This window comes from Podarcis pityusensis (assembly GCF_964106645.2).
Source record: "Podarcis pityusensis genome assembly, chromosome: 3".
NCBI lineage: Eukaryota > Metazoa > Chordata > Lepidosauria > Squamata > Lacertidae > Podarcis > Podarcis pityusensis.
Genome location: NC_138026.1, coordinates 79742271 through 80895703, shown reverse-complemented (window position 1 = coordinate 80895703; position 1153433 = coordinate 79742271). Strand labels below are relative to the sequence as shown.

Genomic DNA, 1153433 nt, shown 5'->3' with positions numbered 1-1153433 from the left:
GCTGCCATCACGCAATGCTTCTCACGTAATTAACGGAGATAGCGGGTTGGCTGCCTGGTGTGTCTCTTAGTGTCGGCGTAAAAGCCAATACAGTACTAGGCAGGGTTTATGCCCCTCTTCCTCCACACTACATTGCTCCCGCTTTGTGTGGAAGCGGTGCACTCTGGGCAATGTAGTCAGTAAGGGAATACAATGCGTAATGGGAGTGAGGATTTCTTTCTTCTGTCCTCAGCCTGTTGACAGAATGTCAAGTCAAGAAGGGAGGGAAGGGAGGTTTTTACAGATCCCCGCAATTAAAAACTAAACTGAGGGTGTTCGAAGTAATATAAAACACATAAAATTACATTCTACAGAACGATGCAGCAAAGCATCAAGAGACATATGTGATGCTGGTTATGTTTTTGAATAAAGGACCTATTTAAAACAAGAATTGTCTGGAAGCCCTATTCACTATTCCAATACATTATTTTACCATATGGCTCATCACAATGTCACTATCTCTTCCTATATAATTTCCCATGTCCAGGGGGTAGGCCAGTTGTCTGTTCTGGTTGGGGTTGCACTCTTTCTGAAGGAACAGGTATATAGTCTGGGGGTGCGTCTCTGGACCCATGTTTGTCTCTTGGTGTGCAAATTACCTTGGTAGCCAAGCATGCCTTTTACCAGCTTTGTTAGGGCAGCTCTGGCTGTTCCTACGCAGAGATGCTTGGTCACTGTGGTCTTGATATTTGTAACCTCAAGGCTAGATTACTGTGATGTGCTCCATGTGGGATCTATGTACCCTTGAACTTAATTGCAGCAGTGCAGAATGCAGCAGATAGGTTGTTGGCTGGGAAATTCTTTCACCATCACCATATGCTGTGGGAGCTGAACTCGTTGCCAAAAAGCTATCAGGCACCATTAAAGGTTTTACTTTCAGTATTCAAAGCCCTAAAAAAAGTTGGAATAGGTTTCCTAAGGGACTATCTTGCCTCATATAGCCCTGCCTGGCAACTGCACACCTCTAGAGGAGCACTGCTGAGAATACTGTATGCCTCAGAGGTGTGCTTAGTTTGTACTGGAAACGAGGCTTTGAGTGTTGAAGCTCTAGCCCTCAGGAATTAATTACTGCTTGAAATTAGACAGGCGCTCGATGTCTTGATGTTTAGGTGGCTACTGAAGATGTTTTTGAAGACTTTCCCTGAAGTGTGACTCAGTCCTTTTATGGAATATTACTTATTCATATTTAGAAATGGTTTTATTGTTTTTGGAGTGTGTATTATTATTTGTTGTTTTTATCTCATTTTATCTTGTGTACTGCTTTGAGGGCATCAGGCTGTGATGAGGTTATTAATAATAATTTTTAAAAATCAAATAATTGGAAGATGGCATATAAAATATAGATAACCTATCTAATTTCTAGTACACATAGAATGCAATCCTATGCAGAATTAATCACTTTTGAACCTACTGATTTCAATGTAATACCTAACTGTATAGGATCAGTAATGCATTTATATGAAAGCTAATTCCTAGAATACAATTTTCATGTCACAAATAATAATTATAAGCATGTTGTGGAAAAGCAGTGGAAAAGCATCAGTTTGGATTTGCAGACGTTATAATTTGTACCTATCACAATTATGCTGCCAAGGAAAGGCAATCAGATCCATTGTTAAAGGATGCAATTATCTGTCCTGTGGGTCGAATAACATCAGTAAATGGAATATTCCTAACTAGGAGTTTTCCCTCAAAATTTTGAAAACCTGCAGTTGTTTTTTCTTGATGAATACGGGAGGCAAACTTCACTCATACCCTGAGAATGAGTACCCTTTCTTCCAATTGTAGGGTTGCCTGGGATGTTAATATTGTATCCCGGCATCCCCTCCTCCTCTTTGTGCTCTTGGAATGAGACTGTGCTTTCGCTGCAATATTGATGCTTCTGAGATTCAACTCCACTGCAGGGAATGGGATGATACCATTGCCCATATGTTAGCAGAGCCAAGGAAATATTGGGTTCACCCACTCCAATGTAGAGTGACTGATACTCAGCATTTAAAATTAAGTTGCCGTGTTGGATGTATCAGCCCTCCTTGTGTTACACTAGAATTAAAGAAACCTGTTGAAGAAAGTAGACTAGAACCTAGTGACTCCTTTCTTACTAGAGTTGCTTTACTACTCAATCCCACCTGGATATCCTGCTCCCTTCAGGAGAGAGTTTGCTCTTTCTGTCAATTCAACACCGCAAGCTAAATTAGTGGGTTCTCTGTACAGGCACATTTTGAATTACCTGGCCCAGTTACCTTTGAAATTTATGTTCTTTTCATACGACCCAGCTTTAAAGGATGCTGGTTGCCATGACCAACAGCTGTTTTACTGCTTGCTTCCCTACATATTTTTTACATTTTGCACAAAACTTTGCCATCCATCTTGAGTACTAGTTGCTAGACAAGATGATTTATTATTACACAGAATGAAGAAATACTTCACTAGAATTCAAACTCATTTGATTGGGGTGAAGAGAAGCGAACAAGACCACTCGTCTTCTTTTTTTTATTCTAATATTCACATGCCAGAAACTGAGAACAGGGTTTGTGCGACGAGCCAAAGGTAAAGGTAAAGGTACCCCTGCCCGTGCGGGCCAGCCGTGTCCGACTCTAGGGTTGCGCGCCCATCTCGCTTAAGAGGCCGGGGGCCAGCGCTGTCCGGAGAAACTTCCGGGTCACGTGGCCAGCGTGACGAGGCTGCTCTGGCAAGCCAGCACACGGAAACGCCGTTTACTTTCCCGCTATAAAGCGGTCCCGATTTATCTACTTGCACCCGGGGGTGCTTTCGAACTGCTAGGTGGGCAGGAGCTGGGACCGAACGACGGGAGCTCACCCCGCCGCGGGGATTCGAACCGCCGACCATGCGATCGGCAAGTCCTAGGCGCTGAGGTTTTACCCACAGCGCCAACCTCCACGCTAAAGCCCATCCTTAACAGAAGGAGCTACGACCGCGACCGAGAGTCCCTATCTTCTCAAGCAAGCGAATCCCCACCCCGCCGCTTCTGCCTTGGAGAGCTCTCTCCATTACGCAGGCGCGCTAGAGGCCCGAATGGCTTACCGCCTGTGAAGCGCGACATTTCCCGGCTCCCTCCTTTACGGCGCGCCGCTATACGACAGCCGAAGTTCCTTGTTTACGACTCGTCTCGCGGATTGTTTCGCTCGTTGCTCCGCGACGGTTGGTTTTTTTTCTTGCTGGCTTTTCATCCTCGAACCCAAGAGCCGCTCGGCTAAGCGGAGGTGAGCGCGGGCTGCCGAGCCGCGGCCCGAGGTGCGGCGCCCATCCTCCGCTGAGGCAGCATTGGGGCCGGGGAGCGGGAGCGGGGAAATGGAGGTCCCGGGCCGCCTGCTGCCCTCTTGGCGCTTCTGCCGCTCGGGCTCCGCGGGTCCTTCGGGGCCACGAGGGTCGGTTGCCTTTAAGAAAGGAAAAGCAGGCAGGCAAGCCGGCTGTTGGTAGTCACGTTCGGGCTTTTCCTTACGGACGCATAGGCAGCAATTGCAGGCACGCTTGCTCTGGAGTAATGTAAGACCCATTAGAATAACGGGGACTTACTGCTGAGTAAACGTGCGCAAGTTCAAGACGCAGCCATTACAACAGGGATGGGGAATCTGTGGCCCTCCAAATGCTCTTGGTCTGCCATCCCTACCTGTTTTCTGTGCTTGTTGTGGAGGTTGAGGTAGGCAGCATCTGGAGGGCCAAAGGCACCCCCCCCCCGTATCATTGGTTTTTACAGCAGTGCATGTAGTTGATCCTGTTTCCCCCACCCCACTCCCATTTTTCTGGCTCTTCCTCCCCTCCCCCCCAGAACATTTGGATAGAAATTAACCTTTCTGCTTAAAACAACTGACATTCAAACCCCTTGATCTTGTTAAGGGTTTTTTTTAAAAAAATAAAAAATATATCTGATAAAAGATCTCTTAATGGGAAGATATGAAGTGTGCCATACCAAAAGACACTTGGAAGTTGTTGGTAACGTATGAACTATCAGCTGTACTTAAGAGAGAAGTTTCTAAAACTGGTCACAGTGTAATCAGTAACCTTCTGTTTCCTCCCCACCAAGACTGCTTCGTATTTGCTAACTTCCACACATCATGGAGACAGAACAGATTATGGAGAGCCAGCCGCAGGTAATGCCAAAACCCCCAACAATACCTGCTTTAGTGAGATTGTGTGTGTAAGAAATATTTTATAATTGTGTGATGCTTTGCAGGTTCCAGAAAATCCTCATGCGGAATATGGTCTTACAGAGAACGTAGAGGTAACTAAGTTTATCGTTAGAGTTAACTATTCCCTGTTGAAATTGGGATCTGCTATATTTTTTGTGATTGTATTTCTTAACTGTAAGTTTTTTAACTGTATTGTAAATGGTTGTTGCCCATCCTGGGAACTTTGAGTGAAGGGTGGGTAATAAATTAATAATAGTCTCATCTTGACACTCTTAAAGAGTACAATTTGCTAAAGTTGTTTATTCATAGAATTGAGTGAAGCTAGCGATAGGGGCTCTGATCCAGTCGTGTGTTAGAATAGCTTGTCTAATACAACTTTACAATCTCAGGTATTTATTATAGAAGGGCCTGAGCTCATGTAGCTAAGAATGAAAGAGATTTATTTTGCTTTCATCCTGGCATTAGTATTACAAAGACTGTTGCATATATGAAGATCCTCATATTGATGTTCACCTATTGAATGCCTTTGTATATTTGTGTGCAAAATAATTTTTATTTCACCATCCAGGTGATTTCACCACCATTCACCTCATCTAGACATTTTTGCTGTAAATTTGTAAAAATCAGGCAATGAACCAGCATTGGCTGTCTCATGGAGCCATAGTAAGCAAACAGAATTTTCAAGGAAACAAACATTTTTAATGGGGCTTCTGCGTGATTTTTTGAAAAAACATACTTATTTCACTGAATAAGTAAAATGTATAGATTTTTGGTCAATTTTTAGATCAGAAATGCATGACTTTATATTTTCAACTTAAACACTGGATTGCTGTCTTCATCTAGTGTTTGTTTACATTTTAAGCGAATAGTGGAAAATGAGAAAGCAAGTGCAGAGAAAACATCAAAGCAGAAAGTAGATCTTCAGTCACTACCTACACGTGCCTATTTGGACCAGACAGTTGTGCCTATCTTACTACAAGGTCTTGCAGTACTTGCAAAAGAAAGGTAACATATTTGTTTATCTTTCATGATTTCATTCTTAACAACGTTCACAAACTTCTGCTTGCAGTCGTTATATAGGCCTAGTTCTTACAAACAGCAAGTGAGGTGGGAAATATCTGGCTGGGCTTTACAACAGTGGATAGGAGCTTAGGTGAATGAATTTTGAATGCTAAATAATAATTTGCACATAAAAAAATGTAGCATTTTGCATCATTAGACCTTACCCCTTGATATGCTGTTTTTCAAGCATTTTTGTATGAAGAATAATTCATTCATGTGAGCCCACACTTGTATTTTGAACTGATAACAGTCCTGACACTTATTGCCACCTCATTTGCTGTGTTTGGGAATAAGACTTTAATGCATGTGTGTGAAGTGTGAACATTTCTACTCAAACTGGAAGTAGTTATGCTGGCTCTGGTCCTCAGCCTTAATTTGATAAGCACTATGAACAGCATGATGCAAATGAGTATCCAGTTTCATTTTAGAGTTAGCAAAGCTGGAATTGGAAGAGGTCTAAAAAGAATGAGGGTGGAGATAAAGACTGGCCTGTAGTAAATAGAATACAATGTGATTTGACATGGCTCTAATGAGAGACCACAGCATTCATTATCCTGTTTTTTGGGGGGGGGGGGATGAACTACTACTGGATCACTACTTCTCTCCTGTTATTTCTGTAGGAAGAGATGGTGGGAGCTCCTATAGCCAAGCATTCCTAAATCTACATATTTTTAATCCCCGTTTCCATGTCTAGAGGGGTACAGAGTAGTTTCCTCTCATTTCTCTTCCCAAGCAGAAGGGGATTGAGATAGACAGTAAGGATAAAGTATGTAAATTTAAGCATTTCCCCCTCATTTTTAAGGCCCAGCAACAACCACGTAACATTATAGTTCAACAACTTTAAGCCATGCCAGTCCAGTATAGGAGTTAAGGAATTCATTTCCGTTTTAAGGAATTTAACACTTGCCCCAAGTTAAAATAAAAAAGCAGATCAAATGAACAGCTGTAAAAATCTGACATTCTTTGAAACTTTGGAATTTAGCCTACCACAGATGAAATTAAGAGAAAAAATGCTAATGATATAAGAAATTAAAATGTTTTCACTAGCAACTCTATATTTACCAAGTGCCTGCTACTTATGGCAGAATCCTAACCCATGTCTACTCAGTTAAGTTCTGTTTAATTCAATGGGGCTTACTCCCAGATAAGTAGGGTTAGGACTGTCGCCGTAATGTATTAAAGTAAAATGTTTTGTGATCCCAAACAACACTCAAGTAATTTTAGTCTTTTTAAATCTACTACATACTGTGGGTTCCATTCCTGAAACTACTTTTAGGTGGGTAATTTTGATAATTTAATTGAGATTAAAAGAACTCTTGAATTGGTAGGTATGTATAAAACCACTATTCTCTTTTTATTTTCAGACCACCAAATCCCATTGAATTCCTTGCAGCATACCTGTTAAAAAATAAGGCACAGTTTGAGGACCGAAATTAATTTCATCTTCAGAGGACCATTTGACTGATCAGTATATATGCTAAATAACCATGAATCACTGTCTGATGTATAAATCCTACAAAAACAAAAATATCACTTTTGCTCAATTTCTTTAGCCTTTTCTTGAGTTATGTCAGTGGCATGGGGAGATAACACCACTGCTGTGTCAGCAAAATCGACACTGTAGCCTATACATGCACAGCCTTAGAAGAAAGGGGAAAGTATACAACACAGCGAAAATAAAAAGTTTTTTTGCCAGTGGGAGGGGCCAGGAGGTACAACCAAGGGCAGACACAAGCTGATGACAGCAGCCTTGGGCGGCTTGAGGTTGAAAGCAGGAGCCAGACTCAACTTTTCTTATGCAGTCACATCAGAGACAAAACCCGGTTCACCATACCTGGTTCACCAGATTAGGAGTCCACTGCTCTTAACCACTACACCACACTGACTCTCATTGCTTCCTTTCTCATTCCTTCCTTCCCACCCCCACCCCCTGCAACCAACTGATTGTCATCAGCAGAACCTTCTGACTTGTGCAGTTTGAGAGGCCTCCCCTTCACAGTCCAAAGAATGAGCAGAGGGTCGACTGTCCCATAGCCCATCAAGCTCCCTACTATTTCCCCAAGTCCTATCCTGTGGCTAGCTAAGCTAGACTATACCAGTATAGAGGAAAGGGAAACCTAGAAATGAAGATAAAAAGGTAAAGGTACCCCTGCCCGTACGGGCCAGTCTTGACAGACTCTAGGGTTGTTCGCTCATCTCGCCCTAGAGGCCGGGAGCCAGCGCTGTCCGCAGACACTTCCGGGTCACGTGGCCAGCGTGACGAAGCTGCTCTGGCGAACCGGACCAGAGCAGCACACGGAAACGCCGTTTACCTTCCCGCTATAAAGCAGTACCTATTTATCTACTTGCACTTAAGGGTGCTTTCAAACTGCTAGGTGGGCAGGAGCTGAGACCGAACGACGGGAGCTCACCCCGCCGCGGGGATTCGAACTGCCGACCATGCGATCGGCAAATCCTAGGCGCTGAGGTTTTGCCCACAGCGCCACCCGCGTCCCCTAGAAATGAAGATACAACATGGCAAATGACAAAGCTATTGTTATAAAGGACCTAAGGCGGAGTTGGCATCAGATTTTTATGGTTTACCTTGTTCTCAAACCACACTAGTAGTGTACAGCCCATTAAATAGTTTTTTTTATTAAAACAAACAAACCAGTGCATCAGTTACCAGGTCCAAAGAACAATTGTCTGGTGGATGGACAATTTAACTTAAATGGGAACAGTAATGATTTCAAGCTGAAGAGTAAAGATTGCAGCACAAAAACAAATATAGTAATAACTACATATTAAAAGAGAGTGCAGGCTTCATTGCCTAGATGGCAGTGGACACGAGCCATATTCATTTACTTGGGTATTCATAGGCCACTTCTCAGGGTTAACCGGGGTGGGTCATGAGATAAAAGCTCATTATAACAAATTACAAAATAACAACCAAAATATTAAAATGTTACAATGACAGCTGCAATTAAAACATGATAGTTGACAGTAAAAATACAACATTAGTGTAAATACAAAAACCAAGCAGCAAAGAATAAATAATTAAATGCAGCAGTTAAATGCAGAGTGTTAAAATGTCAGTTTTGAGGAAAGCGTTTTCAAAGTCTGCTTAAAAATCACTGACATAGGGAATAAATGCACCCATTTAGGGCGGAAGTTCCATAATCAGGAGACCAGCACTGCTCAGTAAGAAGCATTTGACTACGCTGATCTAACTTATGATATAATTAAGTAAAAGTATTGCTAAATATAAACTTTTGGATTTTTTTTGTCCGATGAATTAAAAAAACTCCATTATATTTAAATAAATCTGATTGTTACATGTCCCCTTTGTTACATGTTCCTTTGGTGATACATGTCCCCTTTGGTGATACTGGAGGAGATGACAGAGAACTCTCATTAAAAAAAAATCTCTGCTCATTTTTAAAGGTTATTTTTTTATTTAAAAAATAATTTATAACAATAACACACTGTAATCAAAATAGCCTCAGTACTCTTATCTTTAAACTCCACTGATAAATAAACTATTAGTTGATAAGCTTGTACCCCTGAAAGATAACACAGCCTTTTGGAGAATAGTGTTACCCATGTTCTCTGCAAATATTTGGTTTATTATTTTAGCCATAACGTTTCATACTTTTCAGTATTATGTAGCCTCCCATATGCTGAACTTTTCTAGCATCTGTTATCATTTTACTGTAAAACTCTGCTTGTTCCTTTCTCGTGTTTCTCCAGCAGCTAAACTGTTTTCTAATACAGATATTTATTTTTATGCTTCAGTATGTTCAGCCCTTGTTTCTAATTAAGCTACTGGGTACTGCAGGCAAAGCAGCAGCCAGGAGAGGGACCCCTTGAGAAAAAGATTAAGGCCATTTTACACAAATGATGCTGAACTAGGGTTGAAAGATTACTGATGTTTATTTCTGTCCAAACTGTAAAACCCATATATATATATATATATATATATATATATATATTTTTTTTAAAAGCCTCACTGTTGTGCCATGCTATTTATTTTATTTAAAAGTTCATACACACATACATACTCAGACTTATATATTACTTAATATTTCAAAAAACACCAAACAGTACACAGATATACCACTTTTAATGCAAAATAAAGCAGCTTACAGGGTTAAAAGCAGTAACACCTAACACTGTATGTTATGGATCAGCTGTTTTAAGCAGCTGATTTGGGGTGTTTCAAAAGAGAAGGAAACGGGGGGACCTGAAGCATGAATGGTTGTGTAGAAGAATCACAACAGATCCGGCTTGTCCTGCAAGCCACACCTGCTGAAATCCGGTCTTCTGAACATCTATTAAAAGTGAAGGAGCCCTATCCTCTCTTTTAATTGGCCGCCTTACTCTGTACCTTTTCAGTGAGTGCTTTCCTCTTATCACTCTGTCACCTGAACTGGTTTGTAAGGATCTGTGACTAAGGGGCAGGTTGGGTCTACAGCCAAGAAGTCTGCTTTCAGTGTCAGATGTCTTTCACAGGCAACTTAGATGAGCAGAAGCACTTTCCAGGCAAAGCCATCATTGGATACAACCTGTATAGATTTAACATAGCACCATATAGTCAAAGAATTATTATTTTTTTAGTTTGCTACCTCAAGGAGGCATCATCTAAAAATAGACACAAGAATCAGCAGAAAGGGAGGAAGATGGGGGCAGAGTTGAGCCTTAGGAGATTACGATTACTTAGATTTTAGAGTCATAGAGTTGGAAGGGACCCTGAGGATAATCTAGTCCAACCCCCTGCAATGCAGGAATATGCAGCTGCCCCATACAGGGATCAAACCTGCCACTGTGGTGTTATCAGCACCACACTCTAACCAAATGAGCAATCCAGGTACTTCACTTCTGTGTACTTCAGTTTAGATAGAGGAATATTTGAAGCAAGAATACATGGAAGTATCCTGGCCAAGTGCATAGTTCATTTTTCTCTCTCCGGTGTAAGTACAGAAACTCCCTAATCTCAGAAGGAAGGATTTCCAGGTAGTGTAAATCTAGACTAACTTGAGTAATAACACTTCTTTTTCCATAAATGAAGCAAGCAGTACAATGAAATGGCTTCCATCTTTCTTTAGTTCTGGAATTTACCATTGTATTCCATGCAGTGGCGCCGGCTCCTAGGGGCTGAAGCACTGTGGGATCCCGATTTTTTTTTTTTAAGGAGCCGGGCCCCCTCAATGTTCAGAGGCGCACCCCCCCACGACGTCAGTGCATCAGGACATTGTGCACAGGCCCCCTCAATCCTCTGGTGAAGGTGGCGCCTCTGATCTCATGAAACACCAAGACTAGATGGTGGTACATCATCTGTGGCACATGTTGAATTTGACCTGAATTGTTGAATTCGACCTGAAAAGCACTTTGCAGAGAAGTTTCCAAACAATTCAGAGGCCATGCGCTTTTGAGATCAAACTGGAATTTCAAAGACCAATCTTCTTAACATCCCTGCCAATCTTTAGTTCAGCTGCCAGGCACCATCAGCATTCCAACCATTCAGCTGTCATTCATGTCAACGTATCTTAGTATATGATGTGTCACCTGTTATCCAGGAAGGACAGATGGAAGAAAAAATAAATCAAAGTTGTACATTGCAAAAGGGCTTGTTAGGTAGGTCTTCTGCAGGAAACATGAAGCCGTAAAACAAACTACATTTCTGACTGTCATGGAAACAAGAAACTTGAGCAACTCTGAAAGGGGTTTGCTTTTCTAACACAACAAAGCACAGCTCTGTTTCTGCTGTGGTTAACAATGCTAGGATGTACAATAAATTCTTGCAACACCTGATAGAAGCAATAAAGCAGAGTGTTTGAGGACCCTAGTTTGTTCCTGGTCCTTGAAAATGTGTGTGTGTGTGCATGTGCTGGGGAACCATCCTTTGCATTTTGTTCTCAGTAGGCCTGCCAGCTTTCACTCTGATGTCTCAAGTCTTCAAGGCATAGTGCAATCTGTTTTGCATTTTTGAAAATGCAGCAAATCCTCTAAGCCCAGCAGTGCTGATCCAAGATGCCGCGCTACCTGAAGCAAAGCCAAAAGGCACCCCAACCTCGCTAGGGCTAATGCTTGACAAAATCTTCCTGCATAATTCAGGTACTGATTCCTGCTGTCACCTATCCTCCTCCTGCCCATGCCACCAGAAGCGAGTCAATTTAGCCTGCTACATAGCCGAAGCAGCCAAGGGCCCTAGCAGGACAGCACTACCAGGTGTAGTTTTCTATAGACGAGAACTCTGGAGTTTTGTGATGTGTAACAAAAAGGGAAATGCCACCAAGAGAAGAGTGACCCTTTAATCATCACAACCACCTGCATTATCTCTTTAGCTCTGAAGCAGAAGGCACTTCTGAGCTATGGGGTTTCTTGAGAGCAGGGAAGGAACATCCTTCAAATCTGCCTGTCCTCTGGAGCCAGAATCAATCAAGTAATTCCCAGTACCTTTTCACAAATCTCTGGTCTGGACCCAAGCTAGTTAAAACACTCTGGTGAGATGATCCTAAGTTTGCAAAGCACTTAGTATTTATTAAGGAGTCAAAGTGAGAAAGAAATAGTAGGTTGCAGCAAAGCAAAATATCAGCAGTCTGATATAACTAATTCTTACACTTGATATAGAGCCTAAAATCACTTTCAGTAACTCTCATATGAACATGAAGCATCTTTTGGCAAGCTAAGGCTGAGCTTTTCCAGGCCAAATGAAGATGGAGATAAAAGCATGTTCAAAACAAGCTTTTTTATGTTGTTCCAGAGGTAGCAGGACTGACATGGGGGAAAACAAGTGGTCGAATAAGGTACAGTACTGGAATTTTCATGTTCCTCACTTATATAGCAATAGTGATACTTAATACACTATTTAGTTTGGAGGATAACTTGTTTATCAACCACTTATCCTGATTTGCTTGCATAAAGTTGACACAGATGTTATATTATGCCTGCTCTTTATCTTCATTCTAATCTGTTTCTGGGGAGAGTGCAACAATGTGCATTCACCCTAATTTCATCCTGATGAGTTTTCACAGAGGTTTTATAGGTCTACCTGTCAATCTGTCATTATTTTTAGTGCATTTCCCAATAACTCTCCTTTTTAAAAGTGGATTTGTTGTACAGAGTGCTTTAATCCAGAGTGATTTAGTTGCACAAACCTAAATTTCCAGTACACAATTAAATCCCTCTTGCAAAACAGTGACATTCTGCAGGCAACCCCAATCGAATCCCATCGAAAAATTGGCCAAGCAATTCCAGTGACAAAGAATGTGATTCTCATAACAACTGCTTGCGCCTTCAATTTCTCAGGGAGTTTTAGCAACCCTTAACTGGCATAAGTGAAAATTGCTGTTTGTAGCAGTCTGCCTTTGTGACCTTCCCTACTTCCAATTCACAGGCCCCTAATGATATTTTTTAATTGAAAGCATGTTTTGCAGAGGGGGTGGGGTGGGAAAGAGAATGTTTATAGTGTAACAGGATTCTGAATTTTTGTGTGTGCGTGCATGTGCTTGCACACACCATGTATTTCCATGGTGAATAATAAATCTGCAAAATAAGTGTGTGGGAAATGGAGTCATAGCATTGAACTCAAAGCAGCATGTTCCAATAGAACCACAAAACTACAAGTCAGAAAAAGCTATTAATACCGATAAATAATAGGTTGAGCACAACACTTTAAAAACCAGTTCTTCTTCAGATTTTTGCTGAACTGCCCAAACCTGAATTTTTGCTGAATCGCAAACAATCAATCCATCTTCTATTATCATGTCTGATTATCCTAAACATTTCAACAACAATCAACACAGGAGCAAATGTGTGGTGATAAAGGGTCTCTCCATTAAATAAAAGGGATTGCATTAATTATCGGTTTTCTTGAAAGGATAACCAGTTTGGTGACTAATGCTCCCAGCATGAGGTATTTATATATTGGATTGTTTGGGGATTTAGGTTCAATGCCATGACTACTAGCACCAGGGACATATAATTATGTCACAAAGCAATTCAGAATCTAGTTTGAACAGTTACTGGCGAAAGATTTGACTAATCTATATAGCACATCTCAAATGTTCAGATTGTTTCATGCGTAGTATTTTTGTAATCCCAAGAGCCCTGCAAGGTAGGCCAGTATTATTATTCCCCTATGCTGGTTGTGTGGAGGGCCCAATCAAGATACAGTTCTGGGTTCAGAAAATCCTGTTGGTACTCCAGATGTTCCTCCATTTGCTAAAACATTCTTGCATGTAAACAGAGAATAAGCAATACCTAAAGGCATCACTACACAGGACACTTGATATGCTGATTTCACATACTCAGTCCTCACAGTGCCTCCCCCCCAATAACAAGTTGCCTAAAATTAATAGAGTTGTATGTAATCTAGCTGGATCCTATGCATGGCACACTTACAAATAAATTACACTAAGCTCAACATAACTTATTTATATTCTGCATTTAGGCAGTTGGTTCTTCAGAGTTGTTCAGGCATACATAACAATAAAATCAACACGAAACTCAGAATATTTCCAGTCAAAAAGGAGGGAACCAACAATTAAAAGCAGCAGGTTAAATTGCTTAACAGTGTGATCATGTGCATGTAAACTCAGACGCCTCGCTGAGTTCAATGGGCCTTTCAGGTATAGAATTGCAGCCTAGGGCTCAAAACTTTAAAAGTCTGGAGAACAAAAAGCTCTTGCTCCCAAACAAGTCTGCACAGCATTGCTACCTTAAACTGAACACTCCAGTCCATTCATTTAAAATGTGCATTGCTTGTTGCTTACTCCACCTTAAGCCTTTGGGTAAGCCACAAAGGTTTCTGGATCTGAACCAGTGTTTCCACTATTTCCTGACTAACATTAACCTAAAGTTTAGTAACACAGTGTTTAGGTTTTTAAATTTTAAAGGATATTCAACCCTGAATTGTGCTACTAGATTATTTCATGGTTATCCAAATCCAGCCACATTTGCTACTTCCTATGAATTACAATATCAGCCTATTTGCTGCCTGGTACTAGTTGCTCATATTGGGTTACTACATCCAACATTAAAAAAAAATCAAGGGTATTGTGGAGCTGCGGGTGCATGTTTGTACTTGCACAGACCAAGCTTTGATAGATGGGATATTCCTGAGTAAAGCACAGACTCCCTCCCCTTTGGCTTTGTTGCTCAGCTTTTCCTCTGCTGACTTCCAGGGCTCTGCCTCCTTTTCACTCCCTCTCTCCAATCTAATGACGTTCGTCATGTTCACTCCCCCTCCCCAGTTCAGTCTTATTAGCTATTTTGGAAGAAGAGGCCTTTGAGGGTTGCTGGTGTCTCCATGGCAGCAGTCCAATAATATACCAGATGACAAATTGGGTGGGTGAAGAGCTGAAGTGGATTAAGTGGCTGCCTTTGTATAACCCACCATGATCCAGTTTCATCTCCCTCAAAGTGAACCTAAGCATGCAACTATAAAAACGGTGTGCATTTTACACTTCAGTCCTCCTGTCACTGGATTATTCAACTCTTAAGCATTTGTTTACATGCTTGCAGGACTGCAATTTTGGAACTTGTTAGTACTCTGTCACACAGCCGCTCCTGAGCTCAAAACTCACACTGCTTTCTGAAATGATTTCACTGACTTGGCCACAATTCCTTCCTGCCTTTTTGTCATGGATGCAAGATAAAGTTTGTGGTTCCAGCCCTCCATTTTAGAAAGCTGTCCCTATGGCAAATTTGATTAGGGCCAGCCCAGTCCATTTTGTCATTCTGAGCTGCTTCAAAGCATAATGCCTTGCAGTGTTGCAGAATACACTAGGTTGCTCTTGGATTTCAAAGAGCTGCTTCATTTGGGAGGAAAAGACCTGAGCCAGAGGGACCTTTGGTCTTAAAATACTGTAATAAAGTGAAGCCTTTTATGTTCTGAACAGTGGAGGCTGTGGCTGCCATCCTACTGATGATTCGTTAAGTATCTCAGGCATGCAGTGTGCTCTATTTTAATCCACACCATACAATTAAAGCACATCTTAAGCACATGGCTTCTCCCCAAAGAATCCTGGGAACTGTTATTTACAGAATTGCAGAGCTACCATTCCCAGCACCCTTAACGAACTACAGTTTCCAGGAATTTTTGGGGAGGGAGTCGTGTGCTTTCAATGTAGAAGGTGGATGTGATCACGCACTACTTCTTCCACCCTGAACCCTGCCTCCATATTAAGGAATAGTGGAAAGAGAACGGATCGGAATAGAAGCGGAGGCTGAAAGAGCAACCACATTACTTCCGGCGCCCAACGGCACTTCTCGTTTCAACTCTTACGTAGAGCCCATTCCGCGACGGGGAGGGGGGGGTCACAGGGGCCTCTCTCGCGGCTGTCAGGACCAGCAGCCGGGCGGCTCCACACGCCCCTCCGACGCCCCGCTCCCCGCCCGGAGGCCCTTTCAGCAGCCAACCTTCCCCCTCTAATCTTCCCTTCACCTCAGAGACACAGCCCCGCCAATCAGCGAAGGCCAGAAGCCATTGCCACGGCAACTCCACTCGGCCAATCTTAAACGGTCCCTCCCACGCCCCCCGCTTCCTCCAATAGAGAGGGCGCTTTTCGGACCGCCGCCCAATGGGAAGGCGCGGCTGCGCCCGTCGAGGGAATAGGCAAAGAGCGACCCAATCGCCGAAGGGCTTTTGCTTCCCTTGGCCCAATGGGGAGCCGCGCTGGTGTAGTCCTTCTGCCACAGGAGCCGAGTTAGGCCAAACCCGGCGGCTGCCGCCTGCTCTGTGGGTTTCGCCCGGGCGGCGGTCGCTGCCTTGGCCTTTGTCCCTCTCGGGCTCTCCTCTCCGCCGCCGCCTCCTCCGCCTCCCCCACCCGGGCCAGGCCAGGAGGAGCCTCCGGCAGAGCCCGCAGCCCTCCCGCTCCTCGTGCTCGCCGCTTCCCCAGCCTCGTCGCCGGCCCTACTCGCCGTGCCTCCGGCAGCGCCGCCCCCCCTCGCGGGGGCTTGGGCTCTGCTGGGGGAGGAGGCGGAGGAGGAGGGGGATTAGCACCGCGGCCGCCGCGGCCGGACTCTTCCCCAGGCCCCCCTGCCTCCCTTCACCCCCGCCTCCCCCAACACCATAGGCGGCTCAGGCACCAAGATGTCCAACCGAGTGCTCTGCCGGGAGGCCAGCCACGCCGGCAGCTGGTACACGGCCTCAGGTACGCGCTGGGGCGGCGGGGGTTTCCGGGGCCTGTGGGGGCGAGGGGCTAGGCTGCTCCGTCGGGCGGCGGGATTGCTCTCCATGAGCTCGCTTTGCCCATTTATTATACGCGGGGGATCGGTGTCTAAACGACCGAGGCGAATAAAGCCCTTGGAGATTTTTAATCCCGACTAATTGACCGCCCGGCGCCGCTACGATGCGGTTTCTCGGTCGTTGCAAAGGTGGGCCGAACTCAACCTCTTACCGGGAATGCGAGGCTTTTTTTTAATTACCCGAAAGTGGGGGGATAATGGGTGCCCCACGGACGCATATCCGTGATCAATCCTGGAGTGTTCACTCCAGGGTGCGAGGAATCTCGTGGCCACTTAAAGGCAAATTGATTTACGGGCTCGCAACCTTTTTGTGGCCCAGAATCTGCCAGATCGGATGCAGCGATCTGGTGAAGCGGCCTGTAACCCTCGAAAGCTGTCACACAATGAGGTTGCAGCCCTGTTCATACTTACCTGGGAGTAAGCCCCGTTGAGGGGTTCAGTAGGACTGACCTGTGATGAGTAGGCATCCTTAGGATCGCCCTGTAATTCTGTGAATCTCTACGGTGCCGTGAGACTCATTTGTGTGTGCGTGTGTAATTGGCGTTAAAAAGACATGGGGCGAAGGAAGGGAGCGTTTTGCAACACACACACATGGCGCTGAATTGAAGGGAGGTTGGGATGGCAGCAGGCGACGATCGCGGCGCGGAATCCGGCGTTGATTGTGTCGGGAAGAAGGCTTCCCCCTCTCCTTCGCCCCGGCAGGTGGGCCATTGACTGAATCAGCACTTTCCGCCGGGCATTTCGAAGCCCTTTCTAGAACCTCCGGTTGCCTTTGCCCTCCATAAGCTGCCGTGGTTGAATTCCCGGCCAAGCTCCAGAAGGGTGGGGAGATCGGCGCCTGGAGAAAAGAGATTCCCAGAGATCGCCCCGGGGATTGTAAGGAAACTGTACTGGTTCCTATTCCCTTTATTATACCCTGAGGAAACAGCGCATTTCGGGAGAGGCGAGTGTGAAAAAGAAGCCAAGAGAAGAATCCCCTGGTAGTTCGGTGTCGAGTTAAAGGAACCGACAAAGATCTGAAGTGTGTGAATGAAAAGGGGTCATTTAGGGTAATACGGGGGAGGGGAAAGAAATGGATTATGGGAACGCAGCAGTTGTCTCTGAATCGAGCTAGTAGGCATTTTGTCAAGTCCGGCATCTTGTACTGCCTAGTGTACTGTTTTTTCCCTTTTAAAAAATAACCATTACAATTTATTAAACCCCCAGAGAATGAGGCATTACTCTTAAGAAGAACAAAGGACTTAACGACTGTATGTTTATAGGGAAGTCTTTGTGTTTCCCCATACCTGCGTTTTTAAAGTGAACAGGCACAGAAGATATGAGGGAGATAATGCTTTTAATTGGTGTTTCTGGATTTCTGATACCATTTAAAAAGAGCAAATAGGACCAGTGGTGTTGTCAGTCTTTGCCCCCTTTTCTTTCTTCTGGCCCTCCTGAGGAAATGCTGCACACAGAACTGCCCTCTGCAGGATGAAAGGCGTACATGTTCCAGAATGAGTTTTCTTCCTATATGCATTGTATGCAGCAACCAGATATTTCATTTGGCCTTACAAAGAAACAAAAGAACCTTCAGGACTGAAACAAAACAAACACTTACTTTCTCTGGCTTGATGGTTTGTAGTCTTACCTGGAAAATGTGATGTGGAGAGAGAAGGTAGCAGCAGGTTTGACAAGCATATGTACATTGCAGCTGGCTACTTGCGACTTGCTAGCTGCATGTCTGCTTGTTAGCAACCGTAGTAGGTATCTTAACCTTTAGAAGTCACTCCTAATTGCTTGTCATAAGAAAGATTGTTTCCAACTGGAAGTGTAGGTTTAGGGATGCAGTACATGCCATGAATGTGCACCTACTTTGGAGGAAGCCTGAATCCAGAACTGAAGCAAGGTGCTTCTGAATGCTTTGGGATTTGTTATGAGGCAAAGCAGGTCTCCCCCAAAGCAGCTCAAAACAAGTCTGACTGCTCCTTGCAGTCAGACAAAAACATGCTCTTCTCCCAGACCTTTGGCTAATGAAACAAGGTATGACCCTTTAAACTGGGGGTATTGTTTTTGTTTCTTACTATGTTATGTATTTTTGTGTTTTGATATTGTAAACAACCCTGTGATCCTCAGATGAGGGGCAGCATATAAATTTAATAAATCAATAAATACAGTGTGGATGGAGGAACAAGGGCGTCATGCAAGCGGATGATGCTATGCTCTTCCTAACTTTGACAGGTTGAAATCAGGGTGCGGAGGTTATTGCTGCAGGAGATAAAGTGCCAATTCACAACTTCTAGCAGGTGTAGCAATGGATTTAAAACTGGTTGGTAATACACATGCAGTGTCCAAGCTTGCTGGATGCATTGCTGAATAAACACATTTTCTGCTCTTGGGAGCTGGCAACAAGACAAAGAAGACTGAACCGGCTGGCTAGACAGGTTTCCTGGGGTCTCTTGCTTACTCTACAGAAAAACCTAATGTGAGCTTAGCAGTTACAAGAGAAACTTGTATATGCCAGGCCATTTTGCTGCAGCAAATACCTAACTGCCAAACCACAAAGTGATGTGCAAACACAAATTTCATTTAAAGAAGAAAGAGTCCTGTGGCTCTTAAAGACTACCATATTTATTATGGCACAAGATTTCATGGAAAAGAGCCCATGTCATCAAATGCACAAAGTGTTATTCTTACTTGGTGTATGTATGTGTGGAAAAATATGTAAAAGGATGTGTCAGAAGGCCATGAAATACAAGTCAGTCTTTGACAGCTCTGTAAAACTTATATGTATGCAAGATAAGCACCTTGACCATTCTCAACAAGTTGCCAACGGTTGTTGCATCACAAAGGGATATGTCAAGCAACGATGATGAAGGGTGAAAATTTTTACAGTGCTTTATTTTTCTATGGATATTTTTCCTGTTTGATAAGTTCATTAGTAACTGAATAGATGCCAGTTGCAGATAGAGTTTAGGCAAGCTTGGCAGTTTCAAAGTTTTTAGCTTTGTATGCTAAATACAAGTAAAATAGAAATGCTAAATTCGATCACTCTGGGGATCAGAAAATTTCTGGATGCAAATTACCCTGTGATGAGGAGGAAAGAAGGAAAGCCAACCCACTCCAAATTATATTTTATTTACAAGGCAAACAAATTCAGAAAAAAACAGTATGTCAGGACAGTTTTGTATCCTGTTTTTATCATGGATGCAAGTGAGAGCTACCACCGCAAACTTACTGCACCTCGGGCCGGGCATGGTGGGCCAGAGGGTGGGGGAGCGCGTGCCCATACGCGTGCACACATGCTATTTCCGGTGCTCCTCCGACCCGGAAGTGGGCAGCCATGCAGTGCCGGTAAGAGCGGGCAGCGGGGGTCGCCACAGACCGGATAAACGAGTCCCTCGGGCCTTATCCGGTCCACGGGCTTTAGTTTGGGGACTATGATCCAACCAAAGAAATAGTGAATAATATGTATTCCAGAGGCTGTTAATGCTTCTGTTGTTCAACTGAAATGTATCTTAAATAAGCTGCAATCCTACATCCATTTCCTAGTGAGTAAATACCATTGAATACAGCTGGTCATGCATCTGAGTAAACATGCATTGAATTGTGTTCTTTGTATGTTTTTACCACCATAACATATACTGTGGCATGTGTTTTCATAGGCAGCTGTGTACTCTTATTAGATATCTGCACCTACAAAAGGTTGTGTCATGGAAAAATTCGTTATTGGAAGATATGATGTTACACTCTTGCATTCAAGTGGTGTTCAAAAGTATATCTATAAAAATGAAAGATAACTTACGAAAGCAACTTTGGTCCATTGTAGACCAATGGATCTTCATATACTGTTTTATTTTACCAATGGAAGCATCAAGCTTTTCCATATAGGTGTTTTTGTTTTCTATTTGCGGATTTTTGAACTTTAGCAATTTATATAGTTCAGGTTACTGGGTGTTTGTAGTCCATTAAGGGGCATTCCATGCTAAATGAACAAACGAAATGATTTTTTTAAAAAAGAAAGGGGAAAAAAGAAAATGCACTGTGAACATTAAAGTACTTTCCACACAAGCTGATTTTGGATGAGATGTTGTGTTTTTCAGAAATTCAGCAGCCTCCCAAGTTTTACATGCTAGGTGAACTAATTACTAGTAGGTGAATGGAAGTAACCAAAGCAATTGCTGGATTTACTTGCATAGAGGAGATAATGTCCCCCCCCCCCCAAAAAAAAAAAACCATGAAAAGCCTGCAATGATTGGACATCGTATATAGTTGTATTTTTGTTAATTTGGCAAGTGACGCTCTACCTTTGAAAAAGAGATCCTGAGCTTCAAAATGAACTCTTAACTACTGTTGAAGGTTTACATTTTATGCTGTAGCAGAAAGAAAGAGCACACATTTACAGGCAATGTGACCTTGAGCAAATTTTTGGAGAACTGTGGCCCTGCCTCCAATGATAGATTCTTCCCTCCCACCCCCAAAAAGAAAACCCCCTGTAGATTATTTCAGCATGTATAATAATTTACTTGTTCACGTGGTTGAAATTTTGCTGTTTATCACATTTTGTTGATTCAGTATGGACTGCTTCAGTGGATTCCGTTAAAACATTTCCTTTTAAATTTAAAAACAGAGGCCTATTTGGGTTCTAATTCAAATCCAGTTATTCCAGGGAGACACAAAGATTAACATTTCCTCATTTTAATTAATTTTCCTCAGAAATTGTGAAGATGTGTCTACAGGAACACTCCATCGTTTTTGCTACAAGCCCTGGTTGCTGTGATGAGCCTGTTTATCAGGATGTGAGGGCTGCAGGTGGTGAAATGGTTTAATAGTAGGCACCGCCCAACTCCCTGCAGCCCCTCCATCTTGTGTTGTCTCACAGGCAGCCTTGATGCAGCGCATCTTCTTGCATCAAATGTTTTATGGGAGGTAGCTGCCTGTCACAGCTATACAGGGAGGGGGGAAAGTCACTGTGTGGCAACTGTTCATCCACTAGCCAGGTCTAGGTTTTATGATAGCGTAAAAAAAGCGGAGCTGCAGACTAGAAATGAGAACTACCAAATCAAATGGATGCTCACATACATGGTGTGGAGAGCTGCTACTTAAAAGACTTGCGGCACATGCCCAGAACACAATTTTGCATCTAATAATTTATATCTAGAGATGCAAATTTAGGCCAACTTTTAAAGGAGGAAGAACAAACTGTAGCTCCTGCTGTCAAGGCCCTGCTCTGAACTATGGGATGTCAATTGGGTTTTCTGAACTGGATGTGCCAAAGTAAAATCCCACCCAAACTATTGCATGGGTTGGAAACCTTGACTCTGCAGGCTAGATCTTTATCAGGATTTTGTCTTTCAGACCAAGTTTGACAGATGGTTGCCCATCTGCCATTTACCTGATGCAACAATGGCATCAGGTGATTAGGTGCTTTCAGTTCTAGAATCATCTCAGTTCCATGCCAATACCTATGTAAATGTTCAAACTACAGTGGATCATTAAACAATACAGCTTCCATGAATTCACATATTTACCCTTCCTTGTTAATATTCAATGATGCCTTGGAGCCAGGCACTTCTTACCACACTCCTCTTTAGCTTTTAAAAATTATCCTTATTGTGTAGTTTGTTTAAGCATGTATTTATAGAACTTCCAAGTGGTGTGTTAATGAAGCAATCCTCTTCTGAATTCGTTTTTGGCAGCAGTAGCTCTTGGCGCAACTAGATGCAGCGCTGAGAGGGGATGTTGCAGAGATATTGGAAAGGGTCACCCTTGAATGCAGTTTTTCCTTTGGGTTGAAATAGGTCAGTTGCTAATGTGAGTTTAATACAAAGTAACAATCAAGCTGGCGGCTGTTTGTCAATAGACCGGTTAATGTCTAAGTGTTTTTCAAATTCTTCAAAATGTTATTAGGTATATTTCCTGTCATGACTCCCTGTGAAATATCAAACATTATTGATTAAAAATGAATTTAGCAAGGTATCATCTTTGAAGCCACCCGGAAGCATTAAAATGACACTGTTCACATACTGAATAGAACTAGTGGTGTATTGTTCTCTGGCTTCCTCCTGTGGTTTGTTTGGAAAGAGAGAAACCATGCACATTGGTTCACATCTAATGCTAAACCAGTGATATGGTTGTTTCCTCCCATCGTGGCAAAGGGAGGAGCAGGACAGACATGATTTGAACAGCATGCACCAGAATGCTACTTGTGCACAGTTATAGCTATGGTTTGCCGCTATGGGCCATTTTGCTTATTCTAAGGATGGCTCTTTGGTTCTCCTGTGGTTGTTGTTTTTAAAGCCTTATCTCTTTTTCTAGGACCTCAGCTGAGTGCACAACTAGAAGGTTGGCTTTCTCAAGTACAATCTACAAAGAGGCCTGCTAGAGCTATTATTGCACCGTAAGTTGTTTCTTTATTTTCACATGTAGACCATTTTAAAAGAACTGTTACAAATTGTCACACTCCAATATTTGCAGCAAAAAGTGGTGCTTTTGGAGTGAGAGAAATAGGCCAGTTCATGTCTGTCACTTTGGTTAGCTGCCCTGATACAGGTGATTCTTTTGTGTCATTTTCAGAGTCTGATTTCCTCGTCCTATTTTGTTTTGATTATTTCTATCAACTATCCTAATTCAGAGGGAGGAGAGTGCTTTATCTTGCATTCCCCTTACTCTGAATGTGTGGACTTTTTCCTTCGCTTGAGTCCCTAGCACCAGAGGAGAGAACACTTCTTGTGTTCATGAAAGGTAGTGTGCTATTTCATTTCAGCATTGTTTGTAATTGCTCAGAAGACTACTACTCATATATTTCAATCTTAAACATGGTTTTGCTTTAAGAAGTAGAATGCTCATAGCTTCAAATTACAGCCGTCTCTTATCACAATTTTAGGTCATAGGAGTATTCATGCAAGACACTGCTGTGTCTTGCAAAGATAACCTTGATAAGGGTATATACATATCTGCTGTCTGAGAGTCACGTAAGTAAGCTGAGTTGCTTGTTGATTGTCAGTGTACCAACTGGGCATGCTGCTTATATCTGCTGTTGCATTTTTCAAGAGCCAGTTGAATATATGCTGCTTGTCAACTCCATAACATCAGCAAGCTCCCCTATATGGACCAGCAATATGCTGACTGTTAATCTTGTACAACGTGTCTGTTTTTTGCAGGCATGCAGGCTATACTTACTGTGGGTCGTGTGCAGCTCATGCGTACAAACAAGTGGATCCTTCAGTCACGTAAGTCACTTTAGAAGATTCTTAGAGTGTGTACAACAGAACTTGATTTGCATACATGCTGACTTTAAGACAGAAGTCATTTTAGGTAGTGGCAAAGAGGGATACCTGTACCGTAGTGGCTGACACATAATGGAGATAACTTGCTGTTTTGTCCCAATCCTTGGGGCAAATTGAACAATGCCTCTGAGAGACAGTATACTTCATAGAATGAATGGATAAATGTTGTGTGAAGTTCTAGTGTCAATGCCCCCTTTTCTTGACCCTACCCACCCAATACTTGTGTTAGCTTTGGCATTGTGGTTGCCATCAGGATGCCAAATTGCTTTGGCTCCAGATTGCACCAATGAGCACACGTATGTGAAGACATTTCTATATAGGGTGGAGACAGTTTGGACCACAGCACTATTTTTCGGGTTGTATTTAAAATTGCCTGGAACTGTATGCAATCAGGACCATACAGTCCTCATTTTCTGAAATTAGATGCTACATGATGTAGCATCTCACTTGCCACGCTACAGTGATAACATAAAAAAGAGCTGTAATAAAGGCATCCAACTGGGAGCCTTGTCTTTTTCCTTCAAGTAGAAAACCCTTTGGTTGGACACAACTGTAATGGGATGTAACCAGGGAGCAGGAGGCATGTCCATGTGTGCTGGAGTGCAAACGTTGATAGTGGAACCATTCACCCGTCTTTAGCTAGTCATGGAATCCATTGTTTTTCTGTTGAGTAGACAGTCGCTAATATTACATCTTTTCTGTTCACCCTCAGACGGAGAATCTTCATCCTTGGGCCTTCCCACCACGTGCCCCTCTCCCGGTGTGCACTTTCCAGTGTGGATATATATAGAACCCCACTATATGATCTGCGAATTGATCAAAAGGGTAATTGCATATAAAATACACAACCACTGCAGTACACAAGCAAAACTAATTCTTAGAAAACTATTAATCCATTGTGACTTTTCCTTTTATTTGACTTACCTCTAAATATTCTCATAAAATAAAAATAGGGTATGGCACGAGAAGTAAATCTAACATGGGTTATTATTTAAGGAAGAGCACTGTTTAGAATTCATGTAATAAAGGAGTTCATTGAAATAATTCAGTCTGTTTTGTTGGACTGTCACCAGCTTTCCTGCAAACCCAGCTGTTTTATTTGCACTCTGTGGCCTTAGCTTTGTATCTGGGAGAAGGCATTCATTTGTTTGTTTTCTTCATGTTTTGATTTTTTAAACGTTTGGTTGGTTTGTATCTTAAAACCTTGGGAACTAACAGGACTAACAGAATAGTGTCTTATGAATGAACCAAATGGACACTTGTCCAAGGATTCCTGTGGCAGCCATAGTTCTGCCTTTGTGCAGTTAAACTACTGAACACTTTCAGGAGCCTAGAATCTTATTTTCCTCCCTAGTAGAACAAAGTCTGTTGGGATTTTGCCTGCTTACAGTAACCACTTGTCCTTCATTGACAAAGTTGATGCAGTACACTAAACTATATAAAGCAACTGCTTGTAACTACAATAAATATTGGGAGATAAGTGAGGTGGGTTGTTGTTTAGTCGTTTAGTCGTGTCCGACTCTTCGTGACCCCATGGACCAGAGCACGCCAGGCACTCCTGTTTTCCATTGCCTCCCGCAGTTTGGTCAGACTCATGTTTGTAGCTTCGAAAACACTGTCCAACCATCTCGTTCTCTGTCGTCCCCTTCTACTTGTGCCCTCAATCTTTCCCAACATCAGGGTCTTTTCCAGGGAGTCTTCTCTTCTCATGAGGTGGCCAAAGTATTGGAGCCTCAGCTTGATGATCTGTCCTTCCAATGAGCACTCAGGGCTAATTTCCTTAAGAATGGATGCGTTTGATCTTCTTGCAGTCCATGGGACTCTCAAGAGTTTCCTCCAGCTCCATAATTCAAAAGCATCAATTCTTCGGCGATCAGCCTTCTTTATGGTCCAGCTTTCACTTCCATACATCACTACTGGGAACACCATGGCTTTCACTATACGGACCTTTGTTGGCAAGGTGATGTCTCTGCTTTTTAAGATGCTGTCTAGGTTTGCCATCGCCTTTCTCCCAAGGAGCAGGCATCTTTTAATTTCGTGGCTGCTGTCACCATCTGCAGTGATCATGGAGCCCAAGAAGGTAAAATCTCTCACTGCCTCCATTTCTTCCCCTTCTGTTTGCCAGGAGGTGATGGGTCCAGTGGCCGTGATCTTCGTTTTTTTGATGTTGAGCTTCAGACCATATTTTGCGCTCTCCTCTTTCACCCTCATTAAAAGGTTCTTTAATTCCTCCTCACTTTCTGCCATCAAGGTTGTGTCATCTGCATATCTGAGGTTGTTGATATTTCTTCCGGCAATCTTAATTCCGGCTTGGGATTCATCCAGCCCAGCCTTTCACATGATGAATTCTGCATATAAGTTAAATAAGCAGGGAGACAATATACAGCCTTGCCGTACTCCTTTCCCAATTTTGAACCAATCAGTTGTTCCATATCCAGTTCTAACTGTAGCTTCTTGTCCCACATAGAGATTTCTCAGGAAACAGATGAGGTGATCAGGGACTCCCATTTCTTTAAGAACTTCCCATAGTTTGCTGTGGTCGACACAGTCAAAGGCTTTTGCATAGTCAATGAAGCAGAAGTAGATGTCTTTCTGGAACTCTCTAGCTTTCTCCATAATCCAACGCATGTTTGCAATTTGGTCTCTGGTTCCTCTGCCCCTTCGAAATCCAGCTTGCACTTCTGGGAGTTCTCGGTCCACATACTGCTTAAGCCTGCCTTGTAGAATTTTAAGCATAACCTTGCTAGCGTGTGAAATGAGTGCAATTGTGTGGTAGTTGGAGCATTCTTTGGCACTGCCCTTCTTTGGGATTGGGATGTAGACTGATCTTCTCCAATCCTCTGGCCACTGCTGAGTTTTCCAAATTTGCTGGCATATTGAGTGTAGCACCTTAGCAGCATCATCATTTAAAATTTTAAATAGTTCAGCTGGAATGTCATCACTTCCACTGGCCTTGTTATTCGAAGTGCTTTCTAAGGCCCATTTGACTTCACTCTCCAGGATGTCTGGCTCAAGGTCAGCAACCACACTACCTGGGGTATACGAGACATCCATATCTTTCTGGTATAATTCCTCTGTGTATTCTTGCCACCTCTTCTTGATGTCTTCTGCTTCTGTTAGGTCCTTTCCACTTTTGTCTTTTATTATGGTAATCTTTGTACGAAATGTTCCTTTCATATCTCCAATTTTCTTGAACAGATCTCTGGTTTTTCCCATTCTATTGTTTTCCTCTATTTCTTTGCATTGCTCGTTTAAGAAGGCCTTCTTGTCTCTCCTTGCTATTTTTTGGAAATCTGCATTCAATTTCCTGTATCTTTCACTATCTCCCTCACATTTTGCTTGCCTTCTCTCCCCTGCTATTTGTAAGGCCTCGTTGGACAGCCGCTTTGCTTTCTTGCATTTCCTTTTCATTGGGATGGTTTTAGTTGCTGCCTCCTGTATAATGTTATGAGCCTCCATCCATAGTTCTTCAGGCACTCTGTCCACCAAATCTAAATCCTTAAACCTGTTCCTCACTTCCACTGTGTATTCATAAGGGATTTGACTTAGATTGTATCTTACCGGCCCAGTGGTTTTTCCTACTTTTTTCAGTTTAAGCTTGAATTTTGCTATAAGAAGCTGATGATCTGAGCCACAGTCAGCTCCAGGTCTTGTTTTTGCTGACTGTATAGAGCTTCTCCATCTTTGGCTGCAGAGAATATAATCAATCTGATTTCGATGCTGCCCGTCTGGTGATGTCCATGTGTAGAGTCGTCTCTTGTGTTGTTGGAAAAGAGTGTTTGTGATGACCAGCTTGTTCTCTTGGCAGAACTCTATTAGCCTTTGCCCTGCTTCGTTTTGAACTCCAAGGCCAAACTTGCCAGTTGTTCCTTTTATCTCTTGACTCCCTACTTTAGCATTCCAATCCCCTATAATGAGAAGAACATCCTTCTTTGGTGTCATTTCTATAAGGTGTTGTAAGTCTTCATAGAATTGGTCAATTTCAGTTTCTTCAGCACCAGTGGTTGGTGCATAAACTTGGATTACTGTGATGTTAAAAGGTGTGCCTTGGATTCGTAGCGAGATCATTCTATCATTCTTTAGATTGCATCCCATTACAGCTTTCGCCACTCTTTTGTTGACTATGAGGGCCACTCCATTTCTTTTACGGGATTCTTGCCCACAGTAGTAGATATGATGGTCATCCGAACTGAATTTGCCCATTTCCGTCCATTTTAGTTCACTGATGCCCAGGATGTCAATATTTATTCTTGCCATCTCATTTTTGACCACATCCAACTTACCAAGGTTCATGGTTCTTACATTCCAGGTTCCTATGCAATATTTTTCTTTACAGCATTGGACTTTCCTTTCGCTTCCAGGCATTTCCGCAACTGAGCGTCCTTTCGGCTTTGGCCCAGCCGCTTCATCAGCTCTGAATCTACTTGTACTTGTCCTCCGCTCTTCCTCAGTAGCATGTTGGACGCCTTCCGACCTGAGGGGCTCATCTTCCAGCGTCATAACTTTTATATGCCTGTTGTCTTTGTCCATGGAGTTTTCTTGGCAGGGATACTGGAGTGGCTTGCCGGTTCCTGCTCCAGGTGGATCACGTTTGGTCAAAACTCTCCACTATGACCTGTCCATCTTGGGTGGCCCTGCACGGCATAGCTCATAGCTTCTCTGAGTTATTCAAGCCCCTTCGCCACGGCAAGGCAGTGGTCCATGAAGGGGTTACAGAATAAAATTTAGCTCTAATTTCAGTTGTGATCGTCTTTATATCTTGCATCAGAGGGGAGGCACCATTGGCTCTACAGATGTTGGACCCCAACAGCACCGCCAAGGCTGATGAGAGCTGTAGTCCAACAACATCTGGAGGAACACAGGATCTTTGTCTTGCATAAAAGAGACTGACATGCCAGTAACTTAGTAGGAGAGTTTCTGTGTTAAAATACTTTAGCTGAGTTAACAGAAGGATTGGGCGGGAGAGAGCTTTTCTGAGCACATGAAAACATTTGTAGGCACCTACAATCATTGTTTTCTACAAACAGATATTCCCCAATAGGTTATTTTTGATTCTGCCTCTATCCAGTGGTTACTGGTAATCTTAATACATAAACTGACTGCTTTCCCATACAGCCTGAAGGCAAAGGTTTTAACTTGGCACTTTATATCACAGTACTTGGTTGAGGAGATACACTTCATCCTAGTTTGAGTATAACCAGAAAGTTGATAAAGCAGAAAGACAGCTTCTCATTCAGTATTTTTTTAGTCAGACTAATATATTCAAAACTTCTCAGTTTATGCAGAATTATGGAAGACTGGAATGTTTGAGCGCATGTCTCTGCAAACAGATGAAGATGAACACAGTATTGAAATGCATTTGCCTTATACTGCTAAAGCCATGGAAAGGTACATTTACTTTTTAAGAAGCTGCACCATATGTAGAATGTACATATTGAATCCCTGCTTTTAATAAAGCTATGTATGGGTTTCTCCCATACTCCACTAATGTAGAATACAGTATGCTGGAATCCTCAAGTGTCTTAAGCTCATTAAAACGAGTAAGAGAACTGTAGGCTGTAACTTTTAGACACACAGATAATTTCTTAGAGTAGAAATCAGTAGGGGTTGGGTAGAGTTCAGGCGGTCAGGGCTTTTATCTCAACTTAGTACATCTGTTATTATATGTTCCTTCCATCCTTCCTTATGTGACTCTCCCACTTTGCGCAGCTTGTTCCAATTATAGGAGACCCAAATCCTACAAAACGGCAGCATCTTTCCATAAAGAAATCACCTGTAAACGTTTAAGAAATGTATATACCACTCTTTATCAAATAGCTTCAGGTCAGTTTAAAACATGGTAACATAATTTAAAATCCAAACAAAACAGTTATATGAATACAATTTATAATAGTAGATAATACATATAAGCAATACAGTGTCAAATTAATTACAAAGGTTCACTCAGCAATAAACTCTACAACTCAGCCACTTCAAAATACAAGTCTAAGCATAAGCTATTGACTACACATTTCAGTTGTGACTATAAAACATACCTATTTAACAAAACAGTGTTTGAAAAATCACTGCCCCTTTGGGCATGAGACAATGAAAAAAACACACAGCTTGTTTTCCTTATGAAGCTATCACTACCAGAGTACCTATTTCTGATTCTGAAATACAGAGAGAGTCTGGCTTGGTCATCTGAAACACACTGTGTTTCTTTACAGCAGGCTTCCTCAACCTTGACCCTCCACATGTTTTGAGACTACAATTCCCGTCATCCCTGACCACTGGTCCTGTTAGATAGGGTCATGGGAGTTGCAGGCCAAAAACATCTGGAGGGCCGAGGTTGAGGAAGCCTGCTTTACAGCAAGCTGTTTTTGTCAGGCTTAAGTGCTATTCAGAGTGTGCTGATGAGGTGCAAACTTTTAGAAAGTGCTAGTTAGATAAATATGGCAACAGATCAAAACGATTTTTAAAAAGAATTGTTTCCTTTTTTTAAAGAAATAAAGCTGAATCATGGATTCAGAATATGTGCCATGGGGTATGTTCAGTGCTTTTCACATGGGAGGCAGGCCTACAAGAAGTGGGGGAAAGTTGCATGTGGGAGAAGCACATTCAGGAGGGCGAGGGAAGCATTCAGCACTGATCTTGTCTTGACCCTCTACAATGCAAACTTATTTTTCTTTTCTTTAAGCCATAAGGATGAGTTTACCATTGTTCCTGTGTTGGTTGGAGCACTGAGTGAGACAAAAGAACAGGAATTTGGAAAACTCTTCAGCAAATATTTAGCAGATCCTTGTAATCTTTTTGTGGTTTCCTCTGACTTCTGTCATTGGGGTAAGTTGAGGCATGTGAATAGTTGTGAACTCCAGTTGCATACATTGGCAAATATACACAAAATACATGTATGTTACATTGAAATGCATTTTAGTTTGACAAACCTGTTAGAGTGAATTGAAGCTGAAGTTTGTTGGTTGCACCTTCATGGTGTGGCAGGGGTGACAAAAGACACAGTCGTAGTTAAGGCATGAGCTTGACTTTACACACACAGCCATATACACAGAGATAAGCACACATACACACAGTCTTCAGAGTTACATTTATTCTTAAAAGAGGAAATTCATATGACGCATTCTTTTGTGATGAAAAATGAGAACTCTTCCCATGGTTGAGTCAGGGGGGCAAGGATTCACCAGCAGTTTTAATAATTTGCATTCCAAACCAGTATCTGATCACTCTTTTTCACATTTGCTTCATTCTACTCAAATTAGAATTGCAGAGCCAGCAAAAGAAGGCAGCTGTGAACTAGTTTTTTCTGGCTTTTGTGTCATTTTAAAGTTTCCCAAGCTTTTACTGGAGGCATCTCTGTCACTTCTGCTATGGGGGCAAAGCAGGAAGAACATTTCTGACAAGTGGCAGTGTTCTTAAAGCACTGCAATTAAAAACAACAGCTCTTCTGGCATTTTGCAAATAAAGCAACATAAACCAAAATGATGTCTTTATATATTTTTAAACTATTGATACAAGTTTAAATTTACTTTAAAATAATAAATATTTAATGTATGACCCTACTATATTTCCTTAGTGCCAAATGTTGATAGAAATCATGTTTGCGTTATAAGGACACTTTAATCTGATTGGTTGCTGTCTTGTTGGGATTAGGTTTATTGCAATATAATGGAAAAGTTCAAAAAGTCATTTTTTACCTTAATAACCTGAGATACAAATGAGCCTTTAAGCACACTGTGATTTAACACCATGGCTTGTTTTAAAGCTGTTACCAGTGCTGGAAGAAAAGGGAAAGAATAGTTAATGAAAGAGTTGCTGGTTTGTGAGCTTATTCACACAAAGGGATGGGCATAAAGACTCTGTGCATGGGCAGAAGACATTATCATATATCATTAAACTGATGGCTGATCATCCAAATGCAGTCAGTATACCGAATGAGAGTATTTTAAAGATGCAGTACACCATAGATTTGTGCTGCCTGTTCAGATACCACTTTGTTTCATTTTAAAAAATCATAACCACATAATATATGTCTAGTTACTCATTTCTTCTTTAATTTGATTAATTAAGGTCAGCGGTTCAGATACAGTTACTATGATGAGTCTCAAGGAGAGATCTATAGGTCCATTGAAAACCTAGATAAAATGGTAAGTGTTAAATTTCATAATTTCTGTTGTCTGCTCATCCTGCGTTTTTTGAGGGCTCCTGGAGTTTTTCAGAGCTCCAAATAACACGTTCCCATTTCTGTTTCAGCACAAGGGATGCAAACTGTATCAAGACCATTTCATCTATCCCTAGTCTAGGAGGGAATCCGTAGCCGCAGTACATGTGGCCACCAACAACATTGGGAAATAGATGTCCAGGATCCCTGTGGAAGCTTTTCAGAAATGCTACTTGTTTCTTCCTTCATTGTTAAAATTCAGAATTTCCCAATGGTGTTGGATCATCAGTAGGTTCAGGTGGGGGGGGGGGGTGGAGCAGGGAGAACTTAGTAATTTTTCACAAGGCACAATTATGCTATAGAATTCATAGCTATCTTGCAGTGCAGTCATAACCATGTAAGTCCTAGTGAATTCAGGTAAGTGAGGAGCTGATTGCAGCCTTTTAAAAGGTCAACATCTGTTAGTGATGATAACCAAATGGTGTCACCATGTTCCGAGGCAGTTTTGCATCTAAATACTAGCTGCCGAATGGGATGGCTATTGTCTTCATGCCTGTCTTGTAGATGTTTCCATGGAGACATCTAGAAACAAGATTAGAGTAGATCAACCCTTGGTCTGATTCGGTGGGGCTCCTTGCATAAGAGCATGCTACCAGTTGTTCTAAGAGACAGTTGTAGACTCTAATGCAGGCATCCCCAACCTGTGGCCCTCCAGATGTTTTGGCCTACAATTCCTATGATCCCTAGCTAACAGGACCAGTGGTCAGGGATGATGGGAATTGTAGTCCAAAACATTGAGGGCCGAAGGTTGGGGATGCCAGCTCTAATGGGAGGAGGTATTGGGCCTAGGCCTTCCCAGTTTATCACAGAACTCTTTGGATTTGGAGCTAAAATTCAAGGGGAAAACTCTTGATCATGCTGGTCAGGGAGGAAAAGACCTAATGTGTTATGTAGAACTTCCACTTTACTGATAGCTTCTCAATTTGGTGTCGGTCCCCCCCGCAGGTGATGTGACAACCATATCACATTGAAGGGAAAGCTCTGTGTATTCATAATACACAGTAATACAATTATAACTGTCTTTTTTACAAAAAAAAGTTTGTAAAGCTTAGGTATTTCCCTACATGTTAAGACTTTCTCTGTTTGATATCTGTATTTCTTGGGTAACATGCTTGGCATGCTATAAATGTTGGTTATGAATAAATGCAGCTCTAAATTATAGCTGATCATAATATTGATATTCTCCTTAGGGTATGAGCATTATAGAGCAGCTTGACCCTGTGTCCTTTAGCAATTACTTGAAGAAATACCATAATACGATATGTGGAAGACATCCCATTGGGGTTTTACTAAATGTAAGTACTGTTTGTTAAGCAGAGTTCAAAAGCAGCAAATGCCATTATTAGAAAATATCATACACTCTCCTTGGTGACCAAACCTTCTGTGGTTTAGCTTTTGTCGTACTCAGCTGGGTGGTGTTCTTAGCAGAGTTTGGAGTGGAACTGAATTCTTGAGGGAAACCCTGAATTTCCAGTAGCATTTTCCCTTCAGTAATGTGGGGACTGAGCATTGATACCTACCAGTCCTCCCTTGCAAAGTTTGCAAGACTCCATTATGAATAAGGCACTGGAGTGCTGCCTCTCTTGGAATGTCAACTTTACTTCCAAAACAGCGAACCTTTTTGCTTTCCTTCCCCCTAGGCTATCACAGAGCTCCAGAAGAATGGAATGAACATGAGCTTCTCGTTTTTGAATTATGCCCAGTCAAGCCAGTGTCGAAACTGGCAAGACAGCTCAGTGAGTTACGCAGCAGGAGCGCTCATGGTCCACTGAACCTCTGACTACTCAGGGATGACACCTGCACACCCAGTGGGGTCCCAGCCTTGCCCTTACAAAGATGCAGTTCCTGGTCTTTGGGTATACTGAAACCTCAAACTAATAGAACTCTTCTTTTTCTAGTAGGTGTAGTCCTTCCTTAGTTACAACTCATTTTAAAATGCTTTCTTGTTTAGGACAAGGGAAGGAAGGCTGGTGTCAAAATGTTGTGACTTCTAAAAGCCAGTGGCTATAAAGGGATGGTGGCAGACGCTGGTCCCCTTGCAGGTACAACATGTAAAAGCATTTACCACATCCCAGATTTGCACTCTGCAGACCTGTGCACATGTACTCTGCTTTCAGAATAGTTTTGCAAGTTGTAAACAGACGAGGGTGGAAGCTTTTTAATAAAAAATGCATTTATAAAAGATCCTGTATCAGAATATAATAAAACTCCAGTATAGTCAATTACTACCCATGTTGTACAACAAATATCTTCTATTTTAGTTGCTAATAAAGGGCTGCACAAACCAACCTGGTGTGATGTGATTTGCTTTGAGTGGTTTCTTTTCTACAGGCAAGTTTTCTTTTCTCCTTGTTCCTCTCCAGAAATTCCCATGAGTGATTTCTTCAAAGCTGTCAGACCAAAGGCCCTATTCCTATTTGAGCTACCTTCCAGGAGCCTCAGGCCTGTGGTAGACAAGGTCAGAAGCAAAAGTGGGTAAAGGAAAATAAATACCATTTTGCACAGGGATTCTGTTCCTGGCCCTGGCACACTTCAGCAGAGCACATATAAGCGTGCCCTGTTATGCCCTCTTCTGGATCCATAAGGACCTGCATGTCGGCAATTGCACATCAATTGGAGGCACCTAAAATGGTCACGGCATGTACTGCAAATGTCATTTTACAGGAGGCTAGTTCCTTCACACACCCCTATCTATTCTCCATTCATGCAACCAAGAGTTCAAGGACACATTTCAGCCAGGCAAAAACACTCGAGGATATGAAGTACAGCTGGTGAGGGATGTGGCCTGAGAAATATCCCACGAGCCAAATAGTGAGGTGTGGAAGGCTGCATTTGGCTACTGGGTCATAGGCTCTTCACCCTTGCTTTAAAGTACAATGAACCCTGTTCTGTTAGAATGTCAGTCTTGTATCCATCAGCAACAGGGTGCAGAACAGCTTCTGTAGGGCCCTATTGCTACCTCATTTGGCCTCCTCATGCAGCACTAATCTTCTGCGAAGTGAGGCCATTCAGGTCTATCTGAGGTCCTCCTGTGCCTTAATGTCAAGAATCCCAGCACTGATTTTCTCCCTAGGGTCCCAGCATGCCAAAATAGAGGTATGTAGCCAAGGAGAAGGGTATGCAGATTTGGAAGAACAGTGTTGCATGTGAAGGCAGCTGGTGGCAATGGTGCTTCCTGGAGTCTCTTGGCATCCCTTTCTCCCTGTGCACATGGTGCAGAATGACAGTTTTTAAAAGTGTAGGAGCTGATACAAGGACTTTGCATGCCAGCCATACAGCTGTTAAAGGTGCAAGGCATTGTTTGCTTTGCTTCTGTACTTCCTGCTGCAAGCTGCCCCATTTGCAAGCCCGCAGATCTATTCAGCAAGGAAGATACATGAAATGCCTCACATTCCATCTGATTTCTTAGTGATTAAGTGACTAAACAACCCTAGCGGCATGAGTGCCTCCATATTTGCCTAATAAGCCTTAGAAGGTTGTGTTGACTGTTTACTTCCCAACTTTCTTTACTTGCTCCGCCCAATTTTTTTAAAAAGAAGCTAAGAGTCTGGGTCCTCAGTGCTTTGTGGCCGGGTGGAGAAGAGGAAAGGGAATGAATGTGAAGATGAACTAGAAATCATTCAGAGTTTCTGAATGAACTTACAGTGGTGCCTCGCAAGACAAAATTAATTCGTTCCGTGAATTTTTTCGTCTAGCGGATTTTTTGTCTTGCGAAGCACGAAATCCCATAGGAATGCATTGAAAATCAATTAATGCGCTCCTATGGTCAAAAAAAGTCCAAACAAAGCCAAATTTGGTACAACAAGAGTTTATTAAGTGCTCTTTAAAGTCACACATACTGTAAAGAGCATTTCAAAATTCAAACCCAGATTTTTTTAAAAAAAACAGCATTGCCCAAGGGTCACAGAAAATCATAACAATGCAGAAAAAAAACCACAAGCTTCCAGATTCTTGCAAACCCCTCCCCAACTGTTCCCCCAGCCACCCAGCACACAGAAATTCAAATCCAGAAATTTTTTAAAAAAACAGCAGAGTGGCCCAATGGTCACAGAAAAAAATAAAAATGCAGAAAAAAAAACGAGCTTCCAGATTCTTGCAAACCCCTCCCTAACACCAAGTCCTTGAATTCCAAACACCCCAACCCAAAATCCAAAACCCCCCAAAAAAGTTTTAAAAGCTTAACTTACCAAATGGCTCCAAAAGAAGTTTTGGAAAAGCTTCAAAAATCACCAAAGTCTTTAAAAACCTCAAAAAAGGCTACTATGTACACTGCGTTCTATGAGTTGCTCCTCGAAGTCAAGTCGCAACTGTATTAACGGTATTAAGAAAAAGGAAACAAACTTGCAAGACGTTTTCGTCTTGCGAAGCAAGCCCATAGGGAAATTCGTCTTGCGAAGCAGCTCAAAAAACGCAAAACCCTTTCGTCTAGCGAGTTTTCCATCTTGCGAGGCATTCGTCTTGCAGGGCACCACTGTAATCCACTTAGCTCACTGAGTAATTATGGGCACTGCTAGGTGTAGTTCAGAGATTTTCAATGTCATGCACTGGATTGATTATTAGATTATGATTTAAGTACAGTTACAGATAGGTAGCCGTGTTGGTCTGCCATAGTCAAAATAAAAAAAATCCTTCCAGTAGCACCTTTAAGACCAACTAAGTTAGTTCTTGGTATGAGCTTTCGTGTGCAAGCACACTTCTTCAGATACCTGGATACGTGGATTGTAGAGGGTTCTTAATTCTAAGACCCTTGGGTATAATGTCCAGGTTCTTGCATTTAGTAAGAAAGAAGATATCAGTCTGTACCTGTGCAAGTTTCTTGGTGAGGTTGATGGACTTCCATTTCATGCGGCTCAATGTGGTGCCTTCCATGGTTCCAGTTACAGATAGGTAGCCGTGTTGGTCTGCCATAGTCAAAATAAAAAAAATCCTTCCAGTAGCACCTTTAAGACCAACTAAGTTAGTTCTTGGTATGAGCTTTCGTGTGCAAGCACACTTCTTCAGATACGATATCTGGTATCTGAAGAAGTGTGCTTGCACACGAAAGCTCATACCAAGAACTAACTTAGTTGGTCTTAAAGGTGCTACTGGAAGGATTTTTTTTATTTTGATTTAAGTACAGTTATGTACAAGTTCATTCAGAGGAGACACATTTAGAGTCAAGATGGAAGACACTGCAGCATTCCATCTTCTCAGATAGGAGTAACTACAAGGTACCACACTAGATAACATTATTTTATTTTTTTACTGTGCAGGTCCTGGTGTCTAAGCTCTAATGTAGCTTTTTATGCTGCATCCATGACTTTGATCACTTCTGTCTTGTGTTTCTTTGTTCACTTTTGTCATTCTTTGCAACCCACCTGGTGTTTTGCTACTTTCCCCCTAAGGTATCTAAACTGGTGCTTCACATAGGCTTGGAAAAATTCTAGTACTGGTAAAAATGGCGCAGGGAGGAGACTTTCCTGTAGTGTTACATAATCAGGGCAGTTGTAACTACAGTTTCTCTGACCTACTGCTAACCAGCTTTGATTATTAAGGGAAGCAACTTTAAAAACAACTAAAACAGCTACTAATAAATGCCCATGTAACCCATCCTACTTCGTCTCTCTCTTTTCAGTCAACAGTTAAAAATAATTCTGTTTTCCAGAGCCTACATCACATAAGCTTTTCTTATCCTGTCAATGAAATGTCCCTTCTGTTCATCTATAAATTTAGTGCTGCTGGTACAGATTGTTCTTCAGGCCATTTGAGAATTTTAAAAATTCCTGTAGGAAAAACTCTTGGTCTGTCTTCTTCCTTAATCCAGTAAAAAGTAAATATATTTTGAGTTGGAGATGTGTAGTAGCTCCTAGAATTGTAAACAGAGAATAGGATTAGATGATAACGAAGCATACAATGCCATGTGACTTGCAAGATTGTATCATGTGGGAAGGGCTTCCAGAATAATAATATAAATATCCGACATCTCTACCCTGCCAAATCCACATACTTGTTTCTCCTGGAAGTTTGATGCCTATCCTCCTAAAGTCCTTATTGGTTCAACTTGGTTGAAATTAACTGCATTTGTGCATATTGTTAGTGTGTGCTCTTCACATGTGTACAGGAGGAGCATGTGTTGGTCTTTGAGCCAAGAATCATGGTTCATCATGGGGACAATTGGACCTTTCAATTACAGTGGTACCTCGGGTTACAGACGCTTCAGGTTACAGACTCCGCTGACCCAGAAATAGTACCTCGGGTTAAGAACTTTGCTTCAGGATGAGAACAGAAATTGGGCTCCGGCGGCAGCAGGAGGCCCCGTTAGCTAAAGTGGTGCTTCAGGTTAAGAACAGTTTCAGATTAAGAATGGGCCTCTGGAACAAATTAAGTTCTTAACCCAAAGTACAACTGTAGTGGTAAGTCAAGAGCCAGTGTTGGGGCTAATAAAATGGACAGTTTATTACAGGCACAAAGGAATGTTTACAGAGGGGAGTATTTAAGCTAGACCAGCAAATCTATAGAAGACGAGGTCACGACAGATAAGTTGAGAAGGAGCTGTGTGCTTATGCTGAATGATAAAACTGGAGAGGCTTCCAAATGAAAAAAGGGCAATATATAGCAGACAGAAGATGATACTGGATAAATTACACATTGCTGGGGGGCAGCATGAGTGATCTGAAAATCTAAAGGAGAAAGGGGGCAAATCAGTATGAGTTTATAATGCCAATCCTGGCCTGACTGCACTGGCTGCTAATTAGTTCCCCGGGCCCAATTCAAAGTGCTGGTTTTGACCTATAAAGCCTTAAATGACTCAGGACCGCAATACCTCCAGGACCGCCTCTCCCCATATGAACAGACCTGGACCCTGTGATCATCATCAGAGGCCCTTCTTCATGTGCCTCCTCCATGAGAGATCCAGAGGGCAGCAACAGGAGAACAGACCTTTTCTGTGATGCCTCCCCGTTTGTGGAATGCTTTCCCCAAGGAGGCTCGCCTGGCGCCTTCATTTATATTTAGGAACCAGGCAACAATTAAACTATGGCCTTTCAAATTGGGGGGCGGGGATTGCGGTATTTTGTTATGTATTTTTGTGTTTTTGTATTGTCAACAACCCTGTGATATTTGGATGAAGGGCAATTTAATAAATAATAATTATATGCCTAGATACTTTTAGCCTTGTGTGATAGAGGGTCTTTTGGCAGAAGCTTGAAGGGGAACACAAGACTGCATTCCTTTGTTTGGTCAGCATGAGCTTATCTATCTTTCCAGACAAATAGAGTTTTACAGTCAAGGTACTTAAGGAGATATTTTAAAATAGCAGCACGGCTGAGCTCCTAAGTAACAATATTAATCCTAATGAGTTTTTTGTCCCCTCTATTATAAATTCATTTATATGTTTAGTGGGCCTTGTTGTCCATATTCCATGTATCATAGGTAGTATTAGTGTTAATATGTATATGCTAATACATCCTGCCTAGAGGGTTGTCTGCCACCTTGCTTCGTTTAAATCCTTAGTCTTAAATTTTGCAGCTAATTTTTACCTTAATAGAAATAGATTTTGGCTGAAACTACAGGGAACTTTTCCTCTAGTCCCGGAGAAAATTGGAGTCCTTGTCCTCCCATTTGAAGACATGCAAATTGTACTTCCCTATCAAAGTCTAGAGTTTGGAGTGTATTTTATATATACAGCTTACCTTTAAATAATAAAGTTTTGATTCTGTTATACAATATGAGTATCACTACTGGAAAAATGTAGAATACCAGTTGAATACATTAGATAATAGGTCAAAGCATCGTGAAACCCATTTTAAATTTTTTTTTCTTTAGCTTTTATTATTATTTTAAAAATATGTTTCATTGCTTTTTCACACATAATTTAAAATACCATAGAAAGCAACAATAGCAGCTAGTCTTGTCATTTCGTGGGAAAAGCTTAATAGCAGCTTAAAGTTGGAACCACTGCTTAGAACAAGTTTATGATGCATATTAAAGACTCTAGTCCAATAAGTCTCTCCAGATGTTTTTGTGGGTCTGGAGAGGTTGTTTCAATTGATTATCGCATCTCATACTGGAGATAAACATAGCTGTCAACTTTCCCCTTTTATAAAGGGAAATTCCCTTATTCCGAATAGGATTCCTCGCAAGAAAAGGGAAAAGTTGACAGCTATGGCTATAAAAGGATCAAGGGCTCATCTTGCCTCAGGCTTTAGCCTTTATTTTTGAAGTAAAATATAGTGCATTGTTTTTACTGAGCAACATTTATATGTTGTTTAACAGTCTAACCAGCATCTAAGCACTTTACATGAAACAACACACCATACACACATGGGTGTAGCCAGGAAATATGTTGTGGAGTGGGGGAGAACCTCAGTTAAGTATTTTTATTGATTTACTTGGTTTATGGGGGGGGCAGCTACCCCCTGCCCCCCCACTGGCTATGCCCATGCATATACATAAAAATACCTTCTAAAACTTCTTTTTAAAAAAATCAAGCAAACAAAATTTATCTAGATAAAATCAGCAATCTTAAAGGAAATATATACAATAAGATTACATGTCTGAGTAGGCTGGTTTAAGTAAGGAAGTTTTTAGCAGGCACTGAAAGCCACACAACAAAGGCATCAGCCTAATATTGATAGACAAGGAGCTTCAGAGCATGAGTGCTGCCACACACAAGGGTCACTTCAGTGGAAGTGTGGAAGGAGCATTATGCAGCACTTGTAAAAGTGCCAGTTCTGCAGATCAAAGCAGTCCAGTGGGCTTGATGGGTTGAGGCAATCCTTCAAGTAAATTGGCTTCATGGTGTTGGGAGCTTTACATACTGACACCTTGAATTTGGCCTGGTAACCAATTGTCAGCAAGTGCATCTCTTTGGACAGCGATGGAAGATGCTGACAGGGTTTCCTTCCTATCAACAAACATCCCACAGAATAATAATAATCCCATTTTGAGGTAGTTCTCTTTCTGGTGTCAGGTTAAGACTTTTCTTCCTTTCCCAGGACGTTTAAGGCCTGGTTTTGAGTCTCTGTGACATGGTTTCTGGTTTTAGTGCAGCTGTGGAGAAACTTTGTCCCTCTAGATCATGGGTAGGCAAACTAAGGCCCGGGGGCTGGATCCGGCTCAATCGCCTTCTAAATCCGGCCCACAGTCCGGGAATCAGCATGTTTTTACATGAGTAGAATGTGTGCTTTTATTTAAAATGCACCTCTGGGTTATTTGTGGGTCATAGGAATTTGTGCATTATTTTTTTCAAAATATAGTCCGGCCCCCACCAGGTCCGAGGGACAGTGGACCGGACCCCTGCTGAAAAACTTTGCTGACCCCTGCTCCAGATCATAGGAGCCAACTCCTAGAGGCCATGGGGGCTTCTGCCCTCACAATCAGAAGGGGGGCAGGGGGGCGGCACTTACCGCACCCAAGCCACGCATCTCCTGGGAGTGACGCAGTGGCTCGGACACCTGCAGGCTCCGCGCTGCCCGAAAAAGCAACATGGACCTGCAGGGCACCAGAGTGGAATGGGACTTAAGAACTGGGATTCTGGTGCGCCCTGCCCTGTCCCGTCCCCCTAGCCCAAGCAGCTAGCTATGCCGTTGCCCACAATAAAATATGTGTATCTGAACAAGTGTGCTTGCACACGAAAGCTCATACCAAGAACTAACTTAGTTGGTCTTAAAGGTGCTACTGGAAGGATTTTTTTTATTTTGAATAAAATATATGTGTGTGTGCGTGCGCACACTGCATCATGTGATCAGTTATGTAGGGCGGGGCTTACCTGGACCCCCACAATATTTTATTCAAGTTGGCCCCCCGGCTCCAGATGCTTCCGAACTACAATTCCTGTCATCCCCGGCTATTGGCCATGCTTGCCAGAGCTGATGGGAGTTGCAGTTCAGGGCCAAAGGTTTCCCACACCTCTTTTGTGTCTACATTTGATGGCTGTTTTAGTTCTGTGCTGTATATACTGTTTTATTGTGCTGAGTTTGTGGTGGTTGTTTTTTTGCTGGTTGCCTCTTAAGTTTGTTACATTGTTTTTAATCTTTGTACAACATCTAGGGAACTTATTTTATGGGGCGTCTCATATATGCAGTAAATAAAACACAACTCTCTTGCATATGCCAGCTGTAATGTTCCATATTTAGGGCAATAAGATCCAAGGAGGCCTAGAAAAGGTCTCTTAAATTTAGCTGCGGTCTTTGTATTAAAAAACAAACAAACTATTATGAATGCTTTCATTGTGAATTTTCTCATATCGTGTTTGTTTCTTCTGGCTTGTTCCTGGGTGACATATGTAGTGCTATAAGTAAGTCTTGCCAAGGGGATACTCTAAAGCAACAGAAATTGTACATAAGATATATGGATGTTGATGTCGTATGCTGCCTTTCCTTTGCCTTCACATCTGCTAATGTTTGAAGTACAATGGAGTAAACATCACATCCTTGTAGCTTTAAAACGCTTGTTGCCTTCCAAAATAGTGAAGCCAGAAGCCTGTGCATATACTGTAGATCTTTCCTCCTCTGAATATGCTTAGTACAGTGCTTAGTAATTGTGATGCTTTATTACTGTATATTGATGAGGATGTTGAAGATAATATAATATTAAATCCAGAAGCACAATCTAAAAGGCAGATGCAGAGCAGATCATTCAAACTTATAAAATCCTAGTTGGACTTGTGATAATGAAACTGCTGTAATACAGTCCCATTCAAAATTTAAAAACTGCTTTACAAATGATGAATCTGTTATAGTACCATCAACTGGTTGGTATATTCAAGAAGTATAAAATGCATAATGTGCAGCTTAAACAGCAGGTGTCGCTATTGGGTTTTTAAAATGCGTTTCTGTCAGTTGCTCCTTTCAAGGAAGCTACCTGTGTTAATATCAGGCTATAGATCAAGCCAGGAGATCAGAAATGATGCACAAACATGAAACTGCCTTTTTGTAGGTGTGCACTTTCTGAATTTTAACCATTTCTGGACTACTGCATAAATGTTAGGATGCAGAACAGCCACCATGCATTATGCCCTCACGTTTTTCAAGTGTTTTCTATTTTAGCCAACAGCCTGGGGGGGTCTTTCTACACTTACAATTTAGAGTGGCATACTTGTTGTTGGATCTGACATTTTAAAGAGTGAATTTGGAGCTGATTTTTGGCCCCATTGCTAAGTGTTCCTGTTATTGGGGAGTGAGGGCAGGGTTTTCCTTTCCACATTACTGGCAGGTTGTACGGGAACCAAAAAAAATCAGAGGTTGTAGTCACAGCCCTTATATACCCTGGTGTACCTCTAACCAGTAAATATTAGAATTCTGAACATACACGTGGAATAGCACTTTTGCAGCTTATCTGTCAATCTAGATCTAGATCGATATACAGGGATAACCAGCCTCATATAACCAACATGTTTAAGTCTAATTAATGCATGAAGGGCTTCAAACCATAGAGCAAGCTGTCCTGCTAGACTTAGCTCACCTTGGGAGGGACTAGGTAATCAAGCCTTGTTCCCTCAGTCTACCTGAGAAGCTCAGTTTGTGCAGTCTGAGCTGGTTGCTCCAAGCTCTGACTGCATGGCTCTTACAGGCCACCTATACCAATAATTTATGAACTTTCACTGCTTTGCAATTAAGCAAAGTTTTACTGCCTGTACAACTTTTCTGAATGCTGCATGGAAAAGCCGGGGTATCTGACCTTTGGAGAATTTGTAAGTAAACCATTTTAAACTTACCAAACGTGGGGTCTTTTTCTATGCTAGGGAAGAGGGGAGTTTTGGAACTCAGAAGGGCATATTTTTAAAAGTCCAGCAGACTATATTTCCATGCTTTACTTTGATGCATATTTTGTGATTTTAGATCTATGCATATTTTGTGATTTTAGATCTCTGCTGGGGTTTTCTCACCAGATAGTACTTGCCCCAAATGTGGATCTTGGCATCCATTCTCTCTCTCTCTCTCTCTCTCTCTCTCTCTCTCTCTCTCTCTCTCTCTCACACACACACACACACACATTCTCCTTGAACCAACATACTACCTAGGATTCCAGAATTCTAACATCGTATGAGTATAGGAGATTAGAAGAGGTTAGATGATAGGAACCACGTGTGACTGTCTGAACTATGGCATATTGCTGAATGCCCTTTGCCATCTGCCATATCTCTTCTCTGTCAGTGTTTGTAAAAAGCAAAAAAAGGAGGAAAAGGTTCTGCCCACCCTTTGTCTCCTCAGCCTGGTCCTCGGACCCTTGTCGGCACAAAAAGAGTCCACGAGAATATCCTTGCAGAGTTTTATTCTTAAAAGTCCTTGTGCAAAACACGACTGAATAACTATACACACCAGCACTAACCAACCAACCCAACCTCCAGACACCAGCAACCAAACTAACATTTCTCACTATATATACAACTTTGTGCAGGCCGCTGAGTCATGCTGACCCAGCTTTATTCGCATTAAAGAAACAGCGGCCATTTTAGCCGTGACATTCTCTGTAGTGAATAGCTCGCAAACTGACAGCTCGTACTGGTCAGATTGAAGCAGCACGAAACACACATCTCCAAAACCATGCCCATCAAAGTGGGATGGTGCTTGTACATATGCCACACAACGAAAATATTAAGGATTTATTCTGAATCTTTTCACACTCTGGCGCCCACAGTGCTTTCTCAAAATTCCATTTGGGTTCACTAGCTCAAAACATCTGGGGACTCCTCCTGAGTCATAGCTAGTGACCTCATGAATCAGATTGCCACATCTCTCTACCGATTGGTCTCTTCCTCAGCAAGAGCTGGATGTGGATTGGATAGCGAGGCGGGTGGTCTATGCAAATATCAACAGCACAGTAGATTGTCTAAAAAAAGAGAAAAAGTAAGCAGACAGAAATTTACTCATCTTTCAGGCAGGCTAACGTTGTAAAAACAAAATGGTGTTCCCTCTTTCTGTAGTTAAACAATGTGCAATCTTTTGATTTGATCACAATTTAATTGTCTGCAATCTTACATAGGAAGCTGCCTTAAAGGTAAAGGTACCCCTGACCATTAGGTCCAGTCACGGACAACTCTGGGGTTGCGGTGTTCATCTCACTCTATAGGCTGAGGGAGCCGGCATTTGTCCGCAGACAGCTTCCGGGTCATGTGGCCAGCATGACTAAGCTGCTTCTGGCGAACCAGAGCAGAACACGGAAACGCCGTTTACCTTCCCGCCAGAGCGGTACCTATTATTTACCATTGGTCTTTATAACTTTGTATTGTTGACACAGACTGGCAGCAGCTTTCCAGGGTTTCAGTCTTTCCCAAGGGATGCCAGGAATTGAACATGGGACTTTTTGCATCCCAAGAAAACCTGGTGAAAACGCGAGTTCTTCTCTCCTTCTGCAATGAATATTGTGGAAGCAGAATATCTTAGGGCTGATTCTGCATTGGATCTTGTTATAAAGTGTAAGACTGAGATTGAAACAGAGGGGATTTTTATGTTGTCTGAGAAGAATATAAGGAGAACCTGATGGATCTGACTAGTGGTCCACCTAGCTCAGCATCCTGTTCTCCCAGTGGCCAACCAGATGCCTTTGGGAAGCCTAAAAGCTGGACCAGAGTACACCAGCACTTACCCCACTTATGATTCCTAGCAGCTGGCGTTCAGATACTACCTTCCACAATGGAGATTACCTTCCACAATGGATTACCTTCCACAATGGAGATTACTAGCTAATCCTGACTAGTAGCTCCAGGTGACCCCATTACCATGCTCTCCTGAATTCCACACTGATAGTGCAAGAAAAAAATAGGACCATGGACACATCTTCTCCTAACTCCTGAAAATCTAGTGAGACTGAGTGGGAAACTTCATTTCAGATTTAACATTGTACCCTTGTAGCTACAACTGCTTTTAAATTTTTTTTACTGTTGTTTACTGGTGAGGAAATGATTCTCTCTTTTTTGTACAGTGGTACCCCGGGTTTCATACGCTTCAGGCTACATAAGCTTCAAGTTACAGACTCCACTAACCCAGAAATAGGAGCTCAGGTTAAGAACTTTGCTTCAGGATGAGAACAGAAATCGTGTTCCGGCGGCGTGGCGGCAGCAGGAGGCCCCATTAGCTAAAGTGGTGCTTCAGGTTAAGAATGGACCTCCGGAACGAATTAAGTTCTTAACTCGAGGTACCACTGTATATAATTTTATTGAGTTTTCTGTTTTACAATTTAAAATACTCATTTTACATCCTTAAGATATCTATGACTTCCCTTCTTCTCTTTCCATGGTTCATTTTACATATAATAAATCCCTGCATATTTTACAAAAAAAAATTCTTAATGCTGCCAGCGTTTTCAGCTGCACACAATTATTTCCTATATATTCAATAAATGTTTTCCAATCTTCTTTAAATCTATGTTCTTCTTGTTCTCTATTCTATATGTTAAGTCTGCGAGTTGTGCCTGTTCTGTCAACTTAAGTTGCATTCTTCTTTAGTTGGGACCTCACTCATTTTCCATTTTGGGGCTAACAAAACATGGGCCGCAGTAGTAGCACCTGGGAATTTCAGTCTGAATTATCCCCAACAGAAAGGACTCTCGTTTTGGGGGGGGAGAGTACTTCAAAACATTTTTTTTCAATTCATTATGGATCATTTCCCAGTACTCTTTTACCCTTTCTCTAAGGTGAAACACACTTAGATTCCTGTGTCTCATTTTGTGTTTTCCTATTAATCTTTTCCAACTATGAAGTGGGAATCCAGGAAACATCCTCTGGAACAGGCACTTCCTTATGTTTACTAACCCTCTTTTCAAATGGACATAAATTATTCTAATGATTTGTTCTTTTGGAATTTTAGGAGAGAAAAAACACCAATGACTCATGATAGAAGAAAGGTTCTCCTTCTCTGTTACAGATGATGGATGAGGGACATCAAGAAAGATGAGGGCTTCTACGGAAGAATTACAGAAAGTAAAAGGATTTGCTCGGACGTCCAGACATGTTGAGTAGAGTTCATTAATTTAATTTGAGGTTTTTGCAATGAGATGTTCTGGGTGGATCAGGCCCGCTTCTGTCACAGCCTGCACACATGGCTGCTTATTTGGAATTGTCCTAGTATGTTCAGCTGGATGTAGAACTATTGCCTTTATTTGAACTTCAGCAGGGCTTGCCCTAAAATGCAAGTGATGTAGCTGCCAAAACCGCTTTCATACGAAATACTTGAGTGAGTGTTTTTGTGTAGGAATTGAGCCAGCTGACTACATCGCATTATATACATAAACTATTTTGGCAAAAAACAAAACCGCAGGCTGCTCCACAAATCTAGTAAATATTAAGTGGCTACCAGCTGCCATGAGCTTGACAGCCCACCCAGATGTTGAACTGGACTTTCCAAGAACTCTCTGGGAGACTTCTGCTTGAAGACTTCTTCAGTTGCCTACGTTTCTCTTGTTTGTTTTTATGGTACATTTGAAAGAGGAAACCAATGCAAAAATAGATAAATCCTATTAAGTAAGACTTGAGATCCAGAGCGCTTCTTAAGCAAAATACACATAATAGCACTGAAGACTAATAGGAGAGAGGTGAATCAGGGCAAGTTGTAAATCAAAGTCAAAGACTTATAGTGCTGACAGTGGAAGATAGTGGAGACAAGGAAAACGCAGCTGGAGACCAGACTCCATGCTTTGTAGCAAAAATCAGCAGTTCTGCCTTTTATGAGGTTGGTTTCTTCATGCTGAGAATAAAAGCCAAAATATGCAAAGGTTACTATGTCCCATTTGGTTGACATGGCTAGGCTTTTCCAAGGATCATCAACTCTCTGAAGTAGCAGAGAAATCATACACCAGGCATCCTCAAACTCGGCCCTCCAGCTGTTTTGGGACTACAGCTCCCATCATCCTTCACTAACAGGACCAGTGGCCAGGGATGATGGGAATTGTAGTGCCAAAACAGCTAGAGGGCCAAGTTTGGGGGTGCGTGTCCTACATTATGTCTACCTTATACTAGCTTTTGCCAGCATGGCACCCTGCAAATGTTTTTGCCTACAAGCCCCATGATGGCTGGGGCTGATGGGAGTTGTAGTCCCAAATACTTGAAGAGTGCCAGGTTGGCAAAGGCTGCTATACTGAATCCATAAATCATTTATGGTCAGAGGCAATAGATGAGAAACTGAAGGTTCAAGCTGGGGGTGGGGAGAGATAGATATATATATATATATAGAGAGAGAGAGAGAGAGAGAGAGAGAGAGAGAGAGAAGGGACCTCCTTTACATGCACATGTCTTTTAGCTAGGCAAAGCAAATAATAGTAGCACCCTGAAAATTGTGACACTGTGATAACAGGAAAGCATCCAGTCACATGTTGTATTTAAAATAAGAAAGGGAAACATAACATGATATATTTCTTGATGATAGACTGAATACATTTCCTTGCATGTAAAACTGAGCAAATCTTGAGTCAAATGTGGTAATGGCCAGCCATGTAAAATTGTTTTGGGATATGCTCTGGTCCTTTGGTCATTTTTGCTCTTGATTAATAGCAAGTAATAAGTCGCTCTGCCCTATATATAGGTCTCTCTTATGATCATAGATTGTAGACTGATAGACACACACACACAAAGCCAGACCTGTTTAAGCAATGTATTGTGCGAAGAGGGGGAGCTCTTGTTGCTTCAAAATGTCAACCCCACCCAAAAGGTTACATCTTTACATGATTAGCATGAAACTTTGAAGGGATGGCATTGCTGGTCAGACCATTGTTTATTAGAGATGCACCTGTTCTAAATTGCATGTTAATGGGCCTTTGCTCTTTGGTGATCACAGCAGTTCGTGTTCTCCCTTGTTGTTTAACCCATCCCTTTGTTCACTAATGATATAGACCTGTATACCAGAAGAGAGTATTTATCACATCACATTTGTAATTCACCCTTCCCACAAGGAAGGGGGCAAATGTAGATTTCCTAGTTGATAATGTAGGTCTATTTATGGCAAGATGCTGTTTCTGTTGCTGGTCAAAACTTACATATTAGCTTGGATTCAGTTTGGCTCTTCCATAACTCCAGAAGAGGGTTATGTGAAGTCTGGATGGCTTTAAACCTGTTAAGAGCTGCATGCCAGCTCTTCATATAGGCTTAAAGCTGTAGTACTAAACCTGGAAATGTAGGCAATAGGTATTTTTTAAAAATTGCTGACACCATCAGTTCTACTCTATAGACTGCATGGGGGCATCACTTTCAAAAATTATTCTCCCTCCTTGCTTCCAAGTAACCTGTTAGCAGGTAGACGACTGGCAAAGCCTAAGGAGCCACTGAATTAGGGTCATTGTTAGAAAGTAGCAAAATGGAATTGAGTCTCACTTTTTTGCAGCAGCAGGCTCATGATCTCCTGTCTCCTTCCCTTTCTACTTTTTAAGCTTAACAAACTTTTTTTAAAAAAACATAACTTTACTTATGGCAGTGGAGTGCACTGCAATACATAGATCTGGTGAGACTCCAATCGCTTCCCAACTTAATGTCTTAGAAGCACTGATACCTATAAATTAGCATATGCAATTGCATGTAGATTTGCGTCATGAGTCTGTGCCCTGGTTCCTTTAAGTACCAAGTTATGAACGTTCATGTGGCTAAGGCAGGGGTCAGCAAACTTTTTCAGCAGGGTGCTGGTCCACTGTCCCTCAGAACTTGTGGGGGGACGGACTATATTTTGGGGCAGGGGAATGAACGAATTCCTATGCTCCACAAATAACCCAGAGATGCATTTTAAATAAAAGCACACATTCTACTCATGTAAAAATACCAGGCAGGCCCCACAAATAACCCAGAGATGCATTTTAAATAAAAAGACACATTCTACTCATGTAAAAACATGCTGATTCCCAGAACGTCCGTGGGCTGGACTGAGAAGGCGATTGAGCCAAATCCGGCCCCCGGGCCTTAGTTTGCCTACCCATGGGCTAAGGGGTAGTGGACAAACAGGGTCACACCTATCTGACCTTTCACCTTCAGGGCAGTGGTTTGCGGAATGAAATAGGAATCATCTCCTCAGACTTCCCTGTAAGAAAGGACTTGTAGTAAATGCATTTTTGTTTAACCTACACAAATGTGTGCTGGCTGGCATTGTCCCAGCCACACAAATGCCTCTCTCATGATGATTCTGCTCATCTTCATAAAAGGGTAGGCATATTTCATAAGCAATGTTCCTTAAAAAACCAAAACACCTCTGGATATGTGCTAAAGCGACCTTACAGAGAAACCTAGATTTTGTGTTAAAATTACCCTGTGGTTCTTTAACTGGGTTATTTAAATCATTTGTTTTGTGAATCAGTTCCTCTAATGTGCACTTCATTTGATGCCATTCATACTTTTGTTTTGTTTTTATTCCCTGCAGAAATCCTTTTCACAATATATTTGGGGCGTCATCCCAAGCACCATCAAATGAGAATTTAAAAAACACATTAGTTAATTAATGGCATGGTTTATTTTCTTCCATTGAAACCAATAGAATCTTAAAAAGTGTTTTGGTTGGACCATGCTCATATTGTTGTATCTGATGCTGAAGAAATTTTGTTATGCTTGTTTTCCGTTGCTTTAAAACATTTCTTACCATTCTTTCCCCCAAATGGTTTCATGCACTTGGTTATATCTGGATATAAACTCGATTGGAAGGACAGGAAAGGGTGCACTGGAGGTGATGTCACTCTGTATGTTAAGGAGAGCACATAGAGTCCAATAAGCTAGAAATCCCCAAAGGGTCAGACTCTTCCACAAAACATCTCACTACCTGTAAGCCTGAAGTTAGAATGAACTCTGGAGAAGGTTATATCACCACACCCTGAACTTGAACTCTCATCAGAAGAAGGTGTGGCCAAAACATATTTGGCTATTTGGTTTTTCACGCCACAGCTTTCACTTAAAGCCACATTGTAGCTGTGTTAGCATTTTTTTGCTTTATTTTCTAGGCAAGGTTTGGGGAACTTGTGATCCTCCAGATGTGACTGGACTACATCCCTGTTTATTTGCCATGCTGGCTGGTGTTGATGAGAGCAAGAGTCTAACAACATCGGGGGGGGGGCACAGGTTAGCCAGCCCTGGGGTAGACAATACCTTCTGAAGAAAGTCTCCTAGAGTTGAGACGAGGAAGGGAAGTTCAGCCCTTGGTATTATACATGGTTTCTGTTAGGATTTTATTCATTAATTCAAAAGGTGAACAATACCTAGGAAACTACTTGGCTCTTTTGCTCATTGAGAAGACAATTGTCTCCAACGAAAGAGAGTTTAGTGTGAAGGCTGACATTTTAATAACAAAGTGCAGTCATCTAATACAATTTCTGTTGATGTATAGATAAAACAGGGCTGATGAAAATGAGACTGAACTCAGCCATATCTGACACATTCCCATCCCCATCAGCTGCTGATTATCTCATGGCTGTACAATCACAAATCAGCCTTTTGATTGTTGAGCTTTTGGGAAGTCATTTTCCTGGATTTTGTCATGCAGATGTAGGCTTAGAGTGGAATTTTTTGTTCATGTCTAAGGCAAATTCCTTAGGACTGATTCAGTGAGTTCTGCTCCTAAATATGTTCAATCCACTTGCCTGATAACTAAGTCCTGTGTACGTTTTACTCCAAAGTAAGTCACATTGCACATAGGATTGCAGCCTTAATGTGCTGGCTGACATTGTCCCAGTCACACAAATGCCTCTCTTGTGATGATTCTGCTCATCTCCATAAAAGGGTAAGCATATTTCATAAGCAATGTTCCTTAAAAAAACAAAACACCTCTGTATATGTGCTAAAGTGACCTTACAGAGAAATCTAGAAAGGCTCAGATGTCCTTTTGATGCAGGTGTTTCTAGGCAGAAGGAAGTATAGGTCAACTGCGGGTGGGGGAGATATTGTTGCTTAGTGATTGGGTGACACTGTTCACGGTGCTTGTATTTGGCAGGGCACAGAGAGCTTTTTGGATGGGGGCTTGTTATCATTTCATCAATCTAAATAGACATATCCAGAGCGTCTGTTTTTCTTTAACGATCATAGTCTGTCAACACAAAGTCCCTTGAGAAACAAAACACAAACACTTACAGTTAGTGAGAGAGAGGTAGAAGTCTAAGGGTAATAATAATAATAATGATAATAATTTTATTATTTGTGCTCCTCCTATCTGACTGGGTTTCCCCAGCCACTCTGGGAGCCTTCCAACATATATAAAAACATAACAAAACAGTACACATTAAAAGCCTTCCCTATACAGGGCTGCCTTCAGATATCTTCTGAATAGATCCACCAAACTCTCTCCTGTATGCTTTTCTCCTGCAGTATATAGCGCACCAACGATGTGCTTCAGCCTGCCAAGTTCTAGATAACCATGTGTTGTGCATATTTGTGGCCTGACCGGGATCATTCACAATATACGGAGGGCATGTCATGTATGGTTCGGGAATTGAACTTGGCAGGCTATAGATTCAAGTCCTGTCTTGCGCTGTAGGCACAGCACGGCCAGTTTCTTTCTCCATTATGTTGGATGTTCCCTGTGGTAATAATGACACACAGACAAGACTGGATTTCCCCCACCCTGATGCAATTCTTTATGCGTGGACCTTCACTTATCTGAATGTCCCACTGTAACTGATATAGGACCAGTCGCAGGGGGCAAGGGATGATTCCTCTTGTGAACAGGCTCCTGCAGTATAATGTCGATTACTATCTGCAGGATTTGTAAGGTGCCATTTTTGTCTTGTAGTTACAAGGCCTGCTGCACTCGCCAAAGCAAGAATTATCTCTTGGCTCCAGAAGCAGCTTGCTAGGTATGACAGAGCCGCTCTGCTAGCTTCCTGGCAAGTGGGTCCCTGCAGGGACGTAGGAAGTGGGGTGCAGGGGGTGTGGTCCACCCCGGGTGTCATCCCTGAGGGGGTGACAAAATGGCATACTCGGGGGGGGCACTTACCGCAGGCCCTGGCTTGCAGTGCACCCGAGCCACACGTCTCTTCTGGGAGTGACGCAGTGGCTCAGACTGTATCATAACTACAGGATATAACCCTCCACCCCAGTTGAGGGCCTCTCCACCCAGACCACCCCCTAAGCCTAGGTAAAGAGATGGTTTAAGTGATGTCAGTAAAGCTACATTACTTAGGACTCAACTAGACTGGTAAAGAAAAAGTGATTTATATGCGACATTGTGCCACCAGATGGCGATGTGGAGTTCTGTTTTTCTCTACCTGCTTTCCCTGTTTAAATTGACAACCCTTTAAACTGAGAAGCTTCTTGGATGTGTCTAGATCCAGCCTTAGAGTTTGGGCTTTCTTTAGGTCAAGGAAAGGAGAGGCAGGGGTGTAGCCTGGCATCCTCACTCTTCTGCCAAACAACGTTCATCTTCTTAACTTGCCTTGATGCTTTATCAACTGGAATTCCCTTTAACTCATGGAGTGGGATCCTCGCCTTCTGAATTGGCTACAGCCTGCAGGTGCCCTGTGTCTCAAGATGATCTCTGCATAATGGCCTGTCGCAGCAAACTCAAAGCAATTTTCACTGGGAGAAGGGATGGAAAGATCTGTCAGTTTTGATTGTCTTGGTTTCTCATGAAAGCTCATGAGCATTTGAGTGTGAATTTCTCCTAATAAAGAGATATTTTATATGCCATTTTGACTGATGTCTGCGTTTTTTGCAAGAAACTATCTGCAACACATTTTTATATGCTGTTTTCACAGATGTGTCCATTTTTATGCACACTTTCCCCTGTGATATGCATTTTTGTAGACATTGCTTGTTTGGAGAACTGAATCACAAAATTCAGAGAGGTGCAAATTTCAAAGGCTGTGTTTTGCTTCACATATTGTTTCAGAAAGTGTGAATTTGATAGATTCAGTTTTAAATCTGTACTGAATTGAATTTCTGCTCTGTCCTATTTGGAAGCAAAATAATCCAGATACGACATCTGGATTTTTTTCATTTATTTTTAAAATGTGTTGTCCTTACATGTGTGCATTTTCTCACATGTTTCCAGAAACTGGAAATTGGGGAAAGTTGCTAACCAGTTTAATACCACCCTGAATCTCATTATGTATGATTATATGTGAATGAGTCTATGTGCTTTAGACTGCCCTGTTTCCTAACACTTTTCAAGCACTTTTGAACACTTGTTTCTCATTTATTCATTTGTTACTTCTTAGAAACACATCCTATGCCACTAGCTGTTTGTGGTGAGCAAGACTTTGGTCAAAAGCCAAAACAGCAATCTCTTTTGTAAAGAGCAGAAACTAATTCTCCATTTAATTTTTACAGAAGTGTAATGCTATAGTAAGCAGCAGCCAGCCAGCATGAAACCTAAGGTTAGTCACATATAAAAACATGTTACGGTTCTGATGTTGCCAGCTCATGAATACCACATTTCTGGCATTTAGACAAATAGTTCAGCATTTGCTGTTAAAGCACACAAGCCATTTGGCTGCTGAGAACAACTCTTGAAAGCGATTTTAGAAATATGTGCACCTTGGGGAGAGAAACCTGCATGTTTTCAAAATTATTTTTTTGTAGTTTTTTAAAAAAATTGATTTTAACAAGTATAAACATACAACAGGTAACAATTCAAAATCCAAATGTTGAGATTACTCTGAATCTCCTGACTTCCCCCCACCCCTTCCATGGGTCCTAATGATAATATTTACAACTGCATATCAATGGTTATTCAAATGTTTGTCCTTCTAAATTATCCATACTTTCTTTTTTTAATTGCTTTTTTATTTTCCAACCCGACAAAAATTATACATTCAAGTAAAACACACACACACACAAATTTCCAAATAAACTAATATATACAAATCCTTAAAATCCTTAAAGGAGACTTACAGTGGTACCTCTGGTTACAAACTTAATTCGTTCCGGAGGTTCGTTCTTAAGCCAAAACCATTCTGAATATGAGGCATGCTTTCGCTAATGGCGCCTCCCGCTTCCGGCGCACTGCCAGCACGCAACTTTCACTCACATCCCGGGGCAAAGTTCGCAGCCAGGAGCATCTACTTCCGGGTTAGCGGAGCTTGTAACCTGAAGCGTTCACAAGGAGGATGGTAAGTAACACAAGGTTCCACTGTATATTGTTTAAGTCTTTTTCTTAATTGACAAATTATTAATTCCTCCATATGGCTTCCAACCTCCTCATTGAGGGTTCATCCTTTTTTTCCTTTGTTATCACTGTTTCCATATTCCTTATCTCAGTTTCTTTTTTCTATTATGTCTCATGTATTCTTAATCTAACTTGCAACTTGCAGAGTTTAGTCAAAATATGTCCAGGTTTTCACTTGTGGACAATGTTTAATTAAATATTCTTTATAAATTCCCCATTCATTTTTGTACCTTTGGGTTGGCTACTTATCTCAGTTAATTTAGCTAATTCAAGATATTCAAACAGTTTCTTCTGCCACTCCTCTTTTGATGGTATCGTTTCACCTTTCATTTTTTGGCAACAAGTATTCTAGCTGCTGTTGCAGCATATAAGAATATTCTTCTTTTTCCCTTTCCATACTTTCGATTATGAAATATACTCAGAGTCGCAAAGTGATTTCATGCTCTTTATTCAGCTCATAGTGGTGAGGAGGAATGAATAAATGTCCCCTCACAGTATCTGCTTTATATACATTATTTACACAATGGGCTGCACATGATTGGCTAATTCTGGAATTCTACTGTAAGCCAATCAGGTTGTGGATTCACTTCTATCTGGAGCAGGATTGGGTGGTTCCTGCCAACCAATCATACTGCTGCATTGTTCTAGGACCAATCAGACTGCTGCATTCTGAATCCTATTGTTCTAGGACCAATCAGACTGCTGCCTTTTGGATCCTATTGTTCTAGGACCAATCAGACTGCTACAGTTTGGATCCTATTCAACTCAGTACATAACACCCCTCCCCTCTAAGTTCCAGTCCTGCCCGGGAGGTCGCATTCATAGTCCTCAAGGTATGCCGGCGGCCTACGTGTGCGTTGTGGCCTGGGGTGTTCCCTGGTCCGGGCTCCGGGTTCTGGCTCGTGTTCCAAGGATGCTGGCTGTGATGCGGCTGTTTGGTCTGGTGCGACCGGCTCGCTCAGTCGTGGTTCTGGTTCCGGTGTCCTTTCGGCCTCACGGGTCCTCTCTGTATTTACTGATTCTGCCTCTCCTGCTGGCCCCTCCTGCTCTATGGGCCTCACTGCCCCGCTGTTCCCATGGGACTCCTCTGACCTGTCCTCCTCCTGGTTTTCTCCCGGGAATCGTCGCCGTATCTGGTCGCAGTGGCGGCGCCAGCATTGCCCCCCATCCGTTAGCACCTCGTACGACACGGGGCCAGTGACCCTGGTGATTGTGGCGGGTACCCATGCTGGGCCTGCCCCAAAATTCTTTGCGTACACTGGGTCCTGGGCCTCGAAGGTCCGGGGGTTCCTGCCTTCCCCCACCACTACCTCATCCTGAGCTCTATCGGGGTGAAGGCGGTCCAATCTGATTGCAAGGCGCCGACCCATTAGTAGTTCAGCGGGGCTCCGGCCAGTCGTTGAGCTGGGGGTGCTGTGCTGTGCTAGAAGGAATGTGGCAAGGCGGTACTCCCAGTCCCCTTGCGTCATGCGGCGAAGGGTGTCCTTGGTGGTCCGCACCATGCGTTCTGCTTGGCCATTGGTGGCAGGGTGGAACGGCGCCGAACGGATGTGGCGGATGGCGTTCTGCGCTGTGAAGGTTTGGAATTCTCCTGACGTAAATGCAGTCCCGTTGTCTGAGACGAGAGTGTCAGGGAGCCCGTGGGTTGCAAACAGCCTGCGTAGTACCCGGATGGCTGCGGACGTGGAAGTGGACGGTACCAGTGCGACTTCCAGCCATTTGGTGTAGGAGTCCACCACTATGAAGAATGTTTTCCCCTGAAAGGGGCCAGCGAAATCCACATGCAGGCGTGACCATGGTGCTCGGGCGGACTCCCAGGACTGGACTGGGGCCCTTGGGGGATCTGGGCGGGATTCTTGGCAGGCCTGGCAGTGTTTGACCCAGGCCTCTATCTCTCCATCGATCCCCGGCCACCACACATAACTCCTGGCAAGGGCCTTCATTCTTACTACCCCTGGATGTGTCTCGTGTAGGGCTGTGAGGACCCTTTTGCAGAGGGGCTGGGGCACAACGACTCTGCTTCCCCATAACAGGCACCCCTTGTGGGCCGACAGTTCATGTTTGCGGGTTGTGTAGCCGGCGAATTCTGGCCCGGGGCTGCTGCTGGGCCATCCCCTCCACACCCAGTCCAGGACCCGGGAGATGACCCTATCTTTCTTGGAATGGTGTGCAACTTCTTGTGCCTGAATGGGGCGGTCGGGAAGCAGCTCCAGGCTCATAACCTCTTGTGCAGGTGCTGGGTCAGGGCCTGTTTCCGGTAGTGGTAGCCTGCTGAGGGCGTCCGCATGGCCCATCGCCTTCCCAGGTCGGTGAATCAGTGCATACTGGTAGCTGGCAAGGAAAATTGACCACCTGAGGACGCGAGGAGACAGCACTTGGGGGGTCTGCTTTTCGGGGGCAAACAAGCCAAGCAACGGCTTGTGGTCAGTCACCACGGTGAAGGGCCGCCCGTACAAGAAATCATGGAATTTTTTTACTCCCTTTACGATTGCCAGACCCTCCTTGTCAATTTGCGAGTAGTTCCGCTCGGTTGTGTTGAGTGTCTGGGAAAAGTACGCCACCGGTACCTCTCTTCCATCCGGGAGTTGGTGCCCCAGGACAGCTCCAATGCCATAGGGTGAGGCGTCGCATGCTAGCACCACCGGCAGCCTCTCGTCGAAGTGTGCCAAGACCGAGTTTGAGACAAGCAAGTCCTTGACTGCCTGGAATGCGGCCTCCTGGCGCTGGCCCCACACCCAAGGGGCCCGCTTGTCCAGGAGTCTGTGTAGGGGCTCCGCTACCGCCGCCTTGTGGGGAAGGAAGGAATGGTAAAAGTTCAATAGTCCCAAGAAGGCCTGAAGTTCAGTCTTGCTCTTGGGCGCTGGGGCATCACAAATGGCCCGTACCTTGTCCCCAGTCGGGTGGACCCCTTCTGCGTCCACCATAAATCCCAGAAAGTCCACCTGAGGCACTCCTAGTAGACATTTTTCCCGCTTCACCTTGAGACCCGCCGTCTGGAAACGGTGCAGAACGGTGCGGAGGCGGTCCTCAAACTCCTCTGGTGTGGGGCCGGCAATCAACACATCATCGAAGAAGGGGGTGACGCCAGGAATCCCTTTAAGGAGAGAGTCCATTATATTCTGGAATATGCCTGGTGCCACGCTGACACCGAATTGCAGCCGCTTTACCCTGAACGCTCCTCTGTGCGTCACAATCGTCTGTGCCTCTGCTGTGGCCTCATCTACTGGCAGCTGTTGATATGCTTGGGCCAAGTCCAGCTTGCCAAAAAATTTCGACCCAGCCAGGGTGGCAAGGACATGGCTGACCACTGGCACTGGGTATGCGTGGGCCGTGAGGGCCTTGTTTATGGTACATTTGTAGTCTGCGCAGATGCGGACCGAACCATTAGGCTTGACGGGTGTGACGATTGGGGTTTCCCAGGGAGCATTAGGCACCGGCTCCAGCACTCCTTGCTCTACGAGTCGGTCCAATTCCTCGTCTATACGGGGTTTCAAGGCGAACGGGACCCGGCGGGCCTTGAGCCTGACCGGTCGTACTGCGGGGTCAAGCTGTAGCGCAATGGGGGGGCCCGTATACTGTCCCAATTTCCCATCGAAAACCCCTGGAAATTCCTTGCATATGGCGTCCACGTCCACTTGTAAGCTAGTGTGGTTCACCCCGGTGACAGCTAGCCCCAGTGGTCCAAACCATGCCAATCCCAGTAAGCTAATGTAGGGGCCCTTGACCACAAGCAAGTCCAGTTGCCGCGTCCGCCCTCGGTATTGCACCCTGAAGGTCCCCACCCCCATTGTGGGGACCTTACGTTTCTGGAAGTCCCGGAGGGTGAATGGGGCCGGCCTGAGTTTGGGACCCCCAGTGGGACACAGTTTCCTTAAGGTCCTTGCCGAGATTATGGATAGAGTTGAACCCGTGTCAAGCTCCATGCGGCATGGGGCCCCCTCTATCTGTACCTCTACATAAATTTTCTCTACGTTGGGGTGGGGCAACTGGTATACCTGGAAGTCCGTGAGCTCCGTCGAGTTGCCTTGGTGCGTTGGGCCCCGGGACCTGGGGCTCTTGGATTGGTCATCTGATGCCTGGTGTCGGGTGGGCCGAGCCCGACACACCCGGGCGATGTGTCCCGATTTTCTGCACTGCCTGCACTCTGCGTTGCGGAAACGGCAGGTCCTCCTCTCGTGACTCTCCCCGCAGCTTGCACAGTTCCCTCCTTCTCGTCGAGGCAGCTGTGGTCTGTGCGCTGCTTGAGTGCGCTGCTGTACTCGGTGCACCTCCTCCCTGTCGGATCCTGAGTCGTCGGTGAGGTCTTCATGGTGGACCCTCGGTTGGGATGGCAGGCTCGGCCGTGCCTCTTGGGTCGACCTCTCGGCAGCTTCTGTTGCCAGGGCCTCCTCCAGAGCGACCTGGAACGTTAGGTCCTTCTTAGCGTAGAGGCGCCGTTGCAGCTTCTCATCCTTCAGGCCACCGACGAGGCGGTCACGAAGCATGTTCTCCAGCTCTGAGAAGTTGCAGAACCGGGCGGCTTGGCGGAGAGAGGTCACAAACCCAGTTATGGTTTCCCCAGGGGCTTGCCGCTTTGCGTAGAAGGCATTTCGACGAGCCACCACTGAGGGCTGCGGCGAAAAGTGCCCCTTCAGCTGTTCCATTATTGTTTTGTATGGAACAGTAGCGACGTCTTCAGGCGCAAGGAGAGCCCGGGCGATTTCAAACGTCTCCTCTCCGCAGACGCTGAAGAATATCGCCCTCTTCTTGGCGTCTTCTTCGTCGGTGACCCCTTTGGCTTCTAGGAGGAAGGTGAAACGGGAGGCGTACGCTTCCCAGTCTCCAGATGCTGGGTTGAATGGCGAGAAGCTGCTGTTGGCTGCCATTCTGAGTTCCTTGTGCCCCGGAGCTGAAGCCTGGATACACGGTGCGAGGCAGCGGTGCGGCAGTTGGCGGTGCTGCGGTGCTGTGTGTGGCAGTCAGCTCAGCGGGATCCCATCCTCGTCGCCAGTGAAATATACTCAGAGTCGCAAAGTGATTTCATGCTCTTTATTCAGCTCATAGTGGTGAGGAGGAATGAATAAATGTCCCCTCACAGTATCTGCTTTATATACATTATTTACACAATGGGCTGCACATGATTGGCTAATTCTGGAATTCTACTGTAAGCCAATCAGGTTGTGGATTCACTTCTATCTGGAGCAGGATTGGGTGGTTCCTGCCAACCAATCATACTGCTGCATTGTTCTAGGACCAATCAGACTGCTGCATTCTGAATCCTATTGTTCTAGGACCAATCAGACTGCTGCCTTTTGGATCCTATTGTTCTAGGACCAATCAGACTGCTACAGTTTGGATCCTATTCAACTCAGTACATAACAGATTACTTTACAAGTGTGGTTAAAATCCTGCCAGTGTTCTGACCTGCTTGAAGTGGTCTTGTAAATAAATTATAAACTTTTCCCACTTTTTTTTTAAAGTTCTTGTCTTCTTGATTTCTGAGCTTCCCAATTAGTTTTGCCATCATTTTTCAAAATGCCAACAACTCATTCTACAGCCTGTGTAGACCAGAGGTAGATCTACACACAGAGGGAAAAAAATAAGTCAGAAAGTAAATTGTTATAACAAAAGGGGAGGGGGAGCTATGTAAAATCGGAAAGGTTTGGTTTTTGTTTTGTTTTGTTTTGTTTTGCCCTCCAGCGCAATCTAGTGTTGCATGCTGCCTTTCAGAAATTTCCCCGGACGTCAAGTCCTCCTTTGAAATCCCGGTAATATCCAGAAAAATCTGGACACATGGCAGCCCTCTCCAATCTAAAGATCAACACATGCAAATTTACTTGTTAAGTACAGAATACTCAACTCATCAGTTGGGATCCATCCATGCAATGGTAAGGTGATTTGAAGGCAGATACCAGACATGAATTGATGCTTTTGAATGATGGTGCTGGAGGAGACTCTTGAGAGTCCCATGGACTGCAAGAAGATCAAACCTATCCATTCTTAAGGAAATCAGCCCTGAGTGCTCACTGGAAGGACAGATCCTGAAGCTGGGGCTGCAATACTCTGGCCACCTCATGAGAAGACTCCCTGGAAAAGGCCCTGATGTTGGGAAAGATTGAGGGCACAAGGAGAAGGACACAACAGAGGACGAGATGGTTGGACAGTGTTCTCGAAGCTACCAGCATGAGTTTGACCAAACTGCGGGAGGCAGTGGAAGACAGGAGTGCCTGGCGTGCTCAAGTCCATGGGGTCACGAAGAGTTGAACGCAACTAAACAACAACAGCAGCAGACAGGTTCAGATAATGCTCACCCTTTTATTCAGCAAACGGGATGACCAGCTTTAGCCATTTTTCACTAAAATGGGTGAGGTGAGGATTAGGCAGGAAATTCCAGAAGGAACTATGGAAATTGTAGTAATCACTCAGTTCACAGTGCCCTCCCCTCTCCGCTAGTATGCCTTGGCATAAAGGTATCAAAAACCATTAGATTAAAAGGTTAATTAGCTCTTCTAGCTCTAACAAGACAGCACTTACCCAGCACTCCCCAGAACTCCACACTTGCTCTGCACACACACTTTATATTAAACTTCTCAACAGTTTGAATATGAACATACACAAGTGCTGGCTGCATGAGACCAGGTCCACATTCTTGTAACATAATACCTCTTGAAGACCCAGCCAGCTTCTGCTCACCTACCAGGTAAAAGAGTGCCTCCTTTGGACTTATGCCTTGAGAGTTGCATACCTGTGGGGCTTGGTGAGTCCTTGAAATATATTTGCTATGTTATGCCAGGGGCGGAGGAAGGGGGTGTGGGGCAGCCCTGGGTGTCACCACTGAGGGGGGCGACAAAATGCCGGGCAGCACTCACCATGGGGCCTGAAGCATGCCCAAGCAATGTGTCTCTCCTGGGAGAAGGCAGACAGACTCCGGATGCCCCATGGTGCGTTCTGCCCCTATGGGTGGCTCACCTCGTTCCTATGGGTGGCTCGCCCTGCCCCGGGCGCATCGCCCCAGGCACCCGAGCGGCTTCCTCCACAGCTATGTTATGCAAGTAACTCTGAGTGATCACAGCTTCTGGGGCACTTCATGAGGTGAGCTTTTGTGGGGTTTTGCATCCATGCTCAGGTGGGCTAAGATCCACCTTTGGGTTGAATCACTGGTTTGACCAGACTCCATAGGTTCCCTATGGCCATGTATTTCTACTGGTGGCAATGGATTCTGCATCAAAGTGTGTACGCAATGTCTCCTGCTTTGCAGACACCATGTCTGGCTGACTGGGTGGGACCATGAAAAATTCTTTGTAAATTCATAAAATTCAACAGACTCCCATACTAATTATTGGGAAGGCTTTCTCTGTGTGACAAGTCCACAACGTGCTATTACTTTATTATACCATAATGAAAAGGATTAGTGGTTTTAGCCATTGGACTAATTTATTGTTCCAGTGAGTGCATTTCTCCCACACTGGAGAGGGCCAAAATAGAAAGAATTTGACATTTGACATTTCCGAAACAAAGCATCGTACACACCATGGAAAAAGCATAACTTGGTTAGTTTTCATTATGCTCCACTACACACACTCCTCCAAGTTTTCTGTTCTCTTTTTATTACATTTCCCCACCAAAATGGGGCTGGGCTGAGGTGTCCTACTAACATAGATCAAAATAATGCAAGGAAATCAGGTCCTGTCAGGTGTTCCAATAAACCTATGTTTTGTTATAGATGTATTATTCTGAGTTATACATATATAGGTATATATATATATATAAAATAGTGGGTGTTGTGTAATTTGCCTTTTAAAAGTAATCTTTATGTTGATTTACATGGGAGGGGGCACCATAATCTTTTCAGTGCTTAGGGACTCTGGGGGTCTTAATCTGGCCCTGATTTCGGTAAGTAATAAATTGTGTGCCTCGTTCTTTGGGAGTTCTGGATAGACAGAAGCAGTTTGACTTTCTGGAAGGAACATTTAAAAAGAGCCAACATTAGGCAGAGGGATATTATTCCAAGAAAATGGTATGTTATATTGATTTCCTTAAACATTAGGAGTGAGTAACTGGCAGATAAGGAGCTTGTTGTAGATTCCTGGAAGACTTGCAGTAGTTTAGAAGGGGTTTCTGACTTCCAGTTTTCTAAGAATGGCAGCAGTTACGAAGTCCACCACACCACCACAATTACCAAATTAGCTTGCTGAAAAATAATCCTGAGTGGAGGACGAACGAGGAGTGAAATTTTCAATGTGAAAGGACCCATGAGCTTGGTTCTGGTACTAATCACAAATGCTTGGGCTAAGCTTGCACTTAGAGGCACTTTATTTTTTAATTATGGGTGCACGCCACCCACCTTTGAGCCATTTTGCATCTGGCTCCAGGTTGTGGAGCTTGAGGGTTCTAGGCTGAATACATACTATATTTTTAAAGCACATTATTTCCCTCAAAGATTTATGGGCACTATAGTTTGTTAAGAGTCGCTAGGGATTGTGACACTGTGAGGGGGTGAACAACAGTGTCCAGAATTCTTTGAGGGGAAGAATGTGCTTCAAATCTGCTTTAAAGGTGGAAGGAGTATGCCATCCTTCAAAATGTGCACTCTGAATTTTGCTGTACAGTTCTCCATCCAAATAATGTGTACAAAAATGGATATACTAGAGTAAAGTGTTCATAAAAACACACAGATTAGTGGGGGGAAACACCATTGGGGGAAATTGCTTTGCAAAAAGGTGTGCATAGTAGGAGAAATTCACATTTAAATGCTAATGAATTTTCATAAGGATTTTTTAAAAAAATGCAAATGGATGTGGAAATGTGGGGAATTTAGAGTAAAAGTGAGTGAAAAATTAAAATATATGTGGGGGATTCTTGGAATGCTACATAGAGATGAGGCTGAAGCACAGAGGAAGAAAGGTCACATCTTCTAATCAAAGGCAAGGCTATATAGAATTTAAACAAAAATGCTGATATTTGATTATATATCTTTGCATGTGGCATGTTGATGTTCCTGAGCTCTCTAGAGAAAGAAACCGGAATATGGCAGGTCATTGCAACAAAGGACTCCTCTGGAAGTCTTTTTTATTTTGCATTTCTGATGATTTGGGCTCATAATGGTATTGGGACAATCACACACATTCCTGCTTTCCCTACTGTCTTTTCCTGAAGAGGTTGGGGGCAGCCACACTGCTTCATTTCCAATCAGTATATATCCCGTAACTTCCTCATGAAATCTTGTAACTTTCAATGCCACAAATGTTCTGGTTTATTTTTTAATCCTGCTTTTGTTGTACCACAGCCCCTCCAGACAGCAATAATGTAGTGGCATTGGGGAAGCGTCACTAAACCCACCACTAATGCCCTATTTTTGCTTCCATGGCATGTTGCAGAATACACCAGTCTGGCGAGGTAGAAATTCTGTAAAACCCATTGTACGTAAGGCCTGATAAAAAAAAACTGGTAAGAACCTAACACTGACAGAGTGAAAAACCACTCCAGATAAGATACAAGGAGGGTTCTGCAAGAGAATGTTTTGGGTGAAGTTGCATTTCAAGACTGTGGTTGGATGAAGAGATATGGGTGGCAGAAGGTGGTTGGTCAGAGGATGAAACCACTAAGACGACATCTTTGTCCTATATAGAGTATGTTCTTATGGAAAGATCTTACAGACTCTTTGGACTCTGTCCTGTAATCCATTACTGAATAAAGTCTGACCAATTGGGGCTTGTTGTGAGGCTCCATACTGACAAATTTCTCCTACATTTGAGAGGGCCCTGGTCTAGCCAAACACCAGGGACAGGCCAAAGCAGATCACGTGAAAAGTTAATTAGTAGTAAGAGAACTTCTAGGTTACGTGAAGTTGTTTATTTGCTTGTTTGCCTGAGCTTGTAAGAGCCTTGCCTGGGTCATTGCCTGTAATGAGCAGCTGTGCATTTTTAAAATGTGGTGCTGGGAGGCAGGGGATTTGGTATTTTAGAGCTAGACTAATTTATGCAGAAAATAATTTAATTTCCATATTGGCCACTCCAACAGTTGGAACTTTACGTAATGCCATAAAATGCAATTTATGGCCTGCATACTATAATAAAAATGTGCTTACATAAGGCAGTAAAAAGCAACCTCACATACAAACATTAAAACAAATGTTACAAAGTAGAAAGGAAGGAGATAATGTATGAAATGGAAAACCCACAGCTGATTCCCTGAGAGCATCTGGCAAATAAACAAGCCTTCAATAGCTTTTGGAAAAGGGCTTGGGAGATGGCTGAGTCAAGTGGCTGTTGACCACAGTTGCACAGGCCTGCGGAGATTCTCCAGTCAGCAAAACACTTAAACGAAAAGAGGTTAATTTGTGGGAATCATCTAAACAAGTCTTTGTTTTTGCGCTGAAGGCCTTGGATCCAAAGAGAAAGGTTGCAAACAACTTTGGGGGAAGGCAGCAAACATCCTGTGTGGGTGTCAGGAGGCAGTTGGAGGATGTAGGGCGGTCAACAGATTGAGAAATGTTGCAGGGTATGTTGTACGGTACAGGAAAATTTCTACCCACACTCTCTCCAGGCAAGCAAAAGTCACTATCAAAGACCAGGGACATATTTTAGCCAGGCAAAATCAGTCAAGGAGGATGTGACTACCCAGTGGGTAGTGTGGTCTGGGAAGAGTTGCAAGAGACAGGAAGAGACATCTGCAGGACTCTGGTTGGTTGCCCAGAAGGGGATATGGTCTTTGGGCTAAGAAAGGTTTCCTCATCCTTGTTATACTGAAAAAGATGTCTTATAAAGTCCCCTCCCCCCCAGTCCTACCATCCAATTTCATCTTCTGTATACATGACTTATTGCAACAAATTTTATCGCACAAGGTTTTTATAGGGTTTGCAAAACAAATCAGTTTGGCATTCCTGGGGAACGGTAAAGAAAAATCCTTTAAGTAGGCAAATGATGATTTCAGGTACAGATTGTGAAGAATTTACAAATGAGGGCCAGTGTGAGTGATGAGGTTTTTCAGCAAAAAAAGGACAGATGATAAAATACAGACATACAATGTTTATGGCTTGGTATAAAATCTGTGTCTGTACTTGGAGATTGAAAAATGTCCGGGAAGATAATCAGAAAGCCAAACTCAAAACACTTCAACTATCTCAATGTGATGAGATGAACGGAACTGATTATTTTGAGCTTTTACCCAGAAAACAGAAAAGAGCCAGGATGTTCCGGCCAACAAAGTTTCTTTGGTCATGATAATCTAGGTTTGAATATCTGCCTAAAGAAAATGCTAACTTGCTAACTATCCTAGAATTCAGCTGTTCAGATGAGAAGCTGGGCCAGGCCATTTGTAAAACAAAACATTTCAAATCTTTCCCCAACTTATTTGTAGCTTGCAGAGATCCAGATGGTAGTGTACAGCCTGAGCGTGTGTGTGTGTGTGTGTGTGTGTGTGTGTGTGTGTGTGTGTTTTCCAAAGGCCATTATCTCAGATAGCAGAAGTTTTGCCTCCATTTCATGCTGCATCACTGAATGGCCAAAGAACACACCTATTACTCATGAGCCATGAACCAGAAGGGGAATGGGCTGCAGTTATGTAACTGGAATGCAATGCAAAGCCCATCATTGCTAATGAAGGCTCCAAGGAATGTTAATAGACTTAAAACAATCCTGCCCAAAGCAAGACATCTATGCTGCATGCGAGAAGGATCCACCCAGACTGCCCCTGCAATGGCCATAATGGCTTCTCTCCCTGTTTTGCTGCGCTATTCAGCACCCATTCCAAGGCAAATCATTTGCGTTAATTTCCTTCTGCCCCAGTTCATATAAGCAAGCACCATTGCTTTCTCCTCCCCATCTTGTTGCATCATAGTATGGAAAGGACAGATTGCCTTAACTTTCATGTGATGTTCCACCATCTGCACACCTACACATATCATTGTGATATGTTGTCAAAGCAAATAATTTATATTTTAATGTGCACCTGAACTGATGAACGAGTTACAAGCTTCCCAAGAACATTAAAGCTTAGTCATGTATAGAGTACTCCCAATTCTCCGAAAGGCTTCTTTATTTTGCCAAAATAGGCCCACACACACACAACAGGGAAGTTCCAGTATGCTTGTGAGGGAGGTCTCAGAAGTCTGCAGAAGGGCATAATATATTTAGAATAAAAAATGAGGAGGAGGGGTGGAAACTTCCCAAAAGCTGACCTGGTGGAGACTGAACATGCTTAGTGGGCATGGAATACTGGCTGTTGCAGAGGAAGGAAATGAAAAATTTGCTTGAAATCTGGACAAAATCACTTCACGCTAGGGATGGAAGAGGGCTGATTTTGCCCTCCTCGAGGTACGCCTATGCACTGCATCAGCAAGCTCACTGCAATTAGTCACCAGGACTAGTTGTACTCCAGGGGAAATTTCATAAACATTTAGTGTTAGATGTCAGTCCAAAAGTGTAACATTTTCCCTTTGAAGATAGTATGCAGATGAAACTAATGTCCTAATACAGATTGGCTAGTATCCTGGGCACAGAAGCAGCCACAATCACAGATTTCAAGACTTGGGAAAATTCCCAAGAGAACCGAATTGCCAAAGCTGTGCTTTGAACGTGGGAAGAGCTTTTTCCTGATAGAATGTTTGCCAATCAGTGCACTTGTTTGTTATACATAGTGTGCAATGGGCCTCACAAAAGATGCCTACTGAAGAGGAGGTATTAATGGACCCAATGCTTTCGTCACCTGGATATTTGTGAGGAAGAAAGCACTTGGAATCCCACCAGATAGTTTGTGGTTGATGAGAGCCTATGTATCCTTTAAGCAGCACATTATTAATTTATTAATTTCCATACCGCTTTATATTTTTAAGGGGAAAAAACCCCTCAAAGTGCAATTTTTCTAGAAAAATAGGTGCCAGAACTTATAATGACAATGGTGCCTATCTGAGAGGTGCTGGAACTGAGTTCCAGTGGGTTCCAGCTGAAGAAAGCACTGTTTGTAACACAAGAAACCCGCAAATAAAACAATGACAGAAGAAAAGCAAATATAAAGTATACATTAAAAGCAATGCAATTAAAATGGGAAATTAAAATATTATCTTAACTTCACAAAGGAGGTCAATTGCAGAATGCACATTTAACACAGCAAAGTAAACAACAACAAAAAAGTGTTAACATTTCAAAAGAAAGCATTTCTAAAGGAAGTCAGATATTAAAACAGCACAATTAGCAAGAGAATGAAATATTATAATAAGCATAGTACATACCTGTTGCTGCCAATCCTGCCAATGGTGGTTCGTGGCAGGCAGAAGCTGTGGAAGCTCAAGCTCGATGATTACAGTCTGCACTAAGAAACAGCCAAGATGATTTCTGGCCTCTTCAGCAGCTTCAGCTTTTGTAGCTGGAGTCAATCAGGACCTGCCTTCCCAGGCCAGTTGGCAAAAGGCCTGCAAGGCAGGAGCAGGTCTACCAGGACTAACAGCCAAGATGTGTATTAGCTGTTGTTTCACACTTCCAGTCTTTAAGATGCAAATGGAGGTGGGAGTGGGGACTAGTAGCACTGGCCTCTAATACATGGCAAGTATTTCCAGTCCCAAACTCTCTGGCTCAGATTAAATATCTGATCCCTGTCTTGCTGTTGAAGCAAAAGTGAATGGCTACACTGGCAGACACTCCTATAGCATCCTGGTAACTCTTCTAACATCCACCAATCATGATGTTGGTCACCAAAGATGCCCATACATCAGCCATGCAGAAAGGTCTACATACAGTGATGGCAATGGCCGTGTGTCATCACTCAACCCAATACTCTCAAGATCTCCACAAACAATGCCAGAAAGAGACCAGTAGTCTCCACTCCAGCACAAGCTCCCAAGGCACTGTGGTTGGGTAGTCTACACAGAAATCCCAGAGGCATCTCTGAAGAAGAGTTTTGTCAGTATTCTTAACTGCAGTTGGAATTTGGGGGTTGTTCCTTGATGCGAATGGCTGCCAGACTCTGAGACCATGTAGGAAAGGTTATTTTGTTCTTTTGACGTTCAATTCTTTATTATGGGGAAAGCGTGAGGACATTTTTGGCACACTGACAAGCAGATCTGGGAACAAGTCTTCCTGCTATTCAGGTTGAAATCCATGGTGGTTGTGCCAAAATGTTAAGTGAAGTGTCTATGTAGGTTATCAGTAAATATCTGGTCTCTGCAATACTGCTGAGATGGCAGTCACAATAATATATACTCAAAGTCTGAGCTTGGGTGTGAGGATAAGGGCTTGCTTTTCTACTGCTTCTGAATGCAAAAGCTTTTCTTGAAGGCATAAGCACAGGTAGTGGGGAGCATAACAGAGAGAGCTGGTTCCCTATCCCCTCCCCATCTTATTTAGATGGCAGCAAGAATTATTCCAGATCAAGGGCTATCTCTGAACCCACTTTTTAGCATGTGATCCAGTTGCAGTTCAGAACTATCACGCACCAACCCTGCGTTAATTGCCAGATGAACATGCTTGATCAACTAAGTGTAATTTTATATATGTCTATTCAAGAGTGCAGTGGGACCTTCCCCCCAGTGTAGGCAAAGATCTCTTTGTAGATTAAAATGTGGTTTCTTTCTAACATTGAGACTCTTGAAGGACCTGGTGCCTGAGGGCTGCAAAGATTAACTGTCTCCTCTCTCACTGCAGGGGTCCCAGCTTGAATAAAATATTGTGGGGCCCAGGTAAGCCCCACCCCACATAATCAATCACATGACATGGTGCACACACACCACCTGAATGGCAGTGTCCACCAACTTTTTTTGGGGGGGGGCAGCTGCCTCAGATACTTTATTGGGGGGCCGAAGCTCCCACAGCCCCTAGGAGTTGGCTCCTATGCCTCACTGTATTGAAAACTTGATGAAAAAGAAACAAAAGTTAGCTTTTTCTTCCAGTTTGTATCCAGATCTAACACACTCTTTGCTTTTCAGTGCAACTAGTTGCTTTTTCCAGTGAAACTACTACACCTTCCAGTTGCACGTGAGCGAAACAGACAGTACTTAATTGCAATGAATATCAGCATATCTTTTAAATGAGGCACCTGTCACAACATAGATAGATGCTGATGCTGTTTATTCTTTACAGCCATGTAATAGGGATTATTCCTTGGCCAGCATCCAGAGGACAGCTTGACTATTTCTGCACACCAGGAGTGGGAACTTGAATAAGCCCTGCCCCACATAGTCAATCCCATGATGCTGTACATGGACACCATTTGAATGGCAATGCCCATCAACTTCGGAGGGGCCCAGCACCCTCAAATATTTTATTGGGAGGGCTGAAGGGACCTTGGCTGCAAACCAGGGTTTTTTGTGCTTGATTTCCCCAACCCCAACAGTAGCTTACGTCACTAGAAAACTCTTTTTGAACCTGGTTGGATTTCTAAAAGCACATGGGTGTCTGTTATTCAAAGTAGACGGGGAAGTCAAAAACCCTATGAGGCATATCCAAGCCCTTGGACCTGCCAGGGTAAGCTCTTTGGATCCTGGCCCATCTTTGATGAGGAAAACAATATTGACAGTAAAGGTAAAGGGACCCCTGACCCCTGACCATTAGGTCCAGTCGTGGCCGACTCTGGGGTTGCAGTGCTCATCTCGCTTTACGGGCTGAGGGAGCCGGCGTACAGCTTCCGGGTCATGTGGCCAGCATGACTAAGCCGCTTCTGGAGAACCAGAGCAGTGCAGGGAAATGCCGTTTACCTTCCCGCCGGAGCAGTACCTATTTATCTACTTGCACTTTGATGTGCTTTCGAACTGCTAGGTTGGCAGGAATGTTGACAGTAATGTTCCTTTATAGTGGGGGTGGCAAAGTGACTAACCTTTTTCTGCCCAATGGCTGCATTTCCTTCTGGGCAACCTTTTCAGGGGGGCACATGCCAGTGGTAAGCAGGTTCAGAGGCAGAGGAGAATAGAGCAATGGGTGTGATTTTTACCTTTGTACAGTAAAGTAGGTTTTACACAAACGGCCAATGAGTGTGAAGTGGGGCCAGTGAGGAGGAGCGTGGCCTGGGGGTGGGGGTGTGGTTAGTGTGGGGGGTACCCTTGAAGAGCGTTCCAAGGGCCAGATAGTTGTATCTGCCCCCCAGACCTGAGGTTCCTCATCCCTGCCTTATAGCAATGAGCGGTAGTGTGGAATATGGAGTTACATCATATGTCTCATACAATATCCTTAAGACTTCTGCTACAACTTTGAATTTCATATGTACTATATGCCAAAATACTTGATAACATTTCCAGCTGAAGATAGGCCATGCCTGGTTAGAAATGAAGAGACTAGTAAATATTTTGGGTGAAGCATCCAACAATTGCTTGGCAGGATCTCTGCAGTCCTTGTCACTCTCAGCTTCCCTTTCTGGCCCTTTTCTATTGGGAGATAGACCCTGCCCTATTGTACACTAAGGGACTGGGATGTTGCGGTGTGGAAAAGAAGTAAAAGTATGCCAAATTGATCATTTTTTAGATGTATACACATTTGCATAATTATTTTGCTCACCATATTTCCATAATATAATAATAATAATTTTAAAAGTATCAATGCATGTACAGTATTTTCCTTTATATATGGCCTTTTCTCTTTAGAAAACTGATCTTAGAGCCCCTCCAGTTGACCTGTACATTGAGCATTTATCCTGATTTACTTTCCAAAAAGCAAGAAGTCCGATTCTTTTTAAAAGTGGGTTTGTTGCACTAGGGTGACATAATGCTTTAATACCCTTTAACTGTGGAAATCTAAAGTTCCAGCATGTGCTTGAAACTTTCCCGCAAAATAGTGAGTCAGGAATCACCCTTAATTGTACTAAATAGTGTTATCTTGTCCTTGGTTGAAGTTAGTGTACAGTACATGCCCCTTTTTGCCCATAGGATGATTATATCTTTTCCCCCCAACTGCTAGACAGAACTCTCTCTGTACTCTAAGATTACATTATACATGTATAATTCCTGCATAGTTTGTTACATTGCCTGGAGCAAACAAATTGGAAGCTTGTAAAGGCAACTACTCCATCAATTTTTTTTAGAATGCAGGAAGACTAGAAAGTATGCTGTGTTCTATTATAAAATACATGCCAATCTGGTAATGGAGCAGCAGCAGACATAAGACTATTAGGCTAATTAAAAAAAAAAAATTGTTCAATGGGACGTAAGATTCCAGTAGCAGAAGAAACGAACTTGTCTTTTCAATAGTGCTCAATTTCAGTCAGGAAATATGAACTCTGTCCCCACTTGACCCTTTTCTGTGTGACTCTTACAATATTCAGTAGTTCTGTTAATGTTTCCCAAATCACATTCTTCACTATTGCTACAATTCACAGCTTCTCTTTTGACAATCTGTGCAGTGAGCCTAGTTAGAGATTAATATAACTTTTGGATTAATGAAAAAGAATGTGGTGGACTGCATCTGCTGTCCATTGAAAGACCACATTATGTGGCTAGGTAATGGATTTGGCCACAGCTGTGGAGGCAGAGTCTGTTCTCTTATGGTAACACTGTCAAGATACACCAAAATATGTCTGTATTGTTATTGAAAAAACTTCCTTCTCTTGGCGAAGGGCTATGCAGACCTATGGGTTGTGCTCCACTAGGCAGAAATAAGAAATAGCAGGCTCTCAAATGGACACAAGGAAATTGGTAATGCTGAAATGAATTTGACCCACAACAGTTTCCAGGGAGGTGGAATACGCCTTTACAAGTTTTGCAAGCACATCTTTGGATTTGACACTTGGTATCCTTCTTCTTTAAAAGATGGTGGAAGGGAAACAAACCAGTCAAATTGTGTGTTAATTTTTGATGCTGAAGTTTCTATGTTGATGTCAAATTTCAAAATCCAAATTGCAGAGAATTTGTTTTCTTGATTGCCTCTAAACCTTAATTTCACCTGTAAAGATGGATTATAAAAGCAAACATTTTTGTCATGTTAAATATACATTCCATGCATGTAATCTGTTGACTAACTAGGATTAACAGAGTATCATGACCACCAAGACCACAAAATTCTAGTACCTTTTGACACCATCTGTTTACAAGATCAGGCACTGCAGTTGTTCATTAGTTGTAGCTTTCAAATGTCTTCCATGAGGGAACTGCTTTTGGTTCAGGAATATCACAAATCAAGCTGTAATACATTGTTGCTTGGAAAGTGGATCCCCCCCGCCCAATTTTAGAGCCACCATCACTGATCATGAATGGCACAACTTCCTCCACATAAAGAGTCAATTATATTGTGGTTCTACTGCTGGTGCTCAGCGTGCAAAGAGAAATGGAAACTAATGGCTCTTAAGGTCATTGTCACACGCAGAGCAGCAAATCTGCAGACTCTGCTCTTCTGTGTATGTATCCTCTGCAGTTCCTTACAAGTTTTCTCAAGGTCCTTTCACAGGAGCCTGCCCCTAAAACATTTCTTAACCACCACCAATAAAACTGCTTACACATGCATTTCTGGTATCCCCCCCATCATTTAACCTTCCCTTTTAGAACAGGAGTCTTTATTCGATTATGGAATTACAAATAGGTCAACATGACTGTACTCTAGTTTTGCTTTACATCAAGCTCCCATGGCAGCCATTTTGTGACTGGTGCCTACAGCACACTCTCAAAATTCAAAATGTACCCACATAACCCACTGGCCCCAAATGTTTTGTGAGGCCTAAGCTAATGGATGGTGCATGGATATGGATCCAAAGAATTCCTGGCTGACATTTATTTGTACAGTGGTACCTTGGTTTACAAACTTAATCCGTTCTGGAAGTCCATTCTAAAACCAAAGCGTTCTTAAACCAAGGTGTGCTTTCCCATAGCAGCGGGGGACTCAATTTACAAATGGAACACACTTAACAGGAAGCAGAACATGTTTTGCTTCCAAGGCAAAGTTCACAAACCAAAACACCTACTTCCGGGTTTGCAGCGTTCTTAATCCAAGTTGTTCATAAACTAAGCTGTTCTTAAACCAAGGTACCACTGTATAAGCTGCTGGAACTACACATTATACGCAAATACACATAACAGACCCTGATAGTGTTTTTTCCCCTATTTGAGAAGATCAGGTATGGGAAGGAGCAGTTTTGCACAGGGAAGCAGCAGGGGGAGAGAGGGTGTTTAATTAGGAGACCAGACACTTGCTTGTAAGAGGCAACTCAGCTCTGTACGGATGAAGGGGAAGGGAGCTGCAGTGTTCTACTCTACCCACTCCTTCTACCCTATCAGATCAGGTGGGAAAACAGAGCACATTACACCCTTAAGCTAGCCTGATGCCCTCAGGTGTGAAGGATGCTGTCTGGTTGACAGTGCTGAAATAAGATTCAAGTGCCACTCTGATTGGATTCTGTATGTGGAATAGGCAAAGGAGTATGCGTGTATTGGGCCAGCTTTGCTAGTGACATTTCTCTGTGGGATTTTTTTTCTGGTGGGATTGATGGAGCTGAACTCTCAGGGCCTTTCATTTCATTATTTGGCGTTGCAGTATCCTCTCATCTGATCCTGCTGCTAGGACCTGCCCAATAAGAGGGTTCCAGAAGGCAAGGAGGGTGTACTGGATGAAGGTTTGTGCTTCAATAACCATAAGGCCGCAAAGTCCAGCGTGTTATTACACTCCTAAATAACCTAGAAAGGCTGAAAACAACAGCCAGGGCTGAGGAAATTATGAGCATCCAGATGTTGTTAGACTACAGTCCCCAACACCTCTGACCACTGGACATGCAGACTAGGCTGATGAGAGCCAAAGTCAAGCAACACCTAGGGGGCCACTGGTTCCCCATCCCCAAGGCCGTCCCCAAGAGTAGGCAGAGTCTAATGTGAGGGTGGAGAGAAGCGGCAGTGATGTGTTGAGGTACAAAGGTGTATGTGTGAAATGGGCCCTGGGTACCCTAAGCTAGCCAGCTGCCTTCAGATTCAGATATAGGACAGTGTCCCCTGGAGGCAGAGCTGTAAAGGGGGGGGGCAGCTAGCTAGGTTTTTTTTTGTCCCAGGTGAAGCCTCCAGGGGTGCGCCACTGAGGCTCCCAGTGTGTGTGTGCGCCAAACTGGTTCTTTGACCTGGGTGAAAGAAAAGATTGGGGACTAGCTATAATTGTTCCCATATTTAAAAAGGGCAACCCCTCTGATCCATCTAATTATAGACCAATTAGTCTCCTGAATGTGATCTGTAAACTTTATACAAAACATCTATGCCTAAAATTATGGGAATGGTTAGATCATAATAACTTGCTAGAAATTGAACAAGCAGGGTTTACATCCGGACGTTCCACCATTGATCACTGCTTAGTGTTAGATTACTTTGTCTATAAGTATGCGAAATATTGGAAAAAGTCATTATATGCGGCCTTTGTGGACCTAAAGGCAGCATTTGATTCTGTATCCAGGAGCAGGCTCTGGGCCAAATTGGCCAATATGGGTATTAACAGAAGGTTATTACTTCTGATGATTAAGCTTCATGAGAACAATACCCTCCAGATAAGACTTGCACAGGACGGCAGACTCTCTAGAGAAATCCCAGTCCAAAGAGGAGTTAGACAAGGATGCCTATTAGCCCCATTCCTATTTAACATCTATGTTAACTCCCTGGTCACATGCTGCCGTGAAATTGAAACCCACCCCCCTGTGTTCTCTAATGGCAGAAAAGTACCAATTTTAATGTATGCGGATGACGCTGTTCTTCTCTCTCAAACCAAAGTGGGTCTGAAACGTGCCTTAGGAAAGTTTAGTGACCAATGTAACACTGAACTGTTAACAATTAACTTTGCCAAAACCAAAATTGTACATTTTAACCGCTCCTTCAGGAAGGATAATTGGAGCGTAAAGGGAAACGCCATTGAACAGACTAAGACCTTCCAATACTTAGGCATTACTTTTTCTTATAATGCCAAATTCTCAACACACTTGACCACATCAGCTATATCAGCAGAAAGAAGTGCAAATGCTATCCTTAGATTATTCAGAAGGAAAGGAGCTGGCTTCCTCCCGATGGCCCTAACAGTCTTTCAGGCAAAATCTTTAGCCCAACTTCTATATGGCTCTCAAATTAGCCCCTCTGCCAACCTTAAGACCCTTGAAACAGTACAATCTAAATTCTTAAGATCATTATTTGCTACCCCTAAGTGTACACCCAATGCAGTCTTAAGGCAAGAGGCAGGACTGCCCAGAGTGGAATTAAAAGTCTGGGAACAAGCAATATCCCTCTGGCTGAAAATCCATTACAATCCTAAGGGTCTATTACCTTGCTTCCTGGCCGCAGTTCCCTATCCTCCTTGGCTTATGCAAATAACTAACAAGATCAAACAAATTGGCCTAAACCCTGAAAATCTTTTTATTGGAACTCTGAACAAGGCAAAAGCTACTATCACTCGGAGACTTTATGATATCGAATTACAACAAGAAGGCGCCCTACTCCCAGAGACGTATAGATGTTTAAAAGCTTGGCCTAATTTTGCAGCTGCCCCTTACTTAACTAACATCACTAACGAAGCCTATAGATGGGCTTTCTCTAGAGCCCGCTTTGAGACAATGCCCTCAGCAGTGCTGTACGGCAAATTCACGCGGGTTCCAATGCATGCGCGTCTCTGCCCTTGTATGTCTAATAAGGTAGAATCTGTCACACACATTCTTCTATCTTGCGAATTCTATAGTGAAGAACGAGTTCAACTTATTTTACCGCTTCTATCAAAATTTATACCCCTTCAATATTATTTGGAATCCTCCCCTGAAATTCTTCGAAAATACCTCCTGGAAGATTCCTCAAGCTCAATATCATATGAGGTGGCTAAATTTTGCACTTTAGTAATTAAGAAGCGTAAATCTCTTCTGTTGAATGGCACACTGCGAAGTTCCCTTGTGTAACCTTTTTTCTTTTCTGAAGTTGTTGCTGATTTCTTGTTGTCTGATCTTGTGGTGTTTAGTGTCACTGGCTTTGGCCGCAATAAACTTGAACTTGAACTTGAAAGAAAGCCTAGTTTCACCCCTGCTTGGAGGTTAGATTCAGCTGCCAGTTTGGTCATGGAATGGAAATGGGGAACCATTTTGCCTCAGGCCAGGGGTGCGAACTTGAATGAAATATTGGGGGGGGGGGCAACTAAGCCCTGCACTGCATCATCGATCACATGGTGGGGCACATCTACACTATTTGAATAGCAATGCCCATCAACTTTGGGGGGGGGGTGTCCCCTCAAATATTTTATTGGGGGGTGCAAGGGACCTCTGCCCCTAGGAGTTGGCTCTTATGCTGCAGGCCAGCCCTTGCCCACCGCTCTTTAAACAACAACAACAGCAGCACAGGTTTAGCACCGGGCTGACAAGATCCCAGAAAGGCAGCACCGTCTGTCTGTTACGGAGAGCACGGCAACAACAGGCAACCTCGTGGCCCCACGAAGACAAGCGCGAGGGGCCACACGAGGGAGGCACTTCTGGGCTCGGACAGAGGAGCGTGGAGCAAACTCGTCCTGCGCGGCTTTGGTGGCTCGGACCCTTCGATCTTTTCCTCTCTGCTCGAGAGATGGCTCCTGGTTCTCCGAGGGGGCTGAGCAGAGCGAGAAGTCTATTCTCGGGGACGGAGAAAGCACACCTCGAGGAAGCGCTCTGGCCATCGCTCGCTCGCTCGCCCGCCCCTCCTCTGGCTCCCGCCTCAGCTGCGAGCAAGCCAGCCCCCACCCCACCCCCTCCTCGCGAAGGGGGAGGCGGGCGCCCGGGCGGCCCTATTAATGGCGGGGCTGCCCTGCCGCGGCCGCCAGCGCCGAGCGCCCCCTCGCGAGCAGCATGCAATGCTCGCCGAGCCTGGTGCGGTCCCTCAGCTCCGTGCTGCTGTCCTTGGGGCTGCTGCACCTGTGGCTCTATAGCCACACGCCCTCCCGCTACGGCAAGCACGAGGAGGAGGAAGAGGAGCCGCCGCCGGCGCCCCCGGACCAGGGCGAGAAGAAGCCTCCGCCGAGGCGCCGCCGCGCCCACCTGTCCGCTCGCTGCGCCTGGTTCCTGCAGGAGCTGCCCGCCTTCCTGGTGCCCGCGCTCCTGCTGGCGCTGCGCAACCCGCCCCGCTTCGCGCCCCTGGGCTGCCGGCTCCTGGGCGGCATGTTCTGCGGCCACTACTTCCACAGGTAACTCAGGGGGCGAGGGGCGGCCGGAGAGCCCAGGGCACAGCGGCGCTTTCCCCCCGTTGTCCGCGCTGCCGCCAGGCGCCTCTCGGGTCCAGTGCGGCTCTCGGCTTCCCGGGGCTCTGATTGGCTCTCGCGACGCCGAGCGCGCCCCTTCGGCTTCCGTCTAGTTCAGTCGCGAGGGCGCCCGGCATCGAGCCGTCCCAAGTCCCCGTCGCTGGGCGCTTGCTTTGCCCGGTAAGTACGGCTGAGGTATGACAGCGCAGGTCTAGCAGTGCCTGCTCAGAAGCAAAGGAATTTTCTTATTCCCAGGTAAGTGGGGCCAGGATTGCAGCCGTGGTCCCATCCCACCCAAGGTGCAAATGTAAACGTTAGGATTTCGACCGCTTGCAAGCAAGGTGGATCGTAAATCGCTTATTGCGGGGGCAGAGCAGGGCAGGGCATTCCCCCTTGGTAGCTCAGCCGGTAGAGCACGAGACTCTTAATCTCAGAGTCGTGGGTTCAAGCCCCATGTTGGGCAAAAGATTCTTGCGTGGCAGGGGGTTGGATTAGATGACCCCCGTGGCCCCACAGAACTCTGCAGTTCTGTGATTTTATTCAGTCCTAAGTGCCATCGTATTCAGTGAAGCTTGCTCCCTGATACACACTATCTTTGACCAAGTCCCCTGAAACTCAGTGGGACTTGAGTAGGCAGGCATAGGCTTGCGCTGGAAGACTCTGTCTGGCTTACTTCTGTCTGAGCAAACATGCACAGGATGTCCCAGCTGTCTGATCAGGCAGGAGTTGGAGTGAAAATCACTTGCGTCGCAGCTTCACTCTGACACCAGAGTGTGTGGGTTTTTGTTGTCAATCTTTTATTGATGATAATTGACACACATAATTCCCCACAACCTTTAATTTTTCACCCTTCACAACTGCATATATCTGCTTGTCTTATTCTACTTCACAAATATATATACTAATGAATGTAAAGATGTTTGTTATAAGCATGGACAAATGGACAGAGTTTATTGGGAGGGCTGTGACAGATTTGCTAGATAGGGCAGTGCAAAGTATTTAATGGACTGGGACACATTCTGTGACATAAATCTGTGTCAATGTGCAAGAGTGCTTCCGGGAAAATTTATGATGGCAAGTGCCTGCTTTCTCTTTGCCACTGCATTTTGTAGCACGCCAAACCACCCTGTAAGCAAAGTAAAATAAAACAGATGGGGTGTCATGAGCAATTCCGGGAATGGAACTGGTTAGTGAACTTTAAACAACAGCCTTGTTCCCCTCTCCCGCCACCCCAAATCATCTTTGTAATTTAATTTTTCAGTTTCTGAAAATGTATATAACAAACAACCCTTGTATATCCCCACCCACAATAAACGTTCTGTGCATATACAATGTCAATAATACAGTCAAATATTTAACAGGCTTTTAAATAGTTTAGAGCTGATTACATCAGTTAGGTGTCTTTACTGCCCATCTTAACAGATTGTCCCAGAGTGAGTTGTGGGTAACTGGTGGTGAGGGAACAACACTGTCCTTTCCAGTGTACTGAATAAACATGTACCAAACAGTTTCAAAATTGTCTTTGGACTTTGTGTTTCTGAGTGCTCTAAGGTGCTTCATTAGTTTCTCCATAAGGGCTGTATTCCGTAATCCATCCCACCATACTTCTGGAGTTAAGTTATAAGCTGTTTTACAGTGTTGTAGTAATATATTTCTAACTTGCAGACATGAGAAAGATTAGGTTCTTTAGCAGTAAATTCTTATGGTAATCTATAAACAGATTTAATAAAGCTAACCTCAGATCAGGCTGTATCACCTGTCCTGTAATAGAAGAACATTCTTCAAAGACAATTTTCTAAAATAATGGTATAGATTTTCATTCCCACCACATGGAATTATGAACCTAACTGTTGACATTCTCTCCAATTTAAAAACTTGGATGAGAGCTTAATCTAGGGCATAAATAAATCAGAGAGGAAGCTGCAGCTCAAGATAAGAAAAGAGGTTGTTTCAATTAATTCAAATCTCCAGGGCCTGATGAACAGCCTCCAAAGATACTAAAAGAACTTGCAGGTGTAATCTCAGAGTCTCTGTCTATAATCTTTGAGAATTATTAGAGAACAGGTGAAGTCCCTGTGGAATGGAGGTAAGCAAATGTTTTCACATATTCAGAAAGTATGGCAGAGGAAGATCCAGGAAACTAGACTGGTTGGCTTTACATCATCACTATGACAAACAGTCCTATAACAGACAATTAAACCATCTGTCTGTGAGTACTTAGAAAAGGATACTAAGAGCCAGCATAGGTTTCTCAATAACAAATCATGCCAGACTAATCTCATTTCTTTATTTGATAGAATTACAAGCTTAGTGGATCAGGGGTATGCTGTGGATGTAGTGTATCTTGGTTTCAATCAGGCTTTTGACAAAGTCTCCCATTATATTCTTGGGAGAAGCTGGCAAAATGTGGACTAGATGATGTTACTATTAGATGAATTTGTAGCTGGTTGACTGACTGAACCCAAGACTGCTCACCAATGGTTCCTTATCATCCTGGAAAAAAGTGACAAGTGGGGTGCCACAGGGTTATGCCCTGTGCCTGGTGTTGTTCAACATCTTTATAAGTGACTTGGATGAAGGAATTGAGGGGCTGCACATCAAATTTGCAGCTGATGGCAAACTGGGAAGGGTAGCTAATACCTCAGAAGATAGAATCAGGATGCAAGATTATTTTAACAGTTTGGAGAACTGGACCAAAACTAACAAAGTGAATTTTGATCCGGACAAATGTAAGGTTCTAAACTTAAGTAGGAATAATAAGACGCACAAATATAAGATGGGGACACCTGGCATGAAAGCAGCACATGTGAAAGGGTTTGAGGGATCTTAGTAAATCACAACAAATCACAAATGAGTCAACAATATGGTCAGATCATATCTGGAATACTGTGTCCAGTGCTGGGTGCCACAATTTAAGAAGGATATTTGACAAGCTGGAAAATGTGAGGAGAAAGGCAAATAATGTGGTAAAAGGTTGGGAAACCAAGCCTTATGAAGAGGAGCTGGGCATAATTTCGCCTAGATAAGACAAGACTGAGAGGTGGTATGATAGCTATCTTCAAGGGCTGAAGGACCATCACATGGAAGATAGAGCCAGCTTGTCTTCTTCTGCTCCAGAGGGCAAAACCTGAACCAATGGATTCAAATTATAAGAAAGGAGATTCTGACTAAACATTAGGACAGACTTTCTGATGGTAAGAGAATTCACTACGTTGGAAGCTGGAGGACCCTCCTTCCATGGACGTCCCTTCCAACGCTACAATTATATGATTCTTTGATTTCACAATCACAAGTATGTAGTGCCAGCTGCGAATTGTTTTAAAACTGTTTTTCTGCGTGTGCCAAGTTGATCGGGCCTCATACATGTGGGAATTTTTATTTGCCAAAGGGAATGCAAAGATACCAGGATGGATGGATACCCACAACCTGAGGTTATAGAAGCTGTGATATATTGCTAGTAGCAATGTTCTTAACTTTCAACATAATAATAATAATACAGATTGCTCCCTCACTTGCCACATGAAAGTACTTGGGCTCATGTTCACATCTTTGTGAACATAAGTATGCACAGAACAATTTATTAAACTGTTTAACGTAACAGGTACATATGGACTTGCCTTAAAGGCAGGGGCATGTTAGTTCTTGCCCTCCCAGAACTCCCAGACTTCTCCGAGATCTTGTAGCTTAGCCAGCATCCTTTGATCCAATAGAAGGAATTTATACAGTATGTAGCTAGTTTAAGATGCTGTTCTGTTGTTATTCTATGCTGCAGACTAGCTTAGCCAGGTGCCTTAGATTTGAGTCTAATGCACTAGACAATTTTTCTTGGATTACTGTAAACCACAAAACCCTCCAGACATTTTGCCAAATTTAAAAAATCAGCCTGGGCAGAAATTTCAGTCCTGAAAAAGAGAATGTTTCTGGGGGGAAGGAGGACCATATTACAACCAGACCTGAAAAAGTGGGTGTGTCCTGGAAAAAGAGGACATATGGCAACCCTAGCTATGCGGTCACTACAGCTCGAACTATTTCTTAATCAAAGTTCATAATTCCACTCTACAAAGCTCACAACTTATGTTTTCAATCCAACTGGGTTAAACACAACTGTACTTAACTTTTAAAAGGATAGAGTAGAATAAACAAGTTTGATACAAGTTTTAAAAGCCTGCACATGAATATACCATATGCATAAATGTCTCGAACAAACAGTAGTCTCCTAGGTTGCCAAACACACAAGTTAGCCCTAGTGCTTCTGCTTATTAGGGCTGCCAACTTACCGAAACCATGTTTATCGCTACAAGATGCATTTTAATCATGGCAGGGGCAGAAGATCTAGAGCCTGGCAGAAAAGATATTGGGGCTCAAGATGCTGGACAATCCCTATACAACATCCCTGTCGGCAGCAATAGGTTTAAACCTGGGACCAAACTACATGTTGCTTGGGAGAGCCATGATTGGATCTCTTGACATTTGTATTTTTTAAAAAAAATAAATAGCCACACTGGACTCCAAATGCAATCAGTCTAGCAGTGATTCAAGGGGACTTGCTCCCATGGAATTGTGCATTGGATTGCAGCTTTCGGCTGTGATTAATAGAGATTGCTTTCAGGCAATTGTGTTTAAGACTTAGAATGCACCAATAAAGCTGACATTACAATTCATGTTAAGATTGGCTTTGAAAGAACAAGCAAAAGTAGTACCTTTAATGTGTGTGTTAAAGGCACTCTCTAAATGTCATGTTAAATGTGATTTCATTAAAAAGTATTTAAGGGTGGTTTTAATCTTTTTATCAACACTTTAATGTTGGCAAGGATAAAATGAAAGTATACTCCTAATTAGACTTTTTATTACATTAAGCTATGTAATAATATGACATTTGAGTTTGGCTTCTTGAGATTAAAGTGATGGGTCTGGCAGATCCTTTAAGTGGGGTGAAATTAATAAAGTTGTGCAGAAGACAACTTAACTTAAATTGGCTAGTGTAAAAAGAGACAAAAAATTATTAACACAGCACCAAGGAATGCTATAATAATAGTAGTATATTTATTATTTGTACCCCGCCCATCTGGCTGGTTTCCCCAGCCACCTTGGGCGGCTTCTAGCAGAATACTAAAATACAATGATTCATCAAATATTAAAAACTTCCCTAAACAGGGCTGCCTTCAGATGTTTTCTAAAAGTCTGATAGTTGTTTATTTCCTTGACATCTGATGGGAGGGCATTCCGCAGGGTGGGCACCACTGTGCCCTCTGCCTGGTTCCTTAAATGGGAAATGCTAATGGGAAATGGACTGAGATGTTTTTTGGCAGTATTGGTAACAAACCTGATGCAACGTGATCTGGTTTTAAACAGGCTGCTTCTTTGACAGGTGGCTGCTTTTGAGTGACTGCCAAAGGGTAGCTCCATTGTGTGCAAACATGGCCTTTGGGTCACAGAAGATGAAGGGGTGGCTGTTAAGTTGTGGGCGAACATATCAGACAACACAGCGATTCTTCAAACAGCTCTTGTTTATTCAAAGGCCAGAACAGAACTGAACTGAGGAGCTCAGTCAACCTGCTTATATAGAGCTCCAGAACAACGTAACTGTAGCAACTTTCTAAAACTATCCAATCACTGAACGTCACTTTCGATCCTTCATTTGCATAACTATCTACAGTATCCCCCTGCTGGCCCAGGGTGAGAACTTCAGTACATAACAGTGGCATTGTGATGAAAAGCTCCTCCCCTAGGCTATGTGCTTTGATTATAATGTGTGTTAGGTTAGGATCCCTCTTGTGTACACTTCAGTCCCTTTTCACATGGGAGCATGGTCACGTGGTCTAGGAAGTGTGAGGCCGCATCCCAAAACATACGTCAAACATCAAAGCCTTCAAAGCTGCTGCTCATTGTCAACTGAGTATTTAAAAATAAAGCCAAAAGAAGGGATTTCAGAACAACCGTCACTCTCTTCAAGCATTCAGGAAGCTGTCAAAATCAAATGCGGGGGGGGGGGGGCAAGAATGAGTACTCCAACTCTGCTGCTTCCACTAGAGAGTGCTTGCATTCCTTGCATGGTTTTCCAGAGTTCTGCAAGATGTGTGAAGCCCACAGACGTTTCCCCATGGCACTGTATTAAAACAGGTCTATTAAAAGCTGGTTTTCAGCGCCCCTCTGAGCAAAACATTTTGCCTCCTCCCTTCAGTCCTCAGTGGAAGAAAAACATATAAGCAGGCAGCACCAAGAAGCAAGAGAACCCTGTGGTGTGGGCCAAAAAGAAGAATACATGGTTCAAATGCACATGGGTGGTTTTCTTGTCCTTTTAGAGCTGCTGTTACTAAATCGGTGTGCTAATACAAGCACAGCCAGATTTCTTCACAAAACATTCCTCTAACATCTCTGCATGTGATAAAACCACGTCATCACAATTTTTTTGGCATGTCTGCTGTGGAAGCGGTTGGTACAATCCTTCCTAAGCAGTTCCAGTTGGGTGCAGTGAAATCTTACAATATGGCATTTGGAGATTTCCATTTCCTGTGCTTTCGAGTAAATTACCTTTTTTGTGGGGGGGTTCAGTGCTGTTGTAATTATAAGTCTGGGTTTGGTAAGAAAGCCATCAATTACGAAGAGACAGCATTATAACAGAAGCAGGATGAACCAAGTGCACTGTAGATTAGAAGGTCAGCAAGCTGACACTCGTCTGCTTCTTTGCTTTGACTCTGCTGGGACTGGTACACATCCTGTAGCATTAAACTTCCTGTCCATGGAAGCTCATCACGCTCCCAGTTTGGCGCCTCCATGCTAGGCTGGTACAAGTCTCCAACAGTGCGCATTGCCCTGAAACAACCTGCGCATGCAGAGCAGAAGAGTGAGAGCAGCACAAACATGGGCTAAGCATGGCATGTTGAGGATCAAAAACTGATCCTACCCATGTTTACTCAGGAAGACTGAGATTCCCTTGCACTTACTGCTCCCCATTGAGTGTGCATAGGAGTCCTACTGTAGGACCTGAAAATAGGGGATTTTAAATGTGGTTTTGCAGCAGCAACTGTGATGGAGAACCATGAGCAAGCTCACTTACACTGCTTGTGCATATATTTAAGATTTGCACTACAGTGTCTCCTATGGCACGCTGGTATAAAGTGTAATTTCAGGGCTATCAGATCTTCTGTACAGAGAGCAAACATCCACTGGTATGGACAACTGTTTACAGCTGTGATCAAAATTTCAGTCAGATACTAAATAAGATTTGGAAAGAAACTCTTGCTTGATGGAACTAGTATGGAAACAACAGTTTATATCCAAAAATAATTATTTAACATCTCATGATTTAAGATTTTATCAAGCTGCAAAATGAAATCAAGAATCTGTCATTTCCCCTCCTATTTGCAGAGGAGAGGATGGAAATGTGACCGCAATAATATACTGACTTATAGGAGCAGAAGCCAAAAGACAAGTTAATTAAAAAAAGTTTTTACATTGCTTCTTTAAAAATCCATTTCAGTCCCACATTCTTTTTTCTTTTTCTTTTTTGCAGCTAGGGGTGGTAATCACAAACGTTCACCAAATTCCTTGTGTTTCCCTTATTCATTTAATGTATGCACAGGCCTGTTACAAAAAAGTAATTACGCTTTTTGCTACATGGAGGATTAAACTTGACTTGCATATAATAATGACATTTATATTCCATTTTTAACACAGCAAACAGTCCGTTTTTGTTCTTCCCACAGTTAAGCTTGCACAATAAATCTTGGAACTTTCTGCTCCATTAATGCACCTAACTTTTTGAAGCTTGTGGTCTGGCTAAGTCATTCTGGCACATTTTCATTATTTTGGCAGATATATATGACAAACAGTATAGCAAGAGGAACAAACTGATCTGTCTTCATAAAATGTCAAATGGCTATTTTCTAGAAGAATGGCAAGGGATGATTTGTTGAAACATAGATCTATTGCATTTAGTATGCACCATCCATTTGAAGCACTATTAAATCATAAACCAACAACATCTTGCAGAAGTTTGTTAGGCAAAGGGAAGTACCTGGAAAGATGGTCAAAGGATCATTTATGTGGAAATTTCCTATGCCCGTTAGAATAATTTGCATAGAGCAGTTTGCATCTGCACTTTTTCCAGTATGCATTGGAACATTTTCTGAGGCCCTAGAACAGGGGTGCGGAACTGACCGCTGGGTTTCCTCCCCCTCGGCAGACAATTGTAATAGGTGGATTGACCAACCTGTCAATCACTTGACAGAACAATTGTTATGTACTGAGTTGAATAGGATCCAAACTGTAGCAGTCTGATTGGTCCTAGAACAATAGGATCCAAAAGGCAGCAGTCTGATTGGTCCTAGAACAATAGGATTCAGAATGCAGCAGTCTGATTGGTCCTAGAACAATGCAGCAGTATGATTGGTTGGCAGGAACCACCCAATCCTGCTCCAGATAGAAGTGAATCCACAACCTGATTGGCTTACAGTAGAATTCCAGAATTAGCCAATCATGTGCAGCCCATTGTGTAAATAATGTATATAAAGCAGATACTGTGAGGGGACATTTATTCATTCCTCCTCACCACTATGAGCTGAATAAAGAGCATGAAATCACTTTGCGACTCTGAGTATATTTCACTGGCGACGAAGGTGGGATCCCGCTGAGCTGACTGCCACACACAGCACCGCAGCACCGCCAACTGCCGCACCGCTGCCTCGCACCGTGTATCCAGGCTTCAGCTCCGGGGCACAAGGAACTCAGAATGGCAGCCAACAGCAGCTTCTCGCCATTCAACCCAGCATCTGGAGACTGGGAAGCGTACGCCTCCCGTTTCACCTTCCTCCTAGAAGCCAAAGGGGTCACCGACGAAGAAGACGCCAAGAAGAGGGCGATATTCTTCAGCGTCTGCGGAGAGGAGACGTTTGAAATCGCCCGGGCTCTCCTTGCGCCTGAAGACGTCGCTACTGTTCCATACAAAACAATAATGGAACAGCTGAAGGGGCACTTTTCGCCACAGCCCTCAGTGGTGGCTCGTCGAAATGCCTTCTACGCAAAGCGGCAAGCCCCTGGGGAAACCATAACTGGGTTTGTGAACTCTCTCCGCCAAGCCGCCCGGTTCTGCAACTTCTCAGAGCTGGAGAACATGCTTCGTAACCGCCTCGTCGGTGGCCTGAAGGATGAGAAGCTGCAACGACGCCTCTACGCTAAGAAGGACCTAACGTTCCAGGTCGCTCTGGAGGAGGCCCTGGCAACAGAAGCTGCCGAGAGGTCGACCCAAGAGGCACGGCCGAGCCTGCCATCCCAACCGAGGGTCCACCATGAAGACCTCACCGACGACTCAGGATCCGACAGGGAGGAGGTGCACCGAGTACAGCAGCGCACTCAAGCAGCGCACAGACCACAGCTGCCTCGACGAGAAGGAGGGAACTGCGCAAGCTGCGGGGAGAGTCACGAGAGGAGGACCTGCCGTTTCCGCAACGCAGAGTGCAGGCAGTGCAGAAAATCGGGACACATCGCCCGGGTGTGTCGGGCTCGGCCCACCCGACACCAGGCATCAGATGACCAATCCAAGAGCCCCAGGTCCCGGGGCCCAACGCACCAAGGCAACTCGACGGAGCTCACGGACTTCCAGGTATACCAGTTGCCCCACCCCAACGTAGAGAAAATTTATGTAGAGGTACAGATAGAGGGGGCCCCATGCCGCATGGAGCTTGACACGGGTTCAACTCTATCCATAATCTCGGCAAGGACCTTAAGGAAACTGTGTCCCACTGGGGGTCCCAAACTCAGGCCGGCCCCATTCACCCTCCGGGACTTCCAGAAACGTAAGGTCCCCACAATGGGGGTGGGGACCTTCAGGGTGCAATACCGAGGGCGGACGCGGCAACTGGACTTGCTTGTGGTCAAGGGCCCCTACATTAGCTTACTGGGATTGGCATGGTTTGGACCACTGGGGCTAGCTGTCACCGGGGTGAACCACACTAGCTTACAAGTGGACGTGGACGCCATATGCAAGGAATTTCCAGGGGTTTTCGATGGGAAATTGGGACAGTATACGGGCCCCCCCATTGCGCTACAGCTTGACCCCGCAGTACGACCGGTCAGGCTCAAGGCCCGCCGGGTCCCGTTCGCCTTGAAACCCCGTATAGACGAGGAATTGGACCGACTCGTAGAGCAAGGAGTGCTGGAGCCGGTGCCTAATGCTCCCTGGGAAACCCCAATCGTCACACCCGTCAAGCCTAATGGTTCGGTCCGCATCTGCGCAGACTACAAATGTACCATAAACAAGGCCCTCACGGCCCACGCATACCCAGTGCCAGTGGTCAGCCATGTCCTTGCCACCCTGGCTGGGTCGAAAATTTTTGGCAAGCTGGACTTGGCCCAAGCATATCAACAGCTGCCAGTAGATGAGGCCACAGCAGAGGCACAGACGATTGTGACGCACAGAGGAGCGTTCAGGGTAAAGCGGCTGCAATTCGGTGTCAGCGTGGCACCAGGCATATTCCAGAATATAATGGACTCTCTCCTTAAAGGGATTCCTGGCGTCACCCCCTTCTTCGATGATGTGTTGATTGCCGGCCCCACACCAGAGGAGTTTGAGGACCGCCTCCGCACCGTTCTGCACCGTTTCCAGACGGCGGGTCTCAAGGTGAAGCGGGAAAAATGTCTACTAGGAGTGCCTCAGGTGGACTTTCTGGGATTTATGGTGGACGCAGAAGGGGTCCACCCGACTGGGGACAAGGTACGGGCCATTTGTGATGCCCCAGCGCCCAAGAGCAAGACTGAACTTCAGGCCTTCTTGGGACTATTGAACTTTTACCATTCCTTCCTTCCCCACAAGGCGGCGGTAGCGGAGCCCCTACACAGACTCCTGGACAAGCGGGCCCCTTGGGTGTGGGGCCAGCGCCAGGAGGCCGCATTCCAGGCAGTCAAGGACTTGCTTGTCTCAAACTCGGTCTTGGCACACTTCGACGAGAGGCTGCCGGTGGTGCTAGCATGCGACGCCTCACCCTATGGCATTGGAGCTGTCCTGGGGCACCAACTCCCGGATGGAAGAGAGGTACCGGTGGCGTACTTTTCCCAGACACTCAACACAACCGAGCGGAACTACTCGCAAATCGACAAGGAGGGTCTGGCAATCGTAAAGGGAGTAAAAAAATTCCATGATTTCTTGTACGGGCGGCCCTTCACCGTGGTGACTGACCACAAGCCGTTGCTTGGCTTGTTTGCCCCCGAAAAGCAGACCCCCCAAGTGCTGTCTCCTCGCGTCCTCAGGTGGTCAATTTTCCTTGCCAGCTACCAGTATGCACTGATTCACCGACCTGGGAAGGCGATGGGCCATGCGGACGCCCTCAGCAGGCTACCACTACCGGAAACAGGCCCTGACCCAGCACCTGCACAAGAGGTTATGAGCCTGGAGCTGCTTCCCGACCGCCCCATTCAGGCACAAGAAGTTGCACACCATTCCAAGAAAGATAGGGTCATCTCCCGGGTCCTGGACTGGGTGTGGAGGGGATGGCCCAGCAGCAGCCCCGGGCCAGAATTTGCCGGCTACACAACCCGCAAACATGAACTGTCGGCCCACAAGGGGTGCCTGTTATGGGGAAGCAGAGTCGTTGTTCCCCAGCCCCTCTGCAAAAGGGTCCTCACAGCCCTACACGAGACACATCCAGGGGTAGTAAGAATGAAGGCCCTTGCCAGGAGTTATGTGTGGTGGCCGGGGATCGATGGAGAGATAGAGGCCTGGGTCAAACACTGCCAGGCCTGCCAAGAATCCCGCCCAGATCCCCCAAGGGCCCCAGTCCAGTCCTGGGAGTCCGCCCGAGCACCATGGTCACGCCTGCATGTGGATTTCGCTGGCCCCTTTCAGGGGAAAACATTCTTCATAGTGGTGGACTCCTACACCAAATGGCTGGAAGTCGCACTGGTACCGTCCACTTCCACGTCCGCAGCCATCCGGGTACTACGCAGGCTGTTTGCAACCCACGGGCTCCCTGACACTCTCGTCTCAGACAACGGGACTGCATTTACGTCAGGAGAATTCCAAACCTTCACAGCGCAGAACGCCATCCGCCACATCCGTTCGGCGCCGTTCCACCCTGCCACCAATGGCCAAGCAGAACGCATGGTGCGGACCACCAAGGACACCCTTCGCCGCATGACGCAAGGGGACTGGGAGTACCGCCTTGCCACATTCCTTCTAGCACAGCACAGCACCCCCAGCTCAACGACTGGCCGGAGCCCCGCTGAACTACTAATGGGTCGGCGCCTTGCAATCAGATTGGACCGCCTTCACCCCGATAGAGCTCAGGATGAGGTAGTGGTGGGGGAAGGCAGGAACCCCCGGACCTTCGAGGCCCAGGACCCAGTGTACGCAAAGAATTTTGGGGCAGGCCCAGCATGGGTACCCGCCACAATCACCAGGGTCACTGGCCCCGTGTCGTACGAGGTGCTAACGGATGGGGGGCAATGCTGGCGCCGCCACTGCGACCAGATACGGCGACGATTCCCGGGAGAAAACCAGGAGGAGGACAGGTCAGAGGAGTCCCAAGGGAACAGCGGGGCAGTGAGGCCCATAGAGCAGGAGGGGCCAGCAGGAGAGGCAGAATCAGTAAATACAGAGAGGACCCGTGAGGCCGAAAGGACACCGGAACCAGAACCACGACTGAGCGAGCCGGTTGCACCAGACCAAACAGCCGCATCACAGCCAGCATCCTTGGAACACGAGCCAGAACCCGGAGCCCGGACCAGGGAACACCCCAGGCCACAACGCACACGTAGGCCGCCGGCATACCTTGAGGACTATGAATGCGACCTCCCGGGCAGGACTGGAACTTAGAGGGGAGGGGTGTTATGTACTGAGTTGAATAGGATCCAAACTGTAGCAGTCTGATTGGTCCTAGAACAATAGGATCCAAAAGGCAGCAGTCTGATTGGTCCTAGAACAATAGGATTCAGAATGCAGCAGTCTGATTGGTCCTAGAACAATGCAGCAGTATGATTGGTTGGCAGGAACCACCCAATCCTGCTCCAGATAGAAGTGAATCCACAACCTGATTGGCTTACAGTAGAATTCCAGAATTAGCCAATCATGTGCAGCCCATTGTGTAAATAATGTATATAAAGCAGATACTGTGAGGGGACATTTATTCATTCCTCCTCACCACTATGAGCTGAATAAAGAGCATGAAATCACTTTGCGACTCTGAGTATATTTCAACAATGATATCAGGTGACCCGATCCGCCCACCCCTTTGAAGCAGGGCACACTGTGCCAGAAAGGAAAACCCAAGCCCAGTCAAGTGGGGCTTGAAGGTACCACTGATCAGCTGCTTTGCTGACTTCAAGCTGTGCTTTTCTGGCAGTTCTCCGTAGCTGATCTGTGGTAACTTCCAGCCCTGCTTGACTCAGCTTGGATGTTCCAATGTGGCATACTGTGCAATAAAGGACAAATGGGTCAGCATGTTACGTTCGACAATTGCCAGAATGAGAGGGGCAGTTAAAATCTAACTTTAAGATATATGCTTTAATAAATAGTATTGTATTATCTGACTTAAAAGCAAAATTATAAATCTTAGTGTTCTGCTGGCTGTAAAGTTCTGTATTAACAGAAGAGTCTGCATGCTTGTGACACTAAGTGAAAAAAGGCCAGTAAAAGCATCACCATTTTATGTTTCTATGCATGTATGGCCTGGAAAATGAGCAGGAATAAGAAACACTAGGTGGCGCCATAAGCCTTTCTACTCCCTCAACAGAGCTAGGAGTTCGAGTAGGTTCCTATGGGGAGAGGCAGTCTGCCATTTTCTTAGATAAAATCTCTTTATTTAATGGCAGGTGGGGAACCTTTGGCTCTCCAGATTAACCCCAACAAGCATGTCCAATGGCCAGAGATGATGGGAGTTGTAGTTTAACAGCACTTGGATGACCAGAGATCCCCCCCCACCTAATTTAATGGGAATACCCTCAGTTGACTTTCTAATGTAAATTTATCACATACATGCATGTTTAATAATAACTTAAGTATAGTCACTAGATAATTTTTCATTGCTAGTAAAATGGTGTTTATCGCTATCATCTCATAAATATTCTGTGTACTGTAGGACTGAATTGGCAGTCATATTTTGTATTACGTGTGCTGCCTCCTGAGTGTACTTGAATGAGGGGGGAGGAATGGTACATTGGTGTTTTTGCTGTTATCTTTGGAAGCATTTGGTGCTTCCTTTGCCCATGGAGTTCTCTCATAATTGCCTAAGACTTGGCTCTCAGCTCCAATTCATAAACGGAGTAAAACAGCATGTACTTGGTTGATTCACTGCTTAATATGCACAATAAGATAAAAGCTACATTTGCGGCATCACAGCATGAACTCTTTGCAGGTTTTAATGAGATTGTTTATCTAATTGGCTTCCTTTAGGACAGGTTGGTGTTATGAGTTTGGCCTGTTATGACTTGTGGGTGAGTCTGTAAGAATGGGTTTGCCTGCAATATCGCCCGAGTTAGGTCAGGGAGTGAAACACATGTTGGTGACTCCTGTTTTATTATTTTCAATTTGAATTGTGAGGGACATCAGAAAGGAAGTGCTGACAGATGGCTGAAGGAGGAGTATATTGGAGTTAGAGATGTGAAGGCCTTGGTGGGGGGACTGAAAAATTTGGGGGTAGGGAGAGATCCCCCCCCCCATTTTCTCTGAAGGCTTTCTTTCTTTCTTCGTTTCTTTATGAAAAATTGGGGGGGAATGATTTTTCATTATTAAATGTTTTATTTTAGAATGATGAACAAAATGTTTGTGTTCATATATCCCTTCCCCGCCCCCTATATATACGTATATTTCTCGCAGTGTGTAACAGGGATACTTTTACATGAGGTTATGTACAGTATCATATCTTTACAATTCCAATATACTGAGGAGAAGCAAGTCCTGAGCTGTTGACTGAGACTACAGCTCTCAAATGCAAGAACAAGATGCATTTCCACCTCTCGGATGGCACTACCATCGATTGATCACCACAATTCTTCCATCTCTTTTGACAAAGTTGCAGCTCTCCATGGTTGCAAAAAATGCAGCAAAAAATAAAAAGGAAATCCAATCACGGGTCCCCATCATAATTTGATGCTCAGAAAAGGAGTGGCGCAGCAAAGCTGGCTATAAAGCTGCCCAGCTGGTGCCTCGCACTTGCTGATGCAACATCTCCTGTTATTCAGCTCAGTGTGTCTCTGTAGCTGGACAGCTCCCTTGCTATTCTGAAAGCCTTGCTTCTTATTCTGGTGGACAGCTCCTTAGCCTTGCTGGTAAAGTAAGAATCTGATCCATATGGTGTTGGCGATGTGAATGGGACAAAAAACTGAAGAGCTCATAACCTTAGTGAAGAGATACACGTCATAGCAGATTTGTCCATCTGTTAAAGAATGTAAGCTTCCCAAGAAGCAACATGCTTCATTTGTGTAGGACTTAGTTTGGCAGGGTTGAGAAGGAGCTGGGCAGCTGGCCAGGTGGAGCAATGGTGGCAACCAATGGATGCTGCCTTCTGCCACAGCCTTGGCTAGATTACAGACTGGCCACACATAGGCTCCTAGGGAAAAGCATACTTCAGGCTCATTTGCACAAAGCCCAAACCTGCATGAACCGTGTTCTGCTGCTTTTTTCACTGCTCCCAGTGTCAGAGCCAATCCACAAATTAGGTGAGAGATCTATGGTGGGCCCTCCCAATGTTTTAAGTGCTTGCTTTGAAGCAGCAGTGGGGGCTGGTGCCCATTGGAACTGGTAGGGCGGAAGGCAGGGAGACCAACAGTAAGGTTGAGCCAGAACCGATGACAAGTAGAGCTAATGAATGCTAGTTATCTCTCCATCTTCCTCCCTACGGGGCAGCAGTGAGACTAAGGAGGAGTTAGCTGATGGGGAATGCCACACCCTGGACTGGCTGCCAGTAAGAAGGCAGGCAAGTGGGGGCTGGCCGAGGGTAGACTGAGGATGGTGGAGCAGAGCTCCATTTGTCCTTGTGGACTAACCCCACTGAGTGGGGAGCTCTAGCTTTTAAAGGAAGAGCACTGCTGGGAAAGTTTGGTTTTGTTGCTTCAGCACTAACAGCAACTAGGTGGGCAGCATTTAGATCACAGAAAGCTGTGTGGAAGAAAGGGTTAGACATCCTCCACTCAAATACCACTAGTCAGGTCAAAGTTGAAATTCCCCATGATTACCTTGAAAGCAAAAAATAAAAAGGAAGTCCAATCAGCATAGTGTGTAGTTTGGCTCTCAGTGTGATGACAGTTCTATGGACTTTGTTTGTTTGTTTCATTATATATATATATATATATATACAGTGGTACCTCGGGTTAAGAACTTAATTCGTTCTGGCGGTCCGTCCTTAACCTGAAACTGTTCTTAACCTGAAGCACCACTTTAGCTAATGGGGCCTCCTGCTGCCACCGGAGCACGATTTCTGTTCTCATCCTGAAGCAAAGTTCTTAACCTGAAGCACTATTTCTGGGTTAGCGGAGTCTGTAACCTGAAGTGACTGTAACCTGAAGCATCTGTAACCTGAGCTACCACTGTACACCACTTGGTTGTAAGAAGAACCTCAAAGCCAGTTACAAGAAGATAAAACAATAAAGTAAAAAAATAAATACAACTGTACTTTAAAACATATACAAGTTAAAATGCTAAAACAGATTGAAATTACCTGCTCAATAGCAGTTTTAGCAGTAGGCTCTCCGAGATCAAATGTTTTCTTCATCAACATGGAACGTCTTGGAGATGGTAAAGATCCCGGTGCTAACCTTAAACATGTGCCTTGTGCTTAACTACGACAGATGGAACAACATTGCCAATACAAGGACATACTTTTTAACCTTCCTTGCCAATCTGCCTTTCTTTTACCCATATGTCATTAGGCATTCAGGTTGCCAGTTGCCCTAACAGCTTGAGAGTTCATGGACCAGTGGCTGCTTACCTGTATGTCTGTGCAGCAAAGACATGGGAATAAAGTCACATGCCACCTTGTCTTCAAAGCTTTCCTGTGTTGAAATGTAAATAGAGGCAATAAAGTTCCAACAACATATAGAATTCTCCACCCTTCCCCATTCATGATGGCTGGGAGTTTGTTAAGAGGGAGATAGTAAAAGCATAACTTCAGGCAATACCAATGAGACGGAAACATGGAAGGTGCCTAAAGAAGTCAGGGTGGCTATCTAAAGAACTTTTAACTGAGTTAAGATTAAAAAAGGATGTGTACAAAAAATGGAAAAGGAGGGAAACCACCAAAGAGGAATTCAAACAAATAGCCAGCACATGTAGACACAAAGTCAGAAAAGCTAAAGCACAGAATGAACTCAGGCTTGCTAGAGAGGTTAAAAGCAACAAAAAAGGCTTTTATGGGTATGTTCGTAGCAAAAGGAAGAACAAAGAAACAGTGGGGTCACTCAGAGGAGAAGATGGTGAAATGCAAACAGGGGACACAGAAAGGGCTGAACTCCTCGATGCCTTCTTTGCCTCAGTCTTCTCCGATAAAGAAAACAATGCCCGACCTGAAGAATTTGGAGCAAATGATTCAGCAGAGGAAACACAGCCCAGAATAACTAAGGAGATAGTACATAAATACTTGGCAAGTTTAGATGTATTCAAGTCTCCAGGGTCAGATGAACTGCATCCAAGAGTATTAAAAGAACTGGCAGATGTGATCTCAGAACCACTGGCAGTCATCTTTGAGAATTCCTGGAGAACAGGAGAAGTCCCGGCAGACTGGAGGAGGGCAAATGTTGTCCCTATTTTCAAAAAGGGGAAAAGAGAGGACCCAAATAATTACCGCCCAGTCAGTCTGACATCAATACCAGGGAAGATTCTGGAGCAGATCATTAAGCAAACAGTCTGTGAGCACCTAGAAAGGAATGCTGTGATCACCAATAGTCAGCATGGATTTCTGAAAAATAAGTCATGTCACACTAACCTGATCTCATTTTTTGACAGAATTACAAGCCTGGTAGATGAAGGGAATGCAGTGGATGTAGCCTACCTTGATTTCAGCAAGGCATTTGACAAGGTGCCCCATGATATTCTTGTAAAGAAGCTGGTAAAATGCGGTCTTGACTATGCTACCACTCAGTGGATTTGTAACTGGCTGACTGACCGAACCCAAAGGGTGCTCATCAATGGTTCCTTTTCATCCTGGAGAAGAGTGACTAGTGGGGTACCACAGGGTTCTGTCTTGGGCCCGGTCTTATTCAACATCTTTATCAACGACTTGGATGATGGACTCAAGGGCATCCTGATCAAATTTGCAGATGACACCAAACTGGGAGGGGTGGCTAACACCCCAGAGGACAGGATCACACTTCAAAACGACCTTGACAGATTAGAGAACTGGGCCAAAACAAACAAGATGAATTTTTACAGGGAGAAATGTAAAGTATTGCACTTGGGCAAAAAAAATGAGAGGCACAAATACAAGATGGGTGACACCTGGCTTGAGAGCAGTACATGTGAAAAGGATCTAGGAGTCTTGGTTGACCACAAACTTGACATGAGCCAACAGTGTGATGCGGCAGCTAAAAAAGCCAATGCAATTCTGGGCTGCATCAATAGGAGTATAGGAGTATAGCATCTAGATCAAGGGAAGTAATAGTGCCACTGTATTCTGCTCTGGTCAGACCTCACCTGGAGTACTGTGTCCAGTTCTGGGCACCACAGTTCAAGAAGGACACTGACAAACTGGAACGTGTCCAGAGGAGGGCAACCAAAATGGTCAAAGGCCTGGAAACGATGCCTTACGAGGAACGGCTAAGGGAGCTGGGCATGTTTAGCCTGGAGAAGAGGAGGTTAAGGGGTGATATGATTATTTTGTTGTTGTTTAGTCGTTTAGTCGTGTCCGACTCTTCGTGACCCCATGGACCAGAGCACGCCAGGCACTTCTGTCCTCCACTGCCTCCCGCAGTTTGATCAAACTCATGCTGGTAGCTTCAAGAACACCATCCAACCATCTCATTCTCTGTCGTCCCCTTCTGCTTGTGCCCTCCATCTTTCCCAACATCAGGGTCTTTTCCAGGGAGTCTTCTCTTCTCATGAGGTGGCCAAAGTATTGGAGCCTCAGCTTCACGATCTGTCCTTCCAGTGAGCAATCAGGGCTGATTTCCTTAAGAATGGATACGTTTGATCTTCTTGCAGTCCATGGGACTCTCAAGAGTCTCCTCCAGCACCATAATTCAAAAGCATCAATTCTTCGGCGATCAGCCTTCTTTATGGTCCAGCTCTCACTTCCATACATCACTACTGGGAAAACCATGGCTTTTACTATACGGACCTTTGTTGGCAAGGTGATGTCTCTGCTTTTTAAGATGTTGTCTAGGTTTGCCATCGCCTTTCTCCCAAGGAGCAGGCGTCTTTTAATTTCGTGACTGCTGTCACCATCTGCAGTGATCATGGAGCCCAAGAAAGTAAAATCTCTCACTGCCTCCATTTCTTCCCCTTCTATTTGCCAGGAGGTGATGGGCCCAGTGGCCATGATCTTCGTTTTTTTGATGTTGAGCTTCAGACCATATTTTGCGCTCTCCTCTTTCACCCTCATTAAAAGGTTCTTTAATTCCTCTTCACTTTCTGCCATCAAGGTTGTGTCATCTGCATATCTGAGGTTGTTGATATTTCTTCCGGCAATCTTAATTCCGGCTTGGGATTCATCCAGCCCAGCCTTTCGCATGATGAATTCTGCATATAAGTTAAATAAGCAGGGGGACAATATACAGCCTTGCCGTACTCCTTTCCCAATTTTGAACCAATCAGTTGTTCCATATCCAGTTCTAACTGTAGCTTCTTGTCCCACGTAGATATTTCTCAGGAGACAGATGAGGTGATCAGGCACTCCCATTTCTTTAAGAACTTGCCATAGTTTGCTGTGGTCGACACAGTCAAAGGCTTTTGCATAGTCAATGAAGCAGAAGTAGATGTCTTTCTGGAACTCTCTAGCTTTCTCCATAATCCAGCGCATGTTTGCAATTTGGTCTCTGGTTCCTCTGCCTCTTCTAAATCCAGCTTGCACTTCTGGGAGTTCTCGGTCCACATACTGCTTGAGCCTTCCTTGTAGAATTTTAAGCATAACCTTGCTAGCATGTGAAATGAGTGAAATTGTGCGGTAGTTGGAGCATTCTTTGGCACTGCCTTTCTTTGGGATTGGGATGTAGACTGATCTTCTCCAATCCTCTGGCCACTGCTGAGTTTTCCAAACTTGCTGGCATATTGAGTGTAGCACCTTAACAGCATCATCTTTTAAAATTTTAAACAGTTCAGCTGGAATACCATCACTTCCACTGGCCTTGTTATTTGCAGTGCTTTCTAAGGCCCATTTGACTTCACTTTCCAGGATGTCTGGCTCAAGGTCAGCAACCACACTACCTGGGGTGTACGAGACATCCATATCTTTCTGGTATAATTCCTCTGTGTATTCTTGCCACCTCTTCTTGATGTCTTCTGCTTCAGTTAGGTCTTTACCACTTTTGTCCTTTATTATGGTAATCTTTGTACGAAATGTTCCTTTCATATTTCCTATTTTCTTGAACAGATCTCTAGTTCTTCCCATTCTGTTGTTTTCCTCTATTTCTTTGCATTGCTCGTTTAAGAAGGCCTTCTTGTCTCTCCTTGCTATTCTTTGGAAATCTGCATTCAGTTTCCTGTATCTTTCACTATCTCCCTCGCATTTTGCTTGCCTTCTCTCCCCCGCTATTTGTAAGGCCTCGTTGGACAGCCGCTTTGCTTTCTTGCATTTCTTTTCCATTGGGACGGTTTTAGTTGCTGCCTCCTGTATAATGTTGCGAGCCTCCACCCATAGTTCTTCATGCACTCTGTCCACCAAATCTAAATCCTTAAACCTGTTCCTCACTTCCACTGTGTATTCATAAGGGATTTGATTTAGATTGTATCTTACCGGCCCAGTGGTTTTTCCTACTTTCTTCAGTTTAAGCTTGAATTTTGCTATAAGAAGCTGATGATCTGAGCCACAGTCAGCTCCAGGTCTTGTTTTTGCTGACTGTATAGAGCTTCTCCATCTTTGGCTGCAGAGAATATAATCAATCTGATTTCGATGTTGTCCATCTGGTGATGTCCATGTGTAGAGTCGTCTCTTGTGTTGTTGGAAAAGCGTGTTTGTGATGACCAGCTTGTTCTCTTGACAGAACTCTATTAGCCTTTGCCCTGCTTCATTTTGATCTCCAAGGCCAAACTTGCCAGTTGTTCCTTTTATCTCTTGATTCCCTACTTTAGCATTCCAATCCCCTATAATGAGAAGAACATCCTTCTTTGGTGTCACTTCTATAAGGTCTTGTAAGTCTTCATAGAATTGGTCAATTTCAGTTTCTTCAGCACCAGTAGTTGGTGCATAAACTTGGATTACTGTGATGTTAAAAGGTCTGCCTTGGATTCGTATCGAGATCATTCTATCATTTTTGAGACTGCATCCCAGTACAGCTTTCGCCACTCTTTTGTTGACTATGAGGGCCACTCCATTTCTTTTACGGATTTCTTGCCCACAGTAGTAGATATGATAGTCATCCGAACTGAATTCGCCCATTCCCGTCCATTTTAGCTCACTGATGCCCAGGATGTCAATATTTATTCTTGCCATCTCATTTTTGACCACATCCAACTTACCCAGGTTCATGGTTCTTACATTCCAGGTTCCTATGCAATATTTTTCTTTACAGCATTGGACTTTCCTTTCGCTTCCAGGCATTTCCGCAACTGAGCGTCCTTTCGGCTTTGGCCCAGCCGCTTCATCAGCTCTGGATCTACTTGTACTTGTCCTCCGCTCTTCCCCAGTAGCATGTTGGACACCTTCCGACCTGAGGGGCTCATCTTCCAGCATCATAACTTTTATATGCCTGTTGTCTTTGTCCATGGAGTTTTCTTGGCAGGGATACTGGAGTGGCTTGCCGGTTCCTACTCCAGGTGGATCACGTTTGGTCAAAACTCTCCACTATGACCTGTTCATCTTGGGTGCCCTGCTCGGCATAGTTCATAGCTTCTCTGAGTTCTTCAAGCCCCTTCGCCACGGCAAGGCAGTGATCCATGAAGGGGGGTGATATGATAGCCATGTTCAAATATATAAAAGGATGTCACATAGAGGAGGGAGAAAGGTTGTTTTCTGCTGCTCCAGAGAAGCGGACACGGAGCAATGGACCCAAACTACAAGAAAGAAGATTCCACCTAAACATTAGGAAGAACTTCCTGACAGTAAGAGCTGTTCAACAGTGGAATTTGCTGCCAAGGAGTGTGGTGGAGTCTCCTTCTTTGGAGGTCTTTAAGCAGAGGCTTGACAACCATATGTCAGGAGTGCTCTGATGGTGTTTCCTGCTTGGCAGGGGGTTGGACTCGATGGCCCTTGTGGTCTCTTCCAACTCTATGATTCTATGATTCTATGATTCAGTTCTGACCTACTTTGGAGGTTGTCAGGGGAATTCAGATAGTTTTCTGACTTCTGTGGTCTTTTCATCTCCTGGCACTTTGTCAACACAAAGTAGAGAAGCATGTTGAGGATTTTAAACTCCTGACATTTTTAAATGCATTTTATTATGCAGTGCAGTGGTAGAGAACATTTGGCCATCCAGGTGTTGCTGAACCACAACTCCCATCAGTCCCAGCAAGCATAGCCAATGACTAGGGGTGATGAGTGTTGTAGCTGAGCAACATCTGAAAGGCTGATGGGTCCCTACACCTGATGTTGAGTCTCCAAATTTAAGTGCTCATGTATTAGATGCTGATAAGCACCAGCTTCCTCAATTGGACTGTGCTTGATTAGATGTTCAGATTACAATGACATTGCATTATGGAAGCATTAGTTTACTGAACTTCTGAAAAAATATGAGTTGGCTTTATATATCATTTGCCCAAGAGTCATAGGATTATTTGATATGCATGTGTACAGATCAGCACATTTTTAAGTAGCAGTTTAGCCACTACAGTAGCTGGAGTATTAAATTGCAACCACTCCCTCTTTCACGACAAGGGGGTTTTTTTGTAGAGAGTTGCAACCTAATTTAAAAGACAAATCTTACTGTGCAATTTTATGCATGCTTACTGAGAAGTATGTCTCCCTGAGGTCATTGGGGCTTATTCCCAAGTCAGTAGATATTGGTTTGCATTGCAACCTTGATAAATTAATCATGACTTCAAATAGTACCACCACATGTCTACTTAGAAATAAGTTCAATTGATTTCACAGGTAAATGGATGTATGATTACATCCTTTGGCACTTAATCTGATGGTTAAATTTTGCAGCATTTCTTAAAGCAAGAATTATACTTTGATGTCTTTAGATTGTTTGCAGCTGGGTCCTAGAAGGTACCATCTTAAAAGAGGCATCCCCTCAAATGTGAGATGAAAGTCAGAATGGCTCTTAAGATGCTGCTTGCCATCTCAAGTGTTTTATTAGTTTAACATATATATCAGCCTCTGCCAACCTGGTGCCCTCTATATGTTGCAGGACTACAACTTCCATCTGCCCCAACCAGCAGAGAGAAGGCTGATATTTATTTATTTATTCGTTTATTTTATTTATAAATATATTTCTAGATCACTATTCATTACAAAATGTCAGAGTGGGTTACAACAATCATACATAACACAATACAATAAAACCATATGAAAATTTTAAAATCAGAGATCAACTATTACAGAAGAGCATTTCTTAATTGCCAGCATAAATTGGCAGCATAGAAAGGTCTTCAAAAGGTGCTATATATATGCTATATTTTATGTGTGTGTCACCCAATAAATTGAGGTTACTTTTAAAATCAGTTATATTTAAAAGTTGCAGCCTTAATTTCTCAGTGTGTTTTGATAAGTGCTGTGGTTTTGTTTGTTCTCATTGGTCATATCCATATCATAAAAAAGACTTGTTTTGTTTATAAAGTCTGTAAAGCACCATATATGCTGCATTCATTATTATTAATCATCATCATCATCATCATCTCACTATCAAAATGAAAGGCCTTCTTTTTTCATTTCTGCTTACAGTACAGTAACACTCCAGAGAATACAATGATCCCTCTCCTGGAATAGGAAAGGAAGGTGGTGGCTAGATTGCCTCCATTTCCCCAATATTAAATGTTCCTCATGGGACACTGCACAGGGTATATGCTGGCCAAGGTCCCCTACAAACTGTGAAAGATGATGGGGAGAGGAGCTATTGGAGAGGCTACTGAGCAAATGAGGCTGTGGAATGTGGGCACAGAGCAGCCCTTTCTCCAGTTTCAGTAGACCATGTTCTGGCACAAATTAGCTACCAGGATATCATTAAAACCAACTCCAGATATGCTCGCTCCACCCTGAAGTACTGATGTGTCAGGAGATGCCTGTGCTTAAATGTGGAGGGCTGAGACAGCTGATAATGCTCTGCAAGGTGAGTTACTAGTTGCATCTTCTGCCTATGCTATTTAGTACCCCCTCAGGCCTTGGACTGACTCTACACCTCCCACCCCAAACTGGTCTTTCCTGCCCAGGGGGATCCAATTACTATAAGCTGGCTTCCTATGCCCATTAAGCCTTTCTCAAGCAACAGAGTCCTTGGTGTTCTATTTGGTTGGTCTCTGGTTCTGGGTTTGCTTCTGATTTATCTTTCAGTCTTACTCTTAGGCTCTACCTGCAAGCTTTGTCCTATTGGTCTTGGCTGACCTCAGACTGCCGCCCGCCACCCAGCCTTGATATGATGTGACAGCCTCTGCTAAAGCTAGCAAATTCCACATTAATTAAACCTCAAAAGCTGACATTGAAGCCTGCGCAAGGGATTTCATTGACATTTGTCTAGCTTGGCTGAAAGTTATTCCTGAGATTGTGAGGTAGCCGAGGACAGTACTTGCCTCTGTGCCATGCTAGATCTGAGGCAGTCAGAAGCAAACATGGCCAGAATGGAAGTGAGGAGTCTGAAGATGCGGACTCTGCCTCTGCTTGTGTATAAGGTGATGAGATGGCTGTGAAGCAGAGAGGCAAGCAACAAACGCAGCAGCAACAACCAACAGAAGTTTGTGAGGGAACCGTGCCATAACCTGAGAGGCAGCAAGGAAAGCAGAGAAAAGACAGGCATGAAAGTGGGAACAGCTAAAATAGAGGACTGTTAAGTGGAGGAACTACAGAGCTCCAAGCACTGGCAATACCTGGGGGGGTGTGAAAAAGTGCCTATAGAAACTTTATTTGGTGATTACAGCTGCAGAGTTAAGCCTCACAGGAACCTTATGATGAAAAGAGCCACAGACTTCCTTGGGGAAAGAATGAGTGACTCACCAAGTTTCCTGTACAAAACTGAATAGACTTAGGGCTCTGAAGGAATTCTGTTAAGCTGCTCCCTCTTTCTGGTGCTGTAACTAAGGACGCCCACTTTGCTTACCTTACAAGGCCATGCCTCCTGTCTCTCATGTAATATTCTGGTGAGGTCTGTATGGACTTGTGATCATGGAAGGCTGAAAATCCCTGCTAAAACAATATTCCAGGCATTTTCTCCTGCCAATCAATTTGTTCTCTTCTTGGCAGGCAACCCAACCACTGTTATTCTGGCAGGGACCCTGTTCTCCCTTTGGTCTGGGAACTGGTTTGTTTTCTCTTTGAAAAGTTGCCAGGTTGTTTCGCTTGCTGAATCTGCTGTTTGCTTCTCTGCAGTATAAATTGTTAATCCGGCAGCTTTTGAAATTCCAATACTGGTCTGGTGCTAAAAGAGTGCTATATTTGAATTGGTTAATGGAGCCACACTTGAGAGATCCCATTTCTACTGTGCCTTCGCGGGTTGCTGACCTACTTTTGGATTTCCCATCTTAAAAAGCCAAATGTTTATTTGGGATTACACTTAATGGCTGGAAAGCACTTCTCACTTCACTTCTTTTACAGAAGTATTAAGAGCTAAATGAATCTTGCCATCACCATGACCTGGCAGTCTTGCAGATGCAGATGCTCTAGCTCTCCAAGAAAGCAGGTCAGGCAAGATACACACAGCAAAATAGAAAGCAGAGTTATATGTACTGCACGTGACAGAACCAACAGTTTCCCCATATAGCAGTGAACTGTGCTCAAGCAGTTTCTCCTGTGTGAAGCATCTCTATTTATTGTGCATTTTTCTAATTATATGCAATAATACAAACAACACTAGTGGAGTGAAGGGGTCTGTGGCAAGAGCCCAAATGTCAGTGGGTGGGTATGCATTCTCCACAGCTCCTTCTGGTTGCACGGAGGTTATCTGCAATATTAGGCATGGATCTCTCTCTAAGCCAAGGCTGTGGCATCTTTTTCATCCTGAAGTACATCTTCCCTTCAGGGCAACTTTCTGGGGGCCACACGTGCCAGTGGTGGGTGGGGCCAGAGGCAAAAGTGGGTGGAGCAATGGATATAAAGGTTTCCTTGGGACTGTGTAGCAAGCATCAGTGCAAGGGTTTCTGCATGTGCAATGGAACTTCTCCCCTCTCCTCCCCCTGTGCACTCCTTAAATCTGTTCTGGGGTTCTCCGCCCAAAAAAAAGAAGCCTGTGAAGGTTTGGGGAGGGTGTGTACACAGGGGCAGGAGTTCCACTGCACAGACATAAATGGGGCATGTTTAGGTCGTTTTCAGAGAGAAAGCCACCCTGTAAATAAGGGGTTTTGTTTCTTGAAGTTGAATTCTAAAAAAGAGGGAGATCTGCGGTTCAGTGCAAAAGACCTAGGGATGCGTAATGTTCAACAAACATGCACGGGCCACCCCCAAACAACACCCCTGGATACATGATGTGTGCTGATAAGAGCTTCACAAACTCTACTTCTGCTTGCCATGTGGACAGAACTGAAACTGAAGTAGGTTAGAATCTGGAGCCTACTGAGTTCATGTCAATGGCACATGAAGCAAGGTGACCAACAGTGCAGTTGCAAGGTGATTATTCTGTGGGTCATAATGAAAACATGCAAAATTTAGGTTACTAGCATGTTGAGACTCTTGATGACGACCTCAGACATGTTATATATGGTACATTGGTTTGTATTTCCAACTGTGTAATGCTGTATCTTCTCCCACACTTTTCTTTCCTCCCATGTCCGCTCCCTACCTTTTTTAAATTTTTTATTTTACTACTTCAGGACATTCATTTACTCCTTCCTCCGAAGAGGCAGGCCTTTCCCATTGGAGAAGTTCTTTTTTGGTGTGCTGTTCTGCATCTTTAATGGCTTCCTTCAGGGTTACTACTTGATTTACTGTGCCGAATACCCAGATGACTGGTACAATGACATCAGATTTACATCAGGTAATTATAGTTGCAAGAAGTCAAGCATCTGGCCATCTAGTTAATATGAGCTCCACCAAATTTACAGAGTGTCAAATCATAGACAATGTTGTCAAAATGTCAAGGCAGGAAAACAATAGTATGAATAACAGCAGTAGTTCAACACTTTGCAAAACCCAAGGTGCCAAAAGACTTACTGTTGCTGCAACAGGCCCACACAGCTACCCTTGTGGAAGAGAAAACACATGGGGAACAAGCTGTGTAACCATAAAGACAGGCCATTAGAGGGAGCAATTTGCATGTTTCAGACTTACGCAATTGGCATTTGCTAGTCATCCTCTGCAGTGGCACCTCGGGTTAAGTACTTAATTCGTTCCGGAGGTCCGTTCTTAACCTGAAACTGTTCTTAACCTGAAGCACCAATTTAGCTAATGGGGCCTCCTGCTGCTTCTGCACTGCCAGAGCACGATTTCTGTTCTCATCCTGAAGCAAAGTTCTTAAGCCAAGGTACTATTTCTGGGTTAGCGGAGTCTGTAACCTGAAGCCTATGTAACCCGAGGTACCACTGTATTTGCTTTATCTGTTCTTTTCCTTCTACATGTCTTCTCTCCCACCCACTTAAAAAAAACTTTTTCTGGTTCCCCTCCCCCATGAAAATTAAGTTCTAGGGCTGAACCGTAGCTCAAACGAAACCCTGGGTAAATAAATAAACCCTGTGCAGATAAATACTTACCGTATTTTTTGCCCTATAGGATACACTTTTTCCCCTCCAAAAATGAAAGGGAAATGGGTGTGCATCCTATGGGGCGAATGCAGGCTTTCGTTGAAGCCTCTCCAGGCTTCGCGCAGCTGTCCGCAAGGCGCGGGAGCCCGGCGCTGGGCTCCCACGGCTTGCAGAGAGTTGCCTGTTCTGGGGGCTGGGGGGGAAATAATTTTTTCCCCTTTATTTCCCCCCCAAAAAAACTAGGTGCGCCTTATGGGACGGTGCGTCCTATAGGGCGAAAAATACGGTATATCAGCGAAAATACCATACAGAAATTCATCACTATAGGGGAAATCACTTTGCAATTTGATCACTGCTGCAGGCCTCACTTGTAGTCTGCCTGGCACTTGGAGGAGGAATTTGCTTGTCTCTGCTCCTGTTGGAGGTCTGACCATGGAAAGCCAAGAGAGACATGGCCAGGGGGAGAGTAAAGTTCAGCCACTGCAGTGTGTGCTTTCTGCAGCTAGATCAGGGATGTGGCTCTCAATACATTGATGGACTACATCTCCCATCAGCCCCAGCCAACTTGACCAAAGGTCAGGGAAGATGGGAGCTGTAGTCTAGCAACCTCCGGAGGGCTGCAGGCACCCTGTTCCTGAGCTAGACACACAAGCAGTGCTGCCCAGATGCTCTTCCAGTCCCCTTGCCCAGCCTGCCCCTGTTGGGAGAGAGAGTGAGACAGGTAATACTTACCTCTGCTTACCCTGTAAACACTCCCGTGTGCGGTGGCCATGTGTTCTGCTCCATATGGCCAGGCTGTGGTCCTGAAAGGCCAAAGGAACTACAAGAGGTTGGCCAGCAGTAAACATGGTTACACTGGAGGTGCTGGTATTCAGGAATTCTCCTTCTGCATGGCGCATTCTTACACAGTGCAGATACTGTTTCAAACTCTTAAGGGAGAGAGGACTGGTTAGCCAATACCAAGTTTCCATGCTGCTACCTGGCTGTCCTTTACTTAGGTCTGTCCCAGGGAGTGACGCTGCCAGCCAGCTTCCTTTTTCTCAGTCTTAATGTTGCCCTTGTAGAATTCAGCAGGCAGATGAATGGAGGGAAATCTGGCTCTGACATTGGCTCTGGCTTCACCTACTGTCTGAGCTCCCTGATTCCTCTCTACCCATCTCAATGGGCACCAACCACCACTGCTCCTCACAGACAGAGAGCCTCTTATGTCTTCTTCCAGATTAGGGTTGCCACCTGCCCTTTATAATACAGGATTGTCCAGCATTCCAATGTACAGTGGTACCTCGAGTTACATACGCTTCATGTTACATATGCTTCAGGTTACAGACTCTGCTAACTCTGAAATAGTACCTCGGGTTAAGAACTTTGCTTCAGGATGAGAACAGAAATCGTGTTCTGGCGACGCAGCAACAGCAGGAGGCCCCATTAACTAAAGTGGTGCTTCAGGTTAAGAACAGTTTCAGGTTAAGTACAGACCTCTGGAACGAATTAAGTACTTAACCTGAGGTACCACTGTAAAATGCTACATCCTGTATCAATACAGTTTTGTCCTGTATTTCAGGTCTCTCTCTCTTTCTGCCAAGTTAGGGATCCTCTCCAAATGCATATGTTTTAAAGGGTGTGTGAAAGATCATGTATTTAAGCTCTGAGTAGCCAAGCACAGACAGATTTCCAAATTCATGTGTATGTACACGTGCATGTGATAAATTATAAAGGGGCAACCCCCCCCAAAAAATCACCACCCTCCTTGCCCTGTATTTTGCCAGAACAAAGGTGGCAACTTTATTCCGGACCTAGTTCCAAGACTGCCAGTTGCGCACGTGCGCACGCACACACACACCCCTACCTTGATGACATCACCATAGCCAGGCAAAATAGGGAAGAAAGAAAGAATGTCATGACAATCACCTTCCAGAAGTTTCTCCTGTTATCTAGTTTCTGTGGCAATGCTCTATCCCAAGTTTACATTACGAAACAATATACCGAACACACCAGGCCAAGGCTATTTCCTTAACAAAGAAACTAAGCAGCCTCCCTCTTCTGCAGACCCCAGTCTCCCAGCTCTCAAACTGCCACGTTTCATTATAATATGGATTCTCCCTTCCCTTGCTTGCCTGTATGGGGCAATTAACAGTGCTTGTTAAACAGACTGGCTGTTTCAGCACAGGGCCTGAAATCAAGTATTTTAGTCACCCACCCAACCAATAAATACTTCATTCTCTGCTTTTAGGTCTCTTGTTGTTCTTGTTTGGCATGGGAGTCAATATTCACAGTGACCTCATTCTGCGCCAGCTAAGGAAACCTGGGGAGCTCACTTACAAAATCCCACAAGGTATGTCATTCTTTTCCCAATTTCCTTGTGGGGAGCCTGTCCCGATGGTTTGAGAAACATGAGGGTAGGTGAGGAAGTCACCAGCAGGTCACACTATTAGTCACCTGTCATTCATCAGAAGTGGTCAATAATAAGCAAAGTAATGCAGGAATGAGAAACCTGTGGCCCTCCAGATGTTGCTAGACTTCACTTTCCACCCTGCCTGACTATTGGTCATGCCAGCTGGGGATGATGGAGTCCAACAACATCTGGAGGGCCACATATTCACCACCCCTGAAGTAATAGGACTGTGGTGGGAAGCTGAGAATGCTTTCTAGGATAATTTATCTGAGCAGAAAGTCAAAAACATTTCTGACCACAGGTAAAGGTCCTGGTGAGGCCAACCAATCATTTATTACCTTTGGAGCCAATGAGGGTGCCAGAACAGTAAGGGGACAAGCTAAGCACCCTCCTTACTGCCACATTGGCCCTGTGTTGTGTCTGATTGGCTGAGCCCGCTGCCACTCTTCCCCTGGAGCTAAAGCCTTAGTTGCCAATGCAACAAATGCAGTGGTTTACTGCTGAGACACGTTCCCAGTTGTTTGGGGGCTTCTTGGACTGTGCAAGACCCCCAACCTACATCTGGTAGTTCAGGCCTAGTGGAACAATTGATGACAGGCCCATCAAGTCCAGTCTGGCCTTCTTTAAATCCTCTTGACCAGCAGTACTGAACTCAAAACTCTGCGCCCAGGACTTCTTTTTGCCATTGCCACACTAGCAAAAGAACTTTGTACAACATTGTTCTGCATTGCTTACAATTGGCTATGGGCCCTGGGAGCTGTAATGGCTAGACCATCTGGCCACAGCCATGGCTGCAGTAACGGCAGCAGGAACCCCGTTGGGTTAATGCCAGCCCTGGTGGCAACATCCTTAGGATGTGTACCGTATTTTTCACTCCATAGGACGCACTTTTTCCCCTCCAAAAATGAAGGGGAAATGTGTGTGCGTCCTATGGAGCGAATGCAGGCTTTCGCTGAAGCCTGGAGAGCGAGAGGCATCGGTGCGCACCGACCCCTCTCGCTCTCCAGGCTTCAGGAAGCTATCCGCAAGCCTTGCAAGCCCGGTGGGAGTTCCCGCGGGCTCACAAGGCTTGCAGGCAGCAGCCTGCAGCCCCGGCGAGTGTCCGCAAGCCTTGCGCGCCCGGCAGGAGGTCCCGCCGAGCGCGCGAGGCTTGGGACAGCAGCTTGTCGCCCGAAGCACGGGGAGCCCTCCGGAGGGCTCCCCGTGCTTCGGGCGAGTGTCTGCAAGCCTTGCGCGCCCGGCAGGAGGTCCCGCCGAGCGCGCAAGGCTTGGGGCTGCAGCTTGTCGCCCGAAGCACGGGGAGCCCTCCGGAGGGCTCCCCGTGCTTCGGGCGAGTGTCTGCAAGCCTTGCGCGCCTGGCAGGAGGTCCCGCCGAGCGCGCAAGGCTTGGGGCGGCAGCCTGTCGCCCGAAGCACGGGGAGCCCTCCGGAGGGCTCCCCGTGCTTCGGGCGAGTGTCTGCAAGCCTTGCGCGCCCGGCAGGAGGTCCCGCCGAGCGCGCAAGGCTTGGGGCTGCAGCTTGTCGCCCGAAGCACGGGGAGCCCTCCGGAGGGCTCCCCGTGCTTCGGGCGAGTGTCTGCAAGCCTTGCGCGCCCGGCAGGAGGTCCCGCCGAGCGTGCAAGGCTTGGGGCGGCAGCCTGTCGCCCGAAGCACGGGGAGCCCTCCGGAGGGCTCCCCGTGCTTCGGGCGAGTGTCTGCAAGCCTTGCGCGCCCGGTGGGAGGTCCCGCCGAGCGCGCGAGGCTTCGGGCGGCAGCCGCGGGGGGGGGGGATAATTTTTTTTATTCATTTCCCCCCCCCCCAAAAAACGAGGTGCGTCCTATGGGCCGGTGCGTCCTATAGAACGAAAAATACGGTAAATGAGGCTCACTTTCCACTGTTCAAATATGCTCATACTAGTTCCCTTTCATGCAGGAGGACTGTTTGCATATGTATCAGGAGCAAATTTCTTTGGTGAGATACTGGAATGGTTTGGCTATGCTATAGCAACCTGGTGCCTGCCAGCTTTTGCCTTTGCCATTTTCACACTCTGCGTCATTGGGCCTCGTGCTTATCACCATCACAGGTATCAAGCATGCTGTTTGTATATTCTTATTCTTATTATTTTTTTGCTCCTGTTTGTTTGTAGTGTGATGAGAGGGGCTTAATGTATTGTTCTAATTTACCATTTTTTTTGAGGGGGTTTGTTTTTTAAGGGATGCCCTCTCCTTTATGCACGTTCCTCTGGTGACTGCTTTCATTGTATCCCAGAGGAAGGGGTTGTTATGTCACCCACATCATTGTCCTTAAAGTAGTTTTGGAGAGTTTTCAAGAGATCCTCTCTAGCAACTTGGTTTGTGGTTAGGATGGGACTGAAGGACCACAATGGGGTACGTAGTTTGTGCTTCCTCTCCTATTTTGAGGTAGCTTCTACAGGGGCGTGGTCTGTGGTTTTAATGTTACCAATGTTTGTTGTTTCTACCAGGGGGATCAGGCCTTGTGTGAGCAGAATGCTGTCCAGTCTGGACATTGTGCCATGGCGTCCAGACTGGAATGTGTGGCTGGTGGCTCCCGGGTTCTTTTCTCCCCAGATGTCATAAAGGCTTCCGTCTTTTTAGCATTTTTAGTAGTTTGTAAGAATTTCTAATTGTTTGGGGTTTCCCCTCTGAGGAAGGTTGCCCAAGGGGTTGTAGGATGGATGTCTTTTAGGGAGGTGCCTCTCATATTTAGGTTGAGGTCACCTCCTAGGATTGCTCCCCCTTCGGAGAAGGAGATGAATTTGTTTAGTGCTTTCTAGATGAACTCTAGTATTTATTTTTGTGTCTGTTTGGGGCATATACTGTATGGAGCCAATTGTCAGTTTAGTTTTGCCATCTAGTACCTCTTTAGCAAAAACGAATCTGCCTTTTTTTGTCTTTTACCGCTGTTGTGGCTTTAAAATTTTGGTCTCTATTGAGTAGTATGTCTACTCCGTGGGCCTTTCCTGACCAAGGTGCCACCCATTGTTGACTGAAGCAGGGTTTGCTCAGGAGTTTGCTTCCTTTGGGTGGGTTGTGTATTTTCTGTAGGAAGGCAATGTGTGGTTTCATGGTGTTTACATACGAGGTGATGTGTTTTCTTCTGATAGGGTTTCCCAATCCCCTCACATTTAGTGTAATTGTTTTTAAGCTAGCCATTTTGTATGTCTATTTTATAGGATGATTCCCTGCCAACCTGTCTAGGTTGTCCTGTGTTTCTCACCTTATATTATTGAACCTAGTGTGCTGTGTTGACATACAGTGTGGTGGGTTGGGGGAGAGGGGGGTTAGAGTTAGGGATGGGCTGAAGATTGGGGAGTAGGTTGTAGAGAGTAGCCTATATGTAGTTATATAGGTGTTTGCTTGGGGTAGCTTGGACCATTTGGCTCCCAGCCAGTTGGTCCTGTGTCTCAGCTGGCATGGATGGCCTTGTTTGAGAACAGGCCATCCCCCCTTTTACTTGTGATAGGGGTGGGTCAGTGAGACAGAGACAAGTGCTTGTGTTGGGTGTAAAGTTTATAAGCAATGCTGTTAGTAGTGTTACCAATACTGATGGTCCTCAAGAGCTCCCCGCAGCCATGGCGTTCGCCATCTTGCCTCACTGGAAGTCCCTTATTCTTATTTTATTTAATATTTTTTTTAAAAATTAATTATACAAAAGAAAGTGAAAAAAGAAGAAGAGATATATATAGCGGGGGGCACTGTGGTCTAAACCACTAGCCTCTTGAGCTTGCCAATCAGAAGGTTGGCGGTTCAAATTCTTGCGGCGGGGTAAACTCCCATTGCTCTGTCCCAGCTTCTGCCAACCTAGCAGTTTGAAAGTATGTCAGTGCAAGTAGATAAATAGGTACCACTGTGGTGGGAAGGTAGAAAGTGTTTCCGTGCACTCTGGCTTCCATCATGGTGTCCCGTTGCACCAGAAGCAGTTTAGTCATGCTGGCCACATGATCTAGAATGCTGTCTGCGGACAAATGCTGGCTCCCTCAGCCTGAAAGCAAGATGAATGCCACACCCCTTATTCACCTTTGACTGTATATATTTGTAATGTATGTTAATACAGATATGATTATTAATAAGTTGTTAAATTCTGTATAAACTCATTCCAAATATTGATATATTTATCTAAATAAAGTCTGCATCTATAAGCAATCTGTTCATACGTTTCAAGTGCTGTTATGTCTTCAATCAATTAAAGGGGAGCATATTTTTCTTTTTCCAGTTCATCAATACCAGTCTTTTGGCCATTGTTAGGGCACGTAGACGTGGGACGCGGGTGGCACTGTGGGTTAAACCACTGAGCCTATGGCTTGCCGATCAGAAGGTCGGCGGTTTGAATCCCCACAACGGGGTGAGCTCCTCTTGCTTGGTCCCTGCTCCTGCCAACCTAGCAGTTCGAAAGCACGTCAAAGTGCAAGTAGATAAAAAGGTACCACTGTGGCGGGATGGTAAACAGCGTTTCCGTGCGCTGCTCTGGTTCGCCAGAAGCGGCTTAGTCATGCTGGCCATATCACGCAGAAGCTTTACGCCGGCTCCCTCGGCCAATAAAGCAAGATGAGCGCCGCAACCCCAGAGTCGGTCACGACTGGACCTAATGGTCAGGGGTCCCTTTACCTTTACCTTAGGGCACGTAGAATCCATTTTTGTTGTCCAGTTGACCTATAATAGGCAGATAATTCAATGCATGTGCTTGATATAGATTATACATGAAAAGCTGCTTCATGAGAGGGAGATTTACAGTGCAGTCTGGTACATGCCTATTCAGATGCAAGTCCCATTGAGATCAGTGGGCCTTATTCTCAGGTCAGTGTATAGGACTGTAGTGTTAAACAAGAGAAGAAGCCAGGGTGAGACACAAAGCGCGCACACACACACACACACACACACACACACGCAAACACACTGGCTGCTTCTCTCGATTAACCCTAGTTTACTAGTACACTGAAAGTACCCCCTCTCAAGTACCCTGGGAACTGTAGTTCATCCCTAACAAAGCTGCATTTTCTAGCACTCTCAACAAACTGCAGCTCCCAGTATTATTTTGGAGTGTGTGTGCGTCTGTGTGTGCTTGAAATGGGCTTTAATTGTACCGTGTGTATGCAGCCCGATACAGACAAACAACTGCACAATCCAAAATAATTTCCTTTGAAACCCTGAAAGCCTTGGGTCCTGGATATCTGCCAACTCCTCCTGTATCAGCCTCCCTGCTGCCTGAGATCTGATGGAGGAACCCTTAGACATGTCTCACCTGTTGTGGAAGCCTGGTTGGCTGTGACAAGATTTGGAGCTCTCTCTGTAGCTGCATCCAAAGTGTGGAATGCCTTGCCCTATCAAGTTTACCCTCTTTCATGAACTTCTGCCAGCTAGTATTAAAAAAAATAAATTCCAGCAATCATTTGCTGGGATAATTGTTTTTATTGAACGTTTGTTTCTAATCTGTTCTGAAATACAATGAAATAATATCATAACATCATCAATAACCTTCCCACAGGGCAGTTGGTGTCAGATGGCTTAGAGGGCATGATTTTTAAGTGTGGAACTGCTCTTTGTTCTATATAGCTCAGAGTTGTTGGTCCGCTGTTGTTTTCTGTCTTCTTGGGTCTCATCTTGATAGATTCATAAATTTACTCCCATCTCCATGGTGCAGCAGCTTCTGGAGGAAGACTGACTGTAAGTAAACTTGGTAAATTCGTACATCACACCAACCCATGGTTGTAACAAACCATACTTTGCAAACCTAATTCAGTTGAAACTATGGTTTGATTTTGGTTTGCTAGCCTGTCAAAAACTATGGTTTTTCAGTATAGACATCACACTAAATCACAGCATCCTTAACCATAGTTTGGTTTGATGTCTATTTTCTGCCACTGCAATACTTATGTTCACCATTGCTCAAATCTGAAAGTTGAATGGAAACTCCAAGTCCCTCTCATCAAAACATTTTAAATATTTGCCACAAGCAGCATAAGATGTTGAAAAACAAAATTCTACTTTCTTAAAGCAATCTGTGCAGGTCTATATCATTTTGGCCATTTTTTGTTTTCATTGTGTGTCCCTTTTGTCTTTTCAGGTACTATCACAAGAGGTTCACTGGCTATCCAAGATCTAGAAAAGCCTTGATTCCATTCATATTCTAGAGGCCAATTATCTGGACTTTTTGAGCAGCGGGGTGTGTTTTGTGTGTTATTTCACTGTATAACTTTAATTATGAAGTTTATTATTAATGTGTAAAATGCTGATGTGAGTTTCAAAGGGAAAGAAACTTGAATAGTGCTATGTTGCCAGTTATACAGAGTGTTGTTGCTGGATGGAAACAAGTAATCACAGTGCTGTGATTCATCGTCACAGTTTTTGATTTTTTAAACAACAACAAAAAAACAAGTTTTGTCAAGCAGAGTGTAAGTGATTTGCAGAGGCGCCTAATGCTTTTATTGTGCACCATTATTCCACTCAAAATGTCTGCACACACACACTGCTTTTATCCCTAGCAATGCTATTTTTTTGTTAGTAGGAATTACTGAAGTTTCATCTGGGCCTGTCTGTAGTTGTCACTGCTGTAGCTATACTGAAGACTCTGAAAGAAAATATATGCTTTTATTTTACTGGTAATCTTTCTATTCTGCTCCTGTGGTCTTCCCTATAAAGAGCAACAGGTCGTCTATGAAAAAGTAATTCCTGGTTCCAAGGCGTCTTGCTGATGGAGAACAATATTTCATATTTTTTCCCCTCCAGGTGGACTGTTGTTGGAACTGATTATGATCAAGAATGGGCTGCTGTATTCCCAAAACCGTTATGTAATTTAAGTGAATGTGTCATTTCTTTGTAAAACATGGCTTGTTAACTGAATAAGAAATAAAAAATTTGTTCCAAATTTAGCATTTCCTTTTACTAAAAGAATGGCCCAGGTAGCCTGTTCTAGCAGAGCACTTGTATCATAGCATCTTGTATCATACAATATATGGATTTATTCATAATTTGTTCAATGTTATCTTCTGGTTGTTTCGGATCATGCAGATTGCTTTGCTTTAAATGGGTGGCCAACTTCCGAGAGACTGCGATCTACTTTCAAAATTTAAATCTGGCAGTGATCTACCCCCGTTTTTTAGGGGTTCAGGTCAAAGTTGTTGAGCTTTCTGGGGGGAGGGGAAATGCATCTACCGCGATCTACCAAAACCTCGCAGGGATCGACCAGTAGATTGAGATTGACGTGTTGGACATCCCTGCTAAAGCATCCACTTTTACTTACACTTAAGACAAGAAAAATAATATGCTCAGCAAAAATAATGTACTTAAATAATAAATGAAACAAGTACAGTGGTACCTTGGGTTACAGACACCTCAGGTTACAGAAACTTCAGGTTACAGACGCCGCTAACCTGGAAGTAGACTCATAGAATCATAGAATCATAGAGTTGGAAGAGACCACAAGGGCCATCGAGTCCAACCCCCTGCCAAGTAGTACCTTGGGTTAAGAACTTTACCTCAGGATGAGAAGAGAAACCGCGTGGCGACAGCAGGAGGCCCCATTAGCTAAAGTGGTACCTCAGGTTAAGAACGGTTTCAGGTTAAGAACGAACCTCCGGAACAAATTTAGTTTGTAACCAGAGGTACCACTCTATTTCAGATCTGGTCCTGCCTGAAAGCTTACGGTATAAGACATATTTTAAAACACATTAGGAAGAAAGGAGGATCAACTGCATGTACTTTACCATTCAGCTATGACCCACTACATTGATGTTCAATTATTGGTGTTGGACCAAGCAATTACTATACAATGTAAAACTCTTTCCTTGCGTTTTGTATTTCATTACATTTATATCTTATCTCCCCTCCATAGAATTCAAGGTAGAATTTTAGGGAGGCCTGTCACCTAGTGGCAGAGTACGTGTTTTGTATGCAGAAGGTCCAGGTGCAGGTAAACAACGTTTCCGTGCGCTCTGGCTTCCATCATGGTGTTCCATTGCACCAGAAGTGGTTTAGTCATGCTGGCCACATGACCCGGAAAGCTGTCCGTGGACAAATGCCGGCTCCCTCGGCCTGAAAGTGAGATGAGTGTTGCACCCCATAGTCACCTTTGAGTGGACTTAACCGTCCAGGGAAACCCATGCCTGAAACCTTAGATAGCTGCTGCCAGACATTACTGAGCTAGATGACCCAGTTGTCTTCCTCTGCTCCTATGAAGCATACAGAGGTTTCCATCAAGGCACTGACTAGATGCAGAGCTGCTTAACTTCAGCACAGCTTTCAGACCACTTTCTGATGCTTTTTAAAGTACTGCTTTTGAAACAAAGCTTTGAGTTGACAATTCTGTCTTCTAACCATAACATTTTAGGTTGATTCAAACACTGCCCACACAGAGCACTCCTGTGAATGCAGCATCATGAAGGAAGCAGTATCTGAACCAGCACACCACAAATTAAAATCCTATTTCCCGGTAGTGATTAGTTCCATAAGATTCTCATACAAATGGCCAGCAGGCAGCAGGAATGCTTAGATTTGTCGATGCCCCAGGTCAAACGTGTCTGTTCCAATGGAATGCATTTCATACTCCTCAACAGGCTCTTCGTACTTGTGTGTGCGCTTGTAACATAAATGGTGCTGTGCCAAAATACTTTTAATATAAGGGAGGCATCTATCAGGTGAGTCCTCTCTTTCAGATCACTTGAAATTGCACCTTACAGGCAAGTATACTCAGCAAACAAGTTTGCTGAACTTTCAGGCTCAGCCAAGCTGTCTTCACTCAAATGTGTAGTAGAATGAGATGAGTTGGAGTGAGCTTGACGCTGCTAGGAAACTATAAACTCAGAGTCCTGCTAGACTTGAATTCCTGCACAGACACGGATCTGAATTTGAATATATTGTTGCTGTTCCAATGGTCCTTTGAGCTGCAAAATCACTAAGGGATCAGATACATGTTACTGTACTACCCTGCTAGTCTGTATGACACTTGGAGTTATACAGACAGAATAAACTGATTGCATACCTGCTCTGTTTTATGGATGACAAACAATCTCATGGTACCCATTTCCACTTCTATCTCTATGAATGTTGGAGAGGCAGATAGAATCTAAAAGGCCTCTTTTAGGGTTCCTAACTGAGGTTCATTTTATTTTTGTTACATTTATATGCGGTGTAACTCCCTTTCACCAAAGTCGTCAGGGTGGTATATGTAGTCCTCCTCCTCCTAATATTAAATGGCAAGAACAAAAGAAAAATGTACTTCACAGGGACAAAACAACAGCCTGTAACAGTTAAAAGGAGAGCCCTGCTGGATCAGACCAAAGGCCTAACTAGTCCAACATCCTATTACCCATCATGGTCATCCAAATGTCTATGGGGAAGCTTCCAATGGGAATATGAAGTTTGGTGAGAAGACCCTAAGAAAAGATCTTATTTTCATCACTAGCTACAAATATGCGAACTTGAACTCCTTGGAGGAAAGGTGGTATGTGCAATTAATTTATCTGGTTAATTTTTATTGATAGGCTTCTCTTCCATAAATTTGCCTAAGCTTTACTTGAAACTGTGACACTAATGGCTATCACTGGATCTTGTGGTAGTAAATCCCATAAGTTAATTATGCAGAGTTTGAGGAGTAAAATGCCTCTTGGGAGCGATGCTCTAAGTTCCGCTTTCAGTGACTTCAGTCACTTTTCCTAGGCAGCTCATTCTGCCACCAATTAGGTCTGCTTTTTTTCTAGGTTTTGCAATGCTCTCTTCTATTAAATTATTCCTACTCTAGTGGAGAACAGTAGAATTCCCATTATGCTGTTTCTGGCTCATTGAGCCTGTAATTACTTTGGTTTTGATGTCAGTAACCATTTATCACCGATTAAACATTTAATCAGCAGATGAGCACAGCTTTCAAACAAAACATACATGCATTGATTACACATTGCAAAGCACATCTATTATTGATCATCAAGGTTGAATAGCTGCCAATAAGGAGAGTCAACACAGAAATATCATGTGAGCATGCAATTAACAATCCTGCCAGGAAGGCTGAGATGTGTCTCCATTTTTAGGCTAGGGTATTCTCGGTAAAACAGAATCTTACATAGCATTGTTAATTTTTTACAAAATCCCCTGCACTGTACATGTTTTACTCTAAACCATTGTTGTCAAGCATGTACAGGATCTTGCTGAATTAAGGATTTTAGAAAATGAAACAAAACTACCATGATAAGCAATCATGTAGGCAAACAAAAGGCATTATCCCAATTCCAACCAGGCAAAAGCACTTGAGGAAGGTGTGGAGCAGGGCCAACGCATGGTGTATTCTGGGGACTGCATTTGGCCCCAGAGTTTGAGGATTCCCACCCCTGTGGTAAATGGGTTCCTGACATTAAGTGCTGTGCTACCATAGCAGAGGCACTTAAAGGTATATGTTTAATGTATATATGTTGGAAGCTGCCCAGAATGGCTGGGGCAACCCAGTCATATGGGCGGGATACTACTACTACTACTACTACTATTGTTAGATACAGGAGGTGTCATTCATGGACAGCCCTAGGCTATAACATACCTAGTATGACTGCATTTCATAGCAAGATGGGATGGGTTCTCTCCTCGATAGGATGGCACTTATTCATTTGGTTAACAAAATTTATATACTGAATGATTATAAGAAAACCTAAGCGGTTCATAAAAATATAAAATAGAACATTCTCAGTATAAAAATTAAAAACAGGTATTTAAAAAGATTCAAGAGATTATTAAAATCAACAGTAGCTAAAAAGAGATAAGGCATATATAACTTCTACATGTCTGAATTGGCTTGCCTAAACAAAAATGTTATAAGCAGGCACCAAAAACAATACAGCGAAGGCGCTCGCTTCCAGGGAGTCCCAAAGCAGTAGATGCTGCCACACTAAAAGAGTTAATTCTTTGTTTCTTTAGATTTTTTTTTGTTTCTTTAGTTGTCAGTCTCTCCCTGAAATGAATGGATTTGGATTCAAACAATGGGCCCAGAGGGGCAGCCTATTGTAATGATAATTTGATTGGATATGTCCTATGTAGAAGACTGATATCACCTCCCTTGAGTTGGCCAATGTTCCTCCATCAACCTCCTTCCTTTTATTGCAAAGTAAACCAAACTGAAGCTGTTTTTATATCACATAGGCAATACTGCAGTAGTGTCTCTCAGGCTCTTGTGGCTAGCTAGCATCTTTCCGATAGTCTGGAGGGCTGCAATATTTAACAGGGATTGGCAAAAACTGTGCCTGACTTTGAATGAGTTGAAGGCAGCAATGGATACAACTCATCGTATCTAATACTCCCAAAGCAAGCTGTAAATCTGAAACACATACCGGAGGCTAGTTTGTAGACATGGGTCTAATAATGCTCATTAATAATTTTGTTTCTTTGTTTTACATTTCTGCATCACCATTTTACTTGGTGGGCATTCAAGGTGCTTTACAACTCACAAATCAACAAAAGCACACTAAAGTCCCACTGAAGGAGCTCAGAGTACTCAGTTGTGGTCTCATCTGTGTCAGAAGCTGATACAATATAGTGAGGTCTGTGGAGGAATACTATTATATAATAAAAAGTGCTCATCACTTATGAATGCATTTCAACAAGGGAACAGTATTTCTCCCCTTTTTTCCTTTTGACTTCTGTTTTATGAGCACTAGAAATAGACTTCCCAGATGCCAAAGTACAACACAGGAGAGAAACTTGTTTAAATTAAATATGACATATAATTTTATGACAAGACCTGCATTAAATTAAAATGGTCATTACCTTTGCCCGAGGAAGTAAATAATGGTATATATTTAAGTTCTAATTGGTTACATAACATGGTTATCCTGGAACAGTGTAAGGCAAAACACTGGGACAAAAGGCTTCCAGATAATGTATTCATGGCTGTCAAACTTACTTTATCCAGAGAATGCAAAGGCAGCTTTTCTGTTCCACTGTGCACTGCCTAATAAGTGTTCTTTGTTTTACTGAAAAGCATAAAGGTTATGAATGTTGTCAGGAAGCGCATATTGTATCAAGAAAGTGGATTGTAACATTTGGGGGGCAGGCAAGGCCACACGCACAATTAATACTAGCTCATATCTCCACAGAAGCATAGAGGTTTGTGGCATTCTTTCTTGACACAAAGAGAGGGAGAAGCTTTTCATACATGAAAAACATTGATCTATCAGCAAGGTATCATTAGGTATGTATGGATGAATGTGTTAGGATGTATATGTCTGCCTGTACTATAATTCTTATGTTTGTAAAATATTCTATTACATTAGCATATGAGTGTGGTGGCTGCATTAGAGTTTATACTTTAGGCAAGTCTGTTTATGCACACTTACTTGAAAGTTGTTGGTTCAAGGAAAAAATTGGTATACGAAAGAAGAATTCCTGGCCAATATCCAAGTTTGGGGCAAATAATCTTTGGTGAGAGAACCCCAGCAAAGATTTAAAATCACAAAATATGCAGCAAAGTAAGACGTGAAAATATAGACCGTTAGACCTTTAAAATATGCCTTTGTAAGTTCTAAAATTTCCCTCTTCCCCTACCACCCGTTTAGTTAAATTTAAAAGGGTTTACCTACAAACTCCTCAAAGGTCAGATTCATGTGCTTCAGGAAGTTGCACAGACAGTAAAACTTGGCTTAGTTTCAAAGCAGTGGAAGTTCCTAAATTATTGGTTATAGGAAAAGAAGAATGGCTTGTGAGAGCCATGCAACTAAACTGGATGCTCCAGCTTAGCTTCTTCACAGGTTGAGCTTCTCAGGTAACAAAGTCTTGATTACCTAGTCCCTTCCCAAGGCGAGCTAAGCTTAGCACGACAGCTTACATTATGGTTTTAACCCTTTTGTGCATTAATTAGACCAGGGGTCAGCAACCTTTTCCAGCTGTGGGCCGGTCCACTGTCCCTCAGACCATGTGGTGGGCAGGACTATATTATGGAAAAAGAAAAAGAAGAAAATAAAAGAATGAATTCCTATGCCCCACAAATAACCCAGAGATGCATTTTAAATAAAAGGACACATTCTACTCATGTAAAAACACGCTGATTCCCGGGCCATCCGCGGGCTAGACTGAGAAGGCGATTGGGCTGCATCCAGCCCCTGGGCCTTAGGTTGTCTACCCCTGAATTAGACTTAAGCATCTTGGTTATACAAAGCTGGATATCCCACAAAAGTAAATCTCACTTAATTCAGTTAAGCTTATTTCCCAGTACACATGCAAGATTTGATAAACAAATTGACTGGCAACTCCAAATACTAGCTTGCAGTAACGGCTTCCCAACAATATCAAATACTAGTTGGGGTTGAGGGGCAATTTTCATAGGGGCTGCAGCACAAGAGGCAAGCATTCATATTGCTCCTCCAACCCAGTTCTTGCACCTTCAGAGCTCTTTTGTAAAAGGAAAAGATCAGAAAGAAAAAGGTAAATTATGCAGTTAATGTAATATGTAGCTTGGACCTCATCACTTCCTGGTTTTCATGTGAATGCAACTGAATACAACTCAGTATAGGCAGGCAGTATGGGCTGGGCAAAAACTCCAGGTCTTAAGAACAGCACTAATGCTAATTACAATCTTCACTTCTGGAGTGATCATGGACTAACTGAACAGGAAAACATTCACACACCTACCAGTGCTGCCCTTGTAATAGACTTCAGTAGGAAAGTTATTACCAATGGAGATTTCGACTTACATAGCATATGAGACATAGGTTTTGAACTGGAGAGTGGGGGAATGGCTAGACATTCTGTACAGGTTGCTATTTTCAAATAGCTTCTGGCAGTCCTTCAGCAGCACCAGAGCAATGCATTTTTATGATTCAAACCCACCCAGAGATAGCTGTGGGCAGGATTACTGCATTGCAGAGTGTTGGACTAAATGACTCCTAGGGTCCTTTCCAACCCTACAATGCCGTGTAAAGTTGGAAAAGATTTTTGGAAATTGTTTATTAACAAACATAGCCACTGCTGCAACGTTATTAGTAACCAAAATTTTTTAACAAAAATAAATGTGTAATTGTAAGCAGATGGAAATGCACAACTATGATTCATTCTGTTTGCAGTTGAACACTAAGAAAATATAGTACAATAGGCATCCATTCTATCACCGGTAATCTTTTTGTGCATTTGTCTTTCATCCCAAATCATGTCATTTTTGTCATCCAACTGAAAACTGCAATTAACAGTAGGCCTTTCCTATGTAACAGGGACAGCAATATGAAACAGGGACAGCAATATGTAACAGGGACAGCTGCTCACCTGACAAAAGTTAATGTAAATATAATAATGCCCTGGGAGGACTGACTTGGGAGTAAGCCCTGCGTATGTTAAGATTTTTATTAAAGTTTTATCATAATACGGTAAGATATAGAAAACTAATGGAAATAATAATTTTTAAAAACAGCTACAAAAAAGGAAAAAAAGAAACAGAAAGAAGCCGGGAGAAAGGAAATACTGTAGAATTAAAAGAAAAGGAGAGTAATTCCTATGGTACACAGCTGCCCTTATTGCCAAGTAAAGATGCGTCAGATCGTGGCCCACGTGAGCACATGGCCAACGGAAAGGCCACGGCCGCCTTTTAAACCTTCAAGGAAAACCCCCGCCTTCAAGACGCCCGAGACTGTCTCCTCCGCGGATACGTTCAAAGCGGTGCATGCTGGGCCTTGTAGTTTGGCGAAGGCAGCGCCCGGGTGCTTTCCGCTCCTACTGCTTCGTCAGGCTTCGCAAGGCGAACAATTAAAAGAAACAACAGCAAGAGCTCAAGAATTTGAAAATTCCCGCGGCGGCTGTGATTTGTTCTCGCGAGAGGTCAGCCTTCCTCCTCCCACACCCCCCCCCGCTCTCCTCCTGCTTGCCGGTGAGTGATTGCGGGTGGGGGGGGAGGAAGAGGACGACGACGGCGACGAGGCGGCTGCTGCTGCGCAGACAGATACCGAGCGAGAGCGCGCGCGGCGGCCGGCGACTGAGCAGGCCCAGCGCAGAGAGCCCGCCCGAGGAGGGGCGCACGTTCGCCGGCCTTCCCCAACCGCTGCGGCGGGTGCGAGAGAGAGAGAGAGAGAGATGTCGCCTTTCTGACGGGAGGCCGAGCGGCAAGGCGGCGGAGGCGGCGGCACCCGCCTGAGCAGCAGGTACCGCCCGCGAAGAGGGAGGCCGGCGGGCGGGTAGGCGGGCGGGCGGGCGGCGGACCAGGCTGGTAGGCCCTGTTTTGGGCCGGGCGGCCTGAGGCGGGCCACCCCCGGGCTGCTTATGTAAGCGTCTGCGGGTGGTGCACATGGCTCTGCCGGGCGCTTCAGGCGCCTGCCTTCCCCGGGGAAGCCTCCCTCGCACACGCCCAGCCTCGGAGGCTGACGGGGGCGAGGCCTCTCCTTCGCCCTTTGCCCTCCCGAGCGCGGGGACGCCGAGACGGCGCGTCGGGCTGGGGAAGGCAAGCAAGGCGGCAACTGCAGGCGGGGGGGGGGGGCGGCGTGCTGCTATCGAGCGCCTTAAGCGAGCGTGGCTGGACGGGGGCGGCGGCCTGAAGGGGCTCTTCCGCCCGACCGCTGCCCGCTGAGGCGAGGGGGCTCCCCGGTTCGTGTTCCGCTCGCGGTCCTGTCGCTTTGAACCTGCGCTCTTAAAACTACAACACGGCGAACATGTGACAGTTCGTGACAAACAACTGAAACGGTGGAGGAACAGCCATTTTTCCCCCCTCGAGGGCCATTGCGTCGAGTTATAATTTGCTTTCCGATTCCTGGTTCTGCAGGCTGGGTGGTTTTAATTTGAGGTGAGGGCACGTGGGCAGCCCGATTCTGGGTGCAAAGCGAGACTTGATTGCAAGGAAGCGTGCGTGCCATTGCAGGCCCTAATTACTTGGGAGTAAGTACTATTGAAATAACCCGGGCTTGGTTCTAACTCGGCATCATAGAATCATGATGTTATTGGGTTGGAATGGTGTGGTAGAATCCTGAGTCAGGGTGGATATCGCCTCTTAAGGCTGTAGGTTGGAGATGGCATTTATGAATGGGGACTAGAGAAAACCATCGTATGTTCTTTTGTTTCTTGAGTCTTAGCTAGTGTGCAAAAGTTGATCATTTTAGAGTTGAATGATAGAATGAGATCTAGATTTGAGAAGTGGCAGATGCTGATGGATCCCATAGACAACCAAATTGTATCAATGGATGGGTATAGGTGACTGGTATCTTGCTTTGAATTCAGTGTTTGATAAGAACCATACAGTACCAGAATACATTACGCAGAGAACTTCAGCCATCTTCATAAACAGTCTTCTCTTGTGAATGTTTGACTACAATGTAGATGTTGTTCAATATTGCCATGAAATCCATGTAACTTTTTAGTGCCTGTCTCTTGGTGTGTTTTAAAAACATGCATGCTGTATTTGGCAGGACTATAGAGAGGTTGGTGTAAAATAATACCCCAAATAATAAGCGTACTGGGTCCTTATTTTATTGTTTACTATCCTTGAGTTTACTGTAAAATCGGCTTTCATTGTTTCAGTTCAGACTTAACTCTGGTCAGGTGTAACTGTTGGGTCCTTGGTTGGGCTTATTGTGCATACTTCTAGATATGTTTGCTGATATAGTGGGAACAATACTGATTCTTGGTCCTAACAAAATAAACTGATACAACCTGTGTGTGACCTGGTAGATTCAGTGCCCACTTGGTTTTTTTCTACACTGGGCAAATACCTCTTTATTTTATTTTATTTTTTTTTATTTTACTAGGCTTCTTTTTAAAATTGTACTATTCTGCTCATATCTGCTGTACCTTTATTGCATGTATACAACTAAAATATAACTTGTTAGGTGCCCTGGAAACATTTTTATTTTTTAGAGTAGCCTATTAATCAAGGCTGGCGAACCTGTGGCCTGCCAAATGTTGCTGAACTACAACTCCCAACATCCTGGACCATTAGACCTTTGACTAGAACTGATGGAAGTTGGAGGATAAAAATGTCTGGAGGGCCACAAGTTCCTCACTTACAATTTTAATGTAAAATAAGTATTTCACTTCAACAAAGATATGTCCATAACTTCAAATGTTTCATCTGCATCAATCTGAAACAGCTTACTGTGTGTTTCAGTCAAATGTTTCCTTTAAGTTAGAAGGTGTGCAACATGTAGAATCCCGTTGTCTTGCAATACTTGTCCTGCTCATTAGCTGGATGAAATTGTGAATCAGTTCAATATGGAGTGAACACTATGACCACCCTACATGAACTTCCTGTATAAATGTGTTCCTCATCCCGCTTGTTTTTCTTCTGTACCAGCACTTGGATCTCTGCTTATGACTCATTTAGGGAAGTGCAATAACCCAGTGGAAAAGAACCTAAGGTATCTTTAATGACTAGGTCTCCTGTTCTTTTAAAGTTGCAAATAAAAATGATTTATATTGTCAGGCATTCCTGAGTTGAGCTTTCTTATCTCCTAGAAGATGTTGTAGTAAACATATTTGAAAGCATGGCAGCTGAAGAGTTTGAGTCTGTAAGCCAGAAAATGTCTTACCAGTTTGAAGTTTTTACTATTGGAAATCATCATTGTTCAGTTGTGGTAGTTAGTGTTCATTATAGGTTGCGGGAGAAAGCAAGGGAGATTATTATTATTATTATTATTATTACTACTATAATTAAATTTGTATACCACCCTATACTTGTGGTTGTTAGGATCGTTCACAAGATAAAAACACAAAATACATAATCAAAATAAAAACAAAACCAACCCAATAACCCTTCCCCTCCCCCAAGGGCATTGAATGTTAATCAGACAAAGGCCTGATTAAGGAGGAGCATTTTTTCCTGGTGCCGAAAGGTGTATAATGAAGGCACCTGGTGAACCTTCCTGGATTGGAGTTGAAGGATGAAACTGGGGGTGTGATTTTGGAACCTGTAAGGTAGTCATCTATTTCTACCCTTAGCTGGCATTGAAATATATTCTATTTTATTTATCATTTATTAAATACGTATGGCTCCGTATCAGTAAATATTCCCTGGGTAGTTTACAATTATGACAATATTTTTAAAAATACTAATTTTGATCAACAAAAAGCAATAAGATAGCAAATACTTTCCTTTATAGGAGACAGCGTAAGTGGTATGCCACTCAAATTAAAACCATGATAAGCCACAGCAGCTTGAAGTCAATTTTAAAATGCAATTAAGAAGCTTGGTTGAAAAAAAAGGTGTTGACCTTGCATTGAAAAGACCATAGAGAATGTCCCAGCCAAGCTACTTTGGAGAGACTATTCTGTAAAAGGGTACCACTGCCCTCTGCCTGGTAACCACTTACCTCACTTCACTTGGTGGGTGCACCTGCAGCAGAGCCTGAAGGGGATTTAGGCATATGCAGGAAGAGGCAATATCTCAAGTGACCTTGCCTGAAGCTGTTTAGGGCTTTATGGATTAAAATCAGCATTGGTAGAACTCTTCTAAAATCAAATGTCCAGTCCCAGTAATTTGAACTACCTTCAGTTTCTGTACCATTTTTAAAGGCAGCCCCACATAGAATACAGTGTACCTTGGGTTAAGTACTTAATTCGTTCCGGAGGTCTGTTCTTAACCTGAAGCACCACTTTAGCTAATGGGGCCTCCCACTGCTGCCACGCCACCGGAGCACGATTTCTGTTCTCATTCTGAAGCAAACTTCTTAACCCGAGGTACCCTTTCTGGGTTAACGGAGTCTGTAACCTGAAGCGTCTGTAATCTGAAGCGTATGTAACCCGAGGTAGCACTGTACACTGCAATAGTCTTACACACAGCGTGATTGGAATCAAAATAGATGTAAAAATATCCTGGGGTGGGGAAGCAGAAAATTGATTTTAAAAGAATGGACAATTAATTTATACAGTAGATGCCTCATGGACCCCATTGCAATGTGAATAGAAAAGCAACCAGCCCTAATGCCACAGATTTCATGATTTTTCTGGGCATTCATCAAATTTAACTCCCTACTGCAACTCTAAAATATTTTGAAACAACTAAGTAGCTGCTAAAGGAGAACAACTTATTCAGAACTGAAGAGTGAGATATAAATGCCTTAAATAAAAATAGAAAAATAGTGAACGTTTAACTGTTTCAGAAGGTGGTAGCCTGAAGTCAGAAATTTGTGCAAGCCACAAATGAGTGATCTATCAGTCTGCTGGATGGTGGTCTTCAGGATAAAAATCCTACTCTTTAACATTGAATAGCTGTTCAAATGCAAGTCAATCTAAAAATGGAAGGGGAAATCCTGATTTGCTTCCATAAGCAGAGTTAGAGAGGAATAGATCTATATTAGATGTACATTCCTTCCAAGTAGAGATCCTCTAAACATTGGTCATTTAGGGGTCCTGTGTAACTGAGAAGGAAGTCCTGCAAAGTTAAGTAGTCTTTATGCTCAAGTAAATGTATATAAAATCAAGTGTTCAAAATTTGCCAGGCGCATTTTGCACATGGGTATAGGCCGTTTGTGACCAAGTGAAGATGCCCAGGAGCAAGGATGGTCCACCACTTGGAGGTGCATGCCTGGGGATCCTTGGATCTTGACTGTTTTCACACACTAGGAACACATCCTGTAGAATTCTGTTATATTTTTGCACAATCAGAATGAATTTCAGGAACCAAAAAGTCATATTGAAAAATTCAACTTTTGAGCTGTCTGGCCCCAAAATGGCAACTAGGTATTCTGTTTTGGCAAGTAACCCTGGTTTAGGGAGCAATTTGGCACCTAGCTTATATATCTGAGTGTCTAACACTGATAAAATTGTAGCCTTCAGCTGCATCCACATCATACATTGAAAACACATGGCTTTCCACTAAAAGCCTGGAAACTCTAGTTTACCGCTCACAGAGCTACAATTTGTAGTACTCTTTACAAACAACAGATCCCAGGATTCTTTGGGGGAAGCCATGTGCTTTAAGGTGTGGGTGTGACTTTACTAACATTTCCCTTTCCCTACAGACCAAAAATGTACCCTTAGTGTGCTCAGAAGCAGAACTACCTATCTAGATAACTCATTTGATTAGTAAACACAGATGTAGACAGAGTGTACATGGCTTTTAAAGAAAATTGAGAGATTAGCTTTTTGTGCTTTCCTGTTAAGGAAAACATTGTAAAGAAAAGTTATTTTTAAAAATCCAATTCTTGTTCCATTTGCCATGTTTGATGCTTGTACTGATGCACTTCACATGCTGTGGAAAAAGGATACAAAACAGTGGAAAAGTGACTGGTAATGTTGTCTTTCCTATTGTCCTTGCCATTGGCAACATACTTTCAGAATATTGTTTTGTTTTTGAATTAGTTTCTGAATATCTTGGTACATTTTTAATTATCATATCCTTTAGTTGTACAAAGGTATTCCAGCTGTTCCAAAAGCAGCAGGGTGCTTGGCAGGCCTTGAGCTTTAATATTCTCCACTGCTTGGTAGCCTTTTTGTAAACTTCAGATTAATAGTAGTTTGCTTAAAATAAAAAAGCCTTTGCTATCCATATTGAGTTGTTGTTGTTTTAAAAACTACAAAATTTATGACACATTGAATGATATTGAATGTCTCCATTTGTACGGCACATATTTTTTTAAACTAAATGGCATGTTGCTCCTACAGATAATATAATGTTAACTAGAAAACAGAGACTTAGAAGAAATGTATCTTGGCTTTTGGAAGGAGGAGGAATAATTGGGCTATGCAGATTTGGCGCTCACTGAAACTTACAACAATGTCCTCCTTAACTTTGGTGGTGGAGAATTGAGGGCATAGACCCCAGGGTCTAATCTGGTAAAGGCAAATGCCCGTTGAGGACATTCTGTAAAATTAGCAGTCACGGTGAGCTCAATGAAACTATTCAGTCTGTTTTCACTAGAGCACATCAGATCCTGCTATGCACCTGTGCCGGAACACTTGCAAAACTTGGCATGTGTAAATAATTCTCTTGTAGATCTAATGAGTCTCTAGTCTTAAATTGAGTTTAAAAAGAATACTGAGATTGCAGGTTAGATTCACACATAATACACACACACCATTATAAGTGTGATAAGTCTTTTCACTCTCTGTAAAGGAAATGTTCCTATGTTGCTGGATGGTGCTAGTGCTCACATTCAGGATCTAATTGGCTATAATGTTTGAGGTGCCAAGAAACTTATCTGCTAACCAGGTCTGTTCCTGGACTTGCAAATGTTGAGTGATGATCCACATTTTGTATGTTTGGGCTATGTTTCCATGTTTTGCTCAACTTGCTTATTGCACAACTTGTGACCTTCCAGACCAAAAGCTTATTAAGAGCTTGATGAACTCTTTAAAAAAGTTTTATCAAGGTTTACAAAATAGTGAAACATAATCCCATTTTGTTTTTGAAGAAGCAGCATGCAACAATATATTAAGCAGTTAAAGTGGAACAAATACTAAACAATAAAGTTGCAGAGCTTTCATAGACTAAGAATATTTTAATTGCCAGAAAAAGCAGTTAATAGATTCTGGCAACCAAGTACTGCTGCTCTATAAATATGTGTGCATCCAGATTTAATACCTTTCAGGGGAACAAAAAGGGATATCTAGCCAGCTTCTAGGGCAGGACAAAGAGGGGCTATTAACTTCCACATCTTGAACCTATGTAATACAGATCAGACTCTTCAGCAGCTTGAGAGTAGGTTGCCTGTAGAAGATATAATTCTAGATTTGGACTGCACTAAAGTTCTTTTTTGACTTAAGAAAGTTCCTTTGGTAAGACTTTGGCTGAAAAATTGCAAGTCACAAATCCATTGAGCTATCTGCTACCTGCCCTTGGAATTGTGTGTGCAAGTGTGTGCAAATACTTCAGGAAGAGTACATCAATAGGATATGTACTTTTTCTAGAAAAATGCAAATAATGGCGTATTTTTAAGTGAAGTTGCACTATATAAGTATTTAATATCAGCAGTGTGCAACAAATACAATAAAAACCATATAAAACAAAAATCACAGATTAACTGTAGCAGAAATATTTTTTTCTTTGGCAGCATAGAGAATTTTTCAGCAAATGCTTAAAAATGAATACAGAAGAGGCCTGCTAAATCTCTATTGGCAGAGTATTCCACAATATTAGACCAATAACACTGAAAGCTCTGTTTCATGTTGTCATCAGATGAGTCTCAACAACTCAAGGGACAACCAGCAACACTCCTATAGATGCTCTCAGTAATTGAACTAGGATATTAGGGTTCAGCTGGTCCCTAATGTACTCTGTACTTATGTTGCTGCTTCCAGCAGCAATTCAAATATTTAATGCCAAAGTTGTCCCTAAATTATTATATGGATGCGAAGTATGGACTACAGCAATATCAGGTAACTTGGATCACCCACTTCATATGTTTCTGAGATCTCTTTCCGGCGTCCCGAGATGTGTCTCAGGTGCAGCCCTACGACTCGAGTTCGCCCAGCCTTCAATTGTTAGACGAGCATGGAGTCGAGCCATTTCCTACACCTTCCACCTATTAGCATCGGATGCTCGAATTAAAGGTGGCTTTTCCAATCTGATCCTAAGAGATATTCATAATTCCCCTTGGAAAACTACAATTAACCTCAAATTCCGCTCTCTTCTCAATTTGAATTGTAAAACTGTTCTTAACTTAGAGTGTATCAGCCCGGTGGCCCTACCCCCAATTAAAAAGAAACTACAGCAACTTGACTTCTCTAACACAGCTTCTTGTGCAAGAGGACCGTGTTCAGGCCTAGCCCTAGCTATTCCACCCCCTGAAGGGATCCCTCTATACTGCTTCACAATTTTTTCGGAGGCTAAGCGAAGGGCCTTTACCTGTGCCCGTCTCAACTGTTTTCCTACAGCAGTTCTGTCGGGTCGTTATTCCAGAGTTCCCATCGCAAACAGAACATGCTCCTGTAATGACACGGCCCTGGAGACTATGGAACATGTAATGCTCTTCTGTCCCAACTGGACAGATGAAAGATCTCGGTTTTTAACTCCCCTCGTGAATAAGCTCCATCTCCCAATCCAGCCTTGGATAGTGTCCCTCTTTTTGCAGGAATCTGATTGTTGGATTACCGAGATGACAGCTAACTTCCTGCTTAGTGTGATGAAGAGGAAAGCGGCACTAACTTCTTCCTTAACACCACAGCTGCAGTCGATACGCCGCACAACCGAACGAAGTTCCAAGTAGCCTTATTGTACAAGGACAATCGAGTTAGGACTAATCTGAGGAGCTGAAGGACCCTTCAACGGTCCTCCTCCAGCCTCAGCAGTTTTTGTTTTTTCTCTCTTTCTTTAAGTATTCGCCCAGGACGATATCTACCTCTACCTCCCCACCCCCATTTTATGTTGTTATTTTAATGTATATTATGCTATGGCCACTCGGCTAATGCAATAAATCTATTATTATTATGTTGCTTATTAATTAATACAAGAATCTTAAACCTAGCTTGGCAGCAGATCAGCCAGTTCAGATGTTTTAACATTGGAGTTGCGTGTTGTTGGCTAACTGATCCTATCAATAGCCTAGCAGCCACATTCTGCACAGCCTGGAGGTTCCAGACCAGGCTCAAGCGCAAACACACATAGAGTGCATTACATTAGTTTAGTTTTGAGATTATCAGCAGCATCTGGTCTACAGTGGTCATACTATCCCTGTCCAGGAATGGTCATAACTAGCGAACAGACAAAGCTGGTAGAAGGCACTCCTAGCCACAGTAGTACACTTAATACTGTATCACAGACCAGCAGCAGCCTGGTAACTAGTTCTGTGTCATACCTAGATCTACTAGTAGGGATGTATGAATATGCCTTAATCCATTCCAGTACTCATTCATGCATTCATCAGCTGTTCTTTGTTGTGTGGGACGTGGGTGGTGCTGTGGTCTAAACCACTTATCCTCTTCTGCAGGGGTCTTCAAACTTTTTAAACGGGGCTGGTTCACTGTCCCTCAGACACTGTTGGCCAGACTATACTGTAGTTGGAAAAAAATATGAACAAATTCCTATAGCACACTGTACATATTTTGTTTGTAGTGCACAAAAACAGGAAAAACATTACAATATTTAAAATGAAGAACAATTTTAATCAACATAAACTTATAAGTATTTCAATAGGAAGTATGGGCCTGATGTTGGCTAATGAGATGGTCAATATCCGGTTCCATATTTGTCACTGCTAGTCATAGCAAGTGATGCAAGTGTTCACCAGTTAGTCTGGATCTTGTTGGAGATTTCAGATGTTTCATTCGGGAAAAAGTCTGTTCACAGACATAGGTGCTTCCAAAGATGGTTGCAATTTTGAGTGCATGGTTCCTGAGGTTAAGAAATGTCTCAGAGGGGAGAGATGCATAGAAATTAGTGAGGCTGCTTGATTTGAATGTGTCTCATTGCGGGTTGTGGGGAATAAATGCGGAGGGTGAAAACCACAGACCTTGAGCTCCTGGGAGAAAAAATGTGGGATGGAAATTCAGTAACTGTTTTGTCCCGCTTCTGGGGTGGGGGGTTGGATGAACCCATGCCCATTTTTTCCCCCAAAGCCTGCGTCCATGTGGGCTCCTCTTGGATGGCAGGCAGACGTTTACTCGTGAGCAACCTGATGCCAAAGGGGATTCCTCGTGAGCAAGCACACCTTGGATCGCAGCCCAGCCCCCAAGCACTTTTCCCAGGACAAAAACTCCCTAGGATGATGGCGGCCATCTTTTTCCTTGGATGCGATCCCCAGCGGCCCCAAGGGGGGCTTCATTGCAAGTAAGCCCCAGAGCCCTGCGTTCCTTGTGAGTGACCTCCTTCCCCTGCCCTCTGCTCGTAGCTCACCATCCGTGTGGAGGCTGCCACAGGAGATGGAGGGCGAGCCTGGCCAGAGGAGGCGGCGGCTGGGGCTGCCGAGCTGGGCTGCAAGGACAACAACGGCCGGGGCTGGATCAGGCAGCGCGCCACGGCGGCGGACCACAGGGCACAAGCGAACAGCATGGTGGCTGGGGATCGAGGGAGGCGGACACACGTGGGGAGGGACAGGCCGGATGGCAAGGCAGGGCAGGGCCAGGAGGGGAAAATCCTGACCTGCCTCTTTCCCTCCCGCCTGCTCTGCTTAAAGGCATCGCGGCACAAGCTCTCCAAAGCGTGTTGAGTCTCCTCCTCAATGGCTTTGCAGCAGGTTCTGCAGCGGCTGGGTGTGCCAGATTTAGGACCCTGGCAGGCTGCATTCGGCCTGCGAACCTTAGTTGAGAACCCCTGCTCTTGGGCTTGCCTATGGAAGGGTTGGCAATTCAAATCCATGTGATGTGGTGAACTTCCGTTTCTCTGTCCCAGCTTCTGCCAACCTAGCAGTTCAAAAGCGTATCAGTGCAAGTAGATAAATACGTACCGATGTGATGGGACAGTAAACAGCATTTCCGTGTGCTCCGGCTTCCGTCATGGTGTTATGTTGCGCCAGAAGCAGTTTAGTCATGCTGCTCACATGATCCAGAAAGCTGTCTTTGGACAAATGCCGGCTCTTTCAGCCTGAAAAGCGAGATGAGCGCCACACCCCATAGTTGCCTTTGACTGGACTTAGCTGTCCAGGGGTCCTTTAATTTTTACCTTGCCTTTGTTATGCTGCAATTGGTTTATTTTACACAAGTATATTTCATTTTGTTGTCTGTTGATGTAGAAGTATACATAATCTTTTATGTATATCACAGAGCTTGATGGATGTGCATTTGTAGATATTTACAACTCTTCCCTTCCCTATGTGTTTGACTTCAAAATTAATGACTTTTCAGAGGGGTATCCCTATTTATTATTTGTAGCAAGAACAAATTCTTGTGGCAGCTTAAAGACAAGGTGAATGAAGTAGATGATGGGCCATCACAAAGCCACCTATTGCTGCAAGCCTACCCGTGTCTACTTGGCAGTAATTCCAATTGAATTCAATGGGGATTCCCCCCGGAAAGCGGGGTTGGGCTTGCAGCCTTGCTAACTTGATTTTACAGTTCGGCATAAATTTAGTTCTGGCTCCCCCTCACCCAGACATCAGGGAGTGATAGTTTAGTACCCTGTTGATATTTTGCTCTTTCTTTTCTAGGTTATATGAATTCCTGTGGGTATATTAAACATTTAACAGGCACTCCAGTACCAGTGTAATGCCCCTTTTATAAACCATTTTTGTAATGCAGCTCTTTATTTCATAAATGCACATTTTATACAGAAATTTGTTCTATGTGTATCTGCTGAAACCCTGCCTAAACTAATGTATGTTTCAGAATGTTCTCAGTAAGCATGATTTTGTTTTACAGCTTGGTATCCTCAGACTTCAACTGAGGAACAGGCACAAAGTCAACAGTTAACAAAAGAGGTCACTTTTTCATGTGAAAATAACAATAATGATTTATTCCTTCTATCGGTCTTTGAAATTCACAGTAGGAAGCAGATTAAGGCTGCAATCATAGCTCCACTTAGCAGAGGAAGAGCTCCATTGAATTCAATGGGATTTACTTATGAGTAGACATGATTTAAAGAATGCAGCTTCCACACAGTCAATGAATAATATTTTAGAAAAAAAGTGAAGCAACGAGGCCACTGTCAGGATAGCAGTATTTCTATGCCAATGAATATGTAAACAATGTGTATTTACATACAATGTGCACATATTTTTTTAAAAAGTTGTTGTAGGAGAACTAAAGTGATGAGAAATCATAGCAAATGTCCTTCCATCTTTTCTCTCTCTCCCCCAGCTTACTTTGTTTCTTGCTGTAACTTTGCAAGTCAAAATGGTATTTAAAAAACCCCCTGTGGTTATAAAAAGCGGTGGGAAACCATCTTAATTGTTGTTCTTGCTCTAGTTTCCCCATCTTTTCCCTCCTCCCAAATCAGTATCAGTAAGGGACGCGGGTGGTGCTAGGGTCTAAACCACTGAGCCTTTTGGGCTTGCCGATCAGAAGGTCGGCGGTTTGAATCGCCACGATGGGGTGAGCTCCTGTTGCTAAATCTCAGCTCCTGTCAACCTAGCAGTTCGAAAGCACACCAAAAAGTGCAAGTAGATAAATAGGTACCGCTCCGGCGGGAAGGTAAATGGCGTTTCTGTGTGCTGCTCTGGTTTTGCCAGTAGTGGCTTAGTCATGTTGGCCACATGACCCGGAAAAACTGTCTGCGGACAAACACCAGCTCCCTTGGCCTGTAAAGTGAGATGAGCGCCGCAACTCCAGAGTCGTCTGCGACTGAACTTAACTGTCAGGGGTCCTTTACCTTTACCTTTTTAAGGTTGTGTGTGCTACCTGTGTGTCTTACACATTCAGTGTTCGGCATAGGCAATGACATATTGAAGCTGTTGACATTTATTTTAATGAACCTTAGTAATACTAGTGATTAATAAACTTGATTCTTGGCTACCGATGAAAGTTTACAATTTGTGGGAAATGTGTTTGTTACATAAGATATACTTTGGAATCAGGTATAGATCCATTACTATTGACTCTCATCTGTAATCCCTGCAGATTACCATCTTCTAAAGTTAAGGGTGATATCTAATGCTAAGTCAGTTAAATCATTTGATTTCAGTGGGTCTCCTCTGAGTGTGAGTAACATTGGTTATCCCCTATGATTAATATCCTTTACTTCCTCTAGGCTTTGCTAGAAAATTCTGGTATTTACAGATAAGGATAATTGAAAAGGAGTAAATTACGCAGAAAAAGCAATTATTTTGACTGCAGAATTTGAGTTCCCTTAGACCATGAGTATTGTAGTAGCTGTAATAACTTACTGGAACAGTCTGCTTGCTGAATAAACTTCCTATTGTGTCTCTACAGTGAAGCATGCGAGACCTAACAGCTCACGTAACCAGCAGCCTGCTGCAATTTCCAGAAGTGACTATACAAGCTCTTGGGGAAGATGAAATAATGATAGATTCGGTACTTCATGGGAAATTCACTGGAGGTAAAACTTTGAGAATTCATTTCTTATCTGTTAGGAACATTAAATGTATGTTCTAATGTATAAATGCATAGTCAGTAATATGATCACTAGAGCAAAGAAGAATGCCCTTGACTGGGGAAAACAAATTGGGTCCATGTAGGGAACAGTTTATCAGAACCCACAATGAAGACACTGAGCAGTTGGTCATCAGTGTGAGTCCAAATGCAGGAACTGAATTTAATGTTGCAGCAGTTCTGTCTTCATAGACACTGAAGCTAAATTCTGCCAGGATGGAGTTGCTAATGGTTGTTAGATATTGCCCATTCACAGCAGGGTCATGATGCCCATGAAGAGAGAAATACACTGCTTGGAACAGCAATTTTGTCCTGCTCTGATGCTAGATTCCTAGGTGGTAGCAATGGGCTAAGGGACACTTTTTTACTAGCTTGGGTAGATGCACCAGCTGATTTCCTTTCATATATAACACATGCGACAGTAACTTCTCATTAGTTTCTATAAAATGTCCAGTCTTGGCCTGCTGTTGAACATTGGAAGCTTCAGCTAATACAGAGTGCAGCAACCAAACAAACCAAACTCATGTGAAGAGGAGAACAAACCACTCCTATCCTGGATTATTTGCATTGGTTCATCTTAAGGTGACAAGTTTCCTGCAATGCAGGAATCTTTTGCCCAATGTGGGGCTCAAACCCACGAGTCTCATGCTCTCCCGACTGAGATGTTAAATGCAGTAATCTTCAGAAAAATCCATATTGTACCTCAGAAGAGATAAACTGTAGTTAAGGCGGCTTGGCTGTTCACTGAAGTTTTCAGTATGAAGGGTTTTCATTGACTGAAAGTATATGCACTTGCCAGGAGTAGATCTAGAATCAGAACTCATTTTCTCCCCTTTAATATTCATTGGCATTGTGTTTCCCATATACCTGAGTCAATATAAGCATGGAACTGAGTTTTTGTGTCCAGGCAAAAGACATTTGTTTCTAAGTTTTTGCTTGTAATTTGGCCCCTTTCTTATTTTTAGTCCCATTGTCCTCTTTAACTTCAGGGCTAGTACAGTGGTCCCCTGGGAAGCAACTGTGCTTGTGTGCAGTGTTGCATATATTTTTGTAAATATGCATGGATGTTTCTCTGCAGAGTGTCCCAACTCTTTGGAAATGCTGTCATAGGTAGTAAGATGGAAACTGGCTAGGTATGCTTGTATTACAGTTTCTTGTGTTATTCAGGAACATGTATCAAAAAACATTTGAATAGCTATATATATCTATATCTATATCTATATATCTATACAAAGATGCATAATAATAATAATAATAATAATAATAATAATAAATTGTATATACCTTTCATCCGCAGATGCAATGTATGCATTATTTTTCACTATGTTTATTAGGAAAGATAATTTTCTTCTACAGCCCTTCTTTCCAGATCGTAGGTTTACAATAATGCCTCCACATTTTTCCTGTTACTTATGTATATTTCTTCTGTTTTTTTCTAGGACGAAGTGGACTGGCCTGCTTGGCTTGTGGGCCTCAGCTTGAGGTAGTAAACCCAGTCACTGGAGAACGGCTGTCTGCATACCATTTTAGTGGAGTGACTGAACAGCCTCCCACTATCCTTGCAGTGAAAGAGTTTTCCTGGCAAAAAAGAACTGGACTACTAATTGGCTTGGAAGAAGCAGAAGGGAGTGTTCTGTGTTTGTATGACCTTGGAATATCAAGAGTTGTCAAAGCAGTTGTTCTTCCTGGAAGGGTACATACATGGCTTTAAATATAAAAATCAAGAGTTTTGCTTTGTTGTATACTTTAGATATTATTTATATTTTATTTCTTGCTGTTGGCATCAAACCAAATTCTCCCTTACATATTAGTGATACCCTTTAAAACTGAAATCCAGGTCTTATCTTCACAGTGATTAGACAAACTCCCCCTTTTCTCAGCAAGTGAAAGGCAGTTTAAGATCCTTTAATAGGATTTGTGAAATCAATTGCATGAGTGTAGTAGTACCAAGGATGAGGACATTAAGCAGGCCAAGTGCTTAGTGAAACTGGAAATGCAGCTCTTGGTGGAACATAGTTTTGAGGCAGATGAAATAAGAGGAGGCAGGTGCTTTGCAGAAGTAGGGAGGCAAAAATGTTGTTAAAAAGTGTGTGGACACTCCTGGGATCTTTGTATTGATGGGCATTCTCTGCTGTATGTTCTCTTCACAGAAGACAAAAGTGCTTTTGTGTGTGAAGCCAACCATTTGCCACTTTGGCATCTTGAACTTATTTTTCAGTCAGTTGGAAAGAGTTCAGATTTGTTTTGGGTTTATTTTCTGCCGCTCTAACTTTCCGATTACCTATCAATCATATTGAAAACTGGGATGGCACAACTGATAAACACAAAAAAGAGGAAGAAGTTAGTAGAACTGTAGCTTATTTTAAGATCATTGTACTTTGGAAAATTCCTTCCTTGTGGTCACATTTTTAACAACAATTCTCAGTGAACAAGAGTTATATCACATATCTTGGATGTGAGAAATGTTAAAAACATGCCCCTAAAGGAGTTTTATGAAAAGCATTGGGCATATGATAAACTATTTCCGGTATCTGGAGTGTTCCTTGCTTCTTTTTTGCCTATCAACAGTAGTATTGTCAGAATAGTGAGTTGCATCCATTCTGATGTCAGCACAGCAATCTGTCACGCTTGGGAATTATTTCCCATTGCTGCTGCTACATTCCATTGTAGACCCTGAAAAGACTGTACTTATGGTCAGGGGGGCTATCTGCAAAAACATGGAATGGGTTGTGGGGACTGCTGGAGGAGGAAAGAATCACCCAGAATGGAACACAGCCTTATACTTGAATTGGGGGTGATTCTCCCATCTTCTAAAGGAAGAACTGTAGCTCAGTAGTATAGCATCTGCTTTGGATGCAGAAGGTCCCAGGTTCATTCTCTTGACATGTCCAGATAGGATTGGAGATAACCCTGTCTGAAACCCTGGGGTGTTGCTTCCAGTCAGCATAGGCAATACTAAACTGTTTGGATGCTTTGTATTACTTTGTATTAAGGAACTTCCTAAGTTCATAGCAACTCTCATGCTTTCCCTAAGGAGAGGTTCTTTGGGACGCTGCTTTGCGGTGTGGATAGGCATTGAAAAATTCCCGAGCATGAGACTTCCTCATAGTTGTACTAGGTTGGATGCAACCCAGTATATCCTTGGTACTGCATTGCTTTATTTGCATGGCCTGTTCAAAATGAGAATGCTGTCTATTGCCCTGGGTTTGGGATTACCTGCATAAGCAATGTTCTCTTAACTTATGCCACAGGTAAAATATCTTATATGCACTGTTTTCTATATACTTAGTTTAGATAATATTTGGGTTCAGAGACCAAAGTAAAAATTTATGAGCTGAGAAGCATTAACGTATGGCAATGGAAAACAAAATTCAAATGGTGAGCTGTTCTCTGGTGTATATTTGGTCATCTGCAGTCCAAATTTGTATTAAACCTGATCATAAAATATTTGGCATTCTTGGCTCTTGAGCTTCTAGAACAAATATATTTAGGTCAGTTGTGTCCATAGTGTTGATGCTGAAGGCTTGGAGCCTGGAACTTCCCGTTGCAGATAGTAAGCAAACATCTGCAGGCACATGGTATTTTCCATTTCCACAGCCACTTACAAGAGAGTCATGGTTGTGTATCTCTAATCTGCAAAAATGTGCCGTGCTTCATTTTGATATTACATGAATTTTGTTTGTGATTTCTCCTGAATTCTCTGAACTGCAAGCCATACTTTGAGTGGCATATCAAAGTTCTTTCGAGATTTTTCTGGAGCAAATTTCTTTTAAGCTCATTATTCAAATGTATGTTGAAGGAAATCAGTATAAATTTAAGGACTGGGAAGGTGTTAATAAAGAGTATTCAGAGAGGTTTTAAAAATATGAAGCCAAATAGTCAAATGGGGTGAATTCTTATCTCCAGGCACATCCAACGATTTTTGATTTGAGGCTTGGGAAGAATTGATAAAGTCAGAGTGGAAACTTGTAAATTTATTGATTACAGTAACCTGTTTTAACCTTCTTGTGGAATGGAAGTAAATATCTTTTGGCGGCAATCTCTAGGCCCGAGTGCTCAGAATTTTAGCTATATTCTTTGTCAATAATAATTTTCAGACTTTTTGCTTGATCCTAAGCATTTGTGTCATCATCATTCTGTGACTCTAATTATACTCTTAATGCATGGTTCAGTGGGCTGCAATATTTTATAATGACCTGATCTACTCAATATCCTAAAAGAATCCGTTTCTAGTGCTTGCTGCTGTCACTTGAAATCTGTCATATCTCCAGCATTTGTCAGGTCTTAAAATGCTGGAGAACACCAGTGAGTATGAAATGTACTTTTCTGCTGAATAACCTTAAATAATAGGTCAGTATTACTTTGAGGATACATTTTCTTTGTGGCTGTATAATGTTCTCGCCTGAATCCAAGTAATTCTCAAATAGTGTTTTGTTGGGATGGGATCTTGCATGCAAGGACATGGAGATCTTACTTTCAAATATGAGATCTCTGCACTTTTTCTACAATGAGCCAGAGACACGGTCTTAATCCCACTTGAGGGCCTCTGAATAATCTTAATAAAATAGAATAAAGGCTACAGTTCTCACAAGTGTAAAAATGTTTATTCTGGTCATTTATGTTCCTTGGTTTTATCTTTTAAAGCAGCAGTTGTGTGTAAAGGCTTTTAAATAGAAATGTTTCTGTGAAGAAATGTCCAAGCTTTTATGCAGAGTTCTGTGCTCCATCATCAGGAAGCCTTTATTTTTTAAGGGAGGGGGGTTAATTCAGGTCTTCAAAGACAAGCAGAGTCCAGATAGTGTTGAATTTGTGAGGCATTTCAATGAGCAATTGTGTTCTGTCCAAAAAGAGTTCTCTGTAGCACAATGGCTTGTGTTTTAACAGTGCATCAAATCTCATTAGCTTCAAAAATTATTTGGAACTCAGGAAAACTTTCTTTCCTTTGAAGACAGCTTTTCTTCTGCTAACTGAAAAGGTGCATATAATAGTTCAGACAATAACCTAGGATGGTAAAATAGTCTCATAGCACGAATACCTTTTAAAAGTTGGCCAGAGTTAAAAGCTTTTAAAAATTTAGTACTTAATATAACTACTTACCTGACCAATAACACATTTTTATTGAAAAACTAAAAAACTTATTTAAATTGTTTTCCAGGACTTATTAATGTATCTGTGGCTGAAGTTGCATCCCCTGCTTGACATGAGAGATGGAACAATTCAATAATACCCAGTTACTGGGCAAAAATCCTTAGTATGAATAACAAAAAGAGCCAGTGTAGTGTAGTGTAGTGGTTAGGGTGTTAGACTAGGACCTGGGAGGCCAGGTTTCAGATCCCTGGTTGGTCATGAAGCTCACTGGGTGACCTTCGACCAATCACTGTCTCTCAGCACAGGGTGGTTGTGGGAATAAAATTGGGAGAGCAAGAACCATGTTCGCTGCCTTGAACTCCTTGGAGGAAAGGTGGGGTATAAATGTAATAAAATAGGGGGAGGGGAAATAAACTTAATAATTCTGGGAATGCCAAATATGGATGGAGCCATGACCAAATCCTTATACCTGGGATTGCAATGCTGGGTAGTAGAGCTGGACTAAATACAAAAACTAAATGGAATTCATGTTGCTTACCTTGCAATTTGTCAAATATCTTAAGTAATACTCAGTTTTTTCCTAGGTTACTGCCATTGAACCCATAATTAACCATGGAGGAGCCAGCTTGACAACGCAGCACTTGCACCAGAGTCTCAGGTGGCTGTTCGGTGTGGCTGCTGTGGTTACAGATGTTGGGCATGTCCTCCTGATTGATCTATGTCTGGATGACTTATCATGTAGCCAGAATGAAATAGAGGCATCTGGTAAATTCAATTAATATTTCCTTGTAATATTGCTTGATTATTGAAAAACAAGAGTTAAGTTTCCTAGATAGTGACCTGATTTTCACACAATCCATGGTATGTCCAGCCAAAGCAGTTACTTTGAATGTCCGAATTCAGCCAATCAATCTAAATATAGTCGGTTTTCTGGCACCAGATTGTGATGTTAAGTTATGTTTTGTTGTTGGCTTGCAAACCATGAATTATTTAAACCATAATTTTGTATAATATCCAGATCCAGCAATCTTGCTTAACTTTCATTTGTTTGGCGATCTTGCTCCAGATGTTTGCCAAGCTGCAGAGACACTGGGGGTGGGGGGAGCCAAGCTTTGGAGAAGCAATACATGACTAGTTTTTTAATATGTGAGATGACTTTTGGATTGCTTAAATAATGGTTAAAACATACCATGCCTTAGCATCTGATCACAATGTGTGTGCCATTTCACATATTTTAGTAAATACAACTTCCAGTGATAAGTGGGCTAGGAAGTACAGTATGCCTGTATTGCTAGAGTTCAGTCTCTGCTGATCTACAATAGGATGGCTGGCTTTGATCTGTCAACCTATAAAGTGCATATCCTTTTGGGCTATAGAAAACCTGAGGTTTTGGTAATTTCACTGTAGTTGCCATAGATGGTGGGGCAGAACAGTAGGTTCACTGTATCAGTTCTCTAGGCTGGATGTTTGGACGAATGGATTTAGGCTTTCAGTTTTGTCTGCAGTAGAATAGTCAAGTCAGACTACAACTGACTTGAAGTTCATCTAAAGCATGTATAACCTTTGTTGGCACTGAAAGCACCTGGGAATCTTCTTTTGCATTCATGGGGAGGAGTTGCCACAAATTTTGTTTGGCTTACTAAGCAAAACACTTTTTGCTGCTGCTGAAACCTCTGCCAAAATTAGGGGACACAATACAGTGACCTCCTTGTTTTTTCAAGAACCTAGCTAAAAGGACAAAGTTTATTTTGGGATAGTTATATTGTGAACCTTCAGTTTGTGGTATGTGCTTATTCAGATATTGGAGTAGGAAACAGTGTATTGATTGATGTGACAAATTATCAAAAACTGACCGTATATTAAGAAAAACTAACTAGAGGTGTGCATCCAGAGTTAGACTATATATAATAATGGCTGGATCTTCAATTTGAAATATATGGAAAAACAAATGAACTAATGAATAAATGCAGTTCTGCCAAATGAAAAACAAAATAAATAATACAGTAAGAATGAAAACTAATGGGATAAGAAACTTTTTACATGTACATTCCTCAATTGAACTGTGTAGTGGCTGCTTGACACTTTGAACCAACATTTTAAAGGCTAGCTACTTTAAAGCATGGCTTTGTGTTTGTGTTGCATACTTTCATATACAGATCTAGAAGTCATCACTGGAATCCCTCCTGAAATCCCCCAAATAAGGGAAGCTATAACAAGAAAAGGTCGCCATCTTTGTTTCCAGTTATTGAACCCATCAGGAACTCCTGTGACTACTCTTTCATACATACACAGGAGCAACCAGTTAGTTGTGGGGTTTTCTGATGGATATCTCTCACTGTGGAATATGAAAAGTCTGAAGAAAGAGTGAGTATATGTATCTGAAAAGTATTGGATTATGGAATAAAGTACATCAGTTAGATGCATATTCAATACAAAACAAAAAGTGGTTAAATTACTAAATGCACAACAATCTACGGATTTACACAGTTTTATCCACCTACCTTTCTCCTCTACCCATTTAGATACCACTCCCAGTTAGAAGGCGGTAGAATTCCTGTGTACACTGTTACTTTTCAAGAACCTGAAAATGATCCTCGCAATTGTTGTTACTTGTGGGCTGTTCAGTCAACACAAGAAAGGTAGGTATAGGCATACTGACAAATTTAGAAAATAGTAGCTGGCTATTGTCAAGATAATAAATTGTCTTAACTTGTTTTGCTTGCATGGTTTTGCTTATTCCTGCACGGTCAATCTTGTTCTACGTTCTAGTACCTAATCTTCTGGTCAGAATGAAATCATTTACCAAAGCCTTCTGTAGCAAGTGTAAGGAACTTTTAATGCTTGAGAGCTGCATTGTCTCTTGACCCAACCATCTGGGGGGCTGCTTGCCAACAGTAAAAAGGTACCCCTGCCCGTACGGGCCAGTCGTGTCCGACTTTAGGGTTGTGTGCTCATCTCGCTCTAGAGGCCATGAGCCGGCGCCGTCCAAAGACACTTCCGGGTCACGTGGCCAGCGTGACGAGGCTGCTCTGGCAAGCCAGCACCAGCGCAGCACACGGAAACGCTGTTTACCTTCCCGCTATAAAGCGGTACCTATTTATCTACTTGCACTTAAGAGTGCTTTTGAACTGCTAGGTGGGCAGGAGCTGGGACCGAACGACGGGAGCTCACCCCGCCGCGGGGATTCGAACCGCCGACCATACGATCGGCAAGTCCTAGGAACTGAGGATTTACCCACAGCACCACCCGTGTCCCGTCTTGCCAACAGTAACAGAGGCCAAAATAAGAGTGGGTGTGATAATCTCACTCTCCTGCAATCAAGAGCTCACACAGTACAGATTCTCACTGCTTCCTTCTCCAAGCTTTTAAAAAGTGGGATGGTCTTTATGGAGACTACAGCAGGAAAGGGAAGAGTTAACCTTTCCATTTGCACCAGTAAAAAGCTGTTTTCAAAGTTAGTTGCAGTATTGGGGGCTGTTTTTGCCAGGTGGTCACAGTACACAGAGGGGTTAAACCCACCCCTAGCTATGAGATAGACCCCCATGTCACAGGTAGGCTTGAAAAAAACATTTGTATGGCTTCAGGGGTTGTAGCCAGCCCCACAGGTCTCTGTTCCCCACCCATGTTCTGTAATAACTATTTTCAAAGCAGAAGTAAATTGAAATACAAGTCCAGAATTAAGGTCTTGGTAAGAAAAGCTAGGGAACTTCCATGGTAAGATTCATTTGTTTGACTTCTGCCTGTGAAATATGATAAAATAATTTGATGGTGATTGAAAGGAATAATTATTTTAGAAACTGGATTTAAAATGTTTAGCTATATCTGTGAATCTTGCAGAAAATATTTAGAAGCATTTAATAAAGAATGATTCATCATAGTTACTGAGAACCTGTATACTAGGAAAGTTGGATTTGTTACAAATAGAACACTACAGTCTTTGTGGAATGTTTTAGGCACTATTTTAGATTTTAAGTGTTCCAGTGATAATATGCCTGATTCTTGATTGCTATGGGGATGTAAAAGTGCCTGCAGATCTCTCTTGCATGCAAGGGTTTTCCATCAGTTCAGTGGAATGAATCTCTGTGATTAACGAAATGTCCGTACAGATTAGACAGGACTATTTCTATGCACATGTCACAGAGGCCATGCCAATATAGGCATGTCACGAGCAAACAAATTCTGTTAAAGCTTACTAAAGTTTACTGTGATAAAAAAAGGTTTATTTTCAGGTTGGTTATGGTTATATAACAGTACTTAGTTGGTTACATAACAATACTTAGTTTAATAACTTGCTTGCAAATGGTTCTGTTGCTTTAAAGAGGTGTCTGTAGACTTGCTGTTGTTTCTACCTCTGTACTAAACCACTATCCAATTACCTCTACTCCATTTAAACTGCAGGTTGTTTTAGAGGACTTTTAAAATTTGTCTAATCAGAGTTCTCTTTGCTACAGTTGCATAACAAAGTTTTTCAGAAGTTTTTCTGGTCAGAGACATGGCATTTCTTCTGGTTTAAAGCATAACATTAAGAAGTATTTATTATATAGCAGCTGTGTTTTAAAATATTCTATAGTAACTATATTAAGTAGTACTACCTGACAAATAACAAAGGTGCCTAGGTTTTATACTAAACTCTTAACTTGTTTCTTTCTAGTGAAGGGGATATTGTTAGTTTACATCTACTGCAGTTGGCTTTCAGTGACAGAAGGCGTTTGGCATCAGGACAAATCATGTATGAGGTAAAGTATTTGTATATACTAAAATTCAATACTGCTTTACTTGAACTGGTGTTCTCTAAAACTACAACTGGGTTCTAAATATGTAGTCCACCTGTAATCTTGCTAATAGGGAATACTTTAGATTTTAAGATTTTACTCCATTCATCTCAGAGATTAGATAGTATTTATTACTGTACTACAGATGTACAAATATGTAGAGATGTCCTAATGGCACTGATAAAATTGATGTAATCAGTTTAGTTTCAGAGAGAGAGAGAGAGAGAGAGATGTGTGTTTCAGAAGACATTTCCTCAGCTTTTAATTCTTAAATGTTCACTACATTTGCTCTTTATTAATCCAATTAACAAATCTGGAGTGTGCTTGTATCACTGAGTTTGCATTCTTAAAAAATGAAATGATAAAATCAAACTTGTATGCACAATAATATAATGCAATTGGCTTTAAAATAGGTGTAAATTAGCTTTCTTTCCTGCCACCCATTGTCAGTGCTCCTGGCATTGAATCTATAAGAAGCCAAATATGTGGAAAATAATCCTTAGGATACTACCTGAAGGTTTATGTAGTCAGTTAGACTACATGAAATGAAGCTCATGGCACTAGCCAAAGACTTTTCTTTTGGTGAACAGCTTCCAGACTTGAGGCACCCGTGAAGAACAAACACGTGGAAGCAGTTTCAGTGATCTCTTTATAGTGATTTGAATTGTCTGTAACAATGCTTCATATAAATGATCAACTTGTCCTGCATTCAAAAGTCATTACTTCTATTCTAATTTGTTTGAGGCTCAGGTACTGTCATAAAAAGCCAAAACAAATTCCTGGATTTATCTACTTGTGTTTTGAGCAGGTATTTTTATTGCCTGTCACTCACTGATTGTATGAGTTCTGAGTTTTGTTTTTTAACAGTGCCCCAAGCGTTCTGGCTAGCTTAAAAAGAACTTTCATGCTTGTGTTTTATTTCTTCCCCCGGGCTTAATTCCTCAGATGCTTCCTAGTTTGTCATGTGCTTCGACATCCTGTCATTATAAAGTGATTTTTTTCTTGGGTTTGCATCTTTTAATATTGCTTTAATTTAAACATAATACTGTTATATTCATATACTACAGCTCAAGCACAGTTTGCCTAACAAATTGACATGAATTCATATGGTCTGTTGAAACCTCACAGAAAGGTCTAACTTTGATTAAGTATTGCTTCAGACTTGATACTTATAAGAATATATAGCAAATTTCACTGAGTGAAATTCCGGTGTTGTTCATACTAGGAATACTAGGAATAGACACTATTTATTTCAGTGGGTGGATTCTGAATGACTAATATTGGCTGTCACAAACTGTTTCTATTTCATGGAATGCTGCAGTGTGTACCTTTATTATAACAGGTATGTTTTACAGGATATGAGAACTTATACAAACAGAGCTCCACTTTCTGAGACAGGATATTTTTGTCCCTAAAGCAACTCTGAACATCAACTTTTTATTTAAAATACCCACATAGGATAGCTTTCCTGGATAACTTTTTCATTGTTGAAATGCTCCTGCAGGCTATTCTCATAATTAAATATGCTTCTTGTGCTTGGTGGAACCAGTTTTGTCTTTGACATCCTTTCAAAAAATGTGAAAATTGTCAACATGTATAACCGAAGCAAAAAGACTGCTACTGGCATCAGTCATTCCCTCCTTTTTGTGCACTTTACCTTATATTACCCTCACTCTTCTGTGTCATAATTGGGATATTAATTTTAAGCATTCCTTTTTTATTAAAGCAGAATTTCTTAATATCTTGCTAACCTGTAGACTGCACATTGTCTTAATGTGATTACTTCCCTCCCCCTCAGGGTTTAGAATACTGTGAAGAAAGGTACAGCCTAGACCTCACAGGTGGAGTTTTCTCTTTAAGAGGGCAGACTAGCAACACCAAATTGATCGGTTGTCAAACAGTAGAGAAATTTCGAAGCCATGTTGACAGAGAAGATGGTATTAATGAAGGTTGGTACAGCAAGTATTAAAAAACTTACCATTAGAACTAAGAATGAGAACATGCTGTGTAAAAACCTCCTAATTCTTCATTGAGTATTCTGTGATAAATAACATTTTGGTTAATAATTTCAGTGCTGTATCAACAAATAATGATAAAGTAAAGGTTTCTGAACTGCTGCTCTTCAGATGTATTTGTGTAATTGGTAGCTTCCACCACTTTTATAGCAGTACCATCTCTTTCTTCCTCCTAGTCATATCACCTGATACAAGTGTATCAATCTTCAGCTGGCAAGTAAACACATATGGTCAAGGCAATCCATCTACCTATTTAGGTATATTTGACATAAATCGCTGGTATCATGCTCAAATGCCAGATTCATTAAGGTAAGAAATGGCAGCTTCTCTTCATAGATTTTCAGAAATAATATCTAGTATGTTAACAGCTTGTCTAACTATTTTTTTGGTCTGCTTTCTCAAGGCCTGGGGAATTTCTACACAATTGCCCCTATTTTGCATTATGGTCCCTGGATGCTGTAGTGAGCATGACTTCTCCACATCACATTCTGGATGTCTTGGTACATGAGCGAAGCTTAAGTCGTGGTGTACCTCCTTCGTATCCTCCACCTGAACAATTTTTTAACCCAAGCACCTACAACTTTGGTATGTGTACCATCAATTACTTCTACAGGAACATGTTCAGTAAGACATTCAAAGATGAAATTTGTATTCTGTGTATCATTTCTAGCATTTAGGACTGCTACTGCTTGAAGGGAATGTCTAGATGATTTGTTAGGCAAAAAATGCACAGCCCTTGCTCTATTGCAGGCGGTCCAAATGTCAGTTTGAGGGGAAAGCATTTTTTCTTCATTTCGTTTTTGGTATTTTTAAGGTAGAAAAATCCAGTTCTTTACCCAGCTAACAACACATTGCTGCACTTTCATATGGAATTGGTTGTTCTTGTGTCACAGGGAACTTATTGGTTGTTACCAATAATATCATTGGTGGAAAAAGTGAACTCTTCTATATAGTGGCTGTATAACTTTTTATGTTTTTTTCATATTGTGAACTGCACTAGTATTTTATACCTTTCCCTGCACTATTTTAGAAAAGGCATTCATGTAGTCTGTATGTAGGCAAATGGGAGAAGTGAGATAGTTGAACATGCAATCAGACTTAAGGAGGGGCCTTACTGAACATGAGCTGTGCCTGCCTCTGTTCTGCATATAATAAGCAGAGGTCCTTACGTAGTTGAGCACTTCTGCTCCAAAGTTCAACACCCTTTCAGTCTCTCACCCAGCATGTAGGCTGCAAGCACATCTGCACATTTCTAACAAATCTATCTACAAAATAGTTAATCTGTATTGCTCTGGGTCTCTTGCACAATTGGTGTCATAAATCATATCTAGAGAAAAGCTTGGAAGTTTTCAGAATAGGAAGCAAATAAGGAACTTGTCATACCTTTCAGCTAATTGAGCATTATACCTATTTAATGTTGCTGGTAGCAATATAATCTAATGAAATTCTCTATTCTTTAGATGCCACTTGTTTGCTGAACACTGGGGTTGTTCATGTCACTTGCACAGGATTTCAAAAGGATGTAAGTTTTAATTCTCTGTTGCTCTCATTATGATGTTTTCCTGTTCACATTTTTGCTAATTTTGGCAGCCGTCAGCATATAACATTTGGTAGAAGTTCTACCATGGCAGTTTTATTCTAATGTGTCTGAGAATGTTCACCGAAAGCAAGCAAAGGCCTTCCCAATCAAAAGTCAGATTGTGATTACCTGATCGTACTATACACTTTTATCAGAAGCATTCAATTCTGCACTTAATAATGACTTGGAATGAAGGTCAGTGAACTGAAACTGAATCGTGAGAAGGCAGTGTATGTAGGTAGCTCTCATCTCTCAGTAACTGGTATTCAGGCAGGTTTTTTTCTTCCCCTTAAAGACCAGATACACAGTTGATACTAGTTAGTGGAAAAATCCAGCTGGTACAGGTAGGGTGGGCCATATTATACCTGTTGTGAAAGAATTTTAGTGGTTGCCTATTCAGCTCTGGGTCCAATTTAAAGGCTGGTCCTTACCTTCAAAACCCTAAATAGGGACCCAGACACCTGAGGAGAGTGCCTCTTTCCATACCAGCCTGCTCATGACTTAAGACTGACCTGTTTGCCCAGGCATTTTAAATAGAATTTTAGTTGAAACTGCTTTTTGTTGTTTAGCTTTATGTGTTTAGCCCGAATTTTTAAAAAGAAATGCTGTACTGTATTTATATGTTTTGTGAATTTTCATACTTCTGCACACTGCCCCTGGAAGATGATGGGTAGATGAATAACAGAATGCATAAGAGTGCTTTATGCAGAAGAGGCAAGCAGTCCTGCTTCGTAATAGGGTTTTCAAGGTTATTCAAGGAGACCCTCCACTGTGAAAGTTTATGTAAGTTGTAGGTGGAATAGAAAACAAGTACCCTGTGTCTATGTGTACTCAGAGTGCTTTCCATGCATGCACAAGGTTCTTTGGATTCCAGTCCCCAGGTAGTTCTAGTTGTATCCAGTATATCTCTAACAACAGTAGTACATAGGCTCAACAGTGAGCAACACCCTGAGTACGGACCAATTAAATGTCCATGAATCTCTATGGAGTGCTGCCAAAATGGTACTCAAGAGCAGTAACACACAGAAAGTCCACAGAAGTTCCTGGCTCCAAGATTCTTATTAGCCTTCCTATCCACAGAAAGAAAACAATGAATTCTATAAATCTTCCCTTTATGGTTATAGGAAAAAGTGATAAGTATAACTACTACTCATCAGCCTTTGTTTTGGCAGGGAGTGTTTAATCTTTTTTATGACTTGTGTTTTGCAGTTTACTGCTGACAGCTTAATTTTTGCTGTCTTAATAAATAGTGTTTTGTTATTTACAGACATTGCATTTCTTAAAAAAATTTGGTGGTTCCTTAAATGAAGCCATTCCTGATAGTTATAACAGATGTCTTGTCGCTGGCTTGCTTTCTCCAAGATTTGTCGATGTACAGCCTTCAAGTCTGAGCCAGGTGTGTCCATGACAAATACGGAAAAGAAAATGTAGTGTTTTCACAATGCCTCTCTTTTTAAACACCCAAATCTAGTTAAATTCAGATACTGTTCCTGATCTAGGCATGCATGAAAGTAGGCTTAAATGTGTGCACTCAGGACTCATTTTAATTGACTGTCTGGATCATTTGGTGATGCACATCCTTGTCTGACCAGTACAGTGGTACCTCGGGTTAAGTACTCAATTCGTTCAGGAGGTCCGTTCTTAACCTGAAACTGTTCTTAACCTGAAGCACCACTTTAGCTTATGGGGCCTCCCGCTGCTGCTGCACCGCCAGAGCACGATTTCTGTTCTCATCCTGAAGCAAAGTTCTTAACCCGAGGTACTGTAACCTGAAGCATATGTAACCTGAAGCATATGTAACCTGAAACATATGTAACCCAAAGTACCACTGTATTATATAGTATTCATGACTTTAACATCTGCATAAAAACTTTATAAATGGGGCCCTGCCACAAAACGTTATGGAGGGAAGCACTTAATTTCCAGATTCCAGATTTCTCCATTCATATCTATGGGCTAGAGACACATTTTCAAATAGCTTTTCGGTGTAAACCAAGAACTGACCTATCCAGACACTGTGAGGATCCTTTTGATATCTGTTTTTCTCCCTTTTTCATCTTTTCCCAGTCAAATTTCTCCATTCTAGGGGTCCTTTACCTTTACCCGTACCTGTACCTGCTATAAGCATGAGAATACTTGAATCAGCATTAGGAGTGATCAATGCATTTTTATTACTATTTTGTTTTAGGAAGAGCAATTTGAAGCTGTATTGTCAGCTGCTATCCAGACTAGTTCCTTAGGACTTCTCACTAGCTTCATCAAACAGTGGACCTCTGAAGGTAAATAAAGCCTTACAATTTGATTAAAATTTCCTCTAGCATGTAAAACCTATTATCATAACTTCTGCCTTTTTCTTTCTTTCTTTCTAAGAGCAACCAGATTCTGCCCCTAATTTGCGCTTTGTTCTTGAATGGACATGGAATAAAGTGGTTAGCACTAAGGAAGACTTTGTTCGATTATGTAAGTAGTATGATTTGGTGGTATGAAAGTTTCTGTTGAGCATATTTAGTAAATGGGCTGGGTTACTTGTTCATCTAGTGATAAGGGAAAGCATGCTTAAACTCACTTAAACTAATATTGTCATAATTCTTGTCTTTGTTTTAAAAGGTGTCCCACTATTTGATGGGTCATCTAACTTTATTGGTCCACAAACTCTACAGTCTTTGCAGCACTGCGAGTTACTTCTTAGCAACCTTAGTACTGTTTTGAGCTGTTTTGTAATGGAAGCACAAGAACTCACAGAAAAAGGTGTGTAAATGAGATCCAATCTAAGGTGCACATTTTATGTAACTTTCTAATGAATATGAATGTTATCCCCCCCCCCCCCCCCGTAAGGCAGTTTATATATGTGTATTTACGGCTATTTTAAATTTCATCTCCTTGGTGAAGAGAGAGAGCCTCTATTTTTAAATTTTATTTTAATAATAATAACTGGTGTCTGATTGCAAAATCATAGGATGTTTATACCAAAAAGATTAAAGGAAAGCTTTTTCAGAATTTCTAGACTTTTAATTCTGGGTCTTGAACTTCTAATACAGTTGGCTTGGTATCTTTTTATGGCTGTATTTGGGATGGGAGTAGTATGTTTTAAAATCAGTCTGGAGGAAAGTAGAGCCAGAATTGACGACTCTGTTCACCAAGATGCGAGAAGGAATGCATACCCAAGTAGACTGTTAATCTACCAAGTAGATAGACGATGACAGTTTGTCATAGTGACAGTTTACCAGTGAATGATCTGCTGTGATCTATCAGTGCTTTCAAAAGGATGCATTATGCGTAAAAGCTGACACAACTTTGTTGCTTTATTTTCAGGCATTACAGATCTGACAAATAAGCAGGTTGTGACCAGTCTCCTTTCACTGTATGTGCAAGTGGTCATCTGGTTCTGTCGATCCAGCCTTCTTCCAGAAAGTTTAGGTAAGCCTTTAGAAATTGTATTTCAGTTCTCGGACACAGCTCAGTTGCATCAAAATAACCTGAAACATGAACAAGCGTATCTTTAATTCTAATCCCATTGGCTAAAATTTGACTAATACAGCATTTCTATTTTTCAGTGATTTGAGTAGCGAAGTGGCTTGCAAAGGTAGTTTTCCAAAAAATGTGGTAGCACTGGTTGTTTCTCTGCTTCGGTAGAGTTCAACTGTTTTCAACAACAACAACATTTTATTATTTATACCTTGCCCATCTGACTGGGTTTCCCCAGTCACTCTGGGCGGTTCCCAACAGAATATTAAAAATAGAATCGAACATTAAAAACTTTCCTAAACAGGGCTGCCTTCAGATGTCTTCTAAAAATCAGATAATCGTTTATTTCCTTGACATCTGATGAGAGAGCGTCCCACAGGGCGGGTGCCGCTACCGAGAAGTCCCTCTGCCTAGTTCCCTGTAACCTTACTTCTCACAGTGAGGGAACTGCCAGAAGGCCTTCGGCACTGGACCTCAGTAAAATGCAGATATGATCATTTCTGTGTGTTCTGTTTTTACTTGTTTTCATTTAACAATGTTTTTAAAATGAGCATTTCTCTCTTGTTGGTAGATGAAGATATGCAGTTGTCAAAACCATTCTATAATTACCAACGTATACAACATTTTTATGCTGGGTGTCGTCAGAAGCTGGAACGTTTATCAAGGTAATCTCTTAGTAAACGAAGTTTCAAATTACGTCATAGCCTATGGGTTTTCATTAACACGGAGATAAGCACCAAGGTGTAGGCAAGATTGCTTAAGGGACTTGCTTGCACTTCAAAAATTGCAAAACGTTTGCCTATGGACACTCATTGTTTGCAAAATACTTATATAAACATTACTTCTACAAGCACTATAACTGCAGTTTTTGTTCTTCCCTTCTCTTATATTGTCGAACTGTAAGCTGTTCTGTCAGGATCTGTTGTAGCATGTAATAAAAAACTATGCCTAATAAAATCCAGCTGCTTCCTATATTCAGGAAAGCTTAAATTGGTTTTAGTAGCTTTACAGAAGGAACATCTACAGTCAGAGTGAGGAGCCTCAGGCCAGGGGACCAAATACATTCCTCCACTGTGTATGACACTTGGGACTCTTCCTAGCCACATGCCCTCTCCCAAGCTATAGCCTTCCCTGACCCTGATTCAAATGCCACTTGAATGTTCTCTTTGACTGAAACGTGTCCTTGAACTCTGAGGATACCTATTGCTTGCCTAGATGGATGAATAGGGTATGTGTCTGTTTGTGCATAGAAACTAGGCTACTTTACTAAGGTAAAATTAGCATTCATTCTCCCACCCACTTTTCCCTCTGGTCCCACCCACCACTGACATGCAGCTCCCAGAAGGTTATACAGAAGGGAATGTCACTGTCAGGCTGAAAGGTTTCCTACAGAGATCCCTGTTCCAATGAATTCAAGTTTTCAAATTTTGTTACAGATTTCTTGCTCTCTGTGAGAGAAATCTAAATTGCACAGTCATTTAATAGAAATGGTAAATATGCTTTCAACATCTGGGAAATAAGTTTTTTTTAAAAAAACACAACTTTTTTTATTTGTAGAGGCAAATGGAACCCTGATTGTTTGATGATTGATGGATTGATTTCCCAGTTAGGCCATTCCGTAGTGAAGTTGTGGCAGAGAGATGATGGAGGAACAGGAAAATACCCTCCTCCTACATTGCATGTAAGTATGATTGGTGAAGATTTTCTAATATTTTAACAAATGGAATACTGTACTTGACTCAGTGTGTTCTGCATTATAGGCACTACTTGATCTCTACTTGTTGGAAAATATTGAAGATCTCTACAAGCATGCAACTGTATCCTTTCAAAGACTTAAATATAGCGTTGTCTTTAAAATACATCATACAGAGAATAGCCTTTTATTGGCAATTCATGAATGTGTAGAATTTAAGGGGTATGGGGTGTGATGAAGAAAACGTAAGATGTCCAAAAACACGGAATTGCAAAAAAGAGCAGTATCTGCCATCTCATGGACTTAGAGAATAGCAACCTGAGGACTGTGCTACAATGTGAAGAACAGAACCGCCAGTCCTGTCACCTGTGCATGTATTGCACACCATAACCAAGGATCTCAAATTACTAAACTAAATCATTATTTAAAAGCTTCACAGTTTTAGCTTTTTCTACTCCCCCCATATAAATTAATTGTATATATTATTTTTGGGACCTCATAATTTTCACATAAGCATAATCTGTTTCTTGAAATACAACCTTTTTACATAAACTGGTTCGATTCTTAATGGAATAACATTGAGTTGATTCTCTTCCCCCACCCCACCCCCAGCTTTTTATGTTGGACACTTTACTCTGCATTTCTTTTACTCTGGTGAGAAACCCTCAGATCTCCCAGACCTCAGTCTGAACCCCAGAGGAATTTATAAAGCAAGCATGACATCTTGCTGTGCTGCAAGTGTAGCTCCTTTTAAGTCTTTCTGAGGCTCAGTTCTTTGTTTAGGGGGGAGGTGCAAGTGTTTGTCTTTGTAGTTTCTTTTTAAGAATAATTTTTTATTAACTGACCAATCACATCAAATCAAACCAAATTACATAAATTCCAAATTATACAGCCGAATTTTAAATTTTTGTTGGGGGTACCCATATTTCAAGTTCCGAAGGGATCCAATCAACTTCTTGCTTCTTACTGCTGTTTTAATGTCCACAAATCTAACCTTATGGTGTTCACAGTACTATCCAGTCCTTTCTTATTATTTTTCCACATCTCTTGTTGTTATTTTCATATATTTTTCCTTTCTCTTTGTGACCTCTGATAGTCTCCGCAAGCTGGTTAGAACAGTTTGTAATCCTGCGTGGATATTATTTTTTTTATCCAGTAGCCATATCCAGACGTTTTCCATATAACATCACTTCCATACATCAAAACAGTCTTAGCGTCATTAATCTTCACCAATCTGCCTCCTTTCTCAAAACCTCTGAGGAGATTCACTAGGAATGCAATCTGAAAACAAATCCGTTCTTCCTCCCGGCTATAAATCCTTTGGCAAGATGGCGACTCCGAATTAATTGCTGCGCCATTCCCAAAAGCTCTTATTGCTTCTCGGTCTCCATAAAGCATACTTTTGGTTAAAGTTTATCTCCACACAGACCTTAATCATCCAGCTTGGGTCAGTTCAACCGACAATTCTAATGAGGAGGGGTTCTTGTAAATCACATAGAAGGAAAGTAAAAAAGCCCCCCCCCCCCTTCAGCCCCGTTGTCAACATACCCCGCCTTTGGTGTATCTTCATCGTAAAATATTCCTGTTTCTCCAGCCCGTCGTCGTCTTTCGCAGAGGTCACTTAAATTAGCAGACTTCACTCCCCTTCTTCACTTGAAATATGTGCATTTGCTTCTTTTGTAATTAATTATTCCAAATTGCTGCAACTAGTGCGCGATCAGAGACAGCGTCCAGGAGAGCCGATGTCCACACGGGGGCATTCTGCCTAGGGCCCTCACCCCCTTCTTTCGAATTAGGGGGTGATTTATGGGTACAGAAGGCAAGGGCAGTGTTCCCCATTTCCTTGGGGCAACAAGGGAGGCTGCCTACTCCCATAACAGCCTCTTAATTACCCCGTGTGGGTCGGAGAGATGGTATTGTCAGCCATCTTCCAATGCGCCCCCTAGTGGCCCCCCCATTTGTAGTTTCACTTGGCTGCTAATCCTCAGCACAGTGTCATAGGCAATAAATAAGCTTAGTGACCTGGGTTGGTTGCATCAACAAATTTTGTTTGTCTATCAAGATGATGCAACATGCACGGACCTCTAGTTGGACACTATATAAAATTTAAATATTTGGTAAAACTCATTGTTACAGGCAGCATTCTAATTCTTTAGCTATCTCTTAATTTTTTTGCTTCATACACAAAGTTAAGGTTTGTCAGCTACCTATGTTAAGCATTGCTTAATTCTAGCATTTTTCTCCATTGTAATGCAAGTTCTTGCTGTTAAATAACTGCTGCATTCCAAAAAAAACTGTGGGATATTTGTATATGTTAAATAATATTGTTTTGCAGCACTGTATTCTCTCAGTTAGGATGTCTGTTACAAATCTACTTTACTTAAGCATAAGGTTATAGTTATATAGTTAAAAGATGTGTAAGCAAAATGAAAATAACAGCTACTGCTGTTCCACAAGGGCTTTCAATGGAACTCATGCAGTTTTCTAACAGGTTCCCTAGCAGTTTGCATGCTTCAACTCAAATAAGTGGCTGAGCAAACAAGAATACAGTATACTTGGACTTTGGTTGTTCTCATGCAAATCACCAACATAAGATATTAATTATTGGAGACAAAAAACCAAAGGAAGAAGCTGCAGGAAAGATGGTTTTATGTTGTACAATGTGTCTGTTCTAGCACGTCATAGAAAACAAACTAAAATAATGATTGCCCTTAATATTTATAATTAGACAATTTATTTACTATTGGACATCATGCATTCCTGTCCAAACAAGGCTGATACTTCAGTGGGCTCCTTCCCAACCGCATTTGCAATTCCTATAGGTCTGGTTAACTTAATCCAAGGTTTTTGGTGTTTGGATCACAGTGACTTTGAGGTGGGTATATAAAGTGATAATTCATTGGTCTGTCTAGCTCAGTGGCAGTGGCTGTTCAGGATTTCAGACGGGGTCTCTCACGGCCTTAGCTGGAGATGTTGAGAATTGAACCTGGGAACTTTTGCATGCAAAGCAGATAGTCTGACACTGAGCTATGGCCCTTCTTCAGTTTAATGGCATACTAATTGAATAAAATTATAATGCTTTCTAGAGCAATGGTTTCTGTATTAGCTCTCTATTCAGGATCATAGTGGGCTGATGCTGCCAGTAGCTTATTGGCTTCACCAGTGTGGGACATGACTATTACCCTGGCAACAGTCCCTTCAGTGTAGATGGGGAAAGAATTAGAAATCATCTGGCTTTGAGCTTTCAGTTCTCAGCATCACTGCACTAGCTATACTAACACTAACACTAACTGACCTGCTTACAATGTCTTGTTTCACTTTCTTTAGTGGGAGCACAACTAACTGGTGGCACTATAGGACAGATCTAGCTGTCCTATAGAATTGGTGTATATGTTGAATTCCATAATTTCATTTCAGTGTAGAAAACTGTTTAGTAGAAAATAGATTGAAAGTGCACAGGAGATTTCTGAATATTGTCTTGGATTCTTGCAGAATTCTCTGACCTATCTGTTTCATCCAGCTACAATCAAATTGCCTTGGCAGCACATAAGGATAATTCAGTTCTTGATGTGTCAAGGAGAGCACAGGCGAGCCCTCCGATACATACAAACAATGAAGCCATCATTGATGAGCAACAGTGAAGTAACACTTCACCTTACTGTCTTGCTGTTTAACAGGTGAAAAAAGTGCAGCATTTATTATTACGTTTACTCTTTGTGATATCACTGTATTCAAGAAGAAAAATGTTCCCCAGTTGATAAGATACTAATACTCATTTTTATGGTATTGGCGTGCTTTTTAAATAAATAAATAAAATAAAATAAATGCCATGATAGCATGTATTGGATGAACACCTACACCCTTGGCACATCTGTAATACTAGTTTTTAATGTTTTTTAATGCAATTTTTCCTGTAGCAGAAATATCTGTCACAACATTAATCTACTTTTCAAAAAATGATTGCAGTTGTATGGTGGAAGCTTGGAGTGTCCTGCGGCAGCATTCTACTCGGTTAAATGTAGAAGATATGCTTAAACATGTATACGAAACCTGTCAGGGGCTGGGACTGATGGAAGATTTGCTAAAACTACCATTCACAGAAACTGAACAGGTAATCTTGGGGATGAATAACTTCTGAAAGTACAATTCTACACCAAAAAGTGATTGGAAATCTCATTGACACTATGTGCATGTGTGTTTGCATAATTAGACCCTTATTGCTCCAGAAAAGGAAGCTTAATATTCTAAATCCTTTTTTCCCCTTAGGAGTGTCTGGAGAAGTTCTTGAGGACAAGCGCTGGTGTTAACAATCATGAGTTCCTCTTAGTTCATCATCTTCAGCGTGCCAACTACATTCCTGCGCTACAGCTGAATCAATCACTGAAAGCTAATCTCATGGTAAGCCTTAATATTTTTTAATTGATTCCATTTATGAATTGCTTCCCTTAAAATCTCAGGTGGGTTGAGGAGTGGCATGGAATGGCTGGAATTCTGAACCACAGCACTCCATGCACAGCATTTTGTTTCAGGTCCCATTTATTTAAAGTTAATAGTGATGGAAACACTGAACTAGGGAGGGCATTCCACAACCAGGGAACCACCACTGAAAAGGCCATGTCACAGGTCAGCATCAACTACCACCAAGGCCTCACCTTCCAATTTTGGGGGCTGAAATTTTTGATAGGTACTTGGGTCCCAAGCCATTTAGGGCTTTATATGCTAGTGCTAACACCTCAAAATTGTTCTGGTAGCTCACTAATCTCCAATGCCATGTTTTCGGGATTGGTGTTAAGTGGTCTCTTCAGAGTGCCCTGCTTGCAGCTATATTCTGCACTAGCTGTATCCTCCAGATTGTCTTCAAGGACAGGCCCACATAGAGTACATTACAGTAGTGCAATCAGGAGGTTACTAGAGCATAGACAACTGAGACCAGACTGTCTCAGTCCATGAATATCGGTTGCTGGTGGACCAGCCTAAGCTTGAGCATACTAGCCACAGAAGGCACTTGAGACTCCATTGAGAAATTTGAATCCAAATTACAAACCTGATCCTTCAGTGGAGCAACTTATCCAAGAACACAGGATGTACGCATATCTCGCAGACATGGGAACCACCCACCCACAACACTTCCTCCTTATCAGGACTGGTCCCCATTCACTCCATCATTGTTTCCAGACACCTGACCAACACCTTCACAGCCTCTCCTGGTTCTGATGGAATGGAGAGAGAGAGTTGTGTGTCATCAGCATGCTGATGACACCTTTCTCCAAATCCACAGAGGACAGCTCTGATCTAACTGGTCCCCCACCCCTGCAGAGGGAGTCATTCACAGTTAATACAAACCTCATCAGGGTTTGTATTACTATATTTTTCAAGTTTAAAATTGGGGGTCGTCTTATACACGGAATGTTGTAATTAAATATATAAATAAATACATGCCGCCATCCATATTATTTCCCCCCAGCCTCCCCTCACTATTGACCTCATGACAAACCCTGGTCTGGTACTCCCCCGCAGCAGCCCCCGCACTGTGCTTTCCACCTGGTTCCCTCAGTCGCTCCCTGGCTACCCAGACCCCCCATTCCCCAAGCACACTCAGGCAGATCTGGCAGTCGCAGCTCCTCGCAGCGGCGGAGGAATCCGCTCTGGCGCCTGGGGCGGGGTGAGCTGCCCATAGGGGCGGGGTGCACCGCAGGGCTTCCGGAGGCTGCCTTCCTCCTCCCACTCAGCCGCCCTACAGCTGGGGGGGGGCAGCGGGCAGACCATTTGGGCCAAAGGGGCAGAGTGCAGTTTGCTACCCTGGGTGTTTGAGAGCGGAGCAGAAAAAAGCAATTTGACTTCTGCAGCATACAAATTCCCTCTTAAAGGGTTCTTTAGCTATGATTCTTGCATTGTGGCGCTGACCAGTTCCCGGCCGTTGGGGACATGTTCTCGTTCCATCTCAGCTTCCCAGCTCTGCTCCAGTGCTGCCGCCACTCCAGTTCTTATACTGCACATTATAATAATGCTGACTAGCTCAAAAAAAAATTAAAAAATTGCCTACCGTAATTACGATACCAAATATATTGGTAAAGTTGTTCTGTTTGTTGTTTCAATATATGGTACTAAATATACTGGTATATTGAATATGTAATAAAATATCAAAGTTCTGTTTGGTGTTGAAAACATTTCTTAATTTTGGGCTCAAAAATAAGGGCCGTCTTATACATGGGGGCATCTTATACACAGAAAAAGACGGTATATTATAACAAGGTAATATTCACCCCCACCCCCGATCACCATATTCTTTCTAATATCTACTATAGCAAGAAACAGATTTTGATCATGACCTGAAGTATGTCGGGCACATGCTGTATTAAGACAGCTCCATGGTTGTTATGCAGCCATGAAGTGCTGACTGGTCCAGACAAGGCAGCATCAGTGTGGATATGTGTCCTAGAATGAATTCTTCTAGGACACGCTATAAAGGTTGTTTTACCCTCAGTGCTCAAGATAAGCAGAACTGCTTGTATAAAATAGACTGTGGGTATGTGGTGTAGTATTAGTACAGTATTAATCTTAATACAAAGAGACCCTTTCAGCATCCAGGTTTATCCACAATTATAGTTTGCATGGGACGTGGGTGGCGCTGTGGTCTAAACCACTGAGCCTCTTGGGCTTGCTGATCAGTAGGTCGGCGATTTGGATCCTGCGACTGGGTGAGCTCCGGTTGCTCAGTCCCAGCTCCTGTCAACCTAGCAGTTTGAAAGTAAATAAATAGGTACCGCTCTGGTGGGAAGGTAAATGGCGTTTCCGTGCGCTGCTCTGGTTTCTCCAGAAGCGGCTTAGTCGTGCTGGCCACATGACCCGGAAAAACTGTCTGCAGACAAACGCCAGCTCCCTCAGCCTGTAAAGTGAGATGAGCGGTGCAACCCCTGAGTTGTCTACAACTGGACTTAACTGTCAGGGGTCTTTTACCTTTTTAATGTATAGTTTGCATAGTGTACTGTTGATATATTAATATTGGTCAGAAAAATCTTCCTGTCCAGCTTTAAGAGCCCATGAATAAGCAGTTCTATACAATTTGACTGTGGAACTGCCTCTCCTAACCCTGGGTTTACTATTTCATGTATTTCTGTAAAATATTAACTTAAATTTCTCTTATCACTCCTTTCTTAAACAGAATGATCGGGATCCCCGCTGGCGAGAGAGATCAGTTGCCAGAAATTCCATATTAGACCAGTATGGGAAAGTTCTACCCAGAGTACAAAGGAAGCTTGCTGTAGAGCGAGCCAAGCCTTACCACTTGCCAACTTCACTACGGCGGGAAAGTAAGTATTTTCAGTGTGTTGTGGTGAAACCTTTCAAAACTTGCTTTAAGTATTTAATGTTGTTTTTCCTTTTTTTTTTCTCCTTCAAGTTTTAAGACCAAAGCCACTGTCAACAGTTGCAAAGAAAGTTACTGCAGGAAATGTCATCACAAAAGCAACTTTAATCAATAATGTATTGTCCAAAATTGGAGAGGTATGGGTGGGAACTGAACAGAAAAACAAGTCATTTCAAAATGACATGTAAGTATTCATTTTGTTGTCGTAGGAAATTACTGCATCTTAAGTTGCCCAGTACTAAAATAGGAGTTTCACCACAGCTGTCCATATTTTTCACCTGCTTTCCATTGACCATAATGAATAGCCTGGTGTTGATACTATTAACAAAAGTGTTAATTTTTAGGGTAGAAACTTTGACAGATACCAGGGCCCCTACCGTTACGTAACATACTAAGCAGTGTGCTTCTCTTTTATATTAGTTTTTTATGAAAAGAAGGGAATAAGGTTGAGCCAAAAGAGTTGAAAAGGCAGCAATTCATTGCTTAACCTTTGCTTCCTCACCCAAACTTGAAATTACCTGTCTTCTGACTGACTGTGTGCTTTATTTATTCCTCTTTCGGAAGACAGTACTTGTGCATCTAGTGGTTTTCATGAGCTTGTCACTCTTGTGTTTTCAAATCCTAGAACTGAAGATCAACCACCTGCAGTGGATTCTTGCACTGACACAGAGATACCAGATCCATTTGTTGGGACACCAGCTACTAAATCTTTAAGAAAATGCTCCAGGTAAAATTTTTCAATAGGTGTTTGTTTGTATCCTTTGGGTGCTTTTCAGTCCTGTCGAAAACATCAGTTGTAATGAGTGAAAATTAGTTTTGACAGTTGCCTTGAATTATATATTTTTTATGTGGGCCTTTTTAAAAATGGAAGTATATTCACAGTGTCCATGCTCAAAAAAGCCTCTTCTTTCTTTTAATTACTAAACTAAAATGACAGGTGAGCTGTGATAATTTATTGATAAAAGCATAAAGCAACTTCAGATTTTAAAATCAGAAAAGCCTAGACGAATCATAGTGGTAGGGCAGAGATGGCCAAAATATCCTCCTGTTTATGGCAACACCATTTTACATTTGTATTCTGTTTGTTAATACAACTTAATTCTTAAACATTTTGAAATGTTTGCAGATTGCTTGACTTGGTGGTCCAGCCTATTCCTCTTGATTCACCTTCCCTTCGAAGCAATCTGCACATGTCACCAAGAGCTTCTGCATCCTGTATGCTTTCTAGTCCATTGCATTCCAGCCCTCGATGCTCCCTATACAAGAGCAGTAGAAGAGCACCTGAATTAAAGCTCCTAGAAACTCCTCTGGTTGTTAGGGTATGTAGAATTGTGAAGGTTTCATGAACTTGTTTGATACAGAGGCTGAAGTGCCATGTAATTAGTGGGTTCTGCCTCCCATTTTGACATGTTTCCTCCTCTTCTTAGAGAGCTAAAGCTTTGACATCTACATCTTCCTCTGGCTTTCCTGGTTTTACTCCTCAATCTATTTTGAGATCCAGCCTTCGGACTACTCCTTTAGCTACTCCAACTGCATCTCCAGGAAGGTCTATCACACCCCCTCTGCGTGCAAAAGAAACAAAAATATCATTTATGGAAGAAAGCAAAGCTTCAGGATGGACTGCTGGGGTAGGTTGGAAGAAACAGATGCTGGAAAGTAGAACATTTTGAGCCATATTCAGACAAGTTGATAGTTGTGCAAAGGACCTTAATTTTCTGCTTACCTTTTGGCAAGCTGGGCTTTAGTTAAATCTGGTTTATATATATGCATACATTGTGCATTTTAGGTTCATCTTTGTAAGTCACTTTGAATTTAACTTTTCTGGAATGAAGTATAAATAATAAAACAGCAGCAACAATAATAATAATAATAATGATGTGGGTGATTGGGTTCGTTTCCAGGTCTGCTGACACCCATGCATTTACTGTCCTATTCCAATGATGACCAAATGTGTAGAGCCAACACATACAGGCATAAGAGTCCCTTAATATACCATTTGTTACTGAATTTCTTCCTGGAGCTTTAAAACTGCATTTTGTGTACTTTGATGCATGCTAATTCCCAGGCCTATAGCCTCTTTTGCAGTCTTCTATGTATTCTAAGTTAACATTTTTAATTCAGGAAGCCCACATCATGTTCTCATGGCTGTATCTGCATTCCAGATATGAGGTAAAGGACCCCTGGACGGTTAAGTCCAGTCAAAGGTAACTATGGGATTGCGGCGCTCATCGCGCTTTCAGGCCGACGGAGCTGGCGTTTGTCCACAGACAGCTTTCTAGGCCATGTGGCCAGCATGACTAAACTGCTTCTGGCGCAATGGAACACGATGACTTGCAGTGGCATGCTTTCAAACTGCCGGACTGGTAGGAGCTGGGACAGAGCAATGGGAGCTCACTCTGTTGTGGGGATTCGTGGGTGGCGCTGTGGTCTAAACCACTGAGCCTCTTGTACTTGCCCATCAGAAGGTTGGTGGTTCGAATCCCTGCAATGGGGTGAGCTCCTGTTGCTCTGTCCCAGCTGCTGCCAACCTAGCAGTTTGAAAGTCGATAAATAGGTACCACTCCGGTGGGAAGGTAAACAGCTTCCATGAGCTCTGTTTTCCGTCATGGTGCTCCGTTGTGCCAGAAGCGGTTTAGTCATGCTGGTCACATGACCCAAAAATCTGTCTGTGGACAAATGCCAGCTCCCTTGGCCTGAAAGTGAGATGAGTGCCGCAACCGCATAGTCACCATTGACTGGACTTAACCGTCCAGGAGTCCTTTACCTTTACCATTCCAGATGTGCAAAGCCCTTGTATGCATGTGTGGATTGGTCAATGAATTTTAGTAGCTGGAGCCTGCTTGTTCAAAAATGCATGTCTTTAGAAGTAAAAACATTGACTATTTCAAGCAGAGAGTTCAGTGTTTGCCTTCTGGATCAAGGCCTTGCATGGTCAGAATTTTCTTCCCACTGGGGAAATGGTATTGCTTGTTTTAACTTGGACTGTTTTTTTTAAGATGACAGATAGTAAAACAAAACACAACACAGTTTCATCTGAATGCATTATTGAAGCTCACATGGAAGATATGTGGTCTAAGACTAGAGAAACTCCTGCATTTTCAATATGCAGTCTTCAGGAAGACTATGAAGAAGCGGGCTTGTCATCAGAATGCGTACCAGGCAATGATTTGAATAAAGCTGAACCTTCCAAAGAAACTAGTTATGGTTCTGTAAAGTCAGATCAAACTACTTCAGATTATCAAGATGCAAAATCGCCAGGTGACAACAGTGATTCCTTCAGAATCTCTCAGCCAGTGGGTTTCTCCCCTGAAGATCTTGTAAACGTACAAGTGTCAGCTGAGAGAGAAAGCAGTGAGACAGTAGCAAGGGATCCTTTGCAAATGGAACAGCAAACATCTACAGATGGAGAACAGTCGGCTGGTATGTGATCTACAGATATGCAAATGAATTAATAAGAAACAGGGTGTGCTGTAACATAGGAGAGATCCATCTAATCCAGCATTGGTTCTCCAACACTGCTAAAATAGATCCTCAAACTCCCAAAAAGGGCATGATGGAGATAGCCAAAACACAGCCACCATATTTGGAAACAGTATATCTGGCAGATACTGGAAAGGGGTGTGTGTGGAGAAATTTTCTATGATACCCTCTAATAGCAAATTCAGGTGACTGGATGACACATCAATTTGGAAAAGAAACAGTGGCTTTATATATTTGGGGGCCATCCAAGGTATGCAGAAGTATAACAGTTTGTGAATCACAAGAAGAGGGGTGTGTGGACTGCCAAATAACAACCTGTGAGATTAAAGATTACTGGTGGCAGTTAAGCTTACAAAGAGGAAATAGTAGTAGTAGTAGTAGTAGTAGTAATAATAATAATAATAATTACAGTATTTTAATATTTTTTTGGAAGCCGCCCAGAGTGGCTGGGGAGGCCCAGCCAAATGGGTGGGGTATAAATAATACATTATTATTATTATTATTATTTATACCCCGCTCATCTTGGCTGGGTTTCTCCAGCTACTCTGGGTGGCTTCCAACGGAATATTAAAATACAATAACTTATTAAACATTAAAAGGTTCTCTAAACAGGGCTGCCTTCAGATGTCTTCTAAAACTCTGGTAGTTGTTTTTCTCTTTGACATCTGGTGGAAGCTCGTTCCACAGGACGGGTGCCACTACCGAGAAGGTCCTCTGCCTGGTTCCCTGTAACTTGGCTTCTTGCAGCGAGAGAACCACCAGAGGGCCCTCGGCACTGGACCTCGGTGTCTGGGCAGAATGATGGGGGTGGCAGCAAAAATTGTAGTTGGTGATAGCCAAGCCAAAATTGTAAATTCTTGCTACTAAAATCAAGACTTACTGGTTGCAGCTATACTGTATCAATTTTTAAAAATTAGATTGAAGGATGCAATCTGTCTGTTTGTTTATGGGTTCTCCCATTCATAGGACTACCTGAAAGAGAAGGTGAAGACTATGGCTCACTTCCTGAGGATGAAGAATTTGTGATGCATCACTTAAATGCTATTCCTTACACTACGGTCTCTTCTGTGCCATCTAATGAAAGGTGAACATGTCAAGTACATTTTTTTAAAAAAAAAAACCCAGTTGTATCATGCTTCATACCTTTTACATTGTTTTGCATTCAGTTTCTTGAGTACTGTGATTATGATACATTTATTATATATTTATTAATAAAAAAAAGGGACACAGCTGGAGCACCATTTCACAGCCTTGATTGTAGTGTTTGTTTTCTGTGACCAACTATCTCCCAAACAGCATGCTGATAGTTGCAAGCTTCTATTTTGATCCCCTGATAATCTCGATAGATTGACAAATTGCAATATCAGTTGTTCAGCTTTCTTTTTCTCTCTCTCTCTCTCTCCCCCCCCAGCAATGGGGGTACCTCCAGCCTGGCATGTGTGCCAAATTTACACACAAGGCCATTTTCCCTAGCCCCCCTTTAGGTCACTGCAGAAACCATGGTTGCAGACACTATCCATCAGCTGATGAGTGGTGACTTCAAGCCTGCTACACTGGCTCTGTGACTTGAGTTCTGCTGGAGAACTTGGTTGTATAGCCTGTCTCTGCAAAAAGTAGTTTTGCCAGTTTATGTTCAGCACATGGGAAGCACTAGACAGAGGGCTTACATAGAACTCTGCACAGAGCTTCCAAAACACAGAGCATAGGACTAGTATAAATGCAAGTTTAAGGACCTTTGTCCCACCCACCTGTCAATCATCTGACATCATAATGGCAATTGGGTCTTTGACCGTAATAAAATTATGATGATTGATATGTGAGTTATCCTATCCACGTGTCCAGGTTTGCCTGTGCGTGGTGGGAACAGATAAGGATCTGACCTACTGGGTAAAAAAGGTTTCCCACCCCTACCCTAGTCAGTTCTTTTCATGTCCCACTCTAAGGCAGGAATTGACAAGTTGCCAAATTTGCCACACAAAGGAAAACTATTTTTTTTCTTAGACAGTAGTGTGCATTTGGATTTTGCATAGCAACTGCCCTGAGTGAAGTGTACTCAGAGGAAATATTCATAGGATAATATGCACATTAATACTTGTTTGATGGTTAATCAAGCAAACAGGATAGTAAAAATTAGACTTTAGTTAGCCACATCTGCAGAACTTTATAATTTGCATATAACAAAGGGGTAGATTCCAGACTTTTCCACAGAACTGGCTTTGCAGTATCTCTTGCAGTACAGCTCAATAATAATTGGAATGGTTTAAGGTATTTGTTGACAAAAATGTGTTAGTAGCTTTCATAAAATGTTTTCAAAATTCATTTTATTTAAAAACTGTAAGTGAAACTGTCCCTTACTTTCTTCTTATAAAGTCAAACAAATGTCCTAGAGTCCAGCATGCTGCCATTGTTGGAAAACAACCAGCTCCTTGATGAAGCAAGTCCCCAAGCTTTGGAGCCATTAGGAACAGATGCTGAATGTATGTATATTTGAATAATCAAGTAAATTTTCAAATGATCAAACAGACAAGGAAAATAATATTGAAAAGCTTGAAGTTATGTGACTTGATTCTCACTGTGTGCCTTTGATGCATGTGTGCTAAAATCTTCTTAGCCTGGTATATTTACTTTTATGTTAATATAGTAACTTCTGAACTATTCAAGATCCCATTTTTTATTAAATGAAATGTTTATTTATAAGTATATAGCCCAAAAACATTTCCTCTACTTATTAAGATCTGTGCTTCACATTCTGCAGTGCTGTTGTGTAATTTGGTATACTCTACAGTAGGGGAAGTGATACGCCTCCAAATCCTGTACAAACTTAAAATTTGGCTGTAATTGGAAATCTGGATATGCTTTTATTTTATTTAAAAAGGACTTAGGAGTCATTCTAAGCTATTAAATTAACTTTGGACTAAAGCACTGCTGTCTTATAAGCCAATTAAAATTGCAGATTGGGATGACTTTTTAGCATATGATACATTTTCGCAAAAGACTAACATCTTTTTTAAAAAAAAAATGGGGATATGCTGGATGATCTCAGACATTGCAAAAGCTGTAACTGGTGACGTGTTTTTCCTTTGGATTAGGAGGCCCAATTGTGCTAACAATTATTCATTGATTTTAAATGCACTAATTGTTTATTTAATGGGAGAACAAATCCAACTGCAAACTTCTGTTGTACATTGGTAGCTTCGTATCGCTGGCCGAGAGGCACAGTAGCTCAAAAAAACCTCAGTTTTTCTGATTCTGCAAAGCAGAAGTGAGCAGAGGTCCAGACAGTTCCTTAAATATTATTGGTCTCATAACTGAAAAGTTTTAATGTGAAACAATAAAATAAGAAAAGTAATGAGATGACAATCCTTTTTCAGCTGTCATAAGTATTCCTGATAGTGAAGACATTGTCAGTGTTCATTCCAAAAATGAACTTGAAGAAAGAGAAGCATTAGATGAAGATGGGTCAAAAGAAGCTGAGAGCGAAGAAAATATAGCCGTCCTGCAAGAGAAAACACCACTTAATATTGAACCTGCAAGTCAAGAAGTAAATGTAAGGGCTTCATTTAGCACTTTGGAACTTTCTTTGAAATCTGTTTGGAATTATTGGTTTGCCAGTGTAAATACCTTGGATATTTGTAAACTTTCACATGTGGGACAGCGCTTAAGGAAGCAGCTGCAGGAGAAGACAGTTTTTGTCCCAGAGCACCCACAGATGCAGATACTGCTTCCCAGGGACCATTTATTTGCATGCATGCAACTGCTGAAAAACCAATTCCATGTGGCTGTGTTCCTAGAGCTGTACTGTGTGGAGCAGTGTACAAATAGCTGAGTACAATAGCTAACTTTAAACCATTTGAATATTCCTCTAAAATTGGAAGAACTGTTTTCATTCATTAAATTTATTGAAATATGTGTATTGGAATTAAATTTATATACTTTTTGTTTTTAGCTTGTTGGTGATGGAACACGTGAAGTACACATCTCAGAAGCTGTAGTTGAGGCACTTCCGTACAATGAGCTATGTCCTTCAAGCAGTCTGAAATATCAGTACAGCAGTGATGCTATGGCGCAGCAAGTCACATGTGACGTACTCAAGAAAGATGCTGGTGAATCTGACTTTACTGGAGGAGATGGAGATCTGCTGATGTCCCAAAACAATTTTACGTTACTATTAGAAGGGGATGAAGAAGCTGAGATAGGAGATTCTAGTGCATTGCATACTTCCCCTCTTAAATCAGCCAGCGAGTTAGAGGGTGCCTGTGTAAATAGTGCTGGAAGTAACAACCCAGAATTCATCACAAATACAGTGTCTACTGTAACTAGTGATCAGATATCACAGAATACTGCTGAGGTGTTGCCTTATGTATCTGAACCTATTCAGATGGCTATTGCTGAGAACCTATTGGATGTAATCAAAGACACAAGAAGTAAAGAATTTTCAAGTGAGGTTGTGGACCAGTCTTTTCATGAAAGCATAAGTAAGAAGGTATTAAGTTCACCACAGGCACCTCTGCAAAATGTTACCGAAATAAGTAAAGATGTAAAATTGAGTCAAGTTGAAGATTCAGTGATGTCTAGCACCAGCACTGTGGAACAGATGGCACAAAATGTAAATGACCCAGTAGCTGATGGTCAGCCATTGGGACAGATGGATAAACCAGATCTGCTACTACCACCAACTCCAAGGAGAAGTGCTAGACGGGCAAAAGAAACATTGAACATTCCCGAAAGCCTTCCCCTTGGTTCTGAACAAGAACCTCAAGAAAAACAGACAACACAGGTTCCTGCTTTCCCAGGCTTAGATACTAAGGAAACAAAGGAGTGTGACTTAGAAATATCAACAAATGTTCATCCCATCACACAGGAGTTTCAGGCAACCATTGCTACAAGAAGAGGGGTTAGAAAACCAAAAGAGCTTGCATCAGAGCTTCATAAGCATCCAAGTGAACAGCTACCTTCTGCTCGCAGAAGGACTCCTAGAAGCACAAGAAGTTTAGTAGGGGATCAAGAAGGTAGTCAGTTTATCATTGACCATACAATTCAGATGATGGTAAATCCTAAAAGTGCAAGAAAACTGAAAAGCATTGCTTTCCACCTGGCAGAGAACGTGATTTCAGATCAGGAGGTAGAACCTCGTGAAGAGCAGCTGAGTACAAAACCAAGAAGAGGAAGGCCAAGAAAGCATGGTGAACTGAAAGTGATGGCCCAGTCAGAAACTGCAGCTGGGAAGCTGCCATTACCATCACCAGTTAGAAGGGGCAGACATAGAAAGTCAAGTCTACCAGAAGCCATTTCTGAACATGACATACAGCCAAGTAAACCACAGCTACCTGTATCAACTGAGCAGGAGAGGGCGCGAAGCACAAGTATATCAGAAACTGTTTCTGATCAAGAGACTGGGCTTATTAAACAGTTGCCTGTGCGACGAAGAGGCAGACCAAGAAAGAATCCTTTGAATGTGTCAGCAGATTTGGGACTGGAGTTGTCTCTGTTGTCTCCTCCCCCAACACCTAGTCAATCTTTTGTCACTCCTAGAAGAAATACTAGGAGAGGATCTGTTCAAGAAAAGACTCCAGTCGACACCACAAAGAGGAAATCTGCAAGAATTGCATCCGTAAGAATAGAAAAAACAAATACAAGTATAGAGAAAATGGATGCAGACAAATATGTTCTAGAAGAACATTCTGTACAACCAAGTGAGGCAGAGACTTTAGCAAGGAGTTCTAAAAAGAGGCAGTCCAAGATGACGGCAATCAGAAAGAGAAGCCAGTTACCATCTCTTTCTGAGGAAGGTACGGAGGAGGAGGAACACTTGCCGCAAGCAGCTGAGATTGCAGTAGGATTGCATTCCACAGACATGACCAAACAAAGGCTTAGTGAAACAGGGAAAACTTTGGCACATCGTGGTACTCTTGTGAAAAGGACCAGATACAGCAGAAAGAGTACGAAACAGAGTCCCACCCTGGATACAAATGAGACATTCTGTTTTTCACCTCCTCTTACCAAACTGACAGAAAAATCTAAAGGTACTTGAAATGTTGCCTTTGGCTGTGTAAGGCTTTTTTGCTTATTTAAAATTGCTTACTATGCATGAATTCCATTGAGGGTAAAACAAAACCGGAGCAGGATAAATACTGGGGATTTTTCTTAAAGCAAGACTGCCTATAACCCTGCCCACATTACTGCACGATATCAGTATGCCATCTACTGGGTATGGAGCCTCTACCCCATGGACCTAATTAGGCCTGCTGGGCCTTCCTATTTGGCTCACCAGGCCGTTTTAATCAACCCTCACAAACCTGACATCGGCACATATATAGGAATTGTGTACCCAAAAGTTTCACCCAGTTGTGACTTCTGAGTGCATTTTCAGCATTTTGCATATATGTATTGCCTCATCCATTACAAAAAGACCCAGTTCATGTACCGGGGAGGCATTAGGATTCATCTGTTCTGTAAAATGTGAAGAGAGCCTTAGAATGAGCTGACTTTCTGCAACAAAACATTCCAAGGTCATAGACCACAATTAGTGCAATAGGGTGTGGAGCAGCCCTCCATAAGACATTAGTTTTTACTTTGCCTTGTCCATTTGCAGTCAGCTGGTACACTACTGCTGTAATGACAGCACTGCAGCTTAACTGTCCATTCACTTTAAATCAGGGAGGGCCAGAAACTTATCTCCCCATTAGTCCCAGACCAAATTTGCTAGGTGGGTGAGACTGTCAATCATCTGATGTCACTATTTTGCCAGGTGATCCTTTGAAGCAGGAGGGTCAAAGAGGAGCATGGGGCTGCTTGCCAAAGGACTTTCAAATATCACTGCTCCAGTTTTTAGAAGTTCAAGAAGCATTGCTGAGAGGGAGAAGCAGGTTCAATGAAAACTGCTTCCCTCTCTAGAGCAAGGTGCAACTGATGGATGGCGGAAGCATGCCTTGCTTAGCAAAGAAACAGTTAGAGCTCACTTGAAGTTCCTGATTGTTCCTTTACCTGTTGTGTGCCTGACATTATGTATGACAGCTGGTTAAGGGAGGTTGGGCGTGGCTCTCCCAAAATGGCCTGGTGGGCCAAGTATGGCCCATGGGCCAGAGGTTTCCCACACCTGCTTTAAATGAAGACCCCACCTCTTTAAATGGAGACCTGCTTCCATCTCCCCGAATGCCCCAGCTATTCTCAGAAAAAGGGTAGGAGCAAAGCTGTGCTTTATGACATGTTGGCTACCATGGCGTACAAGGTTCAAAGGGTCTTAGTGTAACAAAGCCATGCCAGGTGTTCTAAGAAGCTTAAACAAAGAGTAGTTAAATTGTGGGTATATGGAAAGCTGCTCTGCACCCTGCTTTCCGCTTATTCAGGATTGCAGATAGAGTTGCATGCCTGGAATGCTTAGTTTCAAGTTCAAAAATAAACGCATGCTTTCTGATTCTAGGTGAGAAAGCAGTGACGCCTGTGCTACTCAAAGATTTCAAGGCAGACTTGACTTCTCAGTTTGTCTTCTCGCCCCCTGCTTTGAGATCTAGGAAGAAAAAAGTCTCCAGTATTTCAAGGATTGTGGAAGAGTTGGTAAGTAAAACCTTTGATCCCTTCTCCAAAGATCTGAAGAGAACAAGCCAGCAAATTTCTAGTGAAAGAGCCAGATTCTCCCTTCTGACATGATATAATGATTGGGAGATCAAGCTTTCCACATGTTTATAATTGCAATGGACCTTTTCAACACCTTTTGCAGCTTGCTAGAACCAGCTTGAGCTGTTGCTTCTTGGGTGTCCAGGGCACTTAATTGGTTTTATTGGTTTTTACTGTTTTTTAAAGTGATTAATTTTATTTAAGTTTTAAAATGTAATGGAAAAACGGTGGTTCTCCACGATCATGCTGGCTGGGCTGATGGAACAACAACAATTGGAGGGTAACTCAAATGACAAGCGAAAACAATATACACATCACCCCTTTGCTATACAGCAAATGACAAATGGTTTCAAAGATTAAAAGATGCCAGCTTTTGCAATATTTAACACACTTAAAGCAAGCTTTCAGGTTCATTGTATAGCATTTGAAGAACTGCTGACAGCAAGCAACACAGGGCAGTTATGTTGCTTTTTTTATCTTTATTTGTCAATATGAGTAATTACATGGAAAAGCAAGGAGTTTGTATTGATAAATTGGATTATCCAATTTAAGACTGGAAGCCATATATCATTATGGAACCAATGGTCTCTATCCAGCTTGTCTGTGTGCAAGGTCCATACATAAAGGAAAGGAAGCTGGTTTATGAGTGATGGGAGAGGCAAGAAAGATGGGAATAGATTTTGAGTGTGAATGTTTTAAATTACTACTGTATAGCACTGGTTTAACAGTGTCACTACTAATGCCTACCTGTTTGTATGTGGGCAATAAATTTAAAAAGTAAATAAAAAGGAGATGTCAAAGAAACAGTTTCACTTTGTGCAAGTTTACCACTCTACATTTGTCCTTTAGGAATTACCAGTTAAAGAGGAGAAGGATGCAGTCTCAATAGAAACTTCAGAGAAGCCGAAAGTAAAGAGAAGCAGAGCTACAAGGTCAAAAGCAAAAAAAGCAAGCAAGTATGGGATGATTCTATATCCCCCCCCCCCCAAAAAAAAAACTTGTTATTTCAAAACCAGTCATGTGCAGAAATTATCACAGTAATGCATTTGGCATTTGGTATCGTAATAAAAAAAACAACATTAATTTGGTCTTCTGTGGCCTTTCAAATCTTGCCAGACTCCCAACTTCCACTATCTTGGCCATGTTGGCTGGAGGTGATTGGAGTAGGGGTCAACAACATCTAAAGGTGCCTCTGTTCTGTTGCCCTAAAGCATAAGAAATACTTTATACCAAGTCAGGCCATCAGTTCATCTAGTTCAATATTGACTGTAACAGCAATCTAGGTTTCAAACAGGACATTTTTTCCAGCCTTATGTGGAGATGCTCAGGATTGAACATGGGACCATTTGCATGTACAGTTGTACCTCGTTTTGAGTCCGCCCTGTTTAGGGTCCATTTCATCGAATGTCCGTAGCCAACCCAGAAGTACCGGAACGGGTTACTTCCGGGTTTGTTGCTCACGCACGCGCAGAAGCGCTAAATCTCGCTTCACGTATGTGCAGAGCAGTGCTTTGTCAAACATCCCTTTCGTTGAGCTTCCGGGACTCCAGAACGGATCCCAGATGCAAAAGGAGGTACAACTATACTCTATTATTCTCAGTAGTGGCGCCCACCCTGTGGAATGCCCTCCCGCCAGATGTCAAGGAAATAAACAACTATCTACTTTTAAAAGACATTTGAAGGCAGCCCTGGTCCGGGAAGTTTTTAATGTTTGATGTTTTGTGTTTTTAATATGCTGTTGGAAGCCGCCCAGAGTGGCTGGGGAGACCCGGCCAGATGTGCAGGATATAAGGATTAATTAATTAATTAATTACGACTGAGCCTACAGCTAATTATTCAGTCTTCATTCATCTGAACAGAAACATAACTTGTCAGTGTAACCTCTCATTCCTCTTCCTTGCAGAGTCCTAGAGAAAGATAGCAGTTGGTCAACGCCACACATGGAAATTCAATTCATTTCTCCTTTTGGCACGCCAGTAGATGGAGCAAAAAGCAAACAGAAGGAGTCTGTGGATAAAGCAGAAAAGACTGTTCGTAAGACTCTTCATAGGAACGAGAGAATAACTAGCTTTCCAAAGCCAATTGTTCAGAAGAAGAGGCTATAACTGTTTTTAAATATGTGTATTGTACACCAATGCTTGTAAAGTCATCATTGTGTGGGATATTAAGAAAAAATCATTAATTTGGAAGATAATTTATATAAATTATTGTAAAATTTCAGAAAACTAAAGGTCTTCAATAAGTAACTCCGTATGGAGTGTGATTTCTTCAGTCAATGCAGGTTTTCTATTTTATAAGACTTCATACATTTATATAATATGTAAATAATCTTATTTTAGGAATGTTAAATAAAAATGTATACATAACAGCGATTATTGTCCACTAGATTTTTGAGAGAGAGAGAAAGAATAAAAGAGGTGTGTGGTGCAAAGAAATTAAAGAGGATTTTAATGATGGCTTGTCACTGTTGGTGCTTCTCTAATGGGAAGCTACTCTTTTTTAACAGTTTGATCTTGCAATGTTTTTGAAAATTAAAATTTGGCAGTTTTAGAATTTATAGAAAATGTTTTGACCTTTTGGGAATTGGTAAAAGGGGTTATCCATTGCATACAAGTTCCTTACTCCTGGTTGAACATGTACCTTATTGAAGTCGGAATGTAAACAATTGTATTGAAGCTGTGCAATATTTTTTTGTATTTGTCTTAACTTGGGAAAGCTGCTCTTCAGTTTATAAAACAAAATCTCACCTCAGATGTTTCATTGTTCTTTCAATTTGCTGCATCAGCAGGAGTCTCTAACATTAGAAATATTTATATGTTCGCATTTACTCACCATGGGACTCAACACTTTCAGGGATTTCACCTCCTTAAATTTGCCCCCAAATTTGATATTTTGAAATGATGCATGTTTTATAGACTTTGTGGTTACTAGAGAAATGCTACCACAATTTTGGTAAAATAAAATGGTCTGGAAATATACATTCTCCTGTAGTGTTTGACCTATATCACTGCAGCACAGAGAAAGTGGAGTCAGGTTGAATCAGATTTGTGGTTCAAATTGAGAGAGAAGCTGAAAGAGGCAAGTACTTTAAATGAAGTTTCACTAAGGATGCCCAATATTCAGTTGCCTCTTTTAGAAACGGTACACACTGCTGGCAAATGTGACCTTCTGGAGTTCCTCTTAGACATAATGTATCAGGTAACATTCAGGTAATGAGTGGACACATAAATAATTGAGGAACAAAGCAGCAGCTGTATTAGGATCCACTCTACCCTTTTCTTTTTCCAAAACAAGGTCCTAAAGAGAAAACTTGAGCGATGCACTCTGTTTTCTTTCTGAATTCCTTGGAAGAGTTCAAGCGGCAGAAGCATGCCCGGTTCGGACAGTGTGAAAGTGGCAGTACGCGTAAGACCTTTCAGTAAGGTTAGTCACTTATTTTGTCTTCACTGAAACTATCAGGCCTAAGATCACAATGGGGCAGCAGAGTGGTTGGTGATGGGAGAGGCTGGGGACTATATTTCAGAAAGGAGGAGGAAGTGTCACTTCGTAAGGTGAAGAAGGAGCCCTTCCGGTAATGGTGGCACCTTTTAGAGGACAAAACATCTGCTATGGAGGGGGTGAAGAGAGGGGAGAGTGATGCTTGGAGCAGCTGCCCTGCTGCCAGTTCTTCATACACACTCCTGTAAGTCTTTCATGTAGCAAATCAGGCTTGGATCACGGTATGCCTTTCTCTGGGTGTGGTAGGCATGTCTGGCTAGTTCAGGCAGGTTTGTGAAAATGTCTCTTCGTATGCATGTTAGGCCTTGATAGGTCCTTAAGGTTTCCTATAAAAGTAAGAATCTAGCTGAGGTTGCTTTTCTTACTGTAACAGTAACCGGAGAAGAAACCTTTTTAGAGTTAGGCTGGATCCACACTGATACGTAAAAATGCTGTAAAAAAGAAAAGTAGTATAGCTCTCTTTGCAGTTTCCCATTGCCGGCGAATCGCTGCTCTGCAGTGCCTTCTGGTGTCACATTTTTTATTATGCATTTTTAACTAACCAGTGTAGATTCGCCCTTGGTCTTGGAAACTCTTATAGCGTAGTCCCTTGATTCCAAAATTTTCCTGAGGACCCTGAACTCTCCTCTGCCTTTGTGTGTTTGATTTGTTTTAAAGCCAGTTTAATATTTGCAAGAGGCTGCTGTTACTGCATGGACTGGGTGGGTGGGGGTGGGGTAACATGACTTTTTGGTCCACAGTTAATGGATCCATTTGGCCCTAGGCCTGATAGTCGTCCACTTCATTCTGCCAGGGCTTCTGTGCTTTCTTAAATGTGTATGACAAGCAAGTGTGTAAACAGCTGCAGCTTTTCCCAATCTGCACCTGTTGTGCACCTGTCAGTCATGCAGCTTTTCAACAGGACAAAGCCAGGCTTTCTAAAACATGGGTAGGCAAACTAAGGCTCTAATCGCCTCCTAAATCTGGCCTGCGGAGGGTCCAGGAATCAGCGTGTTTTTACATGAGTAGAATGTGCCCTTTTATTTAAAATGCATCTCTGGGTTATTTGTGGGGCATAGGAATTTGATTATCCCCCCCCCCAAATATAGTCCGCCCCCCCCCCAAGGTCTGAGGGACAGTGGACTGGCCCCCTTTTGAAAAAGTTTGTTGACCCCTAAAAGCTTGTCTCAGCTGTCCGGAGTGAGGTAAACAAACATGGATATTGCCTGGAGGTGGGGCGGGTGGAAGCTGGAAAGAGATGTCTCTGCTGCTGCCAAGCCAATAATCCCTAAACAAAACAACCCTCACAGTCGGTTTCCTCACTTCAGCTGATAGCATGCATAGTACTGAACCTCTTCAGTTTCCTAGAGCAATTCAGTCTCCTAAAGGTTTGAAAAGAGAAGTGAGGCAAATGTGACTCACTAATGGAGATACTTCCAGACTGAATACAGATATGAATCTGTCTTGAGGCATTCTGACCAAGGCTAAGTAAGCATATGAGGGGCAAGAGGGTATGCATGAGCACACTAGCCCTTCCCTACAAAGCCTGGGCAGCTGTTAGCCAGTGTAGACAATGCTGCGTTTAGATGGACCCAATGGTAAGACATCACTTCCTGTGAGCCAGTGTGGTGTAGTGGTTAAGAGCGGTAGTCTCGTAATCTGGTGAACTGGGTTCGATTCCCTGCTCCTCCACATGCAGCTGCTGGGTGACCTTGGGCTAGTCACACTTCTCTGAAATCTCTCAGCCCCACTCACCTCACAGAGTGTTTGTTGTGGGGGAGGAAGGGAAAGGAGATTGTTAGCCGCTTTGAGACTCCTTAGGGTAGTGATAAAGCAGGATATCAAATCGAAATTCTTCTTCTATATTCCTACCCGTTGCCCACCATCTGTTCAAAGTGACTGTCGGCATGTGGCCTCTAGAGGCTTGTCCGAGAGTGAATTCAGACCTCTGATCCAAGAAACGTTAGCCACTCTTGCAGTGCAACACTTCTACTTTCTCTGCTTTGCATCAGCTTGAATTAATCTTGACTCCCATCAGCAACCAAATCTGGATGCAGCTTTTCACATGAGGCAAAGATCCCAAGGTCTTCTCCGGCAGAAATGTCCTTACTGATACCACCAAAGCATTTCATAATTAACTCTGAATGTCCAAAATCCATTCTTTACTGTTTCTTCCAAGCCTGTGCTCATACATGCTTCTACTCTCCTGGCATGATTACTTTTAAGTTTTAAGCCTTATTCTGAACTCCTGAATAGGTCTCATAAGGATGTGATGGTGTGTGTTTCCCTCCCCACCCCACAACATTTTAATGCAGGCTTTAAGCTTGAACTTCCTCTAAATTGCTCATTTTTTTAGCAGCACTTAAAAGATCGTGAGTATAAGAAACAATCATAATTGCTGCTTAAACTTGCATTTTCAAGCATGCATAGATCTTATTACAGTCAGTATAGCTAACTTCTAAGTAAATTTGTTTGAAGATTGGAACCTAAATGTGATGCGTTTCATTTTTGGATGGTTTAGCATGTGAAGATTTTTTTGCCCTCAATCTTCTTTGGGAAACCATCTAAACCCCCTCTCTGACAACTGCGCAGTTGGTAGAGCTTGAGACTCAGGCTTGTGGGCAAAAGATTCTGGCATTGCAGGGGATTGGACTAGATAACCCTCTTGGTCCCTTCCAACTCTGCAGTTCTATGATCCCATTATTATGGGAGGTTTGGACAGAGGCATCCCACTGCCTTGCCCTGCTGGCCTCTGATGTGAAAGTATTCTGATGGCACAGAGCTCTTCGTTCTGTCCACAGGTAGAAATAATGCCAGCAGGGAGCTCTGAAACCGGGCATTCTAGAGGTGAGGGGCTGATTTGGGCCCACTGTCATCACTTGATGTCATCAGGCCCAATTGCTGTGCTAGCTCCAGGTTGGAGCACCCCACTGCCTTCGTACCAGAGTGAGCAGCAAAGATGCAATGGCAGCCCCATTGCTGCCCAACTGGGTTTTGGATTGTAGTGTTGCAGGGCCCTTTGGTGTATTTATGTGGATAGTGATGGGAGGTACTGCGTTATATGTGTGATACATTATAAATGGCCATTTGAAATGTGCAGCATAGATGAAATGTTGAATAAGACCCTGTCTGTACTATACATTTAAAGCAGTATCATGCCACATTAAACAAGCACGGCTTCCCCCAGACAATCCTGGGAACAATAGTTAAAAATGCTGAGAGTTGTTAGAAGACCCTTATTTTCCCCACAAAGCTACAATTCTCAGCTCAATGAAAATAGGGATTAATTGTTGAACCACTCTTGAGAGTGAATTTTAATTTTTAAATATTAATATGAATTTTTAAATTTCAATAGAGAGAGAAGAATGCAGGCAGCAGATGTGTGATTTCTATGAATTGCAGCACTACAAGCATACATGATCCCAGGAATCCGAGCCATGTAAAAACGTTTACCTTTGACCTGGCGTATTGGTCACACAATGGATTTTTAAAGGACCAAGATGGCAAGCTAATTTCAGCTGGGCCAAACAGCAAATATGCAGGACAGGTAAAATGCATTTCATACAGTGATTTATTCTTTCGCAGTGCAATGCTAAAAGCATAACTACTCATTCTGCACTAGGACCAGTTCACAGGGTGGTAAAGCAGAGGTTGGATTCAGTAAGAAAACTAAAGTTCTGAATTTAAAAACCCAGTTCCTTTGCCTAGATTTTCACATCTGCACTTGGGTTGCATGTTTACAACTGTCATTGCTCTGAGCACAGTGTTAGAGCACCTTATTGTTGAACTTTTTGGAGTATCTGATATGGTCAGTGCACCAAGACCAACCTATCCATACCTGCAGTGCTTCATGATATCCAAGGGGCTGCTGCCAAAAGAAGCAAAATGTCCTTCCCAGTGTGTGCAATACACACACATTGGCACCTATTCTGGTACTGAGGACTATTTTCCTCACATTTCTGTTTCAAATATTTTACTGATTTTCAAGGAAAACACAAACATAAGCATTATCAAAATAATTTGTTCCCCTGCCTTCCCCTCCCCTCCCTCCAGAACAGAAGACTAATGCATCAAATGTTCTCTTAAGTCTATGTGTGCAGTCGGTGGGTACCAGCGATCAGGGTGTTCATTTGAATATCTTATAAAGGAGTGCCTTTTTTTAAAATAATCCATATCAGACATATCATTCAGGGCTTATACTCTATTAGTTACGGTAGTTTCTCAGATAAAACAATTGTCTGTTTCCATTGTGTCCTTTCCAGTTTTTTGCAACTACCAGAAGAAAGGTGATAAGTTCTTTGTGTAATAGGTTATGTTGAAGATTGTTAATAAACCTAGGCATGGATTACATTGTATATTCTGGTTTGTGATTTTACTTATTTCTGTGAATACCTTTCCCAAAATAGTTGCACTAACTCACATGCACATGAAAAGTCGTACCGGTTACCTTGCACCCTTTTCCTTACATTTCTGAGCCTGCATATTAAGGCAGCACTGGAGTAGGCAAGTAAGATTCTATGTAGATGTGCACTAGACACTTTATTTGTGTGTTGTTATAAATCTTACTTGGATTTATTTATTTTTTAAACCCCATTATAGAAGGAAGTTTTTCGTGACCTTGGGCAGGGAGTTCTAGACAGCGCATGGCAAGGTTACAATGCTACCCTCTTGGCTTATGGTCAGACTGGCTCAGGGAAGAGCTATTCCATGATTGGATATGGTGCAAACAGAGGCATAATCCCAGTGGTCTGTGAAGAGCTCTTTAGAACAATTCAAAACCAAGAGCAGAACAAGCAATATCAGGTTTGTTCAAGTTGTATAAAAGTTTGTAATTGCCAGCATTGCTGGATGCCTAAAACATATTCTATATTTGGGCAATATTAATTGCAGTTTTTGTGTTTCAGGGGTGTATATATGTAAACCTAAACATATTATGCCATGGTGCTGAAGGATGATACAGATTAGGCCCTAAAAGTAGTGATTCTGAGTAGCTAAACCCATAGAGATTAATCACATAAAGATTCTAGTGACAAAAAAGTCATAATTTCTATTATGGGTGTGTGTATGAAATCCGCAGCCCCAGAGTTGGCCACGACTGGACCTAATGGTCAGGGGTCCCTTTGCCTTTGTATGAAATCACAAAGTTATAAGATGTATTAGTTTGTTGTTGAGAGTTGATCTTTCTTTAAAAAATCAGTTTAAAAGGCAACTTTTCAAGCTGTTGGAGTCTCAAGAGTGTGAATAAAATGCAATAAGGAAGAGAGAAACTGGGTGTGGAGTGAGTTGAAAAAACCACTATAGCTGAGTAGGCTCAGTGCACTCAATGCAGATTGACATATGAAATTGCTGAATTTTGCTAAATTGATTTTTCAACTGTTCATAGTAGAAACGGTGATTTTTTGTATTTCGCTGTTCAATCTGCAGGTTACATTTAGCATGCTGGAAATTTACAATGAACAGGTAATTGCAGTGAATGACACTATTTCGTTCTTTTATTTTTCTGTGTTTCTCCCCTAGAACCTATACAAGAAAGGATGTTTTCTAATAACAGAGAACTTGAAATTTGTTCAGAAAGATGTTAGTATTTCAAAAATAAACCCAGTCATTTACACCCAGGTCGTGTGACACTGCACCAATCTTTTTTTCTTTTTTTTTTATAATCATATTTATTAAAATTTCCAATAATAACAGAATAAAGAAGATAGAAAAGATAAAGAAAAGAAAGAGAGAAAGACCAATTTTAAACCCTTATTTTCATAACCTTCTTTCTGGGACTCCCTCCTTCCCCTCCCGACTGTATTCCCCTTTCCCTACGTTGGTTCCACAAGTTCTCATTCCCAATTTAACCTAATATGTTATGCCTAATAGCCAATTTAAATTGCAATCTTAACATCACTCCTCACCTTTAACAAAATAGAACAAAAATTTTTTTCCCCAAAATCTACCCCGTTTCCTTCCACGAATTCCCCCTTTTCTTTTCTTTTTTTCCAAAACATGTTAAATCAAAATACCAAAGTTATATAAAAAAATAAAAAATAAAAGATAGAAAATAGAAGAAGGTTCCAGAAGTTGATTACATAGCCTTTGGATTCTAGAATTCCCCCTCCCTTCCCCGGTTTAGATTCCCTATGTCCATCAGTCTGTATGTTGTCGGCCTGGAGGTCTCAAGTCCACAGCCAAATTTTTCTCAATCCATCTTGCCGGTTTTCTTTAAATTTACTTGTTTTAATAATGCTTAATTTCAAAAATCCAGTCTAATCGAGGCCTTTAATTTCCCTTGGTCATTGTTGCTCCTCCCATTGTTCTTGCCGTGGCGTAGTTGGTCCTTTACTCTCTTGTTTCTTACTTTCTCAGGTTTCTGTCTTGTTCAGCTGCAAAACCATTCTTATTCTGAAATCTAGTATCTCTACAGAGGTTTGTTATTCAGGAACTTACTTAAATAGAAAGATTCTATTGTGTTGTCACCTCTGTAGACAAAACAATATTTTCAGTTTTGCTACTTTCCCAGGAGCTAAGACCAGTAGTACACATCCCAGAGTAGTTTTCCATATACGCCGCTTGTAATGTCCCAAAGCCCCTCTAGAGGGATTGCAATAACTTTGTGTCCTCTCATCCAAAAGTCAAGTTGTTGTTTCTTTTTCCACCCGACATTTTGTATCCATATTTATATCCAATTGTGTCAAAATTAACCAGCAAAATACTTGTAGCAAAGTCCTCTTTATATTCTCAAGATTTGACAGCTACTTTGACAGCTGTCAAACTCTCCATCTCTCTCCGCCAGGTTCTCTGAATCGCCCCGGTTCCCGGGGGGGGGGGGTTGCCTTTTCCCTCTCACCCTCGACTCTCCTCCAGCACAATTCTTGTAATGATTCCATCGTGGAATTTGGTATTTTTAGTCAGCAATAAACTTCTGAATTGATCTTGGTTTCTCAGTCCTTGTTTTAGCATGTTTACAATCAGGGAGGGGACTGACTTCCTTTTTAGATCCCCCCCGCTCGTGCCGAATCCGGAAAAAAAAATTCCTTTTTTTTTTCCTCCTTTTGTACCCGGTTACCCAATTACTCACGGGTTTTTGTTAAATGTCCGAATTTCAAATAGAAGAAGCCAGCGCTCTCCGACGAATGGCATGCGGCTGCACTCGGCAGGGGAAGCGATAGACTCAAAGTACCACGCCACTCCCTGGCACCCGATCCGTAGCCTTTAAAAAGGCTCCTTCACGAGTTGGGAGGGCGCTGACGGTACCAGCCGAGTCCCCATGTCCACGGGCCCCGTGCCCGTGGTTTTTAAGGGTCCCCGCGTCGCCGGCGCGGTAGGACCCAGCCCCTGCCGAGCCGACTCCCTCCGGAGCTCGGAGGGAGTCCGCCATTCGGCGATGGCGCCAACCCGGAAGTCCGACACTGCACCAATCTTGCATATTCAAAATTGGACGGGGTAATAATAATAATAATAATAATAATAATAATAATTTCATGCAGAAGCAGGTTTTGGCGAGGGGAGGGAAAACACCTGTATTAAGTAGCCTACCTTCAATGTTGTGTGGGCCAATACCACTGTAGTCTGATATTTAGAGAAGTAATGCCAGACTAATAGCACTTTGGGTGAGAGGTGAGAAACCATTTCTATACTAAACTGCCGGATTCTCATTCTTCAAGTATTGCTGTTTCCACAGGCTTGTATATGCAACCAAAATATTCCCTCCTTTAATCTACAAGCTCCAAGTTCCTACAAGTGTGATAGCTATTATTGGGAATGTTATTATTAAAAATATGTATATTGTAAATGTTCTGTACAGTTTTGGAAGCATGTGGGGAGAATCATATGTACACAGTGTACATGCACAAACATTGTACAGTGGTACCTCTGGATGCGAACGGGATCCGTTCTGGAGCCCCGTTCGCATCCTGAAGCGAACGCAACCCGCGTCCGTGGGTCACGATTCGCCGCTTCTGCGCATGCGCGTGACGTCATTTTGAGTGTCTGTGCATGCGCGAGTGGCAAAACCCGAAAGTAACGTGCTCCGTTACTTCCGGGTTGCCACAGAGCGCAACCCAAAAATGCTTAACCTGAAGCTACTTCAACCCGAGGTATGACTGTATTTATTTCTCATGTATATGCACATGTTTACTTCAGATCATGTGACTCCTTGAGAGTATCCATATTTCCTGCCAACTTGTCAGTTCTACAGAGTTGCAATTGTTTTATAAACCATGAAATGGGCCTGTGTTCTAGCTACATGTACCAAGGGTGCAATTATTTTTGTCCATGAATGAGATTATTTGATGTGTTTTTGTGGCATTACTGCAAGTATTTTTAAAAAATACTTCTGAAATATACTGTTCTTTGGCCAATTAATCCTAACTATATACACAAGTGTGTGTGTGTGTGTGTGTGTGTGTGTGTGTGTGTACTGTATTTTTTGCACCATAACACTCACTTTTTTCCTCCTAAAAAGTAAGGGAAAATGTCTGTGCGTGTTATGGAGGGAATGCCTACGGGTGGCACGCCTACGTATTTTCCTCCTCTAAAAACTACGTGCGTGTTATGGTTGGGTGCGTGTTATAGAGCGAAAAATACGGTATATAATCTTGTTAGGATCTCCCCTTCTTTTCAGTAAAAAAATATTCTAATAAGACACTTTTGTTTGCAATCCAAGGTTATAGACTTGCTCTCTAAAATAAAGAAGCGGGGTGGGCTCAAGTTACGAGAAGATCAACAGCAAGGCTTCTATGTGGATGGCTTGAAACTGGTGCCCTGTGACAGTTATGCACAAATTGAGAGGTTAATGGAACAAGGTACCAAAATAAGAACCACTGCTTCAACCAGCATGAATGCCACCAGCAGTCGTTCTCACATGGTCATCACCATTCAGTTCAAACAGGTATGTACAAAACACTTTAGGTGTGGCCAAATGTAAGTAGAGAGTTAGATCTTAAAGCATTGGATTCCTTGTGAGGTTTGTGCTATTTCCATGGATATATTGTAGACCATCAAAACAAAGGACTAGTTTAATAGGTCGTGCATAGTGATCCTGTGGCAAGAGTGGTACATGTAAGAGTTTCTAGTACATGTGGACAAGACCTGAGAGTTGAGCTGCTATCTGGTATTTCGTGGACTTGGCTTGTGGCGCACCATTGTCAAAATCATTGGCTTGGATGTTAAGCAATAACATTAAGCAGGCCCCTGCCATGGTTGACAAGAGAGGGGAAAATGACTTGGGGGAAGAGGGATTCTAGAACCACTAAACAGTTTGCAACATCTTTTGTGTTAGGTTTGCAATTTGAAGAATTGGTTTTGCATATTTTGAAATCTGGGATACTACTTATTTTGTTTTGAGCCAACAGAGTTTTGCTTTGATTGGTTAGAGCCCTATCAACTTGTGAAGCATGTACTATAGTTGGATGTGCTGAGTCGAGTAGTAATGTCTCCTCTGCAAATGCTGGTTGAGAGGAGGAGAACTTAAAAGACTTGCACTGATGAAGTTCCCCTTCTCTCCTTTCCCCAATGCTGCTTCTTGTAGATTTTTCTTAGAGAAGACATCACTAAGCAATCCATTATAAATCTGGTAGACTTGGCTGGAAGTGAAAGACAAAAATCATCAGGATCCGAAGGAGACAGGCTGAGGGAAGGGTCACGTGTAAATCTAAGTTTGACCACCTTAGGAAATGTTATCAGGTACAAAATAGATTTTGTGAAGTGACCTAACCATCCCTTTGGTATTGCATGAATAGTAACTTTCAATTATATGATAAGCATCTTAGAGCAAGCACCAGTATTTTTGCTCATTAGTCTTTAAAGCACCAGGTACATAATATATTTTTTAAAAAATCCTTATAGTTAATATATATACGACGCTTCCAGTCTTAGAAATCCAAACTTAGAAACTTCCCTGAGTAGTACGCCCTTATTTCAGAAATAAGAGAATCTCACTTTTCTGTTAACTTCCTTTAAGGGATGTTGTTGACAAACATTTTAATGTATTATTTGGGATATTAAACTTTTTAAATACTGCCACTTTTTTTTTTAGCATTTCCTGAACATCAGCCCACATCCCATCTAGTGACCTTAAATGACTAATTCTCATATGTAACAGTAACAAATAGAAATTCTTGTGCTCTTTAGCTTTGCAACATATTCAGAGAATATGGTATTCAGATATATGATTTATTTATTTTAAAGAAATAAATCTCCTGTTCACCCTCTTTCCCTTCTATCATTTATTGTTCTTCTAGTGCCCTGGCTGAGGCTGCTGTAGGGAAGAAAGTATTGCACGTCCCATATAGAGATTCAGTTCTTACAAAACTCTTGCAATCTGCTTTGGGAGGAAACAGCAGAACTATTATGGTAAAGCTATTTTTTGGGTAAATTTGGTAAATTATAGCAATTTTCTCCACTAGAAGATGAAAATGTGTAGTTTCTTGTTCTGTAAACACATTTGAGACAGTGTACATAATTATGTGTTCTTTGCTGTTTGGGTGCAGTAAAAAGGACTGAAAAAAATCTGATACACTGGCTGCTTGGGAGTTGGATGCTGATTACATCACCTAGGAATGAGAAATATTTCCCCAGCTCTGGCTACTGAACTGTATTTGCATATCTTATCCTCCCCCATCCCCAATTTCAGTCACTGAGATATTTAGAATTTCACAGCCAGATTCTCTTAAGCCGTTATCTGGGCAGGTATATCATCTGAAGTAAAGAGGCTGTTGTGTCTTGTCATGTTAGTGCTGCCTTCAGCAACCTGTAAAGCTCCAGATGTTTTGGACTACAGCACATACTGGCTGGGAAGGATAGGAGTTGTAATACAAAACGACTAGAAGGCAACAGGTTGCCGAAGGCCACATTAGTGATTCGTGAAACCGCTTTCTCCTGTATATGTGCAGTCAAAGCCATTCTTGGGACACAGGTGCTGTGTGGAAACATTAATGCAAACTCCAAAATATGCAGTAAGGCAATTACGACCAGCCCATATGTCACAAAAATGTGTTAAGCATTTATGTTTTTCAGAACTCCGTATTAAGTTGAATGTGAAGAAAAACAGGGCAGGGGGAGACAGGGAGCAAACCAAAAGTTGGCATGAAATTAAAGCCACAAAGTCTTTCTGCTTTAGAAAGTTTGTTTGCTAGTTTGGTTGTTCCTAAAAATGTTTCTCTACTTCTTATTTTGGAGGTTCTCCACCCACGCACCCCCACAATGGAGCAGCATGGCTTGCTATCTGTTTTTGTTTTTGTTTACAGTATTTTGTTATCAACATTTATCTGAGAGGGGTTTATTTGGCTAAGAGGTCTGCCAGTTACCAATTCATATTCTGTTAGTAGTAGTCGCAGTATAGAACAAATAACTGAAAAGAAACTTGTCCTTTAACATATTTGCAGATTGCAGCTATTAGTCCAGCAGACATGTGTTATGAGGAGACGCTGTCAACTTTGCGATATGCTGAGAGGTATATTGTTTTCACATCTTGTAAGAGAAGTGATTGGAATGGATTTCAAAGGAGAGCAAGAAATTAAATAATCATTAGCTGCTATTTATTTGTGTGGGCACATACTACCCTGTTCAAGATCGGATCCACCCTGGAAATGTTAGGTTAAGGTACCCTAGACCATTAGGTCCAGTCACGGACAACTCTGGGGTTGCGGCGCTCATCTTGCACTATAGGCTGAGGGAGCCGGCATTTGTCCGCAGACAGCTTCCGGGTCATGTGGCCAGCATGACTAAGCCGCATCTGGCGAACCAGAGCAGTGCACGGAAATGCCGTTTACCTTCCCGCCGGACGTGCTTTCGAACTGCTAGGTTGGCAGAAGCTGGGACTGAACAATGGAAGCTCACCCCTTTGCGGGGATTCGAACCGCCGACCTTCTGATTGGCAAGCCTTAGGCTCTGTGGTTAGTTTTAAATGCGTACTCCTGAATTAGAGGTCCTGTTCCTTTTTCCAAACCAAGTTAACTTCTAGAACACATTTAGGGGATTTATATGGGATTGACTACTTTTTTGTGAATGGCCACTGTTAAGAATTTAATTATTACCATCTGAAGTTTTCTACATTTCATTTATTTCTAAGTGCATTTGTTCAATCCTGTGTGTATATTTATCTGCAACTCATAATAATGTTTCGTGCATTCAATGGGGTGAACTATACTCCAGTAAAGCTTAAGTCATAATAAATTTGTGAGTCTTCAAGCTGCCACAAGACTTTGTCTTAGTCTTGCAGCAAAAAGTAACATGGGAACCCCTCTGGAAATCAAGTCATTATTGTGTTTTAATTATATCTCATGTCAATCCTTTGCTGCAGCCCAGGGAAAAGGGAGTGTTGAGGAGGGGAAGCAATTTAAGGGAGACTGGGATGTGTTTTTTCTCACTGTCTGGAGAAAGAGAACTGGGCTGGGCTGCTTATTATCTTACAAGAGGAAACAAGGGCCTTATAGCACACAACAAATCATGTTGCCATGACTATTGTTTTTGCATCCCCCAAATTGCCACTGAAGCTTCGTGAGGGTATGTTTCATTTGATTATGTTATTTGCTTTTGCTATACAGCACAATAATAGTCGTTGTCCCCCACCCCACCCCCGGTTTTTTTTTTAATCTGAAAGAACCAAAAAGATAAAGAACAAAGCTGTGATAAATGCAGGTCCAACTGCGAAACTGATAAATGAGCTGAAGGCAGAAAATTGTCATCTGTTGTCCAGATTGTCAGGCCTTGGAAACTCTGGTAAAACGGTAGCCGATGAAACAAGTAAGTATTCTTGAGGAAGAAACAACATTTATTGTATTAGAAGACCTCGTGTTACCATTCTGCTGCCTTTTCTACTGTTTTCCTTTTCTGAGAGACTTATACAAAGTGGGGGGGCTTGGGGTCTGAGGCATCTGGCTCAAGCATACTCTATTTAGCACACCCCCCCACCCTGCCCTCCAACTACAGCCCCACAGAGGACCTACCATCTGTTTCAGGAGGTCCCCTAGCCCCTCAGGAGCAGCTTTCGGGGAGGTGGTGGAGAGGGCTGTAGAGGTCCTTGGAATCCAATCCACTGTTTTTAAGGGAATGAGCCCATCAGGAGTGTATTAAGGCAAACGGAGCTAGGTATGTTATACCTGCCTTGGAAACAGGTCACTCACATGCAAGAGCTAAATGCTGAGTCATTTGTGGCGCACTGGGGTTGGCATCTTGCCTGCCCCCTTGTGGCAGCACTCCTGCAGCTGCCAGCTCCCCCATTTCTCCCACAGGTTGACTCACGGGCTTTACCCAGAAGCAGTGCTATAATGCACCATTACAACACTACTGACACCAAGTAAGCCTGCTCGCTTGTGAGCATGAGTCTGGTAACTATTCCACCTCTCCCTGTAGTGTTTGGTTGTGAGTGGACCTCAGTGTAGCCCCCCTCATGCCCCCTGCAGATCCAGGTCCCCTCCCCCTTTCTGCCCCTGCGATTGTGCCTGCGCTGGTGCCAGTTCTGTCACCGCACATTGTACCCTCACTTGTTGCTGTGCCTGCACTTCTGCTACAATGCAACAGCGGCAGTGAAGGCGCAGCGCCAGCTGTGAGGGCAACAGGGTTGGGTTGGCAGCGTGGACAAACCCCCAGGGAGGCTGGCAGCAGCCCAGTGGTGGGGGTGGGTAGGCGGTCAGATGCACTGCCTGAAGCAAATGGCCTCATCACCACCACCCCCAATAGCTAAAAACACGCTGAACCTCACAGGATCGGTGCTGCTTGAGCCTCAGTCTAAAAAGGATTATTCCTTTTGCAAGCAGTGCAGACCTTGAAATACTATATAAAATACTACACCTGACCTTATAAGTAGACAACATTTGTAATGCAGTGCCTACCACGTGACATAGGTAATGTGAGCCAAAGTTACTTCAAGGATCTCCAATATGCATAAATTAGGGGTAGTAAAATAGATCCAGAAACCTTTCATCAGTTTTTCTGGTAGGATAGAAGCACTTGAACATACTGTATGGCTAAAGTTCCTAGCTATAAATATTTCACTAGTGCTTAAGAACTGTTTGTTTCAGTTACGGAATATATAAGAATCATAAATATCTGAGTATTTCAAGCCTGCTATTTCAGGGTGGCTTAAAGAAGGTACCGCAGAATTCATTTGGAGAGAGAAAGAGTGAACACTATATATATATATATATATATATATTGGATTTTTATTGTTGTTGTTTTCATATTTCATCCATAATTAGTTTAGTTTTGTTTATTCCTTCCAGAAGAGCTTCGCTGTTTGCTAGCTGAAAATGAGCTGCGGATTCAAGCCATTCAGGCTACCTGGGAATATCGTCTGGAAGAAGCCCGGAAAGAATGGGAGCAGCAATATGCTGCAGTAACCCAGGTCAGGACACCTGGACACTGGATGTCCATCCCCATCATTCCTCAGCTTGAGAGCTTTCCAGTGTTTTTAAAGTAGCAATTGTTGGAGCAAAGTGCTGGACCAGACAGTTAAATTCTGTTTTTTCTCCCAAAGAATCCTGAGAACTGTAGTTTGTTAAGGGTGCTGGGAACTATAGCTCTGAGAGGCAAATTACAGAATCCGAGACCAGGGAGAAGAGTCGGTGGAAGAAGATTGGAAGAAATTTAAAGACTATCTACAGAAATATTGCAAAATCAATGAATGTTAGAATGATGTTAGAATGAAGTTAAGTGGTTTAAGCAGCAATGTTATAAAGGTGTATGTAAAAATGGACTGTTAACAGGTGAGAATCCAAAGCTATAACATATTAAGTTAAAGGATTGAGAGAAAATAAAGAGGGAAAGAAATTGCTGAATTAACTAACTGAATTGGAATACAAAAAAGGGAGGTATGAGGAGGTCAGGGAAGCAAGGAAATGAATGTAAGGCATGGAAAGATTGATGTATTTTTTAAAGTGTTTTTTATTCTTTTTTCTGTATTTTGTATTTTTCTTGTATTTTTACTTTTGTTTTTTTGTTTTTTTTTCTTCTTTATTTATGTAATTCTTTTCTTTGAAACCTTAATAAATATCATTTAAAAAAAAAAAGAGAGAGAGAGGCAAATTACAATTCCCAGGATTCTTTGACGGAAGCTATGTACTTTAAATGTATGGTGTGCATACACCCCAAACCAGAGCTTTCCAAACTTTTCATGTTGGTGACACACTTTTTAGACATGCATCAATTCGTGAGTAAGTCATTTTTACTAGCAAACCAGAGGTTAAAGGTAACCCCTTTCCAGCTCTGGGAGGAGGGCGGGGAGTGTTTGCGCAACACACTGCAGCCGACACACTAATGTGTTGCAATGCACAGTTTGGAAAGCTGTGCTCAAAATGTTCATTTTATCTGGTTCAGAAAGGCCGTCCTCTTCTGAATGTTTTTAAAACAATATGTACCTAATTAGCACGACTATATACCATGTACTTGGGAGTCTTGTGCAAGTAGGCTTCCCCATTAATTTCAAGGGAGAGGGCAGCCCGTCCTACAGAAAAGGATGCTTGCTCAAAACTTCCTTTGCTATTGAAATGAGTGAGAGAGCTCTTGCTGGTGGAGGAAGGTACTACAATACAGGTTGGCACCTTCCACTTGAAGAACTTATTGGATTGTGGTGAGCAATGGCTGATATATTAATAAGATTGAGCTATGCTTCTTATAGCAGCCACCGCAGCAGCAAATATTGGAATGCGTCACATTTTATTGGGTATAAAATGTTGCAGTGTGTGTGCTCAGAAAATATCGTTCTATAGAACTAGTGTTGAAGGATTATTATTATTATTATTAATTGAATTTGTTAGTCTGTATCTTGGCCAGGGCAATGAAAAGTGACTTACAAACAAACAAACAGACAAAAAGAAGAAACTCCACATAGATACTTTAAAACTAAGAGGGAAAAGTAATACATTAAAAACATGGATAGTTAAAGGCCCAAGGCCTAGATATAGAAGAAAGCTTTTGCCTGGCACCTGATGTCTCCAGGCAAGCCTCTCTGGGAGAGCATTCCACCAACAAGTAGCCACCACCTGATTTTGCCCTTTCTCATGTTGCCATCCTCCAGACCTCTCATGGAGAAGGCACATGAAAAAGGGCCTCAGATAATGATTGCAGGGGCCAGGTCCGTTCATATGAGGACTGGGTGCAACAAATTAAAAATGCATGCAGGCGTATGGGAAAGAGCAATTGCGAAAAAGGCCTCTATGTTGCTAATAGCTGCAGAAACATGTATTTGGTCATAGGGTGGTGTGATCAGTTATCAGGAACAAAAATATAGGAACAAGGAGTACATGCAATTACTATCTAATCTTGAGAAACATAACAGTGACAGAATGACGGGGGGGGGGGTAGGTGGTCCAGGAACTCTTGCATCCTATGGTTACAGATAGACACACAGATGTCCTGTATGAATTCTATGTCCTGTATGAATTCTTACCTATTCCTACATTTAACCTTGAGCATTTTTATTAAAGTAGCTAGATTTTTCATCAGAGGAAGAATTGCTAGCCTTGTTTATGACCGCAGGTGCAGTCTCTGGAAAGAAGAGACTACTTATTTGGAAGCCACTTGTCACATATGTTGTTGGCTGTCATTTAGTGGGAAGAGTGTGCTGAAATAAGGTTTAATTAATTCCACAGGAAAGATGGATGATGGAGACATGTCCTTATCTTGTGAATATCAATGAAGACCCTCAGCTTTCGGGCGTTCTCAAATATTTCATTCAAGACGGTATTATTTTGTTTTAAGTGCTAAATGTGTGTTGCTCCATTGGGTGATCCATTTTATATTATTACACATCTGAGTAATGTAACCAAAACAAGTGAGTCCTTTTCCAAGGAGGTTGCAAACAAAACTTTTACCCCTGGGGAGACAAGATGGAAGGGTGGAAAGGGTAATTCAGTAGGGCAGCATATTTGCTTACCCACAGAATATTGAGTTATGGAACAGCATACAAATGCTTAAAATAAAATGAGATTAATATGCACAATTTCAGTTACACATGCTTTTAAATGTATACCTTATTCTAGTTTATTGTCTAGCATATTGATAAAGCTTTTTCTTTTTGTAAATTAACCAACTGCAATTATATCCCCCAAATAAGCTCACTGCTAGCCACCCAGATTGTTCTTGTCTTTAGCATTTCACAGGGAATCGTGTTTATATACACCGTTAAAAAGATGTTCACCACAGTTTTCCAAAGCAAAGTTTACACAGGAAACATTTTATTTCAGGTTCTTCAGATGTTGGTCAATCATCCTCAAATGCGATAACTCTCCGAGGTTTAGGGTATGTAGATGAGCTTATTCTTTTTCTGCAGGAAATTTCATCAAGAATGTGGTAACTTTTTTTGGTTTTGATTATAATTAGTTGGGAGGGAGATAGAAACAATAAATATGCTACTAGATCAGGGGTAGGCAACCTACGGCCTGTGGGCCGGATGCGGCCCAATTGCCTTCTCAATCTGGCCCACGAATGGTCTGGGAATCAGCGTGTTTTTACATGAGTAGAATGTGTGCTTTTATTTAAAATGCATCTCTGGGTTATTTGTGGGGCATAGGAATTGGTTCATCCCCCCCCCCCCCAAGAATATAGTCTGGCCCACCACATGGTCTGAGGGATGGTGGACTGGCCCACGGCTGAAAAAGGTTGCTGACCCCTGTGCTAGATGATGCTTACTAAAGTTATTACCTGTCTCTGTCACTAAGGCTAACATTGCAAGATATTTCATTCAAAACTTTGATGTGGGTTTAATTTATTGCTTTCTCTTAGTTTGTCTTGGATCATTTGGTCTTTTCTATAAGTGAGGAGGGTCATATGAGCACCGGAGTATCAGTCCTGTGTTTACATGGTTGAGAAGTGGGAATGCCAAACAAACTTGAATGCAGCCTCAAACACACAAGGGACCTCATTTCCTCTGCTTATTGTAACTGGGGTTTTACACCTATTTAATGCCTAATTTAGCATTAAAATATATAATAATAACCATTTGTCTAACCCATCTAACTATTTGCTCCATACGGTAGGGGCTCTCCAAGGTTTTAGGCAGATTTTTTAGTGAACCTTGAGATCTTTTAATTGGAGATAATGAAGGATCCAGCTTAGGACCCGTGTCATGGAAAGCATCTGGACTCTGAGCTTGAGACCCTTCCCATCCACTTTTCCTTGAGTCTTATTCCAAATGGTGCCTTATTTCTCCTTCCCTATTTTTACTAGAAATAAAGCAATGCTAATTTTACTCTGATGGTGCAGTGAAAGATGTCTGTCACGATCTTGAATAGATTGCTTTACAACTGTCTTTCAGCATTTTGGATAAGCATGCAACATTCACAAATGCTGATGGTAAAGTTACTATAACACCTCGGGATAGGTGTAAAGTCATTGTTAATGGTGTCCCCATTGCTGTGAAAACTAAACTGCAGCATCTGGTAAGTTCTTTGTTTGTTAACCATTTCCCCATGCTTTGCTGTACTGCTTGTATAGCTCAGTTTCTTAGTTATTACACTAACTCTTGCTGTGTAAAGACCAGGTTTCTAAAGACAGCTTTCAGGCTCTGAAAATATAATTAAATATAATGCTTAACAACCAATTGTGCAGTAGAAAGGCTTTCAGCAAGCCCTGTATACTCAATCCCTCAGGACCGTATTATTTTGGGGTCAAATAGTGCATATCTCTACATTGGACCACCTTCAGATCGTACCAGCGAGGACCTGACCAGATACGATTATGATTTCATTCAGTCAGAGTTGGCAGCAGCAGAAGGTTTCAGTGTAGATAAACTTGGTAAGCACTATAATGTATTAGTTTTCTTGTTGATTTTCTAGATTTGTTGCTCCTGATTTATTTGTTATTTTATTACACCTTAATATTTCATGGTAAGCTACCTACCCTGAGAACTTGATTGAAAGGTATGGTTCACATATTAATCCCAACACAAACATGGTGCTAAATTAATATGCTATGAACAAATCTGGATTAAGGTGGTTGGCGCCCCTAGTTCAGTTCCCAAAAGAAGGCACCCCCTAGCTCCCCCCAAAAAGGAATGGAAGAAATAAAGTATCCAGAAATACATCTTGAAGTATATTAAAGACTAACACATTTATTACTGTATCAGATTTTGTGGATCACACACACACACACCCTTAAGAAAATTAGCAAAAAATAAAATACTTCAAGCACATGCAGTTTCATATTTTAAATTTCTCATTGTTTTTTGCTCACTTCCTAACTTGGGTTGGTCACCAGCTCACATGACTGTTCTGCAGATATAGGAGGAGGCATAAAATTTTGCTTCCTTTAATCAGAGTGATGTATCTTTGTGTTATAAATGTCCATATTTTTCTGGGTAGTCCAACTCTGCCAATTAGTACAGTTCCAAGACTTCAACCAATCTTAATCTAGCATGATTATTGTATGTTTCAACAATGCACAGCAGCTGAAATTTCAATAACCTAGTCATTTATTTCTCTGCCATAACCATGAAAACTGTTCTTGCCTAGACTTGATGATAAGGTGCTTTTTTTCTAAGGTGCTGCAAACAGGAAGGATGGCAAGCCAGATCCCAGCGTCCTTGCTGTGTTCCATGATTATCTTAAGTTAATGCCTTTGGTTGCGGAAGCCAATCAAATGAGTGTGGAGCTGAGGAAGGTAAGTTTGCGTGTGCCATTGTTTTCTGCAGGCGAAAGTCATCCTGTTAGTTCAACAGACCTGATAGTCCACTGATTACACCTGTTGGGTAATTCTGTGTGTCCAAACCAGAGATCATCACATGCAACTATGGGAAATAACAAATTTATTTTCTTCAGGAGAAAAAGCTCCTCCTGTAGAGCTGAGAATAAAGCTTGCAAGCCTAATTCTCAACCCTGTACTGCATGGTGAAACAAAAAGAGTACATAAAGTGAATGCCTCTTACAATAGAGAGGGGCTGCATTTAACAATATGTGTTCCTGAAAGTGTGTTCAGGGGTTGGACTAACTTGTCCAGTGCCTCTGATGATTTTTGTCTCTCTGCGTTTGGGTCTACAGTCTGTGCTGGTGCTGCAGCTATCTGCATAGCTACATTCCCTTGATGGGCTATATTGCCTGCATTGTTCAATATGTACTAAGTTGTACTGTGTTGCAGGATGAGGCCTATTTTTCTTTTTTTGAGGGGGTGATAGTGGAAGTCCACTGGTGGAAGATGGTGGAATTTTTCTCCATTTTCAGAAATATCACAGTTTATGATTTTGTCTCTCCTAGAAAATAAAACTACATTATTAGACAGGAGAAGGCAACCACAAGAACTACTTGGCTTCTCCCTTTTTTTCTTTTTTGCAAGATTTACTGTGATTTAGTCCCATTCTTTAAACTGTGAGAGAGCTTATCTATCTATCTATCTTACCTATTAACACCCTACTGTTTATGTCATCTACCTCTTACACCATTTAAAAGGAACTTGCACTATAGTGATTTGCATATATACCCAATTTTAACGATTCTTGAGATATTTGTCTATTTTAGTTTTCTAAATTGAAAGCTAGTCAGCTACAGAAAAACATTTTTGATATGGTGTGATTTCTTTCTCTTTTTTTAACAGGACCTAATTTTGGAACTGAAAGTGAAAAATTTGGCTTCCTCTGACTCTAGAGGCTATGATCTGCAAAAGGAGATCATAGTTAAAGTGGCGCACAAAGTTACAAACCAGGTAAAGTAGTCTCAACCATTAGTCATGGCAAGTTGTATTGAGAAAGACTATGGTGTGCGCTTCACAGGCTACTCTATTTTACACCAGCTGGGCTTTCCCTGCCCATCCAAAGTCCTCCCTGCTACTGTCTCAATAGCTGGTTCCAGTTTGACAAGGGAGGCTGCTGGTTCTGATGCCAAAGCCCCAGATCTGGTCTCCCAAATTTGTCCCCTTTTCTTTGTATTCTTTGTTCAAGACAAGTGTAAGCTTTTTGAAAATACAACTTAGTTTTTACAGTATGAACCTTATGATTAGAATAATTCAAGTTACCTCATTTCTCCAGATATGGGTTTGGTCAAAACCCAAGTTCATCAACAGGAAGTTTTTAATGGAAGAGCTCTATCAGCGTTTCTTAGATGGAGAAGATGTGCAGGTTGACAAAGAAAGCGATCCATTCTGGGATCCCGTGGAAGTAATCCATTTAGGATCTGCTCACATCTGGCTCCAGTCCCTTGCTTATTGCATGAAACTTGAGGAACAAACAGAACTCCTGAATTCTGAAGGAATGGAGGAAGCCATCATTCTTATCAATATCATTCCATGCTTTCCAAATGGAAGGTGAGCATCTGCTGTTTGTTTTCTTGAAAGGCTACTTGGGCTTGACTTGAAGATTTATGCCTGTACCTTTAAAACAGGGGTTGCTAACCTGTGGGTTTTTAGGCGCTGTTGGACTACAACTCCCATCATCCTCTAGTATTGGCCATGGTCCGATGGAGTCCATGGGGGGGCATGGGTCAGCCACGCTTGCTTTAAAAGCTGTGATGCACCAAGAAATTAGGCAGCTGCTGTGCCTTCCCCTTCCCTCACTGATTTGCCAGCCCCATTGCTCTCCCATTTGTTGTACAACAGACACGACTTTAGGATGGGCAGAGGCTGATGGAGCAATGGGCAGAAGACGGGGGGGGGCTGTATCTTTCTACTACCTAGGAAACATGCCGATATGTTTAACAACTTGGAGGCAGAAACTTGACAACCCTGTTTCTTACTGCCTCTTCTGAAGCTTGCAGATAAAAATTCTTAACTGACAAAGAACATTTGAAGTCTGACTAGGTATAAATTTATTATACATTTGTTTATAAAGATTTCTAAACCACTATTTTGGGCATAATAGCCCTCACAAAGTGGTGCACAGCTGTGAAATAAAACAAACAAAACCATCTGTTTAAAACATTCACCCATTAAACTGTAGAAATTGATCCAAAATGGCAATGAATAAGTTGCAGATTGAAATAAAAATCTATTTTAAACAAAGCAAATAATGGGATGCGGGTGGCGCTGTGGGTTAAACCACAGAGCCTAGGACTTGCCGATCAGAAGGTCCAGAAGGTCATTGGAAAACACAAGAATTGGAAAACACAAGAACTTCCCACGCTGGAGGAATGGCAGATGAAACTTATGGACTATATGGAATTGGCGGAAATGACTGGTAGAATCCGTGACCAGGGAGAAGAGTCGATGGAGGAAGACTGGAAGAAATTCAAAGACTATCTTCAGAAACACTGCAAAATTAAGGAATGTTAGAGTGATGTTGGACTGAAAATAAGTGGTTTCCAGCTGCACAGGTTAAAGTTAAGGATAGATTAAGATTAAAGATTAAGATTAAAGAAGTTTAAAGAAATGGAAATTTGATTTTAAAAGGGAAAACTTTAAAGTTACAGGATATTAAAATCAAGGATTAGGTTTAAAAAAGTTGAAGTTATATATTTTAACATTTTATTAAATTAAAGATTGGGATTAAAAAAGTGGAAAAGAAATTGCTGGATAAATAATGTGGATTGGAATACAAAAGAGGGAGGTATGAGGAAGTCCAGAAAATAAGTAACTTAAAATTGGAAATGGAAAAGAGAGTTTGTTATTAATTGTTTTGTGTTTATATTGTTAAGTTTTGTATTGTTTTTTGTGTGTGTTGTTTTTCTTTTTTTGTTTGTTTAAAACTTTAATAAAAAAAATATTTAAAAAAAACAACAGAAGGTCTATAGTCCAGAGCGCAGTGCTGGTTTAGAGTTACATCCAAATAAGATCAAAGTCACTACCATCTTGCATATTAATTCCCATTTTCCCCATTTTATTTTTAAATAGAGCCTTTGGAGAGGACGATATGGTCATTGATCCTTTGGAATTGCTGGGCAAAAGAATTGATTTCCAAATTCACATTTTACAATGCCTTGGAGTCAAATGGATAAAAGAAGTGGCACAGAGAGGGATTCAGATTGGGTATTGTTAGTTTAAAGCTTCCTGTGAAATATTCTCAGTTTGGCTCCGGAGTAAATAACAATTTCACAACTGAGTTTTCTTTTGCATGTAAACTTTACCCAAGATAGTAATCTTTTCAGATAATGTTGGGTATCTGAATTTCTTCAGTTATGCACTTAAATCCATTCTTGACTTGCTGGTCTCTTTCCTGTTGTTGCTGATTTAGTAAATAATTTAGCTTTATAACTAATAGATTATAATGATCTCCACGGCAACTCCATGGGTTGTTGCAGGGTCAGCCTGTGCTTTTTTCAACTCCTAGTATTGCACAGCACTGTAAACCAGGAGTAGGCAATAGGATGTCCTCCAGATGTTAATGGACTCTAGTTCTCATCATCAGTAACCAGGAATGATGGGAGCTGGAGACTAACATTATCTGGAGGGGCCACAGGTTCCCCATCCCTGATTTCAATGAAGCTTGTTCAGAAGAACTTCCTAGTGAACTGTGTCCAGTGGATGCTACTGCCTGCTAGGTCAAGTAGTCAAGATTAGAACTGAGTTGTACATATCTTCAAGGGAAATGTATTTTTGGAAATTGTGACATTTTTGGCCGAAAAACAGTATTAAAAATGACTGCCATAAAGAAATTAAGAAACCATTTCATGAAATTTATTGGGCATGCAAGACAATTTTTTAAAATTAATAAGTAGGAAGGAAAATCTAACTTTGAAATGTTGCTTCAAGATTGTCATATTTCTGTTATTTCAAGCAGTTGATCTCTTTGGACACAGACCTTAGTTTTTAATTGGGTCTTTGTTTGTTTTACTATTTTAGATATAAATTTTATGATCTCCCATGCTCATTATACACAAAGCCTGTTTGGAAAAATGTGAACCCGAAGATAGAAGAGCTAGTAAAATTTTCAACCCTTAATATGTCCCATGATTTTTTGAACTATCTGCAGAAAAATGCTCTAATTGTTGACTTGTGGGGGCTTCAAGGTATGCTTTTGACTTTTTATCTTGATAAAGCTATGTATACACCTTTATATTCAGTACTTTGTATTTAAAAGCATGGCTTTTGTTTGGAAAGATAACATAAAGCTGCCATGTACAAAGTCAAACGATTGATCCTTCTTGCCTAGGCTTGCTTCCTCCAACTTGTGGTGGCATGGCATGTACATCTCATTAAACCACAGTTCAATAATAGTTTATTAAGCCATAAGCTGCCCCACGGACAGTCAAGCAAACCTTTGTTTCATCATACCTTGAGTCATTTCCTCCCCCTGGCTATTTCCACCATCTCCTGTCTCTCTACCTACTATCCCAAAAATCTTTGTGGTGCCCAACTCATGGCACTTCCTTTTTCCCATTCCTGTTGGACAGTGTGTGGAAATGTTCCTGAAGTTTTTAATCAGCTGTAATCAACAGCCAACTCCCTTTCCTTGCCCCATGAAGAAGAGTTTGGATTTGATATCCCGCTTTATCACTACCCTAAGGAGTCTCAAAGCGGCTAACATTCTCCTTTCCCTTCCTCCCCCACAACAAACACTCTGTGAAGTGAGTGGGGCTGAGAGAAGTTCTTTACAGAATTTATTTCCATTCCTCTCCTCACAGCCTATCAGCTTTATTTCCCTACTCACCAATCACCCTGTTGTGTATTGACCCTCCTGTCTTGTCAAACCAAACCTGTGCTCTTAGTTGCTGCTCTGCATTACAAGCAGCAGACTATGGCATGGTGAAAGCAAAAGGTCTTTCAAGCTGCCCTGCACCTCTCCTTGAACCTCCAGCTTTTGCATGTTTACACAGCAGTATGAGGCTGTTTGTAAAAGGGCTTTCAAACAGTCCCATGCTCCATTCTGAAGTCCTGACAATCAAGGCTTGAAAACACCACATCATCTGACATCAAGTGATTGGCAGTTCACCCCTGCTTTTAATGTTAATCTGTGGTATGTGTTGTAACTGAATCAAAGGTTTGGGCAGCTTTGTGGTGCTGCAAGTAGGTCATGCTGACTTTTAGCCCTGTACAGTGGTACCTCGAGTTACATACACTTCAGGTTACATACGTTTCAGGTTACAGACTCCGCTAATCCAGAAATAGTACCTCGGGTTAAGAACTTTGCTTCAGGATGAGAACAGAAATCGAGCGGCGGCAGCAGGAGGCCCCATTAGCTAAAGTGATGCTTCAGGTTAAGAACAGTTTCAGGTTAAGAACGGACCTCTGGAACGAATTAAGTTCTTAACCCGAGGTACCACTGTACCTTGATTATGTGTGGTTGGGCCCTTTATGATAGAATAAAGAGTGCTCAGTTATGTGAGATGCTAGGTAGACCTTGAGTTTAAATCCCCCTGGCTCTTCTTTAGAGAGCCAGTGTGGTGTAGTGGTTAAGAGCGGTAGTCTCGTAATCTGGGGAACCGGGTTCGCGTCTCCGCTCCTCCACATGCAGCTGCTGGGTGACCTTGGGCCAGTCACACTTCTTTGAAGTCTCTCAGCCTCACTCACCTCACAGGGTGTTTGTTGTGGGGGAGGAAGGGAAAGGAGAATGTTAGCCGCTTTGAGACTCCTTAAAGGGAGTGAAAGGCAGGATATCAAATCCAAACTCTTCTTCTTCTTCTTCTTCTTACACTTTGAACTATTGACACAAAACATTTTGAACTCTTGCTGGCCGATTCTGCTTGTTCGTTGTGAGACCACGACAGCTACAAGGCTTTGCCCTACTGTATCTTATATTTAAAGCATTTAAAGTTAATTACATTACTCAGCAGCCACACTCTAACCCCACCTAGGACCAATGACTAGACTAGTGCAGTTGTTCTCCCAGGAGATGCTGGCACCTATATCCAGCACCCTTGTTTCCCTAGGATACCTTGCATGTGCAGTATCATAATGGCACATGTTAGACAGGAGTGGAGTGGCAGCAGACACCTGAAGCAGCAGAATAAGGTAGCTTTAGGGGAAAGAGGGGTAATTAAGGGGGGCTGATGATGCTCTTTCTAGGAACATGCTGTTCTTTGTTACCAATGTTTAAAGTGATATAGGATGAGAATGTGGGGGATATAATCTATAATTGCAATATCTTCCCAATAATACAGAAGGATGTGTGCAACTGGATTCCTCTCGGCAAGACATGGCATTAACAAGGGAGAGCTCTATTATCATTGATAATCCCAGAGCTGAGGTTCTGAGACACACCAGTCTGGTAAGTGTATTTTTGGTATTCTTGCATGTGGTCAAAGATCATAACCAAGCAGTGTCCCAATTTCATGTAGCTTATATGGCAGGTGTTTTTTTGCTGCTAACATGAATTGCTTTCCCCCTGCCGTTGAGAATGGAAAAAAATCTAAATAACCCCAGAAACAAACTTAGGGACAAAAAACTGATAACTATTTACTAGGGACAAATTCAAGGCAATAGGGACTTTCCTTGTACATGGGGACAGCTGGAGTCTATGCAGCCATATGATGGCCAAATGTGCCATGAAACCAATACTGTTTCCATATGTACACATTATTGCATATGTACACACTTCTTTGTGATAAGAATTTCTTCTATTTTTAGGACACAGAAAACCAGATTGCTGAACTTTACCAAAAGCTGTTAAAACTAGAGCAAGAGACTGAACTGCTTAGAGATATTAACAGAGCTCTAAGGGAAGAAAATGTACTTCTGAAGGATAAATTGAAAGTGTGCGAGATGGAAACCCATAAAAGTAAGCACCTGACCCCTTTTAAAAAGGCAAAGGACCCCTGACAGTTAAGTCCAGTCGTGAATGACTCTGGGGTTGTGGCGCTCATCTCGCTTTACTGGCCGAGGGAGCTGACATTTGTCCGCAGACAGTTTTCCCGGGTCATGTGACCAGCATGACTAAGCCGCTTCTGGCGAAACCAGAGCAGCACACGGAAATGCCATTTATCTTTCCTCTATTTATCTGCTTGCACTTTGGCCTGCTTTCAAACTTCTAGGTTGGCAGAAGCTGGGACCGAGCAACGGGAGCTCACCCCATCGTGGGGATTCGAACCGCCGACCTTTCGATCAGCAAGCCTGAGGCTCAGTGGTTTAGACCACAGCTCCACGCGACCCCTTTTACTTCTGCTTTAATTATGTTGAATTTGACCCTCTTCGGCTGCAATCCTGAGAGGGTAGGGGGAACTGAAGGCTGTTTAATTCCATACCCTGAGACCTGATGGGCTCTTTCCAACAGGGTGGAACTGAGGACGGAGGAGAATTCTTATATTCCCTCAACCATTTTATAGTTTATTTTTAAACTATAAACTATAAACCAAACTATAGTTTGGTTCTAATAGGAAGAAAATACAAGGGAGAGATATTTACATCAGCTCCTAAGCTAGTTTAAGTGTCTTTCTGGTTTGGAGATATGTCAGGTGGCTGAGGCAGCTTTGGATCCTTCAAGCCATTATCTGGTTCTTCCTCCAAACTCTTCCTGTGACATGCTCACTACTTTCTACAGATGTCAGAACTCCAATGCTGGTAGGCTCAGGGTGTTGGAGGTTTCCTTGGTGGCAGGGAGGTTCCCCTCCCTTATGTAGGAGAAGGGAGTACCAGTGTATACTACGTCCTCTTGCATGCCCTCCCAGGGCCATAGAATTGTAGCCGTAAAGCATTAACTGCTCATATTTACTTTAATACATTTTGGGACAGGTGACAGCTGGCAGGTTTCAGGTGAGATTATCATGCTTGATTTATTGTAGTAGTGGCCCATCTCAAGGTCTCAAAACAAATTTTGCATTAATATATGCATTGATGTATCTATGTAAAAATGTTTTACTTGTGCAAGATGTTCTGCTTATTAATGATCAAAAACAGGATTACTATTTTTTACATCTATTGATTGAAACTCAGGACAGGAAGTTGGCCTTGCCCCTGACTGCAAAAGTCTGCTAGTAACTTCAAATTAAAAAAAGTTTTAAGAGGAAGTGAAGATGAGCTGCAAGTAAAAGCCAGGAATCTCAGCACCATTGAGTATGGAGCATTTAGCTTTTGCATACCTTTTTGTACAGATTGCTGGAGGGGGGCAACAAGAACACCAAAATTCTGGCCGTAAGTGGCTCTTTCCTTCTGTCTGTTGATACTAATCTTCACATCTTCCTGTTTTAGGTAAGATCTCAAAATCTCCTACAAAACCCCAAGCTGCTAAGGTAACTCAATCAGCGTCAAAAGATTCTCGCCCAGTTTGCAATTCTCGGATGAGCTGCGATGCAGAATTTGCTAAAGCCCTCAAAGCCTTCTACCAGAATATGAATGTGATCAGAGGCCAGTTTTTGAAAATAAAGCACTGCAGAGCTCCGGTATATATATATGTTAACTGATTCTTAAAAAGACAGGCTGAATCTATCCTTAATTTTTTTTCAAAATAATAATAATCAGTACAATCCTTTTGAAAACATCTACAGTGAACCAGTAGAAAATTCTCCCAGGACTGTAACTTTCCTCTTTTGCTGCTCTCTTAATTCTACAGCTCTTAAGAATGCCCAAGTGTTCCTCACACTAGGAGCCAAATAATGAAGTACATAATGTTTTCCAGACTTGTAAATGTATTATATTGCAGGGCAAATGCACCTTGTGTCCAATGGGAGGGTTTATTTATTTATGAAGGCTGAAACTGGGACACAGGAATGCAGAGTACACCTCTGCTTTCACTTCCATTGTCAAGACTGAAGAGCTTTTGAATAAAGCTGTAGTACTGCCTTCATAGTTCACCCCCCACTTAGGATTTACTGTTGCTCGGGTGTGTTCTTCCTTGCTGAGTTAAGTTGTCCATTTGCTGGTGTAAGCTATCCTTTCCTTTTCACACTGCAGCTTCTGCATTTCATTTCATTTCCAGGAAGAAGATAATGTGCAACTACTTCGACATTTTGCTGAGAGACAGTCACACATGTTAAAGGACTTTGGAGAGCAACTTGAGTCAAGTATAAGTAAACTGAAAAATGATGTTGCTTTGATAGTTAAAAAGAAACGGGAGAGGCTAGGTTGCAGCAAACCATAAAGTCATTGTATGAAATAAAACAGTAGTGTTTCAGTATAATTGTAACTGTGCTAAAGCATATGTTGTTTTGTGTCACTACAAATTAAGAGCACAACTTACATATTTACCAGACCCACCCTGGACACAGCCGCAGGAGGAGAATAATCTAGTTCCAGGGTATGATCTGAAGGCACCTGAGGCAGTCTCCTTGCTGAACAGGTCAGGATCTGGTCAGTGCCTGGGTGGGTGACCCATGATGGAAGAAAGGTGGGGTAGAAATGTAAGAAAAGAAGTAACAGTGCATGAGAGTATTAGAATGTGCTGGTCATTATGTATCATTGATACCTCTACAAAAGTGTTCCTAAGCTCCCTGTGTGTAAATTACTCCTGCTGTAACTCCTGAGAAGGAAGTAGATGGGAAACAGCTATGGGTCTGCCAGTTCTGAACAGTTTCGGGCATTGTACTGTGTCTGTGGTAGGAGAGTGACAGTTCCATTGACCATTGTACTGTTCTTACACTGACATAAGAGGAATTGTTCCATCAGGAATGTTTATACACTTTTTCAAATTTGTGCACTAATGCCTTATTCAGAATAATCAGTGTTGGAATACTGATCAGTATTTGGAAAAGTCGTTTGTCCACTTGTTTGTTCTCTATGTTAGGACGCTTCTCGATATAGGGGTGCCAAACGTGGCACAAGGGTTTTTGAGGGGGGTGGTAGTAGGTTATACCGCCATTTGGACATCAGGTACCATTTTGAATCAAGGTGGCGGACTGAAATGTGACTTTGGCGTGACATTTATTGGTCTAGGTTTTCTGCAAAATTCAAGCACAAGGATTCCTGAGGTGCGGGTGGCGGTCTCTGTCACTGTATGGGTGCTGTGCACAATTTTGTTCCAACTATTGGGCCAAAATATGACTTCACCTGATTTTTGGTGTCACGGGTCCAAACTCACAAATTGCATGAGCCATTTAAAAATCACAGTATTTTTTGGTTTCTAAAAATACCTGGGCAGTCCTCCAACAAACCGCCACCTGGATGTCCTCTTATGTTCCTTAAAACAGCCCCACGCTCCTGAAAGTAGCAATGTGTGGAGGGGAGGCTAGAGCATCTAGAAGGGAAAAGCAGAAACTCATTTACACAGAAGGGCCCTTGCTGTTACATGCAATACCCTTAGCACCCTACCTGTAATTTGGGCTTAAAAGAGGGACTTAACTTGTATTCTTGTTCCATTCCATGGTCTACTAAAAATGACAGTGGATTACTGCTTAATGCTTATTAAAATGGTTGGCTTTTAAGTACAGTGATCTGTGTTGAGTTAAACAGAAACCAAGCAAATTTGGAACCCTCTTTTATTACACTGAAAAATGAGAACAAAGGGAATTAATAAGTGCTAGAAATCTTTCTTCCTTTCACAATGACATATTTCCCCTGCCTTGAGGATGTCTCAGTACACAGGAAAGGAATGTTAACTGATCAGGTATGCAATGAAGCTACCGATTCAAGCAAGAATATTACTACGCTCCCCTCCACCAAGTTCATATTGAAAAAACATTGCAGGCAGAGTCCAGCTAAGTACCATGAAACCTAACTTAAGCATAATGAATTGGTTCCATTAGTGACAAGAGAACTATGTTTAATCACAGAAATTGCAGTTGTCAAGGGGACTTGATCCCAATCTATAAGAGTGTAGATTACAGTATTAATTGTGACAAGGTATAGAAGGCTAGGGAAACCTGTCTGAAGGAATGCCCACACAACTTACTCAAACTTACTGAAGACACCCTTTCGTTTTTCAGTTTGCTTTCTCATTACTGATCTTCATAGAGAGTTAATTGGTTAAGGCACAGATTTTATAGTAGTCAACTTTCACAATTCTGAATAAAAATACTGCAGTTGTAATTTGTTACTGATTTTTTTAGTTACCACAGCTAGTTCAGTCAAGCCCTTGATTCTAAAAAGCACTATTATTTAGCACTATTAATATTAATATAGTTTTCTTTTCATTTAACTATTGCTGTGCTACTGTGCACATTTCCAGTAGTAAAAGTTCAGTCTTATATCCATTTTGAGCAACAATATGAAACATGTTTTCACATTACATAAGATTATGTCAGTATTTTATTAAATTTAGCAACCATTTGTAGCTGATCTTTTTGGTATACAAGTACCATACAAAGATTTGTTGGTCATGCAGCCTTCAGGATGTTTTTTCTTGTTTCAGACTTCAGGCTGGCTAATGACAGAAAACTCAATTCCATGCTGCTTGAGCCTGTCAATAAGTTTTGTATTGGAGAATGCAGCCCCAGGAGAATAGACACCACCCCTGTAAAACAGCCACACATTTGGGGTTAGTGACATGTAGCTGCAAGCAAGCTTAACACTTATTATGAACAAATACTTACTGAAAATGGGATAGTTAAGTTCCACTCCCCCCTGTGAACCTTCAACAAATGTTTAAGTTAATTCATGAACTATGCATAGAAAAGCTTAATAATGTAACTGATTGAAATACTTTGTTATAGTTTTTAATACTGAACTTGACATGAAATTTTACTATTTCTTAATAAATATTGTGATTGACAAACCATTAAATGACCTAAAGCTTGTACCTTACAACATGAATTAAGGTCATTTGCAGATATAATGGCATTATCACTCAAGCACTTTTTCACATGTTTGCAATAACTCAACTTGACAGAAAGTTTAATGCAAATGCTGGCTGACAAAGTGAGAGAAAGGGAAGTTACTACACCATAGAACTGTGCAGTGCTTTCAATCACTTTGATGCTTACTTTCATGCTAATATATTATTTATTCAATTGTATCCCATCCTTCCTTCCCAAAGAGTCGGGAATGGCAAACAAATGAAATGGTAAGAATACAAATATTTTTTTTAAAGAAAGAAATCAGATACAGTACTATTACAGCCAAATAATTTAAAGGCTGCTAGGAACCCTGAAAGTGTAAGCTATTTCACATCAAGAAAATTAAGACTTACTTTTTAGGAAGAGAAGACTTGTCCTTCAGAAGTGCCACAGCTGCCTGAACCATTGCAATGGGTGTAGCAATGTAGCCAGCCTCTACAAAAATATGCGGGAGGGGAAAACACTTCAATTACACTCATCATTTTGACTCTTGGGCTGGGGTGTTGTTTGGAGTGGTTTTTTTGGGGGGGTGTTGCTGTTGGTTTTCTCTATCTTAATTTTAGAGCTTATGAGATAATGTGGAAATTGTTCAGCAAGGCTGTGTATTTTTTGACATTTTATTTATTGTTTATGACTACTTTTGTTATGTTGCAGTAATATACTTTTTCACGTTGTAAGCTGCCTTGAGTGTGGTTTGAACTGTGGAAAGGCAGCATACAAATAAAATTACTTCTGTTTCTATCATTTCTAGAATTTGATTCAAGATTAAACATCTCCCTAAACACTGGGCCAGAACCATCTAGCTAGCATTCCCCCCAGGGCTGTACATCTATGTACCATTTGCTTTATTTTCAGCAAGTATATAAACTAAATAAGCATGCAACAGTAACACACACAATCTAAATCTCCCAATAACCTTATGAGCAGTACATAAAGCAATCATCTGCCTGTTTCAGTCAAAAATCACAGTATAATCAGAATCAAACAGCTCAGCTAAATTGAAAGCATTTCATAAAAAGCAGCCAAACCTTCCTCAACAAGCCCCTAAACAGGAAGGGCATCTGAGCAAAGGTATATTGTTAAACAAAATTTGCTATACCTGGTCCCTTTACTTGGGTGCAGATTTTAACATTTGGTTTGCCCAGCTGTAAATCTTCTTGTGTTCTGTATCCCTCACCAAAAAAAGTCATTTCAAAGGATGACTCTTCCATCTGTAATTCAAAAGACAAGAAAGAAACAGCATCAAATCTCTAGGCAATGCCACAGTTTCTATAAAACATACATTACTGCTTATACTACTGAATTTCAGCCCAGTTTAACTACAGTGAACTACAACCAAAGTTGAGGGAGTAGTTAGTTTGTGTACAAAAAAACCCATTGTAAAATGTTATGCAAAATAAGCCAGTTATTAGTACTTCACAGTACTAATGTGGATTTGGCTGAATGGATTTGGCTGAATACAGTGTGACTTGCACTGCAAAAAGTGTGGTATTTACCACCCATAAAATAAATTTGAGGTTCCAGACTGTCTTTGCTATAATCCAATCCAGCACTCGTATATTGTCATTTAACCTTCATAACGTTAAAATTATCTCAGTGGTCCTGCCACATGTTTGGTCTCAAATACTGCTTTTAAGCTAGTTTCTGAATAAGAAACTGCAAAAGTAGGTAGAAAAGGTTCATAGTCAGAATAGAGTAGATATGGGTTTCAGATTTAAGCTGAGATTTTTTTCCAGTCAACTTTCATTGAAGACTGTAAGCACTGGATCCAACACAAGGAAAGATTCACAGCACACACACTCATCCAACATACACTCCACAAAATTTCACAAGCTGTTGAACAAAAAGGGAAGGCCAGAATAGCACAAGCAAGATAGGTCCCACTTCAAACAAGGAAGGAAAACAAAATGTCACCCCAAGAAAAGGGTGGGTCAAAGATTCTGTTGGAGTGATACCATTTTCCTGCCTTCAAGCAACAGGAGAACTAGTGTTCGCTTGTTCTCCTAGTGCTCACCTGAGAATTTATTGTTATACATGGGTTAAACATGTCTGCTGAACGTTTACTTCAATATTCACAGTGTCCCAATATTAGAACAGTAAGCCCTCAACTTAAGCACATTAAACTTGTGCATATTCAGCTTTATGCGCTTGGCAAAATAATTATTAAAAAATGAAAAGGGTGCAGTGTTGGAAAAAATGACTTTGACAATCCCACCCACCATTGAACTCTATGGGTTTTGACTGTACACTATTTTGGCTTCATGCGCGATCCTTGGAATGCAACCTCAGCGTAAATTGTGGGCTTATTATACTCCACATCAGACTACCCATCACCCTTTCCTTTACCCATTCCGCTTGAAAGACCCCAAGATGCCGCCTCCTCCACAATTTTCCCAGTATTTAAACTACAATCTCACATAGAATTAAGGAATTTTCCATTGCTGTAATTAGTAAGCTAGTCCACAGGTCACAATATACTACTGTACGTCATGCAATATAAACAATACTAAAAACAGGAGAAAACTACTCATACACACAAAGATATCAGGCATAATCAAAAGATACATAAACAACAGCCGCTTCTTACTTACACATATAGAAGTTTTCCTGTGACACTGTAATTATGTAGAAAACGGTCGCATCAGAAATACAATCACCTAAGAACAAAAGTAGTTACCTGTTTTTCTGTTGGTCCTTCCTTTGTGAAATGTCCCCCAGAAAAAAATTCGGGATACTGAAATAAGACAACCCATAATAAATTCCAGAGTAATAGAAGAAAAAAAATCAAACTTCCAAAGTATTTAAAACAAAACCTACTTTTAGCAGGAGCTTTCTTCCAAAGTTGAATTTCACAAGCATTAAAAATAAAAGGCCAGCAAACATTAGCTTAATAACAGTTCCAAGACCACCCACAGTCGCGTAAGCAGCATACTGCACCTGAAAAGAAGAGAAATTTTATATCAATGAAAACCTGTCAGTTTATGTATAAACTATTCCAGAATACAGATCTTAAAGAACAGCAATTCACAAACAACCAAGCCTTGCTTAGGTGACAAAGAATAAATCCAGAAATAGGCTAGATATGATTGCTAGCTTTAACTGTGGGCACTATAAGAGCAGCTGGAGGCATTAAAAGAAATACAATTTTCTTTTAGTACTACAATTACAGTAACACAAATACGTTATCATGTGGCACCACTGCAGAAGGAGTGATGACAGCCTTGCTGTTTGACACTTTTTCCCATTTCAGAGAGCTACATGAATATTCCCACATAAGTGGCAGTGGTGACAGACATTCAGCAGTAATAAGATTTTCCAGAAGCTCATAAAGTAGTACGGGCCTGCAATCTTTGCAGTGTTAGGCACATGAATTCAATATGATTTCCCCTCAGGCACCTATGCATATTATTGCAAGTTTCACATTATCAGATTCAAAGATTTCACTGATGACAGGACATTCTTTAAAATAGATGTTTAAGTAAACTTACAGGTGTTTCTTTCAGGTCTGTGTGCAAATAGTGCTGAGTTCGTTTTACTACAGAGACATCTGATCCCATGAATGGAATGGAATATTGTTTAAGTTCGTTACTGTAAAACAGTGCACCTCTGCAAAAACAGAAGCCAGGACAATTAAAACAAAGCTTGGCAAAGTGTGTTTCAGACAAGGCACTATCTAAAACCTGTCCTTTCAAGCACATAAATCTGTATAAAGAAATTCTACCAGAATGCTTCCTTTCATGAAGCATTCTGCTTCATGAAATTCACCTACAATTTTCCTTACCTTACATTCCTTCTGGAAACATCTTCTGAGCTACGTAAACAATAAATTCTAATCCACAAAAGTAGTATACCTTCTCTTAAGCTTTCTTCCAGTCACTGGAAGGGGTTTGTGTCCTATTTGCCTTCGAATTTTTTTCAGACTGCCTTGATCTGCAAAGCCATGTATAGCTGATTTCCAGGTCCCATCATGAATGCAGGAACCCTGTTAAAATGTTATGTTAATTCAATATACTATACTCACAACACATCTATACCATTAGCCACAATAATGAAAACATACCTTACTTATACACCTGATTCAGTGACTAAATCAAAGTATAGCTGAAAGCTATATACTTGATCCTAAGCATGACCATTTTCTCACTTCACCTCTCCTGTCCCCTCACAAAGATTAGTGTGTCTGCTCCTATGGCATTTATCGTCTGCTGTAGGAAGCAGGAGTGTGAGTGCATTCTAGTGATGTCTAGTCTAATCTGGCTAGCTGTGTGAAGCACTAATGAGAACACAGCATGTATGTCTGCAGGATTTTCACCCCACAAAAACCGTTTGCATAGACAGAAAGTAACCTGTTTCTGCTCAAGGATGTGTCTTACTAGACTGGGCTGAGTTTAATATTGCATCTACTCCTCCTCCAACAGTGTTATAAAAATCTACCCAACATCAGCTATCTACCCAACATCAGCAATAAAGCAATTTCTTACCACCTAACAGAAAGCATATGCTTAGGTAAGGCTATCAAACTGGTATTGCATTACTTGAGTACTAGAAGCGCTATAACAGAACAAGCATTAAAGAGTGATGTTCTTCTGTCTGACAGTTTTGTAGGCTACCACTACCAATACAACAGCCAATGTAATAATTTATTTTTATATTGTCTATATGATAAGTACCTACAACAAACTTAGCTAATAAAGAAATCAACCAACCTGTGGTCCAGATTTTACAGTCAGGAAACTTTCAACTGCAGTTAATGTACCTGGGGGGGGGGGGGCGGGGAGAGAATTAATCATTAAGTGTGGTTGTAACAAAGAATTAAACAGCAGTTTATACTCACGCTGTCATGGCATCAGATAAATGAAGATACCAGGACACATTGCAAATCATGTACTGAGAAGCAACAGCTTGATCATCATTTCATTTGAGATTCTATCAGTACTGAACTTGCCACCTTGTTTTAAGTCACACACAACCTATTTTAATGATAGTATTTCCAGAATTGTGCAACTTCTAATCAAGTACACTTTAGACGTTGGAAAAATCTCCATAGGCCGTAACAAGCCCTGTTTCTACTTGGGATGTGTGCAAGCAACTCACTACAGAAATGGAGCAGTCTGTGTTATTTCTACATCCCTTTCTAGCTCTGTACTCCATTCCATTAAGGAGCATAAGCTCCAAGTTTTTGTTTTTTGCTAATGCAGCAGAAAGACTGACTGATGTACATTATTTTAAGATGATGGTAACTGAAGATATTTATTACTGCATAGCTTAATACAGCAGAATTCTGGTAACTATAACAAATATTTTGTAGCAACATCAGTGCTTGTGAAGAATTACAGAAGAAGAAGAATGCAGAGCATATTATTGTTCCTAACTACTCAAATGTCATTTTAACACTCCACAAGGAAAATAATTTCTGCACCACACATCAAAATTGTGATTAAGTTTAAGAATCACCTTTCAAAGAGTTTCTGGTGTACAATACTCCCATATCTGCTGGGATAGAGTCAAAGCCACAGCTTCCAATAATATATACTCCTTTTTCTGCAGCTTTGTCATTGTAATTCAGATACATTCCTTCCAGGAACTGAAAGAAATGAAACAACATTGTACTGAAAAATAGATAATATTCTGTCTCAATGTTCAAGCGAAGATGATAACTTTCATAGCTGTGTCACTTGCACTATATTCAGTGGCTGATGCTCCATTTTGCAACATTACAGAAGGTTATTATATTATTATCAAAACATTTATTGAGATGGATGACAGGGAGGGGGACCCACCACAACCAAACTCAGGATCCCTGACTGCTGATGCTTAGGATGGTGCAGGAGCTGCTATTCAATGGCAGTATCACAAAGTTGGACACAAAAAATAAAATTCCTGCATGATGGTAAGATGTGCAAATATGAATAATGTCTTAATACAATTGCGAAGCTGGCTTGTTTTCTCAGTTTCTCATACCTGAGGCTCTCCACTGATGTCGATACAGCTTGTACCATTCTCAACACAAGCTTTCACCACAGGCTCACCAAAAAACCTGTACTGTAAGAAGAAATAAAGCAATTACTACTTTAATAAATTATACTATGCTACTTTAATAAATTATACTATGCTACTTTAATAAAGACAGTAAGTTATCTCACCATGTTTATGTAATGGTTCTAGGGGTTGCTCGTGCGTAAGCTTGTCCCAACCTCTGGCTGGGTTGCCTGAGTGAACCTTTCCTGTCCGGGCAGCCACTTGCCCGTGACTGTCTCAGTCGCTGGCAGAATCCGTCAGTGGGCGTTTCTTAAACTTCTTCTAGCAAAGAAGGTCTTTGACACCAAGTCTCCTCCTACTCTCCCTGCGCGGAAGCCTTCTGCGCAAGGAGGGCATAGGCAGCGGAGGACCCTTCCTCTCCCCGCTGGTTCCCAGCAAGGAGTCATGGGACCGCCTCACCGATTCCCCCATCTGCCCCCTTCTCCACTGGAGCTACGTTGATTCTCTTCCCCAGAAGACGGGCTGCCTCTCCCACTCCCGGGACGCTCTCTGGGATCCCTTTGGAGCTTGCTCTCTCCCTCGGACACTGATGGCAGTTCCCTGACAGTTTACATATTTGAACAAGGTTAGGGTTAGCAATTTTAATTTCTAATGAAATTTTAATCAATAAACACAATGATTAAAACTATTTAATTAGCATTCAGATTTTAAAAAACATCTCCCTCTGCACACAATCCTTTCCTACCTCCTCTACCACAACTACAGCATGCACGTTTCAGTTATTAACCTTTGCTCTGGATTTAATGAGCTGGCAGACCTTTGCAACTGAGAATGAAGCAACAATGCCTTCCTCTTCATCTGCCTTCCCACAGCCTCACCACACACAGCTGCAATAGGCACTGTTTTGGGGGAAAGCAGCAGCATATTTTCCACATACAGCAATTTATCAGCTATTTGCTTTACTTAATAACTGCAAGTATAATTAGTATAAACAGAGGGAAATTATTTACGGCAAGAATTATTTAGATGTTCACTATACACACTGGGTTAAGAGTCAAGAAACAAACTGAACTGGTTCAGCTGCTATTATTAATACAGTCTTGTACATTTTACAATGGCCTCGAAGGACTGTCAGGCCCTACTTGCTGATTTCTAAGCCTGCAAATATGTAGTGGTGCAATGGTGAAACTAGGAATCACTCTGCCCACATTCGAACCTATTTAATGAAGTTACTTCACTGTCTTAATATCTGCTAGTGAGGGCTGGGCATAAGCCTATTTCACAAGGTCAAACTAGAATAATCCCTCATTTTATGCACATCTGACTTGCACAATTTCAACCATTGTAGCTAAAGGTGGGCTGAGTGAAATCACGCAAGTCAAGTTCCAAGCAAAGTAGAAAGCTTAAAAGCTTTTCTCACATCAGGCTTACTTGGGTTACCTAGCACAGAAAGAAATTTTAAGCTCTCTGCCTGGCTTGCTGGGCAAGGCCTGCTGGGCGTGCAGGCTGCCTCTAGGATGCAAAATCTTGCATGAACTACCCTTCCAGGGCCAGCACACAAGAACGGGTCTTGTCCAGCAAGCATGGCAGAGAGTTTGAAAGCTCTTTTCACACTGAATAACCCAAGCACTCTGGCATGAAAAGAGCTTTTAAGCACTTGGCCTTGCTTGCTGGGCAAGACCTGCTCAGTGTGCAGGCTCTGGGAGTACTGGGGGTGCACTCTCTCTCCCTCTCACCTGCTAGCTGTGGGGCAGCTCCATGAGTTTGACTATACACAATTTTTGCCAACACATATAACCCTTGGAACTGACCCCCTGTGTAAACAGAGAGATTACTGTACTTCAAATGCCAAACAACACTGTCAAATTACAACCCTTTCTGATAACAACTGCCTCATAATTATTTTTAATATCTGATCACCACTATAGAAGAGTGATACAAACATTATAAATTAATAAGTAAAAATATAGGATTAATATATGCCTTTGTTTCACAATGGCAGACAGCAGAGTTGCCCCTTTAACTTTTATTCATCCAGAAAATATTTTGGTTTACGTACTTAGAAAAGATTTCTTTTTCAATGTTTGCTAAGGTAATAAAAATATTGCAATATATTGAATCTTCATTTTTAAAGCTTTTAGTATCATGGGAATTTTTTACTTATTCATTTTCCAAAAGAGGAAAATACTTACTGGGCCTACACAGTTCAGAACAATAGCAGCTTGTTTAGCCATATTAGCAAGAGAGGATGGATCACTGACATCACACAGTATTATGCCAACTTCTGACTTCAGCTCTTTCTTTCCTGAAAATGTAAAAGAGAAATGTTATAAAAGAAGCCTGGCACTGTATAATAATTGCTCTCTAATATACACATTGCTTCTTAACCTTCATTATTTAGTTATGAATTATTAGATGAATGGATCAAACCCAGGTCATTTTTAAATCGTTTATTTTTTCAACTACAGTGCATTTGCAAAATAGGTTACTTTGTTCTGATAAAAATTCGAACATCTACCCCCCAAATATGCTTTTTCAGTATAAAACAACTGTGCAAATTGGAAGATGGGACTTCTTGCCACAAAAGATGACCAGAAAAATCTCAAGAAATTATTGAAAACTATTTAAGAGAAATACAATGCAACAAATCAACCATGTAAGTGCGTGTCACAAGATTATCACTATGACATTTTATTTTAGTCATTGGCTTAGAATGAGCAACAACTCTGGTTTTAAAGATAAGTTTCAATAGGGTTTCCCCCCTTACGCACGTTTTAACTTAGCAACCTCAGCACCACACAACCTTTTTCCAAGACTGCATTTATTCATGCAATATCAGAACCAATACATTTTCCCAGCCCCAGAAAGCCTTGGGCTATAAAGCAAAAGAATGCAACAAGTGTCAAGTGAAACACATTAATGAACCAACAAGCATTTTCACAATAAAAATTGTGTGGGCTAAGAAATCTGAAACAATGCTCAGCTCAGTTATACCGACCAAGCGTGGGAACCTCTAACTAGAAAAGGCTAGCATATACAAGTCAGGACAAAGTAACAATTAATAGTTGGAGAAGTACAATGTCTGAAACAGCAAGAACTAAAGAACTCACACTGTCACAAAATGACAAAGAACACAGAAAAAAGCTGACATTTTAAACAAGAAATGGGCCCATGTATGCAACTAACATGGTGATACAAGGCCCCAATACACTGTGGAGGATGTTTGGATGTAGCAGAGGTGCCCCTCCACTTAGCGCTGCCTGACTCCATTGGTGGGGGGACTTCCACAACTGCAGAGGTCCTTATCAAAACGATGGCTGGACAGAAATCACTGCTAGCACCAACAAGCAGAAACCCCTGAAACAAACTCTTCTAGAGTGGGAAAGAGGACTGGTTGTGCTGGCCAATGATCCACTAGATTTTAAGCTGGTCCAGCTATAGGCAATAGACCTTACCTGCGCCCAACTGAAATGCCTGCCTAAAGACAACAGAGGAAAACATGTAATGAAGCTGCTTCTGCCCTTGCGAACGTAAGTAGCAGAACTGCAGAAGTGGCAATGGCTTTGCAGCTGAGTCCAGTCCTGCTGCTCCCAGACGGGTGCTAGAACTGCTCCCTGAAGCTACAATTTTAAGTCATGGAAACATTCCGGTTGTTAGTCAGGAAAAAAAGGAAACAAAAAACCCTTTGCAGTAAAAAAATATGTATCACAAACAGCATCATCCACCTGGGTTTGGCAAACTTGGGTTCAATATCCCCCTCTTCTATGGCCATATCACAAATTCTTGGTTTCACAGTGCAATCCTAATCCCCAGTTAAAATGGGTGGGAGAGGTTAGCACATTGTGTATCTTCCCATCACCCCAGTTGCCAGCCATAAATGAGCATAAATTATTATTATCAAGCATATTTATCCTACTCTCTGATGCCAGAGTGGCTTGCAAAGAAAAGTCAGTCCTTGCCCTCAGGCTCGCAATCAAAGAGACATGACACAACAGGAAAAGGGGCTGGGAAGGAGTAGGAAAAAAGCAAGCTCAGGCAATATTTCTTAGTTACAGAGACCTTGCAATGAGCAGCAAGAATTGAAAAATTTGGCGAGGAGTCAAACGTTGCTGTTCTTTCAGCAGAGCTGATGGAGAGCATCTGCAGTTACATTTCCCCCTCTCTCTCACAGCCTGACAGACAGTTGGGGGAGGGAAGTTGCTGTTTATTTAGGAACTGATGAGAACACTGTGCAGTCCCATCTCTTCCTTTCCTATAGCCTGATGGGCTTACCCTGGAGTAACAATTTACATAGGCTGAGAAAGCTATGTTGGAGTAAGGAAAGCTGGCATGGAAGGCACAAAGGAGTGTGTTAAGGGTGGAAAATTGCAAAGCATCCCAACTCATTTGGTCTTGCTCATAGAGCTTGGAGCTTGAGCTCAGTGTAACTTGCAGCACCAAAAAATAAAGGTGCAACTAATTCACTCCACAAAAATCTAAGAGCAAGGCTTACCCTGCCCACACCCCTGCTAGAAGCAGTTAGGAAACAGCTTAATTTACACAGGAGATACACAGGCCTCTTTGTTGGGGGTTAGGGTCGCCCTGCCAATTCCCTTCTGCAAACAATGCCAACTTTCCAGCTAAAGTTGCTGTGAGAATAAGCACAATAAAAACTGTAAAGCCCTTTGGACTTGGAAGGGTTATTATCTAGATCAGATTTGTAATAGTCTGCTATCATCACCCCTGCCCTTAAATGGGATGGAAATCCTCCTGCTTGCTTGAACTCGGGAGAGGACAGCTGCACAGTGATATGCTCCCTACTCACTCACCTGCCCTTGGATCAGTAAGATGGGAGGAACCACCACTCGTTCACATAGCTCCAAAAGAGAATTAGGCCTATCCTGCATGGGCCCATCCTGTCTATCAGCAACTACTGGTCATGACCAGGGCCATAGCAAGGGGGTGGTGAGGTGGGCCCCCGCCAGGGGCGCAGGTGATGGGAGGGTGCAAAACCAGCTAAAAATATGTCCATAAATACAAATATTGATTATTGCCTCATAGGAAATGGTTTTAAATAGAGAGTGAATTGAATTTGGGGGTTGGGGTTGGAGGAGAGGCGAAAAGAAGAGCTAATTTGTCCATGGTTAGGGGGCGCAATCTGAATGGTTCTGCCAGGGGTGCAAGATCACCCAGCTACGGTTCTGGTCCTGACAGCTGAATGTCATGGCTTGTGGGCTTCTGCAGTCACCTGTCCGGCCACTGCAGAGAAACAAGATGCAGCCAGACTAGGTAGTCCTTCCGTCTGGTCCAGCAGGGCTCTTCCTGGCACCTGACAGGCTGCTGACATGGGCAACCTGGCCGTTTTGCAGTGAGCAGCCTACCCCCAGTGGTGTCCAAACTATTTTCAAAGAGGGCCAGATTTGATGAAGTGAAGGGCCATAAGGGCCAACCAAAGTTGTTTTTTTTTAGGGTTGAAGTTGCTGAGCTTTTTTATGATTTTACCCCAAAGTCCTTGAGCTTTTTTTAGGGTTGGAGTTGTTAAGGTTTTTCTGGATTTCACCCCAAGAAATAAACTGCCACAGGGGCCGGATTAAACCGACCGGCGGACCGGATTAGGCCCCCGAAACGGACTTTGGACACGCCTGCACTAGGACTTTGGACATGCCCTTATCGCTCGCTCCCTTCCACCACCCTGGAGACAAGTAATCAGGCTGAGGTCAGGGTCCGGGGCTACTCATTTTGAGGGAAAGAAGCAGCAGCCCTTGGGCCAAGCAGAGCAAACCACCCCCCACTCGCCCGCTCCCTTACCCAGCTTCTCGGCCGCCTTATCGACCGCCGCCTGCAGCTTCTCTCGGCTCCTGCCGGCCACGGCCCAGCGCAGCGAGCCTCGCAGCTCATCCTCGCCGGCCACCCGCGCCACCTCCTGGACCACGTACTGCCCCGTGAAGCCCGACGCCCCGAACACCACCACCTCGAAAGGCCGCCCGGTCGCCATGGGGACGCGAAGAAGGCGCCGCGCTCAGACAGCGCGAGGCGAAGAAGCGGAAAGGCGCTGCGCAACGGCTGGCAACCCGCGACTGCCGATGGGGAGGGGGCGGCGCCGCGGACAACGGTCCCGGCTCGCGCTAGCCTCACGTGACCAATACCCGCCCCCAGCGCCCCGCCCACTAGCGGCTCCGCCGTGAGAGGCCCCCGCCCCCAGCACGCTTCCAGCGCAGCGCCTTCGCCAGTCTCGGCTGGCCCTGGCTGCTTCTTTCCACACCCGTCGCTGCCACGCCCCGTGAGGCCTGTTTGCAGGAGGCGGGAGTGGATTGGCGGAGTCTCGTTCTCCACGCGTTGGGAGGCGACGTGCAGGCTCTGGCGATGTGCGTGCTCGTGCCCGAGGCGCATGGTTGCAAATCCTCGCCAGCCTAGCCGCGAAATGGAGGATGATAGGCAAAAGGGCTGCATGTTGGGCTCGAAGCAAGAGGGCAATAATAATAATAATAATAATAATAATAATAATACAGTACATTCACAACAGCTGTTCTCTGCTCTTGGGGACCCTCTACAGGAAACACCTCGGGAAAGATGGGGTAAAATTGTCAACGTTTTCCTTTTTTTAAGGGAAATTCCCTTATTCCAAATAGGATTTCTCGCAAGGAAAGGGGAAAGTTGACAGCTATGGCTAAAAGCTAATGCACAAATAGGCAGCTATGCTCGGGTGCATGGTACAGAAAGTGTGCCCAAGGCTCATGCCTAGAGCCATGTTACAAGTGTGTCTTGGGATTAGGCCCACGTGGGCAGTAATTGGGTTCGAGGCAACAGGCCAGATAAAGACTTCTGTAAAATGAAGCATTGGACCACATATAATACCAGGGTGTATCATGGGATTCAGCCTCCCAGTGGTGGGGGTGTATTCTTGGGATAGCCCAAAACATCTTTGGTGGAGGGTTGCAACCTCTGGTGCTTACTTAACTGACACGGGACAGCAAACTTCCTCAGTAACAAGCTGGGACAGACAGCATTAGCTTAATTTACCTTACACACTGCTTCAGTAGCTTGTGTTTGTGAAGTAGTTTATAAATCTGCAAATCATTTGTGTAGGAAATTTTTCCATTCAATTATTTCCAAAAATCCCGTCTAGAGGATTTCACCCCCCAAATCACACATCTATGGGGTTCTGTGTCTGCTACTCATGATTATAATAATTTCCTCAATAACACAACAATACAGTAAAATACTGTACTCCTACGTGAGAGTATCCACTTTGCAGGACTGGAATCCTCTCTACAGCCATGGTCCAGTGATCATATTCTCAGTGAGAGGAGGATAGAGTATTAGTAACATGCCCAATATGATATTCTCTGTACTGCAGATTTCAAGGGTAGAGAAGCATGACAGAAACTGCACACTTATAACCTTGCACTCATTTTTTCCAAAATAAAAAACACAATTGCATTCTAAAGTGCTTTTAAAATCTTGAGCCAAAGAAGTCAAATTCTACTTCAGTGTAAACAAAACATTATTTCAGGGGTAAGTGCAATGTACTGATACATCCACCATGCGTCTGAAAGTCCAAACAAGTTTCACAGTAGTGTTCTTGGGATGAGTTTCAAAATGTAAAAGACTATTTAACTACAATGTCAGGGGTAACGTCTCTATATTTAATAAGGTGGTGGTGCAACAAATTACAGCCCATGGATATGTGGGAAGTGCGTGGGTTGCTGTAAAGATTTACATTACAAAGCTGTCAGTAGGTTAACTATCAGTTGCCAAGTTTCACTTTGGAATCGCCTGTTCCTTCAGACAATTTAGAAAGATTTAAGGGTATTATTTGCTTTAATTATAGAACCCCCAGCAACAAGATTACACAAAATTCTGCCAGGAAAGAGTGTAACTTTCAATGGAAAGGAAAACTTTCTGGGACTTTATGCTGACAGTATTGTTTTATATACATCAGACCCAGTTAATGCTAGAAGGTATAGAATGGAATATGTTTTTCAAATGTCTCTCAAATTAACGTAAATTTTCAAAAATTGGAAGTAATGTTCTTTCATATTCCCCTGCAACTTTAGGAAATCTCCTAACATTTTACCAATAGCTAGAAAAAGTTTCAGGTATTCAGATTACTTATAATTTAAACAAATCATATCAGACAAATTATAGTAAAGTATGGAAAACCATAAATATGGGCATACAACGCTGGAGCAAAATGAAACTTTCTGTTATGGAACTAAACTAAAATGACACTTGTTCCAAAAGTATTAATTTCAAACATTACCAGTTTGGCTCCCACCAGACCATATGTCCAAATGGCAAACAAAACTTAACAAATTCATGTTTAATCAGACATCTGGGATCAGACACCCTTTCTCCTGGGCCCCGTTCAGAAAGTGGTGGAGGGGGATGAGTGTTCAGACCCCTGGGCTCTCACTTGTGGGGTGCCTCAGGGTTCTGTCCTCTCCCCCATGCTTTTTAATATCTATATGCAGCCGCTGGAAGAGATCATCAGGGGGTTTGGGCTGGGTGTTCATCAGTATGCGGATGATACCCAGCTCTACCTCTCTTTCAAATCAGAACCAGTGAAGGCGGTGAAGGTCCTGTGTGAGTGCCTGGAGGCGGTTGGAGGTTGGATGGCTGCTAACAGATTGAGGATGAATCCTGACAAGACAGAAGTACCGTATTTTTCGCCCTATAGGACGCACCTAGTTTTTTTGGGGGGAAATCAAGGGGAAAAAATTTATTTCCCCCCCAGGTTTGCGCAGCCATCCCCAAGCTAGAAGAGGGAGACGGAGCGCTCCGTCTCCCTCTTCTGCCTTCAGGGACAGCCTCTCTAGCCTCCGTGGGGCAGCGGCTTGCCCCGCTATCCCACGAGCTTGTGGGGCTGGCGGGGAGGAGAAGCAAGCTTGCTTCTCCCCCCCCCGCCAGCCTCCAGATCAGGTCAGGGAATAACGGGGTGGCGGCGCTCTGCCTCCCCGCTATCCCCCGAGCTTGTGGGGCTGGCGGGGGGGAGAAGAAAGCTTGCTTCTCCCCACCCCCGCCAGCCTCCAGACCAGGTCAAGGAATAGCGGGGTGGCGGTGCTGCGCCCCCCCGCTGTCCCCCGAGCTTTTGGGCTGCAGGCTGCTGCCCGCAAGCCTTGCAAGCCCGCGGGACCTCCCGCCGGGCTTGCAAGACTTGCGGATAGCTTCCTGCATTCGCCCCATAGGACGCACACACATTTCCCCTTCATTTTTGGAGGGGAAAAAGTGCGTCCTATAGGGCGAAAAATACGGTACTGTTCTTGGGGGACAGGAGGCGGGCAGGTGTGGAGGATTCCCTGGTCCTGAATGGGGTAACTGTGCCCCTGAAGGACCAGGTGCGCAGCCTGGGAGTCATTCTGGACTCACAGCTGTCCATGGAGGCACAGGTCAATTCTGTGTCCAGGGCAGCTGTTTACCAGCTCCATCTGGTACGTAGGCTGAGACCCTATCTGCCTGCGGACTGCCTCGCCAGAGTGGTGCATTCTCTGGTTATCTCCCGCTTGGACTACTGCAATGCGCTGTACGTGGGGCTACCTTTGAAGGTGACCCGGAAACTACAACTAATCCAGAACGCAGCAGCTAGACTGGTGTCTGGGAGCAGCCGCCGAGACCACATAACACTGGTCTTAAAAGACCTACATTGGCTCCCAGTACGTTTCCGAGCACAGTTCAAAGTATTGGTGCTGACCTTTAAAGCCCTAAACGGCCTCGGTCCTGTATACCTGAAGGAGCGTCTCCACCCCCATCGTTCTACCCGGACACTGAGATCCAGCACCAAGGGCCTTCTGGCGGTTCCCTCACTGCAAGAAGCCAAGTTACAGGGAACTTAGAGGGCCTTCTTGGTAGTGGCGCCCTCCCTGTGGAACGCCCTCCCACCAGATGTCAAAGAGAACAACAATTACAAGACTTTTAGAAGACATCTAAAGGCAGCCCTGTTTAGGGAAGCTTTTAATGTTTGATGTATTAGAGTATTTTAATATTTTTTTTGGAAGCCGCCCAGAGTGGCTGGGGAAGCCCAGCCAGATGGGCGGGGTACAAATAATAAATTATTATTATTATCTCACACATTAAAATAACTTTTGCTGTATCTTCACCCAACCATTGATTACAATGCATCTCAACTCAACAACATGACAGACCTAATGTCTGGCAATAAGGGAACTCAATGGAGCACATCAGAGAACTTGAAAATAGATGGTGCCCGTATAAAAGTAATAACTTTAAAAAAAAAAAAATAAATTCTGCTCTTTACACTGGCTTACAAATCCATTTACACCCAACTTTCAAGATTTGGACAAAATGAGAATAGGTTATGGTCCAAGGCCTCCCACCCCATGTAATGTGTATGTAATGGAAAACACTGCTACCCAGTTTTCAAAAATAAATATAGAGCCTATAATTATAGATATGTGGAAATAAAATAGTTGTATTATTTGAAATATTTTTACAAAGATGGACAACCGCTTACCACTAATGAGATGCAAATTCAATTGGGAAATATTCAGATACCATGGTTATTAGGCTACCAGTTAAGGTCCTTTAAAACAAATTCCCAGGTTAAAAACAAAGCCACAAGACAATTGTCAACATATTAAAAAAATAATAGTGGAAGAAAATATAACAAAAGGACTAATATCATCTTTGTATAAATCTGTTAGAGAGGTTCGATGTTGTCTTCAGCAAAATTTGAGAAGGTGGTAGGAGCTGAATTGAGATTTAGAAATTAAGGAGGCGGAATGGGATAGACTGTGAACAAAAGTGCCATGCAAATCCATATCAGCAGCAACCACAGAAAAAGTTCTTAAAATTTTGCACAGCTGGTACTTAACACCTAATGTTCAGAGTTATTATTTAAAACATCAGTACAATACCGTTTGCGAACTGACTAAGTATCAAATTTGTTTAGGCTTACAGAGCAATCCTTACAGAGCAATCCTAAAATTCTGAGCAAGGAACAGAAAAAGGACTCCATCACTGCTATTGCTCTGCCACCAGCTGCCCTGATTGCATTCGGGATTGAATGGAGGAAGTATTGGATTGGTAGAATCCAAAGCCCTCCCATTCCTCCAACACACCCTCTTTTACACCTCTTTTACACTTCAGTTGAACTTACACTGTTCAACTGAAGGAAAGAAGAGAAAAATTGACTGTGATGGGTGGGAAAAAAGAAAAAGGCAACCTTCCCCATTCCACCTTGTTTGGTGTGATTGTAGCAGAACTTAGGAAGTGGAAATTTATCCACTACAGACTCTTCCTCCTCCCTAGCAGCCTCTCTTTCCACCCCAGCTGCCTAGTAGTTAATATTATTATAAGTTGAGGGTGCCAAATGCCTGACTTCAGTAAATGGGGATGCCAAACCTGTTTGGCTTAAGATGTGTGTTAGACTCGTGTATTAGCCAATCCCAGTGAGTATTTAAGCTTTAGATAAGCTTTAGATTCAGCAGGAGGCCCCATTAGCTAAAGTGGTGCTTCAGGTTAAGAACAGTTTCAGGTTAAGAACGGACCTTCGGAATGAATTAAGTACTTAACCCAAGGTACCACTGTATTTAGGGAAGTTAGAGTTCAGAATGACAGTTAGGAGTTAAGAAACGGAGTTACTAAGCAGTGGCTGGAGAGAGAGAGTCAGAAAGCAAGATGCTGATGTCTGTTTTGAATCCAGTGCTGTGGCTTTGGGAGAAGCCAGAACCCCTTGGAATGTAATGCTGGAGACCCCTTCATTGAATTTAGGTTGTATATATGTGTAAATAAACCATATATCATAAAGACGTCACAATCTCTGTTGTGCCTCATTGCCCCAAAGGGAAAACAGATCCTGGGTTAAATGCCTGCAATCCTTGGAATCTCACACCACTTGGATATTGGGGTAGTGTGTAACAATACTTTAAAAATACTTCACCTTTAATTCACCATATCTTCTTTGACTTTGCTCACTCCTACATATCAAAGTGTGAGAAAAAGATACACCTGAAGCCAGAGGCATTTAACATATCTTTAGTATTTCGACAGTAATACAGCATTTTGCGCGTTTGGCAATATTACTATTACTAAATGTTTATCACCAACAGGGATAAATCAACACAGCTCATTAATGCATACTGTTCTGGTCCAGAGGGCTGACTGAAAAGACTGGCATGGGAAGGGCAGAGATTTCATGGATTAGTGAAGAGGAACAGTGGAATATGAAGAATTAATTTAGGAGAGATCAGAGAGGTGAGGTTAGAGTTGTTCAGGGAAGACTTTGATAAAGAACAGAAATGTGTGGAAGAGGTTGAAAGAAGAGATTAAGGTTAAAAAAAAAAAGCAGTTAATCCTGAAAATTGAAGCAGCGTAAATCCTGAATGCATAGTCAAAGCTGGTATATAAGCAATGAAATCTATGGAGGCCTAACCACACCCTCTGCTGGTTATTGCAGGTATTCCTGTATTTTATTTTTTTTTTAATTATTGAATGATTTTATGTTACAAAAAACAATACAGCCATACTACCACTAAATATAATTAAGAAATAAAAATTACATACATCAATATTTAGTTTGTTGTTTGTTATTTGCCATCTTACTTCCTCCCAAACATTGCATACAAAAACACTCATACAGGTATTCCTGTATTCTTAGAGACCGATTTACTACTGTTATTTCTATAGGGCTGGGTTCAGAATTCCTGTGAACAAAACTCATAGGATGCTTTTGTCAGAGGAAGGGTGCTCTGGAATGTTGGCCCCCCTCTCCCAAACATTGTGGGATGGGGGTTGCAGGCAGTGGCAGCTGCTAACATTTTGACTTGGTAGGGTTACAGTGTTTAACCTTGCTGTCTTCATCACAATAGGGCTTGTGAAGCACTTACTTAGGAAAGTATGCCTTTACACATGTGCAGAATCACTGGCGGAGGAGCGTACCGCCGCTGGCAGTGCGATTCCGGTGGGGTGCCATTGTGGCTGCCTCCCTGCCTGCGCTGGGCACCACGCCCCCAAGACGTGCGCCAGCCATGCCCCCGCTTGCTCTCCGGCCCCCGGTGCCGGAGCATGAAGCTCTGCCACTGTGTAGAATGCTATTGTCTCTCCCTTTCTTGAAAAGGTTATTCTTTGTACAGCTATGGACAGAGAAAGAGCTTCCAAGTAAGAGAGCCCAGGTTTGATTTTCAGACAAGAATGACTCACATTGCACCCTTCCTTCTACACACCTGTAAGAAATCTAAATGATTTTTTTACTGAAAATAACTTCACAGCAAAACCAAATTATGGAAATGATCGGAGGATGAAATGTGATATAGCTACTTGTCTTTCTAGTTGCTCATCTTATTTCAAGCTCAGCAGTTAAGTTCCATGGCCTTTGTGCATTGACACCCTTTGAAAATTTTATTTTGAATATGACTGAGCATTCTTAAAAAAAAAAGGATGATGCTCAGCAACCAAACAATTATGAGAAACAGTCCTAGGTGCCAGCACCAAAGAGGCGGACTGGAACAATTTATGGGCCAAAAACCCTTTAAGATCAGTGTTAATTCGCAAAAGGGAGAATTATTTTAAGTTAATTTATACATGACATTTACACCTTTAAGATACAGTTACATAGATGAAACACCTACCAATGTGCTGAAGAGAAAGTAAGCCCTTTCCATAGGTGGCAGTCATGTGAACTTGTGCAGACATTACGGGAAAGACTATTTGTGGAAATAAGTGATTACAAATCAGCATGTACAATGCAATCCAAGCATGGATTTATTAAATATATTTAAAGAAGATCAGTTCAATTTACTTCATAAGCAACTCATCATTTTTCTCCTGGTGGCAGCACAGTTACTCATAGCACGAAACTGGAAAGGACTTGAACACCTACATATCACATGATGGTGACAGAATGTATAGATTATTGCCGTACATGAAAAATTGACAAAAAGGGTGCATGCCTTGAACAACACACCCGATGCAGATGCTTTTATTGAAATACGGTGCCCCTTTATAAATATTTGAATGAACACTTGGAAGACGGGCACCCACCAGGCTTATGGTAAAATCTGATATATTACTGCTCTTCTGTTCCGGGGGGTGGAACTGGAGAAAACTTAATATTTGGTTCATATTTTGTTGCAAATCAATAAAAATATTTTATATATGTAAAGAATGACATCATACCTCTTATTTAGAAATTAAGCCACAACAAATGTTTGAATTCATGTCTTGTTTACACTTACACATCCGTTGCCAAAAAGCTAAATACACAAAACTTAAAAATGTGAGGAACAGTTGCATGCAGTTTTGCTCCCCTGCAATCAGCTGAACTATTTATTATACAAACTACTTTCCCCCTCTAAATTAAATTAACAGCCAATAGACAAACAAATGATTGTTGTGGGCTTCCTATAGGCATCTGGTTGGCCCCTATAAGAACAGAATGCTGAGCTAGATGGGCCTTCAGTCTGATCCAGCAGGGTTCTTAGACAGTTCTGAACAGGACAGGCAATGAGATATGGAAAACACAAACAGCATTCTTCTTTTTTCTGGGACATTGTGGCAAATGAATTCGGACATATCCATCTTTGAAATTCTATACTGCAAGAATACTGACCATAGATTGGACTGGAGATGGGACAGTGACTTTGTAAATTAAAGTCACTAGGTGGCACTATGGCATTGTTTTCACTTATTGTGCAGAGAATGTGTGTCTAAGGCTGATAGTACCATGTGACTGTACGTATTCCTCTGACCCTCTCAGGAGTTCTGCTTTTTAAAATACAAAGAGGTATGTCCTCTTATGCAACTAGGAAAAGGTTGTACAAAGGTTCCCATCGTATGGGGAAAATTTGGTAAGGCAAAATTCTGTTGGGGAAAAAATAGATATGCTGATACCGGCAGTGAGAACATGAGGGAATAAAGCACCCTGCTATTTTGCAATTACATTAATAAATTAAATAGTTTGAGAACAAATGTTATGCATTCATTTTTCACTTAAGATACTTGCATGCTGCTTTCAAAGCAAACCTCACATTGTTACTTAACATTGTTTAAAAAAGCCACTACATTTGAGGTGGTTGGAGAAGAGGAAGTCCACCACTCAGAGGCAATGACTCCTCCAAAGTTTTGGGTAGTGGTTGTTTTTCTTTTACACAAGGTACTCCAGTTCCTCCATCTTGGATTGAAGACATTGATGTTATTTTTAAGCAGTTTCTCCTAATATCTTTTGTTCGCTTTTAAATAGATGTAAGTTGTTTGCCAAAGCGAACCTTCTCGATAATAATAGATAATAATAATGGTATCTGGGGTTAATTTATAGATTAGCCAAAAATAATCTGGTCTGAAAACTGACAGAATGAAATACAGTGTAGAAGTTTTGCTTTTAGGCAAAATATAATTATGAAAACTTGAATGTAGACTTCTAGAATGGAGTGCATGTGAAAAGGATCTTGGAATGGTAATCAATCACAAGCTGAACATAATAGCAATGTGATGTTGGCTGAAAAAAGGGATAATGGGATCTTAGACTGTATTAATAGAAACATTGTTTCCAAGTAAATGAGAGGTAATAATTATACTTTGTTCTGCATGAGTCAGAATACATCTATGTCCAGTACTGGGCATCATAGTTAAGAGGGATATATTTTATTTTATTATTTATTTTATTTATTAAATGTATGTATCACCCTTCACCCAAAGATCACAAGATAAAAATACAGGATAAAAGCACAAATAATAGAACAAGAGCAAAACAAAAACACACACACACCAAACACATTTAGAAGGCTGCAGAATATTAAACAGCCAAGGGCCTGCTTGATGAGGAATGGTTTTACCTGGCGCCTAAAGATATATAGTGAAGGCACCAGACAATTTTTCCTGGGGAGAGCATTCCACAAACAGAGAGTCACTGCAGAAAAAGCCCGTTTTCATGTTGCCACCCTCTGGACCTCTCATGGAGGAGGCACACAAAGGGCCTCAGATGATCATTGCAGAGCCCGGGTTGGTTTATATGAAAGGTGGTCCCTGAGGTACTGTGGTCCTGAGATGTTTAAGACCATGGATGGGGAACCTGCGACCCTCCAGATCTTGCTGGACTTACAACTCCCATCATCCCTGACCATTGGGCCATGGTGGCTGGCCTTATGGGAGTTTGAGTAAAACAACATTTGGAGGGCCATAGGTTCTCCATTCCTGACAGAGACAAATCTGAACAGACTCAGATGAGGGCAACACAGTTTGCCAGTGATGTGGGGGGGAAAGGCCTATGAGGAAAGGTTGAAAGGAGCTGATACATTTAACCTGAAGAAGAGGAGGGAAAACATGGGAGTACTCCTTAGATACAGGAAGGATTGTCAGATAGAAGAAAACAATCTAGTACTGGACTAGATTAACCAGGGCTAGTTTAGATCTTAAATTTCCAGGTGGGCTTAATTTATAGGAAGGTGCATTTCCAAATGTAACCCTATGCACATTTACTTGGTTTTAAAACATCTAGTTGAAATCAGTGGTTCTTAGTTCCAAGAAGGTATTCATAGGGTTGGCTATATGTTGGCCTTACACAAGGATGATATTACACTAAATTACACTAAGACAATTCCCTAAGTAGACTGCTGATGACGAAGTGTTTAATTTATAGGTGCCTGCACAACATACCCCATGTTACTGTTTTCAGATGCAGTAGACATACCGTATTTTTCACACCATAGGACGCACCGGACAATAGGACGCGCCTTGTTTTAGAGGGGGGAGAACAAGAAAAAAAAATTCTCCCCCTCTCTGCCCAGCGCCTCTTCAGCGAAGCGGCAGGAGGCGCTGCGCAGAGAGAGGGAGAATTTTCCCCCTCTTGTTTTCCCGCTCTAAAACAAGGTGCCGTTTAAGGTGCGTTCAGGCGGCTACCTTGGAAGCCTGGAGAGCGAGAGGGGTCAGTGCACACCGACCCCTCTTGCTCTCTAGGCTTCAGGTTCCTTTCGACCTGCTCTTTGGGGCTGGCGGGGGGAAGCCCACCACCAGTCCCAAAGAGCAGGTCAGGGAGCAGCGGAAAGGCGCAGCGGAGAGGCTGCTGCCATAGTCGCACGTCACTTCTCCAGCTGGGAGAGGGTCGCGGGGCTATGGCTTCTTTAGCCCCGCACACGCTCTCCCAGCTGAAGAGGTGGTGCGCGGCTATAGAGGCTCCTGCCATAGCCGCGTGTCACCTCTCCACCCGGGAGAGGGTCGCGGGGCTATGGCGTCTTCGCTCCATAGGACACACACACATTTCCCCTTCATTTTTGAAGGGGAAAAAGTGCGTCCTATAGAGCGAAAAATACGGTACATCTATCTTATTGTACATAGAATGTGGTTTACATTGCAAATCACATGTCTGTAATTATGCATTATAATCCAGGTCTCGTAAATGGTAAGGTTTGTTCTTGGCTACTGCTCGTTTTTCATTTGGAGAGAAACAAACCTTGAGCCTGAGTTTAAACATAATGACAAGCCAGACTATAGCCGATTTCCTTGCTGGTGTGGCCCCTGCAAGAATAGGAGAGGCGGGGAGTGCCTGCTATTGAGGAGTGGGCACTGGCACAATAAACTATAGTTTATTGTCACAATGATTTAATGAGACATGCAAACCAGGCCAATCAGTAAAGGCTTCAGTCAAAACACTGGGCAGACCGAGAAAACATTTGTGTGGTTTTGTATTTCCCATTTCCAGGCAGTAAGGCTCCTTATTTTTTTAGCTTATCGATTGTAAGCTTTGCAAAGTGCATGCCTAGGGGGGGAAATACTGGAACAGAAAATTTAAAGCATATGGTGGAACAATTATTATTATTTCCATAGCACTAGTTTCCTCTTGTAACACTCCCTTTGCAATTTCAGCTGAACTCCACCCACATTGTCAGAGTTGCATCTTAAACAAAAGTTGAAGTAGTACTATCTGCTGCAGTTCAACTTTTGTATTTACATGTTTTCATAAAATAAATAATAATAATTCTCAGAAACTGCAGCATATTGGAAAACATGACAAAATATGATCTTCCAGATTAGATAAGTAGTTTAATTAGAACAAAATCACAACTTTGTTCTTAAGTGATTGTATGGAAAATCTTTGTCGCACTCCATTAGGAGCAGGGAATGGGGCCACCATTTCTTGGCTGAAGCAGATGCAGCACTGGGCTAGGAATGGCAGAGAAATCACACAATTCCATAGAATTAAGTAGTTAAAAACAACTTAACTTTCATTTTTAAAGAGTAGGTGCTTGGGTCTGAGAGTTCCCAACTGCAGAGTGCTAGGGGGTGGGGGAAGGGAAGGAACATGAAGATGAACAAGAAATCATTCACAGAGTTATCCCAAAATAAATTTAATTCACCTTTAATTCACCTAGCAATTATGGTAACAAATCTCATGAGTAGTTCAGTGAACCTTGTTCAAATGAACAAGTTCATTCCAAGGCCTGGTTGTAGGTCTGCTTGTAATTCCTTATAAGTCACTGTAAAATAACAGAGTTACTAAAATGCTTTTTGAGAACAACGGCAAGTAGTTATCCAGAACACATTATTAAGGTCTACATCCTTTATTAATAACAGCACTCAAAAGACTCAATGCATTTTCTCAGGGACACTTTATTTTTGTTCGTTATATTTAGAAGTCACAAGCTTGGTTGATGCTTTCAAATAGTAATTTCCTCCCATGTTATTAGTAGCCAAGGTTTGATTTATCACATCTATTATTGACTTTGATTTGCCTTGACTTTACACAGTAGCAGAAGTTAAATTGCTATGTTTTCTTATTCTTACGAGTGTAACAGCCCTTTTATTGGAAGTTCAATAGTATGTGAGCTAGCTAGACTAACAAAATTCAACTTGATACCCAATTTGGCTTTAGGATTTTCACTTGCATTTTACTGAAAAAAGCTTAAGGCATTCCCATTGTTGGCAGTAACTGATTGCACATCCACTGAGGCACAATCACACACATGTACAATATACTGTATAAAGATTAGCAAGCTGGGAGGCAGTGATTGGACGAAATGTGCCTTATTAAAGTAGAAGCAACTAGAATTTTCTTTTAAACAAATGTAGCTTAATATTCAGCCAATTGTTTTTATATATAAATTTATAAACGTTCCACATCCCATGTATTATAGTATAATTTGGAACAATCTAATTGTATTGTCCTAGCTTTCTGCTCTCTCTCACTTAGCTTTATTTACAAGACCCAGCCATTGACAACTAGGAGGAAACAACCATGAGAAATGGGTTATAGCTCAAGGCCTTTTGCATACATGAATTACAATGAAAGAGAAAAACTGTTTCCTACCTTCTAGTTCCTCTCAATTCCACAGCAATTTGGAGATGCGCTTTTCATTTAGAGCGGTTTCAACATGGAGGTTGAGACCCAACATAGCTTTATACAAGAGCCTTCTCTTTCAAATTGGTCACATTTGCATAAAATGTTGGCGGAATCAGAGCCTGAGATACTATGGAGAGCAACTTCAGCATATTTTAAAGGCCAGGTAGAGCAAATTTTGTTACGTAGCCAACCATCTGAAAGGTCACCACACAGCATGTGAACTATCATACCAAACAAGAATTAGTACCAACGTTTTACTGATGTTTTAATTTCTTATATGAACCAACTGGAATATCTAGCTACAGGTCAGGATCACATGATCAGCAGAGAGATGAAGCAGCACATGCAACATGGTCAAAAATTTGAGACTGCTTCCGTATATAGTGCTAATAAATGAGATCAACCATAAGACTGCTCTAAACCCAGCTCAGGACACCAGCCTATTCTGTTGCCCTCCACCTCAACAAGGGCAGTATAGGTGCTGTGGCCTGGGCTCTGTGGCTGCAGAGTATGTCAGTTTAAGGTGGTATAATGATAGGATTGCCATAGTAAAAATTCAAAAATATACAGAGTCTGGTGGAGCAGGGTGTTACAAAATAAAGGAGATCAGTTCTGTTCTATGGTACTGCTGTGATCTAAAATCAAACAATTATATATTTTTTTAAAGGGGCATCTGGCAACCCTAGTGCAAAGTGAGATATTTTAAAATCTGCGTTGTATTTCTCTTTTAAATGTGCAATAAAAATAATTTTAACATTACTTCTGCCAAAATGAACCTAAGTACAAGGCTTCTTGATGGCATACTTAAAAAAAAAATTTCAAGTTATCATTCTCAATGTTTTTGGTGATCAGGAGCACAAACATTTAAAACAGAGGTGAAACTCGTGGTTGCTTTAAACATTAATATTCAACAGAACATCAAACTGAAAATTACAAAACCCCAAAATATATAGTAACTACATAATTATAGATACAACATTATAGCTACAGAAGGCATGCTCATCAACAATCCATCAGAAAATTACAAAATAAAATAATAAGAAAATTCCTTTACAGATCAAGCTAACTTAATAAGAGCAGACAAAAGTGATGTACTGAACCAGCCAGTAATCAGGTTTAAAACTCATGCCTCCCTTTTAGAAGGTTCAAGCACTGCTAGAGTGGAACACAAAAGGCCTTTGGAGTGCACATGGAAAACTGTGTTTAGACATAACGAAGGCCCCCCCCCATTAGACACAAAACACATAAAATTGCTAACTACCCCATTGTAAGACTTGCTCTGTCAGCACATAAATCTTCAGGCCAAGAAATCCAAGTACAGTATAGTTGGGAGGGGGAACAAGTGTGCTTCTGAATCCTTAGTTTCAAAAGCTGTTTCCTCTCCACCAAAAAGACTTCCTATACCCTGGAGAACTGCAAGAGCAATCTCTGGTGGTGCGGTGTGAGAAACTGTAGCCGGGGTGGGGGTGAGGGGTAGAGAGGACAATACTAATGTGGAAAGATCTGTGCACAGGCAGCTAAGGAGCTCTTTGGATCCTAACCATGGGCTGGAGTATACCTACAGCTATGCCAGCATAACTCTACAACTAACTGCTTTGCCAACATTGCAGGCTGGCCAGCCAATGGAACTAAATGGAATTGGTGCACCAGAGGTCAAAATGCAAAAGAGTCTTCTCCAAGAAGGGCTTGGAAGAAAGAAGAGATCCAATCCAAAAGACATACCCAGACTGCTAATTAAACAGGTGTGCCAGGTGTGCACTCTCTCTCTTTCTCATCACATAGATAGAGACGGGGGGGGGGGGGAATCTAGTTGCATAACACCGGCCACTTAGCAGAGAGGGGACATACCTAGAAGAAGCACTACCAGTGTAGTTAACGTCATTCTTCTGAAGAAAAAGCGTGATATAAAAACCAATCTTTTTCTTACCAATTCACATTAAGATGGATATCCTTTCAAATGCCCCAAAGCCTTCCCTTGTGAGGTTTAACATTCAGAACACCGTTTTCACGATTTAACTTTCACTGCCATTGTACTTTTGTTTTCTGCACAGCCAAGGCCTTAATATTGGTACACTCTGCATCATACACCACTAGCATATTCTGCACACACCTTTAGTGGAATGCACTAGAGTCCTGGAGACTGGTTTCTAAAAATATAAGGTTGGATCCATACTTGCCCCTCTGTGAACAGAAAGGCTCCTTCCTTTTAGAGAGGGAACTGGGATCCAGCAGAGGCTGCCCATGAAGGAAGGGGTGGTGGTGATTTTCGCCAATTCCCTCTTTTGTCTTCTGCCCCCACCCTGTTTCAGAGGATTCCACAACACTTTGGACAGGTTTTCAGGGGACAAAGAAGACTGCAGGGGGGAGAGAGATTAGCAAAAACTGCCTTCCCACCTGCTTCCTCCAATACGAGCATAACTGTTGACTGAGAGCTTCAATCAAGCCCTTAATTTCATTATCAACTAACAGATTATACCATTAATTTAAAAAATAGACATTATATTCCAGTTTTACAGTACAAATGTATATTTATACCAGTTGCTAGAAATGGCAGGGGGTTTCCCACGGCCATCTGCTTGGCCACCAGGAGAACAGGATGCTAGACTAGATGGGTCACTGGCCTAATCCAGCAGGCTCTTATGCCTGATTATTATATAAGCAATTTATTCTTGGTAGGGAGAGAATTGGAGATTTTATCCAACTTTTCTCTAGTCTCACATATCATTATCAGAAAGCTTAAGAAATGCAGATTAGAAGGAATCAGCATGCAGTGGATATTTAAAAAGAAAAAATTACTGACACTGAATAAGAATCAAGTTCCAAACAGATTTCGGCAGGTATCAGTCATGAGTCCGGTGTTTGTTGTCGTTTTCAGTTATGGAATTAACAAAATTTTCAGCTAAAAGGAAAACTAAGAATGTACTGTCACCACAAGATAGACTGAAGCTCATCTTTTTCATGGGTGAGAGAATATATATCAGATATTCTTAAGCTGATATGCAAGCTTTTTCAGAGCTTTCTTAATTATTTTTCCCCTTTTCCTTCATAATTTGGTCAAGGAGAAATCAATTGCTTTATTAAAGCTAAGGCAGTTTTGATACTGAGGCTTATTTTGCTCACTACAAAGAAGAAACCATATTTGCCACTGAGCATAGACTCAGTGGGGAAGTGTAGCTGATAATGGCTCCCTGGACATGATAGTGGTGTTTGCAAAAGTGTTGTTTTCATTCTTAGATGTACACTTAAAACATAATAGTTGTATATCTAAAAAAGAAATTTCTGACATAGCCCTTTACAAGGGATGCAGATGGTACCATTTATTGGCCGTAAAAATTATTTAAAATGCCATTTTTTTATTGTTGCGGCAAACGTTTTCTTAAAATCCACTTTTAAGGAATCTACAACTAAAAAGCTGTATATGAAGCAATGGAGGCATCCACTCATTACAGCTGCTACAATCTGAAATGCAAGACAAATTAATTAACAACTAGGCTGAGGGCTCTGATTTCTGCTGCACCACGCCAATAAAATTACAAAACTCACTAGGACAATTAAAAATCAGGACAAACAGTAATTAAACCCAAATAAGGTACGTTTCCATAAAATATGGACTTATTGCATGATAGTTGAAGACAACATCTTTGCATGATCAGCCAGAAAGACAATATAGTCCTGCTCTAAGTTTACACGGATTGCATACAATTATGTGGGGACTGGAAACTGTAGGGTAGGTGATAAAACTTTTTCTCTTCTTTATTTCCTAAGGTTGGTGGATTGCTGTTGAAAGCATCACACAAAGGTAACAGTAGGGCAGTTTATCAGTCCGTCATGCTGCCTCATGATATAGTAGCATGAATTCCACTTATGCACCCCTGATTACAGGAAAGTATCTCCTGAGCAGAGGTACTTCCTATGTCATTCACTGTAACTCTTCTGAAGGTGCCATGGTACAAGCAGCTTGAAATATTTTTCTCTCTTCAACAATTGTCAGTGAGCTGTCAGCAATTTCTTCTATGTGAAGGATAGCCAGTGCTTAAGTTCCTCTACACCCTGCACTATTCGAGTATAATAAAAGTCCATATTGGCGGCAAAGTCAGTACATACAGGAGATTCTGTGTCACCAAGCGTGCAGTACAGCGCAGTTCCCCCAACACTAAGGAATACAGTTGCTACGCACAATAAGATCAGCAGAACACAGGAGCCACCTCCAACTTCCTCTGTAAAGATAAGATACATAACACACAGCTGTTGAAATCGCAGGCAACCGAACTACTTTTGGACTCTTACAAGATAAAGATGCATGGCTTTATCACTTTTTTCTACAAGACCCTCCACCCCCTCCGTTTACCACCCAGCCTGATGATGAGTTCTGGAGGACTCAAAAGCACCTTGCTCACCATTTTATGACACGTGGGTTGGTGTAACAAAGGCATTGCCTTACTATGGGTCAACATGCCTTTGCGTGAAATGGAAACTCTTCGGGAAACTTTGCATGAAATGGAATGAATGTACTGTGTATGTCGCCCCCCCCCCCCCGATAAAAATATAGAAACAAAATTGGAAGAGAACAATTTATAATAATCTATGCCACGAGTAGCTAAAATGTAGGGCAATGCCTAACATCACTGAATACAGTGTAAGTTTTTTAGTTCTACAGAATTGTTCATCAGGCTAGATGGTAAACACAGCAACTATGGAGTGGGGAGAGAAGAGAGGGGCAAAAATATTTTGCCTAAGGCTGAAGCTATGGAATCTGTATCTGGTACCAGTCTTACAATGAAATGTGGAAGGAGGTAGCAGATATTCAAAGGATGCTATATAGGGCTATGTGGGCAGCAGTTTGCACCAGTGCCTGTTGTGAACGAGAAGCATAAAATGGCTAATTTTCCATTTCTGAAAACAAGAACTAGTCTGTGTCCATCCTTAAGCAGGAGACATGACGATCCCTTGTTCAATAGATTTCAAGTATGCCTTAGTTGACTGCAACTCATATTGTGTAATTTGGGGGGCAAGGGCGGGGGGTTGTGATAAACAAATGCAGGGTACCTTGGTCAAATGTGTCTTCCATTTCTAGGAATCTTACTCTTCTTTTAGACTCTCTCCGCTGGATCTGAGCATCACTGTCATCTCTCTTCTTTAATATTGACACAAGCCCCTCTGCAGGAACAGTCTGACAGGAAAGATAAAAGAGGTGCTTTTAATGACAGACTATTAAGTGACTGGACTGCCTTGCACATCACAATATAGTAAACTATGGTTTACTGCTGGCTCCCAGAGAAGAGCTCATACTTATTTGCTCCTCCTTGGTCCTTTTAAGAACAGCATCTTGTCTGGTTAAGGGATCTCCTCCTTACCTATGACCAATAGGCAAGTTTTTGTCCTATGGTTACTAATCATGATTAATAAGGAGACCTCAAACTTGGTTTAGCTCAGGGGCGGAGTTTGGTAATCTTTCATAATATGGTGCCCTGTAAAGTCCCAAATTTGGCGCCCCCAATGGATCTTCTCAATTATTTATCTTTTCAATTTTGCACCCCTTCAGCTCAGTTCCCTATGCAGGAGAACCGCCTGTACCACCCTAAATCTTTTACTGCTTAGCTGTACACTGAGCTGTGCTAAAGGAACTGGGGAGGAGCAAAGCACATGTGAATTTCTCTCTAGGAGTTGGCACGTTTGTGTGGTCCTGGTAAACTGTGGTTTGGCTTTCCCTTGATGTGCAAATTAGGCCACTATGTTTGGCTTTATATACAGTGGTACATCGAGGTACAAACACCTTGGGTTACAAACACTTTGGGTTACAGACTCCACTAACCCAGAAGTAGTACTTCGGGTTATGAACTTTACCTCAGGATGAGAATAGAAATCACGCGGCGGCAGCGGGAGGCCCCATTAGCTAAAGTGGTGCTTCAGGTTAAGAACGGTTTCAGGGTAAGAACGGACCTCCAGAACGAATTAAGTTTGTAACCAGAGGTAACACTGCATTTCATTAGCTACATAATTGCACCAATATATTCCAATAATTACGCAGCATTATATAATTTATATTACTAAACTATGACATTTGCTTCTAAACTTTGCTATTGTTGGAACTTATAATTAACATGGTTATTTTGCAAAGAATTTCCCCCTAAATCACCATAAACTGTAAAGGTAGTGCTATACTGTGATTACAATGTAACATACAGTCTGAATAGTCATATTTTTTCTTTATGTTATTTATTTATGATGAAAAATATTTATGCTTTTTCTTAGCTAAAAAGTTGCCTTTATTCAATTTGATTACAATCTCTTTATATATTTAAAGGGGTTTCCTTCTCTTACACATACAGTTAGACACTCAGCTCAGCGTACATCTCTATGCAATTTTAGCATCAGGAGGGCATAGGTTCCTGATTTAAGGGATCTTGTACTTACTACAACTCTCAAATCACAATGTAACTCTCTGCTGTCTGGAAAATGACCACATGAGTATTACAATTCCTTAATGGATAATGCTAACAACATCACTTCTCATGAATGATACAATCACATCAGCCCCTACCACACTGTGACTAACACCAAAGCTCATTATGCAAAGAAATGGCTGACAGAAGAGTTGAAAGTGACTAGTCTCATGATAAAGTGTGAAGACAACCCTTCTCAGTTTCCACCCACAAAGCAAATCTTCAGATTTTGCAGTGAGACTTGAGATGGACTCACTGCCTTGGGCATGCTCAAAAGCTTCCTGACACTTTATTTTGAGACTACATAGTTGGTGAGAGTCATTCCCTGCTATGATGGTATATAATCCAGCAATAAAAGGAGAATAGTGAGGCAGACTGAGGAAAGCGCGAGACCAGTGAAGGGCCCACTTTCAGCTGCTTGTGTGGATAAATTCAGACACAGTTTGATTCTTCTGTGACGCATACAGGCTACTGCTGCACAGGTTGGAAGCTATTTCGCCACACAAGTGCCCCCTTGCTCAGATGCTGGGAATGTAACAGAGCATTAGAATGGGCGCAATCTTGAAAGCAAAATGCACAATTACAAAGCACATTTTTATAATGTCTCTAATGCATACTTCTGGTATTAATAGTTTTAGTTCTATCTGAAAAGAGAAAATCAATAAGCTGAACTTCTAAAAGCACAAGTACGCAGAGCAGAGATGTTAGTAGCTTGTCTCTGAAGAGGGAGAAGTTATTTGTGCTATTTTGGCAAAACCATTAATAATACTTTATGAATTATTCAACATTCAAGGCCGCTGCTGCGCACATGCTACTGCTATTATAATTTTATGTGGTCAAGCTAGAAACAAAACATTGATCGTTGTTTTTTGATAATAATATACATAATAATATAAACCCTAACAGGAAGATTGCACCCTGGAGTATTAGCTGTTGATATGGAGACAACTGGCAATATTAAAGGCTTCATAATATGTTCCATATTCCAAGCAACTTGGAACATGTATCATTTATCTGAAGATAAACTTTCAGCTCCTAGTAATTTACTATTACCCTGCCTTGACTTTGGAATTGCATTGTGCAATGCATGAGCATGGATACAATAGACAACCATAACTTATATAAATAATGAAGGCTTGCTAACTTGGAGTAAGCCTCCAGGACATCATGGGTCCTACTTTCAAGCAAATAAGGGGTGTGCATATATATCTTGCAGACTGTTTTAATGTATGGGCATGCTTTTGGTTTCCCCCACACCAACAGTTTCACACAAAGATTTGCTTTCTGAGCATTACATGTGGACAATAATCTATTTTCCATAGATTAGCTGAGTGGGGTGTCATTGTCCATCACATTATTCTCATCCTGATACAGCATATTTCAATGCTTCATGCTGAACACGCATGCAGATCAAGCATGAGGGTGGGTCAAAGGTCAAATTATGTGTTAAAATGTCAACAGAATCTTTACTGACATTACTTTTAACGCTATAGTCAAGAAAATTCCCCTGTCTTTATGAACTAAACAAAGCAAAGGTCAAATTCTAAAAACAATGAATACTGAACAGCTGATCACTCACAGGCTTCAACCAATTATTCTTATCAGCCTTTGAGGGTCCTTGGCTAAGGCTCCCTCAGTGGGGTCCCATTCCTAAATGGGCCTACCCAGTCGCTGTCCCTCTCACTCTCTGTACCCAAATCACACCACTGCCTGTAAAAAGAGAGCAAGGCAAGTGAAGGTTTCTCCTGATCTTTGCTCTTGTCACTGCTGACATGCTTGGAGAGAGCAGGTGAACAGACTGCAAAAGCGAGACGAAGGCTTTGGGGGTCATGTGAAACTAGGCGGGTGCCCAACTACACCAACTCCAGTCCTGATGCTTGTAAATCTGATCAGAATAAAACAGGAAACCTAATAAAACTACTGGATTGCTCTTGCTTCCCCTGCAAATGCACAGCCAAGGCAGGTAAGCCAGAACATTACAGAGTCTTACATAGTACAAGATATAGCCCTGCTCCAACACCCCTCCTTGCTTTTCCTTGATTTATGTATCTCTGAAACACATACCTCCAGTTGACACAGCCTAGGGAACAAACTCCCTCTAAAGAGAGCCAATATTACTCCATATTTGGCCTGGAGAGATTGCTATTGAATGATGCAAGGTACTCTCTGTCCCCTCTTCAGAGACCAAAGTCTGCCTGCTAAGAAGTCAGAGCCCAGAGAACAGCAAACCTAGTTTGGAATTACATAATGTTTCCCATAAGAACACTGTATCATCAGCTTTTGCCTTCTTACAGTAAACATAAGATGAGGGGAAGTAGGAACGAATGGCATTCAAATGGTACTTAGAAATGCAAAAAATAAATAAACATGGGGTGCGGGGCTCACTATGTTTATGGATACTGAAGTTTAGCAAGTGTAACATAAAAGATGGCTTTCCTCTTAAGTATTTAGAAATATAGAAGTTGATGCAATTTTGGAGCAGATTTTTGCTGTATACAATACTCCCTTGAGACATGGTAAAAAATGAGAGAAGATAATAAATGTATCCAATTGTAATCCTTACCCATAAACTAGGTATTAAGACTGAAGGTTTATAAGAAGGATGTTTAAAATATTGCTAATAAACTTCAAAAACAAACACATCTCTTTGCTGTGCTGTTCCAGTTAACAAACTGTGCCACTGCTACTGGACGAAAATGGAAATGACTGACTACTGAAGACGAGTTTATTTATTCTACTTCTGACAGTTAGCCTTAGGGATCAATCTTGCCTTCAAAAGAGTTTTGAGGGGGGGAGGCAGAACTAAACAGAGAGCTCTCTTCCTTCAACCTTTTACAGAGCAGTGCATAATAGATGGCCTTTGGTGAACAATATTCTAGATGATTCATTTAGCATGCCCAAAAGTACACTGTGACCTCAAATATGTCAGTCAGCTATAAAAGTATGGTGTGTTCTGTCTCAATCTCTGACTTCTGATGCTGGCACTATGTGCTTTGGAACAGCAGTAAAAAGGATAAGTCATTATATCCTCAGGCCTTTCATTTACCAACGGTATCTAAATCAATCAGAATAGCTTAAAACTCCTTTGCGAAGTCATTCTGCCCATTTTCTTGCTGTTCAACTTAAAACAGCAATGGTAGAACCAAATATATTCTCACAAAGAGAATAAAATACACTCACGATTGTTCATCAGCCAGCCATGACTAGAATAACTGAAATGTTATTGTTAACCTCAGTTTGAGGTAAAGCAAAAAGGTCTGAAATATTCAAGTATTTTTTTACAAATGCCCCAGAGAGCTTTTTTCATTCTGCGCCCCCTCCTCATGATTACTTTTGCTACTGTTTGGCCTCTTAAGATGCATAAGTTTATTTATTTTATCCTCTTATTTTTCATAAAGAAAACTTTACTTACCTAAAACTTAATCAATAAACTTGGAAAGGAAAAATAAACAACACATCCTCCTAAACATGGCTTCTTTTCAGGAAAAAAACCACTACTTTTTTCATGCTAGAGAACACAAATAATATAAACCACAAATAGTGCCAACAGTGTTGGAAGTTATTTTTGCCAGTGTTTACCTCTGCAATCTCTATTCGTTTTGCAAGTTCATCAAGTGAAGAAAAGCTTTCATCCAGTGAATAACCTTCCGGTGAACTATAAAGTGCTTGTTCAGGAGGCATATGTGGAAGAATTTCGGAGTCCCCTTGGCTTGCTAGGCATTTAAAGGACTCCTCTCTGTCTGTTATGCAACCATTTAAAAACCGATCAAAGAGGTCTTCTGGTTCTTCATTTTCACCTTCCTCTTCCAGTACTGCTGTTTCCTCCTGTATCCCTTCATATGGAACACTGTCCAGTTCAGGCATGTTACCTTCAGCATGCACATCCCCGGTAATGTCTGATGTTCTGCCCTGCACAGATTTCTTATCACTTCCATAAGCTGTCTGTTGCTGGTGCTTGTTTAATACGTTGCTCCCCAACGGAGTACTGGAAATCACAATAGAGCCAGCTGACCTGAGTAAGTTTTGTTCAGACTGAACAGTTTCATCTGAGGGAATTAGATCAGGAGGCATATAATCAGCCTCTGTCAAAACCAATGTGTCTACCATTGGCTCACTAGAGCACTCTGCTGCAGGCTCCTCAGCAGCTGCTTCTATTTTTGCTACATCCTCAGAGAACTGCTCTTCTCTTGGCTGCAGACTGTCATCTTCACTAGCATCCTTTGTAGATAAACAGCCTGGCTGAGGCGTGCCCAGTGTCTCTGTGGGCTGGGTGGCTGGCTCTAGTGTTGATTCATCATTGCAGCGCTCCTCCTCCATGTGGTGCTTCCCCACAGAGAGTCGAAGACTTGCCTTCTCTTCAAGCCTATGACGCTTTTCGGGTTGGAAGCTCTCACACCTCTCACTCTCTTTGCGATTGTTCTCTTTCTTTGGTTCAGCGCCAGGCCAAGTCTGAGTATCTAATGCAACAGGGAAAGAGTTCAAGCATTTAGAAGTGATTCAATACTTCAGCATTGTAGGAAAAAGAAGAAGAAGAAAAATCAGCAACCTGATAGCACTACCCGTTAATGTTTTGACTGAATTCCTGTCTGGCAGCAATTGCTCTGCTCTACTAATTTTCATGTGTAAAATACAAATCATAGTTAAAGTGAAGCAGCTAACTTGTTTTCTATTGACTTTTAGAGCACTTAAGACACCTCTACATACCCTGCTGAACAAGGGTGTGATTAGTTACATATCTGCAAGTTTTCCTTTGGCTTTGGCACTAAGTGGCTTGATTTCACTTAAGTATTTTATACAGAAATTACAAATTGCTTTAAACATTTTAAAGGAAAGGGAAACTGTGATGAAGATTGGTTGCTAAAAATATAATGGTAGCTTCAGTAACTATAATTAAAAAGGTACAAACCATACTGTTTACTGAAATTTTAAAAAAACCTTCATATGAAAGATTATAAAATCTCCATGATGCAGCCCTATGCACCACTAAGTATGTATAGGTACCATTAAAAAAAGTATATTTAACTATGCAATGGGTTGTTATTGGGCAGAGTAAAGGCTGGGGGGGAAGGGGAAGGAAGATTTCTTGGCAGAGAAGCCACTGATTCCTAAGCCCTGCCAGCTTGCAGGTGGGAGCTGCTTGTTCTTTCCCCACCTGCTGCTATTGACAAATGTTTCCTAATTTCCCTCCCATTGACTCTAAACAAATTAAGTATGACAGCTCTGTGGTTAGTTATTTGGTTTAGGTATGTGTGTCAAGGGAATGGGAGGCATCTTCTGGTCTACCCAGCAGGTCCCTTTTCACTCCTTACTGCCATCAGCAGTGAAGGAGCAATGGCAGAGGAACTTTCTGCTACAACTAGGCCATCAGCCATAGGATGGCTCCCTTAAAGTTTACTTTGATAGAGTGGATGGAAATGATCTTAAGTGATAACAGTATCTTGTGTTTTGAACCAATGCTTGCAGTGCCCCGATGTAGTACATCACACCAGGATACCTGTGTAGCATCAACAGATACAGAACAAGGAGGAGATGATGGAGATACATGCCATCCAAGGGGTCTAGAAAAAGCTCAAAATCCTATTCATTGTCACAACCTGTCTCACATGTTTATTTTAAATACTTTTTTAAAATAAAAAACAACAACCTCATAGAATGAGAAGTACCGCCAAAGCAAAAAGATCTCTCATGTAGAGAAAAAAAAAATTTAGCAGCAAAGCATAACCAGAAACCTTAGGGAATAAAATGCTAGGCTCAGTTTCCATACCATATTTAGATAAAGCTTATAAGTTTTAGAGCAACAGATACATAGAAATGCAGGCACAAAAACTTGGCTACCTTCCCATAAGGTCACGTGAGGACAGAACCATTAAGATTTCTCAGAACAACATAATTATTGATAAGAACAAATAGATATTTTGACATTTTCTATGTAGAAAGATAAAAATGCACTTGAAGAGTCTCTTTTCCAACTAGAAGCTTTGTTGTGGAAACTTGAAGATCTGCACAACAAAAGCATTGGTCATGCCTCTATAGCGTGAAGTAGTCATTCCTTCAGCGCACCAAAAGGCACTGACAAAAGAAACTTCCTTAGTAGGGCTGTAAGCCTCCTCAGGAGGCCTGGATGCTAAGGGGATGCACTGTCTAGCAAAAACCTTTTCTGCACACAGTGTGGCAATCAGCAGATCAGAGCTTGCTTGGGAACAAACATCTGCTAATGTGATGAGACAAATACATGTAACTTAACCGCTGATGACATTACCAGGGGGCCACATATATGAGGCGTGAAGAGAGGACCTGAAGAACACAGACCACAAGGAAGCGAAACAAGATATTACTAAAGGGGTCAAAGAGGCTAAGAGGTTGCCTGAGATGAAATGTGATCGTAGCGAGAGGACATGTTCCTGATCTTTAGTGAATTGATTGATTAGGATTCATACATTGTCCTGCTGAAATATACTGCTTTGCTGGCACCACCATTTTGTTTGGATGACCTCAGTACTGGAGGACAGCATAGGGAGCAGCTTAGGTTTCTGTATACTAGCTGTTCTGAAAATAGTCACAGAGAAAAAGCTAGCACAGGGAAACGTCTAAACAAGAATTATCTAACACAACTAGCTTGTGTTGATGAAGATAAGTTGATACCAAGGCATTCAACAAAGTCTCCCTGGTTATAGTGGTACCTTGGTTCTCAAACTTAATCCGTTCTGGGAGTCCGTTTGACTCCCGAAATGGTTCGAAAACCAAGGCACGGCTTCCGAATGGCTGCAGGAGCTTCCTACACTCATTCGGAAGCCGCGTCGGACGTTTGGCTTCCGAAAAACGTTTGCAAACCGGAATACGCACTTCCGGGTTTGTGGCGTTTGTGAGCCGATTTGTTTGGGAGCCAAGCCATTCGAGAACCAAGGTACCACTGTATTTGATTTTAGGGCACTTTGGAATCAGCAGAGCCTTCCTTGGGCTAACTGGAAAAGCTCCAGTTTTACTTCCACCTCAAGATCACAGGCACACTGGCCATGTCCCTTTACCAAAGGTGTTAATTATACTCACAAGCAGAAAACCATTGTTTGCTAATGATCCCACGTTGTGGTTGGAATTCACAACTGATTTACCATGCAGTCCTGTACTCAGAAGTAAATCACAATGACGGCAATGGGGCTGACTCTTATACTGGGTATAGGATTCCTTGATTATACAGTCCTTTCAACCCTCAAGCATGCCACACACCAGCAAGGAGAAGGCTAAAATCTGTAGGCAGCAGGCAGGTACACATCCAGGCAGACAACATCTCTGCAGCCAACTGCTCCACAGCCACCTTTAGCCTCTTTTTCTATTTCCATGCTAATTTTAGCAACGGTGGTGGATGTACAGAAGGTGGACAGCGTTTAATGTTAAGGAAATGAGGTCTATTATTTGAAGCCACTGCTCACACAGAAGCATAAAATTGTATAGTTGAAAGGGACCATGAGAATTATCTAGTCTAACTCCCTGCAATGCAGGAATCTTTTGCCCAATGTGGGGCTCGCATCCACAACCTTGAGATCAAGAGTTTCATGCTGTAACAATTGAGCTACTCTCATTCCTATGTTCTGCTGTTTTCTAAGAGAAGTCTATGGCATCAAAAACGTAATCACCTTCTTATATTACTCTTGTTAGAAAAATGCCTAGCTAGTGCTATTCTAAATTAAAGCTTTCTAAACACCGACATGTTTTAAAAATAAAACTGAAAAGATTTACAAGAGGGATACCTGAATCACATGCAGCCGCACCTCTTTCCTTAAGATCTTCAGATATCCTTAACCCTACAAAACTCTCACGTTTCAGGGATTTTTCTTTACTTATTAGCTGAAAAACACAACAGAATTCCTATTACTAAATTTTGGTTTCGTTTCATTTCATGCAGTACAGGTTATTATGCAGTGTAAGCTCTACACATTACATTTAGCACATTATAGAACACCCAGACATTTACTTGTAAAACTATGCCAAGAAAAAACTTCACAGTTTACCTTGCTTCGGAAGACCAGCGGCCTGCAACCAAAAAAGAAAATACAAAATAAACAGCTGCTTCCACCAAAATATTATTCACAAAAAACATCATCAAAACTAGACGACAAATCAGATTAGTTCTTTCCATGCTCTAATATTAGCACAGAAGTTTCCAACACTGAAACACTATCTGTGCCAGCATAGTTTTAAAGCACAGAGCCAGACCATATGCTAACGTCATTACAAACTGCCAATTATTACTTAATGGCCCATAAGGCAGTAAAAGTGGTGAAATCAATACAAGAAGTGCTCTTATAGAATGTGTTTATACAAATGTATCAGCTTTCAAAAAATTGTCCTGAATTGAAATTGACCACTCAAAGGAATTAATAGTGCTTTTTAGATCACTGAAAGTACCACCTGAATAGCACTACTTCCTGTTTCTAGCGACACAAGAGAGTTAGGAGTGGATGGGAAGCTGTGAAAAACTAGCCTCTCCTAATATTTTGCAGCACATAGGCAGCACACTCAGTTTCCCCATTTTGCTCAATCTTCTAGTCTTCCACAGAAATAGCAACATATTTAAAAAGTGGAAGAAAACCATAAAAATCACAACACTGGCAGGACAGCTCAACCTTTTAAATGTTGTGCTTTATACTTCAAGAGCCTATTTCCAATAAAACAAATTATAAAGTAAAAATAAAAGCTTAAAGACAAACATAGGTGATTATTAAAATGTTAACTGCACACAATTCTTACCATTGACAAGAAGCAATTTGTCCACAATGCAGTCCAGAGCTGCACGGTGAGTTCTGCATGCAAAACAGTGCTTCTAACACCCAAGCACCTTCATTTTACTGTCACTTATATATCACATTTTTACACTGCCTTTCCACCAAGCAGCTCAGAACAGCGTCCTCAAACAATCACGATCCCCAATAAGTTTCATGGCCAAGAGGTTATGTAAGATCAGGTCTCTCTGGATTGCATCCAGCTCTCTGGCCACTACTCCACACTGGCACTCTAAGAATTCTCTCCCTCAATATGGCACTTGACAAGCAAATTCTGAAACAGCGGGAAGCGGCTTCAAATGCACTGAAGAGAGATTTCATTTTTTGGGTTGGAAGTAGGGGAGTTAAATGTTCTGGAAGCAATTCCTGGTGCATGTGACAAAGAAACCTCTCATTACTGGAGCCTCTGATGTGATAAATGCAACTATAGACCTGTAACACTTACTTTTAAAATATTGTGACTGTTAAGTAAAATAACATTAAACACAGCCATGCTCTTGGATCTTAGCGCAACTAGCGGAATAACAGTTTATGATCCATAATAACAATACCCCGTCCACACTGACTCATCTATTAACTCTCTATATTTTTTTTAAAAAATATTTATTAGGGTTTTCACAATATTACAAAATGAAAAGGAAAAAAAAAGAAAAAATACAAAATAAAAATAGTTTAAAACAATTCAATCTTTCCATCACTTATCTTTCATTTGCTTGTTTCCCGGACCTCCTCATACCTCCCTTTTTTGTATTCCAGTTCAATTTATTAGTTCAGCAAATCCTTTCCCTCTTTGTTTTATCCTGATCTTTAATCTTAATATATTATAGCATTAAATTTTTACCTGTCAAAAATCCATTTTTTCATATTCTTTTATACCATTACAGCTAAAAACCACTTAACTTCAATCCAACATCATTCTAACATTCATTAATTTTGCAGTATTTCTGTAAATAGTCTTTAAATTTCTTCCAATCTTCTTCCACCGACTCTTCTCCCTGGTCTCGGATTCTGCCAGTCATTTCTGCCAATTCCATGTAGTCCATCCCCTTCACATCTATTAACTCTCTATCCCACCCTTGCTCCAAGGAGCTCAGAGCAGCATAAGTAACTTCTCTCCCCCCCCCCCCAGCAATTTTATCTTTACAGCATTGTGAGAATGATTCACTTATGAGATGGTGAGCTTGGGGAAGATACTTAGGGAGCCATCCCAACTACCCGTCTTCCCAGCAGAGCTAAATGGGGGTGCCGGGACCAGCACTGCATCCATAGCCCTGCTGTGCATAGTGATTGAAGTGGAAGGGCAGGCAGATTGCCCTTCGATCAGAACCAGATTGAACTCTATGCTGTCATGTGATGGCAGGAGGGCCAGTTTGGGCCCAGGTGGTTCCCCAGCCAGCTCAGCCCTGCCTTCACCCTTGGAATGTCCTGTTTTGGGGCTTTCTGCTGCCTGCCACCAGCAGGGATCCTGGCACTGGCACATCTGCCAGCCCACACATTTGGCAGGTGAAAGGGGAGCCCCTCATCAGCAGAATGACACTGGCATCACTCTGCAGCCAGCATGAAGCCATATCTCTAACCAATCTACCCCATTCCTGCCTGGAACAAAGGGGTTTGGATTACTCTGTGAGCTTCAAGGAAGAGCAGGGATTTAAACCTGCATCTCCCCATTCTAAGCCCACCACATTACAGTGGATATCTACCACACACAGAAAGCTAAAGATCAGTACACTGACTATTACAGAAGGCTCAAAACTGGATATTTTTATTTCCCCAAAACACATGCTATCTCATTAAACTTTACAACAATCCTGTAATGTAGGCCAGTATTATCCCCATACTTCAGACAGGGGTTGGGAGTGGTTTGTCTGAAAGCCGCCTAGTGAATTTTTGGCCAGGGTGATATTTATATTACGTCACTCTTAGGCTTTTATGCTACAGTACTGTAGTGCACAGAAAGAACAGTGGAAAAAGTCTACCTCATAGCAGCAGCACAAAAGAAGCCAAGTCATGCCAAGGACATAATTTTGGCCAGCGTGAGTTTTCCAGAACAGCTTTCAACAGGGAAGGCAGGACGTGAGTGGAAGAGGGAGAATCTCCAGTGCTCATGCAATTGGGAATGGAACTCAGAAAACCAGACAGGGTATTCAGCCCCTAACCCATTTAAACAATCCTCACATTGGAGAAGAAGAGGCTTTCTGGGGCAGCCAGAAATCTAATAGCTAAAAATACATTTCTCATTAAACATGGGCTGGAGTTTAAATAGTTACTTTGGGGGTTTGTGTGACAGTGTTAATAATGGTAGAAAAGAAGGGGTGGGAAGTAAGGAAGGCAGCAGTGGACAATTCATCCAGTAAATGAATGGAACGGTGAAGGATACAGCAATAAGAGTAAAGTATGGGAACCGGAGAACTAGGGTAGAGAAAAGTAATTTAGCAGGAATATTGGAAGGTTGGAACAGTGGCAGGTAATAAGGAAAGGGCAGGGACATGATGGAGGTGAGAAAGGGTAATAGGAGGAAACAAAATCAAAGTGGCATATAGGAGACATGATAGGCAACCTGTCAAGCAGAAACGTGGAAGGTGGGGAAAAGGTTTTGTACCAACCTTTCCCCTTTGTGGAAGTAAGATTCCTGTATACTTACTTCCTCACATGTCATAAGCTCTCCTGGCCTATTTGACTGACCCTCCACTCAGCCCTGTCCCCTTAGCAAATTTGGTGTGTGCTCCCAGCACTGGTATTGGGGTAATCAGTATTAGAGTTCGACCCTTTCTGCATTGTTAAATATGTGAAGCTGCCTTACACCTGAGGTCCAGTGCCGAGGGCCTTCTGGCGGTTCCCTCACTGTGAGAAGTGAGGTTACAGGGAACCAGGCAGAGAGTTTTCTCAGTAGTGGTGCCCGCCCTGCGGAATGCCCTCCCATCAGATGTCAAGGAAATAAACAAGTATCTGACTTTTAGAAGACATCTGAAGGCAGCCCTGTTTAGGGAAGTTTTTTAATGTTTGATGTTTTATGGTGTTTTTAATATTCTGTTGTGAGCTGCCCACAGTGGCTGGGAAAACCAAGCCAGATGGGCTGGGTATAAATAATAAATTATTATTATTACATCTAAAGATGTGGGACCACCATTGATGGCTCTTGCTGGTGGCCAGTGCGCAGAGCCTCCAATGATTATCTTAATGCTTGGGTAAGTTCATGCAGGTGTAGGTGATCCTTCAGATAATGTGGTCCCAAACTATTCTTTTAAGACAAAAACCAGCACCTTGAAATAGGCCTGGAAATTAATAGGCAGCCAATGTAACTGACTCAGAAAAGGTGTAACATGATCCAATACGTAATAAGTATGGAGTTGGATGGTACCTGTAAGAAGGGGACTGGGCAGACAATTTGAGCCTGTGTCCTCTTCTGGCTTTCCATCCAATTCATTGTACCCAAAAAGTTCTGTCAGTCACCCATGAAGTCTGCAGCTGTTTAATTCCTGATCAAGCAAATATAATCCACACTTTGATCTTGGATTTGAGTGTGACCTGGTATGCATTACCAAGACCACCATGCAGGCACAGCCAGCAAGAATCACTACTGACATTGGCGGCTGTGAGCATTCCAACTGCCTCAAGCCAGCTGTCTGTAAAAAGAACTGTGTGCTGGTGACTAACTCATCCCCGGAGCAAATATCATCTGCTCCACTCTAGGATTGGTCTGGAAACTTAGTGATTTCAATGAGTTCTTACTCTCTGGGTGCAAGCATTTGGGCTAGAAGATAGTGAAGAAACAGGAACAATTATAGCTGAAATAGTGGGAAACCGACTCTGAACCATACTGAACAGAGATTAAAACTGGGTAGATGGTATACAGTGGTACCTCAGGTTACATACGCTTCAGGTTACAGACTCCGCTAACCCAGAAATAGTACCTCAGGTTAAGAACTTTGCTTCAGGATGAGAACAGAAATCGTGCTCCGGCGGCGCGGCGGCAGCACCACTTAGCTAAAGTGGTGCTTCAGGTTAAGAACAGTTTCAGGTTAAGAATGGACCTCCGGAACGAATTAAGTACGTAACCAGAGGTACCACTGTACTGTACTTATGTGTACTGGTAGATTTGTGTGAGTTGTGTAAATAGAATGATATTGAATGAGCAACATATATTACATGATTTATGTAAATACAGGCCACTCTCAAATACATGGGGGTTGCATTCTGGGGATAGTACGTAAAGCCAAAATCACGTATAGTGAAAACACATTGAGTTCAATGGTGGGTGGGATTGCCAAAGTCATTTTTCCCAGACACACACACCCTTTCCATTTTTTTCCTGCCAAGCATGTAAATCGTAATGCTCACAAGTTAAATGTGTGGAAGTTGCAAGTTACCTGTATGAGTCAGAATTGGGTGTGATACGTTAGTGGGGGGAGTATTGCATGTTTTGAGCTAGAATGTGCCTTTGACAAGAGGAAAAGGATCCCTGGATCTTAAGATGTTTTCAAAATGTGCTGCTATGATTTTATTTTGGGAGCATCTTACTGTTTTATATTGTAGTTGTATTACGGTGCATTGTATTATATTGTAGTTTCTCAGTTTCATTGTTTCTTACATATTCATATTGTATTTGCTATTCTGTTAACTCATCAGAGACCGTCTTAAGTGGTATAAGAACACATGAAATAAAAATAAATAAAATTAGTATGCTCGTATGGCGAAGGAAAGCATGCTTTTGTGAAAGTGGGAGTCTCCTTCACGTTTGATTAACTTTGAAATACTTCAGGCACCAAACTTTGAATTTAAAACGTTTATCTTTAGCAGTTAATTTGGGTAAACGGTTAGTGATCTTCCAAACCATGTGATCCAACCTCCTCTGTCACATGACAATTTCATCTTCCCCTTTCTGGTTAGCACTAATCATAGCAATCAGTTAAGATGTGGAAACCATGGTTAATGTTAAACACAGTTTGCACGATTCAACTGTCACAGCAAAACTAAGGTTAGGCAACCGTGGAAAAAAAGAGAGCCCATTGTATATTCCTTATTCTTCCAAACCATTGTTTTGGAGGATTCCTAACATGATATTTGAATTGAGACCATGAAGATTTTGGCAATTTCATCTTCTAATAATTTTATTTTTAAATTTTCTTATCAAGAAATACAACAATGCACAAGTATTACAAGCAAACAAAGGAAAGTAATTAATCTAAAAATCCAGTCACAGTCCAGAATTCATGCTTAGTGTTTTGGGTTTTCTTTTTACATTTTCTCCCTTTGAGAAACAGCTCTTTGGCAAATGGCTTTTGAAAATCTGAACAGTTTCAACCACTTTATTCTGCTTTTCAAAGAAAACAGACAAGTGTTCATTAGGGCCACACAATCCCTGAGTGCACCTAAACACACACCAAAAGAGAATTGAACTAATTGAACCAGTATTGTTTTTATTACTTACTCTTGATGTGATGTGCAAAGTTTAGCTAGTTTGTCTAACTCTTCATTATTCAGGACTTTAGCAGAACGTTTTAGAGCTGGAACCTCGTTAGATGCTGCTGCTTTCCATTTTTTTTCTGCAACAACACATAATCATTTTATATTTTTGTATATTAAAAATATTTCAGTGTCTTCAAAAGCAAAATGTTTTGAATAGTCTCTAGACAAAGAGGATTCAACATAATGGAAAAACAAAAATTACAGCACAGAGTAACTGCAATGGTCCATTAAAAGCCAGAAACCTGACTGAAAATAATGATGTTCCTTTTCAAGGAAAATATATCATGATAAAATAAAGAACCACCACTGATCACTGTGCCTACACACAACAGTCACCACTAGGGAAATGTGCAGCTATTTTTATTCTGCAACCCAAAACTTATTCTATTATAATAAAAGCAAGAGATTTCCCAACTATATGACACACTTACCCCACTGTTGTTGTATAGAAGAAAGATTCGCAAGTAGTTGCTCATGATATAACCGTTCAAGCTGAATAAATTTCATGGCTTTCTCGTCTGAATGAAAAACTAAAGGAAAATGCAGACACCGAATGACAGTCGAGCATAGACAGTGTTTTTTTCCTAAAAAAAATGTTTAGGGGTACTCTCATTTTCCTACTCATATTGAAATACTGTCCCTCAATGAGGCCAAACTTAGATTCATAAAATGTTTAGGGGTATGCATACCCCTGCGTACACCCCCCCCCCGAAAAAAGCACAGCATAGATAATGTATAATTGTGCTCAAAACTTGGCATGCACGTGCTACATGGACCCCATAATCAACTCTCTTAATCTTTCCCCCCTGTAGTCAGAAAGTTTTCCTTTTTTGGGCAATGAATTCTCTAGGATGGGTGTTTCCAGCAGTAATTTGCCATTCACATTTAAAGTTACTCAATTTAATGGAAAAAATACAACCAAGTACCACCTGGAAGCTCTTATTTCTTCAAATGACCAAATTCAAAAATGAAATAAATTTCTCTTTCAAGGGTAAAAGCTTCTCAGTTTTTGATCGCACAGCTAGAATTAAGGGGCGAAAGCAAGCAAATACCACCAACATAATCTCTTCAGACTGCAAGTGCAAAAGAGGAAAATCAAAGCAGCTATAAACATCTTATAGAATCATAGAATCATAGAGTTGGAAGAGACCACAAGGGCCATCGAGTCCAACCCCCTGCCAAGCAGGAAACACCATCAGAGCACTCCTGACATATAGAATCATAGAATCATAGAGTTGGAAGAGACCACAAGGGCCATCGAGTTCAACATGTTACATGGCTGAGTGGGGATTTGAACCCTGGTCTCCTTGGTCTTAGTCCAGCACTTTAACCACTATACCACAGTGAATCTATGCAAAGCCTGACTAAATGCAAGCACCTCCTATATTAGATTCGAGTTCTTATGCTAGATTGAACAAGCTCATGTACACTCATGGCTCATGAACAATACCTTAGTGGTTTGTTTTTTGTTTTTTACACTGTTCTTTACACATTTGAGATAACAATTTAATATTTATAGGTGTGTCCCCTGGAAATTAAGAAATCTGAATAACTGCACTTAAATAATCATAATTTTTCCACTTTGGCTTTAACCAGACCTGTTGCAGGAAACCTTCAGCCATATGCTGAGGGCAATGGCATAGAAATCAATCTTGATTTCAAAAAGGATACATTCTCCATCTTGAAAATATGTTTCAGCAATCTGCAACAGAAAGCAAAGAAGCAACTAACATTTTCAGATATTTATTATACCATTATCACCCTTTATATCATCCTCCAGAAACCACCTCAGAATCTATATCCTGCCAAAAACGTACATGAATGTTGTACCCTGAACCATGGCTGAATATACTATTTGTGAGAAGCGAGATTATATATGTTTGGATGTTTCATATATGCAATAAATTAAGATTGTAGTCCTGAGCACACTGATCTGAGATTAAGTTCCAGTGAACACAGTGGACCACACTTTTGAGTAAGTGTGTATAGATGATTGCCCTAAATTTATTTTCTACTCATTTTATCAAAGCATCACATATATAGACAGAGAAATAAGAGTTATAGCCACAAAGTTTATATACTTTCCAGCCTCTACATCTTCAAGAACTTCTGCTACAGTCCTCAGGATTATAACCTTCTATACCCACACACCTGGAAAGCAAATACTTGGGGTATTTAACTACTATGGCATCTTAAATACTAACAAACATATTGTGCCATAAACTTTTATGGACCAATCCACATTTCATCACAGTCTTTGATCTACAAAAGCTTATGGCATGATGGACTTCCCTCAATAATCTAATGGGTTGGATCCAGACTAAATTAGCTCCCACATAAATCAATGGGACTAGGAACATAGGGCGCTGCCTTATACTGAGACAGACTCTAACTCACTCTAACTCAGTGGCTTTCCATTATTTCAGCTGATAAAATCTCTCATAGTATGGCCACAGAGAAACCAAGGTAGGTCTTTTTTTACTACCTCATGGAGGCACAGGGGGAGGACTCTTGAATCCATCTGCTCAAATTCTTCTCGAAGAAGAGAGAAGAGGGCCTGCAAAGTCTGGGTTGGATCCTTTTGGGGAAAGTTTGCATTGGTCTTGTTTCCATCTTCATCTGATGTAGAACCCGTTGCTGTAATGCCAGTCTTCTCTTGCTTGGCTGCTGCAGAAGTGTTCAACAAGAACAGTTGTGGAGTCTCAGAAACATTTCAACATATAGGGTTCTGTTCAAAATTGCATGAGCAAACATCTGCTCACACAGGGGGACTTCCCATCTCTCCTCCCTGAGCCCATGGAAAGCCACTCTGGGGGTCAAGGGCCTTTTAGGAAGGGAAATGGGCTGTAGCAAAAGAGGCCACATTGGCTACAAAATGGATATAGCTTAATAGTAATAGTACTTGACCAATGCTCCTTGGGGAGCAAAAGAAACAAGAGCCAGGATTTATTCCAATAAACTATAAAATATTGTATTAAAGATGGCATAAAAAGATTACCTTCAAAAGAATTGGTTGTTTTCATGGCAACGTGTGACCTTCACTATGTTTGTGTCATGCCAAATTAGCATTTGTTTAAAAGTGCTATCATGCTTTGGAATATCTTTCAGATATATTTCAGATATTCCAAAGACATTTGTAAAGCTAATTGTGAGTGTTGCATATAATGATGGAAGTGGCATTCAAACAAACAAACTTAAAATGGAAGGAAAAAAATTAACTTTATGGGAAATTGATTTCACAGTGTTGTTGATGCAAATATTGACTAAATTCTACAACCATTTCCCCAAAGTCACTCCTGTTTGAATTAATATAGTTCAGGCTGAAAAAATTCAGCAGTACCACCTTTATGGCCCTTACTCAGGACCACTACCTGAAAGCTAGGCTCATCAACGTAATTATAAAACTACAATCATTCTGCTATAAAAGCCACTACCAACACAGATAAAAAGAATAGAATACAAAAAACACCTATACCTACCCTTGGAAGACACAAACCTACAACACAAGACAAAAGAACATGTGCCCTCATTGTTTGGGCATTTTCTGATACAGAGAACGAAAGCATTTCATCATTGCAAACTCTTTCCTAGCACCTGTTAAGTTCCCTCCTTTCTTGTTTCTGTTTTCCAACATACACCACAGATCACCAGTTTTGAATTCTACATCTAATCCCTTTGCAATCACTAGCTTAATCTTTAACTTGACTGTTCCACCTGTTGGGAGACTAAAATATCTGTTTCTCTTTACCCACATCATAAACATTTACATAAATATACAGCATTTGTTGAACAGCGCCAAAAATTGTTTTTGGTACAGTAAGAATTAAGAGTTAACGTGAATTCTCAGAATGGAACTGACCCAATTAGGTTCCTAAGATAGATCTGTAAGACAACAGTATTATTCTTTCTTAGGAAAAGATACTACAGAAGATTGTTGCTCAGCTCAACCCTTGACTTATTTATTACACTGTGCAAACACTGCCCTCCCTTGAAATCTCTACATTCCTGAAAACAAACCTGCATTGCCTTTACATGCATAAATGTGACATCTCATTTTTATCTGGTCACAGAAACCACAGCTGATATGTGAGAAACAAACTCAGAACAAGAAGATTGACATGTCAAATGAACAAGAATGCATTAATTAGAGCAAACCTAAACCCTTTGTGTTGGCTAAGAAGCCAGCTTCAGAAATATCAGTTTGAAGTTGGCATGCTTTGAAACTAACCAGAATTTGTTATAATCTATGATTCCTAGTTCAGATGACCGGCCAAGCTAACACAGGGAAACTGAAAGCTGGTGGAGTTCTTCTACCAACCATGCGGTAGGAAGGAAAGTGTGAACCTAAGATGGCAAAATGCAAACCTAAGCTTCCCATCCATTATAAGCAAAAAAGGCCTACAGTGGATTCTGTTTTACATGAAATAGCTTGCACAACAAATCCTTACGTTATGATATCTTGTTTCTGCCATGTTTGTATCTCCTTAAAATAATCAAGAAAAAAACAAATTTAACATTTAAATTGTCATTGTAGTAGAGCTTAGACTGTATGAAAAGTATCTTTTCAGTCTTCAACTATGCAAATCTAAATTGCCTTATTTTAAGCAGTTTATTAGCTGTCTTTCTACTTAGTGTACACAAGACAGTATTAAAAATGGAAATATGAACTTATCATACACCCATTTCTATACACCCCAAGTATTTGCCAGTTCAGTCCTTCTTAATATGATAATGCCATCTAACCAGATGATGAAGATGAGTGATTGCCATTAAAAAAATATCTTCAACAGAATGCATTTCATACAGTGTAGAAAATCATACAGAGGCAGAAAATAAAAAGGGTTAACTAACACCTTATGAAAGAGGGTGTGACGGATTTCATGGAAGAAGTATTGTGAAAGGGAGTTGCAGATGGCAAAATCAAAGGTTTAGGTGTATTCAACACATTACATTTATTATATTTGATGTATGGCCTGCTTTATAGGTCAAATTAAACACATTTAAAGCAAACTATGGTTTAAGGTGAACAATGTGTTGGAGCATGCTGCTCAAGAGTTCGCATCTCACACTTCCCCTGTTGTTGCTGCCACTGCACCATAAACAAAGCAAGCCAGAGTTTGGCCTGTCATTTTGTCTGAATCCAGGCTCACTGCCTACTCACCCCCCAAAATGAGCTACAAGTTGTAAACCAGTAACAAAGCTTGAATATTGGTTGTGGCTTGTTGGGAGAGAAGCAAACCACGGACCTGAGTGTGGTGTGTGAACTGGGCCATAAAATAAACTATTTTGGACCTTAAGCTGCCTCTGTGTGGCGACTAGAACTGGGGGCAACTTCTGCTACATGGGCATCTCAGCTCAGATTCCTGGCAGATAACTCTATCTGGCAAGCAGAAATGCTTGCACTGACAGAGCGATTAAATCAGTATGACACTGAAATTCCTTCCTATTATTTTTATCAGTTGAAAACAAAAATTAGATTTTAATAGCATCTACTCTTCAAATACGCGGGTGGCGCTGTGGGTTAAACCACAGAGCCTAGGGCTTGCCGATCAGAAGGTCGGCAGTTCAAATCCCCGCGATGGGGTGAGCTCCCATTGCTCAGTCCCTGCTCCTGCCAACCTAGCAGTTCTAAAGCACAAAGTGCAAGTAGATAAATAGGTACCACTCCGGCGGGAAAGTAAACAGCGTTTCTGTGCGCTGCTCTGGTTCACCAAAAGCGGCTTAGTCATGCTGGCCACATGACCCGGAAGCTGTATGCCGGCTCCCTTGGCCAATAAAGCAAGATGAGTGCTGCAACCCCAGAGTCGTCTGCGACTGGACCTAATGGTCAGGGGTCCCTTTACCTTTTACTCTTCAAACAACACTATTTTCTCTTGTAAGAAAATGGCTTGTTAACATTTGCCTTCTAGGTGAATGCATTCTAGGTGCATGCTTCACCTGTCAGGATTGCAGAGTTGGCTGGGAAGGTAGTGGCCTTGTAGAGAAGATATAGAAAGACCACACTTTTTGAGAACAGTAACCATAGCAGGAGATACCCCCAAGTCACGTTATAGGTTAAAGTACAGGTTAGTACAGGTTAAAGGCCTGTACTATGAGTAATAAAATGTATATTGTGGAAGTTATTGTACCTTTCCTGCTGGAACTTTTTGTTTTCCTTGAACTCCTTTTTTCAGATTCACCTTTTTCTAAAATGAGCATTTCATCTGCAGTGAAGCTTCTAGATGGCTTATTGCTTTCATCTTCTTGGCAGGAGGACGTGTAGTCTCCACTGTCCTCATTATTATTAATGCTGTCCTGCTCAACCTTTCCCATTGTGTCGTCACTGCTTTTCAGAGTATCGTGCTTGCTTCCATTAAGCTGATTTTCATTTTCATCTGGTGAAGAAGCTAAGCAAGCTTTGATCTTTTCCACAAGTGTGTCGGTACGAAGTGAGCCTTGTAAACTTAACTGCAGGTCATTTGTAGGAGATTCCCTGTCATCCATTAGAGCGTTCCTAGAGTGAACTTTATATCCACTTAGCACAAATGATCTTCAGCTCTAGAAAGGAAAAAAAGGCATTGAGATTTATAATAATCAAAATCCAAGTCATGTTTTGACTACCTAGCTATATTAGATTATATAGTCCAGCCTTGTATTTAAGCACTAGCCTGGTTACCATAGGATAGGTGATCAGGAACCGCGTGTAAGCGAGTGCATGGAATTCCACCCAGGCAATGAGAACAGCTTGGCAAAGGACTGACGAGAGCTCTGTCATTCCTCTGGTACTCCTCAGACATGCCTCTGGAAGCAGCACAGAGATCTCAGCAAGGGTGATATCTGATGGGCTCCCTCCTCTGTCAGTGGGCCCTGAAGGGCTGACCTGGCAGCAGAGCCAGGCAGCTGAGGGGACTGACACCATTTTGATTCCCAACAATGCCCCAGAGTGACACTGTATGGCACACTGTGGAAAATAAAAAGGGGTTGTCTTGTGCTGCTCAGAGTGCCAGGCTGTGGGGCAATTAAAGGGGGAACATGGCAGGCATCAGCACAGGACAGTTGCCCACGGAAACGAGGTGCTGGCTCTCCTCCAGAGGCAACCAATGTTTTTTGCAGGCCTTTAACTTTTGTGGATTCTGTTTTTCCACAAGGCTAGTCAAAGAGGTTCAAGGGATTGGACTAGATGACCCTCAGGACCCCTTCCAACTCTATAATTCTATGAGAGTAAACTAAACTGTGTGCATTGGCATACTTTACAGTTTCCTATTTCAGTGGTGCCCTGTGCGACGAGAATATTCCGTGCCCCCACCTCTCGCCTGTCATTCTATATCATAGTTGTGATGTCTCTAAATCTCCACGCCCAGTACAACTGAACCAGTCGAGCTCCCCTAAATCCGCCTCTGCTGTACATATCATTCTGGCAATTTAATCCAAGAACGGTAGCATTCAGTGGTAAAATACCAGCACCGTACTTTGTGGAGTCGTAAATTCAAATAAAAGCTCAACACTCAGAAAAATGCAGATGTATATTTGTTAAAACTACAAATTACTTAGATTAGCCATATCCACCCACTAATTGAAAATCTGCTATTTAACAACAAAATGACTAGCTAAAGAAAGGGGCCTCCATATAATTAAGAAAATTGTCCTACCAGCCCTAACATTTAGAAATTAAATGAATTACACATTTGTGATACACTTTGCAAACCTTAAACATCACAACTGCTATCATAAGCAGGCATTGGCTTTCACACCCTTTTTTTTTTTACAATGGAGGAAAATGAAGCAGAAATACTTACGGTAAATGACTGCCTAACAAAGAGGAAATCAGGCAAGACTGTACTTAAACAAATGAACATCTGTGATCTTTGAACAGCCACTTCACATACAAATGGGTGATATTTAACCAAGTCATATTCAGAGCAAACCTACCAAAAGCAATAGATACTGGTGGGTCTTTTCTGAATATGATCAATGTGGGATATAACCTATAAACGAGAAAACTTTATTTATTTATTTATTTATTTATTTGCTGACTCACCCATCCACCCAAGGCTTGTTAGTTCAGGAAACAAGACAGCAGAATGGGACAAACTGCTTGTAACCAGTGCAGTGCTGTAAAACACATTACTCCAGCATGCAGGGAGCTATATGAGCAGATATGGGACACTCCTGCCAATGGGAGCTTAGTCTGGATCTAAGCAGTAGTTTTTAATTCAGTTAAATTGTTTCACATTTTACACTACTTAAAAACCTATATTCTGATTTCTAAACTGAAGCTGATAGTATCCAGTTTGTATCTTTTATCTAGTTTACCTTTAGATTTACTGAATCTAACTCATCTCCCTCTTCCTATTTACTTCCTCTAGTATATTTGTAGTGTTCCAGCAAAGCTTTCCAGTTAGCTAAGGGAGACTAATATTTCCTGCTGAACCACTAGCAGCTTACTAAGCGAACTTGCTCAAGCTATTCTACCTGGGTGTTGTTTGGTAAATTTCTTGTGCTTATTAGCAAGGATGATTGAGCATGAGCAAATACTAGCAAACATGCTCACTAAAGCAGCTGGTGCAACATTAATATAGAATCATAGAGTTGGAAAGGACCCAAGAGTCATCTAGTCCAGCCCCCTGCAATGTAGGAATCTCAGCTAAAGTATCCATGACAGATGGCCATCCAACCTCTGCTTAAAAACCTCCAAGGAAGGAGAGTCCACCACCTCTTGTGGGAGTCTGTTACACTCCTGAACAGCTCTTACTATCAGAAAGTTTTTTCAAATGTTTAGTCGGAATCTCCTTTTTTGCAACTTGAAGCCATTGGTTTGAGTTCTACCCTCCAAAGCAGGAGAAAACAAGCATGCTCCCTCTTCCATGTGACAGCTCTTAAGATATTTGAAGATGGCTAGCCTATCTCCTTGCAGTCTCCTCTATTCCATGCTAAACATACCCAGCTCCTTCAAGCGCTCCTCATAAGGCTTAGTTTCAAGACCTTTGATCATCTTGGTTGTCCTCCCCTGCAGATGTTCCAGCTTGTTAACATCCTTCTTAAATTGTGGTGCCCAGAACTGGACATAGTATTCCAAGTGTGGTCTGACTAAGGCAGAATAAAAGGTAAAGGTAAAGGTACCCCTGCCCATACGGGCCAGTCGTGACCGACTCTGGGGTTGCGCGCCCATCTCGCTTAAGAGGCCGTGGGCCAGCGCTGTCCGGAGACACTTCGGGGTCACGCGGCCAGCATGACGAAGCTGCTCTGGCGAGCCAGCACCAGCGCAGCACACGGAAACGCCGTTTACCTTCCTGCTATAAAGCGGTACCTATTTATCTACTTGCACTTAAGAGTGCTTTCGAACTGCTAGGTGGGCAGGAGCTGGGACTGAAAGACGGGAGCTCACCCCGCCGCGGGGATGTGAACCGCCGACCATACGATCGGCAAGTCCTAGGCGCTGAGGTTTTACCCACAGCGCCACCCGCATCCCTATTACTTCCCTTGATCTGGACACTATACTTCTGTTGATGTAGCCTGGAATACCATTAGCTTTTTTTGCTGCTGCATCACACTGTTGACTCATGTTAAGCTTGCGGTCCACCAAGACCCCTGGATCCTTTTCACATGTACTGCTTGTAAGCCAGGTGTCCCCCATCCTATATTTGTGCATCTGGTTCTTCCTGCCTAAGTACAGAACCTTACGATTATCCCTACTGAAATTCATTTTGTTAGCTTGCGCCCAGTTCTCCAATCTGTTAAGGTCATTTTGAATTCTGATTCTATCTTCTACGGCATTAGCTATCCCTCCCAGTTTGGTGTCACCTGCAAATTTGATGAGCATCCCCTCAATCCTTCATCGACATCATTTATAAAGACGTTGAACAATAACGGGCCCAGGACAGAACCCTGTGGCACCCCACTTGTCACTTTTTCCAGGATGATGAGAAACCACTAATGAGTACTTTTTGGGTTCAGTCAGTCAACCAACTACAAATCCACCTAACAGTTACCTCGTTCAACCCCCATTTTACCAGCTTCCTTGCGATAATATCATAGGGTACTTTGTCAAAAGCCTTACTGAAATCAAGATACACTATGCCCACAGCATTTCCCTGATTCACCAAGTTTGTGATTTCATGAAAAACAGAAATCAGATTGGTCTGACATGTCTTATTTTCAGCACCAGCACCTAAGAACTTGTCACCTCTTCACTGTTGTGCCCAGCAGAGGGGTTGTGGTATGGGCATACTGTGTTTTGCTTTAGGTCACTTACATGTTTTCACTACCTTTAAATCTTATGGCAGATAGTGGTGGCACAGACATTATGTGAGAAATGGGAGGCAGGGGAGTAAAATAGTAATAGCAGCGGCCAGCCCACCTGACTGCTGGCCAGTGTGCCACAACCATTGTGGTAGGTGGTCCTGCAGGCGATATATGAGAGGGCATGTTCACCACCTACGGAACATGGCTCAATGTGGCTTATGAAAGGGCTGACCCTGGTGCCAGGTGAAGGGATTTTGATTCACACAGAGGTTTTAAACAATTTTAAACAAACATCTCACTGTATCAGTTGCATTTTAATGTGTAACTCGTACTGTACCAGAAAGATTTCCACCCTGCATTTAGTAGGTTTTAAAATATTAATTTAATTATTTGTAAAACCGCCCAGGTAACATGTGTTGTTGTGTGGCCATATAAATCTAATAATAAAATAAATAAAATAAGTAGCTGCGACCCAAGACTTTTTTTTGCATCGGGAATGATCCAGCCTAATTCAGTCTGCAGAGCACCTCTATTCCATATTAAAATGGCTGCAGATTTGCAGACTGGGCTTTAAAAAAATCTCACCCACCAGTACCCTCTCAGTTCCTCCCCTTCACATCTAATCTGAAGACAATCTCATTACTTTGTGATATTTCAATTGGTTGCAATGTGGCATGAACCTTTTTCTGTTTTAGCCTAATTATACCGAGCAGTTCTTCATTGCACCCTGAAGAATTAAACTCCACAATATCAGTCATTATAATGCTCTGTAAGAGGCAGGATTGGTTTTTCATTACTGGCTATTCATATGATGGAAGAAAAATAATGATATTGTATTCTGAGGAGGCCTGCAATTAAGGGTGTTTCACTAAAACAAATACTTTAACTCCTTCTCTCTTTTCAACACTTTTATACGAACGGGAATAGCTTGATTATGGATTAAAGTGCACAAAGGATTTAAGGAAATTTTGCATTCTGAACCCAGATTAGGCTAAGGAACCACAAGAGAGTATATGGGGAGTGAAATAAACATCTGGCTCTTGGTCTCTCAGCTGCATGGCAAAATTGCTGAAGCTTGACTAACATTTGACACCTGTTGCTTCATATTAAAGACCACAAAAATCAAGTGCTGTCCCTATTTTACACATAACAAAATTAAGGTAAAAATATACATAAGTTAATCCATATATCATCAACAGGCTACTAACAAATCATTTGCTTAGCCCAATACTTCTGGTTAAGAGATTCAGGAGGAAATTCTCAGATTATTCTGGCTAATAATCTGAAATACAAGTAACCCATAATGTCTCATTTATACTAAATTGCACAACATGTGCACTACAAAATGAAGTGCACTACATAAATGAAGCATACAACATTTGCACTGGTTTAATAATAATAATAATAATAATAATTTAAAAACACACAATGCCACCTTCGTAAATTAAGAATAATTCTCAACAATCAATAAACCAAGATCATCATCATAAAGACAGGGACATTCAATGGGAATTACTCCAGATGTTTTTGATTAGGGTTGCGGGGGAGAGACAGAGGAAGAAGTATTTAGGATGCAAAATCTTTTTCCAGCCCAACTTTCCAACAGAGATAATTGCCACTCAGTGCAACTGCCCCACAATGCGGCCTCATTAGTAGTTTCTCTCATCATGAGATGATTGTGTTATGTACAATCTCATTAGTGAGTATGCTCACTATCAGAAAATCTCCTTAATCTAACCTCTTGACTGTTTATGTCAGCTGGATGTTTTCTCTCCACAAAATAATGTGCTGAGAGTAAAAATACTGCTCTGAAAGCTCTTTGGGAAGTAAGCTCCTTATTCCTTCACTTCCCCTTCTCCTGAGCTTGAACTGAACATACAAATTCTGAGGTCCCTTCAAAATGTAGAAAATATGCAGCAATACATTTTATACTAACTCTGCAACGTGTAAGTTGTTTATCTATGAAAATAATATGATCTTCAAACAATCCTTATCTATCTATCTATCAAATTTACATCCTACCCTTCCTCCCAAAGGCAGCAAATATATTTGTAATTTTGTTGTTGTTTAGTCGTTTAGTAATAAAAACATCTAAAAACAATCAAACACAGTGAAACATTTTATTTTTATGTTATACTCCATTCAAAACTTTTTTAAAAAATCAAAATACAACTTATAAACACATAAATAAATGAATTCAACTAATCATGTGTCTGAACATGCCGGCCAAAACACAAATATTTTCAGCAAGCATCTAAAGAATACAACAGTGGCACCTGCCTAATGTCAGTTAGGAGTTCCAAAGTAAGGTGTGGTGCTTAATGAACGCAGTACAGACACTGCATGAAACTTGTAGAAGTGTAACTTCTGCAGATCATTTATGTAGATATTATCGCTGATGCAGACACAATGCTATACAACGAACAAGGGAAGAACATTAGAATTCATGAAGAAGGAGCATTGTCATACTATGGTCTGCTCCCAATCATTTAACCAAGAGTGGCAGCATAATGTAACCCCTGTGTGGGACCATGGGGTAGAGATGGGGAAACACGTGATAGAAAACCTGGTTTTAAAGAGTGAAATGCAGCTTGAATTGCCCAAATTCAGTAATTACTGACGACAGAGGCACCAGCTTCTCCAGAAGGTGTGAGGTGTCTGCGCATGCGACGTCCTTTGATATTGAGGGACCCCAGCCCACGGTTACCCTTTGTCTGCTAGCACTGCTTCTCACAAAGAGAGACAGAAATAGGGTGGAGAAGTCTTACTGCTGCAGGAAACAGGAAGTGGCATTAGACACACCTGGGGAATGCCTGATTGCAAAAGGCACAGGCTTGGGCCATGTGAGAGCTGAAAGATAGTTAGATTTAAGAAATTGGCACAGAAATGGAAGGAGCAAAATACTAATAATTACATGTTAGGAGAGGGAGAGGGAGAAACAGAGCAGGTTTCCAGAATTTCAGCATGATCCAAGGGTTTGGAATCATAGACATAAACGAAAGTTGTCAGAGCAACTAGAGGCACAAGTCTACAGTTACTGAAAGGCAAACTTTCTGCCATCGAGAATACTGGTGATGATCTGGGGGGATGGAACAAAGGTACTTTCATTTGTTGTTCTTGAGGCCTGCACTGTGTGATCTGACTAACCCGAAGAACATAGCAAACATAGAAGAGAGGCAAGGAAAGAGCAAAATGTGGAACAGCTTAAGTGACGAGAGGACAAAGAAAGACTTAATAATGTAATCTTTAAATGAAATAAAGAATTTTGTTTCTGAGATGGAAGATTGGACTGAGATAAAGACAGGATGCTTAGATAAAAGGTGTTATGCCAACAACATGTGGTAGGACAATACATGCTTCCCACAGCAGTATGATTTGGCAAAGGTGAATGTCGTGTGTCAATCACAACACATAGTTCCAAGCCCATACCACATTTCAACTTGTGTGACAAGGCTGTCCCACATGCAAAACAAAGAGGCCGAGAAACATAACTCAATAATTTACACCAATTAAAGTCACCTGTAGGGCTGTGCCAGTTGGAAGGAGACTTCTGTTTTATGTGGGCTAATTAATGTCCAAAATAAGGTGGAGACTTGTATCAGCAAGTAGCACAGCGATCAGATGCATAGATAAGCTTCAGCATACATTTGCAGTTCTTGCTCATCCCAGTCCAAAGACTTATCAACTATAAATGAGGATAGCCCATGTACAACCAGATTTGCTTTCTCAGTCTTGCTCATTTCACAGTCACCTGTGAAGCTAAAGGTGTTTTAGGGCATATGCAAAGTGCCAGCTGAACTAAGCATCTTCGTAACAAAGAATGGCTGTGAAGCAGATGAGGGATGAAGGAGAAGGCTGTGGAAGAGCAGCTGCTGCCTTTTTTGCTCCTTCAACTTTAAATGTAAAGGACAATGTACATATGATATATGATATAAGAAGTAGCAAGCCTATTATTAAATTATATGACCAATGATATTTGCACTGGGATATAAACTTGCTCCATATATAGTGGAAAATGATTTATTTTTTCATTTTGTTTGATAAGGTGCTCTGATAGTTCATGAACCTGCATACCAAAATCAATCTTCTTCAAAGATACCATTTTCTTTTCTTTCAGTATTAAAATTTTACACTTACAGGGACTAGAGTTTTGCCTTTATTGTCTGGGGATCATATATTTTATCTAAGTTTCAATTTTAAAAAAATAATTTAAAATTCTACTGATACACAATTGAAACCATTAATGATTCCCTACTGTTTTGTTTAGATTTTAATTTAACCATTCTTAAAAGCCATGACATATGGTTTCAGAAAACAAAGTTTGCTTGCAACAGCAAATACTGACCTTCCTTCTGGGTAAGTATTTATTTTCATTTCTAAAGAGTGCCCATCTGTTTTTCTGAACACATATACAAATTCTTATTGAGCACACTATTACAGAGGAATCTGATGTATGTCAACAGACCTGAATCTCAGAAGGGTGGGATGTTTCTCATCCTTCAAAGGTTCTAAAATACCATGGCTTAGATCTTGGACTCCGTTCCACTGATGTGATCAAAGTTCTGCTCCCAAAACACTCTCACCAACAGAATGGGGGACTTCCTGTGCTCATTTCTCCTTCCCTCTTGAAAGTATTTTCCAGTTTGAAGTAAAAACAGCCAAAAATGGCCGCCTCTTTTCTGCCAGGGAGACCCTCCACTACATGCAAAGTCTCCTTTAAGTGGGAGGAGTCCTACCAGTCACAGAAAGAACAATTAGGACCCAAGTCTATATTTTCATCATACTTCAAAAAGCACAGATTTACTACTACTATACAGGGATGGGATGAACCATTTTGTAGATTAAATGTTATATGACAGAACTTCTTGATACCGATTTTCAGAAAATTAAGGATCTGCCTTTAGGATCAGACTTTAGGCCTTCCTATGCACACAAATATTAAGTCCCATGTTCCACAGGTGATAACAAATGACAATTTTCACCACCAGCATGGTATGGTAGTTAAGTGCCAAGCTAGGGCTGGGGATAGGTAAAGGTAAAGGGACCCCTGACCATGAGGTCCAGTCGTGACCGACTCGGGTTGCGGTGCTCATCTCGCTTTATTGGCCGAGGGAGCCGGCATTTGTCCACAGACAGCTTCCGGGTCATGTGGCCAGAATGACTAAGCCACTTCTGGCGAACCAGAGCAGCGCACGGAAACACCGTTTACCTTCACGCCAGAGTGGTACCTAATTATCTACTTGCACTTTGACGTGCTTTCAAACTGCTAGGTTGGCAGGAGCAGGGACCGAGCAACGGGAGCTCACCCCGTTGCGGGGATTCGAACCGCCGACCTTCTGATCAGCAAGTCCTAGGCTCTGTGGTTTAACCCACAGAGCCACCCGCGTCCCTGGGTTGGGGATACCCACGTTCAAATTCCAACTTAGCCATGAAGCTCAATGTGTGTGACCTTGGGTTAATCTCTAACTCAAGCAATCTCACAGGGTTGTTATAAACCGGGGGTCAGCAACATTTTTCAGCCATGGGCCGGTCCACTGTCCCTCAGACAATGTGGTGGGCCGGACTTTTTTTGGGGGGGGGGAATGAACGAATTCCTATGCCCCACAAATAACCCAGAGATGCATTTTAAATAAAAGGACACATTCTACCCATTGTAAAAACACACTGATTCCCAAACCGTCCACGGGCCTTATTGAGAAGGCGATTGGACCGCATCTGGCCCATGGGCCTTAGGTTGCCTACCCCTGTTATAAACTAAGGTGCAGGATGGGGCTAGCATATAAATTAGGCTCCTTGGATAAAAGGATATGTAAACAAACAACAGCAGGTGGAAGGTTTGCAACTAAAGTCACATGGCCTAGACATAATCAATGTCAGATATTTTGATTATCACTGTTACAAATTCTCTCCATGAGGTATCATAACACCACAAATACACAGTGTAACACATGCCAATGTTTTGAATGAATAATTGTAGCACAGTTTTCCAGTGACAAACATTTTATATCTTTCACTTCCTGTCACGTTGGTAGAACAGTGCCCTCCCTGCAAAATCAGGACATATGCTACTTTCCTGGGTAGATCATCCCAAGTAAGAAAGACATACCAATATGCTTTACTTAGGGATTTTTACTTGAGAAGTCAAGTTGAGGTCAGTTCCAGGAATGCAGCCTCAATAGGCAGGGCAGGGCGTAGCATGCACAGCTGCTAAAGCAGAGAAAGAAAGAGAGGGAGATCTAAGAGGCCCTTGGAGAAGCTGGAAACAAGACAAGGAATGGAACTGATGAGTTTTACACCATGAGTGCTTCACTGCATGGCTAAAGTCTATCGGCAAGAAGGGAGAATGTACAGAGGATTAGGGAAAGGAATGACCAACTGAGTGGCAAAACTACTGGTGGAAGTGCTGGAAACCCAGCAGGTCCATGCTTTAGAGCACTGATATTCAACAGGTGGCCCATGACGTGACCTAAGGGGTCAACAGCAGCAGCACCATGCAAATATATGATAAAATAAAAATAAGAACGTGGTCCCCTAATGCATGTTTAGGACTAGTGCCAAGCCCCAGTCCTGAAGAAAGAGGTGACATGGAGGAATGTTTGAACCTAAGTACCAGCAGCTCCCTAGTTAAAGGGTTTCCAGGGCTTATAGTTCTAACAACTTCCATACTTTACAATTACTAATATTTTGTATATGTATAAACATAATAGATTAATTGAAGAATTCTTACTTACATAAGATAAATCTTAAGTACCAAAATGATTTTCCCCCTGAATTACTTCCTACAGTTTTAGCTGTTGGCAAAAGTCGATATAAAGTGCTGTGCCTTTGCCAATCAACAAAGCAGAATAAACTTCATAGAAATTACTATTAACCTCTCTAATTTCATATGTGCAATTATGATTTTTTTTAAAAAAAGAAAAAACGTTCAACTGATTTTAATATTTAAAATATACTAAGCATGTTTACCATTGCCTTGAGTCTTGTTCTTTCTAAACCAGAGAACAGTACTTACCATTTTTCAAAATGGTTCTCAAAGGTATTGCAAGGGAAAGGAGATGCTTTTAGGCAACAAAGAGTTAATACAGAGCTGTCTGGTATCTGTTCATTCTGCCAAGAGAGAAAAAAGAGGGAGGAAATAGTGTAAATTAAAATATATCTTATAAGAAATGCTAGTACACTTGGGTGCTACCTAGAAGGGACAGCCTTGAAAACCAACCAAATGAAAAGCAGAACTTGCAGAATACAACACTAATTAGTTTTTATTCCTTAACATGGAGGGAGACAATTCATCCTTTTGGTACATCTGGGTGAATCTTCTGACCTTTAGATATCGAAGAGATGGGCTCTGAACAACAGTCCATTTACAAAGAATTTGCATTCATTTCTAAAAACAGTACTGTATATATAACAAGTGCTGTACAGAAACAAACTCAATCATCACAATTACTGACAGAAAGCCAAAAAACTTCCATTGACTAACTGCAACAGCCCTGTTGGGGTTTATTTTAATACGTTTTTGTGAGTCATGATCAGAATGTGCAGAGCATAGGCCTTTATAGAAATGGTAAGGCTTGAAATTTATTCAAGTCAAGAGGATAGGCTGTCTTGCTAGATAGGACAGAGTTAATCTAAAACCAATTTCCTCAAGGCATGTTACAAATTAAACATTTATTAGTACAGTTAGACTGATCTTATTTGGAATATATGCATTACTTGTCTATCTCAGTTTAAGAAAGGAAAAGAGATAATATAGCTTTTTTTCTTTTTTTACTTGAGAACTTTGAATTTGAATCAGAATATACATGCCACATCATAAACAGATTTAAAAGTTTCCCCAGTTTCGAAAGGGGGTTGCTGTGTGACAATGATGGCAGAGTATGCTTTTCTTTAAGAAACACAAGTCCGAAAACTTAATTGGGCATGGAAAATCAGCTGCCAGCATTCTTTGGATCCCAGCCTACTACTACTTCAAGCAGGCAAAGGAAAAAAGGGATAGTTCTTTTGGAAACTATGCCAACTGTATGAATACAGGAATAAATCAACTATTTGGAGGAAAGAGAGAGGCAGAAAAGCAAATATTTAGCCAGCATTTAGAAGGCTGCTAATATGAATCAGACAATTGATATTAAATACGAATCTGACTAGACCTCCTGCATAACGCAAAATCAAGTATGACTACTATACTCATGCAGTTGAACAACTGGTTGGCACAACTTTCAATATCAATATCCTGTTGCAAAGAGATCTTATTTAAAATGATATATAATGAGTACATTTTGTGCAATAAAGATCAAAACAAAACTTTCCATTCAAGAGAAAAAAGCACATAAAAAGGAAACAAACGATCAGCCATCTTCCATTTATATGAAGTATCAGTCCAACTATCAAACTCCATAGCTCTTAAGAAAATCCTCAACTGAGAACACCAAAAATTGATTCTATAAGAGGGTATACTTAGTTCCAGATGCCATCTATGCATCTTCTCATATTTCATTCCCAGCCTTGGAACGAATTTTTTTCCTTTTTTGATCCGAATTTAAAGCCTCTTCTAAAAAAACCAAACCCTTTGGCCCATTAGCCTACAGCAACATTAGTCAGTCTGATGCTAGAGTAATAAAACACAGTGATCTGGGCAGCTCACAGGCAACCATGAAGGGACACAATGATCAGGAATGTAGACTATGTTTAGGAATGTACTACTTGAGTATTGTAAACACTTAGTCACCACGGCAGCTCACTGGCCTATCTAGTTTTATTTAAATCCCTTACATTCATCTGATAAATAGGGGAATATCAACAGATCCAAAGCCCAACCGAAGGCAGATGGTTATGAATAGATCTTTAAAACAAGGGGAAAGTAATTATTACAACACTCTGTTCTTATTCCTCATGCGGATCACTTCCCCCCCAAACATTACTTACACAGCAACATCCCAATTTAGGGAAAAGCATGCAAAATTGCATTCAGACACAAACACACGATTGTGCTTGTGTGTACATTTCACAAATACGTTCATTTCGACTAGATCTCTGCGCTTTCCAGAGTCAGGTCACTAGGCCAAATGGACCAAAGCTGTATACCAACCAGTATTCTCGCTCCGCTCTCAAGTTTACCAGGCAACCTTGCAAGAACCAGATCACAAACGTAGTGATCTCGGTAGGCTTAAAAACCGGCAACAACTCCAAAGCTTGCCCACCCTGAGCTCCCTTAGAGGAAGGATGAGAGCGAAGCGTGGCGAAGCAAGGGAGAGCACAGCGTGCACGGCGCTGTTCGGAAGAGACTTAGCAGCTGGCAGGCAAAACCCACACGTAATTCAAAACAAGGATATTGAATCCACAAGAGAGTGACGTGGTAACGAAGAAACAAGCACAGCGACTGGCCAGCTGTGGCCGTTCATGGGGTGGGGAGCAAGACAAGCGCCCCACAGACCCAAGGATGAGCCTGATACTCTCTCCCCACGCAGGGCAGACCTGCGGTGGGTCTTTCCCGCCGTCCCCGCTCCGAGTCATTCCAGCCTAATTAGCAGCGCCCCCCCCCCCCAAATCCCAGGTGCCCCACGCACACCGTCCCTCCATTACTTGCTCGCCCCTCTTCTCGCCCTTAAAACCGGGTTTCCATTTCAGGAGGCAGCAAAACACGTAACCCCGCGGAGGCTCCCCTAAGGGAGGCGGGAGGAAAGAGGACCCGCCAGCGGCCGCTATGGCAGCTTCGGCTTCCTTCTCCCCTCACCTGAGGTCGCGGCCGCCTCGCGAGGCTTCCGCCCATCCCCTCGCGCCGGCACAGCTGGGCTCCGAATGGACATCGAACGAAGCTACCTGTGACCCGGCTGCGGACTCCGGAGACTCAGCCCGGCGGCGACGGCGAGAAGGTGAGCACCACGGAGCTCTGCAACGCCTAGAAGGGAGCCTGACCACAGAGAAGAGGCAGACTAGATCGTCGCCCCAGCAACAGCGGTGCCGGAAACGGAACTGGGAGCCCGAGCCCGGCCGCTAAAGTCGTCCGGGTGCCGCGCATGCTGGTCGGCCTCGTACCCCGCAAGGTCACCCACGTGCGGGATGCTGCGTTCGGCGGTGGCGGCCTTGGCCCCGTCGGGCCTGCCGGGGCGCCCGTTGCTGCTGACGGCTCTGAGCCTGTCGCCTGGGAAGCGGCTCTCTTCACGAGGCCCGGCGGGTCAGAGCGAGCAGCGCCGCGGGCCGGCAAAGCCCCGCTTCCCTCCTCTGCGGATCCCCGAGGAGGCCGAAACGACCCGCTTGGTGGCGGAGAAGGCGCGGGCCCCGCCGCCCCTGCGAAGGTTCATCGCCTGCCCCGACCTCGCGCGTGCCGTGGCCTCCAGTCTGCAAAGCGGGAGGCGCTCCGAGGGGCCGGAGACGGTGGTGCTGGAATGCGAGCCAGGTGAGGGTTAGAGGCGCTTGGTCCCCTTTCCCTGTTACTCCGACTTCTGCATCACTCGCTGCACCAGCGGTGCCCCAGGATCTTATTGCTAAGAGTTGGAAGGGACCCCAAGGGCCACCTAGGCTAGTCTTGTAATGCAGGAATCCTGCCCGCCACCATCCCTGGTTGGGCGCGAACCACCAACCTTCTGGTTAACAGCCAGATGCACGGACCGATTGCGCCACCTGCAAATAATTCTTTTAGAATAAAGAAACAGGGTGTTTTCAAAGTAGGAACCTAGGAGAAAAGTATTATACCGAGTCAACAACACTAGTTGGCAGTGGTTGCCTGCAGTTTCAGACCAGGGTCTCTCCCTGGAGATGCCTGGAAATGAACATGGCATCTTCTGCATGCAAAGCGTACATTCTGCCTGTGTGTGACGGGCCATGCCCAATATATAGGCAGTGTTCCAGAGAGTTTGCCAGCAGTATCTCAATTACTTTCGGAGCCTAGTGTTTAACCAAATGTTTATGTGTCTTGTGATTCTGTACCTTGATTGTTAGGCTATTGGATTAGACAGTACTAAGGAAGCTCCCATTAGCATCTAAGGCCCAATTGTTCCTTCCCCTTTTTCTCTTGTGAAACTCACCCCTGTTTGCTCTCCTGGCAAATGGAACAGTAAAACTAATGAACAAAATCTTCCACAGATCCTACATACAGTGTTAAGCTTACAAGGTGAACTTCAAAACTCTGTTTAATGCAGTGCAAGGCATTTCTTGAAATTTCAGATGCCAATTAATTAGGCTTCTCTAATTGAATTAACTAAGATCTGTGAGAGAGAGCTTTCAAAATCATGATTGAATGCATATTGCAACATATGGGACTTCTTAGTTTTGAAAAAAAGGCAAGTATGGTGAGACATAGTAAAAGCAAATAAAATTATGCATGATATGGAGAAAGTGAGTACAGAGACATTTCCCCCACTCATAATACTAGAAGCTGGGGTCATCTAATGTAGCTGAATGTTGTAAGATTCCAAGCAGACATCTACTTCTTAACACTGTACATAGTTTAAATATGGAATCTGCTAGCCCAAGATGTAGTAATGGCCACTAACTTTGACAACCTTATAAGGGGGTTAGACAGTTTCATGCAAAATGCTACTAGTGATGGCTGTTCACTGCCTTCAGAATTTGAGGCAGTATGCCACTGAATGCCAGCATCTGGAGAGTACAAGGGAGAGTATGTTGCGCTCATGTCCTCCTTTGTGGCTTCTGGTTGGACACTGTGAGAACAGGATACTAGTCTAAGTGGGCCTTCGTCTGATATCACCTGAGGTATTTCATTTTTAATATAAATGTCCCACAGTTTCTTTTATAAAATTTGTTGTTGGTGACTGCTGGCTGTCGAGAGAAATATGCTGGCAGAAACCCCAAAGTATATCAAGTTGGCCATTGTTTTCCTCCTTCAGCTGAAGGTTATACTATTGAAAAGTTGTCCTTTCAATAGTTTTTTTAAAATTCACATTTCCTTCAATTTTTATTTCTTCTTTATGCTTGTATATAATATGTTGCACTTTGACGTGCTTTCGAACTGCTAGGTTGGCAAGCAGATAAATAGGTACCGCTCTGGCGGGAAGGTAAACGGCGTTTCCGTGCGCTGCTCTGGTTCGCCAGAAGCGGCTTAGTCATGCTGGCCATATGACCCGGAAGCTGTACGCTGGCTCCCTCGGCCAATAAAGCGAGATGAGTGCCGCAACCCCAGAGTCGGTCACAACTGGACCTAAAGGTCAGGGGTCCCTTTACTATAATATGTTGCAAGGGATAGAATCCAGTGTAGTCCCTTGAGAAGTTTTGCATGTTTACATTCATATTTATATTTTTCTCTTCCTAACTTACAGGGCGTTTGGGTTCTTCTTGGTCATTCTTTTAAACTAAAACTGTGTTTAATGCCATTTTTAACCCTGGAATTTTTTTTTAGGTCCTGGAGTCTTAACCCGAACATTACTCAATGCTGGTGCCCATGTGATAGCTCTGGAGAGTAATAAGTCATTTGTTCCTGACTTAGAGGTAGGTTTGTACATGGGGGACTGAAATTTGTGGCTAAACAAAAAGATAAGGAGATGATTGATGGTTTAGCTTTAGAACCTGGACCTTTCACAAAAATCTGTAAAAGGACAAAAATGAGAGATTTAATTTATCTCAAAGTATATTGTTTTCCTGACAGGTTAGTTGTTGATTGTTCTTTTTCTTTTTTTCTTTTCTTTTGGTTACAAATATGTCTCTATTACTCAATTTATGGTATTTTTTTTAAAAAAACAAGATTTTATTTTATTTTATTTTATTTAAAAACAAGATAAAGGCACAGGATAAATCCCAGCATCTCCTGTTACAAGGTCTTGAGCAGCAGCTCTGGAAAAATCACTGCATGAGACGTTGGAGAGAGGCTGCTCTCTGAGTAGACAATACAGTATTTGGATAGATGCGTTATTAGGCTGACTCAGTTAAAACAAATTCAGATGTTAATTTCACCTTCTAATGATTTGTTTCTGTTTAGTCTCTGAAGGAAAAAGCAGATGGCCAGCTAGAAGTGGTGCATTGTGACTTTTTCAGATTGGACCCTATGGGTATTGGATCCTTGAAGCCACCTTTTATGTATTCTGAAAGACTTTTTGAGAACTTGGGCATCTTAACAGTTCCTTGGACAGCAGGTACTTAAAATTGGTGCATATCAACTGTAGATAATTAGCAGATCAATATTTAATTGTTTCTATTTGGCTTTTTCCATTTGGTGTGCTTGAGGCAGATATCTTCAGATGAAACAACAGCAGTTAAATACATTGTAAAATTCCACCTGTTAAACACGTTTTTCCAAAGCTTTTTAGAAAGAGGAAAGTTTTCATGGCTTGCCTAAAGCCACTGCTTCCCAAGGGAGTGTTCCGTAACTGCTTTGGGAACTATTATGATCCAAAGGTTGTGTATAAATATAAAAATGACTGTGGTGCCACCTTGGAGAGAGCCCTGTATCTTGTGGGTATCCAATCTAATATTTGAATGTCAGAGCCTCACTAGAGGATTTAAGAGGTCTGATATAAAGGGTAGCAATATTCAAGGCATTAATGAAGTGGGAGTTATTTTTGTAATGATTCTGCTATTGTCTATTTATTTATTTGGTGGTTATTTTATTTAGTAGCGGTGAACATATACATTTTTTTCATTCATTTTGGTCAATTTTCTGTACAGATGTTCCTCTAAAAGTGATTGGAATTGTGCCACAAAGAAAGGAAAGGAACCTGATTTGGAAGCTTCTCTATGCCTTATATGAACGCAGTTCTATATATAAATACGGAAGAACAGAACTGAACCTCTTTGTCAGTGAAAAAGAATACAAGGTATTTATGTTTAAGATAGCTTGATAATACGCCAGCTGCTATGTGGTTGTGTTAAAATAATCAAATATACTTTGTAAAAGTTATTTTAATGCAGCGTATAGATGATGATAATAATAATAATAATAATAATAATAATAATAATTTATTATTTGTACCCCGCCCATCTGGCTGGGTTTCCCCAGCCACTCTGGGCGGCTTCCATAGAAACAAAAAATACAGTAAATATCACAGATTAAAAGCTTCCCTGAACAGGGCTGCCTTAAGATGCCTTCTAAATGTCAGGTAGTTATTTATCGCTTTGACATCTGATGGGAGGGCGTTCCACAGGGTGGGCGCCACTACCGAGAAGGCCCTCTGCCTGGTTCCCTGTAGCTTTGCTTCTCGCAGTGAGGGAACCGCCAGAAGGCCCTCGGCGCTGGACCTCAGCGTCCGGGCAGAATGATGGGGGTGGAGACGCTCCTTCAGGTATACTGGGCCGAGGCCGTTTAGGGCTTTAAAGGTCAACACCAACACTTGTATTAATTATTTTAATTTTTAAGCAAAGAACTTTTCTGTACTTGTCAGTTCCATGAACAAAAAAAAAAGTTTTAATAACTCTCGTATTGGCAGCAAGTAGGGTAGTAATTATGTGTTGCACAGTCAATGAATAGATAAGTGCAGATTTTTAAAATTTATAATGAAACATAACCTTGGTTTTGGTGCAAGTAGGAAAAATATAGGTTGCAGTCCTAAAAGATTTGGCTTCCTCTTTCAGTAGGCCAAATATCTGGACAATTTCTCAACAGAGGTTCTGTGCCTGTTAGGAAAATTTTATCCCAGTTGGGGGGAAATGTACTTGACAAATATTCAGAGGAACAAAGCCCTTGTATTAAGTTAAGGTTCTCTGGACTAATTTCACAGAATATAATTAAGCTCTGGCAAGTATTGGGAGATGACAGTAATGATCAACAAGCACTCAGTGTAGTGGTGTGGGGTAAGGAACTGGAAAACCCAACTGTTGATTACAAACAAGAATTACTGAAAAACTTAATCTAATCAAGTCCTGCCTCTTCAATAGGGTTAATCCAGAATGATCCGTTTTATATGTAAATGATTTCATCTGCATATAGTACTTTTTGCACTTATGGTCACATATACCACTTTCCTGTTACTAAGAACTTTTTTATTTTACTATTTGCTTTTCACTACTGCCTATCAGTTGCAGTAAGGCATGGGAAGTGTTGTTTGCCATAAAACTCTGGAATAATTTTTACTAATCCATGGCATCTCTCATCCGAAGGAATGGTTTACTCATCTGCTCAGCTAATATTACATTAAGGTGGAGCTCTGCAAGAAAATGTTGGTATAGTCCTGGTGTGCATGTAAAACTGGTGACTGGGGTTTGTGTGTGAATTTTTTAAAAATAAAAAATGAGTGTTTGTGCTCTAACTTGGGTCTTACTTCATGTGCAAAACTTACTGAGATAGGTTGTGGTTTTGTTTTGTTTTGTTTTGTTTTTTTGAACATTTGAAAGTTCAAAATCAGTAAAACATGGGGCTTCTGAATGCAGTGGCGTGATTTGGCTTGGGGAGAGGTCTGAGGGGGCAGTTTAAATAAATTGAACTTTGCTCCACCCCAAGAGGAATCCAAAAGAGCCCCAGCCCTACCTCTGACTTGCAGTATTAATGGTGGACTACATTACGGGGCTCCCCATAGCTTTCCATCCTGCAAGAAGGGTATAGCAGTGAACTGTACCCCAGGGTTCTCTCCCAGCCCAGCTTGAGGCACAGAGGTACAGTGGTACCTCGGGTTACATACGCTTCAGGTTACATATGCTTCAGGTTACAGACTCTGCTAACCCAGAAATAGTACCTTGGGTTAAGAACTTTGCTTCAGGATGAGAACAGAAATCGTGCTCTGGCAGCGCAGCGGGAGGCCCCATTAGCTAAAGTGGTACCTCAGGTTAAGAACAGTTTCAGGTTAAGAACAGACCTCCAGAACGAATTAAATACTTAATCCGAGGTACCACTGTACATTTTTTGTACTCTGTTTTAGCCAAACCTGCAAACCTGCTACTTTTATACAGTACTGCAGAGTTGTTATAGACTACCCAGAACTGTATTCGTTGTTGTCATATAAACCCCAGGATTGTCATAAACCAGTCTTCTTCTTAATCCCTTCTAACGTGAATGAACTGGTTTTGCTTTGAATCATCAACATTTCAAATATGAACTGAATTAGAAAGAGCAGGAACTCTATTCTTTACCATTACCTTGTGGGTATCTTATGTAATGGAATTGGGGTTGACAACTTGGTACACGATCTGAGGTACATTAAGATGCTGGATTCTGCATTGATTTCTGTTCTTGATGACATTTTAAAATATCTTCTAAGAACCAGAAAATGAGTTAGTGGATATTGCTTTTTTTGTTGTATAAGGACGGACACTCCCCCTTGAAGGTCGGAAATAGAATATTAGATGATATAATAATTGTACTTTATATATACATTTTGGATCTTCAGAACTATAGCAACTGCTTTGGAAGAACGGGAACAGTAGTACAGATACTGAGTTAGCACAGTTTCGTATTTTGACTCATGACTAAAAATAGTACTGTAGTTCTGTTGTGGCATAACAGTCCTTCTAATATAGCCTTGGACAAGCGAGACTTGTACCTTGAGTCAACTTTCAGATGCTACTTGGAACTTCCTGCTTTAATCAAGTCTTTCTTCCATTGTTCATGATAAAGTCAGAAATTTTACATAAATATAAATGCTGTTTTTTTTCCTTGCCAGACTCTTGTTGCGAAGCCTGGGGAAACAAGAATCTATCAAGCACTAAGTGTACTATGGCAAACAGCCTGTGATATTCAGCTTCTGCGTATGGTGAGTGTTTAATACATGCAATGAATAGTAATGCAATAATACTGCTCTTAGGGCTCTTAATGGTAAGGTGATATTTCAGGATTCACTTGGCTGGAAACTACTCCCACCCACCTGCTTGTAAGCAGGAAGCGCTTCCACCTGCCCACAGGTGAGGATATGCCTTCAAGGGATGCCACTCAGAAGGGTCCCTTGATCTTGTGGAGCAGCTTTTTGTTTTGCAGGCATGCAACAGGAAGCAAATATTTAAATACCTTGTGTGTAAAAGGAAGATTACCCATGGCACTTTAGATCCCATTCTCCCAGATCTTTGTCATAATTTCTCAAGCAGTTATTTTGTCATTTCCTTAGCACTTATTGCTGTACAAATGCTTACATTCTTAATCAGAAGCCAAAGAGCTGCATGTGGTGCTCATGTATGATCTGAACACCACATGCTTCACTGATGGGGAGCCTTGAGCTGCCCTGAATAGGTACTGCTGAAAGTTGAGGGAACCTGGCCTGTGGACCACCAGTGCCCTGTGGCAAGTCCTTATTGAATATTCATACTAAGTTGCATTACTGTTCCCTTCCTTCTAGGAGCCTTGGCCTTCATTTCTGACGAATTCAAAAAATGGTGGACTTTCTATACCAAAGAGTGTGGTAAGCTAAATATAATTGAATGCTTAAGGAAATGCTGTGTGAATGCAGACATTCTCAAATTCATTGAACTATTGTCCAGATTGCTGTTTTAGTGAGAGAGACACATGCTCATTCAGCTGTGCACTTAGTAATCGTCTGTCTGTCTCCAAAATGCTTTTCGCGTAAGCCAAATCTATATTGGTAGGGCTAGCGTCAGCAGCACTCATTGAAAATCCAGGTTGCAAAACATCTTTGTTGCTATACTTTTGCAATAATTGCCACGTCATTGTCATTGAATGGGGTTGGGGGTTGTTAATATGGTGATCCAAACAAAATTGGTGCACATTATGCAAAATCCTGACTAGTGAACAAACTAGCATTTATTGGACCTCAGTGAAGGTTTGATTTTGCTTGGTAGCAGCCCAGTGGAACAGTGAGTAAAGCTTACACACACACACACACACACACAGAGAGAGAGAGAGAGAGAGAGAGAGAGATGACAAACTTCCTACTAGAGATGAATGGTTACTCAAACTTACAGAATATGCGGAATTAGCCTCTCTTTCTGAAAGAATCGGAGACAAACCCAGACAGGAGTTCATTCTAGAATGGGATAATTTCAAGAACTACTTGAAAAATAGTTGTAATATAAGCATGGTAGTTGCCTTTGAATGATTTCTGTAAATAATATATATAAAGGAAAATGATATCAAAATAGAAAAGCGAATTTTTAAAAATAATAATGACAAATTAAAGTAATATGTTTATTACAAAGGGAAACGTGGAGAAAATGGGAGGTCTTACGTTTGTGTAGAAAACACATAGTTGAAATTATATGTAATTTTCTTTGTGAACATAGATATCCTTATTGGACTGACTGAAATGAAGATAACTACATGTTGTATATATACGGAAAATGAGTAATAAAGCATTTAAAAATCCAAAGAGAGAGAAAGAGCAAAGAATACCGATTGTAACTGTAATAGTAGCTGGATGGCCAGCAACAAGATCAGAGGGTTGGGCATTTCCATCGGATAAACATTTCCATCAATTTCACTGTTTATATGGGCAGATCCCCATAAAACATGGACTAAGAATTACCATAATTCATCAGGGGAGGGAATGAGCAACTGAGACCCCTGTTGTATGAGGCGTTCCCCACACACTAACCTATGATACACTTGCAGTGTTGGTTTGCCCTTTCTGGAAGACATATCAGGTAAAAGACACATGAATTAAATTCTTATATTAATATGTTTTTAATTTTTTGTGTTATATGCAGCTGCTGCAGAATGACCACCTATGCTTAATACGGTTGACGCCGCGGAAGAATTTGTTTACAGACAGCTTGACAACTAGTAATTCAAGAATATTTGTTGTGATGGTGAAGCAATGCCTTGCTAAAAGCAAGACTAAACTAATAGATAAATTAAAGTAAGTAAAAGTCTATTTCTTTAGCTGACATCCAGCGTGGAAAAGAATTTAGTCAGATATGGCACTTGGCGTAAACCTGAACAATATTATATAGAATTTGCTTAAGTTTCAAAACGCTGCACATCTTTAGATGTGTGACTAACGTTTGGGAAGACTAGTTGGCTTTGTGGCTGGATACCTGAGCACAGTGGCTGGCAGCCAAGTGGTTACTGAGCCAGTTTGACTTTTGAATTTTTTAAAACAGCAGAGGCCCTCCATCCCATTGCCATATCAAATACTATGTTTAAAAGCTGCATTTATTTAAACATGGTTGGTTATTTGGCATGGAAAACACAAGGCCAAAGCCCTTTGGGAATGTAGAACTAGTTGCTTGGTTCTTTGGATCCTGAACAAAGATCTATTTTAGGCATGCTTAAGGTAGGAATGTTTTCTCTGAACAGGAGGCACAGTGGCATACCAAAAGCTGCTTCTGGAATTTCTTTCATTGCAGCAATAAGAAAAGGGAGGTTGGTGCTTGATAAACTTAAGTTCCAACCACCGCCAGAGGTTTCAATATTGGCCATTTTATGTTTTAGACAGTCTTCATTTGTATACATGTATCCTCAAAAGCATCCTGGAAACATGCTGTGATGCATTAACTTAAACACTGAAATCAGCGTTTGTGTTTTGGGGTTTCATGATGGTGACAAGAGACCCTGTGTTGCACAATTAGTTTAGCCATTGGAGTTATATTCACAATCTAACCGTTAATGGAAAATAATGATGTTTTAAGGAATGAAATCTGATGAGATCCATGTTAAAGTTTGGCTTTGTTTTAATAAGGTACTGAGCGGCATTATCTTCAACTATCCCATTGTGACCGATTCCCTCTCCCCTCCTTTCTTCTGTTTCAGTTTATGGAGTTCCCAAGGTGGGAAGGAATTGTTGAGACAGTTGGAGATACCAGAAAACATTACAACGGGTAGTCTATATCCAGAGCAGTACAAAAGCCTTTTTGAGATTATGGAACAAGCTAATGAATTTGACCAAAGCTGGCTCTATGATGAAGATTCTTTGGAGGATAGCAGGGGCATCAATTTTTAATCTGAAACTGGTTTATTTTGAAAAGGAGCTTGTTATGGTGCAAATGATAGTGGCTTGAACCCTCTTTATCAGTGAGGATAATTTAGTTGATAAATTATCAGGTGATAAATTATGAAGGTGATACCACATGAAAATTCAACATCTTACACATGCCCAATTGGTCCTCCATGGGAAATTTCATGTCACTGCATTTTCTAAGGTGCAAGGCAAAATCCTTTGTTGTTCAAAACATAGTGAACTGTTTTCAGTCCTGTTTTTATTCCTTTGTATTACAGCAGAGCTACTTTTGGAATATAAGGCAAACATGGCATACATTGCAGTTTGCCTCAAAAATAAATATAAAGCTTGAAATGCATAGACTTGCACATTTAAAAAACAACAACAGGTACTGTAAACCAAAAATTTGCCAAAAGAAGCAAGAAAATGTTCATTTCTGGTTTAAAGACTTGTGCTCAAATACTCGAGTTACTCTAGAACTGGCCCCCACATGGAAAAATGTTTGCAAAAATTGCTCTGCCTTTATATATATTGTATAAACTTATGTAAATAGTATATAGTGAATGCACTTCAGTTATCCTGTTTTCTGACCAGGATGTTAACTACTATGTAAACTAAAAGAGGTTTGTCTCATCACAAACCTTTTTCTAATTTATAAAAATGTAAATATTTTCATTAAAAATGCAATAAAACACTATTTCTAGCCAAGAGACTGATTTCTTTTGCAACTGTTTCGTCCTGTCTACCCAGGCCCTTGTACACTGCTGTTGAAGAGCTGTATGAAAATTTCTCAAATATAATTGCCAGAATCAAATTAAGTAATTCTGATAGTGCAGAAATTTCCATGTGTACACCAAAACTTTCCCCTTGCTCGCTCTTCCTTTTTTCCACTTCATTCTCCCCAAATCTGCTCTAGAGGACTGGGGCAGAGGAAGAGGAAGGGAACTTGTACAGCCCGAACTCCTTGTTCTAAGAACTAGTTTGTTGTTTGACTGCTGTAGAGGGGTGGGGAAAAGATACTGTAAGCTTCTTTGTGGATACTGTTTGTGCTGTTGAGGATGTATATAAAGCCAAAGACAGTTGGGAAATGGAGGAGAGATTATTAAAATGGAAGGACCTGTAGTCACTCCTTGTACAAGGAATTCTGCAATCATAAGAAATGAATGTAGGATGATGATGATGATGAAATTTATTACTATTAGATTCACTAGTGCGTCCTTAAATTACAATAATTTAAAAGGAGTAGTTGAACTCCTGTTTTATTTCTTTACATTGTGTTGGATTCAGATAAAAGCTGCAATTCTGCAAAGTACTAACCTGAATTCAGTGATGACTGACTTCTGAGTAGACATGTACAGAACTGCATTGTAAGTTAGCTGTATTTAAGTTTCATTTGATTTCAGTGGGAATTAACAACAGTCCAATTATACCTGCTCTGAAGTAAGTCTAATTTATGTCAGTGGAGCTTACACCCAAATAAGTAGGGCTAGTATTGCAGCTTAAGTCATTACGGTGGTACCTCGGGTTAAATACTTAATTCGTTCCAGAGGTCCGTACTTAACCTGAAACTATTCTTAACCTGAAGCACCACTTTAGCTAATGGGGCCTCCTGCTGCTGCTGCGCTGTCGGAGCACGATTTCTCTTCTCATCCTGAAGCAAAGTTCTGAATCTGAAGCAGTATTTCTGGGTTAGTGGAGTCTGTAACCTGAAGCGTATGTAACCTGAAGCGCATGTAACCCGAGGTACCACTGTACTAACTTTTTGCATTTCGAGAAATGCAATTAACAAAGACTGCAGTTCTGTGCTCTTACTTGGGAATAAGCAACACTGAACACTATGAGCTTCCTTTTGTGTATTATGATTATTATTGTTGCACTGTATAAAATGTTTGTCTCAAAGCGACTTACATTTTTTTAAAAAAACCCCGATATTAAAATATATCAAAAAAATTAAAACATTATCTAAAAGTGCTCATGCTGCAAGTACACATGTATAGGATTGTGATATTAATTTGAACCCTACCAATAATTCCTTTACAACTTTTCCCAAGTGCACAAGCCAGTTTACAGCATTATGTAAGTAACATTATATAAACCACTAACAGGCAAAGCAATCCTTAATGTGTGGGACAACTAATATGCTAGATCAATGCTTCAGAAATAAAATCCGCTGAAACATATTTGCGTGGGGTGGGGGCAGGAAGGAAGGAAGAAGCAGGCGGTGTGCTGACAAAAACAATTATAGCCCTAATACAGGGAACATGCTGAAAATATTTTGAAAAGTACTGCTGAACATCAAGAAACGGGACCTAGATAACTGGCCTTTTAAATTGTGCGTTGGACCCTGACTTTAAGTGGCCCACAACCATTTTCTTCTGTTTTTTTTAAGATTGGGAGAAAGATTGGGGGCGGCAGAAGGATGGTAGAATTATCCATTACAACACACACCAAGTTCTTCCAGTCAACACGGTTGGAAAAATCTAATCTTAATTTAACAACCCAGTAAAAGTGCTCAGAAAACTTTTGATGTCTGACTCTTGCATTATTTAAGGAGGGACAATTTTTCCTTTGAGAATAAGGAGTCATATTGCATTGCAAAGTAGAATCGGTTACCTGTAGCAAACACTATTCTTAGCAACATGATCTCATTTGACAACGATACAATGTCATGCTAGTAAGTCACAAAGAACACTGTACAGGAGCAACATTATACAACTATCCTTGAAGGTCAGATAATAATCTAAAACACTATCTTCATTGGGCAGAGGGCTTTATTAATGCGAGTATGCAGAGCCTGAAATTATATAACAAAAAGGTCTTGAAATAGGCTGTTGAAACATTTGTATTGTTTTACCTGTAGATGTTTAAACAACTATATTAAAATCCAGAGATGAATTAAGGTGTTCATTAAAAAAGCAAATAACATATCTTAGCACCTTACATTATTTTAAATACATCCACTTTTGTAGAGTATCTCTTTAGTTTGACTCTGCATATTAATATCTGAATCGAAGTGAAAGCAGGAAATAGCTAAGGAATCTGAGAAATTGCGTTGTTGTGCCACCTGCCTGTCATTTGGAATGTGTGCTAGTTTACAGTCTTTCTAGGCAAAGGACACTCTTTAACAAAATTTATATATTGCTTGACTGTAAAGATAAAAATAAAATAGCTACTAATGTAAGCATTAGCCATGTTTTGCTGTTTCCAGGACAAATGCAAACTGTAGGTCACAACAATCCAAAACAAGGTAACATTGCATTTCCCATTTGTAAGCAAAAGATGGTAAGATGATTTTTAAAAAGAATCTTTTATTTTTATCCTGTTGTCCCACCCCAGGAGCTCAGAGCTCCCATTATTTTATTCTCATAACAACCAATAAGGTAAACTAAGCTGCGATGTTACAATCCTAAAGTCACTCATTCTTTGTTGCCTTTTCAGTGCAGTTTGCGGCTGAGTGAGGAGCTGAACGTATGTCCAAGTTCTAAATCTAACATTCTAGTTGCTGCACCACACTGAGTTTCAGTTGAGGGCACACTTGACACCATTCTCATGTGTCTCTTCAAACCTGTGTTCATGTGTCCCCAAAATACTTCTTTTCCAAATTATATTTGATATGCACAAGTTCCTCAAGCCCAGGATTGGGGGACTCAGTTCTGTGGCAGACCACGTGTTTTGCATGCATGGAATTTTGGGTTCAGTCTCTGGTATCTTGGCCCAAGGAAGCAGAAAACAGCATTCAAATTGCAAGTAAGCCAAACACATAATAGTAATTTATTTGTATTTTAAAAATACCTTTAATCTTAATAATCTGGATTGCTGGTATTAAAGGGGTTGGCAAATTGCCCTTCATGAAGAGATATCTCCTATGTATACGTATATAAAGGGCAGGTCTCAAATTTGACCTATGGCACTTTTTTGACCTATGGCACTTGGTAACTCAATGCCATCACTATATGCAAATGTCTGGATCATTTAAGACTTTATAGAATTTTTATTCTCAGTATGATGGAACTCACTGGTGAAGAATACAGTACTTAAAAAAAAAAAATCTTATTTGTAAAGGGAATCTTTGTACGAATTAATAATTTATTATCCTGTTAGAGCTCATCTGTATCTTTGTACTTCTGCCCTTCCAGGGCTGTGACACTTTACTGTTTCAATTTTTGATTTCTGTCTTTCTTTTATGCTTTGTTATGTTGCAAGACTCTTTTCTGTCCCGCCCCCTCCCCTCCTGCAACGGACCCACCAGGGAAGAAGGGGTGAATGAAGATCTACAGCAGGAGGAAGGGTGGGAGACCAGCAGCTCCTCTTATTCCTTAATAGGCCACTGTAGACGTGGCACTGGGGAGGGCTGGCAAGGAAGTGGCAGATCTGGTCTGCAAGAAGCACGTGGCAGCAGTGGCTGATGCATTTCTTGGAGGCTGGATGTGCTGCCTTCCGTCACCAGAGGCAGTCATTCACTTTGCCTCATGAGTGGGCCAACCCTGAGGCTAAGGCGCCAGTCCTAGCCCCACATTAATTCAGTATGTCTTACTTATGAGATCATGTTGGTTAGGGTTGTGCTGTGACACAGATCTGTAAATGGTGATTGACATAGTAACTGTGGGCAGTATCTTAAGGCAGTGGGCAGCTTAAATCTGATTTTGCAACCCAATCCCGAATGTTTACTCAAAAGTAATCCCCATTGATTTGATGAGGTTTATCTCCAGGTTAAGCACGTTTCGGATTGCAGCCCTAAATTGGGAAATTATTTCCCAATGTGATTTTGGAAGAGCCTAGCCTCCCACAGACGCTGCAAGATATAATTCTTTTTTCTTATTTAAAGCCCACGTCCCCGAGTATCTAAACCCGCTTTTTTTTGGGGGGGGGGAGTGCACATGCGCTTCCCATCTTGCTGAGCTTGACGCCGCGGGGTGGGGGCGCCCTGAAGCCGGGCGCCTCTTGCCCGTACCAAAGATGGTTCCGGCGGCGACACGGACGGCATCACGTGGGGCCAGAGGCGGGAAGGGCCCTGTGGGCCCGGGCGCCTCTCTTCGCTCTGTGCAAGCGGCGATGGAGAAGTTTGCCAGCCCGGGCAAAGGCAACGGCCTGCGCGCCTCGAAGGCGCTGAAGCCGGGAGAGCTGCTGTACCGCGCGGAGCCCTTCGCTTACACCGTCAGCAAGAAGCGCCTGGGAGGCGTGTGCGAGCGCTGCCTGCGCAGGTATTGGCTGGGCTTCCCGCGCTCCGCGTCCCTCGCCGGGTCGGCCGCCCGCCCGCCCGCTCCCTCTGCCTTCTTTGGCTGGGCGGCGCTGCCGTGCTGCGAACATTTGCGCAGCGCGGGGCATGGTATCCATGCGCCGCAGCTCCCTTCCAGCACCGCCTTTCCTTGCTGCGGCTGTGGAGTCTCTTGCCCGTCAAGACAGCAGGCAAAGGCGAATTGGCTGGAAGTGGGTGGGGCGGGAAGTGGTCCTGGCAACGCTGTGAAGTGTAGCTGCTGTCTCTGTGTGGACTTAAACCCGGTGCTCTGTTACTACTACTAGTACTGCTACTATTAGAATTTATATACCGCCCTATACCTAGAGGTCTCAGGGCAGTTCACAGAATAAAATCAAAATATAAAACCACAAAATACATAAAATAAAAAACAACCACCACATTTTAAAAGGGCACATAGGATGTAAGTCAAATCAACCAAAGGTCTGGTTAAAAAGAAACAGTCTATGCCACATGCATAGGGGTCTGAGGCCGACCCCTGGTATTGGAAACTTGCCGCAGCCACTGAGGCAGTAGATAGCCATCCTCCTCATGGGGTGGGTTTGCATTTTGGCCAGGTAATAATAATAATAATAATTTATACCCCACCCATCTGGCTGGGTTTCCCCAGCCACCCCGAGCGGCTTCCATCAAAACATTAAAACAGGCACAGACTTAAGACCAATCTGTGTGGCCTTCAAGTTGGACTCCAGCTCTCATTAGCCCCAGAACAGCCAGTGGTCAGGGATTTTGGGAACTGTAGCCCAAGAATATGAAAGGCCAAAGGGTAACCACCCTTGTTTTTAAGATGTGATGATGAAACAATGGGCCTCTCCTTACAAGATTATTCAGCACTTGATGGCTTGTGGCAGGATGCTGGAAGTGACTGAAGTGATAAAGAGTGTGAGGTGATATGAAAGTGCTCTTGTGTGGTGTTAGATTTGTGATGGCATGTTTATACACGCAAGCTATGGCTTGAAACATGCCAGTTTCAACCTATGATTTTTGAAGAAGTGATTTCGTAGCTTCTCCAAAGCTTGCCCTCCTCTTCCCTTTCCATTCCTTTTCAGTCATACTGCATAGCGAGCCTGCAGGTAGGGACCGTCTGTGATCCCTTAATAGCTGTGCAGTACTTAGAAGAAGTTAGGCTCTTCATAGATGTTAAATAATAATGTCTTTCACACCTGTTGGGAATGGTGGAATGAAAGGGCAGTGCAGATTCTGAGGGGAAAAGCTCACCCTCACATATGCAAGTTGTGGAGGTAAATGCCACAAGATTGTTCATTAGCTAAAATTTCAATTGGAGTACCACCAAAAGGGCCATGCTAGTTTATCTCAGCACTGTCACTGACTAGCACTGACTGGTCTTTCCCAATGACATTTGGCAGGTGTCTCCTATTCGTTTTGTAGCCAAATGTGTAACCACAAGTTGTTCATAATTTGAAAAGCATTTTTCTTGGTCACTCAAATCTCTGGTCATATTTCAGCCATTCAGATAGTTTCACTGGTGATTCCCCCACTGCCCTCATTTCTCCACATGGCATTATTCTCTTCTCTTCCTGTTGTTATTTCCCTGCTGTTTACTGTGTCTTTCTTGCTGTTATAAGCTAAGTAGTCTCAAATTTTTAGCTCAGACTCAAATTTATTTACCTTTTTCACAGTTGTTCCAGATGATGGACCATTAGAATTTAAGAAGGTGCCAGATATTGAGTTAGACTGATGTATCCATAAGTTTTATTATTTTGGCTATAAGATTATTCACTAGGATTTTGTAGACTTGGAATAGCATCATTAGACATAAACTTTTGTGGTTTTCTATTTTTGTTTCTTATAACAAATCTCCAATAGGTGGCAGTACATGAACACAAAAGGTCTATTTGCTAATACATTAAAAAAGACTTAAGCCTCTAGTTTTTAACTGCATGAATAGTCACACTGAATGCTATGTTCTGACCATACTACAGTATGATTAGTTGGTCTGCCAGGGCAGGGGAAGACTAAGCTTGGGCATAAAGCCCTCTGTCACCACATTGAAAGGGGTGGGCACTCATACTTAACCATTTGCTCATAGCCACCTAGTGATTGTGGTGAAATGATTTCCTTTCATCCTTTCAAATATTGCATTATTCAGTATCACAAAAGGGTAAAATGTTTGTTTCTAGAGCTACTCTTAACTATTGAGTGGTGATAGGCTTTCTTTAAAAAATGTTTAAAATCTAACAAGTGATATGTAAGACAATGTAACAATGTTGCTATTTGCATAGGAAATGTTTTCAGAATAAAGGTGAGTTTCACAGCCTAAAAGACATAAACTGAGCTTGCCATTTTCTCATGTAAAATAAAAAAGTGGAATCTCTATACTCGATAAATATTAATATGTGCCAAAGGAAAATCCTCAACACATAAGGAGGTGGGGGACAAGAGTAAATGGCAGTAACATAGCAAATTAGCACACACTCAGCGCTTCATTTATTTTTCTTTAAGGGTAAATTTTTATTTTTTCAAATTCATAATGAAAATAAGTGCTGTGAGGGAAAAATAGATATTAAAATATGGATAATAGCTAATGTAATATGCAGTTGCAAATTAGTTTCCATTTATTGTTCTGAAGGTAAAAGGGTATTTTATGTAAGATCACTGGAAGTTTTGCATTATATTACAATATTGTAACTGTACATATATAAAAATGATATTAGTTTTTGTGGCCTAGAAAAAAAATATTCTACTTATTTTGAATATTTATCTCTAATGTTTAACTTATTATGCTACACATCTTGCATGGAAAACCTGTCTCAGCTTTAAGGAAGTTTGCTTAAAGGACAAAATAATTATGGAAGTTCCACATTTGTTTCCATCTTCAGATCTTTTCAGGGTATTTTCAAACTCACTTGTGGTATGATTTGAATTTGTACTATTTAAATAAAAATGTTAATAATTCCAATGTAGGGTCACATGAAGTAGCATCCCAGCTAATGTTTGGAACGTTTCTGAGAATTGTTTCAGATTTTGGAGCAGACTGGGAGCCAAAATGCCATCCATTTCCTGTCTCCTTGCTGCTGCCTTAATCTGAAGTAGACCTTTTGCATCTCCCCTCCACCTCATCCCCCAGAGTTGTATGAACTCTCAATGTAGTCAGCTTTCCCAGTGAGTTAAATATGAATGGTATTTATTTATTTATTTATTTATTTATTTCGACTATGGCAGACCAACATGGCTACCTACCTGTATCTAGAAGCATAGGGAAAGTAATACATGAGTCCCTTTGTGTGCTAACTTAATCTAGTCTGATTGTAGAAGAGACCAAGGATTGTGCTAGGAAGAAAGGGTAGTTTTCAGGTGCAGATTATATTAGGTATATATTTCCTGGACACATGAAATGTAAGGTAAATCAAGGAATCAAATGCAATAATTTATATAACAAACATTCTGAGTTGGGATATCAGGAGTAATTGGTGGATCAATTAAAGCACTATTTGTTTAGATGGAAGCTTAAGCACCTATCTTTTAGTTTTGTGGCACGTTGTAGTAGTAAGGAGCAGACTTTTTGTAATGTCTGGAGTCTAACATTACCTGATTTCATATTTGCTTCTGTTGTGAATTTTCATTTATCTTCACAGTTGGGGAGTCTTTTCATTATAGTTTTGATGTATTTATTTTTATCCTTAAATATATTTTCCATGGCTTAAACACCTCCTGTTTCAGTAACGGTCCTTTAGCAATTTCAATGCTAACAATGGCCTTTTCAAAACATGTGTTCCTATTTATAATCTCTCTTCCTCTTATCGTTCTGACCCATGCCTCTCCTGCTGTCAATTAATTTTGTTCTTGTTTGTATCACACACCCAGTTGTATCATGTCCTTGCTTTCAAAGTCCTACATTATTCAGAGTCTCTTTACATCTTGGATAGGATATCTTTATGCTTTGTTTTGATTTATAATCTGCCTGGAGTATAAATATTCTTCGCAACAGTTTTCTGAAAATTGGTGTATATTACAATTTGTGATTCGGGATATGCCTGAATGAAGAGGATTTGCTTATAGACCCAAGTATGACAGCTTGTTGTAGTTTAGATTCCATAGCTAATAAGGGTAGGTTTGAGTCACTTTTGTAGTTATAAATACACATAAACAGCCAGAGCGTGTTATATCTCAGACTGATAGATAGCCGAAAGCTTGCTGTAATAGCTCCATTCTATATTACAGAACAAGGCTATCTCTAGCTTCCAAGATTGGTTCTTTTATATGTTGTGAGCCTTGGATCAATACAGCCAGTTATAGTAAAGTGTAATTTCCTCCCTACGCATAGCATGATGGAATATTTTTTTCCATTAAAGTCAACAAGTAGTGGTTTCTCTTTACTCCTTAATCTCTACTATATGTATAATCAGTTCTGGCAGAGCTATACTTCAGTTTATATAGAGTGTAAAATCTTCTACCATAAGTAGGCTAAGCTTTTAACAGTCCTTTAAGAGAAGTTATAAGGATATGGGAAATCGGTTCATGACTGAAAGTCAACAGGAGATATGATGGTATTGCATAAGATGTGGTTTGCTCCCATTTCCTGCTATAAGCAGAGGTGGCTGTTACTCTATTGCAGGTGAGGGGAATCACTGGATGCAACTCCTTTGCTAGGAAGTTCCAATAAATTTGGTGGGACTTTTGAATAATTGTTTTCAGAATCAGTCTTGTGTCTCCTTGCAGTACTCAGACCTTTCTGACCTAGGTTTGTTATGGAGCTGTCCCCTTGATTAGAAGTGGGGGTGGCTGATAGTTGCCTTGCCTTGGGTAAGTGGATCCCTTTTGCAGTGGCTAAAGCCTCATCCTTTGCATGGTTCTGCAGTCTAGGTCATCTGTGTACAGTACACATTGGTCTGTAACTGGTATTCCCTTCACAAGACTTGCGTCAAGTTCAAGCTGGGGCATGCTTCATAAAACCTTGGTGGCCCATTCTCCCTTGCAGTGTAAAAAGGTAAAGGGACCCCTGACCATTAGGTCCAGTTGTGACCGACTCTGGGGTTGCGGTGCTCATCTTGCTTTATTGGCTGAGGGAGCCGGCGTACAGCTTCCAGGTCATGTGGCCAGCATGACTAAGCCGCTTCTGGCGAACCAGAGCAGCGCACAGAAACGCCGTTTACCTTCCCGCCAGAGCGGTACCTATTTATCTGCTTGCACTTTGATGTGCTTTCAAACTGCTAGGTTGGCAGGAGCTGGGACTGAGCAACGGGAGCTCACCCCATCGAGGGGAATCGAACCACCGACCTTCTGATCGTCAAGTCCTAGGCTCTGTGGTTTAACCCACAGCGCCACCCGCGTCCCTTTCCTTGCAATGTACTCCTGGATAAAAACCTTGCCAGTCTCTCTTCCACTGAAACATCTTCTCTCCAGCTTCTTTGACCCACGTTAGCATTCTGCACTCAAGCATACCTTACAAACACAGGCCTGGAACTGTAAAGAGGAAATGTGAGTGGATACCAGAGGAATATTTTGAGAGAAATCCCTCCTATTCTTTCTCTGATACAAACCACTCTCTCCTGAAGGCACTTTGCAAAGGAAGAAGGGGCAGTTGGGGATTCATTACATCCAGCTTGTTTTGCCCTTAAGAGTCTTTGTTCACTTGATGGAAATAGGGAATTTATTTTACTACACTATTTGGATGATGCCTTTCATGAGGGAAATCTTCTGTTCCCTGACGGTCTGCCTGGAGGTGTTTTCAGAAGTGGCTTTGAGTCTTATCTGTTATGACAGGGCACTCCAACTTTTCATACCAAGTGGCCACAAGAGTACATTGACATGGGACCCATGAGCTGCACAATACCTTGTGGGCATGGGATGGGGGGGGGAGGCAAAACCAAAAGTTGACATCTCTCCAGCCCTGTGCTGCCTTCGCAAAGCTGGTTAAGCGAGGCTCCTGGCTTTGGGAAGGAGGTGCAAAGCTCTGGCAGGGTCCTAGAGCTCTTTGACCTCCTTCCCAAAGCTGGGAAAGCACTAGCTAGACTTTGGGAAGGAGTCTCTGTACCTGAGCTACATCCACCACATCAGAGGTGGGAAACGTTTTTCAGCCTGAGGGCTTCATCTCCTCCTGGGCAATCTTCCAGGGCCAGAGACAGAGGCAATAATGGGTGGGGCAACAAATGTAAATTTTACTTTTGTACAGTACTCTCTCAGTTCTCTATCCTCCATCCTGGAGAACAAGAGGAGTTGTCAAAGTCCAAGGACACGTTCTAGCAGGGCAAAAACACTCCAGGAATGTGAGACAGGGCTGGTAAGTGTGTGGCCTGGGGAAGAGTGCCAAGGGCCAGAGAGAGTGATCTGAAGGGAGGCATTCAGCTCCTGGGCTTGCGGTTCCTGCCCCCCTTGCACTGTATCCATGGATGTTGCATGTAGATCTGAAATACTGGAGGGTGATCATATGAATTAATGCATGTCTCTACGACAAAGAACTCATTTTTCAAAAGACAAACCCTGTGTATATAGAAAGGCGGCATGCTGAGGTTAATGCTCTCCTTCCTGACATCCAGTTTCTTGTCTCCTACCTACCTAAGGTGAAAGTAAGGTTGATTTGGAGAAGAAACAGCACCACCTCATTCATTGCAGCAGCTGTTCTGGAAAACCTTGCCCCATGAGGTTCATTCAGCCTTTCGCCAGCTTTAGAATTTTTATTTTTATCTTTTCCAGCCACGTTTTCATTTGTCATGCTGATCTGGTTTTAATGGGAAACTATGTTTTATCTGATGTGCTTGACCTTGTCAAGTTTGTTTGATAATGCTGATCTGCATCTGCTTTTAATATGTTATGGATATATGTTGTTTTTGTTTTTGTATTGTTTATATTTTTATCTGTTGATTTTAATTGGTGTAATACATGTGTGTTAGGAAGGCAGGCTGTCAGTTCTTATGGACCTAAATAAACAAATGGTCAATTATTTTGATCTGTAGAGTGGCACAGTTTAGTGGAAAATTAATTAGACACAGTATTATTGCAGGTCTAAGTAAAATGTTTGAAAAGACAGTATTTTATAAACTCTAAGTGGGGTGGCCAATGAGGTGCCCTCCAGATGTTGTTGGACTACAACTCCCATCAGCTACTGGTCAGGAACTGTAGTCCAAAATAGCTGAAGGTCACCATGTTGGCTACCCCTGCTATATTTCAATGTGCATTTACACAATTCTGCATGTTGGGTGAAACAGTGGTCCTGAAAGCAGACTGGATGTTTCTTTAAATTAAAATACCTATTTCCCAGCTGCAACAGGTATTGCTGCTAAAATGGGAGAATATCCAAAGAACCAGAACTAGCATTTTGTCCGTGACAAAAAGACAGTCAATTCACTTGTTTGTCGAAGATAATTTTTATGGTAGAAATTAAGACGTCAGTCAAGCTTAGTGCCGGTGTTTTGCCTGATCCCCTTAGTATTCCACCTGGAATTGCCAGGTAAGCATTTGGGAGGGAGACAATACAGGAGAAGGTCAGAGCCAGACTGGCTCACTCCTGAAGGACAAATTAAGCTCAAAGTGAAGGAATGGTGCCTGGCAGATTGTCAAATGTTTGATGATGTAGCTTTTTAGCTAATAGCTGTCCATTCAAACAGTTTGGATATTGCAAGTAGATGGCTTGCGAGCTCCCATGAAAGGTTTTATTTCCTTGGCAGTCATTTTGATTGAATTACCCTAAGTATTTGCTGTGGATAATCCCTTGTTTTATGTCTTGATAAGCCAGTGCTGCTTAAATTAAATTTTTAATGAAACATGTAGAAGATTGCTGATGTTTTAAGAACTGCACAGAAGTCTCCTTGCTTTGGATACACTAATAAGTTCACTGGTAATTTCTTTTGAGCAATATTTTTTAATGGTACAATGTGCTAGCAAGGCAATATTGTAATGTATACAGCTTTTGGCTGTTAAAATACCAACTTGGAATGTAAAGAAATAATTTAAAAATGGGAAATATTTAAATATTAATTCTCAAATATTTTATGATGATTTCAGAAATATGGGAGAGAATAGTTATTCACTATATACTGTTCCTTAGTATAGGTGATAAGCAATGATGTTAAATTACAGGAAGGTAGATTTCATTTACAATATTATCCTTAATGGTAAGAGCTGTTCAGCAGTGGACAGCTACTAGGGAATGCTACAAATCTCTTTTATTAGATGTGGGAAGATAAAACGAAGAGGCATTGGCTGAAGATATTTACTCTATGGGGAGTAAACTAAATGGTCTACCTGATATCTTTCCAGCTGGTAAATGCTGGTCAACTTGTACTCAGTTTTGAAGTTTTCTAATTGTATAAGCAATTATTTCTTCTATCTAAACGTGGGGTGAATCTGGAGCTTACTTAATCCTGAAATCATTATTAATTATAAAAAAATGCACGTGAACCTTTTGGGAGAGGTTGAAATGCTGTCACTTCAGATTAATTATAGCGTCACAGGAGTTAGTAAGTGTCCCTGTTAATGTAATGTTTTTGCAGATCTATATAAAATTTGCTTCCCAATGTTTTGCCATATTTTTGCCTGCAAGGGCCATATGTGTTAGCAGATGGGGGGGGCACATAGTCAATGGATGTAGCTTGAGCTGGTGGGAAGCATGCTACACTCTCTCTCTCTCTCTCTCTCTCTCTCTCACACACACACACACACACAGTGTGTGTACTGGCTTGTGGCCTCCAAATATTGTTGCCCCTGTAAGCAACCCAGCCAGGGTTGATGGCAGTTGCCGTTCCACAACACCTGGAGGGCCACAAGTTCCTCAACCTTGATCTAGTGCATCTGAGAAATGGGAACCCAGGAAACAGGACTGTGCAAGTACGTACGTGCTGACTTAGTTCTTCAGTGCTCTGATAGTGTGTGGAGAAAGTTAAGGAGGCTGTCACCTGGAAGGGAGTTGAAAGAGGTTCAAACATGCCTCTTATTCCACCCACTAGGATCACCCAAGGACATTCTAATCAACACCATAGTGATGTTCCAGGCTGCACGCTCTCATTATCTCCTACATCAGTGGATGGTTGCCATCCATTCCTATGAGGACTAGTAAGGAGATGAACTTGGGGACACTATTATTTGCAGGGGCGGAGTGTACACAAAACTGTATTGGGTGCAACTATCATATGCAGTTGATCTGTGCTTCTCGACAAAGTTGGCTAGCTCAACAATATTTCAACAGACATATCCAGGTTCTTCTCTAGTGTCCTTATTCCCTTAGTAAGTTATTTTTGTTAGATTAAGGGCTTCAAGGCTTGCCCATGTGGAACAACTCTCCTGCAGGCTAATTAATTATTTCCCTTCTCGTTTTTTTTATTTTTTGCCTTCCTTCACATATAAATTAATAATTATCATATCTGCCTGTACACACTCTTTATTGCTCATGTAAATATGGGTGCTGATAGTAGGTTTATTTAATATTCAGCCATGCATGTATGCATTTAGTTTTTAATTGTAAAAATAACTGGTAGTATGTTTTCATTAGAGAGCGGTAGACATTCATTCTTAATTGCAATAGTAAGCATTTTCCATAGTCATAGGTAAATTACAATTTAGTATCGGTTTTTTAAATTGGGATTTTTTTCAGGCATTTTAAGCACTGGTCTATTTTCTGTTCCAAATGTGCAAAAGCTTAAAAAATAATAATACAGAATCGCTTGTGCTGAGTATGTCCCTGTGTCCCTTTTGCTATAAATTCTTTGAGGCATGAAATAGCCTGCCAGTTGTCCGTTGCATTCGCACTTCGATAAATGGATATCAATTTATTGTAGCCACAAATTGTAATTAATGCATGATATCATTTCTCAGAATATTTGCTTCTAAGACAGTTTGATTTAATATGTTCAGTAATATGCTAGACTAAATTCCTCCCCCTCTCTTTTCAGTGGGAGTATGAATTATTTTCTTGCACCTTCTTTTATGGCAATTGATATGGAAACTTGCCTTGACTGGAGCCACATCAGACTAGGGGCCGAGGCTTATGATAGTCACTGTAGAGCCAGGGTGGACTCCTGGTATCAGTTTAGTTGGAGTCTGTCTTCAGTGATCTTATGATGGGTAGTCAGAAGACACATGTTTAGCATTTAACAAAAGAATAAAGGCAATAGCAAGCTGCTATGCTATATAGGCCTCTGGAACTCTGGAAAGATTTCAGCAGGTACAACTTCTCCTGCTTTGTTTTATCTGAACTTTTATGCTTGAGTCTTGGGGGGGTCAGTGGTACAGCATTTTCCCTATATTGTACACTACATTTAGCAAGCAAGGAGTTGCATATTTGAATACTCCTCTACAGAAATAAAACCTTACCCCTACAAAGAGAAAATGAACCTAATGTATTTCAGGGGAAAAGATTCAGCTTGGTCTCTCACTAATAATGTTATTTTTGTGTCCATCTGTGTAGCGAGTTGTTTTCATCAGGGAGCTTTTAAATATACAACCCCATACCCCTCTGTTAATAACAGTGTGCCTGTGGGGATATTCAGAGTGCTTTCCCCCTAACCACTGAGCAACTGCAGCCTCCCCTTTTCTCCAGCCACTTAGAATTAAGAAGCTGGACTTGCACAGTAATGGCATATTTTCTGCACAGATGAAAGTCCCACAACCTCTCACTTCAGAAGTTATTAGGAGGAGAGATGAGAGAGCCCGCTGTGAACCATCTAGCCTGGTGAGAAAAACCCATCTCTTCTGTACTGCATTTCAATCATGCCGTAGCTCATTGGGCTTCAGTAAGACTGGAACAAGTAGTGTGGGATACCTTTAATTTTTTTTACCCATTAACATTTATGTTTTGCTCTGTGTCTGTGATATATTAAGTAATATTCAATTTATCATTTGTTTCCTAAATTGCTATTGCTATTGATTATATATTAGATTCATATGCTTTGAAGCAAACTGTTTTTCAGATGTTATATATTTTGATAATTCATTGATGATGTAAGTGTCTTTTGGTCACAGTTCACCGTGGGAAAGTGGCATACGAATAAACTAGACTTAAATTTTAACAAACATTTCACCACCCTCCCCATCCACTCCTCGTTTTCCTCTGGCAACTCTTCACAAAAAAAGTGTCCTTTTTCTTTCCGCAACTCTCCTTCCATTCTTGTTATAGGCAAGCTACTTTTGCTTATTCCCCCACCCCACCCCTGTCTCATCCTAAATAATTGGTGTTGACCAGAGCTCAGCCTAATACCAGGGTTCAGACCTGGAACATGGGATGAAAAGTACCTCTGAGCATGCACTTAGTACCATTTCCTTACCACTGAATCTGCAATCTTGTGTCTCCTCACATACTTAGAAACATGTCTAGCTCTGCACTTTCAGTATAAGCCTCTATTGAACCTCTCCTAGTCCACTTCTGGTTGTCCAACCCTTTTGTTTCAGTAACCAGAAAAGAAGTCTTAAAGCCATAACATTGCAATGAAAGAAGACATTTTTTAAAATGATATTTTAATAGATACAAGACCCCTTGCTCTTTATGCTTTCCACCCTCTTTCCACTTCAGCTTTTCATTGCAGCAACCAGCAATGGATTTGGGGAAAGCTGTGGATGTTAGTCAGTATCACCCCATTTACATGTGATGCTAAGTTTTTGGGAAGGAAGGTTGATAAGGAAAAAATAATCAAATGGATTTAGAAGAAAATGTTTTGCCCATTACTTGGTTTGCCTAAAATCATATTGCAACAATTTATGTGAAAATCATGTTTGGTGTCAGAGTAATGATGTAGGTATCAAAAATATGAAGCTATGCAAACCAACTTGATTAGCATGCCTGTACTAGGCTTTAGCTACTATTGGCATTTATAGTTCAACTCTCAAAAAAGTAGTTGCTTCCTGAAAATCATCTTCAAAGAGTCAGGTTTCTCCGGTATGTTGTTACAAACACGGAATTTTATATTTCATTTGATAAAAGTATTTAAAAATATTTATTTATGTGTATCTATGTCTATTACTGTGGGCCTGTTGAAAAGTAGTTGTTCTGTAGCTGAAAAATTGCCACTGAAAATACACCATTGTTTTGTGTTACGAGGCCAATATAATGTAAGGTTGAAAATGGGTGTTGGAAATCAATTTGCAATTTGATGAGCTTTGACTACAAAACCCTGTACACTGATTACTTCTGAACTCAGTGTTTTGGGCAAGCATTCACATAAAATGTGACATAAACATTATGGGAAAAACATTAATTTGTATTCACTTTGTTGTAAAGAAAAGGCTGTTTTGCATAATTGTCTGATTGACAGTTCAGTCACATATAGAACTTTGAACTGTTATCTTACAAACATGCTAGATGTAAATAAATTGTGGTTTATTAGCTTTGCGCTTCCTACACTTGTGATGTTATTTAAGCTAGCATTTGGTAAGCACTGGAAATTGCTCAGGAAAATTCCATTACCTGAGTTAGCAGTGGATGCTTTCAATTTTGTTTGTTTGGTGCTTTAAATGATGGAAATTTATATAAAAATTATATTAATTTATATTAAAAATACTCTCTAGAAATTCCTGTAAAGTGGCACTGGCTACCAAATTGTTTCTGGGCTTAAGACCAGGTGTTGATTATTATCTTGAACCCTAGAATAAATCCAAGCATTCTCCTCCTACCTTCATTATTTGATAAACTCCTGGTACCTTTTCTCCTTCACTATAGCAAGTGGGGTGTGGTCTGATAGTACTGCTTTTAGGAGCCACACTATAGGCAACTCCCCATTTAGGCAGCGTTTACTTTCTGGCTCACTGTGCACAGAAGTGAAATGCGTGTAAATGGGGAACACCCTGCTCCTCCTCCAGTTTGCAAGGAGTCCTTCCCTGGAGTCCAAAAGAGATGTCCTCTTCGGGGTCCTCGTCAGCTGGAGGTGCATCAGGGCTTTGTTGAGGCTCTTCAGGTATCTTCCCCCACTTCCAGGTTTCCGGCACGCAGTGCATATGTGCAGTCGTGCATGACTTGAACATGCGTAAGTGGAGGGGATGCCTGTATAACAGTATATAAGGGGGAGCTGGACCGCTGGTGAAGAGGCTAATAATAATAATAATAATAATAATAATAATAAATAATTTATTATTTATACCCCACCTATCTGGCTGAGCTTCCCCAGCCACTCTGGGCAGCTTCCAACCAAATATTAAAATACAGTAATACATCTTTGACATCTGGTGGGAGGGCGTTCCACAGGGCGGGTGCCACTACCGAGAAGGCCCTCTGCCTGGTTCCCTGTAATTTGGCTTCTCGCAGTGAGGGAACCGCCAGAAGCCCTCGGCGCTGGACCTCAGTCTCCGGGTAGAATGATGGGGGTGGAGACGCTCCTTCAGATATACTGGACCGAGGCCATTTAGGGCTTTAAAGGCCTAGCTGACATTTGCCCCTTTTCCCTGCCCATTAAAAAGAAGTGATCCAGTGTAGATACTGATTCACATCATCGTGGCCTTTGGATCTTACAACTGAACGGCTTGACTTTTATAAACTGTTCGCCAAGATAAAAAAATCCTTCCAGTAGCACCTTTAAGACCAACTAAGTTAGTTCTTGGTATGAGCTTTCGTGTGCAAGCACACTTCTTCAGATACACTGAAACAGAAGTTGCCAGATCCTTCTATATAGTGAGAAGGTGGGGAGGGGTATTACTCAGAAGGGTGGTGGGAATTGGAGATTGGCAGATAGCTGAGATGAGCCTGCTGACGACTCTTAACGACTGTAATAGGTCTTACAGGAAAAGGCAAGGGGTGAGAAGGTGAGAAATGGCTTCTCACCCCTTGCCTTTTCCTGTAAGACCTATTACAGTCGTTAAGAGTCGTCAGCAGGCTCATCTCAGCTATCTGCCAATCTCCAATTCCCACCACCCTTCTGAGTAATACCCCTCCCCACCTTCTCACTATATAGAAGGATCTGGCAACTTCTGTTTCAGTGTATCTGAAGAAGTGTGCTTGCACACGAAAGCTCATACCAAGAACTAACTTAGTTGGTCTTAAAGGTGCTACTGGAAGGATTTTTTTATTTTGACTATGGCAGACCAACACGGCTACCTATCTGTAACTGTTCGCCAAGAGTAATACAAAGATTCTGGGTTAACATTATAGTGGGTGATGTAACTCACTTCATTTGCTCTTCAGTTCTAATGTTGAGTGGAATTTGGAAGTGGCCATAGCCACAGATCATAATTTTTATTTGTCTTCAGCTGACATTTAAAATATATTTCTCCATTAAACATCTAGTTTACAATGTCTAGGGCTAACGTGCAACATAGCTTGCTGTCTACACAGCCATAACATTTCTTCTCAAAGTGAACATGTACAGAATTTATTAATCTTATCAAAAAGCCTGAGAAGTGTATAACATGGAGTTATTTTGTAATAATATGCTAGATAATAATATTCAATATACAGTATTTTCAGTTTTTAATAATATGCAACTTCGTGTTCAGTGTAAGATAAATCTAAAATTTGGCCAGTAAAGGAATGAAATAAATAATGGGAGGCTTGAATAACCAGGGAGACATCGCCGTTGTAGAAGCTGAGTGTCTAGAAGGGAGACCATCAAACCATATGCAGACATACTTGCAAACAGGACCAGGAATGTTTTATTTTTATGCATGTTCACCCCACATTTGCATTCAGATAACACATGTACTATCTACATATGAATTCTGATATCCATTTCCTCTTTGCTTCTTCATCCCCTTCCAGGTGGGTTGCTCACTCCCCTTCCTGCCCGAAGCACTGTTAATGAGTTTACCTACTCCCATTTTTTGTGCTTTGTGTGCTCTCCCTCACATATACACACCATTGTCTCTTTTTTAATGGAAAAGCAGCTCAGGGAAAAAGCGAGATGTGGTGACACAAGTCCGCAATCATTCAGCAATGTGCATAGCCACCTCTGTCGGAAACTTCACAGAACTTGTTTGTTTCTAAGAAGCATATATGTCTGGTAAAAAATGAGGATGTAATTCTGCAGCAGCTTGAGCACTCTTTGTGCATCTGTGCTCAGTTGTAAATGCTCTGAGTTTTCTAAAGGAGGACCAGTTAGAAATATAATAACTAAAACATGTCCATCATTCTCAGCAGTAAAGGCAAATCAGAAATTGTAATTGGCTCTTAAAAGGGCACCCATTGCTATATTTTAAAGGCAGATGCACTTTAAGACTGCAGATTGATGTCTTGCAAGCAAGCAAGCAAGCAAGCAAGCAAACAAATGACTATTTGAATAACAGAATAAAGGGTCAGTTTAAAAATTCAGAATGTATATTTGTGATTGGGGGTGTTGATTCAGGAATCTGTTATAACAGAATTTGCAGAGACAAAGATAATTAAATTTCCACAGAGGTCATCCTGGAGCTGTATTATCTAACTGGCCAGTTGTCAAATATATGACTTAGGTTTCTGTTATGCTCTGTTGAACTAGCACCTTTCACTTATTGATTGCTGATGACATGATTCATTTGACAGCGGTTTCTATGCAATTTTCTAGTGCTTGTTGAATCTGTCCAAGTCTTTAATTTTCAAGGTGATATTAAGTTCATAATAAATTCTCAAAATAACAACTGTGGAATTTGTTTTGCAAAGCAATGTATTTCTTTGGTTCGTAAAATATTGCTCATGCAGGCTATTTTTAGTGATATTTGTTCCCTTTTAAATCAGAAAAAAAAATTATTTTCTGAAGCGGTACAGTCATACCTTGGTTCTCGAACGGAATCTGTTCTGGAAGTCCATTTGACTTCTGAAAACGTTCAAAAACCACGGTGCGGCTTCCAATTGGCTGCAGCAGCTTCCTGCCAGCCAGCATGCCCCATGGTCAGGAGACTATGGGGAATGTCACCCAGCAGCATCTGAATGGCTACATGTTCCTCATTCCTGCTTTCGAGAGCCAGTGTGGTGCAGTGGTTAAGAGCAGTAGACTCGTGATCTGGTGAACCGGGTTCGCATCTCCGCTCCTCCACATGCAGCTGCTGGGTGACCTTGGGCCAGTCACACTTCTCTGAAGTCTCTCAGCCCCACTCACCTCACAGAGTGTTTGTTGTGGGGGAGGAAGGGAAAGGAGAATGTTAGCCGCTTTGAGACTCCTTAGGGGAGTGATAAAGCGGGATATCAAATCCAAACTACTCTTCTTCATCATCTACATCTTCATCTTCTTTAAACCATAGTTAACAAAAATTTAAAGGTGACAGTGCAGCATACTGGTTCATGCCACTGGAACTGTGGGCACTTTGCTGCTCCTACATTTCTGCTATATTGCCGGGAGCTAAGTCACTTTTTGGTGTAGCGTTACGTCCAAACCCAGGCTCCTGGTCTCTTGGTTTGCTTCTCACAACTAAGTTGCTGTGGAGCGGCAACCCCCTGGCTATCTCCCCAGGCTATTTCCATCCTCCTAAGAACGCTTGTTGCTGCTGTCCTGAGTTGACTGTCTGTCATTCCCACTTGCCTTCTCCCAATGCATCAGAAGCAGTGCCATTGTGAAAGGTCCTGATTAACCAAGCAGGCAGGCAGCCTGTCTAGGCCAAACTATGTAGTGGGCATTACCAATGTGCATGGACTGCCCTACTTGCATGTTGCAGACTGGTGCTGCTGCTTCATTGCAGCATTTGTTTGAGCAGGCATCTGGTAGGCCATTTTGAGGATGGGATTCTGGACTAGATGGGACTTCTTTCTGAGCCTTCAGGGCTCTTGCATTCTTAAGGTGGTGGAGGATTTACCTGTATGTGCTACATGGCCTGTCCTGCACCACCTTAGCTAACTTGCTGGTCTCTGCTGCACTAGATGTTGCTGCATTGCCCGTGTTGAAAAGAGATTAAACTGCTATTTTCTGTATATGGAAAGGGGAAGTGGTGCCATCTTGTCTTTGCCTCAGGCAACAAAATATCATGGTCCCTCCCTATTCCCTCAAATTCTGTTTCTTTAATATTATTAATTGTTACCAGCTAGGCGATGGCATGCCTGTGTAGTAGTTAGGGTAGCCATTGATTCTGTAATCAACTGGGAAGCTTATCTAAATATAAATGAGTTAAAAGCTTTTTGAAACATTTTTTCATGAATGATTCCTATTTATAGTCACGTGAATACACAAGCTGGGGAAATCCTTGGTTTAAATCTAAAATTAATGTTTCTGACATTTAGTGGATCTCACTGCTCCCAAGAAGTGTTCGACTAATATTTTATTTGGGTACCATTTATTGCTCCATGATTTAGTGGTCTGAGGCAGTGGGGTTGACCGAGGTTGAAGGGGAAAATATATGTGCTGCTGCTGGAGGCCAGAATCTATATTAGAGTTCAGAAATACATTAATCTGCTTTGTATATAATCTTCATAAATGCTACTGTCAGTTCTCTGACTGGTCTAATTCTTAAGGCAAAGCAGTATCATCCATTTTATTTAGAGCAAGCTGATAGCAAAGCAATTATCAGCAAGTCATTTGGTTATGAAGATTATTTCATAAGCCAGGGAACCAGAAACAAGCGTACTGTAACAGATTGTGAAAGGGAACTATTCAGAATGACCACAAAGTCATTGCAGATGTACAGTGGAGCATCTGTGCAACCTTCAGGCAGTCATTTATATACATTAGTGAAGCCCTTGGTTTAGTTTGATTTTTTTTGGTGGTATGCTAACACAAAGATTTTTTGTGCCAAATATTATTAAAATCTGTTTTGTACATCTGTCCATAAGATATTGAATTAAGTAGCTAAATATATAAGGTGTGTGCATTTCTACTGTTTGGAAGTAAAGTCACTATATTAATTTCTAACACAAGTCTTTCGCAGAAATACTTTTTTGTTCTTTGTTCTTCCACAGGCTTTCCTCTTATCAAAACGATTCTCCTTTCCTTACCTACAAATAAATTTATACATACGCTTTTCTTGTTGCCGTTGCCTCTATCATTCTTCTCTCCATCTGTTGTTTCTACCTTTATTGAAAATTAAATTATAGGTCCCTGTCTTTCTTGTTTGCTGCATGTGTTCAGGCATAAAACTAAGCTATATATCCATAATTTTTTAAAAATAGCCCGCTTGGTTTCCGCAACTGGTATTTGGAAACATTGCAAGTCTGCTATTCTATTCTATTCTATTCACTTCAATTTATGTACTGCAGTGGTAGGAAACCTGATGCCATCTGGATGTTGTTAGACTACAACTCCCATCATCCATGACCAGTGGAGGCCAACAACATCTGGAGGGCCACAGATTTCCCAGCTCTTATGGTATGGTACACATGAGAGTGCAGTGTCCTATAACTACATGTACACACACACACACACACACACACACACACTGTCATCCTTGACAGTGTCTATCCTTTTTCCTTAACAACAGAACAACAGCAGTAATAGCTCAGTGGCCGAGAATCTTTTCCATTTCCCTTTTTCTTACCAGTTGTGCTCACCGGTTGTTCTCAAAATTAAATGCTTCCAAAAGTGATACTATGTTGGTACTTCATTAACTCCATGGACCACAGCATGGCTCTTGATTCAGACCATTTTCTTGCAAAATGGATTGTGGGTATGGGTTAGTGAAAACCTCTGGTTGGTTCTTCATCCTTGACCAGTGAGCGAAAGCTTGCCATAGCTAATAGAAAATAAAATATATTTTCTCTTTATTGTGCAGAGCGTAATTCCATGGCTGTCAAGCTAAACCAAATAATCTTATTTCACTGAAAACCCACTCTATAAACTACTGGAGGATGTTTAAAGGCCCATGTCTTCTGGGCTCAAGGCAAAAGGCAATTTGGCTCAGTGATGAACATGTAGTTATTTTTCAAACCTAAAATACAATTTTAACTAAATGTCTCTGGAAAAATCTGTCTCAAACATCCAGGAACATGCCATGTCAGGTTGGCATTTTCATACCAATTCATACTGTGCTGCAGTGCCTGTGTCTCTTTTGAAGTAACTTCAACACCAACAGCAATTTTTGAAATGGAAATGTGCTCACTGATGTGATGTGATTGGACCAACTGAGCAGGAGAGTTATTGACAATCTCTCCTCTTGTGACAGATAACAGTGACACTGTAACTCTGCTTCTTAGGATGTATATAAAGAGAGACAGAGACATCAGCGCAGGAGAGGCTGAGAAGCAAAGCTTAGAAGCTGGAAGAAATGCTGCAAATTGGTTTTGCAGTCGATGATGATTATTAGCCATTCAGTAGAACTTTCCCAATGTAATTTGGCTTGCAATTGTCACACCATTTTGTGTACTATATGTTGAATACAGTGCAATATATGGTGCCAGAACAGGAGGTTTGCATTGTGGTACAGGATGGTTTGCATATTTAGTAGGAATAAGCTTGACCTCTCCGGGGCAGATATGCATGCACAACTCGTCCAACTGAGTTGCTCCATTTACTTCATTAGGCAGTCCAGCTGACAGAGTAATAACATTTGTTCTGAGAGACTTGCCTTTAGATCTTTACTGGGCCATAGACATGCTGAGTGGGTTGCGGAAGTTGCTTCTTTTCCATCCTTAGTTTTCTGTCTGTAAATTGAAATATTAGTAATGGTTTTCCATTCCAGGAATGAGAAATCTCAGGCACAGGGCAGAATGTGTCCCTCCAGCCTACGTAGGCTTTAGGTATCTCTCTAGGCCTCAACCTCACCCCATGCTAGCTGGGCTTGCTCCACCACCTCCTTGAGTGCTTAACTGTGACTGCTTCATGCGGGCCAGGATGGAGTTGAGCCTGTTATCTATAGATACCTCTGACTTTTGCAGGCCTGGAATGCCACATCCATTACTGGATATGCCCATTTTTTGCTTCTGGTGCTGCCCATTCCTAGCATGCAACCCGTGAAGGTTGCTCATGGGGGAATGTGACATTTGGACTGAAATATGTCCACCATCCCCTCTCTATTCCATTATGAAGGTATTCCATATTCTTCACATTCTGGGATAATCAATAAAACCAAGGAAATGTCATCCTTCTCAGTCATTGGAATCCAAATCGATCAATAAATATAGGCCTAAATTCAAAACAGTTAGGCATGGTTAAGCCTATTGACCTCCAGTGGACTTAAACAGTTACCTGTGTTGGATTTAGGCTATATCTGAATTGTTCTGAGTCACTGTTATTTATTGATCAGTTTCCTTCAAGCTTGTAAATATGGTCATAAATGGAAATCTCATCTGTAAAATAGAAATTATAAATATCTATTTCTTTAACAGAAATGTTGATTAATGGTTGCAAAATATTCTTTTCAGCCTTAGTATATCAGGATGGCACAAGAAAGAAAAATATGAGAAGAGGAACCAGAGTAGATTCTGAAGAGAAAAGCTCTTACACATTAGAAATTTAGTAAAACTGAAACATCTTAATATTTCACATAAATGTCCAGATCCTGAAGCTGTTTACTCTTAGATAAGTTGCATTGATTTTAATAAGGGCTCTATATATCCAAACTAGTATATTTAAGTATTGCAGAGTTAATTAAAATTCTAATTTAAGATTCTATTTGTTTTGTATAATCTTTAGATGTTGCAAAAATGTGAGCCTTTTTTCTGAATCGAGAGCAATGGTGGGAAGCCTTCTCTGTGTGTGGTTATTCAGCAATCTTTATTTCTTCTACAAAATTCCAAGTGTCTTGACAACATCACAACCTTGCAATCAATAGAACAAATCAACAACAGGCAAAATTATAGCAAACTAAGCTGTCAATTGACAGGCATATCCCCAGCTATAGAAAAAAGACGGAAAACAATGTGTTTTGATTCTGTTTTAATTGGAGCGGCCTAGATAAGCCAGCTTTCCAAAAATATGTATGACAAGCTGGCAGTTATATTTTGAGTCTGCTACTGTTTACATAGAAGCCTACCTTCCCAGCCTTGCAGATGAATCTTTCTAGAAGTCGGGCTCTTTGCAGGTAGAAATTTTTACTTTTAACAGCTGTAAAACAGGCAAAAATGCAACATGTGATACAGTGGTACTTCTGGTTGCGAACGGGATCCATTCCGGAGGCCCGTTCGCAACATGAAAAGAGCGCAACCCGCAGCGGCACATCTGCGCACACGCAGGTTGTGACTCGCCACTTCTGCTCATGCGCGTTACGTCATTTTGCGCTTCTGCGCATGCGCGAGCAGCGAAACCTGGAAGTAATCCTTTCCTGTGCTTCCGGGTCGCCGCGGGACGTAACCTGAAAGAACGTAACATGAAGCAAACGTAACCTGAAGTATGACTGTACTGGAGATTTCAGCTGTTGAATTTCTGTCTCCTAGAGCTGTTAAAAACAATGGGTTGGATTGAAAATTGCCTAACTAAAAGAGGAGGCAATACAAGTTGGTATGTTAGGTGCCCAGAGAAATGGCCTCATAAGAAAGTAGAATGCTTGGGTAAGTGAGCCAATCACATTCCCAGAGCAGCAAGTGAGGATGTTTGGACAGCAGATCTCCAATGCAGAGAGTGAAAGGGAGGCTTTTCTTGAGTCAAAGAGGGGAAAAGCTGATATAGCGAGGGTTAAAAAGTATTTGAAATATGTGGAAAAAACACTTTTCAACACAAAGCATTTACGATTGTTAAAGACTATTGTGGTTTAAGCCATTTATTATTATTATTTTTTAAAAATACATGGTGAAGAAGCACATATGGGAGGAAGACAAAGGCTGTTTGTTGACAATGCTTACTTGGCTAAGTAAAAGTGGCATGCGAGGGCAAGTAATTCCCTTATTCATTCTAAAGGTGCGGTTGGTCTGTAGTTAAAACATCAACAGGGTTCTAACTGTGGTTGCATATGTATACATTTGTTCTGCTAGGTGGGTTGATTTGGGTCCCCCCCCCCATGTTTGATAGTGTGAAAAAAGAACATTCAGCAAGTATATGATCAATTTATAATTTTTACCATGGGATGTCACTAGAGTGCAGATAGAGATGAACATGTTAGATTGCTATCTTAAGGATTTGTTTAGCTTGTTCATTAAAAATAAAAGCAAACAACCCTTCATTAAAGCATGAATGCATATTGTAGGAATGGAATTCAACACTATAGGAAGTTGAATAATTTTATATTACATTTTTTATTCATTTCTCCTTCATTTTTGTGATAATTGAGTTTTTGCTGATGTTCGTCTTATCTAAAGTATTTTTTTCCACGTTGTAAGCCACCTTGAGCATGGTTTGAACTGTGGAAAGGTGGCATACAAATGAAATTAGGTATGTATGTGTCAGATGGCAATGGTGGTTGCCCGTGAATAACCAGTCAGGACCCCGACCTGTCTTTTACAGGTTTTATTTTGGTGCAAAACTATTTACTGTACAGTGCAGAACCACAAGCTCATGTCTGCCTCAATCGCTAGCAGAATCTGGGAGTTGTCGTTTCCGGGTCCTCCCCCAACATAAGAGCTTAGTCACCCCCAGCCTTTTCCTTCCTTCTTTGCGTTTTACACCTCTGCGCAGGGTGGGCAGCGGAAAAGACGTGCTTCCCTCCTGGCCAGCTTGGCCAGGAGCGGTGCTGAGGCTCCCAGCAGCATCCTCTGGTCCCTTCCCCTCTTTCCTACTGGAAGTGTGGCTTTCCCCACCACAGGAAGAGGAACTGCTTCTCAAGATTTTCGGAGGTTCCCTGTAACCCAACTGCTCCTCTGCTTCCCTACCCTGTTCCGATGGCAGTACCCTGACAGTATGTATGTAAAGTAATGTGCAGATGAATTTGGATAAGGGTTTTGGCATGTTCATTTACAAGTTAGTGTGCTGTGTGCATTGATGAAAGCTTTAGATTCAACTCTCGCTTGCTTTTGGATTGCATCCAGCGATGTGATTTCTAGATCCACCGAGCCATCAATGAAGACCCGCTTAGCTGGGTATGCATGTATATTCATCACTTAACTGCATATCAAACCATTACTTCCATGTGGGAATGGCTCACCGCAAGGAAAGTGAACTTTAATTTCATCTTGCCTCATGTCAAAGGCAATATTTTTTTAATGGAGTCAGTTCATGCATTCAGCTACCCATCTCTAACTGAGCTGGCCAGAGGTCGAACAATGTGGTTCAGGCAAGACATAGTATTCACATGTAGTAAAAGAGGGTAGGAGGAGCCATGGAGGGGAGATGTGTGTCTTGGGATTCTGGGTTGTCCTGCTGAACTCTGATGGGTGTTGTTCTGTGTTTGGAGTCCTGAGGCAGGGCTACCTGCTATAGGCACAGAAGCGTTAGAATTCTGTTGAGGTTCCTGTTTGTGTTCTGGAGGCTGTTTTGTATAATTGCCAGGAGGTCCTACACACAAGTAGGAGTCTGGCGGAGACACATGCCCGACTGGCATGTTCTCTCCCTCCTGGTCGTTCGTTCGGGAGATTCAAAATCTTTCTCCAGCCTGAACTTCACAGCGACTGATACCTTAGAGGCATCAGCACACTTCAGGATCAGCATAGTATAGGCAGTCAGTGTACAGACTCAGTAGCGCAGCATTTGGCTAAACTACGTTTATTTACATATACACATTTGGAGCATCGTAACTCAGCTCCTTCCTCTTCAGCATCAGACGGCAAAGAGAAAGAACAAAGGACAAACGTCCTACATCACAGAAACACAGTAATACAAACACCCTGTCTCCATGACTTCCCACAGTGTGGAATGAAAACATACACCGTCATGTGATAAAAACAATCCCATGACTGCAACACGGGAAAAGAATCCTAACAGAAGTGCTCTCTTTGGATGCAATGTGTCCTTTCTCCATAGTTCATGGCAATGTGGGTGGGCAGCTTGCTTAATATTCTATTCTTCCCTCCTACTGAAGTCCATGGGAGGGAAATAGCATGTGCCAGATCTGCTGGTGTGAAGTTGCCTTGTTGACGGGTGTGGTCACAGATGGAAGGGGTATGCAATATAGTGCAACTATATTCCTTTCCTGTGCCACCCATGACTTGCTTTCAGTTTTTCTGATTCTGTATTGCAGTCATGCTTCTGCCTAATCGTGTTGACTATCATCTGGCAGGTTTCTAGCACAGGAACCATATTTATTCAAGGAAAATAATAAAAACAAAACAAAGATCAAAATCTGTGTGCAGTCATTTCACCCAGTTACTGGGTTAATTCCCATTAAAATTGGCATATCAAGAAGACAATTTATTCCAGGTTCTCACCAAATCCTGTCTGAACTGAAATAACCTTAAATATGTATGATTTTCAAATAAGGAAAAAGGAAAAAGCCTCCAGGTTCCTAATGAATACCCATGATGGCAAGGCATAATAGACCAAGTGCGATAAGAAGCTTTATCCACAGCAATAATTCAGGAGCCTGAAAAATGCATAATTTATAGATCAAAATATTCTCTAGTTACTAGTTAAAACTGACAAACCAGTATCAGTTGTCAGATACTGATTTTTGCTACTCAACTGATCATTGGCTTTTTCCTTCTCATTAATGTAAACATGGATATATTCATGGGATTCATTGGGAGCTACTGGATAAGTGCCATGAGATTTCTGTTGATTTCCATATATAAAATGTAAAAAAAGAGGCTTCAACATTACAGTTCCATTTAAAGTCAAATGCTAGCATTGCTGCACACAAAAAGGAATGTGTATTGAAAGTATGGGAAACTGAACTGTTTCAACCATCTACTCCAGGAATTATTGATGCTTTGCTTCAGTAGTGGTGTAAAACCTACTCCACATTATAAGGAAAGGTACACTGTAATACCATCCTCTATTTAGTATAGATTTGTTTATTTGTTTGTTTACCCTATGATTATTCTTGCGTCTATGCTTGATTTCCTCTCTGGTTGGTGCAACTGAAGTTTGACCTTGTCCACATAATCTAAAACTGGTTTACTGTCCTAACTCAGTTGTAACAGATGAATGCTTTGCAACCGCTATAATTATAACCTGTACAAGGAAGGCAAGCAGAGCGGAAACGGACAAGGGTTCAAAGATGGCAAGACTTACATTGGCTTGCTCCCCAGGCAGCACTTGAACTGAGGATTTGAGGAATGGCAGTCAGGGATTAGGCAGAAATTTATGCTGGCTACAGGGGAAAACTAAGGAGATTAGCCAAGGAAAACTCCTTGCACCAATAGGCTACAGTGTGTCAGCTATTAAATCCTGAACTGCATTAAGGCTTTTACCTGTAGCTTCCTTGCTGATCTGACTAAAAAGGATACCTTCATTTACTGCAGGCACGCCTTTGCCCTTTCTCCTTCCTTCAGTGGATAGGACCTGGGTCTGGCATCAGAGGATTCTAGGTTGGCCGTTCTGGCAATACTGCAGCACAATAATAGAATGGGATTTTACTTGCAGGTCTTCAACTGGACACAAAGGCAAAATTTGGGATATAAAACAAGTAAGCAAATAGATAATTAAATGCTGCAATGCTTAATTACCTAGAACTGGGTTGGGGGACCTGTTGCCATCTAAACGTTATTGGACTCCTAATTCTCATTAGCCCCAGCCAGCATGGGCAATGGCCTGGGATGATGGGAGTTGTAGTCCAACAATATCTGGAGGGCCACAGGTTTCCCATCCCTGATCAGGTAGAATGGGTACCATAAGAACCTTTTGTGAGCGCCAATATAACCTTGAAAGGCACTTTGAAGCAACCCCCCCAAAGTGAAGGCTAACCTAAAAAGTAAATTGACAGAAATAATACTTTTTTTCCTTAAAGTAACTCTATGGTCTGCTCTGCATTTATCCAATTTGCCTAAGGCTTTGTTTTACTTACAGAAGTCACTTATCCTCAGTTGTTTTTTTTTAGTCTCAAAGGTTTTGAAAGCAGCATACCATCATCCCAAGGTTACATGTGAAGAGGAGAGATAAGGAGATATTAATTATTTGAACTTACCCTGACTAGAAGGATATGGGTGGGTGGGGGCAGGGGCAGCAAACAGAAAAGGTTTGTCACGTTTTCACTGAATGCCTGCTGTGAATCTAACCCTCTGCAAGTCAAAGAGCAGAATAATAATTGCATGTTGGTTCACGTACAGATTCAGCAACTCTGACAACCATGTCTTGTGACGTCAGTCTTGATTTTAACACAATTGTTTCCAACAGAAAGTGTTGCAAAAGGGATTGTAAAGTAAAATAAACAGAAAAGTTCTGCATTAACAGAAGATTTTAGGTACATCGGGGTGGTGCCTTGTATCAGAACACAGAGCTGTTTAAATATTTGCTTTAATGCCCCAGTCTTCCTTAGCCCTGCATCATGAATCAGCAGAGATAGCATGAACTAGAGGCTACAATGTGGATTTTTCTAAGTGAGAGCATTCCAGGTTTTGAATTCCCACTAAGCTACGAAACTCAATGAGTGGCCTTGTTCAAATAATCCCCTCTCTTTCAGGGCCACAGTCAACACATTGCTGCCAATATAAGTGACAGCCACAGATCTAGTTCCTCTCCCTCCCTCCATAACATCTACAGTGGTACCTCGGGTTAAGTACTTAATTCGTTCTGGAGGTCCGTACTTAACCTGAAACTGTTCTTAACCTGAAGCACCACTTTAGCTAATGGGGCCTCCCGCTGCTGCCACGCCGCCGGAGCATGATTTCTGTTCTTATCCTGAAGCAAAGTTCTTAACCTGAAGCACTATTTCTGGGTTAGTGGAGTCTGTAACCTGAAGCGTATGTAACCTGAAGCTTATGTAACCCGAGGTACCACTGTAGTAGAATTTGTCTGGTGTCGTTACACTACAGAGTTCTTGGTTTCACCAGTGTAGCAGCCAGTGTAGGACAGTGGTTAAAGAACTGCAAAACCTTATGCTACCCTGTCCAGAGGTAAATTAATCCAGATGTTACAATTAGCTGCACAGCTGTTGTGTTTTGGAGTTTGGTCCCTGGGCTTCTTGGGGTGCGATGCAAAATTCTGCCCTGGCTTCTTTGGAGGAAAGGTGGGAAACTTAGGAAACAAATATAACCTGATGAGAGTGGCACTATACTAATGGTGTGCATTGGCACAAAGTTTTGTGTCACTTCGTTGCTCCGTTTCTGTGCTGTATTTCCGTGATATCATTATGTTCCTCTCGGACCGTGGGCTTTTCAGGGATATTCAAAATGTTGTCTGCAGAGCACTGCAGAGCTCCATATTGCTTTTTAATTCTATAGCACAGCTGTGGAGGCTTTATTTTTAAAGTTAAAACTTTCATTTAAGTTTTTAAAAAATCCATATATTGCTCTGCTTTTTAGAAAAGAAAATCCAAAACCCACAGATCAACCCTGAGCGCTTCAGAACTCTGCAGGCAGCAGTCTAGGCAGTCTCATATTGTTAGGCCTATTGGTCACTTGGAGGACACAACCAACCACTAGATAGAAAGGCTGATCTGAAGCTGCAAAATCCAAAACCCACAACACACAAATACGTACCACCTCTTAATTAAGGTCAGAAAGAGACAGATCCCAGCTCCAAGGCATTGTGAAAAAAGTCCCTATTACTTCCCCCACAAAAAGCCTCTGAACCCATTTGACAGCAATTTGGCAGGCTTAATCTATTCTGGAGGAGCTATGGAGTGAAAGTGCATTTCATCCATATTGGTCAAAAGGCGTTATAGCTGTTTTTAGATTCCTCTTTATAGTGAATGGGGGAACACAGAGCTTTGTTTTATATGGAGCAGCTCGGAACATGAAACACAGATTACAGCTGAGAGACTACAGAGCGATTCAGAAACAGATCAGCTTTTTTTTTAAACACACACACACACACAGAGAGAGAGAGAGAGAGAGAGAGAGAGAGAGATACAAGGCACATCCTTACAATGGTGGGGGCAAATGGCACACATGACCATCACCTTATAGCCTTGTTTGTGAGCTTGTAGAGACATCTGATTCGGGCATTTTTTGAAAATGGAAAGCTCTGCTAGTTGGGCCTTGATCCAAACCAGGTTGTTGTAAAGCTCCGACACTATTGTTGAAAAACGTCTTTGTATGGAAATGGAGAGCCCTGTGTTTTTATAAAGACTGCATTTGTATAATTACTGCAGTTCACAGAGTGCATGGACCAAAACCTATTGAAATATGCTGCAGGCATACCATTGATTCAACAGGACTTTGGATTAGACCCTCAGAATCGTAACTCATGCCGTGATTTATCTTCTTTTCAGTATTGATGCATTGTTGCTGAACTCTTACACACCTCAACTTATTTCAAAGTCCTAAATAGCTCCTCAAACTCCTGTTGTTCTTTTATCTTCGCTGTGTGCTTGAACCGTTACTACGGTGAAAAGAAAGGTTAGGCATGCACAGAGGAGAAAAATGACTCATAGGTAGGTCGTTTCCAGGGCCAGCCTGGCCTCTAGCAGTGAGCGTAATAGACACAGGGATGTGCTGATGTTTTTGTGATGACTGATAACGCAGAGCAGTGGGACATCTGAAGGAGCAACGTGACAACATGCAGACTGAAAAAACAACAACTGGGGAAAGGACCTTGAAAGATCACTTATACTACACTGAAAGAAAATTTGCTTGTTCACCATCTTAGCCAGACCACTGCACAAATGATCCTGGCTATTGTCTAACATCATCAAAACAGGATGAAGAAGAAAACCAGAACTTGGATAATTATTCTTTACCTAAAATATGTTGCTTATTTGACATATGGGACAATAGAGGACATGGCCCTCCACAAAAGACCCAAACATTTGCACCTAAGCTCTACTAAGCTGTTGATGCTTGTAGCTAGCTGCCTGGAGGCCTAGCTCCACAGTTATGGGTGAGCCAAGTCCTGAGCTGCCACTGGGTGAGTTTCACATAGATATAGCTTTATGGCTCGGACCAAAGGTCTTGCCTATTGCAGTAGTCTGTTTCCCACCATGACCAACAAAATGCTTCCAGGAAGCCCCCTCTCCACAACAAGCCTTGAAAGCATCAAACCTAGCCACCACGACAGCCATTAATAGATCTTTGTTTCATGCATTTCTCTTACTCCCTTTTAAAGCCTTCTTACGTTATTGGCCATCTCCACATACCGTGTCAGTGAATTTCCTAAGTTTTGCTTTCTGTTAAGAAGTTGCTTCTTGTGTCTGTTCAGAATCCATTGTCCTGGGTAGCCCCGAGTTTTAGTCTTGTGAGAGGAGAAAAAGGTTATTGCTATCTGCTTGTTTTGTACTTCAGTTACAAAAATCTCTACAATGTCCCTCCTTACCTATCTTTTTAAGTTTTGCTGTTAAGCTATCTAATATATTTTTAACAATCCTGTAGTGATCTAGAAACCCCAATGTACAATCCAGTTAAACCAAAATACCTCTGTTTTAACCTGAATGGATTTCACTGAATTCTGTGTAGGCGTCATTGGCATAAAGCCAAGAAAAACAGATTGAATTAAGATGCTGATTGTCATCACTTTGGGGTTTACGTTTTTGAAAATCAAGATCTATAAGTCCTGCACAGGGCGTTAATATCAACTATTTCAGAAATATTATATGACTTCTGGGATAGCTCAGTTGGTACAGCATGAGACTCTTAATCTGAGGGTCATGGGTTTGAGCCCCAGAGTGCATTGCAGGGGGTTAGATTAGATGTCCCTTGTGGTCCCTTCCAATTCTACAATTCTGTGGTTTTATGAGTTTGGATCCAGTATGTTTTGACTTCAAAACAGCTGAATTTTGTGCTGATCCTGAATAATGGTCTGTGAAATGCAGCTGCTGCTTATTTTCACACCTGTTACTATAGTGAGAGTAATAACTGATATGAATCTCAAAGATGAAAGTAGTGAGAGGGAGAGGAGAGTGAGCCTGCAGTTCAGACTATTACTTGCACCCATCTTCTTTCCATCAAGTGTATCGGGTCTGCACATTAGCTAGAGAGATGTACTGTATTAGCAAGATGTCACACTGTTCAAATGCTGTAGAGAGCTGGCAGTATGGCAAAAAAATAATAATGGTTGAGGCAAAACAGGAACGTGCTGCCACCATAGCTTTTCTTACCTGGGTTGTATGGCAGCGCCTGTAAAGCGGCAGGTTCTGGCAAGATCTCGCTTCTGTGTTCATGGCGGCAGCGCAGGTGGAGTGCCTTCATGAGCACTGCCTCTTGGGCTTCCGCTGCCTCAGGTGACGGCTTCACCCCACTTCATGACTGAGCCAGCCCTGGCCCTGTAGTTACTAGCACAGTGGACATCTTGAATCTGAACCCAAACAAAACTGATTGGTCCAGAGTGGGTTGTGCCTGTTCCAGCTCCTAGCAGTATTGTTATGTACTGAAGTTTTCACCCTGGGCCAGCAGGGGGATACTGTAGATAGTTTTCACTCAGGTCCACATATGCAAATAAGGGATTGAAAGTGACGTTCAGTGATTGGATAGTTACAGAAAATGGTTACTGTTGCGTTCTAGTGGAGCACTATATAAGCAGGCTGGCTGAACCCTTCAGTTCAGTTCTGTTCTGGCCTGTGAATAAACAAGACCTGTTTGAAGAATCGCTGTGTCGTCTAATATGTTCACCCACAACCTAACAAGTATACTTCCCTTGTGTCTTAATTCTATTGTGTTTTATGTTTGCTTAGTACGGAATGTGAATCTGGTCTGGGACCGTGATAAATTTCATTCATTCATTCCCTTGTGTCTTCAGCGATGCTTGCATCACACCCCATGTCTTACCAAGTGGAACCGTGGGAGTCACCTCCTAGGGGTCGAGGGGTCTTCAGATCCCCAATAAAATATTTGAAGGGGCCGGGTCCATCAAATGCTGTGCGTGCACGGTGTCATGTGATCAGTAATGCAGGGCGGGGTTTACCCCAATATTTTATTCAAGTTAGCACCTCAGCAAACTGAATTTTTCTGCCATCGCTTTGTGTGCCCTGTGATCTGCGTTATGAGCTCCCTGTCTGGGGTTCATATACGGGCGCTGCGCTATGTGTTGGTGCTTTGTTATACCGTATATTATACTCTGTCATGGTGACATGGGTGTGGCTCAGTCTTTGATTCAGAGGCAGATTTTAAAATTTCTCCCCTTATTTGCACTATGTGAGGGGCTGGTGTAAAGTTAGATCATTTGGAGAGCATGACTGTGGGATGAAGGGGCACAGGATATATGACATCTCCATCCTACCTGCCTTCTGCCCACAGCTGCAGCCTGTCTCCCGCTGTGTATCTTCAGAGGCAAACAACTTTGTTCTGACGGCATATCTGGGATGTTCCTGTGGTATACCTGCTGTTGCATTCTCCTTGTATATGAGCCCTTTGACAGCTCCATGGACCTCAGCTGGCAGATTGTCAGTACGGAATGTGGCTTTTAATTACTTAATTAATTAATCAGAAAAAAATCTGCTGCCATATGAGTTTGGAGCTACTTTTGATTTAACTGATCAATCTACTAAAAGTTTTGTAACCCTACTTAAGTGTTCCAGTTAAAAGCACACACTGGAAAGATATTTTTTTTAATTGATAATATTTTAGTCATTTATTTCTTCACTTATATTTTGGGGTGTTTTGTTGAGCATGCTAACTGAAGGACTAAATGACATGTTTTTATTACTTAGAAAACAATAGGAATTATATAAAAAAGCACTTCTACCAAGCGTCATAACGGTATACAAATACACCTCTAGTTTAAATTCCCCATCTCTTTTGATTGTATGCCCCCTTCCCAAGTGCCTTACAGACCCTGGAACAATTTAGATAGAACTTTAATGCTATTTTATATTGATGGGGAATTCAGAGTACAAATATATGCCGCAACTCAATGCGCCTACAGATTCACAGCAAGAATTTTGCTTAAGGCAGATAAAATATGGACTAAGATTTACTGAATTTTAGCTTGCAATGGAATATCACGTTTTTGACCTCAAAAGGCCAGCCATATCCCACTGTGTTGTTTACTGCAAATCAGCTTGGGATTTCTCCTATGTTAAACATAGTTTAACACAAACATAGTTGACTGTATGAGAAGAGAACAATAAAATAAAAAGGTTATTTCTTTTATTTACTGTTGCACCCAATAAAAGGTAAAATATATTCTACCCGGATTGTAGCATTTCATTTTACAGCAAACAGGTATTGCTTGAAGAGCCCCTATAAATATTATGAATTATTTACATACAGGATACAAAAGCTGTAAATTGTTCAAGCGGAGCATGAATATTGGATTTTGAGACTTTCCATCTTGTTTATTTTTTATTTTTTTGAGACTTTCCATCTTGTATATTGTTTAATAATCAAACAGAGTTAAAATAATTAACTTTATGCCCATTGAACATACAAAAATACAAGTTGTAAATATTCTAGGTCATTTTTTTGACCTAGAATTCTCAAGTTCCTTTTTATTGAGACTTTAGGAAACACAACTGGGCACAATACAAAGGTGATGTGTACAACCACAAGGACACAAGTTGTTTCTCTGCAGTTTTTATTTCAGATGAAGAGCCAGACCACAAAACAGCTTGCCTAGTTGTCAGTAGCAAAGAATGCTGTTTCCTAGAACCACAACCTAGGAAGCTAAAAAGTGCAGGTTTGTCAGTTCACTCCATTAAGCAGCCTTATAAACCATTTCAAAAACCAACTTTGAAACTTGGCTCTAAAAATGCTCCCTGGATTGTGGACTGCTACTCTAGCATTAGGCTTTTCATACTTTTTAAAAGTTTACCTGAAAGTTATTTGTCTTAAATATTCAAAGTATTTCACCCCCCCTTTTTTTCCTTTGCAACAGGAAGGATCGACTACTTAGGTGTTCTCAGTGCAAAGTTGCAAGATACTGTGATGTACGTTGCCAGGTAATCATTACTCTGATAATTAGCTGCAAATGAATAATGCAAATATGTTACCCTTTTAGCCTTGATATTTTCCCCATTAACTCTTCTTAAGATCTAGGAAATTGGTTGTCATGGCCAGCAAAAATTATACATGCATGCACATGCACAATGAATTTTTTTAATGGTACAGTGTCATTATGTTGCATTTTGATGTAACTTTATATATTTTTATGTTCTGTATTTGTTTTGTTTTTGTGGTTCTTGGTTAATTTACTTATGTACACTGATATATTGAATTATGTTACTTAAAAATGAATTATTATTATTATTAGTAGTAGTAGTAGTAATAGTAGTATTCTTAGGTTTTGAATGTGGAATTTGCTTTGCATTTCTTATGTACTGGTTCTTTTTTGCTAGGATTTGTTAGCTGGTTAGACAGTTCTATTGAAATATGAAGCGGTATACAAATTAACTGGTACTAAAAAACTAAATAATACTTAGCCATAACAAAAACCAAACCAAATACCTGCCTAAAAATGCAACCAGAAGTAAAGCACTATGTTACGTTGGCCGGACTTCGCCAATTTAAACTGTTCATGCAAAATACAAACAAGGTTTCTGGGTTCTTTTGCAGCAGCAGGTGCAGCCATGACAGTGCCTAAACTAGGGAAGGCTATGCCTGTTTGTAAGCAGTCCGTATTCACGATGTGAATGGATTCAAATTGGCAGTGATCATAAAGATGTGATTCCAATGTCTTTCTAACTTTAAAAAGCACTGCTAAGATTAGAAGAATGAGACACACGATATTGTGTGATGTTGCATATTTCATCTCCTTGCTCCTTTAAAGGCTGCATAAACAGTTGATCATCTCAGTGTCACTTCTAGCATATTTTAAACTCCTTCCCAGCATTTATTTTAGGAACAAAGCATGTCAGATAAAGGCTGGCTTCAAAGAACAATTTTAGTTGGCTCGGGAGGAACATGCCAGTACAGCTACGTTATGCAGAATGATGTCTTAATGATTAGAGACACGACTGTTTATTTAGGGTGAAAGAAACTGGATTCATATAACCTTTGTTTTCTGGATACTTTGAGTTACAGTTATATTCTGATAGCTCTCACTTTGTAGTCCATGCGAAACAGCAGATAAGTTAGAAGGGTGAACTTTCAGTGAAGTCCAAAACAATTATTTGTGAGGGGGAATAAAACCAAGTTGAGAGTGGGAACTTTTCACAAAAACTTGCACAATAAGCTAAATGCACCACCCGCCCTTTCAGCAGTTTTTGAGAGATGGCCTGGTTAAGCTTCTGTGCACACCTTCACTTTGAAATGGCTTTCTAGCATCATGAAGTCAAATCTGTTTGGGTATGTGAATTATACGAATATACCTTATACTTTTTTTTTTATTAAAGATTTTCTTGTTTTACAGAAGTATGTGTAATGTCTCTCATATTTTTTCCATGTAACATTTTTACAAATCAGTTTCATTTGTTGAGACATTAGGGGGGGAAGGGGTGGGGTGGGGAAGATGGGTGGGGGTGGGGTCGGGTGGCGATGTTTCTATTTTGCTTAATGTATGTAGGGTTTGGTGTCAGCGTTGCTCGTGCAGGTTCTCTGCTGTTCATTTGTGTTCCTTTGGTGGTGAGAGAGGTTGGGGTTGGCCCAGGCTGTGGTTGTTTGTTTGTGATTGGCTGTGGTGATCTTTGTTTTGGTGTGTGAGTGGGGTGGGTGGGTGTTTTGGATCAGGTTAGCTATATTGATTTGTATGCTGTTGGTGGATTATTGTCATTGTCTTGTTGGGCTGTGTATGTGATAAAGGGGAGCCATACCAGGGTAAAGGTGTCTTCTTCTGTTTGTCCCCGTGTCAGTTTCAGTTTATTGGTTAATTTTTCTAGTAGGGCTATTTCCCATACTATTTGGTACCATTGGTCCATGCTTATTCCTGACAGGTCTCTCCAGTGTCTGGTTATGGTGTTTCTGGCTGCTGAAAGTAGGTGGGTTATGAGTTCTTTGTGGCGTAAATGGGCATTGTTGTCTTGGAAGATGTTTAGTAGGGCCAATTCTGGGGTGATGTCTAATACTTGCTTAGTTATTTTACATATTTCTTGTATGGGAATATACCTTATACTGAGTCACACCTTTGGTCCATCTAGCCCAGTAAGGTCTGGCAGGGGTGCTTCTAGCTTCTTATCAAGAGCCCTTTTAGCTGGAGATGTTGCGGATTGAACCTGAAACCCTGACTCTTTCCTCTGACTTAAGATGTTGTGACATCTTCACATTGATTACATGATCTCAGAGTGGCCGGAATTGTGTTGGCAGAATAAAGAAGCCACCCCTTAAAAATAATGGCACACAAGGATTCACCCGTTGGGTAGTGAACAACGTACAAACAACTCTGGAAGGTGTGCACTGAGGATTGATTTAGGGGCCATTTTGGCTTCTCCAAAAATATTTCTTTCACACTGAAAATATTGTGACCCTTTGGTGCAGGCCTAGTTCAAAGAGAGCAAGGGTGAAATTAAAATATGAGCTGTATAATTTTAAGCCACTATTTCATGTGCCAGAAACAGAAATGCTTTTTGTCCATTCAGCTGCTCTTGCAGATTTGTGTGTAGTGGCACTCCTTAATCCCATGTCATGCCTCTTGCTTCTGTTGTCTGCCTGCCTGCCAGCCTCTGTGCAAAACCTTAAGCAGAAATCTGGCATAGCAGCAGCAGCAACAACGAAAACCCAGAAAAATCTTTTTGAGGTAGAAATCAAGGGACAGTCAAAATTGGAGGCTGAACATAAATATTCTGAGGAGAGGATTACTGATTCCATTGGGCCAGGATCAGAGTTGCTGCAAAGCAGAAAGCTCCACTGAAAAGAACGGCATCTTACAAAAGGCAGAGATTTGTTCCTATTCATTTTTCCATAGGAGATCAGATTTAGAGAAAAATAAGAGGGACCTGCAACAAAATGTTGCAGTGTTGACTGATTACTGCTGTTTGAGTGTTCTAGTTAGTCAGCCCTGCCTCCAGGACAATCCATTCCCTTCCTACCCTGTTTTATGTACCCCTCCGAAGAGTCAGTCATCTTTCTGTGACCACTGAATGTGATCAGTCTTCATCAGGCTAGTTCTGGGGTTCCCACTCTCTTTAGGAGGTATTTTAGATGCCCCCAAATACCTCCTTATCTGCTTAAATGGTCTGTTTTGTCTACTTTAGGGATCCACACTCATCTATGAATGTAGGATATTGGTACATATTGGCTAGATTCAGATGTTACTCTGAACCAGAGCTTTCCAAACTTTTATGTTGGTGACATACTTTTATGTTGGTGACACACACTTATGAGCTACCACTTCCCTCCCTCCCATGCAGCTGGGAAGAGGAGTACGTAAGCTTCTGCTTCATTAATTGATTATTCACAGGTCTCACCTAGATCTGAAATTGTGCTTAATTTTACCAGCAGTTCATTTCAAACAAGCAAGCTTCACACACCATGGTTTGAAATTTGCTTGTTTGAAGCTAATCATAGTTAATATTGACCAGTTTGTTTGTAGTTTTTTCATTTATTTATTATAACAACTGACAGGTTGCGGGGGGGGAGTAATAATGGAAGAAAAATTACTTTAAAAATAATAAGTTGTTACAATTGCTGATTAGGAAATATGGGGAAAGGAGGTATAGTTTATGATTACAAGGTCTCTAAATCAAAACAATTACAAATTTCTGTTTCAGAAAAGATAAAAGTATCAATAAACTAAATTCAGACATTTACATAGACCTGTGGGATATAACACTCCAGTTTGTATATGAAATAAAATTAAACCAAATGGTGAAGAAACAATTTTGAGCACTTTGGCACCCGGACATTTTTAGCTTATGTGAGATTTTTTTATAATAACGCTGATTTACCAAGTCTTGACATAGTCTAATAGTTCAGATTATTGAAATCAAAGTTCTTCCCAAACTTAGCAGTTCTGGCCTAGGCTGCAGTTGAAAGATGTGAGATCAGTTCCTTGTTATTCAGATCTTGACCCAAATTTACAAATTCAAAAGAGTCAAACAAGGGGAGGGGATGAATTGTTTGCCTGATTATGAGTGAGATCTCAGAAAATACTTTTGTCCAGAACTCCTTTCAGCACATGTGTTGGTAGGTCCCAGTATCCTGGCAGAGTAGCTTAGTCTGTAAAACAGTTGAAAGAAGAAAAGTAACAATTATATAGGGAAGTTGTTAGTACTGTATGTGGGTTGTGTTTTTTCCTGCACAGATAGTTTTAGTTAATTAATCAGTGGGGTGAAATTTTGGCAGAGAGCTTAAAATGGAAGGGCACTTTTTATATTACAGAAATAGGGAAAATATTTTCATTTAATACACAGTGGTAGAATTTTGCTTAAATTCTAATATGTCTCCAGAATCCTACAAACTCACTTATACTGAGGTTTGGGTAATATGCAAAATTATTTAGATGTAAAAGACAGATGGTTGATCAGCTAAAACATTTAAATGGTTGGTAGTTCTAATAACAATTAATACCTTACTGTAAAAATAGACCGAGTGTTTCAACAGCATTTCTTGCAAAAACCATATGTCCAACCATAATCAGTGGCTTGGATCCAAATATTCTTATGCTTGCGCAAAATCACTTTTATCTGTGCACTGGTCTCTTGCAGTAATAATTCATATTTATTATATTTCAATATCTGAAAAGTTTACTGGCAAAATAACTTCTGTTTTCTCGCAACTTGTAGAAAGAAGCCTGGCAGGACCACAAACGGGAATGCAAGTGTATTAAGAGCATTGAGCCTAACTTCCCCCCAGACTCAGTGAGGCTTGTTGGCAGGATCATTTTCAAACTAGTAAGTAAACTTTCTACCTGTGATTGATCCTTGAAAAGGTGTCTGCCCTGACTCTGTGGCTGAGGAGGCCTATATTTCACAGAGTTGTTATTGCTTCTGTTATGTACTGAAGTTCTCACCCTGGGCCAGCAGGGGGATACTGTAGATAGTTTAGGTCCACATATGCAAATAAGGGATCGAAAATGACGTTCGGTGATTGGATAGTTACAGAAAATGGTTACTGTTGCGTTCTAGTGGAGCTCTATATAAGCAGGCTGGCTGAACCCTTCAGTTCAGTTCTGTTCTGGCCTGTGAATAAACAAGAGCTGTTTGAAGAATCGCTGTGTCGTCTGATATATTCACCCACAACTTAACAGCTTCATAATAGCTCTTGTTGGGGAGAGGCTAGAATAAGAACTGGCCGCCCAAGTTTCCTTATGCTCCTTGCCGAAGCAAATTTCCTTCCCTGCCAGTGAGAGCCTGGCATATTAATGACCTCGAGTGGAACTTCTTGAATTGACTGCCTACATGGATGTAGGTAGCTTCTGTTCATGTTGCATTATCCTCTGCAATTGGCAGCAGGGATGAAACTATTGTGCCATTACTTACTCAACTTTTAAGATACATGCATGCAAAAAGGCAGAAAACGGTCACATTTGTGTGAACCGCTTTTGTATTTATTACAAATGTATCCTTAGGCACTGGGATGGAAATGCAGAAGCAGAAGGACAGACTATACTTCAGAAGAATAAATTCATAAGTAATACATGTCATAAAATGCAAGCAAGTTGCATCAGAATAGTAATATGAGTAAGCAGCATTGAAGTCCTGACGGAATCAAACTTGCTGTAAAGGTTATAATTGCTGGAATTTGTGTACTTAGTGCTGGCTTCAGAGTTTAGTCCTTAGCTTGATCTTAGATGAATCCAGAAGTTGTATGTTTATTCATATGTCGTTTCAAAATTTTCACAGCTCAGGGAGCTATGGGAGGCTCATCGTCTGACATCAGTTTCAAGGGAGCTTCTTTTGCACATGTTCACAAATGGTCACAAATGTTGCATATCAGTAAAATAAATACCTTGTGTCAGTGAATGAATTCAAAAAGGTTTGTAACAGCAACCTCAGCTGTGCTTGACTCAGTGTGGAACTCAGTGGAGCATATGGGTGAAATGTGTTCTGCAAAGCAAGGTGTGAAAATCAAGAGAATAAAAATAAATGAGTTGTAACTTACAACAAAATGCTACTAATGTTTTCACAAATAAGAACAAGAACGGATTAATGCTAATGATTGCTCTTTTAGTGCTATACATAAAGTATTAAAAGAATGATTAAAAATTGAGTTAATGATTTCGTCTGCCATCCTTTTAATTCATTATTATTATGCTCACCAGTTAAGACAATCAACATGTCCATCTGAAGAGCTCTACTCTCTTTCTGATCTTCAGTCAAGTAAGTAGACGTTAGCCCTACTTTTTTGTAAATGCTTCCCATGTTTACTGTGTAGCATCCTGAGATTTAACTTCCTCTTGGAACTTAAATCTTGACTCGACTAAGTAACACCTGAGAGAAGAGCTAGAAGGATTGTTTTTCGAGTTTGTGTTTTTGTTTTTTTACGCTAACTAATATGTTTTCATTTTTGGGTTGTACAGTGCTTTTGGATTTAATTTTAGAAGTGATTTAGAAGAAAAATACAGACCATTGGAAATCAAAGAACAAATGTTTCTGGCATTGCGGATAAGCAGCTCTTCTGTACTGGAATCCATTTATTCCCTCTGCCATTGGCATCTGGTTGTCCTCTGTGAGAACAGGATGTGCCTTTGGCCTGATCCAGCAGGACTGCTCTTATGCTTATACTGCTCTTATGCTCATTACTCATTACTCTAATATTTTGCGAGCTTCTTGGTAATTTGTTCCATCACCTTCTTGAGGATGCCCTATCCAGTGCTCCCCAACCTTTTTATCGCCGCGGACCGGTAAATGTTTGATAATTTTTCCGTGGCCCGCTTGTTTTGATTTAATAATTTTAATTTAATTGTATTTAAACATGCCTTCAAAATAAAATACAGCTACACCAAAAAATGAATACAAAGTGATCTATTTTATTTAACTCACTAGAATGCCAAATCAATGAGAACCCTGAGCTTGTTTCTTTGCAATGAGACGGTTCCATCTGGGGGTAATAGGAGACAATGACACCCAAAGTGTGTTGCTTATGTCCAGTTTATTCCGTTGTTTTGTTTTGGTTGCTGTCACTGCAGAAAACCCCGCTTCACACAGATAGGTTGTCGGAAATGGCAATAGGGATTTAAGTGCTGTGGTGGCAATCTCAGGGTATTCCGCCATGACTTGAATCCAGAACATCGGCAGAGTGGTTGTCTTGAACGTAGTTTTAAGGCCACCGTCATTTGCAATCTCCAGCAGTTGTTCTTCTTCTTGCATAGACATGCTAGATTCGCCTGATTTGTTGGCAAATGGGTCGCGGATCCATTCCTTACCAGTTCGTGGGTCTTTTGTGGTTGGGAAGTAGCGCTCAAACTGTTTTAAAAGCAAAGACAGGTGATCGTGCACCAACTGGCAGAATGAATGTTCAAGCTCAGTCTCGCCTACAATCCCTTCTAATGTCTGAAACATGTCCAAAATGCCTCTGTTCACGCGCCGTCCCCACAACTCCAGTTTGGCTTTAAATGCAGCTACTTTGTCTGACAACTTGAAAACAGTTGTCATTTTCCCCTGAAGGCCCAGATTGAGTTCATTGAGCAGGCTGAATATGTCACACAGGTAAGCCAGTTTTGCGACCCATACCTTGTCACTGAAATGTGCTGCCAGCGGTGTCTTCTTTTCTGAGAGAAATGTTTGCAATGGCTCTCGTAATTCAAATACTCTGGTTAGCAATTTTCCTCTGGATAACCATCTTATTTCTGTGTATAAGAGAAGGCATCTGTACTCTGCGTCCATCTCCTCACAAAGCTGCTCAAACAGGCGCGAGTTAAGTGCGTGTGCTTTGATGTGGTTAATAACTTTAACGACATCCATCAATACGCTGTTAAATTCCGGTGACATTTTTCGGCTTGCCAGCATTTCCCTGTGAATGAGACAATGCGTAGATTCACTCTCAGGTGCAACCTCCTTAATCCGAGCAGTTAAACCAGACAGTCGTCCGGTCATGGCAGCAGCTCCGTCTGTGCGTATGCTGACACAAAAGGACCATTTCAGTTTTTCTGATATATAACCATCCAGTGACTTGAACAGTTCTGCTCCTGTGGTGTTGGTTGGCAAAGATAGTGCACATAACAAATCCTCATGCACATCCTCCTGATATAGATATCGCACATAAACAAGTAGTAGTGCCTTGTTGTCGATATCTGTAGATTCGTCAACCTGGAGTGCATACCACAGTGATGTATTAATCCTCTCCAACAATTGTGCCTCAGTGTCTTTGGCTATTTCCTCAATGTGCCTAGTCACAGTGCTAGCTGACAAAGGCACATGTGCTATCTTTTCCACGGCAGCCTGTCAGGGAACTGACATCGGAGCTAGAGGTGGAGGGGAGGCTCTCTAATGATGCTGGAGAAGGGCCCAGCAGGGAGAGAGGCAGCTCAGCAGATGGGGAAGCAATTCAGTGCAACACCAGGAATAAGGAGGGGCAGATGGGGGAATCGGAGAGAGGGCTCCCAGACTCTTCACCGGACACCAGCAGGGAGAGCACTGGTCCTCCACTACCCACGCCCTCCCTGCGCAGAAGACTTCCGCGCAGAGAAAGTAGGAGGAGACTGGGTGTCAAACAACTTTTATGTTGGAAAAGGTTTAAGAAACGCCACGAATTGAAGGGCTGTCCAGACAGAAAGGTTTAACAAGGCAACATAGCCAGGAGAGGCGGCAACTTACGCACGAGCAACCCCATACCATTATACAGCCTCTCCTAGAAGTTCATGGCAAATGTCTTTAGTGGAGGGCAAGATCAATTCTTCACCAATAGTAAATGGCTTTTTAGCCTTAGCAATGCGGTTAGCCACCAAATATGATGCTCTCAGTGCATTCTCCTTTATTGATGTGGTGGCCCTCATAAATATCTTCTGTGCTTCGTGCTCCCATTTTTTTCTTTCAAAATACTCCAGGGGCTTGTCTTTTATGCCAGGGTGCTTGGCGGTCAAGTGGCGAAGCAGTTTTGAAGGTTTCATTGCCTCATTAGAGAGCTTCTCGCCGCAAACTATGCAGAGCAGTTTTGATGCGTGGGAATCACCTGTCCCGATAAATCCATATTTCAAATAGGACTCATGGTACTGTCTGTTAAAAGTTGCATGTTTCTTTGATGTTGAAGGCTCTTCTTCTGTCTGTTCACTGGGCCTTTTCTTCTTCCCAAGGAAACTTTCTAACGATGTCTGTTTCATACTCATTTTTGCTAATTTGTGGGTTAAAGCAGACACAATAACACGTCAGTACACATGAGTACCGGTGATCAGATAGAAGAGCTAGAAGAGTGATACCTTCTCTTTCTCTTCACTCCACTGCTGCTTGCAACCGCTCAGCTCCAGATGTCACCTAAATCTGAATGTAAATCAAAAAACTATCAACGCAAAAATGTGATCAGTGTTTTAAATATATGACCAGTGTATCAAAATAACTGTGAAATACATATATAAATCACAAAAGATGACTGTGCCCCCTTTCAACACAGAGATGCCAGCATGCCCCTTTCAATACAGAGATGCCAGCGTTCCCCTTTCAATACAGAGATGCCAGCGTGCCCCTTTCAATACAGAGATGCCCCAGCATTCCCCCTTTCAATACAGAGATCATCGCGCCATAGTGCTGAGTCTCCTCAACTTATGCCTGAACTCGCACAAACACATTTGACCCAGGAGTTGTTGACCTAAATAAGTGCAATAGGCCTGGGTGAATGAGAGGGCATTCTAATAAAACCATTGCTGCTCCTCTTTCCGTTTGATAGTTCTGAGTCCCCCCCTCCGTGCACTTACCTCACGGCAGCTTCTCTTCAGTCCCCGCGTCTCCGACCTCGAGTCCTCAATCCTCCGTGGCGCCTCCTCCTCGGCCAATGGCGTGAGGTTTGCCTTTCGGCCAATCAGGAAGTGGGAGGACCCGCTCCCTGATTGGCCAGGAGGAGCATCAGTGTAACAATAGCGAATTTTCATTTGCTATTGTCACACAATGGGCGGGCTTGAGAGGGCGCAATGCTCTGCGCCTCGGCCGCCCGCCACAGTGAAATGATTTGAAGTTCCTCGGGCGGCCCGGTGCCGATTGATCCACGGACTGGCACCGGTCCGCGGCCCGGGGGTTGGGGAACACTGCCCTATACTACTTTCAGCCACTGTTGAATGATGGGCTGATGAAGGATTTTTAGGAATATATAATCAGTACACATTATTAAAGTGGTACCTTGGTTCTCAAATTTAATCCATTCCGGAAGTCCGTTCAAAAACCAAAGCATACCAAACCAAGGCGTGCTTTCCCATAGAAAGTAATGCATAATGGATTAATCCGTTCCAGACTTTTAAAAACAACCCATAAAACAGCAATTTAACATGAATTTTACTATCTAACGAGACCATTGATCCATAAAATGAAAGCAATAAACAATGTACTGTACTTTGCAGCTTTGATCCATTTCTGCAGTCACACAGTCAATCAATCAATAGCTGAACTGGGTTCCACACAGTCACAAAAATGAAAAAAAAAAAAAGCCCCCCAAACAAAAATGCAAAATAAATAGCAAAAACAGACAGATCTCAGCGTAGCTCTCAGAATGGAAGTGTGGCACTCAATTCTGAAGTGTAACACTCAAAACGGAGCATGTTCGGCTTCCAAAAAGGTTACTGCTGGGTTTGCAGCATTCAGGTTTCAAGTTGTTCGACTACGAAGCCATTCGAGAACCAAGGTACCACTGTATTACTATTAGTATTAGTAGGGTTTTTTTATCACCTTTCTGCCCACAAGAGCCCCCATGGCAACATCTTACTACAGTCCAAAGATCATTGACCTGATTTTAACTTATTTCCAAATAAGCATGCTTAAAATTGCACCACAAAGGTAGTATTCACATGTGGCATTTAAATCATTTTATTTTTTCCTGCATCTGCCTAGAAATGTCCGTTTTATTTAAAAGCAAGTTTTCTTCTTCTTTGTATCCTGCTTCCGCAATATTCACCATCATATGCACTGATGGTGGGAATGGGGCTCAGTGGTCCTTTTAGTATAACATGTGAAAAAAGGGGCTGCATACACTATTCATAGCCATACTTCTTGCAGCGTTTATCTTCCCGGAAATGGAACAATTTTCATTTTCTAAACCCCAGAAAATTAAAACAATTTGTTTACTCGATATCATTTCACTTTTTACTTCCTTTGTCTTCAGTGTGAGATGGGAAAGTTAGCTTCTGATCACTTGCTGTGAAAACTCTTATGCGACAAATTTTCTCAGACAATGTTTAATTCTGACATCTTGGCCAGATTCCAGTCTGGATAATTGCCCTCTGTTTTTTGATTCTCTAAATTGTCCCTAAAGTTTTGGACGGATATATTATTCTTGTATGCATCTGTCCTGAACTGAAATGTCCCCCACATTGCATTCTTAAACGGTTGCTACTCTCCATCCCAGAGGTGGTTTTGCTTCAGCGATGGGTGAAGTTAATACTGTCTGCCTGTCTCTGAAATAAATCAATAAATTCTGCAATGTGCATTGTGCTCCTTTGGGCTGAATAGGTTCTTTAAAAAAATATAATATCCTGTTCTTAAAATGTAAAAACGGAAGGAAAGAGGACCATGGGGCCACTTCCAAGGGAAAGCTGTAATACAAGCACACAAGTGTAGTAGCACTACATTTCCCTGGGGGTGTATAGTTCAATGGACTTTCTTAAGGCTTCCCCCTTCTATAGACAGTGAAGTGGGGGAACTGGAAACCTTTCTTCCTAGCCTTTTTACTTTTCAGTGCCTCTGGATATTTTGAATCCCTTTTGCGTAATACTCCAGGGTGGCTGATCTTTGGAAATTGTGGACCCACTCCATTTAAATGCAGCACTCTTGAGATTCCTTATGCTCAATAGAGCTCTATCCCACTGGTTAGGAGGAACAGGAGGTCTGTGGCGTTCTCCCCAATCCACATCCAGCCTTCCCCTCTGATCAGTGCAAGTGCATGAGTAACTTGCACCAAACAGTGGGAGAGAGCTGAATGGGCCTATACAGTGGTACCTTGGGTTAAGTACTTAATTCATTCCGGAGGTCCATTCTTAACCTGAAACACCACTTTAGCTAATGGGGCCTCCTGCTGCTGCCTTGCCACCGGAGCACGATTTCTGATCTCATCCTGAAGCAAAGTTCTTAACCCGAGGTACTATTTCTGGGTGAGTGGAGTCTGTAACCTGAAGCATCTGTAACCTGAAGCGTATGTAACCCGAGGTACCACTGTACAAGGCACAAACATAATATGTGCAGGATCATGCACATTGTTAATTTTTCTGTGTCATTAGATCTGGAAGCAATTCTGGAGCTCCGTTATTAGTTAGTATAACTGTACATAAGTAAATTAGTTGGTCCTTTCCCATGGCCGGTCACCCCTGCAGTGTTTTAAATGGTGGACATAATTTTGCACCTTTCTTCATAAGATTTGAGAGGAGCTACAGTTTACTTTTTTATTAGCTGTGAGTTGTAAAGAAGCTGAAGAAAAAAACATGTTCATATACCTTAGATGACAAAGATTTCTTTCAGTAGTAAGGCAAAGAATTCTTTTCACTAGACGTTTATGCTCGATTGCCAAGTGGTTTCCTACACACTTGAAACCCTGTGTGCCTTTTCTGACTTTAAAAGCATCCTTGGACTAATGTACAATTACTGTAATATCTAGTTTGGCTCAAAGACACTTGGTTTCTTGTTTCCAGATTCGGTACCACAGAAATCATAACATGTAAATAATTGATCGGATCAGCTTTCATTCCCCCCCTGGCCTAATAACTCGGTTTCCAATAAAATGTGGACCACTATGAATAAACTATGCATGCATGTTATATTTTTGATTTGGACCATGTCATTTAAGATGTGGTTAGAAGGTTGCAGATTCTTTTAAATCATTTCCTGCTACAGGGATTCAGTTTGCAAAGTGGGGATTTTTTACGGGGTTGGATCAAGAGAGAAGCCTGCCAAAGGGCTAGTAGAAGCTGGATTCCTTCCCTGACTTCCCTGGCAGCCAGTCTAGGGTTGGGGGACATTCCTCAATACAGTGGGCTTGGGGCTGCAGGGGGGAAGGGGAAAATACCCCCAAATTGGGCAGATAATTTTTCCTAGTGGGGCTCCTGCTCATTGAAGGTGTCTCTGTCTGATTTTTTGAAACCCCCACTTTCACCTCAGCCCCCTGCATCACAGTGACCTTCTAACCATCAGTGAAAGGGTTTTGGCTGATGGGTGAAAAGGTTCCTAAAGGGAAGAGTGGACTTCCACTAGTTCCATCCTTTGGGCTTTTCTCTGGATCCAGCCCATGGTTTCTCTGTTAATACTCGCCATATTGCCTGTCATATTTAGAGATAAACATCCAATATATTCTTATTACATTAATGTGCATTTTTATAGGCTTTGAATTCCAGCCTTCCATAATTTTATTAAGCTCTTCTAAGGTGTTATCCCCATTGTGTATTATAAGCAGGTAGTTTTAAATAGTATTTTCTGAGAACTGATTTGAAGAATGAAATCAACCCAAGTCCTCTTCTTGTGCTTCTGGGTGACACAAAACAGACAATCCAGCCACCTGCTTTGCTATTTTACAAATCTTCGGACATCTTTTAGTTCCAGGCTTTTGAGCTATCGTTCACACAACATTTGCAGAGTTTAGCAACAACTACCTGATGGTGAGAGGTAGCAATCAACAAAAAAAATGGTACATGCCTCACATTTTGTATCTTTGGGGTTGGAAATATATAGACCAGGGTTTCCCAAACTTGGGTCTTGAGCTGTTTTTGGACTATAATTCCCATCATTCCTGACCACTGATCCTTCCCACTAGGGATGATGGGAGTTGTAGTCCAAAAACAGCTTGAGACCCAAGTTTGGGAAACCCTGATCCAGACTGCAAATCTGCCATTGGGCAGATATAACGATGTTGGTGGAAGTTTCTGTTCACCCCTTGCTTTATGTTGCCTCCTCTAAAGATTTTGACAAGTTAAGTGAAGAAATGAAAGATGGTCTTGGGCACCTTGCAAGGACTCTGCAGTTGTATCTGAAAGTGGAGATCCAAGAAGCTTCTCAGCTGCCACCTGCTCTAGATATTCTTCAGACCTTTGCAAAAGTAAGTGTTAAAACTAGATTCCTGGCAGTTCTATCGTTTCCCATGTCCTTAATTTTTGTGTTTCATGCAAAACCATAATATATTGCCATATGCCAGCGTGAACAGTAAATGTTATGTTTCACTTTGGTAATTAAACAAATTCTGTGCCTGGGAGCAGTATCATTTACTTTATGCCTGGGAGCAGTATCACTATATATATATATATATATATATATATATATATATATAATTGAATTCTTTGTTTTTAATTTAAGCAGCAAAGAATGGGCATATTGAAAATGAGAACGATGATAGCATAAAATGCTGATATTGAAAAATGACTTGGAACGATTAGAGACAAATTCTATCCACCAAAAGGTGTTGCTTTCTGGAAAAATGATCTTACGGTTTATGCTTTGCATTTTTCTTTTGAAACCTGTATATTTCTGCCGAATAAAATCTGTTTGGCACATACATTTATATTTTGTGTTTTTTCTCATGTTGATATATGATGATATGTTCCACAATATATCGGTGAATTCCAGAATTAGCTACGTCTGGCCATTTCCCCCCTTGTTAAACCATCTGACACTTATATTTATTATAGGCAAACACTACTATCCTTGCAGTTGCCCACTTTTGGCCTTAATTGAAGAGATGGCTTCCTAGGGCCGACTGCGCTGCAGAAGTTTTCTGGTGTGGTTAGCCTCTGAAAGCATTATTGATTAGCCTTTTTGAATAGCCCTTCTTTGGTGGGAAATTTCCCGAGATCTGGCCCATGGGGAATTTCCCACAGCTGTTGTGGGAAAGTGCATGTGGAAGGGCATGTGGCCAGGCTGTGGAAACTGAAGCAGGAGCATGAGGGTCCACAACCGTAGCCCCCCTGGGGAGCGATGAGCAGCTATTTCAGAGTATCTATTTATATCTGGTTACTGGATATAATCAAATCAAAATTGACAGTATGCTCTAAAATGGGCAATTGGTTAATCTTTTAAAGAGTTTTTTAAAGAGTAACTTTTACTAACAAATTCTCAAACTTCTGCTAATTTTATAATTCTCATTACTGATAAGTTGAAATAAATAGGAACACTGCCATCTAATTTATTAGATTTCTTTCAGTGTTTTAAGAAAATTCTAACTATTTCAGTGATGGCTCAGAGTTTAGTAACACTGCTATTACATATTCCTGGCTTCTTGTTTTCTCAGTCTATAAATTGCAGTCTTTATTTGAGAGTGCAAAGTAGATACGTATTATTTAATCCTGAAATATTAATGTCCTGGGATTTAGTAGTTACATAATCATAATAAAACTGATGGAATGTGGTGTGAGTCATATTTCATCCACAAAAGTTGTGGGAGGAATTCAACATTCAGCTATTTTCCATGTACCGTCAGTGCAAGCATTTCAGCTTGTCAGATGAAACAGTCTCTTCCCCCCCACCATCATTATAGCAGGAGATATATATGTGGAAGAAGGGCCTATGTATTTCAGGGGCATTGTTTTGTGGGGTGCAGTGTATGGGCGAAACATTATGCCCAAGTATATCACTTTATTATTTCCCATTGGAATGAATGAGAAAATGTAAAGAGGTGTGTTCCTTTAGAGTTTGGCTTAAACTGCTCCTAGTGACAAATGGTCAGTTTTCCCCTCCAACCCCACTCCAAATATTTCCTCCCTTACTGTTTACCGTATACTTTAGAACTCAGTGGGATCCACTGAGAACTGTGCTAACTATTTGCATAGCCCCACCCTCAATTCAATTTCTGGGTGTAAAAGAAAGAGGGAAACAGCTTTTATATATACAGTGGTACCTTGGTTCTTGAACTTAATCAATTCTGAGAGTCTGTTCGACTCCCGAAACCATTCGAAAACCAAGGCACGGCTTCTGATTGATTGCAGGAGCTTCCTGCACTGAAGTGGAAGCTGCATTGGGCGTTCGGCTTCCGAAAAATGTTTGCAAACTGGAACACTTACTTCCGGGTTTGCAGCGTTCGGGAGCTGATTTGTTTTGCAACTGAGCCGTTTGGGAATCAAGGTTTGACTCTAATTTGATGTGTCTAGGTTGTCACTTATTGAGCTGCATCTGTTGTGTTTTAACTATTTTCCAGGTTTTCTTCTTGCTATTTAAACACTGAGTTGATATAATTTTATTAGGCATAATATGATGATAAAAATGATTTGTGTGTTGCTATGGAAGTCAACCTTAATGAATTTCATTTTTCCGCTTTGCCGAAAAACTAAATGCAATGAAGATAGTCTTTTCAAAAGAAGTGTGCAATGTGTAGGACATCAAGCAGGTCTTACTATACTTCGCAAAATTACTTTTAATCGATTTTCTGCCATTTTTTTCCATTTATATGTCCAGTGTCCACTATTTGAATTTTTAATTTTGCTGTTTATATGTTGTAACTTATATGCTGTTCCTTTAAGGGGAATAGCTTGGGAGTGACCAGGGAGAGGCCTATGGAGACATCTTTTTCTGAGTATTATAAAAAGTGATGGCAGCTGGGTTTTCCTGCTCTTTTCTTCCTTTTATATTCAGCTTGTTAAAGCAGAATTTAGTTGGTTGTAAGCAAAGGAAAAGAAATCTTTGTTACAGAAGTCAATCTTACAGGAACCATCAGTCCTGTTAGGAGGACTTAGACTGTTGCAGTATCGTGTATTTACTATACTATGTTTAATATACTGACCTTCTGCTTTTTATATGAATGACATGGAGGTTTAAGGCTCATTATGTCACAGAGAGCAATTTATTAACTTTTGAATGAACAAAAACAAGGAAGACTATCTGTGAGAGAAGTGAAATCCCATGTAGCATTTAAAAGACATGTTGTGAGTTTTACGTGGCGCTAGATGGACTCATGGTTTTTTATGAAAGTAGTACTACCAGTATGTGATATCCTGTTGTAAGATTTTTTTTCTGACTTTGCAACACATTCTTTTCAAGTTCATTGGATGCTTGCTGTAAGCCTAGCCTCCATTTTTTCCTTTCTGATCAATCAGAAATTGTAGAAAGCTACAGTTGAAGGTCAGTCATAATCTGTTTGATGCTGTAACTTCAAGAATAAGAATGAAGTGACAAGAAGTCAGAAAAACAAGCAAACCTTCACTGAGGTGACTAATTCCTGACATTTTCTAGAAAGAGATTCTAATGAAACTAGCTTAAAAAAAGTAAAAATTGGCTCCTTAATTTGCCCCTGTGCTCAAGAGAGTTTTGATCAGATATGACCAGGGGCTAAAATCAGTTTTGGAAAATATATTTGAAACACATCTACAGAAGGTCAGTGAATGCATTTCAGTTTATGAATATCAAAGAGAAAGCAAAGGCACATTGTACACAAATGAATGTTGTGGAAGGGAAAATACAAGGAGCAGTGTATGCAGGTGAAATAAAACACAATGATTAAATGGAAAAGCAAAACAGAATACGAATATGCAATCTTTTCAAAATCATCTTTATTATTAATTAACATACACTACACACAATTGAACACAAAAAACCAAAACACAAGCACTAAGTTGCTTCTTGGGGCTTTCACCTTTACCATGCATGAGTTAATAGTACTTTCTTCTCTTTTCTTTGTGCCCTTGTTATCCACAGCCTAAATTATTACAAGTCTAGCTCAGTTTTATTGTTAAAACAACAAGGTCATCACAGAGCTCAGAAATAAACTGATTTCAGGCCACAGTAATAAAGCCTTATTAAGAATAGGTGGTCAGCACAACAATTTTTGGTTGCACACGGGAATTCCCCTCCCTGACCACTGCGCATAGTCCCCCTCCCCCCAAAAAATCTTCTCTGGTGGGTTGAGGGGAAGTTCTGATACATAGCCAGAAGTTAGTGATAGGGCTGTATCATCAGTGATTCAGTTCACATTTAAAGGCAAACTTCACTAAGAAAGAATACGTGAACTGAAATACAGCTGTCATAATTCACTCTTCTCAGAAAAATTGCAGTGCAGTTCTCCAGCTGAGTAATGTGTACTAAAATGCACAAATTTGGGTAAAGTGTACATAAAAATGCATTTATTAGTGAAAATAACATAAAATAATGCGTTGCACTAAGGGAAATGTCTGTATTAGGCACATTTGCATACAAACATGTATAGTCACACAAATGCTGATGAATTTTCATGATGACTTTTTAAAATTGCAAATTGATTTGAAAATATTAAGATTTTGAATTAGAAACCGAAATTGACAGATTTGCCCATCCCTGATGATCAGTCTCCAGTAATTGTACTAAAAGATGGATGTAATTCAAGAACCAAATCATTCATGTGCAAATGAAATAAAAAGGGGTTAAGAAACTGACTAGTCTCACACCTTTAGTTGTAGGAATTATTTCAGATGGCCTTAAAGTAAATCAATGTCAATTGATACTTGTGCTCCACAACCAATTTATCATGATTGATCCTATTGAAGGCTGCTGTAAGGTAGACAAATGCCACAAAGTAGTCTTTTAGCATATTTGCTAAGCCAGTAATTAAGAACAAAGCATTGATCTATTTTCCCACAAGATGATACCCCTTCTTCTAATCATGTACCTAATTTTGACCCGATATCTTACAGGCTTTTTGGGTGATAATGACTAGGATCCAATTTGTTCTTATATATCATTAAGATAATGCTCACCCTCCAGTCTGTGGGCTTTGTACCATATTATTTATATAGGCAAGAATGCATGTTTGCTGTAGAGTTTCAACATGACAGTAAGTTGTGCTTAAACCAGGTATGTACAGTCCAATTCTTTAAACATGATATTACATGAGCTCACCTACATGGAGCTATGTGAGTGTTAGTGGTATGGATGCAACCCCATAGAAATCACTGTGTTCCAACATGTGATATTTTACCATCTGAAATGTTCTATGTGAGTGGAGTCTGCCAAGTGGAGTGGATGTGTCCCAAGTCAGTGCTTAAACCGTTGTGTCTGTGAATGTGTGTATCTGGATTGTGATGCGGATGTTAGTTTTCCACTATTTCCCAAAGTTATAAGATGTCGCCGAAGGTTTGATTGGAATTGGCCAATTGATAGCAGACATTCTGTATGATTTCTAGACATTTTTAAAAATATAAGCCTATGAGCCGCTGCATTCATAGTTTACGATTTTAGATATTGGACTATGGAATCAGTAGCTGAAGTAAGTCAGCTGGGATGTGGGAGCTCTTAGGGAGTAATCTTAGGCACATGAAGCTGGCGTAAATCAAGCTGGTGTAAGTTGGTGTAAGTAAGTCCTATTCATCAGAGGACTGCTGCTGCTCTGCTTAGTGTGGCAGAGGGAAAACACGCCTTTAAAATTGTGCTGTATGCCATGGACTGCAAGAAGATCAAACCTATCTATTCTTAAGGAAATCAGCCCCGAGTGTTCACTAGAAGGACAGATCCTGAAGCTGAGACTCCAATACTTTGGCCACCTCATGAGAAGAGAAGACTCCCTGGAAAAGACCCTGATGTTGGGAAAGATTGAGGGCACAAGGAGAAGGGGAAGACAGAGGATGAGATGGTTGGACAGTGTTCTCAAAGCTACCAGCATGAGTTTAACCAACTGCGGGAGGCAGTGGAAGACAGGAGTGCCTGGCGTGCTCTGGTCCATGGGGTCACGAAGAGTTGGACACGACTAAACGACTAAACAACAACAACAACATGCCAGGTTGCCAGGTCACATAACCAAGCTGCACAGGCTCAATTTGTTTATGGATCCACAGGGTACCCCTTCCTCCCCAATCCAAATAGGTTGGTGGCTGTTATTAGTTATGGGTTTTGGAGAGAAGACCAGCTGGCCAAGATTCACTTGAGATATATTAAAACTTCACATCAGAATGTTTTAGGGAGTTACAAGCATGTGGGGTCGTCCGTAGCAGTCTCTAGTTCATGACATACATCTATAGATAGTTAGAATGTCCTGGTAGGAGTCAACTGTCCATCAAGAAGTATTTGTCAAGCTCTCCTTGAAGCAAGAACTGACAGACATCTAGGCTATTGCTTTCAGTATTGTTACCGGTGATGCATAGAAACCTGTGGTAGCAACCATGCATTATGCAAATAGTAGCTTAGATATTCCTGTGTCAGTATAAGCCAGGCAAAAAGAGATCGCAATCAGTTCCCTTCTGTCTTATTTAGCTCCTGTAATGTCCACAATATTCTGAAAGGCTTTTATCTTTATTTAAAACGTCAACTTGTAATAATTAATAAAAGATGCAATCAAATTTCCATTTAGCAACAGTTTAAAATGACTTAATTATCTTAAGACCGCTCTCTTTTCATTACCATTCCGAGCACACAGAGTTCTGTTGTTGTTTTTTTAATTTGCAGACTTACAGAGATGAGCTATAAAGAGTTAGCTAAAACTTGTTTAACCAGGCTTAGGAAAACAGATGGAAGTTTGCATGGAATTAGTACTCAGTTCTGGGCTCAAGGTCCCTTCCCATTTATCAATTTGCTGTGCCAACAAAAAAGAGCTTCATTTTTTTCATTTGTTGTGCATTGCATCTCTCACAGCTACCTACCCGTCTGTTTCATGGATATCAGTATGCAATATTTGAACATTGCAGTTATTCCCTTGATAATACAATTATATATTTTGCGGTTTTCACAAGAGTTACAACCCTGTATTGGTTGATGATTGTATGAGATATTGCCATTGCAGGATTTGCTTTCTTCAGTCTCTGGGTTGTAAAGCATGCTCAGAGTATATGCCTATTGAAATCAACGGACTTAAGTTATTGAAGTCCATTATTTTTGCGGGTCTACACTTGGTATGACTTACAGAGCAATCCCCCCATTATGCCAGGCTGTTGCAGGGGGTTGTACTGAGCAAAGGTGTTCCTCTGCACAGCTCTACAAGTATCTACAGGAATAGCCAACTGCACAAATATAAGGTGGGCGGACACTTGGCTTGCCAGTACTGCATGTGAAAAGAATCTAGGGGTCTTAGTAGACCACAAGCTTAACATGAGTCAACAGTGTGATGCAGCAGAACTAAATTGTTGTTGTTGTTTGGTTTAATAATAAGGATAATAATAATAATAATAATAATAATAATAATAATAATAAAGCTAATGCTAGGCTGCATCAGCAGAGGTATACTGTCCCCATCCAATAAAGTAATAATACCACACTATTCTGCCTTGGTCAGACCACACCTGGAGTACTATGTCCAAGTCTGAGTGCCACAATACAATTGGACATAATTGGGAATTACGATGGTGGATTGAACCTGCATTGATTTTAACCAAGATGTAAGATATCTGAACCAGAATTTGCATGTTGGTTCCTGAAACCAAGGAGCAGGATTTTGTCCATGTTTGGATACAACTGGATGCCATTTTGAATCAACACTGAACCTTTCAAAACCATTGATTTCAAAAGTGCACCTTTTTCTGTTTATTAGAATGACTGAGCAAAGCCAGACTTTTACCACTAATGGTATGATTAAACAGAAGCAATAGTAGGCCCTGCTCATGGATAAACTCTCAGACTATTATACCACCTGTGTAGGAATAACATTGTCACCTCGAAATTACTACATACTTTGGGCAGTGATCCAAAGGCTGAGAATAACCACACAGGTGTGTTAGTCAGGAGGCTGCCTCAGAGATCCTACAGGCTCCAAGCTGAGCTGAGGCTCAGTCTGAAGGAGGCTGCTTTGCAGGCCACTTGGAGAAACACATGAAGTGTAAAATTCTGCCATACACCCAAATTCTCTAGATCCTCCCCAAACACCCAAATCTCTCAGTTATCATGGACACTCCCAGCAAAAATCAATAGGTAGCATATATGAAACCTAGTTGGTACAGGGCACAAAGTACTTCTGAGCTACATTTATCACTAAACATATTGTTGGCATTTTTTTTTTAATGTAACATATAAATGGAAGAAATGCCTTGTACAATTTTAGGCTCTCATTTCTGGGAGAAAAATGATGATGACCTATGTCCTCTTTTGTCATCAAGTTTGAGAAATATACAAAACTCCTACTTAAGTCCATACTTGCTCATTGTATGCTGGGCTATATTTTGCTTTGTTTCATCTTTTGAAAACCAGATTTATATTAAGCCTTGTGAAGTTCTGTTGGAAACAAACGGAGACAGCAATCCTGGAAAACGTTCTCTCTAGTGAATTGTGACAGCTGTGTCTTTTTTCAGCTTAAATCCCTTGTTCTATCCGTCTCTCCTTTATCTCCTAGCTTTTTGTCATTTTTTAACTTAACCTAAAATCCAGGGATTTAAATATCAGAATTCTGAATATAGCTGAATTTTGGCCCAAGTTCAGAATGAGCTTGAGCAGTTGTTGCCACTTTCTCAGTTTCATTTTCATGGTTAATGTGAGCAATGCTTTATTATTATTATTGTATTTTTAAGAAAACGAGTTTATATTCAGAAACTGGAATTGAGTTCGGGAGAAATATCTCTGCTGTAATACTGTCTAGCTTTTCTGTAGCAGATTTGTGTCCATGTCAGTGATAAATATGGATTGTGCTTAGTGAGGTAGAGCTATGTGGGTTTCCTGTGTATATAGCAGCTATGCTATCACAGTCCGGAGCAGCTTTTGCTAATTATTCCTGATATAATTTCAAACCTATCTGACTGTGAAATTGTAACTGCAAAAATAAACTTCCGAGTCAGTTGCAGAAGCTCAATAAACTAGTTCAGCTGTTTCCCAATCTATCTGGTTGGCATGTGTTGATGAGTGGAAATAAAGTTCTCTGGTATGAATGCTAGCGCCAGTCCTCATGTGCTGTGAGTGATTCATGTTTAGATCTCCTGAATTTTTTATTGCAAAGCAGTGGAGCCCCCGTACCAGGTACTTACATCCTGAAATGCTCAGAAAATGCAATTTTAGAGTTATTACTTCATTAAAAAAACCATCTTCTAATTGATTGATGAATTATTTTATTAAATCCACATATATTTGCATGTGAATAAAGCAATACCGTATTGGTTTGACTATAAGCCTCACTTTTTTTTCCAAATTCCAATCGTGAAAAGTGTAGCTTAAATTTGTGACCTTAAAAAAATTGGCTTTTATGATATTGCTGCTGAAACAGACATATGGTAAAATGGAACGGGTGTGAGTGTCTGAGGAATATTCAGGTATTGTCTTTTTTTCCTCCCCCCCCCCCTTGAATTTTAAAGGTGCGGCTTATATTCGGGTGCGGCTTATATTCGGGCCAATACGGTAGTTCTGAAGAATGCAGCATTATTTATTAGATTATTTAAAATGCTTCTTTACTGGCCTTCAGCTCTTCTAGGGAGGTTTCTGTTTGTGTTGCAGCAAGTACTACTTTAGGTAAAGGTAAAAGGTGCGGGTGGTTCAAAGCTGTGCGATGGGGTGAGCTCCTGTTGCTCTGTCCCAACTTCTGCCAACCTAGCAATTCGAAAGCACGCCAGTGCAAGTAGATAAATAGGTACTGCTGTGGTAGGAAGGTGAATGGCATTTTTGTGCACTCTAGCTTCCATCACGGTCCTCTGTTGCGCTAGAAGCGATTTAGTTCTGCTGGCCACATGACCTGGAAAGCTGTCTATGGACAAACACCAACTCCCTTGTCTGAAAAGCGAGATGAGCACCACACCCCATAGTCACCTTTGACTGGACTTAACTGTCCAGGGGTCCTTTATTTTTACCTTACTTCAAAGGAAATTTCCCCTTTGGTATGAGAGAAGGTACTTGCCCTCTGCAGATTGTAAGCACTGACATCATTGCAATTTATATTAAGAGCACATCTTGGTGGGTGCCTACAGTTTTTAAAATACTGGATATTCCCCACCCCTCCTTTAGATCTGGACCATGAATGCAGCATATTTTTCAATCTCCTTTTGTCAGAATTTATTTGGTTTAGGAAGCTTTCCCAGGCTATAATTACAGTACCTCTTAATTCCATCTTTTGATAAGCAAGAAGCAATCCATATATATCAGTGGCTATTCTCTTTTTTCCATTCTTTTGAAGATCAAGCTTCACCAGGAAAGAGTTCAAGAGAGAGGGCAACTGGTGGCTTAACGCAAGTAAGCAAATGGTTTTGATTAAATCCACACAATGATAAATGGTGGGATTTAGGATAATGGGGTACAGTTGGTCAATTAATTATTTCAAAGCAAGCTTAGTTTGGAAAAATTCATGAAAATATCTTGGGAAGGAATCCTCAAGGGTTGCACAGTTCATTTTGCCTTCATCTATCACAATTGCTATTGTCTTTTCCTTCATCAAACACATTTGTAGCAGTACATTTAAATTTACTGTTTCAGCTTGTCTGCTCTGAATCAATTTAATCCTAGTTTGGTGTCATGCAGTGCAGAAATTTTGAAATTTTGTTTTAATGAGACTCCCTACGTCAAATGGTTCAAGATCATCCACATGTAAATTGGGCATGCCTCTGATAATACCTGTGATAGTCAACAGTTTATGATGATAACAGCAGGTCGAGGGAGGGCACAGCACATAGATTTCAAGCAAAGCATACCTTTCCCACTCTTTACTGCCTAGCATTTATGTTGTGCCTTGGACTCCTTTTATAACAAAGAAACAAAGTAAATAAATAGATTAAACAGCCACATTAAAATACTCACAAATCACTTCCCTGCGGTGGAATTATGCTGTCTTCTTAAAGGCCAGTTAAAAACAAATGTTTTATTAACTCTTGAACAACTGGAGCAAACATATCTTGGGGCTGCCTTTGCATTATCTTAGAGGAGGCATCTGTACTGTGGTGTGATAGAGTTTGCTGGACTAAACACAGAACATCATTATATTATGGCTGCAGATACGATCCACTTACTGGCCAGGATGGTCAGTGGAAAATACAGCTAGCTACAATCATGGAGAAGCCCTCCTGCCTCTCCTGTGTATAGCCCAGTTAATACCACTAGATTTTCTCCATGAAATTTTGGAGCAATTTTGAATATCTGATCTAGCATTTTCAGAGGTACATAACTTAATCTCTAGTGTCAATGAACATTATGTTGTCTCTTGGCAATTTCCCCTTGCCTGTGACTTTTACAATCCTGCCAGAATCTTTATTGCTAAAAATGAAATAGTTAGGTCATCAGAAACTCTGTTAAGCAATGTGTTTTGCTTTGGTCTGAGATTTTGGGAAGAGAGTATATGCACCTGTGGGTGAGAGAAGAAGGGATAAATAAGTTAGTAAATTGTGCCAATATATGAGTTGGGCTTAAACCTGATCACCCTCTACTTTATCAGTGTGGTCTAGTGGTTACAAACTCTAACTGTAGTGGGGGGGGGGTGCAGGTTCAACTTCCTACTCACATGATGAAACTCACTGGGTAATGTTGGGCCAGTCACTGTTTCTCAGCCTAACCTACCTCACAGGGTTGTTGTAAGGATAAAATTAAGGGTGTGTGAGGGGAAGACAACCATATATGCCACTTTGAGCTCCTTGCAGGAAAGGCAGGATATAAATGTAATAAACAAAGTATTAAAAAACATGGTAGGAAACAGCTTCCAGGTAGAGATCATTGTTCCATAGGAAGATTTCTTGAAAGCTTACTAAAGTCATGTCTGTCTAGAATATTACAATTACAAGTGGCTGATTTCTAATAGGTAGTTGATTTGGCTGGTTTGTGGGATTGGGAAAACATAACATTTTTAATTAGAACGAGGACATCTTTGATATGAGGCACAAGCATCAATGCCATTATTCATGCATTATTGCTATGGGCAAGGTTTTTAACGTTTTAATTAGCATTGCCATTACTGTAGTGTTACTAATTAATTTTTCACCATAATCTTACATTGTAATAACCCCTGAATTGTCAGCGTTTTGCATAACAATGGAACTGCTAATGTAGGATGGGAGTGAAGGCTGAGAAGAAAGGGGAGATGAGCAGTGGCAGTGCCGGGTTTGACAGGACTCGGGGTAATGTGCCTCTTGGCTGCTCCCCTTGCCTTCACATGTCCTGGCCGCCCCTCTGCTGCCCTATGTTTTCTTTCTTCCCAGGTCCCTACTACCCTCTCCTCCTGTCACAACCTCCCTGGTTGCTCTAATCCGCTCTCCATATCAGTTTTCAACAACTGCAGCCCTTTTTTCATTTAGGTGGGCATGTTGTGCAATGACTTGTCTGCTGCTAAGGCACGTGCTCTACTTTGCCCCATCATCTGCCACTGCTGTCTCCTCTGCCGGTTGTTTGGGGACTGCAGGGCCCTGGACTTGGGTTATGAAGTCCAGTCCTAACAGAGACACTGGAAATAAGTGCTGTTTGGCTCTTTAATTGTCATAGAATACAGTTTGATATATTGAACTACACTGTTATTTCTGATCGATTGTGACCGTGAATGATTGGAACACAATCCAGTATCCATTTAATCTCTTATATTAGGAATGCATATTACTCCCAGTGGTCAGCTATCGGGACAATGCGTGAATGCAATCAATCAATCATTCAAAGCAGTAACGATGCAACATTTCAAACACACAAACAAAACATGTAGAATGACAAAGACTTGATGGTCGATTATTCTCTGTCCTAACATATCATTGTTAACCGGAGCTCTATATGTTGGCCATAAAATCCTAGGCAAGAAACACAATTCCTCTGACTTTATAGCAAAGAAATGAAATGTAGCCTGTTGACTGGAAAATTATGTCTGCAGCTGTGACCTCTGAGGCACAGCCTTGCTTTCTACCCCGAAGGCCAGGTATGGCTCACTGTCAACTTGCAGCCTAAAACCAACTTGGCCAGCTATTTCAATCTGCTCCTACAGTCTTTTCCTAAGCACAGCTGTGAGTGGCGCTTACAGGATCAGGAGTGGAGTGTCACACTCTTTTTCTTCTTTTTGCCTGGGTAACACTGCTTCTCAGACAAGTAGTTTGGGATGTGGCACTGCCAAGGACAAAAGGTAACTAATTACTGTTTTTGAGCAGGCAACATCCTTCCCTGCATGAAATGGCAAGGTTCCCGGGAAGATGTTGCAGAAATGTGTGGGGCATTTTTCCATTTCATGCTGCAAGGGTGGCTGCTGAAGTGGTGCACCATGCTGCTTTTTTGCCTGGGCCTCTCCCTCTGGGACATTCTCTCGTGAAGTCAGGAGGGCTTTCTTAATGGTCAGACCCTTTCCAGCCATAGTGGAACCTGATGACATTGTTGCTGGGGGACTGACTTGAGCCATAACAAAGAACCTTTGGTTCTATAGGGAAGTGCCACCAATATTTCACACTGGAGCATCTTCCCATGCAGTGAAATGTTCTCAGGCTCCAGATAGTCTTGCCTATTTTGAACTGAGATTTTTGCCAGAGAAACAGTGGTCTTCTTGGTGTGTTTGTCAGCTTCTATTCTTCATTTGGTTCCTTCGCCCTGACTCCCTTCTTTCAGCTATCTACGACGTAGCCTTGCCAGGAACTCCTACTCCTAAAACACCTATACTAGACTATTTTCCATGCACCTTTAGAGAAAATATTATGTATTTAATTCTTAGCAATTGAATTTCAGAGAAAGGTGTGCTTTGCAACATTCTCATATTTCTCAGAACTTTAGTCAGGGCAGCCTTTTAAACCAAAATTTCCATATCATCATCATACTTATGCGTGACTCTGCCCTGCTGTTCTTTAAAATGCTGAAAGACTTGACAATATGCACTGTATATCCCCCTTGCCTTTCATCTTTTCCCATGTCAGTGGATTCCCTCACCATTTCAACTTTTTTTATTGTGTACCTAGAGTAAGACGTGTTTGGAATTCAAGTGAGACGTAGCAGACACATCTAGTGCTCTCTAGAGAAATCTATCCTTGATTAAATTGTTTAAAATGACTGCCGTCGCGTGACCTGCTACCAAGGAGTCTCTGTACTGATAGATACTGTCAAGGAGATGACGCTCCATGAGGTACTAATGAAGAATCTGAGTCCAATTTTGGAATCTTGCCCTGATGTGAGATTACCTCTGATTCTTTTTTAAATGGTTTGTACATTTTTTTAAACAATTCCTTAGGATACCATTTTAAAAGCAAAAAGCAGAGCCATATAACCTGGGCCAGACCCATAGGTTGAGAGCCAGTGTGGTGTAGTGGTTAAGAGCGGTAGTCTTGTAATCTGGGGAACCGGGTTCGCTTCCCCGCTCCTCCACATGCAGCTGCTGGGTGACCTTGGGCCAGTCACACTTCTTTGAAGTCTCTCAGCCCCACTCACCTCACAGAGTGTTTGTTGTGGGGGAGGAAGGGAAAGGAGAATGTTAGCCGCTTTGAGACTCCTGAAGGGGAGTGAAAGGCGGGATATCAAATCCAAACTACTCTTCTTCTTCTTCTTCTTCTTCTTCTTCTTCTTCTTCTTCTTCTTTGTTAAGTCTGGACAGATGGGAGAACTAGCTCTGTGATGGCTGTGACTCTGGCAAAGCCCTCTATATGAGGAACATGCCACACCCGACCAATAGTCCCTCTGGCTTAGTACTATCTACACTGACACGTTTTCAGCCAAGGCTCTTTCCACCTTCTTTCCCTGGTAGCTGCATTCCAAGAAGGCATGGTTGAGGAGCTGAACAGGCAAGTAGTCTGTGTGCTATTTTTTTACATTAGAAAAGCTGAATCTGGTTTTCAGAAAGGGGACTCCCCCCCCCTTGGTTAAGCAGAACTCCGTAATAAATCAAATTCCTGCTTCTGACCCTTTGAAAGCCCTAAGCAGTTTGAGTTGACCGTCTCCAAGTGATTGACAGGGCAGCCAGCATAGTAGGTGGCTACATCAATACTGTTTGAGGTTGCCGAATTGCAACTGAGGCATTCATACCCTTATAAATCCCATTACAGTTGTGGTGGGGTGAGGGAATGAAGGCTGCACCCCTCTCACCTTGTGCCCTTGGTACCTATGGTTGCACCCCACCCCAATCTCTGAGTGGTGCAAGATTCCAGGGATTCCATGCACTTAGCCAGGTTTGTGTTTCCTTTGGAGTGAGGGACAGCAGAGATTGTGTTGTCTTTGTGATGTATGATTCATTTGCACATATATACAACCTGAGCCTACAATGGACGGGTTCACAGCATTAACACCCCAAGAGGATCTTGTTCCCTCATAGCCACAGCCTTGGATTCAAACAGACGTGAAGCATCTCTTCCCACCCCCACCCCTGTCTCTCTTTCTCTCTGCTTTTCCACTTCTAGTTTCTAGCTCACATCAGTCCACTCTCCTCTCCACACTGGTCTTTGTCTTTCTAACTACGAGTGGATGGAGGGAAGGGGCCCACTCCTTTGCAGTCTGGCACAGATCCGCTTCCTTTGTTCCCTTAATGGCTTATTACCTATAATCTTACTACACCTGGCATCTACTTTGCTGCTGCATGCAGAAGAAGAAGGCAGGAGAAAGGGAATATAAAGGAATGTAGTGGAGTGGCTGCAGTTTTCTCTCACTAATGTAGCATTGCAGTCAGTACTGAGTTTCGGTCTTTCATGCAGTGCTGAAATGCCACACTTAAGAAGCAGAGTCGTGGAATCACCCTTATTATGCTCAAGAATCTAGGCCTGAAAGCAAATGTGGGGCAGTGGGTAAGATGCCATAATTACAAATGGAAAACGAGGGTTCACATCACACCTGGGCTATGAAGCTTGCTAGCACATTTGTGGGAAACGGTATTTTAATGATATTGCTGTGACTTGGGCCAGCCCGCATCTCCTAGCCTAATCTCCCTCAGAGGGTTGTTGTGAGGATAAAGTGGATGAGAAGGGGGGAAACCATATACCACGATCCTGAGCTTGTTTAACTAACCCTGTTGTGTCATAAAGCAATGAGATCCAAACGTGTTACTGGGGTGTGTGTGTGTGTGGAAAAATTCCCTATATTAATTGTACACTGCTTCAATGGGCTCTGTCCATTAAGCAGCTTATAAAACGATTACATGAATACAACAAATACTCCCCCATCATATGTTTATTTTTATTTTATTTATTAAATTTCTATCCCAACGTTCCTCCCAAAGGGTCCTGGAGTAGCAAATATAAAAATGTTAAAACTTGAAATGAAATACAAACATTATTTAAAAGATTTAAAATCCATTGTAAAACATTTGAAACATTTAAGAACCTTCAGAATGTCTGAAAACATTCAAAAGCAATTCGGATCTCTGTTTGGGTACTGTGTGTAATGATTAAAGCAGAGGACTGCAGTTCAATGCCCCCAGATAGGGCTCTGCTTGATTCAGCTTCTAACGCTTAGGCTGCAGAGCCACTACTCTCCATGTCTTCCTCCCTCTGCACTTTGAGACAGAAGTTCAACTTGAACAGAGCCTGTTGGTATTATGAATTTGATTATTACTGATATGGAAGAACGCAGGATGTGCATGGGTCTCGAGAGGACAGGAGCGATTCCTCTTGTAATATGTCACCTGTACGTATTAATCTGTCTGCAAAGAATGACAGCTTGCTGCTGTTTGTGCTCTGCCGCTTGTCATTAGCTTAGGTGCTCAGAATTGTTGTACCATCCATGACTCAACAATTTCCATGTTAAGATTATTCCCAGGACGGAGCTAGTGTTTCTGTAATAGTTGGCTCAACTCTGCCTTGTCAGATGCTGCAGTTTGTCTCCCTCAAACTGGACCAATGGTGTGCACAAAACATGGTGAACAAATATCTTCATATATATTAATGTTGTTGTTTAGTTGTTTAGTCGTGTCTGACTCTTCGTGACCCCATGGACCAGAGCATTCCTGTCTTCCACTGCGTCCCGCAGTTTGGTCAAACTCATGCTGGTAGCTTCGAGAACACTGTCCAACCATCTCGTCCTCTGTCATCCCCTTCTCCCTGTGCCCTCCATCTTTCCCAACATCAGGGTCTTTTCCAGGGAGTCTTCTCTTCTCATGAGGTGGCCAAAGTTTTGGAGTCTCAGCTTCAGGATCTCCAGTGAACACTCCAGTGAACACTCAGGGCTGATTTCCCTAAGAATGGATAGGTTTGATCTTCTTGCAGTCCATGGGACTCTCAAGAGTCTCCTCCAGCACCATAATTCAAAAGCATCAATTCTTCGGCGATCAGCCTTCTTTATGGTCCAGCTTTCATATATTAATAGTTATTTGTAAATGACCCCACTTCCAAGAACTTCAGGGCACTGATGTGTGTCCCTGTATGTGTGTTTATGTGAGAGAGGCCATTTTATCCTTGGATATAGGTTAGGGTCAGAGAGAGAGAGAAATGAACTGCTCTAGGTTATGCAGTGAAGGTATGTATCTCAGCAGGTCTGATCTGAACGCAAGACTTCCAGCTTCCAGTGGAACACTCAGCCCACAAAGCCATCATGGCTTGCAAGTTTAAGCAAGGCTATGCCTTCTGCTGTTATTTTTGGAGAGCTGCAGAGACGGTGTTAATTTTCTTTTGCAGATAGGGACGTTGTCGTCTGCTCTATGTGCATTTGTGTGTTAGAAGTTGGCAGGCATTTAGGCTTTCTTCAAAGAGATGACAGTGATGCAGACATGATTAAAAGGCAAACGACTCCTGTGTTCCAGAGAAATGAATTTAGGGTTTAGGTTTCTGTTTTTTTGCAGCCCAGTGTGAGTTCCTCTGAATAACATAAATAGTATTTGAACAGAATCTTCTTTGTCAAAGAGGGCTTTGTTTTATTAATGTTCTATTTCCAAACAACCTGACCGCTTCTGAAGGGGGGGAGAGACTGTTTAATTTACATCAGAGCCTTGGCACCTGTAACAGTCTCTTAAAAAGGGTAACCTAAGCTGAGTTGGATCAGCATATTGTGATTTAATTGTGCTAATAGGTTGCTAGAAAGGCAGCTATCCCTAGTCTTTCTTCCTGTTATTATTGCTTGAAAGACTGTTTTGTTTATTTCAGATCTCGCAAGCTTAAACTTGAACGCTTCCTTGTTCCTTGAAATAAATGCATCTCCTCATGGTTTTAAAGAGGACAGAAAGCAAACAAATCAGTTATTTCTGCATGAGAAAAACAAGTCCACGGAACATGCAGTTGTTCTGGGAATTCAGATACCCTGAATGTTATGTTAGTTAAGACAGATTTTAGAAGTACTCAGTTCCCATCAGGGAAGTAAAAGAAAAGGATAAACATTTTCAGTTCTTTCCAGGAAAAGCCATAATAGAAGTCTTGGTACTTAGAAGCCCCTGGCCTTTAATTGTTTGCTACTTGTTCAGGAATGTACAGGAATGTGCCCTCGGGTACAATCCTTGCTTTGCAAGGATTTTGCTGCATGGGATTGTGCTGGGACCATCAAGAGGCAAGCTTTTCCAACTGCCCTGCCCTCCCCAACCTGGGAACCTTATAAGGAGGAGCAGAGAAGGATGCTTTTAGTTTTAACCCCTCTAAATTGTCCATTTCCCCCCCTACCACTTGCACCTGCCATACATATTATATTCCACCATCCCTTTAGAGTGAATTGGGAATGATATCTCCAGTGCTCGGCCAACTCCAGCCTGCCTACTGTTATTAGGTGGGTGATTAGGTCTTTGTTTTAAATAGAAGGAAAATGTTTGGTAAAAAGAATAGCTACATTGTCAAAATTCACTGAACCGTCAAATATATATTTGTATGCAAAGCTAATTTTTAAAATTCTATTAGACTGTTGGGATTTAATTATTTTTTTAAAAACCAGGGAGTATTCCGTGATATGTACCAGTTGCTAGACAAATGTGTGTTACACTGACAATAATATCGTCATTTGAAGAACTGCTTTATTTTTGTTGTTGTTTAGTCATTTAGTCGTGTCCGACTCTTCGTGACCCCATGGATCAGAGCACGCCAGGCATTCCTGTCTTCCACTGCCTCCCGCAGTTTGGTCAAACTCATGCTGGTAGCTTCGAGAACACTGTCCAACCATCTCATCCTCTGTCGTCCCCTTCTTTTTTTTTTTTTTTTTTAAAAATATTTATACAACAAGAAAAACAAACAAACAAAAAACACAAATACCGAATTACACACAAATTACAAAAATAACCATAGACACTTAATATTCTTAGCAAACAATAAAACATCTATTGGTCTTAACACTAAAGACCCAACCTCCCGTCTATTCCATACTTCAAATTCATATTACTTATTGCCAATACACTTTTTTTTCATAATTAAACTTATTCTCATTAAATCTAATTTCTTATATCTACCTTGCAACTATTACTGAAGTTCCTCAAATGCTGCAACAGAATTTAAACTACTATATTTATTTTTCAGATATTCTTTAAAAACCTCCCATTTAGAAACAAATTCCTGTTTTGATTTATTTTTTATTTTTTCTGATAAACCATCTAATTCAGCATATTCTGTCAGCTTTTGGATCCAATCTTGAATAGAGGGGATTTCATTACTCTTCCATTTTGCTGCGATCAAAACTCTTGCTGCCGCCGTCGCATATAAAAAGATACCCTTCCTCTTTTGTGGAATATCCAAATCTGTTATTCCCAGGAGGTAGGCCTCTGGTTTTTTATTGAAAGAGATCTTTAGCATTTTTTGCAGTTCTGCATGTATACTCTCCCAGAATACATGTATTTTCCTACATATCCACCACATATGGTAGAATGTTCCTGAGTCTCCGCATCTCCAACAATTACTTGATACATTTTTATACATTTTTGAAAGCTTCCATGGTGTTAGATACCATCGATGTTGCATTTTTTGAAAGTTCTCTCTAATCGTGTAACAATTTGTGAATTTCCAATTGATCTTCCATAAATGATATGTCCTTCAGTGGAACTCACAGAGACCTGTTGACTCTGATAGGGGGTTGTAAGTCAGGATCAATTACAGCTGTCAAAAGTGTAGGGGCCACTGGAGTATATATGTTGGCCCTGCAGCAATTTTCCTGCATGTAAAGGTAAAGGACTCCTGACAGTTAAGTCCAGTCGCAGACGACTCTGGGGTTGTGGCGCTCATCTCGCTTTACAGGCCGAGAGCCGGCGTTTGTCTGCAGACAGTTTTTCCAGGTCATGTGGCCAGCATGACTAAGCCGCTTCTGGTGAAACCAGAGCAGCGCACGGAAACGCCGTTTACCTTCCCACTGGAGCTGTATTTATTTATCTACTTGCACTTTTTGGCGTGCTTTCTTTTTTTTTTTTTTTTTTTTTAAATGATATTTATTAAGATTTTCAAAAATACAGAAAGTAAGGATTAAAATACATTCAAAGCCTTATTTTCATACATCCACTTTCCGGGACTCCCCCCTTCCCCCACCCCTACCATATTCCTCTTTCATATTGTTGGCTCCACAAGCTCTCAGTTCTAATTGAAACTTAATTTGTTTAGACCATTATTCGAATTTAAAATTTATACACTCCTCATCAATACCCTTAATAAAAGACAAAAATTCTCTCCCAGGGCCCACCCCATTTTCATTCCACAATTTCCCTTTTTTTAATGATAAGGACACCCCACACAATAGAAATATCAGAAATAAGAAATAAAAAGTATAATAGATAAAAAAAAGCCAGTTCAAAAAAAAGAAGTTAACAAGCCTTTGGATTTTAGTTCTCCCCCCCCCTGTCCCCGGTTTAATTTCCCCCTGACCACCAAACCATGTTATCCGCCTGGAATTCTTAAAGTCCATAAATCACCTATTTCCCCCAACTCCTTGCTGGCTTTTTCTTTTTATAGTTATTTGTTAAAACACTTAACTTCAGATCTTTAATAAAACTCCCCCCATTGTTCTTTCCAAATTGTAGTCCAGTTTCCTCTTGTTCCGCTGCTGAAACGTTCTAATTCAGAAGCTTAATAACTCTGCAGGGATTATTGTTATTCAGGAACAAAAACTTGCGTTCAGTCCCTTCCTTTCTTCAATAGAAAATTCTATTGTCTCCTTTAGCTGAACACCCTGTAGACAAAATATTATTTCCGTTTTGCAGCTTTCCCAGAAGATAACCAGTCCTGTAAAATTCCAATGGTATTTTTCCACTTACGACCATCTTTGTAATGTCCCGAAACTCCTCTAGGGGGATTGTTGTAACTTTGTTTTCTCTAGTCCAAAAGTCCGATTGTTATCCATGTTTTCGCCATTTTGTATCCAAGTTTTAACGAGTTATAGCAAATTGTAACAAATTTAACCAGCAAAGTTCTCATAATAAAATCCTCTCTGCTTTCCGGCTTTGACAGCTACTTTGACAGCTGTCAAAATCTCCGACTCTTTTCACCAGGCTCTCTCTTCAATCACCCCGGTTCCCAGGGGGGGGGGGGTTACGTTTCTTCTCCCTCAATTCTTCCTCCAGCACAGTTCTTATAGTTCCCCATCGTGGAATTCTTAGTTTTTATCAGCAATACAAATCTTTTTGGACCTTGGTTTCCCCGTCCTTGTTTTGGAAGGTTTACAGTAGGGGGGGGGACTGACTTCCTTTTTGGATCCCCCCCCGCTCGTGTCCAATCCGAAAAAAAAAATTCTTTTTTTTCTCCTTTTGAACCCGGTTTCCAAATTACTCACGGGTTGTTGTTAAGAAGTCCGAATTTTCAATGGAAGAAGTCAGCGCTCTCCGCCGGATGGCATGCGGCTGCGCTCGGCAGGGATAGCAGAGGACTCAAAGCACCACGCTTCTCCCCGGCACCCGCTCCGTAGCCTTTAAAAAGGCTCCTTCACGAGTCAGGAGGGCGCTAGCGGTGCCAGCCGAGTCTCCGTGGTTTTTAAGGGTCCCCGCATCGCCGGTGCGGTAGGACCCAGCCCCTGCTTTTTGGCGTGCTTTCAAACTGCTAAGTTGGCAGGAGCTGGGACCGAGCAACAGGAGCTCACCCCATCGCGGGGATTCAAACCGCGACCTTCTGATCGGTAAGCCCAAGAGGGTCAGTGGTTTAGACTACAGTGCCACCCACGTCCCATTCCTGCATATACTTCTGCCCCTTTTCTTCTATTTCTGAAGGAGATTCTGAACATGTTCAGCTAAATTTGCTTCAAATAATCTGTGCCTTTGAGAACTCCATGCAATCTGGGTTCATGATTGCAGAGAGGATTCTGAGTGCGTTCAGCATGCTGCGGTTACTGCTGCTGCTGAATTGCAGTGACAAGATCTAGGATGAAGAACTTTCTGTCTCTTTTCTTACCTTCACAAAAGGATCATCTTTTCTTTTCTTTTTGCTGGTTGCCTGTGATTCGTATTTCTACGCATTATTTTTTTTTTTACATAAGCCATAATTATAACAAGTATTAGGAATCTTTATTGGCATAAGCCCTGTCTATTCTACTGATTTTGATAATGAATGCTAATAAATAGAGTGCCAGCTTTTCCTGTGTGGCCTCCCTACAATTGCTTAGCAGTGCATATCCAATTTTTGGCACGGTGTATTAAACCACACTACTACAGGCACAAACACATTTGGGAAATGTGCTGAAGTGGCAGTTGTGTCCCCCCCGCCCCCGGGATAGTGCTTCTTTAATCTGTCTCTAGGCTGAATACAACTACAGTGTGGTTTCTTTCAAGGAGGAATCTTTACTGACTGATCATTTACTTATATGGTTATTTTTCAGATCTGCAGAATGTCTCTTCTCTTCCAGCCCACCCCACTTTTAAAGTGATGGGAATTTAGCAGTGAAATTTTATAAGATGTTGCAGAGTTTGTTGGGTGAAATGCACGTTTTCCACGTTTTCGTGTATACAACTCATCAGCAAGAAATGTTTGTTTTCTCTAACTGAAAACAGTGTTATAGCATTTCATAGATGCTGTGATCTTTTGTTTTTAATTGGTCTTTGTAGCTTCTCATATAATTGTCCTTTTAAAGGATCATTTTTGGTGACCCTAAGGCAGTGATGACCAAAATTGGCCCTCCAGCTGTTTTTGGATTACAACTCCCATGATCCCTAGCTAACAGGACCAGTGGTCAGGGATGATGGGAATTGTAGTCCCCAAACAGCTGGAGGGCCAAGTTTGGCCATCACTGCCCTAAGGCGATGGAGCTCAGTCAACTCCACTCTCTATCTGCAACAACTGTGTCCACCTGTGGGAAGGCAGACATCATGTTTCTAAAATCGAGGAATGAGACAACTTATGGAGGGCAATGAATATGTCTGTATGGAGCTAGCCTGCTTGTTTCTGTGCCCCCGCATGTGTTTGCCGAACATGAGCGGCAAAACCTCCTGTTCTCTAATTTTTCAAAACTTATATGCCATGGGGGGGGGGGGACATGGGTGGCACTGTGGGTTAAACCACAGAGCCTAGGACTTGCCAGTCAGAAAGTCAGTGGTTCAAATCCCCACGACGGGGTGAGCTCCCGTTGTTCGGTCCCTGCTTCTGCCAACCTAGCAGTTCAAAAGCACGTCAAAGTGCAAGTAGATAAATAGGTACTGCTCTGGCGGGAAGGTAAGCGGTGTTTCTGTGCGCTGCTCTGGTTCGGCAGAAATGGCTTAGTCATGCTGGCCACATGACCCAGAAGCTGTACGCCAGCTCCCTCAGCCAATAAAGTGAGATGAGCGCCGCAACTCCAGAGTCGGCCACGACTTGACCTAATGGTCAGGGGTCCCTTTACCTTTATATGCCATGGGTACCAGTAAAAAATGTGTTGAATGGTTCAATTTTAGGAACAGGCAAGGCTCCCAGAGTGACTCTGATCCCTGTTCATGATCAGAGGTCTGCAGTATTTCCACCCCCACTTTATGACAGCATTGAAGGGTTTATGTAGCTGTGTCACCCACCTTCCTGTTCTTCTCTTAATTTATTTTAAATACAAATAGAAATTGGACAGATAACTAAAGCTTACTTCATATTGTTTAATATTTGAAATGAACAAAGGTCTTTAAATAACTCCTGGCAGTTTTATTTTGTGATAAATAAAAATGTAGATTCTGTAAGGAACCGGTCTGCCGAGAGACATCAAGGAAACTGCAAAGCTAGTGCTTGGAGTGACTGACTCATATATCAACTGTGACTTTGTGGGTGTAATGAGAATGTCAGCCATTTGACTTTGTTATGGCTGAACAGTGCTTCTGGGTGAAATTTTGCAAGCACACAAACAAGTGGAAATACGTTTCCCCAGTCTTTATATCTTGTGATACATAAAAGAGGGATTTTTTTTAAAGGTAGCTTCTATCCTGTAAATGAGATTTGCTTTAGAAATATACATGCATTTATATAGGCAGACTACTTTACCTCTTTGATATCTAAGAATGTTCCATTATATGGGACAAACTGCTTAATAACCCCTTCATTGCTTTTATCCTAAAGGTTAAATTTTAAACATTCATAGATGGAACATGGTACAGTGGTACCTTGGGTTACATATGCTTCAGGTAACATACGCTTCAGGTTACAGACTCCGCTAACCCAGAAATAGTGCTTCAGGTTAAGAACTTTGCTTCAGGCTGAGAACAGAAATCGCGGAGCAGCAGCAGTGGGAGGCCCCATTAGCTAAAGTGGTACCTCAGGTTAAGAACAGTTTCAGGTTAAGTACGGACCTCTGGAACGAATTAAGTTCTTAACCCAAGATACCACTGTATTCAAAAGGTGCAGCACACGTAGATGTGGCTTGCAATAAATGAATTGGCCATTGAGCCATCACCTGGTGGCAAAGCACATGATGTGGATACAAAATGGACCAGGTTTGATCCCTGACACCTGAACTGTGGATGGCTCCTGTTTGAAGCCAGAGAGAGTTGCTGAAAGACAGTGTAGATAAAACAGAGCTTGACGAACCAGTGATCTGACTTGTTATGTGGCACCTTTCTATGAACGTAGATAATATTCCTTCCTATGAACAGAGCCTCTTCTTCTTTTTTTGTAAATGTGGAAAATGAAGTTGCAGCATTGTAACATTTACTCAAAGATGAGTACTGTACCTAACTCACAGCCCCCAGTTTAATATTCAAAACACAGCTTTGCAGCCCATATTATTCAGAGTACAAGAAAGAACGGGTTTTATTTTTCTTTCAGTTTTACAAGAATTTCTAATGTGTTAGGATACATGTTTTGGCTACTGTCCTTTTGTGGTCCCCACTTATTCCTATAACATAGTACTTCCCAGTGAGAAAATATCTGAGAAAGTGTGCAAAGGTTAAAAAAGAGCTCTAAAAATATAAAAAGAGACAGGGTGAGATTTCTCCATAAAAGACTGAAACATATAAACATGATTATGACTTCGTTTTTCAAATTCACTAATGTTTCCTTTTCCATTGGCCATTACAAAGCGCTAATAATTTCTGGCTGTAATGCAGAGACAACAACCATGTGCATATACAGCCAAAAGAAAAAGGAAAAAAAGGCAGCAGTGTTTGAAATTCATTGTACACAAGGAACTGTCCACTAGTAATACCTCATATATGCACACTACAACGAAATCTTTTGTACAAAATTCATTTTAGTGGAACATGTGGGAGAGAAGGACTGCTTGGACTGTATCTGTTTACCTTAGTTCTCTTTATTATGTAGCACTTGCTTTCTGTGTTTCTCTCTCTCTCTCTTGCCATTTCAGTAAGAGGCAGATGTGTAGTATTATGTTTTGATTTCTTGGTTGCTAGTGTAACATAAAAATAAATAAATCCAAACAACTGGGAGGCTTGCGTGTAACGCATGTGGTATCAGTACTTAACAATACTTAAGTGATGCATTTCCTAAAAATGAATTCTCAACTCATATATATCAGGCAGGGTTAATGTAGATAGTCCATATTTTTTAAGAGCAAAATAATTATACAATATTTTGACGCTTATGTTTACATTCTGTATCAACATGACCCAATACGATGCCCACAATATGTGGTTGGACAGCCTGCATCATCCCTGAAAATTGGCCATGCTGGCTGGGCGTTGGAATCAGAAATATCCGGAGGATTCCAGGTTGGAGAAGGCTGGTCCAAATGTTCAATAATGAATTACTGTGTGTAATATAGATAGATATCAGTATTTCCTGTATATCTACCTTCTACCTACCACTAACTCTAATGCAAGACTAGGAGAGTGATAAATCTGTTCCCATGTAAAAGTAATATACCATCTCGTCTTGAAAGTTATGACTTATTATAACATTGTCTGCCTAGACTCTGAAATGAACTCTTGGTTAGTGTGGAATTAATGCTTATATTCCATATGCTCTCTTTTCACGTGTGCATCTTTTATTCACTTGGCTCAGTCTGTGTGAACCTTGAGACAGGGGCAGACCTCCACATGTTGTGGACAACACTTTCCATCAGCTCCAGTAGGCATGGCTGATGACTCACTGAATCATAGAATTGTAGAGTTAGAAGGAACTAGAGGGTCATGTAGTCCGATCCCCTGCAACACAGGAATCTCAACTAGATAATGGTGAGAGAGGATGGGCGATTCCTTCCCACTTACAATATGACCTTCTAGTTAAAAGCCATCCACTCTCCTCTTTTCCCCTTTCTCAACACAATGTACTGTTTTATGGGTGTTAATATAGCACATTGTGATAGCAGAGATTATGGAGGCTGGCAGCAGCTATGGCATCCTGCTGTGCTTCTTTGGCTGAAGCAGCACAGGGGAGTGTTCTACCTGCTTTATGTTCACTTTTTCTGTAGAAGGAAGAGGGTGTTTCACATGGGGTGAAAGAGGAGACAGCAAAAGCAGCTGGAGAGAGGTTGGGAGACAACCCCACTCTCATTCATTCCTTTTCTATAAAATGCCACTCATTCTTATGTTTACTATAGTTGTTCATATCTTCCATAAACCTTAGCTTTCAAATAAAGAACCATAAATGGCCTCAGCCCTGTATACCTGGAGTATCTCCACCCTCATTGCTCAGCCCAGACATTGAGTTGCAGCTCCGAGGGCCTTCTGGTAGTTCCCTCACTGTGAGAAGTGAAGTTACAGGGGGCCAGGCAGAGGGCCTTCTTGGTAGTGGCGCCCGCCATGTGGAACGTCCGGCCATCAGATGTCAGAGACATAAACAATTATACGATTTTCTGAGGACATCTGAAGGCAGCCCTGTATCGGGGAGTTTTTATTGGTCTGATGTTTTGTTATGTTTCTTAGATTCTGTTGAAACCTACCCAGATAGTGGAGTATAAGTAATAAATTGTTGTTGTTGTTATAATTATTAGTAGTGAGCATTCAAGATTAAAATAAAGCAAAGGCAAAAACAAATTTAGAAAACCTCCAGTATAATCTCTATTGTAACTTGGTTTGAAACAACATCCCACAGCCTCCCAAATAATGATATGTTTTTTATCAGCCCATCTTTTATCGTCTTTCCCCATAAAACCTCAGTAAAGACTTGATAGCACTGAATAGGCATTGCATGAAAAACCCACCCACTTACTGTATTCATGAATAAATTAGGAAATTAAATTTCAAACTGGTTTTTGGCAAATACAAGGAATGGCAAAGTTGTCTTGTTCTGAAATGTTGGAAGCTACTGTCCTGTGAGATGCAGTAAGTCTAAGGGGAGATAACATACATTTGGGCTTGATATGGAGGTCATGTAAAGAAGAATCTTATAATTTAATTAAAAACTGTAATTAATCCTTGGGAGATACGATAGCTCACTATGGTCTGACATAATGGGCCTACGGAGTTTAAAAGCCAAAATATAAATGAAAACTCTATATTTAAAAGATGGCAAGGGAGAGAACCTTTTTTGTCATGGTATCTGATGGAAATAGTATTCAGAAATGTAACCGCCTTTGTTCTTTTGAGAACAAAAACTAAGCATTAAAAACTTCTTTAATGCTAGAAGATTAATTACAGAAAATGAATTGGGCCACTGTTTTTGGCATTGCTTTCAAAACTCTTTGGAAAAGAGCAAAACAAACAATTCTATGCTTAGCAAATTAGTTAATATCCTTGAAAAAGTCAATAATTTAATTGTGCTTTTATAAGGGCCTATTCTCTATTTAGCCTGGAAAAATAGGCTGAAATCCAAAGTGGTGGTCAGGCTTATTCTAAAGAGCTTTCACAAATCCAGCGGAGGTTGTGTTTTTATTTTTATTATTAAATTCATTGATCAGCTGTTCTGCAAGCCTCATCCAAACTACTTTTAAAGCTCCCTTCTGTTTCCCAAGTAGTTTGCCATGTAGCTCTCTGTTGGATTTAGATAATTCCTTTCTGTATTCTGTATGATTGATGTCATCATACAGTATTTCTCTGAATGATTGGCAGACTGGTCCAAGAGCTCTCTCCCTCCTCACTTTTTTCTATCTGGGCCGCCAGTTTGGTAAAAGGGAATTCAGTTGATCAAATGTATTTCTGAGGTTTGCAGCTCTGCTAAATGCGCTTATGTCTGGGATCACCAACCCAACACCAGTGTCTGTGTGTTGTGTGTTGAGGCCATCTTGAATATTTCCCCTTGTAAGGGGGAATGTTCTCTGTTATTAGATGGCAGTAGCATCATGTTTTTAGTGTGTGTTGAGAAATCAATATTGTGTGATCTCCTCGACCAGGAATAGCAGGACATAGGTGAATTTGAACTGCAAATATGAGGATTTGGGGGGCAGGGTGGAAGAGCAGCAATGACTAAACTTTCTAATTTTTTGTGGTGCCATTCCCGCCATTTTGTGTTATGCCATGTACCCACAGCAGCCATTTTGTGTTATGCCATGCACCCACAGCAGCCATTTTGTGACTTGTACCCACAACACTTTATCAGAATTTGAAATGTGTCTGCTGATCCAAAAAAGTTTGGCGACCTCTGGCTTAGGGTGATCCTAAAGGGACAGAATGGGAGGTGTGTAGATTATGATCTACATAGCCTAAGTGAATGACATATTAATTATGTTTGGCATGTGACCTCCTGTTAATTGATCCCCAAACTGCAGGCGAATCATGTCATTCACATGTCTTTTTATATTCCAAGCAGGAGGCTTAGCATATATCCCTTTTCCCCAGCTGGCTATCCACAACTCAGTGCAACTAGTTACCTCCAATACTTAACTTTTGTTTAAAAAAAAATAAAGCAATGTTGTGGTTTATTTATATACTGATTTTTGGCTCCCAAACAGCACATTAACACAGAAGAAATATACAATAAACACACAATAAATCAGTTAAAATAGTATAAAATAGTTACATCACAAAAGAACCATAAATTGCATGGGATATGTTTCTCCTATGTTTCTTTCTGTGTGTAAGGAAATGATTGGACTAAAGAATATGGAATTTCTCTCCAACCCTGCGATTTTATAGCTGATTGAATTCTAGAGAATAGGAGACTGCTGAAATTTCTTTGCTAAGTTGCCACAGAAACCTAAGCAGCTGAAAACACTTCTGGGAGATTTCTTTATTATTACATTTTTATCCCACCCTTCAGTCCAAAGAAGCCCAGGCAAGAAAAGCAGAAGAGGGCATGCATCTCTTTCCCTTCTCCACTAGCTGAAAGAGACAGAAAGGTCTTGAAGGGACAGGATACCAAAATCCTGTCTGTGAAATCGCCCCAGGCCTCAAAACTGTCCAAAATTCCTTTTGTCTTCTACAGCTAAAGCTTTCCTCTGCTTCTTTTCACAAGATGCTGTGCATAGGCACAATGTTACTTTTAAAGGCTAATGAATAGACTCTGTCAATGCCAAGAATACTCAGGCCTGAGAAACGAATCTTATCTCATTCCAGTTGCAACACATCTGAACATGCTGAACGCAAGGCTTCTCTACCCCCCCCCCCTTTCCTGGGAAGGGTGCCAAGAGTCCAAAAGAGTCCCAAGACAGGGGAGCTTTCTGTTCATGCTCAGAGGAACTCTAGGCAGGACTCCTGAGGGAGGAGAAAAGGGGAGGGAACTGGAAGGAGTATATAAACTCTGTGCACATGACTGTGAACCCGTGCATGCTTTTTGTGAGTTATCACACTTGCTCCTTCTACCAGTTCATGGATGGTAGAAATAAAGCTTTTTCTCCGAAACTATTCCTTGAGTGTCTGTTGACTCCCATTTTCCGTTTCCCGGGCGCAATATTTTTCCCACCCGAGGGCAAAGCCTCATAAGGCTACAGTCTGACTTGTTCTCTGGAAGAAGCAGTGTTGGAATTGAGACAGAGAGAGGCCTGACTTGCTATCTGTAGGGATATAATGCTAAGATTCATAAGTATATTATAAATGCCACCCTCTGACCAGGAGTCTCTTCATCCTAATTTTTTAATCTGTGGAACTCCATGTATGTGCAGAGAAAAATGCTCTGCAGCTGCTCTGTGGCATATTTAATCTATTCTTACTGCATATGCAGTCTGTCTAGGAACCCTTTCTGCTGGAACTCAAATACCTCTATTCCTCAGAAAGGTCTTTCTGGGTTTTATAAAATTTACTTCGAAACTCGGAAAGACTTGTAGCTGAGCAGCAAATCTGAGATGGCAGGAACATGCTTCATTCTGCTGCATTTTATGCAGACGGTCCTGTACTGCAGAATCGCTGTGCTTGCCTTTCAGCACGCTCTTTGTTCTGGTTCTGCGAATTCACATCACCTTTGCTATTGCTGTCATCTCAATTGTTTTACGATTAATCTTTGCTGCTCACTGAATCTTACTCTGTAGGCCTTGTGATTTCATCCACTATTGATGTCAAGGTCAAAATCTTTTAATTTTATAGGTAGAGCTGGCACCATAACCTCTGGGTCTGCTGCTGTATATTTAAATGCTGTCAGTTGTCTAAAAATGACAGTGTCTTGGGCTTATGTCTGTCAGCTTTTTTATTGAATTCTTGGGCTGTATTTTGTCTCAGAAGCCTATAAACATCATGATTTCAAAATTGATTTCCCCCCTCACTGTGGCAACCTGACATGTTTGATATTGGGATTTTCTTGTTAAAATAAAAAGTTTATGGCATTAAAGATTTTCTACTGATTACTAAGAGTTAAGCTTGTATATTGCTTCAGGTTTAAAATTGAAGAAAGCATCAGCAAAATAAGAAGGAGAAAATAATAATATATATACCTGAGTGACTTTTCTGCTAAGAGTAAATAGTAGCAGAGCTTGAGTTGGGTTGAAAGTTGGATGTCCCCTATAAAACCAAAGATTCCTGCCGTAGTTGGACACTACAAATATTACAAAAAGGTCCTCCTTCACATATAACATGTATTTAAGCTATGGAATGACCCCTACAATTCGTAGTGATGGTCATCAGTTTAGTTGACTTTAAAGGGGGATTAGACAAATACATGGAGGGTAGACCTTTCACCTACAAGTGGAATGGACTGCTCCCTGTTCACGATTCCAGCCGCTTCATTCCATTCCCTCTTGATTCTCAGCTTTTCTGACAGTCAGCATTCTGCATCCAATCAGCATGTTGAGTCCTCATTGCTTCTTCCCCTTAGGATCCCCCTCAATTATTTTTGTACCCCTGTAAGCCTTTGGGTTCTTCCAATCCTGCTGGAACATCTCTTCCATATACCGTATTTTTCGCCCCATAGGACGCACCGGCCCATAGGACGCATCAAGTTTTTTTGGGGGGAAATAAAGAAAAAATATTTTATTTCCCCCCCAGGCGCTTGTGGGGCCAGCAGTGGGGAGAAGCGCTCTTCTCCCCGCAGTCCGCCTTCAGACCAGGTCCGGGGACAGCGGGAAGACGCACTGCGCCTCCGAGCTGTCTCCGGAGCTTGCGGGGCAGGCAGCGGGGAGAAGCGCTCTTCTCCCCCCGCCCGCCTTGAGATCAGGTCCGGGGACAGCAGGAAGACGCGCTGCGCCTCCCAGCTGTCCCCAGAGCTTGTGGGGCAGGCAGCGGAGAGAAGCGCTCTTCTCCCCGCCGCCCGCCTTCAGAACAGGTCCGGGGACAGCAGGAAGACGCGCTGCGTCTCCCAGCTGTCCCCAGATCTTGCGGGGCTGGCGGTGGGGTCTCCCGGCCGTCAGCCTCCAAACCACTTCAGGAGACAGCGGGATGGCGGCGTTCCATCTCCCTCTGTCCCCTGACCTTGTGGGGCTGGCGCTGGGGCTCTCCTGAAGCCTGGAGAGCGAGAGGGGTCGGTGCGCACTGACCCCTCTCGCTCTCCAGGCTTCAGTGAAAGCCTGCACTCGCCCCATAGGACGCACACACATTTCCCCTTCATTTTTGGAGGGGAAAAAGTGCGTCCTATAGGGCGAAAAATACGGTACTTCATAAGCCATAGCTCTTGAAGCCTGAATATCACAACTATGGCAAACGTGGGACCTGTAATGAAACATGATCTTGTAGAGTACCCTGTCCTTGCCCATGGCTTCTCCATTCCATTTTCTTCTCCCTTTCCTCCTGGTTTTCCACATCTCCTCTGCCAATCACCATTCAATAGCTGTTGAGTGCAGTCAGTCCTCCTTGGCCTTTTTTTTAATATAGCCTATTGTTTTTCATTTTTAAAAAATATGTGTTTATTGATTTTCCAATATGAAATCCCCTCTCAATCCAAACCTTTTAAATCCTTGTAGCTGGGTTAGTTTTTGCAGTTTCTTATCTCATCATCTCTAGCACACGCCTGTAGTTTACTCCAATTAAAAAAAACCCAATTTCCCCATCATTTTCTGATCATTTCCATCTGTCTCTCTCCGCGGTGTTGGGAGAGGTGTCCATCCCCTGCACACAGGAAACAGGAAGCCTTTTTATATAGCCTATTGATACCTTTCTCTCGGTAAGTGTCTTTCAGGATCAGAGGGGTCTTGGACTGGGAGCTTTCTGAAGGCTAATAAACAAAGCAGTTATCCTCTTTGGGCTTCTGGTTCTCATCTGCCTTTCTGTTCGCCCTCTGCAAGGACTATATAATGTGAAATAATGAGGCCATGTGCTCCACTTTTGTTCAGTTCAAAATATAAAATGGATTCCCCATTCTGTTTGTGGCAATTACGGCCATTTCTCAAAGGTCTCTAGACATACGGACATTTGTGTTGACGATGCTAGTATTGCCCTTTTCAACTCTGTCAGCACAACAGCTGCATGTTTTAAATCCACATTTTCTAAGCATTTCAGCACCTGTAAATAAATTATTTCATATAAAAATGCCATTTATTTCCTTCAGTTATTCCCTGAGGGTACATTAGAGAAATTACATGAGAGGTACATTATTTAAAAGTGGTTCCATCCCTCCTGTGGGACCATTTCCAGAGGGTGGCTTTGCAGGACTGCTCTTGAATGTTACCTGCAGGATCCTGAAGAGTTTCATCCTGTCTTCCATGCTGTTTTAACTATATGTAGCCATTGAGGAAATTAGAGGATTTGTATGTAGCACAGTGTCACCAATATGCAGATGACACCCAGCTCTGTTTATCCTTATTACCTGAATCAGGTGTGGCAGCGCAGGGACTGGTCTGACTAAATCTGAATCCTCACAAGATGGAGATGCTGTAAATTGGAGATGCTTTGGGATTAGATGGCCAGTTCTAGAAGGGGTCATATTCCCCTTGAAAGAGCAGATAGCACCCCAAATTACATTCCTGCTAGTTGAAAAGGGAGTGTGATCTCATGTGGAACAGCCCATCAGTGTTCTCCCTAGTTCCTGACTGCTCTTCATGATTAACTGAACAAAAATAAATAATGGAAGGTAAGGGAAAATATCAAAAAAGCAATAGGCAAGGAGTACCTATTATTAAGGGACACGGGTGGCGCTGTGGGTTAAACCACAGAGCCTAAGACTTGCCGATCAGAAGGTCAGCGGTTCAAATCCCCGCGACAGGGTGAGCTCCCATTGCTCGGTCCCCGCTCCTGCCAACCTAGCAGTTCGAAAGCACGTCAAAGTGCAAGTAGATAAATAGGTACCGCTCCAGCGGAAAGGTAAACGGTGTTTCCATGCACTGCTCTGGTTTGCCAGAAGCGGCTTAGTCATGCTGTCCACATGACCCGGAAGCTGTACGCCGGCTCCCTCAGCCAATAAAGCGAGATAAGCGCTGCAACCCCAGAGTCAGCCATGACTGGACCTAATGGTCAGGGGTAAAGGTACCCCTGCCCGTAAAGGTAAAGGTACCCCTGCCCATACGGGCCAGTCGTGACCGACTCTAGGGTTGCGCGCTCATCTCGCTCAAGAGGCCGGGAGCCAGCGCTGTCCGCAGACACTTCCGGGTCACGTGGCCAGCGTGATGAAGCTGCAACTGGCGAGCCAGCACCAGAGCAGCACACGGAAACGCCGTTTACCTTCCAGCTATAAAGCGGTACCTATTTATCTACTTGCACTTAGGGGTGCTGAGGTTTTACCCACAGCGCCACCCGCGTCCCCCCTTTACCTTTACCTATTATTAAATCTAGCTGGTGGGCCAGCTACAGTTGTTCCTTGCCACAGTAAACCATGCTTTAGTAACCTCCAGATCAGATTGGTTTGGAAACTTTGGCAAGCACAGAATGCAAATACCTTCTATAGCCATTTGGACTAATATAACACTGGTCTGGAGGGATCTGCAGTGGTTGCAGTGTCTGCAGTAGTCTGTGACTATTGGAAATGTAGATGAGATACATCTGGAAGTTTTGCAGACATAGGTACTTTGAACACATCTTTGAACCATTAAGTGTTAGAAGCTTGCCTTGGGAGAAAATAAATTGATGCTGATATATTAAGGGTAGTTTTCAACGCATATGCTCAGTTCCAATATAAAAGGCCTGGTATGCTCTTGCTTTCCCATTTTGGGCTCTTTAAACTTTCCTGGAATTTTATTTACCCGAGTAGCTATGGTGTCATTGCCAGATCATAATGTGCTAAGTATATATCCTTTTCTTACACAAGTGAATAAGAATTGGCATCAACGCGAGGAATGCCTCACTTAACAGTTCATATCAGTATTTGTCTTTTTAAAGAAGAACAAGGCTCAATGGGTTGCTCACTTAAATGGACAGATGTGATTATGATGGAGTAGGATATCAGCACAGTTGTGTCTTCCTTGATGACTACTAAGCCAATATGCGAAGCACAGATTTGTTTTACAGACACTGCAGGAGAGTTGACACCCAGAGTCTTTTAAACTTCTCTTTCCTCCTGTCACTCCTTTTCCTCCTTTTTGTCCAGGATGCAGTTTCTTTTACACTTCTCTATAAGCATGGGATCGGTGCAATCTAGCAGGATTCCGACTTTCATCTTCAACTTTTCTTTCAAGGTTGTCCTTGTTATGCATAACTTGTTCCTGTTTTGTGTCTTTCTTTTAGCTTTGTGAAACAGATAGCTTTGAAGATTCTGCCAAATGATATTCTGGCAAAATGACATCATTTTGACCTGAATGAGAGAGGAGTTCGTATCAGAAATATGGAGAGATTAAAAAAATATATATGCAGGGAACTACCTTGGTCTGTTAGAAAATTAATTTAAGAAAATCACAACAAAGAAGCAATCAGATTTTTGAGTTCTTCCAAACCCTTCATCATGCTAAGCAAAACAAAAAGGTGTGTGTGGAAGGAGAGAGAGAAAGAGAGAGAGAGAGAGAGAGAGAGAGAATATTGGTGGGTATGGATAAAAAAGAAGCAGCCCAGATTCACTGTGTAGTAATTTTCAGATAAATTGGGTAAGGTGTTACGCAGATTAAATTAGGTTGGGATTAGGGTTCTTAAATTGTACTGCAAGATGGAGAAGCATAACTGTGATTGCTCTCCTTTTAAAAATTTTAAAAATTGGTCTTGTACTAATTATACATTTTTTAAAAGAAGGAAACCCACATATCATTCTTGAAAGGCTAAACTAATGCATGCCTGCTCTAAACAGAGTAGATTTGGTACCCTAGAAAGTACACTTCTAATTGTGTGAATTTTGGAAATCTATAATGTTGGAAATGTCAATTCCAAGTTTACCCCAAGGTATATATGAAACACAGACCTCACCTAATGCAACCTAATACTTCATTGCAGATTCCTATTGATGTCAAATGCACAGGACATCTGTATTTTTCGTGGGTTGGATCGAGATCAAATTAATCGTGCTTTTCTTTCCATTGACATCAATGTGAAAGCTAATGACCACATTGATCTTGCTTAGTCTCATTCATTTCACTGGGACCTAAGTACAACTTACTGGATACAACCCCATGGGCCAATTCATGAGGAAAGATAACTACATATGCAGAACTCAAAAAGCAATTAACTAAGGAGATGAAATAGTGTGGGTCAAAAATACTGAATCAGAGCCAAGTGTTGAAAGGAAAATGGAAGTAGAATATGGATTAAAATGTAACTGATTCACACAGTGCCAGAAAGCTTGAGCCAGTAGAACAGCCAGAGAAGAAAACATTGATATCTTGACTCTCTGCCATCTGATGTTCTATTTACTGATTGCTCTACTGCATACACAAGAATATAATCTGGAAATTTATTTTTGAGAAATAGACTCACTCTTGCATGACTTTACTCAAACAGGTTGTGTTATTTTTCTTCCCTAAAAATACAGAGGCTTATTTTATGGTGGTCTTAATTCATTTCCTTGTAAAATAACTTTTCCACTTGGGTGCTTAGAATATTTGCCCTCTGGAAATGAGGTTGTTGGTAATGCACAGCTAGAATTATACTCACCCCCCACCTCCCCACTAGGTGGTTGACAGCAGACAACAATTTTTGCAAGTTTCATCACTTTGTGCAATAATGCCTATTCCTTGGGGGTGGGGGGGGAACATATAGCTTAAAAATGAAATAAAAAATGCCTTGCATCTTTTTGTCATTAATGGGGAATGTGCCTAGCTGCTTCGGTTTACCAAAGTGGAAAAGGAAAATAGCTTGTCATGGTCAGATTCAAAATGCTTTTGCTTTTTTATTATGCATCTTGCAAACACAAATACAACTGCTTACTGATTTATTTCAGAATTTCCCAAAGGAAAATTCAAAACCTGCTGCATGCCCTGATTTCCTACTGGTATCTGATGCGCATCTTCCTGTCATGTCAGCTATTTGCACGAGGGCAGGAATGTTATTGCATTGCTGTGCCTCTTACTGGAACTATCAGGATTCTGGAGAGTAATCATTAATCCAGGGGCAGAGGATCTCTGCAGGGCCCATAATACCAATTCTAAAATGAGCAGTGAGGCATACCCAAGAAATCACATATGTACATGTGAAGCTTCCCAATGCTGAGCCCAGACCATTGGTCCCATAAGCCAAATTTTATTTAGTCTGACTTAGCACAGTTCTCTTAAGATTTCCAGTCCTGTTACTGGATATGATTTTTAAGCAGAGGTTCCAGGAACCTGGGACCATCCTAAAATAGAATATGGAGATCGCAGTTTCTCTTAAGGTTTTAGGCAAGGTTCAGAAACAGGCAAGCAAATGAACCTGAGGCTGCAACTTATTCTCCTATGAATAAATATGACAATATTTACAACATTTTAGCTTCAGAAACAGAAAAGGTGGAGTTATATAAAATTATGCATGGAATGGGGAAAGTGAATATGAATATGTTTTCTCACAATGCTAGGAACTAGGGTCATCCCATAAAGTTGAATGTTGGAAGTTTCAGGACAGACAAAAAAACTATACTTGCAGGCAGGGAGAATGCTGTTGTGCTTTTGTCCTGATTTGGTCTTCCCTTGAGTGTCTGGTTGGCCACAATGAGAACAGGATACTGTATTAGGTGGGTCTTTGGTGTGAGTCAGTGCTTCTTCTGTTTTTAATGTGTTGGGAATGGAGGTACCCTTTACTATTCTGTCATTCTGCTTCACTTCTTCATTGGGAAAATGCCTTGTAAAAGAGCTCTGGCTTACCTTTCCCATGGTGATGGGGTTTGGACAGACCAGAGAGACAGGTGGGCAGATTAGTAAGGACAATGGGGGTTGCAAGGGGGTAAAATAAGGAGAAATGGGGGAAGAGACTGCCTCACTGTTTTGAGGATACATTCAAAGCTACCCCAATTAGGGATGTTTGAGAAATAAACTTGACTAATATGAATTGGAATGTAGTTATCCTTCAGAGCCTGCACATCTTTGAACTTTATGCTGCAGTTCTCAGCTCAAAAATGAGTTTTAAAATGTGTGTGAGTTTAATAAAATACATTTAGAAATGCATATTTTAAAGAAAGAAAGAAATAATGTATTTAAATACAGATTCCAATGGAATTTTTAAAAGCACAGATTAGTGCATAATTTGTTGGGAATGGACTACTGAATGAACTCATGCAAAAGGGATATGGGCTAGAAATAGACTGATCTGTCCACTTCCAAACCAAATTCCTTTCTGAACTGACCCCAGTAGTCCAAATGAGTTATCAATAGTGTGAAGAAGAATGGTACTGTAATTTCCTGGGTCTAGAAACAGTGCTGCTGTTGAGGCGCTATGAACTGTCATTGACTTTTTGAATCACAATATAACATTGTTGACTCAGGTTGGACTTAACTGTTATAACTCTCAAATCTGTTGCAGAAGTGCTGCTGCTTAGATAGTGACTGCTCACCTTTTTATACTTGTTATTGCAATTTTCTTGTTACTCAAGTCATTTGTATACAACAGTGCAATTTTGCTGAATTCAAATGAATTCTTTTGCTTTTTGGTTGTCTTATGGCTATCTGTGGTGACTATCGCATCTCTGATGTGTGAACATACCACATTGTTCACAGTGCAGTTACTTCATGAAGCTTACACAATCTAATTCCCATCTCTTCTCTTTATTTTCCTGTTCTCTTTGCTCAGTCCTTCAATTTTTGAGACTACTGGCATGCTTTTGGATGCCACTGACATACATAGTTTTTACTCAAATGCAATCTGATACTTGCTAGGCTGTTTTAATTTAAGGATCAGAATTCATACTCAGTAGGGGGCGCTTTAATACCAGTAAAAATCCATATATATATATATATATATATATATATGTGTGTGTGTGTGTGTGTGTGTGTGTGTACGCGCTTATAAACTATATATAACTGAGGAAAGCTTCTGAAATAATCACTGCAGTTTCCATCTGTACTTTGGGATCCAGGGAAATAGATGTACCAATTTTGCCCATGATATACTGGCATGTCTTACAGTTAGGTAAACAATATTACTTTGTAGTACTTGCAACTGAATAGCAAGGCATGATTGTTTCTTTGAGAATTTTTACTAGCTGTGTTGTGTTGTGGTAACACTGATCCAGTTTTTGGATAGATAACAGCAAAGTTCCTTCTGTTCTGTAACTGTACTTGGATCCAACTTCTGATGTAATAAGAGGTAGAGATGGACAATATCCCTGGTCCCTATATCACACCACTCATTCTCAGTTGATGAGTGCTGTTCAGGAGCCACTGCTGGTCAGCCTCATTTTTGTGTTGTCAGAAATAGACCAAAAGTTGACAGAGGCAACAATCTGAGCCTTCCCTCTGGTTCTTTTTTAACATACGCCTTATTCTGTATCGACTTGGCTGAAAGTAGATTGTCCAGCAAGTCAGTCTAGCTGCAAGAGTGTCATTTAAGGGCTGGGCTAACTTTGTATGGAGCTTCTGACAATGAGAACTATAATAAGAACCTGGCCCAACTGCACTGGCTGCCAGTTACTTTCTGGGCCCAAATCAAAGTGCTGGTTTTGACCTATAAAACCTTAAATGTCTCACAACTGCAATGCCACAAGCATCACTTCTCCTCATACAAACTGACCCAGACCCTGCAATCATTTTCTGAGGCTATTCTTCATGTGTTCCCTCCACAAGAGGTCTGGAGGGCGGCAGCACAAGAACAGGCCTTTTCTGCAGAGACTTCTCATCCATGGAAAGCTTGCCTAGTGCCTTCATTACATACCTTTAGGCGTCAGGCAAAAATATTCCTCTTCTCCCAGGCCTTTGGCTAATTAAACAATCTATGGCCTTTCAAATTTGGGGGGGGGGGAGAGGTATTGTTTTTGTATGTTATTATGTTATGTAGCTTTGTGTTTTTATATTGTTGAATCACCCAGTGAACCTCAGATGGACGGTATAGAAGCTTTAACAACAACAACAACAACAACAACAACAACAACAAGAAAAGCAATAATTTATTAGACAAAGTTAGTGATGGGATGTATGCATCATAATAATGTTTATTTCAATACTGCCTTCCGTGGTAGCCCATCATTAGAGTGACAAATTGGCATAATAAAATATAGCAACATTTCAAGAGAATTTACTAACAATCATACAACATAATAATATTTAAATAACCATACTAATATTAATAGGTGGAAACATTCATATTAGTACATTAATATTAAACAATGCACAAATAATTCATACTAATGCATGGGTGATTATTGCAATATACTTCTACTTGGGGACCTATCTTTTGTAGCTGGAGTCAGTCAGCCCACCCCCCCTGGAGGTGCACTGTTCCATTGTCTCCTGAAACAGACAGATGCCAGCAATGGAACTTGTTGGGATACTGCCAGGGAGATAAAGTCCATCAAGGCCCCCAAGCCGTCTGCCGGACGATCCATCGACCTCCCGTAGGCACGCAGCGACATGAGTTTCTAGAAAATATCTTGCCACATTCTAGAGCTCATGCACACTCTATCAGCAATTAGCACAGCCAAAAGTTGCACTCAGGAGAGCATTATTTACAAGTTTATTCAGCGTTGATCAGAACACAGAAAAACATGACTGCCTGCTGATTTAGTGTCTGCGACACAGAGAGAAAACGAAAGCAACAGAAAACATAAACATCCTGTGAACAGGAAATACGCAGACTCTGACTCACAAAGCCTGCTCCCTTTTAAGGTGGAACGGAAATATCCTAACATCCTCCCCCTTTCCGTGTAACCTGCAGTACCTGTGGTTCAACCCAATTGCAACCTTTGTACGTAAACCTTAAGTTGTTCTCTGTTAACAACCTTAGACAACAGATCAGCAGGAATTTCATTTCCTGGCATGTAGGACACCTGAATGAGTCCTTTCTGAATACACTCCCTTGCACGATGTAGCTTAATCTGCAAGTACTTGGTTCTTTGCTTGCAACTCTCGGAGTTCAGCAAAGCCAAACAAGATCTATTGTCTTGATACACTTGTACAGGACATTTCACAGAAACTCTGATGTCCATAAACAGTTGCATCAACCATTCACAATCCATGAGTGAAAATGACAGAGCATTGAGTTCTGCTTCACAGGAACTTAGGCTCACTGTCGTTTGCTTCTTGCACAGCCAGTCAAACAGACAGTGGTTGTACATGTAGCATACTCCAGAAGTGCTTGTACCGTCCGTGGTGTCACTTCCAAAACTTGCATCTGCAAAGATTTCAAGACCTCCAGTCATCTGACTGGTGAACCTCAGCCTGTAGTGCAAAGTCCCTTTCAAATAGCGGGCTATGCGCTTCAGAGCTTTCCAATCCTGAACAGTAGGATTGTTGGCATGTCTGCTAAGCAGGTTACAGCTTACAGCTATGTCAGGTCTTGAGCATCTAGCAATGAAATTCAACTTGCCTAGAATGCATCTGTACAGCGTTGTGTCAGAAAACGCTTCAGCAGTACTGTCTACCTGGTAACCTGTCACCATCGGTGTGTCTGCTGGGTTTGCATCAACCAAGTTCAACCTGGTTAATACATCAGCAATTTTCTGTGTTTGGTGTACCAGAAAATTACCTGCTTGGTCCCTCTCCACCTGCAGAGAAAGATAGTTAGATACCTCACCAAGATCCTTCATGTCAAAGTGCTCCTTCAGCTGAGCTAGGGTGCTTTGGTACAAAGCCTGATTCTTCCAAAACATCAGAAGATCGTCAACAAAACATAAACAATACAGTTTGTTTTGCCCCTCCTCCTTGACAAACACACACGGATCAGCTTTGCCCTGGTGAAAACCTAGAGAAAGCAATGTCTCAGTGAGCTTTGTGTTCCAACACCTGGCACTCTGCTTGAGACCATATAAGGATTTCCGCAGTCTACAGACCATTCCCTTCTGTATCTGCATCCCATCAGGTGGAAGCATAAACAGCTCCTCCCCCAGAATCCCGTACAAAAAAGCTGTATTAATGTCATGATGGGAAACATGCAGTTTCTCCTCTGCAGCTATCTTGAGCATCAGCCGAATGCTCTCATATTTGACGGTGGGTGAATAGGTCTCGTGGTAATCCTGTCCTGGTACCTGTGAAAAACCTCTGGCAACCAATCTGGCTTTGTGTCTGACAACCTTGCCATTCTGGTCTGTCTTGGCCTTGAAGACCCATTTGCTGCCAACCAGTCTCATTCCTGGGACAACCGGTACCAGTTCCCAAGTTTGGTTCCTATTCAAGGAATCAACTTCAGCCTTCATGGCATTAAGCCAAGGCTCAGCATCTTTAGAGGTTAACTCCTGAACCTCTTTGAAGCTTGAAGGTTCCCACACCTTCTCTGAGCTACTAAGAACAGCAGTTGCTGTCTTAGCAAACTCATCAGCAAATCTCTTTGGAGGTCTGCCCTTTGTGGCTCTTTCAGATCTGCGTACTAGACGCAAGTCTTCTGGACTCATCTCCTCTTTCTTAGGAGAAAAGTGACCAATGGTGAACAGTGGTTCTTCCAGTTCATTGTCAGACGCATCAGATGGTCTGACTGAGGCCTTTGCGCTCTTGTAGTCTGCTGTGTCATCACTGTCACTGACACCAGCAGCAGCGCCGCCCACTGAACTGGAATCCGAACTCTGATCATCATCGTCATCATCATCCTCAGCAGCTTCCTCAGCTTCCTCAACATTATCTGCTTTCTTCACATCACCTTCATCCTCCTCTGGGTAACTCTGGAAAACTCCCACATTTTCCCCCCACTTAGGATTGTACTCAACACTCTTTGTGAACTTAATGGACTTAGAGTTGGTCATCCATACCCTGTATGCACCTTTTTCGTACCCCATGAACAAACCATGTGCCCCACGCTTCCCAAGCTTGTTGCTTTGTGGGGTGTGTACCCACATGTCAGAACCAAAGATTCTCATGTGCTTGATGTTGGGTTTCTTACCAAACATCTTCTCATAGGGAGTACAACCAATAGGTGATGACAATCTGCGATTAAAAGTGTAAACAAAATTCGACAGAGCCTCCCCCCAAAACTTATCAGGGAGATTGGCATCATGCAACAATGTTTTCATTCCTTGCAGCAACGTTTGATTTGCTCGCTCCGCAAGCCCATTCATCCATGGCGATCTAGGCGTTGACAAGTCATGCTGGATTCCCTTCTCAGTCAGGAAAGCTTCAAACTGCTGAGAAGTGAACTCCCCGCCTCGATCAGTAAACAGACAGCCAATACGTTTACCGTGAACATTCTCCAACCAAGCACAGAATGCCTTGAACTTCGGAAACGCTTGCGATTTCTGCTCGAGCATAAACACATGAATGTACCTGGAAAAAGAATCAATTAGAACCATGAAGTACCTTGCTCCACCCAAAGAGGGCGCAAGTGGACCAACCAGGTCTGCGTGCACTAGCTGGTAAGGTTTGGAAGCCTGCCTGCTAGACTCCTTGCCTTCTGGAGCAACCTTCACCTTGTTCTCTGCACAAGATACACATTTCATGTGAAACTTACAGGGTTTGATGTTCAAACCCTCAACCAACTTAGGCATCTTGGCCAGCGCCTGCCAAGACGTGTGACAAAATCTTCTGTGTGCATCATGAATGCATCCTGCATGAAGAACTTTGTTAGTTTGTGCAACACAACAAGAATCAGCATTAGACACAACAGCACCATTGTCGTCATAAGTTATACAGAACAAGCCATCCATAAACTTTGCATGCAAAATGTCCTCTTTGCCTTTTCTGATGACACCAACGCTCCTCTTGAAGGAAATCTCAAAACCACGCCCAGTCAACTGTGGGACACTGAGCAAATTGTCTGCAGCGCCTGGAACATACAGTACATCTTTGATGGTCGTGTGCAGACTTGCCAGTCTCACAGTCCCTTCTCCTGCGATTCGCAACGTCTTTCCGTCAGCCAGGTGGATCTCACCTTCTTGAGGTTTGAAGGAGATAAAGAGATGGCGGTCTTTTGAGACATGGCGGGTACAGCCTGAATCAACAACAAACCTGGCTTTGACCTTCGGAGCAGTCTTTGCAGCAAGCAAAACCTTGTTTTCCACCGGCGTGGGCTTTTGCAGCTTGCCCCCCTGCTCCTGGCCATCAGACTTGCCTTTAGCCTTTGGTGAGGCTGTGCCAGCAAACAAAACCTTGTTTTCCACTGGCGTGGGCTTTTGCAGCTTGCCCCCCTGCTCCTGGCCATCAGACTTGCCTTTAGCCTTTGGTGAGGCTGTGCCAGCAAACAAAACCTTGTTTTCCACTGGCGTGGGCTCTTCACCCTCCCTCTGCTTCTGGCCATCTGCAGGCGTCTGCCTCTGTTTACCTTTGCCCTTCCGGCCTCTGCAAAGGCGATGACCTTGGTTCCCATGAGAAACAGAGCTCTCAGCTGCCGACTCCTTGGCTCCCCCTAGAGGCTGGAATGCTGCCTGGGATGACGTGACAGTCAGCTCCCCCTGCAGCTTGCAACCGGTGCCCTCAGCATCCCTGCATTCACTCGCATTCTGGGAAACAGCCAGGACCTCCGATGCAGTCAAACTCTGGGCTGGGATGATTGGCAGATGGGCTACTTTCAAAGCATGCCACATCTTTCGTGCAGTCACATTGCCAGCAAGCGTCTTTATTTCCTCCAGAGAGACGGACACGACGATTACGTCTATCGCCCTCGAATTTTCGGCCCTCCATCTATCTGTCAGAGGAACTGGAGGGGCTTCAGACACAGTATGCCACACTCCAAACTGACGCAGCAAACTCTCACACCATTTTGCCCAGGTCTGATAGTTGTGCCGATTTAACTTTGGGCACTCAGCAGCCTCAGAAGCCTGGAAAAACTCCATTCCAGCTTTTTATTTGAGCCTGAGTCTTATTCACTTCAGAGACTCCTTATCTTGGCTCCCGTTAATCACGAAGCTTTTGGCGCAGCTCCCAGATCCAATTAGGCCTGCCGGACATCAAAGGGACTTTGCCGCGGCAACGAAAAGCCTCACTTTCGCTTTTCCTCCACATACCTTTCAGCAGTCTGTCGCAGTCTTACTCTCCTGTAAGTGCTGTGAATCTGGGCCCGAAACCTGTTGTTGGGATACTGCCAGGGAGATAAAGTCCATCAAGGCCCCCAAGCCGTCTGCCGGACGATCCATCGACCTCCCGTAGGCACTCAGCGACATGAGTTTCTAGAAAATATCTTGCCACATTCTAGAGCTCATGCACACTCTATCAGCAATTAGCACAGCCAAAAGTTGCACTCAGGAGAGCATTATTTACAAGTTTATTCAGCGTTGATCAGAACACAGAAAAACATGACTGCCTGCTGATTTAGTGTCTGCGACACAGAGAGAAAACGAAAGCAACAGAAAACATAAACATCCTGTGAACAGGAAATACGCAGACTCTGACTCACAAAGCCTGCTCCCTTTTAAGGTGGAACGGAAATATCCTAACAGAACTATATGTTATTTGCACATTATCAGAGACCACAATAACCAGTGGCTGCTATATGGTTTCCGCGTAGAAAAGACTGAAGACTATACTCACTCTCTGATTACAATAAAGCAGTCCCTTTCTTGAAGTAGAACGTGTTCAGTCTTCACATCCTTTGTCAGTTTGGTGAAAATTACTTTTTTCTGAACTATTACACTCATATTGATTTTTATTCTTTTTTAATTGGAGAAGGTAGTAGAATGGAGAAAACATTCACCTATCAATTTTACCACACAGCTGAATGTGTGGACCCAAAAGTGTAATTTCCATATTTATTCAGAAGTGATATCTGCAAGGAACTCTGGCTAACCTCTGCAGAGAAGTGTGTAGGCGTCTCTTTGATATTAATTAGGAATGTTTGTGAAAATCTAAGTTTCAAATAAAATAAAATTGATTTGTCAGATGCATCCTTGAACTTTAATTGCTTTCTGGTTTTTGATAGTCATCATAGATCTAATTAAGATGTACAGATGGTGTGTCTGTTTTGGAAAGTCAAAAACTTCTTTACACTTCAGATTACACAACTAAGGTTATTATCTTTTTTCATAGTCTTAGGCATGAATTTCTGTGAAATTCATGCACTCCCAGATGCTTCCCTACTTTACTAAATGCAACCGTAATATAATTGGTTTGGAAACAATTAAAATTATGTTAAATTCACCACACGTGCACACACTTCCTTTAAATACACTCTTTAAATGTAGGTAGAGTGGTGTGACAGTCACCATTAACAGGATGATGTTAAGGCTCTCTATTTTGTCTCCATATATCTAAACCTGATGGAATTTCACACTTTGTTTCAAGGAAATAACTTGTTAACATTCCACCGTTCTTAATGAATCCGTTGTCTTCTTCCACTTGAATTCTGTATGGTTTTGCTATGTATTACTTTTAAGCCAGTCTATAATCTTGGTATGATTTATATATTACTAATAGGGTTGTTAATTATACATTGGATAAATCAAAATCAGTGTTGCTGGTTGCTTTCTCCAGCATTACAGTAATACTATTAATTTTTAAGGTCCGTGCAACTTCATACTCTTAATATTCATTTTTTAATACATTGTTCCTGCCATCTAAACCACAGAGCATTCAGAAAATAGCTTGGGGGTCTATCCTCTCTTCACCTATATTTTCTTGAAATACGACTATAAACTGCGGGACAGCTTGAGTGAAAATTGGATGTTGGCAAAAAAGATGCCAAAGGGGACTGCTTCCTATTTAGAGCACACTGTCTTCTGCACAATTGGATGGAAACAAAAATGCAATTAAAACCTTGTATTCATTGCCAAATACTTCAACTTTTAATTAGAAAAGGGAACCTAAATTTCTGAATTAACTATACATATGGCAGAAAATGTAGTGCATTTTGTTAACTGACATTTGTTATAAGACTGAGCCTGTTGCCACATATGAATAGTTTCTCTGTAAAGGCGAATTCCCTTAGGATCGTCCCATTGCTCTAGCTACAAGTCATGATTCATGGATATTCTGTATAACTCATCCATGAACAAAACTTCAAAATATTTTCTCTCTCCTTCCAATATATAGTTGGGGCAGCTCTCCAATATTTCTCCTCAGGAAAAACAGAGACTAAAGGTCTCTTCTATTCCCTCACATTTTGAAGCTCATTGCAGTGGTAATCTCACAGGGCGTTTGCTCGTGTGTTGCAAATACTCTACAATAAAAAATTTGCCATTGTATATCTGTTAGCCTCTATTGTGCTGCAGGGTTTTGTTGCTGGTTCTCTTGGTTTTTACAACAGAGTAGATATGAGCCAAACATTTAGCCATGCCTGGTGATATTTAGGAGCGAGTTGTGGGATGGGGAGAGACACTTCCTGAAGGTTGAAAGGGATGGGCAATGTTTCAATGGTGGCAGGTGGAGTTTTTTTAAATCTCCAAGAGGGTAGGAAGTTCAGCTTCTGCTATGCACTTTCAAAATTGGGGTTTTAATGTCCCTGGAACATCCCTGAGAGCCAGTGTGGTGTAGTGGTTAAGAGCGGTAGTCTCGTAATCTGGGGAACCGGGTTCGCGTCTCTGCTCTTCCACATGCAGCTGCTGGGTGACCTTGGGCTAGTCACACTTCTCTGAAGTCTCTCAGCCCCACTCACCTCACAGAGTGTTTGTTATGGGGGAGGAAGGGAAAGGAGAATGTTAGCCGCTTTGAGACTCCTTTGGGTAGTGATGAAGCGGGATATCAAATCCAAACTTTTCTCTTCTTCTGGAACTGAAGCACCATGATTAGTTTATATTTCCAGGTGCTGTGTAGGGGGAAAGCAAAAAATGGCATAGCATCATTTGCAACCTTTAAGGAAGTTAATGGAAATAATTAAGAAAATAATTCAAAAGCACCACCTCATCTTTCTTCTCTTCCTGAGAGTTAAACAACTTTCTCTCTCACCTCCATGGATGCAGCTGATTTCCCTGCTTGCCACCAATGTCAAAGGTGGGAAGGGGTGCTTCGCCCAGCCCTGCACCAGACGAACACCTGCTACCTCTCTGCAATTAGACATACCACTCTGAGTGTAGGGTGATTAGTGTGTGCAAAACAGCAGCAATCTTTTGTGCTTAAATTGTTGCTTCCCAATGTGATGCAAAGTTTGGCACTGCCATCTCTAACAGCACTGATTGATTACCTGATGGTGAAGAGGGCAGGGTGGGGGAAGATGAAATGTCTCCCCCCTCGGACCTTCAAGCAAGTGATTGTTGTTATCAAGAGCTGCTATCACTGGCCATCTGTTTGTCACTCTTTCTGCCCAGTGTGGGGTTGTATCAGAAAGGGCAATTAATACATGGAAGCCTGATCGTTATTATGTGAATATGTGCCCTATTAAATAAAGCAACCCCCCCACCCCACTTACAGAAACAATGTAATTGTGTAAGTTGCAAGCAAGCCATTTTCAGTAATGCTTTTTTCTTAGCAGGAAAAGCCTTCTTGCTGAACTAGCTGCTTATTGTAGCAGTCAGTATGATTCTTGCAAATTGATAATATTTCGGACAGGGTAATTGGAATCCTGGCTTTGCAAGGATACAGCAAAATGATAACCTTTAAAAAAATTATCATTGGACAAAAGAAGTTTTATAAATACCAGCAACAGTAACGATGGCCTAAGATTGTGTTGAACAAAAAGAGTAACACGTAAGTAGAACTCATTTCCTTCAAATGTTCTTGTTTTCAGTATATACCAGTACAATCTGTTTGGGGTTTTTTTAAGCATCTTGCTTTGGGTTGCCCAAAACCTGCAAACAGCTTACAGGTCATTAACATACATGCACGTAAGAAAGAGGGGAAAAAAGAAAGGTAAGAGAAATTAGAAACAAACAGCAGAGCTAAAGAAACAAAAAGAAAATCACAATCCTTGGAGATAAAGAATAAAAACATAAAAAAAATTACCCACAAAGCAGAAAAACTCAAAGGTTTGTTGAAAAGAGGATTATCTTTGCCTGATGCTGAAATAACAGCAATGGTGGAATCTCACCCCATAGTTTTAGAGTCTGGTGCCAGTTTAAGATGAATCAATCCATTATCATCATCATCATCATCATCATCATCATCATACCATAAAGCTACTGTAGCTGACAACTGGTGTTAAGATGGAGGCAGTTCTAACATAATGAGAAATTGTTATTTAAGCACAGATGTAAGGCCTTTTGCCTAGCCATATTTAAATCAGCTTTGACCTTAAGTAAAACAATTTACCACAATGAGGGACAGCCAAATAAAACTACTACTGACTTTATTCCCATAAACAAATGTCTGAACAAGAATAAGAAACTGAGGGTATGATCTTCAGTTCTGTTATACCATGCAACACTGTAGAGCAGTATGCGTCCTTGCCTTGCTTAGCCCTGGTAAACCTCAGGGAGGCTGGTTCTGCCATTCAGGAGGGTGAAGCGACACCATGAGGAGAGAAAAACGAAGGCAAGAATTGGTGTCTGAATGATGCAGCAAAACTGTGTTGACCTTAGTTGAAGAGAGGGGGGAAATTTGGGCTCTGCTTCAAGCAGCAAAATGTCTTAGGCTAGCCCTGAACCCCATACATGTGTCTGGTTGCAAGACAGCATGGCCTATCTGTCATGAAACAATTGGCAATTGTTTTGGTTGGTGATTGATGACTGGTAGGAGCAGATGCTCTGCAGATACATGACATTCTGTTCCCCTGACCAGGAGCTATTGTGACTCCTGTAGACGGTTATACAGGAGTCTGGTAGATGTTTCACAGCGGGGTAGTGATGTCACATTCTCGATTATTCCTGGAATTTTCTGGGCACAGCTCTCCACGTTGAGTGTGGAAATGGGGCAGAGCATAGAATCACAGATTTGTAGAGTTGGAAGGGGATCCCCAGGGTTATCTAGTCCAACCTCCTGCATCCGTGGCATTGGGCCATCCAACCTCTGCTTAAAAACATCCAAGGAAGAGGAGAGTCCACCACTTTCCAAAGCTATTGGTTTGAGTCTTACCCTTCAGAGCAGGAGAAAACAAGCTTGCACCATCTTCCATCTGACAGCTCTTAGATATTTGAAGATAGTTATCGTATCTCCTTTCAGTCTACTCCAGGCATAGGCAAACTCCGCCCTCCAGATGTTTTGGGACAACAACTCCAATCATCTCTGACCACTAGGGATGTTAGTTAGGGATGATGGGAGCTGTAATCCCAAAACATCTGGAGGGCTGAGTTTGCCTATGCCTGGTCTCCTTTTTTCCAGGCTAAACATACCCAGCTCCCTCAGCTGTTCCTTATAAGGCTTTATTTCCAGACCTTTGATCATCTTGGTTTCCCTTCCATAGCACACGTTCCAGCTTGTCAATATCCTCCTTATTTTTGGCAGCCAGAACTGGACACAGTATCCCAGGTGTGGTCTGACCAAGGCAGAATAGAGTGGTATTATTACTTCTCTGTCTTCTCTACTCAGAGGGCCTACCACGTGCTTCTTCTTGCTATTGGTAATATTTCCATCTGCAGTGGGTTTTCTATTGAGATTCTGATGATAGTTGAGGTTTTTAATAAGTTCCAACCTTCATTCTTTGTTTTCATTAGATTCTAGCACTCAATTTTGTTGAGAACTATTGGGAAAAAAGTAAAGATTTTAAAATTAGGGTAACTAAGCTTAAAAAAATTAATTTTAAACAATGTGATTGTAAACATCAAGTTAATCATAAGAACAGGGTAGGAGCAACTGAATCTTAAATAATATGTATTTAGTTTAGTCTAGCACTTCACACAGTGCATTTCTAACATAATTGATGGGATAAATGATATGAAATGACTCTCTAGTTGTAAAATAGGACTATTGGGATAGTAAAACTGGGCTAGGTAATGTTGGCTAATTGCTTCATCATTTTGGCGCTATGTATAGTGAAAAGTTATGTGTCCCATATGAACATTTGCACTTGGTATGGTCACATCAGGCCTTACTAATGCATTTTTTGTAGTTTCTCATCTTCAAAATTATCCATGTTTTGTTGTGCGTGTGCCTGCTAATTTCTTCTCAGATATTTTTTTCCTGCTCATACAGTGGTGTTCTTCTATAGTCTCCTTCTCAACTTCAGTCCTTGCTTCCCACTCAATCTGCTCCACAGAGTCCAACCAGCGGATGCTACTTCAATAGTTCTTGCCCTTTTTTTCTCATGTCTGAGAAATACCAAGTAAGGAACAGTAGACTGATAAAGAATATACTTGTAAGAGGTTTGGGTTTACCAATTCCATGGTTCAGTATCTGTGAAGGTGAACATTCTTCACTGAGGACTCCCGATTCATCTTCCTCTTATGGCAGAGAAGACCATGGTTTAGTGCAGGGTGTCTCCAGCTGTTTTTGGACTATAATTCCCCTTATCTCTGACTACTGGTCCTGTTAGCTAGGGATAATGGGAATTGTAGTCCAAAAACAGCTGGAGACCCAAGTTTGGGAAACCCTGGCCTAGTGGTAGAACAACTGCATTGCATACAGAAGATCCCAGGTTCACTTCCAAGCATTCTAAGGTAGGGGTGGGAATGCCCCCTGTCTGAAACCTGGAGAGACTGCCAATCAGTGTAGACAATACTGAGCTAGATAGACCAATATTCTGACTGTATAAGGCAGCTTCCTATGTTCTTGGCTGCTTATGAGTCTTGGGAGTAACGAAAAGTGCTGTGGACTTCCAAGGAGTTCAATACATTCCCTAGCCCCTCAGTTGCCTAGCATTTGGTGGAATAGTACTGTTCAAGTACTATTATGCACTGAGGTCAGCCTAGTGTGGACTATTTATAAGATTTCTATCCTTTCCCTTCTGGATCCTGTCCTATACAGTGGTACCTTGGGTTAAGTACTTACCGTATTTTTCGCTCTATAACACGCACCCGACCATAACACGCACATAGTTTTTAGAGGAGGAAAATCTGTAGGCATGCCACCCGTAGGCATTTCCTCCATAACACGCACAGACATTTCCCCTTACTTTCTAGGAGGAAAAAAGTGAGTGTTATGGTGCAAAAAATACGGTAATTTGTTCCGGAGGTCCGTTCTTAACCTGAAGCACCACTTTAGCTAATGGGGCCTCCTGCTGCTACTGCGCCACCGGAGCACGATTTCTATTCTCATCCTAAAGCAAAGTTCTTAACCTGAAGCACTATTTCTGGGTTAGGGGAGTCTGTAACCTGAAGCGTATGTAACCTGAAGCGTATGTAACCTGAAGCGTATGTAACCTGAGGTACCACTGTATTCGATTTCTGAATACTGTACATTTAACATTTGAAAAGGGATGCATCTGAACATTACTTATTTTAAAGACACTTCACTTCAGTGATTTGTGTTTCATTCTTGCTGTTGCCCCCCATCCAAGGCTAGGTAGTTTCTGGCCCTGTATCTGGTTTCTTGCGTCAAAAATATATTGCATAAAAGGTTGCAGGAGTGGAGAGAGCTTAATTCTGAAGCTGCTTAGAATGCAGCCATACTGGAGAACCATTGGTGCATCTGCAAGGACATATTGAAAGACAGTTTTGAATATAGACATGGATAGCGCTAGGCAGGCTTTAATAAAGTTTGAATGAATTTTCTCTGTAGATCATAGAATCATAGAATCATAGAGTTGGAAGAGACCACAAGGGCCATCAAGTCCAACCCCCTGCCAAGCAGGAAACACCATCAGAGCACTCCTGACAGATGGTTGTCAAGCCTCTGCTTAAAGACCTCCAAAGAAGGAGACTCCACCACACTCCTTGGCAGCAAATTCCACTGTCGAACAGCTCTTACTGTCAGGAAGTTCTTCCTAATGTTTAGGTGGAATCTTCTTTCTTGTAGTTTGGATCCATTGCTCCGTGTCCGCTTCTCTGGAGCAGCAGAAAACAACCTTTCTCCCTCCTCTATGTGACATCCTTTTATATATTTGAACATGGTTATCATATCACCCCTTAACCTCCTCTTCTCCAGGCTAAACATGGCTGTTAATTAAATTTTGAAGGTTCCCTGAACGATTGCTTAAGCCCAGCCTACTTTAATTTACCTACCTCTGCTACTTCGGAACATTCCCAAATCCTTTTCATGCCAGTTTTGATATTCTTACATTTAAGATAGAGAAGATCTGTGATGGATGTGTGTCTCAAGGGTTTTCCTTGTACAGAATGTAAATAGTAAATTCTGTGCAATCTAGGTAATTTGAGATAATTTTGTAAAATATTTTTGTTCAATGCAGAGCAGATTATTAGAAGACATCAGCACTCTGTGCTGAATCACATCTTTGGAGATCTCAGATGTGTGCCAAGAAAACTTTGGTCAGTCAGCCAATCCTGAATCCTTCATAGATTGTTAGTTATTTACTTTATTATTATTCTGGACTTATGTTCAGAGAATGGCACTTGCAGCGTTTTCTGTCTCTAGTGATGAACTGTGACTTGGCCTGTCTTGGGTATTGTGCACCTTGACTTGAGCATGGGTGTGCTATGCTATTGTTTTCTGCTTTGCTGTGGGCAGCAAAATGTCTTGACATAGCCCTGAATATGACAATTTTGTGGAACAACCAGGCCAGGAGAAGAATATGAGAGAGTTTTGTGATGTTTCTTACTTAGCTGAATACCCAAACCCATCAAAGTGGGAATGATGGGCACTCCAACTTCATACAGCCTGATCTTGCTTTTTCTTCATTTTCACACAACTACGGGAGGAGGTGAGTAGCTTTGAGTCTTTGATGCACTTGAAAGGGCCATATGATGTACCTCAGTATGCAAATTTGGCACTGAGGCCACCAGTTGTTGAGCCATGGGTTGTGGCTTAGTGACACAAGACTTTGGAGGTGGCGCAGAGTTCAATGAAGATGTTGACCCAGTGTGCGGCAGCGGTGAAAAGGGTGGATTCCATGTTATGACTAATCAGGAAATGGGTTGAAATGCAGTTATCATAAGGCCATTATACGAATTCATGGTGAGACTGCACTTTGAATACCGTGTGTAATTCTGATCACCTTACCTCAAAAAGGATATTGTAGTTCAGGAAAAGCTTTGGAAAAGGGCAACCAAAATGAAACAATTTTGGAATAAAGAAAGGTTTCAACATTTGGGGATTTTTAGTTGAGAAGAAAGACAAGTAAGGAGGAACACAAGCGATGTGTATAAGACAGGAGCAATTTGCCCAGAACCAAAGCAATAGCTTCCTAGCAACAGTGTTGTTGTTGCCATGGCAGGGCAAATCAGACAATTCCCCCCAGACTGCTGCACAGTCCTGGCTTTGTTATCACCCCACCCCATATTGCCCCAGAGCTACAATTCCAGAGTGATGTAGCACTCAATTCCTCTTCCCAGGGAACTCTGGGAACTAAAGCTCTGTGAGGGCCACCTAACAACTCTCTTAACTCCCTTAACAACACACATTTCCCAGGATACTTTGGGGGAAGCCATGACTGATTAAAGTGGCATAATACTGATTTTAAATGTAAGGTGCAGACGAGGCCTTTGTTTGTGATATGTGGGATTTCATTTCTTTCTGTGCCATAACTGTAGGCTGCCAAAAGACAGCCAAAAACACTTCATTCAGGAGAGAGGGCTTAAGGACAAAGTGACATAATAAAGGCATGCAGTTTTTACACCAACATAAAACCTACCCTCTCAAGCTTTACTGCTTGCTTAATTTATTGCTTATTAGCAGTCTTTAAAATGTGCTAAGCATCACATTAGCATATAGTATGAGGAGCTGTGTTTTCAAGAACAGGGAGAAAGCAGTGTCAGGTATCAAACCTGCCAGCTGCCAGATCAACACAATATTTTTTTGTTTCTTGGCCTAGTGTGTTAAAAGCTTTGTTCCTTAATTGGCCATGCAGAGAAACATAGGATCTATGTATGCCTTGAAAAGGTCCATATAACTGAATGAGCACCTTCAGGCCCTGAAAAACTTTCATGCAGGGATGCTTTTAATTAGTGTACTTAAAAAAATTTTTTTTTACTCATGATACTTTGAAAATTCCTGCCTGCTAAATCAGAGTTTTAATGAATTATAAATGTCATTGCTCTCCCCAAAATGAAACGTTAAAAAAACACAAACCCAGTGGTATGAGAGAGTCCAGGGTAGAACCTTTTAAATAGTCCTGAAATATTCCACACAAATGCATTGCTTACCATTATGCCAGAAGTCATGCTGTTTTGTTTTTTTGTTATCACACAGAATGACTTTTAATCTCAAGTCAAACTGCTTTTACACATGATGTTTTTGTATGTTGCCTATGTCCCAAAATAACTTTACTGTTGTTTTCATGCTGCTGTGGCTATTGTGCATTTGTGGGTTGATACGGGTTTTAACAAAGGCTAGTCAAATCGTTTAAAAGACCTTTCTTAGCCACAAATGGGCTTCGCCAATTATAACTAAGCAGAGTTCAAACATTTTCAAAGGTGGGTTGAAAACATTTAGTCTCCCTTGTCCCACCCTCTTGGGACACTTTCAGGTCAATTGTGTGTTTAAACCTAAGCAATGTCGCCTCTGCTGGGAACCTTTGTTCTGCTGCACTATAATGCTGTATTGAACCTGGAATATAAAGATTAATGTGTTTTACAATAGTCAAACAAGATTAAAGCTAATTGATGACTTCTGATGAATTCAGTACCAAATTACACACCTACTTTTTACTCTTAGCACTTATAGATGTTGGTCCAAGTCTAAGCAATGCAGCAAATTCGTCCCCTTCTGTCATCCCCTAAAAACTTTCTTTTGTGCAATCCAAATGCAAAATGTATTGGGAGGAATCATAGAATTGTAGAGTTGGAAGGGACTCTGAGGGTCATCTAGTCCAACCCCTGCAATGCAGGAATCTCAACTGAAGCATCCATGATAGGTGGCCATCCAACCTCTGCTTAAAAACCTCCAAGGAAGGAGAGTCCACTACCTTCCAAGGGAGTCCATTCCACTGTCAAACAGCTCTTACTGTCTAAATGTTGAATAAGGTAATGCTTTCAGTATTACTTTATAAATGCACATGGTGTGTGTTGCAAAATGTTTACCTCTTTTGTACAGCAGTGACACCAATCTTCTACAAACCCTTCCTCTTTTTTCATATTTGGGCTGCAAGACTGGAAATAAACCCAGCAAAGGGAAAATGGTGTAGGGGAAAGGAATTATAGAGTAGAAGCAATTAAACAATCTATGGCAGGCTTCCTCAACCTAAGCCCTCCAGATGTTTTTTGGCCTACAACTCCCATGATCCCTAGCTAGCAGGACCAGTGGTCAGGGATGATGGGAATTGTAGTCTCAAATCATCTGGAGGGCGAGGGTTGAAGAAGCCTGATCTATGGCCTTTTAAATTGGGGGGGGGGGGGGTGATAATTGTTTTTGTTTGTTACCATGTTATGTATTTTTGCATTTTTATATTGTAAACCATCCTGTGACCCTCAGATGAAGGACGGTATATAAATTTAATTAAGAAGAAGAAGAAATGGGTAGAGAAAGAATTTGTCACTTCTTGTCACCATAAGTCTCTAATTGAAATTGCCCTCCACCATGTTACAGCTATGTGGTATGACCCACATTCTACTATTTGGGTCTGCAGCTTTAACATGTTCAGGCCTGAGAATAGTTGAATCACACCCTGTTTTTATAAGCAGCTGTTTCTATGTTTAAACCCTGAAATCATGTTAGCCTTGGTCTTTTCTCTAGATAAAACATGACAAGCCATTTCACCAGTTTCTCATAAACTGTGCAATACATTAAACTTTTGAATCTTCACTCTTTTCCTCCATGCATTCTGAATTATTTGGATCTAATAGGATGTGAAGAGACATTGGATTTTTAAAATTTAACTTTTGTTCAACTACTATCTTTTGGTCCGTGTCAGTAGGCTTAATGTTCAGGTGGATAGTGTTCATGGGCCAGGAGTCAGCTTTACCTGCTGAGCAGCAACCTGAAGGAGCAGAAGCCAAAGTGACTCCACCTGCTGCCAATCAGCCTTCTTGCTCCTGACGAGAACCAGCTGGCTCCAGCTTTCTTAAGCAGGGTTTCCAGCCTCAGTCAGTTGCTGGAAACAGCATTCGTTGTTCCTGGCCAGACCTTGCTTCTTCTTACATGAACTGAGATATTCTTGTCCTTATGGACCGGACTGAACCTAGTATTCAGACTTTACCTCCAGGCAAGTACCCCCCTGAGACTCGGCTGGTTAGCTAGCTTCTCCCTGCCATGGCTGGTAGCACAGGGCTACGACAGGGCCTATTTTATCGGGGTATTTTTCTTTCTGACCGGTCCAGATAGTTTTACATTTGCTTTTATACTTCCAAGAACTTGTGATGCATGTTAGTTTTGTGTTGTGTGTATTCTTTCTGTCCTTTTAGTGTATTTCGGTATGAAAATAAGAATTTATGGGAGACCTGCAGTGTAGAACTACATTGTACTCTGGTACAGATAGCATGTAACAGCAAGTGGGAATATAATATTGTCTACCTTGAACAATGAGTTACATGCCCTAAAGTGTTCTTTTTTTATTGCCACTTTGAGACAATTAAGTGGGACTATCTGCCAAGCAAATCTGCTTTAGATGATGTAGGAGGGAAGCTGATTAAAGCATCACTTCTCTCCACCTCACTGATGTATCTCACTTTCCCTTGATTGTGGTTGTTGCAATTTAACAGTATATACAAACGCTTCTATGTAAAGCATTGTATTAGAAATTAAAGGAAAACAAGGGTGATACGAGTCTCAGACTTGGCACCCTTCCCCCTCCCATGTTACACATGCACCTTGAAATGCCATTACCTGCTGTAGCTGAGCACAAGGCAATTTGTCATGTGGAACAGCTAATTTTTCATTGCATTTCCACTGGGGTGTAGTGCAAAACAATCCAATGCCGCTCCAACAATAGTGTGGCCACTTGCATTAAGATCAGATAAGCTATCAGTTTCCATCGCCCATCATCTTTAAGGCCAGTAAGGTCTGTGACTACAGATTAGGGCCTTTTAATTTATTCAGCCCCTACCACCACCTTCATTCTTCGTGATGGAAAACTTAGTACAGTCCACTTCTACATGTTATGGTATGTCTTTTATCCCTGATGTCTGCATAAAGCAAATATTGGCTCTGGCAGGGACTGCTCCATTGTGCAGTGATGAAGAAAAAAACTGGGTCTGGTTGCATTCACAGCACCTACAGCAAAAGCAAGCAGATCCATCTTTTTGGAATGCTTGCCCAGTGCTGGTCCTTTTTTGAGGTTGAAGGAGATTGGTGTAGTGTGGGCTTTCCAAGAAAGTCCTGCCTATCAGCTGTCATAACCAGTGATGGAAAATGGCCTCATGGGCCAAATGTGACTCCCTGGTAAGCCCACATTTGCCTGCGGGCTGGAGATTCCTCACCTCTGCTAAAGAGCAGTGTTGCAGAAAGTACCTGCTGCGTTTGCTGAGAACACAGTATTACTATCAAGCATCCTTGCAAATCCATCTTGGGATCACAAAATTAAACTGCATTTCCCCCTGTTTACATATTTTGTTGTTTAGCCATGTTCGACTCTTCGTGACCCCATGGACCGGAGCATGCCAGGCACTCCTGTCTTCCACTGCCTCCCGCAGTTTGGTCAAACTCATGCTGGTAGCTTTGAGAACACTGTCCAACCATCTCGTCCTCTGTCGTCCCCTTCTCCTTGTGCCTTCCATCTTTCCCAACATCAGGGTCTTTTCCAGGGAGTCTTCTCTTCTCATGAGGTGGCCAAAGTATTGGAGTCTCAGCTTCAGGATCTGTCCTTCCAGTGAGCACTCAGGGCTGATTTCCTTAAGAATGGATAGGTTTGATCTTCTTGCAGTCCATGGGACTCTCAAGAGTCTCCTCCAGCACCATAATTACATATTTATTTAGGCTTATAATCTATCATAACTTCATGGTTGGACATCTCCATGTCTGTCATCAATATGTACTCCATTGGCCATCTTAAACCAGAAGAGTTAGGGCATATAAACATGTATCTCTGTCATACTGCTTCTTGAATTTCTGTGCAAAGTGGGAATGGAAGTCCTTTTGTAGGCTTAGACCCTTTGCCACTCTTGGGATCCTGAGAAACCTTAGCACACTATTCAGTTGGTCCTGGGGCTGAGGCCAAGTAACAAAACTTTCTCTCATCGTCTCAGAAAAGCCTGTCTTGGGTTATCTCAAGGTAAAGAAAGACAATAATTTGCCCCAGGCATGCCAGCAATTAGTTGCATGGTTTCTATGTATATGCTGCATGAACCTACCTAGTGCTTGTAAGCCACGCAAAACCTGTACACAACCCTCTCTCCCCTCCCTATCCATGTGGTGTACATGGCTCTCCTGCTGCTCGTCATTTAAGCCCCACAACACCCTATGAGGTTGGTTAGGCTGAGAGGCAGCGATTGGCCCCCAAGGTCACCCAGTGAGCTTAGTGGCCAAGTGGTAATTTGAACTCTGGTCTCCTAGGTCCTGCTCCAACACTCTAACCACTGCACTGCACTGGCTCCCTGTAAGAATGTCTGCGTGTTCTCTTCTGTTTACCTTGTCCCTTTGGTCTGTGGGTAGGAGGAGTCTGACCCATGCAGCAGAGTTGCAGTTTCTCCCTGCAGCCACTGCTGTATTGAAGGGGCAGAGAAGATCCTGCACTGAACTGGAGCTGCCAGTCCCTTTTGCCAGGAGTGGTAGTTGCAGAGGATGCATGAGGCAGGTTGGGCGGCATTGGTCTGCTTGCCTTGGGTCAAAAGCCACTTTAGCTGTTAGCTAAAATGGAGGCTAGGATCAGACTTGCTTTTAAACTTGCTTTCCTTCCCGCTGCCTCCCCCTGCCCACCATCAGACATACTGTTTCTGCAGGGCAAGGGAGAATAAGGAAGGGAAAAATAGCTGTACAATCTTATTTTATCCCTGAGGTAGGCAGATACAAATCTGTATACACACAGGAAAACAGATTGGTCGCTTTTATACTCCGACAGTATAGTGATGAATGCCATGCATATAAACAAAATAGAAAAAACCCCCCAAGAGATTTATTAAGAAGATGCCAATTCTATGCAGTTACTTTTGTGGCCGTATTTTAAGGTGTTAGCTTTTGAGCTGAAGTTTCTGTTATGGCAAAAACAGTACACCTTTTGTTTAGCTTTTAGCACCCCCAAAATGTTTATCCATAAAGGGGGAGAAATAATTTAATCCATCTAATTGTGTTTTTGCCTCCTTCATTCACATATACCTCCTAGTGTAGCTGTTGTGCTAATTGATAATTCCACCTTAATGAATCCTCAGGTAGTGAAACAGAATTGGAAGTGGGAATCTTCTGTACATGTTAAACTTGCAAGTTAAAAAAAGAGAGAGATTGGCTTGCAGCGAATTGTTATTTATATAGTAAGCTGTGCAGATGGCATGTGTAAGAAAATCACTCTTCCTTCCTGAAGAAGCACTTGATAAATCATGAGGTTTCCTTTATACTTATTCTCTCTCCATGCCTAGGTAATCAGAAAGTTATGCAAATGGGGAGCACTCCAATCATGCCAAACACCTGGCAAAACATAATCAGTACTCATAACCGATTACCTTAATATCCCTTTTGTGCATCTTTTACGATATGTAAAAACATTTAAAAGTTTTTCCACAATGTATTTTATTGTTGTTTTTATACTATAAACAAAAAAAACAGGCCACAATCCAAATTAGATATGCATGTGCACATGTGAGGAACATGTGAAGAGCCAACACTTTTGCAGCAGTAATTCCCACGGCAGAAGAGTCAAGCCTGATTTTAGAGGCTTGCCTTTTTAATCAGCTTCTGCTAGTAATACTGCAGCAGAACCCTTAAAAATACTGTAGGTGTGTACAGAAATAGGTTCTCATGCCCACCTGATAAATTTGGCCCTTGAGACCGACCCTGATAAGGATCTGGGCTGTGAAGCCAACAGTTTCTTCACCCCTGTGTTAGAACAAGGTCCTGTATGTTTGGGATATGCAACAAGCCCCCCAAGTTTCATAACATGTGACTTCGTTAGCCCAGGATAGGTATTCACTCGGCATAATTCACAGTTACAGCTGTTGGCCATGATGCCCCCTGGACCAGAGGCTACGTGCTTCTGCACCCCACTTGCTAGGGGAACCACAGAAGGAAAGGGCTGTTGCCCTCATTTCTTTCTTGTGGGCTTCTCACAGGTATCTGCTTGGCAACCATGGTAGGGAAAGAAATAGGCTTTTAGTCTAATCTACCAGCACTGCACTAATGTACTTATGAAGCAAGAGTTATTTTATGAATTATTATTATTAATAATAATTTTATTTGTATCCTGCCCTCCCCGGCCGAGGCCAGGCCCAGAGCGGCTAACATCATAAAAACAATACAAAACATAACTTTAAAATATGCAACCTACATCACAAAAGTAACATTCAACAATAATTAGGATAGTATATAATAATACCAACATAAAAAATTTAACAGAAATCCACTCAACAGTTACAATAAATAAATTAGAAAATGTGTGTCTCTCCTTTTTCAGTTCCAGAAGTGGAAATGCTCAAGGTGATTTACGTAACTAAAAACCAATTAAACAATTTAAAAATGACACTCGGTGAGCTGCAGAATAATACACAAACAGCAGGATTTTTAGAATTGAAAGAACACAGCAATAGGACAGCTAATAATCAAATGGAAAATTTCTAGTGCGCGATAAAATCCTGTTGGAAAAGAAAAATCTTACGTTGTTGAGGGAGCATCATCAAAGAAAGAGCCAATGAACACCTTGAGGCATGGAGCTCCACTTTCTGGGTGCCACAGTGGGAAAGTCCATATTGTACAAAGATGCCCTTTCCCAGTATAGCTTCTGTCCTTGAGCAACAAGGAAATCGGGTCAGGAGTCTCAAGCTTTTGGGTGAAGGCTTGACTGTTCTTTTGCTTTTGACATTTCCTTTCTCACTGCTACACTAGCCTTCTGACAAGAGCTCTTTTTCTTGCAAGGGACAACAATTCTACCCAGTGCTGGATTTACGTATATGCTAAACAAGGTATAGCTTAGGGCCCTACTTTCTTGGGGGCCCCCAAAAAAATTAAAGGAAAAGAAATGATGTACATCTCCAAATATAAGATAAAAAACAAATAAAATAAAACCTACATACAGCAACAGTGTTTTGTGTTGTGCAGGCTCCTGTGATGTAAGTAATGGGCCCCGCCTGCTAGCCTGCTTCCTAAAATATCATTGGTTTGCTCATTTCTATATATAGGGTGCCTACATTCTGCATGTGCAAATGGCTTTAGATACCTATTAGGTCCATAAATTACCATATAGCATATATTCAACAACAAAAACAGCGACAATTTGTTGTTGACAAAGGACAGCTGGACATATAAAGGGCCCCATTACCTTCATTAGCTTAGGGCCTCATCAAACGTAAATCCGGCCCTGATTCTACCCCAGCTCAGAGCCAACGCTAACCAAACAACATTGAAACCATTTAAGCCCCATTTGGGTGTGTGAACCGCACACAATGAGAACTGCACAAGAAGAAGAGCAGGTCCGTGTTTATTGGTCTCTCTCCCACTGCCATGTCTCCACCAGCCAGCTCTACACATTTGGGAAGGTCTGAAGCAGGCAGCCTGCTCTCCATAGGTAGGATCCCTGTGTACAATTGGAGAATTGACTATGCAAAGTTCCCATTTGTGTGGGGTGCCTGCATGCTGCATCAAGCATGCGCTTCAGATCTTGCCCCCAGCACATGGGGGGGGGGGAATGCCGCCAAATGACCAGGACATGGCAGAGAGGGCAAAGCTAGAAAGTGAGGCCTTGTTGTTGCCATCATTCAGGTCTATTCTTGTGAGGTTGCAGCACCTGTATTGAGCTACAGACTTGAGTTAATAAGAGTATTTTAAGATGTGATTTCCACAAGTGAAGCATATAAACCCAAGTTCTCTTATTTTTTTTAGCCGCTTAGAGAGATGTTGTTGTAGTTCACGTAAAGGTTATTGTCTTTATGTACCGCATTTGTATCTGGTCTGTCAGATTGATAGCAAACAAGCACACTCAGTGAGGTTCAGGGTTGAGAGAGGATTTGAACTTAATCCTAGTCTGACCACACTCTTAACCACAATACCTCACTTGCTGACTAGTTACATCTTGTGCCCCCCCGAGTCATTTTTATTTGTCTCTGCAAGGAGAAAAGTATATTACGATGAAGCAGGAGGTTAGGAGTTCATATTGACTTCCATTTTGCTTAGTAGTCTTCAGCCTTATGTTTAATACATAATAAATAGTGTCTACTGTCTCCGATACTTCTTGTGTACAGTATGCTGCATTATTCTGCTTTAGGTTATTTCTGTTGCTCTGTATCTTGTAAATCAGATATTTGAAGTTCAATGTGACTCATTGGGAGGGGGGACATTTATTGCCTTGGCAGGATGCATGTAACATTCAGTAATGAGGAAAATCTTAATAAAAAAAAACCTGTACAGGTACATAGCAGTATACATAATCCAGTAACTGACACATTCTTAAAAGTGAAAGGGGTAGTTGGGGAGGGGAGACTTCTCTCTGTATACAGTGCATGCTCTTTAAAGGGAGCAACCACTGCTTTTCTAGGTCATTATAATTCACACTGCGTCTGGCACTACTGGAAAACTAATGAAAACTCTGGGAGTACAAGGCTTTATTTTACAGTTGAGAATTCTCAGTAGTTACAATATGATGTTGTGCCTAATACTCCTGGTGTGGCCTCCCAACCCCCCACCCCAAACACAGATTTTTATTTTTAGCCCAGTCATCCATTTCATTCATTAACCCTATAACCACGGAGAGGTAGGGGTGTCTTTGTGTGTGTGTTTAGCACTGTAACCGAGCTTGTAAAGGAGATAGTGTTGCTACATTAAAAATAACTAGGGGGAAATGCCCTAGCATTTGTAAGGAGGGCTCATATATGCATTGTTAGCACAGAAATAAAAATATGGAAAACTGGTGTTTTAAAGGGAAGCTGCAATAAAATGAAAGTGATGGGGGGGGGTGGCGAGCGGGTTGGGAAATGGAGGAGGAAGGGAGAATTGCTTTTAGCATGCCAGAGAGAGTGATCTGATGCAATGCAACTGTTGCCATAGTAAAATTATATTGTATTGAATAAATGCAAGCTGCACCACCGAGACAAATTAAGCCAAGGTAATAAACTGTTTTAGCATAATTCCTGTCATCTTCCCTTTCTCTTTATGTAGAAACATTCATCTTTGGAAAGAGTACAATTAAAAGCTAAGCTTTGGCATATAGAATGCCAATTACAGATCATTTGTGTTGCCAAATATATGATAAGAATATATTTGGTTAAATGGGTCAGATTTTTAAAAAAGCAGTATTGTGGCACCCCTCGATGGAAATAACTGTCACAGCACTCACCTGATTGTCTAAGGCAATGACTCCTATGTTGGCATGTAGTTAAACCATGCTGTGAGTATCCTCATTATTTAGACTAGATATGATCAAGAATGATACCATTTTCAGCAAAGAGAAATGTAAGTCATAAACCCCAGCTACTCATGCTGGGTGCCAAACAGAGGAGGGGTGGGAGGAATGAAGGATTCCTTAAAGAGATGACAGGGATGCTATAATGAGATCATGCCATTACTTGGTCTTGGGACTCAACCTTATGACGTGCCACTGTATTGCAATTTTCAATAGCTTCTGCAGCTGACACTCGGAGCTGATTTACAGCTTCAGAAAAAAGGCACATGATGCAGCAGCCCTGGGACTGTACCTATTTAGAAAGCAGACTGGGATCCTGTATACAGACAGCTAGCTTGCCAGGGGAAGTCTAGATTAGTGCTCTTCTTCTGAGAGTCTATCTTTCCACAGACACAACATTTTTGATGACAGGTCCAGTCAATCCTACCATTCCTTGCTTGCATTCTGAAGTCATACACTCCCAAGAGGAAGGCTGTTTTATGTCTGCATGACATGGGCATGTAAATTAGTCCTTGGGGTATCTCCTTTATCAGACCTCAGTTATCATAAGGGCACCCAGGAGTTAATTGCAATGCACCCACTGTAAGTGTGAGAACCAATTAACATGTCGAATGTTGTTTATTAGCATTTTAAAATTGGCGAGATTCTAATCTGGAAGTCTCTAGGTGAAGGCCTTACAGAGGCAAAAGCCAGAGAAGAGAGTGCATCAGCAGAGGTAAAATAACTTTGAAAATACTTGAGGAAGCATCAAACAGAATATATCCTATTGAAGAAGACAGAAGGGAAGTGGGCATTATTGTTAATACTGAATGAGGCCGGTTCACTGTAGATAGGGATGATTCACACCCGGCCAGTACCTCTTTAATCTTCTACCCTTGGGCAGGAGATATAGAAGTATAATGAGTCGTACCAACAGGCTAAAAAACAGTTTCTGTCCATGGACCGTTAGGTTGCTGAACAGAAAATAATATAGTGCAGCTGATTTTCGGGGTTGGTGTGTTGTGCGACACGCACACAGAGTGCATTGAGATTGAGTGTTTGGGGTGGGGGGAGGCTTGGTTAATTTCATTGCACACAGGTTGTACATTGACAATAAAGTTGTTATTATTATTATTATTATTATTATTATTATTTATTTTATTTTTATTATTATTATAGTTCAATGGGGAGATGTTGTTTTGACTCCGTAGAATTTAAGCTTCGTTGAGTGTTCCTTGTTTGAGCATCTTGGAGGCTTATTAGGCTTCATATTGTAAGGATAATGGGAATTTCAGAAGTCTGAGTTACACAAGAGATAATATAGCTTATCTTTCCAACTTTTAAATATATTAGAATTCTACAGCCCTCACTGTGGCCAATCACATCCATTGCTTACCTTGGCCCCACTCAGGTTATCAGATGTTATCTCCTGGGCACCTGAGGGTGAGATGAGAGACTGGGGTGGAATCTGGGTAAAGGTCAAGGAACCCCTGACCACTAGGTCCAGTTGCAGACGACTCTGGGGTTGCAGCGCTCATCTCGCTTTATTGGCCGAGGGAGCCGGCGTACAGCTTCCAGGTCATGTGGCCAGCATGATTAAGCCGCTTCTGGCAAACCAGAGCAGCGCACAGAAATGCCGTTTACCTTCCCGCCGGAGCGGTACCTATTTATCTACTTGCACTTTGAGGTGCTTTCGAACTGCTAGGTTGGCAGGAGCAGGGACCGAGCAACGGGAGCTCACCCCGTCGCGGGGATTCGAACCGCCAACCTTCTGATCGGCAGCCCTAGGTTCGGTGGTTTAACCCACAGCACCACCCGTGTCTCAGGGTGGAATCTACACACACACACACACACACAAAAAACGCTGTGAAAATGCTTTTTCAATTTTTTTAAAAAAATACATTGGATTTTGCATGGCTCGCTGTTGCCATCTAATGTCATACTTACATCTTCTAATTGTTCAGAACAGGAAGAAAGCCTGACCTGCAAGCTTTTATAGGGGTTGGAATCAGCATCTTATTTTCTCCAGCCTATTGTTACACAAAGGTTTCTGTGGCTGGTCTCTATATTTTCTTTTCAAAATACAATATAATACAATTCCAAGGGGGAATCCAGACTGACTTATTTTTTTTATTGCATGTCTTCTGTTCCAACATGGGAGATGTCCTCATTAAAACATGCTAATAATAAGTATCTTCTGAAATTGTGTAGCAGGATAAAAGTGCAACTTTATTCACTCATGTTACTGACTTGCACTTCAACTGAGCAGCTTCTGTATTTATAGCATTGCCCAAAATGCCAATTAACTTTTACACAACAGTTCATGAACAACAGCTAAATAAAATTGACTGGATAGTATTGACCAACAAGCAGTTATCATGATGACTATTGACTGGGGGTGCTGGACTACGATTAAATAATTTCTTTATGATAACCCATGAGCAGAACTTGGAAAATCAGACTTAAGTACAGCCATGACCATTTGTTATTTACCTTATTATTTTGCTACTGCACGGTTCGATTTTGCCACTTCTAGTCTATTCAGATATATGATAGGTAGCTGTTGTGTTGTATGCGTCCTTCCAACTTCACTAGATCTCACAGGATCTGGCAAACAAAATTCATACTTGGTGGTGGTGGAGCTTTCTTTTCAGGGATGTTACTCCATGCTGAATCTCAGCCAAAGATCAGGGTCCTAAACATTTTAGAGCAAATCAAGGGCGAAATTCACTCAGGAGCCTGTATGGGTGTTAGAGCTGAGTCAGAGGGAGCAGTCATTCTCGGCCACCCTGTGGTTGCCATTCAGACTGAAAGGACTTGGAGTACAAAGCAATTCTAGTAGCCAGGATATTTAGGTGGGGCACAGAAAAGGCCTGCCAGATGGGAGAGGTTTCCAGACTTTTATACCCTAAACCACCTGCCATAAATGAGCAAGGAAAATATTAAGAGAAACGGTGTATTGGGAGACGTTTTCATGAGAGGTAAAGTCGAGAACTAGAGCAGAGAGCCTTTTCAGTGCCTGTGCCCAGCCTCATGAATTTCCTCCCTGAAGGAGTATTGTTTTGCTCCTTTGTTCAATGACCTTCTGTAGGAAGGTTAAAATCTTCCTCTTTAGGAAGGTGTTTGGGGCACAAGTGATTTCTTCGTCTTCTTCTTCGCTACAAGCATGTCTGATTTTGAGGAGTGCTGGGTTGGCTGAATGCTTTACAGACCCTTAAATCTCAAGTACAAATCCTGAATAAGAACCAGTAGGAAATAAAGTAGTTGTTTCTCACTAGGCCTGGAGTTACTGGCACATTATTATTATTATTATTATTATTATTATTAATTTATTTATTTATTTATTTAATGCAGCAGGCACCTTAGATTTGTATTATGTGATGTTTTTAGCTTTTTGCCTAAAAAGAAAGCTGGATGTTCCCAAGTATATACTTTCAGCCAGTTTCGGTATCACCCTGCAATGTGGACCTGAGTTTAACTTGCAACACCTACAAAAATATGTGGAAAGGGGAAAAGGAGAAAGAGGGTGTTAGAGAGGTTTATCTTCTGTACAGACAATAATCTGGTGCACCATTTCTAAATTATCTACACTGGGAGATGCTGAATAATGAGAAAAAGCAGATCTCCAACATGAAAACTCTGGACAATACAGATAAATCATGAGATACCTGCATCACAGCTCACATTCACTGATGCAAAAGGCAGCTGGTCTAAAGATAACTGGCTGGTGTGCTGGGGGAGGCGGGGGGGGGGGAGATGCACCAGAAATGTAAGAATTCTCAGGAGTCCCACATGAAGGTGAGATGATGGATTTAGCTTCTTTTATAAAATAGCGTTGTGCCATCAGTATTAAATCTTAATGCCAACAGAAGTTTTCATCTGTGGTATGTGAGTGAGACCAAATTCTTAGGAGGAAATTGAAGTTGAATGCCAAGTTGTGGAAACGCTATTCTCATAACTCATTCTGACAAAACAGAGTGGAAATGAAGGCTATTCATATCTTAAGCCTTTAAAAATATTGAATGGGTTTCTGATGAAACCTGTGAAAATCGAGCCATTGATGTAAAGAGACCTATGGTTTTTAGCTGTGAAAAAAGAAAACAAAATGTCGTTTGCAGCATAATATCTTTATTGAAAATAAATTCCTGCCTGCCCCTCTGCAATTGGTTGGTAAGGCAGCTGTGTAGTTCATTTAGAGGAATTTACCTGAAGTTGAAGTAAAGCTGTAATATCCTGTCTGACAGTATATGGATAGGGCACATTCATGGTAAACCCCAGAAATATTATAATTAGGACCATTATCATATTCATCAGACAGAGGGATTGCTCGGTCCCAGCTCCTGCCAACCTAACAGTTCGAAAGCATGTCAAAGTGCAAGTAGATAAATAGGTACCGTTCTGGCAGGAAAGTAAACGGTGTTTCCATACGCTGCTCTGGTTTGTCAGAAGCGGCTTAGTCATGCTGGCCACATGACCCGGAAGCTGTAGGCCGGCTCCCTTGGCCAGTAAAGCGAGGTGAGCACTGCAACCCCAGAGTCATCCGCAACTGGACCCAAGGGTCAGGGGTCCCTTTGCCTTTACCTTTAAACATAAAACATTTCCCCCCCCCCAAAAAAATGTGGCATGTTGGGCTGGAGGTGTGCTATCAGTCTTATTTATTTGAAAACTTATTTGAGAACTATTCAGTTCTGCAAAAAGGTGGCCTGTTTTACTTGTCATTTGATGTGAAAATGTCTCCACACTGGCAATTTTCCAAAGTGTATTGTACTGGAAATCTATAGCAGGAGTCCTATTGCTCTTCCAGTTGCATTAGTTCATGTTTGGCAGTGACAAACATGAATCTAATTACCGTAAGTTCTTTGCTGCTATGTTCTACCCCCACCCCAAGTCAGTGAAAGTAGCTTTAATTTTGGTGATTTAACAATTGTTTTAACTTGTTATGATGTTGATCTGCTTGAGTGCCTCATCCTTCAATCCCACTGACCAAAAATTATGCAACAGTCTGGGGATATTGTCCCTCGCATGTGTGTTCCTCTAACTGGCAGGGGCTGCTTTACTTCCTGCCTCGCTGACAGAGAACTGGCGCTGACATCGACACTGATTTTGGGCAAAAAATAACTGACTCTGGGTGAGATCTTCGCACAAATCATTGCCGGTGGTTGGGCACCGAAGGGCTGCACTATGGACCTATGTTCAACAACGGTTTAATGTGAACACTCAGATTCCTGCTCCACTTCTCTCTTGCCACTAGCCACACTGGACTGAGTATTAAACTACAGTGGTACCTTGGGTTACAGATGCTTCAGGTTACAGACTCTGCTAACCCAGAAATAGTACCTCAGGTTAAGAACTTTGCTTCAGGTTGAGAACAGAAATCATGCGGCGGTGGCGGAGCAGTAGCAGCAGCAGGAGGAGGAGGCCCCATTAGCTAAAGTGGTACCTCAGGTTAAGAACAGTTTCAGGTTAAGAACGGACCTCCAGAACGAATTAAGTTCTTAACCTGAGGTACCACTGTACGAGCCTTGCTTTGTTTTTTCCTTTGTACCCAGATTTGTGGTTTGCAGGAGCAGCCCGTCCCATTTTACCACCTGAGGTGAAATGGGAATGAGCCACTTCTGACACCCCCCCACTTCTGCCCCCCCCACGAGAGTTGAGGCATCCTACAAGTCATTGCCGTTCCTCTTCCCTGCCCCAGGTGTGAGGAAGATGAGCAGAAATGCCATGCGCTGGAATGCCTCCCTCTTGTTGGTGAGAGGGGGACATTAAGGTGGAAGTGATGGGGTGGGCGGGGCATCACCTCTTGCGCCTCTGCTGCCTGATGTGGGTGCTTCACCCCACCCCATCAGTGGGCCAGCTCTGGTGGCTTGTTCCGCTCCAAACAAAGCACGAGCGGTAGTCAGCATTTGTTGTTGGTTTGCCTTTTGTGATTTGTTTAGGAGAAATGAACCCCAAGGCCAGGTTCAGACTGTCGGGATCTCCGTTCGACCGAGCTGATAAAGCTCATCCTCCTCCGGAATCGCCTCCGACGTGATTGACGACCTGAGCCTCTGATAAGGCTCCAGGCACATCCCCCATTCAGCAGAGTTTCCAGCACAGGGAAGAGACGAGAGGTTTGGGCTACATTGCTATGCTTTATTACTAAGCTACGCAGGCAGAAAAGACATCCTCTCTCTGTGAGAGCAGAGAGCAACCGAACAAACAAAGGAACAGGAAACCAGTAACGTCACATCCGTCTCCTGTGGGACTTCCAACAGTATGGAATGTGTGGAATGTAAACAGAGTCTTGTGACTCCAAAGCACTGCTCAGTGGCAAACAGAAACTAACACAGACAACATGGCAAACCAAGGCTAGTGGTTTATTAGTTCCTGGCATGGCCGGGAGCAGGAGGAGGAGAGAACTGGGGGACTTTCAAGCAGCGTGGCCCATTGTTAAACAATAGTCAAAGCATGTCTTTCGTTTTCTGCATGTCAGTATTTCTGGATGAGGATTTGTGTGTGTTTTCTGGTTTCCACACTTTTATTTGATGCTACAAATAGATACCGTATTTTTCGCCCCATAGGATGCACCGCCCCATAGGACGCACCTAGGTTTTTTTTGGGGGGGGAAATAAAGGGGAAAAAAATTATTTCCCCCCCAGGCGCGGGGGCTGGCACGGTGAAGCCTGAGCTTCCCCCGACCCCAGCCCCCAGAACAGGCTGCCGCCCCAAGCCTCGCGCACCTGGCAGGACCTCCCGCGGGGCACGCGAGGCTTGCGGATAGCTTCAGCGAAAGCCTGCATTCGCCCCATAGGACGCACACACATTTCCCCTTCATTTTTGGAGGGGAAAAAGTGCGTCCTATAGGGCGAAAAATACTGTATATTCACTCTGGAGCGGTGCACATTTTTTCCTACGTGAAAGCTGAGCTCCTTTGTTTTAATGACAGCTTGGCCTTGAGAGGAAAGCAAAATCCAATCGCAGGTCCTGCAGCTGCATCTGGAATTTGACAGCTCTAGGAGGTCTTTTTAATTTGTTCTAGGAGTTGTTCCTTCCTTACCAAAAGCAAGCCGAACATAGAAACGATAAGCTTTCTGTAATAATAGAAATCTTTGCAACTGTAAGAATATCGTTAAGCTCTTCTCAAAAATAGTAAGCAATTTTAGAGATGGAGCTATACGAGTTTGGTTTCCTTGGATGAGAGAGTGGTAGAAACTTCAGGTGTTTCGTAATACTGGCCTTATTTTTAATACACAAAGAGAGTGCGAGTGGACAAAGAGGCGCTTTTCTAAGGCACAAGATCCATTACCCTACCCTTACATCAGATACCGGGAGAAAGAGAGATGCCCTTCACTTACAAAGTGTCTTCAACAAGCTCTGCTTCAGTCACTGTTTCATCCAACCTGCAAAATTCAGTTTTTCCTCACACCATTTTATATTTGCCCTTTTCAGATGTTGCACCTGCCTTTGAAACCATTTTAGGAAGGCTCACTTGGCATCATTTGATTTCAGTTTGGCAGTCAGTGGAGATCTTTTTGTTTGTCCAAACATTTTAGGTTCTCTATTTTTATCTGTTTGATTTTTTTAAAGCCTGTCTTCCTGTTCATCAAACAGATATACCTTTCTGATTTTCAACATTTTCAGGTAAGTTGCTCTGAGAGCCTTTGAAGAGTAGAATATGGGTAGACTGGATAAGTGACTATTGTTTTATACATATATAATCTTGCTGAAGCTCATGGTTCTGGACTGTGATCTGTTCGAGCTGAGCTTTGCTCAGCATCATATGGCTATTGCCCAGTAGTTTTGCATTTGTTGTTGTTTAGTCGTTTAGTCGTGTCCGACTCTTCGTGACCCCATGGACCAGAGCACGCCAGGCACTTCTGTCTTCCACTACCTCCTGCAGTTTGGTCAGACTCATGTTTGTAGCTTCGAGAACACTGTCCAACCATCTCGTCCTCTGTTATCCCCTTCTCCTTGTGCCCTCAATCTCTCCCAACATCAGGGTCTTTTCCAGGGAGTCTTCTCTTCTCAGGAGCTGGCCAAAGTATTGGAGCCTCAGCTTCAGGATCTGTCCTTCCAGTGAGCACTCAGGGCTGATTTCCTTAAGAATGGATAGGTTTGATCTTCTTGCAGTCCATGGGACTCTCAAGAGTCTCCTCCAGCACCATAATTCAAAAGCATCAATTCTTTGGCGATCAGCCTTCTTTATGGTCCAGCTCTCACTTCCATACATCACTACTGGGAAAACCATGGCTTTAACTATACGGAGTTTTGCATAGTGAACTTAAAAATGAACAAACATAAATTAGGAATTTGAAACCTGATCAAATTCTGTAGAACAGCGCAAAGGCAAAGTTCTTCTGGATGTATCACATTTCTAGATCATGCCATACGAGTTTGCATTTAAAAGAAATGCTGGTTATATAAAATAACCAGTCACCTTCTGGATATTTTAGCATGGCTATCAGGAGTGTGAGACCTTTTATTTCAGTTTGCAGCTAGTTCAAAGGAGGACAAGGAGACAGTGCTATAGTTTGATCTCTCCCCCAACTAAATGGGTTTATTAACTCCATTCCTCTCCTCCGATAACAGATCTCTGCAGCTGTCACAAAGGATATTTCCATTTTGCCATGCTGAAAAATCAGAGCTACTTTTTTGAAGTAAGATCTCCTACAGAGGCGTATGATGATAATTAGCTCATTGAAATGATATTCTAAAAATAAAATAATCTAGCACTCAGATCATATTGGTACAACTAAGGTTTTCAATAATAATTGGGTGATTAAAACACATCAGTATATTTATTAATGTTGTCTCCTTTAGATAAAGCCCTTAATTGGTTGCTCTCAGACTTCCTATGAACTGGAAGTATTCATACTGACTCCAGGTTTTTCTTGCCTTTCTGCACGACTTTGATATTTATGCTTGTCAGAATAGTTCTTTTTAAAGAGTTATATCTTGAGAGGACTGTAGCCAGAAATAGTCTCTTCAGCCCAATATATGGCGGTGGCAATGGTGAACCCAGTTTGTATATTTTCCTTGGAATAACTGTTGGGAAACAGAATTGTGAAGTTTGAGAAACTCACTAATGTGCTGCTATTGTTAGAGTGCTAGAAATGGGCATGGGAAAACTGACTTCAAGTTTTCACTTGGCCATGAAGCTCACTGGGTGACCTTGCTATGGCGATTGTTAACTAAATACATTTAATGAGCTCCAATAACCTTCTGGTTCTTCCCTCACTGCAAGAAGTGAAGTTACAGGGAATCGTACAGAGGGCCTTCTCAGTAGTGGCACCGACCCTGTGGAATGTCCTCCCATCAGATGTCAAGGAGATAAATAACTCTACAACTTTTAGGAGACATCTGAAGGCAGTTCTGTATAGAAAAGTTTTTAATGTTTGATGTTTTATTATGCTTATATATTTGTTGGAAGCTGCCCAGGGTGGCTGGGGCAACCCAGTCGGTTGGGCTGGGTACAAATAATAATTTTATAATTATTATTCACTTTAAAAAAAGTGAGTCTCAAAATGTCTTTAAAAAGTCATACAAAGATGCCATAAAAATACATAATACTAAATATGTACATCTACTAGTGGAGGATAAACTATCCACCCTACTAAAAGATGAGCAGTAAAACAGGTCAAATTATTAAGCTTGGGGATGATATATTTGAATGCTTCCCATGTATAAAACCTTCACATATACAACTATCATATCAGGAAGAAAGTTAACATAAAACCATTTTCTTGAAATGCTGGCTTTCCATGTTTTTACATGAAATAAAAGTGCATTCATTTGTGTAGTTGTACACACACACACAAGCACACACATCCCTCAAACATACCAGGCTGAAGTGGTAAATTCAGAAAGGACTGTGCCATAATTTCCCCTTGCATGTTTAATTCATATCACAAAGTTAATAGTGAGAGAAATTGGTATGAAGGTGGGTGGAAAGGCAGGCTTTTAGGACAGTGCATGCAGCATACATTGAATGGTTTTGTTAGACTGGAGAATCAGACTTCCATAGCAATACGGGAATGGGATGAGTTTGTGTTGAGCATGATTCTTTTCATTAGATGTGCTCATTGTGTGTCTCATAGTTTGAATGCTTTGCTCTTTTAGCATGAGCGTGTTGAGGACCTCGATTTTACAGAGCTCTAAGCACCGCTTTTTGCAAGCTGTGAAAATTTTCCCCCTCCCTTTATCTCTCTCTCTTCTTCACTGAGATTACCACTGCCTTGAAACTGCAAAGGAGTATTGTATGTCCTGTCAATGTGAGTGTAAAGTGTTAATAGGGTGTAAATGGCCAGATGAATTTGTCATTTTCCCAGCACTAATGTCTAAAAGAAGGGACTTAATACAATATTGATTCCTGTTTTGTGATTTTCTGTGGTTGTGCGAGAGCTTAATTTGGGAACTAGTTTAGCCCCTTGAGATTATTGGCAAATACACAAGCTAATAAAAAATTACCCATCTGTTTAAATGTCAGCCAATTTTTAAAACCACATTTAAAAAAGCAGGCTGTGATGTAATAGGAAGTATGATACAACATTATGTGAGAATACTCGGAAAGAACAGGGGGGGAAAGCAACACAATGGCATTAAAATGCTCAAAAACTCTGGATGACCCCTGCTTACCGGTTTCATGTACATGTTGAACGGAGTGGTAGGTAAAATCAAACCTTGTGGAACCACACACTGAAGGTTCCATGGGGCCAAACCATATTTTCTTAAACACCACCCTCCAAAAACGACTGTCCAGGTGTGACTGTAACCCCCACAAGGAGGTTTCATGCAGCCCCAACTCAAGCAGCTCAAGGAGACATTCATCACTTCCCTGGCTCATCCTGCCATGCCCTCTCTGCTCATTTTTATCAGCCATGTGTGGCAAGGGGCAAGAGCACATGTGGTCACCTGGACCAGATGAAGCATCTTCTCCATGTCTTTGAGCCTTACTCACTGAAACTCTGATGGCAAGAGGACTCAGCAGTGCTCTGGACACCTCTTGGGACTCATCTGCTGTAACAGTAGAGTCAAGATCCTGGTGCAAGTGATTTTATCCTCAAAATGCTTTGCAAACAGCAGGACAACACTGATCCTACCACCTCCTTTGGGCCTGACAGTGAAAGGCCCCATACGGCTTGGAAAAGTTCTGTGGGATGGTACAGTGGGGATGCACTGGAAGCAGCAAAGTTTGCCTTGCTTGCTGCCTTCACTGCCACCAAGGAGGCTCAGTAGTGAGCACTCACCTGTATTTGATCACATTAGGCTGGTGTTTTTCTACATTTGTGTTCAAGTTGTCTCCCAGCTTGTTTCATTGCACTGAGCTCTGGTGTATACTAAGGACCCAAGTGGGCTCTACAAAGTGGGAGAAGATACTAAGAGCTAATCATTTTAACCGTGCCATCCATTCACATATTGCTAAAAATCAGCCAGGGCTTCAACAGGAGCACCAGTCATATCAGCTGGAAAATACTCCCGAGTTGCCTGGAAGCCAGTTGGATTCATCAACCTCCGAGGGCAGACCAATTTAATAGGTTCCCCCACCTCTGCAGGGAGGAAAAGGTGTTGAAAGCCTAAATCTCAAACATACCGGTATTTATTAGCCTGTAAGGTGCCACAAGTCTGTTTTTATTGCAGCAGATGAATGCAGTTACTCCTCTGGAATGTGATAATATAAGAAGCTTTCTGAACCCCAGTATCCAGAAAAAGAGAAAAGCATATAAACTTTCTTTAAAAAGAGTTCCAGGAACTTATGGCTATGCACAGGTATCTGTTGTGCACAGTTGAATTGCCTGCTCATAAAAGGATAGCCTGTTCCTCTAAATGGACAGGACAGTCCTGCATATGAATCTCTTAAAATGCGGAGGCATCCTATATGCACAGTGCCAGATGATCCTTGAGGGTGAAAGCTGCAGTCCATTGATCCCCTTTATATGTGTGCAAAATGTCTATGCACAGCAAACATATGTTTTCTCCTGAGTGCACCTCCTCAGTTGCCAATTGCCAGGCTGTATCACAAGCTGAGTTTGAAATTCCCCAGAGGCTGCTGCCTGGTGGAAAAAGAAGAAAAAATGTTACACTGATCTCCATTCATTTGCTTAGCTGGCCTGTGACCAAATTTCTTCATGGAGTTTTACCAGTAGAATGATAACATTTGGCTAAAACACTGAAGCTGAGAAAACCACAAACCCTGATCATGTATGTTAAGGCCTGTTTTTTTTAATTTTGAACATTTGTGAATGGTAGTAATCTTAACTAAGGAGTCTAAGCTATAGTTAGGTGACAGACTGGAGCAAAAGTAGATCCTGTTAAGAAAGAAGCCCACTGGCTTGGGTTTCACTGTTAAGTCACAATCCATTTTATAAAAGTTTAAAACACCTTAATGTCATTCAAGGAGTTTATTTAATGGGGATCCACTGGGAAGTGATTCATAAAGGATTCACCTGTTGCAAGGATGTTAGACCAGAAACTTGCAATATATGATATAGAAGTTTTTACATAACTGTGCTCATAACTGACCAAATGACTAAGAAATTTTGTTCATTAAGCTACATCATGGACAATGTCCCATTGCATCATGAGATCAAGTTATTATAGGTTTTTTCCCCTTGAAGTTGCATGTTCTTGGAGAACCAATGAAGATTATGTAGTAATAAATAAAGGAAAATAAGGAAAACTTAGACTAGGCTCTCCAATGGAGCACGCCTTGTGGTAGGGCTGGCTTACCCATTGGCCTCAGTGAGGCAGTCACCTCAGGCAGCAGACTAGTGAGGGGTGGTAGGCCTGGGCCCCTGAGGAGTGTGCCACTTGTCTTTCATGGCTGCTGCCTGGGAAGAGCAGGACCACCATTCGTCACTACCTGCTCCTCTTCGGCCTCCATTTTTCTCCCCCACCACCTCCAGTCCCCCAGGCCACAGTGGAGGGGCTACAGCTGATGAGGCAGTGGTGGGCCTTTTCAGCAGCGCACCATGCCCTGTGGTTGGTCTGCAGCAATGTGGGCAAGACTACCTCTAGGATGGTACAGTGCACACATTGCAAACTGAGGTAACCAAGGTATTTGGAAATGGGAGCATTAAGAAAAGCATTGCAGGCTTTAGGGTTCAAATCTTTACTATCTATACTGGCTTTATGTGGGTTGTAAGTCACTGCACAATTAGGGTTTCCAGGCGTTTGGAAATGATGGTTTGTTATGGCAATTTGATTTTTAGTGTCAGATGGCTACTCTTTTCTTCTTGCTTGATATACAGCCCACTGCTAAACTTGTTGGCCATAATATAAAGAATTGCTCAGCTACATTTGTGTGCCCAGCAGGGCTTTGGGTAGTTTCTCATGTGGCATGGTGAGGCTATCGTGTCAAGCTGCAAAATAAAATGTAATAATAATAAATCTGAAAAGGCAACACCTGTACTCAAGTAATTGGTTGGCTTCTGGGGATGATGGCAGGAGGAAAGATGTTTTGACTTATGTTATATCTTTAGTGTGATTTAAGAGGCCAGCGCCAGGGCTTTTTTTCCCAGCCGGAATTCACCCGAACTCAGTTCTGGCAGCTCTTAGGTGGGCACCATTGCCATTCTAAGAGCACAAGGCACAATTCATGGTGAATTCCAGCACATTTTCCTAGAAAAATAGCACTGGCCAGCACTATTTGTAACCTATAACTATCACAGCTATAAGTTTCAGAAATGTTGAAAACACGATTTATTAAATCTGTCAAATACAAAGCTGCACATTTTGCCATGTTCAAGTAATGCATTTTAATTTATTTCAATATTTTTGAATTTAGATTGCTCTTCATATACATAAGGCATACCCTGTGCTCCTCAGCACTAAATCATGCTTTTGGGATACATAGGGTTGATGGCATACTTCAGGGGAGTTTTTTTCTTGCAAATTTCTGTCTCGCCACTCCACTCCGTGATGCTTTGAACCCTTTAGGGAACATTCACTGCTCTTTTGGAATGCTATTTGCAGTTTCCAGATTCCTCATCAAAAGGTTTCCAAGTCCCCAGATTACAAACAAAAGCTTCATGCTATGGAAAATGCGGGGGGGGGGGGGGGATGTGCTGCAGAAAAGTCACAAATACTAAGACACCACACAAATTCCGGACCCATCCGAGCTTGTAAGATGCTACGCAGCCAGAATGTTTTCTGCAAGCATAATGCTTTTGATAGGACAAAACACTCAAAAGCTCAACTACTGATAAAGAATTCAGGCTAAGAAGCTTCATATTCCGTTGGTGTGGACTTTTGCCCCTCAAGTCTTTTATGTTCATGGGGATGTGAAGGGAACAGTGTGACCTTTCGGGGTCTTTCTTTTTTTTAAAAAAAGAACTCTTTCCTGAGCAACTTCTGAAGGAATAGTGTGATGGTTAAATGACACCATCCCTAGATAGAAAGAAGCCTGACCTCCAGGTAAAAATCAAAGTATGCTTGGTGCTTTCAGAAGTAACATTTGAACAGTGGTTTGTTGATTTTATAAGTATTTATCTACTTACAACTTACAGTAAAGTAAAGTAAAATAAAATATGATGGGTGGGACTTAACTAATAAGTCCTGTCTGCAGAAGTTCTGTAGTATATATTTTTGAATGCAAGAAAAATGAAACACTAGCAGGGTACCTATAATGTGCTGTCTTGGGGGACAGTACTTTTCTTACAATATATTGTTTGAAATTTACCCCAAGCCTTTTTCCTATGATCTGCAAAATTCTCAGTGTTCTTGCTCACAAGAAAATGAACAGGGAAACTATGGAATGGGGAAAGTCCGACTTTCATTTTGCTTTCAGAAAATATTGCCAAATGGGGGAGATGGTTACATATGAGACTGCCTTAGAGTCAGAGAATTGGTCCTTCTACCTCAGTATTGTCAACACAGAAAGGAAGCACCTTTCTCAGCCGTACCTGGAGACACCAGAAATGGAACCTTGTACTTTTTGCATGCAGAGTTTGTGCTCTACCACTGAGCTATGATTAACCATTAGAATGTAAGTTGGATTGCCAAGCAGTAAGCCAGACTTTAGCTCTGGCATTTTAAAACTGATTTAAATGGGGATACAGCAGCTGCATTTTCTCCTTTGCCAGCCCTTTCGATTGCCCCTCTGTCACTGGCTGTCAACAAGTTGGGAGAGGCAGCAGGCACAACGTCTCCTAGAGAGAAGTGGATGTATGGAACCAAGGCTGCTGTGTCTCCTGTTTAATTTGTATTTTTGAAAGAACACAGCACACATTCAGGCTGTAACCTGCTGACTGTAAAGGGAAATGCATGAAACTTTTTTTAAAGTTAATTTTTCCACTTGTTTGCTCACCAGTATTATATTCAATTAACAGTTACGTAGCTCGTAATTCATGTGGAGAAATATGCATACAAGCATATGGTGAGGCAAAAAGAGGTTGGTGCCTTATTTTGGTTCAGTTCATAGAATTATGTAGGATATCTTGTTTGTTTCATATTTCCATGGGAGCCCAAATTTGTATTCTGAAGGTATGAATGGTTTATGTAAAGTAGGTGTTTTGTTTTACAAAATATGCACATTTCTGTGTTATTTCATCAAATCTTTGTGTTGCAAAGTGCCCAGTAACTCTGCTAGATAGTTCTGAAAATCCAGTTATTGGAACACTAGAACTTTCCCGTATCTTGACATTTCAAACAATGTCAAATTGCTAATTAAAGAAAGAACTTTGTACGCTAGATGGATGAACTATAAGAAGGTGCCTTCTACCAGGTCAGAGTATTGGTCCGTCTGTCTCAGTATTGTCTGGTCTTACTGGAAGCATATTTCCAGAGTCTCAGGGTGAGGTCTTCATATCACCTGCTACACCTTCCACTGAAGATGCCAAGATTTGCGCCTGGGGCCTTCTGCATGCTACACATGCACTGTGCCATTGATCAATGATGCCTTTCTGCTCTCTGTTGTAGCCATTAAATAGTACTTCTCTAGAATCAAGGAGCTATTGAGCCCCTGAGATGAATAGTGTGTGTAAGGTTTTGATTTGCAAAGCCCTGTGGCCTGGAGGTTGCAGACCTTAGCTTAGGGCAGATAGGTCTACCAGTTTCCATGTGAGCCCTGCTGCCCATTGAGATCTGGCGAGGAAGCAATGCTCCAGGAACTAAGAGTTGCTAGTAGTACATAGACTAGAGGGGAAAGTGGGGGAAACTACTTAATGATTTTTCTGCCTGTTCGATCAGTAGTAATGCACTGTGCAGTAAAACACAGTATATAAGAAATAAAGAAACCGTCAAAATAGTTTTCAGGCGGAATATCCATAATTCAGACTAAGGAAGAAGACTGGTAAGTACTCACAGCAGACATGCTGATCTCTTAGCTGCTGCTCTAGTCTTCCTCTTGAGCTACCAAGAGCTAAGCTATGTTTTGCCCCATAGCGTTGAAAGCCAGTGTGGTGTAGTGGTTAGAGTGTCAGGCTAGGACTGGGGAGACCAGGGTTCAAGTCCCCACTCAGTCATGAAGCCCACTAGGTGACCTTGGGCCAGTCACTCACTCTCAGTCTAACCTACCTCACGGGCTTGTTATGAGGATAACACGGAAAGGAGAAATATGTATGCTATCATGAGCTCCGTGGATGAAAGGTGAGATGCAGATGTAATAATAAATAATACAATGGGTTCAGAACTAGGTATGTGATTTGTCTGCCCCATATAAGCCAGTAGTAGCCAAGGGCAAATCTTGGGTACAGCTCATGGTTTGTCGGGAGTGAGGCAAACGATGAGCCTATGTCTGGACATAATTCCAAGTCAAATCATAGTTTAGCTCTGGATAATACAGCAGCAGGGGGCCTAGGGAAGCTACTTTCCTCACTGTCTCTGAAATACAGTGGTACCTTGGGTTAAGTACTTAATTCATTCCGGAGGTCTGTTCTTAACCTGAAACTGTTCTTAACCTGAAGCACCACTTTAGCTATTGGGGCCTCCTGCTGCCACCGTGCCACCGGAGCACGATTTCTGTTCTCATCCTGAAGCAAAGTTCTGAACCCGAGGTACTATTTCTGGGTTAGCGGAGTCTGTAACCTGAAGCGTATGTAACCTGAAGTGTATGTAACCCGAGGTACCACTGTAGTTTTATAAGAAATAAGGCACCCTTTATTTTGAGTCACTATCAGAATGTGTCCTTTCAGAGCTAGGGCAGTGCTGAGTAGATCAGCACTGTTTCAAACACTTTTCTATAATGAAATAATTATTTGCAATTATTTGTCCATCCTATTCAACGGGATGCGCTGTAATTGATAACCAGCTGAAGTTCAAATTTATTTATGAAACTTGTTAGTCACTTGGTACCAAACAGGTCTCCAAACAACTTACATTGAATAACATATACATAAATGCATTATTAAACAGAATAGGAAAGAAAAAAAATCATATAAACATTAGCTTATTACACAGCAACACCCAGCCCCCATATAACGTTAACATTGGCAGCACAACAGTAACAGCACAAGCTGTGGAAGACCCCACAATGTGCTAGATGGTGATTTTCAGTGAGAAAGCAGAACATTGGCTGACGCCTTATTTGTGTCTCAGTTCTAAGCTTTCATAACCCTAACACATTTTGAATCAAAATTGTTTGTCATTCGATATGGCTGGTCTACCTATCAAGGCATACATTTTAGCCATGCGCCAATTACATGCGCGTTAGCAATGCAGCAAGTGAAATTAATGGAATTTGTGTTTGTAATTGAGGGCAGGATCACAGCTGTACATAATGAGCATTCAAAGACCTGGATTGGCTAATGCAAGAGACCCACGGTAGCCCAATTGAAAATGTGACTTATTTTCTTTGAGCAGCTGATACCCAATTTGAAATTGCCTCACTTTCAGAAAACACATGCTGCTTTTGTGATTCTTTGGATCCTATCCAATATCAGTAAGGTAGCAGTATGGATAACATTAATATCTCACCCTTCCAATCCCTAGTGAATACTTTCAGTGATAAAATATTTTCAATAAATTAGGATTTTGGGAATAACCAGACAGTTGAATGTACCCACCAGTTTGGCCATGTGATCTGATTCTTTTGGCTAGTGAATACCATTTCACATAAATGCCATGTTTCCAATACAGTGGTGCCCCGCAAGACGAATGCCTCGCAAGACGAAAAACTCGCTAGACGAAAGGGTTTTGCGTTTTTTGAGTCGTTCCGCAAGACGAATTTCCCTATGGGCTTGCTTCGCAAGACGAAATGCCTTGCGAGTTCTTGCGAGTTTGTTTCCTTTTTCTTAAAGCCGCTAAGCCGTTAATAGCCGCTAAGCCGTTAATAGCCGCTAAGCCGCTAATAGCCGCTAAGCCGCTAATAGCCGCTAAGCCGCTAATAGCCGTGCTTCGCAAGACGAAAAAACCGCAAGACGAAGAGACTCGTGAAACGGATTAATTTCGTCTTGCGAGGCACCACTGTATATATCCCATGTTCCCAATACATATGTTGGAAAAATTCTGCCACTAAAATCCAATCATATTTGACCTTTGACAGAGGAAATGCACTAAGACTAACTAGAGCAGCCTTTCTCAACCTTGAGTCCCCAGATGTTGTTAGACCACAACTCTCATCATCCCTAGGTAGCAGGACTAGTGGTCAGGGATGATGGGAGTTGTAGTCCAACAACATCTGGGGACCCAAGGTTGAGAAAGGCTGAACTAGAGTGTTTGAAAACCTTGAATATTTTATGTTACTTTGTGAATTTTGCATTCCGAATGATAATTCACTAATGGCTTCTAGTTCCCGTGGGCTTGCTGCAATAGATGCTGAAATGGCAGAAGAATAGGGTGTAGCAAATAAACTCAATGAGCTGTCAAAAGAATTTTTCTACATCAAAGAAGACTCTTTCCCCTCTATTTGTGGTTCATTCACTGACCTCCTCTGGCACTTCTCTTCGCTAAATATGAAATAGTTTCAAGCCATATTTTATTTTATGTTACTTTATTTTAAATCCATTTGGCTATTGAAATTTAAGGTTTAAGAATATTGTGGTGAGATTTCTCCTAATCTGCCGTAGAATAGCAAGGACAAAAAATTCTCTTTGCTGTTGCTTAGCAACCTTTTTTCATAGCAGATGCACACAGGACTCCTGATTGTTTAATGCCAGCACTTCTGGCTTCTGTCAACATAAAATGCTGGCTGCAGAAGCAGCAGAAGGAAGTTATACTGAAACACAGGTAAGAAAGGAAACGCATTTCTCCTGAGCTTATTAATGTGGATGACAGCTGGATTCCATTGAGGACACACATAGGGAGGATTAGTCATCCCAACGTGTGGTATATTGTGCTCCCCTTTCTCTGACCACACCTGAAGGCTTTGGGCAAACAAGGAAAATCAATACCACATAGAAAAAGAAACAGAGGCTTAGAGTATTACATTTTTTTGCTGATACTTCCCAAGGGATGGATAAATAAATGTGTTTGCATATCCTCATCATCTTGACTAATATCAGACAGAATAGTATATAACAGAATAAATGAATATTTCCATCTACCTGACGGTTTTCTGGACTTGTACCTTGGTGCATGCCATGTGAAAGACAAAAGGACCATACAACATGGTAAGAAGCAGCCAAAAACAAAAACCATCAGGTACCAAAAACAATTTGTTCCAAGCTGATTCCTTGGCAACCTGGATGTGACAAGTTATTCCTTTCAGGGTGTGTGTGTGAATGGAGTGGATGGGTTTCAGATGTGAAGGTAAGCTTCCAGTCTGAATTCTTCTCTTCAGATCACATCAAGCAGAGAGAGGCCCGTTTAGTGTTAGGATAATTGTGAGAATAACATTCTGGGCTGGACTGCTGGCCACAGAAGTATGCTGCTGCCTCCAAATTTAGAGTCCCTGAATATTTAACTATGTTTCCTGTTCGTAGACTGTGAATATGTCATCCCTGATACATCCCCCCCCCCAAGGCCCCTGTTCCTCCAGAAAGGTAGGTAAAGGGTAAAGGGACCCCTGACCATTAGGTCCAGTTGTGGCTGACTCTGGGGTTGCGGCGCTCATCTCGCTTTATTGGCTGAGGGAGCCGGCGTACAGCTTCTGGGTCATGTAGCCAGCATGACTAAGCCGCTTCTGGCGAACCAGAGCAGTGCACGGAAACACTGTTTACCTTCCCACCAGAGAGGTACCTATTTATCTACTTGCACTTTAACGTGCTTTCAAACTGCTATGTTGGCAGGAGTCCAGAAAGGTACACATGAAATAATAAAAAAGCACCTTATTGAATTAACATTTATTTATTTTATTGGATGCATTTGTATACTGTAACACCTAACTGAGTGGTGTACTATTCTGATTTTAAAAATAACCACTAATAAAACAGCAATTATTTTAAACAATCTTTCAGCAGTGCAGCTGATGGCAGGCAGGTAGAAGTAAATTTGAAAGGCAATGTCTACGTTTGGGGGGGGGGGCCGACACCTTGTATAATTTTTAAGCATTGTTGTGACTGTTTCTCAAAGCATTTAAACTGAATAAATTCTTCAGGAAATGGTTTATCAAGGTGTTTGGAGTAACAGCCTTGTAAATTTTCAGTAGAACTGAAGGTGTGTTCATTTGACATCTCAGTAAAAATGCCGAGGAATCAAAACTTGTCTGGTGCAGTTTGCAGGCAGCAAGATGGGAACCTACGCAGGTGGATAATTTATCCATAATTGGATAGCATGGTTCTCCTTTGGAGAACTTTCCAAGACTACTGCATTCTATCATGTTTCGTCAGGCATGAGTTTGCAGAAGTGGTTAGTTTTTTGGCTTTTGAAAACTGTGTACCACATCACTAAGCTCAAGCACTTCTTGCTTGAAGCTTTCAAAGTGATTGTGCAAAACAGCCACAGCGGCAGTGAGGAACTCCAGCACAATATTTAGCATTTCTTCTTGTTTTTTGATGCTTGTAACATTTATACTTTCAAGTATGGTGGCCTACAAAATGAAGGTGATACCTAGTTTCTCTGTTTTTGCTACTGCCCTTGTATCATTTTGTGTTGCCCATTTTTCTATCCTGTCATCCATAAATCTTTTACGATGTGAATAGATTTCTCTATCGTTGTGGTAGAGAACTTTGGTGGAAACAGCTCTGGCTGTGCATCATGTACAGTGTGACAGGCCTCTCATTCTCCCAAGCTGTAATGATGCACAGAAATTGTACAGTGGTTGCACAAAACTGGGAAAAAACCCATACAGCTGCAGTCCAGCATCTTTCAGTTGTATTCACACCAACCCAGCAAGGTTGGAACTAACTAAGTTCAAGGAGAGTGTCTATATTCACGCTTCAAGTCCAGACAAATTGTGCCAGACTAATTGTTAGGATTGTCATAGGATTGTCCAGAAGCGTTTTTAATGTCTAAGCCTAGATCTTTGATCTTTTTTAAAAACTCGCTCAGCTGTGGACAACCTATTCATGAAGCTTCTCAAAGCCTATACAGTGGTGCCCCGCAAGATGAATGCCTCGCAAGACAAAAAACTCGCTAGACGAAAGGGTTTTGCGTTTTTTGAGCTGCTTCGCAAGACGAATTTCCCTATGGGCTTGCTTCGCAAGACAAAAAACGAAAACATCTTGCAAGTTTGTTTCCTTTTTCTTAACACCGTTAATACAGTTGTGACTTGACTTCGAGGAGCAACTCATAGAACGCGGTGTGGTAGCCTTTTTTGAGATTTTTGAAGACTTTGGTGATTTTTGAAGCTTTTCCAAAACTTCTTTTGCAGCCATTTGGTAAGTTAAACTTTTAAAACTTTTTTTGGGATTTTTGGATTTTGGGTTGGGGTGTTTGGAATTCAAGTACGGTGTTGGGGAGGGGTTTGCAAGAATCTGGAAGCTTGTGTGGTTTTTTTCTGCATTTTTATGATTTTCTGTGACCATTGGGCCACTCTGCTGTTTTTTTTAAAAAAATTCTGGATTTGAATTTCTGTGTGGTGGGTGGCTGGGGGAACAGTTGAGGAGGGGGTTCTTCAGCAAGAGGCAAAGAGTGGAAGAGGAACCTTCTTCGAGTTGTCCCCCAGAGTCTTAGAAAATGTACTATACACTTTGTTGATTTTTAAATGCTTTTCTGTCATGTTTAGAAACTTAATTTATTGTTCCTTCAATTTTTGAAATGCTCTTTACAGTATGTGTGACTTTAAAGAGCACTTAATAAACTCTTGTTGTACCAAATTTGGCTTTGTTTGGACTTTTTTTGACCATAGGAACGCATTAATTGAATTTCAATGCATTCCTATGGGATTTCGTGCGTTGCAAGACGAAAAATTCACTAGACGAAAAAACTCACGGAACGAATTAATTTCGTCTTGCGAGGCACCACTGTACAGTAAAATGCTTTGCAATCTCAACTTCAGCAGTTACATAGTACAATATGAAACTGAAGTGTTCACGTCTCAGGAGAATAGTCAGCAGCCATAGAGTAGTACTTGGCAGCAAATGATTCCAAGCATATAGCAACCAGAATTTCTTTCCTATGGGCAGTGCAAAAAAGACTTGAGAGTTAGAGTGTCAGGTCTCAAGCAGGTCACCTTGTCTCTGCATACAGGGTTAGTATGCCAGGGATTTTTGGCCCACCATGCATTCATGCAAATGCTGCAGGTGAGATAAATCACTGGCATTATATTTAAACTGGTTGCAGACTAAGTTCTTTGTTTTATTTCAAGGAAGGCAGACACAGCTACACGTTCCTTTTACTCAAGGTGATAATCAGGTAAAAATATTCTGACTCAGACATATTTTGTTGCCACATGAAAAGAGAAAGCTACAGGAAACAGACTTTACTTCCTTCCTCTCGGGAGAAGAGGGCTGTGAACTTACTGAGCCTACTCTAGAAATTAGAACTCTGTGTTCATTAACCCCTCATATACAAACTAGCAAATATAGATTGTTAGGTTTGACTTAAAATCTCCCACATTATGTATTCTAAATAAAAGCAAAAAGGGAAGGGAAAAGCTAAGTTCATAACTCAGGAAAGCCAACCAGCCCCCGTTCACAGATACATCGACCCCTTTGTCTTTTCTTTTTCTGAATACTGTACGTTGGGTCTTAATTCAAGACTATTGCCTATTCCAACAAATGTATGACAATATTAGGGCCAGACGTATTTGAAATGTATTGCAACATGAACTTTTAATTATAAAAGTCTGTAACCCTGAAACTCATGGTGATAGGATGAAATAGGCATGGTCCTTTTAATTTTGTACAAATGTACTACTGAAATAAGTGGGGCTTTATAAAAACTGGCATGCAAATAATAGAACTTTTTATGGCAGTCATAGCATTAACAAGGTTGCTTCCTTATGTGCCCTCAGACTATGCCCTTGGGCTAACTGTGGTAGCCATAGATGAGGATGTAACAAAAGTCCTCCTTTCTAGAAGGATAATGAGGTTTTTAATGATCCAAATGAGTGCACATTGATCATTAACATGCTATACAGTATAATTATTCATTTATTCAACTTGTAGAATTGACTTTGCAGAGAGTTCATACAATTAAAAAAAGTTAAGTAAACCCTTTAATTTATTGCTACAGCTAAAACTCTTGACCCTTTTTCTAATTCTTCCTTTGACATAGCCATATATTCTGCATTGTAATGGAGATTAGACTGTGCGTGAAGCCACTAGCACATTAAAGTTTTTAAATGCTTGTACTAATCAAACAATTAATCTGTGTACTCTGTAATGGAGATATTTGTACATTTTTCACATAATTATTTCAGTTAATTATCAGCATGATAGGGCTGAACTATGTTATATAATAATATCCTACAACTTGGCAAGTCTGCTGATTCCTGCGGCCTTTTTCGGAACAGCTTTGCTGGTGTTGGTAGCAAGAGTTGAGAAAAGAAGGACAGAAATAGGCCGTGTTTGAGGGATGTGCTCTCCAAATGATTTTTCTCTCCACTGCCGCATCCCAAAGACATTGATGAAAACAGGGGTGTCCTAAGAAAAAGCAGGACATCCTGGGATTGAATCAGAAACCAGGACGGCTTCTGTAGAATCAGGACTGTCCCTGGAAAAAAGGGACACTTGGAATGTCTGAGTCATTGGGTAACATCCAGCTAAGTTTTACTCAGGGTAGACCCATTGAGATGAATGAACATGTCTAAATTAGGCCCATTAATTTCAGTGAGTCTATTTTGAGTAAAACTTAGTTGAATACCACCCATTGTATATGAACACAACATGGTTTTCCCCAGTTGTAAAGGGGAATCAGTATATTTTGATTCAACCCTTCTCACAGACTGATTTTAATTCCTAGCATCCAACATATCTGACACTAAAGAAAGGAGAGGCTGCAGCATGTGCAACTTTTTAGTTTAGCGAAAAGGCAAGCAGGAGCTGACACAATAGCTTATAAAAATTATGTGTGGCATGGAGACAGTGGTGGCTGATGGCCATTGAGACTGGTAGGGCGGCAGGCCAGTAGACCAACAGTAGGCAGAGCCAGAGACAATGACAGGAGGAGCCAACTCATTCTAGTTTTGCCCCATTCCCTGCTGTGTTTTAAAAGGGCAATGCTGAGACGAAGGAGGAGAGTGATGGGCAATGCCACAAACCAGGTGCTACAGTCTGGATTGGTTGTGAGAAGGCAAGCAAGTGGAGGCTGGCTATGGGAAATAGGAGCTTGTTGGGGCAGTGCTTCCTCAGCCCCAGTGTCCCAGCATCCACCACATCAAGAAAGTGTACAGTGGTACCTCAGGTTACATACGCTTCAGGTTACAGACTCCGCTAACCCAGAAATAGTGCTTCAGGTTAAGAACTTTGCTTCAGGATGAGAACAGAAATTGTGCTCCGGCGGCGCGGCAGCAGCAGGAGGCCCTATTAGCTAAAGTGGTGTTTCAGGTTAAGAACAGTTTCAGGTTAAGAACGGACCTCCGGAATGAATTAAGTACTTAACCCGAGGTACCACTGTATAGTGAAAAGCTGGATTAGATGGGCCATTGGCCTGATCCAGCAGGCTCTTATGTTCTTTTGGTCTCCTCTTACCTATTTCTTTATCTTTTTCTCTGTTTGGTGGTAACTAACTCAATATAAAGTTTTCCTGATTTGCCAGCAGGTTCACCATTTGTCAGTGAGAATGACAATTCTACTTGTCTATGATAATGCTGAGGCAGAGAATTGGTGCAGGCTGTATCCTAATTACCTTTGTGAAGTGCAAAAATCTAGAAATGGGACTGACTTTTTAGTACTCATTTTTGCTCTGTATTTTATAGTAGCTTTCCAGAAGTGTAATTTGTTCTAGTTTCATACAGATTGCGCCATATGCTATCGTATTAAGACTGAATGAAATATATGATTGGTTCAATTGTGATTTGAGCACCTCAAAATAAATGCTGCCACTATTGTAAGAGTTGGAGAAGTCATATGCATCAGGTACCTGAAGGCTGGAGTTAATGCAAATAGCATCTCCATAAGAACATACTGTAACTACAAAAGAAGAATCATTTTTTTCAGAGTCTTGATTAAAGATCCTTCAGGTTCAGCATCCTGTTTCCATTTAGTGGCAAACTAAATGCCTCTAGGAAGCATAAAACTGGGACACTAAGGCAGTAGTCCTTTCCTGGTATTCCTGTCCAGCAACTAGGATTCAGCTGCGTATTGCCTCTGAATACTGTTTAGCCATCAGTTTCTCTAATACTGAATTGAAGTGGTTGAGTGTCTATCAGTTTAGAAGTGAAACAAGCCCACCTCAAAATAAGGAAGTGGTTTCTACGTACTCAGGGGAAAGGAAGGAAGAGGACACTGGAGTCTAATTTGGATCAAGTATTGACCAGTCTTTGTTATGGAGCCAGGTGGTTGGTAGGGCTATTAGAACTGGGATCAACATTACATTTCATCAAGTAGGCAGACTGTTGTCAAAGATGGAAAGCACTAACTATAAGCCAAAGACAGTGCTAAAGGTGTGGGTATTTAGTGTGATGTGGAAGCAGAGCAGAACAGCAGAGGAAATGGCAAATACAAGGCAAGAGGAAGCGGTGAGACTAGGAGAATCCGGGATGGGCAACCTGGAGGCAGGTGAGGGTAGGCAGGAGGTGAAGACACTCATCACTTCACTCCCTTTGTGTTAATTAAATATCAGATGCTGATTAGCATGAGACAACTTGCTGTACAAGCTGGTTGCACAGATAGTCTTTTCGAGGCAGCCATATTTATTATTCTCATTATCATCACCATCATCACTGATTTATCAGTCACCTTCTAACAACCATCTCAAGGCAATTTACACATTATTGAAAACAGTGAAAAACACAAAAACAACACATTTAAAACAAGACTAAATCCCCACCAAGTAGACAGCCATGTTAAAACCCATTTGCCCAGATGGTAGAGAAGCAATAGGAGAACCTCTTATTGGAGTCCCTGGACTAGAGAGAGAAGCCAGAGGGAGGGAGGGAGAGGGTGGCAGCTGGTGTTATACTGATTTTGCTGGCCTAATTAAATGTTTCACATACAGTTCATATACCATCTGTTTAGTTCATCATGACAGTATCCTAAGTAGAAAGCAAAAATATGGCAGAATTCAGTACTCAATTCAAAATTGAGAACAAATGTCATCTGCTCATTTATATATGTCCTTAGCTAGTTCTTCAGCACAGGCCCGTGGTGCTTTCAAGTGAACTAGTTAGTGGGCTCTCAATGCTCTAAATCACAGTGCCAATCACCTGCACACTGCACATTGGAGGTATGGGATGCCTGCTGCTGATCAATGCTAGTGCACATGGCTCTCAGTACTGGCACAAGAGAAAGAGCTACTGTTCTGCCAGAACAGTAATGGTAGCTCTAAATTCCCTGCAATCTAGCAAATAGTAAGCTTTTATGGACACTCTCCAGCAGGTGCAAAGAGAGCAAAGGAGATGATCACACAGGATTTATGATTACGAGGTGTGCATTGCAGTCTGCATAGTGGTGAGTACCACAGGAAGAGGTAGCATAGCAACAAAATGGGGCTTCGCAGCCTCTCTACTTTTCTGTCTCAGGACATGTTTAAAGCCCACTGAAAATATTTGTACTGCTCTCAGTGGACTTTGGTGTGTGTCTCTTCCATTTTTGCATGGTAAATAATGTGAACACTGAGGAACAGAGTAAATAATGCATGGTAAATAATGTGAACACTGAGGAACTGAGTGGAAACAAAATGCACAACAGGCAATTGTTTTATCATTTGAAAATACTGGGGTATATTAACAGTATCAGTATATGCTCTTAGTTGCCATTTCAAGAGCCAGAAAGTTGTTGTTTTTTTTATTCTTTTTTGCTTCTTCAGTTAGCTCTAGAAGATTTTATGAATGACTCAATAAAGGTAAGTATGCAGTAATGGTGTAACTTGTAGAAAAACTTAATTTACTGATGGAAATTATTCCTGCAGATAATTGATACCAGTAATTTATTTTTCTGTTTTATGATGAGATTAGCACTTGCAGCCACAGTCTAAGTCCCAATAATTTACAAGAGCCAGAGATTCTGGTGGTCTATGATGACAGGCCTTTTAATGACTTGGGTAGTTTAGATGTTCAGCAATAGCTGCTGAAGGGGCCATAATGAATTTTCAGTTTTATAGCACCCACTGATATTAAATCACAGAAAATGATTTTAAGTGTCCTGTAAAGCTTAAATTAACATATTGTAGGCTATGGGCAGTTTTTAAAAACTGCTCCCACGCTAAGTGTCATAAACTGCGATTGCAACTGCTGATTCCTTAAAAATAACAACACGAAGAGACCACAGCAAGTTCCGTCAGAAGGTTCGTCTGATCTGAGCATCCTGCCTATATGGCGAGAGCTGAGTCTCAGCCCTTGCCACCTGAAATTGCTGACAGCTGTTAGTGTCAGCACATGTACCATGTGCAAATGCATTAATCATATTACTGGCTACATCTGTTCTTGGGAAAAGGACACATCTTGCTTTGAGGACAGGTACCTGGCTGTAAAAGGCTTGTTTTTCCCCCTATTGTGATGCAGAATGGCATGTCAGCCCATTACTAGAGACTGTTGGACTGTGATAAGAACTAATTGACTGGCAATGCCTAATTTGCATTGCATTTTTGATTCCCCGAAATCAATGGATAACCTGAAAGTCACAATGTTATTGAGGTCAGCACATAACACACAAATTGTATGGCTTGATTTAACTCTCAGATTACTGGGATTGTTGTGTGTTCTCTGCTGCTTCGTCTTCTCTTTTTTAAAAAAATCCTCTAATTGTAATCCTCATATATGTAAGAATGTATTAGAAGCAAAAGGATTCTGTGCTTTAGCTCCATTTGTGTTTATAGGGCTATAGTTTATAAATCCTTGTGCTATACTGTAATTTTTTTTAGGACAAGAGAAAGTATTATTCTGCTTCTGTTGAGAAATGTATGAACTAGCTGATGACCTTTACTACAACTTACATATGGTGGTAAAGAGCTCTGCCAACCATCAGTATTCTTTATTTTGTCCAGCATATTACATTTTCAAAGATATGTGCCTTTGAGGACCACAATCAAGAGGTCTTTTTAAAATATAGTGTCTGGAGCAAAGCTTGCCACAAGCAATGAGATGTTAATGTCTTAAATGATTCAAGCACATTTTAGGATTTTTTTAGGCGCTTCTATTGGCAGTGGAGCCAAGTCCACGGGGGGTGGTGGTGGCGGCTTTATACCTTCCCAATGAAAATGCCAAGCAAATTTTAAAAATGTTCCCCTCTCAATCTCAAAGGCACACAAATTTAAACTTCTTTTTGAATTGTCTCCTGTTCCCTGGCCAATGATTTCTCTGCACCACTCAGCCAGTCCTAATCCAAAAGTATAGCTACAACAAGGAAGTCTCTTCCATGTGTTTCTAAGCGGAATAACCATGTGACTGTTTGGACTGGGTGAAATCCAGCCCTACATGGAATGCTCCTATCCATCTCTTGTTATGAGGGATGTACAGTGGTACCTCTGGTTGATCCGTTCTTAACCTGAAACCATTCTTAACCTGAGGTACCACTTTAGCTAATGGGGCCTCCCACTGCCGCTGCACGATTTCTGTTCTCATCTTGAGGTAAAGTTCTTAACCCGAGGTACTATTTACAGGTTAGCGGAACCCGAAGTGTTTGTAACCTGAGGTGTTTATAACCCAAGATACCACTGTATAGGACAGACACAATAGCACAGAGAGGAGGAATAAAAAACAGCCCTTTGTGAAATGTGATATAGGCCTTAGGCTATATCAGAATCATTCCTCTGTTCTGAGCAAGAGACTTGTTTTCACACACACACACACACACACACACACACACACACACACCCTCTGCTAGAGACCTCATTTAAAACCCCTCCTCTCTGCCATAGACTCACTGTATGGTATAGGTTACAGTACTCTGTTAACTCTTATCAGTCAAAGCAGAACTAGGTGGGATTGCAAATACTCTGGAGGGCAGGTGAAAAATGTAGCTTGGTTTTAATAAACAGGAGAGCAAACCAGAGAGCAACATAATGCAATTCAGCAAGGAGAAAGCTAACTGTTACACTGTGGAAGGAAGAGGCAAATGCACAAGCAGATGATGTTGGATAGCTGGCTGGGCAGCAGCACTTTTTGAGGGGCGGAGGCTGAGGGATATAGAATAACATTGGATAACAAAATATATAGACCGAAGGAGCACTTTAGAGAGGTACAATCAATAGCCTGCTTATTGGCTTTAGGTGTAGCATTTCATCCTTGGCTTATCATATGGCACACAGAACATTTAAGAATTTACTAGCTGGTGCTGCAGCATTTATCTAAATGGCACAGTATTTTCAGGTGGAAATTTTCTCTTGGAATAAATTCTTTTGGGAACATATTCATTAGCAATGTACCATATGTTGCAAGCACACAGGTATTTCTTTTTCCTGAAATAGAATATTCCTATTCAAGGAGCTGATTTTGCAATTAATCTAGATTTTTAACATCTGTTGCAAATATTTAAGGACTGAACACATCTCTCTCCCCTGCCTCATTCAATAATTCTTGCTGCAGCAGCCAGCCACTGAAATGCTTTTACATCAGTATACTCCAGCACAACAGCAACAGAATGAAACATACAGACAAATGGCCAGTGCATTCAAAGCAACCCATCATACCACCTTTTAAAATGACCAGAGGGCAAACTTATCACTGATATGCTTTCGTGCAGCTGGCCAGCTCATTTGCAGGCCCTGCATTAAGTGTTTCAGCTATTGCCAGTCTACTGGAGTCCCTAAGATAGTTTGATGGCGTCTTGTATGCCTCCTTCCAGCAACTCCTGCAGCCAAGCTGGTGCCAAATGTATTGCTCTTCCTTCCTTTGGACCCCATCAGTGAAGCCAAGAGGGGAGTCTAGTTGTTTGAGCAGCCCAGGACCTCCATACACACTTCCCAGGCTCATGCCCCAGAGAGGTCACTTCAGTGCTGCCTGAGCAGCAAAAACAATGTGTGAGGCAGCAGTTATAAGTTACCAGGCTCTGCAGCCACAGCTGATGCTGTAAAGTCTCCAGTGGTTCACCCGTGGAGACACTTCTCTCTTGAGACAGATGGATGTCAACAATTGCCATTTCAGGATGGAGATAGTCTGCCCATAGTTACCCATGCTCTATTAACCTTCTGTTTGGAACACTGCAATTTGCTCTAAATGGGGGTGCTCTTGAAGACCGTTCAGAGACAACAACTCATGCAAAATGCAGAGTCTTTAATGGATCTGATCTAATTTATCACCAGCCCCTCAAGGTTTTGGTTTTGACTTAAAAACTATATGCTGCTTAAAGATAAGAAAGCTGGCAGTGGCAGGAACTGGGTCTAGCCATGACAGAGCAGAATGAAGATAAAGTCTGGGAATTAGTATCCCAGGGCTTGACTGAAGTGAGATAATCTTTTAAAGCCTCAATCCCCTCTTCAGGTTGGGTTAAATATTTCTCTAACATAGTTGGAGTTCAATCAGGGCAATCGCACACATCGGTAGTGAGTAAAGATCTGTCAAATTTACCTGAATGGCAACCAGTCTCTAATAATCAAATAAAACCCCTTACTGTTGGTCAAAATCTAATAAAACTCCTGGTGAAGATATGCACCCCCTAAGCCTTTTGAGGATCTCATGGAATGGTAGCTACCCATCTTGGCCATCTTATTCTCCTACATAAATAAAACGGGTCAAATTCTTCCTGGATGGAATGAGTAACATTTCCCCAATTTTTAAGAAGGGATTGAAATGACCCACAAAATTATCGCCCAATTAGCCTACTAGACATCTCCTCCAATCTTTAGGCTTGACACCTTCTTCATAAACTATGAGATTGGTTGCACACTAGTAATAAACTCTGCTATGAACTTGGATAAGCAGCAACTAAAGGACTGGCTCTTCTGGATGGAATCCATAAGGGATCCCCAACTAAAGAGAAAATCTATTTTTTCTCCTTGGTACCCACTTTTAAAAACAGAACTTTTTAGAGCAAGTTACTTGACTAAACTCTTTCCAACTTCATTTACAACTGCTTTTACTAAGCTGTGTTTTCAACTGATGCCCTCTGCAGTTCTTGATGGTCATTATTATAAGATCACACATGAAGACAGACTCTGTATATGTAGGCAACATCAGGTAGAAGATATTTCCCTTTATATGTTATCTTGTGCCTTATAAGCAGAGCCAAGGGAGCAAGTTCTGAAACCCTTGCTTGCACAAGAAAGCCAAGTTCTCCTTGGCTGAGTGGGTTTAGTTTCCTTTGAGTGAAAACAGTGCCTTTGTGACACATAAAGTGGCCCTTTTCACTCTGGCCGCAAGAAAGATTAGGTAGAAGGAACTGGATAAAATAGCTGTAAATTGTATGCGGGACCCGGAGGTCTAAACTGATATTTTGTCAGTCCTGGCTATGGTGGTATCCCTGTTATCTTTTCTTCTGTACTTTACACCGTAGCTGTTCGCTTTGTATTTTAAACCATTTCTGATTTTATGGATTTGACATGGCCTATGGCTAGTGCAATAAACTTTTTGATTGATTGAAACTATACAGCCATTATGGGTTCCCCAATAAGACCAAAGTAAACATGCAACAAATAAACAGCTTATGTCCTTTCTACCTGAAGAAACCCTTCACTTTGTACTGTTCTGCTAGGGCTCTAAGGCCAGCTAGATAAGACCTGTTGGTGGAACCATTTTTCAGTGAGGTACATACCTCTGTGATTTGCAGGAGAGCTTTCTCAGCTTTGGAATGGTCTCCCTGCGCCACCCCCATACCCAAATTTGGCTGGTGCCAATATTGGCTATCATTCAGCAGCAGCTGAAGACCTTCCTTTTCAGTCAGGCATATGGGCAGTAAGATCTTGGATTCCTGTAAGTGAGTAGATTTATTTTGATGAACATATTTATAGCAATTCATATATTGTGGATTTTATGTCTTGATTTTTTTGTTTTAAAAACTTTTGACGAAGTCTTTTGACAAAGGGCAGAATATATAAAAAGCTGAAATAAATAAATGAAATTAACCTGTTTTAAAGATACATAATATCTAGCAATCTGGCCTCCAGATATAAATATGTGATGCATTGGTAACAAGAATGCAACTGAATAGATGTCCAATTTCTTTGCTTTTTAACATTCATGAAAATGCAGCAAGAGCTTTCAAGGGTTGATTTAATTCTTTTGCACATGTGAAGGTACCAGTTTTAGAATGCAAATATAGAATAAGGCAGTGGTTTTCAACCAATGTGCCGTGGCATCCTGGGGTGCCTTGAATTATGGTCAGGGGTGCCGCAGGCAACACTAGCCTCTGTCCCTCTTTCCTTCCCTCTCGCCCCTTGTGCCTCTGCCTCCAAAAGCTGTTTGTTGCAGCATCCCTGGCTACAAGCTCTCCAGACGAATGGTGTCTCTGGCTGGCCAGGGGATGCTTCCCAGGCACATGTGGGGCAGTGTGTGGAGGCATCTCTCTTTGGGGTGGGGCAGCTCTGAGACCAGGCTTTACCTCAGTTAAGGTGATGCTGCAGTCTATCACCTCCAGCCTGGCAGGAGGCATCAATTCCTATTTCGCCCCAGGTGGCAAAACAGGATGTGTCACCCCTGGTTGCATCCATCTCTTAAGACAAACTCTGCATTGAAAGTGGTTAACACATGAACTCTGGGCATTTTTTTAGAAGCATTGGATTTAAACGTATTGCTTGAAGAAAATCCCTCTGATTTCTGAAACTATGGAGCTAGTAGTATCAGGTCTTTTGGTCACCCAAATACTATGAAAAGGCATGCTAGGAATTGTTTCCTGATTGTGAATCATCACACAAGCTGTAGACTCAAAATGACCCATCCAGGGAAGTTTGTTTCTCATTGGGGGTTTGATGGGGGCTGACTGAAATTGCAAAGCACGTGTACCCTATGCTGTTTAGCAACAGGACCACCAAACAAGAAAATCAAGAAAAAAATTACAGCCATACAGTGGTACCTCGGGTTAAGTACTTAATTTGTTCCAGAGGTCCGTTCTTAACCTGAAACTGTTCTTAACCTGAAGCACCACTTTAGCTAATGGGGCCTCCCGCTGCTGCCGTGCCGCCAGAGCACGATTTCTGTTTTCATCCTGAACAAAGTTCTAAACCTGAAGCACTATTTCTGGGTTAGCGGAGTCTGTAACCTGGAGCGTATGTAACCTGAAGCGTATGTAACCTGAGGTACCACTGTACTTTAAAACATACAAAAGCTGAAATACTAAAACAGATTAAAATTACCTCAATTTTCTGAGTAGTCACCATAGGCATGAAAAAAATTGTTAATTTATGTTGTTCATGAACATATTATTATCTGTGGCTCTCTAGCTAAAAGCAAGTTGTGTATTATAGCATGCCCCATATTGTTCCCATGGATGTGCCCCAAAACTTCCTTACCCTCATCTCTGTTGATTTTTCATCTGGACATAAGGAAATATACATCTCAGTATCTCAAGGGGCACAGTAACTATATCCTTTAAATCTGAATGCAAAACTAAGCATTGTTCCCATACCGAAATGTTTTGTGACTTTACTAGGGATCATGCATATTAATTGAGTGAGCCCACTTGCTTGGCAATGTCTTGTGTCCAAATAAAGTGTTAAATCCAACAGGGTTCTAAGCCATTTCATAGAGAACACTCTCCTGGAGGTGTGGGTGTATAATTTGGGGTGGTCCAAGTTAACACCCCTTGCTCCTTATTTATAATTGTGATACCCTTGGTTATCATGCATTAAAGTACATTTACAGTGGTGCTTCGCAAGACGAAATTAATCTGTTCCGCGAGTCTCTTTGTCTTGCGGTTTTTTCGTCTTGCGAAGCACGGCTATTAGCGGCTTTAAGAAAAAGGAAACAAACTCGCAAGAACTCGCAAGACGTTTCGTCTTGCGAAGCAAGCCCATAGGGAAATTCGTCTTGCGGAACGACTCAAAAAACGCAAAACCCTTTCGTCTAGCGAGTTTTTCGTCTTGCGAGGCATTCGTCTTGCGGGGCACCACTGTATAAAAAAACAATGGTTTTGATCGGAAAGAATTATTGTGCATCCCAAAGAGGACAGCACCCCAGCCAAGGAGATATATGATATGGAATAGACCAAATCTATTTTGGGGTGCAGGGACATAGAAACTTCAGTTAGGCTGACTGAGCTTTGTTTTGAACATCCCTGGAAATAAGACATTGGGATACTACACTTCCCAGAATGCTTTGGGGGAAGTCATGTGCTTTAAATAAGCGTTGAAATCTAATCCTGGTAATCAAAAATAACTCTTGGAAATCGAGGGGTATATATTTATATAACATAAATGTAATCTCTGCCAAATATTACCTACAACAGCATAGAACTATGCTGGTACAAAGACTGTAGGTAAAATGTTGCAGTAATTGGAATTGCTTTTTTTTTTTTTTTATAAAGCATGCTGGAAGAGGAGGGGGAGCAGAAAATGCAAGCACAGCAGTATGTGTCCTTTTATGATTTATTAGGTGCTGGCATTGTGATGCCCTTTGCTGTTTTAAAACCGAACATACATCATCACTCCCTGCTGTTTCAAAAGCACAATGATTGAAAGCAAAGCTCACAATTATGGTAAAATTGCAAAACCTGTCAGTCACTGTGTTTGCCTGGTAGCAGCAAACAGGGTAGATTTACACCTGGGAAAAGCAAGTATAGAATAAGAGTAGTGGCATTTGTTGTTTTGCTCTTCTTTATAATGGAAGTAGGGGACTAACTACAGGAGGTGCTTAGCATATTTACAAGACGCTACAGGAGGTAGTTAGCATATTTACAAGCAACAATGCCACTATTTTGCATGCAGAAGTTTAAATATTGTAAAACATATTCCTAACACGGGTGCGTCTAGTTTAAAGCATCTGCATCTACACATGTCAAAATGACATTTTCAAATCAAAGCGCTTTTTTGGCCATGAAAATTTCATAGCGTATTATCATTCTTTCTTCTGTCACAGAATTTATTTTTATTACACGCACTAGCTTTTGCACCGACTCAGATTTGAAGTTGGTAATAGCCTTTGCTTAAAAGAAGAAAAGAGAAAAAAGAGCAAGTGGAAACTAGTAATAAGATGCTTAGAAATAATGGGGTTCTGACTTTCTTTCATCTTACAAAATAAAAAAATTCCTTCTAGTAGCACCTTAGAGACCAACTAAGTTTGTCAAAGCTCATACCAATAACAAACTTAGTTGGTCTCTAAGGTGCTACTGGAAGGAATTTTTTTTATTTTGTTTCTACTACAGCAGACCAACATGGCTACCTACCTGTAACTTTCATCTTACAGTTTGCTTTGAGCTTATATGAGTTGTCTTCTTACAGAAGGTTGAATTTGGTTCCTAGTCCTTATGGAGCTGCAATCCACAGCACCCTTGTTGTTTAGTCGTGTCCAACTCTTCGTGACCCCATGGACCAGAGCACGCCAGGCGCTCCTGTCTTCTACTGCCTCCCGCAAGGATTCTTTGGGGAAAGCCATCTGCTTTAAATGTGCACTGAATGTGCTTTAAATGTCTGGCATGGATCTGCACTCAGAACAGATCCACTGGAATTAAGAGACTCGAGTTAGTCATTTCTGTTGATTGCCACCATCAGATAAAACCATTAGCTTTTCATTGTTATTTTATGTTTAAGGTGGTGGATTTCCTTCCCACTGCTCTGGCATCACCACCTGTGAAGGTTCTACTTTTATTCCTATCGGAGCCACCACCTTATTGAAGAATTTATCATCCTTTGCTTCCTTGACTGGAGAATTCATGCATCCCTGGTTAGGCTATGAGCATAAGATGGACAAACCAGAAGATTTATTTTGAACTTGAAAAAAACACCATATTACTTATTTAAAAATATTTACAATATAAGTAAATATTGAGTGGTTTGGGTTGAGTCTGCATGTAGTCCTTATTTCAGTACAGTGGTATCTTGGGTTACATACGCTTCAGGTTACAGACTCCGCTAACCCAGAAATAGTACCTTGGGTTAAGAACTTTGCTTCAGGATGAGAACAGAAATTGTGGCGCGGCGGCAGCGGGAGGCCCCATTAGCTAAAGTGGTACCTCAGGTTAAGAACAGTTTCAGGTTAAGAACGGACCTCCGGAATGAATTAAGTTCTTAACCCGAGGTACCACTGTATTAGTGTTTAATATTTATCAAAGAATATGAGGCATGGATTGCTGTTGAAGAGGTTGGATCCTCTAGGCCTAGAAATGCTCTGGTGAATGACATACAAGGATTCCTCAGAGATGTTGTGGTTTTGGTTCCAAATCACTGCATATAAAAGTTATTTTTACACTATGCTGGCTGTGGGGCGGGGGGGGGGGATCAGCTCCAGCCCTAGCCAGCTCCACTCCTGTGGCCGGAAGAGGGGCAGTGGTGGGCTTTGTTCCCATGGAAGCAGCAAGGTTGCCTGCAGCTGCACCGGTATGCATGTAAGGAGCAGCAGGAGCCGCTGTGCAGCAGGGACAGACTCCTGCAGCCTCTTCCCAATCCACCACCAGCTCCTCCAGCCCTTCAATTTGTAATAAAGGCAGTTTCTGTGAAGCAGGCTAAAATGAGGCATGCCTGTAATTACATTAGTAACCCTTGAGCAGCGCTAACTATTCCATGGGGAGAAACTGACTGTTTTGCGTATGTTGAATATCTTAAATACTTGTCATTTTTAAATTCTGTGTTTATTCCTATTGCATGGTTTGTTTGATGCATGCCTCTTTTCTACTCTTGCCAGTGAGCTGTCACCATACTTTGCTCTGTGCAGCTGTAATTTTCTGGATTTTCTGACCAGGCTTGGTTCCTGATTCATAGAGAACCCGTTTGCATCATATTGAAACTTGGCTCAAACCTTGTTGGAAGTTGTAGCACATGAATCTTTCTTTGGAATGTCATAAGCTGTCATATAAAGCAAAACATCGACACCTATTCAAACAAAACTGAAATTTCCTGGTTTATAGCTCTCAGTCCCTATGTATGTATGTATGTTTCTTCTTCTTCTTTGGTGATCACTCGTAGCCGAGTAAGATTGTCTTCCATAAACACGGTTTTAACAGTGAGTCCGTAAGTGACTGTGGAGGCCAATTCTGGATCTACACATCCTTCTACAGTGGGGACATTGGTTTCCGAGCGGCAGTTGATCACAGTGTGGATTTGCCAAGTGTGCCTTCCTCTTAGCATGTTTCTCCCTTGCATCCTGAGTTTGAGTGTCTTCAAAGCCCATGACACCTTTGGTAAAGGCTGTTCTCCAGTTGGAGTGCTCACAGGCAATTGTTGGTGTTTATACTACATTTTTTAAAATTTGCCTTGATACAGTCTTTAAACCTCTTTTGTTGACCACCAGCATTACCCTTTCCATTTTTAAGTTCAGAATAGAATAGTTGCTTTGGAAGACGATAATCTGGCATCCAAACAACATGACCAGTCTAGCGAAGTTGATGTTGAAGAATCATTGCTTCAATACTGGTGATCTTTGCTTCTTCCAGTACACTGGCATTAGTTCACCTGTCTTCCCAAGTGCTGCATTGAGGCATTCTAATGAAGTTAAACAGAATGACTATATATTATTTTTTCTTTGGATCTCAGTTCTTTAAATTGCATTTAAACAACAACCACAACCAGGCATGTCAGAATTGTAGCCCCAGACTGTACACAGCACACTCAGCCCATATTGCAGCCTGTCAGGTGATCTGCCATTGAACTAGAGGTGGTTTATCAGGCACCGGACAGGTCTCAATATGGGGCTGGTGTGTCATGTATGGCTCAGGGCCACAGATTTGAAAGGGCTGATTTAAAATAAATTGCTATTCTTTCTTTTGATTGAAAATCTTAGTTTCTGGTTGTAAAAACCAGGGTGGCTTCCCCTTATGCAGGCTTTGCTTTTTTAAAGGTTTGTTAATGCAACATAAGATGTTACTGTTCCATCTATGTTATACATTTTCCATGCTTTTAAACTATCTAGTTTCGCTTCAATGTTATTGCGTTAGGGGCTTTTTTTGGGGGGGGTGTCATCTTTTAATAGATGATTTTTGTCATCTTTTAATAGAAACACATTAATGAGCTTTATGTACTTTCAGAAGGAAAATGGTTTTGATTTTTATAAGGCTTATATGCCCCAGAGAACATCACCATCTAGTGATATTTATGACCAGATGGAGTGAATTATGTGCATCTTTGTAGGTTTTCATGTGATGGAAATGTTTGCAGCAGTAAAATAGCAAATTGTCTAGCCTGCGTTTAAAATATAGTCATGTGGGGGTGCAAGGATCAAGAATGGTGGTCTTTTTAAAATGTCAGTGCCCTAAACATGCATAATTATTGCATCTCTAGACAGGCAAAACCAAATTTGGTAAGGCATGCATGCTTAGTGTAACGCATGCTTAAAATACTGATAGAGATAATCTTTTTTGGGGGGGGACTATTATATTACTATCTTTATTTTGTCATTTATCATATAATACAAATATACGGATACAAAGCATTTGGAAACAAGATCGAAAGTAGAAAACAGGGGAAGGTATTTTCTGTTTCCAGGCAGTTGGGGGGAAGGGGAACCAGAACCCCCCTCCCCATGTATGTGACCCAGGTGCTCTCTAGGTGGGAGGGGGCAGACGAAGCAGTGGCTACTCATTTGGGGGGCATCAAGCATGATGTGTTGACCCCCTACCCTGTGCAAATGGCACTATCTGAAAAAATATTTAGAAATGCACTTTTCTAAAACGTACTTCCTAAAATAAGAGGATTTAAATTGGGGGGCATGAACAAGACAGGTAGTTGTTACCTGCCTGAAAAGAGTTCTTTATGTATTGAAACTTTTTCCACACATGCTTCAATAAATGGATCTGCAGAGATGCTCCTCATCTTTTGCTGCCCTAGTGCAAAGTGGTGCAGTTGTGCATGTTCATTTCTACACATGGAATACTAGATTCCATGCTACCTATCTGCAATCCTGATGAGCCACTGCCGGAAAGTTTGCACAGTACAGTTACAGACTCCACTAACCCAGAAATAGTACCTTGGGTTAAGAACTTTGCTTCAGGTTGAGAACAGAAATTGCACGGTCGCGGCACGGCAGCAGGAGGCCCCATTAGCTAAAGTGGTACCTCAGGTTAAGAACGGACCTCCAGAACGAATTAAGTTCTTAACCCGAGGTACCAATGTACTGAGCTAGACAGACCCAGTTGTTGTTGTTTAGTCGTTTAGTCATGTCCGACTCTTCGTGACCCCATGGACCAAAGCACGCCAGGCACTCCTGTCTTCCACCGCCTCCCGCAGTTTGGTAAGACTCATGTTTGTAGCTTCGAGAACACTGTCCAACCATCTCGTCCTCTGTCGTCCCCTTCTCCTTGTGCCCTCCATGAACAGACGCAGTAGTTTGACACAATATAAGACAGTGTTCAGTATATCAGGTGTCCAAAGCCAGCTGCCTTGAAAAGACAAGTATGTTTAATCCCTTACTCTTCATGACTCTTCTGTTGATAGCTGTGAGCTATGATTAAGTTCCTACTTAAGCAGTGTTTCGCTGGGTAAATAACTTCCCATTTGAGTCAATTCTCTCAATTGTTCTATTTCATCTGTTGCCTCTCCTGTTTCTGAGTGTTTTCTTTTAGGGAGGGGGCGGGTATCAGGGTTGTCACTTTGCATTTCTTAGTGCAGAAAGTACGTATTCATCTGATGTGTAGAGATCTTTCCTATTCTACTTAATTCAAGAGGGTTCTGGAAGCTTCTCTGTGTGAAAGAATCAAGCAGAAGGTTCATGATGTTTCGATTATTCCTTCAGAGGAGTACAGCTGGCTTAAACTGGCTCTCTTATCTCTTTCAGCCAAGGTCATGCTGACTATAAAAGTAAGGCCAGAAGGAGCCTGCGTTTCACATTCTCCTTCTATCTCTCTTCCTTCAGGTGTGGTGTTCTGTACATAATATGCTATAGTGTTAAGGTTTAGTCTTATGGATTTCTTATGGACAGTGCCCGTCCTGATTGTATTGGATTTGTGACCATTATGCTCATTTGGCTTCAGCTGGATGAAATATTAATTGCCTCTGGTCTATTTTTTGGGAATCCTGCAACGTGTTTAACGTTTTTACTCTGCTAACTATACGTTGGAGTTCTTCTCTGGATCAATATTGAAGAGAATTTCATGATAAGAAATACCCCTGTACAGACCTGAAACCTGGGTTCTCCTCCTAGAGAAAGCAGGGCTGCCCAGAGGTCTCCATGTGGCCAGGGATCCCACAGAGCCAGACATCTCCCTCATCACCTCAAGGGCCACATGTGTTGGACTGCCCTGCCCTAGAGAGCCACTGCCAGTCAGAGTAGACAATACTGAGTTAGTTAGACCAGTGATCTGAATCAGTACAAGGCAGCTTCCTAACCTTAGAGTTCCCAGTCCAAGTTGTTTCATTGCTGGAGCAACCACACTCTTAGGGCTCCATGCTCCAGTTCAAAGTAGTCTTGAACCAGGGGAATAGAAACTAGGACCAGCATGTGTGAACCTGCTATCCTTCCAGACACATTGTTTAGAAATGATCAAATAGGGCTATGACAACTGACTTTCCAAATGATTTAGCTTCAGGGCATGTAGAAGGTGGTAAATGGAAAGGGAGATAGGCCTACAGTATATACAAACAAGCTGATTCAATCAATTATGGAAACTTAATCAGGTGCAAAACACAATATAAAGGCAGCTGGGGGCAACCTTTGTAAAACAAAGCAATGAACTTCAAGCACAAAAGTGAAACTGCCAGTTCATTCTCCTTCAGATACTGAAATTTTGCTCCCTGCTGAAATGACTAGGATTCAGCCCTGGGAAAACCTAAGCTGTAAAAGTTTTTGTAAGCTCTGGTGATTGGGGCAATTTATTCTTGCCATAAGTAACTGATAATTTGCAAGCTCACCATACTGTAAAATCCCTGAGTGAGTACAGCGTTGATTGATTGATTGATTGATTGATTGATTGTCAGAGTCCAAGTTATTTTGTACTGTTTTTCAGAGTTGGTTACTAAGGTTATAGCAACAATGCCTTCTATACATATTATGTGAACTAATCAGTTAATAACAACTAATTATGGTAGCTACAACCATTTCCCAAGTAATAGCTGGTCATTGTCAATTTTCTGAAAACAAGATGCTGATAAACAGTGCCTTTAAAAAAAAAGTTTAGGGGTACTCTCATTCCATCTGAGGAAACACCATGACAGGAAATGAGGCCGCCATTGGGGGTAACAATGGAACCGACAATTCACTGTGCTAGAGAATAAACTATTTTTTTTTTAAAAAAATAGTTTCTTCTCTCATTAGATTCACAAAATGTTTAGGGGTATACGTACCCCTGCATCCCCCAGAAAAAAGCACTGCTGGTAAATATGGGAGACTTTCTTTTCTTTATATTTGTAACATCTGAAATTTACTACTTGGCTTTAAATGAATGTGTGTCCTGAACACGAGTCCCCAATGAGGACCCATGATTAGAAGTTTTGTTCTTTATTGGCAAAGCACTTGGCAAAGCATCAGCTCCTAAAGTTCAATAGATGCATGCACCACTCCTGCTAAATAGCTAGCTAGGCATCTCCTTCTTCTGACCTGTACAGTTGGAGTAACAGCCTCCATGCCTCCATCAGCACATTTAAACCCTCTCTTCTGACTGTTAGGATTCATTCCTTGTGTCTGCAGTCATGGGATTGTTGTCTATCACGTGATGGTGTATGTTTTCATTCCACATAGTGGGAAGTGACAGAGACAGGATGTTTTGTTACTGTGTTCTGTGATGTGGGACTATTGTCCTTTGTTTTTTCTCTTTGCTGTCTGATGAGAAAGAGGAAGGAGCTGAGTCAGAATGCTCCGAGTGTATTATACGTAAATAAAAGTAGTTTCGCCAAAATGCTGTGCTCCTGAGTTTGTTACTTAAACTGCGAACACTCTGCTGTTCCTAAGCATGCTAATGCCTTTTGGTATCAGTCGCTGTGATGTTCGGGCTGGAGAAAGCTTTGGAAGCTCCCAACCAACCAGGAGGGAGAGAACATGCCAGTTGGGCATGTGTCTTTGCCAAGGTCCTACACGTGAGTAGGATGATCCTAACACTGGCGCAGTATGCACAAGCAACCAGTGACTTTTCCTGAACAGCAGCTCCAGCTACTCCTGTTGCTTTACGCCATGCTTCCTCAACCTTGGCCCTCCAGATGTTTTGAGACTACAATTCCCATCATCCCTGACCACTGGTCCTGCTAGCTAGGGATCATGGGAGTTGTAGGCCAAAAACAACTGGAGGGCCGAGGTTGAGGAAGCCTGCTTTAAGCCCCTCCTTGTCCTTGGAGACGGAGCTTTCTATGGGACTGTCTCTTCAATCTCTGTGATTCCCTGCAATTCTTCCCTTGTCTCCTCTTTTCTAGCCTCTGACTGCCTGTCTCTTCCTTTTCTCCCTAATTCATGGGTGGCCCACAAATATCCTATATTTTAAATGAGTATCTGATTGTGGCCTTGGTTGTACAATTTAGTGTTTCCCTAATTTCTTTTAATTATCCTGCTTTTGTCTGATGGACTAGTTTATTCTAACTCATATGCTGTGATCCATTGGGCCTTCATTTTTACTGACTCCCAACAGTAATTTGGGTTGCTTTCCTGAGTATAAGATGTTGTGCAGTAAAATTGACAAAGAATAATAAACTGGGCATCCGTGAATGTAATTATTTATGAGGTCAATGCATGCTATGTAATTTCCTACAGATTCTCCCCCCTTATTCTGTTGCTTTCAAAACTAATGTTCACATAAAAAATCTAAAATCTTCCATATAATTTGGTAATTTACTGCTTTCCCAAATACTCTTTTCAACCTATATGGGGATGTTTAGTCCTTGAATGTTTCAAAATGTTAGCGTAAAGCTTCCTGCCGGCTATGTCATGTGACTTGTGGCAATTTCTATGCAATTTTTCTGTCCTGATTTTCCTCTGATGTTTTTTAGTAAAAAGTACTGAACAAGAAGGCACATTTCGACTTCTAGAATCTCCAGGGAGTATAATTTGCTTGACCTTGTAATACTGCTATCATGTTATTTCAGATATTGCTTTATAAAATGTCCTCTACGACCTGCCTTCCCCCTACCTAAAGAGCAACAAGTGCTTACAGTCTCTCATTGAATCTCAACACTGAAAAATGCCTTGGGGTTGTACTAGATGTGACGAGGCAGCCATGTTTGTTGCTCACATGCCAGCCCAAATCGCGTATAAAGAAAGGATGGGGAACTGACTTCAAAAGGAAAGGCAAGAGCTGAAGAGGAATATGTAGAAGAGTGGAGCATAGGCTGCTTTGGCCTGGGCACTTTTCTTCCAGCCCCTCCAGTGAGGTAAGGTAGGGGGAAGGTTTGCTCCCCTCACCCAGTGCCACTTTTGAAATTAAAAACTGACTGCTATCACTCCCACCTTAAGAGTGAATGGGGAGACAAGTGTGAACATCATCAAACAAGACACTCTTTTGTTATGCCTAGTTTGGCCTTTATATACAGTGGGGATAGCCAGTGTAGGGTCCTCTAGATGCTACTGGATTCCTTCAGCCCCAACCAGCAAGGCCAATGATCAGGAATGATGGGGGTTGTAGTCTAGTAACATATGAATGGTACCTCATTGGCTGTCCCTAAATATGAGGAAGAACTTTCTGATAGTAAGAGCTGTTTGGCAGTGGAACAGACTCCCACAAGTGGTGGTGGACTCTCCTTCCTTGGAGGTTTTTAAGCAGAGGTTGGATGGCCACCTGCCATGTATGATCTAGTTGAGATTCCAGAATTGCAGGGGGCTGGACTAGATGACCCTCAGGGTCCCTTCCAACTCTACAGCTCTGTGATTCTATTATTCTGTGATCTTGGTTCTCCTTTGAAATTATCTGTTGAGATCCCTACTCTAAAGGAATCCTTTAAATTTGGTTGTGGATAGCAACCAGTGTATTATTGAATAACGGGCACAAGAACTGTATGCATACTGTAATTACAACTTGGCAGGCTACAAAAGCCTCATGCATATCCTTCAGTTATGTTTTCTTAATGTGGTTCAACTTACTAAATAGGTATATGTGCTTCCATCAGGGGGGAAAATGGCAATTCCATTTTTATTCTAATCATAGCAATAGTTATGAGGCCTCAATGAGTGTTTCTAAATGCTCGCCTGTTTTTTCTTTTGAGTCTAGTATGTTGTCAACGTTTCCCTTCCAGTTGGCTGATAATTTTTCTGTTTATTCCCCACTCCACCCTGGAAATCCTTGCAAATCAGTATTTGAGGGCCTGACTCTATGCTCCAGAGTCTCAATTTCTTTGTATAACCAGAAAAAACATTTCTTTTTTATAATGAATTTATAATTTCTGCCCTTTAACACACCTTAATTGAGGTCAAGGCAACATCCTCTGTAGGATGATGCACTCCCCGCTGCATTCTGAGCACTTGGAATCCTTCTGCAGAAAATCCTAAGCCCTTCATTTTATGTGTAAACATGCTATTAAGAGGAAATACTTCCTGCCCATGAAGCTCAGAAATTAAAATTTAAAAAAACCCGAGGTTTTAGATGAAGTGAGGGGGCTGTTGCAACTTCATTGACTTCCGAGAAACTGTGCCAGATCACAGCAGGACTGAATTGGGTCCAACACATAAAAAGATGCAGTTTCTTTGAAGCACCATAACACAACGGCAGTTCCATTGGGCCGCGTGGGTGCCTGCAGTTCCTTTGCCTGCTGTCTGATAACTCTTGGCACAGCACATAAAAAGCATTTTCCTTTCAAGCTAGCAGAAGCTTTTTGTTTGCAAAACACGTACTATCGCATTCATTTCTTCTTCCCAAGCATGGGAATGCATGGGGTGAGATGGATGATAGTAATTTTCACAGCTTAAGTCACTACTTTATCACCAGGAAGCAAATAGAACCCTCATGATGTACAGACTATAGGAGGAAGTGTTCTCTTGCTGTAGTAGTATTCAGCTGCTGTTAGACCCTGTCAAACCCCCTTTATGGTTTCTTATGTTTCGGACGCAATTCATGCCAGTTCTACGAAAGTGTGCAATTCACTTTGGGCTGCATTTAAAGAAATACATCCCCAGTAGTGAGCTGACTGTTGATTGCTACCATGTAAGATAATTGTTGGATAAGAAAGCAAGGTAAAAACATCTTCATACCCGGGCGGCGGGTATTGGGGTGATGCTGGATACAACAAAGGATTTTACAGACTGATGTCAGGAATTTAGTTTGCTTCAATTTCTTAACTTGAATAGGCTAGAACAGTTCCCCTCTACAGCTACTCTACAGTGTTTTATACTAGAAAAAAACTGTGAAAAATTCAGATGCAGTACAACAACAAACTCCCATGCAAAATTTCTAGGTGACTAAATAGCCCAATTTTTACGCTTTCGCCGTTTGAACAGTGATGGTACACCCCTTACTAGTGTTGCACATACTGTTTTAGAACAGGTGCTTTTGTGGTTTATTCTGTTTTTAACTTGTACACCACTTGAATTACTTTACGGTATGAAGTGGTCTATAAATTTGTTAAATAACAGCAGCAGCAACCTGTGGTAAACTTGTGGCCATCAGAGTCCCACTGAGCTCTGCCTAAGGATGGGTCAAACCCCATAAGAGAAGTGGATTGCTAACTTGGTTTTCAAGTCCCAAATACATTTTAAGCAGAAAATCCATGCCAAGTTTTACATGTTAACCTCTTTCCCCATTTCCCCTCTTCTTTGACATTTTTCACTTGTTTTCATTTATGCATTGTTGTGCAAGAGGCATATCATAGTATTTAAAGTCTTCAAGCTGTGGAATACTGAGGCATCCCTATGCCTGAGTTTTAAACAATGTTGCACTGTAATATGAGAGAGAGGCAACTGATTCACTTTCTTCCCCATATACGCCTGGCAGCGGAGTGATATTAGCAATTGCGTTATGACAGTGAACTGAAAGTAGCTGCATTTGCCTCTGGTTTTCTAACTGTTTGAACTCAGAATGGAATAAAAGTAATTCGTGTAATGCTCAAAATTGCAAAGCGTCATCATCATGGTGGAAATTATGAAATGCGGAAAAGAATGAATGTGATAGGCAAAGAGATACCTAGGTTTTGGAAACAGCTTCAGCAGGTCGGCTGCATTATGTGGTGTTTGGGAGCACTAACAGTCTGTGTTTCTCATTGTGCCTGTTGGTGGATAAGCCATATATAGATAAGAGAGATCATTATTGTTACCTTACACATTGGCCTGGTTGACACAACACAGGAAGTTGAACTATGGCTTCCTGGGACCATGTAAATGTGCAGGCTCCTGGAGAGCGGCTTGCAGAACCTTGTCTCCTCCCCAGTCCTTTTTACTGTCAAGCTGAGCTAAGTTTGGCTTAGTGTGTCATCCAGACGGGGACTTATGGTTAAGCTCTGCCTTCAGAACCTTGAGCTGTAGCTAAGGTTTGCTCTTGACTCTGAGTCAAGGACTGGGAGTGAACAAAGTGGCTGTGAGCTACTTTTAGGGAGCCCACACAGTCCCAGTAAGCCATAGTTTAGCTCACTGTGTTGTTTGAGCCAGGCCATTGTTTAGATAGCTTTGTTTCTCTCCCCCCCCCCCCCCAGCAATTAGTGAACCAAACATTATCCCCCTCCCTTTGTGTGTGTTAAAGACTAATCTGTACACAGTAAATCTTTATTTTGGTCAGATTGTTTTACTGAATTGTGTACTAAAAGGCTTAATGTGATCCTAATTTGCAGCTAATCTTCTTTACCAAGGAAGGACTGTATTTGTTTTTTGAACGCCACATCATTAGCCTAACTTGTGGGGCAACGAAGAAGCACAGCAGTCCACAAAAGGTCTAGCATTAAACATCCACGCTTGTTATTCTCATAATCCATGTGGATTTTGAAACAGGGAGGTACAAAAGTTGCCTTTTTAACTAGACCAGTATCTGTAGGTTTCAGATGCAAGTGGTTTGATGTTAACTCTATGGAATCTGAAAACCTTTCAAATTAAAATGTAACATTTTTGTCTGGCAGAATTGTAATATAGCTGATTCTGAGCAATATATAGAGCAAGAGCAAGATTGCTTGTTAATGCAAATAGGTAGTCAGCTCAAGTGGACAGTAACCTCTAGAGAAAATATTCGGTGTATGCATGCATTGCATTAAGACAGCAGGAGTTCCAGGCTGTTACACTGACTCAAGAAACTCACCTTCTACAGGCATCCTAAAACTCTCTTCTAGGGGGAGAACAACAGTGTTACCAGCCAACTTAACCCATCCTGTTTTGCACCCTCAATTGTGGCTTCCCTGGAATCTTTTTTTCTCTTACAGCAGTCAAGTGTTGAAGACATTATACTCCCAGTTGTTGTCTGCCAGGACCTGTGTGTGTCCTCTGAGGTTTATTGCTGGAGTTTATTGCAGTGCAGCAAGTGGAATATTCTACAGTGTTGTCTTGGCAAAAGTAAAAAAGCTGGAGCTGTAGTATTTATAAGAGAACTGGCCATTCCAGAAAACTGCCAATCACAGAAATTTATGTTGTGTGTTCCAGTCTTCACCTGGGGGAGGGATCTAAGGCCCTGTCACACCCACTCCCAAGATCGGCACCAGTCTAGGTTTCAGCTGCAGACTGTGAAGTTCCTGGCAGTGACTCCTCTATCTCTTGCAGATTTCATGTGTCGGATTTACTGTGTAAAAAGTCTCCTTTGTCATTGATTGTTTCACAGAATGGGAGATTTTGGGTAGTACATTTCTCCTAACATATTATTGCAATAAGGATTTGTTAGCTGCACTTGTAAAAACTTTTAGTACGGTTTTAAAGCCATGTCTTTTATTGCACAGACAACCTTAGTGGGGTGCTTTATTTATTTATTTATTTATTCATTCATTCATTCATGCCTCTGTTCATCTGGCTGGGTTGCCCCAGCTATTCTGGGTGTACAGTGGACGCTCGGGTTGTGAACATGAGCTGTGTGGGAGGCACGTTTGCAACCCGCAGTGTCCGCAACCCACAGCGCAGCGTCTGCACATGTGCGGGTTGCGATTCGGTGCTTCTGCACATGCACAAAGCTCCGAAACCCAGAAGTAACCTGTTCTGGTACTTCCGGGTTTTGGCGCGTCCGTATCCCAAAAAGAGCAACCTGAAGCGTTTGTAACCCGAGGTGTGACTGTATTGTCACTTACTATCATATGTGGGTGATTGGAATAGATGATATACCATCTTGACCTTGGATTTTATGTATCCATGAAGTAGTGTAGTACGTACAAAATGAAAGCGAATTTGAAAATCAGTAGGAGAATTTGTCACTCTAGGTTTACTGGATCCTTAAAGAAAATCTCAATTTCAAATTGTCAAAGAGAGATTGCAGTTTTGAAACCACTTCAGTATCAATCTAAGGTTCTGTTACTGAAAAAGAATTTATAGAACATATAGGCAACTTATCCTAAGGGTGGTTTGCTATAAAGCATACTGCCAAACCAAAAAGCTTTATGCTTCATATTTATGCTGGCTTTATAGTTGTAAAAGAAAGCCTGGAGGCGGCCTATTAACTTCCCCATCTTAGTGTGATTTATAGTATGATGGATACTATATTTGATACATTTTCTTTATGGTTGGACTGTTTTATTAAGTTGATTTATGAGTGGGTAATTACAAAAAATAAATCCGAAATACTGTAGTTTGCTAAATAGCAACACGTCAGCAAAGAAAGTTGTTATCCAAATGACATTTGTATTGTATTTTTGGAGCTGCTTCAAAAACGCTTTTGTGATCAAGTTTAATACCGAAATACAAGCGGAACATATTGCACAAAATGTGTATGCACATACTTCTAGCATGTTGAAACTTTAAAACTGAGGTAAGCACGGAGCTGATCCTTTTCCCACTCGCATGTCGAGCAAGCTGAATCAACAATTAATAACTAACATTAGAAGTTAAACTGAGTTTGGAAGTGATTATGAGTTTCAACCATCTATGACAGGTTTTATACATGAATCTGAGTCTGTCTGTGAGCTTTTAAAGAAGTTGAACTGCATTTGCAATCGGAGGTAAAGTGTAGGTTAAGGCATCAATAAAGAATAAAGACCAGCTCATCCTCTTAACTCTTCAGTGGTGCTTTTGTAAAGTTATGAGCTTCTTTATGACTGGTCGTATGTTAGTGTCAAATGGAAGCTTCTGCCTACTTTCTTCAAACAGTGAAGGTTCTTCTGCCACAGAGATCCAGTTGTTCCTTCAGGCCCTGCAATTCATCACTACAGGCACTATTTAGTAGGTTTACCAGCTATCAAACTGCAAAATGAGATTGACCTAATTCCACTCAGTATGGGGAAGTTTTGATCAATTCTGTCAGTATTCTCTTGATTTTTGGCAGCTTAAGAAGTTTGAGCTTTCATTTCTATATATTTTTAGTATGCATTTCTTATCCTCAGAAACCAGGGGGAAAACATAGGGTACTTTCTTCCTACATGTCTTCTTGACATGACTTTTGCTAGGCAGGCTAGACAGGAATCCTGGCTCAACATTTCCTGGGAAATTCATAGAAGTTCAACTTTTCTGCACCAAACATTTTTAAGCAGAAACCAGTGGTTTGGAAATGGGGCAGCTACAAGGTATAAAATCCAAATGTGGTTAAAATGTAAATTGACGGCAAGAAAGCATCAATACTCCACTCTGTTTCATGGCTGCTTAGCATTGTTATGAAGATGTGAATGTATTGTCATACTTGACTGAGCCCCAGCCTTACAATTCAGCTTAATTATCTTCAAGGTCATTCGCCCCCCCCCACCAGTCAGGCCACACTTGAATATGTCAAATTATCTAGGACTACAGAACTTGCTCCTTTTCCCCATTGTGTGCCATTTTATTGCTGTCTATAACTATGATTATGTCTGTCTTTGCTGTGAAAAGCTAGAAAACTCAAAAGCCTTGTTTTGGTTTTTTCCTGCATGCGGCAAACAAAGCACTACAGACAGCCTATTCATCTGTTCACATTTACACAACCAAAATTGCCTGGAAAAATCTCTTTCTCTGACTGAATATAATATGGTGTATATTTCCCAAACAGTCACATCAGTACTGAGAGCCTTACTTCTTCACAATAAATATTTTCCTAACACAAATGGGCAAGCAACAAAGTTTCACTGCTTTCTGCTGTTCTTTGTCATGCGCTTGCTACACACCATATAACAGGATGGAGTCCTGCTCTGTTATATCTTCTGGAGAGCAGCCCTTGAACTGGACGCTACAGCACCATGCTTATTTATATATTGGTCCCACCCTAACTCAAAGGTGTTCAGGAGTCACACCCTGCCTTCAGGCTTATCTAAAAAAGACAAGACACATAAGAGAAGGAAGAATGGCGGGAAAAAGTAGAGGAGGAAGATTAGTCTGATGATGCCAGAGTGAAGAGGTAAGTAGGGATCTGTATCCAGCAGGGTCCAGGGCTCCAGGCTGACCTTCCCTTGCTTCAAGAGAGATGCTGCAATCAACCCATCAGCCCTCATTCATCTCAACAGTGACAGAGTATGCACACTGTTACTTGTGGCAAAACATTCTTTCTGGAAAGGAGTGGGAACAAGCTCCAGGCTGCAACTGCTACTTCTCTGGTTGATGGCTGGTGCCACACTCTTGCTGTGGTATTCATCTTGGAAGGCATGGTGTGTATCCTTCCAGAGACCCTTGGTCCCTGGGCATGGAGTGTGCTTCCCTCCACTTCTGCTTCCTGAGGCAACTGGAAGTTGGAGTGGCATTTCGGGTAGAGAGGTGGAAAACAGAGCTAGCAATTTGCTCAATATCACTCAGTGGCCTTCATGCCTCATTAGGAATTGGGTGCATTTATTTTGCTTGGTTGCAGCTTTCTGGCAGCCCTGCTGAATGTTTGTGGAACATGTTGCCAACTGGGAGATATTAGGCCCCATCACTTCAGGCCTTTAGGAGAACCCACAGACGTGTTTGCTCTGGAGCTTAAATAGGTTTTACTGTGTTTCTGAATTGAATTGAATTGATCTGTATTTATTTATTGGAAGTTAGTATTCTATAGAGCTCAATTTTTAATGTTGGGTTTGTTTGTTTTTGAGTATTATAGCTGGTTCTGCTAGTGATTACTTTGGTGTAGTCTTCCCCAACCCCAGGCCTGCTAGATGCCTTGGGCTACCATAAGCTCCAGGCAGAATGGTCTGTTAACACGTTATAGTGAGCCACCCTGGAAGGGTTTTAACCACCAAATGTGACATATGAACATTTTAAATAAAGGAAAAGCTTGCCAAAAGACTGCTTTGGCTGTGAACATTTGCCTAGCCCATGGACTTTGGTTGTTGCCTACCTCATAGGCCCACAGCCCAGCTCCCTAATGGCTAGGTGGGGCTCACTAGCTCTGGGAGGAGGGGTGTGATTCCTCAAGTGGCTTAGGCTCAGGACAGGTGAGAGTCACCTGTCTCATCAAGCCCAGATGCTGCAATCAGCATGCAAAGTACAAAAGGGAAGCAGAGCTGAGGTGCTATGTCTGCTCAACTGCCCATGTTGGTGGATCTTGACTTGGTTGCCCTTGAACCTCCATGGGACTGTGCTTTGGGTTTGACTCTGCTGGACTTGGCTACTTGGATTGACCCTGGACTGTGTATCCTGGCTTTGGACTATGCTTGTGTGGATTGACCACTGGACTTTGGACTTGGCATACACTTTCTGACAGGTAGGCCAGGCGGCGGGAGAAAGTCCCATTGTGTGAGCATACCATGTTGTTCTTATTCCACTTAGCGTTACATTGACATCCACCCTTAGGCTGGCTGCTCCTGTAGTCCAAACATCCATTTTGCCTTTGCCTTACAAAGCATGCTTGTATTTTCCATTCCTGATAAGAACATATATGCATGCATGCAAAACGTGTATTAACAACATTTGGCCATAATGAGCTTTGGGGAAATCAATAAACAACTTACTTTGTTATGGGAAGTGTAGCATGTTTTGTGCTCCTAAGATCTGATACACATGCATAATCCTTGTCTATGGGTAGGAATTACCAAACTAATGTCAGTTTCACAAAGTCTTTTCAATATACTTTTTCAAGTAATCTTCCTTGACTTGCTATGTCGGCAAAAGCAGTGAGGTTTTTCTTCCTGGCACAAAAGACACCGAGGCTGACTTTCTTGCACTGTGAAAGTAATTCTCAGCCTTCTTCAGACCATTATCAAAGACTACCTGACCTCTACTGCCCTCCCTTAGGCACTGAGGAGAGAAATAAATCACACTGGACACTTATATTAGACACTGTTCAATACCACTGATGTTTTTATTTCATTCTATATATTAAGCTACAGTTCTTAAGGTGGTTTCGTTTTAGACAGGTGGCTAGTAAATGAAGATAAGACATGGGCAGTTAGTTTAACAGCAACTGAACCTAACTATCTAAAGTGCTACCTTGAAAGCCTTAGTTTTGATTTATTAACCACCCCCTCCAAAAAAAGGCTCATTGCAATACGCAGGGACATTGTTTTAAGGATCCTGTGTGCGCCACGAGTTTCACACTAAAAATAACTTTCCCTAGACATACTGAATTCAATTAGCTGCCAACTTTAGCATGAAAAGAATGTTGAGTGATCTCACTATGGCTGAATATGTAGAGGTTGGATTATCTGTGGACACCTATGCCTGCAGTTGTCTACCTGTCTTTAATGACATTGGTTATTTATTTAAAAACCTATTTCACACCTGTCATCAGAAGACCTCGGTTAAGATTACACCGAATGAATACATAAAACACCCTAATAATGCACCACATAATATCAATAGTCCATTGATTGGTCCATCACACTGACCAATATTGCAGCCTGGAAAGACCTGTCCAAACATGGCAGGTGCTTAAAAGCTGTACAATCAGTGTGCTTGCTAGGGCTGATGGGTAATGTAGTTCAGCGACATCTGGTGGACCAAAGGTTCCCCACCCCTGGTTTACAGTGTTAATGCCACTCTTAACTTCTAGAGGGATTATGAGGTGCTATTGCCAAGAAGACCTTCTGCTGAATGTTTGATCCCTGGGATTTCACTTAAGGTTGAAACTACCAGCCAAGCATCCCAGCAGAACTGAAACGTGACATATATGATGGGATCTTATAGTACTTTCCCAGGATGTGAATTCTTCCTAAGTGAATTTTAACATTTTTACTATAGGCAACTCTCCATTTACGTGGGGGTTGCATTCTTGTGTGCATCAGTGGGACATGTGTCAGCCTGCCCCGTTCCACCTTCACCCCATTGCAGTTCTGAAAACAGGGCACACGTTGGCAGCCGCACAGGTGCTGATCACACACAAATGGGGAGTTGCCTGTAGAATGTATAAAGTCTGACACGGTTTGGGATTTTTATAGTTTAAGACACTGCTGCCACATCCTATGTGTATTAAGCTTGGGATTCTTGATAATGGGATATATCATGTTAATAATCAGTGTGGTGGCTGGTTGGTAGGTGGCACATGTGAACTTAAGACTTGCTTCTGATTGCGCTGTGGCAATGCGCAGTTACAAGGTGAGTGCTGTCTGAAAGCTCACTCGCTGGATCATCACTTTGTTGTGGTGAGTGGGCTTGCACGTTCCTATGACCCGTGTGAGCGAAGTTGTCAGGAGTTTTGTACTCCCAGCAGGGTCACCCAGGGTGGTAAAGTCAAAGGGGAGGAGCTAGATAAATAATGATCCACTAAGTCCTCAACGGCAGAACAGGAGGAAGATAACAAGCGGTATGTTACAACGCCTGTGAAAGGATGCAAAATGCCAAGCACATATTCACACTTTCTATATGACAGGTTTGGGAGTGGTTCCAAGTATCTGGAAAGTGGAAATAACTGTAAAACACAGACAAGCAGTACGGTTGCCAGCTGACTGTCTGACAAGATATCATCTTGGATTATAGCTCAGAAAGGGGGAAATATGTTTTTAATTGCAAGACCTACAGTTTCAGAGCTTTGACAGCATAATTTACAAGGGAATATACATTGGTGCGATTTCTTCTTTCTTTCGGAAACATGCTAAAATTCTTGTGTGGTGAACTCATTTGCATAACTGGGAATAATCAAGCTGGGAAAATATCCTGTTACTTCCATAATATAAAAATTTACCAAAACTGAATGGCGATTGGTTGATACATTGTGTACGTTTATACTTAGGTAAGAATACAGCTCAGAATGCTAATAAAAAAGGAGTAAAAAAAAGGAACTCTTGCTAGGAGCAGACTGGATGTGAAAGGATAATAAATTGGTTTGGACTTGGGCTGCTTCCACACTGGGCACTTACTGTGGAACAGCCATGCTTTATTCATTTTTTAATAGGGCTTCTACATAGCAAAACATCACCATCTCATTTCCCTGAAATTCAGCTTATGTTTCCCCAGCCCAGAAAATCTGACACACACACACCACCATTAAATGGCATAACTGCTCACTTTCATCAGTTGTACATGATCCACCCTGTTGCCATCCTGGCCAGATTATGATTTATATTGATTTGCTCCGCAATTTGCTGGATTGTTCTCTAGCAGTTTCTGTGGTCTCTCTCTTCTCTCTAGGAATCAGCTCTATCCCTTTCCAAATAGAATTGCCTTTACATTAGCCCCCCTCTGCAGTGGGGGGCAATCATAACTGTGAGTGCAGTGCTGGAGAAGGCCACCTGTGCTTGAGTGGGCTGTGTTCTGGTCTTCCTTTGAAAACACTGAATGCACATTTACTGATATATCTACCTCCCCTTTCCTTAAAGCAGACTACAGTTTTATAATGTTGCTTGGAGTGGGACAAGTGGGTGCCAACCAATCAGTGTTATGCATAGCCAGTTCTGCTGCAATAATACTGGTTTTGCCCTCGCTCAGTTCGAACAATACATGATGTGTGCAGTTGTACAGTGGGTTCACTTATCAAGTTCTATATGTCTGTATACACCTCTGTCTCATTGCATCTATTTTTCAGTTTCTCTGGGGTGCTCTTACACTGTGCATCACAATTGATTCTGAGGGTCAGCTTCCTAGCAAACAGAATGGTAAGGTATGTCACACCTTCACTGTTCCTGTGGTTCTCTCAAGAATGTATGCGAGCAAGAACCGTCATCTCTGGACTCTTGTCTTTTTGGAATTGCTGCTGCATAAACAGGAAGCTGAAATAATTAATTCTATTGAAAGTAACAAAAAGAGGAGGGATAACATGAAGCAAGGCCCTGGATTAGCAATGCAACTGCTGAGAAGAATAAATCAAGCTCATCTACCCTTACCCATGCAATCAATCGCCGCATCCATATCGCCAACCATTATTAGTTGCTCTAGCTGTGTGATAGCCAGCGCCAGCATGTTTATTCATCTTGCAAATGTATGCATGGAGTTCTTTTAGCTATAGACGGGCATCGGAAATGATAATCTCTTCAAGATTGGATCTCTTTATTAGTTAAAATAACAGTTTCTGGATGAGTGGCAGATCAATCACAGAGGGCCGGGTTGTTGCATGAGTGGATCTGGGAAACAGCCCTCTGCTTCAAGACTCTTATATCATAAGTATCCAGCATACTAAATAGGAAAACGTATTTGGAGATTAAATCTTTGAACTTCCATCGGGTTATCTGATTCTGTGGAACTCAAATTGGAGTCCGGCAAATCAGTTGCTGACTTTCTGAACTCGCCTGGGCCATTCCTGCTGATGCAGTTGCACAGTCCTCCTGGCCTGGGAGGTCATGTGGTACCAGGGCCTTCTGGATGCAGCTGGACTACAATTCCCATCAGCTTCAACTGTCATGACCGATTGTCAAGGATGGTGGGAATTATAGTCCAATAATTTCTGGAGGTGCACAGGTTCTCCCATTCCTGTACTAGGGGATCAGACCAGTGCCATTGTCTGATATTACCGTATTTTTCGCTCTATAAGACGCACCAGACCACAAGACGCACCTAGTTTTTGGAGGAGAAAAACAAGAAAAAAAATTCCTGAATCTCAGAAGCCAGAACAGCAAGAGGGATCGCTGCGCGGTGAAAGCAGCAATCCCTCTTTCTGTTCTGGCTTCTTGGATAGCTGCGCAGCCTGCATTCGCTCCATAAGACGCACACACATTTTGTCTTACTTTTTAGGAGGGAAAAAGTGAGTCTTATAGAGCAATAAATACGGTAAGTCTTCCACATCTACTGCCTTTCCCCCAGTCTGGGCAACTTTTCACTGATGGAGATCACAACATATTTCCACTGTACCAGCAGAATATCAGCCTTCAGCAAAACTGCCTTCTGGCTCTCTCCTACAGCACTGCTCTAACCAGGGAGACAAGGGCCACTTGCTGAAATCCCATTATTTACTACCCTGACTTGCCTGATGGTATGGGCCCTGCCCAGCCTTCTAAAAACAGCACAAATGGAGAGGGTGGTAGAGTATCTGCTTTGCACTTGAAAGGTTCCAGGTTTAATCCCTGGTGTCTTCAGGTAGGGCTGGGAGACCGCCTGCCTCAAACCCTAGAGAGCCACTGCCAGTCACTGTGTGAACAATACTGAGCTAGATGGACAAATGGTCTGACTGGGTAGAGGGAATCTTCCTGTGCTCCTAAGGGCTCCTCTGACTCATTCTGCTTGCCAGGGGGTTCGACTCGATGGCCCTTGTGGTCTCTTCCAACTCTATGATTCTATGATTCTATTCATCCTGCAGTTCAAGCACCGTTTCCTACAGTGTCCAGCTGGACACACCAGAAGCTCACTAGCAGGGCTGAAACTTGAGCACTAGCCCTCTCCTGTTGTTACTCCCCAGCAACTGATTATACAGAGATATAGTGCCTTTGTACCAGGAGGTTGCATATAGCAATCATAGTGAATACCTGTACTGTTAATCATGGTGGAAGGGATATTGTTTCTATGCATGTTTAACATAATGCTGTTTTTAATTACACTGGCATTTCCAGTGTTTTACTGATTTATTTAAAAATTCCTTCCAGTAGCACCTTAGAGACCAACTAAGTTTGATATTGGTATAAGCTTTTGTGTGCATGCACACTTCTTTACTAATAACAAACTTAGTTGGTCTGGAAGGATCTTTTTTATTTTTTATTTTGTTTTGACTACGGCAGACCAAAACGGCTACCTACCTGTTACTGATTTATAGAAGACAATGTTAGATATTTTGAGCACATACCTCTGCAGTTAGCACTGCTTCTCCTGAGATTTATAAAATTATTCAGTGTACAGATCTTTAGATTCATGGCTTTGGATCAGGCAAATTGCAAAATATAAGATTTGTAAATTTGTATGAAGTACCCCTCCCATGGACATATCAAGAAAAGAGAGATCCTGGGCTCTCAGTTTCTAGTTCAGTGCTTGTTGGGTGAAACCCATTAAAAATGATTCCACTGGGATACCTTGAAATTGAACTCTTCCCCTGCTTCCATTGAAGTTCTTCCCATTTTTTTAAAAAAACATACAGTGAAATGACTTTTATTACTAATTTAAGACTTGAGTGTATTTCCTTGTTTGCCAAGCTCAAGAGAGGCATCTTTTTATCAATAGTTTTCACCCAGTCCCTGGAAATGAGTAATATTTTGCCCTCTGCTATTCTTCCTCGCTTTATTCAACTCTTCTCTACAGTTTGAGAGGCAGATTTGCTACTGCTAGTGGTGCTGGAAGGCAAAGTGTGATCTGGATCAGGGAAAGCCAGAGTCATTCCAGGCAAGCTCGACCAGGTATCACCTCTATATGCAATATGCCAAGCTGGTCTGTTGAAGTAACTTTGCATTCAAGAGGTACCCTACTTTCCCCAGTGCAGCTTGACTTGGGCGGGGCAGGTTGAATTAACCTCATAAACACTACCTGTCAAACTGATGGGCACTTGTTAAAAAAAAAGCTGAGCTGAGTGAAAATGTTCTGTAATAATCAATTGTATACCACCAAGACTAAGTGGTTTTCCATTTTTAAAAGAAGGTGTTATTGATTTAATCTTCTCTATAGCAATGTTTTCATTCAGTGTTTTCTCTTGAGTGCTGGTAAAACATTGAAATTCAATATGATATTGTTGGATTTGCTCTGTATGTTGTTCTAATATTATTTTATCAAAACAAGAGATACAAACAATATTGCTTCACACCATTTCTTAAAAATACCCTACATACTCTGCAAACAATCCATGATTGTTTTCAATTTTTGGAATACAGCAACTGGACTTTTTTTTATAAAAATGTTTTGTTTGTTGTAATTGCCCAGTATGCTTTTTTAAATCTGTCTTTAAACTATATTTGCAGCCTAGTTTTTAATTCAGTATAATATCATATAAAGATTTCAGTGCCGTTGTTTCTCTATAGCTAGGCCCCACATTAAAGCAATTTATAATGTTCAAGACATTATTGGAACTTCGATTGTTTCAGATCTATCCATGTGAATGTGAACCACCAAGAAGGTATGGGTAGATGGGTGTAATGTTGGCCATGTCTACACAAGGATTGCCCCTTGCCAACCTTAATCATGGTCCAATTTGAGTCCCTTTGCTTGCTGAGCAACAGAGGCTTAATAGGTCTGCATGAAGCCTGGAAAATTTATGAATGTGATGAGGCCTATCAAAACCAAAGCAGGGTAAATGCAGCTTTCATTAATGTGCCATGTACCTTGCAAGCATGGCTAAACTTCTTTCCATAGTTAGTCTGTATTTTAAAAGGAGCTTTTAAAGAAACCAGTTGAAAACTATTCCTTAAAAGTGTTTACCTTTGAAACTTAAGAACATATTTGAATTTATTTTTAAATGTTCTACAGATATATGTGCATCTCTTTCACCCATAAAATGGTGCATTTTGTAAAAGGTGTGTGCGTGGCAAATCAATGAGACTTCAATTGCAGAGGGTACTTTTGTGAATGAGAAAGCAAACATCCTTTATGCCATTCATCACACAAGGAAGAATGAATTTGCCTGAGGCAGGGCTGGAGTCTAGAGAGCTGTAGAAAATCCAGCAAAAATTTCAAACTATGAAAAGGAAACCCTCTTGACGGACTTAGGTTTGTTTGCAAAATTTTCTAAAGAGAGATGGGGAAGAGTTGAGTCTATGGTTAGCTGGAGAGTGGATATAGCAAAGCATAGTCTATAAAAACATGTTTCATATTTCTAAGGCTTCGCTTTCCAGCCTCCTAAAAAGATGCCTATGTTAATCCTTCAGAAGAAATGAGACTCTTCTTTTTAAAAGCTTGTCCTCCCATAAAAGAGCATATGAGATCCAGACAGGCAGGAAACCAAGGGTCTCTTTAAATTACTCCAGATAAGAGATTCTGATTTCCTGCTGGGCCTTTAAGTGTGAAATACCCAGCCATTTTTGCCGTGGCTCCCCATAAGTCATGTGTTCTGTTTACTTTATGTGCCTCTGTGGGAGAAAGGAGCTGGCAGAATGGGTGAGAATGTCCAAGTCAAGTACCTTGTTACTTACAGCAGTGAGGAGCAGACTTCAGGGGATCTGCTTCGGTTTTTAGTATAGAACCCCAAGATCCATTGCCTTATGAGGTGCAAAAATAGTGCTTTGTGGGGCACAAGAAGGTGTCTGAGCACACAGCTGAAGTGTCCTTCAGCTCTCTATATTGGACAAACAGGCCAAACCTTACGCCAAAGAATAAATGGACATAAATCTGACATCAAGAATCACAAAACAGAGAAACCAGTAGGAGAACACTTCAATCTCCCAGGACATTCTATACAAGATCTCAAAGTAGCTGTTTTACTACAAAGGAATTTCAGAAATAGACTGGAAAGAGAAGCTGCTGAATTGCAACTCATTACCAAACTTAAAACCATGGAGAGACCTGGTTTGAACAAAGACATTGGATTCTTATCCCATTATACATGACTAAGCCATTTCTCACCTTCTCACCCCTTGCCTTTTCCTGTAAGACCTATTACAGTCGTTAAGAGTCGTCAGCAGGCTCATCTCAGCTATCTGCCAATCTCCCATTCCCACCACCCTTCTGAGTAATACCCCTCCCCACCTTCTCACTATATAGAAGGATCTGGCAACTTCTGTTTCAGTGTATCTGAAGAAGTGTGCTTGCACACGAAAGCTCATACCAAGAACTAACTTAGTTGGTCTTAAAGGTGCTACTGGAAGGATTTTTTTTATTCTGAGCACACACTAAGCATAGGAATCTTATGCTCAGGTAAGACCTGAGCTCAGAGTCCTGCCACACCAACATCCTTGTCCCCCACTTTTCCAAGCTTTCTTCATTTCAGCAGCCTAAATAAAGCTCTTTTGTTGCTACCATGGATGCAGAAGACTTGCACAACCAGATGCCTTCATCTGCCCCAGCTGCAACAAAACATGTATCTCCCATATTCGTCTCTACAGCCACAGCAGGTGCTGTAACTCTCGAATGGTTTGACTTCACCCACAAAGGCACACTCCTCCATTGTCTCCGAAGACAGATGGATGCCAGCAGCGTTGGGGAAGTGGTTGTGTGGAGAAGCAGCAGAATTCCATTTGAAAAACAAGCACTTTATTTACTTCAACATATTTTTCCCAGATCATTGTAACTGGTAGTGCCCTGGGTATTCACTGTGATTAAAACCTAAACCTGTCCATTAAAAAGGAAGATTCCTCCATGTTCACCACCCACTCTCTGCTCAGGTTTGCAGCATTTCACATTATTATCATTATGCAGTGGTTGCTTTACAACCTGAGACCACAGAGTGGCTAGGAGTCCTTGATCTCACTTGAGACACCTTGTTAACAGTTCAGTTCAACTTGGACATGTAAAAACCTAACCCACATTACCCTTACTTTTATCATAATTTGGGAAGTAGGTAAAGCTGATGCACACCCCTAGTACCCATGCATAGGACTGTGCTATTGATATAATGGCCACAATCTAGCACCAGGTTTGGGGTGCTTAAAAACACTGATAGATATCTGTTAGTTAACTCCATTGATTTCAGTGGAAAAATCAACATAACACTATGCTGAAATATGGTCACTAATTTCAAGCTGTTCCCTCCCCCCATTCATCCCCTTAGAAAGCATTACTTTTTATTCCATTTGTGGGGAGTAATGTATCTAATTCCTGCCAACCTAGCAGTTCAAAAGCACCTCAAAGTGCAAATAGATAAATAGGTACCGCTCCGGCAGGAAGGTAAACGGCGTTTCCATGCGCTGCTCTGGTTCGCCAGAAGCGGCTTAGTCATGCTGGCCACATGACCTGTACGCTGGCTCCCTTGGCCAGTAAAGCCTGATGAGCGCTGCAACCCCAGAGTCGGTCATGATTGGACCTAATGGTCAGGGGTCCCTTTACCTTTACCTTTAATGTATCTAATGGGTGTTCTATTCTTTACAGGTGAGTAGCTGTTTCCTCCTTTGGGGGCTCAGTTGTGGTAAGTTTACTATGTCAAAGTTTCCAGTAAACTTTGCAAGTTAACTGAGAATATCCCCCAATAGTTCTATGGTATAATTTTTTGAAGTACCTACATAAAAGGCAGAAACTGACTATTCTCAAGGAGAACAAGATTTGCTTTCCTGTCTCAGTCTTTCTGCAATGTACAGTAATTCCTTGAGAACTTCTGGGCATTTTCCTATGGATAACTGAAAGAAGGCAAGCCTCGTTCAAAGTTACATATATTGAAGGACAACCCTAGAAATGTTATTTTTAAAAAAAGCTTTAGTTTTGCTGACAACAGTTCAAGATGAACGGTGCTATCCTATGCATAGTATATTTGTGGAGCACCAGTACACACTAAGCGCATGTGTATTGGGGATAGCTGAGAAGGATCATTTGGAAACCATTTGCACAAGTGAAATAGCCCCCACACTGTTTCTTTTATCTTATAACTTCTGATGTGCTAAACTGTTCAGTCCCTCTGATTTCAGCTTAAGATGCCACACCTCTGAAGTATTACTAGGATGCTGGACCGAATAACTAATCCACCCCCCCCCCACCTCTGGGAGTGGTTGTGTAGTTTTCAGGCTTTATCTCCCTCCCATTTTTGACACAGCCTGTGACTGAGTAAAGCCATGAATCACTGTTAATTACCTACAGTTTTATTTCTCTCTCACCTTTTTCTCACTCACGATGCCCTTGTTCTTCCTTTGCCGTGGATTGAAAATATTAGATAATTTTTATAGAGATTCTATTTTAAACACGTTAAATTCACAGAGAATGCCGTAAAGCAGTGATATGCATCATAGCAATAGCAATAACGAAGTGTTGGAGGGAGAAATCCACTGAGCGCTGCTCCCGAGTGACTCCCATTAATTTTAATGAGGCTTGCATGGTAGCAGCATCTGGTGGGTTAGGCACAGAACGTTGACAGAATAGCAAGACCCTCCAATAGATCTGATTTTCTCGACACACTGTATTGACTCAACAACATGGTTCTCCACATTCCGTTGGAGAGGCTATCCAAACTCCTCCTCCTACTATTAGTATTATTATTTCCACCATTGACTTCATTTCATTTTTGAGGCCCTTAGAGAAAATATAATGCCACTTGCTATTTTAATATGTAGCCTTACTTGAAATAATTTTCTAATTATTATGGGCATACCCTTGCTTTTGGCAAGCGGTAATTGCAGAATGAAAGAAGTCTATTTTTTATGGTTAGGTGAAAGAAAGTCTCTGAGCATATATTTTACATGTGATTTCGTTTTCTTTTCATCTCTAGGTTCTTCATTTTTTCCTTATGAGTTCGCTGTGGGAAAAAGTTAAGTGTGCTTACGTTTGATTGAAGTCAATAGAAATTAAGATGGATTGATTTCAGTGGTACTAGGAATGCTTTATTCTTCCACCCCCTAATTTGTTTGCTGTTCATGCTGAGACATTCATATCACTCTGTTCTGGAGCTCTTGCTTCTCTTCTCGTGTTCTCACAACTTAATTAAGCATCCCGTTTTATTTGCATCAGAGTACAATTTCTTTGGTACTTTTTCTATATTAGTATTTATTAGCATGGTATTTTCTTTCAGTTTCCAAATTATAACATCTTTCCTGACTTTTCAACTCATTTGTAATTATATTCCATGCCTGTCCCGTCCCGGAGTAACCAAAAATGTGTATTTGCTGCTAGGATTATTTTTTTCATGTGTGCATTACTTTGTCCTTATCAGCATTAACTTACGTCTATTACTTTATTGCTCAGTTGCTAATTATGAAAGGCACATTAATGTCACAGGCTTAATTATGCTCACTACCTGTATAGCATCTGCATATTTTTATACATGCCAAGAATTAATGAAACAGTGTTGTCCTTGTGTTTGTTGTACAGTTCAGTAGTATGCGCATATTTGATAGCATGTTTAACCCATTACATAACCACATGCACTCCATGTTGATTTGTCTCAAATGCTGCCACATAGCTTAACGTTTATATGCATACGCGTAGTAATATTGTAATCATAGGAAAAGTATATGTATATGGTGAACAAACCTGGTTTACAAGCAGTCACATACCAGATGTTTTGCAGAATGTGCAGCAATCTGAAGTAGCCTATGTTGGAACCATATGGCATATCATGATTTGACTTGTGTAGATGAACCTCTGAGGATGTTACAATGTAAGATCCTGACTTGGAGGCGGCATATCAACCTGGATGGGTTTCCATATGATCTTGTATGCCTCTGTCGGCTTGCATGAAGATGCCACTGGGCAGCAGGGTGGGTGGTACACCTTCCAAAGTGATAGACCCTCAACCACCTGAGTTCGCTATTAGATACAATGATGCTACACCGGAAAATCAGAAAGAGGAAGCATCACTCACTTGTGGCTCTTTCTGCTTCCCTGTTTTTTAGAGCTTAAAAGAGCTAGATGTTCAGAAAAATGTATCTGAGCTCTAACACTTTAGACTGCGAACCTAGAACCTTCCTTATGTACTAGCTTCATGTGTATTGGAAACATTTCGTACAGAGCAGCAGTCAAATATTGGTTTTCTCATCTGCTATCTGAAATGGTACAGCCAGGGACCTCTACTCATCTGTTTTAGCTCTTAGAAGTGAGAGTCAAAAATCTTTCCTCCTGCTTTTCATATGGATTAGCTTTCATGGTCTGTCATATCCTCCTGTATTATTATAGTGCAGTCTTGCTTGTTTTTCAGTGGCCTTTCTGACTGGCTAAAATAGGCTAGTGCTCTTAGCAATTTAGCTCATGTAAACTTGAGAATTCTAACAGAGAATACAGATCAGTTCAAATGACACAAAATGGAGCTTTGTGTTGTTTTTTTAAAAAACAGCGTGAAGAACAGTACATTGCATCTGTATTGTTTTTGTCAAGATAACATCTTGCAGTCACATTACATATGAAGACTCATCCTGTTTTGTTTATAATACACCCCTAATGTTGTATTTTAGAAAATGCCAGTTTTCCCCCTAAAGTGTATGTTTACTCCGTGAGATTTTCCGTACCCGTTTTAAGAGTGACAAGTATGCCTTTGTTCTGGCTCTCCGTTTACTACATGGGCATAGAGAGCTAAGTCCCTGATTTCATCATCTATTTGGTGCAGCTGGGATGTGTGCAGTTATAACAGCAAAACCCCCAAGCTGAATGATTCCATAAAACTTATTACATAGGATCATATCATGCTAAGTCATGCCTTGCCTCAGTAAATCAGGCAGATTATGAGAGTATTAAATTAATAATAATAAAACCAGCTTATCCTTGCTTCCTTCACTCTTTTAATAATTTTTGCTCACATCACAGACTTAGTAACCCCTTCCCTTCTGAATTCAGTCTTCCTTGAAAAGCTAATATGACAATAGCATTCATAAAATCATTATACTAGAATATGCTGCACCATACATGCTTTGTGGCAGGTTTGATCACAGAACTGGAAAAGTCTAAAAAGAATATGTCAAAAACAGTCTCTTGCCTGGATACTTGTTTTGCACTTTAGCAGGGTTCCGTTATTATCTGCCATCAAATTCCAGTCCTGCTCTATGTGATTTCAAGAAAGCTATAAAGGGATGCTCCCAGACTGGCAGTTCCTAGTGCTTCCTAGAAATGTAGAAAGATGTCTTAAAGCATTATGATATTCATTTGCACTTTTGTCTGGTATTTTCCATTCCACTGCAATTGGTTTATTTTGCACAAGTCTGTGTTCTGTTTCAGCATCCGTTGATGTGGAAGTACGCATAATTGAAAATTATAATTTTACATAGCGCACAATAGACATGCATATCTTAGTCATCAATAATACAGATTTACAAATCAATTACCTTTCCTATGTGTTCCCATTCAAAGTTAATGAATTTTCAGGGGGGCAAGTAGTCTTAAGCATCAAAACTAGCGAAGAATCTTGTGGCAAAGTTGTCTTGTTTTGAAATTTGTCAGTTTCTTGTGAGCCAGATTTGTAGTTTGTACAACTCACCCAGGTGACATTCTTTGAAAGTGAAACTAATCTCCCAAGAAGTCCTCTTCCCAACTACTTTGTAGGAAAGGAGATGCAAGCCTGATGCTTTGATTGGGCTCATGGCAGCATGTCCACATAGCAGTAAACCAAGGTTTGGTGTTACATATACAGTGGTACCTCGGGTTAAGTACTTAATTCGTTCTGGAGGTCCGTTCTTAACCTGAAGCACCACTTTAGCTAATGGGGCCTCCTGCTGCCGCCGCACGATTTCTGTTTTCATCCTGAAGCAAAGTTCTTAACCCGAGGTAATATTTCTGGGTTAGCAGAGTCTGTAACCTGAAGCGTATGTAACCTGAAGTGTCTGTAACCCGAGGTACTACTGTACTGTAAAATGCATCCCTTGTGCCTAAGTCTCACTATGTTCCATCCACATTGTGAACATAGTTCTGAGAGCGGAGAAAAGAACATTCGCCTGAGGAAAAAAAATGTTTAAGGAACAAATTTTAAAATTATTTTTTAACATTTTAGTAAAGCACTTTTTATTTAGGTACATGATTGTTTTCATAATTTTATTTTAAAAGGTAGTGTGAAAAGTTTTTGTGTAACTGAAGCATAGCTGAAATATCTGAATAGAAAATTAATCCAGTACTGTATTGTGATGGGACGATGAGCTGCTTGTGTGTAAAATCCAAGTCCCTCAGAGTTTGGTCAAGTTTGCAAACCTCTGTCTGTAACGGAGCCCCTTAAACATGGCTCCGTCAGTCGCTGGCAGATTCCGACAGTGGTTGCTTTCGGAATCGCTTCCAACATAAAAGCTCCTTAACGGAAACACGTCTTCTGGACTCTCTGCGTGACAGTTTCCGGCGAGGAGTGGGTGTCCCTACAGGAGGTCCTGAAACCTCCCCACTGTTTTCGCTGGAAGTGTCTCTGAGCCATCCCTCCAGCTCACTTTCCCTCAGCTCAGCTCCTCTCCCCCTACTGGTTCCCTCTTCAGCTGCTGAGTCTCTCCCAACCTGTGTGAGCCCTTTCACTTCCCTTCCTTCCGATGGCAGTTCCCTGACATCCACCTCCCCTCCAGGGCCCCCTTCATCCCCTCTCGCCCCCTCCTCTACGGGCGGTGAGGAGGCAAAACCCCGGAATGAACTTCCTTCATCTTCCGATGTCTCGAACACTTCTCTCCACCTGTTGCGGTTCCTGGTCTCGAAGTACTCCTCCTCCTCAGAGTCCATCTCCCCTTCCCCTTCCGAGTCCGAGAATCCTTCCAACTCCTCCTCCTCATCGGTGGTCCCAAAGTATTCCCTCCGGAACCTCTCCACAGGCTGAGGTTTCCTTGGGAACCTTTGATGGAACGTTTCTATCAATACCTCGTCATTGATATCTTCTGCCATTACCCAAGTGTTTTCTGACTCCGGTTCTCCTTCCCACGCTACCAAATACTCCACCTGATCCCCCTTCCACCTGGCGTCGAGGATTTCTGCCACATGGCTGCTGCATTCCCTTTCTTCTATGACCGGTCCCCGAGTGGCCATCCCTTCTCGTCCCCCCTCATACGGTGACAGTAACGACCTGTGAAATACTGGGTGCAGTTTCATGTGGTTGGGTAACCGGAGCCTGAAAGCCACTGGGTTGACCTGTTGAATGACCTCAAAGGGACCCAATCTCCTGAGTCTTAATTTCTTACAACCTCCTTTGAACGGCAACCCTTGGGTTGACAGCCACACCCTATCTCCCACCCTTATGGTTTCACCTTCCCTTCGGTTCTTGTCTGCCTGCCTCTTGTATTCTTCCTTCGCCCTTTCTAAGTTGAGTTGGAGCTGACGATGGATTGCTTCCATTTCTTCTACAAAATGCTCGGCTGCCGGGACGCTCCATCTCTCCCCTTCTCCCCCTGGGAAAGCCCTGGGATGACACCCATAATTAGCCAAGAAGGGGCTCATCCCTGTGGACACATTCTCGGCATTGTTGTAGGCAAATTCCGCCAGCGCCAACTTTTCTACCCAGTCATTCTCTCTGTCATTGACATAACACCTCAGGTATTGCTGGAGGACACCGTTTGCTCTTTCCGCCTGCCCGTTGGTTTCAGGGTGCCGGGCAGTCGAAAAGTTGACCTCCACCTGCAGTAAGCTCATGAGCTTCCTCCAGAACCTGGAAGTAAATTGTTTTCCTCGGTCTGAGACCACCCTCAATGGCACCCCGTGCAACCTAAAAATGTGTTCTACAAATAACTTCACTGTTTCTTCCGCCGTGACTGCATGCGAGCAGGCTACAAAGTGGCACATCTTTGTTAGTAGGTCTACCACCACCATGATGGCTGTTTTCCCCTTGGACTTCGGCAGATCAGTCATAAAATCTATCGACACTGCCTCCCAAGGTCGTTCTGGGGTTGGTAAGGGTTCTAATAGCCCCGCCGGTGCCCGCCTCTCCCCTTTGGCTCGCTGGCATTGCTCACACCCTCTTACATACTCCCGTACATCTTCCCTCACCTTAGGCCACCAAAATTCCCTGGTGACCAACCACATGGTTTTGTGTTGTCCAAAATGCCCCGCCGTGGGGCTGTCGTGCAACTGCTTGAGTACCCTCCCCCTTAAGTCTCCTTCAGGGATATACAGTGCCCCTTTGTAATACAAAGCTCCATTTCTTTCCTCGAAACCCCCTGGTTCCTCTCCCTCACCCCTAAGACCTCTGAGCTTATTCTGGGCGTATTCATCATTCTCTGTTTCCTCTACCAGTTCTCTTTGTCCCACCAATGCCACCCCACACACCCAGCGGTCCTCTGGAATGACATGTCTCTCTTCGGGTGCTCCCTCCCCCTCCAAATATTCAGGTTTGCGTGAGAGAGCGTCCGCCCTAATGTTCTCTGGGCCTGGCACGTAACAAATCTCAAAGTTAAATTTGGAGAACTCCTGGGCCCATCTCACTTGCCGTTGGTTGAGCACTCGTGCCGTCCTCCAATACTCTAGGTTCTTGTGGTCAGTGCACACTTGCACCTTATGTTGTGCGCCAATTAGCAGGTGCCTCCATCTCCGGAACGCCTCATGAATGGCTAGTAGTTCTCGGTCATACACCGTGTAGTTCCTCTCGGATTTGTTCAGCTTTCACGAAAAAAAGGCACACGGTCTCCACTCTGACTCCTCCTTCCCTGGCTGCAGAAGCACCGCCCCAATTGCTCTGTCTGATGCGTCAGTTTCCACTCTCATCGGTTTTTGTAAATCCACATGCAGGAGTTGTTGTTCCGAGGCGAAGGCCCTTTTTAGTTCCTCAAATGCTCGCTCCGCCTCCTCAGTCCAAACGAACTTCTTCTTACTGCTGAGACAGTCCGTAATGGGCGCCGTCAGGTGGGCAAAGTTTCGGATGAACTTACGATAGAAGTTCCCAAATCCTAGGAACCTCTGCACATCCTTCCTTGTTTTGGGTGTTTTCCATTCCAGCACCGCCTGGACCTTGCCGGGATCCATGGCCAATCCCTTGTCTGACAGGCGATACCCCAGGAATTCCACCTCCTTGGTATGAAACTGACACTTCTCCAGTTTCACCCACAGCTGGTTGGCTTGCAGCCTGCTCAACACTTCTCTGACGTCTCTCACATGCTGCTCCTCATTCTCAGAATACACCAACACGTCGTCTAAGAAGGCCACACAATTCTTGTAAAGCAAAGGCCCCAGGACGTGGTTCATAAACGATTGAAAGCATGCGGAGCCTGCTTGTAGGCCGAAGGGCATAACTAAATATTCAAATGCCCCTAAAGGGGTGAACATGGTGGTTTTCCATTCATCCCCCTTCCTTATTCGTATCAGGTTGTACGCCCCCCTTAGGTCCAGCTTTGTGAAAATCTTTCCCTTCCGCACCCTTGTCAAAATGTCGTCAATCCTGGGCATAGGGAAAGCCACTGGTTCTGACACTGCATTTAAGGCCCTGAAGTCACACACCAGCCTCGGCTTGTTCGTGTTTTTTTTATCCACAAAAAACACTGGGCTGCCCCCCACCGCCCTGGACTCTCTGATGAACCCTCTCTTCAGGTTCTTGTCAATGAACTCTCTTAGCTCCTGCATCTCTCTGTCTGACATGGCGTACAGCTTGCCTACAGGGAGCTGTGCCCCAGGGAGTAAATTGATTTGACAGTCAAAGGGTCTATGCGGAGGTAGTTGGTCAGCTTCCCTTTCGCTGAAGACGTCGCGGAGATCTGCGTATTGTCGTGGTACCTTCACGTTCTCCGTTACTTCAGTCCCTGCTAGGGTGGCTTGGGCCCCTGCCAAACCCTTTCCCTCTTTGCAGTGTTCTAAGCAATGTGCTGAACCAAAAGAAACCACTCTCTGATGCCAGCCCACCAGCGGATCATGTAACGCTAGCCAGCTCATCCCCAATATAATGGGAGCTCCTCCCAAGGTGGCCACATTAAACGCTATCAGTTCGGTGTGCCTTGCCACCTTCATTATCATTGGGACGGTCTGCAAGCTGACTTCTCCTCCCAACAGCTCCCTGCCATCGATCGTGGTCACCTGCAGGGGGTTGCTTAAAGGGATCGTCTGTATCTGGTGTTCAGCTGCAAACTCTTTGCTCATGAAATTGCAGGAGCTGCCTGAGTCCAACAGCGCCTTTATCTTTAGAGGGTGTCCGTTTGGCAGCTCTAGCGCCACTTCTATCACTAGGGCGGGTTTAGGAGGTTCTGGTGTGGGCACTTTCACTGCTCTTTGGCCTGGCTGCTGTGCCCCGACGGTGGCAGCCAGGCGTTGGCTTTTACTTGCTCCGGTATTTCTTCCTCTCTTCCCTCCACAGCTCCTACCATCCCTTGCCATTCCTTCCTCTGGGGGCAGACTCTGGCAAAGTGACCTGGCTGTTGGCAGAGATAGCATTTCCGGGCGCCTTTTCCCTCCTTCTTTCCCCCCTCACTGGGCTTTGAAACTGCGCGCGCGCGCGCTGTTCCGATTTCCATCGGCTCTCCCGGCGGGAAAGTTGGCTCTGGAATGTCTGGAATGCGGAACTCCTTCCAACGTTCCCCCTTCCCTTCCCGCCTCTCCAATGCTCTCGCCTCCTGGCGCGCTCCTATGGTCAGCGCTGATTTGGTCAGCTGGTCCATAGACTCCGCCCTGGGCGCCCGGGAAAGTTCGTCTTTCACAGCCGAAGAAAGCCCTTCTTCAAAGAGCATTTGAATGGGTTCCGCCGATAGATCCCACCCCAATTTATGGATCAACATGGTGAACTCAGTCCAGTACTCACGGACAGATCGGCTCCCCTGTTTGCAAGCCATTAACTGTCTGCGCACCACTCCCTGTTCAATATCGCTGGAAAACATCAGATCCATGGCACGAAAGAACTTCATCGTGTCCTTTAGGACGTCACTATTCGCTGCCATCAGGGGTCTAACCCAGTCTCTCGCCCCCTTTTCAAGATGCCCAATCACGAAAGCCACTCGTGATTCCTCGTCAGGGAATTCATCAAACTGCAGATTGAGGGCATATTGCATCTCTGTCCGAAAGCCATGATAGTCTTTGGGCTCCCCCCCAAACTTCTGCACCAATCCTGGTACCTTTCTGACGAGCTGGGTGTCTTTCCCCTTTTTGTCTGCATCCTGAGCCCTCCTCTCCTCAAGCCTCGCCGTCTGCAGCGCTAGCTGGACCTCCAACACCCGGTACCTTTCTTCCAGGCTTGGACCCGCTCCAGCTCCTGCTTCTCCGGTTCCGGCTGGGTTGCTCATGATGCCTTCTCCTGCACAAGCTGCTCACGGAGACTGTCGGAATGCTGTGATGGGACGATGAGCTGCTTGTGTGTAAAATCCAAGTCCCTCAGAGTTTGGTCAAGTTTGCAAACCTCTGTCTGTAACGGAGCCCCTTAAACATGGCTCCGTCAGTCGCTGGCAGATTCCGACAGTGGTTGCTTTCGGAATCGCTTCCAACATAAAAGCTCCTTAACGGAAACACGTCTTCTGGACTCTCTGCGTGACAGTTTCCGGCGAGGAGTGGGTGTCCCTACAGGAGGTCCTGAAACCTCCCCACTGTTTTCGCTGGAAGTGTCTCTGAGCCATCCCTCCAGCTCACTTTCCCTCAGCTCAGCTCCTCTCCCCCTACTGGTTCCCTCTTCAGCTGCTGAGTCTCTCCCAACCTGTGTGAGCCCTTTCACTTCCCTTCCTTCCGATGGCAGTTCCCTGACATGTATTAAAAGGCATTTTCCAGGAAGACCATAATGTTGTTCTCTTCAATCTATTTATAAAATTTGCACTGAGACAGAGATTTTTTTTTATATCCTGCATGTAAATCATACTTTCCTGGCTTTTTTTCACTCAGTGACTTTCTGATAAACAGTAGTAGAGTTGTAGCATTCAGCATTCTTGGTAACATTGCTTAGATTATAATTGTGCTTTGTAGAAGCAAATTGGAGAATTCACTGCATATTAAAATATGCTGTTAGGTTTGCAAAGGCTTTGCAGATACTTTACCTTGATGCTTTGCAGATTTTGGAAGCATCTCATCAACGCAGTACAAAAATACTGAGTAGTTATTCTTGAAAAGATTCTCTCCATGGACTAGCAAGTACCTTGCATATAAATTAAAAAGACAAGATGGGGAATATAATTCTGCAAAACATGCACGACTGTCTGCTGAACTACTTGTCATTATTATGCTTCACCCATCAAAGCACAGCATAAGAGATCCTCAACAGCCACAGGGTAATTTTAAGCATGTCTGAAATAATCACTATTTCCCCATAAACATTTAACCACATGATACTTTTGTGTTCTTTATTTTCACCTTAAAAATAAATAAATTCTGCTTTGGCTTGTTCTCTTTTCTAAAAATGTATGATCAGTCCAGTCCAATAGTGAGACCAAGGCTCAGACTTGACCGCATTTTCGTTGCTCAGACTTGGAATATGCAAAGTGTGGTATTAATCTGTTTCTCCCATGCTAAAGCCATTTGGAAGAGCAAACAAAATAGACTGACATATAGTGGGAAAAACCCTCATTTGTCCAACCAGCCCATCTGCAGAAGACTCTTGTACAATTAGATCCCACCACCCTTCATCATGTTGGCATCCATGAGACCATCCAATTACTCATAATAATCTCCTAATTTTTTTTATTACAAATGAGACAATGAGCTTCATGACTTGTAGCCCAGCTTCTTATTTCCTGTCCAGTACTGTTCTGTTAGCTAAGTTTTCTCTCCAGCCTTCACTGGTCTGACCATAACCAGAATGCTGAATGTTTCACTGGAAATTCTATTCTGTTCTGCCCCACTCAAGTTTCATTTCCCCAACCTGCCTTAACACCTTAATTTGGGTTTGGTAGCAACTTGGAAATCTGACTTGTTAATATGTAGCTGTCCAAATATACCCATCAACAGCCTCGCTGCTGCATTCTGCACTAATTTCAGCTTCTAAGCTGTTTCACAGGCAGACCCACATAAAGAATATTGCAATAGTCCAGTCTGGTTGTACCAGAATGGGGATCACTGTGGCCAAGCTATCCCTATTCTGGAAGACTTGTAGCTGTTGAACTAGCCATAGGCATTCACAGCTTACTAAGGTTACCTGTGCTTCTAGCACCATAAATGGATCAAAAAGTACCTCCAAGCTACACATCTCCCCCTCCCCCTCCCCCTCCTAGGGGAGTGCAATCCTGCCAAGAACTGGCCCTCTCCCTGCTTCTCAGACTTGAGAACCAGCAACACACAGCGCCTTGTCTGGATTCAGTTTCATTTCATTGGTTCGCATATAGCCCATGACTGCCTTCATTCAATGGTCAAGCATCTGAACTGCCTCTCCTAATTCAGATGGAATGGAGAGATAGAATTAAGTGTTATCAGCATACTGATGACAGGTTACTCCAAATCCCTGCTCAAGGCCCATCTTCAGATTGTGTTTGTTTAATTTCCACTCAGTTTTATTTCTGTATTAGCCGCAGGCTACAGCAGAATACAGATAATGCAAAAATTATCTTCTCACAAAAAGTAATAAGATAATGCAACCACTTAGTGATGCATTTCACAACGTGTGCTTCAGCAGATTCAGCAGGAGATGAAGATAATGCCAGAGCATAAGCTATTGATTTGAATAACACTGATTGATATTTACTGGCTAAGGAAGTCAACTTTTTGAACTTCTGTTTGTCTGCCTGTCAATGGCTAGCAAATAAATTTGCCTCAGGCTGACAGATAGTATTTCTGAAAAGTGTACAATATCCTCAATTTTTCGTGATCAAAATAAATGTGAATGAGCATCATGCAAGATTCCAGCAGAGCCATTCTATATATATATATATATATATATATATATATATATATATATATATAAATACACACAGTTGGAATCATGCTAAAATCCAAGAAATGTCAGGTCTCTTCTCTTGTCACAGGAAAATAACTAACTCTGATAAAATAGACTTCGAAACAATGCAAATGTTTCAACATTGTAAAGCATGGCACACCATCTTATTGTGGTTCACAGAACTCCTATAATGATCCTGGATGCTGTAAACCCTGGACCTGAATTCTGGACTCCAGAAGGCTTTTAGAGAGCTGAGACTAATATGAAATGTATAGGAACTAAGCTACACTTTTCCTTTTGGGTTATTGGATTTAAACTCTTCATTGAAGAAAGTAAACTTTCTAAAATATGTCTTAAGAAGCAGTTTGTAGGTATGCAGGACAGCTGTAACGTATACCTGGCAATTGTACTTTGTAGATTTAGGACAGAGAAAAGGAGTGGCCCCTTGAAAGCCAACTAAGCTAGTGGTTGTCACCACCTTTGGTGGCAATAAATTGAGGTTACAGACTAGAGCAAGACTATCTTAACAGATCAGGAGCAGAACTCCAGTCAAAAAGCAGGCTGGCCCAATATATTTTGGCGCCTGATGTGGAACAGTAAATGTTGCTCCCTACCAAAGTCAAGGGGCCCAGTATTCAAGGCTGGACAAATGTTTTTTGCTGGCTGAGGCAGACTGTGCTGCAAATAAAAACGATGTTGTTTACTCCCTACCTAGGAGTAAAAAAATAAAATATCAAAAATATAACACATTTATTAACAATTTGCTGCCTTTTCCGGATACCCAGAGTCAGTAGGCTGAGGCAGAAGGCTCACTCTGCTTAATGGTAGAGCCTTCTTCCCTGCAGATAACCATCGTCCAGGACTGAAGATCTAGGAGGAAGAGGCAGGCAGGCAGCCTGGATGATGCAGAATAGAGCTGGGTGGTGTTCAGCATATTTCTTATGCGAGCTACCTATTTGGATATTTGTGGGTTTGTTTATGCACCTATTATTTTTACACACAGATAATGTTTAACAGTTTAACAGTTAAATTGCATTTGGTTTTTTCAGGAAATGTTGGCATAGTGAGTAATGTCACGGCTGCAAACAATTACAAGTGCAAATGTCACGAGTGCTCAAATGTCATTAGCCTGGAGGTGGAGCAAGAACCTCATTTCCACCATTGGAATAGTAACAGAAATCAGGGTGGCTGGGGGGGGGGGGCGGACTCAATATGACTTTTCTAGCTTCTTATGAAATCATCACCCTCTCTAGAGAGGCCATGCTTCACCAGAGTTTACTCTGAAGTCAACTAGCATATCACTCCAGAATAAGCAACTCCTAATGTGAATTCATTGGCTGTTTATTCTATGGTATACTGTGTCATGAGAACAAACTCTTTGTTAATCTGCCCTGCATAGCCATGTAGTTTTCATGCCCAGAAAATGATGCATTCTGTATGGATTTCAGAGGCCGTGTGGTTCTGAAGCAAGGGCACAGCACGCACACTTTTCACAAAAAAACTACGGCTTCCCCTCCCCCAAGGCTTTCCTTTTTCAAAGGTTGCTAGTTATGCAAAACATACGATTAAGGCTGGTGCCGTGAAAAATGCCAATTAAGCGGAAGTGTGCAGATTACAAATCAGTGCTAACTAATTAAGTTATGATACACTCTTGCCATTAGTGGAGCCACATAATAGAAAGGAAGGGAGGGGGAAACAAGCAAATTCTTGAAGCAGACTCTGTGATAGAGGGTGCAGGACAGCATTCCTGCTTTGATAATTAGGGCAAATAAATTAATAGGTGCCATATGTAATTTAAATAGAAGAGTTGGTTGTTGGGTTCTTCCAGAGTATAATTAATCACTTGCAGCTGCATATTTTGAAATCATGATGATGTACAGTAGTAGATCTAATTTCATTAGAAAACAACAACCCTCTCTTAGTAATAATGGGTCAATCAAATTGTGATTGTTTCTAAAGGTGAGTCAGGCGCTGGGCACACATTGTTTAATTTCGTTGGCTTGTTGCATCGATAGGTTGGATGAAATTGAATCCAAATCCTTCTTGCCAAATTGCTTCATATGCTGCCATTTCTGTAATCTCCTGGGCTTGGTAGCAAGTGCTGCGCTGCAAGATTTTGAATTGCGGGAGGAGATCCAGTGTGTTGTTTCTGCTATTGGATAACAAGCAGTCTTCTGGGGCTGGAGGGAGAGTAGCTAAGGCAAGGAAAATCCCACCCATGTACATTTACAAAAGCATTGGCAGCAGCATTTTGATAGAGGCTTGCCAAACAGCTAATCCGAACACTTCTGGGAAGCAGTATGCTGCTTTTTCAAGCGGCGGTTTTATGCTGATGGCAAGATGGTGAGAAGAGTTAAAAGCAGAGAAATACTTAGCACCTGTGATGGCGTGGATGCATCTATAACTGCAAAAGTGTAGTGTAGCTTGTGATCAGTGCATTACACCACTGTAGAATGTAAGGAGTAGTTTGGGTACACGAGCAGCTAGGTGTCAGTGTTGTCACAGTGGATTATAGGTTTACTAAGATGCTGCTGTGTTTTCTTCAGCAAACACAGTGCATCTCATTTGTGCCCAGATTCTGTCTGGTCGTTAGAACTGTTTTGGGAGAAGAGATTTGGGAGAGGAGATTTTTTTCTCTGTTCCTGCCATGTAGCAGAGTTGAAGATGGGGAAGACTTCTCTTTTGACTCCTCCATGAGCAGACTCTGGGTTGTATCCCATGTTAGTCCTGTTCAGAATAGAACTAATGAAATCAATGAACCCAAATTAGTTAGGCCACTATTTTCAATGGGCCTCCTCTGAGTAGGTCTAGGATAGGATACAACCCTTTCTCACTTCTTAAAAAAATATTCCTACTAACCTAACCCCTTTCCTGTAATGTATTTTATAGATTTTTAAAATGGGTATTGTTATACCCATTTTTCTGAAAGAAGGAAGGAGTGTAGTCCAATGTTGTTCACGTGTGTGTGTTTAAGGGAAATCCAGTGAGGTAAAGGCTGTGAAGTTCTTTGTAGCAGCAGTGCAATTAATTAAGGGCTAGAGCAGGTCAGGGAGCCAGGTAATAATTGATAGTTTCAGACGTGAGCAGAAAGACATGGTCTGCATACCAAGTCCACCTGTAGATGGACAGCTGGTCTATCCATTGAGAACTTACCAAGGGATAGACCTATAATTCAGTTTTCTTAGAGGCCAGATCTACTCAGCCCTTGCCACTGCTCAGTAATCAGGTGTACCAGAAATCTTAAACCTGTTCTCTGATTTTTATATCACTTTTTATACCAAAGTGTTTACTTTGCCAGCACTTCTGCCACCCTGGAAAAATCCCTGCAGATGACCATGGGTTTGGCATGATTTGCAAACTGGGCGTATGTCTTTGTAGCCTTCAATATGTCTTCTACAAGAGATGCTTGGCACTCTAACAATGAGATTTAATATACCAACATGGCGGAACGTAAATGTTCAAACAGCCTGTCAAAACCATGAGCATATTGGGGGGGGGGGGAAACCCTAACAAAATGGTTGATCTACATGGTCAGCCATGTTGTATGTCAACAGTGCATTCCTATATCAAGACTGGTAACGTTTTTCTCCAGTCTATAATTTTGCTTAAATCAGTATCCTATTTAGATATAGGTGGGGTGGCTGGCTGTGCATCCACGTGCAGGCTTCAACCTAGCAAGGATTCCGAAGTCTGCTTTATTAATTCCACCAGACCCAGGAGAAAAGGATGAAGCATTAAGCTGATACTCAGTCCACAGACTTCAGGCTACAGACGGGGGGGAGGACACAAGTGGACTGACTATGGATATAGGATAACCCTCCATGGAGAAAAGCCTGAATATAAATAGCATACCCAGACCCAGAAGATCCTGTCAGCAGCATTGTATGATGAATAACCATGTCTTTAAAAAAGGCGTTTGTGTGTGTGTGTGTGTGTGTGTGTGTGTGTCTTTATAAATAGCTATGTGCTTTATCCAGTGACTGCTAGCCAGGGGATATGCTGGGAGAAGCTTCTTCCTTCACAAGATGAACAAGGAAGCTATTTGTGCAATGTGTTCCATGTGCACATCAGAGCACACTAGGAGCTCTGGACCAGGAGGAGGCATAATGTTAAAAATCATTTGCAAGTATGATCCAGTGGATACTTACGATGGGTTTTATCAATATTGACTTCAGAAGCTGCTAGCACAGTTTGCATCAAATTACCCAAATTGCTACTTGCTGTAATTTGCATCAGACTATAAAAACACCATATTATTTTAGTTTTCTAGAAGGGAGGAGATTGTAGAACTAAATGGAACATGTACCTAATTAACCATGGGGGAACCAAGCTGAGCTCCTGTGCATGGATTGGCAGTTTACACTCCAATTAATGGGACCTAACCAAGCTAACTATGATCAGGGTCGCAACCCAAACACAAAACCACATTTATGTTGCTATTTTTTCAGAGTAATAAATTTATAAAATTTCTGCTTGTGTCTGTGATCAGCTGCTAGGCAGAACAAAAATTCTGGATAAAATCAGATGCAAGATCTTAGTTACTTAGTGTATAGTAGTACAACAGTGCACTTAGGTCAGGTGCTCTGCAATCCTTGCACTAGCGCAACATTGTACCCAAGCCAATGCAACTGTTCTGACATGCATGCATTGTGAAAGGTCTTGTAGGGAAGTGGGGAAATGTGTGAGTGACAACATTTAACTGCAGTCCTGTCCTTGTCAATATGATAAAGTTTTCTCTCACCCCTGGTTAGTGCTGGACCTCCAGGCTCATCTGCAGCATTTGCTAGATCTAAATAATTCCTCAGCCAGTCTCCTTTGAAAATAAGTCTGTTTGGCTACCAGTATTTTATGTTCTGGCTGCTCTGGAACGGATTACCTGTCCCCTTAGGGCCCCTCACAAAAACATTTCTGGCTGTAGGACTGAATTAGAGGCTTATAGGACAAACCTTCCTGGGCATCAATGTATGACACTTTAGTACTCATTGTGACTCGTTGGCTCGGCTCCAGAGTGGTGTGGGCTAGAACTCTGCAAATTGGATACTCCTTTGAATGAAAAGTGATGGTGGGGGCAATTTTCACCACTTTCCCAGCACCCTGCAGTTCCTTATACCCCTGAAAATGTATTCTGGGCAGCTGGGGAACTATCCTGCCCTGTGTACTATAGAGGATTATGCTATCTCACAGTATAATTTAGGGTTGCCATACGTCCAGAATTTCCCGAACATATCCAGAATACAGTGGTACCTCAGGTTACATACGCTTCAGGTTACAGATGCTTCAGGTTACAGACTCCGCTAACCCAGAAATAGTACCTCGGGTTAAGAACTTTGCTTCAGGATGAGAACAGAAATCGGGCTCCGGCGGCGCAGCCGCAGCAGGAGCCCCATTAACTAAAGTGGTGCTTCAGCTTAAGAACAGTTTCAGGTTAACAACGGACCTCCAGAATGAATTAAGTATTTAACCCAAGGTACCAACTGTACTGCAGTCACAGGGAAAATCTAGACCTTTAGCGCCCCATGTCGGCAGTGCCGTTTTTGTCATTTCCCTCCCTCAGAAATAGCTCAAAAATGTCCAATTTCTTTGCAATTTTGCAAAAAGTTCAACAACTCTTATTTTTGAAATATGGCAACCCTACTACACTTGTAACTACAGGGACAATAAACAGGACCTAGGGAGAAAGAACATTTGGGATTGGGGTTCTGGGTATAGAAGAGTTCCTTCCAGTTGCAAAAAGGTGTTGGAATCCACAGTCTCCCTCTTTGCAAGCTGGATGCTCCCATGGGAAGAAGAGATGAACTATTTGCTGATTTTACACTGCAGCTCTCTTCTTAGAATCATAGAATTGTAGAGTTGGAAGGGACCGTGAGGCTCATCTAGTCCAACCCCCTGCAATGAAGGGATATTTATGCTTAACATGGGATTCAAACCCAAGACCCTTAGATTAAGAGTCTCATGCTGTACCGCCTGAGCTACTATTCCATAGTAAGGTAAACATGAGTCCTCCTTTGTTTTATAAATCCAGAGTGAACTTATTTTATAAATCCAGAATGAATCCAGCCTGAACCTCAATCAATTATATCAAAAATATGCATGTTGTTCACTTCAGATTTAAAGATTCAGAGAGAAGTGCAGAGAGCAGACTCCTTTGTCCTGCATGGGAACATGACCGACAGATAATGCAGCTGTTTCTACTGATACTAAAGTATTCATCAGACTGACTACCATAGATTATAGGAGAGCATTTCATTCAACAGTCAGCAGTTGGGTTTTTATACTCACTCTGCAAAATTCTTTAATTTTTCCTCAGGGACAGTATTACTCATTGACTTCATAAAGCCTTTTCTTTCCCTGTCAATATCTCAGGTAATATATTAAACAGAAGACTTAAAACAGCTTCAGAACAACTGATGATCAGTTCCACCTCTCTCTACTATACAAAGGGAGAAAAAGTAGGGGGAAAATACATTCAGACAAAATTCAAAGAGAGTTTAATGGAAAAGATGTGACAGAAATCTTATTATGATTTCCATACCACATTACAGTATCTCTCATGGCATTGAGAGATAGTTAAGGCTCGTAAGATCTAATTGATATTGAAGAACAGGTACCCAGAATTCTTATGGGTTCTATATAAAGTTATACAGTGCTTCCACAATGCCACAATTTCCAAACTGACGTATTAAAATAACTATGCCAAATTGTATTCTCGACTAATATTCATGGCTGGAAATGATGTTCCATTTTGCAGTTTCTTTGGTATGCGCTGTGTGGTAATGGCTGAGAAGCTTGCTCCAGTTAAATAATTTGAATACATTTTGTTATGTACTGAATTTCTCACCCTGGGCCAGCAGGGGGATACTGTAGATAGTTATGCAAATAAGGGATCGAAAGTGACGTTCAGTGATTGGATAGTTTTAGAAAATTGTTAGAGTTACGTTGTACTCGAGCTCTATATAAGCAGGCTGACTGAACCCTTCAGTTCAGTTCTGTTCTGGCCTCTGAATAAACAAGAGCTATTTGAAGAATCTCTGTGTCATCTGATATGTTCACCCACAACTTAACACATTTCTTATCCCAGCCCTGTTTCAGTGTATTCAATGTTCCCTTCTACCATTAGGTGAGATGAAGAGTAGGGTCAGGCTTGATGGCCTCTTGTGGCACCCCCCCTCCACCATACGTATGTTGGCAGGAAGGTCTGAGGTGGGAACCAGCTCTTCTTATCTAGGCTTCACTTAAGACTTCGTTTATTTGATTAAATTTCTATCCCAACCTTGTCCCCAATAGAGCCCCAGGAGGCAAACAACTCACTAGTAAAACAGTTACAAGTAAAAACAAAATATATATCATTTAAATCATTTAAAAACAATTTAGACATCTAAAGATACTTCAAAACCGCTAAACATTTCAAGGTTACTGGGAACAGTACCTTTTAACCATCAAATGCCTGGGTAAAATGGTTTGGGACTCAGCGTTTTTCAAACTTGGGTTTCCAACTGTTTTTGGACTACAGCTCCCATCATCCCTAGCTAGCAGGAACCTGTGCTTTCTCCAGGCATTCCTGCAGCTGCCTGTCCACTACCCTCTCAATCACCTTATCCAGGAAGGCAATATTAGAGATTGGTGGGAGTTTTCTAAAACCTCTGGAACCCAGGTAGGCTTATTCAGGAGAGGCCAGACCACTGGATCTTTCAAGGTGCATAACTCCCTCCAGTAGGGAGGCATTAACCTGGTCCCATCCAGTTAATCCCCCTCCTCCTAAATTTTAACTGCCACAGTGAGCAGGGGACTGAAATGAATGGTGATTGCATGGATGGACCAATGGAAAGTTCACTGTATTGGTTGCCTAATCACTTTTAATTATGCCAAGTGTTAAGGCATAAAGTTAATGTATAAAGTCAAACAGAGATTAATATACTTTACTTGGCAGGATACCAGTTTGTTACTCCAAGTCTTACAGTGCATGTCTACTCAGAAGGAAGACCTAGTGAATGCAATGGGGTTTACTCCAAGTTAAATGAGGTTAGGATTGCAGCCTATTTTAGCAATGCAAACTGAAATCCAAATGAGCTAGAAGGGGGAGGGAGGAATTTACATCTGTGTTCCCCACATTCCGCTTTGTGAGCTATTGTTTATCTTACACTGTTGCCCAAAGCTAGACATGCATTTATTAAGCCCTTTATAGATGCAAATGCTAATTTAAAATAGGGCAAAAAAGCTGGTGAAACATGAAAAGCTCCTTTAATCTAGTGTATTTATTATAGCGTGTTTTTGTTGTTGTTTAACTCTCATTAATTCGACCCATTAACTAAATGACCAAGTAGATCTAGCTCTCAGCTTGCACATAAGGTGATGGATGCTATGGCAGTATAGCCATTATTCTGCATTACACAGTCATTTTTAAAAGCCAGAAACTGAAAACTGGTGTTTGTCTGTGAAGTAATTGCTGTTCATCAGGTTTACGGAAATGGAAAATACATGCATAGAATTCTTGATTGCTATAATAACATTCTTAGTGAAGTCATTTGGTATGTTACTGTTTCTAGCTCTATTATTTGTGAAACCTCATTGCAGCAGGACACACACACACACACACACACACACACACAGAGTTTCTAAGTTCTAGTTGACTAACTTGTACAAATACACTATTCCGCCCCTCTCCCCATGAATAGTCTTAGCTTCTCATTATTCAGTCTCCAGATTTCCACATAAGTGGGATTTTTAAAATATATATATAAAAGTTATCATGATAATTAATCAGTATACCCAGTATATAAATTTGTATACCCTTCATTCAAAAATCACTGGGTATTTTAGTGCACATTTATCTTAATATGCTAAATTTTTATATGCAATTTTGTTTGATATGCACAATTTTGCATAGCATTTTCACCTAATATAAAGTGTTTTTGTACGTTATCTTCACTGATGTTTGTATTTTTATGCATACTTTACCCTAGTATATGCATTTTTGTATATATTTCTGGGAATGAGAACTCCCTTGCAAAATTGAGATAAGTGTCAATTTTGAAGAATGGCTGTATTTTGGTTCATGGCTTATTTCAGAAAGTGTGAGTTTCATAGGTTCCCCCTTAAATGTGAACTGAACCAAATTTTTCACCCATTTCTAGTCCTGACCTTTCTTAGACTCACATTTGTCTGTCAAAACATAATTGGGAAATGTATAGCCATTCATATGGCTAATAGTATTTCCTATGTTTATGGCAACCTTTTGTCCATTTACCAGGAAATGGCTTGTTGGCTATACCTCTGATCTCCAGATCCATAAGTTTGTGACTAGGACTTCTGGTTCATAGCATAAAGCCTTTTGTGTGACTCAGCATTTTGACTATTTCACATTTAATGGCTTGATTAATATTCACCTTACATATGACTAGATAATATGTGTTCATCTCATGCAGATGACAAAGAAATAATGCACTTTTTCAGCAGCATCCATGTACATTTAATATATTAAACTATATATTTAAAATGTTAATGTACTGAAGGTGTGCTCATGCTGGACAAGCAAGGGACTCACCATGTGAATTTTCTTGAGTAGCCTAAAGTTGAAACTACTTCATAACCAGACCCAGGATGTCGATTCTCTGGAATATATATGCTAACAATAGATATTTCACAAATGTTAATTAGCATATAGAAGGTGTGGGGAACCTGTGTCATCCAGGTGTTGTTGGTCTTTGTCTCATCAGCCTCAGACGCCACAAGCAATGGGCAGGGATGATGACAGCTGCAGTCTAAGAACATCTGGAGGGCCACAGGTTCCCTGACTCCAGTTTGGAGAAACTGAATAGATCAAAATAATCCAATGGATGTTATCGAATGCTTCATGGTCAGTCATAGGATCTGTAACATATGTCTGTTTTAAATTCTCACTATGTTTCTAGAGATAGGTCTATAGTACCCCTGGGTCTCTTCTAGCCTGTCCTTTTATATTGGCCATTTTTCTTGGGTTTGGTAAAGCAAGATTTATTTCTCCTTCTTTTAGCTTCAAAAGAGCAAAATGAAGAGATGGACTGCTAGTAGGCTGTGAAGAAATGATTAACTTTTAGTTCCCTGCTGATGGTTGAGTTATACATGGCATTGATCTGTGGCCAGTGGCATTAATGTATTAGGATATTTTTTTCCAGGGCTCTTGATATGCCTGTTTAATGAAGTTCAGATTTCAGTAGTATTCCTGTTGAGTCCAAGTTAACTATGCAAATTGCTCAGCAGGTGGCTTCTTTGCAACCATTCTCAATGCATGAAAATAGAAAGATATATATCCATCCAAAGAAGAATGCTCGCCAATCACATTTCATTCCTTGTCTCCCAAAACTCATTTTGTCTTTCCAGATATAAACACCCTTTCCCATTGTTTTGGAATCAGAATTGTTTATGCCTTGGGTAGTTTTTATCTTGTGCTGTTACTGACAAAAGAGAAATATTCAATATGCAAAAGCAATATGCCAATTTACATTTTAGTCTGCTTCTCTCCTCTCCTTGTCCCATGAGAGTAAGATGGTTTTAATTCTGTGATATTTCAGGGGAGGTGTAGCCCTACCTAGTATTTTATTTGTGTGCGGTCATCTACCACATTTATAATCTGAAAGAATATTCTTTGTAGGCAGGCAATGCAATCTCCTATTTATTCAGAATCAGTTGTGAAAGAACATGGATCAGAATGCTTTGAAGATCATGAGAATAGAAATGTCAGAAGAGACTTGCCGGATCAGGCCAAAGGTCCATGTAGCCCAACATCCATTTCTCATAGTGGCCAGCCAATATGCCAACGAGAAGCCGGCAAACAAGACATCAACACAACACCACTCTCCACAGTTGTTCTCTCCTGCAAATGGTATTTAGACACATACCACCTCCAATTCTGGAGCCACCAACTGGCACGACTAGCGGCATATCCTATGCTGCAATTACTTTTATAATGAAAAAGAAAGAGAGAAGGTTGGAGAAAGAAGGACAAAGAGCCTGCACAAATAGCTAGAAGGAAAGCTGGGAGCCTGTCCTTGTGGACACAAAATTACACCTTTGCAAAAATGCATATGCAGCAGCAGACGGCATGCAATTCTACATGAGAAACTTTTCTACACGCTGACCTGTACCATGTTATTGTTCTGTTCTCTTGTGGGTTGGAGGGTTCACAAAGCTGAAGACATTCCAAAGGAAAGCTTAAGTTCAAAAAGATTAAAACATTCAGCCTAATAACCTGATGAAAGATGAAGAATTTACATGGCTTGTCAAGTTTTTGAACCTGCCAATCACATCTCTAGATATAGCATGCTGATTACTGCAGTACCCTGGTTCTATCAGAGGAACAACTAAATGAATATACCCACATGGCCCTTCTCATTCAATCAATGAATTTTATACAGTGAAGGGAACAACTCATAATATATAGTTGGTTTGGGAATAGAGCCAGTTCCATAATGTTTGAAAAGTGCTTTCAGTCAAATGCAGAATGGTATTATCTTCCTAATGATATATATGGTTGACACCAGTTTAGCCCTAATATACAGGAAAATGTAGCCCAAATGTATTAAATTAACTACATAATGTGTTCTAATAAACAAAGGAGAGATTAAAAAATAAAGGATTTCAAAAGTATTCTGTTGGCAATATTAAGTTTTCTTGAATGAGATTTACAGATACAAATCTTTCAACAAACATGAATGTGCACACACGCACAATTTTAACATAGTTTTATATTGGATTTTCACCATAAAAAAACAAAAGAAAGAAAAAACATTTTGCAAGCTGTACTTAGTTTATTTTCTTTTATTAATGACGATCAGTGCACATATATATCCCTTTTTGGGTCACTATCTCTTCTGACAAGGTCTCAGACAGTATAAGGGAGCTAAATCAATACTTGCTTATTCATCCCTTATAATTAATTCTATCAGATACAAATTCCAGAAGAGGTGCCTCCTATTTCATGCATCTTTTCAATCTTCAGGCTGGTGCCTTGGAGGGGTGACTATCGATCCCCAAGTGAGAAGAGTCTCATATTAACTGTTATTGAAGGTGTCAAGATATGTCAGGGACTGTCAATAATGCAAATCACTGTTAACATACTAGATATAAAATGAAGAATAAATACTCTCTCTTGTGGAGAAATCCATTTTATATTCTATGACTGTTGTACACTAATCTTTAAGGCATAAATTTTAGATTGCTAAATATATTTAGATGAATTGTCTTCTGGCTTAATTTTCTCAATACTGGTGAGTTGCAAAACACACATTTGGTATTTTGCAGTGAAGCAAGCTAAACTATACATGGGTTTTGTGTGATCTCCCTCTCTATATCATGAATAAATTTAGATGGCCAGTGATTTGCTTCTCTTGCTAAAATCTCCCTTTGCTAAATTTTAGAACTCTCTGCACGACCCTAATGCCTCCCTTTAAATTATTTCTTTACATTACAATTCAATCACATTTTATAGCCTCATCCTTTTAGCAACTTTATCAACACAGCAGCTCCTTGGACAGGTCTTTAAGGCAGATCACAACTGTTGTTCATGAGCTGGTTTGGGGGTTTGACAGCATCCTTGTTATTGGAACTGTAGCAGGCAATGGTGTGGCTTCCTTCATGCTTATTTATTGACTCTGCTTTTTTCAAAAAAGAAATGTTTAGGGGTACTCTCATTTTGACTCCAGAAAACCACCATTTTATAGTTCAAATCAGGAAAAATAAATACAGTAAATAGACAGAAGTACAAAGATTCACAAAATGTTTAGGGGTATGCGTCCCCCTGCACCCCCCCCCGAAAAAAGCACTGTTTATTGATACCCCAATCCAGGAAAGAACACATGGAGAATGCATTGACATTTACTAGCTAGACAATTGTGTGATTAGAGCTATTAGAAGTTTGGCAGGATACCTTTATTTTAGAAGGAATTTCTACATGTTATGTGAGCAGTAGGTTTTCTGCAATGTCGGGAACATGTGTAGCTTAGTGATGGTGTCGGGGACAAGCAGGGCTCTGACAAGTCTGTGGTGGAGACAGGAGGCCAAGGGATAGACTCAGAAGAAGGGACTAGTGGTTTATGGGATTTGGCCGGAGCCAGGGCAGGGGAAGGAGGAAGAGTCTGAGAAGTCAAGAGATGGAGGAAGGCGCACATGATGTGCCAAAGGCGGAGGATGAGACTGTTCAGGTGGGGACCGGGCCAGTTGAATACCCGCCACCTCCACCTGCTGTCTCCTAGAACCACGAAGGTCCTGGAAGAGAGGAGAGCAGCAACAGCTTCCATGTAGGCAAAGCCTCAGGTTGCACATGCACGGCCCATCAGATGAGGGTACATAAGTGGGGAGGTGTGGTTCCACTGTTGCTGCAACTGCTCCATAGGGTCCAGGTCTGTGGCCAGCTGCTTAGAGGCGAGAAGCATGTGTGCATGTGTGTCCAGAGGACTGTGAGAGCTTCTCTAAGTGTTTCTCTTGCCAACAAAGAATTAACTATTAGACTTGTGTCTTCCTTATTTGGGGTGGGGCCAGACACCTATATTTTTTGGCCCTTATGTTCTTATGTTCTGTTTAAACAGATGGAATAGAAATAAGATTGGCTAGCTTCCAGATCAGATGTGTGTGTGTATATAAAGGAAGCAGAACAGATTAATTTCAGGTGTGTTTTCGTGAAATAAAATCGGAATAAGTCTATTTACTTATTAAAAGTTAAATAGTATAAACACATAAATCTAATTCAATAGAACGCTATTAGCTTGCCAAATGTTGATATGCTGGGTGGCAGCTGAGAAAGGTGATCTGAATATTTTGCAGCAGCTGTGCATTTTAAGTGCACAGTCTCGTGTGTGGGATGGTATTTTAGAAGCTCATTCCCAGCCCATAAACAAATGAATCAATAGATACAGAGATGCATGTAGAGCCAAATGAAGTCATTGCAAGCAAGTTCATAAAACTTCATGAACTCAGTTTGAAAATGTGCTCCCTTTTAAATTTATTTTTATCTTTTTTATGATGTAGTGAAGATCTAACTGCAATTTTCGGAACTGGAAACAGACTAGCAATGGAAACAAACCAATGTCCCACATAAGCTCAGTGGTGCAGTTTGTATCCAAGCAGGAAGTGTGCAGTTGGTATTATGGACCAACTTCCAGTTGAGGTCAGGCAGGCTGTTGAACCTCTGGCACCTTCTGAATCCAGCAGGCATTTTAATTGAAGTCTGATTTTATAGTTTTAACTGATTTTTACCGTTTCTGTATTTTACGTCTTGTATACCGCTTAGACACGATTGTGGTTAAGCAGTATATATATTAAAAATAAGTAGTCCACCCCCTCGCCCCCATGTGGGGATGAGCCTGCCTAGGAAAGCCTGTGCAATTGCCCTGGAAGGTGGCAACTCCTCAAATACTGATGAACTGAATCAGTATTCCAGAAAGAGGTTTCTATTCCCCACCCTTTCTCCAAGTCCAAAAAGCCAGATTTCTCTTTCCTCTTACTCATTTTCTATCTTCCACAGCCTAGCAGGATTTACATGTTGGCAATCCAGAGGTCTTTTTTTGCTTTGAAAGATGGCGATACAACAAGTGACATGGGGGTTGGAGGCAGTGCTCAACCCGAGATTGGCCATCAAGCTACAGGGACCATCACAAAAACAGGAGCTGACTCAAGCTTAGTACCATGCGTAGTCTACTGATTTCAGCAGCTCATGGCCTCACAAGGTATGGCTAGCCAGTTTGTTTACATAGTACCGTCTGTGATGGTGCCATTCAACAACTACTGTTAAGGATGTTGCTGCTCAACGGTAGTGGCCAAGTACCAAATCTGCACTATGTGCCACAGGCTACATTGCTTTCAAAACTAAAAGTGTCTTGGAGCTTTCAATCTGGCAACCCCATCCTCTAGTCATCAACTACCTGTACCAAATCCTTGTTAGGCATGTTCAGTTGTATCAGGCACACTAACCAGTATAAGAGGCACTGATGAGTTCTCATTCTGAACACAAAAAGAACAGCGTTTGTTTTGATGAGTAGATGATGGGAGAAGAGAAACCTGTGAATTCTTAAAAAGTGGTTTCAAATATGAAATGCAGAGTGCTTCTAAAAAAACCCACAACAGTTCTTAAAAGCATATTAAAGTGTGAGATTAATTTTCAGTATGGTTTTTGAAGTTATGAAATATTAGCCATTACTAAATTAAATTGTGACTTCTTAAATAGTTTATATTTTTGCATTCCATATGTCTAGGCTAGTGCTAAGTATACATTACAATATCATTTGGACCCCTATGGCATCATCTTAACTATAGATTTAGTGAGCTGAAGCAAATGATATTAAGAAGAATGATGAAACTGCCAACACATTAGCACTGCTTTGTATTCTTTCCATCTGCTTTTTGTCTGAAAAGTCCCAGCTTTTTATTTGCGTAATGGTTGTTTTATGCTATTTTCTTATGGAATGATGCTGTCTAGAACAGCTGGCCCGATCTCTATTAAACACCTGATTGTCTACACAAATCTTTTGTTCGTTTAAAAGAACGATAGCTTCTGTTGCTTTGAATCACCTCCATTGCATGTAATAATGTCTAGATGATTCTTCTTTGCATAGGTCTCCAAAATACTATACAAAGCAAGGAGGTAAAGAACTGCTCTAGCCCGGGTGATATTCTCACTGATTGTTCTTTCCTCGAAATGCTCTTTCCGAAAGCCAGTCAAGATTTTACTCATATTTGGGGAATTTACATATATTTCTCATGCTTGTGGAATAATGAAAAAACCTCAGCATGGAAGCTTTGAACCCAGCAAAAAAATTATTTCAGTAGAGATCTTTTGACAGTTTTGTGTGTGTGCTTATTTATTTAATACTTTTCTATGCTATCTTTCTTCCATTGTGAAACTCGTTGTTGTTTAGTCATTTAGTCGTGTCCGACTCTTCGTGAAACTCAAGGTGGCATAAATTGGGTTTCCATGTGGTCTCCAATCTAGGCACTGGCTAGAGCCAAATCTCCCTAGCTTTAGCAAGATGGCTGTATCATGTATTTTTATTCCATGGTGGTGATATTCCATTGGTTATCCTTGATACGAGGTTAATAATGAGTGAATTAGATAGTCAGCAGATTCAATTGAGTAGGTTCTACTGTTGTTGAACTAGGAACTTGCAGCCAAAGTTCCAGCCATTTACCTTGAAGAAGAAGAAGAAATTTATCCTTATGGCTTCCCCTACCCCAGCTGGCTTCATTCCCAGGCCAACAAGTCTCATGCCTTCCCTTCCCTTTCCTTCCCAACTGCATTTTGTGGTGTTCCTCAACTGCCAATAATAATAATAATAATAATAATAATAATAATAATAATAATAATATCTTTATTGTCATTGCCCCCTTCGGGGACAACGAAATTACTTGACTGCTCCATAAAAACACTAATTAAACAATACAGTATAATACAGCAAGGGAGATTAGATGACTTTCAAAGTCCGGGCTTCCCATTCAGGGCCGAGATCGCTCTGGAGAAGAAGCTGTTCTTAAGACGGCTCGTTCTTGTCTTCATCGTCCTGTATCTCCGTCCCGACGGCAAGAGCTCGAAGAGACAGTGACCAGGATGTGATGGATCTTTTACTATGTCCAGTGCCTTCCTATGGCACCTTGTGGCATAAATCTGCTCTAAGGTGGAGAGTGGGCAGCCAACAATGCTCTCTGCTGCCTTAACAACAACAACAATATTAGTAAGCTAGGGTTGCTGTATTTCAAAAAGTAGAAACCAGAACACTCTGAAAGTTGCTGAGCTTCTTTACTTTTTCTTTTTTTAAGAAACCCCCAAAATTGTTTGTTGAGCTTCTTTTAGGACAAACCCCAAAGTTGTTGACCATAAAAAGCCAAGTAATAGTTACATGGGCCATTTGCTTCCCAAGACTAACAACCCACATCACTCCTTGGCTCTATATGACATGGAACTCTACAATTCTATTATTCTAATATTTCCATCACAGCGGCAGCACTTGCAGTAAACATGACTGACTCTTTATACCTAGTCCATGGGAGCCATTTTGTGTGTTATGCGGAAGTAGCATTAAGGGATTCCTGAATGATTTACATGTTCTCTTCCCATGCTTCTGAGTATCGTGTGAAGAAAACAACAGCAGCAACACATAAGCATGGTGGGATACATGAGCTATATCCTCACCAGGAGAAGTGTGGAAAGAGATGCATCGATTTCTTATTCCGCCTCTGTTGCCACATTCTCTTAATGTGCAAAGCAGCTCAGAGAATTTTGTGAATACTTATTGACACCGCAGCCTCTGGATAATGATGGCCTCATGAATTATGTGTTGGCAGTCGGTCCTGCAACCCAAATGCTGCCCTCCGGGCCGCACCCTCTCCTGAGCCACCCATCTTACCAGCCCTGCTTTGCACTTTCCTTGAATTTTTGCCTGGCTGAAATGTATCCTTGAATTCGGATAAAATCTACATTTGTTGCTCCTCCCACTTTTGCCTTGGCCATTGTGGCCCTTCAGGTTGAAAAAGGTTCTTCACTACCCCGGTCTATGTAAGCTTTTGAGGAATTTTAGCATGATACGTAAATGTATTTGACTGACAGATGGAATTATCTGAATTAGGCAAAATTCAGCTAAAAGGAAATGTAGCTGAAAGATTTAACATTAAGAAATATATAGCCGATATATTATTTTTAGCCTTTTCTTTCACAGTCAATAATGAAAAAAGCATTATCTGTTGACTCTATTGAGAGGAATCCAATTAAAATCTGACATTAAGGATGTTGGCAGTTAGCAGATAGAGTGACTGCAGTAAACATATTTTTCATTTGTGATTCAGCTCACAATAATCTTAAATGTGATATTTTATTGCCTGCTAATATCTTAAGGGACTGCCAGTTTCTATTTAGCCCTTTGGAGCACAAATTTCCTGGTGCAAAAAAAGATGCTTGCAATATAATGAATGTGGAAAAGAGTGTCAAGGGATATTTCCAAGTGCTTAAACCCATTTGAGGTTTATTAATTTTCTGGATTTAGGTTAACATGGTTTCATGAATAGGCACTGGGCCTGGAGAGTGGGATTAGGAAGGTTTCCAGGGGCTCTGAACTTGTGTCAAGCAAAACTGTCATGCCAACAAGCTAAGTCAACTGAACAGGGGAAAGCCTTTAAAGTGCTCTACCAGTGCATAATGTTTGTAAATTTTATTCAATTAATTTACAGCTGCAGGGCTCATGAGGCTGAAATGGAAGTTTTGTGAAGTTTTGATAAGAAAGCAGCCAAAGCAAAGAGAAAGGAAAAACAGAGTTTGATTAGCTGCACATAGTTTTAAAAGGAGTTGGCAGTAGAATGACAAATAAATGCTGGAAGGGCCCTCTGCTATGTTTTTTTCTTTTTTGTATGTGTGTGTATACATGTATACTTACCTCCCCCTTCTTTTGTTGACAAAAATAAAAGGTGTAAGATGTTGCCCCCCCCCCCCCGTTTTTTATCTATTTCTTCTGCTTTTGCTGTTGATTTTTATTGAGCAGTTTAATGATTTCTTAAATTCTGGGAAGGGAGGGGTGTGTGGGTATGTGGGTGTGTGGAGAGAGAGAGAGAGAGAGAGAGAGAGAGAGAGAGAGAAGGCTGGTTGAAGTATGGCTGCCACAGGTCTATTCATTACCTGTTGGGTACTTCAAATGAATGCTAGGTAGAGCTAGCGGTCCTTAGACTTGGTTAACCCTCTTGACTCTGTATGTACCTGGGCTGCACTCCCTTTCCACCTGTTAATGTACAATGAGTTGAGTAGTCAGAGAGTGTGTTTTGAAGTCACAGCAGAGTGAACAATCCAGAACTATAATCTGTTACACAAGGGGGTAAGGAGCAATCAATAACCTACATTGTCTTACGGGTACTGAATTCTATTACTGTATATGGAATAATTAATCTAGGCACAATAAATTTACAAGGGTCCATTTGGATTTTAGTCCATTATTCTAACCTATTTTACAAGGTGTACATGGATATCAAGCCCTAATCCATAGCAATGCTAAGGAAAGTTTGGACCTTTCTCTAAAGATGAAGTTCTTAAGATATCCAGATTTCATTTTTTAAGATAGTTTTGCATAGTTTTGCTCTGGATACAAATATTGCCATGTTTAAAGCAATATTTAACAAAGACGAGGATCAACAAAGCACATTAGCCAACGACCTTCCATTTTTTTTGCAGCAGCATTTAATAATCTAAGGCTGTTAGAATAACTTTGATTACATTGGGGAGCCTCCTAGATGGGTTGTGAGAGAATCATTCCTACAGTAAAAGAAATCAGTGAAAAGACTCTTATTTGCCTATGTTCAACTGCTGGAGTTCTTCTTTTCTAGAGATTTTGTGGGGGCTATTAGACAAACGCATCAAGGGCATTTGATTATTGGTGTCATAATAATACCCAGTCTTCACACTGATTTTGTGTCTCTGAGCTTCTGGAAAGAAAAGAGTGGGGATTTTTAATTGTATCTATAGATCTTCAGAGTGTGCTTAATCTACAGGTTAGAGCAGAACTAGCCATTAGATAACTATTAACTCAAAGTCTAGGGCAGTTTCAGATGGATTCAATATTGCAATTTCAACAGTGTTTTAAGTACATAACCATAACAGCATCTTACAAAGGAAAAAAATAATTCCACTGGGCATGGTGAAACATTTTATTTATTTATCTAAAACATTTAGATCCCATTCTTTACCAAAAAGGCTTCCAGAGTAGGTTACAGAAGCCAGCAGTATGGCAGTATGGCAGCCCCTCAGGCTTACAGTCTAAAAGACCTGAGTTAAAACGGGTGGGGAGAGGGGGGAAAGTTGTTTTTTTTACAATTCTTAGGACACATTTATCAACTTCTGACTACACAGATTCTTGGAGATAGGGATGAAAGTCTGCTGCATCCCAGTTCACAGAGGGATGGACAAAGTTTGTCGCCTTCTGCCTCCAGGTGAAAAATTGTTAAGAATCCATCTGGAAACTCACACTTTAAAAATGCTTACGAGGGGGTGGAAACAGCATGTAACCCTTGAAATGCTTCATAATGAAATCTACAGGACTGGATTCTGAAGGGAACCATTGCTCCAATTTGAATTCACCTGGATCAGATCAGCTGAGCTAGCTTTGGAATCTGAGTAGGGTGAATTCTCCATCTGTACTTGGAGAGCAACCCATCATTGGAAGCTTTTTCCTCTCACATCAGGTCTAGGAGCACAGCAGATGGCTATGTCCTGGCCAAGAGGGCAAGGCCCCTTCTGCCACACAGTTCTTCCCTCAGACGGCTCATGCAAAGCCAAGAGGGAGGTATAAAAATTCCTGTTAAGCATTGATAAAAAAAAGTTTCTTCAGATGCTCAGGAAAAAAAGCTAGAATCTTCTACCATTCCAAGCCCAGAGCTGATATTAAATATTAATTTTTATTTTGTGTGTGTTTCTGTTTAATGAAATATTTGCAGTGCTCTACTCTCTACTATATGTGCTCAGGGTAGCTTCCAGTGTAAATTGTAGTATCAGATACAGACTACCAGCTAGTGATATAGAATGTCAGCTGTTGATAAACGTTCTTGCAAGTTTTTGTCCCTCAAATACAAAGCTGATGATTCAAGAGTGTGAAGAGATATTGGAACTCCCACAGCCCTACGTTCCATCCTACCTGCAGCTTGGCTTGCTTAATGCTGGAATTCTGGCCTGTATTATAAGATTTTTGCCTTCATGTCCTATTTGTGGGATTTCTAGAAGCTTCTAGTCCATTATTGGAAAAAGAATGCAGATCTAGATGGACTTTGGTCTGATCCAGCAAGACTTTTCTTATAACTGTAGCAGATTGACATTAAACCATACTTGAGACTTGCATGGTCTGTTTTTCTCCCCATGCATATTTTAAAGATGCAGCTAGGGAATATACTCTTGGTGTGAGCTGTTAATCTTCAGTTAAGTACGGGTGAGTAATTCTATTTTCACACTTATGTCTAGTTTACATAAGACTTGTATGGACATTTAGCCATGGTTTCTTTAATTAACTCATTTACAAATTAATTGTTGCTGTCACAAACACTGCTTCCAATATTTCATAGAAAGAAGAATTATAGGATCCTCACTGTAATCGCCTGGCACAACCTTTGGTGTTTTCTCGGGCACTATGCCTGGCTTGACCATCTGGGTGGGTTAGAGCATTGTTTAGATTGCCCTACTATGGGTATTCTGGTGGTACATGTGGAGTACATTAAATCCTGATGAAAATAACATTTTTGGCTTACAGCATAATGCAGTTTTGTAAAGTACCATTTGTCATAAGCAATGAAATTTTGGAATAGCATAAAATGACATATTTATAAACCATGTGTAACAGCCTTTTGATTACATGCTATGCTTGCTGTTTAGTGGTATGCTGAGAGTTATCAAGGCTGCAATTTACTGAGCACAGTGGCACATACTACTGAATAAACTTCCCCAATATTCACTATAACTATATTCAGAGTTCCATATTTTAGTTAGGTTCTTCTCTCCAAAGACTATAATGGATCTCCACCTTAATCTGTGTTTCCAACATCTTTTGAAGGGCTGCCTGTCTCCACACCAGTATACTAAAATCTTTGTTGAAGATGATGAGTGTCCTTGACATCTGGTGGCTTATCAGTGGGCCTTTGAGTTGTGATATGTGAGGTTTACCTGGTGCCTACTTCTTTTGGCATCAAACAAATATTTCCCTCCCTCAAATTTTTGAGAGATAATTTTAATTCCCTTGACTGTTTCATTATGATTTTGGGGCTTTTACATTTTTGTATTTTCAGTTCAACTGTGTTATTATTTTTTTGTAAACTACCATGGGATAGTAAGTATGAAAGCTTTTAATATATTTCTCTATCAAATTCCTATAAATTTTATATGGCTTGTATCCAGTGGTGGATTTGTGCCAGCGGAAGCACTCCCACACACGCAAGGAAAGACCCATAACTGTCACCAAACCACCAACTGCAACCCTCTGTACCATATCTCATACTCTTCCAAAAAGGTCCTTCAGTCTTTAGGAGAAGATTTTGGGAACCACTTCTGCCAGTGCAAAGTTACTGTTGTAGGTCTGCATGTACACACACATGGGATGTACAAAGGCATTATTTTCCATCCCATTCCATATTGGTTGCATGCATATTTTCATTCCATTGCCATTCGTATTCTACCAAAAATGGTGTTATTTGTCTCACTGTCTACTGTGGCGAAATCATATAGCTTACATTCCTTATGTAATTAATTATGTAAGCTATATTGTCATTATGCTATTTCATCCATTTCATTTCAGTGCAACACAGTGCAGATTAGAGAGAAAAAACAATAGTCGATTATGTAACATTTGCAGACTGAAAACAACAACAATAGAAAATACCAAACATATTCACTAGACTGATTTCCCTTCTGGACATGGGATAAATAAGCAAACATAGGCAGTTTCCCTCTTTGTTGTAATTCTACGACATTCCTAATACACACACACATCTCCCCCCTACAGATTCTTGTGTGTGTTTAGTACAGTTTATGGCTTATGATTCACTCCCAATATGATAAGCCTCTTATATAAGACAGCAGTAACATCTTGATACTTTAATCTCCAAACCAATTACACTTGATTTTACAAAATATTTCAGTCAGCCATTTTCTGCTGTCAGAGAAATAAATTATGTTTCTTTTTGACCTTCATAAATGATGACTGGCAAAAGGTAGCTACCTCAGCAAACATTTATACGCTTGTAATGATGCTTGCAGTGTTATTACAGGCATGGAAGTAAGTTAGATAAACATCAGTAGTAGGTGCTGTGTTGTTTAGACCAAGTGCCTAGACATCAGTTGCCAGTTGTTCACTCACTGAACCACCATGGCAGAAGGTCAGAGGTGGGTAACTGCTAGCTAGTAAGCTGAACTCTAGCCAGTGAGTTAGTTGCTGGGTCCCCGCCCCCCAGATATAAAACTCAAGGCCTGCTGTTATTCTTCATTCTGAGCAATACTGTCCAACTCCCTTGCCTACTTGTATTACCTGTCTCTCTGCTCATACCCTTCATTGTTCTATGCAGCCAAAGTGAACCCCCAAAGAACCTGGCTGTTTTTGGAATGCAGGTCTTTCACATTGCTATTCAGACATTCAATGCTCAGGGGCAGTCTTTGCCAAACTGATGCCCTCCAGATGCACTACAGTTTTCGGATGACAAAGTGCATGCTGGCTGGGACTGATGGGAGTTGTAGTCCAAAACTTCAGTGGGGGGAGCCCACGTTGATGAAGGTTTGGGTGTCCAGCTGTTGTTCAACTACAACTCCCATCATCCCTAGCTAGCAGGACCAGTGGTCAGGGATGATGGGAGTTGTAGTCCAACAACAGCTGGAGACCCAAGTTTGAGTCTGGGTTGTTGTGCTGGTTTACACTAGCCAAGCTTTCATTGTTGCTGCCTGATTTCCTTCCCAAGTCAATAGGCTAGAAGGGCAAAAGGAAGCAGTCTTTGCGCTGAGATGTTGGTGCTGGGAGAATGCATACACCTCGACGTGTTTCAACCCATTTGTCTTGTTTGTGTGATCTATTTTCTGTAACCAGTCTTAATCTTAATCTTCTAGGTCAAATGTATTCTCCTAAAAGAAAGTTTTACTAAACCTGAAAAGTGTTGTACGATACCAAAGGCCTACCAAGCCCAACATCCTGTTTCCCACAGTCTCAACCAAGCATGACTGAGTGGACTGTAGAGCACATAATGTTGCAAAGTAGACTTCCTTAGTAGGTACAATTTCAAAGCAATATTTGTTGTTCAAATTTCTAATTATTGTTCCCCTGCCAGAACACTATGACAGCAGTTTTCCATAAATTAGCCAGCCAAAAACCCAAGACATCTGCAGGCAATTTGGGATAGTAAGCGGCTGAGGGGGGGGAGGAGGAATCAGGGCACTCTATTCCATTTTATTACCACTTATGTGCTTCTCATGCAGAGACATTCCTTTCTACTTTCCATACTTTTAGCTAGTCAGTGGATAATTCCCCAATCCCAATATTCTTCTGAAATACAAAAGCATATGATGAATTTCAAGGTTCTCAACAGGTTTGTTTGGGATGCAAAATATCCCATTGTGTTCACTCGCTTATCTGCTGGATTTGCCTGCCATGCACCTATTACAATATGTTTTTTTTGTACTATCCTGTGGGGGTCTAATGATGTGTATCATCACACTGTCTAAGTGGGTTGACCTTGAAAGACATGCTAAAGGACATGCATAGTACATGGTGGTCACAGTACATGAGAGATAAATTAAAATGGCAAAAAGCAATTAAGTAGACTTCATAAAGCTATAATTTGCCACTCTGTAGTTCTTTGGTTTGTCAGTTCCAAACATTTTTATTGAGGACAAATAAAAATAAGTAGTTCTAAACTGTTGGGAGTATCTGAAAATTGTTAAAGCCTTTTGTTGTAATCTGGTTACTGTGATTGATGCAGATAAGAGATTGTTATTGGGGGGAGGAGAATTCAAACTGTGGAAATAGGAATTTGTTTTATTGTCTATGAGTGTCACGATTTTATCTGCAGACCTAAGGGACAAGTGAAGATTTTGCTATTTGTTTCAGTAATTGCATCCTTGTATTATGTTTTTGGTGTGATAATTGCTAATTCCATTTTTAAATAGAATGCTTTGCACTTTATGCCTCCAGAATACAAATCAACAGATCAACAGTAAGAAGCAGATAGATGAGTGTTGCAGAGGAATTTTGTTGTCCGCTTATTAACTATAGGGAGTTATTTATTTCACCTGTGGCTTATCCAAGCAGCAACAACCTCAGTAAACATATTGACTGAATTCTGCTTATTAAGAGAGGTTCCTCTTACTTTCTAGAATAAAACTGCAGTGCTATGTTCTCTTACTCAGGTAAATCCCAACATAATTCAATTGTAATTCATATGTTAAAAATGCCCGACTTTCCAGCAAGAACAGGAATCCAGCAATGGAGGGGCAGTGTGTATGTAAACAAGTATTTTTCTGTTTACTGCTAACATCCACTTTAGCAAACCATTGCCTCTTTGACTCTGCTGCCACCATAGAACTAAAAAATAAATAAATTCATATTTTGCTATAGCTGTTAACTTTTCAGTAGCTATGGATAAATGTGGGAGAAAACAGACCAAAGTACTAGATTGATGTGACCACCCGCAATCCCTGCCGAGATGTGCATAGGATTCCAGGGATTTTGGCCTTCAGCCAGGTTCTGTGGTCCTTTGGAGAATTGAAGATGCGGCGGAGACTGTGGTAGCTTTAAGAATCATGATTTATTCACATATTTACACCTGAGTTCAGATGGAGGGAGTCCAGATTTTATAGCATGGTCATCTCAAGAATGGCTTGTTCCCCACAGCAGTGCAGCACTGGAGTCAAAGGCATCTCTTCCAGCCTGCCTCCATCCAGCCTGCCCAAGATGGGTCTCTGTCTTTGTTCTTTCCCTCCTCCTTCTTCCCAGCATGCCTTGCTAAAGACACTCTTTCCCTGTCACCTCATTACCAGCTACCCTGGCAAACTTCCAAATCCCCAGTCTCTGTTGACACCTCTCAGGGTTGGGGGAAGGTCAGTTTTCTTGCATTGCCAATGGACCTTAATGGCCCTGTATTGTTTCTTAATGACCCTAGCTTGACCAGGTCAATTTGCATAGGCTAGCTCAGGATTTACTCTGCAGCTTGTATTTCCCCCTTCATATTACAAATGATCAAAATTCTACCATTTCTTAATGTATTGGGTTTAGGGGGTTTCCCCCCCATCAACATATAGCACCATTAACAGACTATAATGTTTGTTTAAAGGATTACTTATAAGGATTGTGGTTTCACTTACTTGCTGTTACTTTATTGCGTAAGGAATAGGTTTATGATCCTTTTATGAGGTTGTGGTTCCATCTCCTAATCAAGCCCTTGCTGATTACCCAGTTGGCAGACAGCTCCCTTTTTTGCAGTTTTCACCTTGGTCCTTCACTTCCTTCACTTCTCAGGCTTCATTCATATTTGCAGCTGTGGTCTTCAACCTGGTCCAGCAGCTGAACTGGTAACCAGTGCAGTTACAGATGCTGACTGCCTCACTCCTAAAAGGACTCTGGCAGCTGTGCTCTAGGCTAGGTGATGTTTCTGAACCACCTTTAAAGGCACCCCCGCACACAGCACTTTTCAGTAGTCTAGTTTGGAAGTGATCACAGAGCACAAATCCAGATAAGGGCACAGTTGGGGTGCTATCCAAAGCTATAAAAAGCACTCAGATTTTCGCCAGGATCACTCCCAAACTACAAACTTGGTCTTTCAGGGGGATTGTGACACCATCCAACACCAGCTGTAAACCACCTTCCAAAGCTGAGGATTTCTAGTGGTTGTACCCTTTTCTGATAATCTTGAAATTACCCCTTTTCGCATAAAGGACCTACACTTTTTCTCCCTCCTCTTTTGCTGTACTATGGGTCCAAATAAAATTATGCAGGGAGACCAATAATCTAACATGCCATCAGGTCTCCTGAATTCACAGTTACATAAAAACGCAGGATATTCTAGCTTTACTGGTAAGATGTCTTCCACTATAGTATGAAGTAGGTTTCCTTTCTCCCTCCCCCTCCCAAATACAGTCATTGTTTAACTCGCCTACATATTTAAAAAATAATTACACACACAAAAATGGAATGGTGTACAATCCACTTTCTGTACTGCAGATTGCAGCCTCTGTGTTGTTCCAGTTATATGTATACATATGAGTTCTGGTTTTTTTATCAGTCCCATCTCTAGGATGTGAAGAATTGATTACCAGGAGATTTGAAAACACAACCTGGGCAATTCATTTTTACTTTCGATTTTCTTCCAAAACAATTCTGACAGCCCATTCCACTATGAAGTTAAGCCAAAGTTGATGGATTTAAGTTAATTAAGTGCCTTGAAGAAAAATGTGGCAGCAACAGTTCCTATGCCAGACCCACTGAAGTAAATGTCACCTGTGCTTGTGAAGTTTTCACTTGATCATGTTATTTGGCTTCATTAGCGGCATTCAAACATCACAATAAACCATTGTGATAGAATAAACCATGGTTTATTGTGATAGGATGAGCTGCTGTGAGCCTTAAGTTTGCACACTCCCCCCCCTTTCCTCTTTAGTGGACCACAAAGAAAGTTTAAAAGCTTTTTCTTCTGTTGTTGATGTACAATATTTTTTCTAAACCTGACAAACTGGTTAATACTAATGGTGGTTTGATTGAAGCAAACTATAATTTCAAACCATAGTTTATGGAACTGGTTTGTTTCAACAAAACATGGTTAATATTGGCCATAGTTTATGGTTTGTATGACCGGCCAAACTGCAGGTAATCTAAAACAGAAGCACAAAAATTCCCCATCTGGTCGCAGCTGCACCTGAGAAGGGGGTGGGGGGTGAGGGAAGAGCACAAGATCTCAAGGACTGTGGCTATGATGTCTGAATATAGCCATTGAAACTGATTTGGATGCAGGTATTTACTTTTGGAACTGAGTTACTTAGGGAAGGTGGTCCCTTGATCTTCTGCTTATCCAGAAACAATGTAGTATATGGCACTGGATATTTGCACACAGTTAGAAATATGCTGTGGATTAATTTTAATTCATAGTTGAGATCTAGCCTCTGCAAAACCGAAAATCAGCCATAAGGTAACTTGGTTGTTCCGTCACAATTAAGAACAGCAAGGAGTAATCTAGGCAGCTTTACTCACTGTTCATCCTGGATAAGCTTTCAAACATAAAAAACAAGAAAGTGTAAAACCAGGCCCCAAGGAGCAATTTTTCTTTTCTTCCTCTCTGCAGCCTTTTCTTACAGCCTATCAGCATGAATTTAGTAGGGGGGGGGCTGCAAGCACTATATTCTTTCCTTTAGATGCCTTCAAAGTATTCATCAGAGCAGTGTGCAGGAAATTCATCTACTACCACCTCCTCCTTCCAGTTCTGGATAATTTCATAAACACCCAGTGTTTATCAAATTTATTTCTATTAAAAAAGGACAATTTTAAGGCTCTTTCAAGGCTTTCTATGCAATGCGGTAATTGTCTTAAATATTACATTCAAGTGAAAAATCTTATAATTCTGTAATGAGTGCCATGGTTTTTATTACAGCCCTTTTAAAAATATTCATTTCTTATTAATGTAATTTGTGAGTCGCCTAACACACCAGCTTTTAGACAACTTACCATCAGGTTTAAAAGCACACAAAATTGTTAGGAATGGGCATCAAAATTTAATGTTTTTTAAAATGTAAAATGATACCAGCCTCCACACAAAACAAAACAAAACAAAACAAAACAAAACAAAACAAAAACCAGTTTTGGGGCGACCCTAATACAAAAGCTTGACGCAGCTGGATTATGCTCCATCAAATACTTCCGAGAAGAGGAAAGTGGTCTAATCTAGGGGGGTGGGGGGAGGGTCTCCTGATGTTAAGCCAGTGTTTCCTGCTACTTCCAAATTGGCAGATTTTGACTTAATGTTAGAAGTAATGATGGAAATAAGCCAGAATCACATCCCACTATCTTCCCCATTTATTTACTGACATTAACCCCCCAATTTGGAAGTAACAGGGAACACTGGTTTACTGCAATGTAACAGGCTGAGGAGAGTGCTTGTTCACAGTAGTCTGAACTGGACCATTTTATCATACATAAGGCCATATTATTTTGCAAAACTCTGCTTTCTGATTATTTTTCAAGGTATGTTTGTTTGCATTCTGGTGGAGTCATGGTTATTTTGAATGATTTTATTTGAAAGACAGCGTTGGGTGTCTAACTTCCATACTTTATTTTTCATTCTTATTGCTTCTGTAAGTTTGGGTCCAAGTAGGGGAGTTTACGAAACATACATAGCCTGATAATTTCATGAACAGAGCATATGCCAGGGCTAAGGGAATATATTTCTGTGTGCTTAGCTTATGAGAGACCTTAGCAAATATAAATGAATGATTTCAGCCCTGTCATTTCACTGCCTGTCTGCCTCACAAATCATGTGGCTGTCTCTTTCCAAAGGAAATTACATCCTGGCACAATAAATGGAACTAAAAGATTTCAACAGGTTGAATATGTTGATCTAAAGTGTATATGATTTTTCTGTGATTTGGGTGACTCAAGTACAAGAGATTGCAATATGTGTAAGAATGTGTTTTTGAAAATGGCCAGAGTCTGTTGCCTTGAAAAGAAAATCCGCACCATTCCCAATTTTCTCATTTTATTTTATTTTATTTTATTTTATTTTATTTTATTTTGATGTTTCTGGCAGCAATTGTCTGAGCTACTGTGACGTCATAAAGTCTTAACTCCTCAGTCAGTGTCAACATAATGTTTGCAGCCCAGTTACCTTTCTGTGAGTGAAGGGAAAGTAGTCAGTTTGACTGGGATTAGAACTTCACACAGGAAGAAGTATATGGAGCAGATTAAGTATTGAACGTGTAAGAGAGAAAAGGCCCTGGAAACAAGGGAGATAAAAGATAGCAGATGCAGCTACAGAAAAAGAAAATAGGCTGGTATTCATGTCCGGGCGAGAGTCTAGGTAGTGCCCTTAAGTGCAGGGTGTGTGCCCCCCCCTAAATTCCCAGCACAGAGTCTGCACCAAATTGGGATGGAGGGGGAGCTTTAACCTTTAACCCTTGTTTGATTTAGAACACCCCCCTATACCTGCAGTTTTTCATTGAAAGGAAAACTCCCATCCAATGGTAAAGCAGAGTTCCTGAATATGGGGTGGTTTGTAAGCACATATTCAGCTGAATGCACTTACAAGCCCACTTCAGACCATTTTGGCTAATGTGGAGTATTGTGCAGGTATGGGCATTGGGGAGCCTTGCATGAACACTGGGAAATTTTGAACACATGAATAGGATGTTCCATTCTGTGCAAGGACAACATTTGACCTCCTCCCTGCGGCCCTTTCAGCGCTGGCTTAAATCAAGCTTTGGGAAGGAGGCATGAGGCTCTGGCAGGGTCCTAGAGCCCTCCTACCTCCTTCCCAAACGTGGCTTTGCCTGGCTTTGGGAATGAGGTGGGAGGACTCAAGGACCCTGTCGGAGCCTCACACCTCCTTCCTGAAGCTGGGCAAGCACTTACAGGGTTTTGAGAAGGCGCCTTCCTCGGATGCACACCCAGTGTGGCCACACAACTCATGCTGCCCTAAATCTGCCTCTGGATAAGGTGCTGTGGCACATTTTTGTGCCAGTTGAATGTTAATTCCACTTACACACACACACACACACACACACACACACACAGTATGGTAAAGGACCCTTAGACGGTTAAGTCCAGTCAAAGGTGACTAAGGGGTGTGGCACTCATCTCGCTTTCAGGCCAAGGGAGCCTGTGTTTGTCCGCAGACAGCTTTCCGGGTCATGTGGCAAGCATGACTAAACCGCTTCTAGTGCAATGGAACACCAGGACGGAAGCCACAGCGGTCCCTATTTATCTATTTGCACTGGTATGCTTTTGGACTGCTAGGTTGGCAGAAGCTGGGACAGAGCAACGGGAGCTCACCCTTTCACACAGATTCGAACCGCCAACTTTCCGATCAGCAAGCCCAAGAGGCTCAGTGGTTCAGACCACAGTGCCACCCGGATCCTACACACACACACACACACACACACACACATACACATACACAAAAAAAACCCTGTCTGTAGCACTCTTGACTTGTTCATCAAAGACATGATCACTGTTATAATTGTTGGTGTTGTAATTGGAATTCACTTAAAATGTAATTAATATAAATTATATGACTTCTTATTAAAAACCATAGTGACTCTCTACATACAAAGCTATTAAAATATTTCATAGCAGTTTTAAAAGTGTACATTGTCAACAAAGTAATTTTACCAGTTTTTTTCTTTGTGTTATTATTCTACCATCCAGTTCCAATGGATTTCCACTCATGAAATAATAACTATCTTTCTAGTTTATTGTGGAACAGGTAAACAAGTTACAGAAATAATGGTGGGAAGAGGGACTAGTAACAGCTTTGACGTTTCTAATGACCATTTTAATGAATACTTCAGCAATAACTCTGATGCAGATCAATAATTGTCCCATTGTTAAATGGATTGTTATATTGATTTATCTTGTGGCTAACAGTAAAACACCAATTAACTTGCTGTTATTGTGGAGCAAAAATAAAAATAAATCAAGGGACCAACCACTTTTTGGTTAGTATTAAATCTCCTGATTTACATGCAGAATCAACTTCCAGCTTCTTATTCCTATGACTTGGGAGTCTCAGAAGCAGCTGAGAATGGATTTTGACTCAAAGCTATATGACTTGACTAAAATGTAATTACACCTTTGGAAATTTTTATCAGGTTTCCATTTGTCTTACAAGTAAGCCTGGACAACCTTTGACCTACCAGCCAAAATGCAGTTCACTGGCCTAATGTCTTGCCATATGGCACATCAGGTGCTTGAGAGTGCCCCTGTTTTTGCAGTCCTGCAGAAGTGTCAAAACTAGAAGCCTTACTGAAATTCTGGTGTGTCTCCAGACATAGCTGTTGGACTCGTTTTGCCCTGATGCAGAGCATGTTGTGTAAGTCTAGGGTTAAAGTATTATTTCACGAGGTGACCTCACTGATGGTATGAGACCAGTGATGGAGAGCACCTTAATAGTGCTGTTGAAGTGTTGCAAAGTATTGTGGTGCTGTCTGTTGTTCTTTCTAGTGGTGTCCTCCCTTTATTTCTAGCATAGTCACAAAGGGCACAAGATCATTTAAGAAGCAATCCCAATATCCAGTCTTTTGGTAGGCTAGTATTCAACTGGTTAAAATCTTGCTTTAATATTATTATTAAATTGATAAGCACACATAATCTCTCTTCACAATAGAGCATCTTGGTTGGAAGTAAAACTCCTTTTACAAGCATCATTTAAATAATGCATTATGTAGAATTGGTATTGGAGATCTCTTGTTCCTATCTAATAACGAGGGAGCATTTGCAACAGTTGGGTGTTGCTGTTCACCTTTCAATTGCCTTTCATACGCATGCTGTTGCGCATAACACATGCTGTTGCGCATATGTACTAAATGATAGAATCCATATTACATGGATAGCTTAGTTCCGTGCTGGTAGCATTGGCTGAATCTTTTCGTTCAGGAGATTTTGACTTCTGGGAATCAGGGGTACACACACAATCACACACTCATACACAATATAGGAATGGTTTTCCACATCACATGTGCGTGAATATTGCAACTGTGTAGGTCTGACCAAACCTGTGGTCTGTCACACCTGAATGGCATCCCCATAAAATGATGCAGGTCAGATAGAACAAACACATAGAATTTCAGTATGCCTACACTTCACAGTGGGACGCGGGTGGCGCTGTGGGTTAAACCACAGAGCCTAGGACTTGCCAATCAGAAGGTTGGTGGTTCAAATCCCCGCGATGGGGTGAGCTCCTGTTGCTTGGTCCCTGCTCCTGCCAACCTAGCAGTTCAAAAGTACGTCAAAGTGCAAGTAGATAAATAGGTACCGCTCCAGCGGGAAGGTAAACAGCGTTTACGTGCGCTGCTCTAGTTCTCCAGAAGCGGCTTAGTCATGCTGGCCACATGACCCGGAAGCTGTATGCTGTATGCTGGCTCCCTCGACCAGTAAAGCAAGATGAGCGCCGCAACTCCAGAGTCGGCCACGAATGGACCTAATGGTTAGGGGTCCTTTTACACTTCACGGTAGTGTGGAATTGCAGCATGGGAAACCAGCTTTTTTGTCTTTGTGTGTGTATATACATACATATACACATTCCTGAACTATATACTTAATTGGAGCACAATGCCCCATAACTTCACAGCTGTTAATGTGGTTTGGTTCTGCGACCTACCATTTTGTAATGTTTGGGCAAGCACATTATGTATTGTGCGAAGTCTCTAAGATTACCTTCCACTTGGAAATGGAAATGGTCAAAGGAATTCTGCGGGATGGTGTACAGTGAGTTAAAGAAAATCTTTAAATTTCCTTTTCCCAAGAAACCGGAAGCATTTCTTCTAGGTGTACTTGGAAATGAGTTACCAAAGAAAGCCCACAGCTTATTTTTATATGCAACAACAGCAGCAAGGATATTATGTGCAAGATACTGGAAACAAAAATAGACCCCAGGGAAAGAACCCTGGCTATATAAACTAATTGAATATGCAGAGCTAGCCAGTATGACATCTAAAATAAGAAATCAAGATGATAAACAGACGAGGAGTGAGTGGGAGTACTTGGGGGAATATTTACAAAAATTTGACCTCAAATATAAATTCCAGGTAGGGGGAACAGTTGACAGTATTAAAGATATACAAGAGTGTGGAAAACAAGGTGAAGGAAATGTATATGCAGCTAATCAATATGTAAAAAGAACTGTCATGGAATGCTGGGTGGGAAGTCAAACAGAACTACTGTATAAGAATGGGAAAAAAGGTGTAATTGTAAAACTGGAAAACTTTTTTCTTTTTTCTAAAGACTACCTTCCCTTGTGGAGTAATGAACATAATGGTACCTGGTTTGATAATGGAGAATAACATCTCAATGTCTTTACATTGCATAATTTAAGTTAGGATCTTGAAATTGTGTAGAATAGCTCTGTTCTATCATTAAAAGCTGTTTGGTAAAGCAGTGTAGATGTTAATAATTTTAGTCTCTATCAGTTTAGTTTCCCCCTTGGTTCCTAGAAAAATGCTTCCGCTAAGGAACAGAACACAAGAACATCATTTCTCTTTATCCTGCTTGAGTTTATCTACTCAGTTTTCCTGTGGAAATCAAACTTTAGAAGGGACCTTGAATAGAAGTTATGCTGGATAAATAGAAGCCCCTCCTCCACTATGACCCATCAATTTTTTTATGGTTCCCTGAAAGTATCCTCTTAGGACCAGTTCACTCAGTAATTTCTTCCCACAGAGCAGTCCTGAACCATCCTCAACCATGTGTGCATCCAAGATAATTATTGCACACTGAATGTGAACTTCGCATGGAAACAGAGAGAAGCAATTTCCAGAATCAAAGCAGCATCTCCCAACCTCTACTGTTGCAGGAATTGCTGTGCCTGTTAACCCCTGGCTTCAAATTTGGTTTTTTGCTTTGGTGAACTAAGCTCAGGGTTGCTTGATGTTGGGATAAGTATACTGTGAATCAGCCTTGGGTGTCCCTATATGCCAGGCATGAATATTGGGAGGGGTGTGTGATTGAAGGTGGAGCTATTCTTTTCATCTTTAGATTCCCGCCCCCACCCCCGCTGAAAATTCACTAAAATCGGTGTCTTGACACCAAAAGCAATGTGATCTATTTCAATGTGGGGCAGGTTTATTTATTTATTTAATGCATAGCTTTATATTTAGCACTTTGAAACTATTTTAATTCAGTTTTATCCAGCTTCCTTTATGAGTGAGTGAAGTGTTAATTGCCTATAAATATATAAAGAAATGAAACAGTCTTTCTGAAGAACTGATGCTTGAGGGTAGCTGTATGGCTTTCACAAATAAAGATGCTGTGCAATTCTTTTAGTTTATAATTTGGATCTACAAAAGCATGTATATACGGGAAAACAAATTCCATCTGTTTGGTATTCTTTTCTTTCTTTTGTACATGCTGTGTTTGTTTGTATCCCTTCTGTTATTTTGGTTTATTGGATAGATTATGGAAATATACAGCAAAATTTTAGTTTGAATGTGTGCTCATGAAAATGAACTTGTATCAGTTTCAGATTACAGTGTATAACTGATGCTAAACCTTGATGAATGCTGATGATTCTTGGAGTAGTGGCCAAACCATGCAAAGCTAAAGTTCTTTTGTATGTGTTTTTTGGAGGGAGAGATTTTTGTAATTGTCCCTCTTGTCTATAAATGAAGATGAAAAATACATAAAGATTAAAGTTGTCAAGTTGTTTCCACTTCTCCTGTGCAGGCTAAAAACTGAGAGTACTTAATGCCCTTAAATGCAACGAAGCTAATATAAAATAAGCAAGCCTCGTTTTTGTTTCTGGTTGAAGGGTTTTATTTAGCTTTTGATCTAAACCAGTTCCCCTCCTATATGTTTATCTTATTGGCAAGATAACAGCAATGCCTACGGAACAACAGTACAAAATTCCGAGGAAACCTTGGATGGAAATGGGACTTGGGATCAGATATGAACTTTATGACTGCTGCCTTTATAGAGACCCCAAGCCAAGAACCTAATCCTTGGTCACTCATGAATACCCAGATGTAATCTTAGGTTGCTGAACCCATTTCTAATAGCACCATCATAAAGCAATTTTCTCATAGGAAAGAGAGCAAACAAACATTTTGAAGCTCTATATTATTCATTTTATTGGTTTCTTTCAAAGCAGTCCTTATGAGAGGCCAGGGTGGTACAGAATGCAATGGCTGATCCTCAGTCACATTTGAAGGCCTGCCAGCTCTTGTTGGCCAGGGTGGAAGGGGGAGGGTGACGTTCCTCCTACTTTTGCCGCCCCAGCTTGAAACTTGCATAGCTGAGGGACTAGAACACTGGGCGTCTTGAAGAATTCACATGATCCATTTTGGGGCTTTCTCCAACACAGTGAAAGATGCCAGTGGAGAGAGGTGATTGCATTATATCCTAACCCACCCACCCCCAGCCACCAGGCGATAAGGATTGTGCCGTATCCCTTGTATTTCTTTTGTTACATATGTGTTTCATTTCACAAGCAACAACAACCACATCAGGCCTCTGTAAATTACTGTGGGAATAACAGCCACTGAGAGAAATGCAGAGCTTATGCATCACAATGCAACTTTCATAGAGGATGCTGGAGAGCATGCCTCGTACCTATCTAATTCCCATCTTCTGCAAGCTTCTCAGAGGTAGATGGCCAGCTGTCATACATTCAACTTCTCAGTTGAATATCAGTTGAAGCATATCAGTACAGGAAAAGGCATGAAACATGCATACATTTGGTCATCAATAAATGTCAGTATTTAGATTGAAGCACGTGAACGTAAGCAGGTACTCGTTGGCGTTAATAAGGATCAGGCAGACGCAGCAATGGAGAATAAGAAGGTGAAGTTTATTGCCAGGCAATAAGGACCCAGTTTGGAATCTCTTCCAAAAGGAACTGGGACCCCGACTGACAGAAATCCAGAGGTCTTTATACCCGAGCAGATCACAGCAAATCATAGATCATGAGACAACCATGAGGCAGTCACGATATTGCCAGCGAAAATTAGCCAATTAGCAAGCTTCTTGCCATGCTTCCAGCTCCTGGTCAAGCACTGGTCAAGCACGGAGTTCTAGTTCTGCTTTCCGCTGCTTGCAGTGACACTCTGTCTAACCTCTCCCCTAGTTATGACAGGACAGGGAGTTTTGGAGATTTTGTGGTTTAGCTCTTCCTGTTCTGTGGATTAATTTAGCCTGTATCTGAGGGGATTTTGTACCAGTATCTCTGATTCACGCCTTCCCCTTGTCCAGGGTACACGGATGTTTGTAGGGGAAAGGTCGGCTCCTAATTTTGCTGTTTCAAGCAGTATGCAGTTAGCTAAGGCACAGCTTCCCTTTGATTCAAAATGGATTATACAATACTGTAAGCCCTGATTATGTGTGAGCATATATGAATATATTGATTACTGACAACTGATTATATGAATAGCATAAGGGTAGCCCTTCTTCCTTGCCTCAAGATGTGTACATGTATTATATGCAAACTGGGTAGTCAGGGTCAATTGCTGCTTCTGTGTGTGTGCATGGCAAATACACATGTGTGATATTAATCACACGCAGAAGTTTTCATGTATGTTTCATACTTTCTCCAGCGTTAAGTATTTTCCCTGTAAGATCATTTCAAATGTGAGGACACTTAGAATTACACAAGTGTCGTGCATTCACCTAACACCTTGCTAGTCCTCTGTAGGTAGTCTTCTATTTTCACCCATAGGCAACTTTGATTGGAAGTCCCACCATCTCCATACACATAGCCTCTACATAGTATTCAAACATACTGTGCACATGTTCTCCACAATTGAAATAACCTCTCTCTTTGTGGTATACCAATTCATGGTGGGAATATATATTTATTGGTCATGGATGGAGGCTGACATGTAGAAGAGGTGGAATGTGCTAGCATGTCAGAAGACAATCTGCACAAGGCTAACGTAGTCTGACGTTCATAACTGATATGTTTCTCTTTTACCCTACAACAATATAAATGCATCTAATTTTGTTTATTGTTTGCTCTGTTATATTCTTTCTTATTTGGCGATCACTTGTAACCGAGTATGATTGTTTTCCATGAATATGGTCTTAACAGTGTGTCTGTGACTGTGGAGGCCAGTTCTGGATCTGCACATTTTTCCACAGTGGGAACATAGGTTTCCAGGTGGGAGTTGGTCACGGTGAGGGTTTGCCAAGTGTGCCTTCCTCTTAGTGTGGTTTCTCCCTTTTGTCCTGAGTTTATGTTTCTTCAAAGTCCATGACTTTGGTAGAGGCTGTTCTCCAATTGGAGCACTCTCAGGCCAGTGTGGGCCAATGTGCTATGGAAGTATGTCATATTTTACTGTCGAAGAGTGGTTTAAGACTTACATTTCCTGTATGATGAAATGTAATATTTCCACTGAAAAAGAACTGAAGACATACTGATATTAAAAGTTGTTGTTCTTTGAGTATGAGGCAATATGGAATGCTCAAGATAACAATTACTATGTTCAGATGTCAAAAGGCAAGCAGGCAAATTGAGTTGAAGTTTCCAGGAGAAGAGCCACACTAATCTGCAGGAATGACAAATGAAAAATGTGGTGGCCCCTTAGAAATTTAGTGTGACATATGCTTTTATAAGCTGCATTCTATTTTATTAAGTGAGCAGATAGTGATGGATTGAGGTACACGAGGGGTGAAGGTGGGAGCTAAAGATAGTAGGAAGGAACACAACACACCCAGATTATTGGGGCACTCAACATACCAGAAATGCAACAACCAAATGGGAAGGGAGGAACTCATCCATAATCATTGCTCAATCCCTGAAAAACATAAAATTCGTTAATGAAATTGGTTCAATACGTGTTTACTTCAGTTGCTCATGAGAACTCCTATCTAAATATTGTGACTGTAAGGTTTCAGAAACAGTGACAGGAGAGGTTTAAATGCTTCCCTTCTTGCTGTAGCCCAGTTTGTGTTTCAGTCTTTAAAAATGTGATACAGTAAATGTCTTCACCTGATAATTCTCCAGGACTTCCTTACATAAGGTACCGTATTTTTCGCTCTATAGGACGCACTTTTTCCCCTCCAAAAATGAAGGGGAAATGTGCGTGCGTCCTATGGGGCGAATGCAGGCTTTCACTGAAGCCTGGAGAGCGAGAGGGGTCGGTGCGCACCGACTCCTCTCGCTCTCCAGGCTTCAGGAGAGCCCCAGCGCCAGCCCCACAAGGTCGGGGGACAGAGGGAGGCGGAACGCTTCTTCCTGCTGTCCCCGGACCTGATCTGAAGGCCAGCGGCGGGGAGAAGAGCGCTTCTCCCCGCTGCCTGCCCCGCAAGCTCCGGGGACAGCTGGGAGACGCAGCGCGTCTTCCCGCTGTCCCCGGACCTGGTCTGAAGGCGGGCAGTGGGGAGAAGAGCGCTTCTCCCCGCTGCCTGCCCCGCAAGCTCCGGGGACAGCTGGGAGGCGCAGCGCGTCTTCCTGCTGTCCCCGGACCTGATCTGAAGGCCGGTGGTGGGGAGAAGAGCGCTTCTCCCCGCTGCCTGCCCCGCAAGCTCCGGGGACAGCTGGGAGACGCAGCGCTTCTTCCTGCTGTCCCCGGACCTGATCTGAAGGCCGGCGGCGGGGAGAAGAGCGCTTCTCCCCGCTGCCTGCCCCGCAAGCTCCGGGGACAGCTGGGAGGCGCAGCGCGTCTTCCTGCTGTCCCCGGACCTGATCTGAAGGCGGGTGGCGGGGAGAAGAGCGCTTCTCCCCGCTGCCTGCCCCGCAAGCTCCGGGGACAGCTGGGAGACGCAGCGCGTCTTCCCGCTGTCCCCGGACCTGGTCTGAAGGCGGGCGGTGGGGAGAAGAGCGCTTCTCCCCGCTGCCTGCCCAGCAAGCTCCGGGGACAGCTGGGAGGCGCAGCGTGTCTTCCCGCTGTCCCCGGACCTGGTCTGAAGGCGGACTGCAGGGAGAAGAGCGCTTCTCCCCGCTGCCGGCCCCACAAGCGCCTGGGGGGGAAATAAATTTTTTTTTCTTTATTTCCCCCCCAAAAAACTTGATGCGTCCTATGGGCCGGTGCGTCCTATGGGGCGAAAAATACGGTACATATTTTCCTTAAATATTTACATATAGGTTTTTTTACCCCAGTGTTTTCATTATAATAAGCAATTATTTTCATGCTCAGCTAAGGTGAAATAGCATGATCAGTCAACAAAGCTAGAAACAGAGTTTCTTATCTCAAGCTGATGCTATCTTTAACACCCCCAATTCAAGAGGTCTCTTACCTTCCCTAAGCCGTACTTATCCTCATTTTTTTTAATCAAAGGATTTTAATTCTTCAGGGAGAAACAATCCAACACACCAAGAACAATTTCCTCATATCAGCTATATCATAGTACAACTAAACAAAAGACCATCCCTCAAAATTCCAGTGGCCCAGTCTTGCAAGCATGGAACCAAGGAGATCCAGAACCAGCAAGTTTAGAATATTTACTTAATACACTTGTAGCTCAACTTACAGTTCCATCATAGAAGTCAAAGTGGCATCCATAAGGAGGAGGAGGAGTTTGGATCTGATATCCCGCTTTATCACTACCCAAAGGAGTCTCAAAGCGGCCAAGATTGTCCTTTCCCTTCCTCCCCCACAACAAACCCTCTGTGAGGTGAGTGGGGCTGAGAGACTTCAAAGAAGTATGGCTAGCCCAAGGTCACCCAGCAGCTGCATGTGGAGGAGCGGGGACGCGAACCCGGTTCCCCAGATTACAAATCTTTTGCTCTTAACCACTACACCACAGTGGCTCTCGCAAGGAACCCCTATCCAGACAATGAATTAGATCCAGGCCTCCTTATCTTTAGCAAGGTGGCTATACCCTATGCCCTCAGAGTACCCTATGCTAGAGAAAAGTAACACATGCTAGACAATAGCCAACAGCCATGCAACAGGTGTCAGTGTAAAGGGTACTGTACACTTAATTTGATTTAATATTTGTATTCTGCTTTTCCAACAACAAATGTTGAGCTCAAAGCTGCTCACAATAATCACAATAGCATTAAAGAGCAACAAGCATTGCAATCTCTATAATATCAAACACAGTCATATATAAAGCAAACAACAACAGTTGTATGTTCATAGGGCTCTGTTCATGGGGATGAGAATCCTGATAAGCCATACTTCATCTACGAAGTATTCCCATACGTTTGCATTCATATAGGGCACCCTTCCCGCTTCACTTGGGCAGACACAGATTGTGTGCCAGCTAGGGGCATGGCCAGCACATACAGTGGTATCTAGGGGGTAGGGCTAGCTGGGTGCATTCCCAGAAACTCTGCTACGTGTTCAGTACTCTTGGGTACCAAACACCTGAACAGGGCTAAAGGCGCCCTCTAATGTCCTCCTTCCCAAAGATAAGCTACGGTTTCTTCTTTCTTCCCACTTTCTACACAGTCACACAAGATGAAAAACACTGAATTTCTGCCACCACCTCCCCCGATTCTGTTGGTATTAAAGTATGGGTATGTACCGTGGAGAGATGCTTTAACTAATCTCTAAACTTAATCCTTCAATGTAATGAAAAATAGAATAGTTTCAGCACTATTTAGTTTTCTTAGTCCTGGCTGATGAGTAACTGCAAAAACTGGCACCCACATACACTTTTAAATCTGTCTTTTGTCACGTAGAAAATGGACAACACATAGAAGCTTTGAAGTCTCTCTTCTTCCCACTCATCAGAACACTTACAATCAGAGCAGAGAAGTGGAAAAGCTTTAGCTCCTCTTATGTTGAATCTAATACGATGTCTGCAAAGTTCTTGGCTTAAGCTAGGAAACACAACCAGCTATTTTTTGTTTATTGTCAGGCAACAAGAGCTTGAAGGGGGCTTTTGTTCTGTTACTTACTTGCTTCATAACAAATTAAAGTTGTGCCAGTGCAAAGTCTTTTTCACACTCCTACCTGGGCGTTTGGTACTAGCAGCAGGAGCAATGTAGGTCCTAAAGAAAAGGAAGGAACAGAAATGGGGACTATTTTCTGGAAGGGTAGGACACAAGTTTAACAAGTTAGTGAATAAAGAAGATTCATAGCCTTCTGTAGTCTTCACTCTCTGCGCTGATCTTAAGACCATTAGCTAGGATTTATTCAATTATGTGTTTGTGTTCTTTATCTTGTATTTTTGAGTTCTGACCCGCTCTAGGTTCAATGGATGAAGGGTGGTGTGTGTGTGTGTACACACACACACACCAGTGGGGGTATATGATCTTAGTGGGGTAACAGAAAATCGAATGAATTTAGAATGAGGAGCACTGATTTTATAATATTTGAGGAACACTGGCTTTCCATACAGATTTCATATAACAGAAAGTGTTGGAAAGAAGCCCAAAAAATAGAAGCCATGCATGATTTTGGAAAGCTCCTCCAGCCATAGGATAAATAAATTATTGTTTCATTCACAGATAAAGCAAATCCAACGAAACAGTCTTAGACTAATCCATGGAATTATCAGTCACCTAATCCATCAAACAGCACCTCTTCCAAATTTGTGAAATTGCCTGAATTAAATGCAATGTTAGCCTAATTCATGAAATTGGCCATGCCGGTCATAGCTGTTAGACAAAGCACCACAGATTAGTAGAGTAGCTCTTGAGAGCCAGCCACAGCTCACTTGGTACCATTCATTCACATCTGACTTTATATCCCTGGTGAGCTACTGGGTATATGTTATAAAACATCAAAATTTCTAAAAGGTAGGGATCTATTCCCCCCAAAATAAAAGACATCTTTTCTGAAGGCCACACCAGAGGCATAGAAAATAATAATATGGGCACCCTGGCAGGTGCTCTGAAGCACATTCTGAAGCATCTAGGCTAGTATGGATGACAAATACATACCCAATGTTTTAAACAGCCCAGCTGTGTTTGCATACAGTTAACCATGCTCACTTACTCTGTCCATGCATTTTTAAATTTGTAAGTAACTGTAAACTCACAGTCCAAAGAGAATTTAAAAAAAAAAAAAAAGTTATGGCAGCTCTGCTAATGGAGATTGTGTGAGAGCACAAGGAAAAGAATTGCTTCCAATTTTCTAGGATATGTGCCAACCTAAGAGGGAGGGATTTTTTTTTTTTTTTTACAAAAATAATCAATCACAGCCTCATTCTTTATTGCTGAGCATTTATCTTTTAACAGTATGCTTCATAAACAGCCCAAGAGGCAGACTTAATGAGGGGAGCATAGCCAACATGGATGGAAATGTGAATATTAGGACAGAAAAGCTGGCAAGGGCAATAGGCACCAGTGGCTGACCTTCAAAACAGCTGTGCTGTCATTACATACTAATAAATGGCAATTTTGATTTCTTCTGTGACTGAAGTCACCCGGGTGTGCCCCAGAGTATGGGAGAGAACTTCTGAATGCCACACCGGAATGAAAGTTCTGCAGTGTCCCTGACCTCTCCTGATCTGACCCACATTTACTTTAGAGCTATGTCTCACTGATTTCAAGTGCGCTAAAATTTTCAGCCTAGCATCAGCATTGCTTAATTAAGTTTTCTGGTTTAGCCTAGTCAGATTAGTGGGCCATAGTAAAAGGACAATGTGGAATACTATATAAATCAGCAACCATTGCTACTACTTATACTATACATTATGCCAGCAGGGAGCGCCCGGCACTGCCTGGGGATGTTTAGAAACAAAACAAGAATGTAATTTTTAAATGGATAACATACCGTATTTTTCCATCTATAAGATGCCCCCATGTATAAGACACCCCCTATTTTGGGGGACTCAAATTTAAGAAAATGGGGGGAGATGGCCCCATGTATAAGATACCCCCTAATTTTTGACATTATTTTTAGGGGGGGAACCTAGTCTTATACACGGGAAAATACAGTAATTTGTGAGTTTTGACCCATCACACCAAAAATCAGGTGAAGTCATGCTAAAGTCATGTTTCGATCCACCATTTTGATTCAAAATTCCAAGTGATGTCTGAATGCATAGAGGGAAAATGGACAACCCATTTTCCAAAATATATAGTAGATAAAACAGTGATAAGAGTTTCTGTTATCCCATTTTATAAGTAAAGAACTGAGGCTATTGTTACACCTATTTAAAAATGTGGCCAAAATTGTCTTGTCAAATGCCATTCAGCGAGTCCCTAGCAGATATGTGGGTATGATTTGAATCCAGTTCTCTCATATCAAAATCCAACTTGCCTTCCACTGGATAGTCCAACTTCACTATCCATAGACAACTACCAAGATCTAACTTCCTTCCTTCCTTCTACTATATATTTTGGAAAGTTGTTTGTTCACTGTGTATTTGGACACCTCTTCAGGTATTGCAATCAAATTTTGTGTGATTGTTCCTGAGATAAAGGAGTAAGTTTTCCTCTTTGCTTGGTTACAACTGGACACCACTCTGAATCAAGTTGGCAGACTGAATTGTTAGTAGACTGCACTGAGTTTAAAACTGCACCGATGGTTTGGTTTCTTAGAAATCTCAAGCTGTGTCAGGTATGAAGCTACTACTGTGATGCATCTAGGGCAAGATTTTTCCAATGAATGTACAGATGATTTCAGTTACCTTTTAAAACACTTCATACATTTAAGGCCCAACTGGATACCCAAATTCTTCTGCTATATCTTTGAGAATATGTAAGAATAGGTTTTCTTCCCATCGAAAAAAAATCTGAAAATGGTACAATTGTTTGGCTGGAATATTTGATCAAGACATAGGAAGTTGTCTTATACAGAATCAGAGCATTGTTCCATCTACCTCATTATGGCTGACATTGATTGACAGCAGCTCTCCAAGGTTTCAGGCAGGAGTCTTTCTAAGCACAGGAACGGCACCTGGGATCCTTTGCATACAAAGTGTATGCTCTGCCATTGAACTACAGCCCTTCTGCTATCATCTTCATTAGTGCCACAGATATAGTAGACAATAGTAGTGAAATGTCCTATCCTGTAGTTAAGCATCCTTCTAACTTCATATTTTGTAACTAAAACTTCTGACAGATTAATAGTTGCTTTAAAATATGTTCAGAAGTTGTAATACAAGACTTAGCGTTTGTGTTTAGTAAAGGATATTTTAAAAGATATAAAAGACAGAACTATATCCATTGACTTCACGTATCAATTGGATGATCTGTGATTAAGTAACAGTAGGGAATCCTAATGATCCCCAGTGAGACTTGTGGTAGTGCAGAGCTCTCATTTTCTACTTTGCGATGTGGAAATGACAAGTAAACATGAATGAAGATGAGGCAAATTACGATTCATTGCAGAGCAGATCCAACAATTTCTCTAATAAGAGGTTATACCACAAATTTCCAGGGAAAAGAGATCAGCCGGAAAACTGGAGAGATGGAATCTATACAGACATTTTCTATAACCATCTGAATAAGTCTTTTCTGTCCCTATAGTAGGTTATTTGCATAAGAAATATGTATTGTATTACAGGAGAATAGTGGCTATGTTTAGGGATGTCAACTCCATAGTGTGTGTTCATATATTAAGACTGCTGGTGGTTTCCCCACTTAAAGCAGGGCTCAGGAACCTGTAGCCCTCCAGAGGTTGTTGGACTCCAAGTCCCGTTAGCCTTAGCAGGATGGCCAGAGGTCAGGGGTGATGGAAACAGTAGTCCAACAACACCTGGACCACCACATGTTCCCCAACCCTGATGTCTAGGATCTCTAGTTCTCTAGAGGTGGAACTTCTGCCTGGAACCTGAAGGGTAGTTTTTAGTCAGCACAGATTAGCTGTAGGGAGCACTATAACAGGTACTGGCTACTAGGTGATTCATTCATCCAGTTTGCCTACCGCTCGGCAGATATAAAAAAAGTTTAAACTTGCCATCACAATTGTTCAGCACCATTTGCTGTTCTTTTTGATTTATATATAAATCATTTTTATTAGTTCTCCAATAGGAACATTAACAAATCCATCAAATTATAATCCAATTAAAAATGAAACAAACAAAAAAACCCAAACAGCTAAATTACAATCCAAATTATTAATTATTAATTTTTCGGACATCCCATAGTCTGGATCTCTAACGTATATCTCCAATATTTTCATTTCTGCCTTCTTCTAGCACTGTTTGCTGTTCTGGCTGTCTAGTCACCGGATGACCTTGGTCCAGTCACCATGTCTCAGCCTAACCTACATCACAGTGCTGTTGTGAGGATAAAATGGGAGGAGAGAACCATGTATACTGTCTTGAGCTCCTTGGAAGATAGGTGGGAAATATATATGATCAGTAATACTAATTAACACCAACCAGAATCATCCTCACCAACATGTTATGAGTATGTGCATCATGGAAGCTAAGAAAGACAGATGAGGAAAAGACAGATGAGGACACCTCACACATATTCTTTGCCAGAATCTAGGATCAGTAAAACATGGATTACCATATATGAGTTCATAGCAGTTATTTAAACTGAGGCATTGAGAATATAATGTGGGAATCCATTCATCCTATATACATCACATTGACATCTGGCCATAGATATGGGAACTGAATGGGACTCAGGAAGACCTACCAGGTCTGTTCCCTGTTAGAGCTTCAAAGAGAATTTCAGTTCTTTTCTTCATTGTTATGGGCAATAAAGGGGCACACAGCCCTACTTCTCCCACACTTTGCTTCTGCCTCTGCCTTGTCTTTCAACTTTGGCTTGTTCTTTGGGCATTGCCATGCTACATAACCCCAGTTTACTTGCCAGTAACTGGATCTGATAGTAGTAGCATTCTTCAAGATACAGCTCAGCTTTTGCAGCACTTTCCCTCACAATTTTGGCACAGCGAAGCTATGTTCAAAACACCTCTTGTCTAACCATCTTATAGAGACCGCAGCTGGTTAGAAATGCAAAATACTCAAGGGAGTATTATTCCAGAGTTCTTGCAGAGGAAGGAATGTAGTATGGGTCTGCATGGTTATGTTTCATGTTAGAGATGTCCTGTATTTATACTACATTTTTTTCTTTTTATGCAATCTTGCTAAAGAGGGGGTTCATAGCTAAATCCCTGAGTCCTTTCATTGGCTATAATGAAAATGCGTAGAAAAGGTTTAATGTCACTTGGGTTTCATGTTCTGCATCTACTGTCACATTCACACCATACATGTTCTTGATATGAATTAGGGTTGGTAACAAAGAGACTAAAGACATTTAGGTAACTTCAACACCATACTCATCACAGAACTACAATTCCCATCACCCTTAACAAACTATATTTCCTGGCAACCTTTAGGGATAAACATATGGTGTGGAAGTGAACTAAATATCTCTAGTCTCTCTGTCAATAGCCCAAATTCATGACAACAACAGTACCCCGATGTAGGTGTACCCCTTCACAAGTCTGCCATTGTAGAAGCCTAACTTCATGGGGAACCCCCATGAGTACAGCCAGTTTCCCGCTGCAGATGTCCAACCATATGAAGGGCAGGCCATCAGGAATGTGATGGAAGGGGAAGTCTGGCAAGTTAGCCCTCGCTCTCTTCCTCCTTGTGATGGGAAACTTGTGAGAGGGGTAGATGCCTGAATAGGGCTACTGAGCTCTCGCCAAACCATCCTGATCCCAGGCCTCGATGTTTAAAGTTTCATTTTAGCTTCCAAACAAGACATCTAAGTTCCATTAAAAAAAGATTAAGAGATATTTATCTTCACTAGGTGCCCTCAGGCATCTGATCTGAGTGAGGAATTATATACAAAACATGCTAAATGGGGGTGACATTGCTGCTAGTCATGAATCTGGTAGAGGAGATCATTTTTCATTAACAAGATAATTACCTAAATTACTTGATTTAAATCAGCCCTTATTATTTTGTCTGAGTTGCAAGTTGTACATAAGGAGCAAATGTGTTCTGCAGAGTCAAGTGATCTTCTTAAAGTGTTGTATTATGTGCCAAATGTTTTCCCAAGTAACCTGCTAAGTATGGTGTGTGCTAGGAAGCCAGATAGACTATATCTTCCTTTACTAAAGCACCAGGCATCCTGAGGTAGAGAATGCTCTTTCATAAATTGGGGGGGGGGGGATTAGTGCCATTGCTCCAGGTCTGTTGCTCTGGGTACATTCTTTTGGGGAGGGGGTTTAAATGATAAGAGCAAGTTATGTGAAATACTGCTTGAGAGCAGTTGAACTCTCCAAGTTTCACATAATAAAGCTTATTGGTTTTATTATTTTTAATCTTTTGCTGTTGCACTGCCAAACAGATTAAGAAAATAAATATTAGTTCTTGCAAAGATGGAAACTGCAGTCCAACCATATCAGGAGGGCCACAGGTTCTTCATCCCTCTTGTAACCCAAGATTTACAAGAGTTCAAAACAAGAATTTTTTTAGTAGCCTTGAAATTCTGCTGCTGATAGTCCATAGCTATGATTCTACACAGTGTCCTCCGAGTAACAAAGTATTTACATGACCCCAAAGATTTCCTTGTTACATCTAGCTTACATCTAAGGAAAATTTTAAAAACTGGACCTTTAATAATGGTTTGTCTGCAGCATTTAAATAAAAAGGATCCTGGGTTTTTTTGTTTTGGGGTTGTTGTTGTTTTTTTTTACTTTATAGAAGTGAATCTGACAACCTATCAGTTGTAATTGATTCAAGTCAGAATACTGACAGCCTCTCAATAATGACTTGCCAAGTCAAATTGTGCCGGGCCAGAAAAGCACATTCTGAAAGTTGCAAGCAGGCAATTAGGGTGTTTGACAGTTTTTGTTATTTAGCCATATGTGACTGCTTCAGAGAGGGCTGACAGCTCATGTGAGGTGATGCACTCTCCGAGCTGTTGACAACCTTGCCTGGCATTCCTGTTGGCCTGAGGATATGGGGGTCTTGACATAGACCCTACAGCAGCAAACCTGTGAATGTGCTCCTATTCATCTCACCAGAAAAGTGTTGCCTTGAGCAGATGCACAGCTGCTGAAACTTTTAAAAGTTGAATGCCTCTGGTCAATCGAATGCATCTGATCCAATGTTGTTGTGTTCTCAGCATCTAGTAATTCAGATCCTCTATATCTTATGCCAAACTATTTGGGCTGTTGGAAGCATTGCAGTGGTGTGGGGCTATTTTGAGTCCTTTGTTTCTTCTTTAGATAGGGTGGCATACAAATGCAGGGCCAGCCACTGTCAGGCAGTTGCCAATGACCCAAGTCTTTAGAGGGCCTCCGCAGCTGAACTTGCTGCCAATTCAATCCTGTTTTCCTTTGTCAGAATCCCAGGGGCATGGTGGGGAATTAAAATGGCAGGTGCCAGCAGTGCTTGTCAGCTAGAATAAATTTTTACAATGCACAGAGAACTAATTTGATGAAGTCTCTTATAAATACAATAATTAAATAGATGTTTTGTAGCAGCAGCAGCCTACCACTGTCAATGTAAGGGGAGGGAAGGGAGGTAGGTAGGTGTGAGCACCACACCCAAGGGACGGAGCCCAGTCAAAGGTGTGCCAATGGCACTGCCATACCCAGCCCTGGTCCTATGGTGTGTTTTTTTTGGGGGGGGGAATCAAGAAACTGTTTGTGAAACAGATGACTACCACTTGTTTGGACTATGAATGCAAAATACACACAAACATATGAAACTCTTTTCACTGCAGTAATAAAGTTGAACTTTTGTTTTGGGTCAGCTGTTAGTCATTCTTTTATCAGAGAAGTGACACATTTTGAACCCACTCTTGTAGGAGCATACTGTGAGCATACTACCAGTTATAGCTTTTGGAGAAAGGAATAAATGAGTTGAAGCTGCAAGGTGAATAGATGTCTGAAAAGGGCTTTAGAAGTCGCAGTGTGGCTGCAGAGATCTCTGCAGGAATCTGTAGTAGCTGATCAACTGTCAGTGGGATCCTGGGCACTCACAGGAACCCACCCTGGGGCTCATTGATTTCACATACTATTGGTTATTTACTATAGCCACAAAAAAGGAAAAGGAAAACCTGGTTTTCATGGTTGTAGGCAGGCAGTATGAGAAAAGCAAAGAGGTAATGGGGAGGGTGGAAAAAGTAAAGGAAGTGATTTATCTGGTGCTCTTGTTATACCTGTCGTAGCATTTTTTCCAGTCTTGGAATCACTGACTGCTGGATTATAATAGCTGATATTCTACATATCCAGTTTCATGGATTCAAATTCCTGTCCATCTTTCCCACCTTTTGTGGGTGCAATATTGCTGTGTTTGGATATCAAACCAGCTCTGGGGCCCTAGGGTGAAGGGCAGGTAATAATAATGCAAAACCATAATTCAGTATGATATGATTGAGCCTGGGCAATGCTTGATGTCACACTTTCTTCCCTCCCCTCTCTGGGGCAACCATCAAGAAGCGCTTGGAAGCTTTTGCTGAATTGCAACTTTTGAATTCAAACACAGACTGATCACTTCAAGCTCACTCTAGTTAACATTAACCACATTTAGTGGAACAGAAGTTGCCAGATCCTTCTATATAGTGAGAAGGTGGGGAGGGGTATTACTCAGAAGGGTGGTGGGAATTGGAGATTGGCAGATAGCTGAGATGAGCCTGCTGACGACTCTTAACGACTGTAATAGGTCTTACAGGAAAAGGCAAACCTTTTCAGAACTAAAATACCCAGCAGATGAAGTTAGACAACAGATCAACAGAGCCAGACTTATACCCAGAGAGAACTTGCTGCAAGACAGACCCAAAAAAGAAAATAACAGAACACCTCTAGTCATCACATACAGCTCCCAAGTTAAAACAGTACAACGCATCATCAGAGATCTACAACCTCTCCTGGACAATGACAGTTCTCTTTCTCAAGCTCTGGGAGGAAGACCTTTCATTGCCTACAGACAGCCACCCAATCTTAAACAACTCCTAACCCACAATAATACTACAACCAGACTTAACACGGACACTGGCACCAGAGCCTGCAATAAACCCAGATGCCAACTTTGCTGCCACATACACCCGGACAACACCATTACTGGCCCCAACAACATCACACATACCATCTCGGGACTATTCAATTGCTCATCATCTAACATTGTGTATGGCATCAAATGCCAACAGTGTCCTTCAGCTCTCTATATTGGACAAACAGGCCAAACCTTACGCCAAAGAATAAATGGACATAAATCTGACATCAAGAATCACAAAACAGAGAAACCAGTAGGAGAACACTTCAATCTCCCAGGACATTCTATACAAGATCTCAAAGTAGCTGTTTTACTACAAAGGAATTTCAGAAATAGACTGGAAAGAGAAGCTGCTGAATTGCAACTCATTACCAAACTTAAAACCATGGAGAGACCTGGTTTGAACAAAGACATTGGATTCTTATCCCATTATACATGACTAAGCCATTTCTCACCTTCTCACCCCTTGCCTTTTCCTGTAAGACCTATTACAGTCGTTAAGAGTCATCAGCAGGCTCATCTCAGCTATCTGCCAATCTCCAATTCCCACCACCCTTCTGAGTAATACCCCTCCCCACCTTCTCACTATATAGAAGGATCTGGCAACTTCTGTTTCAGTGTATCTGAAGAAGTGTGCTTGCACACGAAAGCTCATACCAAGAACTAACTTAGTTGGTCTTAAAGGTGCTACTGGAAGGATTTTTTTATTTTGACTATGGCAGACCAACACGGCTACCTATCTGTAACTGGAACACATTTAGTGGGTTTGCATGAAACGGCAAGGTGGAGTTAAACAAATCTGGAAGTGAAAGCCATGGCAGAGGAAGAATAGCAAGGAGCATGAGCTTGAGGTTTGCTTAGGCTTGTTTGTGCTAAACTTCTATCCTGCTTGCTAAAACAAGCTGGTGCAGGTTTATTACTTGGTACCTCTGCCAGACATAAAAGTGCAGAATTTTTATTCCAAGCCAGCAGAATCCTGCTCCCAGAGTCTAACACCTGGTACAGTGGATTGGCATAAGGTACATTGCAGTGAGGAAGCTGCTGTACAGTCTTAAGCCTGGCAAGTGCTGGGAACCAGCTGTGACATTTAATGCCTTTCCAAGCAAGTTTGCTGTGATAGCTAGTACCAGCTAGCACAGTATACCAGCATGTGAGATGGTAGCTAATCTGCTCAACGTGTGGCACTTAACTGCTGCATGTGCATTTTCAGCCTTCGTTATCGTGGGACAAAGGAACTAAATCTGGACGAACATGTATGCTCATTTGCAAGCTGTCGTTCTTTTCCTTTGCAAACATGGCAATGAAAGTTGGATTTGAGGTGCAGGTGAGATCAGGTTTTGGTGCCTGCTAGGCAGCCTGAGCTGCAAAAATGGCCACCAAAGGAAATAACAGCATCAAGAATCCCTCTCCCTGCAAAGCTGTCTCTTCTTTCTGCCAGCAGTTCACTTCCAGGGCTTAGGGAAAGTGACTTCTTGATTGTCAAGGTTATGGTGGGGACTTGGTTAAAAAAAGTAGTATAAATAATAAGGGTATTTTTTGAAGAATAGATTTGCAATAAATTGAACAGCATCATTTCAAAGGTTATATAAGAACAAATAAGCAGTTGTGTAGAAACCAAACACAAAAACAAACTCTTCTGTTCAAAAACGATGGAGTAGCAAATTGTTTATATACTGGGACTTGGGTTCCAAGGTTCTATGGATTGTAGGCCCCTATGGAACTCAGTTTGACATTCTGTTAAAGTGGTGGCAGTTCCAGGAAGCCAGGCCCAGTCAGTTTACTTGAAAACGGAGATAGTACATTTGGTTCCAGAACTACTCTCTAGCATTACTTTTGGGGAGACATTTGAGAACTCGTACATCAGTGGGCTGTCTGAAATTTTGCTCTTGAAGTTATTAGAAGGGGCCAGGAACAGAAATTGGAGTTCCCAAAGAAATCAGAACTCAGCAGTTCAGCAAAGCAATTTCCTGAATTGGGACTCACAAAATGAAAGTTCAAAAGGCTGTCCATCAAAAATGCATTTAAGAAAATAAAAGGAACTATGTGTTTTTAGCGCATGCAAAAATGAATAAAGAAGATAAGGCAGCAGGGCCTTCAGCCATTGAACACATATGGTATCATTGCAAACTGCAGTATCGAAAATAATTCGCACAGTAGACAAAACAAGTGAAACGTTGTCTGTTGAAGTCATGCATTTAAGGTACTGGCTGTGAATGCGGATGAACATGCACAATTTCCCTTCTATCTAATGGTTTTCCTCATTTTTATAGGTGGGTGGGTGTGGGTGTGTGCGCTGAGCGCGCAAAATTCAGGATATAGACCTAGGAACTTGAGAATGTGCCCAGCAAATTGCTATCTGTTGATCACTGGAGTGCAAAAACAACCTTACAGTATTAGTTCTGGCATCAGCGAAGCTCATGTAATTCAAGGCAATAAATCAGGGCCTCGTTAAATTTAAAGGAACTAAATGAGAGTCTGGTGAGGACTATCCATCATGATGCAGTCTTGTGCACACAGGATGACCAAGTTGTTTACAAAAAGGAATTATTTAAAAAATACTCAGGTCCTAATTAAATTTCAGTGTCTACTCCCAAAAGAAACAAAATGATCAGTCTCTGGATTAGCAATGAGAGTAGCAAGGTAGTCTCATTTGATTGTTTGTCATTTAGAATTTCATAGGATTATGAGGTTCTACAGAAGTTATGATGATCTCCCACTTATTCATCTTATAATGTTTCAAATTATAGATTTCAGGAGTGATCCAGCATGGGAGGAAGACTGAATCCTACAATCTGTTGAAAGCTTTTTATTTCACTGGTAACATTTCAGCCTCTCTTAAAAAAACCAGGAGGCTCAGAATGTGGTTGACAGCTCCTCCTCACTCTCCCAGCTAGGCTTCTGACAGAGAATTTAGTTTTCTTACAGTGCAATCCTTTCCATATGTTTTTGGACGTAAGCTCCACTGCGTTCAATGGGGCTTACTCTCTAGTAAGACTGTAAGAATGTATAATGTCCTCTCAGGAGAGAGCAGTGTCTGTAATATGCACATTTACTGTTATCTCAAACGCTGTGGAAAATAACATTTATCCATGCCAAGGGGAAAGAAGAGAATGGAAATTCCATCTCTGCTATCAAAGCTCCCTCAGTTGTGGATGAGTGGGTGCGAAATTTGCACAATTGTATGGTAGTTTTACTAACTACAAAAATAGTATATTGTTTCAATCTTTTTCTGATTTCATCTGGTCTTCCTTGACTTGAAAATGATGATGCTGTGCACAGTAGGGTGATCTGCATCAGCAATAGTTGCTCATTTAGGAATATCATCAATTTTTTTAAAAAAAATATTTTATTAAGGATTTTCTTGTTTTACAGAAGTAAGCGTAATGCCTCGTATATTTTTTTTCCATGTAACATTTTTACAAATCCGTTTCATTTGTTGAGGCATTAGGGGGAGAAGAAAAAAAAGGAAAAAAGAAAAGGGGGGTGGAGAGAGGGAAGATGGATGGGGGTGGGGTCGGGTGGCAGTGTTTCTATTATGTTTAATGTATGTAGAGTTTGGTGTCAGCGTTGCTTGTGTTGTTCACTTGTGTTCCTTTGGTGGTGAGAGAGGTCGGGGTTGGCCCAAGGTGTGGTTGTTTGCTTGTGATTGGCTGTGGTGATCTTTGTTTTCGTGTGTGAGTGAGGTGGGTGGGTGTTTTGGATCAGGTTAGCCATATTGATTTGTATGCTGTTGGTGGATTATTGTCATTGTCCTGTTGGGCTGTGTATGTGATAAAGGGGAGCCATACCGGGGTGAAGGCGTCTTCTTCTGTTTGTCCCCGTGTCAGTTTCAGTTTATTAGTTAATTTTTCTAGTAGGGCTGTTTCCCATATGGTGTCGGGCCTACAGGTAAATTTTACAAAGTCAGAAGCTATGTGCTTCAACACCCCTCCTCACACCCAAAAAGAACTCACGAAGGTCACCAAAATAAAACTTTGCCACACCAAGTTCAGATACCTAGGGGTACAAATAACCAGAAACCTCAATAAATTGTACCTCCACAACTACAAGCCCCTGTGGCGACAAATTAACAAAGACCTAAAGGAATATCATCAATTAATTCTCACCTCAGGCCTACCCCACTACTCTGGGAATTCACTTTATGTGCTCAAAGTAGCTGCATACTACTTTAGTTTATCTGATTATATCTCACAGCAAGTGCTGTTTCCTCGAACCCTTTTGTTGTTTGTTGTTTTCTAAGGCTGCTTGGAATTGTAGCTCTGTGAGGGGAAACTACTTTTCCCAGGATTCTATGGGAGAAGTAATGTACTTTAAATGTCCACTGGATAGACTTTAAATGTATGGTGTTGATAAGAATGAAGGTGGTAGAGTGGCCAAAAAAGAGAGAGGGAACTACATCACCATAAAGAGGACAAAAGAGGGCACAGATCCATATAAAAATTGCATATGTAAATGTATATGTCTTTAGATGCAAATTTTCTGTAGTTACTGTAATTTAAATAGGAAAATTAATACATAATGTAGGGAGGGAGGGTGTGGCCAGGTGACCTGTGTGCTGTCCAGGTACTAACTGTTGGTGAGCAACTTCAGGGCCCCTTCCCATCTATGTTATGGTTCTTTATCTTTAAGCCAAATTCATATAGAAGATGCCTTCCAGCAGAGTAAGGTACACAACCACTCTAGAATGAGGTATTTTGTGGGAGTTCTTGGTGGGCATCAATTTCACACCCTCTCAGTCCCATTATTTGGTTGGTGTTTCAATCTGTACTGTGTGAGGAATGTGTGTATTCAGTTTGTACCTGCAAGGTGGAGAGCAAAAGGGAACTTTAGTTAGATCTTTAAAATTTCACTTTGTAGGAGCAAAAGATAATGCCCAGAATATCCAGCTACATTTGCCATCTAGTGAGCAGATAATTTGTTCCAATTCTCTTTCACCTCTCTCTAAAAGGTCTCTTGTCTGATTAAGTTGAACAATTAAGGCAATATGTATTGCCATAGATAGCTTAAACGAACAATGAACACGGACAACTATTTTGCCATTTTGGAAGTGATATATTGTCTGCTCATTAGTTTCTGAGGATGAGACGAGTCTCAGTGTTAAAAAGATGTTGGTGCTGACTTGACAATTTTAAATAGTGCTGCTTACAGTGATTTGATTTTTTTAAATCTCCATGTGATTCCACAGCATTTTGTACCCAAAAGGGTAAAAAAGGTGTTTTGTTGAGCAAAGTCCAGCTGTAGAATGCAAGTAATGGGGATGATTCTGCAATCCTCATAGCTACTGATGTTGGCAGACACATTCTCTTTTCAGTGTCAGGTTTGCAGTGCAAAAGCATGAAAGGAAACTGTTCTTAAGAAATGTAGAACTTATTAAACTCCGATGATGATGATGATGGTGGTAATTTTTAAAGATGACACATAGGAGTTGTGTGATTACGGTAATGTATAGACACCAGTATAATCACTGGATATAATCCAGCATTGTGGCCCTAGGGTAGCCTGTTAGCTAAGAGTATGAGCTGAGAGTTGGTCAATCCATGGGCCAAAATTATCTTTGGCCATGAACTCTCCCATGCCACCCCCCATTTTACAATATTTATTTATTTCATAAAATCTATAAGCTGCTTGATTGGGGGGGAACTGCAAAGAGGTTTACAAAGAGATAAAACAATAAAATCAAGAAAGATTCACCACCATGTTTTAAAGCATACAGAAATTAAAATACTGCTGCCACATTAAATGATTGAATTTTTAGAAACTCAGTTATCTGGGGATAAAGGGGAATATGGAGAGAATAATCCTAGCCTGCCTTCCAGGGCTTGGGTTACTCAGAGTAGATCCATTTACATTAATGGACCTAACTCTGCCATGCTTTTTTCATAAGGTCTACTCTGTGTAAAGCTTAGTTGACTACCACCCTATGTATGTGAAATTCTTTGAACACACAGTGGCTGCAGTTGTAACTTCACTGATGAGAGAATGCTCCTATGTCCCATTGCACTTATTAGGGCATACTTTTGAGTGAAATGCTTAGAATTACACTGAAAAATGTTACATAAACACCTTGTACAGTATTTTAATATTCTGTTGGAAGCCACCCAGAGTGGCTGGGGAAACCAAGCCAGATGGGCAGGGTATAAATAATAAATAATAAATTCTTCTTCTTCTTCTTCTTCTTCTTCTTCTTCTTCTTCTTCTTCTTCTTCTATAAGAGGTTACATGTACAAAGTCACTGGCTTTGCTGAACTTTCCACTCCCTCATGCCCCCTTTACTTGAACACACATCCTACACTTTTAATTTCTCCCACACAGCTGTCAGTTCAACAGGAGGCTTCCAGGGCACAGGTGAATGAAAATAACCAGTTTTGCAGATTTTTCATACAGATTGTGCTGGTAAACTTAAGTGTCTCTGCTTTGCAAAAGTGGAAAGAGGCTGAAAAACAAATCCTGTCAAGAAATGGAAAACTCTTGTGATTATTTGAGATTCTGCATCTTTATGCCAGCCTTCCCTAACCTGGACTGTAACTCCAATGAGCTCCAGCCAGCATGACCAATGGTTAGGGATGATCAGGAGTTGTAGTCCAAAACATCTAGAGGGCACCAGGTTGGGGAAAGCTACGTTACGCATGTAAATAGTTTTTTTTAAAAAAGTAATAATAATAATAATTTTATTATTTATACCCTGCCCATCTGGCTAGGTTTCCCCAGCCACTCTGGGCGGCTCCCAGCAGAACACTAAAAACAGAATAAAACTTCAAACATTTAAAATTTCCCAATTCAGGGCTGCCTTCAGATGTCTTCTAAAAGTCAGACAGTTGTTTATTTCCTTGACATCTGATGGGAGGGCGTTCCACAGGGCGGGCACCACTACCAAGAAGGCCCTCTGCCTGGTTCCCTGTAACTTGGCTTCTCGCAGTGAGGGAATCACCAGAAGGCCCTCGAAGGTGGACCTCAGTGTCCGGGTTGAACTATGGGGTGGAGACGCTCCTTCAGGTATACTGGGCCGGGGCTGTTTAGGGCTTGAAAGGTCAGCTCCAACACTTTGAATTGTGCTCAGAAATGTACTGGGAGCAAATGTAGGTTTTTCAGAACTGGTGTTATGTGGTCTTGGCGGCCGCTCCTAGCCACCAGTATAGCTGCCGCATTCTGGATTAGTTGGAGTTTCCCAGTCACCTTCAGAGGTAGCCCCACGTAGAGCACGTTGCAGTAGTTTTGTCATAGTGTAGCCTATCACTTTCCGATGAAGTTGGGACAATTTCTCAAAGAATACAGTATGTAGTAAAACATAATTAATAATGATCCCATTTCAATTAGTCGTTCAAGTAAGTTGGCAGTTGGTTTGCTTGCCTTGAAAGGTTAATGCTACAGCTATCGTGAAGGCTGGCTAATTTCATGCGGATTTATTTCTATTAAAAACTCTAATCAATTTATAGTCACAATACTTAATTTTTTAAAAGACTGTAGGTTGGCTGAGTGACTGCACTCTGATTACTTTATAATGAATATTTTTTCCTGGTAAATGAGCAATTTTTTACTTGTCAAAATTCAGTTTTGTGCCCTCGGATTTAGCATTTTGATTCTGTATTCATAGTTTGTTTTATTAATTGTTTGGATATATTTGGCTATGCTGAGCTGCACAGGCATGCATAATACATGGCACATTATGCATGATATTTTCCTAAGTGACAAGCTCCAGTTACTCTCCAGTAAATACAGTATCTGTCACATAAGAAAGTGGAGCGTTGTTAAGAGTACTCTTAGATCTCTAACAATTATCTCAACTGTTGAAAAAAGAAACCACTGTTTAAATTACTATGCTATGCCGTGTATAGCAATTTAAGGGATTAAATTCCAATATGTAAGTACTCCGAAATACATTCCTGATGTAACGAAGCAGAGCAGTGGGTATATTTATTATTTATTATAAGGAAAATAGTGCACATTTCTCTCTCCTATAATTTCATAATTGGTGTTTTAACAGACAAGTCAAAAAGGCCTCCAATCCAATTTTAAATTACAAGCACAGAACAATATTTGGAAAACCACAAAATAATACCAGTAAAGCTCTGGCATATTTTGGAAGCTTCTAAATTCCATTAATGTATCCCAGAACGAGTTTGTTGAATGAATGTTCTAGACTTAATGACTAGACTAAATTTACTCTGAAAGTGAACCCTTTCCAGGAAGATTCAATAGCAGGACATTTCCAAAACATTTGCAGCAAAGTAGCTTGTGGATCATCACATTTCCAGCATTTATGATTTTTATAAAGTTCATCTCAAAATGTATTCTGGGAGACCAATGAGAATGAAATATTACTTTTATTGAATAAGCCAGCTGGGGATTTAAGGAGTGCCCTTGTTGCATCAAATTTGGCCATGAATACAATACCAAATCCACTCCTAAGTAGGAAGGCTGAGAAAACGGCTTAAAAACCTTTAGGATGCAGTTTTATGGACCTTGGGAGGACAACATCCCAGGGGCCGTATGATCCAACTTTCTCTCTAAGGGTGCAAGAGAGAGCCTCCATATTTGGAGAGGAAGATCTGACATTGGATGCCTCCTCTATAAAAGGTCCACAGCTAGTTCCTCTCTGACTTCAAAGCTCTGACATCAGAGCAGGCAAAGAGCAAACATTCTGGGGACATCCCGGGAGAGGCCGATCCACACTCCTCCTGCTCCCCAGGCATGCCCCCAGAGCAGGGCACAAACCACGCCTGCCATGGAGCTGGTGTGATTTATTCCTCTCCCATTGGAACCAAAGGGAATGAAAGTGTTTCTGCAGCAGAAGGGGACTTGGGGCATGGGAAGGAAGTGCATTCCCCCACTTTTTAACCTGCCAGAATGAACCAAGCAGGGTATTAGGAAAAGAACGTTTGTCTGCCTTTGGTTCCTCCACTTCCTTCGGATTGCTCTGTTGGCATTCTATCAAAGGCAACAAAAATGTAAGGTAAGTGAGCATAGGGTTGTCGCCTTAAATGTAATCATCACTTATGATGATGTCATTTTTTGTAAACCCTATTGAGGTTTCATTGCAATCAAGCAGTATATTTGAGTGTTGTGAAATTAAAATATCTCTCAGCTTTAAAATAAAACTTGTCTTGTTTTAATGGATTGTATATCAGGCACTCTTGGAGCCTTTTCAGGTGCAGGGTGGGGTGAAAATGTTCTAATTATTCTTTTAAAAAGAAAGGAAATGAAATGTTTTGCTAATCTAGAATGGGCTCCAGATGAGAGTGCACAGATCTCCCCAAAGTGGAGTGCAACAAGCGCTTAAAATTCCCCTGAATTTTAAATGGTGGTGGGAATGTAGACGGAAAGAGGCTGCTGTTCAGGAATAACTTTGGAAAGCTGTGCTGTGTGCATTCAAGCCTCTGCAGGCATATAAAAAAAGCTCTCTGGACTATTATATTAATCAGTGCACACATTGCAGCACACTGAGCCTGAAATGCAGCAGCATACACAGCTAATCTGTAGAAAAGTCTGTTGTAGATGCTGAATGCAAAATCGATAGCATGGCTGTTGTATTGTGGAAAGGCACAGCGTGTAGTTCTGCAGGAACAGGGATTGTTATTTATGTATTATATGAAAAATAGTCTTGATTCCTGCAGGATTCCGAGCACAAAGCAGCTCTTCTAGTGCTATTGTTCTCTTGTTTTGAGATCCATCTATTCAAAAGAAACATGTATTTAGAAGGCATAGTGAAAACTCTAATTGTTATGGCCACATTTGCACCTAATGTGACTGCATCTCTGCCTGTGAGCTTACCTGTGGTATGTGGGGGCTTCATTGTATGCCGTGGTCTGTCACTGCTCAATAGAAAACCAACAGGAATGTTACCAAATTGGTTTTCCTGCATGCCTTTAAGCTATTAAGTTTCCAGAATGGAAATAAATCAATATTTGTGTAAGAACAGAAGCTGATCTACATATTTGCTGATGAATGGAGCACAGAGGCTTTCCCCTCAGACTTCTAGCATGCATAATGATTCATACCCATGGCAAATAAAAGAAGATCCATGAAGCTGATTTTGTTCTAATGTGGCCTGTTCTGTCCCCTGATATACCCACAGTTCGCTTCCACTAAAGGTATATGCAACAAAATGGAAGCCGTGATACTTTATAGATGATGGTGTATGTGGCTATTCAACATATTTTTCCTATGTGGAAATGACTTCAAAATAGGGAAATGAAATAGCCTTTAGGAGGCTAAACTGAAAATCAAGAGTTCATGGAGCCCTGGGAATAAGAGAAAGAAATTCAGTGGCCATGTGGACAGTTTATCAGGGTCCTTTTTGTGTGTTACTGATGCACACATGCACTCCTGCACCCTGGAAAACATTGTACAAAAGGGGTCTGGATACAACCATAGGTAAATCAAATTTGCTCTTTTGCTGTGTTTTATCATTGCACTTAAAGTCACATGCCTGGTACTAAATCTCCACACAAAAACAATCTTGGATGCACATTAACAATTGTTTGCTGGTTGTGGCTGTTTTGGGCATTTAAAAAATCAATTTAAACTTGCACCATTGTTAATGCGGGTTGTGGGAAGAGCTCTCTGTTGGTGGTGGCCACACCTGAGTTTTTGGTCCTGATGCAGGTGCTTTGCACTTAGACACAATAGCCTGCCTGACTCTACAGTCCTACTAAGAAGCATAGCTGCAGTTTTTGCATTCCCCACAATGGACCACATTATGACGGTGAGCTGCATTTGCCGTGTGTGCCTGAATGCTCTTTAAAGGTGACAGAAACTGATGTATTCTTATTTTAAAGACCCATGTCTCCTATTTCCCAAGGGGCACATCCTTGGCATTATGCAAATAACATGGAGGCATTCATGAATTCATATTGTCAGTTTCATACTCTGCACCTGAGGCAGCATTAGGCTTTGAACTGCAACTCTTCCATCAAAAAAAGCAACTCATTAACACTACCTTATCAGCTTAAGCGAACATTACCCATCTGGATGTGAAGTCTCCAAAGGAAGATTCATTTTGCAAGTGAATGTCTTCAGTACAGGAAAGAGTGAAAGCATATTTATTAAATAAATGAATTAGAATCTTCTTCCTTGCATAGATTTGGGGGGAGGGGGGAACCATGTGAGGCTATTAAATCTATATATTTGAACATTACTTATTAGGGAACTTCTGTCTCACCTTTTCAATTTCATAGAAAACTTCAAGGTGGCTCCCATCCTATAAACAATCTAAGTAAAGAACCAATTTAAACAAAGCATGGAACAAGAACATTGGTCCACTAGAGCATATGAAGACCCTGTTGGATCAGACCATTTGGTCCATCTGGTTTACATCCTGTTTCCACCAGTGGCTAATCAGGACATGAAGGCATGGTTGCACCCCAGCAGCTGGTATTCTCCTAGTGTCCAAGTAGGATTGGATCTGGACAATTTTATCAGCAAAGAATCGTGCTGGAGCCTGCTACACATACAACAGTGACAACTCTGCCTTCAAGGCCCTCCCAAATTCAAGGTCCTACATTTAAGGCCCTTCACAACCTAGGCCACCATACTTTGAACTGCCTCTCTTTGTTCAAACCCTCAAGCTAACTGTGGTCATCGCATCAAGCTTCACCACTTCCCTCTCATCTCGGGAAGCGAATTCATCAGCACGTGAATCCTGCTGTGATTGCCTGATGCTCTAGAATCACTTTCAGAATGAGGTTAAAAATTGCATATCCCCGATGCCATTCCAGAGGGCTTGTAAAACACAACTATATTTTATCAGTATTGATGGCTTGGAGAAATATGGTGGCCCTGGGATATAGTTGCAAGGATTGTTTTTTTTTGCAAATGGCATTGGGTTCAACTAAAAATTATTATTTAGTAATGCACATTCCTAGCTTGGCTATTCAAGATTGTTTAGCTTTTTTTTTTTTTTACTGGAGATAGCAGATGGGTTTGTCTTTTTTCGTTTTGGTATATTTTCCTTTCTTGCAAAGAATAAATTTCAGTGGACAAAAATTTCAACACAAATACAGTGGTGCCTCGCAAGACGAAATTAATTCGTTCCACAAGTCTCTTCGTCTTGCGAGTTTTTCGTCTTGCGATGCACGGTTTCCCATAGGAATGCATTGAAAATCAATCAATGCGTTCCTAGGGAAACCGCCTTCAGACCAGGTCCGGGGACAGTCTGTCCCCGGACCTCTTCTGAAGGCTGGGGGGGGGGGGGGACAAGAGCTTTTCTTCCCACCCCCAGCATTTTAAAAAACCCCAGGACAGCGGAGGACTTCTCCGCTGTCCGGGCGATCTTAAAATGCTGGCGGGCGGCATTTTAAAATCGCCCCGGACAGCGGAGGACTTCTCCGCTGTCCGGGGCGATTTAAAAGCCCCTGGGAAGGCAGGCAGGGGGGACAAAGACTTTCGCCCCCCGCCCGCCTTCAGAAGGTGTTCCCGCCCCCCGCCCCGCTTCGGAGCAGCGTTCCGAAGCGGGGCGGCTGGGGCAGGTGTTCCGCCCCCCCGCCCCGCTTCGGAACAGCGTTCCGAAGCGGGGCGGCTGGGGCAGGTGTTCCCGCCCCCCCGCCCCGCTTCGGAACAGCGTTTTAAAATGCTGGGGGTCGGGAGCGAAGCGCTCGCTGCCGACCCCCAGCATTTTAAAATCTCCCCGGGACAGCAGAGACTTCTCTGCTGTCCCGGGGAGATTTTTAAATGCTGGGGGTCGGCAGTGAACGCTTCGCTCCCGACCCCCAGCATTTTAAAATCTCCCCGGGACAGGGGGAGATTTTAAAATGCTGGGGGTCGGCAGCGAACGCTTCGCTCCCGACCCCCAGCATTTTAAAATCTCCCCGGGACAGCAGAGACTTCTCTGCTGTCCCGGGGAGATTTTAAAATGCTGGGGGTCGGCAGTGAACGCTTCGCTCCCGACCCCCAGCATTTTAAAATCTCCCCGGGACAGCAGAGACTTCTCTGCTGTCCCGGGGAGATTTTAAAATGCTGGGGGTCGGCAGCGAACGCTTCGCTCCCGCCCGCCAGCATTTTAAGATCGCCCGGGGCAGGCGGGGGGGGGGGAAGGCAGGCGGGGGGGGAGCAAAGACTTTTGCCCCCCGCCGGCCTTCAGAAGAGGTCCTTTTCTGAAGGCCGGCTGTGGGCGAAAGTCTTTGCTCCCGACCGCCAGCATTTCCCTATGGGCTTTCGTCTTGCGATGCAAGCCCATAGGGAAATTCGTCTTGCGAAGCGCCTCCAAAACAGAAAACCCTTTCGTCTTGCGGGTTTTCCGTCTTGCGAGGCATTCGTCTTGCGGGGTACCACTGTAGTTATAAGGGGCAGGTATAAGATTCACTGGCATTGCTAAGACATATGATTAAACTCTTTGTTCATATTTAGAATCTGAATCAGATAATATGTATCTATACCAAAGTCTATTCCAGCATCAGTGTATTATGAGAAAAAATGGGGAGGACAAGGAGATGACAACGTGGGAGCTATGAAATCTGGCCTTTAGTCGCACTTTCTCATTATTATTATTTTTACAAATTGATACTGATTGGGATGTCAACTTTCCCCCAACACCCACCTGCAGGTCAATCTTCATAATGATATGAGTTGCTACAGCTAAATGGTTTTGCTTGTTAACCATATTCTTTTATGAAATCCAAAGTGAAGGCAGTAGGTTCGAAATCTTTATAGTGGGAAACATAGTATCGCTGATAAAATTGCATTATTTTTTATTTAAAAAATACCAGAAAGAAGCTGTTTCATTATTCTTGAAGATGGGAAGCCAGGTTGTCAAGGATGAGAAATCTGCTCAAGGGATAAGATCAAAACATTCCTACATGAGAAAAATAAAAGGCTTGGCAGCAAAACAGAACCATCCAGCCATAGAAAGGTATGGCGTTTAAAAAACCAGACACCCTTAAGTAGGATTTGCTGCTTAAAGTCTCCCAGCTTAAGAAAGATACAATTATGACTGTGTTGGCTCCCATATTGGGCCCATTAGATCTTTATGTGAAAGATTTACTTAGCGTTTACTACTTTACTTTCTGTGATACAAGAGAGAGTTGGGGGTGGGAAGAAATGAAATGTTTGAGCCTGTATTGGTGTAAGGTTTACGTAGTCCAGTCTATAGAATTCGCCAAGGATATCTGCCAGTACTGTCTAGCCATAAGCCCCATGTACCCATAACCAAGCGTTCCAAAAGAAGTGATTTTAAAGCAACCAGGTAATAGTTCACTCCAGAGCAGATCTGAGGAGCATGCAGGGTGTGGGGGACTGGATGGGGGGAGGGGAAGAGAAGAGAAATAATTAGTTCCATTGTGCAAGCCAATTTCCATTATGCAAGCAGATGGACGTAACTGGATGCCTCCCTAACATAAATTTACAGAGTTGGGCATTTTGTTACATCCAGTTGGGCCAGTGTATTTTGCAGTTCCAGTTCTGCGTTTTGTAGTGCACATGGTATGGTGCAAAAATGGCAGCCCAGACCCTGTTAGAGAAAGGGATGTGAAGAGTATGAATTGTATGAAAGAAGTAAAAGAAGTGGAATGACTGAATATGAGATGGAAAGGTTAGGAACAATGATGGAGTCATTTGTAGAATGCAGTATCTGTGGAATGTCAAAAGTGTCACGATAGGAAAAGAAATTGAAATAGTGATTGTGCAATTCTAGTGGGGATAATATACCAAAACTAAAAAAGTACGCCGTACAATGAAGCATCACAAAATGCCATTCTAAATGGCAGTATACTGACTGGCTGAAATTGGCTTCTGATTATCACTTGCTACAGCGATTAGCGTATCAGTGTCTCTTTTTAAAAGTCCCCTGACATTCGTAGCTGGCGTTTTCACGTTCCTTTGTCTGAAGAAAGTATAAAGGAAAACAATATGAAATTAACTGTTCTCTTAGCCATATTCAGGTAGCAGGTTTTGGCCATTTGGGAACTATGCTCCTTTATTTTACAAGGAAGTAATGTGGATTCTGATGGGTTCTGTACTTTTTTGTTCTTTATACTTAAAAGGTATACTAGAAACATTTAAGATCTGATTCCCTCCCACTTCTAGTGTTCACCCTAATGCAGCTGGCATTTCAGTAGACAGTCCATTAGGGTAAAGTTCAAAGTGATGAATGGGCAAGTAATAGAATATATCTTTTACTTAACAGAAATAATTAGATTATTTGATAGTCCTGTACAAAATTGTGCTGGAATCATTTTTAGCCAAAAATATGTTGAACTCCCTTGTGATATATTTTTTTAATGAAACTTTTGTTGCAGTGCTGGCATTGAGAATTCTGTTTAATAATGCATCAGACATATTTTTGAATTACCTTTTATGTAACTTACAAGAGCATCAGGTATTAAAATATCAGAATAAGCTGAAACAGAACTGGAAAATGAAGGTAAAAGATGGTTGTGGGGCTAAAATACTCTCTGAGTAGATAACGTAGCAGTATCAGGAAATGATATAAACATTATTTATTTTAGTTTGGTTCAGGGTTTCCCAAATTTAGGTCTCCAGGACACAACTCCCATCATCGCTAGCTAGCATGACCAGTGGTCAGGGATTATGATCAGATGAGATTGGGTGTGTTTAGGGTAGTATGGCCATAAACAGTGGTCAGAGATTATGGGAATTGTAGTTACAGGGAACCAGGCAGAGGGCCTTCTCGGTAGTGGCGCTCGCCCTGTGGAACGCCCTCCCACCAGATGTCAAAGAAATAAACAACTGTCTGACTTTTAGAAGACATCTGAAGGCAGCACTGTTTAGGGAAGCTTTTAATATTTGATGAATTATTGTATTTTAATATTTTGATGGGGAAACTCAGCCAGATGGGCAGGTTATAAATACATTAGTAGTAGTCGTCCAGAAACAGCTGGAGACCCAAGTTTGGGAGACCTTGGTTTGGTTAGTCATCTTCAACCAATTCCCAGCAGAGAGGAAAATGAGGACCAAACAAGAATTTGTTGACTTTATCTTCAAAAAGTTTATGCATGTGTCTGTACAGGCAACCTTTGCCATATCATTGTGATTCAGATAATAAGCTGCTTATTTTTCCTTCTTACAAATGTAGGTGTAATTAAGTTGAAACAATCTTTCTTTGATGAATACTTCATTTACAGTAGTAATAAGTAGAAGCCATCATAGAAATTAGTCTGTCACTCAGACAGACTGTTGTTAACCTGTCTGCGACTATGTACAGTAAACAAGGTTCTTCCATTTTCTAATTGGAGGCAACATCTGATTAGGAAGGGAGCTCAGTGTTAGAAATGCACTAACTCACAAAGGACTTCGGTGGTTGTGTTGCATCTAGTCAAAGGATGGTGACAGATATATATAGAAATGTTTCTAAAATGCTTTGAAATATAGCATCATGTCAGTGATACTGCAAATATATAATATGTGTGTCTGTTAATACAAATGGAGTAAATTACATCTATGAATATGCAGATATGTGAAAAGCATGGTGTTAAACTTGCTTTAAGTCTGCTGAGGTATTTAGTTCCTGTCCTAAGAGAATAGACCTTAAGCCTATATTGGGGCATATTTACTGCCATGTGTGGAGTTTGTGAAGAAGGCCATTTTTCAACACTTGGGTAGAGATGGACATAGTGCAGTGATCTGTCGAATAGTCTATGAATTGGAAAATTAGCACCTTTTTCTGTTCTGTGGTGACAGAATTACTTTATTTATATAGCTTTGCCTTTTGAATGAAATGAATTAGGCTTCAGTGTTTAGTAATTTATGTGGGCCAACAGACATGAAGAGTGAAGCAGTGTCCACTTAGACTTCTATAATCTCACTCAAGTCAATGGCCACTTAATGAAACCACACCATTTATTGAATTCTCCTTAAAAGCTCTGTGGCCATTCAACAGCTATTTTAACAGATTTGTCAACGTGTACCTCAGCAGATGCAGATGTGCAATTAAGCTGTTTTCTTGTATAGTATTTTAAAATTTGTAGCACACAGCACTTGGGCATTTTTTTAAAGTATAGTAGTTGAGAAATTATACCATAACTAATTATATATATGCCTTTCTGATTTAGTGAGAGGCCAACATTTATTTGAAATGATCTTGCCTTTTATAATTTCTAAGAATTTTCAAAGCCTCTCCCAAAACAATAAAATCAAAAACAATATTAAAACAATCTAACAAATGCAGCATGAAAGCAAAAAAAGCAAGTATCAAGCAATAACATTTTATATTAATGCTGTGTTGCTTTTTCTATTTTGTTGTTGTATTGTGACATTAAAATAAAAACAGTTAAATATAAAATATAAATAACAAAAGAAATAGTGTCAAATTACTAATTTCTAATAACATGTATGAATAATCTGTGCGAATCTGAAGCCTGGAGTAAGAGTTTAAAAACAGAGACATCATTTGGAAAGAGCTGAGGGATTCGCAGGTGTTTCATTTTATTAATACACCTGCAGAGAAAGTCTTACACGGGGGGGGGGGCATGTCAAGCAAAAAAGCAATATGGTTTTAAAGGCCTTTTGGGGTAGCAAGTCAAGAGCTTCTGTGCTTTGTAGTCTGCAGTGCTTCTTTGATCAAGTCAAGTACATTTCTTGAAAGGTTCAGTATATTCTTCTAAACTTTTAATATTCTTTCACTGACTCAGACAAATGCCAGCCTTTTGGCAAAAGCCTTCACACTAATCAAGTGCCATCACGGACGGGCAATTAATTTTTATCCTTAGGTCTTATCAGAAAAAAAGAAACTGATTTGTGCTAATCTTAACTGTTCCCTGTGGCGAGACAGTCAGTTTGTCAAAGAAACAGATTCTAGTATAAGCTGAAACCTCAACTAGTATGAGCTGTTACGTTCCACGACGTTCCACAGACTGGTAACTTCATACCTGTCAACTGTCCCAATTTAAACGGGACATCCCAAAGTTATAGAAGCCACCCCAGCTTCTGATTGGATCCGGGGATGTCCTATTTTGGCTCCTGTGAGAGTGTGATCCCCAAAGGCACACGTTTTGGGAAGCTATGCTCATGCATGAGTCACCTGACTCCCACAAGAGCATGGCTCCAAAAGACGTATGTCCCATTTTCCTCTGCGGGATGTTAGAGAGTATGTGCCAGCTGTACCATAATGATTTACACATATTATCATCCCCATTGTCTTATATGGCCCTTTTATGTGTTCTGTATTGTCTTTTATGGTGCCTTCTTAAAAATGGTTTCTCACAAAAGCTTTTGTAAGGATCCGCATTTTGACAATCCTTTTGTTTGGACTTGATCCATCCCTGAACTTTACTGTATGTTAACAAAGCAGCGTTAAATAGCTGCGTTCAGGTCAGTGTGGGAAGAACATCGCCAGAATGAATCATAACATTTACCGAATGTTGCAATAAGAGAAGTAATTTCAGTGGAAGATTCATCTGCTGATGAAATGGATTGCATATTGCTTATTCATAGAGAAACAAGGACCAAATTCTTCCCCCGTGCATTAAGGATTTAATGTGATTATTTTCTAAGTTGGGGGTGGTGGTGGTTCTCAATTCAGTCACAAATAACACTTTTTGAAGAGCCAGAAATGACACATGGTTTCAATATTATCGAAAAATATCATTTTGACATATATTCTTTGTGCTGATTGGCTCCTTTTTAATTGCAGCTTTTTGTTTTGTTTCAAAACCAAAAGTATTTGATTCAGCTGCTTTGAGCATTTGTCTTGAAAATGCTTTCATAGTGACAGATGTTTTGCATCTAGATGTTTGTGAATACATCTGAAAGCAAGGATGCTGTCCAGGATGTCCCCCTCCCCTTGAAAGTGTTCCGAATGTAAATGAATGACAGGCCCCCAACTGCTGAAATGTTCAATTTTAATCTATACTGTCAGGATAGCAGTCTTTAAGTTCTGCTTTGATTTATGCGTCACACATGTAATAATTGATGTTGCCATAACAGAGTTTTGTAATCAACCCGTTTAAGAATTGATTCAACTAAGGAAATGATGAGAAGCCTGACTTAAGCACACAAAAAGGGACTGTGCATATTTTCTACTTGTGTTCACAGAATGCGTGTAGAATTGTAGTAGGATTATGCCTCCGGTCTCTCACCCTTCCCCTTACACACTCAGCTTCCTAATAAAGGCTACACATGTGCAAGCTGTATGCTCCAAGGACTCAGTGCATATATATGTACAAACAAGTTGTGTTGACTCTTTCAGAAATTACTCTGGATGAATGAAAGGGTGAAGCCAGAAAGTGCAATCTGGGTGCTGTGGATTTGTGGCTTGTTGGACTGGGGCAATGGTGTTCAAGATTGTACCTAAAAAAATCAACCTCCTTATCTGTTAGATTATCTGACCATATATGTAAAGGTCTAAGTGATCTCTGCGGCTTGGCACACCTTTTACTGTCTTAGGCTGGTCTGAAAACTGCAACTCGTCCTTGGATGACGATCTCCTGGCCATAGTTATCCTCACATTTGTAACAGCATATTAGGTTATTGCACTATGTCATGGTAGGGGATATCTTTTTAAACTTTATTTTTCAGTTTCTGAAAATATTTATAGTAAACAATCCCCATAGAACCCACACCCAAGAAATATTCCATGCATTTTGTAAATTGTCTAGTCAAACATTAAGCAGGTTGGTGCAATAATTTATTTATTTATTGAAATATTTGTTATTAGTTTTTACAAGAACAAATTTAAAATAATAATCAGGGGGGGAAAACTTTTGACATATCCATATATGAGATCCGCACCCCCCCCCCCGAAATATTTTGTTGGTGCAATCATTTAGATGTTGGAGATGTCTTTGAGGGCTGTTCGGAAATGAAAGTTAACTCAAAATGCTGCAGCATGCTTATTAATTGGAGCTGGAAGTATGAAACATACATAATCAGTTCTCAAAAAGCAATGCAATCTTTTAACACTGTATTTGAGCTTTTAAAGTAATGAACCACTTGGGACCTGGGTGCTTAAAGGGAGGCCCCCTCTTGCATGAACCTGCCTTGGTTTATAGATGTTCCTCTGAGGCCCAGCTGTGGGTCTTCAGAGGTCCAAGTGAAATAAAACAGGTGGTTCCTAGAATAGGGCATTTCAAGTTGTGGTACATCACCTCTGGAATTCTCTGTCCAGAGAATTTTCTCTGGTTTTGTTACTGCTTCCATGTCACTACTAGATGGATTTTATTTTTATCTAACCAGACTGGGTTGTTGTTTTTTATTTAAAAAATCTTGTTATTTGATTCTGCTCTGCTGTGACATTTAGCACTAACTATAGTTTCTGTGAACCATTTTGTTGCTTCTTATTGTTGTAAGCTGTTCCGAGATCTTCAGTAAAAGAGCAACTACTCTTTTAAATAAGTAAATGAAAGAAGTGCTCTGTGGGTGTTTATTCCCCATGTCATGAATGTAATTCCCTATGTATAGGTAGGAATAAGGAAAACTTGAGAGAGCCCAGAACTTCGTTAGGGTGTAAGAGTTGATTTTTTTAAAAAAAGTTTGTTTAATTAAAAGAATGAGAATGCTGTTTTATTTGACACAAGTCTATGCACATGAATTTTAATCAGTTGAAAACTCAGATTGGGGGCTCCAGCTGTCATTTGTGAAACTGCACTTTCTCATATAAAATAGGTTTGAATTGCTTGGAATTATTTTTAAAAAACAACAACACAATGCTCTTGAATAAGCTTCAGGAATTCTTAAACCTGCTTGCATATGTCCCACAAACAGAAATGGAAAGTTGACTATGCCAGCTAAATTATTTAGAGCAAATCATTTGCTCAGTGTTAATTGGGATAAACATTTTTATTCATTCAAATCAAGGACATGAGCAGGCTCGGATATGGATTAATTCAAATCTGTAGCTGTTCGTTTCATTTAGCGAATAATTTTAAAACTGATAAATCAAAGTTCAATTGCTATACAGGCTGTTACTATGGATACCTGAATTGCTAGATATGTAGCTTCTTGGGTAACATTTATGCTAAAGGGCATATTGCTAAATAACAAGCTCTGTTTGCTATAATGCAAAAATATCTGTTGCAGTAAAGTACACACTGTCAGACTGAATATATCTTGAATTTTAAAAACCTGCCATATTTTAAGCTTGAAGGCATCTTGTTTTTATGTTGCAGTCAATACTACCAGTATCACATCCTTTTTTATTTATGATTTCTAAGTTGAGGAATTTTATTTGAAGATTCAAGACTTGATTCTACTTGAATGTATTCCAAAGCCAACCATAACCCGAAAATAACATTTCAAGTTGACACAATAGTGTCACTGTGTTACTGTGGTAGCCACCAGCACAATAATTATGGTATGGCTAGTAAGTGGCAAAAATATCAGCAGCAACAGTTGGTAATGGAGCATGGCTGGGGGAATGGAGGAGAATCAAGCCACTCTAATGACATTTTGTCTTCCACCATGAAGCCATCTATGCCAGTTCAGTAATTTCTTTTACCTGACATGTACTTGTTATAACAGCCAGTTACAGCCAGGTGCTATCTCATCGGTTTAGACAAGCACAATATGATGGAGAGGCTTGGAACTGGGATGTAAAGGAGATTGATTTACAAACAGGACCAGCCATATATGCTCAAACCAATGGTCTGCCTGCTCTCAAATCCTGTCCCAAGTGGTTGCTGCATGTTGTTTGAAATTTGTAGCAGCAAAAGATACAAGAGTGCTCCATTCCCCGCTGTCACCTTATCAGTTAATAGAAATCTCAGTGTATAGACTCCAAGAGGTTCATCCAGCAGAATGATTAGTCATAGATGTAAACCCTGCCAAAGGAGATTGGGATTATGGTGTGTGGTATATCTCCCCCCCCCCCCCGCCGAAAGCATTCTTTAGATATTGTGAAATGTGATGCTTAGCAACAGTCTTTCTTTACTGCTCTGTGGTGAGAAGCTGCCCTAGTACTGCTATTGATCAAAAGTGTTCAGTGGCTTGAAGTGGCTTGGAAATGATAACATTAGCAAACTTAGAAACTTTCTCAGCAATTTTGCCCTCTGGTTTCACCAGCTGTATATGCAACACTTGCCATTAGAAATATATTCAAGGAAATTCTCAGAATTTGAGTAACTGCTTATGTTCTCCTTTGTTATTTTGCTTATACAACTTTGAACCATGAATCTCCTTTTAAGATGATACTTGTCACCAAGCAGCCTAAAGCTGCTACTATCTGTTGAATGGACAACTATTATCTATCTATCTATCTATCTATCTATCTATCTATCTATCCAAGAGTCTCAGCATCCTATAATGATCTGGCGTGACCAAGAAACAAAACTCTTGAGTAGGACTATGCATATGTAAAGGTAGAGATGAATTGCTGGTTTCTCATTTATTTCAATGTAATAAATCACAGAGATTGCCATCTGGTTCAGATGTATGGAAATGGGGGCGGGGAATGGAGCTTTCTGTCTTTACTGCCTCTCTTTCTGCCCCACCTATAAAACATAATAGGGCTACAGGCAGTGCTTTTTTCTGGGGGAGGGGAGTGCTGGAACTCACTGCCTCATTCTCCAACGCAGATGCCACTGCCACCATCTTGAAACCAAAATCACATTACAAGATACTGGGCTACATCATCTTATAGGGAGCTGTGCCTCTTATTATGAGTGATAGGATCCCTCTGACCCTGGAGGTTCCACTGAGCCGTTGTGGCTAGTAGCCTCAACCTATACTGGCAAAGGTGTCTCCCTGGGGCTGGCTGTATCGAGTCCCCCGGCCTGCCCGCCCATGCCTCCCATTCTCTCTATGTCCCCTGCCAGACCCTGAATCTCCCTCTGTGAGGGAATGAAGAAGGAGGGGGGGAGCAGATGGAAGAGCATGCACCCACATGTGTGTTGCTGTCACTGCCTGAGCCCAAACCAGAGGCCTGTTCCTGGTCAAAGGCAACATGCATACAGACAGGCTGTCACATGGCCCTCCTGAGGAGGAGGAGCAGCAGCCAGGCTCAAGGCAGAGCTAGCTGCTGCAGCCCCCAGAGTGGCGCACATGCTGAGCAACCAGTGGGTGGGGCAAGCGTCCAAGGGGACACCACCCACAGCAAGCATCCCAGGGGGGTGCTTCAGGGAGCGTCCCGGGGTGGAGCAAGCCACCCATGGCAGGCTGCTTCCTGGACAGCAGGGAGGGTGCTGCGTCACTTTGCCAGCAGCCTTCCTCTCTTCCCTCTTCCTTTTGACAGCTCAAGGGAGGCTCCCCCCCCCCGGAAGCAGCCCAGGAGCAGGGGGGCAACGGCGTGCCACCCGCCCATAACTCCCAAGCCTCCCTTGAGTTTTCAAAATGAAGGGGGAAGGGGGGAAGGCCGCCGGCAAGGTGGCGCAGCTCTGCCCCTTCCCCCGAGAGCTCAGGGTAGGCTTGGGAGTCGCGGGCGGGCAGTGTGCCAAATGTCACCCCCCCCTCAGTGTTGACACCCGGGGCGAACCGCCCCCACTGCCCCCCTCCTCTGCCCCTGGCTCAAGGGTTGGTGTTCTGGAGGTTTGAACTTGCAGTAACCTCTCCCCACCCTCAGCCTCCCATCCACTTCTCTTTTCCCACCCTGGCAACTGGTGGTGTCATGAAATGGCCCTACAAAAGGGAATGAAAGTTAAGATATTGAAATTGTTTTGTGTTTTAAATGGTTTGCGTCTTGTTTTGTTAATCTTATGTTTTTACTTTTCTTTTCTTTGCTTTGCTTTTTCTTTTCTTTTCTTGTTTTTTTCTGTTTTATTGTGTTTAAATGGTTGGAAAATGAATAAATTTTTTTTTTTTTAAAAAAAGAAAGAAATGGCCCCACAATAGCATTTGCCAGTTAAGAGATGAAAAAAACTTAAGATGAAAAAAAAAGTCCCTGGCTATAGCTATTGAGTTTGATTAGATTTAGTGGCATGGCAGTTCTAATTCTGTAGCCTGAATTACGACGTTGAAAGTAAGCTTGCTGTAAGGAAAAATTACTTTTGTTTATTTGTAAGTTAGTTTAAATCCGGCTTTCTCAACCTCGGCCCTCCAGATGTTTTGAGACTACAACTCCCATCATCCCTGACCACTGGTCCTGCTAGCTAGGGATCATGGGAGTTGTAGGCCAAAAACATCTGGAGGGCTGAGGTTGAAGAAGCCTGGTTTAAATGCTTGCAAATTTGATAATGCTCATTTCAAAATAATCTTGACCAGGCAACGAATGAGGTGCATTTGAAAGCGGTCAAGTGGAGTGGCCAGCTTCATTTGGTAACTATGAGCCTAGGTTTGGACAACATGCTAAAGCAAACCATCTGTTTACTGTCTGGGAACCCACACATTTGCTTGAGCTAAGATGGGCTATGTTGGGAATTCATTGGTGCTAGATGTATGTGGGTTCAGTGGTGATCCCAGGGCTGGTTCTATCTTTAGGCAGAGTGCGGTGGCCACCTACCTGAATCGTGGGGTGGGGGTCAAAGAGTGGTTGGTTATCAGAGCTTCATATATGCATCAGTAGTCTGTGTGGGAGCATACTTTATTTCACTGGAGGAAAATAATGCTGTCTCGAACATCTGAATGCCTTGTATATTAATTCACTTTGGCTGGGCCCTGTCTTTAGGATTTGTTGATAAACTAGCCTGTGTACATTCTTCTCCCTCATTCCTTTGAGTAAAAACGGGAAGAGGAGAACCAGATTGCTTAAGACAGCTTTTGTTTGTCCTGTTTGGGGCTGATGTTATTAATTGTGTCTGTGCAGAGTATATCACTAAAATCAGGCTTGTGCAGCATGAAGAAGTAGGACCATAAGTCAAAGGTACTGAGGAGGTAGATAACAGATTTGCTGATAGTTACATGAAATATTTGCACTTCTATGGAAACTTGTGGGCAGAGGTGAAGGTGAATAGGAATCAGCTAGTTTAATTTTACACAGCACTGGGGTCAAAGCAATTTTTATACAAAAGATTTTTCTGCTCTGCACTTAAAAAACAACACCTAATCATAAAATATTCCAGAAAATAGTTTTTAAGAACACATTTCTGTGAGTGTTGTACAGAGGATATTTGTATGCACTTCTTGTTGGATATCTGCTCTTTCCTTTCAGGAGCTCAAGGTGGGAGATATTCCCCCTCCCCACCTTTTATCCTCCCAGTAAGTGTGAGAAGTAAGTTAGGCTTAGACTGGCTCAAGGTTACGCAGCAAGCTTCATGGCTGGGTCAATGTATCCCCACTCCTAGTCCAACACCCTACCACTAAAAAATGATAGAATAATATCAAATGATAGTAAAAGGTATCTAAAAGGCCTGGGAGAATAAAAAGGAACTTGCCTGGCACTGAAAAGAAACTAAATAGATGCCAGGTGAACCTCTCCAGAGAGAGCAATCCACTGCCAAAATGGCCCCTTCCTTTATAACCAACCTTCGCAAAAAGACCTATGACACAGGAGGTTCAGCACACCTTTGGAGGCATCATAATAACATAGATTCCATGAAGGACATTTTGGAAGTAAGAGCCATACATCAATAAGGTAACAGAGGCATATGTCAAATGACACGGACACTCTTAAATACTTTGTCGTCAAAAGATTTTATGCAATTAAAAGCTAGAGAGCTTTTGTGAAGGATGGGTTACTATGGGAGCTTCTGGGCAGGTTCATCACCTTCTGGGCAGGTTTCACATCATGCATGCAGTTGTGAAATTTGAAATATCTAACTATTTTTATATTATCTCTTGGGGGGGGGGCGAAATCCCCACTTGTGCCAGCTTATAATGTCTTAGATGCTTGGTTGTTATGTGACTTGCTGGATCAAAGCGTCAGATCACTGGGAGAGAATATCTATGAGAATGAGCAGATAGGATTCTGAGTTTATCTATGCAGATGTGAATAACGCCCACACTACATCTAAATGTATGCTGCCTGTGTCTCGTTTTATAGTCTATCTGCAATGACATGCCACTGATAAGCTTATTTTATTAGCATGTTACTGGTGAGATGTTGTCTTATGCATGCTGGGCATAGAAGTAATCCTTAGGTGAACTTTTATTGGATCTCCAACTCAACACAGCCCATTAGGTTCCTTAATTCCAGTTTTTAGTGGTTTATCTAGTAGCATTCTGATTGCAGCTATATTTTAGGGGCCAATTTGCTGAGGATATTTGGAGAAAATATAGCTGATAGAAGAAGCTGGATAGCCCAATTGGTTAGAGTGTGGTGCTAATGCAAAGACTGCAGGTTCGATTCACATAAGTGACAGCTGCATATTCCTGCATTGCAGGGGGTGAGCTAGATGATCCTCAGGGTCCCTTCTAACTCTATGATCCTAAGGGGAAATTGTGTGGATTTAATGGGATTTTTTTTTTGCTAAAATCATGCTTCTGAATAATCATCAGACAGTATTCCTCGTAACGATGAAGTTATTCATATTATACAATGGGAAAAGGTATGTAAAGACATTTGTGTGTTTGGTGATACGCAAGTTTGGGGTGAGATCTGTAGTGATAACAAAGCAGAATTATTTACTTTAAAAAGGTCCTTTAGACAGTGATTAGATGCAGATCTCTGAACTTTGGTTGTCTACCCACGATTGTTTGAGCTGTGAGCTTAACATAGTGTTTGTCTAATTTATACGTCATCTTTTGTTATTCTTCCAAGACATCTGGTAGAAATATTTTACAATGAAATATGTTTTCTTTCCTTGCTGGAACTGATCAAACATTGCTGATAAGAGAGAGAGAAGAGTAATAGCTTACATTTAAAAAAAAAATCATAGCATGACAATCCAACAGGGTCAAGGAGATGAATAAGACTTCTGTTGTTTTGGTAATTACTTTTAAAAGTTCTGATTCTAATTCTGGGTTCATCACCAACCTATCACTATGGAAGCAGGACTACAGTGGTGCCCCGCAAGACGAATGCCTCGCAAGATGAAAAACCCGCTAGACGAAAGGGTTTTCCATTTTTCGATGCGCTTCGCAGGACGAATTTCCCTATGGGCTTGCTTCGCAAGAGGAAAATGTCTTGCGAGTCTTGAGATTTTTTTTCACTCCCCCCCTTTTTTCTAAGCCTCTAAGCCGCTAATAGCCTTTTAGCCGCTAAGCCGCTAAGCCTTTAATAGCCGCTAAACCGCTAATAGCGCTAATCCGCTAAGCCGCTAATAGGGTTGCTTCGCAAGACGAAAAAACCGCTAGACGAAGAGACTCGCGGAACGGATTAATTTCGTCTTGCGAGGCACCACTGTATGTGCTATATAACAATGTGCTATGTAACAGCTAGCAAATGACATTTCTACCTTTTCCTTAGGTCAGCATGGGGCAGCAGTGCCCTGGTAGAGGGAATCTAGCTAAATATGAGTTGAGTGACAATGCCCGCTCAAGAAGATGTTGTTCTTACTTATCCTGATATTCACCTTATACTTGAAAGCAGCCTTACCTGGTAAAAAGCTGGTTAGAAATTCCATAGAAGTCAGTGGTGCAGGGGAAAAAAGGGGAATTTAACTATTCCTTTCTACACAGCTTTATTGGTATCATATTTTCACCTGCAAAGGTAGCTTATGGACATGGATTCAGAGTGAGACATCACACTTCAGTCCAGGTGGAGTAACTTTCCAGTGCTTGGCCATGAGGCTCACAGTCATATTAAAAAGAAATGTGTATCCAAAAGAGACAAAAATGAATTATTACTGAAACGGACAGTGCGCAATATATGAGAGCATCTGGTTCAGTCAACATTGATAAAATAACACAAAATGTGCATTGACAGGTGGTAAAAGAATGAAAAACCTGAGGGGAAAGAAATGCCTTGCTCCACATTTGGAAATGCATAATGAACAGTGAAGCTGTTGCGTCTTAGATCTATCCGGACCTTGCCAGGCCAACACACAGGCTGGGTGAACACAGCAAACCTTCAGCTAGTGTGAAGCGGTGAAGCTCCAATCATGTCAAAAGAAATAACACTAGTTTTTAAAAAATCTTTATATCAATATCTATCTGTCTGTCCCACTTTTCTTTACAAAATAATTTTAATGTGACTTATGAAAACAAATCAGAATACCAAACCACCACCCCCCCACAATAAAAGCAGTTTCAACCGGCGTCTGACAGAATCCTTTGACTGAAAAGCCACTAGCCCAGTATCCTGTGCTGAGATAGGATCTGTCAAAGTCAAACACTTCTAGCAGATTAGCTCATGTAGTGGAAGTTTACTTAGAGAGCCTCTAGGTTTTGGGTGGGCAACCTGTGGCCTGAGAGCCACATGCAGTCCTTAAGCTAATTGCAGGTGAGGGAAGCCTGCAGGGAGAGAGAAAATGGGGAAGGGGAAAACAAATCTTGCAGAGCAATGAAAAAAGGTGGAAAGCACTGTGCAAGAAAGCTCTGGCAAGAAGGGAGGAAATCTGGTGAGGGGGGAGCTGAAATGGAAGTGGAAGGTGAGAAGCCATTAGTTCAGACCTCTGTGTGTGTCAGAAAGTGAGGGAAGGAGGGAAAGAAAAGATAGTGGCAGAAGGAGAGCGAGATAGGGGGTGGGCCACCAATTATATGACCCCATCCGCTGCTGCTTTCAGCCGAGCCAACTGCCAGCATGTGGCCCCTGACAGATTTCCCCTCCCCCGAATGTGGCCCCCAACAGGAAATATGTTCCCTTCCCCTGCCCTAGATGCAATCATCTCATCTTCTGTTATGTAGCAATAATAATAATAATAATAATAATAATAATAATAATAATAATTTATTATTTATACCTTGCCCATCTGGCTGGGTTTCCCCAGTACTCTGGGTGGCTTCCAACAAATTAAAAACAGAATAAAACATTAATCATTGAAAACTTACTTAAACAGGGCTGCCTTCAGATGTCTTCTAAAAGCCAGATAGTTGTTTATTTCCTTGATATCTGATGGGACTGTGTTCCACAAGGCGGGCGCCACTACCAAGAAGGCCCTCTGCCTGGTTCCCTGTAACTTCACTTCTCACAGTGAGGGAACCGCCAGAAGGCCCTTGGCGCTGGACCTCAGTTTCTGGGCCGGACAATGGTGGTGGAGACACTCCTTCAGGTCTACTGGGCCGAGGCCATTTTGGGCTTTAAAGGTCAGCACCAACACTTTGAATTGTGCTCAGAAACATACTGGGAGCAACTGTTAACATGGTATATCCCCCCCCCCCTTGTAGAAATATGTGTATCACTTCAGTTTAGTGGGCAGAGGTACATTGAATCTGCCTCTGTGTCAGAAACAACATGCATATGGAAAGCTAGACTGTCAGAAATTAGACTAGTCTTCTCCCTCACGTGCTATTTTCATTTTGCATGGAATTCTTTTCTCTGTGGGATAAGTTCCAAAAGGTAACCCTTCACCTGTAGCACAAAGTGGTACGCTGAGCTTGATTCTTCTGATTAAATAGGAGTTCCTCAAAGGACCAAAGTGTGCCGTGTTCACAAAGTATCTCAGAGCATAATATGAGTTTGACCCACCCACCTTTTATATCTTGTGGACCACATATGAAATAAATGAGCTTTTTAAATAGTGGGCACTTGCATTATGTTTAATGGAGCGGAGTCGCACGACTGTCAAAACTCTCTATTTGTACAGAAACTTTCTCACATTACAATAGCCACATGACTCAAAATAAAAAATATGTGGACTGTATATCATCATATGAGAATCAGACCTGGATTGCTTTGAGACTAAACAGGTCCACTGTGATAGATTTTCAGCTGTGAACTTTGTTTAAACTATTGTCTGACAGGCTGAAGATCACTTACAATTCAGGGAACTGAACTGTTGAGTAAATTCACAATAGTTCCTGGGAAGCCTGGAGAACTGATCTAGGGTGGTAATTATATTCCCATTTCTTCTGAACTTTGAATTATTGACATCAGATATGTCTGAAATGTAAAAAGTTGCCTATTCCAAGAAGTTATGTATGTAATAGCCCTGAACTCAATTCAACCTCGTATTTCTTTATATAATTGATGAGTAAAGCAAAGATTAAAAGAGAAGCTGCAACTTCCAAGAAGTTATTTTGATTCAACTCTCCATTTGCTGTCTATCTGCAACTAGCCTGAAGTCATCTGAACTTACCTACCAGCTTTGGAATATTGAATATTTGACCAAAGTTTCATAAAGGTGTTGTGCGTGATTTCAATAATAATTATACAGTGAGGGGGGAAAGTATTTGATCCCCTGCTAAATTTGCCCATTTGCTCTCTGACGAAGAAATGACCAGTCCATAATTTTAATGGTAGGTTTATTGTAGCTGTGAGAGACAGAATAACAACAGGAAAACCCCCAGAAACCCATAGTACATTATTAAAAACCGCTGAAAATCTTACAATCTGAATTAGCTTTCCCCATCCTTGGCATCCTCTAGAAGTTCTGAACCACAGCTTGCATTGGCCCTGGCCACCTTGCCCTAGTAATAATAATAATTTATTATTTATACCCTGCCCATCTGGCTGGGTTTCTAGTAGTCAGGAAGGCTAGGAGTTGTAGTCCAGCAGTATCTGGAGAGCACCAGGTTAGGAAAGACCAATTGACATGATCAAGGCAAACATGAAAGGAGAGAAAGAAAAGAAAAAGAAAAAGAAAAAGATAAGTGGCAGAAGAGCCTAGCAAGATTCAAGCAAACACTAACTGGAACAAATTTCTGAACTGCTCCTTAAATTCTGGAAACGGTTGGAATTCTCAGGAGGGAGGGGGATTCTAAAACCCAAGGGGCAACTCAAGAAGATGAAAGGGGGGGGGAATCACTATTTTAAAATTACAAAGGGACACGAAGATTCAGAAGAAGAATGAAATGTAAAGGTATGGGGGAAACGAATATCTCATTTCAGATCGGGCACTTTACTCTGTTCAACCTACCATTTCCAGGTATAAAATACTTTTGGAAAGATCTATGTGAAGCAGAACACTATTCTTCCAATTTACAGATGCAACAGACAGTGAGTTCCCTGCGGCCACACCATTATTTGATAGAAAGGCTTATTTTGAAGAAAACAAATGAAAGTCCAATAGTGCTAAAACCTTATGCGATTTAAGAGGAAATGCATTGGCAAGGGGGATATTGTTTTTCATTAATTGGGCACTGATTATACTGCTTTAATGTGATACATTATGGTTTAGTTTTTCATATTAATATATTCTGCATTTTCTGAGCAACCTTGAACCTTTTCATTGCTAGTGTAACTAAATCAGGGTTTGGAGGGGGGTTTTATATAAAAAAAGAAACTGGAAAAATATCAGATTTTTTAGTAGTTCTAATTAAACTTTGCAAGACACTATGTTCTTGAGTCTGTAAAATACATCTGGCAACATAAAGTGTGTTCATGGGAGGACTTTGATAATATGGTGCCCTTTGCGAGGCTAAATTTTGGTGACCCCCACCTGACTGAAGGAATGAAGCAGTGAGAAAGGCATTTCCTTGCCTGCCCCAGGCCACTTTTGCACTGCCCTAAATCCGCCTCTGGTGTGCTGTATTCAAATATTGGGTCAGTAGGGGCGCCATTTCAAATTTTTGCTTCATGGAATGGAGCTGGGAGGAGCACTAGTGATTAGCGGTTTAGTGGATGTGGGACATGGTGAAATGTGTTAGGATATTGATGTTCCGTTCCAGCTTAAAAGGAACAGGCATGACTGTTGTGTGTCACATGCCTCTTTACAGTCCAGCACAGCCTGCTGGGAACTTCCGTTGTGTATAGCTTTTGTTTTATGCTTCCTGCTCTTGGACACAAAAGAGAGCAGACATGTTTTCTTTGTCCTGAACTATGCTGAATAAAATGCTTGTAAATACGTCTGGGAGGTTTTTCCCAGGCAAGAACGATGACATGACATGATTTGGGGTAATGGACAGAACTTCCTTGTTCTGGCAAGTGAATGAGATGAGATGAGATGAGATGATAATGAGGCTGTCAGTTTTTTTCTTGATTAGCACCAAGGAGGTCAAGAAAATGAGGCAAATAATCAAGCAGTGTCTTGGATACCTTTCCCCATCTTTCTTTGATGGGATTCCACTCCACACAAGCAGTTTAAATGATGATATTACTCTGCATGATTGTTTGCATTTCTATTTAAAAGTTAATTGTTTATTTTCAGATGACTAGAGCTGTTTTGTTAAAGGTCAATGTGTTTCACAAGTTGCGTTTACTTTTGTAAACATCTTGTAACTGCCAACTGTTTCCAATAAATTGCATACCACGTGATGTACTGTTGCCCTTTGGGGGTGTATATGAGACTTAACACAGCCGTTTACATCCTTGGGCTTTTCTTGGAGGTGTGGCTCTAGGAGCCATCACAATAAGCGCCCACACTTCAAAATCTGTAACCACACCAAGTCAGTTTCATATCCCCCCCAGTGTTCACCTCAGCCACTGTGAAAATAGCAATAATTTCCCTCGCTGGTGCTGCCTGCAAATAGGGTAGCAAAATGGGTGAAAGATTATTTGCAACTGTATGCAAAATGGATGGTTGGTGCAAAGTTGTGTGAGTGGCAGAAAGCAGAAGAAGTTTATAGAGGAAATCCCAGGCTCAAAAAGTAAAAGGCTACATATGCACCATACATTTAAAGCACTATCATACCACTTTAACTGCCATGGCTTTCCCCCCAAAGAATTCTGGGAACTGTAGTTCAGAGACTCCTATTTCCTCTCACGGAACTACAATTCTCAAAGTTCTCTGAGCACTCTTAACAAACTACAGTTCCCAGTATTCTTTTTTTGGCAGGGAGACATGACTGTTAGTGGTAGAATAGTGCTTTAAATATATGGTGCAGATGTGGTTTAAGAAGCACTGCTTAAGCCCTGCGTCCAATGAGCAACTTAGAGTACGGTATATTCAAAGGCATTTCTGAAAGTGTACAGTGACCCCTATGAGTGAAGAGCAGGTTTTAAGACCAGAACAGCTTGGTTTATAAAGTCCACATCCATTTTTCTGAACAGCTTGTACACTTATATAATGTTTAGCTGTGTTTGTAAGTAAAACGACCTGCTTCAGGCAGGTGTTAGGTCTGCCAATTATCTAAGAAAGGATGGGGGCAGAATTAATTTCTGCCTCTTCAATGTGTTGCTTCCAATGAAAGAATTCAACTGGGAATTTCCGGGAGAAATACCAAAATAGTCCCAGTATTGACTTAATGTCATTAGTGTGCAGTGTCGAGCTAAAAATTAATGTGGTTTGATTTTGAATATTTAATATCTTGTGCTCTGAGGGTGAAGAGAAAGGTATAATGGGGTTTTGTGAAATAAACATGCATATAAATATGGAACATTCATTTTCCTTTTGTTTTCTGTAAATGAGCATTATATATTAGTGGATTGTCAGAAATGAAATCTCCAACCAAAGAAAGAGAAATTATATCACATTTCCAAGCTATGTATCTTTGGAAATATGCCATCGCTTTGTACAAGGCACATCCAGCCTGGCATTTTCGTAGGAACTGAAAGGGAAAAGATAGTTAACTTATTTCACAGGCTTCCATGCATAAGCAGAATCATGGCCAGAAAGCATATTGGCCTTGTGTAGATGACCAAAATGTGGGTATAATCAGGGCATGAATAGGGACTACATACGGTATGTACATAACCTTCATTTCTAGGAAACCAATCAGCATGTGGAGGTAGGAAGTGGGACCAATGGGTGTTCTTCATCATCTCACTTTGGATCATGCCAGTATTTTGGCTGTGCACACTGGCACACAGCTCCTGGTCCACAGTTGAGATGGCTTTTGAATAAAGCTCAACGTAGGAACTTACGAAAATGTTTTCACTAATTTAAAGTTCCTAACAAAGATAGAGAACAGATGTAAAAGATGTTAAACAAACCACCAAAAACCACCTTCTTCAAGAAAAAAAAAGGTAAAACCGAATATCTTATAAAGTCACTTATTATAACATCAGGAGTCCTTCTTAGCCCAATATGGCGTCAGAGGTTTTCTTAGCGTGGAAATGCACTCACAGAGTCACAGAGATGTAATAGAATAGTCCTCTTTGTCTTTCCACTGCTTCACTGACGCTGAGATCACACTTCATTCGCAAAAATTTTCTGCTCCCCTTTTTAAAGTCCTCCCTTCTCTTCTTTCTTCTGGAGAAAGTTAAATTGTTACAGGGGAGACGATAATAGTAGCCGCTAGCGGCAACTTACTTTCATTTTAGGCTCTGCATACAACCTGTGTCTTTAAATGAAGCCAGACGTCCGCTGAAGGAACTTACGAAAATGGATTGTGCAAGGCCACAGGGATTGCAGGGATGTGTTTAAGAGGCAGTACATTCACTCTGGGTGCCAGAAAACAAATCCAAAGCAGGCACTTCCGGGTTGGCGACTCTGGCAATGGCGGATTTCCTCCGATCGGGAGGAATCCGCTCCGTGGAAAACAGGGTCTGAACCGCCACGGCGAGGCGGAGACCCATCAAAAACCACAGGCGGGAGAAGCCTGTGGACGTGGGATTTGGCTGGCACCTTTGCGCCCCCCCTACTCACTGGGAAACCCGGGTTCAGGGATCCAGAGCGACGTGGGGTGAGTGGCGCGGTGCTTTGAATCGACTGCTTCTTTCACGGAGTGAAGCCGCATTGCTGTTGCCAGAGAGCGCTGACTTTTTCCTGTGGACAACTGGATTTTTAACAACTGCCCATGAGTAGAACGGAAAATTGGATTAAGAATTTTTTTAATTTGGCACTGAAGCGGGAAGGTCTAAACAGGAAGTCCACCTTCCGCTTTTGTAGATAGATTGAAGCAAAGACACGGCAAGCTAGAGTTTAGAAAGTTGTTTGTAAAGGACCAAAATTCCATCATTTAAAATCACTGAACCCCCCTTGGAAGCAGGAGAAGAGGGGGGAACCTTTTTTAGACTGTTTAAACCTGCAGAAGAGAGAGTAAAGAAAGGCAATTTTCCACCATCTTGAACCTGGGAGCGGGTGTCAGGACAGACATTCTGGGGAAGTTCATTGACTATGGAGAAACGTTTTGACAGATAGTTAAAAGAAGAGAAACATATTGATTCCATTGTTCCCCTTTGCATTTAAAAGGAACAAAATATTGACAAAATATCCGAAAAAGGAAAACTTTGTTGCTAGATCTGCTTTAAAAAAAAAAAAAAGGGATGGATACAAATAGAAATTGTTTCCCCTAGAGGGAGCTTGTGAAACTGTTATTAAAACCGAACTGGGGAGCTTTGCAGCTGTAATAGATTAAGATCGTGGGACCAGACTTCGACCTTGAACAAGAATGTACTCAGAAGCTCTGGTGCTTGCTTTTTGCAAGACAAGTGCTTTATTGGAACAGTTACATGAGAAGATGGATTTTATGACTGTTGCGATTGGAAATTTTGGACAGGCAGTGGGTACCTATATAGAACCCACTCAGGAATTAATTCAGGAATGTGCTTTGACAGATGAGATGAAGGAGGAGGCTGTTGCTGGACCTCGGGTGGCAGAGATGGAGGGAGCTGTGGCCCAGCAGGAACATGAGTTGCTGGAATTGACGAATGAACCTGGAAAAAGTCAGATTTGGAGAGATGGAGTTCTCTTTGGTTTGGAGATGGGGGGCTGGATCGACCCCCCTACGCAAGGATGTTTTGATTTTGATTTTGATTTTTCAAGTCTGGCCTTGGGCTGGGGGGAGCTCGGAGTTGTGGGGGCCCTTAACTTTGGAGGGGCCTCGAAACATGCCTTCACATACCATGTGGATTTCAGTGTGGACTATGGAAAAGGGGCTGACGTGTCGAGAAGGGACAAAAATATTGTCAAGTTGGAGTCTCCCCGAGTGAAAGGAGCAGAAGACAAAGTAAAGTACAGGTATAAATATGAAGAAGACCTGCGGAAGGGACATGGAAGAGACTTAAGAGCCTCGGACATAAGGTCACCAGGTTGATGGACTAGATGGACGGGATAGAAAGGACTGACAAAACCCGAGACCAGGAAGAAGAGACGATGGATGAAGATTGGAGTTTTAAAAATTCATTTAGAAAAGTATTGTAAAGTTAATGAGTATTAGAAAAATGTTGGAATGAAATTATTGGGTTTTAGCAGAAATGTTAAAAAGAATTCTGTAAGAATATGTAATGGTTAAGAGAATTTGGTATAAATAAGATTTAAGTATTAAGTTTTAGGATTTTTTATGGTAAGATAAGGTTAAAATAGATTAAGGTAATTTAATGACAGAATATTGTGAAAGATGGAAAGGATTTGCTGAGATAATTAATAACTAGAATACAAAAAAGGGAGGTGTGAGGAGGTCGATGAAATAAGGTAATGACAGTTAAGGATTTGGGAATATTGGATTTGTTTTTAAATCTTTTTGTTTACTTTTGCTTTTTGAATTTGATGTATTGTGTGTTTTGTTTTTTCTTTTTGACTTTGGTTTTTACTGATTTGTATTGTTTAATTGTTACTTTTATCTACTTTTTTCTTTCCTTTTTTCTCTCTCTTGTTTTTTCCTTATTATTTCTTTGTAACCTTAAAATTCTCAATAAATATCAATAAAAAAACAAAAACAAATCCAAAGCTATGTAGACAGTGAAGGCTTGCTTCCAATACTCTCTAGCGTAGCAAAGAAAAAAGGTATGCTGTGATTAAGAGCAAACCATTTGATATGGCTTGTTTTCATTCTATCTAACCAGTACATCTTTTAACACTCCTCCAACAACAACAACAACAACAACAAAAATATTTTTGTGAAATAATTTCTCTTATCTAAGGGGTTTTTAAGTTATGGCTTAAAAGATGTCATCTGGCCCTGTAGATTTTCCTCAGTGTGCTGCTTTTTCTCCACATTCTGCCTCCATATTCAATTTCTATTAATATTTAATGTTAGTGGCCAGTAATGGCAGCAGTCTTCAGGGCAGCATCAAACAGGACAGCTGTTTTGCTGTATAATTTCCCCATCATGTTATTGTGAACAGAAAAACAATGATGATAACACTAAGATACTCAGTTTGTTCCTTAAATTTGATGCATTTCCAGATGGTAAAAGGAAAAGACTTTATGGAGTGGTGGATTCTATTCCCATATCTAATGCATTAAATTAGTGGTTGTGGTTTAATTGTACGATATATATATAGTATGGTACATTTTGCCTTGTTAGTAAAGCCAAGTCTCAGTCTTTCACAGTCCATGATAAATTCCTGTTTTCAAATGGCATAGGTGTGCTCTCTGTAATCAGAGCAATCTCTTTGGGCTGCTTCGAAAGAGGGTTTTGTTGTTGCCATTTATACTGAGGTACAATAGCCAAGTACAGAATACATAATCATTTCCCCACGTGGTAAATATGTGCTGTTTATGATCTTGGGCAGCTTCTGCTGGTTTTAAACAGAGTTTTAATATTGTTCTGAAGATTTTAGTCTATTTTAATTGGCTTTTGTGCTTTTCTCAATGTTTTGGCTACTTGTTAAAGTGGAAAAATTAGAGGGTGGTATCCAACTAAATCACGACTTAGCTGGATATCAATCGCCCTTACATTTTAAACACAAATAAATGTATTTTAAAGTGGCAAAGATGCATGTGCTGTCTTCCCATGTGCATAAAAATATAAGGCTGTCATCCTGCAGCTCACATTGGAGGGGAGTAGTGGTACATCACAGGTCCAGATTTGCATGAAGTGAGGGTGGGAGAGGGAAGCAAAACAGAACGATCGCAAACATTCACCCTCATCCTTAAAATACGATTTAGGCCAAACTTAACATTCTGTAGCTCCTGTCTGCTCTTCTGCCAGCTTTTTATCTCCATTCTAGTTCAGTTGGAGCACATTTCTTTTGTGCAAGCTGGACTTGTCCCCAAACATTCCCAGTGCCTACCAAAACTAAACTCATACTCCCAACACCACTGTCTCATTCATACATTTAGACCCTATCTGTCTGGTGCTGTTCATGGAACGAATAGCATTTCAAAGAAAGGTATCTTGAAGGACCTGGTTTTCAACCTTCTACATCGCAACTTAAATTTACTTCCAGGACCACATGATTACATTCCCCCACTTCATTGGTATCAATATGCACCACCATCCCTGACTCTTTCCTAACTCTATTTATCAGGCTGTGGACAACACATGACATCCACAACCTTCACACCAGGTGCACAAGTCACCATATGGTCTGCATCCCCATCACAAACCCAATGTCTGTCCCACTCACTGCCCAGTGTATCCTCAGTGGAAGTGTGAATCTGACCTTATTTCTATTATTTATCTCTGTAGATACTAAAGAGAACATTTGTAAACAATAAACCTGGGGTATGGTGTGAGCATATGATAGATGCGTGGCTGCATTTTCTTCACAAAACTGAAAACAAATGTGCCTATTTATCTCTCTTCTTTTCACCTTGTTTGAAGACAACAACATTTCTAGAAACTGGCTAGAGGGACTATCCACTATAAGCAATTTTTTATAATTATCTAAGGGCATGGAACTGGGGGGGGGAGGGACCTTATTTAATAAGAAGCTGTGTTTGTGGTCATCAGAGATGAAATGCCTTGAGTCATAGTGAACATTAGGCTTATGAGTTGTCGTCCCCGATCACTCAGTACTGAGGTGCTGCTGTGGATGTGACTGTACTGTACTTGGCATTCCCACATTTATTACTCTTAAATGAACATGTTATTGCTCTTAGGTAATGCAGCATCATGCATCACCATGGCATCAGTGCAAATCATTCTGATTCATTTGAGAATATAACAAATTAGCACAGACTAGCAGTCTAACCACAGACACTTACAGATTAATGGATGGAAGAAGAACTAGAAAAAAGTTAGTGCCTTTAATGACTTGCAAAGTTTTGATGTTTAATGGAGAAAAAATGTGGAAAAAAACCTATGTGAGATACCAGATCATAACAGCATAATGTCCCTTTTCTCATTTGTTCAGTTTTCTCAACAAACCAGATGAATCTCTTGGTAAGTCCAGTCCAAAGACTGGTTCTGGTAAACAGAAAAATCTGATTAATGCATAAGGATTTGGTGGACTATGATAATCAAGTATATGGGCCATAAGCCAGTGAATTGGATGGATAGAACTCCATGCCCAGCAGGGGTTTCTACCTCGGCCACCCTCAACAACGGTCACATGTGGATTGCCCTTTTGAAATTTAAGAGACTGTCATGATGCTGAATGACAGCCTGATCTAGAAAGAAAGAAAGAAAGAAAGAAAGAAAGAAAGAAAGAAAGAAAATATAAGATAAAAACACTTAGACACATGTAAAATACCTTCATTATTTACTTCAAGGGCATGATAAATATTAGGCCCATGAGTTGGCTATTATATGTAATCTACTTCTTCAGTTCTTGAATCTGTCAGAACTGCCAAATTAGTGTTTACATCAAGCAAAAACAGTAAGAATATCTGTATGAACAAAAGATTGCAAGACAAATCTGAATTTCTACTCCATTCATTCATCTTCCAGCTTAAGTCCTTGAGCTTCCTGTTATCTGAACTTGGCTCACCATCGAATCATAGAATTGTAGTGTTGGAAGGCAACCCTGAGGGTTATCTAATATAACCCCCTGCAGTGCAGGAATCTTAACTAAATCAAATATGACAGATGGCCATCCAACCTCTGTTTAAAAGCCTCCAATGAAGGAGAGTTCACCACTTCTCATGGAGGACCATCCCACTGTCTCTTCCTATCATAACGTTCTTCCTGATGTTTAGTCAAAATCTCCTTTCTTGTAACTGGTTTGGGTTCTAACCTCTGGAGCAGGAGAACACAAGCTTGCTCCATATTCCATGTAACAGCACTATAGATATTTGAAGATGGCTATTGTATCTCCTCTCAGTCTCCTCTTTACCAGGCTAAACATACCCAATTCCCTCAGCTGTTCCTCATAAGGCTTGGTTTCCAGACACTTTATCATCCTGGTCGCTCTCCAACACAACCAACACTTGTCTCATTTCTTTGTGTTTTTCTTTCAAGGGAAGGACATTATCTAAGTAGCAGGGCACATGTTCTGTGTGCAAAAGGTCACAGGTCCAGTCCCTGGCATTTCCAGGTGGGGCAAAGGAAGACTGGAACCCTAGAGAACCACTGCCAGTCAATGTAGACTGAGCTCAATGATCTGATTAAGTATAAGGCGGTTTTCTTTGTCTTTTCCTCCTTGTGCTTGCATTTAATTCTAGCTTTTGCATACAGCACCCATGTGTATGAACTTACAACTATTAAAATGTTTTGAACGCTCCCAGAGGCACAAAGCAAACTTGTACATTGTGCCCGGTCCTCCTCCGTAGCAAATACTACAGCATCAGACCTCCTTCACATCTGTTCCATCTTATGCTGCCGTGCCTCTCCCACTTTTTCTGGCTGCTGTTGCCATCATGCTGTAGTTGCTATAGATATTAATATTAATGTTTTGCTCCTGTGTATTCTTTCACAAAACATGTATAGTGTTAGAGGCGTAACTTAGCTTTCATTTCTGCAGTGAGACAATTTGCTTCTGAAACAGGTGATCTCAAGTGGTATTATAATAGAAGCATACACAGTAATATTAGGATGAAAATGACTTTACAATTTTTACAAAAACCTTGTGGGATATAGGATGGTGATTATTCCCCTTTTGCAGATAGAAATTTAATCCACAGGATAATGACTTATCCAACAGGCAGTGCTCAGTATGCACATAGAATCATAGAAGTGTAGAGTTGAAAGGAATCATCTGGTCCAACCCTTTGCAATGCAGGAATATGCAGCTGTCCCATATGGGAATCAAACCTGCAACCTGGGCCTTATCAGCACCATGCTCTAACCAACTGAGCTAAAATTCTGCTGAGCTGTTTGTGGACTGATTTCTCTTTCAAGTACTGGCTATTTTAACATGGAGTTTTTATAATGGGGTAATTTCTGTCTTTAGAACATGAATCATCTCATAATACAGAAATAGTGGTGATAGTATATTAGGAATTTTTTAAAAAAGTACTTCCCTTAGGCAGAAGAAATATCTTTAGAATGTATGTATAAGCTAACACCAGGCTTCTACATCCTTTCTTCATTTTCTCTACTATATTTCTCTGTTTTGTAGTTCCTCCCTTTTTGCAGATTCCATGAAATAGTGGGGGGCGGGGGGATCTTTTTCATTTTATTTTATTTTTTATTAAAATGAAATCAGCCAACTTCTGTTTGTTGGCACCCCTGGATTGCTTCGCTTAGATAAATTGGAAGCGGGGAAAGCTCCTAGTGGGTACAAAGAAGAATCCCGCAGATGGAGGCTGTGTCTCATCCTGAGAAGGCTGGGGATGACTACAAAAATAGCAAAGGCTTAAAAAGCAGTGCCATCATTAGTGTGTGTGTGTTGTATGGAGATATCAAGATCAAGAACGCTGCAAAGGGAAATGCCTTTCTTGCTAATTAGTGGAGTTCCCCTCCCCTTTATCCACAGTGGGTGTTAATCACTAATAGCCTTTCTATAGCTGCATCTCTCATCAGGTGGCTCCCCGCACTCTACTCCAAAGCTTTGTGGATTCAGAGAGGAGAACAGTTGCATAGAAACTCCGAGAACTTAATATTTATGACAACAACATTTAAGAACATCTACATTTTCTCAGTTACCTCCATGTATCTGAGACATCACAATACCAGTTGGAGTTACAGAGTTCACATCTCAATTCGGTTAGTCAAAGGGTTACTCAACTTCAACGGTTTGCTTGCATCTGTAGTTCGTATGGCCCTTATTACTGTTCATGTATTCCAGAACTGTAAATATGCTGTCGGTGGACCCCTGCCTTGTTCTTTCTTGTTTGTGCACATAATGGAGTTATACCAGAAGGTGTCTTGAAACTTGTCGAAAAAGACTTTATCTTCAAAAGCTCTTTTTGTGTGTGTGTTATTTGTACACTATTCACTTCCTTGACGTAAAAGTTGATGGAAAAGGGCCACTGCTTTTTTTCTGGACAGACGCAGGGGTACGCGTACCCTTTAACATTTTGTGAATCTTTGTACTTTTGTCCATTTATTGTGTTTATTTCCCCCGATATGAACTAGAAAATGATGATTTTCTTGAGTCAAAATGAGAGTACCCCTAAACATTTTTTGAGGGGGAAAAGCACTGCATACCTTTATCTGTTTTTGCTTGCGGCAAACCTTTAAACTCCAAGGACCTCAGAGCTCATCCTGCCTATGCCTTAAGACCTTCAGAGGAGGTTCTTTTCTACATAACCATTACTGGGGAAGTGTGTTCATATGTTGAGATGAGAAAGGGCCTCTCACTGTAGTGATACCCCATTGGTATAATACCCTCCCCTGAGAAAGCCATTTCCCTTCCCCGGGGAAAAGGAGTTGCAGGCTGGACACGACCCCGCCCTGTGTGCGGGGGTGCGGCTAGCCCCTGCGTCATAGGGAGTCTCTTCTGCGTCACGCCCTAGACTGACCAATCCAGTTGGCCAGGGGGCATGGCATGCTCTATGTGAGCAGCCCGCGAGCAGGAACTCACCCCTTTTTCTGGTTCCCACCCTCCCTTCCTAAGATTAAGCTCTTAATCCTTTGACCTTGCTATGGACCTTGGTTGGTTGCCTGTTGAAGGGGCCTGGGAGGAATTTTTTTGACTTGGAAAATTGGTACCAGCCATTTGGATTTTCGCCTACCCCGTAGCAAATCATCACAACTTGGTAAGGTTTGGAGGTTAGGCACTGGGGTATTTGGTTGGAGGTGAGGGGAGGTAGTGGCCATCACCTATCCCTCCTATTTCAAGGGTATTCCGTTAAAGGAATCCGGGGGCGTGGCCCCATCTGAAGCCCTGGTGGGGGCTAGGGCCATGGCACAACCCCTGTTGGTGACCCTGGGGGAGTTCCTAGTTGATGTGCATCAACAGGGCTCCCCCTACTGGTGGTTAACCCTTCTGAGACTTCCTGCAGGCGGGCAGGAGTCAGATATAGTTGGTTCGGTTCCAATGCCTAAGCCAATACCACTCACATTCTGTAACCAATAAAGTTGTGACCTTTTTTAGCCCAGTAACCTAAAATAAAGTCAAGTGTCTTTATTCCAACAAAGGGGAAGGGTTTGGGGCCTTGCCACGCAAGCACACTTGTTATCCGTTCAGCATCGAGGGAAAGACTTAACAACTGTTTGCTCATGCATTTTCACTTTTTTTAATGTGCGTTTTTGTAAGAACTAATTTGTGATAGGTAGTCTGCTTTGCTGTTCTAACTGTTTTCTTTGTTTGGATTGTTTTTTATGTAATTCTGTGCAGTTTGTAATTTGTATCCCAGTCTGGGATCTACTGAGATGAAGGGTGGTCTATAAATGTTTGTAATAACTAAATGAAGGATTCCCTAAAATCACAACAGCCTGTGAGAGGACAACCTGGCCCAGTCCTCAAGGCAGCATGTGCATGTAACAAAAGCCCAACAGCTGCTTTGACAATGGAAAGGCAACTCTGGAAGGGATGTGTGATGTGGAGCAGAGTAGACATCGAGGGAAGGGGATTTTGATTAACTCTTCCACTGCCTGTTGCTTCTCCACTCTCTTTCGCCACATGTACAGAAAATCTCTTCTCCATATTTCTTCCTCCCAAAGCCCAAAGGTCTTAGGCATCAAACACATGGTGATGAGCAATAGGCCAGGGCATATTTGCCTCGCTGCTTTAACCAGCCTTGTAACTCTTGGCATGAATCATTCTGTAATGCTGAAACCACATAGATCTATAGGACTCTATTGTAAGACACTTAGGAAAAGTATTTCGGAGAAATGGGACAATTTTTCTCCCAGCTGGAAAGAGTTGTTAATTTTTTATGTACTGAAAAACAAGGTCAATATTTTTGTAACACTTTAATTGCTTTTATAAAAGAAATTGACTAAACATAGCTCACAAGTGTTGTCTCGAATTATGTTTCCAATAGCAGCAGGAGAAACATAATTAAGATGTATGACTTTTGTAAATGGTTGGGAAGTATGAATGGGTTAAATAACAGACTAATTAATGTGGGGTGTTTTGTGGGGGAGGGTTAAGGCATTTTATTACTGTTTGTATATTCATTTAAATCAGCTTTCCTGTCAAGACATGTGAAATTACTCTGTAGGCAGATTTGGTGATTCAGTTTTGATTAATGTAACACTGCAAACATCCATAGGATGAAACTGTGTGTGTCTGTGTGTTTTCTTGGGACTAGAAAATGGGGTCTCAGCATATATATAAACTTGTATTTTGGCAGCCTTTTAAAGGACACTGGCATTTCAGCACCTAATTGGCTTCATTATTTTTTTGTGTCCCAGATTTAAATGCCGTAATATGAAAGGGTACCTCTGTGCTGGACTTGAATATCCCTACTCTAATTACCCAGCAGTTGCTGCCTTGTATTTTAAACATTTATTTCACTCGGATACAAAGTTTCTCAATGGCTCTAGTAATACTAATCATGGATTATAACCTTGTTTTTACAGGTGACCTGCAACTGTTTCAGCATTAGCAATGGAGAGATGCAGAATGTTGGTGTTGGCCTTTATCCCAGGTACTGTGGGCATTCCTTAACTCATAGGCAAAACCTCCAGGATTCTAGTTCTATTGCACAGAGATGCACTCAGTCCCAGGCTTTGGGGGGGGGGGGGGAGGAGAAACAGGTACTGTAATGAATCAAGAAATTTTAGAAATGAAAACAATTCACAGGAAAATTCCACAGCTGCAATTCCTTCCCCCCTGCCTTGGATAATTGCGCCACATGGCACTGGAGCCTGTTGAATTCCCAGCATTCAGAGTTGGGAAGGGAGCATCAGACAGAAGGTTATATCCAATGTTAATAATACTCAGAGTAGACCTATTGGAATTAGTAGCCAGAACTAACCCAAGTCTATTAATTTCCGTGGGTCTACTCTATGTAAAGAGGGAAGCGGGTGGCGCTGTGGGCTAAACCACAGAGCATAGGACTTGCCGATCAGAAGGTTGGTGGTTCAAATCCCTGCAACACGGTGAGCTCCCGTTGCTCAGTCCCTACTCCTGCCCGCCTAGCAGTTTGAAAGCACGTCAAAGTGCAAGTAGATAAATAGGTACCGTCCAGCGGGAAGGTAAATGGCGTTTCCGTGCGCTGCTCTGATTCGCCAGAAGCGGCTTAGTCCTGCTGGCCACATGACCCAGAAGCTGTACGCCGGCTCCCTTGGCCAATAAAGCGAGATGAGCGCCGCAACCCCAGAGTCGGCCACGACTGGACCTTTACCTTTACCTTTACTCTATGTAAAACTTGGTTGAACACAACCCATAATATTGTATATTTGAAGACGACTCTTTCTCCCACTAGAGGGAACTTAAATTAATGAGCACGCAGCTTGAAAGTTACCTGGGTACATTGAAGCAAACACCTCTTTGGCATTGGGCGATGGTAGGAAGGGGGCATAAATGCCATCAGTGACCATTGACCACAAGTGATGATGATGATGGTTTTAATTCATTGCCTGCCCTTTACCTTGTTGTCCCAGAATGGGTTATAGCCGTTTAAAACAGTTCAAAACAATTTACAATCTCAAAAATAGGGTGAGTCCTACAATATACATCCCAAGTGTCAAAAGCCAGGGGAAAGGCGGTGACAACACCAAACTTTATAAGTATCTGTCTTGGAATTAAAACTTGCCTAGCTTTTAGTATTTGGCTGCATTTTAAATAGATTCCATGTCTCCCAGCAGAGTGTGTAAACCAAGTACCCCACTTCCTTCTTGGTGTCTTCAGCACTGCAGCAGCAGCAGCCCAGGCACAAGAGAACCTGGGAAATGTAACTTTCCAATGTACCTGAGTTCTTGATGTGGATGTCAGGTGCCATGGAAACTACATTTGCCTCCCTTTGCACTGGACCTAAAATACTGCTGACACAGCATTCAAGACACCAGGGAGGGAATGAGGAGTGGAGGCTTCTCTATTCAGACTTCGTATTTGCACCTGGAAACCTTTTTTCCATTAAACCAATGTTGTTTTCCTTCCTTAGCATGTCTTTGCTGAACAACAGTTGTGATCCCAACTGCGTGATCGTCTTTGAGGGTCCCCAGCTCCACCTCCGCTCCATCCGGGACATTGAGATGGGTGAAGAGGTAATTAGCTTGTTCTCTCTTCCGTCACAGACACCTGCAGCAGTTGCATCTCCTTAAATAACTTCCAGACTGCAGGGCCACCAGCTTTAACACTTTGATGATATATTGATGCTTCTTCCTATCTCATAGCTATCAGGAAGAAGATGATAAAGGGAATCTTCTCTTCACACTGTCTGGGTCTCATAATCATTACCTCTCATAAATCACTGGCAGTCTTGATGAATTCTTCTCCCTCCATTCCTCCTCTAGGCACTTCATTTTGTTTGTATTTGAGTGCCTTTACCCTGATAAAAAACACTTACGATACTTCTGGGTGGAATGCTGCATTCACTAAATCATTGCAACAATAAGCATTTGTCAGATTGAAACCATGCTGAAGCAGTAAACCTTTCATTGGCAAGAAAAGTAACAAGGCAGGGGTCGTTTCCTTGTTGGTTTTATTAAAAATGACTTGGAGAAATGCCCTTCCCAAATGATTTGTGTTCCTTATCAGAGAAATGTTTCACACCATTTTCTTTTTCAAATATGGGCATATCCAATGCATGCCCTCAGAAGATTGCTACTTGCAAAATAAAATATGGTTGAAATAAATAAATAAATAAAATTTGAAAATTGTCCAGTAGCACCTTAGAGACCAACTAAATTTGTTCTGCGTATAAGCTTTTGTGTGCATGCACACTTCTTCAGATATCTGAACCAATCTACCTGAATATAATATGGTGTTGAGTTCACAGACTTCATCTCTTGGGCTTGCTGTCTAATGCTGGATCTCAGCAAAGTTTATATGGAGCTCCTTCTATCTGAATCACAATTTTAATTATTTATTCCAACAAAAGTCCAACTCCGCTGTTGGTTGTTGCACATTAAAACATCTCACTCAGTAGGAGTGATACAAGAATAAATAGCATTGCTGTTAAGGTTGCAGTAAAAATACTCAAACATATGAGCTTGGAGCCAGACTAAATTAGCTGCACATAGCTCCCACTAAAATCAGTGGGACACTACTTAGTCAGGATTAACCTTTCACATTAATTCCAGTGGGGCCCAAATTAAACTAGCACAGATTGAATATAGGATTTTTAAGCATAGGATAGCACTATTACTCTTTAAAATTATGAAAAGTCACAGCTAGGTTCAGTGGGGCCTTAAGTATGGATTGGGAAGGGAGAGTCCTTTCAAAAAGGGAGTCAGCTAAATGCCCTGTATTCTGAAGGACAAATTACACAAATTACACATACAAATTAGACATATAGTCCCAAGGCACATGCAGATTGTCCATGAAACCAAACCTCTCAATGACACTCTGCCTTTCTGTCCTTATCTATAAACTTGCTAAGAGTCTCTAAATCCAGTCTTTGGAAAATGCCGTCGACTTTAATGAATAGGCAAAATTATCCAAATCTCTGTGGTCAAGGTCACAACCAGATTGACCTTTTTCTGAGTTATTTTCTCTTGTGGTTCCATCCAATGCAGCCCTCTTAGTCGGCAATCCTTTATCCGCTTACCTGAGAATAAGTCCCATTGAACTCTTGAGTAGACATGCCTACAATCACACAGTTAGTTAAAGGGAATCTCCTGGAAGTCACAGCAGTACAGTACTGCTAAAGGCAGAATCAGCAAGGATAAGAAGACAGGCTTAACATTCTTGTTCTGTGATGAAGCAATAGGACCCCTTTCTGGCCCATATATAACTGGGTTTAATATAAGGAAGACTGAAACCACTATAGAACAGCTGTAGTTATTTGACAGTCTGTCTGCTTCTAATTACAAGGCTAGTTGAGTCTCAAATCTGATCCTAGTCACTCAGAAGCAATTATAACACCTCAACCTTGTTAGAGTGGGAGCTCCAGTTTTCATTTTTCTGCCATGTCAGTCTCCAAATGTTTTAACTCTTTCTGTGTTTGGAAAGAGAGAGAAAAGGAAAAATACAAAGTTGGGAACAAAAAGCAGAAAGCCCTAATGGTCTGCCTGCAGACCATTGTGACTCATTCATGAATAAATTCAACTTCTTGCTACATTTAAAAGAAATCAAATATTTAGTTGGCTCCTGTTCTAAAGATTCCGTAACTCTGAGTTAAGCAATCTCAATGTTTCACTTACATTTGAATTGCCATTCAGCCTTGGCTCTGCTCGAACCAATTCTGCTGCTCCCTTGGGGTGGCTATCTAATTCTATGCACTCTATAAATCTTCATGTTCAGCATATAGTATTCATATAATAACTAGAGCACCAGGCGCAGGTATTTCAAACCTATCTGCACTGAATTAAAGCCTATTAGCCAATGCTTGTCACATTTCATATCTTTAAATGAATACTCTTCTTCAGTTATCAGAACAGACAGTCTTGCAGAGTAAGTTCACCATCCAACCACCTTTGATTAACCCTCCACTAACAAGAAAAAATGCTTGTATTTTTTTTTTAAATAAAACCTGCAGCTGGGACTGGGAGAACAGTATTTTCTATGAATAGATATTCCCTTTTTGGTAACACACTGAATAATACTTTACAAATTAATAATGTGTTAAGGAATCCCAATATGTTTTATGGATGATACAGCTTCCTGAACACATTAATGTCCACACCATCAAAAATATAATTGGATACCTCTTATGCTTTTGATCGCTACCAAAAAATAACTTGTACAGGTTAGAATCCCGCCAAAATAAGCTTTGAGTAAGAATAAAAATGATGAATGAAGCACAGTGTGCCCCCTTCAAAGCAGTTAAGGAGTTGTTAAGCATCCTTGAATCTATAGCTGCAGAATCTATGGCTGCTATTCAGAAGACTTTTTTCTTTTCTTCTTCTTTGGCCATCACTCGTAGCTGATGTCACTTACGGACTCACTGGAAGACAAATGGTCTTAATAGTGAGTCTATAAGTGATTGTGGAGTACAATTCTGGATCCACATGTCCTTCCATAGTGGGAACATACAGTAGGTTTCTGGGCAGAAGTTGATCATGATGAGGGTTTGCCAAACGTGCCTTCCTCTTAGCTCATATCTCCTTTTTGCCCTGAGTTCCTGCTTTTTCAAAGTCCATGACACCTTTGGTAAAGGCTGTTCTCCAGTTGGAGGGCTCGCAGGCCAGTGTTTCCCAGTTATCAGTGCTTATACTATATTTTTTTAGATTTGCCTTGAGAGCATCTTTAAACCTCTTTTGTTGGTCACTGGTATTTCGCTTTCCATTCTTAAGTTGGGAATAGAGTAGTTGTTTTGGAAGATGATAACCAGGCACCCAAACAACATGACCTGTCCAACGAAGTTGATGTTGGAAGAATCATTGCTTTGACACTGGTGATCTTTGCTTCTTCCAGTACACTGGCATTAGTTTGCCTATTGTGCTGGTCCCGGGGGGAGGTTACCGTGGGGCGAGGTCCGGGACCTGAGTCGAGGGTCGGCAGACAGTCCTCCACGGGTGAAGCGGGGCCCAAAGCGAGGAGCCGGGCAAGGACAGGAACTCTGGAGGAACAGGACTGGGTGCTGGCCGAAACAGCTCTTCAACGACATTGCTCCCGCAACCTGGGACCGGGCTGACTGGCCTTTATCTTCTCTGAGGCCAGGGGCGGCCCCGGCCCCCAGGAGACCCGCCTCTCCTGGCCTTAAGGCGAGCACTCCTCCTGGGAGAAGCCAGTTCCCTCCACCTCTCTGCCCTGAGCCTCTGCAGCTCAGGAGAGGCTGGAGGGTTACTGGACCCAGGGGGAGACTCACCTTCCCCTGACAGGGCTGGGAGAGGCGCACCTGTAGGCACTGTGTCCTCAACCACCTCCGGAGCCAGAGTGTATTCACCTGGTACCTGCTTCTGAGGATCCGGCACAGGTGCAGGCGCTTCAGAATCAAGGCCCTGCCCCAGTTCAGCCGGCCCTGGAGGCGGGGACTCCTGTGCAGGCTGGGATTCCTCCGGTTCAGCCTCTGAATCGGAATCCCAGGCCATCACACCTATTTTCCCAAGTGATGTGTTGAATTTTTCAGAGACACAGTTGATGGAATCTTTCTAGGAGTTGGAGATGGCGTTTATACGTGGTCCATGTTTCACAAGCGTACAGTAAAGTTGGTAGTACAATAGCTTTGTAAACGAGCATTTTGTGAATGTAATGATAAACTAGGTTATCATTTGAATAAACCCCAGGCTCATACGCTCCCCCTCTCAGAAACTTTTACTTCTCTTGTTAATTAACCCCCGTTTTGCATTACAGTGGACCCTCTGGATACAAATGTAATTCGTTCCAGGGGTCCGTACGCACCCCGAAAAATTCGCAAGTAGAGGCGCCGCTTCTGCATACACATGCGGCATGATAGAGTGCTTCTGCGCATGTGTGTGTGGCGAAACCAGGTAAAATACACTTCCGGGTTTGCCGCATTTGCAACCCGAAAGTTACGTTACCCGAAGGTCACGTAACCCGAGGGTCCACTGTATATCCAAACTCAGACAACCTGTGGTTAGTCTTTAAAAAAGGTAAAGGACCCCTGACAGTTAAGTCCAGTCGCAGACGACTTTGGGGTTGCAGTGCTCATCTCGCTTTACAGGCTGAGGGAGCTGGCGTTTGTCCACAGACAGTTTTTCTGGGTCATGTGGCCAGCATGACTAAGCCGCTTCTGGCGAAACCAGAGCAGCGCACGGAAATGGTGCTTACCTTCCCGCCAGAGCGGTACCTATTTATCTACAGTGGTACCTCGGGTTAAGAACTTAATTCGTTCTGGAGGTCCATTCTTAACCTGAAACTGTTCTTAACCTGAGGTACCACTTTAGCTAATGGGGCCTCCTGCTGCTGCCGTGCTGCCGCCATGCAATTTCTGTTCTCATCCTGAAGTAAAGTTCTTAACCCTAGGTACTATTTCTGGGTTAGTGGAGTTTGTAACCTGAAGCGTTTGTAACCCGACGTACCACTGTACTTGCACTTTTTCTTTTTTTGGCGTGCTTTTGAACTGCTAGGTTGTCAGGAGCTGGGACGCAGCAATGGGAGCTCACCCTTTTGTGGGGATTCGAACTGCTGACCTTCTGATCGGCAAGCCCAAGAGGCTCAGTGGTTTAGACCCACGCCACCTGCGTCCCCTGTGGTTAGTCTTAGCTATGGCCTATTGAAACAAACCAACATCAGGTCTTAGTTTACCAAATTGGCTTGTTTCAGTCAGAGTTTAAGGTTCAGACTTAACACTAAACTGGGGTTTATTTGAAAGCAGAAGTAAAACCTCTGTACCTCCTCCATGTGCCAGAGCCAGAGCCAAATGGAGCTCATCCATGATATTTGCATCAAGCCTTTTTTCTATGGGCAGGGTGAGGAACAGTGGGATTCCTCCCATTTTATTCTCACAACTGATCCTGTGTGGTAGGTTAGGTTGTCATTCATGGATGTGTCTGTTGTCATTCATAGATGATTGTATGATACGTTAAACGTAGGATCGCTCCTATTTTAGCAGTGGATAATATGCAGTCTTTTGTCAAATTACCACAGAATTTCTCCTGCTTTGTTGCCTGCAGCTCACCATCAGCTATATTGAAACAATGATGCCTACTCCTGATCGTCAGCAGCACCTGAAGCGCCAATATTGTTTTGAATGTGACTGCCCTATGTGCCATTCACAAAGCAAGGTGAGTTGTTTGAGCCACTTCTGGGCAGCACAATAGATACACAGTTTCATGCCTTTCTGATGGTGCCCTCGGGGTCTAACTGCAAATGGCCTTTGTCCTTGTATCTGCTTTTATTCTGAAAAAATACCCATGTGAATGAAAGAATAGCAATAAATAAGTATCAGTTCAAAGGATGAGACTATGGGTGGACTTTTCTGCTGACTTTTAGGGGCTGGCGTTTCTTATCGCCTTTACGAAATAAAGAAATGAACAGATTTTTATTTCGTCCAACATATCCAAAAAAAGAGGAATTGTAATTTATGCTAATCCAAAGTTAGATCGGAAATTGTTATTTAAGGATGAAGAAGGCAGAATTATAGGAGTGCAAATAATATATGAAAGAGAGAAAATAATTGTAATAGGAATCTACACCCCAAATTGAAAGAAAGGTAGATTTTTACAAATTACTGGAGGAAAGATTATTGGATTGTAGTAATGAAAATATAGCACTACTAGGCGATTTCAATAATAATAAAAATATAATAATAAATTTTATTTATATCCCGCCCTCCCCAGCCAAAGCTGGGCTCAGGGCGGCTAACAACAATCAAATAATCAAACAATCAAATAATCCAACATTCTAAAACATTTCATTATAAAAATTAATTAAAATCAAATTAATGGCAACCGTTAAGCAAAATTCTGTGCAGGTTGCCAGAGGAGGGAGTCAGGCTGGGCCCTGACCAAAGGCCTGGTGGAACAACTCTGTCTTGCAGGCCTTGCGGAAAGATGTCAGGTCCCGCAGGGCCCTAGTCTCTTGTGACAGAGCGTTCCACCAGATTGGAGCCGCAGCCGAGAAAGCCCTGGCTCTAGTTGAGGCCAGCCTACCTCTCTGAGGCCTGGGACCTTCAGGATGTTTTTATTTGCAGACCGTAGGTTCCTCTGTGGGGCATACCAGGAGAGGCGGTCCCGTAGGTACGAGGGTCCTAGGCCGTATAGGGCTTTAAAGGTTAAAACCAGCACCTTAAACCTGATCCTGTACTCCACCGGGAGCCAGTGCAGCTGGTATAGCACCGGATGAATGTGATCTCGCAGCGAAGACCCCATAAGGAGTCTCGCCGCGGCATTCTGCACCTGCTGGAGTTTCTGGGTCAGTCTCAAGGGCAGCCCCACGTAGAGCGAGTTACAATAATCCAGTCTGGAGGTGACCGTCGCGTGGATCACAGTGGCTAGGTCAGGGCGAGAGAGATAAGGGGCCAACTGCTTAGCTTGGTGGAGATGAAAAAATGCCGCCTTTGTTATAGCTGTAATCTGCGCCTCCATAGAGAGGGAGGTATCGAAGATTACACCCAAACTCTTAACGGACGGTGCTGGCACTAATTGCACCCCCGCAAGAGATGGGAGTTGCCCCCCCAATCCCATATCGTCCCGTCCCAGCAAGAGGACCTCTGTCTTCGAAGGATTTAACTTCAACTGGCTTCCACGTAACCATCCAGCCACAGCTTCCAAACATCTGGTCAGTGTGTCTGGGGCCGAGTCAGGATGGCCATCCATCAACAGATAGAGTTGGGTGTCATCGGCATACTGATGGCAACCCAGCCCAAAACTCCGGACAAGCTGGGCGAGGGGGCGCATAAAGATGTTAAAAAGCATCGGGGAGAGTATCGCACCCTGAGGCACTCCACACACCAAGGAGTGGCGCGAGGACAATTCCCCCCCAAGCGCCACCCTCTGTCCCCGACCAGAGAGAAACGAGCGCAGCCGTTGAAGGACTGTGCCCTGGATCCCCATGTCGGCAAGGCGGTGGTCCAGGAGTTCATGATCGACCATGTCGAAGGCTGCTGACAGGTCTAGAAGAATCAGCAGCCCCGACCCGCCTCGATCCAGCTGCCTGCGGAGATCATCTGTTAGGGCGACCAGAGCCGTCTTGGTCCCATGACCAGCGCGGAAGCCGGACTGGAATGGATCCAGAGCCGATGTTTCATCCAGAAACCTACCAAGCTGTTCAGCAACCGCTCTCTCAATCACCTTACCCAGGAATGGAAGATTCGAAACCGGGCGGTAATTGGATAGATCTAAGGGATCTAATGATGTTTTCTTTAAGAGCGGGCGCACCACTGCCTCCTTCAATTCCCCTGGAAATATCCCGGTGCCAAGGGACAAATTGATGATATCCCCCAGGGGGGCCCGCACCTCGTCTGGACACGCTCTAATCAGCCAAGACGGGCACGGGTCAAGAGGACAGGTGGTGGGCTTTCCAGCTCGGAGGAGTCTGTCCCCATCAGCTGGGGATATCCGGTCAAAGTGGTCCAATACTGGACCCGAGGACAATCAAGGGGCCTCCAGTTCCTTTATTGTATCCAAATTGTCAGGGAGGTCATGGCGGAGCAACAGGACATTCTCCGCAAAAAAGCTCGCAAATGCCTCACAGCTGTGTGTCAGATTGTTATTTAAATTTGGCTGTCCTTCAAGGGACGTTAAAGACCTAATTATACTAAATAATTGCGCCGGGCGAGAGCTAGCGGATGCAATGGAGGCCGAGAAGTAAGACTTCTTAGCAGCCTTCACTGCCATCTCATAGGTTTTCATAAAAACCCTATAAGATGTTCTTGAGGCTCCGTCACGGGCACCCCGCCATACTCGCTCTAGCTGTCTGAGGTCCCGCTTCATTTTCCGAAGCTCCTCGGGAACCAGGGAGCCCGGTTTCTGCGGAGTTGCAGAGGGCGCTTAGGTGCGATCTCATCTATGGCTGCCAGGAGCTGGATATTCCAGCCCTCAACAAGCTCAGTCAGTGAGTCGCCAGGGGGAGCAAGGTCCCGCAAGGCTTGACAGAATCTATCAGGATCCATCAGCCTCTGCGGGCGAGCCCAAATCGGCTCGCCACCTAAGCAGGGTGGGGGTGGAAAGTCAATCCTGGCTTTCAGAGCGTAGTGATCAGACCATGGCACCTTCATCGAAGGAGACATGATCACATCTATACCTACACCAAAGATCAAATCCAGCATGTGGCCTGCTTGATGTGTGGGGCCTGAAACAAACTGGGAGAGCCCTAGTGTCGCCATGGAAGACACCAGGTCCAGAGCCTGTGAGGAGGGAGTGGCATCAGCATGGATGTTGAAGTCCCCCAATACCAATAGGTTAGGGAACTCCAAGGCCCAGCCGGCCACCGCCTCCAGCAGGCCTGGCAGGGTGGCTGCTGGTGCGCTAGGTGGTCGGTACACCAGCCAGACAGCCAAGCTCACGTCAGAGCCCCACACTAGGCCAACACATTCAATGCCGGGGATCGATGGTAGAGCCCTGAAAGGACCATCTTCCAGGATTAATAATGCCACCCCTCCCCCCCGGCCCACAGTCCGTGACTGGTGGAGGACGGAGAAACCCGGGGGCGCCATCTCTCGTAAGGCAACTGTTGCCCCTTCACGCACCCAGGTCTCCATCACACAAGCCAGGTCGACCTCTTGCGAGGTAAAGAAATCTCGCAGAGTGGCGGTTTTGTTGCCTATAGACCTGGCATTGCACAACACCAGTGACGGAGGTGAGTAATCCTTGCTCACCCTACCCTCGTCCCTCGGGATGGGGCGCAGATTGGAAGGGGTACGAGCATATCCGTATCTCGAATCCCCTTCGCCTATAACATCTGCCCCCACCACCATACCTCCCTCGCCCCTCCACGGTAGCAATCCCAAGCCTCATACAAGCCTCCATTTACAAAATAGAAAAACAAAACAAAACAAAAACAATTATACCTAAACAAAACCAATCCCCACCCCAAACCACAATAAAACGGAACAAAATAAAAATACATAGATAAAAACCACTGTTCACGGTGGTACAACAAAGTAAAAAGTAAAAAGTAAAAACACCTTTAAAACACTTTAAAATATATAAAAACATTTTTAGCATTTGCTGCAGCAGCACCAGTGTCCTTAAAACTGTAGCGGAGGTGAGTCTGGGCCCCACCCCTAGGCCAGGTGGAATTAGCCTGAGGGGGGAGCGGCCTTCCCCAACACTCACGGTGCAGCAGCAGAGTAACCTCATTAGAACTAGATGGAACAGCGAGAGAAACCTCATTAGAGTAACCTCATTAGAACTAGATGGAACAGTGAGAGAGAAAGAATAAAACAGGGAAGACTACCACAGACCTCTTTAAACTGGTAGAGAATCTGAATTTAAACGATGTTTGGAGACTTAAACACCCGAATGAGAAGTAATCCATGCACTTCTCAGAGGCAAAACAATCAGCAGGGAGAATAGATAGAATATGGCTGTCAAATAATTTAATATTGAAAAAACAAAGAAAAAAAACCCCAAAGAAATACAACCAAGATTAATTTCAGACCATAACCCAGTTACTCTAGAATTAATAAACAGCAGGAGAACGAGATGGAGAATGAAGGAAAATATCTTGAATGATGGAAAAATATTTTTAAAAGCACAAGACTTTAAAAGAATTTTTTGAAATAAACACAAACCAGGAAATGGACATCAGGGTGATTTGGGATGCAAGCAAGGCTTTTATGTGAGGCTTCTCTACCCAACAAAATGCCATCCAGAAGAAAATTAGAGAGAATAAAATGGAGCAAATTAGAAAAGAGATAAGTATAAATGAGAAAGAACTAGCCAAAAACCCAAAGAATGAGACGTCAAAGCAAAGCAGTTGTAAATAGAAAGAAGACAGATGAAGCCGCAATGATGTGGTGGGAAGTCACTTGTGAAGAAATACAAATATTGTCTGGTCTATATATGTACACAGTATATGTAAAAGAAAAGAAAAGATAGGACTGAATATATGAATAACCAATGAAAAATCTAATAAAAAGCATTTTTAAAAAGAAATCCACGTATTTGGAACCCCAGCCCTTGGAGTTACTCACATTACATTCATTAAGGCTTGTCACAAGGTATATTTTCCACTAATGAAAAGTAAACAGTGCTCTAATTCTTCCTATAGACCCTTCTGCATAGGCTTGCGGTTCCACTTTCGTTGCTTTTCTTCTCTCTCACTCTCTCTCTCTCTCTCTCTCTCTTTTTACAGAAGGAAATTTAATTTGTCTAGTGATAAATTTCCTTGCAATCTATCTTGCAGGCTTTGGTAATGCTGCTTTATCAAGAGAAAATTAAGGGCCACATGCCCAGTACTGTCATTAGTGGAGCCCCTCAGACGAGTTCTAATCTGAAGTTCTTCTGTTTTTCATTTGGTAACTGTTTTTTAAATTTTAAAATCATTCCTAGACTGCTTTTCATTTCAAGTCAGAATCTCAAGGCTGTATACAACTGTAAAAAAAGAACCCCACAACCCAACATCCATATGCTTCTTGGTAGAATAGCACAGTAAAATAGCATATTGAAACATCGGCAGCATAATCCAGAGGCAATAGAAATACACCTCATTGGTCAAGAAATGTCTGTGCATCCACCACTGGCAAAACCATGGCACTGTTGGTGTCTGTCATATAGCAGAGGAGAAGACATTCCATAATGTTGGCATCACCACTGAGGAGGCCAGTGGCTGCATTGTTGCAAGACAAAGCGGCAGCTTGCTGCGCAATTAATAGGGCATCCTCAAAAGGTCTTAGTGACCTAGCAGGTCTACATGGGAGAAGTTGTTCCTTCTGATAACCTGACCTCAAGTTGTTTGGGGCTTTATATATTAATAACAAGACCTTAAATGTCACTTGGTAGCAAACTGGCAGCCAGTGTAGACCTGTCAGTACAAGTGTTATGTACATATAGCCAGGCTCTCCACTCGGCAGCCTGGCCACTGCATTCTGCACCCACTTTTAAACTAGCTTCAAGGGCAGCCCCGCCTAGAGCACATTACAGCAATCCGTCCTTAAAGGCAACCCCTATTATCTCCGTGAATTTATTCCTATAACATGAATTTACTTAACCAAAGAATATTGACAGCATACAGGAATTCCTGGTAAAATGCTATAACCTATATTTTTTTCCCCCAGGCAGAATCCCCTTACAGTTTTTTTCTGGCTTTTAAAATCTGTGGTCAGACCTAACTCCCTTGTGTTCATCTCTGTTTTCCCCTCTGTGTGCAACTACTGAGCTGTATTGATACAGTTACAGTGATTTCTTTTTTACAAACTGTTACTCCATAGGCCACGGATTTCATAAAGCTGTCAGTTATTCTCTCAGTATGCAATATGTTGGGCCTGAACTCTCTTCTTTACAGTGATATCAGATTTATTTTTGTCCTTCACTGGCTCCAGGCCAGTCCTTGTGCTGAATAATTTTATGAGTGAGTGCACACTTGTGGCTATTGAAAAATCAGTTTGTAACCAATTTCCTATCACAGCTGTTTTCTGATAATTATCAGAAGATGATTAGTGCTTTTTTATTTGTTTCACATGTAATTACTATCCAAGGCATGTTTTGGAAGAGTTTTGTGCAAGCAATCTGTGTTAAAGTACAGTATTGTTTGATTAAGTATTTTAAGGTATAATTATTTGCGGAAAGTGATTAACCTGAGAGCACCATAGCTTATTTAGCTATAGCTGTGTTTGCAGCACAATCTGAGGCATGCTCACTTAGCAAGACCCACTAGGGTTGCACTCAGACATCACTTTATTCAATTTTCCTGATGGTTCCTTCTCTGATAATACCCAAGTTTTATGTGATCTTTCACATGACATAAATGCTGTGTCTGAAAATCTAGTAGGATCTAATGAAAGTTTAGCGTTTCATGTGGATTTTCAAATCCCATTAGCAGATATAGGGAGAAGATGCAAGACCAACTATTTGCTAACAACAACGACAATAATAATAATAATAATAATAATAATAATAATAATAATGTATTTATTATTTATACCTCGCCCATCAGGCTGGGTTTCCCCAGCCACTCTGGGTGGCTTCCAACAAAACACTAAAATACAATAACATTAAAAGCTTCCCTAAACAGGGCTGCCTTCAGATGTCTTCTAAAAGTTTGGTAGTTATTTTTCTCTTTGACATCTGGTGGGAGGGCGTTCCACACGGCGGGTGAAACTACCAAGAAAGCCCTCTGCCTTGTTCCCTGTAACTTGGCTTCTCGCAGCGAGGGAACCACCAGAAGGCCCTCGGCGCTGGACCTCAGTGTCCGGGCAGAACGATGGAGGTGGAGACGCTCCTTCAATGGAGACTAGCAAGGAGATGATGAGACAGCAGTGCTTACCCAATGTCCCATCACTGGTGACACTGGAGCTTACTAAGACGGCGAGGGGCTCAGTCAGTGCAGTGCAAACGCCCCAGCAGGAACATCAAATTAGCTGTGGCAGTATATTTGCATCGTGGCAACATAGAATCTTAGAGTTGGAAGGGACCCAAGGGTCATCTGGTCCAGCCCCCTGCAATGCAGGAATCTCAGCTAAAGCATCCATGACAGATGGCCATCCAGCCTCTGTGTAGAAACCTCCAAGAATCCAACATAACTCCTGTCTTGTCCCTTTGCCTCTCAATAAGTCACGGCATTGCCAGCGATGGGAGATCAGGTAAGCACCCCTGCCCCATTGACTGCTCCCACAACTAGTCCAACTAAGAAACAGCAAACAGCCCAGATGGGTAAGGATGGGCTGACGAGAAGCTGCAAGTTTCTAGTCTCTTCACCTCATAAGGAGTCATGGAAAGGGCAGGATGCAGAGCGAGGGAGGATAAGGAACCGGTGGGGAATTGTAAGCTGCATTGTGTGCTTTCCCCCATGATGAGCAGGGCTTTCTTGGTCTGATGGGAAGACAGGAAAGGTGTGCAGCCTGTGTTTCTGAAGGAAGGAAGCAGCAGCCTCCCTATACTCTGCAGACTGTGGGACCCTGGAAACAGGGTTGATGTATGTGAAAATGGGAGGGAACAGAGTTATGAATGAAGATATATGAAGCTAGTATGGACAGGAGAAAGGATGATCTGTTCATCCTTACAATTACCGATGAAAGCAAGTGGTGTGATCCAATAAGCACTGCACAGTTCTCATTGTTGTATAGGGATGTTTGAAAACATGCAGAATGGTGCAGATTATAGGGAATGTACTTCAGTCTGTGCCACTTGCCCCAAATTGTTGCTTGGGGCCTACTGTTCATAGAATTGTAGAATTGGAAGGGATCCTGAGAATCATCTCGTCCAACTCCCTGCATGCAGCATAGTGGAATATCCACTCAGGTGGATATCTCAGTTGCTTAGAGTGTGGTGCTGATAATGCCAAGGTTGCAGGTTTGATCACTGTATGGGACAGCCATGCTGCTGCTGCTGCTGTTTTATGTATTTATTTATACCCCACCCTTTCCCTGATGGAACAGAAGGTGGCTGTTGCCATCTATATCCAAAGGACCCCATGAGTCACTCACTTTCAGTGGCGGTAGTTGTCACATAGTTACACCAAACACAATGGCCTATTCTGGTCACAGGAACCTATGCCAGTGGGGTGAGGTGAGAACAGATCTTCTTTTCTTAAACAGTCTCCACTCCCCCTGAATTTTTCATATATTTGCTTAGCATTTTGAGAATGTCTCCTACCAAAAGTATTGCTGCTGAATTTCTGTATCAGTTATCCCTTTATAGTAAAATTAAAGCAAAACCAACACCATTGCAATGATACTCATAAAATTAAAATGCTAGATTTAACAGCACCTCCCACGTGTTTGGATAAGTTCTTTGTTTACTTGGTTTACATTTTACCAGCCCAGAAATTTCAGGTTAAATCTAATGTTTTAAAAATATTTTTGTAATTATTAGTTTGTCCATCCAGCAGTGCCCCTCCTAAAATCCCATACGTTAAATAGTAGGTTGTCATATTTTGCCTTCGTAGCACTGCAACTGAAGAGAAATTCTACAAGAGGTTTATTTTCCCCTAGAACTCTCGCTACTAACGTACCTTACAAATAGCATTAGGAAAAAATTACAAATGCTAAGCTGGCAAAGGAATACTTTGTTTTGTCTTCAGGTATTAAATGCCTACATTCTACAAGCATTACCTCCACAGAGAAAATTATGGTATCGTCTTTCATAGAATGTATAAGTCATCAGCATCAATTTAGAAATCTACCCCTTGAATATCTGCTATTCCTATTTGAGATAATGAGCCACTATATCAACAAACTCATATGTGTGTTTTTTTAAAAAAAGACCTGTCACATTTTGTAATGTCTGGCAGTCTAGTTCACGAGTGCAAAATTAATAAAGCGCGGTAGTCTCCTGTGAGCACTGCAAAATTCTGCACATGGTCTTCTTTGAGAGCCTTTATTAGTGGAAAATGTATAGATTACAGCTTTAGTGTCACCCATTTCAGCCATATCTTTAAGGTTATTACTTCTGTATTCAAAACTGAAAAACTAACAGAAGCTGTGTACTTGCTAGCAATCAGCTTTTGCTCCTGTAGTATCCTTGGTTTGTGGTATTGTTTGGTACATACATTGCTACAGGTAATATTTTATGATGTAGAAAAAAGTGCATGCTCATAAGCTGAAACCCTAGCATTGATCTACCTTGAATTAGTGCATTAATTTGCAATGCTAAGATTTCATTATATGAGCGGCAAATATTTTAAACAGGGACTGCTCAGAAGCTGGTCAAGGCACTGAAGATTTAGAACAGTGGTTCCCAACCATTTTTTGGCCATGCCCCACCTAAGCATCTCTAAAATCCTGATGCCCCCCACTCCCCATGCCATATTATTATTATTATTATTATTATTATTATTATTCAAAAAGTGACCTATTCACGTGGAGGAAGCCTAAAAGGCCATTCTGTTAATAACTCATTCTTGAATTGCTCCCCTTAAAAATTGAATTGCCCCCCCCCCTGTGGGGGTGTGCCCATGTTGGGAATCACAGATTTAGAGCAAAAGCCAATCATGTTTACTCAGAAGTAAGTATTGTTAAATTCCATTGTTTTAGAATTACAGTAATATATATATATATATATATATATATATATATATATATATATATTCTTGAAATTTGATGGTTTCTGGGGAAGTCTGATGGGACCATGTGTCACCCATCCTGAAAGTTCTGCACTGGCTGCCAGTGAGCTACTGATCCCAATTCAGGGTGTTAGTACTGGTGTCCAAAGCCCTAAACAGTTTGGGATCCAAGTAGCTAAGGGAGTAATTCCCCATCATCAACCATCTTAGGCCCTATGACTGAGAGATTGATTGAGAGCCACTGCTGTGATTGAAAGCCAGGTTAGCATGTCAGACCAGGACCTGGGAGACGAGATTTCAAATTCTCACTTGGCCATGAAGCTCACTAGACGACCCTGGGCCAGTAGAGGCCTCTCGGCCTAACCTACCTTTCCACCCAACTGTAAAAACGTATCAAAACAGAAATGTCTTCAATCCTTTCTAGAAATTACAGGTAGTGGGCAGCTGTTGTATCTCAACAGGGGCGGTAATTCTGCGATGACATGGATTCATTTGGCCGTTGCGGACAGACAAGCTGGTTTTGTTGTTAAATTTCAAGAAGCCTCATTGTCTTGTATGTATTTCAGAGTAGCCAAGGGTAGATGCAATATTGTATCTTAGTCAGAAATGTCACTAAAAGCCCAGGAATCATGTCTAAGTTCTGGTTTTAATGGCCAGCTTGCCCCTTCAGCTTCCGGTTTCTAGGATTTACCCTGGTCAGCATCAAGTGCAGACCGAATGGCAGGCTTTGACAAATGAGACTGAGACCCCAGTGGTTATTTACCTCTCTTGGTTGCTGTAAGGCACTTTTCTCTGAGGGAGCTGTTCATAATATTTATGAACATGTCGGAGTAGGTTGTGATGCCATGGGGTCGCAGAAAATAAAGCAGAGTTCACACAAATGAATGGGAACTCTGAGAAGTCTGCCAGAAATGTAGATTCAGAGACTACTGGAAGGGGAAACTGGCATTAATATGGCATGACAATTTGGCAGGCTTAGTATGTTGAATTGCCGAAACAGGATTGGAATACAACACTCTCCTGAGAGTCCAGCCTTGTAGTCATCTGAGAGGAACAGAATCTCATTACTCACAAAGCCAGGAGCCTAGAAAGAAACGTAAACCTTTTGGTAGATAATTTAAGCAGACTTTTTTCTCTGCCAGGAAAAGGACAAAATGTTAACTATTTGGGGCCAATTCCATCACACAATTACTTTCCAGCTTTGTTGTTCTGTTTTCTGTCTACAGCCTTGCAAGGGAATAAATGCATACGAATCTACATCAGATAGCATCAGCTATTTCCACAAAATTAGTGTCTCAAAGAAGCACACATTCTCCATTGTCCTATGTAGCAGCCAAAATACCTTCATCAGGCCTCAGGTACCTGTGAGACTCAGACCAGTGGCTTGACTGGAATTTGGTGGCTGGGCAGTAGAAACAAGCCCTAACACTTTATCATATGCTAGCTTGGGGTGTCCATTATGCCAAAATGTAGCAACAGTTCATTATGCTGGAATTACAGCACTGGCTGTAGTTCAGTTGTAGAGTACATCTACTGCATGCAAAAGGCCTCCGGTTCAATCTCTTGAAATATCCAGGTAGGGCTGGAAAGGGCTGGGAAAGACGTCTAGCTGAAACCCAGGAGAGCCATTTGTCAGTGCTGAGACAGTACTGAGCTAGATGGACGAATCGTCTTCCTCTGTACAAAGCAGCTTTTCTGTGTAAGTTGGCATAGAAGTAAGCCTCATTGATTTCAGAGAAACCAAACTCCCAGAAACACATGCACAGGATTGATGGCAGACTTAAATTCTGTATTGTGATACTCCACACGTCCTGAACATGAACAAAAATTAAAAATGCACTATAATGATTTCATTAAATCTATAATATACCATAGAAATTTCTATCATAGAAAATATAATTTTAATCACAAAACAGACTACACATCCTGTAGTCAATATGGCTAATCTAACCATAAATAGCTGTCAAAAGCCTATCATATGCACACCTTTTATATATATGTTCCATTTGTTTCTTCTGATTAATTGGGTTTGTGCTGAAGCCAGCGGGTACACATCTCTCCCTTCACATGGTCACTAAACATTGATGTTTCATGGGAAAAGGAATTAGGAGCCAAAAGAAAGCAGGTCCTCAGCAACTGGCTATCCCCCACCCCTTTTTGTTAGGTTCTTTAAAATTCCTTATGACCTTGTCCACAGTTTTCCATTTCTGGAAGGAACACAAAATTGAAGAGAGATACTATGATCTGGTCATGCCACATACAGCAGCAGATTAGTATTTATAGCTTGTAGCAACACTTCGTTTAGAAATGGAAAAGGTTATTCTCACCACTTAGCAATTATAGATGCTGACACAAAGAGATCAAGCAACTAGCTTCAGAACACACACACACACACACACACACACAGAGAGAGAGAGAGAGAGAAAAAAAAAACCTGGATCTTTCAGAATTCTTCTTTCATTTAACACTTGAGGCACATTGTAGTCTCAGTTTTCACTAAAACCCTGGGCCATGGTGATTTTATAAATGAGAACTTGCAAGTATTCGGGAAATCTAATAGACATAGCACAAGCATCACTTTAGGACAGCTAAGAGTTCATTCCAAGAACTGCTTCTCTCAGCATCTTTGGGCTGATGTCCACTTGTGTTTGCATACACAGGAAGTCAAATTCCTGATGAAATAGCTTTGTCAAGTCAAATCCAAACATTATCACTTTATGTGTTGTATGTTCCACTCCCGTATCCAAACATGAGTGTGACTCATGCCTTGACCAGATCATGACATGATGCTGACTTTTTACTTGTTTAAAATCCTGACTGAAGGACACCTGCTGATTCAGCTTCTATTGTAACAATGTGAATCAACAACCACTTATTTATTTGGAGGAGAAAAATGAGTAAGCTGAGCTCTCGCCATGTACTTAGCTAATTAACATGGGAAGTCATGTATGGAAGGTAGTGTGAAAATGATGAGCTTTAATCTAAAGGGGAAACAAAAGCATGGTCGAGCTGCAGCGCTGTTCAGAATGAAATACAACCCATTTGGCTATGTAAATATTTTGGTAGAAGTATCAGACTTGAGATATGACTCAATTACATAAAGGTTATTAGAACAGTGAGAAATACATAGTTAGCATTTTCCTGGTTTGGCTGATTAGCTGAACACAGCTTACACAATAGAACAGCTCAATAGTCTGCTCAGATTGCTGTGAATGTTGCTTAAAAATGAATATTAAAACAATGAACAATGAATTTATTTTTACAGTTTTGTAATCTGTTCCCATCTGTAGGGAAGCTAAGGAAGAAGGATAGGGTATATGCAAATGTACTAAAATTAGGGGCGCTGGTGTGTGCATGTGCAGTGGCAGAATAAGATACATTTTGAAGTCAGCAGACAAATTCTGTTTAAGTGTAGCCTTTTAAATAATACAGCGAAGAAAATTAAAATACTCTGGGTTTGCCATCTGATTCGTCATTATTAAATAGATCATGTGCTTTGCAAGCTTGCATCAAGTATGTCACACAAATTGTGGGAGAGCTGGGGTAAGTTTACAGTCCAATGTGTCTAAAATGATCACAGGTCCTGTGGGGGAGGATTCAAAGAGGACTCTCTGTGAAACTTTGAAAAAAAGGCCACTTCTAAACTGTCCTTCATTTATACATCAAATTACACAAGGTGCTTGAAAAGGCCTACACCTTTGTAATATTTTCTTCATTTTGTGGTAGATGTTATGTCTTGCAGCATATGAGAGGTATACTCTTCTTTGTTCAGACGCGTCTTCTGCAGGTTAGCAGTGCATGTGAGTGAAAGTATGTTCTGAAAGTGTGCATACTCCCTAACTGTTCTGCCTTGGACACTTTTCATTGCTTGTTTTTGATTCCTCTCAAATTCTGTCCCCTGGTTATGAAATGTGGGTAACAGCTGATAATGCGGCTTGCAAAATTGAGTTCCTTAAATTTGAATTGAACTTGACACTTTAAATTTAGCCTGTTCATCTCTGTGTTGGGAAAGGGATTTGATGCTCCCAGCCTTTAACTATAAAATGTGTGTCAAAGGGGGTAGGGTGTAAAAACCAAATATAGATACCAGTGACCTACTGTAATAGCTATAATAGAATCGGTGTCTTGGTAGTTATGATGAGCAAAGGGGGGGGGGATGCAAAACCAGGCAGTACAAGGGGTAGTAAAGAGCTCTGAAGCCCCAAGTATACCTCAGGAGCAACAAGCTTGTCATTAGACAGCAGGTTCAGTCATAATGGCAGAAACAGATTAATAATTAATAAATGGAAAGGTTCAGGAAATTGGATGATTCAAGAACTCATTTGCATGCAAACTGTTTTAGGCACTGTCATTTAAAGACTGGAGGAACATCTACCAACAGTGGTCATTATTTACAGCAGAGAATAGTATGTAATGATTTTCTGAGCTCCGAGTGCTTCATGGTAATTAAAGTGCTGTACTGGCTCTATTAAACGCATCAGCAAAACTTAGACCTCCAAATTGCTTGTGGCCCAGCAGTCTCAGCATCTCTGCATATCCAGGCTCTTAGTGACAGTGAAATCCTTTGCATTGCCTGGGGTAGGCGTTCTCCCTGCCTGCTTTTTATGGCTAGGTATAGGCAGGTATCAGGAAGAAAGCAGTCATTGGGAACTTGAGAAACTGAGTTCATTAATATGGATTTAATAATAAAGGGGGAAAAAATTGGTTGTGTCTCGAAAGCCTGCAAGCAGATCATGAAGGCAATGGTCTTCTCTTTTTGTGTAGATCCGAGTAACTGGTATTCAGAAGCATGTAGGCTCCATTTAGCTATGGTGGCTAATGAGCTACTGACAGACCCATGTTCCTTCCAGGAACCCGCTTATGTGAGATAGTGGGCATCACCACATATTGTGGGAATGCATTCCATACTGTTAATTATCTGCTGCGCGAAGATCTGCTTCATTTTGTCTGTGCTGAATCTACTACCCATTTCATTGGGGGACCCCCAACTTCTAATATTTTAAGTAAGGGCGAAAAGGTTATCTATCTGCATAAACATTATGCACTTCTGTTACGCCTCCACTTACAACTTCCCCCCTAAATGAAAAAGCCTCGGGATGGGGGGAACCTTTTTTTCCAGCCTGATTACATTTTCTCAAGGGCAGGCTTCAAGGCCCAGCATGCTAGTTCTGGTTGGGGCATGAGGCAAAAGTGGCCGAGGCAATAGATGCAACTCTTACCTTTGTAGAGTAGGTTACATTTTGGCAATAAAAAAACAGAGGTTTCTACATGCACAGTAAGGTCACTGTTGTTTCCTTCTCCTACCGTTTTTACCCATATACTATCCACCTGCCTTCCATGTTGCAGGTCATTGATCTCTTCACAAGTGTACACATCCTCCCCCCACTTCCTGCTTGGTCTGTTCCTTTTGAATATATTATAGTCCTCAATTTCTACATTCCAGTCATGAGTCTTATTTCACCAGGTTTCAGTAAAGCCTATTACATAATATTTGCCATCCTGTATTAAGAACTCAAATTCATATTGATTATTTTCCAGACTCTGTACATTAGTCATTCCCTCCAGCTGTAGTTTCCTGTCCTCTAGCAGGTTTCTGGAGCACCACCTCACTTTCCTGGGCATCAATGAAGCTATGATCCCCAGTTCCAAGTGTTCCCCTGTCGTCTGTAATATTGTCTCCCTCCCCCTCAGGGTTTAGTTTAAAGCTCTCCTAATTGGGTTCACAATACTCTTAGCAAACACATTCTTGTCAACCGCTGTAAGGTGCAACTCAGCAGTCCTTTCTCAAAGAAGTGGACAACATGGTCCTTGAAGCCAAACCTTTCCCGGCAACACCATCTACGCAGCCATTGGCTTCCTTCCAGTATTCTCTTTCTTCCTGGGCCACAACCTTCAGTAGGAAAGAGTGATGAAAAAACCCACCTGTGCTCCAAGAAGAACCCGTTGTAATATCATAGCTTTGAAGATAAGATGAGATGTAATCTTAAGTTAAGAGCAGCCCTTTTTACATGTAAGATAAATTGTATTCTCTACATTTTGCTAAAAGGAAATTTGAAACATTTATGTATTATTTACCAAAAAGGAAAAAAAAGTGAAAAAAATTCCTGAGGTAGTGATGAATCTCATTAACTAGCTAACACAAATTACATAATTTTATGGAAATATACTGCAAAATGTCTCCCTTTCCCTCTAAAGTTTTCCAGGCCTGAACAAAAGATGCTTTTGTCTGGTGTATCATACACCGTATTATTTTAATCCTAACACATTCATTAGATAACATCTCCCCTATTTAGCAACTTAATACTCTTAAAACTGCTGTGTAGAAGAGAGCTGCTCCATAAGATTATTATTTTAGTATTTCATTACAACGTATATGTATAAAAGAGATTACTTTCATATTAACAATGGCAGGACATGTTTGCTCAGAAGTAAATCTCACTGTACTCAACGGGTATAGTAAGCACATTCATGACGCAGTCTTAATCTGTGAAGGTTCATTCAGTTAACAAAAAGTTACATTTGCCTTATGATTCGGTGTTATAGAAATATGGCTTTGGGAGATTTAATTAATACAAAAGATATAATCCTCCTTTATGTGTCTCTTTACACATCCCAAAGAATGCTCTGGCAACAGGTTTAAATATAAAGTCATGATTATCTTTGAGTGCATTGCTCATATAACAGGGTTAGATTCTGTCTGTGTTGACTAGCCCTGTCCTCTGTTATAGCCAGTTACTGAAACAGCATTTATTGTTACACTTTTCTCATTAAAATGGTATTTTATAACTTTATCTTGATTTACTGTAACAGTTGAGAGGCTATTGTGATATTTTGCATTTGGATTGTCAATAAAGAATCTGATTCACAGCCGGGCAATTAAACTATACATTTATAAATCAATACTGTAGAACATCATAGCTCAGCTGGTTAGAGCGTGGTGCTAATAATGCCAATGTTGCAGGCTCAATCCCCATTTGTGACAGCCGCATACTCTTGCACTGCAGAGGGTTGGACTAGATCAGGCATAGGCAAACTCGGCCCTCCAGATGTTTTGAGACTACAACTCCCATCACCCCTAGCTAACAGTACCAGTGGTCAGGGATAATGCAAACTGTAGTCTCAAAACATCAGGGGGGCCAAGTTTGGCTATGCCTGGACTAGATGATCCTCAGGGTCCCTTCCAACTCTATAATTCAACAGGGGTTGCTGACTTGTAGTCTCCAGATGTTGGTGGTATACAACTCTTCAGTCAACGAAATCCTTGTGTTAGAAGAAGCACAAGGGTTAGTGCAAGTGCAACAGGCTCCCCCCCCCCCCGTATTTGCCCCACACCATTCCAAAATATGTTTGGAGGATTGTGGGAACCCCCGGAACAGATGTAGTGGGCATGCGGGGGAAGGAGAGGGGGAGAAATCCTTGCCCTGATGGAACACATTTACTTAACACTGTGTTGAATACAATCCCCTGGCTATTGGCCATGCTAAGTGAGACAGATGGGATTTGGACTCCAGCAATATCTGGAGGGCCACAGGTTAGCCACAAGTATGTATGTACCTGATTGTAAGCGTCATTGAATACAGTGGGACTTACTACTGAGTAGACATGCATAGGATTACACTGCAAGAATCTAATCCTAAACACATGTCATTGAAAGGAAGTGTTCATTGAAAGTAAGTAATAAAGAACTCAGGGGGACTTGATGCTGGTCAAAACTGCTAAGGACTGGGCTTGGAGTATTTTATTTTTATTATTTATTGAAGTTCTATACTGTCCCTTATTTGAGGATCTTGGGGCAGTTTACAACAGAAAAGTACAAAAGTATATTACATAATAATAAACCAAACAATATATTTAGAAAGGTAGGCAAAATTAAGTCTGCTTATCTAAAAGTGAACATATATCATATACAAATGATTGGGCAGTATTGGTCAAGATATCACTGTATAAGATCAAGGGAGCAAAAAAGGTAGGGGCAAGGGAATTATCTTTCACCTGCTTCCCTAATAACTGAGCTTGTGTTTTCTGTCCCTTAATATGCATAGGATTGGGCTGCATAGCATTACCCTCCATTGGAGCAGTTTACATTGGCAGTTCCTGTACTGCATTTTCCCATATGTATAGCCTTATAATTCCAGAATGTAAATAGAACATTGCTCACTTTAGTTTTTGTTTTTTGTTTTTACAAAATCAAAATAATGGTCTCCTCATTAACTTGTGATCTATATACTTGTAGAGATTTTCATGTGTGCTGCATTTAAAAAACACCACTACTTTGTTCCTTAAGGCAGTGATAAAACATGCTCCTGTTTGAAACACATTGCTATTGCTTCTGTTAAAGAAGGCTTAAGATCAACACATATCTAGGCAAAATTCTTATAGAACATATGCAGTATAATTATAATGTTTCTAACAAGATTTTGGCCTCAGCTTTATGCTGAAATAAGCAAAATTATTTTATGATTTAATTTCAGCCATGTTATTATTACTTGAAAATTTTGAGGACTGTCTTAGTGCCTTTCTTCACAACTACTAACAAGTATTTTTTGTCGTTGCTAGCAACACATATAGTAATTGCTTATAGATGGGGGGGGAATCCACTTGCACTTACATATGGTATTCAGTGGTATGGGATTTAACCTTAACCAACAAACTGATTAAGTTCAGGCATCTGATTGGATGAACACAATCAGACATATTTACTGATAGGTGGTTCTTTCAAGCTGCAACATTAATTCTTCAGTAAAGCATTTCTCAAAATATCAACACAGATATTTTTTAGAAAGACTTGACCGTTGTATGAAATTTGTATGGTTGTTGATTCTGTGAACGGTCTTAATTGCACCATTCAGTTTTGGTTATAATGTTTTTTTTTGGTCCTGGGGTACATTTGGAAATCTAAGAAACCATCACAGACACCACCAAATACCCATTTCACAGAAGAAAAGCTGTTGATGTTCAGACTCCCCCCCCTCCCAAAGCAAAAAGTGGACAAAAATATTAACAACTAAAAAAAGCCAAAAATTCTGAACACTAGGGGTGGCTGTGGTCAGAGGCACACAGAATAAATAGATGTGACTCTTAATTTGTATCGTAGGCAGCACTCCAGCCATGAAAATGCCAAAGGATTCTACATACACCTTTCCATCCAGGTAATTGAGAGACAGCTAAACACTCAACAAGGGTGTGGTGAGGGATGTGGCTTGTGGAGAGTGCCATGGGCCAGACAGAGGTCAACATTTGGCCTCCAGGCCTGAGATACCCACCTCTGCTAGATGTCTAGTTTTCCACTCAGTTTTAAAGACCCGGTTACAATCCATTTGCAACCTATCCTGCAGGCATGGAAAAATGTCAGTTTAGCCATACTTAAAGTGAATCAGACCTTTTCGCTCCCAGAGGTCTCCGACTGACGTGATCATAATCTTTCCTCACCCCCCATTGTTCAGTCCCTTTTCATCACCACTCGCTGTTAATCACCTAATATCATCAGCTCTAATTGTGGTCTTCTGCAGTCCATAGTAGCTGATTCACATGCCCTTGTTGTAGCTTGCCTCCATACAAGAAAAAATGTGAAGACCTTGCCAGTAACAATTAAGCCCTGAGTGAACCCAGCCCTGTAAGCAGGAGGGAGCCCTATTAGTGAGTGTTGCGGCTCCACAGCAAAAAAATGGAAAACAGCCAGGTGAGTTAAACACCTGTGTGAGCCAAACAACAGTGGAAGGAGGCCGTGGCACTAAGGTCTGATCCCCACACACGATTACAGAGGTAGATATGATAGAGGTATATTGTCCCATATTTTTTCAAAAATGTTTCACAGTCTACGAAGCTCCAAACAGAGCAATTGGATTACATTGTTCAATTTAAATAAATTTTCCGAAATGAGCAAAATGCTGGTTATTTAAACAAGGAATTGGTTTGGGTGCAGAGAACAACTAATTCTAAATTTAAGAACTGTTCTCCCCTAAAAGAGGGTTGCTGTCATGCTAGAGGCGTGATTTTCTACTGTATGACAGTGCCTATAACATCACTGGCTTTTGATATCTCTGTGAAAGGCAGAGACATTTTTTCTTGGCAAGCTAGAATCGTGAGGATTGCATGAAACAAGGCTCCCTGCCTTGGTCGTCTCTTTTGATGTATCTTTTAAATTTTTAAATGCAGCTTCTGGAGGGCACAATTGAAAGTGAGGTGCTGCTGGGAGAGGGTGTTTAATCCTTTCCCACCTGCTGTGCCCCTGCTTCAGTAGCTACCCCACCCCACCCTCCTCTCCCACAATATTTCCAATGTGTAATTGGTTGGTTCCAAAAACACATAAAGGGAAAAGTTCCTGGAGGAACATGGCCAGCGAAAGAGTTCTTTTCTACACTCAATCACAAAGTGCTGTTGGCTTGCACTTATATGTTTTGGGTATGGCATGTAGTTTGGCATTAAGACAATGGGAAGTATTTAACTAAACAATTCTGCTAGCGCCCCCAATCTGCTCAGGAGGATTGGGGGAACCCCTAGAATGGATTTAGGGGGTGTGCAGAGGAAGGAGAGGAGAGGGATAATTTCCATTGTGCAAGGATAAATACTTGTGCTGATGGAGAACCTGCCTCAGCACTACATTGAATGCAGCCCAGTGTAATGTGGAAAGTTGCACTTGGATACAATTAAAGATATTTCAGCCTCTTAGAGTTAATTCCATTCTTAACCGGTATTAGCAAAGTACATGGCACACTGAAATAAGTGGCAAAACTCACATTGCTGATAAAGAAACAGAATTGCTCTGCTAATGTGTTGTTGTCATGAGCTAGCTGGATGCAGCAGAGTGATGGGAGGCACCAGCTAGGGAACCCTCAAGGGAACCCCAGGAGAAGAAGGCCCAGAGCCAGGGGATTGGTGGTAGGACACTGAGGAGAGGTTAGAGGGAGAAGAAGAAGCAGACTTGGAGGAGGAGGTGTGACAGAAGAGGAAACAGAGTTTAGTGAGCAGGAAGAAGTCAGGGCAGAGAGCAGTCCTGATTCAGAGGCTGGAGAGGAGGGAGGCCAGCAGACAGAGGTGAGGCTGGCTTCTGAAGAAGCCAGGAAGTTTCCCCCTCCTGCTGCATCCTGCTCCCCTCCCCTCCCTACCACCAGTCTCACAGAACACACAGAGAAATAAAAAGAGCAGAGGGGAGGTTGGTTGCATGCAGATACAGTCTCTGATTGCTTGCCAAAAAAACCCTGGAGGGGAGAGAACTTAGGCAGCTGTGGAAAGGTGGGAACCTTTAGCCTTCACAACAGCCTAATTGTGGCAAGATCTACTGCGAAAACTTGCTGGGATCACTAGGCCTGCACTGATTTGGTTTTTTTGAATAAAGAGTATACTTCACTGGCACTGGTGTTTTTTAATTGCTGACCTATACCTGACACAAGCTCCTGGCAGTTGTATCCCAACTACATCATACTCAACACACCCATTGAAATAGATGTAAATAAAATAGCCATTATACATTCAGTAATGTCAATAGGTCTACTCTAAGTATGATCCAGTTAGATACACCTCTTTGTTCTTGGCCCCAAATGAATCAGTTTTGCTGTTGATCAAAAACTTACCTTGTTGCACTCAGTCACCTTCCTTTAGCATTAGAAACCACATTTGTACATTCGACTCCACATTTAGTTGTCTAAATCAGTTCTGAATTTGGACAGGCGGGTGAATTTCCTGGCTTTTTAAAATGTTTATCTCAGCCATGTCTGCATTGGCTTGGGCTGATGGGAGTTGTAATCAAAAAAATACCTGGAGGCACCAGGTTGGCAAAGGCTGTTCTATCTGCATTGCTGTCCTAAGCTGCATAGTGTTTTATAGACTGCTGGTTTTCAATTTTCTTGATTGTGCTGAGATTGTATTAGTTACATTTTATCTTTTTAGATATTCATTGTGAGCCACTTTTGGAGGACTGTGCCCCGAAAAGCGGCATATAAATACTGGAAATAAACAAATACCTGTGATATTGCACTGATATAATTACTTTTTATGGGTTACATTTCTGCTTTCAGTTATATTAACATACATCAAGTCAGCTCCTCTGTAATTGATGCTGTGCCCTTTGAATTAGACAGAGGCAAAACTTAGCTCATTCGCTTTATATGCAAAGCTTAACGTGTCTGGATCTTTACAATTAACATAACTGACATAGCTACTGCAACATGATCCTTTTTTGTCCTACTGCTGACCTTTTATCCGTGGCAGCTTTCATTCTGTACCAAATTATTTCCAGGTGAGCTTATTGTGATCAGATAGCTGATTTTATGGTAAGTACATTTGCGAATTGCAAGGGAAACACTGCTTTCTTTGTAATTTCCTTATGCGGAATGTCATAGAATCTCAAGGCAGCCAAGGCCATTTTGATACAATCATCTCTTGGGGTAGTACAAGAGTTCACCTCCTATTTCTTCCCTTTGGACATGAATGGGAAGATGTTGCTGCAAAGCTACACATGAAATTAATATGGGCTCTGGGTACATATTTTCTATTATTTGGAACACACAGTAATTAATTTTCCTCCTCTGTGTGAGAAATGCAGATTAAAACCTCTTAACTTTTGTGCTCTTGGGATGATAATTGATATATAAATTGCATTAGTATCCCTAAGCTCCTTTTGTATAAATATTTTTGTGATATTAGTGGAAGGGGTCCTGCCCCCCCCCCCATTTTATCTACTATATCCCTCACGTGATTTGCATTCATTGAGTATGATTTTTTTTCTATGACAAGCAGAGCAAGTTATAAGTCCCTCCTTATGCAGGCATAGCTAGACTGATATAGCAGAGAATGTGTGTGCTTTATTTTCACACCTTGGGTTTAATATGCAGTTTGCTTCTGCCTCCACCTCCAAAGTAGCCTCTTACAGGTGTTGTGCATGAATGAAGATACATAGGTGTGGGAGCAGATCACGGTGACAATAGGCTAAAATCCCACCTCTAGATAACCACAAAAATCCATCATGCATTGGGGAAAAAGTGGTTTGAGATGCAATGTTCAGTCTTCTGCTCTAGACACTACAATGAGCTGCCTCAAAATTTTGCTTTTCAATTGTTGTAATGTCAACATTAAAGCAATCCCATGAAATTATTAAGATTATTATTTGATTGTTTTTTAACAGTGTTCGTGGTATTCAACTAAGGCCACAGTCGCATTTAAAGCACTATAATATCACTTTAAGCAGTCGTGGCTTCCCCACATGAATCTGGGAGATGTAACCTGTTTAGGGTGTTTAGAATTGTTAGAAGGCCTCTATTCCCCTCCCAGAGCTACAGTTTTCAGAGTGGTTTAACAATCAGTCCCTCTTCACAGGGAATTCTGATAATTGTAGCTCTGGAGGGAGAACAGGGGCCTCCTTACAGCACCCTTAACTAACTACAGCTCCCAGAATTCTTTAGGGGAAGCCATGACTACTTAACATGGTATCATAATGCTTTAACTGGGGTGTGTGCATGTGGCCTAGGTTTTAATCAGAGTAAACCAATTCAAATGAATGAACATGCCTAAGGGCCATTAATTTCAATGGATCTGCACCACCCTGTGTATTGTTTCTTATTATTATTTTGCTGTTTCCTGCCTTGGGCTTCTTTGAGAGGAGGGGTAGGATAAAAATCTATTAAATAGTAATAATTAGGTAAACAGGAATGCAATAAAACACCATGCAGGCTCTCAAGTTCCCCATAACTCTTCATCAGGCTAGATGTTAAGAAATGGGGGATGGGGAGAAATAACAGGGCGGGGGGGGGGGGAGTCTATTCATGTTTGTCAAGATATTTAAGCCTGCCTCTGCTAAGTTTTAAGGTGGCGTGTAGGAGGAGATAACAGATTTCCAGCTGTGGCACTTCAAAGTACTTGGAAGTTCTTACATGATTTTGATTAGTTTAATAAAAGTATTGGCTTAATATGATACTTTTTCTTATGGGCCAACATGGATACCTTTGGCTTTTTTCAAAAGTGTGATTTATATATACATTTTTAAAATTTTTGCTTTTAAAATATATAGTATTTTAATAAAACGTACAATCAAGTAAATATTGTTATAGTATACTTTGGAGTTTTCGATGAATGTTTAATTTGTTTGATACTTTATTTTACTAAGATATAACATTGATCACAGATACCTTCATGAGTGGCCAGGAACCCTCTGGTGTCAGTAAATGATAAAGGCTAGAGTGTGTGGTATTTAATCACAGCTACCTAAGTATTAGCATATATCAAGGAATAACACTATTCTGAACCGTAATGAGAGCACAATGCCATATTTACTTTGTTAAAGTTGGTTTCTTGCCGATGACATGACATTGAAAAATTAGTTCTTCACTTGAGGATAAATAATTGTTGCTGTGTTTTAGGTACCGGTACATTCGAAGACCAATCTTATTTAAGTGATGTTCCCCATTTGGTGATTTCTTGTGTAAATCTTCTGTGTATTCAAAGTTGACTGACATACTTCTTAAATATTATCTTCACAGAAATGAAATGGTTCAGTTTATGACCATTAAGACAAATTCATGGAAAATAAGGCTATCAATGGCAACTAGCCATTACGGCTATACTCAACCTACATGGTTGGAGGTGGTAATACTTAAATACCAGTCGCTGGAAACCACAGGGGGGAGAATGCTCTTGTGTTTGGGTCCTGCTTGAAGGTTTTCCACAACTTCTTCTTGGCCACTGTGAGACCAGAATGCTGGACTAGATGGGCCATTGTCATCATAAGCTCATTTGTTAGAAAATCTATAGAAATTATTCACAAAGAGTGGCATGAACACAGCTCCAGCAAGCCCCCAACTCTTTGTTTAATGTGTGCATTCCAGATGTGTGAAGTTGCATGACAGTTTTGCCATTGGCTTCAATCGAATACAGACTTCAAATTATCTTGGATAAGACAATTGAATCCTCTGCTTTCCAACTTCATGCTTTGCCAATTCAGATTTGCATGGTGCAAGATGGCATTGTTTGCTTCTCTTCTTTTAATCAAATGCTTTTGTCTCATGCTTTTGTTTCTGTCCAAAGCAGGATGCTGACATGTTGGCAGGTGATGAGCAGGCCTGGAAAGAAGCCAAAGAAGCTATAAATAAAATGGGAGCTCCAAAGTCACAAGAAGGTATCCTTTCAATGCCAAAGTACTGGCCAACAGCAGATGGGTTTCCTTTTGAGGCAAGGACATATAAAAGCTGTCCTCTTCCTTGCTATTTCTAGAATATGGAAATGCTTCGTTCCTTAAAGATTGCCCTCAGTGCCTGTGTTAGAGTGGGCAATTGGATTTGGCTGGGGTGTCAGATTCAACTCTTAACAGGTGGGTGGAGCCACCCACTTGTCAATCACTTGGACTCTTATAACATCAGACCATTGAAATTTCAAGCTGGGGCTGCAAAGAAAGATTGCTCCTCTGTACCTCCAGCATGGATTTGCAGCATGGATTTGGTCCAGGAAAAATAGGGAGTATTCTCAAGTGCACTTGCAGGCAAAACTAGGCACTTTTAAAATTTGACACCTTTTAAGAATATGGTACCAAATCCAAAAAAAAACAAACCCAAGTATTTTGCCTGCAGTTAAATAATTCTCATTCCTTCAGCTGCAGCTTCTGCACATGATGCCGTATTTGATGTCAGGCCTGGGAAAGTAGATGTAAACAGGCAGCCTGGTCCACTTCCTAGGTTTCACAGGCCTATTTCAGACCCTCCAAGTGTCCCTATTGGAATGTCCCTGATTTAGAGAAGTCATCCCGGTTTCTGATTTGATCCCAGAATGTCCTGCTTTTCCCTAGGATGTCCCTATTTTCATTGTAGAAATATTGGAGGGTATAGAGTTAGCCAACCCCCCCCCCCAAGCCATTCAAAGGCAATCCTGTATAGGGAATTTTTTAAAAAAATGTTTAAGGTTTTATTATGGTTTCATATATGTTGGGAGCTTCCTAGAGTGCTGGGACAACCCAGTAAGATGTGTGGGGTATAAATAGTAAAATTATCTTTATAGAATGGGACGTTCCTATTTTCATTGGAGAAATGTTGGAAGCTACTCTGTTTTTAGGTCCGTGGGCTGAAGGTTCCCCACCAAAGGCTCTATGTCTTTCTGTCTTTCAGTATCTAGTAAAAAACGTGTAGACAGTTGTAGCAAAGACCATTTCCTTCTGTTTTGCTTCTGTTTGCACTACAAGCCACAAGATGACAGACACCAAACTTCCTTTTGTCTGTGTTGAATCTCTCAACATTCTGCTTCATGGGATGACTCCTGGTTCTAGAATTATGAGAGAGGGAGAAAATACTGCAACCAGGGATTATCCCCTGAAACTAAGTACAGGGAGATTTGTGACAGACAAGGGGAGATTTCTTCACACACAGCGGAGTCAAAACAATTGAATTGTTTAGCAGAAAATGTAGTGGGGGACACCAACTTGGACAGTAATTTTTCATGAGCTTTTGTTTGAATGGCACGATGTTGATTAATCCTTAATCCAAATAAACGTCAGAATGGGAGCAGGCTCTTGTGACATGCCAGACGTTACTAAAGAAAAATGCCACTCACCTCCCAGACACAAACATTTACCAGCTGAAAGTACTTGACTTTGCCATGGACGCCTGCATAAATCTTGGCCTTTTGGAAGAAGCCTTGCTTTTTGGTCACAGGACTTTGGAGCCCTACAGGTAAAAGATAAAAATGCAGTCATTTATTGCAAAGATTCGCTTTTAGCCCAGGAAAGAGGGTGTGAACCAAGAATGTGGCTGCATCAATGTTACTATTTGTTAATTATTCTGTGTGGTAGCATTAGAGGTAGGGCTGCCATACGTCCGGACATTACCAGGATTTCAAAGGCGGGGGGGGGGGGATTTCCAAAAGGTGGCGCTTAGGCAAGTCAATTGAGAAACTGTTTTTTGGGGGGGAGGAATTGGGGGGGAGCCCAAAAGCTTTGGGGTTTTCCAGGGTGTTCTGGTTTTTTACTTTTTGAAATATTGCAACCCTAATTAGGGGTGAGGAGTAGTCGGCTCAACTCAAACTTGTGCACTGATCAAACATGTCAGCTGTTCTTCAGAAAAGGGGAACGTTACAACCCATTGTTCCTCAGCTGAACCATTTTGAAAAAAATAGGTTTACTTTTTCTGCCCTTGGTGATGCACAATTGCAGATTGTTCGAGATGTACTGGTGCGTTTGATCATTGCGTTTATGACACAAACGTTCCTGGAGGACTCTGGAGTGTTTTGCTTCAGATCCCCGTGTACTTTTCACAAACCTCTATATTCCCAGGTACATTTTTAGAGACAATATTTTTGGCAGCGCTTCAGCACCGTCTTCTTCCTTAACTCCTTATGGTACTTTCTGGTTTTAGCCTGGTGTCTAATTAGTTTCGATTGATATGGTTTGATCAAAAGAAAAGCTTTCTCCTTTGAAACAGGTAGTAACTGTATAGTATAGCAATGTGACCGGGATGATCAAAGGGGAAAATACAGCTTTGTACTCTTTTCCTCTGCATTTTTTTTCTTTTGTTCATCCAAATGCATTTTTTAAAAAAGGAAATAATGATGGTGGGCAACCTTAGATTTGGTATCTTCAATTACCACCACTAGCATCATAGCCGTTTTCCTTTATTTTCTCAAGGAAAGGCAGCCACTTCAATGGAGTTTTGCTATGTTGCTAGGAATAAGTCGTATTCAAATAGCAGGGCTGCAGCAGAGGTTAACAATAATTTAAAGTGCTTGTAAGGTTGGAGCAGCTCCATTTTCATTTTGATTGCATTACAGGGTAGAAGGTTACTAAGGCACCTTTGCCTGAATACTGAATTTTGAGACAGTGAACTTTAAAACAAATGCTAGCATAGCTGTTTCCTTTGGTTGCTTTTAGGTTTGGTGCCTGTGGCCATTTTTGAGAAGGGATGTAATAGTTCTCCCCTCTTTTCTGATGATGACCAGTCTTCTGTAAGTTTCTCCTCCTGGAATGAAGGAGAAAACATAAAAAAGTGCAAACAAAATTAAAACAAGTGAATTAGCTATGAAATTAGTTATTGCCACAATGGCAAAATATCAGATTATATTGGCCTTTATAGTAATTTCAGTGAAAGAGACTTGTCAGTGAGAGAAGAGGATCTTGCCTACTGCTCTTTCTTTCTTTCTTTCTTTCTTTCTTTCTTTTCAAAATGGCTTCCCTTTTTAATTTGCATTTTTTTATTTACTGCTTCTATTCAGCTATGCTTCTTTTACCCTTTAACCTGTCAATGTGGTGCTTCAGACCAACGAAGCTACTTGTCTTTTCCAGGGAAAAGATTGCAGTAGAAAACAATTATAATTTTATCAATCATTCGAATATCTCTTTCCCTGTTTGCTTAGTGGTGTGTGACATAGTTTCCGAGCTACTTATTACAGCCAAGTTGATTCTGCCGCTGCCGCCTCACCTTCCATCCACCACCACCCTTATACACACAGACAGAGACACACACAAACACACACAAACGACATGTTCTGTTAAAAAGTATTTGATGAAATGTTGCTGGTGTGGTAAAGCTGCTGGCCTCTCATGTACCTTGAAGACAGTTGCTCTTAGTCTCACCAGGTGCAAAAGCATTTCCCAAGAAGAGACATTTTCAGCCCAAGTTCTTTTTTTACCTTCAAGCCATCACTACAAGCTTTGACGCACCTGACAAAAAATCTTCAGTTTCTCATTACAAGGAGTTGTGCCTGAAGCAGCAGGATATCAAATCTGAGCAAATCTGTTGGGGTGCATTGAATTTCTCCAGTTGAATCAATCTACTGCTTGACTGCTCCTGCAGTTCCATTACAGCTATCTATTTTCCTTTCCTCAACTCTGCGGCAAAAAAATATTCATATTCTTATCTGCAGGGAATCACCTCAAAAACAAGCCATCCATACAAATAGGAGGTGGTATGTCCACCTTTAAAAGGAACTGTTCTAAAACCATTTTAACTTCAAGGACTGTATTTGCTGTGTATGTTTCCATTATGCGATCAGCAGGGTTGACATCCACTGCTGTGTGCTAAGTGCAGTATTTGATCACATGTTTTCATTTGACCATCATGTGAAACCAGTCTGAGTATTTATTTAAGTGACATGTTTAGATATCTGGCAAACATATTTAATGGCTTCTTTTATGCTATAGGTTCACACTGTAGTGAACTAATTAACTGATGCTAAATATTTTTTGACCTCCAAAACGAAGGTTCTCTTTAGTGATTAAAAACAACCAGGATTCAACTTTAAAAGGAGCTTGGAGCAGGTTTAAAGAAGGCATTAGAGTCCAGAAGACCACAAGAAATGAAGTTTTTCAGGGGGTTGGACGAAATGACCCCTGAGGTCCCTTCCAACTCTACAATTCCTTCATTCTATGATCCTACACTGGTCCTCACTAAAGTCTGTCACTTGGCCACCTTAATTGGATCGGCCAGCATATGAGTAGTGGAAACTGAATGAAGGGAGAAGAACCTTTGTTTCTCTTGGTTTCTCAAGAAGTCGTCTTATATGCTGATATGTTTAAGATGTTGACTCTGTAGGGCTGTGTGCCTGTGTGTGCTATATTTGTGGTAAGTGTTCATGTTCAATGAGTATATGTGTGCAGTCTGCAAGTGTGGTGAGTGAGTGTGTCCATGGCCCATTAGTTCAACAAATAAATATGGAATAAATTTGAGGCACACCTTTATGGTTGTTCACTGAGGGACTGGCAATGGCAGTAGTTCTCCCTGAGATGACCCATTATTCCCAGCTATCCAGCTTCCTTAAAAAAAAAAAAAAAAGCTTGCCTTTGTAGAACCTGAGATATGAGACAAAATGTGCAGACACCATTCTTCTTCTTTTTTCATTTTGTGTGTGAGAGTAGTCTGCTCCCCCTTCCATGGATTTATTTTTACCCTTCTCTGTCCCTGCCCCCTCTCCCGCCCAAATACAGTGGTACCTCTGGTTACGAACTTAATTCGTTCCGGAGGGCCGTTCTTAATCTGAAAACATTCTTTTTCTTTTAAAAAAATTGATTTAATCATTTTTTTGATACAAACATTAACCGCAAAAGACAACAAAATCCATAATAACAATAATAATACAATCTGACAATTCAGATTTGAATACACTGATATATATCTATGACTACACCTTTTTTAACAATATTTTCCTACCTCTCTCTCCGCCCCCTACTTCCCACCACTATCCGCCTTATCGCTTAAATATTCGTTTCAGATTTCTTCATATTTATCCATTCTTATTTTGCGTTGACATACAATTCGTTCTTATGTAGCTAATCTGCCCATATTATCAATCTATGTGCTCAATGGAATCTTTTTGCGGCTCTTCCAATTCATCAAAACAAGTTTTTTTTGCTTCTAATACAGCACGGTACATCCATTTTTTTTGACTCCTTGAAATCTCCCATGTTTCCAGAATATAATTTAGAATTAAATTCAGTTCCCCTAAATAACAATTCCTTTTTATTACTCCTGCTATAAATATCCTCACCTTGCACCAGAATGATCTTATCATCGGTCAGTTAATCAACATATGTACTAAGTTCGCATTTTTACTCCCACATCTCCAGCAGTTGTCTGCACTTGTTATTTTCTTCTGGCATAGTTTTGCTGGAGTCCAGTGGACTCTGAATATTATTTTCTGCTTAATAAATCTGAAACCATTCTTAACCTGAGGTACCACTTTAGCTAATGGGGCCTCCTGCTGCCGCTGGCACGCAATTTCTGTTCTCATCCTGGGGCAAAGTTCGCAACCCGGAGTCTGTTTGTAACTCAAGGTGTTTGTAACCCGAGGTACCACTGTACTGTCAATGCTGTGCACACTTTATCTGATTTGTGACGATTTCCCCCTCCTTTCAAACAAAAAACAAACAAACAAACAAACAAACAAATATTACAACGAAGAAAATAGAAGTGGTGTATATCACCACTAGAGGCTGCTAGTGCTTTGATGTTATTGTGAGCCAATGGACAAGTGGATTTTTGCTAGAATGTTCAAATTGGGGTATTAACAGAAATTACTGATAAAGCTACGAATAGAGATAAGAACATCTCCTTATGCAGGTTTGTAGATTTCACCAAAAATGTGCCCTTCTTTCTTTAGAACCGACTTTAAACAATTTATACGGTTTAGTTTACTTTCTGAACTTGCAGTTGAACATCCAGATTAAGTGGGATTTTTATATTTTAGAAATGTTGGTATGCTTACAAGAATCAATTCATTAGATAACCTTCCCAAGGGCCTTCTTTTGGTGGGGGGAGACAGCTGCACCCATTTGCCCAAGAATTACCTTGGGAATGACATTATGGAAGGGATGGTGAACTGTTTTCAGCCAGGGGGGGGTGGCACACGTTCTCCTGAGGGCAATGTTCTGAGGGCCCAAGCCCTCAGTGATAAGAATGGAGTGATAAGCCAAAGTGGGTGGAGCATTGCTGTGACTCTTAGGTTTGTATAGTAGACTTTATTGCTGCCTTGCAAAAGTCAGAGGCTTCTACAAACATACTTCTTTCCACCCTCCATCCAGGCAAGCAAACAGTATTACTACGGTTCAATGCAAAACAGTGTAAGAAGGGTGTGGAGCAGGGCTGGTGAGTGGTGTGGCCTGGGAAAGGGGGTGTGGCCTGGAGAGAGTCTCAAGGATAAGGCAGAGCAGAATGGAGGGCCACATTGGCCCCTGGTTCCTCATCCTTGCACTATATCACGCTGCAGTGTCATTCCTATTCCAGGAATGCGGTCAGGCTGTTTAAAGCAGCTAAGCTTTCTCCTGAAGCAGTAACAAGACTTTGTTGCTGTTGTTGCTAAAAAAGAGAGAGAGAGAGAAATCCCTTGGCAGATCCTCCAAGTGTCTCTATTTTCCAGGGACAGCCCCAGATTTACAGAAGCCATTCTGGTTTCTTATTTGATCCCAGAATGTCCTACTTTTCCTTAGGACATCTTCATTTCCATCAGATAAATGTTGGAGGGCATGGTAGGATGTCCCTATTTTCATCAGAGAAATGTTGAAGGGTATGGAGTTATCTGCCCCCCGAGCCATCTGAAGGCAGCCCTATATAGGAAAGTTTTGTAAATGTTTAATGTTTTATTATGTTTTTTATGTACGTTGGAAGCCACACTGAGTGGCTGGGGCAACACAATCAGATGAGCTGGGTAAAAATACTAAAATTATTATTATGGAATAGAACGTCCCTATTTTCATTGGAGAAATATTGGAAGGTATGCCTTTGCCATTTCTTGTGTTATTGAAAGGTAAGACAAAAATTCTTAATATTTACGCAGCAGTAATTGTGACTAGAACAGTGGACCTTTTTGAGAGCCATTTAGTAAACAAACTCAGCATATTGGCCTTGTGGAAAACATCCACATCAAACATCAATCTTTATCCTGTACATTCATGCAATGACAAAGAAATAATAAGCAAAGGAAGTCGTTTCAAGCAAATCATGAAAGAGATAGAGAAGAGGTAGGAAAATATCTCCTATTTGAGGGTTTGCAGAACGGCTTTCTTATTTATAGTCTGCAGGGAGCACCCACCTATCATTAAACGTGAGACTGAGTGCTGGGCCGTCAGCGGTGAGAGAAAGAGGAAGAAAGCTGTAGGAGCTCACAATTCATTGCTGTGAAAAATAAAAGTAAAAAATGCTGCTTCTGAGAGAACGCACTTTGATTCTGCCAAAACAGATTCAGAACCCAGGTGAATGCAAAATTTATGTCTTGCTGTCCCTGAAGGTGCTGATCTCTTTGAGGCTGGGGATAGATCCTGCCAGTTCCTCAGCTCAGTAGAAGGGCACATGCTTAGCACGCTTAAAATCCCAATTTCAATCCCTAGTATCTCTGTTTATAAGGATTTTGGTTCACAGGGCTGGGGAATGTGAGGCAGATTTGCTGCCAGTCAGAATAGATAATACCTGGCTAGATGGCAGCTTCATATGTTCATTTGCGAATGAAAATTGGCTTGCAATCTATGTTTTGATGGTCTTTTCCTCCCCTTTGTCCCGTCTATCATTTTGGAATGAAACCACAACCTGAACCTCACATGCAATTTAGGAATACCTCCTGCAATGTCAGTCTAGTTTATCATCACCACCACCATCACCATTATGGGCACATGTGTGTGTTTTAAGTGAATAGACGTAATCTGATTCCTTCCTCTTGGCAAAAGGTTCCATAGAAATACCTCTCGTAAAATATCAAACAAATAATGAAATAATCAAGAAGGTCTTACTGCAGTTTGGACCTCTAAATTTTCAATTGGGGTTTAAATTGTGTTTTGCGTCAGTCTTTAAATATATTTGCTATAGTTATTATAGATTTATGTTGTATTATAATGTGGTGGTGGTGCTGCTGCTGCTGCCTTTGAAGATGATTCTGAAACTTCAACTGGTCCAAAATGCAGTGGCCAGATTACTGGCCAAGGTTCCATGTGGAGCTTACATAACCCCTGTTTGAAAACAGCTGCAGTGGTTGCCAGTTTGTTTCCAAGCCCAAGTATTAGTGTTCAAAGTGCTAAACCAGGGGTTGGCAAGGTTTACCTTGCCTGGGCCAGTTCACTTCAGCAGAGATCCCTCTGTGGGCCAGACTGCACGTGCGCATGAGCACATGTGGCTGTGATTTTCGGCGTCTGAGTATGCACAGACGCGATTTCCAGCACCGCAAAAGTGAGTCGCTGCGCCGGTTTAGCGCAGCGCGCGGGGACTCGCCAAGTGGGTGGCTCGGTTCAGGGGCAGCTCATGGGCCGGTTAAACGACCCCCATGGCCGCTTGTGGCCCATGGGCCTTAGGTTGCCTACCCCTGCTCTAAACAACTTCGGCCTCATATATCTGAAGGAACATCTCCATCCCTACATAGCTTCTCAGGCATTTAGTTCTGCACAGGGTAGTTCTCTTGGTAGTTCTATCACCTTCGGAAGTGCAGGGAATAGTGGACCAGGAGGGGGTTTTCTCTGTGGAAAGTCCCTAAAGCTGGCAGTTTCCTTCACAGAGAGGTGCATCCAGCATGTTCACTGAACAGCTTTCACCAAATGTTGAATGCACACCTCTTTACCCGCACCTTTGACAGTTAAGGTACTTTGTTTTCTGGGACCCTCTCTTCTGCTGAATTTATACTGTTGTGCTCCATTGGGAACAGTTTTATTTGTTTTACAGCTGTAACTTCTTTCATCTGTAATTATAATTATATATCATACTCTTGTAAGCTGTCCTGGGACCTGTGAAGGGTAGGTGAGAAATCTAATAAAGAAATAGGTATATAGGAAGCTGGCAGCAGGTTTCAGGCCAGGGGCCATTCCCCAACTCCCAGTGTACTTTAAGAAGGTTGTGATTCATGACCATATAATTGGGATTGTTTCATATCAGATTCAGCATCCGTTGTTTGTCTAGTAAGCTATATCTCACTATGTAAAAAATGGTTAATAGACTCTAAGCTACCTAAGCACACAACTCCATCCATTCATAGCTTTTGAAAGCCCACACATCTTTGTTTCTTTTGTGGTTGATTCCTGTTCAATTGCAGTCTAGATTTAGACTTTCAATTACTTAAAGAAAGGAGTGTGCTCTCTCATTACAAAATGCTAAATAATAATTTATATATAAAGGTTCTACCCTAAACACTGCCACGACTGAAAACACTTGCTAAAGAGCAGTATCAGCTTTCCCCAGCTGTGTTGTACACATTTTGAAGGACTTGGCAGCTGGCTGCCTTAGATTGGGGGAAAATTAAAGAATAATAAATGAAAACTCAATATTGCCACCAGTCGTGTCATGAATACCTTTCAGTAGTAACTTAAAGGTGTCCCTGAAAGTGATACACAACATGTGCTTAGTGTACTTTAAAGTTGGCTGGCATTTCAGACGTCTGCTGTAAATGGATAGAAATGAGAGCCCATAGCAAAGCACTTGATTTTGTTCAACTTACACATTTCTAAAGAACATTTATATGTCGAAAAGGTTAGTACTATGTTTGTTTTCCTTCCTGAGGATGTATGAAACTACACCCTGCAGCAAGCGCAATCTGGTATTCTTGCAAGGGTTTAAGGAACATCTACCAAGCTTTGGCTTATCGGGGAAGATGAATAGCTTCTGGAGCAAACAGGAAATCACAATTCCTGGGTGAGGAGAAAACCAGACATATAGAAGAATGTCACATACAGAAGTGAGATAATCAAGAACCATTCAGTGTCTTTGGAGTTGTGCAATCAATTCTAGGGTTGTACAGAAACATTGCTAAGATGCGAGAAAAACCAGGAAAGAAGCATGGTTTCCAAACTTTCTATCTCAGTACACAAGAGTATAGAAAATTAGCAGGACAAACTTGAAATCTTAATACAGTAAGGCAGATATGATTTGATAGGCATTACTGAAATCTGGATTGGAGGGAGGAGGAATAACATTATATCTAAAGGATGGGCACCCAACCGTGGAAATCCATTAATCTGAACATGGAAGGTTGCTTGAGAACTTATGAATAAAAATAAGAATAGGATTGTAGATTAAACATGGGAAAGAATGGCCTGATGTGCTTAACAGTGGAATAGGCTGCTTTGGGAAATTGTAGTGTATATGGGGATTGTTTGTTACATGTATTTTTTTGAAACTGAAAAATAAAGAAGTTACGAAAAGGGATACCAAAGTTGTGAATTTTGGGCTTCACTGGGTGGTTGGGTTAGATTACCTTTTAGGCACCTTCCAACTTTGTGATTCTAAGATTTTCAATAGGATTATTCTGTATCAAAACTTTATGGATTCATGTGTATAATCAATGATTTAGAGACCATCTAAAGTAATAATAAAAATGAATAGAACAAAAATAATGCATTACACAGCATTTTAAATTATTCTGAAATATGTTTAATTTCAAATCTATCAGTTCCAATGGAAAAAAATAGTTTGTTTGATTTTAAAGACTTATTTTTCATGTTTGGTCACACTATGACTGTGAAATACTACTGTGCTGTGCTGCTGCCTGTTATCTAAACCCTGAAACCTTCCAACTTTCATGCCATTTCCCAGGAGATTTCATGAAAGGTCACAGAGTCAGGGGCATGGCTGACTAACATAGGTATATTCAATGTATGAGTTGCTGGCTCATGTCAAGAAACAGAGATAGGTTATCACAGGGAACTCGTTTTATAGTTGCCCACTATATTTATCTAGAAGCCTCTGCTTTGTTCAAAATAGTTTTAAAAGCCTACGCCAGTACTACCAATTTGGCATTTTAGAATGGAAAGCATGTGATACCCCTTAGGAAGATAATATGCTGCCTACATACCTACTTATCTCTTGCTTTCTGTCTGGACTCTGGACACAACTAGTCTGCAAATTGTCTCCCTGCCATGCCTGCCTTCTAGGTAGCACTCTCAGTTTGGACAAATATCAAGTGGGGAATAGCAGTTTTTAAAACTGTGAGCTTATTGCACAAGCCAATAGGCTCTCTCTTTCTCTTTGTCCCCACCCTCACTTTCATATACCAGCAGACAGAGCTTAGGACAAACATCTGCCCCAGTGTGCTTTTAATATTGGCTTAAATTGGATGGTGTTTCTAAAAACTCCATGGCACATTGCAGAAAAGGGTACAACCTATAGGAAATTCAGGGTTATCGTGCTGCTTGGCATGCTTGTTGATTTCCTTTTATTTACTGACCAATGTGTGACTACTCGTTGGAGTTAGAAATTCTTAAGTGATATGTGATAAACTGAGTAGGAGAGAGATCCTCAATCCAGTGATAACCAGGGAGCAAGTTGGTTTCTGTCTGGTACATCTTAATACACCAGTCCAGTGGTAGAACATTTGCTTTGCAGGAGAAGGTCCCAGGCACAATCCCCAGCATCTCCAGCTAGGGAGACACTTGGTGGACCAATGGCCTGACTTGGTATTAGGCAGCTTTCCATGTTCCTACCAGCCGCCCTCCTTTCTGCTGGACAGGGGTCTGCTGCCATCATTGGTAGCCTCAGGGCATCTATAATACACTCTGCATTTGTCTGCTAATGAAGACTGCTCAGAAGCTGCAGCTAGTGTAGAATATATGAGCCCACAGTACATGCATTGTAAAAAAAGAGGGAAAAGACTCTAAATCTCCCAGTATTTCTATCCACTGCACAGTTGAGTGTCATACTTTTAAAACAGATTCTTCGGATCAAAATTAATTAGGACGCAAACAATGTATTTGGTGACCTCCATGTTTCTCCTATCATTGTATTTTTAGACCCATTAGTCATCCTTTGGCAAAATATCAGTGGGCCGTGTTTAAGCAAGATTTACAAAAGCTACTTAGCTTCCTGGGATCATGGCGGCCCTGGTGACAGCTATGGCTTATACAGAGATACCTTAGTCTGATACTGAAGCAAAGCTGAGGCATTGTTTTCAGTACAATAACATTACCCGGACTTGTGATTAAGTGCTTACCGAGTTCCATTTCCTTATAAGAACATGTGTAAGAACCAAAGAATGTATACCTCAAGTGAACTAAGCATTAATCTGTCAGCGGCCTAAGTGTGTTTAGGATAGGGCAATGGAAATATGCAAAAGGGTGACACAGTGTATGTTTGCTGGGAAGCAATTAAGAGCAGATGGGAGCTGTAAGGCAGACTCATTCATGAAAGTGCTTAGCATACATCTCTTTCATTAGCTGCATCTTGACATAAACATGGGACTTGTGATTGTGGATCCCCCCCCCCCCCATCCAAAAAAGCCAAAGTTGTTACAGTTTTAGAAAAGCATTAAATATACATTTAAACACATGTTTCCCCCTTTTAGGGTATGTTATTATTTCCTGGATATAGAAAACCTGTATGAAGCATAGACTTTTCATGAAACACTATTTCTGACCTGGGGTTCTTCCACATTTTTGCAGGGGAGTCTCATGATCTCACCATCAAACATTTGCCCTTGTGCCTTTTCTTATTGTTTCTTTCACCTTTTCTCAGACATCCAAAATTCCACCTTTTTTATGTACCCTATCACTGATCTTTTTTAGAAGCATTGACCATAGCTCTTTCTTATAAGATGCAGATGGCCCTTGTGCTGCTCTGAAGATGTGGGGTGTTGACACATTCAGTGTGATTTGGGGAGGTTGAGCCCTGTCACCACACCTTTTTTACTTTCCTATCTCAGTGCTCCTTCATTTTCCCTACCTTTTTTTTCCCCTTTAAGAATCATGGGCTCTCTTGCAAAAGCACACACACACACACACACACTTTTTAATCGCTGCTAATGTGCCTGTATTAAAAATAGGAATAATAATTTATACTATCTCAATTATGGAAGTAGAAGAAGCCAAAGAGTTGAGTTTTCCAGCAGAAGTAGGACAACGCAGGCCTCAGTCTTTCATAAACATTATTATTGTCTTGGCATTCTTCTCCTGTCCCCAATCCCAGTTCACTTTTGACTGGTGACCGCCTTGAGCTCATTAGAGGACAAGGTGGTATATAAATGCAAACTTGGAACCGATGAGTCTTACTGTTCATTTTGAGATTCAGTGACAGCAGGAGTGGATTGGGCAAGGTGTGCATGATCATCTCCTTAATATATCCCTCCAAAATGATTATTGTGAAACTTAGGCCTTGACTCCTCTTTATGGCTGTTAATGTGGAAAACCTGTCTCTGGAAATTTAGCTTGCTGAATTATGCACCCCTTTTTAACGTGTTTGTTTTTCATGGTGCTAATGCAATGAAGTGAAATTACACAAATTAAAACAAAAAACGCCAATGAAATGAAATTCTGTAAAAGCAGGAGAACCTCAGTAGACAGGTTTGTCATATCATCCTCCATCATAAGCTCAGCAATGTACCCTATCACTGATCTGTAGTATTACTTTGACACTTAAATTGTTGAGTCAGTGTTAACAATGGGGCCTTTTCCTCCAAGTCAACTATTATACATTTACTGCTCTGATCATGATTGTGAAGCATCCTATCAGGAACATGTTCTAGGCATAAAGGAAAAAATAGAATTTGTAAATATCTTTCCTTATCTGCAAAGACTGGCAAAAGTGCAGAAAACATGTGGTTGTGTGAAATGAGAATGCATGAATAATTAAGCATCTTTTATGACTGCCCAAACATAGTATTTTTCTCCTCTTCAAAGGCATTCTGTGCACTCTAGGAGGCTTTTAGAACTTAAAATCCTCTGACAAATGGCAGTCCTTGGAAGTCTGATATATCATATTTTTGTCTGTTTCTGATACATATACAAGGCAGTAAATTAGGCCAAGGCACACCATAATGAGCGCTTCAGTGATGGCACAAGTGTGTTTGGCTAGCACCTTCCCTGTATCCTTCCAGGAAACCTGCCTCCTCTTAAGCCATCACCTGTGAACAGGTCTGGTAGACAGTCTCTTTGGTTGATGAGTTTTCTTATAATGTGCAGACATTGTCCCAAGCATGTGGCTGCACATGGTTCCATGGGCACTCCTGCGTTTGTCTAGGTGACCTTTTGGCAGGTATTTCCCTCTTTCCCCTTGTCTTCTTTTGAGCAGATCCTTTCCCAAAATTGTTTTAAACGTGTTATTTAACATACTCTGCCAAACAAGGCCGTGTTTCCCCCTTGCTTGAATCTAAGCAGCTAGCAATATGCTCCCAGGAGACCAGTTTCTCTTCTTTACATTTAATTTTGCCTTCTGTAAGCCACGGGGTTCCCAAATGTATCATCCATAACCATTCCAGCATATGCAAACATTGGCCACAAATTTGTACCATATGGGGACTTTTGCGAACAGTAGCACCTTATATATATATATATATATATATATATATATATATATATATATGGCCATAGGGCTTAAAATGCAATGCTCGCTTCAGCTCTGCTCTTTCCTTAATGGCCCATAATGCTTGGTAACAGAGAGCCATCCCTCATGAAACTGAAGGCAAGTAATACCATGCCTGGGCTTTATGCCCTGGGGCGTTATGATTTCCCATATTCAGCACACGGCATAACTCACTGAGAAGACCACCAGCCCTCCTCCATATATTGCCTTTAAATACCCTACTTTCTCACATTTTGTAGGCACCAATAGGATTATTCATTATTTCTACCAGCACAAGAACCATTTTGCATAGACATACAGTGGTACCTCGGGTTAAGTACTTAATTCATTCTGGAGGTCTGTTCTTAACCTGAAACTGTTCTTAACCTGAAGTACCACTTTAGCTAATGGGGCCTGCTGCTGCTGCTGCGCTGCCGGAGCACGATTTCTGTTCTCATCCTAAAGCAAAGTTCTTAACCTGAGGTACTATTTCTGGGTTATCGGAGTCTGTAACCTGAAGCGTATGTAACCTGAAGCGTATGTAACCCGAGGTACCACTGTACTTGTTTGCATTATCTGGTATGCCATGCATACCTTAACCCTTTGGATTCATTTTTGTGCATAGCAGAACAAAAAGGACTCATCCATTTTATTAGGAGTGTCTGCAAGAATCGGAAATGAAATTAAGGATCAATTCAAGCAGTATGCTCCTCCTTTTAGAGCCCGTCACTATGAGATGCTTAGATGTCACCGAGAATGCTGGTCAATAATTAGACTGTTCAGGGTTGGAGTTAACTCTTTATTAGCAAAAATATGATCTCCACAGACCTGGTGGAGTGCCAGGCCTAACGAGCACAGCAGCTCATTCCCAGTGGTCTTCCTCCATGAAATCAGGTGCTGAGACTGAAAGTCCCCACCTCCCCACAGCCGTCCCCTCCTCTCCAGGGCTTTTTTCAAGCAATTGGAGACTGTGCCTGCATGCAGCCTGTTGCTGCTCCACCCGTTTCAGCGCTCTTCTGGTTCTGGGAGACGGGTAGGGGAGCTGGTCACAGCAGGAGGGGGAGACATCCCTGACTCTTCACTTGCATGACTCATCTCTGCCTCTTGACCTTCCTCCCACTCGCCACTTTCAACTTCTGATTCTTTATTTCTCTCTTCCACGGACTCTCCCAGCTCACTAAGCCCTGACATCTCCTCTTCCCAGTCTTATCCCTCTGACAACTCATCATCATCCCACCTGGGAGCCTTATTCCCCTGGTGGGTCCTCAGTTGGTTCCTCCCACCATTTCTCTGCATCCAGCTAGTCCATGACATTAGAATATCTTTTGTTTCTGACACTGAAAAACACTGAAGAGCTTGTTTAAGTGCCAATGACTGACATAATTGTACCATGCGAAATACAGAGCATTGTAGGGTTGTTAGCATCCTGCTTCCTTAGTGAGATAGAGAAAACATATCTGCACAATTGTTCCAATCTAATATCTTGTTATTCTAATGGTGCATTTGTTTGCAAAAATTATTCCAACAAAGAGTAATGTTTAAAACTATCCATGTATGGCTACAGCTACTATTCATTTAGTTTTCCAGAAAGGAACAGCTGGGAAACTAGCACGGAATGACACCACAATGATTATATCCCAGAGAAACAAACCGGAGAACAAGCCTGAGTCACTTAAGCAGGAAATCCACTAACCTTGCAGCATATTTCTTTATGCACTAACCTTGCAGGATGTGTTTGCTTCTTACCTGAGCACTGTGACTGAACTTGAGAATTCAGCATTGCGATTGTTAATGTGTCTCTGAACTTGCAACCTTTTTCATAAGATTTTGGATTTTCTAGACTTCTGCCCCTCCACCCTTTTTAATTTGAGTACAAGCAGAAGGTAAAACATACTCAAGGCATCCATTATTACTTTCCACAATTTGCTGGAAAAGGCAGAAGCTATTAAAAACTGAAGGCGTGCATATCTCATGCTATTCAGCTAACTGGTAATTAAAGAACAATTAAATTTTTCATGGTGTAGATTATGACTGTTTTTCAAAGCCATTAGAAGCTGCAGCTCCCTGAGAGCTGGGCTGCTAAGACAGAGATGTTTATTGCTACAGCTTTCATTAAATGCACTGATTAATGGTATCTGAAAACAAAGTGGCTTTTTGTATGTCCGTACTGTTTAAGAACATACAACTGTGGGTGTAGCATTTCCAGCAGGGTGACTGGACAGGTTTTTTTGGGATGAACAAACATTGTACTATTCAGTTGAAGACCTGCACTAAATGCTGCATCTATTCAATCTCTTGTGTAGGGGTAAGGAATAATTTTGGCCCAATAGGCTAGATCTTTATTCCCCACCCCCATGGGCCATCTGTGACAGCTGAGTGTGGCCACTCATCTATCAGTCATCTGAAGTCATAATGATATCAGGTGATTGGCAGTCTCATCCCCCTGTCAAGGTTGACCAATAGTTGTGGTGGGAAATAGAGACTAACCAGGACTGAACTCCCCACTTGTTAACTGCGGGGGCAGGAGGTTCTATCCTGCTTTTTTGTAAGGATCAGCTGCACCCATTGAACCCACCTATCAGTGTGATGTCACCTGATTGACAGGTGGATATAGTTTAACAAAAATGGCCCCACAGACCAAAATAGAACTAGCAGTGGCCTGCGAGCTGGAGATTTCCTACCTCTTGTTCTAGGGCTACAAAAGGCACAAACAGCTGAGTAACCCTCTATTATTTCAAAGAAGCAGTGACTGTTAGAAGGATCATCAAGGGAACTTTCTTTAGCAGATTTCAGGCACTAGTTGGCTTTTCTTGATTCCTAAACAACTCAAGGCTGGAATTAGACATGGGATATCTGTGTGTACCATTGAAAACATGACACACACACACACACACACACACACACATTTCTGTCGTCATCATCCCCTAAAACTATGTAATGCAAAGCATGTGATGTCACTATCTGAATCATACTTATAACTGTTGACACAAAGAGACAACAGACAAAACAAAATGATGAGAGAAGGAACAGGACTGCCCAAGCCAGGTTTGTGCTGAAGCAGAACCTGGAAAGGATTGGGTTCTGGGGCAGAGTACAAGAAGAAGGGTTTCAGGACCATGGGCAGCAGTTTTGTTGCTTAGAGCAGGAAGGAGCAAGTTGTCTCAGTACTGAATTGTTGCAATTACCAAAGCTTCATAGTCTGGCTTGAAGAAATCTAGACTGAAGCTTGGATAACCTGCCTTCTTCTTTGAGAGAAACCAGCTACAATTAGCTACTGGTATTAATGATGCTAAAAAGTTGGTTCACTCAAGATGTTAAAATTGACAGTGCAAGTATATGCTAAAGAAGTAGACCAGTAACTCATTTTTACTACTTTTGTCATGTGATAGGAAAGCAGAATATAAGCTTTGCTGCCTGCCCACCATTCCAATTGCTATATTTGCTTCTTTTTAATTGTTCTAGGTATCCTTGTAATTTTACATACTTAGCAGATAAGAAGCTTAATCTGAGATTCCTTATATGATGCATGAAGTAGGAGTTGCATGTGCTGAATGCCATGAAACCTTTGCATTTTTGAACAAGCCATCTATGTGTTGGAATGGCAACTGATTAAGCCTTTTTAGAAAAACACATACTTTTTTTGCATCCACCAGCTGTTTCAATCTTTATCTTGTGATACCTGTATGCTTCACAGTCTCTATTACTCTTCTTTAAAACTGCTTAAGGAGCAAGCAGTAAAATCTGTTTAGATGAATAAATCAGATAGTACATTTTTAAAAAAAAATGCTTTCTCTCTCATGCATTCTACAATGCAAGGATATGCATAAAAAGTGGCTGCTAATATCAGGGTTAGGATTGTGAGCCAAGGCATCGTGGTTAGATTGCTGATATCAATCAGATGGCTGAACACTTTCCAGGAACCTTCCAGCACTGAGGCATGCATCATCTGCTGTCCTGGTTTTCATTCAAATCTTTTAACTCTTGCAGCCATTCTAGTGACAAGCATCCCTACAGCAGTGGCTGAAGGGGATCGGTAGGTATGCATGAGCATACCGTTTTTCTGCTTTGCTGCCCTGTGCTGTTTGTGTGTGAGGTTCAAGATTAAATTGGAGAAAAATCTCTGATCAGAAACTGAACATTTTTCCAGCCTCACTCTGTCAAGCTGCACATGCTGAACAGCAGGGGGGATGCAGTAAAGGAGGCAAAGGATGAGCTGGAAGCAACAAGGAAAATAGGGAGGGCGAGGATATAAAGGAAAAGGGAGCTTTATATGGGGGAGTGAGAGCAAAATATACTCTCAGTAGAGATAATAGGAGAGGCAGAGGGAGGGAGGGAGGGAGGGAGGGAGGGAGGGAGGGAGGGCTAGATATCAGCAGCTCACAAGTGGCAAAAGCTGGAATGCCAAGAAATATGGGAGGCTGGCATGGTTAAAACTAACCAGCTACATGCGATCCCAGTTTGTATAGCAGCAGACAACAAAGAACACAGGAAGTTTCCCAGGTAAAAGACGGTATCTTTCCTCCTATAGGACACCTCCATCCTCACCTATGGAAGCACACCATGAGGTCTCAACAATCTGTGTTTTCCCTGCAATGATCCTTTTCAACCCCTTGGAGGATCAGAGCATATGTACCTTGAGGGACTGGCACATCCTCAAAACTGGAGCCACCTAAATGAGTCTAAAACAGCTCTGGGATGAGAATATGGAAGTGCTAAAAGAGCCCTGTGCCATACAGTTCATTGAGGGTGCATAAATTAATATCAGTGCTGTTTTTTTTTGTAAAGGTTATTTAAAGGTAGTGTTGAAAATAAAAGAGATCATTATATAGCACGGTAATACGAATATCAGCAGTCGATCTCATAAACAGTTGGGCCTTACAGTTACAGACATCTTGATTGGAAGTTGTTTGCCACCTATCCATTAACGGACCAAAATATTTGTTAGCCAATATACACATGCTCAGCTGAGACATGGGTTTTCCCGTAAATAACTGTAACCGTGCTATGTTTTGTCGCCTTTTGAATTATTGCAAAGTTTTCGCATGTCATGCAGAAACACAACAGAGCCAGTACAACTCAGCAGGAAGAGTCTAGGATTTCAGTGTTGAGGACCACACAGCAAATCCACACCCCCTCCCTTGATTATGAAGCTTACAGGGTGGTCTTGGGCAAGTTCCTGCATCTCAGCTGAACTGAACCCACAAGGTTTCTGTGAGGTTTGAAGGAAAGAGCCCCATATTGTCTGTGCTGAACTCCTTGGAGGAACGGCTAACGACAAATGTGAAAAGCAAACAGATAGCTCTGGTGTATATGCATGATGTCAATCTTCACACTGCAGGCAGAAAGTTGGAAGCTAAATGAATCCATTGAAAACCAAGGTTGGCCTGAGTGTGCAAACGACTCAAAGAGTTTCTTGGGCCAGGAATGTTTTCAGACAGATTCCAGTGGGGTAGTCAATATAGTGAGTTACAGATTTTTGACTGGAGCCCCCTTGGCCAGATGTTTGTAGCCCGCAGCTGCACATGCTACAATAAATCTGTTGATCATTAAAGTGCCACAGAACTCTTGTTAGTGTATCTTGAGGCTGCGGTGAAGCAACATGTGATCCACACATTGTGCCTCTGCCACCTTTTTGACAGTTGCTGCAAGATCCCTCCTGTGAGTGCTTGAGCCAGCAAAACATCTTTTTAGGACGGTGGTATTCTTGACAGATTTGTTTGTTTCGTATTAGCAGATTTTTCATTTATTGTAATATTAGCAATAAATACGGATAGAAATGAAGGTGAAAAATGTGCCATAACTATTAGAATAAAGATAAAAATGTAAGTTAGTATCTGGTCATGATACAGTGGTACCCTACTTAACCTGAAACTGTTATTAACCAGAAGCACCACTTTAGCTAATGGGGCCTCCTGCTGCTGCCGCGCTGCCGGAGCCCAATTTCTGTTCTCATCCTTAACCTGAAGAACTATTTCTGGGTTAGCAGAGTCTTTAACCTGAAGCGCATGTAACCTGAAGCGTATGTAACATGAGATACCACTGTATTAGGTTGTTTTTAACTATCACCTTCTTTTACAGTAGTTCAGTAATTTCTTGTTTATACTGAAAGTATGTTTCAGTTTTCCATTGGACACACACCATAGTAAAAAAAAAAGTATAAACTGTGGTACCAGTTGCTTTGACCATGGTTACAGCCTAAGCAAGTATACTGATTTCTCTAGAAATGTAGACTATATTCAGACAACTGGCAGGGCCCAGAGACTATAAAAAGCAATTAGATTCCAGATAATTCCCAGAATAAAAGAGAGAAGGCAGAAGAAAAGGGAATTAGAGCACTGATAAGGAGGTTTTTTCCCCCAGCCAGTTCCATAGTGAAAAGTATGGCATTATGTGTATCTAGGTGAAAGCAAGGGGAGGAAGAAGTCTACTGTCAAATACTGAAGTAGACAATGGAGGTGTCCTATATTTACAGTAATTACAGGAACACTCAAAGGAGCTTGTGCTTCTGCAGCTAAAGCCAGATCCAGCACTGGCCATTAGAACAGTGACCTGGCTGCTCTTAACTTGCAAGGCAACACTTTATTGTTCTCCTTACTTCGAGTTATGGTGCGGGCAAAATTTAGTTTTGAAAACCAGTTTTATTCAAATAATCCAGAAATGGCTATATGATACTGTTTGTTGCATTTATAGACAGTGGTACCTCAGGTTACAGACGCTCCAGGTTACCGACTCCACTAACCCAGAAATAGTACCTTGGGTTTAGAACTTTGCTTCAGGAAGAGAACAGAAATCGCACGGCGATGGTGTGGCAGCGGCAGTGCGAGGCCCCATTAGCTAAAGTGGTACCTCAGGTTAAGAACAGTTTCAGTTAAGAACCTCCACAACGAATTAAGTTCTTAACCTGAGGTACCACTGCATTACCTTTATACTGAAGCACCAATGGTGGTTTACAATTTAAAATATTGACACAAACGAAGGGTGCAAAATATGTTGGGATATATTCTTCAAAGAAACAGTAAGGATGTTTGTACCTTTAAGAACAGTTTTTGTGAACTCTGGGCTGATTGGGTACAGCTGGCCATGACTACAAAAGGAGAAAAGCTGCAGTTTGAACTCTGCCTGCAGGAAAAACACCCACAAGCTTTGTTGTTTTGTAATAAAACCTTTATTTAATTTGGTTTTGCACCAGTCTCATGGTGTCACAGTCTCTGTCATCTGCCACCAGTGGAAAATCCCCCTCTAACAAAATATTCTCAGACTGATTTCAAGATCTGATGGCACTCCCTCTCTGAAGTAATGCCAGCTTGGTGTAGTGGATTGAGGGTTGGACTAGGACCTGGGAGACCCGGGTTCACGTCGGTTCTAAGCCTAGGTTGCCATATTTCAAAAAATAAAAACCAGCAGGACACCCCAAAAAGTGAGCTTTTTTTTTTTTAGGAAACCCCCAAAATTGTTGAGCTTTCTTTTACAGAAACACCAAAAAAGCAAGTTTGAGATTGACTTGCCTAAAATCCAGTACAAAGTACAACATTTCAGACGCATGGGAGGCCTAGCTCAGCCATGAAGCTCACTGGGTGAACTTGGACAGTCACTGTCTCTCACCTCAGCCCACCTCAAAGGGTTATTTGTGGGCGTTAAATGCGGAACTCCTTGGAGGAATAGCTGGGGTATAAATGCAAATAATAATGATGATGTAATTTTGACCATTACATTCTTTATTCTTTTGCAACTCTGATACTGTTCTCCTCTTCAGTTGGCCAGATGTACTGTATAGGGTGCTGTGCAGGATTTGAAAGATTCTATTCAGTTCAGGAGCACAAACTCTTTCTGTTTGATCATCAGAAAAGTAGCTACATAAGTCTGTTGCAGCAAAATGACAAAGAATTCTGCAATGACTTAAAGACTAGTTTATTTATGAGCTTTCATAGGCAAAATCTCCCTTCATCAGATTTAAGCCTGCTACACCTAATAAAGCAGATTCTAGTCTTCAAAAGCTGACACTACAATATATTTCCCGGTCTTTAAGAACTCTGTGTTGATGTATTTATGTTCACCTCTGTAGAAAATGTGTAAAAAAAACCAACAACAGGGAGGCAAGGTGGACAGTTGACTGATTCTGGTTGGGTGATGGTGCCTAAAGAAGCTTCATCCTACAAGCAGTGTTAACTTATTCAGGAATCAAGATGTACAGTTTTCATCTTGTTCACAAATTTAACTGTAATAGCACTTTCTCTTCTGTGTTAAGCATTCAGAGTCAAAGGGATGAGCACAGAGATGCCCACAAATGACAAGTCAGCCAAGCTGCACAGCCTGGCAAGCATGTAAAGTAATGAATATAGAACAGCAGATTGCAAAAACAGCACAACAGTAGACGAAAAGCAATTTTCCTGACTTTTCCTTTCAAGCAAATTATATTATAGCTTCAGCTTGGCAGAACATCAAAACGTCTGCATAGACAACCTCTGCTCCCTTACTGCTATTCTGTGACTTGATTTGGAGAAGAGAGGTAATTTAATATTTTTCAATTTTGTTTGATTTTTGTGCAAAATGGAAAGGAGTAAATGTTTTTTCCTCTTCTTTCCTGATAGGGCATGCAATGAATTTTTGATAGAATCAGAACTGTCAGCAGCTGTACCTTGCAAAATATTTTGCAACTTGATGGGCTTCTCATGCCAAAGAGATTACAGTCTACTTAAGGCTTTGTTATAATTAATATATCCCAATAGGTCCTCTTAGAGTCTGCCTATGACCATCTATTTCAATGACATGACACACCTATAAATTATATTTGTTCATGTAATGTAGGCAGAAGTATGTAGCTCACCAAATGTGAAATAAAAACAGAACACAGCTTTAGTGATAAACCAGTACTGGTATGATTCAAAAAACTTTCCACTGAGAGAGGGTAAATATCCTTCCCTCCCCCTCCCCAATTTGAATATTGGGACCTGACCTGTTGCAAATATGCAATGCACCATAGTGGAAATAGCCTAAAAATCTGATTTAAAGACAAATCACCCATAGATACTGCTAAGTGCTACTAAATTCAGTGGTTCTTATTCTCAGTTAAATGGCGCTAGGACTGCTGCGTCACTTTGGGACAAGAATAGACCAGGTATAGAAAGAATTGTGACCTGTAGTTTATGTGCTACGGGAATGAGCTAATAATGTAACTGAGCTAAACCTATTATATATGGCTCAGAAAGACTAGCTCAAGAAGAGAAATGTAGCATTTTTAGTATTTATGAGATTACAGAATTGTTTAATGAAACTCAAAATAAGATTAATGAATAAATTTGTGGTTATCAGACTGATAAAACAAGGAAGAATTCTATTGGAAAGGAAATTATTTGCTCTGCGCATGGGAATTGCCTTTTAAATAAAATTTCAGTGTCCATTCAAGATCTAGAGATAAGAAGTATTCCAGAGTTAATTGGCAGAGAACAAACACAGGGTAATATTTTGGCTTCATTGTACCCATGATTCTGCAGGAATTCAGACTCAATAGCTTTATTTTGGAATTTACAAGAGAAATGCAACCATATCTACAACTTATTCCTACCACTAAGAATTTAGGAATGCTAACTATTGTGCCCCAGTGTTCAGTGTGTAGTTTTAATCTAATCCGTACAAATTGATCCTAGTTCAAGTACCTTTGCAGCTGATTTTATTCACTTTTTGCTTTGCATTGTAGGCTATGTTCAGGGGGATAAAGTCTCTTGCTGTCCCGTCTGTATTTAGTGTCTGACAGTATGTGTCTCAGATCGTAGCATCTTGGGTCTAGCTGTGTCAATCACTCATTTAAGAAACAAAGGGAAATGCTACATAGGAACTTCCTTCCAAGGTTATGTGCATGGACCATGCTCAGAAGGGTCCGCCCTGTCTATGCCTAATGCTGGCCTTGTAATTGCACTTTGAAGGAATACAAACTACTTAAGAGTTCAACATGGGCGTCTTGTAGCAGCAGGTCATTGATTTGCTGTCAGAAGATAATGAAGGCCAAGGTTATTGTCACAAAATTACACTGTAAGCTAGCATACATCTTTTTCACCTTTACTTCTTCCTTGTTTTATTTTATTTTGTTTTTAATTTGCCTTTCCCTCTGGATCAGATGCTATTTTAAACTGGCATTCTCCAATCTAGAAGTTTACTCATAAGTAATTGAGTTTGGTGGACTTATTTAAGTAGATCTAGCATGGCAGTAGTGTGACCTGGTCTGCCACCATGTAAGATTCCACAGTTTCCGTCTGCATCTTGGTGTCAATCTGCTCTTGTAATATTAGTTGTTGTGTTGAACTCTCCCTAAGCCTATGAAACCAGAATGGCAATAATATTTATGGCAATATGTGCTATATCTGGTATTCTAATGAGAATGTGTTGAAGTAGTATATATGAGTTTAACATGGCTCTATCCCTTGACCTGCATGGTGATTATGATGCTTTATTAAATTTGTATACTGCGCTTCAACTGAAGATCTCAGGGCAGTTCACAGCATAAAATACAGAATAAAACAACAAAGTACTTAATAAAGACAAGAACAAAAACAAAATAAACCAATAACCCCTCCTTCCACAAACACATGTTAAAGAACACAGACTGTTAATCAGCCAAAGACCCAGTTGTAAAAGAACATTTTCGCCTGGTGCGTAAAGAAGTATAATGAAGGTGCCAGATGAACCTCTCTGGGGAGAACATTCACAAACAGGGAGTCACTGCAGAAAAGTCCATGTTGCCACCCTCCAGACCTCTTGTGGAGGAAGTATGCAAATGGTGATGATCACAGAGCTCATATGGGAAGAGGTGGTCCTTGAGGTATTGCAGTCCTGAGCAGTTTAAGGCTTTATAGATTAAAACCAGCACTTGGAATTGGAAACCCTATAGCTACTGCAGCCTTCAAGAAGGTTAGTTACACAAATCATCAGAAAACCCACCCACCATGACCTTCATGTAATTCAGCAACTATGGGCATCTCGCCCTTACTTACTTTGTGCCTCACCTTAATGTAATTTACTTGTCATTTTTTCAAACAGCTTCCGATAAATTGACAGATAAAATATTATGTTTGTGAGGGGTGGTGTGTGTGCAATCAACCACGTTTGAAACAGAGCAGGCAGGAAGATTCCATGAGCTGACTCAAGGGCTCAGTCAGAGGAGAAAGAATGTTATTCTAGGGTGGAACACAAATTGATAATAGGAACAAAATTGCCACATCATTTCCCAAGAATAATCCCATTAACTGGAGCAGAATCTACTTCTTTCTAAATTGATTTTGGCATTATTATACTCCATCCACTCAACATTATTCCAGAAGTCTGGTACCCTACACCATAATGGGGAGCCTGGGGGTGAGGAAATACACTGCTGTGTACCGTACTTCTTCTTTTGTGTATTCTTAACTTTTAGTGAGGTGTAGTACTGTGGATGTATCAAAACCTTCACAGCTTCGGTGACTCTGGAATCGTCTAACAAGCATTTTCTTCCATTATAAACTCACAAGGCTTACAAATCGTGTGTGTTTGAAATTCCATCAGGCTGAAGGTGGAGGCACAAATGTTGCTTTGCAAATGGGTTTACGGAGAATAGCATACATCAATTAACCTATTTTAAATTGTGAGGAATTGGAAATGTTCGTCATTTTCTTTGCCCTGTACTAAGCTTTTAATCTAAGCTCATGAGAGGATAAAAAAGCTCTAAACAACTGACTTGGAAAGCAAACAGAAGAGAAGTTCTCTCAGATGTATGATTTTAAAAGCTTGTGTTACATATCTAGAAAGCACCAGTCCTCTCCTTTTTATACCCTTTTATAATGGGAAAACACACAGGATGCTCAAGGAAATGAAATTGACAGGTGCATTTCAAACCAAGTAAATGAACCGTTTCTTCCCAGAGCAATAAACTAGCTAGTAAGTTTGATTGGCACAAGAGATTATCAAGGCAAATATGCAATCCAGTTTCTTCATTTAAAAAGAAATGATAATCTCCACAAACATTGGAAGTATAGATTCTTTCCCCCTCCAGTGCCTGTGAAATGTATTTTTCTGCGATATGTTGAGTTACTGGCCTCAATGTAGACAATGCTAAACTGGGCTTACTGGGTTTCCTAGCTCAAAAGAAAATTGCACTACGAATGATAGCAAAAGGCCAAATGTCAGGGAAGTCAAACATAGCAACTGCTTTCTCTTAAAACTCCTGCCAGAATACTGCAATTCTCAGCAGCACCCTGGAATACTGAGAACAATGGGAACTACATTCCCCATGATTCTCAGCGTTCTTGGATGGTGCTGTCATCATGTGCATCTGTCTCCAGGGCTATGGGCTCATTTCACTAACCTGATGCCATGGAAGAGCCTGATGCCTTGAACCCTTGGCAAATAGTTCAGGCCTGGAGACATCAGGGCTGTAAAGATTAATTTCAAAATTAAACCAGAATGGGTATGGAAGGACACATAAAATACAATGTCTGAATCTTCCCACCTTACCAGCTCAATAGTAAACTACAACAATAATATCTGAGCTCAGATGGACGTAGGAAGAATATAAATAACATTAAAATAAATGACCCCATCCTATCTGATCGTCCAAATGTTTGCTCGCATTGAATGGCTTTATTTTGCACAGGATATGGTTCTGGGTAGCATCAATGAGAAGGAAGTTACTTAACTGAAGAGCAGCGTTTTAATGTACCTTTTTACATATCCACATGGTGTTCTTACCTTGCTTAAGGTTCAAGCTAGTGCATGCCACCTCTGAACCGACATGTCTACAAATGTAAAGAACCTTGTATTGTCACAAGTTGGTAAGGTTATAGGTACATTTTCCCTTGGCATGAGATCCAGAGAAATTAGAGATGGCAGCCTAGCTAGGCCTTGTGCCAAGTGAGAACCAGGATGGTGGTTGGACTTTGGTTGGTGACAGGAACCCTTAATAGAATTGGTTCCATGTAACAGCCTTACTCAATTGTCCTTGGGGGCCAGTCATGCTTGTGCTCCTCTAAATGGATTAAGCACCTCCTGGATTGAGGTTCTAGCCTTCCTGGAGCTCATCTTGGTAACTCATTTAGCATGTTGACTTAATCGAGGTGCTAAAAGTATTTTCTGGTTTGTTTGCTGTTTCCAATAGGAGACATGAAGTTAAACGGAACCAAACCTTAGCACATTTCCCCTCAAATATCTTCCAAAATATTTACATTGTACACTTTTCCTCAGGAAGGTGGTCCGGCAAATGTGCTTACACAGAAGATGCTCCAATAATTTAACAGATTTATTACAGAAAATGATACTAAACAGCTATTTTATATGTCAGCTTTAAAGCTTGTGAAAAGCAACTAAACACATGCATAAGACCAGTACATAAATCAGCCCAATAAAACAGCTTTGTAAATATTTATGCACTCAGTGCTCTCAGTTTCACGCTCGCTTCCTTTACCTCCACCTCTTAAATTTCCTCTCTCTTTAGTTTATGGCTGTGAGTGGTTTTGGTTGTCTGCCTGGCATTGCTTAATTACTTACTGCTTCCTCTGGTATCATGTACCATAATCCTAAATCTTCACAAACTCTGATTACCTTAGGAATTGGATGCAGTTATTCCATTAAGTCTAAATGGAACCCTTGTGGGAGTAAAAGGGGACTCTACAGGGTGAATTTACTGCCTCAGTGGTAGTAACCCATTGGAGGTAGCGGCCAGGCAAAAGTGGGCAAAGGGCCAATCCCCGCTGCTAGTGAAAGAGCCCACAGTTCTGTGCTGATTTCTTCCTCTTCCCCACATTAGCTCTGGTGCCTTCTTGCTCAGGCAGCTGGAGGGCAGTTCACTCAGTCAGCCTTTCCGTTTCTTTGAGGCATTGGAATGCTAATGGAATTGAGATATTGAATGGGGGTGTACAAAATTGGGAAACCTCCGGGCCTTGTTGCACCACATCTTATTATCCATGACGACTGGCCATGTTGGCTGTGGCTGATGGAAGCTGGAACGAAGGGCAGGCAGGGCACAGTCCTGTTTTCCGTCAGTGAACACATGGCACAATGATAGGACAGGCCGCTTTGCACCTCAGTATAAAAGGCTAGTTTTAGAAACATAGGAAGCTGCCATTCACTGAGTCAGACCATTGGTCCATCTAAGTCAGTGTTGTCTCCACTGACCGGCAGCAGCTACAAGATTCGAGACTGGGTTCTTTCCCAGTTCTACCTGGCAATGCCAGTGATTGAACCTGGAACCTTCTGTATGCAAAGCAGATACTTTATCTCTTTAAATTTCTTGATGTGTTAGTACTTGGTTCCTCAACACATTATGATTTGTGACTGAATATGTGAACTGAATCTACTGCAGAGTAATTTTGTTCATTCATTAATCACCCCCTTCTACCTTTCCATCCAGTGGGCCCACAAGATGGTATACAATTTGTGTATGCAGTGATTGCTCTATGGTGGGTCACTGGCGCATGCAAGTCAGTACTTAATGTTGCAGTTGCCAGGTGATGGCCACACATGTGCAGACCAGCCCAAAGTGACGAGAGGTCTCCCATATGATAAAATTGCCAAGTATCACACCATGCGAAAGCTAGAAAGCAAGGATCTCTGAAAAAGCTGTTGACATGATCTTACCATGTTGCACGTGTTTCACTCATTGGAGCATTTTTACTAGTAAATATAGAGGGGGAACCACCTCATGGTGAGTACTTAACCGAAAAGGTAGATCAACCCCTGGGCCATTTGCAAATGGTTACTATTTAGTTTCATAGAAAAGGGTTGGTGCCGTTTCTTGTGGGGAAATGGGGTGCTCCCTCCAATGACTTAATCTGGCACATTCTGGTTGGACCCTATTTTATTATCATCCTGTGCTGGAAAGACGTAGCGGGACTATTAATCTAACTATGCTATGAAAAGTTCTGGAGCTTTGCCACAATGGGAAAATTAACATGCTATCTAAGAACTCTGAGAGATAATAAAACTACAGACTACACAAACTGGCAAGATTTTATTTCGTTTATTGATAATAATGATGCATACATACAGGTGCCAGACGAATACACCTGTTTCTTCTTTTAGGAGCCAGTGGAAAAAGCAGCTGCTTTCAAACCAACAACATGCTGACCTCTTACAAAGCAAAATGATAGTTTTCCCTTTAACTATCTAACCCAGCTCACCTCCCTATATTTTCCAACATATCCTCTTGCTTATTCAACTTTTTGCTATCATGGGCTCCTTGGGGAGGAAGGTTGGTACATAATTTCAATAAATAAATAATATGCAGATGGCTGTACTGATCCTACGTTATTTATGTTTCGTATTACGTTATGTGTTCGTTTCTTTGAGATATATAATTTTCAAAATTAGCACACCCCCAAAGAAAAGAAAAAGAAAGAAAAGCCCTGGTGCCATTTGGGGTTTGTTTCTAAGTTTCTTCCTGCTGCTGTAGCTACACTACAAGATTATTTTTGTAAATAGCATGAAGAACTGCCAGCAAGAATTGATAAATGTTTGATCAAATGGGTTGTTTTCCTTTGCTGAATGACACGGATCCTGAATAGTTTACACCACTGTACAAATCTTGCAGCTGCAGAGTGATTGCCTTTAAAACACGGACATTTCCAGTACATAATATTGCAAGTAATTAGTGACACCAGGGCATTACATGTGTTCCTTGTGCTACAAAGAAGCAGCCTTACTCTGTCTTCATCTCTGTGTGTGAATGTAAACCAGGAATAATGGCAGTGCAGTTAATAGGGAGTACTGGTCCCATCAGATTAGTGGGAAAGAAAGCATAAACCTTTATCAGGCTAGATCCATCCTGTATGCTAGTAAAGCAAAAGGTGCTCAGGTGTGCTTTGGAACGTTGCCCCAGAATGAAATCCCATAGTCAAGAGATGCTGACAGGCATGTAGGTCTATATAAAATGGCTTTTTCAGTTGCTGCTTTCTAAACATGTGTTGAGAACTATCCAGAAAATGAATAAAGGTGCCTATTTCACAGCAACACCGCAACTGCTACTACAATTGTTGACTATTTGTCTACTATCTTTACAGTGTTCATTATTTCAGGAATCCTCACAATGCTCCTGTAAGGTTGGCCAGTATTAATGCTCCCAAGAAATAGTATATTTTCTGGAGCCAATTACTGAGTTTGTGGCTGAGGAAGGATTTGACCTGGGCATTTAACTGGCTCACATTCTTAGCCACTATGTTTTTGAGGATCAATTTGCTTGTGCTGGGCATTTTAGGTATTGCAAGCCCCTTGGCCATTTTTGCAGACACATATTGTATTTTATTGTGTGGCTAGGGAAATGGAAGCCCTCAGAATTGAAGTTGTGAATACGTTTCACTGTTGTGTATTCTGCATCCTGCTGTCCCGCATGGACTCTTCCCCCAGGCTCTGTGAAGATTCGGAATACAGACCCTGTCTCCACATTGAAAAACCTCCCATGGAAATGAAACTATCTCAGCACTGCTGTGATAGAAAGCCTCTTTGTTTAACACGAAGCATAGAGAGAGCTATTGTGCTGCCGAACTGAGGTGTGCAAATTGCTCCCACCCCTGTCACTTTCTAACAGGATAATGTAAAAGTCATTCTGCAGGGACAGGAAAAATAATAATTTGTTAATTCCCCTCAGTATTCCACACTTCTTCGCCGTGTAGCTAATTTTCTCTGAATACCTTATTAACATTCACAATGGCTTTGCAGGCCCACCCTAATAGCTCTCCACTGAGGCAGGAACTGTGAAGGTGAGAGCTGACAAAGATGCTATGATGATTTTTCTCCCTTCCACGCTTCTAGGGTTTATTATTCTGGCTTCCATCCTTTGAGGGCCGTCCAGATGATGAGAGTGGCCAAACTCCAGTGCAGTCACGACTTGTTTCCTCAGGCCCTGGAAACCTTGAAGGAGGTTAGTTTTGCTCGTTCTGCTTCTACCCTTTCCCCTTTCCTTCGCTCTCTAACTGCTGCCATTTCCCTCACCCTCCCAGTTCACCCCCGCTGCTGAAATATTAACCACCAGTCGTTTTCCACCCACCCCACCTCCGCATTTCCTTTTATCCACACTGGTACCGTAGGCAATAGCTGCGCAGTGAGGTGATGGGTCATTGCTACTTACCTAGTTTCCAGGGGTGACTTCCTTTAATATCAGTTGTTGGTAATTACTGTTCAGTAGCCGGGGGGTATCATTAATCACCCCTAACCTTGAGTGGCAAGCAGCTATTAAGATGGACGAATGAAAGAGTATTTCAGTGCCTTAGTCTGCTTCTCATGCTCCCTTTAAAATATTGATTATGTTCTGCCTAGCTGCGTGGGGAATACAGACTAAGGAGTAGGTGAAAACACATCTATGTGTCGGTAATCCTAGACAAGGAAGGGGTACTATATCGATCTGAAACTTTTTGATTAGGATTTTAACATAAAAACGGAAGAGGGGGACCAAAATCTTAAATTGGTAGGCTGGCGTCAGTAGGAGTTCACGTCTAAAATTTGATTTTTCACAAACGTCATGTTCAAATGCTGCCATTGACAATAACAGCTGATTTTCAGCTGGCAGTCTGAGTTGGAAAGCAAATGCCCCGTGAATTCTGACAAGTTTTTAATTAACAATGTCTTTTAAAAGTCACTGTGAGTGGAAGACAGTGGTGGCTGTACTGCATTTTATATTGTCAATTTGCCAGAGGGATTCTAATTGAATCAAGTGCAAAATGGATTTTAGGATAATTTTTGTTTTTAATGGGGGGGTGTTATGATATTTGATTTTTAAAAAAGAAAGAAGAAACCTTAACAGACTTCCTTTTAGAATTGTTAATAGTTTGCAGGCTGATTCAGGATTAAAATCTGTCTCAAATGCACAAATGTTCATTATATTTGGAGTGGAACATTTAGTACTTCTGCTTTGTGGACATGGTATGTGCATTCTTGCATTGTGATCACTTCATATTTGTTAAATCTTTGACCCACCTCATTCTAAGAGGTAGCAACACTCTGTTATGCCCATTGAACAAAATACCTTCCTATATATTAATACAATATAGTGAATTAAAATTATCACCTTAATCCTGAGCTTTAAAGGTAGCCCAAATAAGAATATTTACAGCACCTAGGGAAAAATATTACAGCTTTACTCTCTCTCCCTCCCTCCACACATTCTGTTAATAGTGTGCTATTCCACATGATCTCAGTTCCATGCTACTCCTGTGCTTATTTCAGCCAGCAGCTGCCTTATTTGGAATTTCTCATCATGAGCTTGTGATAGAGTCACAAAGTGCAAGGTACATTAGGGTTACCAGACATCCCCGGTTCCCGGGGACAGTCCCTGGATTTGCAAATCTATCCCTGGGAAACGTGGCAGCGGCAGCTTCAGCAGCCCGGAGCCAGCCTGTTAGCGCAGTTGGCTCTGGCTGGCTTCAAGAGCTGCTTGCTGCCGTGGCGCCCGCCATTTTTCCTGTGCCACGGCAGCGAGCCTTCCCTGATCTGTCAAAACAAAGGGGGGAGGGGAAAGGAAATCAGGGAAGGTGGGCAGTGCACCATTGCCCAGTTTTTTTTAAAAAAACTCTGTGCATTTATGTTTCACAGGGTGCAAAAGAAGGGCTTTGCACCTTTATGCATGTGTGCTTGGGCCCAGGGTCTTTTGCCTCACCATCCCCACTATTGACTCCCTGTTGCTACTCAGCTTCACCCACAAAAGAAAGGGTCCCCAGATTCATTGCAAAAAAATCTGGTAACCATAAGGTACATGGTACATATTTGTGAATACACAGTATAGTATTCTGACAATTGCCTAGCTTACTGCACTTCACTAATTGTACCTTTTTAAACTTGTAAATGTATCCTAAGTACTAGTGTGACTTTCTTCGCTAAGGACTTAGATCAAATGAGGATTCTGAAATTCAGTTGAACCAGTGCAATACTTATGCATGATAATGGTTAGAACTTGAATTGTTGTTGGATTTTATGGTGTTCAGTTCTGTAATACATCACTGATCCAGTTGAACTCAAGACCATGTACTTACAGAGTTGCAGGTCGCCTCTTATCTAGGCACTGACCAGGCCTCTCCTCCCTCCTTGCACTGTTTTGGAGATTCCCCCGACCCTCCCCCAAGCCATTTTCGTGGGGGGGAGTGAGTGGGGAACCCCCATTGCGCTAGCAGACGTCCTTGCATGGGCTTTGACTGTCGGGTCCAGTTAATTGAAACCGGCTCGTTATTTAAATAGTGCACAAGAGAAATGGCACAGTCCTTCCTGAGCTGCACTGTTTCAGACTGCAGCTGGGAGATGTCAGAGATTGCAGTCGCATATAAGCTCCCTGCACATGGAAAGGGATCTAGTCTGCTGCCACTATACCCCGTGATACAGGAAGGTTGGTTCTGAGTGATTATAATAATATATCAACTTGTCAGCCGAAATATATATTCCATCTGTATCAATCCCCTGCTGGGAAAAGCTCAAAGGAACATGAGCAAAAAGCCCTTCTGCTCCAGAGTGATGCTGAACTCTTTCTGACTATATGTCATTTGAACTGGTTCTTTCCAGCTTGCCCTGTGCATTATTAACTGCATGTGTGATTAAAGTAAAATGAGTATGGCTTTCTAGGCGTTTGTCCTTCCTTTGCTGCCTCTAACAGGCATTCATTTTAATCAAGGGACAAAGGAGAAACAGAAATGATTTCCTCAATACTCTGTCCTTTTGCTTTGTAGAGCATCAGCATGATGGAGTTTGCTTCCTCCTTTCATCATGACTGAGCGGTGCAGCAGCATATTTGCATACTGTTACATACGCTGATGTTAGGTACCCTGTCCAATCCCAATGCAAATTAGACACAAATGAATGTGCTGGGCTTTTATTTGCATTCAGAGACACATTCATACCAATTATCTAATGAAGCTTTATATTCTTGGGTAAAACAACTGTGTGGCTTCTGATACCGTGGCCTGTCGTGTATTTGTGTGCACAGAACAGTAATAATAATAAATAATAATAAAACCAGTTCCTTAAATCATGAGAGAAGCCACTGGTCCTACGGTGCTCAACAGTCGCTATGATTGTTTTATCCTGTGGAGGAAACAGCTTTTGTGTAATGACTTCTGTATGTACACATTGTAGTATTTAGCTTAGGCTGCAATCCAAACCTCTCTTTCCTGGGAGTAAGCCCCACTAAATTCAATATGACTTACTTCTGAGTAGACATGGTCAGGATTGCATGGTTAGTGTGCATGCATTTTCTGATCAACCCATACACATAGCCCAAACCAGGCGCATAGCTCCAGCTTCCACAGGCAGTTCCTTTGACAGCATTGCATGCTGATCAGCACACGATCTGGGCTACTCTTGCTATTTATCCCTCTCACTTTCCCTTTTATTCTTTGCATAGTTTTCCCACCCCTATCTTTCGGCTTAGATTTTTGTTTTCCTTCAGTTCCTTTGCACCTTATGGTGCCCCTGCTCTCTTCGCAAATGAGCTTCTCTGGAAGCAGGACCTGCTTATGGAAGGTGCCAAGGCGATGTTCTCCACAGCTCCTAGATCTTCATGACTTTGCTCCACTCTAGGCCTGTTGGCGTCAATGTTAATGACCAATCCTGTCATCCTGCACTGAGTAGCTGCTGATAATGGGGCAAATCTCCTCTAGTGTGGCCACCTGTGTCTGTATTCCTTTTTGGACATCTGCAGATGAAGAGCGTTGCAAATGCGCAAAACAAAAGAAAAATTAAAAGAAAAAAGAAAAAGCAGAACTTTCCAGCCAGAGCAGTTGAGAGGCATGCAATAAAGAATGATGGATTACCTGTCTGTCTTTTCAGGCTTATGATATCATGAAAGTGACCCATGGGACAGAACACAGCCTAGTGCACGACTTGATGATGCTCAAGGAAGACTGTGAGGCTGGCCTGCCATTAGAATGAAGAAGACCTGCAAGAAGACATTGGAGAAAGAAAATGTCTCCTTACACAATCTATGTAGCTGTCAAGATCTCATTAATCAGAGAACAGTTAGGAAAAGGTTCCAGTTGTTTTGGTGTGTAACCTGTATATTGTTTCTTCTGCTAATTCTTCAAAGGACCTTTCACACCAGTTTCTTGATATTTCCACCAGAAGTATGCTGTCTGCAAAACAACGTGTTGACAAAGAAACTTGGACAGTTCTTGGTAAAAGTACAATATACTATTAATGACGTAGAAAATGATAATTTCTGGAAATGATTTTCTTCATTTATCATGGTAGCTAAGGTACTCTTTATATGTCATGGTAACCAATATTAAACAAAAATAAAATCTTATATCCAAAGTATTTGAATTCCATTTTTATTGCTGCTTTCTCTCCTGCATTGCATCACTTCTTTTCCTTTCACATGCTGTCATTTTGAGATATGGAATGATCCTATGGATGAATTTGTTTTACATCCTTTCCAGTTTTAGTTTGCCTAGAATATCCACCATTAAGTACCATTAATTTATTAACCGTGGAATTTGCATACTCAAGTTGCATCTGTTCTTCTAAAGCTGTAAATCGATTCAGCTCCTCCATACTGATTCCTTTGAGTTATACAGACTTAATATCATCTGAGCTTGATTGGTGCATGTCTTGGGGTAGTTTTCTGCCTTTGTTGGGTTCAAGAGGGATGAGGTAGGTTTCATAAGAAGGAAGGAAATCATATACACACTGATTACTAGTGTGTAAACTCAACTGAACATAATTAGATTTTCTTCTGTCTTAACATGCATAGGATTGCAATGCCAGCCTTCTTTGTCATTCAAACACTGTGTTTAGCTCAGGAATGTGATTTCATGTACCCAGCATTTGGAAAAGTGGTTACCAGTTCTTACCATAAGGGTTTTTTTTAAATCTGCATGCGTTCATATCTTCCTTTGCAACCAAGAAACAAGGAAATGCCTTATTCCAATTCAGACTGTTGGTCAATCTAGCAATCTGACTGGCAGCAGATCTCCTGGGTGTTGGGCTAATAGACCCTGCTAAAAGGTTCTCGAAGCTTGGACTCTGTACAGGGCTAGAAATGGAATCTTACAATTCCCAAAATCTGCAGTGGCTACTAGTCAATTCACTAATAATAAAAATACAGCACGTTGTTTCTGATAGCAGCTACAGTGGTACCTTGGGTTAAGTACTTAATTCGTTCTGGAGGTCCGTACTTAACCTGAAACTGTTCTTAACCTGAAGCACCACTTTAGCTAATGGGGCCTCCCACTGCTGCTGCATAATTTCTGTTCTCATCCTGAAGCAAAGTTCTTAACCCGAGGTACTATTCTGAGTTAGTGGAGTCTGTAACCTGAAGCGTATGTAACCTGAAGCGTCTGTAACCCGAGGTACCACTGTATTTGTTACCCCAGTTTGCTGCGTTCTTGGGAAAGTCTTTTAGCTTCACCTCATATTTAGTGTGAGGAAGGGCCATAGCTCAGCAGGAGAGCATCTGCTTTGCATGCAGAAGGTGCCAGGTTCAATCCCTGGCATTTCCAAGTAGGGCTGGGATAGATCCCTGCCTGAAGCCCTGGAGAACTACAGCCAGATGGTGTAAGCAGTGCTGAGCAAGATGGACCAATGGTCTGACTGTGCATAGGCCGCTTTCTATGTTACCAACAATAATGCATTGGAAGAGTGAGAAATTGCCACTGAGCAAGACATTTTAGCCAGTGCAGTTGCCCTTAATTTTTTAAGCCTTAAGTGGGTGTTAACAAAGCCAGATATTTCTGTGAGAAATTTAAGCAGAAACCATTTACATGTTTTGAAAGCTTCAAATAATAATAATAATAATAATAATAATAATAATAATAATAATATCAGTATTTATCTGCCAACCATCTGACTGGGTTGCCCCAGCCACCCTGGGCTGCCCCAAACAGAATATTAAAAACACAATAAAACATCAAACTTTTAAAACTTCCTTATACGCCTTTAGCGTTTGTCCCTGTTCCCCTCCTCCACCAGGACAGTTTACTGCTTCCTTCCCATCCATGACTGTCATTTTATTAATCTCTAGTCAGCTTCTTCACAACAATAACTTGACACCATTCGGTGAGAATACATTTCTGAGAAAATGAACACTCCAGGTATGCTTTACAGCCTCATCTCATGAATGCAAACGCTGGAGACTCATCTCCCCTCAAGTGTTTTGAGCAAGTTATGGTGAGTGTAGCATTGTGCACTTGAAAAATTGAAATTTCGGGAAAGGTTGAGTCATGTCAGCCACCCAAGGAGTGCAATAATCCAAGTTGTTGTTGTTGTTGTTTTAATGGCTGGTTAAGAAAGGGGAAATGTTCAAGGGGAAGGCCAGATCCAGGCATTAAGGACCAAACTGGAAGTTTAGTAAACTGCATGAATTCAATTAAGTTGCATGTTAAAACAAGTGCTCGTAGAATATGTGTGGGGGACACTTAATAGGCTTAGGACCATGTGTGAGCCAGTAAAGGGAGTTTCTTTTCACCATAGTCTCAACGAAAATTGTCCCAGCAGCTGCTGTTGGCAGTGGTGGGAAGCCTCTGTTAAACCTGTCCCCATGGTCCTGCTTCTGCCCTCACAGCTGCTATTTTCATTTTTTAATGGTGCCATGTTAATTGTATCCACACAGTGGCATTTCTAGTTTGGCTCTTAGCAGTGTTACGGCTGTGGCCAAGTTTTAAAGAGATGGGCAGCTCATTCTACCATTAAGTGGTGCTGCTGTCTCCAGATAGGAGGTGTGACACCTGCTGAAAGGATAAGCCTGAAAATCACTATACAAATATCCCAAAGGCATATTACATTTCCTACCTCTGCTGGGCACATATGTACCTGAAATTTTGGAGATCTAGTACACTATAAATGTAAGCAGTGCCTTTATTGTGATAGTCCTTACCAGAGTGGAGTGCTGGCAACTCTTTAACCTCTTTTCCCCCTCTACTGAAGGCAGCCATCTTTTGCTGGTAGTCACAGCACATTAATCAATATGGAACTACCATCACCTCATTTTTTTTACACCAACACCCACTGTGTGCGTAAGGTGTTCACATATAATAAAGGTAGACACTTTGATAATTATTTTCTGGAGACCTTCTGAGTGGGAGCTTCACCAAAAGTACGGTTGTACCTTGGAAGTTGAACGGAATCTGTTATGGAAGTCCTTTCGACTTCCAAAATGTTTGGAAACCAAAGCACGGCTTCTGATTGGCTGCAAGAAGCTCCTGCAGCCAATTGGAAGCTGTGGAAGCCCCGTCGGACATTCAGGTTCCAAAGAACGTTTGCAAACCGGAACACTCACTTCCGGGGTTGCGGTCTTCGGGAGCCAAAACGTTCGACTTGCAAGGTATTCGGGATCCAAGGTACGACTGTACGGCTAATTACATTTCTTAGAAAATTTCCTAACTTGGGCTGTAAATCTCTTCCTGTGCAATCCTCAATAAGTGTACTCAGAAATAAGCCCCTCTGAGTAGATAAAGGATTGCAGTTTTTGATGACTAAATCTGGAATGCCTGCCTCAGTAGTTATGCAGCACATTAAATATATTAAACCTTCTACGTTGTCATACAAACGTTCCAGAGTAGGTCACAATGATTCTTATTCTTAGAGAGAAAGTATGGTGACTAAATGAATGCACAACAAATTTTAATTTTGAATCTGGTTCCCAAATAATCCAAAGGGGAAGATGCTGGATTGAGATATACCATGCATTTTGGAGACATTCAGTTTAATGAGGGACACAATTATTTGTTACATGGAGGCCAACTGCTAAACCACTAGACCTGGTGAGGAAAAGGATACATTTGTCCGTTTCGCAAACAGACTAAACAAACATTGGTACTCCCAGGATATACACTTAACATGTGACGTGGAGGCTGTCAAAGTTTCACATCTTTTGTACAGAAATGGAAAGTACTCCCTTTCATTGATTACAGTTTATTTCATTCTTTGTGTTTCCTGTCGGCAGGAGCAATAAATGAAACAGGCATTTATTTTAGTTTGAGAGTTATTTGTTGGACAATTTAATTTCTGCAGGGTAAATGTTGGAGAGAGACAGAGAGCGGCAAAGGCAGAGGGGAGCTTGTTGCTCTCACTGTTCTTTTACACACAGTGTGGGTGATGCAGGAAAAACAAAACCAGCCAATTATAAAGCTCAATGAGGTTTAAATAGTAACTTTGTGTTGACTAGTTAAATAGCAATTTGTACTCTTATCTGTTTTAATGTATTTGAAATGTGTCACAAGCCACCTCAACAACTTCTAATAGTAATTATTATTATTATTATTATTATTATTATTATTATTATTATTTTATTTACTATTATTATTACTATTATTATTAGAGTTAGAATTAGAAATACTACTAAATAAAAAATACGTATTTTGTGCTTGGGATAATAAATAAAATTCATAACATGGAGCCCAGAGATATAAATGATAAAACCTGAAATTTCAGTTCAGTATAATTTCTACATTACAACAGAACCAAATTCAGTGCAATGTATGATAATGCTAACTCTACCTACAGGCCAATTTCTGTCTTCTCACATGATACACAATTTGCTGAAGGATCCGTCTCTGTTTCAAACGGTAACACTTTTTTTGCTCCTCACACCAAAGTTTCACAGAAACTACATTTTCTGTTGCATTTGATCTGACAGCTTCCCTTAAATTCATCACAGACGATATCAGTGGCAGCCAAGGGAGTAAAAAAGTCAGCAGAATTGATTTGTTGGAAGATTGGAGAGTGGCAGCCTAGACTGTGGGCATGAGGCTCCGCTGCTGCTTGTCAGCAATAAGACCATCTAACAAGAGGCGATTTTCTGACTGTCGTATAATATCACTTATGTTGCTTCCTTTAGCACAGTAGAATGCTTTCTCCTTGAGTCCACGGGTGGGTCATCTGCGCTCATAAAGTAAGATCAGATGCACTCTCTCAGTGACTGCTGCATCTTTATTTCTTCTTAAAAGGCAAAAAGTAGGGGAAGCCAGGGGAAGCCACAGAACCATGGAAATTCAAATCATTCAGGGTTGTAAATCTTTGAAGCTGCTGGCACATACCTGCTCTTTAGTGAATGTGCCACTGAGATCCTGTTCTCTGCTCTATCAATGTAAGATATTATGTTGACATTACTTCTGGGCAGTGGGTCCACACTTCTGGAATGCTGTCCCCCATGAAATATGAGTGTCTTCAAATTTTCTGAAGATTTCAAGATGGGAAAATGAAAAAAAGAAAGAAAGAAATTCATTCCCCCATTTTTCCTTTTTGATGTGTTAATTCCTACTGTTCAAGGGGTTGTAATGTACTTTTGATTGTATAGTTATTGTGGTTTGTTGTCTTTTTATTAAATTGTGCATATTGCCTCGGAGGGAGGGGCAACTGTGTTCCATAAGGTGGTCAGGCAATAAATAAATAAACACACTAAAACCTAATCGTTTTTAGTGGGGTTGGGTACACTTCTAAGGGCCTCCAGGTTTTGCCCTGTATATTAGGATCAAAACATGAGTGCCCCCCCCCCCGCACGCGCTTTGTGGCAAAGGAAAAATAAGTTTTATTCTCAATAGGATGGGTGAATAGGTCACTTTCCGTTCCTGCAGTGTCTCATTTTTACAATTTTCAGTTCAGTTTTCCACATTTCTACATCAGTTTCTGGTTTGTTTGTTTTTTAAAAAAAATCTCATAAAATGTGCAAATTTCTCCTACCACCCATTTGTGTGTGCAGTTTTGCATATTGTACACATTGATGCAAAACAATTTCCCCTCATATCATGCATTTTAGTGTGTTATTTTCAGTAGTATATGCATTTATATGCACGCTCATCACTAGTATGTGCATTTTTGTGCGCGGTGATTGGCTGCAGAACTGCATTGCAAAGTTTGAAAAAGTGAATTTCAAAGGATAGGTGTGTTCACAAATGGCTTTGGAAAATGAAAAAAAGTTTGCTTTTAAATGTGAACTGAATTGAATTTCCTGATTTTCATGATTATCAGAAGTTCAGATATGAGACGACTTCTGTGCCATCGCCTTGGCAAAGTGCTGCAAGAATCACAGGAACCAAGCTAATGACTGCTGAACTGTCCACAGGGAGATGCTGGTTCACAAATTGTGTCTCTGAATGAGTGAGCCCAGCTGGGGCCTATATAATATCATGTCACACAACCTTAATATTTGCCTACTGGTGTCTCTTCTTAGAACAAAATCAACATATTTATTTTGTTTTTGCAATGGCCCTGGACACTATAATTCTTTACCTATAATTATTTTGAGAGATTGTAGGTTTGAAATTGGGACCGTAGAGATTCGTTCTCCAAAGAAAATGAAGAATTCAGTCTTGGTAATTAGGCTCTGCACAATCCTATGTATCTAGACCATCTAACCAATTCCCAGTAGCTCTTAATGAGATTGAGACTTCTTAAATGTACATATACATAGAGTTGGGGTTGCCAGTGTAGCGCTTGTGTGTGCAATGGCACCCTTGAGAGCGTCCTCTGCTACCCCCTGCTCACTGCTGCCATTGTTTTGAGGTGGCAAGGGTGATCGTCCCATTTAAAAGCTCTCTGGGTATCATTGGAGCAATCATTTTCCTAGCCACACCTACCTCACAGGGTTGTTGTGAGGATAAAAGGAGGAGGAGGAAAACATTCCAACTTGAGCTATTTAGAGAGAAAGTAAATGTAATAAATTAGTGAATTATCACATAGCTAGATTTGCTGATATACCTCATGCCTGTGTGCCCTCCTTTATCTCCTTTTACAGATGTTAAAACGAGGTACTGCAAAAGCCCATTCTGTACGTATTTCCTATAGCTATAAGAAAAAACAGCATGATAGAAAATTGGCATTCCTGGAGGGTTAATACTGTTCTGTTAACAACTGCCAGAGCAAGTAATTCATCATGCCTCGCCATTGGGAAGCCAGAAGATTCATTTCTGAATAATCAGTGGCAAAAAGAACCAATAAATAATAATATTTAAAAGGTCATTGTAAAGAAGAGATAGAATGTGATTGTCCCCTTCCCCCTTTTTTCTAAAGCCTTTTATGTGAGAATTAGTCAAGAATTTATGGCAAAATGTAGAGACAATCTGAAATTGCCTTTCATACCATTTTGCACTTATTATGAATATTTATTCGGTTTGCCCTTTATGGCAAGTCTGCAACTCAAGAACATGGAGGGGAGTGAATTGAGAAATGGTCCTTAACGTCGTCTCTTTTGAGGCATTCTAATACTTTAAGATGGTTTAAAAAATTAAAAAGTACCACACCCAGGATTTCACATGTGAGCTTGAAATGAAGCCAAGTCAATCAGTGACGAGAACACCCGATGATATGATTCTCTGTAAGCCAAGACAGCTTCATAGAAGATCCCGATTTTAGCTACTAATTGTCCATGTTTCATCACACCTGCAAAGAGCCTCGTTAAATCAACAGCATCACAAATTTTTGAAGCATCCAGATTTTTGAGGCCTTAGTCTTTTCAACAATCACTACACATCTCACATCTGGACGGGTGGAACTCCTATATCTTCTTATTAGCTGTAGATAGAGTGAAATCTCTGTCCCCATTTACGAAACTTTCTTGACTTTAAGAAAGCCGACTTCATAAAACTTAGGGAAGTGCTGGGTGAGATCCCATGGACAGTAATACTAAAAGGAAAGGAAGTTCATGATGGCTGGGAGTTTGTTAAGAGGGAGATAGTAAAAGCACAACGTCAGGCAATACCAATGAGACGGAAACATGGAAGGTGCCTAAAGAAGCCAGGGTGGCTATCTAAAGAACTTTTAACTGAGTTAAGATTAAAAAAGGATGTGTACAAAAAATGGAAAAGGGGGGAAACCACCAAAGAGGAATTCAAACAAATAGCCAGCACGTGTAGACACAAAGTCAGAAAAGCTAAAGCACAGAATGAACTCAGGCTTGCTAGAGAGGTTAAAAGCAACAAAAAAGGCTTTTATGGGTATGTTCGTAGCAAAAGGAAGAACAAAGAAACAGTGGGGTCACTCAGAGGAGAAGATGGTGAAATGCAAACAGGGGACACAGAAAGGGCTGAACTCCTCAATGCCTTCTTTGCCTCAGTCTTCTCCGATAAAGAAAACAATGCCCGACCTGAAGAATTTGGAGCAAATGATTCAGCAAAGGAAACACAGCCCAGAATAACTAAGGAGATAGTACAAGAATACTTGGCTAGTTTAGATGTATTCAAGTCTCCAGGGCCAGATGAACTGCATCCAAGAGTATTAAAAGAACTGGCAGATGTGATCTCAGAACCACTGGCAGTCATCTTTGAGAATTCCTGGAGAACAGGCGAAGTCCCGGCAGACTGGAGGAGGGCAAATGTTGTCCCTATTTTCAAAAAGGGGAAGAGAGAGGACCCAAATAATTACCGCCCAGTCAGTCTGACATCAATACCAGGGAAGATTCTGGAGCAGATCATTAAGCAAACAGTCTGTGAGCACCTAGAAAGGAATGCTGTGATCACCAATAGTCAGCATGGATTTCTGAAAAATAAGTCATATCAGACTAACCTGATCTCGTTTTTTGACAGAATTACAAGCCTGGTAGATGAAGGGAACGCAGTGGATGTAGCCTACCTTGATTTCAGCAAGGCATTTGACAAGGTGCCTCATGATATTCTTGTAAAGAAGCTGGTAAAATGCGGTCTTGACTATGCTACCACTCAGTGGATTTGTAACTGGCTGACTGACCGAACCCAAAGGGTGCTCATCAATGGTTCCTCTTCATCCTGGAGAAGAGTGACTAGTGGGGTGCCACAGGGTTCTGTCTTGGGCCCGGTCTTATTCAACATCTTTATCAACGACTTGGATGATGGACTCAAGGGCATCCTGATCAAATTTGCGGACAACACCAAACTGGGAGGGGTGGCTAACACCCCAGAGGACAGGATCACACTTCAAAACGACCTTGACAGATTAGAGAACTGGGCCAAAACAAACAAGATGAATTTTAACAGGGAGAAATGTAAAGTATTGCACTTGGGCAAAAAAAATGAGAGGCTCAAATACAAGATGGGCGACACCTGGCTTGAGAGCAGTACATGTGAAAAGGATCTAGGAGTCTTGGTTGACCACCAACTTGACATGAGCCAACAGTGTGACGCGGCAGCTAAAAAAGCCAATGCAATTCTGGGCTGCATCAATAGGAGTATAGCATCTAGATCAAGGGAAGTAATAGTGCCACTGTATTCTGCTCTGGTCAGACCTCACCTGGAGTACTGTGTCCAGTTCTGGGCACCACAGTTCAAGAAGGACACTGACAAACTGGAACGTGTCCAGAGGAGGGCAACCAAAATGGTCAAAGGCCTGGAAACGATGCCTTATGAGGAACGGCTAAGGGAGCTGGGCATGTTTAGCCTGGAGAAGAGGAGGTTAAGGGGTGATATGATAGCCATGTTCAAATATATAAAAGGATGTCACATAGAGGAGGGAGAAAGGTTGTTTCCTGCTGCTCCAGAGAAGCGGACACGGAGCAATGGATCCAAACTACAAGAAAGAAGATTCCACCTAAACATTAGGAAGAACTTCCTGACAGTAAGAGCTGTTCGACAGTGGAATTTGCTGCCAAGGAGTGTGGTGGAGTCTCCTTCTTTGGAGGTCTTTAAGCAGAGGCTTGACAACCATATGTCAGGAGTGCTCTGATGGTGTTTCCTGCTTGGCAGGGGGTTGGACTCGATGGCCCTTGTGGTCTCTTCCAACTCTATGATTCTATGATTCTATGAAACAGAAACCAAACCAAAACAACAGGATTCTTTTGTGGCAGCAAACACCATGTTGTGCAGTAGAGAGACTTACTTACAATGAGATTCATCATATTTTTACGATCCTCCCAAGTGATGATGGCTACAAATGCTAGTTCTGCTTACTACCTTTTTGTACCTCCTCCAAAAATGTTAGGACAATGTGCAGGGTTTTCTCCCATATTATCCTCTCAAAAATACTATCAGGCAGGTTAGGCTGAGAGATTGTCACTGGCCCAAAGGTCACCCAGCAGACTTAATGGCTGATCAGGAATGTGAATCTTCTCTTCCCCTCCCCCTTACTCTTTCTGCTTATCAGAGTTTGGGATTAGGAAGTGGATAGACAGCTGTGCTTGTGCAGGCATCTGAAATGTTATTTTAATAGTATGAAGTACAAAGTCTGCCACTTGAATAATAACAAGCATCAGATGAAGGAGGAATCAGAAAGAAAGAGATCTGAAGCTGAACATAGGATTATCGAGAGTCAGAAATACAGCTATAAAAATGGAACATAAAAATCCATCAATGTATTAATTAGGTGTTATGCTTTTAACAGGGCAGAGAAGTATTAAAAGCATTCTTAATAAGGATGATTAAAAGCACATATTTTTAATCATCTTTATTAACCACAGAAGTATGAGAGTTGTATTTGGCATCACCAGGTAGGGAAGATGAGGCATTCTTGCTTCTTTACCTGCCACACAAAGAAACCGTACTAACAAGATAGGCATCTACAACTTTTCAGAGTGTCACTTAGCCCATTCCCAGCACTGACAAATGTCCTTGTGTTGGCTGTGTCTGGAAGTGCTGGTGATACAGGAACATGAATGCTGTTGTGGCCCAACTGAACTTGGCTGGAAAAAAATCTCATCAACTCTTTTCCATATGGCAATAACAATTCCGAGTTGCATCAGTCAAAATAAAGCTTCAGTCTCTATGCAAAATCAATATTTTGCCTATGTACATTACTCTAGGCCTAGAGGCAAAAGACTTGCTTGCTAGGCTGGGATTTTAATTTAATCTTTGACAGATTTTGTTACTGAACATGTTCTGTAAATCACATTGGTCCCACTCACATTGGTGCATATTTCATTGTAAATAAATCACACTGGAAAGTGTTTTGAATTGCAAACAGAATGGGATTAGCCACTGCCTTTTGGGGGTTGTTATTGTTTCTGCTCACAGCCCTAAACAGAGATCAAATGAGCACTGGAAATTCCAAGGATTAGGTGCCTTCCAACAAATTTCACTGCAAACGCCAGAATTTTAATTTTTATTTAGCTGGTGGCTTCACAGATAACCTTTGGAAGGCAAGCGGCTTAGGCTGCTGAGGCCCAAAGATGCAGCCTTGGCCTCAATCCAAGCTGTCCTCTCTTAGGGCAGCAAAAGTCGCTCAACACAAGGCATGGCATACACTTGTTCTTTATTAGGAGTGGAGGGTTATTGGTTTGTGTTTGTTTTTTTAAATGTGTTTTGTGTTCTCATTTTGTATTTTTACGTTGTGCACTGCCCTGTGATCTTTGAATGAAAGGCAGTATACAAATTTAATAAATAATAAATTATTACCTATTAGGGATGCTTGCTGCTGATCTTGGAAAAAAACATTTGGTGACAGGGTGGTGGGATAGCCAGTACAGAAATACTGTTGCTATTCTGCTTTGCTATTTTCCTGGTTGTGCTATTTTCCAAAGTATATAATCTTAGCCAATGAAACAGGAAAAGTGGCTACAGCTGTTAATACTGGTCATTGACTGTAAGAAATTGATTGATTGACTACAGCTGTCACCAGGCTGTTGAGAATTGTTTTTGTCTCTTCTCTCTCTCTCCTCCTACCCTTGACATTGTTCCTCATTTTTCAGACTTTAGCATCAGTGCTAGTCAACATGCAGTTTTAAACGTATGTATTAAAACATTGTGTGCTTGGGATTAAATGTTTTCTTGCTCAGGTGTTAGCCTGTTGAGCTAGCAGTCTTAATCATGGGTCTTCCATTCTGCAACTGGAATTGCAGTGGAAGGGAAATTAAGTGTTCAACTCCATCACTACCATGTATTGAGCAGGCTGGAAGTCTGGATGTATTTGAGTATATAATGTCAGCAATGTTTAATACTGTACATGGCAAGGCTTGCAGGCAGTGATCCTTGTTGTGTTTCTGGGGGTGCTATAAACACCCGAGGGTGTGCCTGTTTTCATTAATGAAAAGTTGGGAGATGAAGTGCTAATTGAGGCACTACTGGAAATGAGTTTTCTAGAACTGATGTGATCACTTTTCTCCTTCCCTCATTTTTTTGGCAGGAGACTGATTGGTGGATGTGTGAAGCTGTGGTCCAGTAGCACAATGTTAAAGCAGAGAGAGTGTTTCTTGATGTGGCTTTGCTTGTGGAACACCAGGTGACTGGATTGCTTTTTATGAGGCCAAATCTGAGTGTTTTGGCCTTATCAATATACATAGCTGAGGATGGGAGGAAATGTAGATTTGGTCATCATCTTAGTCCTTCCCAGCAATCTTTTGTTTAGATCCCCACAGTGGTATCAACCAGTGATCTTGTAGTAAATAGTAACCTTACTGGTAAAATCTTTTAATCCCTTAAAATGTCTATTACTTGACTCTTACTTCCTTGGGGAATCATTTAATTAGCCAGCCTGTGGTGGAATCAGCACGAATCCAATTCCTATTGGATGTTTAAGGCAGTGCTGGCTCTCATGTGCACATTTCCTAAAGTAACTTTGTAATACTGCATTATTCGCCGGCAAAAACCTGCTCCAGAAACCTGTGGGACGGAACCAAGTGTTTTCACTGAAGGAAGACTTCCAGGGAAGCACAAGAATTGGTAAGATAAAAGTAAACATTTAATGCCACTATATTTTGATATCTTTTAAACATCATATCTTTGACAATATGTTTCACACCTCATATACCACAAAAGGTAAGAGATTCTTTTTTTAAACCAGCAAACAGTGAACTTTACATTTTAATGGCAAAAGGCTTGACATATTCATTCAATCAGTTTCCATTTTGTGTGTGTTTCTCGGTTACTTTTCCATTCTTGTCCTACTGCTGTCTGGGTCCACCCCCTCCCTGTTGGTTCTTTTTCCAGCAAAGTGGAGGTGAGGAACCTCAGAGGCTCTGGGGTCAAGTGCTGCCCCCCAGCCCACTCTGTCTGGCTCCCAGGACTCTTCTCAGGCCACATCCCCTCTCTCTAGGCCAACCCTCACCAGCCCTCCTTGAGTGATCTTGCTTGACTGGAATGGGTCTTTGAACCCCGACAATGGCTCTTGGTTGCCTGGATCAAGGAAGGTGGGTACGTTTGCATGGAAGCTAGCATGTACAAAGGTAACATTTACATTTGTCTCTTCGGCCACTTTTGTCTCTGGCCCCACCCATTGCTGGCATGTGGCTGACCCCCTGGAAGGTTGCACAGATGGGAATGTGGCTCTGGGTCTGGAAGAAGTCCCCCACCCCTGTAATGGAGCTTAGGTGATATAGCAGACGATTTGTGTGTAGATCTGTCTTCTTGTGGAACTTCTCGTGACTGACTCAGTAGAAGTGATTCCCCCTAGCAGGGGTCTCTCTCCAACCTTACGTGACTTTATTATACCACGGTTACTATGGAAAAGGACATAGCCACAGACAGAATGAAATGGATTCAGCAAATGTACACTTCAATGCATAGCACTTAGATAAGCATTTCCAATCATGATGGTTAAATAAATTATAAAGTACAAGCAATTCTATAAAGCAAGAACATCCTGAGTTTACAAATAAATTATGTCCTTCATACGTCAAATAGGTGATGGATGTCAGATAGCAGTTTCAGCTAGGGAAATTGGGGAAGGAGCTGAAATTTAGAAAAAGTAGTATCTATGTGTACATAAAATCTTTAGGCGAGTGAGTGTTTTATTCAGATACCCATTCACACGCATATTATACAATATATAAGGTGGCTAAATTCATATAGAGAGTATATGTCATATAGATATAGCTGAAACTGCTTTAAGCACCACTTTTATTACCATCATTTTATTATAAAATATGCTCCAGAGTTGAGTAGGGCCACTCAAAGTTTTACAAAATGCATCCTCTCCTCCACCCTTGGGAGATGTTGAAAGGTCAGTTTGAATGGGTGTTGTTCGGGCTCAAATAACCTACCACGGATTTTTCCTGCAACAGGAACATCTTGGACCACCTTGATCAAGCAGGCTGGAAGTTAATGCTTGAATCTGAGTACCAGGAATTCAGTAGCAAAAGGTATTCTCAAGATGGTACGTAAAAGAAGTTCATATCAACTCCACTGGCAAATTTGTGGCCAAGTTTGGATAGTCTGACAACAGAAGTTTGAGAAACATGCCACATCTGCTTAGTTGGCCAGAGGCAGATGCTCCAATAAAATAAAATAAAAACTTTCATCTGGAAATAGTTTAGAAAAAAATTGGTTGCTCTCATTTCTTGACTATTAGCTAGAGCAGAGGAAAAATTCTATGAAGCATCATGGGTGCTCAGCTATTATTTTGCAACCTTCGTGCAAGGTGGAAGTTATTAGCTAAAAATTAGTTAGGAAATTGTCGAATGAGCCAAAGAATCACAGCCAAGGCTTCTCTGGGCTCTGAAGCATATGATTGCCAAGTGCAGTCACCAGAGCATATGGGCCACTGCTTTCCTCGCTGACATCTGTGGTAGCGAGTTACCATTTAATGAGAGTTTGCTTAATGTTTTACATGTTGCTTATGATCAACAATAACCATTTTAGATGTTGCTTGCATGTGTCTTTCATCATATATGCCATTTGCCATAGGCACATCACTGTTCCATGCCTTGATGCCAAAATGTCTGTGGTACAGCTCTTTCCCTCAACATAGATCAGGGAAATATTTTGTGAGCTAATTTAGCTCATCTGCTTTCCTTCAGTCCTCTGCCAATTAGAGAAGGCCTGCTTGGGGGCTCAAAAGGCACAGGGGTGTTGTTTCATTTTATAAGGAGCAAATAGTCACGCTCCATTTTGATCACACATTATCTGTTTATATTATACATATAGTGGCAGAGTTAATCCTAGAGGTCTAGAGTGCACCTGACCTTAAATTATTGACACCTAAATGCATTTTTCTATTTATTTTTATAAATGTTTAAACCATTTTTCAAAGGTTTATACGAGGCAACTACAGCCACACAGCTTTATAGGCAGGAGAACATGCATAGATAATAACACAGCCCTCGTTTTAAAATATAGTTTCTATAAAATACAGTGGCATAAATGGCCAGCCTGCTGGTGAGTGGGGGCTGTAAAGGTTTTATGGACAGAGTTTTGCAATGAGCGTCATAAGTTATGCTTTGCTGCTTGTAAGTAGCTGCCCTACCTCAAACACATAAAACATAGCTGTACCACCACACAGATTTCCATCGGTTTATCTATGTACCCTCCTAACCTTATTGTTTTTAACTCAGCAAAGTGAAAAGATGTGTGTGCTATGGCTGTTACTTGTTTTCTAATGTCAGTGTTTAGGAATGCAAATAAGGAAAATTGGGGGGAGGGTTTGTTTGACATAGACAGCAAACAAAAAAATACCATACTAATCTACAACATTGAATATGATGTGGACATATGAATGGTATTTCCACCACCCTCCTCTACCCCTCAGGAGCTGCATTTTGCCCCATGGGGAAAATAGTTTCGGATGTTTTCTGTGTTTAGAAAATAGTTTGGGGGAAAGTGTTACATCCCCCAATTCCCAAAGAGGAAGCACTGGGGCACCCAAACACCACCTTTAGCCTTCTAAGACACTGCCCAATCCTCCATCATCACATCTCATTTGACCCTAGGATTTTGTGCTTCCAAGTTATGCCTGTAATTCAGCAAGTGACACTTGCACATGATGCCTTCTTGGTTTGATCTAGCGAACTTATCTTAAGCAGCACATGTGTTCTTACCAGGCACCAAGAGGCCATGAAGTAGCTTTGCAAATGTTGCAAGCTTGGGCCTTGGGAAATTACCTTACTTGCAAATATTTATTTTGCAGGAAATTTCAAGGAATGTGAAGGCGGGTCAGAAGAAAGTGAGGTGAGAACATATTTCAGAGGAAGATCAGAATTTTACCATTGTTATAAAAGACTTTGTTCATGCACTTGGATCAGGTAGGGAAGACCACATGTTTTTAGGGCCAGGCTTTTGGTAGTCTTTGTCTTCACAGGACACAGAGCTGGTGTGTGACATTTGTGCCATTGTTGTTGTACTGTAGATTCATTTAATGACTCATGAATAATCTGATGAACTTTTAATAATGCAGTTGTGACGGTAAATTGTGATACTAGTTGTTTAATATTTCTGAATGCCTTGTTTTGCGTCTCACAATAACTTACTGAGAAAGAGAAAGCTGGATCAAGTGGCATCTCATCTTGGCATGACTACTAAAAATAAAATTGGCAAATTTTGGAGTTTGTTGATAGAAGTGTTTTGAAGAGATAGTGGAAGATGCTTATCAAGCAGAGATGCAATAAGGTGTTGCTCATTTAACTCTCCCCCTTTGAAGTATTATGTTCTGATCCATAATATATGTACATGTATACAGAAGCAGTCCTCCTTGTCCCCATCCCTAGCCTGATAGAGAATCAAATGTGGCAAAAAAGTGTCTCCTACCCAATCCAGCAGATGGAGCAGTACATATGCTGTTCCATTCTTTAAAAATGTATCTCACAGATCAGAAAGGAGAAAGGGGGCTGGATTCATTTTTTGCAGATCTACTTTTTCTACTGAGCAGGTTTTGCAGCTTTTTAAAAGGGCTGTTTGTGTATTGGTGCTGTGATGTGTATTGATGTGCATCTAAACACAATACATGTCCTCCTTGATCATACAAATGGTCCATCTAGTCCAGCATCCTGTTTCTCATGGTGCTCAACTGGAAGTCTCTGAGAAGCAGGGCATGAAGACTTGCCTTGTTGTGGCTTCAGCACCTGGTATTCAGTGCCTACTGGCCTCTCAGCCGAAAGGTTCCCTATAGCAATCTTGACTACTCTCCATGAATTTGCCTAATCCCTTTTAAATCCATCGCAACTAGAGGCCACCACCACACCTGATTGCTGTAAATTCCACAAACTAGAAGGATGCTGGTCTGATCTACCATAACCATTCCAATGTTCATAGACCCAGAGTGATAACAGGTAGGGAATCATTTGCATTATCTCTGTAACCAAATGAAGGCAGCTCTAGGACAAACGTAGACACACCTCAGAAAAAAAGAGGCAGTGGTCAATCAACATCACTGGTCTTCAACTGGTGGACTGAGATGTGCTAGTGGGTTAACAGGAGCATCACCACCATGCAATATAAGGTAAAAGATTAAGAAATTGGTCCCCAAATTCATGCTTGGATTAAAAGTGAATCCTGGGTCTGAAAAGAATGAAGATACCTGGTCAACATAAACTAAGAGAAATAGTAATTATCTTCATTTGAGCATCCATGTAAATACCACAATCTGAGTACAAAAAGTAACAGCTAACAAAAACAAACAAACAGTGAAGACTTCTGCTTTCCTAGTGATGTCAACTGAAGTCTTGTTATTTTGCCAGAAAATCCACATTTATGTTCTTTAGTAACAAAGTGGACCTCTCCTCTTCCATTACTATCAAATATTTTGGGTTTCATGTACACGGTTTAATATCTTTTTTCTCTTTGAGTGGCCTTACTCTCGTGTGTAACAATAAATGACAGTTAACATTTATTTATATGCTGTATCGGTTAAGAAATATCTCTACAAACACAAGTTACGTAGAAACAGCAAGTCAGAAATAGGATAAAACACCGAGGGAAGGGAAAACAGGCTGTAAATACATTTCAGAAAATGTGTTTTGATTTTTTGTCTTTTTCTTTTTCTTGACTAGCACCATCTGTACACAAGAAAGTATGAACATAAATGTTTGGATAATAAAGATTTGCAAGGCACTTAAGACAGTCTTCCTGTGTATTTTTACTTCAATGGTGCTCTCAGCAGCAGTCGGTCCTACATCTGCTCTTCCTCCCTCTACAGCTATTGTTGAGGGGTAAAGTCACTTCTGCCAGCAGTTCCTATTTACAAACATGTCCTTAAAGATTTCTCAAAGTGCTCTTTCAGGCTAGGAGATTCCACATCCTTATTTCTCAGCGTCTTTGCTTTTCATCATCATCATCACCATCTAGTCAATGTATGCACCACTCTTCAGCATAAGAGGGGGGAAATCTCTTCCACACACAGTCAAAACATGACACCAACCTTCATCCTCATTCTAGGTCTTTGGGGTGCTGTTCAAAAGGGAGAAAGGGGAGTGGCAGTAGTCCAAAATGTTCTCGAGGTTAATTCTTCACCGACGCCCAGAAGTGATGTCAAAGCAGGTGATCATCATGAGGTGGGCCTTGCAATAGTTGACACGGTTCTCTAGTCGCTCAGTCACGCACTCAAGAGCCTCCAAGTACTCCAGGGAATCCAAGTCAAATACTTGCTCCAGATCAACTGTGGGAAAGGAAGCAAAAGGCCCAGCACATTACCCAAATTGGTAGCGCAAGCCCTACATCGCTGTTATCTTTAAGGGCTCATTCACACAGGTGTGTATATTACTCAAGGGACTGGATTCAAAGAACTGTGAAAGGGAAAAGTTTGTGCAAGAAACGGGCAATGCTATGACAGGTAGGTTCTATAGCAGGCCTCAGTGGCCTCAGTGGAAGAACATTGTTAGATTTGTTTTAGCTGTCCTCATACAATGCTCCTGAGTTCAGAAGTCACCATCTGCCTGCAGAAAGGCAAGTGAACTTATGAACAGGCTCTGCTGAAAATGCTCATAACAAGTACAGTGGTACCTCGGGTTACATACACTTCAGGTTACAGACTCCGCTAACCCAGAAATAGTACCTCGGGTTAAGAACTTTGCTTCAGGATGAGAACAGAAATCATGCTCCGGCGGCGCGGCGGCAGCAGGAGGCCCCATTAGCTAAAGTGGTGCTTCAGGTTAAGAACCGTTTCAGGTTAAGAACAGATCTCCAGAACTAATTAAGTACTTAACCCGAGGTACCACTGTAATATGAAGTTCCCTGCACCACATGATAAAAAGTAAATATTTTATGGACCTTTCATAGTACATAAAAGACTTAAGGCCACAATCCTAAAGCCACATCATAAGAGATGTGGCAAAGAGGGCCTCCATCAGTGGGATGGTGGAGTGCCTGGTACATCCACAGGAAGCTCTGTACTGTCAGTGGTGCATTGTTAGTGGTAGGGCACATTGACCCTCACCCCGAAGGGCAAAAACTACACCAGCCCTGGAGCTGGCATAGAGATTTTCCTTCCTACTGATGTCAAATAGTATTTTCTCAACCATGGGAGCTCACCACCACCACTTTAGGATTGCGCAGTAACAGGTTGGCTGCAACACGTGCTTTTGTGGATTAGAGCCCTCTTTTTCAGGTGCCCAAAGTCCTATCCTTAGTGTTATTCTCTGCTCTAAGTAGCTAGCAGCAAAATACTTTTCCTTTATAGTTGAGGTACCCTCACCTATTAATTTAGCTAGCTTTGGCTGTATCTTTTATACATTTTGTTTGCTTCTTTAAAAGAATCCTTCCTAATTTGAATATGGGATTCTTTAATCTCTTTATGAATGAGCTGTATGAACTCTATCCTTTTCTAGCTATATGTAAAAGGGGGGAAAAACAAATTAATGTCTTCATAAGTCATTTCAACCAAATTTGCTTGAAAGTATTATTTCACAGCAGGAGAGCAGATTTAAAATATAATTCATATGTCTGAGTGATCTGAGGGCAAAGGGGGATGGGGAGGGAAATCTCATTTTCAGAAGCTCTGGGGTGAGACGCATAAGCGTTAATCTAGTGATGGCAATATTCCTCACTAGAATGCTGCATAATTCCTGGCTTTGATTCTTGAGCAAATAGGCCCACTTGGTTCCAATGTCACAGTTTAATAGGAATTATGCAGGAACAGTTTTAGAAATGCAGTCCATCCAAATCTGCTCCAGGTCAAACATCAGCACAGGCTTTGCTTATAAACATAGTAGTTCATGACTTAGCTACAGCACCAGTAAAGTTTTGTGTCAATAAAATAAACCACTATAGGCAGTAAAACCTTACATTCACTGAGCCATTTATTAGGATCCAGCATCAGGTACTGTTTGGTCACTTCCAGCTCCCTCATTAACCACTCGTACTTGGCCTTGACCTCTGCAATTCGCTGCTGCCGGTGCTCCAAGATTTTCAGTTTAGCGTTGAAGCAAATCACCTCCTGCTCAATAAGATATATGAAGGGGAGAGTCAAGGGAGGGGTGTGGGAAATAAAGGCCAGATTAGATCTTCTCCAGCCAAATTAACTTTAATTTGGTAGCAACAATCACAGAAACTCAGGAAATGAAGCAAAAAATTAAAGAAATAGGCCTTTGACAATGAAGGGTTCATTGGTTATTGTGGTCTTTTCAACGGCAGATGACTTGTTAAAATATATTATTCAAATACATTGTACTCTGCAATACATTTCATTAGATGCTCTGGTTGTTATGTCACTGCAAAAAGATGATTGCTTTAGGAAAAGTGGAAAAACTCAACTTTGAGGCTACAACTCAGAGGGGCTGAGCTAGAAGTTAGACGTTCCCAACCCCTTATTTTCTTCACAGAAGTAATATAGGTATTTGTAGGAATATTCAGTGGATATGACAAATGTACTCAGCCAATCAAACATCACCACTTCTTCCTTGCAAACATACCACCTGATCAGTGTTTTCTCATGGCTGGTATTTAAAATCAGAAATGAACTAATCGGGGAGAAAACAGCCCAGGGAGGGGTGGAGGTGTTTATGCAAGGGAACAATAGAGATGCCTTATGTACCTTTTCCTCCTGCTGACCAATCCTCCTTGTAAGTATCTGCTTTCATAATCCTATTATCTTAGATGTGGGGTTGGGACCATCCATTAGTCAACAAAATGCTTACTTCTGTTGTGAAACCTCTTCAGAGTGCACCTATTGAGTAAATACTGTACTGCAAGGTAAGAGCTCTTGCTGCAAGACCCACAATTTTTTTTGATAAACTGCCTGTAGAGCAGGAATAGCCAACGTGGTGCCCTCCAGATGTTCTTGTACTCAGTTCCATCATCCTTGGCCAATGGCCATGCTATTTGGGGGCTGATGAACATTGGATTCAGAGGGTGTTATTGCTGGCCACCCTTGGACTAGAGTTCAGGCCATGTGTGCGCTTTGACACTCCTGGCTCTAAAGATTGGAAACCCAGCAGCTCAGCCTTTTGCCTACACAGCTGGCCATCTCTTCAATGGTTTGTATTGCCCGGGACATTCACAGTTCTCAGACCAGAGACTTCTCATGCATACCTTTGTGCAGAGCTCTCCTCGCTGCAAAGGTATTCAATTCTCTTCAGTGGGAGTCACAGCTGTATGCATATATGAATCTGCACATGGGGCTATTTGCTCTGATGAAGAGAACTGGAGCATGAGGAAGCTCTCTGTGTACAGAAGTAGACATGGATATGTGGTTTGGGGACCTCAAATTTCATCTAGGATTGTAGTTGCTGTGCGAATGCCAGAATTATTGGATTCTTGTATAGATTCTCTTTTGGAGATGTCTTTTGGCCAGGTATTCCATCTCTGTGAGAATTACATTTCTGTCTATTCTGTTGGGTTTATTCATTTGCTTCAACCACCCACCCCCCGCCCCAAGGGAATTGCTGGACAGAAACCCACATATATGATGAACAAGTTATAGTAAGATTGAATCAACATCTTCAGAGTTAAAGATCAGAAATAAATTAGGAATGCCTCACATTGTTGTCCGCCATGCGCCGTCGTTGGAGCCGCTCCACATCATCAATCTCATAGACTTTGATCTCAAAGGGCTCCCCCATTCCTCTCTGGGAACTTCTCAGAGGTCCATCTACCCAGCGTACTGCTGGGCTGGTAGGTTTCCTTATAGGAGATGTTGTGTCAAGCGATAAAGCTGGGATGAGTCTCCGTCTCTGAGAACCTAAGCAAGGTCACAGTTATAAGGTTTTGTTATCAAAGGACAAAACTCTCATTCTTCTCTTCAAACAAGAGTTTACAACATGCAAGGAAACAAGACTGAGGAAATCTGCCTCTTAGCTCTGAACATTACCATCAAATATACAATAATGCTGCAGTCCACAAGTGCTGACATATCTGTAATGTATCACTAAATTTATTTCTTGCAAAATTCTAGTGTTGTTTAGCACAGCATAATCTCACTTAGCATCCAGTCGGGATCCTTCTCTGGTCTGAGCAATGAGCTGCTTGCCTTTACCTTGCCCCACTCTCAACAGCTCAGGAACTGGGTCTGATAATTAAGAGTGAAGAAATCTTCAGAGTATATATGATTCTCACAAAGAGACACAATGGGACAGAAGGGAGGTGAGGAACTGCCTCAGGTAGCAAAATGTCTTGAGCCAATCATGGGTGGGCAGAGCTGAAAGGGAAGCAAACCTAGCAGGTGCAGACCCCATCTCTCCCTCCACATTCAATGCTTTGATAAACCCATACAGACCTAAACACGTTTAACCTAGCACCACTCATGGTGCACTAGAACTACTCTTGTGGCATCTCAGACTGACTTACAGTCATAAACCACTAGCAGAAAGAGAACTATAATCTTTTGACAGATTGTTCCTTTTTTTAAAAAAGTAGCATTTTTCACTGCATTTACCAAACAAGAGAACAACACCCTTTCACAATATTGTCCACCATACAAATCTCCACATGATTCCACCTGCAGTTAAGGCCAGAATTCACTTTGCTACTGCTTTTTAAATGTTTCTGCTCGTATCAGGGGACTTTTGTTTTTCCTATTGATCATTTTGTCCAATACACTCAGGAACTGCTAGCCTTAGAATGACATGAAGGTTTTTCTCAGGAAGGGAACAATAGGAAGATGGCTAGCTAAGACTGGTGGAGGGGGACAGGTCCAACCCACTTCTCCTCACAAAAGATCCACCCATTTCTATTATCTCCTCTTCTGGAAACAGATTCATATTTCACCTCCTGCTAAAGATCCAGTATTTTGCCTCTGTGAGCTTGACTGACCAGAATCCTGCGTTTGTGTTATTTGGATCCTCACATTTTGAACTACATTTGCAACTGCTCATTCGTGTTGCTGTAAACAATGAACAACAGTGTGAGGGGAAATGAGAAAAAGCATTCCTCTCCTACCTGTAGAACAACAAGCAGAGAAACAATTCTCTCTTACTTGCAGAGAAGGTGATTTGAAACTTAATCTATTTTAAATAGGCATTGATTAATGAGCTGGTTATTAGTCTGGATACAGAAGGTATAGGGTGACTTAAGAGGAATTCCTGCTGTCCCAGAGTCCCTCTATTTAATCTCTGTGGTTTATCTGATTTCACTTGAGATGGGTTGTGTAAGAAAATATATCTATCTGTAGTGTTATATATTGTAAATATATCTATCTGTAGTGAAAATATATCTATCTTTAGTGTTTTATGGTGAGTTCCACCAAGGTTTCATGATACCACAGAAAGACTTAACTGGTTCAAACAACAAATGCACATACTCTATAGTGCTGAGCATGAACCAAATATACTTCTATATATAAAACACACAGTGGACATCTGCTCTACAGCAAGCAGAGAGCAATGGGAGTTTTGGCAAGGTTATTGCCCATCTGTCTGTCTATCTATACACATATGCGCTTCCCAGCAAAACTCACCCTTATATCTCTATTTCTTTTGCGAACTGAAAATGAGTGAATCCCTCTTTATACAGTCTAACTGAATCAACTGCCAATCTCAGAAGGACAATTTTATTTTATCATGCTGTTAAGAACAGCATGCATTGCACCTGTTTCCGAGAGGATCAAGTAATTTATTTTTTAAGGTTCAGATGCATTGGTTGTGAAAAGTCTAGCAAGACAAGAAACCTGGGCAACTTTCAAACAACAATGGACAATATGTGATAATATTCAGTTACCCCGCAGGGGTAATGCCACAGCTATGGCTCAGCTATAGGGTGCAAACTACATGACCACAACAAAAAGTTACAATAAAAAGACAAGGAAGGGGTTGGATATGCAACCACGTTGTATAAGATTATGCATGGTAAGTTGAAAGTAGATACGGTGGTACCTCGGGTTACAAACACTTCAGGTTACAGACTCCACTAACCTGGAAGTAGTACCTTGGGTTAAGAACTTTACCTCAGAATGAGAACAGAATTTATGCAGTGGTGGCGCGGCAGCAGCAGCAGGCCCCATTAGCTAAAGTGGTACCTGAGGTTAAGAATGGTTTCAGGTTAAGAACAGACCTCCTGAACGAATTAAGTTTGTAACCAGAGCTACCACTGTAGAAGTTTTTTTCTCCCTTTCTTATAATACTTGGAGTCATCCAACACTGAACTACTAAGGACACACAAAAGGAAGTACTTCTTTTAAAAATGATTAAAAGGCATATTAATGGTGAACAGGACTATCAATGGCTCCAATCCACTGGTAGAGGCAGCGTGCCTTTGAATTCCAGTCGCTAGGAATGACAAGAGGGGAGAGCGCTGTTGCACCCAAGTTCTGCTTGTAGGATTCCCATAGGCATCTGAACAGGATGCTGAAATAGATGGGCCATTGGCCTGATCCAGCAGGCTCTTCTTATGTGTCTCATAAAAAACAAACATCCATCTTTGATTCTGGTTTCTAGTATTTCTACCTTATGACCCATCCTGGTGCCTTTTTCTATGGGCGAAGGTAACTGTCAACAACCATAGTCATGAATTGGTTCCAAACCTTCCCTCATAAAAGGGGAGTGGAGTAATTTGATTCTACCCTGAAAGAGTCAGAATCAAATTGCAACAGGTTATGGTACAGCATTTAAAGCCCTGCTACATGAATAAGAATATCTGGGTGCTGACCTTGATTTGAGCTTGGTAACATGGCTGATAGTTGAAGTCCTTGTAGGGGCAGACAGGATAGCAACAGCCAATGAAAAAATGTGATAATCATAAGGAATTGGTGAAACGTGTAAGATTAGAATAACATGGCCATATTCCCATACATATATTTATATGGATAGCAAGTCATTTTCTAATTAATCAAGGGGACTCAAGATACGGAGTCATGGAATCGTGAGACAAACAGCATATGATAGCTAAAAGCAGATAAGAATTTACAACATGAGGTGCAAACCAGGGCATATAGGAACATGCTTGGGCAAGAGTTTTAAATAGAAAGTTGATGCACAGAAGGGTGTTTTGTTTTGTTTTTTGTAAGAACAGTGTGGCAAATGTCTAAATGAGGAATCTAAGGGTGGGACACGGTGTACTGTGTTAGGGGTCCAGATTTGCTGATCAGAATGGAACAGCAAGACAAGTAACGGGGTGTGAGTTTATCACCAAACAGCAAAGATCTGGAGAGCCAACTGGAAAGAGACACCCAAAGTGGGATGGAGACAAAGAAAGAGGATAAAAGGCTATGATCAGATAGATACAAGAGTGTGGAAAGTATTTGTATGTGTTGACCATTTTCTGTTATTTTTTACTTGCTCTCTATTCTGTTATCAGACTCCAATGAACTCCAGGTTTGCATCTGCAAGCAGGATAGTAGCATCCCTGTTAGGGACGGCTGGAGTATCTCATGAAATAAAACTTTTACAATATGACTATTTCCTCCTAGACTCACCAATAATGTGGACAATTCTTTTATTGTTCATGTATTCAGTGTGACATAAATGCATTATTTCAGACTAGGGAGGCAGCACTGAACATCATTTCACATGGGGGAAACTGAGTAAAATCTCCATTAAAAAACCCCACATTTTTATCTGCCATTATTTTATCAGTTGTTTGATTGTACCAAGCAATGCTTTCCGCCATCACCCCCAACCTCTCCCACAACCGCCCTGTGTTCCCTGGCCTAGCATCATTAGTTTTGAGGCAGCTCATTTAGAGTCTGTAAATGAGCACTACTGGTGCAATGTCAGGAGGCAGTCCCTCATTGAGCATGGCAGATTGACAAGTAATTTGGGAGAAGTCCCAGAGAAGATGTAGGTCACAGCAGACAGTGTCCAACAGCTACACATCTCTAGCCAGCCATTGAATAGCAACACGCCTCCTCACCCCCATGCTTATCTTCACTGGGGCTGGATTTCAACACACTATTGCTATGCCAGTTGTCTAATGCTATTGTGTATGGAGATGATTCTGAGCTGGTTATTGTCCAAGGCATGCCTTAAAAAAAATGAATTAGCTCAGTCCCTTTCCCAGCTTTCCTGAAAGAGAAGGGGTAAGGTCCAGACAAGCTAGTGGCAATTGTGTTCCTGTAAGCGAATTCCTAGCCAGCCAAGTTAGCAGGTTTTATTTACAAGTAGTCTAATGGTGTCCAACTCAATCATGCATGTTCCACAGAGCCTTCAACATGCACAATAGCCCACTGCTACTTCCTCTATTAAATCATTCCTATATTCATGCGGTCGAAAGCTCAGCGCCAGCACGTGGTAGTCAAGCGTGTAAAAAATGATTACTCGGATCCCTTTCAACACAGATTTGCTGCATGAAATGGCCTGGCTGTGACCTGGGAAAATCAATGCTGTTGTTTTTAATGAACAAAAAAAATTGTGATTGGGGCCCATTTCACCATCTCTGCTTTCCAGTCAGCAGTTAAGTGTTTAAAAGGGTCACCAAACACACACACAGCAGCTCCTTTTGCTACTGTGAACATCAGCAATAAGATTAAGAAATAACTTTTATGTATGAATTGCCATCACTGTTGCCATCATCAAAGCAAGTACGTGAGATGCTGCTTTGAAATGTGACTAAGTTTCTCTTGAACCAAACACTGCAACTGCAATTCAACACAAGAGTTTAGTGTGTGAAGCCCCACTTCAATCTCTGGTGCCTTGCAGCTCATCTGAAACTGGGAGTTAATTCTGGCACTTTTGGATGCAAAGAGAAATGATCCACTTGTTTGTTTCTTCGTTTTTGACAGCATGTTTTCTTACGGCATATTTTTTGGCATTAGAAGTAAAGGTCTTTAGTGTTTCACAGTTTCTGTTCAGATAATGTTGGAGGAGAAAGTTTTTCCTGTGCAATGTGTGGAACTGCTTTGAGTTTTTCATTTCGATTTTATATTTACATCTGTGTAAGTATGTGTGTATTTGATATTCCATTATTAAAATGCACAAAGCAGGGAGGTGAAATTGGAAGGAATCAAAAGACCTCTTGGTCCAAACCTGCCTATCTTCCCCTTTCCGCACCTCATTCATTGCATGGCTGAATAGTCTGTGTTTCAGCTGCACCGGTCATGCAATCCAGATCACAATCAGATCATAGTGTTGTGCAAGCATTGCAGTCAGGGGGATGGTGGAGACTCCAAATATGACACTTCTTAGTCCGCTTGTAGTAATTCATTATCAAGAAGCAACAGATGAAACTGAAGGCAGCCCTGTTTAGGGAAGTTTTTAATGACTGATGTTTTAATGTATTTTTAATCTTTTGTTGGAAGCCGCCCAGAGTAGCTGGGGAAACCCAGCCAGATGGGTGGGGTATAAATTATTATTATTATTATTATCATCATCATCATCATCATCATCATCATCATTATTATTACTATTATTAAAGTTTGGGTGGAATGGATCTTAAGTGGCAACACTTAAAGACAGCAGCAACAAAACACATTTGTTAGTATAACTATCTCCACGTTCTATGCATAACTATTTTAGAAATTATTTTGTTGCTTCCAGTGACCCTGATATTGATAGATTCCAGCTTTCTCAGAAGATGCAATATCTCCCCCTACATTCATTCTCAGATAAACCTGGATTGGTATTACAACATATTTTCAAATATCCATTTTTGAATTTGAATCCTCTGTTCTTACAAATTACACCATTAATTAAAAGAGCTTAAAACCAAGATGGAGGTGGAGACTAACAATCTAACTACTGGCATTTTTAGTCCTTTTCTCTTGTGGCATTCAGCAATTGCCTTGCCAAGGAAACTCAGTATGAACTGCAATATTTAAAAAAGCTACACCATTCATAAAATGTTTTAACGTGGAAGGAATCATAAAGGTTCCTATGTAAAGCAAAGTGAAAAAGAAAAGTCTCTGACACTGTCCTAAAACACTCAACACTGTCGGGCAACAGATATGAGCACCATGGGACCTACACCTGCATTATTAAATATTAGGAAATGTTGCTTAGCACTTATTCCAATAGTGAACATAAGTAATGAGCACTACCAGAATTGTAGTCACAACAGAGGTACAACATAAGTACAAAAATGGTTTTAAAAGCCTAAAGCTACAATCCCTGAAGTGTGGGAAGCGGGAGGGGGGGAGATTCTAAAGGTGCTGTCTGCTGGGCTCTCACTGGCAGGCAAGGGTGGGGGAAAATCAATTCAGATTGCATTTAAAGGCTAACTTACCAATTCTACACTTTCTGAAACCTTATGTGAACCCCAACACAGCTATGCTTTGAAACTAGCACTGATCTGAATTTTTCAAAGCAGTTACCCACTAATTTGTACAAAAATGCATACACTATAGTACACATCTTAGTAAAAATGGCATACAAGATCCATTATGTTGTGTATTTGTGCATTTGGCAAAACTGCATATAAAAATGTGTATAGTAAGAGAAATTAGCAGCAAAACACTGATGAATTTCTGATGTCCATTTCTGGTCTCAATTTACCTCCATCCTATTTCCACTGAAAACTACAGAAGGCAAAAGGGAAGGGAGAGGTTTAGATACTCACAGAAGAGTAAAATTGGAAGGGACCCAATGAGTCAGCTGGTACAACCTATTGCAAGGCAAAAATATCTCCAATTTTTCTTCCGATTTCTTTTTCTTTTCAGGATGTGCAAGAGGACCGGGAGGGTTTAGGATTCTTTAAGAACGTAAGAACAGCTTGCTGGATCAGGCCAGTGGCCCATCCAGTCCAACATCCTGTTCTCACAGTGACCAACCAGATGCCTGTGGGAAGCCATAAGCGGAACATGAGTGTAACAGGCCTCTCTCCAGCTGTGGTATCGAACATCTAGTATTTCAGCCACACCCAACACGCTCCCCTTTGGGCACCACAAAGGCCAGCTCTTTGGGAGCAGCTGGCATTGTCAAGAGAGGTAAGTCTGGCCAATGAAGACTGTGCATGCACTAAGGAGCTGCAGAATGTGGAGCAATCGTTGGAAAAGAAGGAGGAAGAGGAAGGAGGAGCCTGAAATGCCCTGCTTGGAGGAAATGGCTGGCCAGAATTCTGTACAGAAGCCTCCCTATTAGGAAGGCAGATAGACTCCAACACTTTGTTGCAGGTTTCACTTGTCTGGTTTAATTTCATTTCCTGAGCCCTCTTCTGCTTTCTACGAGCCACGCTGAATCGAACAGGTCTCTCTTTCTAAGAATGTGGTCTTTGCTGCTATGTGACATGCAAGATCAGCTGAGGCCACGTTAAGCCCTACTAACCAAATCTCAGGAACCAATAGCTAGATTTTCTCTCCCAAAGCAGCCAACCATATAAGCTATTATATGCTCCAATATCCCTGTGCTTGATCTCCCTTCCAAGTGCTCTAGCCCAGCCCTTGCCAGCAGGCAGGCAGCCAGGAGCAAATTACATTGGGGCCCTTTGTCCATCGGTAACAAGCTGCTCTCTAAAAGATTGACCATGAAGCCCCATTCTTTAAAAAGATAAAAAAGGAAAAATACCCAGCCATGCTGATTCTGCTGTGTTGAGCTCTGTCTTGTGTACTTTGCACATTTTCAGTTCCGAGCTTGTTGCTTTACTGAAAAGCAAAAGACTTAAAAATGAAAGTGCGCACAGGCAATTTTCAAACCTATGCAGCCACATGCTCCTAATGAAGGGAAATGGATTCTCCCTTGAACCAGTATTACAGTCAATAATTAGTCATAGTTTCAGGCAGACCCAAGAACCCTTTGATCTAGCTAACTATATATAAAAAGGGACATGAGCCTGTTTTATACAAACCAAATAAAAGTTGCAGGGAGGGGAGTCGCCTAAGGAAGATCTTCCTTAGAAAACCTCATCCTGTTGCAAATGATACCCAGTGCTTGAGGGCTTGCTATGGATTAGAAACGCCACAGGGGGACAAGAACTGGAAGCCGATAAATAGCATGTATGAAAAAGCCAATGCATCTGTGAAGATTGTTTGAGAGCTTAAGTGTATGTCTGAGAGCCTGTTGTATAATGTAAATCTAATCACAGGTTTGCCTTCTGTGGCCTTCTTATATTCTTTAGCTCCCAAAGACTCATGAGCTCATAGCATTGCACCTGGGGAAAAATGGATATTCAGACTAAGGCTACAATCCTATGTACACTCCCCAGGTCTTAGTCACACTGAACTTTTGAAGAGCGATGAACAGAATTGCATTGCAAGAGTGTCAAATTCACCTCTGAAAGAGCATTGTAATACAGTGGACCCTTGAATTATGTACCGCTCTGGATACGTAACTTCCGGGTTTTGCCACACATGCATGTGCAGAAGCAGCGCCTCCAGTTACGGACTTTTCAGGTTAAGTACGGACCCCTGGAATGAATTTTATTCGTATCCGGAGGGTCCACTGCAGCTCATTCTCATGCCCGTTTGGGTTGACTACGATTTAAAAATGAACACGATATTTAATACAATTACCTAACTGCCAATGACCTAACAGCACATGATCTTAACATACTTAGCTATCATGTCATTTTTTAAAAAAGTGATGGTGTGTGCGAGAGGGCTGCCTTCACCTTGGCAGCAGCAGAAACAGTTCTGAAGTGAGAGAATCAGACCCCCAGACGCCTAAGTGCCCCTTAGCCCCACCCTGGTGGAATAATCTGACTGTGGATGATCACTCTCAATGTGTTGTTATCAATTTTCAATTGGTTATGAATTACATTTGTATGAATGTGGTTATTATTAGAAGTCACCTTTTTTAAAAAAATATGGTAGAAAGTGGCATATGCCTCAAATAAAATAAAAATAAGCCATGGTATCTAGACCACAGCTTGACCTCATTATCGGAAAAAGCATGATTCTGGCACAGACCTAGTTTCCAGGAAAGTGATAGCACTGGATTATCCTTCAGCATAGCATCCCTAATTTTAAAATGGCAAGGCATGATCTAGCCAAAGTAAAGACCTTTTGAGTTCTGTACTGTTTTCAAGGACAAAGGGTGAGTGAGAGAAGCATGTACAACCTATTTTGGGGGAGGGCAATTGGGTTGTTGTTTTTATTTTGATTATGTATTTTGTGGTTTTATATTTTGATTTTATTCTGTGAACCGCCCTGAGACCTCTAGGTATAAAGTTAAATACGGGACCCCTGACCATTAAGTCCAGTTGTGACCGACTCTGGGGTTGCGGCGCTCATCTCGCTTTATTGGCCAAGGGAGCCGGTGTACAGCTTCCGGGTCATGTGGCCAGCATGACTATGCCGCTTCTGGCGAACCAGAGCAGCGCACGGAAACATCGTTTACCTTCTCGCCAGAGCGGTACCTATTTATCTACTTGCACTTTGATGTGCTTTCGAACTGCTAGGTTGGCAGGAGCAGGGACCGAGCAACGGGAGTTCACCCCGTTGCGGGGATTCGAAACTCCAACCTTCTGATCGGCAAGTCCTAGGCTCTGTGGTTTAACCCACAGCGCCACCTGCATCCCCCTCTAGGTACAGGGCAGTATATAAACTCAATTAACAACAACAACAACAACAACAACAACAACAACAACAACAACGACTCCAACTGAAATCAATGGGACATGAATGTCTTCAACTGCCTGGGCTGTGTCCAGTACTTTCTGTCTTCTGCAATGAAGCAGTAATATTGCACAGAAGGGGGGAGTAGATGCCAAACAAGTCTGAAGCCCATACAAAATGAAAAAGGTTAAACGTTATTTACTGCATCTGAATCCTGGACCTGCCATGAATTGTCCATTCATTCTTCCAGCACAGTGAGTGGATAATACCAGGGTTCAGCAGCAAATAATGGAAGGTTTAGACCCAATGTTAATAAAGCACTAAGAAAAGTCAACACATAGTTATGGTAGGTGGAAGTTGGTGACTAACAGGAGGATGTGTTTGTATTTGCCTGTATGTATGATTAAACACTATGTGTTTGTTTAGGCTATGTAACAATCAGGTAGCTGCAAGCAGTTTCCTGTGCTTATGAAATTTAGAACCTGAAATTTAAGCAGGACTAAAACTGAAAGGTAAATTGCTCTTGTCTTTCAAAACCTGTTGCATACCCTTTGATGCTCAGGTTCTAAAACCGTTACTTAAGTATATAGAAGTACTGTAATGCACTTAAGGAAAACCAAAAGAAAACAAGATCTCAATCTCCAGGAGGCAGGGAGAAGAGAGGAATCTGTCTCTTCAGTGTGTGAGAACTTCAAAAGCAATCGTGAAACCTCACAAGACTGCTGGCGATTTTCTTAAAAGTCTTTGTGGCCTCTCTAAAAGGGGTTTTCTGTTGATTCATGTTGATCACGCCTGACAGCCAGCATTTCCGTTAATAATAATCATAAATAAACCAGACAAGGTCACCTGACCTGAAATGAGCATATCTACAGCACCATATCCATTATAGCAGTGTGTATCCATGACAGCAAATCAGGAAGGGTCCAGTGCTCTTGACACCATAGTTTAAAATAATAGGAAATGCCTTGGGTTCTTTGAGATAGATATGTATATTTAAATCGCAATGGCAATCTTTTATACATGGACAAGGATTAAGGGAAGATCTGCCTTTAAGAGGGGAAAAACTGAAGTAAGACTATTCTTGTCCATAAATTAATGCCAGCAGATTTCCCCATTCCACTCCAGTTTGAGCCTGGCCCACTGCTGCAGTCATAATCTTATGTTTATGTCCTCATAAATCTATTGACATGTAAAAGATTGTGCTTCCATCCAATATAGAATTATGACTTTATTGCTGGGGGGTGGGAATTCAATGAGAAAACATGCTATAAAAAGTGGAAGGCTTTATTTATTGACAATTGTTTAATGAGGAAAAAAAGATATTTGCATTGTCTTTTTTCTTTTTTTTAAGGAATGACAAGGTGTTTAAATATGACCTGTTACTTCCAGGCTTAATTAGAAATGGGTACAATTCATTAAAAATGGTGGTCTGATAAAAATAGATGCATCCAAGCTCAAAATTAATCTTTAACCCCTCCCTCTTCCATTACACATTCCCTGCTTTGCACGGTTTAGTAAAGATGAGCTGCACACTTTGTGCTGAAGGTCAATGGATTCAAGATCTATCAGGGTAACAGGGCAAGTCATTCCCATCGAGTGTGTCTGAGTGCTGGAAAGGAGCTCAAGGGTCAAGCTGTCCCAACACCTGCATTATGCCAGGATTTTCTAGATCTAAACCATCTCTGACAGATGCTTATTCAGCCTTCTGAAAAAGAGGTGGATCCTGTACCATAACAGGAGAAATGTAACTAAAGTGTGCCAAGGATCAAATATATAACCAGAGTGTGCCAGCCTTGTAATAGAGCAAGTCCCTTCCCTTTCTTGAGGAAGGATTTGAGAACATGCTCAGAACAACCATGACTCTACTATCTTGGCGATAGTAACAAATCCTTTCTGGATAGGTCACATACCTTTTAGACCAGCCATGGCCAAGAGAGTTCATTTGCAATTATAGGAAAGTAGGGCCTCCCATGATGATGATGAAGTGAGCTAGAAATGGAAAGTATATATTCCCCTCACCTATGAAGCCATTTCACAAGATCAGGCAAAAATCAGCTCTATCTGATGTAGGTTAAAATTCTCCTTGCTACTCAGCCTGCTATACTTTGGTCATTGGTATGGGTGCTAGCTTTGTATTCTAGGATTGTCAGCACACTGGGAGCAAGGGGTGAAGGGTGGGGTGGCTTCTGTCTTGTGTGATCCACTTTTGCTTCACTGATTAATGAATGGGTCTCAGCTGGCACATTTGAGGAATATTATTTTACACTCAAAGTGGCAGAAGAATGTCTATGGCAAATGATGTTTGATTCATAATGCACCTGAGCATTAGAAATACATATTCTGAACCTGTAGTTACAAACTAAGGAGTAATTGCTAGATTAGCCTGAGGCCCATCTAGTCCAGCATAAGAATCTAGGTGGTCTACAAGAAATTGACCAATAGTCCACTGCTGGAATGTGATCTCTCTTTTGCCTTGTTGGATCAGTGGTCCACAGGAAAAGGACTGGAACGCCTTTCCACCTATGCAGCCCTTCTAGTGGAATATCTACTTCATTTCTTGTCAATCCATCCATGGGGAATGCTGAAAGGTGGGGCTGGATCACTAGCAAAACCCTCAAATAGATGAGAAGAGTGTGTAGCCAATTGGGATTGGAGGGAAGGGAAAGAGCAAAATTGAGTTTCAGGCTGTCCATTGAACAGGGACATGTAGCATATCTTCCCATGGCTGGGCTCCCAGCAACATCTAGAATGTCACATAACCCCCACTCCAGATCTTTGTAGTCAATACTATTGGAAGAGTCAGTATGGCATAATGGAGAGAGAGTTGGACATTTTCCATTATACTACAGAGGGGTTTCTATGACTTGGGACTAGAGCCATAGGTTGAATTCCTGCCATGGAAGTTTTGGGTGAACATAAGGTTGTTATGAAGATAAAATGGCTCATCTCCCACATACTGTCCTAAGTTGTTTATCCCCTGAGGAAGAGAATAAACATGTGATAAATAAAACAAATAAACAGTAGGTAAGAAAATATCCTCTACAGAACCTGCTTTTCTCATTAAAACACATTCATTGGTAAGAACAAACAGGAAGAACGCTATTCTAAAAGGGACACTGGGCTGGGTTGTTGAATATAAGGCAGAAATGACAAAAAGAAAAGAAAACCCTAAGATAGGCTAGTGATGGAAATTGGAAATAGTTATGTCTTTTGAGAATTATTCTTGATGGTAGTCTTGAAAGAATAATATTCTCATGCTCTAGTTCAAAATGCTTTGAGTCTTTGCTTTGGGCACAGAACAGTAATTTCCATCTGTACAGATGAAGCAAAGTCTAGACATATGAAGAATGGACCCTGAAAAATGCCTTTCCAGAGGAGGAGGAGGAGGTGGTGGTGGTGGTGGTGGTGGAGGAGGAGAAGAAGAAGAAGAAGAAGAAGAAGAAGAAGAAGAAGAAGAAGAAGAAGAAGAAGTCTGAAGACAGCCAAGTCAAGTTGGTGCCCACCAGTTGTTTTGGTTTACAGTTCCCATCATCCCTGACCATTGGCTATGCTGACTGAGGCTGATGGAAGCTGGAGACCAAGGCATCTAGAGGGCAGCACCAGGTTGGAGAAGGTTGGTTTAATAGAAAAACTGGCATAGTCACATATTTATTCACCTAACAAAAAGCACGGAAATTCTCTGTTAATTTCCCCCAGCTGAACTTCCATGCCATGCAAGCAGTAAAGATGTTCTACAGTGCCACATATTATTCTAGTTCACAATTTGGGCACATGTCTTGGTCTCCCAGGACCGTTCATCCTCTTCTGCCCAATTCCTCCTGAGTTAATCACCTTAAAACGCCCTAATTTCCAATGGAAAAGTTTTTAGCATTCCCCCCGATAAGGTAAGTAACTCCGAAACCTACTCAGCAGGTCTCAGTGCTATTTCTCAATGTAGAAGTCTAAGGACATACCTGTATTCGAACGCTTCTTTGGATTTTTGAGACTTCGGCACCTCCCACTGAGGGAGCTGCTGTTCTCGCTCATAGAGTCTTGTGCTGAGGAAGCGCTTCCCGTTGCTTCACTGTCTCTCATCATGCTTTCATACCCGCTGCTTCCTCCACTGTGGTAGAACAAGGCTGTTTTCCCCATGGCAGGTGGCAGCTCCCCACTCAGGACACTGCTGTTGTCACTTCCGTGGCCACTGCTACAGCGGTGAGGCTTCCGAGGAGGAGTGATCTTGCTGTAAGGTGAAGGCAGCAGGTGAACAGTTGGCTTCTCTTCTCCGTGGACGGCGCTGCGATCATCTGTGTCCGAGTTCCTACGCAACTGCAGCCCTCTGGTGCCTGTGCTTCCTTGCAGAAGTTCTGATATTCTCCCATTGACGGCTCTGAGGGGCAGTTTTGAGGAGAGCCCAGAGCCCCTATTCCTGCTGAGAGACTGAGTAGACCAGGACATATTCTTTCCATTCGGAGGCAAGCCTGAACTCTGCCCCACAGACTGAGGGAGGGACTTGGTAGAGAAGCTAAGTGTTTTGGTGGTTGAGGCAGCCAGGCTTCGAGCTTTAGGACTTGCCAAGAGGAGCTTGCTCACTGCAGAGATCTTTGATTGACTGGCCTTTGGCGAGGCCCCTGCAGACTGAGAAAGGCCTGAGTTTGTGGGTGAGGACATTGCACTGCGGTTGAAACTTCTCCCAGCTCTGGGCATTGTGGTGTCTTTCCCAGGACCCATCTTGGAGCTGACAGAGGACAGACTCTCTGCCCTTTCCAAAGACAGGCACTCATAATGGCTCCCACTGGACCTTCCCAAAGAATTGGTTCTGCTGGCCAGCTGCTCAAGTTTGGCACTAAACAATTTACTGCTGCTATTGTTACCGCTCTCCATACTGGAACCCTTTTGTTTCCCATTCAGCTCATCGGGGAAACTAGCCAGGAAAGGCGCTGGTTGGTTCAAAGGGCTGCTGGTGCTGCTACTACAAGTGCTGTGCTGAGGGCTGGCCCTATTTTTCTGATCCAGGCTAGATTTCCTCACGGGAGGCAACGGCGGAGTTCCTTTTGGACGTGTGAGAACGCAGTGTTTGGGGGACGCAATCCTTCTTTCCAAGCTAGCTCTGGAAGTCTGGGACCCAACAGAACAGCTAATGGCACTGTTCTCCTCAATGTAATGATAGGAAACAGCATCCAATTCCTCCAGCTTGCTAGCCTTCTGAACGCCTTTTGTGAGGCTGCCATTTTTAAAGCTCTCCGTAGTGTGTGCTGGGCTGTGGGCTGTGGAACTGGGAAGTCCCATTTCACATCCATCTACAACGCTCTTCAGGTTTTCCGTTCCCGGGGAGCTGGAAGTCTCTCCGCTACTGCTGCTAAACCTGTCCGCTGACTTCTGCTTCTTATTTTGTTGAGTGATGGCTTCAGCCTTGGGGCCACAGCTTTCTTTTTTCACACTGTCTTCCCTCTTTAGCCAAGGATCATCAAATTTTATCTCTTTTCTTACACTGGATTCCTTCACCTCTTGAGGCTGGGGAACTTTTGCTGGTGACGACACTGCAGATATAGTCTCTGGCGGCTCTTGTGCCTTGAAGGGATTAACAGCAATACATGGATACACAGTAATGTTGGTCTTCATTGGAATGAAACCTTCACAACTGCTTAGGCTTGTGGTGTTTGATATTGTGACCATAGTCTTTCCCAGGGCTGATATTTTACAACCTTTGATAGGTGACATTTTATTAATACTTTCGTCGGTAACCTCTGGCAGTACAAATATTTCCTCGGTGACTGGCTTTTGCTTGTCATTTATACAAACCGCACTGCTGTTCTGTACGCCTCTTGCCAGTTCAGGAAAGGGCGCATCTGCCAGTGCTTCCCCATGCCCATAGCATGCTTGGGCTATGAAGCTGTGGCATGACTGTTCGCCATCACTTCCAGTGCTCATTTCACTCAACCACGAGCTGATAGAGGAACGTCTGCTTTCAGCCTCTTCAGCTTTGTGATCCAGTCCCATTTTTGGAAGAGGCATAAACTGGGTGATACTGACCTCAGACACAGGAGCTGTACTGGCATAGCATTCAAGATCTTCACTGATGCTGCTGATAATGCTAACCGGCCTAGACCCGGAGGCCAGAGCTTGCACAGAACAATCACTGTTAAAGCTGATGATACTTGTTGGACGTCCATTCTCCAGAACCCCACTAATGGTCAGTTCTTCAACCAGGGTGAATACCAGCTCATCTTCTCCGTTCAGCTCTAAGGGCTGCTGCACCGTGACCATGGTGGTGCTCAAAATCTCCTTCTTTGACTCAGGAGAAAGAGGTGGCTCTTGCTGCTGCTCCTGCTGCTCTTCATTGTCCATGGGCTCCCCATAATCAGCACTGCTGGAAGACACAGACTTTTTCATGAGCTGTGGGCTCATGCCAATGGGAGGAGTGCGGATCTCTGGCTGCATCAGAGACTCACTGGACACCATCCCAGAGTCCTTGCTTAAGGATGACGGTGGTGGTGCAGGGTTGGGCAGCACCCCTTTCTGGGTGTAAACCTTGCACCTCTGAGAAGGAGAAGTGGGTGGCTTGTACTCTGATGTCTTGGAAAGGCTTGCAATGCCAAGCCGTGGGGAACCCATGGGCCGAGGCTTGCTTTCTACAAAGCCGCAAGTGTTCAGGCTTTCTCGGCTGCTCTGCAGATCTGTGCCGTGGGATTGCTGGGAACAGTTTGTGTGGCTACTTGGACTGCCTGTAACACTCCTAGGTGATGGAGGGGTGGGTGCCTCATTGAGCACCCCGGTGTGAACAGGGGAATGGCTTCCCTGAATTTTGTTGGCTGTTGCATTCAGGTTTTCCTTGAAATCTTTATCAGGTTCTTGGCAGCCTGCCAGGCCTTCTTCTGATGTACTAGTGAGCTCTGCTGCTTGGCCTGACACAGGGCACTTAGTCACTTGGTCGGAGCTGAACTGAACAGGCAGTTCTTCAAAAGGAAACATGTCAGTCTCCTCACTACCGTCAATGCAGTCTAACCTCTCCTGGAGTTCTGCAAATGTATTGCACTTCAAGCAGTCTCTCTCAGAAGTGCTGGGGGCTGTCTCGCTCATGTCCTCCAGCTTGCCTTCAGTTTTGGTCTTCTGAAGGGCAGGAACTATGGGGACAAAATCCGGGGGACCTTCGTTGTCAGTCAGTTCCTTGTCCGAAAGGGCTGTGCCGTTGGGGCCAACGTAAATGACGGTGTCGCATGACTGTTCACTGCTAGAAGAATAATCTGGGTCACTTGACAAGTGAAGAATGGGGAAGTCTGGATCAACAACGTTCCGAGAATGGAAGGGCCTCAGCTGGGTTGGCCTCCGCATCCTCCCTTCTTCACAAGAACTTTCTCCTCCAGAAGAGCTTGACGTGTACTGTTGGGTAGGAAGACAGGTGAAATGTTAGCATTTCGAAAAAACCCCTTCCATGGAGCTGAAATCCACACCCCATGCTCTCATATAAGCCTTCATGCATGCAGAGGCTATTGCAAAGGCCACCGGGCATGGAGATTGCCTCATTCAACATGCAGTAGAGTGCTTCATGAAGCTGGTGGCTTCTGGCATCAGGGATAAAGCCACCAAGTCCACGTGGCAGGTTGCTGTACAGAAATGATTTAGCATTTCAAACAGCTCCATGTGCTTGGATTTAAGCAGCTGCCATATTGCTGTATTTGTTCATACAGGAGCAGTTGGTGGGGAGGGGACTTGCTTACTGGGAGGGAGAAGGGTGAGGCAGTGGGGAGCTGGGCACGGTGTGGATGCACCAACAGGAGGGGCAGATTGGCTCCCCAGGTGCATCTGCACAGCACTGACCTCCCCCGGGCCTTGCCCTTCTCCTTACTGGGAAGCTGCAGTGACTCTGGACCACAGGTGCAAGCTGACTTCCATCCTCACTCACGGCTCCTCTGTTCATGCACACTGGGCTTTAGCAGAATCACAGAGAGTAAAATCAAGTTCTAAAGTGAAATGAAAACGAATTTATTTCAAACATGTTACTTTTATAAGGTTGTCCTTCATTCCTTTGTTGTGAGTTTTATCAATATTATTCCCATTTTTCATATGAAAAACTGAGGTTGGACAGTAGTGATCTGCCCAAGATAACATGGACCAACTCCTTATCATGGAGGGCTCCAACTCATGCGCTGTCAATAGTATGGTCTTCATGCCTGTTTATAAATAACCTATGCAGTCAGACAGCAATGTCACTTACTGGGGTATGTTGTTGTGCAATTATATTGAGGAAAAATGCCTGATGCTGCAATTCTTCTGCTGAACTCAGTGAGTTGCTCTACCAACTAAATATGTGTAAGATTGGGCTGCATGCCACTTTGATCCCAGTGTTCCTTCTGACAGTTGTTAAAACAAATTCATTAAAAAGCCTGCCATGGCATTCTTGCAATTATTTACTCCGAAATTCATTCACTGATCACAGTGGAGTTACTTTAGATGGATGACTGAAGTCTACAGCTAAAACCAAAGGCTAATGATGTTGAGCTGAAACATATAGTTGAAAGTGGATGAGCATTTAGTAAGCAACACCCATCACTTAATTAGGTGGCTGGGATAAGCACACTTGGAAGTGTATTTCACTAGAATCAAGGGGGCTTACTTCTGTGATTACAGCGGTGGAGATGAAAGCAGAAAAGGAAGAATGAGAAAAAACAAACCATGCCTCCCACGTCTTTCTTCCATTAACTATATAAAAGAGGGTTCACCTCTGCATTTCAGGTTGGAGGGGAACACATTGATCCTCTAGTCCAGTTTCCAGCAACAAAAGCTCAAGTAATACTAAAACTTCCTAGATTTTAATAATGCCAAATAGATGCGCTCAGTAACTTTCTGAAAAATCTCTAAGAAAGGATTCCACTACTTCTCTGCCCAAGTTATCAATTTTTTTTATTATAGTTAATATGTGTTTCCTGATACACACTTTAACACAGTGGGACTTTCATTTTATTTCTTTATACATTTTATGTGCCTCCTTTCAAAGTGATTTCCACAAACTACTGAAGCCAATATCAAATGAAATAACAATTAAACCACTCCCAGCAATAAAATATAAGCAGCTAGCAGCATAATACATGTTGGCACAGAAGGAAGTCCTGTTGAGGTAAGTATTGGATTGCAGCCTTAAGCTGAAATAAAAGCTGATTGCTTGCTTAAGAGAAGGAAGTTTCCAAAATGAAAAAGCCGTTATCTGCTGGCAGAAATTGTCCAGAGGCAAGTCTCCTTAGAGAGAGGCACTTCTACCAAGTCCTGATCCCACATGTCTAACTTCAAAAAGAAGTAAAAAGTCTCAGTGAAGCAACATACTCTTCATACTAAAGTCCTAGGCAACTAACTTTCACAGTTTTACTTTGTTGTTGCAAATTTTAATTAATGTTCAGTTTTATTTAGATAGTGGCTAGAGAAGAAGAGATATAAAATAATGTGTGCTGGATCAACCTTTTCTTGCTGTAAATACATGTTAGCTTCTGATTTTTATCAGAACTGAGCATTGGTATATGCAATCTTCTCTAAAAGAACTATATAGAATTCAGATCAGAACACTTCTCAATTTTCACTCTCAAGATAAAATATCATGCTTCAAATGCACTGGCTGAATTAGTACCACCCAGACCACATCAGCTAGTCTTTTTAAAAAAAAAAAAAAAAAGTTTGTGCTCATTGTAAGGTTAATGAGGGAAATGCTATCAAAATTAACATTGGTGCCACACACTACAGCATGCTCTGTTGCAGAGATCTCTTCTGGGAAGAGATTGTTGTGCAGTGATATTTTGTAGAATCTGTTAATTGATCTCAGCTCACATTTAATAATCCTTAGGCTGCTAATGTGAATGATGTTAATAAATTATTCCAGCTTGACTTTTAACCAGGATTCCATGCTACATAGACTTCAAGAAAGCAACATGAGAGTTTGAACTCTGCCATTTCTGTGCCTATTATAACCAATCATTCATCTAACAATGAACATATGATTTCCCTCATGCACTCGGATATACTGCCATACCATCAGAAATTAAGAATATTGATTTTTGTTAGAAGCTGCACTTTCAAGGCCTCTCCCATTTCTTTCGGATCCCTAGCTTGCCATGCTCTTTCCAGAGCACAGCAACAAAAGAGTTTCCCCCTTGTCCTTACCTTTGTTTTCTTTTTCTTCATTCTTAAAACCCTGGATGCAATCTGGATGGTGGAAAGTGTTTCAGCATAGTTCCCTGCAGCTGCCGAAATGTGAGCTATCATGGTAGTACGGCAGTTCATGTTCCCAAGGGACTCCCGGAGCAACATGGTCAGCTTGCTGTCTCTGCAAAATAAAAAGAATTAAGGCTACATTAGTGAGCCATGTTTCACTTCGACTGTCGGGATGTGGCTCCAGGTCTCAGCAAGATTTCTTCCTTTTTAATGGAATACTAATTAGCATTGTTCTTCGGGATTCTAGTGCACTACATCTGCCTCTGAACAAGCTGGAAAATCCCTGCACTGAAATGGAGAGGCTCTTATCTTTCAAGGGTTTTCTGCCTGTCTTGTTTTCCTAGCACATTTTCAGCAGTATTTTAGCACTGGAAGCCGCCTCATCACCAGGAACCTATTCTGGGCTAACTAGTTTTAAAAGAAAACCCAGCTTTATTTAAAGGCACAGAAGGATCAGGCCTTAAAACACATCATGAGTTTCACCTCTGCTCATTCTTTTTGATGTCTGAAGGTGGAATTGGTTTGTCCCATTTTCTCCCTGTCACACACTGAGTCACTGAACGGACTCATTTTTAGAAGACCTTGCAACCTCCGCCTCTCTATCACTTCCTATGATTGTAATGAGACCTGCAAATGGTACTGCATGGCAATTGCTTTGGCACTGAAGAAACTCTGCTAACATTATCCATTAATGCAACCTCAATTATTACTGCAGCCAATGGCGTGCCATCAAAAATTCAACAACAAAAACTTATTTAGAATGAATTTTTTTTAAAAAAAAATAACCAAACCAAACCCTGCCTCTTGTCAGCAGTGCACAAGACAATTCAGGAGTAAAACAGTCACTGTGTTATGTGATGATAGTGGGAACCATTCATTCTATTAATGCAGTTAACAAGGGTACAATTCACCAGGCACTTGTCCTTTGAGAGCTCTATGGGAATGGATGGGAATTATGCTCCCTCCTTAATAATAATAATAATAATAATAATAATAATAATAATAATTTTATTATTTATACCCCGCCATCCTTAGTTCCCAGCAGAACTCAGCAGGGAGGAGGATATGGACAAAATTAGTTGGCTCCAAGGCCAGCCCACTCATGAGACAAAGTAAGGCAACTGGGTGTCAGGATCCACAGGGGCAGCAAATCCGGCCTCCAATGAATGCACGGCCTGAGGTTGCTGCAGCAGTGGCAGCAGTGGCTGTGGCACACTCCTTGGAAGTCAGATCTGCCTCCTCCTCTGCAATGTCCACCCAATGCTGCCTCTGCAGCTGCCTCTTGGCAAATAGTAGGCTCTGCTGGTATCCTCACACCCCCAGGGAGGAAATAGCAAAGGCTGCCCTCTGGGGTCTCCTGGGGCCTGCACCCACCTGGTGTGATTGGTTCTGGCACCGCCTAACATTGGCCTCCCTGCCCTACCAGAACCAATGAGCACCAGCCTCTACTGGTACTTCCCCCTGCTGCCACAAGGGGTAATTTGCTGGAACTGCTTGCTGTGAGGGAGTGGGATACAAACACACACACAATAGAGTTGCTATGGGCAGATATAGTAGCTCTATTGTGATTGTGTGTGTGTGTGTGTGCGTGTGTGTGTGTGTGTGTGCGTGTGCGTGTGTATTTGCAGATAAAGTACAAGTTAAGCAAATTGCTTCCTGATTATTTTTCTTAAGAGAGAGTGTCTAAAGACACTGGCTGCAAGACATATTGCTATCCTAAATAGATCCATTCAGCTGCAAATAGCTCCATTTCATCATGTCTAAACAAAGCATCCACCAGAAAGTCTGAAAGTTTCCCCAGAAAGTTCAAGTGCAACCTTCTGTTTTGCACAGAATCTGCCGGTTCTCAGCTTCCTGTGGGCAGAGCTAGTCAATCCCTCTACAGTATTTGATGGCATGTGTTGTAAACAAAAGTCCATTAAGATGACAGCAAGGAAAAATGCATTCATTTCTCTGATTCAGCTTTGAATCCACACAGACCAAGAGATAAAAGTCTGTTGTGCAAGCTTCATGCATCATCTCTTCAATCAAGGAATACTGCACTATCAAATTCTGTGCAAGAGTAACCACTATTCCATGGATGATGTACACAGAAATTATTAACATCTGTATGGAAATCGATACCAAGCCTTTCATTTACTCATGCGTCCATCAAAGCACAACATGGAATGACAGTGCAAAAGGGCAACAGACTACATCTAGGTCTCATGAGAATAACTAAGTCATGCAGCCATCATCAGCAAACTGGTGTGGTCTTCCTCAAGACTTATAAATGATGGATGTGTGTAGGTCACCTGAACCCTGAATTACGCTGAAGTGAATTCTTGCTGTTGGAAGAGAGATGATATTACGCACATTCCTGTGCTACATCTATTGAGATTATGCTTATAAATAACAACAGATGATTTTAAAAAACAGCAATGTTTCATATTTGACTCAAAAAAAGTCTAGCATTATCTTGATAATCTTCCCTTTGCTGTAGGCTACAGTTAGCTGCCTCCTTTCTTATAGCTAGCTTAACAGCTTCCCAAAAGAAAACTACAAAGGAAAGGTTACTAATCATGCAATTTGCAAATATTTTGCATTTTATATTCAAGATCTGGACCTCCCAATTCAACGGTTCAATTATCTCTTTCAATAAGATATGCTAATGATTTTTTTTAAAAAACCCACACAGAGACAGAAAAAATGCCATCAGACACAAGCCACCTAGTAGCTGCTGCCTCTGTTCCTTTGATCTTGCAGCAGTTTAAATCTCTGGATTCTTTTTTCTTTTTTAATCACACCTATTATATTTCAAAATATACCGGTACCCGACAAATAGGTATACAAATGCACAGGGCATCTGTATTTTTTTGAAATCTGATTCTATCCTTCTGTCAGAATAAAGGAAGATGGGTGCTTTATTTCAATAAGGAAAATAAGCCAATATTCTTCAGAAGCTAGGTTATTTCTAGTGGGGTAATCAAAGGTAGTTTGAAAAAGGATAATTGTTATGTAAAAATACCCCACAAAACATTTTATATCAAAAGATATTTCTGCTGACTTCAACTTTAATAAAAGTAGCATACCAAAATATGGATCAAAACATTCTGAAGATGGCCTTTCAAGATGGCACAAATCCCCTGTCCTAAATTACCCTTGTGTGACAGCAATTCAGTAGCACTGTTTCCAAAGATACAGTTAGAATTCTGTGTTATGAGGAATATAGTTATAATTAATTAATTAATTGATTGATTGATTGATTGATTAATTTGTACACCACCTTTAGTCAAAAATCTCAGGGTGGTTCACAGCATAAAAATATAAAATAAAAACACATAATACATAATAAAAATAAGAACGAAAGCAAAACAAACCAATAGCATGCCCCCCCCCCAAATATTTAAAAGGACACAGAATGTTAATCAACCAAAGACCTGGCTGAAGAGAAACATTTTTGCCTAAAGATGTACAATGAAGGTGACAGGCAAGCCTCCCTGGGGAGAGCATTCCACAAATGGGGAGCCACTGCAGAAAAGGCCAGTTCTCATGTTGCTATCCTCCAGCCATCTCATGGACAGGGCACACAAAGAAGGGCATCAGATGATAATTGCTAGGTCCAGGTTGGCTCATAGAGGGAGAGGTGGTCCTTGACGTATTGCAGTTATGAGAATTATGCCTGCTGACTTTGATGGCTGTGGCCAGGCATCCTTCCTTATCATTAGATGATTGAATATTTTGGGCATATGCATGACCGATGGAAGAACCTGGATTTAGTTGGTAAATGCTGCCATTTAGGCACAGTACAGGCTCAACTATCTCAAGCCCTGTAATCACCTGGTCCCTGCCCACCATCTAACGTTGTTGATTATTCAGCCAGTTATTGACTATAGCCAAAGTACCCTTTCTAGGGAAGACTCTTCAATATTATTGATCACAGATATTGACTTTCTGGCAGTTGTGAGACTGCTTGAGTTGTACAAGATACTGCCCCTTGGGCCAGGCTCCTCAAAGGAATCAAGGACTTCCATTGCTAACAACCTGACAAATGGTGCTGGGACCATGCCAGATGGGACAAATGAACAAGTGCCCCTTTGCACACTAGGAATATTTGGCCCTTTAAGAGCCATCTTCTTTAGCCCAAGTGGGGTGGACCTTGGGGAAGGTGGACTGGAGGAAGCAAGGCCTTGGTTCACCTTCTGCCTTTGACACAGCAAATTGCTCACTTGAATCTATCCATGGTGCTTCAGCCACTGTCCTGCCTTGCTGCTGTGGGAATCTGGTATGGACAGGTCAGAACAATTAGTTCTGATACATATATTTTATTTTGCTGGAAGTGGAGCCTTGCAAGGAACAGGACTGATGGAGAACAGGCCCCAGTAAGCTGTAGAGGAACAGAATTGCCAATCGGCTGATGGGTTTGAGACTTCCCATGCCACTCAAGGATACTTTAAAAAAATGAAAATATGTAATTGACATTGAAGTAATAAAACTGCCTGGGCTATACCATTTTGGGTTGCAGGTGGGTACTGGGCCTCCATAAACACACTCTAATAATAATAATAATAATAATAATAATAATAATAATAATAATTTATTATTTATACCCCGCCCATCTGGCTGAGTTTCCCCAGCCACTCTGGGCAGCTTCCAATCAAGTGTTAAAAACAATACAGCATTAAATATTAAAAACTTCCCTAAACAGGGCTGCCTTCAGATGTCTTTTAAAAAGAAGATAGCTGCTTATTTCCTTCACATCTGAAGGGAGAGTGTTTCACAGGGCGGGCACCACTACCGAGAAGGCCCTCTGTCTGGTTCCCTGTAACCTCACTTCTCGCAATGAGGAAACCGCCAGAAGGCCCTCGGTGCTGGACCTCAGTGTCCGGGTAGAATGATGGGGGTGGAGATGCTCCTTCAGGTATACAGGACCGAGGCCGTTTAGGGCTTTAAAGGTCAGCACCAACACTTTGAATTGTGCTCAGAAACGTACTGGGAGCCAATGCAGATCTCTCAGGACCGGTGTTATGTGGTCCCGGCGGCCACTCCCAGTCACCAGTCTAGCTGCCGAATTCTGGATTAATTGCAGTTTCTGGGTCACCTTCAAAGGTAGCCCCACATAGAGCGCATTGCAGTAGTCCAAGCGGGAGATAACCAGAGCATGCACCACTCTGGCAAGACAGTCCTAATTATTATTAGAAATATTATAGTCTAGGCTTCTCCTTGGCATGTTAGATTTTTTGTGTGCAGGAATCCTTTTACAGTCAGGGAGCCATCCCATCCTGGGAACCCTTATCGGCAAGCCTGAAGCCCAAACACAAAGCTGCTACCTCATTGAGAAATAGGATTCAGTATGCTTCCCTTGAATTCAGATGTACCTCCCCGCACCTTGAGCTGAATGTGAATGATCAGAAAGGAGTGTTCTCTCTTTGTGATTGTCAAAGTGATTATTAAAAAAAGAAGATGAACAGCACTGATTTCATTTCCAAACGAAAAGGAAATATACAAAAGAATGGGAACCAAGTTAAAAACATTGGCTCAAGATTCCCCTGTCCCTAGGAGATTATTTAGACAATTTTATGTATTTATTCCAGGTCTAAAACATATTAAGTCATAAATATTTTATCTTTCCTCCCCCCTCTCATTCCTCCTATCCATTTCTCTTAGGACTCTAACCAATAAAAAAACAGGAATGCAAACATTGGTGGCAGCAAAATTAAAGCTGAAAACAGAACCTTATTTTTTTTTATTAAGCCATATAACATGCCATGGCATGTGTCCCTACTCATACAAATCACATATCATGGTTTCTTGCTAGGCAGCAAGCCAATGGCAAATGCTATTAACCACCTAGGTGTGTGATTATTACATGATAAGGCGTTGTACGCCCTTGAGCCTGCTGTCATACAGTAATTTATTGGCAGAAAGTGAGCAAATGCAAATATATTTCATGTAGTCAGTAAATATAAACATTATGCCTGCACCTGCTTCTGTCTGTATTAGTCAAATAATAAGAAAAAGTATAATTCAGTATAGCATAGCAGCATTTGATTGGTGTGGTGTGCTAAGTCTTCTCTAAATTGTGAAACATCATGGTTGGATCCCAGCCCTACTCCTTGTAGTGCAATTGTCAATACTCTTCAATAGGAGGGATAGGTTAAACATCATGTTACTACACAAGATGGTGTTTGTGTTGTTGTCTGCAACTTTAGATGCCTTTGATAAAAAAATTAGGAAAATTCATAGAAGTTATGTCTGTTAATGGTCATTAGCTATGATGGCGTAATGGAACCTCTGTGTAAATGGGCAAAATTCCTCGGATTATTAGAAGCAAGACATAAATAAAACAGAAGATAAGCATCACTTTCACAGCATGCCCTGCTAGTGAGCTTCCAGAAGAAAATGCTGGACTAGTAGAACCTCCATTTTCTGCTGAGCCTGGAATATACACACATCCTTTTAAAGATCAGTGTCAGCTTGATGATCAAGAGATGATCAAGAGATCTACACAGCTCCATTTATTTGTATTGAGGTAGAACTTTTTGATTCATTAATTAATGTTGCTATCGTCCTGTTTTATAGATAGGAATTAAGAATAGTTGTTGTAAGAGCAGTTACTCAATCTGGGGTTTTGGGGTCCTCAACAACATACCCTAACAATGATCCCATACATATGTCAGGCCCAGACCTACCATTGGGCCAAGTGAGATGCTTTCAGTACTATTTTCACCTCAGGAAGCAAAATGTCTTGGCCCAGAACTGTAGACATTCCTGCTTTAATAAACATTTACATTGTGGAACAGAATAAAACTATGCTTAGTTATGGGGTTTAATTGTTTTTGTATGCTGGAGAAACATAGATAAGAGGTAATTCCAGTTCTTGAAGGATTACTGGTTAAAAGAGAAAGGAAATAGAAAAAGGGAAGAGGGAAAGAAAGGAATTGTGACAACCAATTGCACTGAAAAATAGTCACAGTCTTGTTTGCTAAAATTGCCTGTATGGGGTTTGTCTTTCATTATGACATAGTCATTTCTAGTACACAAGCAGTTCTATAAAAAGGAAGATTAAACATGAATGTCAGAGTAAACTAAGGTGTTACTAAGACATGAAAAACAGACCTGGTTTTGTACATTTCATAGAAATGGCATGTTTAGTGGCTTTGTTCCTAAAAAGCATAAGGTGTACTGTCACTTTAGTACAGGTCAAAGCTGGGATACGCATGAATATCCATTTGAGATATGCAACTCAAACAGATACATTAAATGTAGTCACACATTCAACATACATTTTGACCTTATGGTAAAACAATTCCCAAATGTTCTTCACTCATACATTTTTCCTTTGGTTTGCTCTCATTTTCTAGTACTTAGACCTTTTAACAGCTATTGTTGCCATCACCCTTTACATTATTAGAAGACTCTTTCCAGTAAATTTGGGCAGTGACACTTGCCTACCACGTAAGACAACAGTCATACTTATACTAAGTTTCACATAATCTTACAACAGAAATTAATTTTAAATTATTCTCAGTCAGCATGTAACAAATCCCAATATCAGATAATTATGAATCCATTACAGAGCTAATACAGTCCATAATTTACACAAGATCTATATTGTTCCCAGTATGCCACATTGCTGTACAGATTCCTGTACATTCAGTAAGGCATATTTGCATGTAAGCATCCAGAATATTTTAGCCTAAATATCTTTCAGTGAGATAGCAAAATCATCACTGAAAATATTGGTAATATGGGAGCCTCCTGAAAAGAGATGATGAGAGATAAATATGCATTGTAATTAAAATCTCAATGCTTATACCATATACATAAATATCATTACATCAACCTTCATTTGATATAAAAAACAACACACAATTGTACAAGCAGTGTGTTATTGCAAAATATCTAAACAGCCAGTACACAACAGATGAACAATCATCAGGATGACTGATGCTTATGATGACTAGAACTTTGGAAGCAATTTTGCCTGCCATTATGTAAATATTGGCCTATGTTTAACATTATCAATGGAATCTTATTATTTATTATATATTCATTTTTACACCATATCTTAAAAAAAAAATCATAGAGAACAGACGTATTTTCTGGAAAAGACTCATGTTGAAAATTTAACAACATGATTTGGTAAATGTTCGCTTACCAATTGTCCATGAAAATAATAATGAATTTTTCTCAGATCTTTTTAGATGGATTACAAATAGATTGCAGCAATTTCTGAGAGTTACCAATGATACTTCCCACAGGTCTCCTGAAATGGGAAGAACAGCCAGAAAGTGTAAATAATTTACTGGAATCCTGGCATTTTGACTGACTATACTAAAGGCTCAATTGTGTAATTTGCACAACTCAGCTCCCATTTTCTTGCTGAGCTCCTACAAGCTTTACTGAGTCCTCAGAAGAATGGCCACCAATGAGCTCCTTGGTCTTTCTTCTTGTCTGTCCTTTGAAATTGACTTGTGCGCCCTGGGCAAACCACTGAAACAGGAGACAAGCTTAGTGGAGTTGTTCATCTGTGAACTTTATTTCTGGAAGTCAAATACATGTGTTATAATGCCACATTTACATTATGTGCAATTTCTCTCCAGAAATACAGAAAGCAATTCATAGCAGGAGGAGAGAGGTTAAGCACAGAGGTTCTCAGTGCTTTTCCTTTTAACTTCAATATACAAGATCCTATTCAAAAGCAATAATTCACTCTATAATAACTCTCTTTTCTCCAAGCTGGGGTGGTGGTGGTAGAATCAAAGAGTTTTAGAAAGAATCCAAAGGGCTGGGTCATTAACCACTTGTGGCACAAAACATAACTCTCTTAGAATTCAGAAAAGAGTGTTGAACAACTGCATATAAATGCGAGAGTCTTACAGTAAAATATTTTCTCCTGATCAAGCTAGGAGTGAGAGATGTATTGTGGATGTACCCTGGACTGGAAAAGTAACAGAACATTCACATGGGTGTTATGTACAATGGCCATTTCTCTCCTTGACCCACCTGCAAGGGCTATGTGGGTGGAGCCCTTTTCAATAAGCAATAATAGTGTCTCTGAATCTATTCAGGGTTAAAAGGGGGCTAAAGTTAATACCCCTCCACATTTCCTCACCTTCATAACAACTGATTTCTTCTTTTTGAAGAGAGTGATGTATGTGTAGCCCCAGCGGCTAAATTCAAGAGAAAAACTGTGAGAGCAGAATTTGGGGCTAAACAACAGTGGACATCAGAGCTGAGCAGGGTGATTTTTAAAATAGAAACAAAATAATCTTACTAATGGTTTCTCTCTACAATTGAAAATATTACTCCCAGTTCTTAAATAACGGAAACACGTTTATGGGCCCAAATGACAAAAAAAGCATCAGAAGAAATACAATTTTTGCTTCTTAGCAAATACATTGCTACTGGTTTGGTGTTGGTTTGGTGATCTCTCGGGGTCTCTTCCAACCCTGTGTGCTTGTGATTGTAAAAATAAAAACTATAAGGTGGTAAAAAACAACCCCTGGCTGAACAGGTCTAGCTGGACATAGTCTAAGGTAAACTAAGGTGATCGGTTGCCATAGGGCAGGAGTGGAGATTTTCTGGCCCTCCAGATGTCAATGAACTATAATTTCCATCAGCCCTAATAAGCATGGAAGTTATCATTCTCCAACACCTGGGGGCCAAAGGTTACTACACCAGCCATAGGGAATAACTGGTAGATCTTCATTTACCGTAAATGATGACTGGTAAGTATTCTGGGAGAGGAGAGCCATTTTGGGGAAGGGGGCATGCATTACCTCCTGCACCTTCATTGAGAAACTGATGTGGGAGTACTGAACCTACGACAGCCATTGGAGTGTTTAACACTGTAATTCCATCTGTGCTCAACCTTCATGCTTCTAAACAAACACAAATATTACAAAGCACCAGCAAGCCTCCAGTAAAGTCACGCCTTCCCTTGTTAATTTTAAAGAGCCTCAAAGACTCCTTTCTTCATCATGGCCTTTGGGGGTTGAGCTATTGGATGCTGTTCTCCAGAGATAGATGGACTATTTGTATTTTGATTCTTTTTTAAATGGTTCTGTTGTTGGATTATATATATATATATATATATATATCACTTTGGGGCAATTTTGCCTAAAACGTAGTTGCACACCCTATTAAATAATAGTTAAATTCCAAAGGAAACCAAGCCCTGGTAACCAGTAAACCACTGAACATCTTATTGTGCAGAGAATTTGGGAATACCTAACAGTATGTATGCTCGTTTAAGAAGGCCTTCTTGTCTCTCCTTGCTATTTATTTATTTATTTTTTTGAAATCTGCATTCAATTTCCTGTATCTTTCACTATCTCCCTCGCATTTTGCTTGCCTTCTCTCCCCCGCTATTTGTAAGGCCTCGCTGAAGCTACCAGCATGAGTTTGACCAAACTTCAGGAGGCAGTGGAAGACAGGAGTGCCTGGCGTGCTCTGGTCCATGGGGTCACGAAGAGTCGGACACGACTAAACAACTAAACAACAAGAAACAGTATGTATGAAATTAAAAAGAATGGAAACTGACGGGCACAGTTCATATGTTACCAGCGTGTCACAGGTCTTTTATTTTGTTTGGTTATACCATTTATATGTTCATTTTACATTGAAAGGTTTTGAACACATATTACTGGTAGATTCATGGATCTTCAGTTCTGTTTTAAATTATGTTTTTGAGTATGATTCTATTCCTATCCCATCAAAATGTTGTTCAACATTTCATTATGTAAGATTAGCCTATGGCTAGGTACTTTATAATTTGCATAATTTTACTTTCTATTATGCTATGGGCTCAACTGTTCTTTCTAATTTTTACAACTCAGCTCTGATTTTATCAGTGGAACTTATTGTTTAACAAAAATGACCCCCCCCCCCCAGCTCTGATTGTAGCATGAGTCCTCAGAGTAGATACCAGTGAATCTCTTCATCTATCATTTTGTCTGTTCTTTGAAACTAACTTGTGCCTTTGGCACATCATTGGAAGGATTAGCAGAGTTTCTCTATCTGTGAACATCACTGCTAAAATAAAATTTTAAAAAGCTACTTATGTTCTATCACTTAATCATCCAGTCCACCAGTAGGTGGATCCTATATGTTCTACTTGTTTAACCATCTCACAGGCACCTACCAGAAAACAACAAAAAATCAGGATAAAACGCAAAGAAACAGATTATATTGTACATGTGCCTACATCTCTATATTGAGGGCAGCTTGTAATAAATTTTATCATAACAGAAGAAATCTCAGTTAAACTGAAAACTAATTAGGATCCATATGCTTATGTCAGAGAAAAGAGTCTGACTGCTACAATACTGCTGACTGTGGGTGGATCTTTAAAATAGTGCTGATGTTATACACTACAGACAACAGATGACTAGAGTAATTGTGTTTGCACACCAGGTACTGCAATATTCACAAATAAATGGCATACGTGAGTCATTTTGTACTCCTAAGTACCAGAATATACTCACAACCAACAATCTATTAATAAAGGTAGTCTCCTGATAGGGAATTAGAGGCAGAGTAACAAGAGGCAGAAAGGACCAGGCCTGTACTGTGGCCTGCCACTGTTTCAGTGGCTTGCAAACTGAATTGCTAGGACAAACATTTAGAAAGCAAAAGCCACATTTCAGACACAGTGCAGGGTCAGTGCAGCTGCATGGTCTGCAAGGCAGAACGTGGCCTCCTACATAAGCTGGTATCTCCTTAGGAGCAACTTCCTGAACTTGCTGAGTTGGTAGATCCTATGTGGAGATTCCCCAGGAATTTAGATTCTCCCTTCACTATAAATCCCATGTCACAGCTCTATACAGAAGCACCATGGCAGGAGTTAGAGGAACCAAACAGTTTTTAGGAGTGGGGGAATGGGGACACTGTCCAGTGCATGAGTGGCCAAAATAAAGGGAAGCACTCACGTCTCCACAAACAGGAGTAAGAGGTACCCGCAAACCTCTAGCAGGTCAACGATGGAGACATTTTAACAGCTGTCCTTCCTTGCATCTTTCATTTATGGCACAAACATCAGCTACTGTGCAAACAGGGCACTGGGCAATTACAAAAAAGAAAACTCCAGGAGGAAAATGAAAGTTTCCTTTTCTCCACCTGATGCCTGACCATGCTTGGAACAAGAATGTTAGAGATTGCTTCTAAGAGCAATGAAGCACAGTTGCCATGTCATATTAATGCAACTGGAAGGCAAATTTCCTCAGACTTATGGTAATCACATGATAGCTTTCATGTAGTCAGGCTATCATAGAGCAGCTGCTATGTTTGGAATGTCTAATGTATCTATATAGAGTTAGACATCAGGTGATACTCCTGCTATACGATAGTTATTACTTCAGCTGGTCAAGTGAATTACTGCTGAGCATACGTTTGTGAGTGTACCTTTCTGACTGATTACATTTAAATAAATTTGCATAGTTCCAAAATCAGGAATTCTTAGAAAGTCAAATTTTCACCCCTTCTTAAATATGTGTATACATATTTGAATAGCAGTTCCTTTCATCATTAAATACAGTCAACAACTCATGGCACACAGACAAAGGCTAGGGTCTTAATTTTTTTAAGATTTCTTGCCTTTATATTGAAGGAAGGCTCTGATCCTGGCATTGTCTCCAGAATTGATGAATGCATGTATAAACATAACATATTGTCATCACAAATAAATGTCCTTCCCTGTTATTAATCTGATTACCCAAAGGAGCTGGAATCACTATAGCATTCTTTAGGAGGCAAGACAGGACAGTGACCTCTTCCAAACTCAATCAGTCTTGACAGTACTTGCTAATGCTTGTTAAAATTCATTGACTTTAGCAGCACAGTATGTATGGCAATAAATGGCTGGTTGTAAGCCACTGGAACATTTATTTGGTACCAGCTTCACAGATGAAGCACAGAGCAACTTCACATGCTAACAATGAAACACAAAGGAAGTCCAAGTGACTTGTGTGTCTTTATTTGTATATTGATGCTTCCTGTATATTATCCAAAGAGGATACCCATTCATCTCATTGATGAGATATGTTAGCTCCCACACACAGAGCTACTGATCATATTTCTCCCCAAAGTGAAACTTCAAACGTTACACAGAAAGTGCACAAAGGAAGTGTGACATGCACACACTTCCTCTGCCAACTCTCCTTCATATTGTCCAAAACAATTCATAGTCTCTGCCCAATTTTCATTAGACAGAAACGGCAGGAGAAAAGGGAAAGGTTAATGCTAAACTTCATTCACATCAGTGGGTGTGTTGCTCAACAACAGGTGCCATTGGACACCATCACTCCTCTCTTACCATTTCCGCACATGCATGCTTCTGCCTCCCACCCCACCCCCCAATGATTTCTCCATGAAAACAGGAAAGAACTGTATGCTGATATGCCAACCCAAATTTCATCACTTTACTCTCACAATTTTCTGGGTTAAGGAGACTGCAAGTAGATTTTTTTCTGGAATCAGATAACATGGAAATGAGCACTAAAAATGTGTTTTATTCCATTAGTTTTCTGGAATTGGCTTTTACACTATGTAAAAGCTCAAATATTGCGCTGGGATTAAGTTAGGGAAATGTAGGGGAAATGAACTAAAGCACTGTGTGAATGCAGCCCATGGAAACTCTCCAGGTGGCCTCATATCTGACAGTGAAAATGCTGCCAATATCTTATGACCTTAATGACACAGCATATACTGGACAACATGTCTCACAATACTGTCTTGTGTCTCTGTTCAGGAGAATACTACATTTTTTTTCCTGGGACTCCCCTGCTGTGAATCATTACAACTCAGACGTGGAATATCAGGGTTGTTATTTCCTCAAGTGAAATTAACGTCAAATATTGGTGATTGTGTCATGCATATTCATGAACTTTTGAGGAGGTTTCATAATTAGATCAGTTGGGTGAGATTCCCTTGATCTGAAGTAGCAGGGGCCCCCCATCAAGACGCCAACCATCTTGTAGCGTGACCTTCCCAATTTCCTGCACTAGAGAACTGATCTTGTTATCCTAATTGCAATTCCAAATGGAGTGGTACCTGAAAATAAATTGACTGCTGTTCAATTTCACAAACCACTCGGATTGGAATTGCAACCAGTATAAATAGAGCAACTCTCCAGGAAGCTGGGGAGGTCACTCAGTAGGATTGTTGGCATCTGCCGGAGAAAACCTTTGTGTGCCAGCCTCCTGGTGCTTTCAGACCGTAGCACAGCAGTAAGGAAAAGCAGAACTATTTCTGTGCTACGAATTAAAGATTTTTCTTGCCTATACATGTGCCTCAGTTCATACAGCTTATTCCTTCAAATAAAAGCATGCTTTTACAATAGCCCAAAACATTATATACAGTAAGAATATCAAAGTCACTAACAGAAAGCCCTTTAAAAAATTCTGTTATCCCTAATTATCTCATAAATACAATTAATCAATCCTCAACATCACAACTGGCAAGTGTAGTCTTATACGGAAAAATGGAAGAGGAGGGAAAACATATTCCAAAGCTTTTTGATCTGTGATGACTCATAGCACTGTATGTCACATGGAGGACAGCACCAAGGGAGTCAAGTCCAAACAGTCTCCATTAACCACAAAACATCACTTTGTATACCAACTTAGAACTTTAAGGGAAATCTAGGGATAGACAGATCAGTCTGTTTCTGGTCAGTGTCAGTTTTGCACATGTTCACTCATAAGGTAATTCAGTTTTGTGTCTGCATCAATGAGTAATTAAAAATACAAACATGAACATTTATTTACATTATTTTCGAATGTATTTTTGCACTTTTTAAAAGAAGAAAGTGCATACAAAAATGCAATTTATCCTACAAGGAATTTCTGTATGCATTTTAATGTGCAAGGTACATTGTCCTATGCAGTTCTGATCAAAGAACTGCACTGCAAAATTCACTACTAAGTGCAAAAATAATTACTGATCCTTGTCTGGGAAGTACAAATCAGGTTGGCTTGCTTAAGAATTCAGATCAAGCAACACCCTCAAGTATCTGTATCTAGAGATCATTACAAAAACTGAGGTCATTCAACTTTCTCAGAAAATCAGATTGTACATAAAAAATAACCTCATCTGAACAGAAGTAAATAATGTAGGGATTCCTATCTGAAACATTCCCATTCTTGGGGGTGGAGGGTGGAATCTGAAAAGCAGAAGAGTTTCATTTGATAATTAGGAAACTTACCAGGAATATATAAATTATGTATATACTTGGAAACTTAATGGACTTCTATTATTTTCACCTGGAACAGGCTTTGTATATACCCAGAGCCACCATACACAAAATGGCTGCCACATGAAGACTGCTTGAAATCACTCTCCATGGCAACTGTCTGCATGTAGTGAGCCTTTCATGTGCTGTGGCTCAGCAAACAAATCAGGAAGTTTCCTATGTAATGTTTAGTCTTAATTTTATTTTTTTTAAAATTTGCCTTAGTGTCAAGAAAATTCTCTCTGTGTACCAATGGCAGGCAACATGTCAAGCAAATTAAGGCAGCTTCTAATGGACAATTTTCATACCCACTGGCCATTAGAACTTGGCTAGACATATCAAAATCCTTCAATTATTTGTTTATTTAGTTATCACATTTGTATTCCATCTGTTCTCCAAAGAGTTCGGAACAGCATATGTGGGGCTATCCAAACTTTTTTTTTCCTTTCAGCAAACCAGTGAGAGGCACAGGCTGGTTGTGAAGTGTACAAGGCACAAGGTAACCACATACACTTTACGGCAGAATATTTTGTAAATAATAATAATAATCCTGGAACTGTGAATCCTTATTTCTTTTTAGTTAGGTCCATTTCTGCTATTCACTTTAATGAAACTGGTGTGAATAAAGATCTCCTTCTACCATCTGTAGTCATCCCTCAATTCTAAAACTAATTTACAACACATATATAACATTTGCCATGAAACTCTTAGTACCCTGCTTTTGAGTAGTTCCAACTACATTTACCTTCATCTTTGTGAAACAATTTAAGTATGGAAATACTGTGTGTCGATTTTACATGTTTTCAGAATTTCATTCTCCTTAAAAAGCAAGTAATTTTTCTTCACTTACTATGATACTTTCATAAGATGTGTGGCATTGAAGTTCCAAAGATTACTCTAACTTTTGAAAACTAGGAGAAGGAATTCCCAAAAAGCATTTGGCAAGATTGCCACTCTCTTAAATTTTTACCTGAGCAAGCCATAAGAGTTCAAGAAGCTTATTGTGAATCTAATGTTCCAGGAGTGCTGTGTCAACAGATTGCAAAAGATTATATCAAGAGTGGATTAGAAAGTATTAAAACATGCCTTGCTGTTCAGATCAAAAGTTCATCTGTTTCCAACTGCGGCCTGGTAGATGCCCAAGAAAGCTTATATGCTCAGCAAGTTGGTGAAAGCCACCATCAACTAGTACAGAGAGGTATACTTGTTTTTTTGAACGTTCATTTTTACATGAAATAAAAGGTATATTTGTCACATTTGTACACCATTCCTCCTCCAAGAAAAACATGGTAGCTTACATATGGTTCTTAGTTTGTCTCTTATCCGGACGTTTCTCAAAGCCTGACCCCTTTAGCTTCAGCAGTTGAACTGTATTGTGTGCCTTAAGAATATATTATTTGGTCCTCTTAGGGGGGGAAACAGCAGCTAGGACTGGGTCCCCTTCCTGCCTGCCTGTCTGCACAGAAGACAGAGTCAATTTCATTGGTTGCTTCTGCCACTGATTGATCACCTGCTCAAGTGGGCAAGCAAAGAACGAGCAATGAGTGTGGGTCAGAGCAACGGCCAACATTCACTCAACAGTACTGTCCTGGGAGGTTTGTGCTAGTGCCGTACTGAAGCCTGTCCTCTAGCTTCTCAGAAGTTTACTTCCCCTGCAAAATGGGCTTCTATTTTTCTGCCTCCTTCTCAGGGCACTTTTGAATTTCTTTAGAAGTGCCCTGAGAAGATGACGGGGAGGAGGAAGAGGATCCCGAAGAAGGGTGTAGCCATGACTGGTACACATCAGGGCAAGCTGGGAATGGAGAAGGAGAGGTTGGGGGCACAGAAAGTACTCACGGGGCAACAGGAGATGGTGAGGGAATGGGAGTCAGTGCACAGGAACCAGAGGAGCAGGATCCATTACCAAAGCCAGAAGAGCCCCCGTCTCCATGAACATGGCAGGCTCTGAGGCATGGGGAGCAGAGGGAGGTACACTCTAGGAGGCTGAGGCAGGCAAGGGCCCATAGCCCGGCTTCCTAGCTGGCCAGGTGGGGCTCACTAGCTCTGGGAGGAGGGGTGTGATTCCTCAGCTGGATTGGGCTCAGGACAGGTGAGGGTCACATGCCTCATCAAGCCCAGATGCTGCAATCAGGATTCAATGGATAAAAGGGAAGCAGAGTTGAGGTGCTGTATCTGCTCAACTTCCCATGTTGAGGGACCATGGCTTGCGTATCCTGGGAGTACCACAATTTATTTATTTTATTTATTTATTGAATTTATACACAGTGGTACCTCAGGTTAAGAATTTAATTCGTTCTGGAGGTCTGTTCTTAACCTGAAACTGTTCTTAACTTGAAGCACCACTTTAGCTAATGGGGCCTCCTGCTGCCGCTGCATGATTTCTGTTCTCATTCTGAAGCAAAGTTCTTTACCCAAGGTAATATTTCTGAGTTAGCGGAGTCTGTAACCTGAAGCGTATGTAACCTGAAGTGTATGTAACCCGAGGTACCACTGTACTACCCTGTGCCTGCAAGTCTCAGGGCAGTTCACAGGATAAAATCAGAATATAAAACCATGAAGTACATAATGAAAATTAAAACAACCACCCAATAACACCCCAAGCACATTTTTAAAGGGCATAGGATGTCAATTGTGCTTTTCAGGCCTGAACTCCAGATTCCCTGACCCTGGATAGGCTGCAGAGGTGGGAACCTGGCTTGACTGTTGGACTATGGACTTGGCTTGCTGTATTGAAACTGGACTGTGTTTCCTGACCTGTCAGATTGCTGGACTGCTTGCTAGCATTTGCCCTTGGAACTGTATACACCAGCTGGATGGGTCTCCAGGTACGTTGGGGTTCAGGACACAAGGAGTTACCTCACAGTGACTTCTCTGAAGCTTTAATTGAGTTATGGGAAGGCAGGGAGGCTGGCTACCAAATGTCTGAGATTGACACACTCTCTGGTTTTGTTTTTAAGAGGAGTCCTTCCTTGAGCCTTATGGGGGGAAAGCTTTGAACACTGATGCCTGTTAAAATAAAAAGACTTCACTTAAAAGCCAACAATGACCAGCTTGCAGGTGCACAGTTAGCATCCTCCCTGCTTTCTTGTGCTCACAGGAAAGCCCAGTTGTGGTTGCCAAAAGGATTTCTGGAAAGGAAAGCACCTGGGAAGACTGCAGAGTGCAGCCCACCAAAGGGCTGATTGGCAGAATAATACAAAGGACACTTGAAAATGCCTGTTGTCTCAAGGAAGGTAAAGTAAGGTAAGCACCCAACCATGATAATTTCACTGAACTCTTCTCTTTTTGATAATTTTTGAAGGCAATTTCTTTTCTCATTAATTGATGAGAATAGTTTTGGGGTTGTTGTTTTCTAAGAAACACAGGACAAATTTATGGCACTCTTCCCACTCTGCCAATTCAGCGAGCAAGAGGACATGCAATCTGTAGCAGCAGAAAGCACAGCTGTCAGTGCCAGCCAGAAGAGGGCAGATGAGTGATTATCACTGCTCTTTCTGCTGTTGCAATCACTAGGCCACCCAACACAATTGGGTGAGCAGGTGGGGAGGGGTAGCTTGGAGCAGCCACTGCCACTTGCCCTCTGTACCTGTGGGGCATGGATTGGGGGGGGAAGGAGGTACTGTGTGCTGTTCTTTGTCTCCAGCAACTGAGAATCCAAAGTATACCAAACATTAAGATTCTATTATTGCACTAATTCTACTATTCAAGTCATGTAAGAGCTTCAGGGATAGCTATATATATTTACAGAAAGGTAGGTGCACTAGGCAGGTCTATCCCTGATGATCAGAGAATGAGGTCAAGTGAATTGCTTTATAGATGTTTGTTTAGTGATATGTTACAGGGGAATCATTACCTCCATAATAATAATAATAATAATAATAATAATTTATTATTTATACCCCGCCCATCTGGCTGGGTTTCCCCAGCCACTCTGGGCGGCTTCCAAAAGAATATTAAAATACTATGATACATAATTACATCTCACCACTGAATTACATCTCACCACTGACAAGTCGTAACACGTGTGTTAAGTTGTACACTGATTTCCTGAGACTGTTGTGCAGTCCAATTGTGTTGGTAGGCTCAGCACTCCTTTAGCTTTATATCCAATTAATTCTGAAAGACAGCAAGTTCTCCAATGAACACTAAATAAATAAAATCAATAACTAAATGACTGTTTGGAGAGTATAACATGATGGCTTTGCTAACATCTTCCAATAGTTCAGGTTTACTTATTTTTCCCATGTGATGCATGCCTCTTGCAACAGTGTACAACAGCTCCTTTTGACAGCATCTACTTAATCACTTTAAGTGGGTTTATGATCACACACAAGAGAAACAATTTAATCCCCTGATTTTTATCCTTTGTAACCTCATAGAAACTAGTGGAAGCACATGGCGGGTAATGTCTTTTTATATCATGCCAAAGTCACATGGAAGGAACATCCCCAAAGGAGTGCCATTCTGGCTTCACTGCTGTCTGTGATGGCTTTACCCTTTTGAATGTTGAAAGTGATGAGGTCATCACTCACCCCTTCTGTAAACTATCATCCTCACCATCAATGATTTATTAGCTGCATTCTAAACGACTGTTGCAAGGCAATGTACAACAAATATAATTAAAACCAGTTTAGGAGTACAAAAACAGCAAGTAGATTTTAAACAAAGCTAAAAACACTTGTGGTAAAGAACCATTTTTCCAGCTGGTAAAGCCTGTCAGAACAATGCTGTCTTCAATTGTTTCCAGAAAGTGTAGATACCAGGCACTTATTGTATCTTGACAGGAATCCTATTCACATAACTGGGGCAGCCATGCTAAAAGCTGTGCTTCAAGTTACTGTAGAGAGGGCTTCTATGATCTTTGGAACTTGCGGGAGAAACTCTCCCGCAGCAAGGCTGAGTTCTAAAAATGTAGAGTTCTGCTAGTTTTATTTATGTAATGGTGCTTAGGGCTTCAGACTGTCAAATGAAAAACACCCTCCCCTTTCCAGGCCGAGACCTGAATTTTTATCTACCTTATGCTCTAACAAAGGGGAAGTATTTGGGTACCATCTACAAATGCAGATGCTTGAAGAAATATCCCCAGATTAGAGGCCCAAATCTTCTACTCTGCCAGCAATCTATTTTCCAATTCAGGGCCAGAGGAGCAACAGCAGCAGTTGCAACCCTCAGAACACTCTGAGGTGGCTTTAGCAGATACAGTGTACAGAACTATTCCTGCCACTCTCCAGAGGAGGAAGAGGCATATGATAGCCATATTTCACCAAAAAGTGGAAGAAGTATAGTGTCCAGATCAAGGGAAGTAATAGTACCACTCTATTCTGATTTGGTCAGACCACACTTGGAATACTGTGCCCAGTTCTGGGTGCCACAATTTAGGAAGGATATTGACAAGCTGGAATGCATGCAGAGGAGGGTGACCAAGATGATCAAGGGTCTGGAAACCAAGCCTTATGAGGAATGGTTGAGGGAGTTGGGTATGTTTAGCTTTGTAGAGAGGAAACTGAGAGGAGATGTGATAGCCATCTTCAAATATCTAAAGGGCTGTCTTATGGAAGATGGAGCAAGCTTCTTTTCTCCTGCCCTGGAAGATAGGACTCAATCCAATGAAAAGTTACAAGAAAGGAGATTCCGACTAAACATTGAGAAGAAAATTCTGCCAGTAAGTGGGGTGGACTCCCTTGGGAGTCTCTATTCAACAGTGGGGTGGACTCCCTTGGGAGGTTGAAGACTCTCCATCCTCTGCTTAAAAACCTCCAAGGAAGGATAGTCATCTGTCATGGATGCTTTAGCTGAGATTCCTGCATTGCAGCTCTACAATTCTATCGGGGTTGCCCATCACCTTCTGCTGCCTGGGGTAAAGGACAAATGGGCTTCCTTAATCTCACATACAGCTGAGGATCAGCTGACCACAGTGGTATTGCAATAGCACCCACAATCACACCTACACCTGAAGACAGCAAGCTAGTTTAGGGAGCATAGATCATTTTACTATTTTCCAACACCTAGTCATTGCCACCCAGCCCAAGCATCCACTGCTGAGGTGGCCATTTCACTCTGCCTATTTGTAGAGCTCTAAGATTAATTGAGAAGTTGGAACAGTTGCTTCCCCTATCCATTGTGCTCTTTTCTTGAACCACCATAATAATAAAACTGGCACGTGAAGGCTCTCGTGACAGCAAGATATAGCTAAATACAACTTTTCCCTCTGGAACCATAGTATGATGACACACCTGAACATTTCTCACTTAAGTGGTTATGCAGTAGCCATCCTATTGCCTCACTAGTGTGAAATCCAGTAATGTCTCTAGCTACATTGAAAACAAAGGAAAAGAAAGATGAACCAAAAGCAGCCATGATCTTCATTTTCCCAAGTTTGTCAACGTGTCTAGACAAAGTAGTCTTTGAGGTGGGTGTTACTGTAGTCCTCAACTGATGTCAACAGTTGCCACAAGCAAGACCAATGGATGGGTTGCAGAGTTATGATGAGTGATTGATTCTCTTAGTCACATTTTTTGAATTTAGTTAGCTCTTTAACAGGAGTATTTTCTTTCTAACAAGTCCGCCAAATTACTGGATCCAAAGTGCCCTCTGACTCCCTGAAAAGAAAAGAAAACCTAAAAGCACAAAGCAAAAAATGAAACTTGCTACAAGCAGAATTTCAAAGAACTACTACATCAAAGAATATTACATCCCAGACAAAGCCTTAATTAAGATCATTTCAAAATGTGGTTCCAATACATGATTCACCCTTGTATTGTAGAACTATATAAGTCACAAAGAGCTTCATATACTGAAAACAATGTTCTCAAGAGACTGCTGCTTCAGCAGTATTCCCTCTCCATTTCTTTCCTATTAGATGTTAAATACTTTAAGAACAAGAGTAGGAAAACACGGTATTAAAGCTAAATTAAAGAGCATTCTCGAGGTTTCATGAAATTGTCACTTATTAATTAGTAGATCTTCTGGACTGGGTTTATCCATGTTCTGAAAGGTAACGTATAAATTAATTCTGCAACTTCTTGGCCTCTGTCTTGGGAGACAATGGAACAGTGATCCTTCAGGTGTAAAGCCAAACCATTGGAGAGTTACAGTGCCTGCTGTGGCTGTAGAGACTGATAAGGGAGAGATGTTATTGCAGATTAGCTTTCCTTTTAAAAAGCCTTCAAAGCTATGTTTGAAAACAAACTTAATGGGAATACATGGACAGGGACTGAAGAAGTGTGGTTGGTGACAGGAACTAGGTTTCATTCATTTATTTCTAGAATTTAGATCCGGCCAAACAGCCAGGAATGTCTCCTATGCTGGGAAATGATTAAAAGACTGAAATACGAATTTAATCCAATATAATTTAAAATGATAGTGACGTGCAGACCTTCCTCAAGGTTAGGGGGGGAAATTGGTTGTTCTGGAACCCAATTCCATATTTGGAAACCCTATTGCACTCCAGATGACATCACTGACCACTTCCCAGGCATGGCAGTGTCTACAGCATAAGAGATTTAAGGATTGAGAAGCCCCCTACTTCTCCTCCTCTGGTGCCTGGAATGTTAGCATCCTAGGTGACAGGACCATGGGAAAACAATTTCATCTCCCAGAATTCCTGGGGAAAGCATATCCCAGAATGTTTCTAGGTATCTCTAGATCTCTCTATCCACTACTGCTATTGAGGCAGCCACCAAGTAACTAGAAAGGGTACAAAAGAAGAGCCAGGGAGCAGGGTTTTTTTAGGCCTAGATTATGCTAAATCCTGCCGGAAAATAATTTAGGGGGAAATGGCACTCAATTTGGGATAAGACTAAGAACTACAAAGTCACATGCCAAACAAATCTTGAACCACAGCAAATTTGGCAGCATCACTTAAAAAATAAGCAAATTATGCTTTAAACAAATACACAACAAGGAGGTCTAGTGTCTTTACAGTAACCACTGACAGTCAGATTAAGTCTAACTTTTGCCGGTTGTCCCCTGCCCTCCTGTGAAAAGGCTAACGGATCAGCAGAATACTTTGATTTATGTCATGTGGTAGAAGAGACTGAGCAATGTTAAAAACCATTGGGATTCTTGATATGGGAGATGCCAAGAAAATGGCCACGTTCCTTGTCTAACAGAGTTGTGAAGAGAGAAGTATGTTAAATTGAAGTAGTGCTCCTTATAACTTAACACAGCCATTGTAAGTAAATGGCACAAAGAACAGTAGCTCCTGTCAATTGGAATGAAAATTTATGACGAATTAGTACAAATCAAGGAGCATGGATAGGTGACACTAAATCACAACAATGCAACTCATGCAGCTGATAAAATGCAGAACACAGAATGTGCTGTGGTCTTTTTGTTAGTATTCTTTGATCATATTTTCAACTATCTGTCCTTCTAGCTGTTTTGAATTTCCTTGGAAAGAAAAATGCCACAGAAAATTTAAAAACCAATACAAGTAAATAATTTAGCATTTTCCACCATCCATGTTATGTCATTAAGCAACACAGAGAGAGCAGGTTCACACAAACGTGTCTCCGTAATTTGATTCCTCTACGCTTGACTGGACACTTCATTAAAAACTGCCATGCAGATGATTTGTGTCGATATAAAACACCTGCCTGTTATGTAATGGCACATTCACCTACGCAAGCTATCATTTTCCTATGCCTGCTGCTCTAGAAGCGGCTTTGGTGGCAAGTGGCTTTTGCAGCCGCACAGGGGAATGAGGGAGGTCTGACAAAAGGCTTCAATGTGCAGTCACTTGCTGCACCAATGCTAGGGAGAGGGTAGGACCAAGGTGGGCTACTTAAGCCCTTTCTGCCCCTGACCTCTTCATTCATTGAGCTACCGCCACTTCTGACCCTACAAGCAGTGCAGGCAGTGGCTGATTAGCATTTAGAGGACAGAGTAGGAATGTTTTGTTTGTCAGCTGATTGGCTTTGCTATCAGAAGTTTTCACCTACTCTGTGCTGATGTGTGATGGTTGTATATAGTGGGTGGTAGTCATGAAATAGGTTAACTGGCCCCATTGGCAGGTAGGTGCAGGAAGTTATGAGGTAGATAAGGTTTCGTGGCACCCTTAGGCACCTGGAAAGTTGTCTTGAGAAGTGCCTTCAGGTTGGCCCCAAAGGTGTCTTGGGGTCAGAAGGTTTCTGTGCCCACATGCTTAATGCAGCTCCTGAATGGGGGGGGGGGATGTAAAGCATGTTTTTGCTTATCACTATTGTGATAAAACATACAACTGAAAAACATGGAACACAAAAGGAATTATAGTACCAAACAAGATGACCAACCATACTTACAGGGAGCCATCGTTGTTTGTCATGAAAAGTGATTCTTGACAGGAGGTGGCTTGTAGTTTGGCAGGAACGTCACTCCCTTTTACATACTGACATTTGTGCTGAAATTTAAACTTCACAGAAAACAGGTAGTTGCCTGCCCATTGGGTTTCCTGCACATGACTAAAATGCCTAAGACATCATACCTGTTTTCAAAAGAACAGTTTTTGAGTTCTGTAATCATTATGCCTGCCCAACTGAAGAATTATGTAGCATGTAGGGAAATTATTCCAGATGGGAAATATAAACGTAGGATTTGACTAAAGTGGTTGCATAGGAGACTCATATAAGGCATTATAAAAGGCAGCTTTGCCAAGTTTCAAATGAAGTTTCTTTCTTATAGCACTGTTAATCACCATATAAACATCCCCAGTGGTATAAATCTCTCACTGGGGGCAAATTAAGGGAGTGGGAATGTTTCCAGTTTAATGGGTTTGATTTGGCTACTATATCATGGAATGTTCTAAGAAATTGGCTATAAACCAATTCAGTAAGAAACAGCCACGAAAAATAATCCAAACAACCTATAGACAAGTGAAAAATAGGTCCATTCCTTTAAACATACTTTTTGTGCCAGGAGAATGGACAGAAGTAATGGGAAGAGCAAGCAGAGGATGGACTGGCAGGGTTGGAAAGCTGGCAAACCCTGCAGATTGCTTCATTTAAAATAACAATCAAAGAATTAACTCTTGGTTTCTGTTTGCAACAACTCAGTAGGTTATAGTAAAACCTGTCCCTATTCAAAATATTCTACCAATGAAATTTACAGATATTTCACAGACTCATGTAATTGTGCCGTTGGAAGGCACCCCAAGGGTCATCTCCTGCAACCCCCTGCAATGAAGGAATCAAAGCTACAGAATACCTGACCAAGGGCCAGCCAACATCTGTTTTTAAAAACCCAATGAAGGAGAGTCTAGCACCTTCTGAGGTAAGATCTGAGGTATATTTAATCAACCTCAACTCACCTTTAGGTCAGCATACACTAATAAAAGAGACTAAATTTAGAAATAGGGCATTGAATAATTTGTTGTGGCTATAACATGGAAAATCCTGCATCTCTAAAGCTGACCTTCAGGTGCAATCATTCTCTGTTGACAGTTTATTTCCCTTTGCTTTATTTGTTTCTGTTCCTTCATCCCAAATGGATTCCACTTGCAGACATACAAATAATGATTCCCTGTCCTCTGTGTTGCTACCCTTGAAAATCTTGTAAACTGTTCACATATCTTCTTTAGTCATTCTTTTTTTTTTTCCAAAGCAAGGAAGCTTTAGTTCTTGTACTCATTGCTCATAAATCAATCAATCCCCTCAGACCTTTAATCATGCTTATTTCTCTCCTTTGAATCCTTTCCAATTTGTCAACATCATTCCTATTCAGACATACCCAGAAGGGAACACGATATTTTAGAAATGTTCTCCTGGCGCTGAAAAGAGAAAAATGGCTGCTTCACACAAATAAACTGAAGGTTTGATTCGAATATTTCAGCATTACTACGAATATCAAATGCAGAGTTTGGAGAGTTGAAAAGTAACCTTGCAAGGCACAATGTATTCTCTAGCTTGTTTTCCACATGGCTGAGCTTTTGGAAGCAGTCAGAGAGGAGGGCGCCAGGTCTCAAGAGTTAGGTGCCATGTCAGGGGGTCAGAGTCAAGGGATCAAGCCAAGCAGCGGCGTAGCTAGCCGCTCAGGTGCTGGTGTGGTGCACGCATCCTGCAGCTGGGGGCAGGGCGAGCCGCCCATGGGGGCAGGGCGACTGCGTGGAGCCTCTCCGCAGCCTCCCCTCAGCTGTAGGGTGGCTGAGGGAGAAGCAGCAGGCAGACGCAAGCTCCACGCTGCCGTTTCAGGCAGCGCCGTGCCTGCAGGCGCTCAAGCCACCACATCACTCCCAGGAGAGACGCGTGGCTCAGGCATGCTGCAGGCCCCACGGTAAGTGCCGGCCCCCACGGTGTGGCACCCAGTGCCAGTCACATTTCATTGTGTTTGTTGACTGAACTAAAAAGTTTCATGAGCCCAATTTTTATTTTTTTATTTTTTAAACTCATATTTTTCTCATTTTGTCACCCCCCCCAGTGATGACACCCAGACCAGCCCACACCCGCCGCACCCCACTTCCTCCCCCACTGAAGCCAAGTGTCAGAGCAGAGGAGCAACATTAGGAGTCACAGAAGAAGAACGAGAAAACCAAAGGATGCACCAAAAGGTCCTAGAGGCAGGGAGAATACTTGTTTAACAAAATCTCAGCCCAAGTTAGAAGCATTTTCTGTGTCTTCCTGGAAGGGCTCAATAGTTGGTGTGGATAGGTGGGGCCGTTCAAAAGCCTGAGAACCCTACACTGTCTAGGGCAGCCTTTCTCAACCTGTGGGTCACCAGATGTTGTTGAACTACAACTCCCATCATCCCTAGCTAGCAAGGCCAGAGCTCAGGGATGATGAGAGTTGTAGTCCAACAACATCTGGGGACCCACAGGTTGAGAACTGCTGGTCTAGGGAGATGCTCAAAACTGCAGTTCTGTGGCTCATCATATGGGCAGCTGTGAGGAAAGCCAAGTGCTTCTAGTGCACTGACAGGTACAACATCACATATTCTGTGACCCGACAAACCTCTTTCCAAGCACACAGGCAATAGCACAAGAGTAGTAAAGCAGTTTCCCCTCTTTTCATTTCTTTTCCTTAACTACATCTCCTGCCTGACATCATTTTTAACTCGGCAGAACTTCAAAGCATCATAGGATCAAATGTTACTCAAACAAAATGCCACTAGACATACAATTCTTCCTATGTATCCTGTTGGAATGGATTCTCTATGCCCCTTCCTATGTGTAATAATGTTCCAACCAAGAGCCTGCAAGCAAATCCATCCACTTTCTAAGCCTGAACCACTTGGCTTGAACAGGAAGAGAAGGTACCTCACATAGAGGGAGAGCCTGCATCTGGCCCCTGGGCCTGAGGTCCACCACCTCTTCTGTGCTGCAATCCATTTTTACAGAGTATTGCACCACAAGATGAAAAATACATGCCGTTCCTCTATAGTCTGATTATAGAAATGCACCCCAATGTAGTCCCAAACCATGTCGATAGGTACTACTAGGGGTAAAAAATGCAAAAGGATTCAAATGCATCTCCAGAATAAAGATGCATGCACTAGAATAAATTTAAACTGATGCTATTTAGTAAAGGATTCATAAATTCTTACACTTTTCTAAACGCATCTCTTGCATTCCAAAAGTCATTATGCTGTATAAAATTTCCAAAACAGCATTACCATGAATTATCACCATTGCTGCCTAGCAACGAGCATCTTTTCTTTTCTTTTTTTTAACACTAAGCTGTATAAACTAGTATCTGGAATTTGTGCAAATGTGTATTCATTTGAGGACCGCAGAGACCCATTCATCTTAGAAATCAGACACAGATAATATAACACATTTAGAGAAACAAAACAGCAGCAACCATTTCCACACATATCTTAGTAAAAATCTTCTCATTACTGCCTTAACTAAGTTCTGTAAAGCTTAGTTATGACAGACTGCATTTTTTTTTTTAATCTTCTCTTGAAGTTAGTGGGGATTTTTTTAGTGCTTGGTATAGAAACAATGGACCCTTTATTGATAAAGCTTCATGATGTAAATGTTTGTATTGGTTATACCTAGAGCAGGCTTCCTCGTTCATGTCAATAAATGAGGCAATGTACTGATTTGAAATGTGTGCAGGAAAAGTGAATCCTCTGAATTTGAACCTCCAGGTTCCAAATCACGCCCAGACTCACTCCTTGGGGGTCCAAGCTCAACTTCTAACCACCCATGAGCCCTTCCTGCCCCCTCTCCTCCTCCTTTTCCTCACAGTGGCCACTTACATCTCACACACTGCAAAAAACTGGCCGCAGATTTGCATAAAGTTTGCATATGTTAATTCATAGGGACAGATACAATTTTTGAAATAATGGTTATAATGAAACATAAATATAGTGCATCTCACCATAGTGCAGAGGACTGTGATGAGGTGACCTGTGTACCTCATCAGTTTGACGTCCAGGTGCTAAACTATTGGTGGCCAACTTCCAGACCCTTGATTCTTGATCCATAAATTAGTCTTGGACTGGGCAGTTTTCAAATAGAGGATTTCTTCAAATAGAAGGCTGTCCTATGTGAAGGAGGATGAATAATGTTCTACTTTTCTCTGCCCCAAACCTGACCACTAGCAGTGGGAAGAGTGTGCAATGCAATCTCCCACTATTCCCAACGACCCTCAGTGGTGACACAAATGAGCCTTTGTGCCACAATTAGGGGAGTAATGGCCTTATCCTTCTCATTAAGTCCAGGGAGTGTCTCCTCAGTTGTTTCTCTGCAGAGAGTTAGAGGGATTTTTTTAGAGAAGATATAGGCTCTTTGTGAGGCAAAAGGTAATCGTCCAAGTTATTCTGCTTGAGTGCTAAAGGCCCTGTATCATTGTCCATATCGGGACACCTGGGTCTTTTTGCTCTTCTCATTTCTGGGATTCTTCATATATCAACAGGGCCTTACTTTTGGGTCAAATGGTAGAGTTCCAGTCCAGATAGGTCTATAGCTAACTTGTGGGTGGCAAGGAGATAGAAAGGAGGCTAAAGAGATTAAAAAACCCCAAACCAAGCAGAATTTTCCTTTGATGTAGTCTCTTCAGCAATGGCAATTCTTCCTCTCCCTCGGTTTGTTTAAAATATTTGAAAGGTTTAGGGGGATCAGAGGAGTTTAAAAGGGCTTTAAAAGATTAAAAGGTTGTGAAGGTTAAAAGTCCTTAAAATAAGTTCTAGCAGTGTGGAGATATAGCCGACAGGAAACCCAGGTTGTGGCTACAAGACAGTTGGGTTTCGTTAAAACTAATTTATAACGCTGGGGTTGCCGGAACAGATAGAACATATAAAATAACATTGCTTTCAACAAAAGAATAAAAAGGGAACAAGAAGAGGGGCAGCAAGGCAACCCCCCCTCATCTTGTAATTAAAAGGAATTTTGCAAAGCTCTGATAAGCACGTCCTACCTTGGCGCCATCTTAGGAGCTGACATGAAAAAGCAACAACACTCTCTCTCTCTCTCTATATATATATATATTGTTGTTGTTGTTTAGTCATTTAATCGTGTCCGACTCTTCGTAACCCCATGGACCAGAGCACGCCAGGCACTCCTGTCTTCCACTGCCTCCCGCAGTTTGGTCAAACTCATGCTGGTAGCTTCGAGAACACTGTCCAACCATCTCGTCCTCTGTCATCCCCTTCTCCTTGTGCCCTCCATCTTTCCCAACTTCAGGGTCTTTTCCAGGGAGTCTTCTCTTCTCATGAGGTGGCCAAAGTATTGGAGCCTCAGCTTCAGGATCTGCCCTTCCAGTGAGCACTCAGGGCTGATTACCTTAAGAATGGAGAGGTTTGATCTTCTTGCAGTCCATGGGACTCTCAAGAGTCTCCTCCAGCACCATAATTCAAAAGCATCCATTCTTCGGCGATCAGCCTTCTTTATACAGATTTTTGTCGGCAAGGTGATGTCTCTGCTTTTTAAGATGCTGTCTAGGTTTGTCATTGTTTTTCTCCCAAGAAGCAGGCGTCTTTTAATTTCGCGACTGCTGTCACCATCTGCAGTGATCATGGATCCCAAGAAAGTAAAATCTCTCACCGCCTCCATTTCTTTCCCTTCTATTTGCCAGGAGGTGATGGGACCAGTGGCCATATTCCCCATACTACATTCTACTCATGAAAAAACAAGCTGATTCCCAGACCATCCGCAGGCCGGATTGAGAAGGCGATTGGGCCACATCCGGCCCATGGGCCTTAGGTTGCCTACCCTTGGTTTAGCGGGAAGACACTCCAATGAAAATTTCTGATACTATATTTCTTTGTGTGTGTGTGTGTGTGGTATAGTATATGGATGTTTTAAGATGGTCTGTATCTGTAATGCCCAATAAAGGTTTGGAGAAAGAAAAGGTGACACAAATGTTTGCAACATTTTCATGGGGCTACAAGTGCAATCGGGGAACCAGTGCAAAGAGTGTATAGGCCATAGCTGTCAACTTACAGATTTGAAAATAAGGGACCAGCAGCCTTGAAAATAAGGGATCAACAGCCAAAATAAGGGACCTGCAGCCTCACCTGTTCCAGGCACTCCAGTCTTCCTGTCCTCCTGCAGTCTGGTCAAACTCATGCTGGTAGCTTCGAGAACACTGTCCAACCAACTTTGTAACCAGAGGTTCAACTGAATAGAATCTGAATCACATGCACCACAAGGCCTATGCAGCCTCAACTTAAGATGGCTCCCCGGCCTGGCTTTGCACTGCAAAGTTTGCAGCAGCACGTGCAACAAAATGGCGTCCAGCATTCAAAAACCCCCTCAGCTTGCATTAACTAGCCACACACACACACAGCCTCCCCCCCTCGCCACGAGATTGCCAGTCACCCACCATTTTAGTCAACCAGCTCCTTTCTTTTCCTCCATAAGTCAATCGAAGGAGCCTCCAAAACAAATTCAAAAGCCCCCCCCCGAGATCTCCTTTCCTTTCCCCCCACCATGTGCCCCCGCTCCAGACAGACCTTTTCGCCAGCAAGGGTGAGTGGGCCGTCGATGACGTATCCATCCGATTCCGATCCGAGCACTCAGCATAGGTATGTTCAACTTCTGAGCCCCTCTGAGCCAAAGGCAGAAAGCCCAGCCAGCAGCCAAATGAAGCCTCAAGGAAAACCACCGTCACCTCTCCGCTGGGAAGCGCTGAGCAAAGGCGAGTCCCCAGGCAACGCAGCCGATTTGATCAGCACAAGGCATGCAAGCTCCACCCCCCAGTCGTTCTTAGACTTCTTATTGGGTGAGCAACGCAGCCAAGCAACACAGTTGGAGCCTCCCTCCTCCCTGGCCGGCAGGCAGGGAGGGAGAGGAGCTGCTTCCTTTGAAATTTAAGGGACATCATTTAAGGGACATTTAAGGGACATCCATCAATAAGGGACAGCAGCGGGACATGGTGCTGGAATAAGGGACTGTCCCTTCAAATAAGGGACGCTTGACAGCTATGGTATAGGCTCCAGTTAATGTAAAGCGCTTTGCAGGTTTCCCACCACTTCAGTGAAGTCGACACTGGGCACTGTATCTCAAACTCCATGTGCTCTAAAGCATATCCTTGGGACTGCTTCTATACGATGGCTAGCAAGCCATATGAGCAGGCCAAATGTTTCTTTTGGGAATAGATTCCGTAACAGCTCATTGAGAGAAAGCTTTGTGTTTCTTTCCATGAGATAGATGCAAACATGAACAAGTGTTCTGGCACCTGTATGTCTGCAGAAACCCAGAAGTGTAGAATAACAGCTGTGAATCACAGCAACAAGAGATATGCCAGCATGAGGAGTGGAAGACATTTTGGGTGGTGCTTTTCTCCCTGTCCAGAAAAACAGCTGTTTACAACTTAAACAACATCAATGTTCTGATAGGTTTAGCCTAATTGTGTACGCCACCCCGCTCTCGCTCGCTCTCTCTCTCTCTCTCTCACACACACACACACATTTTCTTCAGCCTGCCTTTTTTTCAGGCTCAAAGGGGGAAAAACATGCAGATATTACAGAGATGTTTCAACTGATATTATCAAAAGCCTAATCTAGAGGTATTGTTTTTAACTTCAAAGGGCTAGAGAAACCACAACATTTTGTTGTGTGGAATGATTTTATTTCTTATGCTACAAAAATAATACAATGAGACCCCATTTATCCCGAAAAGTATGTTCAATTTGGAAAATTAATAGTGGGCAAGATCATGAATAGAAATTATGATAAATGTTAACATATAATTTGGTACTTGTGGGGTTCAGTTCTTGTTATTACTGTTTTGAGGGTTTCATTACAGTCAAATGGTGTATAAACTTTATGAAATAAATAAATAAGTAAATAAATTAGCAATATGGGACTAGAAAAGGGTCTTCTGTTCAATATTCAATGTTATTATTCAGTATGTGCTGTTTGCTATTTATAGCTTTGTATCATAAAAGTTGCATCAGCATCATAAGCAAAAAGATCAAATTTCTGCAGCAGCTCTGGCTGACAAACAAGATGAAGCAAATCTAGGCCCTGCAAATAAGCCAACAACATTTATGAAAAATTTGTATCCCACTGCCTCACACATACCTGTGTTTGTCATTTCACACTTGAAAGAAAAGAGACTCAGCTCTCTTCCAAATTATAAAAAGTGTCTACAGAATACCTAATCACTTGAAGGTGATCCTTACTACTTATGGGCAAGCACCCAAAAGATTGTTGTATGAGACTTAGTAAATCTCTCTTGGTATTGGAAAGCCAAGTCTCCAAAATGAATCTTCTCTGCTGCTTAGAATAGCTGACAGATAATATGCAACCACGTACTGCCCTACTGATTTTTATAATTATTTCCCCTGCCACTTCTTGAACAGAGAGGAGGATATTAATGAATATATTTTGGAACGATACACTGCTCTCCCCTCTAATGGCCTCTACAGCCTCAGCAGATGCTGTAACACTCCAACAGTTTGACTTTACCCGCAATGGCACACTCTTTCATTGTCTCTTGAGACCTATGGATGCCAACAATACACACACAGAGAGAGAGAGCTGACACAGTGAGAGATCACTTACTTGTATGGAATGTGCTTGCTGCCATTGACTAGGGCTAGGATCACATTGCCCAGTGCAGACAATGAAAGGCAAAGTCCAGAGCCTCCTTCACGATTTTTGCTGAGGGGTTTAACACAGCTGCCCAGGTCGATGAGGTGTAAGCGGCTACGGCCTCCTGACACTGTTAGAGAAGAAATGAGAGAGAGGGGGATATTAAGAGCCAGCTTTCTGATTCTCATAGGTTAATGTAAGTATGGTGTTGGAATATATAAACTCTGGAATACGATATGTGGTTTCCTGGGAATAAGGTCCCTTGAAACCAATGGGTTTTAAGACTGGAGATACACACACACACACACACAGAGAGAGAGAGAGAGAGAGAGAGAGAGAGAGAGAGAAATTAATGATCTTTATAACCTACTGAGTAGAGACAACAAAAACAAAGAAGCCCGCATTAAAGCAATAACAAACATAAGAGTTAAATTCATTCCTCTCAACCCTTTCTTGTGACTAATCCCAACTCCTTCATTCTTGCATATGTAGGCAAGTGAAATTGCCTGTTGTTTTTATACAGTACTTCATTTTCCTCTGTAATTGCCTCTTTTAATATATGTGCTTGAATTCCACATATGCTTAAAAAAAATAACACAAGAGACACTACCTGATAAGACAGGCAGTTTTTTAATTTTCACTTCTTAAAAAGCTAAAGACCATTACCACTTGATATTCCTCAGTTCAAAAATGTCTGGCTTCTGAATATTTCATAAAAGTATTGTTGGAAATGTTGACCCACTACTTAAAGAGGCCGGTGTTCAACATGTTATATGCTCAGAAATAGAGTGCCATCTAATGTGAGCATGAAAGGGCATTATTCAACAAATTTCCATGATGTCATTATTTGTGCACCGTATACACACAAAAAGCATTTGAGAAATACTTAGAAATTTAATGTAGCTGATAAACTATATTTTGCTGCTCCAAAGTACAAAAGGAAGAAAGGTAGATGTTAGGTTCACTGAAGCATGGTGTTTTATTTATTAATTTTAACAATTTATATACTGCTTAACATCATAGCCTCTAAGTGGGATACAGTAAGTTTACAAAAGATAAAATAAAGATAAAATTAATTTAAATTAAATTAAAATCTGAAAACTTGCTTAAAATGCTTGCTGAAATGAAAAAGGTCTCCCCAAAATTCAGCCAGGAGGGGGCCTGTCTGATCTCAGTCAGGAAGGAGTACCACAAAATTGGGTCTACTATACTGAATATATATGAGCGATGTGTCTGAGTCATGGGGGTGGCCGCTAATAGTTACTCCCCCAAAGACCTCAATAACTGGGCAGGGATATAAGGAATCAGGTGGTTCTCAGTGTATCCTGAACCGAAGTTGTCAAGTGCCTTGTAAATTTATACAAGAACCTTGACCTTTATTTGGTAGCATACGGACTGTAAGTTCAAGGTTTTATACACCAGCATTGGTATGCCATCTTGAATATAAAGAGCTGTTTCCTTGGATTGCAGATTACAGAACATTGGCTGGGAGATTAGGCTTTCCTTATAATGTTAGTGGTCAATTTTGTAACATCCAGCCCTTCCCTCAGACTACTAGATTTTCAATGAACTAATTGTTTTTGAGAGCATGGCGTGTAGTACAAATGTTGCAATTAAGTGAACATGTTACACTAGGAAATGGAAGTCAGAAAAATAACCCAAGGTTATTATTAGTCTAAGTCCATTAATTAAGTCCATTATTTTCAGTAGGTCTGCTTTGAGTATGACTTAAATTGGATATCACCCACTAACATTTTTGAAGAATTGGCACCTATTTATTGATTGTTAGATAGATAAGATTCTGCTTCCAGCCGTTCTACAACATTCTATTTATTTAATTATTTCAATTTTAATACTAAAAAATGTTACTGAGCAGCATTTTAAAAAGAAATTAAGGGGGCCTAATCGCAACTAACTTTAGACTAGATCAGAGCTTATCTCGGGCTCTAGCCAGCTCAGTAGGTCTCCCAGAGGGAGAATATGAATGCAACGCAGGGGGACTTTTCTTTGATATAATTTATCAAGCTTTGAGAAAATGATAGGATTTCTTCATTTAATTGCATTAGAAAGTAATTACAAAGTGTGTGTGTGCACACACACACAAAAAAAACATAGAAAATTACATGATTTTAATGGCAATCTCCTTAAAGCGGGCCATTCTCATTCCTAAAAGATTACGCATCCATAGTCCTCCTTTTCCCTGAAGGGGGGAAGGTCAATAAGCCCATTGTGAGTTAAGTTCTGTCTGGCAATTCTATGTGAGTTATTACTGTAATGCATACAAAAAAAGATTTCAGTTGCATGATATGTTTGGACACTTTGATTCATGTACATTGTATGTGTACTATGATACTGTGTTTAGATTTATGTTGGGTGTTATTCAACCGATTTATAAAAATCAGCAGGTCTACCCTGTGTATGACTAATGCTGGCTATCACCCATGCATGTATGTATTTGTACTGGATAATTTTCTGAATCAAAAACAATCCAAAGGACTATTAACAACAAAAATATTCATTCAAATTCCTATTAGAGGGCATCAGACGTAGCAATTCAAACTGACATAATACAAAAATTGCTAACCTTAGGGATTAAATGGTTCAGTCTTTTAATGATACCCATAAAGGAAATAGTGGCTTTTCAAGTTCCCGAGTGAATAAGGAAGCCACCCTTGGTGGTAAGAGAGCGGATTTCATTTATTAGATCTACTGAATTAATGCCCCTATTTTAATGCTGCCAGAAGAAAGATGCCTTTGGTTGTGCTTTTAGTTTTGGCGCAGTCAAGTAGTAATCTGGAAGACAGGCAGCAGGTCGCAACCAAGTAAACAGAGGAAAGGGGAGGCAGTTGCAGGGCAGGGAGAAAAGTTTTTCAGTTGGAGAAGAGTTACTTAGCCTTATGAGCCAATGCAGAGTTTGGAGGTTTATAGGGTAAAGTGACATGTCTGAACAGACATTTCATGACATAGTGTGGCCACAGTGGTTCATGTATTGGAAACACTAGACTGCTGATGGGGGTGGACTGTCACCAGCCCATATCTCTGGTACTTGAAAGCTTACACTACAAGGCCAGGTTCAAGGATATTGTATTAATTGACCCCTTATAGCCCTGGATGATCACTGACATCTTTGCAGGAGTCAGTGGCAGTGCCCTCCTGCATGGCTCAGGTGCATAGCTCGTATTCACCAGGAGCTGTGCATTCAGCATTGTGCACCCAGTTTTATGGAACTGCCTTGCATATGCATACGTGGGCATTTACAAGGGTGCCACTGGAGATGCATAGTCATTAAAACAACAACAGTATATGCATATCTTAGAAAAAGATAGGGAAACAGTGGAACTTACTTCCCCCTTTTCCACTCTTCTCCATTCGGTACTGGTAGATGTGCAGAGTGAAGAGCATATGGGAATTCTTGTGATCTTCCTCCCGGCAATCTTGCTGGCTGCTACGACGCGAGGCAATGGCTGCATCGAGGAAGAAGGCAGCTTTCTCTGCAGTAGGAGCTCGGAGTTCACTTTGATTCTGCAGCTGCAAGGCAACCGACAGGATACAAACCATATAAATGTGCTTATTGAGATCCAATACTGGCAAGGTACTTTCTGTTAGCACCACCAAAATACAGCATGCTCAAGATTAGGGAACATCCTGCTTTGCGGAACATCTCTGGCAAAAGAGAATCCCCATAGTGAAATGCCTCCACATGAACAAAAACCCAAAAACGAAGAAGCAAGGTGTTTCACTCTAGATCTGTGATGCTGAACCTGGTGTCCTCCTTTGGATCTGGTTTCTGTTTCTCAGACCCAGTTAGGCTGGTTTTGGTCACTGACATTTTAGCTTCCATCTGCCTTCAAGGTTACCATCAAGCAAGCCTACCTCCACACTTCCCTGTTCTTTTCAGTAAATATGCTGAGAGGCTGGATGTCTTGTAATGGACAATGTAAGACTCCCCCGACTCTTAACAGTTGCTTTGCAGATCTGCTTTCTCAAAACCTTCTGCCAAGTCCAAACTAGGTGTGATAGTAAACACATGGTTCCTGCTTAAAATGACAGCTGTGGATATAATTTCTATTTCCCCTGAGATCAATCAATCCTGCTTTCCTCTATCCCTGCTGCACATCATTTGCTGCCCCTTATGCAGAGTGGGGAAACATGGAGCATCATAATGTCAGGACATGTGTATGTTCTGTTAGAACAGAAGTGGAAAACCTGTGGCTGTTGAGATGTTGCTAGACGACAACTCCCAACACCCATGACCATTGGCCATGTTCAAGATCATCTCCATCCCTAATCAGAATTCTAACTTGTCCTCTAACTTTGGTGTGCTTCAAACAAGACTGCTTAGTTATCATACATGCTTGCCAATAAACTGAAGTCTGATGTGTAGTAAAAGGGGCAACTTTATATTTTCTGCAGGCACTGAATAAAGCTTTGAATGATTTTTTGGCATGATTCTCTATGGACTGCACAAATTAACTGAAACCCCGAATGAAGTCTGTGTGGCCCTTTGTGTTTTCAGGATTTCTGAGTATAATTAATGTTTACTTTCTCTCTTCCTCTTTTGGTGGAAATCTCTCCAACACATTCAGTGCAAGGTAAAATCCCACACCATAAGGGCAGTAGTCACTGTATGCTCAGAACAGTAGGTATTTTGTTTCAGATGTGAGGTCTACAAGGAACTCCTGCCAGCAAGGGTGCCTAGAGGATTTAGCCATAATTTAAAGGAGGGGCAGGGAGTCAAACGGCTACTGCAGCTCATGTATCTTTCAACATGGCCAGGAAGTGTTGTGTTGTTTTTTTAAACCAGTTGGGTGTTCCTATCCGAAGAACACTGGGAGTTGTTCTTGGCTTGGCCAGGGCTCCCATTCACAGCTTGGCAGCAATTAATAAGTAGCTATTAATACTTCCTACAACATTACTAAGCCTAGTACTATAAATAATGTAGTTTGTGAAGATATAAACAGCCATATTATTGGCCTCCAGCTATTTGTGCAATATTGTAAATATTTTAGTGTGTTGTTATACATTGGAGAAATTATTATAGGAAGGAGACAAATTTTGTTTGATCTGAATCCTTTCACATTTTATAGCAAACAGAGGTCTCTGCTCAACATCAAGTTATGCCAAAGGCGCAAATATTTAGGCCAGGAGAGCAGATGGCCCCTGCAGCTGCAGGTCATAAAGTTTCTTGTGTGCCTGAGAGTAAACACTTCCAAGTCAGAAAAAGTTTGTGCTTAGAGTTGTTGGGTGTGGTGTTTTTTTTTAAATTGAACCCATTGTAGTAAAAACATGACACTACTTGGTATATGTCATAACTTAAAAGAGTTTTGTATTCACCTGCATGCCACAAATTGGGTCCTCACAAAGGTAGACCCCAGGAGACTGGCCGTCCTGCAAGCTGCCTGTTGCCACCTCTGACAGCAAGTCTCTCAGGTTTTCTTCTTTTCCCCACACTTCCACTGCTGAGATTCGGACAGAGAACCGGGCTCCTGTCTTCTCTTTCCGTTCATTAATCAACTTAAACAGCCAGGATATGGCGCAAGGGATTATGCCAAGGTTCTGCATGGAATCATCCTTTCCAATCATCGTGTAGGATTTTCCTGTTTGGAATGGAGTACAGAAAAGGAAGATAATATAATGACTGCAAACAGAAAATGTGAAGAAAGGAACCCTATGAGTGATCTTAAAATATTGCACATCCTGATCTGCAATAATGGGTTGTTCAGTGGTATTCACAACTGTGTCCAGTCAATGGTTGCCCAACATCACTTCTCCTCCCCCCATGCATGCTTCATGACCTCTCCAAATCTGTTCCTAAGGGTTTGGGGACCACCTAGAACAGATTTAGGGTACATGCAGGGGAAGGAAGGTGCAGAACTTTATGTTGAGCAAGGAGAAATCCTTGCACTGATTGAACAAGAGACTTAGCGCTTTGTTGGATTCTGCCCTTTGATTTGGAATACACTTGAAAAGTAGTTGTAGCTATTGAATGGATATTCTATTAACTTTTCAATTTCCTTTTTGTACCTCAGTCTTCTGTTGGTAAAACTGGGCATGATACAACCTACATTTAATTGTAAAACTGCAAGTAAGGCTCACTGCTTTCATTTTCATGTATAGGAAATATGAATCAACATACAAACAGAGTCCATCCACATAAAATTTACAATCCCAAGTTAAATAATACTAGAGATAAAATTTCCAAATATTATATCCATTCAAGTGGTAGACCTTTAGATGCTGTCGACCATGACAATGAGAAGGTTTTGAAATAATATGGTTATAAGCTGATTGATCTGTAAGTGCAGTTTTTATTATTATAAACATTCATTATCTTGAATGGATACCATTTTCTCAAACTAATACTGGCCACTAGTGTTCAACCATAAGCACCCCATGGAATTTAAAAGTGGCTACTTCCTTCATCTAATCATCATGATTTTAAACCAATGGTGAGGAGCAAATGAGGTGGAGAATGACACATACCCCCAACCTGGTCACTGTTAGGTATTCAGGGAATACATCAAAATCACAGGAAATACAAGAGTGACTGATATATTGAAGGAAACAAGTTACAGGAGGTTATAGCTGACAAATTCCTTCTACATTGTCCTTTGAATATGAAACTTACTAACCTAGTTTGGTGTGTCCAAAACAAAATACACATCCATCAGCACCATTCACCACAGACTGGATCACTTCAGCTACCGTTCCTGCACATACTTCGGCCTGTTATAATGGAGAAGAAGATTATATATTCATGAGGAAATGTGAATATAAATGGGATTATCAACATCTTGCTTAAAGAAAACTAGGTTAGATTTGTTGTTGTTAATAACAGTTTATAGGTTTTAATGCTATTTTTATCTATATACTTGAAACAATTTTTGTTATAATAGCTTAACAAAATCTATAGGAAAAATATGATGGGGATTAAAACAGCTTCAAACCAGGAGATGGCTGGTTTCTGCTAAATCCTCCCCCCCCCCCCAAAAAAAATAAATTATAAGCAACAGAATATTATCCTATCTCCTACCTCATTTTTCTGGTGCAGATTTTTTAGATACTATATTACAATTTGGGGCAGGTGTTTTACAGAAAAGATCATAGCCTTCTCATTATGACTATCACTACTAATGTGAACTGATAAATTAGTAAACATTATAAGACTGCAAAACTGAGAGATGCTTGAGGTACATACTCAAACAGATAGCCAAGGAGAAAGAAGGTTGTCTACGGACAAAAAGGACCCTGTCATGCTGATATCAATGGACACAAGGCTATCAAAGGACACTTTCCTTTGAGGGCACAAGGAAAGTTTTGGCACCTGCTATGCCTGCTATGAACCACAAAACCTAGCAGGCAGGCTAAAACCTGAAGCGGTTGAATTTTACATACTGATAGGACCTTACCAGTATTGATCTGTTTTGCTCCATACACACACATTCCCACACACTTGTTTTGGAATAAGTCAGGCTAGACATTTTGAACTGGGTAAGGTTTTAACATTTACTATATACGTTACAAAAGAAATTCATTCTCGACCTGATATTAATATATAATGAAGCTTCTGAATAACAGTAATGCAATTCTTTGAACATTATCCCCATTACAGTTTGCCTACCTGAGATGCGTCTTGAGGGAAAACAGCATCAAACGCAAACATCTTGGGTGGCACTTGACTGCTCCTTTTTTGGAAGGCATTCTGGCCTCCGCAGGACAATGGGTCATACAGAGTAATTTGCTTCTTACGAGGATCAACCTTTAAGAAGGAGCTGGATTCAGAGGAGTCCCTGGCCAAGGTAGAACAAATGCGGACCATGACCTTCACCTATAAGCAAACAAAGGGTGGGGTCAGGGAAGGAGAAATCCCACACATTTCATTAGGCTATATATACAAATATCAGCAGCAACTATAATTAGACTCTTGAGTGCTTTGTATGAAAGTGATAAAATACGAAGTTTTGGATGAAGGCTGGTTTGGAAAAAATTCTGTTAACTGAATGTTTCTTGTGATATCACACATTGCACTCACTCCAGGGAGATCACCAATGTATCAAATGAGTGAAGCATTGCCCTCATGCTCAGTTTCCTTCATGTGCCCTCCCTGATGCATCAAATAACCAATTTGATTCACAATGTACCACTGTGATGTCATTCATAATGAGGTTCCTAATTGGCTGAGATTGCCAGGTGACTTATCCATGGAGAAAGAAGTAACAGACAGGAAGAAAAACTGTACTGAACAGGAATTTTTATTTTTAAAAAGCTGAATTTTTATACACTCAATGCTTTTTCAAAGAATGCAATCCTATACTCACTCACTAGAGAGTAAGTTCCTTTGAACTCAGTGTATAGGGTTGAACTGTTAAGACAAATTTGTACCACTCTTAGTCATTTTCAACCAAAAATGGAAACTGGAGAATATTCAATGCAAGTGTTATTTCCAGGAAGTGGCCCTATCAGCTTGTGTTGCATTTGTTTTGCATCAAGGGAGGGGAAAATCCCCCAAACTCTTTTTCGATAGGTGTACCTTCTGCAACAAATGCTGTAGAAAATAAGATTGAATAGCTCCTCTTAATCTCTTTGGTTCACTACCATGTGAGATCAAAATATGTCCCTCTTGCTGGGATTTATTAATACATTAGAAGACAGGTCACACCAAGAGGGTTGTTTAAAAGAAATCCATGCAGTATATTCTCTGGGTTTTTTTTTTTTTTTTTTTTTTTTGTTTCTTCTTCATATATGAAGCAAACAAAATCCCACATTGCCACATGGGAAGCTTTCTCTTGGCACCGGTTTGCGTAAGGCTCATTGAATTTTATGAGATGTCTTTAAATGTTTTATGTTTCTTGTTATTGATCCCAGCAGAGTTACACCTGGTTTATACCACAAAGCAGAACTCAATCTATAATTCTTATTATTTCTGATCTTTTCAGTCCTCAAGCTCCGTCAAGAATTTTGAAGTCCACTCGCAGTCTACTTAGGCTACTGTCTTGGTGTAGGAATATATTAAGCATATCAGAAATGGAGGCTTCAGTGATCTCGGTCAGCAGTATTTGCAGCTCTAACCCACACGGCAAAATTTCATTTTGGGATTATATAGTTGCTTATGTGATACATAAGGCTGGAGCACTTTCATTTTGAGCAGTGTGTCTTTGTGAACTACTTGTCCCATCAGTCATTTTGGCACATTTTATTGGACGTGCATTGCATGGGGAGGGGGCTGGCAGGAGTCCACTGTCCATGGAGACAGAGGCAGAGCAGAGCTATCAAGCTATATTAGCAGTCTATCAATGTAATGGCAATTGCTGACTATAGGAACAGACTTATTGGAGGTTAATGAAGAGTAGGCTTTGTAATTCCTCATTGCCACTGCTTTAAATAACAGAAAGGAGCATAAATTTGTGCTGAGAGCAGCTGCAAAATTGAATGGTGCAATAAAATCTATATCTTCTTATGACTTACATACATTTTCACACAAAAGAAGCTTGTTGCAAAGGAGTGGGAAATGAACATCATAAACAAATACCGGTACATACTGGAATCTTATTTCTTTATCTTCACTTTGATGTTATTCAATCAGTAGAGTTCAAGGTATCCATAATTTTGCCAGCACAATTAAGATGAACATATGGGGAAATGTGAGTGTTCATTTTTTTAGACTGCATTTTGGAACCCTCTGCATGCCAAGCTGACTACAGAGCTGTAGCCCTTGGTTGTAAAAGATGCACCTGGTGCAAATCCTCCCTTTGTTTCAACTCTTCTTCATCACAAAGCTTACACCTTCAAAGTGATCAGCCTATTCTAGAGCAATGGCTTTCTTTACATGCTCAAGGGCAATATGTTCAAGTTCTTCATTTAAAAGCAGCAGCAGCAACGACCCAGAAGTTGGTTGAGTTTTGAAAAGGGAAATCAGAGGGCAGGATCAAAAGTGTTAGGACCTATACCTGGGGTCAGATGCAGCAACAGAGGGCCAAGTGATAGTTCCAATCTCCATGGTGTGGAAGGTGTTGATTCCTGCATATCAAGCTGCTGTTAAAGAAGCAGCAACAGGCTATCACCTTTTTAAATGTCAGTTGGTAACCATATCCTCTCCTCAACCCACAAAATACTTTCATACATTCATGATTACATGCAAAAGCAGCATCTGTCTGAAGCCTGCCTCCATGTTCTGAAGCGACAGTGATAAAATTGGTACAGTACTATGAAGTAGATACACCAAGATATGGGTTGATGGGTTGTTGTTTTTCTTTCACTTCTCTTTTCTATAAAAATGGAAATAAAAACTGGTCACCCTTTTGAAAGGTTGGTGACCCATGGGTCTTTGTAATACCTTCAAAACATTTCAGAAAAGGTAATTATGCTGTAATTCTTTTACAATTATTATTCACTTGGTGCTTTAATGCATCATTCTCTTTCTTGCTTTTCATAAAAAGTTCATGGCCTTAAAGCATTTCAAAATACATTGGAGGGAGAAAACAGATGTAAACACACTCACACACTAAGATATTCACTCTTGCGTCTTCATCTGCTTGAATTCCATTGCTACTTATCATGAACAAAATTTATTATGCTTCTTCAGATAATAGTCTTTTAGAACACTTGAAAACATGAAAATGAAATCATAAAATAATCACAAGTTGTGTAAAAAAAAAGAAACCCATGAACTGCAGTGTCACGAGTTCCAGTAACAGCCAGATTACAAGAGTAGGGGCTGAGACAAAAGTATGTATTAACACAATATTCCTTTTAACACATAAGGCACATGGTCCTCACACAAGTTTTTAAAAATCAGCTACGTCTTAACTGTGACCACCAGGACCGTGGAAAGGTATCAAAAATCTTTGAGTAAAAAAAAAGAAAGAAAGACTGAGATAATTAGTTCCTCTCTTACATCTGGCAAGTGTCAAATTAGTTCCATTAAATTCTGCCCTGAGCCCTAGGCAATTGACACAAAATATACAAGAGTATTAAAATTCACCTAGGGATTTCCCTACTATTATAATGTTTGCATAGCCTATCCCCTGGCATGAAACCAAATGATCACCACAATGTATATAACTCTGCCTGGTCTCATAGAAAACACAATATTTTTTACACCAGTACTATTAAATTCTTCTTAGGGTGTTCACCTGGCAAACAACTACAGTAGTGTGACGTGGGTGGCAGTGTGTGAAGGAGTTAAGAGAGCATTTTCATCACCAGAAGTGCTTGCATTCGAATGATCCTATGAGAATGGCACCACATACACAGCCAACAGAGCTTCATCCCCTCTGGTGTGGCAGAGCTCAAGTTAACAGCTTTATGCTGAGTCTGACCACTGCCTGAGTCATCTGTTCTAGTGCTGTGCCATGCGACAGTGGGTTGACTGCTATTAACTACAGCTGCTAGAGACCACAGCCTGCAAGTGTCCCAGGAAAGCCAGGACATCCTGTGTTTTTTTCTGCGAGAGCATGGCAGCCATTTTGAATGCGGTGATCTTGTGAATTTCCCCCCATGATCTCATGCAGGTCACGTGACTCATGTGGGAGCATGGACGGGAAGATGTCCATCCCAGTTTTGGGACTCAACATGTTGGAGGGTATGAGAGACTGAAACTGGGACATGCTGAATAAAAATAATGAATGTTTAACTATCAGGAGAATGGCGGGGGGGAATCAATACATGGACACCTCTTCCTCTCAAACATGCTAGGTTGGGCAGGGCCAAAGGCAAAAGTGGGCAGATTAACAGATTTGACTCTTACCTTTGTATGGTAGGATGTGTTCAAGAGATAAGTCAGAGGTTTCTATACACACACAAATGCCATCCCATCCTACCTTGTGGCAAGGAAGAGGCATTGTCACAGTTAAACACTCAAGGAGGGGAAGGAGTATGGTTGTTGATGGGTGTGGCCTGGAGAAACGTTGTGGTCTAGTTCAAAGGGCCAGAAAAAAGAGGCCTTGCGGGCCACATTTGCTCCCCAGGCCTGAGGTTCTCCACCCCTGTTGTAGGGAAATGCCTGATGCTCTCAAAGGAAGGCCTTTGGCTTTTCGCTCTGAAGATGTGAGCCAATCAAGGCCTAAATTAAGACCCTACTCTACAGTTACTGCAACTCTGAGGCTCTTTGTTGAGCTGTTAGCTGTAGAGTAGGGTCTTAATTTAGGTCTTGATTGGCTCACATTCGCAGAGTTAAAAGAAATCCAAAAATTAACCTCTTCTGGTCAGAGGCAAAGAAATTCTGGACTCAGAATTTATCTGAAAGAACTAGGTGCAATAGTTAGAATTAGCTGGGAATGAAGTACTAGAGTCCTTAGAGCGCAAGTGAGGGAAAGCATATTTTTGAGTGCTCACCTCCCTCTAAAGCAGCAATGGGGGAAATGTAGCCAGTTGTTGTTGGGACTCCAAATCCTATCAGTGCCAGATAGCATGGTCAACAGTAAGGGATGATGGAAATTATAGTCCAGCAATGTCTGTTTGGCCAAGGGTTCCCAATCCCTTCTCTAAAAGTGGGGGAAAGGAAACACCCACCTGCAAGTGGAAAACTGCCAAAATCAGGAGTTGATTTTAATGGAGGTGAGCATTCAAATGCAGCATTTTCCCACTTGTAGCCTGAAGTTGTACAGTCCATTTGACTGCACATTTTCTTCAGTGTGCTGTATACTGGCAAGTTTTAGTATGCTCCCCCCTTCTACATCCTGCACTTCTTCACCCATTAGAAATATTTTGAACTGAAAGGTCTGTGGAATTCATTTCACCCCACAGACTGTAGGCTCCAGTGCAAAGGGCCAGAAAAGCCCAAAAGACCATTCTCAAGACTATATTGCCTGCATACACAGAACTGATACGGCTGCAGAGTTGGCTGTTGTGAACTGGCAGCCAACAAAACAACAACAAAACAGGATTCACTCTTTTAATTTTTTCTTGATGCTTCCAAACCTCCGGATCGTATTCCAAAATGTTTTAAAAATAGCACTGTGAAGGAGCCGTATATTAAAATCAGTCTGGTTGAATGAGAATTTTAATTTGGGTGGGGGGAAGAAACAATGATAAATCTCTACTCAGCTATTCCACTGCAGCATGAGGAAGGCAAAGGATACTGAGGCTCTGCATAGGGAGCAGAGTATCCTACTCAGTGTTGTTATTTACACCCATATAGTTTCCATGATTACATGCAAAAGAAGGCTTCCAGGTCTGCATATGATAGTCTACGCAGCAAAGAAAATAATGAGTACCGATGCAATCAGATAAGGATTTTTTAAAACTAAAATGGAATGAGGTGGCAAATTACAATTTAAGACAGACAGATTTGTAAGAGTATGTTCCAAGCTGAAGAACGAAGGATGGTAATCATATTCACTAAATAAAAGGAGGCTGATTCGGGGGATTGAGCGGGGGGGAGGTGTAGGAGTTTGCTAGATGGAAAGCAAATCTGTTGTCTAGACCAATAAACATCTGTCAAGAAGAACACAGGCAGGAGGACAGAACTGCTGTTGGGTTTCAATATAAATACAAAGGGGTGGCATCACCATAAAGGTAGCATACATGTATATATACAGGATTGTGGCTCTTGAAGTGGAACAGTCTTAAGATGATGTTCAGTAAAGAGCAATGAGATTTTTTAAAAAACAATGCCTGGATTGGGATTTTTTCCCATAAGGAAAAGCAATTCTGTATTTCAGAACAAGGCTCAAATATAGATATTAAGCCTAACCACACTTGCCTTTTGCCCCACTCTTTCCAAGTGTAGGGTGTTTATTTTTACCCTGAGCTTTCCCTGCAAAAACCCACTCTTTAAACCTGAATCAGAGCAAACGTCAGTTCAGGATTCCTGCAGATTGACATTTGCTCCAATTGAGGTTCAAAGTGTGCGGTTTTTGTAGGGAAAGCTCCAGAGCAAAAAGAAACCACCTCAGACACAAAGCTTTAAAGCACCTGGAAAGAGCACAGGAAAGGTAAATCTGGATAAGTCCTAAGTTGCAAATAAAACAAGTCTATTAAAACAGTTGCAAAATAAAACAGTTCTGACAATCAGCTTGCTAGACCAAAACAGGCACCAGGCGAACTGTTAGGGACTTCCCCTGCATGTGAAGACAGGCTCTGGTGGATTGAGCGGATGAGATCTAGTGTGGGTCCAATGGTCAAGATGGCGGTTACTGCATGTGCTGTAGTGAAAAGTGTGGGGCTTGTCAACCTGAGAAGGTAGTCCAGCTAGGAGAATGAAAACTCTGCTGCCTTATGAGAAAGGCCTCAGGACTAAACCCCCAGGAAAATAATTGCTGCTTTGTGGGACATCTCCAGGAAAAGAAAAGGGTAAGGAGTAAACCCTACACAAATCCCGAGTGGAGTCCTTAAGACAGTTGGATGGCACCTTGTATGTCTCCTTCCAACAACTCCTGCAGCCAAGCTGGTGCCAAATGTATTGCTCTGCTTTCCTTTCAGCCACATCAGCAAGGCTGAGAAGAGGGTCTTATCATCTGGGGACCTCCATACGCTAGGGTTACCATACGCCTGAAATTTCCCAGACATATCCAGAATACTGCAGTCAGAAGCAGCGTCCAGGTGGACCTCCATACACACTGCCCAGGCTTACATCCTGAAGAGGTCACCTCAGTGCTGCAAACACAGCAGCAGTTACAAGTTACTGGTTGCTGCAGCCACAGCAGGCGCTGTGATTCTCCAGTGGTTTGGCTTCTTTCCTGGAGGCACACTCTCTCAAGGCAGACAGATGCCAACAATGTCCTGGGAATTTACAGTGGGTAAGTAAGAGTGGATAAGTAATCTTAGAAAGAAATATCCCAGAGGAGAGACTGTCTTTGGAGAAATGCGTGCCAACAGGTTAAAAGATTCCCCTCTCTATGTACATGATGCTGAAAAAAGAAATTAAGGGGGGAGACACCCTCCCAACAGTTTTTTTTATTATATTGTACAACTGGAGTACTTATTCAAGTCTCCAGATTTTGCAATAAACAAAAGAAAACACATGTTTAGTTGTTTTAAAATCATCAGATGATCTGATACAATTCATTCATGTAACTAATGCATGGTTATGGAATCTGGTTCCTAAGAACATCTTTGAATATTGAAGAACTGAACAGAGTTTAAATCTAAGTTTGATATGGTTGTCATAAAAATTACTGAAACATTTCAGTTTAAATATTTATTTATGTTTGAGCTGCATAAAATGAGTAATTCACTCTTTACAGGCCAGAGGATTTACCATAGTGCAGATTACAATTTGACCTTTCCACCGCCAGAAGCACGGGATTGTCAGATTAAGGAAGGTTAAATTTAAGTGCAAAAAGATAAGTTTGAAAACAAAATGAGCTTTACTTGGCTGTGTGCTGCCAACCTGTATTCTTGAATGAGATCACAGTGTAACTGGCTCTTAATCCCGATGACTGCAGCAGCCCAGTACGGTGGAAACCTAAACAATGGATCCAGTCTTTCTAGCCAGAACTGGAGTAAATAATCTCCAGCACTGCTTAGTGCCTTGTTAAGTGCTATAATAAGTTACAGGGTTGCTGTGAATGACACAGAAAACTAATTGCCACAGAATGGGATGTATGGCTTGTTAGCATTCACTGTATAAACATTGTCTGGCAAACTGTATCATTCTCTCTCCCCTCCCCATTTTAATAATTTGATATGAGCAGATGATACAAGGTTCTCATCATGCAACCTTAATATGATCTCAGGGAAGCTCTTCTACATGGAATAATTCATTACGTTATGTGTAGCTCAGGGGCTGTGTCAGGGGTTCCCTACCCCCCTTCCTAGTATGTAGCAACCTTTAATGAATGGCACCTGATCAATAATGCAGAATCTGACATCTAAGAATAAATAAAAAAGCCTTCCCTGTGAGTTCTGCCTGTAGAAAATGTCAGAATCATTTATCACAGATCCAGATTGATGCCCTGCAGCTGCTGTCCACAAAGACTCTAAAATCTAACTTTGCTGAGTACCACAAATGTGTTTTTGTGTCGCACATAATTAGCTTTCCTCCATGACAAAAACGCAAGAGAAAGTCTGATTGAGAAAGCGTGTGATGGAGATTATCAGGGCTTTATTAGAAGGACATTCTGCCATAATGGCACTTTGTTTCCAGGCTGCTTCTTACACAGAGTTACTTTATCTTGATTTCCAGGTGCGCTTTAAAGCAATCCTCTTTGTAACTCTATACAGTCTGAGCTGTTTAATCCAAATCAGTTTGCAAACTGCCTTTACATTGGGATTTTAAAGCCATAGATTAACAAGTCAATTGAGTGAACAGCACAAGCCAAACAAATGGCAAATAATACTTTGGCTCTCCTGAGGTCCAGGCATACAGCTGAAGAATGCAGGCTCAACCAGGTCTTAATTGCCTCAAAGAAAGCTACACTTTCACATCAAGCAGAATGGCAGAAACTAATTGTCTTTTTAAGTCATGCACTTCAATCCCAGCAGAAAGTAGAAGAGGGGTTTGAGATAGCAAAGAATCATCTCTACCACTGATGTAAGTTAGCTGAAGAGTACAGGGGGGCTGGTCCATCAGGGCAAATGGGGCCCTGCAATATCAGCCAACTTCCACCTACCTGACTGCTTACTGAAAACCAGTCCAGGGGGCGGCTCTGCCTGTCAGCTTCCTCCTCCTCAGTCTCAGTGTTGTCCTTTTAGAATTCAGATGGGGGTGGTGCTTGGTGCTGTGGTCTAAACTACAGAGCCTAGGGCTTGCCAATCAGAAGGTCGGCAGTTCGAATCCCTGTGGTGGGGTGAGCTCCTGTTGTTCGGTCCCTGCTCCTGCCAACCTAGCAGTTTGAAAGCACGTCAAGTGCAAGTAGATAAATAGGCACTGCTCCGGCGGGAAGGTAAACGGCGTTTCCGTGTGCTGCTCTGGTTCGCCAGAAGTGGCTTAGTCATGCTGGCCACATGACCTGGAAGCTGTCTGCGGACAAACGTCAGCTCCCTCGGCCTATAGAGTGAGATGAGCGTCGCAACGACTGGACCTAATGGGCAGGGGTACCTTTACGATTACGATTACGATATCTTTATTGTCATTGTCCCTTGTGGAACAATGAAATTGAAAAACTACATATAACTACATAAAACTACATAGAAACTACATAAAAACTACATAAAACATTCAAAAACCCCTAAAAACTCTAAAACCACATTTTAAAATACACCATACTACAGAGATCCCTTATGCTGCGTTTAGAACCAGAATTGCATTAGCGTAGAAACTGTTTCTCAGGCAGCTAGTCCTGGCCTTTATAACCCTATACCTTCTTCCAGAAGGCAGAAGCTGAAAGAGATCATTTCCAGGGTGCGTACTATCATGTGCTATCTCTGCCGCTTTCTTATGGCACCTGGCAGCATAGATTTGATCTAAGGTGGGAAGAGTGCACCCAATAATTCTCTCTGGTCTTTACAACCCTGAATAGCATTGTTTTTTCCCTGGCCGTGCAGCTCCCAAACCACACACACAGACCATAAGTTAGTACGCTCTCCACAGGGCAATGGTAAAATGCCATCAACAGGTCCTTTGAGAGATTGTTTTTCCGGAGGATTCTCAAAAAATATAAACTCTGCTGTGCTCTCTTCACCAGGTCTTTGCTGTTCTCTCCCCAGGTTAGGTCGTCTCTCAACTCCATTCCCAGAAATCGAAAGACCGAGACCTGTTCCACGCACTTCCCCTCAATAATCAGTGGCTGAATATTCAATTTACATTTCCTAAAGTCCACAATGATCTCTTTTGTTTTCTTTAAGTTAAGGAGTAAGTTGTTTTCCCTGCACCTTTAAGGTGGGAACAAAACTGGAATCAGTTGGCTCTGCTGGTCATTGGTTCTGGCTCCACCTACTGTTGACCTCTCTGCCTACATGGGGGGCGGGTCCTGGGAAGTTTGTGATTCAGTGATAATCAAAGCAAAGAAATGTATTTTTTCAGGGGGAAGAGATTTATCAGCAATCATGATGTCCTTTATCAGCAGTAATTATGCAATTATTGTGCAGCCAGTTGTCTTCACATGTGCCTTGTACTTGAGGCAGAAGATCCTTAGTGTTAATTGCTTAGGTGCTGTATAAATAACACCCCTATGCTAATTCCATTTTATTAAGTTTTGTCAACTTTTTTATTATTTGCCTGACCCTAGTTCCTTGTAACAGCTTGAGCTGCATGACTTTAGTGGGTAATAACGTTAAATCTCCATGTCATGAAATGTTTCACAGAATTATTTCACCCAATCAAGCTGCTGTTGAAGGCACTAGGGCAGCTCAGGTTGACTTTATTTTGGTCAGTTGGCAACCCTGTTTCTTTTACTTAAATTATGCACCACAGTAAGAAAAAAGTGGGGGCTGTACAGATTAAGTTTACGTAACATTATTGTACATAACATTTCCAGTAACATTGAGCTTTCAGTACTTCTCCTTTCCTTGGCATTGATCATTATTCTCCGTTTGAAGAGGCACAAACTCATTATATCAAGGAAGAGCGCAGACCTGAAAGCATTAACATTAGATACAATATGAGAGGCTCTCGTTTTAGACAATTCATAATGCAGTACTTAAATGCAAATCACTTTTTTCCCTACAGACTGTAATAATTCTTCAGAAATGTTCTGGTATATGATTCAGATTTTAGAAGGTTGTGGTTCTTTTGTTACCACTCCCTGGTATGTACAGTAAGGCAAATGTATTTAATAGTTCTCTTGGAGAATATACATCCACAGGCTAAAGCTTCTTCTGAAATTTATGTGTAATTGCAACCGACCAGACGGACTTAGCCAGGGGGAAGAAAGTGTGATTTATGTAAAAGCAACTTCCCGTTATGAAAAACTTGGAATCTCTCCTAGTAGCTCATCTGGGATTTAGATTTCTGTTTAATTTACATCTGATACATGAAATCTCAAGGCTGTCTGTTCAGATTTCAGCTGCTAGGGTTATACAATGGTTACTGCTACAACCTCAACATACTATATTTCAGGGAAATTTTGTCATTGCTACATTTGGCATTGAACTCCCCCCTCCCCCAACACTGTGTTATTCATCACCAAGCCAGGTTGGTTCCATCCTGCACAGTGAGCGTAATTTAAGAACTATATAATTTTCTAAACATTACACCTGACTTTCAGGTGTAATCAGAAACTTAAACTTTGAACAGGCACATGTCCACATTTGAGCATTATTTAACTGTTACTCTACTTTCCCCCCTACACAAAGTAGACCAGAGTAGTCCACACCAGCACATATTTAAATTTGTACAGGAAAAGCAGCTTTAGTCTTTCCCATTTATACCAGTAAGAGGTCCCTTTTGTGTTTGTCCCCACTTTATAATTTGTTGATTCCATTATGCTGATTAAGTATTGACAGGACATGAACAAAGATAGCTGTGCTTTGGGGAGGGAAAAAAACCTTTAAAAAAACCTGCCCAGGAATTGTGCAAAAGTGAACATTCAGGTGATTGTAATACTTTTGCAGTTTTCTGGTTTTGTGCAAATCTGAGAGATCAAACATACACACATACTGTACGCATATACACACCTCCATTCAACAGCACTCCAGAAATAGTTACCGGCAGGGCTAGAAAAAGAACTGAAAGCAATTGCTAATTTTCAACACACGATATCTGGTCTAGAAAGTTAGATGTGCATTTAACTTGCTTTATGTGCCTGGCAAATAAAAATAAAAATAAATGGAAAGTGAGTGGGCATGGGGGGGGGGACTTTGGCAATCCCTCCCACCATTGAACCCAATGTGTTTTGGACATACATGATGTCTGGAATGTAACCCCCACATAAGTTGTGGGCTTGCTGTAGTTAAAAGTATGATTGGAAAGACATACAAGGACGGATGAAATAGCATGCATAGAAAAGGGAACAGCAGAAAATAATTATTAATCCACCCACACAAAACTCCAGAACAAATAATTTGCAACCCATGTGGTGGAGTTTGAGGCCTAATTCCCCCCAGTCCCTCTATTCAGTAACCCTAAATTTATGGACAAAAAGCATTGAGATCCATTTCTTGATTTAGACCAGGCATCCCCAATCTTCAGCCCTCCAGATGTTTTGGACTACAATTCCCATCATCCCTGACCACTGGTCTTGTTAGCTAGGGATCATGGGAGTTGTAGGCCAAAACATCTGGAGGGCCGCTGGTTGGGGATGCCCAATTTAGACCACCGTCTTCCTGTCTCTTCCATTCACAAAGATGCCCACTGTTTACGGGTTGACTTGCCAGATTTTAGAACTTCAGTACAAAAGTGTATGTTACAAAGAGGATGGAGTCACTGTGATGGGTGGCAGCCCCTTGTTGAATTTCCTGTGACCCTTCTAACATCCAGTTCAATTTACCCCATGTCATTACAGCTCACTGTAGCAAGGGTGGTGAAACCCAAATCATAATGGCATCAAGGCATGGAGAAAATTGAACTACATGTTACAAAGATTGGAGGGAGAAATTGTCACACAGCAGCTGTTTCCTCCGTATCCATTGCAATGTATAGCTGCAAGTCTGGAAATCTATATAAACTTGTTAAGCCACACAAGAAATAAACAGGATTTTCAGGTCAGATAGTGGGTCTCCCATGCCCTTCATTGTGCCTTGCTATTCCCTGTGAACAGAACAGCCAAATACATGCAAATGTGCATTTTATGATAACCAATGAATTTAGCATTTCTTGGTACAAAGTATATACAGTTGTACATATGGGTGCAAATCAAGACTACTAGATGGAGAACCTACCAGAGAGCTATTGCATTTTCCCTTGTATCTAATTTTCATTGTCATACAGATGTAAAATACACAATATGTTCTTTCCTAACTTTCTCTGTAACAGCTGGCAATCGAAGCATTTGGCTTAGACTGTAAAGTTGTTTGACTTTTTGCCATTGATAATTCCCCCACTTTACTTCACGGAAAGCAGAAATAAATGCAGGGCACTTTTAAAGCCTCGTGTACGTTGTGCTATACCTACTCTTTTACTGGTCTAAAATTATTCCATGTCAAACATTACACTATACACACATATACATATCACACAGAGAGACACACATTCTCAACCTGTACATATAAGCCCCTTTGAGCAGCATTCTGGAATTTGTTAACTCTGAAATAGCGAAAACATTGTCAATGAGAATCAGGTCTTCCAGGGCAAGAGGGAAAGAATAATCAATCCCATCTGAGAGCACAGACTTTTTAATATGATCCCTTAAAGAAATATAAAGACAAACTGTTTACTGAATGTTTCTAGCATAACATGAGTTTTGCCGCCAACTGACAAGTAAATGTATCCAGTGAATTCCATTGCTGTGACCTTTTGAAAAAACAGAACTCCATTTTATTTTATTAGTGCTCTTTCTGTTTTATAAACCAAACTTTATGAAGTCTGTGCCATTCAAAATGCTAATCTAATTATGCAGACTTTTACGGTTTGGTTTGGTTTTGTGCATTTTAATGATTTGGGGGTGGGGTTGTATGGCTTTGAGAGCAAGGGAGGGCATTCATAAACTCATAAAATGCAGGAGCTGCACACAAATGCTCTCAAGAGGGCGCAAAGATTTTCAGTGCCACCATTTTGCTGTAGTTTACACACAGAGAGAGATCCATGTACAGGACACAACAAAGCCCACCCAAGTTGTGTGTGAAGGGTATAGTGTCCATGTCAGCACAGGAACACTGGTAGCCAGGAGGAGCAACAATGTACACATTCTTCACTGACAAGTTGCAGTGCCCAATCAGAGACTCAAAGGAAAGGGGCTTTCATCACAAATGAGATAGAGGCCTCCTTACCTTGGGACTGTGCACTGGCTGGAGGATATAGGAGGCCTCTAGGCATTCAAATGACCCTTCCTACTGCCTCCCAGTTCCCAACATGCAGCTTAATATGCTGGTGATACCAAAGGTTTCATTCAGCTAAGCTTCATCCAGAGTAGGCACAATGAAATTAATGACCCTACCCTGCCATGCTCATTAATTTCAGTGGGTCTACTCTGAATAAATTTTAATTGAAAGCCACCCCAAGTGAGGGCCCTGGGACCCAAGACCCTCAACCCTCCCATACAATATTACCGTATTTTTCACTCCATAAGACACACTTTTTCCCTCCTAAAAAGTAAGGGGAAATGTGTGTGCACCTTATGGAGCGAATGCAGGGGGGGGAGGCAGGCAGGAAAAGCCCCTAAGAGCCGCACACAAACTCCACGCGGCTCTTGCAGGCTTTTCCCCGAGGAGGGAGAAGGGACTGACTGGCCGCGTCAGTCCCTTCTCGTTCCTCGGGGAAAAGCCTGCAGGAGCTGTGCGCTCCTTAAAGGGTGTGTGGCTCCTGCGGGCTTTTCTACGAGGTGGGGGAATTCCCCCACCTCCGGCAAAAGCACGCAGAAGCCCTGCACTCTTTAAAGGGTGTGCGGCTCCTGTGGGCTTTTCTACAAGGTGGGGGAATTCCCCCACCTCGTAGAAAAGCCCGCAGGAGCCGCGCACCCTTTAAAGAGTGTGCCGCTCTTGGGGGCTTTTCCCCGAGGAGGAAGAAGGGACTGACTGGCCGCGTCAGTCCCTTCTCCCTCCTCGGGGAAAAGCCCGCAGGAGCTGTGCACTCCTTAAAGGGTGCTGCTTTAGCTGCGCGCAGCCTCTCCGGCCGGGAGAGGCTGTGCGCACCTAAAGCAGCCAGGACAGTGAGCGGGATCCATCCCGCTCGCTGTCTCAGCTTCTGCCATAGCTGCGTGCAGCCTCTCCCGGCTGGAGAGGTTCCGCGCGGCTAAAGAGGAAGCCAGGACAGCCAGTGGAATCCCTCTGGTTTTGCTCTTTGGGGCTGGGGGGGTAAACCCGGGCTTCCCCCGGCAGCCCCAAGAAGCTCTGGGAGAAGCGGACAGAATGCAACTCAATTTGTGATATATGCACACTATTGCTTTTGCTATACCTGCACATCCCAGAACTATCTGATACTGTTTGTGTGTGTGTGTGTGTGTGTGCGTGTGTGTGCGTGTGTGTGTGTGCGAGCATTTCCTACTGCTCATAGCAGTGGCTAAACATTTTGCATTTTTTCTATCACCTGCCTATCTATATCAGCCACCAACAAAGACACATAGAACATTGAAGACTGATCATCTAGAATAATAAATACCAATAGAAATATGTCATCTATAGTGCATGTTTTAAAGAAGACCATGCAATTTTTCATATGTTTACTATGCTTATACACTTCCTTTAGTTCCAATGAGCTTAAGCCAACATAAACAGCACCCTCACCCCATTTTATCTTCCAAACAACCCAATGAGGCAGGTTCAAGTAGAGAGACAGCGGCCAATGCCCCTGATCATGCAGTGAGCTTCATGATTGACTGATGATTTGAATAATGTTTCTCAAATGTCACCTTCTATATTTCTTTCAGCAGCAAGTACAGTTGTCAACTGACCACTGCACAGGTCTGTGGAATTAAGTTTTTGTTGTTGCCCCGGAGCTTTCAACTCATATCAAAAATCATTTCCAGAAATGGAAGTAGGCATTCCCACCAATCAAGCAATGCACGGTCACTACTATTGCTCCGGCACACGTACGAAGCTCTCTCATCTATAATAGCATACCCATTCATCTCAATGGAGGAAGCATATTTGCATGTTTATTTTTTGTTTGTTTGCATACATAATTTCTTTCACTGTAATGAATAAGCAGATCTTTTTTTCCAAGTGATTCTCCCACACTCCTAGCTATTTTCCACTCTGTCAAACCAAAAGAATAGAGAATGGGCAGCTCTTTCTTTTGGCTTTAGGCCTGAGCCTGCTCAGTGCACGCCCTCCAATGAACTGTTCAATGTCATGAAATGTGATCCTAAAATGCCCATATTTAACTCCTGGCCTTTTTCTACTTGGCACACTATTTGGACAAAGAAAACGTTGTATATTTTACCAACTAACCATCAATTTAATGAAGACAAATACTGGTCTTCAGGCTAGGTGAGTCCACCCCCTCCCCCTTCTACTCTGAATGAGAGCCTTGTTGAACACTCTGTTGATACAAGGCTGAGAAGTGTATTATACCATAAGGGACCAGTTTACATACACAGCATACCCTGCCTTTTTATTATTAAGGCAATCCATCATTCAGCATATACACCATGTTTAAAAAATAGATGGATCATGCTGGTATGTTTTGATTAGGCATGAAATTCATAAAGTTCGTTTGTGAAAAGAGATACTGACAACTTCATAGGGGGGAAACGAATTAGTAACATTTCAGAAGAATTGTAAGGCAGAAAATAGTACATAGGTGAGAAAAACACGGAGCAGACATGGATGAATGAAAAGCAGGGAAGAGAGAAACATAATTCCAGGGTACAGATAATGCACACATATACTTGCATCAAAGTGCAAAACATAATAAAAGAATAGCATCTCAAAAATATGCCTGGAAAAGTCCTCATTATATCAATATGCACCTGGGCCAATGGAATCTGTCCCAGCTGTGCATCAACAGACTTGATCACTCAGGCTGCTTTAGTTCTAATCATAAGATGCTTTGCTTGAAAAGAAAGATGCAATGCATCTAACACCATTTTTTTTCGTTGTCAGGTAGAAGTGGGGCAGAGGGGCATAGAGTTTGCTGTTAAAGGAAGGTGTGGGGAACCTGTGGCTAGACAAAAGCTCTCATCATCCCTGACAAATGGGAGTGCCACAGGTTCTGCACTTCTGTATTAAGGTTAAGATTTCTATTATGTGTAATGTAACAATACATTAGTTACATGTAATTCATAATTTCTTACGATGCTTTCATTGAAAATACCCCTAATTCATCAATACATAAAGCAGTGAAATAAATATGATGGGTGCTACAATGCTTAAACTATGCAAAGTTTATCATAAAATATTAGTGTTCTTACATGCTCCAAACTGTAGCACACAACTGGGAGAGACCCTTGGCCAAAAAACCACAAAGTACATAATAAAACTAAAAACAACAGCAAATTGCCACACTAACTCCTTGGATAGAGACTGAGGGTTGTAGCAACTAAGATTTCTCCGAGTAGACCCATTGAAATTGATATTCTTACGTTAGTCATGTCTATTATTTGCAATGGGTATACTTTGAGCAGGACTAGCATTGGCTGCAACTGAGATAAAAATAACTAGCAGGGAACCTCCACACATCCTGCATGTCTGTAGCAACTGGAAATGTTGGAAGAATTATTGTGCTTCCATCAATTGCATTAAATAGATATGCATTTCCAAGACACGCACCCAATATTCTCTAACACGAATAATAAGCAAATGTTGCTTAGGAAAATATCTTTTCCTAAGTTCTCTTTCTGTTATGAAGACATCATCCCCCTAATGCACACAAAATCCGATTGGAAACTCAGCACGGCTGTACAATGCCACTACCGAAATTCAGGAGGGGGTGGGGTTGCGGGCTCACGACCCCGCCCACACTCCCGCGAGGCTGGCCCCTGCCTCGCGGGAGCCGGGGATTCCCTTATTTGCATACCCACGCTTGCCAGCCAATCGGCTGGCGGCGTGGGCGGTTCTTCTAGGGCCATTTAAGGTCGGGGCAGCCCTCGGCTCGCCCCTTTTCCCTGCTTTTTCAACGCGGTTTGCATCTTTCTACTTTCTTCGTCGCGCTTCTTATCGCCCCCTTTTTTTTTTACTTACCGGAGGCATTTGCAAGGAAGCTCACCGGGTTTTTGATTTCTTTTACCTCGGGCCGAGGTTGCTTCTGCTGGGAGATCCTTCAGCGGCTCTCCAGCGGCAGCTTGGGAGACTCCCCCTGATTTGGCTCTATTGTTCTACATTCCCCTTACCTCGCCCTCTTATTCTCTCATTCCAGGCATCGGTGTGATTCGATTGTGGCTTGTCGGCCACAGCATTGTATACTGGGCCAGGCAGCGCGCAGTGAACAGGGGCTGGGATGCTGAGCTGCGGTTGCCCAGCAACGTCAAGGTGTCATGGATTTCTAGGCGCGGTATGCGTTGGGAAGAATTTCTCCCGGCGGTTGCAAAGAAAATCGCAGCTGAAGGCGCTCCCGATGCTCTGGTCATTCAATTGGGAGAGAACGACCTGGCTTACAGAAAAGGGGTAGACCTAATGTGGAACATCATCAATGACCTCGAAGGGTTGAAGGCGTCCCAGAATAACATCACTATATTTTGGTCATCCTTGCTGCAAAGGAGATGCTGGCGGGACGCGGCAAATCCCGTGGCCGTGAATAAAGCCAGGAGAATTGTTGAGCGCTCGGTGGCGCGTAGAGTGGTGGCTTTAGGGGGTCGAGTCATTGGGCACCCATGCATCCGGTTTGACAACTTACCACTCTATCGCGGGGATGGCGTGCATCTATCCGATGCTGGCAATGACATCTGGTTAGCCGACATTTTTCAGGGCATTAGGGATTGGTTACAGGCGGAGGGTATTGGCGGCGAGCCGCTTTGATGCGGCCCGTGTGGCGGTAGGCATTGGCAGGGGTATTGTCATGCAGATGAGATCGGGGGGGGAGGAGCGCCATCACCTCCCCCCAAGGCTTCGAGGGTAGTTCGTTAAAGGACTCCGAGGGGCGTCGCCTCGTCCGAAACCTACGGAGGCTAGGGCCTAAAGCGCGCCCCCGAGCGGTAACCCCTCGGGGAGCGCCTAGGGATATGCATCTCGGGTGGCTCCCCCTGTTGGTGCTTAACCCTCACCGGTTAGACCGGTTAGTCTGGTAGGGCCAATGCCTAAAGCCAATACCTCTCTTGCCTATAATCAATAAAGTTGTGGCCATTTTCGCCCAATTAACTTAAATTCTGGCGTCCTGTGTCTTCATTTATCCGCATGTGGAGGGGGAGGGAATAGCCACGCAATGCCACTACCGAAATTCAGGAGGGGGTGGGGTTGCGGGCTCACGACCCCGCCCACACTCCCGCGAGGCTGGCCCCTGCCTCGCGGGAGCCGGGGATTCCCTTATTTGCATACCCACGCTTGCCAGCCAATCGGCTGGCGGCGTGGGCGGTTCTTCTAGGGCCATTTAAGGTCGGGGCAGCCCTCGGCTCGCCCCTTTTCCCTGCTTTTTCAACGCGGTTTCCCACCCTCCCGCCCTTTAGGTTTGCCATTGATTTTGCTATGGGTTTCGGCTGGTCGCCGCAAGGGGCCTGGTAGGAGTTTTTCCATTTGGCTAATTGGCCGGAATTTGAAGCCACTTGGTTTTTTCGCCTACCTCGTAGCAAAACGTCACAACTCTGGGTTTTTGGCGGTAGGCATTGGCAGGGGTATTGTCATGCAGATGAGATCGGGGGGGGAGGAGCGCCATCACCTCCCCCCAAGGCTTCGAGGGTAGTTCGTTAAAGGACTCCGAGGGGCGTCGCCTCGTCCGAAACCTACGGAGGCTAGGGCCTAAAGCGCGCCCCCGAGCGGTAACCCCTCGGGGAGCGCCTAGGGATATGCATCTCGGGTGGCTCCCCCTGTTGGTGCTTAACCCTCACCGGTTAGACCGGTTAGTCTGGTAGGGCCAATGCCTAAAGCCAATACCTCTCTTGCCTGTAATCAATAAAGTTGTGGCCATTTTCGCCCAATTAACTTAAATTCTGGCGTCCTGTGTCTTCATTTATCCGCATGTGGAGGGGGAGGGAATAGCCACGCAAAAGAATGTTGCTTACCAGAAGCAACAGAAGCCTCTATATTCCAGCTTTGTGGTTCTCTTGTATTAAGGGCTTGGCATCATGTAGAAAGAGAGGCCTGCAGGACTGGGCCTTGTAAGCAATTTGCTACACTTGTCATCCCTGGAGTATAAAAGCCTTTTCTGGAGGATATTGTTCTAGCAAAATTACCCACTGCAAAAGGCCAACAGCAGGCTCATCTTGTCTCAATCAAGGCTGGACAAAGAGGAAAGCCCAGCACGTGTATCTGTCATTTGTACGATTAGCCTTTTTGACTGCAGACACTAGTTTTCAGAAGTACCTAATTTCTCATCGGAAGATGCTTCCCCCCACCCAATCTGTCAAAGGCATACAAGTGTGTGCTGCTTAAAGGAGCATGCAACAAATGCCTTTCCAGAGCACCAGCACCAACACAATGACAATCAAATTAACATTCACATCTATATCACGTTTCTGAGATGTTATGTTGCCAAACGTGAAATTAGAAATAGAATATAAGGGACAGGCAACAGTGGGGGAAAGCAGTAGAAAGCAGTAAATTAAATATCAGTCTCCATTTGCTACTTAGTTTTCCCCTGTTCTGCTTAGCAAATGTACCAATTAATAAATATTATAAAAACAAAGGCTGTAATCATAAAAGATGCTTACAAGGAAGTATGCCCCATTGAACACAATCACATTTACATTTGAGTAAACACGCCTAGATTTCCACTAAAGGAGAATCAGTCCTCCAAAGAAATCACCTACGGCCAAAGACTACTATGACTACAGACTACAACTACAATCTGTAAAGATCGCACTACGTTCCTTGAAACTTGAATTATATGGTTAGTTCTGGTGATAATTGCACCAGGCAACCGAGTACATGTGGACATCATCTAAAAAAACCAAAAACCCAGAGGGACAGGGCTCAGGGCTCAGACAGCCCACACTTCAGCCCTATCCCCTTCCTGGCATTGGCGCAATGTGCAACCGCGCGCTGATGCAGCTTGCCAGGCCTCCTCATTCCCTGCTCAGCTGCAGCAGCTGTTTGGTGCAATGCAAGGGCAGGATTATGAATCTTCTGCTACCATCCTATTCAACTGCTATTTAGCAAAAGGGTATCTGCTGCATCTGGCTTTAAGGATGAAATAAAATGTGGCCAGCAAACACAGGCAAGTAACGGAACTATCAGAAGATTACCTTTTTACAAAAACTCTAGATAGTAGATTTGGGTTTGTTTTTCCCCTAAGGTAACACAGCTAGCACGGAGCTGTAAATTCTCGGTTTTTGTGAGCCTTAATCTCTGTTTAAAAAACTGCACCAGTATGCATTATTATTATTATTATTAGCATCTCAGGGTGGTTCACAGGATAAAATCAGAATATAAAACCACAAAGGACATAATCAAAGTAAAAACAACAACAACCCAATAACCCCCCCCCCAAAAAAACCCCCACATTTTAAAAGGGCTTACGATGTCAATCAAATCAAGGCCTTATTAAAGAGGAACGTTTCTGCCTGGTGCCTAAAGGTGTATAATGAAGGCGCCAGGCAAACCTCCCTGGGGAGAGCATTCCACAGATGGAGAGCCACTACAGAGAAGGCCCGTTCTTGTGTTGCCACCCTCCAGACCTCTCATGAAAGAAAAAGCTGTGCTTCTTTCCACCTATCCTGGTGACACAATCTAAATATATTCAATAAACCCAATAATTCATTGAAAAAAGGAAGTTACCTTTGTGCAATCAAGTTACATTTTGTACCTCTTTTTAAAACTTCTAAAACAAAATAATAAAATTAAAAAATCAAATCAGAATTTGGATGCTCCTTGCCATTTTTAAATTGCTCCAATCAGAGAAAAACCAAGACAATATCCCATATTATTGACTTGAATGGGAATGCTCCTTTAACAGTTTGTGTCAGAAAATGAACCTCTTAGCTTAAACCAAGCCTGTATGGTGGAAAGGCTCCCCTTTGGTGCCGGGCACTAAGCTCCTAGGCACACAGCAAGCACAAGAAAGGCTAGCATGGGGCTGACCTGCCTGGCCTCCCACTAGTCCATCCATTCCCAAAAGCAAGGGCTGATGGACTGGCTGGCTTGGCTCACCCACAAACCCACTTGCTTGCTTGCTTACTCTGAGGCCACTTCAGCTCCTGGCAACAAGCACCCCCTGGCCAGCCCCTGAGGCAGCATTCGCCTGGGGAGCTTGCAGCCAGGGCTGCTGCAACAAGCTGCTGTGTAAGCCTTTGGGAGGCAGAGGCACAAGGGGGCATCAGAGGAGAGAGAGAAGGAAGGAAGCAGGATAAGACAGTGTTGCTCATGGCACCCCTGACCATCATTCAAGGTACCCCAGGGTGCCATGGCACACTGGTTGAAAAACCCTGCATTAGAGACATGAATAAAGTGGGCACTTCATTGGCCTAGGAACTGCATAGACGAAAGACTAATTGTATGCAATGCTTACAACATGATGAACAATTAAATACTAGAAGTGGGTAATAGTCATCAGCACCACAATGCACAGGGAGGGGGGGTTAGGCCTTCCTTCCCCAACTGCAATCTCAGGACAAAACAAAACAAATCCAAAAATGCTGTCATGATGTGGCAATAAATAATATGGTTGATCATCACATTGTTAGCTGTATGTGTATGTTCTAAGGCCCACAGAAGCTGGTGGAGAATAAGGTTGCAATGCAGCCCTGGTGTCACACCCCCTTCCAGGAAAATCCTATCCTTTCCAACACAGAGAAAATCCCCACACATAGTTCAGCTGTTCACGCTTGGAGAAGGATTTAAGCTATTAAATTTATCTCCCTTTTTCTTTTTTGCAATGTCTTCTATTGCTCTGCAGACAAAATTAGTATTTGCTTCCTCCACCCATTTAACCTACTGAGTGTCTGATATAGACCTTGAGGCTTTAAAACGGTTCGTACAAAGAGTATTTCTATAGCACTGGGATGATCACAATGTATTATTTTGCAAAGTAAATTATGCCTTTAAAGGAACAAGGGAAAAGCTATTTTGGCTGCTGAGCATGCTAGAGGGAGACTATGGCTGACAGACTAATTCTGAACCCCCATACCTGCAGCCTCACAAACGGAGGAGGTGCTTGCTCAGCCGATATGCCGATTCTTTTCTTTTCATCTTTAGCTGTATTTTTGTTTTAAACATTGAAACCAATCAACTTCTCTCTAAGAAAGTCAGTGCATACAGATAGGGAGGTGAGTAAAGTGCTTCCAATTTCCTGAGGAGTCGCTCTGTCACTCTGTTCCAGCAGCGTCTTCTGTCTACTTAAAAGATGAATAGGATGTCACTTCTTTTTAAATAAGCAGAGCTTCCGTTTGCATATGGGTCTATGCTCATAGGCTACCCCACTGCAGAAATCTATGATCGATGCAATTCCTGTCCCCTTAATGTGCCAGAGACTGGTCCCATATTTGGTCCCTGAAGTGTCCCACCCAACCTAGGCTGTGGTGGAGTCACTGTAGACCAGCAGCCAATGGCTCAAGGGCTGGAGCAGGTCTGTGGACCACCATTTTGAGTAGTACTGTTGTGCATCATGTTGGTCTTATTTTAATCAGAGGCAGCATATATATATATAAAGGTAAAGGGACCCCTGACCGTTAGGTCCAGTCGCAAACGACTCTGGGGTAGCGGCGCTCATCTCACTTTATTGGCCAAGGGAGCCAGCATACAGCTTCTGGGTCATGTGGCCAGCATGACTAAGCCGCTTCTGGCGAACCAGAGCAGCGCACAGAAACGCCGTTTACCTTCCCGCCGGAGAGGTACCTATTTATCTACTTGCACTTTGACGTGCTTTCAAACTGCTAGGTTGGCATCATGTTGGTTTTATTTTAATCAGAGGCAGCATATATATATAATCACACATAAAGGGAACTTGGGAGTGCTTGGGATGTTGTATCCTATTTATATTGTTATTTAAGGGTATTGTGGGATTCTCTTGCTGATCACATCAGAACACAATAAAGCAATGTGGTGAAAAGTTAGGGGATGAACCATGAATGCTCTCTTCCACCCTCCTGGTCCAATATACCTGCTTGCAACTACACAAAGGAGAGAGTGTAATGGGTGGCTCCTTAGTCTACAGACAAAATGAAGTGCACAATGAAGTGCAAGGCTGCTAGGATTGGGGTGATCAAGCTATGATAATGCCTTGCCTACATAGAAAGGTTGTGTGTGTGTGTGTGTGTGTGTGTGTGTGTGTGTGTAGAAGCCTCTGACCTTGCTCCATTCACATTTGGCATCTTGTGCCAACCAGTATTGGCATGTAGCCCCCAGAAAGTTGTTCAGGGTGGAATGAAGCCCAGCAGCTGAAAAAGATTATTCACCTCTGACCTAGAGGATGAGACTATGGAGAGCTGGATAAACCAAACATGTCTACCTAATACAGCAGATACCTAATCCAAAGCCTAAACAAATATATTTGTTATCCAAAAGGAAATACCAGTAAGTAATGCTTAGAGAGAAATTCTTTACCCAACATAAAGAACTGAGTAAGTGTTATGTACTGAGTTGAATAGGATCCAAACTGTAGCAGTCTGATTGGTCCTAGAACAATAGGATCCAAAAGGCAGCAGTCTGATTGGTCCTAGAACAATGCAGCAGTATGATTGGTTGGCAGGAACCACCCAATCCTGCTCCAGATAGAAGTGAATCCACAACCTGATTGGCTTACAGTAGAATTCCAGAATTAGCCAATCATGTGCAGCCCATTGTGTAAATAATGTATATAAAGCAGATACTGTGAGGGGACATTTATTCATTCCTCCTCACCACTATGAGCTGAATAAAGAGCATGAAATCACTTTGCGACTCTGAGTATATTTCAGTAAGGGAAGTGGAACATATTTTTTTCCCTCCTACACTAATTGTCCTGTCCTGTTTCATTGAAAGCAATCTCAGTTCCCCTGAGTCTCAAACCTGCTGTTTATCTTCCCTATCTAGTTATTTTTAATTTGTACTTCTATTATTATCACTGCATTATTAATATGCCACGATAAGCTGGGAAATAGCTTGGTGGAGTTCAATTTCAGCAATGCCTCGCACCGCATAATAGTCGTCATGATAAATTGTTCCCTGCAATCTGAAAAGATTCACGATACCCACTGCACACTGAGTATGAGTCTCCTGGGGAGCTCAGCTTCCTCGTTTGGGTTGCTGTTCAACTTTCCCAAAAGGAGTGTGGGCCTCCTTATGTTTATCACATCTGCACATGCTGTTATCAATCAGTGTGCATGCCTCCACCTTCTGTGTGGCCAGACAAGCACACACATCCCTAGTGCCGCTGTCAGATCTAGTGCCAACACATAGTTCAGCACGCTCCTAAGAGATGACAGTAATTTAAAGGCAAAACCCAATGTTTAAATTATTTGCATACGTGGCAAAAGCTTTTGGAGAAGGGCAAATGCCAGAGAGTGGGATTAAGGTTTGCGGGCTGACTTAGCCAACGACAGAATTTTATTCTTAATCTTTTGTACCTGGGCTAAAGCCATCTAGGCACAGAGCCGGAAAACACAGCTTCACACTATTTTAATAGGCATGTTGCATTTTCCTGTGGGAGAAACCAGGACAGAATTTACAAGTCTGTGCTGGGCCATCTCTACATATTTGGAATATTGCTGTCTGGTAATAGAAACAAGTATACATATATTGCCTACATCAGCCTGGAGATATGATGGAGAAGGCATTAAACTTTTTAAAACAATGTACATGCATCATTCAGCTGATTACAATATTTGTTTTCATATTTAAAAACTAACTAAAAAAGATGTACTGACAATAATATTTTTGAGGTTCCTAACTTACACTTTGTTCTTCCTGATATTTAATCATCAGCATTATATAAACTAATTGAATGTGTTAACTAGCACTTGGCAATAGGTGTTAACATTTAGTGCGTCTAACTGCTGAAGAGATGTCAGCTGACAACAGAAAAAGTAAACACATGGGTGTCCTTTAGGAAGATCATTTTAACATGCTGTGGGTGGGCTGAGAAAGGATGAAGAGAGAGGCAAGGAGTTAATATTTTAGAAGAAGACAGTTAGAACAAACTTTTCTGTGAACTTTAAAAGGTATTCTGCTTATTTAAATGTAGCACCACACCTTCTGAAAAGCTATATCCAAGGGTCAATGTAGAAATAAATGGCAACATTTCCCCAGAATGGAAAATCCCCAAGGGAAATCAATTCAGAATGCTACAATATGGTCAATTAAAGTCCCCAGAGGATTTGATGAACTACAATTTAATACAACAGTAAAGCAGCTTCACAAAATCTTCACACACCAAGTGGCATCTACTGAATAATTGCAATATACAGTACTACAAAAAACACACACAACTTTAGCTATATATTTATTTATATCCTTTAAAAAAAAGGTCATCTAGCCCTTTCTTATAGTTCTTGTACTTGCATGGCTACTTTGTAAATAATCATTATCACTAATGGAAACCACAGCGAAGAACAAATATCTAAATAACAGGTCTGGGAATTACCCAAAATGCTTTTCACCCAGGGAAGCAAAGGAGAAAGGCACACACTCTTCAAAAGGTGTCCTACGTCACATATTAATTATACCCACCACTAGTGAGTTTTGAAAAAAAATAGTTGGACTCCACAACTATTGTGGTAATAGTGTTATGAGATCACCAATCAGCAGATTGGGGTCAAAAGATGAGGAAGAGCACATGAAGAGTACAGGAGTGTGGGCAAGTGAGTGGACAAATAGTTGGCGACTAATTTATTTGATTTTTATACCACTTCTTCGCTCAGTTTTTAAAGCAGTAAATAGTAAACCCATCTCAACAACATTAGAATCATTTTTTTTTAAAAAAACTATCAAACAACAAATAAAAACAACAAACCTAGTAGGAAATAAAACCAAGGAAGGGAATATTTAAACCAAATTTCCAGATGTATCCACATGTCAGGATATGAAAAGGAAGGTAATTATAGGAAGGCAATTTTTACAGGTTCCATCCTCTTCTGGGAGTTACTGTAGCCCTTTTTTGCACACGCTTCCTCAGAATATAAATTCTCTCTTTGCACGCACTAAGGAACCACTTTCCCAGAGTATATCTTACCCAATGGCTACCATTGCAACCATCAGGAGGAAAGCCTCGCATCACTGGCATTACACACCGCAATAGCAGAAGTCATATACATACCTGAGCCATCTGGAGTTGCACTATCAAAAGCTGGCTGTGTGCATTTGAAGTAGACCTCTATCTAGCCATCCTCTCAAGCATGCAGGCAAAAACCCCTCTCAGTCAAATTAAAAGTAAAGTGCCACACTTCCTCCCTACTATTTAGGTATATCTCCAGATCTTCTTCAATGCACCACCAGCCATACATTTAGTCAGGATGTCTTTAAGGAAGTGCAAAGCCGAGTGACCTTGTGGCTGAATCAATAGACTCTGTTGGATCATTAGTCTCTGTTATTACAGCTCTGCTATAGAGAAGCTTCCAACAGTTTTACCATCCTGCCACTTTCCACAGAGCAAAGCTCATGGGCACATGCAGAGAGGAATCATATAACAAAAGGAAAGTTCTGAGGTCTTGGGGAGGAGAAAGGCTGCAGATGCATATTCAAGCCTTTATTTAAACACTTACTATACGTACTGTACATGCTTGTCTATTTTGCAAGATCCCAGGTGTGGAGCAAACCAAGTTTAAAATCTATACCCACCATCATACTAGAATGACCTTTTCACTTTAAGTCTATTTGATCATGACTTTCCTAATTTGTAATAACCTTCTCCACAGGGATTTAGATCTCAGCAAATAATTAGAACTGTGTTCAAAATGCAGCTCCAAAAGCTGCACAGCAAATTAGAACTGATTAACTAGGCCTAGGCTAGTGCAAAGAAAAAAGCAGATATATTATGAAACATAGAATGTAGAAATTATGATCTAAGAAACAGAAAAATAATAGTGTTGTGTGGTTTATTTAAAAAAAGAAATAGCTATAGATAAGTGCTGGAATATGTAACAACATTCCAAAGGTTTTAATTTAAGGTAGCAGTTTGCTATGTTCGACTCCACTGTAGTCTGTACTCTTCCACTATTTAAAGAGAAAATCTGGAACTGTAAAACAAGGGTGGGCTTGGGGCTTTGCAGGCAATCTTCTGGAGAATGCGTGCCAGCAATAGGCTAGGTGAGAGGCAAAAGTGGCCACAGCAATAGATGTGATTTTTTTTTTTTAACCTTTGACCAATAGGCCTCATTCCAGCCATGAAAAGCCAGAGTTTTTTTTTAATTTATTTTTTTACACACAAACATGCACTCCTCCGTTCTCCATCATGGAAGAATGTCTGTGTTTCAGGGCACATTCCAGCTAGGTAAACGCGCTGAAGTAGCAGGGCTAGTGAGAAATGTATCCTAAAATGTGGGGAGTCACCTGGAGAGAGTCCTGAAGGCTAGGCAGAGTGGCCTGGACGGTCACATTCAGCCCCAAAGACTGAGGTTCCCCACTCCGCCTAAAAGGAAATGCCATATGGCTACCACATTTGTAAGACAGAACACAAACATGCATGTCCAGAAGACCCAAGCATCATTTGGTGGGCCTCAATGCCAATTTGCAATACATGCCCTCTCCCCCACTCATGCCACAATCCCGTCTTATATATGTTATCTTGTAAGTCATGAAAAAACATGTTATATTTTTATTCTAAATCATTTTTTTCATTGTTTTTGAAATTATAACTTGGCCCATACTGGGGCTTTTCTGTCATGTCCTCACACACAACTCCTGGTGCAGCCAGGTAGAAACACAACCTAGTGCACACTATTAGGGGGGTACATTGACAGAGGCTTTTATTTAGAAAGAAAAAGTTTACATTGAAAGTTTGGGGAAACTAATGAGGAAGGTGAAGTCAGAGATTAAATCGTGTTCATGGCTCTTTTCCTTTATTTAGAAGAACTAAAGTTGTGTGTGTGTGTGTGTGTGTGTGTTTAAAAAAGCATGTAGGGAAAGGTAGTAAACATTTTCCTGAAAGTGCACACTGAACTTAGCCAACAAAGGCCTCAGTCAGATCCATCAAACCTGTTTCCTGACGAATATCTCTGTTACGGGGCCACTCTGACTTGAGGGCTAAAGGCCACCTGGCTTTCATTCCAAGTGGAACTAACTGTTTAATTTATAGAACAATCGGTTTGACTACAATGATGAACGCACATGTCTTCTTAAAATGCCTCATGGGGTATTCCTTCTTTTTCCTACATCAGTAACCATGGTAACTCTGAGGAGAAACAGTTTTTGTTCTTCCTCTCAGAAATTGTTTCCAAGGGATAATGGTTGAAGCTCTCATTTGTCCTACAGCAATTAACTTTTGACTTACTATGTGTCCCAACGCTGAAGCTTCAGAAGGAAAGATAGCTCTCCCTCTTGCTTCCTTTTTAAGGTTCTCAAGATGAATATTAGCAGCACATGTTTCAGAAGCTGGACACAGGTTTCAGAAAAGCTTAATACACTGTGAAAGATATTTGTGGCCAAAAAGAATAAAAAAGCTCCCAGATCCACAAACCCTTCTGCTAGAGCCTAATCTCCCCCACAAAAATCTGGAAAAGTGAACTAACATCTCCCTGAAAGTAATGCTTCTCAACCAAATAAGAGAACATTCTGTGATTCCCTGCCAGTTCCTGGCCTTTCCTTTCTCCTGTTGTTTCTCTGTTGTAGATGGATGGTAAATTCTCTCTGCAAGTATGCACACCATACAGCATCTAGCGTTATCTAAAATGGTGTTGAAATGTTTTTTTCAATATAGACAAGAATTCAAAATCAGCTCTAATTTCTGCACTTTCTGATATAATAGCTTTCTTCAAATCCAAAATCCAAACTGTCACCCAGTCACATACAGAACAGGCCAAAGAATAGTATAGTGACTGAAATGCAGAAGAGATGTGAATGAAAAAGCACAAGCTTTTTGTTATGGAAGAGGGGGCACTTGACGATAAAAGAAAATTAAATTCTGTGGGAATCCCTTACAAACATCTGGCTACAAGCCTGCAAGAGTGGCCTGCAGATATAAATTGAAACACCTCTGGACAAGATGAGTGTGCAGAGATGAGTGTCATTGTGTGAGATGGCAAACCAATTTGCACTATACAGCTCATTGCAGCATACACCTCTTACTTTAATTGGATTTGGTTGGGAATTGATCCAGAAGAGAGAGAAGGGTCAGAGAAGACCCATGACATGCAATTTTCTTCTCTCGTTGCTCCTCATTAAGATTTTGAGTCCCAGCTGCAGCAATGCCTTTGACACTGGTGGAACGTCATTAAAAAGCAACAGAAGGATGGCATTAGAAGGCAGAGAAAGTGAAATTAAGGTAAAATAACAGTAAACCAATACTGCTTTGGGATCCCAACCAAATTTCAATATACTTTGCGAAGAGATAGTCACAGCATGGAAGATGTTACCCAGTGGCAACGTGTGAGTCAATACATACTTTTCTATTGTGTCTCCCTCCTTTGAAATAAGAACCTTAAGTGTCTCTGAAAACTTGGATGATAGCCAAATCTTTATTTGTATTGCAAATATATATCAAGCAGGTAGGGCTAGCTGTGTCAACAATTCACCACCAATTAAAACAGAAAGTTGTTACATTAATGTGGTTTGGTACTTACCATCTGCTAATTATTCTGAAACAGTCCACCCAATATCTTCATCCCCTAGATACACACTACATTCTCTTAAATCCAGATCATCCTGCAGTATATATTTTATATATGCCGTATATATTTTATATATGCAGTATATATTTTAGTTGTTTAGCTAAATGTTTTATGGCCATTTCTTATGATACATATATTTACTCATATATAACAATGCTTTTAGAGATGTAGACATACAAAGTCAGCATGCTGTTCCTTCTGTAATGATGGAACGGTTGGACAGAATTACATACATGTTAGGAAATGCAAGTACAAAGCCAAAGGGTTTTTTGTGGGGAGAAGGGCACTGCAGCTGCTCTCACCGTTGACAAGGGAAGCTTGCCTCCATCAGTGTGAGCGGCTAATGACAGAAAGTTCCAAAGACAATTTCATTTACTTTCACAGTTCTTTAGATTGGAAACACATTTAACACACTTAAGGTTTTTAAAGTATTGCGGAGTTGTCCATAGTTCATGCATCTCATCATTGACATTACTAAATTGTGTGGAGCATTTTCTGGCCTCTCCATTTCAAGAAATGAAAATAGGGAAATATAAAGTTAGATTTCACCTTTGCACTATTGTCAACCAAAGATTAGTCTCTTGATACTTCTCCTTGACCAGGGGTAGGCAATCTAAGGCCCGTGGGCCAGATGCGGCCCAATCGCCTTCTCAATCTGGCCCGCGGATGGTCTGGGAATCAGCGTGGTTTTATATGAGTAGAATGTGTGCTTTTATTTAAAATGCATCTCTGGGTTATTTGTGGGGCATAGGAATTCATTTCCCCCCCAAAAAAATATAGTCCGGCCCACCACATGGTCTGAGGGGCGGTGGACCAGCCCACGGCTGAAAAAGCTTGCTGACCCCTGTCCTTGACTATACAAAGGAAAAGAAAGACTGGGAAAAGGCATTCTCAGTCACTGCTCCCTACCTCTAGAAACTTTCCTCAGGATTTCTACCTAAAGCATCTGAACATCTTTCAAATGTAACATATACAGACTCTTGAGTGGCATGCTAGGGAGGAAGAGTTTGTTTATATTTTGGTAGACACACTTTGTATTTTTCAGAGGTACATCAGGGAGGAAATCAACCTTCTGTCTCTTAATGGGGCAGTTTCTCTTTCTTCCTAGTTCCATTTACTGGTTATCCCTTTCTCCAGCACAGCCAGCGTCTGAGCTATCTATTGCCATCCTAAACAGCTACTAGTCCTGATATACTCACCCTTTCAGCCTTGCACAAAGACCTATTTCTATTCTAACTTAGAACAAGTTGCAGAAACATCACTGATAGAAAGCAAGGAGAGCAGGATGGCATCATAACCCTGTGGAAGTTTTCAAAGAGCTTGACTGCTCAGACATCAATAGACACAAGCTAGACCAGCTCAGATAAAGAGATTACATTTACCTTTTTCTGTTCTAAGAGGAAATTAAATTACCAACTTACACTCATACTTTGAATTATGATTAGCTGAAAATCCAGGTTAGTTTACAGACTATGTAGTATATTATTAATTCAAATTCATATACTAAGCAATTGAATTAAAGTATTTTGGAATGTATTAAATTAGATTTGTCTGTAAAAGTGCATGGTGTCCCAGTACACATGAAGAAATGTGCCAAAACACCCTCTCTAGAGCTGCTTCTCACTTTATGCAGCAGGCTTGTTTGCCTGAGGCTATATCACTGTTATCTGGCATTTTCTGTAGTAAGCATACCAAACGTAAATAGCAGTGCTTATATATTATCAGCATACATGTTACAGGGAAACCATTGTTAAAGTTATAAGTTTAACGTACATAAAATGCTGTGTTTGAATGCACTGTATTTAAAATGCTGTAATGGCAAGTTTGCCTTAGGCAATAAGGTTCCACTCTGGCAAAAGCGTCAGAGAATGATGGTATTTTTTTCCATTAGAATGAGATAAGCTACCTGATGACTCATCTCTGGAAACATGGAAACACCAGCTGCAGAGCTGTCGCAGCAGGAAGCTGAAACTTGAGAAGCCAGTGTGTGCTTGTTGGAGATGACTAGTAGCCGCAGCCGCAGTGGTTGCAGAGAAATTCTGCAATGATGAACAAGCTGAGGATCTCCCTCTGGGGCCAGAGAGAGGAAAGTTTACTGAACTGCATAAATAACTGAGCGTCGTTGCTTGTTTGCAATGTGTTGCTTTGTTATTGTATAACACCTATCTTATTGTAACTAGTACCTAAGACTGTTCCGCAGTAAAGCTCTGAAGTGCATTCTTGCTGTAGAAATAATTCATTTCTACACAAGGGCCAGATTAAGGACTCCGCTGAACAACTCTAACAATCAGTATGACCTTTTAATATACCCTTAATGGCTCAGGACAGGTTTACTTAAGGAATCACCTTCATATATGCCTACTCAATCCCTGCAATTTTTGGAGTTTGCACTTTTACAAGTGCCACACAATTCCACATTTGTAAGGAGTTGTTCCTTTCCTGTCTCTTGACATTAGACAGGTGCATAACTATATTCTTCTAAATGCTAACTGAACACTTTCCTGTTTCAGCAAGCCTATTCAAACACACAATTTAATTTGTTTTAAAGTGTTATTGACTTATATATTTGTTTTTAATGATAATGCTTCTATGTATATTTCCTTTTAACTGGTTTATGGGCTTTAGCCATGTTTGTACATAAATTGATCTGTATGCTGCCTGGAAAATTGATCAATCGAATTATAAATTTTCTAAACAAATATATAAATCAAAGGCCCCCAGTTTTGTGTGTATGGGCACTGTACGCAAACATGAACATTTTCTCTTCATAATTTTAGGCTAGAACCCTATGAACGCATACTTGGGAGGAAGTTCCACTGAGACTTATTTGCAATGCTTTTTTTCTAAAAATATGTTTAGGGGTACTCTCATTTTGACTCAAGAAAACCACCATTTTATAGTTCATATCAGGAAAAATAAATACAGTAAATGGACAAAAGTACAAAATTCACAAAATGTTTAGGGGTATGCATATCCCTGCGTCCTCCCAGAAAAAAGCACTGCTTATTTGTAAGCAGTTGAACATGGTATGCACTGTAAATGTTTGTTACAATCAGTGTTTTTTTTTGTTTTTTTTAAGTATATATTGATAAAAGTGTCCTGGATGTGATCACAAAATGGCTGCCATAGGCAGGAGAAGAAGAAGCAGCGCTGGCACTCAATACCAGCAATGACTGTCACAGAAAGAAGCCCTGGTTACAATAAACATTGGTGTAGCTGCAACAAATATGCTTGCACATATGCTTTCTCCCATTACAAGAAAAATAAAACAGATGTTGGCTGTGGGTTAATCCTTACCTTGCCCAGTCCTGGAGTGTCTTTTACTTTGTTGACTGCCCTCAGCAAACATGGTGGAGCAGGTGGAGGGGAAGTCTGTAGGATGGTGCTGAATTTGGTAGCAAATAGGTGAGATTCAGAAACAGAAGACGCAGAAGGCCGGTGTTTCTTTTTTTTGGATGACAAGTTCAACTTCTGAGCAGCTCTGGAGAGGAAAGAAATCCAAAGGGAAATCAATATTTTACCAAATAGTTACATAAAAGAAGAGGCTTTGAAGCTTTCTGGGGGTTCAGACTTTTGGTAGGGCAATGTCTCACTTTGCCCGTAAGAGGAGCTTCCCCTGTTGTCTTCAATGGAAGTGGGAATAATCCAAATAGATTTATTTGTATAAACCAGCAAATAGTTAAGCAAGGTCCATGTTACATACAATCCTCTTTTTCCATACAGTTCTTCTGTTTAGAACACAAGTCATGTTGTAGTCTATCAGCAAATTAACAAGGTTCACAAAGAGCTATTTGTGTTAAACAATTCAGTTTCATAAATTCACTTTTGGCTCACAAAGAACTGTTTGTCGTTTCTAAGTCTTTGGGTGCAGTGTGATTACCTATGGAGCATTTTGGTGTAAGCAGCCAATCATAATTAAATGCCCAAGTGAAATTAACAAACATATAAGAGGCCTAGCACTAGCTATTTTAAACTTCCAACACCTCATAAAAAATCCAGCCTACTTCCTGATATGTGGGACCCAAACCTTGGTGCTATTTGCAAAGCTGTTGGAGAATCATACAAACTAGCAATTTGGTAGGTTAAATAAATTATACTTTGGTTTTGGTACTGAAAGCTAAGGTTTGCCATACTTTCTATTTAAAAAAGAGACGTTTTCTGCAGTCCAACTGTAAAAATATTAAGCTGCATTTTTTATATACAATGTGCAGCATTTGATAATGAACTTATCATTGAAAAAATATTAAATATCCCCCAGAATTTCTTGTCCCCATACTCACACTTTCTATAGTGATATTATTATCTGGACATCCCAAATGAAGTCAGCTTTATATTAAACATTTTCACATAGCGCACTTCCTATTATAACACCACACTAATAATAAATGGTTGTCTTACAATATCATTAACTACTAATTACAGAATATACATCAGTTGAGACTTGCTAAACTATTTAAAAAGTGTTATGTTAGTCAATATAAATTATAAAAACTCTATAGAAAATTAATCACAAAATAGTAAATGAGTACCCTGATATTGTACCCTACAAGCTGTATACATTTTACCCTACGAGCTGCATACATTGTTGTCTATTTAAGCAATCTTAACCCCCAAAGTTGATGGATGAATGGGAAGATTAGGATGGCACACAGTCCCCTCCTCATCACATTCCAGAGGAGAGAAGTTGTAACCAGTGGAAAGCCCTGAAACAAGGCCTTGTGGGCTATGGCAGTGCCCTTGGATTCTTCAAAGAGCCCAGTCCTCGGACCTCTCACCAGCCTGAATTCTGTGTGTCAGAAATAGAAGAAACCACCACCAACACCTGGCTGGCTGGCTGGCATGAAGCCCTTCTCATACAAGAAGAAGGGCTGACATGAGTTGGCATGCTACAATTCTATGGTTCCATGAAAAACATACACGAAGATGCTGTTCAAATTATTTCAAGTGTAACTAAATAATGCAAAATAAGGTTAGCTGGTTGGCAAAACTCACAACACAGAAACCATACCTTTGAACATTTCTCTGATGAAAATAGGGACATCCCATTCCATAATGATAATTTTACTATTTATACCCCACACATTTTACGGGGTTGCCCCAGCCACTCTGGGCAGCTCCCAAGATATATAAAAACATAATAAAACATTAAAACCAACTTAGCTATACAGGATTGCCTTCAGACGGCTCGGGGGTCAGATAACTCCATACCCTCCAGCATTTCTCCAATGAAAACAGGGACATCCTACCATATGCTGCCAGTCAAGTGCAAGTCCTCCAAGTGTCCCTATTATCCAGGGACGTCCCGGATTTACAGATGCCATCCTGGTTTCTGATTTGATCCCAGAATGTCCTGCTTTTCCTTAGGATGTCCCTATTTTCATTTTCCAGCATATTCAACATATTCACAGAAGTTGGACTAGAAGAAGGATAAGAGAAAAGCTTGCATTGCTCCTGGCAGCTGCCTGCACGTATTTTCCCCATCTTTGGCCAACCTGCCTTCATATAGAGGCTAGGTAGTTTGACAAAGGACACAACAGAAGTTTGGCACTTTGCTTATCTGACTCTGTGTGCTCCAAGTGAATCCCTAATCCTTGACTACCACCTTCCATTGTTTATGTCTTTTGTCTAAACATTATTTCAGTTGTCCATTTTTCAATGCACTGCTCTCTGATTTCCTATTTTGACCTAAATTTAGTTACTTAAAGGGGGGAAGGGCGGTGTTCAGTAAAATGAAACACAGGTCCCCATACGAATTTGAATTTGTCAATTACTTTCCAGGAATGACAGCAGTTCTGTTTACTTCGGTCAAATTCTAGTATTAACACATATTCATACCTACATTAAAGGCCAATATACTACTATTGTAATATACTCAGTAAGCTGTTTGATCCATCCTTTCTCTCCTGTTACTTCAGTCGAACACTCTAGCCCTATGTTGCTTAGCTTCCTTAACTAGTGATTTAATCTTCCTAAAGCATTTATTGAACCAAAAGGTCCATAGCTGACATTTTTCCTTAGTGAAAAAGAAACATTGTTGGAAGATAACTGGCCTTTTCAAAACTATAGAATGATATGCTATTTTGACAGTGCTAACCTTTGGGATGGCATTAAAACAGAAGAACCTGGATTCATATTGGCCAATAATTGGAAAATTAATGTAAAATGTATGTCCTACATTTCTCACTCTCTTTCTCTCTCTCTGAAGTAAGAAACCAAGAAAGGAAGGTAGCAAAATGACATCTACACACTTCCCACTTTTGGCAAAGAGGTCCAGAAAGATGTCACTCTCCAATTTCAGATGTATCAAAGTAGAAGATTTCTACAAAGTGGTTGATATTTATATCTCTATAGTATTTATGAAAACCTGCCATTTGCTTTGTATACAGTCGACAACCATTTTGCTCATGGGTTCCTGGCCCCTGAGCAGGTCAGCAGAGCACGTAAAAACACACCCAAGCCCATTAAGCCCTGCCCCACCCCAATTCCATCCCTGTTCTGGCCTTTTAATAAGGCATTTAGTGAGGTTTTTGGGTCACTTCCAGGTTCAGTGTTGTATCTTGTGCAGCTCTACACAGAAATAAGCCCTGTTGAGTTCAATGAAGTTTACTCTCTAGTAAGTAAATTTCGGGTGACCGTCTAAGCAAACAAGGAAAGGGATGCTTCAGGATTCTATGTATTGTGTTAACCCTAGTTATGAATCATGAATGACTAGCAAATCTTCAGATGAAAATCACCTCAGTCTCTAAATTTCTTCAAGCCCTGAATTGCTTGCATTTAATGATTCCAAAGCAGACTTGAGCATATCTGGATATAATTTTAGTTTCTGCATACATCATGGTGCGTCTGTGAGGATCTATAAATATGTCTCCTAAAAGCCCAGTAAACACTTGACGCTTGTTGTTCTTCTTTTTTTAATGCATGTATTCAATTTCATAGCAACAATCAAGCTATCCAAGCTGTGCCTTTCAGAGCTATTTCTATTTTACGTCTTGGGTGGTTTAACTCATTCGCCTTTTGGCCTCCAACAGTACCTGCTAACCTAAGTAGGCTGGAGGCACTGGAATTGCTCAGCAATTCATCACCATGCTTGTTACATAATTAGTACACCAAGCCAAGGCCAAATTCATAATCCTGTTATAGAACCTTATGACCCCCTCTCAAAAACGTTGAGACTGCTTTGCAAAACAAGCACATACTGAAATCAGTGGGGTTGTTCCTCTAATTTGAGACACAAATGTCAGACTTGCTGTGAATCTGTTGATTTGGAGCATCATTCACCTGCACCATTTTAATGGAAAATTGTGGGTTGTAGGATTTGTTTTTAGAGTCCTAAATAAAATCAAGAAACTACTTGCATCCTTGCTTTTAAACATAAGGCAAACGGGGACCTGAAAATACCATTCAAGATATACAAGAAAGGCTTGGATGTAAAAAGTAAAAGATATATAAAAATATAAACATATAAATGAAATGAAATATACCCAGAAGGTATATCAGGATTGATAAAGCACATGTTGGCCAGTTTCCTTGTTTAAGAGTGCCCATATTCAATGGTACACTTTCTACCTTGCATTTGACTTCCCATGCAAGTGTTTTTCATGTAGTGGGGAGTGGAATTAAGGACATTAAATGGGATAGTAACCATATTGTTGTCTTTGTCCATGGAGTTTTCTTGGCAGGGATACTGGAGTGGCTTGCCAGTTCCTGCTCCAGGTGGATCACGTTTGGTCAAAACTCTCCACTATGACCTGTCCATCTTGGGTGGCCCTGCACGGCATAGTTCATAGCTTCTCTGAGTTATTCAAGCCCCTTCGCCACAGCAAGGCAGTGATCCATGAAGGGCTCCAATACTTTGGCCACCTCATGAGAAGAGAAGACTCCCTGGAAAAGACCCTGATGTTGGGAAAGATCGAGGGCACAAGGAGAAGGGGACGACAGAGGACGAGATGGTTGGACAGTGTTCTCGAAGCTACCAGCATGAGTTTGACCAAACTGCGCGAGGCAGGGGAAGACAGGAGTGCCTGGCGTGCTCTGTTCCATGGGGTCATGAAGAGTCAGACACGACTAAACAACTAAACAACAACAACAACCATATTGTTTCCATATTGCATCTGCATGGTAATGCACATAACCTTCATAAGCTCTTCTATAAAGTTATTGACCCCCAATTATTCATATTGTCAGTATGAACAGCTATAATTATTAGGCAAAACTGATCCCAAATCAATCTGTTTGAGATGTTTAGCTTTTTATATGAAGTATAAGAAACTTTATTAACAACAAAGAACTGAGATTCTTTTTGTGAAGGTTCCACACACTCAAAACCAGAATTAAATAAGCTTTATGCATGGAGTGCTATGCATGTGGAGGAACACGCAGTTTTGCCCTTGGCCATAACTTTCCATTGGAACTTGTTATGCTGATTGATTTTCTTTCTCACACCTTAAGCGGAACCCCTGTCTTCAGTGGCTGCCCAGAATGATCAGTTGTCCCATCCATTTGCATTTACTTGAAAACAGTTTAAAAATAAATAAATAAAACAAACAAATCACACCATTCTTAGCATTTTAGGTCTTCTGAGACTTTTAACAGTCAATAACCAGGGAAATGAGCAGATAGAGGGGTAGTAGGATGATGTCCACTACCCCGATCTCAACCTACAAGTACAGTATTTGGGGGGGGGGGTGTTGTTGGTAAACAGAGCCTATGTATGTACTGTCAGGATCCTGTGTACAGGCAGACCATGCATGTACACAACTTGTGTTTTGTATTGTGCATGGATTTCACTTAATGCAGATTTCACTTATACCATCAGAGTTTTATGTGGATTACTGAGAAATAAATAAAGGCAGACAACAGAGGAAAGGGGGCAGGACAGCAGAGGGGGAAACGGCTGGCAATGCCATCAGACATTGGAGGAACATTTGGGTGTGGCTGAAGAGGCATGAAGTATGTAGAGAAAGCAGAGGAGGCTGTAGACGTAGAGAGTTTTAGAGGTGGTTGGAGAGAGATCCGAGGATGCCAGAGAGAGTTGTGGAGGACGTAGGAGAGTCACCGAAGGAGGTTGGAAGGATTTGCTGAGGTTTTATAGGGTGTTCTGGCTTTACGCAATGTTGTTTATACGTACGATAGCCAGGCACCTAACCCCATGTAAGATGAGATCTACCGGTACTATACTAGATCAGTGTTCTTCAGCCTTCGATCCCCAAATATCATTGGACTACAACTCCCATCATCCTTTGTTGATGGGAGTTGTAGTCTGACAACGTGTGGGGATCCAAGGCTGAAGAACCCTGTATTAAGCTATACTATACTATCCTAGGGTAATGTCCATTCATATAACTAACTTGAAGCTTCTGAATTTGTGTAAAATTTGTGTAAAATTGTGTGAAATTTGAATTTGTATATAGTTTGAGGAAACCCTTGTGTTTTAGTTGTGCCTGTTCATTTGGGATTCCTTTCAGGGAAGCGTAGACCACTCACTGCCAGAGGTGGACGACAGGATTCCCCCTCACTGTAGCAGTGCCTCCAAGTGCACAATGGCAACCATTCATTTTTATGATAGAAAGTAGCATATCAAAACTTCTTCCTACCCCTAGAATTCCCAGATTTTGAGAATAAAGCCTATTCCTATTTACATAGTTCTATCTGGGTCCCACGCCTTGCAATTCAACATGATGGAAAGCAGCTTTCATATTATAGATGAACCTCTTATGAAACATTGACCGTCTTATCCATAAGATTTTCCACCAGTGCAGATCTCACCTACTAGCTTGTATTTGAAAAATGCTTTTGAGATCAAACAGCTTGATGAAATAGGTTTTGAAAGCAAAACATCTATCAGTCATACCCTGCTTGAATCAAGCAATACTATTACTTTTCAGTAAAATAAAACCAGATAGTTATGGTTAATACAGCATGAGATGTGGCAATGCACTTATTTAAGTAACAAATCAAAGGTAATTAAATAAATTAAATTCATGTTGAAAAATACTGATTTCTTCATAAAATACTCCCTTGTCATTCGGGGGGGGGGGGATTCAGCAAAGTGCTATATTCCATTACCTCTGAAATTAATAAACACTGTTAGCACTCTACATTAAGACACATTATCAACAGTTATGGGCTGTCAAAAAAATTATGATATTTAAAATTAAAGGTGCAAATTCAGTCTACTCTTCCATGATTTCAGATTATGGACACTCTGCATCAGAACACGGAATTACTTTTAAAATGCATTCTCTAGAATAACAACTATGATTATGTCAGTATTCAAAACACAGAGATACGGAAAGTGTCATATTAAGTGAATTACTGACAATGGGTTGCAGTGTCCACATTTATGATTAGTCTTATTGGTCCTCAATAAAAAGCCAGAAATGAAATAATAAAAAAGAAACCCCCTCATGAAGCCCGTGTTTTAAAGTCACCCAGTTTGTGACTTCATGAAGTATTTAATTTCTGGAAGACTTGGTCTCTGCCTTGCAGGCCTTTTCCCACCTGGTCTCACCCTGACTGACTCCAGCTACAAAAGCGGAGTCTGCCGAACAAAATATTGGGCTGGAATGTTGTGACGGGGGGAGTTGTTCCTGTTGTTGCTGTTAATTTTTGGTATCTTTATTTTGGATCTCATGATTTATGTGGAAATTGCTCAATTTGGTTATGCACTTTTTGATGTTTTGCTTCTTATTTTGTTATGTTTGCAGTTATGTAATTTTTTTATATGCTGCAAGCTACCTTGAGAATGCAGCATATAAAAAAAATTCATAACTGCAAACATAACAAAATAATAAGCAAAACATCAAAAAGTACCTTGAGCATAGGGACGTGGGTGGCGCTGTGGGTTAAACCACAGAGCCTAGGACTTGCCGATCAGAAGGTCAGCGGTTCGAATCCCCACGATGAGGTGAGCTCCTGCTGCCCGGTCCCTGCTCCTGCCAACCTAGCAGTTCGAAAGCACATCAAAGTGCAAGTAGATAAATAGGTACCGCTCTGGAGGGAAGGTAAACGGTGTTTCCGTGCACTGCTCTGGTTCGCCAGAAGCAGCTTAGTCATGCTGGCCACATGACCCAGAAGCTTTACGCCGGCTCCCTTAGCCAATAAAGTGAGATGAGTGCCGCAACCCCAGAGTCGGCCACGACTGGACCTAATGGTCAGGGGTCCCTTTACCTTTACCTTACCTTGAGCATGGTTTTAACTTTGAAAAGGCAGCATACAAATAAAATGATTTATTGACTGATTGTACTTTTCCACTACCTCCCATGAGAAAGCTTGGCCACACATATGGAAGATTTTGCTTTATCCCTCTAACCTAACTCATGATCTCTGAAACAAGAAAAGAGCACAATCAGACCCAACGCTACATCTCTCTCTCTCTTATATTTTAATGTTCTTGTTGAAAGAAAAACTACATGGAACTGGAATGAGGCACAGTCGATATATATCTCTGCGTTTTAGCCAATCAAATTTGTGAGAGCCACTTTATTTTGAAAGAGGCTTTCATTAATTTACACACATTAAAAATGCACTTAAGACCACCACTGCAAGCCAGACTTCTGTGTTGAATTACAATTTAAAACTCTGTCCAATTTTTTTAGCAGCTTAATACAGTTATATCTTACAGACCCCACACTATGCAGTTACTAGTATTTCTTAATAACAATGTGTTGCAATTACTGTAATATATAAAACATTTAAAACAAGGGATGGGGAACTTTTGGCTTTCCAGGTGCTGTTGGACTCCAGCTCCCATCAGCCCCAGGCAGAATGGTCAGTGGGCAGGGATGATATGAGCTGCAGTCCAGCAAAGTCTGGGTGGCCTCATGCTCTCTCTTCTGGTTTACGCTGACCCTATTCAGATTGTTGTCACATTCTTTTCAAGCAGAATAAAATATTCCTGTGCCTTTCATTTGCCCTTAAAATAATTGGCATTTAATGTCCATCACCAGGTCCCGGTTGCACTCCCCATTGTCTTTAGTTAGGGCTGGGAGAAAATTTAGTCTGAAATCTTAGAGAAGTTCTACCAGTCAAGTGCAGATCCTCCAAGTGACCCTATTTTCCAAGGACAGTCCCGGATTTACAGAAGCCTTCCTGGTTTCTGATTTGCTTCCAGAATGTCCTGCTTTTCCTTAGGATGTCCCTATTTTCAGTGGAGAAATGTTGGAGGGCATGGAGTTATGCAACCCCTGAACCAAGGAGATAAATATCTATACAACTTTTAGAAGACATCTGAAGGAATCCTTCTAGGGAAGTTTTTTAATGATTAATGTTTAATTATGTTTTTATATGTGTTGGAAGCTGCCCAGAGTGGCTGGGGCAACCCAGTCAGATGGATGGGGTAGAATTATAATATTTATTTATTTATTTATTTATTTATTTATTTATTTATTTATTTTTAAATAGGGCATCCCTATTTTCATCAGAGAAATGTTTGAAGGTATGCAAGTCTAGACAATACTGACCCAGATGCCCCAACTCAGTAGAAGCCAGCTTTTTATATTCCTATAAAGAAGAAACTGGAATCCTGTCTTTCAGGAATCATATCATATCAAGGCATGCATAACTGAACCAAACAGCTCAAAGGTGACTATCAGTTACTACTAGTTACAATGGCTGTATACCACCACCAGGATCAGAGACAGCGTGATTCTGAATACCAACTAAATACCACTTCTACAGGCATCTGGCTGGTCACTGAGAGAAACAGGACGCAGGAGTAGATAGACCTTTGGTCTAATATCAGCAGAGCTTTTCTTATATTCTTAAAAGGCGGAATATTTAATACTGAGGTCACCGAGCTATGGGCTCTTGAGCCTACATAAGAATTAGTTCAAGTAATGTCTGGACAATTCAAGGGACTGTTAAAGATGCAACATAAAGTGATCCATTTTTCTCGACCTGGTCCTGGTCTAATTTCTCTCCCCATAACAGGTACACCCAAAATCTTAAGGGACCGAAGCGGAAAGGGAAAGTCAGGAGGGTCAGGGAGACACAAAGATTATAACTTCCCAGTAGCTCACTACCGTTTCCCCTTAAATTAATTCCTGGTCAAACGATTCCTCCTTCCCTTTCTCCAACACAAGTGAAGGTTGTCCAACACAGTCACATTTTACTTCAAATAAGGACATTTTCACCAGTCCCCTCATTATTTTGAAGTAAACTGTGATGTAAAATGGCCTTATCTGAAGTAAAATGTGACTGTGTTGGACAACCTTTACCACTGTTCACTTAAATGTATTTTGAATTTGATAGCTGTATGATCACTGTTTCCAATCAGTTCAAGGACACCATTTTGAATTAAGTACAGATTTGCCTTCCCTCTGCTTGGTTCCATGATCAACTGTTTAAACAATAAGGGCAGGGGTCGCTAATGTGGTACCCACAGACCCCAAAGCACCACAGAAACCTTCTTGGCACCCCAGTGCCATCTGCTACTCCCATCTTTTTAAATCTATATTTTTGTTTGTTTGGGTGGGTTTTGGTTCTGGGTTTTTATGTTGTGGTGTTGTGTTTTTCCTGTTTTGGGGTATGTGAGCATTTCTCTGAGCATCATCAGTTTTCCTTGCTATAAAATGGGTGTTGTGCTAGTGCCCACGTTTTCTAAGTTTACCAAAATTTGGAGACCACTAGTTTAGTGTATTTAGGAACATTACCTCTTTTCCTTCTTAAACGTGCCACAAACTAAATTACCGGGGTGGGGGTGGGGGGAGAGATTATGAGTCTGTAATGCATTGATGTTGTTAGCTTTTAGTGCTATCATTTAAATAAACCCTTTTCTCTCACTCTTCTATTTTCAATCAAGTGAAATGAAAAATGACATGAAATTAAATACGCTGTGCTCAAAAGAGTAATTCATTGCTCGAAAGCAGTAAATTGTATGGAGGTGTGAAAGATACCAACAAGCAGAATTTGCATAGCTTTTTATAATTTGCAACTCTTCCCTCATTACCTTTCGGTCTTTTAGTAAAAAGCTAATTAATTTCAATTATGGGGGATACTACCCATTGATTTGATGCCTGCTGGATAATTAAGCAAAATTTTGACATTTAGTTTTGTTTCCGAAGGAACAGCTGTTTGGTTTATAAATTGAAATAAAGCTATTTGTAATGGGAGAGAAGGTCTTACAAGTAAATGTCTAATTAAAAGAGAGGAGCACCATTATGTAGACACAAATGAAGCTCTGCCTTCATGCTAGCAATCACAGATGTAATCAGAGGCAACATCAATACTGTGTGGACATCATCTTCCCAGCTTTCAAACATCTTGGGCCCCAAATATATGGAAAACTGCCTCCCTCCCTGCAGACCCTCCTGGGGCCCTCTTGGTAGTTCCACTGCCGTCAAAGGTTTGGGGGTGGCAACCCAGGAAAACCCCTCAGCTGTGGAATTGTTGAAGGTCACCTCTTTACCCTAGCCTTTGACTCAATAAATATACATGTTTAGGGCCCATCCCTGTCCTGTGATTGTAAATTGTTTTATCAGCTTTTAATTTTGTATTTTAGTATTGCTCTAATCTACCCTGGGACCATTTGCTGAAGTGTGGGTGAGAAATCAAATAAACAATAATAAATACTCCACTGAGAACAAGAAAACAAGAAATCCCAGAACTGCACACCAGTACGTATAGGCCCTTGAAGGAAATATCCCAAAAGTGCATACCTGGAGGAATGGACTCATGAGACTCCTCATGATCTATGGCCTTAGCTTGCCCCAAAAGTTTCTATGGAACTTCTGGAAATTTCTCCTGGGGTTTTGTTTTTGTTTCTCAGCTGGGACACGACAAGTCTTTGCCAACGTGCCTTCTCTCCACTAAGGCCAGTCTCAAACACTCTGGCACGTTGGGTGAAATAATATTGTTTCCACACAGTATTTATGCTTGCCCAACAACCAAGATTGCAAGCACTGAAGGAAACTTGATGATCTAACAAGTCCTGCTAACCTTCCACTTCTGTACATTTATCCAGGGAAATTAATATTTGGAGGTTGTATTTTTTGCTGGATATTCTCGTATGTTCCACTTCATCTGGTGTAGAAATGATCGAGAATGTGTGGAGAAAAGGGGGACCATGAAAGCATAAGCAACCGAGCGTATCAGGAGGAGCCAAGCAAAATTAAATAACTCTTCTTATTTATCTTTTTTTTAAAAACACCCTTAGATCAAAATGAAAGCTTCATCCTATCTGCAAGGTATTGATCAGTCTGAGACTTATCTTGCTGGCTGCTTTTATCAGTTCAGAGCTTCTGGAACCTGAACAGCACCACATGCGAAACTCTTTAGAGGAAACTGCAGCTTTTTTCCTTTCCCTATCCTCTCACCTTGACTCTACCATTTTACCGTTTGGCACTTTTGCTGATTTCAATCAGCGCTTTTCTGAAAGACACTTTGAAAATAGCAACGTATCTAAACTCCTGCTCGCTAAGAAAAATTGCTCCGCAGACTCTCTCAGAAACAGTGCCCTTGGCAGCTAATCATTTTACTTTTAATAGCAAATGTAATAGGCTTCCTGGAAGTTTAATAGGAAGCATTAGGGGCCATTTATAGATGGCACAAAACAGATCTGAAGAGATAGCAGCCTGCTATTTGGGATCTTAAGTTATTGTGGTCGGTCTCCCTATTTCTCACTTGTCTGTTTATATTTTCTGTAATAGAACGCAAACACTAAGCAGATTTATTCAAATGCTAACTGTAAAATGAATAATAATAAATTATCAGGCTGGGGGCTGTAAGGAATTAAAGAACTGAAAACCAGTGCTAATGCACTAGATGAACAAAATAATAATAATGACTGGATGTGCTCATACGTCCAGCTACCTTAGCTGATGAAGAAGGAAATTATATTGTTTTGGCATTATTTATTTGTATGAAGTCAGAGGGGCAGGGTATAACTCTTCTTCTTCTTCTTCTTCTTCTTCTTCTTCTTGTTGTTTTGTTGTTGAATAGGACATTTGCTCATCAAACTCAGTGGTGTCTACACCAACTGACGGTATGTTTTCAGCCTTTCAGACAGGAGGCTCTTCCAGGCCTACGTCGAGATGCCAGACTCAGATGTGTTGATCCAACATTCTGCTCCTTATTCAGAACCACTAAAGATGTATAAAAGTAAATGGCATTGGAACATTCTGATAACATAATATGAGCTGACCACAAGATCAGCCTTTTGCTAGGCTTCATGCCTTTGCCATGACACAGAGATCTAGCTCTGATTATGCTTAATTTTACTCAATAATGAGAGGAGTCATGCCAGTAAATCTAGCCAAGATCACATGAAAACTGATACCATATGCGCTCCCTTGCACAAACAAACCTTTTACTGGAAAAGTAAACCCTACCAGGCACTGGTCACCTGTTCCTCGGTCTTATGACCAGGGTATTGAACTATTGTGTTAACTCTGGACTGAACTTTTGTAAAGCCAGATTCTGTGTTTTCTTTTCTATTCTTTCCTAAGTGAGGGTTTGAACATGGACCCCCTCAACCACGTAGACAAATAGATGTTTAAGTGTCTTGCCTAATTTAATAAAGCCATGAAGGCCGGGTTCTTGTCTCAGTAGCAATGTGTGCTACAAAGGGGATCTTTACAATAAATGGACTCGAGTGATTGTAATGAGATGTTCACTGGACACAGCATGCCCAGCTCTGTCATGGCCCCAGACCTGATATTCTAAGGGAAAGCAGAATTAGATAAGCATGTACTAAACAGTGTTTTTCCCCAAGCCAAACTGAAACGCCAGCTGAAACTACAGTATAGGCAAACTGTATTGCATTTCACTGTGCCAATACCCAGATATTTTAAGTGTGTGAAAGGGGGGGGGTCAGGGAGAGCCCAAGCTATTTTAAGTCATGTTGTGAAGCTGGAACCCAGCCAAGTTATTTCAAAAGTGTAAGTGCAGACTCAAAGATTGCCCTATGAAACTAGTATGCCTGGCCATTTGGAGAACATTATTTTTAATTAGTCTCTACGTAATTATACTGGGTGCAGTAATCTTTTGCATGATAAATTTAGCAGCAGTGGCAACAACATAAATACATCAGCGAGAAAGAGAGACAAGAGAATGAAAGAAAGTCCACATGGGGGGGGGGTCTGAATAAGGGAGAAGGGCAGTGGCGGCATGGTTAGTTGGATGCACCAAAATGCGATGTAGGGGAAAGTACTTATACACTGCCAAAACAGATCCTAAAACATCATGATGTGCCCCCTAAGGATGCTGTAAATTTTACATTGTAAAACAACTTCTCACATTAATTAGTGTTAGTTTTGGTGATGTCCAATATTTTCATCAATAATCTGAATGTTGCAGTTGACGAAATACTGAGAGGAGTGACAAACCATCTAGAGCAGTCTTCTTCAACCTTGGATTGCCTGATGTTGTTGAACCACAACCCCATCATTTCTGTCCTTTGGCTAGACTTGCTGGTGCTAATAGGAGTTGAAGCCCAACAACATCTGGGGATCTAAGGTTGAAGAACGCTTCTCTAGATGATAGGCTAAATATTTAAATGACATCAATACAGTCCTAGAAAACTGAGCAGAAAGAAAGAACATTAAACATGTGGAAATGGAAACTGTTATACATCGGGAAGAACTATTTGTCTAGATTCACATTTTGAAATGCTTTAGTGAAAAAACAGACTGAAAATCACCAACCTTGTCCAATTCTGGGCACTGATTTAGCAAGGACATACCCCTCATTAGAGATGGGGGAAGATTATTTTAATAAAGAACTACCTAATTCACATTTCTCAAACCAATATGTGAATCACAACAAAGGGTTTCTTCCAAATTCACACTTACTGAATTTTGTGGTGCAGTTCTCCAGACAGACCATAAAAATGCATGTATTCGAGGAAAGTGTACATAAAATAAATATATTGGTGAAAATAACTTTTTTAAAAATGCAGTATTGTCATCATATTGGGTTAAATAGCTCACAGAAATATGTACATTAGTCAAAACTGCATACAAAAATGTGTTTACCGGGGGGGGGGGATCAAACTAAAATGCTGATTAATTTTAATGAGATTTTTTTGGGGGGGGTGTCACAAATTGCTGCAGAAATGTGAGGAACTGGATTTACAATTGGAAAAATGAGAAACTGAGAGTACTGGAATTGACAGTTTGGTCCATCCCTACCCCTCACAAAAGCTACAATGATAAAACAGTCTAGCATGGGGATCATATGAGGACAGGATGAAGGAACTGGGAGTGTTTAACCTGGGGAAGAGCTGAACAACCTGTGACCCATCAAGAAGAAAGTGCCACATAAATAATGGCCTACCATGGACTTCAAAAACCTCTGCTTCCTAACTATGACTTGAAAAATATGTTTGGGCCAACCCTGTGAAGAATGCCTCACACGAGAAATTGCTGCATGCCATTTAAGCATAAACACAGTTGCACCTCTTCCCCCTCATGTGTGGCACAGGACATTCTAGCAGGCAAAACAATGGGAGGGCGCCCCTCTTCCTTCTGTACAGGCAAAGAACATGTGTGCTGCTCTTGGTTGCAAGATTAAATTATGAGACTCTCTTCCCCTGCCAAGCCACTAAGAGTCCTAGACATTGGCCATAGCTCAGTGGTAGAGTATCTCCTTTCAATGCCTGAAACCCTGCAGTACCACTGCCAGTCAGTGTTGACATTGCTTAAGCTAGATGAACCTATGGTTTGGCTTCCTATGTTCCTAGACTATGGCCGTTGAAAACTCTGGGGTCCTTGATTCAGGTATTTTTTATTCACCTTGCGACTCAAAACATGAAAAGAGTCATATTTTCCCTACTTCAGATTTGCACAGAATAATCACCTCCACCCATCTAGCACTAAACTTCCGTCCCAATTCATGGCTGAAAACTGGTCCTGAGGGAATCCTGTAGCAGACCGCATAAGGGCTGCTTCTGGGTGTATGAAGTTATTCCCAAGCGAAGAAGAGCAAATGCAAGTTGACTACAATCAGGGCCATGCTTGAAAGAAAGGTTTAGTATAAAAGTGTACAGAGACTCCCAAAACCTTCCTCCCTCTGAACAGGTTAGTTTCAATATGCGTTGTGTCAATAATCTCAGTTATATGACACAATAACCTGGATCTAGCCAGGTCTTTTGCTAGGAAAAAGAGGAAACCCTTTTACTTTATGCTGGCTTGTACCACAGTCATACAGCAAATATAAAACAGAAACCTGTCTCAGTTTTTAAAGGTGCCTGCTTATCTAGCAGAACCAAGACATTCTCTGTCTGCAAAAGTGTCTTATGTCAGTTGAAGAGGAAACTATTAAAATTTAGCTACATCAGATAAACAACAATAATTTTAACAATCATTTACAATAAATCTGAGTGTTACATCTGGCTGCTTTTGATCCATCCAAGCATATTGCAGATGCTGTACTAAAAAGATAAGGAACAGTATAGATTCAAGCTTGTCACTTGCATGCAGTATTCAGCCATCCATTCAATAATAAGGCTGCACAGTTTTAGCACTCCTAACATGCCAGTGTCAAGCGAAGAGCAAAGCCAAGAATATTTTAATCATATCTGTAAAAGGTATATGCTGAGAGATGTTGGCGGAGCTAAAAGGAGGAACCAAACCCTTTGATTCACTAACTGAGTAAACAAAATCATATCCACTTACATGGGTCTCCAGTCCATCATCTGCACTTTTACATTATAACCTGAATTAAAAAATGTGCAATCCTTTTCTTCAGTCCAGTTAAAATGAAGGCTTGCTCATACGTTGCTCGCAGATCCGCAGTCATGTTGCCAGGAAGTGCAACAGTATGACAAGTAAAGGAAGAAAAAAACATTAAAATCCACAGGGGGTGGAGTATTCTAAGGAGGAACCCGGGAATCCTGAGTGCTAGGGAATTCTAGTCCTCCTAGGCTGCCTCAAGTCTCAAGATACTGCCTCAGGCTTTTAACCAACTGTTACTTCTTATTTCATACAGCACCTTATCCATCACCAAATTTCCGCATCTATTGCAGATCCCGTTAACATGTTGCAACCTGATCTCTCTGCAGTTGAAGAAAAACAGCACCAGTCTCTCTCTTCCCTGTGATCGGAGAAGTGTGTGTGACTGAGAGAGAAAGAATGCATGTGCATGCCTGTGTATAAGTGTGTACAGAGGGGGGGATTAAGATTGGCTCTGTGTGTGTGTGTGTGTGTGTGTGTGTGTGTGTATGCACGCAAGAGAGAGGCAAAAAGGAAGAAACACCTTGCTAGATCTCCCATTACTATACAAGAGCCTAGCAGTTCTCTTGCAAAGCAATTGCAGGGGGGGGGGGGAGCAAACCATCCAACTGCATAACGGTAGTCAGATGAGGCTGCCTTATACAGAGTCAGGTTATTTGTCCATCCAGATCAGCATTGTCTGCATTGATGGGCAGCTGTGCTTTCGAGTTTCAGACAAGGTCTTCCCCAACCCCGCCTGGAGACATCTGGGAATGAATCTTGAGTGTTGGATTAAAACATTTGGCCAGTGATTTTCACAGGATTTGGAAGGAATGCCCAAGGATTAGATTAATCTTTTGAAATTGGGTAAATTCTATGACTTTGGAGATGGAGCTTATCTGCAAATACAAGGTGGTCAAGGTTCCCCTACTTTCTTTCTTTGCTCTTGCACCTCTTGGAATGATGCAATATCAGGGTGGATATGGCTATGTAAACTCAAGCAAGAGCAAGGGGAAAGGCAGTGCTTGCACTGCTGCAAGTCGGGTGCTCGTCTGTGATGGTGGACCACCAAGGGAAACCTGCCCAGACTTCAGCAAAATCTGGAGCTGGCCAGATTAGAGAGAGGCATAAACATTCCTGATCTTCCTGGCTTTGGAGGATTGAGCCTCTTTGTTTTGGTTGCTGCTTGTGCTTTCATTTATTATTTTAATGCCTTGTTTGTTTATTTATTTTAAATTGGCATCTATTTTGTCAAGAAAACCATCCCGGAAACTGCTGCTGAAAGGTGGTCCTAAAATCTGACAAGTAAATAAATAAGCATGCTGTTGGAAGCCAGAAATGTAGACTCTAAGGGGCCTAGCAGTGCTAATAGGTAGACTTGATACTGGCTAAAAGAGTCTGGGGTTTTCACTAACCCTCCATGGTAGTTTTTTTTGCAGGTCACAAGGTGGGAAAGGGGGAAGTTGTGTTGAGCAAGTAGAAGCTAAGGAGTTCTGGGTCTGTCAGTGCTTGGATGGGAAGCCACCTGGTAACCATCTGTATGCCACCTTGAGTTGCATGATGGAAGAAAGATGGGACGTCAATGAACTAAACAAAGCATTAACTATATGGTAGCTAAACATAAAGGGACCTGGGTAGCACTGTGGTCTAAACCACAGAGCCTAGGGCTTGCTGATCGAAAGGTCGGTGGTTCAAATCCCCGGGACAGGGTGAGCTCCCATTGCTTGGTCCCAGCTCCTGCCCACCTAGCAGTTTGAAAGCATGTCAAAGTGCAAGTAGATAAATAGGTACCACTCTGGCGGGAAGGTAAACGGCATTTCGGTGTGCTGCTCTGGTTTCGCCAGAATCAGCTTAGTCATGCTGGCCACAGGACCCAGAAAAACTGTCTGCGGACAAACATTGGCACCCTCGGCCAGTAAAGCGAGATGAACGCCGCAACCCTAGAGTCATTCATGACTCGACTTAACTGTTAGGGGGTCCTTTACCTTTAGATAAACATAACTGAAAGGTATGAAGAGAGAAGCAAATGAGAGTGCCTGGCATCTCTTGGTCACCAACACGCTGTTGAATGGGAGCATGGTAACATGGGGAAAAGGAAGATGTGGAAGAAGTGGGCAGACCTGCTTGACGATGTAAACTCATTTGAGATGCAATTAGTAGGCTTCATAAGACTTTCCTATGTGGCTGCTCTCCCACCCGCCACCCGCCATCACCATCCTCACATCCCAGTTGCACTTTAACCATTTATGACACAGCAACTCAGGATAATTGGGGGGGGGGGGATAGAGCTCATTTGCAGTGCTTGAGTTATAGTGGAAAGGTAGTGGTTCCTCTCCCCCCCCCCCAAACTCTGGGAGAAAAACAAGACAAGATACCCTTGTAAGACAGGGTGGTTTCTGCAAGTGTAGTATGCAAATCAGTCTGTGGTTAACACTCTATTCCTTGGACACACCCTGAGCTGCTTCTAAAGGAATCTACCAGATGAAATAGTGAAAATGTGCACATTCTTTACAGGGTGATTGTCTGTGGTCAGAGGGGATGACACTTAGGCAGACTTTTAAAATAGAACATTACAGGGTATAGCTTTACAGTTTTAACAGAGCTGGATACTCATTCAGCTGTTGCTCAAGAAATATGAGATATTACTGTACAATAGAAGCTTAGTGTGCTTTTTTGTTGTTCTGCTGTCAATCTAACGTGTTTTTCCGGAAAGGAAATTGAAAAAGCAACACTCACAAAAGAATTGGAACATGTAATCGCTCTCTGTGTGCACATTATTTATTTTGAGTATTTTTTTTTAATTTAAAAAATAGTTTGCCTGAGAAAATGTAAAATAAAAAAGAGAAAACTGCAACTCATTTGTTCCTCATCCTTTTTGGAGACCACACTATCCCTTCACCAAGGAGATCAGCCGTGGCAGAGACTAGAGACGCTCCACCTAGTACACACTTATTTTTGGACTAGACAGAGTCTCACCCTAACAGAGAGGCATGTTGCATTTCACGTACCAATTTTAAAAGGACTTCCAAAAATATTTAGTCGCAATGTAGCTAACTCTTCAAGGAAAGCCTCAGGACAGTATCAGCTACAAGAATATTTAGTTCAGAGGAGTCTGCTGCCTCTCAAATAATAGCAAGTTGCAAGGCTCGAGACAATGATGCAATGCCTAAGGATAAACCCAGTACTTCACCAGGCCCAAATTTAACTGCCAGTTCAACAGATCTTTTCTGTATTGTAAGAAATACTCAAGGGACAGACTGCATCAGAAATTAGTCTATGACGACAAGTCAGCAAGCGTGCAAACAAATTGATTTTATATTGCAAAGGCCATTAAGTCTATAAATATACAATTCTATGATTCTTTGTTGACATTTCTGTATAGCAGGGGGTTGAACTCAATGACCCTCGGAGGGCCCTTCCAACCCTACAATTCTGTGATTCAATTTTATAAATATTTAAATAAATTATGTACACTTTTTGAGTGTCTTCTCAAAAATGCTTCAAATCTTTGGAATTAAACTATTACATCTCCAATGGCTAGTACTTACTTACCTATTTGACGTTCTTCATCAAGATGGCGGCGCAAGCACTTGCAGCGGCTCGGCACTCCGAAGACCGGTATTCAGTGATTTGTGTTTTATTTTTATTTGTGAGAAAGAAAAGCGTATTTTTACCATTGCACATAAATGGCGAGGAGGTGGAGAGGGTTGGTAGTTTTAAATACCTGGGCATTTACATCTCTGAGGACCTCTCATGGACTGCAAATATTAATATGGTTGTGAGGAAGGTGCAGGGGAGGTTGTATTTCCTGAGAATGCTCAGGGGACTGAATCTATCTCAGCACCTACTTCTGTCCTATTATCACAGTACCATCGAGAGTGTCTTAACCTATAGTATATTATCGTGGTATGGGAGCAGCTCTGAAACGGATAAAAAAGCTTTACAGAGAATAATTAAAATTGCCCAGAATGTTATTGGGCTCCAACTACCAACCCTGGATGAGATCTTCACGTCTCGCACTTTGAAGAAGTCACACAATATCCTGAGAGATCCCACCCATCCTGCTCACAACTTCTTTGAACTGTTGCCTTCGGGCAGAAGATATAGGACAATGAAAACACGAACCACACGCCTTCTGAATAGTTTCTATCCAAGAGCTCTGATTGCACTAAATAATGATCTCAGGGCCAGTTGCAAGAAATAGCAAGCAGGGAGTAGGAAGGAATGAGACAGGTTTTTAGGTTATGTTATGCCTTTAATAGGTTATGTTACATTCTGGAGTATGATATGTTTTTATAGATTATGTCTGAATAGGATGAGAGTGTTGGAGATACGTGCAAATGTGTATGTGAACCCGGTCTTTGGGTGGGTGTTTGATTTTCGTTGTTGTGTATACTGTGTATATACGGACAATGACAATAAATTTATCTATCTATCTACTTAAGTTTTGCATTGATGAAAACATTATTTATTTCAATAATATGCAGATTAGGAGGAAGGGATGATAGAAGGGAAACTGTTCTCTGGATGTCCCCAAAGAAGAAGCTATGGGAAAGTTGGATGGGAAGGAAAATGTCAGTTAGGGTCTGCTAAATAGTGGTCCGTAGAAGAAAAGACCTGCTTTGCTGACTTCCACATAAAGCAACTAATTTAATTGGGGGGCAGGGGGAGAACATGATACAACACAACATGCATAGTCAAAGTCCTGGCTTATCATGGCTCAAGACAGAGGCAGCAAAGGAAAGCTGTATGAGGGAGAACTCAGGTAGGAACACAGAATCATGTCAAAACTTAATTCACTATTGAACACAAAGATGCACACTGGGACTGTCATGACTTTCTTGCACCAGATGATTTATATGCTGAGGCTGCTGATATATATTACATTCATCCCCATGACAGTCCACTGTCACAGAACATTTTCAGTTCAAATCCTCTGTAAATGGAACACTGCTTGTGGAAAAAGCTGCTTTAGTTAGAAATCATTTATTGTAATCATTTTTTATTTTTTTGCACTCTGGAAAAAATAAGAGTTGACATCTAAAAAGTGGTGAGATACATTGATTCCTCTTAATAAGCCTTTTACTAAATATTTTCTGAATCAGAATCCAAGGAGAATGGCAGAACATAGTCAATGAATGTGTGCTGTTAATCATCAGCACTTCTCCAGTGGTACTGGCTACGTTGTAATCTAAACTGCTTCATGAAGTTATCACATAATACTATGGGACAGGAACAGAGGAGGTCCTCTACTAATTTTGACCAGCCACCTTTTTGGTTAGTTAACCCCCTGCAGTCCCCGATGCTAAGTCCCATGCTGTTCTGAAGGGTCCCTTTAAAAAGTTGAACTCGAATTTCAACATCACTGCTCACAAAATATATTTTCTGCACTGCTGCTACTGCTTTTATGGCTTTTCCAAAGCAAGCCTTTGTCTGTAAGCAAAGCCAGCCACCTTCCTCCTATGGCCAATAAAAATGCACTCTGCAACCTTCACTTGAGCACTGTGTCAAGTGAGAAAGCCTTCACATTCCATTAAAATACTTATATTTTTCCCCTCTTGGTTTTATAAAGCAGAGATTTTTAGAATCAGACTGAGCAGGGTATTGTGATATTAGAGAAAGCAAAGCAGAGCTCTAGCTGCAACAAACACTTTACATCTCGTTTTATTTTTACATCTGGTCCTTCTTTTTCCCCTCCCAATGCCTGCCCCTCATTTACTTACTTACTTAATTCATTTTGTTGAATTTGTGTACCATCCTTTATCCAAACACCACAGGGCAGTGCACAACATAAAAATACAAAATGAGAACACAAAATACATAATAAAAACAACAAGAAGAAAAACAAACTAATAACCCCCAAACCAATAACCCTCCTCCCACAAAGAGGACATGGAGTTGTTGCATCAGCCAAAGACCTGATTAAAGAGAAACGTTTTGCTTGGCACCTAAAGATATGCAATGAAGGCAGCAGACAAGCCTTCCTGGGGAGAGCATTCCAGAAATAGGGAGCCACCACAGAAAATACCTTTTCTTGTGTTACCACCTTCCAGACCTCTCGTGGAGCAGGAAATGAAGAAGCACCTTAGATGATTATCACAAGGTTTGAGCTGCTTCATATACAGAGAGGTGGTCCTTAAAGTATAGTGGTCCTGGGCCATTTAAGGCTTTATAGGTCAAAACCAGCACTTTGAATTGGACCTAGAAACTAACTGGCAGCCAGAGCACTCAGGCCAAGACTGGTGTAATATGCTCAAACATGTAATATGCCCTGGTGAACAACCTGGTTGCCAAATTGTGCAGTAGCTGAATCTTCTGAACTATGTTCAGAGACAGCCCTACATATACTGCATTGCAGAAATCTAACCTAGAGGTTCAAACCTAGACAGCATCTTAAAAAGTAGAGACATCACCTTGCCAACAAAGGTCCGTATAGTTAAAGCTATGGTTTTCCCAGTAGTGATGTATAGAAGTGAAAGCTGGACCATAAAGAAGGCTGATCGCCGAAGAATTGATGCTTTTGAATTATGGTGCTGGAGGAGACTCTTGAGAGTCCCATGGACTGCAAGAAGATCAAACCTCGCCATTGTTAAGGAAATCAGCCCTGAGTGCTCACTGGAAGGACAGATCCTGAAGCTGAGACTCCAATACTTTGGCCACCTCATGAGAAGAGAAGACTCCCTGGAAAAGACCCTTAATATTGGGAAAGGTTGAGGGCACAAGGAGAAGGGGACGACAGAGAATGAGATGGTTGGACAGTGTTGTCGAAGCTACCAGCATGAGTTTGACCAAACTGCGGGAGGCAGTGGAAGACAGGAGTGCCAGGCGTGCTCTGGTCCATGGGGTTACGAAGAGTCGGACACGACTAAACGACTAAACAACAACAAAACCTAGAGGTTACCAGAGCATAGACAACAGTAGTTAGGCTGTCCCTACCCAGACAGGGGCACAGATGGGCCACCAGCCAAAGCTGATAGAAGGTCAAAGGTTCTGGATCAGTTGCTTTCCCTTGAGGCTCAAGTGGCCAAAGCTGTGCCACTGAGGCCATTTGAGCCTCAAGTGACAGCAACTGATCCAGAAGCACTCTCCAGCTGTGCACCTGCTCCTTCAGAGGGAGTGTAACCTCTCAGCCATCTGGTCTAGGGAACCGCCCACTAACAGGGCCTCAGTCTTATCTGGATTGAGCTTGAGTTTGTGGGCTCTCATCCAGTCCATTACTGAGGCAAGAAAACAGTCCAGCACATCCATTGCCGCACCTGCAGATGTAAAGTAGAGGTAGAGCTGTGTGTCAACAGCATATTGCTGACCATGTACTCCAAAATTCCACTCAGCAGTTTTGTGTATCTCTTAGAAAGCACAGGGGATAAAACTGAACCCCAAGGAACCCCACATGGAAGGCTCCATGGGTCAAAGAACAATCCCCAAGCATCACCCTCTGGAAATGACCATCTAAGTTGGACCGGAACCATCACAAAGCGGTGTCACCCACCCCTAACTTGGACAACAGAGTTATTACACATGATCATATTTAGTCACCCTTTTACTGTTTCTATAGAGAACAAGTAAAAGCTAACAAAGAAAATTTAGTATGCCCTCATATAAAACTTACCTTTTACTTCCCGCTTTCTGTAGTCTATCACTTGACATTTCAAAGAATGCCAAGGCAGATTTGAAAGGAAAGACAAGAACATTCCACTTTTCTTTTAAGCTATAATCTAATGTCAATTGTTTTAGTATTTGCCTGGCATGACTCGTGAACTTCAGTAAACATGTGTAAACTCCAGTCTCATGACTTACAACAAACATCAGTCTCACTGAGTCCAATCGGTCTCACTGGCAAATAAGTGTGCATAAAACTGTGTTGCAAACCAGTATAAGTGGGGACAAAACTGCAGCCCATGTGCTGCACTATGTAAATAGTCACAATCAATGTATTTAACTGTTTAATATTTGGCAGCAAACATAAATACACACACATATATACCCTGGCATGCAGAATTTATTTTTAGAAAATATGTCATTCTTCCAAGTTACAGTCATTCATTCATTCATTCTACACCCTTGCTTACAAAAAAGCAACACAATCCCACTAGACAATTTAAGTTTTCTAATCAACTCACAGATAAAAGTAGTACCCCCAACTGTGTATACTAAACAACGCACTGTGTCACATAGCTTAAAATTACATAAATTGGCAAAGTATCTTACATCTACAGCAATTTGTTCAACTGCACACAAAGTAATTAACTGAACTCTGATGGAGGGTAGGAAGGGGATCAGGATGCCTGTATGAGTTCATCAATAACGGAATACCTAATATGTTGGCTTTACTAATCCATGTTTATCCCCACACTGGATAGCAGCCAAATTTCTTATAGCCCAGCCCAATCCTCAGACCAGTTAAAACCAAAATATTTGTACTGAAGCCAATTTAGCCCTGCTAAGGTTAATGAACGAGATCAGCTTAAATCCTAGTAACCAGGTAGTACACTGCGCTGCCCACAACGGATGGTAGGGCTACATAAGATACAACACAGTCCTGAGAGAAACCAGAACATTTCTGACGAATTATTGGCAAAAATAATGAAAAATGCTGCCAACACGTTCAAAGTCAAGGCATCCAGTATGCCAACAGCTATTAAACCAGATGCCATTAATGCTGCTTACCTCAAAATCATTTCTCACCCCATTATGTGACCTATGCTGGGTTAGGAATTTAGTTCAGGGAGCAGTAGCATTTCCACAGAACATGGAGGCATGTGTCCAAAAGGGGGAAGTAAATCATCCAGGGGGAAATGATATCACTTAGACTTTCATGTTGATTTAAGACAAAAATTATTAACACTTCAAGATTTCCAGCTGAACAAAGGCAGGGGAGGAATCCTCTTCCTGCATCTCTAAAGGGGCAGAGAAAGGAACTCTCATCACTGACTAAGAGAAAGTGCAAAGACCTTGGGAAAGATTTTTGCTGTAGTCTTTCTAACAGTTAGGAGTCATTTAAATTAATCTATATAGAAAACCATATGAAAATATAAAAGATACGGGATTGACAACAAAGGCCAAAAGCGGCTTTTAACGTCATCAAACTTTTGTTTTGAAAATAATATTTGATCTTATCTACAGTAACATTTTTAAAAGGGGGAAACAACGTCATCAACCAATCAACACAAATCAGTAACATTAGGAATGGAACTGGTAACTATTTAGATATCACACCGAACAGCAAGGAAGTTTACTACAAGGAAGTTTTCCTATGTTTAAATCATGCCACTGAATTTCAGTAAAATATGAATTCCCTGCAGATGCTATAGCAGTGAACACAGATCTGCCATAGATAAAAGTTGTACTAAAATTTCAATAAAAATTCCTTGGGCAATTCCGTTCTAGCATCCTGCACATTAATGGCTTTAATTAGATATGCTTTTCGTAAGCCACCCAACCCACAATTCTCTCCCATTCATATCATAAACATTTCAATTTGCTTCCCGCCTTCCCACCACCATCACCCCCGCCTGTCACTTAGCTCCATTTCAGTAAGTTATCTGATGCAAAGCTACTGGACTAAATCAACAGCTGGGGGGTGAAATTGCAAATGGGTTCATTATCAAAACTAACATAACCAGAAGCATCTGCAAGCTTGAGTTTATACAGCAGGATAAGATCCTTGCTGGAGCTTAGGGGACACTCCTTTAATCATGTACAAACTTCAGCTGATAATTTATATTTGCTTCCGCCACATTCATGCAGGCTGTTCAATTCAGGACATTTTAAGCAGTTCATAATGAAGTTGGGAATGCTCTAGTAGACCAGTCTAAATTGGAATAGCCAGAGCAGAAGGATAGGAATGGTTTGCTTCCTTTCTTCCAACTCACCAGTATTATAATCCACCAGCCGTCCTAATAGAAACGGGTCAATTTGGAGTTACTTCCTAATGACATATGCAGTCCTGGCTACAGTTATGTGCACAGCTTAGCAGCTACAAACTGTTCGTGTTCTTGCTAATCCTGTATGCCAGCCTTCCCCAACTTTGTAGTGCAGTAAGTACAGCTCGTATTATCCCTGGCCATTAGCCATTTTGATTGGGGCTTATGGGAGTTAAGAGTCCAATAGAATCAAGAGAGTACAAGACTGAAAAAGAGTGCTTTACATTGAACAGAATTTGCACTTCCAAAAGGAGATGCCTGCAAGGTCCAAATATTTATTTATTTTATAAAAGTTTGTGGTTACCACCCTCTCATAAAATATCAGGGTAGTGTTTCTTTATGCATATCTCTAGACTGGGCATGTGGCTTAGAACTGTTATAAACTAGCCATTCAGAACCAAACCCTCTCCTCATGCTATCCCAATAATAAAGATTAGGGAAGGAAATAAGCAAGATCAGTTTAAAAGTATGAAGTAAAATGGGGGCAAACCCCCCTTTGCTGGTTGGATGCAGTTTGTAGGCTTTTATGCAAGGTAGTGGCTTATAACTAATTATTTCACCACTTATTGCAAAGTTCTGCTTGAGAAGTGCCAGCCATGGCTTTTCCCTTCCTTTCCCTTTCCAGTGGTTGCTCCAGATAAACAGGTTTTAGTTCTGGTTCACAACCCCTGTTTTCTGCATGCTCTTTGTGATCAATTTCATTTCCAATGATGGTTTTTGACACTCTGGTGGAGTAAGAGATAATCTTCTCCTCAACTTCTAATTAAGCATGCAGAGCTGACAATGATAACCTACACATCCCTGACTGTCTTATCGCTTTGGAAGCTCTTGTGGTTTCCAATTCAATTTCCAGCTCCTCTGATCACACAAGAGCAATTAGGGTGGAAATGCAAACACTGCAGCAAAGTGTGCTTCCTTAGTTTTGCTGCAGTACCGGAGTTCAGCCACAGATGGCAGCAGTCAAACCTTTATGGGGCTAGGGCAGGGGTCCGCAACCTTTAAGACAAAAAGAGCCACTTGGACCCATTTCCGAAGGAAAAAAAACTGGGAGCCGCAAAACTCGTCATTATAAAAATAACTTTTTTGTCACTTTTTTATTATTTCTTTGTTTGACCCCTCAGAATTACTCCTCCTCATAGAAATAAACGTTAAATTAACAAGTTACCTTTTTGTGTGTGTGTGTTCTCCACTCCCCTTCAAAACAGTGACCAGCGTACATGCCCCCTTTCAATGCAGTGACCAGCGTACATGCCCCTTACAATGTAGCGGGCGGGCGGGAAGGTGACGTCGGGACGGTGCGTGACTAACGCACGCACCGCCCCCATGCGACGTCACAGCCAGTACAGCGCCCGCCACAGTGGGGAGTGTCGGGGCGCACAATACGCCTCCTCCCCTCGCTAGTATCCGCCCCAGAGCCGCGGATTGCAGACCCCTGGGCTAGAGGGAGGGACACATATAAAGCTACCCTCCAACAATGGTGATATAAATACAGATTGCATCTAAGTCACAACATTAAAAAGTTCTTAGGAACAAAACATTAAAAGTTCTGAAGAACTTCAGCCTTTTACAGGGTTTCCACCAGGTTCAGCTGAGACAAAAATGCATTGATAAAGGAGGGGAAATAAAAAATTCCTTGAGTTTGTGCTGAGTGGCATTACTAATTCCAGCATTAAGACTCTCCCCACCATCTTTCCTTTGGACAATCTTTGTGTAGGAATTGCCTTCTCATTGACTTGCAAGTGATCCATGCTAGAATACTTCGTTGGCATTTACATCCACAACTGCAGTTTATGTTATCGGAAAGAACAACGACAACAAAAATGCATTATCCATTTAGAGTGCTTGCTGGCTTTTCCAAAACCTACTGAAGCAGATATACAAAGAAAAATTGCAAAAACAGGGACAAATAAAACTGCTTTATATGCACTGTGGGTTTTCAAGTCCGCTTAGATTGTTTCACTTCTACAGTTCACAAAATATAGATGTGATTTTAACATCTCTGCATTCAAGAGCAAACTCCTGAAAAAGGAATAGAGAAATGGAAGCAAATGAGAAATGTGGAGCTATTCTAACTTATTACTCCTAAAAGAGAAAGAAGGAGAGAGAATGAAGACAAAATACTGCTAATGTGTTTTAGTCTCGGGTATGTTAAAGGATATGGCAGACTATAGTGATTCAAAGTGACAAACACTGAACCTAAAAAGAAAAAAAGTATATCAGAATACCAACATGAAACAACGTATAGCAAAGGTACCCCTGACTTATGAGTATACATTGAGAATACCTTTGAAATGGGAAAACAAACAATGAATTGCCAAGGCTGAATCTTAGTATTGTAGTTTGCTGCATTGCTTCCTCTCATTTCTGCTACAGTGGTACCTCGGGTTACAAACACTTTGGGTTACAAACTCCGCTAACCCAGAAGTAGTACCTCGGGCTAAGAACTTTGTCCTAGGATGAGAACAGAAATTGCATGGCGTCAGTGGGAGGCCCCATTAGCAAAAGCGCGCCTCAGGTTTAGAACAGATTCAAGTTAAGAACGGACTTCCAGAACGAATTAAGTTCGTAACCCAAGGTACCATTGCACTTCCTGATTAAAGTCAGTGGCGGATGGTCTAGTACAGCAACCAGGGCTTAGCTCTACCAAGTGGAACTCCAAGCAATTTTTAGAAAAGGTTATCTCAAAAATCTCGAAGCCACACTCTTTCCAGTCCCACACATATTCTTCCACAATCCATTTGAGCATTTCTGTCAGTCTCCCATTCTCTGGCCAATCTGTTCTCTGCACCACTCAGGCAATCTCAGTCCAAAAGTATCACTATGGCCAGGAGGTCCCACCAGAGCCTTAGTACCACTGGAGGAAGGCTACATTTGCTGGCAAGAGGACCAGAAATGAGCTGGAGGCTGGGGATCAAAGAGCTACCTTAGAATGGGTAGGCACACCAGTAGAATAAGCACTGAGGGCAGAAATCAAGGAAAGTGACAGGTGGGATCATACTACTACTTATTATTTATTCTATGTATGCTCATTTCACAATTCCTTGTGTAGCTTACGTTCAGCAGTTTTAATCTGCAAAGTTATATTAACTCACACGCATCGTTGGCCAAAGATAACATAGACATCAGTCTTCAGCACAGCACAGAAAAACAATCCTGGCAGTGGGCGGGAAGGAAAATAACAAGAGCATGCTCCTGATGTGCATCGTACTGAAGCAGAACAGCATAGCTTTCTGCTTCTGTCTTTCCCCAGAAGAATGTATGACCTGCTTGCTATTTGAAATGTGACTGTGTCTGTTAGTTATTTATTTGTTTGTCTCAAATATTTATACCCCACACTTTCTACGTCCTTACAGGGCAGCTTGCAAAATGAATGAAGTGCAGGATTACAAGAAGCAGCTTCAAAAACTCTAGCAATAATACAGCAGCACAGCAAACAAGGAGAAGGAGAAGGAGGAGTCTAATCAAACTAAAAATAGGCAACAGCTGGGATTTTAAAACCTGGGGATCTTTAAAGATGCTTTGACTGGCACTACAATAAAAGGGCAGGTATCAGTCAAGCCTGCTTGGTCAGAGTGTTCCACAGAAGCCACCACCAAAAAGACTCTCACTCCTTTTGGCATGGGAGGAAATAATCTCCCTTCCCTCTCTCCATTTCCTGCAGCTGGCCACTGGATTGCCACCACATCAGCCCCCAATGGGAAGGGAGAGGAGGATAAATCTGTAAATTTATATTGTCCCCAAATTAAATCAATCTCTTTCCTTATTTTTTGGGAGGGGGAAACTCTGGGTCAATCTGACAGAAACCAAGAGGTGCTCATGTATCATTTTCCCCCTCTGTATCAAAGGATTTTAAAATAGTTGGGGTTTTTTTAAAAATAAAATGTGTTATCAACAGGTAATGACAAGCACATGTAGGCTAGCCTGTTCAATTTTCCACATCTTTAATGGTTACAAATGAGTTGTGTTGTACAGATGTTAAGAAAATGACTGCAATCCCTCCCCCCCAAATCTACACCTCAATCAGGCGCCCAAATCAATACACTGAATACCCCCAATTAGCCCCACTGTGGAAACTGTGTATACATGAAGATCAGCAGCCCCCTCCCTGCAGACATTCAGGGTGGTATTCAACCAGACAGAGGGCCTTCTCGGTAGTGGCGCCCACCCTGTGGAATACCCTCCCTTCAGATGTGAAGGAAATAAGCAGCTATCCTATCTTTAAAAGACATCTGAAGGCAGCCCTGTTCAGGGACGTTTTTAATATTTAATGCTGTATTGTTTTTAGCACTTGATTGGGAGCCGCCCAGAGTGGCTGGGGAAACTCAGCCAGATGGGCGGGGTATAAATAATAAATTATTATTATTATTATTATTATTATTATTATTATTATTATTACTAAGTTTTACTCAGAATAGACTCACTGAAATTAATAGACCTAACTTGTTCATGTACATTAATATCAGTGGATCTATTCTGAGCAAAGGATAGCTGTAAAATATCCTATGCTCTGTATAATATGTGGATACCAGGTGGTGGGACTAGGTGGTAACTGATCTGATTTCCACTTCTTGGACTAATATGTAGATTTTTGCATGCATTTGATCCCTTAAAATCCCTAAGACAAAAGTCCCTAAGACAGTTGGGTGGTGTCTTGTCTATGCCTCCTTCCAGCAACTCCTGTAACCAAACATATTGCCCTTCTCTCCTTTGGACCACATCAGTAAGGTTGGGGGGGGTCTGGTGGTCTGGGCAGCTCATAACCTCCATACCCACTGCCCAGGTCAGTACCCCAGGGAGGTCACTTGGGTGCTGCTAATGCAGCAGTTTGACTTCACCCCTGGAGGCACATTCCATTGTCTCTCGAGACAGATGGATGGCAACAACAACATTAGCGTATCTTCCTTCCTATATTTCTTTTGAAACAATCCATGTATCACATACATACTGCATTTCTGTAACATCACATGTCACTTGATGTGGCCACAATGTGGAGTCCATAATGTGACAATACTATGTGTCAATATTAATTGCAGCTTACGCTATTAATGCAAGGAGCTCATGTTTTAGGTCTGATTCTGCTAACATATACAGGAAGTACCAGATTATGGCACGAAGCAATATTGTCTCATTCGCTCTGTTCAGTTGCCTAGTAAGAAGTAGTAGTATTTGTCATACGAATACACATAAAAACTATTTCATTTAAGGCAACAACCATGAAGAGAATCACAGCAAATTTTGGGTGCACTGAAAAGTGAGACAAAGAAAACATGCATGTGGTAAATCATGTGGTCCTGCCACATGACAGACTGTAAGTAATGCCATAAGCATAATAATGCCATAAGGCTGTGATTTAAGGGCATATGGTGGCAACCACCCTGCTGCAGCTAATCAGACCCAGTCAGACCCAGTTCTGCCTGGATGGGAGATTTTCTTGAAAGTGGCATGTTGATTTTGTTAGATAAATAAAAAACAGAGATCCACAGTTCATTGTGACCCATTTAGCTATTGACGGGAAGATAAAAAACTAAGATCAACACTCTATAATATTCTGCTGTCACAGCAGGTAACATTTGTAAATCCATCCCATACATTGGGGTGGAATCCAATGGGAGAGCTAATCAAATTCATCTTTTCCTGGAAACACAATGAGAAAACAAGCTTTGAATCTGTCTAGCCTAAAAGTTATAGGCTTATTTCAATTAACAGATGAATAAGATGGGGGCATGGGGGTGGAATAATTCTAGAACTACTGATGTAACACATATTGCAGCTACACCTAGCAGACCACTTATTCACCACCTTCAGCTATCTTGTTAAATCATTTCAAACAACCAGTTAAAGTTCCTATTTAGAATTTCTTGTCTTACAAGTATTTTCCTTTATTGCCAGTTTTTAAAAACGAGACCATGTTACTTGCATATATCCAGCTGCTACGGATTTCTGGCATAGAGAGGATGCACTGTGCATTGGACTGGCGTGAATGCGAACCTCCAGAAAGCCATTCTGCATTCAAGGCAAAAAGCTTGAGCTTTTGTAATTCTTTTTTAACATTCCAGAATAGTTTTCAAACACCGTTGTATCTCTTTTACAGGAAAACATGTGGCTTTATATATCAATCATGTTATTAAAAAAATAAATCATTTCTTGCATATGGAAATAAATAAATTCCTTCTAAGACATCAGTTCTCACAGGTCAAATTCCAAGATGAAGTAATCCATAAAAGTGCCAATGAAAATTCATATACCTTTATGGAACTACCGGCATGTCATTTTATTCAGGATGCAACCGTAACCTACTCTGGGCAGCTAGCCGAGAATATTTTTCATCCTAGCCTAAGCTCGAAGGTCTTCTGCTATTTATCAGGACCTTGTGTCAGCAGTGGCGCCTGTGGAAGCTACACAAGAGTACAATCTTAAACTTAATATTTCAAAACAGGCATCACATTGAGTTGAATAGGGCTTACTCACAGGTAAAGGGACATGGGCTTGCTGTCCCAGTCACATGCCTGCTGGCTATTAACCCTATTCAAAGTGTATCAGTCCTATAGGCATGAAAGCGGGGGTAAAAATTGGGGGGTAGATTCCCTCCCCCATTTTCCATTTTTTAATGGGCCTACACATCTCTGATCAGTTTGGTATCTGTGGGGCAGGGAACTCATAGTAGGATACTGGCACATAGCCTACTCTCCCCTTCCACTGCCAGAAAAATACTTGGCCTGAGCGTCAGTAAAATGTATTGGATATTTTTTTTCTGGTTTTACATGTCAAATGCCGCAAATCAAAGGTTATAGATTAATGGGGAAGAAATTCAAGTATTTTCACTGTGGAAAAAAGCTAAAGCATTTGTCTGTATGTTTTTAAAAAAACAACAACAAAAGGAACAATGAAAGAGGTGTATAAAATTACGCATGTGTGGTGAAAGTGGAGAGAATTTATCTTATTGTATTAGAACTCAGGATCACTCAATGAATTTAATGGGAAGGAGACTCAGGACTGACAAAAGAAGGTACTTTGATGGCCGATCATTAACATATGTAATTTATTGCCGCAGGATGCGACTAGGTATGAGGGTGGGGCACGGAAGAATTCTATTCAGTTTGCATTTAAAGGCAAACTTATGTAATTAGCAATTTCTGGAACACTCTTAGACAAATATATGGAGGATAAGGCAATCTACTCATGATGGCTGCATTTGTCACTTCTTGGATGTGAAACAGCATTCCAGAATACCAACTAACAAACAGTGGGAGAAGGTTATTGTACATTTCATTCCCTATTTTGGATTCCCTGAAAGCATCTGACTGACCACTGTTGGAAATAGGATCCTAGATCAGATTAGATTAGATTAACTTTTTGGTCTGATCCAACAGGGATCTTCTTCTTCTTCTTTGAGTCTTATATTCTGAACACCAGAAACAATGACTATACACATAGTGAAAATGGAAACATAAATATTTATAAATGTGATCTAAGCTATGGATCAGTCTTTACCTTCAGTCTAAGCAAGGTTACCAAATTTTAGACGATTAATTGCACACTTCTCTTTGTTCATTATGGAGACAGAATTAAACTCCAAAGACTTCAGAAGTTATTTTTCTTTCTGCACTGGAAAGAACAGTTCCAGGTTTACCACACTTGGTGATATATAATCAAAGCAGCTAATTCATGTTCCGGCAGGCTTCTCCAAATATCTATGTGAAAGAAAAACATTCAGCTTTCAACCAGACTCCCAGAAACATGTTCATCTGTGGACTTGGAATTCTACTTATTCCTAGCAGCTTAATGACATGGCAAAAATAAATTTATTATATTGTTTTGCACTACCATGTTAATCTACTATTAATAGCTAACCTACCATTCAACCTTCTCCCCAAACTAGAAGAGCTGAAAGGCTTAAAATGCAATGGAAGTACAGGAGAGGAAGGACTGGACTCTGGCACCCTTTGTGCTGTGAAAGGGGCGGAGACTCAGAGTGACCAACACGTAGCAATGGCAGCAGGCTCGGAGCCTCCCTCTGGATGTAAATTGTAAATAAACATACATAAAACTGCCAGAGACTCATTAATTCTTATCAGAGATTGCTTGCCTGCCTGAGATCATTACATCACCACAAACGCAATAGAATTTGGCACAACTGACCACAGCCAAATCTTATTTGTAGTAGCTCTCCCTAAAGGAAGCCTGTTTGTTGCCAACTTTTTCATTGCGAATATAGTTGCCCCGCCCTAGGCACTTGGGCAGCACCAATGACTGAACAATATAACATATTATCTGTTTTGAATGTGTTATGTAATATTATTATTATATTCTTTACATGCTTGTAAATTGCCTCAGAATTATTATTTTTTAGTGATAAGCAATGTTAAAATTAAATAAACCTAACCTAAAGCACACATGTAAATGGGATTTACAGTCAATGAGATTTAATCCTGGGTAAGTGCATATAGGACTGCAGCCTTAATCACTTTATAAAGGCACATAATTCATAAAGAGAACATAAATTGTGCCTCAGTGATGACAATCCATGATAAAAAGCATTAAAAAAAATATTGTTGTCTTTTCTTTCCATTCAGCCTGATACACTCCAACCCTTTTAAGTACTCTTGTACTCTGAACACCTTCTAAAATGGCGGCACAAGGTCACTGTTTATTGCATTTCAATTACCACAGAACAAATAAAATGCCAACTTAATTAGAGCACTGCCTTTTATCTTTCAAAAAGAATCAGGCAGACAGAAAATTGTGTTCATTCTGGAATTCATTCATTGGCAATAAGCTTCTTTCAAGTGATACTTGTTACAGGCAATGGCTGACATACACCTGTAAACGTCAATATGAGAATTCTGAAAACTTGTACATAGATAATTACCTCGCAAATAATCAACACCACAATCCCCTCTGCTTTATGGGCTATTTACTAATGCAAATATGTTTAGGCAGTTTGAGCTGATAGTTTGGGCCTAATCACAAAATCTCTTAGCGCATCAAACACATCTACAGAGACTAGAGTTCCTGGAAACTGAATGAAATGAGAAGAAAAATTTAAAAGAAGTAAATCAATGTTGTTCCCTTACTGGAAAGGCAATGTTGGAGGAGATCTTTTTACTGCAAGTTGACTAGTTACCATGGCCACTAGGTGAGGGATGTTTACTTGAAGCAAATAAAAGGACAATGAAAGAGTCTTTAATGTTCTTAGCCCCTTGCCTCTACACACACACACACACACACACACACACACACACACTTGCAGTACATTTGTTGGGAAAGGTGACAGTATCCAACCACATAATCAGAAAAGGAGTTGTGAATGAAGACAGGAAAAGAGCCCAATTACACATGACATTTTAATGAGCGGGGATGGGGTAGAGATCCCCTGATACAAATCTGCCTCCCCCCACAAGCTGCTATTAGCAACAGAATGGAAAACATACAGGCATAACAAGGTTGTGGCTAACAGCAACTCCTGCTGGTGTAGTTTGTTTGTTTATATTAGAGATTTCTTCATTTACAAAAATGTGTGCATTGTCTCTTTTTTCAAGTTGTGTTTTCTACAGATCAGTTTCATTTGTTTTGAGACATTAGTGTTGCATGCAGTGTTAGGTTAGGAAGGAAAGAGAGGGAAAGGGGGAGGGCGGGTGGTGAGTGGGGTGGGGTCAGGTGGCAATGCTTCTATTTTACTTAGTGTATGTGTGGGGGTTTGTGTCAGCATCACTTGTGTGGGTTCTCTTACTATTCGCTTGTATTTCCTTGGTGGTGAGAGAGGTTGGGGTGGCTTAGGGTGTGGTTGGTTGCCTTTGGTTGGCTGTAGTGAGACTCGTGTGTGTGTGTGTGTGTGTGTGTGTGTGTGTGTGTGTGTATCAGGTTAGCCAGATTGATTCGTAGGCTGTCAGCAGATTCTTCTTGTTGTCTTGTTGGGCTGTGAAAGGGGAACCATATCAGGGTGAAGGCGTCTTCTTCTATTTGCCCCCGTGTCAGTTTCAGTTTATTGGTTAGATAGGCTGTTTCCCATATTATTTGATACCATTGGTCCATGCTTACTCTTGACAGCTCTCTCCAGTGTCTGGCTATTGTGGATTTTGGGACATTCCCATCACATATGGAGGTATGTGCTTGTGGAGGTGCATCCTTTGCAGCATTTTGGTGAGGTTCCTGGGCATATTTCCGTGGTGTTAGGTACCATCTGTAAGTGAAGTTCTTTTCTTTTCGCTAATATAGATTTAAAGGGAGGTTTAGACCACATTCTGGTCCATTGGTGGCAGGGTTATTTATGTCAGAGAACTGTGGCTGATCTTCCTTGTTCTATTACATGGGTTCCTTCCTTTGGGTTCCAAACCAAATTAGTTAGCTTAAATGAGATCACTCCTTAAGAGTCTGTGGTCAGTTTGCATGTCATGGCAAACCATTTAACCATTTAAGGATCAGGATTGCTTGGCTTCTCCCCACCAGCATACCCTCCAACACGTTGAGGCAAAAAACCAGGATGCCCGTGAGATCAAAGCCCTGAAAAAGTGCTTTTGGGGGCAAGATTGAGGTGCTCAAATGTGTGCTGTGCTCTTGTGTGAAAAAATGGGTTGTACCGCAACAGTTGAGGGGTATATGGGAAACACACCATGATTCTTGTCTTAGTATTATACCCCCTCTACGGATCATGGATGGTTTCACACAAACAAACCAGAGTCAGTATGCCAAAAACAATGGCTACAGATTTGTTGGCTGCTCTGTGGTTTATTTCCCTTGAACAATATGGCCAAGATAGGTGTGTTCACAGCAAACTGTTAGCTACGGTTCATTGTATCATGTAAATGGTGTCCTTGAAGTGTTTAAACCAGTTCCATGACTGGAAATTTTTCACATGCATAGTGGAAAATGCTATTGGAAAAATGAGAAATAAAGAAAAACCAAAACTGACAAATTTAGCCATCCCTAGATAATACATAGAAACCAATACTACTTAAGCCCTTAAAAGCTATTTACTTCAATGAGACTTATAGACTACAATCCTATACATTTTTATCTGGGAGCTCACTGGGATTTACTTCTGAGTAAACATGCATATGATTGCACTGTGAAAAAACTTATTTTTGTGTTGCACCCCTGATATTGGAAGATATCAAGTTGCCAGTTCCTCACAGTCTTTCCAATTGTGTATAAAGTTCACTCAGGAAAAACCCTGTGCACAGTTGTGGTGTATAAAGAATACACCATGAAGCACAGTAGATTGATTTCCTCTCCACACTGCACCATAATCCCGTCACAGACTACCATCAGCACAAATACCTCTTGATAACTATAATTAGCTTTCTCCTCCTCCTCCTTTGGTTGGGTCAATTGAAGTTTAATTAAAAGTATCTGCAGAATGAAGCAGAGTTAATGCTGTTCACTATCGCTTATTCAGGGCAACCTACACTCAAATAGCTGCTCAATGGCTCATAGCACTTTTCAAAATTCATAATAAAAAGCAGTGCCAATGTATGTTATAATGAGAATGTGCAGATAATGAGTAAGTGTGCTTCCAGTACAATTATCTCAGCTGCTCGGTCTTGCATTCAGCTAGTGGTCAGGTATTTGAGGTCCAAAGCAATAGGTTTCAGGTCAAAGGTTTAGGTAAACATACGTCACCTGAACGGGCAGGGGGACAGAATCAAATCATATTATAGGCTAATCAGGATATTAATGTTGATGACGGTAGTCTGAATATTTGTTTCTTTCAGTAGATCAATACCCTGCCCCTCCCCCAAGTGATTAATCTGTTAAGGAATTTCCAGGTGTCTCCTGTAAACACTCTGTGCATTGTAGATTATTTTGGATCTTGTTCTAAGCTAAGTTTCACACTAGGTTCACTTGAAAACTGACTGTGCCTTTTGGGACTCACTGGAAAATTGAGAGTATGCAGTAGGCACCAGAATCACAAAATTAGTAAGAACTTTATGTATTCGCTTTTATCCTGCCTTTTCCATAAACTATTTAAAGGAATTAAAGATCTTAAGCGTATTGTAATAACATAAAGCAATAAATTAAAATGAACATCAAAAGAAGCAGGCATGCAAAACTACAAATTTTCCTGTATTAAAATGTTTGGCTGCATAAAACTGCTTTTGCTTGGTGCTTCCAGACAAAGGTTTAATACGCAAATGGGTCATTGAGGTACCACAAATAAATTCTGGCAACAGGGTTTAGGGTGGTGTGCGTGTTTTAAACAGTGGTCCCCCCCCCCCCGAAAAAAGAGGGAATTGGCATTTTGATGACAATAGCACTCTGTAGGCACTCATGTAAGCTTGTATGAGAAGCACTGATCCCACTGTAAACACCTGATTAGAAGCACCCTAGAGCTCATAAGAGCTTTTTTTGTACCAGGCACATGTTCTGGGGGAGGACATTCAAGAACAGAGCAGGTCCAACCCTTGGTCAACACCCTCCTAACTTGGGGTACCCAAAGAGGGCCTCCCCACAAAATCTCAAGAGACTCCCCGGTTTTCCAGTTCCTTGCTCCATATCCAAATGGAGTACAAGAAACTAAAAAATACTGAATATGGTGGTGGAATGTATAAATTTGGTACCGATCAAACAGTTTGCCAACAAATCATTGAAAAAAGTTTCATTGCTTTAATTTCTCTACCATGGAGAACAATGGAGGGGCTGGAGTAAATAGGCTAAAAGAACTAAAAAGCCCTAAACGGCCTTGGTCCTGTATACCTGAAGGAGCGTCTCCACCCCCATTGTTCAGCCCTGACACTGAGGTCCAGTGCCAAGGGCCTTCTGGCGGTTCCCTCCCTGCGGGAAGTGAGGTTACAGGGAACCAGGCAGAGGGCCTTTTCGGTAGTGGCGCCTGCCCTGTGGAATGCCCTCCCATCAGATGTCAAGGAAATAAGCAACTATTCTACTTTTAAAAGGCATCTGAAGGCAGCCCTGTTTAGGGAAGCTTTTAATGTTTAATGCTGTGTTGTGTTTTTGGTATTGAATTGGGAGCCATCCAGAGTGGCTGGGGAAACCCAGCCAGATGGGTGGGGGTATAAATAATATATTATTATTATTATTATTCATGTGTCAAAAGCTGATCAAGCGGCAGTGGTGCAGAAATTGCAGTTCATAACCACTGTCCCTGTTCCACAACTGAGGAAATAGCATCCGCTCACCATCATATGCTGAGTATTGCTAAAACACCCAATATATTTTCTGTCCGTTGAGTACTGATACATACAACTGCACTTTATAAGATAGAGCTGCCAAAACAAGATGAACATATTTGCTTTGCATCGCACAGCTATGTGCTATACATTTAGTCAATACATGTGCTCTAATCCCAGCATCCTACAGAGATCAATCCTAAATGGTTCTCAAGGGAACTTGAATATTAAGTTTCAGCCTGGGAAAGGATCTTCCTCTCTAGTTCTCTTATGTGCAAGCAAGAAAGAAATCAACATTTCTTGGAGATTGTATGTGGAAACACTTAACAGTTGCTAGCTTGGAAAATAAGCTGGAAGTTCTATTATTTATTTACAGAAAAATTATCCTGATCCCTCCTTCTATTGTTTATGTCATCTATTGCAAAATACATGATACAAGAAAATTAATGACTGATGTAGTAAGCCTCAAAGAATCATGCAACTCATTTTTAAATGGTTGTTTCTCAAATAGCAGCTCCCACCTGCTGCACCATTGTTCAAAAAGCAGCTGCTGATGCGGCCTGAGGGGAGGGGGCACAATTGTTCAAAGGATAAAAATGGGCACTAGATGTAAACAAACATTGAGAAGCCTGTAAGTATATTGCTCCAAAAGATTTAACCCAACCACAAAGCATGCATAATGGGACAGGATGTCTTCCTGAAATATAAAAAATCCACTACAGTGTTACAGCCCATGTTACAAGTGACCACAACCATCTTCATTATCAGGGAATGTGAAACTATTCCAAAACAAAGGAATGTCTAGGTCAGAGACAAGCTTATGTGGAACCAACTTTGGTGGGGAAAGGGCGTGTCTGGGCTAATGAACAGGGTAATATCCAATTGAACTTTGTGCTGGCTAGAGTCATTTACATTAATGGCCCTAACTTAGTAATGTTCATTCATTTCAGAGGGTCTACTCTGAGTAAATTTAGCTAAATACCACCCATATTGATTGAAGAAGTCCATGTTAGGATATTTCCATTCCTCCTAAAAAAGGGAGGAGGCTGTTGTGTGTCACAAGCCTGCGTACTTCCTGCTCACAGGAAGTTTCTGTTTTGTATATAGCTTTTGTTTTCTGTCTGTTGCCTCGACACGAAGGCAGGCAGTCATGTTTTTCCTTTGTTCTGACCAACGCTGAATAAAGTTGTAAATATGCTCTTCTGGGTGCATCTTCTGTTGCGAAGTCTGCTGCAAGGGCGTGCACTAGTCCTGGAATGAGTCTGAGGCTTGTGTCGCTAATTGACTGATGCTGTTTCTACGGGAGATCAATGGATCGTCCTCAGACGACGTAGAAGCATGATGGCCTTTATCTCCCTGGCAGTATCCCAACAGTCCATACAGTGGTACCTCGGGTTACATACGCTTCGGGTTACAGACTCCGCTAACCCAAAAATATTACCTTGGGTTAAGAACTTTGCTTCAGGATGAGAACAGAAATTGTGCTCCAGTGACGCAGCAGCAGCGGGAGGCCCCATTAGCTAAAGTGGTGCTTCAGGTTAAGAAGAGTTTCAGGTTAAGAACGGACCTCCAGAACGAATTAAGTACTTAACCCAAGGTACCACTGTATTTGAGACTGGGTTTAGGTCTTTTTCTTTGTTCCGAAACACATAATTGCCATCTTCTTGGCTTGCTAATCCATGCAGGAAATCAGACTTCTGGATATTCATTCTACTGCAACTTAAAATATAATCAATGTCATTTGCAATACTAATTTGATCCCCTTGCTGTTAAGAACAGGCTTTCAGACAGTACTGATATATCAAAGGTGGCAGAGCTTTATATCCGTTGGGGTTTAGCAAAGGGGGAAAGAAATCCAATCTTCTGGCAATCAAAATAGAAAACCTGAAGTCCCACATAGGGCTAACCTCAATGCTTTGTGCCAGGGACCTATATTTGATAGCTCCCTTTAATTCCAGCACAGGGATATAAAGGAATCTGGAGGACTGAAATCCTGGAAGTTTTTCAACATCTGTGTACTACCTGAGCAGGCATTATCATAGTGCTGCAAGGAACCTTGATCTCCTGAACCTCTCATTGATTTATTAAAGTTAAATCTGATTTCTTTGGACTGGGATCTGACAATCCTTTTTGAGGAAAAGTAATCAAGAAGGAGGAAGAGAGCAATGCTGTTGGCCAAGTATAGAACAATCCAAGCAACTTGTTGTAAACAGCTGGAATGCAATTCCTAAACTGAAGACTATGTATCTGTTACAATGCCATTCCTCAGAGGCTGGTAAACACTGATTGGCCTGCGCTGCATTCACTTCCCAGTGTGGTGTAGTGGTTAAGAGGGTAGACTCATAATTTGGTGAACCGGGTTCGTGTCTCCGCTCCTCCACATGCAGCTGCTGGGTGACCTTGGGCTAGTCACACTTCTCTGAAGTCTCTCAGCCCCACTCACCCCACAGAGTGTTTCTTGTGGGGGAGGAAGGGAAAGGAGAATGTTAGCCGCTTTGAGACTCCTTCGGGTAGTGATAAAGCGGGATATCAAATCCAAACTGTTCTTCTTCTTCTTGTACATGCCACCAGCAAAACATAGGCTGGATGTGGATGAGGCTGGATGGATCCAGTTAGACAAACAACATATTGCAATTGTGCAGGCAAGTTTCTAGATCAGATCTGGCGCCAGCATAGAAAGAAGAATAGAAAAGAAACTCAAATGATTTGGCAGCATGCAGTGATTTTCAGACTTCAGTGTCATCTTTGTGTTTCTCCAGCCATGCAGTGTGCACATAATTGGCTGTTTGCAAACAAAGGCACAAAAAGGAAACGTTCAATGTAAGCCACAATTAGCATTTGCCGTTGAGGCTTGTGAGCTCACTGGCTTGTATTTGTGCTGAACAACATGACACATGACCCCTTGGTGGAGGGCAGGGGAGAACAAGGACGAAGTCAAGTGGACATTGAGGGGCATTCCACAAAAATCAAAAGCAAAATAGAGGACTGGTACATGGGCTAAATAAATCTCAGTCATGAAATCAAGATGGAGATACTACTAGCTCCCCAACACTCACATGTCAAGCCAAATTAACTCTTCACTTCCGATTGAAATCTAATGAGCTGTCTAATAAATGGAATACTGAACAAAAAGGCTGAAACTGCTGTTATCAGAGAAGTGAACACTGGAAATCAGCTCACCCAGACAAGGATTGTGCCAGTTTAAGATTGGCAACCAAGATAGGATAGTTTGATTTAGAGTCCAGCTCTTGAAGGTTGAAATGTCTGCTGACCATGAAAATGGTTCTACATCATCACTAGTATTGCAACTCTAAGTACACTTTGTAAAAAGAAAGTCCCACTGAACTAAGTAGAAATTACTTCTATGTAGACATACTGAACAACAGGTTGAAAGACAATTACAGATTGTGCATAAGGCTTTGTGCCATTCCACTGCCTTCCTCCACCTGAAAATTCATTAGTTTCCCCTATTCTAAAGGGTCCAGGAAGGAAAATTCAATTTCAGATCTAATGCTTGCAAGCATCACTTGTCGTATTTCAGGTTATTTGAATGTGGAGCTTGCTCTGATTCAACGCCACTGCTATTTATTTATTTATTTAAGAAAATTGTATTTTATGAAGTCTACAATATTTTGCATCCATGGACTATTTGTCAACCCATCTTCTTCTTAAGCCATCATTACTAATACTGAGCATCTCTTACGTTCTGTTTTAGCAGGTTTCTCTGTGTCTACAATGGCCTTAGTACCCATTATCTCAGTGGGCAACTTACTGATGTACTCACAGAGGTTGCTAAATGGCAAGATGCTGTGCTGTATGTGATCCAGTGATGATGGAAACATAACACATCAAATGCTAAGGACAGCTGCTTTCTGGGATCATATCAGATTCCCAATTGCAGCCACAAAACAAACAGAATAACTGAGGTTATTTTCTCCAGCCTCAACCTTTCCCACCAAAACCAGGGCATCTGCATAGCTACAAAGCTTAGAAAAGTTCCCACTGGTGCCAACAGAAACTTCCCTTCTAAGTCTCATACTTATATGTGTGGAGGGTGATTGGGGGAAGGGAGTAGGCTGTGACTAAGGACAAGAGGGAGAGTTCTCCATTGCCTCTGCACTAGAGATCCTGAGTGCTCTCACAGCTGTAATTTAAGAGACAAAGAAGGCTGCACCTCACACATGAAATGTAATGTGTGGTTTGAACCTGACAGGCAAAGTTATCCAGGTTTGCAGCAGAAGTCTTTCCTAGTTCTCTTGCATTGGAGAGATTGAACTCAATGGTTTATGAATTCAATGCCTGTTTTCTCCCACTGTCCTTTAGGCTCTCCCCAAGAGCTTCTATCATTGTGTTATAAGTGCTACTCCCAAACAGAAATCAGGCAATTGCTACTATTTTCCCCCGTCCACTCAGTCTGCATTCTCAATATGAAGAATTAATTGTGTGTCAATGGTTCTAGTACTGAAAACTTTTCCGTTCCATCTTATTCCTGCTTGATCTTATGTAAAACATGTGAAGAAAGCCTGGTCCCTGAAAAATCACATATATAATTGAAGAAGGGCTTTATGAATTTACCACAACATTTAAATGTCTGCTTTTTGACAAAACATACTATAGCATCACAGCACTACAAGATCTTTACATGTTTATAAGTGTTATAACAAATACAAAGAGGCAAAGGGAAAAAGCTAGATTCTGCTATAAATTAAGAGAGGAATTGTTTCCATGAACATCTGGGATGAATGTAAGCAACCTCCTCACTGCTTAAACAAAGAGCTGGCACAAGGAGAAAGGAAGAGATCTGTTTCCATTTAGAACATTGTTCCTTCCTTGGAGTTGAGGTATTATATTAAATAATACAATTTTCTGTGTGTGGATGGGGATTGTAGTATAGAAGTTTTTTAAAAGAAATCTTTATACATTGGATTTTAGAGGTACATCAATCTAAGAGATGAATCCATTCCAGAGTATCTACTTTCTCCTAAACTATTAAGTCAGATGTTTGTGACATCTTCAAATCTTCCATCTTAGAACCCCAGGCCAAAAAACAGGGTAAATTGATCTCTAGAATCATGGCAGAATTGTGACTTCTCATTTCCAACTACTATAGAATTAAAATAATTTTGTGCTCTGATCCATATAAGACATAAAACAGAGAGATATAGTATGACTTCAGTGAAGAGGCTTCTGCCTGAAGTTTGGATCTCTTCTATCATTCCTCTCGCATGATCTGGCTATAGATCTGGTCTGCATGTTTTTGTTCCAGATCAGAAAGGCACTTCTCTTATCTTACTCATGAACAATATCACTAGGAAGCACACGTGAAATTAACACTTCTATGTTCCCAAGTTCTGATTGTCCCATGGGCAATCTTGGAACAAATAAATCACCATACATTGTGATCAACACACAAGGTAAAGTTGCTTACAAGTTTGCAGCCCAACCAGCACTGCATGGAAGCTGTTCCTATGAACTGGCACCTTCAGATAGGAGCTTTACACAGAAACTGATATGACTTTTACAAGCATGATATACTTTTTTAAAGCCATTATGACTGCTGCGGGGATAGCTCCCATGTTCATACATGTTCAGTGTCTCCATTAAACCCAGGCCTGCATGCTCCAAGGATCCATCAGTGTTAGGTTTGATTTGGCCACTTGAATAACATGAAGGCTGCAAGAGGTACAATTTTGGACACAATTCTCACTAATCTCATGTGCTAAGATGAATTAAATGTAAATGATCAAATACAAATACCATCAAAAAATTGAAAAAAGTTAAGGATTAAAAGCAAACACATTTAACAACATTTACTTACTTACTTACTTACTTACTTACTTATCACTGATAACAAACCAGGAAACTCACAAAAGATTGCATTTATGAACCAAACTGATTGCATTTATGAACCAAATTGCATTTAAACTGATTGCATTTATGAACCAAAAAGCAACAATGGCCATAGTGAAAGAATTAAAATGCTTAAAACGAGACAAGAGCAAAGCAAAACAAGGAAATAATTAGAATAATCCAACAGAGATGAAAATCAAAGCACAAACTGGCAGCGCAGTGTCAACTAAAAGCAAAGGAGGCATCTAAAGATTAAGAAGCTGAAAGAAACAGACCTCAGCAATGGAAGAAATTAGGAGATGAAACAGAAAGGGAAGAATCGAAAAGCAAACCAAATGTCTAGCACAAGAAGATGAGGAAAGAAGAAAGTCCAGTAACAAGCAATGAAATGAATGAGGGAGAGGCAGAGTGGAACAGGACGCAGGAGGGGAAAAATATAAAATACTATTTTTAATTAAGTTAAATTTAATTTGAGAAAATGAGTTAGATTAACTTGAACATTATATGCCAAAAAACCAGGGTGGAATGGAATACCCTTTCCTCAAGCATTTTAGAAGCCTTTCAAAATGAGCTTTATATGTAAGCAGATCACTAATCCAACTGTTTAACTATTATGTGAAACAGCAACTGTTCTCAGCCTATCTGAAAATCTGATACTTTCTGCCCTAGACACCTCTCAAACAAACTAGACTGAGACCACATGGAATGGCTTAATCCTATTGACTCAGGTGGGGTCATCTTATCAGTTAGCTCTTCTCACAGGTGAACAAAGCAAATTTTAGTGGAGGCCTTTGCCCCCAGATTCCCATCATTTATGTTGACTGAGCTTTATCAATTCTGTTTTCACCCATCCTCAAACAAACAAACAACCAACCAACATGTGTGTGAAGTCTTGCATTGCAGCTATATAAACTAGCAATTTGGTGTTTCCCTTATAGCAGTAAGGTTACTCTGGAGCTGACAGCATGCTTTGCAGATGATAACCTAGAATGATAGATGCTCATAGTTTATTGCGTGCTAGAAAAAAAGCTGTTGAAAAACATATGTACATAAGCATTTTGGGGCACTCACTGCAGTACACTCCACACCAAGTGGCTCTTAGCATGCTAGCCAAGATAAATATCTACTAGCCAAGACAAATATCTAACTGCTGCCCATGCCTCAACTCTTCCTCTCCACATCAAGTTGCTTATTTGTCACATTTATATCCTATATTTCCTCATAAAAGGTAAAGGTACCCCTGCCCGTATGGGCCAGTCGTGTCCGACTCTAGGGTTGCGCGCTCATCTCGCTCAAGAGGCTGGGAGCCAGCGCTGTCTGGAGACACTTCCGGGTCATGTGGCCAGCGTGACGAAGCTGCTCTGGCGAACCAGCACCAGTGCCGCACATGGAAACGCCGTTTACCTTCCCTCTAGAAAGCGGTCCCTATTTATCTACTTGCACTTAGGGGTGCTTTCGAACTGCTAGGTGGGCAGGAGCTGGGACCGAACGACGGGAGCTCACCCTGCCGCGGGGATTCGAACCGCTGACCTTGCGATCAGCAAGTCCTGGGCACTGAGGTTTTACCCAAAGCGCCACCCGCGTCCCTTATATTTCCTCATAGGGCATCATAAATAGGGTTAGTTTTTCCCCCCTACCCTTGATGGGGAAGATTAAGCAGCATATAAATTACTTGGTACCAGTAGTGGCTCAGATTTTCAAAACTAATGGGGGACAGATTTTCAAAACTAGTATTCTGACACCAGTATTGCTGCTGCTCACACAGGTCTAGGGTGGGTGTGGAAGGTGGCTATGAGATTTGGGGCTGCACAGCAACACCAGCAAAGGTGCTAGATTGGCTCTGCTAGCATGCCAGAGCAGCCACTACCTCATTCCTGCTCCATCCCCAACTAGGTTATGTTAGGAGGACAACCCTATGCCCAACTGCATTCAGGAAATAGTTTCATGCGTCTGCAGTGGACTGTGCTGTAACCAATTTGTTAATCTTAAAGGGGCCACAAGACTCTGCCATTTTTTACTCTGTCCGGCCACTTCTGAGCTTCGTTTAAATGGGAAATTGATTGCAGCTTCATAATTTCCATAGCCCTTGTTTTACATGGTATGACTGTATACGGATTATCTTCTTGTCCTGTGGAAGGTAGGGTTGTAATCATGCCACTGGTCCTGCCATCTTCCATATATTAGCCCACACCCATTCATATATTTCTCTGAATGTGTGCCCAGTCACTACTGCCCATTCAGAGTACCATTCAGTCAGGTTGTTTCTATGCATGTAGCCATGATGTGCATCTTCTAATGTGGAAGGCTGATGAAGTGGAAGGTGTGGAGTCTGTAATCACCACTGTGATTCCTCAAACATCCCCTCCCACTATCCAATATAAGCAACTCTACCACTGTTCCCCCATCCTCTCCTCTTTCTCCTGCCCCCCTGCTTGCTATAAAAAAAATGCTGTTGCTAATTTGATGGTGATGGTGGCAGTCTTTCTGTCTCCGACTCCTCTCTGCCTTACATGGAGGAATGACAGTCACTTTGAAGAGCCCTGCCAGGGTCACATGGGTGGCAGCAGTACCTGAATGGGTGAGCCAACTGGCAAGATCAGTGAGCCGGAGCTCAAGGCTGCTAATCTGCCACCCACTACATCTGACACCTAAGGCAAATTTGCCTGATGGAAGCGCCAGCCGTCACTTAAATGTTTGTATAGGATTTTTGTCTTTCTCTTTTGTATTTCCAATCAGTCAGTTCATTTTCACTGATTATGAAGATGAACAGTCAATAACATCAGTCTCTTGTCTCACTGAAATTTTATTGTTCCAGGAAGCAATGCCTTCTGGAGAACTATTTGACTGGATTTAGAGTCCAGTGATTTCCTTTACAAAGTGAGCATCACAAGTCAATAGATACAAAGACTTATTATCCCATAAACTGTGGTACGTTGCAAAGCCAGCTATGTATTCAAACAGCATGGCCATTTTACCATTTCCTCAGCATACTGTGGTCTTGTTATAAAGCAAAACCATACTGGATAGACATATACCCTTGAGCCAAACTGAAAGCAACTAGACATATGTTAAATTTCTCGAAGTTACACAGAGGTTCCTTTACAGTTTCAAGTGGCCATCAGTGTTTATGTTTACCCACTAATTGCTGGGGGAAAGTTGTCTGAATGAATTGCTATCTTAAGAAAACACTAGTTCTTTTAGCAGTCTTATAACAGTACTCAGCCGACATGGCAGATCTTGGCTGGAATTTAGAAAAAGAAAGAAAGAAAGACTCTACAGCTGTGCTTTAACAACTGTCTTATTTAGTAATTTTCAAAATGGGAAAGGCATTATCAGATGAAAGAATTACAATTCAGATTTTACAGGTGTAAACTGTAAGGTTTAGTACTTTTTACATTGGAACCACATGAGCTTTTGAATCTGTGACTGCCTAGTGGTGGACAAAACGGCGACAACTCCAGATGTCTTTATCAATGCAGATACACAAAAGCATCAATATATTTTATATGGTCAACATATCAGCATATAGAACCATCTATGTATCATTTGCTTAATTTTTAGTATGCAAATATCAATGTGGTCAGAGGTGATTTGTATAATTAACTGAGCCATGACTGTACAAAGAATCAGATAAATGCTCTTAATTTACATTTTTACAATCCTGAGAGGTAACATTTAACACCTAAGCTCCATGATTAGCAGGCGACTCGGGAGTCTTCAATTTTTCAGAAAAGGATGTACTATAGATGTATTTGTAGAATTGGGGAAATAGACTAGAATAGTGTTTATTGCATTAGCCCATCAACCATACCAGCAGACTTGGGGAAATAATAATAAAAAAAACCCTCTCTAGTCACTTTAAAATTTGTCCTGTACAATCCAGAAGTTGATGTTATTAGGACTAGTATGCCTAGCTTGACAAAGCAAGGTTATTTATTCTACTCTCATATAAGTAGATCCTACTGATAATTGTGAGAAATTGAAATATGACATGGATACAGTCATAACAATTCCACCTATTATGGCTGCTGAAAACAGCACAGCCAGAAATGCAGAAATTGCTCCCAGCTGCTAGGCTGTGTTATCTCTTCCTTCATAGTCTAGTTTCTCCATGCAGATACTGGAACATGCATGGCTGAGGATAGGCTGTGGCCACTCGTGTACAAGAGAAAGTGACCACGTGGTAGAGTTTCAGTGCTTAATAAAAAACAGACTCCCTTTTTCACAGACTCATGTGAAATCGCCTGAAAACTTTTCAACATTCCTTTTAAATTTATTATCCTACAGGAGCCTCTCGTGAACAAGCACCCTCTTGTGTAGCATCCATTCATTTCAGCAGGTTGGTGACATTGGTAGGAAGAAATCATTTGGCTGGTATACTCAGCAGTATATGAAGAGCAGAAGTTCCCAGGGCATTGTGCTCACCCTGCTGTCCACTTTGTAACTGAGAATCATCAGGCCAGGTGGAGCAACTGGAGCAAAATCATGAATTGCAGCCACTGCAGCATCTTTCAAAAGCAGGAATGGCGTATTTTAATGCCCACACCCAAATGACATGTGAATTGATCGGTTGAAAGAATTCTGCTCTTGGTGGCTGGCAAAATGTTCATGAGAAGCAAATTTTATTTCTGAGTATTATTCTAGATAAGTTGTTGTCACAATAATATCACGGTTCTGCTTAAGCCCAGAGGTGCTTATCAGTTAAAGCAGGTGGGGCTGACTGTTTTTCTGTATTCCTTCAGAATACAGAAGGGCCACATGTTGGTTGTGGGTGAGTTGTGCCACATGCCAGTTGTGGGCAAGGCCAAAGCCAGCAGTAGTGGGACGGACAGAGCCAAAAGTGGGCAGGGCCACCTCATTTTCTTTCTCTTTCTACTAACTTCTCTTTGTTTTTGACATCCCTCACTTCTCTTCTTCTATACCTAGCAGGCTGCCATGGAAAAACAGATCATTATTGCCAAAGATATTGTAGAAGGCTTATGAAAGTTGGCCCCGGGCTGCATAACATTAGGCCAAGGGTTGCCTACCCCAGACTTAAAGGGAGGGACTAGGGGATGCATTGTGCCCTAAACATATTGAGGTATGAAGTGCTTTTTTCTGGGGGAATGCAGGGGTATGCATACCCCTAAACATTTTGTGAATCTAAGTTTGGCCTCATTGAAGGGCAGTAGTTCAATATGAGTAGGAAAATGAGAGTACCGCTAAACTTTTTTTTTTTTTTAAGGAAAAAAAGCACTGAAGGTATGTTTTCAAGTATTCAATTCCAGGCACTCAGGAAATCAATGGAACTACTCCAGTGTAAGCACTTAGCAGAATGAGTACAATGGCTTGGCAGTCATTTCAATAAATTTAGGCTGAACAGAAAGGGATAAGATTCAGTATTCATTAAGTTCAGAAATTTCCCTGCATGCTGTCCAACATCTTGTCTAACATGCAAAATGCAAAATCTAAGCTTAAAGACCTGTAAACAATTTCAAGTTGCTTGTTGCCAATGCACATTGTCTCTGCTTGCCCTGAAGGATCAGAAGGCTTATTTACATGACTTGGCTCACGCCTAAGTAAATATCAAAGCTAAAGCACTAACCAACACTTATGAAGCATTTTTCTTTTTTTAGTTAACATTACTTGATGGTGGGTTAACTGCAGTTATTGAGAGGTTTGATTCAATCTAGTCAAGACAATTAGGAGACAATAACTGTTTATTTCTCTAGTCCTTTCTCCAATAAAAGGATGAATTCCACAAAAGGCTTTAATGTACAACATAAGTCTCTAATTTGGTGTAATACAGTTTCCCTTTTTAAAAACTGCTGAATGCCCAATGCTATAATTAAAATTAAAGCCATATTCAACTGCTAGAGGGTCAGTTTAAAAAAAAAAAAAATCAAACCTACCATTTTTACTCTGAAAAGCCTGAAAACAGACATCTTTCAGGCTGACAAAAGGCACTCTGTCTGCTAGCCCTGAAATGTGCTTTAGAAATAGCAGAGTGTTATACAGGAGTTGTTCAATTTTCTCCCACACACATTCCAATGGATCCCCCCCCATCTTATTATGTCATATATTGTGAATTTAAATGTAGTTCATTAAGAGAGAAAGAAAGTGAGGGGAGTCCAAAAATTACCCCTATTTCTTAATGTAAGTTTGACATGTCATCCCATAATTTTGCCATTGAATGTAGTTTTTTCAATGAAATACTGTTAGGATTTGCATTCTTTGGACAGCAAGAAGCCAAAAGATTTGCCTAAGCCTTATTTAGCTAAGCCATCTTGTCCCTCCTACTGTTCAATGTGCACATTCAGCCTCTTAGCAAAATACTGATAGGTTTATTTATTTACGTATTTCTATGCCACCATATCATAAAATATCATGGCAGTGTGCAGCTATAAAACATAAAACACAATTTAAAACAATAAAAATATATAATTAAAGTGCCCAGTTAATCAATGTTAACATCTGTGTATGCCTTGTTAGCATAAAAAGGCCTTCAAGAGACGTGTGAAAGTCAAAAGGATGCCTGCCAACTCTCTGCTGGAAGAGTGTTCCACAGTATGGGACTGGTGGTACTAAATGCCCAACTTCTAGTGGAGACCAGTTCAGCCTCTGTAACATGGGGAATAAATTGTATAGTATCTTCATTGTATAGACTCATCTCTTACCCCAGCCTCCCTCATCTTAACTAACCCAAGACCGGCCAGCTCTGTACTTGACTAGCATCCATATAACCCTCAGTTGTAAACAATTGTGTGTGTGCTTCAGTGTTTGTTTGTTTGTTTGTTTGTTTGTTGTTTGTTTGTTTGATGATTCACTGTCTTTCAGATTCTTTGAAAGAGAATCTCAAGTCTCTTCACCAGATGCCAGAACAGTATGTTCAACAATGAATGGCTGCCCCACATCTCCTCCCGTCTCCTTGGAAATGATTAGTAGCTCTGACGTCATTTCCTGCCCTGCAAACATCTTCCAGTTGGGTCATGTTCAGTGCTTTTTTCAGGGGGTACTCAAGGATAAGCAGTACCGGCACCCTTTTTTTGTTGTTAACACTACTCTGAGCGTAACGTCATTGACTACCACCCATGGAGTGTAGCAAGGCAGAGGCACTGGCAAATCTGGGCTGAGGATACTCATGCCCCGAGTCTTTGGCATAAGGTTCCTGGCCAGGTGCTTCATGCAGCCAGTTGTCAGTTGTGCAGCAGCTGCAAGGTGGGCAGGCTGTATCCTGAAGGGTTATGGAGTCAGGTACAAGTGAGCATCAGCACTGCTGATCAGATGTTTGGTGGCTGCAAATGGGGAGCCAGTTGTGTGGACACACCTCAAGCATCTGAACAGTGGTCAAGAATTATTTGCTTTCTTTCCTAGCAGCCTTATCGGAGGGACGGTGAGAGAGGCCAGCTGTGATGGCAGCTCCCCCCACCAGACACTGCCAACACAGCTGGCCTCTCTCCTCCCACCAACCCTCATCCCACCCCAGTAAAGCTGCATCTCCTCACTGTTCATGTGCTTAGCCTGATGCCAGCTTCCAGCACATTCGCACGTGAGCTAGTCTGTTGTTTGGTCCCATTGGTGATGGAGAGACCCCATTACACTCCTACAGATCAATGTGACTTTTCAAGTTCTAGGAAAACTCATAAACAAACACAAGTGTTGTTGTTTTTATCTCTCACTATCATTTTAAATGGGTGCAGAGTAATGGAAAGAAGCAAAATTGCATGTTGCTCTAGATCCAACAAATCATGCAAGAAGAATTACCAACGAAAGAAGAATGGAGGATGAAATTGATGGACTATGTAGAACTAGATAAATTAAGAGGAAGGATTCGAAACCTGCGGGACCAGAGATTCTTAGAAGACTGGAGTAAATATACAAACTATTGGAAAAGTAATTGTAATGAACAGATTACACTAGTAGGATTGCAAGAAGTTTTGTAAGGATGATTATTTGAAATATTGCAAGAAAGACTATGAGGAGAATTATTAGTTAATGATAATTAAGAGTAATGGAGAAATTAAGAAATGCAGAATAAGTGATAAAGAACGGAAAATCATCATGGGTGTTGACGGAAGTCTAAAAATATTGTATAAGATAAGAAGTTATGTTATATGATTGTTGGAAATGATATGTTTAAAAAAACTAATACAAATAAATGTATGTATGTATGTATATGTGTGTGTGTGTGTATATATATATATATATATATATATATATATATATATACACATATACATATATCCAACAAATCATTCCATTTAAAACTTCGTCATGTAGCAATCAGCCAATCCTTTTATCAGTCTTTGAAGTGTTAGCCTTAGACCTGGAGGCCCACAGTCCCTGGCACATCAGAGCTGCAGAGAACAAGCAAACTTTCCATCTTACCTGGCAAAAAAGGAAGCTGCCACTGAGGTGCCTGTTGACGTGTCACTGGCAACACAGGTGCTTTGGGAAGCAGGTAAGCTGTACAAGGAGGGTTTATCGGCATTGTAGCGGTTCAGCGCAGCTTCAGTCAATCCCTCTCGGCCAGTCTCAGTCATCAACTGGGAAATCTGAAGGAGGAAAAAAGGTACAGGCTCATTGGGTGCTATTTCACCTGACCACTACATCTTTTGGAAGGCATGGAGAAGAGTATCGCATTCAGCACACTTCTGTGACCTTTTAAATGCATTTATTGGCTCTGCAATCCAGTTCTGTGGCACTTTGGCTACGACTTTACCTCATTTCCATTAAAAGTAATGAGATAAAATAACCCCCTGACATTGTAAGTTTCCTTTATGGCTCTGGAGTTCCTTCTGTTTGGAGGAGAAAGTGTAAACCATTATCCTTGCTTCATTTGAGCACAGTGGGGAACTCAGAGGCATTAGTCAAAGCCTACTTATTAAAGGAAATCTGCACAAACATTCGCCAGTGTGGCAACGTAGCCGTGCATAATGCAAGTCAAAATAGGTTCTTGAGAACCAGACATACCAGGCATCTCCATGTATTCCAAACATTTAGGAGATGTGACTCTGACTCAAGCAAGATGTTAATGTGTATTTTTCATATTACTGCCTGCAATTTCTTATGGGATAAAAAAAAAATCAAAAGTAATTGAATCTAAAAAACCCCCATACAGTCCTGTAAAATGCTAGTTAACATAAATCTTTCTCATACATGTCAAATGGCATTGTCAGCATCTGTCCCATTTGCACCTCTTTCTCCCCAGCACCGCCCCCAATTTCCCCCCTCAAAACCAAAATTGCCTGCAATTTATATTTATGCCGTGTAAAAAGTGACTGGCTCTTCATACCAGAATGCAAGGTTAAAAAAATAAAAAGCACTTCCCGTACTTGGCCAGGTCTATGGTAGCATTTATTTCCTGGTTGATTTGTTATGCAGTTGTGCACCAGATGCTTAATAGACAATATATTTTCTTACAAGGCCAGGTGTTACCCATTTGATGAACCTCATGTGCCTGTTTAGTAAAAGGTTTGGCATCCTCTCACTGATTCAGGCAGTCTGACATCCTGAATATCTTAAACCTGACAGGTGACCAGAGCCCTGGCAAAGCAGGCTAGTATATAAGAAGTATATTCTCATCTATATGCCAAAATACTTTCTATTTACTTATCAGGTCCCCTTTTTTTGGTAGGGGGAGGCACTCTTATTATCAGCACCCTCCTTTTATGGCTAATACTATGACCTACCTATACCTTGATCCTACACTTACTTACTTACTTACTTACTTACTTATTATTTATTGAAGTGATATACCACCCATCATCCAATGATCACAAGGTGGTTTACAGTACAGGTAGCCCCCCATTTAGGTGCATTCAATATGTGTACAACCACGTATACAGTGGTACCACTGGATGCGAACGGGATCCGTTCCGGAGCCCCATTTGCATCCTGAAGCGAACACAACCCGTGTCCGCGGGTTGCAATTCACTGCTTCCACACATGCGTCATTTTGAGCATCTGCGCATGCGCGAGCGGCGAAACCCAGAAGTAACACGCTCCGTTACTTCCGGGTCGCCGCGGAGCACAACCCAAAAAGGCTTAACCTGAAGCGATTTCAACCTGAGCTTTGACTGTACATGCATTGCACTGTATACCTGGAAGTGACCTGGAAATGTCATAAAGAGGTCACTGAAATGTCACTAAAAGGGCAGAATGGGAGTGGAGAAGGGGTGTTTCAGGCTTTTTAAATGGGTTTCCATTATAAGTGATTTCACCAATGCATACAGTGCCTCGGAATGTAACCCCCCCATATACGGGGGGGGGGAGGTGGGCTGCCTGTATATATTTACATAGAAAACAGTTGCCTTGCTTTCCATGGACTGCATTTCAAAGCAAATATGCTTTGAACCTCAAACCAACTGTACACTGAACACTCCTTTCTGTCCTGATACCCAGTACTTTTGTGTTGTTGTTGTTTTAGACCAGTGGTGTAGTGGTGCAGGCTCATGGGGTTCAAAGACCTATTACTATTGCTGCAGCAATCAGTCCACAGTGGGAACTACTAAACAGAATGAAAAAATATTTCCTCCTCTGAGGAAGGGAAAGAGGTTACTAGGACTGACTGGCCATGGTACTTATCCTGCATTCTTCCTCTCATCTAATTCAGCTGAGGTCACCGTTAAAAAATGAATCTGTTCACACAAAAGATCAAGAACTGACATATCTTCCCATTGAACAATGGAACAGATAAGTCAAGCTGCAAACAAGCTGACTTATCACTATTGCAAGCTGAAGTGCCGCATGACATACCCTCAACAGCAATTCCCACAGATGAGCTAAGCAATATTACGCAGCTCTTATTGGGATTCCACAAAAAAGGATTAAAATTAGGAACTATTTAGCCACAAGTGTGGACTTTGCTATTTGGCCTTGTGCAGCACACAGAAACAAGCTTTATCCACAGTGAGACAAATGCATGTCAGGTTGACTTAAGTGACATTTATGGATGCCACAGGAAATAAGGGTTGTGTGTGTGTGCATGCTTAATATTAGTAAATAGAGAACCAGGCACTGGACTGCAAATTTCCCCCAGAAGGAATAGTCCATAATTTCTGCAAATTACCGTATTTTTCGCTCTATAGGACGCACTTGGGGAAATGTGTGTGCATCCTATGTAGCGAATGCAGGCTCCTTGGCTTCAGCGATAGCAAAGCAAAGCCTCTGAAGCGCAAAGGGAGTGCTCCCTCCACGCTCCGGAGGCTTCGCACTGCTTTCACTGAAGCCTGGAGAGCGAGAGAGGTCGGTGCGCACCGACCCCTCTCGCTCTCCAGGTTTCAGGGATAGTCACCTGAAGCCTTCAGAGTGCAGTGCGAGTTCCCGCTGCGCTCCGCAGGCTTCAGGTTCCTTTCGCTGAAGCCAGGAGAGCAAGACTCTCCTGGCTTCAGCAGAGAGGGAGAGCTGCGCAGCACCCCTTCAGCCAAGAGGGAGGAGAAATGGAAGGGGCTCTGTTTCTTCTGCTGCTTCGCTGAAGGGGCGCTGAGCAGAGGGGGGAGAATTTTTTTTTCTTGTTCTCCCCCTCTAAAACAAGGTGTGTCCTATGGTCCAGTGCGTCCTATAGAGCAAAAAATACGGTAGCTTGAAAACATTATACTGCATTATGCTTCAGTGCCTTCAGTCAGTCTAAACCAAGAGAAAAGTGTACCCATATTCTCCTCTCCTCTCACTCTGTGGAAAATAGAACAGCAAAATACACACGCACAGACTTTTCATAAAAGAGTTGCTCAGTCTTCTGATATTGTTCTGAAAGCATGCTGCAGTTCAAAAAGGAAATCAGACAAATAGTTTCTCTATTCCCTCACCCGTGTGTTCCGCCAGCAAGCTCATTCTTTGTGTGCAAAGATTTAGAATAGGTTAATGGGATAAGTTTTGAGTGGGGCCTTTGTTAATGTATTGGCAGCACATCACTGCCTAGATCAGCAACAATAGACAAAACATAACAGAATGCAATTCTTTCATGCTGTATAATAATAATAACAAACACTTCTAAGTGCATGTGGACAACACATATGTTCTTCCCAAATTCACATTCCTTGTTCTGCCTTGTGTGAAGTATAAAAACCACACGCCCTTTCTCCACCTATTCCCTTCCAGCTTGACAATAGCAGTCATTGAACATTGGTTTCTTTTAAGATCCTGTGGGATAACTGGGTACAGTGAATTTTTTTGAAACAGGCAGACACTGCTAAACAGATCTACCAAAAATAAATAAATAGTCGCTGGGGTTTTTATAATATAATTTGATGACAGGTATCATTAGTAAGCAGCAATGTATTAACAACAGGCCACAACCACGGTGGCAAAATAAGTAATATGTGAAACAAGAAATCTCAGTGCTTTCTTGAGAATAACTTTGCATTATTTGTTCCCAGCATTTGGCTCAACTTGACCTCTGTCATATCCTACCTCTCCTGACATAAAATAGGTGCCTCTGTCCCTCATCTAAAGCAGTTTGACCTTGCAGTAACAGAGGCCTAGAACAGTCACCATCACAGCACCCCCCAGTGGCTACATTTAGGTACTTGGTACTTTGGAAAGCTTTCTTGGGATATACGGCGCTGTCATGTTTTTGAGATTTTTCTCTAAAACAGTGAGGTCTAGAAACTTTATTTAAAATAATTAAAGCTGCTATTTATGGGGTTATAGCTAACAACTTGAACATAATCTTTTCCCCATTGAGGGCAATTGATTGTTCCATTATTCTATTTATATTCCACCTTTCCTCCAAGGTGTTCAGGATAGCAAACATAGTTCTATCCCTCCCCACTTTATCTTCATAACAAGGTTAAAGTGAGAGGTGGTAACCAGTCTAAGGTCACTCAGTGAGCTTCATGGCTGAGTAGGGATTTGAATCCTGGTCTTCCAAGTTTCAGTTCAACAGTGTAAACACTATACCATACTGGCTCTCTAAGTAATGGTATAGTGCTTTTTCTTTGTGCTCAGAGCACTTATTATGCAGTAATCCTTACAATCATCCTATAAGGTAGGCCAGCATTATCAGCATACTACTGGTGGAGACTGATAGTAGTTTGCCTAAGATAAGCGAGATAGTTCATGGCTTAGCTAAATTTGAAATGGATCTTTAAGCTTATTATTATTATTTATGTTTTTATCGTGGCCAGTCTGACAATGGATCCCAGGGCAGCCCAAAATATATATAAATAAACAATAAAAATAAAACAAAACATATTTTAAACATTTAAAAACAATTTGAACCCATCTAAAACTATTTCAAAACCCATATTGTCAGCTGTCTTTCAACACGTATGAGTTAATGCAACATTCAGAAGCACAATTACCTTCTTTGTTAATTTTTAAAATATAATTTAAAGTAATTATTTTGTGGCTGTTCCAGCTAGAAATGCTGGTCCCCCGTCTTATAACTTTAAGATGGTGGTGAAGGATACATTAGCCATCCTGGATTGCAACAATTTCCCATGTGCTTCCATCTCTAAAAACAAGTTAGCTAATTTTGCAAAAAGAAAACAAAATACCAAAAAGCCTGTTATGACAAATTGTTTTTGGTTTTTTTAATCCTAGTATTATGATCACATTTAATTGCTGAGCACTGCAGTACATTCCTACTACAGTGGTACCTCGGGTTACAGACGCTTCAGGTTACAGACGCTTCAGGTTACAGACTCCGCTAACCCAGAAATAGTACCTAGGGTTAAGAACTTTGCTTCAGGATGAGAACAGAAATCGTGCAGCTGCAGCAGGAGGCCCCATTAGCTAAAGTGGCATCTCAGGTTAAGAACTGTTTCAGGTTAAGAACGGACCTCCGGAACAAATTAAGTTCTTAACCCGAGGTACCACTGTATTTCATAATGGATGAAAAGTTCATTTCCATGGATTAAAAACATTTGGGATGTAATGGTCAGTCTGATCAGTTTCAGCAGCTCATCAATGAATAGAAGTGATAAGGAAATTGTTCTAAAATTGTGTATAACTCAACAGGAGCCTGTACTGAAAATTCTCAGATGCAACTGATAGTGTATTCAGAAACAGATCCCTTCCTAGCCACTAAAAGATATTAATTGTTTTCCAAGAAAGTGGTAATAGAAAACTCTCACACAAATGAACATCTAACTTTATTGACCAAGCCCTACTATCTTCCAGAATAAACTAGTAGTAATATTCATCAAATATTAAAATCTAGGGGGAAATATCTTAATGTGTTTTTTTAAACACACACACATTTCCAATGGAAGACATACAGTACTGAAATGCATCTCAACAGTGAGGCTATGCTGTCAGCAGCTAAACCCAAGGCTAATGCTGGTATAATGTACTTGCAATTAATGCAATGCACACACCGTAGCAAAGAAAAGAGCAAAGAAGTAGCAATAGAGACAAGAGATAATGTGGCAATGCCAGCAGCTACTCGCATGGTATCCCTGGCAACTCTACTACCACACACCAATTGCAATGTTTTGCACCAATGATGTCTAGCCACAAACTGGGAAGCACCAACGGCAGAAACAGCATCAGAACATCACTCCACGCAGTGCTCTGGTGGAGGGAGCAACTTTGTAGCCTGAGGGCCTCATTCTCCCATGGGCAACCTTCTGGGGTGGGTGTCACATACAAGTGGTGGATGTGGTAGAGAAATGTGTGGCTAAGAACATGGTACTGTCCAAAGAAGACAAGCAAGAAGTATGTTCACACTTCAAGGATGCATTCTGTTGATGTAAAATCAGTGGAGGGGAGCCTGTGAGGGGTGTGGCCTAGTAAACCTGGCCTGGACAGAGTCCTAGAGGTCAGATGGAGAGGGCTGGAAGATCTTGATTGGCACCTGTGCCTGAGGTTCTCCACCCTAAAGTACACATACAAACTTTTCACACACACACACAAAACACTAGTGGGCTCTCAGGCAGAAACCACAACAATGCTACTGACAGAGGCATCCCATGGCCCAGCAGTCAAGAGATACGCATGGAGACAAAAGTGGTTTCCCAGAAGAAGTGTTTTTGAGTCCTGCTGGGATGTCAATGACCACATAGCTAATGATAGTGAATGCAATGCACATATATTGGCGTCAAACAGAGGGGAACAAGCCAACTTTTTGCAAGGGAAAGGGAAGGTGTCCACATGGATAAGGAAGAATGAAAGATGCAATGGGATACAGGAGATGCTGGTTTGAGTCCCACCAGAGGAGATGTGAATGTGGTCTCTACGAGCAAATGCATACCTTTGATGGTGGTGGGGAATCCTTACAGGAACAAGAATTTTGAATAGAAAGGGTAGGGATGGGAAGAACAAACACACAGCCATAAGACCAGATAGAAAAAAGATCCACAAAGGGGCTTTTGTGTCTCTTAGAGCCATGCCCCCTTTTACACCCTCTTTTTCCTTCCCTTTCTCCTCACAGACCCAGCCATATGGAAGAGGACTAAAGAGGATTCACACGGAGCCACAGGTCAGTACAAATTTAGGAAATGAGAGATCTTAGGTTTGATCCCTGGCATAGAAAATTGTTGGGGAAGGCGCACACCCACACACCTGACAGTATAGTCAATCCGTGTGACTGCAACATGAAATCAGTAACCTCACTCAGAACTGAATGCAATGAGCTGTAGGCCTGAGTGACTCTGTCCATGTGATGGGAAGCAAAGGAGAGAAGAACTTTGTTGCAAAATTTAAAGCGAACCAACCTAATCCGTTGGTCTCAGATTTACATGCAAATTGGAATGGAGCTATCATTCTGATTATACCCTTCTTTGAATTTTGTGGTGTAGTTTCGGTTTTTAAAAATGCACACTTTGGGGAGAAATGGGCTAAGCAGGTTGAATTCAAATGTTATGTTGCCCACCTAGTGACTAAAACTATCACCTCACACCTGTGTATTTGACATAAAGCCACCTCAGGAAATCATTTCAGATTATTGCCTTTCATCAGCTCAAGCAGATGCCCTCAAATGAGAGCCAAGTTGAACTATCCTAGGAAAGTTACAGATAGGTAGCCGTGTTGGTCTGCCATAGTCAAAATAAAAAAAATCCTTCCAGTAGCACCTTTAAGACCAACTAAGTTAGTTCTTGGTATGAGCTTTCCTAGGAAATTACTTGTTTCTCCTCACTCTGTGTTTTGACATGAAGCTACTATTTTCAATATGAGAATTAAACCTCACTTTTCATGGAAGTTTTGGACTAAACCAATGTTTTTGCAAAACTGAGTTGTAAGATCAGTTATTAAACCCATATTTTTGTTAACGTTTTTGCTGTTTTGTAACTGTTTTTAGCTCTTATATGTTGTACATCATCTTATCCCATGTGGAAGGCAATTAAAAAACAATAGCAGCAACATGTGTGAGCTCCCATTATTCTCCATTCAATCCAGAGATTGCATACCTCTGAATGGAAATATGCAAGTCCTAGCTTCATACAAACACATGAAGTGCCAGTGGAGGTGCCCCCCCTCCTACTTTCCCTTCCAGAAGGCTGTGTAATGTCACAGGAGATGCTAAAGCCTGAAAACAATATAGTTTTCTCTTGGAAATTATATCACGCCTAGGTCTGGCTAGTACATCTTGCAAAATCCATGTGCACCACTTAGAATAAAGATGAGCAAATAAATGATAATAGTTTATTTTGAACCTCCCATTCTTCAAAATAATTCAGTAAGAAAAACCTTTTCTCTCCACTTACTTTGCACCCCACTCCAGAAATAACTAAATCTTTAATGCACACAGGTTTCTTCTAATGGTTAGCTACCTCACAGAAGACAAGCAGAATTTGATCAGTGTAAGCGGGTGGATTAAACACTCGTGATTTATTCGTTCCCACCATCTTCAGACTGTTACTCACATGGCCATAAAAGTATTTCAACTTCTCCTGTAGCTAGGGATGGAGGAGAAATTCAATTCAGTACACATTTAAAGCAGAACCTATCAAATCTGCTTTTTCAGAAACAATATGCAAACGAAAACACAGCTATCATTTGAAATACACACGTATCTGAATTTTGCAATGCAGTTCTCCAAACAATGTTTACACAAATGAATATATTAGGGGGGAGTGTGCACAAAAACAAATATACATTGGCAAAAATAGCATACAAAAATGCATTTGTTAGGGAAAGCAGAATTTGCAATTTGCAGAATTTGGCATTTGCAAAAAAATGCTATATTAGTCAAAACTGCATTTAAAATATTCACTGAAATTTTCATGCTGCAATTGGCTGCAAAATGTGGAGAACGTAATTTAAGATTGGGAAAATGAGAAACTGAGGGAACCAGAATTGACATGATCATTCCATCCTTACCTGTCACACAAGTTTTTTCCATTTGCAATTGGTTTTGTGAGTTGTACAACCCACAGAGAAACAACCCAGACTAATGGCCCAGGTTATTAATGTGAAGGTGCAAGCGGTCCTAGAGGGGAGCAGGAATGCAGGGGACACAAAGCTGTGGTACTTCTTCTCACATATGTGTACATTTTATTAAATTGGAGAACTGCATCCCTGTGATGGCCTGGGATTCCGATTCGGAGGATGAAACAGAGGAATCCCAGCCTGCACAGGAGTCCCCGCCTCCAGGGCCGGCTGAACTGGGGCAAGGCCTAGATGCTGAAGAGCCTGCACCTGTGGCAGTGCATCAGGAGCTGGCCCCAGGTGAAGCCCTTCTGGCCCCAGAGGGGCTTGACGACTCAGTGGCCACAGGTGAGCCTCCTCCAGGGCCCAGTAACCCTTCGGCCTCTCCTGATCTGCAGAGGCTTAGGGCAGAGAGGCGAAGGGAACTGGTTGCCCCCAGGAGGAGTGCTCGCCTTAAGGCCAGAGGAGGCGGGGCTCCTGGGGACCGGGACCGCCCCTGGCCTTAGAAGAGGATAAAAGCCCAGTCAGCCCGGCCCCAGGTTGCGGGAGCAACGTCGTTGTTGGCTTCGGACCTTCCTGTGTTCCTGATCCCTGCTTGGCCTCCTGTTCCTGACTATCCGGTACTCCTGTTCCCTGCTCGGCTTCCTGTTCCTGACTATCCGGTACTCCTGTTCCCTGCTCGGCCTCCTGTTCCCGACCATCCGGTGTTCCTGTTCCCTGCACAGCCTCCTGTTCCAGCGTTCCTGTTCCCCGCCCGGCTCTCTGCCTCGGACCTTGCCCCTCTTCGTGTGGACTCTGCTACACCCAAGGTACCTTACCCCCGGGACCAGCACAGTTTGCTCCCGCCACACCCGCACTTCCCCTTCGTAGGGGTGCGTTCGGGAAGAGCCAGAGGCCATGGCTGAACAGGCGGCTGCACTGGTGGCTTTGGCCCAGGAGAACCAGGCCTTGACTCACACCGTGCAGCAGCTCAGCGACGCGGTTGTGGCACTTCAGCAACGCTTGGAAGCCCTACCGGCTCCTGGGGCCGACGCCCCGGCTCCTGGCAAGTACCCAGTGGCTTTGCCTGAGAAATTTGATGGAGCCCCGGCCAGCTTTCCCATGTTCCTGGCCCAGGCCAAGCTGTATATTCAGGGGCGAGCCCGGAACTTTCCTGACGACCGCACCAAGGTGCACTTTTTGATTAGTTTGTTAAAGGACCAGGCGGCCAAGTGGGCGTTGCCGCTACTCAGGCAAGACTCCCCCTTGCTGGCAGACTATACGGGGTTTTGCAATCGTTTGGAGGCCGCGTTCGGCAACCCCCAGAAAGAGAGTCAAGCCAACCGGGCGATTCGGCGTTTGAAACAGGGCAAGTCCACGGTGGCCACATATACCACGGAGTTTCGGCTGTTGGCACAGGACTTGACCTGGAATGACTCGGCACTGCGGGACCAGTATCTCGAAGGGCTTTCGGACGAGGTACTGGACCAGTTGGCCACAATGGAACGCCCCACCACGCTGGACACTCTCATTCAACGGAGTCTACAAATAGACGACCGGTTGGAGGATCGTCGTCAGGCCCGGGGTCGCCGACACTTCCAGTTCACGGCACCAGCTTTTTCCGGCAGCCCCACGGTCACAACTGATTTAACGGAGGAGCCTATGCAGCTCGGGGCAGTGCGGCCACGCCTTTCCCCCGCAGAGAAGGCGCGGCGTCGGGAGGGAAATCTCTGTCTTTACTGTGGCGGAAGTGGACACTTCGCTCTGTCCTGCCCTGAGAAACGCCAGCTGCAGGGAAACCGCCAACCCCAGTAGCTGATGGCCCTAGCTACCGGGGGTCCCAAACCGTACAGAATGGGCCCGCACCAATGGACTTGCAACATCTTATGGTTTCGGTACGTTTATACCCTCCAGGTGGGCCCTGGATCCTCACCCATGCTTTGGTAGATTCAGGGGCAACCCGCTCCTATATGGACGCTGCTTTTGCCGCCCATCATCAGGTGCCACTTCGGAACAAGCCAGTACCGGTCCAGGTGGAAGCGATTGACGGACGACTTCTGCGTTCAGGTGCCGTTACTCAGGAGACCCAGCCCCTGGTCCTGTGTCTCCAGCAGCACCGGGAGTTGCGAACTTTGGACATTGCCTCTATGCCCCGCTTCCCCCTGGTGCTCGGGATGGACTGGCTGGAAGCCCACAACGTTCAGATTGACTGGGTCAAACGGACCGTGCACTTCCCAGACCCATGTTCCCATGCTCAATCCGGAACGCTGGCGGCCGCGCCCTCAGAGGAGGCAGCACCCACGCTCCCAGCCGTGTACCAGGACTACCAGGACGTGTTCGAGGAACGGGGGGCAGACCAGCTGCCGCCGCATCGGCCTTTTGACTGCGGCATAGACCTCCAACCCGGAGCGCCTTTACCAGTGAGTCGCTTATATTCCCTAACAGAGCCAGAGCGCGAGGCTTTGCAGGACTTCTTGCGCAAGAACCTGGAGCGTGGGTTCATTAGGCCTTCCACCTCGCCTACCGCGGCACCAGTGCTTTTCGTTAAGAAGAAATGTGGGGAACTCCGCCCTTGCCATGATTACCGAGCCCTGAACAAAATTACCGTCCCAGACCGATACCCCTTGCCCCTTATCTCGGAGCTGCTGGAGCGGGTGCAAGGGGCACAGGTGTTCACCAAGCTGGACCTCCGGGGGGCCTACAACTTGATTCGGATCCGAGCCGGGGATGAGTGGAAGACAGCGTTTGGGACCCGGTACGGGCAGTTCGAATATTTGGTTATGCCTTTCGGTTTGTGCAACGCGCCTGCTGTGTTCCAACGCTACATCAACCACGTGTTTCAGGACTTGTTAGACAAGTACGTGGTGGTGTATTTGGATGACATACTGATTTACTCCCGTGACCCGGCTTGCCATGAGGGACATGTCCGGACCGTGCTGCAGCGCTTGCGTGAGCACCGTTTGTACGCAAAGCTCAGCAAGTGCGAGTTCCATCAGCGGACTGTGGACTTCCTTGGTCACCGGCTCTCTCCAGATGGGGTGCAAATGGACCCGGGGAAGGTGACAGCGGTTCAAGAATGGGCGGCACCCCGGAACCGCAAGGACCTGCAGCGTTTCCTGGGGTTCGCCAATTACTACCGGACCTTCATCGCTGATTATGCTCATCGCACCACCCCGTTGACCCGGCTACTGCGCCCAAAGACGCCGTTTTCCTGGGACAAGGAGGCAGAGGAGGCGTTTCAGGGGTTGAAGGCCTGTTTCCAGAGGGCACCAATCTTACAACATCCTGACCCCTCTCGACCCTTTGTGGTGGAGACCGACGCTTCCAGTACGGCTCTCGGTGCCGTCTTGTCTCAACAGATTGGTCCTGAAGCGCCACTCTTACCCTGTGCCTTCTATTCTCGCCAGCTCCTACCAGCGGAGCGTAACTATACTGTGTGGGAGCGGGAACTACTGGCCATCAAGGTAGCCTTTGAGGTCTGGCGCCACCATCTTGAGGGGGCACGACATCCGGTGGAGGTGAGAACCGACCACCGGAACCTGGAGTACCTCCAGACCACCCGCAAGCTGAACCAAAGACAGATCCGGTGGGCGTTGTTCTTTTCCCGGTTCCAGTTCCGGATCCGCTACATCCCTAGCTCTCAGAATCAGAAGGCGGATGCCCTGTCCCGGAAACCTGAAGACAACACAGACACGGTACAGCAAGCAGAACCCACCACGATCCTACCTCCGGCTGCATTCCTGGCCACCCAGGAGGCGCAGCCACTGCAGGTTCGGGTGCGGGAACAGCAGCGGGTCGACGCTTGGGCCCAGGAACGACTCCGGGAGCTGGCTGAAGGGTCCAGCCCACAGTATCCGGGGCTGGTCCTGCATCAGGGCCTCCTGCTGCACCACGGTCGTCTGTACATCCCGCCAGGGCCACTGCGGCTGGAGGTTCTCCGGATGGCCCATGATGCCCCAGCAGCGGGGCACTTTGGACGGTATCGGACCACCCATCTGGTCAGTCGTGAGTTTTGGTGGCCCCGCCTGAAGGCTGACGTGGCTCGCTACGTTGCTGGTTGTGATGTCTGCCGGCGCGCCAAGGGACCTACCGGGCGACCCCCCGGCCTACTTCAGCCATTGCCAGTTCCACCGCGCCCTTGGCACACAGTTTCGTTGGACTTTGTAGTGGACTTACCCTCGTCTCGTGGCTGTACCTGCCTTCTGGTTTTCTCCGACCATTTCACCAAGATGGTGCACTGCGCTCCCTGTCCATCTGTACCCACAGCCAAGGAAACTGCTCAGCTGTACCTTCAGCATGTCTTCCGCCTGCATGGACTACCTGAGCGCGTGGTGTCCGACCGGGGCGTTCAGTTCACATCCCGGTTCTGGCGAGCATTACACCAGACCCTCGGGACAGAGGTCTGCCTCTCGTCAGCCTACCACCCACAGACCGATGGCCAGACGGAACGGGCGAACGCGGTGCTGGAGCAGTACCTCCGGTGTTACTGCAGCTACCAGCAGGATGACTGGGTCGACCACCTGGCATTGGCGGAGTTCGCCTATAACAACGCGGTGAATGCGTCCACCCAACAGACCCCGTTCCAGGCCAGTTATGGTTATCATCCACGGCTGTTTCCAGAGGTGCTGCCGGCATCCGCGGTCCCGGCGGTGACGGAGTGGCTTCAAGAGCTCCAGTCCCAGCAACAGCTTTTGGTGGAGCAACTGCACCAGGCCAAGGAAGCGTACAAAGCCCAGGCCGACCGCCACCGCCAGGTGGGGCCGGAACTTCGCGTCGGTGACCTGGTTTGGCTCTCCACTCGCCACCTCCACCCCTCTCGACCTTCGCGGAAGTTGGACGCCCGCTTCACCGGCCCGTTCCCTATCGTAGACCAAATCTCTCCTGTGGCATTCCGTCTCCGGTTACCCGCAACCCTGAAGGTTCACCCGGTCTTCCACAGGTCCCTTTTGAGTCCGGTGGCCCCACCCGACGAGTTCCACCCGAACCGTCCCCGACCGCAGCCAGTGTTGGTTCAGGGAGAGCCTGAGTACGAGGTGGAACGCATCCTGGACTCCCGATACCGCAGGGGGAAGCTGCAGTATCTCATTGACTGGAAGGGGTACGGACCGGAGGACCGTTCCTGGGAACCAGCGGTCAATGTCCACGCACCTGCCTGCCTCCGAGAGTTCCACGCGACGTACCCCGGCAAGCCGGGTCCGGACCCTCGGTTGAGGGGGGGGCCTGGGAGGGGGGATGGTGTGATGGCCTGGGATTCCGATTCGGAGGATGAAACAGAGGAATCCCAGCCTGCACAGGAGTCCCCGCCTCCAGGGCCGGCTGAACTGGGGCAAGGCCTAGATGCTGAAGAGCCTGCACCTGTGGCAGTGCATCAGGAGCTGGCCCCAGGTGAAGCCCTTCTGGCCCCAGAGGGGCTTGACGACTCAGTGGCCACAGGTGAGCCTCCTCCAGGGCCCAGTAACCCTTCGGCCTCTCCTGATCTGCAGAGGCTTAGGGCAGAGAGGCGAAGGGAACTGGTTGCCCCCAGGAGGAGTGCTCGCCTTAAGGCCAGAGGAGGCGGGGCTCCTGGGGACCGGGACCGCCCCTGGCCTTAGAAGAGGATAAAAGCCCAGTCAGCCCGGCCCCAGGTTGCGGGAGCAACGTCGTTGTTGGCTTCGGACCTTCCTGTGTTCCTGATCCCTGCTCGGCCTCCTGTTCCTGACTATCCGGTACTCCTGTTCCCTGCTCGGCTTCCTGTTCCTGACTATCCGGTACTCCTGTTCCCTGCTCGGCCTCCTGTTCCCGACCATCCGGTGTTCCTGTTCCCTGCACAGCCTCCTGTTCCAGCGTTCCTGTTCCCCGCCCGGCTCTCTGCCTCGGACCTTGCCCCTCTTCGTGTGGACTCTGCTACACCCAAGGTACCTTACCCCCGGGACTAGCACAATCCCAAAAATTCAGAGATGTGTGAATTTCCTAGAATAGCTGTGTTTCAGTTCATGTATTTGCTTGAGAAGTGTAAATTAGGTAGGCTCACTTAAAAATCAACCAGATTCCCCCTTTCCCTATTCTATTTAGCCAGATTGTGTGAAAAAGCCTCCAGTTGTTATCATTTTGAGGCTGCTTTCCTGGGCTCAGACTCCCCCCCGCCTTCCCTCACAAGCCGAGGTTCAAATTGGACAGGAATTGGATGAATTATTTTCTAACACCTTTTGAAAGAAGAGCACTGTGGGGCTTCAGCAGCATGCCTTAATAATAAAATAGCTCTGACTCTGCAGAGTTTTAACCTAGACTCTATAAACAAATTGCTTTTCATCAGTTCTATAAATGCAATTTCTTCATTCTCACAATTACCTAAGATGTATAGCTATAGAAATTACATTTTTGTAAAGAAACTATGATTTCCTAACACATATGCACTCTAAACACTCTGAATAGGGCTAGAATCTACACTTGAGGGAAGAATCAGGTTTGAACCTGATGGCTATGTTCTGGCCTCCTATGCATTGATCAGCTGTGTGAAGAGAGTTACACATTTACACACCATATACAGGTTGGCTCTGTATTCAGTGGTACCTCAGGTTAAGAACTTAATTCGTTCCAGAGGTCCGCTCTTAACCTGAAACTGTTCTTAACCTGAAACACCACTTTAGCTAATGGGGCCTCCCGCTGCTGCCGCCACACGATTTCTGTTCTCATCCTGAAGCAAAGTTCTTAACCCGAGGTACTATTTCTGGGTTAGCGGAATCTGTAACCTGAAGCGTATGTAACCTGAAGTGTATGTAACCCAAGGTACCACTGTACAGGGCCATTTATTTTGCACCAAGTTAATCAACATGTAGGGGTCAAATACAAGGCTTGCTACTGCATATCAAATCCCTCTCCACAGCTCGTTCTGTCCCTGCTCAGAATATCTGATGTAGCTAAGGGCTTTGTGTCTGCCAGATCAATAAGGATTCCATACTTTCAAAACCACTGATTAAATTTTTTGCCTTTGTTGTCTCGGTGACTTTCTTGTGCTTTTATTAAAAGTCTATTGGATTTTTGGAAGAATAGTAAGTAAGCAAAATGTCAGTACACAAATAGTACCAGTGACACCTTCTTTAAGTAAGCATATCCCATGAACCCTTAATCCCTTGTCTCTCTGCTCCAGAATTCAATAAAATAAATAACAAGAATTTAAAGCAGAAATAACTTTCCTTGGAAGTGATGAACAATACAGACGTGTGAGTTTTTTCTAATCAGGACACCATATGCTCTGTAATGGTGATGATGATCATGCTAGGAGCTGAAATGATGCAGAATGTGCATGAGTTACAATGCTCAAACCATGAACAAAATATCATTCTTTTAGAGTTGTACGCAGTTGCTTTTAAACCGTCTTGATGAGGGGTTACTGTTTGTTTGATCCTCTAATCAGGGTAGCTAACCTGTGGCCCTCCGGATGTTGTCAGCTGCCATCAGCCCTAGCTAGTCAGAAGTGATGGGAGTTGTAGTCCATCAATCTCTGGAGGGCCAAAGGTAAGCCACCACTGCTCTCTAACATTTCTCAGTTGTCCTCATTATGCAGTTAGCAACACTAGACCTGCTATCTAGCATGGGGGTGCTAAGAGGGCAAACATATGATCATTAGTGTTTGCCAAATAGAATGATAGATATTGGAAAGTGGAAGGTTTCTTCAGACCCTGATAGGTGGGCAGGGACAAACATAGTCTAAATCCAGGGTGTGAATCAGTATGAGTCTCTCCACAATTGTGGAGCTGTTCTCCCCCGGAGATGTAAAGCTGTTTCACACATTACATGTCAGTAAACCCACTGACTACATTCAGCTGACAACTTCAGTTATCCCTTGTACCTCAACAACTGTACCTGTATGATACACATATTTGCAAACATTAGCTTACTGCATTTATGCTTTCTATTTTTAGATGTACACTTCTACAGTCTTAATTATACACCCCCAAAAGCTGATTACCATTACCGTATCCCTAGCATTACCATATCCCTAGCTTGACAATCCTTCCAAAGCTTTTTTTTTATTTTTTACTTAGTAATCAAGGCTGGATATGGAGAAAATATTTGTCACTGTTTTTATATTGCTCTGTTTTATTGGTGTGTGTTTTTTAGTTATTCAGTTGTTCATTATTTTGAGCTTCCAGAAAAGCGAGTCAGTGCAATTTTTACATGCACTGTACATTTAAAAAATAAATTCATGATTAACTGCCCTCTAATGGACCTTCATTTGGGGATATGGCAGATTTAAAAAGCAAACCATTAAATAAGATATACTTACAGCTTCTATATCACCTCCACCACCACTCTTCTCTTTAGAGGCAGCAATTCTGAACAATCACTGATGCTGTTCAATATGAAATGCCTTCAGAACAGTCACACTGACTTGCACAACTTTTGTCTAAAGTATTTTAATATATAATTAGGTATTTCACTTATCTGCACGCAAGCTGTCAGCTAGTAGCGTCAGGGCATTGTAAGAAGTTGAGATCTTACTGTAACTGCTGCCACATCACAAGAAGCAATCTGTAAGCCATTGACCTTTCGCTTCCCTGCTGACAGGAATGGCACCAAGAGCTACCCAAGTGTGTCAATGTGTAGCCTCTGCTTAAATGGCACAACTGAGCCAGGGAACAGCTTCCTTCTAATCTCCAGTAAGATAGTAAGCAATATAAAGAACTAGTGTCTCTTCATACAGGCAACATTTTAAACTGCATCATTAGTCTTTATTTAAAAGATATATGACAAACTTCTGCCACAGCGAGAGTGGCAGGGAGAAAATTACTGTTCTCTGTGTGTTCAAAACAGCCTTGTGAAAAGACAGCAGCTTAATGCAGAAAACAGTGAAGGTTTATTCCCTAATTTTTTTTCTGTATTAACTCCAATGAGCAGAAAAGAGCTCCCTCTTCACCTTTCCCAGAGCTGGATATTCATCATATCTTACACACAAAAATGAAGTCATTAGGCACATATTGCTTTCCTGAGGAAAACTGCCAAGTTCCAGGTACCTGCTTGGTTTTAATTAGTACTTTTGGCTGCAATCCTAAAGGCACTTACAAGGGAGTAAGCCCCATTAGAAATCATTGGATTTACTTCTGAGTAAACATGCATAGGCTTGCATTGTTATTCCACACGTGTTCCCCCTCCCTCCACCAGATGTTGCTCTGCAGGTCAGCAAACTTAGTTTTCCCTTCTACTAACATTTCTAATGCCAAAGGCACTTAGTTAATATCTCAAATCCACTTAAACCTCAGGGTACTTTTGTTATGTTTCCCCTCATTAAGACCAATGGACAGGATAATCCCCCCCCCCCAAAAAAAATGATGTCTACAAGCAAAATATATTCCTGGAAGTGCAGACAAAAGAAACGTGAACAATTGGGGGTGTCAGAATCCCAGTTATACATATATTGTGTCTTTACGTACCATATGACTCAGAATGCAGGACTTTTTTGGTTTTTTTTATGGTGGGGGAAATTACTATTACCATTGGGGCTTCTGTAGAGCAAACCTCTGGACAGTGAAACCCAAGAAAGAAGCAGAAGTGGGATACCCAAAATGTCCCAAATGGAAGCAACTCTGAATCTCAATGTCCTACAATCACCACTGGGTCATCAATAATTGAGATGACACTGAGCCTGAAGAAAAGCTCGATCCCAATGGCACAAAGCTCACTTGGCAGCACAAGGAATCCCATAGAATCATAGAGACATCTAGTCCAAACCCATGTATGAGCCCTACTTATTACAAGGAATTATAACTATAAGTACAGGATTAGAACCCCACGATTATACCAGAGTGGAGAAGTCAGGATGTGCATTTACATCCTTATTTGCTGCCTGGAAAACTGATGCAATAACCTCTATATACCCGCTCCTAGTCTAGCTACTTTCTGGACAGCTTGTATACTGTTCAACACTAGGCCTACTGACTGCTGACACTGCTGGACAGCTCCAATGTGATGCCTGAAAGGCCATAACGGGACACAATATCTTCAATTTGGCCCACAGCTTTCACAAATTTCCCAGAAACCAAACCCTCATAGGGGCAGGTAGTTTCATGATCTAACTGGTAGCTGTCACTGCTTGCAGCAGTAGAAGGTTTTCAACATTGTGATACATCACCAGCTAAACATCATGATATACAGATATATCATGATGTATGGATTAAGTATCGAGCTGTGTAGAGGCATTGGCTGGCTTCATGGTTTTTCCTGTGTTGTGGTTTTTGCACAGCACACACACACATCATGATTCGTGATATATTACCAGGTTAAACATAATGAAACCAATATCACAATATGGACTTCAAACCGGTTTTGGACGATATATCAATATATCACTCAGCTGTAGTTATGGACTTGCTCCAGAGCGTTCCCTTTTACTTCAGATTCAAGAAAGTACTTACACATCTGGGTCAATCTGAACTGACAACCAGCACCAGCATTAGAAGTAGCCACCAAACATTTTACCTGCATGTTCCTTCCATCCCAATTTGCAACACAGATGTTAGACTATGACATTACAGTTCACAATGAGCCACAAGTAGAGCAGTTTCTTAGATATGTTGTGTCGAGGCCATTTAGTACTCCTGAGTTATTATGGGCTGGGCTCAGAAGGCAGCAGCACTGACTGAGGTTCAGCAGGAACAAAAAACAGGCACCTCTAATTCCAGCAAATAATTTGTCTATATACACATCCAGGAAAATTGTAATAGCACTGTGGCAACCAAACACTAGATTAGCTGAAACTGATACTGCCTTTAATTTAAATGGAGAACATGGTCTTACTGCCCTGTATGCAAGCTTTCCTGTTTATATCTGCACAGACCATCATAATCTATCTTCACTAAAACATCTGAATGCCAGACATGTTGCATTCCTGCTTTCTCCCTTAGGGCACTGGGCCTGCTGGGAACATTAAGGAGACTGACTCGATTCTCTCAACTGGAATTTATTGTTCACTGATTAAAAGACTCAAAGCAAAGGAGTCCTCGATAGCCAGCACAAGAAGAAGATGCAAAAAGGGAAAATGTTTAAGTGATTTACAGTTCAATACTCAAAGCACTCCAGCAGGAGCCAACATTGCACCGACTTTAGGTGAAATTGAGATGCTTTAGCAATCCAATTCTGAACATTTGTTGCTGGCACACATCCACCTGCAGTGCCAGCATAATGTCATGTTTTGTGATGTTGCCCTGGGGCACATCAGTCAGTATACCACTTCAGTAGCAGCAATCAGAAGCAGGCAGGGGGAACAATTCTAGAGCTGGCTAGTTTGGTTTCTCCTTTGAAAAAGCAAATTAAGTATTTTGGATAATTTCACCCCTAGCCGAAGATTCTTCTAAGTGTCTACAAATGTAAAACTCCAAAGTTAAATGCGTATGAAAAACTAATTTAGGAGTACACTTGCAAGGAGGTATTTGTAGTAAGTCGCATATATTTCCAAACCAAGAAAAGGGCAAAGAAACCCAGACTGCAAGATTAACTATGTGGGTAGCTCCACATAAAGTAACTGCAGTAACCATGAGACTATAACCCATTCAGTTCTGTGAGAATATCCAAAAGGCAATTTCCACAGGGTTCTGTTTTGCTGCTATTCTTAAACTTAAGTCATTGCAACTCAGCAATGCAGAGCAGATGGCACATTGAGCTCTTCCATCCACAATGGCCCACTTTCTACCACTGAAATGAACCAAGCTCGCTACATGTGCATCTGAGCATGCACACAGATCTTGGGATGTCACTCACTCCCTGGGCATGATACTGCTTCCTTGTAGCTATTTATATTTTTAAAACATACATGTTAATTGCTTACACACAAGTAACATCATCGACCATTACACTTCATGCATTTTGTTTCATAAATATTTTCCGTTCCTACTTATAATTTGATTATGGGGTGTATGCAGTTTCCAGTCGCTGGAGTGCTGCAAGTCACGCTATAAACTAAATCTGGAGGGCAGTACTTTGCATTTATGTCTGTTCCTAAGAAAAGCAGTGTTTGAAAGCTGTTCTTAGAGTCTTGTCATACCCATGTATTTCTCCTGAACTGATACTCTTATATATTTCCATGAACAAACAAGAAGATTAAATTAATTGGCCAACTGGGAATATGGAACAGATTTACAATAGATGTAATTAAAAACATTCCAGCACAATCTAGATTTGATGGCAAAGAAACGTGTTATCAGAGGCAATGACTAAATTCTACTAATCGGATCTAATTCATATTAATTGCAGAAGTGGCACCGTCTTCAACTTTAGTTCATTCCTGCAACGATTTAATTTAAGTGCCTATGAAATGTTTGTTTACTTGCACAGTAAATTTCTTGACGAGCATAAAAGCTAGTTCAGTGCAAATTGTATATTGTGGGCTATATTCTAATTGTAGGAATGCAGATTGCATTAGAAATACCTGTTTTTTGTTGAGGGTACAGTCGTACCTTGGATCCTGAACACCCTGGAACTTGGACGGTTTGGCTCCTGAACGCCACAAACCCCAAAGTGATTGTTCCGGTTTGCGAACATTCTTTTGGAACCCGAACATATGATGGGGCTTCCGCGGCTTCTGATTGGCTGCAGGAGCTTCCTGCAGCCAATCAGAAGCCGTGATTTGGTTTCCAAACATTTTGGAAGTCAAACAGACTTCCAGAACGGATTCCGTTTGACTTCCAAGGTACAACTGTACTTCAACTAGCAGATTCAGAACAACAAAATAATGTGTGGACAATCAGGGTCATCCTCCTTGGTCTGGATAAGAATAGGGAAATCCAAAAACCTCAGAAACATATAGTGAAAGGCACACACATTGACAAAATACAGATTAGTTTGCCACAGATGGTGAAACAAAATGGAAAAGGTCCCTATCACTTAAGTTTGTCAAACGTGTTTATTCTAGCCAAGGGCAAACACATTCAGAATACATCCCATGTGAAGCATTGGACATGAGTATGAGATGAAAAAGTATATGGGAACATTATTCATTTTTATTTACTTATCTTTTATGGGGATTTATACCTTACTCTTCAAACAGATTCCAAGAGTGGCTTACCACCACCACCACCACCACCAACAACAACAGAAGTACCAAATAAATTAAAAGGCATACAAACAGCATACCAAATGCAACAAATCTAAAGAAAGCAGCAAATCTAAACTCTACAAATAGACCCAATTAAAAGGCCTGGTAAAATCAAAAGTTATCAGATAGCCTAGATGACACCAGAGCAGGTGGCAGGCAAGCCTCCATAGGGAGGGCACTCTATAGTCAAAAATCAGCCAGAACATAGAAGGGTAATGGCTGAGTTTGTGAAACCAGAGGTACATACCTGTTTGTATCATTGGGGGAAAGAATGTACCTTCGTTTGAGTCAACACATGAATTGAGACAGAAATACATAGCACTATAGGAGTAAGCTCGTCCTCTTTAAACAGAGACTCTTCTTTGGGCTAGAAAAGCTATGGACACATTCCACATTAGCTGGTATTAGTAGTGGGTAGTATTAAGGTCATAGGTTTTTGTTTCTCTGCTGAGAGTTTTATTCATCGCTAAATCCACCACTTCACCAAGCCTTTTTTTTATGCTCTCCTTTCTCTGGTACCCTAATTACTATCCACTATCTGGCCAGGTGTCTCCTACTGCTGACTTTTCTTTCCAGTACAAACTTGATACAGATGAGCTGGTTTCTGCCAATGTTTAAAGCAGCCTCCGAAGTGCAATACAATTCTCGGGAGATAATCAAGAGCTTCAGTTAAGCCTCAGCCGCTAACACTGCTTCAAGGCATTTAGGATTATTATTACCCAGGGTGTAGGCACCTGTGGTAACTGACAAGGTCACCAGGTAAGACAGCAGGTAACAAAGGCCCTTTCCCCACCTTGAAAAAAAATCCCAGAGACCTTCTTTATATGAGAACAACAACTTAATATCCTGGTTTAACATCTAATCCCACCCCAAAATCATCATTGGATTAAGCAAATAAACTACAGCCCCTTCAAATGTTCATCAGTGACATTCAGAGGAAGAAGTCTGGAGATGGAAAGCTGCCTTTTAAGCTGTAGGCTTTTAGCTGGCCATGCTGCTCAGCCAAGGCAAATAGCTTTGTTGGTCTGAATGGCTTCCTAGGTCCAGAAATATCTGAATGAAAATCCTCTTGATTTATCAGAAAACTGAAACAGATCTTAATCCAGCACTTCCAATCTATTAATTTCAGCTTAATATATTTTATCTCACTTTTCAAACTCACATCAGTTTAAAACACACAGAGAGAGACTTGGGCTTATAGACAAACAAGCAAAAAAGCCAAGGTGGACAAATGGAGAGGGGGATACAGAAAAGTGAGGAGGGAGAACAATTTGACAATGCCAGAATGACGTGGGGAGGTGCCAGTAGGAAGTGGCATCCTGCTGTGGCGAGGCTGGTTTTCCCTTGGGGCTATTATTGCCTGGGCAGCGGCAGCTGCTTTGCTGGTGGAGGTGCCAGAGTATTCTTCCCCTTTGCTTCCATAACCCAATAGCAACGAGTGGTTAGAGCAGAATCCTTTCCAACAGGGAGAGAAAGCAAACTCATGCAGTTGCTTCTTCTCTGGTTAATGACTAGGGTCAAACAAATATGAGAGAGGGAGCCACATTACACATTTATCCCATTCACATATAAAGCCTACTTCTATTCATGGGAAGGGGTTCGTGGATAAGGACAGCTGCATCTTACCCTTATATAATTATTTATTATTTCTACCCCGCCCATCTGGCTGGGTTTCCCCAGCCACTCTGGGCGGCTTTCAACAGAATATTAAAATACAATAATCTATTAAACATTAAAAGCTTCCCTAAACAGGGCTGCCTTACCTTACCTCCTTACCTCCCCCAAATGCACAAGCCTAGGGGGCGCATAGGTAATTTAAAAGGTGACTGGTATCACTTCTTAAATATCATAATTCTATTTTGTGCCTGCAGTTTTTTTCTGAAATTTGAATCTGGCAAATATGCTGCAGCACAGTCCTGGTTAAGATACACTACTGTAGGAACGTTACCAATAATATTTTCATGACATGCTCTGAATAGGACCAAACAGAATAAATTCATTCCATCGCCTTGACAGCAAATTCTGAAACATGTTTATGCAGTTTTCTATAGCGTTATCTGGATGCCCATAATATAGGGAATGTGCTTTCTTTGAACTCTATGATCTGCATTCAAGTTTTATTTTAAATAAGTTTTTTTTTGGGGGGGGGGTTGCCATGACTGAAGACATTGGTTTGCCTTTAGATTAAGTCTGTCTAGCACATTAGGTAAAGGTAAAGGACCCCTGGACGGTTAAGTCCAATCAAAAGCGACTATGGGGTTGTGGCACTCATCTTGCTTTCAGGCCAAGGGAGCTGCCATTTGTCCACAGACAGCTTTCCAGGTCATGTGGCCAGCATGACTAAACCACTTCTGGCGCAATGGAACACCATGATGGAAGCCAGAGCGCACAGAAACGCCACATTATTGTACTGGGAGTCACCTAGCCATAAATGGGACAGAAAGTTGTTTAAACCTCCATAGTTTCTCAGTTGTCAGGGCCACCTCAGGAAAGAAAAAGATCCATTCCCTCAGCAAAAATAAATAAATCTATTTACAGAGTCTGAATGGCCTGGCAGCTAAATCATACTTCAACACTAGAGACAAGGCAATGTCATCCATGGTACACGAGGGCAGGAGGCTTGCAAGAGAGTCCACAAAACCCTGTCCTCCAACATCTCAGTAGCATTCTCCAGCAGCAGCTCCCATGAGCTGTCTGTCTCACTCTACCCAATGAAAGGGCTATCCTTGCCAGAGGTTTACAGGTGTTGGAGTAAAGGGCCTTACAATAGCACCAGCCTCTTCTTATTTATGCTACCTGGTCAGTCCAACATGGAAATCAGCTAAAGCACTGGCGCCATCTTTGGGGGGCCCTGGGCGCCTAGACACCCACAAAATTTCTACTATGGGTGTCCGGCCGTCACATCATGCGCACACTGCTCAGCCTCACCCGCCGCCGGCTGCCTTACATTTGCTGGCTCTCCAGTGCCACAGTGGTGACTGGGCCAGGGCCTCCACCTCCGCTGCAGGTCCTCTGTTTGGGCCTGTCGCAGACGTGCTTCCAGGGTGCACCTGCAGCTGTGGTGGGCCTCAGTGGAGGCCTCGTAGCAGAGGTCTTGGCCTGGTAGCTGTGGCAGGGGTGGGGCGGCAGAGCACCATATCCATATCTGCCCCCGTTATGTCCACAGCTGCAGAGACCCCATGGCAGAGGCCCTGGCCCAGCTGCAGTGGCAGCGGAAGCTGGAGACTGAGTTGCACACGCATGCCACAGGGCACCCACAGTCTGGGGCCCGTGCTGGCGCCTCTGAGCTGAAGCATTAGCAGATTTCTGTACTAGGACAAATGAGTAAGGTTTCCAAATGATAAAGGTTTTGGTGTTTTCTTGCCTAGTATTATCAAGTCTAGTCTGGTAATTCATTATTTATCTTGAGCTGCCTCATATACTGAGGTACTAAAATATGAATTTAATCAATCAAAAACAAGGTGGTTATTTTTCCCTTTAATTTGTCAACCGTCCTACACTTACCTTGTGTGTGTGTGTGTGTGTGTGTGTGTGTGTGTGTATGCATATATTCTAGAAGTCATAAATATTGGTTACCTCCGGCTATCTGGCAGACAAATTCTGTCTGCTACAGTTCAGTCTCTTCATATATTAATTTTGAATATTAAGCATTCAGAATGCAGTATGCGCAAAAGAACAGGATAAGCTGTTCAATATAAAACATTTAGATGAATACTAGAGCTTTAATTTGCCAGAGCATATTCAGAAATTCAGTATTTCCTGCATTAGAAAAGGTCACTCTTTTGATTATTATTTTCCTTTCAAATGTAGATCACCTAGTATTCTTTTAAAATATTTATTAAAAGTGCAGGCTTATCTACATGAGGAGACTTGAATGATTAAAACAGAGATTTCTTCTTCTTTTCTCTCTCCCTGTCTCTCTCTCTCTCTCTCCCTTTCTCTTTATGAATCAAGGTTACAGATGTTCAGCCGAGAACTCCCAGTGACCTTAAGCATGACCGGCAGTCTAACACTTTCAAAGGTGACAGGTCATTAGCCTCTGTTCTTGAATCTTTGAACTCTTCTGGGGATAACCAGCTACGTGAGATGGCTGTGAAAGGTGATGCACCATCTCATTCTGTCTTATAGCAGATAGTTGCATTTAATGTCGTTCCATTATCCTGGAGTGATTCTTCACCACCTCTGGCCATGTGTAACCTCTATATGCTCTTTGGGAAAATACAATCAGTGCGGGTATAAAGTTTAGAAGCAGCTGGTCAAATGGCATTCTTCATTCATGTCATTCATACCTTCCATAAAGTCAGTTTATGGCAGAAACCCTGAACTAGACCTACTCAGACTAAGGGATGTTTCACACATTACATTATTGTATATTACCCAATACAAAATTATGGTCAGTGCCGAAGATAAGGGGTCTATAAGTGGCCTGATGATTGTATATGAAGAGAATAAACAAATTATATAAGAAATTATATTTTGATAAAATCAAAGATAGCTTCTTAATGAGGCTGCCACTGAAGAGACTACAAACCTGCCTTCTAAAAGGATGGAAATAAAGAATATAACACTGAGGTTATAAAGAGTGGCTTGCCGAAGGCTACCGAATAAGTTTGTGGCAAAGGCGATATGTGAGTCAGACACTTCATAGATCACTAACTATGCTACATATTAGCTCGCTATAGTGATTCTGTATTTTAGTATTTGAGGATGTATTTTAATTGATTGTCTGATTTTATGTTAATGTCTTATACATTTGATGTTAGCCGCTCTGAGCCCGGCTTTGGCTGGGGAGGGCGGGATATAAATAAAATTTATTATTATTATTATTATTATTAGTTATAGTTGGGAGCCACCTTTGAGGCCTTTATTGTTGAATGACACGATAAAAGTGTTAATATGAATAAGCACAGATGTCTATCAACTTTATATTTAAATCAAGAGAGATATTCAGGACACAACCTACTAAGGACATTCTTTCGGACAGCTCTCATTCAACAAAGCTTCTGTCCCTGCTAAACATAGGTGTGATCCCAGACTGGAAGGGACGCAGGTAATTACTTTCCCCAAAAAGTGTCTGCTGCTGAATCACCACCACCCTCTCCAGCACTTCACTCAAGAAGGGGGTGTTCAAGATTGAGCAGTAGTAGTCAAACTATAACATCACCTTAGTTAAACTAAAATAAATAAAACCACAGTGGTATTTTAATTTTTGCATTTATTCAGATAGTCCTAAATTTATAATAAAAAGCAAAATAATTTGGATTGTTCTTGTAATGGTTCTAGGGGTTGCTCGTGCGTAAGCCGGTGCCGACACCTGGCAGGGTTGCCTGAGTGAACCTTTTCTGTCCGGACAGCCACTCACCTGTGGCTGTCTCAATCGCTGGCAGAATCCGTCAGTGGGCGTTTCTTAAACTTCTTCTAGCAAAGAAGCTCTTTGACGCCTAGTCTCCTCCTACTCTCTCTGCGCGAAAGCCTTCTGCGCAAGGAGGGCGTAGGCAGCGGAGGACCCTTACTCTCCCTGCTGGTTCCCGGCAAGGAGTCATGGGACCGCCTCGCCGCTTCCCCCATCTGCCCCCCTTCTCCACTGGTGCTACGCTGATTCTCTTCCCCAGAAGATGGGCTGCCTCTCCCAATCCCGGGACGCTCTCTGGAATCCCTCTGGAGCTTGCTCTCTCCCTCCGGCACTGATGGCAGTTCCCTGACATCCACCTCCTCCTCAGGACCCCCCACCCCACCCCTGGCACGATTTTCCAATACAACCTCCTCTCTCTCCTCGGTCGACAATGAGGGGAATCCCCTGAAGGAGCTGCCATCATCTTCTGAGGATTCAAAACCAGCCTCCCATCCGCTCGGATCTCTTCCCGCTGGTTGAACCTCCTAGTCTGATTCTTCTCGCTCGGACACCTCATCTCCCTCCTCTTCGGAGGCAGGAAAACCCACAAAGTCCCCTTCGTCGTCTGTGGGTCCAAATTCTTCCTCCCAGAATCTAGCTAATGGTTTGGGCTTATCCGGGAACAAACTGTGGAATTCTTCCACCAGATACCCATCAGTGATTGATTCAGCAGGGACCCACGTGTTTTCAGACCTAGGTTCCCCCTCCCAGGCTAGCAAGTACTCTACCTGGCGACCTCGCCACCTTGAATCAAGTATTTCCGTAGCTTCGTTACAGTGTTCCCTCTCCACTACCCACGGGTGGGTGGTAACCCCTCCCTCCCGTCCCGGGAATTCCCGCCCCTCCCTATAACGTGAAAGTAGGGACCTATGGAACACCGGATGTATCTTCATGCTGTCAGGCAACTTGAGTTTATTTATTTATTTTTATAAGATATTTATTGAAATTTTCCAAATGTAAATATAAAAATGACAAAAAAGAAAATGAAAGAAAAAAAGAAAAGATACAAAATACAAAATAAAAATGATTTTTAAAAAAAACACTCAATTTTTCCATTACTTATTTTTCCTTAGCTTGTTTCCCGGACCTCCTCATACCTCCCTTTTTTATATTCCAGTTCAATTTGTTGGTTCAGCAAATCCTTACCCTCTTTGTTTATCCTAATCTTTGGTCTTAAAATAGTAACGTTAGATTTTTACCTATTAACAACCCATTTTTCATATTCCCTTAAAGCATTACAGCTGGAAACCACTTAATTTCTATCCAACATCATTCTAACATTCATTAATTTTACAATATTTCTGTAGTCTTTAAATTTCTTCCAATCTTCTTCCACCGACTCTTCTCCCTGGTCTCGGATTCTGCCAGTCATTTCTGCCAGTTCCATGTAGTCCATCAGTTTCATCTGCCATTCTTCCAAGGTGGGTAGATCTTGTGTCTTCCAATACTTTGCAATAGATGTCTCCATTGCCGAAATGCTGCATAGATCGCAAGCAGTTCTTGGTCATACACTGTGTAGTTTTGCTCTGACTTGCTCAGCTTCCTAGCGAAAAAGGCACACGGCCTCCAGTTCTGCTTGGCCCCGGGCTGCAAAAGGACCGCTCCAATGGCGCAGTCGGACGCGTCCGTCTCCAGTCTCATGGGCTTCTCCGGATCCACGTGCAGGAGCTGCTCTTCCGAGGCGAACGCCTTCTTCGGTTTTTCAAAGGATTGCTGCGCACCCTCTGTCCACGCGAACTTCTTTTTGCTACTAAGACAATCCGTTATGGGCGCTGTCAAGTGAGCGAAGTTCTTTATGAACTTCCTGTAGAAGTTGCTGAAGCCTAGGAACCTCTGCACATCCTTTCTGTTTTTGGGGGCTTTCCATTCCAGCACTGCCTTCACTTTGCCCGGATCCATGGCTAGTCCTTTGTCTGACAACCTGTACCCCAGGAACTCGACCTCCCTGGCGTGGAATTGGCATTTTTCCAGCTTGACCCACAACTGATGCTTCTTCAATCTCTGTAGCACCTCCCTGACGTCTCTGACGTGTTGCTTTTCATTGTCCGAATAGATTAAGACGTCATCCAAAAAGGCTACGCAATTCTTGTACAGAAGGGGCCCCAACACATGGTGCATGAAGGCTTGAAAGCAGGCGGACCCCGATTGTAATCCAAATGGCATGACTAAGTACTCAAAAGCCCCCAGGGGGTGAACATAGTCGTCTTCCATTCGTCCGTCCCCCCCTTATCCTAATCAGATTGTATGCTCCCCTGAGGTCCAGCTTGGTAAAAATCTTCCCCTGCCTTACACGTGTCAAAATATCGTCAATCCTGGGCACTGGTGCTACGCTGATTCTCTTCCCCAGAAAATGGGCTGCCTCTCCCAATCCCGGGACGCTCTCTGGAATCCCTCTGGAGCTTGCTCTCTCCCTCCGGCACTGATGACAGTTCTTGTTAACCACTTTCTTCTGTTAAAAGACTAACACATTAATTATGCCATAAGCTTTTGTGGACAGGGGTCTACTTCATCAGATAAGTGAAGCTGAAAGGAAGCTGAAACTGAGCACAACAAATGCAATGCGAGGAAATCAATGCTCAAATGTTATTTTAAGTGGAAGTTGGCACGTTTTCACATTTGCCTGCATGGTCAGAGCACCTCAGGTATTCTTGCTCTCTTTCTTTACTCAGTAAGTTGGGTCATTCTGGAAACACTTTGTGTGTGTATCCCTAAACAATATGTCCTTGTCTCAAGAGGAAAACAAAGATGAGGGGGAAATACCTCGATTATTGAGGGCCCATTTATCTCCCTTTTCATTCTAAGAGACTTGAATTAAATAATTTAATTAAGAGGGAAAAGTTATCCAAAAGTTCTGTAAGCACTTATGAAGTGAACTGTACTGCAGATATCCAAAGTTGTAGCAATGGGACTGCTTCAAACTTCTTGTGGTAAATTCTTTAAAAAATGAATTGCTCTTTACAGGATGATGTGGTGGCCACTTTCCATCAGGAGAGCTACACGGCTTCGCTAAATTTTAAGAGTTGCTTGCCCTTGGCAACAGCTTTCCCTGGCCCAAATTATTCTAGATAGTCTCACAGGAAGGAGACGGTTTCATATTATAGAACAAACTAGACTGGATAAAGTCAAGAATCCAAATCCTTACTAATTGTGATCTCATGTCATGCACTTATATTAAAGGATTATCTCACTTTTTTTTAAAGAGCTCACAGATTGCTTCTTCCCATCACAGAAGAGTCATGGGGCTCTCATACTCACAGGATAAGCCTCCTTAGCTCTTTTCAGTTGCTGGGATACTCTTTACCTCTCACTTCCCTTGTTTGGTCTGGTATAGTGAAGGGAAAACGAATGATTTCAGGGTCATGAAGCCATGCATAAAAATGTCATGTGAGATCAAATCACTCCAGAGTGATTGTAAAAAAATAAAATAATACAATTAGTATGGAATCCAACTTCCCCTCATAGTATAAAGAAAGAAAAAAGGACACAACCGGACTATTAGTTTGAAAGTCAGATATAATTAGCCAATTACTGTAATACACAAGCTCAATTGATGACTTCATGGTAAGAAGGTCAGTTGATGACTTATGACCCCACCAAAGCTATTCATTACTTATTTTATGTTTTATTTTAAAAAAGACTAGTAGGCTGCCAAGAGAGATTCTCCCCCCCAAACAATAAGTGAGTGCAAGAAAGTCAGACTAGGATCTATGCTTTATTATTATTTTCCTTTTTGTCAATCTGTGGGAAAATTAACCAACAAGGAAATCATATTCTTTGACTAAAAGCTGGTTCGCACATGCATTTCCACCACTGCTTAGTGACCTGATGGCTGACAGCTGACAAGTATGGCCAGATACCTTTTTCAAAAATCCGTAATTTCTGCCTGTGGACAGAATAGGATTCACATTCGTGAAGAACACTTTCTTGCAAACCTCTGTACTTTCCTTAAAAACCTGTTCCTTGAGACTGGCAAACCTTTGTGGATGGTATGGCATACGGTGTGGAGACTGAAAGTGGAAGGAGGAATCGGCAGAAATTCCACCACCCCGCCCCCAATTTATTTGATTGGAGGAGCTATTTATTTATTTACTTATTAGTATCCCTCACTTCCTCTCAAAGGACCCAGGGCAGCAAAGCAACAAGTGATAAAATAATGAAAATGTCTGGGGAAACATCTGAAAAACAATTCCAATACAGATGCAGACTGGGAAAGATATCAACTTAAGAGACTTGTTGAAATAAGCAGGTCTTCAGTAGTTGCTGAAACAGCAAGAGACAACACCCATCTAATACTAAAGGGCATCCTAAAAGCCCGATTCCTACATTGTGTGGAATGCACCACCAGATAAGATGGTACCTGCAAGAGGGTCTCACCTTCAGAGCACAGTAAACATTTGAGTATATAGGGGGCAAGATGATCTTTCAGGTGTCCTGGTCCCATACAGTACAGGATTTTAGACACCAAAACCAGTACCTTGAACTTATGCTGGTAGCTATTTGGCAGCCAGTGCAGTTGTTACAACAATGGGGCAATGGCTTAGCAATCTCCTGACCCACTGTGCAGTCAAGCTACTGCATTTTGCGCCAGCTGCAGCTTCTGAACCAACCTCACGGGCACCATCACACTGAAGTAGCCTGGAGGTTACCAGCACATGGGTGACGGTGGTTGGACTGTCCAGGTTCACAACAGATGTTATTTAAACCATTATAGCTAATTTTAATATGTGATTTACAAAAAAAATAATTAAACTCTAACCACTTAAAACTATATTTTGGTCAGTGCCTCTAGAAATGGTTGCCGGGGGTGGGGACACAACACACACGCTCCTTACTTGCTTCAGAAATATGAACAATTTCTTAAGAAGAACAGCAGTCGCTAAAGAGCCTGGGGGGAAAGATGATGAAATGGTTTATGAAATTCTGGCAATCAACAGAAGAATGTAGCTATATGTTACTATTTTTAACTTCCAGTCATCTTAAGTTACAAAGCGATTTACAATCATATGCCGTTTACACTCCTAGAAGCCCTGGGAGGAAATCCACGGTGAGGATTTCCGCTTCTCCACAATCTTCACCATAGGCTGCAGGAGAGTGTGAATGGACCGTCTGAAGGGCTGCAAAACCAAGCGAGTCCCTTGTGGGGGTAAGACAAAACCACTCAGTGCCACACTCTTCTGATCATTCCCTCAGTGCAAGCATTTCTGCTTCACAGATAGAAAGACCTCCCCTCTCATTCCGCCCCACCCTGTCCAGACTATTTGGGGTGAGGCACAAGGAGCACAGAGGAGAATAGGAGGGAGCCCCATTGCACCAGTCAAAAACTTTGTGCTGGTTCTGCAAGCACAGAGAGTTAATGGAATTCAGCCCAGGGGATCTCGTTACTTCCCTGCCATGCTAATTGTTGAATTACCAATTGTGCATTGGTCCTCAAATAAATGTTGTAGCCAAGACCCAGTGTCCATCTCTTTCTTGTGGACTGCAAATACCCACACGTGCCCTTCACAACTGATGCAACAGTACATGTGTATTTTGTGCTTGGGTGTCTGTACCTAAATATACATGCAAGAAGCTGCCATCAGTTTTTATTTTATTCCTTTTTTTAATAATCCTACCTCTGCAAGCTGCATTTGAAGTACAACAATGTACTTTAATGGCCCCAGTAGGCTGTTATGATAAATCTACTTTGCTTCACAAACACATAGCAAGTCCTGGAAGTTTCTGCATGCACTGAGTATATTAGGGTGGCAAAGAACTGTCGTGATGATTCCTTTGCTGATGTTCCTCTTACTTGTTTGCAAAAAGAAACAGGGAAGGGGGGGAACTGGGTGTGTGGGTTTAGCAACACATCCTTACACTCCAGGGATCTAGGGCTGTAAAAAGATTTTTTCCACTGACTTCAATAAGCCTTTGTTTTCCTGGAAATGGTGCATTAAAAACTGGGAGGTACCGTTTAAGTATGTTAGAAACAGCAACAATATGTGTATTTCATTAAAGGAATATTAAAGAGACAATATAAAGGATCCTTGTTTTTCTAGCACGAACGGTTGTCAGTAAATTCAGTGACAAATACATAAAAGTGAATAAAGTTTTTAATTTATATGCACTGAATCCTGAAACTGCAAATTCTTTTAGCATCTTTGTCTTCTTGATCATATTTGATTACAATTATATCCAAGTTGCAGATAAATAACTAAAGCTGAAAAATAGTGACACCCCTGTCACAGGTGCGACTAGAAAGTGTATAGATGTGTCTGCATACCACATTTGTCTTCTATATAACTGAGAACCTTGCATGAAGCAGGGGTCCCGACTGTGAGTACGCTGATAGACATGTAGAGCAGGGAAAATCAAAATGGTGCCCCAAGACTTTTTGACTATCATAGAATTATAGAGTTAGAAGGGACCCTAAGGATCATCTTGTCCAACTCCCTATATGCAGCTGTCCCATATGGGGATTGAACCTGCAACCTGATGCTATCATCAACACACTCTAAGTAAGAAAACATCAGACCCAGCTGGCATGGCCAATGGGTCAGAGATGAATAAAATTGTAGTCTAACAACTTTCAGCTAATGATCAAGGTTTGGTGCTGGAGGAGATTCTTGAGAGTCCCATGGACTGCAAGAAGATCAAACCTCTCCATTCTGAAGGAAATCAGCCCTGAGTCCTCACTGGAAGGACAGATCCTGAAGCTGAGGCTCCAATACTTTGGCCACCTCCTGAGAAGAGAAGACTCCCTGGAAAAGACCCTGATGTTGGGAAAGATGGAGGGCACAAGGAGAAGGGGACGACAGAGGACGAGATGGTTGGACAGTGTTCTTGAAGCTACCAGCATGAGTTTGGCCAAACTGCGGGAGGCAGTGGAAGACAGAAGTGCCTGGCGTGCTCTGACCCATGGGGTCACGAAGAGTCGGACACGACTAAACGACTAAACAACAACAACAGTCCAAAACTGCAGACCAGAGCGGGACAGCTGTGCAATATGTAATAAATAAATAAATAAATAAATAAATAATAAGTTATTATTTCTACTCCACCCATCTGGCTGGGTTTACCCAGCCAATCCTTTCCTCTTCACACATACTGCCCTACACCATACCAAATGGCAGGACCAGAATTTTATCACCTGCTAACTAATACAGATGAAGCTGCTGCTAACGGCACATCCACAGGGGCCACTTCAAAAATAGGCAGCTGGGAACTATTTACCATGAACTTGAACTACACCCTTTGCATCTTGCTGACAAGAAGTGTCCTTCTCAATATGCAAGCCTGCCTCCAAGATCAGCATCCCATTATGATGCCAAGGTTTCCTCTTATCTGAGAGGCAGAGAATCAGAAGGAAAAATAAGATCAGGCTTCAAAGCAGTCAACCATTTCTGGCAGGCTGTCTAGACTATCTAACTGAAAGCTAATTTATAAAGGGGAGATGCCCACGTCGGGGAGCCATTAAGTCTAGCCAGGGCTACAGCTCTTGTTCCTGGGCATCAGCCTGACAAACGATGATGCAGAGGGCAATGAACCCACTCCTGGAACTGCAATGCTCTTTATCCAATGAGATTATTTTTTATTCCTGGTCCCGTTAGCTCAGCATTTCTCAGATGTAGCCTGTAGCATGATTTTGTATAGCAAATGTATTTTGTGGTTTTATACTGTAAATTGCCCTGTGATCTTTGGATGCAGGGTGGCATAATAGTAGTAGGAGTAGTAGTAGTAGTAATAGCAGTAACAACAATAACAAACAACAACAATGGTACAAAAGCCTCAGGTTAGGCTTAGTGATGTTTTTGTTAAATGCACATCAGCATTCTTTTTTGTGGGGAAAGCTAATACTGAGAGGGGGGTTAATTAGGACGGTCAGCTATGATCTCCACAAAAATCCCTACCCCCACAGCAATTATCATTAGGGGGAAAGCTCCTGTTGTTGACTGTGGCCAAAGAGGGGATAGTTAAGGTTCCCCAGTGTTACGCTATGGAACTTGAAAGTTACCCAGACACACTGTTACCATTTGAACGGAGAAAAAGTGAACAAAAAATTATTACATGTGCACAGGATCAACACCTTTGGGGGGCAGCTTAGTTCCTAAGATGCTTTTAACAGCTTCATGGCATGCTGAAATTTCACAACTACAGCTTTCCACGGCAGGGATGTTACATTTCTTCCTGTCAAGAGTTCTGCCCGAGGGAAGGGGGTAAGCATACCACCATGCAAGCCCGCAAACCTATCCATATTTACCTGGCACTTTGTACCACTGAACACCTTTAGGGTGAGGCTGTTTAACTGTTACATCATATTAATACATCTACTTTATAGCTTCAGCAATTTCATTCCCTTCCCAACATTATCAATCCTGTAATTATACCATACTCTCCAAAAGATACATAAAAACATATCTAGACACTAATTAAGGATTCTGCAGATATTTTGAACAGTGTGACCCATCTTTTTTTTCTTTTTACTGCCAATAAGACATCAGCAGTTCACGAATCTTCTCACAATAAAATTGCCCACATATCTCATGCGGGATTATACTTCATTATCAACCATGCAAATGCCAGGGTATTCATCTTGGAAACCCCTACTCTGATTATTAATTACATGAGCCTTTTTCTACTATCATGTTCCTCCAATTTGCATCAACGTAATTATTACAACCAGGATTTCTCTTCATTATTACTACTGCTACAACCAGGATTTCTAATACGGAAGAGTGCCTCTGAACTTTCGACTTCTATACTATTCTTAATGAGTCTCAACAGTCCATGTTTATTAACCTTCCAGCCATAAAGCAATACCCTGTTCTGGCTTTTTCAGGACAAGTAGGCCTGTTGAAGCACATGGTCCTTTGGCATGATTTGCAGTGTTAATTTTCTGAACCACAGGATGGTTATCAGAGATAAAGGCTGTAGAAATACGGCTGTATGTTACGAGTGATTGGGGAGGAGGGGACTGACTTCCTGTTTTTACAAATGAGGTAAATTACGGCTTGTTCAATAATATGATTGTGTTGATACAACTTCTTAATATGTATTACTCAAATCCACAAAGTATTCTAGAGATATTATTTGGGGGGGGGGGGTCCTTTCTAACGCTACTTACTTGATAGGGATACAGAGTAACGCCATTTGTTCTCGACAAGGACCAGGTGCCGTCTAGGTACTGATGAGCCTGGATAGCCACAGAATTCAGGATGTTACCATTGCTGGGGCTGGTGGCCATCTGTACACTGACCTTTGCCTGATGTCCCAAGGAACCATTTTTCTTCTCTATCCCATTAACGATCCCTATGTTGTTCTGTTTCCCGCTGAGTTTGTTAGGCAGAAAGCCAGCATAATTGGATGTAGCATAAGGAGCAGACATGTAGGCCCAGTCCCTGGGCTGCAGGCTGCCCATATGTCGTGAGCCCACCAAGGTGGGGATGTTGGGGAGAGGAGGAGGGGAGCCAGGAGAAGCATCGCAATGTTCAGTGTTGGCAGCCTGTTCGAGGGTCAGCACCATCTGAATCGCTTCCTGCTTCAGCTGGTTCAGGTGAGTGGCACACACGTCGCACCGGTTGTCTCTTTCGTTCCATGCCTTCCGGGTGGTGTTGGGCACCTGCAGCTTGTCGTGAATTGCAGAAGAGAAAGCCGGGTCCTAACAATAAGAGAGAATGAGGAGAGAAGTAGACAATTAAAATTGGATAATAGGGAAAAAATTAAATCCAAATTCTACCACTGGTTGTTATTAATTCATTTTATTAACAAGTGAAAAAGAATTAGGATATAAAAATCCCCATGCTTCTGCCGGATCTTAATTAGCAGTCGTATTTTTGAATACCACTGAGACGTTCATTTGGGAGTTGACTCATGAAGATCTTTCCCATTTGCATTTTCAAACTGCGCTAAAATTACCCATAAGATTACTTCAACTTCACACACAAAAAAGAAATTATTTATTCTGAGCAGGGATTGGGAACCGGAGGCCCTCCAGATGTTATTGGGCTTCAGTTCATATCATCCCTAACCATTGGTCAAGTTGGCTGGCTTCCAACAACAACTGGAGAGGTACTTTCATCATTAGTTGTGTCCACTGATCAAACCAAGCATACAATGCTGCCCATTAAGAGTCTTTTAATATTGAATTTCATAATATAGTGCAAACTTAATGGGCTTCTTCAAAAAGAAGGGTAGTAGATCAATCAATCAATCAATTTATCAATAAAATTATCCATTATTTACCTTTTTAAGAAATCCATTTTCTACCACCAAAATAATCAAGTACAGTGGTACCTCGGGTTACAGACACTTCAGGTTACAGACTCCGCTAACCCAGAAATAGTACCTCGGGTTAAGAACTTTGCTTCAGGATGAGAACAGAAATTGAGAGGCAGCAGCACAGCAGCAGCAGGAGGCCCCATTAGCTAAAGTGTTACCTCAGGTTAAGAAAAGTTTCAGGTTAAGAACGGACCTCCAGAATGAATTAAGTTCTTAACCCGTGGTACCACTGTATTGCTGGTAATACTAGATAATCAAGAGTGCCCTTGGATAGGGCAGTCTAGCCAGACTAGCCAAAAAACAAACAAAAAACTGGCTTTCATCTCATGGCCCATTTTTCTTTTTGGAAGCGATGTGAGAGACCATCCTAAAGGAGACCCAAATCTTAGCTTTCAAAATATCTAGTCCACCACCTGCTCTACAGTAGGATTTTGCATACATGAAACCTTGTGTACTTCACACAATGAACCCCATCACACAGGGTCCTGCACACACAATTAACTCTACCAGATTAATATGTGACAAACAGAGCAGGAATGCAAGAACTACCAGTACAAGTACAAAAGTACAAAGACATGATATAGTGAGACAAAGGCTGCATTCTGACATCATGCTTACCCATAGTTTAGTGTGATAACAATGAGACTAGGTGAACCTTGGACTCACATGCTTCTTCCCACCCCATCCCTCCTCCATCTTGTCAGTGAGGAGAGCAGAAGCTTAGGTTTCTGGAGTCAGTAAACCACAGTTTAGCATTACACCAAAACCCTAAACTGTGATGTGAAAGGATTCTGACAAATGCTTGCATTCTCTGCTTGACTCAGCAGCTAAGCTGACAAAACAGTTGAGGGTTGAAAGCTAAAGTGTTTGCAGCATCTAAGAGCATTCTCTCTGAGTCTGAGCAGGCAGGAGACTGAGGGGGTAGGCAGGAGCAACTGAAGAGAAGTGCAGACAAGAGGACAAAGATGGTTTAGAGACCAAGGAGAGAGAGAGATCTACAACAGGAGAACATGGAAGGAAAAGAGGAGAGCTGCCAAAAGAATTTGAGCTGCCTCAGCAGAGAACTCTGTGCATATAAAACAAAACAGAGTGGAGTCCTAGGAGGAAAGTGGGCAATGGAACGCTTTGAGTATGTTCTCCACCATGAAGAGCTATGAGTACAAAAGACCTGCTGAGGTTCTGAAGACTCCTAGACCCAGAGGCAGTGATGAAGCTAGTATGTGGCTCATCTTAATGATGGTTTATTGAAAGACGTCAGCTTCACTAAACATAGTTTGAAATTGACTTGTTTCAAACAAACCATAGTCAAGTGCTGGCTGGGGCTGATGGGTGTTTTAGTCTGAAAAATGCAGAAGGCACCAGGTTGGGGAAGGTTGCTATCACATTTCCATGAAAGCTAAGTATCTCTACACCATCTCAAGAAGAGCTTATGCCTTTTGGCTGTTGCTTTAAGACACTTAAGAAAATGTTTGTCTTTCAAGAATATCAACTTGTTTGTTGAATGAGACCACAACCAATCCAGTGCAGTATTGTGTTTTCAACAGCAACCAGAAAGATGCTTCTGGAAACTTCTGAATAAGGCATGACAGTGGTGGTCACTTCCTGTAGTTCTCCCAGGAAACCTCTATATTTTTGATAAATATGATTTTCTTAGAGGAAAGAAGAGACAGGACCCTGAACCAACAGCCAAAGCAAACAGATTCCACAATGCTAATACTTGTTAGCTGGGAGGAAAATGTGCAGCGGGTCTTAGGAAGGAGGGGGAAAGGAGGATTCACTGTTGGGAGGCTGTATTAATTACACTACATCTTTATTATATGCTAAACCATTTTTATTTTCACTGTTTAAATACCGTGAACAGCTACTCAGCATGCTGTGATTAATTGATTAATAAATCATGATACCTCTTTATGCAAAGTGGCTGAAGTGAAGTTCTGTCAACAGATGCCCAAAAGGGGCATCCCTAGGAAATGATGGGGGAAGCACTGGTGGGGACTGAAACGCATCAAGTCACAGGCTGGCTAATTCAGTTCAGAAAATGCCTCAGCAGCCTACTGTTCAACACCATCATGCATCGCTTCAAAGAAATATCACAGTCCAACCTACGGGTAGCCTCCAATAAAACTATATAGCACAGGTGAACAAGCTCATTCATGCACAGGCACAAGGATCTGAAACATCTGTATTGATGCAGAACTGATAATATACCCTGTAAAGGTAAAGGTAAAGGACCCCTAGACAGTTAAGCCCAGTCAAAGGCGACTATGGGGTGTGGCACTCATCTTGCTTCAGGCCGAGGGAGCCAGTGTTTGCCCACAGACAGCTTTCCAGGTCATGTGGCCAGCAGGACTAAACCGCTTCTGGCACAATGGGATGGAAATGCCAGTTACCTTCCCACCTCAGCAGTACCTATTTATCTATTTGCACTGCCTGAAAGAGCATATCCACTCCCATCATTCAGCCCAGATGTGGAGGTCCAGCTCTGAGGGCCTTCTGGTGGTTACCTCACTGTGAGAAGTGAAGTTACAGGGAACCAGGAAGAGGGCCTTTTCGGTAGTGGGACCCAACCTGTGAAATGCCTTCTCAGCAGATGTCAAACAGATAAACAACTACGCTTTCTTATTACTACTACTACTTCAGAGTTACATACCAAATCTGTCCAGTAACACTGATAAGGAAATCACCAGATTCAGCATCTCGGGAATCAGCTCTTTCCTCACTAATGGAACTACATTCCTTAACATCCTTGGTACACAATACAAATGGAGGACATAAGGATTCCGCCCTACCAGTTCCAGTGTGCACCAGCCACTGCTGGTTCCCAATATAAATAAGAGGCACGTCATGTTTTCAGTTCATTCATACACATGCTCAGAAAGACACACTCTGAGCTTTTCTCCACAGCACCCCAAGGAGGTTGCTAGCATTGCAGTAAGACTAAGACCCTGCCTTCTGTATAATTTGTTTTCTACCTGCTTGATTGGTCAGGGCTGTCAAACCTCTGCCAGTTCTCCTGCTTCAGCTCCTGAATACAACAGGCCCGGTGTTGTTCTTTGAAACTTAACCACTCTCTGGCAAAGGGCTTCACTTGGGAGTAGGTACATCTTATATTCATCTCCAAACACGGTTCAGCATGAAAGATCCCAGACACTATTATAAATAAATCTTAGGAAAGGAAAGCTTTTTCTGAAGTATGCCCAGCATCTACGAACTGTAGCAGTTTCAGCAAGGGCTGCGCACTAGGAACCTTAGCTGTGTATCAATATTGAAATGAACTTCATTTTCTTCTCAGATGTCATCTAGCAGCACATATCTTGGTAGATGACCTCCAGAGGGTACACGGAGCCTTACATTCTGCAACACCAAGCCAGAAGGGTGCATTACATCTAATGCACTCTGACAACGCAATTATAGTTGGCACCACCAGCAGTGGATAGCAGCTGCCCCAGATACAGTCAAGAGCCTGACAGACCTCCACACACATTTCCAGCGCAATATGTGCATATAGATCTTCTCAATCCCTCATTTCACTCATCATGGACGTAAGTTACGTAAGTCTCCTGTCACTCTTGAAAGATGTAAAGATAAGCAGTAAAGTCATATGAAAAACCACCCTTCAGGAAGAGAACAGCAGGGAGAGTATAGGCCCAGCTTCACAAACGTATCTAAAGCGATCCTATGATCTGGATCACCAGTTGCCAAACTCCCCATTTACGCGGGGGGTTACGTTCTGAGGCACTGTGCATTTAAGTGAAATGGCCTATATTGGGAACACCATTGAATAAACCACAATCACTCCCTCCAAACCTCCTTGCTCAAAGTCCAAATCTCCATAGGCCTCAAAGGTCGGTGCAAGAGCTCCTAGGATTGTACATGCAAAGGCTCATGGGATTGCTAGACACTGTTTTTGCACCATTTTTGCTGTTTTGCGCTCTTTTAGGGCTATTTTGTCCCCTTTTGGTGCCACTTCCGGGTTCACGGTGATTCGAGCATGTGCAGTTGTGCATGCCTTGAATGCACAGAAATGGGGAGCTTCCTGTACTCCCCATTTGAAGTTTTCAAAATGTAATGAGTGATCTGTGTCTTGCTGAGGAAACAAGAGTTCCCTTTATGAATATTACAAAACCAGCTTCAAGTTAGCCCGACCATTACTGATAAAAAACAGTTTTCAAAGAAACAAAACTCAGGCTACAAATGAGATACGGTGAACATCAATCAGAATGGGATAGGATACAAGGGTCTCCTTCTGGGAGTGGACAGAAGTGGAAAAATTCGTGTATAAGAAAACTCAAACTTTATCCTTGGCAGAATGTTAAGAGATCATGCCAGGAAAAGTTACTGAAACTGGAATGGGCATCATATATTACAGACGGTATGGAGGAAGTTAGATCACTATTATGTGCATCAAAGCTCCAGAAACAGATTGCCGGAATAGCATAACTGCTATGTTTTGGCATCAGTACACTTTCTGTATGAGTTCCAGGGGGCATGTTGGTGGGCTTAATGAGCAGCAAGTTATTAGTCCCACAGGTGTGTATAAAACAGGCATAAGGACTTCAAGCTATGTACAGTTTGGGTTCCATAGCATACGCAACAGGAGGATGCTAAGTTATGCACACTATTTGAGCTTCTTAGGCTTTAAAACTCAGCAGGAAATGTAACAGAAATAGGTCTGCTTGTGAGACTTCATGTCGACTTGAAAAGTCCACGGCATTTTGGCATCCATTTCCAAAGTGCCAGCTGGGGAGAGGAGCTCAAAACTGAGATAATTATTCAAGGTTATAACCATATGCTTCTTTCAAACAAAAGGAGATTTGATTCAGTTTCAAACAAAAAGTTGAGAAGGAAGCTACTGAAAGTGAATTTAACCATTCAGTGCAACATAAGCTCAGAATCAGGAGTATAAGCTAGAACCATAAGAAAAAGAAGGAATTCCAGAATGAATAGGAGTCGTAAAAACAATTGTACCGCAAATGTCTAAGTTAAAAAGGGTTAAGCAGGTGGTGAGCTATATATTGTCCATACAGCTAGGATATGTGAAACATGCCAGCCCTACTGCTGCCTTGTTCTTCTTTTCCTTACCCCATTTGCTTGTGTCATCCACCTGCTGTGTCTTATCACTGAATGAGACTGAAGCCCTTTTCCATTCATTTTGCTCAGCATACAGTAAAATGGAGAGCTGATCCTTGCCAGGGGTTTTAGGTAGGGTGGCCTCTTTTACAGTGACTAAAATTAAGAAATGCATCTATGAAAGGGGGGGAATAAAACACATGTATATAATATCTGCATCTGATAATCTATAGATGCAAATTTAGAATTACTATAATTTAATAGAAACTCAATGCATTTCACAGTGGGGAAGAATGTGATCAAATGAACATTGCCTGCTCAGTTTGCCCTCCAGGTGCTAAACATTGATGGGCACTTGAAGGCCCCTGAAATCCCTTCTTATGCTTCCTGACCTTTAAGCCAGACTCAAAACAGGCAGTCCTTCAAATACAGGGCTATCCCCTGATAACCCTCCAGAGAGAGGACCGACCTCTGTGACATAGTACAAATGGCCACTGTAATTTTAGGCATTCTTTCAATATGTAGAGTCTACGTTATAGACCACCCTAACTCTCCTTGCCACTCCGACTGCAGTATACTAACAATATGCTGGGCTGAACCACGGAGCAGTTCACCCAACAGGTCTAAGCTGCAGCAATAGCCTCCCAGCAGCAGCATGGCTGTCACTCACCAAAAGTGGGAGGGGGAGAGGCAAAGGGGTGGTGAGGTCAGGGTTGCACGCTGGCACCAGCAGAGCCAATCTGCTGCTCCCACCGGTGCACCCAGTCAGCCCTGACCTCACCACCTTGCCTCCACCTTGCTTCTCCCCTTCCTCCTAATGGCGTAGCACGGGGGGCAGAGGGGTGCTGGCCCCAGGCACAAAATTCTGAGCAGGGAGCAACCAAGCGAAGTGATGCCCACCCGTGCCCTGCTCCTGGGCTGGCCGATGAGTTTGAGCTGGCTCACCCTTCCCTCCACGCACAGTGCCACCCCAGCTGCCGCAACACTTGCCCTGCCCCAGGCACCAGCAACTCACGCTATGCAACTGCTTCCCCCTTCAGGTGAGTTGCAGCAGTGCTGCCACCAGGAGGTTATTGCTGCAGCTTCAACCCATTGGGCTTCCAACATACTTCTAGGAAGCTGCACAGAATAAGCAGTGGGAGTGGCAAGGAGAGTTAGGGTGCCCAAGCAGGGGCAACCAATGGGGTGTCCCCCAGAGGGAATGCAACTCTCATCAGCCCAAGAAATGTGGCCAATAGTCAGGGTAGGCAAGAAGTTGTACTCCCAACATCTGGAGAGTACCACTTTGTCTCCTCCTGCCCTATAGATTCATATGCCCCTGCAAATTGTCAAGCCATAATTTGCTGGACTATTGATCTTCAATGTAGTCACTGTCCTGGCTTTGCATTGTTGGCTTTTACTGATGGTTTATTCAATATGTTTCACTGCTTCCTGTATTTTATTTTATGTTTTAAGTGTTTTATAGTGGTGGGTCTTTTAAAAATCTGATTTCTGCTTTGAAATCTTTGAATGGAAAAGTGGCCTAGAAAGCCGTATGTATGTAAATAAAGAAATAAGTAAGTAAATACAATATACTGGTGGGCAACTGAATAAGTGAAAAGTAAGACAATAGATGCTATATATTTTCAAGCATAGCTGAGCCACTTGGAGTCGTGCTGTGTAGGGGCTCATCTCCTTCAACAGAGAAGGTAGCAAGGACCTGTGTTAGGTGATCAATCAGTCATACCAAGCGTTGGGAAAGCTGGAAGTAGAACAGAGATCAAGGGACTTCACATCTTTGCCCTGACAGAAATGTAACTTCCAGACCTCCACTTGCAGCAGGGGGTAAGAAAACTAATTAAGAAACACTGATGGGAACTGATGCAGTTTCTCTGATAGAAGCCACAAGGGCCGTTTTCGTTTTACCATTCTAAGGAATTTTGTTTTGTGCCTCTAACTTGCTAGCACAGAAGCTACTTTGTTTAAGCAATGCCTTTGCCATATTTTCAGAGGACAGGGTAGAAAAATTAACAGCTTTATTTCTTGATTGTGGTGGTGGAAACCGTGTGTATTCTGAGTGCACGTACATTCCATACATCTGGGCCAACTTCCAGATGATGTTGTTTCTTAACCTAAGGACACACACTCTTCTCTAAAACTAGATTAACTGCCACGGAGACTTGCCACCTTTGCAAGTCTTTGGCTCTGACTGCTGAAAAAACTGGTGCTCCCAACTGTTAAACTGACACCGTTTCTGTTGAAATAACAGAATGCTCGAATAAACTGAAATCTGTGGGAGTCCTGAGCAAACAGAGCCTGTGGTTTTAACGCGGTGAATACAAATGAGCAAAACTGCTACCAGCAACAGTTACAAATTACCTTTCTTCCCAAGTAAAAAGCTGGAAAGGTGACTAAATATTCTCAAATTTTGCAGTTCGGGTTTGCTTCACCCAACACAAAAAGCTACACTGATGTCATGATACCTTTTGTCTTACAGGGCACCACCAAACTCACACAAACAGGATCATTGCAGCTATCATATAATAAATATCTTGCTTGCTTTAAATTTGTGTCATGTGCCAACTATTTTCTTACATACAATTTCAGATCTGTTTTTGCTAGCAAGTGAAACCTCAGTAGGAGGCTGAAGCCAATCACAGCTCCTCACAAGTGCCTCTTCATGATACATGTGTATTGAAAACATGCATTTTGTCACATTCAAACATTACATTCTTAGATGTAAAAAAGTAATATGTGGAATGTCCAATAGACAGGGCCATTTTTCATCAAATTCAAGCAGTATCTATTAGGAAGAAAGTTTGCTTACCTTGAGCTTGTCACATAATCTGGTTATACAAATCCCACCCCCACCCCCCAATCTTGCAACAGGAAAGGGGAGAAAGTTCTGTTTTGTTTTTTAAATGGTCTGTTTTTTAAATGGCCTTCCCTTATCTGAGTTTCAAATACCATAAACTACTATCACATTTGCCTTGGATTCATCTCGAATTGATTCACTTTCACCTATTTTGCTGATTTAGAACCCCACTCAGCCCCCAGATCAGAAGAGGAGGTTGAGTTTGGTGTCATTACTAAACTGATGATACTACCCAGAATTCCATCTAGATGTTAAATAGCAAGGGTGATATAATTAAACTCTGTGGCACACCACAGGGTAATTGACATATTCTCATTATAGTTAGAATATTAAATGCAGGGCATTGAGGAGAAAATAAATTAGGTTTCTTGCTTGCTTAAGGCTTGTTCTAAGGATGTGACAACTGCACACATCTGGCCCCCAGGTGTTTGCATTATTGTTTCAAAAGTGAAATCTAACTGTAGCTGGATTTCTAACTGAGCTGGGGGGAAATAAAAGGTTGTCAAGGAAGAAGCATGGAGTACAGTCATACAGTTATATCTCATGACCATATTCTGATATAGAGAGTCTGTGAGATTCACCGGATAGAGGACTTTGAGATTCACTGGATAGAGGACTGGATAGAGATATAGCCAACACCTCTTTAGGGAAGTTTTTAATGACTGATGTTTTAATGTATTTTGTTGGAAGCCACCCAGAGTGGCTGGGGAAACCCAGCCAGACAGATATGTATGTATGTATGTATGTATGTGTGTGTGTGCATGTATGTATGTATGTATGTATAAATAAATTACTACAACTACTACTACTGGAGCAGACTGCCACGCACACAATGGGACTACCCCCTCCTCTCCTCTCCTCCTCCATTTATCATCAACATCTGTTCTCCACCCTCTGTAAAACATTCTGAGGGTGCACAAGGGGGCTACAAAAAGAAGGAGAGGCGGGAGAAGTCCCACTGTGCAAGTGAAGATCTGTTGCACAAGCAGAACAGCAGTGTTGGGTATGGTCCTTACATGGAAGCCAAGACTTCCCAAATTCCCCTTGCTCATGAAAATCAGTGAGTGACCTTGGGCAAATAACTCTCTCTCTCAGCCTAACCTCTCAAGATCACCCAGAGAATAAAATTTTACCTATCATGGATGTGGAGGCCCTTTAAACCTGTATATTCAACTAACATGGACTACAAGCTACCAGAAATATCATCCCTGGTGATACACACTGCACATCTAGTTACCAACCTCTGCCACTCTGTATTTACTCTCCACTGTAATTGGTGTTTGCATAGTTCCATATGCCAATGTTTTCATGGCTGACTTAGAACAATGTTCTTAGCTCTTGTCTCCAAAATCTCCCCTCTGCCTGAGATACATTATCATCTGAACCCATGAGCAAGAGGCACTTGAGAAATTCTACCAGGACCTCTAGACCAATCCACACAGCAGGTTCACTTCCTGGATACCATTGTGCAACAATGGACATATAAGCATTATTTTATGTCAGAAACATACTGATTGTGACACATACTGACGTGCTTTGAGTTTCAACTGAGAACATTCCAAAAAAAACCAACACCACTTTCTACAACCAAGCACTGCAATGCAAACACATTTGTTTGGACGGAGACTCAAGATGGATTTTCATCAGGCATTTCTTTGGCTACAATATCCACCCAGTGAGATGAATAACAGATCAAGAGAGACAGGCTAGTACTCAAGAATACAGTGGTACCTCAGGTTACATATGCTTCAGGTTACATACGCTTCAGGTTACAGACTCCGCTAACCCAGAAATAGTGCTTCAGGTTAAGAACTTTGCTTCAGGATGAGAACAGAAATCGTACTCCGGTGGCACAGCGGCAGCAGGAGGCCCCATTAGCTAAAGTGGTGCTTCAGGTTAAGAACAGTTTCAGGTTAAGAACGGACCTCCGGAACAAATTAAGTACTTAGCCCGAGGTACCACTGTAATCTACTACGGAACAGATCTTGAAATTGACAAACACACTTTGTTGCCACCTAATAACTCCCCGCTATCATCTGTGATCTACAGCTCATCTTGAACAATGATACTTCCCTCTCACAGGCCTTGGGTGGTAGGCCAATCCTTGCTTACAGAGAGTCCCCTAAATCAAAACGGTTATGTACCACCAACAACAGGCCATACAAGGACCAGATGCTGCAATGAACACAGATGCCAACTCTGCCCCATCTCTACAGAGCCAACACTGTTACAGGACGTAATAAACTCAGTCACAACATAAGAGATTCATTCACCTGTTCATCATCCAACGTGATAGATGTTACCATCTGTCAGCAATGCCCTTCTGTGTTCTACATAAGCCAAGACAGGCCATTCTCTAGGCAAAAGAAAAACCAATACATATCTGACACCAGAAAGGGCAATATTCAGAAGCCACTGAGAGAACAGTTCAATCTTGCAGGACACTCTCTGCTGCTAACCTTAAAAATAGCCATTCTTGAACAAAGAAATCTCCAAGGGAGACTCCAGCACAAAGCAGCTGAAAGACATCAAGAGGCAAATTTTGTCATTTGAGGCCTAAATTCAGATAACAGGGGTGGGGTTTTTTTAGTCTATTAGAGGTGTTAATTAGCTCCCCAAACAGTAACTTTAATTAAAAAAAATCTAACCTCACAAAAATCTGACACTGCAAAATTTCAGACCAAGATCCTTTAATTAATTATCTGTCCTTTTTGTGGCTCGCCATCAACAAAAAGCTAAAGTTATAAAATAAACATTTACATTGTGTTTTAGATCACAATGTAAAGTTCTATGACTTATTCTATTCAAATAATACAACAGTGACACAGCAGGCAGCTGTAACTTCTGGCATCTCATACCCAATCTGGGCCGATGTTTATTTTCTAAGAAAATGGAATAGTGTCATTGTTAACGACCAGCAGGTGTCAAAATGTGGAGGTGATAAAAAAAATGTAGGCAATAATGATGTCTTTCTCTGACAATGGCCTGAATCCATTATAGTCACATAGACACGGCATTCCAGAAGGAAGAAATATTAGGAAATGAGGGACCCTTTGAAAAGTTACAACTGCATCTTCGGCATTAACCCAACTGTCCCACTCTTCTTATACTATGGAGAAGCAGTTTGCTCCACAGGAGGCAGTGATGCCCACCAACTTGGATGCCTGTAAAAGAGGATCCAACATGGAGGATCAGGCTATCCACAGCTACTAGCCATGCCTGGTCAGGTTTAACCTCCACTGTCAGAGATATTATGCCTCTGAACAGCAGTTGCTGGGAATCACAGGTGGGCAGAGTACTGTTGGACTTTGATCCTGTTTGCAAGCTTCTCCCAGACATCTGACTGGCCACCTTGGGAACAGGATGCTGGACCAGTTTTGGGCCACTGGCCTGATTTAGAAGGCTCTTCTTATGTTCTTAGCTATAGCTGTTGGCCTATTACTTTTTTCTTTCCTTTTCTAATAATCCCACAGACCTTGTCTTGTACAAACTAAAACATCTCACTGTTTTCTGCAAAGTTATTTCATGCTTTCCTACTGAGCATTCTTTTATTATAAATTCAGCCAGAAGCCATCTTCCAAAGATAAACTCAAAAAAGAAAACCTGGTGGGAATTTTTAGGGCAATTGGAGCTTGAGAAGGCTACCACATAGAAATTCAGGAAAAGATTTCTACCCATGGAGAACAAACAAGACTGAGAATAATCCATAAATATAATCTAATGCCACTATCATAACTCCATCTAATACCAAACTAGTGTGGTCCAGCACCTATGTTTGGAAGAAACCTGGAACCACCCAAAAATAAGGCAATGGTTTCTGAATACTAGGGGGCAAAGAAGTTTATTAGTTTGTAACTCAAAAGAAAGGGGCTTTTAACTATATATCCAAAACCAGCCAAAGTACAACCCTAGCTCAATGACTCTGTGGATATGAAGCATATGTTGACAGCTGGTTCACATAACATTTAGAGAGTCGGTTTTTAAAAAGAAAAAGAAAGAAAGAAGAGAATTAGTCTGCTTGAGCCAATTAAGTTAACACCTTATACTATTCTTGATGAAGGATTAGTGCCATAGCACTTTTCAGTAGAAACCATATTATTTTCATCTAATCACTTGGCTCCTTTTAATTTAGCATTCTAGTGCTACACTTGTATATATCTAATCAAGCATCTAACATTTTTCACGCTATCATTAACTCAATTTGTAATAGGAACTATAATTATAACTTTAATGATAGTGCTGGCCAAAGGAATTTAAATGTGAAATTATGTAATTCTCGTGTGTGTGTGTGTGTGTGTGTGTGTGTGCGCGCGCGCGCTGATATATTGCACTGCATTGCAGTATGCTGTAAATATTTTAAGGGGAAGTAATAAGCAATAACAATGCTCTAGTCTAGGGCATTTCATACATTGGAATGGTTTGCACGTGACACCAAACTATGTTTTGGCCAGCAAAACAAGTCAGGTTCATCAACCATAGTTTAAGGTTTTTCCCCCTTAAACTAGGGATAGTAAACATCATGCCCTCCAGATACTTTTGAATTCTATATTCTATCATCCCAGACCGTTAGTCATGCCAGCTCACACTGATGGGAGATGGAATACAACAACATCTGGAGGTTATAACATTGGCTAAAACATAGTTAACATCAACGACAGTTTGTCTGGGTTTGTACATAATGAGTAACAGCAGTTAGTTGAAAATGGAAACAAATGCTTCTGATCTCACCTCACAGCCATGCTAGAAGAGATGGGAAGGGAGAGCTCACAAGCCAAATTTCATGCCTGTACAGCCAAATATCTGACTGCAATAATTACATGGCAGCACACTTGGGCTTCAAGGAGTCAGAGCCTGTCCCAACTCCTTGACAAACGAACTTGTATAAAACACATATTGCAAAGACTGGGTTCACAGCTTACATGTATAAGTATATGCACTGAACATCTTAGATGCATATATGGGTCCTGATGCATTGATTAAAAAAATCAGTGCACCTCAAAGAGATGTTGTGATTGAACAAGAGTGCAAGTGAGATTTTAACATCTCTTGAAATATTTTACATTTCCTCATAGCTAGCCACATTGTTGGTGTTATTTCAACAATGGCAAATCCAAACACACAAATAGCTGTGGCTGCCCCATTCTTCAAAAGCAGAACACAAGGGTCCGTCAATTGTTAGAACAATAACTTAACATGTATGTAGAGCTTTGTCAATGCCTTAAAAACTTGTAACCTGTTGGGATGCTGTACTGATTTTTTTAGTAAAATGTTTAAACATAACAACTGTGGTGAGACTTTGAGTTCCAAACCTGACAGTGGGAGCCAAGACATAGAGAGATAAACATTGATGAATGGGGGGAGGGATGATTCTGTATATCAGAGAACAGCAGACTTCAAGTTTGTAGGGTCTAGTTTATGTTCCACATAAACCCCAAGATCCACCAGTTAAGAGTTAGCTGCAATTAGCAATTAAGAACATGGTGCCTCTGAACAGCTGTTGAGTACTGAAATTTGTTTTGAGCCTCGTTCACAATCCTTGTAACCCAAAATGCATTTGTAACTACTCCAAACTTTATTTCAACAGTGGTCTAATTAGGAGGGGAGTCCTGTTGTTAAACAACCGGGAATCAGAAACCTTTGCTGGTCTATTGCAATATGAATAGATCTTGATCATCTTCTGCCCACCCACTGCTGTAGATGCCAGAAATAGATGCCCAGATTCCAGTAGTAATACTACTCAAAACAATGCTATATAAACATATAAGTTATTACATTATTGACACCCTGGTCTGCTAGTAAAAACATTATGTGACAAACCTCACCAAGGAAAATTCATCTGATGTGCCTTCCAGTGGCTTACCAGCTGACCAGATGCAATAGACCAGATGCACGCATCTGCATTGGTGACCACGTGATTAAGGTGGTAGATGATTTTTGTCTACCTGGTCTCCGCCATAATCAGCAAGCTTTCCATTGATGCTGAGTTGGACAAGCGTATTGGCAAGGCAGCTACAGCAGCAGTTCTCCTCTCCAAAAGGGTATAGGAGACTGTGATGCTAATGGCTAAAGCACACTGCTTTATGGTAGTCAGATGTGGGCAACTTATAATTGCCAGGAGAGACACCTTAATGCCTTCCATATGAGCTGCATCAGGAAGATTTTGGGCATAAAAAATGTCCCAGCATTCCCAGCATGTCTGCACGCCTGTCTCAGTGACGTCTACGTTGGCTGGGTCATGTCCACAGAATGGAATGTGGCAAGACCCTCAAGGATGTGCTCTGTGGGGAGCTGGCTTTTGGTACCATGCCTGTTGGGCATACCAACTCTGCATTATGAGATGTCTGCAAACGTGACCCGAAGGCTGGCAACCCTAACATGTGGGAATCCCTTGCAGATGATCAGACTTGGAGACAGACAGTCAGGTCTTGTGTCTACATCAGTAACCAGAGGAGGAATAACCTCTTGGAGGAGTGCAGAAAGAAGAAGGTACACCTGCATCAGCAGAACTGGACACCTTCATCTGCCCCAGATGCAACAAAACATGTCTATCCCGTATCGGTCTCTACAGCCACAGCAGTTGCTGTAACTCTCCAACATTTTGACCACCCCTGAAGGCACACTCTTCCATGGTCTCCCGAGAGAGACAAATGGCAACCTAACCTGTACATTCAATCATGGTGGGTTGGAGGAAATTTTCTGTGCCTTGACAAGCTAGTGACTGGTACAGAAGCCATCTCTTCTGTTCCACCTGGTCACCACACTTTCCCCAGTCTTTAATGACCCTTTGCTACAGCACAGCAAGACCACCCTTTTATTTCTTTGCTGTGAAGTTTGTGCCATGATTAGGCCCTCTTTGCAGAATATCAGGGTTGTTCTTTCTTTCAAGAGAAAGTCTGAAAGAGATGCTTATGCACTCAAATGCCTCTCACAGCATTTGCCCCTGATAACTAGTGATGGCCAAAGTATCCGATCCATTTGCTGCCTCATAGAAATTATTCCTTAGCCTATTTGACTAATTCAGGGCATAAATGCTCGTAAGTGGTAAGCCTGACAGGACTGAAAGAGCCCATTCAGAGCCGAGAGCCTTTACCACTTCCCTCCCACTCACACAAAACACATCACACACACCAGATCCTTAAGGCAGAGCATAGGGGAGAGACCCAGAATGAGCTCCTGTTACAAAACAACATACTCTCACTGGCCCTGTACTGCTTATCTTCAAGTGTGGGCTGAAAACATACCGTCACTCCAGCCCCAGCTCAACTCTGATTAAGTCAACTGCTGACAAGTCTGAATGGAGGAATGGCTTCTTGACTTGTGTGGTCCAAGGAAGACTAAGATTACAAATCTCTTCCAAAATATTCCCCAAGTGCCCCCACTCCCTGCTCCTGACAATTGGGGAGGGGGGGAAAGAACAAGAAGAAAAGCTTTCAGTATAGCTGGTAATCTTACCCACCTAGGCCTCAAATCAAAATACACTCCTACTTGGGTTACAGAGTCAGCTGGAAAGTTCTCTAATCAAGTAAGGGCAGGGGGAGGAAGAGGAGGAGGAATGGGGGCTCAGAGAATAGACTCCCAACTATTTGTAAAGATCAAAATCTCCCATCACAATTCAACATTACAGTGCTGGCTATGTAACCAAGAGTCAAGGATTAAACGGAGGGTGGTGGGCTGGCACCTGAAAGAAAAGTGCTCTTCGTGCTCCAGGTAGCCTTGGGCACTGCTACATCCCCATTTATTTCTTATTGATTAGACCTGCAAACACTTTCTTTTTCCCCTTAGCTTCTCTGCAATTAATCTAGCATTCTGAGGAAAGCAGTCCTCTTTAAATTCAAGTGGCAGCAGGTTATCCTCAGCTGACATCCCTTGACAGTACTCAAATCAAACTTGACACCCAGCATCCTCACTCGCAAAATCTCCTGAAATGAAGGTAGATTTTGTGGCTAAAAATAATCACAAGAGCCAGGTGTCTTGTGAGACCATAGATAGATAGATAGATAGATAGATAGATAGATAGAACTGATCATGTGCAATCTTTGTGGTCTTGGCCAAGAAAAATCACTTCTTATTATGTGTATATTGATGATAGATGGACTCACATCTGTATTTGCACTCCCGTGTGTAGGCTGGCTTGGGCTGTAAGCAATGGCAGAGGATATTCTCAGTTAATATATACACTACCAATTTAAACAGGCTTTATAGTCATTCTCAAGACACTTGAACGTTTAGTTCTATGATGTGGACCTTGGCACTCTCACTATGCTCCAGAGAAGCTTCCAGGTAGATGATGATTGTTGGATGGGGGCTATGAATAACATAGTGTACAACTAAATGTTAAGTTTAGCCTTATAGCCTTAACATCTGTCGTTATGAAATGTTTTGAGAGATTGGTGCTAGATCATATTAAGGCTGGTCTTCCATCCACTCTAGACCCGTTCCAGTTTGCATACAGAAGGAATAGATCTACTGATGATGCTATTTCCATCGCTGTCCATACTGTACTGAGTCATCTAGAACGACAGGGAACCTACGCAAGGCTGTTGTTTGTGGACTACAGTTCTGCCTTCAATACAATTCTGCCAGACAGGTTATTTCTTAAAATGACCAATTTGGGTATACATCAGAAGATCTGTCTGTGGGTAAGGAATTTCCTGACTGATAGGCCGCAGACAGTGAGAATGGGCCCTTACTATTCTTCTACTCTAGTATTAAGCACAGGAGCCCCTCAGGGATGTGTGCTAAGTCCCTTTCTCTATTCCCTGTACACATTTGATTGCACCCCACTGTATAAGTCCAACACAATCATCAAATTTGCGGATGATACAGCAGTGGTGGGGCTCATTAGTGAGAACGATGAGACTGCTTATAGGAAAGAAGTACAGGGGTTAATTCAATGGTGTAAAGAAAACAATCTTATGCTTAACACCAAAAAAACCAAAGAACTCATAATTGACTTTAGGAGAAAGAAAAGTGTATTTTTACCATTGCACATAAATGGCGAGGAGGTGGAGAGGGTTGGTAGTTTTAAATACCTGGGCATTTACATCTCTGAGGACCTCTCATGGACTGCAAATATTAATATGGTTGTGAGGAAGGTGCAGGGGAGGTTGTATTTCCTGAGAATGCTCAGGGGACTGAATCTATCTCAGCACCTACTTCTGTCCTATTATCACAGTACCATCGAGAGTGTCTTAACCTATAGTATATTATCGTGGTATGGGAGCAGCTCTGAAACGGATAAAAAAGCTTTACAGAGAATAATTAAAATTGCCCAGAATGTTATTGGGCTCCAACTACCAACCCTGGATGAGATCTTCACGTCTCGCACTTTGAAGAAGTCACACAATATCCTGAGAGATCCCACCCATCCTGCTCACAACTTCTTTGAACTGTTGCCTTCGGGCAGAAGATATAGGACAATGAAAACACGAACCACACGCCTTCTGAATAGTTTCTATCCAAGAGCTCTGATTGCACTAAATAATGATCTCAGGGCCAGTTGCAAGAAATAGCAAGCAGGGAGTAGGAAGGAATGAGACAGGTTTTTAGGTTATGTTATGCCTTTAATAGGTTATGTTACATTCTGGAGTATGATATGTTTTTATAGATTATGTCTGAATAGGATGAGAGTGTTGGAGATACGTGCAAATGTGTATGTGAACCCGGTCTTTGGGTGGGTGTTTGATTTTCGTTGTTGTGTATACTGTGTATATACGGACAATGACAATAAATTTATCTTAAATCTTAAATCTTAAATCTTAAATCTTAAATCTTTAGTGATTCTGGTCATTACTACAAGTTTTCTAGACCCTTTAGCTCTCCAACTCACCACGCTCTCTAAGCATTTTGCAATGACTCACAGATATTACTGTTCCCGGAGAACCAACTGGCCAAATCTCAGGACTGCCGCTGGAAGTTGGGGAGTGGGGTTGCCATGTTTGCTTTGGAAGCTAACACCACAGCAATATTTTTACCAGATCACAATCTCAAAATTCATGGTTAGGGAAAGTAAATGATTTTGTATTCATTATCCGAAATTGAGGGCAAATAAAATTCTGAAATAAAAACGTGCGTTTCTATGTAGCGTTGTAGAAGTGTGTGTATTTTAAACTACATATTGAAACCTCCAGGCTGTTGTTTTAAATTGTGATTAAATGTGCACAGATGGAACATTCACGTTGCATCATTTCCTAGAGAGGATCTGAAATTTTTATTTTTTTCTGTTATATTTTCATTGTAAGTTTTAATACTCCATTGTGGACTAAACTCCATTCTGAATGGTAATTGTGTTAGCAGCATATTCTGAATATTGTTTGCCTGCCAAGCAAAAGCTACAGGCCCTTCTAGCCTCTCAGATTTTGGGATTAGGTCCCCAAGAACCCCTCCCCTAGAGTATTACAGTCAACAACAGGAAATAGGCTGCAGGCAGCAGCAGGGGGAAGGGGGAAGCACAAGAGGCAGGTGGCTAGATTTAACTAACCTGTTACATTAGTGGAACTCCTGCTACCAACAAAGGAGTTTTCCCACCCTTCCCTTTGTGTGCCCCCATGCCCCCCCATCTGCTCTTAAGAGTCAATAGAACCCCCAGAACAGTACATGGGGAAGGCAGGAAGAGATGGTTCTGTCAGGCACACAGAAATACTTGCTCATGGGGACTCTGCAATCTTCACGTGAGGCCCTTCTTTGTGTGCCTCCTCCGTGAGAGGTCTAGAGGGTGAGTTTGGATTTGGATTTGATAGCCCGCCTTTCACTCCCTTTAAGGAGTCTCAAAGCGGCTAACATTCTCCTTTCCCTTCATCCCCCACAACAAACACTCTGTGAGGTGAGTGGGGCTGAGAGACTTCAAAGAAGTGTGACTGGCCCAAGGTCACCCAGCAGCTGCATGTGGAGGAGCGGAGATGCAAATCCGGTTCCCCAGATTAGGAGTCTACCGCTCTTAACCACTACACCACACTGACTTGTGACAATACAAGTACAGGCCTTTTCTGCAGTGGCTCCCCATTTATGGAATGTTCTCCCTAGGGAGACTCACCTGGCACCTTCACTACATATATTTTGGTGCCAGGCAAAAATGTTCAAAGAGAAAATTGTCTCTCTTCAACCAGACATTCGGCTAACACTCTACAGCTTTCTCAATGTGTTTGTGGAGTGGGGTTATTAATTTGCTTTCGTTTTATGTACAGTGGAACCTCGGGTTAAGTACTTAATTCTTTCCGGAGGTCTGTTCTTAACCTGAAACTGTTAACCTTAAGCACCACTTTAGCTAAGGGGGCCTCCTGCTGCCACTGCACCGCCAGAGCATGATTTCTGTTCTCATCCTGAGGCAAAGTTCTTAACCCGAGGTACTATTTCTGGGTTAGCGGAATCTGTAACCTGAAGCGTATGTAACCTGAAGCGTATGTAACCCGAGGTACTACTATATTTTGCATTCTCATTTTGTATTTTTCTGTTGTGAACCACCCTGGTATCTTTGGATGAAAGGCAGTGTACAGATTTAATAAATAATAGCACATGAGAATGAGCACATAAGTCCATGCACCTGCAAAAGGATAACTCACACTAGCCATACTTCTGACCTAAATGCCTACTGGTTCCTTCAATCAAACAAATAATGATGCGGAAGTCCAGTTCAACTAGCCTTTCACATTCCTTTTCCAAAGTGCTTCTGGCTCATGGACTTACATTGGCAGAAGTTGTGCAACTCCCAATGAAGAATAGATGAAGTCTGCTAAAAATAAGACAACGCTGTATCTCATATTTGTTGATGGAAAAAAAATATGTCCCAGTATTAAATTAAGGATTTCTGCAACTGATTAGGTTTATAAGCATACCCCAAGCCAAAACCTCAAGTTATACTAATCTAAAGCACATTAACTATCTCCTCCCCCCCCCCAATTTTTTTTATTAAATTTCACCATAAACATGCAACGGTCTTTCAAACACTATAAACATCCAACCACATTAGCCATCATCTGTAAAATGTGAGCCCCCAAATAACTAATCTTTCAGGAACTCTGAAAGGATCTGCTATTTTTGCCTCCAACCACAAACAGTTTACACTGAAGTCAGATGGCAGAAGTGAAAGTCTAGATGCTGTTAAAATGACCCCATTGTTTGAAAGACTTAGAACCAAACCTTAGATTTCGTTTTAAAAGACTGAGTTTTCCTTTACTAAAATAGCATTAGGATTACGGTACATCCCTGCTTGTCTGCAATTTCCTTCAATAGCTTACTTAAGGTTTCCCCATTGTTCTCCCATGGGGACAATTAACTTTCTTGCTTTTAATCAATCAAGTGATTCAGAAATTAAAATCAATCTGGCATTATCCCAGCGCTGTTGACATTCTGGGTTTCAGATATATAGAAAATTATCTATGCTTCAAAAAGCAGACATCACAGTTTTAGGGGGCAATCCTATGGTAAGATCCACTGGGATGAGCAGCTTGGGGTGTAGTGGACCTCCAGTTTAGCTGCTTGATTCCCAGCTCAACTAGGCTCAACTAGCATTAAGTCCCTAACCCTGGCTCAGCCAAAGATATGCCAAACTTGCCCATCCTGACTCAGGCAGCTGAGGTGAAGCTGGGTAAACCAAGGCTGGTGTAAGGCTCCAAAAGTAGGTGTTCTGAGAGCATGGCAGTCGCAGGACTAGAGAGCGGGGAACTTAGGCTGGATTCAAAGCCCATTCAGCTCAGTCAAATGACCTGGCAACCCAGTATAGAATACTACTTTGAAGACTTGCTTGCCAGGCTTAGGCAGAGCAGCAGTAGCTGCCCCACTGCTGAATGTGGGTTGGATCTGGTCTAACTTTTTGCTGGCTTTCCTAAATGCCAGCATCTTGTGCATAGGATTGCTCCCATCATTGTGTGTGGGGGGGGGGTGTTAGTTCTAGATAAATTGGCTACAATTTGGAAGATTATTAAGATAGGTCTTTGTTGCTACCCATACTCTGAAATCACCTGACATCTAGCAGCATCAAACAAACAATGTCTTAGGTGAACCAGGGAAGGACCTACAATCATTTTTAGATTATTGTTTGTTTGTTTGATTGATTGATTCAAGTTATTATACGACCTTCACTAGCAGGTTACAACAATTTAAAATTGAAAAAATTAAATCATATCATGATATATACTATTTATATGACAAAATGGATGGGAAACGATCACATTTATGTCACATACACAATTTGTCTAGGCCACACAAGGTGCAATTTGTCTGGAGTGAGACATCTGTGCTTCTGAGAGCCAATCTGCGAGACCCCATCACAACACTGCTAAGAGAGGCAGAAATATTGCCAGTTTCAGAAGTCGGCCTACACTTATATTTTTGGTTGTTGTTTTTTTCCATTTTGGCTTGGTAGAACTTTTCGGTCATTATTCTTCCACAATCTGAATTGCATGGAAGGAGAGAAGGGCCCTGCATTCAATGTAATAGCAGCAGCATGAGACAAAGGAAAAATAACAGTGAATGTGCTCTGGACTGATGAAGGAAGTTGGAGTATATGGCCAAAGCACTCACATATTTGAAGTGTTTGTCTAAACATGGAAGCTTCATGCACTAGCTAGAAGATTAGAGTAACCAGGATTACCACTCTCAAACTAAAGCTTTGTACTTAAGAGAACATGTATTATTTTTATATCTTGCTCTTTTCCCAAAGAGTTTAGTGCAGTGCTTTCAACTCACAACATGCCTATGTGGTGAAATAGGCAGAGAGACAGTGACTTGGGCAAGGCTTCTCCTTGGGCTTCATGGACCACAGCAACTACACAGATTGCAAAATATTTGCATATTGTGGTTGGGGATACAAGGAGGCAGCAATTTCTAGAACCCCCTGCCTACAGACAGGTGCCTTCGCTGTATTTTGGTGCCTGCCAAATACATCACCCAGATGTTTAGAAAGTTTGCATGAGTTTTAATCTTTTTTAGTGTATCGTATTTTGGTTCTATCTTTCTGTACATTTTAAATTATGGTTGTAATTGTTTTTTTTTAGTGAAAATTTTATTGGGTTGTTTTTTTTTTTGTAAACTGCTATGATATTTTTCCTACAATCAAGTTGCATATAATATTTATTAAATAAATAAATAAATAAATAAATAAATGCCTTCTGCGAACTTCCTAAAGTAAATTTTTCTTAGAATCCAAGGCAATGAGATCCCATTTCTAGTTTTGCAAGACTGGACAATGCAATCCAATAACCAAATCAAGGCAAGTTATGTCAGATATATCATTTAAAAAGTGTATGTCACACACGAGTCTAACTAACATGTTATTCAGGAACTAAACTACTTGCAAAAAGACTTCAGGAATGTATCTATCATATGACTATGTGAGAGATAATAACACATATACCTGAACCTAATTACTAGTGTGTGTTCTAGATATCACTGCAAATCTGATCACAGAATGGATCGGAAGAAGAGAGCATTTACAGAGCTAAGAGGTGTTAAAACTCTTTCCCATAAGATGTAACTGTAGTCTGTAATTAGAGTCTAATATTGATATCAGCAGGTGTTTTCCACTTAAAACTAAAAGCCTTTATTTCAATCCATATAGTAATGGACTTTTCTCAGCACCCTGAAATAGCTCGCAACTGTAATAAAGGACCCTGACACTATCAAAAATTATGCTACACCTTTGTCACAATGCACAATGGCCTCCAAATAGTATGATTAAAGGTTAATTTCATGACCATTTCTGCCCAGATAAGCACAGGATATATTTCATATGGGTGGGAGTGTACATGTTTCTGTGGAGAAAGACCTTTCACCTGATTTTTTTTTTTAAAAAAAATATCTTTGTAGTGAGCTGGGAGAAACTGCAGACCACCAAGGGGGTTGTCTTGATTGGTTTGTCGTATGCTTCCCAAGTAATGGAGCTATTACATACAATCAAATTCACTCCAATTCAGAGTAGCTCACAGGAGAAAACACCCAATTTCCTTGAAACCTGAACATAAGGTAATGCAAAATCAAAACCTGAGAAGTGAAAGATGGAAGCCTTGTCCTGTTCTTTCCCTCCCAGGCGCTTTGTGTTTTATTTCAAAATAAAAGTACAATAAAACCAGAACAACATATAAGCCAACAGGTATATAGCATAAACATACAGAAGAGTATACTGAGAACCCTTCAGAGAGAGAGAGAGAGAGAGAGAGAGAGAGAGAGAGAAACAAACAAAACAAAAGAAACTTCTCCTGTCTGGAATGAGAGCCGCAGCAGCAGAAACACATACACATCTAATAAATAAGGCTTAAATTTTCATCATTAAGACACACATATGAATAAACAGTAAAATGGGAGAGCAAGCACACACTGTGGGAACTCACCAAAAGGATAGATGAGAGGTGGTCTGGGTTCTCCCAGACTAGAAGTAATGTAAGAAGGAAAAGTCTCTGTCATCAGGGGCGGAGGAAGAGGGGTGCAGTGGGTGTGGGCCGCCCCGAGTGTCACCACTGAGGGAGCGTGACAAAATGCACTCACTGCGGGGCCTGCAGCATGCCCGAGCCATATGTCTCTCCTGGGAGAGAAGCAGTGGCTTGGGTGCGAGCAGGCTCAGCGCTGCCCAAATGGTCCACCCGCTGCCTCCCTCCCAGCTATAGGGCAGCTGAGTGGGAGGAGGCAGGCAGACTCCGGAGGCCCTATGGTGCGCCCTGCCCCTATGGGTAGCTCGCCCTGCCCCAGGTGCCCAAGCAGCTTCCTCCGCCGCTGCCTGCCGTAATCGCTTTTTATTTCACCGCTGTCTAATTTACATTGTTGGCTAAGTCAGATGAGGTTTCCTGCCAAAGGTCATACTACTTTGGGAGGATAGGTTGTCAATCACTTTTCCATCACCCTTTGCAGGGAGATGGTAGATAGTTTTTTGCACACGTGTGTTATATTGTCATTTGATTCCAATTATTTCCTTAATTGCGGTTCCAAATAATCTACCGTGGAGACTTGTAGCTCTATGAGGGCAACAGGGCCTTTCTAACTCTTAGCACCCTTAAGTGCAGATCCTCTTAATAATTAATTTGTACTGTCTTTATAATGTTTTATTGTTCTTGTATCTATTGCTGTATACCACCTTGTTATTTTGCTGGGACGCGGGTGGCGCTGTGGGTTAAACCACAGAGCCTAGGAGTTGCCGATCAGAAGGTCGGCAGTTCGAATCCCCACGACGGGGTGAGCTCCCATTGCTCGGTCCCTGCTCCTGCCAACCTAGCAGTTCGAAAGCACGTCAAAGTGCAAGTAGATAAATAGGTACCGCTCCAGCAGGAAGGTAAACGGCGTTTCCGTGCGCTGCTCTGGTTCGCCAGAAGCGGCTTAGTCATGCTGGCCACATGACCCGGAAGCTGTACGCCAGCTCCCTCAGCCAATAAAGCGAGATGAGCACCGCAACCCCAGAGTCGGTCACGACTGGACCTAATGGTCAGGGGTCCCTTTACCTTTACCTTTACCTTACCTTGTCATTTTATATGAGCTGGCAGTATATAAATATTTTTATAGATAAATACAGCCCTGTCTCACATACAGGAAGTAAAGAATGCTGCATTCATGTGAACCTTTGTTTCCATTTTGAATTACCATCAAGGAAACACAACTGCTGCATTTCCCCCCATCTCTAACACTTTTCTCATAAAGTACATGCAGGGATGCCAGCAAGACTTTCTGGCATGCTATATGTGCATCCGCCTTCTGCCTCACTTGCAAAAGAGAATACAATTTGTGCCATATGCAAACCGGTATCTTCATTTGCAGGCGCAGCTGAAGGGATCAGAAATTATCCTGAGGCTACACGAGTTATTTTTATGATACTTTATGCTTTCATTTTTATGATGTTGCATTTTTATTGTAACTTACTATCTTGCCTGTAAGTTAGTTTCGTAGGAGCCTGTTTGGTGGGAGTGCAATTATATCCATGTCTACTCTGAAGTAAATCCTATAGTGCTTAGGAAACTAGGTGTAGGATTACAGCCTAAATAAATAAAAAACAGAGATTTCCTAATGCTTTAGTAGAAAATTCCTCAGATTCTGAGCTAGGTAGTATTTGGAACTGCACTTCACTCTTGATCTAGGTAACAGTCCCCTCATTTGCATAAAGACACAGAATACAACAGGCAGTGGCTACTATTCCCCTCAAATACTTAATTTTCTATTGCATTTTTTCTTTAAGAAAAAGAAAAGTATAAAATCTAGAGAAATACACCTCCTTTCTCCTCCAGCCATTTTTTTTATTAATACCTTTTCAAGGTCTTAATCTAAAGCTGCACTTGTGGAAGAGAGTTAATAGAAATTTTAATACAAACATAAAACCATAACAAGATTTTATCTCACTTCCTTTGATATGTGAAACAAACAGTTACTCCAGGAGGCTTTGAGAAACAGTTATGGAAAACCACAGGTGATAAATTAACCACAGAATGGTTCCCCTTTTGCAATAGAAACACACTGAGATTTTAAAATAATTGAACAAAAAGGCTGTGAAGGTCAAGTCAGTTTGTTCTTGCTGTCTAAGATGCATGTGGAAACTTACGTAGAAAATCAGAATCACCTGCCCTGCAAAGAATATTATTTCATGTTTTCTATGTATTTCCCCCTTTATGTTAGCAAACAAGCGAATTTTAGAGTAGGCATATCTATGCTCCAAAGGAACTGTTCACACAATCTGTATGCACATAACCTACGCAGGAAGTGTGTGAGATAGGGGAAGAAAATGGGATACAACTATCTATGCTCACTAGAAAAAATGCAACCTGATCCAACTGCTGAATTTGATGCACCTAAATCTGTACAGGACTGGACTGCTGGACCCATTTAAGGTAGGTATTGATTTTCTCTTTTTCTATTATATTGCAAAACCATATTCTTTGGTACAGTAAACAACAACAACGCACACACAGGGATACACTGGATTATAATTATTTGAATTACAGGTCACATCTGAACAAAAAACAAAAGACATTTGCCTTTTACCATCTACCGTTTCTAGATTTTGACAAAAAACAATTATTTGCTCAACTATATCTAACTATCCATTGAATATATACACACATACTTCAGAATTCATGGGTCAGTGATGGGATTGGGCCACAGTGAATCTTTACAATGCCATAATTCCTAGAGTAGGATCTATATTTTCTATTTGCTACCCTGATATTTTTCCGCACATGTAAATCAAACAAACCCAAACCCAAGCATGTAAGGGAAAAGACGAGGTGCTGCCAATGGGAGCTTCCTTTTGAAGCCTTACAGCTGCACAGGTTTTGCCTAAATTCAGCCCCCTGTGTCCTGCAGTCTCAATATGTCTGTAATTAAAGAAAAACTAGACACGTAGCAGCACACTACAATTAAGTGTAATGTGTAGTTTAGCCAAGAGAGGGCTTTCTAAAAGGATAGGCCAAAAAAACAACTTAACTGCAATCCTAGTCAGGACTACCTGAAATCAACTGAGTTTACTTCCAGAAATGTTGGGTTAGGATTGCAGCCAAAGTCTGGATAACGAAATGGAACTTCCACGCATACAGGCAATATTTGTCAGAAATCCATAAACTGCGTACAAAGATTTTTTTTCATGCATGGCTAAGAGGCATTTCGTTGACCACTGTGAAAAGCAGAATCCTGGTCCTTTGTGTGATCTTGCAGTTCTTATTCTATCTGTTCAGTCCACAGGTAATCACTGTAGTATGGTCATCAAAAACTATCTACAGTGGTACCTCGGGTTACAAACACTTCGGGTTACAGACTCTGCTAACCTGGAAGTAGTACCTCGGGTTAAGAACTTTACCTCATGAGGAGAACAGAAATCGTGCACCAGCATTAGCTAAAGTGGTACCTCAGGTTAAGAACGCCCTGTTAGCTAAAGTGGTACCTCAGGTTAAGAACGGTTTCAGGTTAAGAACGGACCTCTGGAATGAATTAGGTTTGTAACCAGAGGTACCACTGTGTTATCCTGAAGTGTGGAATCGTCTTAGACCAAGTTCCCCGACCACTTGAACAGCTGCCACCTAGTTTTTAATTCGTCCAAGTGTGCATGCTCATGTTTATTTTTCTTCTTGTTGTTATCTTTGATGTTAAGCAATAGCTATTCATTCTAGGTGGACAAAAACGTCACCACAGATGGAAACTAAGGCCCAAAATTGCATCACGCATCAGTAGTTAAGTACTTTAGTGGCTACAGTAAACTTACTCCATATTTAAACTACTGTAGCTGATATAGCTGAGAGCAGAAGGATCCCATTGTTTGCAGTTAATGATTTCAGATCTTAAATGGTTACATCAATATTTCATTCCAGCTGATTAAAAACAGAGCTGGAGTAACTGTTAGTGTAACAAATTCCCCAGATAATAGTTACAGGCTATGAAAGAGCAACTGTGGAATAAAGTCCAGTTAAGATTCTGAAGCTACAATTCTGTAATTCAATTTTTTGAAATTACTACTGTACTACTGTAGTGATAAGCACTTATAGCTTCTATGAGCCAAGCTAGATGTTATGTTAAATGCATGATCAAATTTAATCTGCATGGATTAAAAAAAATATGTGATAGCTAAAAGCCTACCTTTAACAGCAACTTACTGTTGCTTTGGCTAAATTCCCACTTAAGCATACAGAGGGTGGATAAGAACACAAAATGTTTTTTTGCATCTGACAGCCCATTGCAAAATGAGAAGCATGTGAAACTCAACAGTGCAGTTTATGATGATGACATGGAGAGAGTCACAGACATAATCCCAGATATAGAAGTACATCAGTGGGAGAGAGTCTCACTAAAAATATGGGCAAGGTAACATTACTGTACCATGTGAGATCCTCTTCAGAGGCCCCACTCTATGTGCCCCCATTAAGTGAAGTGAAATGGCTGGCTACCAGGGAGACGACCTTCTTAGTGGTAGCATCTTGGGTGTGATGTGCCCTAAGAACCTGTGTTGTTAGTGTTCTGAACCATTGTTATGTGACCCTGGTATCTGAGAGTTACCTGCTTTCATTGTTCTGTACACTGGTTTTTTTCTGCTACAAATTTCTATTTTGTGATGTTGTGCTTTTAATTGTATTTTTTAATAATTTCATGCTCACAGGCACCCAGAGAACAAGTGGTTTTATATAAATAGAGTAAATAAATTAAATAAAATATATATTTAAGTACTATCTGCTTTAGCAGGCCTATATGGGGAGAGATTGAGACAGATGATGAGCCTGAGATGCAGTAAGACGCCCCCAACAAAGTTGAAAGAATACCGCAAACAAGATTTTCTGTGACTCTGGGGATAGGATTATAAAAGATTTTCTGAAGTCACAAGGCTGGAGCAGAAAGCCTTTCTAAATTGCATTTCTTGGATTTTATGTTATTATCTTCATGGCACAGTTATTACATATTAAAGCTAATGGCTCTCTTTTGCTAGTAACCTAATATGGAATGTGATTGATATCCCTATCAGTACTTTAGAGAACTCTTTGAATTTCATAAGCAGAACCGAAGGAAGCAGGAGCAGGTGAGCAGAATATCCTTATGTGTACAACACATAAGCCTGGGGTTTTCACTGCAGCATATAAAAATATCCTGAAACCTTACAATACTGAAGCTTTCCAAGTTCTCCTGTTTGCAGGAAATCTGCTCCAAACACAGTTCATTTTTGTATCTAAATAGGGATCTATTTGTGAGTTATCTATAAAGTAATTTGCAAATACCCATCCCATTCTAACTGTACCACTTCCTTTTTTTTTCTTTTTTCTTCCTTTCCTTTCCTTTCCATTCCATTCCATTCCTTCATTTGTTCACTTGCCATCAGAATTAAGTTTGCAAATCACTCACGGTGGATCTCGCTTTTTTGTTGATGTTACCTTAAAGAAACACATAGATGATGCTCTAGAAAACAATACCAGCAACTGTTATGTACTGAAGTTCTCACCCTGGGCCAGCAGGGGGATACTGTAGATAGTTATGCAAATAAAGGATCGAAAGTGACGTTCAGTGATTGGATAGTTTTAGAAAGTTGTTACAGTAACGTGGTACTGGAGCTCTATATAAGCAGGCTGACTGAGCCCTTCAGTTCAGTTCTGTCCTGGCTTGTGAATAAACAAGAGCTGTTTGAAGAATCACTGTGTCGTCTGATATGTTCACCCACAACTTAACAGCAACTGTACTAGCTATGTGGCCCCAAAGCTTTTAATTAATGATTGAGGCAGCCACGTGAAATAGTTCCATTAAATTCAGCAGGACCGTCTTGGTGTAAGTGCTCTATGGATCTTAGCCTTTGTATTGTTTGGAAATTTGCTACCCTACAGATCTTAATGCAAACCTGATCCCACTTCACAACCACCTGTTAATGAATCATCTTGATTAAAAGAAAGTCTAGTGTTTTGTTTTTTTGTTTTGTTTTGGGGAAAATATTGACTGTGTTCATTTCATGACTATTGAAACAGGGCAAAGGAGTGGTTGTAAACATGTTTTAAAGGGAATTTTTAAATGGCAAAGTGCTTCCTTAGGAAACAGCAAACCCAAGTTTTACTAGGAAAAAAGAAAGAAAGAAGATATATTCTGTATTACACACATACATGCATGCAACACAACCCATGCTGGGCCTCATAAAATACAGCCTATAACCTTCCGTTCACATAGCCAGAGCAATCCAGTGACAATAAACAGCATCCTACCAAACACAACCTCCATCAGTTAACGAACACAGAGAGCAAAAGCCTGTCAGGCTATCTGGTTGTTGTCACACTGTTTTGCGGTGCAATGGTTTCGAGGGGAAACAGATAATTTGCAGACTGAATGTCTCCTGTACAATGGGTGTCTGACAGTGAAGGGAAATTTTCCACAGAGAAATTGCAATGCATTGAAACAACCTGAGGGCTTGTCTAGACTTGGGAAATTTGCACTGATGGTGATGTCTACATCAATTCAGAGGCACCATGTGCTCTTCAAGATGCTCCTGACAATGCGCTGTTCCTACAAGTACAAAATAGCTTACATACAGTGTAATGACATGATCATAATATCAAATAATGGGGAGGATTTTGCTGTTCTAGAAAATGCTGTTAACTCAGGTCTGAGACAGGGCAGTCCAACACAGGCAGGTAAGGGCCAACCCATGACAGTACACCAGAGTGGACCTAATTTCAGAGGAGTCACAGAAAACAGGACAGCTTTGACTTCTCTCAATCTGCCCCCAGCATGCCATCCACACACTTGCTTTTCCCCTCTGCCACCATTGGAGCACTGACGGCAGAGCAAGGAAAGCTGCAGAGGTTACCTTGGTCACAAAAAAAGGCCTCTGGGGGTGAACCCAGGGAGAGCCAGGTCCACAAAATCCTGTGCCCTCGGTTATGTCCTCACATAGGGTTGCCATATTTCAAAAAGTGTAAATCCAGACACAAAAGTTGCTGAGTTTTGCCCAATGTTGTTGAGCTTTTTCTTGCAAAAACACAAAAATAATTGAAGTTTTTGAGCTATTTTAAAAGAAATTGACCAAAATCTAGAGTGCCGACATTGGTTGCCATACATCTGGATTTCCCTGGACATTTAAGTGATTTCGGCCTGGACACTGTTTATAACAGCCAAAACCCGGCTATATCCAGGAAATTCCAGACATATGGCAGCCCTACCTCACAAGCACCTAGGGATTGGAAAGAAAGACCTGGCTGGGGAGCATGGCATGCTTATGACACACAGCCCCGGGCTGCTCAGGAGCTGGGGCAAGTTGGCGTACTCAGCTCAGAGTTCTTTATTTTTCAAATGTATTTCTCTTGTACTTTGTTATGGTTGGTGGGTCTGAGGGGTCTAGGAAAAATAAATTCCACAATATTATGGAACAAAGAATAAGTGTGCTTCTCCATAAAGCTACACACACACACACACACACACACTTTAGATCTATTTCCACCACCACCCCCATACCAAAAGTAAATCAGTGCTTACTGTACTAAGGTTCCATTTATGCATAGAAGTTTTAATAGTATCTGTGAGTTTTCTAGTGTAAAGATGTATGCACACCTAATCTTCTGCTGTGAGCTATAGCACAGTAAAATTACTTGGCAGAAAATAGGAAGAAATGAACACTGAATGATACCATATGATGGAAATGAAAGGACATGTTGATTGATGTGTGATACAGAAAAGGGGACTGATGACATGAAATGAACAATACAGACAAATTGTTCCCCTCAGATCTGTGATTGGCAGGGACTAAAAAATGCAATCTCTATGGCAGTAAATGGTGAGATTACAACACTTTAATTCAGACTTTTTTCTTCCTTTGTCACTACTTTTTTTGACAGAAATGTAAAGGTGCTGCTTCTTACTGTTTTGAGCTTGCTTCTCCATGTTACATTAAATTCAGCTGTCCTTTCTATGGAGTTGTCTCTGAGCTTCTGTTCTGAGGCTTCAAAGGAAGTTCTTACAGTTAATTCAGGCAGCCTGCCAAAACTATGCAGCTCTGAACAAAGTTTTAAATACTCCCGCTTTGGAAGTACATGCACATTTTATTTTCTCAACTTTCCTAACGTCATTGATTCTTAAGTGTGTATACAGTACAGTGGTGCCTCGCAAGACGAAATTAATCCGTTCCGCGAGTCTCTTCGTCTTGCGGTTTTTTCGTCTTGCGAAGCACGGCTATTAGCGGCTTAGCGGCTATTAACGGCTTAGCGGCTTTAAGAAAAAGGAAACAAACTCGCAAGAACTCGCAAGACGTTTCGTCTTGCGAAGCAAGCCCATAGGGAAATTCGTTTTGCGGAACGACTCAAAAAACGCAAAACCCTTTCGTCTAGCAAGTTTTTCGTCTTGCAAGGCATTCGTCTTGCGGGGCACCACTGTACTATAAAAGTTGGTGCAATCAAGTCCATTCATTAAAGCACTGGCCACCAAAATACCCCCAAACCATTAAAAGGTCTGTACAAAACTGAGTTGCCAAGACATATAAGAGGTGTAGAAAAACTTTTTCTAGTTGACTAAGAACAAAGCAACAGTCCATATGCAGTGTGAATTTTATGCCATTTGCTTTAAAGGGAGCCCAGTGGCAAAGCTCAGCTGTGCATCAGATAATACTAGGAGGAATAACAATCCTCTAGAGCGATCTACAAAAGAAGCATGGATGCATGAGATCTTTTGAACACCAAGAAGGTAACATACCTAATAAACTGCCTCCTCCTCATGCCCTGGAATAATTCACTAGCAAGAATTCTTTATTCTGTATGTCAAGTTCAAGCAAACAAGGATCCCTGGAATGATATTTCCACAACTGCAGAAGACCTTTACTTCGCAGAGTCCCAAAACACATTCTACATTTCCAAAACTTTGACCCTTCCTGATATTGGCTTAGGAGCTGTTGCAGAGCTGTCCTTACCACACAGCTAAGTAACATCCCCATATATAGGTCATGTGGTAGAGTTCACGTCATGGCTCCTTCCCATTAGGTGTGAAGCTGTTGTGGGAAGGAATGACAGAATCCTGCGACATCACCTCAGAGATTTTCTAAGCAATATGGGAAGAAATGAGGCAGCAGCTTCCACACCAGCGCCAAAGATAACATGATGTTTGGCACAAAAGACCAAAATCTGATGTTATGGGTTAGGTTGTAAGGAGGTTAAAGTATTTGATTATGGTGTCTAAAATAATGAGCTATGGCTTGTTCTGGGGCTTCCAAAACAGATTTGGGGAGAGAGGAATCATTTCCATATACCAACTGCTTTTTCTGGGTCTTGGCCGTAGTGTCACTATACAATGTTTATACCTTTGGCACACCGGTATTTTTTAGCCTATAACCTTTGATTACAACTCAGAAATGTCAGGAACTGGGGAAAGGGTTGTGCCCTTTTCATATTATGAAATTTCCAACCCCTCTTCTGCAAAGCAGGACTGTCTTGACCTTCATCTGGTCTTGTGCATGAATTAGTATTAAGTATAATTCACTAATGCCTGCTGTGACCACAAACAGCCCACAGGTTGAAGATTATTTCATGTAGGGGCCATGTGTTCTCTGTCATAGAGGGAGACAGTGCTGTATTTGAAGGTGACCTCTATCTGAAGGACAGTTTGGTCCAAGTCAAGATTTAGGATAAAAAGCCATAAGAATAAAGAGCAGAGACTTTTAGCACCCTCTTCTGCAAATCAATCAAAGTTGCCACAAAACTAAGGTAAAGGCTAACACCCATATTTAAACCAACTGTGGATGACACTGAAAAAGTGGACTCAAGTCCACAATAGCTTATTACACAATTTCTTAGTCTTTATGACGCTTTGCTGTTTTCACAGCAGACTAGCCCAACTGTCCCCTCTGGATATTCACCACAGGGGATGAACTTCACCAAGTTCTCTATGGCTTTCCCTATCCTAAGATTTCTTGCATTTCTGTCTCTCTCTTAAATGGTGTTTTAAAGATAAATGAATATTGGCAACATTCAGTTATTTTTCTCTAGAAATATCCCCAATAGCAATTCAACAAATATACTCTTATCATACATAGTTCTGTTTGTAGGTAACGTGAGCTGAGAATATCGAAGTGATAAATGATAAAAGAGATTTTGGAATGAGGAAAATTTATCTTTTTGACAGCTGAGTTAAGATAGAGGCTGCTAAAGTCTCCTCCAGTTGTATGTTAGTACTGCATTTTCAAGGTTCAAGGTTAGATCTACTGAAAAATATACAACTGACTTACCTAAAGTTTCACACAAGAAATCTAAACAAAAGTAACAGCATTGCACAGTTTGTGTGTGGGAGTGTGTAGGATAGAGAGAAAACTACAAACTGGTTTTAACACACATCTGTGTCGTGCAGACACCACATTGTATATATCATATTCCTAACTTTCATTAAAAAATTTCCAGTACATTATTATCTCACACATGCAGTGCTTTTTTCAGGGGGATGCAGGGATACACACACCCCTAAACATTTTGTGAATCTAAGTGTGGCCTCATTGAAAGGCAGTATTTCAATATGAGTAAGAAAATGAGAGTACCTTTAAACATTTTTTAAGAAAAAAGCACTGCACACATGATTATATTTGAATGTACTTCCAAAGATTTATTGTTTCTAACCACATAAAGTTATTCCAGATAAGGTTAGAAACAGATTCACAGAAATACTAGTTGATCATGGTCATGGCTCCATTGTGTTCTCCAGCCAAAGGAGAACTTAACAGGAGCTTAACTGGATTTTCTCTTGAATTTTCATTATCTTGCCTGTTTGGACATTTGTCTACCTAGGGTACACTGAGCAATTTAACACATTTTTCCACTGCTTACAACATGGACTGAAGCCTGAATTTGTGGAGAGTTGATATTGAAACATACCTACCATGTAATGTATCCCAGGTCTAAATCATGTACTTTATTTGAAATCACAATAGATAGACAGACAATTGTACTGGTTCAAATATATGTTTTCCATTTCAATTCTCCTCTGATCATAAACGTAGATGGAAATATCCATTATAGAAAGCCAAATATTTTAATATGACCCTGTGCAATGTTGTGAAACAATATTTTTAATTGAATGGCTGTTGTTCCCTTGTGGCTTACATTCAGAGGCAGTGATTCCTGGTCATAAATTCACTGTGCCGGCTTGTGCCTCTTGGGACTGGCGGTCCAGAAGACACAGAGGCCAATCAGAGGTGGAGTCTGAACCAATGACAGGCAAAGCCAACTAATTCTAGTGTTGCCTCCATCTTCCTCCCTGCTCAGTTCTACAGGGAGGCTAAGGAGGAGGAATCTGACACACACATAGCTAACCCCTGGGTGGGTTGTAAGAAAACAGGCAGGTGGGGGCTGGTGGAGTGCCAAATGGGGTTGGTGGGGCACTTGCCCTAATAGACCAGCCTTCCCTGAAGACACATTGATGTCTTTCCAGCATTACAAAAAAGACAAGGCTAACCTGCAGTGGAAATGCAGGACTCCTTTTGTTTCTGTAATGTGTGAAAATGTCTTGCAGGATCTGTTGCACTTTTGTGAAACTTCTTCCCACTGGACATTGCTAAAATACAGACATAAGCATTTCCTAGAAACTTCTTGTTTAGGCTATGGAGAATATACTGCAGTAAGAGCATTGAGGAAGAGGTTTCTTTTGCACATAATTTACTGTTTCTAACATAGATGTGGGATGAGTGATTCTAATCACTGAATTTCATTAGCTATCAGAATAATGGCTGCAAAAAAGAAGAATGTTTATTAGCATCCAGCAGAAAAGCCAAAAGGTTCACCACAGATGTAATCACAAAACTGCATTAACCAAGGATTAGTTAACAATGAGGCCTGCTGTGGTTTAGAAGATGGCGATTGTTGCCACGGAATCTGAAAGACTAGCTCAGATTTTCCATGGTTTGTAGAGTTAGAGCTACCATGTGGTGTGTTCTTTAAGGTGCCATCACACTGAATATGTTCATTAAAAAGCCAGCTTTTTGAAGCCGTGAGGTTTCTTGAAGCATGCAGTAGAATACAACTTTTTTTTCAAGGAGGGGATATAGTGGGATTGGTTTGGGGTTGGGGTTTTTTTTTTTTTTGCAAAATGTTGCTGACAGCAAAAGTAAAGGAACACAATAATATGTCACATCAAAAAGTGCCCAACGTGAAGGAGTTGGAGTAAAGATTGACAGTAACTTTTGTATCCGGGCTCTTAATTATTTTAAATCAGAATCCTCCCTCCTTGTGTAAATGTTAGTATTGTTGAGTTTCGAAAACACAGACTGCTACTTATTGGCGGTGGTCCCATTTCTTGCCTGACATTTCAGTCAGAAACACAGCAGAGCAGGTGGGGCTTGGGACAAGGCCAGCTGCTAATCACTCTCCAAAACAAAATTTTCATTTAGGCGTTTTACGTTTTCCAGGCATTGACCTGCTCATTTTTCAGGCATTTCAGAGTGCGAGCACTTTGATCACATTCCAACCCAAACACGATTGTTTACATACAGTATGGCAGCGTACAATTTGTTAAACCTTGATCTGGATTTTGATTTTTTTTCAGACACTAGCTACATACTTCACAAGCTATGCAGTTTACACCTGAGGCTCTTCTGGCTCAGAAATGCTGGGGTTTCTTTTTCTTTCTTTCTTTCAGGTAAACATTCATTCCCATTCTCTTCAATAGAAGTCTTAGTAATAGCCTCTCCAGAGGTTAAGAAGTGCAGGGAGATGATTGGCACGAGTGACTTGTAAGAGGCATTTCCAATGCTGCAGATAAAGGGGAAAGCAGACTCACTGCCTGCTGTTTGTAAAGCTGTATTGAAACATCATTTCCCCCCCTTTAATTATATGAAATGTTCACTTAGCCCAGGTCTCAAGGGAAAGGCAATTGCTTCATATGAAAAGAGCTTAGGGAAAGCCAACACTTCTCCTGTTCTGTTCTGTTCTGTTCTGTTCTGTTCTGTATGTTTGCATGCATCATAAGGCGACCCCAAACTTGTTATGTGTTGTAATTAACACCACAGTGCTTCAACGGTAGAAAACTCACCAGCTTGGTCAAGATGAGTCCTTAGACCAGGATTACAGAAGAAAAGAAGCATTACTGGCAAAGTCGGACTTCTGCTTTAAGAGGCAATCAGTCTGTATGCCAGGTTTGGTTACTCCCACAGAAGAGGGGTGTGTGGAGGAATAATACACTGGGCTGCCTCCTTATTAGTGACTTATAGCACTAATATTAATTGGTTTCCCAAGATTTGTAACAAAATTTTAAAAAGAAAGTTGGGAGAAACACCCTTCTCAGTCGCTGACACTGCTATTAGTGGTGATGCTAAAAATGGTGGTAATCAGAAATGAGCTTTTCCACTTTTCTTTTTTAAATAGTGTTATAGTGTAATACATGGGACGCGGGTGGCGCTGTGGGTTAAACCACAGAGCCTAGGACATGCCAATCAGAAGGTCGGCAGTTCGAATCCCCATGACGGGGTGAGCTCCCATTGCTTGGTCCCAGCTCCTGCCAACTTAGCAGTTCAAAAGCACGTCAAATTGCAAGTAGATAAATAGGCACCACTCCAGCGGGAGGGTAAACGGCATTTCCGTGTGCTGCTCTGGTTCGCCAGAAGTGGCTCAGTCATGCTGGCCACATGACCCTGAAGCTGTACGCTGGCTCCCTCGGCCAGTAAAGCGAGATGAGCGCTGCAACCCCAGAGTCGGCCACGACTGGACCTAACGGTCAGGGCTCCATTTACCTTTACCTTTATAGTGTAATACAGGTGTGGAGTCAGAGCCAATTACAGGTGGAGCTACCTGATTCTAGGTTTGCCCCCATCCTCCTAACCTGCTGAATTCTTTAACAGCAACACTCAGATTAAGGAAGAGGAAGCTGGCAGCCAGTGCCATCCCCCCCGGAAGGCAGGCAGATGACGGCTGGCTGACAGACTGAGGATGGTGGGGCATTAGCCCTAATGGACCACTCTCCGCTGGATAGCGCTATAACATTCTTCCATTTAAATGATATAGATATATCCCAAATAGGTTTTTAGCAGCCCTTAAAAGAGAATTAAAATGAATAAAGTGTTAAAAGATCACAATGGAAAAGGGTTATAATGAATGTGTGCTGAGCTGTGGTAGATTCACCTCTTTGATACTTCCTTGTACATGTTGAACCCCTATTCCTTTAAAAAGATAGATGAGCAGTGCTAAAAGCATCTGTAATTGTGGAGATTGTACTGATCATATAAAGAAGAAGAAAAGTGGGCTTTTCTATGGTCTGTGAAAAGACAGAACTACAGGGAAAATGCAGGATGACGGTATTGTATGGATGCTCTGAAAAATGTAAGTGAACAAAGCATGGAAATTACACACTAAATGCCTAATGTGGAAAAACTGCAAAAGAAGGCACTCAAAGTTCTCTGACCTGAGATTTAAGTCTGCACTCATTTCACACCACCACACGAGAGTGGCAGGCATAGTCCATGGTGATCATTATGGTTGTCATAGTAAGAAACCTACTATACTCCGCCACATTTGCCATTATTTGCTAACCTCATGGAAGTCACTGTGGACAGTGCCAAAAATTGTTCAGACTAAAGAGTACTGAAAGTGTTTAAAGACAGAAACGTTTCTGGCATCCATCCAAAATGACTAAGCCATGGCATTATTCAAATCAAAGCTTACCTGTGTCATATTTTAGACATCTGTCTACTTATTCCTAGGAGTTTTAGCTGCTAGTTTGTTGCTCATGTGTGACTTATGGGTTTAAAGGAATATACAAATAAAGGGAAATCAAAGCAGTCTATTAAAGAGTTTAAAGGAAGCGTTACTGAATAACATAATAATAGCACAGTATTTATATAGCTTAGGGAGGGGGAGACAGTGTATTGGGATCTACTAGTAGATCTCTGGGTTATTTACAGTGGATCAGCAAGGGTTTCTTATTTCCATTTGTTTAACAACAACCACACACCTTTTCCCAGCTAGTTTTTAAAGAGCATTGTTAAGATGGTGAGGCATTTTGTCTGGCAGTATCTCCAGGTGCCCCTAAATTCATGCAAGTAGTGTCTGGCCAAGTGTGACATCTATTTACCAGTGCTGAATACTATGAAGAGTGTTGTGGAGAGAATGAAAAACCTCTGCAATTCTACAGTAAAAGAAGCAAACCTAAATGGAGAAATGAACATGGAAACAGAAACTGTTCTAGTGTGTGTTAAACGGACTTTAAAAAGCTTGGGAATCCCACCTAGGCAGGCTATCAAAAGTCTACTCAAGATGGAGACCCTCAAACCATGGCTGAGGCATGCACAGACGTTAAGCGGTTTCTCCAGTTACTTGCAGGGCAACAAGTGAATCCCACAAAAGCACCATGTAGTAAGTGACCCCCTTTGGCCTGTCCTTCGAGTGACTCATTTGCTACTCTAGAGAGCAGGGTATGAAGAGGAAATAATATATTAGGACAGGATCGCCATATCCTTTATGTAAAAGCAAATTTCCACATTTCCACATATCAGTGTTTTTGGACCAACATTCTTAGGGCCAAATTGGGCACAACTGGGAGGTTGTTGCTGTTAATTAAATTTTTCTTTTTTGTATCTTTATGTTGTTGTGGATTTTGTTCATGTGAAAATTGTTGGTTGTTTGCTTTTGGATGGTGGTGCTGTGGTCTAAACCACTGAGCCTCTTGGGCTTGCCGATCAGAAGGTCGGCAGTTCGAATCCCTGCAATGGGATGAGCTCCCATTGCCCTGTCCCAGCTCCTGCCAACCTAGCAGTTCGAAAGCATTCCAGTGCAAGTAGATAAATAGGTACTGCTCCGGCAAGAAGGGAAACAGCACTCTGGTTTCTGTCATGGTGTTCAGCTGCACCAGAAGCAGTTTATTCATGCTGGTCACATGACCCAGAAAGTTGCCTGTGGACAAACGCCGGCTCCCTCAGCCTGAAAGCAAGATTAGTGCTACAGCCCCATAGTCGCCTTTGACTGGACTTCACCGTCCAGGGGTCCTTTACCTTACCTTTATTGTTTATGATGACTTTTGTTATGTTTGTAATTGTGTTTCTTTTATGTTGTAAGCTGCCTTGAGCTTTGCTTTAACGATGAAAAGGCATCATACAAATAAAATTATGTTGTATATGTATGTACTGTATGTATGTAAGTATCAAAACAAGGCTGCAGAAATGAAGAAAGCTAAGCAGGACCACACTTTTGTGAGAAATGACTGTGAAAGCAGCTCAGCTCTGGAACGGAATTCCTACTCTTAGAATGACAAACAGAGACACCCTGTCCTTTAATTCCAAGTGTATACAATTTGCATGTAGATCTTTGGGTTTCTAGAAAAAGAAAAAAGGAGATCCAACTAGCCTGGAGCCTCTCCACACTGATATAGCTCATTTCAAACACTTAGAACATTCCAAGTGGATTATTTCAGTAGTCCTTACAAGAATCCTGCATGCTAAGCTAGAATTTTTATTTTCTTCTTACAAATAGGGTGACCGCTGATTCCACATTCAAAACGAAGAACTGCATCACATACACCAAAAAACAGGACAAAAAAAGGTCCTAGATTTATATTATATTGGCATGTGCTAATTTATATGTATAGGTGCAAATTTAGAAATAGCTACTATAATTTGATTATAAATGCATCTCACCATATCAGGGGAGCATATGACCAGATGTACTGGGTGCCTGGTGCCCAGGTGCTCTTGCCAACGGGCAGCTGCTCTCCTTTCTCATGGTTCTTTGCCTTTAAACTGGACTTAGAACAGAGAGCTCTTGAAACAGAGAATTGTCCTTTGTGAAGTGTGGCTTCCCTAATTGCAAAAAGGGGTCAGAGGCTTGGTAAGTTTGTGGCTCAGTTGCCATTTGGACTCAGGACTCCCCAGCTCACCCTTGTCATATACAAATGTATCCAAATGCTACTGATTTAGTGGCTCACTAATTGGTTAAAAGGGAGAGATGAGTAATCAGCTAAAAATGTTTTAATTGGTGGACAGCGTTGCACAAGAGATGCCCGTTTCCAGAAAGAAACAGTTTGCTTGTGAACATATGAAACATCCACCTCTGCTACCTACTGCTGGCTCAAATATAGAGTTGCAACATAGCCTTGGGCAAATCACTTAACATAATCTTTGCTTCAGATCGTTGTCTGTAAAATGACATAACTGTGCTTCCATACCTCACAGGGATATGGGGAAGGTGCGGGGGGGGGGGAGATAAGAGTACACTAATGATTGCCAGATGCTCAGATGTTTCACTGATGAGGACCATGCAAGTACTCTGATCAAAGGAGGAGCCATTAAAAAAGGTCACTTTTGAGAGACTTTATGAACATCTTGGGTAGGCAATTAGTCCTCCTCTTAACTGGAATTTGTGCTTTGTTTTCTCGACCCCACCCCCTTCTCAACGTAATCTTGCCTGCTTGCACAGTATACAAATATTAATTTGTTATTTAAGTGGCCCCAGGAGAGAGCCTTCACAATAGCCCACTTCATTTAAAATTGGAAGAAAGGGCTTCTGTATGAATTTAACTTTTCAAGTGTTTTCTGAAAACGTACACAAGTTAAATTTAGGACACACACAATCACACAAACATAGTCACTGGAAAGACTTCATCTGTCTGGGCATAAGACACCAATTAAGACTGGCTAGGAGGCACACTGCTGGTTAGAAAACACACAGCGTTGTAACACAACATGCCTTTATTCTGCTATAAACACTTAAGCAGGCAGGTATCACAAGACACAGCAAAGAGGCTCCCCTGCTGAGCTGGCTAGTTACCATTCATCCCTACCAGCGAACCTGATGAATTAACCACTAAATAAATGTGTGCCTAACCCCACCCATCTCTTTTCTCTGGCAACCCCCTGTAGCAAATGGCTGGAAGTGATCCAAGACAGATCTAATGACTCCAATGGCTCCAGAATCAAGGCTAAATCAGTTTGCACTCAGGATTAATTGTGTCCTTTTGTGAATTAATGGGGTGGGGTGGGGGATTCAACAGAGCAAGAGGTCCAGCTGACCTAGACCTCTCTCAGGTCAACCAGAAGGGAACAAGATCAGAATCACATTGTCTTCCGGTCAACCCAGAACTGACCTGGTCATCTGGGGCCATTTAAAACAGCATGCTGATGTGTTACAAGACCCCTGTCGGAACAGCTCCAGAATAAGCAACTAGTAAGGTTACAGCAAGGTCAACTGGACCTACATGGGTCGCCTGCATGCTGAGATGAAAAGAAACACTCTGGGAACACCTGTTTTTATTATTTGCCATTTTGTACCAAAAGCCATGCATTTTAAACAATCAGATTCATCTAAACCAGAAGTTAAAAACCAAACTCATTTATAGATACAGTATTGTATACTATTTGGAACCAAAACAACAAGCTGAGACTCAGCAGAACATAACTGAGTACATATACATTTTCTATTTGCTACCTTCATCATTAATGCTGCCCAGCACTTTGGCCTACTGCAACTCTTAATAAGACGCGCTGGTGAGAGTTTTGTTAACTGGAATGACAGTGAAACAGTTCTCATTTTATGTTAGCACTTCTGTTGCTTGAACCTTACTTTCAAATCCTGTAAATCAATGTTTCTCATCCTAGAACTGGAGGGTTCCTTGCCAGCCATCTGGTCCAAACTCTGCAAGAAACTGGAGCATTTTCAACAGACGGCTGTCCAGTCTGATTGTCAACCTCCAGTGAGGTAGAGTCCTACACATACTAGAGAGGAAATACCACTGAACTCAGGGCAAGACATTTCTTAGGAAATGTGCTAAGGGTTACACCACAAAGGTCTCCCCATACTGAGTAACTGGAACATAAAAAGACAGATGAGAATCAGCCTGAGTGCACAGTGCTGTGCCATGCTAAAGGTAAAGGGACCCCTGACCATTAGGTCCAGTCGTGGCCAACTCTGGGGTTGCGGCGCTCATCTCGCTTTATTGGCCGAGGGAGCCGGCGTACAGCTTCCGGGTCATGTGGCCAGCATGACTAAGCCACTTCTGGCAAACCAGAGCAGCGCATGGAAACGCTGTTTACCTTCCTGCCGGAGAGGTACCTATTTATCTACTTGCACTTTGACGTGCTTTCGAACTGCTAGGTTGGCAGGAGCAGGGACTGAGCAATGGGAGCTCACCCCGTTGCGGGGATTTGAACTGCCAACCTTCTGATTGGCAAGTCCTAGGCTCTGTGGTTTAACCCACAACCGGAGGGGGAAAAATCATAACCCATAGATTCAAAACGGGTGTAACCACTTAGGGAACGAGATCTTTAGGTTATAATAGAAAGCTCACTGAAAACAGCTGCTCAGCATGCCACTACAGTGAAAGAATCCATTTTAGTGTTAGGCATGATCAGGAATGGGAATGAAAAGGAAACAGCAAGTGCCATAACCTATTAGATATACCAATTATAGTGTATGCACTTTTGTGGTACAATGCACAATTCTGATAGCAACGTCTTTTTAAAAATAACGTTTTTAAGTTAGAGAAGAGATACAGTATTATCCCTAGGAATAAAGAATTAAGAAGCCTGCTTTTATTTTTGTATTTTGTAAAGGCAACTAAGGGATAACACGATAGAGGTTTGTAACATTTTTAAATGTATGTCAGTATATGCCACCCTTTCCTCAAGGAGCTCAGGGTAGTGTACATGTTCTTCCTACTCATTTTCATCCACACAACCCTGTGAGCTTAGTTCAGCTAGGAGACTAACTAGTCTAAAAACTAGTGTGCATCATGGCTCAGCGCAGATATCAACCCAGTCTCCTTGATCTCATTCCAATATTCTAACCACTACATTTTGAAATGTGAGAAGAGAATGAATAGTGGGAAAATTACTGATTGGTGGTCTAAACTACTTGGGCTTGCTGATCAGAAGGTTGGCAGTTTGAATCCCCGCAATGGGGTGAACTCCCATTGCTCTGTCCCAGCTTCTGCCAACCTAGCAGTTTGAAAGCACACCAGTGCAAGTAGATAAATAGGTACTGCTACAGCGGGAAGGTAAACGGCATTTCCATGTGCTCTGGCACTCATCATGGTGTCCCGTTGCGCCAAAAGGTCTAGTCATGCTGGCCACATGACCCAGAAAGCTGTCTGTAGACAAACACCAGCTCCCTTGGCCTGAAAAGCGAGATGAGCGCTGCACCCCATAGTCACCTTAGACTGGCCTTAACCATCCAGGGGTACTTTACCCTTTTACTATTTTTACAGAACTTCTTTATATGAATAATGAATGAATGATTCAATATATTTGTAACCTAGCAATAATTTATTGCTGTAGGATATTATTATGGCTAATTGCACAGTTGGCTATAAACCCTTTTTAGAGAGAGTTCTATCCAGATGGCCATGTTTGAATCAGAGCGCTGAGTGAGAGGAAGGCAATTGTGATGTTCTTACTCTTCATATTGCCTTCCCTCTATACCTGCTTCATCATTCATATCCCTTTTAGTAGTTATGTCTCCAGGTGCACGTCCAGGAATGTTTCGTTTAACTGCTCCTCACTAGCCCCTTATGCAATACATCATTAAAAATCAGGTAGCTTCCAACTAGGACTGTTGTGTCCAACTCCACATAATCACATGTGCTCAAATACAATGTTCATGAAACACAGTTATAAATCACTCACTCAGTTTACCATAGCTAAGGTTTTAAACATGGTCTTTATCTTGAAGCGTACTGTTTCTCTCGACTGGCACAAAACCAATGCCTTTTCATTGGAACAAAATGGTTTTGTATGCGTGAGCATGTCTGTATGTGTTCACACACTCACACATGGCTCACATACAACACCTCTCTCAGGCATCTATCAAAGGACAGTATATCATAGAAACCTCTTTGGAAAATAACATTGCGAGTGTAAAATACTAAATTTTGAATTATATTTCCCAAGCACAGTCATGTTTTTAGAGTGGGGGAGGAACCCATCCAGTGCTATTTTTCTAGAAATAAAGGTGCCAGAAATCACCATGAACTCCTCTCTTGTTCTCTTATAATGGCAATGGTGTCCACCTGAGAAGTGCTAGAACTGAGTTCCGGCAGGTTCCGGATGGAAAAAAAGCCTTGATCCCATCTAAATAAATTAAAACCAACATAATTCCACAGAATACAAAATGAAAACACAAACAGGCTACACTAAATCAATTTTTCTTGGCTGCAGCGGTCTAGCTTTAGCCATTTAGTTAATCTTCATAAACAAGTAACTCATTCAAAAGAAAATAAATTAAATGTTCTGCCTTGAGGAATGGTTTTATTTCAAATCTTTTGTAGTTACGATGTCATAATGTAAACTCTGCTAATGTGGCTTCTCTTTTGTCTTCTGGAACATCTTGAAAACGATTTGGTGGAAGAACGGAAAAGACTAATTTTTTATTAAATGAAACAATTTGAAAAGCAAAACAATTTCTGTAACACTGTTACAACACAAGGAGAAACAAAACAAAAAAAACAAGCATATCTTCTGGAAGGAAATGCTTCTTTTGCAAAAGAAAAACACTTCTTTTTGCAAAGTTTCTGGACCATATGTCATAGTGCTACTGTAAAAACAACAAGAAATCATTCTGGGAGTATTATGTAAATGGACAGAACTAGCATTGTACTGATAAGGGAAATGTTATTTTTAAGTGAAAAGGCATGTGTAAAATGGAAACAAGTTATACATTAACTGGTGCCAGCTTTAAACCTGTATTAATAAATAATAAATAAGCACTAATGACAAACAATATGAATTCAGACTCAACTTCGCCTTTCTCTGTGTTTTAAGATACAGTGGTACCTCTAGTTGCAGACACAATCCGTTCTGGGGTGCTGTTCACACCCTGAAAAGTCCACAACTAGAGCGGCACTTCTCCATAAGCGCGGAGCGTGATAGAGCACTTCTGCACATACGCAAAGTGTGCAGAACCCTTCTGCGCATGCAGCAAAACCTGGAAGTATACACTTCCGGGTTTGCCGCATTTGCAACCCGAAAAGCCACAACGTGAAGCAAACGCAACAAGGTATGACTGCATAGTAAAACAAATCTGGGTAAGATTCATTTAAGCCTGGGCACAGTCTGAGGCCCTGGACATTCCCAAGCATGCACAAGGCAACACTGTGGACAGTGTAGTTCCCAAAATGCCCAGCATCAACAAGGAAATGACAATAACAACAATTTGTACGCAAATAAGCTTTATCTTGTGATAGTGGGGGAAACTGTGATCAGATGACCTGTGTGCTTGCTCCATTGACCGTCCAGGTTGATGCGTAATTTCAAGACATCTGCTCTCCCCTCTTAAGTTTCTTTATCTTTAAACCAGACTTGGGTTGGACAGACCTTCAAGTAAGGTTCTGGCTTATTTAAAGCAGGACACACTGTTACCCTGAGGCACTGGCAGCTCAGTGCCATGAGAACTACGCCTCCTGTGATATTTAACTATTCCATTCACAAAGTGTATCTGCAGGATCTCCTGGTCCAGTATAATTTTGTGGCTTTGAGGCTATGAATGGATTGCTTTTTGCCAATTCCAGTGCTTCATGTCAGCGGTTGTCACTGGTGTATTTGTGGTTGCTTCCACACAGCTCCAATGTATGTCTTGTGGTTCAGGCAGATTGTGTGTTTACAAACCATGACAGTCATGCCCGGTGCATGAATAAGATGGATGAATAGAGAGGAGGTGAAACTTTCCACATAACAGTGGTACCTCGGGTTAAGTACTTAATTCATTCCGGAGGTCCGTTCTTAACCTGAAACTGTTCTTAACCTGAAGCACCACTTTAGCTAATGGGGCCTCCTGCTGCTGCCACGCCTGAAGCAAAGTTCTTAACCTGAAGCACTATTTCTGGGTTAGCAGAGTCTGTAACCTGAAGTGTATGTAACCTGAAGCGTATGTAACCTGAGGTACCACTGTATAGTTTGTCTACAGGGGCAAAAATGGGCAAAGTCTAAAAACCTCAAGTTCTTTCACTATGATAAGGACAAATACATCTGGCAGAAAGGTTGTTTTCAAAAAACCAGGATAATCGTTACTTTTTAAATTAGTTTCACAAAAATTTACACTGAAGAATTTCAGTACCGTTGAAAATGAATTTACAAGATGATGTTTTGTTTTGCAGACAATGGGGATACTTCATAGTCTAAAACACTAAACACAGTGGAAATGTTTTGGAGGTGCATACTCAAAATGAAGGGCTCAAGGTTATAAGAAGCCTTCTTTCAAATCAGCACCATTCGTTAAAGCATTTATGTTCATCAAGACTACAAACTGAGGTCACTCCTTTAGGTTCCATGGAACCTGCAACGGCTGTTTTATCTTAATCCATGATTGCTAATTACAAGTCTGATTGAATATAGCCTGTCTTTAATTATACAGTCTCTTTATTTATTTTTATTTAAAAAAATCCAATCAGACACTAAATAAATGCTATTGTTATAAGGAGTCAGGGTCAACATACCAGGAGACCTTATTACCATGTGCATTGGCTGTAGCAGAAATCAAGGGTTGTGTAATGATATTCAAAAAGTGTGAATACTTCAATAAAGTCCTACAAATAGTGGAAGCTACTTTTCCCATCCTAAACCATTACTGTCCCATAGGCTTTTAAGCCACAGATGAAGCCCCCCAGGTGTTGTGGGACTATAATTCTCATCTCCAGCCCTGACCATTGGCCATGCTGTTCATAGCTGATGGAAGCTGTATTCCAACTACATCTAAAGGGCCGCAAGTTTTCAGCCTATGGTGCGTTCGGTTCTGTTTTAACATTCCTCTTGCCCTTTCTGTAGTTAATCAAGGCTTGTCCTTTCAGTCTCCTTTTACGCTGTTGTTGGAAGATAAAGTTAAGACATTCATTAGCAAATCATGTATTCTGGCACAGGCTAAAAATGCCAAAGCTTTTTATCTCATGCTTCAAAGATGCAACTGTCACACAGAAGCCTTTGGGAGAACGGTTCCCGAATTTGAAATTCGTATTAAGTCTTGTAGAAGGCAGCACAAAGGTAAGCCTTGCACCTTGAAAGCAAAGGAAACAAAGAGAAACTTTATCTCTCATATTTAATCACACTAGGCAGCATCTCGGTAGTATATTCTGTAGTTCAGGGCCAGAAATGCTCCACTTGCAAAGGGCAGGAAAATATTTAAGTTGGTCCATCTCTGGCTCACCAAAGAACTGCCTGGCCAAAGAGAAGCAACAAGAGCAAGCAGGTATACGCATTTGCATAGTGGTCCCTTGTGTCCCTGCAAGTCCATAGATTTGAGCAGTATGTTGATGAAGGTCCGCATGTTAGCATGCCTATGCCCCACCTCAACTGATCACTGTTGTTATGGTCCACTGTGCAAACACATCTTGCACTTCCTCACTTGACTGGATACCGGGGAAATGACGCTTTGTGCTTCTGCACTGTACTTTGCTTTAAAGCAAAATGGAGATGGGGATTGAAATAAATATCTGAAGAAGTGTGCATGCACACTTAGTTGGTCTCTAAGGTGCTACTGGACAATTTTTAAATTTATTTTGACTGTGTCAGACCAACACGGCTACCTACCTGAATGGAGATGGGGATCGTTATAGATGAAAATTATTATTTAGTTGTTGTTGTTTTGAAACAAATTCCTTCCATAGGTCCCGTAGCCAGTGTCACTCCACAGAGCTTCCGCTGATTATGGAAGAATCAAATAACGCAACATAAGCAGTTCTATGGTGTTCTTCCTAAATACTCCTAGCTGCTGCATGCAGCTGAAGTGCAATGCAATTTCACAAAAATCCTGCTCCTCCCATAAACATTTGTAAGTATTAGTATTGTCTATGGCTGTTATTACCAATTTCTCTCTCTCACACACAAACATATGAAGTGAATCCTCCATTTGTACACTACATTCACCATGCAGATATTATGATCAATGCATAAAAGGAAGGAGTGGAGTCACATTCCATATGTACGCAGGCTTTCTGCAGACATTCAACTTAGCGTTGAAGCAGAGGTGGGAAACTTCAGGCCTGGGGGCCAAATGCAGCCCTCCAGGTCTCTCAGCCTGGCCCTCGGAACTCTCACCAGGCCACGCCCCTGACTGGCCCTGTTTTGCACCTTAAATATTTTTGCCTGGCTGGAATGTGTCCTTGAATGCCTCTTGCTTGTTTGAATGAAGGATACAAGGGGATGGGTGATTGTGTGTAGAGACCAGCCTACTGGTACAAGGGCAAAATTTGCATTCATTCCTCCGCCCACTTTTTCCTTCTAGCCTCACCCACCACAAGCATGTTGCCTGAAGAAAGTTCCCTAGAAGAAACACAGTCCTTGGACTGGAAAATGTTCCTTTCCCTTGGTATGGAACAGGGAAGCAGGGACATGTCCAATACCACCCACCCACATTCATACCCACATCAATGGTAACATCTGCGCAGGGCATGCAGAGACTGAAAACAAAGGTGCCAGCTTTCAAAGCAGGGCAAAATCAAACCTTGAAAATATACGAAAATCTTAAATAGATCATATGTTTTTAGTTTGGGTTGCAGCCATGCCCCGCTATTTATTAAGGAAACAACAATCCAGCCATTCTGGTCCTACCTGGATTTTGAACTCAGTTTTATGGATAACAAATAAGGCCTCTGGGGCGAAACACTCAACATTTAAAAACCAACTCTTAATGCAAAAGGTGTAGCAATCTCCTGTTCAGGCTGCTTTCAGGCCTACTAAGCTTCGGCTGTAGTTTTAAAATATTTTATTCATCACAGCCTAGTCTTCCCCCAACCTGGGGATCTTTGAACTCCAGCTCCCATCAGCCCTTACCAATATGATCTGGGATGATGGGAATTAAAGCCTAAAACATTGCAGTGCTGTTTTTCTAGAAAAAGCGGTGCTGGAAGTCACCATGAACTCCCTTGTTCTCTTATAATGGCAATGGCAGCCACCTGAGACGTGCCGGAACTGAGTTCTGGCGAGTTCCAGCTGAGAAAAATGCCCTGTCTTTGAGTATGCGAGGCTGGACTAGGCTGGCCAAAGGGGTATGATTTAACCATATATAACAGCTAGCTCCTTAAAGCAACCCTCTCATATCCTGGACAACATTAATCAATAATGAGAGACTCACAGGTTTTATCTTTTTTTTTTTCTTGCTTGCTTGCTTTCTTGCTTATAAAACCCCAAACCAAACACTCATTAAAATGGCAATTTTGTATCTGAAACATTGGCAATTGTGGACAGTAACTGCCTCTGTAGTATAAACTGGAAAGAATAAATGTAAATTACGGGACACTTAACTTTTCTGAATTAGCTGTTAAATGACACAATAATCGACAATACGATGTTTGCAGCATCTCATTAATAAAACTCACAAGTTGTTTTCAGCAATTACGTGCAATCATTGTCATGTTATCACTGGCCAAGAATCATCCCTCACTGTAGGCTTCAAACACATAATTATAATCTCAGATTGCCAAGAAAATCACCCTGTCTGAACGGAAGACATGGAGAAGTATCCCACTGACACAGAAAAACACATCAGCTAAAGAGAGAGAGACAGAAATAAATTTCATCATGCGAAGAACCTGCTGCAAGAGTGAGTCTCTACATTATTTTTCCTAACCTTTGCTCAGAGATTGAGATACTACTTCCCAGCGCCAACTTCTGAATCAACAAGCACCGCCACACCCTCTGCTAAGCATATGGCCCACCCAGATAGCAGTGACCCACTTCTACTTCCCATAACTGCCTGTCCATCCCCACTGTGCACCAGGAAGGCCATTTCCGCGGTTCCAGCCTTCCATGAAATTCACTTTGGTTTGAAGACCAAGAGGATATTGACATTAGTAAAGTGCTGCTGAGAGGAAAGCGTGTTTTCTCAGAACTATTTCTAGGCAGGTCCTTTGCAAATTGCATTTTCCAGTCTTCCTGCCTCTCTCATCTCTCTTTTTTAAATATATACCGTATTTTTCGCTCCATAGGACGCACTTTTTCCCCTCCAAAAATGAAGGGGAAATGTGTGTGCGTCCTATGGAGCGAATGCAGGCTTTCGCTGAAGCCTGGAGAGCGAGAGGCATCGGTGCGCACCGACCCCTCTCGCTCTCCAGGCTTCAGGAAGCTATCCGCAAGCCTTGCAAGCCCGGTGGGAGTTCCCGCGGGCTCACAAGGCTTGCAGGCAGCAGCCTGCAGCCCCGGCGAGTGTCCGCAAGCCTTGCGCGCCCGGCAGGAGGTCCCGCCGAGCGCGCGAGGCTTGGGGCAGCAGCCTGTCGCCCGAAGCACAGGGAGCCCTCCGGAGGGCTCCCCGTGCTTCGGGCGAGTGTCTGCAAGCCTTGCGCGCCCGGCAGGAGGTCCCGCCGAGCGCGCGAGGCTTGGGGCTGCAGCCTGTCGCCCGAAGCACGGGGAGCCCTCCGGAGGGCTCCCCGTGCTTCGGGCGAGTGTCTGCAAGCCTTGCGCGCCCGGCAGGAGGTCCCGCCGAGCGCGCGAGGCTTGGGGCTGCAGCCTGTCGCCCGAAGCACGGGGAGCCCTCCGGAGGGCTCCCCGTGCTTCGGGCGAGTGTCTGCAAGCCTTGCGCGCCCGGCAGGAGGTCCCGCCGAGCGCACGAGGCTTCGGGCGGCAGCCGCGGCGGGGGGGGAATAATTTTTTTTATTCATTTCCCCCCCCCCCAAAAAAAACGAGGTGCGTCCTATGGGCCGGTGCGTCCTATAGAACGAAAAATACGGTAACCCCTCAGTTCAAATACAAAGAATACAGTAAATAAACAACAGCTGTCTTTCTAATCTATATGCTAAATTTGAGTACTTGGATTTTATCCAGCAAAGAAAGAAAATTAAATCAACTTTAATGTTTATATTTAATTCATCATCAAATGACCTGAGCCCTCGTATTGGTTAACTGATTTGTTGGTACAAAAGCCCTAGGAGAGAGAGAATTGGCTTGCCTCTTATGAGACAAATAAATTTGGGGCAAATTTTCCAGCAGCAACCAATTCTCAATGATTGATGTACAAGTATAAGCATACTACAGTTTTCCCACCAGAGTTTTTGCTATCCCCTGTATTACCTCTTTAAGAAGTTTGCCCATGGCTATAGAACCTGAACTGCTTCTATTATGGTTTTTTCTTGTGCACATAAATAATACTGATGGAACCAACAGTGGAAGAAGGGGCAACATCCTTCACTTGGTGCTCGTATCATGGCTTAGTAAAACAGTTTCTTGTAACCTCTAAATCGGGAAACCATGGTTTAATCGCTGCTTGTGTTTGAAGACATGGCACCAGGATCTAATCTGTGAGAGGAGAAGGAAGGAAAAGGAGAGACAAGAAGGGAGCATGGTTCTCAGCCCAACAAACTATGAGTTGCTGGTTACAGATCACAATGTCTGAACCAGGATGGCATTTAACAGCTAACACAGACTGATTAAAAAAAAACTCGAAAACTCACTCAGAAACAAGTGTCCAAGCCACTGCATTCTGATGACCACTTTTACCACAAATGCAGTGAGCAGCAGGTCAGGAGCCTGATAACACACCCTACAACAGAGTGAAACAATGCGCAAATCACTTCTAAGAGATAGGCGTATTTGACAGCAGGATATTAAATTACGGGTGCTTGATCAGCACTAGCACAAGTACCGCACTAAAATAAAAGTGGGCTTTTTAATTGTCTGTAAAAGCAGTGAAGGCTCAGTGCCACAAGCTGGCTTGATTCCACATACTTTAACTAAACTGGGTATTGGATTTGACTGCCAAACACTCCAGCTTAATTAGTTTATGCATCACAACCTGAGATAATTCACAATTGTTTAAAAGAACTGGACTGAGGTAGGGCCTTTTAGAGGAAATTTAGCATAAAACGCATGGTTTGATCATTATGGTTTTTTTCACATTTTTTACAGGGTGTATTCAGTAAAAGTAATTCTTTAAAATATACAGTCAGATATATATATATATTCCAAACGTCAATATTTTTACTGCAATGTTTGCTCATTTTAAGCTACTCTCCTAGAGAATTTGGAAGTTCTACAGCAGCTTCACTAAATCTTTGTTCGCTTACAGGAGTTTGTTGCTACTTGTCCTATTAGGGTGTTGCCCCCTCTTGTTGTTGCCTCACAACTTTGGCTTTTTTAAACACTTTGCTCCATTACATGAGTTCTGTGTTAAATGTTAATATAATCATTCGTTCACTTGTCAAACGTCATTATTATCTCTTTGCAAAGTAGTTATCCTATCAGGTATTAAACATCTTGCTTCAGGCTTTTGACTATCCTCAGGGAAATTTAGTTGCTTCAAAAAGTTAACTACTTTATTAGCTTCCCAAAAAAACATTTCATACATTTTAATGCGTAAACCCAACATTACTGATCAAAAATGAAATGTGACTTAAGAGGATTTAAAGAATAATTAATGACAATCCACTGCACTGTAAGTATTCTATTTTAATCTTACCACATTCATAATAAAAATACAACCTGTGGCACTTTATATCTGCAGTGTATTGTTCAGTCATGGAATAGCAAATCTGTGATTTATTTATTTTTACAGGTAGGCAAACAGTTACAGTAATAGCTGGTCCATAGCATTTGTTGAGCCAAACAAATGTCCTGAGGCTTCTCCTCCTCAGCACACTTTAGGCGTTGGGCTTGTTTCCATCACCTGTGGGCCAAGGGACTGACGAAAGGGGTTCTTGGATGTTAACAGGATCCAAAGAACCTCCTCTGCCTTGCCACGTGCCTTTCTACACATAGGAAACCAGGCTCGTCGGATTCCTGTTCCTGCCCCTCCCCCTCTTCTGCATCTCATGGGTTTTGTGAGCACCCGTGACCTAGGTATTATTTGAACCTTGGGTTTCCAAGACAAGTCCAGCCCTCAGCCATAGTGGCTTTCAGTTGTTGTGCAGAGGAAGGCTGTTTCCTGCCTATGCAAGGGTTGCCATGTGTCTGGGAAATCCAGGGCATGTCCTCTTTTGTGGGGCCAACATTCCCAACCAGGGGGATGTTTATATTTTAAATGAAATGTCTGGGAGGGGTTGGGGGTGTTATTTATTCATTTATTTATGGGAGGGTTGCTTGGGCTCAGGTGGTTTTGGCTGTTCTGCATGTTGCAGTTGCTGCCAGCCCAAGCCAGGGAAAGAGACTGGAATCAGCTCGGGCTCTGCTCTTTTTTGTTCTTGCAGATATGGCAACCATAGCCTATGCCATTACCTGAGCAAATCAATACAGTGGTACCTTGGTACTCAAACGGCTTGGCTCCCAAACAAATCACTTCCTGAACGCCGCAAACCCAGAAATGAGTGTTCCAGTTTGCGAATGTTTTTCGGAACCCGAACATCTGACATGGCTTCCGATTGAGTGCAGGAAGCTCCTGCAGAGTCAATTGGAAGCCACACCTTGGTTTCCTCACTGTTTCGGGAGTCGAACGGACTCCCACAACGCATTAAATTTGAGAACCAATGTACCACTGTAGATGGAGTCTGTTTTCTTTCTTTATTTTTAAATAGCTATACAGAGCTATGAATCAAAGAACTCCATAGTGGTTTACAAACTAACAAATAAAATCAACATTACTAATACAAACCAGACTTGGCATAAATATAGCAGGAGCAAAAACCTAAGGGTGATAACGTAATAGGAGGATAGTTCTGGCCAGTCTACCTGGGTGCCAGTCAACACTATATATTGGAACTGTTAAAATAGCCACAACATCCTCCTCTAATGAGAGACCAAAGTATCATGGATATATCTGAAGGCTTTTCCCAGTAAGAAAAGGAGGCACAACCAAAGAGCTAAGCGAAAGCTGAGAAACAGCAATCTCAAAATGAGATCAATGCACAAAGAATAAAGCAAAGATCTAAATCATGTTGAGAGAAGGCTGAAAATTCCCGTACGCAGGACAGTCCAAGCAAGCCTTTTGATTGCCAATCAATAAGGAGGCTTAGAAACGTGACGGGAACTGCCTTTTCCTATTCCCAGAAAAACTAATAAAGCAATTAAAGGGGAGTTTCGCTAAGCCATTGCTATAAAATAATTGACTTTTAAATTGAGATGTGAGAAAATAGGTTAGACAAGGTTAGAAAAGGTTAAAGGAGAAGTTAGGACATAAGGGGAGAAATGATTGTTTTCTTCTGCAAATAAGAAAAAAAAAGGATTAAGGACAGCCTTGCACAGCTTTGCCTTTGGAAAGGACCTCGTCCCTGTCCTCTAGGTAATTGCTAAACAAGGAGCTTCAAACAAAACTTGCAATTATCTGCTTTCTCTTCCTCAGCAGTTTAGTAAGCTGAACCCAACCAAATGCTATTGTGTGGGTTGCAGCCAGCCAGCCAAACTCTTTTCTAGAATACTACTTTCCATTCAGTGCCAGATTACCAAATAGGCAGAGGCCCTGCGACAACAGATCAAAATAATATAGAGTTGATCTTGATCTTGTTGGTAAAATAAAAAATGCATTAGGAGATCCTTTGTGAGGGCTCCTCCAAGATTTCGACTGCCTTAGGAGCCTTCATAGGATTTAATCTGGCACTCCTTTCCCAGTTTTCCGTCATTCCCCTTCCCCAACAGACAGAGAACATTTTGAGGCCACGGAGCATGTGTAGTGCTCACTGGGCTGTTTGGTGGGTCTAAAGTTTTGGTGTGCTTTTGGAAATATGGGGGTTTTGCTGCCTCCAGGCCTGCCAGTACCTTCCTCTTGTGTTTTGGCACAGGGGGACTAGCACTAGGGGAATTAGTTCGCTGTACATATCTGGGAAGCATCTGAAAAGCTCACCTCTTCGGCCCCGACAAATGCAATCTTCAATGGAAAGCCAAAGCAATATATTGCTCCAATAAAAATAAAAAAAATTATCTCGTTGAAGTATTCTGTGGGAAAGCTGATTGAAAGAGATTGCCAACAGGTGTGTGATAAATAGGGCCTGGGATTTCTGTCAGGCGAAAGCTTGCCAGAAAGGTTGGGGAGAAAGATAGGTGGACGACTTCACCTCACTCGCCAGGTGCAGAATGTTGCTGGTAGCAATGAAAGCTACTAGTTGAGCTGCCAAAAGCTAGATAGCTTTACTAACCCCTCTCTCCATCCTATGAATGAGGGGCAGGGAACCTGGAGCATGTACATGGCTTTAATATATTATACTATTAATTAGCATTGTGGCCAAGATAAAAAAAACTAGCATCTGGGAAACAAAATAAATAAAAACAAAGGTTGGACAAGTTTTAAACCAGCCAGGTGGCAAGCCTAATCCCAGTCAAAGGGAGCTTGCTGATAACCATCAGCTCATTTCACACAAGTCATTAAACATCCATTAGAATGTAATTAGTTTTTATCACTGCGGACCTGTGCTGACCTGAAGTAGAATTTGAGCTACAGGACTGAAGCACGTTTTCAGAGCTCTGAATCATTCAGTCGTCCACATTGCTTCAGAGCTGGATGCCAACCTCTTGTATGTTGCTCCTGGTGGGAGATCTTTAGAGGAGGACTCCACAGAGATCCTGAGCTGGTGTACCCAAACGCTGCCTCTTCAGACATGGAAAGGCTTGGTTGAGAAACGGGTGGTGCCTGAATTACTCATGCTACACAAACCAGTTATTACAATAATAACTGAAATATCAAACACACACGCTTCAAGCACCCACTTAGCTGGCCTTACGTAACTTTTTCAGGTTTGTGTCTTGCGGAGCAGCTGATGCAACAGTGGGACCACGCATCCCTGGGCTTATGTACCCTTGTCTGATGGAGTGCATGCATGCAACCTGAGACTTCTCCAGCATGGAAGTTGCCACTGCTCTTCCCTTTTCAAGCCCCTCCTGGTTCTAGGGGACAATGGGGCAGGGGATGGCATGAATGTGACTGGCCAACCTGTCGTCTGAACAGCCTCTTCCTCCTCTTCCAAAACATCCTGTACCCCCATCTTCATCTCTGACTGCTCTTCCCCTTCCCCTGCTTTGCAGATGGCACCAAACCCTATAAATTGCTGGCCCCCTCTTCTGGGTCAGTCTCCAGCCCCCTTACCTGTGCCACACACTTGTCAGGGTCCTGCCAGTCCAGACACAAATTCACAATCTCAGATGCAGGATAATATCTCACTGTCATTTTTAAAAAGCAAGTCAGAGATGGCCATTTCTGTACCCTTGGGGCCAGCAAGAAAATGGGTCCACCGGGGACCAGAAGGGAATTCTACTGTACAAACAGACCCTTTCATGAGTGTCTAGGCTCCCAAATGAGTAAAAAGATCACAATTATAGAGCAGATAGCTAAAAATACACTTACGTATTATATACTTGTAGCATAGAATAAAAAACGGAAAGATGCAACACACTGCAAGGTAAATATCAGTGGGTTAGAGCCAGGCTTAGTCAGAGCAGACACAGTAACATTAATGAAATTAAAGAATAAAAGCTGACAACCCAAGATAGGATACATGTATTTATAGACAAATGTTCTTTAAAGTTTTTTAAATACCACTTTTTGTCAAACATAACCTCCAAGTGATTTCTCTAAAAAAGTAATCAATAATAGCAAAATCAATAAAACATCATAACACACTATTGGAATATTCTTAACAAATAATAGCAGTTTCATTCCATTTATCAGCAATACAAGAAGAGAGCCAAGCAGGCACAATATGATTTAACCTCCAAAGGGCTTAGGGAAGCAAATTGGTTTTTACCGTAGGATGAAAGTGCATTCAAGTTGTGGCCATTTGTGCTTCCAATCACGTAGACGCATACAAATATATAACTATTTCCAGGGGAAAGGGTAAGCTACAGAAAACTGCCCATTACTACTGCTCAAAGGTAGCACTGGAATGTCACCATTCAAACAGTACTTGGAAAATTGCAAAACTACCTGTGGAAATAGCTGCTTTCATTTTTCAGAGCAATGCTCTCCCTCACACTCTGGGTTTCTGGAGGAATATCCTGAACATGTGCCAAGGTGAAAGATCTAAGGCCGAAAATTATAGGTCATTTACCTAAGTTATCTCTCTTTGCCTTTAGGGAAAATGTCCTAAAACAGCTATAAAGTTATAATTGTCCAGGTGGCAAATAGCCCTTTAAGGCTAAAGTTTACCAGTGTTCATAACAGCAGCTGTTGAAAGGAAGACAAGGAGAGAGAGAGAGAGAGAGAGAGAGAGAGAGAGGAGTCAAAGAATTCACCCTCCACCCTCACCATTAAAGTAAGTCAGCCTTGCTTTATTAAACAAAGAGGTGATTTTTAAAAGTCTGTATACGATGACGTTAATAGTAGATTGATTGAATTCAACTAAGTCCTATTCAGAGTAGACCCACTGAAATCAATGAAGCTACGTTAATCGTAGTCATTAGCTTCAATGGGTCTACTCTGTATAGGACTAGCAATGAATACTACCCATGTGTTTAAAGTCATCTTAGAAATACAGAAATTCTTGTGCTGTATCTGCCTAAGCCATACTCAGTAGACCCATGGAAATCAATGGACAAGTTAGTCATGACTACTTTAAACCCATTCATTTCAATGGGTCTAGTCCATAGGTTCCCAAACCATGGTTTGCAGATTACTAGCGATCCACAACTTGTCTTAAAAAAAATTAAATTAAAATTATACAACATCTAGCACAGCACATTGCAATTGCTGCAGCAGGCAGAAAAATCCTTAAGCAACCTGAAAAATCTGTACATTTTTTTTTAAAAAAATGATATTTATTGAGAATTTTAAGGTTACAAAGAGATAAGCAGGAAAAACCAATAGAAAAAAAAAGAAAAAAGCAGATAAAAGTAACAATTAAACAATACAAAACAATAAAAACCAAAGTCAAAAACAAAAAACACAATACATCAAAAGCAAAAAGCAAAAATAAACAAAAAATTTAAAAACAAATCCAATATTCCCAAATCCTTAACTGTCATTACCTTATTTCATCGACCTTCTCACACCTCCCTTTTTTGTATTCTAGTTATTAATTATCTCAGCAAATCCTTTCTATCTTTCACAATATTCTGTCATTAAATTACCTTAATCTATTTTAACCTTATCTTACCATAAAAAGTCCTAAAACTTAAAACTTATATCTTATTTATACCAAATTCTTTTAACCATTACATATTCTTACATAATTCTTTTTAACATTTCTGCTAAAGCCCAATAATTTCATTCCAACATTTTTCTAATACTCATTAATTTTACAATACTTTTCTAAATGAATTTTTAAAACTTTCTTCCGATCTTCATCCATCGTCTCTTTTTCCTGGTCTCGGGTTTTGTCAATCCTTTCTATCACATCCATCTAGTCCATCAACCTGGTGACCTTATGTCCGAGGCTCTTAAGTCTCTTCCATGTCCCTTCCGCAGATCTTCTTCATATTTATACCTGTACTTTACTTTGTCTTCTGCTCCTTTCACTCGGGGAGACTCCAGCTTGACAATATTTTTGTCCCTTCTAGATAGGTCAGCCCCTTTTCCATAGTCAACACCGAAATCCACGTGGTATTTGAAGGCATGTTTCAAGGCCCCTCCAAAGTTAAGGGCCCCCACAACTCCGAGCTCCCCCCAGCCCAAAGCCAGACTTGAAAAATCAAAACATCCCTGCATAGGGGGGTCCATCCAGCCCCCCATCTCCAAGCCAACCAGAACTCCATCTCTCCAAATCTGACTTTTTCCAGGTTCATTCGTCAAATCCAACAGCTCATGTTCCTGCTGGGCCACAGCTCCCTCCATCTCTGCCACCCGGGGTCCAACAACAGCCTCCTCCTTCATCTCATCTGTCAAAGCACATTCCTGGATTAATTCCTGAGTGGGTTCTATATAGGTACCCACTGTCTGTCCAAAATTTCCGATCGCAACAGTCATCAAATCCATCTTCTCATGTAACTGTTCCAATAAAGCACTTGTCTTGTAAAAGGCAAACATCAGAGCCTCCGAGTACATTCTTGTTCAAGGTCAAAGTCTGGTCCCACGATCTTAATCTATTACAGCTGCAAAGCTCCCCAGTTCGGTTTTAAAAACAGTTTCACAAGCTCCCTCTAGGGGAAACAATTTCTTTTTGTATCCATCTTTTTTTTAAAAAAAAAAAAGCAGATCTAGCAACAAAGTTTTCCTTTTTCGGATATTTTGTTAATATTTTGTTCCTTTTAAATGCGAAGGGGAACAATGGAATCAATATGTTTCTCTTCTTTTAACTATCTGTCAAAAACGTTTGTCCATAGTCAATGAACTTCCCCAGAACGTCTGTCCTGACACCCCGCTCCCAGGTTCAAGACGGTGGAAAATTGCCTTTCTTTACTCTCTTTTCCTTTTTAAACAGTCTAAAAAGGGTTCCCCCCTCTTCTCCTGCTTCCAAGGGGGGTTCAGTAATTTTAAATGATGAAATTTTGGTCCTTTACAGACGACTTTCTAAACTCTAGCTTGCCGTGTCTTTGCTTCAATCTATCTACAAAAAGCGGAAGGTGGACTTCCTGTTTAGACCTTCCCGCTTCAGTGCCAAATTAAAAAAATTCTTAATCCAATTTTCCGTTCTACTCACGGGCAGTTGTTTAAAATCCAATTGTCCACAGGAAAAGGTCAGCGCTCTCCAGCAACAGCAATGCGGCTTCACTCCGTGAAAGAAGCAGTCGATTCAAAGCACCGCGCCACTCACCCCACGTCGCTCTGGATCCCCGAAACCGGGTTTCCCCGCAAGTAGGGGGGGCCCAAAGGTGCCAGCCGAATCCCACGTCCACAGGCTTCTCCCGCCTGTGGTTTTTGATGGGTCTCAGCCTCGCCGTGGCGGTTCAGACCCTGTTTTCCACGGAGCAGATTCCTCCCGATCGGAGGAAATCCGCCATTGCCAGAGGCGCCAACCTGGAAGTCCAAAAAAAATCTGTACATCTAATTAGATTCCATGAAAGAGTGTAAATGCAAAGTCCAATCAGAGTCATGGAAATTTTACAGCACCCTATATATAGTGCTATATGTCCCTACATAAAAAGGTAAAGGTACCCCTGCCCGTACAGGCCAGTCTTGACAGGCTCTAGGGTTGTGCGCTCATCTCACTCTATAGGCCGGAAGCCAGCGCTGTCCGCAGACACTTCCGGGTCACGTGGCCAGCGTGACAAGCTGCATCTGGCGAGCCAGCGCAGCACACGGAACGCCGTTTACCTTCCCGCTGGTAAGCGGTCCCTGTTTATCTACACATAGGTCCTGAATAATAGGTACTATTAGGGTACAGTAAATGTCCAAGTAGATTCCTTTTCTTTATACTCATCACAATCATTGTAAGTATTTGTTACAATAGCCAAGGAAAGGAGCATTGCTCTCTTACAGACAAATGCACAATCAGGACTTAATCACACACTACATCAAAGGCAAAGTTTCTAACCATTTTTTTAAAAATGGCATATTGGATGACTGGCAGCTGAATCTTCCAACATGCTGGTCGAACATTCTGTTGGAAATTTAGTGGTGAGGAGGCCTAAGGGTATACTGGAACCCATATGTATGGCCTGCTGGGAAGAAAAGCAACAAAACCAAAGGAATTTATCTGCAAGCCAGAAATGCAGTCCAATACATCCCAGTGTCTTTGTAGTCATTGGCCAAAAAACTGTAGGACAGGAAGAGATTTGCTTTTTATTGAGCAGAGTCGCATTTAGAATGCTGCCTCTACAGTTTTCTTTCTATCTTCACTGGTAAAAAGACTCGCAACCTAACATTCCTTTTGAAAAACAAAAGCAAAAAACAAAAGCCCTTCTTCTCTGCCCCCCCCCCCAGCTACAACTTCGGGTATAACTGCAGTGATCCTTCAATCTACATCAGACTCTAACCACTACACCACACTGGCTCTCATGGCACATCAGAGTGTTTTTGCATTCAGAGATATCACACACACTTCTTCCACGGGCTCTTCATCATTAAAATAATATGCATGGCCAGCCCTACAATGAGACAAGAATGAGGTAACTGCCTTTGGCAGCAGATGCTGACAGCACATCAATGGCAGCCCCTTGGTTGTTCTTTCTGAGCCCCAACCATTCTCCTCAGTTAGAGATGTCTGCGCAACACAACCTGTCCTGTGCCCCCCCCCCCAGCCAGCCTGCAGTGCCGGATGCGGTCCTATCATCAGTGCTGAAGTAAAATTCAGCTTCATGGAACTGTACATGGAATGGGGCACCCTCTTGTCCTTTGCCTCAGGCAGTAAAGTGTTTAAGGACAGCCCTGAGACTCTGCTCTTATTTCCCTTAAATTTGTTACTAGAGATACGCAGCCATAAACAAAGGCATTAAGAGGCCTGTGTAAGGACATTACACAACCCCAAAGCTTCTGCCCATTTCTCCTGGGAACTACATGTGTACTAGCAATGCATCACCTCTCGTGATTATTCAGTTTTCAGAGAAACTATCATTATCCTGAGTTAATAAGAGTATGCGCAATCCAATAAAGGCCCAAGACCCATTTTTGTTCTCTACAGAGATTGACTAAGAAAACAACCTGCCTCATCTTCGACAGTGCAATGTGTTCAGGATGAAACGCAGAAGCCCTTATTTCACACCTTTGATGCTTCCTGCTGGCTCCGGCTGGGAGTTCTAAAGTGCTGAGAGATTTTGGTTTTGGAATGTGCTGCACAAGCCTATTCAATATAAGCAATACAAGTTGGATGGCCATCTGTCATGGATGCTTTAGCTGAGATTCCTGCATTGAAGGCTTGGACTACCGGTACATGATCCTTGGGTCCCTTCCAACTCTACAATTCTATGATTTTATAAGTTATCTTTTTTAAAGTACATACCTTCACATATATTGACTTCTAATCACAAATTATTGGGACAGAAAACACAGAAAACAAACACACATGAATAAAGAGAATCCCCTCCCCCAATTTCTTAGCTTTTAAATTGTGGTGGCTAAGAACATAGCTCTCAACTGTCCTGGGAAAACTGCAACATCCCATTTTTTCACATGAGAGAATGATGTTCGTTTTGGGCCCCGCAATTTCACCCTGAAAAAAGTGCTTTTTCTGGGGCCACAATCTTGCATTGGTCACATGAGTGGCCCGTAATTACAAACATAACAAAAGCCCTCATAAACAATACATAAAACATCAAGAAGTACACAACCAAATTGCAATTTCCACACAAATCATATTAAGAGCTAAAATATACCCAAAAAAAATCATTAAAAGCAACAACAACACACACCCAACAAAACCTCTAAGCAGGACCCTAACCCAAGAGTCTGTTCAGCAGCCTCAGCTTTTGTAGCTGATGTCAGTCAAGGCCCCACCATCCCAAGCCAGGTGGGAAAGGCCTGCAAGGCAGGGAGCAGGACTTCCAGGACTCACAGTCAAGATGGTAAGTGTAATAATCAAAAGATGTGAGTTACCTGTACATGGTCAGATATCCTTAATTAAGATGTTATTGAAATCAATAGAGCTAATTACACCTAACTCAGGGTAAATTGTGGCAAGTACACCACTTATTTTCAGGTGCTGGGTGCAAACTGGATGATACATCATAGTACAGAACTATTTCAGTTATCTGAGAACTCCGCTTTTCTGAATTCAGTGCATGCCCCATGTCAATTAACTGTTTGATGATTAAATCAGTGGGGCTTATATACGCATGCATGCTCTCAGATGTAGCCCCTGTAGAGATTTCTTTTGTTTGCTAGAACATCTGGTTATCTAAATGCTCTGGAAGTCCTTCACTGTGCAGATAAAATATGCACCGTTCAGGTTTTTTTAATAACAGACAACACAGAAAAGACCGTAACGAATTACCATTCACCCTTTTTTTAAAGCAAAAAAAGTGGAACTACAGGAACAGCCACACAAAGAACCCTGAACAGGCTGAACATCCATTCGAGTTTTCACCACTCACAGCAAAACTAGAAATTTGATTCCTACATCTCAGAGTTGTTTCGTCACCTCAAGAGCAGATGAGCATCTGTCCTTCACATCTGTATGGCAAGCTCAAAAGCAAGACAATCCTGGGCTGTTCTCTGTTTTATCAGCTCCTATAAATGCAGGCTGCCAGGCAACACAGCAGGCGGCTGTCTTAGGGGTTAGACTTAATTGCTACATTCACAGAGCCAGGGGCAATCCTATCCAGGTGAGCTATTAGTTAGCAGACAAAAGAAAAGAGGTTTAAAGTTTTTAGTGCACATGTTTTGAGGAAAAGAAACTGCAGTATGTACAGAAAGTAGGAGGGTTGTAGCAAATTAGGGCCTCTCATGTTTTGATTGCTCTAACATGCCTGAGCCATCCTGACAGGACCCATCACCATGCTGTGATAAAGGGATGCCTGGGCTTCCTCATGACTTCAGCCAATATACAGATGTCCTTCACATATGACTGCACTCTCAACATTCACTGCCACTGCCCTTTTCCCCCTTTAGTTGGATAAATGAGGACTGGACTTGCATGGAGTTTGATTTCCGCCCCTTTCGCTTTGAAGTGCACATACTCTCTGTCCCCAATATTTTGTTAAAGGCCATATAAGCATAAGAAAACAAAATGGGAAGTTCTCACTGTAATTGCCACATCACCAACATCCTCCTCCCTGAATTTAAAAATTCATTTAAAAAAGCAGGAGCCAAACTATGAAGCAAAGGGGATAAAAGAAGAATTGATCAGCTAAACAACATACATTAGACACCAGTTGCCAGAGACAGCACGCAATAAAACTATGAAGAATTTTAATCCATCTTCTACAAAAGAGGCTACAGTGTGAACAACCATGATAGATAACTAGACAATACTTGAAGAAACTATTCATCAGAAGGGGACAAAGCTCCCCTTACTACTCTTCGCAATACAGATTATTAGCATTTATATGATGTCAAGCGTAGCCTTAGCCCTTTGATCTTTGAGGAGATACAGGCTGGCTGTAAAATAATAAGTAACGACAAGAGTAGGAGCCCAGAATACCCACTGCTGTATTATTTAGTACAACAGGAAATATTAAGGTGCATTTAACAAGCAAGGATTCATCCCAGGCCACAACTAACTCAGGATGGAGCACTATGGTGCAAGTCAGAGGAGACCTATCAAGAGATCAATGCTAGACTGCATTGGTAAAATGACTATTTCCTCCTATCAAATTAACTTCCACTCTCCTTCCTCATTCCATTCCTTCCCCAAGCAGTAATATTTGTCAGCTGATTGCTTTCTTCCCCTCAGGCTACTTCTCATTTGCTGCTGGGCTTTGCTCTCCAACAGTGTTTCTCAAGCAGTGGGTCAAGCACCACCCAGGTGTCCTGGCCAGGAGAAATCTAGCAACAGCCACTTTCAGGCGGCACTCAGTGCCACAGACTGCCCACTGCCTCCCCACTGGTCTGCCTTGCCCCCTTAGCCACGCCAGTGTCGTTTGGTTGGACCAGCGCTGACAGCAGTAACTCCTTACATGCTGAGGAAGGGTGTCCAGGAGACAGAGGAGTTCAGGGGAGAGGGAAGGTCTTTCTCCTCTCAGGGAAAAGCGCCAAATGAGTTGCTGAGGGAAATTAGAAAGTGAGGCAAAATTAATATTTATGAATAAATAAATACAGTGGAAATAGAAAGGAAAGGGTAAGAAAGCTGTTATATACGCAAGAAGTGAGTGTGAACGGAACAAGTAGAAGGGATAAAAGAAAACAGCAGTTTATGAGGGGTAATATGGCACAAGCAGAATGTCAAAGGAGAAAAGAAGAAATTACAGGAGATGGGTAAAAGGGGAAAAAATACTTTGATAGGTATGTAAAGGTGGGAAGGGAAACTATACAAGAAAAAATATTCTCCCTTTAGAGCTTCCAAATCAGCAAATTCTGCCTAAAATGGAGAGGCTGAATCCAGCAAATGTTTGGACTTAGCTTTAGGAAGCAGAGCTGTGGAACTCCTTGCCACCATGAAAATGCTATGGCAAAGAATTTGCCAATTTCCAAAGATGGATTAGGTATCAGTAGTAAATGATGTCAGCAACTGCTTATCCCTGGCTCTGCCACCATTTTGTGACTGGCTGTGCCCCTGCACAATCATTGAGCCTCAGTAAATTTTCAGCCATTTCAAGTAAGCCCTTGGGGTAGAACGTTTGAGAACCTCCACTCCTGAGTGGCAGCATTATTCCTTATATAGATTGCTTGTTGGATCAGCTGGAACTATTTGTGTAGAAAATACATCACAAAAATAACCTATCAGAGGATATACATATGTGTTGGAGAACTCTCTTCTCATGTGTATCCAACAAAGTCTGAACCTAAGCATCTTCCAGACATTTTACAAGATCTAATTTTTGATACTGGTTAAGTCATCATCCATTAGTTATTTCTAGCAGATTTTAAAAAAAAATGCAGCAATTGCATGGAGTTTGGGTTTGATGTTTTGGTTCTTTGTAGAAGAACTGGATTTAAATCTATTTCAAAGTGGCTATGGAACACTAGGATATAGCAAAACTTTAAGACTCCAGCTGTACTTTTTTTTAACCGAGGGTGAGTGATCAGTCTTGTGACTGTTGGGATTTTTCCTGTGCAAATGCTCATTGTTAATCAAGGAGAAGACTAGGAAAGAAAATGCAGCTTTTCAGAAAAAAATGGTATTTTTTTTACATATGTCCAGTAAATGGAGGATACTGGGGGGGGGGGCTTATCTATGCTTCCTCTTGTCCCGCTGCTTTCCGCAGCCCCAGGGAAAACCTGCTCTTTAGCATTGAATTGGAGCAAACAGCACATTGGATTGACGTTTGCTCCATTTAGTACTAAAGAGTGGGTTTTCCTTGGGAAAAGAGCAGGACAAGGGGGAAATTGCTCAGACTGCCCTAGGCATGAGACAAGCAGAAGTTTGGATGAGCCCTGACAGTGAACACTCTCACTCTCTTCCCCCCCCCATATATATATATATATATATATATATATATATATATATATTTCTTTTTTCAGTTCTTGGTATGCTGGGGAGGTGGGGAAGGGGGAGCCTTGAAAGTATACTAAGTAGTTGCTTAACTGTGCATTCCTTCAGCTACAAAGAACAAAGTCAAGACTATTAAATTCATTTCATTTAGTGGAAACAGGATTCCAGACCTTGGAAAGTCAGTACTTTACTCAGAAAACCACTTAGCCTTTTTTCTTTTCCCAAAGAGCTATGTTGCTAATCAGAAACAGGCTAGTCACTATCCATCACTGGAGAAGGCAACATACACACACACAAACACACAAAGATATATAGATATAGATAGGAACAGATACACAACACACACGCACACAGAGAGCATATTAAAGCAAAATCAAATCAAACCTGCAATAGGGCAATGAATCCTATCCTCCCACATTTCACAGGTAGATGGGTAAATAATGGTTCAACTGAGATTTCATTCACACAGAGGAATAGGGTATGCCGGGAACTCGTCTCAGTCTGACAATTTGCTGCAGATGCTGGCTTAGGGGAGCAATTTATCAGTGTCATCCACTTGCATTACTATACACTAGTTCCTCAACAGCACTGCTTCTGCCCTGGCTTCCCACACAATCCTCTCCAGCCCTTGAAATTCAGCCACAAAAAAGAGCCCTTATCTTGGCTTTCCTGCTACATGCCTATTGCAGTGATCCAAACTACTGTGATTCAGTGAGGGTAGAAGGAAGAGTAGACACTTTGTTGTTGTGCTGATAAAAAGGGACCCCCAAAAATACAGACTATGTTGTTGTTTTTTAATCTCTTTCCCCCACCCCAACCCTCTCCCTCTCTCTCTCATATGCACATATCCTTGTCCCTTCTTCCTTATATTCCCTTTGTATTGATGTACAATTCAGTGTTTTAAAAAGAACCATCACAAGAATTCAGCTCAGTGCAAATGACTCCTGAAAGATATAGGCATTTTAGATGCTTCATCTTTGGTTAAACTGAAATGGAATATTAAACAGGCAATACACAGAGACACAGAGCTACAGGGGAGCACTCAAGCACCAACATCCATTATTTAACTGCTGCATCAGCAGCAGACAAAGCTGTTAATATCAGACAATCCAGCCCAGTGGTTGGGTCATGTATCAGGGAGTTGAACGCATAAGGAACCAATCCCACCTGGGGTGACCTGATATCTGAACTTGGGCTTGTCATTTTCTGCCCACTATTATTCTCTTGCTTCATCTTTCTTATCTCCTTGAACTACAAGGTTTTCAAGGCCCCCTCTATATCCGTACATAAAACACATCAGGGCTGGCTCTCTCGGCCTCCATATTCCAAAAGCAAAAAACAATAATAAATTCAGTGCTATTTTTCTAGAAAAAGAGGTGCCGGAACACACCACGAATGCCTCCCTCATTCTCTTAGAATGATAATGGCGTCCACCTGAGAGGTGCCAGAACTGAGTTCCGACGAGTTCCAGCTAAAAAAAGCTCTGAATAAATTCATCAACAAAAACAGCCAAGCCGTGCATAAGTTCTAATGTCTGGTATAATAACACAATCACCTACGTGATATTGCCATGTGTGTAATGTCTCCCAGTGAAGTTGTTCTCTGCTTACACCAGTTTGTTCCTTTCTAAATGATACATGCTGTCAATTACCGGTACTAACCCCAAGAATTTTGCAAAGATTCAAGGAATATAAAGGGTAATGCGTTTGGAAAAGGTGCACCAGCACCAGTCTAAATCTATGACAATAGGGCTGAAATCCAAATATTGGTTTGTGCTCTTTCATCCTTTTCTGCATGTACAATGGGACATTTGTTTCCAATGATAGCTCCTTGCACTACATCAGATGACATTCCCTAGACTTGCCATACGTCAGGAAAATTCCTGACATGTCCTGGTTTTCAGGTGTAAAAAAGGCTTTGGGGGAATTTTGCCCAATTATCAAAATGTCAGGGGAAACCCAGATGCAGCGGAAACAGCTCAAGAAGCTTAAAATCACTATTTTTGGGTTAGGTTTCCTCCAAAAAGCTCAGCAACTTTGCAGGTATCAGGAATTTTACTTTTTGAAATATGGCAACCCTAATACTCTCTAAGCACCATCCCTGACCTTCAGAAGCAGCTTGTCAGAAAACTGAATAGGAGAATCTGCATTTCAACATGGGAAAGGGACCAAAAGGTGGGGTAGAACTATCAAAATAAGTAGATAAAACATAGTTATAATGACCACAAATGCTGATGCATTCACAGACATTATGAAATACAATACACCCTAAGTTTTTCCCAGTACATTCTATGTTAGGGCTGGATTAGACACCCACACGCAGGCTACAGGAAACCCTTTACTCATGGCAGTGGTACAAACAGGGTAAGTCAAATTTTAAGATCCACTTAAATCCTGGCCACTTACAAATTGCCAAAAAAGAAGAAAAAAGAGGGAGAGGAAATACATCACCCCAAAAAAGTGCAAAAGAGGGGTAAGATTTGCATCTGCCATGTACAGATGCAAATTCAGAAATAATTACTATGATCTACCAGGATGTAAGCCCCATTTAGTATGATGGGTGTTTCTTCCTCCTAAATCCACATAGTGTCACGCTGTAAAAGACCCTTTGCATAAAGCTTATTTTTGAACGTCACTCTGTACAAAATGTATTGTGCATACCTTCCATAGAATAGGCCACTGTTAAAATGCTAGGAATTTAGATGTAATTGAATACAGAAATTTTCACATAAATATTAAATATGTTGGAGGATGGGAATGAATTGTGTCATTACTCATAAATCATGTTGCTGCTTTCTATTAGCAAAATTATAGCCATATTTTAATAAGCGTATTATGGTTAAGAACCTTAAGTATATTACAATCACAAATATGCATTAGCTAGCTTAATGTGTTTACTCACCGACAGAAACTGCTTGCATATAGGCACACAGTCTTTAAAAAGAAAAACAATACTGCTACCTTGCAAGATGCTTCAGGGACTGTCTTTCCCTCAGTCCAGCCACTCCCTCCAATTCATCACTCAGTTTTGTTTAAATATTCAGAACACAAGAGGACTTGGGCAATTATAAGGGCAGGAAATGGAACATGAGTCAATAAGGTGAGGCATAACAGGTTACTGCCATTTTAGGTTGCATTCGAAGGTGGTGGTCTGCATTGCCCCAGGCAAAGAGCACATGGCTCCCCCACTGCCAGGATCCCAGGACTCCTCCCACCAAGACATAAGAGCATGAGAAGATCCTCCTGGATCTAGTCCAGCATCTTATTCTCACAAGATGGCACAATCCTCACCTGGAAGAACTGGAACTCAGCTCCACAAGGTTGCCATGTCTGAAGGCAGGACTCAGCTTTTTAGTGTTTATTGAAAAGCCACTGCCATTCCATCCAGCACAGACGTCTTCCAATCACCCTATCCTGTGAAGTCTTCCTGAACTTTTTTACTGAAGCAAGGCAGCAAAAACAACAAGTTCAACCCCGGCCACAAGCCCTCTTTTATGGCCTAGGAGCAGAGCAGAGGAAAGAAGCCTTTCCTTTAGCAAACACTAGCCAGTCCTGAACCATCCCTTCCCACAGAACTTTTTGGTGGGGTGATAGGCCTAGTTTGCTCTAACCAGTCCAACCCCTAGGCGTAGCCATCACCCAGCCAAAGGGTGGGGGAGCAAGATGGTTCAGTGAGGGAGGGATGGGCCCAGGGCTAGGTGACCCAAGTGGCAATATCAGACTTCTGTGACCCATCTCCTACCACACAGGCACTAATAATAATAATAATAATAATAATAATAATAATAATAATAATACCACACTATATCTGTAAGATCTCAGGGCATTTCACAACCTAAAAATATGTTTCCGACAGCCAATCCCAGTTAGCCTTCCTCTTTTCTTCTTCTTTGGCAATCACTCGTAGCCAAGTAAGATTGTCTTTCCATAAACACGGTCTTAACAGTGAGTCTGTAAGTGACTGTGGAGACCAATTCTGGATCCACATGTCCTTCCACACTGGAGACATAGGTTTCTGAGTGGGAGTTGATCATGGTGAGGGTTTGTCCAACGTGCCTTCCTCTTAGCACGTTTCTCCTTTTCACCCTGAGTTCGTGCTTCTTCAAAGTCCATGATACCTTTGGTAAAGACTGTTCTCCAGTTGCAGCACTCACAGACCAGTGTTTCCCAGTTATCAGTACTTATACTACATTTTTTTAAGATTTGCCTTGAGAGAGTCTTTAAATCTCTTTTGTTATCCACCAGTATTTCGCTTTCCATTCTTGAGTTGGGAATAGAGTAGTTGCTTTGGAAGATGATAATAAGGCATCCAAACAACATGACCAGTCCAACAAAGTTGATGTTGAAGAATCACTGCTTTGACCCTGGTGATCTTTGCTTCTTCCAGTACACTGACATTAGTTCGCCTGTCTTCCCAAGTGATGTGTAAAAATTTTCGGAGATACCGTTGATGGAATCTTTCGAGGAGTTGGAGATGGCGTTTATAAGTGGTCCATGTTTCACAAGCATACAGTAAAATTGATAGTACAATAGCTTAGTAAATAAGCATTTTGGTTTCCCTGTAAATGTCCCAGTCCTCAAACACTCTGTGCTTCAATTGGAAGAAAGCTGCTTTCCCAGTTAGTAACCTAACATCTATAAACTGAACTAGCGGCAGTTTCCAAGTAGTCTTCAGAAACGGCCTTTGACTGATGGGAGGGGTTCCTTTTTGAAAGCACAGCATGAAAAGGCTTGAGAAAGGGAAGCGAGGACAGAGAAGTATACTAAAATTACCCCTAGTTTTATTGGTACATTTGCCTTAAATAGTGCCAAAGTTTGGATAACCCCACCACCTCCCCTCTTAAGACTCTAATGTTCACTCCGCAATGTTGAAAGAGAGTGCTAATTCTTCCAGTGGGACAACTGGGAGTGATACCACCAATATTAACCTGATTTAGAGAACTTGTTAACTGATAATAACATTCATTAGAGAATGAGAAACACATGAGTCATGACTTCCAATTTGCTGCAGAATGGGCTTTTATTGTTTCTTCTTGCCAGCCACTGTTAAGCAAGCAGAGAGATGAGTAGACAAATGAAGAGCAATAGCTTTTGTTCTGGCAATATAGCATCTAAGAGGTGGGATGGCTCTACAGCACCAGTACATATTGGGGCTGCAGGGGTGAGGCATCCTCTGTGATGGATGGGAGAGAAAGGGGCTTTTGAGCCAACCTCTGAAATCTGGTTGGAAAAAATGGTTTGGTTTAGCTAAAGCTGGCTGATGATATTAGCTGCTGTCACTTTAAAGTAACAGAGCACTGAAAAGGGAAAACTGAGTACAGTGGTACCTCGGGTTAAGAACTTAATTTGTTCTGGAGGTCCGTTCTTAAGCTGAAACTGTTCTTAACCTGAGGTACCACTTTAGCTAATGGGACCTCCCGCCGTCACCGTGCCGCCACCATGTGATTTCTGTTCTCATCCTGAAGCAAAGTTCTTAACCCGAGGTACTATTTCTGGGTTAGTGGAGTCTGTAACCTGAAGCGTCTGTAACCCGAGATACCACTGTATTTTTAATATTGTCAAACATAGTACAAGCAAATAGTATGGGCCTGATTCAGGTGTTAAAAAACAGACATTTCTCCTACGACTGCTACTTCAGAATGGGGGGAATCTCATAATTAAATGCTCTAACATAAATAAGCAAACATATCCGTCCAACCAATCCTTCTCTGACATGTTTATTTCTCTGTGTACAAAGGGGGGGGGTTTGACATGGAAAAGAATTCAAACATGAACTCCTTGCTTACATTTAAAAGTGGCGTGGTCCCAAGTACAGTATGCTTTTTCTAAATGTATAGATTGGTGTTGATGAGTCTATCAGAGCCAACGTTAGATGACCAGCATATTGCAAACCTTCACCCAAAGAAATGTGCTTTCTAATAAGGAAGAAGGGGGAGATACATGTGGTGGAGTTCTGTACAAAGAATAAACAATCCATTTCTGTTTATCCTGTGGCATCTGATCACAGAATATGTCAGTGCATAGCTCTGTAATACAGAGGCGGTGAAGATTCCTAGTTCTAAAAGCCAACAGATTTCATACCAGCACATTATATATGACAGGTCATACACTTCTGACATTTGTGACAGTCACACATTACAAATTGCTGAAACCAGGCCTGAATAAAAATGCAGGACGTACAGTAGTCTAGGGCTCTGCACAGAAAACCACGACAAGCTGTTCAGTTTTGTGTTTGGAACTATCCCAATTATCTGATGTTCCAAAAATAATCCAGGGTATTAGACTGCTGATGCGGCTGAGTCTGTGTGAACGGTTTTCTTTCCTCTGTACACAAAGCTACTCTGGCTCTAACAATCCGCTGATTTGGGCAGCCTGCCCAGTACAATGTGCTGACCCATATTTAGGATGGATGATCTTTTATTTTTTTTAACAGAGGAGAAATTGTTATGGAATAGTTCTTCAACACATATATAAAACTCTCTCCTTAACCCACAAGGCAAACACCACAAATTCTCTTTCTTGTGAAGCAAAATGTGGTTATTTAAGAAGCATATTTATTTAAAACCAGTTTTATCCCACTTTTTCTCCCTAAGGAGATCTGAAAGTTGTACCCTAAAACAGTAACACAATATGAAGAAACACTATTAGGTTCTTTGAGATCTGGACTAAGCAACCAGAATTCTCAAACATTCCCAAAGAGAACCTCATAACTGATCATAGGCTAGGCATTTTGAAAAACATGCACACAACACCTGCAGCCAACCAGATCCACAACATAATGTTTGTGGAGGGAAAGAATGCGATTAAAGAACTGTAATGAAGGAGTCTCCTTTCCCAAATAGGATACATGAACCCTACAGCACACTCCAGAGTCCTGCACAAATCTCCTCCCTGAGGTAAATGGGTGTAATATACTTCCAACAATACATTTTCAAGAATGGTTCTTTAGAAGCAGTTAAAAATGCACCTTAGCTCTTAGCATAGTGAAAATATTGAATACAGATGAGTATCAGCCTCATCTCCCAATGATGTCTTCCTCCAGCCACCCCCAAACACACTGGCTGCTTTTGCTTGACACACTAAGTTGTGGCATACTGGGACTGTGTGGACATGTGGGTTCCAGGAGAGGAGCTCACAGCTGCATAACTCTTTCCCAGATGTTTTTACTCCGGCATGAGGAAAAACCTTAGCTACAGGCTGATTATTTAGCAAAGAGAAAGTTTAACCACAAGCTCAGGTTCAGATGGCATGCCCAACCAAACCTTGGATTAGCACAAAACCAGGAAGCAGCAAACTGATTTTGAGCTCTGGGGGGTGGGGAGGCATATTTGCACAATCCCAGCAAGCCATAATTTGGCTTCCTGGGTTGTGCAAACCAGCCTGATGTACAAAAGCTGGTGAATAACATCCATAATGGACACCTATAAAGAGTCATCAGAAAAATATTGCAATAGAGGCCTTTGAAGCTGTTCGCTGCACAGTCTCCTACTGGCTATTAAAAATAACTGAGGTATTCTTCACTTTTGGAACTTCTTGACAGTGGATAAATACTTCATTATAATTGTTGGGCGTTACTGAAAGCAAAGGAAATGGAAAATACATACGTTGTCCAGGACCAATCTGCAAGACATTGTTAAAAGCTGCTTGCAAGTAATTTGGCTTTTGTTTTCTCACACAGATTGTGTTGGATTTCTGTATCTGTTAAATTATGTGATATGCTGGTTGTGTGTCTGCATTGTGGTCAGTCAGTCATTTGTTATGCCACCTTTCCAAAGTTAAAACAATGCTCAGGGCAGCTTACAACATATTACACAGCTTACATAACTACAAACATGACAAAAGTAGTCAATTCCTAATACTTCAGAATTCAATATATACTAGCAAAGTTATTGGAGTATGTATTAAAAGCAGAAAGCAGATATTCTACCAGCAAAAAGGTACATTTAGGGGAAATGGTCCTATTACATTTGTAAGATACAGTGGTACCTTGGTTTAAGAACAGCTTAGTTTATGAACAACTTGGATTAAGAACGCTGCAAACCCGGAAGTAGGTGTTTTGGTTTGTGAACTTTGCCTTGGAAGCAGAACATGTTTCGCTTCCTGTTGAGTGTGTTCCATTTGTAAATTGAGTCCCCCGCTGCTATGGGAAAGCACACCTTGGTTTAAGAACGTTTTGGTTTAAGAATGGACTTCCGGGATGGATTAAGTTTGTAAACCAAGGTACCACTGTATTTGGTATACTTCAGCAACTGATACACAGCAAACCTAGGTAACAAATCTAGGGTATGACCCAGCCAAAGTTATAATGAGTGCTTTTTCACCCCAATCATTTTTATAATAGAGGGACAAGCACATAAATGAGTATAATTTGACAGAACGCACAAGTCCTGCTATCTGAACACTCGTTACACAAAAATTCACTTATCCAAACATGATGAATTAGGATCCGATCCTTGTTATAAACAGTGCAGGTTGAGATATCCAAACAACCAGACCTGCATGTAGTACTGTAAACAAATAAGTAGCCTTAAACAAGATTTTGCTGGTCCATGACAGCCGTTTCTCCAGAAACCATAGTGGGAAGCGTGGGGAGGTTGGCTAAATAAGAACATTTTTTCCTTCCTTGTTTGACTTTTGCAAGGTTTCAGAGGGTTTTCCTGGGTTTTTCCATTCTGGAATCAAAATTTTGTTGCCGGGAATGCATTAGAAATTTCCCCATAGGAATCAATGGAAATGATCCACTCGTTATGTGAATGCTCACCTAACAATTTCCTGAGAACGCATTGTGTTCGGATAGCAAGACCTGTGTGTATTATTTCTCACAGCAAATGTTAAAAATCACAGGTCACGTATCTCCCTGGAAAAAAAGAAAAAATCAAGATTCATTATTTGAATCACTCTGTTTTTAAAGTAAGGCCTAAACCTCTGATTTTCATAATAATAAAAATGAGAAGTATCAACGATTCTAAGAACTATTCTTTATTTCTCTGGTTTGCTTCCACAATTGGAGTAATTCTAGGTGCTGTAATGTAAGGGCACAGGCAAATGGTAGGTGCTCTCCCTGCCAGGAGACCCGCAATTGCAAAATGTGCTTTCGACAGGCTGTGCTCAGTGTTTGGTATTGTGACCTATGATGCAATACAAAAGTCTGGCTGTTGCTGCCTAAACTTTCATGGACTTAATCCTCCCAAATGCTGACAAATTACTGCTCCAGGCCATTTAAAATCACATTTCTAATGCAATAATCCTATTTGCATTACACTGACTTGGGATGAAATGATTAGGTGACTGAGATTTTTGCACTACAAAATTAAGTCCCCCATACAGTCCGGCTGTGCTTATTCATATATTAAAGGTCTGAACAGAAATGAAATTCCATTATTCTGCTACTTGCTAAGCTTTCAGGAAGGGTTCATTACTGTCCTGTCTCTCCTAGAAATGTCTCCCTAAAGTAGGCACGAGCTAACAGGAACCCATTTCCCATTATATCAGCTGCAGGGATTCTTTCATTATTAATATTATTAGTCTTCCGCCACCAAACATCTCTGAAGTGGAAAGGCTAGATCAAGAGCATGTGGGCAGAAATGATAGAAAGGTACAGAAAGTGGATTAAGCACAGGTTCTAACAGAAAGGAAAATATAATAAAGCCATGCCCATATATCCACCAATATCCACCCATGGGACTCTGTGGGGAGAGGTCATAGCTCGGTGGTAGCAGGTTCTATGTGTTCTGTGCCCCAGGACATGAAAAGAGACATCAGGTAAATGGAGAAATGATGAATTATGCCTTAGCTTTTCATTGAGGACACATTTATTCGCTTAACAAATGACAATATATTTGACATTGAAAAATATTTTTTCATATACTGTGGTACCTCGGGTTAAGTACTTAATTCGTTCGGGAGGTCCATTCTTAACCTGAAACTGTTCTTAACCTGAAGCACCACTTTAGCTAATGGGGCCTCCTACTGCCGCCGCGCTGTTCTCATCCTGAAGCAAAGTTCTTAACCTGAGGTACTATTTCTGGGTTAGCGGAGTCTGTAACCTGAAGCGTCTGTAACCCGAGGTACCACTGTATGTTTAATAGTGTGTGTTCCCTTCTTCTAAAGCAAGCACCGAAATGGTTAAAATAAGGTTTGTGCTTCTGTAATTAAAAGCTAAGCTTTGTCAACATAACCAAAACCGAAGTCCCTCAGCTTTCCTCCTGCTGACATATTGTGAGTGAATGTTTCTTGTTAAAGTTAACGTTCCACACTTCCGTGATAGCTATGAGGTAGTCAAAGGTACCCTTGTTCTAGGTTAAGCATTCATTTTGCTGTGGCAAATGTAATGTATGGCTGCAAATGGTTTCATACATAAAGATCAGTCAGGTCACGCAATGACAACAGCAAACTATTACGGGATGTATCTGACTAAATCATAGTCCGAATAGAACCTGGACTAATTTAAATCCATTTTTTTCATTGAGTCTACTCTGAATATGACTTAAGTCAGCTACAACCCAATAGGGTTTTTCATATATACATTCAAACATTTCAAAGTACATGATTCGATTTTTAAAAGGTTCCCATTCAATCAGTATCAATAGCCTACTATTTCTGTGAAAACTTATAATGGATTGTTATATTAAGAGTTGCCATGCCTTAACTAGCCAAGGTTTATGCATTTTGAGGAAGGAATAAGTGCAAAAATGTAAAATATATATTGCTGACTGATTATAAAGCTCTTTTGCTGACAACGGTTATGAGAGCTAATGAAATTTCCAGGATGTTATCAGCAGGAGTCCCTCCCCCCCCCAAAAAAAACCCCTTGCAAGTCAGCTGGATTCATAAATGATAAATGGGCAAGAATTAGAACACACGTTTGATTATTCTTCCTATAGGCTACACTTACAGTTGTGTACTACCAGAAACTTCTGCCATAGAGGTTTACAGTAAAAAAATCAATTGAGGGAGCAGGGTTGAACAGGGAAGACTGTGTGCTGTGTATTTTAAATGTGAGCCTGAGTCAAGAGGGGTTGTGTGTGCACACATGCATAAGACTGTGTTTGTGTACTAGGTATGTGTGATTGTGTGAATGGGGTGTGTGAGAACAGGGTGTAGGTTGATGCTACCCACTTTGGTATCTGGCTCCGCTTGCTGCTGGTATGAGCACTTTCCCCTGAGGGAATATGGTCCCTTGAGGAGAAAATGGTTCCTCATCCTTGGTTTACACAAATCAGGCTGATCTTATCAATTTGGAATTCAGTAGTAAGGCATAATGGGTGGTGCTGTGGTCTAAATCACAGAGCCTAGGGCTTGCTGATCAAGGTCGGTGGTTCGAATCCCTGCGACAGGGTGACCTCCCGTTGTTTGGTCCCAGCTCCTGCCCACCTAGCAGTTCAAAAGCACGTCAAGTGGAAATAGATAAATAGGTACCGCTCCAGCAGGAAGGTAAATGGCGTTTCCGTGCGCTGCTCTGGTTCGCCAGAAGCGGCTTAGTCATGCTGGCCACATGACCAGGAAGCTGTCTGCGGACAAACGCCGGCTCCCTCGGCCTATAGAGCAAGATGAGCGCGCAACCCCAGAGTCGGTCACGGCTGGACCTAATGGTCAGGGGTACCTTTACCTTTTAGTAAGACATAGGTTTCAGTTACTGCATTTTTAAAAAGGTATACAGCTATATTCTGTATACCTATTGTGCACACATACACCCAAAACCAACCCTCCTCTCTGAATTTCTGCTACTGAAGCACCAGTCCAGCCATTTTCTTGGTCTGGAAAAAGGAGTGTTTATATGGGATCCTGTGGGCATCCCTAACAGAGAGGCATCTCCATTTTGCAGGAAATATGGAGTTGGGTGGGCACTGACAGCAACATTAGTCAAGGCCTAAGTCAGGCATAAGCAAACTCAGCCCTCCAGATGTTTTGGGACTACAACTTCCATCATCCCTGACCACTGGTCCTGTTAGCTTGGGATGATGGGAGTTGTAGTCCCAAAACATCTGGAGGGCTGAGTGTGCCTATGCCTGGCCTAAGTTCAGTGCAAAAGGAGAGCAACAAAGAAAAAAGACGCAGTTCCTCCTGAACCAAAGCTGGAGACCCATTGCTATAGGCTCTGGAATATTTTGGAGGAGGAATGGTGTGCAATATTGGGGGGGGGGGTTTCCTTTGGTGAGGTCTTCAATATTCGAGTCATTTCAAGACCTATGGCACTATGAGGCACTGCTGTTGGACTGTTGTTTTGACTGTACATGTAAAAAGCACCTTTCACAGTCAACTTTTTGCTTCCCCCTTGCACTGAAGCTGCTAGTTCCAGCTCATATGATAAGTCCTGGTGTTTTTATCAGTGAAAGATTCCTCACAAACACCACTTCATGGTGTCGAGAAGAGGACAGACCATATTGGCTATGAGTCCTGGAAGACCTGCTCCCCTGCCTTGCAAGCTTTTTTCCACCTGGCCTGGGAGGGTGGGGACTGCTGAACACAATCTTGAGCTGGGAGGTTTGTTGCTGTTGCTGCTTTAAGGTTCTGTGTCTCTATTTTGGATCTTATGATTTATCTGGAAATTGTTCTATTTGGTTGTGTACTTTCTGATGCTTTTTGTTTGTGGCGACTTTTGTTGTGTTTGGAGATGTGTAGTTTTTACTATGTTGTAAGCGGCCTTACGCTGTACAGTGGTACCTCGGGTTAAGTACTTAATTCGTTCCGGAGGTCCTTTCTTAACCTGAAACTGTTCTTAACCTGAAGCACCACTTTAGCTAATGGGGCCTCCTGCTGCCGCCGCTGCACAATTTCTGTTCTCATCCTGAAGCAAAGTTCTTAACCCGAGGTAATATTTCTGGGCTAGCAGAGTCTGTAACCTGAAGCGTATGTAACCTGAAGCGTATGTAACCCGAAGTACCACTGTAGCTTTAGAAAGGTGGCATACAAATAAAATGATTGATTACCACCACAATGCAGTTCAGAAGCCTGCCTGTCACATAACTTAGCAGTTAGGAAAATCCAGCACCATTTGTGTGAGAACGCAGGCGGGTCTAGCCAAATTACCTGCAAGCAGCTTTAACAATGTATTGCATATTGCCTCGGGCAACGTATTTTCCATTTCCTTTGTTTTCAGCAATGCCCAACAAATATAATGTCAAGAAGTTCCAAAACGAAGGAATACCTCAGGCATTTTTAATATTCAGCTGGAGACTGTACAATGAAGAACTTCAAAGGCCTCTATTGCAATATTTTTTCTGATGATTCCTTCTAGGTGTCCATGTTATTCACCAGCTTCTGTGCATCAGGCTGGTTCCACTATATCATATTATTTCCACATTAATGTGTTCAATATCTTCAGACACTTGGGAGGATTCCCACCAGCAGCTGCTACCAATAGGGAAGCGACCTGCTTCAACTCAGCCATCGCTAATAACGTAACAAAAGCCTGCTGGATCAGGCCAATGGCCCATCTTGTCCATCATCCTGTTCTTACAGTGGCCAACCAGATACCTGTGGGGAAATTAGTAAACGGGACCTGAGCGCACACGCACTCTCCTGCTCTGTGGTTCCCAGCAAGCAATACTGCCTTCTCTAATGGAGGCAGAGCATACGTATCATGGCTAGCTGCCATGGTCCTCTCTCCTCCATGAATTTGTCCAGTCCTTTTTTAACGCCATCCCAGTCGTTAGCCATCACTGCTTCCTGTGGGAGCAAGTTCTATAGTTTAACTGCTGCATGAAGAAGTACGTTCGTTTATCTGTCCCGAAATCTTCCACCATTCAGCTTAACTCTTGCACTCCACTTGCAACACTCAGTGGGAAATGTCACCAGTTCTGGGACAGAATTTAAAAAAGGTTACCAATAATTGTAAAACCACAAACTTACTACAGCTATCAAAAGAACGTGATTTGTGGAACCATTTATTTATGATTCAGCCTTTTAATTTAATTTTTGCACACTTGGAATAACTGTTTTAGCAGCGAGCAATTCATATAATCACATACGCTATGCAAACGGAGGATTTCAACTCAGTCAGTCCTTTAGGACCATCCATATTTTAATTCAAAGAGCACAATAAATAAATAGTGATAAATGCAATTCAGCAAACCGGTGCTAGAGACCCTTCAACAGCAATCAGTGTTTTCACTTGATACCTCTTGATCCAAACCACAGAAGAAGAAAACCAACCCCTCTTTGAAGTAGAAGAGTAAATATTACCATTTGATAACACTTGGGCCTAACAGTGCAAATTGAATGGCATTGTGTCACATTCATGCAACCCACTGGCTCGCCAACATCCACAGGGTTACCATGGAAGAGAGAGACGCTTACAATTCTTTTAACACTTCATCAGCTCAAAAGCCTCTGACAGAGCTTTCGGGACTGTTAACTTTTTTATGCAATATATGTGGTAATCTTCCCACACTGCTTTCAAAGAGTGGCTCGACTGGTAGGATTTTGCCAGATTTCACCTCAAAACATCTTGATATCCAATCCAAATAAAGAACTCAGCGTTAAAAAGGTGACATCAATCATGCAAAGCCATTCTGACGATATGGCCAAGCTGCAGAAACCGTTTCCCAGTGTGTTTAATTTCTAAGAAGAGAGGTGCCAGGACTCATTCCCCACTTAAAATCATGACCTCGGATCTGGAATGTATGCCTCACAGCCACTGAAGAGGAGGCCTGGCAGTGGCTATTCAGTGGAGAGAGGAAGGTCCTCTTTATATACTGAATGGCACTTTCTGCCTTAGGCCACATTTGTACCACATATTTAAAGCACTATTAGTGCTCGTAACTTTTCCCCAAAGAATCCTGGAACTGTAGTTTGTTAAGAGTGCAGTAAAGCCAAGGTTTGGCTTTAAATGCAATCTACACCCAGGCTCATGGTTAAGCTTTCTCCAGACCAACCACAAGTTGTAACCAAAGTTTGTTCTGGGTTACAGCTCATGGAGAGTCCGGAGAGATTTTAACCAAGAGACCAGGTTTGGATGACACATGATGCATAAGCAAAAACAGGGACAAAACTAGGCTTTATTTCACCCGGGTTAAAAACCCAGTTTGACACAAACACACACCCATGTGCACAGGCTGGGAGCCTCAATGGAGCCCCTCTAGAGGCTTCACCCAGGGCAAAAAAACCCAGCTAGCCCCAACTCTCCTCCCCCATAGCTACAGTACTGGCAAAAAGCAGCACACGTGCTCATGCTAAGCCATGGTTTAGCTTAAGAGTGCAAGCCAGGTCAGTGAAGTATTCACTATAGCTCAGCAACCTTTAATGCCAAGGAATTTCCATGGTCATAACCATTCAGGGAGGAGAACCACAGATGTGGCAATGTGGAAGCACTGTAGGAAATAAATTAGAACAGAAACGTAACTTGTGAACAAACCCAAGTGAGTCATGGAAGCTGTCACTCCTAGATGACATCATCATTTGTGGCACTTCTTCAGATAAAGACTATGTAGTGTAGAGTTACACCCATCAAGCAAGTTATAAATGCAGATTTGTTCACAACAGTGTTGCCCTCGGCATAAGATATTACAGGTTACACCATAAACCATGGATGTGCCTTGACCCTTTGGTTAGGTTCACACATTTTGTACAATCCAATTCCTCTTCCACATCCCAGATCACCAATCATACTTTTTGCAGAAGTTCCTGCCACTATATTGCAGAGCTGACAATGGAAGGCAAAGCTTTCTTCTGGCACATTTTCCTTCCTACAAACATGAAATAGCATGTGAGCAACTTTGATCATCCAGTGGCACTTTAATGTGCATGCTTCTCAGTAGAACTACAGAGACCTGCCAGCGGTCTGCTGTGTGATTGCAATGGAAATAGTGGGGAGAGATGATGTCATATACCCATGGACACAGGAGAAGCAAAATGATGGAGGAGGCGCACTAAAAGGAAGGAGCTATGGAGCCAATCTTTGATTTAGATGAGGGAGGGGATGGGAGTACCAAGTAAATGTAGGGTAATTTAAAAGGCAAAAACTCAAGAAAATGCCAGACTGAGCAAATTCTGCTATGAGTAGTGAGCACAGTAGCCTTTTCAACTGCCAGATGCAGGTAGTAAAATGAAACCAGAGGACACCTCACAGATGTGTAAAATACACAAAATGAGAGAATAAGGCATTTTAATTCAACTGCATGAACATGGAGTGTGTGCACAGAATACATTATATCCTTTCAATGCATGATTTTATCCAGCAATTTCAAAACCTCAAAAATGGTATCAAATTAAATGGCTTTTTGACACTTATTTCACATTTAATTTATAAAGTGTTCCACACTCTCTATTGTTCTTACGCAATTATACCATGAAGACAAGAAGATTGGAATTCCCATCTGTGATCTAATAGGTGGCAAACTAAGGCTCAGTTCTCATGCAGATGGTAAACCTGTGTTTAGACTCTACTACTATGACTGGAGGGGTGAGCTTACAGAAATGGCTATTCCTTCAAACAATAGAACGTTCATACAATAAAACACTGTACTACATTTAGAAAACTAGCCTGTCAGGCAGACGGCTATGTAAGAACCCTTCTTTCATTTGGAATGGAAGAATTCTTTTTTTTAACTAGAAGAGCTTTCAATAATGGGAGGAGCTCCCACTGCCAATCTCAATGGAAATGTCTATGTTTATTCCCCTTAGCTCACCCATGATCCCTTAGCTCACCCATGGTGAATGTCCACACCACACACCAAAGAACCCAAAACATTTGTTTGAAATGGCAATTTTAGGTGCAACTCTTGGTGTTTCATTTGCATCTCAGAATCCATTGCAGAGTCTGGGACCAGTGTTCCTCATGACGCAGGGCCATCCCAAAACATTTTGCTGCCTGAGCAAAGGGAAGGTATAGTGCCCTCCACATTCCACAGACAAATGCCAAACTGACAGTTACCCGAATCTTGCCTGTACACAGGCAATAAGGGCATTATCCTCCACTGCCCTTGAGGGCAGCAGGCTAAGAGGGTGCAGAGCACATCATGTGGCACACACAGCTCTCTGCCTACTACTCCTCGCCCCTCAGCAGCTGTCATCTAAGAGTACCATCTCACATTGCCTAATGGTAGGGCCAGTGCTGATGTGGTGGCTTTAGTGTGCAGCAGCTGTGGCTGGAAGGCAGTAGCAGCCAGTATTGGTGGGACAGAACTGTGGGAATGCCCTCCAGTCTAGCCATGGCTACTAGCCACAATGGCTTTGTTCAATCTCCACTGTCAGAAGCTGTGGGCCTCCAAATACCATTCACTGAGAATCACAGGTGGACAGAGTGCTGTTGTATTCATATACTGCCTGCAGGCTTCCCACAGGCATCTAGTTGGCCATCGTGATGCTGGACTACACAGATCTTCTGATTCCACAGACGCTCGTGATATTCTCATGTTCTTCCTCCAACGTCCCTACAAGGTACCTGAATGGTGCTGGGTAAGGTGGCAGCAAAGTCAGGGATGCAGAGATGCACTTGTGGCACCAATCCAGTGCTTCTGCTGGTGAGTCTGCAGAGCCTTGATCTGTCCAGGTAAGCTGCCATGACACTGGCACCACCACAGCAGCTACAGGCTGGGAGTCAGCATAAACACAGCTGCCGTATACAGAGGAGATTATGAGAATCTGAGTTGACCACTGCAAGCTCAGACCAGTTCTTTATCCACTGGACACCACTGATGTTACTATCCATGTTTGTTCAGCCCCACTGAGTTCTATGGGACTTATCCCCCAAGTCAGGATGCAATCCGAGGCAAGCTAACCTAATTCATGGAGGATAAGCCTATCAATGACTGGTAGCCATGATGGCTATGCGTTGCCTCCATGAACAGAGGCAGCAACGCTTCTGAACACCAGCTGCTGGAAACCTCAGGAGGAGAGTGTTGTGCTTGAGGGTTTCCCACAGGCATGTATCTGGTTGGCCCCTGGAGAACAGAATGCTGGACTAGATGGGCCATTGGCTATTCTTATGTAACCTGGGAGTAGGCACCAGGGTTTCCTCTAAGGAAACTGCACACACCTAGAAGATTGTAGCCTGAGGCTCTCCTCTCAACACTGAGGACAGAAAGAGCAACCTTGCATGCCTATGCTTTAGATCAATTCATTTTTCATTGCCAGATCTCCTTGGAGAAGGCCACCCATTTCCCTCCAGAGGATTGCCCATCACATCACAAGATGTGCACCCATGAGAGATGGCCAGGGTTTACCCTTACATGCGGCTTGACACATTTTTGTGCAATCACAACAACAACAAAATGTGAAATACTTTTTTTGCAGCTGCGCATATGAGATTTAATAAAGAGCTGGGTATTTTCTTTAAAAGGAAATGGACAAGAAGAGAAAGAAAACAGAAGTTTGAACCAAACACTGGTTCCTTTCAAACCTTGGGAACCATATTAATGGTATATTGCAGGACTAATTATTTGACTAGTCAGAGGCATTTATTGACTCAGACCGAACTCTCCTTAAACCGCGTATGCAGGCATGCCGTCATTACAAACCAGTACAACACAAACAGAAGATTACACCCTTGGTGCTTCCTCTCACTTTGTGCTGAGCGTGTCAAAAACGTCTTTTGTCTGGAGATGGGGGGGGGGGGGGCTCAGCTACAGAGCTGCGCTGGATGCGGGAAGGGGGTCTCACTACCCAGCCACAGGTTAAAGGAGATCACCTCTTTCTCCCAAACGATGGGGGTGGAGTTTGATCCCCTGATTTCAAGACACCCCCCCCCCCCCCGTTTTCCTTGCTCCCTCACTTTCCTTTCCCCGAATGTCCTGTCTCCTTGCTCTGAGATTCCTTCCTTCCTGCCTTCCTTTGTTAATTCACGCTTTCTCCACTCGTGTTCGCGCGTGGGTGGGTGGGAGACTCAAGCCCTGCTGGCCGTCGGGGCACCGACTCGCTCAATGGCTCACCTTGCTGCCGAAGGGCCCCGGCAGGAGCAGCTTGAGCGCTTGCCTCTTCAGCTCCACCAAGCGGGCGTTGCAATTCTCGCACCAGACGCCGCGGTCGGAGCCCGGGGAGGAGCCCCCTCCGCTGCCGGAGCCCGGAGACCCCGTGCCGAAGCCCGGCGAGCCCCCCAGCGACCCGGGAGAGCTGTTGCCGATCCCCGGGGAAGCGGGGCCCGGCGACCCGGTGAAGGAGCCCGGCGACGACGTGCCCGATCCCGGGGAAGGGGTGCCGGACGAGCCCAGGATGGAGCCGGCTCCTTCCGGGGCTGGGCGGCTGCCGGCCCGGGATTCCTCGTAAGCTTTCCGGTACCAGCTTTCGGGCGAGAAGGGAGCCGCGGGTTTGGTCGGGGAGCAGGGGTCGTTCACCTGAGTGGAGAAGGGAAGCAGATCAGTGGGGGGCGTGGAAGGAGGGCAGCGAAGTTGCATTGATAGGAACCAAGCGGCTCGTGGAGATGTTAGATATTAACGATCACCCCAAGTCATCTAAAACACCCCTCCGCGCATAGGAGCCAACTCCTAGGGGCCGAGGTCCCTTCGCCCTCCCCCTCCATAAAATATCTGAGCCCCCAAGTTGATGTGCATTTCCATTCAAACGATATGCATGCCCCACATCGTGTGATCAATTATGCAGGGCGGGGCTCACCTTCCCCCCCCCCCCATATTTTATTCAAGTTGGCACCTTTGACCTCCAGGCACACCCGCCCCCTCTGATCTCCAAGAAGGTGGGGGTTTTTAAAATAAAGTCACCACCTGAGATCGATTTTCCCTGCAGAAGTGGTGGGTGGGTGCGCGCACGTTTTTCCAATCCAAGCCCCCTCCAAGGAGCGCTCTCCTCTCTCTCCCTCCCTGGCGATCCACCCCGCGCGCCCCTCTCGTACGTGTGCAAAAGCCCCTCGGAAGTCAGGTTACTGTATTCTATATACAGCGGAGGAGAGGAGAGATCCACGAAGCACGTTTCGCCCCGCAGAGTCGCCTGTCTAGGCGGAACCCCAGGCTGCAAAAGTTAAAGGAGTGCAGAGTCCATGGGCTGCTGCTGCCGCTGCCCAAGCGCTCGGCGTCTGCAGCCGCGGAGGAAGCGAGAGAGGCGCCCCGTCTCTCTTTCGCGTCCCAGGGGCGGAACTGGTTAAGGCACCCCCGGCTGCCCCTTTGGCTTGGGGCACCGTGCCGCTGCTTCAGAAGGCGACCGGCTTGATCGGAGGGGGCGGGATCCGTGTCCGCTCGCAGCCCTTTTGTGTGAAAGCCCAGCGCTGTCGATTTTTATTATTATTATTTTTGCAAGCATCCCTCCTCCCCCTTTACTTAAGGGCAACTTACCCCATATTTCCTGTTTCGGGTGCTGACCGCGATCCTCTCCTTATTCCCAGCCACGGAATTCATGGTGAGGGTGATTATCTCGGCGCCCGCGGCAGGATTTCCTGCAAATTTGTATCCAAGGGGGGGATTTTTTCCCCCAAATCCGGCAAGGTTCACGCACCAGCTGGAAGCAGCTCCGCACTTGAAGTCGGTTTCCCCCTCCCTCTGCCTTTCCAAAGAAAATACCACCAATAAAAATAAATCCCCGATCCCAGAAAAAAACAAAAAAAACGCTGCCGGAGCCCCAAGAGAGGGTGAGATTGTATCTTTCCGCCCCCCCCCCCCGTCAGATCATGTTTGCCCTCATTGTCTTCTCTCTCTCGTTTATTCCCACTCTGTGCGTTTGTGTGTGTGCAGAAATCCAAGGGATCGGCGTTCCCCAGTCTAAGCAGACAGCGCCAGTTTCCCTGCACAACTAAAAAGGAACAATCGCATCCAAGGTAGATTTTTAGCAAAAGGAGAGCGAGGGAGAGAAGCGGAGGACTGGCTGGGTGTTGCTGGAGAGGCAGCGTTTTCTCCCCGTTGCTACTTGGTGGTGGTGTGTGGCAACTTGTTTCCTTCGCCAAGGTTCGCCACGGAGTTAAAAGAAATCCTCCAAAAACCTCAGGATCCTGGCTCGGGGAGGAGCCTCCGCGAGGCTTGCAGCCAATATCTTTCTCCCCATTTTGGCCAAGCAGTTTCTTGCAAAGAGGAAAAGCTCAGCGCTCCTGGAGCCACTGCCGCCGCTGCCGCTGCAGAAGCGACACTGCCAACAGCCACCTCTGAAAGCTGCAAAAACGCTGCCGGGGCTTAACTACAGGCGGCCGGCTGTTGACTGACTGTGGAGGGTCCATTTTCGTTGCAGTATTTCTTGACTGACATTTGTGATTTTTCTCTCTCTCTCTCAAATCCCTCCCTCCTAAGAGAAAGGGGAGGAATGGGCTTGCCTGCACCAGAGTAGCTGGTTGCTCATGGTTGGCATTCAAAGGCACTAGTCAGTTTGGGTTTTGCAAGTGGTTTGGATGGGTGCTGGGGAGAAGGAGTAGGAAGCCATGCCTGACACCCCACCCAGTCTACCTTCCTCCATACAGGACCTCATGCCTATATGCATAGACAAAAGGATCTCTGGATACCAAGTGGTTAAGAATAGCAAACCTAAGATCTCAACACCAGGGTTTTGTTTTTGTATTTTAAACACTTCTGCTTCAGGAAGGAATGTGCGCACAGGTTATCCCAAAGTGCAAAAGACAACCGTAATATTTCTACAAGGTTTATCCCCAAACAGCTGGCAGGACATAAATCAGCTGCTAAACTTAGGACAAGATCCATCCCTTTGAAGATGTGCAGAGGGGCTTGTTTCAAGCTCCTCATCCATGACACCTGTCGTGGGTGTAGCTAGAATTTATTGGGGGGGGCAAGAACCTAGTTATCTGCAATGCAATTGGTCAGTTAGTTAAGTATTTTTATTGATTTTAGGGGGAGAGCGGCACACACCCACACACCCACACCCACACACCAGCTACGCTCATGACACCTGTATCCCAAATCTGCATTGCCTACCAGGAGATTTTAAAATGTTAGAAATCTATATATTTTGCAACATCATTGGTGTGTTGGTGAGGAAGAATCGGTGGCTCTGCAGCACCCAGCCTTTCTGCCTCCTCAATCCTAGGTAGCCTTTTGTAGACCTGGACTGAAACCCACACCCCAGGAAGGTGAATGGTAAACATTCTGCACAATGGGGAGAGAGTGAGATGTTGTGTGTGGGTGCACACTTATGTTTATATACCTGTGTGTGGCTTCCTGCAGCAACACAGAGGCTGAGATTCTCAAGAAACTGAAGTCCTGTCCCACAGCAAATCTGTATGCCATGCTAATAGCCCTGGCTATAATGGGATCTTGGCTTCCAGCCCAACCCCTCTCATGTCAGTGCTATGTAATGCATGGTGCATTTATTTCCTCTACATAATCAAAGCTTTCGGGCCTGTCTGCACGTTGCAGTTACCACATGGAAACGATTTAAAATCACTCCATCTGGCACCTGTTATCATATTAATACTTAGCGTTTATACCACTTTAGTGTTCAAAACACTTCATACTCATTAGCTTAGCAATTGTTGCAGCAACCCTTTAGGACAAGCCAGGATTATTATCCCCGCCTTGAGAATGGGGGGGTTGAAGGTGAGAGAGAGTGGCTGGCTACCCAGTAAGTTTCCCAGCAGAGATTAACTCTGAACTGATAAGTTCCTGATTCACAGCTCCGTCTCTTAGCCACTGGGCCATTTTGGTGGTTAGTCATTTGTGTGGAATGCTCCATCACATGGGCCGGTTTTCTCCATGCTAGTTAAAAAAGAACTTTTCTTTTTTGTGCTTTTGAACCGGCACCAAAATTATCCTTGCTGCTACACAATGAGCCAGTTCACACACATATGCCTTCCCACAGGGTGGCAGAGACCACATTGAGCTTTCTGCAGAGACTTCAACGTGATGCACAAGTCCCCAGTGTTAATTCCAACATATGTAAGGTTTTGGTTGCCTGATCCCAAAGAGAATATCCTAGAGCTGGGCAAAGTATGCAAAAGGGACAACTGCATGATGAAGAGGTTGGAGCAGCTTCCTTGCAAAGAGAGGCTTTTACAAAGAGACAGCGTAGTGTAATGGTTAGAGTGTCAAGACGAAAACTTGGGAGACCAGGGTTCAAATCCCTGCTCAGCCAGGAAGCTCCTTGAGTGACCTTGAGCCAGTCACTGCCTCTCAACCTAACCTACCTCACAAGGTTGTTGTGGGGATTTAATTACAGAAGGGGGGAACTATGTATGCTACCTTGCAGGAAAAGGTGGGATATAAATAAAATAAAATAAAATAATTTTTAAAAATGCAATAAAATAAATGCAATAAAATAAAATAAAAAATAATAATGGTTGATGTGCTCACATAACACTGAATGAACTTACGACACTCATTACCAGAGGGTAATTTTTTAAAAAAGGTGAGATTAGAATATAGAGGACATGCCATATCAGTCGCCTCCTTGTTCAGTGGCAGCATACTGTCTTGTCTTCTGGAGACAAATAAATGATGAGATGGTCGTAATCCCCACACCTTCCTTGTGAGCTTCCCTGAGACCTCTGGCTTGCCTGCTTGGAACAGGATGCTGGACCAAGTGAGCTCGCTGGTCTCACCCAGTGAGGCAATTCTTACAGCACGTAGTATCGCAACACAGGTGCAGGTGATGGTGTTTCTTGAACAGGAGTAGAAAGCAGGAGTGTCTCACAGGCACTTCTGGCAGCCGACACACTGGAGTAGTGACTGCACCAGTCGACAGTGCAGATGGCGCTGGCTGATTGTGCCATGATCCGGAAGTGACCAGTGTAAAGCCGACTCGCAGCACGCATGTATTCATTGCATACCAGCAGGAGGAAGCTGGCTTGATGAGTTGCATAGGTCCATGGCTGTTGCTTGCTCACTTGGAAAACCATGGATGTTGCACAACAGCCATGTGAAATTATCCTCTGATCTTGTGTATATACCTGGTTGTGATAAAGGTACAGTTGGCTGACAGTTCTTTGACCCTCTCTAGATCAGAGGGCCCAGTATTAAAAACATTACCTGTTTAAAATAGGCAAATATTTAGCATTTGTGCAGGTATGCTGCACGGTTAGACGAAAAGTCATGGAGGCTACATAGAACTTCCATGGTCAGAGGCAGAGAACCAGTTGCTGCGGAGCAACAGCAGAAGACCTATCTCCTTGGTTTCCCAGAGGCACCTGGTTGATCATGGCATTCAGGAAGCTGCAATAGATGGACCTTTGGTCTGATCTATCTCCCATACTTCTTTTCAGGCTCCTTTGTTTAGTTTCCAAGCGTATTTTGATCTGCAAACACTGTATTTTCCCTCTTGCAAAGAGGACCGTTGGGATATTAAGGCATGAAAGATGAAGCACTATTAATGCTGTGTTGTCTGGCTTGTGTTCCAGCATGGCCACTGTGAGCGTTTGCTTCATAGGCCACGGAATATAACTTTCAATTTGCTAGAATCAGCACTTCTCATGATGAGCAGGCAGGTTTGCTTTGTTCTTCATCAGCCCTTTAATTAACACACTGTTAGATGTCCCTGCCGAACTGCATCTGCTGCGCTGGGGATCATCAGATTGTGTGCAACGGTATGCCTACCATGGGAGATTGCAGGCATATGAGGATCAAAGCGGGCTGGGGCTGGGGGCAGCAGATTGGCCAGCTTGCTTGTAAATTCCAATTTGCAGGCTACCGCCTTATCACACACCAGGAAGCACAGGAACGGCAACATCTTGGTGGCTGTTACCCTCGAAAGTTTGCCGACAAGGAACAGTAAGTATGCATGACACCCATTCAAACATGGTCAATGAGGCAATGTTTTACAGCTGACTGGCAGAGCAGGAAGCGCAAAAGACTATTAAAATATCAGGTGGTTTCCACCATTGGGGGGAGGGAGGGAAATGCTTCAGGGAAATGGCAGCATCTACAAAAAGGAAAAGAGAAAGACTGCCCTTCAAATATGTGTATTAATAGCCACCTACACCTATTAGATATCACCAGGAATCATAGAGGGAGGTTACAGGACATGGTGCGCAAGAGTTTGTCTGACGGGGGGGGGGGGGGACAAGGATCATCTGCAGCTTACCTGGGGAGGCCCCAAGGCAGTGCCGTCAACTCCAGGGGTTCCATGTATTCTGCTAGTGCCTCATTTAGGGCAAGCCAGTCCCATATCATAATACAGCAGCTGCTAAATTATTATTATCATCATCATTTTATTTATACCCTGTCCATCTGGGCAGCTTACAACATATCTAAAAACATATTAAAAACATCAATCCTTAAAAACTTCCCTAAACAGGGCTGCCTTCAGATGTCTTTGAATCTAGATGTTTATTGACATCTGAAGGGAGTGCGTTCCACAGGGTTGGCGCCACCACCGAGAAGGCCCTCTGCCTGGTTCCCTGTAACTTTGCTTATCGCAGTGAGGGAACCAGTGAGGGGACCTCAGTATCCGGGCTGAGCAATGGAGGTGGAGACACTCCTTCAGGTATATTGGGCCGAGGCCATTTAGGGCTTTAAAGATCAGCACCAACACTTTGAATTGTGCTCGGAAACATACCAAGGACCAGTGAAGATCCTTTAGGACTGGTGTTATATGGTCCCAGCAGCCACTCCCAGTCACCAGTCTAGCTGCTGCATTCTGGATTAGTTGCAGTTTCCAAGTCACCTTCAAAGGTATCCCCACGTAGAGCACATTGCAGTAGTCCAAGCGGGAGATAACTAGAGCATGCACCACTCTGGCGAGACAGTCCGTGGGCAGATAGGGTCTCAGTCTGTGTACCAGATGGAGCTGGTAGACAGCTGCCCTGAACACAGAATTGACCTGCACCTCCATGGACAGCTGTGAGTACAAAATGACTGCGCACCTGGTCCTTCAGGGGCACAGTTACCTCATTCAGGACTGGTGAGCCACCCACCCCCTGTCCTCCAAGAACAGTACTTCTGTCTTGTCTGTTCATCGCCATCCATCCTCCAACCGCCTCCAGGCACTCACACAGGACATTCACTGCCTTCACTGGTTCTGATTTGAAAGAGAGGTAGAACTAGGTATCATCCTCATATTGATGGACACCCAGCCCAAACCCCCTGATGATCTCTCCCAGCGGCTGCATGTAGATGTTGAAAAGCATGGGGGAGAGGACAGAACCCTGAGGCACCCCATAAGGGAGAGCCCAGGGGTCTGAACACTCATCCCCCAACACCACCTTCTGGATACGGCCCAGGAGGAAGGAGCGGAACCACTGTATGTCAGTGCCCCCAGCACTTCCTCTGGGTGGTGTCTTCTCCCCACTACAGTTGTAACCTGTCACACAGCTCATCAGGTAGAGTGCTGTTGTGGCAGCACCGGCCACAAAATTAAAACGCATTTTGGCAGCAATGCACAGAAGGCGCCACCTGGAGCTGCTTCAGGAGGCCGTTTTGTGATAAATTCAAGGTGCAGAGAAGCCCTACTAGTAGTGGAAGCGGTAGCAGTGGCTCAGACATTCTAATCTGGGGATAATTCAGCTACGGCTTTCTGCCAGTGAGAATGTGCAAGCACAGTTATTTAATAAGCATTTATCTCACCGTTCCTATAAAAATCAGTTTCAAGGCAGTTTAATGTAAGGAACAATGAATAATTCATAAAATGAACGCGAGCGCAGAGAATCATTAAAGCAATGACCAAGACTCTGTCATTAAGGATTGGAATTCAACACCTTGATTCATTATTTAAGTTTGTTGAATTCAGAGGGCAGCAACTGGAGGGCAGGAAGCACCCTACGGCCGACTGTTTTCAGAGGGGCTATCTTGTTAATCCATACTCTCTAAAACAGAATTGTGTCACTAAAGGAAATCCCCAAATTATTTGCACGGGAGATAACTTAACGATTTACCCAGTTAGGTGGGTCTTATTTTCTCATGATCTCCCTGAGATACCTTCATGTGCACTCACAGTGCTGCTTCTCCAGTTTGCCCTTGAACACTGCATTGAGGCGTGTGTGAATACAGCGAGCAGGTGGACAGGGCTAAGCAAATGGGCTTTCTCCACTCAGTCACTGAGCAGTTGCTACATTCACATGCTGCCTGGGGCCCTGGCATCACGCCATAGGAAAGCGTCTGAGAAGGAGATTTGCACTGGAATGGAAAAGTGTGGCACTTGGTGCATATATGCCAATATCATGCAATAAGTGATTATTGTCTCCATCTGATGGTGGTTAAAATGCCAAGCTCCAGTCTGTTCTCTAGGCTGACTCAGAGCTAATCCCGGAGGATCTGCAGAAGCATATGGACACTGTTAGCACCTTATCCAAAGTCTTTGGCTCCCCTTCCAAAGGTATTTCTGACTTAACTAGCGCTAGCTGGTGACATGGTGTTGTTATCGGCCACGTGTTGCTATTTGCCTGGTTGCAGTATGAGTGAACCTAAAAAGTGGCGCAGCAAATCTAAAAAAAAATGTTGCCCATTTGTCAAATTGGGATGAAAATGATAAAAAAAAAAAAAAAACACCTCCATGGAGAGATTTTGTGGGATATGAGCGCCCTCTACTGGTAACAGTATGCAGTACATCTAGAAATCTGGCAATTCATTATCGATATATGATTTCCCAAATATAGAAAAGATACAGCAGGATACAGGCATGTAAAATGTTGCACTCTAAGCAACATTTTAAAACCCAGATCAACAATCTTACCACTAGGTAATGATTGAATTGATCTACTGGCTTTGGAAATTAGTCTTCCTATAAATAGCGTAGACACACTAAAGCAACTTACAATAGTGGCCCAATTAATGCAGTTGTTAATGGTCTGCTAATGTGTGTGTCTAATAAAAAAATTTAATAAAAGGAATTATTTAATTAAAATAACATTTTAGCAATGTGTCAGTTCTTGCACCAGTTCTTAGTGAAAGACAGATGAAGTTCTTCATTCAAATGAACAACTAAAACAATTGTTCATGTATATTCAGGCTGGTATAGCAAGGACAGGTTGCTTTGAGAAATGCAGACCATCTTACCTTGTAGCTGTTTAGGCCCACTGTATAGAACTCGCAGCAGACATGCCAAGTCTGCAAATACTGCAAAGGGTGGGGGGCAGCCACTTGTAAGATCAATGCAAACCATCTCTACTTTGATTTACTTTGTACAGAACCTTCACAGGGGCAAACCACTTTAAGCAAGCCAAAAACAACCCTTTCTTTGCAGCCTCTGAGTTTCTCTTTGCAGAATCGTAGCATTCATTTTTAGTGGAATGCGTAATGCAAAACACATATTGCTATGCTCCTCCCTTGACTGAGAGGGGCACTCTTATCTGCCTAGGTAGAATATCTAAGACACTATCACACCAGCCCAGTGAATTTATCAGCAGAAAAGATATATGGAAATTATAATAGAATTTCAGCTACAATCCTATGCACATTTTCCTGGGACATAGTGGTCCTCACTTCAGAGCAACCATGCATAGCATGAGGTGGTAAGGTAAAGGGACCCCTGACCATTAGGCCCAGTCATGACCGACTCTGGGGTTGCGGCGCTCATCTCGCTTTATTGGCCGAGGGAGCCGGTGTACAGCTTCCGGGTCATGTGGCCAGCATGACTAAGCCGCTTTTGGCGAACCAGAGCAGTGCATGGAAATGCCGTTTACCTTCCCGCCGGAGTGGTACCTATTTATCTACTTGCACTTTGATGTGCTTTCGAACTGATGGTTGGCAGGAGCAGGGACCGAGCAACGGGAGCTCACCCCGCCGTGGGGATTCGAACTGCCGACCTTCTGATCAGCAAGCCCTAGGCTCTGTGGTTTAACCCACAGCGCCAGGTGGAGTGACACCTAAAAGCTTTGCTTATTTGCATTGCATTGCCTAGGGAAATTTTGCACTAACATGTCAGAGAATTCATGCTCCAGTTTTTAAAAGCACACTTGGCATTTGTAGCAACACTTCAGAAGAAGGACAACATTGGGCATTCTCTTTTGATAGACCCTTAGGCTATGTACCAAAACAGTTCCATCATTTCTCTCAAAAACCTTCCTGATAAGACCCCTGTGGGATCAGGCCAAATCCCATCTAGTCCTGCATCCTGTTCTCACAGCGGCCAACTAGATATGAGTTGGTCACAGTGAGAACAGGATGCTAGATTAGATGGGCATTTGGCAAGATCCAGCAAGGCTGTTATTATATTCCCATTACATTCCTATCTAACTTATTCACAGATCCTGGAATTTTCCAGAAGAACCACACACATCCTAGCATCCCACAAGATGCAGCACTTCTAAACAGTATTTTCTCTAAAGCCTTCCTCAGATAAGACAATGAGTCTCTGGCTGCTTCTTCTTCTGCTTCTCCTCCTCCTCCTCCTCCTCTTCCTTCTCTTCTCATTCTCCTTATTTGGCGATCACTCTTAGCCGAGTAAGATTGTCTTCCATATACACAGTTTTAACAATGAATCCGTAAGTGACTGTGGAGGCCAGTTCTGGATCCACATGTCCTTCCACAGTGGGGACATAGCTTTCCAGGTGGGAGTTGATCACGGTGTGGATTTGCCAAGCACGCCTTCCTCTTACCGCTATATCACATTCTCAGCTGTAACTTCATGAACAAATGAGTTGGGTTTAGTTGACTAGCTTGTTTGCATTTCTTGATTCCTATCTCACAAAACATGTGTACTTTGGCTCTGAGTGCTGGAAAAGTGGAAACGGAGAAGATGAAATTTTATATGCAACTGGGCTTAGAATGCAATTGCTAAACGAGCACAATGACTGCGTATATGAGAAGATTGCAATGTGATGCAAAATTGAATGGATAGCACCTCTCGCCACAGTAATGTTAATTCACATTTTTCTCGGATGGTTATGTAGGTTCAAATCTAATTTCCATGATAATTTTAGCAACGGTATGCATGTGGAGCAAAGAGTGGGTCTGTGCCAGGGGGTGCTGTGCTCTTACAGAAAGATAATTAAAGCAGCCTCCGCTGTCCATGTGGGGGTCTTAATAGCTATGCATGCAGTGCATATATAAGATCTACCGGAGTCCTGCGGAAGATATGACCTTCTGGAGACTTGCCAAGCAACTTTTAAAGTACTTCGTTATTGAGCAAGGCGTAGCTGCAGGACTCTTTGGTTTGGCTATGAAGCTTACATTGTATTCTGCAACATCAAGAACTTTCTCAAGTATTTGATTTAGTCCAAACCTGAGTGTGGCGCATCCTCTGTCCTAAATCTCGCGTCATTCAACTTCCTTGGATGATCTCAGGTTCTGGCATTGGGGGGGGGGCATTTCTCTTCACTTTCTTCACACTGTGCATCATTTTATGACCTCCAACCCGTTACCCCATACTTGCATTTGAAATTTTAAAAATTTAATAAAAATTAACAATCATCCTCATCTCGCAGACATTGTTATGTGACCTGGAGGTGGGATAGGAAGGGAATTATTATAAGAGCTCACTTTACTGCCTGGAAATGCAATGCAAAGGAAAATACAAAAGAATTTACTAAGCAGATAGTTGCAAAAAGAGAGCCCTAGCAGGACTGAATGTTTTTGTGACCATTTCTTCTTTGGTTAGTCCAGAAGGGCAGTTTCTATTGTACTTGATTGCTGTACAAGGGAGCTGCTAAAGGGGTCATTTAAACCCAGGTTCAACATAATAGGGTTTATGACACAGCATGACTAGAGGTGAATGAATTGGCCTCTTCATAAAAAAAAAAAGATAAACAAAGAAAGGTTGAAGGCCAAATCAATATCCTGGACCTAGATAAGCAGTGTATGTTTTAGGTAAGTGTTGATTTGACACATATAAAATCCATCTGACCTACTCTTGTCTTCATGTTATTTAGAAATTTCACAGGTTTGGGGGGAAATGGCAAGCAATGTTTCAACTCAACATGCTGCAAGAATGTGTATGGACAGACGACTGGCGAACAGGATAATGTGGATTACAGCATAAGAAGAGCTTGCTCTTTAGTGGTCCCATCTAATCCAGCAGTCTGTTCTCACAGTGGCCAACCAGATGCCTATGGGAAGCCTGCAAACAGGATCTGACCACAATAGCTCCATCCCCACAACTAGTATAGAGACATACTTCCTCCAGCAATGGAGACAGAACATAGTCATAATGGCTGGTGGCTATGGGTAGCATTGTTCCCCTGTCTAATCCCCCTTTTAAGACTCTGGCTATTACTATATCTTGTGGGAACAAATTCCATTGCTTCATCATGTGAGGAAGTACTTTCTTTGGTTGGTCCTGAATTTCTTATAGGGGTGGTGGCAATCATGTGTCCACACTTGACCCATTAGGAGTTATGGGTGGCGGCAGGGATTCCTAAATGTTTTGGACCAGCTCTTCACTTTGTTCTGTCACTTAAGTCTTTCCATTCTGTAATTCTTATTTTGGCTCGAGTCTCTAAATAGTGTTTCGTACTAAAAAAAAATAATGTTGGCCACATCAGGTACATACTGCGCGGGATGAACATTTCAGACAAATCTTTCGAGCTAAATAAGATGGCAGCAGCTTTATTTTGAAGAGGCAACAACACTTCACTTCGAAGGATGCAGTCTGGGAACTGATACTAATAAACCTTAGCAGTTAGTCTCATAAAAATGCTAAGAGCCCTTTTTGGGAGACCCAAGAGAAAAGACAGCTCTGTTGTGTTGAGGAAGGCTGCATACAAACAAGAAGAAAGAGAACTAACAAGAAAAATCCAATGAATGTTTAATGAGAACTAATTGTAAAATATATGAGGAGCTAGTCAGCAGTCACCAGAAATACATTCTCATGGTCTCTGCTAATTAGGGGTGCTTGGTTCCAAAACCACATACGTGGCAGCTAGGAGAATATCCTTGCAACAACAAAAAAGAATCATATCTAATGGTATGTCAAGCAAACATAATGGCATTAAATCTGCAGTACAATCAGTTTGGATGAACTATCTCCAACTAGGGATGTGGTATCCTATCTCACTTTCTCTTCCCACTACAGGTCTAAATGACATCGATATGCAAATACATGTAAGGAGGCTCACCACTTTAGGGCAGCAATGGGGAATCTTGTTCAACTTGAGGGCTGTGTTTCCTTGTGGACATCCTTCCGATGGTTGCAGGCCAGCGCTTGGTGTGGCCAGAGGCATTAGATATTCAGAGAAACATACAGAAACATATAGTACGTTGCATTGTTAGAGTTCAAGGACACAAGCACTTGAGGAGAGCAGGTCTGGTGAGGGGTGTGGCCTAGGAGGGAGGGAAGAGGAAGAGGAAGGGCATAGCATAGCTAAGCTGGAAAAGGCTGAAAGGCCATATTTGTCCCCCTCACCTGAAGTTTTCCACCCCTGCTTTAGGGGAAGGTCTACAATGTTGCAGGATCTTAGCCAGAACCTGTTGAATATAGCAGAGCATACGTAGACTGCCCAGAAGCAGTCAGTTGCAGGCAGGATGAAGCAGGAACAAGACGCTACTACCAGTAAATTGGTTACTTATAGGTTTATTATTTACAGCACTCACAAGTTACTATATACAGGATACAGACATGGATCTTAACTCTCTCACAGAACAAACTCCAACAAACTCTCAAACCACATACTGACCAACCAACCAACCAACCAGGAAGGTCATGAGTCATCATGCCTATGTGGAGACTTCGGACAATAGCAGAGTTGTATCCAAGGTCCCATATGTCTAGGACGAATAACTCCCTCTGCTCAGTCTTCTTGGCCTTGGGCCAACTCCTTAATTGCTTCTGTGGGAAGCTGCATCAGATTGTGCGTAGTCAAAATCCCAACATACAGCTCAATGGCAGAGCACATGCTCTGCACACAAAATGTCCCAGGTACAATCCCTGGTGTCTCCAGCTAGGGGTGAGAAAGTGTTCTGCCTGCAATTCCATGGACAACCTCCGCCAGCCAGGGTCCTAGAATCATAGCACTGGATACTGAATTAGATGGACCAAAGTTCTGTGCTGGTATAAGGCAGCTTCTACTACATCCTAAAACTCCAGTGGCTTTTTTGATCCATAAAAGCTGTTTCAAGATGGTGCATGTTTCATTCAAGGAAATTGAATGTTGCAAGTAACATTCGACTCTTCCCGTTCCCATTTCTCCCCCTCCCCCATTCAAATCATGGGTTCATCCATGCAGGCCTAACCCTGGAAATTCAAAGAGGTGGCTGAAAAGGGGGGGAAAAGGTGGAGTAAGGAGTTCCAGTGGAAAAATGGCAGGTGGGGAAAGTCTTAAGTACCCAAGCTCTCAAGTTTGAGATTTTTCCTCCTAAAAGGATATCTGACATGCCAATGATTCTAATTTCACTGCAAAGCAACTATTCCAGTGCCCTAATAAATGCGTACAGTATTTCAATTCATACATAGGCCAATTTGTTTTTCCAGGTGGGAGTATTTCATTGGTTAGGGGAAGTTGTCTCTGGATCTCGGAGGAATAATATTTTATTGATTGGACGCAAAGCCCTCTTCTAATTTTTTGCCATGCAATAGTACTTGCTTTCATAAATCTTGTGCTCTCCTCAGCAAAAATCAATGCATGCTTATTAATATCATATTGATACATGTTTTCTGAGCAATAAAAAGTAATGTTTTACACATTCATTTAACTATGAAGGCACGCAGCATAGATTTTACAGTCGACAATAATTTCATGCATTTGGATGCACTATATTGACAGGTCTACCATTTCCTTCTGTTTATAACTTCAAATACTGAAATCATAATAATAATTGCTCCTTTTTTTTAACCTTAAATTAAAATGCATACAGAATTAAATTACAAACTAACAAAATGAATTTCAATAGGAACAAATATAAGGTGCTACATTTAGGCAGGAAGATGGAGTGTCAGTAGTATATGTGAAAAGAATCTAGGGGTCTTAGTAGACCACAAGCTTAACATGAGTCAACAGTGTGATGCAGCAGCAAAAAAAAAAAAGCTTATGCCATACTAGGTTGCATCCACAGAAGGATAATGTCTAGGTCAAGAGAAGTAATAGTACCACCCTATTCTGCCTTGGTCAGACTGCACCTGGAGTACTGTGTCACACTTCTGGGAGCCACAATTTAAGGATATTGACAATCTGGAATGTGTGCAGAGGAGGGTGACCAAGGCAATAAAGGGTTTGGAAACCAAGCCTTTTGGGGAATTGGGTCTGTTTAGCCTGTTAAAGAGGAGACTAAGAGGAGTTCTATGATTCTAAGGGGAAAGAAATTGTGGTCTAAACCACAGAGCATAGGGCTTGCTGATTAGAAGATTGGCAGTTTGAATCCCCGCGATGCGGTGAGCTCCCATTGTTCGGTCCCAGCTCCTGCTCACCTAGCAGTTTGAAAGCACATCAAGTGCAAGTAGATAAATAGGTACCACTCCGATGGAAAGGTAAACGGCATTCCGTGCACTGCTCTGGTTTCGCCAGAAGCAACTTAGTCATGCTGGCCACATGACCCAGAAGCTGTCTGCAGACAAACGCCGGCTCCCTTGACCTATAGAGCGAGATGAGCGCACAACCCCAGAGTCGTCGGTGACTGGGCCTGTCAACGGTACCTTTACCTTTACCTAGCATGACCAGAAGAAGCAAAGAACCGAACCCTTCCTTTGCACATGCTTCCCATCCACCCAACTCCAAGCAGTTGTTATGTTGCCTCACAGGGAGAAAAATGGCTGGGAGGAAATGCTTCTGAATGTGAGAGTACAGTGGGAGGAGGTTTCAGCCTATGTGGCCTTTTAAATCTTCTATGTTTTACTTAATATTGTGCCAACCCAATTGTGTAAGAGATGAGGCTGCCACCATCAGATCATCTAGTTGGGCCCAGTGTCCTCCCTGTAAAATTGGTCTGTATTATCCCCTGATTACAGAGTGAACATGGGGACAGGGCTTGGGATGGCAAACTTACTGGCCTAAGGCCACCCAGTTTGCTCATGCTGAACTGAGATTTTAACCATGTACTTCCTGGCTCCTACATGGTCCTTTAACTGCTAAGCTAAACCCACTCTCAGAAGCAGAGCGTTTGCAAATCAAAAGACAAGTCCAAATCAGTTTTTCTCATTACATTTTAGGCTATTCAGACTTTATTTGCATTTACTCATTGCATTCAGGGGTGCTTCACTTCTGCTCTTTATTAGAAAAAAATAATAAACTGTGGCATTACTTGTTTATTGCACTGAAACGAAACGAATCTGGGGCTAATTAGTCATTAGCATTGTAAGCAGGGAAGGAAGTTATTAAAAACATAAGTGAAAATTTAATTGTAGAAGAAATTACTGATACAGAAGGCAACAATCTTAATTCTTTCACATGCCTTAATTAGAGGTTCTAGAAGAAACAAGTCTATAAAACTAGTATCTGATAATGGTTCATTCATAGTCTTAGATGCAAATGGCAAGTTAATGTTCTCAAGATCTGTGTAAAGGAACAGCATTTTGTAACTAAAAATAAGAGGCCACTGTTCAAAATTTGGGCACCATACACCTGTCTTGGCTATTACACAACCTTGATTCCACTCTATGAGAACAAACAGAGGTTATGAAGGCTCCACAATATATTGGATTGCCCTGTATTGCAACTGAATTATTTGCATAGTGTGAGAAATCTGATTTACTGTCTTGAGATAAGAGTCCCTAGAAGAGATTTCAGAGTAGTTTAAGCAGTAACAGATACCAGGATTAGGTAGTATTATTCACCCAGGCTCTAGAAAAAATGTAAATAATTAACTTTGGACTTCTTTCTATAGTTGGCCACTACAGCCTAAGAATGAAATGTAGTTATTATAATGCTTTTTTAAAAGGCTAATCATATTATCTCATGCTAGACACGTGGGTAAAATATGTGTAATTAGAAACAAATTAGTTAAATACGTGAATACATGCGGAACTAGAACCCAGTTTGCAAAGAATTAGCTGGTTAGTTAAAGTCAATTTGTACAATTCAGGACCCTCGCTGCTTCTTGGCAATTGTTGGCAGGTCCCAATGCTGCAGAGACATTATAAGTCATAGCTGGCAAAATTCTGGTGAACAGAACTGGCAATTCTGTTGAGGCCCCAGGCTCACTGTGCAATGGTGAGATGCAGAGGGCAATCAACATGATTCCTCCTAGGAGTCCTCAGCAACGCTGATGCCCATGCTGCTCCTTGGTTTCCCTGCGGTACTCTGGATGAGGAAACAGGCTAGATGACAACTGCAGCAATATGGCACAAAATTTGTTGGGAAGGTGACCAAGCTGACTTTAGAGTGCATGACTGTGCCTACTGTATGGTGTTGAGGGCAGCAAATAAATTGTGCTTTTTCACCTTCATTACATCCTCAATTAACTGCCCAGCAGTGCTTTTCCAAGTGGTGTGGGGTTTATTCATATCTGCCTCACCGAATGGGGAGTCCGGAGCCAGCATGGTGTAGTGGTTAAGAGCGGTGGACTCGTAATCTGGTGAACCAGGTTCGTTTCCCCGCTCCTCCACATGCAGCTGCTGGGTGACCTTGGGCCAGTCACACATCTCTGAATTCTCTCAGCCTCACTCACCTCACAGAGTGTTTGTTGTGGGGGAGGAAGGGAAAGGAGATTGTTAGCTGCTTTGAGACTCCTTCGGGTAATGATAAAGCGGGATATCAAATTCAAACTCTTCTTCTTCTTCGGTAGTGCCTGCTAAGAAAAATTTGTGAGGCATTTTGTGGATAAAGTGGCTTGCTTCTGTGCAAATTTAAACACCATAGTTGAGACAGATGCAACTGAAATGTCCAGCATGTCTGATGTTATGGGATCTGTTTCAGCTTTTGAGTCCTGAGGACTCAAGGTGCTTATGGCTGCCTGGGCAATTGCCTCCCTTCTTAGTGCTTGCTTGCCAGTTAATTCAAGTGAGCTGGAGGAGTCTGATGTGATGAACACATCTTTACATGAAGAGGTTCTACTTATTTCCCATATAGAAGCAGTAGTGCAACTGGGCCTTTAAAAGCCAGCTCTGGAGGCTTGCTGCAAAATATCCCCAGGGTGGGGGAATGTGCTCAGCAGGATGGTAGCTGTTCATTTGCAAGTACTTTTGGAGGAAATGGATTACCTGAACACATTCTAGTCTGGGTTCAGGCCTGGCTGTGGGACCAAATTGCCCTTGGTCACCTTGATGGATGGCTTTTATTAGGAGAAGGCAGGGAGAGTGTGGCCCTGTTGCTTATTCTTGACTTGTGACTTTGGATACCATTGATGGGTAGTATCCTCAGGATACGTTCTGTAGGAGTAGGAGTCACTAGGTTGCAGTGGTTTGGCTCCTACATAAGGGAATGGTTCCATAAAATGTCATTGGGCTATTGTATCTTGGACAACTGGCAGCTGTGCCATTCCAAAAGGGTTCCATCTGGTTGTTGTTGGCATCTTTCTAACTCGGGAGACAATGGAAGAGTGTGCCTTTGGGGGTAAAGTCAAGTCTTTGGAGAGTCACAGCACCTGCTGTGGCTGTAGAGACCAACGCAGGAGAGACATGTTTTGTAGTAGGTGGGGCAGGTGAAGGCATCTGGTTTTCATTGCTACAGGTGCACCATGACGTTCTTCTCTCTGTGCTCCTCCTGGCGGAGAGGAGGAGTTCCATCTTGCCTCCAAGTTACTTTTACCATGATAATGCAAGTAGACGTGAATTAACATACAATATTTCTTCTAAAAAATATTCAAAACCTGCATTTGCTTTCATGGTAGGAGCTTTCTAAGTAACTCATAATTTCATGATTCCAGTGTCTTTCACATGGGTTGGCCCAAGGTCTCACTTGCTCTAAAGTTTTTCACATCTACTTCCTTTAAATCCATCCTACAGAGAGGCCTTGTGATCATGCACATCTTATCCCCTGCTTTGTCTTTTATTTGCTCTCTCTGGGGCAGGGCTATATCTCCAAGTGTGTTTGTAAAAAGGTTTAAGCACACTGCCGCCTTACTCTTAACCAGGCCTCCCTGGCCTACTCCAAGATAGCTATTAAGGAGAATCAACAGGAAATTGTGATGCTGCAAACCTCTGAAGAGTGTTTCACCACCACAAACACAATTTAGTCAGCAGAATCTTCTTAAATGCAAACTAGACCCCTAGGATGGAGGGGGAAGTAATACCTTGAATAAACAGAGAAGCATTACAGCATACCTGGAAGTCAACAAACTTATTTTCTAGGAACAATGGGGAAAGAGTGTTCCCAAGTCAAGAGCCTTCACCAGTGCTCTGCTTTTAGTTACAGAAAATCCTTTCAATAACAGCTCCTCCACAGATTTCAAGTCTCAACAAACAACTAGACTGTTTGACTAGTTTGCATAACTTCCTTAATGAAGTCAGATCAAAGTCATATAGTTTTAGAGAGTTTTGCTATAAATCAAAACATTTGGTAAGTTCACATCTATGCAGACCAAAATATAAGGATCAATGTTAAATATGAACTGATCTCTAATAGTTTTGCCTTCAAAATGTTAGTTATATCATAACTTATTTACTTGAAGCACAACTCTTCCTAGTTTTGTCTACATCTGAATTTATTCATGAAATTATTTCTATTTTTCATTTTTAAAAGACTAATAATTCAATTAATAATAATAATATGTTGCCCCTCATTGTTTTGTTCTGTAACCTATGCATGTTTACTTGGAAGTGAGTTTTGCTATGTTTCATGGGACTTCCTCCCTAGTACGTGTTTTCTGTGAACTGCCCTCACACCTCCAGGTATAGGGCGGTATATAAATTCAATAAATAATAATGATAGTACTTCATACTGTAGTTTTTGCCTGGGATCCTAGAAGTTACCTGGGAATAAATTCTGCTGGACCCAGTGGTTCGTGCTTCCTCTGCATAATCTGAAGTTTTCTTATTTTCTTATCCAAACATTTGAAAACTATCTTTTTACAACTTCTGTATTTTACTAAGTATATAAAAGGATAATATTTTCATAGATAAATTATTTCAACATAAGCCTCTGCTGCAATCTCATGGCAAATACAGAACAACTCCAATGATGTTAATCAACAAGCACCAAGCAAAAGGGTCAGACCTATATGAGTTACACAAGAAGTGCTTAGTTTTCATCCACAACCATCATTGAGATGTAGTCTTTGTAGCGAACATTATTTGTTTCTGGATCCACAGCAGCAGACAGCATTTCCTCCATTTCTTCTTGAGTGAAAGGCTCACCTGCAGCAAAAACAGGAATATTTGCAAATGGCTATCATTTTTATTTATTTATTACTGCTCAGCCTTCTCAAGCATTCTTGCTATTTACCGTAAGTTTTTTCAATCACACCAAGAATAAAGCACAGACCTGGGTACTTTTTCTTTCATTGCATACACACATAATCATATAACAGATGAACTTGGTAACTTCTTAGCACAATTCAAAGTGCTGGTTTTCACTTTTAATGGCTAGCGATTCAAGCGTCTTTAGGGCCACCTTCCCCCACATGAACCTGCCTGATTATTAAGATCATTCTCAGAAAGTAAAATTAACTACGAACCCCCAAAATTGGGGTCCCCTCCAAACCTGGGCCCTTCTCAGAGGCCTTTTTCCGGGTTCCTGCACTATCAGAGGCAGAGGTGGGAGCTGACCACATATAGCTGTGGAGTCTGTACTTCAGAACAGCAAAAGCATCTTGTAAATATACCTTCTTCAGTCATGTACTTGACCAGCTCATCTTTAGTAAGATGTCCACATTTATTCTGGTCTAAAACCTAAAAAGAATAGAATATAAAGTGTTACTCTTCCTTCTCTTGGTTTAAGTAGTATTTTCCTCCGTAAGTAGAATTTAATTGATACAGACCTCAAATGCACGTAAAAGAATATCTTCTGGAATTGGGCGGTACCTGAAATGATTCAATTAAAAGAATACTTAGTGGTGTTCTGTATCTCAGTTGTGCCCCAGTCTCTTTGCTGCTGCTGCACCATTGTCTTGCTCTTCTCTTTTAAGAAGAGTATCGTTTGTTGTTGCAATCTGGGCTCTGAGAAAGACCTCTAAGCAGAGGTCTATGAATTACTTATGATGATGCTTACTTTGTACTGCTAATTAGGTAAAGTCATTATCCATGCCAATTTTTGTTCTCAGCATATCTTGCCATAGAATTTGTTACCATTTTATTTAAGAGAAAGTCTCTAGAAAGACATACACAATGAAGTCAATACAGTGGAAGAATACAGTGGTGCCTCGCAAGACGAAAAGAATCCGTTCCGCGAGTCTCTTCGTCTTGCGGTTTTTTCCGTCTTGCGAAGCAAGCCCATTAGCACTTAGCGGATTAGCGCTATTAGCGGCTTAGCGGGCTTAGCGCATCAGCTGATAAGCGGCTTAGCGGATCAGCTGATAAGCGGCTTAAGGGATCAGCTGTTAAGCGGCTTAGCGGCTTAGGATCAGCTGATAAGCGGCTTAGCGGCTTAGGATCAGCTGATAAGTGGCTTAGCGGCTTGGGAAAAGGGGGGGGGAACCCCACAGGAACTCGCAAGACATTTTCGTCTTGCGAAGCAAGCCCATAGGAAATTCGTTTTGCGAAGCACCTCCAAAACGGAAAACCCTTTCGTCTAGCGGGTTTTCCGTCTTGTGAGGCATTCGTCTTACGGGGCACCACTGTAGTAGAATCGACATGCCCAGTTTTAAAAACAAATCTATTATATTTTTTTCACAGTGAAGCTTATACTTTAAAACAGATTTTGTCTGTACAGCTTATAAAAGAACCTTGAATAAAATTAGATGTGTGTGTGTGTGATTATTATTATTATTATTATTATTATTATTATTATTAATTGAATTTATATACCACCCTACACCCGGGGGCCTCAGGGTGGTTCACAGAATAAAATCAAGATATAAAACCACAAAATACGTAATAAACATAAAAACCACAACCCAATAGCCCATGCTATATAAATATATGCATGACTAAGTTATATAAACAGGTCCTTTTTTAAATCACCTTCTTTCCGTCAATACTCTTGTCATCATGGGAAGAAATTTTTCCAAACGAATAAACCCAGTTGGTTCTTCTTCTTCTACCTAAAAATAAGAATACATAAGCAAGATGAAATATAGACAAACTGAAAAGAAAACAAGTTTGCTCAAGTTTAAGCTAGTAGATATTTGCAAACATAATAATACTGTAGAAAGGCAAATATCCTTCACATGGATGCATTGAATCCATGGACTGATGCTGAGAATAGGACATCTGTAGCAAAGAGCACTCAGATGTGGAGAGCAGAGAGAATACATCAGACCAGTCCCCATTCCTCTCCTTCCTCGCTGATCAGTGACACTGGCCACATACAGAATGCCTTCACACAAAGCAGAGTGCTCAGACACAGGGCCCAGAGTATGCATCTGCATGGGCATAATCAGGGTGGGAGTGTATGGTGAAAGTCTGAATCAGTGGATGCTCAAAACAGGAGGAGCAGAATGCCTGCAGAATGTACCACGAACACGTCCCCTTTAAACTACCTTGCACCAATATTAAAAAAAGGAGTTTGGGGTTTCTCTGATGTCAGCATAGGAACAAAGGAAGCCGATTTATAAAGAGTCAGACCATTGGGTTATCTACGCTGATTGGAAACAACTCCCCAAAGTTTCAGAATGAGGGCTTTCTTAGCTATACCTGGCAGGTCTTGAACTCTGAATCTTTTGTATGCAAAGCATGCACTCTGCAATTGAATTACAACCTGGTCCCCAAATAACTTCGGAATAGTGCTTGTAGTTCCTCGATACAGTATTTCAACTCCCGCTAGATTTGCAACCATTAGCAGGCAGCCTACACGTTAGCACAAATTATACTATGAGAGGCCAGTTATAGATAGATTTTACTTACCTAATACCTGGGTCAGCTGACACCAGTGATATATTACAGTGCAGAAAGCTATCTGATGCCACTTTGCTTTTCTATGTTAGGAAAGTCATGGGAGATTGGTCTCCACATTATACCAGAGCAGACTCTTAAATAGAAATTTTATATAGCAATATATAATGACTCAATAAAATACACTAAATAAAATACGCTAAATACACTTTGTATTGGCAGACAATCCTATCTCAGTTTGAAAACATGCTGGGAGAATCACTGAGCATTAATAGGATGTGTTCTTATTACTGCCTGGCCTTCTTCCACCTGCCTTGCCCCACCCTCCAGTCTCTGCTTCTCAATTTGTATTATATTATTTTATGCACTGTGACTTGCCATTGTTTTATTGATTATAGTTTAGAATCTTTTTCTTACAATTGTTAAGAGCGGATTTCTGTTTAATTTTTATATGCTGATATTTAATATTATTCTATACTATTCTAATGGATTGTTGAATATTACTTTATTTGATATAAGTTGCTTATTTTAAAGTTATGTTTTATTATCACATTTTTGTATTAAATTAGATTGTTATAAGGTGTACATTCTTTGTTTCTTCAGCTTGTAAATCACTTTGGGTATTGTAAAATAGAAATACGGTATACAAATTAAAAGTGATGATGATGATGATGATGAAAATTAAGATTCTAACAAGGATACTAAGATGATTCTAACAATTATATAGGTTAAAGCTTGTTGTTTTAAACATATTGTTTGTTGACATCCAATTTGTTCATTATCATAATACTCCCAAGACTACACGAGACAAGCAACAGTGGGCATTTTCAGTAACTCAGCATTGTCCTCTAGTGGTAACAGTACATTTGTGCAAAACACTGCTCCTTCAAAACAGAATTTTTGAAAGAATAAAATGTTATTATATGAAATTGTTTACACTGAATCAGTTATTTAATCTCTTGGAAGAAGGAAACCATCCATGAAGAACAGGATACCATTCATAGTCAAGATCAGAAAAGAACAGAGGAAGTCTAGTGGCAATGTGTAGAACAGACCTCTAGTTAAGGAATTGTTACAGAAGTGCTTTATCCACAAAAGTAAAGTTATACTTCTAAGACCTATTGACTGCATTCATTTTTTATACAGTAGCCTGTAGCATTACCAAGCCATTATTTTACTTCATCAATTTCACAGTTGAGTATTTCCTGAAAACTGGTATTTATTACAAAGGGGGGATTTGATTAGACAGTCCTGAGGTTAAAGCCATTAGCCCTATCTGGGCATTTGGTCTTGTCAGGTATAAACAAAGGTGCAAGGAGAGTGAGGGTGCACAGCTAAGTCCTGTCCCTGCAGAATTTTAATTCTTGCAAGGGTTTCCACCACAGATAAGGTTCCCTGCCTCAGTTTTTTTGCTCTCACACTCATGGAGGGCTCCGAACTGTGCACAAATGATGCACTTTAGGTATGGGTATAAAAGCAGTTCCTCCATATGGTATTTCTAACTTTTGTTCATTTAGGAAGAGAGATCAGATTTCCTGTATAAAATGACAGAACTTAAAAAACACATAAAGTACCTCTGCAATCATATCATGTAGATCCCCTTCACTTGGGCAGCATCCTAATGACCTAATGATTGTACCAATCTCCCTGAAAGAAAGAATGTATTTGTTAATAAATCTACAGTGCAAAACAAATCTTTAGCAGCTACAGTTGTGGGCAATTCCTCTTTTACCCAGCAGCTCCCCATACCCTACCTAAACATACCCTACTTACATTGCTTAGAAGCTGGCCAGAATATCACACCATTCAACATTGGAGTTAATGCTTTATTAGCAAAAACATGATCTTTACAGACTTGGATTTGTGTCAGGCCTAATGAGTGCAGCAGTTCGGTAGGCCTTACCCCATGAAATCAGTTGTCTAGACTAAAGGTCCCCGCCTCCCCTCAGCCTTCTATGTTCCCTTTTCTCCAGGCTTTTCCCAAGCAATCAGAGACTGCACCTCCTTGTCTGCATCTGCTCCTCCTGCTTCATGCCTTTTCTGGCTCTAGGAGTCAGTGGGAAGGGGAGCTTGTCTCAACAGAAGACACACCAGTGACTCATCACCAGCCTGACTCATCTCTGTTTCTTGACCTCCCTCCTCCCACTCACCTGCTTTAGCTTCTGCCTCTGTTTCTGGACTTCTCTCTGCCACTGTCTCCCAGCTCACTAAGCCCTGTTACCTCTTCAGCTTCTGACACCTTCTCTTTTCCCTCTAATCACTCATTGTTGTCCCACCACCACTCCCTGGGCTCTGAGCCTTCTTCCCCTGGTGGTTTCCCAGCTGGCTCCTCCCACCATTCTTCTCTGTCCAACCAGTTCATGGCAGGATCTGACTCCTGATCCTCCAGAGAGGATTTTTAGGAGGTACAGACAGCTGCAGGAGGAAGAAGAGGACAGGAAACTTCCCTTGCATGAACATATTTTGTTTGACTGTGTGTTTGTCTGTTTATTGTTTGTTTGTTTATTAAATTTCTATACCACCCTTCATCCAATGATCCCAGGGTGGTTTACAATATAAAAACACAAAAATACATAACATAGTAACAAACCAATACCTCCCATTCTACAGTGACTAGATACCTAAAATTACTTCAAATTTAGTCGGTGCTCTTGAGACCAAAGATACAAGCCTAGTGGCTAATTAAACATGTACCAGCAGCTCTCTTTAATAAAAAAATTAAAGATGAAATCAAGGAACTGTGCTTATTGAGAAAGTGTTACAAGATTTTGGGCATGCGTATCCTTCAAAGAAAATTAAAGAAGATACAGTAATCCTTTTTTTTTCTTTGCATGTCTGTATGGAAACAAAACAATTCTACAGGATGATGCTATAACCCAATTAATTTGCTGTTGTAGGAGACAACCGCTAAAAAACAGTCTAAGAGTCTTTTGGCAATTTATGAACTGTTTTTTATAATGCCATAATAAATATTATTTTCATCTTTAAGGTACCACAAGACTCTAATGCTGTAGCTTTTGCTGTGGCTAACCTTTCTAGAAACTGAAATAGCTAAAAAGGCATCCTATACAGTTCCGTCATCCTTACCTCCGAAACACTTTACAAATGCCTTTAAGTTTGTGCTGATGCCAGAAGTATTCCAAGAGTACTTCAGATAAGGCAAAGGGAAACTACCAGCTGCCTAGTCCCCACCTCCATCCACTCATTGCCCCCTAAAAGCCACTGTATAGTTTGGGAGCTTCCCCGGAGTGCTGGCAAGGCAGTGTCAATGGCAGCTGCTGCTGCCTCAAAAGGAGTGAGGCTAATTCACAAGCCCTGAGGCAAATGTACAGTGGTACCTCAGGCGCTTCAGGTTACAGATGCTTCAGGTTACAGACTCCGCTAACCCAAAAATAGTACCTCGGATTAAGAACTTTGCTTCAGGATAAGAACAGAAATCGCGCAGCGGCGGCGCGGAGACAGCGGGAGGCCCCATTAGCTAAAGTGGTACCTCAGGTTAAGAACAGTTTCAGCTTAAGAACGGACCTCCAGAATGAATTAAGTTCTTAACCTGAGGTTCCACTGTATACCAATATACACCAACTCCGGTTTCTTGCACTCTAAAACACTGTTACATTGTAATAGTTCTGAAAGAAGATCTTCCAGACCTGACATCCACAGTTTTATTACACTCATGGTCAAACACCTCAAAAGCCTCAGTGATCTTCTTATGGATTTCAGTTATTGCAGACTCTGCAAAATGAAACAATAATGAATGTGTTATATATATATAATTTCTCTTGTCCACAGTATGACAAGATCTTTCTTATAACCAACCAAAGTGTCATAAAACAGTGAGGAATCTTCTGAGTTCTCTGTAATTCTTTATCAGATAAGGCATTTAGCAAAACATATTATTTATAAGTTTTGTTTGTTTACTTTGTGTGTTGTGAGCTGCTCTGAAAACAATTTCCTTTGTGTGAAGGCAGTATATCAAGTAAAACAGAAAGTCGGTGAAATGTAATTGAAATTTCTCAATCCGCTTTCTTTGAATGTGTCCCTTTAATCATTTCTGAAAAACTCCAATTGGTAATGACATTTCGGAAAGATGTTGCCTCCCTCATCCTAGTCATCTTAGGGCTAAACTAAATGCATTTTCACATCTCTAACCCTGGAAAGCATGATTTTTTAAAAAATAAAAAATCTGGGCATTGATGTTTGGGGGTTTTAAACATTTGCCCCGCCACAGTCCCAAGCAGAACCAGAGTCCGTCCCCTGCTCCATCAGCTATCTGCAATGGAAGGCAAGCTCCTGTTGGTAGTAATGGGAGCCTTCCTCACAGTGGAAAATAGCACAACCCCATAGCTGATTCAGATCAAACCATGGCAACTGGTGTCTGTCACACCACAGACCACATCCAGTTACCTACACACCAGCTATTTATTCATTTATTAAAATGCATTTTAGGTCTAAAGGCATAAAAGATCTGCATGCATACTTACTGAAGATTTTGATATAAATAAATTTTCATGACGAGGGTGCTGAATATACTAATTAACCAGGGTAGGTTGACACTGGATTGTACCCAACTAAGTTCTACTCAGAAGAGACCTGGTGAAATTAATGAACCTAAGTTAGCCATGTCTATTAATGTTAATGAATCTGTTCGGAGTAGTACTAGCACTAGCTACTCTATTGCAAGTTACAGTGAAGGATAATTTACAGCACCATGCTAATGAGGTCTACTCAGAAGCAGGTCTTGTTGATTTCAGTGGAACTTGAATTCAGGTAAGTGGGGTTAGGATTGCACCCTTACTGCTGATTGAGGACATCTTTGTACAAGGAAGGTTCGGAGTGTTTTGTCCATTTTCTTTAAGTGGTTATATGCTAGAAGTCAAAGCCTGTTGAACAGTTGTGTTTTTGAGAATACACTGGAATACTGATTAAGATGCATTTGGCTAATACTGCATTTGGCTAATACTGTAACACAGCATATTAGAACTGGCCTAAGAATTTAATAGTAGTGTTTATACATTTATTATTTGTTCATTTCCTTGCAATAAAGAACATTGTATATTCTATATACATTTTTTCTTAATTTATTTATTTTTTGGCTACGATGTGTGTGGTTTTTTAGCTTGATAGTAAGCGGTGAAATTATTCATACTTACTTCCAGAACTATAGACCTTTTATTCACAGCATTTTAAACTTGATAATTAAATGGTAGCTTTATAATGAGTTTTAATTTAATGTGATTATTTGTCATGGTATAAACTATGCAAATTGCATTAATTCACATAGGTTGCAACCCTAATAAAATATTATCAGCAGTGGTCCCAGATATTTGGGAAATTTTAGGTGACTCTTAGTAAGTTATATTGGTTCCATCTCTTTGAGGATAGGGAAGGCAGGAATTTTCAGATCAGCTTTTCTGACTGTTCTCAACAGTACTCAGTAGTTTTTATGCTATTCCCTTGCATAAGGTAAAAGGCCCCTGGACGCTTCAGGCTGAGGGTGCCAGTGTTTGTCCACAGTTAGTTTTCCAGGTCATGCGGCCAGCATGACTAAACTGCTTCTGGCACAATGGGACACCATGACGAGTGCCAGAGTGCATGGAAACATTGTTTAGCTTGGATAATAATAATGACAGTACCCCAACTGGTAAAGAGAATAAACCAGACAGCTGATGGGGGGGGGGGGGAATCTAACTTAACTCTGAAATGTGACAGACCATGTTGTATTCTTCTTCTATGTTAATTTTCAGAATAAGGACTTCCAGAATGGTAGCCATGTCCATCTGTTGCAGCAAAACCAACAAAGAATCTTGTGGCAGCTTTCAAATTTAGCAAATGCATTGTAGCATATGCTTTCAGGGATCACAGGGTGCTCATAGCATAGTAAATTCACTCTATGTGGGCCGACTCTTAGTGTTGGTCCAGAGGCTGCAGCAGTGGCTACAGTAGGTTCATTCGGGCACAAACTACACTCTGCTTGTAGGATTTGCAATGGCTGCCAATTTGCTACTGGTCCAGGTTCAAGGTGTTGGCACTAGCCTATAAGGCCCTATACAGCTCAGGATCAGGTTACTTGAGAGATGGCGTTATACCCTCAGCAGATCACTGCAATCCTTGGGAGAGTTTCTCCTGCAAGTTTCATACATCTCAGAAACCGCTCTGCAGTAACTCAGAGTAGGGCTTTTAGTGTGGTTGCCTCTGTTCTGTGGAACAGCATTCCCAACAGCTCAGGACTCAGATTTCTTAGTTTACTCCTGTCTTCACAGCACAGCAACCTCTTGAGGTGGAGCAACTCCTGTTTCCATGGTGCACTGGGCTCTTGAGGCAAAGCAATGATCCTAAAGCATTCATAAGCACACTTACAGTGAAGGAACTGCTACTAAACTCAGCAGAACTAACATGAGAATAGTTAGGAATACATGATTTCAGTCCAAACTAACAAAAATGTATGAACTGCAAAAAACTTGCACTACTTTTACTTGCAAATGCAATTTCATTTGATCGAAATGGACCACCCATGGAAGCAAATATATGTACTTTTGGATATTTCTGCCAGTAACCAACAAGGCAAATAAATGCAGTATTGGATGCAAGGATATAGCCATGCCTGGCAATGTTCATAAGACAACTTTGTGACCCAATTCAAGTTTCTACACCATGGACTGATACTGCTTGTGCACTATCAACAGGGGCAAGTCACCATATGTCCTCTTTTTCCAGGACATGTCCTCTTTTTCATGGGTATGTAAAATGAGAGTCGTCATAGCGATCCATTGTTAAAAGTAAGGTAAAGGGACCCCTGACCCTTAGGTCCAGTTGTGACCGACTCTGGGTTGCGGTGCTCATCTCGCTTTATTGGCCGAGGGAGCCGGCGTACAGCTTCTGGGTCATGTGGCCAGCATGACTAAGCCGCTTCTGGCGAACCAGAGCAGCGCACGGAAACGGCGTTTATCTTCCTGCCGGAGCGATACCTATTTATCTACTTGCACTTTGATGTGCTTTCGAACTGCTGGGTTGGCAGGAGCAGGGACCAAGCAATGGGAGCTCACCCCATTGCAGGGATTCGAACAGCCAACCTTCTGATCAGCAATTCTTAGGCTTTGTGGTTTAACCCACAGCGCCACCCGCGTCCCCATTGTTAAAAGTAGAAGTCTGCAAATGTGTCCTCTTTTTTGCTCTTCAGAATATGGCAACCCTAGTTAGAGAAACCTTACTATACATGTCACAAAAGCCATTTTACCTTTCTGAAGTAAAAAAAAAAGAAAGAAAGTATGTTATATGCCTAATAATAGTCATTGCCTTAAACATTGCAACTGAGAGCATAATAAACATGACAACTGATGAAATGGCTCATGGTTGAGCCCATTCATCATATGTCTATGAGAATATTTCCACAATTAAAAGAGTACTAACTTATCAGCAGTCTCACTGAGTTCAAGGAGATTATTGTAGACAAAATGTTTTGTATATCAAAACCTTGATCAAAATGACATACAAAGAATATTTCAAGGTAATAAGACTCAAGAGATGCTTTAACCTTGAAAGCTCTTGGAAACTGTGCATGACAATACCCTGAAGATTAATTATTAGTCAATACTGTGACTGTTATTGCTCAGAGAGAGACAAAGAACATCTACTGAAATTTCTAATTTATACAGGAGCATCGGCTCACAGAATAAAAAGTAGGACCAAGACTTGTGTATCATATAATTCTGAAAGTGAGCTTTTAGGGAAATGCTGTTTACCACATTTCTGAGAACCAGTCATCAAATCAGTTTATATAAACTCTTCCTCTTTGAGGAAAAAAAGCTTTTATCTTTCGTGTGTTCAGCTTTTTTATTGGCAATATCCAACAGAAGACTAGATCATTCCTGAAGTCTTCTGAAATATTAAATAATTGCTGGGGAGAAGTGTGGAAATTTCCCATCCTCCTAATATTTAAAGTTTTCAGCTAAGAAGTTATAACACCAAACAAGGTAAATCACTACCATGCACACACTCTGTTAATCAGCTATATAGGGCACCTATTTCAGATAGGGAATTTAGAGAAGATTACCGTATGTATGCATGTTTATACACCTTTTAAATAAATGGCAATTAAGCACTTAAATTTAAATCTTATATAAATCAATGGGATTTACAACTTGAGCCTAACCCAAGTTAGGCTTGGACAAGGGGGGGCAAGGGGCAGCTCCCCCCCCCATCAAGTAAATCAATAAAAATACTTAACTGAGGTCCTGCGCTCCCCTCCGCAACTTTCAGCCTGGCTACGCCCATAGCCTAACCCAGTGTATTTTATTTTTGCTATACAAATATACCCACTAAACCTACTAACCAACAAAAAAGAATTTATAGCCCACCAAGTCACACATGCTAATGTAGATTTCGGTAGGTATCTGTCTCAGGAGAAAATGGAAGAGTGCACCTTTGAGGGTAAAGTCAAACCACTGGAGAGTTACAGCACCTCCTGTGGCTGTAGAGACTGATATGGGAGAGACATGTTTTGTTGCAGCTGGGGCAGATAGGAATACAGTTGTTATGCTGGGCAAAACATGTAGCTACTTTCAGCCCTGGAGCAATGTAATATGTGACACGACTGTCCAAAAAGGGCATCTATCTATTGCATACAGTGGTACCTCGGGATGCGAACGGGATCCGTTCCAGAGCCCCGTTCGCATCCTGAAGTGAACACGGGCTGCGTTTCACCGCTTCCACGCATGTGTGTGATGTCATTTTAACCGTCTGCGCATGCGCGCACGGCGAAATGCTCTCCGTTACTTCCGAGTCACCACAGAGTGCAACCCAAAAATACTTAACTTGAAGCACATTTATCCCGAAGTATGACTGTACAGATAAATGTGAATTAATGTGTAACGCCTGACATAAGTAATAATATTTATTATTTATGCCCCACCCCATCTGACTGGGTTTCCCCAGCAAACTGAATTGTGCCCTGCTTATAAAAATTACATTATATTTTTAATACTGATGATTTCGTTATGCAAAATAAAACTATATGGGATAGCTCAGTTGGGAGGGAATGAGACTCTTAATCTCACAGTTGTGCCCGTGTTGGGGAAAAGATTCCTGGGTTGCCATGGGTTGGATAAGATGATCTTGTGGGGAAGTCCCTTCAAACTCTTACGATTCTGTGAAATATGGGAAATATGTACGTCAAGCAGTTAAAGAGCTGAAGAAATTGCGTGTGACAGTGTGAAGTCAGCGGGCGAATATTTCCAGCGCGGGATGTGAAGCAAGTTTCGCATTCAGGCAGTTCTGCAACACCCACATTTTGGAGCTGTTCTCAAAAGGCATCCTGCTGAATTCTTCTGCCATGTTGAAGATGAACGTGCCATCTTGCAGGGTGGGAGGGAGACAGGCGTGCGCGTAGACCCAGCGGGGCTCCGACCCGCCCGCCCAGCCTGTGTTTTCTGGGCTTCACTACTACTCCGCAAGACAAAGCCTAAGGATAGCACAGGGGATAAAGGCCGAGAGAATCAGCCAGCTGCTTTTCCTCAGCCTCCCGGAGGCTTTGCCCTTACCCGCTGCAGCGGCTTCCTTGTCCTCAGTCGCCATGCTGTTTCCTTAGTGGTTGCCATGGAGACACTGGAGCTTCACAGGCCTTCTCCCTCTCCAGCGCCTCCGTGGTGGCAACGCGCACAGGCGGATTTCTGTGTGTCGGTCCGTTCCTACGTGTTCTTGCATTGCGGTGCTCTCGTAGGAGAGGGTGCTTAAGAAAGCGGCCATGGGGAAATATCAGGAAACAAATGCACGGGGAGCAGTTTGAAATGCGTTGTGTTTCTTGTTCCTATATATATCGTACACATAGCGGCTGCATTGCATTGCACTGCTTGCGTAAAGTGCTCTCCAGTTCCAAAGCAATATGCGCGCGCGCACTTTCTCACACGCACACTTTATGCTCTCAGGCCCAAGGTATGGGTTTGCTAGAAGGGAGGGCAAGAAGGTCTAGCAGAAGGGGGAGAAGGGCATTTTTAGAGACTTTTTTCTAATCACCTTAGCATAAGTGTGCTGTAAGAAAAAACAAAACAAAACCCCACTTTACGTAAGTTGTCATTTTGCAGGAGAAGGGAAAAAACCCCATCAACACTGAGCCCCATGCACACTGACTTGACCAGCTGCAGAGGAGGGATGTTCTGGTTCTTTGCTGGCGGAAACCTCCTTGGCAGCATCGACAAGCTGCCTGAAGTATGATTTAATTCAGAAGCATGTGCCCAAATAACAATAATATAAATTTTCTCCCCAATCCCTAATTAGGCATACTATCTTTTTCTCAGTCAAAAGCTCTGGGTCTTTTATGGCTGATGAACACACAGAAATTCAATCTTTGTTGCACTCCTAGACATATCTACTCAGAAGTAAGTGTTGTTAAGGTCAATTGGACTTACCACCAGGTAAGTGTATATAGCAGGGATGAGGAGAAAGTAGATTTGTATTTACTGACAGATTTCTGGGTGATTTGCAGTTGATCCATGAGGATTTCTGACTCCCAGTTATTTAGCAACAGTAGCAAATGAATGACTCCCCCTTCCGCCTTTTTACTGCTGAAATGAAGGAAGCTTGGGGTAAGCAGGGGTGGATTTTTATGTGAAAGAGTTGTGAGCTCTATGCAGTTCTGGTACTAAAATTCCTGTGCTCAGTTTTTTAATTCTATTGCTACAGTCCTAGCCCCACTTAACCTGGGATTAAGCCACATTGAATTCAATAGGAGTTACTTGTGAGTAGATATGGCTAGAATGGCACTGTTAGTATATGACTTTTGTACCAAGTTCTGGATGGTGCCTCTCATGGTTTTAGTAAAAATAAAAATAAAATAGTAGATCCTGGAAGGCTGAACTCTCTGCTCCCCTGATGTCCATGGCAGAATCCTGAGTGTTGATGCTGCTCAAATCAGTCTGGAAGCTGCATACTTTGGATGCCATACTGTCTAATCTCATATATATATGGAGTCTGCTATGGTTCTTCAGATTGAGGAACATGCACAATGTAAATAGATAATTATTGTTAAGATCTTCCATTGTAAACAGGTTGTAATATTGTGCCCAGACCAGACTCAAAACAGTGATGGGGAATGCTGCGCCCCTTGTGTTACTAGAGAGCTTATTTTTCATCTAGATCTCAGCTCACTTTCTTTCTTTGCCCATTTCAAATGCAAAACTGCTGTTTCTCATACCCTTCTCTCCAGGGCACAGGTCTGTGCCTCATTCATTCAGATGAATTGCCCATTCAGGAAATATCCACAGTCATTAAGAAACATTAGGACTCTTTTGTCAAAGATGCTGGCTATTCAGTGATCAGGCCAGTCAAATTCACAGCAGTTTGCCCTCACAGAAAACATTTGCAACTATGCTGAAATAAGTTGCTTTGATAGCCAAAATGACTGGCTCCAATTTTCCTAAGGAAAAGACTCCTAAAAAGATTTACAATTAAATTTAAAGATTTAAGAATGAACCACACAAGAGCATTCACTGGGTAAGTAATCCACGTATTACAAATGCATTTCCCCATCACCAATAAATGGTTTCCCTTCAGTCAGACTTTCAATATTAGCAGGACAAAAGGTGATGCTTGCCTCTTTACCCAGAGGCATTGTCCCCCTTCCAGGTACATGCTGTTTTGCATGAAGATAACATTCCTTTCAGGCTTGCAGCTTCATAGTCCTCACAAACAAGTTATAAAGTTGTTCTTTATACAACTTTATACAAGCTGCCACCGCCCCCACCCAGCTCCCTCTTCCACATTTTAGATGATTTGGCATGCTTGAGACAATTCTGCTTTGTAACATTCATCTCTTCCAGTAACCCACCTAAATAAATAGAAGACTATAGCAGATAGAACCTTTTAGAAGAAATTTATTATCTTTCCTAAATAATCATAAAATTTAATCCCTCTCGAGCTGCGCTTCTCTTTGTCCTAAAGCTGAGTAAAATCCCAGGTCTGTAGAGATTCCTGCTGCTTAGCAAAGGGTCTGGAGAAACATTTCCCATGAATATCAAATGGACATTCTGATCAAATTCTCATTCTTTCTTTTTTCTTTTTTGCTGCTCACTTATTGGAACAGTTTCTGCCTAGCACTATGGTCCAAACTGTGGTTATAAGGCTGGTCACATCTGAGGGTATATCCTATTAGATTAGCAAAGCTTTTCCGTATAACCCTCATTTCTGTCCCTCATCCTAGGTACTTATACTGGTAAAGACTTCAAATACTAAGAGTTGGATTCCTCTGTCTATTTTTCTCCTGTAAGCTGTGGGCTTCCTGTTTGCTGCCACTGGAAGACCTCTCCCTCTCTGTTGCTCTAATTACATTCACATCCTGCTTTTCTTCAAGGTGATGCACATGCCCCCCTCCCCCATTTTATGTAAATGGCCCATGACAACTCACTAAGTTTCATGGCTGAGTGGGGATTTGAACTTTTAGTCCTCTTTGTCGTGGTCCAACATTCTAACATTGGGCTGTGTTGGTTCAAATGAGACCAAGAAGCCTACAAAGGATTTCTCTGCAAACATTGCTCCTGCTTGTGGATGGTTCCCTTTCAAATTATTTCCTTCCAGCATGGGCTTCCACATTTGTGTTTCACCTGTACTTTATCTTTCGTGGGTACACATAGGCTAGTATATAAAATGTGATTGGGGAACCTGTGACCCTCTACATATCACTTTAGTGCATCATCCTTGTCTGTTTGCTATGCTGACTCCAACCTCTGGAGGGCTACTGTTTCTGTACTTCTGCTAAAAGGAGTGCGTCTTCATCTATGGAGGGCTATTGTTTCTGTATTCCTGCTAAAAGGAGTGCTTCTTCATCTATGGCTGCAGCCTTCAACTGTTGCAGAGTCTTTTTCCAGCATCTTGCCTGGCTCTTTTTTCCTCCAGCTGATGGACTCCTGGATATGCAAAACAATTCGGCAACTAACTACAATACTTCACAATCTAAACACAGCAGACTTTGACTGATTTTATTGTCTGCCAAGAATCCTGTGCCTTACAAAATCTCCCAATTTTTCATTGAAAGTGCACCCTAAGATAAGGTTACCAGACGTCCCCGTTTCCTGGGGACAGTCCCCAGATTTACAAATCAGTCCCTATACAAAATCCATTGAAGTTGAAAAGTGTCTCCAGATTCATTGGGGAAAAAATCTGGTAATCTTACCCTAAAACATACTCGACATTCCCTACAAATCCAGATTTTAGATCAGTAGTGGTGTGTAAACAAACTGTCCACTACAGATCTTCTCATAGAAGCATAGAACTGTAGAGTTGAAAGGAATCCTGAGGGTCATCTAATCCAACCCCCTGCAATGCAGGAATAAAGGAACACTTGATCAGTTTCCAAGGAACACCAGGATTTAACAGAATGCAGTTTGTTTACCAAATGCTAGGAACAAGTAACTGGGAATGGCATCCTCTTCATATTCTGCATGCAAACTACAGAGACATATGATTGGTTGATGCTGAAAATCAATTGTTGGTCTAAATCAATAATTTTTAGACACATATTCCTATAAAGATGGAGATTCCATTTAGGCATCATGGCTAATGGTTTTGATGTGCACTCCAATCCCATGCATGTTTACTCAAAAGTCAATGTTAATTTTTGGAAAATAATCATGCATTGTTTGAAGATATATGCTTATTTTGGTTCACATCAACCTATCACTGTTCAATTCAAGTGGACACCCCTGAATTCTAGTACCTTTTAAACTTTCAATCCTTCCCATAATTTACTACCCAGCACCGCAGTTCTATGCAGATTTACTAGGAAGCGGATGGCGCTGTGGTCTAAACCACAGAGCCTAGGGCTTGCCGATCAGAAGGTCGGCGATTTGAATTCCCGCAACGGGGTGAGCTCCCGTTGCTCGGTCCCTGCTCCTGCCCACCTAGCAGTTCAAAAGCACGTCAAAGTGCAAGTAGATAAATAGGTACCTCCAGCGGGAAGGTAAACAGCGTTTCTGTGCGCTGCTCTGGTTTGCCAGAAGCAGCTTAGTCATGCTGGCCACATGACCCGGAAGCTGTACGCCGGCTCCCTCGGCCAATAAAGCGAGATGAGTGCTGCAACCCCAGAGTTGTCCACGACTGGACCTAACGGTCAGGGGTCCCTTTACCTTTACCTTTAGGCCCTGTTGAGATCAATGAGATTTGAGTAAGTATGGATAGAATTGAGTGGCATGCAGTGTTTTTACTGTGACCCCAGGGTCTCTGTGGTAGTCATGGCGATGGCTTACTGTTAAGTAAGGATTGGAAACTAGAAAGAAAATAACTTGCTTTTCCACTGTTTTCATCACCTGCCACTCCTGCATAATATTGGACAGAACTATAGTCTTCACAGCATACTGTTTTCATACTGCTGTGGAGAGTTTCCATCTACGTATCTGAAAAACCCAGGCAAGCCACATTCCTAAATTGGGCTGTGTACACATGGCAGTTTAAAGTGGAAGCATGCACTTCTTATTATTTGGGTTCTTATCCATGACATGTATAGCGTTGTCCCATAAGTGTACTTCTACAAACTAAATTAAAATATGTGCTGCTATTGGTCAAGCTGTCACATGGGGCTAGTACAGTAGGTGGAGAAAAGTACGTACATGATGGACATGTGAGCAGAATGAACCCGCCACGCCATGACAAGGGCCTGCTCTTATTGGGTGTGGGTAGTGAGTCAGTCACATCCTTTATTCTTATTGGTAGGGCCAAGGGGTGAGCCACCTCAAAATGACTAGATATACTGCAGAATTTCAAACTCTAGCCCAGACTACATCTTTGGTTGGGGGAAACTCAAAATCTTCTCTGACAGATGAGGGGCAATGAGACAGCCATATACATTGGTCAAATGTTACCCTAAAACAAACTCCCCAGTTATATACAATTTGTATTAATTTTATATCAATTCATAGGTAGGTAGGTAGGTAGGTAGAAAGAAAGAAAGAAAGAAAGAAAGAAAGAAAGAAAGAAAGGTAGATAGGACTTCCAGTAAAAAGGGTGCAGGGTTACATGACACTTTCTGTTTAACAAAAAAGCAGGAACTATATTCTTGGTAGCTTTGCCTTTCTTAGAGCACATGTTGCTTTTTAAAGCTTGCAAAACTGGTTTGACCAAAGATGGTACCTGACACATACATACATGTGTATGTGTACAATGTGTACAATGACAGAAGTGATTTATCTACAACTGTTCTTTCATATAGCTGAAAAAGTTACCTGGTCAGCCTCTATAGCAGGCATAGGCAAACTCTAGATGTTTTTGGGACTACAACTCCCATCATCCCTGACCACTGGTCCTGTTAGCTAGGGATGATGGGAGTTGTAGTCCCAAACATCTGGAGGGGCGAGTTTGCCAAGCGTGCTCTACAGAATCCTAGTTATGCAATGAAAAGTGTGCATGTGTCTGTCTCACAAAGTTTTTATGCCATTTCTGAAAAGGTTCCTACCAGATTTTCAATTTATATGTGCTCCTTTTATTGGGTACAAAGACAAAAACGTAAATAAAAGAGTCTTCAGAAGACAATGGGTCATTGTGTCTGGCTGTTAACCAGAAGGTTGGTGGTTTGAGCTCACCCAGGGACAGCTGTGGGCTGGATTCCTTCATTGCAAGGGGTTGGACTAGATGGCTCTTGGGGTCCCTTCCAACTCTAATTCTAAGATTCTGTATTAATTACTTTATTATATATAATGGCACAATGGTCTGCTGAAGTTGCATGAAAGATTTCAATGAGAATTAAACCATGTTCTCACAATGAAAGTGATTCTCTTAACTTAATGCATCTCTATTAGGAAACTTATTTATATTTCTACTTAATGTTTGCATTCATAAATGGATTGAACTGAGGATAGTCTTTTCAAAATAATCTCATGAAACCTGTTTCTATCATTTGTATTAAGCATTCCATTAATTTTAAGAAAGCAGGTTCTAGAGCCCCAGGGCCTCCATAATAAGTTTATATCTGGAATATCCAAAAGCTAAATCTATTGCTCTTTCACTCTTTCTTACAGTATATTTTTATGTGTAAAAAGAAAGCTTAGTTAACCTGCATCACAGTAGCCAATGTGACTACCTCCAGATGTTGCAGGGTTACAATTCCCATCAGCCCCAGCCAGCAGACTCAATGATCAGAGATCATGGGAGTTGTAGGCCAGCAACTTCTAGAGGGCACCAGGTAAACTGCCACTGATCTGCATAATGCGGGCATATCAAGTTTAGATTAAGTAATGAAAGGTTCTCACGGTTTACGTATTATGCTGTTATGCACATAACTCTTTGCACTTAAATGATACTTAGGCCTATCTATTTTGATGTTGAAAAACTTCCCATGGATTTCTAATTTTCAGGGGCCTATTTTTATTCCCAAATGGGTATCCAAGACTGCCTGACCCAATACCATCTACAGGAGAACATGGATGGGAGACATTTGAGGGATTGGCTCTTTGGGTCTCAGGCAGAAAGAGGCCGGACTTTTATTACTTTCTCTAAGTGCTCACCATGGTTTCCACTTATTAAATCTGTGAACTTTCGAGCTAGTTATTTGAAAAATCTTTTGTCTGCCCTGTAAAGAATCACCTTTACAGAGCTGTGCTTCCCGTCGATGCCTTCAGTGCTTCTGGACGGACAGTACAGTAAAATATGCTGCGAGGAAAGACTCCCTGGGGGCAACCACGCATGGAGGACATGTAATTATGCCATTACTTATTGCGATGCCCACACAAACCCAAGCATGGGCATAGCCAGGATTTATGGGTGTGGGTGTGTGCAGAACCTCAGTTAGTTAAGTATTTTTATTGACTTGTTTGGGGGTGGCAGCTGCCCCTCCCGCCTGCCTTGGTTATGCCCATGGACCCAAGGGACTGATTTATAAAACCTGTGTTTGCAAAGGACATTAATTTAACCAGGGCAGAGAGGGTGAAATGGCTGCTGAGTGACGCTGATAACTCTCTAATTTAGAAAGTAGCTCCCTATGCCCTGGAAATTGGCAGCTAGGAAGATTATGGCAAAATAATTTGATAAACTAGCAAATTTAGTTTTTGGAGATTTAATTTGTATACAGTGGTACCTTGGGTTACATACGCTTCAGGTTACAGACTTCGCTAACCCAGAAATAGTACCTCGGGTTAAGAACTTTGCTTCAGGGTGAAAACAGAAATTGTGCAGCAGCGGTGCAGCGGCAGCAGGAGGCCCCATTAGATAAAGTGGTGCTTCAGGTTAAGAACAGTTTCAGGTTAAGAAAAGACCTCCAGAACGAATTAAGTTATTAACCCGAGGTACCACTGTATTTTGTATGAGAATTACCTCTTATTCTATGTAACAAAGAATTTAAGCAGATTTAACAGAGGCTTTATTGTATATGTAGCGATTGTTCATGTTTTTGGATGATTCAATGGCCTTTGGCTAGTGCAAGAAAGTTTATGATGATGATTGAGAGCTTGCAGGGCAGCAGCTGAAGAAGGAGCAAAAAGGGTTTTGTTGGGTTGAAATCACGACAGACGAGTGGCAGGTGTCATATGAGAGGCGTCTGCCGGGGCAAGCCCCGAGAACTCTCTTTTATTGAATATTACAAACATTGCCACAGGTGTGCTTGTGGCTGATTGGTTGATACAAACACAAAGCATCTTGTTGCTGATTGGTTAACATAGGTACAAGGCGGGAATTACATATAACTATTTATCACTGATAGATCAAAGAATGAGAAACGGAGCTGGAACTAGACAGGCATGAAACCTCCTAATTAAATTATAACTAAAGATTAATATTGAGAGAACATAACATGAAGGAATACAACAATCACGTTCCGTAGATGTGGTCAGCAATGCATTAAGAACAGGTCAGGATACACTGTTTCATGAACTCAATGGGAACTGTTCAGAACATTCTCAGACTCTTGTGCAGAAGCAGAGAAAAGATTATGAGCGAGACTTCCCAGAATGCAAGAGAAAAGAAGCAATAGTTCTCATAGTCCCATAATGCCACAGTTATGTGCAGTAAGAGAACTGCAGAAAGAAAACTTCCCTTCAGGGTTTTCTTGTGTGTGTGTTTCTTTGTGGCTGATTAGCTGCTCTCTCTATGCAAAGGTCAGAGGGGGCAGGGTTTCTGTTGAGGCAGGTGATTAGCTGTGGGAGGAGCTTATCAGAGCTTGCAGGGCAGCGGCGCGCGCCTAGTGGCGCATGCAGTTTGATCCATCTTTTAGATTTAGGGGAGCTAGTCTCAAACGTTTGTTGGGGGAGACCTAGGTTTTTTGGGGGGGGGAGTTATTTGTCCTGTCTTCACGCTTTTTATGATGGAGGACCGTTGTAGCCACCCCCAACGACACGTTCTCAAGATGGAGGGGGAGGGAACAGCTGCAGTCGCCTGCGGTTCCTGCGCAATGTTTGCCATCTTGCCAAAGGTTGCAGGCAACTTTACCTGCAGCAATTGCATGTTGATTGCCCTCTTAGAAGACAAAGTCCAGCAACTGGAGGAACGTGTAGCTACGCTCCAAAGAGTTAGAGAGCTGGAGCTCTTCTTGGAAGCAACAGAGCACACCGTCTCCACCAAGGAGGAGACAGGGGACTCCCCTGAGAAGGAGGCTAGTTCACCAACACAGGAGCCAGATATATGGAGAAACGTGACTCAAAGAAGTAGGAGGCCCAGGGTTCTCTCTGATTGTTTAGAAATACACAATCGCTTTGAGGTCCTCTCCCCTAGGAAGGAAGACGAAGAGCAGACTCCATTTGAGGATCTCTCCCTCATTACAGTTGATCAGGTATATGAAGACGAGCAGCAAAGTCAGTCCTCAGGGAATGTGCAGGCGACCTTGGAACGGACAGCTCACGGAAGAACCCCGACCAAACCTAAGAGGAGGCGTGTAGTGGCGATAGGGGATTCCCTACTGAGGGGAACAGAAGCAGTGATCTCTGGGCCTGACAAAATGTCTCGGGAAGTGTGCTGTCTCCCTGGGGCTAAGATCCAAGATGTAACTGGACGACTGCAAGGAATCATAAAACCCACGGACAAATACCCCTTCCTCTTGGTTCATGTGGGAACCAATGACACTGCAAGCAATAGCCTCCAGAAGATCAAAAGAGACTATGAGGCTCTGGGCAGGAAATTGAAGCAATTAAATGCACAAATTGTCATCTCATCTGTCCTACCAGTTGAACGACGTGGCCCAGGGAGAGAGGGAAAAATAGTGGAAGTGAACAGCTGGCTTGGCAAATGGTGTAAACAGGAACGGTTTGGATTCTTAGATCACAGACTGCAGTTTCTTGAAGATGGACTTCTGGCAAGCGATGGGCTGCACCTCACAACAGTTGGGAGGAATGTTTTTGCCAAAAATCTCAGAAACCTCATCAGGAGGGCTTTAAACTGACTAATGTGGGGGAGGGAGACAGTGCTCCTGAAGGTAGGAGTCTATCAATTGATGAAGATGATCATCCAAATGTCATAGACCAAATGGAGCAAACAGCACGCAGACCTAGTGGTGGGAGGAAAAAATCCTTAAATAAGAGACACGGGGGAATGATTAATGGACTTCAATGTCTGTACACTAATGCGCAAAGCATGGGAAATAAACAAGATGAGCTTGAGCTCTTGGTACAGCAAACTAAATATGACATAATAGGCATCACTGAAACCTGGTGGGATAAGTCCCACGATTGGAATGTAATAATGGAGGGATACAATCTATTTCAGAGAAACAGACCAGACAAGAAAGGAGGAGGAGTGGCGTTATATGTCAGGGATGTGTATACCTGTGAAGAGATCCAAGATTTAGAACCTCAAAGCCAAAGTGAGAGCATTTGGGTCAAAATTAAGGGAGAGAAGAATAACAGTGACCTCATTGTGGGAGTTTACTATAGATCCCCAAGCCAAACGGAGGACATAGATGATGCCTTCCTGGAACAGATGGCCAAGCATGCAAAAGGGAGGGAGATAGTAGTAATGGGGGACTTCAATTACCCGGATATTTGTTGGATATCAAACTCAGCCAAGAGCATAAGGTCAAACAGATTGCTCACTGGCCTTGCAGACAACTTCATTGTCCAGAAAGTGGGAGAAGCAACAAGAGGAACAGCCATTTTAGATCTGGTCCTAACCAATGTTGATGACCTGGTTAGTGGGGTAGAAGTGGAAGGATCATTAGGCGCGAGTGATCATGCTCTTCTGAAGTTTACTATACAGTGGAAAGGAGCAGCCAAGCATACTAGGACTCAATTTCTTGACTTTAAGAAAGCCGACTTCATAAAACCTAGGGAAGTGCTGGGTGAGAGCCCATGGACAGTAATACTAAAAGGAAAGGGAGTTCATGATGGCTGGGAGTTTGTTAAGCGGGAGATAGTAAAAGCACAACTTCAGGCAATACCAATGAGACAGAAACATGGAAGGTGCCTAAAGAAGCCAGGGTGGCTATCTAAAGAACTTTTAACTGAGTTAAGATTTAAAAAGGATGTGTACAAAAAATGGAAAAGGGGGGAAACCACCAAAGAGGAATTCAAACAAATAGCCAGCACGTGTAGACACAAAGTCAGAAAAGCTAAAGCACAGAATGAACTCAGGCTTGCTAGAGAGGTTAAAAGCAACAAAAAAGGCTTTTATGGGTATGTTCGTAGCAAAAGGAAGAACAAAGAAACAGTGGGGTCACTCAGAGGAGAAGATGGTGAAATGCAAACAGGGGACACAGAAAGGGCTGAACTCCTCAATGCCTTCTTTGCCTCAGTCTTCTCCGATAAAGAAAACAATGCCCGACCTGAAGAATTTGGAGCAAATGATTCAGCAAAGGAAACACAGCCCAGAATAACTAAGGAGATAGTACAAGAATACTTGGCTAGTTTAGATGTATTCAAGTCTCCAGGGCCAGATGAACTGCATCCAAGAGTATTAAAAGAACTGGCAGATGTGATCTCAGAACCACTGGCAGTCATCTTTGAGAATTCCTGGAGAACAGGCGAAGTCCCGGCAGACTGGAGGAGGGCAAATGTTGTCCCTATTTTCAAAAAGGGGAAAAGAGAGGACCCAAATAATTACCGCCCAGTCAGTCTGACATCAATACCAGGGAAGATTCTGGAGCAGATCATTAAGCAAACAGTCTGCGAGCACCTAGAAAGGAATGCTGTGATCACCAATAGTCAGCATGGATTTCTGAAAAATAAGTCATGTCAGACTAACCTGATCTCGTTTTTTGACAGAATTACAAGCCTGGTAGATGAAGGGAACGCAGTGGATGTAGCCTACCTTGATTTCAGCAAGACATTTGACAAGGTGCCCCATGATATTCTTGTAAAGAAGCTGGTAAAATGCGGTCTTGACTATGCTACCACTCAGTGGATTTGTAACTGGCTGACTGACCGAACCCAAAGGGTGTTCATCAATGGTTCCTCTTCATCCTGGAGAAGAGTGACTAGCGGGGTACCACAGGGTTCTGTCTTGGGCCCGGTCTTATTCAACATCTTTATCAACGACTTGGATGATGGACTCAAGGGCATCCTGATCAAATTTGCAGATGACACCAAACTGGGAGGGGTGGCTAACACCCCAGAGGACAGGATCACACTTCAAAACGACCTTGACAGATTAGAGAACTGGGCCAAAACAAACAAGATGAATTTTAACAGGGAGAAATGTAAAGTATTGCACTTGGGCAAAAAAAATGAGAGGCACAAATACAAGATGGGTGACACCTGGCTTGAGAGCAGTACATGTGAAAAGGATCTAGGAGTCTTGGTTGACCACAAACTTGACATGAGCCAACAGTGTGACGCGGCAGCTAAAAAAGCCAATGCAATTCTGGGCTGCATCAATAGGAGTATAGCATCTAGATCAAGGGAAGTAATAGTGCCACTGTATTCTGCTCTGGTCAGACCTCACCTGGAGTATTGTGTCCAGTTCTGGGCACCACAGTTCAAGAAGGACACTGACAAACTGGAACGTGTCCAGAGGAGGGCAACCAAAATGGTCAAAGGCCTGGAAACGATGCCTTATGAGGAACGGCTAAGGGAGCTGGGCATGTTCAGCCTGGAGAAGAGGAGGTTAAGGGGTGATATGATAGCCATGTTCAAATATATAAAAGGATGTCACATAGAGGAGGGAGAAAGGTTGTTTTCTGCTGCTCCAGAGAAGCAGAAAATGGAGCAATGGATCCAAACTACAAGAAAGAAGATTCCACCTAAACATTAGGAAGAACTTCCTGACAGTAAGAGCTGTTTGACAGTGGAATTTGCTGCCAAGGAGTGTGGTGGAGTCTCCTTCTTTGGAGGTCTTTAAGCAGAGGCTTGACAACCATATGTCAGGAGTGCTCTGATGGTGTTTCCTGCTTGGCAGGGGGTTGGACTCGATGGCCCTTGTGGTCTCTTCCAACTCTATGATTCTATGATTTTTATTTCCAATTTCAGTTAAAAGCATATTCAGAGCTGTATGGCTGTGGAAATTTACCTGGGAGGAAGCCGCCTTGGGCTTAGCTCTGCAGCGGGCAGAGGAGGCTATTGCCCAATACAAAATACTTTTAAATGCGCCTGGAGCAGAGCACAGAACGTTAACATTTTGATATCCAACCTGCACCCCAATCCGAAAACTGCATTCTTGAAAAATAAATACAATCTAGCACTGCATTTGAATGTTTAAGTGTGGAGTTTCGCAGCCTTTGGGGCGCCACTGGTTCTGCCGCGCGAATATTACTGAACTATATTTCCACTTTGTCCTCGGGCTACTTGCGCCGTGGCCGCTCACGGTAAGAGCTGCGCGAAATTTGCTAGTTACGGTAGCGAGGGAGGGGCGAGGATATATTGGGCGCGCGGCGGGGGCGGGGTGAGTACAGCGCCTGCGTGCTCGAGCCCGCGAGGCGCGCTCACCGTCCCTGCCTCGCGAGCCTCGGTGAAAGGATTTGGCGCCAGGCGGGTCTCTCTTCTGCAGCTGCCGCAGCCACCCGAGCCAGCCACCTCCGCCCAGACCGTATCGAGTCCGTGCAGCCGCCGCCATGAGCTGCTCCCCGGTGAACGTGAAGAAGCTGAAGGTGTCGGAGCTGAAGGAGGAGCTGAAGAAGCGGCGCCTCTCCGACAGGGGCCTCAAGGCCGAGCTCATGGAGCGGCTCCAGACCGCGCTCGACCAGGAGGAGGCCGGCGGGGGAGGCCTGGCCGGCGGAGAACCCGGCAACGGCAACGCGGAGGAGATGGGCGAGGCCGCTCCGGGCAGCGGCGGAGCCCAGGAGGAGGACCTGGCCCTGGGAGGAGGAGGAGGAGGCCCCGACCAGGCCGCGGCCTGCGACGACGATGAGGAGGCCGAGTTCGGCGTCTGCCCCGGGGAAGAGGAGGAGGAGGAGGGCATGGAGCTGGGCGAGGAGAACGGCGAAGGGGTGGCGGCCGGAGACGAGGAGGCGGCCGAAGACCTGGAGGACGACGAGAACGGCGACGACCAGGGCTTCCAGGAAGGGGAGGATGAGGAGGAAGAGGCCGCCGCCGGCGCCGCCACCGCAGCCACCACTAGCAGCAGCAGCGGCGGCGGCGGCAACGCCAACGGCCACGGCGCCCAGCAGCAGCAGCACGGCGCCGCGGCAAAGGAGGCGGCCGGGAAAGGCGCTGCCGCCTCGGAGGCCTCGGCCTCGACTCCGGCCTCCTCGGCCCAGCCCGGCGCGAAGCAGCTGTCACCCGCCCAGCAGCAGAAGCCCGGCGGGCCTGCTCGTCCTGGGGGTGAGTAGTGCGTGGGACCCGGATGGGCGGCGGTTGGGAGCTCAGCAGCGAGGTCAGGGTCCGCCGCCATCTTTCTCTTCCCCCCCTCCCCCCATCTCCACGGCCACCGCGCCTTTCCCCCCACCGCTGTCGGTGGAAGTGGGGAAGGCCCTCCCCGCGCGCCTGCCTTTGGGGATTTCCAGGCCAGGCCCGCCGCGTGTCTCTGCGGGGGGGGGGGGGAGCTTTGCGCCATTTCGCGAGCGTGGTGAGGAAGGGGCGCGCGAGGCGGGGGGAGGGGCGACTCGCAGGAGCCGCTGGGGCGCGCTGTGGAACGTGCGAGGGAACGTTTTGTGCTGTTCTGCGTCACATCCGTCCGTGGGGCGCTGTGGGCTCGAGTTCAAACGCTGAGTACAATGGAGGCGGAGGAATCCCTTTCGCAAAGCTTAGGCCGCGCGCGCGTGCCGAAATCAGGCCGTGGCGGGGGGAGGGGGAGGATGAGGAAGAGGTGGGCCTTTGGAGAGCCGCTGCTTAGGCGCGATCGTAGATCCAAGCGAAGACTTTCCCTGCTAACTCTGGAAGGTCAAATCGACAGCGGCAAACGTCAGAGGAGGCAGACCCTTTAGTTTTCTGTGCACTTGAAGTTATAAGATTTACGGGAAGCATTGTTACAAATGCGCCGCGAGAGTAGATGTTTTCCTAATAAGAGTAAAAAAAGTACGCTGTATTTTATCGTTTCTAACGTATCTTATTTCCCTCTTTAAAAAAAACGAAGGAGAAGCTAAAACTGAGCAAAAACCTGGTGAGAAAAAAAGGGGAGTTAAGCGGCCACGTGAAGACCATGGGCGAGGGTATTTTGAGTATATTGAAGAAAACAAATACAGCAGGTAAATCACTTTGGCGTGTTAAAGTTTTTCATGAAAGATTTTAATAATTTCGATTTGTTGAACTCAAGTGACTGACCTTTTTTTGTTGGCCAGGGCAAAGTCTCCTCAGCCACCTGTTGAAGAGGAGGATGAACACTTTGATGACACAATGGTTTGTCTTGATACTTGTAAGTATAAAAACACGCTTGTCGTTTAAAACAAACTTCTAAGACAGTCTGTTGATTCTTAAAAAATTTTTGGGGGGGGAGCCATTTGTGTACCTGAGGTACAATTCCTGCTCTTCTCTGAAATTTTAGTTTTTCAATGCATTAGCTTTGAATTTAATCAGGAGAACACAAAAGTGTAAAGTGGTGTTCTGTGCAAAAAGTGAGGCACAAAGGGAGAAACTGATGCTTTCAAAGGGGAACCATTATTTGAAAAACAGGGAGATATGAGATATGCTAATTGTGTAACACTACTTTTGGAAAGTGGTGGAATTTTCCACCTTGTATCGCTTAGTATGTCTGCAGATGTTGGTTGGCAGCTGCAATCTTGATGCCTCCCGTCTGCGGGGTATATTTGGAGTCCCAAGTCAATCTTGAGTTTTATTGGTAAAATAATGGAAACTGATAAGGAATATGTTTGAAAATTGTTACCAAATGATAATTTAAGGGCATGTGTATTCTAACAAGATGATAAGCCATTGTTTGAGGTTGTAGGTAATTTCGTAAGCTTTCACTTTAGAGCTTCATGCACAATCAAAATGACTTTATTAAGAACAATGAAACTTTAAAAAGCTGTGAGAAGTTATTCTGGGACAGTCTACAGTTACTTTGGCACATTTGCATTGCTCATGGAAAAGTAGTGAACTGTTGCACAGACAAGTTTATAGAGGGATTATGGAGGTATTTCCAGAAGACAAAGTGGCTATGCGAAACTAATCCTTGGTTTGAAAAGTGATAGTACTGGGCAGTGAAGCTGCTGATTGTTGGTGTTTTAGAAAATTTCAAATTCATATGCTGCAGCACAAGATAAAGAATAGTAAACAACTTTATCATGTGCATGTTTACTTAAGTAAATTCTACCAAGTCCAGTTCAAGCTTAGTGCTGTATTGGATATGTCTAGAATTGCATCTTAAACTGCAGTCCTCTGCACCCTTGGAAGTGAGGCCTACACTTTCTATTTCACTTACATAATATGAAAATATTGTTTGATAGAACAATTGAGAGTATTTCTAGCAATGTTTCTATCTCTGTTTGAATAGTGTCTGACTCAATGGCTCTATAAAAAGCAATAATCTCTTGAGGCGTTGAGACATTTGTATTATAGGACAACTTGTGTTTTGCTGAACATTGTCATCTTGAAATCCTTTCTCAATCTACAGCTTATTCATGGAATGTGGTATCAAAATAAGTTTTACTCTGATTAGACCCATTGAAATTAATGAACATTACAAAGTCAGGTCAATTAATTTCAGTGGGTTTACTTTGGGTAAAACTTAGTTGCATACCATCCAATGGTTCTTAGGTTTTATATACTAGAAAACAGAATTAGATTTGGCAGAGCACCAGATAAGAGCACATTTTAAGTGTCTGCACACAAAGCTAGCCCAAGACAAATGATGATTACCGTATTTTTCACCCCATAGGGTGCACCTAGTTTTTTGGAGGAGAAATAAAGAAAAAAAATTTATTTCCCTGCTGGGGCGGGGGAAGCCCGAGCTTCCCCCGACCCCAGCCCCCAGAACAGGCTGCTATCCGCAAGCCGTGGGAGAGCTGCACGACTTCGCGCAGCTCTCCCACGGCTTGCGGATAGCTTCCTGAAGCCTGGAGAGCGAGAGGGGCCGGTGCGCACCGACCCCTCTCGCTCTCCGGGCTTCAGCGAAAGCCTGCATTCGCCCCATAGGACGCACACACATTTCCCCTTCATTTTTGGAGGGGAAAAATTGTGTCCTATAGGGCGAAAAATACGGTACTTCATAGGGTATGTGTGAAAATACATCATAGCTAAGCTAAACATAGATAATCCTGATTCCAGAGTGAAATAAGATGATAAGCTTCGGTCTTGAGCAAACGCCATCATTTTGCTTGAGAACCCTTAAGTAAAAGGGGGACTGAGTTAAATTTTGACTAATTCAAGAGTTACCTATTGTGACAAAGAATAGCACTAAATCAAACTGATGTAACTTGATTCTTACAGGTGTTCTCCACTTTTTTTGTTCGACTGTAGTTGAACAGATTTTAACCGTTTGATTTTCTTTTATTGACAGATAACTGTGATCTACACTTCAAAATTTCAAGAGATCGTTTTAGTGCTTCCTCATTGACAATGGAAAGTTTTGCCTTTCTTTGGGCTGGAGGGAGAGCATCCTATGGAGTTTCTAAAGGAAAAGTCTGTTTTGAGATGAAGGTAAGCCAGATCAGTATTGAAGACGGTTGTTCAACATTGTTTCTGAATGCTTATAGTTTCAGCTGAAATCAAGCTAAACGAGGAGAGGAGAAACTACATTTTATTATGGAAAATTACGTATTCTTGATTTCAACTGGCAGTCATGCCCATTTCCAAGATACTCCCAGTCTATTCCCACCTATATGCTCCCTAACAGTCAGCATTTTGTGGGTAAGTTCAGCCTTTAAAAGAGCTGGGGGTATTTTTCTGGAGTGTGTGCCAATTCCCCACCCCCACCCGTCAATACTGCCTCTCATTAGCATGAAAGGTGCTGTCTTTGCTGCACAGGCATGGACACTCAGAATCATTTATGTATGAGTATTAGGCAACTCAGAATAAAAATAGCTAAGACCATAACAGGTATTTTATCAGTACCTGGAAAATTTAGCAGTAAAGTGCTATTTAACACACTAAAGCAATTATCCAATTAACCTTTCATACAAAACCCAGAATGGTTTCTTCAATAATAATAGCATTTTGCAGCAGATCCTACACATAGTATGCTTATTACCATCATTCAACATAATGTGCTTACCTGGTCACCATCAGCATCTAGGGAGTTCACCCAAGTAAGGGAGTGAGTTGCCAGTAGAGGGATGGAATGATTGATCCCTCTTGAAACAGTCTGTGTCTCTGTGCTGGGTGTGGACCAGGGTATGTGTTTCCTTTTTGTCCAACATGGTCACATGGGAAAGGACCACGCTGTTCCTTGATTATTAGCCTGCTGTGTTGCAATGCTAGATTCCCAGCTGGTGGACTACATAGTGTTTAGCATAGAAACATGGCAAGCTGCACTTTTATGCTCTGTACACAAGGTGAAGCCAGTTGGTTGAGGAGGCAAAGAGCACTTGTTACTGGCTTGCAATATACAGTGGTACCTCGGGTTACATACGTTTCAGGTTACATGCTCCACTAACCCAGAAATATTACCTCGGGTTAAGAACTTTGCTTCAGGATGAGAACAGAAACCGTGCTCCAGCGGCACGGCAGCAGCAGGAGGCCCCATTGGCTAAAGTGATGCTTCAGGTTAAGAATGGACCTCTGGAACAAATTAAGTACTTAACCTGAGGTACCACTGTATGTTACTAGCCTGCAATTTGCTCATAAGAGGAGCTGAAAACTTTTTTTTTTAAAAAGTATGAAAGACTGGTAATTTTGGAGCCTGATTGACAAGGCTAGCTAAGCTATACTTTTATTATAACTAGTTAATAGCAGCTTTTTTATTACAAAAATAGGTAACTGAAAAGATCCCTGTCAAGCACCTGTATACAAAAGACATTGACATACATGAAGTGAGAGTTGGCTGGTCACTGAACACAAGTGGGATGCTGCTTGGTAAGCTTTTCCCTTAAAACATGGATTGTCATGGTGATTCGTCTTTTTGTAGGAATGGGTGTAGTACTTTTCTGAGTGCTTAAAAGAGGGAGATGATGAATCACTGTAGACAGAAAATGCATGGTAAAACTTAATTTTGAAAAAAGAGTAACTACAACCACTATTTTTGTTAGTAATGGTAGTTAGAAGTTACATTTGATCTATGGAATCTGTTCCAGAAAACTCAGCACTTCGACAAAAGGAATATAGTGAAGTGCCAGCATACCTGACATCCTCTATTTTTATATTGGGCAAAGAATAGTGCTTTGAATCAAATCCCTTAGCAACAGCACTCTTCACCTTTGTGCCTATTTCATGTCTCTGTCCGCCTGAGGAGCCTAGTACAGAAGGAATGGCTCCAGCACATGTAGGAATCGGAGGCTAATTCATTGTGTGCTTGCCAGAAGTGATTAGTTGGGTGAGAAGCTGAAGTAACATCCTACGCAGCTAATTTCCTTGGATTAGAAAGAAAATAATGGGACTTTCCCACCAGACCTGTGCTCTAAACTGAAGTTACTTCCTGAGCTCTCACATGAGCCATTCTCACTTTGCAGTGTACCATAGTGCTAGGATTCTGCAGTGGATGGGGGTTATCTGTATGGTGCAGCTTTTATAGAAAATCTTGAGATTGAATGTCGGGTTACAAATACAGTAATTCAGAACTTGAAAACCTCAATTGCAACTGTTCAAATTTATCAGGCGAGGAAGAGTTTTCTTACGGATACTCCTTGAAAGGAATAAAGACATGTAATTGTGAGATTGAAGACTTTGGTGAGAAATTTGATGAAAATGATGTGATCGGATGTTTTGCTGTAAGTATTTCTTTACTTGGAATGTCAATTTCTATTTGCTGCTGCTTTGCAGTTACCTGCTTTATAACAAAATGCACAACTTTATTTCCTTAATTAGGTATTGCACCTTTGCTTAACTTTCAAGTGTTCAGATTTCCCTTTAAATTTCCACTCAAGGCTTAAGTTCTAGATTTATTTCTAATTAATGAACCTGCCTAAGTTCATTTATGCTAACACTTTTTTTTTGTACAACAGAATTTTGATGGTGATGAAGTGGAACTTTCTTACTCAAAGAATGGACAGGAACTTGGCGTTGCTTTCAAAATCAGCAAGGAAGTTCTTTCTGAAAAGCCCATTTTCCCCCATGTTCTCTGCCATAACTGTGCTGTTGAATTTAACTTTGGCCAGAAGGATGAGCCGTACTTCCCCATACCAGAGGGGTACACCTTCATCCAGAATGTTCCCTTGGAAGATAGAGTTAGAGGACCCAAGGGACCAGAGCACAAGAAAGAATGTGAAGTAAGTAACGGTCCATTTTGAAATCATTGAAGCATGCCAGCTTGAGTATTTGTCTTGAGGCAGTTGATATGGGTACCACAAATGACAAGCCTAGTCTGTAGGGCAATTGGGGTATAAAATAAGAGCTTTCATTTTTTATGCCTAAACTCATTAGGTGGTAATGATGATTGGCTTGCCTGGTGCTGGGAAGACTACATGGGTTACCAAACATGCAGCAGAGAACCCTGGGAAGTACAATATCCTTGGAACAAATACTATTATGGACAAAATGATGGTAAGTTCCAACTCCTGCACAAATTTAGCATAGTTCTATGGGTGGTTCATCCCACTATGTTCAGTGTTTAGGATTGCAACTTTAAGGTAACTCATTTGGAAACTTGTAGCTATCATGTATCTATAGTAATAAAGCTTAGATGTCTTTAACTCATTTAAGGGTACTGCTTTAGCAGTTGATGGCGCACTGAAAAGCTTTATTTCTATGGAGCGGGTATTTTCTAGATTGTTCATTTGGAAACTTAGAAGAAGCTGTTATTCCCCTAAAAGTATACACATCCTGCTTGAAATATTGGAACTCCAGATTAAAATAAGTCTCACCTGGTTTAGCTGTAGGCTGTTACGTGACACATTTGTTTTGAGATTTGCATGGTATATTAATAGTAAAGTGTCTGAATTAAATATTGCAAGGCACTGAATGATGGGATAAATTGGGTTGGCCTGTTTAATTCTTAGGATTGATCTCATGAGCATTTAGAACTCTTTCAAAGCAAATCATGTATTGCAAAACATTGCCTAAAATGTTTTTGGTATTAGCAATTATAGACAATTTCTTGCTATTAAAAAATACCCAATGATAAGAACATTAATGGCAGTGAATGCTGGGCAACTTCTGTTTTCATAGGTTGCAGGTTTTAAGCGGCAAATGGCTGATACTGGAAAACTCAACACACTGTTGCAGAGAGCACCACAGTGTCTTGGCAAGTTTATTGAGATTGCTGCGCGTAAGAAACGGAACTTTATTCTGGATCAGGTATGGGGGCCAAAGTTCATTGTTTTACAAAATTTAGTTAAGCTGCCATTTGTTTAAGGGGGGGTGTGTAGATTCTAAACTTCAATGGCAGATACAGTTTATATATTGAGGCAATAAAGTTAGAATATTAGCAGTTGTACTTAGGTTTGTAATATACATGAAATCAGGGGGAGAATGGTTATCCTAGCCTCTACGGCCTAACATGTACATAACTTCCTTCTACTTGTAAACTTCTTTGCATTTATACATGTGGAGGTGAAATCTAAGCACACTAATTTAACTTAGCTCTAACAATGACAGCTACGTGTAGTAAGTTACTGCATTTTTTTCAGACAAATGTGTCTGCAGCTGCGCAGAGGAGAAAAATGTGCCTGTTTGCAGGCTTCCAGCGCAAAGCAGTTGTTGTTTGCCCAAAAGATGAAGACTACAAGCAAAGAACACAAAAGAAGGCAGAGGTGGAGGGAAAAGATCTTCCAGAGCATGCAGTGCTCAAAATGAAAGGCATGGAACATAATCTATACTGTGTTCTAGGATGTTGAGTATCTGTTTAAAGGAATAATGTAAAAACCTAAAGATTCAAAATTTCTTGCCTTAAAACAGTTATGCCTCTTTAAAAAAAACTGGAAGACTTCTGTAACTTTGTAAGACAACACTATATTGTGTTCCCTCTGCTGCAGCCCTTAATACTACTTAAGTCATGATATGCTTCATGCAGATGCACAAAGCTGTCTTGGCATAAAGTGCCCTAGAAAACGAAGCTAAACATGTTATAGCAGACGTGTGTTCCCAGTTCAACTTAATAGGGAGAATGTGTCAAAATTTTCAGGAATCTTGCTCCTACCCTGAAGTGATGATTACTTGTCTTGTATTCCTTTTATATAGGAGGGGAACTTTGGCTTTTTCTAATGGCTTCAGAAATAAATACTGAATATTCAGGACTCTCTATCTTGTAGGAAATTTTACTCTGCCAGAGGTGTCAGAATGTTTTGATGAAATAATCTACGTAGAGTTGCAAAAAGAAGAAGCCCAGAAGCTTCTGGAACAGTACAAAGAAGAAAGCAAGAAGGCCCTTCCCCCAGAGAAAAAACAGAACACTGGTTCAAAGAAAAGTAATAAAAAGAGTGGTAAAAACCAGTTTAACAGAGGTGGACAGAGAGGACGCGGTGGATTTAACATGCGTGGCAACTTCAGAGGAGGAGGTATCCTGTGCTCCTAAAACTGCTTCTTAAAATATCTTAATTTTTATACCCGAGGTCTTAGTTGCTTGCCCCAAAGAAGAGCAGAGCTTTGAGAATAGATCAGTGTGGATGGAGACAATGTCTTCATTTCTGAAGAAAATACAGCTGGAGGGGCCCAGGCATGGCTTTGATTTAGCAGGAAAGAAACAATGTAATTCAGCATCCTAAAGCTTAGGTGTACATTTATGGACAGAACCTCATGAAATCACCAGTGCTTGGGCTGAATGAGTTTTCGGTAGTTTGGGAGAGGGCTGTCACTATCTTTCCCCATAACTGTTCTTAAAGCAACCTCAGTTTGGACTCTATAACAGTTTTCAAATGCCTTGCCCCATGGGATTTCAATTTTGTCTTCCAAGTTCAAAGCTCCTTTACTAGAAAAAACTAACTTGTGCACAGGCTGAAATTAATGTCTATTACTAAATAGTCTTGTACTTCTCTTCCCCAACCCCCTGGGTCAAATTAAAGTATGCCATTGGGTCAATATTAAAATTCTAATTTTTCACAGTCCCTGGAAATCGTGGAGGATACAACAGGAGAGGTGGTAACATGCCCCAACGTGGAGGTGGAGGAGGCGGTGGCAGTGGTGGGGCAATAGGCTACCCATACCCCCGTGGTCCTGTCTTTCCGACCAGAGGTGGCGGTGGCGGAGGAGGTGGTTACTCAAACAGAGGAAACTATAACAGAGGTGGAATGCCCAACAGAGGGAACTATAACCAGGTAATTCGCTGTAGTCAGGAAGATGGCATTTTTGGCTGAATCTTTTGGTGCTCTCTTTAGCAACCAATACAGAAAGTATGTTTAAAAGTGTGATCCTAATAAATAACAATACTATTCCTGAAGTATATGATGTACAATGTTTTTTCAAAGTTTTATAACACGTGCAATCCTGTAGTGCTGAAACCTAAGTTTTTTAAATTGTACTTTTGTCTTACGCTGTTCCAGTAGTTTCTATCTCAAGGAACCGATGAGGTCTGTGCTCAGTGTCCTGCATTAGGTGCTCTCAAGGCCAATATATAGGAGCTGAAAGACATACAGTGGTACCTTGGTTTATGAACTTAATCCATTCTTAAACCAAAGCGTTCTTAAACCAAGGTGCGCTTTGCCATAGAAAGTAATGCAAAATGGATTAATCCATTCCAGACTTCTGAAAACAAACCCCTAAATCAGCAATTTAACAAGAATTTTACTATCTTTACAAGACCATTGATCCATAAAATGAAAGCAATAATCAATGTGTACTGTACTATAAAATAAATAAAACAGTATTGTAGATGATTAAAATTAAAAAATGTACGTGCACTGATGATAGTCATTGTTTGGATGTGGGGCTTTTATCCATTTCCACAGTCATGGGGGAGAGTTGTGAGCCCGCCAACCATATGGCTAGCGGCCGCAGCTTCCCTCCCTTGTGGCTGAGGGAAACGCCGTGATGACCCCCTTCTCTGATGCCAGAAGTGTGGCACTCAAAACGGGAGTGCACCCCGAATGGAGTACGTTCAGACTCCAAAAAAAAAATATGCAAACAAGAACACTCATTTCCGGTTTTGAAGTGTTCGTAACTAGGCTGTTGGCTAGGTTGTTCGTAACCTTGAGGTACCACTGTATTAGAAACATAGGGTTTTAGCAGAGATCCCATATATAATTTATGCAACAGTGCAGCTGTGCTTTTTGTATGAAGTCCTGTTTTCTAATCAAGCATGTTCCTCCGTGGATAGATAATGGAATGGGCAGAAGGTAGATTGGAATCTATTGGTTTATTCACTCTGAACCACCCAGACCTGTAAGAATCTCTGGCTCATAGTAGTTGTAGCAGAATTACCCCACCCCATAAACATTAGTATTTAAAATAGATTTGAGTGACATTACCATGATTTGTTTGTTTGAAAGGATTGAGCCTGTACCTGTGTGAAATTCCTGGGTTTAAAATTAATCTAAACCTCAAGATTTTAGTAAAAAAACACACACAAGTAATCTCACAAGCCTCTGCACCATCCCTCTGCTAGGTAGCATTTCATCCAGACGATGATCATAAGACCACTGACCATGTAATTTGTATGTATAGCAAGATCAGCACCACATTTGTTATTTCCTGGTTTAGCCTGATTCCCCAACTTTCATGTGTTCAGGAGCAGTACTTTACTGGCATATGGGTAAATACTGACTAGCAAGAAGAATTTGGAATAAATGTCTCTTGCCAGAATGTTGCCTTGATAGTTAGGAATCAACAGCAACTGAAGTCTTTCTATCTGAAAGTTTATTAACTGAAACATTTTTGAAGTTTACTACAGATAGCCGTCTGGGTGTGGTTTTGGCCATTGAATGGTGAAATGTTTAATTAACTACAAATCAATTTCTTGGACTTTCGTTACAGAACTTCAGAGGAAGGGGAAACAATCGTGGCTACAAAAATCAATCTCAGGGCTACAACCAGTGGCAGCAGGGTGTAAGTAAACTTTCTCAATCTGCAGCAAAATAAGAAGTAACGTTAAGTGTATGTTTTAACAAGTAAACCTTTATGAGAATATAAATAGCTTAAGAGTAACGTTAGTACAAGATGTAGTTTGTTCGTAATTTGTACTTCATACAGTGGAACCTTGGGTTGCGGACGTAATCCGTGACGGAGGCACGCCTGCAGCGCAGCATCTGCGCACACGTATGATGCGATTTGGCACTTCTGCACATGCGTGAGGCGAAACCCGGAAGTAACCCTTTCCGGTGCTTCCGGGTTTCCCGTGGTCCGCAGCCTGAAAACACGTAACCCGAAGCGTTTGTAACCCAAGGTACCACTGTATGTGTAAACAATCATAGGAGTGGGATTAAAGTATTAGGAAGTGTCCACACTTCACTCCCAATTGCATGCTTCAGATGTTTTTCATACACACCTATGGAATGTAGAAATAAAATTTGCTGATATTTGACAATGGTTAACAGTGTTTATCTTGGTTTTTGCAGCAATTCTGGGGTCAGAAGCCATGGAGTCAGCATTATCACCAAGGATACTATTGAATTCCCAAATAAAATGAACTGATCCATATTTCTTCAAAACCTTCACAAGAAGTCGACTGTTTTCTTTAGTAGGCTAACTTTTTAAACATTCCACAAGAGGAAGTGCCTGCAGGTTCCTTTTTTAGAAGCTTTGTGGGTTTGATTTTTTTTTGTACATTTTTAATTGCAGTTTTAAAGTGAATCTTAAGAGAACCTCAGCATTGTGCACGATAAGAGAATGTCAGTATTTCAGGGTTCTGCATTTTATCTGTAAAATGTGACTTTTTTTTTACCACAACAAAAGTAAAATGTTGCTTTGTATCTGGTGTCCTCTTATTAAAGATTTTCTTTTCTCTTCTCCCCCCCCTTAAAAAAAATTATAAGAAACAGTCGAGAGTCATCAAAACAGAAAAGTTAGCAACCAGGCTTGTTGTGGCCCCATGAATACTAATACTATGTAAATAATGCTCATTACACTCCATCTTCCACTCCATCCTCTCTGTGCAGTTTCTAGGTATGGAAGAGGGGGAAGAGAAATAAGAATGGTCTTTTGGCAATAAGCTAGGTTGTATTTTTGTTTTTTAATTTGGCAAAGGGTTGAGGGTGGGGTTGCAAAGCAAAACCTAAAGATTAAATAGTGAAGGTGGAGTGCATGTAAAACCTGGTTGCTTTTGTCTGTGGAGGCTCAACTTGTGAAGGTACACACCATCAACTTTTTCCATTTGTTATGCATTTTGATTCTGAAAAAAGCTGGCTCTGCCCATTTCTTATTAAACAAACTTGTTGTAAATCCAGTTGTCTAATGGGATCTATATGAAGTTAGCTGTGTGTCTGTAACCTTTCCCCCACAAATACTGTGTATTTAGTGTGCTTGTAGTAGTAACTCCACCATTTTGTAAATGAAATTGTGATTCACCCATTTTATATCTAATTTTTAATCATGTTAGTTCTCAGATGGGTGTGTCTCCTTAGCCTGCTGATTTACTTATCTAAAGAAAGTGGGTGGAGAAATTAACTTTAGCCGTTTGTTTGCAATAAAATAAAATCATTTTACTCTTGTTCTGGGATTCTCACCACATTGGTCTAAAATCCCTTTAATGACTTTGAGGGGCAGGATACACAAATATAGTGAGATGTATATGCACCACATGCATGCTTTCACATAATAAAGAAAACCAGTTGATTAAGCAACTTAAAACACTTGACAAGACTTCTGGAATCAGGAATCCGGTAGTCCCTTGTTGGAAGGAATTTCTGAATTTCATGAAATGGATGGCAATATACCAGCACACAAATGTGTTAGTTTTGCAGAGAATAGCCAGTAGTATTTGTATATTGCAGGGTTGGTGCTTAGGCTAACAGAACTCTCAGTGGTGGTGGCAATTGAAGCTCATAAAGGTAAAGGGACCCCTGACCGCTAGGTCCAGTTGCGGACGACTGGGGTTGTGGCGCTCATTTCACTTTACTGGCTGAGGGAGCCGGCATACAGCTTCCGGGTCATGTGGCCAGCATGACTAAGCTGCTTCTGGTGAACCAGAGCAGCGCATGGAACCCCCGTTTACCTTCCTGCCGGAGTGGTACCTATTTATCTACTTACACTTTGACGACGTGCTCTCGAACTGCTAGGTTGGCAGGAGCAGGGACCAAGCAACAGGAGCTCACACCGTCGCAGGGATTCGAACCGCCAACCTTCTGATCGGCAAGCCCTAGACTCTGGTTTAGACCACAGCGCCACCCGCTCATAGCCAGAGTTAATATTTGATGTAAAATGGCAAATTAGTTTGGGCGTCTTCTAGAGAGAATATAGGTGGTTATATATGTCGTGGCTAGATAGCTTCTTTTACAGCTACACTTGGCAGGATTAGTTTGGTATATATTTGGAGTTCCTAGTGAATACGCCACTTCAAGTAAGCTAATGGTGCATCTGCAGGAGTGTGTAGTTGTGTTTCAAGGTTTATCACTGGATTCTACTTTTTAGAGTACTTGCACTAAGCTTATGAAAGAACAGGTTTAAAATGTTAAGTGCTAGGAAGGATTATCTAGATCATAGTCTTCAAGGTGCTGTGACGCCTGGTGTTTCTAGCTTTATATTTCTTTTGAGTTTCTCCCTGCTTTCTCCCATCTTTGCTGCAGCCTGCCACCCCCCTCTTGGAAACGCGCTACCTGACATGGAAACAGGTTGAGATAGGTCTAAGGGGTGGAGTTGGTGGTGCTTGCTCATTCACAACATTTAGGTATCCATTTAGAGACCAAGCCTTGAAATGTGTTTACTCACTAGACTAGTTTCAGTTCACTTGAGTAGAAATCTTGGGTAAGAAAGGGGTTGGAATCCCAGTTGAATTTGATGCGTAAACTGGTGGGGAGTGTGTGCCTTGAGTGTCTTTCTATGTTCCCCCTACTCCAGGAGTGCATATAGGGTTTGAGTTTATGTGGGAAGATTTATTGGGGTTTTCAGCTAGATCTGTTTGGGAGTAAGAGTGGAATCCGAATCTCATTTACCTGGAAGTAAAATCACCAGTCTAGATTATGCATTTTAGAACAGTCATAGAATTGGTAGCTTATTGCCAGACTAATGTTTCTGAACCCTTGTTAGTTCCATCCATAGTGTGCCACTAACGTGCTTTCAGGGAATCTAAAATGTGCAGTGGTAACCTTTAAGGCTTTCAGAAAGTTTCAGAAGTTAGTCTTGTAGAAACGTCACTAAGGTTAAGGTATTACATATCATCTGCCTCATTAAAATACAGCTAAGCCAGTGTAATGACTTGGACTTGCATCTGTACTTAGAATCATAGAGTTGGAAGAGACCACAAGGGCCATCGAGTCCAACCCCCTGCCAAGCAGGAATCTTGGGGACTGCTGGTCTAAATGGCTCTTGCCATGTTAAGATTTTTACCATCCCTAAAATGCCAAGATTTTAGTGTTTGGCTAGAAGAAACTAGTGCACTGCTCTATACAGATAACACTGTTAACCAATATGGAAAGATTGTAACTTGCACAGATGACTCTAATTCTAGGAGGAATAGTGTAAAAGCAAACCATGTGCAGAATGAATGCCTCCATGCTTTCAAATCCACACTCCTAGAGTCATGACTTAGTTGTAACTTTGGCTAGAAGTCCCTCCGGCAAGGTTCACTAAGACAATATGCCATGACTAAAGAGTCCAGCATATGTCCCCGTAGTAACTAAAATTTTAAAAAAGCAGTTAATCAAAAATAATGTTTTACAGTCTTACATTGGTTCTTGAATGTACTCTTACATTTTGGCTCCCAAACGCTGAAAACCTGTTAGTGTTACGGTCAATCTGAAGCTGCGCCTTGGTTTTCAAATGTTTTGGAAGTCTAACAGACTTCAGGAATGGATTACGTTCGAGAACCAAAGTATGACTAGTTCATGGTTCCTTGGGCCAAACATAATTACTGCTTGCAGGAATACTGTATTGGGTAATATTAAATTTGTATACCACCCTTCACTCAAAAATCACAGGGCAGTTCACTCACAGCATAAAAATAGAAAATGAAAACGGGCCATGGAAAAGACCATGTGCTTTTTGCTTGCATTAAAACATCCTATGTTAATGTAGAGAGCGCTCTTCTGCATTAGGTCTACACCAGCGCCTCTGGTTAGACTTGTAAGCATATCAAGTTCACTTTCAATTGTTACGCATACTGTTACCTGTATAATTGTTTTGTGCAAGCCTTATTAGCAATGGCACAGGGTTCTGTAAACCCCACTTTAGGCAGTAAATTAGCACTAGATACCCATTCATCCAGTTGGAAAGCCCATCAGAACAAATATCTTTCTGGTTCTGCATTTTCATTCAGGAGCAAAGTACCACAACATCTTACTACATCACCATTACAGTAGCAAGGGATATAAAATGGTCGCTTGGATTTATCATTTCTACTAAACTTTATTCTTTTTTAAAAGTTCACTTAATATGAAACTCAACCTATACAAGTAATTACCCAGATCACTTGTTGAACTGCTAAAACAGGATACGTTTACAAACTCCTAAAGCATAATGGGCTATCTTTGGAAGCTAGGCCTAGATGACAATCTGTACAAATAATTTTGCTGCAGGGATTCTCAAAAGCAACAGAGGCAAACTACCTTTTACAAAAAAAAAAACCCCTGAAGAGTAGGCCTCTACAGCACAAAGAATGGTTAACAGTAAAAACCTCGCACAATATTTCTACTCGCCCACCTAGCTCTTAAATTTATTTTGATTAATTCTATACAATATTGCAAAGAGCACTTGCAATGCTAAACAGAAATACAGGTGCCTAATGTAATTAAGGATGCTTTTATTATTGTACAAGCAGCATACAAAACTGGTAAGCGGTCAAAGTATGGAAAACAGTAGCCACCACTATTATCAAACAGACCGCACAGAATTGCTTGCTATTATAATTACCGTATATACAACTGGGTAAAGGCTTTGTAAAAGGACAAGGTTTTTTTTTTTTACATGATTTCAAGGCAGAAAACTTGCACAACTTTTTCTCTGGAGTAGAAAGAGGGTAATGAGTACAGTGGTACCTTGGGTTAAGTACTTAATTTGTTCCGGAGGTCCGTTCTTAACCTGAAACTGTTCTTAACCTGAAGCACCACTTTAGCTAATGGGGCCTCCCGCTGCCACCAGAGCACAATTTCTGTTCTCATCCTGAAGCAAAGTTCTTAACCCAAGGTAATACTTCTGGGTTGGCGGAGTCTGTAACCTGAAGCGTATGTAACCCGAGGTACCACTGTACTTTCCTAGAACGATTCCCTTCTTTAGCTTAATTTAATGCAAACAGTATTCTAATGAAAGGGCATGATGCAAGTGATAAATTTTATTGAGGAAAAAGATGCTTGTATGCAACTTTAGATTAGTTGTAACATTATTGAGCAACCTTGCAAACTCAAATTGCTTCCAGCTCAAGACTAGTTTAAGACATTCTGAAGAAGTGTTACAAGCATCACGGTTATCTTGTGCTGCTCTAGAATCCTGGGTTAAACATCAAGTGTCATCTACTGCCCCTTCCCCAAGGAAAGTAAATCAGATTGCATATGCTTTACCCTTGATTTGAAAGTGAGAATAAATGAAAAATACGATTTGGAGCTTCAGGGCAGTCAACTGAACTGTTTCCTAATGCTCGGCAAATGAGCTATGGCTCGTATTGTGCTTAGAAATGTTCACAACCAAGTGCTGTTTCAAGAACGGCTTTCTTCACTTTTCTTTTTCTCTGGATCAAATTGGGTGCTTTCATACAAAATTTTCTTTCTCATCCCTTCTTGAACCATTCGTTGCTGAATCCTTAGTTTTGCATTATTGTATCTACAGTAGACCCTCAATAAAGAAAAAAACAACAAAATAATGAATGATCCCCATCCTATTTTAGAGAATAAGAACTCCCAGTATTTATTCAGATGGTATAGTATTGAACCAGCCTGTACTTTGAAGAAGATAGAAATGCTTTACACAACTTTTTCTTAAGTAACTGTATTCTGCAAACAAAAACATGGAATAGATGTGCACATAGGGAAAAGTTAAAGAAAGCTTTGTACAAAGGGAACAGACCTCTGCCTGCACAATAGGACTTCACCTTCCTCACACCCTCTCAATCCACTATATGCACCTTTATTATGCACCTTAAGACAACAGGTGAACACATTCCTCTTCAACCAGGCCTTTGGCTGATGAACATCTTACACCCTTTAAAAAAAAAGTGCTTGTGGGAGGGAGATTTATTGGTGGTTGGTCTTTTTGCTCATTATTATTTTGGGTTTTTTAAAAACTTTATGTTGTGAACCACCCTGTGATCTGTGGATGAAGGGCAGTATACAAATTTCATAAAATAACAATGCCCACAAAATCTGCTTGGGAGACAAGGCACTTGGGGGAGATATGTAGAGTCTGCAGAAAGTAGATGAAGGCAATGTTCCATTGCAGAAACAAGTCCACTCATGCAACATTGGAGTCTGCCATCTCTCAGTTGCATCAGTGAAGATATTGGATGTGAATTTGGATTGTTATACTGTACCACCATATTATTTAAAGACCCCTCCCAAGCAACGGACAGCTGGAGTAGGGTGCAGAAGGTATAAATATGTCATATATTTCCAGGAATAGCCTGGTACACTAGTGTGATTACATGTGCTGAGTTGTAGGCAGGGGTGCCAACTAGAGTAAAATATTGGGTGGGCTCAGGTAAGCCCCATGCTGCATAATTATTCATAAGGCATGGCACACACCATTTGAATGGCAATGCTCATCAACTTTGGGGGACCTGGTTCCCTCAAATATTTTAGGGGGTGCGCAAAGGTTTCTAGGAGCTGGCTCCTAGGGCTGTAGGAAGAATCCACTCAAAGCCTATCCACTCACATCTTCAACACAAGTCTGAGAATTTCAGAAACGTACATACCAACATCCTAATGTTGTCAGGATAAAACCTCCCACTCCAAAGTCACAGGATCGTCTCACTCTGCCTAGGCAGAAAAGAAGTTTGTTCATTTTTAAGTTATGTAGACAACATAACAACTGGACAAGAAGAAAAGGAACTAACAGAAAAACAACGTAGGAAATGTATTTTAGAAGTATTTAGCCAACTATTTCTGAAGATATAGTTGGCTTTGCATAATCTTTATGATAACATTTGCACAAACAAATGAGACAACAAGTTAAACAGAATGAGCTACACAAAATTTGCAGTAATTTGACATGTACTAACCTCATAAAATTTGACAAAAGGTCAATAAAGGAGGAAATGCAGCCTGTCGAACAAGACAAAGACTAGATTCTAGAACTACTGGCTGCCAAAGGAAGGAACCCTCTTATAAATTGGTATTGTTATAATGAGGCTATTACTGTTTACCTTTACCTTTAATTGAAACTAATAAAAACTATTATTAAAAAAAGAGAAAGGAACCCTCTTAATTATTCTCAGCTTCTGAGGTATGCTTATGAATACCCCAAGAACTTTAAAGAACAATTGGTATGCAATGTTTTGGAGACTGATTGTGCTGTATGTACACCTTTTCTGGGAAGGGTTTTAGAGAGGATGCAAGCAACACTTTATGTCAGCTGTTGCGCTGTATTAATTGCTGCATGGAGCAAAGTATTACCAGAAGAGAGAATGGAAACAAAGAGAGAATGGAAACAAAGAAAATATTACATATAAAAAGAAATATCTGCAGATTTACTTTTACTTACTGGTTGCCAAAAAGTGTCCAAGACCCAAAGTTAGACCACCCAATGAGCCATAGAGCACTGATTCTCGAGCACAAGGGACATTTCTGACGTCAAGTATTCCCAGTAGCTTAAAAGACTTGAAAGAAATGAAATATATCACATTAAACAATGCATTGGTTATGTACAGAACCTTCTGAAGTGCTGCATTTAGTACAGTAGATGATTCCTGTCCCTTTAATAGTGATGTAGAGCAAAAAGAAAAAAACATGTAGTTTTCCCACTGGACCAAAAGGACAAGAAAAGGACACAACCATTTAAACTAATTTATCTTACTACATTATTCTCCAGTAGCTTTTTAAAGGGGTGGGGTGAAGTTGTTGAAAAGTTATTCTGTTATTCTCATTGTCATTCTCATACCAATGGACAAAGCATGCATCAAATCACCTTGATCTTTTGCAGCTACCATCCACCTGAAGGAAAAATCATTCCCAATGTGGTATATAAAAGGCTATGCTTGATTTTTGTATATTTTTTACATTGATATCCCACCTCTCTCTCTTCATGGTGGCCTCATATACCTTCAGACCATACCTTGGGATACTTGAGTTTGGATAGTGCAGCATGACCATATTGATCCTGCTGAATTTCTCAGGATTTGACACACTGATCAGTGACACTGAGCCATCCTTCTGGGTTGGAAGGCTCCACATTGCAGTGGTTCCTATCTTTCCTGGAGTTTTGACAGGAGTGAGCGCATGCTGATTCTATTGAATTCTCAGCACCATATGATGCAGTGGAAGAAAATCCTATACAAATTTCCACTTTGCATCACCATTCTTTTAAAAATACAAGAGTGCTCTAAATTTGGCATTTTTATTTTACCTGCATTTAGTAAGGGATACGTAACCGGAGGCGAACATAAGTAGAGGTACCACTGCATTTGGGGGGGGAGGTCGGGGGAAGAAGTTAATGCTGCAATCCTACAACCAGTTGAAGGCCCGCTGGGTGGGGGGGCGGCAATAGGAAACTGTGAGCGCTGTTCTACAGCTGGAGAGAAGTTTCCAGGTGAAACAACATTAAGCTGTTGAGGCCCCTTGGAAACCGGAAAGTGCAAATGTCTCACAAGCAGTGCAGGTCTAAACAAGGCATTATGGGGATGTATTGGGAGAGTCGTGGATCTGAAGCTTCCATAAAGACTGCTTTGCCCACCTCCACCCAACATGCTCACAAAATTGGTCTGAACCGGAACAATGGGAGGAAAAATTCTTTTCCCCACCTTCCTCTACTCTGGCTGCAGCAAGCTGGCAGGTCTATAGATGCATCTGCTCTAAAGGAAAACATTTTCTTCCAATAGCAAAGGTTCCATTTATAGCACAATCCTATACACGTCTACACAGAAGTAAACCCACTGAGCGCAATGAGGCTTCCTTCCATGTAAGTGTGCATTGGATTGCAGCTATAAAAGCCTCCACTTGTCTGCCCAAACATTCAGGGTCAGGGCATAAAACAATGGATCAAAATTTCTTTGGAGCTACGGTTGTCATGTCTTCAGTATAGCCCTCTGTTTTCCTCGAAGGCAGGATTAAAAACCATTTTAAATTATTAGTATTTTTAAAAAAGAAAAGAAATGCCAGCGATTGTGACAAAGGAACCTGAGTAAACAAAACGAGTATTATGGTCCACTTATGGCCGTGCGACGCGTTATGTGGACTCAGAAATATATCGGGCATTAAGTGGTTTGAAGCGAGCCTCGGTTTCCTAGGGAAGGTGCGGTCTACCAGGGCGATAAGGCGCGACGGTTGAATAGAGCTTCCACGCTCAGAGGCAGTGTACCTGCTGGAAGGGGAGGGCCAACAGAAAAAAGGCTACCCGGCTACCGGGAGTCCGCTGCTGGGGAGGCAACACTTGGCTCCACGAGCCCTGCTAGCCTCGTCACGTCGAGGCGGTTTGCGCGCGGCTCTGACGGCACAGAAGCCGCAGCCCCTTCCTCCGTCCACACAGCCAACGAACACCAGGGAGGCCCTAAGCAGCCACCGCGGAGCTCGCCGACGGCGCCTTGCCTCCGCTCCCAGCTCATTTACCTTCTCCGCGTCCCCGACCTCTTCCTCGCCCGCCATAACAACCCCGCTTGCCAGGCTTCTCCCGGCCGACCAACCGCCGCAGCTAAACCACAGAGCCCTAAAGCCTGAGTTGCGCAGAGAGGCCTCTCGCGCAGACGAAGGCGGCCGCTCTACCCATCCGTCTCTGCCGTCCACCCGGGTTTTTTCCTCCCTCCCCCTCCTTTCCCCTGTATGGCCCCTCCTCTAACTCTATGGTGCTCGGAGAGAAAGAGGGCCGGCGCCATTTTAGGTCTGGAGAGGAGATTTCGAGTAAGGAATCCTTTGTTCAGTGAGATGGGTCACGGAGCAGCGCGCGCGCCTGCGCGGGAGCGCGCCGCTTCCCTCCGCTCTCACCCTCCCCCACCTCCCAACCAGCAGCCTCGCGCGCGCGCTCCCGCGTCCTGCTCCCGCCACGAACGTCGTCGCGTCAGGGTGTTTGATGGCGCCTAATGGCGGGCGGGGCGAGGAGCGCCTCAGGATAAACCAGCAGCAGTTAAAGACTAACGAGGGCGGTTGGCGGCCCAGCCACGTTCCTGGCGGCCAGGCTGCCGCAAGTGTTTCGTAATAAGGCTGGCAAGAAAATTGCGGGACGTTCTCGCAAGTAAGCCGCGACGGCTTGCTGCTGCTTCTGGAAGAAATCTTCATGTTATCTGGACTTTTATTCTCGTCTGCGGAAAGGCGGGCATGTGAATTCGAAGAGTTCCGAAACGAAAGCGCGAAACATGGGCGTGGTGTGGTGACTCGAGGGGTGGACTAGGACGACCCAGCTGCAAAGGCCCGTAGGGATTTCTCTCAGCCTCCCCTCCCTCGCAGTTGTAAATGACAACCCCCGAAGAGCCCAAGTTTGGATGACTCCCTAAAGCAAACCATGGCTTAGCAGCAGCAGAAACACCAAGGGCAGAGCAAAGCGCCCCTGATCTCCTCCTATAGCACAGTAACACTTAGTATGACATACGTCCAGGCCCAGGGCCGGATTTAGGTTTGATGAGGCCCTAAGCTACCGAAGGTAATGGGACCCTTTATATGTCCAGCTGTCAACAGCAAATTGCCGCTGTTTTTTGTGTTGAATATATGCTATATGGTAATTTATGGACCTGTTGTCGTTTAGTCGTGTCCGACTCTTCGTGACCCCATGGGTCAGAGCACGCCAGGCACTTCTGTCTTCCACTGCCTCCCGCACTTTGGTCAAACTCATGCTGGTAGCTTTGAGAACACTGTCCAACCATCTCGTCCTCTGTCGTCCCCTTCTCCTTGTGCCCTCCATCTTTCCCAACATCAGGGTCTTTTCCAGGGAGTTTTCTCTTCTCATGAGATGGCTAAAGTATGGGAGCCTCAGCTTCACGATCTGTCCTTCCAGTGAGCACTCAGGGCTAATTTCCTTAAGAATGGATGCGTCTGATCTTCTTGCAGTCCATGGGACTCTCAAGAGTCTCCTCCAGCACCATAATTCAAAGGCATAAGTTCTTTGGCGATCAGCCTTCTTTATGGTCCAGCTCTCACTTCCATACATCACTACTGGGAAAACCATAGCTTTAAGTATTCGGACCTTTGTTGGCAAGGTGATAGACCTAATAGGTACCTAAAGCCATTTGCACATAACAAAATATGTATTTTATCAAAGTTTTTTCCCCTTTAATTTTTTGGGGGGCCTCCAAGAGAGTGGGGCCCTAAGCTATAGCTTGTTTAGCTTATATAAATCCGTCACTGTCCTGGCCTCTGTAAAACACATCAGTTACCCACATCTCCCTCCAGACATAAGTGAAAAACACACAAAACCCTTGTGAGACCACAACTACAGAGAAACACAGCAGGCGGTGGTTGTTGTTTTTTTACTAGCAAGGCAACAAAATTTACTTCACTGCAGGAGGTTGGACTGGATGACTTGAGGATCCCTTCCAACTCTACCATGTTGTAATTCTATGGAGTACGAGGTAAAAAAAGCCAAGAGGATATAAGCTGAGTAGCGTTATCTATTGGCTGGAGAGAAGCTACCCTTCTACTTAGTAAGGCTCCTAGGGCTGAAGGCAGATGGAAAAAGCCGTTGCCTGTTGGCCAGCACAAAGCATCTTTCCGTGCACTTAGGAGTGCTGCAAAGGGATATATTTGATTCTTGCTGTGTTTCATATTAAAAAACTGCATAGGTTAGTGACTGATGAAAAGGAATCTACAGTGTCAAAATCCAATATGCACAAAAATTATCCCAATAGTTAAAATAGTTTTAATTCTTTTTATTTGCATATGGAAATAGTTCTGCTTAAGAATTATGATGGATTCCCCCCCCAGGCTTACATTCCCCCCCCCTACCTTTTGCCACAGGAAACAGATCCTAAGGCTCATTTCAGTAATCAAAATAAATAAATCCTAAGGCTTATTTCAGTAATCAAAATACAAGTTATGTTATGATAACTGAAATAGTGCTTACCATATTCTTTATCTCACATAAATAGCTAGTAGGTTATATGCCAGTGGCAGTAATAATTTCATTAGTTCTGTATTATTACTTTCACTGATGTGTTACTTGTGGTTTATGAGAAAAAGAACTGCAAGCACTGAAAAGTGATACTGAAATTTTATTTTATTTGCTTTTGTCTGTAGTTATTCTGTTGCTATTCTGTGGCATAGTATGAAATAGAAGGAAACAGGGTGATGGTAAAGCAGTATTGGAGCTGTACCGAGGACTAGGTAAATAATCCTTTATTTTATATCATGCAGTTATAGATTGCTCAACTGAAAAATACATGGAGCTTTACATAATTTTAATATAAACATAATTATTTATGCTTGGATTATGGATTGGTATACTATGGGTTAGGCCAGTGCTGTTTTTCTTAAAAAATGTTTGGGTGTACTCTCATTTTTACTCAAGAAATTCACCATTTTATAGTTCAAATTGGGAAAAATAAATACAGTAAATGGACAAAAGTGCACAACATTCACAAAATGTTTAGGGGTATGCGTCCCCCTGCATACCCGCAGAAAAAAAGCACTGGGTTAGACACAGAAGTGTAACAAAAAAATAAATACATTTTTCCTTTCATTTAAAAATATATTGATGACTTTTTCTTAGCAGAAATATAAGATATATTAAACTGACTATTAGGCCTTTTACAAGAAAATGTAAAGAGGTTATTTTATTGTATCATACTTCCTATTTTGAATAATTTGGAAAAGCAAGGTAAATTTATTTACATGAGCATGACTGACAGCTGACAGAAAATCAATGGAATGAGGAGAGAAGTTTACAGTGACTTCCTCACTTGCTGGTGCAGCACTGCCCAGAGATTTAGGGGGAAAGTGCGTATTTACAGGGGACTGCCAAAGTTATTTGACTGAAAAGATTTCTGACATTCGTAAGATACAGATTTCAAGTACATACTGTATCTGCGATGAATGAAAAGTTAGTTCCATATGCCATCTGGTGGTTGTCTGTGAAGATGCTGTAGCTTTTTAAAAAATGTAGATCGTCTCTTCATTTTACTCAGGGCGCATCCTGATGACATAATTTTAGAGGAGAGCCTGCTGTGGACCCACATTCATCTACTTTGGGTGGAAGTATAGTCTTTTTATCTACATTGAACTGAGAGGAAGCTTGTTTTTCCTGTTTGCAGCCATAATACTGCTTAGTTATGCTTTGACACCTGCAATGTTTCAAATCTCTGTTTGGTTTTTTAAAAAATAATTTCAAAGTTCCAAACAATTATGTAATCATGGTTTGCATCAATGGTTGGATAATATTTGGACACATAATAACTTAAAGTTTAAAAAGGTTAAAATGTGCATTTGTTGTTGTTGTTATAGTTGTACCCTGACCATCTGACTGGGTTGCCCACCATTCTGGGTGGCAAGCATACACGTTGTCAGTGGTGGCTGGTGCCCACTGGGACAGGTGGGGTGGATGTCAGAGAGGCCAACAGGAGGTGGAAAGAGCCAATGACAGGCAGTGTCAACTAATGCTCGTAAAGCTGCCCTTCCTCAGGGCAACACTGAGTCTAAATAGGTTTACATGTGGTAGGAATGTATTAACTATAATGGAAGCTGGCGAATGACGAACTATGAAACTGTAAATGTAACAGGAGGCTGAGTGACTGCTCCTGCAGTCTCTGAACTATCTCCCTCTTCTGACGTGATCAGTGCCATCCAAGCTGACAGCTTCTCAGGAAGGCAGGAATATGTGAATGGCTCCCCCCAAGTGATTGTGCTACTCAAACCAGCAGCACTGGTCACACTTCAGGCAGCATAGATGCTGGATGCAGAGCTTTCCCCCCACAAACAGCCTTTTGTGTTGGTGGCAAAGCTGACGTCTATGCAAATACCTGTTACGCGATCAGTCTTGATAGTATTTTCAAAGGACATGCTTCCTGTTACTTTGCTGAACTAAATAAGCTCCCAAGCTTTTGTGCACTAATCACGTGTTTCATAGCATTTCTCTTAAATTTATTTTAAAGCCAGCCCAGATCACCATCACTTTCCCAGTAAATAGGTCCTGTACATTAATAACATTGAAAAGCTGGACAAAGTTTGTTCTTTTCAATTAGTTTTTTATTTTTTTAGGCATAGAAGTGGGGGGGGGGGGAGAAGAGTAAGGAAAATTCATATAACCTATGTTGTGTCACAGGAAACATCAAATAAATCTAGTGGAATCAGTTCCTGATCTTCATCTATTTCTTCTTTATGTTGGGTTCCCCAGGTGCTTAGCCTCTTAAACAGTCTCCGCAAAGCAGCAAATTTCCCTTTGCTCCAATCTTTCTTGTCTTTTTTATTTTCAAGCCTGTTTTTCAATTCCTTGTACTGCTTAAGTTGTTGGTTTTTTCTAAAAAATAGCTTAAAGTACCTGTAGTTATCACTGCTGATGTACCCTTTAGTCCCTGCTTTTGCTTTTTGCATTTTTGGGTTGATGTTTAGCAAAGCCATGAACCTGTCATTCAGTTTCTTGACATTTTCTCTTAGCTGTGGTAGTTTTTCTGACAGTTCTAGCACACTCATATTAATAAATTCCATTATTCTTCAGAAGGCCTTTCTGCTTGAAGTTGGTGTTTTCCTTTCAAAGTCTACGGACAGGAAAATCTTATTAATTGTAGATTAAGTCAAAACCTTAATCATTAGGCATCTATTAATTTTTTTTACTAACCTCATAACACTGTTTTGTCTTTTAAACTGATAGATTTCCATGGATCAGGACAATATATATCTGGCAGTGAAATGCAACTTTTTATCCAAGAATTATTAGTATTCTGTTTCTATGAAAGCTGATGACATCACTATTGCTTTAGTGACTTCACAGTAAATGAAAGGCCAGCTCAAAGATGCTAATATGTGCTGTGCATGTACCTTCTGCTTCAGGAGACAAGTAACTGTTCCATCTGGTTCAAAAGTTGGTAGTTCCATTCTGTGGTGAGATCAGAAGATAGGATGACAAAAGGCAACTGGAATGTGCAAGGCCTTGTGCACTTGGGAGGCAAGGACCCTCGCCCATTTCAGATGATCTGGCTTCATCTGCCACTCCCCCCCCCTTACATCTTCCTGGCATCTGATGCATCATATAGGTGCCTCTCTGTTTAAAGGCAGGGGTTGATTTGTTTCTATTTCTATTCCCATCCTCCTTTTCTGTGTATGAACTGGAGGATCTTTTTATGCCCTCTATTTTACCATGTGCTACTCTTTTCTAATCATCTTGCACCAGGCGTCCTATTGGGAAGACCCAGTTCTCTGAGTGCATGTTCTGGAAGTTGGGCAATAGGGGCAGTACAGGATTCCTTTTGGTGTACCGACCTCCCCACTGCACCAAGGATTCCCTGCCCGAGCTGCTTCAGGTCGTGGCGGATGTTCTCCTGGAGACACCTAGTTTGGTTGTCCTAGGGGATTTTAATATCCATGCCGACACGACCTTACAAGGGGCCGCTCGGGACTTCGTGGAAAGCATGGCCTCTATGGGGCTGTCCCTGAATAAGTTTGGCCCAACCCATAGCCGCGGACATGCCTTGGACCTGGTGTTTACCTCTACGGATGTTGGTGATCTGACACTAACTAAAAGTGAAACAAAAGAAGTGCCATGGTCAGATCACTTCCTGGTGCAACTGGACTTCTCTGCGACCCTTCCCCTCTGCAGGGAGGTGGGACCGCCCCCGCCACTTGATGGATCCAAATGGTTTCCAGAGAGTGGTAGGGGATGCTTTATCCCATGTTGATGGCCTTTCAGCTGATTCCCTGGCGGCCCGCTGGAATGTGGAGTTAACCAGGGCTATTGACTGTTTGGCCCTGAAGCGCCCTCTCCAATTGCATGGAGCCCGGACAGCCCCGTGGTTTTCCACGGATCTGAGGGCAATGAAACAATCGTTGAGATGGCTAGAGCGCCGGTGGCGGATGACCCATTCTGAAGCTGACCGGACCCAGGTTAGAGCTCAATGTCGAGCCTACCAAGTGGCAGTAGCGATGGCGAAGAAGACTTTCTTCACCGCCTCTATTGCATCTGCAGAAAACAGCAGCAGGAGACTTTTTCAGGTGGTCCGCAATTTAGCGGAACCACCTGCTACATCGGGGCCCAGTACGGGCCACATGATCTCCTGCAATGATTTTGCAAAGTTTTTTGCAGATAAAGTCGCTCAGATTCAGGAAGAGGTAGACGCCACCGTGGGAGCAGGGCCGGGGCGGGAGAGTGCTAGAGTCCTGTCTAGTCAAATTGCGTGGGATCAATTCCAATCTGTTACCTCCGAGGATGTGGATAGGCTGCTTGGACGAGTGAAACCAACCACCCGTCTCCTGGATCCTTGCCCATCCTGGCTTATAAAAGCTAGCCGGGAAGGGCTGGGCGATGGGCTTCGTGGGGTGGTGAATGCTTCCCTCCGTGAGGGAGCCTTCCCAGACCCGCTGAAAGAGGCGGTTATTAAACCGCTTCTTAAAAAACCATCTTTAGATGCGGCCACGATGGCCAACTATCGCCCAGCCTCAAATCTTCCATTCTTGGGCAAGGTGATTGAGCGAGTGGTTGCTGAACAACTCCAGGCACGCTTGGAAGAAGCGGACCATTTGGATCCCTTCCAGTCAGGATTCAGGCCTCATCACGGGACTGAAACTGCCTTGGTCGCACTGGTTGATGATCTCCGGCGGGCTAGGGACAAAGGTGAGAGCTGTTTCCTAGTTCTGCTGGATCTCTCAGCGGCGTTTGATACCATCGACCATAACATCCTTCTGGACCGTCTTGAGGGGCTGGGAGCTGGGGGCACTGTCATACAGCGGTTCCGCTCCTTCCTCCTGGGCCGTGTTCAGAAAGTGGTGGTGGGAGATGAGTGTTCAGACCCCTGGGCTCTCACTTGTGGGGTGCCTCAGGGTTCTGTCCTCTCCCCCATGCTTTTCAACATCTACATGCAGCCGCTGGGAGAGATCATCAGGGGGTTTGGGTTGGGTGTTCATTAGTATGCGGATGATACCCATCTCTACCTCTCTTTCAAATCAGAACCAGTGAAGGCGGTGACGGTCCTGTGTGAGTGTCTGGAGGCGGTTGGAGGATGGATGGTGGCTAACAGATTGAGATTGAATCCTGACAAGACAGAAGTACTGTTTCTGGGGGACAGGAGGCGGACAGGTGTGGAGGATTCCCTGGTCCTGAATGGGGTAACTGTGCCCCTGAAGGACCAGGTGCGCAGCCTGGGAGTCATTTTGGACTCACAGCTGTCCATGGAGGCACAGGTTAAATCCGTGTCCAGGGCAGCTGTGTACCAGCTCCATCTGGTACGCAGGCTGAGACCCTATCTGCCTGCGGACTGCCTCGCAAGAGTGGTGCATGCTCTGGTTATCTCCCGCTTGGACTACTGCAATGCGCTCTACGTGGGGCTACCTTTGAAGGTGACCCGGAAACAACTAATCCAGAACGCAGCAGCCAGACTGGTGACTGGGAGTGGCCGCCGAGACCATATAACATGGGTCTTGAAAGACCTACATTGGCTCCCAGTACGTTTCCGAGCACAATTCAAAATGTTGGTGCTGACCTTTAAAGCCCTAAGCGGCCTCGGTCCAGTATACCTGAATGAGCGTCTCCACCCCCATCGTTCTACCCGGACACTGAGGTCCAGCACCGAGGGCCTTCTGGCGGTTCCCTCACTGCGAGAAGCCAAGTTACAGGGAACCAGGCAGAGGGCCTTCTCGGTAGTGGCGCCCTCCTTGTGGAACACCCTCCCACCAGATGTCAAAGAGAACAACTACCCGACTTTTAGAAGACATCTGAAGGCAGCCCTGTTTAGGGATGCTTTTAATGTTTGATGTATCACAGTATTTTAATATTCTTTTGGAAGCCGCCCAGAGTGGCTGGGGAGGCCCAGCCAGATGGGCGGGGTATAAATAATAAATAATAATAATAATAATAATAATAATAATAATAATTATTTCACTCTCTCCAACTGTCACTTATAACTTTCCCTCCCCCCCCCCCCCCAGTTTCTCTTGCATTCTGCATCCTGTCCTCCAAATTTCTACTCTTGTTCTCATTTTCCTCTTGGTTCCTTCTGACTTGCTTTTTGCTTTTAACCTTTCAGGAAAGGAGCGGGAAAGGTCCATCCTTTTTGCCAGAGACCTGCCACTGTATCTTGGCGCTGTATGTTAGATTAGATTCCTTTTGGTATGTTGTATATGGGTCTGTTGTGTTTCAGTTGGGAGTTGATAGTTGCCCAATACCATCAAGAAAATATCGTGTCTCTCCCTCCATCTCAAAGTACAGTGGTACCTCAGGTTATGTACGCTTCAGGTTACATACGCTTCAGGTTACAGACTCCGCTAACCCAGAAATAGTACCCCGGGTTAAGACCTTTGCTTCAGGATGAGAACAGAAATCAGGCGGTGGCACCGCAGCAGCAGCGGAAGGCCCCATTAGCTAAAGTGGTGCTTCAGGTTAAGAACAGTTTCAGGTTAAGAACGGACCTCCGGAATGAATGAATTAAGTATGTAACCTGAGGTACCACTGTAGAATGCTGAAGAGGCCAGGTGCTTTTGATGAATGTCAGTACTGTACCAGGATGCAATAAATTTTTGGCTTTTCTAGTATTTTCCCACAAAAATATCTTAAAGCGAGTTGTTTGTCCAAGAAATTCTTGTTCTTTCCCTTTTTTCTTTGATATCTAGATAAGAATAAATATTGTGAACCTTCTGATAATTGTTATGTTTCTCTTTTTTTGTACATTAGCCATCCTTGTACCCCACCATCAGTTCCCATTGCTCTGTTGTCTCTTTTGAAATAGTTTAATTTGAAACTCTCCAGTGATCACCCCTTCATCATGGTATGGCACTGGGTACGGATTGTTTTGAAAGACCTTATATAGTTTATATAGTTATGTATTGCTTCTGTTTAATAAAAACCCGTTAAAAACAATATTGTCATGTGGAAAGCCTTTGTTCACTCTTGCATGTTGATACTTTTAACCCAAAATATAAAAATAGATTTAATAATGCAATAGTATAAAGAAGTGGAATTGAAATCTAATATTTAAATTGACAAGAACAGAACACATGCGATTTGTTCTATAAAAAACTTCTCTTTAATAAATGGATGGATTCAAGTTTATAATAGTTTGACATGTCAAAGTAACAAAAGTCAAATTCTCTGACTATTTCATACAAATACTATGCATTACAGTAAACTTATCTTAAGTTACAAAAAGTGTCAGTGAAAATTCAGTATCTAACTGTCTAAAAGTGAAATTTTTCTTATCAATTGTGATTACAATTCTATTGCATGTTGGAAACCCACTACATTGTTATAATCAAACCATTATACAGTTTACTGATGCAAACTGACAAAATGTAGCATTTTATTTTTGGCTTCCTGAATAAAGGGTGACATTTTAATAAAAATGGCTTTAGTAAGACAGAACACCAAACAACAGTAATCCATCTTAAAGAAAAATAATCAAGTATTAGGAATTTGACAGATCAGAGAACCCTGAATGTATTTCTACTACCCGTTTGTTTTTGTTGGAAAACCCCCACAGATATCCAGTATTCTCTTAGCTGAGAATAGTGTTATAGTTTTTAAATGCACACTTTGGCCAATGGCAGACAGTGTACTCCCTGCTGAGTAGTAATGCTGGTGAAAGGTAACTTGAACTATTGCTTTGAGAACAGCCTTTGGCAGGGTTGTTTGTTTTAAAGAATCGAGTGGAGACCAAGCATAGCACATGTGGTAAGATATAAGACTACCACTTCTTAAGATGTACCAAATTCAAGGTTCAAATGGTAAGTTTGTTCATGGGGTTATGATCATTACTAAATGGCTTAACAGGGAACTCGTATTCAAAATGAACCACCAAATTATTTATTAAAAAATGACTGTACTTACCGTGTCATGTATGTCTTTGCATTGCTTGCATGCTATCGATGTGTATGAAAGTATGTGTGTATCATATACAGTGCTGTGAATATGAGCAGAACAAGGCCAATTTTTTTTAATAAAAAATTTGATGGAGATTCATCTAGTTCCTAATGTTTGTCCAAACAACTATGACAAGCTACAGAATTACCAAAATCCAGCAATCCTATGTAGGCACAACTGCTTCATAAGTCCTCACAAGGGCCTCAACATAGGTGATAATTCCTTAAGTGTCAATAAATATGTTCACCAAATTGCCCCTTCCACTGAAATTAAGTTGGGAGGTTTTCAAATGGAGGAATGCTGTGTGCATTTCAGCACATAGACGGCTCTGGATCAGAGCTCATCTTGTTAACATTTGAGCTTCATTAACAGCTTCAGATCTGAGATGGAAAATTCCATTTCCACTTCACCTGCAGTTCAAAGAAATCCTCTCGTCTATCCCATTGTCATTCTACTAAGAAATGCTTTATATAATTTGGCAATCGTGAGCAGATTGTCAATCATAAGGGTACAATTCTCAGAATCCTAATCAAAAAGTATAAATTAAAGAACAAAGAGTGTAGGGTTAAACGTGGCATCAAAAAAATCTAGCAGCTTAAGCAGATTGTGCTGGCTACTGACAAAACAAAAATGGTTAAAATGCAATCATAATGGCACTGTTAAAGATAATTTAGTTTCTTACTAAAAAAGGTTGGTTAAAATATGGAACATGCTCATTATTTCACATTTTTGAGAATTATTATTGTTTGACTTTTAACAGGATAATGTTGCATACCTGAGTATTGTTTACAACAGTCTCCCTCAAATGAGTGTATGTAAAAACTTGAAGTGGTTAGAAAAATATCTAATGCCCTTTTAATTGGAAACAATAGCATTTTTATACCTTCAGTGGGATTGTATTTGTAAAATAATATGCCAGAACATAATGTAAATTTATGAACAAATTAACCAGCCCTCTTTTCTTCAGGTTGTCCAATATGTGCATCAACAAAATACCTCCCAATTTAGCTGACTGTGTCATCTACTCTGAAGAGTTTATTCAACAAACCCAGCAATGTAATACCACATGTAAGAGTTATTTACATATTCTTCACCAGACCTTTGTTTATACATAATTTCCAGTTGGCCTCTTCCCAGTTAAATGCAAGATCCTTAAGGCAGCATGTATAATAAAAATCTAAAACTTATTCCAATTTGCTATTATTTCTACTGTATCCTTCTTCCTGAAGAAGACATGCTAACATTGGGGAAAGATACCAAATAGAATGAATTCCTTGGTTATCTTGATGAATGCAATTTGTCTTTGATAGTTGCTATTAGACTAACGGTTAAGAAAAATGTGTCACTAAAAGAAACATCTGGGTAACTCACCTATATCTGTCATTGGTTCTGTTGTGAACACAGAAGCTGGAGAAAACCTTTGCATTCCCTGTAATTGTTGAATGTTGCTGATGGAAAACTAAACAAAGCACTTTCCATTTCTCTTCATGTTTCTATTAAGAGACTCTTCTCTTAAGCAGCAGCTTACATCTGGTTAAATTAGCTGCAAAACTCACACTGCTAAAGTGAGTTCAGTCATGAACCAAATGTTACCATGTTATGTTATCTAATGTTAATGTCTAATTGCATGATTCATCTGTATTCCTCCTGTAGTTCTAGGTAATGTGAAACAGCACTGTTATTTTATCTTAATGGGGGGAAACTGTTGATGTTCAGAATGACGTTTTGCATCTCTAAGTCAGACAAAAACATGAGGCAAAAAGGAGGTTGAAATCTGACACCAGAGAGAACACACTCACCTTTGTAGTAAAATATTAATTCACTCAGCATGAGTGGATAAAAACTGACAGAGAAGTCACAGTTTTAGGAACAGATATTCTCAGATACATACTAAGGTAACCTCCTTGGTTACTAGGACAGATTTCTTTGTATTGACAATTATGTACCCTGTTTACACACAGTATTCATTCTTCCCTGCTTCATTATCAGCAACAGTTGGAAGTGAAATATTTTGTCCTGCCCAATTCCAAGGTAGCAACAAACAAAGCTGCTCATTCATCCACTGAGGCTGATGAAGTCATGCAGGCCTAATTGAGCTGATTAAAATTTATCTTTCAATGGCAGGTGTCCCTGTGGGACTTGTAAACAGCAGCACACAATACTGTAAACAGTTTAACTTCTGCTCAGTTAGTCCAGGCTTGCTGATTAGATGAAAATCAAGACAGCAGATCCACCATAAGTTCTTCCCATTTCCCCCATAAACATTTTCCCCACTACATATAAAATCCTGAGTGGAACACCATCATCTTGAGCTGGAGAATCAATTGCATACCAAAGACATTAAAATGGCCACTCTGAAGTTCTGTAATGAGGTCAGTTACTGACAAGGCTTCCAAAGGCTTCAGTGTAATGGAACTTTGGACTAAACCTATATTTTAGCATGATGTCCAGTTCTTGCCCCTGACGCTGACTTTGGCAAGGAAGCTGAGGCTGCTGCATCTTCTGCTTCTTCCAGTTCTTCCTGAAGCTCTTGGCTTACACTTGACTGAAGAGCTGCAGGTGTAAGCCATTCTTTTGGTAGGCAACTTTGGAGAAAGGGGATACAGGAACTGAAATAGGCAAGGCGATTCACCCAACGAGGAATTTCTTTTCCACAGAGAATCTATATGAAATGCCACAAGTTATCCAGTGCTTTTTTAAGTACATGTCAGTTTCTATACTTGAAATACAGATCACTGAATTGAAATGCCTGTCAATTATAGTACAGTGAATATGAACCCTTCCTTATGATACCCGTGAGACAGGCAAAATGAATACTAAATCTAATTCTGAGACAACGCAGTCCATTCTGAAAATAACAGTATGCTGGGCATCAAAAACTGAACATATTTTTGAATGACCTTTTTTACCCCAACAGCGCAATCCTAGCCATGCCATTTCAAAAGTTCTATTTCAGTTCAATGGGGTTAACTCCCAGGTAAGATAAAGAGTAAGTGTATGACAAATCATTTAGTGCCTCATTAATGCTGTTTCAAAAGTTCAAATTATCAAATGAAAGTTACAATTATCAGTTTTCTGTATGAGTCATTTATATGTAAGGTATAGCTTTATAAAATGCAGTTTTGTACATTCTTTCCAGTTATATGAATGGAAACAACTGGGGGAAAAGTTAAGGTCTCCAATTGCTTTTGAGAAAGAATGGCTGATTACTCTTACAAGGTCACTCTTTTTCATAACTTGGCTAGCTGGGTTAAAAACCCACAGAGCTTCCTCTCTGGAGGTGGCAGTGAAAAGTGTTGCTGCTACCATTTTATTTCCAGCAAGTCCTTTATGGAAAACACATTAATATTACATATGTAACCTATGTAGCCTACAAGTACTAAAGTGTTTATAAAAGTAATGGCAAGCATTTGCCCAGGCTGAACAAATAATACTTGCCTCTGAAAAAGCTGAAGAAAAGTGATTGCAGTTTTTGTGCATTAAGTGATAGGCATTTCCTTTAAAGTCTTTTCCAAGCTCTTCTATAATTTTTTCTATATCCTCCTCCATGAAGTCAGTACTTCCAAGAACAACAGCTTCTCTAAAATAAAAGAGGGTGGAGGCAGTTGCAGAGAGAGAAAGTTGTTGCAAATCAGACTGGATATGTTTTTATTCCCCGTTTGCTCTTGACAGCATGCACACACCTCCAAAAATTATCGTGTTAAAAATAGAACTTCACTGCTTTTGTCCTCTGGTTGTTTTTGAACTTCATGCCACAAGGCCTCACTACTTTTACACTACCACTTCCTTGCTCTTATCCAAGAGATCTCTGTAAATCCAGATTTGTGTACATACAAATGTATAATCAATCATTTATTATGCAGTCACAGGCCCGTTAAAATTATTAGTGCTTTATACTGCATATCACTTTTTTATTACTATATGTATCATCTTTTCCTCCAAGGAGCTCAAGGTGGTGTACATGGTTCTGCTCCTCATTCTACAACCCTGTGAGGTAGGTTAGGCTGAGAGATGGTGACTGGCCCAAAGTGAGGATTCGAATCCCGGTCTCCCAGGCCATAGTCCAACACTCAAATCATTACATTAAGTTCCGTATCTCATATTAAGAGGCAGTGGGTAGATACTTTTTGGTTGCTCAAAACGTACTATTCAAAATTAGCAGGTTGTAGTCAACAGACGTCTGAATCTAAATCACCCAAACATATTTTGGGTTACACCAATAAATGAAAAAACTTCTTACTTGAATTTAAATGTTTCTCCCAAGTCAGATGCATTTCCTGGAGAAATTTCAAATATTCCAGAAAAAGGGTATGGATGTCCACCATAAGCAAATTCTGAAATACAAAATCAGGAGTTTATGCACAACTCATTGTAAGTAGGACTTTCACTTCTGGTGATTTTATAGACATGCTTTGATCAGCTGTAGGTTAAAACTGAAGTACTGCTACAAAGTAGTTTATATGTACAAATGTCGGTGCTTTATACATTTATATAAAAGTTTACGTTACATTTGGAGAACACTGATTTAAATTCCCATAACAATTACGCTGAGGCCAGTATATGCAGAAACCATGGGAGAGGCATGATCTGATCATTGGCCATGCTGCCTGAGGCTGATGGAAGTTTGAGTTCAACAACATCTGCAGAGCCACAGGTTCCCCAATACTGATCTACACCATGAATAAACAGTCAGAATATTTGTTGCAGAAATAAGATGGTGAAATGTAGGGAGTGAGACAAGGCTATTTTCCTCCCTTCCTCCCTCCCACCCACCCACTACATGTCCTATGTACATTAGCTGCTTCTTTGCACCAATGTGAGATTAAAGCGTGATACATACCTCTGCCATATATCTCTATTCCTGAATGGAATACTCCAATTCCGAGAGAGGAAGTGTATTCATTCATCCAGTACTAAAAAGGAAAATGGGAAACTTAACTGATTGTGATTACGGTTTTCTAATTCACGAGGTCAGCCCTGTACATGGAAAGAGGGGAGAGAATTTTTCCAGATTCCTCTTGCAGCCTCTTGTATTTGCCTGAGCAGAGCTGGAGCAGAAGATGCTACATGAGGCTACAGTGGTGAGGTTGAATTGGCCAAAAATACCTCCCCTGCCCCTTTAATGAGTGGGAGCCTCAACAGGACCACAGCTCTGAACTGAAAGAACCTTCAGGGTACAAAAGGGCAGGACTGGATTGCATTTGACAGAAAACTATTTATTTATTTTTATTATATTTATATCCCATTTTCCTTCACATAACCCAAGTTGCTGAATATGTGATTTCCAAGCAGCCTCCCATCAAGGCACTGATAAGACCTGGACCTACTTAGGTTCAACAAGGTGATGGCTTCATGTACCACTGGAAATATCAGTTAATAGCAGAGCTGGACCATTAAATATTAAGTTCATTTCTGGTTCACCTCAGTGGCAATGCTTAGCTGTTTGATTAAACCTTTACGTCTACAAGTGTTTGTCTCTTTATTAACATTGCTACACAAAACGCAGGCGGCTGGACACAAAAACAGGGAGGGGATCCTGTCTCGGCAGTACTGTATGGTGCGCAAGGTGTCAAAACTGTGTTAAGAAGCCTCTCCTTAAAAATACCTGTGACTGATAAATAACACTGACATAATGCATGAGTTTGTTTGCAAGGTTACAGAAACCGCACATACTGAACAATAAAACAATAAGTACAACTGTAATCCGTTCTGAAAAACCCATGGAATTTGTGTTCCACTGAATCTGCAGCCAATCTACTAGAAGAATTATAAGAACTTCACTGAGAGGGGATTAGTTCCCCCCTGCCCCGGCATGATGATTACAAATAATTACCTTCTGTACCTGGAATCGAAAGCTGAGCCATGTTGATGGTATGGACCAAAACTAAGTCCCTGAAAAGATGTCTTTAAATGTATGAAGATTGCAAAAGTGAGTACCATGCAGCAAATATAAAGTACAATTGAGACTAGAAGAAACTCAGCTGCATGGGAAATGCAGGGGCAGCAGGGAATTGTGAATAGAAATGCACCCCACAGCTCTTGCCCAGAGTCCAGACCTTCTGCAAATGACACCACCCTTGCATTAGTCCTGTTAGGTCTAGTAGTTCCCTCAGACTATCCTACAAACAAGGAAAAGTACGTCCTCTGCCATGGACTTAATTTGTAAAAGGGAACTATTTGTGGTAATAAAGTGCTTACAGAGAAAATGGTCACCAGCTTGAGTTGGATAGAAAATAAATTTCCAAAAGGTTCAACAAGGGATAGAAAAAAAACCTGATATGTTTTGAGCATATTAGACATAAGAGATTGCATTAGGTGATCTTTGAAAACCTTCCCAAACCAGTCATACTACAAACTGAAAAATAAACAAGTTAGTAGACGTGTGCCTTTTTTTGTTTGCTACAAAGCAATACACCCTCACTCTAGCTTTGTAAGTCTCCCCCATAATCAGTCAATATGTCACAGTTGTACCCAAAGGTTACTTGGGAGGTTCTGCTGATCCAGGATACACTGTTCAAAGTTAGGGAATACATTAGGTGTTAGTTTACACTCCAGGGACTTTCACATATTGGGACTTTTACAGAGCATTCTCTTCATGCAGTCTTTATGTAATAGCTTTAGGATTCTCAGTTCGAATATACATTTAACTACTTACAGGTTAACAAAAAATAGTGGACAGTAATTTGCCAACAACAAGGGATCAGAGCACTTCGTGCTTTTGTCTCCCAAATGCCATGCACTGAAAGTTATACCTCACACAATGAATTTCACAAAACACATCTCGGTTCACCATCTAGCTAGGCTAGTTCCTTTCTGGGGCTAACCCACAAGGCTGCACTATTACCTAATTGTAGATTATTGTCAAGATTACTAATTAGTCAGAATAGCCATTTTGGAAAGATTGGGACACGAAGAGAACTTAGATGTCCATTGCATCTAATTTCTTGTGAACTAGGCAAATGTTGCATTATAGAAGGCAATTAAATCACTTTATAATCATACAAACAGCCCTCCAGGAAAGGAGGAAGAAAAATGGATGGAATTAAGCAAAATACAACAGGAAAAAGATTACAAGAGCAGCAAGGTTTTCTTGTTTCTGGGAAATAATTCCCATTGTTTTTGAACATGCAAACAAAAAATTAATTTGCATTCTGTAACATGGAAGCAACCATGGCAGTGAATTTGTTCACTCTGATAGCATGCTCAGGGAAGTAGACAGCTTCTGGAAGAATGCACAAGAATCCAATATATACACACTACTACATTTGGGTCACAATTACTCTGAAGAATGTAAAAATAATAGATTTGCAAGGCTCCCACAGGAAGATGGTTTTTTTTATCCACCCTCTTGCATTCCAAGTCTGGTGCAACAAGGGTGTATCCATGTGTGTCATGCAGAAGACAACACAGTACCAGGTAGAGGGATGGAACAGGAGAGAGAAGCTGAACTCGCCAGCAGTTTAAGAAGGTAAAGAGGAAATATTCTGGTAGCAATACACAAAACTCCTAAAATAGTGGGGGGGGGGGGATAAAAAGCAATGGGATCAGGGGTGCCAACTTGAATAAAATATTTGGGGGGTGGGCAGTTAAGCCATGCCCTACACAATCGATCATATGTCGCAGTGCATGCACACCATTTGAATGGCAATGCCCATCAACTTGAGCAGCCCCAGCCCCCTCAAATATTTTTTTTGGGGGGGGGGCAAAGTCTTCTCAGCCTCCGGGAGTTGGCATCTACAAATGAGATTAAGCAAAGGGATGGGATTTTTTTTTTTAATTACAACATTTCACTTCTAAGAGGAATGCCGGGGTTCCTTCCTTTCATCCTCAAAAGAGAATAAGTTAGTCCTGTAGTCACCAATGTGATGCCCATGGGCACCATTGCACCCTGAGATACCTCTCCAGCTGCTGCCAAGACTCCCTGTCCCAATTTGTTGTTTTAAAAAATCAAGGTTTGGGGCTTCCTTTTTGGTTGCAGGGGCTGCTTGTATGAGTGCAACTAATGTGCTTTTCATTTCTGTTTTATTTGTTTTTGGGGGGTGTTTAGGTGTTCTAGCTCTTTTTATTCTGTGAATTTGTATGTGTGTTGTGCCCATAACAGTTTCTTAGATTTGCATATGTTCCCTTAGGCCCAAAAACGTTGGTGATGCCTGAGATAGATGGAGAGATCGCAAACTTTCATGACGTAAATCAGACCTCAAGGCCCATCTGATCCCGCATTTTGTTTTGTCCTTGGGAAACCCACAAACAAGGACATGAGCACAAGGACACTCTTTGCTTGTGATCCCCAGCAACTGATATTTAGAGTTGCACTCCCTCCAACCCTGGAGGTAAAAAAGCCATAATGACTAGCAGTCTTAATCTCCATGAATGGCCTGGGTTATAGCCTGCACTGGGAGAAGGAAAAGCGGAAAGCAAACCAGACAAACCACCCCACCCCACCGCTTCTTATCTTTGCCACTACTACCAAGTGGCCATTTTATTTTTCTCTGGTTACCTCCACTAAATAGCCCTTTAACCTTATGAATTTTAACTAGCTCAACATTTTCCTAATATTGGTAGGAGTGACATGGCACTTAAGCATGTGGTGAGTAGCAAGACCTCAAACTGATTTCCCCCCTACAGCAACTATGCTTAAGGATTTAGTAATACAAGTTGAACAGTTTTCATTAAAACTAAGGGTGGAATTCAATGTTACGCTATTAAGATTGCTCCATCAGTACAAGTCCCATTGTGCCGCCAGGACTCGTTGTGCTGCCTTCTGCTAGCACAAGTTGAATCCAGCCCTAACTTTACAATTTAAGTAACTACATATCAGAGCTAACAAACAAACAACAGCAGCGACAAATGCTCCCAGCCCTTTGTCTTCTGGATTGTTTCCCTATCCAAGCCACTACTTATCAACTCATTTGGTCTCCTCCTGGCTTCTGCTGCAGTGCCCTTCTGTGCACTTTAGCACTTTCTCAGTGTTCCAGCTCACTTTAAATGTTCCAGCCCTTTAAGTTTCTGATGCCACAATTTTCTTCTACTTTCAACTAACTACCCTGTTTTCTAGCTATTTTACTTCAGCTCATGGGTGTAGCCAGGATTTTTGTTAGGGGGCACAGGACTTTGCTTGGGAGGAACAGGACTTGGGGGGGGTGGTGAACTGATGTGATTGGTCAGTTAGTTAAGTATTTCTACTGTTTTACTTGATGGGGCAACCCATGCTTCAGCTGCTTGTTAGCCAAGGTATAAAACATTAGGACCAGGTGAACAGCATGTCAATAGACTGTGCACCTATTATCCAATGCCATTCTGGCTAAACTAATTTATTTGAACTTAAACAATACGGAAAATTTACTCTTTGAGCTGTAGAAATTTGCAGCTAATAAAAACATTCACTCATTCAAAAAACTTTGACAACAACATCAAAGTTGTCCTATCTGTATTTTTTCAAGTTATTTTTTAAAAAACACTTATATCCCATCATTCTTTCAAGAAGCTCAAGGGGGTATACATATTTCTCTGCAATCCCTCTTTTATCTCCACAACACTCATGTGAGGTAGTTTAGGCAGAGAGATAGTGAACCCAGCCTTCATGGCTGGGTAAGCATTTGAACCTAGGTCTCCCCACTTCTGTTCTGACAGTCAATTCACTCAATTCACACTGGCTTTCTGCAATTCTTAAGAAGCTGTTGTGCAATGCTGAAGAAGTCAGATAGGAATGGTGTGTGTCATTTATGAGCTGGCAGAGTCAAAGATTGCAACACTTTAGCCAAAAGCAACAGGGAGTTAAATGTCTCCAATGTTTTTCCTCACATGATAAACCAGTGCAGTACAGTACTATAATTTAGACTTTAAGGCCACCTGACTACACGAGTGCTAACCTGTTTGAAAAGATATTATGTTTCTACTTGTGTCCAGGTCTTGTCATTTGATCTTTTAAGTAGTCACCCCCCCCCCCGCAACCAGCTTAGGTTCTTTGTACATGCAAAAATGGTGGTGTAAGGCTCTAGTCCTCAAGGCAATTCAGAGTGTAAGAAACTAGAGGATTGTGTTCTGGCCAACTCTGATAGATCCTTATTAAAACACTATCATTCTTTCTTTGTATGCATGACATTACAAAGATCAACTCAAAGTACCAAAGATGGAGATGGGCACGAATCCAACACCCAAAGAGAGGCAACTGAAAATTCACACACCTGTTGCGATAACTTTAGAGCCCTTAATAATTCCCTCGCTTCCAAATTGTTATTGTACCTTTCCAGGGCAAAAAGGGGATAATGAAAGGAGCATCTAAACCAGCATCCTGCTGTTGCAGCAATGTATGGAAGGAGGAGGAGGGGGAAGAAACATGTGAGCGCCGAGGAACCGCAGAAGGAGACTCCTGTGGCGTTTGGGAAAGGAAGGAGCTATGGAGGCAGAGCAGCAGCAGCCCAGGGCGAAAGATGCGAGAGCGAGCTCGAGAAATGTGAGCGTTGAACCTGGCGGGGAGTGGAGTTGCGGGGACAAACGCAGGCAGGCCCCCGACGGCCGGCTCCGTCGCCCACTCACCATGTCGTAGACGTTGAGGATCACCAGCTGGTTCGCCATTCTCCCCTCGCGCGACTCCAGGCGGGGGTCCCTCTCAGGCCTCGGGCGGCGGCCTCGGGGCGCTCTCGGGAGGCCCCCCGGGCGGCCGCCGCCTCCTCGTCCGGCCTCTGGCTGAGGGGCGCGACGGAGCCGCCGGCAGCATGGAGCCGCCTCCGCTGAGGGAAAGAGGGGAGCCGGGGCCGCGTCCCCACGAAGCCTCCTCGCCCCGCGCTCGGCAGACGCGAGCCGAGAGCCGCCACCGGCACCCGGGTGGGGCCCAGCGCAGCTCCGCCTCTCTTGTTTGTCTCCGGGCTGCTGCCGCCGCCGCCCGCCCCTACGGGCCGCGGGGGACGCGCAAAAGTGACCTTCCCTGAGGAGCGGCTGTTGCGCCGCCCGCGCGCCCCTTCCTCCCCTCTCGGCCAACGGCTTTCGCGAAGGAGCCCTTCCAGCTTGCCCACATCTTCAGCGCCGGGGAGGTGAGGCGCCCAAACTACAACCCCCAGCATGCAGCGCGGGAGGAAGCATGTTTCCCGGCAGCCCAAAGGGAAGAAGCGGGAGTCTTTCCCCCAGTTCTGCCTTCTTCTGGCTGCTAGAATGCGCGAGGGTTCCTCGACCAACGGCCTTCCGAATGTCCGCGCGAAAGTTCGCCTCGTGTGACCCGAGGCGGGGGCAGCTGGCTGAGCGCCCTCGCTGCCGCCAGGGAGACGGGTGCGGGGCCCGGTGGGTATGTGGAGGAGCCGCCGCTGCCCTCAGCTGACTGAGGGGCTCAGAAGCCCTTCTGTGGCGGAGGAGCTGCCAGGGCGCACGCAGGATTCGAGCCCTTTTGCTTCTTTGTGGCCTTGTGCGCCCGCTGGAATAGGGTGGTGGAGGAGAGGGGGATCAGGAGCGGGCGTGTGCAGCGCCCGATCCCATCTGGAAGCCCCTTTGCAGTGCTTCTGCTTCCCCTCGCCTCGCAAGCGGCGCTTAACATCATCAATCGCTGGCCTCCTCTCCTTCATGTGCAAAAGGAGGTTCTTTTTATAACAGATCACAGACTCCCATTATGTGCAACCTGGGGAAACTCGGTTTAAGCAAAGGAATTGGCAAACCAGGCTATCAAACGACAGTTGCAAGTTTGTACGTTGGAGAGAACTGTGATTTCTTCCAAAGTGAAAGCAGCAGCTCTTTCTTCTCATCTACAAAGAACAGAAGTAGGGAAAGCACATGACGCTGACAGTTGCTATGCCTAATTCATAGTCAATTTCACCATAATGAGATTATAATTTGAACAGGACTATAAATTCATTACAGTAGCAGTGTTTTAAACCTATGAACAAATAGATGGTGATCACCACATCCGTGTTATCTGCATAAGGATGCAGTTAACATTTCAGGTGTGAAATATGGCTATGGTCGTGTTCTGCTTCCTATCTTTTCCTTTTTCATTCTTTATGTGGGCACAAGCTGTAATCACCATGAGAAAGGTCTGCTGTCCCCTGGCACAACACTCCCCTGACATCCTCTTCCCAATTGCTTAGTCCCCTAGTACCATCCTTTGCTCCCAGACTGCCCAGCAGCCATTTGTCAGTGCTGTCCAATTAATGTCCCCAAATTACCATTGTAGCAACCAAAGCTGCCTCGTGATCTCTCTATCAACCAATGGTGGCGCAGAAACAGAGCACCTGATTGCTGTACTGTACTTGAGTGAGCAGGCTGCTCACTCCCACAGGTTGAAGTGAGAATATATTTCCCAGGATGACCCACAGCCATTTCACTGCACCTTGGAAAACATAATTCCTTCTATATATATGTGCTCATTATATGCAAATAAAGGGATGGGGCCATAAGAATAATAAGTAAACCTTGGAGTGGCCCTTTGGTGCCCTATCTCCTTTCCTGTTTTGTACATAGCATTTGGGAGCCAAAGAAAAGACAGTATAGTTATAAAATCAAGGCTGAAAGACCAATGAGCTGTACAAGAATGCTGCATTTCTCACACTGTTTTTTTCATTTTCAGTAAATCACTTTCAATGGGTTGTTACACAGATCATTACTAGGTTCCCTTTCAGCTCCCAATTCCATTCAGCTCCGGTGTTCTAATACGGAGTTTTGATATACTGTATACACATATGACAAAATAACTTTATTTTTTCCACAGCAGAGTTTGAATGGTGTAGGAAATGAATTTGTTTTATATTGATTTGAAGCTTGCAATGTGCTGTTTTCAGATGGTTTTTAAAAAAAAACAACAGATATCAAATTTGATTCAGAAGAACGTCAAAAGTGGTGGGGGAGAGTTTGTTTAGTGGTGGTGAATTCTTGTGTAGGATACAGTATATCTTTCTGAGCATTTTAATGTAAGGAAAAACAAACTGCTTTCTTAAAAAAATATTAAACTAGGGAGAAATGGTTGCCCTCCAGATGCTGCTGCATCACAGCTCCCATAATCCCTAACCATTGGCCATGTTAGTTGGGGACCACAGCTCAATGATAGAGCATATATTTTGTGTGGAGAAGGTCCCAGGTTCAATCCACAGCATTTCAAGGTATGGTTGGGAGAGACCCCTGCTTGAAATCCTGCAGAACAGCTGCCAGTCAGTGTAGACAGTACTAAGCTGGTTGGACCAATGATCTGACTTGGTATAAGGCACCTTCCTATGGAGCTGCCAGGAGTTCAGTAACACTTGGGGGAACACAAACGCTAAATGGTCCATTCTCATGTTAAACCACATTTTGCCGTATCCCGTGTTTATTAAATGATTTATCAAGGACCAGTGGGGAACTTCAGTGTCACAGCTTGCCCAGTGCCTCTTCCTTCCCCCTGCCCCTGATTGTGCCATTGACTTCTGATTGGACTGAAACCCACACCAACAGCTCCCCATATACTAGGTAAAGGTGGCTGGGAGAAGTTCAGAGGGGGAGGGAAATGTGGTGTCCCTCATCTGAGGGCAGGGGAAAGATGCTGAAAGAAATGAGAAAGAGATACAGGGTTAATTTTTTTAAAAAAGAATAACAACAATAAACTGGTAATAGAAAAGTTGTTATAGAGGGAAGAAATCAATGCTAAAGGAACAGGGAGGAGGGTTGAAGCAAACAGGCAGTTTGTAGAATAATAAGTATGACAAGGGATAAAAATACTTGGGGAAACATGAAAGAGAGGAGGAAATAAAAAGCAAAATCTTTCTCTACTCCAAATTAGCAAATTTCTGGCTAAAATGGAGAGGCTGAGTTTCAACAGCCTTACAGCCAATGTATGCTCTTAGCATGAATGAAACTGAGCTATGGAACTCCTTGTCACAAGAAAATCTCTGAAGCAAAAAACTTGAGAAATTTCAAAGAGGGATTAGGTATTAGTAGAAAATGATGCCAGTAATTGTTAGCTGATTACGCCAAAGTCTGCCTCCCTCTGCTACAATTTTGTGACTGGTGGGTCTCAGTAATTTTAAGCTATATCAAATTGGAATGGAAGGTAGAGAGTTTGAGAACACGTTTATTGCTTGCTATAAATATTTGTACACAGACATTTGTCCTAACACCCAAACTTGTCACTTATCTACCACCATTATGAATAGTACTATGAACAGTGCTAAGGATTAGTGTCTCACACTGAACATTCACTCACTGTGAAAAACTCTATAAATTGAAAGTGGAGACACTATATGTTCTTTCCATTGGCTGTTTGTTTATTTTGTAGCACAATAGAATCTTCAATAAAAACAAAATTTAAAATAACAACCAGTGCTAACGATTCAGTTCTTGAGTATCCAGAGGTCATTGTTAACATCACAGAACCATTCCTGAATAAATATTTTATTTTCTTGTTAAAAAATTATTGCACAGAAGGAATGGACCAATTTGGGATTGGGATTTTGAAAAATATAAGATGATCAGCTTTTGAGGGTTTTAGAGAATGTTAGAAAATTGTGTTTAAAAGTATACTTGTATTAATCTTAGTTTGAAACATTACAGCATTTGTTTAAAACATTACAGTATTGTATGTTCATATACAGTTTAATAAGTACAAGTAATAATTTGTAACTGGGTTACTCATATTTCTTCGCTTCATCTGAAGAAACCGCTGAAGTAATCTCTGAATTAAATGACACCACTGGGTCCACAAAATGGAGTGCCCGAAATAATTTCACATACCGATAGTAGCTGAAGGCAAGGACTCCGCAAAAGAAAACAACTATCAGGCAAGCCCAACCGGCAATCTTAAGCATGTTTAGGCTAAAATACAAACAAAATGGAACATAAGTGTGTGTGTGTTCATTCAATGAGCTGCTGGCTAATAATAATAATAATAATAATTTATTATTTATACCCCACCCACCTGGCTGGGTTTCCCCAGCCACTCTGGGCGGCTTCCAACAAAATATTTAAAAAACAATAAAATGCATTATTGTCACAAGCTCCACTGAATGGAATGTAATTATTTGTTTAGCTTCCAATACATGTAGAATGTTATTGGAACACCTACACAGAGCTGGGGTGTGTTATAGCAGGCTGTGCCCCTCTCACCTAAACTTGACACTGCTGTGGTACTCACTACGCATGCCATACTCAATCCCCTAGCTCATGATCTAATTTTCTGAGTCAATTTTTTACACACAGAGAATGTTAACATTCATATTATCAATCTTCCATTGAACTAGAAAAAAATCTGAAAGCCTCTAGGCTTTTTAAGAATGTAGAAAGTAAATACATCTTCCCAGATTTCAGAACACGGAGTTTGTTCAATGGATTTATACTAAACTTTGTATCAGGATTTTTACCAAACTTTTGTGCAGGAATGGGAACTAATGCTTGATCTCATGCCAACAAATCAAGAGTACTAATGCCTACCTTTCAATGATGCCATGTGTCCGAACTGCAAAATAAGCTTCATAAGGACAAAAACTGGAATAAAAAATGAGAGACTAAACATTATTTTTCATAACTGTAAACTACAACAGTCTTATAATGAGAGGGAAACCATCTTATAATTAGAGGGGAAGTCAAATTTTAGACGATTACTGCTTCAGAAAAATCAAGTGTAAGATTCATGACAGTGATGATACTGTGAGAGGAGTGGTGACAGATACATTTGGGCCCTTCAGAGACGGGGTTACTGATACTAGTAGTGCTTGATAGCCTTAACCAACATGAACAGGACTATTCTCCTTCCATATCAGCATGTGTTCTCTGCATGAGTATAAGAAAAAGGGCATGCTACCACAGCGCCCCACCCCCCAGCACCCTCATTTGTGAGATTGGTTATGTAACTGTTTTTCCATATGTACATAAGAAGCTGTAATTGCTGGTGTTGTACAGAGATTAAATTAGATGAACACACTCTCTGCATGGGTGTGTGTGAGGTTTTTCTACTCTAAGAAAATATTGTGTGTAAAAGAAAGCAGAACTGGTAACAAACTGTACTTGCAGATTGACTGATTTTGTCTTCCTCCTTGGATACCATCAGTTTAGCACATGTGCAGAGGCGATATGCCAGGACCCTCCCATAACACAAAATGGATGAGATTCAGAGTTCTGTGTACCTTATTTTATTTAAATTGTTTTACTGTATTTGTCATCCAATAACTAAAGTTTTCTGGGTGATATTCAGCACACTGAACTGAAAATCTGCTATGTTATTGTGTTCCTAAGTAACAGCTAGATGTCATCTCTGCTATTGACCTGTTGTATAATGTACACCATATATGACACTCAATATTAGTTCTATATACTCGAAGAAGACCCATTGAAACTATTTAACTATTTAATTGAAACTATTGAACTATTGAAGTAACTTAAGACCACTGATTTCAATGGATCTACTCTGAATACGAGTTGACTATTGTCCCAAACACTTAGGAATTAACTTAATTACAAATTTATAAACATGTTCCATTCAGGTATAATTATATTCAAAAAAAGAGGTTTAAAGACTGTCTCAAGGCAAATCTTAAAAAATGTAGTATAAACACCAACAAATGGGAAACACTGGCCTGCGAGTGCTCCAACTGCAGAACAGCCTTTACCAAACGTGTCATGGGCTTTGAAGACACTCGAACTCAGGATGCAAGGAGAAACATGCTAAGAGGAAGGCACGCTTGGCAAATCCACACCGTGATCAACTCCTGCCCGGAAACCAATGTCCCCACTGTGGAAGGACGTGTGGATCCAGAATTAGCCTCCACAGTCACTTATGGACTCATTGTTAAAACCGTGTTTATGGAAGACAATCTTACTTGGCAATGAGTGATCACCGAAGAAGAAGAAGAAGAAGAAGAAGAAGAAGAAGAAGAAGAAGAGTTTGGATTTGATATCCCGCCTTTCACTCCCTTTAAGGAGTCTCAAAGCGGCTAGCATTCTCCTTTCCCTTCCTCCCCCACAACAAACCCTCTGTGAGGTGAGTGGGGCTGAGAGACTTCAAAGAAGTGTGACTAGCCCAAGGTCACCCAGCAGCTGCATGTGGAGGAGCGGAGACGTGAACCTGGTTCCCCAGATTACGAGACTACCGCTCTTAACCACTACACTACACTGGCTCTCAAAGAAGAAGAAAGAAGATACTTAACCATACAACTGCTAATTATGTTAAAGCTAACCTGTAGTTTGGATCCATTATCTTCAATCTGAACAGGAAAATGCCAGCATAGTCCTGAGGCCAAATGATAGAGTTGATGCCAGAATGGTTCATGAGTTCATATTGATTATCTAGTGTTCCTAGAAGTCCAGCACCACCACTCATAAAACAGGATACGTAATTCTGGGTGGGGAAATGTAATTAATTTACCGTAAGACAAACATCCATAATACGTGAGGAATATGGTAAGTACAAATAATATACCTGCTTTATGTCCTAAAGTGTTTGCATAATAAATAAGTAGCTGATTCCATAGTTGTTGGGTTGCAAAAAATAATTAGGTACAGTTTAAGACACTATAGTTTTCAAAGTACAGTGGTGCCCCGCAAGACGAATGCCTCGCAAGACGGAAAACCCGCTAGACGAAAGGGTTTTCCGTTTTGGAGGTGCTTCGCAAAACGAATTTCCTATGTGCTTGCTTCGCAAGACGAAAATGTCTTGCGAGTTCCTGCGGGGTTTTTTTCCTTTCGCCCCCTTTTTCCCAAGCCGCTAAACCGCTTATCAGCTGATGGCTAAGCCGCTTAACAGCTGATGCTAAGCCGCTTATCAGCTGATCGTTAAGCCGCTTATCAGCTGATCGTTAAGCCGCTTATCAGCTTATCCTTAAGCCGCTTATCAGCTGATCCACTAAGCCCGCTAAGCCGCTAATACTGTAGCACTAATCCGCTAATGGGCTTGCTTCGCAAGACGAAAAAACCCGCAAGACGAAGAGACTCGCGGAACGGATTCTTTTCGTCTTGCGAGGCACCACTGTATTGGCAAATCATGCAATCCAGAACATCAGCAAAGCTGGTGGGTAGGAGGAAGACCAAAGATGGAAGATCCAAAATATCTAAAGCTCTGCTTGGGACACACAAACAAGGTGGATAGAAGGGTGGAACTCCCTTTCTGGCCGTTTTTGAGAGGGTGGGGATAACATTACAATTTCCCACCTATTGTTTCCATGGGGTATATTTTGTTCTGTTTGGCGTGTGTAAGAAGAAGGCAAAGGTTTTCATGTCCCCTTTTTACCTCTACTGATATCTGTAAGATAAGGGCTACATATGTTTCTACAGGGCTGGTAGGTGCCTTACAAGGTCAGATTTCCTGTTTCAAGGTAGGGCACCACCTGCTGCCTTTGGAGAAGGAGATCCAAAACATCACATAGCTCTAGAGATGCATTGCTAGTGACCACAGGATTGTGCCCTTATTGCATTGCCTCTTGAATATTAATTTGTATGTCCTGATCAATATTCATAGGCAAAATACCATGAGAGCTTCAGAATTCATATTATTAATTTCCTTATTATATACATTTTCTTACATGTCTCCCCCAATAGCGATCTATAGTATATGCAGTAATGCTTTCTAGATCCTGAGGAACCATTGAAGACATATTTTGTGCTTTGCTCAAACAGCGTACCTGTTCAAAGAATATAAATGCACAAAGTAAAACAGAAATCACATGCACAGTCTCAGTCAAAGTCTCAGCTGTACAGCATATTTAAATTTTATCAATCTCTTAAGCTTGATACTGATGAAACTGGAAAATTTAAAGGTTTAAAGCATTGTAACACAAATACAACCCTTCATAGATTTCAGTCCATCCTGTTTTGCCTCCTGACACCTTGTCAACCTTACTGGGATCTCAGGTAAGGTCATGTGCAGCATTCGGAAGCCTTATATGGTCTCGTGGAGGCTCTCACAAGAGCTTGCCAGAAGCCACCACCGCATCTACTTGCTTCTCTGGTAGTGTGTGCGCGCAGACACACAGAGGTATTCCTTGCATTCCACTGCCTGTTTGGACCTACGTCTGCCGGATCCAATGGACACTGCCTCCAAAACCTTTGGGCCAACAATTAAGGCACTGGCCCAGGCTAGGAATCTGTGGTGGACTTTGTGCCCCTTAAAATTCTGAAGATTCTGATGTTTCTTCCCATGGTAATTTTAAAAATGTAGTGTTGATAAGGTGTCTGGTCTAGAGGTTAGAAGGGTCAATTGGAGTGTGCTGACTTCATAGATCCTTAGAATTTTCGTATGTGGTGTTTTCTCAAATTTGGACAGAGCAGATGTAAATATTACATATGTTAAATGCAATAGCACATATGTTTTGGCCCTCAGTTTAGCATTTATACTCACTACAGATAACTTTTAAGGGGGAAGTGAAGTCAAGAAGCAGGAGGATAACCAATTTCTGGGCAGGCAGCTTATAGTTTATACAGTGGTGCCTCGCAAGACGAAATTAATTCGTTCCGCAAGTTTTTTCTTCTTGCGAGTTTTTCGTCTTGCGATGCACAGTTTCCCATAGGAATGCATTGAAAATCAATTAATGCGTTCCTAGGGAAACCGCTTGCCAGGCTGGCGGTGCGGAGAAGGGCTTTTCTCCCCACCGCAAGCCTTCAGGACAGGTACGGGAACAGAGGGGAAGGCGCGCAGCGCTTTCCCTCTGTTCCCGGGGCTTGCGTGGGAGTAGGGTTTTTCCTCCCCACCGCCAACATTCAGAACAGCATTCTGAATGTTGGCGGTGGGAAGGAAAACCCTCCTCCCACCCCAAGTCTTCAGGAAAGCCATCCGATGCCGGGCGGCGGGAGAAGGTGTCCCCCCCCCCGCCCGGCATCGGAGCTTCCTTCCCCCCCCGCCCGGCATCGGAGCTTCGTTCCGATGCCGGGGGGGAGGCGTTCCCCCCCCGCCCGGCATCGGAGCTTCGTTCCGATGCCGGGCGGGGCGGGAGGAGGCGTTCCCCCCCGCCCGGCATCGGAGCTTCGTTCCGATGCCGGGCGGGGCGGGAGGAGGCGTTTCCCCCCCCCGCCCGGCATCGGAGCTTCGTTCCGATGCCGGGCGGGGGGGGAGGAGGCGTTCCCCCCCGCCGCCCGGCATCGGAGCTTCGTTCCGATGCCGGGCGGGGGGGAGGAGGCGTTCCCCCCCCCGCCCGGCATCGGAGCTTCGTTCCGATGCCGGGCGGCGGGAGGAGGCGTTTCCCCCCCGCATCGGAGCTTCGTTCCGATGCCGGGCGGGGGGAGGAGGTCCGAGGACAGTGGGGAAGACGCGCTGCGCTTCCCCGCTGTCCCGGAGATTTCCCTATGGGCTTTCGTCTTGCGAAGCAAGCCCATAGGGAAATTCGTTTTGCGAAGCGCCTCCAAAACGGAAAACCCTTTCGTCTAGCGGGTTTTCCGTCTTGCGAGGCGTTCGTCTTGCGGGGCACCACTGTATCTGTTGGGCTGTACACAGCTGTTCCGTTATTAAAAACCAGGTATTGAATAAATTGTGTGTAGTTCACCATACTACACAAAAAGGAATTTAATACATTTGGCAGGTTCAGTTGGTTAAAGCATGGTGCTGATAATGCCAAGGTTGCAGGTTCAATCCCCATATGGAACAGCTGCCTATTCCTGCATTGCAGGGGGTTGGACTAGATGATCCTCAGGGTCCCTTCCAACTCTGCAATTCTATGATTCAGTTATTTCAGTACTTGTTATTCAGTACTTGTTATTTCAAAGCCCTATACGGCCTAGGACCCTCGTATCTACGGGACCGCCTCTCCTGGTATGCCCCACAGAGGAACTTACGGTCTTCAAATAAAAACATCTTGAAGGTCCCAGGCCTCAGAGAGGTTAGGCTGGCCTCAACTAGAGCCAGGGCTTTTTCGGCTGCGGCTCCAACCTGGTGGAATGCTCTGTCACAAGAGACAAGGGCCCTCCAGGACTTGACATCTTTCCGCAGGGCCTGCAAGACAGAGCTGTTCCACCAGGCCTTTGGTCAGGGCGCAGCCTGACTCCCTCCTTTGGCAATCTTTACAATACTTTAGTTTATGGTTGCCATCAATTTTGATTTTAATTAATTCTTTGATGTTTTTATAATGTTGCACTATTTTAGTGTTGTTAGCCGCCCTGAGCCCGGCTTCGGCTGGGGAGGGCGGGATATAAATAAAATTTATTATTATTATTATTATTATTGTGTCTTGTTTATTAAACATGTTGCTTCTAAAGTTTTGAAGAATTTGCTTTTAAATCAATTTAGCACTGTCAAGAGGGACGGCGAGTGGCGCTGTGGGTTAAACCACAGAGCCTAGGACTTGCCGATCAGAAGGTCGGTTGTTTGAATCCCCGCAACGGGGTGAGCTCCCGTTGCTCGGTCCCTGCTCCTGCCAACCTAGCAGTTTGAAAGCACGTCAAAGGTACCGCTCCTGCGGGAAGGTAAACGGCGTTTCCGTGCGCTGCTCTGGTTCGCCAGAAGCGGCTTAGTCATGCTGGCCACATGACCCGGAAGCTGTACGCCGGCTCCCTCAGCCAATAAAGCGCTGCAACCCCAGAGTCGGCCACGACTGGACCTAATGGTCAGGGGTCCCTTTACCTTTACTTTAGCACTGTCAAGAGCTGTGTAAAAGACTGATTGAAACAACATCCATTAAAAAACCCTATTGTAAACAAAAATTCATATTTATTAAAAGCATTTATATACCACTTACTATTTCAAAGATGTTACCGTATTTTTCGCTCTATAGGACACACTTTTCCCCCTCCAAAAATGAAGGGGAAATGTGTGTGCGTCCTATGGAGTGAATGCAGGCTTTTGATGAAGCCTGGAGAGTGAGAGGGGTCGACCCCACTCGCTCCCCGGGCTTCAGGCAGCTATCCGCAAACCTTCGGAGCGCTCCCCCAGCCCGCAAGCTCCGGGAGCGGCGGCAAGGCTGCACAACCTTGCCTCCGCTCCCGGACCTGAAATTTTTTTTCTTTATTTCCCCCCCCCTAAAAACTAGGTGCGCCCTATCGTCCGGTGTGCCCTATGGAGCGAAAAATACGGTATATCACTAAAATAAAAACACAACCTCAAACCAGTTAAACAGCAATATAAAAGCATTCAAAAGTGAATAAAGCAGAAATTTGTAAGATTCAAACATGTAAAAAAGGTTCAATCTTAGATGTCGGGGAAAGCCTGAGCAAAAATATGTCTTCACAATACATCTATCTGAAGCAACTGGTGGTTGCTGTTTCATGAATGGCAGATGGAAGGGCATTTCACAGTTGAGGAGCAACAGCAGAAAATGCTGATTTTGAAGTCATTGCCCCAAGACATTTTATGGGGTGTGTGGTGCCATGAGAATTCCCCCCCCCCAAGTTGATCTAAATGATATTAAGGTCTAAAATTGGGCAGGTGGTCTCTTATTCTTGATTAACCTGAAAGGTTAGTGTACAAATGTCTGCTCACCTGTTTTACTGTTGTGTTATAATGGTAGTCATTCCTGCCATTCATCTCCCACAAGATATAATTTGCCTCAACAGTCCCAATCATGTTTTCACGCTCATATCTAGAAAGAACAGAAATACAGTGTCATGTCTCTGTAAAGGACAAAAAAAGACCAAAAACAACAACAACAAAAAACCATACTAAGGGTATACACTACTGTAGGCCAGAGTTCTTGCCAATAAGGCAATTTTTAAAAATATGGAACTGGTGGGGAATTGTGGTAATGAAGATAATAGCTGCATTATCACTCTTTTATCTTTCATTTGATTGGGATGGTCAAAGAAAGGGCTTAACGAATAAATATATATAAATACATATTTTCCATGGGTCTATAGTGTTTAAAAGCTGCTTACAAGAGAACAGTAGGACGAAATGGACGTGCGTAATGGACCTCTATTGGGCAACCAAATAGTGCAAAATTGTACTCTTGCACCTAGGAGAAAGGTAGGTTAACATAAATCTCTCCTTGCCTTCTATTTGCATCAATAGTATACTTAACATATTTATTTATTCACTTTATTAGTTGCTTGGCACTTAAGGAGTCTCCAGGTGACTTACAAAACTTAAAAGCATAAAGCATGGCAGAGAATCAGAAAGAAGTACATTGTATTACAATAAAAGCTATGCAAACGCCACAAAACAGCAGAAAAACCTTCAACAGAAAAACGCCATTACAGTTGTACCTTGGTTTTCAAATGCCTTCGTACTCGTTTTGGCTCCCAAACGCTGCAAACCTGGAAGTGACTGTTCCAGTTTGCAAACTATTTTTGGAAGCCGAATGCCCGACGGGGCTTCCGCGGCTTCTGATTGGCTGCAGGACCTTCCTGCAGCCAATCAGAAGCTGAACTTTGGTTTCCAAATGTTTTGGAAGTCGAACGGACTTCCGGAACAGATTCCATTCAACTTCCAAGGTATTACTGTAATACCATCATAATCTCTCAAATGCTCTGTAGGTATGTTTTTACCTCGTGCCAAAAGCAGGACCTGGTTAGGGAAAGTGTTCCACTAGTGGGAGCTATAACTGAAAATTAAATGTGTAGTTCTTACCCAGTATTCTCCCTGTGTTTTGACCCATCGATATTTCCTAATGTGAGGAAAAAAATAAAGTTTGTCAATGGTAAGGACAATGTTTTATCTATCTATCTATCTATCTATCTATCTATCTATCTATCTATCTATCTATTTATCTATCTATCTATTATTATTATTATTATTATTATTATTATTATTATACCCCCACCCATCTGTCTGGGTTTACCCAGACACTCTGGGTGGCCCATAGCATATTTTAGAACATAATAAAACATCAAACATTAAAATCTTCTGGATACAGGGCTGCCTTCAGATGTCTTCTAAAAGTCAGATAGTGTTTTATTTCCTTGACATCTGAAGGGAGGGTGTTCCACAGGGAGGGTGCCACTGCCGAGAAAGCCCTCTGCCTGGTTCTCTGTATCCTCACTTCTTGCAGTGAAGGAACCAGCAGAAGACGCTTGGAGGAGGACCTCAGTGTCTGGGCTGAACAACGAGGGAAGGAAATGCTCCTTCAGGTATACTAGACCAAGGCCATTTAGGGCTTTAAAGATCAGCACCAACACTTTGAATTGTGCTCGGAAGCACGCTGTAAGCCAATGAAGATCCTTTAGGACTGGTGCTATATGGTCCCGGCGGCCACTCCCAATCACCAGTCTAGCTGCCACATTCTGGATTAATTATAGTTTCTGGGTCACCTTCAAAGCATAGCAGCAGTCCAAGCGGGAGATAATCAGAGCATGTACCATTCTGGTGAGACAGTGTGCAGGCAGGTAGAGTCTCAGCCGGTGTATCAGGTGGAGCTGGTAAACAGCTGCCCTGGACACAGAATTGACCTGCGTCCCCATGGACAGCTATGAGTCCCAGCCTGAGCACCTGGTCCTTCAGGGGCACAGTTACCCCATTCAGGACCAGGGAGCCCCCCCCCCGCCTGCCTCCTGTCCCCCAAAACAGTACGTCCATCTTGTCAGGATTCAACCTTAATACGATAGCCACCATACATCCTCCAACTGCTTCCAGACACTCACACAGGACCTTAACTGCCTTCACTGGTTCAGATTTGAAGGAGAGGTCAAGCTGGGTACTATCCGCATACTGATGAACACCCAGCCCAAACCCCCTGATAATCTCTCCCAGCAGCTTAATATAGATGTTATTGCCTATAATGTGTGATTAGGTCTCACACTTTAAATTTTAGAGTCACAATTGCTCCACCATTTGCCTCCTCATTTTTCACTACTAAATAGCTGTGCACTCCATTGCAATTCCTGAATGCTCAGTCCTCAAAAGGAAGAAGTGAAACGAGAAAATTAGGAGAAAATATTTAGCAGACTGAGGATGAGAAGGGAAACAGAGCCACTTTCACTTAGCTGACAAACCAGCAACTTCCAGCTCCTCTTCTTGTCCCCCCCGCTCAATTTCAGCTGCTCATTATAAAGAGTTTTGGAACTAAGGACTACTAGTTTCTGATTTTGCTTCCCCACACTCCTTCATCCCAATTCCTTTCCCTTTTGTGTCATGGCCTTTAGATTATAAACCCAAGAGCAGGGTATTTTATGATTGCTCTTTGTAAACCACCCTGGAAGCCTTTTTTCACTGGAGAATAATAAAAAAAATCCAACAAACAAACAAACAAGCTATGGAACATGGCTGAGAACAGGCATCCTATAAAATAAAATAGAATTAATTTTTTTAAGTGCTTTTTCTCTATAGCTTATCATTAAACTTCTAAAATGTTTTTCCTGATAATGACTACCACACCCTCCAACACTTCTCTGTTGAAAATAGGGATGTCCCATTCCATAATGACAATTTTACTATTTATATCCCACACATCTTATTGGGTTGCCCCAACACTCTGGGCAGCTTCCAACATATAAAAATAATAATAAAACATTAAACATTAAAAAAACTTCCCTATACAGGATTGCCTTCAGACAGCTCAGGGGTTGGATAAGTCCATACCCTCCAAAATTTATCCAATGAAAATAGGGACATCCTAAGGAAAAATGGGACATTCTGGGATCAAATCAAACTGGGATGGCTTCTCTAAATCAGGGATGTCCCTGGAAAATAGGGACACTTGGAGGGTCTGGACTACTTCAACTAGCAAGGCAGAAAATGGCCAGCATGGGTTTTGGCCTGATGCAGAAATGTTTCTATATTTCACAAGACTTTATATTTCACGAAAAGATCTATCCCACTGTTTCTTGAGTTGTCCTATTTACAGTGACTTAAGACACACATAAAATAGCTTATTCCCAAAACCTGTTTTACACAACTCAATTCAAAACTGAAATCTTAACATTCAACAGGGAAAAAAAGAACTGGAAAGATGGCTTTATTTGCCCTTGCAGTGGAACATGTACAGTAAAAGTGGAGTGTTTTAATGAATAATTATATAAGTCTTGACAACATATATATTGATTCATGGTTCTTGTCATATCTGCCTATGATATACCTATGCAGCTACTATATTTAAAGTTTTGTTTTCTATTGATGTGTTAGTTTTGTTACAGCTTATGGCCAATAAAATAACATATTTACCTTATTTACACTTTCCATATAGCAAAAGGATATGGTGGAGTATAAATTTAGCAAAAGACTTAGTAGCAAGCTCATTATTGTTTTTTGGGACAGACTAAATGGATTTGCCAGCAAAGTTAAAATACTGCCTGCTTGGATGATCTTTTGGAGGGAGGAATTTTGTATCTGGATTCACTATCTCAGTCTCAGAGATGACCAGCACCATCAGAGTTGGCAGCTCTGATGTATGACATCATTAAAAAAACAAAAAAAAGATGCCTGTACTCTACCACCTACAAACACTTAAATAAATTGGAATAGCAGTCAAATACAATCTATTTCCATCCATATTTTATATGAAGTTTCTTACGCGGGTACTTTGAATGTAAAAGTTTGATTGCTACATTTTGTGGGTCTGTGGACACAAAAAAGAGAAATACAATTATATAAAGATATTTACGATTAAATGATAGTTTGAAAATATAGCGCAGAATTTATTATGGTCCTTCTACATTTTATATATTATTCATATTCTTATTATTTCATTTATATATAGCTGAATGCCAAAATAGGGTTCTAAAAGGTTTACGAGGTATAAAACCAATTACACAAGCATTAAAATATAAACATCCATAATTAAAATACACAATAAAACAATCCAATGAAAATAACACAGCAATTTAAACAGATCTCTGGTCAAGAGTTCAAGAGAATGCCTACATAGACAGAAGCATCTTCTAAAGCTGGAAGAATATCAGTACAAATGCAATTTCTTGCATTTCAGTAAGGAGTGTACAGTTGGCCTGCAACTTACACAGAGGTAACATTCCAAGGGTTTGCATGCAAAGGCAGGAAGACCCCTGAAACTGCCACCACATGACTATCCCTATCTTACAGGAAGTGGTGGAGGAAGAGGGGTGCGGGGTGTGTGGTCCACCCTGGGTTTCATCACTGGGGGGGGGGGTTTGACAAAATGAGTTGTTTAAAAAAATTGGGCTCACAAAACTTTTTAGGAGGGACGTGGTGGCTGTGGCTGGATGGTTACGTGGGAGCCGGTTGAAGTTAAATCCTTCGAAGACAGAGATCCTCTGGCTGGGACGGGACGATATGGGATTGAGGGCGCAACTCCCATCTCTTGCGGGGGTGCAATTAGTGCCAGCACCGTCCGTTAAGCGTTTGGGTGTAATCTTCGACACCTCCCATTCCATGGAGGCGCAGATTACAGCTATAACAAAGGCGGCATTTTTTCATCTCCGCCAAGCTAAGCAGTTGGCTTCTTACCTCTCTCGCCCTGACCTAGCCACTGTGATCCATGCGACGGTCACCTCCAGACTGGATTATTGTAACTCACTCTACGTGGGGCTGCCCTGAGACTGACCCAGAAACTCCAGCGGGTGCAGAATGCCGCGGCGAGACTCCTTACGGGGTCTTCACTGCGAGATCACATTCACCCGGTGCTATACCAGCTACATTGGCTCCCGGTGGAGTACAGGATCAGGTTTAAGGTGCTGCTTTAAACCTTTAAAGCCCTATACGGCCTAGGACCCTCATACCTACGGGACCGCCTCTCCTGGTATGTCCCACAGAGGAACTTACGGTCTTCAAATAAAAATATCCTGAAGGTCCCAGGCCACAGAGAGGTTAGGCTGGCCTCAACTAGAGCCAGGTCTTTTTCGGCTGCAGCTCCAATCTGGTGGAACGCTCTGTCACAAGAGACTAGGGCCCTGCCGGACTTGACATCTTTCCGCAGGGCCTGCAAGACAGAGCTGTTCCACCAGGCCTTTGGTCAGGGCGCAGCCTGACTCCCTCCTTTGGCAATCTCTACAGAACTTTAGCTTAATGGTTGCCATCAATTTGATTTTAATTAATTTTTATAATGAAATGTTTTTAGAATGTTGTACTATTTTATTGTTGTTAGCCGCCCTGAGCCCTGCTTCGGCTGGGGAGGGCGGGATATAAATAAAATTTATTATTATTATTATTAGGTACCTGCAGGCTCCACGCTGCCTCAAATGGCAGCGTGGGACTTGCGTCTGCCTACTACCTCTCCCTCAGCTGCCCTACAGCTGAGGGGGAGGTGGCGGAGAGGCTCCAAGCGTTGGAAAGGCTCGCCCGCACCCATGGGCGCAGATCGCCCCGCCCCTGATTGCAGGCCATGCCCCCACACCAGGCACTGCTTACTGGGCTCTGGGAAGCATCTGGGAGACCTCTGGAAGGCTGTGGGAGCCTCCAATGAAATCTTGCAGGGCTGTCCAAAATCTTGGGAGCCTCCCACTGCCTTCCAGAGGCCTTGCGTGACTTTCCCAGACCCCAATAAGCAAGGTGAAGGGCTTAAAAACTGTTCCCGCAGCAGGAAAATCCGGCTCAAAAGGCCTAGGACTAATATGAAGGAACTTTAAGTTACAGTGGTGCCTCGCAAGACGAAATTAATTCGTTCCGCAAGTTTTTTCTTCTTGCGAGTTTTTCGTTTTGCGATGCACAGTTTCCCATAGGAATGCATTGAAAATCAATTAATGCGTTCCTAGGGAAACCGCTTGCCAGGCTGGCGGTGCGGAGAAGGGCTTTTCTCCCCACCGCAAGCCTTCAGGACAGGTACGGGAACAGAGGGGAAGGCGCGCAGCGCTTTCCCTCTGTTCCCGGGGCTTGCGTGGGAGTAGGGTTTTTCCTCCCCACCGCCAACATTCAGAACAGCATTCTGAATGTTGGCGGTGGGAAGGAAAACCCTCCTCCCACCCCAAGTCTTCAGGAAAGCCATCCGATGCCGGGCGGCGGGAGAAGGTGTCCCCCCCCCCCCGGCATCGGAGCTTCGTTCCGATGCTGGGCGGCGGGAGGAGGCGTTTCCCCCCCCCCGCCCGGCATCGGAGCTTCGTTCCGATGCCGGGCGGCGGGAGGAGGCATTTCCCCCACCGCCCGGCATCGGAGCTTTGTTCCGATGCCGGGCGGGGGGGAGGAGGCGTTTCCCCCCCCCGCCCGGCATCGGAGCTTTGTTCCGATACCGGGCGGGGGGGGAGGAGGCGTTCCCCCCCCGCCCGGCATCAGAGCTTCATTCCGATGCCGGGTGGCGGGAGGAGGCATTCCCCCCCCCCGCCCGGCATCGGAGCTTTGTTCCGATGCCGGGCGGGGGGGGAGGAGGCGTCCTCCCCCCCCGCCCGGCATCGGAGCTTCGTTCCGATGCCGGGCGGGGGGAGGAGGCATTTCCCCCCCCCCGCCCGGCATCGGAGCTTCGTTCCGATGCCGGGCGGGGGGGGGAGGAAGCGTTCCCCCCCCGGCATCGGAGCTTCGTTCCGATGCCGGGCGGGGGGAGGAGGTCCGAGGACAGTGGGGAAGACGCGCTGCGCTTCCTCGCTGTCCCGGAGATTTCCCTATGGGCTTTCGTCTTGCGAAGCAAGCCCATAGGGAAATTCGTTTTGCGAAGCGCCTCCAAAACGGAAAACCCTTTCGTCTAGCGGGTTTTCCGTCTTGCGAGGCGTTCGTCTTGCGGGGCACCACTGTATCTGAATTTGCTAAAAGTTAGTATTACTTCACAGCAGGCATAATTAATAGATCTCACTGCCACAAGCTGTGGTGAGGTGACAGTCACTGGCTTAGATGACTCTTAAAGGGACAAGACAAGTTTATGAAAGATAAGTCAATCAACAGCTATGAGCTGAGAGAGCTAACTTGAACCCCCAAGTTTGGAAGAATGGTGCCACTGAACAGCCTTCTCAGAGGGAATACTATTGCTTTCATGCCTCACTTTGGATTTCTGGGAGCAGGATGCTGTGGTTAGATAGACCTTGTTGGTTCTGGTACGTAAGTGTTCCTTGCGTTCACAGACAGGTTAATTTATCTCACTCATCTGCCCCCAAAACAGGGTTTCTGAGGTGGCTAAAACTCATAGTGAACCGCAATTAATAAACAAGATAAGACCAGTTATACAATACAGTCAACGTCAAAGAAAACCCTACAGCACCCAATCTGACTATAGTATCTACATTTTTTTTTTTTTTTTTGGCAATGTAGAACATGGAGGAAGAAGGAAAAAATAGCATTGTTACTTGCTTTTCAATAGCCAGGTCTCGAAATACAGGACAACCAACATTTATGTGCGCTACCTGAAAAGAAGCACATTCTAGTAAGCTGACAGTTTCTGCCATCACACACAATGGCCAAAATATCAGTGGGGAAAAATAGTTTCTGTTCAAACTCACACCACTGTAATGGCACTCGGTGGGGGGGGGAGAGGGGAGAGAGACAGCACAGATCTAGGTTTAAAAGCTGACATTTGAAAGCCAATTTTTGTGATTTACATGCATGCAGTACAGTATTAAAATATATGTAACAAATAAAAGAATACATTTTTTAATGTGCATTCCAATGCACAACATGGCTAGAGAAGTCCCACTGATCACATACTTAACTATTGCCATTAATCTCATTTGAATTGATTTTATAATGAAATGATTTTGGAATGTTGTATCATTTTAATGTTGTTAGCCGCTCTGAGCCCAGCTTCGGCTGGGGAGGGTGGGATATAAATAAAATTTTATTATTACTTATTATTATCTCCTAAAGAAATCAATGTACAACTTTGGCTAAATTGTGCCTCATTTGGAGGTGTCAAGCAGTTCACTCTCCCAGAAACTACTTACTCTTGGTAGAAAGCAAATTCATAAAATACGGTACTCTGGCTGCAACCCTTAGTATAATTACTTTTGATTAAGTCTCACTGATCACTTCATTTCCAAGGCTTGTCTTTAATTTTTCTAACTTATATTGCAGTTAATGGACCTAAATTAGTTATAGCTATTCATTTCAATGGGTCTACACTGAGTTAAAGTTAAATATAAGACTGAGCCTGGAAAACTGAAACATCTTAAACCTACAATAGCAGGCTATATCTCTTACAGATTTCTAATTCAAAAACTGAACTGAATGAGGGTGATCAAATCAAGTGATAAGAGATTGAATCAATTTTTGTAAGGGCTCATTAATGTATTGCTGACAAAATTATGTGGTGTCATCGCTGCTCAAGGAAGTGCTTGAAAGAGTAAATTCACCCTAACTTTAAATCTCTGTGCTTGAATAGCCATTCTAACTTTAGGCCAGGCTCCAACTTCTCTGTTGGGGGAAATTTTATTGAACAGGTGACTGTGGTGCCATTTCAGATATCCATGACTGAAATAATTTATGAATAACTTGACATTTATTATGAATAGTATTGACATAACTCTTCTTATCATACCTGTCAACTTACAGATTTGAAAATAAGGGACCAGCAGCCAAAATAAAGGATTTTCAGAGCACAGGGATGTTTGACTTCTGTGCCCCTCCGAGCCAAAGGCAGAAAGCCCAGCCAGTAGCCAAACGAAGCCTCAAGCGGTGGTTCCCACAGCGCAGCAACCCGGCAAAGGGGGTGCACCAAGGAAAACCACCGTCACCTCTCCGCTGGGAAGCGCTGAGCAAAGGCGAATCCCTAGGCAACGCGGCCGATTTGATCGGCACAAGGCATGCAAGCTCCACCTTCCAATCGTTCTTAGACTCCTTATTGGGTGAGCAACACAGCCAAGCAACACAGTTGGAGCCTCCCTCCTCCCTGGCCGGCAGGGAGGGAGGGAGAGAAGCTGCTTCCTTTGAAATCCGGGAAATTTAAGGGACATCATCAATAAGGGACAGCAGCGGGACACGGCGCTGGGATAAGGGACTTTCCCGCCAAATAAGGGACGGTTGACAGCTATGTTTCTTATCTTTTATATTTTATGATTGTTACATTATGTTATGAATGTATGTATGTTATGCTGTATGTTATTCTGAAGCCTTTGAGCAAAACGCTGTATAAAAATGTTTCAACAAACAAACAAGCAAGCAAGCAAGCAAGCAAACAAACAAACACATTCGTTGATGAGAGTCCTCCTCAACCCTTTATCATATGACGGCAATATTTTTAGACTGACAGTAATTCCAGATGGGCAGTTTATTGAGCATTTGTCTTGATTTTTTTTGCACATAATTTGTGAAGAGGCTATATGACACTGCCATTTAGTAGTTGGTATCTTGTGTAATTTTTCATCACTTATCTTACCATCAAAAGTCAGAAAGGGGAAAGTTAACAAAAATTGCACTGGTGAGTGTATGCTAACAACCACTAGATGGCAATGTCATATAATGTCACAACCACAAAAGTGTGAACAAATCAGGATAAACTCAGTAAGCTTAATAAACAACTACCTGAAAACAGTGAGTATTTTGATTGTTTTGGTGGACAATCTCTGAAAGTCACAGCAACATCTTGATTTTATTGGACTTCTCAGTGGCTTTTGTCCCTGATATCGTTGAAGTATCAGATATTATACTGCTAGTGACTATCCAAGACAAACACTTGAGATGGTTTTAATTTTACCTCTCAATATGTACCCAGATAGTGGAGACAGAACTGTGTCTTGTGAGGCTCTTTTTATTTGGTAATGTTTGTCATTTAATATTTATGCAAAACTGCTGGGAGAGAGAATGTGGAATTTAAGAGTTTGATATGATTAATATCATGATGTTGCCTAACTTTCTGCTTCATTCTTTCTCTTTATCATCCATTAACCAGAGCATCCTTGGTCCTGAACTCATTGGTGTCTGAAGGCTACGGTCTGCTGGATAAGGAGAATAAAACTGAACCTGGATAAAATGGAGCTGATGTTGATAGAGGATCCAAGGAGGCTGGAGCCCTTGCCACTGACAGGCATTTCCCTTGATAGAGTATGTATGCAGCCAAATGCTGCTTAGTGTACAGCTGCTCCTGACGATCCAGGTTGTGGCCAGGAGATTTTTCTATCTGATCTAACCTCTGTCCTTCCACCCAATATGAATGGCAGAACTGTATTCAGTGGTACCTCAGGTTAAGTACTTAATTTGTTCCAGAGATCCATTCTTAACCTGAAACAGTTCTTAACCTGAAGCACCACTTTAGCTAATGGGGCCTCCTGCTGGAGCACAATTTCTGTTCTCATCCTGAAGCAAAGTTCTTAACCTGAAGCACTATTTCTGGGTTAGCGGAGTCTGTAACCTGAAGCGTATGTAACCTGAAGCGTATGTAACCTGAAGCATATGTAACCCGAGGTACCACTGTACTAAAAAATGGGGACCAGGCGGTCAGCAATATCTATCAGCTATTATTGTATGACTAGGTGGTAGTTTTCTAAAACCTCTGGTTTCAGGAAGGGCCGCTTCAAAAGGGGCCACACCACCCTGGCTCCTGTCAAGTTCGGCAAGAGATGGGGCACCATGACGGGAGAAGTAGTGTGTGTGTGAGCAATTCCCATTTAAACTCAGGCAGTGAAACAGGATGGGCTGCCCAGGGGTGGGGAATAACAAGAATCTTTAACAAAATGTGTGGAATGAACCTGTGTTCTGTTCAACCAGCCATCCTGTACCTCACAATATTTTATTCCATCCCTCCTCTCACTGGGAATGTCTGTAATCCTCCTACACACTTCAAGCAGCAGTATGTGGCTCTGTCCTTATTGGGGGTTTTTTTGGGGGCAGGGTTCCCCTTAGGACTTCCCCTCTAATGTTGTTTTTTCCCCTTCTGCACACCATGTGGCCCTCCAAGCCAACTTTATCTTCATTTGATATAAAGTCAGACATTAAAGATCTCTATCAGGTATTTTTTTAAAAAATGAAAGTTTTTGCAACAGTGTATTTGTTAGTGCTTAAGGTACTATGGTATTCAGTTGTTTTCATCCTTTTTTAAAAAGAAAGATTAGCATCTCATGCTAAAAACTTACCTTGTTGGGAGTCATACATGTTCTTCCAGTGAGGGAAGGTTCCACTTCAATTGTCATAATACCCGTTGAACTAATTCTACAAGGAAGTATCAGCCATAAAACAGGTATATTTAAGACACTTAAAATTAATCCTTAATATAATACTTATGTGTTGCCTTCACAATTGATATTTATTTTATTATCTGTTCCCAAAATTCAAATCCACAAACTTAATTTTTTAAGAGTTCAGTCTTATACTTGAGATTCTGGCTGGGGGATTCAGGGTCTGGTGGAAGCACCGCAATACTGTCAGAATTTAACATATATTGCTGGCATGACTGATGTGCCAGTGGAACTCCCACAATCTGCCAACAGAGCACTCTGTCAGTAGAACTGTCCCACAAGCAAAGATACACTGGCAAAGCAGCCAAAAAAGGATAGAGATGATGAAAATGAGAGTGGAAGCATGGCTACCCATTGCAACATGGTGCACAGACATGGCTGGGGGTATGCTAAGGGCCCAAACAAATCTGGCGATGGTGTTTGCTGTCAGTGTGGCCACTTGTATTCATCATTCATTTGACCTTAGAACTAAAAACCCCTTTGCATGAGAATTGTTGTTTCTACATATTGATTTCCTATCTGAAATAATGACCTCAAGCTTTTATAGTAACATCCCAAAAAGGGATCCAATGCTAAGCAACAGGATGAGGATATCAAGATTTTTAGATCCCATGCCAGGTTTGTGCCAACTTGGGAATCAGTGTGTCAAATTTTGGTTCTTTGTGGGTAAAACTTGGTTCATTTAAGAACTTCAGACTTATAGGTGAGGCCTTCAAGCAAGAGATAGCAGTTTCTGACCCTCAGCTAGCAGGCCCAAGATATACTGCATCTGCTTATTTTGTACCAGTATCCCAAGGACAGAAATTGTCATTTACTAACTATAGTTACATTTTTCCACTGTGCTGTCATAGGGCTCTATCATCCAACCTAGGTTCTGGAAATTTGCAGCTAAGTAGCCTTGTGATTGGCTGAGAAGTGGGATAAGAGGCAAAAATATATAAAAGCGATATACCTTGTAGTATTCCTTGCCCCAAACTAGCCCCTCTGCTAGCCTCCTGTTTATCCCCATCTTGTATTCTGAGTTTTGGTTGTTGAACTGACCTGTCAAGCCACATCTCTTTGCAAAGTCAGAGTGTGATGATGAAGTATCTTAGCTTAGGCTGTCCAATTTTTCATTGTTTTTAGTGTATTTTCCATTATGTTTCTAATTTCTTAACTGACCTCCTAAAATATTTTATTCCTATTTAGTAACAGGGTTCTTACCATGGTATTATTTTATTATTCTTAAACATATATGTTCTACATTTTACTGTGGTTATTTGGAAATCTGCCTTGGCGTAAATCAGTGCCTTAGATCTATTTGATCATACTTAGCTACCATACAAATGGTTGTTTTTGCTGGAGGCTTCCTGGAACCTCACAGGGATCCCACAGAGCTACAGGCATCTCCTGGGTCTGAAGGAAAGGACTCTTAACAGGAGTGGTGGCAGCATACAATTTGGGGGATTTGGTTGGACACTGAACCCTATAATCTTTACATAGTGGCATCAGCTGGAGATTAACTATTCAGAGATGTGTGCCCTAGCTGAGATACAATTAATTTGGAATTTCTTGAACGTTGTCTGAGCAATATGTTTGGGGTAAATCATTATAGACAAAAGTAAGTGGACAAAGGTTTTTTTAATACAATCTATGTTTATGTGGCGAGGACAACCCCATTCAGTGAGTACCTTTTTCCTTCTCTTGTTTGTACACCAGAGAAACTGATGGGTAACCTTTTTTAAAAAAATGTGTCTAAGATTGTCCACAGCTTCCTCAAATATTAGATTTCCAAAGTTGGAAATGCAAATAGTTTTAGGCTTTGGATCTTATGCTAGAGCCCAGTTTGCCCAAATAGAAATGGTTTTAAATTGGTGTCCTGGAGAAATATTTTTAAATTACGTATGGTGCCAAGGAAAAACAAAATTCTGCCTTAATAAGTTATATAATTCTGGTATGCAATTTCCCCAGAGTTTTCACATTGTAAACTATGGCTTGGATCCAAAGAATGTGAAACTAGTTCTTGGAGCCTAGGCAGACTTTATATCAGCTCCCCGTGCCATGTGGCAGATTGTGTTTCAAACTGAGACAAATTTTAAAAAACAGGCTGTGATGTGTCACGGAAGAAGCAAGCTGTTCAATGGGTTTAGTTTTATTAAAAATAAATAAATTTTGCATTAGTGCAAGCCTCTTGCTTCAGGGTGCATGCATACAGGCAAATGTACTAATCTTCACAAAAAGGAAAGAGAATAGTTGAACTCAAATTTATGGGCAGATACTAGAAAAGATTATAAAGAAATCAATCTGTAAGCATCTTGATAACAATTGCAGTGATTAATAGATACAGATAGGTAGCCGTGTTGGTCCGCCATAGTCAAAATAAAAAAAATCCTTCCAGTAGCACCTTTAAGACCAACTAAGTTAGTTCTTGGTATGAGCTTTCGTGTGCAAGCACACTTCTTCAGATACACTGAAACAGAAGTTGCCAGATCCTTCTATATAGTGAGAAGGTGGGGAGGGGTATTACTCAGAAGGGTGGTGGGAATGGGAGATTGGCAGATAGCTGAGATGAGCCTGCTGACGACTCTTAACGACTGTAATAGGTCTTACAGGAAAAGGCAAGGGGTGAGAAGGTGAGAAATGGCTTAGTCATGTATAATGGGATAAGAATCCAATGTCTTTGTTCAAACCAGGTCTCTCCATGGTTTTAAGCTTGGTAATGAGTTGCAATTCAGCAGCTTCTCTTTCCAGTCTATTTCTGAAATTCCTTTGTAGTAAAACAGCTACTTTGAGATCTTGTATAGAATGTCCTGGGAGATTGAAGTGTTCTCCTACTGGTTTCTCTGTTTTGTGATTCTTGATGTCAGATTTATGTCCATTTATTCTTTGGCGTAAGGTTTGGCCTGTTTGTCCAATATAGAGAGCTGAAGGACACTGTTGGCATTTGATGCCATACACAATGTTAGATGATGAGCAATTGAATAGTCCCGAGATGGTATGTGTGATGTTGTTGGGGCCAGTAATGGTGTTGTCCGGGTGTATGTGGCAGCAAAGTTGGCATCTGGGTTTATTGCAGGCTCTGGTGCCAGTGTCCGTGTTAAGTCTGATTGTAGTATTATTGTGGGTTAGGAGCTGTTTAAGATTGGGTGGCTGTCTGTAGGCAATGAAGGTTCTCAGAAACAACCCAGACATTATAATTAAAGAAGCAGACAAAGGTGGAGCTGTCGTCATCATGAACAAAACTGACTACATTCAGGAGGCTCACAGACAACTTTCCAATACCGCCTTTTACACAAAATTGGACTCAGACCCCACACAAGAATACAAGAAAGAACTGAACAAGATTGTTAAGGAGCTACCCCCACACATCCAAGAACAGATCCTCACCAACACACCAACAGAACCTCGACCAGGAACTTTCTATCTTCTACCTAAAATACACAAACCAGGAAATCCAGGACGCCCCATCATTTCAGGTATTGGCACTATTACAGTGGGTGTCTCCGGTTATATGGACTCTGTTCTGAAACCATATGCCATCAGTGCTCCCAGCTATGTACGTGACACCACAGATTTTCTGAGGAAAATACAATCTTTAAATAATCTTCCCAACAATACTATACTAGCTACTATGGATGTGGAATCTCTGTATACCAACATCCCACACAACGATGGTTTACAAGCTATAAGGAACACCATTTCAGATAAAACCACAGCGGACCTTGCCACCAAACTCTGCCAATTTGTCCTTACCCACAACAACTTCAAATTCGGTGATGACCTGTTCCTTCAGATCAGCGGCACAGCAATGGGCACCCGCATGGCCCCACAGTATGCCAACATCTTCATGGCAGATTTAGAACAACGTTTCCTAAACTCCTACCCACTCAAACCTCTCTTGTACCTGCGATACATTGATGATATTTTTATCATCTGGACACATGGTCAACAGACCCTGGACACCTTTCACCAGAAATTTAATGATTTTCACCCCACAATCAACCTTACAATGAATCAATCTATGCAAGAAATACATTTTTTGGACACTACTATAAAAATACAGGATGGGCGCATAGACACCACCTTATACCGTAAACCAACTGACCGACAAACATATCTACATGCCTCTAGCTACCATCCCAAACATACCAAACAGTCCATTGTATATAGCCAGGCACTACGTTACAGCTGCATCTGTTCCAATTCTACAGACAGAGACTCTCACCTAAGAGATCTACAGCAAACCTTTTCAGAACTAAAATACCCAGCAGATGAAGTTAGACAACAGATCAACAGAGCCAGACTTATACCCAGAGAGAACTTGCTGCAAGACAGACCCAAAAAAGAAAATAACAGAACACCTCTAGTCATCACATACAGCTCCCAAGTTAAAACAGTACAACGCATCATCAGAGATCTACAACCTCTCCTGGACAATGACAGTTCTCTTTCTCAAGCTCTGGGAGGAAGACCTTTCATTGCCTACAGACAGCCACCCAATCTTAAACAACTCCTAACCCACAATAATACTACAACCAGACTTAACACGGACACTGGCACCAGAGCCTGCAATAAACCCAGATGCCAACTTTGCTGCCACATACACCCGGACAACACCATTACTGGCCCCAACAACATCACACATACCATCTCGGGACTATTCAATTGCTCATCATCTAACATTGTGTATGGCATCAAATGCCAACAGTGTCCTTCAGCTCTCTATATTGGACAAACAGGCCAAACCTTACGCCAAAGAATAAATGGACATAAATCTGACATCAAGAATCACAAAACAGAGAAACCAGTAGGAGAACACTTCAATCTCCCAGGACATTCTATACAAGATCTCAAAGTAGCTGTTTTACTACAAAGGAATTTCAGAAATAGACTGGAAAGAGAAGCTGCTGAATTGCAACTCATTACCAAGCTTAAAACCATGGAGAGACCTGGTTTGAACAAAGACATTGGATTCTTATCCCATTATACATGACTAAGCCATTTCTCACCTTCTCACCCCTTGCCTTTTCCTGTAAGACCTATTACAGTCGTTAAGAGTCGTCATCAGGCTCATCTCAGCTATCTGCCAATCTCCCATTCCCACCACCCTTCTGAGTAATACCCCTCCCCACCTTCTCACTATATAGAAGGATCTGGCAACTTCTGTTTCAGTGTATCTGAAGAAGTGTGCTTGCACACGAAAGCTCATACCAAGAACTAACTTAGTTGGTCTTAAAGGTGCTACTGGAAGGATTTTTTTTATAGTGATTAATAGAAGCCAACATGAATCTGTCAAGAATAAATCCTGCCAGACTAATAAACTCATAGAATCATAGAGTTGGAAGAGACCACAAGGGCCATCAAGTCCAACCCCCTGCCAAGCAGGAAACACCATCAGAGCACTCCTGACATATGGTTGTCAAGCCTCTGCTTAAAGACCTCCAAAAAAGGAGACTCCACCACATTCCTTGGCAGCAAATTCCACTGTCGAACAGCTCTTACTGTCAGGAAGTTCTTCCTAATGTTTAGGTGGAATCTTCTTTCTTGTAGTTTGGATCCATTGCTCCGTGTCCGCTTCTCTGGAGCAGCAGAAAACAACCTTTCTCCCTCCTCTATGTGACATCCTTTTATATATTTGAACATGGCTATCATATCACCCCTTAACCTCCTCTTCTCCAGGCTAAACATGCCCAGCTCCCTTAGCTATTCCTCATAAGGCATCGTTTCCAGGCCTTTGACCATTTTGGTTGCCCTCCTCTGGACACGTTCCAGTTTGTCAGTGTCCTTCTTGAACTGTGGTGCCCAGAACTGGACACAGTACTCCAGGTGAGGTCTGACCAGAGCAGAATACAGTGGCACTATTACTTCCCTTGATCTAGATGCTATACTCCTATTGATGAGGCCCAGAATTGCATTGGCTTTTTTAGCTGCCGCGTCACACTGTTGGCTCATGTCAAGTTTGTGGTCAACCAAGACTCCTAGATCCTTTTCACATGTACTGCTCTCAAGCCAGGTGTACTTTTTAAACTCATTTTTAAAAATTAGGTTACTAGATTATGGATTTTGGAAGTGCTGTGATTTTTATTTCTCTTACTTTCAGAAACACATTTGACGAAGTTCTACATATTATTTTGGTTACTAAACTGGTTAAGTGTGGACAAGTGCTCATCAATTGTTCCTCATCAACCCGGAGAGAGACTGAATGTGCTGCTGCAGGGCTCTAGTCTGGGCCTGGTTTTCTTCAACATTTTTAGTAGTTTTATAGATGAAAGGGAGGAGTGAATCATGAAATTTGCCAAAGGCACAAAACTCAGAACTGCTACCTAACATCTCAGAACGACCTTGATAGAATGGAAAGCTGGGTCAAAAATAGCAAAATGAAACTCAAGAGACATATGCAAATATCTGTTTTGCAATACATTTTAAAATTTTCAAGTAAAGGATGGCAGGAAACATGGCTTGGCAGTAGTACAAAGTTCTTGGGATTGTAATAAACCATAAGCTGAATGTGAGTCAGCAAAGTGATCCAGCTACAAGGCAGCTAATGTGATTTTAGGCTGCTTCAACCAAATCATAACATCCCAGTAATGAAAAGTGGTAGTTCCACTTCATTCTATACTAGTTAGAACTCACATGGGAGTATTGTGTCCAGTTCTGCACACCACACTTTAAGAGTGATATGGTTTGCTGGGGGAGACGGGAGGCTGTATGCCTGAGCCCTCTCCTAATTACTGGATCCAGCACAGATTCAATTCCTGAAATAGCCAGGCTAGCTTCCAGGTGGGCTAGTGTCCCTCTAAGTATGAACCATTAAGGCAACAAAGGAAGTGGCTCTGTGCCAGATGACAAATAGATGAGCCCCCTTACTTCAACTCGCTGGTAGTTAGATAGACAAAAGCCAGAGTTGAAGGTCTGAGTTACGTGAGCTAGAAGCAAGGCTGCAGGCTGGGCAGCTGGGAGAAGGAGCCATGCCTGATTTCTGCTTGAATCCAAGGCTGTGGCTATTGGGGAAGCAACACCTTCTTGAGGTGTTAATGCGGTGTCCATCAAGCTCATGTTGTATATATGTGTAAATAAACCATATATCATAAAGATACCACAGTCTCCAGTGTCCCTCATTCCAAAGGAAACTGAATCCTAGGTAAGCCTGGAATCTTGCACTGCTTGGAGATTAAGGTAGCATGCAATAATATAGACAAATGAGAATGGGGTGATGAAGATGTTAGGTAGTATAGAAAACAAGTCCTATGAGAGAAGGTTAAAGGAATTGGGTATATTTAGTATGCAGAACAGAAAACTGAGAAGGACCTGATAGCACCCTTCAAATACTGGAAGAGCTGTCACATAGAATATGACAAACACTTCCCTGCTGCTGTAGAAGATAAGACTAGATCTAATGGGCTTAGCTTACTGAAGGGTAAGGTAAAGGTAAAGGTACCCCTGCCCGGACGGGCCAGTCTTGACAGACTCTAGGGTTGTGTGCTCATCTCACTCTAGAGGCCGGGAGCCAGCGCTGTCCGCAGACACTTTCGGGTCACGTGGCCAGCGTGACAAGCTGCATCTGGCGAGCCAGCACAGCACACGGAACGCCGTTTACCTTCTCGCTAGTAAGCGGTCCCTATTTATCTACTTGCACCCAGGGGTGCTTTCAAACTGCTAGGTTGGCAGGCACTGGGACCGAGCGACGGGAGCGCACCCCACCACGGGGATTTGAACCACCGACCTTTCGATCGGCAAGTCCTAGGCGCTGAGGCTTTTACCCACAGCGCCATCCGCGTCCCTACTACTGAAGAGTAGATTGTTGCAAAGACAGAACTAGCTTTAGCCATTAAGGAACAGGAATATAAACATATGTGAATGCATGGTGATAATTTTGAAAGAGAAGAAAACCAAGTAATTGCACAGAATTTGGGACCAGCTGCTGAAAATATGAGGTTGTCTGAGGAGTAGGGAGAACAGGAGAGTTGTAATGAACATTTACAATGCCAGTTGGAGGACATGAAGTAGAAAAAGCAGATTTGCAAGGACCTGTGGAGGACATGAAGTAGAAAAAGCAGATTTGCAAGGACCTGTGAAAGTTTTGACACAGCAACTTGAAAAAGCAACAGGTTGCTAATAGAAATTTGGAGGGGTGTTGAAGGAGCAGCTCCATGCTCAGAAGCCAATTTGTTGAATTGTTGGAGCTTATTTGGATAATGATGATGATATGTGGGAAGAAGAGTGGAAACAAGAGTGTGATAGCAAGGATATTCATTCACATATTTTAACAGTACAGGGTGTACTGACAATAAAAGATTACAGGGGAGATAGGATAAACAGCAACAGAGAAATTGTAATGGGCTTGCTGGTAAAAATAGATAAATAGATAGATATGCTGGACTGTGGGGGACATTTGCTAGAAGGGGAAGTGGATTAGATATTAGGGGTCAAGGCTGGCATCTCTTATTGAAAGCTGGGTGTCAGATAAAACATCTTGATGCAGTTCCATTATATAAAAAAAGACTGATAAATTGTTTCTAGAGTACTTCACTGTTGTAAAGAATCTGCTGTTTTCATAGCCACCACACACTGGGTTGACATCTTCATTGAGCTATTTATCATGACTTCAATGCCTCATTCCTGATCCGTCACCCCCAGTTCCAGACCCCATGAGCATATATGTGAAATTCACTGAGTTTGGAGAGATGCTTTCAGAGCTTTCCTCAAGCTCTTTTTGTTTTCATGACTCAGAACAGTTTTGTATCATCATCAGTCTTAGCCACCTCACTGCTTAGTTCTAACTTTAGTTCATTTATGAACAAGTTAAAAAGCACAGGTGCCAGTACTAATCATTGGGGGACTCCACTTTCTACTTCTTTCCATTCAGAGAACTGTTGCTCTTCCTCTATTATGCACTGAGCCACAGCAAGGCTCTTGGTTTCAGCCTGCAACTCAGAATAGAAAAATGTCTGTGCATTAACCCCCAGCACAAGATCTTTGGTTTGCATTGGAACATTGTGGTTCTATGCTAGGGATCATTGGGAAAGGAATTAAAAATAAAGCTGCCAGTATCAAAATGGCATTATATGAATCTATAGTGTGACAGCATTTGTGTTACTGTGTACAGTTCTGGTTGCTTCTTGGTGACCAACTCCCCTTTGAAGAAAGGTTGCAATGTTTGGGACTTTTTAGTTTAGAGAAGACGCAAGTTAGAGGTGACATGATGGAAGTTTTTAAAATGAGGCATGGCATGGTAAAGTGGATAGGGAAAAGTTTTTCTTCCTCTCCATTACGCTACAACTTGTGGGCATCCACTGAAGCTGAATGTTGGAAGATTCACGAGGGATAAAATAAAGTACAGTGGTACCTCAGGTTACATACGCTTCAGGTTACAGACACCGCTAACCCAGAAATGTTACCTCGGGTTAAGTACTTTGCTTCAGGATGAGAACAGAAATCGTGTTCCGGCGGCACAGCAGCAGCAGGAGGCCCCATTAGCTAAAGTGGTGCTTCAGGTTAAGAACATTTTCAGGTTAAGAATGGACCTCCGGAACAAAGTAAGTACTTAACCTGAGGTACTACTGTACTTCTTCACACACCACATAGCTAATTTATGGAACTTGCTTCCACAGGAAGCAGTCATGGCCACCAGCTTGGATGGCTTTACAAGAGGATTAGACGAGCTGATGGAAGATTGATGGCTATTGGCCATGATGGCTATGCTTTGCCTCTACAGTCAGAGGCAGCAGAACACCAGTTGCTGAAAAGCCACAGGAAGGTAGCGTGCTCTTATGCTTGAATCCTGCTTACTGGTTTCCCACAGGAATTTGTCTGGCCATTGTGACAACAGGATGGTGGATTAGATGGGCCGTTGGCCTGATCCAGCAGGTTCTTCTTATGGTCATGTTCTGAGCAGATGAAAGGGAGGCCTAAACTCCAGTGGCCCCCTGTCAGAATTGGACTATAATAGCAGCATTACAACCACATCATATTTAAAGTCCTTGTGGACCACAGAGGGGTTAGTTAGGAACTGAGCTGCAAAGGACACCTTAGGATTCAGCTGCTGAATGTACTTTACTCAGAGAACAGCTTGTGAATATTATTGTGATTAACCAAACACCTTTAAATGAATTTGTGGGAACTGCTACTTATATGGCTGGCACAATAATAAATTTCACTGGGAGGCTGGGTCTGTAACCCATATTGATATTTTGATATGTGTAATTTTGAACCATCTATTGTTGAAATAGATACAATGAAAAAAGATATTGCGCTTGATTTACCTCATTTGAGAGTATTGACTGATGATTTGAAAATGCAAAGTGTAGTTAAACAATGCCAAAGCTCTCATCATAGTGAAAAAGGGAGATCTTAAAGAAAAATGGTGGTCCATCTCAGAAGGGGACTTGGACTAAACACATGGCCTCACTTGTAAAACCAAGAATAGATAGGACCCCCAAATTAACAGCTCCCAGAAGGCTTCCCAAGATGGAACGTGGTCTTTGGAATTAAAAAGAACTTCCCCAGCCCTGAGCTAGTTCCAATAAGCCTTCAGTGTGCTTATGCTATTGACTCTTCTGAAATGTAAATGTAACCAATAAATTGTTAACCATTTTCATATTTTAACTATCATTATACTTACATTGCATCTTCATACTCTCCCTCTGTTGAATAATCATGGTCATGATAAAGTGTTACAGTCTTTAAGATATAATAAACAACAATAATGAATAGTTAGTCTTAAAATACCATATATTTAAGGGCTGCAGACAGGTAACATTACTCATTATATCAGAATAAAACAGGTTACTAAAAGTTAAAAGAACTTCAAATTATATAAAATATAAACTCCACTTTATCCTAGACATTTGAATCCCCCTTCATGGATCACTGCCTTGCCTTGGCGAAGGGGCTTGAATAACTCGGAGAAGCTATGAGCTATGCCGTGCAGGGCGACCCAAGATGGACAGGTCATAGTGGAGAGTTTTGACCAAACGTGATCCACCTGGAGGAGGAACCGACAAGCCACTCCAGTATCCCTGCCAAGAAAACTCCATGGACAAAGACAAAAGGCATATAAAAGTTATGACGCTGGAAGATGAGCCCCTCAGGTCAGAAGGCGTCCAACATGCTACTGAGGAAGAGCGGAGGACAAGTACAAGTAGATTCAGAGCTGATGAAGCGGCTGGGCTAAAGCCGAAAGGCTGCTCAGTTGCGGATATGCCTGGAAGCGAAAGGAAAGTCCAATGCTGTAAAGAAAAATATTGCATAGGAACCTGGAATGTAAGAACCATGAACTTTGGTAAGTTGGATGTGGTCAAAAATGAGATGGTAAGAATAAATATTGACATCCTGGGCATCAGTGAACTAAAATGGATGGGAATGGACGAATTCAGTTCGGATGACCATCATATCTACTACTGTGGGCAAGAATCCCGTAAAAGAAATGGAGTGGCCCTCATAGTCAACAAAAGAGTGGCGAGAGCTGTACTGGGATGCAATCTCAAAAATGATAGAATGATCTCAATACGAATCCAAGGCAGACCTTTAACATCACAGTAATCCAAGTTTATGCACCAACTACTGGTGCTGAATAAACTGAAATTGACCAATTCTATGAAGACTTACAACACCTTATAGAAGTGACACCAAAGAAGGATGTTCTTCTCATTATAGGGGATTGGAATGCTAAAGTAGGGAATCAAGAGATAAAAGGAACAACTGGCAAGTTTGGCCTTGGAGATCAAAACGAAGCAGGGCAAAGGCTAATAGAGTTCTGTCAAGAGAACAAGCTGGTCATCACAAACACGCTCTTCCAACAACACAAGAAATGACTCTACACATGGACATCACCAGATGGGCAGCATCAAAATCAGATTTATTTTATTCTCTGCAGCCAAAGATGGAGAAGCTCTATACAGTCAGCAAAAACAAGACCTGGAGCTGACTGTGGCTCAGATCATCAGCTTCTTATAGCAAAATTCAAGCTTAAACTGAAGAAAGTAGGAAAAACCACTGGGCCGGTAAGATACAATCTAAATCAAATCCCTTATGAATACACAGTGGAAGTGAGGAACAGGTTTAAGCATTTAGATTTGCTGGACAGAGTGCCTGAAGAACTATGGATGGAGGCTCGCAACATTATACAGGAGGCAGCAACAAAAACCATCCCAATGAAAAGGAAATGCAAGAAAGCAAAGTGGCTGTCCAACGAGGCCTTACAAATAGCGGGGGAGAGAAGGCAAGCAAAATGCAAGGGAGATAGTGAAAGATACAGGAAATTGAATGCAGATTTCCAAAAAAAGCAAGGAGAGACAAGAAGGCCTTCTTAAACGAGCAATGCAAAGAAATAGAGGAAAACAACAGAATGGGAAGAACCAGAGATCTGTTCAAGAAAACTGGAGATATGAAAGGAACATTTCGTACAAAGATTACCATAATAAAAGTGGTAAGGACCTAACAGAAGCAGAAGACATCAAGAAGAGGTGGCAAGAATACACAGAGGAATTATACCAGAAAGATATGGAAGGCTCGTACACCCCAGGTAGTGTGGCTGCTGACCTTGAGCCAAAAAAACGAACAGATCCTGAAGCTGAGGCTCCAATACTTTGGCCACCTCATGAGAAGAGAAGACTCCCTGGAAAAGACCCTGATGTTGGGAAAGATTGAGGGCACAAGGAGAAGGGAACGACAGAGGACGAGATGGTTGGACAGTGTTCTCGAAGCTACCAGCATGAGTTTGACCAAACTGCGGGAGGCAGCGGAAGACTGGAGTGCCTGGCATGCTCTGGTCCATGGGGTCCCGAAGAGTCAGACAGGACTAAACAACAACAACAGAATATTCATGTACAACTTTGTATGTATTTAGTGAATCATAAAACTTGATTATATTAGTTCTTATTTAGTTAGTTATTTAAAATATTACAGTGGTACCTCGGTTCTGTCCAGGTTAAGAGCGATTTGGTTTACAAACTCAGCAAAACTGGAAATAGTATCTTGCTTTGAGAACTTTACCTCAGTCTAAGAATGGAATGCGAATGGTGGAAGGGCACTGGTGGCGGGAGGCCTCATTAGGGAAAGCACGCCTCGGTTTAAGAAGAGTTTTGGTTTAAGAACAGACTTCTGGAACGGATTAAGTTCATAAACTGAGGTACCACTGTATTATAATAGCCCCTTTCTGAGCTATCATGACTGAGGAAATCATTGCACCCATTATCTATAGGTTTCATGTAGAAGTGTAAGTTCATAAATCTGGTTCATCCATGGAATTCCCATTGAATCAGAAATATGCTAGTAGCCTTGCATGTGTCTGTAGCCAGTAACATATCTGAACCAGACAGCCTGACCCAAGAAAGAAACAAACAGGAAGAAAAATGCAAGCTTCACCTACCTGATTCTTAGTACAAATTCCACGTGCTATTTCATATTGAATAGAGTTATTTTGCTTCAGCAAGTGTGACCTGTAGATTGTAACTTCTGTGGACAATCCCACATTTTCCAGAAAGACAATCTGGGCCCAAAAGGTCATATTTGTTCCCATATCCAGATAGTAAGTATCTGCTTCCATATTTTGCTGAAATGATATATACGGACAGACCTCTCCTAAAGGATTTGTGGCACTAAGTACTTCAGTTTTCAGTGGATAAGCCTTGTAATATATATGAGTACCATTGTTTATGAGCAAAAAGAAGTCACCATGCCCATTCACATATATGGCAAAGTCTCTGGCTTCAGTTTCCCAAGCACTGAGCCTTAGAACATCTTTCATATTAAACTTTAAGAAAAACATGTCATTGTTTTTCATTTTGATCACAGTGTTTCCAGCACTGCCTATAAAAAGGAGAGAGAAAAATAGATAGAGCTTAATATAACATCTGGTTTATGTATATAATTATATTACTATTATCAATAAAAGTACAATTCTTTCTTATCTTTTCAGTAACAGTGATTGATTGTTTTAACAAACATTTGTCCTTAGTACAAATTTGCCTTGAATTGTGGCAAAAATTATCTATAGAAAACGTATGCTTGTGATTCTGAACATTCATTATTCTTGAGATTACACCGGACAAGAGTGTACACAGAGACTGAACATGGAGCCTGGCACACTTCCGTTGCGAAACTCTGCAAGCTATCCGTGCCTCCTGCAAAAGTCCTCCTCAGGCCTCTTTCTCTTGCCGGTAGCAGAGCGAAACACAGCGGTGAGAAGCAAAGTGCAGCACGTGTGGAATAAATCAGAGCAGACACAAGGCAGTCCTTATCTACTCTTGGCTTTAATCATGAAGAATAACACCATAAATTCAGACCTGGCGAGAACTGACACATTCTCCCTTTCGCATGGCGTCCGAGAGTCAGACTGAAACACACGGAGTCAAACCCCTCCCTTAAGTGTTTCTAACCACGCCTCAGGAAAGAGACGTCACCAGAACTCTTTAACTCTGTGAGTTCTGAAACCATTAACACCCCCTCTCGTCACGAATCCTGAGGGAAACTGTGAACCCCTATTTACAGACCTCTTTGAGTTCAACTCACCTCCCATTGCCTTTTGCCTCCCACTGGCATCTATCCCAGGCAATTGTTGAATCCCTTCCACACTCCCAGAATCACACTGTGCGAAACCAACCCACGCACTGGTGACCTGAAACCTCTCCGGTGGAATCCCCTTTGTGGTCCGAGTTGACCGCCGGAGCACAACCTCGGGCGCTCCTCCTGACCCACTGGGGTCAGCAAGTGTGTCTCCAGCAAGCTCAGAAGACTCCCCCTCTGACTTGCTGCGTCTTCGGGCCTCCTGCACTTGGTTAACAGGAGATGAAGGCTCACTCTTGGGTTCTCTCTTAACCTGTGGAGAAACCCACCCCTGTGCTTGACCATCATCAGCAACCTGGTCTTCAGCAACAGGCTCCGCCTCTGCCTCTCCTTCCTCCCTTTCTTCCTCCCTTTCCTCCCCCTCAGAATCGGACAGACATTCTGAGAGAAAATCAGAACCATACCTAGGTTGTGACCAACCACCCTGCTCAAAGAACTCAGCATGCTTGCTGACCAGCAGCGTGGTCTGATCACCCTCTGGGTATGCAAACTTCCACCCATTTGTTGCAGGATCATACCCACAGAAGACCATGTCCTGGTACCTAGGACCACCCTCCTTCCGTTGCGCTGTTGGTATTGGCACTGAAGCCTTGGAACCAAACGAACGGAAGAAATGCACCTGTGGCTTCCTCTTGTGCAACAGAAAATACGGTGTGTCACCTACATCGTGATTGTAGGACCTGTTAAAAACAAAGCTGGCAAACTTCCCAGCCTCACTCCAAAAGCTCTGAGGCAGCCCAGAGTCACACAGTAAAACCCTGACAGCTTCAGCCAGTGCTTCACTCCTGTGCTCTGCCACGCCTCTCTCTTGAGGAGACTTTGCACCCGTCACCTGGTGACGAATTCCCTTTTCCTTGAAGAACTCCTTCAGAGCAGACCCAGTGAACTGTGACCCACGGTCGCTCCTGAACTCTTGCACCTTGGTGGAGAACCTTAGTTCCACCTCCGCAACCCAATCCTGGATGAGTTGCGCCGCCTCTCTCTGCGACCTGAGAGAAAAAGACCATAAATTCTGAGTAAAATCATCCGCTAACAAGAGCAGATACCTGGCCCCACCCAGACTCTCACACTTCATTGGTCCTGTAAGGTCTGTGTGAATCAACTCAAAAGGTTTTGTGGTTACCCTCTTTACCCCGGGAAACCTGCACCTTTGAACCTTGCTGCATGCCCTGCACACTAGGGATCCTTCACATGGCGTGATTTTACAACCTTTGGTGCAGCCTGGCAACCTCTTAACATCCTCCAGACAAGCATGAGACATTCTCTTGTGCCATACATGAACACATGAATCATGGCTGGGAACACTAGCACACTGCGCCTGTGCTTTCCCTGCATTCCCACCACCCTCCAGAGGTGTTTCCAGAACAAAGAGATTGTCCTTGCTCTCCACGTTGACAAGTTGCCTCCCCCCTCTGAAAATGGAACAGGTATCATTTTCAAAACAAATTTTGTATCCCTGCTTCGCCAGAGCAGAAATCGATAACAGGCAACACTTCATCCCTGGTACAATGAAGCACTCCAGCTCCGCCTGCAAAACAGAAACATAGACATTTGCTGCTTTAGATACATTTCGTTTTGTCCCGTCAGCTAATTTAAAAGTCATTCCAGCCAAAACAGCTCTGCAATTCCGCAGCTCCCCAGCAGATGGCGTTATCAGGTGATGACTCGCTCCTGAATCCAACACCCACTTCACAGTTGTGTCCCTGCTGGCATTGCTCTGTAGCGTTGCCATGCCAACAAACGTCTGGCTGCACCTGTCCTTGACAGCGTCCGTAACCGCAGCATCCTGCGTTCCTCTGAAGACTGGACTTATCTCAGAGTTCCCAGACAGCTCTGAAGCACGTATCTCCCTCTGCAGCAGATGGCTGGCCTTGAAGCCTTCAGCACTCTTCTGTTTCCCAGGCTTCGACTCACGACGCAAACAACTTTTGGCAGCCTTTGGAAAAAGAGGCTTTTCTGAGCTTTTACCACTCACCGCCCCCCCCACTGCTCCCAGGGCTCCCAGGACGCTTTCCTGCACCCCCAGTGATGGGTAAAGGGCCCCCAGCAGCTTGCCTCTCTCCAAGCTCCTCACGCAGACATGTTGCATCACCCACGCAGCTTTTAGACTCTGCTAAACCAGCAGCAGCAGCAACAGTGGCAACAGTCCCTTCGCCCCCCTCAGGGGTCCCACAGCCTTTCCCAGCTGTGCACCGGCTTTCCGTGCTTTCTTGCCTTTTTTGCCCTGATGCAGCCATCTCCCGGCCCTTGCCTCTGCCCCCAGCTTTACACGCTTCCTGGAGAGCTACCCAAGCAACCTCAGGCTTCCTTGCATCCAGAACTATAGGCCTCAAATCAGCACTCACGTTGTCAGCCAGAAAAGCAAGCACACGCTCCTCAGCTTCACGTTGGCTTGCAACCGCCCCAGCTGACGTAGACATCGGCGTGACTGTTTCCCAGAGCTTGGCTCCAACTAGGGACAACTCTGCTAAATAACTCCACTCTAGCCACGAGTTAAGAGTTAGCTTCGCACACGGCAGCTTAAGCTCAAAGCCGTGTTCCTGGGACTGAGCCATCTCCTCCTCCCCGGGGGCTGAGCTTACTCACGACTCGGCAGTAGCTTCCTCCGGCCTCCGGCAGATCGGCTTCTCCTCAGCGAGCTCCTTCCAGCTTCAAAGACACAGCTCCAGAGCTCCAGCTGGACCCCAGCAACTTTCCTGCTGGCTTCCCCCACACATGGGACGTTCCTGCAATGCTTCAAAGCTTTGGCGAGCATCCATAACCTCTTGAGATTCCACCGGACAAGAGTGTACACAGAGACTGAACATGGAGCCTGGCACACTTCCGTTGCGAAACTCTGCAAGCTATCCGTGCCTCCTGCAAAAGTCCTCCTCAGGCCTCTTTCTCTTGCCGGTAGCAGAGCGAAACACAGCGGTGAGAAGCAAAGTGCAGCACGTGTGGAATAAATCAGAGCAGACACAAGGCAGTCCTTATCTACTCTTGGCTTTAATCATGAAGAATAACACCATAAATTCAGACCTGGCGAGAACTGACACATTCTCCCTTTCGCATGGCGTCCGAGAGTCAGACTGAAACACACGGAGTCAAACCCCTCCCTTAAGTGTTTCTAACCACGCCTCAGGAAAGAGACGTCACCAGAACTCTTTAACTCTGTGAGTTCTGAAACCATTAACAATTATTTCTTGAAATTATTTGTATAGTGTCTTTCATTTCCAAGGTGATTTCTGGGGCACATTGTTTTAAATTAAAATTGGGAACACACATTATTCTTCCTTTCAGAAGGCCACATTTTCTTCTCTCATATCCAACAACAATGTGCAAACATCCTGTTCAACTGCAGGATGACCAATTAATGCTACTTCCTGGCAGCCACCCTCCCAGCATGCAGCCAAACTAGGGTTCAGGGATGAATCTGAGTCTCCTGTAACTCAGCTATATTGCAGCCTCTGCCAGAGAAACCTGGAGTATTGTTATTCCCTTACTTAGGATAATGTCATTACATACATCTGGTAGCTAAATTTTGCAAGGCACACATCGCCACACCTTATATTTATTTCAGGTATACAAACTCCTGAAAACATACTAGTGACCCTGGCAGAATTTTGGAAAGAATTGAGGTACACAGTCCAGAAGTTTGTATATGAAGTTAAGTTAGCTAGGACCACTCCTCCTGTATGAAGTGCTAGGTGGGGAGAGATCTTGGAATGTATGTCAATACTAAGATGATATACCAAATGTTAATTATGTGCATGCAGATGTGCAATTGATTACAGTCGTTCCTTGGGTTACAGACACTTCAGGTTACAGACTTCGCTAACCCGGAAGTAGTACCTTGGGTTGAGAACTTTACCTCAGGATGAGAACGGAAATCACATGGCGGCGGCACAGCAGCAGCAGCAGCAGCAGCAGCAGCAGCGGGAGGCCCTATTAGCTAAAGCGGTACCTCAGGTTAAGAACAATTTCAGGTTAAGAACGGACCTCCGGAACGAATTAAGTTCTTAACCCAAGGTACCACTGTAGTATGTTCTTTCTCTCAAGTTTGAACTGCCCTCCACTAATGTTTGTGATACTTATAATTTAACAGTTATACTATCTTATTATGAATAGTATTAGTAATGAATGTGTTACAATTCATAATTTCAAACAAATGCTGCTCCAAAGAAAAAATGATCTGCAAAGAATACACCTGTGTATTCTTAACATTCACTTTTTCTTTTTCTTTTTGTAATTGTTATTTGGCTTCCTGAAATCTAGAAACTTGTGTCCCCTCACCCACCAAATATGAAACAACGATACAGCACGGTTGAGCTCTTTTCTGAACCCTGACCATATAGCTTGATACAATACAATATTAGGCCTCTTCTCACTAGTGTAATGTGTAAACAGGCCTCCTACTGAAGGTGGGAGTATGCATCAGTATGTGTACCCTGACAAAAGAGGGGGGGGGGAGATTAACTGTGCCTTGTTTGACAGAAGGGGAAGATCAATCGTACTTTTTGGATGACTCTGAGGGTCATCTAGTCCAACCCCCTGCAATGCAAGAATCTCAGCTAATGAATCTGCTGACAGATATTCATCCAACCTCTGCTTTAAAACTTCCAATAAAGGAGAGTCCACCACCTTCCAAGGGACAGCTCTTACTCCCACAAAGTTCTTTCTGATATTCAGTTGGAATCTCCCTTCTTGTAACTTGAATCCATTGGTTCAGGCCCTACCATCAAGAGCAGGAGTACACAAACTTGCCCCAGACATGCAAAAGCCGCACAGCCTTTTTCACACAAATCCCACTTTCCATTCACCCAGGAAGCATTATCAGAGTTCAAAGATACATTACAGCCACGTGAAAGCACTTGAGGAGCTTGCATCCCTTCCAGTTCTACAATTCTATGATTCTATGACTCATCACCAGAAACATGCGCTGCAGAGCTCTCACAGCAAGAAGCTGAAACTTGAGAAGCCAGAATGTGCTTTTTGGAGATAGGTTGTAGCAACAGCAGCTACAGATAAGCTTTGCAATGATGAGCAAGCTAAGACCTTCCTCTTGGACCAGAGAGAGAAAGAACTAAACCTCATTGCTTGTTTACAATGTGTTATTTTCTTGTCTTGTAACATTTATCTTATTGTAACTAGTATTTAAGACTGTTCTATAGTAAAGCTTTGAAACTCCTTCTTGTGGTGGAGAAAATCCAGTTCTACATGAGATAAAGATCAGGAATTCTGTTGAACTCCTCTAACTCCAAGTTGCGAGGGTGCTTTGAGCAGGGTTTGGATGCAGCAGTTGAGTATCTACCCCAACACAGCTTTTTACTACTCCTACTCCTACTATTATTATTATGCCAGGTAGATTAGTGGCAGTTGTGGCTTCCAACCACCAGGTGAACCACTGGTGAACAGACGGAGGTATACTGCCTTAAGCTCCCCTCCTCTGAGGGCCCCCCAATTGCACTGTATTCAGAATCTTGTTTATAGCTTTAATAGCCATAATCTCTGATACACATTATGGGAAGAGCCCCAGTGGTCTGCCACTGATACGTATAGTAAATGTAATGGATTCAAGCCATTATTGGCTTAATTTATATAACTACTCACACATTAGAACTTTGTTTACAATGGACTCAAAAAGTAGTAATCTGAAAATTATAGCATCAGCCCCTAGGGAATGAACAGGATGTATCCAACTGCCATAGCTGTGCCATCCTCCTGGGAAGCTTTTTACTATAACAACACCTGCATATCTAGGGACATACAGATCCCCCCCACCATTTACACATGTTCAATTAACACATGACTGTGCATATGTGCGGCCCTGGAAACCCAGATACTGGGGAGGGAGACCTGATGAGCTTCAGCAAAGCCCCACTGAGCCTCTGACACCCTCTTTGGGCTTCGGGGAGGGTCTCCTCATGAGCTGGAGGTGCAGCGGGGCTTTGCTGAGGCTCCCAACTAACAGCTGTAACGCAAGAAAGTGCCTGGTGCTAGTGCGCTTTCCCATGCATCAGCTGTTAGCTGGAAAGCCTAGCTGTGCTTCAGGGCAGCAGGGCTTGATTGACCAGCTCAACTGATGTGCGGGAAAGAAGCTTCCTTGTGCATCAGCTGTGCAAGACCCACTGTCTCTTTGGCTCCCGAGAGCTGGAGGGGCAGCAGGTCCTCATTGACAGGCTCAGCAGACGTGGGAACACTTCTTCCCTGCAAGTCAGAGGGGCTTTGTTGAGTTGACAGGCAACTCTCAATTTTATGCAATTTCACAAACATGCGCAGGGGTTCAGAACATAAACCCTGTGTAAATGGGGAGTCACCTGTTGTACTTTCAAACACTATGCATTTATGGCTTAGGTTACACACTATAATTGCCAAAATCAACTAAAATAACAACAATTTCCATTAGTAATTTATATCAAAATATACTATACTTAACCAATAACAACTTGATGAATAACCGTTCCTAATGTTGTTGCTGATAATTCCGCGCCTGTCTCAGCGTCTTTAATATATCCGGTGAATTTGCTTCCTTTGTAAGAATAAATAATCTTGTCACTGTACCACAGCAGCATAGATGATGATGCTCCAAACACAACTTCCATGTGCAGAGGGTCACTTGTAGGTGCAGGCAGGGAAAGATCTCTCAAGAACCAGTGGGCCTCGTCTTCATTAAATCCTGCCACATATAATTGTGTGGAGGTTTTGCATCCAGTACAAGCCAGTAAGACTGAAATTTCAGAAGGGATTGAATCATAGCAAGCACTTATTACAGCTAAAGTAACGTGGCCTTTGAATCCTAACACACTCCTTAAGACATCTACTTCCATGACTAGAACAAACATATCAGTTATCTTTCTCGATGGGTACATGAGGAATATTTCTGTTTTTGTCCACAGGACTGCTTCACTTAAATCTGATGCCAGCACCTTGGGCGTCGGATGAGATAGAGAGAAAAGTGGTGGGAGAGATAAATAATAAAATTCAGACACTGTAGGTATTGCTTAAAGCTCCATCTTAAATTTATCATAAACAGTATCAAAACATTCACTGAAAAGTACCACATTTTTCCGTCTATAAGATGCCCCCATGTACAAGATCCTCCCCCCTATTTTGGGGGACTCAATTTTAAGCAAATGAGGGGAGATGGCCCAAAGTTGTTGAGCTTCTCCCCCCCCCCCAGCTGCGGGCAGGAAACACTCCCTAGTTCGTTTCCCGCATGCAGTGGCATCAGGGGAAGTTGCGCTCCTGTTGGCCAACCGGTTGGCGGGAGCACAACTTCCCCTGATGTCGCTGCACGCGGGAAACGATTTAGGAAGTGTTTCCCGCACGCAGCCGCATTGGGGGAAGTTGCACTCCCGCCAACCAGCTGGCTGGCAGCACACAGCTTCTCCCCCCGCATGCAGCTGCGGGCAGGAAACACTCCCCAGATCATTTCCCGCTCGCTGCAGCATCGGGGGAAGTTGCAGTCCCTCCAACCGGCTGGCTGGCGGGCGCGCTGCTTCTCCCTCACCATGCCACTACCTGTGTATTGGATGACCCCAGTTTTTTGACACAATTTTTGAGTCAAAAAACCTCCTCTAACACATGAAAAAATACGGTAAAAACAGTTTGAGATATAACAGATTTGCACTTAAACACTGAGTGCATGGAGTTCCATGCAGATAAGAGTCAGTCCCAATATAAATAGTATTTCCCCCACCCCAACTGTTATTTGCCATATTAGGAAAAATGTATGCCTATACACGTACATTTTTCCTGTTTGCCAAAATGTAAGGAAATCTGATCTGATCACAGATCTCCGTTTGCTCCTTTGAGGTAGGGGTTTAGAATCTTCCTTTCACTTTATTCTACTAGCATTAAACATTGCACCTGTTAAAAATTCTTCTGGATATTGTGTTTTTTTTTTTGCAGAACCTGACTACAGTTGGTTCTACGTTATAGAAAAGTTGCATTTTGGATGCTTCTTGCATCACCATGAGAATGGTGTGTGTGCTTGATGAGAATGGCCATTTGTAGGGAAGTAGGGTGATGCTGCACAAACTTGGCAAGTGGTAGGCATATAAAAAATCCCATAATGAAGAGTTTGCTCAAAAATCCTGAAGGAGAGGAAACCTTTTGAAACTGCAGGGAAAACTTTGCACATAAACTGTCCAAGTCATTTCCCTAAAACTGTTTGGCCTGTCTCAGCTATGTGCCTCAGCTCTTGGTCAGGAGGAGGAAGGTCATACCTGAATGGCTTCAGCGGACTGCTGCCATTTGGCTCCTGGTCACATTATTCCCCTTTTCTTGACATTCATTAAGTTCAGTTGCTGCTGAATGCTATTTTGTGGCTGCTAACCTACTAACCAGACAGATCGAGTCTGGGAACTGAAGGAAAGCCCTTCCCCTTGCAGCCAGTGCTTTCTGAGTGTGCTACCTGTCAACCAAGAGGATATGCTTTACAGTGCTAAACTACCGCATCCCGGAAGCACTGGGCAGCAACAGGCTGCAATGTTTTTTAAGTTGTGGTGGTATGAATAAAAAATAAGTCCATATGAACCCTCTAAAATATAAAATATTTTGAATAACTCACTTGAACTGGATAGTTCCTTAGACACCAGATTCTTTCTTTTATCCCAAGAATTCCGCTTTCTGGAAGTTTATGTTGTTTTCCAACTCTGAACATCTTGTCATCGTTTATAAAATAAGCAGAATTGTCTATTAAAAATACAATGTGTACCTGTACTATGGCTACATCATTTACTTTCTGAGCTACAGCTGGATCTAATACAGTGGAGGGAAATGTGATTCTTTTTGTATGTCTGAACTCATCATGTGTTAGGAAAGCTCCATAATTTGTCACCACAACTGCTTGAGTTGTATGACATGCAGACCATGCTATCATGAGCTCACTACCAGCTGGAGTCGAGATAGAGACATCATGTATGTTGACTGGAGGAATTTCTGATTTTGCCATGATAAAAGGAGTCCGGGCAACAAAACAACCCTGAAAAGTAACTGGTTTTCCACTGACTACTCCAATGATGTAATTTGAAATGCTAGGCACGTCAATCTCCCAGTATCTAAAAATAGAAAAAAGCATCATATGATTACACTTTATTACCCTAAATCCAAGCATGTTAAATGGAAATTTCTATTAGGATCTATGTAACATAATTCCACGTTATCTTATAGGATTGCAGTGCATGTCACCATTAGAAAAGCAGCAGTTCAAAAATTTGTATTATCAATGCATGTAGAATACAGCTATTGTGAAACTATTCATATGCACCAAGCTACAAACATTGACAGATGATATACTAGAGTTTGGAAGGAGACTCCATTTCTTGAGCTATCTCATTTGCTCAAAAATCTGTGTATTGAGCGAATGACATAACTCATGCAGATGGCAGGCAGAATCTGAAACTCCACTCATAAAATAATAAAAAATAGTCCTGTACGCAATAACAAGCTCTTTAGGAATGCTGAAAACAGTCTCAGCAAGCTCAAAACTAGGAATGAAAGAACTGTCAATTTCAGTTCTTTCAGATTCTCATTTTTCCAGTCTTAGGTTCTCCATATTTCTGCAGCAATTTGTGAATTTTCTTTTTCAAAATCATCATGAAAATTCATGGCATTTTAGTTTTAATTTCTCCTACTAAACACATTTTTGTGTGCAGTTTTGACTAATACACACATTGTTGCAATTTATCCTAATACAATGCATTTTTGTATTTCATTTTCATAACTATATTCATTTTTATGTCCACTTTCTCCTAATATATGCATTTTGTAAACACTGTTTTGTTGGAGATCTGCATACCAAATTTCAAAAACTGTACAGTAAGTGTGAATTTTGAAGGGTGACTGTGTTTTAGTTCACATATTGTTTTGTCCCACACCATAAGAGGTGTCATATAATCGTGGGTGGCTCATGCAGGGTTTATATCTGGCCTGTGTTGTGCTTATTGATAATTGGGCTCATCTCAAGAGCAGTCCACCTGGCTGTGAAGGCATGGCTGCTGTCTGAATAGGGTTGGAAATGGTGCCTAGGAAACCGCTCCATAGCACACCCTCCATTTTACTGTTACGCCAGGAGGATCAGCAGTGCATGTGAGTTCTGCCCACCAAGCTTGCTGGTGGAAGATGGACTTCTCTCACCTTGGCTTCCCCTTCTTTGGGGGACTAAGGGGTTATGCTAAATTCTCACCTTCCTCCAGCCTGGTGGAGTCAGAGTTTGGATTGCAATTTATGTATTTTTTACATATACCTCTTTATAAAAGATTTTTGAAAGTGCTTATAAGATTAAGACCATCATCAAGGCTCTAGGCATGTTTTGCTTCCTGGAACTAATAGCCCTTGATGGGAATGTGCATGAGGCCCAAATATTTGTTCCACAGAAATGCAGGTAATGCTTAGCTTGATAACTAAGATCAGGAGAAACTGCTTTTAGGAGTGCAATCAGGAGAAGATTTAATCTTCTTCCACATCATCACTCAAGTGACTTTTCCTCATGTTAAGAATACATATGCATTACAATATACATTCTCATTAGGAGGTGCATCAGATATGTCTATATGGATTTCCCTTGCTATACTGGGCCACGTATACCTCTAGGTTAGATTACTGCAACAAGTTCTATGTGAGGCTGCTTTGAGTGTATAAATCCAATCCTGGCCTGACTGAACTGGCTCCCAATTAGTTTCCTAATGCAAAGTGCTACTTTTGACCTAAAAATCCTTAAATGGCTGAGGACTGCAATACCTTAAGGACTGCCTCTCCCCATATAAACTGACCTGGACCCTGCAACCATCATATATTTTTGTTTTTATATTGTAAACTGCCCCGTGATCCTCAGATGAACAGCAGTATAGAAATTTAAGAAATAAATACACATTATACCCACAATAAGGGACGCGGGTGGCGCTGTGGGTTAAACCACAGAGTCTAGGACTTGCCGATCAGAAGGTTGGCAGTTCGAATCCCCGCGACGGGGTGAGCTCCCGTTGCTCGGTCCCTGCTCCTGCCAACCTAGCAGTTTGAAAGCACACCAAAGTGCAAGTAGATAAATAGGTACCGCTGCGGCGGGAAGGTAAACGGCATTTCCGTGCTCTGCTCTGGTTCACCAGAAGCGGCTTAGTCATGCTGGCCACATGACCCAGAAGCTGTACGCCAGCTCCCTTGGCCAATAAAGCAAATTGAGCACCGCAACCCCAGAGTCGGTCACGATTGGACCTAATGGTCAGGGGTCCCTTTACCTATACCCACAATATATGAAAATCAGCAGTCTTCTTTGTATAGTAAGATTATATACAACATATTTTTTTAAATAAAAGACAACTAAAGGCTTCCGCCAAGATGGCGAACTAAGGAGAGCACCCTCAGAATCTCTCCCAGATCGCCTGATGAACCCCAGGACCCAAGGGTACAAAACGGGAGAAGGCTGATCTAACCCTCAAAGGAAGGGAAAAGGAGAGAGGCAAGAGGAGGGACTGCAAAGCGCAGAAGAGGCTCAGCCACACACTGGCCCAGAGCTAGCCCTGTGAAAAGGGTAGGAGATACCCCTCTCATTCTGTGTCTCACCCCCACCCATTTGAAAAAGAAATAAATAAATAAAGGGTGGTGCCTAGGAAAGAGACGTAAACTGACCCCGCCCCAAAGCGGATCTTCGGAAGGATGATGCTCTCACTGCAACCCACAGTGGGGATCTGAGGACGTGAACTTCCCCAAACTTATACTGCCTATAATATTAGTTATTGGTATGAGCTTTCGTGTGCATGTGCACTTCTTCAGAAGAAGCATGCACACGAAAGCTCATATCAGTAACAAACTTAGTTGATCTCGAAGGTGCTACTGGAAGGAATTTTTTTATTTTGTTTAGACTACGGCAGACCAACATGGCTACCTACCTGTAACTATAATGCTAGTGCCTCACATCGAATATAACTGATCTGTTGAAAAAATGCTATGAACGGAAAACTGAGACACTGTATGTACTTTTGTAATTCAAGAAAATATTTAATTAAAACGATTGTTTAAAAAGACAAATTCAGAAAAATGTAAATGAGCAATACCCGTCATCTGAATATTCTGATTCTTTCGATTCTCTGCTGTCTTCACTGAGGTGAAACATCTTAACTGAAGGTGTTTGTCCCAAATTCAAGAACTGTCTGGAAAGTGTCTTAGAATGCTGTTTAGAAAATGGAATGAGTTGCATATTTTCAAAATTTCCTTATATATATTTAAAGTCTTATCTGTTTTCATATCTAAAATGCTATCTTTGAAATAGGTACTTCCCAGGACCAGGCTCAAACCTGAAGTATTAATATTAAATAAATATGATATTGACATTCCTTTCAGATAATAATTCTACATGTCAACAATCAATTGATTGGGTTGGAAGAGACTGGGATAGCTATCTTGGACCAGAGGAAATTTTAGCTTCAGTGATGTAAATCAATGGCCTGCTAGTGAAAGCAATTTGGGACCTTAATACTTTAATAAACTGGGCAAACAAATTATATTAAAAGTTGCTTTAAATAGAAGGTATGATTATTTATTTATCTAAAATATTTCTATACCATCCTTTGGCAGAGCTTCCAGGACAGTTTATGAAAAAATACAACCAATACATAAACAACGTATTTTAAAGTTTAATTAATACAATTATATACTGGTGCAATTATTTAGTTGAATATATAGCCCTTTGTTTCCATAGGAATATGGATATTTCATTACGTCCCACTTCAAGTTAGTTTATGAAGGGAGGATAACATACTTCTGGTGGTCCTTTCGCAGTATGGCTCATTTCTTTACTATCAGCATTTTCTGGGTCATAAATCCATACAACCAGAGTCTGGCAAATAAAAAATGAAAAATTTTGCAAATTTTGATGAATGTGAACGATACTATTTCTTCCTGTGAATTATAGGCCATTTTGTGTTATAGAACTATATTAACCATGTATGTAAGGTGACTATTTAAAAGCAAATTAACAGTCCCTGTTTTAAAGTTTAAGGTTTTATAGGCATTCAGGTAAATATGATTTTCCTGTAACAAAGATATCCAAGTGCAAAAGTACTGAGAGTGCATTTCATGGCTGAAAACAGGTGAAAAGAGTAACTGAGATAACATTATGTTTTTTATGAAAAAGACATCAGGTAATTCTATGGTTTAGTAAAGTCACCGGAAACAGGATGTAGTGATGAAAATCTCTATTAAAACAATATATTGCCATTTTGAGTATGGAGCCATAATTTAACCAATAGATTTGCTAGGTTTAGCATAAAAAATTAATAAAGATAGGAAATTAATCTTCATAGGTGGAAAGGTGAGAGGGTATGGAAGAAGGGCTCATCCTTTTCTGGAAGGAGCAGCATGGGGCAGTTTGCAAAGGGCTGTCTGCAAACAGGAGGAAAAAGGCATGCACAGCCACACAAAGCAGACCCTTTTGGAAGGATAAGTTGCATGCAGGATTTCTGCAGCCAATCATTCAAAAAGACACATTTTTTTTCTTCCCTCCTGATCAGGTGATGTGGGAAGAATAAACAGCTGTCTTTTCAATGGGCTTTCAGACAGACCATCCCCGCCACATTTGAGCCTCCAGAGAAGACTGTCTGAAAGCCCTTTGCAAAAAGCAAAAGTTTTTCAAACAGTGCTGTAAGTCCCTAAAATTGGGACTTCAAAGTTAAAGATTCAAAATGTTACATGATTCAGTCATGGCAGAAGTGTGCTGAGAAATCTATTGAACAAATGTGCACTGAATTGCCACCTAGCCAAAAGATAATAAGAATAATTCATTAGATCAACATTACTGGGATAAATGCATTATCTTTCTAATGCATTCATATCACCAATTTATCTATAAATAAATCCATTAATTGTCACTATACATATATTCCGAACTCCAGTTCAATCCTAAATGTGTGTTTCTAAAAAACAAATTCCTTTAAAACAGAGGTGGTTAACCTTTCACCCTCCAGATATTGCTAAACTACAACTCCCATCATCGCTGAACATTGACCATGTTGGATAGAGATGGTGAAAGCTGCAGTTCACCAATATCAGGAGAATCACAGGGTAGCCATCCCTGCATTAAAACAAATGGGTCTTGTTTCCCAAGAGTTTGATTCTAAATTTCTGAGAAGTAGTAATATCTCCTAGCTAGATGTGGGGATGTGCTGCTGATGGTTGCAAAGAACCACTAACTGGTACTGGGCATACAACAGAACTGATGGTTATGCAATTTTGCAAACATATTTGAGATTGGGGCGTGTATTTAGAATCACATCATAAAGCAATAAGACACATACATATCTCAGAGTTCTTACCACATGATCACTATGTATTGATGATCTACAAAGTAAAAAAACTGAATATTTAGTGAGCATAAAAAAACTTCAAAAAATAGTCAAAACAAAGATAATTTAGGAATGCTTATAGCAAATGAATGTTGTTAATTCAACTTAATACATCTGCTTAATACATCTCCATTATTGATACACATATACATTATCATGTTTAGTGTGTATAATGAGGAAATGTTCTCAAAGAAAAAATGCAACTGTATGCAATTGAATATATCATGTTGAAAAGTATGTTTAATCTTACCTTGCGAAGGAAGTATACACATACCACAAAAAACAATCTAAATCAGCATTTATAGTCAAGTAGCGTTCCCTATCCTGAAATGTCTAAAAGGGAAAGGAAAGGAAGTTAGATATTTTATTCTGTTGCAAATAAAATAATTTTGCTTTACAGTATAAGGAGTTTGAAATCCACTGGTGTCAGTAATCTTGCATTTCACATACTGTAGCATGTTACAATTCTGTTTTGTCTACAAATTTTATCTAATTAAGTCACTCATAGTCAGAGTAGACCCACAGAAATCAATGGACTTAAGATAGAAACATACAAAGCTGCTTGTCAGACCACTATCTAAGTAGCTAAGAACTGTCTACGTAAATGGTGTTTATGTAAATGGCGTTTCCGTGTGCTCTAGCTTCCATCACGGTGCTCCGTTGCACCAGAAGCTGTTTAGTCACGCTGGTCACATGACCCGGAAAGCTGTCTGCAGACAAATGCTGGCTCCCTTGGCCTGAAGCGAGATGAGCGCTGCACCCCATAGTCATCTTTGACTGGACTTAACCGTCCAGGGGTCCTTTACCTTCACCGTCTACTATAACTGGTAGCAGCTCTCCAGGGTTTCAGGCAGGAATCTTTCCAGACCTGGCAATATAGAGGACTGAACCTGAAAGCAAAGTATATGCTTGACTCGCTGAGCTATGTCCCATTCCCAACTCATTTCACTGGGTCAACTTATAGTATGACTTGGTCAATTATTTATTAAATTTGTACACAATCCCAAGAAGGATACAATTGCCTTTTTTGCCTGTCCTCCAATAATACTTTTGTCTTATGTCCTATTTTGTTGTCTACATTTCTTTTTCTCTTTACAGAGAATGACAATTTTCGGCCCCGGAAGGGGGTGGAAAAGGCTTATGTGTGACTGCTGATGCACGTAGTGACCTGAAACACAGCCCCCTGTGCAAACGGGGAGTTGCTTGTACTACATGAGAAGATGCAAGGAGAAGGGTCAATGAATGATCGTTGAGGACTATACCCTTAAGATAACAGAACATGTGGCCTGGTATGTGTTCTGCCATCAAATCTCATAATGTGTTCTAACGCTGGCTGTCAAGTCACTGTACGAGCTTAATCAAAATTTCCCCCTCTCTAAGATGAAAAACCACCAGTGATCTATCTTTCTATCTGAATAACAAAGCAATTAATGGACTGAGTCAGTTCCAAATGGAAGAGTGTAATACTTGAGTGGTATAAGTAAGTGGTATATGCCAAGAACATTTGATCAAGTCCTAGAGGTACATCTCTAAGACATCAACTAAGAACTTGTTCTCCCTTTAGTTGATAGTTCCCTTTGATGGTCTTGAGTATTTCTTATGTTGTCCTATTATTTTATTTTTGCCTTTTTTACTGTAATTCAAATCTCAGATGTTTCAGATGAGCAGAAAACATTTAAATACATTTTAAAAAACCTTTTCAATATCCAGAATATACTCCCTTTACGTGCTTGCTCAAAAGTTAAGTTCCAACTTATGTTTGAATAAGATGGAAGTAAATTGTTGGTTCTGGGTCACAATTACTTTTTGAAGATACATATTAAAAGTGGATTATACATAAAAAGTCTAAAAAAGCCTAAGGGAATGTGTGTGCACGCATATGCATATATATAACATATATATATACGCCACCACTCATTTCACCCTACTACTTGAGCAAGAAAAACTGTAGGTTAATTTTGAATAAGGAGCTACTACTAGCTAACTCAATCACTGTTACAGACGCTTCAGGTTACAGACTTCACTAACCCAGAAATAGTACCTTGGGTTAAGAACTTTGCTTCAGGATGAGAACAGAAATCGTGCTCTGGCGGTGCAGCAGCAGTGGGAGGCCCCATTAGCTAAAGTGGTACCTCAGGTTAAGAACAGTTTCAGGTTAAGAACGGACCTCCAGAACAAATTAAGTTCTTAACCCGAGGTACCACTGTACCACAGTAGTAATTCAGGAACTAAACAGAAACTATTCACAACTTACCAGAGACCCCCCAATCTTTGGTTTAACCATATGAGTTCCAGCAACTGGACAATTCAATTCTGGGGTACGTGAACTAGCGTAATAAAAAATAAGTAACATGTCTAGTGTGAAGTTGCTTAGCACTGACACTATATTATAGCCCTAAATATATGTATTAGTTATAGAAAAATATATTGATCCATTCAATTGTAATTTGATCCTCTTATATGTTTTATGCATTTTATAATCAACAGCTTTAGCATCATATTTCCATATTTGCATTGACAAACCTCCACTCAGATAATTCCTAGCATTTCAATATTACAAAGTAACAGAGTAATGCTGCAAATTGCAAATATCCCTTTAAACAGGGGTGCTGGGTATAGGGGGCAGAAGGGGCTTCAGACCCTCAATATTCTGGGGCAGGGGGATCAGCCCACCTCAATACTGAGGGGGCCGCCACCCCCACCACCGGGTGAGTGCTCATCACCTGTATGTTGAGGGGGCTAACATGCTCTGTGTGCCCCCGCCCAGGAGCTGGACGGGGGACAGGGACGAGCGAAGGCAAAGATCGCCCTCCTGCCCCCCAGCCTCTGCCCAGCAGCCCAGGAGGCTGGGACCAGTGAGGCACTACTGCCTCTAAGCCAAGGAAGATGGGGAAATAAAAGAATGATTATTCATTCATTAAACTACCTACCATGCATTGATCCACGTTCTGTAGACCTTGAACAGTATGACAAACTCCCTGGTACTAAGCAAACTTGGACAGTGCTGCTAACCTTCGAAAGTTCCATCATACCCAGTATGCAGCTCAGAATGAAGAGGCTTATTGCTTCCCTTTCTATATGCCCAATTAGAATGCTCTTAGATGAAGGAAGAAAATCATTATCTACATGGATGACACTGAGTGCAGCTCAAGGGGGGGGGGGGATAAACAGAAAAGATACCCAAGAAGCCCCCGGACTATAACCAATACAGGAAATCACAGCAAAGTCCAGCAGATGGGACCTCAGTTAAACTGCCAAAGGGAATTGATGGATATTGCAACACCCCTTAAAAGGTTTGGAACTGGCAATATTCATTTGACCAATAATAAATATAATAACTCTGATTAGACCCTGGACATATTTCCCTCTAAAAATAAAAATGACAACCCCACTCTTAGAAGGGGACCAAGATACTGATTATTCCACCAATCAGTCAGGTCTCAGTACTGGAGCAGTAATGATCAACCTGGTCTGCCTACCACAGGAAACACCTGCACCTGCCAAATCTGATTCTATAAGAGATGTTCCCAGTACTTTTGACTCATTTTTTTCACTCAGATTTCTAACTCTGACCTATTAGCAGGCCTGACATAAAATCCTGTCACCGAGCGAATCATTCAGATTAGATCCCAGCTTCACAAAATGGTGCAGGGTTGGCTGGGATCAGAGGAAGTGTGGCTATTGCAGCCTTCTCATGCTGCCCTGCCATGTCCTCACCATCAGGGAGTTGAGCCCTTTCCAAACATTCTTTTTAGGATCAGGAAAAGAAACAGTGGGAACAACTCAGCCCTTGTATGTCATTTGAGAATGGAGGCAACTACCCGTTGTTGCACCCATAACCTAGGTTTAAGGTGCCATTTATTTATGAATATTTATTGAATTTTATAACAAATAAAGATACAGATCTCAGTCATTATGTTATATACCACTGTTCTCCCTCCCCTCCTCTGGACTTCCCTCAACTCCCCCTCTGCTGAGTTATTTAGCTTTATTTATTGTATCCTGCTTTTCTTATATAAAAGTTCCCTTATCATTTCTCTAAGATATATGTTACTGAAATAAAGTTGTGAACGTTTTTTTCGAACCCTGCTAGTGAATCCAGTCCATTTTGTTGTTTCTGCAAATAGACTGTAAATGGTTCCCAGACTCTTTTGAAGACCTTTTTGTCCTCTTGTAGTTTCTGTTAGCTTAGCTAATTCTGCATAGTTCATCAATTTTTCTTGCCATTGTTCCTTTGATGGTATTTCTTCCATCTTCCAATATTATCCAATCAAGATTCTTGCCGCTGTTGTAGCATACATAAATAGTATCCATTATTCTTTTGGCAGCTCTTGGTTTAAGATACCCAACAAAAAGGTTTTGGGGTGTTTAATAAAGTTCATTTTGAACATTTTTTTCAGTTCATTATATATCATTTCCCAGTATTTTTAATACATTTGCATTTCCACCACATATGATAAAATGTTCCTTCTTTTCCTTCTATCTCCAGCATCTGTTATTTTCTTTCCTAAACATCCTTGCCATTTTCACTAGGAGAATGGAGGCAACTACCTATGTTCAGTTCCTTTCCAACCCTCAATGCCTTTCCAAGAGACTTTCACTGGCCACTGGCAGTCAGGAGATGGAGATTCCAGGGTGTTTGATCTCAACTGGGAGAAAGCGTAATTGGAGCCTCCTGAAAAAGCCTTCTTTCCATTTGCAAGTCACTGTGGAAGAACTGTAATACCAATAACTTCCTGCAAAAGGACTTTTCTTCATCACAGACCTAGTCTAATCTTTATCACACAGCTGTGAGGTAACAGGGTAGAAATAATAAAGCCGTGCTAGGAGACTCTATGACAAAAGTCTATTATCCAAACCATGATTATTTAAAGGACAATTTGTGTGAACATATAAACATTTTAACATTCCTCATGTTTCCAGGTGGCAGTTTGTCTTCTGTGTGTAAAGGTAAAGGGACCCCTGACCATTAGGTCCAGTAGCGGACAACTCTGGGGTTGTGGTGCTCATCTTGCTTTATTGGCCAAGGGAGCCGGCATACAGATTCCGGGTCATGTGGCCAGCATGACTAAGCCGCTTCTGGTGAACCAGAGCAGCGCAAGGAACCCCTGTTTACCTTCCCGCTGGAGCGGTACCTATTTATCTACTTGCACTTTGACGTGCTTTCGAACTGCTAGGTTGGCAGGAGCAGGGACCGAGCAACTGGAGCTCACCCCGTGGCGGGGATTCGAACTGCCAACCTTCTGATCGGCAAGCCCTAGGTGACAAATCTTTTTAAAATCAATAATCCACCTGCTCTATGGGTCCAGAAAAATTATCTGTTCTCCTTGTTAACAAAAAACCATGGATTTCAGTAGTAGCAAATTCCATTTTCTTCTTTCCTTCTCCATACTCCCATATTTTCCCCCCTGCATATCCCTCTCAGACTGCCTCTGACAGAATGTTTTCTAACTATGTGTAACCCTAGGCTGTTTGCAGAAGGGGCTAATAAGAAGATCATTGAATTTATCACTGCCCAAGTCTCATAAATTTTCAAAGGGGGATATTGTTGTCCTGTAGCCACCATAAAGTGGGGAAACCTGAGTAAGCAAGCTTAGTAGGACCAGTCTGATCACTAAAGGGACTGTATTGCCTGAAGAAGGGAGTGTGAGACTAGGGGCCTGAGTCTATACTGTGGGTGAAAGCCCAATAAAGATGGAGTTAGAATAATAGAATGTAGAGTTGGAAGGGACCACAAGGCTCATCTAATCCAACCCCCTGGAATGCAGCAATATTTTGCTTAATGTGGGGCTTGAACCCACAACCCTGAGATCAACAGTCTCATGCTCTACCAACTGAGCTAATCCCAGCGTAGACAATATAGCATGTATTGTCTTCAACTGGGGCTCATGTTTGAGCATACTCCCCATGGAGCACATAGAACACAGGGCATTCACTATTCCACTCCCCCAGGACAGCCCCACATCTGTGTTACACATTTTTGCATTCCTTACCTTTTATCATCAATAGTACATAATACGGAAAATTCCCATTCAATAAATGAAGGCCCTTCATACACTAAATGTATCTAGACAAAGAAAAGATAACTTGGAATCACTCAAGCCCAAAGCTGCCAAAATGACTTTAATCAAATATTGGGAATCCTGGCACAAATTATTGTGTTGGATTTCTGCATGAATTGGAATTCAGCAGTGAATTCTCCAGCCTACTTTTGTAAATTTTTGAAAGCTATGACAGTGGAATGACCAATTTCTGGGATGTTCCTTGTTACTAGGGATGGGTCATGGTTTCCCACTGCCCCCACCAGACCTCCCTGCCCCTCGTAAGGGAGAAAATTGGGGCAGGCAAAAGTCACTTGACTTTCGGGGTGGGAATGAGTAAAGTTACAGTAACAAGGTGGTTCAAGGTTTGACCCAGTTCTACTTGCCAAATTAGATCTTAGCCTATGTATGGACAGGAGTCTTAAACATGAAGTACTTACACCAGTTCTTGCAGTAAATAGAATATAATGCCCTACTGAAGTTTCATATCTGAAAAGACAGTAAAAAACAAGGTGCTCATTAACAAAGGCAAAACTCTTCATAGTTTTTCGATGTTAACGAGCACACGCACACCTCTATACTATACATGCAGTTTGTGATTTAAATATCTTGGCTTCCTTGAGGAACCCTGGTCTGATCAATTACCGGTAGATATTCATTGCTTCCTTAAAGAATTACTGTATCCAGCTGTCTGCTTTATCTGTTGGTATCTGTTGGATTTTTTGGCCTGTTTCCCCTGCTCAGGTATGAATTGAATAAACCAAGAGAAGCAGAAAATATTTGAAGGTCTCTCTGCTGATCTCACAGGATAAAGCAGTCCCAGGGATGTCCTGGGAGGACATCCCAGAGACCACTGATCCTTCTCTGAGGGTAAAGTGAGAGGTCTGTTGTGAGAGTTCCCACACTGCTGTCATGGAAAATTCTAGGCTTGCCTTCCAACACTACAAGCTCCAGTGTTTGTAGACGCAGAGAGGGTGCATGCTGAGGGCAGTCTGGTGATGGCATGTTGCCAATGAATGGATCCATAGCATTCTCCGTCCCCTGACATGCTTCTGAAATGGGGAAAATATATGCCAGCCCTGTGTACATGCAGTTTCTCTTCCACTGGAAATAATGAGAGGGAAATTGGCTGAAAAAATAAAAACCAGAAATAGCCGGAGGGAAAATCCACTCTGTCCTCACTTCTGCCATACCAGCACAAATATGGCAGAGAACTGGATAAGATGGTTTGCCTGCTTTCAGTTCGTCTCTGCCAACATGGTAACATGGTTCTGTTAATAAACCTATTCACTATAGACAAATAATGTATCTTAGTAAGGTGCAGTGCGAGTGTGTTTGCCAGACGACCTTCCCTTCGCCTAATTTGTCAGCCGCCTTCCATGTCAGAGAGTGGGCGCACTGGCTGTGCTCACTTTCACTATGCCCACCACTGGCATGCAACCCTCGGAGGGGATTCCAAATGTGGCTCTCGGACTGAGAAGAGTGAGCAAACCAAAGTACAGTGGTATCTCGGGTTACATACGCTTCAGGTTACATATGCTTCAGGTTACAGACTCCGCTAACCCATAAATATTACCTCAGGTTAAGAACTTTGCTTCAGGGTGAGAACAGAAATCGTGCTCCGGCGGCGTGGGAGGCCCCATTAGCTAAAGTGGTGCTTCAGGTTAAGAACAGTTTCAGGTTAAGAACGGACCTCCGGAACGAATTAAGTACTTAACCCGAAGTACCACTGTAACGGCCCCTGGGTGGCCAGCTAGGGGAGTGCTCTGGCTCATCCCAGCTATCTGCCTATCTCCCATTCCCACCACCCTTCTGAGTAATACCCCTCCCCACCTTCTCACTATATAGAAGGATCTGGCAACTTCTGTTTCAGTGTATCTGAAGAAGTGTGCTTGCACACGAAAGCTCATACCAAGAACTAACTTAGTTGGTCTTAAAGGTGCTACTGGAAGGATTTTTTTTATTTTGCCTCATATCTGTTACCTTTCTCTTCACAAGATGCAACCTGCACTCACCATGAGGGCCGCTCGCTACCCTGAGCCATGGACACCCCCACTTCCTCGTTTCCCCTCTCGCACCCTTAAACCTGCATCTCTGACATCCCCTTCCCAACCCGTTCAGCCCCCCCCCCGGGCCATCCTTCTCTTCCGCACCTCCACACTGCCCAGCATCCCTTCAACCAGAGGCAGAGCAGCAGGGGCTTGGCCCACACAAGCGGGGACAAAAAGCGCGCCATCAGCGCTGCCGAAAGAACGGCCCCCAAACCGCCGTTAGCAACCGACGCTGCCTCGCGCTCGCTCTGCGTCTACTAAGAACAGCGCGGATGGCCACAGTGGGGCGAGCGAGCAGCGCGCCGTCCCGCCAGCTGAGGCGAGATCCGGGGCGACTGCGTTTCCCAGCATGACCCGCGGCCATTTCACGGCGAGACTGCGAAGTTAGCCGCGCGACACTATGGGCAGCGTAGTTCCTTCTATATATGGGCACGAAGCGCCGGCATTTAACATATTATGCAGATGAAGGGGCGGGCCTCCTGACACGCGCAGGAGCGGGATGCCAAAGGGAGGCCGGTAGGCGGCAGCAGGAGCCGGAGCGGGATGCGGCAACTGTGAGGGAAGGCGGGGATGAGGTAGCCGTCGCCGGCGGAGTCGGGCGCGCCGCTTCCTCCTCTGCTCCTCGCATGTGCCTTAAGAGCAATACGGAAACCTTCGCCTGCGGGAGCCATGTCTGAAAGCGGCTCCACGCCCGCCGCCGCCGCCACCATCCCCAACGGCGGGGCCGCCTCACGGCACCCCGGCAATAAAGTGGCCGTGGTACTGGGGGCACAATGGGGCGACGAGGGCAAAGGGAAAGTGGTGGACTTGCTGGCGCAGGACGCGGACATCGTCTGCAGGTGCCAGGTGAGGAGCCGGGCGGGCCGAGTCACCTTGAACTCTCCCGGAGGCGCGCGCGGGGAGGCGACGGGCCGCAGAGAGAACGAGAGCGGACCCCCCGCGGCTCTTCCCGCCGCCGCCGCCGCCTCGGTTTCTATAGTAACTGCCGCGCTCAGGCCGGGCGCCGCGCTTTTTACCCGCCGCCCTGGTCTAACCAGCTGGCAGTCAGGGCGAGCCTCTCTCCTTCGTTTCCCCCATAGCCGGCTCTTCCCGCTTCCTCCATTGTTGCGACTGAGCGGGGCTGCTGCTTCCTTGCGAGCGCCTGGAGCCGCGGAGCCGCCTCCCCACCCGGGCCGACTACGCTGCTTTGTGACGGACGGCGGTGGGGAAAGACGGCAGCGACCTGTTCCTTCCCTCCCGCCCCCCCCCCCCCGGTGTTTCTTTTATCTCTCTCTACTCTGACTGTTTCCCGCCGTCCGCTTCTTTTTCTCCTCGGGCAGCCCTGCAGTGCAGCAGTGGCAGCCCTTCGCCCAGGCGAACGAAATGCAGCGGCGGAAAAGAGGCGGCTGAAGGAGCTGCTGGCAAGGCCTTGGCCAGCCCCTTCGCCAGGAAGCTGTTGTCTTCCTTGAGGCTCCACCATGAGTTCACTGGCGGGAGGAGAGGTTCATCTCAGGTGTTCAGCTCCTGTTGTGTTGCCTGCCCAAAATAAGAAACAAGCGTCCTCCTGTTTTCTTCACCTCTGTGTGATACTTGATGTCTAAAGGAAGAGATCCTAGACTCAGGCTTCTCTCTTTTTCTCCCTCTTCTTATGACCAATCTGGTATAGCTAATTTCTTCCAAGTATGTGGATAATGCTGTTTAAATAATACAGGTAATGGTAAGATCCTAAATTCAGTTGAAAAATCCTTATCAAAACGTCTATTGTCTTTCATTAAGTGATTTTGATGGAAACGGATAATCCAAAGAACAGGTAATGGCCCTGCAGTCTCTATCAGAATTGCAACCAAGACTACCTAGGATCCAAAGTGCACCATGTGCATGCCTAAAACTCTGCTTTGCATGCACAAAACATGGGTTGTTTTCATCTTACTAATGCAGCCTCTTACACAGCCTTAGGATTCTCCAGAAGGGCAGGGGAGGGGTGGAGAAAGAGCAGGAAGCTCAAGAGGTGGTGATGCAAAGTGCCCTGTTGAATCCATAGAAGTTCACACACAATTCTTTGGGTGCTTTGTTTCTAAATTGTAGTCTGTGTATTTCAGAACATGCTCAGGTTGGAAGTGCTTTCTCAGCCTTAAACAATGAAGTAGGAATTCTGTGCTTATGAGTTGAAAAAAATCAAAAGACCTGCCATACCTAGACTACTTAGAAAAAACTAAGGCTGCCATGTTGTTGTTTTTAAGAATCTGATCCAACTGTTTTGCACATGACACTTCTCTTATACAGATATATAAGAAAGTATGTGCATAATCCTGTGTACATATATTTGCCACAAATACTGATGGGTTGTATTCAGTTAAGTCCTGCTCAAAAGTAGATCAACTTGATGTTAATGAACCTAAATTAGTCATGGCTGTTTACTTTGAGCAGGACTCACTTTGAATATCACCCCATATTTAGAAGTTACAAAAGTTTATATACACTTTTCTTTTTTATCTGCTCCAAATGTAAGCACCTGCTCATATCATAGTTGGTTGTGTTGAAATTAGTAATACACTGTTATGCTCTGTCTCACTTTTCTGAGCTGCGAGAAGTTCCAGGGACATAGTGTTTGTCTGGATTTCCTTCCATTTCAGCAGAGATTTATAGAATTTTGAATTATTTTACTTTTAATTAGATATATACAGTTTCATATAAAATCTCCAGAGACAGGCAGTACTCAAGAATGCTTTCTCTGCCTGAACTAGTAGATCCCCAAATCTCAGCTCTGTGTCTTACTTGAAAATTATGCAGCTGTCTGCTTTGTTGCCTTTCCCAGATATGCATTCTCCTAGATTGCATTATCCCTAGCTGTAGGGTGAGTAGATGGGTGAGATAGAAAGCTACTTTGTACCAAGTCTGACCACTGATTTATCTAACTTAGTGTTGTTGACACTGGCTAATACATGTACTGTAAGGTGTTTTCAGGGTTTCTGACAGAAGCCTTCCTCAGCCTAGCTTTGAAGATACCAAGGATATCTGGCATGCATATGCTATACCCAAGGGTGCTTCTCTGTTGCTAGTAGAGGTGGCAGGGCACCCAGCATGAGGCCAGCTCTGGCTCTACCACTGAACTATGGCCCTTCTTTTCAGGTGGAAATATATCACCTGACTATCCTGGGTTATTAATGTAAGTAATGTACATTCACCCTAATTTACTATAGCCTGAAAATCTGAAGGAGTGATGGTTTAGGCTGCAATCCCTTTACTCTCTAAGTGAGGAAATGGGACTACAGTAAATTGTAAATTTACTACAGTAAATATACAGTAAATTGCCTGACTATATTTATTTCCCTGTGTTTATGTACTTGTGGACCAGATCTTACAAGATCTGTTGAAGCCAATAAGAAGCTACATTAAGGCAGATGAAGCAACATTTTGAAAAGTGAGTTGCTGACCCATGCTCCTCTCTAAAAGATAATATGTTTGTGTAGTTTAACTAGGACTTAAGAGTTGGGGAGACAGGGAAGCACCAATCTTTCTGTGTGATTCTTGAGAACTACCAGTCCTAGAGTTCCTTGTGTGTTGATTGGTGGGAGAGACAAAGCACCATAATAATTTCTGACATTGATCCCAAGGACAGTGAAAGCCAGTGTTGCTGGTAGGATTAATGGGTCCCAAATAGATGTGAATAAATGTCCACTTAATATGCTACAGTTCAGTTAAATGTCATTAGTATTATTAAATGTATTACTTACCCTTCACCAGCAGAGTTACAGCAATTTAAAATTCAGAATTATAAACATTTGGAACCAGTTACAGAATAGGTCCAGTACTGAAAACACACATCTTGGCTGTTAAAGGCCAGGATAAAGAGATACATTTTCAACATTTGCTGAAAGCTGTATAAGAAATCAGATGCACCTCTGGAGGAGAGAATTCCATCACTTAAGGGCTGCCACAGAACATGCCTTTTCTCACCCGCAACTTTTGAGGGAAGAAGAACTACCAAGAAGCCCCTCTCTGCAGATCTTCACAAGGGGAAGGGGGCCTGTAGAGGAGACAGTCCTTCGCATGTTTGAAGTATAAGTCATTTGGAGTGTTAATATAGCATGAAAACAAACAAACTGGTAGCCCAATACAGCTGTTCTAGAACATGGATTATATGAGTTCTGAAGGTAACACAGACATTAATCTGCCTGCTGCATTTTGAACCCGTTGAAGTTTCTGAGTTTTCTTCAAGGGCAGCCCTCATAAAGACAGTCCTACATATCTTTTGCAAACTGTCAGTGACTGGCAGAAGCTGAAATTTTTCAGCAAGTCTTAACATTTATAAAAAGCTGCACTGTTAGCTACTATGGGGCAAAAACAGTTAAGATCTTGGTTTTTTAATCTTTCTGGTGTGAACTTGCAAGATAAATAAGGTTTGAGAAATAACCCATGGTTTTGCAAAGAAAAATACTAGAAAAATAAAATTTTCAAGTAAATTGATCACTTGAGAAAGAAGGGAAAAGATTGAAAGGCTAATACACTTTTGTTAGGACAACCAAAAAGTGTCAAAATGGTTGGCAAACTTTGTAGAACACTTCTTCATGTTGGACGTTAAGAACACAAGAAAAGCCTGAATCAGAGCAAAGGCCCATCTAGTCCAAGTATTCTGTTCTCACAGCACTCTGTTTTGCAACAACATTGGAAGGCCACAAGTCCCCACCTCTGACTTAAATAATAGCCCTATTCACAGAAATCTGAAACCTTAACAATTCTTAGAAGTGAGATTTTTAACACACACAATCTCATCCCAGTTTGTTCTATTAAAATGGTGCTTTCCAATGCCTGCTTTTGATGGAACAACTTTCAGATAAGGAGAAAGCAGATTAGATTATTTGCTGAAGTGATAACATATCACCAGTGTTACAATACAGTACAGCATATCCTGCACGTTGTTTTCTTGTTTGCATTTAAATGAAAATGTATAAATGTAGCTTGTAAAAATATTGTGTACATTTGATAATCTGGTCTTAAAGTGTGTCTAAAAATCAGTGTGGTGAGTCTGATTTCTAGTGAAGTGCAATTAATGGCTAAACCTTGAAGTCTGTTTAACTGTTGAAGTAGGGAACAAGAACCACACATCAGTTTCTCATTGAGCAACATTCTGCATTTTCTTACAAAGATCACATACTACCAAGTCATCGGCAGTATTACTTCAAAAGCATATTTTTCCCTTATTCATCTTTACAGAACCACTGCACCTTAGACTATGATAGGTTATTAGCATTAGGAACAAGTATAATACACCCTGAGTAGAGATGTGAAGGCCTGGGAAAAGTACTGGAAAAATTGCATGGAAGCGGTAGGTTTTTAAAAAATCTGTCCCGTCCCCCCCCCACATCACATCTCTAAACCTGAGCATCTCTTCATATTATGCTTTGCTTGTTTGCAGCCATCATTTGAAGGAAATGATAGCTGTTGCATTTGTGTATAGAATGGGCAAATTGTAATTTGGACAGAGTTGGGTGCCACAGAGCAAGTCCAATAGAGCACTGTTTGATCCTTCTGTACTGGATTGGTTTCAATTACTGTGGTCTGAGGATGTGGCAAGCTGATTGTAAAATATGCAACTAACCACCTGCCCCTTTCACCTTTGCCTGTCTTGGCTTCTTGGACTTAGCTGTAGGGGGTTGATTGGGTGTGTCTGAGGATTAGTGCTTCCCTGGAGGAGAGAAAGTACCCGCCTTGAAGTGGTGCATTAAAAAGTGGTCTTTAAATAGACCTCCCTGCAGTCAGATGTGTTGGACAACTATCGCCCAATAACAAATATCCCCTCTTTGAGCGTGTTGTGGCACAGCTTCAGATATGTTTGGGAGAAAGTGATTGCTTGGATCCATTCCAGTCTGGCTTCAGGCCCAGTCATAGCACTGAAACTGCCTTGTTCGCCCTGGTTGATGACATTTGGCAGCAGAGATGTGGGAAGTGCAACCCTTCTTGTTCTTCCTGATCTCAGTGGCCTTGATACTGTTGACCATGGTATTCTTCTGGAGCTTCTCAGGCAGGTCGGAGTTGAGGGCATTGTTCTTCAGTAGCTCTGCTCTTACCTCCAGGAACAGTTTCAAAAAGAGTTGTTTTGTGGTGTCCTGCAGGTTTTCATCTTGTCCCCCATGCCCTTGAAGAAACATCAACTGGTCCAAAATGCAAAGGCCAAATCACTTGTTGGGGTTCCATTTATAACACATATAATTCCTATTTTAAAACAGCTACATTGGTTGCCTGTTCATCTTTATATGTCATTTAGGGTGCTCACACTAGTGTCTAAAGCCTTAAATGGCTTAAGCCCCAAATATCTGAACAGCTGCCGCCTTCTCAACAGACACATTCTGGTGTTAAGCCCAGAACACTGGGGTCCTCTTGGTGGTTCTTCTGCCCTCAAAAGCTGAGGTTGCGGGATACCCTGAAAGAAAGCATTCTCTGTGGCAGACACCCACAGAGGGGTTTATGGCACCTTCATTATGCAGCTTTCATCATGAGCTTAACCTGATCTTTGACTTTCTGTCTATCTCTGTCTGTCTGTCTGTCTGTCTGTCTGTCTGTCTGTCTATCTATCTTTCTATCTGGACCCATTCTAGTTGTGACTGTAATTTCTGTTAAACTGTTTTTAATGTATTTTACATAGTTGCATCCTGCCCTGGGACCTTCTGGTGAAGGTTAGGTGGCTATGGTGTTGTTGTTGCTGCTGCTGCTTCAAGAGTGGGCCCATATATCGTGTAGGATCCAAAGTTGTGCAAGTGGGAGCCTCCATAAACATATCTGAAGGGCCAAGAAATTCTTCTAAACAGCGGGGGCTACGTTATGATAGGGAATTACCAGAAGTCAGGTGGACACAATTTATGCAAACACGTGCCTATGTTGTTCATATAATGTAGAGGGGAGGGAAGTGGACAAAAATTATTAGGTGCCAAAGACTTAGTAGGGACGCGGGTGGCGCTGTGGGTAAAACCTCAGCGCCTGTGACTTGCCGATCGCATGGTCGGCGGTTCAAATCCCCCCGGCGGGGTGAGCTCCCGTCGTTCGGTCCCAGCTCCTGCCCACCTAGCAGTTCGAAAGCACCCTTAAGTGCAAGTAGATAAATAGGTACTGCTTTATAGCGGGAAGGTAAACGGCGTTCCGTGTGCTGCTCTGGTGCCGGTTCGTCACGCTGGCCACGTGACCCGGAAGTGTCTGCGGACAGCGCTGGCTCCCGGCCTCTAGAGTGAGATGAGCGCACAACCCTAGAGTCTGTCAAGACTGGCCCGTACGGGCAGGGGTACCTTTACCTTACCTTTAAAGACTTAGTGAATTGGGGAGACTGCTTCATGAGTAAGCATGCTTTATTTCTTATAACTCTTCAGAGGTGTAGTGCTTCTTATCACTTCATCTACATGTTTAAATATTCTTTTTAATGGTTGTGTGCTTTTAGTTAAGGATCTTGCATGTTTTTAATACTTTTATTGCTCACAAAAACAATAGCATAGATGGTTTGGTAGTTCAAAGTATGCTGAATGCTGGTCATAGTTTTCATTGGTAAAGCAGTGCACCATTTGCTTATAACCTCATTTTTTTATTTAGAGAATTTTTAATCTACAGCATTTTACAAATCTCTAAAAAAGATTGACATCCTTGGTATAAATCTGCTGTAAGAGTAATGATAGATTGGTTTTTTAAGCAATTACTGCTGTATAACTGATAGCAATCTCTTTGCTGAGTTCACATTGGTAGATAATGGCTTGGTTTGATAAGCAGCAGTGATCCATGATGAGTGAGTGATTAAGTGATACCTTGAAACTCTTGTTAAGCTGTGACATCATCAAAGGAACTGGCTTTGAAGTCCAGTTGCTTTCAAATTAGCAAATGAGCATGGGAAACTGAGGTTTCTTTCTTTCTTTCTTTTTTTTAAAAGGATGTTAATTTGATTTGAAGTAACCGTCCAACAGTGTGCAGAACTGGTGCATGGTTTTCTGCTGCACTGAGCCAATGTGGTTATATGTTCTTAAGTGGAATCAGTTGCCATCTTCATGCACCACTTTAACTTTCTCAGGTTGTTAAATTGTGAGCCTCAACTATAGTTTCCATTGGTGTTGCTTTTTTGGGGAAATTCCCTTAATTTGCAGAGGAAAATTATCAAACTTGTGAAAAGTAATTTTCATTTTTCATTGGTAAATGGTCTGATGCCCTAGAGTGATCTAATTTATCATGCTTATTTTTCTTGTATCTAATAAACAAAAGTAACAATTTCAGAACTGCCAGGCTTGCCTAATTTTTATGTGCAATTAAGATCCATTCATTTTTGCTAATGAACTTAGGAAATGCGAAAAGCTCAATGGAATTATTTCCACCCGTCATCACTGGTAGCGTTATGCAGTTCTTTGGGTGTGAAACAGAACCAAAAGCTTGCATTAATCCATTTGCTAATCACATTCTCCTAGTATGAGCTATGTGGCTCAGGGTTCCTTCAAAACTGATACAAATATCACAGATTTGGAGGGATCAGACTTTCCACTGCTCAGCTGGATAGGATATCACTATCTTTTGTTTAAAAATAGAAATGATTTTAATTCTAAACACTTTTGTGTAAACAAACAAACAAGCAAACAAACAAACTTGTTTTCTTAGGTAGTTTACATGTAGGTATCCTAAGGGCTTCTAATGTGTAGATTTTTTCTTTTAAGAGTCCCAGTGATTACATCTGCAGTTTTAAAATAAGCCTGTCTTTCTAGCTGTCAGATTATTTGATCATATACAATTGCAAACAACAGTGTAGTGGTAAATTAATCTTTGTAATGTACCATGCCAGAAATCAACCGGATTTCTTGCAGTAAAGTGTTAATTTGTTAAAATATTATCTCATTTTTCCTTTGACATATGTTTACTTAACTAGTCAACATGCATAGCAGTTAAGATACTTTAGGATTATCAGTTTGTGGTCAGGGATTGCATTCATGTCTGAAACATGATCTGAGCAATTGGCAATTCTTTTTTAAAAAATATTATTCATTCCACAACTGCAGTCTATTTTGTGTATAAAACTTCACTGTTTTCTGCAAATGGTGTGATGGAATACTTGTGATAGGGGATATATTGAACCCCACGGTATCTAGACTTTTGCTTCCTCTGGTGCCTCCTTCATCTGCCAACAGAGGCTATGAGGGGCGTTAGCAGCAGCCCAGTGAAGAAGCAGCAGCTTTGAGGGATGTAACATCTAGTTGACTCAGCAGGTTTCAGAAGTGAGTGGAAGTTGGAACATGGAAGAGATGGGGAAACATATTTACATATTTGACCAATCTTAGTAACTCTTATCTATTTCATAGTGTTTTAATTATTTTTTAATGTTATGTTGCCTTAAGAGGTCATGGCATAAGCACTACAAGTAAAATAAATAAATAAATTACTAATCATTCTGTGATAGGATTTAGAATTTGGCTGCTTAGGAAAATCTGGATTTCAAGCTTGTTCTGAAGTCTAATCCTGTTCCATTTCATGGAAAATACTGTTAACCTTTTCAGCAGAAATTTACTAAGAGTGTAGTTGCAATCCACAGGCTTGGCTAAGATTTCACATGTGTCCTTTCAGCTGTAGCCCTCAGGACACTTGATACGCAGTATATCCATAGTAAGCGTAGCTAATGTGATTTATAGATATGCATAGTTGAAGTTGCAATGGTACCTGCTCACCTCTAAACCTTGGTTTATCACCCCTCTTAAGGCTCCCAAACTATTTGAATTCCTTAACTTCTTCGGCTCATAGATATGCCTTTGTAAAGGCAAGATTCAACACCTTCCCATCGAACATGCTGAGAAATAGATTCTCCAATGGACAGATATCGCTCTTATGTGATTGTAATTGTGGGGCACCGGAATCGTTGCATCACATAATTTTTGACTGTGCTTTTCACTCATCGGCCAGGAGCAAGTTTCTTGCCCAATATCTAAAGGGAATTGCCGATGATACGAATGAAGCCAAACTGAGATATCTATTAAATGATGATGACCCCCTAAGATCACTCACGGTTGCCAGATTCTTGATCAGTGTCCTATCCCTAAAGAAGAGAAACGGACTCCTGTGTGGCTCGGAAAATCCCTTTAAACCAGGAGAGCCAGTGTGGTGTAGTGGTTAAGAGCGGTAGTCTCGTAATCTGGGGAACCGGGTTCGAGTCTCCACTCCTCCACATGCAGCTGCTGGGTGACCTTGGGCCAGTCACACTTCTTTGAAGTCTCCCAGCCCCACTCACCTCACAGAGTGTTTGTTGTGGGGGAGGAAGGGAAAGGAGAATGTTAGCCACTTTGAGACTCCTTAAAGGGAGTGAAAGGCGGGATATCAAATCCAAACTCTTCATCCAAACTCTTCTAAACCATGATCTATGTTTTAGGATGTAACTAGGTGAATCACCATTGATGTCTTCTATTGATTTGTGAGCAGATGGTGATGGTTATGTTACAAATTTATTGCAACGTATGATGTTGGTCTTTTGTTTTTGTTCTGCTTTGGTTCTTGTCTGTTTTTTGTAAGTTTTGACGGTTTTAAATTTGGAGGTTCAAGTACATTATGTTGGTATGGGAAACTGTCGTGTGACGGGCCAATGGCCGTAATAAAGATCAATCCAATAGTTGAAGTTGCGGTGCAGCTCATACTAGAATAGTTATAGTCCTCCTCTGGATTTGATACATGTTATGCAGCCTGGCATTTCTACTCCTCTTCTAACTACTTACAATATTAGTCTGCTTATATGGGAATGCAGAGACCTGGGGACTGAAAGGATTTTAGAATGTTGCCTAAGAGTCTGCTAGTTTTGATGCTGTGTGATTGTTTTCCATATGGCTAGCATAATTATTTGTCTGGTAGCATAGTTTGAGCAGCGGTTGGTGGGTGACATTGGTGGCGGACTTGTCTTTCCCCTTCCTCTCCTCTACTGTGTGCACCCCCAAAATCTGCTTGGAGTGTTAGCAGATTTTGGGGGCACATGTGGAACTGCATGGAGAAGAAGAAGAAAGAAGTGTCATTGTACAGGTGGATGTCAATTGTGCAGTCTAAGTGGAGATTTCATTCTCTTTAATATCTTTAGGCCTGGCATGCATTGTTAAATTGAAAGTAGTGTTTTATCTAAGTGTAGCTCATTGGCCCAGTTTGCATGCCACATTAAACCACAGTTAAAATAAGCTATGATTTAATGTGAAGAATCAGTGTGCTTCTGCCCATTGCTGAAATTTCAGGCACCTGTGTCAGGGAGGAAAGTACCCACAGTCTTGTTTGCTTGGGGAAACCCACATTCACATATGACAACAAGACAGACTCAGAGTTGTTTCCTCCCTGACATGGCAGCAGTTGGAATGGAGGAGCAGGGGCAAACTTTGATCTTTCAAATTTTAGTGGCACCCTCTGCAAGGCCAAAATTTGGCACCCCATGCATCTCACCTTCTGTTCTGCTCAATTCACTATGTCATAGTTGCAGTGCTCTGCAGCGGCCGCTATGCTCGGTGGCCAGTGTGGCGGAATCGGTCACACTGCCCTAAATCTGCCTCTGGGAGAAGGAATAAAACTTCCATGATTTCAGCAGCATGCACTAGCTTATTTTAATGCTGCTCTGAGCCCCAAGAAGGAAGGGCAGGATAAAAATTCATTAAACAAATAACTATTAATAGGAAATACAAGCATGTTGGCTTGCAAAATTCTTGAGGGAAATCCATATCCCAAACAACCACTTTAGAGGAGTAGAAAGGTTCTGCTTCCATTTGCCCGCACATGGTAATTGAGGCAGGGATTTTGGCCCCATGCAACTGCTCAGAGAAAATAATTTCTGAATGAATTTGTTTCTGTAATTTATACCTCTTTTTCTAACAAGTACTTTCAAGGCAGCACAACACGGTATCTGTGAAACACTGCTGTGACAGAAGCAAGTGCACACATGCCAACTCTTATTTAAGCTAATATTTGGAGTGGGGAAGGCAGGCAGATTCCCTTCCCCAAATGTAAGATTTTTAAAGAGATCCTTGTTTCCCAGGAACCCATTCTGGCTTTCTTCTTGCTGCATGTGCCCAGTGTGGTTCGATGCCGGAGATCCACTTTACTAAAGGGAGAGTAATACTGGAGACTGATTCCCCACCCCTCTACCCCAGAAGTTGAATGTATGAAATGCCTGCACAGTTTCAAGTAGCTCACAACTATTCATCAGCAAGAGAAACTCGCATATTAGGTTACTGCTAGGAAAGAAGTTCAAGTAAGGACATGAGCTTTGTAGCTCTTTTGGATGAGCAGCTCTAGAGAGACTTGAGAAACATTTCTTATTCTTGAATGTAGGAAATAGAACATTTCTTATTTGTATAAAATGTTTTCAATTTTAAAAGATACTATGGGATCAAATGATAGCATTACCTCTTCAGATCAATGTTATTTAAACTTGGAATCCAAAGTTAGTCTTTTTGAGATGCCTGAAAATAACATTGATATTGATTTATAGGCACTGATATAAGGGTTTCCTGATCTCTAATTTCCTTAAGAAAGGGATGCTTGTGGAATTCCCTCCCCACAGAAGTGTGGCTGTTACTTTCATTTACGGTTATTATTATTATTAATTAGATTTCTATGCTGCCCTTCAGCCAAGGGTCACAGGGCTGTTTACAATATGGTTTTCATTGTATGCTGCAGATGTACCTCTTTACTCTGCTGTTTGAAATTTGAGATCATTTCTATGTCCAGCATTAGAAACTCAGATATATAAGCTGGGCACCAAATAGCTCCTTAAACCAAGGTTACAGTTGCCAGAATGGAGTGTCTAGTTGCCATTTTGGGGCAAGACAGCATCATGTCTTACAAGAACAGCATAGGCAGGAGAGCTGCATGATGAGCTTTGGACACTGTTCTTATCATTTAGTCCTTATGCTTGCAGAGATAACATGGTTGCAGAGATAACATACCAACGCACTCAGGCCAAATATAGTTTTCTAATTTTGAATCATATGTTTTGCTGAAGGCTTTGCTCTGTATACATTTCTTAAACTTCAGAGTTCTTCCAGATCAAATAAAACCTAAATTGTTTTAAAGGTAACAGAACTTATTAGAAGTCAGATTTCACTATACAGTGGTACCTCGGGTTACATACACTTCAGGTTACAGACTCCGCTAAGCCAGAAATAGTACTTCGGGTTAAGAACTTTGCTTCAGGATGAGAACAAAAATCATGCGGCGGCAGCGGAAGGCTCCATTAGCTAAAGTGGTGCTTCAGGTTAAGAACAGTTTCAGGTTAAGAACGGACCTCCGTGTGGTGCGCATCCTGGGAGTGCGGTTGCGATGGACCCTTTCCCCAAATGGTACCCGGTGTGGTGCGCTCCCCCTCCCCTCGTCCATATGCCAGTGGAAGTATTACTGCACGAACAGAAACCCTTGCATGAGTGTGACAACTTCAGTGGATACAACTCATTGAAATTTATGTACTATTCTTTTGACTTTATTTAAGAATATGAAGTAACATAGGATGGGATTATAAAAGTTTGTAGAGAACACCATCCTTCTTTTCTGAACTCATGTATAGAACCCCTTTCTAATTCTCATGAGGTGATTCTAAATTTCTAGATGTATGAAAAAGATAAGATAGGCAAGGCAAATGAATTAATGGTTTAGTCTGCCAATGAAATTCTTTATGAATCTCTTGAACGTTTAAGACATGGCAGAAATGGCATGCTAGACCTCTATAAATATTGGCACTGTGGACTACTGCAAGGTAAATCTTGTCAGAAAAAATATGCCCAGTATGTTCACATAACTGGAATGCTGTGTTTGCATATTTTACTAGCTATTCAACCACAAAAGTCACTGAACATTCTGTGTGTTTCTTACACAGCACAGTTAAACTGGCCTGATTTTTTAAAAAAACATTGTCCTCTTTTGTTAATTAGATAATAGAGTACAATCCTAAACTCTGAGTGAGTTTAGGATTGTACTGTATTATCTAATTAACAAAAGAGGACTATGTGCTCTAGCATTCCATTGAACACAATGAATTTCCTTCTAAACAAGAATGCTTGTGACTATTTCCTTCTAAACAAGAATGCTTGTGACTATTGTTCTGTGCTCACTTACCTGTGAATAAACCCCATTGAAAGCACCAAGACTTAGGAAGCACACATAGGGTTGTCCAATTATTTGCTACAAATTATTAGTATTTCTGTGTTAAAATAATCATCCTTGTACTGGTTTACCTATGCATTAGAATAGGTTACAAAATGGTAAAGCTTGGTTGCTTTTTACTGGAATTACCAATTCAGTAATGACTCCTTTGAAGACTTCAGCTACCACCTGTAAAATCTCTGCAGCCCCCTCCTTCATGAGGTGGCGATAGTGCTTGTGCTTTTTCTTTGAAAAATACATAATGCTGAAAGAAGTGGTGAAGAGTGACACACTTTCCTACTTAAGCACCAAGTGTGCCTCAGATCAACAAAACAGTGGAAGAGGAAGTAGGGAAAGTGTTGTTCTTCATTTCGTCTTTCATCTCTGTATGGTTTTTAAACCTCAGAACAACACTTGAGCAAATGAGCAGAAAACTGGGAGAAAGGATAACTATCCGGATGGGGGACTGCAAAAGGAAAGTAGAATTGCTGGCAGGAAGCAGGAGGGGACTGGAAGTTGGGTACAGTGGCGTAGCATGCGGGGTGCAGGGGGGGCCGGCCGCACCAGGCGCAACATCTGGGGGGGGGGCGCTCGCACTCACAGCTCTCTGCCCCTACCTGGCTCACTCACTCTCTCTCACTGCAGTGCTGGCTGTGCGAATCCGAGCCGAGCCGCTGGGTCGCCGCCCACTGTGGAGGGGGTGGGTGCCAGGCGTGCGGTGCAGAGAGAGAGCGAGGGACTATCTGGGGGAGGGACAGTGCAGCGGCCGCCCAGCGCAGCGCTGAGCGCGGGAGAGAACCACACCAGACCAGACCAGGCAGCAGCAAGAAGAAGCTGGCAGCGGCGGCAGGTTAGGGGGCGCAAATTACTTGCCTTGCCCCGGGTTAGGGGACGCAAATTACTTGCCTTGCCCTGGGTGCTGACAACCCACGCTACGCCGCTGGTTGGGTGACACAGGAGTTGGGGAAGAGAGGCTGGAGTAAGAGAGAGGAAAGGAGAAAGTAGAATATGAAAACCAGCGTGCACTTTCTTTGGCACATGCATGCACACACAGGTTGGAGCCAGTAAAATGGATCCTCCTGAAAATGTGACATTTGTCTCTTGGTTGACTGAACAAAAAAATAAGAAACCTAGCATTTGCCAGTGCTGCCATGCCACAAAACCATATTTTGTTCTCATATTTTTTACATGAATATCTTCCAAAATCAAACATCACACTACAGAAGTAAGTTGTGAGTTTTCTTTGTGGCAGTTTTGTCAATTCAAGTGGATTCATTTTAATTTTCTTGGCGCTTTGAGTTTTTGGGGGTTTTTTTTACAATCAAGCAGTGTATAAATTTTATGAGGTATAAATATATTAAAATTATAGTTAGCATAACACACTGGTTCTGAACCAGTGTTTCAACTACGACAGTTTATTAAAATATGAATGCTTTAGGAGTAATGAGGTCTTTCATTGGTCAAAACAACTGACTTCACATGACACACAGTGAAGCTTAGTTTTTGCATTTATTTCTTTAGAAACAGTTTTGGCATTGTGAATTTGATTGAAAAGCTGTGGGTGTATTTGTAAATGAAAATACATCTTGGAAGCAAGTTTAAATCAGTGACCAATCAACTGTCAATACATTCAAGACGGTTAGTACAGTGGTGCCTCGCAAGACGAAATTAATCCGTTCTGCGAGTTTCTTCGTCTTGCGGATTTTTTCGTCTTGCGAAGCACGGATGCACCCTGGTACTGTATTATAATGGGATAGCGGGCAAAGCACAAAGCGGGTCGCTCCCCAGCAGGAGGAGTTTCCCCAGCCTGGAGGATCTGTTGCCGGGAAGAGGCAAAGACACCCCCTCCCACCTCCCCACGAAAACAGCCCCCCCTTCCTCTGTCGCCAAGCCTTGCCGTGTCTTCGCTCTGCCAAACCGCGTCCCACATCAAAGCCCCAGCCCGCTCCTCTCCCTCTCTCTCCACAAGGTGCCAAAGGAAGTTCGAGCCCAGGAACCGAGGGCGGACGCACGAAGCGCCCGGCGCGGACTCTCCCTTGCTCCCCCGTTACCTTGCGCCACGCCGCCGGGCTCCCCACAGTCTCGGCAGCTGCTCCCGGCTTCTTCCCACCCCCGCAAAGGCGCCTTCGCGGCGGCCCAAGTGCAGTGGATGCCTCCTCCTCCTCCTTTGTCCCGCCTCCTCCTGCCTTCGCACAGTTAGGGCAAAATGGAGCAGCCACGTGGGGAGGGGGAGAGAGAGAGAGAGAGAGAGAGGCAGAGGCGGTGGCGGCGCAGAGACCCAGCCAGATCCACTGGATCCCAGCCCACCTTCCTCCTCTGTGCCCTCTCCAGAAGAGGATCCCTCTGGAAAAGGTAGGTTGCTCCCTTGCTCGCTCCCTGCCAGCCCAGTTCCCGCTTCAAAAGGAAACAAACGTTTCGTCTTGCGAAGCAAGCCCATAGGGAAATTCGTCTTACGAAGCACCTCAAAAACAGCAAAACCCTTTCGTCTTGCGAGTTTTTCGTCTTCCGAGGCATTCGTCTTGCGGGGCACCACTGTAACAGGTTTGAGATTTGTTGTTTATGTTGCCAAGTTCAGCAAAAAGTAGCTTGATTTGTTTTTTTGTTTTTTTTTAAATAATATTTATTGAGATTTCAAAAAACAAAAAATACAAAAATTTCACAAAAAACAAAAAATAGAAAATACAAAAACTTACACACAATAAGAAAAAGATACAAAAGTGAAAAATAAAAATATGAGAAGGTGAAAAATACAGAAGAAAAATAATAGTAAAGAAGAAAAAAAAACATTAGACCTCCTCCTCCTCCCTTCCTTTGTATTCTAGTTATTAATTATCCCAGCAAATCCTTTCCATCTTCCTATTATAAAATAAACCTTAAAATTTAAAATTTAGATCTTAGCTTTACCAGCTTCTTATATTCATAATGTTCTTTCATAATTCTTTAATAGTTATTAATTATCCCAGCAAATCCTTTCCATCTTTCTATTATAAAATAAACCTTAAAATTTAAAATTTAGATCTTAACTTTACCAGCTTCTTATATTCATAATGTTCTTTCATAATTCTTTATACATCTTTACTAAAGCCAGGTAATTTCTTCCAACATTTTTCTATCATTCATTTTTCTATCATTCTAACATTCATCAACTTTATAAAACATTCTATTAGTTAAAAAAAAGATGAAAAAAGAGAAAAAAGCATATAAACAAGTCCAATCTTAATCCAACGTCCCTTCCTCCTGGTTTCGGGATTTGTCAGTCCTTATTCCTCAATCTAACCTTATATCCGAGGCCCTCAAGTCACTTCCATAGCCCTTCCGCAGCTTTTCTTCATATTTGTGGCTGTAGTCACTTGCTCGTAGTAGCTCCAACTTAATAGTGTTTTTAACCCTTCTCATCAATTCAGATCCTTTTCCCTGTTCATCGCTGCATTCCATGTAGTATTTAAGAACATACTTCAAGGGCCCTCCGAAGTTGTGGGCCCCCACAATTCCAAACATGTCGCAGCCTGTTACTGTATTTAAAAAGTCCAGATATCCCAGCATAGGGGGGTCAATCCAGCCCCCCATTTCCAAACCACACCAAACTTTCCCTTCCCATATCTGATTTTTTCCAAGTTCCATTATCAAATCCGAAGGATCAAGCTCCTGTTGAGACTGTTTTGTCAAGCCACACTCCTGATTTAATGCCACAAACCCCTGTTCTGTCAAAACACACTCCTGGTTTGAGTCCTGGATAGACTCCACATATATTCCCACAGTTTGATCAACGCCTTCCACTGCCAGTCTGAGATTTCCAGTCGACTTGGCCATCTGGTTCACCTTATCATGTAGTTCTTCCAGTAGAATATTTGTTTTATTGAGCAGGCAAACCACAACTTCTGAAAACATTGTTGCACTCTCCCACGATTCTTTGTAACAGCTGTCAAGTCCTTGGCATTAGTTACAGTTTCTAAGGCTCCCCCTAGGGAGAAAGCTTATATTTGTTTCTGGTACATTTCCATGTTACTTAAAATACTTTATCCATATATATTCCTTTAAAATGCGAAAGGGAACAGTAGAGTCACAAAAATTCTCTTCTTTTAACTATCTGTCACACACAGATACCTTGATTGGTTCACGTCAGTCCTGACTTCCCCGCTCCAGGATCAAGACGAAAATAACTTCCTTTTACTGCTTCAAATAGTCCAAAAAAAAATATTCCCAATTTGAAATGTTGGAATCCACTCTTTTAACAGCAATTTTCAAAGCTCTAGTATAAATTGTCTTTGCTTTGTTATATTTACAAAAGAACGGAAGGGTGACTTCCTGTTTAGCCCTTACCGCTCCGTACCAAATTCAATCGATTTTTTTTTTTTATAGTCCAATTCTGTCCTTTTCACTAGTCTTCATTTAATATCCCAATTTGTTCAAATTCTGGGTACTCACGGATATTTGTTTTAAAGTCCGAATTGTCCAGGAAAAAAGGCAGCGCTCTCCGGCAACAGCTACGCGGCTTCACTCCACAAAAGAAGCAGACGACTCGCAGCACAGCGCCTTCACTTCCCCGCTCTGTTCCGGAGCCCGTTGCCGGGCTCCTTTGCAGATTGGGGGGGCGCAAACAGTGCCCGCCGAGTCCCAGGGTCACAGGCTTCACCCGCCTGTGGTTTGAAGGGTCCCCGCTGCGCCGAAGCGGTTTTAGACCCGATTTCTGTGGAGCGGTCTCCCTCTGGATTAGAGGGATTCCGCCATTGCCGTTGGCGCCACCTCCGGAAGTCCTGATTTGTTTTTCTTCCAAGTAACAGACAGGAACAACATGTATGAAAGGGTTGATAGTTCCAATGTGAGCTTTTAATAACTATTTTAAGACAAAATGAAGAATAATAAATCCTATCTTACCTGCAGGGAGGCAACAATGCTGGGCATACTGTCGTAGTAGATTCTGTGGAATATGATTTCCATCTCTTACCCAGTGGTATCATCAATCCAAAAGTTACGGCTTTTATTGGTAAGTGGTATTTTTCAGAATATACTGTACCTCTACAGTTTAAAGTCTTTTTTGTAATTGTTATTTTATTGAAAATTTTTCAAATATAAAGCAGTAAGTGATACATAAAGAGAAAAAACAAAACGAAACACACAACTGTGTAAAGGGGGAAAAAAGCACATATGAATATATAGAATAATACCCTAACCCATACATTCTTTTATAAATTTGATATTATTATCCTAATACTAATGTAAATATTAATGGCCTACTACATTTTGTATAAATTTGTTCCAAATATTCTTGTATTTATCCAAGCAGAGTCTATGTCTGTAAGCAGTCTGTTCATAGGTTGCAAGTCTTATCATATTATCAATCCAGTTCATCTCTAGGAAATTTTACCATCAAGAAAGATGGTATAAAAAGGTTGACTATCCCTGGACTAGATTATCAGACTAAACTCTTCTGGATGTGACCCTGCCCTTCCAAGTAAGCAGGGGTGCCAACTTGAATAAAATACTGGGAGGAGGGCAAGGGTGTCAACTTTGGAGGGCAGCCCTCTCAAATATTTTATTGGGGGGGGGGCGAAGGAACCTTGTCCCCTAGTAGTTGGCTCCTATGCAAGTAAGTACCACTTCTTCAACCTTGCCTCTACTGGGAGCTTTGAGCCAAGTTAGGTCATGACAATATATGCCTGTTTACTTAGGTAAAGATGGAAACATTAAATGTAGCTGTTTTGCAGTGCACTCTATTCTCAAGAACTATACACTATTAAATATCTAGGCATCCTAATGCCAAAAGATATAACAGTTACACTTAATATAAATAAATTAATAAAAGAGGTTTATTCAGATATTAATAGATGGGAGTCATTGAATCTTACCCTTTGGGGTGGTGGGATACTGCCAGGGAGACAAAGTCCATCATTGCCCCCAAGCCGGCTGCCGGACGATTCATCGACCTCCCGTAGTCACGCAGTATCAGCAATTAGTGACATGAACTTCTGAGAAATAGCTTGCCACATTCCAGAGCTCATGCACACTCTATCAGCAGACAATGCACAGCCAAAGTCGCACTCAGGAGAGCATTATTTACAAGTTTATTCAGCGTTGATCAGAACACAGGAAAACATGACTGCCTGCTTTAGTGTCTACGACACAGAGAGATAAAACGAAAGCAACAGAAAACATAAACATCCTGTGAACAGGAAATACGCAGACTCTGTGACTCACAGCCTGCTCCCTTTTAAGGTGGAACGGAAATATCCTAACATCCTCCCCCTTTCCGTGTAACCTGTAGTACCTGTGGTTCAACCCAATTGCAACTTTTGTAAATAAACCTCAAGTTGTTCTCTGTTAACAACCTTAGACAACAGATCAGCAGGAATTTCATTTCCTGCCATGTAGGACACCTGAATGAGTCCTTTCTCAATGCACTCTCTTGCACGATGTAGCTTAATCTGCAAGTACTTGGTTCTTTGCTTGCAACTCTCTGAGTTCAGCAAAGCCAAACAGGATCTATTGTCTTGATACACTTGTACAGGACATTTCACAGAAACTCTGATGTCCTTAAACAGTTGCTTCAACCATTCACAATCCATGAGTGAAAATGACAGAGCATTGAGTTCTGCTTCACAGGAACTTAGGCTCACTGTCGTCTGCTTCTTGCACAGCCAGTCAAACATACAGTGGTTGTACATGTAGCATACTCCAGAAGTGCTTGTACCATCCGTGGTGTCTCTTCCAAGACTTGCATCTGCAAAGATTTCAAGACCTCCAGTCTTCTGACTGGTGAACCTCAGCCTGTAGTGCAAAGTCCCTTTCAAATAGCGGGCTATGCGCTTCAGAGCTTTCCAATCCTGAACAGTAGGATTGTTGGCATGTCTGCTAAGCAGGTTACAGCTTACAGCTATGTCAGGTCTTGAGCATCTAGCAATGAAATTCAACTTGCCTAGAATGCATCTGTACAGCGTTGTGTCAGAAAACGCTTCAGCAGTACTGTCTACCTGGTAACTTGTCACCATCGGTGTGTCTGCTGGGTTTGCATCAACCAAATTCAACCTGGTTAATACATCAGCAATTTTCTGTGTTTGGTGTACCAGAAAATTACCTGCTTGGTCCCTCTCCACCTGCAGAGAAAGATAGTTGGATACCTCACCAAGATCCTTCATGTCAAAGTGCTCCTTCAGCTGAGCTAGGGTGCTTTGGTACAAAGCCTGATTCTTCCAAAACATCAGAAGATCATCAACAAAACATAAACAATACAGTTTGTTTTGCCCCTCCTCCTTGACAAACACACATGGATCAGCTTTGCCCTGGTGAAAACCTAGAGAAAGCAACGTCTCAGTGAGTTTCGTGTTCCAACACCTGGCACTCTGCTTGAGACCATATAAGGATTTCCGCAGTTTACAGACCATTCCCTTCTGTATCTGCATCCCGTCAGGTGGAAGCATAAACAGCTCCTCCCCCAGAATCCCGTACAAAAAAGCTGTATTAATGTCATGATGGGAAACATGCAGTTTCTCCTCTGTAGCTATCTTGAGCATCAGCTGAATGCTCTCATAGTTGACGGTGGGTGAGTAGGTCTCGTGGTAATCCTGTCCTGGTACCTGTGAAAAACCTCTGGCAACCAGTCTGGCTTTGTGTCTGACAACCTTGCCATTCTGGTCTGTCTTGGCCTTGAAGACCCATTTGCTGCCAACCAGTCTCATTCCTGGGACTACTGGTACCAACTCCCAAGTTTGGTTCCTGTTCAAGGAATCAACTTCAGCCTTCATGGCATTAAGCCAAGGCTCAGCATCTTTAGAGGTTAACTCCTGAACCTCTTTGAAGCTTGAAGGTTCCCACACCTTCTCTGAGCTACTAAGAACAGCAGTTGCCGTCTTAGCAAACTCATCAGCAAATCTCTTTGGAGGTCTGCCCTTTGTGGCTCTTTCAGATCTGCGTACTAGACGCAAGTCTTCTGGACTCATCTCCTCCTTCTTAGGAGAAAAGTGACCAATGGTGAACAGTGGTTCTTCCAGTTCATTGTCAGACGCATCAGATGGTCTGACTGAGGCCTTTGCGCTCTTGTAGTCTGCTGTGTCATCACTGTCACTGACACCAGCAGCAGCGCCGCCCACTGAACTGGAATCCGAACTCTGATCATCATCGTCATCATCATCCTCAGCAGCTTCCTCAGCTTTAGCTGCTTCTTTGACATCACCTTCATCCTCCTCTGGGTAACTCTGGAAAATTCCCACATTTTCCCCCCACTTAGGATTGTACTCAACACTCTTTGTGAACTTAATAGATTTAGAGTCAGTCATCCATACCCTGTACGCACCTTTTTCGTACCCCATGAACAAACCATGTGGCCCACGCTTCCCAAGCTTGTTGCTCTGTGGGGTGTGTACCCACATGTCAGAACCAAAGATTCTCATGTGCTTGATGTTGGGTTTCTTACCAAACATCTTCTCATAGGGGGTACAACCAATAGGTGATGACAATCTGCGATTAAAAGTGTAAACAAAATTCGACAGAGCCTCCCCCCAAAACTTATCAGGGAGATTGGCATCATGCAACAATGTTTTCATCCCTTGCAGCAACGTTTGATTTGCTCGCTCCGCAAGTCCATTCATCCATGGCGATCTAGGCGTTGACAAGTCATGCTGGATTCCCTTCTCAGTCAGAAAAGCTTCAAACTGCTGAGAAGTGAACTCCCCGCCCCGATCAGTAAAGAGACAGCCAATACGTTTTCCATGAACATTCTCCAACCAAGCACAGAATGCCTTGAACTTAGGAAACGCTTGCGATTTCTGCTCGAGCATAAACACATGAATGTACCTGGAAAAAGAATCAATTAGAACCATGAAGTACCTTGCTCCTCCCAAAGAGGGCGTAAGAGGACCAACCAGGTCTGCGTGCACTAGCTGGTAGGGCTTGGAAGCCTGCCTGCTAGACTCCTTGCCTTTTGGAGCAACCTTCACCTTGTTCTCTGCACAAGATACACATTTCATGTGAAACTTACAGGGTTTGATGTTCAAACCCTCAACCATCTCTGGCATCTTGGCCAGTGCCTTCCAAGAGAGGTGACAAAACCTCCTGTGTGCATCATGAATGCATCCTGCATGAAGAACTTTGTTAGTTTGTGCAACACAACAAGAATCAACATTAGACATAGCAACCGCATTGTCATCATAAGTTATACAGAACAATCCATCTATAAACTTTGCATGCAAAATGTCCTCTTTGCCTTTTCTGATGACACAGACACTCCTCTTGAAGGAAATCTCAAAACCACGCCCAGTCAGCTGTGGGACACTGAGCAAATTGTCTGCAGCGCCTGGAACATACAGTACATCTTTGATGGTCGTGTGCAGACTTGCCAGTTTCACAGTCCCTTCTCCTGCAATTCGTAACGTCTTTCCGTCAGCCAGGTGGATCTCACCTTCTTGAGGTTTGAAGGAGATAAAGAGATGGCGGTCCTTTGAGACATGGCGGGTACACCCCGAATCAATAACAAACCTGGCCTTGGCCTTTGGAGCAGTCTTTCTGGCAAGCATAACCTTGTTTTCCACCGGCGTGGGCTTTTGCAGCTTCCCCCCCTGCTCCTGGCCATCAGACTTGCCTTTAGCCTTTGGTGAAGCTGTGCCAGCAAACAAAGCCTTGTTTTCCACCGGCGTGGGCTTTTGCAGCTTGCCCCCCTGCTCCTGGCCATCAGACTTGCCTTTAGCCTTTGGTGAAGCTGTGCCAGCAAACAAAGCCTTGTTTTTCTCTGGCGTGGGCTCTTCACCCTCCCTCTGCTTCTGGCCATCTGCCTCTGTTTACCTTTGCCCTTCCGGCCTCTGCAAAGGCGATGACCTTGGCTCCCATGAGAAACAGAGCTCTCAGCTGCCGACTCCTTGGCTCCCCCTGGAGGCTGGAATGCTGCCTTGGATGACGTGACAGTCAGCTCCCCCTGCAGCTTGCAACCGGTGCCCTCGGCATCCCTGCATTCACTCGCATTCTGGGAAACAGCCAGGACCTCCGATGCAGTCAAACTCTGGGCTGGGATGACTGGCAAATGGGCTATCTTCAAAGCATTCCACATCTTACGTGCAGTCACGTTGCCAGCTAACGTTTTAATTTCCTCCAGAGAGACGGACAAGACTATTATGTCAATGGCCCTCGAATTCTGGGCTCTCCATCTATCTGTCAGAGGAACTGGAGGGGCTTCAGACACAGTATGCCACATTCCAAACTGTCGAAGCAAGCTCTCACACCACACAGCCCAGGTCCCATAATTGTGCCGATTTAACTTTGGGCACTCAGCAGCCTCAGAAGCTTGGAAAAACTCCATTCCAGCTTTTTATTTGAGCCGTGAGCCTTTATTCCTTCAAAAAGTTCTTATCTCGGCAGCCCATAAATCACGAAGCTTGCTTGGCGCAGCTCCCAGACCAATTAGGCCAGCCGGACATCTGAAGCCCTTGCCGTGGCGAACAGAAAAGCCTTATTTTCCTTCGCTTTTCCCACATACCTCAACGCAGTCTGTCGCAGTCTTACTCTCCTGTAAGTGCCGTGAATCTGGGCCCATAACCTGTTGTTGGGATACTGCCAGGGAGACAAAGTCCATCATGGCCCCCAAGCCGGCTGCCAGACGATCCATCGACCTCCCGTAGTCACGCAGTATCAGCAATTAGTGACATGAACTTCTGAGAAATAGCTTGCCACATTCCAGAGCTCATGCACACTCTATCAGCAGACAATGCACAGCCAAAGTCGCACTCAGGAGAGCATTATTTACAAGTTTATTCAGCGTTGATCAGAACACAGGAAAACATGACTGCCTGCTTTAGTGTCTACGACACAGAGAGAGAAAACGAAAGCAACAGAAAACATAAACATCCTGTGAACAGGAAATACGCAGACTCTGTGACTCACAGCCTGCTCCCTTTTAAGGTGGAACGGAAATATCCTAACATGGGGAGGGTGAATGCTCTCAAAATGAATATTATTCCCAGATTAATTTATATTTTGAGAGGACTTCCAGCTTTTATATCAGGATCATATTTCCAAAAGATAAACTCCCAGTTTAGGAAATGCCTTTGGGGCTCTACAACACCAATGGTTTGAATCTCCATGATGGTGGTGAGCTCTTGTTGCTCTGTCCCAGCTGCTGCCAACCTAACAGTCTGAAAGCACATCAGTGCAAGTAGATAAATAGGTACCGTTGCAGTGGGAAGGTACCGTATTTTTCGCCCTATAGGACGCACTTTTCCCCCTCCAAAAATGAAGGGGAAACGTGTGTGCGTCCTATGGGGCGAATGCAGGCTCCTTGGCTTCAGCGATAGCAACACGAAGCCTCTGAAGCCTGCGCTCCGGAGGCTTTGCGTTGCTTCCGCTGAAGCGAGTCTGCTCTTTGAGGGTGGCGGTGGGGGAAAGTAGTGCTTCCCCCATCGCCAGCCCAGAGGATGGGGGGCAGCGGGAAGGCGCACAACGCCTTCCCGCTACTCTCCAACCCGTCTTTGAGGCTGGCGGTGGGGGAAAGCAGTGCTTCCCCCCATCGCCAGCCCCACAAGCTGGGTCGAAAAGCCCGCAGGAGCAGCACGCTCTTTAAAGGGTGCACGGCTTCTGCAGGCTTTTCTATGGGGCTTTTCCCCAAGGAGGGAGAAGGGACTGACTGGCTGAGTCAGTCCCTTCTCCCTCCTGTGGGCTTTTGCGGGAGATGGGGGAATTCCCCCACCTCCCGCAAAAGCACCCAGAAGCCGTGCACTCTTTAAGGGCTGCGCGGCTTCTGCGGGCTTTTCTTTAAAGAGTGCGCCGCTATTGGGGGCTTTTCCCTGAGGAGGGACAAGGGACTGACTGGCCGTTTCAGTCCCTTCTCCCTCCTGGTCGAAAGGCTGCAGGAGTCGTGTGCGGCTCCTGTGGGCTTTCGCGGGAGGTGGGGGAATTCCGCCACCTCCCGCAAAAGCAGGGAGAAGGTCTTGGAGTAGCGCACAGGCTGTGTGCAGCCTGTCCGCTGCTCCCAGAGCTGCGGGGGGGGGGTCATATTTTTTTCCTTGATGCCCCCCCCTGAAAACTAGGTGCGTCCTATGGGCCGGTGCGCCTTATAGGGCGAAAAATACGGTAAATGGTGTTTCCATGTGCTCTGGCACTCATCATGGTGTCCCGTTGCGCCAGAAGCAGTTTAGTTATGTTGGTCACATGACCCGGAAAGTTGTCTGTGAACAAACACCAGCTTCCTTGGCCTGAAAAGCGAGATGAGCACTGCACCCCATAGTTACATTTGACTGAACTTAACCATCCAGGGGTCCTTTTTACCTTTAGTGGAAAGCACTAATGCTTGTATAGTGTGGGGCACATGACTCTAATCTACACCAGCCCTCTGTGCCCCTTTTCCCTGATCCCTGCCCCCTGCCCTACTACCCAAATATTGGGTGCTTTCAGTGCCTTATACATGTTACAGTGGTACCTCGGGTTAAGAACTTAATTTGTTCCAGAGGTCCGTTCTTAACCTTAACGGTTCTTAACCTGAGGCGTGCTTTTGCTAATGGGGCCTCCTGCTGCCGCTGCACTGCCGGCATGTGATTTCCGTTCTTATCCTGGGGCAAAGTTCTTAACCTGGAGCAACCACTTCCTGGTTAGCGGAGTTTGTAACCCAAAGCATCTGTAACCCAAAGTGTCTGTAACCTAAGGTACCACTGTATAAAGTCACCCTTGGATTGAAGCCCTAGACCAGGGGTCAGCAAACTTTTTCAGCAGGGGGCTGGTCTACTGTCCCTTAGACCATGTGGGGAGCTGAACTATATTTTGTAAAAATAAAATAAATGAATGAATTCCTTTGCCCCACAAATAACCCAGAGATGCATTTTAAATAAAAGGACAAATTCTACTCATGTAAAAACACGCTGATTCCCGGACCGACCGTGGGCCGGATTTAGAAGGCGATTGGGCCGGATCCAGCCCCCGGGCCTTAGTCTGCCTGCAATCCCCTAGACTTTAACTGAAAAGTAAGTAATATAAGAGTCCGTATTTATCGCCCTATAGGACGCACTTTTTCCCCTCCAAAAATGAAGGGGAAATCTGTGTGCGTCCTATGGGGCGAATGCAGGTTTTCGCTGAAGCTTGGAGAGTGAGAGGGGTCGGTGCGCACCGACCCCTCTCGCTCTCCAGGCTTCAGGAAGCTATCAGCAAGCCTGGGGAGCCCTCGGGAGTTCCCGCAGGGCTCCCTAGGCTGCGGATAGCAGCCTGCTGCACGGAGCACGGGGAGCGCTGAAGCAGATCGCCCCACACTTTGGGCAGACATCGGGCAGCCCCACAAGCTCGGGGGACAGCGGGGAGGCGGAGCGCTGCCATCCCGCTGTTCCCCGACCTGGTTTGGATTCCCCAATCTGGTTTTGGGGGGGAAATAAAGGAAATTTTCCCCCTTTATTCCCCCCCCCAAAAAAACTAGGTGCGTTCTATGGGCTGGTGTGTCCTACGGGGCCAAAAATACGGTATATTTTAGTATTTAAATGCTTTTCCTTTTTGTAAAGTCAAAACTGGGGTTTTTGAGACTTTTAACCTTCTTGTATTACTCATTGATCACTCCCTTTTTGTGCATTCCCCAGGAAATGGTGTGGTAATTCACTTGCCAGGATTGTTTGAAGAAGCAGAGAAAAATGTTAAAAAAGGAAAAGGTAAGAGCAGCTTTCTAAGGTATCGTAGGGAGATGGTGAGGATTCTCTTGCATTGGTATATAGCAGAACTTGGTAATTGCCAATGTGTTTTTGCTCCTGAGTTGCCTGATGGTATCCACTTGGTTCATTGAGGGGGAAAGTAACCAATTCTCAAATATTTATTTCTTTTGTTCAGAATTCCCCCTCCCATTTAATTCTATTTAACACCTTAAAGTAAGTGGTATATGACATAGAACACTTCAAAATACAAATACACGCTGTATATAATTTTAAAATTTTCAGTGGCCAAGAATGTTGGATTAGTGTTCAGATTATCTAAATGCACCACTTTTTTTTAAAGCCACATGATGAAATAGACTTTAAATGGAAGAAGTAATATTAAATAAATATCTAGTGTTTTTATTGCGAGTTAGAGTGTTCATAAGCCTGTGTTTTATATAGATCCATTTTCAAGATATTGTATGTTTGAGACAAATAGCAATGACTGAAATTTGTTTGGTTTTTCCAAGATACATTGAGTTAGTTTTGTGATATTTTCTAAACTGTCTCTTCATTCAACTGATCACATTAGGCTGTAATCCTTTGCACACTTACTTGGGAGTAAGTACCACCAAAGACAGTGGAGTTTTCTTCTCTTTAAAAATGCATAGAATTTTGTTGTTGGCCATTAAAAGTAACTGATTTCTAAATGTGTTTCCCCCCCCATAATATTTCTTTTGTTGCTTTTCAAAGGATTGGAAGGTTGGGAAAAAAGATTAATTATATCTGACAGAGCTCATATTGGTAAGTAAAAAATATTGAAATATATTAAATGATTCAAAGTATTTTTTAATCTCTAGCTCTGATTTGTTTTTCATTTGTAAATATCTAGCAGTAATATAGGTTAGAATACAAGGGCTGTGTGGGAATGTTCCATGCACATAGTGGGGCCTTTTGTTGTGCCCACTTCAAATGTAGACTCCCCCCTACATTATTCAACAACAGCTATTGAGAGAACAGCCTCCCAACACAGCAGGCAGGGTTCTAAAGCTAGCTTTCTGGTATCAAATACTGCATTGGCTATCAAAGTGGAAATCAAACTCTTAAACAAGAGGTGTTTTCTATCTAAACTGGTAATTGTTTTATAGTAAATGTGTTCTTCCACAAATGAATGTTTATGTCAAGAATTCGTCAAGATGAATGGTTGGAGGATCATCTTATTTATTGCCTTATGTATAAATAAATGTGCAGTTTGAAAGCACACCAAAGTGCAAGTAGATAAATAGGCACCACTCCTGCGGGAAGGTAAATGGCGTTTCCGTGTGCTGCTCTGGTTCGCCAGAAGCAGCTTAGTCATGCTGGCCACATGACCCGGAAGCTGTACGCCGGCTCCCTCGGCCAATAAAGTGAGGTGAGCTATACTGCATACTAATGCAATTTATACCAGGGGTGACCAAATGGCAACATGAGCAACATCTAGCCCATAGCGTATCTTTATCCGTCTACCTTTTTGGTGTCCCATCAAACAAGAAATGCAAGGGAGGAAATATCTTGGCTTTCTCTTCTGCACATAAAATGATTTCTACTGCAAGCATCAAAGGTATAGCAAACTCATAACAGATGAAGATGGTGGACATTTCCCCAATCTATCCAGTTAAGCTGATCAGGAGACAAGAAAACATTGTGTTACCCTTGGATTGTCCCCTCCTTTGCGGCAAAGCACCAATGAATAACATGATTCTTAAGTAGTTTCTCAGGAACAATTCCCCCCTCCCTGCCTTAAAACACTAGCAGCTGCTGTTGTATCACAGGGATTAACCAATTTAAACAAAGATTGTTAAGCAGTGTAATCAAAGTTACCTAATATTGATAAGAAGCAGGGTATGTTAAAACCAGCCTTTTCACTTTAATGTTTGAAATGTGTTTCCACTTCAGATAATTGTGTGTTTATGGCTCCTTTCAACACATGCGGCCATTGACAAACCAAGTCCACCCTTTTGGTGTATTTCTTTGCTGCCTTTGTCAGTCTTAGAATATCGTTGCTGATTAGTGTAAACCCCGCCCCCCCCCCCGCATTATTGGGATAACAAGATGCATTCTATGTATTCTATTCAGCCTCTATAACTTCTGCAATATAAGAGAATTTTAAGATGCCTCAAATGTCAGTAGCCCTGGAGAAATGCAAATGTTTTTGAACAGAAAAGGTTTGACTGACATCTCTTGAGTTGTAGCATACTGTAGTGCTTTGTTTGCATACTTTGTTTGCCTTGATTTTTGTCTTCACAAATTGAAGTGCTTTTTCTAAAATATTATTTTACTAAACAGCTGTATTTTCTCCAGGTGCTTGTTACTTAAAGTTTATATATCTAGTGCAAATGATGATTTCCAAAATACTTTGGCATACATTAATGAGAAATAATAGCTTACTTTAGTTTGGTACTTAATGCAGGTATTAATACAACAGAGTTCATTTTGTACCCTTCAAATTCCTAGTATTTGACTTCCATCAAGCTGCTGATGGCATCCAGGAGCAACAAAGACAAGAGCAAGCAGGAAAGAAGTATGTTATGTGTTGTCAAATGTCTTAATTGTAAATACTGGAAGAAATTTTCAGTGACAGGGAGGGCATTTCAGCCAGTGCACTTCCAGAATCTATTCAATAGAGTGTGCTGTTAAGGGTGCTTTGCAATAAGATTCTTTCTTAATGTTTTTGCAAGGAAATCTGGGACACCTCTACATTCCCACTTATTTGTATGTACTTTAAGACATGTGATTCAAGGATTCAAAATTAGTTAGTTTGTTTTCAACCCGAAGGGCGCAACAAAATTCTCTTCAACTTTAGAATACACTTAAGACATAAGTTTTTGCACAACAGAATTTATATTAAATTCCAAGTAGCATACCTGTAAAACTGTTGCTCTTTATCACTGATGTGAATCTTGTTCTTCAGCAGGAATGGGAAATGTATCTGAATCTCTGGGATCATGTTACAGCATAATGAGTACAGAACATTTTGGGTGTCTTCCAGAGATTCAAGGCTCTTAAGCTCTGTTACCTAATGTGCGTAATGGTGATGTCATGTGATAAGGTTATGATGAATGAATTAAGGTCAGAACTAGGAAATACTAGTGTGTGTGCTTTCTATTTTTCCACCCCACACTGATCCATTGAAATGATAGTGGTATGATATTGAATGATTGGGAAACCTTCACACCCTCTGTGAAAATTGAAAAGTCATATCTGGGTTTTAGCACATTTAATTCCTTTGTACATGCAGAATTAGATTGGTCATGGGCAAAAGAGGAAATATTCTTGGTCAGGATCCTGTCATCCTGTCCTGGGGTGGGACTTGTTTATTTGCATGTTATTTCGTTGGATTATGTATCCTTCCTCAATCATGGTGACGGTGCTAAATCTGTAGATCTAAGAGTACCCCTCCCTTCTTGATATATTCCTAGGCACTAGTACAACATAAAGATGTTGATTTCATTTCCATCCATGCAGTTAGTATTTTTTAAATTGCACAGCTGATTGTTTTTAAAAAGGCAAGAATCAAACTTGACATATTTCCTTTTGCAAATATGGATGGAATGGGGAAGTATTGAACTATTGATCATGTCTTCTTAAAATAAATCAAAATAATACAAACCTGACTCAAGAGTTCTGTGGTTGTCGTTGATACTTAGGAATAGTATAGCGAATGGACTCTCGAAGTCTAGGTTGTTGCTCTACTTTGACAGGGAATGGACCTGCTGCATTAATGATAGTGGCTCTTTTAAGGAAATTTTTCTCCTTTTGTGAAAAAGTTGGTTGTGCTGTTAACATTTTCCATTTTCCAGAACTTGGCCTGTCTGTATTGTAAATTTGCATATCTGAAGTTTTGCTAGTATCACAGAATGTGATATAGACAAAACAAAATCTGACTGGGTCATAGTATGAGACTCATAACAGGCTGTGTTTACATTCTTCTCCACTCCCCTTTACACCTGTGATTTGTTTACTCTTAACATTGCAAATCTCAACCTGTCCTACTTCTTGATTGATGCCACTGGCCTGTTTTGCAAACAATGCCTAACCATTGTTGATTAAACCTTAACTAAGTGTTGTGTGAACCTCCCCAGTAGCTTAGCTATGGTTTGTTCACTGCCATCAAATCACGATCTGTAATCATGGTTTATTGATGGTTTATGAACCTTGATTTAAATTATGGCTTGCTGTTACATATGAACCCAGAACCCTTCTTAACAATGGTGTATTTGCTCATCCCACCCCAGATTTTCATCAGACTACTAAAGGCTTGAGGCAAAAGCAGCTGGAAAACAAAACAAAAATTTGGGAAACATTCCATGGTTTGTTTGATCATCTGTGGGACAACTTGTAATTTGTTAAACCAATTGTTGGAGTTGTCTTAAGACCTCTTGCTATGACAGAAGGACTAATTAGCCTTGGTTCAGGCAACACAGTTCTAAGACAGACTTTACAGTTAGGCATCCAAGATCCTTGATTCATAATTTGACCAGGAATAGGTTTCCTCAATTCTATCGGCTTTTTAATGGAAGATTGGCACAGAGCAGTTTTATAGCCTTTGGGTGGAGATAGGCAAATGGTTTATCATGTGCAGTAGCCATGCTGAGAAGAAAAGTATAGTGCAGGTCATATAACAAGAATTAATGAGCTCCTTACTACATATAACCGTGGTCTAAAAGCATAAACTATTCTGACCACATTGAATGATAGTGTTGTTTTTGTTTAGTCTCAGTTCTCAGCTGTGTTCCACCAGGTTTGAGATATACCCTGTATGTTGCTTTACTTTTAAGTAAGCTCTTCACTCTTAGCATGCTAAGATTCACACCACTACAGTCTCTGTTAAGAAAATTCATTGAGATTTGCACAGAAGAAATGCATATAAACAATGTGATAATATGTTTGTTCATCCTTTAAGGTAAATACTAAATAATGTTTAGACTGTAGCTTTTTAAGTATTTTGTATATCAGTATTACAAGTAACACTTCAGAGGGTGTTTTGCACCACCTGCCAGGATTCTGTTTCTTCTTAATCTTCCCTCTTCTCCTGGGTGCCCACTGGGGGAAATGTTTGACCTCAGTGAATGATAATTTTAAACTACCAAGTATGTGCAACATACCTCCAGAGTAATTTTATTTTTAGAAACTTAACAACAGCCTAGTTGAATTGATAGTCACAGATTGTGTAGTATGTGTATGTTTTTTATTTTTGTGTTTTAAAGCTTGGGAACTACAAAAAAGGGAATTGGTCCAGTGTATTCTTCTAAAGCAGCTCGAAGTGGGCTCAGAATGTGTGATCTAGTTTCTGACTTCAATGAATTTTCAGAAAGGTAACCACTTCTCTAGAGTAATGTAAATATTTCAAATAATTTTATTATTAGGGCTTGTATATTCTGATTTTCATATTCTAAAAAATCCCTTACTGGAGCTCTCATTTGTGAGTCTATTTTTGTTTTCACATGTGTTAAGTTAAAATCTTTATCAAGGTTTTTTAAAAAAAAATGTTGCAAGCATAATTTATTTGTACTTATTTTACTTTTTAGATTCAAAGTGTTGGCCAACCAGTACAAGTCTGTTTACCCTACCTTAGAGATAGACATTGAAGGAGAATTAAAAAGACTGAAGGTAAACTATAGAGGAGTTGTGGAATTATTTGCCATAATTGATATATATATACACACACACACACACACACACACACACACACACACACACACACCTACATACACACACATACATACAGATGGATTTATCTTTGTATGTTTCTTCTGATAAAAAGATAAAGAAACACTGCTTCTGACACACAAGCAGCAGTCAGTTAACTTATCGCTTTAACTAGCAAATTGCCTGCATTAGGGTTATCATAAGTCAGAAACAAATGGCCCAGTAGCTTTATCACAGTGGTCAGTTATTTACTGAATTAAACCTGTTTGCTGAATCTTACATTTCATGTAGAAAAGGAATCCTGTGGTCTTTTTATCTTTTAGAAGCTCATATTCCACATTGATGTGACAATTCTCCTGAGAGCTAGTGTATAGCTTGGTAAAGGTTTGTGCCCTACATCAGAAAATCATTGGTTAAAGCCTTTTTTGCATACAGTCATTCTTGGTATTGGGAAAATATATGGATCAAAACACATTTTCTCTCTCTTATAGTATTGGAACTCAGGGTCACCCAGTGAACCTTGACATGACCCCAACCCTGAACATCACAGTAACCTATGCCTGTTCAGCAGTACAGACAATTCATAAGGCAGAAGCTGATTGAGATGTAATGGAGTGCTAAACTTCATGCCAGAGGACTAGACCTGTAAAGCTTTCTGCTCTTCAAAAAGTAGGCAGAACTTAGGAGGGATAGTCTGGCCCAAGGGAAATGGATAAAAGGCATACTTTAATCATATTCAATTGTTAGTTTCCCTGACACAGGTAGAATCACATGAGCAAAAATAGGGCAGGTGTGCTACCTGTTACCTTTGTTGCCCCATCATGCCTGCCCTTGCTATTCTCCAGTCATTGCAGTAGGGAGGCTGCCATACTTATGCAGCCTCCCTGTGAGATTTAGAATTCTGCTTATGCAGGGCTCTCAGTTTCACAAGGGGCCTACTAGGTTCAGCAGGTGCCCCACTGCAGATGTCTGCACTCCAGCGTGTGGAGGGTAATAATAGTGACCAACACAGTGAACTGACTAGCACATTCATTTCTACTCTTGCTCTTACTGCATGAGAGGTACACTGTCTGAAGTGGATTTGTAACAGCGTTGCTTGGAACTATCTAAGGTCATGCAACTTCTGCCTTTATCGGGTGTCTTCCTCAGGAGCATCCACCTTGCTCTACTGACTCTCATTCACAGACAACATGAAAAGGTAGTTCTTCACGCAGTGTGTAGCTCAGTTGAGGATTTTGCTGTCGCAAGATGTGGCAGTGACAGTGGTAGACAAATTTTTGTGGAGCATAGGTCTACCAATGCTATTAGCTGTGGTAGCTAAATGGACGCTCAAAATTCACAAATAGTGTATCCCTAAATAGTGCTTGCAGGGGGGACAAAGAGGGGAAGACTTTTTCTTCCTGCTCTCTTTGTAAGCTTTCTGCAGATATTTGGCAAGTGTTAGAAACAACATAGTGGATTAGTTGTTAGACTCTTGGTCTGATTCAGCAGGACTCTTAATAATTTTAACTTGAGAAAGAACTAATGAATGACATATATATGCTTTGTTCTTATGCACATTCTCCTTGACACAAAGAATAGCTTAGAGTTGACATGGCTAACAAATAGCAAATGACACTTTTATTGTTTTACAAGACAGAATAATTATTTGCCTGCCTATTTAGTACAGTGTCTACTGTGTGTTTTGAAGATTGTAGTTTACTACATTCTAATCTCTAGGAAATATTTGTTTGTCTTAGGGTTACACTGAAAGGCTCAAACCAATGGTGAGAGATGGTGTATACTTTATGTATGAAGCTTTACATGGCCCACCAAAGAAAATTTTAGTAGAGGGTGCAAATGCAGCATTACTGGACATTGATTTTGGTATGTATAAAGTCTTTTTTTTTATCATAGTCACAATGTGTGAGGTACTTGTCACTTGTCACATGTGTATTTGAAGGACTGTGCAGAATACAGCTGTTTAAGACTGGTTGCATTATAGTCATTCTTGTACATTGAATGTTCATTGTACATCTTGGCATTGAAACTATACCACTATTTTTAAGGATGTGTTGTCATTTTAAATAACAACCAGTGTTACTTGCTATTCACTTACCTTTCAGTAGAAAGATGCAATGATAATATTTTATATAATTGTGCTGCTCTTAGTTCATTCCTATCTTCTCTTCCTTGCCCTTCTGAAACAGGAACTTATCCTTTCGTGACCTCATCAAATTGTACCGTGGGAGGTGTTTGCACTGGCTTGGGTATGCCACCACAGAACGTTGGTGAAGTATATGGAGTTGTGAAAGCATACACAACTAGAGTTGGAATTGGTGCCTTTCCCACAGAACAAGACAATGTAAGTATAGCATTAACATTAATGTGAGTTATTGGAACAAAGTAAATGAATGTACACTTCTCAGAAATATTATTTAACACAGTGGTCTTCCAACCCTTTCACACCTGGGACCACCTTTAATCCAATATGCATTTGGGGACCCATATCCCTTTTTTTTTACCGTATATTTGTATGGTGGTAGTGCTTTTGTTACTACCCACCTCAGAACAGGTTGTGACCCTGTAGTAGCTCCTGACCCATCAGTTGAAGACCAGTGATTTAAGGTATGCATGGCTGTACTCTCCCAGGCATCAGATTCTGTATACCACATACTTTAAAGTGCTGCTGCTTTCTGTCTGAAATGTAAGTTTCTCAGTCCACAGATCTGCTGCCTGGGTGTTTATATGTGCTTTTAAAAAGTTTTTAACTACTGCTTATTCCTCAGTCCTGCAGAGCCTATATTTCTGTCGGAGAGCAAGCTGAATTCTGTTCTTGCTCATGAATCAGCAGCAGAATTGTTAACTAAGTTCCAGTTGCAGAATCTTTATTACTAGTGACGATGCACGTGAACCAGTTTGCCTTTTTGATTCCAAGCTGAATTAACAGGACTAGCAATTTAAGATTGCCAAGGATTTCAGAGCTTCACAAACAATAACTGAGCTACAACACTCCTGTGAGGTAGCAGGTAGGCATTATACAATGGAATCAACATGGAGTGTTGAGAAAATGGCCTGCTCAATGGTATTTTCACATTGATACCTGGCATTAAAGGTGGCTCCTGTACTTGTATCTTCATCCTTGTTAAAAGTTTTGTGCACTATGTGGGGTTGGAAATGTAAAGTATATTTTGTTTTCTGTTGTCAGTAAATTGTGTTTACATAGAAATGAACAGTATTACTCCAATGTATAACATGACTATATTCTGTTTCTTAGAAAATTGGAGAATTACTGCAGACACGTGGGAAAGAGGTTGGTGTGACCACAGGTCGGAAAAGAAGATGTGGCTGGCTGGATCTTGTGTTGCTTAGATACGCTCACATGATCAATGGATTTACTGCGTGAGTAGCTTGTAGTGGTAGCAAGTGCACTGTAATAGAGTATAATACTTTGTAGAAACAATACAAAGTAATGGGAATGAAATTAATAGCCTTCAAGTAAAGAACAATGTTTTGAAGACCCACTGTGGAAGACAAAATGGTTTTTAAAGTCACAGTACTGATATAAGACTTGCCAGCAGCCATGATAATAACTATGATACCCCTTCTGGAAAAAAGCTATCTGATGTTAAATGTTCACAGTCTCTCTCTCTCTCTGGCTTTTATTTTGGAATTCCAGGGTTTCCCCAGGTTACTTTTTTTTAGTCTATAATTTTAAGGCAAGATGTAAAGGTAGGCTGTCACATATATATGGGTAAGTGTGGCTTCAAAGACTAAGCAACCATGTCAGCCCTAGTGATTTATATCTTTCTTTAAAAATAAACAAATTTCCTTCCTAAGATTATAGTTTATATTTGTCTATACCTAACTAACACATCAATATTTTATTTTAAAACAGATTGGCTCTTACCAAATTGGATATTTTGGATGTATTTCCAGAAATTAAAGTTGGTGTTGCTTACAGAATAAATGATAAAATCATACCTCATTTTCCAGGTGAGTGCTTATGATCATGTGTGTGTCCATACTATAACTTTTCCAGTGGTATATTTAATGCTAGATGTATCCCCTCACTATAGTGTAGGTTCACTACTGTTGTTTTTTATTGTTGCTTCTGTTATAATTTATTCATCAGCTGATATAAAAGCCACAAGGCAAATTGCAGTATGTAAAATTTGATTCGTACAAAATTATGTGAAATATTAAAACACAGTAAATAAATACTTAAAATAACAGAATCATAAAATTGTAGAGTTGGAAAGGGCCTTGAGGGTTATCTAGTCCAAACCCCTGCAGTGCAGGAGTCCTTTGCCCAATGTGGGGCTGGAACCCATGAAACTGAGATTAAGTGTCTCATTCTATACCAACTGATCATATATTACTCCAAAGAATAGCCAGAGTGGAATTCAACATTGCCCTCTTTCAGTTGTTCTCTCTGTGCAAGCATGGCAAATTGCCAAATGGAACAATCCTCTTTCTCTCTCCCCCCTCCCCTCTTCTGTGGGATCTTCTGACACACACACCCTGAGCCAATTTTGGGGAGTGCGGAGGAGAAACCATGTTGGACAAGCTGAAATCATGGTACAAGGCTTCCACTGATAGAACTTGTTAGATGAATCCCCAAAACTCCACTGACCCCAAACAAAATGAGCATGATAACCATAAAATTAACTAATGAAAAAAAAATGCTCTAACAAGAGCACCTGAGGTATTAGCAATTAAATGTCCAGGAGAATACTTTGCCTAGTTCCTAAAATATGTTAATATAAGTACTAAGGGAGGCTCTTTGGGAAGAGCACTCTATAGTTAGTTGCCCTTAATTCCCCCATAGCAGAGTGGGGAACATCTGACCTCCAAGCTTAGATTTTGACTGCCAAACCTCTTTATTTGGCTCCTGAGGCTATTTTCCAAAAAAATAAAAATCAAACCCACCTGACATCATATGTGGTATTGGGTGTTAAGACAGAGATATAGCTGCATTGCCTACTTGTACAGCTGATACCTGGATAAAGCAGGATTAAAATTTTGTGTGAGGAGTTCAGCCCTGCTGAACTTCATGGGAGTTTTCCTTCCCATGGACCAACTTTGACAGGTTCACCAACCTGTCAAGTGTGGTGGTGGAGATTAAGATCTGGCCTCTGGACCCAAAAGGTTCGTCATCTCTGCTTTATAGGGAATCTGCCATTTCCCTCACAGTAGTTAACTTCCTTTTCCTATATTTCACCTATGCAGAGGATTTTGGGATGGCTGTTAAGTTGGTTACTGAGCTGTTTTGCACAGCCATACTTTTGTTTCTTCATCTTTTATTCCTTTGGGTGACTTGAGGTTGTAAAATTTGCTTATCTGAATGATTAAACAAGTCTGATATTATTGTCAACAGTAAAATTATCTGTTACACTGCCTTTTTTTTTTTTAATAAAGCAAACCAAGAAGTCTTAAATAAAGTAGAGGTTCAGTATGAGACCCTCCCAGGATGGAACACAGACATATCAAATGCAAGGACTTTTGATGAACTGCCTGTAAATGCACAAAACTATGTTCGATTTATAGAAATGGAACTAGGAATTCCTGGTAAGCAAAGCAGTTTTTTAAAAATGTTTTCAGGGATCTATTAGAAGCAGAAGTTCTTCTAAGGAAATGCTTTGTCATTGAGAGTATTACTCATCACTATGTTTGTAACTGCCGGTTTGTAGACTTGGGTCTGTAACACGAAACATCATAATTGGTAAAGTTACTCTGATGGTCTGTATACTTCTTCACCGTAATTCATAATTTGTGTAGGTAGCTATTTCTAGAACTAGTCATTCCTGAGAGTCACACTCAGTGAAAGAGATAAATCAAGGAATCTGAACTCTTGACTTTCAAGCTAGTGACTAGTATGGATAACATTTCTGTTTCATTATAAACCTGTTCACTTGTTTCCAGATCACTTCATGGGGCTGAAAATGAAATTGTTTTAACTTGAGACAGTACTTTAAATAGATTTGGAAGAGCCTTTCAAATCACCTTGAGTAACTAGAGAATAAAATTCTGTAATTGCTGTTGTTCTCTAATCAAAATAGTATTTTCTAGTTGTATGTGTTAGATTACGCTCCTAGCTTTGCTAAGTTTTTACTCGTGATATTTCTGATATTTTGTATTCTGCATTCTGGTTAGATGTCATTGTTAAAACTGAAAAAATAGAAATAATATTAAAAAGGGAATCTTTTAGTGAAATATACCGAGATTTTGTGCATTATATCTTGGGGGGGGGGGGGAATGCCAATTACTGATTTGAGTGAAATCAGTAACCAATTCTGTAATGCTTTTCAAAATTGCTTGAAAAGCTTTGGCCTTAGGGGAACAGAACTACTGACATCAGGTAAATAACATTAAAGAGCAGGATATCACACAGTTAGCTTTAAGTAGTTGCATGACTTGAAAAACAATTATTTTGGTAAGTCTTTGAAAGTATCCTGTAGAATACAGTTCTGTATGCACTTACCTTGGGAGTAAGACAGGTGTAGGATTTGCACTAGTATCCTAAGTCATCTGTTCCTTCAAAGTGTCATGCAAAATATATTTTTCTTTCTGCAGTTAAATGGATTGGAGTAGGAAAATCCAGGGAGTCGATGATTCAGCTCTTCTAAAGATACTAGATAAATGGAAGAAAAGAAAGCACACTCCACAAAGAGACTGTCAATTCTTATATCTATTATTCTTAACCTAAGCAGCAATGATTTTTGGAAGTTGGACATTGTATTTAAGAGCTGAAGATGGTCTGGACAAATAATTGTTACTGCTGTAAAAGACTTTAGCAACTATCAGTATCACTTCACAAATTCCAGGGCATTTGTCACTATTGCCACCATTTGTCAAGGTGCCACCAAATTTTTTTCTCCTTCAGATGTTTGTCCCAACACTACCTTTCTAAATCAAAGGTTGTACATTACTTTCATGACCATATGTCTTTATTGTCTCTGCTTTTGGTGGTGTTACTTCCTGAAATTTTAGATGCTTAAAATAATTAATGCAGTTTTGCACAGAGTTTTACATCCTCATTTGTACTCCTAAAGCTGTTGTTACCTGTATGGCTGCTGTAGTAGTGTGTGATTAAAGAGAGGGATGATTTTATAATGATGAAGAAAACTCTTTTTTGTTACAGGTTTTTATTAAAACTATTATGAAATGATAGTTTGGAAGGGATGTTTAATATGTAAACAGTGCAACAACTTAAATTATAAAGTAAGATACAGAAAACCTATTGTAGGTCTATTATACTCACTACTGAAAGGAGTTCATTAATACATTTTTAGCTGTTATGATACTTCTGCGTTTCAGCTTTTCTTCCTTCTGCCCAGTGATCCATCAGTTCATTAGCCTAGTGTCAAATCCATCAAATTTCAAATATTTAGAGGATTATCGGAAACTGGATGCATAGTTTGGTCCTTGAATGTAGACACAGGAGCTACTGGCAGTCCTGTTAGGGATACATTGGGCTACCTAGGTAAATAAATACTGAAGCCAATACTTTGCTGTAAATAGATTTTTTTTTAAATCATCTTGGCAAATACCCTAAGATAACAGGATGTACAAATCATGTTTGTTGCTTTGTGTTTTGTGGCTTTTGTTTTGTTTTTGCAGAAGCCTTTTCTTTTGATTCCATTGCATGCCTGCTATGTCAGTCATTTTATCCCACAGTTATCGGTGTTATAGATGTGTAAGTATTTTCAATCCCTATTATATGCCGTAACATTCTCAACATCATTCCTCAGCTTTATAAGGTGAACAATGGCGGCTTTCTAACTTTTATGCTGAAATTCTTCCATAGCTTTCTTCCTTTCATTGATATTTTAAGAGTTACTGTAAGAGAGGTAAGCCGAAACAGTACACAGAACTAAATTTTTAGGGACTCCCCCCATCTGATTTGTGGGGGCAGATTTAGAAATCCAGATAGCAATGCGGAAATTACAAATCTCTGGAAATCCCATTGGCTTGAACTGTGAAACCAAATTGGCTGTAACTTTGTTTTCTCACAGTCTTATCTGTTTTTCTGAGACTGTTTCGAGCAACAGTTCAGCAACAGATCAGTACAAATCTGTTTGGGACAACCCAGCTCTCTCTGTAGGGATTTGTAGCTGCTTCAGCCTGATCTGGATAGGGCACAAATCAGCCTGAATTGGTCCAATCCAATTCAGAATTCAGCCAGATCTGGTGTATAACTCTACTAAATATGTGAGCTGCATTTACGTTTTTATTAACTGGCATTTTGTATGAGATAACAGTTGTTAGTTGGTGTTGGCATACTAGCACTAATTACAACGCCCGCCCCCGCCTTTAAAGGAATTTTATTTTGAAATCATACAGACAACAAAAATGCAATGCAACCAGATCACTAAAGGGAAAGGAAACTGATTACAGGCTTTAGTGTAGCTTCACTAAGCTTGTGGGACAGTAAAAGGCAAATAGCCTAAGGAGAATCTCATTAACTATTGAATGAGTTTGAATCATAATCAGGACAAACATGATTGGAAGCTTGGGCTTCCATATAGCAGGTAAACAAACCATGGTGCCATAATAGCTTTTAAAAAACTGAATATTTTTTATGCACTTGCTCAGTATGTTTGTACATAAGCATGGTCTTTCACATTCACTGTTGTTGTGAGGTAACTTGTGCTATACACCACTTTGCAGGTGTGTACAATTGGTTAAGAAGACCTTTAGGCAGAAATCCAGGGGTAGGTAATCCAAAATAAGCATTTTCTGTTAAGAAAAGAGAGTGGGATGGATCCAGAGCTGCGTAAGTAGCAGTCCACTCACACAACAGGTCTTCTTGTCTTCCCTCCTCGCTTCAGCTCCTTGGACCCCCAACCCTCTTTTCCAAATTGCTTCTCCAGAGATAGTAAGTGTTCACTTTCCCTTTAATCTTTTTGACTCCAACCACATCTATCAAGATGCTTTTCCACCAGAATAAAACAACATTAGTCTTTCTCTCTTTTTTTATGTGTGGTTTGACTTCCTTTTATCAGAACAGTATGCTGCTGTTTTCTGTTTTGTTTTGTTTTCTTGCAGACAGCTATTTTTTGTTAATGCCAAGATTATTTTTGGAGTACGGAAACTTTTTAGAAGAACCCGTCATTGAAGCCAGGAATAGCATTATTGTGTTTAGATTCCGGAGAAGGCTTTGGTTATGGATACTTTTAAAATTCTCCCTATCCAAATATTTCTCTCAAATTTTGGGCTCTATCTTTAAAACTGGCCGCCTTACTGGATTAGCAGTGATATGTTCTGAATTTTCAAAATTTACAGGGCATTGATTCTTCTGGCAAAAGTGAGGGATGAGAAGTGAATTTCACTGATTTTTGCTTTCCCCTGCAGCTCCTTTGAAAGTCTGCTCTGAAGTGTTTGGGAGGGGGTGCTCCAGAAGAGGGGAAGCAAGGAATCTGCAAAAACAGTCTCCTTCCACCAATGGGAGGCCTCCTATTTACAGAAAACTAATTTAGGATCCAGCCCATAGAATACACATTCCCCCTCCCCTCTTGCCTGCTTTCTTTTGTCTCTGCCTTTTAACATTTTATTCACAATTACCTGTTCTGGTAGCAGGGATAACACATAATAAATCTGCTCAATTTGCCATTTCCAGTTTGCTAGGTATGCTTTTCTAACTACCTATGCACTGGTGCATAGTTCTGTGTTAACTAAAAAATAAAGTGATTCTTTCCACACACCCCTTAGCAACACACATGCTTCTGCACACAGGAAAAATATTCAGCATGCTCTGATAGAACCCCTTTGAAATCACAAATAACTGTCATGTCTGCGAACTAATCTTTTAAAATTCCCAGGGGGTAGGTATTGTTTTGTGTTTTTGCAGCAGCAAAGTCTTATACACCTTAAACGACAAGACATATATTATAGCACGAGCTTTCGTAGACAACACTCCATCATTCATTCAAGCCCTAAAACAACATTATATCAATCCCTCACCTTTTCCTTACAGCTTTGAACGGTTGCTTCTTCCCGTGACCTGTGGGTGTTCCTATATTGCAAAAATTGGGACAGGTCTATATATGATACCCTGCATCTCACATCTTTCGAGTGTTAAACATTCTAGTATGGGTAAAGAGGAAGCAGTTTGCAGAGTTTTACAAAACAGTAATCTCATTCAAGCTTCTGGTCTCTCTAGCTTGACCATCCTGGTTGCTTCCACATCTCCAGAGCAAGGTGAAAGAAGAGCGGTATTGCTCTAATAGGGTAGAAGAGGGGATGGAATCCTATTCCTTTCCCCATTTAAGTCCTAGTATGATTTATTTTGCCCTGCATTGTGCACTATTGCAGGGCAGGGGCACTCAGAAGTGAATATAGTCCTTGTAAGTTCCCTGGAAATGTGCATAGGGGACAGAAGTGATCTAAGTAAGATCTAAGTACACCTCCTGTTGCTTTTTACTCCTGCCTTTCTGGGACAAAGAAGCCATGGTCAATTTTTTTGCGGGGGGGGGGAGGGAGAGAAGAGGCCTTTTGTAACACTGATTAACTTCTGCCTGTGCTTTGCAGTTGCAGCTCTGAAAAGCTGCCCTCCCCCCAAAAAAGATATGTGTCCCCCCCGTTTTGATACCTATTACCATCAAGCTTTTCCAACTCTAAAATCAAGTTTCAGAAGTGTTCAAAGCAGTTCAGAACATATTTAAAATTGCAACAATATCCATATAGTATAAGAAGTCGTCTTTAGTACTTTTGTGGGCGGCAGTCTTGCAAGGTTATTCCATCTTGTTTTTCGGTGGGTGGGTGTGTTTTAGAAAAACACACAGCTTGGCTGAAAGAATTTATCAAACTCCCATAAATGAAGGTTTGGTTTTGTCTTTCTTCTTTGCAGAAAAACTTTTCCAAACAGACTGTGATTCAGCATCAGTTTTTGGATGATAATCCTCAGCAATGTCTATAATTTAAACATAAAATCATTATTGGCCTTGCTGCTTGAATTCAGAAGGAATTAATGAATTCAAAACCTGTTGATAATTGACTGGCAGCTTCTAACACTTCCACCCCGCACACCCCAGTCACATAAAAAAGCATATACCAGACACTTCATGTAACTGTTCCTCAGCAATGTGCCTTTTTCTGAAGGCTCTGTGGATCACATTAAAAAAAACAAAAAAACAAGGTGCCCTGCTATGGCTGTTGCATTTTTATTTCTCATTCTAGCTTTTGACTCATCCGAACTGTGTGTTAGCTCTTCCTCCTCCACATCCACTTGACTGGTTATTCTGAACTGATAAATCATTATTTAATCTCAGCCCAATGGTGGAAGAAGAACTACAAAGCGTGGACTATTAAACCATTGTTGATCTTAACCTAGAGACATTGAAACAGTAACAGTTGTATCAAGCACTGTTGCAGAAAATGAATTTAGTTGCCCACCAGTTCAGCTATAAAGCCACACAATTTCTTGGAACACCTCAGCAGAGCTCATGCGGACCTCTAAAAAAGAACTTTGGTTTGACTTTCCCCCTTTGTGTGGCACCCACCTCGACCCCTGGTGCCATATTAGACTTGGTCCTTTGTTTAAAGAGATTTACCCTGTAGTTTAAGGCTCTGCTTCTTGTGAGAAGCAAGTCCAAAACTCCCATGGGTTTACAGAAGCATTACAGTTCTTTGAATTCAGACCTGTATATTCTCCTCTCTCAGAGGATGACAAGCATCGCATACTTCAGAGAAGTTTATCCTTCTGGAAAGGGCGAAGAAGGATATTTTAATCTGTAGGCAATTGTTGGGCAGAAGGGCTTTCTGCCAAAATACCAGCGTTGGGATTATCTCATAGTAGACTGCTAATCCATGAGCTAATAACTTTACCTGATACGCAGAGCTTGCAGGATTGAAGTTCGTCTTCTTTTTTGCACTAATTTCAATTGCGCATGTATTTTTAAAATATCAAAACTGGTTTTTTGTTTTTTTCATTTTAAGAAATCAAGCCCTGCAAATCACTGGTTAAATGCTTGTTAATGTTTAATGCAATTGTTGATTTTCATGAAAACTGTTGGGCTAACCTCTAGCTATATTCTTGCATTTATTCTCTTCTGCTCTAGGTGGGAAACAGTACGATTAGCTCCCTTCCAAGCTGTGATGAAGGCATGTAATACACATCAACATTTATATAAATATGTTTAACAGTGAAGGGTTTTTTTTAAAGCCAGCCTAATGGCTACCTTCCACATTTATTTCTTAAAAAGGAAGATACTACTGTGCTTTGCTTCTGTGTAAGGTCAAAAGCTTCTGTTGGCCTTTTTATTGCAAAAAAAAAGTATATGAAAGTGAATGTGCAAATCAATACATAAAGTTATTTTTTTATAAGATGAAAGAGCTTTCCTAACCTAAACATGGGTTGTGTATGTTATCTGGCTAAGAATTTACCCACCTGATTTGTAAAATGGTAATGTGAATGCTTCTCTGTATGTTGTTGTTGTACACCAGTCACTGACTTTCTTCTTGGTCCTCTGGTAGTGAATATATTGCTTCAGAACTAAATAGTCATAGTCATGCTGAAGTACAGTTTCACGTTTTACTGGGACTGCCTGCATTTTTCTATAAAGGCTTTATGAAAAAGATAAAACAATTCAGTAATCTTGTGTTGACACCTGGCTTGGTAAAACATGAGCTGCCTTGTAAGAATAGCCAAATATCTAAATACTTATTCTAATATCCTATTAAAATGGACCATTCAGTTATAATCCAGCTATAGTGTAATAGGCATTAGCAGCATGGCAGCTTACAGCCAGGCTCATAATAAGCTATTGTTTGTGCCAACTGAATATCGGGTTCTTGAGGTAGTGCAAATGAGGCTGTGCACTTTGCACTTGCAGCAGAGTAAACTGCATTGATTTTATTCTGTTGTGGAAGCTTACTGTAACATATAATAAATAGCTTTCAATACTAGCTGGAGGTTTTTTTTTTAAATTAAATATCCTCATGAGAAACCTTTACTTATGTATTAAGAATTACATGAGAGTACAAAAGGCCCACATTTATACTCAAAGTATTAACAGTAACTAATGGAGAGTAATGTAGGGCTAATGCACATTCAAACCAAGATTGATCTGGTTGGGAGGGGGAAACCCTATGCTTTAACCACTAGTCCACATTTCCTCTCTTCGGGGATTCATTTTTCTTTTTAAGATAGGGTGACAAATTGGCTAGATGAGTCAAATAGGCCAAGCTTTACAATCCATTTTAAACATCCCCAAACTTTCACCTCCCCTTCTTTAGCACTCTGGTAGTTTGTATGTGTGTGCATTAAATTTCTTTTGTGGGTCAGTGTCTGTTCCTCAACACCAGAAGCGTCAAATCTGCATTCAGGTGATGCTAACTAATTCCAAGTTTTCTGTGAGCACTTTTGAGGAAGTTACATTCAGATGTGTGAAGTGACGCTGTTTATGCCAAATTAACGGCTTAGGACTTCCGAGTACTTACTTCAAACACACTTTCTCTTTGTGTGAAAGGCAAAGGCATTATTATTATGTTATGTTATTGAATTTATAACCTAACCTCCCTCCCAAAGGAGCCCAGGGCCACAAACAGATACACAATTTAGAAACAAAACATTCTAGTACGGGTTAGAAAACATTCTAAAAGCAGCCATAGTTGGAAACATTATTCCATCCAGCAATTGCCAGGAACGGTATTCTTCAGCCACCTAATGCCTGGATAAAGAGAGACTGTTTTCGAATTCTTCCTGAAAGTTTATGATGACGGAAGCAGGTGCACTTCACTAGGGAGGGCTTTCAGCAAGTGGGAAAACCACTACTGAAAAGATTGTCAAGGGTCAATAAATAATAATAATAATCAGGCAGCCAACATGGTGTCCTCTAAATGTTGGACTGTTGCTTGCATCATGTTGATCTAGTGGTTGTGCTGGCAAGGTATTTCCATCCACATCACCATTCTATGGTGTGTACATGCATGACATCCCCAGGTAATAATGGGGTTCTTGAGTATTTCAATAAGGCATTCCAGTCACCTGAGAGCCGAATGGTGGGAGTAACAAAGGCTCTATCAGTGTTGACCTTTTCAGCGTTTGATAAATGGGAAGAGTGCAAGACAGGCCCGGGAAAAAGCTTTTGTGTGTCCTACCTGTCACAATAAATTTCTAATGTTAAGGCAGTAAAGGGCCATATGCAGAACTGTCTCGGTGTGCAATTGCTGCCAACTTCTCATACCTTAATTAATTAGAACACCTCCTAAGGGGTGAGCAGCTGTTCAAAATACATTTCATACCTTCTCTCACTTTCAGGAGGATATTCATAATGAACCCTTGCCGTTTGCCCTGGATAGTAACCAACGACATCCTTTCCCTGATGTAGAATATACCTAGAAAAAGCAAGGGAAAATCATTATTGGGATTCAGTATTCAAATTCTGTGCTGAGATTTTCTGCCTGAAACTCTATAAATCTCTACAAATAATTATTAGTGAACTGTTTAAATATGTCACTCAATTTGCATTTGTTGTCTTCTGGAGCTTTCATTTTTTTTACATTAATTAATTAGGCCTGGGTTTTTTTTATTAAAACTTTCTCCAGATTGCCAGGTGATAGTAGAGATTATCAAAGTACATGAAATGCAAATTTTAAAGTTTAGATGTTCTCAAATACTGTTCTTGAGCCTTTATAATAAGGATTTGTCAGACAGGCTTGAACTTGCTTGGTTAGCGCAATGTTTTGTGAAATCCTGAACCTGTTTCTGAAGGAACTGGGCTTTGTTTTTGATACTTTACCCTGGAGGCATTTGTGGTGATGTATCTACAAATTGTCGCAGTCTTATTGCTGTACCTGCCATTACAACCCCTGGAAAAAAGAGTAGAGAATGTTAAGGTCTCTTGTTACTAATTCAGTATTTATTCAAAATGTAAAGTCACAGTTACAAGTATACTTGGAAATCTGTTGGAAGAACTATTTCGGTTAGGTAAATTAATATTCTGAGTGAAAATCAACATCTTTTCCAGAAACTCACCTTCTAAAACGGTACTTTTACCGAAAGCTCTTTTGTGGAGGTAGGTTAGATGGTGTTCTTATTTCATAAACCTAGAAAAAAATGCATAAATAAGCATAAATGCAATATATGATCAATTGACATCACACTTCACCAGTTCACCACCAGTTTTTAAAAGTACAGAATAGCTTTCCCCATTTCAATTGCTTAGCACTGGGGGGGGGGGGGGACACTGACCTCATGAAGGGGCTTTGAATAACACTCCTGCAACTAGCTCTGCCCCCTAGACAGTAACACATATTTTGTCCATGCCCTCTGCGTGACACATGATTGACATGTGAGGGGAACCTGTACCCATAAAATCCATAGGGTCCCTTCAGTCTGGTGCCAATGACATATCAGTTGTTGCATACCTGTGGGGCAACGATAGCCAGCACGTGACTTCAATATGTTATCAGACTACAACTCCCATCATCCCCAGCTCACATGACCAATGAACTGGAATGATGGGAGCTGTAGTCCAACAGCATCTGCTAGGCAACACATTGACTATTCCTTATTTAGAGGATGAAGCTAGTCTGGTATTTTCTCAGAAGCCCCTTCACATGTTTTGTACCCACGTGTGAAGACTGAAAATAATTTTTGATAAACATTCATCTCTAAGTAGTAACTATTCTTTATAAAACAAGTAGAAAGAGACTACATTTTGCCCAAGTTTCAAATTGCCGTCTGTTTCACTGGTATGCATTTGGCTGGTTTTGACATTTCTGCCAGTATCCAAGCCCTGACCGCTTTCTTCCTGTAGGAACATTTGAAACATGCCACTGTTATTCTATGCTAGGTGCTGTATCTTAGTACAAGAGGGGGAAATCTCCTGATCTGTCTCAAGGCCAGATTTTTTGGATCCCAGCCATTTTTTTAAGATATGACCAGCTGCCTTATATGTTTCTAAAAAGATCTGGAGTTTATAGACCTTGGAATTGGATGAATTACTAGAACCATTTACTTTATATCTTAACGTATCAGTAACAAGCTTTCACTTGGAAGAATGAGTCATGGCTGGCTTGTACAAATGTTGACTCACTAGCATTTGGAAAATATTATAGATTATGCTGTCTGTCAACTGCACCAGCAAATTATGTTTTGGCCACACCACAGCATCCTCCAGACAGGCAAATGTTTAAACCTCTGTGTCTTAGATGAATCAGAGGCCAAGCTGTAGAAAATTCTAGGTCTCTGTCCTAAGTAAATAAAAGCTCTTCCTATGTTGGCTCTAAATAACAGATGGCACAATATTGCTGTTCCGTCTTTCACAAACACAGTCCCAGTTGACAACTAAATAATGTGACATTTTGGTTCTTAATATGCACCTTAACTGCTGTGTGGAGTGTAGTCATTGGTCGGAGTGGAACATTCCAAACTGGATGCATGGAAGAGGGAGGAAGTTATTTTGTTGGTTCTCCCTCCCATGCCTCCCAAAAACCAGCATTGGAAGGTTGGTGGCCCTAAGACAGAATGGGAAGTGACAATGGGGCAGCGGTGTATTGGCAAAATGGGCTTCTCTTTCCACCCATGGAGTAGAAACCTCCACTGGATCCAGCATACTTCCACGAACAGAAGGAGCCCTTCCATTTGTGGAACAGCAGGTCTGAATCCAACCCATAGTCTACAAAATATTTTCAAGTTTTGTTATTTCAGTCATCCTTGGAACATGTAGCAGGATGGTGTTTAAAAGTGACAACTCCAATCAAACACACACACAGTGTGAGCTGTTGAGATCTGCTGTTATATTTACCAACATTTTCATGTTCCTGACAGCCAGTTATGCTCAACAGTTGCCTTCATAATTGTCAGCGATGCCATGAGAGCTTTCATTTCCCCTTCATGCCACACGTCAACATTTTCTGATTTAGCTTTTACCCCTTTCCTGTAAATTCTAGAAGAACTTGTTGATTTACATGCTCTCTAGTCAAGTGTCATTTTCAGTGTGACACTTCTATGCACCGATAACGATTGTGTACAAGTAAATGTCATGCTATACAAATTAAGAGATCATAAAAGTCATTTGTGGGTATTTATACACAAATGATGGGTTGGAACCTTTGCAGGTTTTACCCAAAAGCTCTTGGTACACTTCATAAAATCTTGAAATGATGTCCACTTGCTTGGTCAACATACTGCTTTTTTAAAACTAGTGCATTCCATCATTTAGGAGTATATATAACTCTTAGGAGGATTGTCTGCAAACATGAGAAATAATTTGTGCCACCTCTCTCTCTCTCTCTCTCTCTCTCTCTCTCTCTCTCTCTGTGTGTGTGTGTGTGTGTGTTTGTGAGTATAATGAGTGGGATTTTTGCTGCCTTATTGTTGGTTTTGAATTATTACATTGTTTTCAGTATGTTCTTGTAAGCCACAAGGAAATGTTTGTTTATGTCTATATTAATGTAACCCAGTGTTCACCTCCCCTTTCAAACCTCTGCGAACCCCCCCCCCCCAAGAAAACACCCTTCTCTGAAGGTCTCCCAATCCTCTGGGAGGTGGAAGCAGTAGTCTGTTCTGCTCATGTAAGGACAGCACTGCATTCATTTTTTTAAAAATTAGGGCAGGTTTCACAGAAATTATATTTCTCTCGCTAGCTATTCAACCCATTATATATTGCTATAGAGGTGGAATGGATTACCGTATTTTTTGCACCATAACACTCACTTTTTTCCTCCTAAAAAGTAAGGGGAAATGTCTGTGCGTGTTATGGGGGGAATGCCTACGGGTGGCATGCCTACGGATTTTCCTCCTCTAAAAACTACGTGCGTGTTATGGTCGGGTGCGTGTTATAGAGCGAAAAATACGGTATATGCCGTACACAGAACTGTGCCATTGGCTTGCCATCTTTTCTTATACGCCCCCCAATTAACCTTTTGATCTAAATAAAGTTCTGTTCACTATCACCGCCAGAGTCTTCTGCTTCTTTGGATTTTTTTTTTTTTTGTATTAGTTCCATAATGAAGTTATTTTTACCACACTTATCTGCCAGACTCAATTATGACTCATAGTCATTGGAGTGAGCTATTTTGTAAGGGCACAGGCAAAATATTGCACATAGTAGTCAGCTTGCTTGAATTCCAAAGCAACATTTGATAGATCTCTGGATTTTGCAGTGTGCATCAGCAGAACCTTGGATTAATGCTCTGCTCACCAAACAATCCATTTATAATGGTCTGCATTTCCTTTTGCTTCCTTTTCCAGTGCTGATTCGAGATATCAGTAATGAATAGCAGTGCCCATAGTCTTCAATGATACCTTGAAATCATGATATCTTGTTACTATAATTTTAAAAAGTTTTGGCTTGAAAAGAAGGTTCCAATTTCAAGCTGTAGCAATAAAAAACATGCATGGGACAAAATATCTCAGGCGATATTAAGGCTGCATTCTGGGGATCTAAAATCATGTATAGCCAGAGCAGCCGCACAACCTCCCCCATGTGACCATCCCTACCTTTCCAGAGCAGAAACAGACTTTGGCGTACGTGCAAGGAAAGGTACCAACTTGAATAAAATACAGGGGGGGGGGGGAGTTGATCACATCAAGTTGTATCTAGTGCAGCTGCACTTCTCCCCACACTGATTTTAAAGGTTCACGGGAGGGGGAGTGCAGGGCAGAATTTTGTTCTACTCGGACAAGTCTCTTGTGACGGAAGAACAGGAACGTTGTGTCGTTTCACTTATGAAAGATGAAGGAAATTGCGCCACTGCTGCACTTCTTGGCAGAGTTTGCAGTGTGGAGAGAAGCAATTTAAGAGGATGTCAGAAACCAACTAATTCAGGTTGGCTCTGCGATACAAAACCATTTGTCCCAGAATAACAGTCCTTGCTGATGCAGCATTCGCTTCTAATGTGCAACCGCTGGAAAGAACAAATACAGACATAGCTTCTCCAACTTAGTTTGTGGGAGGGGATTAAATTTTTCATGAAGGCAATCTGTATTAAATTTGTACTGGGGCTCAGCCCTGACACCTTGTTTTCAAAGCCAGGGCTTAATCATGAGATACATGAAAAGGAAAAAAATGCCCTTGAATAAGCTGAGCACATTTATATGAGCACTGAGGAAGTGCAGAATCCTGGCACATCAGCATCTCTAGATCAGAAAGTGCTGTTTCCAGACTGACTTGGAAGCCTGGCATCACTTTATTTTTCTTAAGCACTAAAGTTCATACAATTTAATAATATGTCTAGTTGCAGGACTCTCTTACCTCTCTACCCTATAGTTTTGGAAATGAATTTTTAACTGTGGGTCACTTGAACAATCCAAACGAAAACACTGGTGTAAACCACCCACCTCTGCAGGATGATGAAAGAAAATTGCATCCTTGCCTGAGGCCATGAACTCAAGGTCTGTGTAGCATTGTGATGCAAGTGCTATTGTGATGCAGTAGATACAATCAGTTGGGAAGTGCTGGGAAGAATCCAGAGTCACCCACAGCTGCAATTTATTCAGAAACCTTCAGGTTGGGAACAGCTAGATCTGGGATCAGTATGACATAGTGAATAGTATATCGTAAGGGTAGGAAAATAAAACCCCCATCATCATTGGCCATTGGCCATGCAGGCTTGGGCTGATGGGAGATGGAGCCTATCTGTAGGTCCATGAGCTCCCCACCACTGGCTTAAAGGGTTAGGACTAAATGAGAATAATTGTCAACGGTTTCATGCACACAAAAATAAAGAAAAAAACCTATCGATAATATACAGGCAAAATCAGCAAAATTTAAAAACCAGTGTGTAGAGAAGCTTATTTTTTGTTTTCATGTATAGCCTGGGGCTGAAGTCAGTGCCAACTGCAGACCACGTATGAAAACAATTTAATTGAGGTTTCATAGCTTCGAACAGACCACAGCCACCATTTGCCTACTCTGGTTTAGTTCAGGCATAAACTAAACCGTGGTTTGCTACTGCATGAATGAGCTATGTACATGCACACTTTCTCCTGTAGTTCACTCTAATTCAAATAGCACAAGTGCTGTTTTGCAATTCCATCAAAACTACTTGCTCTCCAAAGCAAGCTTGCGAGCCATAGCTCATTTCTGGCTTGGGCGAATACCAAAATGTAGAGTCAGGAAAAGGCTTCAGACCCCTCCTTGCAGTGCTTTCTTCGGCCCTTTTTATCCCACCTACTGCTAGCAAGCCTTTCAGGATTGTAACCAAGTGAAGACAGATGTGCTCTTCTTTTGCTTGCCTCACCCACATACTGTACCTGTCAAAGGATTCCCTCAGTGCCATGTTTCATTGAGAGGGCCCAAAATAGATGGAATCAAAAGTTTTCATTTGGTGGATGGTGAAGCACCAGCTCACATTTAGATGCCAATGCTAACTATTTGTGTGTGTGTGTGTGTGTGTGTGTGTGTGTGTGTGTGTCTATCCACCAACAATTATACTTGAACATCTGCCAATAGCATCACAATATTATGGCCAGTGATGTGCTGACACAACAGTTGGTTTGCCTTGTTCTTCTAAGCACATTTTTGCTGGCACAACAAATTTTAGGGCAAAGCTGTAAAAGAGCGATTCACAGATGACTAGCAGTGATGCAGTCTCAAACGCAGTGGTGGAATTTCACCAATTTCAGCGATGGGCAAATCCCATTCACCCGTTAAATTACACGCTGAAGCTTACACAGTACATTAGGGGCACTCAACAATGATAAAACCTAAAGGTTAGATTTCAAGGATAAAACATTGTAGGCCCATTTTTCACAGTTGCTTTCACCTATACATAACATAGCTTGCTGCCAAATTGATGCGACAGAACTTTAAACGGCTTACAGCATAAATCAGAATCTAGTAGCAGTGCATTTGCCGTGATTATGAACATGAATTAAGATGAAAACAAATCCTGTACTGGGAGTTCTGGATACATATCTATTTCATTCGACCTGAATATTTTGCATTTTGTAGTGATGAAAATTGACCAGCTTTATGAAGACACAACTGCTACATTGTGCTGGTCAGGCTTGCTTTTGGAGTTTCCTGGCCTTTGTGAAGAGGACCACCTTCCCTGTGAACTAATCCTATACTGCTGTTTATTTGTATTTACAGTGGTACCTCGGGTTAAGTACTTAATTCGTTCCGGAGGTCCATACTTAACCTGAAACTGTTCTTAACCTGAGGTACCACTTTAGCTAATGGGGCCTCCTGCTGCCACTGCGCTGCCAGAGCACAATTTCTGTTCTCATCCTGAAGTTCTTAACCCGAGGTACTATTTCTGGGTTAGCGGAGTCTGTAACCTGAAGCGTATGTAACCCGAGGTACCACTGTATTTATTATTACATTTATATCCTGCCATTTCTCCAAGGAGCTCAAGGTGGCATACATCGTTTTCCTCCCTCCTCATTTTATCCTCACAACAACCCTGTGAGGGAGGGCAGGCTAAGAGATTGTGACTGGCTCAAGGTCACCTAGCAAGCTTCATGGCTGAGTGGGGATTTGAACTCTGGTCTCTTAGGTCCCAACCCAACACCCTAACCACTACACCACACTGGCTCAGGAATATGTGGCAATATTTCAAATCACATGGTGGGGTGTTTTTTGTTTTTTATTTGGTTGAGCTGTCACCTCTTGTCCTGGTAAAATGCTCATCATGTGGACTCTCCTTCCTTGGAGATTTTTAAGCAGAGGTTGGATGGCTATCTGTCATGGATGCTTTAGCTGAGATTCCTGCATGGCAGGGGGTTGGACTAGATGGCCCTTGGGGTCCCTCCCAACTCTACAATTTTATGATTCTATGATTTTATAAGCAACATAAAATTATAGCCTTGGGATATGGCTGCTGCACTCTGGGTAAGTGTGTGAATGGGATGGCTGTTTCCCCCCCTCGATAAGTATTGAATATTGGTTTTCTTAATCCATCCACAAAGAGCCGTGCTCACAAACTATGAACTGAGTATATCAACAGAGTGGGTCTTAGCAGAATTGTGTACATACTGAATTATTACATAATCAAATTACTAATAACAGGAAATTCTAGTACAGTGGTACCTTGGGTTACAGACGCTTCAGGTTACAGACTCCGCTAACCCAGAAATAGTGCCTCAGGTTAAGAACTTTGCTTCAGGATGAGAACAGAAATCGTGCGGCGGCAGCGGGAGGCCCCGTTAGCTAAAGTACCTCAGGTTAAGAACAGTTTCAGGTTAAGAACGGACCTCCAGAACGAATTAAGTTCTTAACCTGAGGTACCACTGTACTGTACACATTATTATGTCACCTTCTTAATAGTAATTCCACCTACATCTATCTTCAGATCAGTTAAAACCACCCACTGAAGTTTAAAATACTCTTACTAGCATCTTTCTATACAAAGACTCCTTAAACATGAAATTAGGGTTAACACAGTTCTGTCAATAATGCTTTGGTAGCGATAATTAGGTGTTCTGGTGCTGACTTGAATTAGCTTCATAGGCTAATCTGTACACATGGTGACCTACGCATTTGTGACAAAGATGAATTAGCTATTTATTTAGCAATGACTTTTCTCTCTCTGAAACTGGAATTTGTTACTGAATGGCAGTTGTGGAATGGGTTAGTGTGCTGGGGTGCGGGTAGGTGCTTTGGAAAGGGCAACTGGCAGGGCAACTGTTACAATTTGTTGGAATGTGTGGGACTTTAATGAACTATTTATAACAAAACATCCAAATGCCTCACTTGAAAGGCTAGATATACCCAAATCTGGAGGAGGCAAAGGGTTAGTACACTCTGTAAAAAAGCAGGTTTCAAAACTGCGAAAATTATTTTGGAACATCTGCTCACCTGGTTCCATAAGCCGGTACTTGGTTATCCTTGGTCACCCTCTTAGGTGAACCTGAAAATAAAAAGGATTGCATGCAAAGATATCTGGAAGCCTTCAGAGACTGAAAGATCCAGTTACAGATAGGTAGCCGTGTTGGTCTGCCATAGTCAAAATAAAAAAAATCCTTCCAGTAGCACCTTTAAGACCAACTAAGTTAGTTCTTGGTATGAGCTTTCGTGTGCAAGGTATCTGAAGAAGTGTGCTTGCACACGAAAGCTCATACCAAGAACTAACTTAGTTGGTCTTAAAGGTGCTACTGGAAGGATTTTTTTTATTTTGAAAGATCCAGGTGAGACTTCAAGGATCGGGGGCAGGATGTACAAAAGATCAGACAAATAAGTTACTTCATTAAGGTTTGTTGGCATTTAAACAGTTTTAAAGATACAGTGGTACTTCGGTTTTCGAATGTAATCCATTCCGGAAGACCATTTGACTTCTGAAATGTTTGAAAACTGAAAACTCAGTCGCCGACAGCTAGGCCTCAGGATCTTGCACTCAGCGGAAGCCGTGCTGCATGTTCAACTTCCGAGGCGTTTTTGAAAACCGAAGCATTTACTTCCGAGTTTACGGCGTTCGAAAATCGAAATGTTCGTCAACGGAGACGTTCGAAAACTGAGGTACCACTGTACAAAGAGAGAGCAAGAAAGAGAGATGTTTAATCAGAGCAGTAGTGCCTACAAACCAGAATGGTGGGAGAGAGAACAGTGGCCTCTTTTGGTCAAATTTAAGTAATGCAGCCAGATCTGCCAGCATGGAAATAAAAATTGTGTAGCATAGTGGATAAAACATTGGACTGCTGGGTAAGGGTGGGCAAATCGGTTTTGGTTCTCTCTCTCAGTTTCTCATTTCTCTTAAATTCAGTTTGCCTTCATTTCCACATCAGTTTGAGAATCTTTTTTTAAAAAAGTCCTCATCAAAAATCATTAGTGTTTAGCACAAATTTCTCTTAATATGCACATTTTCATGAAATTTTGCCTGATATAAGTATTTTGGCAAGAAATTTCCTGTAATATAATGAATTTTGTATGCTGTTTTCAATAATATATGTATTTTTATACACACTTTGCCCCAGTGTAAGCATTTTGTACACATCTGTTGGTTGGAGAACTGCGCTGCAAAACTTAGAGAAGTGCAGATGTCAAAGGATGACTGTGTTTCAGTTTGTGCATTGTTTCAGAAAGTCTGGATTAGGGCAGGTCACCTTTAAATGAACAGTGAGTCAAATCGCCCATCCCTACCTACTAGGTGGCCATGGGCCTGTCAGTCTCTCTCAGCCTCACCTTACTGCACAGGGCTTTTGTGAGCAGCCAAGGGAGAATAACATGATATGCCATTTTGAGCTGTTTAGATGAAGGCTTGGATCAAAATGTAACAAAACTTGAAGTCAAAATAGGAGAGTACACAAAGAAGTGGCTCTAAATGCCTCAACCTCCAAGAGTTGTTGAATTACAACTCCCATAATCCCTGGCCATGCTAGAGCCAGTGTGGTGTAGTGGTTAGGAGCAGTAGACTCGTAATCTGGTGAACCGGGTTCGCGTCTCCGCTCCTCCACATGCAGCTGCTGGGTGACCTTGGGCTAGTCACGCATCTCTGAAGTCTCTCAGCCCCACCCATCTCACAGGGTGTCTGTTGTGGGGGAGGAAGGGAAAGGAGATTGTTAGCCAATTTGAGACTCCTTAGGGTAGTGATAAAGCGGGATATGAAATCCAAACTCCTCCTCCTCTTCTTCTAGAGTAATCCCTTCCTATTACCACAAACAAAATAAAATACAGAGAATCAGAAGGAAACAAATATTCGATAATGCCCAAAGCTTTTCTTGATTTGGTAAGGAAACATAGTGCTGAAGGGTGCACTGTCCAGATGAAACCTGCTGACAGGAGTGCTCTGCTTACTTTTTGACACATTTGAAGGCAAATCTATCAAATCCATACAGCTGTCTACCAGCTCCATCTGGTACACAGGGTGAGACCTTACCTGCCCATAGACTGTCTCGCCAGAGTGGTGCATGCTCTGGCTATCTCCCGCTTGGACTACTGCAATGCACTCTACGTGGGGCTCCCTTTGAAGGTGACCTGGAAACTACAACTAATCAAGAATGCAGCAGCTAGACTGGTGACTGGAGGTGGCTGCCAGGACCATATAACACTGGTCCTGAAAGACCTACATTGGCTCCCAGTACGTTTCCAAGCACAATTTAAAGTGTTGGTGCTGACCTTTAAAGTGAGGTTGCCAGATTTTTTTTTCAATGAATCCGGGGACACTTTTCAACTTCCTACTAAATAGCTGGATTTTGTCAGGGGACTGATTTGTAAATCCGGGGACTATCCCTGGGAAACGGGGATGTCTAGTAACCTTACTTTAAAGCCCTAAATGGCCTCGGCCCAGTATACCTGAAGGAGCATCTCCACCCCCATCATTCACTGAGGTCCTCCTCAGAGGGCCTTCTTGCAGTTCCCTCACTGTGAGAAGTGAGGTTACAGGGAACCAGGCAGAGGGCCTTTTCGGTAGTGGCGTCTGCCCTGTGGAACGCCCTCCCATCAGATGTCAGGGAAATAAACAACTATCTGACTTTTAGAAGACATCTGAAGGCAACCCTGTTTAGGGAAGTTTTAAATGTTTAATGTTTTAGTGTGTTTTTAATATTCTTTTGGGAGCCACCCAGAGTGGCTGGGGAAACCCAGCCAGATGGGCGGGGTATAAATACTAAATTCTTCCTCTTCTTCTTCTTTTTCTTGTTCTTGTTCTTCTTCTTTTAAAACAATATGAGAATCAAAACATAGTCATCCTTTGAAATGTGCACTTACCTGAAATTTGCAATGCAACTCTCCAAGATGAAAAACTGAAGAGGTGTCCTGGGCAGGCCACAATTTATCCCCCTCCCCCCAAGGTGGACCTGAGCATTCCCATTGGCTGGCCAGGACTGCCTCCTGGGAAATGCCCACATCCAGGCCTGGCTGCTATTGGCCAATCTGCAGGTAGGCCTGCAATGCTCCCCAGCCAGATCATGAATGCGGCTGTGGCCAGGCCGCAATGTCACCTGACCATTAAAGGTAAGTGGATCTCTCCAACCAAACAATGTTTACAAAACTGCACATATTAAGTAAAAGTGTGCATAAAAATGAAGATATTGGTGAAAATAAAATACAAAAATGCATCAAATCAGGGAAAATCGGTTGCAAAATGTTAAGGCAAAACTGCATACAAAAATGTGTTTTATTAGGAGAAATTGGCATGAAATCTGAGTTCCTAAAATTGAAGCTTTTCTGTTTTACTGTGCCTCAGAGTTTTATACCATAGTCTATGCCTATCCATACTTAGGTACTTGCTTGTGTATCTACTTCTGGAAGCCAGATAGCTTTTGGGATTTGCCTACAGGACAGCTAGGATGGTTGTTGTTGTTTTTTAATGATTTATTAAGTATCCAGTTAGAGTGGTGGTAGTGCTTGCTATCCAGTTTGGTGATTGCTGAATGTTTTAGGTAACTGGGGTTGAAGACAAGTGAAGGTTAGTAAGAAAAGGCGTTTTTCAACACCCACTCAGCCTGCAAGCTCCGTAGTGAGCTCCCCACAATCGCAATGGCATATATTATGTGAATTGCTCCTTCTTTGGTTAAACTCAGAGATTGTGATGGAATGTAAGGGAGGAAGTGAGCTTTGGAGCATGTCAGGCTCAAGTCATTTAGCATGTTCATCTCTATTTCTCTGTAACAGCTGAACCAGGGGAGGCCATGAATGCCCTAAACCTAGAGTGGTGTCAGGATGCAGTCATGGGCTGGATGAGACCTGATAAATTGACTGTATTCTGACAAGAGGGTGACTCTATGGATGCGTGGCTCCAATATTTCTGAACTAGCTTGGGCACCCGCCCAGAATGTGGTTGTGCTCCCTCTGAAGGAGTATCTTTTGGTGGTGTTCTTACATCCATCACTGTCACTAGTGGCTAGGAATGCCCATTGCCAATTTTTGTTAGGGAGGGAACCATTCCTGGACAGGGATCGCCTTCCTACAGTAGCCTATGAACTGGTGACCTGAGAATTAGGCTACTGTAACGTGCTATATGTGGGCCTACCCTTCCGCCTGGTTCAGAAGCTGCAGCTAGTGGAGAAAGCAGTTGCTAGGGTGCTTTGTGGGACATCCAGGTTTATGCACATATTGCTGCAGTGTTGATAGATCTGCTAGTTGCCTATTAGCTACAAAGTTCAGTTTTGTTGATGACATTGAAAGTCCCAAACCACTTGGGAGCAGGCTACCTGTACCAGTACAGACCAAGCCAGCAGATGGTCACTTGGTGACATATGGAAGTGGACCTTCTCAGTGATAGCAACTCCTCACTGGAATGTCCACCTTTGGGTAATTCCTGAGGCACAGACAATAAAAGCATTTAATCGCCTCTTAAAGACCTGCATGCTCACCCAACCTTTCCTGGACTCTGACCAGTGCTCCCCCCCCCCCCCCTGTGAGGACACAGGGGGACGCATACCCCTAAACATTTTGTGAATCTTTGTACTTTTGTCTATTTACTGTATTTATTTTTCCTGATTTGAACTATAAAATGGTGATTTTCTTGAGTCAAAATGAGCCTAAACATTATTTTTAGGGAAAAAAGCACTGACTCTGATTCTTAATTTTTAATTCTCTGTTTCTGTGTACTGCACAGTTTTATCTGTTTTGGACTAGCTTTTATGTAAGCCACTTATATTTTTTATTATATTGGGTGACATAATTTTTTACACATAAATAAATCTTATAGAAATGAGACTAGTAAGGTTCTATATCGGGAAACAGGGTTGTTGTGGAGGAAAGGTAATGTTTTTATACTTTAAAGAGGTCCCTTTCTGTGCCAGCTTGCCATTCAAGGAAACTCTTTGTCTCTGTCCTGGAACTTATGTATATAGCAGAGGATTCTGGGAAGCATTCTAAACTGTCCAGTTGGTTCAAAGGAGTTTCTTTCCTGGCTTGCTGGGCCTTGTCCCACTGCAAGCCACACCCAAGTTTCCACCATGGGTGAAAACTGCATGGGAAAACTGCCTATTTCACATTATCTTTCAGGGAAGCGTGTCCATGTCCATTACGGATCTTCTCTGTGAAGACACAGAGAATTCAAATTCAAACAAACATTGACTGAGGAACCTCAGTGTTTGCTGGAAATAACTTGGAAAGCAGTGCTGAAGGGGCAAGAAGAAATGTTTGGCGATTTTAACATGCTAATGAAAAGAAAATATGCATTCATTTGACCACCAGATGGTGTCGTTGCTTCAAAGATGGAACGCAGTCTTGTTTTGGTAGCGCTAGAGGGCTGTCGTCAATTGTTTTTAAAGTACTTTTTAAAGTAGATGCTTTTATGCTTTTTCATTGCTTAAAAAAACCATCAACCCACAAATCTTGACATTGCTAAGTTCAATGAATCAAACCCAACTCTGTCTAATTTGTCCAGCTCCACCCTGGCTGGAGCAAACGCAAATAAATGAAGTTGCTTCAGAAGACTGAAAACAGTGTAGTTATTGTTTGGTTTGGCTCTGTTTGCCAATAAACATCAAAACATAGTTTGGAGCATGGAGTACTACTGTCATAGAGAACTTTTGTTCCATGTTTTTTCTGGTAGGTTTCCAGATCTAAGCCATGTTGGCATTTGAACGTAGGCAGACAGAAGCATTTCATTCAGTTCTCATTGGCCCAAGAGGCAGCACAGTGTGTTCAGTTCTGATCTGACAGCCGATCACATCAACTGTCAAAGTGTTACTTCCTGTCATGGAGAGTCATGATCGAGGAGCTTAAGATAAATCTGTAAAGCTTGGCAAAGACAAAAGATGTAAATGAGTGGTTGTTTTTCTGTGTCATACAATAGAAGGAAAAGGGAGACAAGCTTGCCTCTGAATCTGAGCGACAAATTTTTGCATGGACATGAATTGGAGTGTGTTCACACATTGCAAATTGGCAAGAGGCAGATTTGTGAGTGAAGTTGGGCTTTTAATTAATAACATTTGCATCCCATGCTTCCTTCAGGGGTTGCTCACATGGGGCTTCTACCATGTTATCCCCCCAATAACCCTGTGTGGTAGGTCTCCTAATTAAAGATCTGGCACTACTATAGTATCACAATGACTTTTAACTTCATGTTGCCTTGTAGAAACTTGTTCATCTCCCTGTAGCCAGGAAATGTATGTCTGAAAGGGAAACTCAGGCATGCCATCTCCTCACGGAGGAGTTGTACAAATTCACTTTTTGTGCATGACCGCATTTTGTAGAGATCTCTTGTTCATCTGCTTTTCACCACGTGTTAAAATTTACTAAGCCACCACTAGGGTCACTGCTTTTAACAACAGCAATAAAATAGAATTAAAATAACAAAAACCCTCGAGGATGATTCATTGCCATTTTGTGCACTACGCAAATAAATTAAAATTCAAACAAAAATAAATAAAAAGGGAGAGTTAATACAGAAAAGGAGGACATGGTTTAAGGCATCTTGGCCACATAAATGGGACAAATGAATGTATTGGACTGTCAGCTATGATGTAAAAGTGTCAAGGAAAACTGACCAAATGCTCTCATATTTCTGTTCTTTGTACTCAGGTTGACCCATTGCCAGCTCAAAGAAGGAAAGGGCATGCAAATCATTCATCTATTGTTGTATGGAAGGTGATGGCTTCTCCATACAGTGGTGAAGCACACCATGCAGCCGGCTGACCCTCGTGACACATGACCCATAGTTGCTGGAGTCACTGCTTGAACAATTGGGCCCATCTGTCTCTCAGGGATTCTGAGTATTCATTGTATATTCCTGACAGTCTGATCCTATGACTCAGTGTTCTGCATCTGAAGTACACAGGATCTGATTTAAATATTCCTCTGCTGGTGCTGTACGCAACAGGTGCTGAAACACTAGGGACTGAATCAGACCTCTGCTTGAGCACTTGCATCGCAGCTGTTATGAGCATTCCTGGATGCTTCTGGGCTGGCATTTTCACTCCAAGTGGCATCTAAGATCTGGTGTAAGATGCAAGCATTGTTGAGTTGTTTGGAGACATTGACCATGAACCTTCCAAATTCATTGAAGTGAGGAATTGTCCTGAAAATCCAACACAAATGAGTGAATTACAGAATGGAAACTAAAACAGAATGGACTGACTATACCAGAAATTTGTAGAATACAGTACAAATATATCCAGATATACAATCTTTAGAAAAGTCAGAATATGTTACACCAGCAGGAGGGAACCTATGGTCTTCAGGATGATGTTGGACTCCCATATCCATGAACCCCAGCCAGCATGAGTCGTTAAGAGTTTGGGTTTATTTAGATTTCCTAGAAATAATTTATCCTTATTACTGCTTGGGTGGAATAGCCCATTGTAATGAACTGGAAAAGAGGAAGAGATTTCAATATCTAAAATGGGGTGGATTGGGGGTGTTCAGCAAATAAATTATGGATTCTCTGGCTTTTCCCATTAGCTTTTTCATTCCTGGACATGGGTGGCACTGTGGGTTAAACCACTGTGCTGCTTGGGCTTGCCAATCGAAAGGTTGGAGGTTCAAATCCCCGCGATGCGGTGAGCTCCCATTGCTTGGTCCCAGCTCCTGCCCACCTAGCAGTTCGAAAGCATGCCAGTGCAAGTAGATAAATAGGTACCGCTCTGGCGGGAAGGTAAACGGCATTTCAGTGCGCTGCTCTGGTTTTGCCAGAAGCGGCTTAGTCATTCTGGCCACATGACCCGGAAAAACTGTCTGTGGAAGCAGACACTGGCTCTCTCGGTTGGTAAAGCGAGATGAGCACCACAACCCCAGAGTCATTCGCGACTGGACTTAATTGTCAGGGGTCCCTTTACCTTTACCTTTAAGAGAAGAACAATTTCTGTATTATATCGCCATTGAAATCAGATTGCCCATTAAGAGATGATACGAGTAAAACTTAGACGACACCATAAAAGGTGGTGCCAAATAAGGGTTTTATTTTGCTGCGCTCTCTTTTGGTGTATTTCTTGAGATTGTCTTGGTTTGACACACCAGGAAGTCTATTAATAGGCTAGATCTGCTTCTTGTTGGCTTGTAACTCTGGTTTCTAAAGACCTATGCATTTTGATTTGAACCATTGAACTTTGGATATAAGTTGGCTTGTGACATGTGATAAACCACTGAGATGTTATGAAAGAAGGAAAATATTCCGCCTGACTGCTTTGTAAAAAACAAAACAAAAACAAAACAAAACCCACATGTTTTTAATGCTGCTGCTGATAGAACCTACAAGATATAAACTGATTCAGTCACAGCTACAGGGCATAAACAGGATTAAATGTAAAGAGTATCAACAGTTTAAAAGGACAAACACAAAAATGATTTTTGGATACCATATAATCATCCCAGTCTAAAGACAAAGCTGATGTAAGCTGACAATATGATGTTCCATCTATTGAACTCGGTGTCTTTGGAGCCTTGTCTAAAGATGAACCTGTGCATTTTTCAGAAGCAAATATTAACATTTTAACTTGGGCATGATGGAGCGGCATTGGGGTGGGAAGAGTTAAGACAGCTGTAGGTGAGGAATTAATGTGTTTTGGTTGGTTTTCTGTTGTATAGGACACTTTTACGGATTATTTTTAATCTGTTTCTCCCTGATCTAAGAATTAAAATCAGTGCGCTATATGAGCACCCAACATTTATTGAATTGCTATTCAACTGCAGGACAAGGGGGTGAGAAAGTGGCCAGCTAGTCCATAATCTTGGTGCAGTTCCTATTCTCAACTTTGTGCGAGACACACCAGAGTGAGTTTTATTTCTTTGGTTAAAAGCATTTTTACCCCGCTCTTCAACCAAAAAGGGCCCCAGACCTGCTTACATAAGATCAGTAACAAAGACGGCAGTCCCTGTCTTCCTGCTTAAAATCTAAATGACATGGCAGAAAAGGACAAGAGGAGGAGGAGGGAAAAGGAAAACAAATAGACTCAGGCACCAGCTCAAAAGGTTCATGTTTCTTATAATGACCAGCTTGAATGGAAACAGCTCAAGGAGACTGGGAGCCTAACAGAGTTGGGCTGTCAGCAGAGCACGTGGGGTAGTCCTACTTCCCAACCCTTTGTCTGCTGCAGCCTGAGAGAAGGGGCTGCTGCCAGGCAACAGCTCAGGGACCGGGAGAGCCCAGTAGTCAATCAGCAAAAAGCGTGTTGACATCTGGGGCACTTGGACAATCCGCCAGCCCCAAAGAGCAGGTCGAAAGGAACCTGAAGCCTGGAGAGCAAGAGGGGTTGGTGTGCACCGACCCCTCTCGCTCTCCAGGCTTCCAAGGTAGCTGCTTGAACGCACCTTAAACGGCACCTTGTTTTAGAGCAGGAAAACAAGAGGGGGGAAATTCTCCCTCTCTCTGTGCAGCGCCTCCTGCCGCTTCGCTGAAGGGGTGCTGGGCAGAGAGGGGGAGAATTTTTTTTTCTTGTTCTCCCCCCTCTAAAACAAGGTGCGTCCTATTGTCCGGTGCGTCCTATGGTGCGAAAAATACGGTACTTAATTCATTCCGGAGGTGCGTTCTTAACCTGAAACTGTTCTTAACCTGAGATACCACTTTAACTAATGGGGCCTCCTGCTGCTGCTGCGCCGCCGGAGCACGATTTCTGCAAAGTTCTTAACCCAAGGTACTATTTCTGGGTTAGCGGAGTCTGTAACCTGAAGATTATGTAACCTGAGGTACCACTGTACACACAAGCCTGTCTAATGGGACACTTCTGCTGACAGCAGTTATGCAGCAGAAAGCATGCCAACACCCTCCATGGAGGTCTGGCTCCATTTCTGCCATTGCATGATGGTGTCTCTGGGCTGCTTTCACACTGTTGCTATTTTGTGGGTGGGATTCAATTGCATACCAGCAAATTCATGCTTTCTCCCCTTCAATGGGTAGAAATTTTGCCCCAGGGATCTGCAGATGCACCCCATTAGGTTTATATGTACCAAGGAAGAAAAAAGAGACAGTCAATGGTAGATGTGTTGCATCCATCTTTTATGTGTGTGTAGGGCTGTAGCTCTTGGTACAGCATCTGTTTCACATCTATAAGATCTCAGGTTCAGACCTGGCCAGTAAAGCTGGGAAATACCCGTCTGAAATTCTGAAGAGCCACAGCAAATCAATGGGCTGTAGACAACATTGAGCTAGTGGACCAATGGTCTGTCTCAGTATCCCCCCCCCCCCCCCGTGTGTATGTTTGCTGAATCTGAAATATGATAGAAATATGCAAAGCATGGATTTTTTTCTCTAATGCTGTAATATTATTGTGTAATAATCATTTGAATAATATGTAATAATAATAATATGTTCCATATGTTGTTAACATAACAATTGGTGAAAAGTAGAGAAAAATAAGAAGAAATGTCAGGGAGTTGCACCTCAAGAACTCATTTGCTGTTCTCATTTATTTCATTGATGCTCACGCAGGAGAATTTCCCAGCTGATGTCAAAAGTGCCCTTTTGACACGAGAGCGCATCATGTGTCGACTCTCTCCTTACTTCTTCCCCATGTCCCTCTCTTCCTCCATGTGACCAGCTCTGTTGCAACATTTTTGGTGCAATCATGCCGAGATTCATTTTCACTTTTATATTAGAAAACCCAAATCTTTGGAATTAAAACCTCTTAATATTGATTTTCCAATACCAGGTGTAAATTACACTCTGCGTGACAGCATCCAACAAAGCTTCAGGTGCTAAGATGGCTGCCGTAAGGACGATGTTCAAGACCCACTAGACAATGGAGAAAATACTTAAAAATAAAGTATAACATACTCTTGGGTGGTCGACTAGAAACTTTAACAAGCTATTTAATACCACAAGGGAAAAAAATTGTTTCAGGGCCAGAGGCAGGAGTTGAAAAAACATCCTAAGAAAAAGAATGATTATTACTTCTTTCAACTTATAGTGCATGAGTAATATTTGGAGATATTGGGAGCAAATGTAATTATTCATGGGGATAACAAGGTCCTCTTAATTATAAGCTTCCCAAAATGTAACATAGTGTTTGCTACTTCAATCACAATCTATTCCCATTAAAACTGAATACCAGAAGATCATCTTGATTAAGAGAGGACCAAATTATATTCCTGTTTCCTTCAAAGCCCAACACCACATTATATTCCCATATGAATCATGCAGACTAAAAGGTGCCATCATAAGACATGCAGAGTGTTTTTGTTTTCCTGATCCAAGATATAAATTAGGAAAACCGATTTGTATTGGGCCACACATTTTTGGGTGTAGTGATATGCAACGTTCATAACTCCCATTGTTCTAGGCGCATTTTGCGACAGGGAATTTCATAAACGCGAGCAGTTTCTGAGCTCTGGGTGCAGTACTGCGCCTAGGATTTCAGATCAAAATTGCCACTGTTACTTAGAAGTAAATCCCAACTAAGTTCAATGGGGCTTCCTCCCAAGAAAAACGTGCATGGATTGGGGACCTGAAAATTTTATTTTATTTTATTTTCAACCCAGCATGTTTTGTTTAGATTTTAGTTGCATTGTTTAATGTACTTTTAATGTGTGATGTGCTTTTAATTTGAAATATACTAGTTATGATGGTTTAAGTAGTGCATGTTAAAGTGTTAACTACCCTAGACTCTCACAGTGATGCTTAAAATCAAAACAAATTTTGAAAATCAAAACAAATCATTGAAAGACCCTTAAGCTTGCGAACTGGACACTCGAGGGGGGTGTCTCTGTCATCAGCTGTATAGGCCACTAATATGTGTTAATTGTGGTGCCAAAATGAAGGCTTATATGAAGGAAAGGGGGTGTAGGGAGAATTCAGGGCTTGTCTGCAGAGTGGAAGAAAAGGAGGACCTTTTTCTGCCTCCCCATTTCCAGCCACCCAGGGATCCTCTTAAGACTATTAGGGGGAGCGGGCAGGGGAAACGGCTTTCTGTTTTGAAGTCTTCAGGTGGGGACTAGACCATGTGGAAAATGAACACAAGATTTTAACTGCAGCTCATTCATTTTCAGCTTTGCATTCTTGTTATTAAAAAGTGTGCCTAAACATTCCGTTGTTTTGCCCATAACCTAGGTGCCATTTAGCTCCTAGCTTTCATATCTCAGTTTCTAACACTGGGGATATGCCTGTGTTGGATAGAACGTTTAGTAAAAAAACAAAAACAAAACAGTAGTAGTAATAGTAGTAGTAGTAAAAAATAAATGCATCCCACCTTTTATTCTAAGAGGTATAGAAGTTGACTTGAAGGTATAATTGGCATCTGTCCCTTGGGAGGTATGAGGCATGGATTGTTGGTCTCCCTGATTACATCTATAAATGGCAGGTTATTATGCTTACAAGCATAATTATATATGTTTTTCTATACAGCGGTACCTCAGGTTAAGAACTCAATTCGTTCTGGAGGTCTGTACTTAACCTGAAACTGTTCTTAACCTGAAGCACCATTTTAGCTAATGGGGCCTCCCACTGCTGCCGCGCCGCCGGAGCACGATTTCTGTTCTTATCCTGAAGCAAAGTTCTTAACCCGAGGTACCATTTCTGGGTTAGTGGAGTCTGTAACCTGAAGCGTCTGTAATCTCAAGTGTATGTAACCTGAGGTACCCCTGTATAAAAAAGAAATAAAGGTGAGGGGGGGATATTTGGTCAATTGCATAAATTCTTTATTAAGATAACGAAAAGCAGGGACACAAGTCTGAGAGTTGAAGCACATATGCATTCCAAACATGGGGGTGGGGAAACTGTTACAGGACATCGGGGGTCAAACTGAAATGAATTGTGACTAAAACACAGGTTTGGGCAGACTCTTTAGGCAGCTACCCCATTCCCCACTGCTTGACTGTAAAAATCCAGTTAGGTAGCCTAACTCAACGGACCAGCCATATAGCAATAGTTCTGCAAGATAGTCATTACTCATTCTAAGCAGACAAACCCTGGCTGGCATAATGTGGAGCAAGCTTTTATATAACTAGCACATTTATCACGGCCACAATTGCCACTTTATAAACAAAATGTGAACAAAGAAGCATGATGAGATGAAAAGAGAGGAAGAAATCAATTATAAGGGAAAATGTGATTTTTTTTTTCCAGAGCGAGGCCGTGGTCTTCCACACACACACCCCTCAACCCGCCCAGAATAAAGCAACTGGCAATGGCATTTGATATGGATTGCAGATGGATCATGTGTCACCCATACAGCTGTACATATCTGGCACACAGGTGTTTGATTGTGTGCCTGCCAGCTGCCAAGCAGCAGCCAGAGAATTTGTGGCCAAGAGAAGGGTTGGGAGCAAACTCTTCACACTTCTCTAGGAAAAAAAGGTAAAACACTGAAAACTGCTCAGTGTGTTCATGAACATGTGAAGGTTCGCTCTCAGCATTTTACTCAGGTCTGAAGTTGCTTTCATACATAAGATGAAGATGACAACACAGACCTACCTTCTTTTAGACTGGTGGGGTGGGGATGACACACAATTTATGAAATGATACAAAAGCATCCAGTACCAGGGGTGCTAACTTGAATAAAATATTGGGGAGGCCCAGGTAAGCCTGTCCCACATAATCAAACACAAGACATGGCACACACACACCCTTTGAATGGCAATGTCCATCAACTTTGGGCCCCCCAGGCCCCTCAAATATTATATTTGGGGTGTGTGTGTGAAGGGACCTTGATTCCTAGGAGTTGGCTCCCATGTCCAGTACATAAAATTTAAATATACTGATGGTTAATACAATTTAATTGTAGATATCCTCAATATACTTGGTAATGATGCAAAATTGTTTGAATTGGTTTGAGAATAATATCTGTGGGTCTGGAGAAACATAGAGCATTGGTGTTGATGTGGCAAAGGCAAATGGTATCCATACTCAAAGTGCCCTCCTCATCTTTGATATAAAGAGGACATTCTCAAATCAGCAGTAGAATTTTGTGTAGCAGTTCTTGTTCTCTGTCAGACCTGGGTGAGTGATTAGGCCTCAGTAGTAACTAGCAACCCACAGGCTCACTAACTACATTCTGTTTGGGCTGGTTTGGATACAATGCATTTTGTCTGTTGACTAGTTTCATCCACAAATGTGCCTTTACAGCTCAGTGAACAACATAATGGAGGTTTTAAAAACTGATTACATGAGGAGCCTCATACAAAAAAGCTCTAAAACTGAAAAGCATGACAGACTATCATAGGGTATCAGGTTAAACAAAAAAAGGGACACATTTCACTTGTCTTTTGCATATGGCAAGACCTCCACCCTTCAAAAAAAGAGAAAAAGATGTTTAAATGTCAAAATCAAGCTATATATTGAGGTAGTGAAGATAACTGTGAAACAGAATATGCATTAAATAAGCTTAAATGCATTTCAGTGAAACCGGAACCACATAACTCAACTGATTATGATCAGCATACCTTCCCAAAATGGAACTGTCACCGTCGCCTACCACTATTAGATATGAATGTTAATATTTTGGTAATGAGATTAAGTGTACAAGTCACAGGAAAGCAAGCCTGAACCTTCTGTCTTTTCATTTGTTATTAATTTCTGACCAGCTCAAGAGGGTCATTTGTTCACATTGACAAGTGCAGCTTCAACAGGTCTTCCCTGGGAAGCTCTTCTCATGCTCCAAGTGAGTTAGAAGAGCCAGAGACAGGGCCTTTTGAGCACAGATTTGTGGGCCGCAGTTTGATTCTTGGCATCTGTGTCTGGATGGCAATTTACAACAATGAACATCCACCGGCTGCCAAATCTCCACACAGCATTCAGGGCTAGATCCAGCTCTAACTAAATGGGAATGAGGTGGAGCTTCCATTTTGGAAAGAGTCACAGGAGGGAGTTAGTGGAACTTGGCAGAGAGGAACTCATATTTATGGCACCCACTCTTTGGCACTTGAGCCATTCTTGTCCCCACAGTTTCAGCCATACCTCTCAACCTCCAGGATCTAAAATGCAGATAAATGGCCATCTGAAAGAGGAACACCTCATGGATGGAAAATCCAACAGCCCAGAAACTCTCTGGGAGCAGGTGGAATGTTGCAAATATAAGGGGCAGCTTTTTTCAAAAAAGCAAGGTGAACTTCACAATGAGGAACATTTAAGATATCTTTTCAATGGAGCAGGCAATCATCATAGGGCATGAATTAAATGTGCACAATGTATTGTTCATGCTAGGCTCTTGGAAAGTCTAGACATAAAACTAGGCAAATTAAGCATACCATGTTCTAATTGTATGCCCCCCCCCCTTCAAGGGTGTTAGTGTAGATTTATTACTGTTCTTGACTGACATTTGTATTGTAAACTGCCCTGAGATAGGTATATTGTATGTTGGGTAGTATAAAAATGCCCAAGCAAATGACTATATCTACATGTGGGCAATGCATATTGCAGGGGCAATTGGCTTATGCTGTCTATACACAGGCCATAATTCCTTGGGTCTAGGATTGGCCTGGTTGGGGAATTGGAACAAGGCATATGAGGGTGTTACCGCCATGTAGATAGGTCACAGGATAAAAGGCAGAGTACCCCTGATTTGGGAATATGCTACAGCACTCAGTTGAATATGCTGCAGCCCAGGGGTGATTAATCTGTAATCTTCCAGATGTTGGTGCGTGACAACTCCAGTCATTGCTCCCTGTTGGCCATGCTTGCCAGGGGTGATGGAAGTTGGAGGCCAACAACATCTCAAGGGCCATGTGTTCTCCCTCCCTAGATTAACCCCTTCCCAGAGTGGTTTAACACTTGGTCCCTCTTTCCCCAGAGCTCTGGGAATTGTAGTTGCGTGAGAGGAATAGGAGTCTCCTAACAACTCTCAGCAGCCTTAACAAACTACAGTTTCGAGGATTCTTTGGAGGGAAGCTAAGACTGTTTAAAGTGGTATGATGCTGCTTTAAATGTACTGTGCAGCTGGGGCCTAAATAAGTAACCTTCCTTTTTAAATGGATCATTAGAAAATCCATGGAATGATGGAACAGGAAGTAATCAAAAGGTTATCTTGTACAACTTCCCCCTCCAGTGAACCTTACAATGTAGAATGAAGTATGCCACAAGTGAAGAATAATTACACCGCAGTAAATACATGTACAGTGCAAACCTTTACATTTCTAAGAAGCGGGACCTCTTGTTTTCAGTGGAGCTCACTCCCAGGTAAGTGTGTTTATGGTTGCAGCCTTAGACACACTCTTTTCTGCCACTGCCCCATATTGCTAGCTAAGATGTTGGTTCCAAATATGGCGGTCAGTCAGACCCTCTATCTAGTCCTCTCATTTGCATGCCACCCAGCATCCGGTGGGTAGCTCCTTGTGCTTTTAAAGCTGCGATTGCATTAAAGCCTACCCCATGTCACTGTTACTTTGCTTCCTTCCACCCTTCACATCGCTGTGTGTCATCCTTGGCCTACAAAACTTGACACACATCACAGAAACCAAATATAGCAAGGCTCAAGAACACTCTTTGCATAATGTACATATGTGTTTAATTTATTTTTATCTAAATTCTCCCTAGGCATATGGACAAGAATGAGTGATAACACTGCCTGGTGTGGTCAGGCATTATGTGTTCCTCGCATAGCTCCAATAATGAGGCTCTATTCTGACGCTTGCATATGAGTCAGTGACCAGGCTTGGTTTCCAAGCAGCATGAAACATATAGCTTGATGCAGCTTGAGTCTGTTGCCCATGCACATGATGCGTCAAAGGGATTGTTCAGACACTCACTTTTATGTGATTTTCACATAAAAGTTCCGGAAAGGTTGCTGCTTGAGAGTTCGGGGCCATGGCTGCTATCTCATAATATGAAATGCCAAACAATTATGTTATATACACAGCAAACCCTTTCAAAAGAACACCCACCCTGTTTTGACAATTATCCATTCTCAAGGACTGGTTCTGTGTGGTTTTCAGGAGAGAAAAGCAAAGGTGATGGCGAAAAAGACAAGCATCTTCACCTCTCTGGAGAAATGGCACTATCCTATGATAAAATGCCGTAAACGTATGCACTGATTTTATATTTCCCAGTGACATTTCTGATTTGTTTTCTTGGATTTTAATTTAGTTTAGGTTGTCAGCTCACACAGAGCTATGGGCTGCCTTTGGTGAAATGATGTCAACCACTGGCTCACAGGGAAAGATTTGTTAGTTATAAATACTGTATATTCATAGAGATTAATAGAGGAACAGACAGCATGGAGCACAGCTAGATAATAAAAGCAGAGTCATGATGTCCTTTCTCCACAGGACAACAGACCCAGAGTAGCTAAGGTTTGCTACATGGGGAACTATTATTCTTACATATTTGCTTCCACAGGGATTTTAGCCCAAGCCACCCATCTACTAGTTGAAAGGAAAACCCTTTTCAGGTGGCTTCCATTCTCTGCTTATTCAGTCTTCTTGCTAAAGAACAATTAAATTACATTTTGGGGCATTCACGCTGTGGAGAAAGATTAAAATAAATCAACACATTCCAGGTCATTGTCTTGCTGAGTTCACAGCTTGTACACTAGAGTTCTGCTTGGACAGGTTATAATTTTTGGGTAGTTCTAGATAATTGAAATTCCATGTTAGATTTTGGAGCCCGCGCTTAACTGACAATGAAAGTGATTCAGAATTCTGTTGGAATAATAGCCAGCCTATTCTGCTTTACTTGAATAAATATTTATCATGCAAAGCTTGACCAATTCTCTAGATGGAAAAAAGAAGTCTGATTTTCATTAGCACTTGAGTTTTCTGAAACTGCAACTACCACCCATAAAAAAAGGACCAGGTTTGGGTTAAAATGCAAAAATATGATTTAACCAACCACAGCTATATATATATATATCATTGGGGGGGGTGCATGGACAAAAGCTTACACTATTGTTTATGAAGAGCACACCCATATTTCACCACATGGGCAGTAGATTGACCAGTCTCAACAACATTCACACACAGCTCTTGTCGCTAAATGAAATGAAAAAGAAATGTGAGAGTATTACAAGAAGAGTGGGGATGGGGAAAAACCCAGTTTCTTTTCCTGCTATCAGCTTCAGTGCAGTATTATTATTATTAGGCTTTAGCTCACACCATTCCAAGTTGAACCACTGGAAAAAAATTAACAGAGTTGCCACTTTATACATTGGCAGCTGAACCAATAGGATGCGCACAGGTCTGCTACTCCTGGCTTTCAGACATCCATAGACCCAATACTTCTTAACCAAGTGATTTCTCTTTCTAAAAGAAAAAGAGGAAAACAGACATCACACATTGCTTATGACCATATTTTTGGACTTATTTTTGGAACGCGATGAAGGGCACATGCTCAAAGTGAGATGATTCAAAATTCAGCTTTAATGTTAAGCCAATGTGGTCCTGTGCACACTTTGGAGCGAGTCTCATTGAGCTGAATAAGACTTGCTTCCAAGTAAGCGTACATATAGGATTGGACTTCAAGGTTACAATCCAGTTAGACCTAAAGCAATTTCCTGCACTTGAGACAGACCTTGGGGCTTCCAGTTTAGAGGAATGCATCTCACTCTCTTATCACCAACTATCCTTACAGCAGGTGCAGGTAAGTATTCCTTTCCTTTCAGGCATCTAGAAGTTATTTGCAACACCAGTCTTCTGGACCCCAGTTACTTCACCTGGGTCTTCAGCTGGAGTTAGTGGTGCAGGGAGAAATTCCATTCACACTTCAAGGCAGACCTACCTAATTTGCACTTTCTGCAACAGCATGCGAATCAAAGCACAGCCAACGCAGTTCTCCAGCCACGTAAGTCAAGGGATGCATACAAAAATATGCATATACAAGGGCAAAGTATCCATAAAGGTGCATATAAGTGAAGAAAAAATACGAAAAAGCATTGGATTGGGAGAAACTGCTTTGCAAAAATTGCTTTACAAAAAAATATGTACATTAGACAAAATTGCATAGAAAAATGTGTATATTAGGAGAAATAGGCACACAGATATTGTAATGTGGAGAACTAAACTTAACATTGGCAAAATGAGAACCTGATAGATTGGGAGGAATTCAGTGTTGTGCGGTGTTTATCATTCTGTCAGGGCAAGCAGTTCAGCATGCCAGAAGCATTGATCCTCCCCTCTGCTCCACCTGTGCACTGTTCCAGGATTCTCCTGAACCCCCAAATCCAATTTTGAGGGGTGTTGGAGGAGGAAATGTCAGGCAAACCCCACTGTGTAAGCAGAAGTCCTTGTGTAGGCTTCTGCTGATGGGACTCATTAGTTGAATCCCACCCGATGGATCTATCTTAATCATGTTCATTTATTTCAGTGGATCTCCTCTGAGTAAAACTTTGTTGATTACCATCCACAGTTTTTGTAACTGCCACTACTATTTTTTCCTGCCCTGGCCCAGTTCTCTTGAGGTGACCACATCTTCTCTACCCAAGACCTCTCTTGCCCAAGGGCATTCTAGAGCAATCTTCCCAAACCTCATGCCCTCCAGATGTTTTAGACTACAACTCTCATCAAGCCAGCCAGCCAGCTTCAGACTAATCTGCCAGGTTTGGCTGTGCTGGTGACTGCTGGGACTTACTATGAGTAAATGTGATTGTGACTGGATAATAACCAGTCAAGACACTGTAGGCCTCCAAATATAGCCTTCTAGCAATGGAGCAAAGATAATGTTTGGAAAACTAAATGCAAGCTCAGTTAGTCTACATAACTGGCAGGACTAATATACAGTACAAAGCTGCAGATTTAGGAAACTGGAGAACAGTGACCTGTCAAAGTCAGAAATATGTTTCCAGCCATTCCAGCCTTGTTTCTTCTGACAGAAGAGTAAGAGATAATTTTGCAGGGGGCAGTTATATTTTTGTGGTACAGCATTAAACAACACAAACCCCTGTGTGGTTCTCTTCTGACAGAAAGGCATGGTGGCCTATTAAGCCAATATAATGAGGGAGATTAACTAGCCATAAAAATACACAAGAAAAACCAACAAGGAAGCTGCATGTTAAAAAGGTTAATGCTCTTTATTTGTGACATGTTTTTTGAGGATAACTCTGTCTCAAGGGACAATTTTATAATAAAACCAAAGCGGTTGGTTTATAGTAAAACTGATGGAATCTTGCACCAGCATTTTCAAACTACTAGAAGAGATAGGGAATCATGGCCCATTTGCCCTGATAAATGTCTGCATCATAGAGCTCACACCCAGCTCCAACAGGTTATTAAAGAATTAATGGCTTTATTGGGGCTTGTGGTTGGGTACTTATTTTTTTAGCCTGTGCCACTGGAGCACCAATTTGGTGAGGAATGGGCTGGAATGTAGTTTTCTATAATGTTAGTTCCTGTTCAACCAGCAGTGATGCAACTTGCCTGCTATGGCTTTTTGCTTCAGCAATTGGTCTGGAGTCATCTTGGTGTGTTTCTTGGTCATTCAGTGGAGTCTGTTTGGAAAGATGCATTTTCCTACCTTCAGATGACTACCGCAAAGGAGAACCATAGCTTAGGACCAGAGTACATCTTTGCAGGCAGAAGATCCCAAGTTCCACCCATGGGCTTTCCACTTTAAAACATCAGGTAGGAGGTGATGTGAAAGACCTCTTTCTGAGGCTCTAGAAAGTTTCTTCTAATTGTAATGGATAATGCAGACATATGGTCTGATGTGGGATAAAGTGGCTTCCTATGAAATCAACAGTTCAAATACAGCACATTTTCCTTCCAGCACTCTGGGAAAGCCAAGATCAGCACCTTGGAGAGGGATTAGAGCGTGAATTTTAGTTGATGATCCTGTAGCAAAGGCAGAATACACACCATCATTATAGCCTGGGGTAAGTATTCATTGACTAGTTGCCCCATTCTTTGAATGCTGCATCTGGACAGCTATTGGCTACTCCTTTGCCCTGGAGTTTCAAGTTGTGGGTTTATAGGGATATCCTTAGGGTTTAGAGGAGGAGATGCAGGCTCCATGGTCTGCACCTCCAATGGGACAATCAAGGGAGTGGATCCATCTATTTTACGGGGTTGCCATCATTGGAAGACTTTGCCTCTGAGGATTCCTGGTCCGGGGCCATGACAGTTGGGATGTTTCATATTATCTTGTAAAATAGTGTGTAATATTTTGTGTCCTTTCCAACTTGGATGTCATATTAAGTTTAGCTGGTAGACCTCTTTGTCTTTGATATCATGGCCGCATAGATGAGTTGGAGGTAATTCACCCGAGGGTGCAGATAATGTGATTCATTTTGAACATCTTCATTTAAAGCATTAGTTTGGGGGCATTGCCTCCCTTTTTTGGCTGCCATTACTTATTATCCCCATTTTTCAGATAGGGGCTTGAGGATGAGAGAAGGGTAGCTTGCCTAAGGCCTCCTAGAGATAATGTGGCTGAGATTAGATGTGAATTGAAGGCT

General features: G+C 41.9%; 18 protein-coding genes and 6 long non-coding RNA genes across 72 annotated transcripts in view; 10 read left to right on the top strand and 14 right to left on the bottom strand.

Moving 5' to 3' along the window:
* Nucleotides 1–451, bottom strand: part of SPAST (spastin) — a 35030-nt gene extending 34579 nt beyond the window's left edge. For 2 of the 5 annotated variants that reach the window (XR_013984710.1, XM_081000645.1), the window contains exon 1: nucleotides 1–446. This exon is cut by the window's left edge and continues 720 nt beyond it. The gene's annotated coding sequence lies outside the window, so the exon portion shown is untranslated. The other 3 variants (XM_081000648.1, XM_081000647.1, XM_081000646.1) reach the window with 3 other exon arrangements.
* A 2646-nt stretch (nucleotides 452–3097) lies between these two features.
* Nucleotides 3098–6796, top strand: DPY30 (dpy-30 histone methyltransferase complex regulatory subunit). 4 transcript variants are annotated; one of them, XM_081000642.1, is made up of 5 exons: nucleotides 3098–3294; nucleotides 4085–4151; nucleotides 4235–4282; nucleotides 5053–5195; nucleotides 6617–6796. In XM_081000642.1, exons 2-5 carry the CDS (start codon nucleotides 4116–4118, stop codon nucleotides 6687–6689), a joined length of 300 nt encoding a protein of 99 aa, XP_080856768.1. In that variant the 5' UTR covers nucleotides 3098–3294; nucleotides 4085–4115; the 3' UTR covers nucleotides 6690–6796. The 4 variants fall into 4 exon arrangements, with proteins under 4 accessions (XP_080856768.1, XP_080856767.1, XP_080856769.1 ...); XM_081000641.1 differs by having other exon boundaries at nucleotides 3102–3263; XM_081000643.1 differs by having other exon boundaries at nucleotides 3133–3201.
* Nucleotides 6797–9335: 2539 nt separating this feature from the next.
* Nucleotides 9336–15670, bottom strand: LOC308474040. Its single transcript, XR_013984473.1, has 2 exons — nucleotides 15520–15670; nucleotides 9336–10796 (listed from the first exon to the last, which is right to left on the bottom strand). It is a non-coding gene; the product is annotated as an uncharacterized lncRNA (long non-coding RNA).
* Nucleotides 15671–15928: 258 nt separating this feature from the next.
* MEMO1 (mediator of cell motility 1) lies at nucleotides 15929–34249 on the top strand. 2 transcript variants are annotated; one of them, XM_080997796.1, is made up of 9 exons: nucleotides 15929–16387; nucleotides 22776–22857; nucleotides 23621–23689; nucleotides 24459–24571; nucleotides 29023–29134; nucleotides 30426–30568; nucleotides 31811–31887; nucleotides 33152–33256; nucleotides 33602–34249. In XM_080997796.1, exons 1-9 carry the CDS (start codon nucleotides 16327–16329, stop codon nucleotides 33731–33733), a joined length of 894 nt encoding a protein of 297 aa, XP_080853922.1. In that variant the 5' UTR covers nucleotides 15929–16326; the 3' UTR covers nucleotides 33734–34249. The 2 variants fall into 2 exon arrangements, with proteins under 2 accessions (XP_080853922.1, XP_080853923.1); XM_080997797.1 differs by lacking the exon at nucleotides 15929–16387 and adding an exon at nucleotides 22139–22258.
* A 37393-nt stretch (nucleotides 34250–71642) lies between these two features.
* Nucleotides 71643–77994, bottom strand: LOC308472742. Of its 2 annotated transcripts, none has more exons than XR_013983696.1 (2): nucleotides 77891–77994; nucleotides 71643–72837 (listed from the first exon to the last, which is right to left on the bottom strand). It is a non-coding gene; the product is annotated as an uncharacterized lncRNA (long non-coding RNA). The 2 variants fall into 2 exon arrangements; XR_013983697.1 differs by lacking the exon at nucleotides 77891–77994 and adding an exon at nucleotides 72963–73061.
* On the top strand, nucleotides 77669–115240 carry SRD5A2 (steroid 5 alpha-reductase 2). The gene is made up of 5 exons (XM_080997804.1): nucleotides 77669–78036; nucleotides 105122–105285; nucleotides 108219–108320; nucleotides 110291–110441; nucleotides 114440–115240. Exons 1-5 carry the CDS (start codon nucleotides 77702–77704, stop codon nucleotides 114504–114506), a joined length of 819 nt encoding a protein of 272 aa, XP_080853930.1. The 5' UTR covers nucleotides 77669–77701; the 3' UTR covers nucleotides 114507–115240.
* A 7428-nt stretch (nucleotides 115241–122668) lies between these two features.
* Nucleotides 122669–176056, top strand: AHCTF1 (AT-hook containing transcription factor 1). 3 transcript variants are annotated; one of them, XM_080997594.1, is made up of 36 exons: nucleotides 122669–123470; nucleotides 136054–136180; nucleotides 137673–137926; nucleotides 141906–142086; nucleotides 143478–143685; nucleotides 143844–143960; nucleotides 145973–146057; nucleotides 147892–148042; nucleotides 148285–148417; nucleotides 148512–148693; nucleotides 149569–149630; nucleotides 150955–151083; nucleotides 151876–151966; nucleotides 152058–152147; nucleotides 152295–152435; nucleotides 153000–153104; nucleotides 153724–153817; nucleotides 154710–154833; nucleotides 154913–154969; nucleotides 157574–157720; nucleotides 158338–158522; nucleotides 158812–158956; nucleotides 159112–159243; nucleotides 162008–162155; nucleotides 162245–162395; nucleotides 162837–162938; nucleotides 163338–163530; nucleotides 163639–163839; nucleotides 165208–165631; nucleotides 166658–166775; nucleotides 168062–168168; nucleotides 169063–169232; nucleotides 169638–171714; nucleotides 173112–173245; nucleotides 174155–174261; nucleotides 175209–176056. In XM_080997594.1, exons 2-36 carry the CDS (start codon nucleotides 136060–136062, stop codon nucleotides 175408–175410), a joined length of 7068 nt encoding a protein of 2355 aa, XP_080853720.1. In that variant the 5' UTR covers nucleotides 122669–123470; nucleotides 136054–136059; the 3' UTR covers nucleotides 175411–176056. The 3 variants fall into 3 exon arrangements, with proteins under 3 accessions (XP_080853720.1, XP_080853718.1, XP_080853719.1); XM_080997592.1 differs by having other exon boundaries at nucleotides 122672–123470; nucleotides 169063–169238; XM_080997593.1 differs by lacking the exon at nucleotides 122669–123470 and adding an exon at nucleotides 123946–124105 and having other exon boundaries at nucleotides 169063–169238.
* A 493-nt stretch (nucleotides 176057–176549) lies between these two features.
* LOC308472613 (kinesin-like protein KIF28) lies at nucleotides 176550–205657 on the top strand. Its single transcript, XM_080997669.1, has 23 exons — nucleotides 176550–176728; nucleotides 180138–180329; nucleotides 181382–181585; nucleotides 182207–182242; nucleotides 185436–185660; nucleotides 186300–186454; nucleotides 187012–187123; nucleotides 188155–188222; nucleotides 189372–189514; nucleotides 190993–191114; nucleotides 193360–193450; nucleotides 193954–194008; nucleotides 195024–195147; nucleotides 195358–195502; nucleotides 196248–196366; nucleotides 197294–197401; nucleotides 197724–197998; nucleotides 199520–199654; nucleotides 200468–200634; nucleotides 202726–202832; nucleotides 203192–203342; nucleotides 204749–204939; nucleotides 205476–205657. The coding sequence occupies exons 1-23, from the start codon at nucleotides 176675–176677 to the stop codon at nucleotides 205635–205637; spliced, it is 3141 nt and encodes a 1046-aa protein (XP_080853795.1). The 5' UTR covers nucleotides 176550–176674; the 3' UTR covers nucleotides 205638–205657.
* A 1296-nt stretch (nucleotides 205658–206953) lies between these two features.
* SCCPDH (saccharopine dehydrogenase (putative)) lies at nucleotides 206954–220329 on the bottom strand. The gene is made up of 12 exons (XM_080997779.1): nucleotides 220033–220329; nucleotides 216438–216550; nucleotides 214228–214308; nucleotides 213721–213850; nucleotides 212973–213022; nucleotides 212118–212248; nucleotides 211755–211872; nucleotides 211084–211203; nucleotides 210944–211000; nucleotides 209366–209477; nucleotides 208620–208701; nucleotides 206954–207944 (listed from the first exon to the last, which is right to left on the bottom strand). Exons 1-12 carry the CDS (start codon nucleotides 220217–220219, stop codon nucleotides 207839–207841), a joined length of 1287 nt encoding a protein of 428 aa, XP_080853905.1. The 5' UTR covers nucleotides 220220–220329; the 3' UTR covers nucleotides 206954–207838.
* Nucleotides 220330–232762: 12433 nt separating this feature from the next.
* On the bottom strand, nucleotides 232763–274315 carry CNST (consortin, connexin sorting protein). 4 transcript variants are annotated; one of them, XM_080997709.1, is made up of 12 exons: nucleotides 274150–274315; nucleotides 271432–271526; nucleotides 260327–260735; nucleotides 256684–256865; nucleotides 255870–255900; nucleotides 254630–254716; nucleotides 254161–254275; nucleotides 247962–247983; nucleotides 247701–247797; nucleotides 243535–244412; nucleotides 238559–238682; nucleotides 232763–237729 (listed from the first exon to the last, which is right to left on the bottom strand). In XM_080997709.1, exons 3-12 carry the CDS (start codon nucleotides 260679–260681, stop codon nucleotides 237524–237526), a joined length of 2097 nt encoding a protein of 698 aa, XP_080853835.1. In that variant the 5' UTR covers nucleotides 260682–260735; nucleotides 271432–271526; nucleotides 274150–274315; the 3' UTR covers nucleotides 232763–237523. The 4 variants fall into 4 exon arrangements, with proteins under 4 accessions (XP_080853835.1, XP_080853838.1, XP_080853836.1 ...); XM_080997712.1 differs by having other exon boundaries at nucleotides 256684–256862; XM_080997710.1 differs by lacking the exon at nucleotides 274150–274315 and adding an exon at nucleotides 273999–274112.
* A 92-nt stretch (nucleotides 274316–274407) lies between these two features.
* On the top strand, nucleotides 274408–284887 carry TFB2M (transcription factor B2, mitochondrial). Its single transcript, XM_080997782.1, has 8 exons — nucleotides 274408–274812; nucleotides 276772–276860; nucleotides 277348–277501; nucleotides 278034–278182; nucleotides 280958–281047; nucleotides 281624–281686; nucleotides 282948–283099; nucleotides 283993–284887. The coding sequence occupies exons 1-8, from the start codon at nucleotides 274476–274478 to the stop codon at nucleotides 284180–284182; spliced, it is 1224 nt and encodes a 407-aa protein (XP_080853908.1). The 5' UTR covers nucleotides 274408–274475; the 3' UTR covers nucleotides 284183–284887.
* A 4224-nt stretch (nucleotides 284888–289111) lies between these two features.
* Nucleotides 289112–651842, top strand: SMYD3 (SET and MYND domain containing 3). 7 transcript variants are annotated; one of them, XR_013983608.1, is made up of 13 exons: nucleotides 289145–289380; nucleotides 321911–321974; nucleotides 326691–326798; nucleotides 328169–328226; nucleotides 335927–336063; nucleotides 567965–568032; nucleotides 569491–569593; nucleotides 575069–575179; nucleotides 600075–600165; nucleotides 601531–601705; nucleotides 631526–631634; nucleotides 647711–647806; nucleotides 648183–651842. XR_013983608.1 is itself a non-coding variant. In XM_080997766.1 (12 exons), exons 1-12 carry the CDS (start codon nucleotides 289136–289138, stop codon nucleotides 635621–635623), a joined length of 1371 nt encoding a protein of 456 aa, XP_080853892.1. In that variant the 5' UTR covers nucleotides 289112–289135; the 3' UTR covers nucleotides 635624–636007. The 7 variants fall into 7 exon arrangements, 4 of the variants coding, with proteins under 4 accessions (XP_080853892.1, XP_080853894.1, XP_080853893.1 ...); XR_013983609.1 differs by having other exon boundaries at nucleotides 647711–649664; nucleotides 651428–651842; XR_013983610.1 differs by having other exon boundaries at nucleotides 647711–649678; nucleotides 651428–651842.
* On the bottom strand, nucleotides 650854–931226 carry KIF26B (kinesin family member 26B). Of its 5 annotated transcripts, none has more exons than XM_080997595.1 (15): nucleotides 929442–931226; nucleotides 928092–928493; nucleotides 842045–842578; nucleotides 805583–805749; nucleotides 751967–752150; nucleotides 718051–718257; nucleotides 717062–717155; nucleotides 715764–716026; nucleotides 713774–713957; nucleotides 710400–710559; nucleotides 677210–677372; nucleotides 671038–674443; nucleotides 657210–657409; nucleotides 655516–655666; nucleotides 650854–653890 (listed from the first exon to the last, which is right to left on the bottom strand). In XM_080997595.1, exons 1-15 carry the CDS (start codon nucleotides 929502–929504, stop codon nucleotides 653742–653744), a joined length of 6327 nt encoding a protein of 2108 aa, XP_080853721.1. In that variant the 5' UTR covers nucleotides 929505–931226; the 3' UTR covers nucleotides 650854–653741. The 5 variants fall into 5 exon arrangements, with proteins under 5 accessions (XP_080853721.1, XP_080853722.1, XP_080853724.1 ...); XM_080997596.1 differs by having other exon boundaries at nucleotides 842177–842578; XM_080997598.1 differs by lacking the exons at nucleotides 928092–928493; nucleotides 929442–931226 and adding an exon at nucleotides 909608–909709.
* Nucleotides 853024–1009637, top strand: LOC308472691. Of its 14 annotated transcripts, none has more exons than XR_013983622.1 (6): nucleotides 995189–995918; nucleotides 997508–997594; nucleotides 998395–998458; nucleotides 1003438–1003520; nucleotides 1004082–1004187; nucleotides 1006234–1006363. It is a non-coding gene; the product is annotated as an uncharacterized lncRNA (long non-coding RNA). The 14 variants fall into 14 exon arrangements; XR_013983630.1 differs by having other exon boundaries at nucleotides 1004082–1004175; nucleotides 1006234–1006333; XR_013983619.1 differs by lacking the exons at nucleotides 995189–995918; nucleotides 997508–997594; nucleotides 998395–998458; nucleotides 1004082–1004187 and adding exons at nucleotides 995083–995182; nucleotides 1008184–1008243; nucleotides 1009531–1009637 and having other exon boundaries at nucleotides 1006234–1006334.
* Nucleotides 941466–960416, bottom strand: DRC8 (dynein regulatory complex subunit 8). The gene is made up of 7 exons (XM_080997819.1): nucleotides 960303–960416; nucleotides 954414–954498; nucleotides 952341–952413; nucleotides 949897–949976; nucleotides 948756–948798; nucleotides 948600–948666; nucleotides 941466–948132 (listed from the first exon to the last, which is right to left on the bottom strand). The coding sequence occupies exons 1-7, from the start codon at nucleotides 960334–960336 to the stop codon at nucleotides 948017–948019; spliced, it is 498 nt and encodes a 165-aa protein (XP_080853945.1). The 5' UTR covers nucleotides 960337–960416; the 3' UTR covers nucleotides 941466–948016.
* HNRNPU (heterogeneous nuclear ribonucleoprotein U) lies at nucleotides 973571–986432 on the top strand. The gene is made up of 14 exons (XM_080997692.1): nucleotides 973571–974417; nucleotides 975169–975280; nucleotides 975374–975447; nucleotides 977530–977669; nucleotides 978944–979043; nucleotides 979782–979894; nucleotides 980129–980392; nucleotides 980547–980666; nucleotides 981291–981419; nucleotides 981752–981920; nucleotides 982373–982618; nucleotides 983163–983374; nucleotides 985029–985100; nucleotides 985610–986432. Exons 1-14 carry the CDS (start codon nucleotides 973709–973711, stop codon nucleotides 985661–985663), a joined length of 2514 nt encoding a protein of 837 aa, XP_080853818.1. The 5' UTR covers nucleotides 973571–973708; the 3' UTR covers nucleotides 985664–986432.
* LOC308472737 lies at nucleotides 977499–978948 on the bottom strand. The gene is made up of 2 exons (XR_013983691.1): nucleotides 978244–978948; nucleotides 977499–977742 (listed from the first exon to the last, which is right to left on the bottom strand). It is a non-coding gene; the product is annotated as an uncharacterized lncRNA (long non-coding RNA).
* On the bottom strand, nucleotides 989930–995078 carry COX20 (cytochrome c oxidase assembly factor COX20). The gene is made up of 4 exons (XM_080997824.1): nucleotides 994895–995078; nucleotides 992835–992949; nucleotides 992047–992110; nucleotides 989930–990971 (listed from the first exon to the last, which is right to left on the bottom strand). The coding sequence occupies exons 1-4, from the start codon at nucleotides 994928–994930 to the stop codon at nucleotides 990836–990838; spliced, it is 351 nt and encodes a 116-aa protein (XP_080853950.1). The 5' UTR covers nucleotides 994931–995078; the 3' UTR covers nucleotides 989930–990835.
* Nucleotides 999176–1000994, bottom strand: LOC308472698. The gene is made up of 2 exons (XR_013983640.1): nucleotides 1000041–1000994; nucleotides 999176–999960 (listed from the first exon to the last, which is right to left on the bottom strand). It is a non-coding gene; the product is annotated as an uncharacterized lncRNA (long non-coding RNA).
* Nucleotides 1004411–1017899, bottom strand: DESI2 (desumoylating isopeptidase 2). Its single transcript, XM_080997816.1, has 5 exons — nucleotides 1015803–1017899; nucleotides 1010107–1010179; nucleotides 1009507–1009600; nucleotides 1008705–1008846; nucleotides 1004411–1007928 (listed from the first exon to the last, which is right to left on the bottom strand). Exons 1-5 carry the CDS (start codon nucleotides 1015839–1015841, stop codon nucleotides 1007695–1007697), a joined length of 582 nt encoding a protein of 193 aa, XP_080853942.1. The 5' UTR covers nucleotides 1015842–1017899; the 3' UTR covers nucleotides 1004411–1007694.
* A 1560-nt stretch (nucleotides 1017900–1019459) lies between these two features.
* CATSPERE (catsper channel auxiliary subunit epsilon) lies at nucleotides 1019460–1077235 on the bottom strand. 9 transcript variants are annotated; one of them, XM_080997654.1, is made up of 22 exons: nucleotides 1077029–1077231; nucleotides 1074402–1074450; nucleotides 1073914–1073987; nucleotides 1070175–1070247; nucleotides 1068171–1068253; nucleotides 1067891–1067915; nucleotides 1066339–1066416; nucleotides 1065635–1065750; nucleotides 1062154–1062643; nucleotides 1060018–1060507; nucleotides 1052407–1052846; nucleotides 1049659–1049717; nucleotides 1038957–1039032; nucleotides 1035244–1035296; nucleotides 1031573–1031617; nucleotides 1028695–1028731; nucleotides 1028001–1028080; nucleotides 1027609–1027708; nucleotides 1023728–1023826; nucleotides 1022387–1022547; nucleotides 1020645–1020698; nucleotides 1019460–1020029 (listed from the first exon to the last, which is right to left on the bottom strand). In XM_080997654.1, exons 1-22 carry the CDS (start codon nucleotides 1077112–1077114, stop codon nucleotides 1019843–1019845), a joined length of 2955 nt encoding a protein of 984 aa, XP_080853780.1. In that variant the 5' UTR covers nucleotides 1077115–1077231; the 3' UTR covers nucleotides 1019460–1019842. The 9 variants fall into 9 exon arrangements, with proteins under 9 accessions (XP_080853780.1, XP_080853784.1, XP_080853782.1 ...); XM_080997658.1 differs by having other exon boundaries at nucleotides 1077047–1077222; XM_080997656.1 differs by lacking the exon at nucleotides 1077029–1077231 and adding an exon at nucleotides 1076115–1076365.
* ADSS2 (adenylosuccinate synthase 2) lies at nucleotides 1076543–1116514 on the top strand. Of its 2 annotated transcripts, XM_080997772.1 has the most exons (13): nucleotides 1076543–1076858; nucleotides 1094976–1095078; nucleotides 1103627–1103695; nucleotides 1104428–1104478; nucleotides 1106168–1106234; nucleotides 1108921–1109028; nucleotides 1109242–1109323; nucleotides 1111102–1111228; nucleotides 1111552–1111706; nucleotides 1112619–1112743; nucleotides 1113240–1113337; nucleotides 1114763–1114912; nucleotides 1115918–1116514. In XM_080997772.1, the coding sequence occupies exons 1-13, from the start codon at nucleotides 1076682–1076684 to the stop codon at nucleotides 1115968–1115970; spliced, it is 1365 nt and encodes a 454-aa protein (XP_080853898.1). In that variant the 5' UTR covers nucleotides 1076543–1076681; the 3' UTR covers nucleotides 1115971–1116514. The 2 variants fall into 2 exon arrangements, with proteins under 2 accessions (XP_080853898.1, XP_080853899.1); XM_080997773.1 differs by lacking the exon at nucleotides 1108921–1109028.
* LOC308472741 lies at nucleotides 1112589–1115935 on the bottom strand. The gene is made up of 2 exons (XR_013983695.1): nucleotides 1115826–1115935; nucleotides 1112589–1112772 (listed from the first exon to the last, which is right to left on the bottom strand). It is a non-coding gene; the product is annotated as an uncharacterized lncRNA (long non-coding RNA).
* Nucleotides 1116515–1120025: 3511 nt separating the features above from the next.
* Nucleotides 1120026–1129696, bottom strand: SPMIP3 (sperm microtubule inner protein 3). Of its 3 annotated transcripts, none has more exons than XM_080997822.1 (6): nucleotides 1129548–1129696; nucleotides 1124322–1124392; nucleotides 1124086–1124155; nucleotides 1123589–1123681; nucleotides 1121733–1121908; nucleotides 1120026–1120256 (listed from the first exon to the last, which is right to left on the bottom strand). In XM_080997822.1, exons 3-6 carry the CDS (start codon nucleotides 1124145–1124147, stop codon nucleotides 1120147–1120149), a joined length of 441 nt encoding a protein of 146 aa, XP_080853948.1. In that variant the 5' UTR covers nucleotides 1124148–1124155; nucleotides 1124322–1124392; nucleotides 1129548–1129696; the 3' UTR covers nucleotides 1120026–1120146. The 3 variants fall into 3 exon arrangements, with proteins under 3 accessions (XP_080853948.1, XP_080853949.1, XP_080853947.1); XM_080997823.1 differs by lacking the exon at nucleotides 1129548–1129696 and adding an exon at nucleotides 1128633–1128756; XM_080997821.1 differs by lacking the exon at nucleotides 1129548–1129696 and adding an exon at nucleotides 1128547–1128686.
* Between the last annotated feature and the right edge of the window lie 23737 nt (nucleotides 1129697–1153433).

What these genes read in the sequence shown, in the direction of transcription:
- DPY30 (XM_081000642.1), top strand. Translation starts at nt 4,116, where the DNA reads ATGGAGACAGAACAGATTATGGAGAGCCAGCCGCAG. An exon ending in TTATGGAGAGCCAGCCGCAG is followed by an intron (nt 4,152 to 4,234) that starts GTAATGCCAAAA and finishes GATGCTTTGCAG; the next exon opens with GTTCCAGAAAATCCTCATGC. An exon ending in GCAGTACTTGCAAAAGAAAG is followed by an intron (nt 5,196 to 6,616) that starts GTAACATATTTG and finishes TTTTATTTTCAG; the next exon opens with ACCACCAAATCCCATTGAAT.
- MEMO1 (XM_080997796.1), top strand. Translation starts at nt 16,327, where the DNA reads ATGTCCAACCGAGTGCTCTGCCGGGAGGCCAGCCACGCCGGCAGCTGG. An exon ending in TTGAAAACCTAGATAAAATG is followed by an intron (nt 31,888 to 33,151) that starts GTAAGTGTTAAA and finishes TATTCTCCTTAG; the next exon opens with GGTATGAGCATTATAGAGCA. An exon ending in CCATTGGGGTTTTACTAAAT is followed by an intron (nt 33,257 to 33,601) that starts GTAAGTACTGTT and finishes CCTTCCCCCTAG; the next exon opens with GCTATCACAGAGCTCCAGAA.
- SRD5A2 (XM_080997804.1), top strand. Translation starts at nt 77,702, where the DNA reads ATGCAATGCTCGCCGAGCCTGGTGCGGTCCCTCAGCTCCGTGCTGCTG. An exon ending in TGACATCAGATTTACATCAG is followed by an intron (nt 105,286 to 108,218) that starts GTAATTATAGTT and finishes CTCTGCTTTTAG; the next exon opens with GTCTCTTGTTGTTCTTGTTT. An exon ending in CGTGCTTATCACCATCACAG is followed by an intron (nt 110,442 to 114,439) that starts GTATCAAGCATG and finishes TTGTCTTTTCAG; the next exon opens with GTACTATCACAAGAGGTTCA.
- AHCTF1 (XM_080997592.1), top strand. Translation starts at nt 136,060, where the DNA reads ATGCGAGACCTAACAGCTCACGTAACCAGCAGCCTGCTGCAATTTCCA. An exon ending in CATTCACAGAAACTGAACAG is followed by an intron (nt 158,957 to 159,111) that starts GTAATCTTGGGG and finishes TTTTCCCCTTAG; the next exon opens with GAGTGTCTGGAGAAGTTCTT. An exon ending in CTTCAGGATGGACTGCTGGG is followed by an intron (nt 163,840 to 165,207) that starts GTAGGTTGGAAG and finishes GTTTTTTTTAAG; the next exon opens with ATGACAGATAGTAAAACAAA.
- LOC308472613 (XM_080997669.1), top strand. Translation starts at nt 176,675, where the DNA reads ATGCCCGGTTCGGACAGTGTGAAAGTGGCAGTACGCGTAAGACCTTTC. An exon ending in AGCAGAACAAGCAATATCAG is followed by an intron (nt 181,586 to 182,206) that starts GTTTGTTCAAGT and finishes TTCAATCTGCAG; the next exon opens with GTTACATTTAGCATGCTGGA. An exon ending in ACCTTAGGAAATGTTATCAG is followed by an intron (nt 186,455 to 187,011) that starts GTACAAAATAGA and finishes TTGTTCTTCTAG; the next exon opens with TGCCCTGGCTGAGGCTGCTG.
- SCCPDH (XM_080997779.1), bottom strand. Translation starts at nt 220,219, where the DNA reads ATGGCGACCGGGCGGCCTTTCGAGGTGGTGGTGTTCGGGGCGTCGGGC. An exon ending in CTGTAAAATCTGGACCACAG is followed by an intron (nt 212,249 to 212,972) that starts GTTGGTTGATTT and finishes ACATTTTAACAG; the next exon opens with GGTTCCTGCATTCATGATGG. An exon ending in GGAAGAAAGCTTAAGAGAAG is followed by an intron (nt 211,873 to 212,117) that starts GTATACTACTTT and finishes CTGTTTTTGCAG; the next exon opens with AGGTGCACTGTTTTACAGTA.
- CNST (XM_080997709.1), bottom strand. Translation starts at nt 260,681, where the DNA reads ATGGATGACAGGGAATCTCCTACAAATGACCTGCAGTTAAGTTTACAA. An exon ending in CGCTGGTCTTCCGAAGCAAG is followed by an intron (nt 247,798 to 247,961) that starts GTAAACTGTGAA and finishes TGTGTTTTTCAG; the next exon opens with CTAATAAGTAAAGAAAAATC. An exon ending in AACGAATAGAGATTGCAGAG is followed by an intron (nt 238,683 to 243,534) that starts GTAAACACTGGC and finishes CTTTCCTGTCAG; the next exon opens with ACTGTTCCTGCAGAGGGGCT.
- TFB2M (XM_080997782.1), top strand. Translation starts at nt 274,476, where the DNA reads ATGCTGCGTTCGGCGGTGGCGGCCTTGGCCCCGTCGGGCCTGCCGGGG. An exon ending in CATTTGTTCCTGACTTAGAG is followed by an intron (nt 276,861 to 277,347) that starts GTAGGTTTGTAC and finishes GTTTCTGTTTAG; the next exon opens with TCTCTGAAGGAAAAAGCAGA. An exon ending in TTTCTATACCAAAGAGTGTG is followed by an intron (nt 281,687 to 282,947) that starts GTAAGCTAAATA and finishes TGTTATATGCAG; the next exon opens with CTGCTGCAGAATGACCACCT.
- SMYD3 (XM_080997766.1), top strand. Translation starts at nt 289,136, where the DNA reads ATGGTTCCGGCGGCGACACGGACGGCATCACGTGGGGCCAGAGGCGGG. An exon ending in TTCTTCAGACCTTTGCAAAA is followed by an intron (nt 336,064 to 567,964) that starts GTAAGTGTTAAA and finishes TTGTTTTTACAG; the next exon opens with GTGACCTGCAACTGTTTCAG. An exon ending in AGGACTTTGGAGCCCTACAG is followed by an intron (nt 601,706 to 631,525) that starts GTAAAAGATAAA and finishes CCACGCTTCTAG; the next exon opens with GGTTTATTATTCTGGCTTCC.
- KIF26B (XM_080997595.1), bottom strand. Translation starts at nt 929,504, where the DNA reads ATGAATTCCGTGGCTGGGAATAAGGAGAGGATCGCGGTCAGCACCCGA. An exon ending in ACCCAATTTGTGGCATGCAG is followed by an intron (nt 713,958 to 715,763) that starts GTGAATACAAAA and finishes GTTGCCTTGCAG; the next exon opens with CTGCAGAATCAAAGTGAACT. An exon ending in GGCGCATGGCGGACAACAAT is followed by an intron (nt 655,667 to 657,209) that starts GTGAGGCATTCC and finishes CTTATTGAGCAG; the next exon opens with GAGGTGATTTGCTTCAACGC.
- DRC8 (XM_080997819.1), bottom strand. Translation starts at nt 960,336, where the DNA reads ATGGCGACTGAGGACAAGGAAGCCGCTGCAGCGG. An exon ending in AATAAAACTGTGGATGTCAG is followed by an intron (nt 952,414 to 954,413) that starts GTCTGGAAGATC and finishes TCTTTCTTTCAG; the next exon opens with GGAGATTGGTACAATCATTA. An exon ending in TTCTTTTACGTGCATTTGAG is followed by an intron (nt 948,667 to 948,755) that starts GTCTGTATCAAT and finishes TATTCTTTTTAG; the next exon opens with GTTTTAGACCAGAATAAATG.
- HNRNPU (XM_080997692.1), top strand. Translation starts at nt 973,709, where the DNA reads ATGAGCTGCTCCCCGGTGAACGTGAAGAAGCTGAAGGTGTCGGAGCTG. An exon ending in AAGTCTGTTTTGAGATGAAG is followed by an intron (nt 977,670 to 978,943) that starts GTAAGCCAGATC and finishes TTACAAAAATAG; the next exon opens with GTAACTGAAAAGATCCCTGT. An exon ending in TGGCAACTTCAGAGGAGGAG is followed by an intron (nt 982,619 to 983,162) that starts GTATCCTGTGCT and finishes AATTTTTCACAG; the next exon opens with TCCCTGGAAATCGTGGAGGA.
- COX20 (XM_080997824.1), bottom strand. Translation starts at nt 994,930, where the DNA reads ATGGCGGGCGAGGAAGAGGTCGGGGACGCGGAGAAG. An exon ending in TGGACACTTTTTGGCAACCA is followed by an intron (nt 992,111 to 992,834) that starts GTAAGTAAAAGT and finishes TTTTCTGCCTAG; the next exon opens with GCAGAGTGAGACGATCCTGT. An exon ending in CTGACAACATTAGGATGTTG is followed by an intron (nt 990,972 to 992,046) that starts GTATGTACGTTT and finishes TTCTTTATTGAG; the next exon opens with GGTCTACTGTAGATACAATA.
- DESI2 (XM_080997816.1), bottom strand. Translation starts at nt 1,015,841, where the DNA reads ATGGCGAACCAGCTGGTGATCCTCAACGTCTACGACATG. An exon ending in AATAGAGATATATGGCAGAG is followed by an intron (nt 1,009,601 to 1,010,106) that starts GTATGTATCACG and finishes TTTGTATTTCAG; the next exon opens with AATTTGCTTATGGTGGACAT. An exon ending in TTTCTTCAGCTTTTTCAGAG is followed by an intron (nt 1,007,929 to 1,008,704) that starts GCAAGTATTATT and finishes CATTTCATATAG; the next exon opens with ATTCTCTGTGGAAAAGAAAT.
- ADSS2 (XM_080997772.1), top strand. Translation starts at nt 1,076,682, where the DNA reads ATGTCTGAAAGCGGCTCCACGCCCGCCGCCGCCGCCACCATCCCCAAC. An exon ending in AAATGTTAAAAAAGGAAAAG is followed by an intron (nt 1,103,696 to 1,104,427) that starts GTAAGAGCAGCT and finishes TGCTTTTCAAAG; the next exon opens with GATTGGAAGGTTGGGAAAAA. An exon ending in ATTACTGGACATTGATTTTG is followed by an intron (nt 1,111,229 to 1,111,551) that starts GTATGTATAAAG and finishes CTTCTGAAACAG; the next exon opens with GAACTTATCCTTTCGTGACC.
- CATSPERE (XM_080997654.1), bottom strand. Translation starts at nt 1,077,114, where the DNA reads ATGGAGGAAGCGGGAAGAGCCGGCTATGGGGGAAACGAAGGAGAGAGG. An exon ending in TATTCATCAAGTTGTTATTG is followed by an intron (nt 1,052,847 to 1,060,017) that starts GTTAAGTATAGT and finishes TCCTTTTTATAG; the next exon opens with GCAGTGCTGGAAACACTGTG. An exon ending in TTTACATTCAAAGTACCCGC is followed by an intron (nt 1,028,732 to 1,031,572) that starts GTAAGAAACTTC and finishes TCCTCACATTAG; the next exon opens with GAAATATCGATGGGTCAAAA.
- SPMIP3 (XM_080997822.1), bottom strand. Translation starts at nt 1,124,147, where the DNA reads ATGGCAGGTACAGCAATAAGACTGCGACAATTTGTAGATACATCACCA. An exon ending in TCACCACAAATGCCTCCAGG is followed by an intron (nt 1,123,682 to 1,124,085) that starts GTAAAGTATCAA and finishes TGCTTTTTCTAG; the next exon opens with GTATATTCTACATCAGGGAA. An exon ending in ATTACCATTTTACAAATCAG is followed by an intron (nt 1,120,257 to 1,121,732) that starts GTGGGTAAATTC and finishes TTTAAATTATAG; the next exon opens with ACATTGCTGAGGATTATCAT.